A 1,139,697-nucleotide genomic window follows, 5' to 3' on the forward strand; every position below is an offset into this window, starting at 1 on the left:
ATCATTTATAATCCTGTTACTAACTAAAGTTAAAGCACTTTAGGAGGGAATACTAAACATCTCTGCAGAGAATGGTAGAATAGTACAGTCCTTTCTAAAACTGTGCTGATGGGGAGCCTGTTTCCTATTCAGCTCAAATGCCAGGCAGTATGGCTGCTTCCTCTGTTCCCATGGAAACCGCAGCCTTGCTGAAGTTCAAGTTAATTTTTTACTGCCATCTGCCTGTTGAGCTACAGGGCTTTCTCTAGCTAATATCATGCAGAGGCCTGTTAGGAGAATGAAGTTTACTTAGGAACTCCCTGGGCTGTTCCAACAGGAGGTCAAGATTGAAAACAGATCCAGCTGAACCTCCGTGCAGCGTTCGCTAAAGGATGAAAGGAGTTAAAATATACTGTATGAGGTTTTATTTTAAAATTAACCTATGTTTAATACCAATTGACTAGATGGGACATTAAAGAGTTCACTTTACATTGGACCAAGTTTGTGTCATGATTTTTCATCCCTTTAAACTCTAAAATTGCCACATTCCTATGTGTTTCTTAAAAATGTTGATGATATCTCAAATCAAAGGTTACAGACTGGTGACCAGTGATTCAGCTCTGGCCTGCAGACATGGTTTTTTGGCCCACACAGTGTTTTAAAACAATGCTTGAATTAGTTGCCAAATTCTAGAAATTAGGGAGACCCATGAGAGGGAAAAAAAAAAGTGCTCTGGATTTCCAACTTCTCTTTTAAAAACTTATAAGATGTGGCTGACTCTGCATTCCTGCATGGTCAAAGCCAAAGCGCAGTAATGGCTGCCCCTGGGAGGGGCGTGGCTCTCCCACTTGCCACAGTCCCTGTCACTCCTCCCCTTTCACACTTGCCTGCTTCATTCATTGGTAGTAGCTGTGTGGCCTCTACGACATTTGCATTCACAAGTCCTGCCTTAAATTCATGTAGTGCTCACTTCCTAACCCATCATGTACTGGTTCACAGAATACAGTATTTTTATCAGCCTAACACATAGCATGGGCTTCCCTGGAGGGTCAGTGATAAAAAATCTGCCTGTCAATGCAGGATACCCAGGTTCGATCCCTGGATCCAGAAGGTCCCTGTATTGGGAAGATCCCCTGAAGAAGGAAATGGCAACCATTCCAGCATTCTTGCCTGGGAAATTCCGTGGACAGAGGAACCTGGCAGGCTACAGTCCATGGGTCAGAAAGAGTCAGACATGACTCAGTGACTAAACAAGAACACGCAGGGTATCGAATAATCAATCCTTTTCACTCATCAATGATATCAGTCCCTTTTGTTTGCTTCTCTAGCTTAATTCTCTAGCAGAAATTACTTGATTTAAATAGTTTGCAATGCTGCCCATCAAGTATCAAGCAGAAGACTGTTCTCTACCAAAGAATGGTTATTAGTAAAAATCAGCTGTATTTGTTGTTTGCTTACTAAGTGGCATCACTGTACTTTATAGCAACTCCATACAGAGTCATCATAATGTTGTGTTTTACAGATGAGAGAACTGAGGTTTAGAAGGATCAATAATTTGCCAAAGTCATAACAGCTAATAGATAATAAATTCCAGCTTCACTCAGTTCTTTCTGATTCTAGAGTCTGCACATTAAACCACTATGGTTTATTTATCCTCATTTTAGGTAAGTGTATTCACCAAGAGTTTCAATTATTCCTGTATTTCTAAATCTGTTTTTAGAATATGTTCAGAATGGAAAAAAAAATTCTGTGACACAATCCTTTTCTTTTAGGAATATAGAATTTCAAAGAGAAGCATCATTGTTTTAGCAGGTTTCATTGCCTACACTCCTGGAGAAGGGCATGGCAGCCCACTCCAGTGTTCCTGTCTGGAGAATCCCCATGGACAGAAGAGCCTGGCAGGCCACAGTCCATGGGTCACAAAGAGTCAGACATGACTGAGCGACTAAGCACATTGCCTACACTGCCCACAAACAAATAAATATGCAATAATAAATGTTATTTATTATTATATGTTAAACATACAGCATATAAGTTTAACAGTGTATGTTAAACATACAGCATATAAGTTTAACAGTGTATGTTAAACATATAGCATATGTACAGTGTACATACATGTTAAACATGTGTACATGTATGTTAAACATATAGCATAATATATGTTTCTTAGAGGGAAATAGAAAGACCTATGATAATGCATATCACTGAAACAAGGAATAGCCAGAAGAAAAAGTATGCATGAAGAGACTTGGAAGTACATGAGAGTATGGTGCTTTGGGAAAGTTGAAAGGAATTGGCCTGAGCAAAGAATAAGAAGAGGCATTTCACAAAAGGATGAGTACAAATGGCCAATAACGTAAATGGATAACACTCTGAAATATTACCAGGTGTTTTTTAAATGTTTTTTATTTTATATTGGAGTATAGGCAATTAATAATGTTGTGAGAGTTTCCGATGGACAATAAAGGGACTCAGCCGTACTTAGTCATGTACCTATTCTCCCTCAAACTCCCCTCCCATCCAGGTTGCCACACAGCATTAAGCAGAGTTCCCTGAGCTGTACATTAGGTTCTTATTGATTATCCATTTTAAATATAGCAGTGCATACATGTCCATCTCAAACTCCCTAACTATCCCTTCCCTCATCTTTCTCCCCCTGGTAACCAAAAGTTCTTTCTCTAAGTCTGTGAGTCTGTTTCTGTTTTATAAATAAGTTAATTTGTTTCATTTCTTTTTAGATTCCCCATATAAGGGATAGCATATGATGTCTCGCTCTGTCTAGCAGGTGTTTTTAAATGGGCATTTTACTTCCTCCCTTTCCCCTTCCTTCCCAGCATCTCAACAGCTCAGAGTTCCATACTGACAGCTTCAAGGAAGTGGTGGTGTGACTAGGCAGGCAGGTGGAGCCTCCAACAGCCTCATGATCCCTCTCACATGCCAGTTTGTCACAGGGCAGCACAATGCCTGTGTCCCAAAGGGGGCCTCAGAAATGGCAGAGTGGGGTGTCAGAACTGAAATCTCCTCCTGCATGGGAGTAAGGGACACCTTGACATCTTTTTGTCTGATCCATAGGGACTGATGACCAAAGACTAAGTAAAAATATAGCAATCTCATCCCAACAGATACTAGAGAGAAGTGGCATCCCCAGTCAGCTGCTGCTGCTGCTGCTAAGTCGCTTCAGTCGTGTCCGACTCTGTGCGACCCCATAGATGGCAGCCCACCAGGCTCCCCAGTCCCTGGGATTCTCCAGGCAAGAACACTGGAGTGGGTTGCCATTTCCTTCTCCAATGCATGAAAGTGAAAAGTGAAAGCGAAGTTGCTCAGTTGTGTCCGACTCCTAGCGACCCCATGGACTGCAGCCTACCAGGCTCCTCCATCCATGGGATTTTCCAGGCAAGAGTACTGGAGTGGGGTGCCATCGCCTTCTCCATCCGTCAGCTAGATACCCCCAAAACTCACGCCAGTACTCATACCTAACATCTTCACAGTTAGTCTCCTGGAGTTCAACTGTGATCCCAAGGAAAAGTGTGTGGATTAAGTTTCCATCTGCCCGGTGGAATGAGGCCCCAGAGACTGAGAAAATAGGCTGAGCACAGAGAAATAAAGAAGCAGTGCCTTCTGCACACCTGAACTGAGAAACGAGGGTCATAACATTTTTTAGAAATCAGTAATAATCACAGAAATACATATTATAATAAAATTCCACTTGCTTTGCCTATCAGATTGACAAATGCTAAATAGATTGATAGTTACTTTTGTCAGATTGTAGGGGACAGACATTCTCCCTGGTGAGAGAGTAAAACCAATATAAACACTGTTGACATACCCATTTTAGCACCACGGAACCATTGTAAGGAAATCACTGGACAGGCACTCAGTGCATAAAGAAGACTCATTTCAGTGTTGCATGGGATAGTGAATAATTGTGACATATCCAATAAAAGTAGAGTTATTAAGTAAATTATAATAAATTATTAAAGTGGGACAACACATAGCCATTAACATAATTGAGATAGTTCTCTACTTACTGACATATCCGATGCTTATAATATATAGTTAGAGAGAAAAGCAAATTTTCAAATAATATGTATATTATGATCAAATTCTTGAAACTATAGACTTTTGCTTGCATAGAAAAAAATCTGTGAGGATATGCACCAATGTGTTAACAATGACAATCTTTGACTGATGTGATTGTGAGTCATTTACATTTTGTTTCCATTTGACTTCTCTGTGTCTTCTAATTGTTTTGAAATGGATGTGAATTACTCATATTACTATTTTCTTAATGCTATTTTAAAAAAGAAAGTAGCTGAGGATGATGATCACGGATTAAAGATAAGGGTGAGAAGTGGAAAAGCACCCAGGGATCAGATCAAGAGATCAAAAACTGGCATTTGTTCTGTGTTATACATCACATAGATATTTTTTTTTTCAACATCTCAGTAAACAACATAACTATAAAAATGGCTGAGCCATTTCTCTCAACAGGCACTGAGAAACCTTGATAATTAATACTAGAGCCAATATCTTAACATTTTTATTATGGAAATGGTTGAATATAGATAATTTATTTTCCCTTGCCTACGTTGCCTAGGCAACAAAATATAGAGTGGCATGTCTTTAAGGTGATAATTATCTGCTCTCCATCCAGTACACCACAATTATTATTTGTACTTCTGATTCTCCTACTTTTATTCGGAGCCAGCCCAGTAGGGCCCTGTGGACTCCCAACGAAAAGGCAGTGATTTTTGAAGCAGCACCTGCTCCCCTGCTGGTCCTCTCCTCCCTGGAAAGAAGGTGCGTTACGCCTCCTCCAGGTGATTCAAATATGTCTCCTCCAGCTGCTGCGTCCAATCTGTACCCTTCTGTTGTAACTTGTCACATCCTTTTTCTTGGTTTAACATTTGCACTGGTTTCCTAGGGCTGCTGTAGCAAATTACCACAAATGTGGGGCCTTACAACAACGAGAATTTATTCTTTCACAATTCTGGAGGCCAGAAGCCCAAAATCAAGGTATCAGGAAGGCACTCTCCCTCTGAGGGCCTAGGCAAGACTCTGTTCTTGTCTCTACCTTCTTAGGGGTTCTTATTGTTCCTTGGTTGGTGACAGCACAACTGCAGCCTCTGCTTCATCTTCACTTGCCTTTCTCTCTCTCTCTCTCTCATTTATCTTAAATGAACATCTGTCAATGGATTTAAGACCCACCCTGAATCCAGCATGCTCTCACCAACACTTCACTGCCTCTGTGAATAACCTTTTTCCTAATAAGGCCATATTCACAGGTACTAAAGGGTAGGATTTGGACATACTTGGCAGGGGGGAGGGGGGCGCACAATGCAACATAGTGGGCTTCCAGATGGTGCTAGTGGTAAAAAAAAAAAACGTGCCAGCCAATGCAGAAGACGGAAGAGATGTGGGTTCGATTCCTGGGCCAGGAAGGTGCCCTGGAAGAGGGCATGGCAACCCACTCCAGTATTCTTGCCTGGAGAATCCCATTGTCAGAGGAGCCTGGTGGGCTACAGTCCATGGGGTCACAAACAGCTGGACATGGCTGTAGTGACTTAGCACACACATAGGCAATGCAATCCAGTACGATGTCACACCTATATATGCTCTTCTTTTTAGGTAAGGAGCTAACTATCATTACAGCTAACATTTATTGAGAACTTATTCAAGCATTATGCTTATCATTTTACCAGCATTATCTCAATTAAGTTACAAAAAAATTTTTCCCCCATCCCAATCCTCCAATCCCCATATACAACACAAACTCCAGTTTCCATTACTTTGCCTTCTGGTAAGGAGAGTTGCATTTCAAAATTCCTGCCAAGGAATAAAGCAACAGCTTTCACAGGTGAAAAAGAACGGCTGCTCCTGGACAATCGCCAGTGTGACCCGTTTGGCCACTTTCTGAAGCTGCGCAGCTAGACTTACACGTGATTCTAGTCCCAATGTGATCTGCAAAACTTAATACCTGATACTAGGCCGAAGAATTGGTGCTTTTGAACTGTGGTGTTGGAGAAGACTCTTGAGAGTCCCTTGGACTGCAAGGAGATCCAACCAGTCCATCCTAAAGAAATCAGTCCTGAATATTCTTTGGAAGGACTGATGCTGAACCTGAAACTCCAACACTTTGGTCACCTGATGCGAAGAGCTGACTGATTTCAAAAGACCCTGATGCTGGGAAAGATTTAGGGCAGGAGGAGAAGGGGACGACAGAGGATGAGGTGGCTGGATGGCATCACCAACTCAATGGACATGAATTTGAGTAAACTCCAGGAGTTGGTGATGGACAGGGAAGCCTGGTATGCTGCAGTCCATAGGGTCACAAAGAGAGGAACACGACTGAGTGATTGAACTGATTTGTTCACTTCTCTTGCAGGCAGTTCACTTCTCTTGTTCAACTGCAGGCAGTTCCGTCAAAAACAGTCAAAGGTAAGAGGTTAGCTGAGCATACCCAGTTTCTTCTTCCAGTGAACCAGTGAAGTTGCTCAGTTGAGTCCTACTCTTTGCGACCCATGGACTATAGCCTATCAGGCTTCTCCATCCACAGAATTTTTCAAGCAAGAATACTGGAATGGGTTGCCATTTGCTTCTCCAGGGGATCTTCCTGACCCAGGGATTGAACTCAGGTCTCCCGCATTACAGGCAGTCGCTTTACAGTCTGAGCCACCAGGGAAGCCCCAGTTTCTTCTTCCACACTGCCAATTAAACCAAGTCCTTCTTTTGCTGTGGGCAACAGTAAGAAGTGGCAAGAGAGGCCAAGGCTGTGATAGTAGGAATTTCTCTCCACAAGGAAACAGAAGGAATGGAAAATAAATTCCCTTACAAAGAGTGTGCTGAGTGATTTAGTGGATGGACATCTTCAGTAGCATCCAAATAATAAACACATCAGTCTTCCTCTTTTTTTACCTTCTTATTTTCCACAATGGCTCAGAGGTAAAGAATCTGCCTGCAATGCAGGAGATGCAGGTTTGATTCCTGTAGGGAAGATTCCCCTGGAGAAGGAAATGGCAACCCACTCCAGTATTCTTGCCTGTAGAATCCCATAGACAGAGGAGCCTGGAGGGCTCCATAATGTCCGTAAGGTTGCAAGAGTCGGACATGATTGAGTGACTAAGGACACACGCACCCAATAGCTGATTAACAATGTTGTGATAGTTTCTAGTGAACAGTGAAGGAATTCAGCTGTACATATACATGTATTCATTCTCCCCCAAACTCCCCTCCCATCCAGGCTGCCACATAACATTGAGTAGAGTTTCCTGTGCTATACAGTAGGTCCTTGTTGGTTATCCACTTTAAATATAACAGTGTGTACATTCCAAACTCCCTAACTATCCCTTCCTCCAACCCTGCCCTCCACAACCATAAGCTCTTTCTCTGTCTGTGAGCCTATTTCTGTTTTGTAAATAAGTTCATTGGTATCATTTCTTTTTAGGTTCCGAATATAAAGGATATATGATGTTTCTCTTTCTCAATACAACAGTCTTCTGGTGTTCCTAACCCTCATACCTTGCAGCAATTTGGACGTCAGTAACTCTAGTGTCTTCCATTTTTCCCAGTTCTCCTGTGACTACATCCATTTCTGTTTTTCTCCATTTTTATTTGCCTGTCACTCTCATTCCCTCACACTCCAAGAGCTCTCCAGACAAAGAGGTTTATGGCAGCCCATGGTGATGGACTTTACATCCCAAAAGAATCATTTATTTTTAGCTCCAAGCTAAAAAATTTCAGGAAAGGGCTGAAATTGGTCCAGATTGGATCACATGTCTATTTTGGACCAGACACTGGGGCCAAGAGGTTGTGTGTCAACCCCTGTGTTCAAAGGGATAAAGTCTACTACAGAACGAAGTTAAGGATGCTGGGCCTCACTAGAAACACAGAGGAATTCCAACATCCTAACTCTAATTTAACTCTTTTACCCCAGTGGCCACTCTGTCCATAAACTTTATTAAAAGCTGAAACTCCTGTGATGTTATAGTGAGAAAATCTCTTTAGCATTTTTCACATTGTGACTTTGGTAGGGGGGCAGTGATTGTTTTTAAGGATTTGTTTCAATTGAGTGATTAGTGAAAAATTAATATGCTTTCATATCAAAGAATATTAATCATTTTTATTCAGATCAATCTTGAAATTTTTTATTCTTAAAATTTTCATTGAGTAAAATTAAAAACTTTAGGGAAGAATTCAAATGTCTAAAGAACTTGGTATGAAGGGGAGAATAAACTGTTTAACCTCTGTTTAACCTTCTCTAGAATGTTTATTTAAACATTCTGCCAATGTTGATATGATTCACCCAAGAATGTAACTCAGGTTATGTACGGTTAGATATAATTTATTTACAGATCTGCAGAATTTTGGTTATATCTATAACAAACTTTCAGAAAATAAACTGAATGTGCAACTGCTTTAATCATATAGGGTCAACATGTAAAAGTAAGAACAAAACTGATACAATTCCAAACTCTTAACTTTATTTTTCAAGCTCAGAGATTTGACCAGTAGCCAAACAAAGAGATATCAGAACAAATAACACAAGCCTAGTGTCTCATATCAAAATCTCACCCATTTCTCTAACTTTAATATCAATAATCTATTCTATCAAAATCAAACCAACCAAAAAAAAATTTTGGGGGGTGGGGGGAGGGAGGCTCAAGAAAAAGAGGATATATACATACTTATGGCTTATTCATGTTGTTGTAGAGCAGAAACCAACACAACATTGTCAAGCAATTATCCTCCAATTTAAAAAAATTAATAAGTAATAAAATAAAACTTTCTCTTTCCCGAGGGGGAGATAAAACATTTTCTTTTGCAAAATCTACAATCTTCTTTTATGAAGTGTTAACAGAACTAAAATTTTAGGACTCCTTATCTTTCCCAGCATATGGGTTTTAAAACCTCAAATACTTTTTTGTACTTTTTTTTCCCAAAGTACAAGGACTCAGTCCCACAAGGAATTAGAACAGGTAAAAATGTACTCTAAAATTCAGTCAAAGAAAGAAATGAACTATCAAATGGCTCCCCTGTAAGATAGCTTCAGATGTTCAGTTTAGAGTTATTTCAGAGATGCTGAGTAAATGCTGATTTGATTCTAAACCAAACGCTGGGAGTTCCCTGGTAGTCAGTGGTTAAGAATTCATACTCCCACTGCAGTGAGCACGGGTTTGACCCCTGGTTGTCCCAGGGAACTAAGATCCCACGTGCCCCGCAGCACTTCCAATAAATAAATAAGTAAAAAAACAAAGTAAAATAATAGAAAATCCTTCTTTCTTTTTTTCAAAAAATGTGCTGGGGGCTCCCCAGTTGATCTCCAGAGTCCTCCATAGCACTCTAACTAGACCCTTTCTTGAACTCTTCCCATGCATGCTCTGCTCTCGCTTTGCAGGCCGCCTATCTGCCAGGGGAAACTCTGCCTATCAGTCTAAAAGGCCTGGGTGGGGTTTCACCACAACTGAGCTAGACTGCTTCTATGGGTCCTTCAGAAGAGAAGATAGATGAATCGAACAGTTGAAACATAACAGGAAAGCAGTTTCTCCAGGTTCCTGTACCAGGAAATAGCTTCTAGTGCCAGGACTCTAACTCCAATGCCAAGACCACAATCATATGGAGGTTGACATTCTGTATTTAATTCCACTGCTACTAAAGAAATAATGCTTTGCAAAAAGCCATGATGTCTACAGGGCATCCTGTTCGGCATAGAGCCTTGAGCAAACACAGAAGCCTTTGTCCCTGCTTCTATCAAATGGTGGACAAAGACTACCAGTCTTAATTCTCTTCCCCTTCTCATCTTCTCAATAAATCCTTTTTTAAAAAATGGGAAATTAAAAGTAATACTTTAGAACATTGGAACCACTGCACCAGACTAGAGGGCAAGCCATTCAGGCCAATATTTTGGTTTTTTAAGAGTGAAGATTGACTATTTTAAGGAATAGTGTTGTTGCCTTTCACGATCTAAGCCCAAAAAGTGTTGCTAGGTCTCAAATATCTCTAATTGCCCTTAATTATAGCCTACAAATTTTCGTAGACCTAATTCAGGCATATAACACTTACACGTTTGACCCAGACAGATTATCATGGATCACACATAGTCATCAGGCAGCATTCAAAGAGCTAACTCCTGAAGTTTCTGCTTCTTTTACTTCCTCCTCTTCAATTCTCCTTGAACATCCTTCAACTTTTTTTTTTTTTTTTGGCTTAACCTTTTCTTGGACTGATGATGGCCTCTTCTGGTTTCTAATCCAAAGTTCTATTTCTTGCTTCGGAAACACTTATGTCCCTCAGACAGTTCTTTATCACAAACTTGATGTTGGGAGCCATGTTATATATTTACATCACCACTTCACCCAGGCAAGTCACACAGAGTATGACTGCCTACCTTCAACACATACTCTTTGGTGGGTAAGGCATTCCCCATGGTAGGTGCCCCTCCCCTTTATACTGTAGCGCTTTTCCTTATTCACAGCAAACCAAGCATCTAAGCCTATAGTTTCCAATGTGCATATTAGAATCAAGGGAGACATTTTAAAGACCTACTTATACCTGTGTCTTACCCCCAGAGTCTAGCTTAATGAATGGAGGTTGCAACAGGGATTCTTCAAAGGTTCCAAAGTTGAGAATTCTTAGATTTGGAGCATACATATCAGTTCAAGGTAACTTAACCTTCTCCACATTTGTCTTTACTGACTGAAAAATTTAAATCTTTTTAGTATGACTTCTTACAGAATTCTTCTATCATCTGGATTATTTTAACTGCTGCTCTCAAGTCACTAAAGTTTGTGATGTTAATTTGGACAGGTGAAAAGAATAATTGATACCACCTGCAAGTCACAGCAGCTAGAAGCCAAGCGGATGGAAGCAATCATATTGTAAGCTTCTCAAAGAAAGGGACATGCCTTATCCATCTTTGTATTTCCACAGCATCCACCATGGTACTTTGATCAAAGTACAAGCCTAATACACATTTAGGAGGGAAAGCAGGATTACCTGTATGTAGGATCTGCTTCCAATTTTTGAAATATCTGTAATGTATATGATGTGCATGTAGTTGGAAAACACATCATTTGGTGGGGAGCAACCAGAATTTTTTCAACTGGCTCACTTTTTTAGCAGATATATTGGGGTATAAATCACATACCATACAACTGACCCTTTTAAAGTGTACAATTCAATGATTTCTTGTATATTCAGAAGGTTATGTAACTAACACCGCAATCAATTTTAAAACATTCATCACCTTCAAAACAAACCCCAGCCCTATTAGCAGCCATTCCCCTTTCCTCTCCAATCCCTTCCCCTCAGACCTAGGCAACCACTAATACACTTTATGTCTCTATAGATTTTCCTATTCTGGACATGCATATAAATGGAATCAGACAATACTTGGTTTTACATGTCAAGCTTTTTTCACTTCATATAATGCTTCCAAGTTTCATTCATGTTGCAGCATGTACCAGCACACCATTTATTTTTATTGCTACATAATATTCTGTTGTATGAATATGAAGTATTTTATTTATCCATTCATCAGCTGATGGCATTTTTATTTTCACTATTGGCTATTACGAATAATGCTGGTATGAACATTTATTTTTGTATGGACCTACATTTTTACTTCTCTTGGGTGCACACACAGGAGAATTGCTGGGTCACATGGTAACTCTACATTTAACCTTTTGAGAAACTGCAAAATTGTTTTTCAAATTGGCTGCACCATTTCACATGGCCACAGTCTATGTGTCCCTCCTCCTCCCCTCCATTCAAGCAGTTAGACCTTTCTTCTCCCATTGCTTCAGGGGAAGGATGTGACCAGCAGAAAGAAAAACCAAAGGAGTGTTCCTGACTTTCATTTGCAAAAGCATACACGCTTAGGGACCAGTAAAGACCAGCAGGGCAGAAAAAAGGATGAGACAGAGGACTTCCGTCACTCCACTCCACCCCATCCTCAACACGAAGAAGTTTCCTCCAGGATGACACCACCCTTATGGCAGAAAGAGGAACTAAAGAGCCTCTTGATGAAGGTGAGAGAGGAGAGTGAAAACGCTGGCTTAAAACTCAACTCAAAAAAATGAAGATCATGGCATCCGGTCCCATCACTTCATGGCTAATAGATGAGGAAACAATGGAAACAGTGACAAACTTTATTTTCTTGGGCTCCAGAATCACTGCAGATGGTGACTGCAGCCATGAAATTAAAAGACATTTGCTCCTTGGAAGAAAAGTTATGGCAAACCTAGACAGCATATTAAAAAGAAGAGACATTACTTTACCAACAAAGGTCCGTATAGTCAAAGCTGTGGTTTTTCCAGTAGTCATGTATGGATGTGAGAGTTAGACCATAAAGAAAACTGCTGCTGCTGCTGCTGCTAAGTCGCTTCAGTCGTGTCCGACTCTGTGCGACCCCATAGACGGCAGCCCACCAGGCTCCCCCGTCCCTGGGATTCTCCAGGCAAGAACCCTGGAGTGGGTTGCCATTTCCTTCTCCAATGCATGAAAGTGAAAAGTGAAAGTGAAGTTGCTCAGTCGTGTCCAACTCTTAGTGACCCCATGGACTGCAGCCCACCAGGCTCCTCCATCCATGGGATTTTCCAGGCAAGAAAGAAAACTGAGCACTTAAGAATTGATGCTTTTGAACTGTGGTATTGGAGAAGACTCTTGAGAGTCCCTTGGACAGCAAGGAGATCAAACCAGTAAATCCTGAAGGAAATCAGTCCTGAATATTCATTGGAAGGACTGATGCTGAAGCTGAAGCTCCAATACTTTGGCCACCTAATGAGAAGAGGTAACTCACTGGAAAAGACCCTGATGCTGGGAAAGATTGAGGGCAGGAGGAAAAGGGGACGACAGAGGATGAGATGGTTGGATGGCATGACCGACTCAATGAACATGAGTTTGAGCAAGCTCCAGGAGTTGGTGATGGACAGGGAAAATACCAGAGTCAGTTGCCGTTTCCTTCTCCAGGAGATCTTCCTGACCCAGGGATCAAACTCAGGTCTCCTGCATTGCAGGCAGATTCTTTACCATCTGATGAGAGAACCCCAAACTGAGCAAGACTCAGTTTCCAACAGTGTTGCAAAATACAAGTTCAAAGTTAAAATTCAGTTGAGTTTGGATAAAGTGAAGAAAATTGTGTTTTTTAGTTAAACACTGAGATGAGTGGGCTTCCCAGGTGGCACTAGTGGTAAAGAATCTGCCTGACAATGCAGGACATATAATAGATGTGGGTTTGACCCCTGGGTCAGGAAGATCCCCTGGACAGGGAATGGCAACCTATTCTAGTATTCTTGCCTGGAGAATCCCATGGACAAAAGAACCTGGCGGGCTATAGTCTATAAGGTCGCAGAGTCGGACACAACTGAAGTGACTTAGCACACACACACACTGAGATGAGTACCCACCACATAAGATTGAAAGAAAGATTGAAAAGTCAATGTCCAATAAATATATGAAACAACTCACTGCTGACAACAGCCTGTGCAGCCAGGGTGTGGAACAGAAGGAATTCCTCTGTTCTGCTGGTAATGATCAATGGGAACTACCACTCTGGAGAGCAGCTCAGCAGGAGTTAGTCAAATTGCACCCTGTAACCCAGCAATTGCTTTCCTCTGTTTGTAACCAAGAAATCTCTTGCAAAGGTGTGCCAAAAGAGATGAAAAAAAAAAAAAACGCTCACCATAACATTGTAATGGCTAAAACAAAAATTTACAGACAGGCTAAAAGTCCATCAACAGGAGACTAGATGAATGAATCATGCCATGTGGACTCAAAGGAATACTATACAGTCCTTTTCCCCCAAATGTGATTCCTCACCAGTCTCACTGGCTCCACCTGAGAATTCCAGACCAACCCAACCAGTATCTGTATTTTAACAAGATCCCCTGGTGACTATTGTGCTTATTAAAGTGTGAGAAGTGCTGTTCTAGGCAGCTAAATGAATGAACTAGGGCTGTTTGTGCCAGCCTGGATAACTCTTCAAAACATAATATTCAGAGAAAAATATATGCAAGTTGCCAACATGTAGCATAGTATGATGCCATTTAAATGAACTATGAAAACATAAGTGGTAATGCTATATATTCATATATACTAGACATTAGGGCATGCAGAAAATTTTATAAACACCAAATCCTGGATGCTGGTTACCTCTGGAGGGAAAAGGAGAGGATCAGGAAGCTACAGAGGAGATGGCTTCAACTGCAATTATAATGATGACTTGTTCTTAAGCTCCTTGGCAAGTACCCTTGAGTTTCTTTCATCTATTTTTACAGGTCCCAAATTTTCATTTGAATAAGAAGCTTTATAAAGATAGTATTTATATCTGAGTGGGTCATCTTTATTTTTTTCCAAATATTTACAATGATTATGCATTGCTTATATGGTCTAAAAGTCTATATTGAAAGTAATGTTGAATTCTTTATTTTTTATGAACTAAGCATCTTTTTACTTCAAACATCAAGCGAATTGTCAGTCTTATTGCTTTCTAGCCACTTCCTCCAATCTCCTACATCACACCTTACTTTAAGACACAGATTGAGGTTCAGGAGTCCCTGATACCCAAAGATCTACCCATAGTGGTGGCTGACACATTGGGAGGGAAGGGGATTCTGAATTGGAACTCTGGTGGTGGTTCTGCCTTTGTCACCGAAGCAGTATGGAATCTGGAAAAACATTTCATTTCTCGGGGCCTTTCTTTTCTTTAAAGTGGAGAGAATAATCATGCCTGGTTTATCATACAGAAGAAAAAAGGAGCAGGAAAATAGTTTGGAGCTTTACAATGCTTTGGGAAAGTCAAGTTCTTCCTCAGCTCCTCAACTCCATGTATTAGTCACCAGTCTGGGACTGCCTGGAGATCACCATAGCAATTCCTTCCAAGAGGGCTTCTAGCCTTCATTCCATGCCTGGTTGGTGGGGTAGTCTATGGGCTTGCTCCCCAAATTTTCCTGGTTTCCCTCCTTTCTGGGCACGTGGTAGGACTGCACTTTCCTGCCTTCTTGGAATTGGATATGGTCACATGGCTTGGTGTCTCCAGTAAACTTGGAGCACAAGTGATATGTGTCCCTTCCAAGAAAAAAAACTTCAGAGTGGTTTGGAGGCTCACCATCTCACTTTCCAACTACAGGGTGATGTGGAAGCACCTCATGGTGTGGCCTCAGAGCTCCTGCACCTCTGACTGACTAAGATGAGCAGATATACACATACCTAGAGTAGATTTGTAGCATGGGTGAAAAATAAACTTGTAACGGTAGGGACCTGAGATTTGGAGACTAAGTTTAGCCTGACAGATGTGATAGCTAAGGGGAAGTGCTGAATAACACAGGGAACTCAACGCAGTACTCTGTGACAACCTGGAGGGCTGGGATGGGGTGGGAGAGTGGAAGGGGGTTCAAGAAGAAAGGGTCATATGCATTCTTGTAGCTGATTCATGTTGCTGTATGGCCAAAGTCAATAATATTGTAGAGCAATTATCCTCCAATCAAAAATAAATTTTTAAAAAAGAACCTAATAAATGGGAGAAAAAAAAAAAAAGAATGGATGACCATGATACAAGTCTTCATCAGAAATAGAAGTAACAGGGGTGTAACAGGATGTGGATTCATGATTCCCCTTCAGTTACTCCTTCTATGACTCAATAGAGCCTTTCTTTTGCATTTAAGACCAGGACAACAATTTTCAGGCTCTTTTCGACCCTTGCAAAGAAGTGCTCCCATCTCTTTCAGAGAGGGTTTTACACCCAGTAATAAATGGCCAGGTCAAGGATTGGTATGACAGCTATTAAAGCTGTTTGCCAAATATTTCTTGTTTTCTTTCCTTTCCAGGAATATGGTAAGATTGTACCTCTTATTCCTCTTGGCATTGGGTGGGGTCATGTAACTAATGTGGGGCAATGAGTTGTGACCAATTAGTTACCAGTGTAAAACCCTCCAGTTTTTCCCTCTGGTCTGGTGACCCACAGTGTTAGAGATGGCAGCTGCTCCATCAACAGGAGATTCTAGGTATGATGAGTCAAGCCCTCTTGCCCAGCCCAAATTGGACATTTAATATTACGTGAAAAGTTGTTTTAAGCCACTGAGATTGTGGACTTGTTTGTTCAAAAAGCGTAACCTAGCCTTTTCTGCTTGATACAGAGAGAAATCCTAAGATAAAGTTACTGCTTCCTTTGAAATGATCACAACCATCATGACTCGCAAATGAAGTTATGCATTCCTCTCCATAAACCAGTCAACTGAGCAAAAGACGAAACAGAAATGGAGCAAGTCCTCCGAAGCTTTATTAACGGAACTGTAGTCCTCTGAGGGTGGAACCCACCTCCCCACCCATGTTCCTTCTGCAAGCTTTAGGTCTCTTCCTCAGGTACCATCTCACCTGTGGCTTGATCACAGGGGCATCTCTGAAGCTGGGAAAACAGAGATCTAGAAAGGATGTTCCGCTTCCTCCAGCTTCCAGTTCCAAGGTTGAGTTCCCAGACGTGAGTTAGCAAGTGAATTTTTCTTATTATTTTATTATTATTATTGAGATAGAGTTGACATTTAGCATATTAGTTCCGGGTATATACAACATCATGATTTGATATGTGTGTTAATCTCTCAGTTGTTTCTGACTCTTTGTGACCCCATGGACTATAGCCCACCAGGCTCTTTGGTCCATAGAATTCTCCAGGCAAGAACATTGGAGTGGGTTGCCATTTCCTTCTGCAATGATTTGATATATGTATATACTATGAAGTGGTCACCATAATAAGTTCAATTAACATCTATTCCCAAGCATAGTTACAATTCTATGTGTGTGATAAAAACTTTTAAGACTTACTCTCTTAGCAACATGCAGTGTAATATAGTCAACTGTAGCCATCATGCTGTATATTACATCCCCATGACTTACTTATTTTAACTTACTTATTTTATAACTGGCAGTTTTTACCTTTTGATGCCCTTCACCCATTTTGCTCACCCTTTATCCCTGACTGGCAACCACCTATCTGTTCTCTGTATCTATCAGGTGGGTTTTTTTTATATTTGTTATGTTTTTTTAGATTCTACATGTAAGACTATTCAGTATTTGTCTTTATCTGACTATTTAACTTAGCATATTGCCTTCAAGGTCCTTCCCTGTTGGATTCCCCTTTTTATGGCTGAATAAATATCCCTTGTCTATATCTACCACACCTTCTTTATTCATTCATCCTTTAATGGCCACTCGGGGTGTGTCCACGTCTTGGCTATTATAAACAATGCTTCAGTGAACACAGAGGTGGATATATCTTTTCGAGTTGGGTTTTTGTTTTCTTTGGATAAATACCTAGAAGTGGAATCGTTGGATCATACAGTTGTTCTATATTTAATTTTTTGAGGAATCACCGTACCGTTTTCCCTGGTGGCTATACCAATTTACATTCCCACAACAGTGCATAAGGGTTCCTCTTTCTCCACAGCAAATGAATATTTAAGGTCTGTTAGTGCTCATGAGCGGAGAAGGCAATGACAACCCACTCCAGTACTCTTGCCTGGAAAATCCCATGGATGGAGGAGCCTGGTAGGCTGCAGTCCCTGGGGTCACTAGGAGTCAGACACGACTGAGCGATTTCACTTTCACTTTTCACTTTCATGCATTGGAGAAGGAAATGGCAACCCACTCCAGTGTTCTTGCCTGGAGAATCCCAGCGATGGGGGAGTCTGTTGGGCTTCCATCTATGGGGTCGCACAGAGTCGGACACGACTGAAGCGACTTAGCAGCAGCAGCAGCAGTGCTCATGAGCTTTTCTGATCTTTTTCAGAGTATTTACGACTTACTCATTATTCCATACTTACGTGTTTTCTTATAAAGGTGTTTGTTCTTCTGATAAAAAGGGAAAAAAAACGCCTAATGGAGTCAGGTGATCTGCTGCAGGTGAATAACTATTATAACTTTCACCTTGGAATCCCCTTAACAGACCTTTTTTTAGTTGCCTTGTGCAAAGTACTTTATTTCAAGTGCTTGGAAGAATACCTGAAGGATTACTCATCCCATCAACTAAGGCTTTCAACTCAACCTGAAACGCTTTTACCTCAGCCTTTATTTGGTTTTGTTTCTGAGACAACATCTCTGGAACTGTTGATTCATTGCCAAGCACATTCAAACTTTACTGATCCATGAATTTTTAAAAAATTTATTTATAAATGTTTTCATCTGATTAAGGAGATAAAGAATGTTAATCACCAAAGAATATCCATCTGTAGCAAGAGAAATATTCTGAAGTTGATGTTCAGATGTTGACACAAGAAGTAAAGGAAATGCTTTACAGATTTTTAGAAACATAACTGAATAGCTACATTGAGAGAAAAGAGGGGCCCCTCCAGATGAGGCTGTGGTGGGTACACTCAGTTGTCAGAAGAAGCTAGGCTACTGTAAAGTACTTGAGATCTGGAATTCAAGTAGATTCATGGTTCTTTCTTCTGCCTTCCCTCCCTCCTTCAGCAAGGTTACTCCACTCAACCTCCTAGTCCCCTGCTAAATGTTGTTCCCTCAGCAAACCAGCCCTGAATCCTAATAGGCAGGCCCTTCATACAGTCTCTTATAGAGCTCTGTATACATCCATCCTAACCACATAATGACCACTAAACAAGCATTCTATAACTGTTCATTAAGTCTCCTCCATTTCATTATAAGCTCTGTGACAGCAGTGATCACCTATGTATTGTTTGAAACTATTCCAGTACCAACTTAACAACTCAACAAATATTCATCAAGTGTCTTTCATGTGCCAGGTACTGTACTAGTTGCTTGAGATGCTTGGTGAACAAAACAAAGATTCCTGACCTGATGAAACTTACATTCAAGAGCAAGAAATCAAACAAAAGATGATTAACATAATAAAGTATATGATATATTAAAAGATGAAAAGCACCATAGAAAAAAGAGCAAGGTCAGGAAGGGAAGCTGCTTGCAGTGTTAAATAGGGTGGTCAGTCTATTGAGAAGGTGGGATTTGAGCAGGACTTGGAGGAGGGAAGGAAGTTGGCCAAGTGGATACCTGGTTAAGAGTGTTCCTGGCCCATTGTTGAGTAGAGTACATTCTTTAAGCAGGGTGGTGCCTGCTTTGTTCTAAGAACACCAAAAGGCCAGTGGGACTGGAATGGAGAAAGCAAAAGGGACTTTTGCTTGGTGGTCCAGTGGCTAAGACCCCAAGCTCCCCATGCAGGAGGCCCAGGTTTGATCCCTGGTCAGGGAACCAGATCCCACATGCCACAACTAAGATTTTGCATGCTGCATCTACAGATCTCTTGTGCCGCAAAAAGACCCAGCCAACCAAGACCCGATGCAGACAAATAAATAAAAGTAAACATTTATTTCTTTAAAAAAGAGAGAAAGCAAGAGAGCCAAAGGTAAGGCCAGAGATGCTCAGTAAATGTTTGTCAAGAAAATGAATGAAAAAGCAAACACTTGTTTTTAAAACGTGCTTCACAAGGTTTTCACGTGCTTTACAGGATTTTTACATGCTTTGCATATTTTCCTATAGGTGAGAAAAGTCTCTAGACTCATCGAGTCCACAAAATGTAATCTCACGTCTATGCAGACTCAAGAAGGCACCGTGTCCTTCTATTGCCAAAGAGGAAACATCTGGCTGTGTCAAGAGACGGCCCTGCATCCTCTCAACCTTAAGTCCCTGAGGCTGGATTCACACAGCAGAGTCTGAAGTTGAGCAGATAAAGTTGATTCTGTGGCTCCACTCAGAAGGATGTGGTGCTGACAGGCCACTCCACCTTCAAGGCTGACGTGATGGGAACCAAAGTGAGACAGAGAAACCACAAAGCATTCAAAGAGGCCGAGAAGTTTATCTCACTCAGCACGTTGAATAGATGGAGGTAGAAAGGAAAATGGGCTCTTTGTGAACAAATGGCTTCTCCTCACTGAATATCCCTCTCTGAAAAGGTTCTGAAATCCACATACATTAATGGGATATATCAGTGGTTTCCAAGCACTTCTGCAGGAACTGTTGTGGAGGAGCCTGACTCGCTCTCTCAGAATCTCCTGGGAAGTTTCATCACAGTATGGATCCTGGGAGACTATCTTTGGAAGATCTGAATCAGTGGGTCCAGGTGGAGTCAGGAATTACTACATTTAAGAGCTTCGTAAGATATTATCATGGGCTTCCCAGGTTGCACTGGTGGTAAAGAATCCTCCTGCCAAGCAAGAGATGCAGGTTCGATCCCTGGGTCAGGAAGATTCCCTGAAGACGGAAATGGCAACCCACTCCAGTGTTCTTGCCTGGAGAATCCCAGGGATGGGGGAGCCTGGTGGGCTGCCATCTCTGGGGTTGCAGAGTCGGACATGACTGAAGCGACTTAGCAGCAGCAGCAGTAAGATATTATCGTGGGCTTCCCAGGTGGCACTGGTGGTAAAGAATCCTCCTGCCAAGCAGGAGATGCAGGTTCGATCCCTGGGTCAGGAAGATTCCCTGGAGAAGGAAATGGCAACCCACTCCAGTATTTTTGACTGGGAAATTCCATGGACAGAGAAGTCTGGTGGGTTACAGTTCATGGGGTCACAAAGAATTGGACACAACTGAGCACTTAGCAGCAAGAAATTATCATGAATAGCCATGATTGAGCAACACTGCTGTAGTGTTCTGATCATGGATCTTCATTTGGCCAGAAAACAACTCTTGCTAATGGTATAGGCATCTAGTGGTGGAATTGCAGGCATCTGTGATCAAAAGAAGTCATTATGTTGAGGTAATAGGCATGAGAAGGCTGCTAGAATTTCTGTAATCACAGGCCTGAAAGTCCATCTTCACTAAGCAAATGTCTCAAGGGACAGCAATGGCAGAATCCGTCCTCTTCCCACGTGACTCCTCACCCCTGCCAACAAGTTTTCCAGTGAGGTTATGGGTTTAAAAGCAGTTGAAGATTTTTGTGCTTATTGATAAAATTTTAACAGGAGAAATGGGAAGTTTGGGAATCTTAGAATTTCTACAAATATTCTAGTAAGAGGTGGTGAGGAAGATGGGCCAGGGCACCAGTCACCAAGATGGCCCTCAAGGATTTGTAGCTGCTTGGGTAGTCTCATTTCCCTGTGCTAGGGTTAATCCATGGAGAAGGCAATGGCACCCCACTCCAGTACTCTTGCCTGGAGAATCCCATGGACGGAGGAGCCTGGTGGGCTGCTGTCTTATGGGATTGCACAGAGTCGGACACGACTGAGTGACTTCACTTTCACTTTTCACTTTCATGCGTTGGAGAAGGAAATGGCAACCCACTCCAGTGTTCTTGTCTGGAGAATCCCAGGGACGGGGGAGCCTGGTGGTCTGCCGTCTATGGGGTTGCACAGAGTCGGACACGACTGAATCGACTTAGCAGCAGCAGGGTTAATCCATGTGGACAATAACATACAGCAGCAGTGATGGTATATTACTTCTACACTTAGGTTATTTAAAAAAACAACCCTGTGGCTTTCATCTTGGACTCTCTTTCTCCCCAGCTCTCTCACTCTGGGGGAAGCCAGCTGCCATATTGTCAGGATACTCAGGCATCCTATGGAAAGGGCCATGTTATGAGGAACTGAGAGTCCAGCCAATAGCTGATGAGGAAGTGGGGCCTGCCGATGAGGTGAATGAAGGGAGAAGTGGATCCTCCAGCCCCTGTCAAGCTTTCGGGTGACTAAAGCCCCGGTCAACAGTTTGAGTGCAACCTCATGAATCACTCAGAGCCAGAACTACCCAGCTAACTCACCTCTGGCTTCTTGACCCTCAGAAACCATGTGAAATAATGTTTGTTGTTTTAAGCTACAAAGTTTTGGAATAATTGTTATATAGCAGTAGATAATATTATACAACAATGATTTTACAGCTCATCAGAAAATTATTCATGTAATCCCAACTTAGACTTTTTTCTAATTAAATCAATCATATAGCATTTCAATAAACTTTTATTGGAAGTATAATATATATATATGTAAAAAAAAGTATACAAATCCTAAAAGAATGCATTCCTTTATGGAGATGCAGTTTTGATCCCTGGGTCAGGAAGATCCCCTGGAGGAGGGCATGGCAACCCACTCCAGTATTCTTGCCTGGAGAATCCCACAGACAGAGGAGCCTGGTGGACTATAATCCAGGAGGTCACAAAGAGTCAGACACGACTGAAGCGATTTAGCACAATGCATGCATATCAGAAAATAAAATATTACCAGACCCCAGAAGCCTCTTCAGACCCTCTTCCAGTTACATAGTCACCTTAAAGGTAACAGCATAGCACACGGAATAGTTTTGCCTGTTTTTGAACTTTATATGAATGAATTCATACAATATATACATTTTTGTCTGTCTTCTTGAGCTTACCATGTTAATGAGATTCATCCACGTTGTTTTGTGTATTGAAAGTATTTGTTGAATTGGCGTATTGATTCACAAGAGTTAGTTATATATTCTGGATACTAATCCTCTGTCAGATATATAAAATACAGGATGTCTTCTCTCATGTTATGGTTCTTACATTCTCTTAATGGGATCCTCTAATGAAAGAAGTTCTTAGATTGAAGTAGTCCAATTATCACACAATTTGTGGTTTGTGCTTTTTGTGCCTTGTCTGAGAAATACTTGCCTACACAAATACTTGCCTACATAATTTTCTTCTCTGTGAATATCCAGTTGATTCAGCACTCTTTATTAAAGACAATTCTTCCCTGGTGGCCCAGTTAGTAAAGAATCTGCCTGCAATCCAGGAGACCCAGGTTTGACCCCTGGGACAGGAAGATCCTCCAGTATTCTTGCCTGGGAAATCCTGTGGGCAGAAAAGCCTGATGGGCTACAGTCCATGGAATCGAAAAAGGGTTGGACACGACTTAGCAACTAAACCTCCATAGGGCATTGGAAGAACAACAAAAAAGAAAACTTGTATTTTATTGTCCCTTTGGCATAAATCTAGTGACTTTATAAGGTCTGTTTCTAAACTGTCTATTCTGTTCCAGTCTCTGTCTACTCATATCATCACTGTCTTAGTGATGGTAAGTCTTGATACCTGGTACAATCTCCTTCAGGATTGCCTTGACCACCTTAGTTTTTTGTACTTCCATATAAATTAGAATCATCAATTTCCTAGACACAAAATCTGCAAAAATTTTGGGGGGATTACATCTAATCTATAGATCATTTTAGGGAAAATGGATGTTTGTCAAATACAAAGCCCATCAATTCACAAATATGGTGTGTTTCTCCATTTGTGTCAGTCTTATTTATTTTAGCAATAGTACTAGTTTCCAGTCACTAGCACTTTGTTAATTTTTTTCTTTTTATTTTGAAATAATTTTAGACTTATAAAAGTTACAAAGATAGCACAGAGCTCCCACACACCCATCACTCAGCTTTGTCTAATGTTAACATCATAGTATATTAATCAAAACTAAGAAAATTAACATTGCTAAATATTATTAACTTAAACTTCAGGCTTTACTTAGAGTCCCACCAGTTATCCCACTATCCTTTCTCTACTCCAAGATCCAATTCAAGTTACCACATAGCATTTCAGTGACCAGCATGTTTAGAGAGCAGATTCCTATCTATGGTCAGCATTGCTTATCTCCCTTCATTCCCAGGCACTCCCATCACCTTCACCTCTGGAGCTTCGACTCTTCTACAGGGCTTCCCCACATTCCCAGAGGCTATCTAGCAGAAGGATGGTGGGTCAGATAAAAGTTACAGCTGATGATACCCCATGGTGGTGAGAAAGTTTCTGCACAGAATTCTTCCAGAAAACTGCATACCTCACTCTGTCCCTCCATTTGGGTCTCTGTTCAAATATCCTTCCTCAAGGACATCTTCCTTTAGATATCTTCCTTGACCATTCCATCTAAAGCAGCACCCATCACTCTCTAACATCTGACATTGTTGTTTAGTCACTAAGCCATGTTAGACTCTTTGTGACTCCATGGACTGTAGCTCCTCTGTTCATGGGAATTCCCAGGCAATAATACTGGAGTAGGTTGCCATTTCCTTTTCCAGGGGATCTTCCCAACCCAGAGATGGAACTTGTGTCTCTTGCACTGCAGGACTCTACTGCTGAACCTCCAGGGAAGCCCTTTAATACCCTTGTGTGTGTTAGTCGCTCAGTCGTGTCCAACTCTTTGCAACCCCATAGACTGTAGCCTGCCAGGCTCCTCTGTCCATGGAATTCTCCAGGCAAGAATACTGGAATGGGTTACCATTCTCTTCTCCAGGAGATCTTCCCGATCCAGGGATTGAACCCTGGTCTCCTGTATTGCAGGCAGATTCTTTACTCTCTGAGCTACCAGGGAAGCCCTGTAATGCCCTTACCTGGCTGCATTTTTAGTTCATAGGGCTTATTACCTCCTGACATGACATATACATGTTTTCATGTTTATTGTCTGTCCTTCCCAGTCTCTGAGTGTAAGCTCTCTGAGGACTAGGAAAGCTATCTCTCTTGTTCTCTTTTGTATTCTCAGCATTTAAAACTAATCTCGGCATCTGGTAGGCACTCAATAATTTTTTCTTAAGTCACAGGATGAATGAATAAATGTGCAGCTTTATTTCCATGGAGAACCTTCAAAGAGGCTTCAGGGTTGGAAAAAGTGTTTGCAAAAGTACCTGTTGTAGATAGCCTTGTATTCTCCTGCAGAGGAAAGAACAAAGTATATGGAGTCCAAACTCACTTTATATCCTCTCACCAGCTTTTAGCTTTTTTTCTGGGTAAATTACTCTGAACTCAAATATTCTCACCTAGAAGATGGATCCAGGAATACCTACCCTGCAAGGTCGCTCTGAGAATTGAAGGCATTAATATACATGAACTGATGGTCACTTCTGCAAGCCTTAAAAAATTACTGGTGAAGCAGTCTGTGTGCATGGCTGTATCATGGTAAGGTTTGGGGACCACTTTGAGGTTAAATAACTGAAACAAGGCCAGTAACATGAAAACCAGGGGGTTCACATTTGCAAAGGGCTTTAATTGTTTGCATGAATGTCTCAAATGTGTAGCTCCATCCTCTGAATAGAGATTAAAAAAAAAAAAGAAGGGGGAAAATCATCAAAAACTCAATAGAAACAAGGGAGCAAGTAGAACAGAAGTGCTTGAGAATTGAGTGGCTGCGTGACAAGCTGGACACTGTACCAGCTGTCTCAAGGTGATTCTGTGGCAAGATCAGGGTAAGAATCCACGTGTTCTTCTCCCCTACCAGCCACTCTTTCTTCATTTCAGCGGACACCATCTTCTCTTCATTCATAGTGTGGTTAAGAAGCTGCAACCCTGCTGAAACGTCCATATAAACTCCTCAGATCCACTGCACATTTGACAAACAGAAAGTAGATGTCTGAGAATGATAAACCAAGTGGCTCATTGAGAAAAAAAATTCCATGTGTTTTACTTGGAGCTTTAACCTCTTCTGGTCAAAAATGGCAGGATTCAAACCAGCTTTAAAAAAAAAAGTACTAGTTCCTGTAGCTAAAGAGTCCAGGCACAGTTAGGAGCTCCTGCGATGAAGTCAGGACAAGTTTGTCTGTTTCTTAGCTTTGTTTCCTCTGTGTTGATCCCCTTTGATTTTGAGTTCACACCCCACCCCACCCCACACCCCCACCATCAAACAATGGCTTCCAGTAGCTCCTGGAGTTGCATACTTCCGATTCACAACCACAGGAAAAAAGCAGGAAACTCCTTCTCTGAGAACTCAAGGAAAAGCCATGAACTGAGTCTGATTGTCTCTGATTGGCCTGACTTGAGCTGTTTATCTGTGAGCCAATCTCTGACGCCAGGTTCTGATTAGTTCATATCCAGGCTGCATGCCCTCCACCGAATCAGAAATGCAGCCCCACCTGAAGACCAGGGCCTAAAGGTGGGAGGAGAGGGCTGGCCCCTTGGGAGGAATCAGGCTATTTGCCAGATGGTGATCAGATGCTGAAAAACGACAGAATAAAAAATTCCCTTGGGGCTCAGCTGGTAAAGAATCTGCCTGCCACTCGGGAGACCTGGGTTCAATCCCTAGGTTTGGAGGATCTCCTGGAGAAGGGAAAGACTACCCACTCCAGTATTCTGGCCTGGAGAATTCCATGGACTGTAAACACCACAGGGTCGCAGAGAGTCTGACAGGACTGAGAGACTTTAAGAAGACTGTGCCATGTCTTCAGACCCACAGTCTTTGTCCTTTTTCCACAGGACAGGCATTACTTTATAAGACTGAAGCCATTTTTTTTTTAATGTTAAGCCTACCTTGTTGGCTTTACTTCTGTAAAGCTCAAGTCTTTTGCAGGTAGATCTATTCAGTTTCACAGAATCATATAAGCATTCTTAAATAAATCTGTCCAGTTGTGCAAAAAAAAAAAATCTCTGAGAAGAAGGGAAACTATACAGGAGAAGACAGAAAGCAGAAAGAGAAACATAAATTGAAAATAGATGGAGAAAATGGCACAGGGAACAAAGCCCATCAGAAACTCCAAAGTCCATTTGAATATTTTCTCCCTGCTGCTTCTGTTGGGTTTCCTAGTAACCAACCCAGGAAATGCTCTCAAGAGAAGAGGAGCAAGGGAAACAGCAGGGCAGGGGGGACAGCTAAGCAAAGATGCATCTTTCTTGAGACTAGCCTGAGTCTGATCCCACAGGCAAACTCTAGAGCACGAACTGTACCATTTTACACCTGGAGGTCAGGAGCAGCCTCTCGCACGTGTGCCATTCAATCGTGTGGTGGGATAGAAGACAGCTCCTATTCAGCCAAGAGCAAGTTTCCAGAGAAAGCCAGCTGTGAGTTGTTATCAGTTGGCACTCACAGCAGCTAGGGGGATGGAGGATTGGCAGATCCTCCATCTGCCAATGGCAGAAAGAATTGGCAGAAAAGAATGGGGGAGGAAGTACCAACAGCATCCACTACACCTACAATCTGATTTTTACTACACTTTGCCTGCAACTCTCATCTGAGCTTTAATACAACATCCCATCATATGACTAATTCTTATGTTGGCTAAATATCTGCTTCTCTTCACTCACACAACTGCTAACTGAATTCGGCTTCTCATTGTCTCTTCCCTAATCTCTAAAAATAAGCTCCTGGTTTTGTGGCCCCCCCAAGAAACCATGCTCCCCCATAGTCACATCTTTGTGTTGTCTCCTCCTGCATGGCTTCGACCAGTCAACTGCGGTAGAAATGACATTATGCGACCTCCAAGGAAGGCCTTGAGAAGACTTGAAGCTTCAGGTTTGCCTTTTTGGAATGTTCGTACTTCTGTGTAAGAAAACATGGCCTAGACATTAAATGATAACCAATCACTCATGATTCAGGACAACAGCATTGAGACCACGTGGATAAAGAGGTCTGTCCAGACCTCTGCTGACCTACCAGCTGATGCTGCCACGTGAGTGAGCCCAGGTGAGACTAGCGGAAAAGCTACCCAACTGATTCATGAAATTATGAGAAATAGATCATCACTGTTCTATTTACCAAGTTTGGGGCCATTCATGATAAAGTGATTGATAGCTGGAACACTCACTTCTTGCTTTCATCCCCTCAAATCTGTCTTCCACAGAGATGAATCCCATGGTTATAGAGCCTATAACCATGTATCTTCCCTATTTGAGAAAACCCTGATGAACTTCATAGAATCAGGTCTCAACTCCTTAGCCTGCTGTGTGGCCTAGGCAGCCCTTCACAGTTCAGCCTCGCTTCCTGTTCCAGCCTAGTCTTCAAACACAGAACCTGCCCTCTGGCCACCATGGGCTTCTCCCCTTACTCTGGTCACATCATGCTGTCACATGCCATCCTTTCCACCCTCCTTCACCCCTCAACCCAGTTCCAAGGGTAAATTCTCCTTCAGCCCCCCTTAGCTCCTTCAGATAGAGTCCAGCACTCTGGTCTCTTTGTGCCTTCTTATTTCCTTTACGGTTCTTATCACATTTGGCTTGAGCCCACCTCCTGCTACTGACAAACCGCTTCGTTGTAGGAGCCATGTTGTATTAATTTGCAAATCCCCAAAACCTAATTCAATGCCTGCCATGTAGTTCAGCCATCAGTGGCGGCTGACTGGCTGTGGAGCATTGCCAACTACATGCTTCTTGAGAGCAGGTGTTACTGAAATAGGTTCGTTTTGCCCACTGCCCAACAAGCCAAAATGCTGAAAGGAAAGGTTTGCAGCAAAGAAAGGGTTTGCTTACAAGGCAACCAAGTAAGGAGCAGGGAGAACAAGTCTTAGATCTGCCTCCCCAGGCGAGGGGCTTGGGGTATTTATGGCATAAAGAACCAAGAAGCAGGGTGGTCTGGAGGTGTGGGGAGCATGGGGGAAAGTGATTGGAAAAGGTGTAGTAACTGCCTTTCTGCACAGGTGTAACTAGGCTACAAGCCACTGCATGTGAAAAAATGAAGGCACTTAGCATGATCTGAGGGTGGATTTTTCTGTCCTCTGGCACCAAAAGGTCATTGAGCAGACACTTACACATGCCTGGTTGGAGGGCCACTGGTCCTAGCCAGTCTTAACCAGGTCAGCTTGAACTAGACTCAGCTGACTCCAAGTTCCCGGAATACAAGTTGGGCAGACTTACTGTTTAGGTTATATGCTGCTTGGAGGACATGCCAGTTGGTTATAGCAACAATTAAAATGACCCTAATTAGTGAAGGTAAGTGAAATGAACTTGACTAATGATTACCCACGATTTCACAGGCACTAAGTCTTATTCATTTTATTGTGCTTGGTTCAGAGCCAGGAACATGATAGGTATTCACTGAGGATTTAATTGAATTGACTAATGGGAAATAGAAAAGTGAAGAACTGAGAAGACCAATGGATAGAAAACAACAAATTAGAAGGCAGCCAGGAGACAGTCTTCAGAAAGACAAAGTCAACAGAAGCTCTTAGGCGGGGAAGAGCTCTTACATTCGCTAAGCACTTTGATTCTTGTTGGTTCTCAGTTTATACCTCTATTTCTTTTTGAACCAAGTAGTAAGTTTTAATAGAGGGTGAAGAGCCCTGTGATGTAGTCTGAGGGCCGGTATCACTGACTTTTCTCAGACACTTCCCCACAGAGGCTCTGGCACAGACCCTGCTCAGAGATTGGTTTGAGTGAGGCGGTGCCAAGATAGAGTCCAGGACGGCAGGAACCCACCATTCACACTTATTTCCATATGTTGTCTAATCTGCCACTATAAACTGGAGCCACTTCAGACAGGTCTAGAGCACGCACCTTCCTTTCCTGTTGGCCCAGGGACAAGGAGATGAGAGATTTTCCCAGGAGTTTTGCACTGGGCTTTATTGTTCAGAAAGCTCCATTTTCTATCATTTAAATCAGGGGTGAGGCATGGGTCTGCACTAATTATAGATCAGAAGAGTCCAAAATTGTGTCATTAGTGAGGAGGAAAATTGAACACTTGGATATATATAAATAAGTCCCTGGACCAGTTGTTCTCAAACGTTAGAATCACCTGGAAGGCTTGTTAAAACAGATCACTGGGCTCGCCCCCAGAGTGTGATCATTTACCTTTCTAACAGGTTCCCAAGTGATGCTGAGCCCGCCAGCTCAAACACCACGCTTTGAGCGCTATTGCCCTGGACCATAAACTTCTTGTACAGAAGGAACTGACCTTTTATTTCTGGATGTGCAATTCCTAGCACGTAGGAGGTGCTCATGTATGCTTTTTTATTGGAATTACATAAAAGTTCATTACAATTGTTAGAAAAGTTATTCAAAAAGTCATTCTATCATGTGGGTGTAATGGCATTTTTTGTATCTCTGGATTAAGTAAAACAAATCTTCATAGAGCTTAGTTCTCCCATTTTATCTTCACCAGCAATTTCTAATGAGAAGAGTAACTCAGATAATAGTTTCTAGCAACCACAGTCTAGAGATACAGATCATTCAAGTAAGTGCAGGAAAAAGAACTTTGCCTGGTGGTGACCATAAGCTGCTCTTGATGTTGTATTTGCTTGGTTCCAAGTGATAGAAACACTTCTCTAAGCAACAGAGAGAGAAAGAAGAACTTACTGGTTTGCAGAACTCAAGAAGAGTTAAAACAACCAAACCCAGCAGGCATGTGGCTGAGCTCAAGACTGGAACCAGGGCCCTAAAACCAGCCAGTGGTCCTTTCTCTCTCTTGATCGCTCTTCTTAGTCTCCCCATTTTGGCTCTGTAGACTGGTTTTCTTCATATGACAATAACTTCCAGGAAGACACCCAGCTCAGCTTAGATTGGGGTGTGGGTTCACAGAAGAAAATGATGCCTCCCACAGGGGCTACGTGGGTGAGGAAGGGCACTGGTTCTCATAGGAGTGGGTACTGGAGCTGTCAGTCACTGACGTTTTGGCCAGTAAAAACCTATGTAAGTGTTGAGAGGTCTTTTAGTAAATAGTCTTCTAAACCTTTAGTACCAACCAGATGTAATAACAGTCAAACACAAATACTAACAGATCACTGGAGAGCAGCTGAAGCCTGCAGCCAAGAGAGAAGACCACCCTGGAATTGAGATGTACTTGAGACATACTCCAAACTACCAATGGGATATTGCATCTTGGTGCTTCTTTAAATCATACTCTCAAATGAGGGGATTATGAAATGCAAGGCAGAAGTTCTCTAATATATACCAGATCCTACTCACTAGCAAACCATGTTTTAAAGGATGTCAGCACAGCTTTCCTAGCTCTTTGCAAGAGAAGGTTCTTCTCTTCCATCTCCACATAGACCTGAAGACAAGACAAAATATTTCCTCTATCTTTGGCTAACCTGAACCTGCCTGAATTTTCCATATTGAAAAATCCTAGCACGTGAGGCAGATTCCCAAATAAAATGGCAGTCAATACGACCCATTGTCTTTTAGACATACATGAAAATCAGGTCATTCTTTCTACTCTGTTAGTTGTGAATGCTTCCTATTTTAAGTACAGTAATGTCAGTTTTAGTTTAGATGAAGGCCCAGGGACAGAGATTCTTTAGGAAAAAAACCTGAACGGTAGCAAACACTAGGATGCCGCTATTAAGCACATAAAACACAAGTTCAAGCTTACTTTGAAAATGAGTAAGTTTTTTTTTCCCCAAAGCGCTGACTCAGGTGCTAGATTGGAAGGATGCAACAGCGCAACGGCTATCTCTGCCAAAATAGGTCACCAGTGCTGAGTCCAGGGGACACCAACATTTTCAGCTGGGGACTGCTGTGGTAGCTTCCCATTGCACGTGGCAATCAGTCAGTCAAAAACCTCGGAGGTTTCCTATTGTGTTTTTAGGCTGAAATTTAATGTTTACTTTTCTCTGTGCTCCACCTTCATACTCTATTATTGTTGAAGACGGAAATCTCGCAGGTAGATCAAAATGAGTTGATCTGAAGAGAAATCAGACTATGAATAAATAAAATTCAACAAAAGAAAAATACGGGGGAAAACTTGACAATCACCAAAATAAAGTACATTATGAAACCATGAATTTTTTTCTAATAGCAAAATGGAGAGTAGAACCAAAAATAACAAAAGATTAATTAAGTCATGTGAAGCAGATCTTAATAATTAACAACAGGCGTAGAAGTAGAAAGTGTTTATTTGATGATGGCAAGACCACTGGAACATAATTTGCAGGATGCAGATATATACACATCAAAATGCCTTGATTATTATCTGTACAGCTGTTTATATTCCTCTTATAAATTTAGACTTACCATCATTTTGGTATTTCCAAAGAGACATGGTCTATTCCAATCATTAATTATATCAACAATTATAAATCTCCATTCTATGCCAAGCCCTTGAGGTAACTGCTGGAGATAAAATAATAAATAAAGCTCCTGTCTCCAGAAGTTCTCCATCTAGCCAGGAGACAGACACATAAATAAGGAATTTGAAGGGAGATTACTAATCCTTACAATATAATTGTCTCCTTCACAGCTAAGCACATTCACTAACCACTGAACTGTTGAACCCTACCTGACCACGGCACCAAGATTCTAGGGACCAGAACAGGTAAGCCATTAATACGTAGGTGGCACTGATGTGGGTTACTGCTTTGGCCGGACTTCTCTTTGTCTGGATCTGGAATGTATTTGATCTGAGGACTGCTCAAGGCACTGTGGGACAACAGGCCATGCCTGTGTCTCTTCCCTTCTACACATCCAACATTAGAGTATCCGGGGAATTCCCCGGCTGTCGGGTGGGTGGGATTTGGCACTTTCACTGCCATGGCCTGGGTTCAATCACTGGTCAGGACAACAGAATATTATTCAGCCTTAAAAAATAAGGAAATCCTCTCATTTGTGACAACATGACACAATCTGGAAGACATATGCCATGTGAAGTAAGCCAAACAAAGACAAATATAGCATGATATCACTTACATGAGGGGGAAAATGTCAAACTCCTAGAAACAGAGAGTAGAAAAGTGGTTGTCAGAGGCTCTGAGGTGGGGAAAACAGAGGGAGACTGGTTAAAAAAAAAATACAAATTTTTAGTTATGAGAAAAATAAGGTCTGAGGATCTAATGTATAACACAGTAATTATGTTTTTAACACTGTATGTGTAATTGAAATTTACTAAAAGAGTAAAACTTAAATGTTCTCTCCAAAAAAAAGGTAAATAGGTGAGATAATGGAGAAAATATGCTAATTAACTAGAGGGCAGGGGTCCTTTTACAATGCATACATATACCAAATCACCACATTGTACACTCTGAACACCTTGTAATTTTGTCAGTTATACCTCAATAAACTGGGAGAAGGGAGAAAATAGGGAAGTAGAAAGATGAAACAATGTCCGCAATAATAATTCATCCTGGTTATTCCTCATACACAGAGGTAGTACCTTAAAGGACAAAAAGCTGTCGATGTTTAGACCCTACCCCAGAATCGGCATCTTTGGGAATAGGGAATTTGATTCTTTTTTAAGCCTTCAGAGGTTTTGTAGAAGAGCCAACCAATATCAAGGACTGAACTAGAGAGTGCTTCTTAAATTTGCCTGCTTCAAAGAATCAGCTGAGTAGCTTAAACCTGATGAGTCCCATCTTTATTCTGGAGACTCTGGAGACTCTCTGGTGTTGGTTCCAGAATCGAGCTTAAGAGAGCCCCAAGAGTTTTTTTTGGATTGAGCAACTCTGGGAAGCACTAAACTAGACTGGATTTCCCAAACTTCTCTTGCAATAAGAATCACCTGGGGCTCTAGTTGGAAAGAAAATTTCTTTGCTCCCAATAAGATCAACAGAATGGAAATTTCTGGCTTAGCATTCTGGCAGGCTAATTATTTAATAAAGACCTCCACTGGACTCTTATTATCTCAGAAATTGTAATAAAGGCTCACTGATTCCCAACTTTGACTTGTCATTAAAATCACCTGGGAAGTGTTTGGGGGGGTGTGTGTGTGTGTGTGTGTGTGTCTGCACACGTCCAGACACAAGCATGTGGGTGATTGCACGTGTCTGTATTAAAATACACAAACATGAAATTTACACATAAGTGTCACATTTGTGACACTTAATACATTCACAATGTCATGCTATCATCACACTTAGCTCCAGAACATTTTCATCACTCATCTAGGGATTTAAAAAAAAAAACAGATGCCTAGTCTGTACCCCAATCAAATGAATCAGACTCCCCAGGGTGGGATTCAGGCTTCAGTGCTCTTTAAAGCATTCCAGCTGATTACAATGCGCAGTCAAGTCTGGCACCACTTGGGATTCCTACACTCCAAAAGCTTGTGTTAATTAGTCCCTCCAGGGTCTCTCATCCTGGTCCTCTGCTCTCTAAGTACATCCTCGCTTTGCTCTACGACATTCTCTTTTTAATACATTTGATTCTTGTGCCTCATCCAGACCCTTGAATTCTTACGTCCTTCTCAGAAATGATGACCAGGTTTCCTATTGCTCTTGTACCCCTCCTGGGGGCCTAGTCATGGGCATGATTTCAAAGATTCACATTCAGTCGAATGAGTTTATTTAGAATAACCTTATAATGATATTTATAGGAAGGAATTGTTTTGAACTAATTTGGTTAACATAGATGGAGAACCAATTATGTGCCAGGCATTGTGCTAGCCCAGGCCCCACTCTCACGGTGGGAACTGAGAAAAAAGGCAGATATAGGACAAGGTGGCCTAAACTGTGACATTCCATCACAGCAAGATGAAAATGGGAATACATCAACAGAGGTATCTACACCAGGATCCAGAGGCTTTTTCTGTCAAGGGCCAAGGATAGGTTTCTTTGCTTTTGGGGTCATATATAATAGTCACATCTATTCAGTCCTGCCATCACCACTTTGTACAAAAGCAGCCACAGACGATACATATGTGACTGGACGTGGCAATGCTACTAATCAAGTGGTGGGCTGGATCTGTCCTCAGGGCTGATATTTGCCATCTCCTGATCTTATGCATACTGGAAAGGGGGGAAGGTGTTTCAGGAAAACAGAACTGTTAAATGATAAATTGAGACATGTTAAATTTTTAAATTATTTACCTGAGTTAAAATCTATTTGAATTGGGCAGCATCAAACCTGATGTGGTTAGGAGTGCTCTGCAGACAGGAGATGGGGTTAGACTTTACAGAGAAGATGCAGAAGAAAAGCAAGGAGATGATTTGATTGGCTATAGCTTACCCAGTTGCCTTTTTTAAGGGACAGCCAAGTTTGCTGTTTGTGATTGGGTGCCCTTAGATGTTGGTTTGCCCTTGTGGTCTGCTAAGGCATAAGAACACTTAGTCTAATGACCTCCTTATTTAACTAACTTAACAATATCAGAAAAGTTGAAGTACTATTTGAAGTTTACTAGCAGAGATGGGGGAGAAAGATTCCAGGCAGAGAGAGACTGTCCTGCCAAATTTTCAGTTCACTGTAGCCAAGTCTGGGAATCTTGTGAAGAAGTGGGGGCGGATGAGGCTGGAGAAGACAGGGGCCAGATTATTAGGGCTATGTGTAGATTGCATGTGGAAGCACTAAAGAGAGTTTTGAGTACTTGTGAATGGCACCCTGACCAGTGGAAGAGGATGGATTAGGTGGATCAAGGCAAAGCAAGTCTATCATTTAAGAGGTTGTAGTGTTGCTGGGAAAACTGGATATCCACACAGAAAAGGATAACACTGGACCCTTACCTAAACCATATATAAAACTGAATTAAAAATCGATCAAAAACTCAAAAGTCAGAGGTAAAGCCACACTCTTAGAAGAAAATATAGGGGGAAAGCCTCATGATACTTGAATTTGGTAATGATTTCTTGTATGTGACAGCTAAAGCACAGATGGCAAAACAAAAAGCAGATAATTGGGTAACATCAACAATTTTAAATTCTGGGACTTCCCTGAAAGTCCAATGGTTAGGACTCCACGCTTTCATTGCAGGGAGCGTGGGTTCGATCCCTGGTTAAGGAACTAAGATCTGCATGCTCATGCTGCAGCCAAAAAAAATTTAATTCTGCTCATAAAGGACACAATAGACAGAGTAAAAAGGCAAATCTCCACAACCCTCAGGGAGATTTTGATTGGGGAGAATAGGTAATTTTCAAGATGAAAGTAGAGAGTGAGAGTGATATGGGAGAAATGAAAGAGGACAATGTGGTGATGATGGTGATACCGGTCATCAAAGTGATAGCTGAGTTGTGTCTTAAATGATGAGGAAAAGTCTGTTTTTCAAAGATATGGAGGAAGAGTATATCAGATGGAGGCAACTTTATGCACAAGAACTGGAGGCATGGATGAGCTCAGTTGGTTTCAAGAATAGGAAAAACATAAACAAAAAAAAGCCAAAGGAGTTGCAGTCTTTGGACTTGTTATGTTTGAAGATTTTGATTAGCCATCTCTATTCGAATTTATCCTCAGAATGTCAGGGAGGCAGCTGGAGACATTAAAAAATGCATCATGGGGACAGAGGGAGGACTGGTGGATCACAGAGAATTTTTACAGCAATGAAACTACTCTGTGTGATACTATGATGGTAGATACACGTCATTATATGTTTGTGCGAACTCTTAGAATGTATGATATTGACTGAACTCTAATGTAAACTATGGATTTGAGGTGATTATGAATGTGTCAGTGTAGATCTCTCAATTATAACAAAGGTACCACTCTGGTGGCGGGGGTGTTGATAATGGAGGAGGCTGTGCATAGGGGCTGTGCATAGGGGGATATGAGAATCTGTATTTCCTTACAATTTTGCTGTGAACCTAAAACTGTTCTTTTTAAAATATAGTCCTTTTTAAAGTAGGTTGGTAAAAAGGGATTTAAGAGACATAATTTTTTAAGACAAAATGATAGCATCTAGAGACGCACACTTTGGTGACAAGAGGCAAGAATGTGATTATCTTCAAAGTTAGGATAACGGTTACTTTTTGGGGAAGGCAGAAAGCTGCGACTGAGATGGGGCACACAGCGGACTTTTGGGTGACTAGCAAAGTTCTATTTCTTCACCTGGCTGGTGATTTCAAATGTGCTTGCTTTATAATAATGCATCAATAATCACCCAAGGACCAATTCTACCTTCAGGGGCTTAGGACTTTTGGGACAATAAAAGATCCTGCTTTTTGATGGAGAGCTGAAAGCTGTGCAAGACATGGGTATCATCTGGCATTGCATTTAACAGAAAATCAAGGACTCTGATACTTGGTATCCCAAAATATCCATTTCAATGCAAACAAGAAGACGTTAAAAAATATTTGATCTGGTCAAGAGAGAAGAAGCAACCCCAGGTTCAGCAGCTACACAGCTGCCCTTTAGGAAGAAGCGTGGAAACAATCACATGTATGATGTTCTAAGGATGCCTGAACTTACTGTCCACCCCTGATGCCTAGAGAGTTATGGAACTTGATCACAGACCATCTCACTCACAGGTAACAATAAGGGAAGGACCGTGGGAAAGAAAAGAAAAGCCATCCAAAATACTTGGTACGTCTCAATTTTACCTTGAACCAGTGGTGAGCCAGGTAAATAACACGTTAGAAGGGCAGATTTGCTATTAGAAATAAAAGATTAGGAAACCACTCATTATTTACAAATATTTGTCATCAAGTTGGACCATTAGGTTATAGGTCTTTCTGTGTTATATACTATAATTTAAAAGGTTTAAACAATAAAATATATTTATTCTAATTTTTTAAGTGTATTACCAGCACTCTCTCCTTTAATCTTCATAACAACCCACTAGTTAAGTATTCTCCCATTTAGATAAAGATCCTGAGGCATTAAGTTGCTTGACCAAGGAAATGTATATACTTAATGTCAGAAACAAAATTCAAGTTCAAGTCTTCTGAATGCAAAGTTCTTACTGACCTACACTGTCTTTCACTGTAAATTCCAAATAAAAATAGAGAGCATTCTAAAATAGGGTCTTCTAGATTCCATATATATGTGTTAATATATGATATTTGTTTTTTCTCTTTCTGACATTCTCTGTATGATAATCTATAGGTCCACTTCAGTTCAGTCGCTCAGTTGTGTCCGACTCTTTGCGACCCCATGAATCACAGCACGCCAGGCCTCGTGTCCATCACCAACTCCCGAGTTCACTCAAACTCACATCCATTGAGTCAGTGATGCCATCCAGCCATCTCATCCTCTGTTACCCCCTTCTCCTCCTGCCCCCAATCCCTCCCAGCATCAGAGTCTTTTCCAATGAGTCAACTCTTCGCATGTGGTGGCCAAAGTACTGGAGTTTCAGCTTCAGCATCAGTCCTTCCAATGAACACCCAGGACTGGTCTCCTTTAGGATGGACTGGTTGGATCTCCTTGCAGTCCAAGGGACTCTCAAGAGTCTTCGCCAACACCACAGTTCAAAGGCATCAATTCTTCAGCCCTCAGCTTTCTTCACAGTCCAACTCTCACATCCATACATGACTACTGGAAAAACCATAGCCTTGACTAGACGGACCTTTGTTGGCAAAGTAATGTCTCTGCTTTTCAATATACTATCTAGGTTGGTCATAACCCTCCTTCCAAGGAGTAAGTGTCTTTCAATTTCATGGCTGTGATCACCATCTGCAGTGATTTTGGAGCCCAAAAAAATAAAGTCTGACACTGTTTCCACTGTTTCCCCATCTATTTCCCATGAAGTGATGGGACCAGATGCCATGATCGTTTTCTGAATGGTGAGCTTTAAGCCAACTTTTTCACTCTCCACTTTCACTTTCATCAAGAGGCTTTTTAGTCCCTCTTTACTTTCTGCCATAAGGGTGGTGTCATCTGCATATCTGAGGTTATTGATATTTCTCCCAGCAATCTTGATTCCAGTTGTGCTTCTTCCAGTCCAGCGTTTCTCATGATGTACTCTGCATATAAGTTAAATAAGCAGGGTGACAATATACAGCCTTGATGTACTCCTTTTCCTATTTGGAACCATCTGTTGTTCCATGTCCAGTTCTAACTGTTGCTTCCTGATCTGCATACAGGTTTCTCAAGAGGCAGGTCAGGTGGTCTGGTATTCCCATCTCTTTCAGAATTTTCCACAGTTTATTGTGATCCACACAGTCAAAGGCCTTGGCATAGTCAATAAAGCAGAAATAGGTCCACTTACATGTCTACAAATGATCCAATTTTGTTCCTTTTTATGGCTGAGTGATATTCTATCGTATGTATGTACCACATCCATTCTTCTACTGATGGATATTTAGGCTGCTTCCATGTCCTGGCTATTGTGAATAGCGCTGCAATGAACATTAGGGTGCATGTGTCTTTTGGCATTATGGTTTTCTCCGGGTATAGGTAACTAATGAGAGCCTACTGTATAGCTCAGGGGGCTCTATTCAATGCTGTCTGGTGACCTAAATGGGAAGGAAATCCAAAAAAGAGAGGATATATGTATACATAAGATCCCCTGGAGGAGGAAATGGCAACCCACTCCAGTATTCTTGCCTGGTAAATCCTATGGACAGAGGAGCCTGGAGGGCTACAGTCCTTGGGTTCACAAAGAGTCGGACACGAGTTGACTTGCAACTAAGCTCACATGCACTGCAGACTCAAGGCTGAGAATGCGGAGACTCTTACGCTCAGTGTCAGCCCTGGGGTGAGATTAGACCTGGGGTGGGGATGGGGTCTCAGGGCCGTGAACGAGCGCAGCTGTAAATACTGTATTGTCTGCCCACCAGAGAGAGATATGGATGATCCTCAGGCACCTAAGGCAGTAAGTACACCTCCCCACGACGCAGTCAACACAACATCCATGCCTTGTGCAGAGGCAAGGATGACTCTTCTATTAACATGGCTTTGGCCTTTCTACCCCTTTAAAAGATTTCTTACGTCTTGTTGTCTGTTTACTGAGCTTCAGGCATAATCCTTGGTGTTGGGAACACAGTATCAATACAGGGCTCTACTTGCTGCTCTGTCACAGACAGTCTAGCAAACAGAAGGCAAGAAATGTTGGCCTTGCCCTTTTGCAGCAATACAGAGTCTGCCGTTACTGCATGAAGGAGATTTACCTCTCTCTTGCCCTGCCGAGCCTGGCTTGCATTACTGGAGAAACCACCCAGCTGTAAACGCTCGCAGTAAAGGGCAGTGGCGCCAGTGCCCATTAAATGAATTTGATTCCAAGTCGCCCCTGATGGGAAAGGGGAGGGGCTGCCACCTCTGTGAGGATCACAGGTTCCATGGAAAACCATCTGGGCTCATTCCTCTGCTTAAAGCGCACAGCTCCCTTCTGCCTAGAGACAGAAGCAAAAGTCTTAAGCATGGCCTCCCAAACCCTGGTGTTCCCACTGCAGTGCCCTCCCCTGGGCCAGACCCCTGCGCAAGTGCCTGCAGTTTCTGAATCACAAGAGCACGACTTCCCTCTCCCCTGTGCCTGGGACTCCGCTCTGCCTGGCCCATCACCACTTTCTCCACTACCAGGTTTTACTGATATTCTTCTTCTCCTCAAGGCTTACCTCAGCCCCCAGGCACTTGTGAGGACCACTGCTCCCTTGGTCCCCACCCCCTCCCTTAACTCTCTCGTTACAAAGCACCCATTCCTGCCAGAGACCTGTGAGCCGTCGGGTCAAGTCACCACTGAGCTCTTACTTGCCTCTCTTTCCCTCCGTCTGTCTGTCTCTGTCTCTCTGTCTTTCTCTCTTTCAGGGACTGTGAGCTGCTATTTCTGTGTCTCCAGAATGAGCGTCATGTCCGTGCATGAAGATAAGAAAGTCAGAAAAAGGAGGGTGGGCTCCTGATCACAATCCCAACCACGCTACCACCCCTATCTACTGGGGTGTGTGTCTACTGGAATGTGTGCGTGTTGGGGTGCATCTGTGTGTTGGCAGAAGGTCAAAGAAAAGAAACAGATGTGAGAGGGAAGCTAGGCAATGCCAGTACTGTAACTTACCCACTCTCACATCATTCAAACCTGGATAGTATTCACTTTGTAACTCTATTCTATTTCTCTCTCATTTCTCTCTGGAGAAGGAAATGACAACCTGCTCCAGTATTCTTGGAGAATTCCATGGATAGAGGAATTCTTGGAGAATTCCATGGATAGAGGAGCCTGGTGGGCTACATACAGTCCATGGGGTCACAAAGAGTCGGACACGACTGAGTTGGACATTTCTCTGTAGTTCATTTTCCGCTGGGCAACCAGGGGGGTTGTTTCACAACAAGAGCGTACCATGTCACCTCTTAGCTTGAAATCCTGAAATGGCTTCCCAAGAATCACACAGAATAAAACCAAAGTCCTTACAGCGGCCCTCGAGGTCTCCTGTGACCTGCCCCTGCCCGTGACCTCTCTGCTCTGGCTCTCACATCTCTCCCCTCACTCACTAGTACCCTCTGGCCTCTCAGCACCAGCTCTTCCCTCAGTGCAGAATCTTCTTTCCCAGATGCTTTGGTTTTGCTCAGTCATTTTGTCAATGAGATTGACCTTGACTGCGTCAACTCAACACATTCAAAACTGACCTTGACCTTTCTATTCAACCACGTGCCTCTCCCCCACCTCCTTACCAAGCTCTGCTGTGTAATTTTCTCTTTTTTCCATACCTTTCATCACCTTCTGGGCTTCCCAGGTGGCGTTAGTGATAAAGAGTCCGCCTGCCAATGCAAGAGATGTAAGAGACTGAGGTTGGATCCCAGGATTGGGAAGATCCCCTGGAGGAGAGCATGGCAACCCACTCCAATATTCTTGCCTGGAGAATCCCATGGACACAGGAGCCTGGTGAGCTATAGTCCATGGAGTCGCAAAGAGTCGGACATGACTGAAGTGACTTAGCATGCTCACATTCAGCTTCTATCATACCAGATACTTTGCTGACTTGTTCATTGTTTACTGTCTCCTGCCTGCACCAACCGCCCCCCTCCAGATACTTTTGTCTATTTTGTGGTTATGTAGCTATTTGTTAAGTCTTTCCCCTAGTCAGTTACAGTGCTTCCTTTTTCACTATAATATTGTTAAGAATAATATTTTACTATATAAATCTTCACATAGACCTTTGATTATTTCTAAGAATTTGAGTCACTTGATCAGATGTTACATACTTATAAGACTTTTGATGCCTATTACAAACTTGATTTCCTGTCACGCTTTTTGTATAATATATGTTTGTTGAGAAGCAATGTTTTCCTGTTGCGGGCAGCCTATAAACTTAATTATGTGTCCCAGCAATTCCACTCTAGGAGTCTACCCACAAGACATGAAAACATATCCACACAAACACATGTATATGATTGTTCAGAGCAGCGTTCTTCATCATAGTCCCCAAATGGAAGTAACTGAGCTGCCTATGCAATGGTGAATGGATAAACGAGAGGAGGCATCTTCATACCATGAAATACTATTCAGCAGTAAAAAGGGCAGAACAATTGGTTCATGCTACCACAAGAATGTGCTTGTGCTAAGAGAAAGAAGCCAGATGCAAGCAACTACATTTGCATGCTTCCGTTTACAGAAAAAGCACATCTGAGGAGACAAAAAGCAGATAAGTCATTACCTTGGGCTGGGGTAGGAGCAGAGATTCATTGTAAACAGACACAAGAAACATTTGGGGATGGTGGAAATGCTCTAAAACTGGATTTGTGGGGATGGTTTTACAACTCTATACAAAAATAATAGAATTGCATACTTACAATGGGTTAATTTTATGGTACGTAAAACTACACCTTAATAAAGTCATTAAGGGAATTGGGAATAGATGTAATCAGAGGGAAAGATTAGGGAGAAAGTTCATATAAAATGCATGCTGTGATTTTAACAGTTTGAGAAAAAAAAAGTATAGCATAAGAGAAAGAAAGGAAGAAGGGGTGATGGGAGGAGAGAAAGAGAAGGAAAGGAAGAAGCGAGGAAAAGGGAGGGAGAGAAATATCGTGCATATACTACAGGTCCCCTTTTGTGGTGGCTCAAGACTATTAGAAGAGACCCCACAGAAAATCCATGAAGTGAGTCGACTTTGCACAAATAATAACGAACTTACAGCCTTTATACTGTCAGCAAGTGTCTTTAAAGAAGAGGTACATGGGCCCACAGTGTCCCACAGAAGCAAATAAAGTCACAGAAGTAAAAAAAAAAACAAACTAGGCCTGGTTTCCTAGCCACTAACTATTATTCTTTATTTCAAAGAATTTATGGGCCTTAAATGTTAAAATAATTATTATAAAGCTCTCAAAGGTAGCTTCCATGTTTTCAAAAGGAATTTTAAAAAGGGAGCCTTCTAGACCGATGTGGCTCTGTTGGTGGCATTTCTGAGCAGTATTGTGGGGGGCAAGAGTGGGAGGTGGGTGCAGAGAATTCCAGGAGGAGCTACAGACAAAATAGTCCCAGAGAGAAGCAAACAGCAGATCATACTGGAAGGCCTGGAATTCTTCATTACACACAAAATGAGAATTTTCAGGACCATGTTTTATTTCTGTGTTTTTTGGCTACAAGACACATGTTGCAGGATCTCAGTTCCCCAACCAGGGATTAAACCCATGGCACTGCAGTGAAAAAACTGAATTCTAACCACTAGACCACCCTGGAACTCCCAAGTACTATGCATTTTAAGGACATCATTTTTTAAAAATCATACTCATACAGTTTGGATTTTTGTGACCTTCTGTAGTGATGAGTAAGATGTGCAGGTCAGATTTCAGTAAGCGATTAAGGTTACACATCACCTTACCTGTTTGCATGAGTGCTCAATCATGTCTGACTCTTCGAGACCCCATCGACTGTAGCCCGGAAGGCTCTTCTGTCCACGGGGATCTTCAGGCAGGAATACTGGAGCAGGTTGTCAGTTCCTTCAGGGGATCTTCCCTTACCTCTTTATGTTTCACCAAACTGGTGCCTCCTGATGACAAGTACAGACAGAGCTAGCCGTGTGTTCCTGGGGCAAACTTGGGCTGCAGGCTGAGTCGGGGAACTGACTGACCATACACCCCCGGGGAGGATGCAGAATATAAGGGAGGGCTGTCAGTTCCTGGAACATCAGCAGATTCTTCACACCCTCGTGCTCAGAGATGTGAGGAGGGCAAGGAAATGAGAAGAACCAATGTGATTTCTTCCTGGGGGTGGGGCAGGCACAGGGGTCAGTGGTGGGGACCACAAAGGGGTGGTTTAGAGAGGACAATCAGGGCAGGCCAGAGGCTCGCAAATGTGTTGCATCGCTTTATTAAGTTATACCTAGGTTTCCTTCTGTTGGTCAGTCACTAAGTTGTGTCCGACCCTGCAACCCTATGAACTGCAGCACACCGGGCTTCCCTGTCCTTCACTATGTTCCAGAGTCTGCTCAAACTCATATCCTTTGAGTCGATTATGACAACCAACCATCTCATCCTTTGTCGCCCCCTTCTCCTTCTGCCCTCAATCTTTCCCAACATCAGGGTCTTCTCCAATGAGTCAGCTCCTCAAATCAGGTGGCCAAGGAGTTTCAGCATCAGTCCTTCCAATGAATTGGGTTGATTTCCTTTAGGATTGACAGCTTTGATCTCCTTGCTGTCCAAGGGACTTTCAAGAGTCTTCTCCAGCACCACAATTCAAAAGTATCCATTCTTCAGCACTCAACCTTCTTTATGGTCCAGCTCTCACACCCATACATGACTACTAGGAAAACCAGAATTTTGAGTATATGGACCTTTGTCAGCAAAGTGATGTCTCTGCTTTTTAATACACTGCCTAGGTTTGTCATAGCATTTCTTCCAAGGAGCAAGCATTTCCTTCTGCTGCATAACAAATTATACAAACTTAGATGCTTGAATCAACACCCATTTCTTATCTCAGAGTTCTATAAACCAGAAGTCCAGCGTGGCCTGGCTGGGTTGTCGTACAAGAGATCTTATAAGGCTGAAGTGAAGGTAAGGTCTTACAAGGTCGGCTGTGTTTCTTTCTGGAAACTCTGGGAAAAAATCTGTATCCAGGCTCCTTCAGGCTGTAGAACTTAGACCCTCACTACCCTACTGCCAGCCTAGGGGCACTCCCACCTCCCAGAGACTGCCCACATTCCTTTGCCGGGAAAAGCCTAGTCCTTTTTAAGGACTAGGTCAGGCCAACTGAGGATAATCTATCTTAATGCCAATTAATTTGGGACCTTAATTACATCTGCAACTCCCCTCAAACAGCACCTAGATTAGTGTTTGATTGAATGCCCGGGAGAAGGTGTTTACACACCAGGGCCTGGGAGGCTTGGGGGCCACTCTAGGATTCTGCTTGCAGCAAGTTACTTAGGGAAGCTGGTCTGTGTAGTTAAGTGATCCTCAGAGCAGGTGGTACCAAGCCCTAATGAATCTTTTGGAAATTCCCATGCAAATATTTTGTTGCGGTAACAGGGGATAGGTTCCACCAGCATTTAGTGCTCGGGGCCAGGTGGTGAGAAGACAGCCTCACACAATGAGGAATTAGGCTGCATGTTACTCAGCTTTCAAATGTCCCCCTAGGCCTTCGTGCCAATGGAAAATCAGTACTATTGTCTGAACTTCAATTTTTTTTACACAGTGTGCTGAATTTTACATAAATACAGTAGTGGATGAGCCAGGGGAAGAATGTAAGTATTTTGTTTGGGGCTTTAACAAGATTTTCACCACTGGGGGAAAACTGCATGACCAATGACAAGGCTACTCAGGGAGCCTGAATTATCAACGTGCCACCCCTGCTCCATCTGCAGCTGTCACTGGCCCTGTCTTCAGGATTCTAAGTACCAGCCTTGTCTCACTTCACGTCTTCTCATGTGGCAATACCTGAGCACTCACGTGTTGAAGCATTTTCCTGAAATTGATTTCTTAAGATTGTGTGTGTTGGTAGGTTATATTAGTATGAACCCTTTCAGGACTGTAAAGGGGATATTTCAACCTAGTGGTTATGATAAGGGGCCATGAGTGTGAAGAGCTGAGAACTAAAGCTCTACTGCATGCACCTCCTGAAGCTGGGAATGGCCAACAGAGTGAATGGTGGGGCACGTGGGATGTAAGCTCTTAGAGGTGGAAGGGACTTCTGTGAACTCTGAGTCAATTTAATTACTTTATTTAAAAAAAGAGGAAACTAAGGTCGGAAAAGGGAATTAGTTAATGTCACCCAACTACTTAATGTTAATGCTGGCCCAGACCCAGCGAAGAGTTGACTCATTGGAAAAGACTCTGATGTTGGGAGGGATTGGGGGCAGGAGGAGAAGGGGACGACAGAGGATGAGATGGCTGGATGGCATCACTGACTTGATGGACGTGAGTCTGAGTGAACTCCGGGAGTTGGTGATGGACAGGGAGGCCTGGCGTGCTGTGACTCATGGGGTCGCAAAGAGTCGGACACGACTGAGAGACTGAACTGAACTGAACTGAGACCCAGTTCTCTTAATGAAAAAGTCAAATCATCTACATGCCACTACTTGAAAGGGAATTCCCTGGTGGTCCAGTGGTTAGGACTTGGAGCTTTCACATCCAGGTTCAGTTCCTGGTTAGGGAACTAAGATTCCACAAGCTGTCCCACGTGGTTCCAAAAAAAAAAAGAGAGAGAGAAGCTACTTGAAAATAAAATTAACATTCCATAACTAAAGTATTGAGGAAAATATTTTCTTAAAGATCTGTTATAACAACTTAATATTATACAATTAAATCCACTATTTTCAGTTAAAATGTTGAAAGCCAGATTCTACTAGATGTAGAGTTGATTATAGAACTGATTATATCAAATCAATTGTATTTGGGATACTATCTAACTCAATATCAGCAAAGGAAGCATTTATTTATTTAATGAACTTGTGACTTGAAATTATTCCTGCTAATTTCTATTTACTTTCTGATACAGGTTGATTTTGGCCAATCTATACCAAGACTGGTTAGATGAGTTCAAAACACTGGGAAAAAATGAGGCCAAATCACTATCATACTTCATCTTTTCCAGAGGGCCAGTCACCAAAAGCAACTGGTTTTTCTTTCCCCAGTGGACAGCGCTGGACATTATACAAACCTACATAACTCAGTTGGTAAAGAATCTGCCTGCAATGCAGGAGACCTGGGTTCAATTCCTGGGTCAGGAAGATCCCCCTGGAAAAGGAAATGGCAACCCACTCCAGTGTTCTTGCCTGGAGAATCCCATGAACAGAGGAGCCTGGTGGAGTACAGTCCATGGGGTCACAAGGAGTCCGAGAGGACTGAGCAACTAGACCACCACCACCGCCACCACTTAGCTTTGAAGTTGCCATAAGCTTTCCTTTGCTGCCACCTACTGGATAAAATGAGCATAGTTTTAAATAAAGCTTTTCAGTTGAGTTCAGTTCACTCGTTCAGTCTTGTCTGACTCTTTGCGACCCCATGAATCGTAGCACGCCAGGCCTCCCTGTCCATCACCAACCCCCAGAGTTCACTCAGACTCACGTCCATCGAGTCAGTGATGCCATCCAGCCACCTCCTCCTCTGTCATCCCCTTCTCCTCCTGCCCCCAATCCCTCCCAACATCAGAGTCTTTTCCAATGAGTCAACTCTTTGCATGAGGTGGCCAAAGTACTGGAGTTTCAGCTTTAGCATCATCCTTCCAAAGAATACACAGTACTGGTCTCCTTTAGAATGGACTGATTGGATCTCCTTGCAGTCCAAGGGACTCTCAAGAGTCTTCTCCAACACCACACACAGTTCAAAAGCATCAATTCTTCAGCACTCAGCTTTCTTCACAGTCCAACTCTGGCATCCATACATGACCACTGGGAAAACCATAGCCTTGACTAGACGGACCTTTGTTGGCAAAGTAACGTCTCTGCTTTTCAATATGCTATCTAGGTTGGTCATAACTTTTCTTCCAAATAAAGCTTTTATCTTCCTTCTATTGTTTTAAGGGACTTTCCCAGTGGCTCAGAGGTAAAGAATCCATCTCCCAGAGCAGGAGACACAGAAGATATGGATTCAGTCTCTGGGTTGGGAAGATCCCCTGGAGGAGGGAACAACAACTCACTCCAGTATTCTTGCCAGGACAATCCCATGGCGGGTTACAGTCTGTGGGGTCACAAAGAGTCAGACATCACTGAAAACTATAAGGAATTCACGTATTGGCCACTCAATTTGAACTTAAATACTGAAACACTGGACATTTAAATGTTGTTTCTTGTAATGCCCAGAGATACTTAAATGCAACCATAGTAAATAAACCTATGAATCTTCATTTTCAAAACCCCTCTTCTGCCCTTAGAAAGTTATAGTTTAAATTTCAAATCATGCTTCCCTTCTTAAAAAGTCAGTGGCCTACAAAAGGGTACACTTGTATTACTCATGTCTTGATGTGAAATAGAATGTACCCCGCTCACTGCAAAGAATGAGGCAATAATGGATGGACATGTAGTTGTCCTGTCTCTCTAGGCAACTTGTGGCTGTGACTTATTCAACTAAAACCAATTACATTGATCCAGGTGCTACTAATTTAGCTCTGGCTCTTGACAATTCCCCTTGTCCATGGTCTCCTGGAGCTACTCCTGGCAGCACAGCTTGCGGTTGAGAGCTGAGGATTGTGCCATCAACTCCTAGCACATGACAATACTTGTGAAGTGCTGGAATACAGCAAGTGCTATGGTTTTAATTTGCATCACCACTTATCTTTGATCCATCTCTCCTTTTCCTCCAAGCTACCAAGTGTCCTTCATTTCCTGGGATAAGGCCCTACTTTCAAAGCATAAAATCTTCTTTGAAGTAAATAAAGACTCCTCGCTTCCACTGAAGAAGGGGTGTGTGGGTTTGATCCCTGGTAGGGGAAATAAAATCCTGCATGCCACATGGTGTGGCCAAAAATAACTTTTTTAAGTGGGGGGTGGGGATACTTAGCATCAGGTGGCTTTGCCTGTTGCCTGTTGAAAACACTACAAAGTCACTTTCATTACATTCTTGAACACCATATAAAAAAATAAACTCAAAATGGATTAAGGACTTAAATGCAAAACTGGATACTATAAATTCCAGAGGAAAACATAGGCAGAACATTCTTTGACATAAATCACAGAATTTTTTTTTTGGATCTGTCTCCTAAAGCAAAGGAAATAAAACCAAAATAAACAAATACGACCCAATTAAACTTTAGCACAGCAAAACAAAAAGACAACCTACTGAATGGGAGAAAAATATTTGCAGATGATATAGCTGTTAAGGGAGTAATATCCAACATATGTAGATAGCTCATACAACTCAACATAAAAACAATTCCAATTAAGAATTGAACAAAAGAACTAAAGACATTTTTCCTAAGGAAATGCACATGAAAAGATGCTTAACATCGCTTATCATCAGGGAAATCAAAACCACAATGAGATATCACTTCAAACCTGTCAGAATGACTGTCATCAAAAAGAACACAAATAGTAAGTGTTGGCAAGGATGCAGAGAAAGGCGAACCTTCATACTCGGCTGAGGGAAATGTAAATTGGTGCAGCCACTATGGAAAACAGTATGGAGGCTTCTCAAAAAATTAAGAATTCCACTCCCAGAGACACATACAGAAAAAAAAAAAAAACACTAATCCTAAAAGCTCAGAGCAGTATTATTGACAATTGCCAAGATGTGGAAGCAAGCTAAGTGTCCACGAACCAGATGAATGGATAAAGAAGATGTGGTGTGTGTGCATAAATATATGTGTGTGTGCTTGTGTATACACACACACATATATATATACACACACACTAAAATAGCCAATAAAAAAGTGAAATTTTGCCATTTGCGGCAACATGGAAGGACTTGGAAGGCATCATGCTGAGTGAAATAAGTCAGACAAAGAAAGTCAAGTATTTGTAACATCACTTATATGTGGAATCTAAAAAATACAGCAAACTAGTGACTAGAACAAAAAAGAATCAGACTCACAGAAAGAGGGGAGAGAGTGTAGAGGCAGGGGATTAAGAGGTGCAAACTATTCGGTATAAAATAAGCTACAAGGATACATTTACAACAAGAGGAATATAGTCAGTATTTTATAATAACTATAAATGGAGTATAACCTTTGAAAGCCATTCCCTTGTCCAGCATATTATACACCCTTAACTTATATAATATTATACAGCAACTATATACTTCAATTTAAAAAAAGACCAAAGTCACCTTCATTGCCAAAGATTAGTAACATTTTAAGGAATAAGCCAACTGGGCATAATCTCACTGAAGAAACAGAAGCTCTGAGTTGTACAACTCCAGGAGGTATTGCCCTTACAATAAGCTGATTGTACCTCCTGGGGTTACACATGGCTGAGGTCTCAGGGAGCACACTGGGGAAGATGCTGGTACTAGAGGAAAACTTCCAGAAGCCAGGCCCTTCCCAGACATTTTCACTCTGTGTTGTCCATTTTAACACGAAACAATTGAAAACATGGAGGACGGTAATTCCTTTGTCCAAAGTTACCAAAAGGCAGAGTGGCTGACTCCGAAATGAGGACAACTTCCTCTGGGGGTCATTCCACAGCCTAAGTCCTGATTTCCCCAGTAATTAGCAGTAAGAACTTGGGCACATAAACTAATCTCTGTGTTTCCTCAGTAAAAGTGAAATTTCTCTGCACCTTCAGGGTTGGAATCACCCACATATATCAGCTATTATATGACCCTCCATGGTGTGACTTGCTAAAAAGTGTGTTAGAGTTTGAGAGCATTTTAATAAATATGCTTCTCATGCATAAAGTCTTATAGCTACATTTAGTGGTATAATTTGTATTTCTAAGACCAAAAGCAGTATCTTCACCAGCTTCTGCTAGCGGAAAGGAGCCTTGTTCTGTTTCCTTTCTCCTAAGTCAATCTAAACAGTGACCATGAAATTCACACACCTTCTAAGACCAAAAACAGTATCTTCACCAGCTTCTGTTAGCAGAAAGGAGCCTTATTCTGTTTCCTTTCTCCTAAGTCAATCTAAACAGTGACCATGAAATTCATACACCAAGTCAGAACTGAAAATGCATCTCCCTGGTTTCAGCTCCAAGCACTTAAAATCACGTCAATGTGTATTTAGTTGTCTACATTAGAAGATTGTTAACAGTAGTGATCACTTTGCTCCTAGGAACCAAAATATCCTTTACTTAGAAGTTGGAATCAGAAGTATTATCACCATAGAATAGTTAGAGCTGAAAATTTTAAGGTAGCTGAGACCCAAGCCTCCTGGGCTTCTGAAACAGACAAGATAAAGTGCTTCTGTGAAGATCAGACTAAGGGGTGGTGGTCTGGGGTTTCTTCCCTGAGGTCCTGAATTCCTACAACTAGAGAGGAAGTGCTATATTCAAGTATCAATCATTGAAAACAAATGTCATTTATCATTAATCCAAGCTTATCTTACGTTAGTATGCCTTATCTACAAATTAGTTAAGGTTTAATAAATGGCAAATACATTAGTTTTTTAAAAAACTTCTGAAAAGAAATCATTAAAAAAAAAAAAAAAAGCAAAAGCCTCATTGATTGAGGTATGTCAAAGGGACACAGGAGCCAACTGAAATAGCTCTCAATGCCCAAAGCTAAAAGTTACAACATGAGGTTACTAGATGATAACCCAGAGTATAAAATATCCAGGAGTTCATACTGATTACATAAATAGGTGAGGAGACAAAGCTCCCTTACAAAAGAATTCTGAATAATTTATATAGATACTCCACCTTCAAGGAGAAACAGAGCTTAATTCAACTCCCTGCTCCTATAGGGGGCGCTGTGCAGACCTCCTTCTACTATACAGTGGAGTGGGGGCAGGAGTAGCTTTACTATGCAGAAATGCAACCACTATCTAGCCAGGTGATCAAGGTGGTTATGTACTCTTGATACGACGTGACGAGACCAGCACTTTACCTGTGGTCTTCCGCCCCCAAAACTCATAACCTTAACTATGAGAACATTGGGCAAATCCCGAGTGGGGCATCCTACCAAATACTTGACCAGTACTCCTCAAAACTGTTACAAGTCTGAGAAACCGTCATAGCCAAGAGGAACCTAAAGAGTATTTTGGATGGGATCCTCAAAAGAAAAAAGACATTAGGTAAAAACAAAAGCAATTTGAATAAGGTGTGGACTTCAGTCAATAGTATTTTCAATGTGAAGTGAAAATCGCCAACTCTTTGGGACCCCACGGACAGTGCAGCCCATCAGGCTCCTCTGTCCATGGAATTCTGCAGGTAAGAATACTGGAGTGGGTAGCTGTTCCGTTCTCCAGGGGAATCTTCCCAAACCAAAGTCTCCCGTATCACAGGCAGATTCTTTACCAGCCGAGCTACCAGGGAAGCCCATATTATCAATCAGTTCATTAACTGTGACAAACGTATCATATTAATGTTAAGATGAAATGGGGGAAATGGATGAGGGGTGTTAGTTGCTCAGCTGTGTCCAACTCTTTGTGACCCCATGGACTGTAGCCCACCAGGCTCCTCTGTCCATGGAATTCTCCTTGCAAGAATACTGGAGCGAGTTGCCATTCCTTTCTCAAGGGGATCTTCTCCACCCAGGGAATGACCCAGGTCTTCTACATCACAGGCAGATGTTTTCGTGTTTGAGCCACCAATGGATGAGGGGTATATGAGAACTGTAACATCTTGTTTTTCTATAAAATTACTCTTACGGCATAAGAAACATGATCACTAACACTGCATTAACCTTGTAAGAGGACAGGTAGTTACTAGGCTTATCATGGTAATCATTTCATGATGTATTTAAACGTTGAATCACTATGTCGTAATCTGAAACTAACAATGTATTATCAACTTATTTAAATAACTGCTCCAAAAAAGTCTAATTTAAAAAAAAGCCTATAGGAACACACAGTAACGTATACATTTGGGAAACTCCAGGAGTTGGTGATGGACAGGGAGGCCTGGAGTGCTGCAGTTCATGGGGACACAGTCGGAGACGACTGAGCAACTGAACTGATAGGAAAAAATCTAGAAACACACTGAACTGATAATTTCATGATAATTTTCTTCCCAGTACTGTAAAAGTTCTTATATGGAAGGTATTTATGTAAATTGCTATGAAACTTTGGGATATATTGGAGGGAAGAAAAAACGAAAACCAGTTTAGGCTTATCTCTTATCAGCAGAAAACTTTTATTCAAGGACAAACCACATCCAAGGCCTTAACTTACAGACACAAACCAAAGAAGCCATTAAAGCATCAGATATTGAGGTACAAGACACAACGCGGGGAATGCTTCGCCATCACAGGCTGATGTCAAACTTGCTCCATCGACAGCTGAGCTCTGCCAGTGTGGGGGCGTGGTTGAGGGTAAGTGCTTATCTGCAGAACCGAAGGAGAACAGCTGTGCTCTACAAGTACTGAAGCATTTTATACCAGCATTGGGGGGGATATACTTTCACAATGAAGGGAAGAGGGGGAGAAGCAAAGTGCCCCCAACGGGACATTAGGCCGCCTTGCAGAGGGCCACAGCGGAGAAGCGCACCTCCCCCTGCTCACGCTCAGTGAATTCTCTGCAGACCTTGGCAGCGTCCTGAGGAAGAGGAAAGTTGTGAATTAAGTTCTAAACACCAAACAGCTCAAAATGAACACTTCAAGGGAAAATTATCATTGAGACCCGCAAAGTGCACCCTGACCAACTTTAAACTTCCCAACAAACTTGAAAACCAGGGCTTAAGACAAGAGGGAAAAAAAAAAAAAATCAGGTGATGGGAAAGACAAGGACCCACATCACAGACAGGGCTTCAGAAGCCCTGATGGCCACTCGCAAATGCTCTGTGCTCCTGCCACCTTGTGCTGGCTTTGACAAGTACACCCTCTTCCCCTCAAATCCAGACAGAAAATTCACTTCTCTTCATTAGGGAAAAGTAAACATTCTGGTGGTGGTATCATGTCCCACTCTTGCGACACTATGGACTATAGCCTGCCAGGTTCCTCTGTCCATGAGATTCTCCAGGCAAAAATACTGACTGGAGTGGGTTGCCATTTCCTTCTCCAGGGGAAAGTAAACCTTCTACAAAATTTAAATATCTGGCATTCCAGGTACAGGTAAATAATTGCCTAGATATTTAGGGAATGCCATGAATTACTAATTCTAAAACCCAGATTACAAAGAATAAGGACAGAAAATTGATCCCAATGTTAGCTGCTGAATGCTAGGGTTTAAATGTATTGGGATCAGAATATTGATCATTGTTCAATTTGTAAAAAGTCCAGTAGAAAGAGTCCAACCAAAATATTAAACGTAAGACCTTTAAGAGGCTATTGAATGCTCTGACAGAAAACAATCACGGAACACTAGTTCCCAAGGTCTAAAATATCACCAACCTGATCAGTTTTGGCCCTTAGAAAGCATCAACCATACCCTGGTTTTCTTCGTACTTTGGAACCACTCAGAAAAACTGTAGGGGATCTAAAGTAACATTCTATCGGAATTTTTAATACATTGGTATTACAGACTGCCTTCCCCAAATCTACTTTCCTTTAGGACCCATGGTGTTCATTAACATTAAGGGTGTGCCTCTAAAGACAACAACCATCTGCTACACACACTAAGCAGTGACCTAATTCACTCAAATTTAAGATGCCTGGGTTAAGTCTATGTATTTTCTCACCAGTTTAGCAAGTTTATTTGGAGTATAACCTAGGGCCTCCCTGATAGCTCAGTTGGTAAAGAATCTGCCTGCAATGCAGGAGACCCCGGTTCGATTCCTGGGTCAGAAGATCTGCTGTAAAAGGGAGAGGCTACCCACTCCAGTGTTCTTGGGCTTCCCTGGGGGCTCAAACAGTAAAGAATCTGCTTTCAATGTGGGAGACCCTGGGTTGGGAAGATCCCCTGGAGAAGGGAAAAGCTACCCACCACTCCAGTATTCTGGCCTAGAGAATTCCCTGGACTGTGTATAGTCCACGGGGTTGCAAAGAGTTGGACACGACTGAGTGACTTTCACTTTCACTTAGATAACCTAAAACATCTCTAACCATATAGGACCAGTCTTAGGAAAAGAATTCGCACTAAGATGCTGGCTGATTGTAATATAGTTTTGTGTCTTTTAACAAAAAGGTTTTTACCTTCCCCACACCTCATAAATTCTACTCACAGAAGTTTTAGGTACTCTATGAAGAGTACATTTTATGGTACAGGCATACCGCGTTTTATTGCACTTCACTTTACTGGGCTTTGAAGATACTGCATTTTTTTCTTTTTTACACAAATTGAAGCTTTGTAACAACCCTACACGGAGTAAGTCTACTGGCAGCACTTTCCCAGTGCATGTGCTCACTTTGTACGTGTGTCCCATTTTGGTAACTCTCATAGTATTTCAAACTTTCCATTAATATTAAATTTGTTATGGTTATCAGTGATCTTTGATGTTCCTATTGCAAAAATACTGACTCAATGAAGGCTCAGGGATAGTCAGCCAATTCTTAGCAATATTTTAAATTAAGCTATGTATATTTTTTTTTAGACATAATGCTATTGCACACTTAAACATGGTTTTTATATACACTGGGAAGCCAAAAAATTCAACTCTTATGATACCCAATTTATTGTGATGGTCTGGAACTGAACCCACAATGTGAGGCGTGCCTGTGTTAGCATAACCTTAGATAGGAGTTAAGTATGCACCTGAGAAACTTTATTAGAAGGACCAGAGCCTTCAATCCAAGTAGGATGCAACGAGAATTACTGCCCCTATTCTTTTTCTCCCCCATAAGTGAATCCTGACTCTCATGCAAACCCTCATCCTGTTTCTCTAGGTCTAGTTCTCATTCCGTATCACCATTCTCAGGTACCCCTGGTATATCCAAGAATTAGCTCTGACTGATCTCAGGTGTATATGAAAGCTGGCCAGAGAAAGGGACCCTCCCTCCAAGAATGGCATCACTTGGTCCACTAACACCTTGAGGTCACCAGGCCTATGGTGTTCCAAAGACAGGTCTATTATAAAGGCAGTATTGTAGAGTGGCTAAGAGCACAGACAGCCCAACTATCTGAAGCTTGATTCTACAGTTTGTCATTGACCGTGGGCATCACTCACCTCTCCACTTCAGCTTCCTCACCTGTAAAATGAGAGTGACTACCTCACAGCATCATTGAAAGGACTGTGAAACAGGTAATTAACGTAGTACAGCATCTAGCCTGGAGTCGGCAAACTGCAATGTGTGGACCAAATCCAGCCTGCTGCCTATTTTTGTGAATAAAGTTTAAGTGGAACACAGCCATACACATTCATTTAGACACTGCCTATGGGCTTGCCTTGGAGCTGTCACAGAAGAACTGAATACATGCAACAGAGCCCATATGCCACAGGAAGCCTAAAATATTTCCTGGCTCGTCACAGAAAAAGTTTTTGCCAACTCCCTGTCTGCACATAAGCACACCAAAGAGTTTAGCTTTTATTACGACAAATGAAGAAGTTGTATCTTAACATCATGTTCAATTTTATTACAATTAAGTAATTTTCCTTTATAAAAGCAAACTGATTCAACTCTAGATTCATTTTTAGGGTGAAGCGGACTAGTCTGCCAGCTCTATTTTAGAATTAAGAGCTATCTGCAGTCACTTGTACCAGGATGGTTACATAGTGACCCTGAATCTTAAAGTTCTTTTCAGGCATGTTGTGAATTTGCTTCTTTTGACCTGTTAACAGTGGAGTGGCCATGTGGGAAGAAAAAACTCAAAAGAGTTAACCACATAACCAGAATTCACAGGTCAAGACTGACCCACACTCAACTGTCAGAGATGGATTAGGCAAGGCTTGGGTTGCTGTTCCTTGAGTCTGAGTCAGTGGCTATCATGTAATCTGACAAAGGGACAATGGTCACCTTAATCCCACAGGGAGTAAGCAATAACTTTCAGGCTAATTCTAACTGTGGGCTAAAGACAGAACACAAGACAGATTAATCAGGGCTGCTCTAAAGCACCTTGTTTAAAACCCTTTGCATAAAATGAGGTAGATAGAATTACTAAGATGATCTTTAAGCCCTAAAGACTGCTCTTATCCCAAATGATCGATGCTGGCTGTACTGAAAAAAGTTTGCATTTCAGAACAGACAAACTGGCTAACACAATGTGGGCCCCAGTGGAAATGGATGCCACAGATTACCTGCAGCAGTGAGTCCTCTGAGCTGGTGCCATGGTTCACCGGAAAAGGCATCCGTCCATCTGAAACAGAAAAGCCAGGCATGTCGGTTCTCTCTCCATCTATGTTTTCTGGCCACTGTGCTTGTACCACTTAAAGGCAAGCTTTAGATTCTTCCAAATACAACTACCACTCCCACTGAGGGAAGGCTGCCTATAAACAGGCTGGAAATGAGGGTCAAGTTTTCCTAGTATCCATCCCAGGCATTCTAATCTACAAGCGCCAAGACCACACAAGCCCAATCCAGTGACCTAACAGCAGGGCTTGTGCCCATCTCTCGAGAAGGACCACAGCACAGAAGTTAGATGCAGTCTGTAGGTACACGAAGGTGGAGGCAAGACAAAGGGATCTTTGAGATTTCATGTGTCCCTCAACAACTGCTGACTGGCCCCAAGTTTTCCTTGCCCTTGCTTGCCCATAGGTAGTATCTTGGCTTGAGATAACACAGCTGCAAGTCTTTCCCCATTAATACAAAGGGGATGACTCCTAAAACAGAGATGGATGATCTTCCTCATTGCCTGTAAAACCAGCTAACAGGAATTACCCCCAACATATCTAAATTCTTTTTACACAGATAGGTCATGTTTAAGTATTTATTTCCTTCTAAAAGTATTCCTTGTCTGAAAAGGATGATGGTGGAGACTATACTGGTGATGCTACAGTAGAAGGTAGAAGACAGAATCTGAATGCGTATCTTGAACTGGCTGACCCATTCTCTTTACTGGTTTGTGACTAAATCCATTCATTCCACTGGTCAGCTGTCCGAGGGAGGTACTCTGGGCACGACAAGGGTTAAATGCCCCCGTAAGAGCTTAAAGATATACTAAGTGCAGCCATAAAGCCCCACACCAGTACTCTAAGAGGAACTGTGTGTGAGAGAATGCAGGCAGTTACATTAGACTCCAACAGTGAAACATACCAAGCTCATAGAGGTGGCCATCCACGTTGTTAAACAGAATAAAATGGAAGTTCACTTTGTCATCTACCTGAAGAGAATCAAGACATTTTTTTCGAAAATGAGAATTTTTACTGTATGATATACTGCATTTAAAAATAAAGCTGAAAGAAAAAACTAAGATATAAATGACATAACATTGAATAAGTTTAAGGTGTACAATCTGTTGATTTGATATCTGTATTTTGCAATATACAATAAGCAGGACCTAATTTGTTAAACTCCCTAAGTGGAATATGCTTGAACCAACTTGCCTATGTATTATTTTAAATGATTAGAGCTAATATCTATTTCCCATATATTAGGTTTTATTCTAAGACTATTAAAGTAGATATAAGTAACTATCAGAACTCTTAAGACTTGCTTTTTACTGAGGAAGAAACTAAGACTTCAGGAGGATAAGCATCTCACCCAAGGTCAAGACTAGATAGTGGCAGAGCCAACTAGGGTTGTATAAACTTAAATCTAACAGTTGACTCGAAGGCTCTGTTATTACTGGTATACCTAAGTCATCTAGAAACTGTTAGTCCTTGCTGGTCTAGCTTGCTCTCCAAGTGACTAAGAGTATCTAAAATGTTTATTACTAAGAAGGGTGTTACTTACTCTACTAGACCCATTTGAGTCTACATAAAACATTATCAGCCTGAATTTACTCAAGACTGTGTCAACTGCCAATTAGCTATTTTGAGGAGCCATTTTTATGAACAGGTCTGGTCAAGGCATTATTTTGGTAGAACTTTCTGGATTCCTCGGCCTTGAGTAGACACATGTGCTGGATCCTGCTGAGAGGTTTTTGCACAGGTTTCTGGGGAAACAGAGGACGCCTGGACCACCTGGCTTTAACTTGTATTTACCCGACATTGGCCTTCCTGGGCCACGGCATCGTGGGCTGCCTGAATGGCCTGTGGAAAACACAGGAGAGTTAGCACAGAAACCTCCAGAGTACTAAAAATCAATGTTCTAGCAGTTCTCTTCCTACCTCATTCTTTTCAAAGCACTTTGCTCTGTCTTCAGGGGACAACTTCTCTGTTTCAGAAAGAAACTGTTTCAGAACAGACCCATCCTCTGGGGGGAAAAAAACAAAAGCATCATTAGTACAGGTATAATGTGAATGGGTGCACATTTATTGGAGACAGCGCATCCTTGGTCATGTTTGGCAACCTGAAATTTTACCATGGCCTCAAAGGATGGGAATGAGCTGTCCCCTCCCCAGCCCCTTTCTCCAACCCCTCCCTTCTCACTGCATTCAAACCAGAGCTCTCTCCCTTCTTCTAGGGGGTTCAGGCTCCTCCTTACATCTCCCTGGCTCCCCAACCCCTTCATCTTCCACTTCACCCTTATCTCTTTGATCACATCTGTTACAGCACTGATCCAACTGCAGCACCAATCTGTGAGATTTTTGATGCCATAAAGGCAGAACTGTCTTGTCTAGTCCTGTCATCTACAGCAGCTACCCATGCATAATGAATGTTTACTGCATACGTGATGCAGCATTCAAATCTAGTAATGGTTCTCAAACCAAGACTTATTTCAGGGCAAAGAAAAGCAATCTTAGTAATACGGTTATCCAGACAGACATCAACCTAAAGACCTGAAATGCAAAGCACCTAACAGCTGGCCTAGAACAGCTGACTAGCCGACGGTTGGTGTCAACACTGTGTCATTGCTCAGTGAGTATGAAGCCAACAGCACCTCGAGTTTCTAAAGACCTCGATTTGAATTTTCAGCTCTAAACGTTTCAGATTTGCTAAATACACACCATTCAAAATTCGGAAGTTACAGGAAACGTTTCATAACTTTATGAGGAGAACTATGACTCAGATTAGGCCTGTGGCACCATCAGGACCATGTCTACAGAATTACAGTATCTGCAGTTGCAGGAATACAACATTCTAAAGAAAATGATACTTACTGCAGAAGAAATAAAAAGGACCAAGCTACAACTTTTTAATATGACTATGCTGCGTCAATTATTTGAAAAAGCAGCTTCTAGAAGATCTGGTCCCTTTATGGCTGGATAACCCCCTGCTTTTTAATTTCAAAATTATACAAAGAGTAGAGTCTGAACCACAATTCCTTTGTTAAAAAAGTTATCTGACCTGCTACAAGCGACAGCATGGACTCTTAGATGAAGTTATTCAGTTCTCAGCCACCCCCATCCACTGTCTAAATCAGGAGTTGGCAAACTACTGCTGCCTATCTTTGTAAATAAAGTTTTACTGGAACACAGCCACATCCACTGCTTTACATCTTGTCTAAGGCTGCTCTTACTTATAGCACTACAAGGGCAAAGAACATATGGCCCTCAAAGCCTAAAAGACTTACTCTTTGGCTTTTAAATGTGTTGACCCTTGGCCTAAATCATATATAATGCCATGTATTTTAGCATTGTTAGCACTGTTAATTGAGCTTCTGACAACTTCAGGGCTAAGACTCATCTCTTCTATGTCCTCCACAGCACCCGGTGGAGGCAGGCTAAAACCCCTGACCCAGCTTTGTTCAGAGATGGATCATTCAAAGTGCTGGGCTGTGGCTATGCCCCTGCAGGATCTCCTGCTGCTTTAGGCCATGTTAGTTCTCCTGTTGCTTATGAGACACTGCACCATTAAACAAAGGTCCTAAAGGCTGGTATGTTATGGCTTAACATCAACTCTAGCTCTTTAGAATTGTTGAGACTAGACCAGGAACACATGACAATCATGACAATTCTCTGTCTGCTCATGGGAGAGCCCAAGAGTCTGACTCTCCAGGTGGAGGAAGCCATACCACGCTTCTTGGAAAATGAGCTTCCCTTCCTCAAAAGAGAAAGAACAATGAGAATTCAGCTGCTGATCCTATATGCATGAGTAGGTTTTCAAAAAGATTTTAAGGCAATGGCTTTGCTGAACAGACCCTTGGGAATGTTGGAAGGAAGCACTGCAGTTAACTGAAGATCAACTAGAGGGTGACTGGCCTCAAAACCCACTCACCGAACTCCAGTTTGTCCTGATTATTGGCCACTGCATGAATGAGTCCGATGGTTCCACAGGAGTTGCCAATGGTCTGCTTCATGAAGTACACCTTGGGACTGACTTCTTGTCCCTTCAGCTCTTCAATTTGTTTTTTCCTGAAGTTCTCATGCTGTGAGTTCAAGAAGACATTTTTACATCTCAAAATGCAAATGCAAAGAACAGATGGCAGCACAGTGAGTTCTAGTGCCTAAACGGAGACACAAGTGGGATGTGTGACCAGGAGTCTTGGTCCTAGGTGCTGGCTGGCACCCAGAGAATGGCCCGTCTGCCTCCCATACCAAGTCAGCCAGTGGGGTTCTGAGAGGTGCAGACACTCCACCCTGCAGCTGCAGTGCAGTAGCAGTCTTGGATTGTAGCCCAAGTTTGTCTAGACACCACCGCCACCTTTTAGCTTGAGATGGATGGTGTGCTGAAGTCAGAAAAACAGACAAGTTCGTTCTTTCCTTCCTTTTAACACCAACAACTGTATCTTACACACGCACTCCAATCAAGCGATGGTCAACTGAATGCCCAAGAACACCAGCTAGTTTATACTTCTTTATTCTTTGAAGTTATTCTAGTCCAAGTACATGTCAGTTCAAAAACAAAACTACAGAAAGGAACGATTTAAAGAAATTAACTACTCCCTCATGTTTTTAATAAAAAACTGCCTGCAATGCAAAGACACGGGTCTGATCCCTGGGTCAGGGAGATCCCCTGGAGAAGGAAATGGCAACCCATTCCAGTTATTCTTGCCTGAGAAATCCCATGGACAGAGGAGCCTGGTGGGTTACAGTCCATGGGGTTGCAAACAGTCAGACATGACTGAGCAACTGAACAACAACTTTTAGGGAGGAAAGACAACTGGTCTAGCGTGCTGGATTGTGAGTTCACAAAAATTTCTCCTGAAAGAAATAGGAGACACTTGTTTCTTTGCCAATTATACACTACAGAAATACTAATTTTTACAACCAGTATAAATCGTACAGAACCCCAGAAGTATGTATATTTCTAATTCTAGTAGCCTTGCATTATTTTACATGGAATTGAAGTTTCAGCTTTGTCTGCGGTACTATCAAAGGTATAAGCTCTCTTGTCACATAAGATCAACTCCAAGTAGTAGGACGTTCTAGCATCATCTACTGTACTTGAATTGAGCTTCCATCGACAGTTAAGGATTTTCACTTTTCTAAAAAAAGATTTAATTTTTCAAAACGGGGTAGCATCATCCTTTATGGCTGTCTGAACTCCTGCATGGCGACACTTCCGTAAGTATTTCATGATCACTTAAAATGTTTTAGAAGTAGTCCATTTAGGATTTCATAATATTCTTTGACAAAATTAGATGCTTTCTAAATTAACATTAGCTTTTTGGAAGTCCACCTATAAACCTCAACTTGCTTTGAATCTGCTTCAGTATTTAGCCCAGAAGGTGTTTTGTGTCGCAAAATAGGCATTCACTGAATCTGATAGACTTAACTAGAGCTAAAGGAAAAAGTATCGCGCTCTCTCAAGCACAAAATATTCAATCCAGAATGTTCTCTAACCAAGAGCTGCTTGATCCAGCAAAATGAGACCAGTGGGCTCTTGTAAGACAAATACGCTTCTCCACTGCCTCCCAGAGGCCTTGCATTTTGAGTGCTGTAGCTCAAAAATGCCCGAGTCATCATGGTTCCTCTATTAAGAAACCTCTGTGAGAGGCTCAAATGAGAGAAAACTGCATTTGACTTGATCTACAGGGAACATACTCTGACTTGCAATTATTTGGGAACTCCATTTTCACCTAAGTGAAAATTCAGTAACAAACATGTCGGTGGGATTATCCTAATAGCTTTTAATAACTGTTTTTAACCCCCAATACTTGGCCCATTGGAGGAACACCTGAACTTTCCAAAGGCTTAATTTATACTGAGATGTTTCTAGAATTGTCGCCTTAGGATGCTGCGAGTTAAACTCACTGTTTGGAATGATGCCCCATAGGCTAATGCCCCTGGAGTTTCACTTAAGCAAAATTCAACCACTCCTAAATCAGGGATCGAGTGGCAGCACTTTAAGACAGACAAACCCATGCTCACAAGTGGGATTCCGTACAGCCAAGACAATCACCCTAGCCACGTTTTTATATCTGATACTCAGTCTTTGAGGTACATCCATGCATACTTGCAGGAGGAAGACCATCTAAAGAGAAATGAAAAAGCATTTCCAAGACAGGTCTAATGTCCACCTGTTCAATAAGCTACAAGGTCAGAGAGCTAGAAGGTGATTTCCACACCGGAACCAGGCACAGTGATTAAGCTTTAGAAAAACAAGTAAGAGAGACTAAAAAAAAAAACAAGTAAGTTGTAGGGCGTGGAGGTTTGGGAAGAAACCCCTGTATCCACTGAAGGCCCAGGCAGTAGAGGCGTAAAATTAAAGAACCTATTGTTTACTTCGGGTTTAGGCCCACGAGATCCCTCCATTTTACATCAAGGTGGGAGTCTGAGAGAGAACCAGGCAATAAAACGACAGATCACAGCCCTTAAAGGCAAACAATCGACCAGCCACTCCTTGGCGTGAAAAGCTCGGAAAAGCCTAGGGTCAACCTGACTCAAGAGTAGGATGAACAATCTTCCTGGATAATCAGGATGATGGAACCGAGATGCTGCTTCTCTTCCAAGTTTAAAGCAATGCTGATGGACGCGAGACAAAACAATAAACTCAATAAACAGGACCCCCAGGGAGTAAGGAACCACTAAAGTGTGAATACTCCCTCCATCCCCAACAAGGAAGAGGCAGTGTGCCAGGACTGGGCGGCCAGAACGGGAGGAGACCCTACACCGTCTTCAACGCCTCACTCGGGTTTGGGGGCAGCGCGCACAGCGCGGAGCCTGCGCACCCCGGGCCCCACGCCCTACCTGCGCCGTGAGCGGAAAGAGCAGCAGCAGCGCGCAGGCCGGCGCTGGCACCGAGCCCAGAGACTCCTCCTCCAGTCCCAGAACATCCTCGAAGCGCCACTGGCCGGCGACCCCCAGCCGGGTCAGCACCTGCGGAGAGGAAATAGAGCGGCCCGGTGCGGAGACCCAGAAGTGCGAACCCCCGCCGGGAGGCGGGCGGAGGCGGCAAGCTCGGGTTCCGCATCCTCGCGCCCCTACACGGGTCTGGGAGGAGCCTGGCCCAGCCCCGCCCCGCCCCCCACCCCAGCCGGGCGCAATGACACAGCACAAAGCGCGGCCCACACGTGGCTCCCGCGACGCCCGGGCATCTTAGCCCGCGCGCCCCGCGCCACGCCCTCGGGAGCTCGGCCTCGCGCTCGCATCTGGGCGCAGCCTCCTCCATCCCACCCACGACCGGTTTCGCAGAGTCACCGCTGCCCCCCATGCAGCAGCAGGGAGAGGGCGCCCGGGCCGCGCCCCAGCCCCCCCGCCTCTAGAGTGCGCAGGGGGCCGCTGGGTCTCCGCAAAACAGGCGAAGGCGCCTCGGTGCTCCCGGGGGGAGGAGGACAGAGGCAGCGCGAGACGTCACTCACTTTGTTCAGCATCTGAAAAGCAAATGCAAAAAAAAAAAAAAGCAAAGATAAAAGCAGTCAGTGATACGCTACCTAGCGAGGGCTGACCCTAGGCCCTGCGCTCCCCGCCACCCCCGGGCAACCATGCACCTGACGCTCACCTCGGGGTTAATCTCCATTGGTTTGAGCTGCATCTTCGCGGACGTCGAAACGAACACAACCCAGAGAAGCGAAAAAACAGCGAGCGGAGCCGCCCAGGCTGCAGCTATAAGGCGCCGGCCTGACGCATTGTGGGTGCCTGCGCAGGGGGAGCAAAGGCAAAACCAAGCGAGGGGAAACGGTCAGTCGCCGCCAAATAGGCACGAATCCCCCCATGCGCAGCGCGGAGTGGTACGGCCTAGCCCCCAAACCTTGCAGTCTCACTTGCTGGTGAGATAATCTGGTGGTTGTGAAGATGGGTTTTGTTGGTAGGTGTTTCTTGCATGTGTGGAGCAGTCCTTTTGATGCAGTCTAATTTTTTGCGAAGTTTCTGGAAAACCACGCTTTCGACCATCCCAATTACCTGAAAGCTTAGAGTCTCTGAAGCATTGAGAAAAAACCCAAATTCAACAGGTATATATTTAATATGAATATAAATGTCTTCCAAATCTAGCAGCAGTTTGCATTTGATCTTAAATAATTCATCCTCCATGTTAAATCAAACAAGCACCGAGATTCGTTTTTAATTGACCGCCTAGAATAAAACATAGTCTGTAACATAGCATTTATTGCATTAGTAATGCTGATGTAATGTGATTCCCAGGGAGGAATTGGTTGATCTTGGGGAAGCGGTAGAGACAGGGGGGATGTGACTGTAATACAGGACACAGAGAAGGCAGGCTGTCGGAGACTTTAGAAAACAGATCCAGTGGATAGACAGGTATGATTTGAAGACAAGAGGCTGTAAAAGGAAAAGCTTTTTTTTTTTTTTCTTTCAAGGAATGTGAGACTTGAAAAATAAAATGTTAAGTTCATGATAGAATAGAAGAAGAAAGGTAACCGCAGCTAAAGAAACCACTGTTCTTTAATGATCTCAAGTGGGGTTTGGGTTTTTCTACCAGCATATTCAAAAGATGGAGACAACATATGCCTAAGGATGAATAAAAAGTGGAACAAAATTTGTAAGAATAGTGCAGGAAAGCTTAACCTCAGAATGAAGTAGGGCTTGCTGAATAGTAAGGAAACAAGAAGATTGGGTATTTTTTCATTTATGCTCAGAACAAAACAATGATAATGGTGAAAGAATAGACTTAACATTTAGGGGATTCAAGGTTAAAAGATGACAGAGAGAAGGGAGGGGATCTGCCTTTTTTTTTTTTTTTTTTTTTTACAGTTTTTTTAACCTTTACAGATCAGATTTTTTGCATGTCATCTCACTTAACCCTTAGAGGAGACAGTGAAGAAACTCTTCTTAGTGCAGTTTTGCAGCTCAGAATCCATGGCTCAGGGAGGTTAATTTCCTTTAAGATAACAATTGAAAGGGCAGACTGAGAAGTAAACCCTGGTAAATTGGACTCAACGAGTCCATTCTCTATCCAAAACTCTACTACATCCCACTTCTATTTTCTTCCCATTTTTGCTATCAGAAAAAATTACCTTCACATGGAAAATAAGAGAGGAAATGATATTTGTAAGAAGAATTTAATGGATGAATGTTATAGTATGTAAATTATGCCTCAGTAAAGTTGCTTCTTAAAAAAAAAGAAAGTCAAGACAGATGAATAGTAGTACAAAAATAGTTGGCTACATTAAATTCATTCTTGCCTTTAAGACAGGACAAATTACATCCCAATTTACATCATTTTTTTCAGCAAGCACTGATTAAGCACCTAACCTACTGTGTGATGGGGATACATAGGTGACAGAGTAGCTTCTGACATGGAGTTCTTATCAGTTAATAAGAATGGTGTGGGAGGAAGTTGAGCTCGGGGCACTTAGCCTAGGGAATCAGGAGGGCTTCCCAAAGGAAGCGACATTTAACATAAGGCTGATAGACCCATAGAAGTTAGCAGATGACAGTTATTACCAAAGTAAATAGTAAAAGAAGTAATGATAACATTTTGAGGGATCGTTATTAAACGTAGTCATTCATTCATTAATTCATTCATTCAACAAATATATATATATATATATATATATATATATACATATGTATCAGGGCCCTATTATGTGTCAGGAAGCATCAGAGCAATGAATAAAATAGCTCCCTGCCTACAAGAAGATGCCATAGACTGGACATGAACAAACTGTATTCTGATCTTTAAAAAACAAAAAGAGATGGTAAAGGGAGAATATATTTAGCTCTGGAGATTTAATATCAGTGGTTAGCCAAATTCTCAGACTCATAATTAATAAACTCTTAGGAAAAATAGAATGGTTGCATCTAGAACAAGTGATGTCTACCAGCACTTATCTCCTTTTCTTTTGGACTTGCTAGCCAGATGGACTGGTAGAACACTTCTCAGTGTGTTCTTTCTTCATACTGCCTGAGTTGCCATCCCTTGATATTGTAGTTGAAGTGGTTGTAGAGCTTATTTAAGTTATTTTCCCTTTAAAAAAGGAAGTACTGCTGAATGGAGTAATCTCAGCCTGCAGCCACCTGGCAGTAGTTCTGACCCCATCTTGTGCAGTTTTACTGGCGCTGAGAGTGCACGCATGCAAGCAAGAATAAGCAATCTAAATAGCAGAATTGTGCGGCTCAGAGAAATAAGTTAAAAGAAGATGGCGAAATTTGATAGAGAGATTTTTGGTTGTACAAAATGGTTGTACACCCCTATGAATATACCAAAAAACTTTCAATGGGTGAATATATCTTAGCAAAGCTGTTAAAATTGTAATAGGGATATGTATGAAGCTCTGTGCATTGGTCATCATTGTACAGTTCGCCTTTATAGTCACTTGGTTTTGATTCTGTGGTTTTGAAAGTATGTAATTGGAAAATATCAAGTGAAAAATAAGTCCACAACATTTTGTTTATAATCATGAAAAATTAATAGACAAAGATCAGAAGGAAAAATATGTTAAAAAATCAATTAAACGTGCAGCATAAACATGGAATAGACCTGTTATACGTGGAAAAATAAAATCAGTGAGTGGATAAGCTGTCCTTCATAACTAAAGAGGACATTTCTGATTCACCAGAAGTAGGATTTTTATCATAAGTGGTTTTTGTTTTTAGCAACAATAAAGATTTGGGACGGACCCTTTAAAAAATAACCTTGTTTTGATTCCAATCACTAATAAGACAGATATTCAAATGACCTTGGTAGAACAGTTCTAGAGTGTATGGAAGCAATCCTGAAGCCTCATCCCTAAGGCTAGTCCTTCAGCACTCCCAGTGGTTTTGTAAATAGGTATTTCCCTGTATTAAATCCCATTCTGTCTAAAATATCTAGAGGAGTTTTGGATTCCTGCATTGGTATAGTGCAGTCATGTTAATAGCGGTACATGACATGATTTTAGGTGAATCACAAACCTGGAACAGTTATTTGTTTTAATGCACATCATAAAAGCTGTATGTTCTTGTGAAAGTGAAATGGTTAGTCGAAAATGAAAGTCGTTAGTCTGACTCTTTGCACCCCTATGAACTGTGTAGCCCACCAGGTTCCTCTGTCCATGGGATTCTACAGGCAAGAATACTGGAGGGGGTTGCTGTTTTCCTCCTCCTGGGAATCTTCCCAACCCAGGGGTTGAACCTGTGTCTATTATATCTAACCTGCATTGGCAGGCAGGCTACCACTAGCACCACCTGGGAAGTTGAAGGGGTAGAGTACACATTGTCTTTATGAAGGCAAGTGACTTGAGCCCTGGAGCTGCTGCTGCTGCTAAGTCGCTTCAGTCGTGTCTGACTCTGTGCGACCCCATAGACGGCAGCCCACCAGGCTCCCCTGTCCCTGGGATTCTCCAGGCAAGAACACTGGAGTGGGTTGCCATTTCCTTCTCCAATGCCCTGGAGCAGTACTCCCCAAATATTTTGAGAAGTGGGTATTTCTGACTGAAGTCAGAAGTTACCCAAGAAGGGAGATGAAGATAGAAAGTGTACTAGCTTTATTTTTATTATACAAAGGACATTGTATTTGTCATCCCCATTGAATCCTCAGACCAACCCTCTGATGTTCATATTTCTACCTAGATTTTGCAGGTAAATAAACTGAGGGCTTGGAGAGGCTGTTTAAATTGCTAGAAGTCACACAACTACTAACTGTCTGACTCTGGGTTGCAACCCAATTTTATTTGGCTTAAAAACCTGTGCATGTTCAACTGTCCTGGCTACTTCCTTCTAAGGGCTAGCCTTACAGCCTTAGTCATAGTAAGCATGAAGATCAGCCTCTGAGAAGGAACTTAACTAATTTCCACGATGTCCAGGGCCAGAGCAAGTCACCCAACTCTTTGAAAAGCATGGCTCACTTTGAGGTCTAAGAGTTTAGTTTGAATTTATAATCAGCACATAAATTATTGACAGAGTACTGCCTCAACATTTTTTTTTAACTTTCTTGGCAATTCCTCTGTCAATAATGTTTCCCCTGAAGCAAGGTTCTGACATCCAGATATGTTAAAGTTAAAAATAACACAATAGAATTATATATAATGCAAAGAAGTTACTGCAGTTAGTTCCTATGATAAAGTCAAGTTTCCTCCTGTTTCCTAAAGAGCAGGTCCTTAACTCTGTAATTACCGGTGTGTCCGAAGGGAAAGAAACATGAGGGAGGAGAATGCATGTCCTCACCAAATTATACCTTACTTCATAGAATCATATTCATTCAACACAGGGTTTTCTTGAGCACCTACTATGTGTCAGACACTATACTAGCCTTACCTGGGTTGGGGAGGAGGTTAGCAGATAACAGCCATAAGGCATAGACCATGTGTTCTGGGCTTTGAAACATCATCAATTTTAAGATAGATGATCAATTTAAGAGCTTCTTTGGAGAGGGAGGGGGGATCCGGTGCATCAAATGTATTGGTCAGTTGTCAGGCACCTCTCTTTTCAAAAATGTTTAAATATGAAAAACAAGTGTATCTTAGACACAAGGAAACACTAGTGTCTTTCCTTTCTTCTTTTTTTTATCAAGCTCTTCATGATCAGCTTGTGTTCAGGAGAGCTCGCAGCATGCACTGTCCACAGTGAAAAATAAATGCGTATGTTCTTAAGGTATAGAGGAAGGGCTTTAGTACATAGGAGTAATAAGACACAGCTAGCAACTGGTAGCAGAGAAGGCAATGGCAACCCACTCCAGTGTTCTTGCCTGGAGAATCCCAGGGACGGGGAGCCTGGTGGGCTGCCGTCTATGGGGTTGCACAGAGTCGGACACGACTGAAGCGACTTAGCAGCAGCAGCAGCAACTGGTAGCAGAGAACAAGAGGCACTCTCAGGACCAGTGAAATAGAGACCTTGCCCTGCTGTCCCTCAGTTACTGCTTCTTGTGGAGCTGTGAAATTGGAATCCGGTGACTTTGGTGGGCTTAGATCAGCCATCAAACATGTAAATAGTTTAATTACCTGTTTAACTTTTTTGCATCCCAGTTTCCTCAACAGTAAAATGAGCAAAAAAAAAAAAAATCAGTAAAATTGCATGAACACTACGATTTCTCCCAATTCTAGCATTCCAAGGAACTCGAACAGCAGAAAATGAAAGATGTATAGTCCAGATTATATAAAGGTCTGGGTTAACTATAGTTTCATCTCTAATTCCTTAATTTTATTATTATTATATTATATTTATTTTAGGCTGTACTGTGCCCTACTTGCTGCGCTGGCTTTTCTCTAGTTGTGGCGGCTGGGGCCACTCTAGTGGTGGTGCGCAGGCTTCCCGTTGCGTGGCTTCTCTTGTGGAGCATGGGCTCTAGGGTGCCGGCTTCAGCAGTTGCAGCTCCTGGGCTCTAGAGTGCAGGCTCAATAGTTACGGATCAGGGGCTTAGTTGCTCTGCAGCATGTGGGCTGTTCTCAGATCAGGGATCGAACCTGTGTCTCCTGCATTGACAGGCAGATTCTTTACCACTAGGCTCCAGGGAAGCCCCTAATTCCTTAACTTTGGCCATTAGGCCTGTGTTATGTGGTTGCTGCTGCTGCTGCTGCTAAGTCACTTCAGTCGTGTCTGACTCTGTGCAACCCCACAGATGGCAGCCCACCAGGCTCCCCCGTCCCTGGGATTCTCCAGGCAAGAACACTGGAGTAGGTTGCCATTTCCTTCTCCAGTGCATGAAAGTGAAAAGTGAAAGTGAAGTCGCTCAGTTGTGTCCGACTCTTATCGACCCCACAGACTGCAGCCTACCAGGCTCCTCCGTCCATAGGATTTTCCAGGCAAGCGTACTGGAGTAGGGTGCCATTGCCTTCTCCAGGATATAATAGATAAGATTTATCTGTTAAAATTGGTTTATGAAGGGTGCTTCAGAGCTGTTTGTTACATATACCCTTTTACATATATATGGATATATATATAAAGGATATATGTTACATATATCCTTTTACATATATCCTTGTTACATATATATGTTACATATGCTAATCCATGAGATTAGCATATGAGGGATATGCTAAGCAGAAAAAATTTATATCTATAAATATACCAGGAAGAAATACCTTCTCAAGAGTACTGCTGAGTTTTAAGACCTAACCAGGCATTTTTTTCAGAACCTTTTGAGTGAATAAATCAATATATAGATGTCTAGTGTCTTGGTTTCAGTGGCCTAAGAATATGAAGGAATTAAAACAAAAACCCTCAATTTGTACATAAATTCACTACTCTAAGAAATTTACGGTTTCATTTCTCCGTATATTCCTTCTGACACTCGGCCGTTTGTGTAGCAAACCCTGTTCCTACTGAAATTTATTCTCCTCTTCTTTCTAACCTGGATGCCCACTGTTTTGGCCCCAACTCCATACGGCTTTCTTAGACTCCAGCTCAAATCTATACTCTTCTGGGGAATGTTGAGGGCAAAGAGGAGGAAGGGAAGTTGTTCTTGGAGAACTGCTTTGCCTCTTATGAGATCAGCAGTATTTTGTATAGTGTTTCCTACGTAGAGTATCAGTAGACCTTCATTGGAAGGGCTTAGGTCAGCCATGATGCCAGAAGCATGTACTCTCTTTATTTCTTTTTATCAGCTGCCAAACTTTCATCAAGAGCCCCTACCTCTTGAAAATGGCCCTTGTGAAAACTGACCAAAACTGAACCTCACACCTATCAGTAAAAGCACCCCAATCACTTAAGGAGAGTGGGAAGCACACTATATCTCAAGAAGGAAAAGTAAAAAGAAATCCACATTGTATCTCAAGAAGGAACAAAGAGAAATTTTTAAATCACCCACAAAGAAAGCATAAATGAAAATGACATTAGTCTCTTCAACCAAGAAAACCAGGAAACAGTGAAATAATACATAACTCCAAAGTGTTGAGAGAGAATGACTGTCATCCTTGAACTTACTCAGCAAAACTGTTTTTCAAAAACAAAGGTGAAAAGTGAAAGTCACTCAGTCATGTCCAACTCTTTGCAACCCCGTGGACTATGCAGTTCATGGAATTCTCCAGGCCAGAATACTGGAGTGGATAGCCTTTTCCTTTTCCAGGGGATATTCCCAACCCTGGGATCGAACCCAGGTCTCCCATATTGCAGGCGGATTCTTTACTAGCTGAGCCACAAGGGAAGCCAAGGTGAAAAAAATGTATGTATTAACAGAAGCTGAGTTTACTACTTTGAGACTCGTACAAAATAAACTTCTAAAGGATGTAATAAAAGAAGAAAGAAAATGATCCAGTGGATGGCCTGAGATCATCAGTGGGGGACTTTCCTGATGGTTCAATGGTTGAGACTCTGAACTTTCAATTCAGGGGGTACAGGTTTGATCCCTGGTCTGGGAACTAAGATCCCACATGCCACACTATGTGACCAAAAATAAATAAAATCAGTCTTTCAAAAAAAGTATTAAAAAATAATAGCATACATGTAAATCTAAATATCAATAGATAGAATAGTGCTAACATTCTATTTTGCATAATTGTATGATGTGACAAATGCAGGGAGAATGAAAGTATTCAAAGCTTCTTTATTGTTCTGGCAGAGGTTAAGAAATTACTTGTTAGGCTTTGGTAAGTTATTTAGTCATGGTAAGTAACATCTCAAAGGAAATTAATAAAGAAAATTTTAAAAAGCACATAAATCCAAATAACTAGAGATAAATGAAAGAAAATGATCCAGTAGATGGTCTGAGAAAAGGGATTAAAATAATATGTTGCCCCCAACAAGCAACATATGAGGGACAAAAACGTGGAAAATCCAAGGCAAATAGGAATAAGAAGGTAAGATATAAAAATAGAAGAAAGCCCCAATTTAAAAATCGTATTAAATATAAATGGACAAAACTTAGATGTTTGATCAAATTAGGTTTTTAAAATCTAGATATGTGTCATTTTTAAGAGACATATCTAAAGCATAAGGATATGGCAAGATCAAAAGTAAAAGGAAGGGAAAGCTTTCCAGCAAAATTATTAACCAAAGAAACCTAGTGTAACTATATTAATAGCATAATGTATTGCTAAGTAGTAGCGTGATTAGAGATAAAGGGTATCATATATGATTATTTAATTCAGCAGGAAGATACAACAATTCTAAAGATGCACGCTCCTAATAAAGTGGCCTCAGATGTGTAAAACAAAAACTGATAAAACTGCAGGGGAAAGTAGATAAATCCATGATTACCATGTACTCCCCTTTCTCAGTTATTTATGTCCAGCTGACAATATGGTGAGGAGTGTGTGTGTGTGCTCCAGTGTGTCCAACCTTTGTAACCCCATGGGCTGTAGCCTGCCAGGTCCCTGTGTCAGTGGTATTTTCTAGGCAAGGATACTGAAGGGGGTTGCCATCTCCTACCCCAAGGGATCTTCCTACCCAGGGATCGCACCTGTGTGCCCTGTGTCTCCTGCCTTGTGGGTGGATTCTTTACCACTGAGCCACCTGGGAAGCTAGCGAAGAGTGAGGAGTATAGTATCTGGTTTGATTTTGCAGGTCTGACCACAGGCAGTTACCAAGGCTTCACCTGGCAGCTCTTGGGGAAGCATGCCATCCTACATCAGACTTGGGGCAAAGCCAATGTATTTATTGCAGCCTCTGAGAGGAGTCACAGTCAAGGACTTGGGCCCCTCTGGCCAATCACGTTCTTTCGCATATTTGCATTCCTACTCCTGAGCCTTTATTTCTAAGCCTTTATCTAAGCCTTGGGCAGAGATCTTTGGGTGCTGGGTTGAGGCCTCCTTATGGGGAGCAGAGGGCAACCCTCAAAGGCACTCTTGCTCAGGCTTACTCGGTAGTTTTCCATGTCACACCCTCCCCTCCTCCCTCAGCCCTGACTCCAGGGGCCATAAACCTATTGGAGGCTTCTGTTCCAGGACTCGATCAGCAGTGGGATGATCCCCACATCAGCACTGACCCAGCTGCCCTGGAGCAGAACCAGAGGAGACTGCACTTGGTCTCATTTAATCACTTGCTTGTACCAAAGCCTGAAGTGGTTAAAGGCTTACCTCTTGCATTTTTGGCTTGTTTTCACCAGTTATTCTGATGCCTAGCAGCTCTCTTCTCTCCCTTTCCCTCTCTCCCTGTCTCTCTCTGTCTGTGTCTCCCCCAGCTCACCGAACTGAGTTTGTGACATATAGAAGATTAAAAAGCAAAATTAAATGCTGCAATAAATAATCTTAATCTAATGGATGTATGTAAAACTCTACCCAACAATTTAAAAATGTGCATTCTTCTCAAGCATTTGTGGAACATTTACAAACATTGATTAAGTGCCAAGTCATAAAGCATGACTCAACAGATTTTCTAGAATCAGTATCATGCAGACCACGTTTTATAATTGCAATGCAATGAATTCAAATACAAATAATAAAATGACAAGTGAGAGTTTTAAAATTAACTTTGGAAATTAAATGCACACTCTAGTAAATCATGGGTCAAAGTCATCCTTGAAATTTGAAAATATTTAGAACTAAGCAATCATAAAAGTTTAATGTCAAAATTTAGGAGATACAGTGAAAGTAATGTTTGAGGGAAATTCATCACATTAAATGCTTATATTAGAAAAGAAGAAATGTGGAAAAGTAGTGAGCTAGGCATCCAACTGAAAAGTTAGAAAAAGAACAACAAAATAGCTTCAAGGCAAGTAGAAGAAAATAGGTAATAAGGAGCAGAAATAGATGATATAGGAAAATACAAGTACAAGTCATCAAAAACAAGTTTTTTTAAAAGAGTAATAAAATCATCTGGATTATGGAGGTCAAGAGATAAGGCAGAAAGAGACAATATTAAGGGTGTAGAGTGGGAATCACATATACATTATAAATTTAAAAGACAGGGTATAGTACTATGAACAATTTTATGCCAATAAATTTCAAAACAGAGAAAATTTTCAAATACCTAGGAAAATATAGAAAACTGTATTGTAAACCCAAATAAAACTGTCATTTTACATCTTTCCAAGAAGAAATACCCAGACTCCCAGGCTTAAATGCTTTTATGGTGAGTCTTACCAAATATTTGGGGAAAAGATCATTCTATTCTTACATTAATCATTCTTGAGAAAATAAAAGAGGGAATGCTAGCTGATATATCAGGGAAAATGACAGTGTAAGAATGTCTGAAATGTACCCGTTTATAAAAGTGATTCTCCACATCTTCACCAACACTTATTTCCATGTTGATTGCAGCCATCCTCAGATGTAAGGTGGTATATTTCATTGTCATTTTGATGTGTCTCCCTGAGACCAACTAGTGTTGAGCATCTTTTCATGTGCTTATTCTTCTTTGGAGAAACTTCTATTTACCATAACCTTTTGAATCCATTCCAATAGTAGTTTGGCTCACAACACTCCACCAAAATTGCCCTTGATACAGCCACTCCTTACTTCAAGAATGACTTTTTTTTCTCCTCTCCTCTTACTTGAATGACTAGCAGCATTCTCTCTTAAAAACATTGTGGACAACCAGCTCTCTGGGATTTCCTCTCTCCTCATTGCCACTCCTTTTCTGTCTCCTTTGCTGATTCCTCTTCAGCTCCATGATCTCTGACTCTAGATGGCTCCCATGACTCAGCGGTTGAACCTCTTCAGTTTATTTATACTCATGCCCTTGAAGAACTCATTCAGCCCTGTAACCTTAAACCCCATTAGGAAAATTTTTATCTCCAACCAGACCTCCCCTCTGATCTTAAGTCCAACTATCATTCCACATCTCCATGTTGATATTTAATACCTAAATTGTCCAAAACTGAATTCCTCATCCTCTCCTCAAATCTGCCCTTTTCACACTCTTCCACATCCCAGAAACTTCACAGAACTTCTGGCTCATGCCAGAAACCTTGGTGTCATCTCTGAGTTCTCTTTCTCTCATGCCCCAACTCAATCTGTCAGCAAATCCTAGCCACTCTGTCTTCAAAATATATCCAGAATTCATACCACTGAAAAAAATTACAAGGCAGTCATTAAAAACAACATACAAGACATTTTACTATAAAACAGGGTGTGCAAAGTAGCATGCAAGTCTTATATCCAATGTGATTCCAACTATGAAAATATGCTTCTAATAAACGTTTGAAAGAAAGCCACAGAAATAATGTCCTTAAAAAATCACAGAGTTATTTTCATGTTGTCCCCTATTTTTCTTTGAAAATATTTATCTGACTACAAAACTTCTGGGAAGATTTCAGTGTTGATAGAACTGGTGGATGTTTATGGGGTACAGTACCATTTTAAATGGCCCTTTGACATCAGTGGGGAAGGGAACTCCTATTTCTGGAGACTTTTTCTTGTACCACATGCTGCGCTAATTGTTTTGTACATACTATCTCATTTAACCCTCTCACCCTTTTAAAAAACAGCTTTATTGAGGTATAATTGACAAACAGTAAATGTTCACAATGTTTAATGTATAACTCGATGTTCTGGCAGACATATCACTGGTGAAACCATCACCAAATCAAGATCACGGACAGGTCTGCCAGCTCAGAGTTTTCTCTGTTCCCCATCTTTCCCTGCTTCCCAGCTCCTCAAACAACCATTGATCTGCTTTCTGTCTCTGTAGATCAGTTGGCATTTTCTACAGCTTTATATAAATAGAATCATACATTATGTACTTTTTTTTTTGGTCAGGCTACTTCTGAACGATTTCTTTATGTCTTATTCACATCTTATGGCTGAAGAAATCAATTCATTGAAGTTATGTAACTTTCCTAAAACCACAGAGTAATGAGAGATGGACCTGGAATTTCACTCCATGTCTGCTTGTCACCTCAACATGTAAAAAGTGAAGCTCCAAATGGTTATATGAATTGCCAAGAGTTATAATACCAATGAGTGGTCAAAGTAGGACGGAAACCCACTATGCCACATGCCTCTTGATTTATGTGGCTATTGGAAAGAGCATTAAGTCTCCTTTTAGATTTCACTAAGACCGCATTTTTCAGAAGTCCTGGCCATTAACTTGACCTTGATGATGGCCTTGGACAGAAGATCCAATGTGGTATGTCTTGGCAAAAGCTTCCTTCAACACAGCATATTTCAACTTGTCAGAACAAAGAAATCTATTTCTCTAGAAACTGCCTTTGATTTCCCTTGAATTGCTGTCCTCTTTAGAAGATGCCTGAACTGAGATTAAAGGGAACCGCTTGTAGCTTGGGTCCTTCCCCTTTCATCCCTGCCTCCCTTCTCTGCTCCTTTTTCCTCCTTCCTTCCTTTTTTTTCCCCCCTCCAGTTTTATTCTTCAAAGTATTCATTTGCGGTGAATCTTCATCATCACTTTTGTTACCACTACTTTCTATTCTAAGAGGCCTAGATTGCCAGAGTAATGCGTGGAACTCCAGCCAAGATGCTTGATTGGTGATTATCTAAAACTGCCACATTGTTATAGCCTGGTTTCCAATTAATATATTTATATTTATTATTTATTTATATCTATTAGGCTTATGTGATGTCTTTGTATCTAAAAGATCACATAAGTGTTAGTATCTGCAAAGTTTAGTTAGTAGTTTAGGAGTTGTCTACATATCAAAAACAAGCTTAAAAACATGGAGAAGGATTTATATAATAAGCAATAAGATAATACCCTGAAAAATGTATTGAATTATTGAACGCTTGTCAGAAAGACCTTCATAGTGATGTTTTAAATTTTTGTTGCAGTATAATTGATTTATAATATCATGTAAGTTTCAGGTGTATATACGTGCTCAGTTGTGTCCGACTCTTTGCGACCCCATGGATTGTAGCCCACTGTGCTCCTGTGTTCATGGGATTTTCCAGGTGAAAACACTGGAATGGGTTGTCATTTTTTCCTCCAGGGACTCTTCCTAGAGATCAACCCTATGTCTCCTGCATCTCCTGCATTGTAGGCAGATTCTTTACTGCTGAGCCACTGAGGAAACCCAAGCTTCAAGTATACAGCGCAGCAATTCATATAAAGATATATTCTTTTCCATATTCTTTTCCTTTATAGATTATTACATAATACTGAGTATAGTTCCCTGAGCTAGGTCCTTGATGGTTATCTATTTTATACATAGTAGTGTATATATGTTAATCCTAGCCTCCTAATGTATCCCTTTCTTCACCCCCTTTTCCTTTTGGTAACTGTAAATTTGTATTCTGTGTTTGTGAGTCTCTTTCTGTTTTGGAAATAAGTTCATTTGTATCTTGTTTTCTTTTAGATTCTACATGTGAGCAATATCATACGATTTCTGTCCTTCTCTGTCTGACCTATTTCACTTGTATGATGGTTTCTAGGTTCATGCATGTTGCTGCAAATGACATTTTTCATTCTTTTTTTAACTTTTTATTTTGTCTTGGGGTGTACCCGATTAACAATTGTTGTGATAGTTTCAGGTGAACAGGAAAGGGACTCAGCCATACCATTCCATTGTGTATGTATACATATACAGATACACTTACATACTGTTCTTCATAGTGGCTATACCAGTTTACATTCCTACCAACAGTGTAAGAGCGTTCCCTTTTCTCCGCACACCCTCCAGCATTATCGTTTGTAGACTTTTTGACGATGGCTATTCTGACCCGTGTGAGGTGATACCTCATTATAGTTCTGATTTGCATTTCTCTAATAATTAGTAATGCTAAGCATCTTTTCATGTGCCTCCTGGCCATCTGTACTTCATAGTGTTTTAAATCATCTGTTTAAAATTGATTTTAAGTGTGTATAACTATTGTACTGTATGCATGTAAACTTAAATGTTAGAAACCATATGCTTTGAGAAAATTTCTGAGGATCTTGGCTAACTTACCTATGAAAAAATAATGTTCTGTATCCACCAGGGCAAATTATTTAAGGAGATACAAGAAACTGTGACAGCAGCTCCCATATCACAAAGGCAAGCTAGAATACTCTGGGGAAATATATCAATATGAACATTAATTGATACATGAGACTGACTTATAAAACTTCAAGCCGGAAAGGAATAGTAGTCATCTTCGGAGTCTGGCTAGATATGCCTCATATTCCTGGATTTATGCCCAGCAACTCAGCAGAGTAGGAAGAAAGTACTGAACCATTTTTTTAAAATGATATTGATGAGAGAGGAATAAGTCAACCCTCCATCATTTCTCCTGTAAGATTTGAGGTTATAGATTTGAGATTGTATTTATGAGATCTGAAATAGCATTTAAATCTTTTTTTCACAGACAGATGAAAAGTATACACTGAACCTGGCAAATTTTTAAGAAAGAAATAAACAAAATATTACCTTTACGCAGAGATTCTTTATGACCTCTAGACTTGTGAAACCTGCGCATTCTTATCTCTAATATTTTCAAACTTATCTTTATTTTTACATAATATACCAGGCCTAAGAGGTTATATACAGGGCAAAATTGATGCAGATGATAAGAGAGAACTAAATACAGCATGGCAAGAGAAAGAAGTCAAAGTTTTTCATTTAAAATACCCAACTGAAAAATATAAAATTGAGAGAACAGAAATATCAAATGATCATTAGGGTAAAAGAGAGGAAATGAAATGTTCTAATTCAGGCAGGATTTCAGCCCTTTTTGAGTTCAGTGAGTGACATTTTATCCTGGAGATATCAAGTTCCTGGCTCTCTCTATTTTTATATGTCCCACATTTTCAGTACAAAGAGTGGAGAAGACACAGCATGTGGAGGTGGATGCCAAAACCCACATATTTTCCAATTCCCTTGGTGGTTATTTCACCTGACTGAATTTCCCTTTTCCCACATGTAAATTGAGGCTGCTCACAGTACCCACCTCACAGAGTGTTGCTGGGATTAAATGAGCTTATGCTTATAAAGTGCTGAGCAAATAAGTCCTCAAACCTGTTAGTCATTATAAAGGGAAGGAATAGAAACATTAAATTGGTTTGGTGGAACTCCAGCTTCTTTCCTTTTCTTGCCTTGGTCTGAGGATTGAAAGCTGTTTCCTTCTCTTGTGGAAAGTGAAAGTTGCTCAGTCATGTCCGACTCTTTGTGACCCCATGGACTATACAGTCCATGGAATTCAGGCCAGAATACTGGAGTGGGTAGCCTTTTCCTTCTCCAGGGGATCTTCCCAACCCAGGGATCGAACCCAGGTCTTCCACATTGCAGGCGGATTCTTTACCAGCTGAGCGGTAAGCGAAGCCCCTTGTTGAAAGTAACCATCACCAACTCTGTCTGCTCATCAAACTCTCCAACCTGGATCAAACTTTCCCACCTCAGCAGCCTCCATAGAGAAGGAACTTGAACATGGAGTTGGGGGGGCCTCATTGCCTGCTTCAGGAGTGACATGCCTATTAAGGTCATATATTACATCTAAAATTTTTGCCCATCTTGTACTCTACTTTATAATACACATGAAAGTGGAAATGTTAGTTGCTCATTCATGTCCGACTCTATGTGACCCACGGACCATAGCCTGCCAGGCTCCCCTGTCCATGGAATTCTCCAGGCAAGAATACTGGAGTGGGTTGCCATTCCTTTCTCCAGGGGATCTTCCTGACCCAGGGATCAAACCCAGGTCTCTTGTATTGCAGACAGATTCTTTACCATCTGAGCCACCAGGAAAGCCCTCATAATACATGTGCATAATGTAAAATATTTACCCCAAATTTTCTAGTGATATTTGTCACTCCAGGAGGATGGGGGTTTATCTATGATTATCAATAGCTCCTAGAATGTGGTTCTTTGTTCCCAGAGTATAAAAACCCAAGTAGAGAAACAGAGACTGACTCCCAGCCCTCAGGATTTGTTTAGTTAGAAAGAACTAATGAAAGCAGATCCTTTGTCAAGAGCAGGAATTCGGCCTCTTTAGTGGCCCGAGCAGGCATGGTTTCATTTCCTGAAGCTGCCTCTCTCAGGAGCATATTTTGATGGGGGTGGGGAGGTTGTCTTTTGTTGGGTTCTCAAAGAGCAGAGCCAGAAAAAAGAATTCAGTGCACCATGATTTGTTGATGGAAAAGCATTTCTCCAGGAAAAGCTTTTAAAGGAGGGAAGGAAGCAAGATAAAGGGGAAGAGGGACTTCCCTGGCAGTCCAGTGGTTAAGACTCCACGCTTCCGCTGCAGGGAGCATGGGTTCAATCCCTGGTTGGAGAACTAAGATCTCTCATGTCTCAAGAAAAAGAAAAAAGAAGGGGAAAGAGCCAGGCAGGAATGTGGTCTCAGGTAAAGTCTGATTTGGCCTGCTCCACAGAGGAAAAGCTGGGGAGCATGAACCACCCTGCAAAACTGTTCTTCCTCTGGGACAAGAGTGGTCTTTGCACCTCTCAGCTGTTGGCTGTGCTGTCTTGCTGGGCCCTGTGAATGCTCCACCAGGCCGTCAGCTTCAGGTCAGCTTCTGGGAGTGTGGCTGGAGCACAATCAGTGGGTCCCGCAGTTTTGACCTCACTCCCACATTTCCTGGGTCTCCGGGCCTGCTCTCCCCACGCCAGGAGAAATCAAACCACCCCTAAGTCCTCAGGTAGTGATGTTCAGTGGAGACTTGCCGGCATAAAATACCAAGCCATTCCAGTAATACATGTTTGTTCCTAATAACATGAACTCCTGGCACTCTCAGGATGGAAGGGGTTCAGTGTAGTCCATATTCTGCCACCATGTGACTGGTTGGTCTCCATTGGTAAAGGCACCATGTCACATGCTTATCAAGCTTGAAGCATGCCAACATCTTGTGGTCATCTGGCCTTGTCAACATAATATTGTCACCGTAATGGGTCAGTGTGATGTCCTCTGGGATGTGTACAAAGTCTTCCTAGATCTCTTCACTCTGTATTATGATGGAAGATGAGGAAGCATAGCCCTGGAGCTAAACCATAAGTATGTATGGTTGCTAGTTCTATGTGAGTGCAAGCTGTTTCTGCCCTTCTTTTTTGGACTAGAATAGAAAAATACATGTTTGTCAAATTAGTGACTGAGCACCATGTTCAGTTCAGTTCAGTTCAGTCGCTCAGTCGTGTCTGACTCCTTGCAACCCCATGAATCGCAGCACGCCAGGCCTCCCTGTCCATCACCAACTCCCGGAGTTTACCCAGACCCATGTCCATCGAGTCAGTGATGCCATCCAGTCATCTCATCCTCTGTCATCCCCTTCTCCTCCTGCCCCCAATCCCTCCCAGAATCAGAGTCTTTTCCAATGAGTCAACTCTTCACATGAGGTGGCCAAAGTACTGGAGTTTCAGCTTCAGCATCATTCCTTCCAAAGAAATCCCAGGGCTGATCTCCTTCAGAATGGAGTGGTTGGATCTCCCTGCAGTCCAAGGGACTCTCAAGAGTCTTCTCCAACACCACAGTTCAAAAGCATCAATTCTTCAGCACTCAGCCTTCTTCACAGTCCAACTCTCACATCCATACATGACCACAGGAAAAACCATAGCCTTGACTAGATGAACCTTTGTTGGCAAAGTAATGTCTCTGCTTTTGAATATGCTATCTAGGTTGGTCATAACTTTCCTTCCAAGGAGTAAACGTCTTTTAATTTCATGTACCTGAGGCCATGTTAATTTGTTCTAGCCAAGATACCATACCTGACAGGCAGCTACATATACTTGTGGTCTTCCAGGATCCATCTGGTTTTAGCATGGGCCAGACCAGTGAACTGGAGATAGGATAGGGACTTCCACTTCTGCATTCTTTGAATCCTGAAAGTGTTAGTTGCTCAGTTGTGTCCAACTCTTTGTGACCTCATGAACTGTTGCCTGCCAGGCTCCTCTATCCATGAGATTTCCCAGACAAGAATACTGGAGTGGGTAGCCATTCCCTTCTCCAGGATATCTTCCCTACCTAAGGATCGAACCAGTGTCTTTTGCATTGCAGGCAGATTCTTTACCATCTGAGCCACCAGGGAAGCCCTTGAATCCCAAAGCATGGTGCTAGCCTCTACCATCCCCCTCTCCCAGGCTATGCTACTGTTTTTTATTTTTTATCTTAGCCAAAGATTATGGTTTCAGAACTCTTAGCCCACAGACCAAGGATTCAATGAGGGGATTGCATGAGCAGCCACATATATAAATTCCTATTTTGCATTTCAGAATCAGAAAACTGACCACTGGGGTAGGTTTGCAGACCTAGTAGACCCACTGTACACCAGGCCTTGGCCCAAACTCCTTTTATTACTTTAGCGGGGGCTGTGATAAGGTAGCAATTCAATTCAGACCCTGTGTCCAGTAGTCCTTGAAATGTCTGGATGTTACCTTTTCCCTAGTGTACATTTATGTATGTAAATATCCACAGGTCCCTTCTGTGAGGGACTTGGCTTATAATTCCCATGCATACTCACTATGGTGCTACAGGAGCCTCATTCCTGAGGCTGAGTCTAGGTCTGAAGACACTCTGACCATGGAAGCAGACAAGGAATTGTAATGTCTTATTGTACCCTCTCTTAGGCTCATGCTCTCCTATCCTTGATTGCTTTTACTAGTAAGCAGTGTCCTTGTCAATCATCCATCTATTTTGCTCCTAGGGACACTGTGTCCTATTGTCTCCATAAATCCCTGTGAGTCAGACTGTTTCTTTACTGCCAACCTGAACTTACTAGTGGGATTTTCCAGGCAAAAGTACTGGAGTGGGGTGCCATTGCCTTCTCTGATTATAATTGCAACCCCTGGCTATATACCTAAGAGTAGAATTGCTTAGTTAAATGGTAATTTTCTGTTTAACTTTTTGATCAACTGTCAGACTGTTTTCCAAAGTGGCTGCACTATTTTACTTTCCTACCAGCAGTGTTGGAGGATCTTAGTTTCTCCACATCCTCCACCAATACTTACCATTTTCTTTCTGGTTTTAACTATCCTAGTGGGTGTGAAGTGACGTCGCCTTGTGGTTTTGATTTGTATTTCCCTAATGGCTAATGATGTTAGTCACCTTTTCCTGTGTGTTTTGGCCATTTGTAAATCTATGAAAAAATGTCTGTTTGGATCCTTTGCCGATTTCAAAAATTGGGTTGTCTGTTTATGATTGAGTTGTAAGAGTTCTTTTTATATTTTAGATACAAGTCATGTATCAGATATTATTAACACATATATTCTCCCAACTTTGGGGTTATCTTTCTGCTCGGTCAACTAGCAGAGCCCTCACTTTAAAATCTGTTTGTAGAGCATCTGGTAAATGACTGAAACTATGCTAGATGTCAGGAATATGCAGGTCAAGAAGACATATTCCCTGCTCACAAGAAAAGTGGAATAACACAAAATCAGGAACCTGAGGTCAGTTTCCTGACTGTCCTTAGTCTTCTGGCCACTGTTCATCTTTTTAGCCCTTCCAACTGCCTCAGAGCTCAGTTCTGAACATTTTCATTTCCAACTACTCTCATTCCCTTAATGATCCTGTTTTTGGTGTGTAAGCTTAGTCACGTCTGACTCCATGGGCTGTAGTCTCCTCTGCCCATGGGATTTCCCAGGCAAGAATACTGGAGTGGGTTGCCATTTCCTACTCCAGGGGATCTTCCCAATCCAGGGATTAAACCTGTGTCTCCTGTGTCTCCTGCATTGGCAGGCGGATTCTTTACTACTTGGGAAGCTTAATGATCTTACCTACCTGTAAATGATCCCAAAATGTGTAACTCCACCTGAGTCTCTCCCCAAAATGCCTACTTGACATATTGCCCTACAGATCTAATAGAAATGGCAAAGTTAAATGACTAAATCTGAACTACTGATGTTACTCTCAAAATATATCTTACCTTTTGCTTTCTCTGTTTCATTAAATAGAGACCCCATTCTTTGTTGCCCAAGCCAAAAACCTTGGAGTTGTTTTTGACTCCTCTTTTTCCCTCACACCCAATATTCCATCTGATGGCAAATCTTAATATCTCTATATTCAAAATATATCTTGATTCTAACAACGTATCACCTCACTCCATGCCCACAGCTGGATTTGAGTCAGTAACATCTCTCATCTGGATTATCACATCAGCCATTTAATTCATCTTCCTGCCTCTGCCCTTATCTGCCTCCTACAGTCCGTTCTCAACATAGCAGCAAGAGTGAGCTCATTAAAAATAAGTCAGATCGTGTCGCTCTGCTTATAACCATGGCTCCCAATCTCAAGCAGAGAAAAAGCCAAATCGCCTCCAGTTATCTACAAGGCCCTACATGACCTTGCTGCTGTGGACAAAAAAATCTTGCCTGCCCTTTCAGTAAACTAAGTATGTTGCCTGCCATTCTGGTACACAATAAGTTATGCCTGCTGTCAAGCTGTTAGGCGCTGCAGCCACCCCAACATTGTGCCCAGTGGGAACTGACGATGGAGAAAAACAGGGTCCTGGCCTTAGATAGTTAAGATGCATATCAAAGGAGTAATTTCAATGAGCCTGCATCTTCCCATACATACAAATGCATTCAAATTGTTACTAGAGATGTGTATGTTTTTTGTGATTAACAGTATTCTTTTGATGTTTGATTTTTGTTTTCAGCAAAAATTGCTGGAAAACAAAAACAAAAACAAAAGCTGCTGTATATCCTGGCTTCTCCCTGGGTTCTTTGGAACAGTTCCTCAGATCTATCTAAGAGGATATATTCCAGGTGATACAGTCCTCAGTAATGCCCCCAAATAAAACATAATTCTTAACTTTTAAGTCGTATATATTTTTTTCAGTAGACACTCTCTTCCCCTGACCTTTCTGATCTTATTTCCTCCTATTGTCATCCATGTACATGCTAGTTGCTCAGTTGTCCATGAACTGTAGTCCACCAGGCTTCTCTGTCCATGGGATTTCCCAGGCAAGAATACTACAGTGGGTTGCCATTCCCTTCTCCAGGAGATCTTCTAGACCCAGGGATCAAACCTGGGTCTCCTGCATTACAGGCAGATTCTTTACCATCTGAGCCACCAGGGGAGCCCCTCTCACTAATTCCACTAAGCCACACTACTTCTTCAGTCATGTTCATGCCTCAGGACCTTTGCACTTGCTGTTCCTTTTACCTGGAATGCTCTTTTCAAGGTAGCCTCATTACCACTCCCTTGCCTTCTTCAGGCCTTGGCTCAAGTATCTTGGAACTGTCAGGGTTTAGTCATGGGAGAAGAAACACTGTTAGTGTTGTGGGACAAAAGATTTGTTTTAGAAATTGGATCTTACACAGCTGTGGGATCAGCTCGGGAAGTGAAAGTCTGGAAGGGTGGATTCGGAGGATCAGGCAGTCACTAACCGGTTTCCTGAAGCCCTGGTGCAAGACAGAGCCTGAGGGGAATCTGAGAAGCCAGGAACATTCAGCCACTAAAGTGGACCACAGAGGGCGAGTTTGTGAGGAGATGGATGGGAATCTGTTTTTTTCTGTGTAGTTTACAGCCTCTGTGATTTTCCAGCCAAGGGTCTGGTGGTGGGCCTGGGGCCATTCCTGGCTGTTCTTCTAAGCACATTTAATTTTCACATAATGACAGCAGCAAGAACATGCATCTGTTTAACATAATGCAACTATTTCTCAAACAACTGAAAACAAAATTATACTTTATCCATATCATATCATTCTTCTTTCAACTGAGTCAAGCCCCTCTTTTATATTCTGTAACATAAATCCTGAGATTTACAGTTGACCATGATTAACAAGTTATATTTAACAATAGGAAAATGGGACAGAAAAAAAAAATACACACAAATATATTCTTACCAAGGTAAGGAAGAAATATTCATAACTACTACAGTCCTTGTGTCTGCAACTGATCATGTGATCAGTATTTGTATTTATGACTTCCTTCTTCTATTCTTACAGTCCATAAGGACAGATTGAGAGACAGGAAGCATTAATGGCAAGAGTAGAAGCCATGGGATCTGGGTCACTTGCTCAGAGAACTTACTCATGCCTACAGGACCCACTAGAGGCCAGTCTTGACATAGCACTTAGACCTGATGATGGGGTGCTGCTGTGCGCATTGGTCTCTATGGCTTGATGGCACAGCAAATACCCAGAGCATGAAGGACAGCTCAGGTTGAGTAGTCCAGTCTTTTCTATGGTCCAATAGGAAGCCAGAAGCTGTTTCTCAAAGAATAGTTAGCTACAGAGGATGACATAGCTTTCCTCAAAGTCCTAAAGGTCTGAGTTGAGGAGCCAGCCAAAGACTTCATGGTGGTAGGGGTGGTGGAGGTTTAGTCGCTCAGTCATGTCTGACTCTTGCAACCCCGTGGTCTGTAGTGCACCAGGCTCCTCTGTCCATGGAATTTCCCAGGCAAGAATACTTCATACCTCATCCCTATCTGTCACAGACCCTTTGATCACCTTGCGATCTACTGGAGCATACAGCCCAAGTGGCCATTCAGCTTTCACAGCAGCCTGAGCCTGTTGGAAAGCCATGTCTTTGTCTGTACTCCACTCAAAAATGGGAAAGACCTTTTGGTTGTTGGAAACATGGGTCAGGTAGCAATCCTAAGTAAGTATATTGTGTCTAAAATACTCTAGGAGGCATTCTGTTTTTTCTCATTGATAAGGGGGCCATACCCAGCAACTTGTCCTTATCCTTGGATATCTTGATGTGGCCCACACCTCTGGACTCCTAGAAATTTCACTGAGATGATTGACTCCTGAATTTTTGTATTTTCTATCCACCATCTGGCCCCATGTGCCTTTCCAAGGTGTCTAGGATGGTTGATACTTTCCTACTTACCCAGAAGTCCAATCCATGTGAAATCACAATCATATTCCCACTGCAGATTCAGACAATATGAACTTCCTTCTCTTCCTGCACCACCCTCACAAACCCTAAGTTCTAAAAACACTGTACTTTTACCATTATCTAAAGATGCAATGCCCTTACAGGTTTCCAGATGCCAATAATACTCAAAATATTGGATGTATCCTCCTAGTAAATTTCTGCTCTTCGTCCAAGAAACAAAGGTAATATGTCTCCTCTGTGAAGCCCGTCTCTCACCCTCTTCCTCTGTGCTCCTATAATCCTCTTTTATTCCTTGATGGTGCATTTATCACACTGTAGGAGAATGACCTGCTTCCACGTGAGGGCTTAGTGGCAGAGTCTGCCTTACTGCTCTTCCTATTGTAACCAAGCAGGACCCTGTGGGGCCTTCCCTGGGACAGACCCCTCCCCTCTACATCCTCCACTTTAGCTCCTCTCTGAAGTACCTAGATAATAATTTCTGATGCATATTTCCTGAGCTTTTATGTGCTTTCAAATGGGAGAAATTAACTACTTGATGACGATGAGCACAAAGCCCTGGACCTTCTGGCACCTAAGAACTGATTGCCATCAACCAATCAGAGAACTGTGCATCACATACCCTGGGATGCCTCTCTGTCACCTTGGTTTTAAGAACGCTTTGCTGTAACCCTTCGGTGTGTTGGGGCTGGAGGGTTGAGCATGAGTCACCTGTTCTCTCTTCTCAGCCCTGTGATAATCCTTCTCTGCTCCAAACTCTGACGTTTCAGTGTGCTTGGCCTCACCGTGCGTCTTGTGTTTGGTAACACTATCTCCTCATCTTAGCATGCTTCAGTGCCCCAGTCGGAGCTCAATCAATGTGTGCTGAATTAATTAAGCTTCCTTCTTAGCCAGCTGTCTTCAAAGTGACTGTGATTAGTACAGAGCAGTGCGAGGGATCTTAATTAACCCTTATCTTGCATAATTAATATGCTCAATTTTCTTCTTCTCATACATTAATTGATAATTGCACTTATTACACATTTTACAGACAATTCCTGGGAATGAGATCCCCCTCATCTCTATTCCCACAAAGATTTCAAAATAAAATCTTGCCTTATATTTAAACAAGAAAAAAAGCCACACATAATGGATGTAATTCATCTTATGTTGGAAGAAGGCCAGATATTGTCCATAAACGTGAGAATGAGGAAGGAGTTTGCCTAAAACTTCAGTTTAGGTGACCAGCAGGTCAAAGGAAGGAGACAGGATTAGAATTTGATTGTGATTAATATGAGCCTGGTATTCTGATAAATTCAATCTGAGAAGCATGGCCTCGCATAGATCGTGAAACCCCCAAAGGCAGAAGCTGGCAGGACCTCTCTTAGCCCTGCCCGTGCTGACAGCCTGACCCCGAAACTGGAGTCCTCCAGGGCCTGCGGCAGGGGGCCCTTGCTGCCATCGCATACACACAGAGGCTGCTGGAACCTTAGGTCCTTCAGTTCTCATATCACACCACTCTAAACCTGTCTTCTGCTTCCACTAGAACTAACCAATGACCTTCTGGTTGTAATTTGGTTTCTAACGCTATGTCCTGGATGTGATAGTTGCAATTCTTACTATAGATTAAGTTATCTCCCAGTGTGGTAAATGTTGTTGTTTAGTTGTTAAGTCATGTCCGACTCTTTGCGACTGCAGCTCGCCAGGCCTCCCTGTCCCTCACTATCTCCTGGAGTTTGCCAAAGTTCATGTCCATTGAGTCAGTGATGCTATCCAGCCATCTTATCCTCTGCCACTCTCTTCTCCTTTTGCTTTCCATGTGTGGCAAATATGAAGTATTAATTATAAGTATATAATTAGTATATATTCTACTAAGACTCTGAGACTAACAGCTAAAACTCTGATCCAGGTTTGGCAGCCAGCCTGCTGCTACCCCTGGGAACATCACCTTCCCCTGAACCATCTCTCAAACCACTGCATGTTGGATGGTTTCCTAAGCCTTTGTTCTGTGCAGGCTCCCTTAAGACTCACATATTACATTGTTGTATTACTTTCTTTTTGAATGTCCATCTTGTCTCCTCCTTTAGATCAGTGTGCTTTAAGTATTTTTGACTAGCATGGACTATAAACAATGTACCCACCCTCACACATTTTAAAATTGACATCCAAAATTTTTTTCTCAAGTTTAAATCGATATAAAGAATATAATTTCTGGTGCATTAAATTTATTTACAAAGTATTATTCTTTTAAATATATCCAACAGAATTACATACCACAGTGATCTGATACTCACTATCATGTATTTTTAAAATATGTAAGCTGGCTGTCCATTAGTAGTTGGAAATTTTACATTGTTCCTTTTTGCTCTTTATCTCATATTTCCATTCTGTTTCTCCCAGAAAATTTTATCCAAATATAATGTATTTTTGTGCCTAACAGTATTTCATTTATCATTCTAGCATAATTCTCTACAATATAGAAATTAAATTTTATTTTTATTTCCTATGACCTAAGTCTGTAAGTGTTTTAGAATATCTCCTAGTTTAAGTTACTATTACTACCAGCAGATGGTTAAAGTACTGTACACATGTTATAGATCTCATGGATAATTATTAAACATAAAAAATAAAAGGTTTTTAGAAGTATATCTCAATGAGATGAATGAAGCTCCATTTTTCAAAATTAGCTTTTGTATTTGGGGATGAATAAAGGTACTATAATTGTTAGAAGATTTAATAGTAATTATAATAAATCTTTTGCTTCTGCTATTGAGACAGGGCTTAACATCAATTCCATTCCTGTTTGTCAATGTTACAGATAAAGCTAGGAGAAATCTTGTTCACATGAAAAGAATACATGAAAATTGAAGGAATTTTGTTGTACCAATGCCACGACATTTTTTTGCATTTCATCTAAGTTGCATGCCAAAATCATATACAAATTACGTTCGGTCATCTGTTAGCTGATGTCTTCATTCCTTCTACCTTCAGTGTTGTTCATTGCAAAGAGTCAGAATCACCAGGCTTGTGCACCAATACGACCCTCATAGTCGTAGCTACCTCGGCACAGTTGGCAGCATGTTGAACTGTGCCTTTGCTTAGTTTTACAGCTGAGGCAAAGCATCAGAGGCAGAACCAGGCTGGGACAGAGATGTGCCTTCCAGAGATGTAAAAGGGAAAGTGGGAAGGAGGACCAGCCTGACACAGATGCTCTCCCAGGCCCATATAGGAAAGATCTTACTCTCACTGAAGTGGTTGTAAGGATGAGGAATGGAAGCACATCACAGAATTGCTAAGCTACTTTATGTGTTGATCCTGATTAAAAGAAGTAACCCACTTCAATTCTTTTCTTCTTTTTTTAACCTTTTGTTAATCTCTCCTAATTACTATTTGTGTTTTCTCTAGTCTAAGAGAATTGGACATATCTGTACCTTAATATAACCAGCTAGGGAGACACTTAGTAGCTTGAGAATATAGAGGCTGTTTCTTCATGTTTAACAAATGTAATTAGCTGACATTACTTTTAGAGGATGTTCAATTGTTTCATGTTGTGGACAGCTGTTGTTTTAGCCTGCTGAGCATTCATTCCCATTTTATTAACAACACATCCTTTTTAGGGAGAGGGGAAAGACCCTCACTAGTTCCCAGGCTTTTGCTTTAGTGGGGCTGGACTCCCTCATTCCCCTGATGTTTCTGGCTTCGAGATGGGCAGGAGCCTTAAGCCAGGCTCTCAATTCTAGGACTTTGGCCAAAGCTGGTGGGGAGAGTGGCCAGTGGAGTGGCTGGTGGCTGTGATGGGAAGAGGCCCCATGATGAATTAGAGGCTGATTCATCCAGACATAAGCAAGGAGGCAGGACATGGAGTTGGAGAAAGCCCCAGGTCTGATGATATCCTCAGAATCCACTGGTTCCAGTCATCACCAAGCTGGTCCCACTTGTCCACTGGTCCCACTGGTCCCAGTCGTCACCAATCTACACCAATCAGACTCTCTAGTTATATGTGCCGGGGCATTCTCTCTTTCCCTCAGTCTGCACTGGCCCTCTAACTTGAAGCACCCTGACTAACAGGCTTCCCAGGTGGCACAGTGGTAAAGAATCCACCTGTCAATGCAGGAGATGCAAGAGATGCAGGTTCGATCTCTGGGCTGGGAAGATCCCTTGGAGTAGGAAGTGGCAACCCACTCCAGTATTCTTGCCTGGAAAATTCAGTGGACAGAGGAGCCTGGCAGGCTACAGTCCATGAGGTTGCATAGAGTTGGGCATGACTGAGGGACTGAGCACACACACACACATGTGCACACACACACACACACACAGCCTGACTAATGCAGTAGGCTGTCATCTTTAATGTCTTTCTACTTCCCAACACCAATGAAAAAGTGAGAGTTATTTTGTTAAGTATAGATTACTGTATTTATAGTATATATATACATTCCCAGATGCAGTGAAATAACATTATTTCTTATTTGTTTTCAGTGTACTTCCTTAAAAATTTTTTTTTAAACTGTAGTATAATACACATGACATGAACTTTTCCTTCTGAACTGTTTTAAGTGTACAGTTCAGTTGCATTAAATACGCTCACATTGTTGTACACTCATCACCACTGCCATCTCTAGAACTCTTTTCTTCTGGCAAAAATGAAACTCTGAAAACATAACTCCTTATTTCTCCCTCCTTCAAGCCCCTGGCTGCAGCTTTCATTATATTGTAGGTATCAAAGGCTGTGTGAGGCTAATACCGGAGGGCAATTGTAGTCTAAATATGAGACATTTATTGTGCCTCTCTTGTTACTGCAGATGACACTGGGGGATCCATTTATCAGATTTGCTGTTCATCCTACATATTGTTACAAAATCAATACCAAAATAAAATGGAGGTAAAATAACTCTGAGCACCTCTGGACCTAGAGAGGTGGCTTTTTTTTTGGTGTGTCATCAATGTGTCACCACATAAAATGACAATTGCAAACCCTTTTTAGGCTTTATTTTGTCTTTGATACCTTTGACAATCTCTAAAGTTTCAAGATATTATTTTATGTTCATAAGAATGTTTCTATATGATGTTTATCTGTCTTGAAAGGTCTTTATTTGGAGTGGAAGGTGTTTTTTAGGGCCACTATAATAAAACACTACAAACTGAATGGATCAAATCAATGAAAATTCATTCCGTAACATCTGGAGGGTAGATGTCAGCACGGCTGGTTCATGCTCAGCGGGGGTGGGGGCATGTGGAATCTGTTATGTGCTTTTCTCCTAGCTCCTGGTGTCCGTGGCTTGTAGATGAGCCCCTCCAATCTTTGTCCTGTGTTGTTGTTGTTCAGTCGCTCAGTCGTGTCAGACTCTTTGTGACCCCATGGACTGCAGCATGCCAGGCTTCCCTGTCCTTCACCATCTCCTGGAGCTTGCTCAAACTCATGTGCATTGAGTTGGTGATGCCATCCAACCATCTCATCCTCTGTCGTTCCCTCCTCCTGCCTTCTGTCTTTCCCAGCATCAGGGTCTTTTCCAATGAGTCGGCCCTTTGCATCAGGTGGCCAAAGTATAGCTTCAGCTTCAGTATCAGTCCTTCCAATGAATATTCAGGACTGATTTCCTTTAGGATTGACTAGTTTGATCTCCTTGTTGTCCAAGGGACTCTCAAGAGTCTTCTCCAACACAACAGTTCAAAAGCATCAATTCTTTGGCCCTCAGCCTTCTTTATAGTCCAGCTTTCACATGCATACGTGAGTACTGGAAAAACCATAGCTTTGACTAGATGGACCTTTGTCAGCATTGTCTCTGCTTTTTAATACACTGTCTAGGTTGGTCATAAGTTTTCTTCCAAAGAGCAAGCATCTTTTAATTTCATTGCTGCAGTCACCATCTGCAGTGATTTTGGAGCCCAAGAAAAAGTCTTTCACTGTTTGCATTGTTTCCCCATCTATATGCCATGAAGTGATGGGAACAGATGCCATCCATAATCTTAGTTTTTGAATGTTGAGTTTTAAGCCAGCTTTTTCACTCTCCTCTTTCACTTTCATCAAGAGGCTCTTTAGTTCCTATTCACTTTCTGCCATAAGGTGGTTAGGACTCAGTGTTTCCACTGCCATGGGCCTGGGTTCTATCAAAGCTAGTGCAGGTGATGGAATTCCAGCTGAGCTATTTCAAATCCTAAAAGATGGTGCTGTTAAAGTGCTGCTGTTGTTATGTGTAGTTGTTTTAAAAACAGTTAAAACAGGAGCCAATGTGTTTGTTTTTTGATGACTATACTCCAACAGGAGCTTTACCGCTCTAACATGCTGCTGCTGCTGCTGCTGCTAAGTCGCTTCAGTTGTGTCCGACTCTGTGTGACCCCATAGACGGCAGCCCACCAGGCTCCCCTGTCCCTGGGATTCTCCAGGCAAGAATACTGGAGTGGGTTGCCATTTCCTTCTCCGATGCATGAAAGTGAAAAGTGAAAGTGAAGTCACTCAGTCGTGTCCGACTCCTAGCGACCCGACCCCATGGACTGCAGCCCACCAGGCCCCTCTGTCCATGGGATTTTCCAGGCAAGAGTACTGGAGTGGGTTGCCATTGCCTTCTCTGCCGCTCTAACATAGGTCATGTTTAATGTTGGTTTTCTTTGCCGTAAGCTCTGCTGACCTTTGGTAGTTTATGTTTCAGGTTAACTGACACAGTGAAGAAGAGTCTTCTTTTATTATTACTATTCATTTGTTTTCGGTTGCATCGGGTCTTTGTTGTTTTGTGGGATTTTTCTCTAGTTGTGGCGAGCAGGGGCTGCTCTCTAGCTGCAGTGTTCAGGCTTCTCATTGCAGTGGCTTCTCTTGTTGTGGAGCGTGGGCTCTAGGGCATGTGGGATTCGATAGTTGGCAGCACATGGGCTCGGTTATTGCGACCTTCGGGCTCTAGTTGACCAACAGGCTCAACTGTTGTGGCTCACGGGCTTAGTTGCTCCACGGCATGTGGGATCTTCCCGGATCAGGGATTGAACCCTTGTCTCCTGAATTGGCAGGCAGATTTTTTTACCACTGAGCCATCAGATCAGATCAGATCAGTCGCTCAGTCGTGTCTGACTGTTTGCGACCCCATGAATCGCAGCACGCCAGGCCTCCCTGTCCATCACCAACTCCCGGAGTTCACTCAAACTCACGTCCATCGAGTTGGTGATGCCATCCAGCCATCTCATCCTCTGTCGTCCCCTTCTCCTCCTGCCCCCAATCCCTCCCAGCATCAGAGTCTTTTCCAATGAGTCAACTCTTCACATGAGGTGGCCAAAGTACTGGAGTTTCAGCTTTTGCATCATTCCCTCCAAAGAAATCCCAGGGCTGATCTCCTTCACAATGGACTGGTTGGATCTCCTTGCAGTCCAAGGGACTCTCAAGAGTCTTCTCCAACACCACAGTTCAGAAGTATCAATTCTTCGGTGCTCAGCCTTCTTCACAGTCCAACTCTCACATCCATACGTGACCACAGGAAAAACCACAGCCTTGACTAGACGAACCTTTGTTGGCAAAGTAATGTCTCTGCTTTTGAACATGCTATCTAGGTTGGTCATAACCTTCCTTCCAAGGAGTAAGCGTCTTTTAATTTCATGGCTGTAGTCACCATCTGTAGTGATTTTGGAGCCCCCAAAAATAAAGTCTGACACTGTTTCTACTGTTCCCCATCTATTTCCCATGAAGTGGTGGGACCGGATGCCATGATCTTCATTTTCTGAATGTTGAGCTTTAAGCCAACTTTTTCACTCTCCACTTTCATTTTCATCAAGAGGCTTTTGAGTTCCTTTTCACTTTCTGCCATAAGGGTGGTGTCATCTGCATATCTGAGGTTATTGGTATTTCTCCTGGCAATCTTGATTCCAGTTTGTGTTTCTTCCAGTCCAGCGTTTCTCATGATGTACTCTGCATATAAGTTAAATAAACAGGGTGACAATATACAGCCTTGATGAACTCCTTTTCCTATTTGGAACCAGTCTGTTGTTCCATGTCCAGTTCTAACTGTTGCTTCCTGACCTGCATACAAATTTCTCAAGAGGCAGATCAGGTGGTCTGGTATTCCCATCTCCTTCAGAATTTTCCACAGTTTATTGTGATCCACACAGTCAAAGGCTTTGGCATAGTCAATAAAGCAAAAATAGATGTCTTTCTGGAACTCTCTTGCTTTTTCCATGATCCAGCGGATGTTGTGAATTTGATCTCTGGTTCCTCTGCCTTTTCGAAAACCAGCTTGAACATCAGGAAGTTCACGGTTCACATATTGCTGAAGCCTGGCTTGGAGAATTTTGAGCATTACTTTACTAGGGAAACCCAAAAAGAGTCTTAAAAGCTAACAAATCTCTTCAGTTCCAGGGATGCCAGTTTATAAGCTAAGTGCTAGCTGTAGGTACCTTTGGAAAACATAAACTAGTAATAGAGTTCAACAAAATGTTTACACCACCCGCCTAAGGTTTGTTTGTTTGTTTGTTTTTTTTGGCTGTTCCTTGGCAGGATCCTAGTTCCCTGACCAGGGATCAAACCCGGGCCCACAGCAGTGAAAGCACTGAGTCCTAACCATCGGACCACCAGGGAATTCCCAATAAAATGTTTTCTGCACTAATGTTTCATAGGTATCATAATTTTTAAATAAGGTTTTGAAACTGTGCATAATCATCCCAGAGAAAATGGATTATTTTGGGGTAATACCCCCAAAATCCCAGTGGCTTAAAACAGCAGCGGTTTACTAGCTGCTCACACCATATGTCCATAGAAGGTCAGGGAGAGGCCCTGCCCATAATAGTCCCTCAAGGATCTAGGCTGAGGTGGATATCACTTGGACATGAGCAAAAGGCATGTTGGTTCTTAAAGTTTCCACCTGGCATGGACACATCATTTCCACTCATATTTCATCAGACGAAGCAAGCCATACAGCCATACCTGATTTAAAGGGGCATGGGAAGTGCAGTTCCACCATACTTCTAGGAAAACAGCTGGAATATTTGTGGATGGGCCTAATGTCTACCACACCCTGAGTGGCAGATGGGTGTCTAAAAGCCAAAGCAATTCTGATTATTGGAAACATTCCAATTTAGTACTCTAGAAAAGGGACTTCAATGTCAGTTGGTCAGACTTTGGAGATGGGTAGTAGGTTCTCTCGGAGAAGGCAATGGCACCACACTCCAGTACTCTTTCCTGGAAAATCCCATGGATGGAGGAGCCTGGAAGGCTGAAGTCCATGGGGTCACTGAGGGTCGGACACAACTGAGCGACTTCACTTTCAGTTTTCAGTTTCATGCATTGGAGAAGGAAATGGCAACCCACTTCAGTATTCTTTTTTTTTTTTCTTCTTCTGTTAAAAAAAAAAAATCTTTTTTTTTAAAATTTTATTTTATTTTTAAACTTTACATAATTGTATTAGTTTTGCCAAATATCAAAATGAATCCGCCACAGGTATACATGTGTTCCCCATCCTGAACCCTCTTTCCTCCTCCCTCCCCATACCATCCCTCTGGGTCGTCCCAGTGCACCAGCCTCAAGCATCCAGTATCGTGCATCGAACCTGGACTGGCGACTCGTTTCATACATGATATTATACATGTTTCAATGCCATTCTCCCAAATCTCCCCACCCTCTCCCTCTCCCACAGAGTCCATAAGACTGATCAGTGTCTCTTTTGCTGTCTCGTACACAGGGTTATTGTTACCATCTTTCTAAATTCCATATATATGCATTAGTATACTATATTGGTGTTTTTCTTTCTGGCTTACTTATACACAATGGAGTATTACTCAGCCATTAAAAAGAATACATTTGAATCAGTTCTAATGAGATGGATGAAAGTGGAACCCACTCCAGTATTCTTGCCTGGAGAATCCCAGGGACGGGGGAGCCTGGTGGGCTGCCGTCTACGGGGTTGCACAGAGTCGGACACGACTGAAGCGACGCAGCAGCAGCAGCAGAAGTTCTTTAATCTAGATTCTACCTTCACTTTTCATCTCTCTCCCCACATCTGAGACTTTTTATTTTTTTAAGGAACCCCCAGCTAGAGAATTGCATAGAGCTCATTTCTGCCACTCATTTGTGTGCATTTAGGTAAATTACTTAACCAACATTATCAAAGCTCAACTGCCTTACCCATAAAGTCAAATAATAATTGTTCTTACCTTCCAGTGTTTTGAGTATTAAATGATGTGACATTTATAAATTCTGCCTAATATCGATATTAGCTAAATCTTACAAAATGCTTATTAGATGCCAGCCCCTTAGTGATCCCTATATTATGACCCACTTAATTTTCATAACTGTAGGAGGTAAACATTACTTTTACCTCCATTTTATGGATGAGGAAACGGAGGCATAGAGAGTTTAGTAACTTGCCCAGTGGCACACAATCAGCAAGTGGTGAATTAGAAAGGCAACACCTGGCAGTCTGTGCCAGAGACCATTCTCTTGATCTCTGTGCTCAGTGGACTGCCTAGGACATGGTGAATGCTCAAAACATTTTGCTTATTTTTATTTTATGAATATTATTATCATTTATCTAAAATGAAGGCCTATAGTTTTCTCATGGAAAAAGGTTAAAGCCTCTTCTTTCTTGAAAAATGTGATATTTGATAAAAATGCATGACTTCTGCTAATATTATTTACAAAGAGATTAAAAATAAACCCCAGGAGACACCAGGGCATCTTGGTCTCTCTTACTCTCCCTCCCCACTTTCTCTTGGATCACTTGCTCTAGGAGAATCCATCAGCCATGTTGTGAAGATCCATCAGGCTACTCATGTGGGAGAGGAACAGAGGTCTCTGGTCAACAGCCAATAAGAAACTGAGGACTGCCAAAAATCATGTGAGCAAGTGTGGAAGCAGATTTCCCCCCAGCCCAGCCTTTAGATGACTGCAGTCTCAGCTAACAGCTTGACTGAGAACTCATGAGAGACCCGGGCTTCCAGACGCTTGCCCTGCAGAAATGGTGAGACAATACATGTTTGTGATTTTCAGCTGCAAGGGGTCATTTATTACAGAGCAATTCATAGCTAAAATAGATATTGGTACCTGGAAATGGGGTGATGCTATAATAAAAATAAACTTAAAATATTGGAGTGGCTTTTTAAAGAAATTAAGTCCTTTACCTTCCTATATAAATTTTAAAATTAGCTTGTCAATTACTTTATATAAGTATGCTAGGATTTTGGCTGAGATTTCACTGAATCTATAGAACAGCATAGGAGCCATTGCCACCATACCAATACTGATTCCTCCAATCCACAAACTTGGTAATATATCTCTTCATTTAACTAGGTTTTCTGTAACTTTTCTTACTAATATTTTGTAGTTTTAGGTATAAAGCTTTAACACATCTCTCATCATTTTTATTCCTGATATTTTTATGGTATTATATACATTTCTAAAAACCTATCATTATTGGTAAATGTAAGTAATTATTTTTTTGATACTACTGTAATTTAAAATTTTTTTCAATTGCTCATTGCTTGTAAATAGAGATGAAGAAGTTTTAGTGTGTGTGTTAGCCTTGATTCCTATGACCTTTTTACATATCCTTTTTAGTTCTAGTGGCTTTATCTATAATAAATTCAATTAGATTGGCTATATAAATTAGGTCATTTACAAATAAATACAAGTGTTATTTCTTTCTAATCTGAATTTTTTAGTATGTTTAACACACATGCATACAAGCAGGTACAACAACATGTGTATGTGTAATTATAGTTGTATTCAATTTGCTAAAATTCTATTAAGAGATTTTATACCTATATTCTCTATTTGATATCAGAGTGATTCTGGCTTCATAAAATTAGTTAGAAAGTTTTTCTTCCTTTTCTATTTTATGAAAAATTTTGTTTAGAAGTTTTACTATTTCTTTTAAAGTTTTAAAAGCTTCACTAGTGGCTTGAAGTTTTCAATTTCTTTAACGTAGATAGGGCTTTTCAAGTTTTCCTTTTCCTTTTGGGTTGGTTTTGGCAATTTTTATCTTTTAAGGAATTCATCCATTTCACCCAGGACATCAAATTTAGTAGCATAAAGTTGTTAATATTCTTTTAATTAACTTGATATTGGTAATTTGTAAATTTTATTTTTCTTTGATCAGTCTAACTAGATGCTTAGAACCCTGGTCTCCTGCATTGTAGGCAGATTCTTTACCATCTGTTCAGTTCAGTTCAGTCACTCAGTCGTGTCTATTTGTGACCCCATGGCCTGCAGCACACCAGGATTCTCTGCCCATCACCAACTCCCTGAGTTCTCAAACTCATGTCCATTGAGTCGGTGATGCCATCCAACCACCTCATCCTGTCATTCCCTTCTCCTCCCGGGTTCAATCTTTCCCAGCATCAGGGTCTTTTCAAATGAGTCAGCTCTTCACATCAGGTGGCCAAAGTATTGGAGTTTCAGCTACATCATCAGCCCTTCCAATGAACATTCAGGACTGATTTCCTTTAGGATGGACTGGTTGGATCTCTTTGCAGTCCAAGGGACTCTCAAGAGTCTCTTCCAACACTACAGTTTAAAGCATCAATTCTTTGGCGCTCAGCTTTCTTTATAGTCCAACTCTTGTATCCATTAATGACGAAAAAACTATAGCTTTGACTAGACGGACCTCTGTTGGCAAAGTAATGTCTCTGCTGTTTAATATCCTGTCCGGGTTGGTCGTAACTTTTCTTCGAAGGAGTAAGTGTCTTTTAATTTCATGGCTGCAGTCACCATCTGCAGTGATTTTGGAGCCCCCCACAATAAAGTCAGCCACTGTTTCCACAGTTTCCCCATCTATTTGCCACAAAGTGATGGGACCAGATGCCATGATCTTAGTTTTCTGAATGTTGAGTTTTAAGTCATCTTTTTCACTCTCCTCTTACACTTTTATGAAGAGGCTCTTTAGTTCTTCTTCGCTTTCTGCCATAAGGGTGGTATCATCTGCATATCTGAGGTTATTGATATTTCTCCCAGCAATCTTGATTCCAGCTTGTGCTTCATCCAGCCCAGCATTTCTCATGATGTACTCTGCATATAAGTTAAATAAGAGGGTGACAATATACAACCTTGACGTACTCCTTTCCCAATTTGGAACCAGTCTGTTGTTCCATGTCCAGTTCTAACTGTTGCTTCCTGACCTGCATATAGGTTTCTCAAGAGGCAGGTCAGGTGGTCTGGTATTCCCATCTCTTTCAGAATTTTCCACAGTTTTTGTGATTCACACAGTCAAAGGCTTTGGCATAGTCAATAAAGCAGAAGTAGATGTTTTTCTGGAGCTCTCTTTTTTGATGATCCAATGGATGTTAGCAATTTGATCTCTGGTTCCTCTGCCTTTTCTAAATCCAACTTGAACATCTGGAAGTTCACAGTTCAAGTACTGTTGAAGCCTGGCTTGGAGAATTTTGAGCATTACTTTGCTAGCATGTGAGATGACTGCAATTGTGCGGTAGTTTGAGCATTCTTTGGCATTGCCTTTCTTTGGGATTGGAATGAAAACTGACCTTTTCCAGTCCTGTGGCCACTGCTGAGTTTTCCAAATTTGCTGGCATATTGAGTGCAGCACTTTCACAGCATCATCTTTTAGGATTTGAAATAGCTCAACTGGAATTCTATCACCTCCACTAGCTTTGTTTGTACTGATGCTTCCTAAGGCCCACTTGACTTTGCATTCCAGGATGTCTGGCTCTAGGTGAGTGATCACACCATCTGAGCCAGCCCTTATTTCAAGGAACCAAGAGTTGTTTCCATTGATTTTTTTCTATTATTTTTTCACTTTCTATTTTATTAATTCTCTTATTTCCTTTCTTCTACTTACCTTGGGCTTAATTTGTTTTTGTTTTTTGTTGTTTTATGTTCTGTTTTGTTTTAGCATAAAAGTTTAGATTATTGATGTGAGTCTGTTCCTTTAAAAAAAGTATTTAATGCTGTAAATATTCCTTTAAACACTTAACTGCATCCCATGAATTTTGATATTTTGTATTTGCATTCAAACTATTTTCTAATTTCTCCTAGAAATCACAGAGTATTCAGATCTTTTCTCTTCCTGCTGCTCCCCTAATCAGAAATGGCCAAGTCTTCACCTGTTCAAATCGTGCATTTTTTTCAGAACCGTGCTTCTCCTAGGAAGTCAGCCACTCATAGCCTGAACCCTTTATTTCATTCCCTGTGAGTTTCAGCATGTTCCCAACTCCATCATCCCTAGAGTGGCAGACTTTCCTCTGGGCTTCTGGTCATGTCTGTAATGATATTCTTCTGATCTCCTATAAGTAAGTCATTATTGTTTGCCCAGCTCCATTTAAGTTCTCATGCATAAGGACCATGTTTGAGTACCCTCTTCTATCCCCTGGTAGGGCTTCCCCGGTGGCTCAGATGGTAAAGAATCTGCCTGAATGCAGGAGACTAGAGTCTGATCTCTGGGTTGGGAAAATCCCCTGGAACAGGGAATGGCAATTCATTCCAGTATCCTTGACTGGAGAATTCCATAGACAGAGGAGCCTGGTGGGCTACAGTCCGTGGGGTCACAAACAGTCAGACACGGGTAAGCAACTAACACTTTTCATAGTAGATTTACAATGTTCTGTTAATTTCCAGATCTTTTATATCCTTGCTGATCTTTTGTCTGTTTGTTTTACCCCCAATGGAGAAAGGAGTGTTGAAGACTCCATGTATAATTGTGTATTTGTCTCTTTATCTTTTCACCTCTATCAACTTGTGCTTTGCATATTTTTGATCTTGGATTTTTAGGTAAACACACATCAAGGTTGTTCTATTACTGACAAATCCATCCATTTTTCATTATATAATGTCTTTGTTTAACCTTGGTGATTTTCCTTATTCTGAAGTCTGTGTGTGTGCCAAGTTGCTTCAGTCATGTCCGACTCTTTGTGCCCCTATTGACTATAGCCCACCAGGGGAGTTGGTTGCCACGCCTTCCTCCAGGGGTTTTCCTGACCCAGGGATTGAACCTGTGTCTCTTATGTCTCCCAAACTGGCAGGCAGGTTCTTTACCGCTAGTGCCACCTGGGAAGCCCATTCTGAAGTCTGCTTTATCTTACATAAAAAGTGACAAGTCTAGCTTCTTTTGATGTCATAGAGTAAACTGTGCCCCAAATCCCCCAAATTACATGCTGAAGCACTAACCCCAGTACCTCACAATGTGACTGTATTTTGGAGATAGTGTCTGTAAAGAGGCAATTAAATTTAAATGGAGTCATGTGGGTAGGCATCAATCTGATATGACTAGTGTCCTTATAAGAAGAGGAAGAGACACTGGGCAGGTAGTTACACAGAAGAAAGGTCAAGTGAGGACAGAGAGAGAAGGATGTGATCTATAAGCCAAGAATAAAGGCCTCATGAAGCCTGCTGATACCCTGATCCTGAACTTCCAGTCTCCACAGCTGTAAGGGAAATACATTTCTGTTGTTCAAGCCACCTAATCTTTGATATTTTGTTATGGCAGTGTTAGATAATGTAATAATAAAATAATGTTTGATTAGTGTTTTCATCGTATGTTTTTCCCATTCATTTATTTATATAGTTATCTTTAAATTGGCTTTCTTATATTTAAATAAGCTTCCCAGGTGGCTTAATTGATAAGGAATCTGCCTGCCAATGCAGAAGCCACAGGCTTGATCCCTGGGTTGGGAAGATCTTCTAGAGGAGGAAATGGCAATCCACTCCAGTATTCTTGCCAGGATTGGAGGCCCATGGACAGAGGAGCCTGGTGGGCTACATTCCATGGGATCGCAAAGAGTCAAACACAACAGAAGTGACTGAGCATTCATTCATTCTTGTAGATAACATATAACATATAACTATTTCTATAGCTAATCTGAGAGTAATTGTCTTTTAATTCGAGTCTTTAGAGAACTTATATTTAATATAATTATTCGCATGACTGGACAGGTCCACAATTTTATTATTTTTCCATTTTGGTTCCTTCACCATATTCTTTTGGATTATTTAAATACTTTAAGTATTCTATTTTACTGTATGTATTGTATTTTTAGCAATGTCTCCCTTTCTCTTTTAGTGGTTATTCTGGGAACTGTTAAATGTAAGCAGTGTAAACACACTGGTTAAAAGAAAGAAATTTGTTTATTTTTTCTTTGAGTCTCCCTTTGCAAATTTTAGGAGATTAATATAAATGAGGGACTGTCATCTTAAATGTTATTGGAATTGAGAGCAATAATCCTAACCACACTGGATTTATATAAAGACCAGTCACTTGACAAAGGCAATGTGCTTGACTGGCTTCCTTCATCTCACTGACTTTTTTCAAGATCAAATCCAGGAAAAATAAAGTGGGAACAATGAACTTCTGTACAGGAGTTTTGTCTCAGCTGAACTAGCATCAGGTTTAGGACACTGTAGACTGGGAGTTTGGGATTAGCAGATAGAAACTATTATATGTAAGATGGATAAACAACAGGGTCCTACTGTATAGCTTAGGGAACTATATGCAGTATCCTGTGATAAACCATAATGGAAAAGAATATATAGAAAAGAATGTCTATAGGTGTATAATAGAGTCACTTTGATGTACAGCAGAGGTTGACACAACATTGTAAATCAGCTATATTTCAAAAGCAAAAGTAAAATTAAAAATAGACAATATAAAAATCAAGTCCTCTTTCTAATGTCATTCTCAAATTTGAAAAGATGCATGGGTTTCATGGGCTTACAGTTTAGTAGCTTAGAGAGTAATTTGCTAAAATAAGGAAGTCTTAGAAGGAAATATAATGCATTTATGTATGGGATTATTCAATAAAGCAAAAATTTCAGTTCTCTTCAAATTAATCTATATGAAATATAATATTAATCAAAATTCTAAATGTACTTCATCAAAATGACTTATTTATTATAAATTTTATAAGGAAGGGATATTGTGAGTGAAGGGCTAAGGCAGATTTAATAAAGCAGAAGGAAGAAGAGAAGCCCATCTTGCCAAGTATCGAGATATATTACAATGGTAATAATGCTAAAATTGTGTAATATTAAGCATGGTAATAGAAATATTAACCACTAGGAGGAAATAGAGAGCCTAGGAACAGATCAATGAGATCTTGGTATGATAGAAGTGGCATAATAGACAAGGATTTTTCAAAATATTGCATTAGAACAGTTGGCTCTCTTCTTGTAAAATTATGTTTGTATCTTATACCACATTAGAAAAGAAATTGAAGATTTAAATATAAAAACACAAAACTTGAAATCTTCAGAATATAATAGGGAAAAATATATTTCTTGCCCAGGGATTAAAAAAAATTCTTAAGACTATTTTTGGCCAATCATGTTTTTATTCACAGAAAAAAAAAATAACATTTGAGGAGGCTGGTGGGCCGCAGTCCATGGGGTCGCTAAGAGGTGGACTCGACTGAGCGACTTCACTTTTACTTTTCACTTTCATGCATTGGAGAAGGAAATGGCAACTCACTCCAGTGTTCTTGCCTGGAGAATCCCAGGGATGGGGCAGCCTCATGGGCTGCCGTCTGTGGGGTCGCACAGAGTCGGACACGACTGAAGCGACTTAGCAGCAGCATCCAAGTATATAGGTAGAAATACTTTGAAAACCATAATGTATGTAAGGAGAAACAGGTATATCCCCTGTTTCACTTATTTCCCTTTTTTTCCCCAAGCAAAATGTTCTCTAAGAAAATTCAAAGAATTTAGGCAAAGTTTTCTCTAGTACTTTACTAATTTAGCTCTTTTCTTACAATAAGTTACATGTACATGATGATATAGTCCCCGTATCCTCAAAAGTGTTATCTGATTCAATAATTCAAAATTTGATATAACTTCAATGAAACTAAATGTTTTCCTCTCAGTGATAACTTTCTAGATAGGATATGAACTAAAAAAAACAGGTGAAAACTAATAGAATATTAGCTTGCTCCACCTTTCCTGTTTTTGGACTCTATCCTATTCCTCTACTTCTTGAGAACTTTTTTTTTTTAATTGAACTCCAGTTGATTTACAGTATTTCAAGTATGCAGCCAAGTGAGTCATATATATACATAATGGAAAGGAATCTGGAAAATAATACACACGTGTGTGTGTGTGCAGTTTGTCCCAGGTGTGTCTTTGCACTGCTTGGAAACTGCAGGGAAAGTTGCTTTTGTGAGCCTGGATATTGGGGCCTGATGGAAAAGTGTAATATACACGTATATATTCTTTTCCAGATTCTTTTTCATTATAGGTTATTGCAAGATATTGAATAAAGGTTCCTGTGCTATACAGCTATACCATGCGTCTTTGTTGTTTATTTTATATATAATAGTATATATCTGTTAATCCCAAATTCCTAATTTATTCTTTCCCCACTTGGGTATTTTATTCCAAGACTATTGCTAGTACACAGGAAGGAAATATATTGTATTTTATCATGTTTACTAGTGTTGTGACTGTGACTTTTTTCCTTTTAATTAAAATATAGCTGATATAAATATTATGTTAGTTTCAGGTGCCTGCAAATTTGATTTTTAACTTTTATAACAAAATAACAACTATTACTTGCAAAACCATTGTCTTAGAAACTATTTTCATGAGAAATCATAACTCATTTCCTTAAAACAAAGACAGAAAGTTCATCCTCAAAGAAAACTCATTTGTCTTCTAAGAATAGCATTTCAGAGGTTCAAAGAAATTAGAGGTGGAAAAATCAATTAGAGCTAATCTACCAGCTTGTCAGAAAGGATTGGTTTCTACAAAATATATTCTAGTTCTTTGTCCAGGTTAATTTTTAAGTGTCTCAAGGGATGGAGCACTTGTTATAGGCCTTTGAAGTCTTTCCTTTTATATAATTGACCTTCCCAAGAACTTTGTTTTTTTCTAATATCTAACCGCCACGTTAGTTATTATTTCTGTGCTATTGCTTTTAACTACCCTTCTTTTTTCTTATAGTAATTCCTCTTCTCCCAAATTGCTTTTATACTCTCAGACATCAGTAAGAAGCTAGACTCCATTTAACTTAATGACATAAGTTTACTTATAATAAAAATCTCAAGTCAAACAGATCATTAGGTCTTTTTCTCCATTTTCCCTTATTGTCTGTCTGTCTCTGATACTCTACCCTCCCTGCCTCTTTCCTTCCCTCTCTCCTTTCCTTCCTTTCTTCATTTACTTTCTTTTTGTAGACTGGGCAATGGGGTGCTTAAAAGTGGAAAGTACTTGGCAGGAACAAGTAGAAAACAGAGGAAACAAATTTTTGATCCAGGAGACTATCAATTCCTTTGCAAATTAGCAATATAGTTCTTGTCTATCTCTGGTATGAGCGAAGCATTTTTTCTCTTGTGGTTCTTTTTAGTCTTTCAGCTATCTTTATTTCAGATTTCTTTCTTTCTATTTAATTATGTTTTTATAAATTTAAAATTGAGTATTTTTCCAGACTTGGATGGTATTATATATGTTGTTTCCTTTGAACATGAAGGTGATGGTTTTCCTCCATTTATAAGATTTAAATTCTTGCCTTTATCTGTGTAGACAGTTAGTGTTGAGACATCAGATACTTTGGTACTCTGGACTCAAATTTCTACTGTCTGAAGATAAGCAAAACAAGGATTTTAGAAGGGGTGAGAGGATATCATACAGCCAGTGAAGGAGATTGGCCTAAGAACATAAATTTTTTGTAGACAGAGCCAGTTTAACAAATGCCGGTGTCTGCAGGAACAACTCATGGTAATCTGGAAGAAAGGCAGAGATTAAAAAATGTGATGAATTTTATTGTGTGCTTATGTGCTCATAAATTGAGTTTCTAAGTAAATGAAGAAAGGAAGGAAGGAAGAGAGGGAGGGAAGGAAGGAGGGTGGAGTATCAGAGAGAGACAGACAGACAAAAAGGGAAAATGGAGAGAAAGACCTAATGATCTGTTTGACTTGAGATTTTTATTATAAGTAAACTTATGTCATTAATGTAAAGCCCATCCATTATCATTGTTCAAGAATCATAGAATAAGTGTTTATAAGATTTACTAAATAGTGAAAATTTACAAAGAAATTTAATCAGCTTTATCCTCTTACCAGGAAGCTGTCAGCACTTTAAAAACAAAAACAAAACTTGTAGTGGAATTCCCTAGAAAAAGGACCATGTACTACATTTCACAGAGTGATAACATTTCATTAGATAAGAGCCTAAGATCTGGAACAAGACTTGCAGTCTGGAACAAATTCTGCCTCTGTCTTTTAATAGCTGTGTGACCTTGGAAAAGTGACTTAACTCCCCTGTGTCTGTTTCCTTTGTCATAAAATAGTGATTCAGCCTGAGGGAAAACTGAGTTATAACTTGAGAATAAATGAGTTAAGATTGTAAGGTGCTTAGTTCAGCACCTTAATAAAAGCTAATTTTCCTTCATTCATTAAACAGATATTTATTGTCTTCTATGTGATAAGGCCAGAAATATAAGTTCACAGTATAACAACAAAGAATGATACAACATCTAATTCTATGTATGCATGGGTGTGTGATAAATCACTTCAGTCGTATCCGACTCTTTGTGACCCCATGGACTGTAGCTGGCCAGCCTCCTCTGTCCATGGGATTTTCCAGGCAAGAATACTGGAGTAGGTTGCCATTTCCTTCTCCAAACTGTATGTATGGGGTGCTACAAAAATATATGTCATGCTCTGCAGTCAAGAAGTGAGCAATTAACTATTACTGAAAGAAACTTGGGTCCACTCACCAGCTGCACAGCAAAGCCAATTTAGTGACATCTGGGCTATGGTAAAGGAAAGGATAGCATTTATTTGCAGGGAGCCAAGCAAGGAGTATGGGGGTGGCTCTTGCTCAAAGGATCCGAACTTCCTAGTAGCTTTCAGTGAGGGATTCTGAAAGGCAACATTTGGGGTGAGGGCTGCAGTGTGTGTGTGACTCTTTTCTAATTGGTTGGTGAGATAACAGGGTGATGTTTCCAGAATTGTAATCATCCACCTTCTGGTTCCACCCACCTGAGGGCCACATGCTTATAGTCACCATCCTCCACCTAGGATTTGGGGGAGTGGTCGTCGTTCCTGCAGAACAACTTCAAGATTGTCAGATTGTTATGTATATCCATATTCTTGGAGGAGGAATAGGACTGTTTTATTGCTGAATTATTGTCATTATATTTCTTGCTTAACTGCTTTTCTTTTGTTTCTTCATTCTCTCACTTATGTAATTAGTAACTGCTTGTACCTTTTCTTTGGAACTCATGGAAGGCCTAGGAGTCTGATGCATTTTTGTATAAACAAGAAACAAGGGACTTGGAGGAGCTTTTGTACTTGGGAGGGTCCTGTAGGGTCTTTCTCAGTTTCATAACTTACTGTGCAGTAGACTAAAAAAGAAATCTTGGCCTTTAAGGAAAGAGTATGATTTTGAAAAGTGGACAAGGTGGATGTGTAAAGCAGGGAGTGTAAAGTAATCAACATAAGGAAAGTCACAAAAACATGGAAGTACTGATGTTTGCCAATGAGTGATGAAGCATGAAGAAAGGGGATTCACCATTTTTGATGAATCCTCTATTGCATGAATTTGGTTGTGAGAGGGCCCCACCTCCAATAGGGAGTCTGGAGGGAGGCAAACATTCCCTCTCCCTGCCTTTTGGCTGCTGAGGCATAGGCATGTGACCTTGGATAGTTTCACCTATGAACGTGAATAGGGAGATGGTGATGCTAAGTTGCTGAGACCCTGGAATAGTGGCCACAGCAAGTGGCCAGTGCAGTGGGGCTGTTGGTGACAGAGTGTGCCATAGTCTGGTCTCTGTTACATGCTGCCAGCCTTACATAGATCCTGACCCTTTTCTGAACCAATTCTCCATCTATATGTTGATACAGTGGGCTGCTTGACAACCCTCCTATACTTTTTTTCTGGATAAATTAACTAGATAGAGTTCCTTTTGTTTGCAACCAAGAAGTGTCTTAAACAGTAGAGAATGTCTTTTTTTTTTTTTTATTTGTCATCAGTGTTACCTAAATTTTGTTCAATGAATATCAATTACTTTTGTAATAAAACATTTTTATTTAATGTAAAATCAAATATAAATGTGAAATATAAAAAATCTTGAAAGTAAAAAATTTAATTAGAATGTAAAAAGAGCCACATAATGATAACAGGATAAAATGGATAGATATTAATCATAATAGTAATAATTTTAAGGTAATAATATTGAATGCTTACCTCTGAGCCAGGTGCAACATTATGAGCTTTATCTGCATTATCTGAGTATAATGATAACATTAAGTTGTACATACTATGATTATCAACCTTTTCAGTTAAGAAACTGAGGTTGGGAGAGTGTAAGTCACTGTCCTCAAACCACCTGTGGCATTGTAGTGTAGCCAGGATGTAAACCTGGGTAGCCTGAACACAGCATCTATTCTTCTTAACCTATGGCATCATGGATAAGCTAGTCACCAATTTTTCCTAGGAGAGTTGACTAAGCTTTTGTACTGGAGGTAATAAGAAAGATTTTGCCAGGTAAGGAATACATAATAGGGTCAGTTTAGCCTGAGAAGGGAGTGTGCAAGGGCAAAGACAAGAAAGGCCATTACCTGTCCCAGGAATGCCTCAAGGAGCATTGATTGTCAGTGTAGGGGCTGTAGTGGAGGGTGGGGTTTGGAGGTGGGGAAGGGGTGGCTGAAAGGGAGGTTGGTAAGAGGAGTCCAAATAAAGGTTTGAAATGGAATGGAGAGTGATCATGTGAGTCCTTAGGTTTAGTAGTTTTGATCCTGAAGCAACTGAAAGTCATTAGTAGTCTTTAAGAAAGGGAGTGACGTCATCAGCATCTTTTTTTAAGAAGGATCTCTCTGACAGCAGCACAGAGGAAGTACTTGGGATGGGAGTGATGAGTGTCACCAAGGTCAGTTGCAGGATACTGAAACAGTGCATGACAAGTCAATGAGAACAGTGGGAGTGAGACAGAGAGGAGAACCCAGATTTGAGAAAAGTCCCTAAGATGGAAGCAACAGGGTTTGATGACTAATTTGTTGCGGGTGGTTGAGGAGGAAGAATTAAAGATGACTGAGATCTAGTTTGGAAACCTGAGTAATTGGTGATGTTATTAACTGAAATAGGAATGGAAGGAAGGAAGTCTCTGTGAGGCCTACGAGTAGATTTACATGTGTTATTTCATTTAACCCTAAACAAACTGATGATGAAAAGATCAGGATGCTCATTTGCTAGATAGGAAAATAAAGATTCAATGAGGTTGAATAACTTGCCAAGGTCACACAGATGGCAAATAAAAAAGCTGGGATGTGAAATAGAATTTTACTTCAAAGTCATGTCTTTCCGTGTATTCCACACTCTGATAATAATTTTTAGTTTGGAAAAATAGGACTAAAGCTCAGGGGAAGGCTAGATAGAGCTAGAAACATGGTTTGTCTTAGAGTCGGAATGGTGAAGAATGAGGAGAGAGTAAACTCTCACACGATTGGGATAAAGGACTAGAGCAGTACTGTCCAATAACATTTTCTGCAGCGATGGAAATATTTCATGCACTGTCCAATACTGTAGCCATTAGCCCACACTGCTATCGAGCATTGGAAATGGGGCTAATATGACTAAGGAACTGAAATTTTAATTCTAATTTTAATTACTATAAATTAAAAAAGCATATGTGGTTAGTAATGACCATATTGTATAATTTAGGACTAGAGGAACCAGCTACACATGAAGGTAGTTCGTCAGAGGAGAGGCCGTGTTGGTAACACCCCCAAATCATTAGGTATTAGATTATCTGCTTTCTGTCTGTGAGGAAGATTGGTCCTGGGCTTCCCAGGTGGCACCAGTGGTAGAGAACCCACCTGCCAATGAAGGAGAGAAAAAGAGATTGGAGTTTGATCCCTGGGTTGGAAAGATCCCCTGGAGGGCAGGCATGGCAACCCACTCCAGTATTCTTGCCTGGGGAATCCCATGGACAGAGAAACCCGGTCAGCTACAGTCCATGGGGTTGCAGAGCCAGACACGACTGAGCGGCCAAGCACAGCACAGCACACAGCACGCAAGCACACAGGCTGGTCCTAAGACGGGGGACTATAACTCATTAATTAAGAAAGGGCTCCATCCTAACGCAGACCGGTTAATTTTACCAACTCATCTTTGAAAAGAGAGTAAGTGTAATAGTCCACCTCTTCTTTTGTTTCCCTTTTTTTGCTGTACCTCACAGCCTGTGGCTGTCTTAATACCCCTACCAGGGACTGAACCCCCCTTGGCAGTGAAAGTGCAGAGTCCTAACCAACGACTGAACTGGACTGCCAAGGAATTTCTCTTCTCCTGTATGAGACAAAAATCACAATCATTTTCTCTGTATTTACATTTTTCTGTATAGAGTGTTATTTAAGCTCAAGCTCTAGGCAAACACCTGGGTTCAAACTGAAATTCTGCCATTGAATTGATTTGTTGTGTCTTGTGTTAGTTACTTCACATTCTCAGACTTCATTTTTACTACCTGTAACACAAGGATAATAAGTACCTAACTCAGGGGGTAATTGTGAATTAAGTTATATAACCTATGTAAAACCCTTAGCTGTATCGGGCCCTGGTTTAGCACCCAGTTAAGGCTGGCTCTTCTGTAACTAGTACCTTATTGTGATGAGTTTGTACTTTGCACCTCTGTGTTTTGACATTTACTTGACTCTATTTTTGCATAAGTGAAGGTGTTTTCCCAGATCTCTAAATGTCAGAACATTCCAAAAAAGAAATACACATTCATCAAGATAAAAAGGTAGATATGGTTCTGAAAAATTCTTATTGTAGTGTATGAATTTTGCAACTATTTTTGTATTTCACTTTGATTTGTTTTGATAAAATATTTTAAATCAGTACAGTGGAAAATCTTAACTCTGATATTTTGTTGTGATCATTAAAATTCCCTTTGCTTAACCTCAATTTTTCATAAACCACATGATCAAGTGAAGCTACTAGAAGCTGTAAATGTTGACTCAAAAGATTTCTTGATGTTTGGAAGTTCTGAAGAATTTCATACCACTGTAATTGAAGTATTTAATGCCTAGTTATTTAACTTCTATGCAGAGTATATCATGAGAAACGCTGGGCTGGAAGAAGCACAAGCTGGAATCAAGATTGCCAGGAGAAATATCAATAACCTCAGATATGCAGATGACACCACCCTTATGGCAGAAAGGGAAGAGGAACTAAAAAGCCTCTTGATGAAAGTGAAAGAGGAGAGTGAAAAGGTTGGCTTAAAGCTCAACATTCAGAAATCGAAGATCATGGCATCTGGTCCCATCACTTCATGAAAAATAGATGGGGAAACAATGGAAAGAGTGTCAGACTTTATTTTTTGGGGCTCCAAAATCACTACAGATGGTGACTGCAGCCATGAAATTAAGTAAGACGCTTACTCCTTGGAAGGAAAGTTGTGACCAACCTAGATAGCATATTGAAAAGCAGATATATTACTTTGCCAACAAAGGTCCGTCTAGTCAAGGCTATGGTTTTTCCTGTGGTCATGTATGGATGTGAGAGTTGGACTGTGAAGAAAGCTAAGTGCCGAAGAATTGATGCTTTTGAACTGTGGTGTTGGAGAAGACTCTTGAGAGTCCCTTGGACTGCAAGGAGATCCAACCAGTCCATTCTAAAGGAGATCAGCCCTGGGTGTTCTTTGGAAGGATGATGCTGAAGCCGAAACTCCAGTACTTTGGCCACCTCATGCGAAGACTTGACTCATTGGAAAAGACCCTGATGCTGGGAGGGATTGGGGGCAGGAGGAGAAGGGGATGACAGAGGATGAGATGGCTGGATGGCATCACCGACTCGATGGACATGAGTTTGAGTGAACTCTGGGAGTTGGTGATGGACAGGGAGGCCTGGCCTGCTGCAATTCATGGGGTCACCAAGAGTCAGATACTACTGAGCGACTGAACTGAACTGAACTGAATGCCTAGTTTCTGGTTATCTTAAAAGTAGTTGGATAGATTGTACAGTGGTTGGATACATCAAGGACTATTTAAAGACCAATGACTTCAGAAGCAGGAATAAGTAATAGGATGTCTTTTGTTGCCACTGATTTTGTACTTTGTAACCTTAGTTCTGCTGAGTAGTTTGTTAAGTAAGGAAAAATCATTTACCTCTTTGGACCACAGAGAGGTCCTCTGTAACATCTAAAAATTGATCCTGACTTGATTCTAGAATGATCTAAGTATCCTTCCAACTAAAATTCCTTGTATCTGCCTTTTCTTCCCCCTTAAAGTCTTAAATGACTTACAGAGGTAATTTTTACTTCCATGCTTTTATAAACATGCTTTTGGAATACTTCATTTCCTTGAAAAACAATTCACTGGCGAGTCAGCATGAAGAAAAAAAAAAAAAAAGTCCGCTCACAATAGATACCAAAATTGCACGAGGTGGTGAAACAAAAAATGATTTTCTTAGTAAACTGAAATGATGATACATAGAGAAACCAATTATTTACAAAATGCATGGTGGAAGGCTTTATGTAGCAGAGCTAACGTGCTGTTACACACCAAGTAAGATGGGGGTGGCAGGGCTGGCGGTCAGGGACTTCTCTCCTTATTGCCTGAAAACGGCTATTACTATAAACGTTCCTTTCCATGAGGGAGAAAGAAAATGTGTTGAGAGGCGGACGAAAGAAGCAACCAAGCAAGGTTAAAAGCTCCCCTCCACTTTTCCACCCCGCCTATCCTCTCTGGATATACACAATTAAGGGAATTTCCTCCTGCAGCTACGGAGCGAGCGTTCGGTGGCCGTTTCCACGTCACTATTAGGGCAGCCAGAGATTTTGCTTTTTCTGGCGGTGATTTCCCAACTTCTGCAGGTCCCCTGCGGGTCGCCGAATGTCGCCCTCTACCCGGGGCGAAGCCAAATGGCCAGGAGGCTCGGAAGCCGGGCCCGGGACACAGCGGCCGGGTGAGGGCGCAGGAGCGTTTCCTGCGCGAGCGTGGCCACTGGGCCCGTTTCCGGAAGGCTGATTGCATCAGGTGTGGAGCAGGGCGCCTCCTTGGCCCAACCTGGCGGCCACTGCGCCTGCGTGCGTCGCCCCGCCCCGCCCCGCCGCCGAGGGCTCCACCGCGGGTTTTCCTCTCGTTCTGGAGGAGATCGATCCCGGAGGGGTGGACGGAGATTACCGCTCTGGGATCCCCGAAAGAGGGGATGGCAGGGATGGGTATCCGGGGAGCCGCGGGGAGCTGAGTCCGAGGGAATAGAGTACCTGCGGAAAGAGGATCTGCCTGGAAGGCTGATGGTGGTCCCCTGTTGATGGGCGGAGTGGTCTTGGGCTGATTTCCTCTCTTCCTTAGACCAGAAGGACGTAGACTCGAACTAGAGAGCTTTCCGCATTTTCCCAAAGTGGGTTACACCGCGACCGTCGACTACCTGTGTGGTGCACGAACTCCATAGGCAGAACGTGGGGGTTTCAGAGACAGCCCCGAGGATGAGCACGTCCATGGATTTATAGGGAATTCTTGGCGGCAATATTGTTTTTCTTTTGCGGAAGGAGTGACATTAATTGTTGGCCTCCAGATTGGTCTGAGGGAAAGTGTTTATGGGAGAGGTTTGGGGGCGCAAATGCCAGAAACTCCTATTCCGCAAGGCAGCTTTCCTCCACTACTCATTTCTCCCAACCCCATTCTAGACTGCATCAGGGTCCCATTATATACCCTTTACTACACACCTAGTAGATTTCCCTCCTAGCACTCTTCGGGTTTGAAATGACATTTTTGAGTAATTGTTTAATGGATTTCTGTCCACCTCGCTGGTCTAAGCTCTATGAAAGCAGGGGTCTGGGCTTTTTTATTCACGGCTATCCCTAAGCTAACTGTAAGATTTTGTGGGTCCTCAGTAAATTCATGATGTTGAAGGAAAAAAGTAATGCGGGCCCCAACCACATAGAGTCCTCTCATGAAGAATAGGGACCAGTGAGTTTGCTGTTTGAAGGACTGCATTGTGGAGGTTTAGGGAAGAGGATGACAGGAGCAGCCATTACCTTGTAGTTATTAGTCAATTACTTTTAGCATAGTCCTCCTGAGGGAGATAAGAAAGGAGGTAAGAAAGACTTTTGTGTATGTGTGGAGCAGTAGTTCCCAAAGCGTGGTCTTCAGACCAGCATCACCTCGGAAGCCGTTAAAGGTACAGAGGCTTGGGCGCACCACAGACCTACCCATTCCGAGATTCTGTTAAGTAATCTGAGTTTCCATAAACACTCAGGATATTCTGATGGAGGCTCAAGTCTGACAATCACTGCACTGTTGAAGAGCAATCCTAAAGATGCTTTGGGGATGTTATTCAGTGTCTGGGGGCAAAAAACTGATTGCTACTTGGTATTCTTTCTTATCAGGATCTTGCTCGTCTGAGTTTTAGTTAATATTCCTGGAGGGGAAAGGGAGATTATGCTTTCCCTCTCTTGCAGGTGTGTTCCTCCCTTGAGGTGCTCTTGCTGTGATTTTCACATGGAGAAATGGTGTGTGTGTGTTCACGCGCCATATGCCTGGGTTTCTAGATAAGGAGGCAGAAGGAAGGAGAAGGTCTCGCCCACAAAGTTGCAGCTGGATGGGCGTGGGCAGCTCTCATCTGAGGACATTTTCCCGTTATAAGGGGATGCAGACGTGTGGGAGAAAAGACTAGCCAGGGATAAGGTTACCCAACTGCCTTTTGGTGCAGACAGACACCGAGCCACAAGGAGGGGATGCCGGGCTACCTCGCGTTGGGTCTCGACGTTCTGGCCCGCCTTGTCTCCTTGCCATCTTCTCGGATGATTAGGGGACTGTGAGTTCGAAAGGCCCCGAAGGCTCTGCCTGCAGGGGTCGCACTAGGAGCGCGGCCCGCCCCCTCCTCCTCGGCCCCCGCCCCCGGCCCCGCCTTTCTCGGGATCGGCCCCCGCCCGGTCAGGCCCCTCCAGCCTCTCCGCGCAGCCGCCGCCAAAGCCTGGAGAAGTGGAATCTCGCCGGCGCCGCTCCCTGCGCGGGACTGGCGGAGCGGCACTGGGCATGCTCAGTCGCCGGAGCCCGTCCTGGTCTCAAGTAGGAAGCTCGTGCGCTGCTCCCGCAGCTGATCCTGACGCTCCCGGCAGGGCGAGACTGGAGCAGAGCTGCCGGGCGCCGGAGCCGAGGCGAGCGCCGCGTACTGCCGGTGAGCACAGCTTTCTTCCTTGCTTTTACTCTGGATCCCGGGGCGGCCCGGGAGTGCTGGGGAGAGACTCGATCAGCCGCAGCGGCGTGGGGCTAGTGGCGGCGCGTAGCCCGGGCGGCTGCTCCTCTCCTCGCGGCCCCGAGGGCAGCGCGGCCACTGCCACTCGCCCAGCCGCAGCCACAGCTGCAGCAGCTGCCACAGCATCTGCAGCAGGCGTTCGCTGCGGAGTCTCGTGTGTCCCGCTCCCGTGCCGCAGGGCCGGGTGGCACGGCGATTGCGGGCTCACTCCTTGACTCCATCCCTTTGGCTTCTCGGCGCCCTCTTTCCCTCGGCAGCCGGGGCTTGGCAGGGCCTGAGGCTGGGGAGACAGGGTGGGAGGGGGTGCGCCGGGGGGGCTGCGGAGGGGAAAAAGCGAGGGTGGGAGCCGGCGGGGAAGAGCGCACACCCCCTTGCCTTGGCACCGGCCTCCGCTGTGCGGCTGGGCTCTCCCTCCACCAGCGGCAGCGCACTCCTGCCGGGAGTTGAAGACCGGGATGGATTCTAGGGGGTTCAGAGCCTAGCCGCTGGGAGATCAAAGGGGGAAAAGTTCATTTCCCTCTCGGAGGCAGGGAGCATTTTAACTAGAAAATGGCTGTGCGAAGGGGACCGAATCAGGGAAGCTGATCCTGAAATCCACTTTGCTGCCCGCCGGACAGAATGGAGGGTTGAACCCTAGAAATGACATTTGTGTGTTGAACACATTGCTGGACGGAGGAGGGATGCGGAGTGCCATAGAAACAATCAAAGGTGATCTTGACATCGGCGAAGAGATCTAGAACTGAGGGGTCAGGGGCTAAGGGTCGAAGGACCGCAGGGCCTGAATTAAAAAAAAGCAAAAACCATTGAAGAAATCAGACAGAGTTGTGGCCGTTTTGTGGTCAAGTTCAGGGCAGTTTAGAGCCATGACTGTCCCAGACTGTTTTGGATGGATTGAGTGGTTGGGGAGGGCCAAACACTGAGAGGAGAATAAGGTCAGTGTCAGAAGCTCAGACAAGACTCGGCTCCGTTTTGATTAGAAGTCCCTCAGTCACTGGCTTTACATTGTGCCTGATGACTTAGGTAAAATACTCAAAGGATTCTCTTAAAATGATGCCAGCAATCATATCTGAATTCCAAGAAATGGGGAAACTTTGTGAGGTTGGCATTGGTTTGTTCTTTGTTTTAATATTTCACTGATTTAAAAAGCAAACAGTGGCATCCTGATCTGTTGTTCTGGATTGGGGGCTCTTAAGTCTTTGGTTTATTTTTCTTGTCATGAATTTATTTTTCACATCTTGTCCTCAAATGGCCATGATAATTAAGAGTGCATTCGGGTAGCTGGGCGTTCAGGAAGGGGGGTTTCTTTATGAAGCCACATTGTGGTGTTTTCAGTTTGTAGCTTGGAAGCAATATTTGTTGAGCAGTTGTTTATGGTAACTTGCAGAGTCCTAGAAATGGCAGTTTTGAAAGGGTGACATTTGTTAAGAGGATGAGGAGCCTCAGGGTTGGGGTGGGGGGCGTCTGGAATGCTGAGAGAACACAGGTGGCGGTAGAGTGCAGTGGGCTGGCAGGCAGAGCACCTGGGGATAACAGATGCAGATCTCAGTAGCTGTCCTTTGGTCATTGGCTAATTATATGACCTCAAAAAATCACTCAGGGACTCCATTGGCTGGGGTCGGTCTAGATATTTGCTCAGAGCGTTTGAGAAGAAATTCTAAAGTTAAGATCCTTTTCCAGGGAACTGGAAAGGGAAGAAATGTTTCTTTCATTCTCTCTTCAAAAGGATGTTAATACAGTTAACTAAGTAATTCACCTGCATGGAGCCAGCACAGTCCCATTTTCTGAAACTTTTGTAAAGTGCTAGTGGAAAAACGCAGGAGCTGAAGTTGAAAAGACTGACTTCTTACAGTTAACTGGAGTAATAAAAATCCTGACTACAAAATCATTTAAGAAAAATCGGCTAAATAGTGGAAGAATCCGCATGTACAAAGATAAAATATTTTAAAACTGTTACTCTTTTTATGTCATGTTTCAAAGTTTGATGACTTTTTTTTTCCCTGCCACCAGAGAAACAACAAAAATCAATTTTTTTTTCTTTTTTTGTTACAGCAGGAATACTGGGAGGCTTGCCATTGTATTGGAACAGTATTATGTTGATTATCCTGATTTTAGGATATCTAAATTTGTCTCTTAAAAGAAATGGGATGTTGTCTGAATACCTTCTTCAGTTTTAAAATATTCAGCACCCTGATTTAGTATAGCCCCTTACACTTTTCATGGGCACAGGACAGACTTTTAGAAAAGTATTGTAAGAAGATATTACTGCTTATGAGGGCGATGCTTATTTTCCTCTCCCAAGTTAAGGAAAGTAGCATTTGTTCATTACTATGTGTCAAGTCTGATATTCAGACTCTTACACATCTTATACGTTGTTATCTCTGACATAAATGTCAGCTTCCCAAGAAAATCCCTCTGAGGAGGTGGACAGTTCATTGCTTGTAAAGCAGTAGAACTTCCGAGTTTTATTTTATATAAGACTGTGTTTAACTGCTTTTATTATTCAATAAGCATTCTCTTGTAAGACATATTTGATTTGTTATTTGGAATTAGATTTGATTGGAACAGCATGTCTTCAGAATGATTTGAATGTTTTTAAGAAGCTTCTATTCAGATTTAAAAACTTTTTTTATGTTCATTTATTTTCAAAAGAGTTGTACTACTAACAAATGAATGTAAGGAAGATATGCCCAGATTACCCATTTTAATTTTACATGTTATTAGCGCATATTCTGGGGCTTCCTGGGTAGCTTAGCTAGTAAAGAATCCTCCTGCAATGCAGGAGACCCTGGTTCGATTCCTGGGTGGGGAAGTTCCCCTGGAGAAGGAATAGGCTACCCACTCCATTATTCTTGGTCTTCCCTGGTAGCTCAGGTGGTAAAGAATCTGCCCACAATGCAAGAGACCTGGGTTTGATCCCTGGGTTAGGAAGATCCCCTGGAGGAGGGCATGGTAACCCACTCCAGTATTCTTGCCTGGAGAATCCCATGGACAGAGGAATCTGGAGGCCTACAGTCCATGGAGTCACAAAGAGTCAGACACAACTGAGTGACTAAGCACAATGCATACTCTGCATGTTGTTACGTGTTGATGGTGTGAAGTAGTTTGTCAGAGTGACAGATGCTCCATAGTAAATGTCTAGTGGCATTTCACAAAAAGACCACCAGCCAGGGAATCCCAAGACTTGCCTTCTGGGCCAGGGTTGTCTGCTACTTAAATTTACTGTGTGACCTTGGGAAACTCAGTTTTCCCATCTGTAAAATGATGGTGTTGCAGTAGAAGGCACCCTCATGGTGTCTTTTGAGCCTTCAGGTCCCAGTCCAGGGGCCTGTGATGCAACCATTTGAAAAGGAGGACTACAGGTGAAGCCTTAGATGAAGCTGATTTTGTTTCACTAAGTCTGGGCTGTCCTGCTTTATGGAATTGTTGTTCAGTTGCTAAGTTGTGTCCAACTTTTTGGGACCCCATGGACGGTAGCCTGTCGGGCTCCTCTGTCCATGAAATTCTCCAGGTAACTGTGGTGGGTAGCCATTCCCTTCTCCAGGGTATATTCCAAACCCAGGGATTGAACCCAGGTCCCCTGCATTGGCAGGAGGATTCTTTATCACTGAGCCACCAGGGAAGCCTACTGTGTGGAATGCCCTTCATTTTGTTGCCCATTTCTTACATCCCTTCTAGTTTTTGTTTGTCAAAGAATGATTGTCATAAAATTAACTCTGTTGGGCTGCAGTTGAGGTAGGAGAAAAGGTAATAATTAGATTTGGGTAGAGCACTTTAGGTATTTGAAATTGTTTTACAGCATCTTCTGAAGAGATTCTGCTCCAGGGCGTGCAGGTGGTCTAAGGAATAAGCCTCTTCAGGGGCTTTAGAGGAGACTATCCTGTGCCTTGGTTGCCAGGGCACCTATATGAACTTTGGGCAAACTTTTCCCATGTCCCTGCCTTGTCTCTTTAGCCTTTGATCAGAGTTGCAGCCCTCGGTCTCTGGAATAAACTGATCATTATCATTTCATGTTAGCACCATCACTGTACTGAGCAGATGCCCATGCTGTAGTACCAGGAATGATGGCTGTCCAAATGTACCTACATCAACTTTTTTTTTTTTATAATCTGTGATGGGTCGAAGGAAACCTATCTAATTTGATGTTTGTAATGTACTTCGCTTTTAATATGCTCTCAAAACTCAGCCTCATTAACCTTTAAGTGAGGCAGGTGAAGGGAAGCCAGAGTTGTTGCTGCTGCTGTTGCTAAGTCACTTCAGTCGTGTCAGACTCTGTGTAACCCCATAGACGGCAGCCCACCAGGCTCCCCCGTCCCTGGATTCTCCAGGCAAGAACACTGGAGTGGGTTGTCATTGCCTTCTCCAATGCATGAAAGTGAAAAGTGAAAGTGAAGTCGCTCAGTCGTGTCCAACTCTTAGCAACCCCATGGACTGCAGCCTACCAGGCTCCTCCATCCATGGGATTTTCCAGGCAAGAGTACTGGAATGGGGTGCCATTGCCTTCTCCAGATTTAAATAAGTGATAATAAGTAGATGGTAGATCTAGTGCTTCTGATCATAACTAGGCTCCAGGGCTGCTGGGCCTGTGGTAGGAGTAGGGCAGGAACTGCAAACACCAGATGAGAGCTGGAAGAGAGGCAGTACGGGGGGGGGCGGGGGGTAGAAAGTCAAGTCATCACAACTTGGCAAGAAGTAAGAAGCCTTGGTCTGTTTCAAGGTATGAGGGGGCATAGGGTGTAGAGTTACAGGAGACATTCCCTCTCAACATAATCTCTTTTTCATAATATTTTACCTGGTCCTCTAAATATTGAACAAATGCTAGGACAGGCATTATTTTTGTAATCAGGAAAAAGTCACAGCATATTATTTATTGGTATGTAAAATGTGTAGATTCATATGGACAGCCCTGGAAAGATAACATGGAAAAAATGAATGGTATGGAATATGAATTAAGGTTTTCCTTTATTGTTTGTTAATTATTTGGTAGTTGTTATAAATAAAGTGAACCATTCTGTCCTTTGCCGCTTGTGGAAGTCTTACAAAATTTTATCTGCTAGGTTATAACTAAAGTTTTTGAAGTGTAACTCTCTCGGAAAGTATGCTTCAGGAATGCTTGAAGTAGGAGGCAGAGCGGTTTTGTTTTGATTTTTCCTTTTCAAGTTGAGTAAAAAGAATGCACTTTTGGAACCGGGCTGGGAGAAGTATGCACTTAGGAGGATGAGGTTGGGGAGAACTTACAGAGCTCCATAGAGCGAAGGCAACGCTGTTGTTGAAGAAGGAAGCCTTGGCATGACTGGTGGTATGGAGTGTAGCGTTTCCCAAACTGCTGCCCTGTGAGTAAGAGTTTAGTTAGTGGAGTGTCTACCGTATGCACGTCACAGCGCTAGGGCTGTTGTCTGTTGGTGAGGTTTCCACTCTCCTTATCCGAGTGATAATGATGACCATATAGTGAGTATTTTCCAAGTGTGTTCAACTGAGAAGATCTGTCCTTTTCTCTGAGATTATGCCATTCTGAACTGATGGGAATATTTTTATTTGGCAGCTTAATCATCCATGAAATTGATAAGTCTGGGAATCTGGGCCTGAGATGTAGGGAGCTCTGCCCTCAGGATCAAGTTGACTAGTGGAGGCCAAGACACACTGGAGCTTGTGGGTGAGCTGATGGGGCCTTCCAGGAATGTGGAATCATTGGTACAGACTCAAGGTCCTAGGAGCTGAGAAGAAGTTAATTTCGAAAGTGCTCTGGGAATCAGCAAGTATTTTTGAATTATAGCCCAAGAATGACAAGGAAAGTGCCAAGATGAAAGATGAGGTTCTGAGAGAGCAGAAAGGACAAGTGACTGAAATGTGAATTTTAGCAGGCAGGGCCTCAGAATGACAGATTGTGGTGTTTGTTTTTTTGCATGCAGACTTCTTTCTGCCCAAATGGCATGCTCTAACAATTCAGGATTGGTGATTCTAGGAAATGCTGTTGGAGTTACAGCCGTAGAACTGGAAGTGGTGTTATAGCCGGCTTGGTTTGCACCTCTTCAGTATCATGCCCTCCACGTGAGCCTCGATGAATCGCTGGAGAAGGTTTATGGATAATTTGCTCATGGAATTGGGATTGTTCACCTTTAGTGTGAGTAGCTGACAGGAGGGTGGGAGGTGAGGAAAAAAACACATATTACTTCTGAGTTTTAAATAGTGGCTTAAGAAAATAATTACTTTTCAGATAATACTTTAAAATCTGTACTTAGTAATATTTGGATCTCACTGGTCTTAATAATATATTATTGTGGAACTCTGTGCAAAGAGCTTGTTTTAGCTGTTACCCTATTTAATTCTTACAGAATACTGTAGTGCTGTTCCCATTTTAGAGATTAGGAAACTGAGGGCCTTTTCACTAAAGGCTGCATGTGTATACATGCATGTGTTTAGTTGTGTCTGACTCTTTTGAAACCCAATGGACTGTAGTCTACCAGCCTCTTCTGTCCATGGGATTCTGTAGACAGGAATACTGGAGTGGGTTGCCATGTCCTTCTCCAGGGGAAATTCCCGATACAGGAATTGAACCTGTGTCTCTTGTGTCTCCTGCATTGGCAGGTGGATTCTTTACCACTAGCACCAGCTGGGAAGCCCAAAGGCAACATAGTGAGCAGTAATGCTTGCCTTGCAACTGCTGTCACCCCAGAGGAGTGTGTGGGCTGCTGAGGAATGAGGAGGTGAAGAAGTAACATTCATCAAGGGTGAATTCTGCCTGGTGCTATATAGGAAACACTTCACTTCGTTTTTTGGGGTATCTTCTTTTTTCCCTTTTTATAGGTGAGTAAACCGGGTTCAGAAACTTTAAAGGACTTGCCCAGGCCCTAAACAAAGCCTGCATTATTTTTTCCACCACAACATGAAACTTTCCTAGATTCAGCCTTTGGGAAGAAGATGAAAATTTCACCTTTCATCCATTTATAGAATCCCGCTAACCTGAATCTGCATACTTAGTGATGGAGCCATTGCCTCCAGATGGTGGCCTCATGTGCGTTTCTTTCATCTGAACACACATTGAATAGTAGAAAAATCCAAATCTAATTTCTAAATATGTCTGAATCTAAGGGTTGCTGTGTTGAATCTCTCTGGGAAAACTCTGGTCAAGGATATTTCTGTTGTAAATAAAATGCCCCCGAATCTGATCAGTTGTCACATGTCAATCAGGGGCAGTGTTGGGGTGACAAGGCCTTTGATGACTGGAGGAACCTGAGGATTTCAGGGCCTTTCCAAGCAGCCCCAGGGCTGACTTGAGACTTCTGGCTGCTGGAGAGAGGGTGGTGGGTGTGCCTTCCTTCTTGGGAGCATCCTGCTTGCTGCTGGCTGATAGCTCTGTTCTTACCTTCTGATCTGCATCTGGTTTCCCAAGTAGACCTTTGTTTTGGGCAATAGAGTCAGTCAGTGGCCCTGCAGTAATGAGTATCTCTGTTTGCTTGGCAGACTGTGTATCAGCACAAGTTATAATATGAATAAGTAGAATTTCCTTAGTATGAGTTAGATTTCTTGAGTTCGTTCCCCAGTGAACAAATACAGCTGAAGTTCTGAACAGAACTGACGCATAGCCTGGACTTAAAGTGAACTGAGAGGGGTGTAGATACTTTGAAAAGCACTGATTCAACCTCAGATTTTGACCAGAACCTCTCATCCTCTCCGCTAACCAAACTTTATTTGTTTATACCTTTTCGAGATCCCTAGTGAAGACAGACATGCAATCATTTAGGGACACCCAGAAACCTTGGCTTCGTTTGTCCATGCCTTTGTTCAGCAAATGTTTATTGAATACAGACTTGGCGCCAGGTACAGTGCAAAGTGTTCAGGAAGACAGGAATGTCCTGGAGTGTCATTATAAGGTGCTTCAGTAGAGGCATTTGTGAGGCTCTGAGTGAGGGGAGAAGGGAGAACAGGAAGACCTTACAGGCTTTCTAGGAGCCATGGCAAAGGACTATAGTAAAACTCACTGCTATAGAAAGTCCTTCAGCTGTCTCCTTTTCCATTTTACGTTGGTTTAGTGGAAGTGTGGTAGCCTGCTTCTTCTATCCAACAGCTGGTGTTTGCTATTGCTTCTATAAAGGACCTAGAGATTTGGCCTTTCAAATCTCTATAGCTGTGGTTCTCGGTGGGGGCCGGGGCCGGGGGGGGGGACGTTGGCAATACTCCTGGAGACATTTTTGATTGTCATGATTGTCAAAGCTGTATGACTGGCATCAAGTGGGTGGAGGCCAAGGATGCTGGTAAGTATCCTGCAGTGCGTGCTCAGGAGAGCCCTGTGGGGAGGCAGTTGAGGTTTGGTGGTTTGACTCTCAGCATCCCAGTACTGCTCTACGGTTCCATAACCGTATAATCTTGGACAGCACAGTTGGACCACAGACTTACACAGTGCCTCAGCTTCCCCAGAACATGGTTGTTATGAGGGTTTCATGAATATAATAAGGGCTTACAACAATACTTGGGGGAGTTCCCTCGTGGTCTAAGAGTTAGGATTCGGCGCTTTCACTGCCATGCCTGGGTTCAGTCCTTGGTTGGGAAACTGAGATCCTGCAAGATGCATGCTGAGGTCAAAACAAAACAACCCCCCCAAAACCCAAACCAACCAAACAAGAAAACAGCACTCAGTCTCTAGTAAGACCTTATAGCTGAGCTTGTGTGCCACCTGTCAGTATGCATGGAGTAAGAACTGGCCATTGTTGTTGTTTCTCTGCTTCCTTTTTGTCTGTGAGTTTTATTTTCCACTGTTTCCACTTCTTGATGCTAGGACTTTGCCTTTCATCCATTTTTTTCCCCCAGGGACTTGAATTTCTGCCCTTCATGAACCTTCCCCCTAGAGGGCTGAGAAATATACTTACGACTTTCCTTAGCTCTGTCTATTCTGGGAATGGTGAGAAAACGGGAAGCAGGTCAAGGGAGAAGTTGCATTGCTTCTGATTGTCACAGCTCCCTTCTCTATAAAATTCTGTGCAGGATTCAGAGGCAGGCGGTACTGCCTGCTCAGTAACTCTTCCCGCTACGCCCACCAGCTCCACCCCCAAGTTAGGTGCCTGCTGTTTCCAAAATACCCTGTAATTGGGTCACAACATTATCTGCCTGCTGGAAATCATTTCTAAAAATCAAAGCAAACATTCAGTCTGTCTCAGCGGGCTTTGAAATGTCTCTGTCCTATACTTTGGGGCTTTGCAGAGTTATTCTGAAAACAAAGCAGACTTGTTGTCTCAATTAGGTGGCAGTCTGTCTGTGACCTGGAGCTTTGTCATATCAATATTTTCACTTGCAAGTGTGCTTCTGACTTCATGGTCGTTTCTGACTTTCGACAGGTAGGTGAGCTTGTGAACTCTGTGTGTGTGTGTTAGTTGCTCAGTCTTGTCTGACTCTTTGTGACCCCATGGACTGTAAGCCTACCAGGCTCCTCTGTCCATGGAATTCTCCAGGCAAGAATACTGGAGTGGGTAGCCTTCTCCAGGGGATCTTCCTAACCCAGGGATCTTCCTAACCCAGGTCTCCTGCATTGCAGGCAGATTCTTTATCATCTGAGCCACCAGGGAAGCCCTGTGGACTATGCAACAGATCAAAAACTGTTGAATTTTTATAAGGTGATTGACTTGTAAAGGTTTTCATTTAGTGTTTTGAATGGTATCAACAGACTAGAGAAAAATTAAGTTCAATTGATACAGCTTTCTAATTCCTTCCCCACGACACAGTCCTCTTTCCGCTGAGTAAGAGCAGTGGCCTCTCAGTGGCCTCCTGGCTTGTCCATTCATTCAGTTTGGCTTCTCAAGCACTGGGCGCTGTTCCAAATGATGCATGTGGAAACTGACCACGATGGCCACTGACTCTGACAGCTAAAGAATAGGTACATAAAATGTGATGTGTGCTCCTGGGAGAAGTGCTCAGTGCTTCCCTGACAAGCACCTGCTCTGCTGGGGTGTGGGGTGTGTGTCAGGCACCACCTCCCAGGAGAAGGGGTGCTCCATCTGTCCCACTGCACACCCGGTCCCTCCATCTGTGCAGCAGAGTAAGGCGTTCCTGATCCCCGGCTCCCACACAGAGCCTGCTGTTTCTGAGAGTGTGTGTTACCATTGCTAGTCACCTCTCACCTAGGAATCTGCAACTCCTCCTCTGGCACTCCTCCTTGTTCTCAACACTGCCTCCAAGGTGATCTTTTGAAGTCTGCAGGTCTGGGCATGTTCATTCTATTCCGCAGGGGCTCCTCGTGGCCCTCAGGGTGAAGCCCTGGCCCCTTGGTGCCACACCTGCTCCACTTCATGGTCTCCTGTGCTCTCCATCTCATGCTCTGAGCTCAAGCCTCATGGTTTTTTATAGATGCCAGGTTTTCTCTGGCCCTTTATCCTGTTCCCATCGCCTGCAACCATCCTTACCGTCTGTCTGTTCTTTACCTGCTTGACTTTTGTAACCCTTTCAGGAAGTAGTTTAATCATCGTGCACCTCAGTGCGAGTCAGTAGCCTGCGGGCATGTTACAGCGCACAGGGCCGGCCCCACGGCAGGGCTTCTGATCCCGCAGGCCTGTGGTGTAGCCTGATGAAAGTCTGTACTTCTAACAGCTTCCCAGGAGATGCTGATTCTGCTGGTCTGGGGCCCACACTTGGAAGACCACTGGTGTACCCAGGACAGGGCAACTGGCTTTTCTGGCTCCCACAGTGAGCTCCTCACCCCCACTTACAGCCCACCATTGTTACCACACAGAATTGTATCCATTTACTTCCCTGGATCCTCTTCTGGTCTTCAAGTCCTTGAGGGACAGCACTGTGACTTCTCCATTTTCGTGTTCCCGGTGTTTCAGAAGTCCTGGGTACTCAAGTAACATTTGTCAAAGAATGAGGATGTGAGTGAATAAGAGTGTTGTCATTGGTAAATATGCCCCAGGACATTTTCAGCAGCTAGTTGAGAGTTTATCCCCAGATATGATGGTATAGACTTACAGCATGATGTTAATGGGGTTGGTATGTGTTAATGTAAAAGCTGATTAACTTTTGTGATTTTTGTGTTTAAATTCTAGAGAGGTCTTGGGAAGGGGCTCAGTTTAAACTCATTGTTGTTTCTAGAATGACTCAAAAGTACATTGTTTTCTTATCGTGGCTCAGAATGAAAACATGTGTCCACAGGAAATGGAGATATATTTAATTTTGCAACCACAGCATAAGCGTGGCCTCTCTATTTGAACTAATAAATCATATTGAACTGAAATTAAATATAACCAGATGTTTCATCATTTCTCCAAGCCAGAGGGAGGGATAGCCAGAATACTTCACTTCCTCATTCATTCTGCAAATGTTTATTAAGCACTTACTGTGTGCCGGTGGGGCCTAAGGGTATGGCAATGATTAAAACATTCTCTGCTGCCTTTGCGGGGGGCTCTGTGAAATAATAGAGATGGGTAATGTGATGTAGAATCCTAGTGGGCTCCTTTTGATCAAGTGGCCCTAATGGGTGACTACTAAGTCATGGTCATGGCAGGATCATGAGTGAAAATCGCTCAGTCATGTCCGACTCTTTGCGACCCCATGGATTATACAGTCCATGGAATTCTCCAGGCCAGAATACTGGAGTGGGTAGCCTATCCCTTCTCCAGGGGATCTTCCCGACCCAGGAATTGAACCCAGGTCTCCCACATTGCAGGTGGATTCTGTACCAGCTGTGCCACCAGGGAAGCCCTCGAATACTGGAGTGAGTAATCTATCCCTTCTCCAGGGGATCTTCCCAACCCAGGAATTGAACCTGGGTCTCCTGCATGGCAGGCAGATTCTTCACCAACTGAGCTATCAGGGTCAGAATCATGGAGATGAGCAATTTCAGGCCAGGAGAATGGTGCAGAGAGCCTCACTTTAAAACATCTCTTTGGTGATGGAGGGTGGGGTGGGGAGGAGGAGAAGTAAGGAGTTCTGGATTAACAGAAAATAGATAAACAAAAACAATTTAGGAAACTATATTCAGTATCTTGTGATAACCTGCAGTGGAAAAGAATCTGAAAAAGAATACATATCTATGTAAACACTTTGCCATACACTTGAAACTAAATAAACCAATTAAAAAAAATAATCAAGGAATATATCCCCCCAACAATAAAAAGCTCTTCAAGGAGCCCTAATGCTCCTAACATCCAAAAACTATATTGATGTTGCCTTATTATTTTTTCTGCTCATTCAGGCCTCAGCTCTAGCTTGCCTTGGTTCCACAGCCTCTAAAGCAGTGTTTCTCAAAGTGATTGGAAACCTGAATCATTGGAATAAACCATAAATCATTGTGAATAAAGGCTTCTGTGTTAAATTCAGAAACTTGTATGTACCTACTCATCAGCATACTCGAGAATTCCTGCTGAAAAGAAATTTGTTAGCTTTCTTTAACCCAGCACTTGCCTGTGGGTACATTTGCACAGCCTCTTCTGAACAGGTGTTTCTTGGTGTGCACCTTAAACAGCCTGCTGTAAGGTTCTGCTTTGCATGCACCTGAAGGAATGTTTCATGTGAGGCAGATTTCTCTCTGCTTCCTTTCTACTCCCTGTTTCTCATCGCTCATCAACACTTTCTCATCCTTGTAGAGGACTACAGGATGGCTTAGTGGTAACAAATCCGCCTGCCAATGCACAAGTCATATGTGCATGGGGAAGATCCCCTGGAGAAGGGAAAGGCTACCCACGCCAGTATTCTGGCCTGGAGAATTTCATGGACTGTATAGTCCATGGGGTCACAAAGAGTTGGACAGGACTGAGCAACTTTCACGTTCATGCCAGTGCAGGAGACGCAGGAGACACGGGTTTGATCCCTGGGTCAGGAAGATCCCCTGAAGGAAGGGAAGTTAACCCACGCCAATGTTCTTACCTGGGAAATCTCATGAACAGAGAAGCATGGCTGGCTACAATTCATGAGGTCGCAGAGTTGGACATGATTGAGCACTCACATATGCAGGATCTTCAGTTGGGACAGGATTTCTTTTATTGATTTTCCTCATGCCTGATCAGTAGATCAGTCCCCCTGTCTTGGGTCCAGAGATAAATGGCATTTTGAGCCTGAGAGATTGTTGCTCGTTTGGTGCATTTAGGGGAGGAACTGGCTAATGGAGAGTGGTTTTTTACCTTCGTTGTTCAAATTACGACTTCATTCTGTTTTCTTTTGGGTATCGAGACGTTGTCCTAGAGGTCAGCTGACCTCAGGTGGAAGGAGAGAGAGGAGTGACCAGTTGGAGTTGCTAAGGCTGAGCATTTGGTATGAGAAAAAGAAATTTGGGGTCACGACTTGGTTAACCTTGACCTGGGTTTTTACTGACATGTTGGAATCTTAATTCCAACTTAAAAAAATACTGGCTTTTGGATTATTTTTCTGTTGAGGTATGTTTAGTTTTGGTCCTCCCTGAAGTCAGGGAAGATGGACTAGGTCCATCTTTTTGGAGAGTTTTATTCTCCAATCATGTTTATGGTTCTAGTTTGGCACAGAGGCCAGGAAAAGAACTAGGTGGGGCGAGCTCACTGAAAATTTTCATTAGAGGGAGAGCCCAGAGTGAGTCTTTTGAAAGGATATTAGTGTAGATAGCATAATTCAGAGTAAAAGAGCATTTGGTTCTGTTGCCAGGGGTGGGGAAAGGCCCCTGTCCCATGTTGCTGACTTTTCTATATTTGGGGAGACTCCCAGAGAGATGCAGTAATACTTCACTGAGAAGAGGGTTAAAAGAAGCTGCAGATGTAGATGAAAGAGCCCTTCCTCCCTCCAAGGAAAGGAGAAAGTTCCTTCCTCCCTCCAAGGAAGGAACCTCCTGGAACGTGAGGAGAATTAGGGCTGGGAGTCCCTGGGGATTCCTTTTAGTTCTGGGAATTGGTGCTTTTGGGTCCCCCGGGTCAGGGTGCTCTTTTCTTGGCACTGGTGCTTTCCCTAAACGGGATGGGAAATTGAGTGTGACCGGTCTCGTTGGATACCATTACTATGGTCAGGCTTCCCAGGTGGCGCTGGGAAGTGGTCAAGAATCCACCTGCCAATGTGGGAAAAGCAGGAGACGTAGGTTCGATCCTTGGGTCTGGAAGATCCCCTGGAGAAGGAAATGGCAATGTGCTCCAGTATTCTTGCCTGGAGAATCCCATGGACAGAGGAGCCTGGCAGGCTACAGTCCATGGAGTGGCAAAGAGCCAGACACCACTGAGCATCTGAGCACAATTTCTGTGGTCAGGATCTCCATGTCTTCAACCACCCATTATCCTAAAATTCAGGGAGAAGAAACTCCCACATTTGAATTAAATGGATTCCAATGCTTTGAGCAGAAAATGTATGAGCAGCGCTGCAACAGAAGTAAGGCTCACCACTCTTATTCATGAGACTCAGCAACTGGGTCAGTGTCATTTTCTAAAAATGTCTTTTTTTCCAGGACTTGAGGTTATTTGTACTAAAATAAATAAAGGAAGTCTTGCATTCCATCAACTTACGTATAATGGTCCCCCGATCAAAGCCATCTCCTGCTGACTTGAGTTTTATTTTAGCTTAAATCATTTTCCGTTACTGGTACTAGATCCTGCTGTTATGTATATATTTTACAAGCTGCAAGCAGAAATAAGCAAAAATAAGATGTGGCATTTTATTGAATTTTGTCTTTTTTTCCTCTTTTGTTCTAAGAACATGTGGCTTGCAAGAAAAACCAATAAAAATAGACAATAGGGGAAAGTGTTGATTTGTAGCATTATTATCTTTATTTCTTGTAAAGGAAACAAGATTTTCATTAGATGCTGTTGTGCTGTTTTCCATTGAGAGAGAGAACAGTGGGATGGATGGCTCATTCAGAGTTTATATATCTTTTTGCTTAACATTTAAATGATTTTTTTATGAACATTTATAAAGGTGTTGCTTTCTTTTTGCAGCACCAACTATTAAGCAGTGTGGTATTAGCATGCCCCAAACAGTTTCTTTCCATTGGAGAGCTTGGTGGATACATATTTTCATGAAATCACATTTGCTTTACCTTCAGTGTTGACCTTGAAAACTAGCTTTTGAAATGCTTAGAGATATATCTTTTTGATAGATGGTTAAATTAAAGATGGAGTATACCTAGTGTGATGCAGTTTTAAACATTTTATTTGCATAGAGTGAAAAATTTTGAGAGAATGAATAGAAACAAGTAGAGATTTCATAAAGTTGGGGGTGGCTTTGCTGGCTTACTCTTAATTCTTCCCTAGCCATTCTTAGTGTTTTTATATCCTTTTGTTGTTGTTCAGTCACTAAGTAATCTCTGACCCTGGAACCCCATGGACTACAGCAAACAGGCTTTCCTGTCCTTCACCATCTCTTGGAGTTTGCTCAAACTCATGTGCATGGAGTTGGTGATGCCATCCAACCATCTCATCCTCTGTTGCTGCCTTCTCCTCCTGCCCTCAATGTTTTCCAGCATCAGGGTCTTTTCCAATGAGTTGGCTCTTTGAATATATCCTTTTAACAATGAGTTAAAAGGGAAACGTAGTTCTTGTGTTCAGTTCAGTTCAGTTCAGTCGCTCAGTCATGTTCGATTCTTTGCGACCCCATGAATCGCAGCACACCAGGCCTCCCTGTCCATCACCAACTCCCGGAGTTCACTCAAACTCACGTCCATTGAGTCGGTGATGCCATCCAGCCATCTCATCCTCTGTCGTCCCCTTTTCCTCCTGCCCCCAATCCCTCCCAGCATCAGAGTCTTTTCCAATGAGTCAACTCTTTGCATGAGGTGGCCAAAGTACTGGAGTTTCAGCTTTAGCATCATCCTTCCAAAGAATACACAGCACTGGTCTCCTTTAGAATGGACTGATTGGATCTCTTTGCAGTCCAAGGGACTCTCAAGAGTCTTCTCCAACACCACAGTTGAAAAGCAGCAATTCTTCAGTGTTCAGCTTTCTTCACAGTCCAACTCTCACATCCATACATGACCACTGGAAAAACCATAGCCTTGACTAGACAGACCTTTGTTGGCAAAGTAATGTCTCTGCTTTTCAATATGCTATCTAGGTTGGTCATAACTTTCCTTCCAAGGAGTAAGCGTCTTACTTAATTTCATGGCTGCAGTCACCATCTGCAGTGATTTTGGAGCCCAAAAAACTAAAGTCTGACACTGTTTCTACTGTTTCCACATCTATTTGCCATGAAGTGATGGGACCAGATGCCATGATCTTCGTTTTCTGAATGTTGAGCTTTAAGCCAACTTTTTCACTCTCTTCTTTCACTTTCATCAAGAGGCTTTTTAGTTCCTCTTCCCTTTCTGCCATAAGGGTGGTGTCATCTGCATATCTGAGGTTATTGATATTTCTCCTGGCAATCTTGATTCTAGCTTGTGCTTCTTCCAACCCAATGTTTCTCATGATGTATTCTGCATATACGTTAAATAAGTAGGGTGACAATATACAGCCTTGATGTACTCCTTTTCCTATTTGGAACCAGTCTGTTGTTCCATGTCCAGTTCTAACTGTTGCTTCCTGACCTGCATACAGGTTTCTCAAGAGGCAGGTCAGGTGGTCTGGTATTCCCATCTCTTATTGTGTATTCACTTTTAATTCATCTAAAGAGTGTGAATTTCAAGGATGTTTCTTCAAGGAGACCAAATGGGAACAAAGAGAGAACTGGCATCATGCTTAGTGAAATAAACTAGTCCAAAAGGACAGGTATTGTATGAATGTCCTTATATGTGGTACCTAGAGAAGTCAGATTCATAGAGACAAAGTGGAAGGTGGTTGCCAGGGCGTGGAGGGAAGGGGTAATGGGGAGTTATTGTTGAACGGGTTCAGAGTATCAGGTGGGGAAGATGAAAAAGTTATGCAGATGCATGGTGGTGATGGTCACACAACAGTGTGAACATGCTTAGTTCCACAGAACTGTACCCTTAAAAATGGCTAAAATGATAAATCTTGTTATGTACATTTTACCAGAGTTAAAAAGTGTAACAAAAAAGCAAGAGAACTGGCCCCATACACTCACCAGCCCAGGATACTGTGACCTAAGGAATTTTGGCTTATTACCAGTTTGGAACCCGGGGGCCTGTTCTAGCGTCTGTGTATTATGCCACTGGGGCCGAGGCTTTGAGGGTTGGGAGGCAGTCAAGGACCCTGGCAGCTTGAGAGGGAATAGGTACCACTCACCTGAACCTCATCCCTAACTCCTGTGTTTTCAAAAGCTTTCTTCACTGTGAAACTAACGCTAACACAGACAGATTTGAAATAATCAGTTGGGTGTGCCTTACATGGATCAGGGCTTCCCAGGTGGCGCTAGGGGTAAAGAACCCACCTACCAATGCAGGAGACTAAGAGACACAGGTTCAGTCTCTGGGTCAGAAAGATCCCCTGGAGGAGGGCACGGCAACACATTCCAGTATTCTTACCTGGAGGCTTCCATGAACAGAGGAGCCTGGAGGACTATAGTCCATAGTGTCGCAAAGAGTTGGACACGACTGAAGCGACTTAGCATGCACACACGTTATTTGGGTCATGTTTTTGGCCATGTATATTACTGACTTCTACTTTGGAGATGAAATGATTTGATAAAAATTAATCTTCATTGGGGTGTCCTCAAAAACTGTGGTACCTTTCCCATTTATTTAATTGATTATGCCCTCATAGCCAAGTGACCAGCTGACCTAGCCCTTCTTTTGTCTTGACCATTTTGTTCTAAAGAGAGTGTGGAGTTTAGAGCTAGACAGAGCCAAGTTTCGATTTGGGCCCTGCCCTGGGGTTGCTGGATATAGGAGGTGCCCTGCCTGAGCCACAGTTTCTCTATCTATGAAATATCCAGAATGATAACTGCCTGGATGGGAGGGTTTACTGTGATCATGTGAAAATGTGTGCTATAAACTGATCAAGTTATTTACTTTCTTGATTTCCTCATGTTGAAATGGTTGGTAGGTGGACCAGGCATTTTAGATGAACTCCACATTTGTTACTATGCTATGGAAGATGGTCCTTAACCAAAAACTTACATACTGTTTAGGATTAAAATGTTTAAAAAATAATTCTTTAAAAAAAAGGCTGGTGGGGAGACATTCATAATTGGTAGTAGTAGGTTTTTAAAAATTTTAAGATTGTATTTAACTTCTTGGCTGCACTGGGTTTGACTGTGCTAGGTCCTCACTGCTTTGCATGGGCTACTCTTGCTTGTGGTGCTCAGGCTTCTCATTGGGTGGCTTCTCTGTTGCAGAGCATGGGCTCTAGGCACTCGGGCTCAGTAGTTGTGGCTCTTGGACTCTAGCGCACAGGCTTGATTGTTGTGGCTCATGGGCTTAATTGCTATGAGGCATGGGGAATCTTCCAGAATCAGGAATTGAACCCGTGTCTACTGCACTGGCAGGCCAGTTCTTATCCACTGCACCCCCAGGGAAGTCCTGTATTAATGCTTTGTGTTCAACTCCATGGTCTTGGTGTTGACTGTTATCTTCCCTGTCCCCTTTTAGTGTTTAAAGAGAATGTGGATGACAGTTCCCTAGTATGTTTGATGCCTTGTGTTATAGTTTGATAGATTTGGGAGACCTACAGATTGGCATTTGACCCTGGGTCAGTCTCTATCAGAAAAGTTTACATCCTTTTTCTTACAGAAAGAATCCTATAGAATTATAAGTGAAAGTGAGAGGGTTAGTTGCTCAGGTATGTCCAACTCTTTGCGACCCATGGACTGTAGCCTGCCAGGCTTCTCTGTACATGGAATTCTTCAGGCAAGATTACTAGAGTGGCTTGCCATTCCTTTCTCTCGGGGATCTTCCCAACCCTGGATTGAACCCAGACCTCCTGCACTGAAGGGTCATTCTATACCATCTGAACCACCAGGGAAGCCCAGAGATTAATTAGGGTTAATGTTTATTGAGCATTTCCTGTGAGACAGCTCATTTCCTGTGAGTCACTGTGATGTATGCCTTACGTGGAGATCACTTGGCCCTGCTTCTCTATGAGGCAGCTACTGTTGTCATCTGCAAATACAGGTGGGGAAGCTGAGGCTCACCCAGGTTGTTCCAGGGCACACAGCTGGAGCAGGTGCTGGGACTGGGCTGAATGTAGATTATGAGGACGGAATGTGGCATGGGGAAGGCACTCAGTAAATGTGAATGCAAATGCTTGCATACACACACACACACACATACACACACAGAACTTGGCATGGGGAAGGCCCTCAGTAAATGTGAATGCAGATGCAAATGCACACACACACACACACCCCCTTAAATGAATATTTCCCTGAGACACAAGAGCTACTAGATTGCAAAAATTAGGAAATTTCCCAGGAGAATGGAGAGAGTCTAAGGACCAACCAGTGTGAGAAAGCTTGTGTCAGAAACACAAACTGTTGTAATTGTAGCTGTTTTGCATTTTTTTTCTAATTGCTGTTTTAAACAAAGAAAAATGTCTATCCTCTCTGTAGGGTGATATATGCTTTTAAAGGATGTAACTGGGGTTGAGATGTTTTTCTTTAGGAAAAAAGTCAGTTATTTCTCTAATCACTGAGCATTCTGTCCTGAGAATGCACTCAGTATAATTAGAGAGGATAAGCTCCAGCCTCCAGGGGTGAGCAACTGGCCGTCTTGAAATGTTCTGTAAATATATTAGTCTGAAAATTGCATTTTAATGTGGTGTACTAGCAAAATTGAATTTTATTTGCCAAATTATTCCATGTTAATAGTGGTCTTTTTCTACAGGAAGTCTGTTACTTTGTTTTTAAAAAAATATAGGTCATTTGTTTCTTCCAAAATAATTGAACCATCCTCTGGAATAATCTATTACTACTTCCACTTCTGATTTGAGTTAGGATACTGATGGAATACAAAAAAGCAGATAGAATTTCACGTCAAGAATGTGACTTGAGAGAATATCATTTTGCCTGTGGTGTTTGCTTTGACTAACTTTGGCATCCTGTGCATGTGCATCCTGTTTTAAATGCTGTATTACTTTGCTAACAAAGGTTCGTCTAGTCAAGGCTATGGTTTTTCCTGTGGTCATGTATGGATGTGAGAGATGGACTGTGAAGAAGGCTGAGCGCCGAAGAATTGATGCTTTTGAACTGTGGTGTTAGAGAAGACTCTTGAGAGTCCCTTGGACTGCAAGGAGATCCAACCAGTCCATTCTGAAGATCAGCCCTGGGATTTCTTTGGAAGGAATGATGCTCAAGCTGAAACTCCAGTACTTTGGCCACCTCATGCAAAGAGTTGTCTCATTGGAAAAGACCCTGATGCTGGGAGGGATTGGGGGCAGGAGGAGAAGGGGACGACAGAGGATGAGATGGCTGGATGGCATCACTGACTCGATGGACGTGAGTCTGAGTGAACTCCGGGAGTTGGTGATGGACAGGGAGGCCTGGTGTGCTGCGATTCATGGGGTCACAAAGAGTCGGACACGACTGAGCGACTGATCTGATTGATATTTAAAATGAGTTAAGGCAGCTTTGTGGTCTTTTTGTCATCCAGGTGATGCTAGTAAAAATGTATTCATTTAATTAGTTATCAATGATGTCATCTAAGGAAACCATCTTGAAGAATAATTCTTGAGTGCTGAGCTGGTTAACAATTATTCTTGCCAGAGAATCTGTTTAAAGGACCAAAAAATTGTGAATTAGCCTGTTTTGGAAATTTCTAGTTGTTTCCTCAGCATACAGAGAAAATCAGGTTTCCACTGTGTGGTGATTAACAGATGAAGAAATCACAGTTGATGTAGGGTGAATGCTCAAGTTTGACACTAGACCTCGGAAGGATATAGGGAAATTGTCAAGGGGTTAAATTTGAAATACATCCATTTACTTGCAAAAATTTTGTACTTCATTTACATGTTTCCTTGACCACTAATTTTTGTTGATGAAAATTTGAAGGCTGCATGTAATCTTAAACTGTTAGCTGTGGACCCCAAAGAATCAAAAGAAATGGACACTTAGGGGTTTTAAAAGAAAGTATAAATGATTATAAGTCACTATTATAGTATATTGTTTGGTGATTATCCATTGTAAAAATTCGGAAGTATTGCTTTGAAGGAAGAAAGGGTGGTGTATAGTAAACTGAGAATGTGAAAGTAAGCAGACTATAAGTATTTTGCTTTGAATTTTTCTAGTATATTAACCGACTTCCATTCTAGGGAAATACTCTTGTATGATAAACAAAGTTTCTAATTTACTCAAAATATGTTTACATTTTGATTGTGTTCTGTTTATCTTGTATGTAAAGAAATCCTTGAATCTCAAACATTTAACCACTTCCTTCTGTATTCAGGGCTTCCCTGATAGCTCAGTTGGTAAAGAATCCACCTGCAATGCAGGAGACCCTGGGTTTGATTCCTGGGTCGGGAAGATCTGCTGGAGAAGGGAAAGGCTACCCACTCCAGTATTCTTGGGCTTCCCTTGTGGCTCAGGTGGTAAAGAATCTGCCTGCAATGTGGGAGACCTGGGTTCTATCCCTGGGTTAGGAAGATTCCCTGGAGAAGGGAAAGGCTACCCATTCCAGTATTCTGGCCTGGAGAGTTCCACGGACTGTATAGTCCATGGGGTCATGAAGAGTCGGATACTACTGAGTAACTTTCACTTTCATTTACTGTTATTCAGGGGTTTGCTGGTGGTAAAGAATCCACCTGCAATGCAGGATACCTGGGTTTGATCCCTGGGCATCTTCCTCTGGAGGAGGGCATGGCAACCCACTGCAGTATTCTTGGAGAATCCCAAGGACAGAGGAGCCTGGTGGGCTATAGTCCATAGGATCACAAAGACTCAGACACGACTGAAGTGACTCAGCATGCTCGCACTCTGTATTCATAAGTGATTTGAGAACTAATAAATCTTGTTCCAATCAAGAGAATTAACTGGCTGTAAAAACGGAGTCATTTCCTTGCATCTCTGGAGTCAGTTCCGTATAGTCTCTTTGCCTCCCACCTCCCAGCCAATAAGTCTTAAGCTCCGGTAGTTGTGAATGTGACCTTATTTGAAAAGTGGTCTTTGAAGGTGTCATTAAGATGAGGTCAGATTGGAGCAAGGTGGGCCCTTAATCCACTGTAACTGATGTTCTTATCAGAAGAGAAATTTGGACACAGAGAGGGAGACTATCACGTGAAGACAGAGATACACAGACACAGAAAAAAGAAGACTACGTGAAGATGAAGGCAGAGATTAGAGTTTCACTGGGACTACTGGAAGCTGGGGGGGCTTCCCCGGTGGCTCAATAGTAAAGAATCCACCTGTAATGCAGGAGACCTGGGTTTGATCCCTAGGTTGGGAAGATCCCCTGGAGAAGGGCATGGCAACCCACTCAAGTAGTCTTGCCTGGAGAATCCCATGGACAGAGCCTGATGGGTTACAGTCCATAGGGTCACAAAGAGTCAAACACAACTGAAGCAACTGAGTACTGGACGCTGGAGGAGGCTAGGAAGGATCCTTTCCTAGATGCTTAGGAGGGAGCACGGTCCTGCCAATATCTTGATAACAGAATTCAAGCCTCTGGAACTGTGAGAGAATATGTTTCTGTTAAGTCAAATAATTTGTGTTTGTTCCAGTATCCATAGGAAATGACAGGTCTTTAGAGTCAGACTGCTTGAGTTTGAATCCTGGTTTCACAGTCTAATGTGATCCTGAACCTCAAGTTATTGAAACTTGTCGTGCCTCAGTTTCCTCATCTGTAAAGTAGGGCTAAAAAGGATACCTTCCTCTTATAGTCATTAAAAAATATATATATTTGTCTTCTTTTTGGTTGCGTTGAGTCTTCGTTGCTACCTGGGCTTCCTCTAGCTGTGGCGAGTGGGGGCGCTCTCCAGTTGTGGTGCTTGGTGCTTCTCCTTGTGGCGGCTTCTCTTGTCGTGGAGCTCAGGCTCTAGGGCGCGTGGGCTCAGTAGGTGTGGTGCATGGGCTTAGCTGATCTGAGGCATGTGGAATCTTCCTGGATCAGGGCTTGGCTTCGTGTTTCCTACATTGCGTGGATTCTTATCAATACAGGTGGATTCTTATCCACTGTACTACCAGGGAAGTCCTCACATAGCCATTTTGAAGATAAAATATGTGTTTAGTACTTTGACCAGTTCCTGGTGCTATTACATGTAAAAAATTCAGTCATTCTAAGGCGCTCAAACCAGTCAACTCTAAAGGAAATCAACCCTGAATATTCACTGGAAGGACTGATGCTGAAGCTGAAGTTCCAGTACACTGGCGACCTGATGCGAAGAGCTGACTCATTGCTAAAGACCCTGATGCTGGGAAAGATTGAGGGCAGGAGGAGAAGAGGGTGACAGAGAAAGAGATGGTTGGATAGCATCACCAACTCAATGGACATGAGTCTGAGCAAACCTCAGCAGATGGTGAAGGACAGGGAAGCCTGGCGTGCTGCCGTCCATGAGGTTGCAAAGAGTTGGACACGAGTAAATGACTGAACAACAACAGTATTCATATATATATAGCAACTAAACAACAACAACAAAACTATATGGAAATGATTTTTTGACCATTCAACTAATATATACTGAGCTTTTTTAATAGCAAACTTCATTCGAGATAGTGTTCAGCCTGAACATAAATCCTTCAGGCGATCATTAATATGAAGAAGAGAAGTAGATTCTGTGTGGCATCTTTTTGGGCAAGAACTATCTCTGACCTTTCCTCTGGACCTTGGGGAGTCCAATACAGGACCTGTGTCCTGGGGAGGCAGTGAGCATGAAGCCACACTGCCTCGGGTCAAGTTCTGATTCTTACTAGCTTTGACCTTGGGCAGTAATAGAATCTTTAACATTGTTTCCAAAATGTTGACAGTAATTGTACGTTTGTCACTCGGGTTATGGTCAGAATTAAGTGGCTTCCCAGGTAGCGCGAGTGATAAAGAACCCACCTGCCCGTTCAGGAGATCTAAGAGATGCAGGTTCTATCCCTGGGTTGGGAAGATTCCCCGGAGGAGGGCATGGCAACCCACTCCCATTCCTGGAGAATCCCATGGACAGAGGAGCCTGGAGGGCTACAGTCTATACATAGGGTTGTAAAAGAGTCAAACATGACTGAAGCAACTTAGCATGCAAGGTTTAAGTGAATTAAAATACTCGAAGTGCCTGGAATAGTAAGCATGTAATAAATGTTGTTATGTTATTAAATAAACCTCGAAAGTTTTCAAATTTGTAAATTAATTCATTCTTTTGATATTAAGTGTGGAGAATTTAGATATGAATCAGATGCAACCCCTTTCCACTTAAGTGAATAGTTAAGTCAGGAAAGATTAATTCATTTACATTTTAATAAAATAGTATATAAATAAGGCAAAGGGTGATAGAAAGAGCACGATTAATTCTCAGGGTTTCAGGTTTTAGAGGTTGAATTGGAGTTTTCTAGGCAACAAACGGAGAAGGCAATGGCACCCCACTCCAGTACTCTTGCCTGGAAAATCCCATGGATGGAGGAGCCTGGTAGGCTGCAGTCCATGGGGTTGCTGAGGGTCGGACATGACTGAGCGACTTCACTTTCACGCATTGAAGAAGGAAATGGCAACCCACTCCAGCTGCTACTGCTAAGTCACTTTAGTCGTGTCTGACTCTGTGCGACCCCCATAGACGGCAGCCCACCAGGCTCCACCGTCCCTGGGATTCTCCAGGCAAGAACACTGGAGTGGGTTGCCAGCAGGCAACAAAGGAAAGAAATAACATTAGGGGAAATGGGAGTAGTATATCCAGAGGCATGGCATACAAGGAGATATCCCCAGGGATTACTCACAGAGGTACAAGAGTTCCTGTAGTACCTGACTTTGGTCCTAGAGCCAGGGTTTGAATTCTGCCACTTAACTGCTGTGTCTCCTTAAGGTAATTTCTTGACCTCTCTGTGCCTCTGTATTTTCATCTTTTAAATAGGGATGAAAGACTTTGGGAGGATTAAATAAGCATATTAACTTGAAGTGCTTAGACTGGTGCTTGTGTAAAGTAAGTACTGAACATAAAGCATTGGCTCTTGTTAATGTTGTTATTCTTCAATTTGCTAAAAGACTACAAGGGCTAAGAAGGTTCACTTAATATTAAGTTCAATGATTCCTGTGGGCTTGGATCAATGCTGTACCGTTGGGTCCATACAGTCTCTTGAAAATAGCGTTCACCATTTGAACATTTGGATTAGGAGGTGAAAAAAAAATTACATTGTTTAAATAGAGGAAAAAGTGATTAAAATAGGCTAGACATTGGCACAAAGCTTTGTGCAGATTGCTGATTAGGCAAAATAAAAAAAAAATAAACCCGCATGTTGAGCCAACATGGTTTTGTTTTTAAATCTGGTGAACCACCTGTATCTTTAAGTAATCAATTTAAAGATGGGTTTGTTAATTGTTTCCAAATTACCCAGTGACGTTGGTCTATGTTCTGAACCTGCGTAAGTTTAGAAAAACCACCACTGGAACGCAGCCCGTTGGTGCCCCTCTGTTGGCAGATGTTCAGAGGTGAAAGGAGGCGTGTGGCCTCAGGATTTCTTTGGCTACACTTCTCAGAGCTGTGATGGCAAGTGCATGAATTATTTCAGCTGTGGTCCAGTCTACTCTTATTTTTAGTTTTAAAGGGGGGAGTCATTTCCAATTGTGGTTTTCTTTCATCATGAGAATCATTCATTATGTATTCATTATGCAATGTATTCATTATGACAAGGCTTAGGCAGAAGGAAAATAAAAAATAAACATCATCAGATATGTCAGCATTTGGAGATAATAATTGTTAACACTTGGGATGGAGCCTTTTAAGTCTCCTCCCACTTGCAAAAAAATTAGGCCGCTCTCCACTGCAAGGGCAAGCTAGCATCAGACACAGGGCAGCCTGGTGAGGGAGACCCTTTGGGGAGATGTTTAATTAGAAAATTCAGGACAGGAACAACATAATGGTGAGCATGGAATTGTTTTACACTAAACTAGTTGAAAATGCTGGTGAGAATAAGTGGCTGAACAAAGGTTCTATTTACTCATTCACCATATTTATTGAGGGCCTGTGAGATGCTGGAGACAAAGCAGGGAACAAAGCAGATAGAAATCTGAGTCTTTGTGGAGCTTGCTTCCATTGTCAGGATTATAGACAGTAACTAAAGGAAATAAATAATCGACATTATAAGGTATAAGTACTGTGGAGCACTGAAGAATTGATGATTTTGAACTGTGGTGCTGGAGAAGACTTTTGAAAAGGAAGGGGATCAAACTAGTCAATCCTAAAGGAAATCAACCCTGAATACTCTTTGGAAGGACTGATGCTGAAGCTGAAGCTCCAATACTTAGGCCACCTGAATGTGAACGTCTGACTCTTTAGAAAAGACCCTGATGTTGAAAAAGATTGAGGGCAGAAGGTGAAGAGGGCGACAGGGGATGAGATGGTTGGGTGGCATCACTGAGTCAATGGACATGAGTGTGAGCAAACTCCGGGAGATTGTGAAGGACAGGGAAGCCTGGTGTGCTGCAGTCCATGGGGTCACGAAGAGTCAGACTCGACTTGGCAACTGAAAAACAACAACTGGGAGAAAAATAAGTCAGGCTAGAGGGATGGTGGCGGGGATTAGGGGAGGGTAAGAGGAGGGGGATGTGATTTTAGTTTTTATCTTTTTAGTTGAAGTGTAGTTCATTTACAGTGTTGTGCCAGTCTCTGCTGTGCAGCAACAGTGACTCGGCTATATACATTCTTCGTTTATATTCTGAGTGGTTTCAACGGGGGTCAGTCAGGGGCGACATTAGAGAAGGTGTTTTGAGTCAGCACTTGAATGAGGTGAGGAAGGATGTGCTGTGCGTCCTCGGGGAAAGAGTGCTTCAGGCCGTGGTGTTGGTGGAGCAGGAGGACGACAGCGTGGCTGGAGTGAGGTGAGAGGAGTGGACGGGGGCAGACAGATAAAACGGTGGGGTGAAGGTGGTGAAGCATCCTGTAGGGCTGGTTGGGCCATTAAAACAGCCTTGACTTTAGAGCCAATTAAGACGCGAAGCCGCTGCGGGTTCCCAGCCAAGGGTCACTGTCTGACTTAGGTTTTACATAGGTCACCTGGTGGCTGTGTGAGAACAGACTTTAGGAGTGTTGGGTCGGACTCAGAGAAATGAGTCCAAAGGTGACTGTGGTAATCTGGTTTGAGAGATGATGGAGAGTTGGAAAAGGCCAGTAGCAGTGGAGGTGACTGGATTCTTAATATATTTTCAAAGTGGACCCAGAGGATTTATTGATGGGTTGAATGTGGGGTGTGATAGAAAGGGAGGAGTCAAGGATGATTCCAAAGATTTTAGTCTGAGCGGTTGGAAGTATGAGGCAGCTCTAATGGAGAAGACTGTGATTCGTGAAACAGGTTTGGGTGGGGGAGTGTCACGGACTGAATGTGCCCCGCCCCCCCAAATTCGTGTTACTCCCTGATGTGATGGCATTAGTATATGGGGGTCTTTGAGAGGTAATTAGGTTTAGATAAAGTCATGAGAGTGTACCCATCATGAATGGGATTAGTGCCCTTGTAAGTCATGAGAGAGCTGGCTAACCCTCTGCTCTCTGCCACGTGAAGATAGGAGAAGTTGGCAGTCCGCATCCTGGCAGAGTGTTCTCACTAGACACTGAATCTGCTGGTGCCTTGATGTTGGACTTCCAGCCTTCAGACCTTGAGAAATAAATTTCTGTTGTTTTTAAGCCATCAGTCTATGGTATTTTGTTATAGCAGTCTAAACGGGCAAAGACAGGGTGGATCCGGAGTTCAGCTTTGAATATGACAGTTTGAGGTGTTTAACAGACATTGATTGGAGATATGAACCCAGCAATTGGAACTTAGGGGAAAGACGTCTTTAGAGATTTGGAAGTACAGTAAGTCCCCTACATAAGAACCTTTAAGTTGCAAACTTTCAAAGATGTCAACATGCATTCCATCAACATCAGGCGTTAGTGAAATTACAGCTTGCCCTCTGTTTTAGTAGGCTAATTTTGTTGGACTTATGAACATGCTCTTACAACGGGACTCATTTGTATATAGACTTACTGTATAAAGATCATCCAGGAAGGGGGTGAAGTTAGAGAAGACTTGCACTGACATGTTAGGGTTGGAGACGTAAGAAGCAGCATAGGAGACTTAGAAGGACTGGACACTGATGGCAGGGTGTGCTGTGTTAGAAGCCAAATGAGGATATCTTTCAAGGGAGAGGTGTGATCTGCTGGGTCAAATGTAAAATTACATCTCCATGTAAAACTGTAGTAATTATTGAAAACTTATGTTTGTTCTTTAGGTTTTGTCTTACTACCTCTCTAGGTATACAGAATTAAGTATAAGTGCCCCATTCTTCCTGCTCCTTGTGTGGTAACATTGTTAACAGTCTGGGTAACCTTCCAGGTGTGTATAATTATATACGTCATATTGATATCTATGTTTCTATATCTATCTTTGGAGAAGGCAACAGCGACCCACTCCAGTACTCTTGCCTGGAAAATCCCATGGATGGAGGAGCCTGGTGGGCTGCAGTCGATGGGGTAGCTAAAAGTCGGGCACAACTGAGCGATTTCACTTTCACTTTTCACTTTCATGCATTGGAGAAGGAAATGGCAACCCACTCCAGTATTCTTGTCTGGAGAATCCCAGGGACAGAGGAGCCTAGTGGGCTGCTGTCTATGGGGTCGCACAGAGTCGGGCATGACTGAAGTGACTTAGCAGCAGCAGCGTATCTATCTTTAAAGTTTTGTTGTAACAAAATGTTTCAGATATTCAAATATCCCACCAAGTATTAGATCCTGATATACCGTATTAAGGAAATATGACCGCTTTTCTGTATGAATTAAAATTTATCTTTACTTCCGTTTTTTTTTTTTTTTTTTACAGTTCCACCATTCTTATTTTTCTGTGCACACATCCACCTTCTCGCTTGCGTGCATGCATGTGTGTGTTTTCTCTCTCTCTGTCCTCTCAGGCTCTTCTACCCTGCTCAAGGCTGTGCTGTATTTTTCAGACTGTTGCGGTAACAGCAGCAGTGGTGGGCCTGTTCCCAGCTGGGTTCTGGGGGAGCTGCAGAAGTACTGATGCAGAAAACGGCAGCCTCCGCAAGGAGCACGGGAAGCTTGCTGGTGGAAGTAGCCTTGGGGAGGCCCAGGATTCCATTTGGCGTGCTCAGGAATGCCAGTGGGAGGATCGTGGTCTAGGAAAGGTCTGAGGTGTCCTTCGTCTTTGCCTCAAACCCTAGCTCTGCTGCTAACTGGTCTTGGACACGTCACACCTCAGTTTTCTTCTACGGGCTGGAGAGATCAGTTTCTGCCTTAAAAGGCTGTGAGGTTTGTAGGCTGTGCCTAAGAGGGCCTATCAATCACATAGTATTAATGAGTACCAGTTACATTCATTCTTTCCCCCAGATGAGAATTCTTTCTCATCTTTTTCTTGTTTTACTGTTAAGGTAATTGGTGGATGAAAAAGGCTTGCTGGTTTATCATCTAAGTAAATATATTCTGGTTATCTAGAAAGGAATACAGAATTTAAAGAATTTTAATACATGAAGTAGTTGAACCAAGACTAGAATTCTACTAGTTTTTTGTTTTTATTTTTGTTTTTGTAAACCCAGGTTTCTTAACCAGTAAGCTTTTAAGTTTCACTGTGAACAGTTCACTGTCAAGCTCACTTTCAGAGGTTTGGAGGTCTCGAAAAAACTACCTCATAATCTGGTCTGTCTTACTACTACTGTGCCCTGCCTATGCTATTCTCCTGCCTCAGGGAAGAATAACACTTCAGAAGGCCCATCTCAGCATCGGATAGTGTGGTCTCCATTGTTAAAAACATCATTTGACTAATGCCACCAGCTATGCTTTGTGAAAACAGGTCCCTAATTTTGGTGGTGAAATGAAGGAGTTGAAAATGAAGAAGTGAGAAAAATAGTTTCATTTGTTTTGTCATTGAAGACAAGTAATCAGTCCTGCAGCGGCTTCCCAGGTGGCGCTAGCGATAAAGAACCCGCCTGCCAATGCAGGAGACTTAAGAGATGCGGGTTTGATCCCTGGGTGGGAAGATCCCCTGAGGAGGAAATGGAAAGCCACTCAAGTATTCTTGCCTGGATAATTCCATGGACAGAGAAGCCTGGTGGGCTACAGTCCATGGGGTCGAAAAGAGTCAGACATGACTAAAGTGACTTAGCATGCACAATGAGTCCTGCGAAGCCAAATATTCACTGTGATGCCTTGGCCACTGCAGTGGAGGGTGGCTGAGTCAGGGCTGCCCCGCACCCCAGAGGCATGGTCAGTGGTTGCCCACTTGTACTTCTCAGACTGGTCACCCCGCTTGGTGACGGGTAAGAAACATTGGTTCTTGTATTCGTAAGAACCATCTTTTTTGACACTTGGGTATTCTAGGGAGGGTTGGGGGAAGAATAAAATGAATGCTTGGTAATAAACTTTGAAAAGAATTGAATAGCTATTGACATTTTCAGTGGACCCTGAGTTAAGCCGATGAATAGTCTGTTGCTGATGGTTTATAACCATGGTTTGATCATGGGAATCACACAGGCATTAGTAAGGCAGAGAGGAGGTTGCTCATTGGCCAAAGTGGGCTAAGTGTTTTCCATCTCCTGGTCCTTGGTCCCCCAACCTCTTGCTGCTTCTGTCCATCAGAAAGAGACCACCGGCTCCTTCCCCATTTCTCCAAAGCTCCTTAATCAGGAGTGGGAGATTAGTGTTCACTGGCTTCCTTTCAGTTCCTCTTAGAGAAAATTCTTACTTTTTATTGGTTCAACTGCTTTATGTTTCTTAGGAGGTGAATTTTTGTCACCTCCAGGAATGAAGCCATATGTTAATGGCCAACTGTATAAGACTAATATGAAATTGTCTCTGATGCGTAACCTGCACAACGAAACATTGCAAAACATAACACATCCAGTAGCCAAACCTGATTATATAAAGGAGGACTTGTATCCTTCTTTTCATGACTGGCATTTGCTTTTTTCTCACTTCTTCTGATGAGATGATCACAGACAGAACTTTAAGAAATAGCCTGTGTAGCAAAACATTTTTTGACATAAGTAGTAACAATATTTTTGTTTAGTACAGTCTCCCAAGGCAAAAAGAAATAAAAGCAAAAGTAAACAAATGGGACTTATTCAAACTTACAAGCTTTTGCACCACAAAGGAAATCATAAAAGGAAAAGGCAGCTTATGGAATAGGGGGAAATATTTGCAAATGATGTGACCAGCAAGAGCTTAATTTCCAAAATATACAAATAGCTTATGCAACTCAGCATCAAAAAAACCAAACAGCCACAAATCAAAAAATCGGCAGAAGACCTAAATAGACATTTCTCCAAAGAAGACGTACAGGTGGCCAACAGACACATGAAAAGGTGCTCAGCATAGCTAATTATTAGAGAAATGCAGATGAAAAACAAAATGAAATATCACCTCACACAGATCAGAATGGCCATCGTCAAAAAGTCGATAATAATAATAAATGCTAGAGAGGGTGTGTAGAGAAAGGAACTCTCCTACATTGCACCAATTTACATTGACCAGTCATTATGGAAAACAGTATGGAGGTTCCTTAAAAAACTAAAAATAGAATTACTGTATGATCTAGCAATCTCACGCCTGGGCATATATCCAGAAAAAACAAAACCTCTAATTTGAAAAGATACGTGCACTCCAATGTTCTCAGCAACACTATTTATAGTAGTCAAGATGTGGAAGCAACCTAATTGTCCACTGACAGATGAATGAATAAAGACGCGGGGTGTGTGTGTGTGTGTGTGTGTGTGTGTGTGTGTGTGTATGAATATTGTTGTTCAGTTGCTCAGTCGTGTCTGACTCTTTGCGACTCCATGGATTGCAGCATGCCAGGCTTCCCTGTCCTTCACCATCTCCCGGAGCTTGCTCAAACTTTGTCCATCGAGTTGGTGATGGCCTCCAACCATCTCGTTCTCTGTTGCCTCCTTCTTCTTCTGCTTCAGTTGTTCCCAGTATCAGGGTCTTTTCTAATGAGTCAGCTCTTTGCATCAGGTGGCCAAAGTATTGGAGATTTAGCTTCAGCATTAGTCCTTCTAATTAATATTAAGGATTGATTTCCTTTAGGATCATCTGGTTTGATTTCCTTGTAGTCCAAGGGACTCTCAAGAGTCTTCTCCACCACCATATGAATATTACTCAGCCATAAAAAAGAATGAAATAATTCTATCTGTAGCAACATGGATGGACCTGGACATTATCATATTAAGTGAAGTAAGTCAGACAAACATATCACCTATATATGGAATCTAAAAGATAGTACAAATGAACCTATTTACAAAACAAATAGACTCACAACATAGAAAACAAACTTATGATTATCAAAGGGGAAGGTGGGGGAGGGATAAACTAGGAATATGGGATTAGCAGATACTTGCTACAATATATAACGTAGATAAACAAGGGCCTACTGTATAGCTGCTGCTGCTAAGTCTCTTCAGTCGTCTCCGACTGTGCGACCCCACAGACGGCAGCCCACCAGGCTCCCCCGTCCCTGGGATTCTCCAGGCAAGAACACTGGAGTGGGTTGCCATTTCCTCCTCCAATGCATGAAAGTGAAAAGTCAAAGTGAAGTCGCTCAGTCGTGTCCGACTCTTAGTGACCCCATGGACTGCAGCCTACCAGGCTCCTCCATCCATGGGATTTTCCAGGCAAGAGTACTGGAGTGGGGTGCCATTGCCTTCTCTGTACTGTATAGCACAAGAAACTATATTCAATGTTTTGTAATAGCCTATGGTGGAAAAGGGTAAAAAAGAAAGAATATATCTCTGAATCACTTTGCTATACACCTGAAACGAACAATATTATAAACCAGTTACACTTCAATAAAAATAGAAATAGCTTATGTAGGAAATTCTTTTGTTATGGTCTCCTTTAGAAAACAAAAATACTGCATGAAGTCAGGCTAAGCAATATGTGCCACTGTGGAGCATTTTTATTTCTTCAAGGATGATAATATTAGAGGATTAAATCAACTTTTTTATGGAAAAAAACGGTAGCAGGTGTAGGATTGCATCTACTTGGATAATTATAAGGGAAGATGTGACACTTGATCTTTAGTTGTGAACTTTTAAGGGAATTTTACTGAAGGTTTGTTGAATTATTCAAACAAAATCCAGTACCTGTTGCTCTGTGCTTAGGAGACAAGAGTGAGTGAGCCCCAGCTTGTCTCCCTGGGGCTCACAGATCATCAGTGCTGGCATAGAGATCCCTGTTCCTTCAACACAGAAAAGGGATCAATAAATTATGTCTGGGGAGGTTTTAGAAAAAGTAGGAGAGAGGGATGACATACTCTGTCAAGGCCATACAGTTCTACATCTGAAGAATCTGAGCCACATCCAGAACATTTCATTCATGACTTCCTCGGGAAAGCTCAATGATGGGGATTTGTTGTCTCTGTAAAGCTGCAGGGCTAGGAGAATTTAATTTACTCATGAAATGTAAAAATTAAGGTATTGGACTTCCCTTGTGGCTCAAACAGTAAAGAATCTGCCTGCCGATGTAGGAGATCTGAGTTCGATCCCTGGGTCAGGAAGATCCCCTGGAGGAGGGCGTGGCAACCCAACCAGAGTTCTTGCCTGGAGAATCCCATGGACAGAGGAGCCTGGCAGCTATAGTCTGTAAGGTCGCAAAGAGTCGGACGTGACCGAGCGACTGACACTTTCTTTGTAGGGCAGTGCACAAACCTTCAGTGAACTGCTGGGTGAGCTTTTCCATTTGTGTGCACCTGTGTAGCCATTAGTCAGATTAAGATGGGAAATCTTCCATCCTTTCTGCCACTTCCCTCTTGTCCTCTTTCAGAGAAGACCCCTCCCATTGTACCTCTGTCACTGTGGCTGCGTTTTCTCTGTTTTGAACCTCACAAACATGGAGTCACACAGTATGTCCTCTTTCATATGGGTGGTCTAGTGCTCAGCCTCCCGTGTTGTTGTGAGTCGCAGTAGTTCATTCTTCTCCTCTGTGCGTGGTCTTCCATTGTGTGAATATACTTCTGCTTACTGACGTGACTGTTGACAGGCATTCGGTTTCCCAGTTGTTGGCTGTCGAGAATAATGGTGCCGTGAGCATTCTTGTATACGGTTTTGACACGTACCGTGCATTTCTGCCACGTGTGTTCTTAGGCGTAGGATTGCTGGGTTGTCCAGCCTTCATGGAGTCTGTTAAAGTGGTTGTTCAGGTTTACATCCCTGCCAGCCGTGTGTGATGCCAGCACTTTTTAACCTTGTTAGGACTTGCTGTGTTCCCTGCCATGGTGAGCAGCACGACTGTCCCCACAGACACCAGAGCTGGAAACCTTCCTGCCTCTTTAAGATTCTTTTCTTTTGCGTTATCTAGGTAGATCATCAACAGGAATGGCCAGTCTTCTGAAATGTCCTAGGAATTTGTTTTCTTTTTTCAGTCCCCAGATGTCATGAAGTGGAGAGCTGAACTTCAGCAGCAGTAGTTACGAGGGTCTCATTAGGATTGCAAAGAATCTCCATTTTTTGTGTGTGCTTTGAATGTTGGCATAGTGATTGGGGATGGCACGTTGTATTTTGGAACTTCGCAGATTCTGCTTAATGGCCAGTAGGTAGCAGAGAACTGAAGCTTGTGGTTGCAAAATGAGTGTGCACATGTACACTGCCAAGTTAGGTGCATACCAGACGGATGAATAACATGCTAATTATTATTATTATTCTACCTTGGAGAAAGTCTGGTAGAGTTGTAGCTTCAGGCACTATGTAAGACTTAGCTTTTTAAGCTGGCAAAACATTGATTACTATTTTTGGTTCAACTTCTACCCTTAAAAAATTGGATAGTATATTCCTTGCTACTCCTGGATGGTTTTATGTATTTTAATTAATGTTATCTTATTGCATTTGTGCCCTGGGGCTGCTTCAGTGAAAGATGTAATTTCAGAAGGTTGATGAAATTAGATAGGTTTGACTGGGAGGACCCTGTTATTCATATTTATGGTTATAAAATATTTCTATGTATGGAATATTTATGTTTATCTATGTGTACATACAACTGTGTATGACGTTTCTGTGCTCTAAGCACAGTATTCTGAATCCATTTGTAATTCAGACCAGTAGAGTGATAGTAGCTCTAGTTTAGAGGTGATTTTGTTGTTAAACATGTCTTTTCATTTTCCCCTTAGAATCCCATTATGCAATGATATGTAAAGAAATGGAAGTGACTCTATAAATCAAGCACACACAACCCTCTCAGCTTTGTTACTTTGTAGTCAAACCTCACATATTCCTGATTGAATTGGCATGAGGTACATGACCAGGTGGAAATCAGCCTTATTTGGGTCCAAACAAGTAGCCAATTATGGAGCATGGAAAATATATTTTATGTCATTTGTCAGAGCTGAATGCAATTAGTTTTGCAATAACGTGAAAGGCAGTTCTCTGAGGGGAAAAAAAGTGTGTGTATATATATATATATGTAGAGAGAGAGAGAGAGAGAGAGTGAGGCCTGAAATAAGACACAGTCAATAAAGAGAAAGGCTATAATACACTGTTTATATCCATCAAATGCCAAGCAGAGTTTCTTGTTAGTGGGAGTTAAGAATTAACATATAAGATATCACAAAGCTATTGAACAGTAGTTACACAGTATTTTTCCTACCTGAAAGGTTTGGGTCCTGAAATCCTCTTGATGGTAGACCTTGAGGTTGCAAAATTTAAAATCCTAGGAGGAAGGGAGGAGTCAGGAGTATAAAGATACTAAGTGAATCTCAGAGACTTTGTACACAAAATTTTTTAAGTTTCTCTGAAATAAAACAGCCACGTGCACTTTGGAAACCTCATGCACAGTTTCATTGTAATTGTATGTATTCCTTTTGCTTTGTGACAGATAATGACCATCTTAAGATTTTATCCAGGGGCTAGTCTCCTATCCATGGAGAAGGCAATGGCAACCCACTCCAGTACTCTTGCCTGGAAAATCCCGTGGACGGAGGAGCCTGGTAGGCTGCAGTCCATGACTACTGAGCGACTTCACTTTCACTTTTCACTTTCATGCATTGGAGAAGGCAATGGCAACCCACTCCAGTGTTCTTGCCTGGAGAATCCCAGGGACGGGGGACCCTGGTGGGCTGCCGTCTATGGGGTCGCACAGAGTCTGACATGACTGAAGCGACTTAGCAGCAGCAGCAGCAGTCTCCTATCCGCAGAGTCAGTGCTCTCCCTCCTTCCCTCTCTCCCTCCTTTTCTTTTTTCCTCTCCTTTTCTTCCTTCCACCATCCCCATTCAGTTATTTCCTGTTCCTACTAGGTAGTGTTTTAGGCTTTGGGAACACATTGATACAAACTCTCTGCCCTCAATAAGATAATACTCAAGTGGCGGGAGGCAGGTAAGTGCTTCAGGGTTGGGTTTTCTTGAAGTAGGCGCTGATTTGGAGGTTGGGGAACAAGGTGTTGACTTGGGATCCACACAGTGAACAGAAGGGGGTGGAAACAGGATTGGACAGAGGATGAGGTTGAGCTGCGGTGCAGGTTTGACAGAGCCTCCACCAGCCTGCCTGAGAACCCTGGAGTGAGCATGGATTGCCTGACAAGCTGAGGCATCAGCGATGAGCTCGCTACCTTCAGGTGTGTTACCTGGTGTGGCTGCCCGGAAGGGGTGTGGCCTCCGGCAGGACGTTCTCTGGTCACCGAGGAGCTGGGCCCTGGAGTGCTTCTGCCTGCAGCTGCTCTGCAGCTCTTAGCAGTGGCTCTCCCAGTCTGTCACAGTAAGTAAGTTTCCGGAGGTGACACAATGGTGGAGAAAGACAAGACTTGGTGAGGGGAGTGAGAGTGTTGGAGGGAGGAGAAGGCCTTATGGAGGCATTGAGACAGACATCTAAAAGAATTGCTGGTACCGGAGCAGAGCAGAGAGGCTGCAGGAAGAGCCATCGCAGGGGCCCTGAGACATGCGCCTGGCCTATTGGGGGAACATCAAGGGGGCCAGGGTGTGAGTTGGGTACAGTCATGTGGGACCTTTGTGCCATCGCACGGAGTTCACCTTTTATGCTGCGTGAAATAGTGTATTAGTTTGCTCAGGCTGCTCTAATAGAGTTCCGCAAACTGGGTGGAAGAACAACAGAAATGTATTGGTTCACGGTTCTGGATGTCATGAGTCCATCAGGGTCCTGCAGGGTTGGTTCCTTCTGATGGTGGTGTGAGAGTCTGTGCTCCATCTCTCCCTCCTAGCTTTTGGTTGTTTGCTGGCAATATTTGGTGTTCCTTGGCTTGCAGGTCTCAACCCACACCTTCCTGTGGGGTTCTCCCTGTGTGTGTGTCTTTGTGTCCAAATTTCCCCTTCTTATGTGGACACCAGTCATATTGATTTAGGGTCCACCCTAATGACCTCATCTTAACTGATAAATCTGCAATGACCATCTTTCCAAATAAGGTATTGGGCGGTTAGGACGTCAACATGTGAATTCGTGAGGTAGGGTGGGGGAACACTTCAACCCATAGCAGGTGGGAAGCCCTTAGAGGGTTTTGAACAGGTTAATAATATAATAATCAAATTTATCTTTTACAAATGATCACTCTTTTGTGGAGATGAGAATGAAGAGAGGAAGCAGAAGCATTACTGTAATCAAGGCAGGAGATGCTGTTCACTGTGCCAGATGCTAGAGAGGGTGGTAGTGATTTGTGAGGTTTAAGATATACTAAGGTAGAGCTGTTACCGCAGTAGATTAGATGTGGTGAGGAGGAAGGAGAGAGAGAGAGAGGAAACAAATGAAGAGGCAAGGATGGCTCCTGAGCACCTGGAAGAAAGGAGTTGCCATTTGCTGAGATGGGCAGGGTTTTGCAAGGAGCCAGTGAGGTGGTAACAGTAGGAGTCTGATTTAGGACTTAAGTTTGTGATGCCTGTTAGACACTCATGTAGAGAGGTTGAGGAGGCAATTGGATGTATGAGAGATTCTGGAATCCAGAGTTCAAAGGTGAAAGGGACCAGCAGAGAGAGCCCTGAAAAGAGGAGTCAGTGAGGTGGGAAGTGAACCCAAAGAAAGAGGGCAGAGGGGTTTCAGAAGGCATGTAATGAATGTGTTTCAAAAGTAATCATCCAATAGAGTAAGAAACGGGTTGACCTCTGGCTTTGGCAACATGGAGGCCATTGGTGACTTTGACAAGAGCAGTTCTGAGAATGACAGTGATGAAAGCCTGGTTAGAGTGAACTCGGAAGAGACAAAGTAGAGGCTAAACACAGGCAGCGTTTAATTTTATGAGTAGCTTGCTGGGAGGGCCCGTGTTGACAGCAGAGATGAAGAGTAACTAGGATGCTAGAAATGGAAAACCTTTGTGTGATCATCTTAGGATGGAGGTCAGGTATCGATACTTCTTAGGCTCCCTCCTCTTTTCTTTTACAGGGTTGTTTAGTCTTAGCTCTTCTCAGAAATAGCAACTTCATGGCAAAGTATGTAATGTTACCGCCTTTCAGACAAGTTTTAGCTCCTTTCCTCCTAACAGGATATGTAGTAATACTCAGTTCTTGAGGGTTGAGTAAGGCAGTGTTAGGGTTATATAGGCTTAGTCATGAATTTTTTCAAGAGAAGAAAAATTTGACCTAAAAGGAAATTTATCTGGAATTCATTTGCTTGAATAAAGAAAATGAAGAAATTATACATAATTAGTCTGCAGGATAATTTACCTCCAAAAACAATTTTAGTAGCATCGCAATTTTCTCCTTTGCATATCTTAAAATCAAGAATTAGGAGCAAAGTATAATTAACATACTTGAATTTTATCTCATCTTCCCAGTCTGCCAAGGTAAGGGAGCAGAAGACCTAAAAGGGCAACTCAGAGTGGAGTTAAACAGAAGGACCTTGGGTTTTACTCCAATTCCCTCAATGACTCAGTGAAACTATTAGGAAAAGCTCTATACACTTGCTGGGAATTGAATGTAGGTGAAGTGTGAACTTAAACTTTCAGGGAGTCTGGTACAATTTCAGAACCAAAGGAGACATTAAACGCTTTGTTTCTATAAGGCCAAATTAGGTCTGACTCTTTTAAACACAGATGAGAGAATTAAATTTGATCATTGATGTCTTCCCTCCTTTGAGGGGCACACCTATTAGCTATTAACTTATAGAATTTGCACATGTGATTATTTTGTGAGATAAAAGGGATTTTATTTCTTTCAAGGATTTATTCCCTTCTACTGAGTTCACAGAGGGAAAAAAAAAAGAGGGAAGTGGAATTAAACTGAGCTTCAGATATAATAAAAGGGAAGTTTTTCCTCATGAGGCTCCTCTCTAGAGGTTGGTCATGGCTTCTCTGCGGGATTTACTTATAAATCAACCGCATTGTAGATGGTCAAGGTGTGGGAAAGGCAGAGTGATCAAGAAACTTATGGGGGGAGGGGCGGTGTGCGGAGGCCACTTGATCTGTTGGAAGATAAAAGAAAACACCTGGGCAAGTTTCAGTCTACTTTTAAAGACCCTCAAACAAGAAAACCAGCACAACCCCACCGTTCTGCAGGCTTGCTTAGGCTTGTTCAAAACCTGTGGTACCATGGTGTTCGAAAGCAGTTGTGTCCTTAGGAGACAGTGAGGTGGAGACAGGCATGCAGCTTTATACAGATTCACGGACCCACACCTTTATCTTGAGACAAACAATATCTCAGGTTTTTGTCCTTTCCTCTTGTTACAGTGTTCTTGCAACTTTCTTTCTTATGTGAGATTGGACTCTTAAATTCAGCAATGAAATTTAGATGGGAAGGAAGGATTAGTTGGGTGGTGTTTCTATTAAATCCTGTAATGAGTTAACGCTATGGAATACTGTTTTGTCTTCTTTCCCTTGAGGCTGTAAAATATTGTCATTTCCAAGATAAGAAAAATTCACAGGCTGCTGTCTTTCCTTTTTCTGAATTCATATATAATTTCTCACTTTTAACCCTTTGGAGCTCTTTTGGATGCCAGTATATGTCTGCCATGGGAAATTTTAAATACAGCCAGCTGTGTTAAATATTCATAGAATCGATTTGCACTTGTTTAAAGTCTTTGGTGATTTATCTTCAGAGAGTGTTAATACGGCAGTAATTCTGCGTTACATTTCTTGCACCAACATTTAATTGATACTATATTTCACGAGGATTATTGTAGGTTTATTGCTGTAGTATTTAGAGTTGTGGTTCTGTGCTGTTAATTCAGAGGAATAGGATTCCTGCATCTCTTGTTTCCATTTTAATTGTGTGTGCTTTTGAGCTGATGAGTTTGAGAAGGACCGTTAACTGTGTAACAGACCTTATGGACAAAAACCATTTTGGTGGAGTAGACCTGGGGGTACTTGGCTTGTGGATGTCGTTGTATGAGTATTTTTCTTTAAAATGATGGTAAGTTAATTTAATCTGTATTCTTTTTCAAAATGGTATAGAAATTGATAAAATCTATTTAGTGGGAATTAGCAGTTACTTTCCTTATTAACTAAGGTACCTGGGATATCTCAGGTTGGGTGGCAGCTATTGTATGCTTTTTAAAGCATGTTGATTTACATTGTTATTCTCTTCTAGAAACTTCAGTGGTTTTTCTAACCACTAGGATAGGAGTGTCCTAACTGTGCAGTTCTCATTGGAATTTCACACAAACACTTAGTAGGTGCTCAGTATTATATTGAAATGTCCATACAATTGAAAAACATTTTGGTGAGTAAATACACGGGTGTCCATGCACTAGCAATGAAACATGTATGATACCTGAGGGAAGGTGGAGCATTTGCCCATCAATCACTGTTATTAATAAAGAATGAAAATCAGGAAAGGAGGCAGGAGACGTTTTAGATGGGTAGAAGGGAAGAGTAAAAACCATAGACGCTGAAAAGTACAAGGAGAGGTCAAAGCCTTAGTATGATTTATTGGATTTAACTCAGGAGAATGTTCTGGAAGGAACGTCAGACTAGGAGTTAGCACACTGAAAGTGACCTTCGGTGACTCTGAATTCTGGGGCCTCTGCCTTCCCTAAAGGCTTACTGTGAGACTCAGGTGAGAAAATTTATGTGAGGGTGTTTTGCAAACCGTGAAAGGTCGTACCAATGGGGTGTTTTGTGAGCCTGGATGGATGCTGAGGGTCATCCATCACGTACATAATGGCACTTACAGCGGGTCATGCCTGTGATGGACAGTGGTGGGTAAAATGCAGGCCTATGTCCTGGGCTGTCAGTCATTCTAGTGATAAGAAAGGCATTAACCAAACACTCAAGTATATAATTATAACCCATTACAAACTGGTGGATATTGTGAAGTACACGGTGCTAACGGCTCATTTAGTCTGGCTCTGGGGTTTACCCTGTACTGTGTGGAGTCATCGAGGTTCTTGGAGGGACTGACCTAAGCCCATTGCTTTCGGAAGTTTCATCTAGTGTAGGATGAATTGATGAAGGATTGGAGCCTGGGAAAATACTTAAGTGAAGGTACTGTCATATATAGCATACACCCATCATAGGACATGATATATGTCATTATATTCTTGGAGTTATTTTAATGTTTTAAGTGTTTAATGTTGATATTTTTATGTGAGGTTTTCTAGGGTCTTGATGTTTGTTTGGTTTTCATTTGGTGTGTTAGTGAGCATCTATTTTTGGTTAACCATGAAAAAGTCACCATAAAGTATTAGTGAACGCTTGTGTAGGTTCTTGTGTGAGCAGAAAAGCTGTGCTTAGCGCTGTATGTGTATTAACTCCTGTTCATGCCCAGCAACCGTGTGAGATGATGAGACCATGTTTTCCTCATTTTGCAGATGAGGAAACTGAAACTTACTCAAGGATGTACAGCTGGTAAGTGGGACTTGGATCCAGGCCACCTAGCTCTGAGTGTATGTTCCTAATTACTTCATTATCACCTTTTCGCTAAAAAAGAAAAAATTAATTTAATGTTCTGTATGAGCAGATAAAGATGCCAGTAAAGCAGTCTTTAAATAACCACTGTGAATCCCTAGTCTCAATATACTTCCTTCTTGTTATTTTAAAAATAAATTTTTGCTAATTACAAAATAGGGAAGAAAACCTATTTGAACGCGAACAAAAAAAATTTTTTTAGAAGTTATATTGTGGTTTTATTCATTTTCCCAGAAGGGATTATAAAAGTTTGGTTGTCCGGGAGACTGCTATCTGGGCTACATGTCTCCCCATGTTTTCCTTTTTTTCATAACCAAGGCGGCGAGTGTCCAGATCTGTCACTCTAGTGGATTTTATGTTTGCCTCTTGCCTTTCATTGCCCATAAGAGCGTCATTGCATTTCACTGGTGTGTTTAGTTCCACAGTAATAGAAGCTTAGCATGGGTAGCACCTGTGGTGCTGACTCCCTGAGATCGCAAATGGGGACCCCAAAATTAAGAGTCATGGTGCTAATTATTGGCAGAGCCACAGTTGGAGGGCAGGGCCTGGAACATGCACCTGGTGTCCACCCCCCATAGCCTGTGCTTTGTGTGTGGAGGGTAGTAGCATATGCAGCCCCGAATTTGACTGGAGGAGTTTAGGACGTGCCGCCTCTGAAGATGCCACTTTGATATATTGATTATTTTGAACTGTAGGCCCTTGAAAAGTGAAAGTCACTCAGTCATGTCTGACTCTGTGACCCCTGAACTGTACAGTCCATGGAATTCTCCAGGCCAGAATACTGGGGTTGGTAGCCTTTCTCTTCTCCAGGGCATCTTCACAACCCAGGGATTGAAGCCAGGTCTCCCGCAATACAGGCAGATTCTTTGCCAGCTGGGCCACAAGGGAAGCTCTGAGCCACATAAATGCAGGGGAAGGCTTTGTCTGCCTCATGTCCCAGTTGTCTTCTTATCTGCCTGAAAACAGATCCTCCAAAAGGAACTCAGTTGTCATAGAGCCCCACCCCAGGAGTTTCATCACCCAGAAGGGATTGACCCTTATCATGGGAAAGGAGACTAGGAGTCAACACCAGGCCCAGACAGACTTTGTCACAAACTATCATTCGTCCCTCCTCTTCTAAAGACCCATTCATTCTTCCGCTAAGATGCTAACTTCCCCCTCACCTTTCCCTATTATGATGGTATTTAAGTCTGAATTCTAAGCCACCTCTTCAAGTTATTCATTTTCCTCTGGATATCTCCCATGTATACAAAGTATATATGTTAATGAGTTTTTATTTGTTTTTTCTTTCTTGTTAATCTGTCTTTTATTACAAGAGTTTCAGCTAAGAATTCAGAAATGTGGAGGGAAAATTATTTTTTCCTCCCCTGCATTTATTCCATGGATAAGCTCCAAAAAGTTTGATTCAGAATTAAGCTAAACCTGTGGCCATGGATTAGTTTGGTGTATGTTTCAAAACAATTTTCTGTATTGATAGTGTCACGTGAGTGTACGTTCCTCGGTTCTTTGTCTCGTCACAATAAAGATTTGGAGCGACGGACATTAGCTCTTGGGTCTTGGACAAACCGTGTTATAGCTCTTAGGCAAATCAGTGTTACAGCTCTATTTTATTTAGAAGATAGCAGGAGAGTGAGAGAGAGAGAGAGAGCGAGCGTTTGGCTCCTCCTTTTATATGTGTTTTCCTCCACCTGGGCCTGCCCTATGCAAATTGGGCTTAGCCAGGAGTGCTGTTTGTTCTGCCTGAAGTCTTCACTCTGGTCCTCCGACCTTCCTTTGACCTTCCTTGTCTTAGCCACCGCCATTTTGGACTCCTTTTCCCTATTCTACCTACCTAACAATAGTAAGAGGAAAATGTTTTGCAGTATCTCATAAAGGAATTTTATATATTACTTTTTGATTCTGCATTTGTTTCTTGACCTTTCGAAAAAAGTCCCCCTAGGGCTCTGCTTTTATTTGGTTAATGCTGCTGCTGCTGCTAAGTCGCGTCAGTCGCGTCCAACTCTGTGCGACCCAATAGACGGCAGCCCACCAGGCTCCCCCGTCCCTGGGATTCTCCAGGCAAGAACACTGGAGTGGGTTGCCATTTCCTTCTCCAATGCATGAAAGTGAAAAGTGAAAGGGAAGTCGCTCACTCGTGTCCGACTCTTAGCGACCTCATGGACTGCAGCCTTCCAGGCTCCTCCATCCATGGGATTTTCCAGGCAAGGGTACTGGAGTGGGGTGCCATTGCCTTCTCCTGGTTAATGCTGTTAACTGCTAAAAAGCACATTCTCTGCAGGAATGCAGTATGGATAAGAGTGTTACTAAAAAAGAGACATATGCTTTGCAATTTCACAAGTTGTTTCATTTTCTTTATGTGGTTAGAATCTCTCTTTGGACTCCTTATGCTTTTTGTGACTGGTGTGTCTTTCTATACATTGTATTTTGTCCCTGTTTTGTCATCTACCGGTCATGTCTCAGTAATAGAGCCAGGAGGTCAGAATCTCTTGAATATTCAGTGCAGAATTTTGTGTTTATAGGATAAGCTGTTTTATCTGGGGCTCTTATGACCAGCAGCTGCTCAGTCGAAGTGGAGAAGTGTAAAAAACATTACATTTATTTATATCTTATATTTTAAATTTAGACATATAAATGTACATCCATGTTGCTAATTTCTGAAGTAGGGCCTGATAAGTGGTTTCCATGTGTTTTTTGGCACATGGACCATAACCTGCAATGCCTAGTCTACCTGGTTTTCAGTTTGGCTTGCTTTAGAGTGTTAGGATGCTTGTGAGCTATGAGTTTAGAATTCTTCCAGGTTCTTCTGATTTGCCTCCGCATCCTTTGCCACTTTTTCATGCCTAATTTGACAGCAGTTATTTTAGTGTTACTCTTTCATTGAATTACTCCACAGTATTCAGATATGCAACTTCATTTTCATAGAAACATTTTTCTGAGCTCATATTTTATGTGTTTTTATACAGTTTATTATGTGTTTACATACAGTTGAACAACTAGCATAGACAGACGTGAACACATCTGACCCTAGAGAAAGGTACAGCTTTACTGGGGGGCTGACCTCTGCTTCTCAACCTATATGTGGTGAAGGTCTAGTCTTTTTATTTTCAATCTGTCATGGATTTGTTCTTTTATTAACAAAAAAAGGAGGAAAGAAATAAAAAAGTTATGCAAGCCTTAGGTTTTTTTTAAAATATTTTAGAAACAACATAAATAAAATTACATTTTGTTAAATATAAACACAGCAAATATAGGAAAGAAAATTACAAAATCTGTGCATCTCCTTCAAAAAAAAAGCATGAATATAGGTAATTCACATAACAACTCACTATAGCTTGTTAATTTGTTAATCCAGTTATAGCTGAACAGAAAATTATGACTAAAGTGGTGATTCTCCTTATTAAATAACCCTGTAGCTCAGACGGTAAAGAGACCTGGGTTCAATCCCTGGGTTGGGAAGATCCCCTGGAGAAGGAAATGGCAACCCACTCCAGTACTCTTGCCTGGAAAATTCCATGGATGGAGGAGCCTGGTAGGCTACAGTCCATGGGATCGCAAAGAGTTGGACACGACTGAGCAACTTCACTGGTTCACTGGATGTAATCAGTGTTTTAAGATTTTTGATGTCATAGATGAACTTACTCTTGCTTGTTAACCTATTTGCTCTAGGCTGGGTTAGTGCTAGCTTGTCTCAGAGTTAATGAATAATGTATATATCAATTGATTATGATTTTGTTTTAGTAACACCCATGGTAGAGGAACTGGCCTTGTAGAGGGATGTTGATGAGGATGAAGAAAGACAAAGCAATTTCAGCAAGCTCAGGATCTTTATTTTTCACTTTTCTCCAAAATGAAGCAAGTGATGCTTGTGTCAAAATTCAACTTCAGTTTTTCCTCAGTAGCCAAATCCAACTTGTTCTTTAAATTTATGGTCAAATGTAAATGATCTTTCAATGAAAGAAGTGGGTTTCGATTTTAATATACTTACATTACCGTTGAGAAGGTAAACTTAAACTATCACTTGTGATCCCATGGTGCTACAGCACTTGACAACTTGCCTCACAAGGTCGTCATCACCAAAACTGGTCACTGAGATGAGTCTGCTATTCATGCACTTGGGTGTGGCAACTGTGTCTGAAGACTACCCACATTTCTATTGTAAATGCTCACTTTCCATTTCCTGGGCAGCTGATAACAGTTTGCAGACTGGTGTCTATCTCTGGACCATCCTTGGAGAAGCCCTGGGCTCTAGTAGCGCCTCCTACTAGCTGTGAGCTGCTGGTGTGCTGAAACATTAGTCATTGTGCTGTGGAGAGGGAGTGGGGTGTGCTGGTTAGTCTGGCAAGGGGATTAAATTAAGAGAGCTTTTTTTGCTTAAATATCACCACCACCACCACCCCCCCCCCCCGCAACCCCCGCTAGCTTTCGTGAGATTCAAAGTATCAGATGCATGAGCAGTTTTGTATGTATTGTGTATGTATTATGTATCTGTTTATCCCATGACTGAGGATACCGATCATCTGAAGGAGTTCACCTACATGCCCCCCAAAATGTGCTACTTTGATATATTGATTGTTTTAACTAAAGGCACTTGAAAAACAGCAAATACAGAGAGAGGCTTTCTCTGAACTCCCCTTATCTACCTGAAGACAGATCCTCCAGAAGGAACTCGGTTGTCACAGATCCCCTCCCCACGACTTTCATCAACCAGGGAAGGATTGCCTCTTCACATACACCACACCCAGACAGACTTCATAACAAACTATGATGTCTCCCATCTATTCTTCTAAGGGCTTATTCATCTTCTGAAAAATCGTTTGCTCTCTGCAGAGAGGCTGATATCCTTCCCTTTCCTTAAGATGGTGTATAAGCTGTCAAATCTCACTGCTTTTTGGGGGTACTCATTTTATTTTTCCTGTGATGTCTCCAATGTGTGTTATGTTAAAAATTAATACATTCGTGGACCTTTTCTCCTGTTAATCTGCCTGTTCTCAGTTTATTTCCTAGACCTAGCTATCAAACCTAGGAGGGTAGAAGGAAAGTCTCCCCCGACTCCCATCTTTGTCCATCTTTGAATTACCCACTGGACCTTGCATGCAGCTGCTAGGTGATCGCTGCATAGAATATATAAATCTGGAATTTCAGTGGAGACATTTTCTTTAAAGTGTCGTTTACTTCTAAGGAAGTAACACAGTCTTGAATTCTCATTTTTCTTCTGGTCAATAGGAATTTGTCTAGTTATCTCCTAAGAAATCTCAGTATTTGGACCCTGTTTCCTTTGCCTGAGCATACTGTCTGGGCCCAGGAGAATTTCTCTGCTCTTACAATGAAACATATCTTGAAAAAAATGATCAGTTTGGGTGTTTCAGTCCCCTATTTTTATCTTTTCACTGACTTACCACTGTACATGATTCTAAATCCTATGAACAAGGACTGCTCAGGGTAACTGATTTATCCTACTTTCACGAGTTCATAGTTGAGGTAAGCACGCTTTTCATGTTTTTAAAGCAGGTGAAATTTTGGCCATAGTTTTAACTCCTTTTCATGAAAATTATTAGTAGAGTCTTTGAAAACGGAGTCAATGTCCTTGTAGTAATAACCAGAAGTTTGAAAGAGATGATGACGTTGAAGACTATAGAGGGAAGTAAAAATGAACTGATGATGAGTATAGATTTATCTCAGGGTAACAAAAATGTAGTGTGTTAATTTTAGAAGTGTTTCCTTTCTTGATGATACCTTGCAATTTGAAGTTTTTCAGTAATCCTAAAATGAGCTGACTTGGCAGTCAAGAAATATCGAAAAAGTGACAACTTGGCATCTTTTGCTAGGCTGTTTTCCCCTCCATCAGGTGAAAGAAAAAGCAGTGGTAAATTTCAAGCATATTTGGAGCAAAGACCGTTTGGCGTAATTCTTATAGCTCTCATTGATGAGTGCTTACCATATCCATATGCTTGACATACAGTGCTTCATTTAATCCCTGAAAAAAGTTAAGGACTTGGGCAGGATCATCCACCTCTCTGTCCAAAGTGCAGAATGCTGTGCTGGACTTTAGGATGTGGTGGTCTGCAAACCAGACTTAATCCCTGCCCTCTAGGTGCTCCTAATCTAATAGGAGACCAAGAGCCTTTAAATATATAGTTAGAAATGGTGGTAGGTTCTATGAAGAGAAATCATAGGACCCCTGTTAATTCTCAAGATTGGTCAGTAAAAGCCACCCTGATTAAGTGATATTTCAACTGAAACCCGAATGATGTTGATGAGTGGATCGAAGTTAGCTAGGCTGGGTGTGTGTGAGTGTGTGGGTATGTCAGGGTGATGGGAGTGGGAAGACATTCTAGACAAAGAGCACAGTTTGCACTGAGTCTTTGGAATGAAGATCAAGACTGACTCAGGGCCTGGAGCATGCAAAGCAGAGGGACCTTGATGAAGAGCTGGAGTAGTGGGCAGGGCCCAGGACACTAGGCTACTACCAGGATTTTGTTTTTGTTTTAAATGCAATGGAAAACTATGTACGAGCTTTAGGTTGGGGAAAGACATGGGTAGGATTACCTTTTATAAGGATCATTCTGGGCCACTGTGGATATAGGTTCTAGGGGAGTCTTATAAAAGTGTTATTCAAACCAACGGTCTGCTAAACCTTAGCTGAGTTGTGTATGAGTTTGGCTCTTGATCTTTGACTATTTTGTCCTCCATAATCCTTTATTCAACAAGATTCAGAGTTGGCTTCTGACATCTTCTCTTGCTTTACAAGGTAACTGTACCTTGAGTACACATTCTTTTGTTGGGAGCTGCCTATTTTCTTTGCAGCAAAGTGTGGAACAGTAAGGAGCTTTTGGTGTAACGGTCTTGCAGAATGGTCATTGGGCAGCACACAGGGCAAGTAGCTGTTTATCACCAAAGTCTGGGGTCTGGCTTTTACCTTTAATAACCTGGAAAATCAGTTTTTTCTCAGTACACCTATAAAAGAATTGGACTCTGGGGAATGGGTTCTTGTTAGTTCAGATCACAAGAGCTTCATATGAAATAAAAATCAGTTGGTTAATGTTAAAGACTAGAACTAGAAAGGAGTCTGGACATGTGTTCTGGAGGGAAACCTACCTGAGAAGCCAAATAAGAGTCTGACATCTTGTGTCTGTTAGATCTCCATTAAGGCCATCTCTGTACAGGAGACGGGCCCCTTAGTCCATTGTATGTTAATAGACATTGCACAGGTTTCTGCTGTTTGGGATTTCTTTTTTGTTGTTTCATACCCTTCTTTGTCTCTTGAAAATTTTTTAGTGTTTTGAACTTTTTATTCTGAAATAATTTTAGGCTTTCAAAAAGCCTAAATTTTAAGTGTTAAAAATATAGTGAAAAATACAAAAAATTCCTTTACATTCTTCATCTAGATTTTCTAAATGTAACTATCTTACATAATCACTGTATAGTAATCAAAAATCAGGGACTAAACATTGGTCTAATATTACTGTCCAGGAACCTTATTTAAATATTGCCAGTTAATGCCTCATTAACGTTTCTTTTTCTGGTCTAGGATCCAATCCAGGATTACAAGTTATATTCGGTTGTCATAGTGCCTCAGTCATCTTAATATGGAACAAAGCCTCACCTTTTCTTTGTCTTTCATAACTTTGACACTCTGAAGGGTATTGACCAGTTATTTTGTAGAATGCCCCTCGTTTTGGGTTTGCTGGTTGATTCTTCATGTGTTACGCATTTTTGTTAAGAATATTATGGAAGTGGTATGAGTGCTTCTCAGGACCTCATATCATTCCTCTGTTTTAACTATAAAGTAATTTATTTGTTCTTTCTTCTAAAGGGATATGGTAGAATTAACTAGGCTCAAGTTCTTCAAACTTGAGAAAATGTGGACTTCTGAGACTATGTCTGGGAGCATGCATTGCAGCTTGAGAAATACTAACTGGAATTATATGCTAGCATTTTGAATGATCCTGGTATAGTGTGCTTATAAATACTATTGTAGGAATTGAGATTACTTGACTGTAAGAAGGTTGGGATGTGAATGGTTTAAAATATGCTTATATTATTATATATCTTAAAAACATCAAAAAAAGGGAAAAAAAAATCCCAGAATGTTTCTAAATCTCAGACTCCTGGGGAAAAATGTCCCCCAAATAATAATAATCTGAAACCCTTTTTCTAACTTTTCTACAAAGATACATACCTCCTTGTAGATTAAAAATTTTTTTCATTATTCCTTTATAGGGCTTTCCTGGTGGCTCAGATGGTGAAGAATCTGCCTGAAATACAGGAGATGTGGGTTCAGTCCCTGGGTTGGGAAGATCCCCTGGAGAGGGGAATGGCAACCCACTCCAGTATTCTTGCCTGGAGAATTCCATGGACAGAGGAGCCTGGCAGGCTATAGTCCATGGGTTCACAAAGAGTCAGACACGACTGAGTAGCTAACACTTAAACTTTCACTTTCATTCCTTTATAGATAAGGAAAAAAAAAATTGAAAGAAATTTCATTACTCTGCCATCATGGAATGTGTGTCAAATGATATGCTAAGTGGATAAGGTAGCAGTTTTGAGTAAAATACACCCAGTTCAACTCTAGCTCTGACACTAATGGAGGACTCTTGGGTTAAGTGCTTAAGCTAACTCTCCAGTTATTTACTTCTAAAATGTAGACGACAAGATCTACTTTTAAGTTTGCCACCAAATAAAACAAGATCTAGGTAAAAATCTGCACATGTCATGGGACCTCAGGAAATGTCATTTGTTTTTCTCCTCTCTTTCATACCCTGTGCTTTCAGGATGAAAGAAAATGAAAATGTTGCTAAGTTATGTTCGATTCTGTAACCCCACAGACTGCAGCCGGCCAGGCTCCTCTGTCCATGGAATTCTCCAGGCAAGAATACTAGAGTGGGTTGCCATTCCCTTCTCCAGGGGATCTTCCTGGCCCAGGGATCAAACCTGGGTCTCCTTTATTGCAGGCAGATTCTTTACTGTCTGAGCCACCAGGGAAGACCATGTAAGCACAATATTTTATAATATTACCTTGTGAAAAATAAATGATGATTTTCATTCAGACAAGAAAGATGTATTTTCAAAATAGATAAGTTTTTCTATGTAAGTGCAAATGGTCTATACTCATTGTCTGTGCAGTTTTGGCAAAAAGTGCCCATCCATTCACAATAAATATGTTGTGAAGATATATAGCTAAATAAATGGACCCCACAGTGAGGGAGGTTTTGGAGGAGGCTGTGACTCTCCCTTTCCTAACTGCCTTACTCATCAGAGACTGTACTATCCCATTAAGGGCATTAGGAGTTTCCTGGCCTTGAACTGATTATTTAGGGTGGGTACTAACTTGCCTCAATGGATGGGTAACCCCCACCCCATAACCTACTCACCTTACCTGTTATACATGGACTTTCTAACTTAGAATAACCTTGGGTTGTTTTAGATTAACAGAAGAAATAAAACTAGTCTAACATTTTCTTAACAAAGTTCTTTCTTTCCTAATTCCTTACATTTCTAGTATTATCTTTACTTTAGGTGGCTCAGATGTAAAGCATCTGCCAGCAATGCAGGAGACTTGGGTTTGATCCCTGGGTCCCAAAGATCCCATGGAGAAGGAAATGGCAACCCACTCCAGTACTCTTGCCTGGAAAATTCCATGGACAGAGGAGCCTAGTAGGCTACAGTTCATGGGAGCCAAAGAGTAAGACACGACTGAGCAACTTCACTTAAAACCAACAGTAGTATTTTCTTCCCCCCCCCCCCCCCCAATTCATTTTTGGCTTTTCACCCTGGTAAAATACTACTAAAATAAATCAGCTAAATTTTAGCATAAATACAGTGAAAACTAGCAGTTGAAATGATTGCAACTTGGAAAATGTTAGATGGAGGCACTTCAAAAGAAAGATTTCTCCATATCACAGGCTGCTGCTTTGAAATAACTCATGTTTCTTTCCCACCTCTAAATTGTCATTTTTCCAGTTCTCCTTTTTTGGAAGCTTCAGTATGCAAAGCTTTGACAACAGTTTAGGAAAATGAACTCACTCCCTACTGTGTGTGACATTTGCTTGAGGATAATTTGTTTGGCTCAAAATTGGCAGTTGCTGAAATGAGTGAAACAGTGAGATGTTTTCATGGGTTCGTTGTTGAAAGAAAGGAAATCCTCCAAGGTGGCCATTTAATTTCACAGCTCTGAACCCTTTATCTGATTATACATCTTTGGGTATTTTCTTCTTCAGTTCAGTTCAGTTCAGTTCAGTCGCTCAGTCATGTCCGACTCTTTGCGACCTCATGAATCGCAGCATGCCAGGCCTCCCTGTCCATCACCAACTCCCGGAGTTCACTCAAACTCACATCCATCAAGTCAGTGATGCCATCCAGCCATCTCATTCTCTGTCGTCCCCTTCTCCTCCTGCCCCCAATCCCTCCCAGTATCAGAGTCTTTTCCAATGAGTCAACTCTTCCCATGAGGTGGCCAAAGTACTGGAGTTTCAGCTTCAACATCAGTCCTTCCAAAGAACACCCAGGGATGATCTCCTTTAGAATGGACTGGTTGGATCTCCTTGCAGTCCAAGGGACTCTCAAGAGTCTTCTCCAACACCACAGTTCAAAAGCATCAATTCTTTGGCGCTCAGCTTTCATCACAGTCCAACTCTCACATCCATACATGACCACTGCAAAAACCATAGCCTTGCCTAGATGGACCTTTGCTGGCAAAGTAATGTCTCTGCTTTTGAATATGCTATCTAAGTTGGTCAAAACTTTCCTTCCAAGGAGTAAGCGTCTTTTAATTTCATGGCTGCAGTCACCATCTGCAGTGATTTTGGAGTCCACAAAAATAAAGTCTGACACTGTTTTCCACTGTTTGCCCATCTATTTGCCATGAAGTGATGGGACCAGATGCCATGATCTTCGTTTTCTGAACGTTGAGCTTTAAGCCAACTTTTTCACTCTCCACTTTCACTTTCATCAAGAGGCTTTTGAGTTCCTCTTCACTTTCTGCCATAAGGGTGGTGTCATCTGCATATCTGAGGTTATTGATATTTCTCCCGGCAATCTTGATTCCAGCTTGTGTTTCTTCCAGCCCAGCGTTTCTCATGATGTACTCTGCATAGAAGTTAAATAAGCAGGGTGACAATATACAGCCTTGACGAACTCCTTTTCCTATTTGGAACCAGTCTGTTGTTCCATGTCCAGTTCTAACTGTTGCTTCCTGACCTGCATACAGATTTCTCAAGAGGCAGGTCAGGTGGTCTGGTATTCCCATCTCTTTCAGAATTTTCCACATTTTATTGTGATCCACACAGTCAAAGGCTTTGGCATAGTCAATAAAGCAGAAATAGATGTTTTTCTGGAACTCTCTTGCTTTTTCCATGATCCAGCGGATGTTGGCAATTTGATCTCCAGTTCCTCTGCCTTTTCTAAAACCAGCTTGAACATCTGGAAGTTCACGGTTCACGTATTGCTGAAGCCTGGCTTGGAGAATTTTGAGCATTACTTTACTAGCGTGTGAGATGAGTGCAATTGTGCGGTAGTTTGAACATTCTTTGGTGTTGCCTTTCTTTGGGATTGGAATGAAAACTGACCTTTTCCAGTCTTGTGGCCACTGCTGAGTTTTCCAAATTTGCTGGCATATTGAATGCAGCACTTTCACAGCATCATCTTTCAGGATTTGAAATAGCTCAACTGGAATTCCATCACCTCCACTAGCTTTGTTCGTAGTGATGCTTTCTAAGGCCCACTTGACTTCACATTCCAGGATGTCTGGCTCTAGATGAGTGATCACACCATTGTGATTATCTTGCTCATAAAGATCTTTTTTGTACAGTTCTTCTGTGTATTCTTGCCACCTCTTCTTAATATCTTCTGGTTCTGTTAGGTCCATACCATTTCTGTCCTTTATCGAGCCCATCTTTGCATGAAATGTTCCCTTGGTATCTCTCATTTTCTTGAAGAGATCTCTAGTCTTTCCCATTCTGTTGTTTTCCTCTATTTCTTTGCAAAACGTTAGAGAATGTTTATATTGATGTGACTGTTAATACAAAGCTATGTGTGTGTGCTTAGTGTGTGTCTGACTCTTTACAATCCCATGGACTGAAGCCACCAGGCTCCTCTGTCTGTGGGGATTCTCCAGGCAAGAATACTGGAGTGGGTTGCCATTTCCTTCTCCAGGGGATCTTCCCAACCCAGGCATGAACCAGGTCTCCCACTTTCAGGCAGATTCTTGACCATCTGAATCACCAGGGAAGCCCTACAGAGCTATGAAAGCGTGTTACTTAAAGTGTTATGGAGATACTCGAGAACAATGTTTCTGTTTTCTCAAATCAGCGTTTCATATCTTCCACTTTTCCTGCCTTATGGTTCTGGGTATTCAAGTGACAAATCATGTCACTTCCTTTTCTTTTTGATTGGCTAGTTTGGGCTTCCCTGGTGGCTCAGACAGTAAAGAGTCTGCCCAGGGTTTGATACCTGAGTCAGAAAGACTCCTGAAGAAGGGAGAGGGAACCCACTCCAGTATTCTTGCCTGGAGAATTCCATGGACAAAGGAGCCTGGTGGGCTACAGTCCACTGGGTCGCAAAGAGTCAGACACAACAGAGGGACTAATACACAAACACTAATTGGCCTAGTTCAGGGCCCTGTTAACTGGATTATTGGAACCCACCCTGCATTCTGGCCTCTCATGCATTCTCAGTGCTGATGCTAATCCTGTCTAATAGGGATCTAGAGCTACTCCCCTCATTTGATGATTCTCAGATCCCCAGCAGATATTCAGAAACTTTTCTTACCAAACTCTTTTTCTGTAAAATATTTTCTCCACCAGCACTGCTGTCTGTTTAAAACTTGGCCAGAAACATTCCCACCTTACTAACATCACTCAGGTTATCCTCTGCATCATATTTTCCTTTGTTCTAAATGGACCCAAACCGTCTTTTGCAGTCTAACTTAGATCCCACCACATCTTTGAATTTCTTCTAGGGCCTTCTCTGATAGTTCTCATCTGTACCCCTTGAATTAACAAGATGGCCTTTATGCCCCTCATTGAACTGTGTCTTCTCAGAGATAAGGATCTTGTCTTATTCACCTTGGTCTTCCATCAGCCTTGCCTTACTGGCACTCAGTAGATAGTTATTGAGCTGAATCAACAATTAAATGGAATTTGCTGTTGTAAAACAGGGAGGAGGAGGGAGGAAGCGAATGACAATATAAAAATAAATTCAAATGCCTGTGGGTAAGCCCAGGCATACCCCTTTGTACAAGGTATAGTGCGGAGCATTGTGGGGAGATAAAAAGAAAGCTCAGCAAAATCCAGGCTATGGGAAACCCTACAGGACAATTGACCTGGTTTCTTCAATAAATAGATTGTTAAAAAAGAGAGAGAGATTAATAGAACTTACAAAATATATCAACCAGTTGCAATGTGTACACTTTATTTGCATTCTGATTCAAACAAACAGTAAAAAACATAATACAATTAGGGAAATTTGAGCAATGATCAGATAACTGGTGTTAAGAAATTATGGTTAATTTTCATAGACATGATATTAGTGTGTTTATGCTTTAGAGTAGCCTTATTTGTTAGAGATACATGTTGAAATATTTGTGGATGAAAGGATGTGGTGCCTGGGATTTACCTTCAGACAGCCTGGAATTGGCGAGCGTGGTGGAGGGGAAGGGAGAGTGTGGGTATGAAGAGCAAACTAGATTGGGCATGAGTTGATAATTGTTGAAGCTGGATCGTGGGTACAGAGGTTTTTCATTATTTCTGCTTTTTATGTGTTTGAAAGTTTCCATAATAAAAGGTATGAGATAAGGGACAAGACATGAAGCTTGTTTTTAAAGAATTAAAAGGGCATGAAATTGGCATCTGGGAGGCTCAGGTTCTAGCCCTGGCTTGCTCTGAGAGAAGCCATATGATCTGGAGTCACCCATTCAACACTTCTGGGCTTTACAGACTTTCCTGAGTTAGTGAGTTCACTGGATGGGTCCTCATGGCCACTGGTCACTTGGAATGCTGCTCTTCTGATAGAGACTTGGAGCCTGTGTTCAGGAGTCTGGCATCAAGGAGCTGTGTTTATGAGGGGCATGGTTGGTTTCACTCGAGCTGTGTATTTACCAGATTCTAGTTCTAGACTTGTCATCTCCTTTTCCCCAGGGAAGCTGGCAGCATTCTGTAGTATGTATTGTCAGTTTGAGTTGATAGAACTTCAGGCAAAGAACAAAGTAACATCCTGTCATTAGCTGAGAAGTCTTATTCATGAAGTTGATGCTGCCTGTATAGGGATTAAGATGAGCTCAGGCTCTGTGTTCCTTGGACAAGTGGCTTAACCTCCCTTCTTCAGAGGGTTGTTAGAATTAAATGAATCAGTACCTACTGTGTGTTTTGAGCGGTGCCTAGCCCATAATAATGGCTCAATAAATGGTGGATACTTCTATTGGCTCCAGGGTTAAGTGTTAGTCACTCAGTCGTGTTCGACTTTTTGTGACCCAATGGACTGTAGCCTGCCAAGCTCCTTTGTCCATGGAATTCTCCAGGCTAGAATACTGGAGTGGGTTGCCATTCCCTTTTCCAGGGGATTCCAGGGGATCTTCTCAAACCGGGGTTCAAGTCCACCTCTCCTGAATTGCAGTTAGATTCTTTACTGACTGTTATATTTTGTATTTCTAGTTCTCATAGGTTCATTGAGGCTTAAGTACATTCGTTATACTCAGATTCTTCCTTTTCTCCCTCTCTCCAGTGGTAGAAGCACATTGGAGAACTCATGGCAGCCTATGGGACATAAGAGGGTAGTCTGGGAAGGGAGCTAGTGAGCACAACCGGCCTCTTAGAGGTTATCCTATCTGCCCTGCCCATCACTCGCCTGCTCATGGGCTGAGTTGCTGAGGAATTCGGCTGAGAGGGCAGAGATGGAATGTTCGTGGAATCCACTCTCTTGGCTGCTGGTTATTTCAGTGGCTGTGTTCAGCTTCCTCAGGTCTCTTTTGGTTCCTCATTGATGACTGGGTGGTGGTAGGGAGAGAGAAATTCTCCCTGTCTTTCTGATCTGTCTAGTGTTTTTTTAAAATCTCCTGTGTTGAGAAGGAAGTCTGGTAATGCCCTAGCATTCACAGGGCAGGGAGATCAGAGGAAGTGTGGTGTTCTCAGGCATGCTGACTAATTGCTTAAGCAGCAGGGATTCCGTCACTTCCTTTCTAAGGCCTGTTGATCTCAGACCCTTGTCCTCCCAGTCAAGGCCGGCAGCATCTGGGAGGCCCCTGCCGGTTCCTTACAGCCAGCTTGCCTGGGCCCTGGGTCACTGCCTCGCAGCTGTCGAAATCACATCCCCATCTTTGTTTTTTGTCCTTGATGTTTCCCAATAAATAACATTGTTTTCCAGCACCCACAAAGCAGCATCCTGTCTTTTTTTTTTTTTTTTTTGCCCTTAAGCCTATTGCTTTCCTCCTTAATGTTATTTCTTGATTGCCTTCATTTTCTTTGGATGCTTCTATTTATTTTGTGTTCATTAAGCTGAAAATAGGTTTACAAGCTTCCCTTGTTTATTCCTTGGATGAGATTCCAGTTTATAGATTATTCATATCCCTTTGCTTTTTCTGCAGTGTTGAGGCACTTAACAGCTCATGGAAATTTCCTAATGACAAGGGAAGTAATGTCTCTATAAAACCTGACAGATGTCAAAGCGAGTCCATAGAGAAAATAACATACTAGACTTAAGAGTTGAGAAGGCTAGATTTTATCCTGGTTTGAATTTCCATTCACAAATGTTGGGTCTTTGGACAAGTTATTTTTACCTTCCCCTACTTCAGTTTTCTCATTCCAAAAGTGGAAATTTCTAGAGGTTGTTGGGAGATGATGTATTCTTGGTACTGATTAGATTTAATAAATACTAGCTAATATTACTGTGGATATTGTGATCTTATTGAGCTTCACAGTATAGTAAATTTTTTGAGGTAGATCAGGTCATTTTCTTTATTTTCATTAATGCATCTATTCCTTTCCCTTTGCTTAGAAAAAAGAGGGAGATAGAGAGGTAGAGAGTTCAGGCTCATACATTTCTTTCATATAGACGTAGCATGAAGGCTTGATGAGTTTGAGATCTGTCTAAAATCCTTTCCTCGAGGAAGAGTTGAGGTCTAAGTGGAGGACTCCTTTCTGCATCCTTGTACTCCAGCTTAGTCTGGGTTCAGTACCACCTGGGAAGACCTGGGGGTGGGGTGGGCTGTGTGTCTGGAGCTCCTCCTTCAGTCCACTTTCATTGTCCTTGATTTAGAACCATGTCCAGGCCTCCTGAGAGCAGGCAGTGGGCCAGGCGGCAGTGTGGTGCCATGGGCAGACCTGCCCGCTTTACTGCAGAACCTTCTTGGCTCTGCTACGAAAGCTCTCTGCCCCATAGTTCCCTCCTCCTCTACAGGAGCTGTGCCATGAGATGGTCTCAAGGAGCAGGACTCAGAAAGGGCCTGACCCACTGTAGGTGCCTACTCAAGGTTGGTTCCTTTCCCGATTTAGAATGTGTCTCTGAGTTGTGCAGGGGAAAGCTCCTGCTAAAGGAATTTCAGGCAGCAGCACTCAGGTTGTAGAGGCATTTTTGTGGGCAGTGGTAGCCTTGAAGCACCCTGAACCAATGCTGCCCTGCCAAGAAAGGCTGGTCTGATAGAGCTGGGACTTGATCTCAGCCAGTGTATCTCACCTCCGGGTGGGCCTGAGAGGGACATGGTTTTGTCACAATACACATTCTGGGCTCTAAACCAGACCTACTGTCCAGACACGTACCTTTTGGAAAAGCTTCCTAGGTGCTCCTGATGTCGACCTGGCTTTGAGCCATGGCTTGAGACAAACCAGAGTGACTGTTTATCCTCCCAGTTCTCACAGCAGCCCTCCGAGTTCTGTGCTGTTATTATGTCCTTCCGGCATGACATGTCCATGGTCACACGGCAAGGGTGGGACGGAGCCAGGTTTTGAGCCCCGGCCACCTGGCCTTGGAGTCAGTGCCTTTGCCCCTTCTCCTCCAGATAGAATTGCCTTGGGAATGGGCTTTGGAGTGTATAGCTCTTATCGAAGGGCTGGGGAAATTGGTCAGAACCAGCAGTTTCCTTCTTACTGACACTTTTATTTCTTGGTATGTCCTGGCTGGCTTCAGGTTTCAAGAGGACTCATACACTGGAGCCCTTGTGTGTCCTGTTAGGTAGGGATGAGGGCAGCAGAACACGTCTACAAGCCCTCCTCGCGTATTTGTTCCTTCCACTCTCCCACTTACTATTCAATAAGGGTTAGCTTGCTCCAGGGGTGAAAATTTTGGGGGTCATTTCTTTGGCTTCTTTCACTATAGCTAAAATGCTCTCCTGAGCGCCCTTTGAGGGTGCCAGGTCGTTTGAGAAAGCCTGAGGAGAGTGGCTTTCATTTCGTCTGTACTTGGGGAAAGCAGAACAGAGTTCCAAGGATCTGCAGTCTCTCGGCTTTAACAAGCCTGGCGTAGGATGGTTGTTTGAGAAGGGCTTTCGTGTGGGAGCTTTTTCAGCTTGGAACTGAGTGCTTGATAGTTTCGAGAATACTCACTTCAGACTGACCTGCCCAGACAGAAAATTGTGGAGCCTTCAGGCAAATGCAGCAGGAGTGAAAGAACAATAGAAACAGGCACTTGCTGTGTACCAGGAATGGTCCTTTAGGACACTGGCCCTCATCCCGTGCTATCCAGGAGGTACATGTGATGTGTATGCTCAGTTGTGTCCAACGCTTTGCAACCCCTGTGGACTATAGGCTGCTAGGCTCCTCTGCGCATGGCATTCTCCAGGCAATAATACTGGAGTGAGTTGTCATTTCCTTCTCGAGGGGATCTTCCTAAGCCAGGGATCAAACCTGCGTCTCCTGTGTCAGCAGGCAGATTCTTTAACACTGTACCACCCAGGAAGCCCAGATGTTATGGCCCCCATTTTATATAGGAGTGATCAGACTCAGGAAGTTAAATGATGAACCGGTCTCCAGGTCACACAGATAAATGAGCAATGCAGTTGGGACTGGAACCCATTTCTCTCAAGACTCGAAAGGCTATGAACTTTCCTAAAATTGTGTACTTGGCTTCACAGTGGAGATTAACTTGCAGATGAAAGTTTTCTTTCCTAATATAACATCAGGATTTACTTTTCGATAAAGTGAATAAAATTAACACTGCTAAATGTTTCGTGAAATGAAAAGAGGAAAAAGGAATGAATGAATGGGTGGATGGATTGGTGAAGCTGGACTGATGATGGATTTAGACAGCACAGGGATATTCAGTGTCCTCAGGAGCTCTGGTAATTTCCTTCAGAACAGTGTCTTTTGTGGATTTCTTCCCCACCATTTGTTAAAGTAACATAGAATCTGGGTGAGGAAGCATTTGTATTCTTCAGTTCAGTTGAGTTCAGACACTCAGTCGTGTCCGACTCTTGGTGACCCCGTGAATCACAGCACGCCAGGCCTCCCTGTCCATCACCAACTCCCGGAGTCATGTCCATCGAGTTGGTGATGCCATCCAGCCATCTTATCCTCTGCCGTCCCCCTCTCCTTCTGTCTCCAATCCCTCCTAGCATCAGGGTCCTTTCCAATGAGTCAACTCTTTGCATGAGGTGGCCAGAGTATTAGAGTTTCAGCTTCAACATCAGTCCTTCCAATGAACACCCAGGACTGATGTCCTTTAGGATGGACTGGTTGGATCTCCTTGCAGTCCAAGGGACTCTCAAGAGTCTCCTCCAACACCACAGTTCAAAAGCATCAATTCTTTGGCACTCAGCCTTCTTCACAGTCCAACTCTCACATCCATACATGACCACTGGAAAAACCATAGCCTTGACCAGACGGACCTTTGTTGGCAAAGTAATATCTCTGCTTTTGAATATGCTATCTAGGTTGGTCATAACTTTCCTTCCAAGGAGTAAGAGTCTTTTAATTTGTATTCTTAGCTCTGTTTAATTCCCGACTTACTCTTGAATTTTCCTCCTCAATTAATTGTATTCCTATTCCTCCCTTTTTGTCTTCTTCCACTTGCCTTTCGGAGAAGGCGATGGCACCCCACTCCAGTACTCTTGCCTGGAAAATCCCATGGGTGGAGGAGCCTGGTGGGCTGTAGTCCATGGGGTCGCTAGGAGTCGGACACAACTGAGTGACTTCACTTTCACTTTTCCCTTTCATGCATTGGAGAAGGAAATGGCAACCCACTCCAGTGTTCTTACCTGGAGAATCCCAGGGACGAGTGGGCTGCCGTCTATGCGGTCGCACAGAGTCAGACATGACTGAAGTGACTTAGCAGCAGCAGCAGCAACTTGTCCTTTCTAATAGATTTTACTTGCCAGTATTACTTGGTTTAAAGTGGATAATGTATGTAGGTTTTTTTTTTTGGCTGTACCACACAACATGCAGGATCTTGTTCCCCAACCAGGAATCAAACCTGCGCCCCTGCATTGGAAGCATGGAGTCTTAAACCACTGGACTACCAGGGAATTCTCATAATGTGTGTAATTTTAATAATTCAGATTTCTCTGAAAAAGCCTGAGAAAAATTAATAGAGCCATACTGTAGTGTATGAGCTGTGAAATATAAGATAAGCTTTCCAACAAATGTTACTTTTATAACAATACTTATGATTCCATTTCCATGTCAGCCATTACAGATGCCCCAAGGAAACAAACACAGGGGAAAAATTAGATATGATCATATTAATTATGATTTCACTTCTGTGGTTAAATAGATTTCCAGTTAGAGCTGGAGTTGCTCCTTAATTAAACAAATATTTCTTCAATTCAGTTCAGTCGCTCAGTTGTGTCTGACTCTTTGTGACCCCATGAATTGCAGCATGCCAGGCCTCCCTGTCCATCACCAACTCCCGGAGTTCACTCAAATTCACGTCCATCGAGTCGGTGATGCCATCCTGCCATCTCATCCTCTGTCGTCCCCTTATCCTCCTGCCCCCAATCCCTCCCAGCATCAGCATCATTGTTTTCCAATGAGTCAACACTTCGCATGAGGTGGCCAAAGTACTGGAGTTTCAGCTTTAGCATCAGTCCTTCCAAAGAACACCCAGGACTGATCTCCTTTAGAATGGACAGATTGGATCTCCTTGCAGTCCAAGGGACTCTCAAGAGTCTTTTCCAACATCACAGTTCAAAAGCATCAATTCTTCGGCGCTCAGCTTTCATCACAGTCCAACTGTCACATCCATACATGACCACAGGAAAAACCATAGCCTTGACTAGATGGACCTTTGTTGGCAAAGTAATGTCTCTGCTTTTCAATATGCTATCTAGGTTGGTCATAACTTTCCTTCCAAGGAGTAAGTGTCTTTTAATTTCATGGCTGCAATCATCATCTGCAGTGGTTTTGGAGCCCAAAAAAATAAAGTCTGACACTGTTTCCACTGTTTGCCCATCTATTTTGCATGAAGTGATGGGACCGGATGCCATGATCTTCGTTTTCTGAATGTTGAGCTTTAAGCCAACTTTTTCACTCTCCTCTTTCACTTTCATCAAGAGGCTTTTTAGTTCCTCTTCACTTTCTGCCATAAGGGTGGTGTCATCTGCATATCTGAGGTTATTGATATTTCTCCCGGCAATCTTGATTCCAGCTTGTGTTTCTTCCAGCCCAGCATTTCTCATGATGTACTCTGCATAGAAGTTAAATAAGCAGGGTGACAATATACAACCTTGACGTACTCCTTTTCCTATTTGGAACCAGTCTGTTGTTCCATGTCCAGTTCTAACTGTTGCTTCCTGACCTGCATACAGGTTTCTCAAGAGGCAGGTCAGGTGGTCTGGTATTCCCATCTCTTGAAGAATTTTCCACAGTTTATTGTGATCCACACAGTCAAAGGCTTTGGCGTAGTCAATAAAGCAGAAAGAGATGTTTTTTCTGGAACTCTCTTGCTTTTTCCATGATCCAGCAGATGTTGGCAATTTGATCTCTGGTTCCTCTGCCTTTTCTAAAACCAGCTTGAACATCAGGAAGTTCACGGTTCACATATTGCTGAAGCCTGGCGTGGAGAATTTTGAGCATTACTTTACTAGTGTGTGAGATGAAGGCAATTGTGCGGTAGTTTGAACATTCTTTGGTGTTGCCTTGCTTTGGGATTGAAATGAAAACAGACCTTTTCCAGTCCTGTGAGCACTGCTGAGTTTTCCAAATGTGCTGGCATATTGAGTGCAGCACTTTCACAGCATCATCTTTCAGGATTTGAAATAGCTCAACTGGAATTCCATCACCTCCACTAGCTTTGTTTGTAGTGATGCTTTCTAAGGCCCACTTGACTTCACATTCCAGGATGTCTGGCTCTAGGTGAGTCATCACACCATCATGATTATCTGGGTCATGAAGATCTTTTTTGTACAGTTCTTCTGTGTATTCTTGTCACGTCTTCTTAATATCTTCTGGTTCTGTTAGGTCCATACCATTTCTGTCTTTTATCGAGCCCATCTTTGCATGAAATGTTCCCTTGGTATCTCTAATTTTCTTGAAGAGATCTCTAGTCTTTCCCATTCTGTTGTTTTCCTCTATTTCTTTGCATTGATCGCTGAGGAAGGCTTTCTTATCTCTTCTTGCTATTCTTTGGAACTCTGCATTCAGATGCTTATATCTTTCCTTTTCTCCTTTGCTTTTCGCTTCTCTTCTTTTCACAGCTATTTGTAAGGCCTCCCCAGACAGCCAGTTTGCTTTTTTCCAAACCCTATACTGGTCTGTGATTTCACCTATTCTTTGGGTAATAGCACCATTTATGCTTTGAGTTGGTTTTTTAAGTTCTTAGCAGCCACTCTCAACATAATTTATTAGGTCAGAGTTTAAGAATGTTATTCCATGAAAGCCCATTTCCCACATGCTTGAAGGGTAACACCATGTCTGTGTGTATGTCTGGCTGTATAGTATGTTTTTGCATTCTCTCTCGCTCTTCTTCCTTTCTCCTCCTCCTCCTCTTTGTCTTACTGTCTTGACTAAGTATAAGTAGTACCGACATTAGTTTTAATTAAAAAAAAAATTGAATAGATCAGTGTTTCCCTTTCAGACCATCAGCAATATAATACTTCTTGTTTAGAATGCATGTTCTTGTGCCCCACCCCAGATCTGAACTTGAGAACTGCTGAATTAGAGTTTCATGTGATCACTGATATTTTTAAACTATTAGTATAATGTTGTATTTCTCTCTTCAAATAAAGAGGTAATCTCATCCCCTCTGCTTCCCCCACCACCAAGTTAATATACTCTGATTAAAAATAAAAAACGAAAGCAGCCACTTTCAAATAAGAATCTTAGAATTCAGAATTTGAGAAACTTTCATTAGAACTTTATTGAAATATGAGCTGTTTCATACACTGTGAATATCCTTGAATTATTGCTAGTAAAATATCAAATTACTTGACTTAAAAAAAAGTTTAATGTTGACCAGAGGCATCAATGTGAAGTTCTAGTTCAAACTACTTACAATTTAAAATGAAGCAGATGACAGATGCACAGACATGGATCTTGGTGGCAAGACTGGGTAAAACCAGGTTCTGATCGCTGCATATCAGCCGTGTGTCCCTGGCTAAGCCTTTCGCCATTCTGGACTCCAGTGTGCTCCTCTGTCCAGTAACGCACTGCTATGACCTTGTTCTAACTGAGTCAAGCTCTGTGAGAAGAGAAATACGATGTTGACACATGCGCCAGTATGTTGGGGAGAGGGAGTTTTTTTCTCAGTAGGGGGACTTTTAAAATGAAATATTTAGAGATCAAAGGAACTACAGTCCATCAATCCATAAAGAATACAGAAGTTAAAAAGAAGTGATCAGGAGTTTCTTGTACTCATTCAGAACAACAGTGCTGTACTCAGCCCAATTCCTGGTTATTGAAACCCAACCAGGAAAGGGACTTCCTTAGGGCAAGGACTAGCCTTTGTTTGACACATTGCAGTTGGTACATTTATTATACTGCTGCCAGGTATGTTTGTGCCATTTTATACAGTCCGGTATAAAATGAGTGGAGGTAGGAAGTGGACTGAGCAGTGTGTTTGCATGTTAGAAGCGTATTTCTTACCTGTTAGAAACCACTACTGTTGGAGGAAAGAAACAAAGCGTGCTGCCTTAAAAGATTCATCAGTATTGAGCCATTTCAAACAGCTTGGAGACTTAGGGGAAGAAACTGTAGTTTAGTAAATGGTCTCTTGCTCATGCTGTTGTATTCCACTTCTCTATTTATTAATGCAGAGAATGATGAATATATCAAAAGTGGCAAAGTATATAAAGACCAGTGTTCCTTAAATCTCGTAATTTATGGACCTCTTCATTTAAAAGAAAAAAAATTACTCACAAACTCCCAGTACTGACATAAATATTTTTATTATGAAGTAGCTTAAATATGCCTGAACATAAAACTAGGTATAAACTCCTTATGCTTCCAGCTCTTATGTAACTGTAAAACAATGACAGATTTATTAATTTAAGCAAAATCAATAACACTCAAATTAACATTAATTTATCATGACAGATAATTTTTTGGACTAACATTAAACCTTTCGTTGGTAATGTGATCATGGTGCTGTCAGCCAAAGTCCCAGTTCATTTCTCCTTCCACTTCCCTGAATTCAGACCTTCCCTCATAATAAAGCACCTTTATTTGGATGGAATATATGGTTTTGGTTTTAATTTAGCTTCATTTAATTTGCTTCCTTGTCCTTCATGATTAAATTTATACTACTAGGTGCTGTGATGATTAGAAACATAAAGGCAGACAGACCCACTTTTGATCAAGCCAGAAGTTGGGACTTGGTGCCTCGTTTTATTGGGCTGGTGAAGGAAAGACTGGGGTCACTGGTCCCTGCTATACTGACTTTCAGATCTGCGTGAGAGTGAATGATGTCATTCAGCAAAATGTGGAAACGAAGGCAAAGTAGGCTTTGAGAGAAGATGATCAGTTTGAGGCTTAGGTTTCTAGCAGTGTAGCTAGAAATCAATCACGTTTCCCGACTAAAGCCTTGTAATCTTGATAAAACATTTTTTATGTACTTTTGGGATCATGGGAACTAAGACAACTCCAGAGTCTCAGCCAACCACCAGTTAGTAAGGTAAAACCCAAGCTGGGAGCTTTCTGTGTAGGCAAACACAAAAGGCGGTTGCCTTCGCCATCGGGGTTGAAGACTAAGCCTTGGGTGAGTGGCAGTGTTAGAAGAGCCTGTATCCCACTAGGACCTGTAAAAGAATCTAAAGTGGCCCAGGTAGATAGTGCCTTTGGGCTTTGGCAGAACCAAACAAAAATCTTTCTGGAGGAAGACATCCCTACTTTAGACCTTAGGATTGTCCTGACCAGTATCAACCAAATAAGAGTTCAGGATCAAAGACAGCTAACTCTTCTAGAAAACAAACCACCGGGGCCAGAGTCATCAGAAACAAATAAAGAATAGACTTTTCCCTGAAGACTTGAGATATTAAAATTATCTGATACAGAATATAAAATAACGATTTTGAAATACTTTAAGGAATAAAATACAATTACAAATAAATGAAAAGAGCGTGAGATAAAAATTGACTAGGTGGGGAGGAGTGAGGAGTTGGGAGCAGGATAAATTGGGAGAATGAAGTGCACACTGCTATATGTAAAATAAACAACAAGGGTTTACCATATAACACAGCTGACTATATTCAGCATCATGTATAAACAATCATGGAAAAGAACTGAAAAACAAAATATATGTATATCAGTTCAGTTCAGTCGCTCAGTTGTGTCTGACTCTTTGTGACCCCATGAATCGCAGCACACCAGGCCTCCCTGTCCATCACCAACTCCCGGAGTTCACTCAGACTCACGTCCATCAAATCAGTGATGCCATCCAGCCATCTCATCCTCTGTCATTCCCTTTTCCTCCTGCCCCCAATCCCTCCCAGCATCAGAGTCTTTGCACGAGGTGGCCAAAGTACTGGAGTTTCAGCTTTAGCATCATTCCTTCCAAAGAAAGGAATTCTTTGGGATTTCCAAAGAAATCCCAGGGCTGATCTCCCTCAGAATGGACTGGTTGGATCTCCTTGCAGTCCAAGGGACTCTCAAGAGTCTTCTCCAACACCACAGTTCAAAAGCATCAATTCTTCGGCGCTCAGCTTTCTTCACAGTCCAACTCTCACATCCATACATGACCACTGGAAAAGCCATAGCCTTGACTAGACGGACCTTTGTTGGCAAAGTAACGTCTCTGCTTTTCAATATGCTATCTAGGTTGGTCATAAGTTTTCTTCCAAGGAGTAAGCATCTTTTAATTTCATGGCTGCAGTCACCATCTGCAGTGATTTTGGAGCCCCCAAAAATAAAGTCTGACACGGTTTCCACTGTTTCCCCATCTATTTGCCATGAAGTGATGGGACCAGATGCTATGATTTTCGTCTTCTGAATGTTGAGCTTTAAGCCAACTTTTTCACTCTCCACTTGCACTTTCATCAACAGGCTTTTTAAGTTCCTCTTCACTTTCTGCCATAAGGGTGGTGTCATCTGCATATCTGAGGTTATTGATATTTCTCCCTGCAATCTTGATTCCAGCTTGTGCTTCTTCCAGCCCAGCATTTCTCATGATGCATAGAAGTTAAATAAGCAGGGTGACAATATACAGCCTTGACGTACTCCTTTTCCTATTTGGAACCAGTCTGTTGTTCCATGTCCAGTTCTAACTGTTGCTTCCTGACTTGCATATAGGTTTCTCAAGAGGCAGGTCAGGTGGTCTGTATTCCCATTTCTTTCAGAATTTTCCACAGTTTATTGTGATCTACACAGGCAAAGGCTTTGGCATAGTCAATAATTATAACTAAATCACTTTGCTGTATATCAGAAACTAGCACAATATTGTAAATTAATGATACTTCAATTAAAAAAAAATGATCAGGCATATTATTCAGCCATAAAAATGAAGGAAATTCTTCCATTTACAACAACATGAAGACATTATGCCAAGGGAATAAGTCAGAGAAAGAGCTCACTTATATGTGGAATCTAAAAAAAGAAACAAAACAAACGCCAAACTCTTAGAAACAAATTAGTTGCCAGAGGTCAGGGATGCAGGAAGTCGGTGAAGATGGTTAAGATACAAATTTCCAATTACAAAAAAAATAAGTTCTAGGTAGATAATGTACAGCATGGTGAGTATAATTAACCAAAATGTATCGTATATTTGAAAGTTGCTATGAAAGTACATCTTCAAAGTTCTCATCGTGAGAAAAAAATCTGTGACAATGTGAGGTAATTGATGTTAATGAAACTGATTATGGTGGTCATTTTGCAATATATACATGTATCAAATATTGTTGTATACCTTAAATTAATACAATGTTTGTCAATTATATCTCAATGTGGTTGTGGAGAGGAGTGTGCAGGAAGAGCAATATAAATGTAGGTGTTCTGTTTTTGTTGAAAAAATTTTGACCAGGCAGATTTGAGAAAAAAGAAATAAGAACAAAATGTGAGGGAAAAAATTACAACTGTTAAAAACTCAATAAACTAGACTATGAACAACTAGAGAAGCAATTAATGAACTAGAAAAAAAGATGTGAAGATATTAACCAGAATGTAACTTAGAAATAAGAAGAAAAACATTAAGGTGTAGTTGAAGGATATAAAAGCCATGATGAGATAGATCTGTTCAGAATTGCAGAGAGATAATGGACAAAATGGAAGGAAGTAATATTTGAAAATCTAGGGTACAAATAATTTCCAGAGAGAGTTCATGAAGTACATAAATGACCAGTGTTCCTTAAATCCAAGTAATTTCTGGACCAATAAAGGGAAACACAGCATAGGCCAATAAGGATAAATAAGTAGAAATTCATATCTAGACCTAAGGAACTTAAATATACCAAAATAAGGAAGGTGATCTTAAGAATACCCAGATAGGAAAAATAGATTGTTTATCAAGGGAATAATATACTGACAACTGACTTCTCAACAGCAGTATGGATGCTCGAAAAATATTTTCAGAATGCTGAAAGAAAATACTATTGATTGTATATCAGCAAAACTGTCATTCAAGAAAAAGGCAAAATATACTTTGCAAAAAAATTAAAACTTACTGTGGCAGATTTTACTAAGAAACTTAAAGGATGTACTTCATGAAGAAGAAAGTGATTCTAGAAGGAAAGTCTGAGATGCAAAAAGGAATGATAAGGAAATTGGTAAACATATAAAAATAAAAATTCAATGCCTTGGTCATACTAGTCACATTTCAACGCACATGTGGATAATGACTACTATATTGGACAACACAAATATGGCACATTTCCATCATCAAAGTTCTCTTGGACAGCACTGTTGTAGAATAATGGGAGGGAAATATACTAAGATAGTCTCTGGGGTTCATAGACTTTAAGATGCCACTGTTTATAAGAGCCACTGTTTTGGTATGTGTATAAGATGTAAGAAAATACTGCCAAAGGTGTTTAAGATGCCATTTTTGGTAAGATACATATCACTATTACCTGTGTGAAATTGGAAGAAATGTGCCTGTTCTGTAAGACACGTATCACTGTTACCTCCGTGAAACCGGAAGAAATGTGACTTCTTGGATGCAATAGGGAGCAAGAACATAAATGAATCAGGAGTTGTGATCCTAGTGGGTTGGACAGAGTCAAGTGAGAGGTCTGACCTGGAAAGAACCCCTGGTGCATACTTGGCATAGAGTATGTCTCAATAAATGTTTGACGAATGAATGGATGATTTTATTGAATGGGTGAATGAGAGTCATCAGACTATCCAGGTAGCTGGACTTGGCAACATGGTTGAAGTCACCCAGAAAGTTTGTGTGAAGTTGTGAGGAGAGTCAGGATGAAGCCTTTGTGAACACCATTTAAAATATTCTAGTGGTCATATACAAAGGAGCCCAAGAAAGAACATTAGGAAAGATGGAGAAGAACCAGAAAGAGCTCAGGCCACCTGAGAACAAAGGGTGAAGGGGTGAGATGCTGCGAGGACTATGTTAAGATAAGGCATCAGTTCAGTTCAGTCGCTCAGTCGTGTCTGACTCTTTGTGACCCCACGAATCACAGCATGCCAGGCCTCCCTGTCCATCACCAACTCCCGGAGTTTACTCAAACTCATGTCCATTGAGTCGGTGATGCCATCCAGCCATCTCATCCTCTGTCGTCCCCTTCTCCTCCTGCCCCCAATCCCTCCCAGCATCAGGGTCTTTTCCAATAAGTCAACTCTTTGCATGAGGTGGCCAAAGTACTGGAGTTTCAGCTTCAGCATCAGTCCTTCCAATGAACACCCAGGACTAATCTCCTTTAGGATGGACTGGTTGGATCTCCTTGCAGTCCAAGGGACTCTCAAGAGTCTTCTCCAACACCACAGTTGAAAAGCATCAATTCTTCGGTGCTCAGCTTTCTTCACAGTCCAACTCTCACATCCATACATGACCACAGGAAAAACCATAGCCTTGACTATACAGACCTTTGTTGGCAAAGTAATATCTCTGCTTTTTAATATGCTGTCTAAGTTGGTCAAAACTTTCCTTCCAAGGAGTAAGCATCTTTTAATTTCATGGCTGCAGTCACCATCTGCAGTGATTTTGGAGCCCACAAAAATAAAATCTGACACTGTTTCCACTGTTTCCCCATCTATTTGCCATGAGGTGATGGGACCGGATGCCATAATCTTCATTTTCTGAATGTTGAGCTTTAAGCCAACTTTTTCACTCTCCTCTTTCATTTTCATCAAGAGGCTTTTGAGTTCCTCTTCACTTTCTGCCATAAGGGTGGTGTCATCTGCATATCTGAGGTTATTGATATTTCTCCCGGCCATCTTGATTCCAGCTTGTGCTTATTCCAGCCCAGCATTTCTCATGATGTACTCTGTATAGAAGTTAAACAAGCAGGGTGACAATTTACAACCTTGACGTACTCCTTTTCCTATTTGGAACCAGTCTGTTGTTCCATGTCCAGTTCTAACTGTTGCTTCCTGACCTGCATATATGTTTCTCAAGAGGCAGGTCAGGTGGTCTGGTATTCCCATTTCTTCCAGAATTTTCCACAGTTTATTGTGATCTACACAGTCAAAGGCTTTGGCATAGTCAGTAAAGCAGAAATATGTTTTTTTGGAACTCTTGCTTTTTGATGATCCAGCGGATGTTGGCAATTTGATCTCTGGTTCCTCTGCCTTTTCTAAAACCAGCTTGAACATCTGGAAATTTATGGTTCACGTATTGCTGAAGCCTGGCTTGGAGAATTTTGAGCATTACTTTACTAGCATGTGAGATGAGTGCAATTGTGTGGTAGTTTGAACATTCTTTGGCGTTGCATTTCTTTGGTATTGGAATGAAAACTGACCTTTTCCAGTCCTGTGAGCACTGCTGAGTTTTCCAAATGTGCTGGCATATTGAGTGCAGCACTTTCACAGCATCATCTTTCAGAATTTGAAATAGCTTAACTGTAATTCCATCACCTCCACTAGCTTTGTTCGTAGTGATGCTTTCTAAGGCCCACTTGACTTCACATTCCAGGATGTCTAGCTCTAGGTGAGATAAGGCATATGTATTCCTTGATAAACATCAGCCTGTCCTATGCGATAGGAGAAGCATTGAAGAGTGCAAATTTTCTTTTTCTTTTTTTTTAAATTTTATTTTATTTTTAGACTTTACAATATTGTATTGGTTTTGCCAAATATCGAAGTGAATCTGCCACAAGTATACATGTGTTCCCCATCCTGAACCCTCCTCCCTCCCCATTGCAAATTTTCAATGTTGTTATTTCTACCAGAGCATCTGAGAAGGCTTTATGAAGGAGGTAATATTTGGGCTGGGCCTCAAAGGACAAATAGCTGGCACATCACCAAAAAAAGCATGAAACTGTTGAGAAGGTGTGAAACTCTTGGCAGTAATTCCTAATGAGCCCGACTTTGCTGTGTCCAGCTTTTTTCTAGGAAAAAGTCTAATGTTGGTGAAGGAGCATATTTTCCCTAAGATCATAAGCATTCTTTTACTGATTTTAAGATGGGATGGAAGGTAATTAAAGTAACTACAGACCTGGCCAGGTACCTCCCTACTGCCCTGAATAGACCATGCTTTATGTATGATTTTCCTAGCACTCTCTAAGATTACACAGTTTATTACTGAATTTGGGGATTTAAGTTCTGTATTAATGCCTATGCTGCTGCTGCTAAGTCGTTTCAGTCGTGTCCGACTCTGGGCGACCCCATAGATGGCAGTCAACCAGGCTCCTCCATCCCTGGGATTCTCCAGGCAAGAACACTGGAGTGTGTTGCCATTTCCTTCTCCAATGCATGAAAGTGAAAAGTGAAAGTGAAGTTGCTCAGTCGTATCCGACTCTTAGCGACCCCATGGACTGCAGCCTACCAGGCTCCTCCATCCATGGGATTTTCCAGGCAAGAGTACTGGAGTGGGATGCCATTGCTTTCTCCGAATGCCTATAGTATATTATTAAGATGATTAGTTATATGACAACCTTAGACTAGAGAGTGGCAAGCAGATTTAGCTTGCTAAAGTTCACCAGATCAGAGTGCTAAGAAAATACAGGGCAGATAGGACTTGGCCAAAAATCCCAGGTTCTTGATTTAAAAGCTGTGTAACATTAGTTAAGTCATTTGACCTCTTCATGCCTCAAATTTCCCCATTTAAAAAGATAGGCATAGTAATAGTTCCTACTTCAGGATGAAAGAATAGTGGAAAGCACTTAGCAAAAGAATTATCTGTTATTATAATAAAAACGTTCCAGAACTTTTTTCAGTACAGAAATACAGTAAGTCAGTGGTTCCCAGCCATGGGACCGTTGTGAATCAGTATCGTTTGGGTCCAGTTAGAAAAGTGAAAATCCGTGGACACGTCCACAGACCTAGTACATCATCTGCACACCTGGGCTTTGGACTTTGTGTTTTTTGGTAGGAACCCCCAAATTTAGGAACCCTTGCTCTTGGGCTGAGTAGCATTTTGGTCTTTTTTTTTTTTTTTTTTTTTAACCTCTTCTTTGCTATACAGTATTTTGAACACTGGCCGTTGGTATTTGTTGAGCCTGTGAACTCTTCAGGTTTTAATCCTAGAGATCATTGTGTAACTTTTCACTCCTGTGCCTTCCTTTCCTTTCTCTTTTTCCTCCTTTCCTCATCCCCCACACCTCCACCCTGTATTGAATTTTTAGACTTTTGGGTTAACTACCTTCTGGACAGCCTAGTTCTCATGCCCTCCCCTCCCCTTAAATAGATTTTTAAAGGAAACTTTGTGAAGGCAGACGTTTGGCATGTTCAGTTTAGTTTCTAAAAAAAAATAGAATTCAATTTTTTTTATCCTTTACAGAAATGACTACAGGAAATGATTCTAAAATAACTGATATTCCCCTTGTTAAAACTGAGGTTGTGTTTGGATGGATTCCAGCATATGTTCATTTTCCTTGGGTGAGGGTGGGGGGAGATATGGAGAGTGTTCTCCATGCCAAAAGACACAAATTGTAAACCCTCAGACCCAAGAGTGCCTTTCATATGGTGGCAGTTATTTGGCATATTGTAAAATGTAGCCTGGAGATTTAATATATAAAATGTTTACTGTATTTAGATCAATTAGAATATTCCTTTTAACTTTCGTGTGTCCTTATTTTGGTGGAGAAAGAAACCATTATATTGCAGCAGAAGCATCCTTGCTGCTGAACTATGTTTAGTTCCTGTTTATTACATTTCATGTGGATGAGGAATATCAGCTAAATTAGGGCAGAAGTTTTGTTCAGTGCTAGATCTCCAGTATCTAGAATAGTGCCTGGCATGCTGTGAGTGTTCAGTAAAAATGTACTAAGAATGAGCTAACAATTAACCCGAACCAAAAACTGCATCTGCTGCTACCTTTACAAGCTCTTGCGAAACTTCCTCAAGAGCTTGTGAAGGTAAAAATATGTCATGTTTTTCTGATATTCAGATTGGAAGCTGCCTGCAGGTCCCATAACTCCCTGTGCTTCTTACAGATTTTACTGCATCCCATCACCAAGTCTTTGCAGGAATGGGCTGCGTCTCTTGTTTGTGGTTGAATCCACAGTGCTGTATCTGGCAGCTTTGTAGTTTCTTAGTAAATATTTGTTGAATGAATACACAGTGCTTTAAAAACTTATGTAATGCCTTCGTATTGGGTTTCATTGTTTGAGAGTCCCATGAAACTGGCCAGTAGTCTCATCCCAGTATTACAGATGATAAAACAAAAGGTAAAGAGTGTATGTTAGTTATCCCAGAAAGCCTCAGGTCATAAGTAGCAGAGCTGGGACCACAACCTCTACATCTGTTGATTTTTTCATCCCTTATTTTTCCCAGAACAGCTTTTGTTGTTGTTCAGTCACCAAGTCGTGTCCAGTTCTGTGTGACCCCATGGACTGCAGCACAGCAGGCTCTCTATCCTTCAGTATCTCCCAGAGTTTCCTCAAACTCATGTCCATTAATTGATGATGCCATACAACCATCTCATCCTCTGTCATCCCCTTCTCCTCCTGCCCTCAGTCTTTCACAGCATCAGAATCTTTTCCAGTGAGTCAGCTCTTTGCATCAGGTGGCCAGAGTATTGGAGCTTCAGCATCAGTCCTTCCAATGAATATTCAGGACTGATTTCCTTTAGGATGGACTGGTTGGATCTCCTTGCAGTCCAGGAGGCTCTCAAGAGTCTTCTCCAACACCACAGTTCAAAAGCATCAATTCTTCAGTGCTCAGCTTTCTTTATAGTCCAACTGTCACATCCATAGATGACCACTGGAAACATCAAAGCTTTCACTAGACGGACCTTTGTCATTAAAGCGATGTTCCTGCCTTTTAATACATTGTCTAGGTTGGTCATAGCTTTTCTTCCAAGGAGCAGGCGTCTTTTAATTTCACGGCTGCAGTCATTGTCCTCAGTGACTTTGGAACCCAAGAAAATAAAATCTGCCATTGCTTCCATTTTTTCCCCATCTATTTGCCATCTGGTGATGGGACTGGATGCTGTGATCTTAGTTTTTTGAATACTGAGTTTCAAGCCGTCTCCTTCACTCTTCTCTTTCACCCTCATCAACAGGCTCTTTAGTTCCTCTTCACTTTCTGCCATTAGAGTCGTTTCATTTGCATATTTGATGCTGTTGATATTTCTCCTGGCAGTCTTGATTCCAACTTGTGATTCATCCAGCCCGGCATTTTGCATGATGTACTCTTCATATAAGTTAAATAAGTAGGGTGATGATATACAGCCTTATCGTTTGTACTTTTTTTCCAATTTTGAACCAAGTTTACTTCCGAAGAACAGTTTTTAGAACATTAGAAAGCGTCAATTCCTCCCCTTCCAAAATGTTGCAACCCTCTTTACTTGAGAGCATGACAGGGGACATTACTGTATGAAACCTTTTTAAAATTGTCATGTCTCCACAGACTTCATTGGGTGCCAGTTTCGCTTATAGATTTCAGTTGCTGGTGATGTGTAACTTAAAACACAGCCCTCATTATTTCAAATGACTTATACTCTCCTCTCCCAAATATTTTAAGATGTGAAGTTATCAATACTCTCAATCTAAGTTTTTAAAATAAAATTTCCCACACCACGAAAGTAATGTTCTCTGACATATTCTTGCCTGGTACTCCTGATCATTTTGAGAGAGAAATTTCAGAAGTATTGAATTGGCTTGGCTAATACTTCTGGAATCAGGCTCAGGAAGGACAAACTTTCCCTGTGATATTAAAACGGGGGAAAAGTGCTGACCATACATTTAAGATTCTCAGATAGTGGCAGTATCTAGGGGCACATTTTGCCAAAGACACTGGGTGAAGATAAAGAACCAGGTAGCACACAGTCAGGGTTCCCAGTAAGAAAGGATTTCAAAATCAATGAATCTGATCTAATTTATGTTTAGTCTGTCATTGAGAAAGATAATTTTGTGATTTAAGCAAGACTGTGCCAAATTTGATTAGCAGGCCAGAGTTCATTCTACCAGACTGCTAAATTTAAACTTACTGTCATTACCTTACAAATGACTTTCCAAGAGTTCCTAGAACAACACTCACTACCAAGCTTTGATTTCATTGTGAAATAGCAACAAGAATCTGATTCCTTTTGCCCTCTGTGGACATTAACCTTTAGCATCAGAGCAGAGGCACGGAAGGGGATGAATAAACTGTCAATATTGTCTTTCCTCCAGGGTCCAGCCATGGAAATAGATAGTGGGGAAGGAGCAGTTTGGGGTGGAAAAAATATGCGTTTTTTCGGGCGCCTGACTCCTGAGATGAGGCGGGACGGGGCCATTGTGTTGGCCCCGGCGGCTTACAAAGCAGGCTCACATCGTCCTTGGATGCAGCGCTTTTTTAGCGGCTTCACAGTTCCTGCCTTTGTGGTCCGGCTGCAGAGTAGGCACGGGGTGACGGGAGGGAGCTCAGTGAAGGCTGTTCAGGGAGCGATTCTGAGTTCATCACTGCCATTGTCTTCTCCTCTTCCTTACTCATTGGGCTTTCACATCTGTGGGACTCCTAGGTTTCTGACTGGCGTGGTGTGGACGCTATAGGTGAATGCTGAGAAAGAAGTGAAGAGGAGCATTGTTCGTATACTTCACTTAGAGGAAGTGAGGAAAAGTCCTGCTTACCCCCACGCTTGTATCTGGCATAAGAGATGAAGCGTTAGGATTATTTTATTTTAGTTATCGGTGACTCTCTTCTTTCCTTTCCTTCCTTCCTTTCTTTTCAAGCAATGTTTTATTAAAGCATAATGGACCTACAACACTGTTAGTTCCAGGTACACAACATAAAGATTTGCTGTTTCTGTACTTCACAAAATGATCCCACTCTGTTTCTTAATTTTTGAAATCAATCATATCTCTTCCCTGAAACTTTTGGAAGGAGGAGGCTCAGACTTGATGTCTGATCATTTAGTAGATTATTTACCGCCAACAGTGGGGTGAGCACATGTCCCTCGTCTCACCCACAGGTGGCTCACAGGTGCCAGTGTTGTTTTCTCTTGTTGAAAACCTCTTGTCCTGCTTCGAGCACTGGAGCCGTGCTGTCATCAGCAGGACAAGTACTAGGACCAGAAAGCTTTTGGCATGACAGGCGGTTTCTGTTCAAGGCACCTGCTGCCTGCTCACACTGCAGCCATTGTTTCTCCGGCAGAGCGGGTTATGGGCAGAGCCTCATCTAGTTTAGCCCAGCTTTGAGTCTCTGCTTTTCTTTCCCTGCATGCATTTCATTTTTGACAGAATACATTTCTTGTCTTGTTCTACTCGTTTTGCTAATATGAATTTAACCTGTGGTGGAGTACGTGCTGAGATGTAGTGGTGGATAGAGCAGGTGGTCACAGTGGAGCTGGTGATCTGGACTTATCCCTGCCCCACCAGCTGTGTGGCCTTGGAAGAGACATTTGATCTCTCTGGGCCGCAGTGTCCTCATTTGTAAACTGAGGACGTTGTCTTCTTAGAGTGGTGGACCGCCAGGTACCCCAGTGTTAGTGAAAGTGCTAGTTGCTCAGTTGTGTCCGACTCTTCGTGACCCTACGGACTATAGCCCACCGGGCTCCTTTGACCGTGGAATTCCCCAGGCAAGAATACTGGAGTGGGTTGCCATTCCCTTGAGATTCCACCATTGTGTTTTGTGTTTTCTGAGATGCTGGAAATATCAGAAATGGCGTGTGGCAGTGTTTACCAAGGGCTCTGCTCCTGTGAAATCTTAAGTGACATCAGGACATTTGTAATAAGTGACAGTTGTATAGCGTGGCTAGTGATAGAGAAATTTAGATGCATTAGTTAAGGGAGAGGAATAACTATGTTCTTGTTTCTTTGTGACAGGTTTGCAAAATCAGTAAAAATTTCTTGTTCCTAGAAAAGTAGTTGTTCAACCCTGGGGGTGTTATTGGACACTTGGGTTTTGAACTTCTAAATGAAGAATTACAGAGTTCAGATAAATGAAGTCTTTTTAATTTTAGCTCTTATTCTTCAGATAAAAGGAAGCCCACAAATGAGGCTAATATATTGGTATTCCATTTCTGATTTGTGTTCCTATACTGTTTAGTAAGAAAAACCTTATTTAAAAATATTCTGATTCTAAAAATGATACATATTAATTGTATAAAACTTGGAAAAACACTAAGATGTAAACACAAATATGTCTAATTCCATGATCCAGAAATAGCCATTATTGTTCATGCTTTGAAATCTTTAGATTATATACACTCAATTTGTAGAACAAAACTGGGATTACACCACAGATAGATACCTTGATATCTTGCTTTTTTCCTGCTGTGTTCCTTTTGAAATTATTTTTGCCACAGAGGTTTCAAATGAAGATGGAGATTAATGTAATATTATGCTTGGCACACTTGTGTCAGGGTCTGTGACTTACAGAAATAGAATTGTGGACCTAGTATCTGAAAATAACATGTGTTTCGTTCTCTCTTGAATCAATATTTGATGTGTATTGATGCTGTCATAACTAGTACTATCACTAAGAAAGACTTTTTAATCTGTTCTTAATTGTTCACTAATTGCTTTTATAAGATTCCCTCATTTTTCTGTTTCTGAATTCAGTGAGCCTAAGTTATTTTAGCAGTTTTTCTGGATGCCTTGATTCTTCAAGCTGGAGCATAGTAGGTAGTGTGGGCCAGGGTGCAGGTTTGGCCTGAAGCAGGATAGTTAAGTGATTCCTTTTGCCTGAACATATTATACATTTGATAATATTTATGATTCACTTGAATATTGGTTTTCATACATCATTTTCCTCTATTAGGAAATGAAAGATGATTAGTTTCTCCTTTGGGTTATTTAGCCTGTGAACTTTTCTGCTACACTATTCACTTTGCATTGAAAATACATTCTAAATCCTATACCACACTGGAATTTTTTGTGACCTTTCCCTTGTGTGTCTTTCGGTGGTGCCCTTTGAAGTCCTGAAATGCTTTTGTATTTGACTGAGATTAAATCTGGGTTTCATTTTTCTTTTTTAAAACATATTGAGCAAGTTAATTTTCTGTTTGGGTTCCTAAGGGGAATGATCCCAGCCCTCTGTGTCCCAAGAATTCAGTCCGAGCCTTGCCAGAACATTCCTGTGGTTTTCCACAGGGCAGATCAGTGTGTTCATGAAATTTTAGTTGTAGCTTGTGTTTTCTGTGGTTAATTAAAACATCTGGCTTTTAAATTTTCCACAAACAGAGCATAAGCATTTGGCCAAACCTTTTTAGTAATAATTAAACACTTCAATCCTCCCCCTCAGAATAGCCCAAACTTGTAAGGTATCTTTAGGAGACCTTATAAACTGTTGTCTCTGTTCATTAATGATTTTAAACGTTTGGACGATGCTGGGAGTTCTCCTGCCAGACATACAGTTCTGAGAGAGAGCGTGTTTGTGACTGTGAATTCCTCTAATGGATTCCGGCCTTCGCCCCCTCCAGGTTGGAGCTGCTGTGGGTGAGCTGCTGCCGTCTGTAGCCAAGCATGCTGTGGTTGGATCTGCCCAGCCGGGGAACAGAAACGTTTGCTGGATGGAAAATCCATAAAAGAAAGCTCCTGTGAAAGCCTGAGACAGACGATAACTTAAGCAAGATCAGGTTGGTATAAGATCAGAGAGGCTGGGTAAAGTGGATTGGATCACATGGGGAAGGTGGTTTTGTTATTTCATGCAGTGTTTTTGAGACAACCCTAAATAATCATTCCCAGTTATTTGAGGGATTCCTGGCCGTTGTACAAATGGCAGATAGCCTGGTAAACTTCTGTATATGGTGTATAGTTATCCTCCTTTCTTTCTTTTCCTTTCCCCTCTCCTCTGTCCCATCCTCTCTCTCTCAGAGAAGAGAGGAAGGTCTTAAGGTTAGCAAATGTACAACAAACCATGACCAGAGGTCACCTGTAATCACTCCTTGATCTTGGCTTTATTTTGGGGAGAAAGCCTGGACTTGTCCTGAGACTCTCAGAGACTTTCCCTCATGTGTGTTTCCACACTAGGAAGGGTGGATTGTGGAGACCTGCCCCATTTTGAGGGAGGCGGGGTACTTCTGTGTGTGTTCCTTTGGTTTGCTTGGCAAATTTTTACCTACTCTTAAATCTCTCTCCAAACAAAAGCTAGCAACACACTTGTTTTCAACAGTGTGTGCACTTGGTGTTGAGATACCCAGGACAAAGGAGAAGAAATGTCCTGAAAACAATAGGAATGTAACTAAATGCAAGATAGCCTCACTGAGAAGCAGGGGAAGGAAACTGCATAGCCCGCCTCACAGGTGGCAGTAAGGTGGGAAAGAATTCATTCTGAGAAAGAATGTCATACAGGGACAGACACTGAAAACACTTTGTATTCAGTGTTCAGTGGTTACACCTAATAAGTAGAAGGGAATTACAAGTAATAAGCAGAAGGGTCTGAGTCAGCGGTCTTCAGAGCCTGTGAAGCAGGGAGTGTCTGTTGGCTTTGCCCACCCAGCATCTCTTTCCTCCTTTCAATAAATCATCCGGATTTCCCCTGAGCCATCAGTCACCCTTGCTTTGTTCTCAGCCCATGTAGTCAGAGGAGGCGATGACTCCATTGCCTCTGTCTTGGGCATGTGACATCAGCTTGGCTAGTCAGGGTCACAAGGATCCGTTGTGGAGGTATGGAATTATGGAACTGTTGCAGAGAGTTTTTTCCTGTCTGTGGGTTTGTTAAGCTGGAGCTGCTAGTGACCCTCTTTGATACCATGTAGGAAGACGCTTTCTGAGGATGAAGTCAACATACAGGAGATCCGAGTAGGCTGATGGCAGAAGGGGAATGGTGCTAGGGAGACACACGCACACAGATACCCACCTTACACCCACCATGGGTGGCCCCAGACCCAGCAGGCCCCAAAGCCAGCAACTCCAGTTTCCCTCTGCCAGAAGGTTAGCTAGGTAGTTTGAATTAGGGGTTGATCACTTATATCCCAAAACATCCTGATTGGCCATACCTTTCAGTGTGAAGTCTTCGCATGAAGTGACCGTGGCTCAGCCCCTGTCCTCAGGGGCTTGCAGTGATAGGCCAGATCAGATCAGCGTTAGGCTAGCTGACCCACAGAGTGAAAGTGTGTCACCAGAGGCAGCAAAATTCTGTGGGAGTCAAAGAGATGCGGAATTATTATTCTGCTGGCTTGGGAAGAGACTAGCAGAGAGAGCTGTTATTTCACAGAGGAGGAACAGGCACATATTTAGAACTATATTTAATTCAATTACTTGCTTTTTTGAGTCTGAAAGAAAGGGAGGCTTTCCAGAGCCTATAGTTAATTGCCGATAAGGAAGATAATTTCAGAGTTTCACCAGTAGTAGAATCTTGGTATTTACTGTAAACACAATTGTTTCGGGAGCAGCCAAATGAGAGGTTTTCAAGAAGTTGTCCAGAGTTGAACACCAGAGGGGAACAGCTGCTTTTCTCACCAAAAACATGAGTTGACTTTCTGGTGTAAGCAGAATTCCAAATGCATCATGAACTTTACTGATTTGTTTCCTCTTCTCAAGGTTGGGCTTTATGATTATTACTTTGTGTTTTTTATAATTGACCTTATTTGACTTTAAAAAAATTAATAGTCTTTGTTTGGAGGAAGCCGTTATAGGTTTCAGAAAAGCTGAGCAGAAAGTGGAGTTTCCCTACTCTTTGCCCTGTTGTTATTCAGTCTCTAGGTCACGTCCAGCTCTTTAGGACCCCATGGGCTGCAGCACGCCAGGCTTCCTTGTCCTTCACTATCTCCCAGAGTTTGCTCAAACTCATGTTGGTTGAGTCAGTGATGCCATCCAGGCATCTCATCTTCTGCCACTTCTTTCTCCTCTTGCCCTCAATCTTTCCCAGCATCAGGGTCTTTTCCAATGAGTCAGCTCTTCACATCAGGTAGCCAGAGTATTGAAGCTTCTGCATCAGTCCTTCTAATGAATATTCAGGGTTGCTTTCTTTTAGGACTGACTGTTTTGATCTCCTTGCTGTCCAGGGGACTCTGAAGAGTCTTCTCCAACACCACAATTCAAAAGCGTCAATTCTTTGGCACTCAGCCTTCTTTTTTGGTCCGACTCTCACATCCGTGCATGACTACTGGAAAAATCATAGCTTTGACTCTACGAACCTCTGTCGGCAAAGTAATGTCTCTGCTTTTAAATACGCTGTTTAGGTCTGTCATAGCTTTTAAGCAAGTGTCTTTTAACTTAGTGGCTGCAGTCAACACCATCCACAATGATTTTGGAACTGAAGAATATAAAACCGGCCACTATTTCCATTGTTTCCCCATCTATTTACCATGAAGTGATGGGACCAGATGCCATGATCTTAGTTTTTTGAATGCTGAGTTTTTACTCAGCTTTTTCACTCTCTTCTTTCACCTTCAAGAGGCTCTTTAGTTCCTCTTCATTTTCTGCCTTTAGAGTGGTATCATCTGTATATCCAAGGTTGTTGATATTTCTCCTGGCATTCTTGATTTCAGCTTATGAATCATCCAGCCGGGCATTTGGCAACATGTACCCTGCATATAAGTTAAATAAGCAGGGTGACAATATACAGCCTTGATGTACTCCTTTCCCAATTTTGAACCAGTCCATTGTTCTATGTCTGGTTCTAACTGTTGCTTAATGGCCTGCATACAGGTTTCTCAGGAACCAGGTAAGATTACATCTGTCTTAATCATTACCAATGATTACTGATTGAAGGATTTATATTTTTGGTATATTATTTCAAGAATTTAAAGTGTTTTCATTAATGATTATACGAATTGAGTCTTTACACAAAGAAAGATAAATTTTATAAAACGAGTATTTTACTAAATGAAAACTGTCAATTAAAATGTCTTGGGTTTGGGGATTATAGTATGGTTTTACGTTTTATGCAAATTGGACCTTTTTTGTAATATAAAGTGCTAGGTACACTTTTGTCCTTAAGTGTGCTGTTTTTGCCTTTTGTTGGTATGGTTCTCAATGAACTGCTTGCTGTGAAGACATTAATTATATTAGAAACATAAGGGCTGCAAATTTTTATCTCTTCTTTAGTTATGACTTTGTAAAAATTGTGAATGCATAAAGATCAGAAAAGGAAAAAAGTGCTTTATTGTGATGTTTGGATTCTAGTTGGCCATTTTATTTTGTTTTCTATTAAAGTTACAATTTTGACTTTTATTTTTAATGTGAAAAAATATTAATTGTGTGTTGGTGAGATTCAGAGACATTTCTCCTCCCTGTCATATAGCTAAAAGCAGACATCTGTTATTGGACTTTATCAGATTTTAAAATCACGATTAGATTTAGAACATGTTTTCTGCAATTCCATTAGTAGGTCAAGCCCTGCCTCCCGTTTTCCAGAGGGCTCAGTTCTCCAGGATGGCTTATCTGCTTCCTGCTCTTTCTTTGTAATCTTCTCATTTCCACCTGTGTGGAGCTGACGTGTTTGTTACCTGGCTCCTTTGCTTTCCTTGCAGTCCTTTGGTAGATAAGCTCACTTCATAAGAGGACATCCACGGAGCAACATGGAATTACTCTTTTTATTTTCATTTAAGAGAAAAAACAATAGGTAAGCTTTTGTTTATTTCTCTAGGACCTGGAAATGGGTATCACGAATTTTTTAACCGAGTCACTCCTTTCAGTGTTTTCTCTTTGGTGTCCTTTTAAAAAATCCTTGTGACCTATGCACAGAATGATGAATGACCCTCTGAGGAGTGTAGTATAATATTCTAAGAGGCTGTGGCCTTGTTGGTCTTGCTTTTCTTGGGGAACTGAAACACAGTAGGGCTGAGTGAGGGTAACTTCTGAACTGCGCTTTAGTTTGAATGGAGCCTTCTGCAGTCTGAAGTTAGAGGGTTGAAGTGACTGAGCTGCTGCAGTTGGAGTTGTGGTGCAATTACATCTGTGAAGGTTCCTGCTTATTTATTATAATATGGTTGCAGATAAAGCCAAAATCAGGTCAGTGTGGTTACATTTGGTGAGGCTGGTGCAAGAATGAAGAGCATGTCTGGAACTGGCTTTCATTAGGAGAAACCACGTTCCTGTGAAACCTTTAATGAGGATGTTTATGGTAAATGTACATGTTAATAGAGTTTGGAATGTTGCATTTTTTTATTTTTTGCATGTCTTTATAATAAGGTACTAGGTTTCCTTTAAAGGTACCATACTCCGGTGACATGTAGTCAGTGGTCGTTTATTTTCGTATAATTACTGATATAAGAACAAGCAGTGGTTTCTCAGTCCCGTAATGATCTATAATGAAGGAAACATTTAATCTGATGACACTGTCCGAATATGACCTATATACATGATATGGTAACTGCTTAGAAATTCTCAAGTTTCTGAATTGATTATTACTGTTCAAAAAGAATTGATCTTCACTTATAAGCAAAAATAAGTCTGTTGGATGTTTTTGCATAGACAGTGTCCAAGCCAGTAATTTATTTTGAAAACGAATATCAACATCAGTCTAGCTTTCATTAGGAAATGCTCTATATAGTTTGCTAGTGTGTTCTTTTTAAGAATTAAAGGCAACAGTTTTTCTTACATTCTTCATGCTGCTGAGGCCTTTTGAGGACAGAATCCAGAGTCTTTGTAACTAGTCCATGCTTGGTTTCTTAAGGGTGGTTCTCTTGATGACTTTAGGTTGTAAATAGTTTGTGAGTGCTGTGACTCTTTTCTGGTGTCCGGTTCAAGTACAGTGGCAGTGCCTGGGCAGGTAAGAGACAATTAGTGGCTTTACCAGAGACTAATCTCAGAAATAGAAAGTCTGGAGTGCCAACCGTGCCTTTAGGCCCTCGATGATTCTAAAGTTGGATGAAAAATGACCACTGATCTTGAGGGAGGCATTCATTTTTGAGTGCGAAGAGATGCTGAATTAATTTTACTTGGTTCAGTGCAGTTCAGTTAAATTCCAAATGAACTTGTTAACAGTATTAACAAAGTCAACTTTGATAGTTGCTGGAGGGAACAAAATGAAGTATCCTAGGGGAGAGATAGCCAGAATAGAAGCCCTTGTGGGCGAGCTAACATTTTATTGAGCTTGTCTAGTGTGCTGAGAACTTAAGCACTTTCTCGGCTCTTGGTGGGACTGGATGGAGTGGGGAGAATCCTCACAAGCATCCTACGAGAGAGACAGTATTACCTGTTTTACAGATGAAGATGCTCTGGAGCTGAGAGATCGAATGGTTTTATCCAAGTCTCCCAGCTACTGATTTAAATTTGAATCTAAACTTGTTTCTCAAATTTCATGATATACCTGTATAAATAAAAAGCTTTGCACAGCTTACAAAGTGGTTGGTCTGTACAAAACTCTGTGTCTCTCTTTGTATATCTTCCATCGTTATTATAACTAATGAGGTAATAAAGGCCCAAAGTACTATATGAGTAGGATGCTTTGGAATTTCCAAGTAGAGAGTGGTTAACATGGATGTAGATTAATCTGGAGAAGTGGCATTTTGTTATTTTTGATAAATAAATAGGTAGGAGGTTGTCAGTGGATGGGGGTTTTTCAAGGCTTTTTTCCTGAGGAAAACACCTAATCAGACCCTCAGAGGCAGAAATAAAAATGTACAACTGTTTGGAGGTCTGTCCATGATTTTACAGCCAAGATATGTGGCCTAGCCACATGCTCAGTCAACCTGCTGTCAGCTACCTGGAGGTATCTGGTTGCTGAGGGAATCAGACACTCCCAAGCAGCTTACTTAGAAGGAAGGAAGAATGTCATCCTGGACCCCTTGACTATCCCCAACTATCCCTGACCCTGACTCTGCACTTCTTGTCTGGGGAGCTTCGAGCTTCTTGGCACTGTCTTATGGAGGCCCTGTATCAAGGTGTTCAACTTTATGATGGTTTCAGACTTCTAGTGTTTCCATCTGCTAGTATGGATAGTTGAGTACCGCTCCTGTCTCCATGGACTTTAGCCTGCAAGGCGCCTCTGTCCGTGGAATTACCCTGGCAAGAATACTGGCGTGGGTTGCCATATCCTACTCCAGGGGATCTTTCAGACCCAGCACTTGAACCTGAGTCTCTAGCATTGCAGACGGATTCTTTTACTACTGAGTCACCGGGGAAGTCCAGATAAATGTGTCCCCTCCCCAAATTCACATGGTAAAATCCTAACCTCCAAAGATGATGGTATGAGGAGGTGGTGGCTTTGGGAGGTGCTTAAGTCATGAGGCTGGAGCCCTGATTACTGCCATATAAAAGAGGCTCCAGAGACGTCCTGGCTCCTTCTACCATTTGAGAATACCGTGGGAACTCCAGCAGTGAATCAGGAAGAGGGCCCTCACCAGACGGTGGCTGTGCTGGCACCTCGAGCTGGACATCCAGCCTCCAGAACTGTGAGAAAGAATACGTTCCTGTTGTCTGTAAGCCACCCGGTCTGTGGTGTTTCACCATAGCATCCCGTGTACACTAAGGTAAACCCCCAGGAGATGGTAATCTCTCTGCCCCTACCCAGCCGTTCCTGCGGTTGTGTCTTAGACAAAGAATAGAGAAAAAAATAAAAGGTCAGCTGCATTGCACTCTTCGCGAAGCTGTGATTGCCAGCCTCCAGCTTTGATCCATGATGCTGCTGGTTTCGTTTGTAGAATCTGTGTTGTCTGGAAGAGCGTGACTTGTTCTGTGATGGGTTGATTGTCTGGCAGTTCCGTGATGTGGTTTGAGGCAAAGCAGGTCAGTTGTAATACTTACATTATATGCAGAAAAGGGACTGCTGTTTGGATTATCTTATAAAGTAGATGCCACTGGAGGGCAATTTGGTAACATATTTCAAAATTTAAAATCACCAGCAATTTCATAAATAGGTTTTGTTAACTCTGTGCCAAGATATTTGTACAGGTTTTACTCTCATAGCTTATTTGTAAAGAATGAAGGAGCTCTATTGTGTGCCAATTTGGAATTATATCATTTATATATATACACACACATACACTTGTATATATACATATGTGCATTTATCTATATAAAATGAAAAAAATCTTTTCCAAATCATGTGAATACCATTTCCTTTTGTATAAATGTTTTAATGGTACTTATATCTTGTTCTCCGTGGAAAAATATGTACTGTTATTATACCGAAAAACTTTTCTTTCTTTTCTGTATTATTTGAGTTTTCTAGCCATTTTCACTTATTCATTTTCTTTCCTTTTAAACAAGAATAAAGAGCTAGCTGGGCAGTGTATGATCATGACCATAACCATTCATTATATTTTTTAATACAGTTTATAAAACCTTACTGAATGTTTTTAAAACACTGTAAATTTCCCCCTTTTTCTTGCCTCTTTACATGTAGAGGAGATAGGTAACTTTTATGGGCAGAGTGGTAAAGTACATGCTAAGCCAGCAAATGTTCCCTTGAAAGCTTTTTAGTTAAAACATTGAGCTGAGAATGAAAAAAGAGAAAGATATTTACCAAATGTGATTTGAAGGACAAAGAATCCCATCGAGCTGAAGTGTGTCTGAAAGTGTACTCTTATGCTCAGTTTGTTTGCTTTAAATATGAGCTTTGGACTGAATTGTATTTGCTTTTCAGACCACAAGGCTGGAGGTGGCCGTGGAAGTCTCCAAAATCTGATTGCTAAATCAGGAGAGCTGTTTGCTAAGAAAGGCCTGCCTGTTTGGACTAGAAGTAATGACTGATGCACAGATAAAGCCAGGGTGCCTTTTAAGTAACTTCTGACTTCTGTGTCTAGATCTTGCTTTCCTCTTAATTAAAATCCCCCAGACAGGAGTCATAGGTCAAAGGAGGTGACTCCCCTAAACTCTTCCAGTAACAGTAACTGCTGACTCTTCTGCTGTCGGTAAGGTGCTCTGGAAACCTTTGTATCCATTTCTTTATGGTGTGACTTACCCCGGAGAAGGGATAGGCTACCCATTCCAGTATTCTTAGGCTTCCCTTGTGGCTCAGCTGGTAAAGAATCCTCCTGCAATGCGGGAGAGCTGGCTTCGATCCCTGGGTTCAGAAGATCCCCTGGAGAAGGGAAAGGTTACCCATTCTAGTATTCTGGCCTGGAGAATCCCATGACTGTGTATTGCATGGGGTCACAAAGAGTTGGACATGACTAAGTGACTTTCACTTTACCTCCTGTGGTCTTAGTTTAGATGCTGAAATTTAATAATAGAAAGATAACAATTTTTCTTTAGCATGTAGGCAGTTGTGGTGTGGAGAACAAATCCATTGTAACATCCCTTAACTGTACATATTTCAGTCTCTTATCCTTGACGTTTTTATTTTTAAAAATCTATAAAACCATGGAAATTTTTCTAGTTTCCACAATAATTTTAGTAGCTTTTTTCCCCTAAAATGATTTGATAAATAGCTCATCAGTATTACTTATTTTTGCCTTGTCTTCCTTTCTTTATATATAGCTTCTGTATTGACATCTGACCCTCTTACACTTAGTTACCACAAGAATTACACCCTCCCCCCCATAGTGGAAGGTATTTGAACCAGAGTGTAGAAATTGTAATCTGTTGGAAGGTTAATACAAAGTACATGTGTGTATGTATTGGTGTATGTATAGAATTAATGTAATTTTTTTTAAATATAGAAAAGTCTAAACAAGTTTGTCACTGTATGAGTGAGAAAAACCGATACTACCTTCAGTTAATATTCAGTTCCCAAAAGAACTTGATATTTTAAAAATTCAGGGTAACCAGTGCCTGGTATGGGGATTGGAAACTCACCTGCCTACCAGGACCTGGCAGAAAAGTAAGCAAGTGAACTGGAGCATAAGCGGGGAAAAAGGGGGCACAGTTACCACTCAGCTATTCAGGAACAAGGGCCAATGTTGCCTGGTCTTCCAGTGATCTTCTCATATTTTGAGAGAAGACGTACATTTGGATTTTTATGTGACTCCTTGCACTTTTCAGATGTTAACAGTACACTTAAAATAATTCAAACATTGTCCTCTTGGATTTTCCCCTGTGATGATCTTTGTCAGCAAGTGTTAGGATTGCTTCCTGGAGGGTAGGTGATGGGGGGAGGAGGGGCGGGCCTGAGAAGCTTGTGGCGTGGCTCTTGCCTTCTCAGAGCACACAGTGTAGATGGGCCAGAGTGATGTGGATGGTTGGTACAAGTGCTGAAGACCGCAGGAACCCTGAGGAGGTAGAAACCAACGTGAGCCATAGCATCCTGGGGAGAAGTCCTAGAGGAGCTGGGACCTGCAGTGAACCTGAGGGGGCAGCAAGGGCCTGAGGCCCAGGGCACTGCAGGGGGCCAGCGAGGGCGATGGAGGGCAGAGGCAGGTTGACAGAGAGGTTTGAGGCCTTGAGACGGGGCTGAGCATGGGAGGAGGCGGTGGAGGGCCTTGGAGCAGGTCTGTGCCCCAAAGGGGATGCACTGAGAGCAGGTGACGCTGTGATGGGGCAGCATCCTGAGCTCCGGTCCCCCCTGCCACTTGAAGGATGACGGGAGAGGCGGGACCTGAGCATGGGAGAACGAATCCTGACTTTCACAGCCGCCAAGGGGTAAGGAGCAGGGTCTCGCGTGGGGCTTTGTTCCTCTCAGTGAAGTTGACTGTTATTCTCAGGAAGAAATGGAGACACTTTTCCAAGGTCCATCCAGTCCGTCAGAAACCTTATTGACTCAGCGATCAGAACATAGCCGCATTGCTACCTTGACCCGAGCCGCCGTTCTGTTTTGCCTGAGTTCTTCCAGGGGCCTCCTCACTTCTTCCCTTGATTCTGTCCTCACTTCTGTCTCTCTCCATTCTCGGTAGAGTGATTCTGTTCAGACTCACGTCACTCTAGGACACCCTTCTGCTCAAAACTTGCAATGATTTCTTTGTCCTCACAGTAAAAGATACAAGTCCTTCCAGTTACCTGACCGACTCCGTAACAAGCCCCCTCCTTCCCTCTTGAACCTCATCACCTCCTGTTCTCCCCTGGGCTAAGTGCACTCCAGCCACACTGGCCTTTCAACACACTGAGCACATGTCTGCCTCAGGGCTTTCACGTTTGCTGTTTCTTCTTCCTGTATCCTTTCCCCCAGGCACCCACATGGTGAACTTTCTCTCTTATGTAAACCTTTGCTCAGATGTTACCGTCCAGTGAAACCTACCTGCCTACCCTGATGGTATTGAATATTGCAAACTTTCCTGCCCCTCCTCCCCAAATCCCTCTTATCCTTCTTAATTTTTTTGCTATAGAGCTTATTCTTTTATAACACATTGGCTACTTACATTTTAAATGATTATCTTCCTATCTCACTCTAACAAAAATTTGTACGGTAGGAATTTGTTTAAATATAAATTGCAGAAGGCAGGGATTTGAGGGTTTGTATTCACTTATATATCCCCATCATCTAGAATAGTTGCTTGGAGGGGAGTGGGTGCTTGATAATCACTTGTTGCACGGATGAATAAGCGGCTTTCAAGAGGCACACAACGTCTACTGGCCTCTCACGTTTGTCACTGAGAATTAAAAAAAATAAGAAGCCCTGCCCTCAGAGCACGTGGTCTAGTGGGGAGACGGCCAGGAATACAAAATATTGAGTTAATACAGTGTATCCAAAGTTCTGTGCAAACACAAGTAACAGTGCAGATAAAAGGGGAGCAGATCACTTGTCCTGCTTTACAGGTTTCATCTTCTAGAGAGGATGTGATGTACATTGAGAAGAAGAATGACCAGGATTGTGGTGATGGAGTGGAGAGGTTAGAAGTGACTGGGGAGGGATCCCAGCGGTGGGAATAACAGGATTTGGTGAATGACGAGGAGCACAGGGCTGATGGCCAGGGCTTGTAGGTGGTAATATTGTCTGTATTAAGAAAGGCTGGAAGTGGCCCCTGGAGACCCCAGGAGGGATGTGATGGAGAATGAGAAATGTGAGATAGCTCCAAGGTTTTGTATTTGGGGAGTTAGGAGGCTGCAGATACCCATGTCCTAATCAGGGAAGTTGGGAAGGAAAATGTGTTTGCAGAACAGTAGGGCAAGTGATGTGTGTATCTTATCAGACTCAGTTCCACGAGGGCGGGGATCTGGTTTAGTGACCTATCTCTAGCACCTCGAATGGTGCCTGCTAAATAGTACAGTCTCAGTAAATGTTTATGGAATTGATAAATAACATAGTTAAATATGGAGGAGGTAAACAGTTATAAGGTCAGAAATTGTTGAGGCTTAAATTGATATTAAACACCTTTAAATGATACTGGTTTTGGTATTTCTTTTAAAAAGAGCTTTGGTAATCATTTTATGGCTTACCAAATTTGGTGGACAGGCTCTTCTGTCCATGGGATTTTCCAGGCAAGAAGACTGGAGTGGGTTTCCATTCATTTCCTTCTCCAGGGGATCTTTCCCACCCAGGGATCAAACCTGGGTCTCCTGCATTGCAGGTGGATTCTTTACCAAGTAGCTCAGTTGGTAATCAGTTAGATACAGGATTTTTAAATGTTACATTTCACTGATGATATTCCTGGCCACACACCTCATTTGAATAGAAGTCTTGATTTCAGTATGTGTCTGTGCGTGTGTGTTTTATTGAAGTCTAAGTTGTCTTACAATATTAAATTAGCTTTAGGTATACAACACTTAGTGTTATTTTTTTAAACCCATTTGATATCCAGAGTTGGCAGCACAGATGAACACAGCAGTAAGTAATCCTTCATGCAAAGATATGAATGTCTGCATGAAAAGGTATACATGAAATAAGTGAGAATGTATTTTTTCACACTTGCCTTCCACTATGATAAATGTCAACTGAGTGTCCTCATGTTTTCTTGTGGTGATCTTTGTTGCAGTGCAAATTGCTTTAAAGAAAAAATAAAAATAAAAAAAAGCAGCTGAGGCTTAGTGTGCCCCATTGCCAATGACTTTTTTTGTGATTGTATTTGGTATGTGACAAAGTATTTAATAAAGGCAGTGAAAATTATATACTATAAAGAAAGTTAGTTAATTTTCAGAATAGCGAGAATTGAGTTATCAGTTTATTGTCAAGCCTCTGGCACTGGTCAGAATGAATGGAAGCAGAGCCCTGCCATAGCAGTGGTTCCAGCAGGGCAAGGGCTGACTTGTGTCCCCCCCAGGATTCCTATGTTGAAGGCCTAATCCTCAGTACTTTGGAATGTGATTGTATGTTTGGAGATAGGGTCTTTGGAGAAGCAGTTAAGTTAAAATGAGGTCATGGAGGTAGACTTTAATTTGTTATGACTGGTGTTCTTACAAGACAAGGAAATCTGGACACAGACACGTGTAGTGAGAAGCCCAGGGCAGAAAACAGCAGGAAGGCAGCGTCTAAGCTGAGGAGAGCGGCCTTAGAACAGAGCAGCTTTGTCAACACCTGGATAGTGACACCTTGATCTTGGACTTGGAGATCTCAGTCGTGTAAGCTGTGGTGGCTAGTTAGGGCAGCCCTAGCCTGGAGAATCCCAGGGACAGAGGAGCCTAGCGGGCTGCCGTCTATGGGATCGCAGAGTCGGACACGACTGAAGCAACTTAGCAGCAGCAGCAGACTAATACAGGCAGCAGCCAGGCTTGTTTAGGGAAGTGTCCTCACCATCACTTCATCCATCACCTGGTTTCAGCATCACAGTCTGGGTGTCTGGAAGAGGGTGATTCCCCGGGGCCCTGGTTATTCCCCAACAGAATGTGTCGATCTAAATGCCCATGGGATTTGCCAGGCAGCTACAGTGGTGATTCCTTGGTGTATTTATTCACTTCTGATTATTTTTGCTGGAAGCTGCCTGCCTCATCTGCGTTGCCATTTCCCTCAGAAACTCAATGAAGAGTGTGAGATGAGGCCGAGGCGCTTATCTTACAACTTTCCGTGATTTGATGTCTCATCTTCATTGATGTGTGTATTCCAAGCTTTGCAGAATGGAGGAGAGGTCTGGGAAGACGGGGAGGCTTTGTGGACGGCCGTCTTTGCTGTGAATTGGACCCTGTGTGTGAGACACCGGGGTTTCAAGCCAAGTCCGCTTTCTCAGGAGATCGTCTCTGGCATCTTGAAATTCAAGCGAAGCTTAATTTAATCTGTGGTTTTCACAGTCAGTATGTAGGCTGCGTTGCTTACAGTAGGAGTTGGAAAACCATTGGCTTCCTTTGGCCTGATTATTTGAATTTGATTTACTGGGAAATTTGAGAAGCAGAGCACCAGAGGCATTGCAGAAAACTGAAAAAAATTTCACTTCACATTCCAGTAGATCTGCTTGCACAATGAGTAGGGCAAGTGGAGTATGTGATCAATTAGGTTAAAATAAATTTGAGTTTTGTTCCATGTCTCCTGTGCTCAGAGAACACAGGGGGTGGGGACTTTCCTCTTGAATTCTTTCTTGATTGGGTTGAGAGCATCCGAAGGGCTACTGTGAAGCGTTCCCATCCTCTATAGGGTGTCCATGGTCCAGTAGGCATGTCCGATGTTAATCCACCTCTTCCCTGTGTTGGCCGGCATTTCTGAAAGATACCATAAAGAGTGCTTCTTCAAATTCCTCATTTTCATATATTTCTATTATGTAAGAGAGATGAGGCTATCATTATAAATGAGAGGAATTGAAAATCTTCTGCTTTAAGTTATGAAATAACATGTTTTGGCTATGTTAGTGCCAGCCTGGCATTTTCAGTAAATTTTTATGGCTCATGGGGACAGGTGACCCTGAGTGCTAGTAGCACCTGCAGTCTAAATAGTTCTCATTCCAGGGCCCACACAACAGAGGGTGTTTGAGAGTACTTGGAAGCAAAGTTTGAGCAACACATTGTACACTTAATCAGGAAACATTGTACTGGAATCCACCTTGCCTCAAATCCTTGGGAAGCCACTCTCCCCTCTGTCCTAAGATTTTGTTACAGTTCCCCTCTCTGTAAAGGAAGAAAGAGCAGATTGAAATTTCTTAAACAGGCTGAAAAATGAAAATACTTAGATAAGGGAAAAGATGGTGACAGAGCTAGCATTTGAAGATGACCAAAATCTGTGTAGAAAGACAGCCACGAAAGGGTGCATTAGTAATGTTTATTCACCTAAATAAACTGCTTCTCCAGCTTATTACTCTTTAACAAAAGCAGTTATTCCATGCTTAATTAATTGTAGACTATATATCCAAGAGATTCATGGGGCAGAATGTATTTCGTTTGTAGAAAAAAACAAAACAAAAACCACCCTTAGAAAGGATGTAAATTGGGAAACTTATAGCACAGAGGTCAAATCTTGGTCCACAGCCTGTTTTTATATGGTTTACAACTCTAGAATGGTTTTCACATTTTTAAGTGTTTGAAAAAAATTAAAAGAATAATAATATCTTGTGACATGTGAAAGTTATACATAGTTCAGTGTTTATCAATAAAGTTTTATTGGCACATAACTGTGCTTATTCACTGATGTATTGTTTCTGGCTCTTAACATCCTGCGGCAGCAGAGTTGAGTAATTGTGACTGGGGTTCTGTAGCTTGCAGAGTGAAACTTGCTTATTCTGGTGCTTTACATAAAACCTTTGCCACTCAGGTTTAAACAGTTAGGTTTATTCATTTTTAAAAAATTATTATTATTTACTGTGTACTCTGCTGGCTTGATGTGCAGTGTAGAAAATCCTCATGTAGACTCATCTTTTAATTTACAGAATTCCTTCTATAGCATCTCTAAAGATGGCCATTGAAGATCTTGGTCACTGGAAATTTAGTTGCAGTCATTAGGAAAGCAGACCAGCAGTTCTTTTTATTTTTCCCTAACCAAATATTTATTCAACAAAAATTTAGTGAGTGCAGACTGTGCACTACCCATTTTTCAAACAGTAGGCATAAAGTGAAGTTGCTCATTTGTGTCTGACTCTTTGCAACCCCATGGACTGTAGCTCACCAGGCTCCTCCATCCATGAGAATCTCCAGGCAAGAATACTGGAGTAGGTTGCCATTTCCTTCTCCAGGGGATCTTCCTGACGCAGGGATTGAATGCTCATGGGACCATGCATTCTCACGGGAGGAGATGGCCATAAATAGATAAATATATAGTATATCAGGATAATAAGCACGGTGTAGGAAACTTAAGGGAAAGGAGAGAGCTAGAGGCAAGAGAAGGCTGCATAAGAGGTATTATTTTTGTTTTTGTTCAGTTGCTCAGTCATGCTCTTTGTGACCCCATGGACTGCAACACAACAGACTTACCTGTCCTTCACCATCTCCTAGAGCTTGCTCAAACTCATGTCCATTGATGCTATCAACTATCTCATCCTCTGTCGTCCCCTTTTCTTCCTGCTTGCAATCTTGCCCAGCATCAGGGTCTTTTCCAATGAGTCAGTTCTTTGCATCAGATGGCCAAAATATTGGAGTTTCAGCCTCAGCATCAGTCCTTCTAATGAATATTCAGGACTGATGTCCTTTAGGATAGACTGGTTGGATCTCCTTGCTGTCCAAGGGACTCTGAAGAGTCTTCTCCAACACCACAGTTCAGAAGTATCAATTTTTCAGCGCTCAGCTTTCTTTATGGTCCAACTCTCATATCCATACATGCCTATTGGGAAAATCCATCGTTGTGACCATATGCACCTTAGTTGGCAAAGTAATGTCTCTGCTTTTTAATACATTGTCTAGGTTTGTCGTAGCTTTTCTTTCAAGGAGCAAGCATCTTTTAATTTCATGGCTGCAGTCACCATCCACAATGATTTTAGAGCCCCCAAAATAAAGTCTCTCACTGTTTCCATTGTTTCCCCGTCTATTTGCCATGAAGTGATGGGACTGGATGCTATGATCTTCATTTTTTGAATGTTGAGTTTTAAGCCATCTTTTTCACGCTCCTCTTTCACCTTCATCAAGAGGCTCTTTAGTTCTTCACTTTCTGCCATAAGGGTGGTGTCATCTGCATATCTGAGGTTATTGATATTTCTCCCAGCAATCTTGATTCCAGCATGTGCTTCATCCAGCCTGGCATTTCACATGATGTACTCTGCATATAAGTTAAATAAGCAGAGTGACAACATACAGGCTTGAAATTCTCCTTTCCCAATTTTGAACTAGAGGTGGTGAAGGTCTAAGGCCAACTGATACATGAAAATGTGATCACCATCACTAATGACCAGGGGGATACAAACCAAAATCACAGTGAGATACTCACCTCACATCTGTAAGAACGGCTGTTATCAAAAAGACAGGCACCAGCAGGTGCTGGTGAGGATGTGGAACAAAGGAAACCCCGAGCACTGTTGGTTGGCATGTAAATTGGTACAGCCACTGTACAAAACGGTATGACATTTCCTCAAAAAATTAGAACTACCATATGATCCAGCAATCCCACTTCTAGGTATATATCCCAAGGAAATTGAAACAGGGCCTTGAAGAGATTTCTACATTCCCATGTTCATTGCAGTATTATTCACAGTAGCCAAGATATGGAATAACCTAAATGTACATCAACAGATGAATAGCTAAAGATGAGAAGATATTTTACATGGACTACACATATATACACATATACACGTATACATGCGTATACACGTACACACATATACATACACACTGTGGAGGAGTATTCAGCCTCGAGTAAGACGGAAATCCTACCATTTGTGACAATCTGGATGGACCTTGAGGGTATTATGCTAAGTAAAATAAGTCAGACAAAGAAAGACAAATACTCTATGGTATCACATAAATGTGGAATCAAAAATAGAAAATTAGACTCAGAGAGTAGAACAGGGGCTGCAGGGGTGAGGTTTATTTCTGGGCTCACTATTCTGTTTCATTTATCCTGGTGTCTGTTTTTATGCCAGTACTCTGCTGTTCTGATTACTGTAGCTTTGTAATATAGTCTAAAGTCTGGGAGGATTATGCTTTCAGCTTTGTTCTTTTTCATCAGTATTGCTTTGAGGAAGCATGTTGTCAGCTTCCTGGAGCAAAGAACAGAGTGGAAAAGTGGAGGGGCAAGTCGAATTTTAGATCTTAGGAGACACCTATGACACTTTTTAAGAGTGCCAGCTTTGTTGCTTGCCTTCCTCTACTCTAACTCCACCCACAGATATGTTGTGGCTCAGTGCTTGGCATGCACACACACACACACACCTCCCTTAGTTCCCTCTGGTATTCCCTGGTCACTTTTCTCATGAATGCAGAAGAGCAAGCCTATAATATATGCCATTGGACACACAAGAAAGGGTTTGGAGAGACCCACAATCCTATCTTTCATTTCTGAACAATTCAAAGCATATTATTATTGATGGTAAGATTGAACATTTTATTAGTTTTTTTAAAAGTCTCTTGTATAGTTGGACACAGAAGGCAAATTACAGTGAGACAGAAATTTAATACTTTGGTGAACTATATTCAGTTTTGGTTATTCTGGTTAAAAACAAACAAAGGAAGCATTGAATTTTTTTTTTTTTTAGCCTCTTTGATCCAAATGGTTTTAGTTTTCCACTGTTAGATATTAAAACTTTGAAGACACAGAAGTACTATTCAGTAAACTGCTTCTTTCAGCAACTTCTGTGATATCCTGGGGCACTGGAAGCCTTTGGTTTCCTTTCAAGGCAGGAACAGTTAACTCTGAATCAGTCCCTTTCTGTGCAAAGTCAGAACCTTTATATTATGTACCAGGGGAGCAAAGAAGAGTCTTTTTTTAATGATATAATATTTTAAAAATATTTGACTTTTCATTCAACTTAGAGGATCCAAGGTTCTAATAACAGAATGGTCAATTTGGCCAACAAAGCTATAGAAAGAAGAATGCACACAAGCCCGTTTTAGGTGTTATTTTGTAGAGGGTGGTTCCTGGAGGAGGAACTCAAACTATATTGCTGGTAAAACTCATTTTCTTCTGCTCTTTTTCTGGAATCTGGATGGAAACCAAGACCTGTGGCACATTCCCTGAATGTTCATAGCCCCCAGTTGGAGGCCTAGCTGAGGACTCATGGGGAAAACAACACCCTCTCTTTTCTATTTATGGTTATCAGCCATGTTGTAAAACTTAATTTATTTAAGGTCAATGAAAAATAGTTGTCTTGAACTTTTAGTTTTCAAGCACCAGAACAGGGTATGTTTTTGTTCCATGGCTTTTGCTCATGGATAAGCTTTGCAACTCAGGATCATTTATGTGGTCACGGGCCACTGGGCCTAGGGAGCACCCAGAGTGGGAGGCATTGTGTCAACACAGGGCAGGTGATGGGTGAGTGAGGCAGGGCCCTAGTCCTGAGTCAGTTTATGTAATTCTCCTCAGGAGATTGGATGCATGAACAGACGTGGCCTGCACAGAAAGAGGGCCTCCAGAGATGAGGCCAGCACTGTGGACAAGTTCAGCGAGGGGCCCTGGCTTTCTGACTGAAGAGAGCAGTAGTACAGTTGGCTTTGAGCCAGGCCATGGAGAATCCCAGTGGAACAAAGTCACGCAGTGGTGTCTTTGAATAAATTCTCACTTCAACTGTAAGCGTCAATTTTCCTCATTTATAAAATGGTGCCACTTTTTTTGACTGCACCATATGGTGTATCGGATCTTAGTTCCTTGACCAGGGATGGAACCTGCGCCCCCTGCAGTGGAAGGCGGAGTCTTAACCAGCCAGGGAAGTCCCTGGTGATGGTATCTTTACCACCCATATTGAGTGTAGCACTTTCATAACATCATCTTTTAGGATTTGAAATAGTTCAACAGGAATTCCATCACCTCCACTGGCTTTGTTCATAGTGATGCTTCCTAAGGCCCACTTGACTTCACATTCCAGGATGTCTGGCTCTAGGTCAGTGATCACACCATCGTGATTATCTGGGTTGTGAAGATCTTTTTTGTACAGTTCTTCTGTGTATTCTTGCCACCTCTTCGTAATATCTTCTGGTTCTGTTAGGTCCATACCATTTCTGTCCTTTTTTGTGCCCATCTTTGCATGGAATATTCCCTTGGTATCTCTAATTTTCTTGAAGAGATCTCTAGTCTTTCCCATTCTATTGTTTTCCTCTATTTGCATTGATCGCTGAGGAAGGCTTTCTTATCTCTCCTCGCTATTCCTTGGGACTCTGCATTCAAATGGATATATCTTTCCTTTTCTCCTTTGCCTTTCCCTTCTCTCCTTTTCACAGCTATCTGTAAGGCCTCCTCAGACAACCATTTTGCCTTTTTGCATTTGTTTTTCTTGGGGATGGTCTTGATCACTTCCTCCTGTACAGTGTCACGAACCTCCATCCATAGTTCTCAGGCACTCTGTCTATCAGATCTAACCCCTTGAATCTGTTTGTCACTTCCACTGTATTATCATAAGAGATTTGATTTAGGTCATATCTGAATGGTCTAGTGGTTTTCCCTACTGTCTTCAATTGAAATCTACATTTGGCAATAAGGAGTTCGTGATGTGAGCCACAGTCAGCTCCCAGTCTTGTTTTTGCTGACTGAATAGAGCTTCTCATCTTTTGCTGCAAAGAATATAATCAATCTGATTTTGGTATTGACCATCTGGTGATGTCCATGTGTAGAGTCTTCTCTTGTATTGTTGGAAGAGGGTGTTTGCTATGACCAGTCTGTTCTCTTGGCAAAACTCTATTAGCCTTTGTCCTGCTTCATTCTGTACTCCAAAGCCAAGTTTGCCTGTTTCTCCAGGTGTTTCTTGACTTCCTGCTTTTGCATTGCAGTCCCCTAAAAAGGACATCTTTTTTGGGTGTGTGTTCTAGAAGGTCTTGTACGTCTTCATAGAACCATTCAATTTCAGCTTCTTAAGCATTACTGGTCAGGGCATAGACTTGGATTACTGTGATATTGAATGGTTTGCCCTGGAAATGAACAGAGATCATTCTGTCGTTTTTGAGATTGCATCCAAGTACTGCATTTTGGACTCTTTTGTTGACTATGATGGCTACTCCATTTCTTCTAAGGGATTCTTGCCCACAGTAGTAGATATAATGGTCATCTGAGTTAAATTCACCCATTCCAGTCTATTTTAGTTTGCTTATTGCTAAAAGGTTGATGTTCACAACTTTACCCCATCGCATAGGCCAGATGTCTCTGAATAATAGTGGCTTTTCAATGATTATTGGTTGAGTGAATAAATAAATAATATAATCTACCTGCCCTTAAATTGTTATTAGGGAAGGATCAGGCCACGTTGCTGATGACATGCACACGAATGCTTAAGAGTTTGAATGCAAATGGGCTGTGTTTGAATGAAGCCTGGCACTGCTGCTTACTAACCCTGTGAATAAGTCACCCAGCCTCTCATATCTCTTTTCTCACCTGTGGAAAGAGAATAATGACAATTCCTACCTCAGTGGGGTAGGAAAGAAACGAAGAGAGGAAAGAATGCACGTGAGGTCATGTGACCACAGCCTCACGTGTGGGAAGCACTCAGTAAAGGTCAGAGTCAGTGTTTATCTTGCAGGATGGAATGTGATAAGTGTGATGAGAGGTACAAAGTGTCATAGGCAGTCAGAAAAGGGGAGATGCATCAAGTTGGGCAGAGGTTAGGAAAGAGGAGGTAGCATTTGAGATTGACCTGAAAGAATAAATTAGCCTTCCCCAGAGGCAAAGTGACTAGAGGGAGAAAATTGAGAGCATGTAATACGCAAAGTTACAGAGGTGGAAGATGTGAGAGAGGTCTTCTGGAGAAAAGACTGTGGTCTAATATGGCAAGACAGGGTAGATAAAACTATTAGGGCCATATGTGTTTTTGATATAAATTTAAACTTCTAAAAATTTTCAAATAGAAAAACAGTGTAAAAAATACTGCAATGAACACCCATTGAACCCCTATCTAATTTCAGTGATTATTAACATTTTTCCTATTTACTTCATGTGTCTAAATTTACATATATTATTTTTTGCTGAACCACTTAAAAATAAATTTTAGAATTCATGGCATTTTACCCCTAAATACTTTAGCATGCATTTCCAAAAAATACAGACGCTACCTTACATAAAGGCAGTACTATTATGATGACCAGCAAAATAAATAATAATACCCAAATATCATTTATTATCAATCCATAGTCAAACTTCCCAAAGACTTAGTCTTCTAAGTCTTTAGCATTAAAAACATTTTTAAAAACCAGAATAGAAGCTAAAGACCACATATTGCATTTTATTTGTCATGCTTCCTAAGTCTCTTTAAATCTAAAATTCCAACTAAGATATTAGGACTTGTAGGCTTTGGATCACTAAGAAGATTATGGTGCTTTCTCCCTTGCCATCTACAATTCCTGTAATTCAAAATAAAAACAATTTGAATTTCAATAAAAGAAGTGTAAGGAAGTCCAAGTAGATTTCAGATTTTTTTTCCTCCCATCAAGACGATGACTTTGACATTACTTTTGAAATCTCACATGATCACATTTTTAGAAACCTCAGCATATGTTTATTTGCCTTGAGTGGTCCAGCTCTAGACTCACAGGATTCAGCAAAGAAACAGTGACTCACTGTTTTCAGTTGAGCTGAATGTCTAGCATGTCTAAACTTTACAGATATGAAACCACATTCTTAATAGACAAACAGAAGTGGTTCAGTCCTAGTGTATATATAAGCCTTCCAGGCACTAAGTTCCCGTCCTTTCAGGTAATTTCACAGTGAATTTCACAATATTTCTTTACAGAAAAAGGTCTTTTAGAACTGTGGGTTGAAAAACAGAGAATGCAGAACCTTGTCCATCCTGCTTTAACCAGGAACACTGGTTCCAGAGGAGCGGTACTTGGACGCCTCCTTTGTTTCTGTCACTTCACAGACACCTAGGGCCTGGGCAAGTGTCTGGAATAGCTGCAGGTACGGAGTGGTTATGAGGGGCCTGCCTGCCAGGGCTGCGACTTCTACAGCTGATAGACTAAACCTGGCATCCTTTGGAACTCCATGGAAGAGAAGGAGTCAGGTATTTGGGGAGTGCTTTCCTGCAAAGATGCAGCCTCTAATTGCCTTTTCCTAATGATCTCCCCTTGTTACACTTTGGAAGGGAGCTCCTCTGAGGACCATTTCTTTCCACCTCACTTGCAGGTGCCTGGATAGTGCCGCTCTAATTTATTCCACTTAGCCTTGTCGGGGAACCCAGCCCACCCTGCTTCTGCTGGGAGAATGCGTTTCCGCCTTCGTTTCAACTTCATGAGGCTCTGTTGACCCACTTGGACGAGGTTCAGTGTAGCGCCTGCTTGGTTTTTCTCCTGTCCTTAATTTGGTGTGCCTTTTATTGTCTTCTACCTGAATGAATTCTTTCTCTTTCTTGTAAGGGAAAGGAACCTGAGAAAAACAATGCTTGTGGTGGTGACTGCTTGTTAAGGGTAATTACTATTTTATGCTAATCTACATGTTAAAATGAGCAGACAGAGAATTGCTAAATTCACCATCTTGTTATTTCCCAAGTCTGGTCCTTTTAAGTATATTTGTTGCTTAAACAAAGATGTAGTCGAGCAGAGTAGAAGTGTCCAAATGGAGAGTTTTTTATGTGTGTGTATATATAGAATTTAAAATTTTTATTTCCATCAGCAAGAGTCATTATAGAATACTTGGAAATTATAGAAAAGTGGAAAGAAGAAACCCAGAGATAACTAGCATTAACACTGTGAATTCATGTCTGGTCATTTAGCCTACATGCTATTTCTCTTTTAAGAGAAATGGGAACAGCTTCACTATTACAGTCTAGGACTTTTGCTCCTCAAAAGTGTGGTCCATAGATCAGCAGCACAGACATCTCTTGGGAGCTTGTTAGAAATACAGAATCTTGGTTAGCCTCTTGTTTGCATCCTTTATCCTCCCCCCCACCCCCAAAAAAGAAATACAGAATTTCAGACTGTACTACAACATGCTGTGTGCATGCTAAGTCGCTTCAGATCAGATCAGATCAAATCAGTCGCTCAGTCGTGTCCAACTCTTTGTGACCCCATGAATCGCAGCACGCCAGGCCTCCCTGTCCATCACCAACTCCCAGAGTTCACTCAGACTCACGTCCATCAAGTCAGTGATGCCATCCAGCCATCTCATCCTCTGTCGTCCCCTTCTCCTCTTGTCCCCAATCCCTCCCAGCATCAGAGTCTTTTTCAATGAGTCAACTCTTCGCATGAGGTGGCCAAAGTAGTCGTGCCCAACTCTGTGTTGGTCTACACGGACTGAAGCCCACCAGGCTCCTCTGTCCGTGGGATTCCTCAGGCAATAATACAGGAGTGGGCTGCTGTGCCCTCCTCCTGGGGATCTTCCCAACCTAGGGATCAAACCTCCATCTCTTACGTCTCCTGCAGTGGCAGGCGGGTTCTTTACCACTAGTGCCACCTGGGAAGCCCTATGATATACTGAGTTGTAATTTGTATTGAGTGATATTTTATATATGTTAAAATTCAGAAGCACTTCTCCAGAACACAGTGTACCCGGGACAGCAGATGAAGTGAGTAGGACCCGAAGACCAAGACTGTTTATCTCCATTTTCCCACTGTCACTCTCTCTTAAAATAATTTCCTCAGTATGTGATAATGATAAAAGTGGAGATCAATTTTCTAGCGAGACATAGCAGCCTTGATAAGGAACCCAGCTGTCTCATGCATAAACATTTCATTTGGTGAACATTCATTAAGTGCCTACTGTGTTTCGGGGCACAAACGCCGCAGTTAGGGCGTGCCTATACTGCAGTAGAAGCGTTCGGAGGGCAAGGAGGAGGGGCACAAGAGGAGGCTGGAAGTCAGAAAGAAAAATGGTTTCTGAGCTGAGTCTTGAAATATAATTCCGTGAACATGAGTTATGAGTGTTGCTAGACTCTGGAGAGAACGCAGAGCCAGATAAAATGATCCCTTTCTTGAAGGAGTCTGTGCTTGATTTAAGGACAGGGGACAGGGTTTAAAATTATAAATAAAACCTGAAGCACCTTGGTATTAGGGTAGATCAACTTTGTGACCTCATACAAGTTACTTCACCTGACTATCCATGCTGTAAATAGCAAAATAATAAAGTACTTCACAGAATTGCAGTGGTTTTTTTTTTTTTTTTTTTAATGAGGTGACATAATAAAGCTCTTACCTACAGTGAGTGCAGAATCGGTTCTGTGTGGCAAAAATATTGTAAAAGTGCCAAGTAAGTGCCATAGATAAAAATACTGAGGAGAAACAGAGAAAAGAGAAGCTGTTTCTGCCTGGACCGCGAGAGGCCTCGTGGCTAATATGGCCCTGAGTATGTGAACGAGGAAGACAGGGCAGGTGGGAACTGAAGTAAGAGATGAAACTGCGCTTTTGAGACTGGATGGACCAAAAAGTGGAGAAGGAAACGGCAGCCCACTCCAGTATTCTGGCCTGGAAAATCCCATGGGCAGAGGAGCCTAGCAGGCTACAGCCCTTGGGGTCGCAAAGAGTGGGACACGACTTAGTGACTGAACAACAACAGACTAAGAAGAAAGGTGATGAAAACACAGGGTCGGGTTTGGTGGCGGAGAACACTGTTTCCAACACATTCGGTTTGAGGAGGTGCTATAAGTGGCAAGCTGGGATGCTAGTGTGCTCAGACGGATGGTTATTCAGATGCATGGCCCTCTGTTCTAGGCTTGGCCAGGGCTGAGCGTGACATGAAATGCTCAGCTTCCGTGGTTCTGGTGTTTAGTTAGTTTCCATCTTGCAGTGGGACTCTTTCTCACTCATTGGAAAGGTTTACATCTACCCAGGGTCATCAGGATGGAAAACAGGGCATAATTTTTTAAACCTTGGAACTTAACCTCTTCTTCAAAAGAAGAGGTATGGAAAAGAACTGAACTGTGCCTAATTTTTATCCGTTGTCATCCTCTTCCTTAGGTTTCTTCTCTTTCTAAATCTTCCTTCCACCTAATGACTATTAACTGCTACAGAAGAAAACTGAATTGGAGAAAGTTTGTGTTTTTTTGGTATAGACTAAATGCTGTAGTTTTTGTGTTAGGAAAATTAATCTTTTTGTGTCAGTTTCAACCATAAGCTCCTGTATTATTTCTTTTTATATGGAGTAGACCTAACCTATAAGTAACCATCAGATCAGATCAGATCAGTCGCTCAGTCGTGTCTAACTCTTTGCGACCCCGTGAATTGCAGCACGCCAGGCCTCCCTGTCCATCACCAACTCCTGGAGTTCACTCAGACTCATGTCCTTCGAGTCAGTGATGCCATCCAGCCATCTCATCCTCTGTTGTCCCCTTCTCCTCCTGCCCCCAATCCCTCCCAGCATCAGAGTCTTTTCCACTGAGTCAGCTCGTCGCATGAGATGGCCAAAGTACTGGAGTTTCAGCTTTAGCATCATTCCTTCCAAAGAAATCCCAGGGCTGATCTCCTTCAGAATGGACTGGTTGGATCTCCTTGCAGTCCAAGGGACTCTCAAGAGTCTTCTCCAACACCACAGTTCAAAAGCATCAATTCTTCGGCTCTTACTGGCTTTTATAGGTTATAGCCTGCCATATAAATGCTTACATTTTGCCAAATTTGTTTTCTGTCTTATTTCTTTCTGTCTCTGAATACATATACTTTAAAAATACTTTTGCTGAACTATTTAATTAATTATAGAGGTCATGCTTGACCCTGTACCCCAATTACTTCACATGTTATTTCACAAGCACAAGAGTGTTTTCCCACACAGCCCATAATACCGATTCAGATTTCCCCAGTTATTCCAGTAATGTCTTTTATAACCCTTCTCCTCATCCAAAGTTTACCAACAATCATTCATTGCATTTTGTTTCTTTTCCTTTCATCCAGAACAGTCACCCTGTTTTCATTTGTTTTTGTCATTCGTGGCACTGATATCTTGGAAAATTCCAAGATAATTTTCTTATAGAAAGTACTGCAATCTGGACTTGATTGTTAATTTATGGTAAGATACAGATTAAGCATTTTGACAGACACGTCACATAGTGGAGACATGTGGCGTCCAGTTACCCTCTGATTGATTATACCAGCCATCGCTTGGGTAAGGTGGTCTGCCAGAGCTCTCCATTATAAGGATACCTTTTCCCCTAGGTAAGTGATAAGTAATCCGAAGGGTGATGCTCTGAGACTGTGTGAGTATCCTGTTCCACAGCAACCCTTCCTCTAATGGTCTTCGTTGTCTATTAATGAGCCTCGACTGAATCAATCATTGCGTCAGTGGTTGCAGAGTGGGATTTTCTGTTTCTGCTGTTCCTTTGGTGTTTGTTAGCTGGCTGTCTTTGTAAAGAGCATTCCAGTATCCTCCTTTGCATGAAGATCTGTGGATTTATGGTTCCTTTTTTTAAGTTGAACGTGTTACAGTTTATTCATATCATTCTTTTCCTTGTTCAGACTGTACCACATGGGCCTAGTGGGAGCCCCTTTCAGGCAGCTCCTTTGTCCTGTGTCATGTCTGCATTAATATTTGAGCACTTCTTGCTTTCTGGCATAGTGAGAGGTTCTAGGTTTATATTGTACTTTCCTTACCCTCCAGGCCTGGATTCAACTATTTCTCCAATGAGTTACAGTGTTGAGAAAGGCAGGATCTGGGTATTCAAGCTTTTCTCTAAAAATGCATATAATCCAGAGAAAGTTAAAATTCATGAATCATTTGTTTAAACTTCCTCAATGCCCAGCTTTGCTGAAATATTCACATGGAGTCATCAGGAGTCTAGAAGTTGGAAGGGAAGAACCAGTGAAAGGAAGAGGCCATGGATATTGAAGGTCACTGGGCTTTGGACCAGAGGTGGCTCAGTGATGCAAAAGGGGGAGTGAGATGGTGCCAAGACCAATTTAGATTATGTTGGAATTCTGCCCAGGGAGTGACTAGAGAGCCTGAGAAAATAATTTCTGCTTATTTTCCAGGTAGACTCTGAAAATTGGTTGCCCTTTTTTATATCCAGTTATGCTGAGAGAGTGTATGCCCCTGAGATACACGTATGCTAATTCTTAGAGCAGTTTAAGAAATATGGTTTCCATACTGAGAATCCCTTAGTGTGAGGTGTGTATAGGTAAATGCATATTTCAGCATGTTTTCTTGTAAAAATTAAAACTCATAGTTTTTATTTTCAACACTCCTAATTGAAAACAATATTTGAATTTACTTGTTGATTATAATATTTGGTTGCAAATTATTAAAGGCACATATGTGCAGCATTTTAGGCTGCAACTTATAAAACATAGAAGCCAAGAATTTCTAAGTTATTTTCTAAAGTAATCAACATGCATTTAATAAAATGAAGCCTTTGCTCTTGAATTTGAACCGACTGATTTTTCTGGAACTCAGTATCACCTCTGTGATCTCTCTTTGTAGATAGCGTAATTAAAATGTTCAATTTGCCTTTTCTATGAAACAAAACAAAACATGAAGCCAGGAGTTAATTGTTTCCATATGATGGAGAACTTTCGAAAATGCTTAAAAATACAAAAGCAAATTTGAAACAGAAGGGTTTTGTTTTTGTTTGTTTGTCATTGAAGTCAACATTTTTGGAAGTTAAAAAAAAGAACAGACTAGTACATCTATGTACAATAGGACAATGGTTATTATTCAGATGTATACATTACATGTTACAGATGCTTTGTAATTTTGTGAAACAGCACCCCTCCCGCCCCTGATTTTTAACCCTCAGTGCATTCTTGAGAATGGAGAGTGGTACTAAAGCAATTACTCTACACCAAATGGTTACTTGGTATTTGATAAGCTAGCAAGGTTACACTGAAAATGAAAAGGGGCACATCGTTTAAATGTGCTGCTGGCCAGCATAAGTAAGTGAACTCAAGTGTGTGGTGGCCAAATTGCCCCACATTAGCCCTTGACTCCTGAGTACTTTCTCCATTCAGGTCTTATGGGATTTCAGTGCACGGGATTAAACTAAGCAGACTGATGACTAAGGAATCACCATTTTTGGCAAATGAGTCATTTTCAAAGCCCAGTTTTATGGTTATCGGGAAAATTGTAATATAGCTGACTTCTTTCGGAGGTCATAAAGATCCAGCTCTCTTTTCTTACTTTCTGTTGAAAACTCCCCTTAGTGAGGCATTCATCCCCATAACCAAAGCCATTGCTTCTTGTATTTCTTTAATCTTGATCTTGTTTGAAAGGAGTTATATCCAGGGCACAGTTTCTTCATCCATAACTAAATTTCTTTCGGACATTAAGACAGCTTGTATGTAATTATGTAATTAAAAATCTTCCTTAATCTGGATTTTACTAAATCTATAACTGTTTTAGCCAGTAAAAGCAAATTATATTTTGGCTTTTATAACTGATCTATATACTTTGAACATCTCTTTTGGGACTGTATTTGCCTTTGAATTATGAGATAGAAATTACTTTCTGTGACTGTTAATGCTTGTGGAAGTAGCATCTGGTGTCCTTGTTCTTGGGCTGGTGTTCATTTTACTGGCTGGATTCACATTTGAAATTAAAGTGGGATAAAAAGAGTTATTTCCCACCAGATGCCTTCGTCCTATTTTTATATAGCATATTGTTATTTCTAACTGTAAAAGTAGACATGATTATTGTGGAAAATTTGGATACCACAGAAAAATGCAAAGAAAGTAAAAATTATTCTACTCTCTTTTTGTTATCTTTAATTAGCAACTTTTCAAATATTGACTTGTTTTCAGTCTTTTTTTCTAGATAGAGATACTTTTAAAAAATTGGGATCACATTGAACGTATCATCCATCCTATAGCCAGCACTCCCCAGTGAACACTGCTTAGAAACATTTTCTCATTTTGTTAAGTATCTTACATATTTAAAAAAACTGTTTATCCGTTGCCAAACATTTGTTTTAAAATTGCTTAATATGTTATTGTAATGGAAAACTTTTTGTACATATCTTTATGTACATCTTGGACTTTTTTAAAGGATAAATTCAATCTTTTAAAGATGTATTCGTTTCAAGGAATGACAAGTAATTCAGTTTGTCCTCTCTCACAATTCCAGATAAGTCCTCCTCTGCAAGAATCTGTCTTTATAACACCATCATGTTGGTCTCTCCAGAATGGTACAGTAACACGTTATTTATTAACAAGACCATCAGGGAACTTCTAATTAATAAATTTTTCACGTAACTGAAACACCCTTAAAAGTGTTCATACTAGGTTACTGTAAAACCTAAAATGTGAGTGAGAGTCTTTCTAAAATTGTATGACATATATTTGGAGAAGGAAATGGCAACCCACTCCAGTAGTCTTGCCTGGAGAATCCCACAGACAAAGGAGCCTGGTGGGCTACAGTCCATGGGGTTGCAAAGAGTCAGACATGACTGAGCGACTAACACACACACGTGACATATATTGCTATTGTCTTAAACATAATGAAAATATATGAAAATCATAATTTAACTCCTCTGATTTAAATCACAAGCAGCCTTATAAACAGTGGTTATTATACAGTCGGTTCTGCTAAAGTGCAATACATGTGTTTCTAAAAACTGCCACGCTATGCAGAATCATGACACACTGCCTCGCTGCCCTGCCCCCGCCGCCCAACCAGTGCTTAAGGGATAGTGGAATTAGGGACATACACTCAAAAACCTTTCTCAGTGACATGTTAAAAAAAAAATAGAATGGAAACTGGATAAAAATCGGAGCACAATTTTACACATATGTGTTGGGTTAAGAAATAAATAGATAAAAGAATAATAAAGCACTTTACCTTGAGAAAACCCTGACGCTTCCTGTGGACTGAGGCCCTGGAAGGGTTACAGCTTGTGAGCCATTGTGAGGTGATGGCAGTGGGGGTAACCTGAAATCAGAAGCAAAGTTGGGACACCCGGTGTGGAGGACCGTGGCTTGGCACCCTTGTGGGGAGCTGAGATCGCTGGCAGGTATTCGAGGTGTGGCTCTGTGCATTCTGTGTAACCTTAGGCAGCGGGGTTCCTCCCCATGCAGTCTTCTGCTGTTACCCTGTGTTTCTTGCAGTGTGAAATCGTGCCTAAACAAATGTGAAATCCGAGTTATGCTCAGGTTGTTCCCTGTGATATCAGACACGAGAGTTAGAGGAGAACAGAGTGTACCATGTGGTACTGCACTGATGTCTCAGGGATATTCGTGTAAAAACAGAAAAACTTGGCTTAAGAGTCCAACTATTAGCAAGGTGAAAAGACAGCCTTCAGAATGGGAGAAAATAATAGCAAATGAAGCAACCGACAAACAACTAATCTCAAAAATATACAAGCAACTCCTACAGCTCAACTCCAGAAAAATAAACAACCCAATCAAAAAATGGGCCAAAGAACTAAATAGACATTTCTCCAAAGAAGACATACAGATGGCTAACAAACACATGAAAAGATGCTCAACATCACTCATTATCAGAGAAATGCAAATCAAAACCACTATGAGGTACCATTTCACACCAGTCAGAATGGCTGCGATCCAAAAGTCTACAAATAATAAATGCTGGAGAGGGTGTGGAGAAAAGGGAACCCTCTTACACTGTTGGTGGGAATGCAAACTAGTACAGCCACTCTGGAGAACAGTGTGGAGATTCCTTAAAAAACTGGAAATAGAACTGCCTTATGATCCAGCAACCCCACTGCTGGGCATACACACTGAGGAAACCAGAAGGGAAAGAGACACGTGTACCCCAATGTTCATCGCAGCACTGTTTATAATAGCCAAGACATGGAAGCAACCTAGACGTCCATCAGCAGATGAATGGATAAGACAGCTGTGGTACATATACACAATGGAGTATTACTCAGCCATTAAAAAGAATACATTTGAATCAGTTCTAATGAGGTGGATGAAACTGGAGCCTATTATACAGAGTGAAGTAAGCCAGAAGGAAAAACATAAATACAGTATACTAATGCATATATATGGAATTTAGAAAGAGGGTAACAATAACCCTGTGTACGAGACAGCAAAAGAGACACTGATGTATAGAACAGTCTTATGGACTCTGTGGGAGAGGGAGAGGGTGGGAAGATTTGGGAGAATGGCATTGAAACATGTAAAATATCATGTAGAAAACGAGTTGCCAGTCCAGGTTTGATGCACGATGCTGGATGCTTGGGGCTGGTGCACTAGAACGGCCCAGAGGGATGGTATGGGGAGGGAGGAGGGAGGAGGGTTCGGGATGGGGAACACATGTATACCTGTGGCGGATTCATTTTGATATTTGGCAAAACTAATACAATTATGTAAAGTTTAAAAAAAAAAAAAAAAAGAACCCCCCCCCAAAAAAAAGAGTCCACACTGTGTAATGTAACAATAACAGCAGAACAGTGACAGTACTCTAAAGCGTAACAGTGACAGTAATAATAATGGTGCCCATTGATGTTTGTGGGTTTCTGACTGCCTGTGGTGACAGTACTTTCTGCCTCCTCCTAATGGACCTATTTCTCAATCTCTCATGGCTTTTAAACAAGTTTATCACACTTAGAATAACATCTTGTGTGCAGCCCTGGCACTGCAGGAGAGCCTGACAGGTTTAGACTTCAAATTATGATTTACCTGTGGCGTCTGTTACACCTAGTGAAACTCGTTTATCTTATGAATGAGTTACTACCTATGTATTCATTTGCAAGATTGTGAGAGGAAGTAACTGATGTTTTAAGTGAGAGCATCATCACACAGAATTTTCAGATTTTCTGTTTCATTAGAAAAAAGTTAACAAGACTCTTCTCATTCCCACATGCAAAAGTGAAGTGCGCTTAAGTGGGTACACCTGACGGGCATTTATAAGTTGCTGCTGAATTTCTTAAGTTGTTATTGTTCACGTCTATTTACAACCCGCTTCTGTGTTTGTGAGATGAGCTCATCTTTGGAAGGTGGGGCAGGCAAGTGTGATTTCAGAAGACCTTCCCTCCCAAGTTGCAGTATAATTAGAAGTCCAGATCCTCCCTCAGTTGCTTTTTATGACTCCCTGAGAAGGACATTTTTACCGTGAATGGTTGCCAAGATGCCTTGCTGGCTCCTGCTTCAGTAACTTTAATAAGGTGACAAGTCAAAACACCATCTAGATTTAGCAAGTCTCGTTAGTGTTGTTCTGAAAGAAAAGTAGATGTCACAGTTCATCATTTAGATATTCCAGTGAAATCTGTATTTTAATTATGCATAGAGACTCTGAATAGCAATGTGGTATTTTGATTTTTAATTTCTAATCTGACTTTGTTAACTTTTTGTCTCTACACAATTTCTAGATATATTTGGGCTGCCTGACCTCACTGAGTCATTGCTAGTAATTAACAGGACTTTGTGGGAAAAGGGAACTTGCCTTCTGAGCTTTGTACCAAAGACCTGGGAAAAGTAAGTGTTTTTCTAACTTGCTTTAAAAAAAAATTCTGTTTAATTTGTCTCAGAAAGTTAATAATGTGTCTGTCACTTTTCTACTTCCTTTCTTTCCTGGCTTTATAAGTTTTATATGCGCTTATGGGCTTGAAACGTGGAAAGGGACTCAGGAACCTTAAAAAAAAAAGAAAACCTTCCAAGATATTAGGATGACTTTCTGCATTGTGCCATTTCTTTGGGATTTCATAAGCTGAGTCCTCAAGGTTGTGATAAAATCTTTTACCAGGTGCTCAGAAGATAAATTCTAAAGGTAAGAGTGTAATATGGTGTGATAGAAACCTGAGTTCAGTTTTCTGAGCTTCAGGCATTTTAGACTTTTAAATAAGCTCTTTGGTTCTGAATTCTTTAGGATAAGAATGAAATCCATTTGGTTCTTTTCTTGTCTGGAAAGGAAAATAAAATTGAAAATCATGTGTTCAATAAGTCCCTCATGTAGCTTGGCCTTAGAAGAATTGATGCACCTATCAGTTCTATTATTTTACAACTTAGAGAAACTTGAAGATAGTTTGAGACACCTGTAGGAAGGCCTTGACAGAAAAACTTATTTGGTGCCATAAAGTTCAGTCTTATTCCCTGATCTTTTTGAAAAGAAAGGTAAAACGGGCCCTAAAAATAATAAAATCAGTCTGCTTTCTTGTCGATATTACTTGGAAATATGAGTGGCCCCTAAGAATGTAAACAAAATAGCACACACACACTCATGCACACTCACACGTGCTCACCCACACCTCCTTTCTGGTGTGTTCCAAAAGCAATATCATTGGCAATAGGAGCTGTTTGCTCATTAAATCACTACATAGTTTCCTAAACTTTGTATTTCTTGTGTATTCTAACTCCTCTACATTTCTGACAGTACAAATGAGATAGTTGAAACATTCCTAAAACAAAACAAGATAAAAGAACCTTACTCTAGAAGGTTCACAGAAGCATTAAACAGTAAGATCAGATTTTATCATTATGTTGTTTGTCATGTAAATTTATTTATAACAAAATTGTTTGTTATATGGAAATAATTATAGTAAGGTAAGTTATGACTCTTTTGAAGTTAAGTAAGATAGTCATACTGAAAAAATATTATACACACCACAGAATATACACACACACTGCGAAAACACTTTCTGAGAGCTATGAAGTCTCTGCTAAAATATAAATCCACTGAAAGCAAGGACTTTGAAAATTTTCTCCAAAAACACTTTTCTGTTTATAGTGAAATATGGGCAGTAGTGATATACTGTGGTATTAAAAAAAAAAGTCAGTGGAATTTTTAAAAAATAATAGCAATATGTTTATTAATAGCTGAGTTTTTTAGTTTGTATTCACATATTGACCTTAAAATAATGGAAATCCTATGTGGTCTAATTGTTATTCCATCCTGGAAGGATATTTGAAAGAGGATTATGTTGAAAGTCACCAATCTGTTCACAGAAGTGGAACGAAAAGAGCAAAAGATTAATTCTCTGGGCTTTAGGATCTCAATATTTGCAGTGGTGTTTGGGTTGGAAATATAACAGTCCCAGAAAGTGAGCTACTTGGACTGCCTTTCAAATGATTTAGCATTTCTTTAAAATTTTATATAGTCCCTGGTGAAATATTTGCCTTCTGTTACACCAAAATATTCCCTTTGTGACATTGCTGTAAAAGTTACTTTTCCATTTTGTAGAAGCGAGGCCTTGGTAAGACCTTTGATCACCATAATAAACTAAAAACAGTCCCTGTGGTACCAGAGGGACCACGGCAGAAGAAGCGTACTAAAACTGAGGTCATAGGTGAAAATTTGTATGCACGAAGGATGTTCACAGGTGACTCTAAAGTTTAAAAAGGTGATTATAATGTGGATGCTACGCATAAATCTAGTCATGAAGAACTAGTTGTATGGAAGTAAACAAGGGAGAGGGCAGGGCAGGGGGAGATAGAGGCAAGTCCCTTCTGAAATTTACAGAAGTCACGGGTGAATGTTTCTAATAGCACTTGGAGAGCTGTACGTGCGTGCTGAGTTGCTTCAGTTGTGTCCGACTCTGTGCGACTCTATGAACTGTAGCCGGCCAGGCCTCTGTCCATGGGATTCTTCAGGCAAGCATACTGTTGTGGGTTGCCAAGCCCTCCTCCAGGGGATCTTCCCAACCCTGGGGTCAAACCCACGTCTCTTCAGTCTCCTGCATTGGTAGGCAGGTTCTTTACCACTAGTACCACCTGAGAAGCCCTTATAAGAGGTACTTAAATGAATTAGTGACTTATTTTGGGGGAGGTAAATGCACAGTTTTACGGGAAATTCAGAACCCTAAACAACCACCATACTTCCTTTGAACTCCCACTTGTCCTGTGCTTTTATTTTTTTCCTAATCACAAACATGTTTTCAAAGTCTTCCTTGTTTCAAGTATGAAATTATTTGAAGTAGGTTTCTGAAAACTTGAGTCTATGACAAGATTAGATGCACTTTTGAAAAATTAGGCATGGATTATTTAAAAAAAGTAGAAAGTAGCTTCTATTTTATTATTGTCTTTAATGCATATGTGTTTCTTTTTATGTTAATACTGCCAGTGTAGAATATGCTATGAATTATTTGGTACCTTGCCTTTTCCACTTAATAAGTCATGAATTCCCATGCTAATAAATGTTTGTTCACAATATCATTTTTAGTGGAAGAGAAACAAGTGGATCTTAGCCTTTTGTTTAATTTGAGGTGATCCTGGCTTTCAGTTAGAAGGGAGTAAAAATATGTGAAGCATATGGTGAGAGTTTTTCATCTGCAAACAGATAATAGACTAGAATTCACCTTCTACAATCTCTATAGAGCGTTTACTGTAAAAAGACATGTTCTGAATAGGAGGCTTATGGGACTAGATATGTGTTCACAATGGTGAATGTCACCGTTTGACAGGCACTGTGTGTAAAACTTTGCGCCTTCTTTGGTCCCTTTGTTATATTACGGGAGCGCGGGTGACATGTTCCTCCTGCTTAGCTGTCTTCATCAATATTTCTGTGCCTAAGAAAGGATTCTATCTATGTTATTTCTCCCTCCCAAGAAGTTCTAAATATCTCAGATAAGGTGATGGGTACAGAAGGAACATTTCATAGGCTTTGGGATATAATTTCTTGGAACAGATTGAAATCCACATCAGTTGGAGATGCGAAATGTATTACAGATCTTTTATGCCTTCTCAGTTTTAGGTTCATTTATTAAACCAATATTTTTTGCACAACTACTGTGTGCTGGGCACCGTGTTCAGAGCTCAGTGTTCAAAGATGAATGAGATATGCTCTTGCTTTCAAAGAACTTAATTTGAGTTTCAAATTCAGATTCAAATTACATTTATTCAGTGTGTACTATGTGACGAACAGTCAGCTGGATATTCTTAAATGAGGTGTTTGACCACTAACATTCACTAACGATATTCATTGATCTATCTCTTCCAAAATAAATCATGAGTAGAATTTTCTCATCTTTAAGTTTTTTTATTATTTTTTCCTAAACTTTTGGTATCTGCTACTACTTGTTAAGTTAAATTAGCAAATGGAAACAAAGTTAGTAAACAACAAGCATTTAATTGATCAATTTAGAACAGTGATTTAAAAAACGTGTATATATATCTATAGACATATGAGCATGCACGCACACACACAAACACGTAATAGTTGGGAACCAGTATGCATATATATGGGGCTTCCTTCATGGCTCAGTGGTAAAGAGTCTGCCTCCCAATTCCGGAGACATGAGTTCAATCCCTGGGTTGGGAAGATGCTCTGGAGAAGGACATGGCAACCTACTCCAGTGTTCTTGCCAGAAGAACCCCATGGACAGAGGAGTCTAGTGGGCTATATAGTCCATGGGGTTGCAAAGAGTTGTCAACTAAACATCACCAATAAAACAACAATGCATATAAGGTAGTTGTAATTTCTCCTAGTAGGATAGTTCATAGTTCACATGGTACAATTAAATATACTAATTCTGATATTCTGCCCTTAGACTGGTTCCACTGTCTGAATGAATGTGGAAATCAAAGTATTGAGTCACTGGATTGTCACAGTAATTCTTAGGGTAGAGATTATTGAAACTTAGGGGAAAGGAACTTGCCAACATTCACACAGCTAAAAAATGTTTGACTTAGGATTCTAACTGTAATGCATCTAACTTCAAAGCCCATGCAGGACCCATCCAACTCTGGAGAGCTGGTAGAGAAGACAGACTCACAAATGTTACGAGCCCGTGGAGGAAGGGCAGTCATTTCCCAAGGAATCAGGGATCTAATGTCACATTAGACAAGTTAGCTTCCCTTGTGGCTCAGCTGGTAAAGAATCTGCCTGCAATGTGGGAGACCTGGGTTTGATCCCTGGGTTGAGAAGATCCCCTGGAGAAGGGAAAGGCTACCCACTCCAGTATTCTGGCCTGGAGAATTCCATGGACTGTATAGTCTGTGCGATTGCAAAGAGTCGGACATGACTGAGCAACTTTCAGTTCACTCACAATGTCACATAGCTGGGAAGTGGAGTGGTCAAGACTAAAGCCCAGTTCTCCTTGACTCTCATGTTTATGCTCTTAATCACCATGCTATGCTTAGAAGTAATCTTTTCTATGTTTCAAAACTCCCTTAATACCCTACTCAAATCTCTCTGATAATATGTTCTGATTTTATCTTTTATAGTTTTTAACTTGGGTATAGTTAATTACATAATGTTTAATAAACTGTAGTCTTGAGGGGGACTTCCCAGGTGGCACAGGGGTAAACAGTCTGCCTACCAGGCGGGAGATGTAAGTTTGATCCCTGGGTCGGGAAGATCCCCTGGAGGAGGAAATGGCAACCCACTCTATTATTCTTGCCTGGAAAATTCCATGGTCAGAAGAGCCTGGCGGGCTACAGTCCGTGGGGTTGCAAAGAGTCAGACACCACTGAGCACTGAGAGTGTGTGTATGCACACACACACACACACACACACACACACACACACACAAGGTCTTGAGCACTGGGATCCAGTCTCATTCACGTTTTTTGTATGTTTTTCATAACTCTTTGCTCAGTAAATTTTGCATTGGTAAAGTGAATAATTTCTAAGATATTTTGTCTCCTAAAATTCAGTATTTTAAAATTATATATGTAAAGCTTCTGTTGCACTTATATCAAGTGTAACTTAAAAGGGGGGGGGTCATTGGATTTAGTGTGATATTTATTTATTTACCTACTTATTTAATAGTTTGATATCTAGATTGATCTCGAAAGTTTCAGGAAATTCCTGATGCCATTTTATCTAAAAATTTATGACTTGCTGTCCAAAACTAGACTAAGTTTGGAAGCTGAGACTAAAACACACTTCTAGTACCTTTTGGAAACTGTAAAGCTGTCTTGATGCTCCTTTGCCATGGTAGGTATGAAACTGTCTTAAATAATATTTTTGAGTCCATAAAAATATACTACCCTATCATTCATGTAGGTGAGGACCTCAGTTTCTAAAAATATGTGGAGCCCTTGTGTTGATGGTCACTACCGTTGAGTGACTTGTCTAATGTCACATAGCTGGGGAGTGGCTGGACTCAGATTAGACAACAAACGGAAGTACTTTTCTGGTTCAGGGTAGATTATGGGAGATCCCTGGAGTCAGGCACCCTAGTTTCTTGGCTTATGAACTCTGTGACTTATGGCAAGAAAACATCTGTAACACGAGAGTGGATAAGAAAACAGGTTATGAAAGTAGGTTCGTGTACCTGGTTCATTGGGAATTTGGGGAAAAAATGCCTGTATTCAGATGGGAACCACTTTTGCTCAGATATTCTTTAAAGGCTAGAATTGTGAACTTGTAAGACAGAATGTGATGGTTCAGTATTATAGCACATATTTATCCCACGATGACCCTTGGGTGTCTTTAAGCCAGAGTTCACCTTCTCTTGTAACTATTGTGTTTACTTCTATGTGCTCCAAGGAGGTAGTTTAGACTGTGCTTCATGTTCCCTATGCTGGAGGAGAGTAGGAAAGAAAATGGAAAATGTTACTTGAGATCAACATTGCCACTGGGCTTTGAAAAACTCTGGGGTTTCTTTCATCTTCCAGGCGAGTAGCACAAGTGAGCAGTGAGGGAGGAAGGCAAGCCCTGGGGAAGGTTCATAGCTTCTCTGCCTCTGTTAGTGGAAAAGAGGAAGGTGAGGGCCCGTAAATAGCTCTCATGGCAGGTCCAGGTATGTGAGAGCACAGGGAGCCGCTTATTCCCCTGGCTGCTGCTCAGCCTGACGGGAAGGAGACCACAGGAGAATGGATCTCAGAGCCTGGCTCTACAGCAGAAACAAATGCGTCCTGGCCATCACAGGCATGCATTTCATAGATTTCAAAGATTTGTGATGTTACTCTCTCTTGAGGTTTAATATCTTAGATTGCTAGAAGAGTGAACAAATTGGATAAAAATATTCTTTGGTCTCAGTCTGATTCTTGCACTTTTTGACTGCTTAGTTTTGCCCTTCGAAGGAAGGGCAGACTTGGCCTGTACATTCTTGATCATGAAAGCAGGAGCTGTCAGTAAATACTGAATTTAAAAACCACTGCCAGGGTTACGTCCCCCAACTATGTGACCTTGCAAAAAAGCTTTAGTCTGCTGTAACCCTTAATACATGGATACCCTGGCAGGGAAAATAAAATCCCGTCCTATCCCTTTCCCTTTTACTTGTGAACTAATTGTTGTTTTCCTGCATTTAAAAGCAGATGTTAAACTCTCCCTTTGATGTTCCACAGCGGACAGACTCCAGTTGTGTGTTACAACTCCAAATGCTTATCTGTGGTTAAATGAAGACCAGCTTTGGCAAATTACATTTTGATGGTTATGTTTTGATCTGGAGCCAGAGAACAGAATGGCAATTTATTCTTTCATCTGACACACATTTATTGGGTTCTTGCCTGGCCCTTTACATAAAGTGTTTTCAGATCTCACAAATACAACAGAAAGCTTGCAAACGTGATAGTGCTATCTCTATTTTATAGATAAGGAAAATAAGGTGTAGAAAATGATGAGAAAACTTGCTCACGGTTGCATTGCTATTAAGTGAATGGGATTTGATCTTGGGTTTTTGTCTGACTCCTTAGAAAAGACCCTGATGCTGGGAAATATTGAGGGTAGGGGGAGGAGGGGACGACAGAGAATGAGATGGTTGGAGGGCATCACCGACTTGATGGACATGAGTTTGAGCAAGCTCCGGGAGTTGGTGATGGACAGGGAAGCCTCGCGTGCTGCAGTCCATGGGGTCGCAAAGAGTTAGACACGACTGAGCGACTGAACTGAAAGCTGTTACTATGGTGGGGAGAGGGAGTTGTTGGGATAGGGAGATGGGACTGACTTTTCAGTGGAAATGATCGATGGAGCAAAGATCTTGATGATTGGAATATAAAACAGTTGATAAATCATGAGCCCCTGACTCATTCATTTATTCAGCAGATATTTATTGAGTATCTGTTTTGTGCTGGACACGCTCTGCGAGGTGCTGGAAATTCAGTGGTGGGCAGGTCATAATCCTTCACCAGCTTCAAGGAGGAACTAGAAATTCAAGAAAGAGTGTTTGTTGCCCCCCAAAACTTCAGTGTCTTGGGTGGGAGAGTAGAATAGGTTTTATAAAGTTTTTTAAGATGTGGAAATTTTGATGCCTTAACCAAAGTTGTAGAGTTTATTCTTCTTTTCATCAGTATGAAAAGAAAATTATCCACAAATAAACAGAGGGGTGGCTTCACTAGGAAGCTTGTGTAGGAAGCATCTGTACACCTTGGTTGGGCTGCTTAGGACATGCAGAAATGGAGGCTGGAGTGAAACTATATTGAGTTTTAAACAGTGTGGTGAACAAAAATTTGAGCAATTAGCTTTCAAGGACTGAATCTAATTCACCTTTGGAATCCCTTTTTTATGTAGGAGGACTGTGCTAAGTCCCCAGTAACTCTGGTTTATTGGTTCAGTGATGGGACATAAAATAAGGAAGAGAGGGGAAAGAAACTCATATGCTTGGTGGGTAGGAGGGTTAAGATAAGGTGATATCAAGGAGGAGTGGGACGGTAGCAGTGAAATAAACCGATAAATAAAGAGAGCACATGCCATAAGACAGACTTGATTCATATGTACAAACTATATTAATACCTGAGGAGGGGAGGAGTTGTGTTTAGGGAACCTGGAAATGCCGTTGGGTGTGAATACTTGAGAGAGACTTCAGCTTTCTTTTCACCTTCTAACTGGACTCTTCTGACTTTCTGTTCACATGTGAACCCACTGTTGTCCCCTTTCCCATCATGAACTTTATTCTACCTTTTTGAGACTTTGAGCCTCTAAGTGTGGTGAAAAGTGAAAGTAAAGTCGCTCAGTCGTGTCTGGCTCTGCGACCCCATGGACTGGAGCCCACCAAGCTCCTCCATCTGTGGGATTCTCCAGGCAAGAATACTGGAGTGGGTTGCCATTTCCTTCTCTAGGGGATCTTCCCGACCCAGGGATCGAACCCAGGTCTCCTGCATTGCAGGCAGACGCTTTAACCTCTGAGCCACCAGGGAAGCCAAGTGTGGAGGTGGCTCTTGAATAAGTAGGGTGGCCCATAGGTGTCAGTTTGCTGGGGCAGTCCTGACTGTGCCTGCTGCCTGGTATTGTTTTTGATGATGCCCCCTTTCAATATCAAATGTTCTGGTTTGGATGATAAATGGCCACCCTACTGATAAGGGAATTTGGTGGCATTCTGTATCTTTAAAAAAAAAAAATCTTTATAGTGTTCAGACTACTTTGATGAATTAATGTGGATGTAGTACTCATAAAATTATGTATTAGATTACTGTCTGATCTCTCATAAATAGAAAGAAGAGAAAATTAGCCGTACCTGAAAAGATTCAGATGTAGAGAAGTATAAGCCAATTTCAACAAAAAGAACTTTAATTACAACTAATGTTTGGCATATGCTTAGTCAGTCAGTCAAGTTGTGTCTAACTGTTTACGACCCCATGAACTGCAGCTCGCTAGGCTCCTCTGTTCATGGGGATTCTCCAAGCCAAAATACTGGAGTGGGTAGGCATTCCCTCATCCAGGGGATCTTCCCAACTGAGGGATCAAGCCCAGGTCTCCCACATTGCAGATGGATTCTTTACTGACTGAGTCACCAGGGAAGCCCAAGAATACTGGAGTGTGTAGCCTATCCCTTCTCCAGGGGATCTTCCCAACCCAGGAGTCAAACAGTGGTCTCCTGCATTGCAGGTGGATTCTTTACCAGCTGAGCTACCCAGGAAGCACCAGTGGCTGGCATAGCCATATGAAAAAGGACATTTAAAGGTTGTCCTGAAGATGAATGGTGTTGAGGTAGTCTAGCATCCTTTGAGAAAATTTTGTCATGTTTATTTAGAGTTTCAGTGTTTCCACAACAGTGGTAATTTAATTTAGATGCATTTTCATTTGTTTTCCAAGTAGATAGTAGAAATAATTTCTTAGAGGTTTTGTCAGAGATTTAAATAAATGAGTAGAGGGGAAATTGTTGAATTCAAGTTTGTTTCTTAAGTCTGTTGAGTTGCGTCTTTTGTAGAAAATCAAATGAGGCATTCACACAGGGACTCAGAGCATACTAATAGAATATATGTTGGGATTTTTCTCCTAATAAATAGGATTAAATTGGTTTTATAGTTCATATACATAGATTTGCAGACACGAACTAGTATTTTGTCACACAGATATACGTAAAAGTTTTTTAAGTGTTCAGGAAATGCTTGACAATAGTTGCAGTATGGTTGGATAGGATTAAAATCATGCTTATTAGGATCAGTCTCTTCCATATTTTATGAGATAGTGATGGATTTACCTTCAAGTCCCATAGTTTCTTTTTCCCTCCAGGGTTATCTTTCATGCTAGTCAAGCTCATTTATGGCCTACTCTTTGCAGCCCCATGGACTCCTTTCCATGGGGTCGCAAATGGGGGACTCTGCTTTCCCATTTTACACTGCATCTCTAGCTTGGAAACATGTCCTTAATTCCCTGTGGTAGATAGAAGTTGAGTTTATGATTTTTAACAAAACCCTGAGAGTCCCATAAAATTGGCTACTAGATGTGGCAGAATGAGACCAACCCTCACGAGGCTGCCTCTCTGGCTTAGACATCGCCCCCTCCAAAAGTGATTGTCAGCATATTTGGTTGCAGAGACCAGGCATCCAATAGATTAAGGCTCTGGAAGAGTGAGGGTTTCCCTCTTCCTTCTGCCAGCTCTTTCCTTTCTCATATTAATTTCTTAGTGCTGCCTCTTCCCAGGATAATTGACAATGGCAAGTCCACCTCTCACAGGGCTGATCCTAACTACTTTTGCCAGGAATGGGATGACAGTGTTGGAGAAGGAAATGGCAGCCCACTCCAGTATTCTTGCCTAGAAAATCCCATGGATAGAGGTGTCTGGTGGGCTGCAGTCCATTGGGTTACCAAGAGTCAGACGTGACTGAGTGACTGAGCACACACAGGATGACAGCCACCACAGCTACCAGAAAGTCCAGAGTCAATACAAAGTCTTCCATAGAATCCTAGGAGGTTCCTTTCCTAAGGCAGGGCTGAGTTGGTTTAATCATATTGGGCATATACTGATGTGGTCAAGAATCTTAAAGAAAATGTTTTGTGATCACTTCATACCTGTTAGAATGACTGTCATTAAAAATACAAGAGATATTGACTTCCCTGGTGGTACAGTAGATAAGAATCCACCTGCCAATGTAGAGGACATGGGTTTGATCCCTGGTGGGGGAAGATCACACATGCCTCAGAGCAACTAAACCTGTGCGTCACAACTATGGAGCCGTGCTCTAGAGCCTGTGAGCTGCAACTGCAGAGCCTGTGTGCCACCACTGCTGAACCCTGCATGCTCTGGGGCCCGTGAGCAACAACTGTTGAGCCTGCCTCCCACATCTACTGAAGCCTGCACACCCTCGAGCCCTATGCTGCAACTTCTGAAGCCCAGGCGCCTTAGAATCTGTGCTTCATAAAAAGAGAAGCCACCACAATGAGAAGCCCGTGTACCACGATGAAAAGTAGTCCCCCCACTCAGTGTAGTACAGAAAGCCTGCATGCAGAATGAAAACCCAGCACAACCAAAAATAAACAGATTGTTAAGAAAAATGCAAGAGATAAAAGTGTTGGTGAGGATGTGGAGAAAAGGGGCTTTTGTGCACTGCTGATGGGATTGTAAAATCATGTAGCCACTATGGAAAACAGTATGGAGGTCTTCAAAAAATTGAAAATGGAACCACCATAAGATGCAGCAATTCCATTTGCTGAGTATATGTCCAGAAGAAATGAAATCACTATGTGGGAGAGATATTTGCACCCACATGTTCATTGCAGCATTGTTTACAATAGTTAAGACATGCAAGTGTCCATCAACAGCTGAATGGATGGGTAAAGAAGCTGTGATATATATATCCAGTCGACTGTTTTTTCAGACATCAAGAAAAAAGAAAATCTTTCTACTTATAACAGAATGGATGGACCTTGACAGCATTATGCTAAGTGAAATAAGTCATACAGGGAAAGACACATTCTGTATGATCTCACTTATATGTAGAATCTAAAAAAAATCCTGAACTTAGAGAAGCAGAGAATAGATTGGTGATTGTCTGAGGTGAGGGGTTTAGGGGTAGGGAGAAGTAATTAAAAGGTACAAACTTCAGTTATAAGATAAATAAGTCATGGGAATGTAATCTGCAGCATGTGACTGTAGTTAACAATACTGTATTATGTATTTGAAAGCTGCTAAGAGATACTAAAGTTCTCATCCCAAGAGAAAAAAATTTTAACCTTTTTATTTTGTACTGGGGAATAGCCAATTAACTAACTTACTGTGGTGATCATTTTGAAAACTGATCAAGTAAATCATTTTGTGTGGAGACTTTTTCTGCCAGCAAACTAAAGTGGTACTCCCAACCTTAAAGAGTTTTATTAGGAAAGATGGAGGAATACAGGAAACAAAAGTTCTAGTCCTGGTTTTGCTAACTGCTAGTTGTGTGACTTTGTATTATATAAGCATTCCTTCCAGGGGTCATCATTTGCTTCTCCTTAAAATGATTTTCACATGTAATATGATTGTAAAGGTCCCTGTCAATCAGGAATTCTGTGCATCTATAATACCTCCTAAAAATATACAGTACAATTTTTGAACAAATTGAGCGTCTCTGTATCTGATGATGGTGATTACCTTTCTAGACACCACCCTGGTTTGTGACTCTAGCTGTTCTGTGGAGACCCAGGCATTGATCTTGCTGGAAAAAACCATTCCACCCATTATCTGATACTATACTATTCTATTGGTATGCTTTTCACATGCAATGGCAAATAGGCTTTCCAAGTATCCCCAGTGATCGTCTCATGCAAAAAGTTGTGAATTTGGTCCATTATCAGCCTGAATGTTCAGAGAAGGCAATGGCACCCCACTCCAGTACTCTTGCCTGGAAAATCCCATGGACAGAGGAGCCTGGTTCTGCAGTCCCTGGGGTCGCTGCGAGTGGGACACGGCTGAGCAGCTTCGCTTTCACTTTTCACTTTCATCGTTGGGGAAGGAAATGGCAACCCACTCCAATGTTCTTGTCTGAGAATCCCAGGGATGGGGAGCCTGGTGGACTGCTGTCTATGGGGTCGCACAGAGTTGGACACGACTGAAGTGCCTTAGCAGCAGCAGAGGCAGCCTGAATGTTAGTGATGATGCCATTGTATTTTAAATGTTGGATCTTCTATGTAGCTGAATGGTGGCTTTGAATTTGCAGTGCTCAATATGTTACTTTATAGGTTTATTATTTTATTATTATTGTTTGTTGGTAATTTGGAGCAGTTCACTGCTGAAATGTATTAAAAAAGAGAATAGGTACAAATTTCACGATTTCTGGAAAGAAATATCTTTGAAGCTTTGATAAAGATTCCATTGAATCTGTATATCACTTTGGGTAGTATTGACATTAAATATTAAGTTTTCTGATCTAGGAATATGGGATATCTTTTCATTTATTTGACTTGAATTTCTTTCAGACATTTTTTTGTAGTTTTAAGAATATAAGCCTTTTGCCTCTTCAAGATTATTCCTAAATATTTTGTTCTTTTTTGATTCTGTTATAAATAAAATTGTCTTTAATGTTCATTTTGGATTGTTTATCATTAGTGTATAGAAATGTAACTGATTTTGGTGTGTTGGTTTATATTCTATAACTTTGTTGAATTTGTTTATTTTACCATTTTTTTCCCTGAAATTGTTAGTGTTTTTTACATCTGTGATGGGTTTTAATGTTGTCTGTGAACAGAGATAATTTTACTTCTTCCTTTCCAATTTAGATGCTCTCACCCCGCCTCCTGCCCTGACTTTTTTCTCAATTGCTCTGGCTAGGACTTCCAGTATCATATTGAACAGAAGTGACAAGAAAAAAAAGTGCTAAGAGTGGGCATTCTTGCCTTATTCTTGATCTTAACAGAAAAGCCTTCAGCTTTTCACCACTGGGTATATTGTTAGTTGTGATCTTTTCATATAAAGCTTTTATTTTGTTGAAGTAGTTTTCTTCTGTTCTTAATTTGTTGAGTGTTTTTATCATGAAATAGTGTTGAATTTTCTCAGATTTATTTTCTGCTTCAATTGAGATGATCATGTGATTTTTTTTTTTCCCCGTTCAGTGTGGTGTATTACACTGATTGATTTTCATATGTTGAACCATCTTTGCATTCCACCAATAAATCCCACTTCTAATATTCTGTTGAGTTGTTTACCAGTATTTTGTTGATGCTTTTTCCATCAATATTCATAAAGAGTAATGGTCTGTAGGATTTTTTTTCTTTTAAAAAACACTGTCTTTGGTGTCAGTATAATACTGGTTTCATAGAATGAGTTTGGAAGCGTCTTTATTTTTTTTTTAGGAGGACTTGGGAAGGATTGATGTTAATTCTTCTTTAAATGTTTGATAGAATTTGCCAGTGAAGCCATTGGTCCTAGGCTTTTCTTTCTGAGATTACTGACCAATCTTGTTATAGGTCTGATTTTCTTTCTTCATAATTCCATCTTGGTAGGTGTAATTAGAAAGATACCTATTTTGTGATATCTAGGTTATCAAATTTGTTACTATACAATTGTTCATAGTACTCTTTTATAATTGTCTTTAAATTCTCTTTTATAATTTCTTTAAAATTGGTAGTAATTTCTTTTTCATTTCTGATTTTATTTGAATCTTCTGTATTTGTTTTTTAATCTAAAGTTTTGTCAGTTCTGTTGGACTGTTAAAGAGCCAACTTTTGGCTTTGTTGATTTTTCTGAGGTTGGCTTTTATGACTTTTATTCATTCTTACACTACTAACCAAATGGATATTTATATTAGTTCAATATTAGACTTCTGTATTTTGTTTTTGTCATTTTGGCAGTGAATAAGACCCCTTTACCTTATACATGTACGTGTATGAAGGGTTTAAATAATTATTGCTTTTGAAATAATGAACTTGACTCTCTTTTTCTTCTTGGGTGATATTTTTCTTTCACAGCTTGTTGTACGTTTGTTCTTAAAATTTGTTGCATTGCTGTGGTTACTGTCTCAGGGACAGTTTAAGTACTGTCCCATGATTTGGTTTCCAACTGTGAAGTTCCTTATATTTTCTTCATGCCAAACTGATAGAAGTTCAGATGAGATTAGTTTTCATTATTTTAAATAAAAAAGCCAATTATTTATGAAATGGATGAACCTAGGGAGGAAAACTTAGAGGGCTAGTAGGTGAAAAGCTAAAAATTTTAATTCTGCTTTTGTGAACCTTGACATTTCATTCACTGATGTCAACTTACTGCCTTTTCCCATCTTACTCCCTCATGCATAAATTTGAGATTACCAAAATTCAATCAGTTGCCCTCTCTGTGATTATAAACCAATGGAAAGTTTCAGCATTACTTTCAAGGGAATGCCACTCAAAGCCAATCATTTCATAGCCCCCATTCCAAGCTAGAAAATCTTGTCTAGGCCTGTTGGTTTCTTAATTACTTCTTGATAATCCATTTACTCAAGTCAAGGCTATGGTCTTTCCAGTGATCATGTACAGTTTTGAGAAATGGACTGTAAAGAAGGCGAAGTGCCAAAGGATTAATACCTTTGAACTGTGGTGCTGGAGAAGACTCCTGAAAGTCCCTTAGATAGCAAGAAGATCAAACCAGCCAATCTCAAGGGAAGTCAACCCTGAATGCTCATTGGAAGGATTGATGCTGAAGCTGAAACTCCAGTATTTTGATCATCTGATGTGAACAGCCGACTCATTGGAAAAGTCCCTGATGCTGGGAAAGATTGAGGGCAGAAGAAGCAGAGGGTGTCAGAGGATGAGATGGCTGGATGGCATCACCGATGCAATGGACATGAACTTGGGCAAACTTTGGGAGATGGTGAGGGACAGGGAACCTGGCGTGCTGCAGTCCATGTGGTCGCAAAGAGTTGGACACAACTGGGTGACTGAGCAACAATAATCCATTTCCATTTGGACCACAGATATTTGATCTCAGAGGTACAATGAAGACTTGACTCCTGTTGTATGATGTCCTTGTTCCTTTTATTATCCTAGTCTCTATATAGACTTATTTGTGACTCAAATAATTTACTTTGTTAAGAGATTTCTATCAATTTCCTCATAGATTTGTTAGTTTCTTGCCTAATTTTGATTTTACAGTCGCTTTATTCTGTTTATTCTGTATTTTTTCATTGATTCTAAGACATAGATCTTTCACATCTTAACATTCTTGATATTTGATGTATCTTGCAGTTGCTGACCATCTACAACTATTATTGGCAGCACTTTTGTTTTATTCTTAGTACATAAAATAGTAGTATATCTTCCAGTAGCAGTTAGATTGATTAACTAAGTCGCTATTAATAATCATTATAACAATTACCATTGGACACAATGTTAAAATGCTACAAGAATTTGTAAATGGCAGGATAGTTTTACAATAGGATTATAAATGATGATATAAATATTAAGTATTACAAAATGTTTAGAGTGGAAAAATCACCTATAAACTCCAAGTCTAAGTACTTAAGTGTTTTTATGTGCATTTCTGTCCACTTTTCTTTTACATATATATACATTTTTATTTGTTCATAGTTGTAGTATACATCTTATTTTGACCTTTTATATTTTATTATTGTTATGTCTTAGTTTTCCTCTGATACAGGCCTTCATATTTGTCACTTTTAGTAGTTCCATAATCTATCCCATGTTTGACCATAATAAAACAGCACATTGCCCAATTGATGAAGACTTAGAATATTGCCATTTTTCCTATGATAAACAATGCTTCAGTGAATGCCTCTTTTGTGTATTTTTTGATTCTTAATTTTGACCATTTTCTTAATGAAATATAGCTTTGTAGAAACCTCCTGAACTTTTGTTTTATTGTCAAGAATCAATCTTTGTATTCAGGAAAATCACCAAATAAATATCTACTATTGTAGTACTTACCATTCATTCATCCATTCATCGTTAATATATTGGTTGTTTTGTGTTCAGTTGTGTAGAGCTAAGTATTAAAAAAGTTCTGTAGGGTGTACCTCTGACCTGTATTGTCTCATACTCCAGTGGGAGACTCAGACTGGTCAAAAGTAAATACAGCAATTTAATGAGTGAGGTCAGAAAGATATGGTACGGAAGATGTGGTAAAGTTGCTTAGTTGCATGAAGTTACTTTGACAGTATTGTTGACTCCTATCCTTTCATATAAGAAGAGTGGATATAGTCATGTCACGTAAGATCTTTTAAAGTGTGTATACTAGGCTTAATAATATGGCAGAGATGGGTCCCCTTTGACCCGTCCAACCTCTTGTCCTTCATGTGAAGTCTCTCTGGGGGCCTGTGGCCCAGTGTTCATCAGTGCTCCACGGGTCGTGTGTCTGCAGTCTGTTGAGTCCCTGCTGGTAGCAGGCGTGTCACATGCCTCATTCCTCGTCCATGTCTACTACAGACTGCTGTGTTTGTAGTAAATGTTGGAGGATTGGTTTTCATTTGACTTGCTTTCAGTTACAGTTTTTCCAAATGAGCAACAGTGTTTCACCATTTTATACTTTCTTTAGAATGTCACTGGTTTAGTTTACACTGTGTGATATTGATTTATTCAATGCCATTTTAATTATATCTTGCCATATTTGTTGTTGGGACTTCCCTGTAGCTCAGATGGTAAAGAATTTGCCTGCAGTGCAGGAGATCTGGGTTCGATCCCTGGATCGGGAAGATCCTGTGGAGGAGGGCATGGCAACTCATTACAATATTCTTGCCTGAAGAATCCCATGGACCAGAGGAGCCTGGCAGACTACATACAGTCTGTGGGGTCGCAAAGAGTTGGACATGACTGAGCGACTAACACGACCACATTTGTTAAAAAATTTAGATTAAGAAGGTATTTGAGAGATTATATAATCATAGAGAGATCTTTTTTAAAAAAAGTATATTTATTTTCAGCTCTGCTGGGCCTTTGTTGCTGCATGGGCTTTCCTCTAGTTGCAGTGAGCAGGGGCTACTTTCTAATTGCGGTGCACGGGCTTCTCACTGCGGTGGCTTCTCTTATTGCAAATCATGGGTTCCAGGTGAAGAGCTTCAGTAATTGAGGTACCTGGGTTCCTCACTTGCAGTCTCCAGGCTCTAGAGCAAAGGCTCGGTAGTAGTGGCACAAGGGCCTAATTGCTGCACAGCATGTCGGGGTCTTCCCAGGCCAGGAATTGAACCATGTCTGCTGCCTTGGCAGGCGAATTCCTATCCACTGTACCACCAGGGAAGCTCTATATAGAGATTCTTACAGTAAAAGTTAAAAAAAAAAAAAATGTGCTACTTAATGATGGTTGAAAGCATAACCTACACAGGATGAAATAGAACCCCTCATTTCTGGATGGTCTCTTAAGCCATTGGAGAAGGGGAAGAACAAAGAAACACTTCTGTATACCTAAATATTAATTCAGGGTTTGGACACGGTGGGTTTTGGAAATAGCAGAGTTTCACCGTTTTGAAATTCATTAGCTAGCTATTAATTTGCCTCCTTTATATTATGCATCAGAAGCTGACCCTTATTTCAAATTTTCTCAAAAAAGTAGTCGTGGAAAAAGCTTTTGAGACTGGTTTCTTGGAATCCCGCTGCCTTTCTCTTTTGATTTCTGAAACTGAAGGAGCAGGATTGTGCTTTGTTCTGTACAGAGCTGTGGTGATTAGATTGCATATTTACTCTGATACATACACATGTTGCCGTGTGGCATCACTGTCCATTGTAATCCCAAAGAAAAACAGGGAGTGGGGGGACAGCGAGGCGGTTGATCTGGGATTGACTAAAATAAATTTATCTCAGCTTTTCAAAACACTGCATGAGCACAATATAATTCACTTGGACAACTGTGGAATGAAACTCTTGTTTTAGCAGCCATTAGATATTTCATGGGAACTGACGGCACAGGAGAAGAATTTATGGTAAAGATGCTTTGGCAGTTGAGAGAATTTGAGGTAGCATTTACATCACCAACTGAAATACAGTTAATTTTTTTCCAAGGTGACCTTATATCCTAACTTCTGTGACTGAGGAATTGATCTCTTGGCAAGTCTTTGTGAAATAACACCACAGAAAGGAGTTATGTGCGTACATCAGGCTTTGCATTTATTTTGTAAGCTTTCTTTACAGGGTGGGTATAATCTTGTTCTGTACAATTAACAAAAACTGTAGCTATACTTTGTCTTGAAGCACTTCCTCATCTTCCAAAAACAATGCCCACCACACAAAGAGGCTTTCTTTCTTTGCATCCACATTTCTGTTAATGTCATCAATGCATTTGACTCTCTTATGAGGCCCTTTTGGTCAGATCAACAGTTCGTTCCAATCTATCTATCTTAACTTCTAGCTTCATCTGCAAAATTTGTGTGGTTAGCCCGACACACATGCAGATAAATTGCCTAGGGTTCAGCCTTCTCAGTCTTGGGACTAAATATGCTGCAGCAGGCTGAGCTGATGGATGTAGCTTTTCAGCAATATTGATGTTTCTACCGTTGAGTATAAATCTTTGCATGCCTTGGTTTGCATTTTCATATTCATGTGCAGTTCTTGACCACTGGTTTTCAAACGGCTTCATCTCTCAGAAAGCTCTGTGTTGAGTAGAAAGACAAAGAAAATTGTTCTACCTCACCCACTGCTCTTCTGCCCACTCACAACAACAAAAATCATGAGCACAAGTCTTTTGCCAAATGTGAGTAGTGACAATTCACAAACTGATTACATTCTCATGGCTTAATGTAAAGTCAGCTTGTGATTTTGTACTTGGAGTGTGTTTTCTAGTGGGAGAAAACAAAGAATAGATGAGCCCATTGAAACTTTTAACCCATAACATTCCAGCAGTACAGTTTTATTTGTAACTTAAAGCTTAACCTTCCCCCATGTTTCCCCGTGGAAAAATGTCCCTAATTCTGCTTTAGTATCATAAGGAACATAAATGTTTCATTCTTAACTTCAGTAGATGGTTACCTATCTCCACCTGTGTATTCTGGGGCAGTGTATCAGGCAGGGTTCTTAGATAGATGCAGTAGAGACTGGCTGAAGGGTTTACACAGGCAAGTAATTTGTTGAGAAGATAGTGGGCAGTTTCTCGAACTGCTGGAAGTTGGGAACAGGATGGAGAAATTAGACACTACACAGCCAGATTCATACCCAAGGTCATATGCTATGATTAGTTCAATGCAGGGTGGACTCTATCACAGATCCTGAACACAGGCTCATGCTAGTTTACACTGACCACACCACTGGGGCCAGACTTTTGCTACCGGATCTGTCGCCTTACCTGCCTCTGGGCACTAGATGTTGTTGCTGTTGCCCTCACCCGTGATAATTTACTCCTGCCTCTGGGTCCAGCTCTCAATGCAGAGCTGGCCAAAACTAGGTCCCATGCCTTAGCTGCAAGGGAGTCCAGGAAGGTCTAGCCATTTTTGTCTCTATGTTGAAAGGTGTGTCTCTTCAATACTCATATGATGAGAAATTTCTCAAATATAGGAAGAGAGTTCTGATGTTGAACATTCTCCATCCTTCTTCCCTCTGTAAGGACAAATCTTCACTATAAGAAAGCACAGTCTCTGGTAGATAAGGAGTGGACAACCTGTTTATCCACTTGCAATTGTGGTTAATGACTCTATGATCACAAAGATGGAGGAGCCCCCCTTGTGCCCTGGTATCCAGGGAGCTTTCACCACGTGTTGACAATCTATGTGTAATTGATCTTTCATGCAGTGCTCCTTACTAGTTCAAGGTGAAATGCACTCAATTGAATTTTTTAACAATTTGATTAACTAGGAGGAGACTAAGATTATCTGTTTTTTTTAAAATTTATAGTATAAAGTGAAACTTCACATCATCAATTTGTCTTTGATTAGGTGGTTTATATATTTTATTCATAACTTTATACCCTTTTAAAAATGTATTTTTTGTGTGAAGTAATATTGGGTTGGCCAAAAAGTTCATTTGGGTTTTCTGTTAGATCATATAGGAAAACCTGAACTAACTTTTTGATAATCCTGGTGCATGTATATAGGTTACAAGTTCCTGCTTGTGTATTTGCTCTATCATTTCCTGTTTCTCAGAAGCAACTGCTTTCAATTCAGTTAGCATTTCTTCTGATATTTACTTCCATGTAGCTAATATCTTTATATTGATATTTCTTGATTTTTTTTCATTTTTAGACATTAAATATTGAGTTTCTATTAAGGAAGAGAAGGAGTTAGCTTTCTTTTATACTCCTTCCCTTAAATACCTGCTTCTCACTCTCTGAGATAGTTGTATCTCCATCAATATTTTCCATAGCTGAGTTATGCAGTAGCTTTGTTTTCTTTTTTGTACAGTATGTTTAAAAAAATCTTTGGTTTTGGTTTTTTTTTTGGCTTTCCATTCTATTTATGTGCTACTTATTCATCCCCAAATTCTCAAATAAGGTCAAACGCAACGGCTTGGCTCTCACTTCTTGTGTGTGTGTGTGACGTTTTTCCGGGAGCCTTCTGTTTGCCTGCTCCCTTCTGGACTGTTTGCTCTTGAGGCCTTATGCACAGCTGTTGACCTGGAATTTTCCTTTACTACCATGTTGGGAATTCTTGATTGACCTGTTTACTGAATAGCATCTCTCCTGGTTTCCTTTTTCTTTGGGGGGAGGCACATTGCCCACTTGCTTCTTGAGAGAGAAGAGTGTATATGATGTAATTTTTTTGCGATCTGGCATGTGTGAAGATATCACTTAGTCTCTCCTCACATATGATTGATACAGAATTTAAAGTTGGAAATTATTTTCCCCGAGACTTTTGGAGTCCTTGCTTCATTTTCTTCTACTTCCAAATTTGCTCTTGAATTGTTGGATGCTTTTCTGAGTCTGGTTATTTTATATGTGACTTTTTTTTTGATGTAGGGGGTAGCTTGTAGAGTCTTTTACGTTTAGTCTCCTAATGTTTCATATAACATGCCTTGGTGTGTAACTTTTTTCATCCATGGTGATCATTTTTGCGGGAGGTAGTGGATGGTAATTTTCTTACCACTGTTTTCTGTATTCTCTTTTCTGAAACTTACTTGTCAGACACACTGGAACTTTTGTATTTTCCCTCCAACTTCCTTATTGTTTTAAAAAAAAATTCCTGACCTCTATCCTTCTCTGATTTTTTTTGTTGTTGTTGTTCTACTCTTGGGGCACACTTATCTCTATTATCTTCTATCCCCTATAATTTTTAATTTCTGTGATCATAATATTAATTTCCAGTAACTCTTTCTTGTTCTCACAATATTTCTGTTTTATAGCATCTTATTTTTTTTATTTATGGGTGCAAATATCTTTTTAATAATGGATATGAAGTGTTTTCCTGCTCCCAGAATTGACCCTCTTTCCTCCTGAAGCTCCTGTCTGTCATGTTAGACTCTTCATCACATGTCCAGTGATCATTTGCTGTCATTTTTATTTATGTGAAGGCTCTGTATGCATGAAGAAGTGGGCAGGCTTCCTCTCACGTCACCTTGGAACCTTACTTACCATAGGATGATTTTCTGTTTTCAGAAGCCCCCTTTCTCTCTGATTTTGGTAACTGTAGATCTCTTCTTGGGCTGGTTAGAAATCCAGCAAAGAAAGTTATTTCCATTTGGAGTGTATGCTTTTGCTCAGTCCTGTATTTCAGAATGGTACCTCCACTCAGTCACTCTTCCTTGTGGTCCTGAGTCCCGACCTTCTCAGGTAGAAGGAGAGAGAGCTGGCAAGTTTCATGGCTCAGGATGGATCTGGAGGTTTGCTCCTTAAGATGTCCTACAAGCGGTTCTCCAGTTGTCACTGCTACCTCCACGCTGCCTTCTCCATTCATGCCCCCACTTTATTATTATTTTTTTTTTTGATTTTTGGATCTTTTGTTATTTCAACTTTATTGAGGTATATTTCATATACAGTTATAAGATTTTAAAAGTGTACATCTTGGTATTTTGATACACATTTACATTTTGAAAGGATTTCCCTGACGTAGTTAATTAACACATCCATTACTTCACATATTTTTCTTTTTTCTTTTTTTTTCGGTGAGAACATTTAAGTTTTGTTCTCTTAGCAAATTTCAGTTATACAATACAGTGTTTTCAACTCTAGTCACCATGTAATTCATTTTATAACTGAAAATTTGCACTCTTTTACCAACTTCTCCCCATTTCTCCTATCTCCAGCTTTTGACAACCTGATTTCTAATCTATGAGTTTGACTTCTTTTTTTTAGATTTTACATATAATGATACCTGTAGTATTTGTCTTTTGCTTGTTTTTTTTTTTCTTTTTAAAAAAAAATTTTTTTTAAATTTTATTTTATTTTTAAACTTTACAATATTGTATTAGTTTTGCCAAACATTGAAATGAATCCACCACAGGTATACCCGTGCTCCCCATCCTGAACCCTCCTCCCTCCTCCCTCCCCTACCCTCCCTCCGGGTCGTCCCAGTGCACCAGCCCCAAGCATCCAGTATTGTGCATCGAACCTGGACTGGCGACTCGTTTCATACATGATATTATACATGTTTCAATGCCATTCTCCCAAATCTTCCTACCCTCTCCCTCTCCCACAGAGTCCATAAGACTGATCTATACATCAGTGTCTCTTTTGCTGTCTCGTACACAGGGTTATTGTTACCATCTTTCTAAATTCCATATATATGCGTTAGTATACTGTATTGGTATTTTTCTTTCTGGCTTACTTCACTCTGTATAATAGGTTCCAGTTTCATCCACCTCATTAGAACTGATTCAAATGTATTCTTTTTAACGGCTGAGTAATACTCCATTGTGTATATGTACCACAGCTTTCTTATCCATTCATCTGCTGATGGGCATCTAGGTTGCTTCCATGTCTTGGCTATTATAAACAGTGCTGCGATGAACATTGGGGTACACGTGTCTCTTTCCCTTCTGGTTTCCTCAGTGTGTATGCCCAGCAGTGGGATTGCTGGATCATAAGGCAGTTCTATTTCCAGTTTTTTAAGGAATCTCCACACTGTTCTCCATAGTGACTGTACTAGTTTGCATTCCCACCAACAGTGTAAGAGGGTTCCCTTTTCTCCACACCCTCTCCAGCATTTATTGCTTGTAGACTTTTGGATTGCACCCATTCTGCCTGGCGTGAAATGGTACCTCATAGTGGTTTTGATTTGCATTTCTCTGATAATGAGTGATGTTGAGCATCTTTTCATGTGTTTGTTAGCCATCTGTATGTCTTCTTTGGAGAAATGCCTGTTTAGTTCTTTGGCCCATTTTTTGATTGGGTCATTTATTTTTCTGGAGTTGAGCTGTAGGAGTTGCTTGTATATTTTTGAGATTAGTTGTTTGTCCGTTGCTTCATTTGCTATTATTTTCTCCCATTCTGAAGGCTGCCTTTTCACCTTGCTAATGGTTTCCTTTGTTGTGCAGAAGCTTTTAAGTTTAATTAGGTCCCATTTGTTTGTTTTTGCTTTTATTTCCAATATTCTGGGAGGTGGGTCATAGAGGATCCTGCTGTGATGTATGTCGGAGAGTGTTTTGCCTATGTTCTCCTCTAGGAGTTTTATAGTTTCTGGTCTTATGTTTAGATCTTTAATCCATTTTGAGTTTATTTTTGTGTATGGTGTTAGAAAGTGTTCTAGTTTCATTCTTTTACAAGTGGTTGACCAGTTTTCCCAGCACCACTTGTTAAAGAGATTGTCTTTTCTCCATTGTGTATTCTTGCCTCCTTTGTCAAAGATAAGGTGTCCATATGTGCGTGGATTTATCTCTGGGCTTTCTATTTTGTTCCATTGATGAATATTTCTGTCTTTGTGCCAGTACCATACTGTCTTGATAACTGTGCATGCCCCCACTTTAGATATAACTGTGCCTGGACTAGTACTTTTCTGGGGGTCTGTGCCCCACATTGGCTGGCTTCTTCCTGTCAGTTCTACCAGTACACATTTAGTTTTGTCTGTCCCTCTTTGAAAATTCACTCATCATTAGCTCGTCTGCTTTCCATTTTCCAAAAAATTTTTCCATCAATTTTCCCCTCTTCCATTCTCCTGTGAGTCTATCCCTGACTCTTATTTAGTGGAATCTGGAGGGAAGGTAGTTAAGAACATAATTGTAATCCACCACTCAATCCTGAAAATCCCTAATCATTAACTTCTCAAGTTTGGTTTTTCTACCTGGATACATGGTTGTCCAGTCCATTAAAGAAGAGTTAATTTGGTTATTCTAGGATGGATTCCATTTACTATATGTTTGTTTCATTCAAGGATTGTTACACTGTCAAAATTGAAATAAGTGTCATCCTTTCTTGATTTGAGTACATACTAGGAGAAAGGGTCAGCTATTTCTTAGGTATAATTCCAAGTCAGACCTCAAACCTGTTCATAAGAATAGCATACAATTTACAGTATTTCAAAGAAATGACTTTCATCCCCTTGGGCTTTCCACGGCCATAATCCCAGTTGGGTCACACTTTCTTAAATCCCCTACTAGTTTGACTTGAGTCATGTCCAAGCTGGCAAAAAACTCTTTTCTCAGGAGCATTTTATGCAGCGGTCCCAGGTATATTTTATGGGCTTCCAGATGGCTCAAGTGGTAAAGAATCCACCTGCTGCTGCTAGAGACACAGGTTCTATCCCTGTGTTGTGGAGATGCCCTGGAGGAGGAAATGGCAACTCACTCCAGTATTCTTGCCTGGGGAATCCCAAGGACAAAGGAGCCTGGTGGGCTACAGTCCATGGGGTCGCAAAGAGTTGGACATGCACTCATGTGTGCATGGGTATGCACGCACACACAAACACACACATACACACAGAGAGACAGGTATATTCTGTAGGATACTGAGTTTTCATGAAACGTATCTATAGATTTTATAGATGATTGTCAGACCATGATATCCTTCTTTATTCTTAGGATAAAATCTCAGAATATCCCTTGCAAAATGTAGAAGATTTCATAATGTGCAAAGGCTTATGTTATTGACCTTGTAAACACCACAGCAGAATCAGGGCCAAATGTGACCTCTCTTTCAACTTTTTCCTCATATTTTATTAGTTCCCCAGTTTTAAAACATTAAACATTTTTTTTAAAGTTGTTAATATATTAATGTATGTCAAGAATTATTGTAAGATTACTATGGACCTTATTGAACCATTGTTAAGCCAAGAGGAAGCCAATTCAAACTTTAAAGGTTTTTGTATCCTGTAGGGTTTGAATGAAGATAGGGGAATCTGATCTGATTCCCAACCTAGAGTTTGCCAAATCCTTTTTTTTTTTTTTTTTAAGAAAAATGTTGTTTACCTTCACTTGGTAGAATTAATGCTTTTCTGTTTCAGACACCTCATGTTCTTTGTTGACAAATCAAGATTGAGAGTATGCAGAGCTTCTGAGAGGAAACATTCCTAGTTGAAGGTTCCTGTTTTCATCATGATCAGTAAAGAGTGCCAGGCATCTGCTTTGTGCTAAAGCTTACTAGAAGTGTTGCTGCCTCCGGAGCAACAGGCAGGAAGTACTTCTGCCCTTAAAACCAAAAATAGATGCTCTTTCTCATTATCATAGCTTAAAAGATCATCTTTTTTAATGAGATGGGTGCATCCCTTGTGGTTTTCACAGATTTAATGATCAGATTATTTAATGCAGAGCTTGGAGAAAAATAGGTCTGGTGAGACAGACAATGGAAATTTTCCTGAAAGTTAAAGCAACATCAACTTTGTTCTTTTTCTTTCCATAAATCTTTTTACTATTTCTTTTCTCTTTTATTTTTTATTTACTATTTTTCATGGTACTTAAAGAAATTTTCCTGTCTTATGTTAACATGTTAGTACATTTACATAATTTTCACTCTACGTTAACTTCAAAAGATCATCACTAAGGAAAAAAATTTATTTGCAAGAAGATTTAGATGTGTCACTATTTAAGTATACTGTATATAGTCTAAGTTGCTGTAGACAACTCTATTGTATGTTAATGTGTTGGCAGTCAGAAGGAGAGAAATGGCTTCTTTACTGATTTTATGAAGTTCTGTTTGTGTTTTGAAAAGTGGAGCAAGGGGAAATAAAGAGAAGAAAGAATAAGGGAAACAAAGATAATGTATATGAAAGTGCCTTGTAAATTGCTAAATAACATAAAGATGGTAGTTACTATTATTGCAGTGACATAACTTCCAGTGAGAAAGCAAAGATTTAATAAAGAAAAATGGGAAAGGGGGAAAAGAAATCATTTGAATTAAGAAAAAGTTAAGAAAAAAAGTGGGAATATCATAATGCTGGGGGGGCAGAGTTTTATAATCTGTTTTTTTTAACCTGAAAATTCAATAATACTTGTACTTCCTGTTTAAACAATAATGTTGAAAACATTTTATTAACAGGGGCTTCCCTATAGCTCAGAGGGTAAAGAATCTGACTGCAACGCAGGAGACGCAAGTTAGATCCCTGGGTCAGGAAGATCCCCTGGAGAAGGAAATGGCAACCCACTCCAGTATTCTTGCCTGGAGAATTCCATGGACAGAGGAGCCTGGCCGGCTACAGTCTATGGGATTGCAAAGAGTCAGACATGACTAAGCGACTAACACATACAAAGAAAGGTTGTTGAAAATAATTTGAGAAGAAGATCTTATCATATGAGGTGGTGAGAGCTGGATAGAAACCACCAGGCAGATGACTTTCTCAGCTCTAAATAAGGATCTATGTGTCATAGGGCATTAGGTACTGTGTTTCCATTTAATTAAGGTTTAATTTACATTTGCTTATACTGTCTAAGCCTTTCATTTGTTGTTCCTCATACCTTTGCAAGATAGGTATCATTAACCCATTTTACAAATGGGTGTAGAAGGCTAATTGACTTGCCTGCAGCTACTTATCTAGTGGCAAAGCCCTCTCTTCTCCAGGTTTTGAGTTTATTTACACATTTCCACAGATACTTCACATCAGAGCAGTTGATTTAGTTGTGTTCCTGGATATTCAGCTTACTAAATGTCTCTAAAGGAAGTCCTTGTTAAATAACCGTGTGTGGGTGTGTGTGTGTGTGTGTGTGTTACTTAGTCGCTAAGTCGTGTCCGACTCTTTGCGACCTTATGGACTGTAGCCCACCAGGCTCCTCTGTCCACGGAATTCTCCAGGCAAGAATACTGGAGTAGGTTGCCATTCCCTTCTCCAAGGGATCTACCCAACTCAGGGATTGAACCCAGGTGTTCTGCATTGCAGGCAGATTCTTTATTACCGAGCCACCTGAGAAGCGTCATAGCAACTATAGGAGGTAAATATTACTATTATTTCCATCTTATAATATCCATCTTATGGATGAGCAAACTGAGGCATGGTCACTTACTAATAACACCCCAGGGCACATTTTGGGTTTGGCTATGTTTGTACTAAATGACTTCCTGCGAGTCTTAAGGAATAGGAGTTGAATTCTATAAGAACCAAGGAATAAACAAAAAAGACATCTTGGCTGCCCAAGTATGGGTTCAGAATGTGAACTGTGTCCTTCAGAGTTTATGTGAAACTTGGTATTTTAAGTTTTAGTTCTCTGAGGCTTTTAAATTTTATTTGGTTTCCAAACTCAGCCGACTTGAGGAAGGGAAAGATTGATACTTGAACAGTAATGAAACTCACCTCCTGATAGCAGGGGAGAGGAGATAACCAAACTTGGCAGGCAAAACATCTCCCAGAATGTTGCATTTGTGACCTTTGAGGGGAGGAGCAGACATCCCTCTGTGCCTGGAAAGGCGGTTTTGCCACTGGCCAGACCCCTGACCACTGGCACTGGTCAGTGGGTTACCAGCAGCACCCACATAGAGCCAGCCTTTCATCCTGTCCCTTTGTCCCATCCATTCATCTTCCACTCAGCCTGACTCCACTTAGCCCTAGACCTGGATCTGTGACTCAGATTTCACCTTTGGGTCTCCTTTTCCTTGGTGTTTGAATTTCAGCAGCCTCTTCCTTTTGGTTCCCAGAACGTCCTGTTGCTTTGGTAGGAACTCCCCATCCAGTTCATGCTGGTAGAAATTGAACATCTGCTTAGTATCCACAGGGCTCCTGTCTTTTCCTCAGTCAATATTTCTCATGTTCTAATAGAGCAAGATAATTGATAGTCATATTGATGATTCTGTGCCACCAGAGACTAATCATTTTCTGGACTCTCTGAGAAGGCATTATCTTTTAGGGAAAAAAAAAAAATCCAATATGATTGAAATGAAACCCGTTTTATTACTTAGATGGGTCGCCCTTTAGCTATTATGAAAATCTTCATCATAATCATGTCTTACTCCTTGAGGTTTCTAAAAAGCAGAAATTATACAGTATTATAATGCAGGGTGATACCAGAGAATTATGAGTTACAGAATTTAGCATAAGCAACTTTCTAGTAGCTTGAACCCGCTTTCATAGCAAAAAAGATGTTACATTGAACAAAGCCCTTTAGGAAAATATTTCGCTTACAAATTTGTCTTTTAGGGCAATAGCAGCAAGTACTTAAGTAGAGTGATTATGTTATCATAAAATAGTTAGAAAGGGAGATAGCAGAACAAGTGCTTGTTGACATAGAATGTTTATTTTGGAGAGAATTCTTGGCATTTTTGCCCCATGTCAGCATAATAAGAATTTGGGGGAGAGAAGGGAAGCGTTAATGTATTTGTTGAGGATTAATGTCCCTGTAGAGAGCATTTGTGTTAGTGAATATATTATGGATAGTATCATAAATATAGTAATTAAAAAGTTGCACACTAAACACTTTGTGTACTGGCATAAATATTCCTTTCCTCTCCTTGGTGGCTTGCATTCAAGTGAATAGTGTATTGTTCATCTTGGTCTCCTGGATTCTTTTTTCTCTTTTTGAATAATTAATGTATTTTGGGCTGTGCATGCTTTTCTCTAGTTGCTGTGAGCAGGGGCGACTCTCTAGTTGCGGTGCTCTGGTTTCTCATTGCGGTGGCTTCTTGTTGCAGGCTCTAGGGTACTCAGACTTCAGTAGTTGCAGCGCAAGGGCTCAGTAATTGTGGCTTGTGGGCTCCAGAGCACAGGCTCTTTCGTTGTGGTCATGGGTTTAGTTGCTCCACAGCATGTGGGGTCTTCCTGGAACAGGGATCGAACCCATGTCTCCTGCATTGCCAGGTGGATTCTTCACCACTGACCCACCAGGGAAGCCCTGGTCTCCTAGATCCTTAATCAAGAATAGAAAAAAGATGGTAATGTTCTAGATCTGTTTCCTTCTCTATATATTGCTATTCAGATGGGCAGAAACAGTCAGTGTTCCAGGACCGAGTTACTGAGTGATTTTTTAACAGTTCAGAAGCACAGAGTGCGTACTAACAGACAAAACAACCACCTACAATTCCTTCCTTTGGGGAACTTTGTCCTTAAAGTTGTCTCCAGACAATACTACAGTGTGCTTCTTGTCATGTGTGAAATGTGTTCACTGTGATCAGTGATACCTCAGAGCTTATGTGCCGTAAAAGAAGTGAGATGATGAATAATACAAATCCATGTCAGGATCAGAATTTTTAAGGAAGCGAGACTTGATTATCTCATTAGGATCTGTTGCCCCAGTGGGTTGAAGCTGAGCGGGTGGCTTGTGTGAGTGAGCAGTAGGAGGAGAGGCACCCTGCTGTTAAGAGTAATGATGTTCTGTCTTTCTCACTGAAGGATAACAAAGAAGGCAGATGTAAAGTGGGCAATTTCTATTTCTTTGTGTGCACAAAATGTTTGCACCTACTTATTTTCCCTTTTAAGAGGCATATTGTTTTTCATGATTTCTGATCTCTCTTACTTACACAATATTTATTTATGAGTTCATAAAGAGTTTCTTCTATGGAAAGGAAAGTGAGTGCGATTGAAAGCGATTTGCAGCTTGGCTCTGACATCAGGGTGGGAAAAGAAGGAATAGAAAGAGTAATTCTGTCCTCACCATTTAATTGGCCTCTTTATCTCCTGGTTGTGAGAACTCTTCACTTATATATTGGTTTATCGATTGATTCCATATTTATGGACTGCTTGCTATATCCCCTGTGCCCCAGGGATGCAGAGATGAATGACACAGTCCATAGGCATCTCATGGCTCTGTAACCTTCTCTGTTCTGGCTGACTTTAAGGATAATCATGTGTTTATCTACAATTCTGATATTCTGTCATCCTCCAACGATGGCCGGTAGATATGGTCACGTAACCAAAACGGACTAGTTCCCGAGCAGCCTTGGGGTTTGTGAGATCACAAAGGTTGCTTGGAGAACAGAAAAGCTACTTTATAAGGTGTTTTCCATCGCATTAGACTTTCTAATGAACCTTGCTACACTTGGCATTGTTGGAGCTCTTTTCAAGAGCCAAGCTACTCCACCCACTTCCAGACTTGCCAGAAGCTGAGGTGGGAGCGTGGGCAAGAGACTGGAGCAGGGTGACATCTTAAGGGACATTTCACTAGGAAATCACGGGCAGGTGCCACTGCCAGCGCCAGCCTCCTCCTCTTGCCTTTTCTTTCAGATGCCATGACTTCATTCTCATTAGATTAGTCTGAATGGGAGCATCTTAAGAAGCCTGTAAGATCGTGGGTCGTGGTTTCACTTAATGAAACTATGTGTAAATCTTTGGAAAGCTTGGCGCTGAGATCAAAAATCATTTTAAGAGGTGAATTCATCTGAATCTTTTGCTCGTGTGCTGTTTCTTTTAGTACTAATAGGTTCTGCTGTGGGTGTGCTGATCTTGCAAATGCCCCTTCCTGTCTTGATTCGTACTGGCTATGTTTATTTACCTTAAAACAGGGTTAGGCTACTTTAATTTTAGAGGATAGCCCAATATCAAGATTTTCAGGATCTGTGGCATCAAACCATTTGTGTCAACTTATTCTTCGCAAAGAGACATGGCAACTATTTTGTCTACAATGTTGATGTCATTTGGTCCATTGCCTCTAATATCCCACCAATGCTGTTACCTTCAAACTTACCATAACCAGATTTGTTTTATTCTTTTAGTTCTACTATTCTTCTAATGTCAGAGAGTTGTAGATTCCGCTTCCTCTTAAGGTCAGCTCTTTCATTTGTCATCCTAACCCTTTTACCCGCCTTCTTTGGGTCATTATCCTGTTCTTATCTCTCCCTCTTGAACGCTCACCCTTTCTCTCTCTACTGATTCCTTCAGCTAATCAGTCGACTTCCATTAGCACCAGTCTCTTCCAACAACTGCTCATTCTCCTTTCTCTTCTCTTACTTGCTCTGTTATCTCTGCCTCCACCACCTCAATGAAACCACCTTCAATCAAGGTGGCCCATGGCTGCTGAAGTGTCAAATCCAAAGCTGTATTTTTCATTTCTTGTCTTTAATCATCTCATTGTCTTCCGTGGTACCTCTCTGACTGTCTTCTTTGGTCTTTTTCACAAGGTCTTTTTCCTCTCCCTATCATTGTGTTCTCTAGGCTTCTGCTTTTAGCACTAAGCCTCCAGTTGTCTCCCTCTACCCATATTCCCTCAGTGATCTCACCTGCTAATCTAATTTCTGCTGCTTTCTATGTAATAACCACTTTTATGTTCTGCTCAGGTTTCTTTGCCAACCTTCACACTCAAGAATATCTGGAAGTCCTCACCCAAATCTTCTACATCTCAGTTTCTAACGCACCAAACTAAACCCACTGTCTTCCTTATTAAACTCGTTCATTCACTAGTATTCTTTACCTCTATTGTCGCTGTCATCCACCCACATGGAGTCAAGTACCATGTTGTTCTGCTTTTAGTATCTGGATGTTTCAAGTACTAACTCTTCTCCCCTTTTTCCTTCACCACCTACCTCCATGCCCTAATCTTACCCGTTCCTCTCCTACCTGACAACCAAACTGTCCCTACTGGTCTCCTTGCCTCTGCTCTGCCCTCGGTGAATCCATCCAGAAAGTAATGGATCTGAAACTCAGATCTGATCCCTCAGTGGCTCTCTGCAGCCAGTTCAAAGGTTTTGAATTTGTATACAAGGGTGCGGTCTGGCTCCAGCTTCTTTCCTGGCTTCACCCTGGAGAGTCTAGCAACACTGAGTTATGCTATGCAGTTTCTTACTTCTGCCTTTTCCGTTGTCCGGTCTCCCACTCCCAGCTTGGCTGAGTCCTACTCAGCCTGAGGACATGCTAGGCTCCCTTGTATTTGAAAGTCTTCCCTGCTTCTCTATTTCTGGGCTGCTTGCCATGAATCTGAGTCACTGTGTGCATCCCACTGCCCTTTGGGGATCATTTGTGTGTGTTTCTCGGTCCCAATAGACTTTGCTTTCCTTAAAGACAGAGACAGTGTCTTATCTCTGTAGCTCTCGAGCCTGGCACAGTGCTTCACATATAGGAGGTGTCCAGTGAATGATTTTTAAGTGAAAAATTGATAAGGACATTGAATCAATTTGTCTACAAAACTGGGCAAAAGTAATCCATGCAGAGTAGTACCTTTACAAGGGGGCACGAAGTGGGGCTTCTGGGGTGCTGCTAATGTTTTGGGTTTTGATCTGGTGTTCAGTTTAAGAAAATTCATTGAGCTGTCCGTGTGTGGTATGTGTCATTTTCTATATGTTTTACTTCAATGAAAAGTTTTTAAAAATTGGATTTTTTTTTTTTTGCTCAATACAGAAAATCTCATGTCTCCTTTCAAGCTTTTCAAGTTTTTATAGGGTATGAGTTTAGATGTCACAACAAAGAGCCAGGCTAGTGCTATTCCTTGATGTGAAGGAAGAGTGAGATGAGAAAGCGTCAGTGTGGGTGGGGTCATCTCGTTTTCTCAAGAGGGCCAGTGAGGGCCAGCACTGATGGACAGACTTGTGGTCACCTGTACTTCTGTCACACTCAGTAGAGGGCCCACATGCTAATTATCAGCATGCTCTGGGCCTTCCGGCAGTGGCAGGGAGACTTCATCTTGGATGTGACCATGAATAATTCATCAACCTGGTTATCTGGAAATTTGTGGTCATCATTAGCATTTTAATGAAAAAAAAAATGCAATCATTATCCTAAATCTTTTTTTTTTTTTCTCTTTTTTTTTTTTTTCTTTTTGTCTCCCTCCTATAACAGCTTAACCATCTCAGTCTTTCCTGAGTACTTGGAAACTGCCGGGGTCCCTGACAATGTGCTGACTGGTCGTCGCTATGGGCAGACGGTACCCAGAGGCTCACTGTCATCCAGGCAGCTCATGTACGTATGGGATTTGTCTCTCTCTTTTTTTAACCCCCTTTAATTTTCCGTGTAGAATATAGCAGGGTACTGAACTGGTGAAGGTTTATAAGATATACATGAGAGTATTCAGAAATGCAGGAGAATGGATTGCTCTAGGGTAAGTTTTTAATATTGAATGATGGAAAATGTTACCTAAATTAGGATTTTTATGAATCAGTGGCCCTATAAGACAGACCAGAAGTGTGTATCAGCAGTTTCTCTTTTCTGTTTCAGTATATCCACTTACACATAGGTTTTGTTTTTTTTCCTGCTTGTTTGTTGAAGCTTTCCTTTTTCATTGCAATATATAACATTTGAAACAATAGCAATGCCGTAAATTAGAAATACTTCCCAGTGACTTAAAAAATACCTTTGAAATAAAAAAATTCATGGACCTGGAAGAGGTCCTCAGGGTATGTCACTGTTGAATACATGTTGGCGAGAGAGTTCCCAACTTTAATATCTTACCGTTCTCCACAGGAGGAAAGTGTTGATTCCCCCAGTGATGACTTACTGTGTCTCACAACAGTTCCCTTTTTCCAGTATTAGTCTTTTGGGAATGTCCACAAATGCAGCCTTTTCCTGTTTGATCCCACTCTGATTAACTTAGTAGAAACATGGTCGTTGCGCATTTAATGATCTCTTATTTCTATAAAGTATAGTCTGTCTCAGACTTATTTTTTGCCCCCTTTAGTCTCTAAACCTTAGGCCAGCTCTTTAGGTATTTACTTTTTTTTTTTTTTTTGCATCCTTTGGACCTCTGGAGTTTTGGCTTCAAATCAGGGATGTGTTTTGGGCAATTCCTTGGAGTGCTTGTGCTCCCCATCCTGTAGTTATGTTTATTCATAGTCACCCTTAAGCCCCATTTCCTTGTACATTTCCTTTTTTTTGCCTTCATAGAAAAGTTAGAACCACCCTCAACCCTTCCCCCAGACAATTGCTTCTAAAATAAGCCAGGTCATTAGAAGAAGTAGCGGAAGGGAGAGCTGACAGCAGAGTTGGGGCTCAGACCAAGCACACCAGCGTTAAAGCCACTGGTGGGAGCAATGGCCTTTACACATCCACTTCCGTATCCTTCAAGGGCATCACTCTATTACCCTAAAATTAGCGATTTTCATAGTGAACATAATCAGAAAAAGTTCACCCTTGTGATACTGTAAAACGGAGATTGGCAAAGGGTGGCCCTTGAGTCAAATCCAGCCCATTCCTGTTTTTGTAGGGACTAACAAGGGTTTTTATATCTTTGAATGGCTACCTGCCTAATCTCTGTTTTTGCTTCTTGGCCCTCAGAGCCTAAAATATCTACAATTTGACCTGTTAAGAAAAAATGTTGCCTATGTCTGCCATAGAAATATTTTGAAGGCGTGTACTACTGTTGAACCATATGAAATTGTTAATATTCAGCTGTTTTTGACCTACAAAAATGCTGATTGCTTATGTGATGGTTTAGTCGCCACATCATATCTGACTCTGTGACCCCACGGATTATAGCCCACCAGGCTCCTCTGGCCATGGAATTCTCCAGGCAAGAATACTGAAGTAGGTAACCATCCCGTTTTCCAGAGGATCTTCCCCACCCAGGGACTGAACCTGGGTCTCCTGCACTGCAGGCAGATTCTTTACCAACTGAGCCACGAGGGAAGCCTATGATTGCTTATGGTTCAGTCTGATATATTTCGAGGAAATTCTTCCTTTAAAATGGTTAAAATTTTAAAATGTGGGTTCTTGGGGCAGAAGAAGTGAATTACCTTAGGAAATTCACAAGTGTTGACCTGCTCATTTGGGCCAAGCCCAAGAGGGTGTGAGCAAGGCCTCGAGGGCCATCAGTGTGCTGGGCCCCGGACTGCTTGCCTGCCCTGGCTCTCTTGCCCTCCCTTCTCTCCCACTCACAGTTGTGGACACTTCCTCCCTTTCTTAAGGAATTGCCATTTAAAAAGTTTCAACAGTATGAGGCACATACGATTATTTCTTTTGACCTTCTCTCCTTGACTTCCTCTGTTCTCAGCAATGAAAGACGTGGATTTTGTTTGTTCTTCTACTCTGTGCCACTCTCTGCGTCGTGAAATTGCTAGAAATTCTTTGCTTCAAGGGGGATATGCTTTGGAAAGTTCATATTATCATCCTCACTTCACAGATGAGAAAACTGAGGCTTGAAGCAACAGAGTAACTCGACAGGGCATAGTTGCAGTTTGAGCCCAGATTTACTGCCTTCTGCTTGTGTTCTTTCCTCCCGCCAGACTTTCTAGTGACCTGGTCATCACTTGGGTGATCACTTATTTAGATATTGTCCACTTATCTGTTCTCCACGCCATATCTTTCAATAATATGGTCTTAGAAGCCTAAAAGATTCAGCATCAAATGATGCTGATATCTGTCTCAAATCTCCTTTTTTTATCCATTATTTGAACCCAGTAACTACAGGTAATCTGAAGGCCCTAAGAGAGAACTTCAGATAGAAAGAGTATAATAATATAGAAACAGCGCTTTAAAAATCATGCAAGTAATATATGTTTAATATAGAAATTTTTAATTTAATTTTTATTTTATATTGGAAGATAGTTGTTCTACAGTGTTGTGTTAGATTCTGGTATACAGCAAAGTGAATCAGTTATACATATACATAAATCCATTCTTTTTCAGATTCTTTTCCCATGTAGGTAATTATAGAACATTGCATAGAGTTCCCTGTGCTCTACAGTATTATCTATTTTATATATAGCAGCATGTTCGACTGAAGCAATTTAGCAGCAGCAGCAGCAGCATGTTTGTATTGATTATTTTATATATAGTAGTGTGTATGTGTTCCAGTACTCTTGCCTGGAAAATCCCATGGATGGAGGAGCCTGGTGGGCTGCAGTCCATGGGGTCACTAAGAGTCGGACATGACTGAGTGACTTCACTTTCACTTTTCACTTTCATGCGTCGGAGAAGGAAATGGCAACCCACTCCAGTGTTCTTGCCTGGAGAATCCCAGGGACGGGGGAGCCTGGTGGGCTGCCGTCTATGGGGTCGCACAGAGTCGGACACGACTGAAGCGACTTAGCAGCAGCAGCAGTATGTATGTGTTAATCCCAAATTCCTAATTTATCCCTCCCCTGCATCTTTCCCCTTTGGTAACTATAAGTTTGTTTTCTAAGTCTGTGAGTCTGTTCAGTTCAGTCACTCAGTCGTGTCTGACTCTTTGCGACCCCATGAATTGCAGCACTGTTTTGTAAATAAGTCATTTGTACCAAATTTTTAGGTTCCACATATAAGTGATATATGATGTTTGTCTTTGTCTGACTAACTTCACTTAGCATGATAGGTTCATCCATGTTGTTGCAAATGGCATTATTTCATTCTTTTTTTTTATAGCTGAGTAATGCATGGGTGCTTAGTTGTGTCCAAATCTTTGTGACCCTGTGAATTGCAGTCCACCAGACTCCTCTGTCCATGGAAGTTTCCAGACAAGAATACTGGAGTAGGTTGCCATTTCCTTCTCCAGGGGATCCTCTCAACCCAGGGATCGAACCCCTACCTCTTGCAACTCCTGCATTGGTAGGCAGATTCTTTGCCATTTCGCCAGCTCATGGCTGAGTAATATTCCATTGTATATACGCATCATGTCTTCTTTAGCCATTCCTGTGCTGATGGACATTTTTGTTTCCATGTCTTGGCTATTGTAAATAGTTCTGCAGTGAACTTTGGGGTGCATGTATCTTTTAGAATTAGGGTTTTCTCTAGATACATGCCCTGAAGTGGGATTGCTGGATCATATAGTAACTCTGCTGCTGCTGCTACTGCTGCTAAGTCGCTTCGGTCGTGTCCGACTCTGTGCAACCCCATAGACGGCAGCCCACCAGGCTCCCCCGTCCCTGGGATTCTCCAGGCAAGAACACTGGAGTGGGTTGCCATTGCCTTCTCCGATAGTGACTCTAGTAGCCTTTAAGTCTTCAAAGCTTCAGCTTTCTCCACTGACTCTGATTTCCATTTTCAGTTCTGGCCCAGGGATTTATTTCTCATGATTTTGACTTGTTTTCTTTGTACTTAAAAAGTTGTTAGATCTTATTCAGTTTTTTCATGTATTTGAAATAGGCAGTCTTTTTTTTTTTGTCATCTTTGCTTACCATATTGACTATAAACTTTACCGCTGCAGTCTGATTAAAGGATTTTTAAGCCTTTTGAATCATCTGATTATAATCCCTATTTCCTTAGAACTTTAAATAGAAGTAGGAGTTAAATAAATATTACTTCGGCGGATGGGTGTTCTGCAGATCCTTTTACTGAGTTGCCTTGTACCTGAGTAACCACACTTGTGTAGTTTAGTGAGCTGCAGTCTCAATGATGGACACCTCATTCTTCGTGGAATACCACTTTCCGTGCACAGCTCGAAATCAGTAGGTCAGGCTGTAGATTGTCAGATGTTATGTGAACCGAAGCTGTGAAGTTGTTTTATGAGGCCTGTATCCTAGCAGTATTTTTAGGTTATTTATAAATATGGAAACATATTTCATGTCCTAGTAAGTAAGGGTCTATCTTGACTTTACGAGTAATAAAGAAAGGTTACTTCTATATATTTATCTTACTCTGAAGAAGAATTGTCCAAAGTTCAGTCGTCCAAGTTAAAAATCCCTTCTTTGTAGGTATTTTTCTTTTTTAAAAATCCTTCTCTAATCTGTTTCTTCCAAGCTAGAGATTTGAGGTCTTATTTTGTTGTCATAAAAAAAAAGTTCTCCTTTCACAAGGATGCTGTGGATCTAGTGCTTTCCTCTGCAGGAACAGGGAGAAGGGAATGAAGTAGCCTCATGTCAGGTCTTCAGTGGTAGGAGTCAACATCCTGGAAGGAAGCCCGCTTGGCGTCTGTGTTGGTTGCAGAAGGAGACTCTGAAAAACATGGCAGAATAGTTCTTGGAGAGCTGAGTGTGCGTCCCATTTCTCTTTCCAAACACTAGCTTTCTTGCAGCAAGGGGAACCTGTTGGTAGAGTGTAGTGAGTACCTGCATGTCTAGGATAACTGTAGGGGTTCTGAGCAGCCTTTTCCTCACACCCCATGTGAAGAGGATTGGGTTGGTGGGGATGGATAGCCTTCTGGCTACGTGGGCAGGCTTTGACTCAGGGAGAGATAAGAAGGGTGTGTTATCCTTGGGGAGGTGGCCACAGCACTCTGCTAGGGGAGTAACTGGGTGAAAATGTCCCAGCCAGACTGGGGCATTAAGACCCATCTTATGGGAGCTTTTGGAAAGGAAAGAAGAGAAATAAGCAACTTTATGGGGCAATTTTGAAGCCAAAGAAAATAGAATTGTTTTTCCAGGTTTCTTGGACATTTGCTCATTTGTGCAAATTTGACATTGTTCTTTGGGGAAGTGAACTTGGGTGAACTGAATGACGGTCATGAAAACCAGTGCATAATGAAACCCATAGAATTCTGAAAGGAATGACTTGGTATATATCAGACTCACAAGATAGGTCAGACTCACAAGTGTGTTGTTAGCATCTGTACCTTCTAGACCTTCCTTGTATGAGAATGTGGGTGGATGGATGGATAGATAATAGAGTATATAGAAATAGAAACTAGCAAGCTATTTGAATAGTCTGTTAAGAATGTTTTGTTAAAGCTATGTTTAGACTTTTTAGTCATTTTCTCTCTCTCAGTTTTATGGAAAATACTTCAATCCATGGGCTTACTCTTGATTTCTCCTTTGAGTTCTTTCTTGGGACTGTCCAATTATGAGAAGAAAAACAGTTGATCCCCGTCTCTTAGAGTACAAGAACATTCCTCAAAAAGCTTAAGTTACATATTGCTCATTTGGAGTTTGATACCAATAAATCCACCATGACTTGGCTAAATCATGCATATCTGCTACCATCTTATCCTTGTGACTGGGGCTTGGTTAGGGGTAAAGAGGGTTTCCTGAACATCAGCAGATAGAAGAGTTTTTTGTTTTTTAAGTCACTGTTTTTCACACTGAAGGGTCCAATTTAAGCAAAACTTTAGTCACTCAGTTGTGTCCAACTCTTTGCAGCCCCATGGACTGCAGCCCCCTAGGTTCCTTTGGCCATGGGATTCATTATCCAGGTATACTGGAGTGGGTAGCCATTTACTTCTCCAGGGACTCTTCCAGACCCAAGGATGGAACCTGGGTCTCCCGTGTTATAGGCAGATTCTTTAGCATCTGAGTCACCAAAGTAGACTTCTCTTTTTTTTTTCCTGGTTGAGTGACAGAGTGGAGTTAAGACTGGACAGGTGATCAGAGCCAGTCAACAGATGCACTGATGCTACACCTGCTGTACTCATAAATGCTGTGCTGGCTTTTCTGGAGGGTTGAGAAGAGTTACATATGGTCCTTAAAGAGTTGATGTTTTCATAGGTAGACATGACTAAAGGTAGTAACTGCATCAGGTAGACTCAAATTGTGTGATGTAGCAATTTAGAGGAGAGGAAGGCTAGTAAAGATATGTGTAATCAGTGAAGTTCAAGATCTAAAAATCAAATGTAGAGAACATCTTTCTCCGATCAGACACAAAGGTTTGGGAATAGGTCTGATTCTGATCATGTAGATGGCAGAGCAGCTATGGGATTGCAGGTGCCATGGGTGGCATTTGAAGGGCATGTGAAATGGGATATCGTCACACAGTACAGGTCCATTGGAGTGCATAGCCTGGTGAGAACAAAGCACGTTCATAATAATGCCTATTTTTGTTACTATTGATGACTGACACTTAAATAGCCAGACACTATTCTGAGCACTTCAGGTGTGTTCTTGTAATCCTCCAACAAGTCTCTGTGACATAGATGCTACTGTTATCACTCAGTTACAGACAAGGACACTGAGGCACAGATGAGATAAGTAACTTATTTAAGGTTACATAGTAAGTGGTATAGTTGGGATTTGAACCCCAGAGTCAGGCTCCTGGGTGTGTGCTCTTAACCACTGTGCTGCCTGCTCCGGTCAATGTGAGAGTAGGAAAGGGTTACAAGCAAGAGATGTTATTGGTGAGAGAGAGAATTCCAGAGTCCAGATTGCAGAGGAGCAGGTTCTGAGGATGCCATGTCTGTTTGGTGGCCACATGGAGGTGTTGGGCTTCCCTGGTGGCTCAGTGGTAAAGAATCCACCTGCTAAAGCAGGAGATGCGTTTGATCCCTGGGTCAGGAAGATCCCCTGGAGAAGGGAATGGCAACCCACTCCAGTACTGGAAAATCCCATGAACAGAGGAGCTTGTGAGGCTACAGTCCATGGGGTTGCAAAGGGTCAGACATGACTGAGTGATTAAACCACCAGCTGGAGTGTTAGCGATGCAGACGGGAGTTAGAGGTCAGCCGCATCAGCCCGTCCTGGAAGCAGGGGCAGAGGAAGCGGTCTGGAGCACTTGCTGGATGCTGGGCTCTGAGGCTACAGCCCTGAATAAGGTGGATAAGGTCACCGTTCCCTGGGAACTTCCATTCATCCTGGTGATGGAGACAGAGAGTGGAGAAGCTACCTGACAGGGAACATAATTATGGACTGTGGGACATACTGTGGAGGAGTCAGTAGCATGATGGAGAGTTAGTGAGCAGGGCCCACGTGACATGGAGTGACATAGGGAAAGATGTTCCTGAAGAAGTGGCATTTGATCTGTGATCTGAAGGAGGGGACGAGCCTAGCCACGTGGATAATGAGAAAAGCCCAGTGCAGGCTGTGGGAGTACAGACAGTTCAAGGGGTGGAAAGGGAGTCTGCGTGGGCCCGGCATAGGGTCGTGGTGGGCTTGGTGGGGTATGAGGATGGGGAAGGAGGCGGGGCTAAAGCAGACTCTAGGGCCTTGGTGAGGGGTTTAGATCATTTCCTCAGAGCATTGGGAACCCACTGAACATTAAATTGATGGGTGGCCTGGTCCCATGGGAGATCCAGGGGGGTAAACAGATGCACCTGTTTGAGCAGGCAGGGGAAGGGGGGAGGCTGAGAGCAGAGGAGAAGTAAGGTGGGGAAAGAACATTTAGAATGCTTTTCCCTCATCTGGTACCTTGAACATTTGAGCTGCAGCTAATATGGCTTTTCTGGCTAGGGGAAGATGAACCCCACCTGAGATAAAGCTTTTTAGTGTTTGGGTTGTGATCAGGCTTCACAACAGCAAGACTTGATGGCTACATTTTAGCCTTTTCACTGCCAATTTATACCTGGCTTACATATAGGGAGAAATTCCAAAGCATACAAACCTAAAGATGAGACAGTTTTTGTTTGTTTGCTTTTATATAGGCCTTGAATTTATAAAATTCAAATTTACTTTATATGTAGTAGACGGTTTTGGTGTGGGGAGCAGAAGACACTTTGGAAATATTGTAATTAATTACCTTCTCTAGTCCATGAATGACTTTCTTGTTTCTGGGATGGAGACTCAAAATGGAGATGCAATTAATTGCTCACTCACTCAGTACCTGTATCCTGCTCCATTTTCACTGTTAGAATCTGGATTTAATTCAGGGTGGTGTGGTGATCAGCCTCAGACACATGCCAGTTCTGACTCCTGACTTCTAAGCATTCCTTGTAGCCAATGTGGCCGTGTGACCTAGTCCTGGTCAATGGGACCTGAGAATTATTCCACAGGGATGGGGATGAGATTTTTGAGAAAGACTTACTGTTCTGCTGAAACCTGACAAATGAGCCTGTCCGTACCATCCCTTGCTTTCCTCTGCTTTCTGCCTCAAGTGCTGATAAGACGTGTGAGTGCACAGCAACCCTTATGTCGCCACAAGGTAACAAGCAGAAAGGAAAAGCCAAGAGCTTCACAAAGATACCTGCTCTGACATTGTTCTTGTCGAACCAACACTAGCAGCCCTGAGCCTTCCCACCACTTCCAGTGTGTTGAATCCAATGTTTGTTAGGTTTCTGATACTTGAAGGTGAACTCAGTGCTAACTGAAGCAAATATGAAGATGTGGTGTTATCAGCTTTGTCCAGTGCACTGTGACAGCTGTATAACTCCCCTTGATATTCAGTATGACCTTTAGCCTATGGGAAAACAGTTTCTGAAAAGGAAATTTTAACTTCTATTAAAAGTTTGAAAGTGATGAGTTGTGGCCTTAGAAATATAATTTTCAAAATAAATGAACTTGTCTGTGTGAGCCTGCTGCAGCAGGTATCACGGAGCCATACTTCATGGCCAGTATCTTCCTTATGGTCTTTTTTATGATGCTCTTAGTCAGTGTTCTGGTGAACTACATTGTGTGTATTTATGGCTTTGTAGGAAACTATAATAGTACTAGAGGTAATAGCATAAATAGTCTGATTTCTTAAAAATGTGAAGCTCCAACAGGCTTTATTGGATTTCAGGGTAATGGTCTTATTAAATTCTCTGCTGCTTTTCAAACTTTTTTATGGCTAAGTTCCACCCTGGTGGTTTCAAGAAATTTGGGGGCTGTTCTGTATTTATATGGGGAAAAAAAAAAAAAAACACTTCCTCTGGAATTTTTGATTGCTGAATTGAAGGATAGGGGAAATAATTTGGATTTTATTTTTAACTGTCTTGGCCTTTGGGTGTAGCACATTGTTTTCCATGGGGAAAATAGAAATGGCTCTCTGGTATGCATCATGGAGAATAATATAAAGTATAAAATGAAATTGTATTCTAAGCAGTTAGGAAAAAAAGGGACTGTAAGTCATAGGGTCGTCAAATTATAACCAGAAAGGAATTTTAGACATCATCTAATAAAATCCCACTCTTTTCATAACCTTAGAACTTGACCTATAACAATTAGTCATTCATTTAAAAAATAATAATACATGTGGTTACCCTGTGCACCCTCTTCTTTAATGAAAGATTTCCCCAAAGAAACAAGGAAACAGTGTTTGTGTAATCCAAGGGCCTTCAGAAGAAGGGTTTTTAAGCCATCTGTTCTGACTTCTTCATTTTACAGATAGGAAACTGAAGCCCAGAGAGGACGAAGGTTGTTTCTTTCAGGTGGACTAGAAAGGATTAATAACTCTTGGGCAGGTAGGATCAGGACCATGAAACTTTCTAGACTCTAACATCTTCAGTGCTGTATGTTGGAATCCAGATGGCAGATAGATGACCTTGGGTGAGTTTGCTTTTGGGCTCATCCTTAAGGGCTGGTGAGGGCTTGACAGGCACTGGTGGGAGGCAGGGAGTCCCAGGCAGAGCACTGGTAGGAGCCTGGGGGTGGATGATTTCAGGCAGTTTAGGAAAGAGTGCAGAGCCCAGTCTGGCAGCCCTTTGGGGCCAGGCAGTAGAGGAGATCAGGGACAAGTTCAGGCCAGTTTGGGCCAGTGCATGGAGTACCTCGAGAGCCCATCAGTGGAGTGGGGATTGTATTTGGGAGCCAGTGGGGTGCTCTTAAAATAATACTGATGATGATAATAGCTAACACTGACATAGCCCTGACTCTACCACCAGCATTCTGAGTACTTCACCTGCCCTCGCCTGTTTAATTCCCACTAGAAGCCTTTGATATAGGCACTCTCATCTCCATTTTACACTTGAGGAAACTGAGGCACTGGGAGGTTAGATGACTTAACCCAAAGAGACACTGATGGGAGGACGTGATGGAGACAGGATTCAAACCCATGTCTGGCCCTAGAGTCCTACTTTTAATCGCTGGGAATGTGGTCTGGTGGTGATAAAGGGGATGAATTTTCTTCAGAAGATGGATCGGTAGCAGGGGGCAGGAGGACTGGAATGAGGGCAGAAGGGCGATCAGGGGATGATTGAAGGCTTCCAGGAGAGTAATAAAAGCTTGGTGTGGAAATGAAAGGAGGAGAATTCCAGGAGCTTCTGAGATGGATCAGTGGTGCCAGGTCCCCAATTGCATACGGGGGCTGGGGAGGGACAGAGTCACAGATGACTGAGATATTGCTTGGCTGTCTGCCTAACTGGATCAGGGAGATTGAGAAGGAGATTTGATGGGAAGGTGATGATTTATTTGTGCAGAGCCCTCTTTTCTCACTGGTAAAACTGTCTGGGGAAAAAGATCCCTAAAATGTTAGTGTGTCCAAACAAATGTCAGAGTTTATGTACCCTCCCGAGCTCATCGGTATTAGCCTGGTTTTGGGTTCACAGTAGGTCTAAGCGGTTATTTTTAATTCACTTTGTGACCTTCACAGTTCTGAGGCTGCTTGTCCTCTTCCCAGTGTAATAATATTGGGTGGGAGAACAGGAGAGATGATGGGTGGGGGTCACCTTTGTTTCAGCTTCTCTGGAAGTGATCTTTGCCTTCCGCTTTCCTGTCTGCCCTTAGGTTTTGATGGGAGGGTGGGTCACGGCTGGAGATGGAGGAGGCGGTGGTGTTCCTTTGTGAATGGGCATCCGGAGTTGGGAGGAACGCCCTGTTCTGGTCTCCGTCCACGGGTCAGGGCTGAGAGCAGTGTTCTTTCCTCCTCCTTTCTGAGAAAGGCCATCGTGGCCAGGCAGGTCTTCTCTGAGACCTCTAACTGCAGGTCCCAGCTGAAGGCCCCAGTGCCCCCTTCTGGGGACAGCAGCTGTTGAAAGATCGGTTGCTGATACCCTTGTAGGAAAAAAAAAAAAATCCTAAAGTGGATGAAAGAACATGGCAGTTGCCATTTGGCTTTCTGTTTCATCACCGTTTCTGCAGTTTGGGGCGTTTTCTTCTCCTTTTCTTCATCTCCTCCCTCCCTCTCTTCCTCCTCCTTTCCTTCCCTCTATCATTCCTTCATCCTTCTTTCCCCTTCTAATCAGAGGAGTTGCTAATTGTGCTGGGTCAGTAAGTGTGATTGGCATCTATTGTATTTGATTTTGGTTTTCCATCTTGATTTCCCAGGGAAAGGTAACCCTGGCAAGTCAGATAAGCATTGGGTGTTTGTGGAATTTATACAGTGTGCACTGTTCAGGGTCTGGCTGTAAGGGGAAGATGAAGGGACCAGAAGACTGGGCTGTCCCTGTCCTCAAGCCCCTTAAAAACCTTACAAAGGCAGGATGCATATGTGAGTTCCAAGTCCAGTCTAGTCATTCATGAAAAGTCCATGCACAGGTTCTCTTGTCTCTCATCTGTAAAATGGGTGTATCAAAAGGGTGTTGTATCAAAAGGGTGTTGTGATGCACAAATGGAACAGCATTTCTGAATACTGAGCTCTTCTCTTATCTCTCTGTTCTCATCCAATTAAAGTTTTCTGGATTGTACCTTAGAATGATCCCAAAAATGCTGGAGGGAGACGAGGGAATCTAAGTATTATGTTAAACTGCTTCGTGCATGTTTATTTCACTTCTGTCTGGTAACCACGTTTTTACTGTTCATATTTTCAAGATGAGCGAGCTGAAGGTCAGAGAGGTTATAAACAAAGCAGCATCACTGCTGGCTTCAGATGTGACCTGGAGCACTTACTCAGTACTTTGCTGCCTGTTACCTCATCTATGGGCTTCCCAGGTGGCACTAGTGGTAAAGAACCCACCTGCCAGTTCAGGAAACACAAGAGACATAGGTTCAGTCCCTCAGTGGGGAGGATCCCCTCGAGGAGGGCCCGGCAACCCACTCCAGTATTTCTGCCTGGAGAACCCCATGGACAGAGGAGCCTGGTGGGCTACAGTCCATAGCGTCGCAAAGAATTGGACACGATTGAAGCAGCTTAGCACACACGCATGCTCCTCATCTGTAAAACGGGGGTGATAACAATTTCCTCCTCACTGTGTGGTTTTAAGGATTTAAGTGGTTAATATATTTGTCTTAAAACAATGCCTGGTAAATAGTCAGTGTGATAAAAGTACTAGAAATTACTCAGTTTCCAAATCTCTTCTAAGCCACTCAATGGTGAAATCAAGATTGACTCATATGCATTATGTGTTGAAATGGGATTAAATTACAGTTTTTGAAATGTAGAGCAGATTTGGTTTTCATGGGGAGAGATTGGGGAAGTGATGCTAGAACCATCAGGAAAAGTCCAAAGGAGAGACGGGGAAGGATTTCAAGAATTTAGGGAGAAAGAGAGCTCCAGAGATTATGAGGAGACAGGTCAGGAGGAAAGCTCTATGTTGCTTTTGTTTGGCGGGGGGAAAGGAGCCATTTCTTAATGGTTTGGTTAAGACATTCACCTTATCCTGGAACCAGCAGGTGAGCAATCAATAAACTCTGTAAATGGGACCTTTGGAGTCGCTGCTTCACCAGCTTCTTCTTTTCACTTTCTGGAAGAGGCAGTAAGTAGACTATTAAGCTAAGGATTCTACAATCAGTAGATCAGGCTTGGAGCCTGAGCTCTGTAGCTTATTAGCTACATGGTGTTTTGCAAGTTTTCTAACCTTGATGTAGCTCCATGTCCTTTCAAAAAGAGAATACTGGTATTTCTACCTCCTAGGGCTTGTGAGTCTGAGAACAGTAGGGCATGGTATGTATGTGTAGCTCAGAGGAGACCTTCAACAATTGCTGGTTACTTAATGTTACCCAGTGCTTAATATTATTCTTGGAGCTTTGGTTAGAAATTCAGGCTCATTAGGCAAACCATACATGGTGACATTTAGGGGCACAGCCTGTTCTGGATGAACCCCAGCCAAAACCATAAAAGACCTTGGCTCTTATCACTCTCAGTCAAGAATATGACATGGAATCTTGAGTTGCCTTTGGGGTATACTTTTATCTGCCTCTCCTTCCCCTCAAAAAAGTGTGTTAGAGCTTAGAAGAGAACAGAAATGGACATAGTCTCTTCTTCTACTGAGTTCAAAATACCTGAACCCTCATTTCCCTTCTGCTGATTTTGGTGTGTGTGTTGTTGTTGCGTGGGGTCTTTGCTACTGCAAAAGCTGCGGCAGGTGGGGGCTGCGCTGGTCGCAGCGCGTGGGCCCCTCCCTGTGGGGGCTTCTCTCCTTCTGGATCACGGGCTCTAGGGCTCAGGGGCTCAGTAGTTGCAGCTCTCAGGCTTTAGCGCACACGCTCAGTAGTTGTGGCGTATGGGCTTAGTTGCTCCACAGCCTGTCAAATCTTCCCAGACCAGGGATCAAACCCATGTCCCCTGCATTGCCAGGTGGATTCCCATCCTCTGTACCATCAGGGAAGCCCCTTTCCTCTGATTTTTAATTCGCAACAATACCCTACAGTGGGACTTTGATGTTTAGCAGTTGAGACAAAATCTCATTATAAACTGATAATTTTGCGCTATAGTCTTTGTTAAACAGATTTTCCTCGTTACTTCCTTTGTTCTCACTACTATGAATAATGGGCTTCTCTAAAAAATAAAATAACAGGTGACAAAGTGAACTAGATTCCTCAGAATCACAAGTCAAGATGTCAAATCCCATGTGTCCTGACTCCCTATTCCAGGGTTCTTTCAACAAGGTCACAGTCCCCCTCCAGCCTCGCTCTTGCCTCTGTTAATAGGGCTGCCAGGGTGTTCCACACTGTCTAGAAGGCAGTTAGCCTTGGAATGGCTTCCCTTTCTGATGTAGGCATTACCAAATGACCTGAGTCAGCTCTGTCAGGAAACTTGAAATCCTTTCTTCCAAAACTCACTCATTCTGTTTCAGATGAAATCATTTTCCTTGGCCAATTTAACAAGATCCTTGCTCTTTCGTTTCCTTTAATTATCTTGTTTAAAAAAAAAAAAGAAAAAGAACTGGAGAAGACCATCTGCTTTATGAGGCAGTTCATCTCTTATGTTTTCTCTAATAGATATATGAAGGCCCAGTTAAGCAAATTACGTCTCCATCTCATTCTTGTTTGGGATTGTCCCGTTTGGTGCTTTGCTGTCTCTGCCATCGGCATTTCTCGGGTGCATATTTGGCATGGCTTGGAGTGTGGATTTATGAAAAGATGTTATCTTTGTTCCGTGAACTGCAGGCGCTGTGAGCCATTTCTGTATAGTGCCAAACTATCACAACAGGGTTCTTTGCTTTTTTAATCCCTTCCTCTCACCACGAGAAGTTCTATTAACATGTTTTCTGAGATGCAGAGTAAAATCTGTCAAATATAGCATGGAAAGCAGATGGGTGGTGGCTGTCTTCCTTTTCACAAACTCTAAACTTGTCTTCCTTAGTAAAACTTAGCCTTATCACCGTTTACCCCAGAGCCTTCGTTTATGAATAGGAGACATAGGTAGTGCAGGTAGGGGGCTGGGCTGGGCTGCTGCTGCTTTACATATTTATTTTTAAATGTATATGATATGTGAGTGGTCAGTGGTAAAGAGTCTGCCCACCAAGCAAGAGACACAAGAGGCGTGAGTTCAATCCCTGGATTAGGAAGATCCCCTGGAGTAGGAACTCACTCCAGTATTCTTGCCTGGAAAATTCAGTGGACAGAGGAGCCTGGAGGGTTATAGTCCAGTCCATAGGGTCAACAAAGAGTTGGACACAACTGAGCGACTGAGCACACTCATATATCTTCGTGTACACACTTTATTTCTTTCAAATTGAAGATAACTCTTTTGCTCTGAATATGAAAATGCTTCATACTCATCATAAAAAAATTTACACAAATCAGCAACATATGAAACAGGAGAAGACACTTTCCTAAATCCTGCCACCCAGAGATTACTGCTGTTAACATTTTGATGAACTTGTCTAATCATTCCTTGATGAACTACTTATTAACTTTGCCAGTCTTCTGTACTTACATGAAATTTTATAAAACATTAAGAAGATTAAGTCCTATACAGACTTAACATTAAAAAAAAGGAACACAGTGAACACAGTAATATCTTATAGATTATGAGAAGGTGCCAAAATGGTATGCTTAAAAAAATAAAACTAATACATTATTTCAGAGTAAAAGAGATTATTAAAAAATGATATAAAACATGACAGAACAGCAATTGAATTAGAAAAATCCCAGACAAAATGACAGAGCTCAAAGAATTTGAAATTTTAAAAAATCACTTTAGGAATAAATTCTAAGTTAGGACACAAAATCAAGTAAATACCACAAGTACTGACCTAAGAGAAATCAAAGGTGAGAATTCTAGGGTGAAAAGGAGAAAGAAGTTAAAAATTGAAAGGAAATGAACAAAGAAATAAAATTTGGAAAAAGGTGACAAATATTAAAAATAGGAAAAGAAGATTGACTATACCATAATAGGAAAAGAAAACTGAAGTGAGGGAAAAAATACTGAGTTTCAAGAAAATTTTCCCGAAAAAAGATTTTAAACCACATTTTTAAAAAAGCAAATCATGTATTTTAGGATATCAACCTAGAACAACCAATGCCAAGATATTTTAGTAAAATTACTGGATTAAAATGAAGAGCAAGAAAAGTCCTTTTGACATCTAGAAAAAAAGAGGAAAACAGCAACAGAAAACTAGCTTGTTCTCAGACTTTTTGACCGAAACTCTTCATGTTGGAAGAAAATGGCATAACATTTTAAGGTCTTCTAAGAAAAGACGAAAGCCTGTACTTTAAAAAAAAACACACAAACATTTATCTATTTATTTATTTATTTGGCAGCACCAGGGCTTAGTTGCAGCCTGTGAACTCTGTAACTGTGGCATGTGAGATCTAGTTCCCTGACCAGGAATGAAAACCGGGCCCCCTGTGTCAGCAATGAGGAGTCTTAGTCACTGGACCACCAGGAAGTCCTGTGAGCCTATACTTTTTAAGTTTATCAAAATTGACTTGCACATGTAAAGAACACTGACATTACTTTCAGGCGCAACAAGTGAGAAGAGGAAATAATTGTTCCTATGAACTCTTCCTAAGGAATCTCCTGAAGAGTTAATCTCCTGAATAACTGGTGAGATATAACATGAGCCTGAACATCTCAAGATAATAGCTATCAAGGACATTATCAAAGATTATTAGGACCATGTCAAAAGGTCTCAGAAGCCAACTTGAAGAGGCTTCTACTGGCATGGGGCAATTAGAGCTTCAGGAATAAGAATTGCAAATATATTTAAATCTGTGAGGGTCGGTGATAAGAAAAAAAAATTACTGGTTACCTGAGGTTAATGGGACACCTATTCATTGTCTGAAAAGTAGTCAAGAACCAAATGTGTACTCTGCCTTTCTTATATGAACAGATCACTGGATAACCACAGAATAGGTGAGGGGAAAGTGAAAGTGAAGTTGCTTAGTCGTATCTTTGTGACTCCATGGACAGTAGCCTACCGGGCTCCGTGGTCCATGGGACTTTCCAGGCAAGAATACTGGAGTGGGCTGCCATTTCTTTCTCCAGGGGATCTCCCCAACCCAGGGATCAAACCTGGGTCTCCTGCATTGCAGACAGACACTTTACCATCTGAGCCACTAGGGAAACCCAGGTGAGGGGAGGCATTTCCTAAATTTTTGTCCACCAGCAAATGCCCCGTCAGTTTAACAGATTTGGGCACTGAGCGACAATGGCTTCTAACGTTAGAAAATCAGATATCGTGTGTTTCCTAATGAAAGATCATACAACCAAATGGATTGAATCTCAGTTTTTTTCAAGCCTTTGAATCCAGCTGCCAATTTGCAGGAAATTCAGAGGGTTAAGGACATGTTCACCTGCACCATAGATATGCAGCCATCAGAATTCATACTGTGGAAACGCCATAGCTCAAATGCCCAGATTCTCTAAGGATAAATTATAAGATAAAGATGATGGGGGACATAGACTATAACCCACCAGGTTCCTCTGTCCATGGAATTCTCCAGGTGAGAATACTGAAGTAGGTTGCCATTCTCTTCTCCCGGGGATCTTCCCAACACAGGGATTAAATCTAGGTCTCCTACATCGCAAGAGAATTCTTTAAAATCTGAGTCACCAGAAAAGCCCTGATGGGGGATATAGAATCACTTAAAATTACTTAAAATACATGTCACATTTTTTTTAAAAATGGATAAGAATTAACTGTATTGACCAGGGTTGTAACCTTGGGTAATGACATCATTAAAAAAAACACAAGAAAGTGGATATAATAAATTCAAGATAGTTTATTTAGTTTTAGAGGAAAGGAAGAAATTCATGGAATACATTTTGAGTTAGCTAGAAAAGTCTTATTTCTTGATCTGGGTGATAATTATGAGCTTTTTTATTTATCATACACTATTTGTTTTCTGTGATTTTCTAAATCTGTTTTTTTTTTTTTACCATAGAAGTATTTTTAAAAATTTATGAGTGAATGGCACTGTACATCATGCCTTTTTGCAACTTTTTGTTATAATTTCAAACATACAGAAAAGTTGAAAGCACGGTGTGTGAAATGCCAATATACTCATCATATGTTTTATTGTTAGTTTTTCATTCAGTGTTTAGTAGAGATCTTTCTATAAAACTAAATCTAGAAATATCCTCACTTTTAAATAACTGATGCGTAGTATTCCATTGTATTAATTAAATCAGTCTCCTATTGATGGACCTTTAACTTGTTCCTAGTAGAAATCTTGATGCTTATACATCCTTATGACAAATTCCTAGAATTTGCTGTCACAGAATATTCTGATGTGCAGTGTGTAAATGGTTTTGTGATGTGACCAGACAGCTGTGGAAACCAAAGATACAGCCTATATTGATCAAGACAGCCCTGTGTAACTGACAGAGGGCATAAATCTCCACGAAAGAACTTGATTCCCTGAAGCAGGATCCTCAGATAACATCATGCCTCCCCTGGATCAATTCAGGTTTAATCCCAGTGGCTTTTCTGTTATCTCACTTTGGTTGTTGTTGGTATAGTTAGTGTTATCTCTTGTCTGTGAACCACCCCAAAATTCAGTAGTTTAAACAATAGCCATTAGTTTGTACAGAATGGATGAGTCATTCTTACAGCCTCTACTGGGTTCACTCAGGGGCTCACAGTCAGCTGAAGGTATAATTGCAGAGCTCTGCTGGGCTCTCCCACCAGTCTCATGGGTCAGTGGGCTCAGACTGATCTCAGTGGCCTGGCCTAGAGGACTCAGCTATTCTACCCAAGTCTCCAACATCCTTCCGTCCGGCCAGCCTGGGTGCAGTCTCATGGCAGTGGTTCAGCTCATATCTTTCTCAGAGGGCTGGAAATGGGCCGTGCCTTGTGAATTTCTGTGCCACCCCACTTGCTAACCTGCCATTGACCAAAGCAAGGGACAGAGCCAGGCCAGAGTCAGTGAGGAGGGACTGCACAGCGATAGAACAGAGGGTGAGCATGCAGAGAAGTTGTTGACTGAGGCCATTAATGCCGTCATCAGCATATTTTAGGTTGGCACTTCTTAGAAGCCTTCAACATCGCTCTTATTTCTAAACTGCAAATGTTATGCCTTTGAAATATGAAAAATGGGGATCAAGTGTGTCTGTGGAAGAAGCATAAAAATTTTCTTGTTTAGAGTAGTCAAGGTAACATGTAAATGGAAAAACCTACATTTATTGTTTTGTCTTGAAAATATTTCTCTTCTAGTTGTTGATGTTTTCCCCTGGGATATAGTTCAGGAAACAGGGTTTTCCCTGTTTGTGTTTATTTTTCTTTATTCTTGGAGTTGGGTTTGAAATCTGGCTTTGAGAACATTTATTGACTCAAGTAAGATTGAAAAGCTAAAATCACAAATCAGCCTCTTTGTTTTTGCTTAAGATATAGACATGAGAGATATAATTAGTCCTTACACCTTTATTGCTGCATTTCCCCCCTTGTTTTAAGTTGCAGAAGTGATAAATTTAGGCTCTTCCATAACAGTGATTTTTAGCAGTAGATATCCTGCACCCAGGTGTGCAGATGGCAAGAAATTATTACCAGTAATTATATCTCAGATTTAAAAGAAAAATCAAATTAAGTTTATTTCCATAGTTTGCAGTATTATATGTCACACCTCTCTTCTCTGTGGAAAAACAAAATGCTGCAATAAAATTTACATATACATATTATATTAATATATTAGTAGTATTAGAGTTTTATTAAATATTCTTTATTGTGTATGCATCATAAAATTGCACACACTAGTTGTTCAAACTAGAGGGAGCGGCTGGGGTCTTTTTTTGAGAGGCCTTTTGTTTTCTGTTTACCTGTATATCAGAAAGCTGGACATAAACTTCAAAAGAATAATAATGCGGCATGAATTATCTTGCAGAATTAACTAATTCAGACAATTCGAATCAACTTCAAGAGAGAGAGTCCTGAGAAACGTGGCTTAGTGGTCATGAGCCTGGTCTTTGGATGCAAACAGATGTGGGTCCTGATAACAGCTCTGTCACTTGCCTCCCGTGTGACCTTGGGTGGGTTACCTAACCCTCCTTGCCTGTTTCCTCATCAGAAAATTGATGTAATAATAGTTCCTTTCTCATATGATTGTTGGAAGTGCTAAATGAGAGAATCTTTAAAAGTACCCCCTTAGCACAATGCTCGGAGAAGGCAGTGGCACCCCACTCCAGTACTCTTGCCTGGCAAATCCCATGGACAGAGGAGCCTGGTAGGCTGTAGTCCATGGGGTCGCTAGGAGTCGGACTCGACTGAGCAACTTCACTTTCACCTTTCACTTTCATGCATTGGAGAAGGAAATGGCAACCCACTCCAGTGTTCTTGCCTGGGAATCCCAGGGACGGGGGAGCCTGGTGGGCTGCCGTCTGTGGGGTCACAGAGTCAGACACAACTGAAGCGACTTAGCAGCAGCAGCAGCACAATGCTGGGCACATAGTAAGTGATGGGTGGATGTGTACTTAGTGTTGGAACTGGAAGGAGCCCTGGGTATCTGGTGCAGCTCCTCCACTGTATAGACTGGGAAATAGAGATTACATTCTTTAGGGGGAAATATTTAAAACCTTTAAGACTGAATCCGTGTGAATTTGGAGACTAATCCTCAAATGCAGTACCTATTTCATGTAAGTATTTATCAATGAGGGACTTCCCTGGGGGTCCAATGGCTCAAACTCCACACTCCCAGGCAGGGGGCCCGGATTTGATCCCTGATCAGGGGATTAGATTCCACATGCCACAACTGAAGATCCTGCATGCCACAGCTAAGACCCAGCACAGCCAAAATAAATAAATAAATACTAAAAATAAAAAGTATCTATCAACAAATATAAGCCTGTAGATTTTCAACAGCAAGGCTGAGATGACAGTTTTTTGACAGCCCTTCCTGTGCTCAGCAGGTTACAGAAAAGATTTCAGTAATGGCAGAAAAAAGTTTCCATTGTAACTACAGGGCTTTGCTTCATTCTTGGACTCAGTTTATTCATTATTTGTGGACATCTTCACAACAAGGCAAGATGGGGCAGGAAGAGAAGGCAGAGGCTGTGGACCACTAAGGTTTATTGAGTATTTATGGTGAATGTGCAAAGATCTCCAAGACACTTTGCTTTTCTTCAGAAAGCTTACAACCTCGTTGAGAAAAATAGGTCCTATGTGTCCTAAAGTAATAGATCAGTTAGCATTTACTGAATGTTTCGCATCTGCCAGGCACTAAGCAAAGCAAGCAGGCAACCTATCATATGTCATTTGATCCTCATAGCAACTTTCAGATAGATGTTAACTGCAATTTGCAGTTGAATAAGACACAGTTCAGGTATTAAGTATGGCTCAGAATCATATAGGACCGAGGTATTGAGTGAGTTAAGAAGAGAGAACTCTGTGCTGAGCTTATAATTTTCAAAGTTGGAGGTTGGCCAGTATCTAGAGCACCCCTTAGGAAAAGGGCCCCCTACTTGTACTTTTGGAGTGGAGACCAGGGATGAAAAATGTCTTGCAGTACCCAGCAACCCTGTACATTAAACAGTGTCTTAACTCTGCAAAGCTTACAAGTACCCTTACCAGATTTTAATGTAGGTGAACAGCTTGCTTGTAGTGATCTGAGCCAGAAATTCTAGGTATAAAGTATTCTTTATGGCTTTAATGTATACTGTATACTCTAGAAGTGTAAACTCCTAATTGAAAGATAATTGTATTAATATTTGTTTGAATTTTCTTAGAATTGTTCAACCTTTTGAAATTGGCATCAGTAACAGAAGTACATGGGGAAGGCAATGGCAGCCCACTCCAGTACTCTTGCCTGGAAAGTCCCATGGAGGGAGGAGGAGCCTGGTGGGCTACAGTCCAAGGGGTCACGAAGAGTCGGCCACAACTGAGCGACTTCCCTTTCACTTTTCACTTTCATGCATTGGAGAAGGAAATGGCAACCCACTCCAGTGTTCTTGCCTGGAGAATCCCAGGGACGGGGGAGCCTGATGGGCTGCCATCTATGGGGTCGCACAGAGTCGGACACGACTGAAGTGACTTAGCAGCAGCAGCAGCAACAGAAGTACATACAGGTTGTATCCAGGATGTCAGCACAAAATCACACTTCTGTCTCAGTTTGCATGTGGTGCTGTTGTGCTCACAGTGATTCTTCCCGTAGATTTGAGCATTCCATGACTGGTATTTTTTTTTTTTTTTTTGACCTCCTGTGTTGTCAGGCCTGAGATTTTGCTTACTGGCACGTGTCTCTCTCCCTTTATTTCTCCTTTTCTGGAATTTATCTGTGTAAATAGGTTATATTATATATGAATTGCACTTTAAGATAGCAAAGGGGACTTCATAGAATACTTGTTATAGCAAGAGAATGTTAGAGCAAGGATTGCGTTGGGCCAGAGTTTCAGGCGGAGAAGGCAGTGGCACCCCACTCCAGTATTCTTGCCTGGAAAATCCCAGGGACGGGGGAGCCTGGTGGGCTGCAGTCCATGGGGTCTCGAAGAGTCAGACACGACTAAGTGGCTTCACTTTCACTTTTCACTTTCATGCATTGGAGAAGGAAATGGCAACCCACTCCAGTCTTCTTGCCTGGAGAATCCCAGGGACGGGGGAGCATGATGGGCTGCCATCTATGGGGTGGTACAGAGTTGGACACAACTGAAGCGACTTAGCAGCGGCAGCAGCAGCAGCAGCAGAGTTTCAGGAACGTAGCTGTTTGAAGTTACTGAAGAATTTGAGTAAGTGAGAGGTTCTAGAATCAACTGTGTATGAATGTCAGTGGCTGAAAGAACTTGTTTCTGGAGGCCTTTGAATCAGGAGTGATTGTGAACAGAGCAGTGTTTATCTGGCTCTGTGCAGCAGGGGTGGATTTGGGCGGCGGGGGGTTGGGGTGGTATTAGGAGGGATTAGACTGAGGCCAGGACAGGATTCATGAAACCAGGTGAAGTACTAGGGGTCTAAAGAGTGAGTGGACAGGACAAGAGAGCAAAGTATGTTGAAAGGAATTTGTCAGATTTTTTTTTTTAATTCTGTTTGGGGACAACAGAGTGAAATTCTTTGTCTTTATTTTTTCTTTTTCTTTGGCATCCTTTAAAGTGCACAGAAAGTTCTCATCACAAGATAAAAATAAGTTTTGTAACTGTGATGGTGATTGTTGTTAACTGTACTTTGTGGTGATCATTTTACAATATATAAAAACATGAAATCATTGTTATGTACCTATAAACATATAGTTTTATAAACTATATAAAACTATAAAAATATAGTTTTATATCAACTATCAGATCAGATCAGTCGCTCAGTCATGTCCGACTCTTCGAGACCCCATGAATTGCAGCATGCCAGGCCTCCCTGTCCATCACCAACTCCCAGAGTTCACTCAGACTCACGTCCATCAAGTCAGTGATCCCATCAGCCATTTCATCCTCTGTCGTCTCCTTCTCCTCTTGCCCCCAATCCCTCCCAGCATCAGAGTCTTTTCCAATGAGTCAACTCTTCACATCAGGTGGCCAAAGTACTGGAGTTTCAGCTTTAGCATCATTCCTTCCAAAGAAATCCCAGGGCTGATCTTCAGAATGGACTGGTTGGACTCTTTGCAGTCCAAGGGACTCTCAAGAGTCTTCTCCAACACCACAGTTCGAAAGCATCAATTCTTTGGCGCTCAGCCTTCTTCACAGTCCAACTCTCATATTCATACATGACGACAGGGAAAACCATAGCCTTGACTAGACGAACCTTTGTTGGCAAAGTAATGTCTCTGCTTTTGAATATGCTATCTAGGTTGGTCATAACTTTCCTTCCAAGGAGTAAGCGTTTTTTAATTTCATGGCTGCAGTCACCATCTGTAGTGATTTTGGAGCCCAGAAAAATAAAGTCTGACACTGTTTCCACTGTTTCCCCATCTATTGCCCATGAAGTGATGGGACCAGATGCCATGATCTTCGTTTTCTGAATGTTGAGCTTTAAGCCAACTTTTTCACTCTCCACTTTCACTCTCATCAAGAGGCTTTTTAGTTCCTCTTCACTTTCTGCCATAAGGGTGGTGTCATCTGCATATCTGAGGTTATTGATATTTCTCCCGGCAATCTTGATTCCAGCTTGTGTTTCTTCCAGTCCAGTGTTTCTCATGATGTACTCTGCATAGAAGTTAAATAAGCAGGGTGACAATATACAGCCTTGACGAACTCCTTTTCCTATTTGGAACCAGTCTGTTGTTCCATGTCCAGTTCTAACTGTTGCTTCCTGACCTGCATACACATTTCTCAAGAGGCAGATCAGGTGGTCTGGTATTCCCATCTCTTTCAGAATTTTCCACATTTATTGAGATCCACACAGTCAAAGGCTTTGGCATAGTCAACAAAGCAGAAATAGATGTTTTTCTGGAACTCTCTTGCTTTTTCCATGATCCAGCAGATGTTGGCAATTTGATCTCTGGTTCCTCTGCCTTTCCTAAAACCAGCTTGAATATCTGGAAGTTCACGGTTCACATATTGCTGAAGCCTGTCTTGGAGAATTTTGAGCATTACTTTACTAGCGTGTGAGATGAGTGCAATTGTGTGGTAGTTTGAGCATTCTTTGGCATTGCCTTTCTTTGGGATTGGAATGAAAACGGACCTTTTCCAGTCCTGTGGCCACTGCTGAGCTTTCCAAATTTGCTGGCATATTGAGTGCAGCACTTTCACAGCATCATCTTTCAGGATTTGGAATAGCTCAACTGGAATTCCATCACCTCCACTAGCTTTGTTTGTAGTGATGCTTTCTAAGGCCCACTTGACTTCACATTCCAGGATGTCTGGCTCTAGGTGAGTGATCACACCATCGTGATTATCTGGGTCATGAAGATCTTTTTTGTACAGTTCTTCTATGTATTCTTGCCATCTCTTCTTAATATCTTCTGCTTCTGTTAGGTCCATACCATTTCTGTCCTTTATTGAGCCCATCTTTGCATGAAATGTTCCTTTGGTATCTCTGATTTTCTTGAAGAGATCCCTAGTCTTTCCCATTCTGTTGTTTTCCTCTATTTCTTTGCATTGATTGCTGAGGAAGGCTTTCTTATCTCTTCTTGCTATTCTTTGGAACTCTGCATTCAGATGTTTATATCTTTCCTTTTCTCCTTTGCTTTTTGCTTCTCTTCTTTTCACAGCTATTTGTAAGGCCTCCCCAGCCATTTTGCTTTTTGCATTTCTTTTCCATGGGGATGGTCTTGATCCCTGTCTCCTGTACAATGTCACGAACCTCATTCCATAGTTCATCAGGCACTCTGTCTATCAGGTCTAGGCCCTTAAATCTATTTCTCACTTCCACTGTGTAATCACAAGGAATTTGATTTAGGTCATACCTGAATGGTCTAGTGGTTTTCCCTACTTTCTTCAACTTCAGTCTGAATTTGGCAATAAGGAGTTCATGGTCTGAGCCACAGTCAGCTCCTGGTCTTGTTTTTGCTGACTGTATAGAGCTTCTTCATCTTTGGCTGCAAAGAATATAATCAATCTGATTTCGGTGTTGGCCATATGGTGATGTCCATGTTAGAGTCTTCTCTTGTGTTGTTGGAAAAGGGTGTTTGTTATGACCAGTGAATTTTCTTGGCAAAACTCTATTAGTCTTTGCCCTGCTTCATTCCATATTCCAAGGCCAAATTTGCCTGTTACTTCAGGTGTTTCTCGACTTCCTACCTTTGCACTCCAGTCGCCTGTAATGAATAGGACATCTTTTTTGGGTGTTCTAAAAGGTCTTGCAGGTCTTCATAGAACCATTTGAGTTCAGCTTCTTCAGCGTTACTGGTTGGGGCATAGACTTGGATTACTGTGATATTGAATGATTTGCCTTGGAAACGAACAGAGATCATTCTGTCGTTTTTGAGATTGCATCCAAGTACTGCATTTCGGACTCTTGTGTTGACCATGATGGCTACTCCATTTCTTCTGAGGGATTCCTGCCCGCAGTAGTAGATATAATGGTCATCTGAGTTAAATTCACCCATTCCAGTCCATTTCAGTTCGCTGATTCCTAGAATGTCGACATTCACTCTTGCCATCTCTTGTTTGACCACTTCCAATTTGCCTTGATTCATGGACCTGACATTCCAGGTTCCTATGCAATATTGCTCTTTACAGCATCGGACCTTGCTTCTATCACCAGTCACATCCACAGCTAGGTATTGTTTTTGCTTTGGCTCCATCCCTTCATTCTTTCTGGAGTTATTTCTCCACTGATCTCCAGTAGCATATTGGGCCCCTACTGACTGGGGAGTTTCTCTTTCAGTATCCTATCATTTTGCCTTTTCATACTGTTCATGGGGTTCTCAAGACAAGAATACTAAAGTGGTTTGCCATTCCCTTCTCCAGTGGACCACATTCTGTCAGATCTCTCCACCATGACCCGCCCATCTTGGGTTGCCCCACGGGCATGGCTTAGTTTCATTGAGTTAGACAAGGCTGTTGTCCTAGTGTGATTAGATTGACTAGTTTTCTGTGAGTATGGTTTCAGTGTGTTTGCCCTCTGATGCCCTCTTGCAACACTTACCGTCTTACTTGGGTTTCTCTTACCTTGGGCGTGAGGTATCTCTTCACGGCTGCTTCAGCAAAGCGCAGCCATTGCTCCTTACCTTGGACGAGGGGTATCTCCTCACCGCTGCCCTTCCTGACCTTCAACGTGGGATAGCTCCTCTTGGCCCTCCTGCGCCCCAGGCAGCCATAGCTCCTTGGACGTGGGGTTGGTCCTCCCGGCCACCACCCCTGACCTGGGGCGTGGAGTTGCTCCTCCTGGCCGCCGCCCTTAGCCTCGGGCCTGGGGCGTGAGATAACTTTTCTCGTTGCCGCCCCTGACCTCGGACGCGGGGTAGCTCCTCTTGGCCGCGCTTAGCGCGCCCGTCGCAGCCGCCTCCGTGTTCCTCACCATCTCCCGGAGTTTGCCCAAGTTCATGTCCATTGCATCAGTGATGCCATCCAACCATCTCATCCTCTGTCGCCCTCTCTTCCTTCTGTCTTCAATCTTGCCCAGCATCAGGGTCTTTTCCAATGAGCTGGCTCTTCACATCAGGTGGCCAAAGTAGTAGAGCTTCAGCTTCAGTATCAGACCTTCCAATGAGTATTCAGGGTTGATTTCCTTTACGATTCACTGGTTTGATCTCCTTGCTGTCTAAGGGACTCTCAAGAGTCTTCTCCAGCACTCTTCAAATTATTTACCCTCTTTAGGGGAAAAAGATAAAAATAAAAATTAAATGTCATGTGTTAAATGTAATAATAGAAGTTTGTAGAAAGTTTAGTGGTGGGGTAATAGTAATGAAACAAGTAGATAATTCAAAAGACATATTATTAAGGATGTAATACTTGAGCTGGATCTAAGTGGATAAGCACTTGTGAGTTTTCTTTTCAGTTCAGTCACTCAGTCATGTCCGACTCTTTGTGACCCCATGGACTACAGCACTCCAGGCCTCCCTGTCCATCACCAACTCCCGGAGTTTACTCAAAACTCATGTCCATTGAGTTGGTGATGCCATCCAACCATCTCATCCTGTGTCGTCCCCTTCTCCTCCTGCCTTCAATCTTTCCCAGCATCAGGGTCTTTTCAAATGAGTTAGTTCTTCAAATCAGTTTTCATTTATTCCTTGGTAAAAGAGGAGTTAACATACAACTTTAGCTTACTAAAGAATAATTTCTCATTCTTGTAGTCAGAGGATTAGGCTGTGAGGCAGCGGTTTTGTACCAGACTGCTGAATGCTGGTGTGGACCTCAAAGAAGGTGGTGGTGGTAGGCAGTATCCACCCTACACACAGCTCTCTCTTCCTTCAGACTAGGGGTGGCAACTTGCTCTTATAAGCCCTGGCGTCTGTATTATCCCTTATGGTTTTCCTACCCTGTCAACTTTTTTTTTTTTAATAGTCCCTTAATTAAATCCTCAAAATACTCGATTTGAATGTTCTCTGTTTCCAATTTGAAACCTGTTGGGGACAATGTGAAATTACATATTGAAAAAAGATAAAACACACAATAAAAATAAGGAGAAAAGTCTTTTTATTCTAAATTGCAAACACAATATTACAAATAAAATAGTAAGGCAAATGGAACACATAAGGACCTGATTATAGTGAGGTAATTTACTGTAGCATTCTTGGTCAGGGGTATCATACTGGCAAAAATAAAGGCCTTGAGGATTGAATTGTTATCATATAAAACCTTGAATTAACATATGTGTATAATTCTGAATTCTTACACTTACGTCCAGTGGATAGGGGAAGTACTTAGCATCTTATACTGAACCACAGTTCCAGGGGACATTTAATTTACTAGTTCACTTCTTTGTTTACTAGTGCTTTCATGATTTCCACTTTGGCTGCTTCTCTGTGGTCCTCTTGGAGATTTATTGAGCTCCAATGGCATTGTCACAGGCACGTGAGCATTATTATTGGTGGGGTAATAGTGATGAATTAATGGTACACATTAAATGCTGCTGGAAAGAAAACTTGTTGCTAGATTGATTCTAGTTGCTAGTTTTAGTTATGTATTATCCTTAAAATATTCCTTTTGCCCCAACACAGGGGAATATTTTAAGGAAAATACACAGTAAAATATGCAAATTTTCAGTTTCTGTTCAAGTCTTTTCAGGATACTTCTGTAAATAAGCCTTTTCTTAGCTTCCTTTTTACTTTATGGACGTTCATTATCTTGATGGTTATCACCTCACATCTGCTCTGCTTATATCTGAAGGTATATTGAAGACAAAAACTAAAAAAAGGAAAAGTGAATTGTGAAATACTTTTAAAAGAGAAAGATATAGGGCAGAAGCAAAGGTGCGTGGAGGAAACATCTCTTGCTGTTTCAGGACAGTTTAAATTAAGCCCACCCTTTTAATTATACCAGAGTAATGAGCCTTACCCGTGATATGTGAAAATATAATTTAAAAATGTATGGTGGGCTGGTAAACCAGGTTGTCAGGTCATTATCTGAATCATAAAGTTGGAAGGTAGTGCCTATTAGAGGTTACTAGTTTGGAAAGGTTAGATTAGAATTTAGTCTTTGCAAATATAGTTTTTCAACTTGAATAATGCTATAGAAAACCACTAACATTTGACTCATTTTTTTTTAACATTTTATGGAAGAGTGGTAAGCATACAGAAATGTGCACATAAGGGTACATCTTGATAAATTTTCACATCCCTATCAAGAAAGTATATCACCATTGCAGCGTCCTAGGGCTACTTTTTTGCTTCTTCCCCTTTCCTGCCCTCCAGGGCAAACTACTATCTTGACATAGAAACGCTTTTCCTGTTTTTGTACTTTATATAAATGAAATCATGCAGTATCCATATTTGAATATCCACATCCACTAATATAATGGATTATTATTCTAATTGACATTCCTGATACCAACTCACTGAAAACAAGGTCTGTTTTCAGTTTTCCTTATTGTGTATCTAATTTGGTAAACTGGCAGTTTACCAGTGTGTCTAGTTCTTCATTATTCCTTTAAGACATTTTCTATGTAAATACAAGTATGTATGTGTGTGTGTGTGCATGTATCTATGTAAACGCAAGTATGTACATGTGTGTATACACACATGTATGTATATATATGTTTTTAAAATTTTTATTCAAATTCAATCATGCATATTATTTACTTCTTTGTGATACGTCTTAAGGCCCTTTTTGTATCATCTGACGTAGATTCAATTCATTCTATTTAGAGGGGGTAGGAACGGCAGCACAGTATTCCACTGAATGGCTGTATCATAATTTAATGAGGAAGTTATCCACTGATGAACAGCTAGGTTGTTACTGATCCTTTCCATTTAGAATAATAACGTCTATGTAAGTTTATTTGTAAAATAAATTCTTAGGAAAAGAATTGCTGGGCAAGAAGGCCCATGCATTTTAAATTTGCTCACGTATTTCTAAAAGGCCCTCCATAGAGTTTTGCCAGTTTTTACTCCCACCAGCAGGAACTGAAAATTCCCATTTTCAATGTCCTTGCCTTAGATTATTTGTTATCGAGCCTGTTAATTTTTGCAGTCTGCTATAGGAAAAGTAGTAACTCATTTACATTTGCATTTTCTTCAGTTTTAATTGATGTTAGTTATTTATATTTACTGGACATTTGGTTTCTCTTAAGATTTGTTTCTGTCCTTTTCCCATTTTCCTTCAGATCTGTTTATATTTTTCTTAATAATTTCAAAGAATTCTTTCTATATAAAGAAAATTTACCTTTTTATGTCATCTATAGTGTGAGCTCTTTTTTAAATTGAGGTATAGTTGATTTACAATGTTGAGTTTCAGGTATACAGCAAAGTAAAGTGATTCAGATATATATATATATTCTTCAGATTCTTTTCCATTATAATTTCAAGATATTGAGTATAGTTCTCTGTGTTACATAGTAGGTGTTGTTGGTTATCTTTTATACATAGTACTGTGTATCTGTTAATCCCAAACTCCTAATTTATATAGTACTGTGTGTCTTTTAATCCCAAACTCCTAATTTATATAGTACTATGTGTCTTTTAATCCCACACTTGCTGACCTTCCCACTTTGGTAACCATAAGTTTGTTTTCCTTGTCAGAGAATCTGATTCTGTTTTGTAAATAAATTCATTTGTAATGTTTTTTTTCAGGTTTTTTTTTTTCTTTGTTGTGTTTATAGCCATTTTTACCCCTTTAACAGAAGGTTTAAATTTTTATGTGGTGAAATTTGCCAGTTTTTCTTTATTGGCTTCTGAATTGTGTGTTCTTAATGAGAAAAATCATTGGAAACTTGAGAAAGATAACTTAAACCTGGCATGGAAAAACAAATCTCAAGAAATGTTTGTGGTTTCTCAAGAAATAAATGTGGTTAAGCAGGAATTCAAATTTTAGTCAAAAGTGGTTTAGCCAACTATAAGTAAACCAAATCTGGACGTTGTCTGTTAAGATTTGTTTAACATTTTTAACAGCTTTTAGAAGAATTTTCAATGCTACGTTTTTTTCCTTTAATTCTTTGTTATTTGGGGTTTTAATTTCTCAAATGATCCTTCTTTTCAGATTTCAAATTATAACCTATTTCCTGCACCATTGCTGACGTCCAGAGACCCATGTCAGAAGTACTTCCAGGTCAGATACTTTCACATGTTTCAATGCATTGTACTAGTTGAATATTAAAACTTTAGCATATATATATACTAGATAATTGTTCTGACGTTAAACTTATGATTTGCTACAATACATGTTTTCTGCTTTTTATTGTTTTTCACTAATGTACTAGAAAAGTGGATCTTTACAATAAGATAGAAGAATTAATTGCACTTAACTGCATTCATCTATTATTTGCATGATCCTACTAATACTGTACTGTGAAAGATTTTAATCGACTATAACAGAAAATTAAAACTGTCACATTTTGCCATCTACTGTTGCACATTATAGCCTGTTAAGTGTTAAATATGAACAAAGGAGATATTGATGGTGAGTCTCCATAAATAGCCTCTTAGGCATTGTGGGATTTGCCTATAATAGGCTCCCAATTCAGTATTCTAATGCTGATTAATTTCAGGCCTTAAGAATACCAACCTAATTTTATTGTATGCTCCTTTCTTTGTGTCATAATGGATGCTAGTCTACATACAATGTGATATGAATTTACTTCTTAGCTTCACAGTAATATAATAAAAATAGCAATTGCAGTGACATTTTGAATTAAATGTAATATAGAATTGCAAGTGGCAGATCTGGGTAGATTCTTTGTTAGGACACCTACCACTCAGCAGGTTGCTTTTAAGTAAGTGTCCCTGAATTCAAAAGTTAAACTCAGCAAGTATGTCCAAGTCCTTTTCTCCTTTACATAACAGTGCATGTTACATCTTCACAGAGAGATAAAATAAAACACAATAAAATAAACACTAAGCTCAGCAGAGGTAGATGAGGGACAGGAAATATCCTTTTATTAAAAACACCTAAAAACAAGATGACTAACCTAAATTCATACAAGAAAATCAGGAACTTAGAGGCAATTTTCAGAGGCCAATTTAGGGACAGAGTGTAGATTTTCTTTGTAAATGCATATTTGAATAAGTATGTTAATTTTGCAGAATCAAAACAAATACATATGTCCTTTAGAAAAATGCATGTTAAGTATTGAGATGAATTCCTTCTAGGAATTCTTTAGTATTTAAAATCTTTTATTACACTGTAAGATACACTCAATATGGAAATGTAAGAATAAAGCTGGCAAATAATATATAAATGATGTGTTTTCTGATTTCCTCTGAGTAGAGGTAAGCTAATCAAATAACTTATAGAAATTTCTTATGTCACTATATTTTGTTATACCAATTATGTACATTTCCTGTTGTTAGATTGCTTTATTCGTTGGTAGTTACATAAGAGATAATGAAACCATTATCCAGCATGGATTTTAATAACAGCTACTGCTGTCATGCATTTGGTGTAGGACATAACACATTTTATAAGGAGAACAGTATTTTTGTTTCAGTGGAGTATCATTCCAGCCATTTTTTACCTGAAAATACAATAGCAGCTAGTGGAGAGCATGGGATAAGGCTTGATTTCAGTCTTGTTTTCCAACTCTGAGGAGCTGTGACTACAGAGAGCCTTAAAAACAAAACATACCAGAATATATACCTTATATGCCTAGAAAATTCCTGCTGAACCTTCAACATTCGGCACAGAAGTCCCTTGTGAGGAGTTCTCAGCCTGTGGCATAGTCGAGTCATTACCCTATTCCAAGGATTCTGCCATTATTTAATGTTTTTTTCTCTCTTGGGATTGACTTGTCAGTTGCTCAAGAAAACCTGTGTCCTTATTTTAGCTTACCTTGTTTTCTTCCATCTACACCAGCTTGACCACTGATTATATTCATCAAACTCCACCGTATAACTCTAAGCTATATTTTTAAAAATACAGTCATCTTCAGAAAAAAACATTATTTAAAGAAGATGAAATGATGAGAAGAGGTTAGAAATTGAGCAATGAAAATGTGCTTGGTACAAGCATATCATTTCCCAAGGTGACAACATCTGCCAGGCTTGATGCTGGAATGCCTGGGTTTCCCCTGCTTGGAGTGCCTTTCTTTTCCTTGTCACTGGGGGACTCCTACTTACGTATCCTTCAAGACCCAACTCAGCTGTTACTTTTATGAAAGTCTTCCCTGCACCTCTCTCCGCATCCCTAATACCTTTTGCTTGTAAGCCCCTCTGCCTGCTCTAACCACTGGGAGGTGGGTTAATAACTTCTCCTTCCTACTGCCCTGTCTGACCAAGTTTCTTAAGGGAAAGCTTTTGGTACATCTCTCTTGGCTTTTCTCAGGTTCACTTGGGCTGTTGAACAGAGTGAGCCCTCAGGCAGTTTAGTTGAATAGGGCGGGTCAGAGCTGCAGGTTGAAATCACCCCTTTATCTCAGTGCCTGGGGAAGGTGCCCCGTGAACCAACTGTGTGAGGTTGTCCTCCCAGTTTAAAAATGTCCAGGGTTCTAATCCTGTGACCTCTCTGACCAAGGAACCCTAGCTGCTTCCCAATAACCTTTGCCTTCTTTGTTCATAGAGAACTTCTTATCATTTTTGCCACATTGAGAGTTTACTTTCATGAGTAATTTCAGGAACCAGCTTTATTTTGCCTCTCCTTCCTAAAAGGAAAAAAAAAAATCTGAGTTTACTTCATTTCCTTAATACTTTGAGGTCTAGTTCAAAAGGCAACATTCCTCAGCATAGAAGTTTTGCTGTTAACCCCTCAGTGGAAATAAAATTGTATAGCAGAAAACAAAAATGAAGAAGATGTGAAGTCTCATTTAGAAATTGGGCAGACATTGGGCTTCCCCGGGCCCATTTGTCAATTTCCAATTTTGTAAGCATGTGACAGGAGCAGGGGAAGAGCAGTAGGTTATTGAAGAGATGCATTTCCTGCCATTACTGACAAGTTTTCTTCGACAGGAGGCTAGAGGTCTCAGCAAAGAGAAGCGGGAAGGGTGAGTATAACTATGGGCTCCAGCACAGGTTTATATTAGGATGTCATCTGAGTTACAGGGGTTGCATCTCAATGCTGAGATCTTTGTGACTCAGGGTTTGAGGAAAGCTTTGTTAGCCATGAAATTAAAGTGACCCTGGCTTACCTAGTTTTGGTTAGGCTTCATAAAAAATACTTTGTGCATTACATTAACTTAAGCTGAAAATCTTTTACTCTAAAAGAGAAAAGAGCATGCTTCTCTTCTGATTATTCCAGAAAAAGTCTTAGGATTCTTGTTCAGTTGCTCAGTCGTGTCCAACTCTTTGTAACTCCGTGGACTGCAGCACGCCAGGCTTCCCTGTCCTTCACTACCTTCCGGAGTTTGCTCAGATTTATGTCCATTGAGCCGATGATGCCATCCAACCATCTCATCCTCTGTCGCCCCCTTCTCCTCTTGCCTTCAGTCTTTCCAAGCATCCAGGTCTTTTCCAGTGAGTTGGCTCTTCGCATCCTGTGGCCAAAGTATTGGAGTTTCAGCTACAGCATCAGTTCTTAATAAATATTCAGGGTTGATTTCCTTTAGGATTGACTGGTTTGACCTCCTTGCTGTCCAAGGGACTCTCAAGAGTCTTCTCCAGCATTCCAGTTCAAAGGCATGCTTTTCCTTGAATCAGTCACCATAGCCATGGGGATTTGCTACTCTGATTGGCTGGGCTTGGGCCAGGGACCTCATGAATCAAGGGTAGGGTCATCTCTGCCTGAACATGGGGGCTGGATCTCTAGAATGTAAGCTCCATGAGACCAGATATTTTTGTCAGTTTTGTTTACTTCTGTCTCCTCAACAGTTAGAATGGTGTCTGTGACTAGTGCATGAAAAAATACCTGTCAAATGAATGAATGAGCATGGAGGACGGCTGATTCTTAAGAAAAAATGTGAAACTTTTATTAGAAAAGGAGGAAGTATTTGCCAGGCCGTAGTAGTTTGTCCATCATGCATGCAGGAGGGTGACAGCAGTGGTGATATGAGCGCTTTTCACACTCTTAGTTCTGAACATATACCTGGCTCTGCTATAGGAATCCATCCTCTTGAATTGATGTTGAATCTTTGTGAGTTACGCTCAAAACAGCATGATGAATAGATGTGGAAGTGATGGCAGTATCATGGGTCCCATTCACCTTCCCCCGGGTTCGATCCCTGGATCGGGAAGATCCCTGGAGAAGGAAATGGCAACCCACTCCAATATTCTTGCCTGGAAAACCTCATGGACAGAGGAGTCTGGCAGGTTCCAGGCCATAGGGTCACGAAGAGTCGGACACGACTGAGCAACTAACACTAACACACACATTCACCTTCCAGACTAATTGAATCAGATATCTGGAGTGTCTTTAGGGGTGGGCCTAGGCTTCTGTACTTTTTAAAAGCTCCCCAGAGTGTGCGTGCAGCTAGGATTGGAGCGGCTCCTTGTTCCTGTCACGCCTATTGCCTTATCTGTCAGGGACCTCTGACCCCTTAGCCTTTTCCCCCCAGCTCTTCACCCTCCTCCTGGCTCCATCTCCTGCCCCCACCCCAGACCAGATCCTGGAGTGCATTCCTCACTGTTCACATGTGACACCTTAATCATGTCCCTCTCTGCGCCTATTTCTTTCCTATTTAAAAATCCCATTCCATAGGTTGCCTTTTCATTTGCTTGATTAATTTTTTTTTTTTTCTGAGCAAAACCTTTTCTGATGTAGTCCCACTTGTTCATTTTTGCTTTTGGTGTCAAACGCAAAATACCGTTGTCAAGATCTGTGTCAAGGGGCTCACCCCGCTATAGTTTCTTTGATGACTTTTATGACTCCAGGCCTCAATTTCACGTCTGTAGTCCATTTTGAGTTAATTTTTGTGTATCATATAAGATAGTATTCTAGTTTCATTCTTTCACATGTAGCTGTCCAGTTTTCCCCAGCTCCTTTATTGAAGAGACTGTCCTTCCCCACTGTATATTATTGGTTTCTTTGTCATAGGTTAGTTGACTGTATATGTGTGGACTTGTTTCTAGGCTCTCTATTCTGTTCCACTGAGCTATGTGTCTGTTTTTATGCTGCCAGCCTTCTTTTATTTGTGTATTTATTTTGAAATTGCTTATTCTGTTTTTCTCTGTTGTGACTATTTCGAAACTTTGTCCCTCTCCTCATGTTCCCCCTAGACTGCTTCCCCCAGGGAAAGACTTCATCTTTATGGAGAAACTGAGGTTCTCAGTTTTGCTTTTGTGTCACCACAGTGACGTATGTGCCTGACCCAGTCCTGGCTCCCGCTCCCCCCTCCTCACGTCTTGGACGAGGCTGACATTTCCACATCCGTTCTGCGGGTCCCCCCAGCGTGGTCTGTCCTTCTGTTGTGTTTCTTCTTTTCCCCTCTGTGCCAGCTTCAGCTTTCCCGGCCTATAAAAAAAAGGAAACGTGGCTTGGACTCTCAGTTTAAAGAACAAAAGTTCCTTGCCATATCCCCAGATCACCCTCCAGCCGTTCTTCTTTCTCCTTCTGCTTGTTTTCTGGTGAAGTTCCTTAAAGGTCACTCCCTGCCCAACTCTGCCATCCTCCTGAAGCTGATATAACAGGAGACGCCACTGTCCTTATGATCACTCAGTGCACCTGGCTCTTTTCAGTCCCTATCTCTAAATCCGGGTGGCTCATGGAGACCTCACTGTACACCCTGGTCAAGAGATGAGTGACCAGAGCTGGCCCTATAGCTGTGTGAGTACCTCCCTATACCCACTTTGTCCTCTCCCTACTGTCTCTTTTTTTCATATTGGAATATAGTTGTTTTTAATGTTGTGTTACTTTCTGCTGTACAGCAAAGTGACTCAGTTATACATACATCCACTCTTTTTTAGATTTCCTCCCCATGTAAGTCACCACAAATCACTGAGAAGCGTCCCCTGTGCCGTACAGATTGACCCGTGTACTCTCCCTGCTGTCTTGACTGGACTGTTCCAGTAGCCTTCCAGCGAGTCTCCTTGCTGAGGCTTTGTTCTCCTCAGGTAAATAGTAGAGTCAGTATCTAACACCAGATAGAACATGAAGATGGAGCCAGCCTCCCTCTCTAGTTAGAGAGACACCCTCTGTCTACCTTATTATGCTCTTTCCCTGACAATCATTGATGTTTTAATGCCAAATTTTCATTGCTTCTCTATTGCCTTTTATCAGAGTCATCTCCATCTTGGAGAATATGTTTGAGGAAAGAAAAGAACACAACCTTTGCACACACACATTTGAGCCTCATTCATTTTTCTTGCAGCTGTTGAAGTGCTTGATATTCTTCTCTGCCTCAGGGTCAAGTCCATCTCTTGGAGCAGGTCTTCCAGGACTCTCTGCCCAATCCCTCCTCCTCTCTCTCTACCACCTCTCCTCTCACGTCTTGATTTGCTCAGATTCCCCAGATGGTAATCCACACTCTCTTGTCTGCAGCTCCTCTCCAGTGTGAAGTGGGAAGATCACTTACCCCTTTGTACCCTGATTGCTGTCACTTTGTGTGTGTCTGAGGCTGAGAGCGCTTCGCAGGCGGGACCTTATTTGTCTTGGTTTCCGCATTCCCAGCCACAGCACCAGGCAAGAGCGTGCTCAGTACATGATGGCCGGAGGTGTGGTGGCCAGAGACAGAAGAGTGCAGCACGGGAGGGAGCTGTGAGATGATAGTCATCCCTGGTGTGTGTTGAGCTCTTACAGTACGTCAGGCCTTAGGTTCAGTGCTTGACAGCTGTCTCTCTCAGTCCTCAGCAAAGCTCAGTGATGTATAGATACTATTAAGCATTATCCTGGTAAAGAAATGAAGAGTTTAAGCAACTTTTCTGTTATGTCAAGGAGATTGGACTTAATTCATAGGCTTTTTTGACCGTAAAGAAAATAACTAAATTTTAGAAGATTTAAAAAGATATTATAAAATTTTCTTTCTTTTAAAAAAAAGAATCACATACCTCTTTTCTCTTAAATCTGAGGATTTTCTTCTGTAATTAAACTCCTGTAGACTCGGCTTCTTTACCTCTTCTTGTTAGTCTGTTTGCTCCCTGTGTCTCTGCAGCAAGACCATTTTTGTACAACTCAGATCAAATGCCTGATTAATCTAGGGGCCTGACAGCAGGCAGCTTTGTGCTCTGTCACTTGGATTAAAAGGCTGAAGATCACTTGTATTTATTGTTTATGCACTGTGCTAACCTCCTAGTGCCATTTCGCATTTTAATCCTTACAGCAGCCAAGTACTATTATCGTCCCCATTTTTCAGACAAGGAGACTGAGAGCCTGATGTCCTGGATCACTTAACCAGGAATTAGCATGGAGCAGGCTTGTGCCTCGTGTCTTTGACCTGAGTTCTGTGCAGTCATCCTCATGGGCACTGCCTCCTCACTTTTGGGAGCCTCCCTTCTGCTGCCTTGGCCTTTCTAGGAAGTTGCTCATCTCTACCTGCTTCAGGACCCTGTGAGCCCAAAACACTTGCTGGCTGATGTATTAACATCTAGGGACAACTGTGTACTTCATAGGATTAACTGACTGTCTTCGTTCTAGATCTGAACCTTTTATTTTGCTTCCAGATGATACTATCATTTACTATTTAAAACACACACCTGAATTGTGTTCAGGCTTTGATCTATAAAAACAGCGTCTGCAGAGCTATTTTTGGTCCTGTTGTTCTAACTTAACCCTCCCAAATTTTGCGTTTGTGATTTCTAGCAAGCAGAAGAGTTGCAGTGGACTAGAAGGGGTGGTAGGATCCAAAGGCTGGTGAAAACACGGCTCAAAGGTTTTACCTGTCAAGTAAAACCAAGATATAAAAGCTACTTCAGTATTAAATCACCTAAAATTTTTGATGGTATTCTTTGTGAAAGTGTTTATGGCTATAAACAAAGTAAATAAAAATTTCTCCCTAATAACATTGCTAGAATATAGTATCTAATGTCATAAAACAGCCTCATAAAAAAATTTTTTTGTCACACCTTCTTAAAAGCCAGCAGATTGCCAGCTTTCTCATAATAATGTCACTCCAAATACCCGAGTCTAAATATAATTTTCTCTCCTGTCCTATGTTACGGGTATTATGTCTCAGGGAAAACTTCATGTGGGTTCACAGTGGACCCTTTTCATACCAAATGCTGCTCTGAAGTGAGGTTGAATTATATATTAAAACATGTTTCCTGTAAAACGGTAGTACTAGCCAAAGCAGTATAAAGAATTTTTTAAAAATTCGGTTGTCAGTATTGTTTAAAAGATCCTAGACCCTAGATCCTCAGTGAAGCCCAAGTGCTGAGACAGGTGTGGGTAAGCAGGAATCCTTTGGGCTCCAGCCCTCGCTATCTCTGTGGGCCACATGGTCATTCTGCTGTAAATATGGACAAGGCTTGGAGGGTACAGATGTTGCGTAGCTTCAGAGAAGCACACAAGGCTCTAGTGGTGACTCTTTTAAAATATCCCATCCTGAGTGTTGGACGATGGACAGAGATGTTGCTAAGCTCCCAAACTGGAGAACATTCTTACCTTCCTCCCCTGCAGAGGCCTCTGTTTTGCTCTATGGAGAAGGAGGGGGTTGTCACAGTACAATTTCAGGAATGTTAGGAGCTGTGCTTTGGTTCATCTACTCCTGATATAGAGGAGGAGCCCTTGGAAGTCTCTGGAGGGCAAGGGATCAGATAAGAAAGAAGTCATTCGTCATAGGCTGAGAAATCTGAAACTTTAGGAATTCCCCCTAATGAAGTTTGTTCCTTTCTAGTTTGAGGAATCTTTCTCTCTTCCTAGCAAGAGACACATGGAACAAATCACTGATGGTGTGAACAATATTTGAGATAAATGCAACTGCCAGACAGTTTTCCAGGAGTTCTGCAAGGGCACGTGGTGCCTGCAAACTGCTGAGTGTGTGTTTTAATTCAGTGGAATATATTCAGACTCCTTTGGGGGCTCTAACATGTCTGTAGCCTCGGGCTCAATGCTGCATTATTATAAATTGTTTTATGTGTATGTTCTTGAGTAATTAAGCCATTTCTCCAAAATTTATGGTTAGTGCACACAGTAAGCCCAGGTCAGAAATGTTCACAAGACAGTATCAAACTGTAATGGAGGTTTGGTTTTTCCTGGCATTCAGAACACGATTTCTAAATATGGTGAAGAAGAATTACCTTGGATACGTGGTACCTTACTGAACAGTGACCTTTCAGGTTAATTAAGAATACTGGAGCCCCAGAGGCTTTCTGAGCAACCTTTTTTGTTGCCTGAGGTAACGACAAAATAGAAATGTAGTGTAAATGTTTAGAAAGCAGATGATTTTCGAGGTTGTGAAAAAATGAAGACCCGCTGTGGGAAGAAAGTGCTTTTATATGAATTCAAAAGAGAGATACATTTTTATTCTAAGTAAAATTTGAAACCTCAGACCACCACGCTTTTCTATAAACTGGCTTTTGTGTATCCACATTAAGCCTTTTATTTGCTCCTGGTTAATGTATGAGCACACGGTGAAAAGAGAGAGGAAGATGGGTCAGTTCTACAAAACTGCAATGGAAGCATTGATTCTTTCAATTTTCCGTATGGAAATATTTGCTCACTCTGTGCGCTAAGTCATTTGATCATGCCGGGCATCCAATGACCGGTTTTATTCTTCTTTTTTTCCAGCTGACTCAGGTGTAGACACTTTGGCAGTGTTTATGGCCAGCAGCGGAACCACGGACGTCACGAATCGGAACAGCCCAGTCACACCACCAAACACCCTCAATCTCCGGTCCTCCCACAATGAACTATTGAACGCCGAAATAAAACACACAGAAACCAAGAATAGCACACCCCCTAAATGCAGGAAAAAATATGCACTAACTAATATCCAGGCGGCCATGGGCCTCTCGGATCCAGCCGCACAGCCCCTGCTGGGAAATGGCTCTGCCAACATCAAGCTGGTGAAAAACGGGGAGAATCAGCTCCGGAAGGCCGCAGAACAAGGGCAGCAGGACCCCAACAGGAACGTCAGCCCCACCGCGGTCATCAACATCACTTCTGAGAAGTTAGAGGGTAAAGAGCCCCACCCTCGGGACTCCCCGGACTGTGAGATTTTACCCTCCCAGCCCCGGAGAACCAAGAGCTTCCTGAACTACTATGCAGACCTGGAGACCTCCACCAGGGATCTCGAGCAGAACGTGGGCCACCAGCTTGGGGCTGTGGGAGAGAAGGCCCAGCCAGGCCAGGCCTCCCCCACTGTCGGGAACGGTGATGTGCTGCTGCAGAAACCAAACAAGCCCCAATCTAGCCCCGAGGAGGGCCACATAGCCACCGTATCATCCAGCCCAGAGACCAAGAAGGATCATCCTAAAACAGGGGCCAAAACCGATTGTGCACTCCACCGGATCCAGAACCTGGCACCAAGCGATGAGGAGTCCAGCTGGACCACTCTGTCCCAAGACAGCGCCTCCCCCAGCTCCCCGGACGAGACAGGTACCCGAGAGAAGTGTAGCCTGCGGTGGCACTTTCCCTTCTTGATGGAATTAATCTCTGCAATGACCCCCCTCCCCCAAAATTTTCATTTGCAGGTGGAGAAGAACTTGAGCCTCTTAGGGAAAAATTGGGCAATTTATGTGAAAAGTACTCAGCATTTTCATTTTGATTCAAACAAGTTGTTTGTCCTGGGAAGCATTTTTGTAAAAGAAATAAGTCCCTGGTGTTAAATACAGTAAAACATCACTTATTTGGAAATTATACTGCCACTGGTTAGGTGAACCGTTTCTACTATCTCGAAACACTGGGTTTTGTAAGGAAAATAATAAGGCAGTTGCCAGGGGTGGATGCAACCTGAGAAAGAGAACAACTATTTTTAAAGTTCTCAGAAAAACGTGTTTATGCTCAAGCTAATGAAAAGTTTAAAGTTTAAGAAGTTGAAAGTCTATTCATTAAAGACATGTCCTTTTTGACCTTTACTGGGAAATATGTTGTTAGCCTTGTGCAAGTGATATTTGAAAGTGAGAAAGTGGTGTTTCTTTTAATATATTTTCAGAAGTTTTGGATTTTAACTAGTCTAGTTGAGACCAGTCTTTCTTGACTTTTGTCTATATTTGTAACATCTTTGGATTTTTCACAGAACTGAAAATTGTCACAGAAATGAGCAGGGTCCTAAAACTGAGCTACTTTTTATCTCATCTTCTCATAGTCCCCTTTTTACTGATCATAAGGTTAAAAGATTGGAGAACTGAATTGTATCTGAATTCACTGTAAACAAGCACTCACAAAGGCTTCTTTCTTTACCCTAACCCTGCATCTAGTGGTTCCCAAGGCTGTGTTAATGTGATACAGATGTTACAGATAGAACCACCAGGGAAGGAAATGACATTTTCCCAACCTATAAGGCAGAGAAGTTATAAGGACTACAGATAGGAAAAGAGAAGGAGAAAATAAGACATTACCTTGTTGAAAAAAAGAAAAAAAGGCTTTTTGAAGTGCCCTTTAAAATCAGAGTGCTTTACATGATTTCATCAGCTTCCTGTTGCTGGATATGTGGCAGTAGGGAGGCTGAGATGAGCCCATTTCATCTCATAAACGTCTGGGCCTGCACATTATTGGAATTATAATTATGTTTAGTAATGTCACTGAGTTCACAGCTCTCTATTACTTTTTACATTTAGAGAATTCATATCCTGTAGCCGATGGAAACTGTCACCTGCCAGTGTCTGAATCTATATAAACGACTCCTTGAGTATCTCACGTTCAAACTTGCTCTCGTGTGTTCAGCGCCCTCCGCTGAGGCCGCGCTGCCTTCCTCAGGTCATGGCAGCCTTTCTGCTGCTCTTCTGAGCACAGCGCTCCTGTTGTAGTGACACTTTAAATCTTACTGAAATGTATTAGGTAAAGTCTCCCCTGTTCCTCACTCTCTTTGCCTTTTTTCCAATGAAAACCACTACTTTTTTTTTTTTTTAAGCATTTTTTTTTTCAGGAGCCATTTTAGGCATATACCCACATTTATAATAAACTTTAAAATTTCCCCCTATTTCATAATATTTTTAAAGAGTCTTTACCTTTTCGAGATACATACTAGAATATGGTAGAATAATATATAGTGTAATATATTCTTATTGAAATAATACGTGTATGCCTTTTGTCCATAAGCTAATCTTTGTTAAAGGTAGGTACATAAAGCTTTATTACTATGTTCTCTCTACTTTTGTGTGCTTAAATTTTTCCATGGTAAAAAAATTTTTTAAATGAGTGACATTATTTTATGAATGCTTCACTTTTTCCACTGAAGTATGTATTTTGCAGATCAGTTCATAACAGGACATAGCGGTGTTCTACCTCAGGCTAAGTTTAAATGTTAAGCATGCTGTTCCACCCTCTTAAAGCTCCGTGGTTTAACAATTCCCCTGATGCTGAGTGTTTAGGGTAGTTCTATCCGCAACCCCTTGCTTATTGAATGCTGGTATCAGTAAGGGCTGGCAGAGAGTACAGAGCTTAAACTGACCCCATGCACGGGCTCGGTTCATCTCTCCAGGGTCTCCTCAGCTCACTACTCATTTGCTCAGTGTCCCGGGGTAACTTGCTGCTGAGTTTCTCTACAGAACCCATTAGAGTGCTTGGCATGTGATATGTATTGGATTAGAGTTTTCTGACTTGTTGAGGGGTTAGGTTCATTTTTCATTCTTCAAGTCACTTTTGAAGACCTTGAGGTTTAGAGTAAGGATGACAGTATGGTGATGGTCCATAATAGGTCGCTAAGGATAGACATTTTGATTTAGATGTGCTTGGAAAAATGTGTTAGCTGTGACTCAACTCCAAAGCTGTGAGATTGAGGGGTTTTTTAAACAAATTTAGAAGCCATCCCTTCAAAATGAATGTTTGGGAATTCTTTTGGAATTTCTTCAGAGCCCCTTGTGAACTCCCATTGAAAAAACACCTCTTGGGACTTCCCAGGTGGTCCAGTGATTAGGACTGCACTCTCACTGCTGTGGGCCTGGGTTCAATCCCTGGTCAGGGAACTAAGATCCCACAGACCACGCAGTGTGGCCATGAAAAAAAAGAAAGAAACTTGATGATTTTTCATAGGGGCTTAATAAAATGGAAGATATAGAGTATGAAACTGACGGTATCCTATAGAATGGCCGTTTTCAAAATTTGGTTCATTACTAATGTGTACAAAGGCAGGCTATACACAGAGAAAACCAAATCAGATGGTGTGATAGTGGGCCTAATGCTTCATTAACTTAGCATTGAGAGGACAGGCTCTTGGGTCAACTGCTTGAGTTTAGGTCTCCGCTGGGTTCTGCGTAGGCAGTTCGCATAGCCTCTCAACTGTAAAGTGGGGGTGCTAGTAATGTTTTAGCATAGATCTGGTGTGAAGATTAAGTGAAGACATCTTTGAAGAGCCCTTAGAACAGTGTCTGGCATATAGCAAGAACTTAATAAATGAGTGCTTATTTTTATTAGTGATAATCATTATCAGTATAGCAGTGGGATATATAAGTTTACTTCTCTCTTAATTATGAGTTACTTATATTTTGGTCTCTGATTTTAGTTAGGACTTTCTGTACCCTAAGAGAAAGGATTGGTGATTTGTCTTCATCTTTGTGCTGTCATGACATGCCTGAAATATAGCAGGTGAACTTGTAAGTAAATAATGATTAATTGAATAAAAATGGAGGTCATCTACATATCCCCAAATGGCCCTGATGTAGTGAGTAAATCATTTGATGTTATATTTTAATCAATGTCTGATTTTTATATCAGGTACTTATTTTATTTGATATTGGGGTACTTACTGAACATGGCCTCGCCCATCAGAACAAGACCCAGTTTCCCCCTCAGTCAGTCTTTCCCATCAGGAAGCTTACATAAGCCTCTTATCCTTCTCCATCAGAGGGAAGACAGACTGAAAACCACAATCACAGAAAACTAACCAATCTAATCACATGGACCACAGCCTTGTCTAACTCAGTGAAACGATGAGCCATGTTGTGTAGGGCCACCCAAGACGGACAGGTCGTGGTGGAGAGATCTGACAAAACATGGTCTACTGGAGAAGGGAATGGCAAACCACTTCAGTATTCTTGCCTTGAGAACCCCATGAACAGTATGAAAAGGAGAAAAGATAGGACACTGAAAGATGAACTCCCCAGGTCAGTAGGTACCCTATATGCTACTGGAGATCAGTGGAGAAATAATTCCAGAAAGAATGAAGAGACAGAGCCAAAACAAAACCAACACCCAGTTGTGGATGTGACTGGTGATAGAAGTAAAGTCCAATGCTGTAAAGAGCAATATTGCATAGGAACCTGGAATGTTAGGTCCATGAATCAAGGAAAATTAAAAGTGGTCAAACAGGAGATGGCAAGAGTAAACATCAACATTTTAGGAATTGGTGAACTAAAATGGACTGAAATGGGTGAATTTAATTCAGATGACCATTACATCTACTACTGTGGGCAAGAATCCCTTAGAAGAAATGGAGTAGCCCTCATAGTTAACAAGAGAGTCTGAAATGCAGTACTTGGATGCAATCTCAAAAACAACAGAATGGTCTATCTCTGTTCGTTTCCAACGCAAACCATTCAGTATCACAGTAATCCAAGTCTCTGTCCTGATCAATAATGCTGAAGAAGCTGAACAGTTCTATGAAGACCTATAGAAAAAAAAAAAAAGCAAGAGAGTTCCAGAAAAACATCTACTTCTGCTTTACTGACTATGCCAAAGCCTTTGACTATGTGGATCACAACAAATAGTGGAAAATTCTTTAAGAGGTGGGAATACCAGACCACCTTACCTTCCTCCTCAGAAATCTCTATGCAGGTCAAGAAGCAACAGTTAGAACCAGACATGGAACAACAGACTGGTTCCAAATCGGGAAACGAGTACGTCAAGGCTGTATAGTGTCACCTTGCTTATTTAACTTACATGCAGAGAACAGCATGAGAAATGCTGGGCTGGAAGAAGCACAGGCTGGAATCAAGATTGCCGGGAGAAATATCAGTAACCTCAGATATGCAGATTGACACCACCCTTATGGCAGAAAGTGAAGAAGAACTAAAGAGCCTCTTGATGAAAGTGAAAGAGGAGAGTGAAGAGTTGGCTTAAAGCTCAACATTCAGAAAACTAAGGTCATGGCATCTGGTTCCATCAGATCAGATCAGTCGCTCAGTCATGTCCGACTCTTCGCGACCCCATGAATTGCAGCACGCCAGGCCTCCCTGTCCATCACCAACTCCCGGAGTTCACTCAGACTCAAGTCCATCGAGTCAGTGATGCCATCCAGCCATCATCCTCTGTCGTCCCCTTCTCCTCTTGCCCCCAATCCCTCCCAGCATCAGAATCTTTTCCAACGAGTCAACTCTTCACATGAGGTTCATGGCAAATCGATGGGGAAACAGTGGAAACAGTGGCAGACTATTTTTTTGGGCTCCAGAATCACTGCAGATGGTGGCTGCAGCCATGAAATTAACACGCTTGCTCCTTGGAAGAAAAGTTATGACCAACCTAGATAGCATATTAAAAAACAGAGACATTACTTTGCCAACCAAGGTCCATCTAGTCAAGGCTATGGTTTTTCCAGTAGTCATGTATGGATGTGAGAGTTGAACTACAAAGAAAGCTGAGCGCCAAAGAATTGATGCTTTTGAACTGTGGTGTTGGAGAAGACTCGAGAGTCCCTTGGACAGCAAGGAGATCCAACTAGTCCATCCTAAAGGAAATCAGTCCTGAATATTCATTGGAAGGACTGATGCTAAAGCTGAAACTCCAATATTTTGGCCATCTGATGCAAAGAACTGACTCATTGGAAAAGACCCTGATGCTGGGAAAAATTGAAGGCAGGAGGAGAAGGGGATGACAGAGCATGAGGTGATTGGATGGCATCACCGATGCAATGGACATGGGTTTGAGTAAACTCCGGGAGTTGGTGATGAACAGGGAGGCCTGACATGCTGCAGTCTATGGGGTCACAAAGAGTCGGACACGACTGAGCAACTGAACTGAACTGAACTTATTTTATAACTTAGCTGAAAATGTTGCTTCATAATGGGGGGATACTGATTAATCAGTTATTGTGGAAGGCACAGTGAAATTCTGGGTTCCAGATCTTTTGGGGGGACTTTATCACACTCAGGCGACCATGCTGGGATGTGAACCAAGGTCTCTAGACACAGCATCCAACATTTTCCCACTGTATCATAGTTTAGAGACCTTGCCTTGTGGCACCAGTGGCTGAATAATCAGACTTTATACACTTCAACCAGCGTATCTTTATAATCTAAAAGATGGAAAATTATATTTTAGAGAATCTTTTCATTCTTATAAGCAGTTGAGTTTCAGCTCAACTCTTAGCTCCTCTGTGAAATCTTTCCAGGCCCTCTGAGCTGTTGAAAGTCCTTTTTCTGTACCTCAAGGCAATATTTCCAAGTCTCGGGTTATCACATTCCTCTCAGAAGTTTGTAACCTTACTGAAAGGTTTTTGTTTGGACTTGGAGCTCTATGAAAGCAGGGGCGAAGTCTTTATCATGTGTGGATATGAACCTTTTCTCACAGTAGGTAACACATAATCACAAGCTCCATAAACCTTATCTGTTTGCTGGTTGGGTAGATGGAGCTGGACCACAAATATGCATACTGTCTGCTATTTGCTACGTAAGTCTAGCTATAAAAACAGAAAAAGTAAGGGATTTTCCTGGTGGTCCAGCAGTTAAGACCCTATACTTCCACTGGAGTAGGAAGTGGAAACCCATTCCAGTATTCTTGCCTGGGAAATCCCATGGATAGATGAGCCTGGCAGGCTATGTATAATCCATGGGGTTGCAAAGTCAGACATGACTGAGTATGCGTGCACTTGAGCGCCATAGACACACACGTGCTTCCACTCCAGAAGTCATGGGTTTAATCTCTGCTTATGAAGGCAGTGGCACCCCACTCCAGTACTCTTGCCTGGAAAATCCCATGGATGGAGGAGCTTGGTGGGCTGCAGTCCATGGGGTCACTAAGAGTCGGACATGACTGAACGACTTCACTTTCACTTTTCACTTTCATGCATTGAAGAAGGAAATGGCAACCCACTCCAGTGTTCTTGCCTGGAGAATCCCAGGGACAGGGAGCCTGGTGGGCTGCGGTCTCTGGGGTCGCACAGAGTCGGACACGACTGAAGCGACTTAGCAGCAGCAGCATGCTGCTTGGTGCAGCCAAAAAAAGAAAAAGTAAGCACAACTTATATAAAATAGCTGTTCAGAACACTTGGATAGGGTGATTATTATTTTATTCTAGTCTCCAGGGAAAGACGAAGAGTTGGGGTCAGCATTTCAATCCATCACAAACATTCTTTGTATTAGATGTCTCCATGCTGCATTCAGTCAGTCGTGTCCAACTCTTTGCGACGCCATGAACTGTAGCTCATCAGGCTCCCAATTTTCCAGGCAAGAAGACTGGAGTGGGTTGCTGTGGCCTCCTCCGGGAATCTTCCCAATCCAGGGATCCAACCCAGGTCTCCCGCATTGTGGGCGGATTTTTTACTGTCTGAGCCACCAGGGAAGCCCATGAATACTGGAGTGGGTAGCCTATCCCATCTCCAGAGGATCCTCCCCACCCAGGAATTAAACAGGGATCTCCTGCATTGTAGGCAAATTCTTTACACAGCTGAGCTACCATAAGTCTACAATTCAGAGCAGCCAGAGAAAAGAACCATTTCGTTTTCACTTACCTGCATACTTTGTGAGTTGATTTCATTGCTAATTGATCTGTACTGCTTAAGAGTTTAAATCCTTTGATGTCTTAAATTGATTGGTTTCCAGTCTTAAGGCAAGCAAAGTAGAACTCTTGCAAGTTGGATAAGCTGCTGAGGGCAAAAGCCAAGGCACGAACCTAATTATGTCAACACAGTTGGCTGCACTAATTACTTCTGGCCTTTGCTAGCTTAAGAGTGTTAGAGGTTTGGACAAGTTGATATTATTAACACTTTCTAGAAATTTTTAAATTTTATGTCAATAGATTTTGGCAATTTCAAACATAAAGTATTTTTTAATTGCTTTTTGAAAGCTCCCATCCCTTAAAGGAAAAAAGAAAAAAATCCAGAATATAGAAAGGGCCCAGTGTTCAGTTGGTTTGTCCTGCTGCATTCATTTTAATCTTTTAAACACTCAGTAGTGATTCACTCGCCTTTCTGTCTTATCGTCTCAATTGAGAGTTCCCTGATGTGACAGGAGGAATTGAAGAAGACACATGTGAAATGTTTCCAAAATAGCTCGGACGGATTGTGTTCCGGGTGGATGGTGTGATTTCCAAATTAGATTTTAGTACCTCGGGGCTCAGATGGATAAAAAGACTTTTTTATCTCATTCCATGAACTTAAGGAAGAAAATTATTTTGCTCAATTAATTATTTTTGGAAAGTTCCAGAAAATATATATATATTCAGTTGAATGATAAGATAGATTTTGGTTGCTTTCCATTATGAAGTATTAGAGGAGGTACTTCAGGGCACATGCTAAAAATAGATGCAATAAAATGAGTGGCCACAAAAGTCCTAACAGTCTAGTCATGAACACAAGACTGTTGGTATATTCAAGACGGAACCAGGAAGGAGCTATGAAATGCTGGCGTGCTGTGGGATAGAGGGAGCTTAGAGGAGAAAGAAACTTTAATTGTTTGGGATATGGAAGTTCAGGCATTAAGTTGTCTGTGCTGAAGACTGAATAGGTTCTTGACAGATGAAGACCAGCAGGAGACCATTGCTCTTCAGAGCTGATAGAAAGTAAGGAATCCTTTTCTCTCTTTAAATTAATCACTGTGTGTGTGTGCTTAGTCGATCAGTCATGTCCAGCTGTTTGTGACTCCCATGGACTATATAGGCCACCAGATTCCTCTGTCCTGGGTTTCTCACCCAGGCAAAAATACTAGGGTGAGTTGCTCTTCCTCCTCCAGGGGATCTTCCTGACCCAGGGATCAAATCTGCATCTCCTGCATTGGCAAGCAGAGTCTTAACCTCTGAGCCACCTGGGAAGCCCATTGAAGAAGTGTAATTCATGATTTCCCCCCCTTCTCATGTCTGCTTTAATGGCATGTTGAAAATCAAAATTTTAGAACCCAGCTTCACAAGTTGCTTAGCATCTGGGGAGAGGATGTGGGCAGAGACAGAGAGTGGCTGCTTAGGAAATGACTGGATGGAGTCCTCTAGTAGTCCTGTGTGATGGGCTCCCAGAAATGCCAGGTGATGCTACTGGCCACTTTCAGAAGCTTTCTGGTCAAATTTCATCATGAACATTCTCTCCTAACCTATTGTTCTCACAAAGAACCTAAAGTTAATAAACACAGAGAGACTTATGGTGAGTATGTTCACCATTGCTTTGTTTTAATTAATTTTTTCATTAATTCATATATACAAACACAGAGAAGTTATTTTTTAAAAGTCTACTCTGTGGACTGTGCTAGGTACCTGAGACATAGAATTAAATTAGAACCAGCCTGTAACCTCAGATAGCCCACACACAGTTTCTTGTCTCCCTGGAGGAAGCACCCCCCCTCACACACGCACGCGCGCACACACACACACACACACACATGAAGTTACCTTCTGAGATGTGCCCCTGGGTTCTTTGTCACATTTCACATGTCTGAAATGTGAAAGTATGAAAAGATAAAGCCCATCCTCAGATCCCAGGCACTGTAAGTTTTCACGCGAAGAAGGGGAGATGTTTACGTGTTTTATCAGTTTCTCAGGGCTGCTGCAACAAATTGCCTTACACTTGATTGCTTAAACAAAGATATTTATTCTCTCACAGTTCTGGATGCTAGAAGTTTGAAATCAAAGTATCAGTCGAGTCATGCTCCTCTGAAGGCTTTTTGCTTGCCTCTTCCAGGCTTCTGGTGGGTCCTGGCAGTGCTCGGTATGTCTTGTAGTTGCATCACTGCAGTGTCTGCCTGTGTCTTCCCACAGCAGTCATTGGTTTTAGGGCCCACCCTAGTCCAATATGGACTCACTTTTAACTGATTATATCTGTAAAGACCGTATTTCCAAATAAGATCACATCCTGAGATTCTGAGTGGATATGAATTTTAGGGGAATTCTGTCCAACCCAGTATGGATATCTTTGTAGGTAATTTCTTAATCTATGCAACACAGAGGAGCTGTGAAAGGATGTTTCCAGGAATTATTGTATTCAAGTTTTTCAGGAAGGAAAATTAATACTTGCAGATCTTGTCAGAATGGATAAGTGAGTAGAGTATGCTACAAAGGACCTCAAGATCATTTGGGATAGCTTTCGTCCAAATTCTTCAATGAAGGAACTTAAGTGTGGAACTGATACTGGTGAATCTGAAACCACAAACCCAACCAAGATGGGTGGGTGGGTATGGAAAGGGCAGGGGAGACAAAACGATAAAGACATAGTATAGCTTCACATTCAGCAGTTTTGCTTGGTTATGAACAGGATAGTTCAGGGAATGTGGCTATATGGAGATGGTGTTATTCCTTCGGGTCCAAACTTAAAATCAGAGACACAGGGATGTCAGTAGCAACCATGCTTCTCTTCCTTTTTTTAAATTGGGGTATCGTTGTAGCCATGCGTTCTTACCTCCGTTTAAGAGACACTGCTTACCAAACATACAGTGTGTTCTTAGGAGCTGTGCAGAGTATAAAAGGAAAACTGTGACCCTAACTTTGAGACCACGCAAAGACAATATGATGCCATGAAAGTTTCAGAGATGACAAATGGGTAGTGCTGGGGAGTGCACAGGAAACCCACAGACAGGTTTTGTCTACCAGATGATGTTTTGAATTAGATGCCAATGCTTAGAAATTAGTAGCTTTTACATAAAAATAGGAGTTTCCCATTCCTTAGTCCAGATATCTCTCAATGCTGGACTCAAATGCCATGGAGTCCCCAGTCAGCGGCAGCCTTTAGATGGGTCCTGTCTTCTGGGGCTTAAGGCATTAGGCCTGTGGACCCCTGCTCTAAGTGTTGGTGGACTCAGCCATAAACACTCAAATGAAACTGTTATAGTAGAAAGAACTTGGCTGCCGTTGGTCTTGCCTGTTAGCTGCATGCATGTAGTGCTGTAGTAGTGGCGGCCTGCACCTACAGACTTCTTTTAATCATAGTCATCCTAGTCACAGTCCCATGCCTTCTGGTGGAATTATAAAGTGTGACATGAACTGTTAAGCAAAACATGCTTAAAATTTCCAAAGACATCTTTAGATGACTTCTCAGAGTTCTCCATCTGTTAATCTGGTGAGCGGAGGGAAAACATTAGCTTTTCAAAAGCTAGGATGTGGGTGGTTCATAAATTTTTTGTGCTTCAAGTCTGGCTCAGTTAAACACCCAGTTTGCTTTCATAAATGTGAGTGTAGTTACCAACTACTCTTTTAATTTTTATATTGTGTTTCCCTCTGAGATCCCTTGGGTTCAAAGCAGTTAAGTAAAAGCTTCCTATTCAAACAGATTTGACTGGAAGATTGAATCATTTAACTATTAGAAAATCATATGTAGTCAACATTCCATGTGTAAGGGTCAGAAAGTGAGAGAATGGGACTCTAAAACATTATTGTCAGTATCTACGAAGGGAGGTGATATTTATTAGTACATTCTGCTGCTGCTGCTAAGTTGCTTCAGTCGTTAGGACATGAGTTTTGCCTTTTTTTTTTTTCATTTTGTTTTGCCATCTGTAGATTTACTCTTGAATATGATTGAGTTTAATCTTTGCAAAGACTCTTCTTTAATATCGTTAAGGACATTGTTAAGCAATTGTTTCTCTTCATCAGCATAATTTGAAGAATTCTTCATATAACACTGTACTCAATTGGTACATCTAGGATATTCTAAAGCTGGATCTCTATCTTGTAAATGGCTTGCTTAGGAAGCTGATGTTGGTCTGTTATTTGTTTGTTACCAGAATACTTTTTTCTTACACAGGCTAGTGTGTGTGATGGCTGGGTATACAAGATGACTGGCTCATGAGAGCCTTCTTAATCCCTAACTGATGTGTGGAATGGTGTTAATAGAACGACAGAACCTTTCCTCAGGGTATTCCAGAAGAAAAGATGGTTGCAGTTCCATGTAACATTCTCAGAAAGTAAGAGAATAGAGATGACCTCAACTCCAAACCACTGGGAAAGGGCTTTTGGGAAGTGCAGCAAAGGAAGTTCAAGGGCTGAGAGGAGTGAGATAACCGGATATCAGAAGCCTGCAGGGACACTTCTCTGTAATGGGCTAACTCCTTTAGTTTCTGCTCCAGGGATGTGTTTTTGGGGGGACCTTTGACCGACATTTTCTTTCATCCTTTGCTCACTATGGACAAGAAAGACATTCTGTGACCTCCTGCTCTTCTTTCTTGCCCCAGAATAAGCATCAGCTTCTTCCAGGATTCCTGAGTGGCTTTTAGTTGTTGCCTTGTCCTTCTGTCTCCTGTTTATTTTTCCTCTACATGCTGTAATTGAGAATGGACTCTTTGTATCAAGTATCAGAGAGAAGCATTTTCAACCTCAGGTCCACTGTATCTTCAGTGTACTTAAGGATTATTGGATTGGTAAAATCTAGACTGTTTATTTTTAGGATAGTGTTTAGTAAGGGTGATAGGTTAACCTTAATGTACCTTTAGTAAGGATGGTAGGTTAACCTTAATACTTCCAGTTGATGAATGTCTGCTGAGTTCCTAACATGTACAGGAACCGAGCTAGTTCTCTAGGTGGTTCCAAGATTGAGGCATAATCTTGCCTTCAAGGAACGCACAGGCTCCTTCCTCAAGATTCTTTTAAATCTTTAAGTACCTTACAGCATTCACCTTTTTCTTGGTTTGACAGTCAAACATCCTGTTTCATCCCAGTTCCATCACTTTGTTAACCTCTGGGTGCCAAGTTTCTTTTCTCTAAAGTAGGAATAGTAATAGAATTGACCTTATAAAATTGTTACTTAAAACCCTTGGCACAATACCTGGCTCACAGAACATTTTTTTGAAATGTTAGTTATCATTGTAATTATTGTCTTATCTTTACTTTGAAATTGAAACCTTCCTCTCATAGCAAAGATAAGACAATAATTGTAATGATAGCTAACTTTTCCAAAAATGCTTGCTATGAGATGGAGGGCTTCCTTGGGCTTCCCAGGTGGCACAATGGTAAAGAATCTGCCTGCCAATGCAGGAGATGCAGGTTTGATCCCTGAGTCAGGAAGATCCGCTGGAGGAGGAAATAGCAACCTACTCCAGTATTCTTGCTTGGAAAATCCCATGGATGGAGGAGCCTGGTGGTCTACAGTCCATGGGGTTGCAGAGAGTCAGACACAACTTAGCTACTGAGCACGGGCACATCTGAAACTTTTCTTGGTGATAAAAGCTGTTTTGCCTTTGTTGTTGTCTTTAATCCCCAGAAATACAATGGGTACTCATGTTTGAATGAATGATTAGTGTAATTGGTAAACTGTATTATTTCTCTTTGCAATTACGTAGACTGTAGCCTGTCAGGATCCTCTGTCCATGGAATTCTCCAGGCAAGAGTACTGGTGGGTTGCTGTTTCCTTCTCCAGGGGGTCTTCCTGACCCAGGGACTGAACCTGGGTCTCCTGCATTGCAGGCAAATTCTTTTCCACTTGAGCCACCAGGGAAGCCCCTTCATACTAGCAGTGCAACAAATTAAAGATGTAATAGTTTACATCTAAGAAGTTCACAGTAATTAGGAGGATGAGTAAATCTTCTGCTTCTCAAAGTTAATGTACAGGAAAATCTCCTAGGGATTGTATTGAAATGCAGATTGTGATTCAGTAGGTTTGGGCTAAGGCCTGAGATTCTGCATTAAAAATTTAAAAACAATTTTTTTTTCAATGTTGGAAATTCTGCCCTTTTAGTAAGCTTTCTCCTAACTCTGGTTGACCACACAGAGTGGTAACATCACTGGACTGTAAGCTGCAGGAGGAAGGGATCCAGTCTGTTTTATTCACTGCTATATCCTGAGCATACAGGATAAACAATCCCTGGGATATGCTTGTGTTAAAAAAAAAATGACGTGGAACAAATACACTGACCTCAAAACGTATGTTGTTGATACCAGGTAGATTTTTGCCAAGCATGTAGAACAGATCAGGGTCATGAAGTTCCAGATGAGGTATTTCTTGACCTGAAGGGCTCTTGTGACACAAGAAGAGGACAAAATTGAAAGGTAGGAGCTTAGAGAAGTAAAGAAGTAGTGGACACACAGAAAAACTTGAAAGAAATCAAAAGAAATGTTGGTTCTAAGGTGCTGTTCTCCCAGTTTTGGTCTTGAGGACCTCATTACACTTTGAAAAATTGTAAGAACCCCAAAGGTCTTTTGTTTATGTGGATTATATCTATCAATATTTCTTATATTAGAAACTAAAGCTGAGCTATTTTGAAAAGTTACTCATTTTAAAAAAGAATTAAGAAACCCTTTAATGTTAACAAAATAGGATGTTTTATGAAGCACAAGCATTTTCCCCAAAAAACCAATAAGAATTTATGAGAGTGGTGATATTGTTTTATTTATTTGAAAATCTCTTTAATGTGTGGCTTAACTAAAGGCATTTGGGTTCTCTTATCTGCTTCTACTTTTTAGCATTATCTTAGTAAATTGTTTTGGTTGAAGGGGATAAATAAAATCCTGCTGGCCTATTACAGATATATAGGTAGAAATAACCTTTTCGGGCAATTACGGATTTTTTTTGGGGGGGGGTACTACATCAAAGCTTGATAATTGGTAATTTCAATGTAGAATCTGAAACCATAATAAACTTTTTGTACTCTGTTTTATTAAAATGCATTGGTCTGTCACACATAATTTTTGTAACCATGTGTTGGTGGCTTAGAAACTGTTGATTCAAGTTATGAAGATCTTCCAAATGTTGACACATTTCTTTATACAATGTAAACCCTTATATTTGTTCATCTCACCACCTATCTCATCAGAAAAGTCCTTAATTATTGAGAAGCTGTCAAGCTCTCAGTGGTGCTTATGAGTTTTTCCAAAATTCTGACTTTTGCTTGAAAGCTCATATGTTATCATTGGCAACAAATACTGTCAGTTGTTTTCCTTGAAGTTACAGGCTCACCTCATTTGTTTTGAGAACATGTCTGCCGGTACTCAAGTTCGAATAACCATAGTTTGTCTGTCAGTGGTTCTGTTAATTTAAAGTGTGTTCTGTGTGCTTTTTCTTGAAATAACAATCATACTTCTTTGTGCAGCAGGAGTGCCTTATGAATAATTACATTAAAGAAATGTATAGAGGGGTTGAGATTTAATAAAATTCATTACCTTTACTCCTTCAAGGACATTCTTAGGTGAAGCTGGCATTGTTTTCAGTAGGAATATGTATACTATTATTGGAAATATGGTAATTTCTAGTACAGTCTGTGCCATTTTCTTGCTTCATGCTGAGATGCCACCAATTTCATCCATATTTTTTGCATGCTCTCAGTTACATGTCAACATAGTGAAAAAGACTATAAATAGCATCTTAATATTATGAAAATAATTCTGACCTCAGAAGTCCCCTGGAATCCCTTTTGGGAACTTTTGCACTCCATGTGAGGGTTAGTGCTTGCAGCAAATTTGATGGAGAGGAGAGTCTCTGAAGGGTTAATTGTGAGAGACGTCAGGTGGGTAGGTGGTGGCCATATTGGAGGATGCTAAAACATATGCAGAGTACATCATGAGAAACGCTGGGCTGGAAGAAGCACAAGCTGGAACCAAGATTGCCGGGAGAAATATCAATAACCTCAGATATGCAGATGACACCACCCTTATGGCAGAAAGTGAAGAGGAACTAAAAAGCCTCTTGATGAAAGTGAAAGAGGAGAGTGAAAAAGTTGGCTTGAAGCTCAACATTCAGAAAACTAAGATCATAGCATCTGGTCCCATCAGTTCATGGGAAATAGATGGGGAAACAGTGGAAACAGTGGCTGACTTTATTTTGGGGGGCTCCAAAATCACTGCAGACGGTGATTTGAAATTAAAAGATGCTTACTCCTTGGAAGGAAAGTTATGACCAACCTAGATAGCATATTCAAAAGCAGAGACATTACTTTGCCAACAAAGGTCCATCTAGTCAAGGCTATGGTTTTTCCAGTAGTCATGTATGGATATGAGAGTTGGACTGTGAAGAAAGCTGAGCGCTGAAGAATTGATGCTTTTGAACTGTGGTGTTGCAGAAGACTCTTGAGAGTCCCTTAGACTGCAAGGAGATCCAACTGGTCCATCCTAAAGGAGATCAGTCCTGAGTGTTCATTGGAAGGACTGATGCTGAAGCTGAAACTCCAATACTTTGGCCACCTCATGCGAAGAGTTGACTCATTGGAAAAGACCCTGATGCTGGGAGGGATTGGGGGCAGGAGGAGAAGGGGATGACAGAGGATGAGATGGCTGGATGGCATCACCGACTCGATGGACATGAGTTTGAGTGAACTCTGGGAGTCGGTGATGGACGGGGAGGCCTGGCATGCTGCGATTCGTGGGGTTGCAAAGAGTTGGACACGACTGAGCGACTGAACTGAACTGAACTGAATGCTTAATTCTGAACTTGCTTTTTGTTAGTGAAAAAAATTGATAGTTATTTGAAAGGAGTGTGATTTGCAAGGTGGAGTTTAAAGAAGGTACATCAGACATTGGTGCTTAGAATATGTCAGAGGGCAAAGGAGGTGGGCAGTTATGAGAGTTTCACAGTCATAAATTAGAGACCATAAGGAATGGACACTAGTAGCTTTAAAATAGAACAGAGGTAGAAGAAAGGAATCTCTAGGGTTTAGTGATTTTGTGGATATGGGTGATGAAGGAGAGAGTAGCATCACAGTCAGATTTTCAGTTTGAAGACTAAGAAGATACTGGTTTTCAGAAATAGTGAGGCTGGGTGGAGGAAATTGGTTTTTGGAGAAAGATGCTGTTTTTTATTTTATGTGTGTGAGTTTGTGACATTGTAGCAATAGTCAGAGGGTAATGTTCTGAAGTTAGAGTTCTGACACTACTTGGACACAATTCTTCTACTAGGTCTGGGACTTTTCTTTTGCTGTGTTGTTTTACCCATACTTAGATTTAGATGGAGGAGTGGAAACATGGTGTCTTAACCAGATTGGATGGTGTTAGAGGACTGCCCTCCCAAACACAACAGTGAAATATTTATGATGCTTTGAACCAGTCTGCTCTTTTTCCCATTTTAAATATTAAACCTGATTTTGCCACACTTCTGGAATAGTGGCTAGATATCACATTTGCCAACGATTGAGCTGTTAAACACAGGGATGATCCATTCCATTTCTTATTTTACAGTAAAGTGAAGGGGCCACATGTACAAAGACAAGCATTCTTTTCTACTGACAAGTTAACATTGAGAGTCTATGCCAGCAGTCCTTAGTTCAGTTCAGTCGCTCAGTCGTGTCTGACTCTTTGTGACCCCATGGACTGCAGCACGACAGGCCTCCCTGTCCCTGTCTCCCAGAGTTTATTCAAACTCATGTCCATTTGTCGGTGATGCCATCCAGCCATCTCATCCTCTGTCGTCCCCTTCTCTCGCCTTCAATCTTTCCCAGCATCAGGGTCTTCTCAAATGAGTCAGTTCTTCGTGTCAGGTGGCCAAGGTATTGGAGCTTCAGCTTCAGCATCAGTCCTTCCAATGAATCTTCAGGACTGATTTCCTTTAGGATGGATTGGTTGGATCTCCTTGCAGTCCAAGGGACTCTCAAGAGTCTTCTCCAACACCACAGTTCAAAAGATCAATTCTTCACTGTTCATCAAACAGTCCTTAACCAAGTGGCATTTTTGACCCATCTAGCTGACAGGCTCTAAAAGCAGATCTGTCTCTTAGGGATGGCATTCATGAAACTACTCCAGCAAAAATATCAATTTACTAATTTCTAATAAGAATGGTTATTTTTCCATTAACTGAATTTCTTGACATTATACAGTCAGTGCACACTCTTAGTGCCAGTGTTTTATTTCCTAATTAGAAATAATAAGATGATCTGATTTGCCCTAAATAACACAACTAGGCACCACCGTCTCAGTAGACATGAATATGAGCAAACTCCAGGAGATAGTGAAGGACGGACGCCTGGTGTGCTGTAGTCCATGGGGTCGAAAAGGGTCGGACATGACTTAGCAAATGAACAACAGGACTAGGCATTCTTTCCCTCCTGGCAACCTTTCAGGAAACCCAGACCGAAGTAGAAAGTTGCTTGGGGAACGTGTCTTAGGTGAAGCAGAATCAGATAAATGTTATGTTTAAATGGTATCAAACCAGAATAGTCTGCCATATCCTGCTTTTCCCCTTGGGTTGATGCTTCAAGGTACCTAAAATCCTTGAAATGCCTAAGATTCTCCTTTGAAATTTGAGTCCATGCTTTTTCGAAGCTACGTAAGTTTCTGACACAGAATCTGCTTTAGTCTGGGTTTGCACTTGTGTTTAAAATGCCATGTACCTCTTAGAGTTAGTACTGATCTGCCAGAATTTAACAAGAATTATAATTCTAGTGAAAAGCGTGTGTAAAAATACATTTCCTTTTAAAAACAGTGCTTTGTTTTTGGTAGACGCAAGAGGTGTTCTTAATTACTGTAGGCTCCAGAAATTAAGCCACTGGAAGTCTTTTCTCTGGTTCTTGACCCTGAAATGGGTCTGTGACACAAACTTTGATGCTGCATACAGGTTGAATATTTAAAATCCCAACTGTGTCCTTATTTAATGGATGATTGTTGCTGAAGCACTTAGCATTATGTATTTCTCCTTCCGTGAAATGGGGTTAATAGCGGTGCCTGCCTCCTTGGTGGCTGGAAGGATTAAATGGAGTCAGGCATGTGGAGCACGCAGCACAGCACTGGATGTGCCGTAAGAGGGACTAGGATTGTATACACAAACACAAACTAAATGCGTAGACAAGATACAGTTTAATAAAGTCCTGGCAAATTGAAGGCTGGCCTGCTTTCCTTCAAGGCCCTGTAGAGTTTGGCTTGTCAGTCTTTGCCTGTGAGAACCAGCCTTAATTGGAAAGATGGGACAGAGGAGTGCATCCTGGGGGTGGTGAAGTCACCTGGCTCTGGGCATCAGGAATCTGGGTTCTGCCCTTGACTCCCCCAGCCACACACCAGGGTCACTTGCCTAGAGTCCCGGTGTTTTTACCCAGCCATCATCCTATGCTCCTAATTGAAACAACTTTCCAAGTGTCAGTCTGCTCTTACTCTCACTGCATTGTGTGCTTAGTCGCTCAGTCATGTCTGACTCTTTACGACCCCATGGACTGTAGCCCGCCAGGCTCCTCTGTCCATGGGGATTCTCCAGGCAAGAATACTGGAGTGGGTTGCCATGCCCTCCTCCAGGGGATCTTCCCAACCCAGGGATTGAACCTGGATCTCCGCATTGCAGGCAGATTGTTTACCATCTGAGCCACCAGGGAAGCCCAAGAGTACTGGAGTGGGTAGCCTTTCCCTTCTCCAGGGGATCTTCCCAACCTAAAAATCGAACTGGGATCTCTTGCATTGCAGGTGGATTCTTTACCAGCTGAGCTACTAGGGAAGCCCCTTATTATTCTCATTATGTATTGATATTTACGAGTCATCCAAGAGTACTACACAGGAGATATTGAAGATGTTGTTGAATTGTATCAGGAGTCTGTAGTTGCTAAAATGAACTAAAATCTGTGTTGATAACCAGTCAGATGAAGTCTCATGCTTTTCATTTGCAAAAAGGTGTTCTGAATATTAGCTAGGTTAGCAAAGGTGCTTTATTTTTGATATTTTTTTTTTACCTTAATTGACAGTTCTCACACCATTACTTTCAGTATGAATTTATGGTATGTGCTGTGTCAGAGAGGGACAGAAGTAGAGAGAGTCGGGATTAAAACAAATGTTCTCCTGGTTGTAGAGTTCTATCACCTGCTAGGGTTTATAACTTTCGGATTCAGACTATCCTAAACATTCTCAAAGAAGATTCTTAAGAGAAGCCTCAGTCCACCTTATGAAAGACTGAAATGAGTAGAATCCTCAGCTGAAAAATACTTTCTGTTGTTCTGAAGATTCTAAAAGAAACCTGGAAAACCAAGGGATAAGCTATAATTCAGGAAAGAGAATTTTCAAAGCTGTAGATTAAAAAGTGCGTCTATCTTGGAAAGAGAAGTTAAAAAGTCTAGAGCTTTTCTGTGCGTTTTGCTTTTTTTCTCCCCTCATTTACCAAAACTGAACAAACAAAATCATATCACTTCAGACTCAATACCAAGAAGCAGGAGAAAATTACTATAGTTAGAACTCCATGTACATTTTTTTCCTGTGTTCTTGGCATATGTTTTTAAAAAAATAATCAGGATCATTCATTGTAAGTTACTCTGGCCTACTATAATTTCATTTAAAGTGTTTTGTAGGTTGTATTCTTACACTTAAGAAAGAACTGGTTAATGTTAATAGGGGTATGAACATTTCAGAGTGCAAGACATTCTCCAGAGGACTCTATCAATACAAGGAAGCCAAATAAATCTAAAAATCAGAACCTGATTTAAAATTACCGGAAATCTGTTTATAGTCAGCCAACTAAACCCTCCACCCTCCCCTCACTATTCAGAATTTCTTCTTGCTTATCTTTTCCTCCACTTGTCTTCATAGAGCATATAAACCCTACTTGAAGCTTTATGAGCTGAATCTCAGAGTCTTTGCTTTCCTTGGCAGAAGTGGCAGAGAAGATGCCATATACAGTTTGGAATAACATGGTGAAACATAGTTTTGAAATGATGGATGTAGTTTGGGCTAGAATAAATCACTGTTTAACCGGCCTTACTTTGCCCACATGGATGCCTTTGGACCCACCACGCATTTCCTGCGTGATGGCATGTTTGGTCTGGATTCTGTCTAGCCAAAGCATTTCTCCCAAGAGCTTGCGTAGTTCTGTCAAGAGCCTTTTGGGAGTCTGGAAGGTTTGAAATGGTAAGCAAATGAAATGCTGAGCTGTTTGCTAAGTTCTTTTTCCTTTTCTTTTTGGTATAAAATGGTATGGCACAAGCTTTCATGAGTAATTACCAACTTTGGGTGAATTTCACTACTCATCCTTGGCACTTTTGTAAAATGAACTCTTGTCTCAGGTTAGACACCTAATACAGCTAGAATGTTTCTGTGATGCTGAGTAACAATCTAGTCAAAGTCTGTCATTTTAGGTTAAGTATTATTTTGTGAGACAATTTTTACAGTTGGATAAATGCATGTATAGCCACTGGATTATGATGAGAAAATGCATTTCTTACTCTCACCACATTCTGATCATGTAGCGGGAAAAAAAGTGGTATTTAGAGTCAAACATGGGCTTCCCAGGTGGCGCCCATAAAGAACCCCACCTTCCAATGCAGGAGACATAAGAGAAGTGGGTTTGATCCCTGGCTCAGTAAGATCCCCTGAGGAGGGCATGACAACCCACTCCAGTATTCTTGCCTGGAGAATCCCATGGACAGAGGAGCCTGGTGGCTACAGTCTATGGGGTCACAAAGAGTTGGACACAATTGAAGCAACTTAGCGTGGCCACACACAAGACTTTCGTTTCTTCATTTATAAAGTGAGTTCATGTCACCTTCCTTGTGAAATTCCTGTGATGATTGATTGAGCTAATAATATGTGGAACATGTATGTGCTAAAATCCATGCAAATTGTGTATATATGTAAAGTATATTCCTGGCACATGGTAGGAATCAATAAGTACCTAGTTTCCTAAAAAATTTAGTAATGCTTATTGGTGGTGCCTTTGACTTGGTATTAACATTGGTCTAAGTTATTATTTTATAACCAGCAGAGTGGAACTTACACTAAAATAGATTTTATGGACCGGAAATCCAGTGTTTGCCCTGTCCCACGCGTGTCTTAGGTTGCTCAGGTAGCTTGTGTGCTGTAAGGCCGTCTTCCTTCCACACCTGCCCTCCTCTAGCCTGTAAACTTCACTGTTTCAGGCCAGCCTTCTAAGGTGCCACTGGGATTCACATTTCTTCCTAGGGAATCAAGTATTTTCCAAACTTTTTTCATTGTCCTCTCTGATATTTGAATACACACTGTGATCATATGTGTGTGTTTTTATAAACCCCACAGATTCTCAACATACTAATATGCTCTATGCATAGATTCAGCATGACCCTGAGGGATGGGATGGGGAGGGAGGTGGGAGGGAGGGTCAGGGTGGGGAACACATGTACCCCCATGGCTGATTCATGTGAATGTATGGCAAAAACCACCGCAATATTGTAAAGTAATTAGCCTCCAATTAAAATTTTAAAAACTATACAGTGCAGTTAAGTATAAATAGAAGATATATTTTCTTTATAATCCCAGTAGAGTATCTTGCACAACTCCCACTTTAAAAAAAAAATTGTGATAAAATACATATAACACAAAGTATGCCATCTTAATCATTTTTAAATTTATAGGTCAGTTATATTAAGTACACTCTTATTTTTGTGACTGTCACTGCCACCCATCCCTGGAACTCTTGTAAAACTGAAACTCTGTATTCATTAAATAGTAACCCCCTTAACTTCTTCCCCCAGCCCCTGACGACTGCCATTCTACTTGCTGTCTCTATGATTTTGACTCCCCTGGTTGCCCCATGTAACTGGAAACACAGTGTTGGTCTTTTGTGACTAGTTTATTTCCCTTGGCATAGTGTCCTCAGGGTTGAATCATGTCTAGCAAGTGTCAGAATGTCCTTACTTTGTAAGGCTGAGTCACATTCCATCTCGTGTGTGTCCCCCATCTTTTTTATCCGGTCATCTGTTGGTGGATACTTGGGTTGCTTCCATATTGTACCACTCCCACTCTTGAGACTATTGGTGTAGCAGGTGTAGCAAAGACGTATGATAGATAAGCACAGGATGACTAGAAGAAAAGATGTGGAGCTGTGCTTGCTAAGGATTCAACTCTGTGATTCTCACTCTGGCCTACAATATAATCTCTTATCTTTAAGAATTATTTATGCTGGGGCATTCCCACCATGGACTCTGATTTCATTGGTCTGTGAACAGTACTTATTTAAAGCTCTGGTATCAATACTTTTTAAAGCTCTCCAGATAATTCCATCATGCAGACAAGGTTGAGAGTCATTGATTACCTTTTAGGAATTTACTCTGTTCGTTTATGAAACACCATTGACAATCCTCACTTTATGGAACTGGTCAGTTCAGTAGCTCAGTCGTGTCTGACTCTTTGCGACCCCATGAATCGCAGCATGCGAGGCCTCCCTATTCATCACCAACTCCCAGAGTTTACCCAAACTCATGTCCATTGAGTTGGTGATGCCATCCAACCATCTCATCCTCTGTCGTCCCCCTCTCCTCCTGCCCTCAATCTTTCCCAGCATCAGGGTCTTCTCAGATGAGTCAGCTCTTCACATCAGGTAGCCAAACTATTGGAGTTTCAGCTTCAACATCAGTCCTTCCAATAAACACCCAGGACTGATCTCCTTTAGGATGGACTGGTTGGATCTCCTTGCAGTCCAAGGGACTCTCAAGAGTCTTCTCCAACACCACAGTTTAAAAGCATGAATTCTTCAGTGCTGAGCTTTCTTTATAGTCCAACTCTCACATCCATACATGACCACTGAAAAAACCATAGCCTTGACCAGACGGACCTTTGTTGACAAAATAACGTCTCTGCTTTTTAATATGCTGTCTAGGTTGGTCATAACTTTCCTTCCAAGGAGTAAGCGTCTTTTAATTTCATGGCTGCAGTCACCGTCTGCAGTGATATTGGAGCCCAGAAAAATAAAGTTTCTCACTGTTTCCATTGTTTCCCCATCTATTTGCCATGAAGTGATGGGACCGGATGCCATTGATCTGTTTTCTGAGTGTTGAGCTTAAAGCCAACTTTTTCACTCTCCTCTTTCACTTTCATCAAGAGGCTCTTTAATTCTTCTTCATTTTCTGCCATAAGGGTGGTGGTATCTGCATATCTGAGGTTATTGATATTTCTCCTGGCAATCTTGATTCCAGCTTGTGCCTCTCCCAGACCAGCGTTTCTCATGATGTACTCTGCATATAAGTTAAATAAGCAGGGTGACAATATACAGCCTTGACATATTCCTTTTCCTATTTGGAACCAGTCTGTTGTTCCATGTCCAGTTCTAACTATAACCTGCATTCCTGACCTGCATACAGATTTCTGAGGAGACAGGTCATGTGGTCTGGTATTCCCATCTCTTAAAGAATTTTCCACAGTTTATTGTGATCCACACAGTCAAAGGCTTTGGCATAGTCGAAATCGATGTTTTTCTGGAGTGTCAATTGCCACCATTTCTTGAATACCTACTGTGTGTTAGTCTCTATCCCTCAAGCTTGAGGGAATTTAATTTTTACCATAATACTACAGGGAAGACCTCCCTCCCTTCTTCCTTCCTTCCAATGAAGCTCAGAAAGCTGTATGAAATATGACTAAAATTACATAGTTGGGCAGCTGGAACAATGAGGATTCACACCAGATCTGTCTTTTCGAAGTACATGTTCCTTTTTTTATTTTTCATTTTTCCTGAAAATGTGGTTGAAAGTCAGATATTTGAGCAGGGAACACTAAGGGGGATGGGGTCTGTTTCTGGAGCACTAATTTCTCAGGTCCATCTTTTGGACCTCTTCTTTTATAATTGACATCATTTTAGCATGTTGTATGTATAAACTACCGCACAATTGCACTCACCTCACATGCTAGCAAAGTAATGCTCAAAATTTTCCAAGTCAGACTTAAACAGTATGTGAACCATGAACTTCCAGGTGTTCAAGTTGGATTTAGAAAACGCAGAGGAACCAGAGATCAAATTGCCAACATCTGCTGGATCATCGAAAAAGCGAGAGAGTTCCGGAAAAACATCTGCTTTATTGACTATGCCAAAGCCTTTGACTGTAGATCACAGCAAACTGTGGAAAATTCTTCAAGAGATGGAAATACCAGACCACCTGACCTGCCTCTTCAGAAATCTGTATGCAGGTCAAGAAGCAACAGTTAGAACTGGACATGGAACAACAGACTGGTTCCAAACTGGGAAAGGAGTACATCAAGGCTGTGTGTTGTCACCCTGCTTATTTAGCTTATATGCAGAGTACCTCATGAGAAATGCTGGTCTGGAAGAGGCACAAGCTGGAATCAAGATTGCCAGGAGAAATATCAATAACCTCAGATATGCGGATGATATCACCCTGATGGCAGAAGGCAAAGAACTAAAGAGCCTCTTGATGAAAGTGAAAGAGGAGAGTGAAGAGTTGGCTTAAAATTTGGCATTCAGAAAACTAAGATCATGGAATCTGGTCCCATTACCCCATGGCAAATAGATGGGGAAACAATGGAAACAGTGAGAAACTTTATTTTCTTGGGCTCCAAAATCACTGCAGATGGTGATTGCAGCCATGGAATTAAAAGACGCTTGTTCCTTGGAAGAAAATCTATTACCAACCTAGCCAGCATATTAAAAAGCAAAGACTTTACCAACAAAGGTCTCTCTAGTCAAAGCTATGGTTTTTCCAGTAGTCATGTATGGATGTGAGAGTTGGACTATAAAGAAAGCTGAGCGTTGAAGAATTGATGCTTTTGAACTGTGGTGTTGAGAGTCCCTTGGACTGCAAGGAGATCCATCCAGTTCATCCTGAAGGAAATCAGTCCTGAATATTCATTGGAAGGACTGATGCTGAAGCTCTAATACTCTGGCCACCTGATGCAAAGAACTGACCCTTTGGAAAAGACCCTGATACTGGGAAAGATTGAAAGTACAAGGAGGATGGAACGACAGGGGATGAGATGGTCGGATGACATCACCGACTGGATGGACATGACTTTGAGTAAGCTCTGGGAGTTGGTGATGGACAGGGAAGCCTGGTGTGCTGCAGTCCACGGGGTCGCAAAGAGTCAGACATGGCTGAGTGACTGAACTGAACTGAATGTGTCCTTTCATTTTCTTCTTTTCTTTTCTACTTGAGCGGACAATGCACTGAAGATCTCTTTGAGGCCAGGATTTGCTCTTCCTGAATACCCAGTGATTGTTACCTTTGTTGCCGTTGGATTAGAAAGTGCGATGGCATGCTATTTCTTCTGTGAATGTGGCGTCTGTGACAGCACCCCCAGACCCCCCGAGAGCAGATGCATCCCCCTTCAGATGAAGCCCTTGTGACACAGTGATCACTACAGCTCAGCATAGCAGAGACCAGGATTCAGTGGGAGGTTTCATAATGTCTGTGTGATGCAGGCACTTCTGTGAGTTACTCTAAATCATTTACTAGAGTAATGAGAGGATAAATAAACAAACAGGCATATTAGCAAACAAAGTAAATATGTAGCTAGTTTGAAAATCCAACACACTTGGGATGGCTTAGGGAAAAATTGTACTTTATAGTCGACTCAAGGGAAATTAAAAACTCTTTCATTTTATTGATTTCCATTAAGCTCATCTGCACATTGTTTTTTTTTTTTTATAAAAGCTAAATAATAAAAGGAAAGCCATAATTTTTAGAAGCATAGATTTTAGATTGCAGAGATTTTGGTTTTGCTTTCTGGAAATGAACCCTTTCTGCAGAGAAAAATACACCTCTGGAAGGTATCTTTCATATCCATTCTGGCGTGCTTCTGTGAAGAGGTGAGGAGAGGAAGCATCTTGTCTGAGCTGAGTGTAACTTTCCTTCTGCCCCAGAGCCCTGGAAAATACAGGGAAAGGCAAGGCATCATGGGATAGCTACCTCCTTTGAAAATCCAAGTGGGTAATAATGATCACATGACTGTTAACCCTGTGCAGCGGTAAATGAGGTAGAAAAGGTGGCTTCATTATCAACCTGCTCTCTCTTTTCTGTATTACTGAAAAATCCACTTGTTTCTCATCTGCTATATAAACATTGACAAACCTAGGAAAAGATTTTGGACAGGAGAAGAAAACTTCATTTATTTAGCATTCTTTACAGTAATGTTAATTGTATCGTACCATGTCTGACATTTACAAACCAAAAAAATGTATTGTTGGGAGGAATTAAGCTTTAATCATTTGCATTTGAATATAGTGGGTATTGAAATATAAGGGCTTTCAGGCTTCCCTGGTAGTCCATTCGCTACGACTCTGCTTCTGCTGCTGCAGAGGGCACAGGTTCAGTCACTGGTTGGGGAACTGAATTCCCAAGGGGAAAGGAAAAGAAATAAGGGTTTTCAGCACAAATGCAATAGGAATATCACCCTTGGGTCAGGTCTGGTTCTACAACTGTTGGATTGTGTGTGTAGCTATGACACTGCTTTGAAATTCTTGTCAGAATTGGCTTTGAATCATCCTGGGGCGCAGTCACTTAGTCATGGTGACCATTTGTTTCTCGCCCACTATATGAACAGTGTGTTCACATCCAGTATCTCATTCAGCTTACAAAATATTCCTGGGTATAATAGTTTCCATTTTTTTCAGACATGGAAATTGAAGTTTGGAGAGAGTCACTTTGTCTGCTGAATGCTAATGTCTGAATGTAAAGTCTCATTTTACTGTAGTGAAAGACCGTAGAACTTGGAATTTGAAGGGACTTTAGATTTTATCCACTCTAATTCCATTCTGTTCCATCCATTCATCTCCATCCAGAGAGATAGTCATTAAGCACATGCTTAGGATGAATCCACTAGGTTCTTGCAGAAATGCTGTATGGCTCACAGAATCACTCTTTTTTCTTCTGTTTTTTCTTAAATTGAAGTATGGTTGATTTACCATGTTATGTTAGTTTCTGGTGTACAGCAAAGTGGATCTGTTTTGTATTTGTGTGTGTGTGTGTGTATCTTTTTTCAGATTCTTTTTTGGTTATACATTATTACAAGATATGGAATATAGTTCCCCCATACTATACAATAGATCCTTGTTTATCTATTTTTAATAAACTAAAGTGTTACACATTAATCCCAAATTGCTAATTTGTCTGCTTCCCCTTTGATAACTATCAGTTTGTTTTCTATGTCTGTTGGTTTTGTAAATATATTTGTGCTGAAATCATTTTTTTAGATTCCACATGGAGGTGATGTCATATGATACTTGACTTTCTCTGATTTACTTGTAATCTCTAGGTCCATCCGTGTTGCTGCAGTCAGCATTGTTTCCTTCTTTCTAATGGCTGAGTGATATTCCATTATATATGTTGATATAGATAGGTAGATACACACACACACACAGCTTCTTTATCCATTCCTCTGTTGATGAACATATGGTTGTTTCCTTGGCTTGGCTTTTGTAAATAATGCTGCTGTGAACATTGGGGCACGTGTGTCTTTTTGAAATAGAGTTTTCATCTTTTCCAGATATATGCCCAAGAGTAGGATTACTGTATCATAGGGTAACTGTATTTTTAGTTTTTTAAAGAACCTCCATATTCTTTTTCATTGTGGCCGCACCAATTTACATTCCCACCAACAGTGTAAGAAGGTTCCTTTTTCTCCACACCCTCTCCAACCTTTATTATTTGTAGGCTTTTGAATTGATGGTCATTCTAACTGGTGTGAGATGATGTCTCATTGTAAGTTTCGATTTGTGTATCTCTAATAATTAGGTTATCTTTTAATTTTGTTTATGGTTTCCTTTGCTGTGCAAAAGCTTATAAGTTTAATTGGGTCCCATTTGTTTGTTTTTGCTTTTACTTCATCTTGGGAGGCTCACAGAATCATTCTTAATAAAGAGTTCTAGAACCAGGGGCAGTCACAAACGTGGTGGTACATATCTACTTGCCAAAGTTCAACTTCTTCCATTTTGTGATCACCAGCCAGAAACACCATGAGAATTCTCATGCCCTAGTTACAAATTGTACGCAGTATGTTCAATCCTTCATTTTGAGAAGTGATGACTATCCTAATTTTAAATATGTTTCAAAGAATTAGTCATTAGAATGGAATGTCAGATCTAAAAAAAAAAAAGGCCTGTGAAATATTAAATAGACCTTCTTATCCCTTAGGGTACAAATCATTACCTAAAGAAAACAAGGAACAGTAAAATAAAGAACTGATTCAAGGTAATTTGTAATCAAACCATCAGAGCTTCCTGCTGATTATTTTATAACTTTAAGAAATTTGCTGAACTGAGGAAGGAAACAGCTTTTTATAATTACATGGCCAAGTTCTGAAGTATGTTTTGTCCCTATCAAATTCCAAATCAACCGTTTAAACTTTGACAGTAAATCAAATGTCCAAGTAATAAAAAAGATAAATTGATTATTCTTTTGATCCATATACTTGGTATCTTATTATTTAGCACCTGATACATATACTTGATATCTTATTATTACTAAACTTTTCAAGTTAGTATATTGGCACACTGAAAAAGAGTTAATATTTTTACCTAATAATTCTCTGAAGAGTAGTAATTTCTTAACAGATACTAATTTAATTTTATTCCTACATTGTGCACAAAAAAGTTTTCTTGGTCATTTTGGCTGACGTGATTCTTGGCTTTGCTTTAAATTATTGATTATGGTTAAAAAGGGGAGGGACTTTCTGATGAGAACAGCACTCTCTTTAATAGCATTTCACAAAAATCAATTTCTACCATTCCTGTTTTGCTCCTGTGAAGTACTGAAGTTTAAGAACCCTGGAAAGAATTGTGTCTCCTAAATTTGTCTTTATTATTTTTCATTTTTTCTTCCCTTTCTCTCCTCCATGTTTAGCCAGACGATTTGCAGTGAAGATCTTCTTTTTGAATGGCTTCTTTTGCTCCAAGAGGAATGTGTATGTGAGGAGTTTTTGCTGTTTGGGTGGCTACTTAGTATCAATCATGGGTGATGGATTAATATAATAGATTCATAATCCAAATGCCCTGGTTCTTGATTTCTTCTCTTAAAGGAATAAGTGAGATCATTCATCAGTGTCTTTCAAGCTGGAAGCAGCTCAGTGGTGAATGCACTTTTCCTAGCTGCTGTGTTCCCAGCCCATACAGACAGGGAGGCATTGATGCCATTTCATGTGGGGCTTCAGCAGTGTGATGTCCAGGCCAGGTGCATGGGAGAGGTGATGTCATTCTTCCCTACAAAATGGATTCTGCTTGAGCTAATTAACTAAATCCTTATTTATACACAAAACTGTTTGCCTTACTTGAAATGAGCTGATTTGGAGGCATGAGAAGGGTAGGAAGCTGCTGAGAAATGTAGCTCAAAAACCTAAAGGATGCTGGTTACAGATCAGCTGAGAGTGGATTGCATTGTCCCAGCAAGAGGTTGTAAGTAATCTCTTATTACCTACGGTATGTTTTTGGTTAAAGCTTGCTTCTGGATTGTTTTGAAACTCTATTTTTTACCTTATTATTTTGTTGGGCTGGCAGTGAGGGAATCATAAAAAAAGGAAATGAGCGATTTTGAATTGATGGAGTAGCTTTAAGAGTGGTCTCAAAATAAAGTTCTTAGCTTTCCTATGGTCTGAGTGGTGAGGCTTGGAAATTGTGATCCATGGAGCCTGAAGTCTTTCAAACAGAACTAGAGTCTTTTAGAAAACTTCTTTTTTCTCCTTCATGTGTCACTAATTTCTTCTCTGGAACAGCCTATTAAATTATCCAAGTAGAAAAAGTCTGTACTAAAGATAATATGAATCAGCAAGTTCATTCCAGCCAGACCCACTAGTGTAGGGCCAAGTAACTTTTTGCCATAATGAAATATCAAATGGATCTGAGATCATCATTACCCATGATCCATCTCTCAGTTTGACATGTATCTATAAATGCTACTTTGCTCAACTTGCCAGAAATTATTAATGTTCATCATTTTACCCAGCTTCACTCTATCTCAAATTAATTAATCGTATCTTTTTATTGTTTTAATACTTAGAGATATAATGGGGTTAAATTGTAGCAGGATGAAAAAAAATATTACTGTAATTTCAGTATATCTGGTAAGAAATCTGCCTTTCATAGTAACAGAAATTGCCATGATTTTTATCTTTTTTTTTATTGTGGTTTGTAGAGTAGTAAATATGTTGAATATGAAATTAACTAAAGTGGATTTTACAAGGTAATGAAATCAATACTAACCTGAAAAGACCTGTCCTGATATTAGTTATCTTACCATGGACACTGTGCTGACTGTCAGGTGTATATTTAGATTCTATAGTCCTTTATGTACCCTCTTGAAAAGTTTTGCTTATCTCCTAAGATAAATCTTGCTGATATGGATCCTAGTTAATTAAACATAGCTTACTACCTGTGGGTTGTTTAATTATTTTAAAAAAATAATTAAGCAGATAGTTTGAAATTTTAAAAATTTATTAGCTGCATAAGTGTTCATTGAAGACAAGGCTAGATAGGGAGACACAAAGTAGACATAAATGTACAATTTAAAATCTTTTCCAACTCTGCTACCCAGACGTAAGGACTATTATGTATTTTATGACTGTCCTTTCAGACTTTGTCCTGTGGCACTATCTTTTCATATGTTTATGTATCTGTTTTATCCCTTCTTAATAAAGATGAAATTGCTGAGCAATTGCTTGGTAGCTTGCCCCTTACAATTATTATTACCTTAAATATTAGATATATTGATAAATTTTCATGTCAGCAAATATACTTCTACTACATTATTTTTAAAGGCTGCCTACTAACTTGGGTTGTGTAATGCCATCACCTATTTAAATACTTTCATCATTGTTTATTTAGGTTGTTTTTTTTCTGCCACTCATTCATTTGATGAATATTAATTGATTTTCTAGCAATGATCTTCAGTAAAATAGAGCCAAAGCACTCATGGTTCCTGTCTTGTGAAACTGATCTCTTCACAGAGAAGAGTAGATTATACTAACTGTGAAAAGTGCCATGGGGAGAAACTTCTGGTAGCCCTGAATGCAGAGCCAAGGGAAAGGGTGGCCTTGGGGTCCTGGACGGCCTTACTGAGGAGACGTTTAAGGAAGGTCTGAAGATTGGAAAGGGTTAGCTGTGTCAACAGGTGGAGGCAGTAGATAGGGATGAGTGGGCAGAGAAGCAAAGTCCCTGGGGCGGGTGCTGCTGCTACTGCTGCTAAGTCGCTTCAGTCGTGTCCAACTCTGTGCGACCCCAAAGACGGTAGCCCACCAGGCTCCGCCGTCCCTGGGATTCTTCAGGCAAGAACACCGGAGTGGGTTGCCATTTCCTTCTCCAGTGCATGAAAGTGAAAACTGAAAGGGAAGTCGCTCAGTCGTGTCCAACTCTAGCGACCCCATGGACTGCAGCCTACCAGGCTCCTCCATCCATGGGATTTTCCAGGCAAGAGTACTGGAGTGGGGTGCCATTGCCTTCTCCGCCTGGGGCGGGTGGAGGATGGCAAACCTGAATTGCCTGACGGCTTCCATAACGGGAGGGATGAGATAGGAAAGGATGGAAGCTGGAGGATTAGGCCTCAACACGGTAACTCGTTCAAAATATCCAAACGGCGATGCCCAGTGGGCAGCTCAGGAAGGATCTGGAGTGGGGGCGTAAGTGTGAGAGAAATGTCCCTAGATATCATAACAGGAGCCCTGGGTACTGAGGAGGCTGCCTGCAAGTTGACTCAAGAGTACAGAGAAAGGGCCCATGCATCAGCCTTCAAGGCCCAAGGCCACTGTGGAGGGCAGGAGAAAGTCGAGAAGACTGGGGATATGGGAGCAGAGCAGGACAGAAAGCTGTGGTTTCCTGGAAGCCACTCTTTTAAAAGAGTGTTGAAAGACATAAAGAAGTGGAATAAAATGAGAATTGAAAAATGCATTTTCCTTTTACCAGTAAGAGGTTATTAATGACTAGAGGAGAGTAATTTTGGAGATGTGATATGAGCAGAATGCAGTTTGATGTAGCATTAGGAGTGAGTAGGAGGTAAGAACTTGGAGAAAGCCAATGTAGATGATTCAGGTTCCAAAAGATTCAGACAGTTCTGAAGGCTAGACTTGTAAGTCAGAATTTCCTCACACCCATTCCTATTCCCCCATCTCTCTTCCCTGGAGGGGAGCTGTGTGTGTGTGTGTGTGTGTGTGTGTGTGTGTGTGTGTGTTGGGGTGGAAGGAGAGCAGGGGGACAGAGGAGAGCTGTGTTGTGGCTTATTGGTTTTATTTTGTATAAATGAGACAATCTGTAAGTGTTTTTCTCCCCTGCATTCCCCTTCAACACACAACATGTATTGGGGAATAGTGCAACTAAAAACTAACACTGAGTGGCCCTTACTCTATGTCAGCCAGTGTTCTAAGCACTTTACTTATAAACCTCCCATGAGCCCTATAAGAAGACCACTATTATTATTTGCATTTTACAGTATGAGGAGATTGAGTCTTAGAGAGGTTACAGAATTTTCCTAAGGTCATGTAGCCGGTCTCTTAAACAGGGAAACAGCGATCCATGGACCACTGCTTGTTACGGCCTTGTTCATGGCTGTAAACCTTGTAAGAGGCATCTGTGGAGCTGGGATTAGAATACAGGAAGTCTAGTTCAAGACTCCACGTTCAGTACAAAGACCTCCTCATTCTGCTGCATAATAGTCTCAAATTTAGGTGCATTGCATTTATTTTATTGTTCCTTATTGCCAGGCCTTAGGTTTGTTCTTGTTTTCCTCATAACAAACTAGTCTTCTATGAATACTCTTACGCATCTCATGAATATGTGCAAGTATTTTCCTAGAGGAGTTATTCAGATAAAGAATTTTTGACAGATACTGCTGCCAAGAAAGTTTGCTGTTGTAAACAAAGCTGTGACAAACAGTGGGTTCCCGAGTCTGTTTCCTTGTGTGTGAGTCTCAGCAAGAATATTAAATATGGTATTCATCACGATGGTAGTGTCTGTTAAAAAAATCTATTAAAATGCATTTTATTATTAATTTCTTATATTCCCCATAATGTGAATGCTGCAGTATGTTAACATGTCTACTAGAAACTATTCCTTCTACCAAAAAAAAAGGATGAAGGAGCAGCAACACTCAATTCCCAGCTTCCTCTGGGCAGATTTTCTCTGCCTCTTTGCTACTTGTTAGCTGTCATTTCCTAGAGAATGCCAGGGATGGGGGAGCGTGGTGAGCTGCCGTCTATGGGGTCACACAGAGTCAGACACGACTGAAGCGACTTAGCAGCAGCAGTAGCAGCAGCAGCTGTCATTTCATCTCTTCAGGCTCCAGGAGACTGGACAGTATAGAACCCATCACTCACTCTGCAGTGACCCACATGGACATATATCCTGCAGTGTTAGAACAGAACGAGATGCCCTTGAGTAGGGATGTCAGGAAACACTACCTCCTTGACCCCTACCTGTTGCTCAGTCCTCGACTTCCTTGGTGGAACAGTTCATTTGACCAGTGACCATATACCCTCTTCCAAAACCCTTAATTCCATGCTTAATTCTACCTAGTCTATTTTGCCCTCCATTCTGTCATCTTAAAGTAGGCCTTTAAGATCCCTGAAAAGAAAAGACAGCTCTGAACTCACCCAAAGATACCTGATTCTAGGCTCAGTGACGTGAAGTTTTACTTTTTTTACTTTTTGGCCTCACCACACAGCATATGGGATCTTAGGTCCCCAACCAGGGATCGAACCTAGGCCCTTGGCAGTGAAAGCACCAAGTCCTAACCTCTGTACCACCAGGGAATTCCCTGAACTTTTATTTTTGTTGTTGTTTGTTGCTCAGTCATGTCTTACTCTTTGCGACCCCACGGACTGCAGCGTGCCAGGCATCCCTGTCCTTCACTATCTCCTGGAGCTTGCTCAAACTCATGTCCATTGAGTCAGTGATGCCATCCAACCATCTCATCCTCTGTGGTCCCTTTCTCTTCCTGCTTTAGTCTTTCCCAGCATCAGGGTCTTTTCTAAAGAGTCGGCTCTACTCATCTGGTGGCCAGAGTATTGGAGCTTCAGCATCAGTCCTTCCAATGAATATTCAGGATTGATTTCCTTTAGGATTGACTGATTTGATCTCCTTGCCATCCAAGGGACTCTCAAGAGTCTTCTCCAACACCACAGTTCAAAAGCATCAATTCTTGGGCACTCAGTCTTCTTGATGGTCCAACTCTGACCATCTTGAGATGGGCAGGCTTCCCAGGTGGTCGGCCCCGCTGTGGGTTTCCTGCTTGATCACTGTCCTAGCACGGCTGGGAAAGCCCTCCTGTATGTGTGATTTATGGAGACTGACAAGCCATCAGTTTTCCAGCCTCACCCAGTGATCCCTTACACTGGTCGTTCTGCATTGTTGCCTTCTTTTGCCTCTAAGGATCAAGAGCAAGTTATGAATCTGTGGACTAGTCCACCCCCAGCATATTAACCAGATACTTGTCGAGCCAGGGTTTTCTTTGGATCATTTCATTAACCGGTGAATTCACCAGCGGTGTTGCAAAATAAGAATGCCTTTTTCCCCCTTTTCTTACAAGAGACCTCATGATTCAGGGATCACAACATCAACGGTATACAGGATTCTGGATTTGGACTCTGACTTAGTGACATTGTACTAAGTCAGCTGTAGCTGCTCTGTTTATTACTGAGACAAATAACATTTACCTACCTCCTAGAATAGGAAGAGAGTATTTGCAAAATGTTTATTAGTTCCTGAAGATTTACAGAAGTGTGAGTTTCAGTCTCTTTTTGGCTTAAACAACAGAAATGAATTTTCTCACAGTTCTGCGGGCTGAGAGTCCCAGGTCAAGATGGCGGGAGAGTTGGTCTCCTCTGAGGTCTGTCTCCTTCGCTGTAAATAGCCACCCTCTTGCTTCCTTCTCATACAGTCTTTCCGCTGTCCATGCACCCCTGGTATCCTCCTTCTCATAAGGACACCAGTCCTATTGGGTTAGGGCTCACCCTGACACCCTCATATAACCTTAATTACTTCTTTGAAGGCTCCATCTCTATATCCAGTCACATTCTAAGGAACTGGGGGTTAGGATTTTAAGGTAATATTGAAGTGCTATCCTAATGAAGGAATACATACAAATCCACAACAATAGCTTGTGGTTAGTTGGTGATTGAGTGAGCTTGGGGGTTATCTTAAGGCTCTACTTTTCTGCATGCTGTGCACCTAAGGAAGGGCAGTCCCAAGCCCGAACATGACTGCTGCAGTGGAAGCACCACAGGGACCACACCTGGAGAGAGCAGGGACAGCTTGCGCACATCATCATGGTAGACTCGTTGTCTGCAGGGAGCAGACGCCACGCCTAAAACCAGAATGGACACTCATTGTTTGGAGCTAATGGGTGGTTGGAAGGTAAGGTTCAATGAAGAACCTTCCTCCCAAACCATTCCAATGATAACTCACTCAATGTACTGTCAAATTTTGCACCAGCCATACCATGCTAACTAATCACAGATCTTGGTGAAATGAAATTTTTCCCCTAATGTGTTTACATATTTCTGTCACTACAGAGTCATTTTATCTTCAATGCTTAATTATCTCTACTAATTGGGGAGAATATTAATGTGGAAAACACAGGGACATTGATTCATTTCCAGCTTCCTGGTCTGTGTTAGTAGATTTTACATTCTCGATTTTAATTTTAGCTCGCCTCCTTGCTAACCACGTCTCTGTAAACAAGTTGCTTGCGCTTGTGTTCGTCATCTATAAATGGATGGAATTAACCATCCATTAGATCCAAGTTAGATTGCTGGCTTGCAGAATGACTGTGCAAGACTCAGCATGTTGAAATACATGTTCCCGGGGTCCTTCCCCATAGAGATTCCAGTTCTTGGCTCTTTGGGGCCCAGGAGTCTCCATGTTGGCAGGTATCCTGAAATGAGTCTGACACAGGTGGTTCTCCCATCCCACTTCAGGAAGCTGAGATTTCTCCTAGTCGAGAAAAAAGACTGGGAGCTGGAATAGACTTGAGAAAAAGTCTGAGTTTAAGAAATAGTAAATTTTGGATACTTCTTGCTGCCTTTTTGGTCCTTATCCCAAAGCGGCACAATTTAAAGTTTTATTCTGTGCCCATATGCAGCTATCAAGCTATGAGACTGTAAATACTGTCTACTAGATTGCACAAAGTGGAGAAGGGATCTAACTTTAGGACTATAATTTCTACAGATTTTGAAACTATACCAAACCTTCCCCTCTGCAGTGTCACGTGTCTTTGAACTGAATGGTCATACTTGATTGGACACTCACTGGCTCTGCTGTATCCCTTTGTGGGCCACATGCGGACCTTCTTCCTTTTATCTCATGTCCACAGTGGAGTGGCCACTGCTCTTTCAGGCCAAGGTTATACAAGACTCAATGAATCCAAAATGGATTCAGAAGAAAAAAGTCGTGAGGAAGCAGACAGTGCTTTCCAGGCAAATGTGAACTGGAAAACCCTGGAAAAGGTCCACTTGGTGGTAACATGGAGAAACAGCCCCTGGTTTTGTTCCCAAAGTCTAGTGAAAGTTGGTCATTTGTGTCTGACTCTTTGCAACCCCACGGACAGTAATCCATGGAATTCTCCAGGCCAGAATACTGGAGTGGGTAGCCTTTCCCTTCTCCAGGGGATCCTCCCAACCCAGGGATCAAACCCAGGTTTCCCGCATTGCAGGTGGATTCTTTATCAGCTGAGCCACAAGGGAAGCCCAAGAATACTGGAGTGGATAGCCTATCCCTTCTCCAGCAGATCTTCCAGACCCAGGAATTGCACCAGGATCTCCTGCATTGCAGGCAGATTCTTTACCAACTGAGCTAACAGGGAAGCCCTCCTCAAAGTCTAAGTGTCCTATGTTAGTTTTCTGTTGCTGACTAACAGATGCTCACAAGCATCTGTAGGTCCTGTGGGTCTGGATTATGAGTGTGGGTTAGCTGGGTCTTCTGCTAAGAGCCTCACAGGCTGAAGCCAAGGTGTCAACCAGGGGTGCAGTCTTGTCTGAGGCTCAGGGTCCTTTTCTAAGCTCACTGATTGCTGACAGAGTTCATTCCCTTGTAGCTGTATGACCAACATCTTTGTTTTCTTGCCAGCTCTTGGCCAGGACCGCTCTCAGCTCTGGAGACTGTACTTAGGTCCTTGCCATGTGGTCCCCTCCTTTTATACATGGCAGCTTGCTTTTTCAAGGCTGGTCTGCTGCTGCTTGTCTCCTTTAAGGGCTCACCTGGTTAGGTAAGACCCATCCCGGATAATCTCCCTTTCAAAGAGTGAAAAAGCTGTCTTGAAACTCAACATGAAAAAAACTAAGATCATGTCATCTAGTCCCATCACTTCATGGCAAATAGAAGGGGGGAAAATGGAAGCAGTGATAGATTTTATTTTCTTGGGCTCCAAAATCATTGTGGATAGTGACTGTAGCCACGAAATTAAAAGACTCTTTCTCCTTAGAAGGAAAGCTATGACAAACCTAGAACAGCATAATAGAAAGCAAAGACGTCACTTTGCCGACAAAGGTCCATATTGTCAGAGCCATGGCTTTTCCATTAGTCATATACAAATATGAGAGTTGGACCAAAAAGAAGGCTGAGCACTGAAGAATTGATGCTTTCAAATAGGGGTGCTGGAGAGGGCTCTTGAGAGTCCCTTGGACAGCAAGGAGATCAAACCAGTGAGTCCTAAAGGAAATCAACCCTGAATATTCATTGGAAGGACTGATGCTAAAGCTCCAATACTTTGGCCACTTGATACGGAGAAGAGCCGACTCATTGGAAAAAAACCCTGATGCAGGGAAAGATTGAAGGCAAAAAGAGAAGGGGGCAGCAGAGGATGAGATGGTTAGATAGCATCACTGACACCATGGTCATGAATTTGAGCAAACTACAGGAGATGGTGGAGGACAGAGGAGCCTGACCTGCTGCAGTTCATGGAGTTGCAAAGTGTCAGACATGACTGAGCAACAAAGTTGACTGATGAAGGATCTTAATTAAATCTGCAGAATCCTTCACCTTACAATGTATCCTAATCACAGAAGTGATAACCTGTCGTATTTCTCAGTCTTGCCCATTCTCAGGGGAGGGATCTGTCCAAAGCATGTATTTCAGGAGGCAGGAATCTTGGAACCATCCTAGAAATCTGCCTACCGCATGTCCAAAGATTGTTTATTGTATGTTGGGCACCAAATCTTGACTATTAATTGGCTAGAAACTCTGTAACAGTATTAATTTCTAGAAATCTCTAGGCATATAGATTCTGATGTGCAACTTTTGGGGAAATGTTAAGCAGAATAAAATATCTAGCCTTTCCTTTCCAAATTTAAAATCAGAGAGTGTTAGAAAACCTTGGAGCTCACTCATCTAGTTATCTGAACTCCTTGTTCAGATGAGAAAACAGTCTCCGTGGAAACAGCTTGCCAAGGTCATAGAGTAGAGGAAAGAGGGGCGTCTGCTGGCTCTTTTTGTCTTTTCTTTTCAGGTGTGTCTCTGAATTTTTCTAAAGGATAAGCTTCAAGTACTCTTTTAGTCAGGAATGCATTGACTTTAATAAACAGTTTTCCTTGTCCCCCATTATTATCTTGAATTAGAACGTTTTTCTTCTAATGTGTTTATGAATTAGTTACTAAATGAAAGAGAATCTTGGATAAAATGAGCTTTTGGTTGGTTGTTTGTATTTGTGTCATCTTCATAATTTTCATGATGACTCATACAGTCAAGGAATTATAGAGCTGAGGCTGGGGAGAGGAACCAGAGAAAGCTTTTATGAGTCAACTGCCTCACCAAAAAACCCTTCAACTGTGATGGACAGTTGGATTGATACGCATTAAGTCATTTTCCATGCTTTTTCCCCATATTTAGTGGTACTAGTTTTAAAAAAATCTATTTAAATATAAAGATGTTTGAATGTTTTCTCCATTTCTTCTTCTGTAGTAGACTCTTACCACTGACAAGGCAGTGTTTCTGTGTAGTGGTTTGTATTCAAGCTTCCTTTCCAGACTGTCCACTGCTAAGTAACCTCACAGGTGGATAGACTCACAATTAGCTTGAAAAGTAACTGTTACCAAATCAGCTGGGTTTTGTCCCAGCACCGAGATGGTGGATGTGCTGACAAGAAGCAGAATGTCCTTCCCTAGCGGGTAAGGCTTAGCCCAGCCTCAGAGCTGCCTGATTTGGGATGAAGCATTGGACTAATTGCCACTTTGGGTCGAAGCATACACTGTTGGCTGTTGTCACGGAATATTGGTGGGCAAAATCTCCCAAACAGAGAAAACAGGGCAACCACAGGCTATTTCTGAGTCCCGTCTCTTGCGTCTTCACATGTATCAGCACTTGGTTATGAGCACGCACAAGGACATCTGTAACCTTCACATGAGAACTGTTGAATCGTTTTATCAAAGCTTCTCCTGTGAAGCCTCGTATCCTTGGCCACACCCTGCTGGGCCTGGGTTTGTTTCACTCTCCACCTTATGTGAAACCTTAGCCTTGAGATTTGTTAAATCTCCACTTGCAAGAAGGTTCCTTGAGGTCAGGGACAGTGTCTCCAGTGTCTTCCTGGCAGTCATCTTTCTGTCTGTCACAGACTGTAGTAATTCCTAGTCTGTGGGCCTCAGACCTCTGAGAACAAGAAGATATTTCAGAGGCTCCGTTTCCATGTGTACCGAGTATATATTTATATATGTGGGACTCGTTTTCAAGTGTATTTAGATGCTCTTGAGACAAATAAAGCACAAATTTCATTAAAGGTGCACTGACTTCATTATAATTTGGGTCTTTTCCCAATGAGTACTTAGTAAGAATACAAGACACCCTCCTGCTGGCATGTGAAGAGCCACTGCCTTTCAGCATCTAGCACGGTGCTTTGCGTTTTGAGATACTTGGGATATTTTTCTGTTGTAAGTCTTCTGGCATGTTTCATCTGTGAGGTGTGTAAAGAAAACTTACAGAGGTTCTCCTTTGTAGCACAAATAAAATGTGCAGTTCTTTAATTCTTTGATGAATATCTGATTAATATTAATCCCCACACTTAGACTTGAAAGCATGTGATGCCCTGCCTGTGTCTCTCTATGACCCACTGCCTAGCAGAATGACCCTCACATGGTAGGATCAATACATATGTTAGTGGCCAAAGGCTTTGTGACCACAACTGGTAAGTGGTTTTAGGACCACTCTTTAATATGGGAATGCTTTGGGAATTCCTGTAGTAAGTAAAGTGGTCCTCAAAGATATGCAGTCTCTGAATCAAAGGATTTAGAGAAATACCTATTGAAATAGCTAATTTTAATGTTAAAATGTCTGCCACCTGGTGTCAGATGAAGAATTAGCATCTTGGTTAATTCTCATACCTAGTGAGTCCCATCGGAGAAGGCAATGGCACCCCACTCCAGTACTGTTGCCTGGAAAATCCCATGGACTGAGGGGCCTGGTAGGTTGCAGTCCGTGGGGTCGCTAGGAGTCGGACACGACTGAGCGACTTCACTTTCACTTTTCACTTTCATGCATTGGAAAAGGAAATGGCGACCCACTCCAGTGTTCTTGCCTGGAGAATCCCAGGGATGGAGAGCCTGGTGGGCTGCCGTGTATGGGGTCGCACAGAGTCGGACACGACGGAAGCGACTTAGCAGCAGCAGCAGCAGTGAGTCCCATTAATGTTATCATTTCATTATTACAGTAAATTATACATTTCACATAAAATAAGCACCATTCTGAAGTTCTGTCTAATTTGCTACTGTGAAGCTGGAATTTTTGAATTTGTGTTCAACATTGTTGACTTTCAGATGTAAAAAATAATTTGGAATTAAAGTCTAAATGTAGTAAATTTTCTGTATACTGTTAACTCTGTAGCACTGAATTTTATAGAAGAGAGAAAACAACAACATCTATGTGAAGCAAAATTAGCCTAAACATTGTTAATATTTCATGACTTTGCATAGACCTTATTACTACTGATAATTTTCCTAATTTGTCCAGAAGAAGGTATAAAAATTCATAAAAAATAAAGACCCCAAAATTAAAATCTTGGAGTAACTTAAATTTACTGTGTGTGCTTAGTCAGTCAGTTATGTCTGACTCTTTGCGACCCCATGGACTGTAGCCCATCAGGCACCTCTGTCCATGGGGATTCTCTAGGCAAGAATACTGGACTGGGTTGCCATACCCTCCTCCAGGGGATCTTTGCAACCCAGGGGTCGAACCCAGGTCTCCTCCTTTGCAGGCGGATTTGTTACTGTCTGAGCCACCAGGGAAGCCCAGACAGAAGAGAATCCACCTGTGACTTAAATTTACTTATTTGGATTAAACAGGAAAGCAGATATTTATCAGATTCCCTTGAATAAGTAAAGAATGTCTCTGTTTGGTAAAGAATGAGGTTTATATAGGGGAAAGTAGGGGTTCTTTATTTTCTTACTGCATTCAAACCTCTTGTTGACCTGAAAGTTGTTTCTGTGCACTACACAAGACACCTTACGGCATAGTGCCCTTCCTTAGAGGCCAGCCATAAGATCATATGAGATAAAGTGAGTGGTGCCTGGGGTAGTAGTAGTTGTTGTTTAGTCACTAAATTCTGACTCTTTTGAGACCCCATGGACCAAAGTCTGCCAGGCTTCTCTGTCCGTGGGGTTTCCCCAGCAAGAATACTAGAGTGGGTTGCCAGTTCCTTCTCCAGGGGATCTTCCTGTCCTAGAGATCTAACCCGTGTCTCCTGCTTGGCTGATAGATTCTTTACCACTGAGCCACCAGGGAAGCCTGAAGTAGCAAGAAGTCATAAATGTTAGAATATGAATATACTTATTAACAGCGTGTAGTGTATACCAAATACTGTACAAGATGCCAAAGATACGCCATTAGATCTATCTACTCCATTTATAGCCTCAAGGAGCTGAAATTCCATTGCACGAATCAGACAATAATAAAACCATGTAATTAGATAGAATTAGTTGTGATTACTGCTCCTTGTAGAAAACCACCCTAGTGGAGGGGTATAGGGGGCTGGACTACATCAATGATGAGAAGCTGAAACAAGGGCAGAGCCTGTTGAGAAGTCACAAATAGAGGCTCCATCGTCTCTATACTGAACCACTTTCATTTCACTTATTAAGAATATCCAGGTGCTTTCTCCAAGCCTATTTACTCTAATTTAGACACATTTCTCACGTGGCTTTGTAGTAGACAAGGGGTTAGATTTAATGGGTTAGAAGGGAGCTGGGAGGTGGAAAGAAGGATCAAGGAGAAAAAGAAGCTGATAGAGCCACACCTTCCAGTATTAGCAAGGTGATAGCTCAGCACTGGGGCTGGTTGGGGAAGTGGGAACCCAGAACAGATCTTAAGTGCTCACAGAGCATGTTGAATAGCAGGGATGCAGGTAAAATGTTTAGTGCCTCTAATTGTAGTAGGTGACATTTGGAGTAATGGCCTTGAGTCACCAAAAAACAGGTATAAGTATGCTTGGGTACAAGAAGGAAGCAGAGAAGTGTGCAGTGAGCACGACAGCCTCGGCACTGCTGTATGAGGTTGTTTTGGCTTCACTGAGCTCCTAGAAGGCAGTGGCCATGGCTCATTCATATCTGTTTTGTTAGAATTTATCTTAGGGTCCAGCCCAATGGCATGAGTTGTTCAATAGATGTTCCCTGATTGTATTAAAGAGGGTTACTTCTCTAGACAGATCTTCGTGGAGATGTTAGAATTAAGTATGTCTAAAACTAGATGTTGTAATCCATATAAAAGCTTTAGCGTAGTCAAGAAGCAGAATTAATTCTCTTGCTTTTTCTATCATCCAGTGGATGTTGGCAATTTGATCTCTGATTCCTCTGCCTTTTCTAAATCTAGCTTGAACATCTGGGAGTTCTTGGTTCACATACTGTTGAAGCCTGGCTTGGGGAATTTTGAGCATTACTTTGCTAGCCTATGAAATGAATGTAATTGTGTGGTAGTTTAAGCATTCTTTGGCACTGCCCTTCTTTGGGATTGGAATGAAAACTGACCTTTCAGACCACCTTACCTGCCTCCTGCGAAACCTGTATGCAGGTCAAGAAGCAACAGTTAGAACCGGACATGGAATGGAACAGTTAGAACGGACTGGTTCAAAATTGGGAAAGGAGTACATCAAAGCTGTATATTGTCATCCTGCTTATTTAACTTATATGCAGAGTACATCATGAGAAATGCCAGGCTGGATGAAGCACAGCTGGAGTCAAGATTGCCAGAAGAAGTATCAGTAACCTCAGATATGCAGATGACACCACCCTTATGGCAGAAAGTGAAGCAGAACTAAAGAGCCTCTTGTTGAAGGTGAAAGAGGAGAGTGAAAAAGATGGCTTAAAACTCAACATTCAGAAAATTAAGATCATGGCATCCGGTCCCATCACTTCATGGCAAATAGATGGGGAAACAGTGACAGACTTTATTTTGGGGGGCTCCAAAATCACTGCAGATGGTAACTGCAGCCATGAAATTAAAAGATGTATGCTTCTTGGAAGAAAAACTATGACCAACCTGGACAGCATATTAAAAAGCAGAGACATCACTTTGCCAACAAATATCCGTCTAGTCAAGGCTGTGGTTTTTTCAGTGGTCATGTTTGGATGTGAGAATTGGACTATAAAGAAGGCTGAATGCCAAAGAATTGATACTTTTGAACTGTGGTGTTGGAGAAGAGTCTTGCAAGTCCCTTGAACTGCAAGGAGATCAAATTAGTCAATCCTAAAGGAAATCAGTCCTGAATCTTCATTGGAAGGGCTGATGTTGAAGCTCCAATACTTTGACCACCTGATGCGAAGAGCCGACTCATTGGAAAAGACACTGTTGCTGGGAAAGATTGAAGGCAGGAGAAGGGAATGACAGGGGATGAGATAGTTGGATGGCATCACTGACTCAATGTACATGAGTTTGAGCAAGCTCCAGCAGATGGTAAAGGACAGGGAAGCCTGGCATGCTGCAGTCCATGGGTCTCAAAGAGTCAGACATCACTGAGCGACTGAACAACAACAGCAAAACTAGGTGTACAGGCAAACTGTAAGCTCAGCATCCCTCCCTAGAATGCTCTAATGGAGAGGAAGTAGTTATGCAACTCTTAGGCTCTGTTAACATGATGTTTTTAGCTATAATAAAACCACAGTTCTGTTTTTAAATAGCTCTTACATGCCGTTCATTTACCAGTTTACTGTTTTGCCGGGTCTGTGAAAGCACACAGTGCTTGCACCTTCTGTGGGCACAGCCCTGGGCTAGGTCCTGGGGAGCAGACGGATGAAGATTTCTTCCTGCCCTCCAACAATTCTGGGTATGGAAGATACTGCTAATACATTATATATTGTTGAGGGTTGAATTGTGTCCTCCAAAGAGATATGTTGAAATCCTAACACTTTGTACATTTGAGTATGATTCTGTTTGGGAATAGGGTCCTTGCAGAGGTCATCAAATCTGCCCTTCTAGGAAGAGGGGAATTTGGACAGAGACACCCAAGGAGAAGACCACGTGGAGACCCATACACATAGACACAGAAAGAAGATGGCCTTATGAGGATGGAGGCAGAGATTGGAGTGATGCTGCTGCGAACCAAGGAACATCTGCGGCTGGTAGAAGCTGGATGAAGTTGGTCAAGATTCTCCCCTAGAGGCTTGGGAGCATGGCTCCCTCAATACCTTGATTTTTGAATTTCGAGACTCCAGGACTGTAAAACAAATTTCTGTTGTCATAAGTCATTCACCTTATGGTACTTTGTTATAGCACCCCTAGGAAAAGAGTACAATTATAATCATTTCTCTGTGAATCAGGGTTCTAGATGGAAACAGGTGATCTCTTCAGTGGAGTAACTGAGGAAAGTTTAAAAGGAGGCACTGTTTACAGAAGTTTGGGCAAGATTAAGAAGAATTTCTAAGGGTTGGGGAAGCCTTCTGAAGTCGGCAGCCAGGTTCTCATCAGCATATCCAGGTTGAAAAGGCCAAGTGGAAGGAAGGTCCTTGAAATCCAGGCAGAGCTACATTTGCAGCTCTGAGCATAGGAGAGTGGTGGCGTTAAAACTGCACAACTCAGGTGGACTTGAAGCCACAGGCCAGGACTCAGATCTGGCCAAAACCCAGATTGGGGACTTGAACCCACTGTCTTTTAATTGAGATGATACACCTGGTCTCAGGACTTAATGAAGCTCAGCTTCTTTATGTTTTGTCACAGAAAGAATTTAATGAGAGACAAAATGATGGGTGAGAAGTGGATTTATTTAGAGAGGTATGCAGTCTCAGAAGGCGAGAGTGGCCCCAGGGTATGGGGTCCTCCCAGAAAGTGAGAATGGCTGTGGAAGGAACGCACTTCATAGAGTGTGGGCTGTCTCAGAAGGTGAAAAGCCCTAAAATATGGAATGGTTAGTTTTTATGGGCTGGGTAATTCCACGTACCAACGAGTGGGAGGATTTGGGGGAAGGGGTAGTGATTTCTAGGAATTGGGCCACTACCCGCTTTTTGACCTTTCATAGTTGGCTTTGGAGCTGTCGTGGCCCCTGTGGGGGTGTGTGTGCTGATGTGTTACAGTGAGCATATGATGAGGCTTGACATCTACTGAGAGTCAAATCTTCCACCATCTTAAGACAGAGTTGGTGTCCAAGATGTCTTTGTCACAAAAAGAATTTAATGAGAGACAAAATGATAGGTAAGAAGTGGATTTATTTCGAGAGGTACTCATTCCATAGACAGAATGCAGTCTCAGGAGGCGAGAGTGGCCCCAGGGTATGGGATCCTCTCAGAAAGTGAGAATGGCTATGGGAGGAATTTTTTTTTTTTAAATCATACCCTTAATGGCTGTGTCATCGTTTTAAAGGTTGTGCCCTGCCCTCCTTCCTCCTGTTTCAGCCTGACTGCTCTTGCAGAGACGGAGCTGGGGAACTCATACTCAGACCTCTTTGGCCTCCCACACTCCTATCAGCTGCTAGGCCTTTCATTGCCAAATCTACAAAGGGTCTATCTAGCTCTTAGTGCCCAGGGCAGGGTAGAAAGAGTGGCTAGTAGATCTAGCAGGGGAACTAGAGACTATCTCACACATTTGGGATAAGGGGTATGTGTCATTCAAAGGTATCTGTTCTCTGTGAGAAAGAAGAATTTAATGTCTAAGACAGTAGGTGCATATCACTGGTTCTCAACAAACATGGCTATTTCCAGTATAGACTACCCAGAATTGTTTATTTTGGAGTATAATGTTTAAGGTGGTGGAATTCATTCAACAAAGTCTTATCAAGCACCTAAGATAGTGTGGGATACTAGATAGCTCTGGGGATAAGCATTGAGCAAATTAGACTCTGTCCTTACCCTTAAAGAACTTAATCTTACTAGTAGGCCAACTATATTAATAAGGGTTAAAACTCCCATACACCTCTACTTTTCTTATAATACTCAGTGTAATTTGAAAATGCAAACTAGATGCCACTCTTTCCCTGTGGACTGCAAGCTTTGTGAGGCCAGTCATGAATGTTTACTGCTAGGTCCCAACACCCAGCCCACAGCCTGGCTCCTGGCAAGTGTTCACTGAATGAACTAGTGAGTGAATGGCACAGTGCCTTGTATTTGCCACCATGGGAAACCTTTTCCTCTGCCCTCTTAGAGTCAGTGACTGCAGCCTGCAAATTAAACTGACCTCAGACAGATTAGCCAGAGAAAAAAGATATAATTACACACTTACTTAGGAGAGTTCACAAAGAAATGTGACTTAAAGAAGCTGTTAGAATTTGGGGCTTATATACAGTCTTAGTAGAGGATGGGGAGGAGCAGAGGGTACTTCTGGGGGAAAAAATGACTTTAGAAGAGGGGAGAAAGGGAACTCTGGAAAAACAAATAATCTTTGAAAAATACGTTGGTTCTTAGACTGGACAGGAGATACAATAGTCTGATGACAGTTTGGGTGGGGATTTCTCATCTCCCAGAAGAGATTAAAATTGCTCCCAGGGAAGGGATTTATGTCTACTGAGTTCTTTTGGGAGGCTCTGCTTTTAGGCAGATAAAGGATTTCAAAAACTAAAATGCCTTCAGCTCAAAATTATTTCTATGCCACTTCAGCTTATGCTAGACCCTTTCATTTCACTATTTAGGAGTTTTTGAAAATTAGTGGGTGGCTTAAAATATACAAAATTAAGCAAGATAATTGCATTAGGAGATATTTGAAAGGATTATTTGAATAGATCATTTACAAAGCAAATGTGCTGAAAGAAAGCAGTCTACAATTTAATAGCTCTGGTTTTTGAAAGTTTTATTTTTTGTTGAGAGTGCTTTTGTTCATTTTTAGAGATTGAAATCAAGTGTTTTCTTTTTATTTTCTTTGGTCACTGTTCTCATAAACTGATTGGTCCATAAGAATATAGTTGTTGTTTAATCATGTTGCTAAATTGTGTCTGACTCTATTGTGACTTCAGGGACTGTAGCCCACCAGGCTCCTCTGTCCATGGGATTTCCCTGGCAGGAATACTGAAATGGGCTGCCGTTTCCTTCTCCAGGGGATCTTCCTGAACCTGGAGATCAAACCTGTGTCTCCTGCATTGCAGCTGGATTCTTTACCACTGAACCACCAGGGAAGCCCAATAAGAATATTAACTGAAATTAAAGGAGATCTTCAGGACTTCCCTCGTGGCGCAGTGGATAGGAATCCACCTGCCAACACAGGGGACACGGGTTTGATCATCAGCCTAGGAAGCCTGCGCATGCTGTGGAGCAACTAAGCCCATGCACTACTACTGAGCCTGTGCTCCCCAAGACGAGAAAGCAACGTGAGAAGCCCCGCTCGCTGCAACTAGGGAAAGCTCGGGTGCAGCAATGAAGAGCCAGTGCAACCAAAAATAAATAAATAAAAAGCTGGAATGTGAATATGAAAGACTACGTCGAGGGCATGGCAACCCACTCCAGTATTCTTGTCTGGAGAATCCCCATGGACAAAACCTGGCAGCTATAGTCCACGGGGTCACAGAGTCAGACACCACTGAGTGACTAAACATAGCAAAGCATACCGATGGTTTAAATCTAGACCAAGAATTTGGAGGAATGTTACCAAAAAAAAATGGGTTTGCCTATTGATTGGTATCAAGCCAAAAGACACACAGCCAAGCCACAGATGAAGAGAAGGAAGGATTTATTACTTGCAGCAAGTAAGAAGAACACTGGGGATCTTTCCCAAAGCCATATCTCCCCAACAGCAAAACTGGGGAAGTTTTAAGCTAAGGGTACATGCATATTCCTGAAGGGGCTTGAGCAGAGGAGAATTCAGCATAGTCTTGGAACAAAGGTTAACAGAGTCCAGGCTTTACTTGATTGAAGTCATGAGGGTCAGAAAAAGCACCCCTAAATGGGAAGGAAATCTAAAAAAAGAGTAGATGGATGCATACGCACAACTGATTAATTCACTTTGTTGTTTAGCAGAAACTAATACAAGATTGTAAAGCAACTATACTCTAGTAAATTTTTTTTTTTTTTAAAAGAAAGCATACACAAACATCATTCCATCCTCCACCTGAATAGGGCTGATATTTCCTGCAGAACTCAAAGATAGGTATCAGATTGTTTTGTATTTTCCCTTGAGGAGGAACTAGGACTCTGGTTTATGCTGAATTGTTGTGTCTTGCTTGGTTTTCCTTTGTTCCTGTGTTCCCTCATTTTGCTCAAGATCACTAATTTCTGAGACCTGTTCAAGGGCAAGTGTTGTGGCCAGGCTTAGAGCACAAGATGGCTTAGGCCAATAATGGCTTCTCTTGTGTCAAGAGAGCCATGCCTGGTTCTGTTTCTTTGGGGACCCCCTACCCTATCTGCTTACACAAATACCTTTACTAATTTTAATGCAAAATATCTGCCACCTGGTATCAGATTAGAGCACCAAAAGATGTCAAGGGGAGCAGTTATGTGATAAACTTTCTTTCCCTGCTACTGAAACATTTTTGGTATTAAATTAGGGGTATTAACTCCTTTGGGCCTCCAGAGGAGCATTACTAAACAGAAAGCAGCACTCCTCTGATTACCATATAAGGAAAACATTTCTAGGAAAAATATCGTAGAATCCTTGAGCAGCTATGCTATCTAATAGCCTCAGGATGAGGAAATTTAAAGAGAATGAAAAGTGGCTGACTTAACCATTTTCCCACAGCGAGTGTCTGCTATTTCTGCATAAAGATGTATAATGTTATCCCTAGAGATTCTCACTCCATTATTGAGTCCTTTATTCGAATGAGTAAGTACAGAGTCTAGTTCTTATAGTTGTCAGTAGTATAAAAGGTTCTCGATTTAAAAGTAATTGAGGAAATTACTTGTAAAAAAAATTAATGAAGGAAACCAAAGATAAGAAGCAGGTTCAAAAACCCACTGGTCTGTTTCTCAATATGTTGTTTGAGTTTTAGGTTTAAAATGTTACCTTCCTCCTGAGTTTGAGTCTCCTAAGGAAGAATTGTGCTCCCCTTTGTTAGGTTTCGCTGGAGTTTCTCAGTCAATAGAAACATGCCAAACAATAAAAAGACATTTCATAGCCTTGACATAGGAATTATTCTCAGAAATGCTGGCTTGAAGGTTCACCCTTGTGAGGAACTAGTGAGTTGTAGAACCACAGAGAATTCCTGGAGGACAGAGAGGTCAGTGTATACTTACTGTCCTTGAGAGAGGAAGCTCTCCATTGTTCAGCAAGGACAGTCCTTTATTTGTGCTGGATTTAAGGTGATGGTTTGCCTGGGACTGGGCAGATTCCCAGGCTTCAGGACTTCTGGTACTAAAGTGAGGAGAGTTCCAGGAAAGCCAGGGCAGTTGGTTACCCTTGCTAGACTGACCTACCTCCTCTTTGCAGAACATTCAGCATCTCTGACTCCCCCCACCCGCTGTGAGAACCCCAGACGCTCCCATGTATTTCCAAGTGTCCCTTAGAGATTAGAGACCACTCTGAGTCTAACCCATGGTGCTGACAGACTCTGGTGCTCTTGGTAAGATCATTGCTGAAGTGAGGTGGATGCCAGAGACCACGTTCAAACTTCAAACCAGCAAGGATCCAAATGCCTTTGGCTCAAGACAAGATTGTGGGAGGTGGGAGGTGGCAATGTTCTGTTTTGTTTTTAATTTCAAGATTAAGATTTATTGACCTCAACAGATTTTCTAATAGACAATGTGAAGCCAAAATCCAGTGCGTGTTAAAAATCAAGAAAATCGATTCTGTTTATAAACTTTTAGTCAAGGTTTTGTCATTTGTGGTTCTTACTCACAAATACTGGTTCACACAGAATTTTCAAATTAATGTATGTAGTTGTGCAAGGTGGTCCAACATTTAGATAGTTTGGAAGCATAGAAGAGATAATGGACCGCCACCATCACCCCTATCCTGTCTCCTTGGAATCAGAGAGTCAGCGTCTAAGGAGAGTACATCCTTCAAAAGGGATGAGACAGAAGAAAGGTGACATCTGACTTGGAACGATGTAGGATAACATCAGTAAATGTAAGGACAGAATATGTTTTGAAAAATTCCTAATTACAGGGCTAGTGTGTGGAATTTCAGTGCATGTTATTATTATATGTAAAGAATGTAGGTGCTAAAGCATGGTTTTATTGATTGAAAACTCACGGCCTGGTTCCATTATTAATGGGATTTAAAGAGATAATATTGTATTGGGTAACCTTGGTTGAAACATTTCAAAATTGGTCAGTTTATTCTTTATGTAACCTGATTGATCCTCATCCTCTCCCTTTAAACATAAGCTTGTTCACAGAGATACAGCAAGCAGGCATGTTGTCATGACAACACTTACACGCTGGGAAGAAAGACTCTTTCAGATGGCCAATGGCTGCTTTTTTAATCACTGATTTATACTGATAGCAGAATTAAATAGGGATGGAGAACTGGTAATTATATGTTCTTTTGGCTCAATATTTTCACCTCTGTTACTGACATGTAATTTTTGAACATGTGTTATAATACATAAATTTTATACCAATACATATAATGATATATCTCATCTATTTTCTGCCTTGTCAATAATAATATTCTTGAAATATATGGAGTCTCCTGCTCAAAATTTGTGATAGCATTTTGTTGCCTATATAATGAATTCTGAACTTAAGAATGCGGTTGTGTAGGGGGTTCTGTGAAAAGTAGCTTCCACCTCACATTCAATGCTCTCTCTCAACTGCAGCCATTGTAGATCCCACACATGTGTGATCCTTGACTCCAGTCTTCAGGAGCTAGGGGAGAAGACCGGGGTGTCACACTGGAAGCTATAATATTAACATCGAATGAAAGAAAACCCACAGTGTCAAGAGCTGTGAGTTGAATTCTATTCAGGGTCTTACTGAAGAATAGCCCATGAGACAGCCTCTCAGATAGCTCTGAGCAGAGGGGGGCAGAGGGCGGCCAGCGTGGATACAGTTTGGGCCGGGGAATACGTGCAGTCAGGTATACGTCTCAGTGGGAGCTATGGGGATCCGAGAGCTCAGTTCATGCTTTTAGTGCTCTTCTGTGTATGGGAAGATGCAAGAATCTGGGTTCATTAGAAGAATTATTTGGGGCCAACTTGCTTGGTGGTCCAGTGGTTAGGACTCAGGCCTTTCGCTGCCTTTGCCCCAGTTTCAATCCCTGTTGGGGAACTAAGATCTTGCAAGTCTCACGATGTGGCTATGTTTTTTGTTTTTTTCCCCTGAGATATCTCCAACCATCTTAGGGGCCTGTTTTTCCAAAGTACAAAGTGCCTTATCCTGTTTTTTCTGTCTTGAATTCCTTACAGGGTATACTGTTTCTGGCAGCAGCTGTAGTGCTTAATGACTTGATCCTTGGAAAACTGGATGGTGGGCAATGTTCTTTGTTTTACACTAAGTAGAAAATTGCCCTAAATAATTTTGTCACTAAAGGGAGGTAGTAGTACAGGGAGGAACTGGTTAATTAAAAAAAAAAAAATGGATGATTAGGAAGAATTCCATGGAGAAGGATGACCAGGTTCTAGTTCTGAGGCTGTAGAAAAGGAGGAGATTCCAGTCCAGGAGACCAACACACACAAAGGCACAGGGGTGCAGAAATGCACGGGATGTTGAGAGACCACTGAGTATGCAACTGGCTGGACTGGAAGAGGCAGAAGGGAACGAGAGGACAAAGAGGGCATTGCAGAGGGATGCAGTGGTGTGCTCAGAGAGGTCACTTTCTTTTGTGCAGGAAAAGGGACAGAGAGTGGTTGAAGTGAGTGTTCTCTGGGAAATTGCCAGCTGGGGTATGATCAGCAGCAGTGTAATCAACAGAAACGGATCATGAACCGTTTTCAAATCCCGGTGAGACTCTTGAGAGCTTGGACTGATGCAGTGCTGTGGGGTTGGAATGCAAGCCATGAGAATAAGAGCACTGTATTCCTCCCAACACATTTCCTGAAATACATAATTTTGTGTATTGGCCAACAGGTGCTTGGGAGCATGGGTTCAGATGTGGGACTGCCTGCCTTGAATCCCAGCTCTGCCATTACTAGTTCTGGGACCAAGGGTCAGTCAGTTACGGGGTGTGTGTGTGTGTGTGTGTGTGTGTGTGTACTCGGTTGCTCATTTGTGTCCGGCCCCATGGACTGTAGCCTGCCAGGCTCTTCTGTCCATGAGATATTGGGGATCTGTCTAACCCAGGGATTGAACCCATGTCTCTTGCATCTCCTGCATTGGCAGGTGGATTCTTTATCACTAGCACCACCCAGTAAGCCCAATTACCCTCTCTAAGCATCCCCTATAAAATGGGGATAACACCAACCTTAAAAGTTTCTTATAAGGAGTAAATGAACAGGTAATTGTAGAGTGCTTCGAGCAGTGCTTGACACATGGTAAGCACTTCAGTAAACATTAATGTGAATGCTGGTGTTAATGAGGAAACATTGCTGAGTGTTTCTTACTTTTTTATAATTTTATTAAGCAAAATAAGTTATCTGACTATTTCTCTCTCAGCATCTCAGTCTTCCCCTCTCGAAACATTCCAGGTGGTTTGATGGGTAGTTATTGACCATCCATTATGTGCTGAGCATTGTGCTCAGTGCCAGGGATACAAAGGTAAAAATGCAAGGGTCTTGTGAAGGAGCCTGGAGGCCTTTAATAGGTGGCCAATGACCCATACAGAAGAGTGCAGGGGAAATATTAATAGTCCATGTGCAACAAAGGACCATGTCAGAGAGAGAGCATGGGAGAGAGGGGGATTACTGAATGTGTTATCTCTAAATTGTTACCAGGTCATTTTCATTTTATTTGTAAGTAATGTGTGTGTGTGGGGGGCTGCACCTCGAGGCTTGCAGCTTTAGTTCTCTGATGAGGGATCAAACCCCAGCCCCCTGAAGTGGACATCCAGAGTCCTAACCATTGGACTGCCAGGGAAGTCACTCATTTTGATTTTTGAAAAGCACCTCAGGGCTTCCCTGGTGGTTAAGAATCTACCTGCCAATGGAGGAGACACGAGTTTGATCCCTGGTCTGGGAGGATCCCGTATGCCACAGAACAACCAAGCCCATTCTCCACAACAAGAGAAGCCTGTGCTCACTGCAACTAGAGAGAAGTATGTGCAGCAACAAAGACCCAGCACAGCCCAAACTAAGATGAATAAAAATAAAATTATTATTTTTAAAAAAGCACCTCCCAGGAGTGGATGGTTAAATCTTATATTTGTGCAACTGTATTGATAAATTATACCATGCTTTTACAACTGTATTTTAGTATTCTAAATCACAGCTTTGGGATAAGTTGTAGTAGAATTTTTTCTATAGTCTAGTTTCAAGGACTGGGTTTGAAATTCTGAAGAGCTGCATTAATCCTAGAAAAGTTTTAAAACGAGAGCAATGGAAGGTTGTGAGTGGTTCAAAAATGTTGGCAGTTTCTGATTTATAATTTTAATATTTAATCTTGAACTGGTTTTATATCCTTCTAGTTTCGTAGACAGAATGCCTGAAGAACTATGGTCAGAGATTTGTAGCATTGTACAGTAAACAGTGATCAAAACCATCTCAAAGAGGAAAAAAAAAATGCAAGAAGTAAAGTGTGTGTCTGAGGAGACTTTACAAATAGCTGAGAAAGAAAGAGAAGTGAAAGGCAAGGGAGAAAGGGCAGTATATACCCAGCTGAAAGCAGAGTTCCAGAGAATAGCAAGGAGAGATAAGAAAGCCTTCTTTAGTGAACAATGCAAAGAAAAAAACAATAGAATGGGAAAGACTAGAGATCTATTCTAGAAAATTGGAGATATCAAGGGAACATTTCTTGGGCATGGATAGCACGATAAGGACAGAAACAGTAAGGACCTAACAGAAGCAGAAGGGATTAAGAAGAGGTGGCAAGAATATACAGAACAACTGTACAAAAATGGTCTTAATGACCCAGATAACCACGATAACTCACCTAGAACCAGACATCCTAGAGTGTGAAGTCAAGTGGGCCTTAGGAACCATTACTATGAACAAAACCAGTAGAGGTGATGGAATTCCAGGTGAGCTATTTCAAATCTTTAAAGATGGTGCTGTTAAAGTGCTGCACTCAGTATGTCAGGAAATTTGGAACACTCAACAGTGGCCATAAGACTGGAAGAGGTCAGTTTTCATTCCATTCCCAAAGAAGGGCAATAATAAAGAATGTTCAAACTACCATACAATTTTGCTCATTTCACATACTAGCAAGGTTGGAGAAGGCAATGGCAACCCACTCCAGTACTCTTGCCTGGAAAATCCATGGATGAAGGAGCCTGGTAGGCTGCGGTCCATAGGGTTGTGAAGAGTCAGACACGACTGAGTGACTTCACTTTCACTTTTCACTTTCATGCATTGGAGAAGGAAATGGCAACCCACTCCAGTGTTCTTGCCTGGAGAATCCCAGGGACGGGGGAGCCTGGTGGGCTGCCATCTATGTGGTCACACAGAGTCAGACACGACTGAAGCGACTTAGCAGCAGCAGCAGCAGCAGCAAGGTAATGCTCAAAATCCTTCAAGCTAGGCTTCAGCAATATCTGAACCAAGAACTTCCAGATTTATAAGCTGGATTAGAAAAGGTAGAGGAACCAGAGATCAAGTTACCAACACTTGTTGGATTATAGAGAAAACAAGGGAATTCCTAAAAAACATTTACTTCTGCTTAATTGACTACACTAAAGCCTTTGACTGTGTGGATCACAACAAACTGTGGGAAATTCTTAAAGAGACAGAAATATCAGATCACCTTACCTGTTCTCCTGAGAAAGCTGTATGTAGGTCAAGAAGCAATAGTTAGAACTGGACATGGAACAATGGACTGGTTCAAAATTGAGAAAGGAGTATATCAAGGCTATATATTGTCACCCTGCTTAGTTAACTTATTTCAGAGTATGTCATGTGCAATGCCAGCTGGATAAATCACAGGCTGAAATCAAGAGTGCCAGGAGAAATATCAATAACCTCAGATATGCAGATGACACCACTCAAATGGCAGAAAGCAAAGAGGAACTAAAGAACCTGTTGATGAAAGTCAAAGAGGAGAGGGACAAAGTTGGCTTAAAGCCCAACATTCAAAAAACTAAGATCATGGCATTTGGTCCCATCACTTCATGGCAAATAGATGAGGAAAAAGTGGAAGCAGTGATAGATTTATTTTCTTGGGCTCCAGAATCACTGTGGATGTTGACTGCAGCCATAAAATTAAAAGACACTTGTTCCTGGAAAGGAAAACTATGACCGACCTAAACAGCATATTAAAAAGCAGAGACATCACTTTGCCAACAAAGGTCTGTACAGTCAAAGCTATGGTTTTTCCAGTAGTCATGTAAGGATGTGAGAGTTAAACTATAAAGCTGAGCCCCCCAAAATTGATGCTTTCTAATTATGGTGCTGGAGAAGACTCTTGAGAGTCCCTTGGACTGTAAGGAGATCAAACCAGTCAATCCTAAAGGAGATCAATCCTGAATAATCCTTGGAGGGACTGATGCTGAAGCTCCAATACTTTGACCACCTGATGCTGAGAGCCGACTCATTGAAAAAGACCCTGATGCAGGGAAAGATTGAGGGCAGGAGAAGGGGATGACAGAGGATGAGATGTTTGGATGGCATCATTGACTCAATGGACATGAGTTTGAGCAAGCTCCAGAAGATGGTGAAGGCCAGGGAATCCTAGCATGCTGCAGTCCATGGGGTTTCAAAGAGTTGGACACAACTTAACAACTCAACAACAACAAGTCATTTCATCAGTACCTTCTAATTTGAGGCTCCAGAGAATTTTTATGGATAGAAGCCCTCTTGTACCCCTGGCTTATTGGAAGCCTCTGACCAGTGCCATCCACTAGAAATACAATGTGAGCCACATATGTAATAAACAATATTTTGAATAGCCACATTACAAGAAGTTCTTTAAAAGGTAAAATGCATTGCTGTTTTTAGTATGTGTGTGTGTGTTCTTAATTTATTTAGAGTAATTTTCCCCCATGTCCTGTGTTTTAAAGCTCTGTCTGTGAGGCTGGGCGACATTTAATGCATTGTTTCTAAATGCTGACTGCATGGCACTCTGGGGTTCCCCTTTCTCCTTGTAGAACAATGGACTCCCAGGGCGCCCCTGTTCCCAGCCCTGCACGTAATCTCACAGGGAGCGCCTCCTCCAGGGTGACAATGTGAGGAGGTGTATGAGCTCTATACTTAGTATTGCTGGCTCTAAAATACATATTATTTACTTGTTTTGAAAAAAAAAAGATATCTTTATCTTATTGATAGATATACTTTAATTGTGTTCAGTGAAAATAGAGCATTGCAATTGTTTGTTGAGTCAGATCCTTTTGACGGTGTGTGTGTTAGTCACTCAGTCGTGTCCCACTCTCTGCGACCCCGTGGACTATAGCCCAGTAGGCTCCTCTGTCCACAGAATTCTCCAGGCAAGCATACTGGAATGGGTTGCTGTTTTCTACTCCAAATTATGGCTTTTTTTTTTTTTTTCAAGTCGTCGCTAACCAATTCAGTTCTTGTAAATGTGTTTCTCAGACAGACCCAATGGCCATGAAAAGAGGTCAGCTTTCCCAGGGTGACCAGTTAGAATTTAGGCCAAGTGCAAGTAACCTTGATTTGCAATAAGAAAATTTAACAATTCTTGCTTTATCAGAGTAGAATATATTTTTTGAAAATGAGTCAGTCATCAAAGCAACGAGTGGAAGAAAAATATTATTACCCTTATGGAAGAAAACCCATGGAAAATTTACACTGAAAACATACTCTTGCTTTCAAAAGTAATTAATACTCTTTGTTTCTCCAAAGAGAACTAAACAGAACCAAACAAAAATACAGTGTGTTCTTTTACTCAGCTCCTTTCCGCTCGTGGCTCAAGGTTTGGTACCTCCACTATAATATTTTCTTAAGGGAGGAGTATATGCTCTTAGTTCATTCATCAAAGCGCATCTGTGACCTGCAAAGACACACACAGTTTGTTTCTACAAGGAAGGAAGCACAGCAACTGTTTAGGGTGACATTCTCCACATAGTCATACACTTGTCCCTGCTGATCTGTGCCTATTTGCCTCCAACAAGGAAGACGTTGACACAGCATCCAATTCATTTGCTTCCAAAGAATGTTCTTCTGTACCCACTTCTGATATCTAAGGATTACTTGTGTGTGACGAGCAGAGTCTTCTCTCAAAAGGCCCGAAGGTTATAGCAATTTCTTTCAGAGAGGAAGTAGTGGGACAGAGTTGAGGAGGAAGATACTTATTAGAGCATACCAGAAATCAAGAACAGATAGACTCTCATTTACAAGTGGACACTTAACTACCAGTAGATCTAGAAAGAAGGAAACGGAGCTAACCCAGAACAAAAACTGTTTGAACCAGAGTTTTCACAAGTGAGCGGCTTAGATTTTGAGACTAGGAAAAAGAAACCTATTTCTGTAGCATAATAATCTGGACTCCTTCCCAGACACCCTGCAAGCAAGAAACCTCTAATGCTTTGGGAGCATTTTTCTAGTAAGAAGATAATTTTAGCATATTGCCTGGGATTTGAGACCTTGTGGGTTAACCAGTACATTTGTGGGTGAATAAAAACTAGCAAACTGTAATTCTACTTTGTTTTTGGATGTCAGTGTAGAGCAGGACTCAACTCAGGAGGCTGGCGGCTTAGTGGTACAGGCTACACCTTCATATTCCCTCCCTCCCTTTCTTTCTCCCCCCTTTCCCTCTTTGTCTTCTCCTTTCCTATAGATCTCATTCATATAGTTGTTATTTCAGCAGCCTCTGGGGTGTCAGAAGATAAATTCCTGTTGCTATGTTGTGTCCGACTTTTTTCCGACCCTGTGGGCTGTAGCCTGCCAGGCTCCTCTGTCTATGGGACTTCCCAGGTAAGAATACTGGAGTGGGTTGCCGTTTCTTTCTCCAAGGGATCTTTCCAACCCAGGGATCAACCCTGTGTCTCCTGCTGCAGGTAGATTCTTTACCTACTGAGTCATCAGGGAAGTCCTTCAGAGGATAAGATACGGAAAAGGGGAGCCACTCCTAGCTACATCCACTTACCTTCAGAAAACTAACACTGCATACCTACTGTGTGTATGACATGTTTGTGGTACACTGGTTGATTAAAAAAAAGAGGCGCAAGCTCGATCTTGACTTTAAGGAACTTTGATCTATTGTGATAAACAGCATCTCTAGACACTTTTTCTAAACTTTTTACTACTGAGGACCCACAACTTAACACCAAACAGTTCCACATCCTATTCTCTAAAGAAGTCCTTCTAAACTGTGGGCAATAATTTATTGTTTGAAGTTTCTGAGAATAATTTTTATGTTTGCTTGTCCTTTCCTGGAATTTTGGCCCAAATATCTAATATTGTCTTATGCTACATTCTATTTTGAGAAGAGTAAAAAAAATGACACTCTCTACACGTGCATCTCTGGCAGATGGGATCCACAAATACCCCTGCCTGTTTTCTGCCAGTAGCCTCAGCATCTCTGAGAAACTCGGAGCTCTGTGTACCATTCTTTCATTTGTTGGAAAAGAAAAACCAAGCTGTTGCACAGGTGTGCATCAGCTAATTGGTTTTGTCATTTTGTTTTTCCCTGGAGAATCTTTGCTTTTCTCTCCTGACCTAGAATTCGAAAAAGTAGGGGAGGAGGATGGTACAAATCAAAGCATCAAAAGCCTTGGATCAAATGGATGGCTGAATGTTGCTTGTGGTTGGTTGAATCCTGATAGACACTTGTTTTGAGGTTTGTGATAAATTAGACCCAATATAGAGTCTGCCTTTGGTATTTTTACAAGAGTTGGAAATGCGGTTAAGATGCTTACTTGTACTGGTGGTGGTGAAGATGAATGAATGATGACCAACGAAGTTATATTCCAACAGTAGACGGTTTGGGAAATGTTGAAGAAGTTGGGAGTCAGGATCCTAGGTTTCTAAACTCAACTTTATAATTTATATGCCTGTAAATTTGGTATTGAATATGGGGTTGCAAAGCTAATCCTTGGTACTAGTTTCTTTCCTAGGTACTAGGTCTGGAATCCACTCTCCTGCCATTAAATGGATAAGTTAGGATCAACTTCAGCTGTTAGTAATGTAAAACTCTAAAATAACAGTGGCTTATTTACAATAGAAATGTACTTCCCTTTCACATAGAAGCCTGGTAGTAGCAGTCCACTGATGTGGTGGCTCTGTTCCACACAAAGACCGCAGGAACCCAGGTTCCTTGGCCTTACCATCCCTAGGGGGTAGCCAGTGTACTGATGGTCTCAGAAGGCTTGTCTGTTCCAGACAGCAAGAAGAAATGTGCCTGCAAACTATTTTATGAAGAAGGTTCTTAAAAGCTGCTATACAGTCTTTGAACTTACATCCCAATATTAGAATGTAACCTGCATAGCCATAGCTAGCTACATGGGAGGCTGGGAAATGTATTCTGGATGGCCAAGTGTCCAATAAGAAGGAAAACACTCAGAACTGATTTAACAGTTTGCAGTGTCTGCTACCTTATTTGGGAGACCCAGACACCAGGCTTTCATGGACTAAAGGAAGATACAGAATAGTTTGCCCACTTTACTATTTTAAAAAATTTACACGTAATTACCTATTATATACTGTGATTATAATTTATAACAAGATGAGAAAATAAAACCACCTGGATGCAATGTGAAGCCAAATCATTTACTGCTTTTCTACTTCCAGTGCTGTTTACCACATGCTAAGTTCCTTTTAGATTTGATGCTTGGGGGAAAGTTTCCTTTTCGGTAAACTTCTTTTATTAGATAACTAAAACTTTGTAAATTTTAGGGGCAAGAAATTAAATTTCCTCTCAACTCCATGGCTCTTATTTTCTCATATTATTTTACTGTTTCAAATATATTTCTATCTTTTCTATAAGCTGCCTCAAATTCTCTTTTAACTTAGATGGAGAACAAATATCTCAGAGGAGTCATAAAAGAACAGCTTTTACCCTGATCCTTTACGATGTGTATTTTAAAAGTTAAGCTCCAAAAAACATTTCTCTCTTAACTCCCCCACCCAATCCATAGCCTAAAAATCCTGTTTTACATTTTACATCAAATATGAAAGCTTGTCCACTAACCACTCAGGCATACTGAACAGATTATTTCAGTTATGCTGATTTTTTTAAAGGACACAACCTTTAAAAATACTTGTGTAAAAATACACAACCTTTAAATTCTAACAAATAGAATGGTTCGCAAACCAAAAAAATGCACTGAGATTTCTCCACTGTCGATGACAACCAGATTCTCTGCCTTTGCTAAAATCTGTTTTTTCACCTGTAAAATGGGAATAGTGTGTCTCCTGTACCTGTCTTCTCAGATTGTGTGGGATCAAATGAGGTTAAGTTAGTTACAGGACTTTGAAAATTCTGGAGTGTTCTAGAAGTGCTTGCTTTTGTTTTTATATCAGAAACAAAATATACACATTTTAATCTATGGGAGCATAGTTCTGTGTGCTCCCACACATAGATTTTGATTTTAGAAAAGATGGCAGCCACTTCAGCATGCTTTACAAAATATATATATATATATATATATATTAATTTAGGCTGTGCTGGGTCACTTCATGGCTGCATGCAGGCTTTGTCTAGTGGTGGTGGGCAGGGACTGCTCTCAATTTGCAGAGTGACGACTCCTCATCGCAGTGGCCTCTCTTGTTGCAGAGCACAGGCTCTAGGGTGCACAGGCTTCAATAGTTGTGGAACAAGGGCTCAGTTGCTCCATGGCATGTGGGATCTTCCCAGACCAGAGATCAAACCCATGGACCCTGTATTGGCAGGGAGATTTTTTTTTAATTAATTAATTAATTTTAATTGGAAGCTAATTACGTTATACTATGGTGGTGGTTTTTGCCATACATTGACATGAATCAGCCACGGATGTACACGCGTCTCCCATCCTGAACCCATCCCATCGCTCTGGGTTGTCCCAGTGCACCAGTTTTGAGTGCCCTGTTTCATGCCTCGAACTTGGACTGGTCATCTGCTTCACATATGGTAATATACATGTTTCAATGCTATTCTCTCAAATCATCCCACCCTCACCTTCTCCCACAGAGTCCAAAAGCCTGTTCTTTATATCTGTGTCTCTTTTGCTGGCATGGACCACCAGATTCTTAACCATGGGCCACTAGGGAAGTCCTCAGTTTGCCTTTTTAATCTGCGGGCAAAAGACCAGATTATAGTTTGTTGTCAAATACTCTGTCAATTTCGTAGCTTCTCCCTAATCATTTTTTGTCCTAGTACTTAATGTAGAAAGTCAAGTCCTTGCATGCCACCATTTAGAGTAACAGTGACCTTGAAGTTGGTCTAGGCAGCCTCTGGAATAGCTTCCACCTTGTCATCAGTGCTCTTGTCATCAGCCTAAAGAGGACCACAGCTCTAAGGGAAAAGTGTATTGAAGACCCTGCCAGAATAGTGGAGGGCTGGAAAATGGGCTTTATTTAATGCACTTTCAGACCTGTCTACCTTGAAAGAGTATGGTGCTGGTCGTCATTGCGTCTGTCTCATTGAATGGAAGCCAAAGAAAGATTGCCACCAGAGGTGGATGTTTGTCTTCTCCTCTGCAGCTGCTCACTGTGAAATAATAATCAAATAAGGAAGGTGTGTGGTTGGATCGACTGCTGGCATGGCAGCTGGACACGTTCTCTGAACGTTGTTGCACCGTTGCTTAATCATTTGACCATAGATATCCCTATTACACTGTATTTAGGCACTAAATGCCCAAACTTGAAAGCAAAGAATGTTAGGGCTGACTTGTTGATCGTCCTGCCAAACCTGAATAATCCCACCTGCTGTTGAACCGGAGGCACTGCTGCCATTCAGTGCACAAGTGGTCAGACAGCGGGAGGAGAAAGCGATAAACCTGCCTGGCAATTTTATGTATGCTGTAACCTTTACTTTTAAAATCACCCAACAAGTTGCTGATTCAAGAGCATGCCCACCCACATACATTCTCCATTTTGTATTGTCATTAAACTTTTAAATTTTGAAGATTGCATTGGTTTCTTCACCGGTGTTTCCCAGTGCTTCTTAGAAAAACAAAATTGAGGTTATCACAATGGCCTGTAGCTTTCTTAAAATATAAACCAATAAGTAAAGTTATAAATACATTTATATAAATATAAATTAAAATTCAAGTTTTAATGTTTTATTTTTACTTTTTTGGAGAGGGCTGGGGACTTTAAGGCTGGGGCTTCTCAGTAGTGATTATAAATTATGCTACTTTGTACTTTGTGCACACTGTAAAAGGAAGTATAGTGTTCTTAGATTATATTTCATTTCTTAAAATTTTAATACCCCTTTTTATAATTTGTAAGAAATGCACATTTTATTGTGTAAGTGTGTCGAATGAGACCTTCTTATGATATTTTAAGTATTCTGTAGCCAGGTCATATGATTAACTTCAATCATATGTATTGTATAGGTGTGAATGGATGAATTCGTGTTTACAAATACCAGTTTTCCCTCTGGATAATTTTTAGTGACTTACATCTCATGCCCTTTCATCTTTAAATTTGTCTTTGCAGAGTCCCCTTGACTGTTTTGATTTTGGTTAACAGTCTGTGAACAGGGCGGCATAATTTCCCTTTTATTTTCCACCATCATGAGATCAGTTCCTTTTGCATACCTTCTTGAGGACCTGAGGCAGAGCAGTCTCTAAAGAAGGGTGCCTGAAATAATACTTAGACTTGATAAGCTATTTTGTTCTCATTTCATTTCACTTCTTTAATGGCCTAGCTGCATGGCATAAAGCAGCCACACGCTGTTTAAAGAGATGCCACAAACTCAATCCAGTGTGTCCTTATGTGATGCTCTGCTTCTGAATGGACATGTGAGTGGCCAACGCTCTCATCTACTTTTCTTGATCTAAATAAAAACTACCTTTTTAGTAAAAAAAAAACAAAAACAAAAACACACATTTGGTAGATGCAGATTCTTGGGAATCTTAGTTTTTCAGTGAAGTACACTGTGGTTGATGCCACTTCAAAATGTGTTTTTTCCAGAGTCTTTTCCCCCAAAGCCACATTTGAATGAAGTAATTAATAGCGACTAGTAACCGAGACTTACTGAGTGGTTATTACGTGCCTGGTTTTGTGCTGAGCACCGTGTCCCACATCAACTGTATGGGGTAGAAGCTGTCATCAGTTCTGTTGTAGTAAGCAGACAGGCCATTAGAATTAAGCCATTTATTTGTCTGAGATGACACGGCTAGCCAGCGTTGGAGCTGACATTCAAGGCTATTGACTGACTCCAGAGCTCTTGTCTGTAATAGTAATACAGCCTTGAAACAAATGTAGTCGAGTAAGCCTAGCAAAGACTTATGTCCCTAGTGAGTTTAAATTAAGAAATATTGTGTTGAGCTTATGCCAAAATACTTGTTAAAAATACACAAAGTATGTAGTATTACAAGGCCCAAATTTAAGAACTGTTTAAACTGTGAGTTCTTGGAACATTTACTCAAGAATCTTTAACAGGAAAATCCTCAGTTACAAAGAACTCCCTATTTCAAAAACATTAAAAAATCTTAACTTTTTTAAAGGAAAATATAGGAGAAAGAGTTAGAAAATCAACACTCTCAAAACTGTCAGCGTTTTATTAGAGCTGTCAGAAGACTGCAACCATGGGAAAGCTCAATGGAATAAAATGTGTAATTTTTGTGAGGCTGTGATAGACGCTTCAGAGTCCTAGATAGGCCCTGCAAATAAATATAAGAAAGAACAGAAGCACTGAGACTGTTTGGAGCAAGCTTTCCTCCCTTCTGTCCAGCAGGCCAGCAGGTCAGAATTCTGAGAATTCGCAGATTTGGGGCATTTGGGGCTCATCCCCTTGTCTCCATAGTCATCATTTTTGCCAGTTCCTTTGACTTAGGACAGTTTCATACCGTCTTCTAAGCAGCCTCCGTGTGCTGCCTGGAACCCTCAGCAAACCTATAATAAATGATCCTGACCTGGAGTCCTGGCTCTGTGCTCTTGTCGCCAGAAGTCAATGATGAAGCTGGAGGGGATGAAGAGCCTTCTTGCTCTTTCCCGACAACAAAGTTTTAGGTCCAGAAAAAATAAAGGGGCTAAGTAGTGAGTTAGAGAAGAAGAGAGCGAGAGAGGGGCAGTGGAAGCAGACCACTGGTGAGCAGAGGAACGGTTTTAACGCTAAATTCATATACAGCAGTTTGGACCTAGGAGCCTGGCTCCTTTGGGAATAACATTGCTCAGAAAGAGTAGCCAGCAGCAGCTGCAGCTGAGACTTCAGAAGAGAGAGGTTTTTCTTCTCCAAGAATGGGAGCATTGTGCAGATTGGTCTTCTGATTTTGAAAACACAGACCGCACGAGAACTTCACGAGTTTTCCTTCGCATAGAGGGTGAATTCTTAGCTCTTATGGAGTTAAGTCTTATTCTGGACCACTCATCTCTCATTCACGTGACCTTCTGTTGTCATGACATGACAGCCTCTTTCCTGCCACTGGGACTTTGCACTTGAGGTTCCCTCTTCCAGGAATGCTGTTCCCAAGGCCAGTCCCTTCTGTTTGGGGGTGACATTGTTCTTTCTTTAGACTATCCTACCAAATAGCCCATCACCAGACAACTGATCCCATTATCCCTAAATTGCCTCTTTTATTCATTGCTGTATTCTCAGCTTCTAGAATAGTGCTTGGTATGTAGTAGAGTCCCTCTGTACAAGAGAATGCATGAATAGTGGGTGAATGAAAGAATGATGAAGTATAATTCACATTTTCTGTTTTCTGAGGCCAGCAGTCAGATGGGATTTGGTAGATAAAAATGATTACCTTTTGTTTTCCCAGACCAGTCATTCTTAAAAAGTCTGGTTCCCAAAGCCAACAGCGTGAAATCAGTAGCACCTAGGAACTGTTAGAGATGCAGATTCTCAGGCCCCACCTCAGAGAGACCGAGTCAGAAGCTTGGGGTGGGGGTGGAGGGTGGGAGGCTGGCACCCCACGATCTGTGTTCTAGCAGGTTCTCCAGGTGACTGATGCTTGAGAACCCAGGTCTCGGATGCAGGGTCTGGCTAGGTCTATCCGATGACCTCTGTGCCCCCAGCCCTGGAGCAATGCCTGTACAGAGTAAGCAGGAAATGTTTGTGGAAGGAGTTCATCTGTCTCCTCTGTTCGCAAGGCCCTCACCCCCTGCCTTGCACACTGAGGCACTGGGCACACAGCAGCTGTCGAGGAAGGGAGTGAGGGCCATTCAGAGGACCAGAGGGAGACTTCTGTGCTCTGTGCTGTAGACGTTACCAAATTTAGAATCCCGACTCACCCATCCCTCCTTCCTGTGGCCTCCCGAGCAGAAAGGGAAATTTCCAGCTGCTGCTAGATGCTCATTTGTTTCCATTTGACCCTTCGGTTCCTCTAGTGAGCCCAAGGGAGAGGGTGAGGAGAGGCTGGCTTGCCTCATTCACAGACCCAACTGCGGAGGAGAGCCCAGTCGCAGGGGTGGAGCCAGGCCAGCGCACTGGCGCCCCAAGGCGGCTCGAGGGGCGGGTCCTTGCTGCTCACAGACAGGCCCCTTGTTCCTATGCCAAGTATCGCTCTTGGCCCAAGAGATTACCAGCACAAGAGGGCCTTTCTTGGGGCTCTCAGCCGTGCTATTTTTACACTCGGACTTGCAGGCCCTGCTTCTGGGACAGAACTGCACACAGTGAAGTGGGCCACTTGGAAAGGACACCTGCACCTTTCCACACCTACCACTGAACCTCGTCTCCTTGAAGCACCTTCAGTAAGAGGCAGGGATGCAGTGATGACAGGACAGAAGACCATAGAGCTTCTTAGGTGTGAGATCCTGTAGGGAAGGGCGGAGGGCGAAACAGGTGGGATCTCAGCCTCCGCCGTGTGTCTGGGAGTGGAATTTGAAGCTCAGGCTTCTAACTGGAGAGGCTGCAGATGCACAGACCAGCTGAGGTGGCCTGAGTTTACTGGTTGCAGATTTAATGAGGGAGTAAAGGAGGGAGACTCCTATGCAAAGTCTGCAATGGCAGTGTCCTGGCATTGATGTACCCAGGCTCCAGGGTGGGTCTTGGGGGGCTCAGTTACCAGCTCTGTAACCCTGGTCAGGTCTGCAGGCCTCAGACTCGAAGCCATTGTGTTCTTTCTTTTGTCCCATCCCTATTTACTCACGTTCTGAATTCCCCCAAGCTGACTATAACTGATCTTACTCAGGTCTCTGAAAAAATAGCAGCCATTTCTACATTGGGACCTAGTTTACCCCTTGGCCTTAAACCAAACTGCTGTCCTCGCTGGCCTTAGATCCGGGGTAACAATAGTGTATCCTTCATAAGGCCACAGGGGACACTCCATGAACTCCTGCAGTAAAGGAGCTGGGTAAGTCAGCCCACAGACTATGTCAGCGTGCCTGTTACTTTTTACTCTTATTAACAGTGCTGTCATTACCAGCCCCTGAGAACCTCATGGCAGCATTAAGAGAACTTGGGTTTAAGCCTTAAAGCCTGGCTTCCTATCTTGGCTGCATCGTCCTTGCCTTCTGGTGGGATTGATGTGAGCTTTAACTGATCCCTGTTTTTTCAAGGAAAATCATACAAACAAGACCAATATTTAAAAGAGATAAAAATGGTGCTGCTATGGTCAAAAGGGGCTTCCCGGGTGGCGCTAGTGGTAAAGAACCTGCCTGCCAATGCAGGAGACATAAGAGATGTAGGTTCAGTCCTTGGGTCGGGAAGATCCCCTGGAGAAGGAGATGGCAACCCACTGCAGTATTCTTGCCTGGAGAATCCCATGGACAGAGGAGCCTGGTGGGCTACAGTCCGTGGGGTCACAAAGAGTCGGACACGACTAAAATGACTTCGTGTGCACGGTCAAAAGACTCTGGACAGGCCTGGAGTTCCACCTGCCAGCAACACTGTCCCTCCTCCTAATTTAATAACATTTGGAAACCACTGACCTATTGAATAAGGTCCAGGGTACTTACTTAAATGTGCACATAGTTTTATATAGGAGAACTAAGCAAATTGGAGCTTTGAAGATTAAACAAAATAAAGTGTAATAGCACTGAGGCGCCTCAGAAGGCGCATTTCTTACTATTCCTTTGGAACCTATCAATGAAAAAAGAAACAAAATCTCAACTCCAGCCCAGAACTCTTCCCAGTTTATCATATCTTATTTCTTTTTGTCCACAAGAACATTCATATACACCATCAAAGGAAGTAGACCTTGCCCTTAACTAGAAGCTAGTTTTCCGGAGTACTCTGTGAAGTTGCTCAGTGTTATGAAATTGCACAGAAATGATTTCTTCAGAATTCCTCTTTTGCCAAGTGCCAAGTTCAATTCCCATCATTCGGGACTTTATTCACTTATTTCTCCCTCCTTCTCTCTTCGTTCTTCTTTCCTATCTTCCTTTCTTCTGTCTACCCCATCTGTCTATCCATCCATCTGCCATCTCTCCACCATTCATCCGGCTCATTGTTATTGAACACCTGCCATGCTAGGTGTTCGGAATAGGATGGTGAACATGACAGGGATGATGTCTGCCTGCCCTCACGGGACTTACATTCCATACAACCAGTATAGGGTGATGTGGAGCGGATTCTATAAATGGTTCTGAGCTGCTAACTGCTAATTGTATTGTAAATGTTCCCACCTCACTTCCTCCATCATCATCTCATCATCAATTTTTAGCAATGAAATAACCCTCTTTTAGTTTTTATTCACCTGATGCGAAGACCTGACTCATTTGAAAAGACTCTGATGCTGGGAAAGATTGGGGGCAGGAGGAGAAGGGGACGACAGAGGATGAGATGGCTGGATGGCATCACCGACTCAATGGACATGGGTTTGGGTGGACTCTGGGAATTGGTGATAGACAGGGAGGCCTGGCGTGCTGCGGTTCATGAGGTTGCAAAGAGTCGGACACGACTGAGTGACTGAACCGAACTGAATTTTTATTCCAACAAAATGTCAGCAGAAACTCAGCATTTAACCAAATATAAGTGACTAGGTCTGATTGAAGACAGAACAGCCCAATTCCTGCCCTGTAGCCCCAGGCCCCTCTCCATCACCCCAGACAGCCAAACTCAAAGGCTGCTGACCGTGGTCTCTCTCCCTGGTCTGACATGATATCGCGTTCTTGTTGTTCATCGTGGTATGCAGCTATTCTACAAGCATGCTAGTGTCCCAGCTGCAGAGACAGCTAGGACATGTGTAAATTCAGGCCCTTGGACCTTAAAAACCACAGAAATGCTTACGAACACCCTCCTTTTGTTCTTTTATTAGTTTCCATCTTGAGCCTGTTGTCTGTGAGCTGCTAGAATTTGACAAGGGGACACCCTTGGTAGGGTTTTCTCCAACTGAATCCCAAGACCTGTGTATTTTTTCCCATCCTCGTTGAAATACTGACAATAAAACAACAGCAGAAACAACCCTCCCACCCAGCCCCTAACAAGGAGACAAGACAGAGGAGTGTATGCACATATTTGTTTCGAATGGTTTGTGAAAGATTTGGGTAACTTGAAATTATTTAATCATGCTTAATTTCCTGTAGGGGGAGGGGAAGTTTCCATCATAATTTGAGACAAGCGGCAGTTTTGCCTCTGACAGATTTAAATGAGAAAAGCAAATGCTGGGATGCCAAACACCCTCATGAATGCACATCTGTGCCGTCGTCTTAATCAGCTTCTTTGTTTGGCTTCTTTTTTTCATCTTGCGACGGTAGCAGTCTCAGTGACATGATGTGGTGACATTTGCACAGGGCAAGGCCAGCCTACTTTCTTTGAATTGCTGTTCTGGCTCCAGCCTCTTATGAATGACCACGTAGGAAAGGGCCTTTCCTTAGAATAAAGTGATCCCCAAACATAGAGTGCAAACTGATTATGTTTTCCTACCTATGTATGTTCATCCAGCTGCTTGCAATTTCTCCATCATGCCTCTCACTCTATGGATTTCTTACTCTGCTTCCTCTTCTCTCCTCTCTTCTCTAGTACTTTAGCCCATTTTATAAGAAAGCCCAAAATGAGATATTTAAAAGCAAATAATTATGCAGTAAACTAATAAAATATTGATATGGTCCAGAGATGGCAGAAATTGCCCAGTAGATGTATTTTTTTGTCCCACCCCACCCCCCCACACACACATACATATACACAGTGCCTAAAGAATTATTTTTTGAATTTAAAGGCCTTTGGACTTTGTACATGCTTACTGGTTTGCCTCATAGCTCAGTTGGTAAAGAATCCACCTGCAATGCAGGAGACCCCGGTTCGATTCCTGGGTTGGGAAGATCCACTGGAGAAGGAATAGGCTACCCCCTCTAGTATTCTTGGGCTTCTCTTGTGGCTCAACTGGTAAAGAATCTGCCTGCAATGTGGGAGACCTGGGTTCTATCCCTGAGTTGGGCAGATCACCTGGAGAAGGGAAAGGCTATCCATTCCAATATTCTGGCCTGGAGAATTCCATGGACTGTGTAGTCCATGGGGTTGCAAGGAGTTGGACATGACTGAGCAGCTTTCACTTTCACCCGTTTGCCGCAGTCCCTGCCATTCTCTGTTGTGTTCCACACTACGCTCATTCCTGTATTTACATTACTGGTCTGTTTTTAGAGTTCCTTTTTGAATTCCGAGGCCTTATCAGTCTGTCTTCTTTGGGAAGCTTCTGTGTGCAGTTTGGAATTCCAGAGTGTTACAAAAGACATGCTGCTTTAGATGTTTACCATCAAGTGGCAGGAGTTATTAAAGCAAAGTGCAGTACTCATAAATCCAGCAACTCATCCAGAAAGCAAAGAAAATAAGAATTGTATTCATTGCTGGATGTGTAATCCCAAACAGTAAATCTTACTAATTTACAAAGGGTTTCAGTAGATTTTGTGTGTAATCTTGCAAATTTTGTTTGAGTAGTTGATTCTGACTAATGGAGCGTTAGCCTGTTCATAGGGTCCTTGGAACTATAAAATGATGATAATGGGTCCTTTTACATCCATGTTATCAAGCGTCAACCTTCCAGTTCTTTCTTCCTTTCTGTATTACCCCTCTTAGCATACTTGGTGTTTGTAGGATGGCTTTAGTTCTCATTTGGGCTATGGACACATCTGCCCATGGAATTCTGCTGACTATTGGAACTAAAACCAGAAGACGGTAGTTGTTTCTTCTTTTAATAAAACCCCTCTCTCTCTCTTTTTTTTTCTTCCATTTTCCAGCAGATATATGGAGTGACCACTCCTTTCAGACTGATCCAGATTTGCCACCTGGCTGGAAGAGAATCAGCGACATCGCTGGGACCTATTACTGGCACATACCAACAGGGACGACTCAGTGGGAACGCCCTGTCTCCATCCCAGCAGATCTTCAGGGTTCTAGGAAAGGGTCCCTTAGTTCTGTAACGTCATCTCCCACCCCAGAGAATGAGGTAAAATGGAGTATCTTTTTAATGGCTTAGTAGAGTGGATGTAACTTGTGATTTCTCTTTAGACTCATTGTTTCTGCCCCAACAGGTCATCAAGGTAAGCTTTCCAATTTTTACGCATGTTGCATTTGAAACCTCTGAAATGCTTCCTTTTCGTGAATAGTGTTAATATCATCTTTCAGGGATCTTTTTATTTTTTAATGGCTTTTGGTCTCTTTAAATACCATTTCAGGTACAGAAAGTAAGAGAGGCTGATTAATGAGAAGTGGTTAAGATTCCCTGGGGCTCATTGAGGCAGTACTTCACTCTGTAGGTGCCGCTTCACAGTGCTGGTTCCATAAAATATTTACACACGGAAGAACGTCTCTTGGCCTGACGTGTTATAATTACCGCACATCTTATTAATATCCTTGGGCTCATTTGATTGCAAGGAGAGAATGTCTGCAGGAATAACCCTTGAGAACCCTTAAATGCTTAATTTCTAATAAGAAATAAAAAAAGAGAATCTGTTTATTTAGCAGAAGTGACATTATTTTAGAAATAATTAGCAGCATAAATTTGTTCTATCCCTGAGGAAGAAATCTGATGTTTAAACAAAGAATTGAGGCATTAAAAAAATTCCATCATGATAGTTGTTAATACAGAAACTCCTGCAGTGAACCTTTGTGAATCCTGATAACAAAATATTCAAGAGAATTACAGTGGGAAAAGGTCACAGTTAAGTAATGGCTTTTTTTTTTTTTTTTTTTTTTTGAGAAAAGAGGTTTGATTCCTGACACACAGGCATTTCTGCCTTTTCTCTGACCACAATCTTTTGTTCTTTAAACAACATATTTTCTTTTACTTTGAGGACATGGAAGGAATTTGAGCTGCATCTCTTACCCAAAAGCCTCTCTACATATTTGCTGCTATTATTGCCCTTCCTATCATTGCCCTATTATTGTCTTTAAAAGTAAACAACATCTTCCATTATTTACTTACTTTTCTCTAAGAGGCAGGAAGACCTACATTCCAACCACATTCTTGCTGTTACTGGGCTTCAGCATCTTACTCACTCCACCTGGGCCTTAAACTCTCCATCTTTCAAGTAACGGTTAGGGCGAGCTATAACCCTCTGTTAATAGACTGGGGCTTCAGTTTGTTGGTGCGGGGCCCTGATGATCAGACACCCGCTTCAGTTCCACTGAGCTACTTAGGATTTCATTGCTTATCACTGGGCAATTTGGGTAATTTTTTTATTAGCATAATATTCCTACTCCCAGAGCAAATTCCATTCAGTCTTTTATTCACCTTGTGTGAAGTGTGCTGGGAGGTGGAGAGGAACCAACTCAGCCTACCAGGAAGTGGAGTCCTCCTCCATGCCAGCCCAGGTGTCTCTTGGCATTTCTCCCTGGACCTCAGCGCGGCTCCCAGGAACTGAGTGGGCCAGGACACCCTTGGGCCCTCAGTGAGACGCAGAGGTCCTCTTTCATCTTCACCTGGCCTGCTTGGCATCTCTGTTAGAGTCTCTCCAGCCCAGGACTTCACTCTCCTACTGCATCCCTTTGCCATCCTCACCTCCAGAGAGAGCCCTGCAAGCTGAGAATGCCAGGGTGGGAAGGGGGCATCTGGCACCAGTGTCCAGCCATCACAGACAGGGAAGCCGAGGCACAGAGAGGCCAGTGACCAGAAGCCACACTGGGTCTAGAACTCAGGGTTCCCAAATCCTCCTCAATTCCAGGCCAGAGTTCTCCTCACTTGGCTTCCCTGGCTCTGAGATTTCAGCCCACCTGCTTTCTCTTTGTCCAGAGGTGGGATGATCAGACTGACTTTGAGATACTGCTTTCTGTTCAGTGAGCCTCTCGTCTTCCGTATATGGAAGAAATGAAGTTTGTCTTGAAGCCCGCATCCTGAGGCTGAGGCATTGGTGGGGTGAGGCCCAAGGTGGGCATCTCGGGGTTTAAGTGCCTCAGATTTTTTACCTCTTTGATGAACATGGAAGACTTTTGTTTTCATACTTTCTGCATAGAAGAACGCAGCACAGGTGGGCTGCTGACCCTGGGGAAGATGATCAGGAGGCAGAGTCCACATTCGCATCCCTGAGCCTCCTTCTGACATCCACTGTCACCTGCTCTGGCCCCGTCCTTGCCTGCTTCCCTCCCTTCCCCCTCACTGCCCAACCCCCTTTCCAGCTCAAACTGTGTCCCCCCACCCAGTTCCTCTCCTGGAATTCAGTATTTCCTTCACATCTCCACTGCTCAGCCTCCCAGCGGCTGTTCATGACTTATTGTAGCTTTCAGGATATTTTCATAAATGTCACTTCATTTGTTCCCTTCAAGACTCTTCATGTGGCAGAGAAGACGGCTATTCTGTTTCCCACTTAAGAGGTAACTGGGGCTCAGTGAACTGAGTAACTGGGTCAGGCTGGGCAGATGCCCAGTTCTCAATTCCAGATCCTGTGATCTGCCCCAGCACTGGGTGAATTTCCACCTTGAAGTTGGTTCTGTTCTACTCTTCTGTTGCCATCATGTTGGATAAAGTCTTATCCCTCCAAGACACATGTTAACAGATGTGTAGCTTTTTGACATTTCAGAGACAGGCTCATACCCAGCACTTTAATAGACCAGTGGGATGGATGTTCTTCAGATCAACCTTTTGGTTGTTAGCTCCATACACATTTTTCCCTGTGCATAAGGCTATCCACAGAGTCAAAGAACCAAGCAGATATAAAAGGCAGTACATTGAAATCCTAGGGGCAGAGGGATAAGCAGGTAGCAGAGAGGAGAGGTTGGGGAAGACCCAGCCTTCCACGTTCCAAGGTCCTGCAGGTGCTGACAAGGATATTAAAGCAGAGGCGCTAAGGGAGGTCGAGTATATACAGCACCAGCTTCACGGCTTATCTCCTAAAACCCTATGCATCTGTACGGTAGTTGTCGTTCCTTTTTTATATTTGACAACCCACATGGAGAGACGAGGGAGCTTACCCAGAATCACACACCTACTCCCTGGTGGAGTCAAGCCTGAGTGGAGGTGTGCTGGCCCCTGCCCTCACCCCAGGCTTCACTCTGTGTTTATCAGGGGCTTTGGAGAGCCTTGGATGTCTTCATCTCCCTCCAGGGGAGGGTGGTGACATATGCAGAGCCTTCTAGAAAATGACTGCTTTTCATAACAGTCATAACAACAACAGTGTTGTTGTTCAGTTGCTCAGTCGTGTCTGACTCTTTGCGACCCCATGAACTGCAGCATGCTAGGCTTCCTCGTCCTTCACTATCTCCTGGAGTCGGCTCAAATTCACGTCCATTGAGTCGGTGATGCCACCCAACCATCTCATCCTCTGTCATCCGCTTCTGCTCCTGCCTTATGTCTTTCCCAACCTCAGGGTCTTTTCCAGTGAGTCGGCTCTTCGAATCAGGTGGCCAAAGTATTAGAGCTTCAGTTTCAGCGTCAGTCCTTCCAGTGAATATTCAGGGTTGATTTCCTTTAGGATTGACTGGTGTGATTGCCCTGCTGTGTGAGGGACTCTCAAGAGCCTTCTCCAACACCACAGTTCAAAGGCATCAATTCTTTGGTACTCAGCTGCAGGTGTTAATAACAGTTGAGAAAAAAGTGATTATTTCTCTAATGCCATTTCTTTGATCCCTAAATAGAATCTATTTTGACTAATTTGGAAACATGAGAGAAAGCAAAACGTTAAGGGCGAGAAGAAACTTGTAATACGTCGTGTTAGAAACGCATATTTTTATACAGCTTTTTCCTGAGCTGGCTTTAAAAAAAAAGTAAGTGCCAAATCTGTTGACTAAGCTTCACAAAAGTCTAGGACTGAAGGCTTCCTTGCAGTTTGAAAATTGTACATTTCACATTCCAAAGTTCACCAGGGAAGTGTTGAGCGCAACGCATAGTGTTTCCTCTGCAGACGCCAGCAGTATTTTTGCAAGTTTATAAACTGGACGGGAAGCACTTGCCGCTGAAATTTGGCCCAGAGACAGTCTCCCCCTAATCCATCAGTTTGTTCCAAATTACTTAGATGTTGCGTCTTAGAGAGAAGAGGGAGCTCCACAAAATATTTTAACGAGTAACTGTTGGCCCGTGAGCAAGTCTTGCTTAGAATCTTCCCAGATGAAGGAGTTTCCCAGTTCCTTAAGAATAAGGGCAAGGAGGGAAAAAGTGGCTCCAAAGCAAGGGGAGGTCTAGTTGTTTCTCAGGACTGTGATCTCTTTGTGATCATAGTTTACTCTGTTCTTGCTGCATCGCTCCTGGAGTCTGGGAGGGGCCTGTGCAGCTAAGTCCCTAGGAGAACACTTTCCGAGCATTGCATTAGAACCTGAGGATTTTCATGTACATTGAGAAATAAGACAGCAACATTAAGGGGCCGGTCTGTCATCATTTTCCTGAACCAAGTTCTTGACCTGCTCACGGAGTCTTAATATTTCAGAACTGGCAGGAACCTCCAAAAAGGGACTAGTGAATGCTACAGCAGTATTTCTCAGCCCACTGAACCAAGGATTGTGGCCAGGGTAACCTCTGGGCTTGCAGAACATGCTGATTCCTTGTTCTTACCCTAGGCTACTGAGCTAGACTCTGTAAGGGTGAGGCCTGAGAGTCTGCCTTTATCATATGCTTTTGCCCCACCCCCAAAACGAGGGGTGCTTCCCTGGTGGCTCAGATGGTAAAGAATCTGCCTGTAATGCAGGAGACCCAGGTTCGATCCCTGGGTTGGGAAGATCCCCCGGAGAAGGGAATGGTTCCATTATTCTTGTCTGGAGAATTCCATGGACAGAGGAACCTGGCAAGCTATAGTCCGTGGGGTTTCAAAGAGTTAAACACAACTGAACAACTTGCACTTTTCCAAAAAAGGAAAAAAAAAAAAATCATATGCTTTCCAGGAAATTATATGCCGAGGGATTACAAAAGCCAGTCTTCTAGCGAATCTAGTCTGTTTTTATTTATGTGTCACTTCTGCTTAAATACTTTGGCCTTGTCTTAGCATCTCCTGGGAATCATTGCTCTCATTTGCCTGCTTTCTGAGCCCTTTGATCTTCATTGCATTGTGTCTCTTTGTAGTATTCTTACTTGAGGCACGTCAGCCTCCCTTTTTGGGGGATTGGGACCTGCCCCCCTTGTCATGCATCCTCAGCACTTGGCACAGTGCCTGGTATGTGGCAACGTTCATTAAATATTTGCTGAATGAAGGAATAAACTGGCTTCATACCGGGAGGGAGCTCTTCGCTGACTTACTGTAGCCACAGAGCCGGCACTAGAGCCTCAGCTCTCCTGGTTTTTCCCTAGTTTATAGTTTCTAAATTGTGCTGCTGCTCACACAGACTAATTTAATTCCACAAGCATTTGTCAATCTGTTTTCTAGTTAGATTTTTTTAAAAACTGCTTTGTATTATGTTTGCATGACAAACCATAACTGTTCTTTTGATAGTGTTGCATCCAACAAAACATAGAAAGCAGTTTTAAAAGAAGGAAAAAATAAACCCATGTACATGGACTCAGTGCTCATTAACGCTGTCTGGCCTATTCAGAATTCCAGAAGTCCAGGTGCTCTGCCATTTATGGTCAAGGCCATGGCTCAAATCTTGACAGAAGAGGATTATAAAGCATAATTGATAAAGCTCTGTAGTCCCTGGGCTCTCAAACATTTTATTCTTACAAATGCCTTTATTTATTTTCTCCGTGGCAAGAGTAGAGGACAGTGCTGTTTCCTGGGCAGCTTCGGGCAGCCAGCCCCTGAGCCAAGGGCTCACATTCTTGACCTCATGGCATCCACACGCCGGTGGGAAGTGTCTCTAGCCCTGTCTGATATGCAGGGCACTGAGTTCACAGAGCAGTGAGGGCAGAGGCAGGGTTTGAACTCGAGCTTCCCAGACGGCTGTGTTGACTTCATAGCTTCCGAAGAGCATGCAGCAGCGATGTGATCGTGGCTTCGTCAAGACCACTGTGGGATGTTCATGTGCTTCCCTGTCTGTCCAGCTGTCAGCGGGCTCAGCCCTTCACTCTTGCTCTCCAGTTTGCGCGTTGATACCACTTCATAGAGACATTCATAGCACCTCCAGGGACTTTCTCATCCCCTTGGACCCCATCCTCAGGAGAACTCTGTTGACGTTGTCAAAGGACCAACTCTTAGTTTTCTTCCAGCAGAAGGACAGTGCATCATCTTTGTTTGATTTGAGGAACTGTTTTCTAAGATCCCAGAAGAGAAATCTAGAAGAAGAAAACTCTCAGTAGTCGAAGTTATACAGTCAGATTCCCTTAAGAGGTCATGAAGGGCACCATGCTGAAAGGTCTTGAAGGGTCACAGCAGGTGCCATGCCCCAGGTGCTGGGTGAGTCCCCCAGAGCTAGGATTTTGGGGCTCTCTCAGACCTGAGCATGATCACCATAATCAGGATAAGGGCTGCTGCAGCCTGGCCAGGGTCACGGCAAGCACCAGGAGAGTATGTGCCCACTGTAATACTGACACCAGCATCTCTCAGCTGTGCAAGGCTTTTTAGCTGCATTTCCTGAGAGATGATCCATTAGAGGCTGTTGCTCACCGACGATGGTCTCTGTTCTCCCTTTATCTCTATCCTGTGTCTGTCTTCCTAGGTTACTCCACCTGCCTTTTCCTCTTCTTTGTCTTTCTCTTTTCTTTCATCCCTCACTCCTATCACCCAAACTACAGATTTTCTGTAGAACCCAAGCATCTCTGTTGGTTTCTTTTTTCTTTACACTACTAGCTAAAATGTTGTATTCTCTCTTAATTAAAAAAATAGATGAATAGACGATATCATTCTTAAAATTTAAGACAAGTTGTTTTTGTCCTTCATTGCCCTTGATTTTAAAAAAGAAAAATTACAATCACTTATGTGAAGGAGAACATTTCTCATCTTCATTGTCAGTGAAAATTTTAAATTTAGGAGGGAAAAAAAGACTCTGTCTTGTTCGTGGTAAATAACACTAGTTTCCATTTTTCTTTGCTTGAGTTCTGTGCTAAAGGGTTTATTTAGGAATACTTATATGTTATTTTAAGATTTTGCAAAATCACTGTATATCACCTTTGTTTATTTAAATCTATGAAATGTGATTGTTGGAAGTTTGCCCACTGACTCATGTCTCCGTAGCATGAGAGCTGAATTCATACAGTCTTAGAAGCATAAACAACTTTTACTTTATAGGGACTCCTGCATCCAAAGAGTAAATATATATATATATAAATTTAAACACACACGTACTGAGAAATGTTTGATTAAATGCCAGAGCCTTTTCTGAATACTTGTTTTTAAAAATGCTCTTCTTTCACTCTCTATAATCCCAACACAGTGTTTTTTGAATATGATTTCTGATTTCAGATTACTTTTGTCAGACACACGCCTTTTTAAAAAATTTCTTCACAAGCATGCAGTTATGGAGGACACAAAACCCCACATCCATTTTAGGGGGTTCACAGTACTCTTGCCTGGAAAATCCCATGGACGGAGGAGCATGGTGGGCTGCAGTCCATGAAGTCGCTAAGAGTCTGACACGACTGAGCGACTTCACTTTCACTTTTCACTTTCATGCATTGGAGAAGGAAATGGCAACCCACTCCAGTGTTCTTGCCTGGAGAATCCCAGGGACGGAGGACTGCCATCCCTGGTGGGCTGCCATCTGTGGGGTCGCACAGAGTCGGACACGACTGAAGTGACTTAGCAGCAGCAGCAGGTCCCCCCAGCTGACAGGTTGAAGATTTTCCTGTAATATTTTCTCCTTAGTGAAAACCAAATACTTTTTGGAGGATGGAGGGAGGAAAGAGGTGAGGGGCTGGACAACTTTCCTGTTCTGTGCTCGGTAAAAGAGATCATTTTAAAAAATAAATAGACCCAGTGGTCTAAGTTTGAAAAACTGCAGGTCAGCTGCCTAATCCAGAAAGGAAAGCAGCAGTGACGCCAGCTGTGCAGTGATGATAGATCCAAATTTGCAATGATTTTGCCCTCAGAGAGGCCTTCAGAGCCAGATAAATGCATTTGTCAACACCTGGGACGTTTGAACTCAGCCACTTCTGTTCTGAGTGGCTTTGAAACTTGTATTCATTGTGTGCCGAAGCTATGGGTCAATATTACCATCTCACTTTCAAAGAACTTTAGTTGAAAAGTAACTTAGTGGAAGAGTTCCTCCTGTTGACTTTCAAGAAAAGAGATCTGCCTGACAAATCAATGGAACAAGTTCGTGAGAGTGTACCTGGGTGTCTTATTAGTATCATTTAATTCCCCAAACGTCACATAAAAAATATTTGAATATTCAGTTAATGGAGTAGAAAGAAAAAAGATGGTCCCATGTTATCCGAGGTGAATAAAAGAAGGAGTTGTTTAGATTCTAGGTCTATTACAAGAGGTTTGCCAGCAAGGAAAGGCTTCACACTTTGTCCTGTAACTATGCTTGCTGCTGCTGCTGCTAAGTCGTTTCAGTTGTGTACGACTCTGTGCAACCCCATAGACGGCAGCCTACCAGGCTCCCCTGTCCCTGGGATTCTCCAGGCAAGAACACTGGAGTGGGTTGCCATTACCTTCTCGAATGCATTAAAGTGCAAAGTGAAAGGGAAGTCGCTCAGTCATGTCAGACTCTTTGCGACCCCATGGACTGCAGCCCACCAGCCTCCTCCGTCCATGGTATTTTCCAGGCAAGAGTACTGGAGTGGGGTGCCATTGCCTTCTCCAATAACTATGCTTCAGAAAGCATTTTGTGACTGAATATTAATTTGCGAAGAGACTTGGGTGCCAAGGAAGTAGACCTTTGTATGAGTGAGGGGAATTTACATTAGATTGTCTAGACTCTTTTTTATTAGATTAAATCTCAGCGAGATGAGGTCAGGCAGGGTGCCTTACCCTCCTTTATTATTGTTTTTTTCTGAAGTGGAGATAATTTGGCCCCTAGTTTTGTTATGCCCCTAGCGATGGACACTCCCCAGTTTTCAACCAGCTCATTGACCAGCATACCTCAAGAAAACAGTTCTTTTGGTTAATAGGAGAGAAAAACTTCTTATGGAATTAGGTGTGCTAGGCCTTTAATACTTGGATGCATATTGTGTGCTTTTAAGACCACATGTAGATAGTAACTTCCCTGTCTGGTAATAACGTTCAGCCATTTGTCTTGGTAAGTAATTAAAGCACCCTCCTGCCCTCCTACCCTGGGCCTCTAGTGACGATGTGGATCTAGGGAGAGCAAGCTACATGTTGCTGTTAGAGTGAATTTGTTCCCTAACCCATCCCCGTGAATATCAATGCTAACAACAGTGTCTTGTGTGTGTGTGTTCTTTTCTTTCCTTTTCTTCCCTTTTATTATTTTCTTTTCTTTTTTTTTTTTAAATCAATGTGCTTTTTCCTATGTGAATAATTGTATGTCTAGAAACAGCCATGGAGTGATTTTGCTGTTCTGAATGGGGGAAAGATTAATAGTGACATTTGGAAGGCAAGTATATTGTCAGATTTTAGCTCATTCAATATTTTGTCCTTTTTGCATGGCTGTGGCTGCATCTTCTTTGTGAACATCATGCATTCTGCAGGGACGGACTGAGGGGCTTCTGGCTCAGGCGGTGGGGCTCACACATGTCGCTTTTTTTGATGTCTCCCATTGTGAATGACTTCAGGCTGGTCGCCCCAGGCTCCTGTTGTCTCGTAAGAACCGGCATTTGCACCGAGCCAGCATCAGCAGCCCACGCATGCCTTTTTTTCTGCCTGAGCTCACGTACACTCTCTGCCTCGCGCTGGGAGGATTTCTCTCCCCTCTAATATCTGAGGCCGTGTCCTAGGTCTCTGCCTTTGTGCATTAACAGGGATCTCATTTCCTCTAGGATTTGCACGCGGCCACAGTCAACCCGGACCCCAGTTTAAAAGAGTTTGAAGGAGCCACCCTGCGCTATGCATCCTTGAAACTCAGGTAGGGCATTGGATGTACCTGCCAGAAGGTGTAGCTTTGTGCAGCTGAAGATTGCAATAGAATCCTAAGTCCCATTTTCTGTTTTTCTTTCTAGAAATGCTCCACATGCCGATGATGATGATTCTTGTAGTATCAACAGTGACCCAGAAGCTAAGGTTTGTAAGAAATGTGCTTTTAGTGACCAGGTTATAGTCTTGCATCAGAATAATGACTTTGGATAATGGCCCAGTTTTTACAAACTATCAACCCAGACCCACTTAATAAGCAATTATCCCTGAGTCCTCTCTCATTGCTAATCTCCCTAACACTTAAAGTAAATCCTTTCAGCCAAGTTGGGTTTGGGAGGGTTTCTGTAATCATCACAACTCTGCTTGTATCTCACTCCATCAGTTCTTTGTGCAACACGATAAAATTATTGTTTGAACAGGTGGGCTTCAGAAGCCTTTGAAGAAAAGCCAGGCTCTACCCTGTAATGCAGTGGAAGGGGAATTGAACAGGTGCTGTGGACCCCTCACACCCATCTCCTCCAGGGCAGCTCATACGTGTGCACAGTGAAAGCTCCTTGCCATCCCTGTCGTAAAAACTGGACTGTTTTATGGTGGAAAGTGAGAGTGAACTTTTGCTCTGGACTTCTGGTGCTGGGTATGAGCTGTTACAGTTGTACATTGATCCCTGAGAATCAGGGCCCTGTATTTCTCTGTGCAGTTGCTCACTTGATGTTCTTAAAGCTTTTATCTTTGCCTTTGTGTTCTCTAAGCAAAGTCCAGTGAGGCGGTGGAGAGTGCACTGGGGGGCTTGGAGCCTTGGCTTATGCACAGTCCTGCCACCTCCCTACCTCTGCTTCTCGGTTCCCTGTTCCCCTTTTCTTGGTACCTCAGGCTCTGCCAACCTCCCTATCCCTGCCCCTACCCACTGCTTGCTGTTGCCTTCAAGCCCGGTATGGGGCTGGGTGTGAGCCTGGGGAGGGTTGTGTTAGGCACACAGTCTCCATGGTGTCTTAGGAAGGAGCAAAGTAGTGACCTGCCCAACCCGGGAAGACAGCATAGCGGTGTGTTCAGTGGGTGACACAGTGGGGGCCCGCCCACTCCCAGTCCAGGTACCTCGCATCCCCTGACACAGGTGCTGTAATAGACTGGAGGGTCGTCTGTTTACTCTGAGCTAGGGTGGTGGGTCCATGGGAAGGGGGATTCCTGGCTCAGTTTCCCCACTCTTGGCCAGGGCGTGGTACATCATCCCAGCAGCTGATGGTCTGTGGGGTGAGCAGCACCCCACAAAGGTGAGCAGCAGCATCATTTAGCTTTACCCGGAAGGGCTGGGCCAGCGATGTCTGTAAAGCTGAGTGTGAAACTGACGAGAGTAGACCGGGAGGGTGATGCACAGAAAGCAGATCCAATTAGTAACAGGAATGGGTGGCCTGGTTGAGCTGTTACCTAAGATGACACTTTCTCTTTTCCCTCCCAGTTTATTGCTCACTGAATTCTCGATCTTCCCCCGTTCTGTGGCCAGCATGTCTATTCTAGCACCTATTAGAAATCTGTGTGAATAAGGAGGCTCGGCTTTCTCATAAGTAACTAAAGTTGTACTTAGTTCAAAACAAAAAGTTTATGTATTGTATTATTTATTTTATACCCTTCTTTGTTCCATAGAAGATCTGAGGAGACTTATAAGAACACTTAGAAGCCACAGAAAACATAATGGAATAATCAGTGCATCTGTCTGTACTGGGACAGTAGATGGCGTTAGGACAGATCAGACTGGGGAGAAGGAAAAAGCGTGGTTTTCAGCATATAGGACTTGGCACAGTTATGAACATTGACCTTTGGGTTCATCTTTGTGCTTCCTGGTGTTTATTTACATTGAGGATTCTTACAGTAAATGGTATGAATTCCTGTAGGGGCATCTCAGAATCTTGTAAGAACTTCTGCAAACAATGCATGCTTCTAACTCCCCCACCCCTCCCCTAGGTCTAGGGGACCTAGATTCTGAAGGTCCCCCTGCTATAGAAAGTCCCTGGCACTCTTGGGGACCCCAAGCCTGTTGGGAGGAGAGAAGGGTTTCAGACCCCTGCCCTCCATGCCTGCACTGTGCATGAGGTAGAAGCATCTCAGGTCTTGATGGAATAGAATGGTTTTTCCAGGGCTCTATTATAAAATAATTGCAATAATGAATATTTATTGAGTACTAACTTTTTGCCAGACATAATCCTAAAGACTTCATTGCTGTTAACTCTCATCCTCACAAAAATTCAAGGGATTCAGTATCATTATTGCAGATAAGAAAACTGAAGCATAGGAAGTTAAGCAGCTAGTTAAATAGCAGAGTCAGGATTTGGCTCCAGAGCCCATGCTCACTAGATTGTCCCCCAAAAAGTCTCAATTGGAGCTTCTCTTAGGGGCCACCATCAATTAATGTAATATACTCCAAATATATATATGTATATTTGGAGTATGTATATAGATATACACACACACACACATCTACGTACACAGAGAGAGGGAGAGAGAAATTTGAATTTTGCTCATTGGAAGCAAAGGGCAAACCCATTTCAAGTAAACTGGTGGAGAATTATGACAGTGTGGACCAGCTTTCTGGTCTGACTTGAGTCAGAGATGAAGCCTAGAAGTGAAATGGATGGGCCACAGGTTTTTTCAGACCATCCCTCAGTGGTGTCATTTCAACCAGGCTTTTGATAAAAGTTGGGCCAAAACAGGAGGAAGGACGGGGTCGGGCGGTGGGCAGCGGTGGCTGGAGTGGGGCTCATCGAGTGGCTGGCAGTTGGCAGAGCCACACACTTTGGATGCCCCACGCACCTGGAGCCCCTTTGGGGAAATTGAGGAGTCTCGCTGTGCTTCTCTGGATGCAGGGTCTCGCCACCCTGCGATGGAAGTGGGCCGGGGGAGACCCTGCACGGAAGGCTCAGATAATCCTTCAGTGCTGTTTCCAGCAACACTAAATGAAATTATTTTTTACAAATTGGGAATAAGTCCGTTGGTTTAGAACTGACATTGATGAGGCCACTTTGGAGGGGTTCCCCATCGCCACCACCCCCTGGCCTGTCCTATCTGCCTCTTGGTTTCTCCTCGCCTGTTTATGCTGCTGGGGCACCTAAGGAGGCGAAGTGGCAAGATTTAGGTTCCCAGATGTTCAAGCTTTCCATAGATCTAAAGATATCTAAAGGGTATCTTTAGTTAACGCTTTCCATTCTTTTTCATTTGCCAGCAACCCAGGAACTGAGTGCCCCATAAACAAGCAGAAGGTGTCCTTTCTTTAGGGGAAAAAAAAATTAATTTCATGTATGATGGAATTCTAAATACAGTCTCTGGAGAATAAATAGATTGTTAGAGAAAGTGTCTTCCTTACTCCCTCAGTGAAACCTAGTTGCTGGAAAAACAAAAGTTGTTTTAGGCCATCAGGATGTAAATACTTCAAAATTCCCTCCAGCCACTCTGAGTCTAAACATCCTAATAATCAGTTGTTCAGTGAAAATCTAAGTACCAGTGTAAATGATCTCTTTTCCCTATATCACCTCCCTCTTCCCGCAAGAGCAAAGTATTTTTATAACTCTGACAGTGTTTTATGAGCTGACCTACTTTTTTATGCAGTGAATGTGTTTTTTAGTTGATTGCCGTGTATGCATAAGTTTGTATATAATTCTGAGCTCTTTAACTTTTTCTTTTAAGATAATTATATATTTATACAAAAGTCACCAAGACTGAGTTCCCATATTACCTTCCACCTATCTTCCCATAATAACATCTTCATAATCATGGACAATTATCCAAAGTAAGAAAATAATATTGAGACCATATACTAACTAAAATAGGCTTTGTTCATTCCCATTTTCCAGTGTTTCCCACCGAGACCCTTTTTTTGTTCTAGGACCTAATCCAGGATACTAAATTGCATGTACTGAGCTCTTAAAAAATTATTTTAGCTGTTCCTTTCCACAGTTCTCAGATTTATTATTCTTAATTCTATTAATAATATTCCATTTAATTAATTGCACCATAATCTGTCTAGACACCCAGTAGTCATACAATTTCCAGTACTACAGAGCAGAGCTACAACTTCATAAAAATAGGTGGCTTTTTTTCCCTGTAAATCATTGCTTTGGTACGGATTGCTGAAACCAGTATTACCAGGTCAAAGGCTATCGGCTTATGGCTTCTGTCACTTATTGCAAAATTGTTTTTCAGAGAGGCTGCAGCAGCACGTAATTCCATCTGTAATACCCCAGAAGACACTTTTGTCCACTGCCCACTGTTCTCTAGGCTTTGTCATTTTTATTTATTCACATTATTAGTTGTATCACATGTGAGCTACTACTCCTTCTTTAAATTTCCCCCTCTTAAGTTATCAACTAGGACATTTGTTTTGACATTTACAAAACCCTGCGTTTATTGTGGAACTCCATGTTGCTGTCCTTTCTTGGGAGTTTTTTCCTCTTGCTTTTCTATCCATTTTTAAAATGAAAACTTTAGTTTGGGATAACTTGAGATATACAGAAAAGTGGCAAAGATAGTGCAGAGAGTTCCTATATTCCCATCACCCAGCTTCCCTTTCTTTTACTTAACCGTAGTGCCCTTGTCAAAACGGAATAACAAAACTATTAACTAAAATCTATTCTGATTTTACCAGTCATTCTTCTAGGTCTTTCTTTGGTTTCAGGACAGCACAGCGTGTTTAATCTCTCTGCATTTTTAAATTCAAAACTTGGTTTGTAATCTCATTATTTTTTCTTTGTCTATTTTGTGTCACTTTTCCATGTGAAAATGCTTTTCTTAAACTTTTCATTTTATATTGGAGTATCATTGATTAACAGTGCTGTGTGAGTTTCAGGTATACAGCGAAGTGACTCAATAGTTATACATGTATCTATTCTTTTTCAGATTCTTTATGTGAAAATGTTTTTTAAATGTTTGTATATCCAAACATTTTGTAGATAACTGCCTTTTGTGCTTCATTTGTCAAGAAGGCAGTTTCTTGTCATATTTGGGTGGCCAGCTCGCTTGCACTTATAAATTTCCATAATTCCGCAGTCTACCCCTGTGCTCATCCTCCTTTCATACCTTAAAATCCTAATTTAGCCCTTTGAAACTTTCCTTTTCTCATGGCATATGGCTTATTGCTGGCCAAATGCTTGACTAGAATGAGTAACACTAAGATAAATCCAGTTATAATTAAACTGTTGAAAACTGAATGCTTTGAAAAATACGTACTAATTCCTTAGAATTTCTTCCCTTTGTGTCCCTATGCTGGACTTCTGTAAAGGAAGTGTTCTGCCATCTTGTGGACAGTATTAAAAATTACATCTGTAGAGAAACTGGCATTTCATTTGGACTGAATTGCTTGTAGCTTGTTGTCGGGTCGCTCAGTCGTGTCCGACTCTTTGCGACCCCATGGACTGCAGCATGCCAAGCTTCCCTGTCCTTCACCATCTCCTGGAGCTTGCTCGAATTCATGTCCATTGAGTCAGTGATGCTTGTAGCTAGAAATGACATTAAAGATGATCTGATGGGCCTCCTTTACAGGTGAAAAGGTAAGCTCCAGAAATTTTTAGTACATAACTTTACTAGGGTCACACAATCAGTGGTGGAGATGGTATTCGAAGGCGGTCTCCTGGGCCTCTGATCACCCCATCCTGCTGTCTTCTCTGAGTGTATAACAGATCATTTTCAGGATATTTGTGAGGAGAAGTAATTAGATCTGCATTTAAAACACTGCTCTTTGGCATCCACGACAAAGGAACTGGGTAAGGAAGATGGTATTGTCCCAAGCATTAAATTATCTGGGTTTCAGCTTCCTTGGCTGTAAAATGAATGTGTTATTAAGTCACTTCTGGTTCTGAGGAATGAAGTCTGGTTCTGAGATCTGAGCAGTCCTGATCTCTGGCATCTGGAGATGAAATAGTTCCGTCTGTTCTGTCTCCAGGTCCAGAGAGAGGGCTGGGTTGGAGGGTTGGAGGCAGGGCTGGCTCCCTTTTCTGACCTCACTCTCCTCCTGCGCCCTGCACTAACATGCAATGTTCCTGCAAATGCAAGGCACCATGGTTATTTCCTGTGTATTACAGGTGAGAAATTCATGCTTCAAACAGGTTAAATAATTCTTTTATCACAGCCAGTAACCTGTGGAACTGGGACTCAAGGTTTGTTGCATTTGACTCCACAAAGTCTGAGTTGGTGTCTGCCCACTCCCAGTGACCATTTCTGTCAGCTTTACGGTCACTGGCTCTGTGACATTTGGAACGGAGGTAGCAGGAATATTGGAGGTGAGGCAGGGTAGAGGGACTGGAGGGTCACTGCTTCAGGACAGACCCCCTCCCTTCCTTTCCACCGTCCCCCACACTCACGTGGTCCAGTCCTTTTCAGCGCTTTCAAATTTTTCTGCCCACGTTGGCAAATTCGAATTCAGTTGTCCTGTGGCCAGACTGCAAGGTACTGCAATTCTGCTAAGCTCTAGTGTGCTGCTGATGCTGCTGGTCTGTACACAACATGCTGTCAAGTAGCAACAGTAAAAAGTTTGAAATCTGATCAACAAGGCTTTATGTTCATGCATCCTCTGCAGTCTTTGTATCCAGGACCTCCCAGTTCAGTCATGGCCACTTGCAGCCAGTTCTCAGTGTATCAGGGGTGTTTTTCCCAGGCATTGCTTTTTGTGAAAGCTTTGCTTGTCTCCTTCCTCTTTTGTTATACCCTGGCCCAGATGGAGACAAAGAGGGAAGAGATGATAACAGATCAGTAGGTCTGGTAGAGATACTTTCAGAAATGAACGGTGAATGAACTTGAGATGCCAGTATTTGTATGTGAGCTTTATTTATCTGTGTCCTCCCTTGGTTCCTATTAGAATAGATTTTCCCGAAGTAATTATATTAGTGGCTACTGACTAGATTAGCACTAATAGATAAACAGGAAGGGTAGGGAGTATCTTTCCTCATTCAGGTTTATTTTTGGTCTTTGTAGCAAATTCGTTATCATTACTTAGCATTTATATGGGATTTTTTATGTCTGCGTATAGTTCTTAGAATTGATTTTTGTTCACATGGCACTGGTTTTTTTCTTTCAGAAATCCTCATCTGTGTGAGAAGCTTGGGTTTGATTTCTGTTGTTGACTCATTAATTGAGTCAAAAACATTTATTGAATCCTGAATATTAAAGGAGAAGTAGTGTGTTATAATGGCCAAGAGCATGGACTTGGGACCCCAGCTATTTGGGTTCAAAGCCAAACTCTGCTGCTTACTTAGCTGGGTAACGTTGGGCAAGGTACTTAGCCTCTCTGTGCCTCAGTTTCCTTATCTGGAGGGTGGGAGTGATAATAGTGCCTACCCCACAAAGCTATGGCAAACATTAAGTGAACTGATACCAACATAAGATAATATGTCAAGTGGTTAGAACTATCTCAGTCATACTTTCTGCATTAGCCATTGTGACTGAGCTCTTACAAGGAGGAGTGGCTATGACCCCTGCCTTCAAGGGGCAGACAGCAAACAGGCAAAGTCAGTGCTGAGCTCTAGTGCCATGGATGGATGCTCTGCCAGGGACATCTACCCTGGCTGGTAGTAAGAATGGCTTATGTGGCTTTCCAGAAGGAAATGAGGCCTAAACCAATGAGTGTACTTGGATTGCAATGGGATTTGCTGATTCTCTCCCCAGATTTATTGATTTATTTATGGCCACACTGGGTCTTTGTTGCTGCATGAGGGCTCTCTTTAGTTGCAGCAAGCAGGGGCTACTCTAGTTGTCCATGGGCTTCTCCTTGCAATGGCTTTTCCTTCTGTTGACGTGGAGCGTGGGCCTCAGCAGTTGCAGCATGCGAGCTCAGTAGACCAGGGATCGAACCCATGACCCCTGCATTGGCAGGTGGATTTTCTTAACCACTGGACCACTAGGAAAATCCTCCAAAATTTAAATGTAAATGCAGAAGATTAAAAAATAATTTCAGGTGTAATTTTGTGTTGATTTTCAGCAAATGCTTCTAGGAACAGGTCTTAAAATGAGACCATCTATATTTGTCCAGTACTGCAGATAACAATTGTTTCTGCTATATTTTCCTATGTACATGTGTAATCAGATCAGATCCGTCGCTCAGTCGTGTCTGACTCTTTGCGACCCCATGCAGCACGCCATGCCTCCCTGTCCATCACCAACTCCCAGAGTTCACTCAGACTCACGTCCATCGAGTCAGTGATGCCATCCAGCCATCTCATCCTCTGTCGTTCCCTTCTCTTGCCCCCAATCCCTCCCAACATCATCAGAGTCTTTTCCAATGAGTCAACTCTTCCCATGAGGTGGCCAAAGTACTGGAGTTTCAGCTTTAGCATCATTCCTTCCAAAGAAATCCCAGGGCTGATCTCCTTCAGAATGGACTGGTTTGATCTCCTTGCAGTCCAAGGGACTCTCAAGAGTCTTCTCCAACACCACAGTTCAAAAGCATCAATTCTTCGGTGCTCAGCTTTCTTCACAGTCGAACTCTCACATCCATACATGACCACAGGAAAAACCGTAGCCTTGACTAGATGAACCTTTGTTGGCAAAGTAATGTCTCTGTTTTTTGAATATGCTATCTAGGTTGGTCATAACTTTCCTTCCAAGGAGTAAGCGTCTTTTAATTTCATGGCTGCAGTCACCATCTGCAGTGATTTTGAAGCCCAGAAAAATAAAGTCTGACACTGTTTCCATTGTTTCCCCATCTATTTCCCATGAAGTGATGGGACCAGATGCCATGATCTTCGTTCTCTGAATGTTGAGCTTTAAGCCAACTTTTTCACTCTCCACTTTCACTCTCATCAACAGGCTTTTTAGTTCCTCTTCACTTTCTGCCATAAGGGTGGTGTCATCTGCATATCTGAGGTTATTGATATTTCTCCCAGCAATCTTGATTCCAGCTTGTGTTTCCTCCAGTCCAGCGTTTCTCATGATGTACTCTGCATAGAAGTTAAAAAAACAGGGTGACAATATATAGCCTTGACGTACTCCTTTTCCTATTTGGAACCAGTCTGTTGTTCCATGTCCAGTTTTAACTGTTGCTTCCTGACCTGCATACAGATTTCTCAAGAGGCAGATCAGGTGGTCTGGTATTCCCATCTCTTTCAGAATTTTCCACAGTTTATTGTGATCCACACAGTCAAAGGCTTTGGCATAGTCAATAAAGCAGAAATAGATGTTTTTCTGGAACTCTCTTGCTTTTTCCATGATCCAGCGCATGTTGGCAATTTGATCTCTGGTTCCTCTGCCTTTTCTAAAACCAGCTTGAACATCAGGAAGCTCAAGGTTCACATATTGCTGAAACCTGGCTTGGAGAATTTTGAGCATGACTTTACTAGCGTGTGAGATGAGTGCAATTGTGCAGTAGTTTGAGCATTCTTTGGCATTGCCTTTCTTTGGGATTGGAATGAAAACGGACCTTTTCCAGTCCTGTGGCCACTGCTGAGTTTTCCAAATTTGCTGGCATATTGAATGCAGCACTTTCACAGCATCATCTTTCAGGATTTGGAATAGCTCAACTGGAATTCCATCACCTCCACTAGCTTTGTTCGTAGTGATGCTTTCTAAGGCCCATTTGACTTCACATTCCAGGATGTCTGGCTCTAGGTGAGTGATCACACCATCGTGATTATCTGGGTCATGAAGATCTTTTTTGTACAGTTCTTCTGTGTATTCTTGCCATCTCTTCTTAATGCTTCTGTTATGTCCATACCATTTCTGTCCTTTATCGAGCCCATCTTTGCATGAAATATTCCTTTGTTATCTCTGATTTTCTTGAAGAGATCTCTAGTCTTTCCCATTCTGTTGTTTTCCTCTATTTCTTTGCATTGATCTCTGAATAAGGCTTTCTTATCTCTTCTTGCTATTCTTTGGAACTCTGCATTCAGATGTTTATATCTTTTCTTTTCTCCTTTGCTTTTCGCTTCTCTTCTTTTCACAGCTATTTGTAAGGCCTCCTCAGACAGCCATTTTGCTTTTTTGCATTTCTTTTCCATGGGGATGGTCTTGATCCCTGTCTCCTGTACAATGTCACGAACCTCAGTCCATAGTTCATCAGGCACTCTATCTATCAGATCTAGGCCCTTAAATCTATTTCTCACTTCCACTGTATAATCATAAGGGATTTGATTTAGGTCATACCTGAATGGTCTAGTGGTTTTCCCTACTTTCTTCAATTTAAATCTGAATTTGGCAATAAGGAGTTCATGGTCTGAGCCACAGTCAGCTCCTGGTCTTGTTTTTGCTGACTGTATAGAGCTTCTCCATCTTTGGCTGCAAAGAATATAATCAGTCTGATTTCGGTGTTGACCACCTGGTGATGTCCATGTATAGAGTCTTCTCTTATGTTGTTGGAAGAGGGTGTTTGTTATGACCAGTGCATTTTCTTGGCAAAACTCTATTATGTGTAATAAACTATACCAAAACATGGTAGCTTAAGACAACTACTTCGCTCATGAAACAAATTTGGTGGATTCAGGAATTTGGGAAGGGCTCAGTGGTGCAGTTCCTTTTTAACCCACATGGAGGCATCTGGGAGCAGGTGAGACTGGAGAATCCACTTCCAAGATGGCTTCTTCACTCACGTGCCTGGTAGCTCAGTGTTTCTAGGCTGCTGTCTTTCTTCATGTGGCATCTCATCCTCCAGAGCCTCTCCATGGGGCTTGGAGTTCTCACAAAGTGGTGGTCTTTGGGTAGGCAGGTATACTTCTCATGTGGTGTCTGGCTTCCAAGGAGTAGGAAGCTGAAGCCAGCAGGTGAGATGAGGCTGTTTCAGGAAACAGCCCCATATCACTTCCACCGTACTCTGTGGATCAGAGCAGTCACAGCCCAGACCCAGTGGTGGAAACACGGACTCCACCTCTTCAGGGAGAATGTCATGGTCACACTGCTAAGAGCATGTGGGACGGGGGAGCTTTATCATTGACATCTTTGGGAAATACAGTCTATGACAGATGTCATTCTCATGTTTTAGTCATTCGGTGAAAATGCCCTGAGTGAAGGGTATGGCTGTCAACACAGTTGAATCAAGAAACCAAGGCACAGAGCCAATGATGAACATACCAAGTCCTGGCCAAATGAAATGGCTTTCAAGTTGACATTCACAAAGAGAAAACAAGGACCATCTCATTAAGCCTTAGGAGAGGTGGACGGAGCACAGAGAGGCCATGTCATCTGCCCAGGAGTGTGTAGCTGGCCTGGGGAGAGCAGGACTCAAGCCAGGCTCCTGACTGTGGACCAGCATGATTTTCTGCTGAGCAGAGCGACACTTGCTGCCTCTTGGACACTGAGCCAGTGGCCTTCAGTACTCATTTTGTCTCCCAGCCCAGAGGACAGCTTTTGTGTTTCTACAACTGTTTTCCTCCCTTTATTTGCCAACATGACCACGCATAATGCTGTGTTTCCAGCAGAACCACGGCTCCTTTTCCCTTATTAACTTCTGGTCACTTCACTTGCCTGAATGAGCAGTCGAGGAATTGGCAGCCATGTGAACCCTGGGTTTTGAAAGGCGCTGTTGAAACGAACTGCATTGTTATCCCACTGCTGGCAGCTGCGCCCTGCAGTGGGCAGGTGCCTGGAAGGCTAATTAAGGAGAGGCAGACTTCCTCTTCCTGAAGGAAGGAGGCAAGTGAGCTGATGGGTGGCCCCCAGCAGCAGTGGCAGAGGTGGGCGTCCTGGCCCCGTGAGATCCTGGTCAAGAATTCTGGGTTGCGGGTGGTCACAGAGCTGAACAGCCTCCAGCAGAAAGAGCAGCAGCAGCAGCACTGCCTTCGTCCAGCAGGGCCTTCCAGGGAGAGCCAGCTGCTCAGGACCTAGGGGTCCTGAAGCTAGCATTCCAAGCAACAGGTACTGGGCATTATCTTCCCAGGACTTAATGCTGGTGCCAGTATTGATGGAGTACTGCGGCCATTTCTTATTTATTTTCAGTTAATGAAATTGACAAAGAAACAGTGGTTCCTCCTAGAGCACTGTTAGAATGATTCAGACACTGAGGCGTTTTAACTAAGCCACACTGTTCTCTCAGTCTCTTTCCTCCTATTTAAAATCTCATCAGAGTATGAAGCCACAAGAATCAAAGACTGAGATCTTTCTCTGCTCCAGGTTCTGGTGCTTTTAAGGAAATGGTTTTAATAGTCAGGCTCGGTATTTTCGGTCTCTTAAATTGACACCAACGGTGACAACCCTCAAATTGTCTGCAACCAAGTCATCCATCCAGTCGTTCTGTATACGCTATACTTAGTCAACAACTGTGCTGTGCAAGATGATATAGTCAATCAGATCGAGGAGGGGAGCAAAAGAAGATAATAGCAGAGACAGTGGTAGTCTCATTTAAGAATGACAGTTGCGATGTTACTGAACTTAAAGAAGGGAGAGATAATTTGCAGCTATAAGTGGAATTTCAGTTGCTTTGTGTTGAAGGAGACATTTGAGATCAGTTCGCTAAGCATAATCCGTAAATAGTTTAACAGCGTTATGTGTCCATCAGCAGATGGATGAAGAAGATGTAGTATATCTATGCAACGGAATAGTATTCAGCTTGTCACTTGTGACAATGTGAGTGGGCCTTAAGGGTGTTACACTAAGAGAAAGACAAATACTGTATGACGTCTCTTCTATGTGGAATCTAAAAAAGCTGAGCTCATAGAAACCGAGTAGCCCCTGGTGGTTGCCAGGGGCTGGAGAAGAGGGAAATGGGAGATGTTTACCTGCAGCTGGGAGGTAAATAAATCCTGGAGCTCCAATACAGTGTCGCGATTATAGTCAACAATACTGTATGGAAAATGTCAAAGTTGCTAAGAGACTAGGTCTTGGTTGTTCCACCAGAAAAGAGAAATGATAAAAATGGGATGTGATAGAGGGGTTAGTGAACACTACGGTGGTGATCTTACTCAAGTATACTAATGTATCAGCATGCTGTTCCTTAAGCTTACATAAGGTTATATATCAATTATAGCTCAATTTTTGACTATTTAAAAATAATTCGATTTGACCTTAAGAAATCCTCAGACTGAGAATCACTTCAGTAAAACTGAACCAGCACGTTCTTAACCCAGATCTCTAGCCAGACAATGCTACAGCCCACCTCCTGTGGGCACAGAGCAGAAAGGTGTCCCTTCGGGTTCCTTCAGAGTCGCTCATTCTCTCAGCAGACCTGCTGCTCAAGAAGGGGACACAGGGCCCCACCTGAGGCCCACTTTTCTGCTCCAGCCACATTCCCAGTGGTCGGTTTCACCAGCATACTACCCCTGTCTCTAACAAAGCTGAAATGTTGGCCTATTGTAAATGACACACAGCCCCTAGAAGCCAGAATATATGATTTCTCAAAAAGCCTTTCTGAGAGCTGTGATTTTGTCAGAGCTGTGAGTTCAAATGAGAGCGATAGCAACCTAGAGCTTGTTTTATAGAAAATGTCAGTTTTTCCTCTTCACCTAATGCTATGAGGCAATGCCACTTAGTAAATAAAATACCCTATAAAGAAGACCTCTCTCCTGCTGCAGGTATTCTAGTCCATGTCTGGCACGTTTTGGTTGAGCTGTGGAAACAATGAAACGAATGGATACCCAAGGTAGACTTTGATCTTTTGGCAACGGTAGAGGGTGGGAGGAGAAGGTAGCTGACAGCTCTGGCTCCAGCCCTGTGCTGGGCACACTGCTGGGCACTTTACTTGCGGCAGGCCATCTGATTCTCGGAGCAGCCCTGCAAAGGAGGGTGACATTGTTCCTCCCATCTTATGGATGAGCAAATTGAGATTCAGAGACCCCAGGTCACTTTCCTAAAATGACGAATCTATTCTGTGGATGAATTTGAACCTGATTGAAGCTGACTCTAAAGTCTGTGTTCTGATAATACCAGTGATGGTTGCTGATGTTCATTGATCATTTAGTGTGTATCAGTTCAGTTCAGTCGCTCAGTCCTGTCCTTCTCTTTGCAACCCCATGGACTGCAGCACACCAGGCTTCTCTGTCGATCACCAACTCCCAGAGCTTGCTCAAATTCATGCTTAGTGTCTATGGGGTACACATATACCAAGGTGGTTTGGGGCTAAAGTCAGAAAAAGCTCGTTTCCTGTCTTTCAGGCTCATCTAGCTCCTCTGTGAAAGGCAGTTGCGACACCCACATCCTGCTTCCAGAGCCTGCTTCCCGCAAGCCCTATGAGCTGTGTTCCATTTCTCCTATATTTAGTTGAAACTGAGGCACAGAATCCTGCCCACAGTTCCACAGCTGATAAATGGCAGAGCTGAGATGTGAACCTGGGCAGCCTGGCTTCAGAGACCAAGCTTTTCACTTCTGGGCTGTGCTTCCTCTCATGCAGGTGGGCCTTCCCGTGGCCTTGCAAGCATGCCATTGGAAGATTGAGAGGAAAAAAATTATTGTGTGTGTGTGTGTGTGTGCGTTTTAGTGGATTGTCGAAGCACCTGACTCCCAGTGAATGACCGAAGAGGAAAGAACAGCCATAGCCTTTGTCCCTAATGTAGGGCCATGTGCCAAGGGGAAAGGGTATGAAATGGGAGCGAGAATACCCGGGTTCTGGCCCCAATACTATTGTGTGACTTTGTTAACCTCTCTGGACATCACTTATCTCATATGTAAAATGGGATGGCGCTAATGCCTAGTCTGGGAAACTCATAGTGTTACTATGAAGACCAAGTAAGATGTTATAGAAATGCTTTGATGTATATGACATGTGATTTTGGTCTTCCAAGAGTTTCTTTAGAAAATTCTGGTGTAATGGTTCCCACAGACCCATCAGTCATGGTGAATTACTCGTTTTTGCTGCTGGGTAGGTCCCGTCAGCTAGAGGCAGTGAGGGGCTGAGCCCAGTCCCAAGCATGCCATCTTTAGGCCACCCCCCCTCCCTCTCTAATCCGACTGGTTTGGGAATCATTTTAGCAAATGGCATATTATAGCGTGTCGTAGCTTAAGTGAAGCAGGATTACTTTCGTTTTTTCAGACTTTAGAAAATAAAACAAATAATGTCTGGTAACACACTGGTTATTAATGAAAATGCAGACAGTACCAGCTTATACAAGTTATATGAGGGATTTTTTAATCTAATTTTCAGAAAGGAGACAGTGACAATAGGAATAAAGAATTTCCTCTGTGTCAAGGTTGAGTGTGTGGTGCCTCATTTAATAGACAAATCCTGAAACAGTTTTTTAACTGGTTATAGTTGTGTGTGTATGTGTGTGATTTCTCACTTTACACACAGCATATTACTCTCCCCTTCTTCTGTATGTTAAGGCACATTTATGTAAATTCTGCATCAATTCAGAATCCCTCAGCGGTTCAGCCCAGATGGCAGTGACTTGAGTTCAGTGATGAGAGTCTTCTCTTGGCAATGCCCAGGGAGAAGCCAAGCCTGAGGTTGGTCTCAGACCTCTGAGTTCTGGTTGAAAAGCTCTGGGCTTCAGCCACCAGGAGCTTTAGATTAGCTTTAAAACAAAGCAGAAACAAAAATTCCAAGGTTCTCTGTATTATTGACATCAGAGTTGCCCTCCTTTTACAGGAAACTCTAGATTGTTCCTTCCGTGGTTGCTACTTCTCCCCAGTGTTGGCAGTGATTTCAGAATTTACAAAGACTGCCAAAAAGTGGGGGATTGCAGCAGAGTCTGGCCTGGAGTCTGGCCTGCTGCCGTTAACAGCATTAAAGCACTTATATTGTCCACAAGATAAGTGTAGATAAATAATGTAGCACCTATAAAACATTTTCCCCAAAATCTTTTTTTAAACTTATTAAACACATGGGGGGCAGGGGTGGGGGTGGGAATTGACACAGGAAGCTCAGAAATTCACCATTGGCCCATAGTTTTTTTTTTTTTTGCATCACATTTATGCAGAATCTCCGTGTTCCTCTGGAGTTCTTTGCAGACCTCTCTCTGTGGAAGGTTCACGTCTGCCGAGATGAGCGCGTACCAGCGCTCACTTCGTACTGGCGGGGTGGGGGTGTGCTAGGTGAAGCTGGTCCCCGTTTTCCCCAGAGGAAGCTGTGTAGAGTTAAAGTAATGTGATTTTGCCAGCACTGGGGCCCTCCACATTGTTAATAAGTGAAGAGATTCTCAAGAGAGAAATAAACATTTTATTTTGTGTCCTCTTTTATGTGCTTAAGTGGAACTACCTTCTTCTCCTTCAAGATGTAAAGACTCTTCCCAAAGCAATTTGAGAAGTGGGACAGTTGAGGTTCTCATGTATTGTTGGGAATAAGTTTCAAAGAGGTTGCATTTTGCATGCAGAATCATAACTTAGATAGCACCTCTAAGGTGGTCATCTCTGTTGAAACAGGAACATCACTCGGGACAGTTAATCCAACATCCTGCTTTTAAAACTTTGCCCCGGGGGTGAAGAGCCCACAACCTCCTTGGTAGAGTTTCCTTGTTTTATCCCTTTATGTTGAGAAGTTCATCTACCTCGTTACAACTCACTCAAATGTGTTCCTTTTTATGGCTGAGTAATATTCCACTGTGTATATATATACGTACCACGACTTCTGTATCCATTTATCTGTCGATAGGCATCTAGGTTGCTTCCATATCCTAGCTATTATAAATAGTGCTGCAGTGAACATTGGGGTACATGTATCTTTTTCAGTTATGGTTTCCTCAGGGTATGTGCCCAGTAGTGGGATTGTTGGTTCATACAGTAATGTGTTTTCTTTCCTTCTTTTTGGCTGCACTGGGTCTTTGCTGCTGCCCGTGGGCCTCCTCTAGTTGTGGTGAACAGGGGCTACCCTCTAATTGCAGCAGGCAGACTTCTTGGTGTGGTGGCTTCTCTCGTTGCAGAGCAGGCTCTAGGGCGTGTGGGCTCAGTAGCTGTGATGCACAGGCTTATTTGCTCCATGGCATATGAGATCTTCTGGGATCAGGGATCAAACCCATGTCCTCTGTGTTGGAAGGTGGATTCTTAACCGCTTGACCACCCGGGAAGCTCCATATGGTAGTTTCATTCCTACTTTTTCTAAGAAATCTCCATACTGTTCTCCATAGTGGCTGTATCAATTTATATTCCCACCAGAAATGCAAGAGGGTTTCCTTTTCTCCACGCCCTATTATACAGAGTGAAATAAGTCAGAAAGAGAAAAACAAATATCATGTATTAACACTTATATATGGAATCTAGAAAGATGGTACTGATAAACTGTTTGTACAGCAGCAGTGGAGATGCAGAAATAAAGAACAGACTGTGGACACAGTGGGGAAAGGAGAAAAAAGCGAAAGTGAAAGTTGCTCAGTCACATCTGACTCTTTGTGACCCCATGGATTCTCCAGGTCAGAATACCGGAGTGGGTAGCCATCCCCTTCTCCAGGAGATCTTCCCAACCCAGGGATCAAACCCAGGTCTCCCACACTGCAGGAGATTCTTTACCAGCTGAGCCACAAGCAAAGCCTGGGGGAAGGAGAGGGTGGGATGAATTGAGAGAGTAGCATCAAACATATATGTTACCATATGTAAAATAGATAGCCAGTGGGAATTTGCTATATGATGCAGGGAGCTCAAATCAGGTGCTCTGTGACCTAGAGGGGTGGGAGGGAGGTGCAAGAGGGAGGGGACGTATGTATACCTATGGCTGATTCATGTTGATGTATGGCAGAAACCAACACAGTATTGTAAAGCAATTATCCTCCAATTAAAAATAAATTTATTTTTTTAAAAAGCACAATCACAAACTATAGAATTTAAAAAAAAAAAGTTCATCATTCCCTCTCTCCAAATTCTTGTCATTCCAGAGCACCTGCTCATTACTTGATGCCCTATGTAGAAGGAGGACTTTGGGTTGCATCTTCCCCAACACTTTTCCAGCTACTTCTCCATAGCTTTTCTCATTCTTCTCTTAAAAAATTAATGCAGACTTCCTTCGCCTTTCTTTATAATTTATATTGCTTTAGTTAGTTTTAGTGACTTTTTTTAGGAGACCCTGCATCTTCTCATTAGAAGAAAAAAATGAATCAACAGATATTAAGTGCTGCTGATGTGTGTGGCACTTACCTAGGCATTGTGGGAGACGAGAAAAAGCACACACAGGGGTCTCATCTCAGGTGGCTCCTGGGGGAGGTGGCAAGGGGGAGAATCAGAAGACCCCATTGCCTACCCATACCTGCCACTCATGGGCTGGGAGACCCTGGGTGAGTCACTACCCCTTGATGGGCCTCATCCATCAAGCAAAAGGGACAAGCAGAGTTTTCAGTTTGGCTCTGAAAACAAGGCTCAGAGGCTACTGGGGCATTAAATCAAAGAACAGCAGAGCATTAAGAGATGAGCTACTGTTTCTACAGTGGAAACCCGGAAACCCAGGAAAGAGGGAGCTGAGTTTGTTGATGAGTCTTCTCCTTGAACTTGGACCAGCAGTCTCTGGCCCAAATCACTGGACCTCCACCCCAGGTCCATTCAGGGGGCACAGCTGCGCTGTCACACAGATGGCATAATAAGCTTTGGGCAACATCAGGAGCTGTGGAGACCTGGGGTCCCCAGACCCCGAGGCTGGGTCCCTGAATAATGCGAAGTTCTCTCTCCCTCCTCCTGTCCTTTCCTACCAGGAACTCCTCTCTGCTCCTATCTGTGAGTCTCTGTCATCTTTCTTACTACCATCTCAAAGCTTTGTGACAGCATCCAGTCTGCAGAGTCACGTCTCCTCTTAGAATTTTGGGGATCCATTGCCTCGCAGCATTCTCTGGGCCCCTCCATGGTTATTTTGTGTGATCACCAGGGTGAATCCTAGAGTGGTTTCCAGTTTCTGAAGTTACAGGGCTCCTTAAGGCCCCCTCTTCCCTTGTTTCCCCACACTCACAGGACACAGTCTGAGTTACTTGAGACACTGGAGTGTTACCCGCTTGTGAGGAGGGGCCACAAGAAGTCCTTTTGGTCTGTCCATCTTGGCTGTAGTCCTAGATACATCTGTTCCTCAGATATGTTGTCATCTCTGGGAGTAGGTTTTCAGCCTTTAAAAGCCTACTTTGGTTTTTGCTGGTCTTTGCTGGAAATTTGCTCCATTTTAATTTTTCAGCTCTGTGTACATACATTCCTACCCTATGAATTCAATAGAGCTAATTTTAAGCAAAGCCTTTAAAACAACTACTTAGAACTCTTTTTTCTTCTTGAATTGCTGTAAATGACTTGGAAGAGCATCTGCTCACACTCCTTTCATCTTTGCATCGCACTCTGGTGCCAGTTGGTCAGGGACCATCTCAGCAAATGGTTGTGACTAAGGGAAACTTTGACGAACGACCTTCCATGCCCACTACTCCCCCCACAAGGCAGAAGCTTATTCTTGTCAGCAGCAGCTCTGCAGCACTCTCGGACTCGAGTTTACTTGTTTGTAAAATGAGGTGGCTGGGTTCCAGGTCCCCAGGGCCCTTATGCGCTAGGCTCTATGCTGTGGGTAAAGGCTCTTCCCGTGTGCATGCTGTGTAGACTTCTAGGAGTCAGCTTTGTGAGCGAGGATCTGCTAAATCTCCCGTTAGGGTTGATCAAACCAACAGCTTTGCTTCTAACTGCGGTCTTTGTAGGTCTTCACACTCTATGAGTTCACTGTGTTCATCTCAGACCCTTTGTAAAAAGTTGCAGATATTTTGTTTCTTGGTGAGCAGTGCAGTTTAAAAAAAATCTTTCTTATAAGCCAACAATAAAAACTACAATCAGTCCCAATAATGATGATGAGTATAGCTTTTGTGTGCATGCTAAGTTGCTTCAGTCGTGTCTGACTCTTTGCATCCCCATGGACTGCAGCCCGCCAGGCTCCTCTATCCATGGGATTCTCCAGGCAGGTATACTGGAGTGGGTTGCCATGCCCTCCAGAGGATCTTCCTAACCCAAGGATCAAACCTGCCTCTCTTGTGTCTCCTGCATTGCAGACAGATTCTCTACCACTGAGCCACCAGGGAAGCTGGAGTATAGCTTTTACCAAACACCAAATACCGTGCAAAGCCTATATGACACGTATGGACTCATTTAACCCTCATAGTAATCATATTCTGTGCTTGGGGCAGAGAAGACTGCAGAGCAAGCCTCTGCCTTCTTGTAATTTGTGTTACAGTGTGGAGAGAGAGAGAAATAGCAAAAGACAGCAGTGTCCCAGCCCTGCCAACCCCAGGTCTCCAACTCTCAGCCTGGAGGGTGCAGCCTGTCTCCTGACCTCAGGTTCTCTGAACTTTCTGTTGGATCAGCAACCCCTCTAGAGTTCACATAGTCATCTTGCTTTCCCTGCAAGATAAAATAGCCAACTTTACATGTAGAACTTGGGTATTCCTTATGGTTTTACTCTATGCTTACTCTGCAAATAAGGCTTCTCAACTCTGCAGCAGCAGAAATGAAATCAATAGTGTAAATCAACCATGTGGACCATACAACTCGCCTCTCGATCTTTTCCAAGACTCCCATAGGGGAAAACTAAAATATCATTCACGCTTCTGGGGAAGAAGAATAGTTTCCCAGGAGTGAGGACATCTGCCACTTCCCTGCAGAAATAGGAACGGCTCCTGCCAGCCTCGCTGCTGGGCCTGGCTGGGCGTGGGCTCTGACTCAGGCTCTAAGAGTGTGGGCCGTGAGCCGATGTTTACTGCTGCAGACTCAGCTTCTGTTGGCATTCGAATGTCTCCAGCCGCAGAAGTTCCCTTTTGTCCCACTCTCCCACGAGGAGAAGTTTCTGTGGTTACTGTCAAATCAAGGTTCTTGGAGATGTTTCATGGTGACTCTGAGGTCTCCCAGGCCTTGGGCTGCAGCAGGCTGGGCCATCTGCGGGAGGCTGTTACTGAGTGTTTGGCTGGTGAGATTTGAAGGTGCTCCAGCTGGAAGGGTCAGGCATCAGGTTTAAGAAGTGCCCCCTTCTGCCCATATCCCACCTCCCTTTGTAAGAAATCCACCATTTCATAGCATATTAGAAATCATCTTCTGTGGAAGCTTTTGAATTTTTGAGTGATTGAAGTATTGAATTTTTGTCCAGTGTTGCTTGGATGAGTGTAGGAATGGTCCAAGTCTTACTCTCCAAAGACTCAGCAGGCCTGCTCCATGTCCAGAGGGACCCATCTAATGAGCCCATCCTTGTAGGATCTCAGTGGTCTTCAGCTCAGAGTCAGGATTGGGACAGAGGGCCCGCATGACAAGGAGGTGTCCAGATCCCACTGACGCCTAGAGGGGACATGAGCACCACATGCTGCTCTGGGACAGGACTCCCAGACCTGCTGGGAGCCCGTGTGTCAATCAGGAAGCAACTGGAAGCCCGGAGAGAAGGGCTGCAAACACAGCCAGGACTCGGGTTTTTCCTCGGTCATGTGTCCCAGAACCCTTGAATATGGGCTGCTGTCTGCAGGGCTGTGTGAAGGCCCCGCCAGGTAGTGAAGATGGGACTCCTATTAGACCAATAAGGATGGATTGGACACTGGGCATGGATTAGCCTATGGAAGGATTGGCCCTCTGGTCTCAGAATGGAAGCACTTGGAGGCAAGTGATATCTGACCCTAGCTCACCTTACTGGCTAAATGGATATTTTTATATGACTTTTATGTCGGTGTTGGTGGCTTAGTTGCTAAGTCATGTCCAACTCTTGTGACCCTATGGACTGTGGCCTGCCAGACTCCTCTGGGAATTCCCAGGCAAGAATACTGGAGTGGGTCACCCTTTCCTTCTCCAGGGGATCTTCCCGACCCAGGGAACAAACCTGGGTCTCCTGCATTGCGGGTGGATTCTTTACTGACTGCGCCACCAAGGAAGCCCTTATGTCACCAGGCATGGCCCAGATCAGATTGGCTGAAAATTCAGAGATAATCATAATAATAATAATAATAGCCAACACATCGAAGACTTACCAAGTGCCATTCTAAGCACGTTAGAGGTATCGCACCATTTATTGCTCCCGACATTCCTTAGGTCATAAGACTGTCCTTGTCTCCATTTTGCAGGTGAGAAAGCTGCCTCACTCAAGACTTAAGTGGGGAGCTAGAATTCAGACATAGGTGCTCAGGCTTCAGAGTCCAGGCTCCGTGCACTTGCCATAGTCCAGGCTCCACTTGCTCTGTGCTAGGCTCTCTGCCTATTAAGGCGGAATTCTCACCAGCGCCTGTGGAGTTAGCCCTCCACAGAGGCAGACACTTAGATCAATTAGCTAGCCAAGGGAGCAGCCAGAGAATAGCGGTCCAGGCAGTTCCATTGCTCTCTGGCCACCGTACTCCAGTCTGTCTCCAGCTCCAGTGTCTTCATTTGACAAATGTTTATTGAGTGTGTAGCACATGTCAGGCCCTCTTTGGGGTGGTGGGCGTTCAGAGGTCCACAGAAGAGGCTTGTTCTTGGAGACCCTCCTATGGATGGAGTGCTCTGTTTCCAGAACAGGTAATGCTGACAGCGGGGAGGTCCAGCCGGTCCCCAGATGTGTCCCTTTGCTGAACTTCACTGAGCTGGTTTCCTCTTCTCTAAAGTCAAGACAACACAGCAGTCTGCCTTGAGAACTACGCCTCAGATCACGTTGTGGCTGCCGCTTATTTACCGTGTGGCCCGGGGTGATTCTGCTTGGTTCTCCAGACTCGATTTCTCACGTGTAAAATAAAGAACTGCTGCTCTGTAGGATTGTGAACTCGTGTTGTGCTACCTGTCGTATGCTGTGAAGCATTGCGAAAGTGATCTGTAAATGTCAGGGCTGCCTTGCTTTCCCTGACAAGCCCAGGCTCTTAATTTTATATATGAATACAAAATACTCAGCCCAGAGAAAGCACTGGCTAAATGGTGACTGCTAGAGAGACGATGACGACTGCGTATAAATTTGTTGGATGCACTGTACTTGCAGGTATGTTTAAACATGCATGTACATCTAATTTGTTCTGTGACGTTGTGGAAACACTGGGCCAAATCTTCTGGTTGAACCCACCTCCACTCAACTTTTCCATTGATAAAAATAGGCCTCCAAATGCCAGGCTGGCTCCTGTGCAGGAAATGACTAATACAATCCACTGTTTACGTATTTTATCGCATCCCGGAGGCCTGTGTCTCGCACTCGCTATCAGTCTCCAAGTATCCTAGCCCCTAAGATGTTGAGGCAGGCTCCTCTGCTTGCCTCTCTACTCAGCCTGCGGTCAATGGGTGGTCAGAACTGAGTGGATTTCCTCCAGAGGATGAATCTTCTTGTGAGCCAGGCTGAGCAACCAGTGAGATAGATGTACACTTTTCTCTGTAAATGAGTAAATTGGCATTATGGTGTTTGTTTTTAAACGTATTTAAATGCCTCATAATGTCGTAAGTCACCCTGTTCAGTAATAGATGAGCGACCGTCACTGTGGACATCACCAGGAGATGCTGGCCTGTCTTCAACGGAAGGAACCTTTCATGTGAGAGAAAGAGCAGGACCCTGGCTGAGGGGCCCAGAGGCCTCAGCCCCACACTGGCTGCCCCTTGGTCCCTCCCACAGGTTGTTGCTGAGTCTGACCACCCTAGCACTTCCTAGAACACAGTGTGAGCGGTCGGAGAAGGCAATGGCACCCAACTCCAGTACTCTTGCCTGGAAAATCCCTTGGACGGAGGGGTCTGGTGGGCTGCAGTCCATGGGGTCGCTAGAGTCGGACATGACTGAGCGACTTCACTTTCACGCATTGGAGAAGGAAATGGCAACCCACTCCAGTGTTCTTGCCTGGAGAATCCCAGGGACGGGGGAGCCTGGTGGGCTGCCGTCTATGGGGTCGTACGGAGTCGGACACAACTGAAGCGACTTAGCAGCAGCGTGAGCAGCAGTACAATGGCCTAGAGGGATGAGAGCGCAGTCATCAGGCAGTTGATTAATTTTTTTTTTTTTTTTTTTTGCTTTACCTTGGTGGAGACTTCTTACCCCCAGGGATCGGAGTTGGGGGTTGGGAGGGAGAAGTGTGACTGCGCCCCCTGGTGGACAATGTGAGCAAAAGCTCCTGGACCACCTCTGGACTTGTGGTGGGGTCTCCCCTAGACCTCTGACCATCAGAAGCAAAGCCAGCTGGAAGCCATAAATAGAGGCCTAAGGGGGCTTGAAACCCTCATTCCCTGTTCAAGCAGATTTTCCTTCTTCTCCACATGTTCCCACCCTTGAATTATCTTGGGCCTGTCAGAGTAGGACCAGGCCTCCTGACCTCTGGTATCAGCCTCCTCTGGCTGACCTAAGAAGGAGGGGGAGGGGCTGTGCACAGGCACACGCCTGTTGGGTTGAGGGAGGGGTTGGTTGTAGGCCCTCTCTGAGGTCTCTGGGTGTAGAGTGAGGTTTGCCTGCCCCCCTCCCTGTCCCCACTTTAGGAAAACCAACGTTGTTGCCGCTCCTAGGAGACAGCCTGGTGTGGTGATAGGAATTTGTAGGTACATAAACTGATGCTGAAGCTAAGACTCTAATACTTTGGTCACCTGTTACAAAGAACTGACTTATTTGAAAAGACCCTGATTCTGGGAAAGACTGAAGGTGGGAGAAGAAGGGGACAACAGAGGATGAGATGGTTGGATGGCATCACCGACTCAATGGACATGAGTTTGAGTAAAGTCTGGGAGTTGGTGATGGACAGGGAGGCCTGGCTGCAGTCCATGGGGTTGCAAAGAGTCGGACACGACTGAGTGACTGATCGGAAACAGGTTTGAATACCAGCTTCATTATATGCTAGCTGGTCGCCTGAACTTTATATACCACTGTATGAATCTACTCCCATAATGAAATACCACACAGATCGAGTGGCTTAAACAACAGAAACTAATTTTCTCACACTCTGCAGGCTGGAAGTCCAGCGTCGAGGTGCTGGCAGATTTCACTTCTCCCAGAGCCTCCTCTTGGTTTGCAGACGTCGGCCTTCTCTCTGTGTCCCCACTTGGCCTTCTCTGTGTGCCCACTTTCCTGGCATCTCTTTCCTTTTATAAGGACACTAGTCCTGCTGCATTAAGCCTACTTTATGACCTCATTTAATCTTACTTCGGAGAAGGCAATGGCACCCCACTCCAGTACTCTTGCCTGGAAAATCCCATGGATGGAGGAGCCTGGTAGGCTGCAGTCCATGGGGTCGCTAAGAGTTGGACACGACTCAGCGACTTCACTTTCACTTTTCACTTTCATGCATTGGAGAAGGAAATGGCAACCCACTCCAGTGTTCTTGCCTGGAGAATCCCAGGGACGGGGGAGCCTGATGGGCTGTCATCTGTGGGGCCTCACAGAGTCGGACACGACTGAAGTGACTTAGCAACAGCAGCAGCAGCAATCTTACTTACCTCTTTAACTGTCCTGTGTCCATATACAACCACATTGGGCCTGAGAGCTTCAATATATGAATTCTCAGTTCAGTTCAGTTGCTCATATCAGGTATGACACTCAGTTCAGTTCAGTTCAGATGCTCAATCATATCCGACTCTCTGAGACCCCATGGACTGTAGCACGCTGGGCATCCCTGCCCATCACCAACTCCCGGAGCTTACTGAAACCCATGTCCATTGTGTCGGTGATGCCATCCAACCATCTCATCCTCTGTCGTCCCCTTCTCCTCCTGCCTTCAATCTTTTCCAGCATCAGGGTCTTTTCTAAGGAATCAGTTCTTCGCATCAGGAGGCCAAAGTATTGGAGCTTCAGCATCAGTCCTTGTAATGAATATTCAGGACTGATTTCCCTTTAGGATTGACTGGTTTCATCTCCTTGCAGTCCAAGGGACTCTCAAGAGTCTGCTCCAACACTACAGTTCAAAAGTATCAATTCTTCAGCGTTCATTTTTCTTTATGGTCCAGCTCTCACATCCATACATGACCACTGGAAAAACCATAGCTTTGGAAAATTCAGTCCATAACAGCCACTCTGTGCCTTAGTTTCCCCATCTGTAAAATAGGAAAAGTAATAACATCTGTCTCATATGTGGCCATGAGTTGATTAAATATTGTAAAAGAAAGTGCCCCCCACCCCCTGTCCCCACCCCACACACACATCTAACCCTGGTTCCTGACACAGAGTTCCTAAATCCTTTTCAGTTTCCTAGATGATAGTAATGTCTTTTGTTCTAATGATGTGACTCTAGGTAGGCTCCAGAAAGACCAAGCCATGATTAGAAGCTTAGAAGATGAGATAGAAAGGAAGTTAATGAACAGTCATGCCTATTGGATGACATGGCTATAAAAACCCCTAAAGTGCAAGGCTTAGAGAGGTTCTGAGCTAGTCAACATGTGGAGGCGCTGGCACAGTGGCCTGATCCAGAGAGAGCCTGGGAACTCCACGCCCTCTCACATACCTTGTCTTCGTCTCTCTGCATGCTCCTGAGTTATAGTCTTTAATAATAAACAGGTAATCTAGTAAGTAAACTTCCCCCAAGTTCTGTGAACCTCTCCAGCAAGTTAAACCTGATGAGGGGTCGGGGGTCTCCAGTTAATAACTGCTTGGTCAGAAGCACAGTTGACAACCTGGACTTGGTGATTTGGTGTCTGAGGGGTAGGGGTTGGGGCAAGCAGCCTTGTGGGTCTGAGACCTTAACCTGTGGGATCTGACTGTCTCTCTAAGTAGAGAGTGTCAGGCTTGAGTTAAATCATAGCACACCCCTCTGGTGTTGCAGAGACTTGCTTGGGTGCAGAAGAGCTCCTGCACATTTGATGACTAGATAGGTCAGAAGTGATGTGTTCTGTGTGAGGAGTAAAAGAGAAGTGGAATTTTCCGACCCAATATGTACACACAGGCACTCATAATAAATGTTGCGTGTGACACTCCTGTCCTCCACCTCAGTCCCCCGCATCGCAATCCCCTCCTCACCACCACTTCACAAGTGTTAGCATTATGTGTGATGACCAGAGTAAGACTTTGCAAAACGTTTTATGTAACCTTAGACTTGCCAGGGTTCCTTTGGGAATTTCAGTCAGTTCAGTCGCTCAGTTGTGTCCAACTCTTTGCGACCCCATGAATTGCAGCACGCCAGGCCTCCCTGTCCATCACCAACTCCCGCAGTTCACTCAAACTCATGTCCATCGAGTCGGTGATGCTATCCAGCCATCTCATCCTCTGTTGTCCCCTTTTCCTCCTGCCCCCAATCCCTCCCAGCATCAGAGTCTTTTCCAATGAGTCAACTCTTTGCATGAGGTGGCCAAAGCATTGAAGTTTCAGCTTTAGCATCAGTCCTTCCAATGAATACCTGGGACTGATCTCCTTTAGAATGGACTGGTTAGATCTCCTTGCAGTCCAAGGGACTCTCAAGAGTCTTCTCCAACACCACAGTTCAAAAGCATCAATTCTTCGGCGCTCAGCCTTCTTCACAGTCCAACTCTCACACCCATACATGACTACTGGAAAAACCATAGCCTTGACTAGACAGACCTTTGCTGGCAAAGTAGTATCTCTGCTTTTGAATATGCTATCTAGGTTGGTCATAACTTTCCTTCCAAGGAGTAAGTGTCTTTTAATTTCATGGCTGCAGTCACCATCTGCAGTGATTTTGGACCCCAAAAAATAAAGTCTGACCCTGTTTCCACTGTTTCCCCATCTATTTCCCATGAAGTGATGGGACCAGATGCCATAATCTTCGTTTTCTGAATGTTGAGCTTTAAGCCAACCTTTTCACTCTCCTCTTTCACTTTCATCAAGAGGCTTTTGAGTTCCTCTTCACTTTCTGCCATAAGGATGGTGTCATCTGCATATCTGAGGTTATTGATATTTCTCCCGGCAATCTCGATTCCAGCTTGTGCTTCTTCCAGCCCAGCGTTTCTCATGATGTACTCCGAATAGAAGTTAAATAAGCAGGGTGACAATATACAGCCTTGACGTACTCCTTTTCCTATTTGGAACCAGTCTGTTGTTCCATGTCCAGTTCTAACTGTTGCTTCCTGACCTGCATATAGGTTTCTCAAGAGGCAGGTCAGGTGGTCTGGTATTCCCATCTCTTTCAGAATTGTCCACAGTTTATTGTGATCCACACAGTCAAAGCCTTTGGCATAGTCAATAAAGCAGAAATAGATGCTTTTCTGGAACTCTCTTGCTTTTTCCATGATCCAGAGGATGTTGGCAATTTGATCTCTGGTTCCTCTGCCTTTTCTAAAACCAGCTTGAACATCTGGAAGTTCACGGTTCACATATTGCTAAAGCCTGGCCTGGAGAATTTTGAGCATTACTTTACTAGCGTGTGAGATGAGTGCAATTGTGCAGTAGTTTGAGCATTCTCTGGCATTGCCTTTCTTTGGGATTGGAATGAAAACGGACCTTTTCCAGTCCTGTGGCCACTGCTGAGTTTTCCAAATTTGCTGACATATTGAATGCAGCACTTTCACAGCATCATCTTTCAGGATTTGGAATAGCTCAACTGGAATTCCATCACCTCCACTTGCTTTGTTCATAGTGATGCTTCCTAAGGCCCACTTGACTTCACATTCCAGGATGTCTGGCTCTAGGTGAGTGACTACACCATCGTGATTATCTGGGTCGTGAAGATCTTTTTTGTACAGTTCTTCTGTGTATTCTTGCTACCTGTTCTTAATATCTTCTGCTTCTGTTAGGTCCATACCATTTCTGGAGTTTATTTCTTCTCAAAAACGGGTGGAATAACTCATTTACTTGGTTGTGAGAATTAAACCAAATTGAATTAGATAACTAATAAAAAGTCTCTAATATAGGAGTGCAATAAATGGGAATTCCCTCCCTCGCTCTGAAATCCCATTTAAGCACTAGTGAGAATATTGCTCTTCAACATAATCATGCTTAGAAATATGTTAAAAGCATATGGATGTCATGATTTCACTGCTGTGTAAAAGTGCATATCTTATGTGTTAAATTAAAAGCAAGATACGTTGGTTTCACGATTTCAGTGCTGCTCACACGTGTTTTAAGTTAAAAGTCGGAATCCAGCACAATAGCACTGTCCCATTCTCCAGCATGAATCCTCCCCCACCCCCACTTTAGGGGACAGGAGGAGGCCAGGCTACAGCTCTGCCCATCTGAACTGGCTCATCTCTAGAGACCACTTGGTAAGGAAGAATGGGGAGATTTTGCTTCCCCTGAGTAAAAGTGAGGAAGCAAAGACACCTCAGCAATGATTGAATATTCAAAGTATTATGTGCAGAGTCAGATCTCAGCCCTACCCCCCCACCCCAAGTGTGACCTCCCCTTGAGCCTGCTGTTCAGCACGTCAGTGGTTCAGATCTGCTGCTGCTGCTGCTAAGTCGCTTCAGTCGTGTCCAACTCTGTGTGACCCCATAGACGGCAGCCCACCAGGCTACCCCGTCCCTGGGATTCTCCAGGCAAGAACACTGGAATGGGTTGCCATTTCCTTCTCCAATGCATGAAAGTGAAAAGTGAAAGTGAAGTCGCTGAGTCGTGTCCAACTCTTAGCGACCCCATGGACTGCACCCTACCAGGCTCCTCCATCCATGGGATTTTCCAGACAAGAGTACTGGAGTGGGGTGCCATTGCCTTCTCCGGTTCAAACCTGGGTTCCCTTAAATCTCAGAACAATTGCTTTCTCCATGTGGTAGAGCGGTGCCAGTCAGCAAGCACTTTTTATAAAGCCGAGGGAGCAGTTGCAGAAGAGTCATCGCCTGCTGCAATGGCACAGAGAGAGGGTGAAATCAAGGCGCAGGGCTTTGAAAGAACCCTTACATTTTCATTTAAGGATTTAAAGTTACCGAAGCCTTAAATCTCAGAAACCTGCATGACCCCACGCTGTACATGAGAGATGACTTAAAGGCACCACCTCTAAACTGTGACACATCTTTCCCCACTTCCATTAGATAACTTAGCTCTGACTCCATCACTGTGCATGCGCTGAGCATTTCCCAACTATAGGGAATGTGGTTGGTATTTCTGACCCTGACCTTGGAGGTCTGTAGAGTGTTTACTAGGGACGGAGCCTGTTATTTACTAGAGACAGAGATGACCTGGGCTGGGAACCCCACTCCATGAACTGACCACCAGTAAGGGGTGGTGAGCAGGCAGGCAGGCAGGCAGGCAGAGAGGTGGGCATTGTAGACGAGATTTCAATTACAGGTCAGTTGTTGGTGCCTGGCACGCTGTCGGCACCAGATGCGTGTTAGTCATTATGATGAGTGTCCACGTTGACAGCATAAGCTGTCAGCATAGGATATTAGCAGAGGACGAATTTTTCCAGTAGAGTGATCTTGCCCTGAAAAGTAGGAAAGAGGGAGCGTTAAGTAAGCGGGACTAGCGGCCCGCGGCCCCAGAGGGCGGGTATCTTGTTTTCTGCTTGGTTGCTCACCACGTTGCAGACAGTCTGGGGAGAAACAGCAGGAACAGCTGACGTGCTCATTGGGGTCAGTGTAGAAATGCTCTTTGGGTCCTCCTGGCTGGCCAGGTTGTTGCCAGGCTGAATAATTAATCAGGCTGATTCCTTGCTTCAGCCGGATGGAGAACTAGGTCAGGCTCCACTCCAGAGTCCCCAGGCACCTCTCTGGTGGAGCCCACCAAGATACTGAATTTAGAAAGCATTTCAGTGTTTCCAGGAAAACCAGTGGCAGGTGAAGCCTAATTTTGTTTCAAACTGTGTCCATAATGACAGTGATCTACATTCCTATATATCATGACCACAAGCTCTGATTTGCTGAAGACTTCCCTGTGTGTTCTGGAAACCACAATCTAAGGAAGATATTTGGAACCCTGAAAAGCCTGTGCATTTTTAGACAACGCTGTGAAAGTCATTTGAGGTCACAGCCCTGTGTTTATTACTGGCTGCCTTATTTCTCAGCAAAATCTGGACAGTCCTGTAGGCAAAAATCAGGTCCGTGCTGTCTCTGATGCAGTAACTGGGGAGGGGACAGGCAGAGGACAGTTCCAGATTCTTAGAGAGACATCCCAGGATATAGGCTCTCAAACGTGATGACTATATCCTAGATGGTTACCTTACGGCAGCCATCAGTATGAAGTAAAAACAGATTCTCTCTCAGTTTCTCTGCAGGCTGTATGATTGTTCAAAAGGTCCTTCCTCATAGTCACATACAACAAGAATACATATATTTTTTCCCACCTGACCCCAAGAACACAGATATAAACAGCCTCTGTAGAGCAGCTCTGTGTAGCTCAGGCAGCAGCGGGATCTCTATGTTCTTAGGATGCAGGAGAGACAGGCTTGAGTCCCTGTCTCACATCCTGCAGAGTTCATGGGTCCACCCTCACCCCGGCACCCCCGCCAGTTCTGCCAGTTACCGGGCTTATATTTCTCTTGTGTTGACTCCCAGTGCTCCACTCTGAGGCTTTTGCCACTACTCTCCTCTGCCAAGCATTTACCCAGGGCAGGAGTCCACCCTTCTCTTCATTCCTGATGATGTCAGCCATCTCTCTATCAGGCTTTTGCTGGAGCATCAGGGGTAATATAGAGGGGGTTTATGTTGCATCGGAAGTTAGTCACTGGTTTTCAAAACCGGATGTTGGACTTCCTTCACCTTTATAAGTCATTCAGGCCCTACCTGCCATTTCAAAACTTCCTCAGAGGCTCTGCAGCCCTTTCTCACTGCTCCTCTCATTTCCCTTTCTTCCTTATGTAGAGCCAGCTAACCATTTTCCTCATCCACTTCTCAAAAAAGAACTCAAATGCCTGCTACTCAGCTTTTCCTACCTTGAACGCATGTTACCTTAATTGATGTTTTGATGAGTTGAGTACTCTGATTTCCAAACTCCTTGGGATTCTTTTAAAGTGTTTTATATTCCCAGAACCTTTGGACAGCTTTGGATCCTCTTTCCATTACATGTAAACACACATAATTTTGGATATATTTGTAAGAGATTTAGAACTTCCTGAAGCCCATCAGTGGATCTCCAGGGTCCTTGGACTCCTAGGTGGGCTCATGAGATGATGGAGCCTGGGGGCTTTCTTCCCCCCTTCTCCCCAGGCCTCAGGCCTCTCCCCATCCCCAGCCACCCAAGGTATAGCCGTAGTAATGTTTGATCATAAGTTGGAAAAATGAAACAGAATTGACTGACTGACTCTTGGTGGAATTCCCTAGTCCTGAAGCTTTTGACTGGGCTTCCCAGGTGGATCACTGGTCAAGAATCCACTTGCCATTGCAGAAGCTGAAGGAGACACGGGTTCGATCTCTGGGTCAGGAAGATCCCCGGGAGGAAGAAATGGCAACCCACTGCAGTCTTCTTACCTGAAAAATCCTATGGGCAGAGGAGTCTGGAGGGCTACAGTCCATGCAGGGCTACCATCCATGGGGTCTCAAAGAGTCAGACACAACTGAGTGACTCTGCACGCGTGCATGACACTTTTGAAAGGGATCAGTGTGCCTTTCTGTTCAGTGGCTCTGTCTTGTCCGACTCTGCGACCCTTTGGACTATAGCCCACCAGGATCTTCCCAACCCAGGGATTGAATCTGCATCTTCTGTGTCTCCGGCGTTGCAAGTGGATTCTTTACCCCATGAGCCAGAGACCTTGTGAAAATACCAGCCACCTTTTCTTGAGCATCCTCTTTGGGCCAGGTCCTGTTCTTACCATCAGGCTTCCCATTAATCATGCCAGTACCCCCAGGTGGTCCATACCACCAACCTCACTGCAACAGGTGAAGAGACTGACGAGTACCAAGATTTAGTAACTTGGCCCCAATCACACCGCTTATAGTAGCCAACGCGGGATTTGCTCCCATGTCAGTGACTTGAAAACCTAGGCCCTAAACCACTGTCTTACGTCCCCTCCCCCACGTACCACTGTACCTTACTCGTGGTTTGTGTCAACAGAGCTGTGCGACCTCTGGTGTCACAGCCAAATGAATACGCCCTTCCAGTTTTTTGAAATACTACTCAGAGCAGAGCGTTTGGCTTCTCAGGTTCACTGATGTGCCTCCAGTACTTGGCATATCACAGTTGTCAGTAAATCTTTGTTAACTGAATAAACCCATCCATCCTACAAGGCTCAGCTCAATACCATATCCTTCAGTGAGCTGTCCATGATTCCCTCTCTCTGAGTTTAAAGACTCCCAACACACACGTGTGCCTCTCTGTCCCCGAATTTCTCATCGCCTCTACATCCTGCTCATTTCCCTAAGTCTACAGGAACCAACAGGCACTCAGTAAATGTTTACTGACTTCTATACACAGTTGTTATTGTGCTGCAGAGTAATCTAGCTTAGTGGTAAGCAATTCCAATAAATGAGTTTGGATCAGGATTACACTTGCAGTGTAAACTAAATTGTAGCTTTTCTCTTGGATGTTCTTAGTTTTTTTAACATCTATAATTTAGTGTTGCTATCAATTCTGGTATCATTTGCTTTTTTGTCACCATCCTTCAGTACTTATGTAGAGCGTTAACTGTGTTCTGGGCATCGAAGGTGCTGCTTCGTGGATTGCGCTGGTCTGAGCAGCAGCATCTCTGATGCCATGCACAGAGCTGGCTCACCTGGCTGGAGGCAAGGCTTGTGTCTGATTGTAACTCCATCAGCTCCAATTCCCCTTGTCTCTCCCCTCCCCCAGTTTTCAGCCAGAAGGCGCTCTCATCTTGCTTGTCCTTGTTAAAACTCAGGAGAAGGAGGAGAAGAAAGCCTGTGGGAGAATGAAGAAAGGACATGAGAGGGTCTCCTGGAGCCAGAGAGAAGAGAGTGAGCATTTGCTGAGGGCCTGCAGCGCCCCTTCCCTGAGCTTTCTGGTTCACTTTGGCTCTCCTGGTGCTCTGAGCCTAGTGTTACTGTCATCTTGCAACTGAGCAAGCTTAGGTTCCTGGAGGCTGAGCCACAATGATGGGACTAGAGGAATGCGGACACAGGACTGACAGGCCCCAGAAACCAAGGCTTGGCACTGTGTTCTACCCCTCAACATGTGTCTCAGAAAAAGGTTCTCCGCAGGCATCCGTCTCTATTAATAGAGGACTCAAACGGAAGTTGAAACGGGATGTGTGTTTCCAACCAAGATACGACCATTGGTTCCAGTGCAGGGGAGAGAGAACAGGTGGGAGAGAAAGAAGCCCCAACCAAGAGCCCATCCCTCCTGATTCAGCCGTGACCTTGGTTCCCTAAATGCCCATAATAACTGATGGCAGCAACAGGCACAGCAGCAAACTCTGCCCAGTTCATCCTCACAATATGCACAGGTTATTGTGAGACAGGGACTTCAGTGTCCTTGTTTTACAGGTGAGGAAACTGAGGCACAGAATGGTTAATGAACATGCCCAATATCACACATAGCAAGTGGCAGTCCTGAGATTTGAACCTAGATCTGCCTTTTAGGATCAGTGGTCCCCAGACCTGCAACTTCAGCATCACCTGGGAGACTATTACAAATCCAGGTTTGAGGGCCCTACCCCGGCCCACGGAATCAGAAACTGTGGGGATGGTGTCCGGTTTTCTGTGTTTTAATAGAGCCTTCTGAGTGTTTTAGTTGTGGCTGGTATCAGTTAAACTAGAGAAATCTTTAAAATCCACACATAAAAGTTAAAATTTATCAAGAACATGATAAATGTTTATTGGGTTCTTATTATATGCCAGATATGCTATCTCAATCTAACAACAGTACTAGAAGGTATAAGTGAATGAAGTCACTCAGTCGTGTCCGACTCTTTGTGACCCCATGGACTGTAGCCTATCAGGCTCCTCCATCCATGGTATTTTCCAGGCAAGAGTGCTGGAGTGGATTGCCATTTCCTTCCCCAGGGGATTTTCCCTACCCAGGAATCAAACCCAGGTCCCCCACATTGCAGGCAGACGCTTTACCATCTGAGCCACAAGGTACTATTATTATCCCCATGTTACAGATAAAAAAACTAAGTCTTAGAGACCAGTGATTTCCCCAAAGTCACTAGCTGGTAGGTACAAAGTCGTGACTTGAATCTAGATCCGCCTGATGACACAGACCCCTGAACAATTCATTACTCATTTTTACCCTTTTGGTAAAGAGCTATTGAAGAATGAGCATCAGAGTACAAATGTTGATTTTTTTTTTTATTCAAAGTTTTAAAAAAGTGTTTAAACAGTCATATTGATTAGATATTTGATTACATATTTGGATTGAATATTTTGAGTTCCTTCTATTCTATGAGTGTTTATTCGGAAAGCTGATTGTATATTAGTAATTTCCTGACTTTAAGGAAAAGTGGTGGCTATAAACCTTCCTGGCCACACGGGGGCAGCACCAAGTAGCACAGGTTGCTCTTTGCTGCTTGGTTCTTTGGGAGCAAATAGAGCTGGCTTCTTAGTGGGGCTTCTCCCACACACATCCATTTCCTCTTACTGTGGCCGTAGGGACCAGTGGTGAAGTTTTTCAGATCAGAAACTAAATTACAGCAGTATTGAATACATACAGAAAATTAATTGTATTGTGAGGACTATTGTTTTTTGAAATCCATGCACTCAAAGACAAAAACCAGCCAGTATTCTTTTTCACCTGCCTTAATGTTAGTAAATTCTTTGAGTATTCACAGACTATAGAATTCTGTAATAGGCTGTATAAAAAGTGGAGAAATGTGTTCCTGGCTTCTAGTTTTAGAGCATAGCACCATCCCACAGTAATGCTGGTGTCTTAGGGTATTCCCTGTTCACCGCCCCCCGCCACACACACACACACACACACACACACACACACACACACACACTCATACTCATACACACACACACCCTGCCATGCTGAACCCATTTCCACCTGGGCATATCTCATGCATATGATACATTCAAACCTCAGTCTCTGTGCCAGAGGGTGAATTCACTGGAATTTTGACTACAGTGACTATAATTTATTGTGCAAACTAGGACACTTTTGAGAATAAAAGGAGCTGCTCTTAATGATTTTGCCAGAAAACAAACATAAACCAAAACCATCCTGGGGATAGTTGGAACATGGGGATCACGCTAACTACAAATCTCCTAATCTCCTCTCATTTTCCCCCTTGGCTGACTCCCTCTAAGGTGTGTGTGGCTCTGTAAGCATTTACACTCTCACTCAGCAGTGCTCATGGTGTGTTTGCTACCTGTATTATGTTGTTTTCTCCTTGTGAGAACCCTCTGAGGTAAGTATTACTGTTATTCCCATTTTTGCAAATAAATGAGATTTTGTAAGTTACACAGCCAAGATCACATACCTATAAGTTAGAGCTAAAATGGTGATTTAGGCTGTCCCTGCTCTTGCTGGGCTTCCTTGGTGACTCAGATGGTAAAAGAATCTGCCAATGCAGGAGATGCGGTTCCATCCCTGGGTCAGGAAGATCCCCTGGAGGAGGAAATCACTACCCACTCCAGTATGCTTGCCTGGAGAAGTCCATGGATAGAGGAGCCTGGCAGGCTGTGGGCCATAGGGTTGCAAAGAGTCGGACACGGCGGGAGGACACATGCTCTTGGGCCAGACACGCTCGACTGTACTGACCTTGCTGACTGTGTTCCTGCGCCTCTTGTGGGCCCAGCCCAGACGGACTCTGCCCCTCCAGCAACATCTCAGGCATAGGGCAGAGCAGTAAGAGGCCCAGAGGTCAGACTGCCTGGGCTGGAAACCCGGGTCCACCGTTTATCAGCCTCTGCTTCCCTCTTCTTCCTCTTCCGTAAAATGGACACAGTAACTTAGTATCAACCTGGTAGGGTTGAGGTGAGGAATAAATGAGTAAATACCTATCAGATGACTTCTAGAACTCACCTAAGGATGGGACCTGGTTGCCAGTAGAACCCACTGGGTTCTAGGGGCTGGAAACTTTCAGTCCCATGCCCATCCCCAAGGAAGGGAGAGGAGCTGGAGATTGAGTTCAGTCACCAGTGGCCTGTGATTTAACCAATCATGCCTCCGTAAAACCCAGAGGACAGGATTCAGAGAGTTTCCAGGCTGATGCACAAGTGGAGGCTGGGGAGAGTGGTCCCTGGGAAGCGCATGAGAGCTCTGCACACTTCCTCTGCACCTTATCCTGTGCATCTCTTCCTTCTGGCTGTTCTTGAGTTGTATCCTTTTATCATCAACCTCCGGGAGATAGTGGAGGACAGAGGAGCCTGGCGTGCTACCGTCCATGGCGTCGCAAAGACACAACTTAGTGACCAAACAACTGCATCAGCGATCTAGTACATAAAATGTTTCTCTGCGTTCTGCTGGCCACTCTAGCGAATAAAGCGAACCCAGTGAGGAAGGTCCATTAGAACATTTAAGCTGTAGCTGGTTGGCTAGAAGCTCAGGTGATAACAGGTTTGCAGTTGGCAACTGAAGTTGGCAGGGGTGTGAGGGAGAGGGGGTCTTGTACGGCTGAGCCCTAAACCTGTGGGATCTGATGCTTTCTCCAGGTAGCTAGTGTCAGAATTGAGCTGAACTTTCAGACACCCTGCTGGTGACTGAGAACTGCTCTTTGGCATATTGGAAAACCTCCACACATTTGGTGAAGGTGGAAGAGATGAGATTTTCCATTATAAGCTGGTGCATAGCAAGATCAAAATGGCAGATGGAAGCAGGGAGATTGTGGCGTTGTGATTTTACTCACCAGGGACTACGTTCGGAACCAACAAAGAAAAGTTACTGAGCTGCACAGCGCCCCCTGCAGGAAGCAGAAAATGAGTACTTGAAGGCATGGCCCTTGAAGTTGTGGGTCTTAATGAAATGTGGGGAGACGCGCTATGGTGTCCTCCTGCGGCATTTCTGACACGCCCACTTGCGGGAGTAGTTTGGTCTCAGGATAAAGGGAGCAGAGCCTCAGAGGGAGCAGCCCTGGCTCCTGTGGCATCTTCCTCCTGGGCAGTGTCTCTCCAACAGATGCACGCTCGCACATGAACTGTGAGGACCTCTCCCAGAACCTTTCCCCAGGACCTAGGGTCCTGAGTAGCTTTTGCGGTTTTTGTAGCGATGACCTTCTCTTTTTGGTATTTCTGTAAGAGGCCTCATGGGCACCATCAGTGTGTGGGAGCTGTCCCATTCCACATGGGGTCTGCACCGGGTCCTAGGTACCTCGGTCCTTCCCCTCTAGGACCTGGGGATCCACATTCTGTTACCGTTTTCAGTATTTTGGTGGGATATTTTTTTGAGAAAGTGACTAACAATTCAGGAAGGACGCACCCCGTCTGGGTATAGGGGCTGAGACACAAGGAAGGTAAAACTAGACTGAATGTGGTCCCTCTGGGAAACTTTGCTGCATTTCTTCATTTTGTTATGAAGTGCAGTTATGGGAACTTTAGAAGATGCTGAGAGTCAGCCTGTTGGCTCCACAGGAGTGTGGTGCCTTGTTTGCCCCTCCTGTCCTGGGAACCTGGTCCCTTCAATTGATGTGCAGCTCAGGAGGAGACCTGCATCATAGGTTGCCATGGGAGACTGCAGTTCCAGCCACCTGGTAACCCTGGCAGTTAACCGCTAGGTAGATGCTGTATCCAAATTGCCCTCATATGTCCCATGAACTTCTTTATAAATTTTTGGATTTTTTATTTGTTGCAACATGCATATGATACTTTCCACATTAAAAAAAAATTGAATACCTGAACTTTTAAAAAGAAGATGAGTATAATCTCAAATTGAATATCTCTAAATGATAAAAGAATAAATTAAATTTGTGCTCTAAGTTTTCTTACAGGTTCATTATTCTGTAGACTTTTCAGGATTTGGTGCTAATAACAAACACTGAGATTTGTTATGATGAATGCACACCCCCACCCTCTGTTTTCCTTCATTTCTAGATATTAGAGAAAACATTTTGCCCCATTGCTATTAGAAACAAGTGCCAAACATGTATTTAATTCCTTCTCCCTTCTATTTTCTTTTCCTAGGTGCTTAACAAGTAACAAATCTCAGAGAGGTTACTCTTTGTGAGAACCCTCTGAGGTTCTTAATATTGAAAAATCCTGCCTGATACTAGATAAAAGATACTGATACTGCCAGATTCTAGAAAAAAGAGCTTGCAAATGTTTAAACCCATTAGCCCTATCATTCTACTTCTAATAATTGGTTCTAAGAAAAAAACTGAACACACACACACACACAGAAAAGTAGGCAAGAATATAGTTATTACTACATTTTTTAGTGGTGAAATATAGCCACAATTAAATTTTTCAACAATCGAGAATTAGTTATTAAATTAGATGCTTGAACACTTTATAGTCATTGAAGACACATTATGCACATTTTGTAGAGGATCTTAGGCTACCTGGGGCCAGTAGGTAATCTCCGGTTCTCTGATTTTCTCCTAGTGTTTCGCTGTGCGCTCTCTGGGGTGGGTGGAAATGGCAGAGGAGGACCTCGCTCCTGGCAAGAGTAGTGTTGCCGTCAACAACTGCATCAGGCAGCTTTCCTACTGCAAAAACGACATCCGAGATACAGTTGGCATTTGGGGAGAGGTAAGTTACAGGTGAAAATAATTAATGTCAGACTTGCTTGCAGTCCCGCTGTGCCTCATGAAACCCCAGAGCCCCCAGAGCCGAGAGACACAGTGCTGAGGAGTGCTGAAGGTTTTTATTGGGTACCAGGGGTGTTCCACAGTCGGCAGTGGTCCCTGGTTGAGTCCTGTGATACGGAGATTGTTGGTAGGATTGACTGATGAAGATGGCTTTGTTGCCTTTGTGAGGACCTGAATCTATCCCAAGGAAATGCTGTGTGTGTGTGTGTGTGTGTGTGTGTGTGTGTGTACCTGAATCTATCCCAAGGAAATGCTGTGTGTGTGTGTGTGTGTGTGTGTGTGTGTGAGGACCTGAATCTATCCCAAGGAAATGCTGTGTGTGTGTGTGTGTGTGTGTGTGTGGACCTGAATCTATCCCAAGGAAATGCTGTGTGTGTGTGTGTGTGTGTGTGTGTGTGTGTGTGTGGCGGGGAGGGGCGGGGTGGATTTGATCTCCCAGTGGGTGGAAATTACGCTGGGGGCCACTCCCCACTGGGTCTGGCTGCAGATTTCTTTGAGGTTACGGCTAATGACCCAGTTCCTGGTGGGAAAGAACAGAGAGAGGGAAAAGGCACCAAAAATTCCCAGTCAGCTCTCAGTTATCCCAAAGCAGGTCACCTGGTTGGCCCCCGGGGGCCGTAGGACCTGCCCTGCTCACGGGGCCCCAGCTCCTCAGGACTCTCTGATCACGCAGCTCCTGAGCACGTGGCAGCCCTCAGCTGAAAGCGGGAAGAAGGGAGCCTGGCCTTCACTGGGGGGACAGGCTGGGGAACTGCAACCCTCCCCCATAGCTTGGCTCATTCTCCTGGCTCTGCCAACCATTGCTTAGCTGCTCACCAGCTACCCAGCCTCCATGAGGTGCTGGGAGACAGAATCTCTCCAGGACCTGCACCTCAATCATGATTAATCTACAGATTTGTTAATTAGCAGCTAGCTCTTTACTCAGGGTCTGGACACGACTGTGACTTGACGTGTCCATAGAAAAAACCCTGCCCACAGCAAGCCTTGTGAGCTGCAGTTCCCAACAGAGACACTGGGAGGCGCTTCAGGTCTGAGGCGGCCTGCTGTCTGTTGCTCCAGGCTGTGTAGGGTCTCTACAACAGCCTGCACAAGTTTTGTTTTCTGCCAGTGCTCTTGCCTGGAAGTGGCTCTCTTCCCGTTTCGGGAGATTTCAAATCATCCTGGATCTCAGTTGTAGATGCTTGACGAGCAGAGGCATTGCAACACCCATGTCTGCCACCTCAGCAGCAGAGCTTATGTTCACTCTGAGAACTTGTGATGGGGTATCATTCTTAAAACCCAGACCGAGGAGCAGTTTATCTGTCCCGCTTTGGAATTTGAAGATCGGCCAAGAAGCCTCACCATTCTGCCCTGCTAGACCATCCTGGTGGAGAAGAAAATGGTAACCCACTCCAGGATTCTTGCCTGGAGAATCCCCATGGACAGAGGAGCCTGGCAGGCTACAGTCCAGGGGGTCACAAAGAGTTGGACACGACTGAAACGACTTAGCATCGCATAGCGAAGCATAGACCTCCCTGGCATCCACACCACAGCATCTGGGCTGACTGTGACCTTCAGTGGACACAGCCTTTCCATCAGACAGCAAACATTTAATAATTTCTTGAAATGCCTGAGGGTTTGCGAGGAGAATGAAGTTGGATAGGCTAGCGTTCCTGCCCTCAAAGAGCCGTTAATATGTGGGGAGACAGGAGACCAGAGCCTGAACAGTGATGCTGGAAACCTCTTCCTCCCCAGTATTGGTCTTATTGCAGCACCCCCCCGCCCCGTGGCTAAAGGCATCTCGGCCTCTGTGTCAGATCATGAGCAAGTCACTTAACCCGTAGGCCTCAGTTTCCCCATCTGCTAATTGGAGATAATAACAAACCAAGCTCTGAGGCAAGTGAGCCCATTCACAAGCCAAGGAGCCTGAAGAGTGTGCTGTAATATCTGAGATGTCATAAAGGCACATCAGCATTAGCTACTGAAGCACCGAGAAGTGGCACACAGCTGTGCCTGCTATTTACCGGGAAAATCACACAGATCAGAGGTGGTGTACAAACCGAGAAGAGACAGCCCTTGTTGTGCGTCCAGGAAGGCCATCACAGGGATGGCTGGTAGGGTCTGGGCAGAAGGCAAGGAATGGGGACAGAGGGGTTACGAGAGGCTGGCCAACCTGGAGTTAGTAAGAGACCAAATTCTCCAGGGAACCTGCCATTAGCCTTTTTTCTTAGAGTAAAGATTCAAAGTGTAAATAGTTAAAAATAAGAGCCAGCTCGAAAGCAGGCTAGGGACACATTTCAGAGGATTTGGAGAAGGAGAGAGAATTTGGGCATGTGAGGGGAAGATGAAGGATTTATAAATATTTTAATCAGGAGAGGATGTTTCTCCCTTAAAAAACAAAGTTCAGACCCAGGGGGCGATATTTTGATCATTGAAGCGACATCCCTGGGTAGCCACAAATGTCCTGAGGATGCATAGTTTTGTGCAGAAGGTAAGCGGTCTTCTCATTGAATCCCAGGGGAAGGACATGTACCTGGTCCTGGAGAACGACACGCTGAGCCTGGTGGACCCCATGGACCGCAGCGTGCTCCACGCTCAGCCCATCGTCAGCATCCGCGTGTGGGGCGTGGGCCGCGACAACGGCCGGTGAGTGCCCCACGTGTCCTCTGTCACCGCGCCAGGTGGCCCAGTTTTAGCTTAGTGCCAAGGTGGAGCCTTGCTGTTACTGCATGTCACTGACTATGAAACTGGACAGTGAACTCTCTGCAGAAATGTAAAAAATGAAAGCACATCTCTATCCCAGCCTCATAAACCAAGCTACTTCCGTTTCCGGTTTCTGTCCCTCAGACCTTTTTCAGCCCTGGACCCTGCCTCTGGTTCTGCATGTTTCTCCACCCACCCATCCCATATAAGTTCCTAGCTCATCCAGACTCTCGGAACTCTCACCTTTTTTTTTGCCTCTTCTCTGCAGTCTGTTTTAGAGTAGAGTCTCAGCTATTTCAGATGCTCTGCTATTGGTATTTTCTTTGTAGAGGGCTTGTTGGAAGGGAGGGGTTGAACAGCCTCTAATCACAAGCTTTATTTTTTTTAATTATTTTATTGAAGTATGGTTGATTTATAATGATGTGTTAATTTCTGCTATACAGCAGAGTGATTCAGTTACACGTGTGTGTGTATATATATATATTCTTTTTCATATTCGTTTCCACTATGATTTATCACAGGATATCAAATATAGCTATACAGTAGAACCTTGTTGATCACGAGCTTTAGGTCATTAACCCATGCTCATCAGGAACTTCTGGAGTTTGAAGTTGGCTGAACATTTTTAACATTTGAAATGTCAGGTCCTACCAACATTCCATTCAGTGTGTATTTTTCGAAATTCTACTGAATGTCATTTCCAGCAAGTACTTCTTACTTAGATGTGTTGTGAATCTTTTTGGTCTCCAGAGTGACTGGAAACAGGGAAGTTCTGGTTTTCAAGTACATGTTCTAAGTAATAAAGTGGCAGGTATCACAGACATCAGAATTTGATACTTTTTTAAGTAATCGGGCTGCATGAAATGCATCTAACTCTTGAATTATAATTAATCTTTGGCAACTCTCAAGGTGCCCAAAGATCTCCTAGCATTTAGGGACGAGCTGTAGTATGATTTATTACTTTGTTGAAAATGGACAAGAGCATTGCGGAAGCTGGTGAAATCCCAGATGACAGAGATGGCTCTCTCGAGCCTGTGACTCCATTCCTGGGTTTTCTGGTTTATTGGGTTGTGTGGTCCTCTAGGGGGTTCAGCCTTGGCTTCACCCAGCCTCGGGCAGTAGCAAATTCAATAGTGTTTTGATTCAGTTCCAAATGCTAAGCCTGAAAGGAAAATGGATAAGCATTCATCAAAGAACAAGCATTTTTGCTGGAACCAGACGTAGAAATGGTTGCAAAAGAGAGAGGTGGAGTGTCCTTTGATGGCTGATTGGATAAACCTCCCTGGGAGCACAGCTGTATCTCTGAGCTTTTGTAACAGTGATGAACAGTGACAGCTGTACCAGGTGCTTTGAAGGGAGTAAGTAGCTAGCTTATGCATCTGCACCTGTCATTCACTTGCGTGGGAGAGCTGGAGCGCTGAAATTAAAGGAAAAGACATGATGATGTCTGTACATATTTTAAAACATTTAGCCTTGATGGAAGAGTGTAAGATGCTTGATCCTTCCCTCCTTCCTATCCTCCATGTTTGTTTTTAAGACGGGAGCCGAGGTGAAGATCAGTATATGCATGTCCAACTGGATGGGGTTGTGTTTTCTTAAGGTTAGCTTGTGAGTGGATTTCATCAATGAGGTTTTCAGGTCACCCCAGTTCTTTAAAGTAAGGCCAAATGCTCTCCATTCAGGGTGAAAAATATGATTCAAATTCCAGTGGACAAAATTATTCAAGCCCTGAGCTCAGTTTCCCTTATGTGTGAAATGGGGATGATAACAAGGACCACGAAGCATGTGTATGTTTATGCCTGTGTGTATGTATAGTAATTGGCAGGGTGATGGGGATATAGAAAATGCTTAATGCATGTTAGCTTTGATTTGTTAAAGCAACATCCACTTGGAGAGACAGCTAATTACATGGTTTCCTTTCAAACAGAGGATGAGGGAGGGATCAGACCTCAGGGAGGTTTTGAGTACAGTTTATCATTTGGTAACAGAGGACCAGAGGCCGTTCTAGAGGCTGTGTTCAGTTGTCCTACAGAGTGGAAAGAACTACCCACCCCTCCACTGCACCCCACTTAGCAGCCACTGCACCCAATGATATCAGTATAAGTCAGGTTACCTTGCCTTGGTTATGTTTCTGAAATGTGCACTGGGTTACTTGTGTTTTTTAAACCCCTTCTTGTTCTTACTCAATGTTAGCAGGTAAGTGTAATTTAGAAATACACGGAGGGTTCCACATTAGCTTTCAGGACCTCAGGAAGCTCCTGCATTGGCTGGGGGCCCTTGAGCTGGGCTGCTTCTGGAAGCAGTAAATTAAAAATGTCTGTCAGTGAAAGTTTCAGTTTCTCCCCAGTGCAGTTTTCATTCTCTGAAAGAAGGGACCTTTGTATTCCTGATTTTTTTTTTTTTAAAGATACTTGGTTTTGCTTTTGATTCCTTTTTTCTTTTTTTCCTTTACAGCAATTTACAAGAGCAAATTCAATTTGTAATGCTGCGAAGGGACTTACACTTTGCATGAATAAAACATAAAAGTGTTTGATTTTGCTTGCAAAAACAAGTCCATTTCGAATTCTCTTTTGTAACTTCCCTTGCTGAGAAAATGGAATCTCTTAGGGGATTTCTTGATGTGGTTAAAATGAATATGAAAAGTATGTATACCAGAGGCATGAAGGGCAGATTCTCGTGAAATTCTGAGTGCTTCACTGAGCCATGTAATTTCAGAATTTATAAAGTTATTTGGGGTTTAGCATTTTCTTAAGGTTTTCAAGTGGGTTTGGTTTGTTCTGCAGAAATTCCTTATGGAGGAAGTTTACTTTGGATAGGGAGGTGATCCAGCTGTGACACCCCCTACTAATCCCCCAGGTTGATTCAGAGAAGCCTCTTATTATGATTAGCTAAGAAGTCTCCTTGGCGCCAGAGGCTGATTCCCTGTGGGGTGTCAGTGGTTGCTGGACAGAACTGAAGTTTTTGTCTTGTTCTTGAGACTCAACGCCAGCCTTAATTATGGTGCTTCTTAGAGTCCATTTGCATTATGCTGCCGTATGCTCACTCAGTCATGTCCAATTCTTTGCTACCCCATGGACTATAGCCCACCAGACTCCTTTGTCCATGGTATTTCCCAGGCAAGAATACTGGAGTGGGTTGCCATTTCCTTCTCCAGGGGATCTTCCTGACCCAGGGATTGAACCCATACCTCTTTATATCTCCTGTATTGGCAGGCAGATTCTTTGCCACTGGTATCACCCGGGAAGCATGATTACTAGGCAAAGGGAGGCCACCCTCCTCTTTCTTGACTGTTCTGTACTTTTCGTTCTTTTTGATCACAGTGAAGTAAATGTTAAGGCTCCCAGAGGCGCAGAGTGGGGAAAGGGGTTTCGTAAAGAGCCCTGCATTTCCAATCAGAATTGGAACTGCAGCCCCAGGGAGCACTCAGATTGACCCACTCCTGTGGGAGGCTATCGTGTGTGCCGGTGGCACTGAGTTGTAGAGCTGGCATTTTGCCTCCAGGGACTGGAGCAGGCGACCACAGTGGCACCTCGCATCTTGTTTCTGTGGACCTACAGGCTTCTCTTCCAAGGATGGGTTGGGAGGGACTTTACAACAATTTCAGGGGCTCTGCCAATCCTGGCCACAGCTCTCTTGTTTACTCACTGGGCCCTGGGAGAAAGCACGCTCCTCATTCTTGTAAAGAGGTATCAGCAGCAAGGAGACACGACTTCTGAACACAGGAGACTTGAGAGAGGGACTCTCTCTGCCTCTTGTGGCAGGTCTAGGAAGGGGCGCACAGATCCTCTGGGTGTTGCCAATAGTCTGCTATTCCGGTTTGTTTCCCATGAGAAAGGAAAGTGGTATAGTTGCAGGGTTTCAGACCCCATAAGTGGGATTTTCCAGGTCAGTGTAGCATGGAGCACTAATCAGGTCAGATGCTCATAGACTTCCCTTAAAATGAGGGGGGAAAAGAAGCTCTAGGGTCAGTTGGAAGAGTGTGTTAAACCAAGTGTAACAAGCCCCTTTGCTCCGGACCCTCTCACAGGTTCTCCTGTGCTGATGTGGACTAGAACTCTTTTCTTCATGTAAATGTGATCACATGGAACACACTTTAGGAAATACTGCTCTGGTCAATAAACTTGTTAATTTAAATTAGTGGCAATACTAGGTTGCTATTTTGTCTTTAGAAAGAATTGGAATTCCTTGTAATAAATAACCATTATAAGTGGAGACCCCCACTGGGCCTGCTCTAAGGAAATAAAATTCCTTCCTAATTAACAGCAACCCTCACAGCCATTGTGCACAAGTACTTTTTAAAAGCGCTTTCTTCTGCAGGTTGAATCTTGGCCCTGAGATACTGTTTGTGCTTATAGTTTGTATAGCAGAGCGTCTCTTCTGAGAACGTGTTTTATGCATCTCTTTTTCTCTTTTTGATGAACAATTTTTACCTTGTGATAGATTATTCATAAGTTTTCAAATGTTTATCTTGGGCTTAACTGATTTAGTTAAGATCTCGGGGAACTTTTATCTAAATAACATAGTAAGTCTCAAGTGCACTGAGTAATTTTTTTTTTTCTCATTTTCTCTTCTCTTGGGATATTCCCAACTGGTTTTATCCACCAAGCTCCTGGTTTACGTTGCTTTAGAAGTCTCACCACACAGAGTTCATGCTTTTGTTTTCCTGCCAGTGTTGTTTTGTGTTGATTCTTGTGAAAAATGCTACTTAATTTCGGGACTTGGGATGGGGGCTGATGCATAGGGCATCCTGACTGTAAACTAGTTAAAATATGTCAAACTGTAACTTACAGGCTTTTAAATGTAAAAGATGGCTGAGTAGCCAATGTCTCTAAACCCTTTTATTTCAGGGATTAGCTGAGGTCAGAGAGTGTGATTTGCCTTAAGTGACCCAGCTAACTAGGCAAAGACAGGCTCCTGGGAACTGTCCTCTGTCCAAGGAGAGCTCCTCCCTTAATCCTGACAAGACATATGGACGGGCCAAAGTAACCTGGGGTCAGCAGGGAGACCAAGAACTCCACAATCTAGGCCTGGTCCCTTTCCTTAATGAGATAAAACCAGGGGTGTGAATTAACAGTAGAGGCCCCCGAGCTAAAAGTGTCTTTCCATCTTTAACGGATTATTTTAAAAAGGAAAGGTTAAAAAACAATATGAGACGCAAATGCGGTGGCCCAATATGGCCTGGTTCTTTACAGAAAGAGTGTTGAAGGTAATAATGCATTCATCATTATTGAATCAGGCAGTCATTGTGACTTCTGAAGGAAGTCTGTGGAAACAGGAAGTCCTGTTCTGCTGTCCGGTGTCTTCCTAGTCTGACTGGCCAAGGGACTTGTCTCTTAAGTTGACGGCGACCTGGAACCCTCGCACATCGTGTTACGCCCACATTCTCGTCACATCCCTTTGGCCCCATGCCACTACAAAGGATTCTGGGAAATGGAGTCCCTAGCTGGGCCAACAGTTGCCAAGTCAATACCACTATCACCAAAGAAGAGGTGAAACAAGCGGGCTTCTGACAGTCTGGAAACGAATCACCTCCGTGTTCCCAGCCTGTGACCTATTGCTTCCTATGCCAGTTATTGGGCCGCTGTCCCTGAGCTCCAAACCCACTGTTCTCTGCTTGCTTTGTGAGGCTGGAGCCAGGACTCTGCAGACCACACTTCTGCTTCTCTGGTTTGCTGCTGTTACGTTAGGTTCAGACTTGACGGGACTGTGTGGCTGGAGGGAGGGAGGGACTTACTTCCTGCGGTGAGCTTCATCCTGGAACAGGATTTTTATCTCTGTGCATCAGTTATGACACAGTTTTCCCAATACAGAAATGCAGAACCACCAGCACAACTGGCTTAGGCACCCCCTTTAAAGGTCCAGGTCCCTGGTCCTGCTTCAAGTCTAGAGACACCAGCCCAGCATACCACCTCCTCCGTGTCAGAGGTTTTGCTCCATGGGGCTTCTCCAAACTTGTGGGTTTTACTAGTTCCAACCTCTGCCCTCTGCTCTCTCCACCCTCCAGGTCACAGCCCCCTCTTGCAGTGGCTGCCTTCATGATAGCTTCTTCCTATTCCCCTTTCATTTTGTAGTTACCATTCTTTATATGATCTTCTCTCTCTGTTCCAATAACTGACATGGTTCCGGTCTCCTGCCTCTACTCTCTGTTGTTGACCCTTAAATTGAATTAGCCCTGACTGCAGGAGGCGGTGTGGAAGGCGTGTCTGCCAAGAAGAGGGCTTTCAGGCGACCAAGTTGAGTGCAGCTATTCTTTCTGTCCAGCCTTGCACACTGTGGGTGCCAAGGAAACATCCTTTCTAAATTGGTAGAAGTTGTCAGTGATAAAGGGCAGTTCTGTTTTAGGATTTTAGAAATAATGGGCCTCTTGGTTTCTGAGCTAATCAGAAAGTTACCTCTATTTTCACTTTGCCATTGTTTCTTTTCCTAGGGGTGATGGAGGGAGGCGGGTCCTCACGGGGAGGATGGAAAGCCTCCTAATGACAAGTAGTCAGAGGGTTCTCTGAGCCAGCCCGTAATGAAAGATTGATGGAATTGCAAGATCTGCTGATAAAAGTTTAATCTAAGGTATATGCTGTCTTGCCTCAGGGAGAAAAGTCTTCAGGGAGACAGCAGTAATTCTCTCCCTTTGCTCCAGTATTATCTTGACCTCTAGAGTTAATTTCTTTTTAATGCAGACACAGAGTAAGCAGAGGCATCGGGATTTACTTGACCATTCTGCCGACTTACACCTTGGTTGTATTTTATCTCTATGAAAGTGGCCTCCTTGCCTTCTATTAATCATGCCAGGATGCTAGCTAATACTTTCAGTCTAGAATAACCTTTACGGAAAGACACAGTAAGTGATTGTCTAAGAGGTCCCTCAGAGGAGTATGTGGAGGGTGTTTGCAAGCCGATCCATCTTGGTGTTGCTGTCCCTGTTGGTGGATGTATGAAAGACAACAATTTCTTCTGAGAAATGCATCTTCTGTTTTGATAACTGGTCCACTGTTTCTCATAAGCATGTTTCAGCACCAGGCAGTGAAATGTAGGGGCTTGAGGCTGTCATGTCAAAAGGAAGCAAAAAATTGTGATGATGATCCCTGAGCAACTTCCATCTCTCACACTTCCCCTGACTCCCAAGTCAGATGAGGGATGGCCGTTTCTGGATGCAGCAGAGGGGTGATCCGTTATGCTAGGCTCCAGTGATTCACTGTCAGTCTGCAAAGTGCCACAATCTTCTTGGAACACTGGAGCCTTCCAAAACCAGAAGGCAGTATAGTATCAGTGATGACGTAGCCTAACGACCCACACCAACCTGGATTCACGTCTTAGCAGGAAACGTAACTGTTGTAACCCAGAGTGTCACTCAGTTATTGGACTGTTGTATGTACTTAAAAAATGATTGTTTGATAAGCCGCTAAAAGCCTTATGTTACCACAGATGAATAAGCAGTCACTGCTTTCATACACAAATCATCACCTCAAACTCTTACACTTAAATGTAATCATCTCAGATTTTGGGCTTCACGGTGGATACAATGATTGAGGGTATAATGCAACTCCTTTATTTTCTTGGGCTCCAAAATCACTGCAGCCATAAAATTAAGACACTTGCTCCTTGGAAGAAAAGCTATGACAAACCTAGACAGAATATTACAAAAGCAGAGACATTACTTCACCAATGACGGTCTGTATAGTCAAAGCTATCGTTTTTCCAGTAGTCATGTATGGATATGAGAGTTGGACCATAAAGAAGGCTGAACACCAAAGAATTGATGCTTATGAACTGTTGTGTTGGAGAAGAGTCTTGAGAGTCCCTTGGACTATAAGGAAATCCAACCAGTCAATCCTGAATTCATCAATCAATCAAGGAAATCACTCCTGCATATTCATTAGAAGGACTTGATGCTGAAACAGAAGCTCCAATACTTTGGCTGCCTGATGCAAAGAGCTGACTCATTAGAAAAGACCTTGAAACTGGGAAAGACTGAAGGCAGGAGGAGAAGGGGACGACAGAGGACGAGATGGTTGGATGACATCGCTGACTCAATGGACATGAGTTTAAGTAAGCACCAGGAGATGGTGAAGGACAGGGAAGCCTGGTGTGCTCAGTCCATGGGGTTGCAAAGTCAGATACGACTGGGCAACTGAACAACAACAAATGATTCATTTCTACTCACAGAATCACTTCTGACAGCAAACGTGTCCGTGTTCCACACCAAACAACTCTCCAGGTCTCTGCCAACAGTAACTAAGTGTCCTGCAATGTAACTCAATTCCAACACTATCAGGAGTTAGCCCAGACCCCCAGGCTGAAGGCTCAGTCCCCACAAGACTGCCCCCACTTCAGTCACAAGTCCAGGCCACCCCCACATCTGCCAGAGCAGCTGTAAATCAGAGGCTCCCAGGGAGGTTTCTCCATTGGTTCAGTGATTTGTTAGAATAGTTTACAGAACTCAGGAAAACATTTTACTTACTGTTACCATTTTCCTATAATGGATACAAATAAACAGCCAGAAGAAGTATATAGGGTGAGATTCAAAAGGGTTATGGGCTTCTGTCCCCATGGAGTTTGTGGGTATATCACTGTCCTGGCACCTGGATGTGTTCACCCCCAACCCCCAAAATTATCCCGACCCGATTGTTCAGGAGTTTTATGGAGGTTGCCTTACTCAGGCTGATTGATGAAATCATGGGCTTTTGGTGATTAGCTCGATCTCCAGGCCCTCTCACCTCCCTGGAAGTTGGGGTAAAACTGTAAATCTCTACCCTTTAATCACAGTGTGGTTTTTCTGGGACCAGCCTCCATCCTGAAGCTATGTAGGGGACCTCCAGACATCTCATTCGTGTACAGAAAGATCTGCTTGTCACTCTGCATGTTTCAAGGGTTTTACAAGCTCTTGTGTCAGAAACCAGGGACTAAGACCAACTATTATTACAAAAGGCACTCCTACCACTCAGGAAATTACAAGGGTTTTAGGAGTTTTGTGGCAGGACAAAAACTAATATATATTTCTTATTATATTATAATATCACAGTGTATAGTTGGTCACTGGAGAAGACAAATTTGAGGACATTAGGTGGAATTCAAAAGTGTCTCACTGTATATAATTATGTCAAGATTTTGAGAGCTAAGGTGATCAAGAGAAGGAATACTGGAGTAGGAATCCCACTGTTTGCAATTTCATAATAATCATGTTCTTCCCTCGCACTGGTACTGGGGGCACTTAGCATCCTAGCCTGTCCATCTGCAGTGGGGATCATTGCTGGAATGGCAGAGATGTGGAGGTGCCTTCATAGGACTGCCAGGCATTGTCCCCAGGGGCAGTACTTTTACTGAGGATGTAATATTTTCCAGTAGTCATGTACAGATGTGAGAGTTGGACCATAAAGAAGATTGAGTGCCAAAGAATTGATGCTTTGGAATTGTAGTGCAGGAGAAGACTCTTGAGAGTCCCTTGAACAGCAAGGAGATCAAACCAATGAATCCTAAAGGAAATCAACTCTGAATACTCATTGGAAGGACCGATGCTGAAGCTGAAGCTCCAATATTTTGGCCACTTGATGCAAAGAACCAACTCACTGGAAAATACCCTGATGCTGGGAAAGATTGAGGACAGAAGGAAAAGGGGGTGACAGAGAATGAGATGGTTGGATGGCATCACCAACTCAATGGACATGAGTTTGAGCAAGCTCTGGGAGATGCTAAAGGACAGGGAGACCTGGCCTGCAACAGTCCATTGGGTCATAAAGAGTCAGACATGACTTAGCAACTGAATAACAATATTTCCTTAAAGTATTACCCTGGGTCAATCATAACAGATTATAAAAATCAGTAGAAACTTTAAAACATAGGATGTTGGCATGATTTTGTCTTTGACTTTAAATATCTAAAACTCTTCTGTTATTGGTTCCTTGTGAGTCTTGACTTGATGAGATGATGACTCTTCAAGGGCTAATACTAATGTTTAGAATCTCCTGGCCCTCTGCCACAACCAAGTGGCTTAGTGTGTCCCTAACCCTCTTATTAAACTAGACTTGATGCTTACATATCACAGCTGTGAATTAAAGCCTGGCAATGAATTGCATATGTGAGAGTTATTTTTTTAATAGAGAAAGGTGAGAATTTGTAAAAATTATCTTGTAATGAAAGTTCAGTCCAGTCACTTGGTCTCCATGACTTCCACCCTTCCTTCTGGCATGAAGGCATGTTCATGCCTGGGTTGGCATGAGTCATACCAGCTGCCACTGGGGTCCATGCTTCTCTTCTCCAGTTTGCTTGCCTCTCTCCTTCGGCAAGAGGACAACCGAGTTATGCTCCCTTCTTTATTAATATGTTTGCTGCTTTTCCTCTTAGCAGCACCTGTGGGCTCCAGCACTGCGTCTCCTGTTGCTTTATTATACCTTCAACTGGGAGTCTTCTTTTCCAGGCAGTTCCCAAAGAGTGCTCTTGGAACTACTCTTTAGAAAAAGGAAGAGAAGGAAGGAAATAAAAAATAAGAATTAAGAAATTGAAGTCAGGGTCCTCAAACAAGGACTCGTTTCTGAAGATAAAGTCCTGGGAGCAGAGTCAGGCAGGCATGGTTTCAGTGGTCAGAGATTAGAAGTACCAGATTAGAAAGTGAAAGTGAAGTCGCTCAGTTGTGTCCGACTCTTTGCAACCCCATGGACTGTAGCCTACCAGGCTCCTCCGTCCATGGGATTTTCCAGGCAAGAGTACTGGAGTGGGGTGCCATTGCCTTCTCCAGATTAGACTTGGGCCAAATAAAAATACATGAGCCAAAGAGTTCATTTTTAGTGGAAAGGGTAAATCTTGAGAAACCCAGGAAGAATCATTTGGATTATAAATAAAGGAACACAGAGGCAGTGACAGGTTCATCTGGCACCATTCACATATCCAGCAAAGTTGAGTGGAATGGGGAGGGAGTGGGGAGTAAGAAAAAGAAAACCTAGGAAAGTCTGTTATTTTGCCTGGTATTTCACACCAGAAACATGCCAAAGGGGAAGAAGGGTCTGAAAATACTGGGGTGGAATAGGTGGGGTAGGGGTGCAAAATTACAGCCTCTGCAGGAGCCCAGGGTTGCAGGAGGCTGAGTTCAGGGCTTGCTGGCAAACAGAGCAGTCAGGTACTGGGGCAGGGGACTGGCCATGCACAGAAGGCCACCATTCTCTGAAGGCAGTGCCTTGCGCTTATAGTTGCTTCTCTAGGCCCTGTCTTGCCAAGTCTGCCTCTTTGGATGAGTGGCTCCAGCTGCATTTTCAAGGGCTCCTCTTTTCATGCACAGAGCACCCTGGCCCATTAGAGATCCACATTCGGGCAGGACTCAGGCACCCAGGCCCCGGATCCTGGACCACCCAGCTAAGAGCAGGGCAGGTCATGGTAGAGTGGAGGGTCCCTTTGTGGCTGGAAAATTGTGGCCCCTGCCTCTTTATCCCTAAATCTTTTCTTGGCACCCCCCTAAGGGAGTACTCCTATGTATAAATTTATTGGAAACAAAGCCAGAAAAATCTAAGTCTCAGTTATTAGCCCAGTAGAACCAAATGTTTCTACAAAGGCACTGAAAGCAGGTGAGTCCCAGGAGACAGACTGCATAGGGAATGACAGCCTGTGGGGCGGGGTCAGCTGTGCAGGAATTTTACAGACGGCACCAGTTGTTTGATTACCAAAGCTGTGCAATAGGTATTTGGCTCAGACTGAAAGTATCTGATTCTCCCTGGCCCTGATCCGTCAGCAGCCCTCCCACCCTTCAGTGTTTGAACACAACTGGAATGGGGATTGGGATAATGATGAGAGAGCACCAGTCATTCCTAAATCTGTAAGCATCTGTCTGAGTTCTAGTGAATTCATCCACCTTATGAAAGAAGCTTCTCTCCTTCCTGCAAACCATGAGGCTGTAGATAGCGGTGTGTGCATAGCGCCTCCTTGGCCAACCTATAGCCAGGTCACGTTTGCCCTCAGTCCACTGTGGTTCATGGCTCTGCTGTCTAATCAGCTGCACAGCCAACAACTTACTGCCCCCACCAACATGTAGGGAGTGGTCAGGCGCTAAGGATTCTGTCCCTCCCCCCGGCATGGTGGCCAAGTGCACAGGTCCAGCTACGCTGAATTGTGCCCTCGCCCTGCACTTCCCTTCCCTTATCTGCTGTCCTTTCCCGCTTGCCCACTTTCTCCTCATGTAGCCTTTATGTTTCCTTGGATTGAACCGGCCATTCCCTCCTCCAGGGCATAACCCAACCCAATGGGAACTTAAATCCCAGCATCTCTGAAGGGAGCCTTATTTAACTTGATGATTATGTCTGTGTGTGTTCACTCACATGAAAATAAATTTTGCAAGGAGAATTAGATTTTTTTTTATTTGCTGTGTGAGCCCCCACATTCTTTGTAGCCATCTGTTTTTTGTGTCATTGGCTTTCAAGCTATTTTGTCCTAACCCGTAAGAAACATAGTTTATGACACGATCTAGTTTTTCCCCTCCCTGCCTTCCCTTTATTCACACAAAAATTGCACACAACAATACTTATCTTTGCAGTGTGTTCTGTTCCTTGATTTTTTTTTTTCTTTGCTACACTCTATTTAACTTTTTGAATGCTGCTTTTACCCTAATTGATTATGGTCTGAATTACACTGATCTTTGGTTACCTTTTCCAAAAAGTCCTTGAACTGACCACTCTACCAGCCTAATACCTGGTGTTTAAATTTAAAAAGATTGCATAAACAAATAATTTGGGGAAACATCTTATTCTCAGAGAGCCCAGAATACACAGCTTACCTGTTTAAGGCTCTAAGCTCTCCTCTGTGCATGCTCAGTTATGTCTGACTCTTTATGACCCCATGAGCTGTAGCCCACCAGGCTCCTCTGTCCATGGGATTCTCTAGGCAAGAATACTGGAGTAGGTTGCCATTTCCTTCTCCAGATCTTCCCCATGTCTCCTGCATGTCCTGCATTGGTAGACAGATTCTTTACCATTGAACCATTGGGCTTCCCAAGCTGTCCTGAGCTTAACACTCTGTGAGCGTAAAACACATTATTTGCTTCCTACCAACGAACTTCAGGGAATCAGTGGCATTTCTGGGGCCCACCAGATTAGAAAACACTGCAGTGCACTGATTGAGAGACTCTGAATGATGACTCTCTATCACAGTCTGTCATCACAGATCTCTGTTTTAGATTTTCATTTGCCTAGCACTCTACTCCCCATGCCTGCACTGAGAAGTGTGGTATTGTCAGAAGCACAGCTTTTGGTGCAGTCAGTGGATTCTCCTTAAAGAATTTAGTTAACCAGGGCACTCAAAGCCGGTGCACTGGGACAACCCAGAGGGATGGGATGGGGAGGGAGGTGGGAGGGGGGTTCGGGATGGGGGACACATGTACACCTGTGGCTGATTCATGTCAGTGTATGGCAAAAACCACCACAATATTGTAACGTAATTAGCCTCCAATTAAATAAATTTTAAAAGAATTTGGTTTATGGTGCAAATTGCATAATTTGTCATGTTTCTCTCTTTGCCAGGAAGTTTCAAGTTAAAGCAAACTCTCAGTTGCAGTAATATTACACTGAACCATATGACTGCCTTTTTCGAGGATCTGAGATGGTTGGATGTAGTTCAAATTAATATTTAGCCTAACCGATTTATAGAATCACTTCCTTCTTCCATTTGGTTTTAAATCTTATTCTAATTTAAGAGCCTGCTAGAATATGTGTCTTCTGTTGTAAACCACTTTATTCTTTTGGAAAGCAAATGGATATAAATTTTAATAAGTAAATAGAGTCCAGCTGTAATGTCCCATTAACCAATAGAGTGTTTAAAATACAGATTTTTTCCTGATTTCCCTATTATTCAGTAGTTGGTAAATGCTGTGGATTCTGCAATGAGGAGTATTTTGAGGGAAATTTTTTTCCCCCTGTACAATCCCTGGGTGGCTATGAGAACAACAAATTAAAAAATATATCTTTGTAGACAATGAATATTTATTGACCAGTCCAAATGATACTTGCTTTCTGCATGAATTAGAGAATAATAGTGTCACAGAAGCCACCTCAGCCCTCAAGGTACTTGCTCACAAGGCTAGTTTTCTCCACCAGGGATCTCATTACAAAGATAAGCAGCAGTTACTAAAAACATTACATCTAATGGATGGTGTGGAATTTCTTAATATATTTCCTCCATAGAGTCGGTGGCCTAGAGTAATGGGTGAGCCCCTTTATTGTCTAGAGGAAATATTTTGATTTATCTCTGTATAGCTTCCAGCTTAAGAGTTGCTTTGGGTTTGTTTTTTTTTTTTTTTAACTTAGAAGAAACTGTAGAAGATATTTATTAAAAAAGATAAAACCTAATCCTATTCATTAAATTCGTTAAGTCAAAGGTTGAAATAAAAGGGAGGGAAATTTTTTTAAATAAAAGATAAGGTTTTAATATGTCTATACTGAACAAATTAGAGTGCCTCTCTTTTAAAAAAAGAGGTGTATATCTTAAGTCTTTGAATCTTGAGTCACTTTTAATCATCATGTTGTTAATCATTGCCATAGGCCTTGGACTCATACTATTAGAATAGATTATAGCAAAGAAGTATGTTAACCAGGGCAGGAGGAGAGTTTGTCATCATCCAGAAGGGGCACCGAGTTTTGTTTTTTTAACTTTGTAATTTAACCATAATTGTACCTGTGCATCTTTAAATGATCTGTCAGGGTGGCTTGCTTTATGCCCAAGGCCACATCGTCCTTGTGCCCGCCTTGAAGTTGCAGACTGTGGGATATCTTTTCTCCCTCCTTCTTCCTCTCCTGTGTGGTCCCATCTACCTCTCTGGGAACTTATTAGACACCCATATATTAAGTCCCCAATATGTGTCAGCCACTGTGCTTGGCACCAACGATATAACTATGAACAAGCGCTTCATGGTTCCTGCTTTCATGCGTGATACTAAATGGAATAGTAATAGCAAGTAATTAGATGAGTTCTTCAGTCCCATGAAGCACTTTGTAGTAGAGCTATCAAGATAGCAAACTATCATATACTAAGTATATGGCACGTCCAGGTCCCACCTCTTCTGTTAGTCTTTTTGTCACCATTTGTATCAGTCAGCACTGTCTAGGTTATACTTCAGTAACAATCAAGACCAGTGGCTTAGGACAGTCCTCATTCTACTAAATGTCCGTGCCATGTTGGCTGGAGGTACTGCTCCTTGTAGTACCTCCTTATTCTGTGTCCAAGGCAGAAGGGAGTGCCACGGTTTAGAGTTTTGCCAGCCATAGTGTTAGGAGGAAAAAATGCACTGACTCTTAAAACTTCTGCCTAGGAACAACACTTAACACTTTTTCTCACACTTCTCTGGCCAAAGCAAGTTACATGTCCAAGTGTGACTTCAGGAGATGGGGAGATTTACTTCCCTAGGAAAGGGACTGGATATATTCATATCACTGCAGTGCCCTATGATCTCTTTGATCTCTCTAGTCATGTAGATCTTAAATGACACTTCATCTTTCAACCCTGTGTAGTTACTTAATGTAAATGTGTGCCCCTCCCCAGTTAGATTATAAATTCCCAGATAACTAGCACATGTTTTAGTCTTCCTTATGTGTAACTCAGCATGATGCTGGCCTTATGTTAGGTTCTTAAAAATGATCATAAATTGTATGAAGGCGAGAAGAGAGAATAATCAGAACTCTCTCCATGTTTTAATATAATGCTTGATAGTCTACTGAGGATCTGTGTACACTATCTCCTTTAATCTTTTCAAGGACCAAAGGACATAATATTATGCCTTTAACAGATGAGAAAAGTGAGACCCAGACCTTGTACATGACTTGCTTACTATTGCACCAAAAAAAAAAAAAGTGATTGAGCTATATCTGAAACCATGAATTCTAAATCCTGGGCCAGTGGTTTTTCCTACTCCTGTAGTTGTTAATGTGAACACTCCGATTTTTAACTTCTGCTGAGAATCACACAGGGGAAGGGAGAAGGAAACTTCAGAAAGAATTGAAAGCCCAAGATGTAGCTCCTGGCATTTGGGTGATAGCAGAGCTGAGGGGGACACACAGCAGAACTCTCGGCTTGAATTCAGCAGGCCAGTGTATTAGTTTATCTGTAGCTCCTGTAACAAATTATCATGAACTTGCTGGTTGAAAACAATATAAATTTGTTCTCTCAGAGTCTGAAAACCAGAAGTTCAACATCAGTTTCATGAAGCCCAAATCAAGATGTTTGTAGGTTCACTGTCTCCAGAGCTCCTGGGGAAGAATCCATTCCTTGCCTCCTCTTCCAGCTGCTGGTGGCTGCTGGTGGTGTTTGGCTGTGCCATCACTCCTGTCTCCACATCCTCTTTCTGTAGGCTTCTCTTCTAAGTTTGTGATCTCCCTCTGACTCTCCCTGGTAGGGATGTGTGTGATTAGATTTAGAACCCACCCAGATAATCCAGGAAAATATCCCCATGTCAAGATCATCAGCTCTGCTCTATGTCACATGGCAGCCTGGACGGGAGGGGAGTGTGGGGGAAAATGGATACATGCGTATGTATAGTTGAGTCCCTTTGGTCTCCACCTGAAACCATCACAACATTGTTAATTGACTATACTCCAAAATAAAATCAGTTTTTAAAAAGAGATCATCAATTTAATCATTTCTGCAAAGATCCCTTTTCCATATTAGGTAACAACAGGTTCCAGAGATGAGGGTCTGATATTGATATCTTTGGGACCATTAGGGTGGTGGGAACCTCTTCTGCTACTCCACTTTTCTCCCCTGCTCTGCCCCTCTTTTATCCTCGCCCATTTCTGTCTCCCCTCTGAGTGGTACAGAATGGTATATTGAAAGGATATACCATATATTATATGGTATATTGAAAGGATCTCTGGAGTCTGATACACATCCAGTTAATTCCTGGATCTGCCTCTTCTTGGCTGTGTGACTTTGGCGAGTGAATTACTTACCCTGAGCCTCAGTGTCCTCCTGTGTAGAGACAGAGGCCTTGGAACCTGTTTGCAGCTTGGTGTGGGATGATAAATGAGAGAGGGCCTGGCAGGGCCTGCCCCAGTGGGCACCTGCCCGAGTGCCCCGCCCCCGCTCTGCGCTGTCCCTCATTTAGGCTCCCCATCCTCTGCACCCACAGGGCTGGGCCTGGTGGGCTGCAGGTAGAGATGCTGCCCACGGACATTCCTGGAGCACCTCCTCCCGTTTATTTTTCTTAGTGACTCTAAAAATACACAATGTTTATTAAATAATTAATCATCCTTTCCTAGAAGAGTTATTTCATTTCACGGGTGAACAGTTTATTGCCAGAGAAACTATGTCTTCCTCCAAAATGATGTATAACATGATTTGGTATCTGCATTTTTAGACACTTGAATGTTTTCTTTCTCTCTGCCAGTTAAACTTGAAGGTAATGTAGTATGCATTCATTTGCACTTTTTTTATTTTCTAGAGATATAGATGTGCATAGTAGAGCAACCTCATATTTTTCCATTTCTAAAATAGTATGTAAAACCTGATATGTTAGTGTGTACAAATGCAATAAGTTTTAGTATTTAGTAAATATTGAGTAGTAATAAATACCATAGGTAGCAAGCCTTTATAATATTAAGCCTATGAAGAAAATTAAACAGTTATGTAATTGGCAAGGAAATGAATGCCAACGTAAAAAGAAAAATATATGAAAGCCATTTTTTCTCAAACCCATTTTTGCGGTTTTACATACTTGTCTGCCTTTAGAATCTAAAATGCTAGGCTAGTTCATAAAGCAGTCCCTTTAGACATTTGCCTTATTTTTAGGAAATGTTGATCCTAATGCTAGGTTAGTAAATAGGGATTATTTGCCCTCTTGTCTCTGATGACATAAGGGGTCTGAAATGCTGTGTGGAGAAGAACCAGGAAACCAAAACCAGCTGAGGGGTTCCACCAGCTGAGGGGTTCCTTGACCTGTTAGTCATGTCTGCGGTGGAGCAAAACATGGGCGCGGCACAGCGTGACTAAAGCACAGGTAATTATTGGAACGTACTCCATCTAGGCCGTCACACAGTTAGCTTGACCCAGGGTCATTGGTTAGCATTAACTTTTACACAGGAAAGGCAAAAAATGGCGGGGGGAAGAGAGTGGTCAAATATTGAATACTCTCAATACGTATCCATTATATCTGAAACTTGATGATTTCTTGATAAATATCGAGGGAAGAAAGGAGGCAGAGACTTGCTCTAGAGTACTGTGACCGTGTGTGCCGTGGGAAAACTTGGTTTCAGAATTTAGGGCTGAGTTTGTAGTGGCTCCCAGCACAGAGAGGTCCACAGTGTTCAGAACGACCAAGAACATCCTGTAACTTCATTTGTGGATAAACAGCATACATGCAGTGTTCGAATATTAAATCCTTAAAGCATTTGCATTGCCTCTCAACAGATGCGCAGTGCTGGCAACAATGTGGTCTTTTGTTTTTGGTTGCCACACCCCTGGAAGGGGGAAGATGGACTTTAAGATGTGAATCCCCTCTGTGGGAGAGGGAGAGGGTGGGAAGATTTGGGAGAATGGCATTGAAACATGTAAAATATCATGTAAGAAATGAGATGCCAGTCCAGGTTCGATGCACGATACTGGATGCTTGGGGCTAGTGCACTGGGACGACCCAGAGGGATGGTATGGGGAGGGAGGAGGGAGGAGGGTTCAGGACGGGGAACACATGTATACCTGTGATGGATTCATTTTGATATTTGGCAAAACTAATACACTTATGTAAAGTTTAAAAATTAAAAAAATTTTTAAAAAAAGATGTGAATCCCAGCCCTGCCACCAACTGTTAAGGTCTTCTTGTGCAAGTTATATAACCTCTTCACTGACATCCATTTCCTCATCAGAGAATAACATTGTGTCCCACCTAGGAGGAACACTTTTTTTTTAATCTGTTGTTTTAAAATTATTTTTTAATTGAAGATAATTGAATTACAATGCTTTGTTAATTACTGCTGTACAGCAAAGTGACTCAGTTATACATATATACGCATTCTTTTCATATTCTTAGATTCACTTTTTTTTTTATTGGAATATAATTGCTGAGCTTTTGGTAAGAGTTGAGAACAGTGTCTGGCACATCCATAGTAAGAACCCCAGTCCTTTGGCTCTCAGTTCCATTCCTCGCCTCCCCTGCTGACCTCTGACCCTGCAGGCGGTTTCTAGCCTTCACCTGGGTTTGGCCACTGGAAGCAGTGAAGGCTGGGGGAAGGGAGACCATGGTTCTTTTCCCGGCTGTTTGCCTCCAGGCTGTGCCTCCTCATGGCTCCAGCCACCCCTGCCCGGGCTGGCAAGGCTGTGGTTCTGCTGGGAGCCTCTACCACCTCCTGCGTGGGCCCTTCAGCCTGGAGGTGGTAGGTCGCTTCGTGCTATTGCTAATTCCGAGTGCTGCTCTGTCTCCTGTCTGCTTTTCAGCTCTTCCACCACCCGTCTGTTTCAAATACTAAGAGCAGTTTTTGTTTTCCTTGCTGTGCCCTTAATAATAGACTGTAAACATTTACTGTCGCTGTTGTTGTTCCTGTTGTCATCATTGTCTCATGCTTCAGAGGAAACTCTGGAGTAACCCTGAGGCTCAGGAAGTGAAATGAGTTAACCGGGATCCCATAGCTGGTGGGTGACAGACGCCAGCATAAAACCCTTTCACTCCATCTCTCCTACCAGCCTTTGGATGGGCTAGTATCCTTGACTCTTAATTAGTCTGAACATACAATGTATGTCTTGCCTAGGGGCCCACTTCCTTTTTGACTCCCACATACTGGAGTGACATATGCGGACGAACAGCCATCCTCACCACCAGCGATTGCTTTTGGGATCACACATCACCAAGTCACAACTGACCTCAGTCTTCATGGGAGGGTGCGGGTTCCATCACTGTAGAGAATGGGGGGTTACTAAAGATCGTTGATTACAAGCAACAGAAAACAAATCGCGTGATCTTAAGCAAAAGACACAGCTTCCCAGGTGGTGCAGTGGTAAAGAATCCACCTGCCGATGCAGGAGACACAGGTTCAATCCCTGGGTCGGGAAGATCCCCTGGAGGAGGAAATGGCTACCCACTCCCATCTTCTTGCCTGGGAAATCCCACGGACAGGGGAGCCTGAAGAGCTGCAGACCATGGGTCGCAAAGAGTCAGAAGTGACTTTGTGATGAGTGCACACACACGCAAGCAAAAGACAGTTTGGTTGTCTTCTGAAACTCTGAGGCAGGGAGATGACCAAGATGAGAGAGAAGGGTCTGAAGAAGTGTCAGGATCATATCTATCTTTCATCTCGATTCTTGGCTTCGTCCTCTCTTCTTAATTCTTATGGTAGAAATGACCCTGCTCTCTACGCCAGCCCTTCAAGATGCCGAAGGGAAAGAAGGCCAAGGGGAAGAAGGTGGCCCCAGCCCCGGCCATGGTGAAGAAGCAGGAGACCAAGAAGGTGGTCAACCCCCTGTTCGAGAAGTGGCCCAAGAATTTTGGCTTCAGACAGGACATCCAACCCAAGAGGGACCTCACCCGCTTTGTCAAATGGCCCCGCTACATCCAGCTGCAGCAGCAAAGGGCTATTCTATATAAGCGGCTGAAAGTGCCTCCTGCAATTAACCAGTTCACCCAGGCCTTAGACCCACAAATAGCTACTCAACTGCTTAAGCTGGCCCACAAGTACAGACCGGAGACAAAGCAAGAGAAGAAGCAGAGGCTGCTGGCCCGAGCTGAGAAGAAAGCCGCCGGCAAAGGCGATGTCCCCACCAAGAGGCCACCTGTCCTTCGAGCAGGGGTCGACACTGTCTCCACCCTGGTGGAGAGCAAGAAGGCTCAGCTGGTGGTGATCACTCATGATGTGGATCCCATCGAGCTCGTGGTCTTCCTGCCTGCCCTGTGCCGCAAGATGGGGGTTCCCTACTGCATCATCAAGGGCAAGGCCCGGCTGGGGCGCCTGGTCTACAGGAAGACGTGCACCACTGTAGCCTTCACACAAGTCAACTCGGAGGACAAGAGTGCCCTGGCTAAGCTGGTGGAAGCCATCAGGACCAATTACAACGACAGATACGATGAGATCCGTCGTCACTGGGGAGGCAGCGTCCTGGGGCTGAAGTCAGTGGCTTGCATCACCAAGCTGGAAAAGGCGAAGGCCGAAGAGCTGGCCACCAAGCTGGGCTGAGTGTGCACTATGGAGTTTTCTGTGCATAAAAGTAATAAAAAAGATTCTCCTTCAAAAAAAAAAAAATGACCCTGCACAATACTTTTCCAGCCAGTGTGAGTGCAGTGTCTCAGTTACAAATTCCTAAGGGAAGAGACTCATACTCAGCATAGACCAGGCATAGACCATCCTGGTCAGACTGGCCAGGTCACTTCATACAAGATGTCAGCCAGGGGCCTGCTGCTGCCACATAGGTTGGGGCGGTGTGGTGTTTCCCAGAAAAGGGGATCACAAGTGTGCACTAGAGAGCTCACTTCAAGATTCTAACAGTCTACTTCACAATCACAGGAAGCCACATTTGGGTGCCCACCATCTGCCAGAAACAGTGGTAATCACATTATATCTTGTTTTGTGGGTTTTTTAATTTTAATTCTCAATAACAGCATTAGGAGGCAGATTTTATTCTTTGCATTTTGTGGCTGGGGAGAGGACAAAGGGAAAATTATGCATTTGTGCAGTATAAGCTGCACAGGGCAACTGAAATGGTAAGGGACTTTGCTTCTAGAAGGAATTAAAATACATTAATTCAGAGTGGCAACACTGGTTTGCTCATGCTGATCAGAAGTTATGATTAGTGGCTAAGTATAACTTTGATTAACAGAGAAAAGTGGCGTGGGGACAAATCAAAGTAGCTCGTATTTGTGTGAGAAATGTGTGTTAAAAGATCTTAGGTGGTTAAAATTATAAAACAGTATGTTGGACCAATTTGGTCCAACTCCCACTCTTTGAAAATAAGAAATTTTGCTTGAGGTAAGTAATTTAGCTGTTTTGTGGGAAGTTTCTTCAGCTTCTAAGATGATTCAGAGCTTGGAATTACTGACTTAGCCTTCTGACTATATCAGGAGTGTTTAAATATATTTTCCACTCAGTTAATAACTCATGAATTCGTTTAAATTTATCATCAGTGCACTCAGAAGTCATCAAAGTAGACTCTGAGCTGTGAACATTTGGCTGTCTCCTTCTGGTTAATCCTGACACATCTCACATGTCATAGTTTTCCAAAACTCTAAAAATGAGATTACTCCCTATTAAAATTGATCATTAGATTATTGTGTTCTTGAAGGTAAAATTTTAACTTGCTTAAATGATATAGTCTCCCCTCTTTTCCTCAAAAAATGTTTTATATGAGTGGAGAAGGTGGAATCTGTAGCCTCATAGACTAGTGATGCTCAAACCTGAACACATATCAGAATCAGCTGTAGATCTTTATGAATACAAAGAAAGTTGAATCCCTAGACTTCTCTGATGGTCCAGTGGTTAAGAATTCACCTGCCAGAGCAAGGGACATGTGTTTGATCCGTGGTCCAGGAAGATTCCACGTGCTGCAGAGCGACTTAGCCCACGTGGCACAACAGCTGAAACCTGCGTGCCTAGAGCCCACGCTCAGCAACAAAAGAAGCCACCACAGTGAGAGGGCTGCACGCCACTACTGCAGAGTAGCCTCCACTCACCACAACTAGAGAAAGCCCATGCAGCAACAAAGACCCAACACAACCAAAAAAAAAAGAAAGCTGAGTCCATCCTCAAAAGTCTCTGATACAGTAGGTCTGGGGTGGGACCTGAGATCTTACATTTCTAAAGAGTTCCCAAGTGAGGCTAACTTTAGCTACAGACCGCTCTTGGAAAACAGTGCTCTAGGCTGGAGAAAGAATTTGCTGAGAATAACGCTTGCAGTTTTGTAGCTTTAAGAGAAAGTGTTGGGGGTGGCAGGTTTAAATAATTAGTCTCTATAGTCACTGCTACTGCTGCTGCTAAGTCCCTTCAGTCGTGGCCGATTCTGTGCGACCCCATAGACGGCAGCCCACCAGGCTCCCCCGCCCCTGGGATTCTCCAGGCAAGAACACTGCAGTGGGTTGCCATTTCCTTCTCCAATGCATGAAAGTGAAAAGTGAAAGTGAAGTCACTCAGTTGTGTCCAACTCTTAGCGACCCCATGGACTGCGGCCCACCAGGCTCCTCCATCCATGGGATTTTCCAGGCAAGAGTTCTGGAGTTGGGTACCATTGCCTTCTCCTCCAGCTTTTTGTAAGGAACTCAATTTGGAATCTATGATTTTCCTTTCTTTAGGGGGAAAGATAAAAAGTAGAGGAGGATTTACTATTATGATAGTGAACCTTAAAATTTAGGGCCCCTTTCAAGGCTCTGGGGAGGGGGCTTAGGGATGAGTTCACATGGTGTTTATAAAACTTGCAAAAGGAAGATATTTTTGTATTCATTTTCTTAAAGATGTCCCCAGAAATTGTCTCAGCTTTAGGTCCCATAAAACCTGAATCAACTCTGATAATTAATTAATATAATTAACTAACAATGTATAAAAGGAACATAGTTTGTAACAAAGAGCAGGTTTTGAACCCGGGTCTCCCGCATTGCAGGCAGACGCTTTACCGTCTGAGCCACCAGGGAAGCCCTTTAAATAGGTTGCTGCTGCTGCTGCTAAGTCGCTTCAGTCGTGTCCGACTCTGTGCGACCCTATAGACGGCAGCCCACCAGGTTAGGCAATTTCTAAATGTGTCAGAAATAATGGTAAGTGGATAATCATCTCAGAGGACATGTGAACTTTGTGTGGAACTTACTTTAATTGAAGGAGTTAGATGGAACATTAAGTAGATGAAAATCCAGTTGGCCTTAGCTTGTGGACTGTCTAATCAGCTTGTATGTGCTATATTTTATTTATTGCATGTGTGCATGTTAGTCATATCCAACTCTTTGTGACCCCATGGACTGTAGCTTACCAGGCTTCTCGTCCATGGGATTTTTCAGGCAAGAATACTGGAATGGGTTGCCATTTCCTACTCCAGGGTATCTTCCCAACCCAGGGATGAACCCGCGTCTCCTGCATTGGGAGGCGGATTCTTTACCACTTACATGGGAAGTCCATATTTTATTACATTTTATTTATTTGTGATGAGAGCAGAAATTTTGGAGAAATCAGTTAGGTCCCAGTCTGGCTTCACCTCTTGTAAATAAATTCATCCATTCTTTTTGAGCCTGTTTTATCTGTAATGGAAGATGTTAATAATAATAGTTGTCTTAATAGGGATAATTGGATTCTGTAATGAAATGATAGATATGAACAGACATTTGTTTAGATCTGAAGATGTAAAATGCTGCACAAATGTTAGTGACCAGTAGCTGTACAGTGCATCAAACCCAGGCCTCCCGCGTTGCAGGCAGATGCTTTATGTCAGCTTTACCGTCTGAGCCATCAGGGAAGCCCGATGCTACACCAGCAGTACACTAATGAGTGAAGTCGCTTAGTCGTGTCCGACTCTTTGCAAGCCCATGGGCTGTAGCCTAACTAGGTTCCTCCGTCCATGGGGTTTTCCAGGCAAGAATACTGGAGTGGGGTGCCATTTCCTTCTCCAGGAGATCTTCCTGACCCAGGGATTGAACCCAGGTCTCCCGCATTGTAGGCAGACGCTTTACCGTCTGAGCCACCAGGACTAAACGGCCATTCTGCTGGATCAAGATTCGGCAAACTTTTTCTATAAAAGGCCGGACTATAAATACGTTAGGTTGTATGGATCATTCTGTCTCTGTCTCAACTACTTAACTCTGCCCCTGTTAGGCAGAAATAACTATAGAGAAGATATAAATGAATGGGTGTGGCTATGTTCCAATAAAGCTTTATTTTTTATTTGTAAAAACAAGGGCAGCTATGCTAGATGATGTACCAAAATTGACCCAAAATGCCACAGTTCTTCCCAATTAGGAACTTCCAGTTGAGCAGAAGGTAAAACAAATAAGAGCGATTATAAGTGATGTTTTTATTTGAACTCAATTTTGGAAGATCGAAATGCTGGCACATTTTATCTGCTTTACTTTCCATAGTTCCCTGATGTAGCTGATATCTCTTTGAGGGGTGAGCAAAGTGGGGTGAAGGAAGGAGTCAAGGTTAAGAAGTTAGGGGTCAGAATGCCACCTTCTTCCTCATTCTGCTTCCTGGCTCTGGAAGTGGTAATAATAGGGTGAGCTCCTGTTTGATCCCTTCTCTGGGATTCAGACTCAACAGCAAGTGCCTAAGCATAGAGGTTTTTAACCACCAAGAAATTAGATTGTTCTGTTTTTTAATCTCTTAATTATTTTTAAAGATCATTGAGATGCACAGATCTGTGAACTTTGGAAAACCGAAATAAAGGAATTTTCAGTTCAGTTCAGTCGCTCCTTCTCTAAAGAAAACATATAAATGCCCAGCAAGTGCATGAAAAGATGTTCAACATTACTAATCATCAGGGAAATACAAATCAAAACCACAATGAGATATCACTTCATACCTGTCAGAGTGGCTGTTATCAAAAAGACAACAAATAACAAGTGTTGGCGACAATGTGGAGAAAAGGGAACCATTGTGCACTGTTGCTGAGGATGTAAGCTGATGTGGCAGCTATGGAAAACAGTATGGAGATTGCTAAAGAAATTAAAAATAGGACTAACCTATGATTTAGCAGTTCCATTCCTGGGTATTTATCTGAAGAAAACAAAAACACTAGTCAGAAGAGATACAGGCCCTCCTGTGTTTATTGCAGCATTGTTTACAATAGTCAAGATATGAAAGCAACATAAGTATCCGTAGATGCATGGATTAATAAGATGTGTGCATATATGTGCATACAATGGAATATTAGTCATGAAAAAGAAATGAAATCTTGCCATTATATGACAACATGGATGTATGTAGAAGGTTTATGCTAAGTGAAATAAGTCAAAGACAAATACTGTATGATTTCACTTAAATGTGGAATCTAAAAAAATGAAACAAACATAACAAAACAGAAAGAGTTATAGATCAGATCAGATCAGTCGCTCAGTCGTGTCCGACTCTTTGCGACCCCATGAATCGCAGCACGCCAGGCCTCCCTGTCCATCACCAACTCCCGGAGTTCACTGAGACTCACGTCCATCCAGTCAGTGATGCCATCCAGCCATCTCATCCTCTGTCGTCCCCTTCTCCTCCTGCGCCCAATCCCTCCCAGCATCAGAGTCTTTTGAGTTATAGATACAGAGAGCAAACAAGTGGTTGCCAGAGGTAAGAGTTGGGTGGGAAAGAAGTAGGTGCAGGAGATTAAGAGGTACAAATTTCCAGTTGCAAAATAAATGAATCAGGGGTATGAAATGTACTGTGTGGGGATAATTGGTCAATAACTATGTAATATCTTTGTATGGTGACATAGTATAACTAGACTTATCCTGGTGATCATTTTGAAATACATGGAAATATCCAATCGCCTATGTTGTGTAACAGGTACTAATGTAGTTTGAAGGGGCAATTATATTAATACTTCAGAAATAAACAGACTCAAAGAGATCAGAGGTGGGGGAGTGCGGAGAGGGGAATTAGATGAAGGCAGTCAAAAGGTACAAGCTCCCAGTTATAAGAATAATATGTCCTAGGAATGTGATGTATGGCATGATAACTATAATTAACATTGCTGTATGTTATGTATGACAGTTGTTAAGGGAGTAAATCCTAAGAATCATTAGCACAGGAAAAAAATTTTCTGTCTTTAATTTTGTATCTATATGAAATGATGGATATTCAGTAAACTTGTGGTGATCATTTCATGATGCATGTAAGTCAAATCACTATACTCTACACTTTAAACTTATATAGTGATATATGTCAATTATACCTCAATAAAACTGGAAGTAAAAATTTTTTAGAGAAAAGAGGTTGGGTCTTATAATAAAATTTATCCTCCTCCCCCAAAATTATGCTAAGTGAGAAAAGCAAGATTCACAGACTATATATGATATGATTCCATCTATACAATATTTTAAAAGACAAAACTGTAGAGATGTAAACCAGACCAGTGGTGGGCTCAAGGAGAAGGAAAATGTCATTTCTTTCAAGAACTTCTTTTGGCTTCCCTCCACCAGCCCCTAACCTCTTACCCCTGCCCCCATCTTCCCTGTCAAGGATTTAATATCAATTTAAGGTAGAGTTTATATTGCAAAACACAAACGTGATTTTTCTCTAGTTTTAATCATGGAAATTGCCAGAGAGCAGGCGTTCCCCTTGGCCCCTCCAGGGTCCCTGCTGAGTGAGCCTGAGGGCAGCCTGGCTGTGTCTTCACCCCGCTGTCAGCATCCCTGCATCGCCTTGCAGTTCTGTGTCCCAGAGGGCAAGCCAGAGCGGGGTTCAGAAGGGAGATAGTGAGCAGATGCCTTTGAAGAATTGAGTGTTGTGCTGGTTCTATTAGGATCCTGAATCATCAAGGTAACAATTTATGCGTAGCTCCCACCCCTAGCTGGGAACATGAGGACTGTTGGGTAAGGTCGGGGGAAGAGGGATAAGTCAAGTCTCTTTATAATCCACTGAGTGCCAGGAAGTTGCCCACTGTCTTCAATCTAGAGGGAGATTCTGTCTGCTGAATATTGCATGAAGAAAATGGGCTATGCTCCCTACCTAGGGCTTGGGAATGTCTTCCTCTTACAAAGATTTTTATTGTACACATTTATTATAAATAGCCTTTGCATTTTATAGAGCAGGACAAGAAGGTTCCAGGCCATTGAACATGATTTTTTTCCCCCAATATTTTCTTTCTGTGTATCTGATGTTTCATACAGCAGTGGAGGTTTTCTTTTACAAATGCACATTATAGTTTCTTCCAAGAGCAGCCATCAAGTACCCTGTCCTTTAAAATAAGTTGGGAAATATTACTCTTGGTTCGCCACTCTCTGGTTTTCATTGCCTGGGTTCATTGTAGATCTGAAGTTGCATTCTTTTTTGCTGTTTCTTTGTCATTGTGGCCTTGTTTGGCTCATTTATCTCTGGGTTCTTGCCACTCAAAGTGGAGTCTTTGGACTAGAGCATTAGAATCACCTGGGAGGGTTTTTTTTAGACATGCAGGCTCCACCCCAAACCTACTGAATCAGAATTGGCATTTTAACAGATCCTCAGAGATGCATTTGCACATTGAAGTTTGAAAGGCCTCAATCCTGCCCAAATCTCCCACCTGCTCTGTTGATAACCTTGTTAGGACCACGTGTGACCCTCAGATGTGCACCCCTGGTTCATTATCTTGATATCCGTACAGGTGTGAGTGTGGGTGCATGCACTTTGCTATGAACTTAATTTAGTCAGTGCTCAAAGACACAAAACCACACAGGCACAGTTGAGCTCCCAGGAGCTTGGAGTCTAGTGGGGGACAGAGTCTAGTGCTCTAGCACCGCGTTGCGGTGTCATCTGACTCCCTTCACCCACAGAGTTCCTGCCCGCTTCTCTGAAAACAGTTTCTCAGTGTATAGTCCACAGGCCACCCGCCTCCCAGTCCTTGGGGTTCTGTGAAAAGAGCACGGGGTCACTCCAGACCTTCCAGATCATGCCCTTGGAGTGAGCCCAGGTATCTTCATTTTAAAAATTATTATGCACATTATAATTTGAGGGCCACTGACACAGGTACAGCTTTGATATCCTCGATGATTACACATTTTGATAGGAAGGGATATTTATATATAATCTCAAATGTTCAAGGACTCATTCAGAGCTTTCCTCTCCTAAGTTCAGGGGGAGTTTCACATGGCCTCCAAACTCAAAGCTGCTTTTATCTTTGGGTGAGGCAACGTCAGGATCTTGTGGATAGTATTTAAAGATTGTTCAGATCATATGTTTATATTTTCTAGCAGCGTGTTTTCCAGGAGCAAATTAAAATCCTTTGCTCTATAATGAGTTAACAGTGTGAACATTGTTATGACAATCCCGTGACTTTCTTGTTTAATGTTTATACTCATCTAATCAAACAAATTGAAATTGGATTATGGCTGTTGCACATTATAGCAGTTATTATCCAGTTTAAATGCAGGTCTGAAGGAAATAAAGTTGATTTTTCTATGGTACTTGAAGACACTGTAGGTTATTGGTGTGCTGTTTGAATTTCCAATTAGGTTTGTACAGAGGAGAATAAGATTAGTGCTTGGACTTTTTTAAAACTTTCTTAATGTATTATGTAAATAAAGTGATATTTCATTCTAATTATGGAGGTAGATGACTTTAAAAAGTTTGGTGATCTGCTTTCATATTTTTATTTAAAGCATGTCAGATTTTAACATGGATAATAATTTTGAGGAACATTTTTATTTTTAGAAAGAAAAGAAAATAATAGAGTAGAACACCATAATAATACTCAGTTACTACAGTAACAGCTACCCTATTTTTCAGGGAATGAGCTGTAACATGTACCAGAATTTCACAGATAACTGAACCTATCTTTCAATAAACCAAACCCTTGTTTTTGAAAAGCTGCCTTTATTTTGCAAACACCTTTTGTATATCTGTTCAGTGTAAGCACCATGCCCAATGCTAGGGGCTCAGAGTCATCCAACACAGGTCCTTCACAACAAAGATGTGCCCGACCACTGACTGCTCTGAAAGCGGAGCTGTGGGCCAGAAAACACAGAAGCAAAAACGGCAAGCCCTGGAGAGTGGCGAAAGGCTTCAGGGAAGAGGTGACTTTGGGTCTGGACCTCAATTCAGAAGTAGGAGTTACATGGATATTTAAGTAGTAATACAATTTATTCCTTAAATCATAAAGGCATCACATGCTGATTATGTGCTTGTTTTAAAAGTACCCATAAAAAGATTAAGTTCTATCATTATTAAATGTATTATTAAGCACTTTGTGTCAGGAAATGTGCTTGCTTCTGAAAATACAATGGAGAACAGTCCACAAATCCGCTCTTAGGTTTGGTAGTCTGCTATAGTGAGTCACAGAACTCACTCACAGCTAAAAGCTACAGTTAAACTCAGCCAGGGAGAGAGGCGCACAGGACGAGTCCCGAAGAGGCCCACACGTGGAGCTTCCATGGCCTTCTCCCTGCAGAGTCATGGACAGCATAGCTTTCCCAGCGTTGATGTGTGACATTGTCCATGGAGCATTGCCAACTGGGGAAGTTCATCCAAGCCTTGGTGTCCTCAGTTTTTATGGGGGGGTGCCATCATGTGGGTGTGGTTGACCATACACGTGACTAAGCCAGAGGTGGAACCAATGCTCAGTGACCCAAAGCCCTGACCCTAAACCACATTGTTAGACTATCTAGTGTGACCCAAGACCCCTGGGAAAACAAAAACACTCATATCAGCTATGACATTCAGTTCAGTCGCTCAGTCACATCTGACTCTTTGAAACCCCATGGACTGCAGCACGCTAGGCTTCCCTGTCTATCACCAACTCCCAGAGCCTATTCAAACCCATGTCCATCGAGTTGGTGATGCCATCCAACCATCTCATCCTCTGTCATCCCCTTCTCCTCCCACTTTCAATCCTTTCCAGCATCAGGGTCTTTTCCAGTGGGTTGGTTCTTCACATCAGGTGGCCAAAGTATTGGAATTTCAGCTTCAGCATCAGTCCTCCCAATGAATATTCAGGACTGATTTCCCTTAGGATTGACTGGTTGGATCTCCTTGCAGTCCAAGGGACTCTCAAGCATCTTCTCCAACACCACAGTTCAAAAGTATCAGTTCTTCAGCGCTCAGCTTTCTTTGTAGTCCAACACTCATATCCATACATGACTACCGGCAAAACCATAGCTTTGACTAGATGGACCTTTGTCAGCAAAGTAATGTCTCTGCTTTTTAATATACTGTCCCGTGCTCTTAAAAATTACCTCCCAGAAGCCGAGGGCAAAGTCCAGACCTCTCTTTGGCCAAGGCTGAATTCTTTACTGTAGAGGAACAAAACCAGACGCTACTATAAGTTTACAGAACTCACAATAAAGTGAAGATCATAAAGTGAAGAAGGTGAAGACTGTGCAGGAAGAGTCTGGATGCTTAGAGTTGTGCGGTGGATGGTACTGTCAGTTAAGAGTTCACAAGGAAGTAGACAGAGGTCTGAAGGGTGAGAGGGATTTCAGTTTCAGTTCAGTCACTAAGTCGTGTCCAACTCTTTGTGACCCCATGGACTGCAGCACACCAGGCTTCCCTGTCCATCACCAACTCCCAGAGTTTACTCAAACTCATGTCCATTGAGTTGGTGATGCCATCCAACCATCTCATCCTCTGTCGTCCCCTTCTCCTCCCGCCTTCAATCTTTCCTAGCACCAGGATCTTTTCCAATGAGTCAGTTCTTTGCATCAGGTGGCCAAAGTATTGGAGATTCAGCTAAGCATCAGTCCTTCCAATGAATATTCAGAACTAATTTCCTTTAGGATGGACTGGTTGGATCTCCTTGCTGTCCAAGGGACTCTCAAGAGTCTTCTCCAACACCACAGTTCAAAAGCATCAATTCTTTGGTGCTTAGCTTTCTTATAGTCTAACTCTCATATAGCCAGGTGAGTAGTGCAGCAAAGAGCATTTCAAGAGGAAGGGGTGGTTGGTGCAAAAACCCTGAAGTGGGAAGTAGCTGAGCATGTTCCGGAAACTGGAAGAAGAGGAGACCAGAGCAGACAGGAGGAGGAAAGAATGTGGTTGCAGCACTGACTAGAGAGGAAGTAGGGACCAGATTCCAAGTAGCCTCAGAGACCCTGAAAATGATTATGGACCTTATTTCCAATCACTGGAAAGCCACTGTAAAGTTTAAAAGCAGGAGCATGGATGCTCAGATGTGTGACTTGTCTATTTAAAGGCTCAGGTGTGTGGCTGCCGTGAGAATGGCCAATTTGGTACAGAGTGAAAACAGGGGGACTCAAGACTATTGTGACCATCCCAACAGGAGGAATCAGCGGCTGGCACCAAGGGGTGGCCGTAAAGTAGGAGAGAGGAGGAGAGGTTGAGGCAGTAGTAGGAGGTAGAGATGGCAGGTCTTGGTAAGCAAGCAGACCCTTGGCTGTGACCCTGTGCTGTCACCGTTGGCACCTGGCAGTCCTGTCTGATTTGTGGCTTCCGTTTGGCAGTGAGCAGAGAAGCAGATAACCAGACTGACCAGCATTATGTGTACGGCAGGAAGGGCACCCTCTGACAGAGTAACAGGTGCAGTCCTGTGCAGTCGGTTCATGTTTCTAGACTTGGTGGTACCTGTTCTGACTGCTGAACCCCAAGACTCAAACCCACCCCCTCAACTTCTAAAATGGGCCATGTTCCAAACCGTTGTGTTTGCCAGAAGTTCATTGTAAACAGTTCTTTATAACTGAGGTATTACTGGTCATAGATTGAATACACCATGAATTAAATCATGTCCCCCTTGGGAGACAACTGCTAACCAGAAAAGCCTAGTATATGGTTGTCAGCGCAAAGCATGACACTTTTTAGGAAGAGCTTAATAAATGCTGAATGAGTGAGATGTTTACTCCTCTTTTAAAACAGGAACATTAAAGAGTTTCTAGTATATCTGTCGTGTGTTTTACTAAACCCAGACAAGCCCTTTCAGTTACGTACTCCCTTGATTTTCCATGTTTATTTTGTATTTTCTGTTCCCTATAAAAGGAGTGTATTGAACTTTGAATTTGGCAGAAACCATGGCTGATGTTCCCTGCCTGTTTCATTTTGTAATCGCTCAATCAGATAACTTATTCTTGCCCAGAAATAGAGAGAGGAAATACTTTAGGCACATATAGAACACACTCAGTAAAAGACCTTGGATTTTCCTTTCAAAACTAGGATTTTGGCCAGCAGCTGGCAAGCACTCTTATTTAAAATACTGTTATCTAGCCAAGGGGACACTTTTCTGCTTCCATATGTGTAGGGGGAGGGGAGCTCTCAGTTAAAGATGACAGTACTCGGGTACCTTGGAGAAGGAAATGGCAACCCACTCCAGTACTCTTGCCTGGAGAATTCCATGGACAGAGGAGCCTGGTGGGCTGCCGTCTATGGGGTCGCACAGAGTCGGACACAACTGAAGCAACCTTGCATGCATGCATGCATTGGAGAAGGCAATGGCAACCCACTCCAGTATTCTTGCCTGGAGAATCCCAGGGATAGACGAGCCTGGTGGGCTGCCGTCTATGGGGTCACACAGAGTCGGACATGACTGAAGCGACTTAGCAGCAGCAGCAGCATTGGGGTACCAGTGTCATCTTGGCTCTTAATCAGCAGTGAACAAACGGCATCTTAAGAGAGGCAGGAACAAAAGGTGCCTTAAGAGAGGCACCACGGGATGAGGACGATGTGGGAGGGTGAACCACTGTTAGTGCTTCGTGTAAATTGGCAGGGAATCTGTTTTTAAAAACAAACCAACCTACCTTTTCAGCTCAGTTCAAAACTTGCTGCCTGATGGATCGGTTGTTTCTGCTTAGTTGTGCTATTGCAGAGGCTTTCTGACTGTGGGTTCATTATGGCCCCTCTCCCTGGCATCTATCAGGCAGATCTATGAAAAAATCGGAAACCCAGGCCCGGGATGTCAACTCTCCAAAGAGGTGGGATTAGGAGGAATTTTCCGAGTCCTGGAAGTCCCAAAAGAGAAACATCCAGCATAGAATGGGGCTATGTTGGCTGGGGGACTCCGCCTCTCTCTGGGGACTGACGCCGGAGGCTGAGAGCACCTGGCTGGAGGCACCTGCCAGCGGGGTGCGGGGTGGGCGGGGGCGACGGCCCACGTGCCTGCCGAGGAGCCAATGGGTGGCGGCGGCGGGCGGGCCGGGCTCTGGGAGGCGCGGACCGCTCTCGCTTCAACTTGAGACAGAAGGAATCGCGCCGCTGCAGGTTTCAGTGACCGCCCCAGGGTGGCTGGTGCCCGCAGCCTGGTCTTGTCCCCTGCATTGGGGGCAGCATCCTCGCCCAGTCCCAGGGCCGCCCCGGAGGCCAAGGTGAGGGATGTGAGCACGGGGCGGCGTGCCTTTGTCTGCAGGTAACCGGCGGGGTGGGCGCCGAGCTTGCGGAGACCCGACCCGCGGGACAAAGGCTGCATGCTCCCATCCCTAGAGTCAGTGCTTAGCGAGGTCGAGGGCGGCCGGGAGGGGTGAGGAGGTGTCTCTCTGTCTTGCTGGAGGGAAGGATGAGAATTGTATGAAATGAGGGGAAGGTGGAGGAGTCTTTTGATGCAGTTTACGAGCGTGGCAGGAAGCTGTTCAGGGGCGGGCTGTTGAGATGATCTGCTTTGGGGCTTTCTGTTGTGCCCAGTGTTATGACTGAATAAATGAGTGCATTCATCTCGCATGACCTCTGAATCCACGTTTATGTACTCTTGTTTGTATTAGGAGTGAAAAATACTCAGGATCTTGGTGGTCCGATTTTTGAATTGAAAGCAGTATCTTTGGGTGTAGAAAGACTATGCAGTTTCAAATAATTTTAGTTGTGTGACTTACAATATTGTTGGACTTCCGTGTGGGAAAATGTCTCAAATTCCCAAAATGTGGAAAGACAGCCAGCTTATCACGTGCTTGTTTTGGCACTGAAAAGAAGTAGATTTTTGTTTGTTTAAGAAAAATGTGATTTAAATGTTGCACACAACACTTAATTGGATTCTCAGGGAATCTGTGTCTTTTCTATCTGTTATCTATTTCCCTGTACCAATATTGGATCCAGGCACGCCTATTGATTCCCCAATTAATGTGTTAGCTGTGAATCTTCATTACTACTTTGGATGGGAGATGGCCGGGGAGAAGGCAATCCCATTAGTCTTTTTCTTTCTATAACTGCAGCTGCAGCCTAGCTTTGACTAGCGTCAAGAATGGTGGGTTCCGCCTGCCTTCCTCATGTTATTCTCTTTCTGGTTTTCTCAGGTCATGGAGCAGTCAGCTCCTCCTTCAGCCTTACCCTGACACAAAAGCAGTTTGTAAGTTTTCACCCTAAAGTTCCCAATCTTTGTTACTGCCTTTGAGTTGTTATTTGCTTTATGAAGCCTTTCAGGACAAAAGTGTCCTGAGGCCTTTCACAAGAAGTTAGACACACAGTGCACTATGAGGGGAACAGCCCTAAATCTCTATTTGTAAATTTCGTCTGTAATTTTTCTAAGTTATCAGTGGCTGTGTTGTCCAAAGTGAGATGTGTGTAACAAGCTTAATAGGGGAAAGACTTTCTACAAGGGATCAGCCATTATCGTTGTAGAAGATGCTATTGGACTTGGCTCAGAGTGACGGCATGGGCTTTGGGCTGGTTTGGTCAGGAACCCCATCTTTCTGACAGCTGCTGTTTCATTTATGAGTTTTTCTGTCATTCTAGCAAGCCCTGGCTTTTGAACAACGGGGACAGTTATTTAACAAGTATTTATCAAACACTTGCTGTGTGCTTCGCTTTGGCACTAATGGTGAAATGGTAAATGCATCAAGCACCTTCTTGCTTTTTTGGAGCTCGTACTGTGCCAGCATAGGGCCCATTTCGGGCTTCTGAATTGGAGCATCCCTGGGAGGCATTGTGGACGGATTGACCCTGATGTGAACCAAGAAGATGTTGCTGCTGGCTGCTGCCCTGGAGGTTAGCTGAGCCCAGGATGTAGATATGCACAGGTGGGACCAAAGTCACCTCTGCTCCAAGGGTGAAGGTATTAATCATACAGTGGGTCGTAGGCTCTGGAATCTGTCTTCTTGAACCTGTTTGCCATGATCCTGGATATCTTTCAGAGGAGCCTGGGACTGCAAGGTGGGCCAGAGCTGAGTTCTCAAAGAGTTTAAACAGTGGCATTGTTTAAGATGTGGTAATTCCAGTCTGTTTCAAAAACTACTGTTCGTGCAGTCTCCTAGTCTCACCTCAACAGCTTTCATCTTGAACAGCTCCTTGGGGAAATGAATTTCCTTCTGTACCACTGACTGAGCAAAGCTTTCTATCTGTCCCCAGCCTCCCAGGTGTTGAGGTGACTCCTAAGCTTAGAGACCTAGAGCGTGGTTGGAAAACACCTGTCAAGCTCACTCTACTTTTTGTAGATTTGCCATAGTGTTTCCTGATAATATGTACTTTCTTACTTGTCTGTCTTTTCACCTTTTCCACAAATCCCTAGGATCATGTGAAAACATACTAAATAGTTGTATAACTTGTTCTTTTCAAGTGCCTGTTTTAAACACAAATATTTTTTAGAAAGTCTTAGCCCTTTGGATTTCTCTGCCCTTAACATAGTGCCTAGGATAGGATGCGCTCCATAAATAATTGAATTGTTTTTTAAGATTTAACTATGATCATCACATGTACTTGATAGATATAAATAAGATCTATAGATTAATTTGCCCTTCAACAGATGTGGAACGTCTGTATGCCAGGTGTCTTGAGAGGTACATGAAGGGATGAGACAGACATGCTTCAAACAGGCAGGACATAAGCTGGAAGAACAATTCAGGAAGCAAGATGACACGGATCATGATAAGTGCAGTGAAATCAGCAGCACAGTGGGACAGAGAGAGTATCTCGATGGGGGAAGGGGGCCCAGTGGGCAGCCCATCCTAGCAGGCGACCTTTGAGCTCAGCCAAAAGCTGGGAAGAAGCCAGGCACGTGGGGGGCGCTGGAGGAAGAACAAGCGGTGCTCAACATGTTCATGGATACAAGAGAGTCCAGTGTGGCTGGAGTGGGAAGGCCAGCGATACATGCTGGATGAAAGAGATGGTTGGGAGCAGGGGACAAGATCACACAGGGCTTTTGGGTTATAGTTGAAGGTTTCAATTTTCTTTTCTTTTTTAAAAAGTATTTTTAAAATGTATTTTGGCTGTGCCAGGTCTTGGTTGTGATATGCGAGATCTTTTCGTTGTGGCACACAGACTCTTAGTTGTGGCATGTGGGATCTAGTTTCCGGACCAGGAATTGAACCTGGGCCCCTACATTGGGAGTGCAGCGTTTTAGTCACTGGGCCACCAGGGAAGTCCCTGAATTTTCTTTCTGATTCCGTGAGAAACCTCTGAAAGGTGGTAACTGGGAGAGTGCCATTATCTATTTTGTTTCATAAAGAAAGATACCAGTGAATGCTGTTAAGGGGTATGGATGTTGGTAGCGGAGGTGGAAGTTGAAGGTTCAGGCAGCAAGTCCTGGTCCAGGAAACATCAACGTGGTGGCGAGGGGATGAAGAGAAGCAGGCTGTGGAGATTGAGCTGGCACGGTTGACAGAGGAAGACGCAGGAAGAGGGGTCATCTAGGACCGAGCTGGATTTTTAGATTCATTGTTTTTTGTGTTTGTTTTTTTCCTGTTGGAAAATAATGACTGTATAAAGACAATTAAGCAATAAGCAACTCACTTTCAGTTTCTATTATTCCAAGACCTTGACTTATTTTGTCTTTTTCTCCAGTATGGATGAGCAGCCCTGCCTATTGGTGTACTGTGCATTTGGCCATTTTTGTCCAGGACATTTTACCCTTCAGTGGCCTATCAGACCTTGGAGCATTTTCTTTGCTGTGTCATAAAAATAAAGGATCCAAGTAAGAAAGAAGGCAGGTTTCAGCTTTAATCCATATGGAATTACTCTGCCTGGGCTTCCAGATTTATAAGATACCGTTGATAATTACATTTGAAGTTGTTAATTTCATATCCAATATCCTCTGACTTTCCAACAACAGATACTCAGTTGTAAATAAGCCTAGTTCTGTATCTATTTACAGTCAGCAGGAGTAAAATTCTTTAATAACACAGGAAATTCACTGTTCATTTCAAGAGCTAGAAAGCCATTTCCTTGTATCTGAAAAGTAGAGAAATGCAATATTTGGTCTCTGATGGGATTTTTTTTTTTTTGGCCCCTCTTTCTAGCTACAGATTTGTGAACATGAAATCTTACAATGTCTTTGTCAGTTAACTTTGGTTTTGAAGCCAGCTTTGGTTTGGGTTTGCAAAATTTTGATGCAGAAAATACTCCTTCTGCAGTCAGAATTTTAGGCAGATGAAAAGGAGCAGAAGTGATGGAGACCACCACCCCTTCTGCTCTAGAAGCCTGGACTGGTTACCCTAGAACATGTAAGCATGTCTGGGGATGAATAAATTATGACAGTTGAAATAATTATGATAGAGGGAAAGCCGCTGCGGAGAACACAGTTGACAATTGGGACTGATTTGACCTGATTCTGTCATATGAAAGCATGCATCTGTTTGCCAGGTTACATGAAAATGCTGTTTCCAAAGAGTCTAGTGTGTTTTGTTTATCTACCCCACCCCAACCCCCCCAAAAATGGAAAAACATTCTAAGCAGAGTCATAGCCTGCTAGTGATTCTTTCAAAATAAAGTGGCTGGAGCAGAGACCCATGTTGATTCTGATTCTCATTCTGAGCATCCATGTAAGATTTTAGTTGAGCAAAAGGCATTCTGGCTCTCAAGCTACAAATTGAAAGAGTTCTTAGTCCTGCTTCAGAGTGGAATAGTTTCCAGCTGGCCCTGGAGTTTATCACCTGTAACAAGGATTATTCCAGCGTCTCAGCCATCTTAGTCCTGCTTCAGAGTGGAATAGTTTCCAGCTGGCCCTGGAGTTTATCACCTGTAACAAGGATTATTCCAGCGTCTCAGCCAGTTGCACAGGTTTAACACACACTTCGTGTACTGCTCTGCTGTTAGAATCTTGAGATTCATAATATTTCTCATGCAGGCAGAGCTTTGCGTTTTCGTTTTGCACTGGGCTCTGCAAGCTATTGAACTGGTCCTAATCTCACTGTTTGTCCATGTTGTACGCTGCACCCCTGAATCAGGCTGACATCTAAAGTGGGGTCCCTGACTTGTTCTGTGAAAGATATTAAATATGGGGGGTCTGTGGTTTCTGTTGCAGCCCCTCAGCTCTGTCATGGTGGCTCTGAAGCAGCCACTGACAACTGAAGTGAAGGAGTGCAGTTGTGTTCAGTGACACTCTGTTCGTAAGAGCAGGCAGGGAACGATGGACTGTGATCCTCAAGCCATCATTTGCCACCCCTGACTGAAATAGGGACCTTGTCCTTTGGAAACAAGAAGGCTTGGTCACCTTTGGACAGCTTTATGGTATTCTGAAAACCAGTCTCCAGAGCATTCCTGAACAGGTCTGGCTGGTAGGAGTACCTCTGTGACAGACCATCATTCAAACATCCCCCAGCCCGCACTCGAGCTTCTTCTCCATGAAGGCATGTTAATTCTATTTGTCAAGTATAAAGACATATGGATAATAAAAGGAAGGTAAACTCACAGTAAAAATAGGATGCCACCGTGATGGGATTGTGGTTTTGTTTTTGTAAAGACTTACCATATTTGAGGGAAAAGAAAAAAGATGCTAGCTGTAAGGAGGCTAGCTGTGTATAAAAAGTAACCTTACCAAATAGGAAAGGTGTGTCTTCTTTGAAAGTGTATCAAGAAGTTAACTCCTGCTCTGTGTGTGTGTGTGTGTGTGTGTGTGTGTGTGTGTGTAGCCCAGCTCTACATACTTCTTCTGCCTCAGCATGCATGGAAATACCTTGTCCTGGGGTCTTTTCTGTAAATGATAAACAAAAGTTTATTTCTCAAAGAATACAAATATGAAGACAATTATCTGGGGAGTCAGTAAATCTTGATAGAAATCAACGTACAAGGGAAATTTATATATTGATTTCCTTAGGAGCAGAGGAGCCGTGGTTCATTTAGACAAATGTTCCGAAGAAAGAATCTAGTTAGGGGCTCTGGAAACACTTTGTGTGGAGATGATCAGGGTATAGATTTGCTTTGCTTTCATATTCAGTCACAAGAGATTATAATCTTCTCAGAACTCGCCTTCTGCCCATTCAGATAAAATATATGTTTTATTAACGTTTCAGATGACATGAGAACTGAATGTGAACTAAAGTCATTTTTAAAGTGCTGACTGTAATAATAGCAGGAGAAAAATCCAGCCAAGTCCCCATTATTCACAGCATTATTCCCGTAGCAACGTGATCAGGAATAAGGGGTAAAGACCTTTGTTTACACTACTTATTTATTCAGAAATATTTGACTACTTGTTATGTGCCAGGCAGTGGTGAGTGAACACTTACCCAGGTGGTGAGTGAACAAGGCAGGTTCCACGTTAACACAGAGTTTCCTTTTTTTGTGGGGGAGAAGGAAGGACAGACAGTAAACAAATAAGCAGGGTAGTTTTAGATGCTTTGAGAGTTGGCGGTGACTGGGTGGTCTGGAGGGGTCTTCTACGGGTGATGACGATAAGAGGAAGTCCTTGGTGGGAGATTTAGGGGACTGAATATCCAGGCAGCACCAACAGTGAGCACAGAGGCTCCAAAGTCCGGTGTGTTTGTGAACAGGGTGAAGCCAGAGCCCAGCAGGTATGGAAGAGGCAGGAAGTGAGGTCAGAGAGAGAGATGGGGTGGGGTGGGGGGTGGGGAAGAGCAGGGAAGCAACAGGACAAGTGTCTGGTGTGTAAAGAAGGAAACTCTCAGCCTTTGCCCTGGAAAGTTATTTAGACCAAGCACAGCACTTAATTTTTGTTACCAGGTCCAGTTGAAAGCGGAACCAAAGCTCCAACAGGGTTGGAGCCAGGATCGGAGAACTGAGGCCGTCTTTGTTCATCAAGGGGTGGGTCCTGGGGAGAGCCCATTCATTGGGAGGGAGGCAGGCTCAGGTGCCAGGCGCCTCACCCCCACCCCCGCCAAAACACAGAGCAAAGATGAGGCTGGCCAGGCCAACCTGTCCTCCAATCCGCCACTTTTTTTAGCTGTGTGGGTTTTGAACCTTAGAGTCTCTTATAAAGTGAGAGACGTGAGGCTCCCCTGAAGGGTTATTGTGTGGCCTGGTGATAATGTGCACCGAAAACAGAGCCTGGCTGGGTGGCAGGTTGAATAAGGTGGGAACCACTCGTGTTATTTGCTTTTAGCAATCAGTCACCCTAGTGTTGATATCTATTTTTATGTAGGTATTATTGAGTTTACAGTGTATCAGGGATATTTGTATCTACAGTAAGTTTCCAAAATTCAAATGACGGCAGAACGTCTTGGCTTTTTGTGTGATCTATAGTAGTGTTCCAACAGAGGAGCCCGCCTGGTTACAGTCCATGGGGTCTCAAAGAGTCGGACATAACTGAGCAGACAGACACACTCGTATTCCTTGTCTCTGCACAAAGGAATTGGGATTGTCTATGTAAGTATAGATGGTAAAGAATCCGCCTGCAATGCAGGAGACCCAGGTTTGGTCCCTGAGTTGGGAAGATTCCCTTGGAGAATGAAATAGCAACCCACTCCAGTATTCTTGCCTGAGAAGTCCCATGGACAGAGGAGCCTGGCAGGCTACAGTCTACGGGGTTGCAAAGAGTTGAACATGACTGAGCAACTAACACTTTCACTAAAACCTCTTGAAAGTTTAGAAACAGGTTTAAGAATGTACCTTCCTCACAAGAGGCTTTCGATGAGGCTGGGTGCGTGGAATTGAAAGGAATTCACCCACAGGCTCACTGTGGTTCATTTTTGGGCTTGTGTGTGTGTGTGTGTGTGTTGGCCACGCCTTGCGGCTGTGTGGTATCCTAATTACCGGACAAGTGATGGAACCCCAAAGTGAAAGTGTGGAGTCCTCACCACTGGGCTGCCAGGGAAGTCCCTCGTCGTGGTTTTAACTCAGAGCCTGATCTGTACCAGCCAGTGATAGGTCCCCTCATGGCACTTTTTGCATGAAAACCTCTTGCCTGGTATAGGGAGCTGTCATCTTCCCCAGAGGTTCCCTTGTTCTTGAACCTTGTCAGATAGGGTCTTTCTGGGTTTTGTTTTGTTTCAAAAAACAAAAGCAACCATTTTCTTTTTGTTTACCATCTCTCCTTTCAGGAAGGAAGACACCTCATGGTTTTACAATTCATGTATATTTTACATTAGTTTTATCCTTTGATTGTGCCCTAAACTTTATATCTTGAACATGGCATGAATTATCTCTTACTTGAGAACTAAACATAAATTATGTGTATTCTCTATTTGCTCAGATATTCAGAGAAGCAAGGTGGTTGTGTTTTTTATTTTTTAATTGTAATACAGCACAGATGCAAGCAGATGCTCATTAATTCTTGCTCTCTTCAAAGATGGACTTTAAAAAATTTCTCATTTCCTGGTTGCTCTCAAATATCCTTTTTTGCCTCATTAGTAAGCTGACTGGTAACTATTGTGTCTTCTCTCTAGTGGCATGAGAAAGTCCTTTGTTTAGAAAAATGTGCCTTGAATTTCAATACTCTTAAACCACTTTAGATCCTCAGCTTCACACTTCCAGTTGGAGCGTTAGCTCCTGTGTGTGCCAGTCAACAGTTAACAGGCTGCGTGGTGCTGGGAAGGGGGCGCAGGAGCAGGGAGGTGGGAAGGCAGCTCATTTTGCAAAGGAAGGTACGCTTGTCGGAGGTGTTCCTGTTGTCGTTTGGTCTTGGGAAGGAGAGAACCTTTCCTTAAGCTGAATTGTCTGAAACTTAGTAGACACCAGATAGTGAATTTGCATAAATTCAGAATTCAGTTCAGGGATCTTTCACCTGCAGCATGTGGATTCTAAAGGGGTCTATGCATGAGTTTCTGGGGTTATTGAACTTTCTCCCCCACCCCCCTGCAATGGTGTGTCAAAGTGTGGGTCTGTAGACATTTCTTTCTGGGATGTTTTCATCAGAGTTCAAAGATTTCATGATCCAACACAGGTTTAGAAACCTTCCTCTTCGCAGACCTTCCTCCCCTACTCCCCCTCAACTGGTAACCACACCGTGCAGTGTATACGTCAGGTCTACACTGCAGGCCTTCCCACCGTCGAGTCTGACACTGATTAACAAGTGCCATCCCTCCAGCACTAATGTCTTAGGAGGTGAGTTACCAGTATTTCTCCCATTTCACAGATGAGAAAACTGAAGAACAAAGAAGCTAAGGGCCTTGGCTGAGGGCAAGTAGTGAATAAATATCAGGAACAAGAAATCTGAAGCTGGAGGAAAAGAGAAACTGTCAGGTTCAGGCGTTGGTACTAGAGTTCTCATGATATGAAGTTTTATGTCTTTACTTCATTGCCATGTGGATAATGCTGGTCTGTGCTGGCGCTCAGATGGCTCAAAAGACTCTCAGTGATGAAAGACAAGCATCAAAAACTAGCGCGAAGCAGCGAGTTCTGCAAACATGGAGCGAGAAGTACCCTGGCAAGTCTTTGCTGTACGTACTCAGTTTGTGAAGCATGGGCAGTGTGCACTGCATAAGAAGTAGGTGGCTGTGCTGGGGAGATATGTCTTCTTCCAAGAGCTAGAATCGACATGTGATTCTGGTATGCTTTTTTTTTTTTTTTTTTTTAGGAATTTTCTATTCATTTGGATGCCCAGTTAAACCCCATGCCAAGTAGTTCTGCTATTTCCGGCTTTTTTTTTTTTTTTTAATGAAAACCTTGCCAATTACTTACTCCATTCATTTTCCCAAGAAATAGTCGCCAAGAGCATGCTGATCAGGCAGCATTCGCCTGTGTGACTGGTGTGGATTTCATCCTGGGGTTGAATTCTTCCCACTGGCATATTGTACTGTGAGAAGGGGGAGTGAGCTTACGCCTGACTCTAAATTTAGCCTTCCCCGCTTTCAGAATGGCACGTCTCACACAGAAGCCCAACTTTGGGCTGATGTTTCTTCCCCAGCACATTACAAGGTGTGGAGTTGGTGAAGCAGCTGCCACCAGGACTCTTCTGCATTTTTTGCATGACATTTCAAAGATCGCTCTGAAGTGTCCCCAGTTATGGCTGGTTTTCTCTTCAACACTTAAATCAAGCAGTGTCTATTAACCTCAAATAAACAGACCTTGTTAAAAGTTCACAGTGTCATTTTTCTGAGTCCTGCCTTCAGGGAAAAACGTAGTAGCTACATATAGATGTTATTTCATTAAATGAACCACTAATAATAATTCTAATTTCAAATAGCCAAGGCACTAATAATATACACAAAAGAAACAGCTTACATCCTCAGGTGTCTTGACTTAAGGTTATTTAAGCATAATCCATATACTTAGGTATAAACTTTTTATCAAGAACCAAAAGCACCTGGCGTAAATAAAAAGTTAGTCAAGGAAATGCTGCCCATGCATCTTTGTAGTAAGAATCAAAGCATTTGAATCCTAAAAATCTGAATATTAGGAAATTTCAAATTTTCTTGTCCCTGGTATTTGTTCACTGTTTGCCCTTGGGTCAAGGCCCTTAGCCTCTTTGCTCTTCAGTGTCCTTGTCTGTCTTAGATGAAAAACCCAGGATTCAGATTAAGTGACTTGCAGAGTGTTTACTCAAACCGGGACTGGAAACTAGACCTTTGGATCCTTTGCTGATGAGCTAAGTTGCCTCCAAACATTGGCGTTGATGGGGGCAGTGCAGAGGAGCACGGGAGGTAACCTCATGCTACGGTAAGTGGTGCCCAGCAGATCCGAGGAGAGACCACAAATTACCCCCAGGCAACCTCCCTGCCATGGAAGATGTTTTGTCTCAGTCGCTGCCCAGCCCCACCCAGCTGGGACATGACACCATCTGATAACCGTAGCGATGCAGTCTGTTCCACTTGCGACATAGCAGACATTCTTTGCACACGCCATCCCATTTAACTGGGTTCTCGTGATTACCCTGAGCGAGGGGGCCTTGTCCCTTTTTCACTGACTAGAAAGCAGGTTCTGAGGGTCACAGAGAGGGAGCCCAGGAAAAAGAGAAGGTAAGTAACCAGCAGGATTTGAACACAGCTCTGACCACTTACTTAGCTAAAGGGCTTCTCTTGGGAATTTTCAATGCCTTCTCTCCCTGCAAAAGTTCACAGGCCACAAGGTGGCGGGGGAGGGTGGGCGGGGGCGTGCTCCTCTGTTTACCTAAAAGCCCAGTTGCAAACCATTTGCCCCATTTTGAACACCTGTGCATAGTAACCTGCTGGTTCATTCGGGAGACAGACCGTGAGATGGTTCTGCAGGACTGTGAAGAAGCGTGGGGTCCATGTCTTAGGTGCATTCCCAGGAGACCAGAATTAGAGTCCTACAGGCCCACAATCAAATGCTGACTTCAGGCACTGCTGTGTGACCTTGGTCAAGCCCCTCCACTCTCTCTCAACTTGTTTCCCTTTCTATCGCTGAGAACATAGTATTTACCTTGTCAGGTTGCTGCTAGGGTGGCACAGAGCCAGCACTCAGTAAAAGGTAGTCTGGTAGTTGCTATTGACTGGGAGTGTGACTGATCACACACACTGCAGCATGGTTACTTGAGCCTTAGAGTATGCATATCACAATGCTTTTCTCAAGTGTTGAGGCAGATACTTACATATTTGTATTACAAAAGTTATGTGTTCTTATTGCATAATATTCAAATGACTATATTAAATACATTCCTCTGTTATTCCATCGCCAGATAAGAGGTTTGGATGTTAAGCTGTTCCAGATATTTTGCCATGCATATATTGAAATTCACACTCAAACTTTTTTGGTGGTTTTTCCTGTAAGACCGTATATCTGTGACTTGGATTGTTTGCTTTTCCCCCATTGAATAAGATGTCACAGTCACTGTTCAGTAGCAAGTGGACAGCCCTGCGTTTCTGCCCAGTGATTGTACTCCGCTGTCTCTCACATTCTGATTGCAGCTCTCATCCCCTCAGGGTCCCGCTGGCCGCTCCATGACCCTGGCCACAGGGCCCCTGCGGAGACAGGTTTCTGGCTTTCCTCCTCTTTATCTGTTATCCAGCCTCTTCAGTTTGGTCAAGTGTGAACCTGCCTGTGACTGACTTGGGGCTCTGCCCTCAGGCCCCTTCAAATTGGCTGTGCCCAAACCAGACAGGTGGTGAGCACTCTGGGTCGGGAGGTTAAGTGGCTTCACTAGGGTCCCCCTGGAAGCTCAGAGCAGCTCCAGGGGTGGAACTCAAAGCATTCAGCCCCAAACCCCAAACTGCTGCCGGCCTCTCTCCACATGCCGTTCCTCTCTTCCCTGGTACAAATCTGTTTTCTCACCCTTGAGCTCATTTCCTGGCCAGGCCTCAGCCCACCTCTGCCCTTGGCCTGCTGCTCGGCCTTCACCTCTCCTGCTTCGTCCCCCTCTCCGGGTGCAGTCCTGGGAGAATCCCTGGATTGTAACACTGTAGCTCTATTAATAAAATGTTGGAAGTGCTAGTAAAGCAGGTAAGGCTGTTGCCATGTCTTTGTTTCCATATGTTTTTTATTGGGAGCAGGTGGAGCTGGAAAACGAAGATAAGTACTCTGCTGCTGTTCTCTGCAAACCGTTTCCCGTATTTCACTGTGATATTTTAGGCTTGATTACCTCCCACGGTTGATACGATCCTCTGTAAACTCAGCTGGCATCTTTTGGCTCCATCGTAAAGTGGCTCAAAATACACGCTTCTGTGTGAGGGAGTTCAGCTAAAATAAGCACCGAAAGGCTATTAATTACAGCCAAGTTGGGAAATAAGATGGGATGTCAGCGCTTAGAGTCGATGTTAATGGGACTGCGGTAAATAGCAGGTACCGTGTGAATGCTAACGTGTTGTTTCTGCTCTGTTCCCTCATGCCTTCCCGGATTCAGAGAGAGGTAACCGGCCGATTTTCTCTTCTCCCCATCTTTGTGCTGTCTTCAGTGTCTAGCAAAGTTCATTTGCTTTCTTCATGCCCCTGTCACCTTCATCACAGCCATCGCTGTCTTTACAAGGCGGAACTTTGTTTTAACTTTTTCTCATCATCATTGTTACATGTCCTGCGTTCAAAACACTGTGGCCGTGCCTCTGGGGCCGTGGTCCTCTGCTGCTTGACCCTGTCTGGGGAAGGTGATGGGCAGAGCCATGACTTGGTCCTTCTCACTGCTGGCTGAGCACAATCTAGTCAGCGTGCTGGGGAGAAGACATGATAGAAATATCAGGTTAGGTACCAGGTTGTGTAAGGAGGCTTTCCGTGCTTTGTGAAGAACTAATTTGGCCACCTCATGCGAAGAGTTGACTCATCGAAAAGACTCTGATGCTGGGAGGGATTGGGGGCAGGAGGAGAAGGGGACGACAGAGGATGAGATGACTGGATGGCATCACCGAGTCGATGGACGTGAGTCTGAGTGAACTCCGGGAGTTGGTGATGGACAGGGAGGCCTGGCGTGCTGCGATTCATGGGGTCGCAAAGAGTCCGACATGACTGAGCGACTGATCTGATCTGATCTGATCTGAATACTAGGACTGGCTTGTTAGGACTTCTCCAAAGAGCTTTGTTGGTAAGGTTTGACTCTAGGATGACAGCCAGAGGGACTGACTCAATTTCAGTCTGGATTATTAGCTAAAATATATGGAATTCTTCTCCTCTCCTCACATCTAGAAGAACATACCGATAGAAAGGCTGCACCTCCAAAATGAAAGGTATTTGTACCTCAGATGCGTGTATTTTCGGTACTCTGAATGTCAGCCTGACCGTAGGCTGATTGGGGGCTTTTAAGCTCCACGATTCCTCAGCTCTGTCACTTCATAAAAGCTCCATTTTTGATGGAAGGAGAACCTTTGGGAATTTTTCCTGTTGAAAGAACGATTGTCAGTACTGCTTGGCAAAGTGAAGAGACACCAAGGACGGCACCTTTGCTCTTTGTGCTGGAGTCTGACCCAGGAGCTCCCTCAGGGGAAGAGGGGAGGAGGGGAGGAGGGGCTGAGCTCCAACAAGGGCCACTTCCTCCTTTAGGATGAGCTGCAGTCATCGCTCAGTGGCCCGAGGGAAGGGAGACTGCACAGGCTGTGTGGTGACACTTCCACGGTCAGTCTCCCAGAGGGCATGCTTAGGAGATTTGGGGAGCCTGATTGATTCTCTCACTCCTTCTGAGGAGGCCCTGGCCCCTGGAGGTGGTGGAAGTTTCTGGAGGATGAGGGCAGTGGGTTTGGACACCAGCTCCCTGGTCTGAAGTCCCCACTAAGTCTTGTGGGAGCCAATGGTGAGAATGTGTTCACATGTTTGGTAGGTCCTGCTGCTGCTAAGTCGCTTCAGTCGTGTGCGACTCTGTGCGACCCCATAGACGGCAGCCCACCAGGCTCCCCCGTCCCTGGGATTCTCAGGCAAGAACACTGGAGTGGGTTGCCATTTCCTTCTCTAATGCATGAAAGTGAAAACTGAAAGTGAACTCACTCAGTCGTGTCTGACTCTTAGCGACCCCGTGGACTGCAGCCTACCAGGCTCCTCCGTCCATGGGATTTTCCAGGCAAGAGTACTGGAGTGGGGTGCCATTGCCTTGGTAGGTCCTACCATCCGAGTTCATTCAGGGCTCCTCTCTGGGACCCGTTGCTCTGAATATTAGCAGCAAAGGCCATTCTAGAGAGGCTACAAACGCTGATTTGCCCACTGCACCTGTAGTGTTTATTTGCAGGTAGTCGCTTTTCAGATTTGCTGTGTACGCAGTCTGTCTCGTGAAAGCACCTGGTAAACAAAGGATTCCCTGTGGAAAAGGTGTGTTTACGCAGGTGATGAGTTGCTAGAATGCCCCTTTCAGAGTTTACAAACTGAGCATCTTCTTAAGTTTGCAAAGAAAGTTGAGTTTACCAAATCGGAGCCTGAGCTTTGTGAAATTAGTAATGCCTGCATATGGTGTGTGTGCCGCTGGGTGAAATAAGAAAAATCAAAATGGCTCGTACGTGTATGTAGCCAGTATGTATGTGTAACCTTCTGGATTAATTAGCCATTTAGGAGGAAGGCATTTCTCATCCCCTTTCCCTCTCTTCCTTTCCCCAAGCCCCCAAAACAATAGTTTCAAAGTGTAATAAGAAAATAAGAGCCGTTAGGCAAAGAAGAGCAGGCAGCCTTGAAAACAGGACTCCTCCTTTTAGGCCCTTTGCAGGTGAGATGAAAAGAGAAAGCCCCTTATCATAAAGGGCTGGATTTGGAATGTTTGGACCAAATCTCCTTGCTGCTCTTTTCTCCTTGTCTGCAGGTGGGACCTGTCCTCTGCAGTGGTAACAACTCTGTTCGCTTATCACCTCCACAGAAAGATAACCTGGGAGGAAAGGGTCTTGGGAACATTTCATTAAGTGTTATTATATTCGTACCTCTGCAAAGATTTATTAAAATGTCCTTTGTGGATAAGGAGACAGTAGGAGACAGTATTTCAAAGTGGACCTTTTTTTTTCTTTTTACTTCTTTTTCCTCATGTATAATAACAACAAATGTTAATCAGTTTCCTCCATGTGCCAGCGTGTGTCAGACATAACGTGTATTTGACCTGAGCAAACATAAAAGACTTTACTAAAAAGACTTTACATAAAAGACTTTACTAAATTGTGGAGACTTCGTCAGGAGCGCTAACAGAAAAGATTTAGCGAGAGACTGAATGGCAGGGAATCTAACAGAAAAGAAAGTATGAGCTACTGCCACACACATCTGGGCTGTCGTGTGTGGGACTAGGGCAGTTCCAGAAAGCAGAGCCCAGTCCCATAGGCACACGTTGTGGGGAGGCAAGTTTTCATTCATCATTAAGAGAAAATGTGTTGGTTTGTGGGAGTGTCCCAGTAGTGGAGCTCCTCCTGATCTGTTAACTAAGGTTTTATACCACTGATACCTTCTAAGTACCACCCGTCTGGCTTGCTATAGAAGGAGGGAAGAAACGTTAGCCTGGGTAACCACTACGAGGTCTGTCAGTTCAGTCGCTCAGTCGTGTCCAACTCTTTGCCACCCCATGAATCGCAGCACGCCAGGCCTCCCTGTCCATCACCAACTCCCGGAGTTCACCCAGACTCACGTCCATCGAGTCGGTGATGCCATCCAGCCATCTCATCCTCCGTCGTCCCCTTCTCCTCCTGCCCCCAATCCCTCCCAGCATCAGAGTCTTTTCCAATGAGTCAACTCTTCGCATGAGGTGGCCAAAGTACTGGAGTTTCAGCTTTAGCATCATTCCTTCCAAAGAACACCCAGGACTGATCTCCTTTAGAATGGACTGGTTGGATCTCCTTGCAGTCCAAAATCAGATTGATTATATTCTTTGCAGCCAAAGATGGAGAAGCTCTATACAGTCAGCAAAAACAAGACCGGGAGCTGACTGTGGCTCAGATCATGACTTAAATTCAGACTTAAATTGAAGAAAGTAGGGAAAACCACTAGACCATTCAGGTATGACCTAAATCACATCTCTTATACAATATCCAATTATACAGTGGAAGTGAGAAATAGATTTAAGGGGCTAGATCTGATAGATAGAGTGCCTGATGAACTATGGACGGAGGTTTGTGACATTGTACAGGAGACAGATCAAGACCATCCCCATGGAAAAGAAATGCAAAAAAAGCAAAATGGCTGTCTGGGGAGACCTTACAAATAGCTGTGAAATGAAGAGAAGCGAAAAGCAAAGGAGAAAAGGAAAGATATAAGCATCTGAATGCAGCGTTCCAAAGAATAGCAAGAAAAGATAAGAAAGCCTTCCTCAGCGATCAGTGCAAAGAAATAAAGGAAAACAACAGAATGGGAAAGACTAGAGATCTCTTCAAGAAAATTAGAGATACCAAGGGAACATTTCATGCAAAGATGGGCTCAATAAAGGACAGAAATGGTATGGACCTAACAGAAGCAGAAGATAGTAAGAAGAGGTGGCAAGAATACACAGAAGAGGTCTGTAGATGCCTCTTAAATTCCTTTTGAAGAGGGATAAGATCACAAGCAAGTTTTCATTTATGGAAGAGTTGCAAGGGGAGGGATTTAGGGAAAGAGTGAGCAGTTCTGTCTTGGCAGCTTTTTAATGGAACCCATTTGAATAAAGAATCATTGATTCATTCATTCTATACAGATGGATTAAGCCCCTGCAGGGCGATTAAAATGCTGTCAGCTGAGAACAATAAAAGCACTCTTTTGTCTTTTCCCTTTGCCATTAAGAAATTTGAGGCTGTTGTATAAGATGTCTTAGCACTGACATTTTTCCCTGACAGAACTTACCGCTGGTCCGCTGGGGGAGTAATTACTGGGGAGAAGAGCAAAAGAATAGGAACAAAAAGAGCTGGAATCACAAGGGTTTCCAACTAACGGTGAAAGTAGCTGATTCCTGGTACGCCCTTCTGCTACAGTTTAAGGGGGAGACACAGCTGTGAACCTTCCACTTCCTGGTTGATGGAGGAAATGCAGTGATCCCCTGACTGCAGGAAATGGGTGAGGTGAAACTCCAGAGGGGACTAGCTCCTCTCTAGCAGACATTTCCTCGCTCCAGGAGAAAGCTGCAGCAAAGAACAGAAGTGGTGCTGGCTGCTCAGTGTCACACACAGTGTCTCGGATAGACGGGCATCTTGGAGAATGTGTCAGAAAAGACAGGAGCCTGTTCTGACTGGACCTCGGGGGTCATCTGAGACAGATTTGTGGCTTTATTGGTGACCATGCCAAGGCCCTGGAGGAGGCATGACCCAGGGGTGGGGCAGGGAGCAGAGGGACATAGAAGTCCATCCGAGCCTGTCTCAGCTCTGAGATGCAACACTCTCGGGGCTGTGAACACCAGTGCTGCTGGTGGCTCTGAGACGCAAAGTCGGGGACAGGAGAGACAGTGAAGGCCCGCAGGGGAAGAAGCAGCTCCTGCAGGGTGCTACAGCAGGCTGACCGCACCCTCACAGTGTCACAGCCCCTGCGGGCCCTGTTCAGCTGGGTGACAGCCACCAGCTCCGGGTGCTCTTCCCTCCCCATCCCCATCCGTGGTGCTGGGCTGATTGATAGAAATACTGTAGCCATGGAGGCTGGTAATTAAAGCAATTTCTTGTCCCCTCAGGATATAGGCGGAGAAAGCAATGGCACCCACTCCAGTACTCTTGCCTGGAAAATCCCATGGATGGAGGAGCCTGGTAGGCTGCAGTCCATGGGGTCACTGAGGGTCAGACACGACTGAGTGACTTCACTTTGACTTTTCACTTTCATGCATTGGAGAAGGAAATGGCAACCCACTCTAGTATTCTTGCCTGGAGAATCCCAGAGACGGGGAGCCTGGTGGGCTGCCGTCTCTGGGGTCGCACAGTCAGACACGACTGAAGCGACTTAGCAGCAGCAGCAGGATACAGGAGAAGCTCTAGAAAATGTTAAGGTGCTGTTACATATGGGCATAAGGACTTTTAGGATCATAGCACTGATCAGAAAAAAAGTCTGAAAGGCTGAGTTAGGCCATGTCTTAGTCAGCGTGAAACTGGGTGTACGTCATTGACTGTCCTCTCTGCTTTAATGTATATTTGAGGAGCCCCAGAGTGAGAAGTTTAAGAAGGGAGAAGGAAAGGCAATGCACTGTGGTCTCTCAACTGCTTCACTCTGAAGCTGGGACCCAGACACCGTTCTCCAGGGGATGGCCCGAGAGGCCGAGGTCACCCCAGACCTCCGTGGCACTGAGACTGAGTGGCCTGTCTCCTGCTGTTCAGCCTCTGTGGTCCTGGGTTCTTCAGAAGCCCCTTCCTTTGTGTCTTTGGAGCCAGCCTGTCCTGGGCTTTCCTCCTTCCCAGAAGTCTTTCTTCATCCTTTCATTGGGCCCTTGGCCTCAGATAGGCCTTCAAATGCCTTTCCTCCTGAGATCCAGGCCTTGTTTTGTGTTTTCTCGCTCCCTACCCTTTCATCTGCTTCTCTGTCTTCAGCTGCCCGCACCCCCCACTCCACCCGCCCAGCTCCAGACCTGGCCTCAGCTCAGGGACTGAGTGTCCACCTGATCAGTGGGCCCGCAAACACCTCACACATCTTGTCCAACCTGGAGCTCACCAGCCTCCTTCACCAGATCCTTCCCTCTCCCATCCCCAGTGTGAGGGCGCTTAGTTTTCCCAGCAGGGACTCCAGAGCTATTCCGGATTCTGCCTCTCATCTCCCACACCCATGAGTCCTGCAGACATCCGTCTGATACCTCTTACCCATCTGTCTCCTCCACCTTCCCTTGACCCACTTTGTTCTACCAGAAGCAACTTTTTAAAACACATGTCAGAGGGGGTCATGTGTCATATGACAGACTTGATGGCTCAGAGTAAGAGCCAGATTCCTGCCAGGACATGGTGCAACCTCCCTGCAGCCATGGACCCTCACCACAGTGCCAGGGCTCATGCCTAGGACTAGGAGTTCTTCCAAACCCTCTGTGGGCTTGCTTACCTCTGTGCCTTTGCTCAAGCTCCTCTGAGTGTTCCTTGAACCATCGCTGCCCTCTCACCCTGGGGAGTTCCTGGTACTTAGAGAAGCAGCTTAGATCTCACTGAGCATCTCTGTCATTGAACAGCTGGCTGCCTAGGCTGGCGCCTTGTCTGTTTGTGTTGGCATCTCTGGTGTGTCGTAGTGGCTCAGAAGGTGTTTGTGGAAGTGAATTGAATATTACTTTTAAATGTAAGTTCTTATACCATATCGTAATTTGGTTAGAATGTGAAGCCTACTGGCAAGTGTATTAGTTTTATATTGCTGCTATAATAAATTACCACAAACTTAGTGGCTTAAAGTCACACAGATTTATTCTCTTATAGTTCTGGAGATCAGAAATCTGGTCTTAGAGGCGAAAAATCATGGTGTCAGCAGGGCAGTGTTCCCACTAGAGAAGCCTTCCCACTTTTCCAGTCTTTAGAGGCTGCCTGCCTGCCTGCCTTGGCTTGTAGCCCTTGCGCCTGTTCTTTTATTGATAAGTCCCTTTGTAAGGCGAGTGCTTCCTCTTTCCCCTGTAAGATAATCCAGGGTCACAGCCTCAACTCAGAATCCTTCACTCAGTCCCACCTGCAGAGTCCTCTTTGTAAGGTCACCTATTCACAGACTCTGGGAGTTAGGACAGGAATGTCTTGGGAGGGTCGTTATTTTGTCTATAGCTGCAGCCATTTTCAGAAATCAGGTGCTGAAAAGGCAGGATTTTACAACCACCAGTTAATAGGTATTTGGATTTCATTCTGAATATTGATGAGATTAGCTCAGCCATATATTTCTCTCACAAGAAGGAAGTTGTTCGACTTGTCTGTGCTCCAGGCCTGAAAGTGAATTCTTACAAATCCTCATTCTTGGGACTTTTTGCTCCTTTAGAGTGATTTGGGATATGTTTCATGGCAATTAAATAGAGACATGCAAATCTCCTGACCCCCCTCCACAGGGAAGAGACGAGGGAACTTGTTTTCTCTTGGGAGGTTAAATTACCAACAGATTTCTGCCCCCCTGATCTATTAGCCTGGTACCTAGGAGGGAACAGGAAAAAACAAAGCTGTTTAAAAAAAAAAAAAAAAAAGTATCAGAATGCCCCAAACAGAGCCTGCGCTGCTAAGCTGCCTGTTTGGGAAAATGTGGATCAGATGGTCGCCTTAGGCCTTAATCGCTTTCTCCTGAGCCAGAAGAAGATGAAGATTAATAATAATAATTTAAAAAAATTACCCCTATGGGGTTGCATCTGAAGCGTGATGGGAGTGATCCATTGCTTATCGATCAGGGCCTGCTTGGCCCTCCCTGATGGTGGCCTTATTACACTTGTAGGCCAGCCAGCAGTCACAGAGAGCAGGATGGATCTTGGATGCTTACATCATAGATTATCAGAGCCGGAAAGGAGCCCTGGAGAATTCTATCTTTTTTTGACTTCATGTCCAAGACTGTATAGCTCAGTGGAATCAGGAATGGGATTAGAAGTTGGGGTGCCTGGGTTCTGACCCGTTGCCCTCTGGCTGTCCCTTCCTCTCTCAGAGAGGACAGATGCTGGTGAGGTCTCTACTAAAGGTGGGGTACAACGAGCTATAATCCTTTGTGGTCCAGAACGCAGATCCTTTCAGCATTGAGACACAAGCAAGGTGCTGGGGCCCAGAGGGCCAGAGGGCTTTCGAACTGGGCCACGCGGAGTAGACGGTGTAGTGAGCTGCAGAGTGTGCCGGATGGTCAGCGCACACCTGGCCGGGCAGGGGGAGGTGCTGTGAGTGGACACGGAGACCCAGCTTTCGGGGGCAGAGGGGAGAGCTGCTTAGCTGGACTAAGGATGCTGGAAGAGTTGGTGGGACAAACTTTGGAACTCCAGAAATCCAGACAAAATTTTTTGGACTTTCCATGGGTGACCACAAGAACTTCAAAGACTTAGCATCAGAAAAATGCTGACTGAAAGTGGAATTTTGAAGAAGAAGAGCAGTGTGTGGCGAGACTCTGCGTGTTATCACTTTAGGAACTGTCCAGAAAAGAGAAGTCGCCAGGAGGAGGCAGGCCTGAAATGACTTCCCTCGAGCATGGTCTCCAACACAAGTGATGCCTTCTCACCGTTTCTCAAGTCCTGTGCTGTCCGATGGGGGCTGGGGCTCGGGAAGGCCTCGGGAGCACAGTGTGGAGCAAGGCGTGCTGTCCGATGGGGGCTGGGGCTCGGGAAGGCCTCGGGAGCACAGTGTGGAGCAAGGCGTGCTGTCCGATGGGGGCTGGGGCTCGGGAAGGCCTCGGGAGCACAGTGTGGAGCAAGGCGTGCTGTCCGATGGGGGCTGGGGCTCGGGAAGGCCTCGGGAGCACAGTGTGGAGCAAGGCGTGCTGTCCGATGGGGGCTGGGGCTCGGGAAGGCCTCGGGAGCACAGTGTGGAGCAAGGCGTGCTGTCCGATGGGGGCTGGGGCTCGGGAAGGCCTCGGGAGCACAGTGTGGAGCAAGGCGTGCTGTCCGATGGGGGCTGGGGCTCGGGAAGGCCTCGGGAGCACAGTGTGGAGCAAGGCGTGCTGTCCGATGGGGGCTGGGGCTCGGGAAGGCCTCGGGAGCACAGTGTGGAGCAAGGCGTGCTGTCCGATGGGGGCTGGGGCTCGGGAAGGCCTCGGGAGCACAGTGTGGAGCAAGGCGTGCTGTCCGATGGGGGCTGGGGCTCGGGAAGGCCTCGGGAGCACAGTGTGGAGCAAGGCGTGCTGTCTCGATGGGGGCTGGGGCTCGGGAAGGCCTCGGGAGCACAGTGTGGAGCAAGGCTGGCGGTTCAGTCGCTCAGTCGTGTGCGGCCCCATGGACTGCAGCACGCCAGGCTTCCCTGTCCATCACCAACTCCTGGAGCCTACTCAGACTCGTGTCCATCAGGGTGGTGATGCCATCCAGCCATCTCATCCCTTGTCATCCCCTTCTCCTCCTGCCTTCAGTCTTTCCCAGCATCAGGATCTTTTCCAGTGAGTCAATGCTTTGCATCAGGAGGCCAAAGTATTGGAGTTTCAGCAAGGCTGTGCTTACCCCCAAAGTCTGGGCCCAGCTTCTCACCCAGACCCACCCTCAGCCCACTATCAGAGCAGCCATTCATACCTCTGACCACAGGCCAACTTTCTCAGTGGATAATAGGGTGCATGCTGCTTGCCCTGTGCTTGAGGGGGGGGGCACTCAGTACCAATTAAAGCCAGGCCCAGAGACTGGGTATTGAGGGTGAATAAGGCACAAAAGGAGAAGGCAATGGCACCCCACTCCAGTACTCTTGCCTGGAAAATCCCATGGACGGAGGAGCCTGGTGGGCTGCAGTCCATGGGGTCACTAAGAGTCGGACACGACTGAGCGACTTCATTTTCACTTCACTTTCATGCATTGGAAAAGGAAATGGCAACCCACTCCAGTGTTCCTGCCTGGAGAATCCCAGGGATGGGGGAGCCTGGTGGGCTGCCGTCTATGGGCTCACACAGAGTCGGACACGACTGAAGTGACTTAGCAGCAGCAGCAGCAAGGCACAAAATCATCTTCACAGAGCTTCAAAGGAGGTGTGGGGAAGACAGAACTCACAAGCAGACACTCGTGGTACTCAGTGGTGGGTGTTGTGTATGCAAGGAGCACGCCAGCACTGGACAGGGTGCTTACCCAGCTTCAACTGGGTCTTCAGCTGTGGCCAGAGCCTGGAGACAGTGTGAGCAAAGGCAGGGAGGCGAGACCTGCCTAGAAATCCTGAGCGCTGGCAGGGCTGGCAATGAAGGGGTGGATTCAAGACTCTGTCAGGAGGAAAATAGGCTGAATGCAGGGGTTGGGTACGGAGTGCGGGGCTAGGAATGGCGGGGCGGGAGTCAGGACGGGCCCTGGTTGTAGTATGGAGGGTACCAACTGCGATGGAAGGTGAGAACATGGGAAGGTGGAGCAGAGCAGGTCCGTGGGCAGGTGTGCACAGGTGGAGATTCAAGTGCCTGTGGGTGGCCAGGAGCCGCTGCAAGGTGGCCTGGGGCACAGCAAGGTGATGAGACAGGCTTTTCTGGCCAGGCCTTCACAGTGGCCAGTTACCTTCAGCAGATAGATTCCTGTTCCTTCCCAAAGAAGCCAAATCGTTGTTGGGGAAAATCTGTCCTAGACTACAAGAACATCACCAGCTCTTACACTGAGAAGTGATTAATAAATTCATCTGTGGTTATGCCTACAAACAGGGATCCAAGCTTGGCAGCACCTGCCAGGAAATCATTGTGATCCATTGCCAGATGGGGAAGTATGAGCGTTTATTTTTCATAAACCTCTGATCTTTTTAACTGCTGTCCTCAGTAATAGTGAGAAATGTAGTTGTGTGGCGTGGTTCTTTGAAGCCAGGTCAGGTCACAGGCACTGTCCTTTCCATCAGTAAAGGAGATGCTGAAATCCAGGGCCAGCTGCAGGCTCACCGCAGAGTCTGAGCTGACAGTTTTGGGGTGATGCTGCCGTGGCCGCCCCAAGCCCTGGAGTGAGAGGCGTGATTAGCAGAATCGAGTGCCTCTGACGGGACTTCGGTCTGTGGCGTCCTTCCGTGTCCCCGTGACTGCCTCTCAGCCTACTCTGCAGCTGTGGGTCGGATCCAGTCTCTGGGCACGTGTTTACACGTCAGAGCCTGTTTTGCTTCTGCTACATCATGGTGTGTGTCGCAGTATCGCGCGTACAGATTCATGCTCCTCTCAAGCCTGTGTTCTGTTTTGTGATCATAATATTTATAACCCTGACATTTGTTGTTACTAGATAGAAGGTTCCCATAAAGTTCAATTTTCATTATGTGCTGTTCATTAAGATTCCAGAAGCTCAACAGACAGAGTCTGGGGAACATTGTAGTTATTTTAGTCAGAAATGAATTCCTCACATCCACGCAACTGTTCCTCTATTTGAGGTGGCTGTTGACATTTATTTATGTTTTTTAACCACTGCATACTCTGTTTACCTCTGACACGCTGGCTCCTAGCTCAGTTAACATAACTAGAATGTGTGTTGTAAAGGTTCCTCATTCTAATGGACTGATAAACTTTGTTTGCACAGAGATTTTGCTTATGTAGCAAGAGACAAAGATACAAGAATTTTGAAATGTCATGTATTTCGATGTGACACACCAGCAAAAGCCATTGCCACAAGTCTCCACGAAATCTGTTCCAAGGTAAGGTGGGTCAGGGCAGAGGAGTTCAACCCTCTTTTTTTCCCTCACTGCTGAGCAAGGAAAGGGGTGTGGAAGGACAGGAGCTGACACGTTCAGGTCAAGCTCTGGGCGAAGCACGCCGACCGCCAGTCCTACCAGCGTAGTTCATACCCTTTCTGATGTCGGCTGTTGCTCTAAGTGGTGCTTCACCTACAAAGGGAACATGGCCGTGGTCCCTCCCACAGTCCAGTTGGTCTAATAAGTCCAGAAGTGGCCACGTGCCAGCAGCAGGGGGTTACCACTTGCTCTGTGTTCCACTGACAGCTGTGGGCCCGGAGGTCTACAAAAGGCCAGGGTTATTGTGGGTGTTGTTACGTTAGAAATGGAAGAGGCATACATTCTGAACAATCAGGAGAATGTCATTTCCTCTGAGGTACCGTCACTCACTTTTCCCCCCAGAGAAAAGGGCACAGTTCTCAAAGTGTGCAGCTCGGAGATGGGGTTGGGGGTCCGGCAGTAGACTAAAGCCGGTTTAACTTGAAAATGAAGCAGACACTCCACTGCCTGGAACAGCTGAGGACACGGGGTCCCTAACCACGAGCCAAAGCTACGTTTTCTCTTCATCAGATTATGGCCGAACGGAAGAATGCCAAGGCCCTGGCCTGCAGCTCCTTACAGGAAAGGACCCACGGGAACCTCGACGTCCCCCTGCAAGGTACGTCCGCGCCCCACCGCCTTGGTGCTGGCACTCCACGTCTGAGTCACCAAACACAGGGTCTTAGACATGTCGAGTGTCCCTCAGAACCACGCTGGACCCGCCAGACCCAGGCCGAGCCTGCACTCGGGGCCTTGAGTGTGGCTTAGAGCTGACTTTGTGTCAACAGGGTTAGGTACTAAGAACCAGGATGAGTTTTGTTGTTGGAAAAAATTAAAGACAATTACTTTTAGTGGCTTTGTAACTCATGTACAGCCTGGGGTAAGGACCAGCTAGTTTAAAAGTGTGTGGGTTGATATTTTGGGGAGCTCTGTTTAGTCATTTTTCCTGTCTCTGATTGCACCCCTTTGTAATTAAATTTCCTCCGGCATCAACCTCCCCTAATAAACCAAACACCTGAAGCTGCTACTTAGCACACTTCCAAGAGACCGTCACAGCGTAACACATAGATTCCAGCTCCTTCTTTCAAATGCTTGCCTACCTAGAAATGAAAGGTGACTGGGGTTCTTTCAAGCTCTTTACTTTCTATTGTATTTAGCCGATTTTTCTATTGTATTTAGCCAATTGACAGTGTTGTGAACGTTTCCGGTGCACAGCAAAGCGACCCAGCCACACACACACGTGTATCCATGAAAGGTGGAGGGGATTTTGATTGATGGCCCCAGTGTCTGGCAGAAGAAGCGGCTGTTCTTACAGAATGATTGTCACAGTCACCTCTAGAAACGCAGGATGTTATGTGTATGTGGGAACCTTTGAGAAAGATGTGTTGTTTTCTTCCCTGTAGTAGATTTTCCAACACCAAAGACTGAGCTGGTCCAGAAGTTCCACGTGCAGTATTTGGGCATGCTACCAGTGGACAGACCGGTCGGTATGTGAAACCTTCACTGTCTTTCCACCTGGCAAGTGTTTGGTGTTCAGCCTCCCATGAGGGTGGCGTCTGCTGTTTCACTCCTTTGCCTTGTCTTGAACCACACTCTCACACCGTCCCCAGCTAGAGCACACAACAGTCCTGGTCAAAAGAGCAGCACAGGGCTTTCCTGGTGGCTCAGTGGTAAAGAATTCACCTGCCAGTGCTGGAGACACAGGTTTGATCCCTGGTCCAGGAAGATCCCACATGCTGCAGAGCAAAATAAAATTATAACAAAAGAACAGGACAGACTAAACTCCTTCGACTCATGGTCCCAGAATATAGGGACTTGAATGAAGAGGACCTGATTTCTCATTCACCCAGCAGTTCAGAGATGCATAAGCCAGGGCTGTGGAAGGGCCCCGTGCTTCTGAATCAGAGCATCTGTCTCAGGCTGGGGCATCTGCTTCAGTCCTTGTCAAGTGCTGGGCAGGGACGGGGGCTGAGGGAGCCCTCATGCTTTCCCATCAAGGTGTGTCCCAGAAGTACACCCAGCATCAGCAGTCAGCTGCATTTCATAGGTGGGATTTAGTTGCTTAGCCATACCAAGCTGGAAGGAATCTGGGAGATGTCACCTTTTTCTGGATAACAAAGGCTATGGAGAAATCAGGACCCTCACGTACTGCTGGGGTGAATGTAGAATGGCGTGGCTGCCCTAGAAATCAGTCTGGCAACTCCTCAGAAGTTAAATGTAGTAGTATCATTTGACCCAGCAGTTTTTACTCCTGGACATATAACCAAGTGAAATGAAAACATCTGTCCACATGAAATGCCTCGTACAGGAGTGTTCACAGCAGCATCATTCATAATAGTCAAAAAGTAGAAACAGCCCAGATGTCCATCAGCTGAAGAATGAATAAAAACCACTTTTATACAGTGGTGATTATTTGGCAATAAAAGGAATGAAGTATTAGACTTGTTGCAGCATGGCTGAACCTTGAAGACATCATGCTAAATGAAAGAAGCCAATTATAAAAGACTGTACCCTTTATAATTCCATTTATATGAAATGTGTCCAGAGCAGGCAGATCTCTAAAGATAGGACTGAAAGGCTGGAGGCAATGAAGGGTGACTCCTGAAAGGTGTGGGGTTTCTTTTAGGGAATGATAAAAATGTTCTAAAACTATGGTGATGGTTGCACAATTCTGAATATATTAGACACCACTGAAGTTTGTACTTTACATGAGTAAATTGTATGGTATGTGAATTAGATCGCAATGAAGTTGTTATACCACCCACCAAAAATAGCTGTGGGAACACTCAGCCAGAGGGCCCCATTGAGCAACACATACTCTTCATATCCAGGGGCCATCTGAACTTGGCCTTACTTAAGTAACAAGGCACAATAAAAGATGATCAGGGTAATCTGGCAGAGGCTGGCTTCTGTTGGACCCCCCCACCCCCTCCCGCCTTTTCAAGGTTCCTTACTTAGAAAAAAGGTAGCAGCATTTGAGTAATGTTTCTACACTTGGAGCTGGGAATCTTGGGAGAGACAGTCTGGTTAGACAGGACATCACACACTACATCTCTGGAAGTTCTCATGACCCTTTTTTCTATTGAAAACACTTGCATTTCTTTTCTTTTGAGCCGTGAAATGCTCAAATGAAACGTCTGGGGCTACAAAAAAAATGTCTGGGCATAGCTGCTACTGGGTGATTTGGATCCATATTTGAGAGTCAGGAATAGCTTTAGGGCCTTTTTCAATTATCCCTTCCATCCACAGGAATGGACACCCTGAACAATGCCATAGAAAGTCTTATGACCTCCTCTAGCAAGGAGGAGTGGCCGTCAGTGAACATGAACGTGGCCGATGCTACTGTGACTGTCATCAGTGAGAAGGTGAGAAGGGTGGCAGATACAGTTGGCCTGTCTGGGATACAGTGCAGTTTCGCATACGATAAGCTTCTGTGAAACTCAGGCACATGCCAAGGCTTGGCCTCTCGGGAGCTGTGCTTGCTTGTGATTAAAATAACTTACATGAAAAAAAAAGAAAACTGCCCTTTGTGTCTGTATCTATGCACACACCTCAGAGGATTCTGTTCTGGTGCTCCTCATTCTTCCTTTGCCCAGGAGATTGGAATCATTTGCTAGAGGTGACTGTATGATGTTAGCAGTAACTCGCTAATGGGGCTTGGTTTTCTGACCACTCTCCAGGCTCCAGTATTGACTGGGCTCTGTTACCTGGGGCTGGGGTGCAGTAGGTGCGTCTGCTGTAGAAAGGTCCTGTGGTAGCAGGGGTCACTGGTCATCTGGAGAGAGGCCAGCATTAACCTCAGACACAAATTATCTCAACTTTGTGGTTGAGAAAACTGAGGCACAGAGAGGTTAAGCAACTGCCACCAGGCACACAGCTATGTTGGGGTCCTTTAATGGACCGGGACCTGGTGCTCCGGAGGTGACGATAAGAAAGTGAGAGAGAGAAAGAGGCGGATATTCCCTGGTTTACGCAGAGAACCAATAAAGTCCTTGACACAGGACTTGCGTCTCTCACGGAGGCACAGGGCACCTTCTCGAGAGAGTCTTAGAAGCCCAGGCAGGAGAGTGAGCAAGATGGGTCTCTGCGCTCCAGAGAATCAGCTGAGGATGGAGAGAAAGAAAGAAAGACACGGGCACCCAAGCTCTGATGGAGCAAAGGTGCTTTAATGATTTCTCTGTGAGTATATAAAGGCTGTGGTACAAGAAGTTTCTTTCGCCAATGATAAAGATCAGAAAACCAAATGTACAGCAGCTGTTACCAAGGGAACAAGGGATTAATGGTCACAAGGTCAGGAGACAATCCATATCTCAAGAAAGGGGATCAAGACTAAGCAGTTTTGTCGTAAAGAGAATGTTTACTAAAGGAGACTCAAGCCTGTCTCACACAACGACCTCAGTTCCTGGGAGCAGCGTGCTGTTCTGCTTAAAAAGAAACAAAGGACTTGTGAGAAACAGCACGTAGGAGTCCTCCTGTTAAACATTCCCTGACACAGCTAGAAGCAGCAGGGTCAGTTTTCCATTCTGCCTCTGTGAGGCACCTGTCATGGAAAGACAGCTCGCCTTCACACCCAGTTCAGTTTCTGAAGATGCTCACTGAGCCTGCAGGCCTGCCCCGCTGGGTATTCTTCAAGTCTGCAACACGGGGTGCCTTTTCCTACCCCAGCACCTTACAGGCGCCGCTCCCTTTGGCCTACCCAGATCTCAACATAAATGTCTTTCTTCCAAGAAAGCTTCCCACCTCTCAGACCAGCTTAGTTTGCCTGTTAAGCAGTCCCACAGCACCTGAGTGAATATTTCATAAGTCCAGATGTTCATGAGCCAAAAGTCAACATTCTGGATGTATTTACTAATTTTCACAAATTACAAATGGCTGTTGCAGAGGATATAGTGTTCATTAGAATGAGTTCCGAACATTTCTTAACTCAGCATCATATGGATATCAGTTTGTGAAAAAGAAAAAAAAGGCATTTGGTAACTTTTTGTTTTACATAGTTTTAGACAGAAATACGATTCAGTGGTTCCCTGGTGGCTCAGATGGTAAAGAATCTACCTTCGATGCAGGAGACCAGGGTTCAGTCCCTAGATCAGGAAGATCACTTGGAGAAAGGAAAGGCCACCCACTCCAGTATTCCTGCCTGGAGAATTCTGTGGACAGAGGAGCCTGGCGGGCTACAGTCAGTGGGGTTGCAAAGAGTCAGACACGACTGAGCAGCTAACACTTATGATTCAATGTGCTGTTGAGTTGGGGAAGACCTGGGTGGAAAGAGATCCCGTGAATCCTTTCCTCTTGGTGCTCTGGGGTTTCTAGTGGGTTTGCCAGGGCAAGTGGATTCTGAGCCACTGTATGGGCAGTACATAAAAAGTGTACATGGCATTGTTCCTACCCATAGTGAAGTCACAGGCTTGGAGTGGACTGGACAGAGACCAAAACACTCATACCTGGTTGCCGCGTGGTTCAGAGTAGACTCAATGTCAGAATGAGGCACCCACAGCAGTGAGGCCTCTCCAGACACATTTAGAAACTTCCCTTGCTAGAAAAATACAAGTCCTTTCTAAATTCAGGCTGGCTGTATATTTTTAAAGACCATTTCCTCTGTGCAGCCACTGTAAGCCAATTCTATGACTTATGGTCCAAATGTGTCTGTGACTGTGGCTGGGCTACTGAACAGGGTCTCTTGCAGAATGAAGAGGAGATCCTGGTGGAGTGTCGGGTGCGATTCCTGTCCTTCATGGGCGTCGGGAAGGACGTGCACACGTTTGCCTTCATCATGGATACTGGGAACCAGCACTTCGAGTGCCACGTTTTCTGGTGTGAGCCTAATGCCGGTAACGTGTCGGAGGCGGTGCAGGCTGCCTGCATGGTGAGTAAGCCCACTGTGGGGGTTCCACCCTCAGGCCCTTGCTTTTGTCTGATATGCCATAAATTAGAGTAGAATTTCTGACTTAAAAGAAGCTGAGTCTAAGCTCTCAAGTAAGGCCTTGCTGTGTGACACCCTCATTCCTGTAGACGGAATCAATCGTGATAAGCAGTTTGCTGTCTTAAGAGGGCAGGACACCCGGAAGCAGCAGGAGTGGCTGGAGCCAAGTTCTTCTTAGAGACTCCAGGAACACTGAAAACGATGACCTTCAAAGCCATAAATCTGAGGATTCTCAGTTCTTGATCCCTAATTTCAGTGTGTGATCAGGAGATGCTGGTCATGTGTGAATTGGTGCCATTTTTGGAACCAAATGCACCAGGGAATTCCTTCGTGGCTCAGACAGTAAAAGCATCTGCCTGCAGTGCGGGAGACCTGGGTTCGATCCCTGGGTCAGGAAGATCCCCTGGAGAAGGAAATGGCAACCCACTCCAGTACTCTTGCCTTGAAAATTCCATGAATGGAGCAGCCTGGTGGGCTACAGTTCATGGAGTCTCAAAGAATCAGACACGACTGAGCTCCTTCACTTTCTTTCTTTCTTTTCTTGGAACCAAATCTAATTTTTTTTAATTCAGTGTATCAAATGGTCTTTATTTTAGGTAGTTGGTCTAAGTGCATTGTTCTTGTTTATATCTGTGAACTCTATTCTCACCACAGCCCTGTTAGGTAGTTCTTTTATTTATAACAAAATTGAGGCTCAGAGGACAGCACGCTACTGGGGTGCTTGCTTATTTGTTTGGGATGGGGGCAGGCCCCAGGACAGACTTGTTAAGTGACAGAGCCTGTGTTTGCCCCCAAGTCTGGATGGAGGAGTGACCCAGAGGAAGAAGAGGGCCCTGAAAATAGCTCGCTCCTAAAGTTTAAAGTGAAGGAGTAGCTGGAAGCATGCCGTTGGGGCACTTGGTCATTTGGAAAAGGGCCAGCCCCAGGGCAGCATTGGTAAGTGACAAAGCCTGTGTTCACCCCCAGGTCTCCAGGCAATAAAGCCAGTGCTTCTTTACCACATATATGATTTCAAATGATCCAATCCACAAATATCGTTTGAGCTCCTGTTACTCCAGCCACTGGAAAAGTTCTAGTAAGGAGGAGGGAACTGTTTGAAGGAGGCATCCAAACCTAGGCTGCATGGTGTATTCTGCAGCAGCAGGTGGGGTAGGTGGAAGGAGGTGTGGTCCATGTCACGAAGGGCCTGGGATCTCATGCCAGGGTGTTACTTTCAGCAGAGTTTGTTAAGCAGGAGAGTGAATAGACCATCCTCCAAAAGAGAGAAGAAAACAAAGTGGAGGAGGGTTAAAAGGATGCGGCTGAGGTGGGGAGATCACCAGGGGGCCAGGGGAGAGTTGCATCTAAACCAGGAGTGGCAGTGGGACAAGACAGAAGCAGGTGACGGAGAATCACCTGGCTGGCAACAAGGAATGCGGAATCTGAAGCACCTGCCCAGAGTCAGTGGTGCCCCACTCCAGCACTCTTGCCTGGAAAATCCCACGGACGGAGGAGCCTGGTGGGCTGCAGTCCATGGGGTTGCACAGAGTCGGACACGACTGATCAACTTCCCTTTCACTTTTCACTTTCCTGCATTGGAGAAGGAAATGGCAACCCACTCCAGTGTTCTTGCCTGGAGAATCCCAGGGACGGGGGAGCCTGGTGGGCTGCCATCTATGGGGTCGCACAGAGTCAGACACGACTGAAGCGACTTAGCAGCAGCAGCAGCACTTCCCTTAACTCAGTCCACCGTTTGTGGGCTGCACTCTGGGAAGTTCAAGTAGGACTAAGATGTGATCCTTGTACTGTGGAGTTTGGGACTGTGGGGAGATGCAAAAACCGACTTTCTGTTATGGTGTAGAAAGTGCTCTAAGGGTAAGACTGCACTGGATGGAGGAGTGACCTGGAGGAGGAAAGGGGCCCTGAAGAAAGGTTGCTCGTCAAGTCTGAGGTGAAGGAGTAGCTGGAAGTACGCCGTCGGGGCTCTTACTCATTTGTTTGGGATGGGGGAGAGCCACACGGTTTTGAGGCTGAGGGAAATGAGCCAGCAAAGAGCCAGCAAAGCCGGATTGAAACGGGTGTCATATTTGTTGTTGGGCCAAGGTCTTGGTGGAAGTTGAAGATCCTGGAGCTGGGCTTAGCCTGCCGATTGGGTTAAAGTGACTTTGAGACCTGCCGGAAGATGCCAGGAGTCCAGGAACAGGTGGAGCTGGCTGGGGGCAGTGGAGGGCGTTCTCTGTTTCTTTACAGACAAGCACGTTGCTAGGTTAAGAAGGGGAAAGGAAGGGGTGGCTGGACAGAGAGGCAGAGGTGGACGCCTCTGAAAACAGAGGGCAGGAGGGGAAGGCGCTCTGCGCTGTGCACTTGTTATGTGGCTTCATCCCCACCATGGTCCTTTGTCAGAGAACAGTTTCCCCTCGTGTTCTGTGGGGCCAGGATTCTACCTCAAATCCACCTGCATATAAAGAACCAGGGCCCAGTGGAGGGGGCCGGGGCAGTAGAGGAGTTGAGATGAACCTCCTGACTGGACATAGGGAGCTGAGATGGGATGAAGGGACTGTGTGGAGAAAACAGAAAATGGGAGAATCCAGCTAAGCAAAAATGGATGGTAACTCTTGTGTGTGTGTGTGAAATTATAAACAAATCGTAACAGATGATTTTAGTCATAAAATGAATGGCTTTTAGCCTTAATTATACATTTTCAATGCTGATGACAATTAAATAATTAGCTTTATCACTGGTTATAGTTTGTTCTGATTCCAAGACTCATTGTCTCTTCTCTAGAAATAATTTCTACTCATTTACTATTTTAATTGTATGAGGGCCACCAGCTAAAGTGACTCAGCCAATCTAGTGTAAGACATTAGGGATAAACCTTTCTTTATACTCTGTATCCAGCATTTCTAACTTGGTCTCTTTCCTCTTGATTCAAATCTTCATGGTTCCCCATCTGAAATATCTATGTGTGAATGCATGCAATCTGAAATGTCTCTGGCATTAACACATTCTGAATTTACTTTTTTGCAGCTGAGTGGTAGATGGAGGCCCAGTTGAAAATACTTTGATGAGAGGGAGAGGGGTCCTCTTAATGAAATGCATCAGGCATAACTTTGACTCTTCACTGGATATAACATAACACTAGAAACTCCCCATCCAGTGTCCCATGTTGCCATACCTGCCGTTTATAAAACTGTGCTTTGAAGTGTGTACTTCTGATTGTGATGCAAACCTAGAAACTTACTTTACACACAGGAGACGTGATAAATTGTTTTTCATATGACTGGGTTGAAAGGGGCTAATTTTGTAGCCTGCGGGCTATGACAGAGCATTGTGACAAGAGTCTCGCTGTAGGAAAGTTCATGCTCCTCAGAAACATCAACCTGTTGCACAGTTGTTCTGAGGAGCCTATTAATATTTAAGTAGATTTTTAAGAATCACCTTAAAGTGCTTGGATTTTAAAGTGCTGGGATTAGAGGGGGAAAATTGATACATTTTAACCTTCTAATCTAATTTTGAAGAACTAGTTATCTTTTCATTGATTCAAAAACAGGTCGATTGTGTTTTTATATTTCTGAAGGATAGACCCTGTCCTTGGTACCAGTGCTAAGGTATTTTTAAAAATTAATCTATTAAGGTTAATGTATCCTGAAATCTTAATACATAATTTTTTTAAGTTAAAGCAGGAAACAGGAATGGGAACAAACATTTATGAATGCCTTCTGTTTTGCTAGGCCTCTTTTAAAAGGCATTCTGCAAGTATGTCTTAATTGTAATACTGTCTTTTAAGGTCCCCATTCTTCGCCCATTTAACAAATGAAGAAAAGGAGGCTCAGCGAGATTTAATAACTTGCCCGGGGCCATACAGTTCACGCATGGTAGCACCAGATTCGAACCCTGCCCTTTCTACTACTCTGCTTCTCAATTAGCATGAGCACCCCTTCATTACCTGCCTGAGGAAACCGTTCATACTCTCCCAATCCTTCTTCTTTTTCATCAACTCATTCTTTGACTAGGAGGTGTATTAATCACAGCCTATCAATACAGAGAACTTAAAGAATTTAAAACACTCTACATTAAGGAAAAAACTAATAAACTTTTGGATTCATGTTTAGGAGCTAGGTTGTGAACCTTTGGGAGTAAATATATTGACGAATTAAAATCACATTAAACAAGAAGGAATGATACATTATTAACCACCATAAAACTTTTTTTGTTTTCAGTTACGATACCAGAAGTGCTTGGTAGCCAGGCCACCTTCACAGAAAGTTCGACCGCCTCCCCCGCCAGCAGACTCTGTGACCAGAAGAGTCACAACCAATGTAAAACGAGGGGTCTTATCCCTCATTGACACTTTGAAACAGAAACGCCCTGTCACAGAAACGCCATAGCTGCATATGCGAAAGGACTCTGTACCATTTACTGAAGGTTGAATAGCTACACTAAAGAAGAGGAGCTGATCTCTGGCCTTCCATTCAGTTGCTGATGCTTTGTCTTCAGAGAATTTATCCTTAACCAAACAGTGTTAGACAAGCATGTTCTCTCGTCTTGCCACCATCGTGTGATATGAAAAGAAGCATGACTAATTTTTTTTGCTGTTGGTAAGTTACATCATGAGCAGTGGAAGGTCCCTTTCTTATTGTAAATATCGTAAACATTACGTAATTTCACACACACACACACACACACACACACACACACACACGGGGAAGAACGTGGCCACATCCCTCCCAGTGAAGATGCTGAATCCTTGGAGTGAATGACACCTGAGTTAGTTTCACTGTCTTCTTGACTGGATCTGTCACAAGCAACTTTTAAGTCCTACAGCACTTTGCTCTGTTTTCAGCATTGGATTAGACACTGCATACTGGATACCATTGAATTGCTATAAAAATTGGATGACGAATTTTTGTTTTAGTTTTTCATAAAATCGAACCTTTGGTTGACAAAACTGGCTGTTGGCATCAGAATAGAAACCAACTGGCAGCTTTCCTTGACGAGCTTCTTGACACATGGACACCATTTCATGTCTACAGCTGTTTGTGGGATATTGGGGGGAAAAAGTGAAGCTTCACAATTGAAAAGCTAAATTTCAGAAATTAAAATCGAACAAAAATAGCCTTTCTGTTTAGGTGGTTTTCAAACTGATTAAGAAAAAGAAAGAGATTTGCAAAATCAGGATGCATTTTGGGTGGGACATTATTTCAAACTTCTGCCTTATATTGTACAATGCAGCTATAGAATTACAGTTCACTATGGCCATTCTCTACATAAACAACATTAAAACGAAATAGTCCTCGTAAGCCTTTCATCCTTAATTTGATAATTAGCCAATATGCAATTTGGAGTTGAGGAAATACCATTTTCTATTTTAGATCTCCACCACCATGTCATGTTGTAGTCCCCATTCTAGGTAAACGTTCTGCTAGGATTCTACATCTAGCTCAGTCTTACCCTAATGCTTTTTGCCCAGAAAGCTGTCTGTCCATCATGTATTGTCCATGGCAACAAACTGCATTAAATTGAACCTTTCTGCATTTATGTGTTTAATATTAAAATTTGTTGAACTTTAGATATATTTTCACATTTATATTTTTTCCATTTATCTTCAAGATTTAAGAATTTCTTATCAGAGCAAAATATACATAGGAACAATGTACTATTTAACAGGTTTCCCAAAAATAGCACTTTCCTCTTTCTTTATCAATAGACAAGAGACTTAGATGTAAAGATACACAGATTTAGACTCTTGTTGATACTGTTTAAAAGAAGTCACTAAGAAGCTAAATCTAAACATGTTTTGTTTACTCTTCAGTGATAAAAATGATCATTTTATAGCATCATCCAGTTATAAAAGCAATGCTTTATGTTTATCTACTGCTATGTACTTGTCAGAATGGTTTCCACATTTTTATCATCACATTTGAGCCTTATGAGGTAGAGAAGGTAATAAACACATTTGAGAAATAAAAAAATATGAATTACAGGGGCTCAACCACCTAGCCTAAGACCTCAGGAAAGTGAGTGAGAAAGCCAGGACTAAAACTCATCACGCATCTCAACTCCCAGTTATTAAAGTTACGCTGCTTCCACGCAAGTCAGGAGGAGTCTTTTCAAACTTACTCTGAGCATATCCAGTTATTGTTGAGCAATCTTAAGATTCCCTGTATAAGCAGGGAAGTATGGCCAAATTACTTGTGCAGTAGAATTAAGTATAAAGCCAATGCCCTCTCTCAGTCCAGGACTGTTTTCCTGCATTGTGCCTCAGATGTGTTGTAAAGACAGGATTCTATGTGCAGCACAACCTGTTCAACCCACAGACTATCCAGAGATGATGTTACGTGTGGTACAAATATTCCTAATTCATGATACTTAGCCACCAGAGAACATGATGGAATGAGTAGGTGGCCTCCTGCCTCTGTTCTGTCTCAGAACTCTGGAGTCGTTTGCTAGCACCCTAGAGTTATGGCAAAAAAGATGCCACTCTAGAAATGAATTATACTTCTCACCAGCCTATATACTATTCTATGGAAGTTATCAATAACATCCTAAGAAATTACTTCATTAAAGAAATCCTTACTGTGCCCTTCAGAATTCAATCATGATGATTTTTCATCTTGACCTCCACAGTGAAACATTTTAGTGTGATAAACTTCAAAATTCTTAACTAGTGAGCCACTTTTATATTGGAAATCTCTACCAGAACCGCATTCATTTTTAAGGCATACGTTTGTTTTCAGGATCAAGAATACTGAGCTAGCTTTAAATAGCAAACTGATTTATATATGCAATTATAGGATGCATTAAGATGAATGATAGCCTTTACATACTGAAAACTTTACTGCAGATATTTTGTTTTAAAAATAGCTTTGCATAGTAAATGCAATTACTTTTGTAAAACTAATTATGTTAAGCCGTATGTTCAGACACTTTCTGCCATGGCCAAAAAGTATGTATGAGAGTGTGTGTGTATTTTCTGTGAAAGGATGCCAGTGTTTTACCTGATATTGTAGTGACACTTCAGTTATCTATGCATTCTTTGTATCTGTGATTCGGTAAACAGGCAGCCATGTTCACTATGCCTTGTATGTCTTATCATTTTTTTAATTAACCTGTTAAATACAGCTTAAAATATTTTTATTTTATTTATTCTATTTTTACTGAAATATACTGCATTATTGTGTTTAATGTATTATTATCTTTACTGGATATTATCTCTCAGTGTATCCAGGTCTAAGTAATCTCAGTGAACTATACATTGCCTCAAAGGTGGTTTTGTAATGATTTGTAGTCACATTTTTATTGGAATATGTAGAAGAAACGGCAAAATACTTACAAGTTTCTTTTTATTTTTTAAAAGCAGCTAGATAGACGCATACTTGCCACCTCATACGTGTGCTCCTTGGCCACATCAAGGGCAATAGCCAACATGCCTATGGCTAAAAACTTTACTTTGCAAACTTAAAGCACTGCTCGGTGCTTCATTTTTATATCCTTCACAACACGTGTGAACTCATCCAGAGACACACACATGTCCTCATGCCCTTTGTTTCCACCTGAATATATGATCAGCCATAGCTAATTGGGACCATTGTCTTTTGTTTATGTCTGTCTTACTGCATGAAGCAACACTAGACCCATTCTCATTAAAATAAGTTCTTGGTGATAAACTGTTGGCACTGCTACTTTTTAAAAAATGCCGCTTTTATGATTTTATGATGAACATTTGTACAAGTCGACACAAGGTCATTTACTAGAAGCCCTAAGTCTTTCCTCCTCTTCTTAGATGACACGCTCACTTCATAAGCATTGCAACACAAATTAAAGATTTCATTAACAATGTGAAAAACATTTCCCTAACTGATATTAGCACCACTTAACTAGTAAAAGCATTAGCTCTCTAGTTTGCCAGACTTCCTCTACCCAATACACAGCTAACATGTGTTACACAGCCTGTAAAATGAAGTTTAATTTATTTTAGCTTCAGAGAAAAGATACTGCACACATTTATCAATAAGAGCACTCCCTGCCATCCAGAGCAGCTTGTTTATCCCAAAAGAACATTTGGTTTTGCTTTTGGCCCCTTCTGCTGTTGACCACTTTTACACATTTTAAATGTAATATGTTGTGAGAATAAACTTAGCTGCGTAAAATGTTTGGCTCATTTATCTGACATCAGTTATACATATCCAGGCATAGCGATAAAAATCTCACGCCAGTCATTTTATTTTCAAATTATTCTTAAATTTAAAACCATTTTAGTAATGTAAGATTTTGCTTTGATTAGCTGTTGTATATTTCTACCTGGTAAGAACTAGAAAGTAACTTTAAATTTTGAATAACTCATCACACTGTCCTTATTTGTTACTCAGGAAGGACATCTGGCATTTTGGACTTGGAGGCCTAGTCACCAACTTGATGCTCGTGTATGCACTCTTTCTAGTATTAAGAGAGTCCATTTTTATTTTAAGACCCTGATGTCAAAGAATGAAAGAGTTGTACAGGCACTAAATCCAAAATGAAAAGTAACTGGAAAAACAGTATTTGAATCTGGTTTAACTGTTAGGCATATAGAAGAAGATAAATGGAATATAAAGTGTATAGCCATTTTTTTTGTTCATCTTGCATTTCCTTATCTTTTTATCTCAAAGGTAGTTATTCTTCAAAGAGCAAAATTTCAATTGGTTTCAGCTATTATACAGAGGTAAATAATTACAGGTTAAAAATCAATTTGCTATTGGGATATCTAAATACCAGTAATTTCATTATTTTAGTTTTTGCAGCATTTTTCTCTTAAGCTGAAGAAAGAAAAATGTCAGTGTAATCAGTGTTTTTCACTAGAATTCTAGCATATTGTTTTTATCCTAAGTATTTTTCCTTTTTTACTCTACCAAAATATTTAAACAATTGATCACGTCCTTCTAAGAAGATTCTAAAAGAAGAAAACCACAGGCTTAATGAAAGAATGGTTTAATACAGAATCTCCATATACTTATAAAGAGAAAAATAATTTATAACAAGATTCATGTTATGGGATACTGAAGTGAAGTGGCTGAAGTTATGACATGAATTATACACTGCTATAAAGATCAGAAAAATATCCTGACCTACTCCATAATAGGGTGAGTTCTCTTCTTATAACTTATCACAGAAAGTAAAAATCTTGGACCTGCTACTTCTGGACAGTGGAGTGCTCTTCAGCCTGGGGCAGAGGGGTGAGGGCAGGAAAGAGAAGATTCCCGGGATAAAATATCAGGTCTTTACTGAACAAAGTTCAGTTCAGCTGCACTTGCCTCCTGGAGGCATGGAAGGCTCTGAGTCAGTGGTAGTAAGAGGAAACCATACTCTGATACCAAGCAAAGATTATATAGTTTTTGATTTTTGAAATTAGTAAAATAAGCTGAGCATTTAAAACATTTCCATAGTTTTTAAGTCATAGTTAACATGAAAATTCTTTGGGGATTTAAAAATAATATGTCTGGTTCAAGTATAAAAAGTCATGTTTCATTGACATGCATTACTGATAATGCTTCAGCTAAAAAAATTTATTACTACTAAATGAAATCTACCATTTTTATCCTCACTTCAAGTGAGGAAATTAGAGCTGAAATGAATACTAGAGCTGAAACAGACCTAAATATTCATCTTGAAGAAGATAATATTCTCCTAAAATCATGACATCTGAATTGAAATTTAGGAATTTATGTAACACTATTCAACACAACTGGATTCTGAAAATAGAACGTTAAATTCAAACGTTATAAATGTGTCTGTGAACATGTTCTTAAACAGCAGGATTTATAGTTGTAACTTACTTGATTTAATATCAATTTCTGTTGCCATGATGAAAAAAAGTCAATAGACCCAGAAATAATAACCATAACCAATTCTTGGAAGGCAATTGATAATACAGTCAAGATGAACTGACTTTTAATATAATTAAAATAGTGCTACAATATATTTTAATTGAGCATCAGAAATGATTTACCAGGGCTTCACTGCTATGTGCCATTTGAAAGAACCGTTTTCACCTGATCTTTGAATAGACCCAGAAATTTGTATACATTTCTTGAACAACAGGTGTGTCACTTACATTCAACAGTTTGACCTTGTCCACAGAATTACTACTTAGATGGAAATTTGCTTATAGTCATTTTGTTGTTGTTTTTTTAACAACAGTATTTGGCCTAAATAGCCAGAAGGGAGAGCTTATGTTCACTGTGCTTAGGATCCTGGAAGCTCTTCCAGTGAGAACGTTTTCACTCTGAATGGACATATGAACTAGAACATTGGACCTTTCTGGTTTTCCTATTTCTACTCAACCTCAATCACATTACAGAAGATCAACCTCGATAGTGATTGAAATGTTTAAACTACAGCTGACTTGGTACTGAAGAGTGATCTTCAGTGCAAGATCATCTTTTCCATACTTATGCTTGCTAATAAATGCCTCACAAATTAACTTGGAAAACAAGTCTGTTACAAGGCACACAGTTTCCCTTGTGGAAAAATTGTTGAAGCTTTAAAACCAGTGTCCTAAGTCCAGACTGAAAGTTACCAAGAGTGAAACCAGTTCTAACAGCTGTCTAACCTGCAGACTCTGGGGAAAAAAAAAAAATCTACTCCTGACCCTGTAGAAAAAATTGCAAGACACTCACATCTATGGTCGAGGATGCCTGGGTAGAGAGGAAGGTAAGTTTTCTTTAGGTTTTTCCCCTCTTCTGAGTATTGATGGTGTGGAAAGATAGCCAGGCAAGACAGTCTTGGGCCCAACCCAACGATAGTAAAAATGTGGAGTTGGTAAGTGAGATCTGATCCCTTGCGGACTGGGAAACGGCAATATGACTGGAGGCAAGGCAATCTCTATGGGTTTCAGTGGAATCATTCTGTCTTCTGGCCGAGATCTCACAAAGTTTGTTGGCCGTTCATGTGGTCTGGCAGATGTATTCTTCATAATTGTAGGCACTAAAGGATTGGTGGTGGGCTTGCTGGGTTTTCTGACCTGTGAGGAAGAACTCACTTGATTTGTATTTTTCTGTGGAAGAGATGTTTTTGTTGTTAATGTCTCCGGCTGATTAGCACTCACATTAGTTTCTCGACTCAGGAACTCAGCAATTTTCATTTGGATGCCGCTGTTATCAGCAATGGAAGATTTTGGCAATGACATTTTCTGTTTCTTCTTCTTCTTCTCCCGTTTTGAAGATTTACCCAACTCAATCCCCTCCAGTAGACCCTTTGCTGCTGCACGGGCCAAAACATCTTTCACAGACACTGTCTCAGATGGGTCCCGCTATAATTAAAGAAGCAGTTAGTAAATGTGGGAGTTAACTGTTACCATGTATATCACAAATAGTTACCAGTGTTTCAGTAAAGATAAAAGAGTATCATTATTATACTAAAAGAAATAGTTTTTAGGCTTCAGTCCCTACTATATCCCATAAGCTTCAGGAAATTACTTTCATTGTACTCAAACCTCCCCATCTGTGAACCTGATAGAAAAAAAAAAACAAACAGAATTACAGAGCTTATTTCTTGTCTGTGAGCTAAAATGAACTAGATGTTGACAAGTGCTTAGAGAGGTGGGGGTAGAGAGGAAGCAAGGGAAGAACACTCAGGAGAAGCATAAAGATAAAAATAGGGATTTTGGCCAGACAGTAATAATTCTTTTTCATGCCCTTTAGGTATTTATGAAATAAGCATACCATTATGAAATGTTCACAAAGTTCCTAGGTTCTTTGTATGAGGCTTTGTTGTTTCTTAATCCCTAAGTATGAAATAGATTGGGATTTTATCCTTACCTCCCTTGTTAGAACAGAAATAAAACAACCATTGGTAATTTCAGATGGTTCCATTCTAAAAAATTTGTCAGTAGACAAATGTATTTCCTTTAAGGAGCACAGTGGAAGGACAGGGGGACTAAGCCTGCAATAGATAACAGCAAATAATTAATAGTTAGAATGTTTTATTTGCCAATCAAGGGAGACAGTAAATTGCAACAAAGCACACACGCATCCACCAATTGTTAAACAAAAATTCCAAATAAGAATAAAATGTCAAGGCGAGCAATCAGAATGGCAGAGTACAGCATGACGTGAGCCAACCTCCTCTCACAACTATGCAAAAAAAAAATCTACATATGGAACGATTCTCACAGAATATCTATTGAACACTGGCAGAAGACCTCAGACATCTGAAAGGGCAATAAAATCTCCACATAACCAGGGAGGACAGAGGAAAAATGAGGGAGAAAAGGATCAAAATGGAAGCTGTGCCCCTGGGAGGGAACTATGTAAGAGGAAAGGTTCCAGCACCCTGTGAAGTCCCTTCACCAGTAAGGAGAGGCGCTTCCTCAGAGGAGAGCGCAGAACCTGTCTGCAGCAGGCAGAATAGAGAGACCTGTACAGACAGTCAGTGCCTCAGCTGTGCACTCCCCAGCCTGAGACACGCATCCACTGGTGCAAGTAGGGGCTGGGCGCTGAAGCTCGGGCTTCAGAGGGCCAATCTGGGGAGAGGACCAGGGTTGGCTGTGCAGAAACAGCCTGAAGGGGCTGGATTCTGGTGCGACTGCAGCCAACAGTGTATGCAGAGAAAGCCTGAACCCACCATAGTGGTGATGTACCATTGTTGAGGGCATGTGAAGGGAGGGGCGGAACCTGCCATAGCAGCCTCTTTCCCTGCACACACACTCCAAGACAATAGGACACAGGCTACATGAGTTCCAGGAGCAAGCACCAATCACTGCGTGTGAGCTCCAGGAACTGTCATGAGCCACTGACAGTATCACAAGTTCCAGGGGCATGAGCAAGCTGCCTCTGAGAGCTCTGGGAGTGGGCACTAGGTGTTACTCTGAGAGAGAATGCCAGCAACTGCATCTGCACACACTCTGTCAATGGGATAATGGATAGCACACAATGAGGAAAGAGGCAGCAGGCACTCATACTGAAAACAACCCTCACACAAAAAATAACCCACACAAGCTACACAGGGCTGGTCCCACATATAAACAGCCCTCTAAGGCCACAGAAGATAATTCCTAAAAGGGAAAAATATGCAACCTAGAATACTATACCCAGCAAGATTATCCTTTAGAACAGAAGAAGAGAGAAAGAATTTCTCAGACAAGCAAAAACTAAAAGAATACAGTAATACTAAGCCTATCCTAAAAGTAATATTGAAAGGTCTTCTCTAAATAGGATAGGAGCAAGAATTTATAAAAAAGAGAAAATCATAACTGGAAAGTAAGTAATGTAAGCCAGCAAAAGGATTAACATGAAGATGTAAAAGAGACATCAAAATCATAAAATGTTGGGGAGGCGAGTAAGAAAATGTAGATTTTTTTGAGAATGTGTTTGAGCCTGTATTACTATCACTCTAAAGCAAGTTGACACAGAAAGGGGTAAACACACTTGAAAAACAGAATAACAAGTCAAAAACATACAACAGATTTACAAAAGCCAAAAGAAGAGAACACAAACATAAAAGGAAATCATCAAATCACACACACAAAAAAAGGAAAAAGTAACAAGAAATACAGAATCAACTGGAAAACAAGGTTTAAAATGGTAATAAATATATATCAATAATTACCTCTCAATGGCCTAATTGCTCCAAACGAAAGACAGAGTGGCAGACTGGATTTTTTTTAAAAAAGAGCCTACAATATGCTTCCTTCAAGAGCCCCACTTTAAGACAGACAACACACAGGTTCAAAATGAGAGGATGGAAAAAGATTTAATGCAAACAGAAATGACAAGTGGGGGTTGCAATAACCAAATAAGACAAAATAAACTTGAAAAAAAAAAAGGCCAAAAAGAGATATATAATAATAAAAGAATCAATATAAGAAGAGGTTTTTACATTCATCAACATACATGTACCTAATATTATAATTATTGTTCAGTTGCTAAGTTGCATCCAACTCTTTTGTGACCCCCATGGACTGTAGCCCGTCATGCTCCTCTGTCCATGAGGTTTCCAAGGCAAGAATACTGGAGTGGGTTGCCATTTCCTTCTCCAAGGGATCTTCCTGACCCAAGGATTAAACCCACATCTCCTGCATTGGCAGGCAGATTGTTCACCACTGAGCCACTAGGGAAGCCCTGCACATAATATAGGAGCACCCAAATATATAAAACAAATACTAACAGATATAAAAGGAGAAATTGATGAGAATACAATAATAGTAGGAGACTTAACATCCCACTCACATCAGTGGACATATCTTCTGGACAGAAAATCAATAAAGTAACAGATCCTAAATGATAAAAGCACAAAATGCACAGCCAACATTCTCTAGGGATGATCACATACTGGGGCACAAAACAAGTCTCAATGAATTTAAGAGTATAGAAATTATCTCAAGCATCTTTTCTGACCATAATGGCATGAAGCTAGAAATCAACCACAGAAAAAGAAATGAGGAAAAAAATGACCACATGGAGACAAAATATGTTATCTTAAAAATCAGTGGGTGAATGATGAAATTAAGGAGGAAATTTTAAAATACCTTGAGACAAATGACAATGAAATCACAACAAAATTTATGGGATGCAGCAAAAGCAGTTCTTAGAGGGAAGTTCATAGTGATAAAAGTCTTCCTCAAGAAACATCTAAAACAACTTAACCTACTACCTAAAAGAATTAGAAAAAGAAGAACAAATAAAACCTAACATCAGCAGAAGGAAGGAAATAATAATCACAGTGGAAGTAAATAGAGATGGCAGTTCCTTAAAAAACTAAAAATAGAGCTACCATATAATCCAGCAATTCCACTCCTGGGTATATATCTTGAAAAAGATGAAAACTCTAATTCAAAAAGATACATGTACCCCAATGTCCATAACATCACTATTTACAATAGACAAGACATGGATACAACCCAAGTGCACATCAACAGATAATTGGCTTAAGAAGATGTGATGCTATATACATATATATTGGAATATTAGCCATAAAAAGAATGAAATATTGCCATTGCAGCAACATGGGTAGACCTACTAAAGAATATTATACTTGGTGAAGTCAGAGAAAGGCAAATACTATATGATATAACTTAAATGTAGAACCTAAAAATAATACAAATGAATCTATATACCAAATAGAAAGACTCACAGACATAGAAAACAAACTTATGGTTACCAATGGGAAAAGGGAGAGGAGGAAGGGATAAATCAGGAATATGAGATTAACAGATCTAAACTATAATACATAAAAATAGATAAGCAACAGGATTTACTGTATAGTAAGTACAGGGAGCTGTATTCAATATCTTGTAACAATAGAAATGTGTATATATATATATATAAATAAATATAATGGAAAATAATCTGAAAATATATATATTCACTTATATATACACCTGTGAGCTTCCCAGGTGATCACATGGTAAAGAATCCACCTGCAATGCAGGAGACCCAGAGTCAATCCCTGGGTCTAGAAGACTCCCTTGGAGAAGAAAATGGCAACCCACTCCAGTATTTTTGCCTGGAGAATTCCATGGACAGAGGAGCCTGGCGGGCTACAGTCCATGGTGTCACAAAGAGTCAGACAGGACTGAGTGACTAAGCATGCATATATATACATAAATATATTTCAGTTATATATAACTGAATGATGTTATGATATACCTGAAATTAATATAATATTGTAAACCAACTATACTTCAACTTAAAAATGAAAAAATCTAATGAAATACAATACATACAGATTTTCCTCTATTTTTGCCATATTACATTCTTAGAAACATCATTCCTGACAGACAAATCAAATCACTCACACTGGTGAATTTGGTTATATTGTGCAATAATTCTGTTTGCTACTAGATGGTGATTTAGTTTGTGCTGTGTTAAGAAGCTGGCAGAAATAAGGTTGGCTGTTAACTACCAACAAGAATTATTAAGGAAGTAAAGAAAGAAGGGAAATATAGATGTGGTTAACATGTCCATCTGTGAACTGGCAAAGGAAAAACATCAAATTAAAAGGAGGGAACAAACCATATGCCTATTAAGATCCTACTATAAGAATTACAGGGACATCCCTGGTAGTCCAGTGGTTAAGAATCTGTCTTGGAGTGCAGGGGATGCAGGTTCAATCCCTGGTTGGGGAAGTAAGATCCCACATGCCTTGGAGCAACTAAGCCCACACCACAACTACTGAGTCCAACACAGCCAAAGAAATAAATAATTTAAAAAAAAAGAATTACAGGAAAAGTTCAGAACAAGGGAAATAAGTTAAAAATTGGAGACATTTTAAAATACCTTATTAATTGTCACAGTCTTGAAGAACTAACTGGTGTCATATATCATTAATAGACATACTCCTTATCTTGATGTCCAGAGTTTGGATGGAGTATTACAGTTCTTCTTCTCTGCTGCTGTTGCTGCTAAGTCACTTCAGTCGTGTCCGACTCTGTGCGACCCCATAGACGGCAGCCCACCAGGCTCCCCCATCCCTGGGATTCTCCAGGCAAGAACACTGGAGTGGGTTGCCATTTCCTTCTCCAATGAATGAAAGGGAAAAGTGAAAGTGAAGTCGCTCAGTCGTGTCCGACTCTTAGCGACCCCATGGTCTGCAGCCTACCAGGCTCCTCCGTCCGTGGGATTTTCCAGGCAAGAGTACTGGAGTGGGGTGCCATTGCCTTCTACCCCTAGTTTAATATATCATTTTACCCAAAAGCTATTATGGTTATTCAGGCTATTTTTATTTCAATCCTTGTGGGTGCCAAAGGCTAAACAGGTCTAAGAAACATATATTTTCAGATAATAAATATCCAATTTTCTTGCTACTTTCTAAGGTTATTTTATACTTTCCTTTTATTGAAGCATGTATCTAAGACTCAGGATACAAAGTTTATATTCAATTTACCCAGAAATCAATCAAGTCGAAGCCCAAATGCCTTTAACCTTATTTAGCAATAATAATAACAACAACAAAACAAATCTTTTAGTGTACAATACAATTCACATACCAAGCCATTGCAAAGCTTTTACAGAATCTACTTTAAAGTTGTAAGAAGTTAGGGTATTTGGTCATATTAAAGTCCAATAAAAAAGAAATGAAATGCCTTCTAACTTAGAAAATTGTAATTTTTCACTTTCAAAGATATTTAGTTGAGTTGTTTAGAATTCTTTCTTTCTTTCTTACCTATAAGGTTGTACTTTAATCTCGTGGTCTTGAAATTCCAGTGCTTTCTTAACAATAGCTTCATTTTCCTCTGGATAAACTGAACATGTGCAGTAAACAATAGCTTGAGCTCTGGTAACTATATTTAAAGAAGACGGAATATAATGACTCCATTAACAATTGTGAACAAATCTCTTGTGTTTTCAGTGGTGGTGTGGTTCAGTCACTAAACTGTGTCCAACTTTTGCGACCTCATTGCAACCTGCCAGGCTCCTCTGTCCATAGAACTCTCTCTGGGCAAGAATACTGGAGTGGGTTGCCATTTCCTCTCCAGGGGATTTTCCTGACCCAGGGATCGAACCTGGGTCTCCTGCATTGCAGGCAGATTCTTTACCAACTGAGGTACAAGGGAAGCCCAGATATCTGTACTAATACCACACAGTTTTGATGGGAATGATGTCTACAGATGCTTGCATGGCTCCCCTTTAAAGCATGTATTAGTAATATAGTCTGGCCAATAAATGAAGTAAATATAACTGAATCATATAGAAATTGAAAATCCAATCCATGTGACCAACCTTATTACAAACACAAGCAAATAAATACTGCAGATTACCACAGCTTGACACTTCCAGCCATTCTTCCAAAAGCCATATCGCATAACTAGTTAAAAGGACTCTAGAGACAGACTTAAGTGTGAATCCCAATTCTGTTATTTACTGATTTATGAACCTGAGAAAGTTACTTACCTCTCCAATTCCTCAACTCTAAAGTGAGGTAATATTACTACCAGCAACTCACTCATGTTCACATTTACCAAGCACGTACTACATGCTAAGCACTGTTCTTACTATTCAATACATACACACAAAAACCCTTGCCCCAGGGAGCTTATTTTCTATGTTTCATTGACATAAGACATAAACAGGGCTTCCCTGGTGACTCAGTGGTGAAGAATCCACCTGCCAATGCAGGAGACATGGGTTCCATCCCTGGTCCAGGAAGATCTCACATGCCGTGGGGCAACTAAGCCCATGAGTCTAACCTGAGCTCTAAAGCCCATGGGTTACAGCTACTGAACCCACAAGCTGCAACTGCTGAAGCCCACGTGCCTAGGCCCCTACTTCACAACAAGAGAATCCACTGCAATGAGAAGTCTGTGCACCACAATTAGAGAGTAGCTCCTGCTCTCTGCAACTAGAGAAAAGCCTGCACAGCAATGGAGACCCAGCCCAGTCAAAAATAATAAATAATTTTGAAAAAACATAAATAAATAGATTTTGGAATTCCCGGCTGGTCCAGTGGTTAGGACATAGCAGTCTCGCTGCCAGGGGCCCAGGTTCTTAGTTCCCATTAGGGAACTAAGATCCTGCAAGCTGCGCAGTGAGACCCCACCTAAAACTAAAGCATTGGGCGGTGACAAATGCTATAGAGAAAATCAAAGCAGATATGGAGGATGGTTAGTTTCAAGAGATTATCTTGCAATTTCAAATAGAGCAATCATAGAAAGAATTTTTAAAATGTATTATTTATCAGCTCCCTAATCTTCCAACCAACTCATTTCATTGATCATATACATACTATCATATTCAAAATAGTGTTCATTAATAGCATCAGTTAAAAGGACAGAACCCCTCCATGTTTTTCTATTTTGCCTAATTTCTACTTCATATATGCTATATCTTTATATATTAAATCATCTATACCCTATACTAACCTTTGAGCCTTTGGAGGTCAGGATTTATCCAAACTCATATTCTTAACAACTGGCTTAATACCTGACCCAGAATAGACATCTGATAAACATGCACTAAGTTAATAAAAGTTAATGTAATTTCACAGAGTCTTCTAGATTTCCATATCTAAGTGTGAAAGGGCATTGGTACTCAAAATCTAAATGTAGGGATTGAAGCAATAATATAAATACTTAAATGGCCTTGTTACTCAGACTTTAAGAGATCTAGGCTTTATCCTTAATTCATCTATTTTCTTTTTAGTATTAAACAAATTAAGAGTTTAACTAAAGTTGGAATTATAGAAGAGTTGTTAGGGCGATACAAAACAGAAAAATTACATTGAAAAGCCAAAGAAGAGAAACAGAGAAGATGAAATTATACAACAACTGATGTACATAATTATTTCATTTCACCATTAAGAAGCTGATAATTCTTCTTGCTAACCTATATTTAAAATGATAGTAAAGCATATATTTTAGAGACTTAGATTGGTAAAAATAAATATTTTGTTATTTTAAGGAACTATGACTAAGGGTTCTGGGAAATCCACTTATGGTTCACACATCATTGCCTGAATATGATAAATGAAGTATTAGTGTTTCTAAGATTTACAACATATTTTCAGTTTGTGCTGATAACAAACTTACATTTCATGGCATGTGCTAGCTGTTCATATTGCTGTTGAGCAAGAACATGAAGTTTATCTTCTGATGGGCCTCCTTGAGAGAAATCCTTAAGTAAATCTGTATCTAAAAACAAATATATGCTTTAAAATATATCACTATTAGATTTTTCATATATTGCTGTGATCACATTATTTAATATTTTAATCATTTTCCCTATTAATGAGTTTTCATAGAAAATATTTTTTAAAAATACAGTACTATAAAAATGCTGACTTAAAATTTTAAAATCTGAATTGATAATTTTGCTTAGTTTTAATATTACTTTTCCTTTATTCTCCAAATTCTTATCATAGAGTTATCTAACCAGCCAAAAAATAAGTCATTCAAGCACAACAGATAGGATGCAGTCAGCCTGAGTATGAATAAAGAGAAAAAAGATCTATTTTCCAGGGCAGAAACTGATGGGCTACAGTCAGATATGAGAAAGAAAGAATACAGTTAAAAACATTAGCTTACTAAAAGAAATCTTGGAAGAAAAAACTCCAGGGAAGCAACTGTATGTCTTCATAATAGATAAAAAAACAACAGATCAAGAAATTCTTACAGTAATTTTTTAAATTTCTAAAACTATTTTTAACATATTTCTTGATAATATTAACTAAGATATATTGACTACTACTCTATATAGATTATTTTATTCAACAACCCCTTGAAGCATTATTATCCCTCTTAACACTGAGAAAATTGTTCAAGCATACATTAAATAACTTGTCTAAGGTCATACAGCTACTAGATCAAAACCAGGTTCTAGCCTGGCAATCAGACCAAACTTCTAAGCCCTGTTTTATTCTGCCTCTCAGTAACTCCCTGGAATATGTGCTAAGTCACTTCAGTCATGCCCGACTCTCTGCTACCGCCAGGCTCCTCTGTCCATGGGATTCTCCAGGCAAGAAAACTGGAGTGGGTTGCCATGCCCTCCTCCAGGGGATCATCCTGACCCAGGGATCGAACCTATGTCTCTTATGTCTCCTGCATTGGCAGGTGAGTTCTTTACCACTGAGCCACCAGGGAAGCCCCCTGGGAATATAAGAGGCAATTATTTATACCATATATTGGGCTGGTCCCCATTCCAGTAATATTACTAAAGGTTAATTAAACTTCATTTCTTTCCAATTTAGTTTTACACTTCACATTTTTCTAAGTCTTTAATCACTTTTTAAAGGACTATTTATACATTATTATACTCTAAAACCATATCAACTTACCTTTTTCACCCCATTTTAAAATAATTTCAAGTGGTTAACAAAGATCAATTTTATATATTCCTCAAATAAAGGAATTTTTTTAACCATTCTAAAAATGGTTGTAATGTTTTTCAATATTAAAGTGTTTTTCAAACTAATTCATGATTTCTCATGAATCTAAGTTTATGATCACTAAATTTATGACTAATATTTTTACCATAATCACTAGGTCAGCAGCTCCTTATCTGCTCTGGCTATTACCTCCTCAAAGTAGTTTCCTTCAATACCTTCCTTTTTTCCAAGCTTGCCAAAGACCACTTCTTGGCTTAGCTGGTCACCTTGTCAAGGATTTCAAAATATTACCAATATCTAGGAAACTTTATTTTCCCTTTTTGTCATTTGTGGTTCCCTTTGGTCTTTTCTCCCCTAGACTCTAGATTATTTTTACCAATGGTTTATTTTGTTCTGCGTTCCCACTTCAAGATGGCTCAGGCTAAGGCCAGTCTCACAGGAGTTCTAAGCTTGAGTTCTTTTGACTGCAGTGCTTATTGCAGCTGCTGCTATTACTTCCTCTCTTCTTTCAAAATTTAATTATTCTCTGATCATTTTCCAAAGTGAGTGTAGGAATTTTCTCAGTCTACCACACTCCCCTCTGAGCTGGTTATTCTTCTGTTTAACTCTCATGGAAAGAAATTTTCTATAGCAAGACAGAATTCCATATGGTTCAGTATAAGCAAGACAGAATTCCATATGGTTCAGTATAAAAATTGTGTGGTATAGTGGAATTGTTTCTATAGTGGAGTATAGTGGAATATGCTAACTAAGCTGAATTTGAATTCCAGCTTTGAATCTAGCTACATGACCTCAAGCAACTTGCTAAATTTGTCTGAATCTTTGTTTTTTTGTCCCCTTTTATAAAACAGAGATAATTACATAACACTATCCTCACAAAGTTATTGTGAATATTAAGTTATAATGCATGAACACTTCCTGGAATATCGATTGGGGCATAGCTGTACTCCATAAATACTACTTTCCCTCAATTTCTTTTCCTTCATTTTAAATTCTTTCCTTGCTAGAAATAGCAAATAGTTACTCAACATATTCTGAATGTTAGTGGAATGTCTTCTCTGTTTAATATCCAGTTAACCTTATCTATGCCTTTCACTATAAACAAGGGATTAAAGTGAGAATCAATTTCAGTTAACATACTGTGATTAACAGCATGATTCAAAGGGCTGGAGTCAGAGCAGTAGTGTTTGAATCCAGGCTCTGACACTTACTAGTCAAAACACCAAAAGGCTTCAACCTCTCTGAGGCTTGTATTCCATATTTGTAAAAGAGAAATAATAAGAGTTAACCACTTCACAGTGTTCTTGTAAGGACTCGATGAAATAATCCAAGCAAAGTGTTCAGTTCAGTGCCTTATATGTAACTGCTCAATAAACGTTAGTGTTAAAAATATTTCTTAGTTTATTAAAGAAGCAAATAAAATATTCTCAGAATTAACATTTGAGAAAAATCATAAAACATACATGCTGCAGGTTAAAGAAGTCTTGACTTTGAAAGTTTGTTTACAATTTGATTAGAATCATCTTAGGGCACAGCCTCTAGAGTTCAATTCAGTTCAGTTCAGTCGCTCAGTCGTGTCCGACTCTTTGCGACCCCATGAATCGCAGCACGCCACGCCTCCCTGTCCATCACCAATTCCCGGAGTTCACTGAGACTCACGTCCATCGAGTCAGTGATGCCATCCATCCATCTCATCCTCTGTCATCCCCTTCTCCTCCTGCCCCCAATCCCTACCAGCATCAGAGTCTTTTCCAATGAGTCAACTCTTTGCATGAGGTGGCCAAAGTACTGGAGTTTCAGCTTCAGCATCATTCCCTCCAAAGAAATCCCAGGGCTGATCTCCTTCAGAATGGACTGGCTGGATCTCCTTGCAGTCCAAGGGACTCTTAAGAGTCTTCTTGAACACCACAGTTCAAAAGCATCAATTCTTTGGTGCTCAGCTTTCTTTACAGTCCAACTCTCACATCCATACATGACCACAGGAAAAACCATAGCCTTGACTAGACGGACCTTTGTTGGCAAAGTAATGTCTCTGCTTTTGAATATGCTATCTAGGTTGGTCATAACTTTCCTTCCAAGAAGTAAGCGTCTTTTAATTTCATGGCTGCAGTCACCATCTGCAGTGATTTTGGAGCCCCCCAAAAATAAAGTCTGACACTGCCTCTAGAGTTAGGCAGATCTAAATCTTAATCCTGACTCTGTCACCAACTAGTTATATAACCTTATAAAAATGAATCAATCTCTCTCAGTCTCAGTTTTATTTATAAAATTCTCATAAATTTTAATGCCAATATCTTGAGCTCTGGTATATACCAAAATAGTATACTGGCCAGCATCTGTTCTGATTGCCTACATCGCTCTAATTACTAAATATTTTGAATATCCCCCTTGTCCATATTTCACAGAACTGGTGTAAAAATTAAATGGTATAATGGTTGTAAAATACTTTCTATATAAGTGCCTTATATATGGTAACTATTCACTGATCAGATGTATCTATCATTTTAATGATTTTAAAAATAATGATTTTAAGTAACTTAATTTAAAAAATATTAACAAATTTAAATAATTTAGAAATTAAAAGTTAAAGCAAGTACCTTCATGCTCATTTAAAATAAATTCTACTGGATTACTAACACCAAGTCCTGAACAACGAGGAAGCAGCAGAATCACTTTAACTTTCTGTAATCGATGATCCTTTAATTCGAGTTTCATAAATGTCTCATGAAGTATCTCAATATCTGGGAGAAAAAACACAGAAAATGTATGCAAAATATTAATTAAAAAATCTTATGCAGTATGTAGTTATATCTATTTATCACTATTCATTTTTAAATCCTCAACCACACAAAATGTCATTTTAATGCAACCAGAAAAGAGGATTATTTTCTGATAACATCCTTAAGTTAACACATGAATTCTCTTAATAGAGTCCTTCCTCCTTCACTTGAATGATTTTGAAGGTTAAATATCTTCTACATAAAATGTAATTTAAATTTTTCCATCCTGAACTTCAGATTCCATGTAAAGCAGTATGGTGTAGTGAACTTCCCTGGTGGCTCAGTGGTAAAGAATCCACCTGCATTGCAGGAGTCACAGAAGACGCAGGTTCCATCCCTAGGTCAGGGAGATCCCCTGGAGGAGAGCCTGACAACCCATTCCAATATTCTTGCCTGGAGAATTCCATGGACAGAGGAGGCTGGTGGGCTAGAGTCCATAGAGTCGCACAGTCAGACACAGGTGAAGCGACTTAGCATGCACGCCCAGTGTAGTGGAGGGAACAGGGTTTTAGAGGCAGAAATACCCAAGTTTGAGTCCCAAATTCACTATTTACCTGTGTGACAAGCCTCTATTTCCTTATTTGTAAAATGGGATATTATTGTCCACACCTCATTTAATTGTAGTGAGGATTGAGATAAAGTAGTTAGGCTTAGCATTGTGCCTAGTATACAATAAATGCTCAGTACTGGTTACTTCCCTTTCCCATTTTTTTAATCCCCTTTTATATTCTATTTTCCCTGGAAAAAATTTTATTAGCATTTATATTTTTTTTTAGCATTTTATAATTTTTACTTAAGCACAGTCTAAAGGCCCTTAGGGACCCTATAATTTAGGACAGTCTGCCTTCCCTCAGGTTGTAATTGTCTGTGACCCTAATATTAGGGCAACTCCTCCAGTCCTACGATGGCTCTCATTCTCCTCATCTGCCGAGGAGTCACTCTTGAAATTGCGATACCCTACCCCTTTCTTTTGTCTGATCAATCTTCTATTATGTCTCTTTTGAAAAAAAATTTTTTAAATCAAGTGCACCTTTCTCTTTTTTCCCCCTATTTTTAACTCTTCATTGCAAAAGTTCAAACATTATGTCAAAAACCCCATAATATATAGTGATTTTTCAAATGTTCATGATATTGCTTCAACAGTGAAACATTCATGCCCAATCATGTTTCATCTATATCTGCACACACTTCCACCCCCCATATTATTTTGAAACTATGAAATATTTCACCATTTATCTAAAAGATAAGAACTTCTTTAAAAATAACCCCATACATTTTAAAAAGTAATTCCTTATTGTCATCAAATTATAATAGCATCCAATCATGGCTCAAATTTTCCAAGTCTCACACATCAAAATTTTTTTTAGTTTGTTTAAATCAGGAGTTACATAGTACACACATTGCAATGAGTCAATGTCTTACTTTAAATTTTTTTTGTTGACAGGTACCCTTTCCATTTTTTCTTAGCATTTATTTCTTAATATAACATGGTTACTTGTACTACTAGTTTCCCAGAGCCTGGATTTTGTTCTTTGCTTTCCTAGAGAGTAATTTAACATGTTCTTGTCTTCTGTATTTCCTGTAAATTAGTAGTTGGATCTTTAGAGCTTAATTTAGTTTCGAGTTCTTTTTTTTTTTTCCTTGGGAGGTAGAGGGCACAAAACTAATTCACAAGTGATGTCATATTCATTCATTAAATTGCCTTTATGGTATGAGCAAAGGTGCTGCAAAATAGTCATATTCTAATTCCGTCTTCTTTTTTTCATTTATCAGTTGGAATGCTTCTAAAATGAGACACTTTCGTTCTTCTACTACTTGGTTACCCAGTGGTTCCCATTCTCTCTACTTAAATAGGTAAAAATTCATAAGGGTAATAAAACCAGAAGTAGGAAAATCCCATGGACAGAAGAGCCTGTTAGGCTGCAGTCCATGGGGTCGCACAGAGTCGGACACGACTGAGCGACTTCACTTTCACTTTTTCACTTTCATGCATTGGAGAAGGAAATGGCAACCCACTCCAGTGTTCTTGCCTGGAGAATCCCAGGGACGGAGGAGCCTGTTGGGCTGCCGTCTATGGGGTCGCACAGAGTCGGACACAACTGAAGTGACTTAGCAGCAGCAGCAGCAGGCATGTATATTTTCAATTTTAGTGATCAATGCTAGTTTTCCAAAGTCACTGTACAAATTTATAATCCAACTAGCAGTGCTTGAGCATTCCTAATGTTCCATACCTTGCCAGCACATGGTATGACCATCTTTGAAAAATGAAAGTTTTCATTTAGATGAAGTTCAATTTATCTTTTCCTTTGTTGTGCTTTTGGTGTTTAAACAACCACTGCCAAATTCAAGGTCTGAAAGTTTTACCCTTGTGTTTTCTTCTAAAAGTTTGATAGTTTTACCTCTTATAAATAGGTTTTTTACCCAGTTTATGTGTATGATATGAAGTAGGGGGTCCCAACTTTATTCTTTCACATGTGGATATCCAGTTATCCCAGCACCATTTGTTGAAAAGACTATTCTTTCTTTGTTGAATGGTTTTGGTACACTTGTTGAAAATCAGTTGACCATAAATGTAATTAGGGCTTTACATTTGGATTCTCAATTCTATTCCATTGATCAATGTTTATCTTTGCATGAAATATTCCCTTGGTTTCTCTAATTTTCTTGAAGAGATCTCTAGTCTTTCCCATTCTGTTGTTTTCCTCTATTTCTTTGCATTGATAAAGGACAGAAACGGTATGGACCTAACAGAAGCAGAAGATATTAAGAACAGGTGGCAAGAATACACAGAAGAACTATACAAAAAAGATCTTCACAACCCAGATAATCACGATGGTGTGATCACTCACCTAGAGCCAGACATCCTGGAATGTGAATTCAAGTGGGCCTTAGAAAGCATCACTATGAACAAAGCTAGTGGAGGTGATGGAATTCCAGTTGAGCTATCCCAAATCCTGAAAGATGCTGCTGTGCAAGTGCTGCACTCAATATGCCAGCAAATTTGGAAAACTCAGCAGTGGCCACAGGACTGGAAAAGGTCAGTTTTCATTCCAATCCCAAGGAAAGGCAATGCCAAAGAATGCTCAAAGTACCACACAATTGCACTCATCTCACACGCTAGTAAAGTAATGCTCAAAATTCTCCAAGCCATACTTCAGCAATAAGTGAACCGTGAACTTCCTGATGTTCAAGCTGGTTTTAGAAAAGGCAGAGGAACTAGAGACCAAATTGCCAACATCCGCTGGATCATGGAAAAAGCAAGAAAGTTCCAGAAAAACATCTATTTCTGCTTTATTGACTATGCCAAAGCCTTTGACTGTGTGGATCACAATAAACTGTGGAAAATTCTTCAATAGATGGGAATAACAGACCACCTGACCTGCCTCTTGAGAAACCTATATGCAAGTCAGGAAGCAACAGTCAGACCTGGACATGGAACAACAGACTGGTTCCAAATAGGAAAAGGAGTACGTCGAGGCTGTATATTGTCACCCTGCTTATTTAACTTCTATGCAGAGTACATCATGAGAAACGCTGGGCTGGAAGAAGCACAAGCTGGAATCAAGATTGCTGGGAGGAATATCAGTAACCTCAGATATGCAGATGACACCACCCTTATAGCAGAAAGTGAAGAGGAACTATAAAGCCTCTTGATGAAAGTGAAAGAAGACAGTGAAAAAGTTGGCTAAAGCTCAACATTCAGAAAACGAAGATCATGGCATCTGGTCCCATCACTTCATGGCAAATAGATGGGGAAACAGTGAAAACAGTGTTAGACTTTATTTTGGGGGGCTCCAAAATCACTGCAGATGATGATTTCAGCCATGAAATTAAAAGATGCTTACTCTTTGAAAGGAAAGTTATGTCCAACCTAGATAGCATATTCAAAAGCAGAGACATTACTTTGCCAATAAAGGTCCGTCTAGTCAAGGCTATGGTTTTTCCAGTGGTCATGTATGGATGTGAGAGTTGCACTGTGAAGAAGGCTGAGTGCCAAAGAATTGATGCTTTTGAACTGTGGTATTGGAGAAGACTCTTGAGAGTCCCTTGGACTGCAAGGAGATCCAACCAGTCCATTCTAAAGGAGATCAGTCCTGGGTGTTCTTTGGAAGGACTGATGCTAAAGCTGAAACTCCAGTACTTTGGCCACCTCATGCAAAGAGCTGACTCACTGGAAAAGACTCTGATGTTGGGAGGAATTGGGGGCAGGAGAAGAAGGGGACCACAGAGGATGAGATGGCTGGATGGCATCACCAACTCGATGGACATGAGTTTGAGTGAACTCCGGGAGTTGGTAATGGACAGGGAGGCCTGGCGTGCTGCAATTCATGAGGTTGCAGAGAGTCAGACACGACTGAGCAACTGAACTGAACTAAACTGATGTTTATCTTTATGCCAGTACCACATTGCCTTGATTACTAAAGCTGGGTAGTGAGTTTTAATATCAAGGAGTATGAGTCCTACAACTTTGTTCTTTTTCAAAGCTATTCCATGTCCCTTTGATTTCCATGTGAATTTTAAGACAATTCGATTGTCAATTTCTGAAAAACACCACCTAGGTTTTTTTTAATAGGGATTACATTAACTTTGCATTTTTTTCATAGATTCCTTAGAATTTTCTATATACAGAGCATTTTATCTGCTGATTCTAGATAACATGGCTTTATATATTTTGAGACTGTATTAGTCTTCTTTAGTACTGTATATTTACCTGATGAATTAAACATGTTCTAACTGTATTTCTAGTAATTTTTCTTGACTTAGCACTGCTTTCCTGTATCTCTTTTTGTTAGTATGTTTACTGGATATCTTTTTCTGTCCAATTTTTAATACGCTTTTATGTTAGGGGTATCTCTTACAAACAGCATTTTACAGTTGATCTTTAAAACCATATGATTATCTCAATAGATGCTAAGAAAGCCTTTGACAAAATTCAACATCTATTTATGATAAAAACCCTCCAGAAAGCAGGAATAGACGGAACATACCTCAACATAATGAAACCCACAAACCCATAGCAAATATTATCCTCAATGGTGAAAAATTGAAAGCATTTCCCCTAAAGTCAGGAACAAGACAAGGGTGCCCACTCTCACCACTACTATTCAACATAGTTTTGGAAGTTTTGGCCACAGCAATCAGAGCAGAAAAAGAAATAAAAGGAATCCAAATTGGAAAAGAAGAAGTAAAACTCTCACTGTTTGCAGATGACATGATCCTCTACATAGAAAACCCTAAGGACACCACCAGAAAATTACTAGAACTAATCAATGAATATAGTAAAGTTGCAGGATATAAAATCAACACACAGAAATCCCTTGCATTCCTATACACTAACAATGAGAAAATAGAGAAATTAAGGAAACAATTCCGTTCACTATTGCAACGAAAAGAATAAAATACTTAGGAATATATCTACCTAAAGAAACAAAAGACCTATATATAGAAAACTATAAAACACTGGTAAAAGAAATCAAAGAGGACACAAATAGATGGAGAAATATACCGTGTTCATGGATCGGAAGAATCAATATAGTGAAAATGAGTATACTACCCAAAGCAATCTATAGATTCAATACAATCACTATCAAGCTACCAACAGCATTTTTAACAGAACTAGAACAAACAATTTCACAATTTGTATGGAAATACAAAAAACCTTGAATAGCCAAAGCAATCTTGAGAAAGTAGAATGGAACTGGAGGAATCAACCTGCCTGACTTCAGGCTCTACTACAAAGCCACAGTCATCAAGACGGTATGGTACTGGCACAAAGACAGAAATATAGATCAATGGAACAAAATAGAAAGCCCAGAGATAAATCCACACACCTATGGACACCTTAACTTTGACAAAGGAGGCAAGAATACACAATGGAGAAAAGACAATCTCTTTAACAAGTGGTGCTGGGAAAACTGGTCAACCACTTGTAAAAGAATGAAACTAGAACACTTTCTAACACCATACACAAAAATAAACTCAAAATGGATTAAAGATCTAAATGTAAGACCAGAAAATATAAAACTCCTAGAGGAGAACATAAGCAAAACACTCTCTGACATACATCACAGCAGGATCCTCTATGACCCACCTCCCAGAATATTGGAAATAAAAGCAAAAATAAACAAATGGGACCTAATTAAACTTAAAGCTTCTGCACAACAAAGGACACTATAAGCAAGGTGAAAAGACAGCCTTCAGAATGGGAGAAAATAATAGCAAATGAAGCAACTGACAAAGAATCTCAAAAATATACAAGCAACTCCTGCAGCTCAATTCCAGAAAAATAAACAACCCAATCAAAAAATGGGCCAAAGAATTAAACAGACATTCTCCAAAGAAGACATACAGATGGCTAACAAACACATGAAAAGATGTTCAACATCACTCATTATCAGAGAAATGCAAATCAAAACCACAATGAGGTACCATTTCACACCAGTCAGAATGGCTGCTATCCAAAAGTCTACAAGCAATAAATGCTGGAGAGGGTGTGGAGAAAAGGGAACCCTCTTACACTGTTGGTGGGAATGCAAACTAGTACAGCCACTATGGAGAACAGTGTGGAGATTCTTTAAAAAACTGGAAATAGAACTGCCATATGACCCAGCAATCCCACTGCTGGGCATACACACTGAGGAAACCAGAATTGAAAGGAACATGTGTACTCCAATGTTCATCACAGCACTGTTTATAATAGCCAGGACATGGAAGCAACCTAGATGTCCATCAGCAGATGAATAGGTAAGAAAGCTGTAGTACATATACACAATGGAGTATTACTCAGCCATTAAAAAGAATGCATTTGAATCAGTTCTAATGAGGTAGATGAAACTGGAGCCTATTATACAGAGTGAAGTAAGCCAGAAAGAAAAACACCAATACAATATAATAACACATATATATGGAATTTAGAAAGATGGTAACGATAATCCTGTATGTGAGACAGCAAAAGAGACACAGATGTATAGAACAGTCTTTTGGACTCTGTGGGAGAGGGCAAGGGTGGGATGATTTGGGAGAAAGGCATTGAAGCATGTATATTATCATATGTGAAACGAATCGCCAGTCCAGGTTCGATGCATGATACAGGATGCTTGGGGCTGGTGCACTGGGATGACCCAGAGGGATGGGATGGGGAGGAAGGTGGGAGGGGATTTCAGGATGGGGAACACATGTACACCCATGGCAGATTCATGTCAATGTATGGCAAAACCAAAACAATGTTGTAAAGTAATTAGCTTCCAATTAAAATAAATAAATGTATATTTAAATACATAAATAAATAAATAAAAATCCAGTATTGATGCTGTCTTGTAATTTAAGTATTAGTCATGCATATTTAATGTTTAATTGATTTATATATTCATATTTTAAGTTTAATTTACATACTTATTTTCTATTTATTTTGCCTTGTATATGTTAGTATGGTGTTTCCAATTCCATATTCCACATCTCCCCCTTAGCTATTAGTTTTACATTCTTTATTTATTGATTGCCTCCAATATTATAACACATTCATTGTTTTAGTCACTAAGTTGTGTCTGAATCTTTTGCAACCCAATGATATAATACCTTTATCATAGGATGAGAGAACACATTAATTCTTTTCCTTCTCTAAATTATATACCATTATTTTAATTACATATGACACATGTTTTTAGCTCCACAAGACATTAGTTTACAATCCCGCAAGATATTAGACTACAACTATTTAGATTTACCTATGTACTAACCTTTTCCATTGCTCCTTTCTTCTAGCACCTATAACTTTCTGTATGAGATAATATTCCTTCTACTCAAAAAATAATCTGTAGTATTTCATTTATTGTATCCGCTGGTGACAAACTCAGGTTTTCTTTTCTGAGAATATATTTCACGTCAAAGGAAATTTCTGCTAAGTAAATAAACCTAACCTGGCAGTTTCTTTCTGCACTGAAGATACTATCTCTGGCCTCAGCTGTCTTTGTTGAAGTAGCTAATTTTTATTTTTATTCCTATTTCATTAAAGGTAATATGTATTCTCTCTCTCATTGCTTTGAACATGGTTCTCTATCTTTGGTTTTCAGCAGTTATGCTATGATGTGCCTAGCATGTTTTTTTACACATTTATTTTTGCTGGAGTTCATAGGGCTTCTTGAACCTGTGACTTTCATCAAGTTTTAAAACCCCTCCACCTGAATTTCACATATTGATTCTTCTCAACTCCTTTTCTCCTCTTTTTCTGGGTTCCTAATCACAACATACATGAGATCACTGGATCACTGAGTGTCATGTGTATTTTATGATCTCTTCCATATTATTCATCCTTTTCTCTCTCCAGATGTTTCAGTCTAGATAGTTTCTTCTGACTCATCAGTTCACTGATTCCTTCTTTTAGTTCTAATTTACTGTTAAAATCTATTTCTTAATTTCACATATTGTATTTTCAGTTCTAGATTTTTCTTCTGGCTTTTTAAAAATTCTAAAAGTTTTTAAAAGTTCTAAAAGTTTTTTAAAGTTCTGGCTTTTTAAAAGTTTCTAGTTCTTTGCTGAAATTCTACAACTTGTCATTTAGTCTTTTAAGAATATTAATCATAAAGTTCACATCTGGTATCTCCACTGGACCTTCTGTGGGTTTTCTTCTATTGCAGTATTTTTCTTTTTATTTCACCCACATCTTTCTTCTTCTTTTTTTTTTTTTTTTTTTTTTTGAGTGCCAGACACTGTATTTGAAAAAATTTAGGAGATAATATGAGATTCAGGATATTGTTTCTTTCTTCCAAAGAGAATTTACTTTTACCTCTGGTACACAGTGAAGCCTGGGCACTAGCAATGTTACATCACCGTAATTCAATTGGGAACTGAGATGACTGGAATTTGGGCTTTAGTTCATCAAAGGACTGATCACTACCCAGAGTGTACTTCTGTGCTCCAATGAAATCCTGGGAATTTACAGTCTACCTCTCCATGTTAAGCCCTGAATTCTACTTATTGTCTCTCTGACCCTGTGAATCTGTCAAAAGATTAGTTTTCCAGCTCCACTGAACCTATAATAAAATGTTATCTTTTGTCACAGCTTGATCCAGTGGAAACATTTTTTAAAAATAAGAAGCCTAAGGACTTAGAATCTGGTCCTAGATATTAGCTTTGTCCCTTAAGTGCTCCTGTGATTGTGTTCTTATTTATTAAGAGATGACAATTTCTACCACTTACTTTAATTATTGTTTGAACCTCAAATTATGTAGTAGCTGAACGTTAAGCAATATACCAAAATGCTAATATATTCATTAATTTAAACTGCAGTTGTTTAACCAATATTAAGCAACAGTAGTCTGATATAATATAGTGGGGATTTTAGGAGTATATTTCATATACAGAGTTTTGCATTACAAAAAAAAAAAACAAATTCAAATATTTTTAACATTTCTAAGTCTTACAGAACATAACACAAAGCAAATAAATATATGTACATACTTTTACATCCCATTTTTGTGAAAAGGTTCTTCAGGTCAGGATCCTTAGCTTGTGACTGCACTCCACACACAAATATTTTTGAGGTATTATTATTTGTTAAGACTGACATATGGGCAACTGTGTACCAGGAACCTGTATTGACCATTAAGATATCATCATCCATATTTAATAAAGCCTTTACGGAATGGACAGCGAGACTTCGAGATTTGTCCTACAAAATAAGAGTATGATTAGAATTTCAAAGGGTTTAGGTAAAACAAGGTATTGGCAGAAATCTTGAGGTTACCTAGCCCATTTTGAGTTTAAAACACCTTAAATATATGTCACAATATAAAGTTAGCAGTTCATATTTATAAACTTTATAAATTTATATGTATATATGTTTATGTTTATAAAGTTAACAAACAAAATTGGTTTAGCTTAAATTATGACTGTTATCATTTAACTGTTACATAGTGATAGAACAACAGACTGGTTCCAAATCGGAAAAAGAGTACGTCAAGGCTGTATATTGTCACCCTGCTGATTTAACTTATATGCAGAGTACACCATGCAAAATGCCAGGCTGGATGAAGCACAAGCTGGAATGAAGATTGCTGGGAGAAATATCAGTAACCTCAGATATGCAGATGACACTACCCTTATGGCAGAAAGTGAAGAACTAAAGAGCCTCTTGATGAAAGTGAAAGAGAATGAAAAAGTTGGCTTAAAACTCAACATTTGGAAAACTAAGATCATGGCATCTGGCCCCATCACTTCAAGGCAAATAGATGGGAAAACAATGGAAACTGACAGGCTTTATTTCTGGGGGCTCCAAAATCACTGTAGATGGTGACTGCAGCCATGAAATTGAAAGACACTTGCTCCTTGCAAGATAAGCTATGACCAACCTAGACAGCATATTAAGAAGCAGAGATATTACTTTACCAATAAAGGTCCGTCTAGTCAAAGCTATGGTTTTTCCAGTCACGTATGGATGTGAGAGTTGGACTACAAGGAAAGCTGAGCACTGAAGAATTGATGCTTTTGAACTGTGGTGTTGGAGAAGACTCTTGAGAGTCCCTTGGACTGCAAGGAGATCCAACCAGTCCATCCTAAAGGAAATCAGTCCTGAATAGTCACTGGAAGGACTGATGGTGAAACTCCAATACTTTGGCCTCCTAATGTGAAGAACTGACTCACTGGAAAAAACTCTGATGCTGGGAAAGATTGAAGGCAGGAGGAGAAGGGGATGACAGAGGATGAAATGGTTGGATGGCATCACCGATGCGATGGACACGAGTTTGAGTAGGCTCCGGGAGCTACTGATGGACAGAGAACCCTGGTGTGCTGCAGTCCATGAGGTCTCAAAGAGTCAGACACAACTGAGCAACTGAACTGAACTGAACTGATAGTAATAAGGCAATGCCAAACCCCCCAAATGTGATTAATAGATTACTGGTGTCCTGCCTTAGCTCCCATTCTTAAACTTTCATGAAAATGTACTCATCTGCCACTGCCATTCTTTCTTCCCCATCACACTGTCATCTAACTGGCTGCTAGCTCACAGAGATTAAAAGTAAGATGGTTGACAAGTTTAAAAAGGGCGCTAAGCAGATGAGTTTATACAACTGGTCTCAGTGCTCAATAGGATGTCACCACAAGATAAGGCCAAGAGACACTACCCAAGAATGCAGGTACTGTGAAGGGATAAACCTTACAAGATCAAAGTGATTCTGAGGCAAGAATTGGAATCTAAGGACATAAAAATTAATTTAACTCAATTTCTTGAACCTTTTATTTTTCATTCTATTGAAATACCATTATAACTCACGTTCTCTTCCTGTATTGATAGCCATTATACATATCTTACAAATCAAAGCTGTAAGACTATAGTAAAGAGATAATGGGAACATATTACACATTGCATTTTCAAATGCAGGATGGCACTAGCATCTTCCTCAGAAACAAAAAAAGAAAAAGGAATCACCATGCCTTCTCTTGAATCCTCCCTTGGGACAGAAAAATACAGCTTTTCAGCTATAAGCAATACAAGTTCCCCCATCTATGGTGTCTTGGAAGGAGAATATGTTCCTTACAATATGCCCACTTCACATGGGGCAAAGATGCCAAAGTACAACAGGAAAACTGATGTAGCAGTGTTAATTTTATACTTCTATGTGGAAATTAGGCCTTATAAACCTCCTTGATAACCTATACAAAATATAATCAATTTCTTAGGTTTTAAGTAGAGAAATTCTTTGGGTAAGCAGGATTATTGAGAGAATCACAATATTGAGAACCACAGTGAAAGTAAAAATTTGTTTACCTGAAATATAAGTTTATAATCTTTAAAAAGATCTATATTTAGAAGATCACTTTTAAGATGAGATGGAAAAATTAAGACATCATAGCAATGTTGATCCACAGCAAAGACTTTATTATCAATATGCAATACAGATTTGACTTTATTATAACCATTTTTCTTCAAAGTATAATAAACTTCTTCAGGGCTGTAAATACATAATATTAGGTTATAATTACAAATATAATACATAAAAATGTATTTAATATCAGCATCTTTTTCCTACAATAAATAAAAGTATCATTGCATATACTGCATTAATGGAACTTATAATTTAAGCCATCAGTAAGTAAAAAAAAATTTAGGGATAAAAAAGTTAACATATTTATTAAATTACTTTTGGTAATCTGGTGATAAAATCCTGAACGAAACTATAATTCCCACTCACTCCCTCAGATGAGCCCCTCATCCATTAAAAAGGTAATACTTTTATCACATTATTTTGAAAGGCAAGTGACTTGAGTAAAGAATTTGATTAGAACTCTTACCTGATTTTACAAGTATTTATCCAAGCATAAAGCGGCAAAGTGGAGGCCCTTAATTCTTGGTTCCTAACTGTTTCTGGAAGAATGTGGTAAATTGAAAGGGCATCATGTTTGATTCGACATCTTGCCAATGCTGCAGCCAATTTTGTCTTAAAACTAGAGACAGAAAATCCATTCTTGGTAACTACTGCATTGAAGACAAGACTATCAATTTTCCACTTGAAAAATTAACAATTAGATTTAGAATTATAATACTCTATAATTCTATTTCAAATTTTTGAAGTCTAAAGTTAAAATTTGCCATATTTAAAAATGGGAATCCCCCCAAATTTTTAAAAATGGAAACCCAATAATTCTGCTTCTTGTTTTTCAGGTTTTGCTATCTCCATATAGTTGTATATCTTAATCGTTTATAACAACAGCTGGTTGAAAGACAAATTTTATGTAGTAAAGGTGAAGGGCTTAGAGTCAGACAAATTTGAAGTTAAATTAAGGCTCTGTCACTTACTAGCTGTGTGACCTCAGGTATGATGCTGACTCTCACCAGCCTCAGTTTTCTCATCTGTAGAACGTGATCAGCTTACCTTGCTATTACTGTGGGGATTAGTATCATGGGGCTTCCCTGGTGGCTTAGCTGGTGAAGAATCCGTTGCAATGTGGGAGATCTGGGTTCAAACCCTGGATTGGGACAATCCCCTGGAGAAGGGAAAGGCTACCCACTCCAGTATTCTGGACTGGAAAATTCCAGGGACTGTATAGTCCACAGGGTCGCAAAGAGTTGGACACAACTGAGTGAATTTCACTTAGTACCATGGGTGTCACCAAGCACCGTGCCTGGCAGGCACTCACTATTAGGTCAGTCTGTGTTATCAGAGATGGCAAGAGTGTAATCTTGACAAGATTAAGGAGCTTTCATGAATTGGTATCAAGTCCTTCCCAGTTCTGATTATCTCATATCTCATAGTTACAAATAACAGGAAAGAAAAACAAGAACTTGTTAGCATAAAATGAAAACCCAATGATTCTTTTTTAATCTTATGGCCTAAATCACTGGGAGGTATTGCGTACTGACTCTGTCTCCTTGACCACAGGTAATCAGCAGAAGGTGGGCACTTGACCCAAACCAGTCAAGTGAATTTTTTTGTGTAGTAACAGAGAGCCAAGTCAGTCTTTCTGGGTTTTGGTGCTGTACAATATAAAGCTCCTGAGTTGACAGCAGCCAAGTTTCCCATTCTACAAACAGAAAAAGAAGATGTAACAATGAAGCTAAAGCACACAAAGAGGCAGAGACCAGTGTGGAAGAGAGTCCTGAGCATACCTGAGTCACAGGATTGTCAGGAAGCATTTAATAGGAGGCTTCCTGTGTGCTATTTTGGATCTGTCATGAATCCTCTGTCCCTTATTAATTCCTGAGTATTCAGGAATTAAGTGGAGTAGCACACTGCTCCCGGGGGCTTAGGAATGCATGCATTTCCTTCGTTAGTTTTTCCATACAGTGATAAGTAACTATTTATGACCCTCTTCCTTTTTATGAACCATATGGTAAAAGTGATTATTTACAACCCTCCCTCTTTCATATGGATGACCTCATGTTTCCTTGATAACTTGTAAGTTTTGATTTTATCTCTGCTGAAAATAGCTACCTTGTAAGACAGTATAAATACTCACACAATGTTGAATAAAACACCTTTGCTCCATCAGAGCTTTGGTCCCCGTGTCTTTCTTTTCTTTCTCTCTCTCTCTCTCAGGCTACTTCTCTGGAGCACAGAGACCCGTCATGCTCATTCTCCTGACCAGGTTTCTAAGACCCTCTCAACAAGGCGCACTGTGCCTTCGCCCCCCTCGAGAGGGCGCCAGGTGGCTTCGTGAGCGATGCAAGCCCTGTGTCTAAGGATTTTATCGGTTTTCTGCGTTAACCAAGGAATATCATCCTCTTTCTCTCTCCCTTTTACTTTCTTATCATCAACTCCGGACCACCAGGTTCCAGTCCATTAAAGGACCTCAACACAGGATGTAGTTAGCAGAAGCAGAAGCACATCAACATCCTTCCTGCAAGTCTCACTGTGCAATTCTTTGATGAGATACTTTATAATAAAATTTTTCTTTTGCCTAATCTAGTTTGAGTTGGACTCCTGTCTGGTTGTCAAAAAGGAATCCTACCTAGTACACCATTTTCTCTAAGTTTATTTTTTAAAAGAAATGGGTTTTATTCCTTTTTAGCTTAAAATTGTCAGAAATTTTATATACAAAGAACAAATGATCTCAAGGGGATTTTTGTTTTGTTTTTTGTTGGTGGTGGTGGTGGGTTTTGTCTTTGTTTTTTTGCTGTGCCACATGGCTTGTGGGATTTTAGTTCCCCAACCAGGAACTGAACTCAGGCCTTCCACAGTAAAAGCACTGAGTCCTAACCACTAGACCACCAGGGAATTCTCAAAATATCTCAAGTTTTGAAGTGCCATTAGTAATGCCTAACACAAAAGAAATGTGGCTCTCTTTAAATACAAATTATATTCTTAATGCCAAAAGATAATCTTCAGTGAACTGCTTGAATTTCCTATAGAAATAAAAAAAAATCAGACATTATACTGAGCACTGTTTCACAATATTCACTAAGTAAGTCAAATGGGCTAAGAGTTTCTAAAGAAGGGGTGGAAAGAATATAAGAGATAGAACCGCATGAACAAGTGTTCAGAAGCATTTTGGCAAATGAAAAACTCTAAAGCATTATGTGAATGAGAAAATTGGGAATAGAAGAAAAGGAGTATCTAAGCAAATGTGATTTATCCCCCAAATCCATGAATGTTAAAAATGGTTTTAAAATTCATGAATCATTCCAGGTAAATAACCTTACCACATTAATAAAATCAAGAAGAAAAATGATCATATCCAAACCCTGGTCTCTGTTTTCTTAATTTTAGTAAGACTACAGTTTTCTCTACAGATCATCCTTCCTGCACTGCAGTTGGAAGGTACCTGTAAGCATAAAGCCAGGGACTATTCTAGGGCTCACCTCATTTGTTTTCATTTTCTCAAGGATTAAATTTCTGTGCTGCTTTTTGTCTAATGTCCAAAATCTTTGTCTCATATATTTTGTCCATCTAGTTATTTATAGGGGCTTCCCAGGTGGCCGCTAGTGGTAAAGAACATGCCTGCCAATGCAGGAGATGTCAGAGATGTGGGTTCAACCCCTGGGTCTGGAAGATCCTCTGGAGAAGGAAATGGCAACCCGCTCCAGTATTCTTGCCTGGAGAATGCCATGGACAGAGGAGCCTGACAGGCTACAGTCCATAGGGTTGCAAAGAGTTGGATACAACTGAAGCAACTTAGCATGCACAGTTAGTTATTTATAGGAGGAATGAATAAGTTTGATCCAAGACACTCTGTGATTAAAGTGATTTTTAAAAGATCACTTTATTTATGGAAGAGATTGTGAAAAAGGAAGAGTTACAGGCAGGGAATGAAGAAGCTATTGCAGTAGTCCAAGTGACAGATTATAAATGGCTTGGGTTTGGATAGTAGGAGTGGAAATGGAAACAAGTAGACACATTCAGCATATGGCTTCCAACTGGAGTTACAGAACTTAATGTAATAGGTATGGCAGAGGCACTGGGGAGGGCAGGAAAGAAGAATCAAGGATAATATCTAAGAAGCTAGTGGTGCCTTGACTGTAACAGGATAGTTTTGGGTGATTTGGGAGGAAGGGCTACTCAGTTTTTCCTCTCCTGTTGCTTCTCCAGTCTATCACTGCCCATTTTCTAATTTCACTGTGCCTTTTCTAGTTTTGCCTCACCAAAGTCCAACAAATTATTTGGCAGAATCAGATTCTTGGGCTAGTATGAGGCATGCAGAGAAAGAAAGGAAGAAGCTATGGTCTCTTTTATTTAATCCGGTCTCACTGTTTCAAAGATAGTTGCATTTGTACAAGAAATGAGTTCTTAAAGCCCTTGCATATATCAAAAAGATAGGGCTTCCTTGGTAGCTCAGCAGTAAAGAACCTGCCTGCCAATGCAGGAGACACAGGTTCATCCCTGAACTGGGAAGATCCCACATGCCACAGGACAACTAAACCCACATACCACAACTGTTGAGCCTGTGCTCTAGAGCTCAAGAACTGCAATTACTGAGCCCATGAGCCACAACTACTGAAGCCTGAGCACCCTAGAGCCTGTGCTCCACAACAAGAGAAGCCACCACGATAAGCCATCAACATGAGAAGCCCACGAACGGCAACTGAAGAGTAGCCCACACAGCAACAAAGACCCAGTGCAGCCAAAAATAATAAACAAATGAATGATAATAGGTTCACCTTGGATTCTATCCCTAGAGCCACGAACAAATGAAGAAAAAGATACCAGTTGGTATACAGAGTGATAAAACACAAGGATCTCTGGTAGAGACAACAACAAAGATCAAACACAATTTTTATAAGGAGAAAATGATTCTCATTCAGTTTCTTGTTAAATAACTGCTTCTTTTTCTATCACCTCTTAAAATTAGTCTTCATCGTCTTGGTAGAAACATACTAAGGTATACTTTAAGCTTAACATGATTCTACTGCCCTGGGGACAATACTGCCCAGCCCCAAGGCCCAGATGATCTATAGAGGTTGGCCTCCAACATTCTGAGTTCAGAATTCTACTCCATTAGCTATGGAGGACTGGCCCAAGGGAATGCACTTGACCCACGAGGAGCCAATCAAATTCCCTGGAAGGGGGTAGAATTTAGAACTGGGTGTAGAGATAATAAATTAATCTAAGTGAAGAAACTAACATACAAGTGTAACAAGTAAGCTTAAGACCTGGGGTGCAGCAGTAAGGCTTTTTCCTTGTAGGCTAGAAACAGAGAAGGCAGATCAGGAGAGAAAAGGAGAATGAAGCAGATATTAAGAGAGAAGCAGAAATAAAAAGGTAAAGAGACAAAGAAAATCCTGACATCTTTCCAGTTCCTGATTTCATCCTCTTCCTGAGTCTTTGAATTGCATGAGATATTCCAGGATCTATTTAAGAACATTTTCCATTTTTGCTCACGCTAACTGAAAATAGCTTCTATTACTTGAAAGCTGCGATTATTGATTAGAACCTTCTAGGTTATCTTTATACATGTATTTTCTTAGCATTATCTTTCTCATTGTACATGGATTTTCTCAATGTTATCCTTATACCAGTATATTACACTACTATTCTCTTCAATTTAACCACTAAATACACTCACTTATCCTATAACATATTATGAACTGAGCATAGCATGAATTGGATATAAAATAACTTATTAATGTGGGAGTAAGATCTGTATTATATGAAGCCCGATTGGTTCGGGTAGTTTCTGTTGCACTGACAGGAATGTAACCAGATAACCTCCTCCAGGCAAGAGGCAGCACAGTATATATTACAGGGAAAAGTAAAAATCTGAGGAATCAGGAACCTTAGACAATAATATCTTCTGGCTCTTCTGGCCTCGTGAGCCATGGTCTTTGCTTGTCCTATTTCCTACCTGCCTCGCTAGCATTCTCAGCTAAGAATCTGCTGCTGCTGAAACAGCAGTCTGGTCTTTCTTACTTGGTTAGAGCTCTGTGGCTTTCCTGGCTGCTTTAGCCTAACCTCAGCTCTCATTACGCACACTAAGTTGAGATTTCCATGAAAATCTCCTTAGTCCTAAGTCAAATGGAAACTGAAAGCAGTTCAGGAAAGCTGAAACTCAGAGCTTGTCCCAAAGCACATTGCCCCACCACTTTTTCTCCAATGTATCTGCACCCATCCTGGGTACCCATCCTCAGAGGCAGGTTGCCTAGTAGTGGTATGGGGAGGTGAAGTGGTTGCCCAGGAACCTATGTAGTAAACAGGAGCAAGATCCTTGCTTATCTAAGGTACATACATTCAATTGCTTTTGCTTTTCTGCATCCCCAAATTTCTCATGGCTACAACTGACATAGTACTATGTCATATCTGTCATCGTCTAGCATATTTTACCCAAGATTCACTATCTTAAGTAGAAGGAAAAGTAGCATATAAATGGTTAAATCTTGAGCCCTGAAGTGAAAGTGAAAGAGTTAGTCACTCAGTCATGCCTGACTCTTTGGGACCCTGTGGACTGTAGCCCACCAGGCTCCTCTGTCCTTGGGATTCTCCAGACAAGAATACTGGAGTGGACTGCCATTCCCTTCTCCAGAGGATCTTCCTGACCCATGGATTGAACCTGGGTCTCCTGCACTGCAGGCAGATTCTTTACTGTTTGAGCTATAGGGAAGTTCTCTAGAGTTAGCCTTCCTGAATTTGAATTCTGGCACTTCTCTTTCTAGCTCTATGACATTAGACAGGTTACTTTAACATGTCTGTGCTTCAGTTTTCCTTTGTGTAAAAATACAGGTTGATAACAATATTCACTTCGAAGAATTGTTATGTAAAGAGCTTCTTGTAATAGTGATTGATACATATTAAGTGCTCCTCAATAAAGGTAAGTTATTACTATAACTCCATTCAGTGACTCTTTTGGTCTCAACCTTCAAAATGAAACTGAGTTTTCCATAACAATATAAAATGAGATATGACAACTGTTTCAGATTATTCACCAGGGAAACGTGTTCCTACAGGATTGCTGTTGTTTGCTATGTTGTGCTTTCTATTAAGGCTTAAGAGTATAGGGGCTTCCCTGCTGGTCCAGTGAAGACACTGCGTTTCCACAGTAGGGGGCATGGGTTCCATCCCTGGTTGGGGAACTAGGATCCTGCAGCCCTAACAATGGTAGCATTTAATGAATGACCATCTACTATCATCTACTATGCGCCTGGCTCCTAGCTCAGCATTTTACACACATTACTCTAGTTCTCCCAACCACCTTTTTAGGTAGGTGCTATTACTGTTCTCATGCTAGGCTTCTGCTGATACTTAGGGTAAAAGGAAAACAAATTTTAAATATGTTAGTTTTCCTCTTAACTACTGACATTAAGTTGTAAAAGCTGTAGATTCTTTTTTCAATTTGGCCAAGTGGTGGGTTCTTATCTAATTGGAATTTTCTTGTTTGATACATGTTAGTTTAAGAGCTGTAAACAAAGCCAAGTAAATAAATAATAGCTGTTTCAAATGAAGTGTAAGTTATGTATGTGCTAAAAATTGTCAGGAATTTTTCATGATTTTCCAAATACTTACAAATTGGATCTTACAATTCAAGCTTTCAAAACAACTTGAATTTAAGTAATATATTTACTTTGTTCAAGATCTTTTTTTAAAGGAACTCAAGAAACTTATGAACTTTTATATTTTTTCTCTATAAAATTTTAACACTTATCCACACATTATATTGTATACTATTTCACCAGTGAAACACTAATAATGAATTCATATAAAACATCCTTTTAACCTTTATAGTTACCTGTTAAGAAGGTTCTCCACTTCTAGAACTTCTGCTATAGACTCTTCATTACCAGAAAGAAGACGAGCTTGAAATTTTCTGTCTTGGAAATCATATAGCATCACAATGATAAGACTGTTCAAATGATCTGGCTACCAAGGGGAAACACAGAGAAGGAATAGCATACAAATAACATCTAACAGCAATATTTCCCATTCCATTATTTTTCAAGCGAGCAGGAGTATGACTATTTTCACATCATCTGATTAAACTGGGAGATAGAAAAGGACTGCAAACTAGAAAAAAAATTCAGTAAAAAATAAAACTTTCAAAAAGGACAATTTCTGGCATGTTCATCAAAATGAAAGGAGTACAATCTATATTAGAAACTTGGAAGTAGGAAAGAGTTAAGGCTGTGTTTTGAAGAGGTCTTAGCATTAAACAAACTAGGTATTTAAATCCCAAGGCTTATTTTTAGTGCTTTCTAAATAACACTCACGTGACAGCTAATTATATAAAAGTTATACACTTACTATTGTGGTACTTGGGAAGATATAGCTGTCTATTAATATAGTTTCCAAAATATCTTGATCTGTAAAACAAAGAAAATGTCTGTTATGAAAACACCAAAGCTGAAAATGAAAACTTTGGAATCAAAATACACTTTAGCCAATACTGCAAAATACTTTTACTTTCAAAATATACCTTAATTCTTGATAAAGACCCAAATTACAATGGCATAATGAAATATTTGTAATCTTTATGAATCCCAGACCCCTGTGACCCAGGCTCCACATGGTGGTGGTGTTGTTTATTGTCTACTTGCTAAGTTGTGTCCTACTCTTTGCAACCCCATAGACTGTAGCCCACCAGGCTCCTCGGTCCATGGGATTTCCCTGGGCAAGAATACTGGAGTGGGTTGGCATGCCCTCCTCCAGAGGATCTCCCAGATGAGGGATCGAACTCACATCTCCTGCATTGGTTAGTAGATTCTTTACCACTGAGCCACCAGGAAAGCCCAGGCTCCACATGGAATCATCATGGAAGTCAAAGGAGCATTATCTGAATAGCTGAGGTAGTAATAAAGGAATCTCAATCTTTAATTTATATCCTTGAAAAACATTAAAGAAGATCTAATTAATAATGTCTTATCCTTTTACATACTGTTGAATTCAATTTGCTAACATTTTATTTAGGATTTTTGTTCTATGTTTATGTTCATGAAGGATATTGGTCTATAATTTTCTCTTCATAATATCTTTGTCAATGTTGGTATCCAGGTTATGTTGGCCTTATAAAATTTGTGGGATATATCCCCTCTTCTTCTAGTCTCTGGAATAATTTGCACTAAACTGGTGTTATTTCTTATTTAAATATTTGATAAAACTCACTAGTGAAGACACTGATAACATTTAATCTAAGACCCAAATGACAAGGAGTTACCCATGTAAAGATCCAGGATGAGACAGCAACCTGGTCACAGGGATAATTACAAAGGTAATAAGTAAAAACATATGGACATATTTTGAAACCTCCACAGGGCAAATGAGTGCTCCATTTGTTATAATGACTTAACTATATATACACATCATATAACAAATGCTTTAATCAGTTAACAGAAAGCTAGGATAGCTTCAATTCATCAACATTTGTGGAACACCTCCTACATACACAGTACACACTGAATTTCAGTTTTTATCTAGGGGATGGGAAAACTAATAAGAAGCGACAAACTTGGGAGAACAGACTCCAATTTTCACAGGAAATCTTTCAGGTATCATATCCATGTTTTAGTCACCAATTATGGCTGTATTGTACAAGGCAATATCCCCATTTCACTTATAAGGAAAATGAAGTTTATAGTTTCACACTCTTAGTACTTGCAAACCGAATCCTATCTAATTCATAGTTTCTCAGCATGAGTCCCAATTTTTGTCATAGAAAATACAGTCATCATAAGAATGAAGGCCTGCTAGGACAGGAGACCTGCATAGGCTTTAGAACTTTGAGCAGTGGAGTTACTGGACTCCTAAAAAATATGAGAGGCAGAATGAAGGAAAAGAAGACAGAACATTTGTTTTGCCAACACTGCATTTTTTCCTTAGAGCTCTTGTCAATTGCGCAGAATGCACTGCCTTTATGTATCTCCAGTTTAAAGAATTTTCTCACACAGCAATATGAACATTAATTATGTATACTCTTTGTGTGGGCCGTGCATGTGGCATCTTAGTTCCCTGACCAGGGATCAAACAGATGCCCCCTGTATTGGAAGCATAGAATCTTAAACACTGGATCACCAGGTAAGTCCCTAATAATGTGTATTTTAGATAGTGCTTTCTATGTGATACACATTGTTCTAAAATGCTTTCTATATATTAATTCATTTAACCCTCTCAAACAATCCTATGAATTAGGTACCATCATTATCCCCGTTTTATAGATTAGGAAATGAGGCACAGGATGGTCAAGTAATATGTTCAGGGTCACACAGCAAGTGCCAGATCACAGAGTCAAACCCAGGCAGTCTGATACCCAAATGCATTCTCTTCACATTATGCTGCCTTTCCTGTACTTACTCTTACAACACACCACACTGGCTAAATAAAACACACTGCTAACAACTGAGTTATCAGGACTTTTTGAAGATTGCAAAATTTACCTATCCTAGTTCAGCACAATAGCTCCAATTATCCCTCATCTCCCACTAATTTGAAACTCTTCTCTTTAGTCTCTTGAAGGGAACTCAATCCTCATTCCTCATGTTTCCAATGTAGAAGGCCTTCCCTAGAGAAACACTCCTAGATTCTCTCCCTACCTACTCATCACTCTACATGAAACGAAAATTGAGTTTATTTAGTGAGTGAAATTGGAAGAAAGAATGGGGCATATCTTACTCCCTACCCCTTCCACTCTTTGTCTGCCAGTGTTTCTGCAGAACGTGGGCATGCATTCCAGACTGCTCTCTGCCATGTGCCTTGTGAGTTGGGTGGAGGGACTTGCATTTCTTCAGCTGTGTCTGGATTAGATGGAAAGTTCTAGTTCTACTTCTGAAGTATTTCACAAGCCTGCCTTGACTGACGATCTAAAGCCATGTCCCTGAACATTTTTTTTCTCTCTACTGGTTACAAACTCAGGTGTAAGAAAGTACAAGCTAGTTGCTCAATCATGTCCAACTCTTTGCAATCCTATAGACTGTAGCCCACCAGGCTCCTCTGTCCATGGAATTCTCCAGGCAAGAGTCCTGGAGTGGGTTGCCATTTCCTTCTGCAGGGAATCTTCCCGACCCAGGGACTGAACCCAGGTCTCTTGAATTGCAGGCAGGTTCTTTACCATTTGAGCCACCAGGGAAGCCCCCGGTGTAAGAGGGGTGCTATTTATAGGACCCCTAAAACTCACACAGTCTGTCTGATCATCCCTCCCATCCTGGAAGAAAGATGGAAGATGTTTCTTCTTTTGACTTTCCCCTAGGTTCTCCTTCTCTATTTTTATTATGTGTTCATAGTGTTTCCTTCAGTGATCCACTTTATATAATTCACTTCTAAAACTTACATTTCAAGAATGCCAAGGCTGAAAGGGAATAAGATGGTAGAGTAGAAAGATGTGGATCTCACCTCTCCCCATAAACACACTGAAATAACTTCTATATGTGGAACAATTCTCACAGAAAACTAACTGGAAACTGGCAGAAGAACTGCTATACAACCAAGTTAGCAAGAAAGAGCTCTACGTAAGTGACTTGGAAGACAGAATAATGGAAATCACTAAATGAGAAGAGCAGACAGAAAAACAATGAAAGAACAAATGCAACATATGAGATCTATGAGACGATTTCAGACATGACAACTGACACATAATAGGTGTTACAGAAAGAAAAGAGAACAAGAATTGAAAGTGTATTTGAAGAAGCTATGGATGAAAACTTCCAAAACCTAAAGAAGAAAACAGATACCAAGTACAAGAAGGACAGAAGGTCCCAAACAAGATGAACCCAAAGATACCCATACCAAGACATACCATAATTAAAATGATGAATTTATTTTATCTTATTTGGCCATGCCACACAGCTTGCATGATCTCAGTTCCCCAACCAGAGATCAAACCCAGGCCACAGCAGTAAAAGTGCCAAGTCCTAAAAACTCAACTGCCAGGGAATTCCCTAAAACGACAAATTTAAAGATAAAGAAAGGATTCTAAAGGTGACAAGAGGAAAACAAAGAGTAAGTTATAAGGGAACCCCATTATCACTATCAGTAGATTTCTCTGCAGAAAACTCTGAAGGTCAGAAATGAGTGGCATGATACATTCAAATTGCTGAAAGGGAAAAACCTGCAAGCTAGGATACTCTACCCAGCAAGATTATAATTTAAAATAAAAGAGAAAAAGTTTCTCACAAGCAAAAACTAAAAGAATTCAGCAATATTAAACCTACCCACATTTAGAAAACTTAGATCATGGCATCTGGTCCCATTACTTCATGGGAAATAGATGAGGAAACAGTGTAAACAGTGTCAGACTTTATTTTTGGGGGCTCCAAAATCACTGCAGATGGTGATTGCAGCCATGAAGTTAAAAGACGCTTACTCCTTGGAAGGAAAGTTATGATGAACCTAGATAGCATATTCAAAAACAGAGACATTACTTTGCCAACAAAGGTCCATCTAGTCAAGGCTATGGTTTTTCCAGTAGTCATGTATGGATGTGAGGGTTGGACTGTGAAGAAAGCTGAGCACCAAAGAATTGATGCTTTTGAACTGTGGTGTTGGAGAAGACTCTTGAGAGTCCCTTGGACTGCAAGGAGATCCAACCAGTCCATTCTGAAGGAGATCAGCCCTGGGATTTCTTTGGAAGGAATGATGCTAAAGCTGAAACTTTAGTACTTTGGCCACCTCATGCGAAGAGTTGACTTATTGGAAAAGACTCTGATGCTGGTAGGGATTGGGGGCAGGAGGAGAAGGGGACGACAGAGGATGAGATGGCTGGATGGCATCATGAGTTTGAGTGAACTCTGGGAGTTGGTAATGGACAGGGAGGCCTGGCGTGCTTCAATTCATGGGGTTGCAAAGAGTCGGACACAACTGAGCGACTGAACTGAACTGAACTGAAAAGAAATACTGAAGGATATTCTCTAAGAAAAGAAACAAAGTATTTATAGGACAAGGAAAATCACAATAGGAAAGGCAAATACATAAAAGGATTGACGATCACTTCAGTTCAGTTGCTTTGTCATGTCCAACTCTTTGCGACCTCATGGATTGCAGCACACCAGGCTTCCCTGTCCATCACCAACTCCCAAAGCCTACTCAAACTCGTGCCCTCATGTTGGTGATGCCATCCAACCATCTCACCCTCTGTTGTCCCCTTCCCCTCCCGCCTTCAATCTTTCCCAGTATCAGGGTCTTTTCCAATGAGTCAGTTCTTCACATGAGGTGGCCAAAGTATTGGAGTTTCAGCTTCAGCATCAGTCCTTCCAATGAACACCCAGGACTGATCTCCTTTAAGATGGACTGGTTGGATCTCCTTGCAGTCCAAGGGACTCTCAAGAATCTTCTCCAACACCACAGTTCAAAAGCATCAACTCTTCAGTGCTCAGCTTTCTTTGTAGTCCAACTCTCACATCCATACATGACTACTGGAAAAACCATAGCTTTGACTAGACCTTTGTTGGTAAAGTAATGTCTCTGCTTTTTAATATGCTGTCTAGGTTGGTCAAAGCTTTTCTCCCAAGGAGCAAGCATCTTTTAATTTCATGGCTGCAGTCACCATCTGCAGTGATTTTGGAGAATACATAGATTAAAACAGAATCAAAAAATTGTAAAAAAAAAAAAAAAGGTATAACTACAATTAACAGTAAAAGGATATGCATAACGATGTAAAATAGGACATCAAAATCACAAAATGTGGGTAATGGCAGTATATAGATCTTTTATAGTGTGTTTGAAATTGGATGACTATCATCTTAAAGCCAGGAGATATAGTTTTGAGTTAACATACTTGAGCTCCATGATAACCACAAATCAGAAATATACAACAGTTTATTTTGAAAAGAATATAAAGGAAATCAAGCATACCACAAAAGAAAATTATCAAACCACAAAAGGAAAAAGAAACAAACAAACAAAAGAAACAGAACTATAAGAACTGAAAAGCAAGGATTATATGGCAATTAGTACATACCTATCCATAATTACCTCAAATGTCAATGGACTAATGCTCCAATCAAAAGACACACAGTGGCAGATTGAATGGAAAAACAAAACAAAACCAAGAACCTGCAATATGCTGCCTATATGAGACTCACTTCAGGGTGAAAGACATACACAGACCAAAAGGGAAAAGATAAAAAATAGACAGCTCAAGAAAATGCAAACAATAAGAAAGCAGGGGTAGCCATATTCACATCAGACAAAATAGATTTTAAAACAAAGCCCATAAAGAAAAGCAAAGAAGGGCATTATATAATGATAAAGGGATCAATGCAAGAAGATAACATGCTTGTTAACATAAATGCCTCCAATAGAGAAGCACCTAAATATACATTAAAAAGAAATACTAACAGACATAAAGGGAGAAACTAACAATAATACAATAATAATAGGCCTTAACACTCCATGATGATAATACAATAATAAAGGACCTTAACACCCCACTGACATCAATAGACAGATTATTCAGAGAAAAAACTCAGTAAGGCAACAGAGGTTCTAAATGACACAATCATTTGAACTTAACTGATATCTACAAAACACTACATCAAAAAAATCCAGAAGACAGATTCTTTTCAAGGGCACATGGAACATTATCTAGAATAGATCACATACTAAGTCATAAAACAAGACTCAACTAATTTAAAAGGGTAGAAACTATTTCAAGCAGCTTTTCTGACCAAAATTCTATGAAACCAGAAATCAATCACAGGAATAAAAATTGGAAAAAAATGAACATATGGAAACTAAACAACATGCTACTAAAAACCCAATGAGTTCAACAATGAAATCAAGACTTCCCTGATGGTCCAGTTGTTGAGAATCTGCTTCTAGTGCAGGGGGCGTGGGTTCAACCCTTGGTCAGGGAACTAAGATCCCACATGCCATGGAGCAACTAAGGTTTTGAGCCACAACTAGAGAGTCTGTGTGCCACACAAAAGTCCCCCATGATGCAATGAAGATCCCACATGCTGCAACAAAGACCCAACACAGCCAAATAAACAAATCAAAATGTATTCAAATTGGAAGGGAAGCAGTAAAACTGTCACTATTTAGATATACTATGATACTCTACATGGAGAACCCTAAAGTCTTCACACAAAAACTATTACAATTAATCAATGAATTCAGCAAGATAGCCAAATACATAAATCTATTGTAGTTCTTCAGAGAAGGCAATGGCACCCCACTCCAGTACTTTTGCCTGGAAAATCCCATGGACGGAGGAGCCTGGTGGGCTGCAGTCCATGGAGTCGATAGAGTCAGACACGACTGAGCGACTTCACTTTCACTTTTCACTTATATATACACACACACACACACACACAACAGAATATTACTGTCATAAAAAAGAATGAATGTTACTGCCATTTGCACCAACATGGATGGAACTATAGAACACTACACTTAGTGAAGTCAGATAAAGAAATGCAAATAAGCTATCACTTATATGTAGAATTTAAAAATAATGCAAATGAATCTATATACAAAACTGAAACAGAATCACAGACATAGAAAACAAACTTATGGTTACTAAAGGGCAAAGAAAGGAAAGGAGGGGCAAGTTAGGAATATGGGAGTAACAGGGATTACTACTATAAATAAAATAGATAAGTTACAAAATTCATTGTATAGCATAGGAAACTATATTCAATATCTTGTAATAACCTCTAATTGAATATAATCTGAAAAAATAAGTAACTGAGTAATTTAGCTGTAACCTGAAACTAACAGGATATTGTAAACCAACTATACTTCAATTTTAAAAAGAATAATTATAAATATAGGCACATGGGGTTTTTGTATCTGTGGAAGCAGGGAAATTTGACAACCTTCATTCATGTTGTCAAACATTGTTGCTAGGAGAATTAAGTACTGTCCCTAAGACTTCTTTGAGAAAGGACAATAGAAAGCTTGTACCTGGTCTCTTCTGAACTTTGTCCTGTGTACATTTTTCCAGTGCTGACCTTAATCTTAATCCTTTCACTGTAATAAACTGTAACTATGAATATAACAGCTTTGCTGGGTTCTGTGAGTACTTCTAGTGAATCATTGAACCTGAGGGTGGTCTTAGGGATCCGTGACTACAGTTAGTGATTCCCAAAGCCATAACTCAACCATACATTAAATGTTTGCCAGGTTTTTCACTGACAGGTTACATATTCTGAAATGACCAGATTACTGACATAACCAGTTCCTTGGACTGAGAGGTCACCAATTAGTATATACACCTGAGGAAGCTGGAGAAAGAATTAAGCCAGAAACAAGATCAGCAACATTCGGAAAACTAAGATCATGGCAAATAGATGTGAAACAGTGGAAACAGTGGCTGACTTTATTTTGGGGGGCTCCAAAATCACTGCAGATGGTGACTTCAGCCATGAAATTAAGACACTTACTCCTTAGAAGGAATGTTATGACCAACCTAGACAGCATATTAAAAAGCAGAGACATTACTTTGTCAACAAAGGTCCATCTAATCAAGGCTATGGTTTTTCCAGTAATCATGTATGGATGTAAGAGTTGGACTATAAAGAAAGCTGAGGGCAGAATTGATGCTTTTGAACTGTGGTGTTGGAGAAGACTCTTGAGAGTCCCTTGGACTGCAAGGAGATCCAACCAGTCCATCCTAAAGGATGGAAAAGTCCTGGGTGTTCATTGGAAGGACTGATATTGAAGCTGAAACTCCAATACTTTAGCCACCTGATGTGAAGAGCTGACTCATTTGATAAGACCCTGATGCTGGGAAAAACTGAGGGCAAGAGGAGAAGGGGACGACAGAGGATGAGATGGTTGGATGACATCACGGACTCAATGGACATGAGTTTGGGTAAACTCCGGGAGTTGGTGATGGACAGAGAGGCCTGGAGTGCTGTGGTTCATTGGGTCACAAAGAGTCAGACACAACTGAGCAACTGAACTGAACTTATGATCAATAATTTCAGGAATACCTTCTTCCTCAATTTTTTTTCTTAATGGGTTGTTCATTAATTTATTTTTTAAGAAATCATTTTGCCAGTTTTTCTTCTGTTTTAATATTTGGTAGTTCTTGAAACATCCAGAGATTCTTTGAAAAATAAATTAGCTGCTAATACTCTACTTCTCTGACATAAGTCAAACTTAATAGGAATAAGTTACTCTTCATTACCTTCTTTAGTAGAAAACTGACCTTGCATCTTATTTAGCGGAGTAAGAATAGGGGTTATCATTTCAAAAATCATTATTCTGAACCCTTTAAACAATTAATCAGAAAAACACACTCTCTGCTTTGAAAGAGCTTATACACAAAGGACATCAACAAAAGGGCAAATAATAAAACTGGAAATCATAAAAAGTAAAAAAGATGATCATTACCCAAGCTCTCTTTAGTTTGTGCATTAACCTTTTCAGCTTTACTGCTCCTATAAAACCTTAGGGAAGAAATCCTGAGTTTTCTTTTCTGAACCATGATTCTCTGAACTGTGATTCCTTGAACCTATGCTATATAAGCCAGATGTTGAGTTTATAAAATATTACATGTGAAAATATTGAAAGAACACTGATAATACATAAGACAAAAGTGAAATATATAAAAACCTCCAATATTTTAAAGCAAAATATCAGGCTCTTAATTACCTTGGAAATCCACTACATTTAGGAATTCTAGCTTTATTCCATATGAACATTTGGAAATTATTCAGATGATAATTTAAAGCAAGGTATTATTATCATTAAAAAGAAAATAACAGCTGTACCAAGTAAACAACCAAAACCATCCCATCTTAGAATTTGAACTTATAAAAATGAACATTTCAAGAAAAGTAGGTTTATAAAGGCCTGTGATGACAATGAAAGAGAGTGAAAAAGCTGGCTTAAAATTCAACATTCAAAAAACCAAAATCATGGCATCCGGTCCCATCACTTCATGGCAAACAGATGGGGAAACAATGGAAACAGTGACAGGCTTTTTCTTGCGCTCAAAAATCACTGCAGATGGTGACTGCAGTCATGAAATTAAAAGATGCTTGCTCCTTGGAAGAAAAGCTATGACCAACCTAGACAGCATATTAAAAAGCAGAGACATTACTTTGCCAACAAAGGTCCGTCTAGTCAAAACTATGGTTTTTCCAGTAGTCATGTAGGGATGTGAGAGTTGGACCATAAAGAAGGACGAGTGCCGAAGAATTGATGCTTTTGAAGTGTGGTGTTGGAGAAGACTCTTGAGAGCTCCTTGGACTGCAAGGAGATCAAACCAGTCAATCGTAAAAGAAATCAGTCCTGAATACTCACTAGAAGCATTCATGCTAAAGCTAAAGCTCCAATATTTTGGCCACCTGATGTGAAGAACTGACTCACTGGAAAAGACCCTGATGCTGGGAAAGACTGAAGCCAGGAGGAGAAGGGGACAACAGAAGTCAAGATGGTTGGATGGCATCACCGACTCAATGGACATGAGTTTGAGCAGACTCCGGGAGATAGTGAAGGACAGGGAAGCCTGGCATACTGAAGTCCAAGGGGCCGCAAAGAGTCAGACACAACTGAGCGATTGAACAACAACAAATGACAGTAATTTATCTAAATGGGATCTGGGTTATTAAAAAATGCCAGTCACAAGACACTTTCATAAAAAGAAATAAAGATTGAGAGAAAAAAAATGATAATCTACCATACACATTACTACAACATGACCATCTAATCAATGGATTAATTTTACAAAGAATAATCTCAGGCTTTTATTATTGATTTCTAAAGGCAATCCACTCCAGTATTCTCGCCTGAAAAATCCCTTGGACAGAGGAGCCTGGCGGGCTATAGACCACAGGGTTACAAAGAGTTGGACACGACTGAACAATTAAGCACACACAGCACACACAAAGGTAAGATTCAATACTCTATCAGGAAAAAATTGTCTATAATAGAGTTTGGGCATTAATATTAAATATCAATTAATTGACACAGATGCCTAATGTGCATCTCACTGTTGCAAGGAGAAAATCTTCAAATGTTAATTTGACTCGTGATTTAAAGTACCAACACTCTGGTTGGTCTTTAAATCTAAGTTTTAAAAAAGAAGAGGAGGGAAGGGATGAAATAGAATCTGAAAGTTTAAACTGGAGGAGGGAAAAATGGCTAAGACAGATTTAAAAAAAAAAAAGATCACAAGCAGAAAGTAAAGAAATGAAACAGGGAGAAGCTGCTTCTGAACATCACACAAATTTTTCTCTGTGATGACAAATTCCTGGCTTCAGAACTGAGCTACATCATGTCTGTAGACAACCAAAAACACACATTTATAGCTGAGTAATTAATGGGACCTTTTAATTCAGCTGAACAATTGTTAACCAACTCTCAACAAGGATGTGCAAGGCCCAATAAGTATTAACAGTAAGTAAATGATACATGTAGTGCCCTTTCTAGGTGTCTCTTTAGGAAGTTTTATCATTTTAGCCATGCTGGTAATACTCCAAACATTTCTGGAACTTCTTTGGAACTTCTTTTCAGTCAGTATACCAATCAGTACAAACTTTACAGTTTATATTGTATTATAGTTGATGGTTAGTACTAAAACCTGTCTCCAGGCCCTTTGACTGCTCTTATAGTAAAAATATTTGGTTTTGTCCTGGAATCAACTCCATACTCGGAAGTTGATAATTACCCACCATCGAGGAAATCTGAAATATTAACACCTCAAATCCTGGAGGCAGATTAAAAGGGATTTCTACAAAAATTTGGAAGAATAAATTTACAAGCTTCCAAAAGTAAACAAAGAAAATGGCAGTGAATAGGATCATCTTAATTTTGACCCACCTAAGCACAGGGAAATCTACAGTGGAAAACATATCTGACTGAAAGAGATTGTTTTCCTGGAAACTCTCCTTAAAGCCTTGACATCCGCAACTGACCAAAGATATTCAGAAGCCTAAAAACAAAACCTGGGGTATGTGTGTGAGGGTGCGAGGAGGAGGTTCGATGCACCTCAGAAATTCTCTCATTATTCTCTTTTAGTGCTGACTGTCAGAACTGGTACTACTCACACTTAAGTGCACTGAAAGCCAACTCATAGGACAAACGCTGAAAGGATTCATCCTCGGATTCGGTTGAGGACGGCAAGGGCTCATTCCCATACTTTATTAAGGCTTTCTCTGGTGACTTTTCGAGTCTAGTGCCCTGAAAAATGTTCGCTGCCAGAATGTAAACGGAGTCCGGATAGCCAGTTTTTTCGGGTGAACCAGCTGAGCTGTTTTCGCTGCATGCTGGGTCACCTGACAGCGCCAGCGAAGAGAGTTGGGAGATTTCCGCGGTTGTTTCTTCCAAAAACTCCAGTTCATTTGCGGAGTTAAACATGTTTGCCCCCGTGACTGTCCTAGGTAACTCAAGCTTGAATTACAATTCAGATGTTCCGGGAAATGGTTTTCCTTGTTCAAGCATCGTCTCTGTGAAAATAAAAGATTATCCCGGTTAAACCACTATTTCCGCAGGACTACACTTGGTGACCCACCTCGTGTGGCCCTAGAGACCCAGCGGTGGCATTCCCTGGCCGCCCCGAGCATCCCTTACTTGGAGCCGGGAAACCTCCACACACAAAGGGAGAGGGGTGGAGACGGCTCCGAATGGCCTCCGAATTACGAGACCTTAACCGAGGCCCGTTTGGGTGCAGAGCTCCCCCAAGAGCCGCACCTGCGGCCCCTCGGGCGCTCCTTTCACTGGCTCCCGTGAGTCCTCCCTTACCCCAGAGGGCGGATGTTCCCCGGGGCTTTGGGAACAGAGACGCGGCCGCAGCACTTCGGGCACCGGTGCCTGGTATCTTACACAGCGCCCTCGGGGGCCCCGGGACTGCTGGGCTGCCGCGGTGGTCCGCGCAGGCAGTTTGGTTCAAATGAGCTTCTCCCACCCGCCGGGGTCGGGGCAGGGGGGTCGCGACCCCCGGCTCTCGCTTCGCTCGGGTTCCTGAGGGAGGATGCTCCTCAGGGCTTCGCCCGCCCGCACGGTTGTCTTCACGAACGCGGCAGCTGAGCGGGGTAGAGCACGAGGCTGGTGGGCCCGCCGGCTCCGGCCGCGAAAAGGTAGGCCTCCCCTGTCTGCGGCAGTCAGCCTGCCCAGGACCCGGGTCTCCGTGGCAACCAAGGGTGCGACGAGGGGGGAGGGAACGCTGTCAGAGGGCAGTTCCCGCGGGATTTGGCCAGTGCTTCCTTTCTTGAGTTGCTCCTCCTCTCACCCCGGACACCTGTGCCAGCCCCTCCTCAGGTTGAAGGCCCCTCCATAATTGGACTGCGCAGCCCTGAAGATCCTCGACTTCCCCAGAGTCACAAGTGACCCTTCTTCTCCAACTTGTCCCCTGTGATCTCCTTGAAAGCAAGAATTTTGTATTGCTGACAACACCCAGTTTAGAGGATTAGCGGGCACGCAGGAAATGTTAAAACAACTCAGTGTAGAACTATTGAAGAAGAAAAAAAACAAGGTAAAAAAAAGACGAATCGACTATTTCCACGCTTTTTGGAACAATAGGTACCACAGATATCACATTAGATAGACCCTTCCAGGACTGACTGTGCTGCGCTTAGTCGTGGTGGACTCTGTGACCCCATGGACTGTAGCCTCCCAGGCTCCTCTGTCCATGGAATTTTCCAGGCTAGAATACTGTACCAGAGTGAGTTGCCATTTCCTTCTCCAGGAGATCTTCCCAATCCAGGGATGGAACCCCTGCCCCGTCTTCCGTTTTCCTAAATTAATTGCAAGCAGATTCTTTACCCTCTGAGCCACGGGTGAAGCCTTCCAGGGCAAGTTGTGTAAAGATCTTTGCCAGCCTCCTTCCCAGGAGCTGCCTGCAAAGAAAGATGTTGCTGAAATGGGCCTACAAACAAGCAAATTCACACCCTTCAAAGTATAGAATGGAACTGGGGATATATATAAACTTCCCCCAAAGGGTTTTAATATGGCTACTTTAATTTTTGAGTGTCCTGGAGAGAAGTCTGCATCCTAACTCATCAAAGAAAAACAAACTGTGCTCAAGTATTACAGGTAGTGGGAAAATACTTTAATTTCTAGAATAAAAACCAGATGACTGAGATTTAAGTTTATGTGCATCTTAAGCTTTTTATTGATTGCCTGTTAACCTATCTCCAAAGTGCATGTTCTAAAACTGGAGAAAAAGAAAAGGTTGCTTTTTTCTCTACTGTATACCATTTGTGTTGCTGCTTTGAAACTTCCCCAACAGACTTCAATAGGTCTAATTTTTGAGAGCTTCAATAGCTCTCAAATTTTTCTTACAGTACGATTCAATGAACAAATGCCAATATGAATATATAAAGATCATGTGAAGAATAACATGTATGTACTTCACATTTCTTGCCTGGTTGAAAAAAATCCTAGGTTTTAAAACAAATGGGCATTGGATTGCGCAACTTGACAAATTACGTTTCAAGTTTTAAGTGAAAAAAAATCATGAAATCATTTTAAATATAAGATTTTATTTTATTGAAAATAAAATAGATGCTAATATCTACTTAAAAGAAAGAAAAATCTGCTAGATACTTGGTCTCCATTTTCTGTATGAAGCAAAAACCAAAGCCTACAAGTTGAATGAAGTTCTTCATTTTGGACTGAGATCAAAGTCATAGGAAAATCTTGCAAGTGCAAGCCCCAAATTCTGCAAGATGTATGGTAAATATACTTGAGTAAATACCTTATTTGCTGCTGGTTGGGAATCTCAAATTTTGTTCATCTTCTTTGTAGAAGTGGTTCAATCTGGAAAAGAAACGTAATTTATGTAACTAAGATCAGTATGGGAGAAGGCAATGGCACCCCTCTCCAGCACTCTTGCCTGAAAAATCCCATGGATGGAGGAGCCTGGTAGGCTACAGTCCATGGGGTCACTAAGAGTCGGACACGACTGAGCGACTTCCGTTTCACTTTTCACTTTCCTGCATTGGAGAAGGCAATGGCAACCCACTCCAGTGTTCTTGCCTGGAGAATCCCAGGGACAGGGGAGCCTGGTGGGCTGCCATCTATGGGGTCCCACAGAGTCGGACACGACTGAAGCGACTTAGCAGCAGCAGCAGCAGCAAGATCAATATGGTCACTCAAGAGATTCTAAATTGTGTTCGCTGGTTCTTTCTCCGTGTGTTAAACAGGAAGGGCTAGACTTTGGCATTTGGTTTATTATCTGTGTAACCTTAGGCAAGTCCTTACATCTCTCAGCTTCAGTTTCTAGACCTATAAGGCAGACTGAATAATAATGCTGCCTTTGAGGAGGTTTGTGAGTATTTAGTGGAATGATGTATGTCAAGATTGTCTGGAAAGTAGTAGCTCAATAGTTAGTTCCTCCTTTCCCCCTCTATTGTTAAGAAGGGGAGAATGGATATTGGGGAACTATTAGTAGCAATTTGCTACAAATTGGTTTGCCCTGACCCCATCACCCACCAGTTATTCTCAATGCACCACTCCCATTATTCTCAATGTGGAGTCTCCCCTACTTAATGTTCCCATAATATTTTGTGCATGCATGTATGTGTTCATTCATTCATTTATCAGATATATATTAAATTCTTACCGTGTGCCTCACACTTTCCTCAGTCCTAAAGGTTAAAAAAAAATGTATAGAATGATCAGGGACCTTATTCTCAGGAAATTAATGGATATGTATACTTGTATTTTGAGACACTTTATTTTTTATTGTATATATTTATGTATATCTCTGTATTCCCCACTTCTGCCATCCTTACTTGCATAACCCGGACAATACACACACTCTATAAAATAGTTTTATTGTGTCTTTTAAGTTTTGTTATATCTTTTTATTCCCAGAAAGAGCAAAATATCAGTCTTTCACATGCACAGATTATAAATATGAAGGTGTCTTTAGGGGTCATGGTATATTTTATTATGCATCACACAGTACACAGTATGATCTGTGGAAAATGTGAGATAAAAAGCTAGCTATAAACTTTAAAATACTATTGTCTTTCAAAATATAGTTTGAGTAGCTCTTGTTTGTTTGTTTGTTTTTAAATGATATATCAATATGACAACTCACTGTATTGAAAACAAGATTTAATGAGAGTCTTTATCCCCAAAGTAAAGCTTAGGCCAACAGTTGTGGGTTAGTGAATTCGTGGTTACTATTTACTCTAATCCTCCCTCCTTACCTTTCCTGGTTTATGGGCTCATTGTGGACTTAAAGTATTGGAGGGGAGGACTAGAGGGAAGCATATCAAATCTCAGTGAGCACTACAAAAGTTACCGGAGAGATAGGTATGTGGATTCAGCTGTTGTGAAAGCACGTATGAAAAAATATAGTCCTTGTTTAAATTGCACTCTGTAATATGATCAGAACATTAAGTCAGAGATGATGTAGGAAATTAAGGGTTAGTTACCTGGAGCTTTCTGCAGAAGGAACTTAAAGGAGTGATTTTCTTTCCCCAGAGGGTAGAGTATTTTAAATATTTGTAAATTAACATTCCTTGTATTTGAATCAGAGTAGCTCCTGTATGTTAGTCAAGTCGGTATTCAAAAAACATTTGTTCTATGTCTGCATCTCCTTTGCTGCCCTGCAAATAAATAGGTTCGTCAGTACCATCTTTCTAGATTCCATATATATGCGTTAATATACGATAATTACCCATGGTTGATTCATGTTGATGTATGGCAGAAATCAACACAATATTGTAAAGCAATTATCCTTCAGTTAAAATAAGTAAACTAAAAAACAAAACAAAAACACATTTGCTCATTTGCTTCAGTTTGATCTGGGCATAAAAAGTTGTGCTTAGTTCCAGTGCAACTTGTTATAGAAATGTAAAAAGTGTATGAAACAAAGAATTTTAACTTATGTTCTTAAACATCACAGCACAATTTATCATTATGGCTACTGAGAAATAGTACTACTGATTTTTGTGTGTGTGTGTACAATAATTCTTTCCCTTACTCTTTTTTATTTGACATAGCTATCTAGTGTTCCAGCCTGGACCTAAGCTTTTCCCAACTCTGAACTTTAGAGCTGATAGATATTGAAATAACCCATTCCGGAGGAGGGAGGAGGGATTGATAACCCAAGAAGGCAGGAAACTCACTCTGAGGTAAAGAGCATCAGTCCTCTGATGCTGTGTGAGTGTTGATGTGAAGGAATACTTTGCATTATTCAAGTGTTTCCTATCCTAGTCCTTACGGAAACTTATTTCAAGCAACTTGAAAAGGAAATGCAAAGATTCCTTTGGGCAAATCAAAATATGATTGTGGGTTCTTTACTACAAGACAGTCAAAGATTAACCAGAAGAGCCATAACCGTTTGCAGAGCAGGGGTAGAAATCTTCCTTAATTTGGAAACAGCAGGAGACTGAGATGGAGCAGAGTATTTTGAAGGGTAGCCAAGTGAAAAAGAACAGAAGTCCAATTGAGCAAAAGTGCCATTAGGAATAACTTTGAGATTTAGAATCCAAAAATGACAACAGCAACTAAGGAGGAGTTTGTTACCTAAGACGCAAGAGGAAAAGAAGATTCGGGAGACTTGTAACCCTAGCCCTTGATTGTTCTTGTGGCCCAAGAGAATCAAGGGTTACAACAGACAGCCATTGTAATAAATTTCCGCCATACAGTAGTTTCCCAGAGTTAGTCATTCAAACACCACATTCATGAATTATTTTTACATATTCATATACTACCAATTATATTACTCAGTGTTTTATTTTAACTCAGAATCATGGCTTTTCTTAAATAGAAAACTTGTACATGGAAAATCATAATCATTTGCCATAAATGAAAATAACCACAACAAAAGCAAAATAACACTATTAAATTCTAGTTAGAAATGGTTGTACCAAAGCTCCAGGCTTGAGGTTGACTGTTCTTGATTAAAAAGGAAAACTGGCTGGGCTTCTTGATGGCTCAGTGGTAAAGAATTTTTCTGCCAATGCAGGAGACAGGGGTTCAATCTCTGATCCAGAAGGATCCCACATGCCACAGAGCAACTAAGCCTATGTGCCTTAATAGAAAGAAAGAGGAGAAAAAGGAAGATGGGCAATGTTAGCAAGGTGTTAAACACCAGTATAAATGACACTTTTCTCCTTGACAGAGGGAATAGAAGAGAATTGGATAAAGCAACTTTCTCATTGTATGTTTGTTTTTCAACACTAGGTTGGCATACCACTTCAAATCATTTCCCATACTTGGGGAAATACCATATGAAGAGATTTGAGTTCAAGAATTAGAGAAACAATGCTGTCTGAAATAAGAGGAAGAAAATGCAAGTAATTTGAAATTGATCAAAAAAGAATTAGAAGGATCTAATGGCACAGTGGAAGGTTAAAGCGTCTGCGTGCAATGCAGGAGACCTGGGTTCGATCCCTGGGTCGGGAAGATCCCCTGGAGAAGGAAATGGCAACCCACTCCAGTATTCTTGCCTGGAGAATCCCATGGACGGAGGAGCCTCGTGGGCTACAGTCCACGGGGTCGCAAAGAGTCAGACACGACTGAGCAACTTCACTCACTCACTCACAATGGCACAGTGGAAATAGTGTCAGATTTTATTTTTGGGGGCTCCAAAATCACTGCAGATGGTGATTGCAGCCATGAAATTAAAAGACGCTTACTCCTTGGAAGGAAAGTTATGACCAACCTAGATGGCATATTGAAAAGCAGAGACATTACTTTGCCAACAAAGGTCCATCTAGTCAAGGCTATGGTTTTTCCAGTGGTCATGTATGGATGTGAGAGTTGGACTGTGAAGAAAGCTGAGCGCTGAAGAATTGATGCTTTTGAACTGTGGTGTTGGAGAAGACTCTTGAGAGTCCCTTGGACTGCAAGGAGATCCAACCAGTCCATCCTAAAGGAGATCAATCCTGGGTGTTCACTGGAAGGACTGATGTTGAAGCTGAAACTCCAACACTTTGGCCACCTCATTGGAAAAGACTCTGATGCTAGGAGGGATTGGGGGAAGGAGGAGAAGGGGATAACAGGGGATGAGATGGCTGGATGGCATCACCGACTCGATGGACGTGAGTTTGAGTGAACTCCGGGAGTTGGTGATGGACAGAGAGGCCTGGCATGCTGTGATTCATGGGGTCACAAAGAGTCGGACACGACTGAGCGACTGAACTGAACTGAATGGCACAGTTGTAGTGGGACTTTGAAACCAGAGTCAGAAGACCTGATTTTTAGTCTTAATGTGTGTGTGTGTTCAGTCACTCAGTCGTGTCCAACTCCTTGCAACCCTATGGACTGTAGCCCTCCAGACTCCTCTGTCCATGGGATTTTCCAGGCCAAAAATTCTGGAGTGAGTTGCCATTTAGTTGTATGCTGCTACTGCTAAGTCGCTTCAGCTGTGTCCAACTCTGTGCGACCCCATAGATGGCAGCCCACCAGGCTCCCCCGTCCCTGGGATTCTCAGGCAAGAACACTGGAGTGGGTTGCCATTTCCTTCTCCAGTGCATGAAAGTGAAAAGTGAAAGGGAGGTCGCTCAGTCGTGTCTGACTCTTAGCGACCCCATGGACTGCTGCCTACCAGGCTCATCCATCCGTGGGATTTTCCAAGCAAGATTACTGGAGTGGGTTGCCATTGCCTGGGCAAATCTCTTCTTTCTGTATGTTCTTTGACATATTCAAATCAAGCTTCCCTGGTGGCTAAGCGGTAAAGAATCTGCCTGCAGGAGCCACAGGAGACACAGGTTCAATCCCTGGGTTGGGAAGATCCCCTGGAGAAGGGCATGGAACCCACTCCAGTATTCTTGCCAGGAGAATCCCATGGCCAGAGGGGCCTGGTGGGCTGCAGTCCATGGGGCCACAAAGAGTTGGACATGACTGAAGCAACTTGGAATGCTTGTATGCTCAAGTCTGTGATTTATTTACTAAGAAAAAAGTGAGTGGGAAAGGATTTAATGAGCCTGAAAAGATTGGCAGTTTATAGGGGAAAAATATTAAATATCTATTTTAATATTTACCTAATATCTATTAAAATATCCATTTAAAAGTTTATTTTGACAAAAAATGCAGAAATGGAAGGATAAAAAAACAAAGATATACAACATATAGAAAACAAATAGAAAAATGGTTGATACAAATTCTACCTAATCTGTATTTACATTAAATATAAAGGGGTTAGTAAGATGGATTTAAAAGTCCCAAATAATGGATTGAAAGTGAAAGGATGGGAAACTATAGCCTTGCACAATAGAACCAAGAGAGTCTTCAGAGACTGGCTATACTGTTATCAAACAAAATAGACTTTAAAATAACAGTTGTTTCTATAATATGTTTTTCTTAGAAAACATACCTGAATATATCAGTACACTCTGGCATTTGCAAAATGTTAGTAAATTTGTGGCATGTCAAAAAATTCCATTGAATCAGTGATTTCATTGGGAGCATTGGATATGTATTTTGGGTCACAGTACAGCATGTATGAAGTGGTATCAACTAATACATATAAACTACAAGGATATATTATACAACATGGAAAATATAATTAACATTTTATGATAATTATAAATGGAATATTCTTCCCTGATAGCTCAGTTGGTAAAGAATCCACCTGGAATGCAGGAGACCCTGGTTTGATTCCTGGGTCGGGAAGATCCATTGGAGAAGGGATATGCTACCCACTCCAGTATTCCTGAGCTTTCCTTGTGGCTCAGCTGGTAAAGAATCTGTCTGCAATGAGGGAGACCTGGGTTCAATCCCTGGGTTGGGAAGATCCCCTGGAGAAGGGAAAGGCTATCCACTCCAATATTCTGACCTGAAGAATTCCATTAATTGTATAGTCCATGGGGTTGCAAGTTGAACCCGGCTGAGCAATTTTCATTAAGTGGAATACAACCTTTTAAAATTGTGAATCACTACATTGTACGCATGTAACTTATATATCAACTGTACTTTAATATTTTTTTTTAAGTATAAATAAATTTAAAAAACAGAGCTCTTGCCTCAGTGCTAATCCATGGACTGTGGCCCACCAGGCTCCTCTCAGTTCAGTTCAGTTGTTCAGTCGTGTCTGACTCTTTGTAACTCCGTGGACTGCAGCACGCCAGGCTTCCCTGTCCATCACCAACTCCCAGAGCCTACTCAAACTCATGTCCATTGCGTCGGTGATGCCATCTAACCATCTCATCCTCTGTCACCCTCTTCTCCTCCTGCCTTCAGTCTTTCCCAGCATCAGGGTCTTTACCAATGAGTTTGTTCTTCATATCAGGTGGCCAAAGTATTGGAGTTTCAGCTTCAACATCAGTCCTTCCAATGAATATTCAGGACTGATTTCCATTAGGATGGACTGGTTGGATCTTCCTTGCAGTCCAAGGAACTCTCAAGAGTCTTCTTCAACACCACAGTTCAAAAGCATCAATTCTTTGGCTCTCAGCTTTCTTTATCCATGGGTTCCTCTATCCATGGGATTTTCCAGGCAAGAATACTGGAGTGTGTTGCCATTTTCTTCACCAGGGCATCTTCCTGATGCAGAGATTGAATCCACGGTTCCTCTATCCATGGGATTTTCCGGGCAAGAATACTGGAGTGTGTTGCCATTTTCTTCTCCAGGGGATCTTCCTGATGCTCTGCATCAGGATGGAATCCACATCTCCTACACTGCAGGTGGATTCTTTACCGCTGAACCATGGAGGAATCCAGAGAGACTCAATGCTAGAATATTCTAGCAAATCAGACTGCATGAAAGAGGTAAAAGTTTAGTTTTCATAGAGATCTTTGCCCTAAAGTTCAGGATACATAATTTAATTGGTATGAAATTCTTTTGTGAAATGTCAGAGTCACTTTACACTGAAATTGTATATGTCGCCTTAGCGTTTAAATGCTTGAGCAAATATAAAAAAAGATATTAAAAATGATTTTTTTTCATTTTAATTCTAAAGTTAAGGATTACAAAGAATCATATCAAATGGCTGGAAGGGATATTTTATGTTTTCATATAACTAAGTAAAAATTCCCATCTCCCCACCCCTCAACAAATTAACCCACCCACAACAGACCAATCAAATGAGTAAATACTCATAACAACAAAAACCCTGAAACAATGACTCCTCACTAGGTTTGAGTGTACTATTTTAAACTAGATTTAGGGAGCCATCTGCTGGTAAATTGATGAGCTGTCTGACTTTTTTTAAAGAATAGAGTTGCCAGATAATTTACAAAATGTTCAGTTCAATTTGAGAATTCCATGGACTATATAGTCCATGGGGTCGCAAGGAGTCGGACTTCTACTTTCTTTTACTGAGTGACTTTTACTTTCTTTCACTTCAGTTAAATTTGAATTTCAGATAAACTACAAATAATTATTTTAGCATAAATATATCAGGGCAGTACTTGCTTCATATTCCAACACTACTTTAAGTTTATAATTATACTCTTTTAAGTGATTCAGAAAAGTTTGTCTTGAAATCCAGATAGTATGATTATTGAGGAATGTGTGTGTGTGTGTGTGTGTTAGTTGCTCAGTCGTGTCTGACTGTTTGCAACGCCACAGACTATAGCCAGACAAGCTCCTCTGTCCATGGAATTCTCCAGTCAAGAATACTGGAGTGGGTTGCCGTTCCCTTCTCCAGGGGATCTTCCCGACCCAGGGATCAAACCTGAATATGGCAGATAGATTCTTTACTGTCTGAGCCAATGTATTCATTGCTATATTCACATGCTCCAGCATGATGTGTTTGTCTTCCTCTGTTGTATTTTTATCTGTCTCTGTTATTTTTCACTTGAGTTTTCCTAGTCTGTGTATTTCTTTCCTGCTGCTACAGTCTCATATTAAAGAATCTAGAGGACTTCCCTGGTGGTCTAATGGTTAAGACTCCACACTCCCAATGCAGGGACATGGGTTCAATCCCTGGTTGGGGAACTAAAATGTGGCATAGTGTGGCTTAAAATTTTTTTAATTTCTCAGAAAAGGAATCTGGGTCAATTACAGCTTAAAAATGGAAAACCAAAAGAGAATTCCTCTTATTTTCTATAGTACCTCAGTTTCAGATTCCACTTATCTTTTAAAAAGTAAAAGGGTATACATGTATATTTTATTTTTGACCTTTAACATTTTAATTTGTGTTTAATTGGTAATTTATTCACATGGTTTTAATTTAAAAAAAAATACAAGAGAATATTCAGTGAAGAATCTCTCTCACTCCTGTCTTTGACATAGAGATAACCAATGTATCTTACGTGATCCTTAGTCATCTTAACAAAGGTCATTTATTTTAAAGTAAAAGAAGGCAATAGGGTTGTCTCTCAAGGGGAAAAAAAGTATTGTAGGTGACAATAAAAGACATTTCTTTCTTCATAAACTATAGTTTTTAATTGAATTGCTCAATTTTACTTTGCCTATGGGGCAAATATCCAGAAAATGTATTCTCTTAAATCTTGGTAGCATACGAATAATTGCCTATAGCTGCAAAATTCAAATTACTAAAAACCCATGTTATAAAATATCACAAGAGGGAGATATCGCTTCATAAAAATAGTTAAAGAGGGGGAAAAGTCTTTTGTCTGTTTTGGACACATTTTTCCCTCACTATCTTGTCTTCAGTCATTTGAGATAGTGACAAGCATTCAAACGGCCTATATTCAAATCCCTGTTTTGTCTCATTCTGTTTGTAGTTCTGAATTAAATTGACCTTTAGGAGTCTTAAGATCATCTGTAAATTCAGGCTTATGCTCTTGTTTTGAACATTACATTAAATAATATATTTGAAATGGTGATGCCCTCCAGCCAAAGCTAGGAACACACCTGCAGTTGGACAAGTTGGGTTTATCACTCATTGCAGTAAGGCAGAATGCACGCCATGGGTGGAGGGAGGCCTCTCAGTAGGAGGAAAGGACCTATTATAGGAGTTGGGCTGTGGTTGGACGATTTGTGGGAGGATCTGACGAAACAGGGTTTCCTCTAGATTGAGTGCTGTTAGAATGCAGGGACAATTAATGACTGGATAACTTGAAATTTATTTATAAGGGAGGGTGTGTGCTGTGTGCTTAGTCACTCAGTCATGTCCAGCTCTTGCCAACCCATGGACTGTGGCCTGCCCACCAGGCTCCTTTGTCCATGAGGATTCTCCAGGCATAATACTAAAGTGGGTTGCCACACCCTCCTCCAGGGGATCTTCCCAACCCAGGGATCAAATCCAGGTCTCCCACATTGCTGGTGGGTTCTTTACCATCTGAGCCACCAGGGAAGCCCCATAAGGGAGGGTAGAGTGAGGCTAAATTCTTATGGTAAAGAAGCAGTACTGAGTCCTGTGAGTGGGAAAACAGCTAATTGGTATTTTGTGTGTTGTAGAGTGACTTTGTGTTTGTCCATGCTTAGACAAAATTATGGAGAAGGCAATGGCACCCCACTCCAGTACTCTTGCCTGGAAAATACCATGGACGGAGGAGCCTGGTAGGCTGCAGTCAGTGGGGTTGCTAAGAGTCAGACATGACTGAGCGACTTCACTTTCACTTTTCACTTTCATGCGTTGGAGAAGGAAATGGCAACCCACTCCAGTATTCTTGCCTGGAGAATCCCAGGGACGGGGGAGCCTGGTGGGCTGCCGTCTATGGGGTCCCAAAGGGTCAGACCTGACTGAAGCGACTTAGCAGCAGCAGTAGCAGCAGACAAAATTAAGAAGTTGTCTTGTTTTGTCTCACTTGCTCATGGTCCCAGAGAGACCTTGACTGATGTGGGTGTTTTGTGAAGTGGTATATGTCCAAAGGAGAATAACTTGACCTAGCAATGAACTCCAGGCCAGCTTCTGAGCACATGCAAGTCTAGCTATAAGTTAAAGATCAATTGTTGGGTGTCAGGGGTTGCTTTTTTTCGTTCTTAGAAATCATCTGGCACTTAGCTGATGCTCAGTAAAACTTGATTAGACCTAGATTGTATTCAAATTATTTGATGATATATTCTTCTCACCTGTCACTGGACAATGAGCTTCAACAGGACAGAGGTAATGCTTCGTTCAACCTCTCTCTTTCACATGAAACAGGTACTAATTCTACTGATACAATAAGTGTCTTCACAGCTTTGCTCTTGGTATCACTACTCCTCTCTCCCTCCCTTCTGTGTTCTCCCTTCCCTTTTACTCTCTTAATCAGCTGCAGTAAACAAGTATATGTAAGGTTGATAAAGCAGTGATTTCTGTAGCACAATCATAGAATGATATTGTTTTAAAGAAGTCAGCCAAAATAGAAATTGTCTCTGTTCTCCCAACCATTTAAGGGGGTCTATAGTAGCTCATTTAAATTTGTCACTATTTTTTAAAAGTATAGATAAATCAATAATCCTCATTAGTTAGAATTCTCTTGCATCCAGAGGCTTCTAGGAGCCTCTCATCTTCCCTCACCACAATTCCATACACTCGCTTTGTGGTCTGTGGTCCCCTCACTTCTCACCTTTCTGCTCTTCACAGTACCACACAACACACTTGGAAGGACCTGCTGCTTTTCACAGACTCTGTTTGGTTTCCTCTGGTTCTGTTTCCTTCTTAAAGAGTTTGGGTGGGTGTGGGTGAATTTTCATTTCCTGTAATGGTGGGCAAGGTTTTTCAGATCTGTGTTCTCATAGGAAAAACAAAATTTCTGGAAAAATATGAAAACAGTAACTGGATGCTTCAAATTAGTCAAGAATCCAAAGACTAAAGCTAAAGCTAACACAAGAACCAATAAAAGTGATCAGAATACAGAATCTGCTTTTACTCTGAGAGCATTTGTTGATCCCAGCAAATCTGAAACTTCATTGAGATGGCTTTGACTGGTGAGGAGGTCAGAAATGAAAGCACTGGGTCTACAGAAGACGCAAAGTCTAGCAAGAGACTGTTCCCACAGTAGGCTGAGAGGGTTACAAAGGGTTACACCCTTAGAGTCAGGCTGAACCAGAAGTAAATGAGACTTCAAGCAGACTTCCTGTGTGAGTTGGGCAAGTCTTGGACCCACAGGTCTCATGTTGGCTGTGCCCCCAGGGACCTGTAAAAAATAAATGCCCTAGAAGATTCCTCAAAATCTTCTTTTGAGGAAGGGACCTTTCATCTAGGCCTCAAATCATTCCTACAAATAATATAAGATGCATGTTTCCTTTACATTAATGTTTATTATATTTTCACTATTATTTTTCATTACATATTTCTGAAAATAAAACCTCTAAAACAGTTCTTAAAAGACAGGCTTTAAGTGTGAACAGTAAAGCATTGTATGTACAACAAGTTTTAAAATAGTTAACTCATAGGGATCCAAGTTTCATGAGATCAGAGTGGAAGAAACTCATGTTTATAGAACAGAGAGGACTCTAGGCAGAAGGCAGGGACCTAAGGAGCAGCCATGGCAGAAGAAGGGGTTTTTGAAACAATGAGAGGTTTCACTTCTGGGAGCAGAAACCAACATTGTGAAAATTCTATAAATTGATCGAAGAAGTAGATGAGAAACTGAACAATGCATACTTCATTAAAAACTGTTGGTCATTTTATGACCTGCCTTCTTACATAAGTAGGCATCCTTTCCAAGTTAAGGAAAATAAAACACAAGAATGTTTAATAATTTGCCATTAATCACTATCTTAATATTCTTACTTTAAAAGTTAGTAGCTAGGGACCTTCCCTGGTGGTCCAGAGGTTAAGAATCTGCCTTGCAATGCAGGGGTTGGGGGGTTGATCCCTGGTCGGGTGACTCAGATTCCACATGCGTTGGGCCAACTAAGCTCAGGCACCTCTGCTCCTAGAGAGGCCCTCAGACTATGACTAAGACTTGCCGGAGCCTAATTAATTGATTAATCTTTTTAAAAAGTCTCCCTAAACATCTACCTTTTTTAAAAGTTAGGTCCAGGTTCAATATTTGTCACTGTGAACTTGCTGAGAGAGATGAATCTCATAGAGAAAGAAAGCAGGTCACTGTTTGCCAGGTGCTGGGGTGGGGAGTGGATAAGGAGTGACTGTTAATGAATATGAGGTTTTATGATTAAAATCAATGGGATGGTAATGGGAATAGACACAGTTCTTGCCCTCATGGAGATTTATTTATGAAGGAGATAGACAAGTAAAACAATCATTGCAGTACAGTGTGTTAAATGAAATAGTGGGAGTAGTGGAGGAAGCAGAGTCAGTAGCATTTATTCAGGAAATAACTTCTAATAATGAGTAAGAGTTAGTCAGAGGCAGAAGGATGGGAGGCAGCAGGAAGTAAGTTATGGTGTTCCGAGCAAAATAAGTATTCAAAGGCTCAGAGATGAAACACCTCATGGCATGTAAGGAATCTGAAAAAATTATATCAATGGGAATAGGGGAAGCAGAGAGAGACCTTGGATGGGATTCAGAACAACTACACAGGGACTCATAGGTCATATCAGGGAGTGTCAACTCTATCCCCTTGGAGAACCATCACAAGTTTTAAAGGAGGCAACTGACATGATCTGATTTGAGTTTTTGAGAGATGGAAAAAGGTATTACAGAAGGCAGAAGACATTCACTTCAGATAGGAGCAAAGGACAGACAGCTCTTTCATTGTAACTGAGAGGGAAGGAGAGGGTATTTTGGATGCATTTAAGTTTCTGAGCTTCAAGCAGTGTGTGCTGAAGCCAGCTTCTACTAGCTATCAGGAGCCAGTTGTTAAATTTTCAGGAATTTTGAGATCTGGTTAACTTATGCTAATAGCTTTGATTCAGCCATAATGGGAATATTTATCCCATGGAAGTTGGCAACATTACAAATCAGAACTCCTCCACATCGCACCCTGCAGACGATCAGTTATTAGGCATCTACCATCACATCCCTGGAGGGCAGGAAAGACAAAGAACTCCCATCTAAACACCGTCTTCTCTGTTGGAAAAGAAGACAGATTTCATGCTAATATCAGAGCTTTGAGGAAAGTGAATAGAAGTTGAATCCTATGAAGCATGGCAGACAGACAGAGCCACCTAGGAAATATGAAATGACTACCAGGCTGTATTGAGGGACCAACTCAGGTTGGAGACCGTTAGTCTTCAGTGGAATCAATCCATGTAGTTGTATGATTTCTCCTGCAAGCTAAGCCACCTGGGGAGCTCAGCAGAGATGGGGATGAGTGGTTTGATCCAGAGCCAGTCTTTTGCCTGGCAGTTATGATGGAAGAACTAATGCAGAAAGGATGACAAAGCTGTTTACAAGAAAGTAGCTGCAGAAATGGGCCATGGAGCCTAAATGGTGAAGGGAAAGGGAAAGTGTAAAGTCGCTTAGTCATGTCCGACTCTGCGACCCCGTGCATTATAGCCCACCAGGCTCCTCTGTCGATGGGATTCTCCAGGCAAGAATATTGGAGTGGGTAGCCATACCCTTCTCCAGGGGATCTTCCCAACCGAGAAATTAAACCCTGCATCTCCTGCATTGCAGGCAGATTCTTTACCATTTGAGCCACCAGGGAGAGAGGTGGAAATAGAAGGTGATAGGTAAGAAGAAGGTGGAGGAGTTGTATTTTCCTGGTATTACATGCTTTGAGACCTCTTCCTGTAGCCTGGTCTCACCTTTGTAACTTGGTCCTCCCATTTGACAATGCCACTTTTAGAATGTGAATCCAGATCCAGGTCCCTCAACCTTATATGAAACTCTAGCTTCATCTAACCACCAAATGTTGTATTTGTGTCCTTATTTTGGGCTTCACTTGTGGCACTAGTGGTAAAGAACTTGCTTGCCAATGCAGGAGACACCAGAGACACCAGTTCGATCCCTGGGTCAGAAAGATCCCCTGGAGGAGGGCATGGCAACCCACTCCAGTATTCTTGCCTGGAAAGTCCCATGGACAGAGGAGCCTGGTTGGCTATGATCCATAGGGGTGCAAAGAGCTGAACTTGACTGAAGCAACTTAGCTCACACACACACACACACACACACACACACACACACACATCCCTATTTTAGACATCATATTTTAAAGATTGCAGTGCCCAGTGTCACTGGAACAGCCTAACAGCATTATTAACCACACAGGATAAATAAACTGAAGCAGGGATAGGCAGATTTTTACCATTTTAGGGGTGATGATCAGATATTTGGGAATCTTTGCTCATCATGTTGATGCACATCACCAGTGAACAATGACTGATATCCTGTCCTATATACAATCACTCTAGATGAGCAATAATCATGAGGACATCATTTTGCAGGTTATTAGAACATAAAAGTATTAAGTAACATGGGAGAAGTTCAGAGAGTTAATGTGAAATTTCTAAATAACCTTCAAATAAGCTTATTTTCTTACAATAATTTAACCACAAGCAGGAAAATCCTTTCCAGATTATTGTTTATGGGATATGACCAGAAGCTGACTTAGTGATGGGACTGTTAACTGGCAGAACCTCAAAAAAGAACAATCCGGCTGTCATAAGACAAGACTCAGGGCATATGAAATATAAATTTAATATCAAATGACAATGGGTTTTCCTAGCTGACACCTGTTTATATCTTCCAAACATGCTAAAGAGTATAACTGTCTAGATTCAAACCAAGTGACCTTGACTGAGTGGTGAGAATTTCCTGTATTTGTATGTTTTGTCACTTAGATGTCACCAGGACTCAGGCAGATGCAGGGCAGCCCACTCTGTATTGGGGAGAAGGGGTTGCGGGGAGCAGGCCCTTCCTGGGATGTCCCTCACTCTGGAAGACTGTTGGGCTCTGGGTCACGTTCGTACGTGTGACAGACAGGAGGGCCCTATGGGTCAGGCACCTGCTCACCTCTGACCTCAGAAAAATAAATTTTAAAGAAAAAAATAAAAAGAGTATAACTATCAAAAATCTATGTACTTGGTGACTACATTTGCCATGCCACCTTTCCTTAAGATTGAATACATTGAGTGTAGTGCAATGTTATTTCTCAATACGTATATGTTACAGGAATTTTCTGTCTGAATTAAAAATGTGTTTTCAATGAGATAACTGAATTCATGGTACTCTTGTGTTTGTGATTCATCATGATTAGTGCCAGATTCAATAAATATAATTCATTTTCACCCACTACCTTGAGATTAGCTGGATGTTATGGCTTTGAAAAAGCTAGACTCCCTGGTGCTATAGATATAAATCCTGTCCAACGTAACTTATGTTCTTTTTTATGAGATAAATGAGGGTGAGTGGCATGCAGTTTTCATACCGAGGGAGGCACTTCCTTCTCCTTCAAAGTGATTACGTCACTGCATTTCCCACTGGGATAGCTGACCCCTCAAAAACATAGCAAACAGAACTATTGATTTTAATCCCCTCATACTAGATTTTTTTTCTTACCTTTTTTTCCCCACCTGACCTTTTTATCTTTTCTAACCTTGAGGTATTTGGATACACAATAAGAGGAAGAAATATCTGGGAGAGCAGGAAGTATATGACGATTTTCTTTCTCTTGTCACTCTCCACATTGGCCAGCAAGGGGAGTTATAGGAACAATTTCAGGGATTTGAGCTGAGACGCTTGCTTCCCACAGTTGATTACTAGTCACCATGTCTCTTGCACTGGACTTTCTTGTGTAACTCAGCAAGAATTGTTTTCTACTTCTGTGTACCTGTATAGTTTTTCTTTCATCTAATAGGTTGCTGATGAAAAATTGTGAACTTCAAAGTAAAAAAATCTAACAGAATGGTGGGACACTGGAAATGAAGTGAGTTTCTATGCCCAGGTGGCATAAAAATCTAATTGTAGCCGGGAGCAGCCCAAGCCCCCTTAATGCGGATAAGGCAGCATTCAACTGGCTTCAATAAAAAGGGACTTAAATGGAAGGGAGGTGGCCTTGAGGAGAGCCGCCCCGGCTGCCAGGACTGAGAAGGTCATTGTTCTGAGTTCTCCTGGGGCTTATGGAGATTGAAGAAGCACCTGCTGCCTTCCAGAGCTGAATGTTTCAGGCCAGTCCTGAAACCACCCAGGGCTGGAACACTCCCCCGGTCTCTGGCCCCCAGCCAGTCAGGCGATAGAGATTCAAAGACATGGGGAGAAGGTGTGGGAAGAGCCCTCAGGAGGGATCTAGAGAGACAGTTGCCACTCTCTGAGCAACCCAGGAGAGCTCTCTCCCCTTTAAATCACATTTCATGCTTCTTGAATGACAGTATGAATCTGTGCTCAGTTGTGTCCAATTCTTTGTGACCCCATGGACTGTAGTCCACCAGGCTTCTCTGTCGATGAAATTTTCCAAGCCAGAATACTGGAGTGGGTTGCCATTTCTTCCTCCAAGGAATCTTCCCAACCCAGGGACTGAACCTGCATCACTTGCATCTCCTACATTAGCAGGCAGATTCTTTACCAACTGCACCATTAGCTCCAACCAAGCCTTTCTGTGGTCTTCAGTGGAATCCCTCTACTAATAACATTTTAATATCTGACCACTCTCACAGATAATGGTTCACTTCATTTGCTTATTTTGGGACCAGAATCAATGATCATGTACCCTCCTTAATGTCTTGATTCTGCTTCCCCAAGTCCCATCGTGACTACAGAAAACACTTTGCTGTTAGTGGCAAAATACACTAAAACTCATAATCACTAGTTTTCTCTATGTGAAGGTCAAATTCTAATTTAAATTATTTTAGGTATATATCTTGAATAAATTATGATCCCATACTTTGTTAATGAACAAACATTGCATAGTATGGAGAAAAGAATCTGGTCCTGAGAGGAGGAGATGTAGATTTTAGTTTTGACTCTGCCATTTAATAGCTCTACAGTCTTAGACAAATCACATGATTTGAGGGAATTTAAGTATTCTCACTACAAAAATAAGGAGGGTGGGCAAACTCAGTGGACAAGATTCCAGACTTGAGAGTCAGGCTGAGCAGGATTTTAATCCTGGTTATTTCATGTATTAGCTAGATGTCTTTAAGCAAGTGACTATTAGCATTGTTTTAAGGCTTTAATGAGATAATGTACATGAAATCCTTAGCCTCCTTCTTAGAATGTAATAAGCACTCAACAAAGAATAGTTATGATAATAACCATGATAATGATCTTAAGTATTAAGGTTTTATTAGGGCATTTTTAAAACACTCTGAAAGGCAATGACTTGACCCAAATGGTATGAGCAATTGCTCTGAATGCACCTGTTTATGTGATTCTGTGCTTCTTCAGAGAATTTGTTAAGAAATAGACTGAAAGTATAGAGAACTTTGTAAAGGGTTAGATTTTGTTATGTAGTATTGCAGTCACATATTCTGCAAATAGCAAACAATGAGATTATAGGCATTGTGATAAATACAGTCTTGGGCTGATTTCCTTTTTTTATGTCATAGTGTAACACCTACTAGAAAATCTGAAAAGGTTAAACTCTATTTTTAATAGTAGTGCAGTGAGTGAAATAAGAAAGGAATTGGTTCTTTTTAATTTTAAAACTGACAGTTTTCTTTCAGTCTACAAATTTTGAAAATGTTCTGTCTGTAATGTTCAGGTTTAATTTAAAATTATTCTCAGATAATAATAATTACTGGAAATGAGCTGTATTTACCAGCTCCATAATGAGAATGGCAAATAGATAGAACTTAATGAATTGGTATCTACTGAATGTCCATTATGTTTCAGGCACTGCTCTAGGTGTTAGGATATAGTAGTGAATAAAACAGACCAAAGTCCCACCCTTGTGAAACTGACCTTCACAGTTGAGGTTTGCCCTTTGTCCGGATGCCAAATCTAATGGAGGGCCTGACTGTCAGGCTCTGGTGACAAGAATCAGGAGACCAGACCAGGGCTCACTGAAAAAGGACGCTGTGGCTGTCAGGTGACTTCCATCGGGGGTGAGTGTGGCAGCGTCCTGGACTGTGCTGTGCTTACCATCCTCACTGGAGAGCAGCACTGTCCAGTCAGGTAGCCACTTGCCACATGTGATTATTGAGCTGTTGAACTGTGGCTAGTCTAAATTGAGGTATACTATGAGTATAAAATACACAGTAGATTTCAAAGACCTAGTAAGAAAACAAGAATAATAATTTCAAAATAATCATTTCATATTGATGACATTAAAATAATATTGTAGATATATCAGGTTAAATGAAATATGTTATTAATTTTGTATTTTACTTTTTTAAAATGCGGCTACTAGAACATTTTAATATTATACATGTGTGAAAATCTCTCAGTCATGTCCAACTCTTTGCCACCCCACGGACTACACAGTCCATGGAATTCTCCAGTCCAGAATACTGAAGTGGGTAGCCATTCCCTTCTCCAGGGGATCTTCCTAACCCAGGGATCAAACCCAGGTCTCCCACATTGCAGGCGGATTCTTTACCAGCTGAGCCACCAGGGAAGCCCTTATTATTATGCATGTGGCTCTCATTGTATTTTTGCATAGCAGCGCTTGTGCAGTGTTACGTCCTGATTCGAGTGCATGTTACACCACAAACTTCTTAACCAGCACAGGCAGGAGGCAACACTATGAAAAAGCAAAAATGTGCTGGCTTCTTCTTTTACTGTTTCTTCTTTTAAGTACTGTCTTATCCCTTAGTATTTGGCCTATAACTCCTCCTCTCAGATACTTTTCATGGAGCTATTTCCAGGCAGTTTTCCATACTTCAAAGCTGTCCTATCCTATAAGAACTTTACTGCTCAGAGTCCCTTTTCTGTGAGATATTTAGCTTTCTAAGACGTTAATAGATTCTGATAGTTTAGGATATCATCTTTTAAAATGTGTCCATTAAACACATATACTCTGTAATTTAAAAAAATGGGCTACCCTGGTGGCTCAGTGGTAAAGAATCTGCCTGCCACTGTAGGAGATGTGGGTTTGATCCCTGGGTTGGGAAGATCCCCTCGAAAAGGAAACAACAACCCACTCCAGTATTCTTGCCTGAGAAATTCCATGAACAGAGGAGCTTGGCGGGCTATAGTCCATGAGGTCGCACAAGAGTTCGGCATGACTTAGCGACTAAACAACAACAATCCTTTAATAAAATACCTCAGCTGAGAAAAATCAATTTCAAGTAGTGGTGACTTTGTGCTAAGTAATAAAGCTGGAGCACTTTTTCTTGCTGGCACAGAAACATAGAGACTATAACCACACCTTGTCCACAACTGTCCATTGTGATCAAGACCAGCCAGGTCTCCCCTACACATCCTGCCTCCCTAGTATTTGGGCATCATTTCACAGTTCACTAAGTGTCTGCACAGGTTTCTTATTTTCACCTCCAACTAGTCCATGAAATAAATAAGGATGGACCTATCAGCTGATTTAAATGGGAGATTTTTAAACATGAGGCCGGGTGCAATAGGTCTTCTGGTTATTGGGGCCTGTGGAGAAAGGGTGGAGGAGGAGTCCCAGCTGATCCAGGGGGATGTGGGGAATATTAGAAAAGGAAAGTGAGTAGAACTATCCTAAAGGTCTTAGCTATGGGTTGGAGAGGGCTTCATGTTGGCATAATGGGGCACTAGGGCTGGATTAGAACACTGTAGTGAGAGTTATACTGTATCTCAGAAGGCAACTTATTTTTCAAGTAATATTAAAAACATATGTTCAGATATAGAGGAAAGGGAAAAGGATGGAATGAGAGAAAATATAGAAGATATGCGAAATTAATGAAGGGGATGATGGAAAGCATATTAACTTGTTGAAATGAGCAAATATAGAGGATAAAGAGAGAGAACCAAAATCTAAACCAAATCAATCAGTATTGTGTAAGATGAGAACATTAGATGTGATAAGCTAAACATAACCTTTAAAAAACAGAAACTGTCAGTTGTGGCAGAAAAGCAAAGTTCAGTCATGTAGTAGCTACAAGGAACATGCTTAACAAAGTATCAAAAAAAGCATATGCATCCAGACAAGATGATAATTCAAAAATATACATGCGCCCCATGTTCATAGCAGCACTATTCACAATAACAAGATACAGAAACAACCTAAATGAATGGATAAAGAAGATGTGTTATGTATATATACAATGGAATACTACTCGGCCATAAGAAGGACAACATAGTGCCATTTGCAGCAACACGGTTGCAAATAGAGATTATCATATTAAGTGATGTAAATCAGAAAGAGAGAGACTAATGCCATATGATATCACTTATATGTGGAATCTAAAATATGACACAAATGAATCTATGAAACAGAAACACAATCACAAACTGAGAGAACAGACTGGGGTTGCCAAGGAGGAAGGGGCTGGGGGAGGGATGGAGTGGGAAGTTGGGGTTAGCAGATGTAAGCTTTTATATACAGAATGGATAAAAAATAAGATCTTACTATATAGCACAGAGAACTGCATTCAACATCCAATGATAAATCATAGTGTGAGAATATTTTTTTAAATGTATTTATATGTATAACAGAATCACTTTGCTGTACAGGAGTAATCAACACAGCATTGAAAATCAACTATGTTTCAATTATAAAAAAGAAATAATATTCAAAGAAAAAGGCTGATAACGTTTATATCAAACTGATAAAATTAAGATTGACAGCACCAAACAAGATGAAGAACACTGTGTAAGCACATAGAACAAGGTAAATAAATTTATAAGTTTTAAAATCTGTGATGACCCAGAGGGGTAGGATAGAGGGAAGGGAGGGAGGTCAAGAGGGAGGTGATATATGTCTAATTATGGCTGATTTGCATTGTTGTATGGCAGAAACCAACACAACATTATAAAGCAATTTTACTCCAATTAATAAATAAAATGAAAAACAAAAAAGTTATTTATACAATGAAAGATAACAAAAGTTTATTATGGACATAATCATTATTAGAAAATGAATATTAAAGGAACTGCTGCTGCTACTGCTAAGTCACTTCAGTCGTGTCCAACTCTGTGCGACCTCGTAGACGGCAGCCCACCAGGCTCCCCCGTCCCTGGGATTCTCCAGGCAAGAACACTGGAGTGGGTTGCCATTTCCTTCTCCAATGCAGGAAAGTGAAAAGTGAAAGTGAAGTCGCTCAGTCATGTCCGATTCTTCGTGACCCCATGGACTGCAGCCTACCAGGCTCCTCCATCCGAGGGATTTTCCAGGCAAGAGTACTGGAGTGGGGTGCTATTGCCTTCTCCGTTAAAGGAACTAGGAGTCTATTTTAAGAAATTAGCAATGAGAAAAAGGAAAACAAAATAACCAGAGAAATAAGGAAGAGTTATTAAGGCTAACAGCCAAAACCGATTAAACAAAAGACAAAAATGATAGAGAAGACAAATAAATCTGGCAATCTGGTGCTTTGAAGGACTTCTCTGGTGGTCCAGTGGTTATGACTCCACACTTTCACAGCAGGGGGCATTGGTTTGATCCCTGGTTCGGGAATAAGATCCTACATGCCGTGCGGCATGGCCAAAAAAATAAATAAATAGAATTTTTTTTTTTTTTAATATGGTGCTTTGAAAAGATTAGTGAAATAGATGTTTTCTCTTTTCCCTTTTCCCTCCTCCTACGTTGCAAGGAGCAGAAATTCACAAAACAAAAAATGAGAAAGAAATCCTAATTCCCAGATATAGGAGAGGTTAGAGGACTATTTACAGAGATTACTTCATGCAATTTTATGGCAGCAGTCTGAAATTTTAGACAAAATTAATGATCTCCTGGTAAAAACCAATACAGTAAAATTAGCCACTAGGGAAGTAGAAAATGTGAATAGACCAATTACTATAGAGGAGATTGAAATGATGATTCAAAGTCTTCTATCCAAAAAGGCCACTGAAATCATATGGCTTCCCTGCTCAGTTTATCTAACTTTAAAAGAGGAGGTAATTACCAAGTTGTTTATCATTCCAGATGAAAGTCTTTTCAATCATAGTATAAAACAGCAAACTTTAATATTAAAACCTGAAAAATACATTCAATAGTATAGTCAAGTACAGACCAATCTCATTTATGAATGTAGATGCAAAAATTCAAAATGAAATATTAGCAAACAAATCTAATCATGTAGCAAAACAATAATATACTTTGGCCAAACAGGATTTATTCAAGAATATGAAAATGCAAATTAGCAAATAATCTACTAGCAAATTAGCAAATAATCTACTATATAATCTATTACATCAATAAAGGAGAAAAAATAAGCATATCAATAAGTACTAAAAACATATTCAATAGCATTCAGCAACCATTCCTGAAAAAAATTTTAGAAATATAAATAGAAAGAAACTATTTACATATATTTAAGATTAACAAAACTCAGCAAGCAAATATGCAGTGGCAATTCACAAAAATCACTTCTATCAAAAATAGGATAGCTATGATCCCCAATATTATTTACATTGCCTTATAGATTTTGACAAGCAAAGAAGTAAAATAACTGCCATCTATCTCAGAAAAAATGAAAAAGGAACTCCACTATACACTAATATTAAATATATCCTTGGAAGATTAAAAGCTTAAAATTAAGATTAAAGATTAAAAAAGTAAAAATATAACTCAGTGAAGATTTCACACAAAGAAATCTAGGTTATTACTTATGTTCAACCTAAAAGGTGAAGGAATATCTCTTTCTAACCATGGCTGAAAAGTTCTGAAGCTCTAAAAGAGAAGATAGATATACTTGACTATCTGTGACAGAAGACAAACAAAGCAATAAACAAGCAGTGGAGCTGGTAACATAGTTTGATCCTTTGTTTTGTCCTAGATACATTATTTACACATTCAGAAAAAAAATAGAAAAAGACCATTTTCTCTGTGGAAAACAAATCTGATAAGAACTAGAGAATCTCTGAGGAAACAGCACGAACACATACAGTACCAGGGTCTGCTTACACCGCACTCACTCACACTATTCCATGTGTCCTAAATTAAAAATAGGCCCAAACCTTGAATTGATATTCCTCCAAAGAAGATATGAAAATGGCCAACAGAATGGACTTCCCTGGCGGTCCAGTGGTTAAGACTCCGTGCTTCCAATGCAGGGGCGAAGGTTCGATCTCTGGCTAGGGATCTAAGATCCCACATGCCATGCAGTGTGGCAAAAAAGAAAGAAGATGGCCAACAGCATATGAAAAAAATATTCAGCATCATTAATTATCAGGAAAATGAAAATTAAAACCACATGAAATATCACCTCACACCCATGACGGTGGTTATATAGAAGTTAAAACAGAATATAACATGTTTTGGTAAGGATTTGGAGAATCTGGAATGCTTGTGAACTATTGGTAAAAATTTGGTATAGGGGCTGTGGAAAACAGGTTTCTCAAAAATTTTTAAATAGCATTATCATATGATCCAGCAATTCCATTTCTAAATATATACCAAAAGAATGGGTTTCCCTTGGGGCTCAGCTGGTAAAGAATCCACCTGCAATGTGGGAGACCTGGGTTCAATCTCTGGGTTGGGAAGATCCCCTGGAGAAAGGAAAGACTACCCACTCCAGTATTATGGCCTAGAGAATTCCATGCACTGTATAGTCCATGGGGTTGCAAACAGTCAGACATGACTGAGCAACTTTCACTTCACTTCACTTCAGTTCACCAAGAGAATTGAAAGTAGGATCTCAAAGAGATCTTAGTACATCCATGTTTGTAGCAGGATCATTCACAACAACCAGGAGGTGGAAGCAACCCAAGAATCCTGCACAAATGAATGGATAAACAAAATGTGGTACATGCATAAGATAGAATATTATTCAGCCTTAAAAAGGAAGGAAATTCTGGCACATGCTGCACCATGGATGAGCCTTGAAGACATTATGCTCAGTTAAATATGTGTGTGTGAGCTCAGTCGCTCAGTCATTTCTGACTCTTCATGACCCAGCGGACTGTAGCGTGCCAAGCTCCTCTGTTGATGGGATCTTTCAGGCAAGAATACTGGAGTGGGTTGCCATTTCCTCCTCCACAGGAATCTTTCTGACCCAAGGATCGAACCACGTCTCCTGCATTTTTGGAATTGGCAGGTGGATTCTTTACCACTGAGACACCTGGGAATCCTTTTATGTTAAATAAACAATCACAAAAAGACAAATATTTATATAAGGTATCTACTGTAGTTAAAATTCATAGAAACAGAAAGTAGAATTGGTGGTTTCCAGGAACTGGGAAAAAGGGGAAATGAGGAGTGTTTGTCTAATGGTAATGAAGATGCAATGTTGCAAGATGAAAAAATTTTTGAAACTGGTCACACAATAATGTGAATATACTGAGCATTACTGACCAATATCCTGTATTTTTTAATGGTTAAGATGGTAAATTTTATGTTATGTGTATTTTGCCACAATTATAAAAAAAATCCCTGCCTTACATATTTTCTACACATAGTTTTACTTAATAGGCAAATACAAATGACCTCCAGATTTGTAACTTCTGGTACAGAATTTTCCCCTGAAGTGATGGTTTGGACTTCTCTTACTGGATTATATTTCACTGGCTTTTTAAACTCAGCATGTCTGAAACTATTTTACCCACAAACCTGGTTCTCCTATTTTGGATTCTATGCCTGTGAATGGATGAATAAGTGAATAAATAAATTAATGAATGAACTTGGATTTTTTTTCATCAGAACCTAATACTTTGTCTGATAGCAAGATCATTTGAGTCATTTGAGTCCTGTTATATTCTTTGTAAAAATTTATTAACATATAATTCACCTACCAAACAATTCACCCATTTAAAGTATACAATTCATGACTTTCAGTATATTCACACAGTTATGCAATGTTAACCATAATCAATTTTAGAATACTTTCATCACGTCCTTCCAAAAAACCCTTCACTTTTTAGCTATCACACCACAATCTTCCCAGCTTCTCCAGTTCTAAGCAACCACTAATCTACTTTCTATCTTTGTAGATTTACCTATTTTGGATATTTTAAGTAAATGGAATCACATGATATGTGCTCTTTTGTAACTGTCTTCTTTCACTGAGCATAATGTTTTCAAGATTTACCCATGCTGTAGCATGTGTCAGTACTCTGGCCTGGAAAATCCCATGGACAGAGGAGCCTGGTGGGCTTCAGTCCATGGGGTCGCTAAGAGTTGGACACGACTGAAGTGACTTAGCAGCAGCAGCAGCATGTGTCAGTAGTTTGTTACTTTTTTTCTGAACAAATAATTTTGCATTCTATGGATAAATTAAATTTTATTTATCCCTTCATTAGTCAATGGACACTTGGGTTGTTTCTACTTTTAGGCTATTATGTACGCATAATGCTTCTATAAATATTCATCTCTAAGTTTTTGTGTGGACATATGTTTTCATTTCTCTGATGCGTATTTCTAAAAGTAAGTGAATTAATAGGTCAAATGGCAACTATGTATTTAACTTTTTTAGGAACTGCCTAACTAGTTTTCATAGTGGCTGCACAATCTTGTATTCCCACCAGCAACTGATATGGGTTCTGATTTTTTTACATCCTCATCAACACTGGCTATTTTCCATTTTTCAGGGTTTTTTTTTTTTTGGCCACACCACACGGCATGTGGGATCTTAGTTCTTCAACCAGGGATCTAACCCAGGCCCCTTGCAATGGAAGTGCAGAGTCTGAACCACTGGACCACCAATGAAGTCTCTGGTTTTATTTTGCTTTATTATTCTAGACCATCCTAGTAGGTATAAGGTGGTATCTTATTGTGGTTTTGATTTGCATTTCATTGGTGACCAATGGTGTTAAGCATATTTTCATGTGCTTATTGGCCATTTGTATATTCTTTTCTAAGAAATGTCCATTTGGAGATCCTTTGCCCATTTTTTAAAAAAGTATTTATTTACTTATTTGGCTGCACTAGGTTTCAGTTGCAGCATATGGGGTCTAGTTCCCTGACTAGGGGTTGAACCCAGGCGCTCTACACTGGGAACAGAGTCTTAGCCACTGGACCACCAGGGAAGTCCTTGCTGTGTGCATTTTTAAGTTGGGGTTTTTTTGTTGTTGTTGTTACAGAGTTCTTTATGAACTCTAGACACAAGTCCTTTATCAGTTATAAGATTTGAAAATATTTTCTTCTATCCTGTGGGTTATCTTTTCACTGTCTTGATAGTATCCTTTGTATTATTAGTGTTCATTTTTGATGATGTATATTTAAACTTTCAATGAAGTCCAATTTATCTATTTTTGTCTTTTGTTGCTTGTGCTTTTGGTGTCATATTTAAGAAATTTACCTAATCTAATGTCACAGGTTTACTCCTGTATTTTCTTCTAAGAGTATTATGGTTCTGGCTCTTACATTTAGGTCTTTGATCCATTTTGCATTTTTACATATGGTTTGATATAAGATTTGATTCTTTTTTTGTTTTTTGCATTGGTTACCTAATTGTCCCAGAGTTATTTGTTAAAAAACAAGACCATCCTTTCCTGTTGAATGGTCTTGATACCTTTGTCAAAAACCAATTGACCATAAATCATACGAGTTTACTTCTGGACTCTCAATTCTATTTCATTGATCGACATATTTACCTTATGCCAGTACCACACTATCTTAAATACTGTTACTTTGTAGTAAGTTTTGAAATCGAGAAAGGTGAGTCCTCCAATTATGTTCATTTCTTTTCAGGATTATTTTAGCTATCCTCTGTCCCCTGAGTTTACATGTGACTTTTTAGGATAATCTTATCAATATCCACAAATAAACAACATAGGATTTTTATAAGGACTGTTGAATCTGTAAATCAATTTGGAGAGCATTACCATTTAAGAATAGTACTCTTGCCTGGAAAATCCCATGAACGCAGGAGCCTGGTAGGCTGTAGTTCATGGGGTCGCTAAGAGTCGGACATGACTGAGCGACTTCCCTTTCAATTTTCACTTTCATGCATTGGAGAAGGAAATGGCAACCCACTCCAGTGTTCTTGCCTGGAGAATCCCAGGGACGGGGGAGCCTGGTGGGCTGCCGTCTATGGGGTCGCACAGAGTCGGACACAACTGAAGTGACTTAGCAGCAGCAGCAGCAATTATGAATGTGGGATTTCTTTCCTTCTTAATCTTCTTTAATTTTTTCTTTCAACACTGTTTTATAATTTTCACACTGTACATTTTTGCTTCTTTTATGTAAATATTCCTAGGTGTCTTATTCTTTTTGATGCTGTTATAAGTGGAATAATTTCTCTATTTCATTGTAGTTTGTGTATTGCCAAGTATATAAAAATAACTGATTTTTTATATTGATCTTGTACTCTGCAACCTTGCTGTACTTATTCATCACATTATGTTTTGCTTCCTTATATTTGAACCAGGAAATTACAAACCAAAAGGGTTTATAATTGTTGCCAATGTTACCATCTGAAGCAGAGGGCATAGAGGAATCAATTTCCAATTAATACAACGTTTTATTAACGAACGTGGCTTTCACACCAAGTTTTTTGTTCTGCCACAGTTTTCAGGGAAATTTATTGTTTTTTCAATAAATTAATTGAAAGCAAGAGAATATAAAAACAGTGCTAGAAAGCAAACTGTAATTTGTAAAATTTATTTTGCCATAATTTCAAATTAAATTAACAGTTTTGCACTTAACTAACAAGTTTACTTATCTAACAAACAGTTTTTTAATGGTTTGGTTTGTCAGGAACCTTGTAAATATTTGGTAACTCATTTGCTTATGATTCTGGATGGCTATAGATAGAATTCAGATTGTCCCAGTCTAAATGTCAAGGTTTATATCAAGCACAGCGTTTTATAGTTTCTTTAACTCTTTAAATTAATCAAGATATTAGTTTCAAAGAACAAGGCCCCAGTTTACATCAGTACATTAAAAATAAATGAAGATTTATTTCAATGGAGGATAATTATTGTGAAAGTTTTTTTGATATGTGCACACTTTATATTTATACTTTGCTTCAGAATAAAGCAGTTTTTGTCTCCCTAAGCTATTGGGTTCTTGAAAGCTTTTAAAATCATTTACACATTTTTTTGTGGCATTATAACACTCATATATAAATGTCACTTTGCTAGTAGTACTAACTAGACTGATCATTTATTAAAGTTGTTATACATTATAGTTTCAAATTACTATTTCTTTTGACCAGCATATTGTAGCACCTCTTTTAAAATCAGGAATATGAATGAAATCATGTTTCTTCACTTATTAAAGGATAGTTTTAAACTTATTTTGACAAAAGAATCACTGTCTACGTTTAGGACTTAAAAGCTCTTCTTGCTAATATTTTCACCGTTTGACGATAGTGGCTCAACTGATGTTTTTAATACTGCTATTACATCTGGAGTTAAAAACAGTTGTCTTTACCTGTTCCCTGTTATCAATAATAACTGTCTTTAATAATGGTTGTCACTTTGTTTCATTTCTGCTAATAAAATATATTAAAAATTAATATTAAAGATGATTCCAAAATTGTAATCCTCAGGACTTTTACCTTGGCCCAATCTTAATCCCCCAAAGTTAGGCTTTTCTAGAATACTGTCTATTGACCTTTAATTGTAGGTTCATCAAAAAAGTATTTGGCTGGGGTACAAATGGCTCTTTTCCACAACTAAAGAGCTGAAAGCAAAATATTGGTGGTGTCAGATCAGTAAGGTAAGTGTCCAGCATTTCCTAAGTTTTCAAGGACATTTTGTAGTAAATTACCTGAATCATCGTCTTTGTGTGGCGTGTCTCCTAGAGATGTATTCTGAGGGTGCTTTCTAATGCTTAGAAACACCAGTGCATACTTGAAACCCACAGCAGCGGATAATTGGGAGACAGAGTAGGTAGGAATAATTTTTCACTGGGTAACTAGGACTGAGATTTGCAAGTAAAATGGTTGGAAAAGAAAGACTATCCCCAAGTGTCCACCACTGGCTGAATGAATAATGAAGATGAAATATATAAATGTGTGTAAAGGAATATCATTCAACCTTAAAAAAAAGAATGAAATCTTGCCATTTGCAACAAGTCAGAGGAAAACAAATACTGCATGGTATGACTTACATGTGGAATGTGGAAAACAGGAAAAGCAAACACAGCAAAACAGAAACAGACTCGTCAATACAGAAAACAAACTGGTGATTGTCAGAGGGGAGGAGGGTCGGGGGATGAGTGACATAGGGGAAGGGGACTCAGATGTACAAGCTTCCAGTTACGAAATAAGTCCTGGGGATGTGATGAACAGCATTGGAAATAGAGTCAATAATATTGTAATAACTTTATATGATGACAGATGGTAACTAGGCTTGTGGTGGTGATCATTTTATAGTGCAAAAGTGTCAAATCAATATGTTGTGCACCTGAAACATATAATACCATAGGTCAATTATAGTTCAGTAAAAATGAAAGTAAAGAGAAGGAGCATCTCCAGCCTGAAAATTTTTTCATCAGAGTGACTGGGCCTGTAACTCACTTAGTTGGGTTTTTATTTGCTTTCAAACAATTGAGGACTGTTAGCTAACAATCCATTGATACGATTCAAGGTGATCTTAGATGAAAAAATTGAATTTTGTTTTCACTAACCCCTAAATAAAAGTTGGCATTTCCTTCAATAATGAATGTAGGTAACATATGACATTAGTATTAGCAGTAGCTGTGACTTTTCATTAAAAGAAACCACAGATACTTTCATATCATATTCAGTTATTACAGATATCATGGAAATATTGTGTAAGCTACTTCAAATTTATGGTAGTTATGAGAACCCAGATTTTTTTCTTTTCCAGTATGGTTTATTACAGTATATTGAATATAGTTCCTTCTGCTGTAGAGTAAGACATTGTTGTTTATCTACTTTATATATAATACTTTGCTAATCCCACACTCCTAATTTATCTCTCCTCCCCTCTACCCCACTATCCCTTTTGCTAACCATAAGTTTGTTTTCTGTGTCTGTGAATCTGTATCTGTTTTGTAAATACATTCATTTGTATATTTTAGATTATAAGTGATATCATATGATATTTGTTTTTTTCTTTCTAACTTATTTCACTTAGTATGATAATCTCTAGGGTCATCCATGTTGCTGCAAGTGGCATTATTTCATTCTTTTTTTGGCTCTATAATATTACATTGTTTTTATATACTACATCTTTATCCATTCATCTATTGAAGGAAATTTAAGTTGCTTCCATATCTTGGCTATTGTAAATAGTGCAAATTAGAATTTTCTCTGGATATATATCCAGGAATGGGATTGCTGGATCATATTGGAGAAGGAAATGGCAACCCACTCCAGTATTCTTGCCTGAAAAATCCCATAGACAGAGGAGCCTGGTGAGCTATAGTCCATAAGATTGCAAAGAGTCGAACATGACTCAGTGGCTAAACCACTACCACCATGGCAATTCTATTTTTAGTTTTTTGATTGCACTGGGTCTTTGTTGCTGCAAGCAGGCTTTCTCTAGTTGTGATGAGCAGGGTCTACTGTTCATTGCAGTGGGCAGGCTTGTCATTGCAGTGGCTGCTCTTGTTACGGAGCATGGTCTCTAGGCTCAAGGGCTTTAGTAGTTGCAGCACACATGCTCAGTAGTTGTGGTGTGTGTTGTGTGGCTCTAGCACACACGGGCTTCAGAAGTTATGGCACACGGGCTCAGTAGTTGTGGCACATGAACTTAGTTCCTCCTCGCTATGTGAAATCTTCCTGGACTAGGGGTCAAATCTGTGTCCACTGCATTGGCAGGCAGATTCTTATGCACTGAGCCACCAGGGAAGTCCTATTTTTAGTTTTTTAAGGACACTCCATGTTGTTTGAGTAGTGGCTGCACGGCACTAATTTATATTCCCACCAACAATGTAAGAAGGTTCCCTTTTCTCCATACCTTCTCCAGCACTTACTATTTGTAGACTTTTTAATTGTGGCCATTTGACTGAAGTGAGGTAATACTCTTTGTAGTTTTGATTTGCATTAGAACCCAAATCTTATCTAATGTGTTAATAAGGAAGCACATACATTATTATATAAAAAATCATAACAGTATTTCAATATATTTTAATCATATATATTTTATTCATTTAAAAACATTTCTCTTAGAACAAGTAAAGAAATCTACAGTGCAAAAAAAGATTAAGAACTCAGCAAATACAGGTTTAGGTACAGTGGGACTTGCAGCATGTGCTGGGAGAGAGGGCTACTTATGTGTGGTCACTGAACATGCCCCATCCATTCACTCCCTGTTTTTGAATGGGACTATGCCAATTTCCATATCCAGCAGAACACCAGGTCCTGGATAGCCCCAGTCCAGAAGCTGAGATGACAGGAGAATTCCTTGTGCTGACCTGTGACCAACTTGAAAATTTACTTGAAGCTCTTCTCTGGATCTGCCAAAACTAGATTCAAACTGAGAGTGACCTTTAGCCAGCCCTACATGGAACAACAGACTGGTTCCAAATAGGAAAAGGAGTACGTCAAGGCTGTATATTGTCACCCTGCTTATTTAACTTCTATGCAGAGTACATCATGAGAAACACTGGACTGGAAGAAGCACAAGCTGGAATCAAGATTGCCGGGAGAAATATCAATAACCTCAGATATGCAGATGACACCACCCTTATGGCAGAAAATGAAGAGGAACTAAAAAGCCTCTTGATGAAAGTGAAAGAAGAGAGTGAAAAAGTTGGCTTAAAGCTCAACATTCAGAAAACGAAGATCATGGCATCTGGTCCCATCACTTCATGGGAAATAGATGGGGAAACAGTGGAAACAGTGTCAGACTTTATTTTTCTGGGCTCCAAAAGCACTGCAGATGGTGACTGCAGCCATGAAATTAAAAGACGCTTACTCCTTGGAAGGCAAGTTATGACCGACCTAGACAGCTTATTAAAAAGCAGAGACATTACTTTGCCAACAAAGGTCTGTCTAGTCAAGGCTATGGTTTTTCCTTTGGTCATGTATGGATGTGAGAGTTGGACTGCGAAGAAGGCTGAGCACTGAAGAATTGATGCTTTTGAACTGTGGTGTTGGAGAAGACTCTTGAGAGTCCCTTGGACTGCAAGGAGATCCAAGAAGGAGATCAGCCCTGGGATTTCTTTGGAAGGAATGATGCTAAAGCTGAAACTCCAGTACTTCGGCCACCTCATGCGAAGAGTTGACTCATTGGAAAAGACTCTGATGCTGGGAGGGATTGGGGGCAGTAGGAGAAGGGGAGAACAGAGGATGAGATGGCTGGATGGCATCACTGACTCGATGGACGTGAGTCTGGGTGAACTGCAGGAGTTGGTGATGGACAGGGAGGCCTGGCGTGCTGCGATTCATGGGGTCGCAAAGAGTCAGACACGACTGAGCAACTGAACTGAACTGAACTGGATTGTCTTCTTTTTTTTTTTAAATTATTTGTTTATTTTTGGCTGCACTAGGTCTTCTTTGCTGCATGCAGGATTTCTCTAGTTGCAGTGAGTGGGGATTACTCCTCTTCGGCACACAGACTTCTCATTGCAGTGGCTTCTCCTTTTGCAGAGCACAGGCTCTAGGAGCACAAGCTTCATAGTTGCAGAATACAGGCTCAATAGTTGGGGCATGTGGACTCTAGTTGGTCTGTGGCAAGTGGGATCACCTGGACAAGGGGTCAAAACCGTGTCACCTGCTTTGGAGACAGACTCTTATCAATTGTACCACCAGGGAAGTCCAGCTTTGGATCATCTTGATTTCAGATTTTCATCCTTGAACCAAGCTCTGGTATTGTGAGATGGGTTAGCACATACTGAACGGAGTTCGCCCATCACCAGTGCCATCACTGCATTTATGCCTTAATTTTCCATTAAATACCTTGGAAAGTATCAGATAATAGCCGTCCCAAACCCTAAGCAGAAGTAGAACAATACTGATGAAGCCATGAGTTTTACAAGCCATGTCATTTCAGTGGTTGGACCAGGAGTACTGGCAAGACAAAAAGATAATTTGCTCAAGGAAAAGTCAGCCATCTAATACAGTGGTTTAGTCAAACCATCACATTTCAGTTATAGCTGTTTGTTGCACATTGAAAGTGATCTTGCAGGCAAAAGGTTAACTTACTATGTGTTAATTACCTCCAGGTCCATCTGGTATTTCTAGTTTTTTATGTTCATGGAATGAGAGTGAAAAGGAAAAAAGATTCCTTGTTTTCACTCAGCTTAAACTGTGTGTGACAAACAGAATTTGCTATACAGCTGGAGCTGCCTTTCTGATTAATATTTTACTTATATTTTTAGTATAGTGTATAATGGGTAAAGGAAGAGTCTTAAAAACAGAAACTCAAGGTTCTAACCCTGATACTTCCGCCACTTATGTTGCGACTTATGTTGTTATATGAGTCCTTGTATTTTGCTATGCTTGAATTTCCTCGAACTATTGACATTGAGATTGTGAGAGGAATGAAGGAAGTGGGAGAGAGAGAAAATTGGTATGAAGTTCTTTTGCATTTACTGAAAAGTTGAGCAGACATATAATTTCTACTAGTTATAGTTTGCCTTGCAAATAGCAAGTGAACGTTTATTGATTTGAATTCATCTGGAGTTGGTATCGTTCCTCATGCTTCAAAGTACCTTGTAATAAATAATGAACTAATCAAATAACTGTTATTGGTGGGTCTTATTTTTTTTTGTTGATTGCCATATAAAAAGCAAAGTGGTAGCTCACGTTTGTCAATGTGAAGAACTTTATATTGTACATTCCGCTGAAAGAGGTGTAAGAGGATTTGTTCACTGCAGTTGGGCTTCCCAGGTGGCACTAGTGGTAAAAAACCTGCCTGCCAGTGCAGGAAACATGAGAGACACAGGTTCAGTCCCTGGGTTAGGAAGATCCCCTGCAGGAGGGCATGACAATCCACTCCAGTATTCTTGCCTGAAGAATCCCATGCACAGAGGAGCCTGGCAGGCTATGGTCCATAGAATAGCAAAGAGTCAGACACGACTGAAGTGACTTAGCATGCACGCACAGACATGCACTCAGAGCCTAGAATATTTTCTGGAACATGGGCTACCTTCAATAAATGTTAAATGATATAAAAGCCCAATCATCACCTCTTCAAAGTAATGCTATATTAATTAGATATAAATTATACATAAATTTTCATTAATGGAGAAGATTAGAGCAAATCTTTCTTTTAAATCCACTAATTCCAAGATGGGACAACAAGTATTATAATGTAAAAATTTAACCTGGTGCTTTCCTCTCCCAATGGACATGAATTGGGCAAACTCCGGGAGATAGGGAAAGGGAGGCCTGGCATGCTGCCGTCCATGGGGTTGCAAAGGGTCGGGCATGACTTAGCGACTGAACAACAACAATTCCTCCCCTATGACTCTTTAGCTTAATATTTGCAGAGTTTGCGGTTAGTAATGGTATACAATTTTGTGGCAGAGGGAAGAGAACATTACTAATAGAAAGAGTGTATTGTATTATAGATAAGGCATGTGGAGTAATAATGCCAGGCATTCTGACTTGGCTTTAATTAAGAATGTTTCATAGCAGCCATGGCTCTTGGCTTTAAAATGCCCCTTTCCCACATATAATTAAATTACCTCCTTGTAGCTTTCATTATTTTCATTTCTTTACGTTAGGGTACAACCCATGAAGTTGAGTAAGCAGGAAAAAGTAGAGCACAGTCCTGGTTCTTCCATATTCTTTTTTTTTTTTTTTTTTGGTCTTCCTTTTTTTTCTTCCATATCCTTAAACTTAAGTTTCTTCATTTCTGCAGGTTTTGATTTTAGGCTCTAGAGTAGGGGTTGGCAAACTATGGATCACAAGCCAAACTGAACCTATCACCTTATTTTTTTTTTAAGGCTTACCTAGCACTATTTTTTTTTTCCTTTTGAACTTTTATTTTGCACTGGGGTATGGCCGATTAACAATGCGGTGAGAGGTTCAGGTGATCAGCCAAGGGACTCAGTCGTACATATACACATATCCATTCTCCGTCAAACCCCCCTCCCACCCAGGCTGCCACATAACACTGAGCAGAGGTCCATGTGCTATACAGTAGGTCCTGTTGGTTATCCATTTTAAATTATCACCTTATTTTTATGCAACCCGTGAGCTAAGAGTAGTTTCTTTCTGTTCTTTTTTAAAATTAATTAATTTTCATTGGAGGCTAATTACTTTACAATATTGTGGTGGGTTTTGCCATACATCGACATGAATCAGCCACAGATGTACATGTGTCCCCCCTGTCCTGAACCCCCCTACCAGCTCCCTCCCCATCCCATCCCTCTGGATTGATCCAGTGCACTGGCTTTGAGTGCCCTGTTCCATGCGTTGAACTTAGACTGATCATCTGTTTCACATATGGTAATATACATGTTTCAATGCTACTCTCTCAAATCATCCCACCCTCGCCTTCTCCCACAGAGTCCAAAAGTCTGTTCTTTACATCTGTGTCTCTTTTGCTGACTTACATATAGGGTCATCATTACCATCTTTCTAAATTCCATACATATGTGTTCATATACTGTATTGGTGTTTTTCTTTCTGACTTATTTCCCTCTGCATAATAGGCTCCAGTTTCATCCACCTCTTTAGAACTGACTCAAATGTGTTCTTTTTAATAGCCGAGTAATATTCCATTGTGTATATGTACCACATCTTTCTTATCCATTTGTCTGCCGATGGACATCTAAATTGCTTCCATGTCCTAGCTATTGTAAACAGAGATGCAATGAACATTGGGGTACACATGTCTCTTTCAATTCTGATTTCCTTGTTGTGTATGCCCAGCAGTGGGATTACTGGGTCGTATGGCAGTTCTATTTCCAGTTTTTTAAGGAATCTCCACACTGTTCTCCATAGTGGCTGTACTAGTTTGCATTCCCACCAATAGTGTAAGAGAGTTCCCTTTTCTCCACACCCTCTCCAGCATTTATTGTTTGTAAACTTTTTGATGGCAGCCATTCTGACCTGCATGAGATGGTACCTCATTGTGATTTTGATTTGTATTTCTCTGATAATGAGTGGTATTGAGTAGTTTTTATATTTACAAATGGTTAGAAAAAAATCAAAAGAATATTTCATGGTGTACAAAATTTTAAAATTCACATTTCAGAGTCCATAAATGCAGTGTTACTGGCACATAGCCAAGCTAATTTGTTTATGTATTTTCTCTAGCTGTTTTAACACCAACAATGGCAGAATTGAGTAGCTGTGACAGAGCTCTCAAAATCTACAGCATGTAGTAACTGGCCCTTTACAGAAGAGGTTTGCTAACCTCTCTTTAGGCTGTTTAATGGATAAAAGAACTTGATTAAACTATATGAAATTAAAATATATGCAGGCTTTTAAGTAAATTAAAAACAGTTTTAGATGTTTCCCACGGATTGAGGGATAATCTTTAAAATGAATTTGGTTAAGATAAAAGAATATTCTGAATGAAAAGCTAAGCCTGATTTTGCATCAAAAATGTCCTGGCTGCTTCCTTCAAGTACTTTCAGTTCATTTATGTGTGTGTGTATGTATATATGTATGCATTTTTCTTTCTTTCAGTTTAAACTGATGCTCTGATATGTTCTAATATTCTAGTTTTCTTAGAGCTTTAACCCCAAAATCAAGGAAAGTTGAGTCAGAGTCAGTTCCGCCTGATGGAATTCTTAAGTTGATAAGATCAGGTTTCAGTTTTGGTTCCACCTCTTGTTACCCAGGAAATACTGTATTTAACATCTTGCCATCTCAGTTTTCCCATCTGTTTAAGTGACAGTAACCACATTTACCTCTAAGGCCAGACCAGGCATGAGGGCACCACAGATATTAATTTAGTGCAGTGCCTTTCCTTCAAACCTTATTCTTTACTTATTTACTAGTCGTTAGTGGGAGTAAAGAGAAATTGATTTTCTATTGACAATAATAAGTTGCCCTATTTTTTTATGTTCAAAATAAGGAATTTCATACACTAACCTATTTGCAATCACATTTCGCTTTGCAGCTGTTTTGTCACTGACAACTGTGTCTATTACTCTCAGCCACCAGGTATTAAGCTAATTTATATGGATATATTTATTAAGTATCATCCAAAATACATTTTAAAAGTCTCTTTTTTTTCTGTCTTGCAAAATATCTCCCAGCTTTTCTCCATTTGTGTATCTGTGTAGTCACACGTGTGAATTGTGTATATAATTTTTTAAAGCAGGCCATTTCTTGAGGAACATATTAAAAGTTTTATAACTTAGATGATAAAGGACCAATTGATCTTTCTCAGTAAGGAACCAATTTACATTTACTTATGATTAAGGATTTGAAGCTATGGGATGGAGGTTCATGACATTGTACAGGTGGTGGTGACAGAACCATCCCAAAGAAAAATAAATGCAAGAAGTCAAAGTGGTTGTCTGAGAAGGCCTTACCAATAGTGAGAAAAGAAGAGAAGTGAAAGGCAAAAGATAAAAGGAAAGACACACACAACTGAATGCAGAGTTTCAGAGAATAGCCAACATCCACTGGATCAGAGAAAAAGCAAGGGAATTCCCAAAAAACATCTGCTTAATTGACGATGCTAAGACTTTGACTGTGAAAATCACAACAAACTGGAAAATTCTTACAGAGATGGGAATACCAGACCACCTTACTTGCCTCCTGAGAAACCTGTATGCAGGTCAAGAAACAACAGTTAGAACCAGATATGGAACAATGGACTGGTTCAAAATTGGGAAAGGAGTACATCAAGGCAGTATATTGTCATCTTGCTTACTTAACTTATATGCAGCATACATCATGTGAAATGCTGGACTGGATGAGTCACAAACTGGAATCAAGATTGCCAGGAGAAATATTACTGACCTCAGATATGCAGATGATACAACCCTGATGGCAGAAAGCAAAGAGGAACTAAAGAGTCTCTTGATGAGGGTGAAAGAGGAGAGTGAAAAACTGGCTTAAAACCAAGATCATGGCATTTGGTCCCATATATCTTCATGGCAAATAGATGGGGGAAAAGTGGAAACAGAGACAGATTTTATTTTCTTGGGCTCCAGAATCACTGTGGACAGTGACTGCAGCCATGAAATTAAAAGATTCTCACTCTTGGAAAGAAAGCTATGACAAACCTAGACTAGGTATTAAAAAGTAGAGACCTCACTTTGCCAACAAAGGTTCATATAGTCAAAGCTGAAATTTTTCCAGTAGTCATGTATGGCTATGAGAATTGGACCATAAAGAAGGCTGAGCACCAAAGAATAGGTGCTTTTGAATTGTGGTGCTGGAGAAAACTCTTGAAAGTCCCTTGGACAGCAAGAAGATCAAAGCAATCAATCCTAAAGGAAATAAACCCTGAATATTCATTGGAAGGACTGTGGCTGAAGCTGAAGCTCCAATACTTTGGCCACATGGTGCGAAGAGCCAATTCATTGGAAAAGATCCTAATTGAGGGCAGGAGGAGAAGAGAGTAATAGAGGATGAGATAATTGGATGGCTTTAATGACTCAATGGATGTGAGTCTGAGCAACCTCTGAGAGGTAGTGAAGGACAAGGAAGCCCAACATGCTGCAATACGTGGGGTCACAAAGAGTCAGACACAACTTAGCGACTGAACAACAGCAACAACAACAAGGATTTAAATATGGAAACCTGGGTTAATGGGCATCGACTTTCCAATGTATTACAGTGATATTATAAAATAGCCTCCTCGAGCTGGCTCATGGTTTTATCCTAATTAGGAATAAATAAGATTATATATCAGTTCAGTTCAGTGGCTCAGTCGTGTCCGACTCTTTGCGACCCCATGAATTGCAGCATGCCAGGCCTCCCTGTCCATCACCAACTCCCGGAGTTCATACATATATAATAAACACACACATACATACATATATGTATGTATAGACACATACACACACATATATATATACACCACTCTACTACCACACTGCTTGGGAAAAAGTAGGCACTGAAAGTAAAGCAATAGATATATTAATAATATATATATTATATATATATTATAATATATATATAATATATATATATATAATAATCAAAACACTATGGAGCAAATTCCCTGGCCATCCAGTGGTTAGGATTCTGTCTTTCACTGCTTTGAGCTTAAATTCAATCCCTGGTCAGGGAACTAAGACCCCACAAGACCCACAGTGCAACAACAACAACAAAAAAATGGAGATGGGAAAGGTAGGCTCTAGAACAATGTTGTCCAGTAGAACTTTCTGTAATGATAAAAAATGTCCATTATAGTATCTGGGCTATCCAATATCATAGCCACTAACCACATGTGAACCTGGGAATGGATTTTTTTTTAATTTTAAATAACTTAAAATTTAAAGTCAAATTAAACATCATGACTCCAGAATTTTTAAATGTATCAACAACAGCTCAGACAAAATAATATAGCATTGGTAACAAAGAAGATTGAATTCCTATTAAGATACAAAAATGGGATGATCCATAATAGATAAAGAGCTACATCATATTTGTGATAAACAACCTTTATTTGACAAGATTGTAATTGATCATGCTGCAATGATGAGGGAAGGTGAATTTGAATTATAACATCTAAGAAAGGCATTCCAAAGGGTAATCATATAATTTATTAATATCACATATATTTATTCCAAAATATATTCTGTGCTGTGCTCAGTCATGTCTGACTCTTTGTAACTCTAAGGACTGTAGCCCTTCAGGCTCCTCTGTCCATGGGATTTTTTTTTTTTTTTCATACAAGAATACTGGAGCAGTTTGTATTTCCTACTCCAGGGGATCTTCCTGACCCAGGGATTGAACTCACGTCTCTTGTGTCTTCTGCTTGGCAGGCGGATTCCCTACCACTGCACCACCTGGGAAGTCCCAAAATATTCACAGAATTTTAAACAATACTGAATGGAATTTCAGGTTGGTGAAATCTGAGCGTTCTTCCAAAATAGAAATAACTCCAAATAGTCAATTCACTGATGACTTCATTTTATGTACCACATTCAACTGATAAATTATCTAATTCAACAAATCCCTGGAGCCTTTGGACTTAAGGTATGCAAGGAAGAACCAAACAGACATTTCAGGAAGTAGAAATGACCTGGGAGAAGGCCTTGTACTACAACGAACTGAAATAAAAGCAATGTGGCTGGAGGAAAGATACAGATGGAGGGGAGTAGTAAGAGCAAGGTGGACAAGGGCTAAATCTTACAGAACCTTTTTGGCCAGAGAATGGAATTTGAACTTTCACCTAAGAGCAAGTGGAAATCATTTGAAAAATTTTAAGTTGGGGAATGAAAGGGGTTGATGACAAGATCAGACTATTTCTAAAAATCTGGTGATTGGAAATAAAACAAATGGATGGAAACCTGTCTAGGAAGAAGCGTAGGAACCAGTCTGGGAAATATGAGGGCACATACACAAAATCTTTCAAGAATAAAGTAGATTTTTATTGCATTTCATGACACAACCCCAAAATGTTTTCTAACACCGGAGCCAGACAGATACTTTAAAAAGTCAGATCCTGTCACTTCCCTGCTCAAAACCCTCCAATGGGCCCCCATCTCACTCAAGCCTAACACTGGCCTATAGGGCCCTGTGTGATCTGTGCCCCACAATCTCTTCAACCTCATGCCACACCAACACCACTGTTGGCATCCCCTAGCTGTTCCTTAACTATGCCAAGCTCTCTCCATAGCACAGTCTTTGTACTTGCTGTCCCTTCTGCCTGGAATTGTCTTCCCCAGATATCCCCATGGCTTCTCGTTTTCTTGAGTCTCTGTTTAATTGTCATTATCAGTGGGCAATACCTTATTAGCCCTAAACAACATACATAAGATAGTACCTCGCACCTCCCAAGAATCCTTTTTCCTCTTATCCTGTTCTCCACAGCACTTACTGGGGCTTCCCAGGGGGCACAGTGGTAATGAATCTGCCTTCTAAGCAGAATCTTACAAGAGAAGTGTAGGGAAGAAATGGCAACCCCCTCCAGTATTTCTTGCCTGGAAAATTCAATGGACAGAAGAGCCTGGTGGGCTACAGGCCATGGGGTCGCAAAGAGTTAGACACAACTGAATGACTGAGCACACATGCACAGCACTTATAACGAGCAGATATGCTATTTATTTATTTGCTTGCTGTTTCTCCCCAGCTAAAATGTAAGCTCCGTGAGGGCAGGGACTTTGTTTCCTTCTGTATCCTCGGCATTGTGCATACACGGGTGCTCAGTTTTGTCTGACTCTTTGCCACCGCATGGACTGTAGCCCGCCAGGCTTCTCTGTCCCTGGGATTCTCCAAGCAAGAATACTAGAGTGGGTTGCCATTTCCTCCTCCAAGGGATCTCTTCCTGACCCAGGTTTGAACTCACGTTTCCTGTGACTTCTGCATTGCAGGCAGATTCTTTACCACTTGAGCTATTGGGAAAGCCCCAGCACTGTAGGTGTTCAATAATTATTTGTTGAATGAATGAGGGATGGACTTGATGAACTCTCCAATTCTTCCCCAGCTCACTGACCATAGCTTAGAGAGCCATGACCAACACGTCACATTCTGCTCCTTTGTGGGGAAGCTTCCTGCCACCACCCCCTACCCTTTGGGGGAAGGTCTAAAAATTGTGGCCAATCTCTCCCATCTTCTCTTCTTTCCCCAGCTCAGTTATCTACGAGGAACTGTGCCAACCCTTCACCCAGTACCAACTCTTGCCAGTGCCAACTACCATCTCCCTGACTCCTGCACTTTACCAGAGGATGAGGGAGCAGTTCAGAATGGCTGAACTGGGGGGGACATTTGATGTCGTGGCCCAATTGCAGAGCTTTGGATCCCTCCAAGGACACACACAGGGCAGCTGCTGCTAGACTATAAACTTGTTTCCCATACACCACATAGAACCCTTCCTGGCGGTACAATACCTAGACACCAGTCCATGGAGGAGAGACTCCACGTTGGTTGTGGCACAGACGTTCCACGTGTGTTGAACTTACCTGGTGAGCTCTTTATTGTCTTTAGATTTTACAGGAGGAACCAAACAAATGGGATTTTTGGTCTGTCTCAAAAGCACCAGTAATTTTTATTTTATAGAAGCATAAAGTAGAGAAAACAAGGTGGATGAAGCTTCAGAAGATCTGGGTTTGAATCCCAACTTGTGTCTTGGTTTGTGCTGTAGCCTTGGGTGATATGATATGATAGTTGCTTAGTTGTGTCCGACTGTTTGTGACCCCACAAACTGTAGCCCTCCAGGCTCCTCTATCCATGGAATTCTCCAGGCGAGAATAGTGGAGTGGGTTGCCATTCCCTTTTCCAGGGGAATCTTCTTAACCCGAGGATCGAACTAGGGTCTCCTGCCTTGAAGACAGATTCTTTACCATCTGAGCTATAATACTTGTCTATGATCCTGTAACTAAACCTCTCCTGGCTACAGTTCCCATCTGTCAATAGGAATAACTATACCTACTCTACCCAACCTCTCAGGGATGTTGTGGGGATCGTGAGATTATAGTTGGGTGTATATTAGGTGAACTGTACAATATTCTTCATACACAGAGATTCTCATGAACAGAAATATAATGGTAGCCTCGCTCAATTGCCCAGTAAAGAGAATGATCATTCTTCATCCAGTAATGAGCAGAAAGATTCCCCAGAAAGAGTCTTGATGCATTTTGGGCTTTGCATTTCCATGGAACCATCAGCACACTACCTATTGTCTGTAGGAAGATAATAAATTGTACATGTGTCTTTATGGCATAGACAAATGGACTACCTTTAGTTATTTAAGTTCCCTTAACCAAAAAAATATGGTTTCGCAGAGTCATGATGACTAGTTGAAATTATGGCTCTCAGAAAGAATTTACTTCTTTAAAAATAGTTGCTTTGACTGTACGTGTGTGTGTGTGTGTGTGTGTGTGTGTGTATGCTTAGTTTAAATAAGTCTGCATGCAGAAGTGCTTTTAAAATATACTCCACATAATTTTAACCTAAGCACAATAGATTAATTAAGATTGACAGGCAAAGTACAATGTTATGAAAGAAAATGTCATCATCTTTGTTAAGAGCATGAAAGCGGCTTTAACATAGTATTTACCTGTCATTTGCCAGTGTGAGGTTACTGTGTTAATCTAGAGAAGTGGTCAGACTGGTCTACTGTTTCTGGGAAAAAAGAGTAGGTGGGCACAGGTGGAATCACAAATGAAAACTCTATAGCAAGTAGAACTAAGTGATCTATATGTCTCTTACCACACACCAGAGAAGACTTGAGACATATCAAAGAGAAAAATCTAAAATTGCCTTGGGTGGTTGATTCTGAGAATGAGGCAAGCCTCCTGTTCTGTGTAAACCTAACATGAGGTCCCAATGTTCAGTTTCCTGAGGGTCATCACCCCATAAGGGACCGAGTCATGGCCCCAGCATCTATCCACAGGCATTTCCTGACTCAGTAATTTCTCTGCAGGATGGGGAACAGGGCAGACTCCTGCCTGCAGTGTAGACCTTGGTCACAGCTGTGCCGTGGTGACAAGAAGAGTAAAACTAAACTGCCGAGAGAAGGGCTTGAGTTTATCTGTGAGTTTCAAGCGTCTGTGGAACTTGAACGTGTCTCTCATCTCCTGAAGCTGGCACATTTGCAAGGCTTCTGAGCAATGAGATGCACTATAGGTTTCCCATTTTGCTGGGTAATGTTTGCTCTGGTTGGGAGGGGATTGGTGTGTATCTGGTGGTTCAGCCTGTGTTACTTGAGGTCATTCTGTCCCCTGTTGAGCTGAAAACCCCACTCTTCAAACCTTCCCCTTGATTCCAGGTTTTTCATATGTTTACAAGCCTACTGATCCCTTTGTCTTCCATGCATGTCTTAATCATGCAATACATGAAGCTTGTGAAATGATATATCCATATTATATAAATTGCAATAATCAGCTCTTGACAGATTTCTACAAAAATCTATGTCGGTAACTTCCTTCATGTCCTGAGACATTTTACAAAGAATCACTGTCAGTGTTTCAGAGAGAAAGAAAAAATGAGATACTTATCTATACTATTTCTTCATTCTAGTATTGCATGTGCCTGGAAGCCAACCAGATTTCTAACAGGGTTTAAAATATCAGCCAGAATGTACTAAATATATAGTAAAGGCTATGATTAAATTTCCTTTGGTTTACTTAGATAAACTGGGCTTGGGGTTAGTTTAGGGGGAGGGAAGGGATCACTGGTCTAATAATACTAATATAATTTATTGCCCTTTAATAAATCTTCTCTTGCTTTCCCCTTCAATTAGTGCCTTTCAGTGATTTTTATCATATCCAGAGAGTTAGGCAGTATTCAAGTCAATTAAAAGTCATCTTGTTTGAAAATGTCTAAAAAAATTATCATGATAAAAAATTAGTCATCAAATCACACACATTTCTCTATACCATGAGAAAATATAAATGAAGCAGTTCAAACCATTCCCCTACATTCTCCCTAAATTGAATAAATATATGGGGTTTCCCAATGAAAATGAATTTACTTTTATCAGTCCCAAACAGCATTACTTTGTCTGAAAATCAAGTAGATGAGGATGTTTTCTGTTTGATGAAAACCAATTTCTGCTCTTAAGTTTCAAACAAATCTGCCAAGTTCCCATGTCACTCCTGGACCCATTTGAGTATTCCGGGAAGTGCTCCAGATTCAGCCCAGCGTAGCAAGAAGCACAGGCTTCTGGGACATTTCTTGGGCCTCATCTATGGCTGAAAGAGCTCTTTAGAGTGCTCTGCACCTGTCTCCCTGCTGACATTGTCAGAAGCAGAGCCATTATTGCTGAGGTGCTACAACTCTTTTTAAAAAAATTATTTATTTTTAAATGAAACAAAGATGAATATTTTTTAATAATAAAAGGTACAATTCACCAAAAAGACACCTAACAACAAAGAAACAAAGATACATAAAGCAAAAATCAAAAGAAATATAAAGGAAAGGAAAAAAATATATAACCATAGTGAGACAGATTAACATATTTCTGAGAACATTTTATCAAGTGCAGAAAAAATAAGAATAGGAGCATCTTAAATGAGTTCATTAATAATTTAAACATAATAGATTTACACATATTAATCTTATATCCTATACATGCTCAGTCATGTCCAACTCTTTGCAACCCAGTGGACCATATCCCTCCAATCTCCTCTGTCCGTGGGATTCTCCAGGCAAGAATACTGGAGTGGGTTGCCATGCCCTTCTCATATCCTACACAAATATATTTAAAATTTTGTATCTCATAATGTTGTTATTAGATTTCCATAGGATATTTTTAAAAACTAGCAAAAAGGTAAACATTACTAAATTTCAAAAAGTAGAATTCTTTTCTTTTTGTGATTCAGTTATACATATACATATTATTTTTGAAATTATTTTCCATTATAAGTTATTACAAAATATTGACTTCAGTTCCCTATACTATACAGTAAACCTTTGTTGCTTGTTGCATACCTATTTTTTTAAAATTAGAAATCTAGCATTCTATTCATACTAAGTCAAATAAGTGGAATCAAAATGTCACAAAATTTTTAGTAGGGCAAAAATTCATAAGTTTTCTAAAATATATATTATATTCTACAACTCTTAAAAAAAAAATAAGGCTGCTGGCAATATCCAAGCTCCTTCTCTTCTGCCACATTCCTTCTCTTTCTTTCCTAGCCTCTGCCTAGACTCCAGGATTGAAGTCCTGCCATCAAGGAGTTCATGTTTCCTTGGCTCAGGGTAGAGAATCACCATGATGCCATGCTTTAACTCCATGAATTCCAACTACCTTCTTATATACATGGCTTAATTATAGGGACGAATTTTATATGTGACTGAGGTGCCATGACTTCACCATCATACTTTGAACCTAGACGATTATAGTTTACTATTTAATTCATGAGAATAAAACTATCTAAGTTTTCCTGATTATAGACATATGGACCTGGGTGGGGTACTCAGAGTAAGTCCCCTTGCCTCAAACCAGAAATGGACATTAGCTGTCTTTCAAAGATGATGTTTGTTTGTCTTGACCTCAAAAATATAAAATATAAACAAACAAAAAGCTGGACACATTTCTAAAGAAGAGAGACTGTCTTATCCTTATCCTATTACTTCTCCTTGGGGAAAAGAGGAGGCCGTGACATAAATCTTATCAGCATTCCTTCTCTTGGTGAGAGACTTCCCTTAAAGATAATTTAGTCTGATTCCTCTATCCAACAGATGAAGAAGGAAAGCCCAGAAAGTTTCAAGGAATTCTAGGTGTCTGATAAGGAACTGTGCTGGCACCTCAGACTCCCGATGTCTAATAGCACTTTCAGCATTGTGTCGCCGTGTCTCTGGGTCATTAAACCACCTTGGGAACATGGGCAACATTTTAGATGCCACGTTTTCAGCTACTCCATACAGGCCTCTGGAGTGCTGTCCTTGTGCTAAAATAACATCTGTGTTTTCTACTCTTTGCACAAGGCCAGTATGTGTAGATAGGCCACACTCCCCTAAGGCTGCAGAATATCTCTGTACTTTGAGGAAGGCTGTGGCCAGGAGAGAGGTGGCGTAGCACAATGGTTTTCAAGTCGTTTAGCCATACTAAGAAATACATTTTATATTGTGATCCAAATCCCAGGTAACTTGACTATGAAGATGCAAGTATATGTATACAATGTAACTGAAATAAATCCCATAGAAAAACACTCACCTTTATTATTTCAATGAATTTAGCTCTATTTTATACACATATAAACACACACACACGCACACGTAGTTTGTGACCTACTGAATTGATTATATGTCCCTTTAATGAAAGGAATATCAGCCTGAGGCTTTACTCAGTGGGAATGTGTCTGGCTTTCCTCATCATGCTATTCCTGTCCCAAATACAACCAAGCATATTTATTTCTTAATGTGGATCCAGCCATACCCTATAAAACATTTCACTGGGAGCCATTTTGGTTGGTACTCAGCATGATCAAAGGGCTTTCCTGTGGGCATGGGTGTGTCCTAGGAGAGCAGATGCTCTTTGAGGACTGGGCTTGTAGCTCCTCTTTCAAGCTGCTGAACTGTCTTTTGGGTCTCCTCTCCATCTCCCTTACCAAATAGGAGTAAATCAATAAATGGTTGCAGACCAACCTATTCTACTCTATGCTGTGACCTTGAGCAAGTCATTTAAACTCTTTGATCGTCAGTCCCCTGATCTATAAAATGAAAACTCTCATTCCACCTCACAAAGCTGTTATGAGAGGCAAAAAAAAAAAAAAAAGTTAAATGAAAAACTGCCTTCTCAACTTTAAAGTAAATGTTACATATAATTATAATTTTACCTATAACACTGTAGGGCATGACACATTAAATGCACAATGACAAAGAGAACTGAAGCTCTGAGAGGGTTCCTAATGCTTCTGCAGTTCTCTGGCATTTAATAAACTCTCAATACATTAATATATTCTAAAAGCAGATTACTAAATCTATCAGTGTCTATATAAAGTTATAAGTTGCTGCCTAACAAACTGCCTTAAAGCATAATGATTTAAATTCATAGAGAAAGAAAGTAAAACAGTGGTTACCAGGGGCTGGAAAGAAGGAAGAGTGAGCAGTTAGTGTTTAACGGGAATAGAGTTTCAGTTTGAGATGATAAAAAAAGTTCTGGAGAGGTACCATGGTGATGGATGCACAGTGTGAATGCCACAGAGCTCTATACACTTAGAAAATGGTTAAAATGGTGAATTTTGTTATGCATGTTTCATAATAGAAAAGAAACACTTAATGACTTAAAACCACCACCCTTTTAGAGTCAGGATTAGGGGCAATGCTCAGCAGGTGTGGGTCACCTTTGCCCTTTGTGATGTCTCAGTGGACAGTTCAGATAGCTGCACTGACCACTATGAGGCTGGCCCTTAGATGAGGTGCCTCTGTTTTCCATGTGGCTCTCAACCTCCAAAGCTTCTCATTACCTGCGGCCTCTCTCTACAGCTGGATAGCCTGGACTTCTTTACAAGGCTTTACAAGGATTCTGAGAGAAAAAGCAGAAGCTCCGGATCTCTCAGGGCTTCCCAGGTGGCACTCGTGGTAAAGAACCTACCTACCAAGGCAGGAAACCTAAGAGATGCAGGTTTGATCCTTGTCAGAAAGGTCCCCCTGAAGGAGGGCATGGCAACCCACTCCAGTACTCTTGCCTGGAGAATCCCATGGACAGAGGAGCCTGCCAGGCTACAGTCCATGGGGTGGCAAAGAGTCGGACACAATTGAAGTGACTTAGTGTGCACATGTCAGATCTCTCATGGGCTTGAAGTCCCAGAAAGTTACTTCCATCCTATGCTGTTGGCCAAGCAAGCCATTATGCTGGCACAGATTCAGTGTGGAAGGGGACTGCACAGGGCATGAATTTGGGGAGGCATGGTTCACGGAGGGCATTTTCTAACAATGTACCACAACCTCCACGCCACTTTGGTAGCATCTCTTCCCTGCTCTGCTTATCTTGAATTCTGTTCTAGTGCAGGTTCTACAGATGAGCAGGGTAGGGTGGTAGGTAAGAGGGCAGGCTTTTGCAGGAGGCTTCAAATGTTGGCTCTGCCATTTGTTGGTTGTGTGACCTTTGGCAAGTTACTCACCATCTCTGGGTCTCAGGGTTTTTTGTTTGTTTTTTATCTGTAAACTGGAGATGGCAATAGTATTTATCGCATTGTGCTGTTCTGAGTACTAAAGGAATGAATCTGAGTAGAAAACAATAACAGTGCCTGGTACAAAGGAAGAACTATATGAGCATTTGCTATTGTTATTGTTGTCCTTTTTGTTATGAAACAAATAAGGGTGATATGGTGGGAAAGGGAATATTTAGGGCGTACTAAGGCAGAAGTCTAGAAACTTACTTACACAGGACCTCCCTGCCTCAGAGTTCTCACTTACATCTAAATCCCCTGCTGACATTTAAGCCTCTTCCCTTTTGTTCTGCCCACAGGAGACATGGAGAACAACTGATCAACATCTCATAATAATCCCCTGAACACCTGAAGACAGCTGTGAGCGCTTAAAGATTTGCTGAGGCTAATCTGAACACAGGTAATTGATGATATGTTCAAAGGTGCATAAACCTGTATTCGGCACATGTGTTGTGTATTAATGGGCACTTCACAACTTCTCTTCACCCCTTAGAAACTGGAGCGCTGGGTCTTGTCTGCACACAGGGAGTGAGTCTCTTTTTTCTGAGCAGAAAGCTGAGGAGGAGGACAATACAGGCAGGGCCTGAGAGACATGTGCATGGCAGCCTGCTGGTTCACACAAAGAGCTAAACTCAGGAAGTGATAATGTGAGCAGTTAATTAGCACCTACTGTCAAGCTCAACAGTGGCCCTCACTCCTAATCCAATTGACACTTTTCAATCCTCAGCTTCCTAGAGGGCCTTGTCACATTTGTAACCCTCTCCTGTTTTGGAGTGAGGCAGGACATTGTGGTTTTTTGCAAGTATTGGAGCCAGAATGCCTGGATTAGAATCCTGGCTCTGCCACTTACCAACTGCATGACCTGCTGCAAGTTACCTGGCTGGTGAGTTTCATCTTCATCTATAAAACGGATTTGATAATAGTGCTAAATTATTGGGTTGCTTGAAATATTAAAAAAAAATTTTTTTTTTCTTAGCACAATGGGGAGACATAGTAAGAATTCAAAATATTTTTAAACTCTTTTCCACTGACTTTCGGGACAGTGGCTCTTCTTCTGCCTGTTAGACTACGCCTTCTGTACCTCTTTTGTCAACCCTTTCCTTTCACCCATCCATGAAAAATCAGCAGTTTCCCCAAGGTTCTACCTCAGATCCTCTACTCTTCTCATTTTGTGTTACCTCCTATATGATTTATGTTCGCAGTCTCAATTACTATCTATACACTGATGTTTTGTAAACCTGTCTCTAGGCTATCTTTACATTGTAGAATATCTCTATCTGGATAGTCCAAAGTTCCTTAAATTCAAAAGGTCTAAAATTAGGATATCTACCCTTGACTATGATGAAGTAGAAACTAGTACCAGATGAGCCATCCCACCACTTAAAAAAAAAAATCACTAAACTGAGCAAAATATTTGAGTCAACTGTTTCAGACAGTACAAGTCTGTGGTCCCTAAGAGAAACTAAAGAGGTGAGGCCCAGAATCACTCTGGCTTTTTATATGGGGAATATATCCCAACTAAGAAACAGTGAACTGAGGAACTGGCTGAGCTGAGCAGGCAGAGATTGGAGTTTGGGGCAACTGAGCAGTTAAAATTTGCGAGGTGGGGCATTGAGAGAAGGGAGCTTTGCAGAGGGAAGTCTCTAAAAATCCCATGTGAATCCCCTGTTGGTGCCTAACTAAAAGCTGGTTTGACATGTGTAAGGTGAGACTATCCTAGGATTACCAAATACCAGCTTCTGTGGGGTTGAAAGCCGAGCAGGGTTATTAGAATTCAAGCAGTGATAAGGTCATAGAAGTTTGGGTGCAGCCTAAGTGGAGAGCCCCATTAACACTATATTAATAACACCTCAGGCATCCAGCTGCGACGCCAGATGGAACACATTTTAAAAGTAAGGATCATGGGAGCTCCCCTTGTGGTTCAGTGGTAAAGAATATGCTTGCAGTGCAGGAGACATAGGTTCAATCCCTGATCTCGGAAGATCCCACATGCCATGGAGCATCTAAGCCCATGCTCCACAACTGTTGAACCTGTGCTCTAGAGCCTGAAAACCACAACTACTGAAGCCCACAAGGCCTAGAGCCTGTTCTCTGAGAAAAAAAAAAGAAAATGAGGATCATGTTCTAAAGCGGTATTTCTCAGTTGGTCATTCCCAACTTGAAGCATTAGCATCAAGTTCATAGGCTTGAAGCATTAGCATCACCTGGAAATTTGTTATAGACATACAGTTGGAAATACTAATTCTAGAGTCCCACCTCAGATCTACTCAATCAGACTCAAGGGGAAAAGCCTAGAAATCTGTTTTTAACAAACACTTCAGATGATTCTGATACATGCTAAAGTTCGAGAACAACTGCCCTAAAGGAAGGCCTATGACTAGAACTGCCCTAACAACAAGCTTGGAGAAGGCAATGGCACCCCACTCCAGAACTCTCGCCTGGAAAATCCCATGGATGGAGGAGCCTGGTGGGCTGCAGTCCATGGGGTCGCTAAGAGTCTGACACGACTGAGCGACTTCACTTTCACTTTTCACTTTCATGCATTGGAGAAGGAAATGGCAACCGACTCCAGTGTTCTTGCCTGGAGAGTCCCAGGGACGGGGGAGCCTGGTGGGCTGCCGTCTATGGGGTCGCACACTGCTGAAGTGACTTAGCAGCAGCCGCAACAAGCTTGGTGAGATCACAGGGGAAACGGCCAAGGCTGAGCACACTGTCAGAGGGCTTGGGAAGACAGATTGGACTTCCCAAAGATCTACCCTAAAAAACAAAAGAAAAAAAAACTCCCAAATCAAAAACTAAACAAATGCCTACACAAATTCAAAGTGGTCAAACAATAATTGAACTACCTACTAGAACAAAAATCAAAACTTTTCAGAGAAAAATAAGACTACAGAATCCACAATTTCTACAGTGCATCATCTGTAGCCTTGAGTATGACAATAAAAAATTACTGCACAGACACAGGAAAACATAGAAAATAGAAATTGACCTTAAGATTACTCAGATATTTTACTTAGTAGACAGACATTAAGATAGCTATTATAAAAATATTCAAAGAATTAAAGGCAAAAATGTTCAAAATAAAGAAAAAAAAGATCTGGATGAGTAAATAAGTAGGAAATAGGGAATCTTGATGATGAAAACTATGAAAAAGAAGCAGTGTAAGCTCTAGAACTTTTTTAAAGTGAAATAAGTACACAGTTCAGTTCAGTCGCTCAGTCATGTCTGACTCTGTGACCCCATGGACTGTGGCACACCAGGCCTCCCTGTCCATCACCAACTCCCAGAGTCCATTCAAACCCACGTCCATCGAGTCAGTGATGTTCATTAGCGGCTTAACAGCAGGTGGAAGATGAGTCAGTAAACCTCAAGATTAACCAATAGAAATTATCTGATTTGAAGAACAGAAAAAAATTTGGAGAAAAATGAGTAGCTCCTCTGAGACCTTTGGGACAATATCAGACATATGTATAATTGGTGTCTCAAAAAGAGACAGTGAAATTGGGACAGAAATATAATCGAAAGAAAAATTTTCCCAAAGTTGTTGAAACAGTCAACTTAAACCCCCATAGCTCAGCAAACTCCAGGCAATATAATTAGAAAGAAAAACTATACCTAGATACATCATTGTCAGATTGCCAAAAAACACAAAAATAAAAATTTGAAAGCTGCCAGAGAAGAATAATGCGTTATATATAGAACAACAAGCACATGGAGAGGGCCAGCTTCTTGTCAGAAACTGAGAAAACAGAAGACAATGAATGACAGTTTCAAAGTGCTGAAAGAGTCCTTCACCAAGTTCATTACCTTCCCCACCCTTCGATTTGCTCATCATTCTCAAATCTCTATTTGAATTCCTGGTCACTGTTTATTTGACTTTCCAAGTCAGAAAACTGGGAATCATTCTAGATACCTGTTTGTCCTCTATCCTTACATAATTGCCCAGCAGATCTTTTGATCCTGCTTTTAAAATGTCACTAAACTAGTCCCACCTGTTCATCCCAATTTCCATTGCTTTAGGTCAGGCTCTTCCTACCTAATCTTCAGAAGTCAGATTGCCTGAGTTTGAATTTTGCCTTATTAGGTGTAACTTTGGGAATATTCTTAGACTTTTCTGAGTCTCAGTTTTCAGATCTATAAAATGGGAATTCATTATCATCATCATCACTATCATCATAAACCTATCTGTGATTTTAAGATCACACAAAAATTTTCTGTCTCCTCCATAACAATCCAGGTGAACTGGGTTATGCTCCAACTACAAATATTCTTCAAATCTCAATGACTTACAACTGTGACTAACTCCACATGCCTGCTGGAAGTCAATGGGAGCTCTGCTGTCAGTTCTCACTCTGGAACCGGGGCTGAAGGAGAAGCCACTATGTGGAATATTGCCAGGCCATGGCAGAGAGAAAGCAAGAGCCAAACAAATTTTGTTCTAGTTCTTAGTTCTTAAAGGCTCCTAGTTCTCAAAGTTTCCTCTATTTCTTTGACTGAACTGGGTCACACAGCCAGCCACATCCAACTTCAGAAGCAGGTCAGAAAGTAGTTTTATTCTATGCTCTGAACAGGATGTGGTAGTAATTAGTGCTGGTGTCTAAGTATTTCTGGTTCTCCTTTTGGGCTCATGGTAGGGTTGTACTTCCCTGCCTTCCTGGAGTTGGTTGTGGCCATGTGAAACTGGGGCAGAAGCTTTGAGAGTCTATAGGCAATGAACCACACTCCTAGCCTACTATTGGGATGGTGACACCCACCCCCCGCCTCCCTCCTGTGAGGTATATATTGAGATGAAGTCTCCATTATTCCAGGATTCTGTGTGACTATGAGAAGAATTGCTCCCTGGCCAACCTGCACGTGACATATGGTAGGAGCAAAGAATTATTTTGGTTGTTTTATGCCAATGAGATTTTGAGGTTATTTCTTGTCACAGCATAACCTAACCTGTCCTGACTAGTATAGTAGCTTAAAGAATAATTGTGAGGATTAAATGAGATAATTTTTGTCAAAGCCTTGGCACATGATTAGCACTCAGTGTATGTTCGTAATTACCATTCTTGCTTAAACTCTTGTACTAACCTCCTAACCACTGATGTCTGACCCTGTCCAATTTTCTCCATCCACTCCATTGTCTCCAGAGACATCTTCCTAAAACACTAAACTAATCGTTTACTTCCTTCAGATGAAATTGAAATCTTCAGTTTTCTCCTGACTTCGATAAACCTTAAATTCCCTTGTAGGGATCAAGACCTTCCATGGCCTGCACTCTGCCTGCCTCTCCAGTCTCATTTCGCACGCGCCCCTCAATTCTCCTGGGATCAGCCATATGGGGCAGCCAGTTCTTGTTACGCTCTTCATATATTCATATCATTGCAAATGCTGTTCCTTCTGCCTGGAATGCTCTTCCTTCATTCCAAGGGAACTTGCCCTCAAGGCAAACCGCTTATCATTCTTCAAGACAGCTCAAGGATCACCTCCTCTATGTATTTACTCTGATACACTTGGTAGGAGTTAGCTATAGTCCTCTATTATGCCCTAATTGTTTGTTTGCTTGTCTATTTTCATTATACTGTGGCCCTCAATGGCAAAGATCCTGCCCACTTCATTTCTGTACCCCCAGTGCCTAGTACTATGCCTTCCATGAGCCAAATATGTGCTTGTGTGTTAGTCGCTCAGCTGTGTCTGACTCTGACTCCAGGGACTGTAGCCCGCCAGGCTTCTTCTCTGTCCATGAGATTTCCCAGGCAAGACTGGATGGGGTAGCCATTTCCTTCTCCAGGGGATCTCCTGACCCAGGGATTGAACCCACATCTCCCACATTGGCAGGCGAGTTCTTTACCACTGACCCACAAGGGAAGCCCTAAATTGAAAGAGTGAATAAATGAATATTTATTGAAATACTGTTTCTAATACAAGTCATTAATTAGGGCACACCACTGTGGGCAAAATTTCCAACTTTTCTTCTTAGACATGACAAAACCTAAAAATAGAAAATATTTTCAAAATAAGAGCAAAGCAAACTAAGGTAATTTGTAATTACATATTTTTTTATTCTGAAGAGTCCAGTACTCATCTCCAAATTCAATACCATGCTGGTCACATAAGTGGCAGGGTAATGTAATAGGTAGAGGTGGTAACTGTTACATATAATGCTTATTTTTTGACATTTTTGGCTACCTGAGATACTTTATATGATAATATTTTTGACATAGTGAAAAAACAAACCATCAATAGATAAAGCATGTCAGGAATATGTGTCTAATTAGTATTCTATGGGTGCATTTTCTTTTCAAATTGTGGTTTTAATAGCCTTGAACATCTGCAGTCACTTTTCTGGTAGGATTGCTACGCTTTCAATAGCAGATATTTACTTTGCTTTAATCTGCAACTTCCTTGAGAGTTCTTTCTTGTCTCTCTTGTTAAGAATGGTAGCCTTTTTCTGTCAAGGTTTCAGAACTTTTAAAAAATAATTTATTAACTTATGGCTGTGCTGAGTCTTCACTGCTGCTCAGGTTTTTTTCTCTAGTTGAATCTAGTGGAGTCTACTCTCAAATTGCAGTGCTCAGGTGTCTCACTATGGTGGCTTCTCTTGTGGAACACAGGCTCTAGGAGCTCCAGCTTCAGTCGCTGCAGCATGTGGGCTCAGGAGTTGTGGCTCCTGAGCCCTAGAGCCCAGGCTCAGGAGTTGTGGCGCACGGGCTTAGTTGCTCTGAGGCATATGAGATCTTCTCGGCCTAGGAATTGAACCCATGTGACCTGCATTGGCAGGCAACTACTTTACCACTGAGCCACCAGGGAAACCCTGAGTTTCCAGAACTTTTAACCTCCACTTTCACCATAAAATTCATAACCATTATAAAGGGAATTATTTGAGATTTTTCCAACAAAACTTTATGTTCATTGAGTCCATGATTTGATTTCTATGGACCATAATAAGCTCCAGAATGCTTATATTGCTTCCCTGGCAGCTCAGTCGGTAAAGAATCTGCCAGCAGTGCAGGAGACCCGGATTCGATCCCTGGGTTGGGAAGATGCCCTGGAGAAGGAAATGGCAAATCACTCCAGTATCCTTGTCTGGAAAATCCCATGGACAGGAGAGCCTGGTGAGCTGCAGTCCATGGGGTCACAAAGAGCTGGGCACAATGAGTGACTAACAGTTTCACTTTCCATATTGCCCATTACTATCAAACTATCTTGGTTTTGCAAGACTGAGGGAGACCAATAGCAAAATTCTTAAATAAGAGAACTCTAAAAAACCTAAGAAATATATCTCAAAGATTTATGAAGATCAGATGGAGCAGAAGTTGAGGTGAGGACGGCATGCGATAATCAGTAAGAAAAGGAATCTTGAAACCTGAGTATAAATCAACCTATGTGTGGGACTTCCCTGGTGACTCAGTGGTTAAGATTTCGAGCTTCTAATGCACGGGACACAGGTTTAATACCTGGTCGGGAAACTAAGATCCCACATACTGCATGGTACAGCCAAAAAATAAAATCATTAAAAAAAAAAAGAAATTATGATAGGTAACACAGAGTCGGACACAACTGAAGTGACTTAGCATAGCACAGCAAACTCTGCAGAGGAACAAGGATGCCCAGGAGAAGGGGAGGAGCAAGGATGGCCAGGAGAGGGGGCTGGGTGAGCACTGAGAGGGTGGGGACTCCTGGACAAGGAGCAATCTCAACAAATTAAGCAGCGGACTTAAATGGCAACAGACCCTGATGCTGGGAAAGATTGAAGGCAGGAGGAGAAGGGGGCAACAGAGGATGCGATGGTTGGTTGGCATCACTGACTCAATTGACATGAGTTTGAGCAAAGTCTGGGAGCTAGTGAAGGACAGGAAAGCCTGGTGTGCTGTAGTCTATGGGGTTGAAAAGAGTCAGACACGACTGAGCAACTGAACAACAGCAACAAAATCAGCCAGCATGTGGTGTACAGTACAGGGACCCAGGGTGACTTGGAGAAGGTATTCATGTAGGAAATTGCCTCTGCAGGTTAGATCTTCAGAGAAAAGAAAACATGGTTAATGATGAGATAAGTATAGCTCCCAGTTAAGAAAAGGCATGTTAAAAGAACTTTAACACTTCTGAGAAAAAATCGTGGTGCCACCCACATGGGCTTGTCTTTAGATTTGGAAGCTGGGGTAACTGCGCTTAGGAGAGAGGAGGAAAGAGAAGAGCAGAAACACAGTTCTGGGGCGAGAAAAGGACACCTCCAAAAATACTCATCTCTTCTCATACACCAAGGACAGAGGTGTTTTGACCTGCCAAAGACAAAAATTACTTCAGCCGTAGTCAGTGATTTCAAAAGTAAGTTCCATGAAAAGAAAGAGGTGGAGCAATGGCACAGCCATGTCAGCATTGGTGGAGAAACGTGTTGTGTCATGTGACTGCACTGACATTTTAGGTTCCGATAATCTGTGGAATTATCAAGGGGACCCATCCAGCATTTAGCATATTGTGTCTGCAAGAAAACATGTTCTTGATTGAAAACAAGACTGGAGTATAGGCTATTTTTCATGTGTGGCACCTTGTATCCAAGTAGCCACTTCTTTCAAGTGTATAACATCTTTAACAGAATATGACCAGTCACACAGTACAGAGGAACTGGCAAATTAAACATTTAATGGTCACTGAATGGAAATATCTATTTTTATTTGTATAAAGAAACTAACTGCCTAGATACAAGGAACAATGAAAGGAACATAGTTATGAAATCAGTTCTTTCTTGGATTGGCTCTGAAACACTTTGAACATATGAATTGTTTATTGTTACTAATGAAATGTGTTTAGAGAGAGGTCACGTCAGATCACAAAGCAAAATTAAATCTAAGTAGCCAGGAGTTCCCAACATTGATCAATCCAGATTGTGATACTGTAGGTTTTGGACTTCCATTTCCTAAACTTGCTTCAGGTATAGTTCAGTAGGGAATCTGATCGTTTTTGTTATTTCAGTTAGAATCAATAAATAAAAGTAGAAGTGATGGGTTCTGTGAAATTATTTGCTGGTATTAAATCAGAGTTCCAAGGATAGGAACATGTCTACTCCCTGTGTGGGGCATCTGTTGGCTCTGTGGTAGCTTGGAAGGCAACTCAAATATTACTCTGATCAAGACATATATTTCTCCAAGTGAAAAGAATGTCTGAAACACCAAAGCTGGAGCCACTGGATTAGCTTGGGATTCAGGAATTTACTGTGACAGAAAATTAGGCCAAGTTGAAAATTTTTTTGCAAGAAGACCAGAGATTAAGGAAGTCTATTTTCAAAATACACTTGAGAAGCCTTAAGAGCATGCCATTGTAAGAAGTCAGCAAATTGGTGAGATTGAGGATTAACAGCTATGCATGATGATTGTTTGTAATGCCCCTAAATTCAGAGGGTGTTTACTTCTCTGACTTATGTGGGTCAACAAGAGTGCAGTGTAGGAGTAAGGTGGGGGAAGGGGTGATGGCATGTAGTTGATACTACCATACTCCAAAATTATTATTGATTTTATATAATTTTAATGACTGTGCATAATTTATCTTAAAATTTCAAGTAATCTTAAAGCAGGAGATGTAATCTTTATATTGATTAAATAAATATGTTGGTTAGATGCACCACATGTTGCATGAGGACCACTGAGGGCCCCCTCATTAGACTCCTTTTTGCAAAGAGTTTATGGTAGATCTTTCAAATAGATCGGCCATGATTCACAATACTTATAATCATTTAAACTATAGTCTCCAGAGCAACAATAAAGTCAATATCTTTCTATCTAACTAGTGTCTCAAGTTTTACTCTGCAAGGATTTCTGCCCTTTCTTCAACGTATCTATCTTTATTAAGGGTGAAAGGGACATAGCCAATGTCCCAGTGGTCCTTTTCCACAGGAAGGTGAAGTCTATCTGCTTTCAAAGTACCAGCTGCCTCTACCCACCACACACAGTATCTATGTTCAAAAGGAAGAGTATACTAGGAGCAAGCTTCCAGAATACACAGTGCCTCATAAAACATGTTCAGCTGGAGCACAGACCCTTTCAAGTACATTGCCTAACCCCACAATGACTTACCTGAATGCTTCCTCAGAGCTCTTTCTGAAGGACAGGGTCAGATTGAGGCTGTGAAGTGGTACACGTGTGCTTCTAGGCGTCTTCATCCAGAACTTCCACTGAGCCAGGCAGTTGGTCTGGTTAGATCACTAGTCTTTGGGTGGGTATCATGACTTCCTGCCCTAAATGCAAGCCCATCAACCTTTTAGGTTTCATTGCCATTACCTCACAAAAGAAGCCAGAAAACTCTAGATCAGTGGTTTCCAACCTGCTTCTTTATCAGAATTTCCTTATTAGCATCACCACATTGCTATTTATTTGGACTTTTTTATTGAGTGAGAAAACTCCATAACTGCAAAAAAAAAAAAAAAAAACCAGTTACTATCAACCTGAGATTGAGATTAGCTTGTTAATCAACTTCCATAGGTATTTTTAAAAATAATGGTTATATATGAAACATAGTCAATCTCCAGACGTGACTTGAAGACCCATTTTACTTAAGGCTCTTTTGGTTGCAAATAACAGAAACAAACTCTGGCCAGAATAGATTAAAAGGCTCCAAGGAAGAGATGCACACCAAGCCTTGGGAAGGCAGTTCATGGCTTTATTCTATTTGTCTAGTTGACAGCAAGAGTCAGCTCATTCCAAAGAGTTACATCCTTCTACATGGGAAAGATCTTCAAAAACTCACTCAAATTCTATAGTTTTTTTTTTTTTTCCCCTGAAAATCACACAGAATTAGTTGGCTAGGGATGCCATAACAAAATCACACAATCTGGGTTGCTTAATGGAATTCTGGAAGATGGAAATCCAGGGTCAAGGTGCCAGCAGGATTGGTTGCCCTGGCTGGCAGATCATCACCTTCTCACTGTGTCTCCACATGGCATTCTCTCTGTGTGCATAGCCCTGGTGTCTCTTCCCCTTTTCATAAGAACAGTAGCCATATTAGATTGGGGTCACCCTTATAATCTCATTTAACCTTAATTAATTCTTTAAAGGTCCAATCTCCAAATACTGTCACACTAGGGAGTAAGGCTCCAACATATGAACCTTGAAGGGACACAAGTTAGTCTGTAATAGATATTGTATCTGTCTTTTTCTCTGTAGACTCTATAAATTGCTATTGGCTGAAAGCACAAGAATCCCACCAAGCTGAGCACCTTCTAAAGTAGGTACGATTATATAATTTAGATAACTCAGAATTGAAAGCCAAGTAAGCATTGACCCCAGGATATCACACTTTACAGGAACATCTCCTGGCAAATTTAAGTATTACTACTTCACTAGCTGCTCATTTTGAAGTCCCAGTCAGCAAGGAATTCCATGAGTTTCAAGACGTCTGTATGGAAATTTTTTTTTTAATATCTGTGAATTCTTATAAAATGTGTTGTTGTCCAGTTGTTAAGTCATGGCCTACTCTTTGCAACCCTGTAAATTGCAGTACACTAGGCGTCCCTGTCCTACATTATTTCCCAGAATTTGCTCAAACTCATGTCCATTGAGTCAGTGATGTCATCCAACCATCTTATTCTCTGTCGCCCCCTTCTCCCTTGCCCTCAACCTTTCCCAATATCAGGGTCTTTTCCAATGAGTCAGCTCTTCCCATCAGGTGGCCAAAGTATTGAAGCTTCAGCTTCAGCATTAGTACTTACCAATTAATATTCAGGACTGAATCCCTTTAGGGTTGAGAAGTTTGATCTCCATGCTGTCCAAGGGACTCTCAAGTCTTCTCCAGAACCACAATTTAAAAGCATCAATTGGCATCAATAGCATATAAAATATATTAAAGACCAAGTTGAGATAGTTCATTCATCTGTTTTTTGACTTACAAATTAGGGAAAAGCAAGGGAACACTACATGCATGGCTGGTTTCAACTAAATTCTTTCTTTAAATGACATAATATCAGTCCTTATAGGTTTGGATGCCACTGTCATGGGGAAAAGATGAGGGAGGTAGGGAAAAGCTATATGTTATTTAGTGAAAACTGAACAAAATCTTATCTAGGAAAGAAAGAAAAAACATTGAGACTTAGAATTTTACCAAACTTCTAACCAACTTGGACTAAGATTTTAAAAAAATACAGTTTACCTATAAATAACTCATGGATTAGGAGTGTCAAACTTCCATTCAGGTGAAAAATCTGTGTGTAATTGACCCTCCAGATCCCTGGTTCCTGGTTTCTCCCTATATGTCGTTCCTCCACATGTGCAATCTGGTATCTGTGGATTCAGCCAACCTCATAGTTGTGTGTGAGTGTATTACCATCATATTTACTATTGAAGAAAATCTGCTGTAAGTGGACTGCACAGTTCACAACTGTGTTGTTCAAGGGTCTGCTGTATATGAACTCCCAAGTCAAAGACAAATATTCAAAAACTGAAAAGGCTTTACCAAACGAGGCTAAGGTATAAGAGAATCTAAACTACAGCTATATGTAATTCCAATATATAGTACCTATAATTCAAACCTTACTACTTTAGAAAGGTATAGATTTTTATCTGGTCTTACAGCTTCTGTCCACACTAGGTGCGAAAATAAAGTTTTTCACATTTTGGTACATAAAATCATTTTTAGGGTATTGCCTGCTGTTAATTACCACATGAATAATATCATAAAGTATAATATTACCAGAAATGAGTAGTTTTAAGTATTAGCTCAAAGAAGGAAACTTCTTTCACTCGCTAAATACCTTGGCACGCACTGGCTCCTCCCAGGCACAGGGACTGCTGCTTCTCAGCAAGAAATAGTCCCAGATACACCATATTGATGAATGCAAATAATCATCGACTCCAGCATTTTCCTGATTGACTCTTCCTTGTTAATTGGCTTGAAGTTTAATGTTTTTGCTGCACTGGTTTCTGAATTCAAAGAGCTCTATTGTACCTATTGAAAGCCCATTTTCAGAATAAAACAGCCCAAAGTCCATGTTCCAGATTAGCAAGTGCGGTGCCATTTATATGTCCCCATGGTATATAAACCTTAGGGGATCTACATTAAACAAAGTAGAATATATCTTATTTGCTTATGGAAGATTGTTTTGGTTTTAGAGGAATCTCTGTCCTCATCAAGTCTTTGCAGTATTTTTTTTTTTTAATTTTAAAAAATTTTATTGAGATATAGTCGATTTACAATGTTGTATGCCAAAGTGATTCAGATATATTATATATATGAATATATAATATATCTGAAGATATATTTATCTTCTCTTTAAAAAATATTTATTTGGCTGCACTGAATCTTAGTTGCAGCACAGGGAATCTTCAATCTTTGTTGTGGCATGCGGGATGCAGGATCTTTAGTGGCAGCATGCAGACTGTTAGCTGCAGCATTTGGTTCACTGAAAGGAGTTCCCTGACCAGGGATCAAACTTGGGCCCCCAGCATTAAGAGCACAGTGTCTTAGACACTGGACCACCAGGGAAGTCCCTATTTATCTTCTCTTTTAGATTCTTTTTCCATTATAGGTTATTGTAGGTCCTTCTTGTTTATATGTGAGTCTTCACACTCTTGCATTGACAGTTTTCCTACATAGAATGAGATAGAAGCCACATTTAGCTAACCATGCCTTAAAGGATCCTGATTTCCAGAGGTCAATTTGTCTGCACAATCATGACTAAGAGCATTCCTATTTATTTCCACTGTCACTCTTGCTAGTATGAATGACCATATTGATATCAGAAGGTCGAAGTCAGACTTACAGCAAAGATAAAAACTTTGAAATAATCAACAATTTTGGTGAAGGGGTGGGAAAATAGGCACTATTACTTTGCCAACAAAGGTCCGTCTGGTCAAGGCTATGGTTTTCCCTGTGGTCATGTATGGATGTGAGAGTTGGACTGTGAAGAAAGCTGAGCGCTGAAGAATTGATGCTTTTGAACTGTGGTGTTGGAGAAGACTCTTGAGAGTCCCTTGGACTGCAAGGAGATCCAACCAGTCCATTCTGAAGGAGATCAGCCCTGGGATTTCTTTGGAAGGAATGATGCTAAAGCTGAAACTCCAGTACTTTGGCCACCTCATGCAAAGAGTTGACTCATTGGAAAAGACTCTGATGCTGGGAGGGATTGGGGGCAGGAGGAAAAGAGGACGACAGAGGATGAGATGGCTGGATGGCATCACTGACTCGATGGACATTAGTTTGAGTGAACTCCAGGAGTTGGTGATGGACAGGGAGGCCTGGCGTGCTGCAATTCATGGGGTCGCAAAGAGTTGGACATGACTGAGCGACTGAACTGACTGAACTGATATGGTAGAGAGAGTGTAAATTGATACAACCTCCTTGTAAGACAATTTAGTAATAGGTGTCAATACTATACATATTTTTTGGCTGAGCAATTCCACTTCTAGAAATTTATCCTGCAGATATACTCACAGACATGGAAAAGAATACATGTTCAAGGGTAATCATATTATTGATTGTAATAGAAAAACTTGAAAACTAAATATGTATCAGTAATAAATATGATAGACACATTCAGTAAAATACTCCATCAACATCAAAAAGAATGAGGCAGTTCTCAATGTGCTAATGCAAAAGGATCTCCAATAAACAGCAAGGTAGAGAACAGAATACCATGGCCTCATCTGTGTTAAAAACATATCTGTGAAAATGGTTTACATGATATATTATCACAGCAAAATCCATACTATTGTCTATGTACAGTCGGTCTTAGGGAGATGTACAAGAGTAATCAGTGATTACTTCTGGGAGACCAGTGTGTGGATGCCTTGGGTGGAAGAAAAGCTTAGTTTTTATTGGTCATCTTTTTGTTCCCTTTTAAATGTTGTAGGATGTTAAGTTTTGGAAAAATCCATGCCACTGTCTAATAAGAGGGTAGACTGGGCTGGGGAAGGAGAGAAGCCTTAAGCGACTCACTTTTGCTACTTCTAGTTGACTCATTGGAAAAGACTATGATGCTAGGAGGGATTGGGGGCAGGAGGAAAAGGGGACGACAGAGGATGAGATGGCTGGATGGCATCACTGACTCGATGGACGTGATTCTGAGTGAACTCTGGGAGTTGGTGATGGACAGGGAGGTCTGGCGTGCTGTGGTTCATGGGGTCGCAAAGAGTCAGACACGACTCAGCGACTGAACTGAACTGAACTAAACTGAGCAGCTCTGCTGATAGTTGATGAAGGAAATATATTTAACAAGCACTTATATAGTACTTCTCAATGCCAGGCCCTATTATAAACATTTTATAAATATTTGATTCAATCCTCACAGCAATCCTATGAAAAAGATGCTCTACAAATGAGAAAACTAAGGACAGAGGTTAAATAACTACTTGCCCAAGACCACATTGAAAGAAAGTGGCAGGAGCAAGACTTGAACCCTAGCAGCGAGTCTAGAGTTTATGTTCTTATGGATGCTATGTTGTGTATCATGATGTCATGACATGAAAACTGCATGATCTCATGAATGTGGAAACTATGGCCTTGATCATGTTTAACACAGTCAATCCCAGTATCCTGAAATTAACTCAGAACCCTGGTTGGGGAACTAAGATCCTACAAGCTGTGCAACCAAAAAATAAAAACATCTAGTGACTGTGGTAAGAACAGGATTTGGCTTAGGCCTGACTTCCCAGTCAGCTCACCTTTCTCCCTCACTGCCACACCGCCCACAGTGAGGAAGCAGACAGACCTGTCCACCCACTGCTGAGTAACCTTAACCAAGCCGGAGCCAAAGGGGTAAAAGGAATAAAGTTCTCTCTCTGACTGAAAGGATGACTCAGGTTCTTATTTTTAGAAACCAACATGAAACTATCGGCTGAACAATAGCTAGGTTTTCTACTGAGACCTTGGGCTGTAAGGGTGGCCCTATCTGCTCTGTGGAAATGTATTGGTCTCCTTTTTTAGCTCCAAGCACTAGATGACTGATTTCCAAACAAGTGGAGCTGAAAGGATTTAAACAGATTAACATTCTAACAACAAGAAATGGAAGAAAAGCGAATCCTGTGGCGTTTGTTAACATATTGAAACACATTCAATAAAACCCCCCTCCCCAAGGCCTAGCTTTGCAAATATTTGCTTGATAAAGATGTGTCAGTTTAAAAGGAAAGAGCAGTTGCCACTAGGATCTGGTCCCATGTCCCTGTGTGACCTTTCTTCCTCCTTCCGGCTTCCTCCTCTCCAACTACAGGGCCCCTGGGCATTCCCCAGAACACGCCAAGCCCTATGCTGCCTCAGGGCCCTTGCGCTTCTGTTTCCCTTGGCCTGGGACATTTTTCCTCTAGTGTCTGCCCTGAATTCACTCAGATCACTACTCAAGTGGCATCTTGCTGAAGTGTCTTGCCCCAACCATCTTATTTAAAGCAGCTGTGCTCCTTGTCTGTCACTCTCTCCTTATTCTGCTTTATTTTTCTTGATAGCACTTTGATCACCTTGTTATCTTCTGTCGCCCACAAAAAAATGTAAGCTCTAGGAGGGCAGAGGATTTCTTTGTTTTATTCTTTACTATCTATCCAGTATGCAGAACAATTCATGGTAAATAGCAGAGACTCAGATAATTGTTGAATGAATTAATAAATCAGGAACAAAAGCATTGCATCTGTGTAAAGGCTTCCCTGGTGGCTCAGTAGTAAAGAATCTGCCTGCCAATGCAGGAGATGCAGGTTTGATCCCTGGCCTGGGAAGATCCCCTGGAGAAGGAAATGGCAACCCACTCCAGTATTCTTGCCTGGGAAGTCCCACAGACAAAGAAGCCTGGAGGGCTACAGTCCATAGGGTCTCAAAAGACTCGGACATGACTTAGCAACTAAAAACACACACAAAAAACCAACTTGTCACTCCTGAGGTATCTTTGCATCCACTTTGTTTTCTCTTTTTTAAATCATTTGTTAACCTACTCAATGCGGAAAAGATACTTGATCATGTGATTGTACAAAGTCCAGAATTAAAAAAGATAATAAAACCAGAAACCAGCTAAGAATGAAGTTTTTCCTTGCCTTTCAATAGCTGTGTGACCTTAGAAAAGTCATTCATTTTTCTTGGCTCCAGATGTCTTATCTTTTAAATAGAGATTAGAGTCTTTTTTCATTTTTTTAAATTGAAATATAGTTGATTACAGTTATTACTTAAGTTACAAGGTACAGCATAGTGATTCACAACTTTTAAAGGTTATATTCCAAACTAACACAACACTATAAAGCAACTATACACCAATAAAAATTAATTAAATAAAGGTTATATTCCATTTATTGTTACTACAGAATACTGGCTATATTCCTTGTGTTATAGCTTGCAAACTATAGAGTCTTCTTTGAAAAATCAAAGCAAATGGGATCTAGAGGTTTCTTCCTACACTAAGATCCTTTGAAATTTAAATTCATGCAGGAAATATCGGTTTTACCTTTCCCAATGTTAAATGCAAACTGAGTATGTAACCCCGGGCAAGTCCTTTAACCTCTCTAGGCCTTCAGAGAAACCAACATTTGTTTTTGAGGTTCTTATGAGGTCAGGTCATTGTCACCAGTAGGGGTGGGAATGCTGAGGAGCTAGGTCAACCAGATCTTCTGCTGTTTGTAAGACCTTGATCTCTGTCTCTACAGGGCACGGGTCCAGTTGTTGGGTTGGGGTGAGGCTCAAGACTAAAATGCTGGTTCAATAAATATTTTCTGAGCACTTGCCATATGCTGTGTGCTGGAGGATACCACAGGGAACACTGCCAACAAGGTTCTTGCCCTCTTACATTCTAATGGTAGGAAATGGATGATAAATAGGTAAAATGATAAATGAATCAAGACAAATAAGTTCTAGGATGGAAGCAAAAGAATGCTATAATAGACTATAGCAGATTGGACCTGTTGAGGTAACCTGAATCAGGGAAGGCCTTTCTGGAGCTTTCAAGGATGAGAAAAATCCAGCTACAGGAAGAGCATTCCAGATCAAGGGGAAGGAGGGCCTAATTATCTAGGCCTTGAGAATGAAAAGTGACATTCTAGGACCTGACAAAGGCCAGTGTGCAAAGGGTATAGTGACTGAGGGGACAGCGCATGAGATGAGGCCCTGAGGCAGGGAGGAGCCACTCCACGTGCTTAATGTGATCAGTCACCCCTATTGTCCAGAACTGGGAAGTTTTTGAGAATGTGAGACTTTCAGTACTTAGACCAGGAAAGTCCTGGGTAAGACGAGGGACGAGTTGGTAGAGGGTTGTACTTTATCCTGTCTGCAATAGGCGGTCACTGAACGGTTTTAAGTAGGGAAACGATATGTTTTGATCTCTCTTTTTCAAAGGTCACTCTTGGGTTTTGTGTGGCAAATGCATTGGAAAGGAGAAAAAGATGGAAAAAGAGAAGGCCAACTAGCCAATTGTTGCAATGTTCCATGCAAGAGAGGATAGTGGGTTGAAGTAGATTGGTGGCATTGAAGATGGAGAGATGGGGATGGATATAAGATACATTTTGGAGGTAGAATGAATAGGACTCAGTAATGTATGTTAGTGAAGGGAAAGGAGTTAAAAATGACTTTAACTCTTGAACTTCTGATTTTAATAGCTAGGTAATTTTCTTTTTCAACAGAGGGAAGTCTGAGAAGGACTAGGGGTAGAATTTGGGATAGGAGGGGAATGGAGGTATCTAGAGTTCCATTGGGAGGAAATGTGATACTTGGAATGAAGACACTCTTATTGTTAATGTTCAAAGTATTTTGTAAGCAGAAACTAATTAGTTCTCATAACAGTTGTTCTGGGTTGTTAATTACCCGAACCCCATTTTACAGGCTCTGGAGAAGAGCAAGTCAGTAACTTGCCTAAGGCTAGAGTAAATTAAAGAAATAACAGCAGCATCAATTAATTCCTGGTAGTCTTATGCTCTGCCAGTCTTTTAAAAGAGCAAGTCTTTGGGGTAGGATGAGTAAATCAAATGGTATTTTGGAAGAATAGGGCATGGATTTTGAGGTTTATAGACCTGGAGTCATCTTTTGGCTTTGCCCTTTGTTACTGATGTGATATGGATGCATATGTAATAATAATATACTGGAGCCTTCAGGTTCCTATGAAATAATACTTATAGAGTCAAATACTAGACATGTCCTTATTTCTGCTGTATCCCCTGCCTAGAAACATATTTTTCCCCAGAAAACCAACTGTCACCCTATTACAGAGAGCTTCTCTGATCACCCTATAATAAATTAACAGCCCCTCACCCCCATTCAACAGCATTCTCTACCCACTTTAGCCTGGTTTGATTTTGCTATAGCATTTATTACCACATGGTCTGTTATATATCCACTTCCATAAGAGCAGGGATTTTTCTCTGTTTTGTTCCCTGTTATGTCTAGAATGATGCCTGGCACAAGAGAGGGCTCAATCGTTGTTGAAGTGAGTGCATAAACTAAATAAAACTTTACATATAGTAAAACTCTTTGCTTGATATCTGCCATGGTAGGAACTCAATAATAGTTATCAGAATAAAAATTGAGAAACACACTCAAGTTTATATATTCCTTGTCTAAGAAACTGTTTTAGCACTATTTTTTGTATATTATAAAAAAGATAAATATTTAGATTATACTTGAAAACGTACCTACCAATTTTGTGCTTCATTTGATTAATGTACAGAAAGACAGTCTTTGCTGTTCTGTGGTCATTCTCATTGTCATTTGGTGGTTTGCAGTTACGTGGTCATAAGAACAACCCACTTCATGCACTGACTCACAAACAGTATACGCATGAACAAACAAAGCTGAAGGTTCAAAAGTATGCTACCACCACCACTTTGGGGTGGAAATGGTATTTTTAAGCAATTGAAAGGAAAATTAAGTTATAGATGCTTTGTCATCTCCCAGACCTCCCAGGGAAGAACGGGAAAGCTACAAGTTACTTTTCCTCTGTAAAAGTACTCAACTACTCAGTAGTCATTTTCTTGTATAACATTCACTCTTAACTTCTCTATTCTGGTAATATAGGTCTTTCTATTCTTATTATTTTCTTTCTTTTAACCTCATCTCCTTTAAATAATTGCTCAAATGCCACACTATAGGTAAAATCTATTCTGACCACACCCCTTCCAGCCCTGACCCCTCCTAGTCTCCCTTACACTGCTCTACAACTTTTGCCACCTTAATGCTATTATATAATTATTTATTGTGTTTATTGTCTGTATCCCTCCAATTAAAACATAAGCTTCATGAGGATAGAAATTTTTATCTATTTTGTTCACTTCTATCTTCCTAAGGCCCAGAGAATAGTTTATCCCATCACAGTGAATGAAACTGAAACTCCAAGATTAGACAAAATCTAAGTTTGTTGGAGTTTAGGGAGACAGGATGGAAACTGCAATCTCTGGTCTCCAGTCACACCAGATGGATGTAGTAGCATAATCTCTGCATGAGCCCAGTGTGACTTCCAACCAAGACATCAGCCAAGGCAGTCACTGTCTTTTCTGCCTCTCCCCTGCACTCCCAGCATTCATCTCTATTTGGTCACTAACTCTCAGCTCAGTTATTTTTCTGGCCACTTCCATGTTATTTACTGTCTCTTTCTGCATCTTTCTGGTTTTTTTTTAATCTTCACTCCTTCATCAAAAAGCCACCAGGGCTTCCCTGGTGGCTCAGTGGTAAACAGTCCACCTGCCAAAGCAGGAGACACAGGTTTGATCCCTGGTCTGAGAAGATCCCACATGCTGCGGAGCAAATAAGCCCAGGCACCACAACTATTGAGCCTGTGCTCTGGAGCCGAAGACCCACAGTGCTGCAACTGAGCCCATGTGCTGCAACTACTGAAGCTCGCACACCCTAGGGCCTGTGCTCTGCAACAAGTGAAGCCATCACAATGAGAAGCCTGAGCACTGCAACTAGAGAGAAGCCTCTACTCTCCACAAGTAGAGAAAAGCCAGAGCAGCAACCAAGACCCAGCACAGCCAAAAAAAAAACAAAACTAAACAAATGAAGCATCAATCAATGAAGCAGTCAACAAGCATTTATTGAGTATCTGCCATGTATTTAGCACCAGCCAGCATGTAGCATATCCTAATGGTCAAGTCAGCAATTTAGGGGTTGGACATGCTTTGGTTGAAATCTTGGATTTGCCCTTCACTAGCTGGCTGACTCGGAGAAGGCAATGGCAACCCACTCCAGTACTCTTGCCTGGAAAATCCCATGGACGGAGGAGCCTGGTAGGCTGCAGTCCATGGGGTCGTGAAGAGTCAGACACGACTGAGTGACTTCCTTTCACTTTTCACTTTCCTGCATTGGATAAGGAAATGGCAACCCACTCCAGTGTTCTTGCCTGGAGAATCCCAGGGATGGAGGCGCCTGGTGGGCTGCCGTCTGTGGGGTCACACAGAGTCGGACGTGACTGAAGTGACTTAGCAGCAGCAGCAGCAGCAGCTGGCTGACTAGGGATAGTCCCTTAACTTTAGTTTCCCCACATGTGAAATGAGGGTAATAATGACGTGTGCCTCAGAGGCAGTTCTGAGGAATGAGAGTATGACTATGACAAACTTAGACTATTGCCAGACAAATGAGGTGATCCATAAACATTAGCTCTTATGATCACCTCTGTCCTAGTGTCCAGTGAGGAATGGGCTGTACATCCAGGACTTAATCCTTGTCTCCATAGAACTTCCCAACTCATAAGCCAGTTAGAAAACAATCCAGGCCTGGATATATGGTGGAGTACTCATTTCTGTGGTTTAGAGTGTATAGAGATGCAGCGGTGTTGAAAGGAGTAAAAAGGGAAAAAATGCAAATGCCAGAAATACTGATTTGTCACATATTGAAGAGGCAGAATATATATGTATTATTCAATTTGTGGTATATTAAAAATTTTATATACAGTATATTTAAAATATATAACTAGCTATGACCAACCTAGACAGCATATTAAAAAGCAGAGACATTAGTTTACCAACAAAAGTCCATCTAGTCAAAAGCTATGGTTTTTCCAGTAGTCATGTATGGATGTGAGAGTTGGACCATAAAGAAGCTGAACACTGAAGAACTGATGCTTTTGAACTGTGGTGTTGGAGAAGACTCTTGAGAGTCCCTTGGACTGCAAGGAGATCAAACCAGCCAATCCTATAGGAAATCAGTCCTGAATATTCATTGGAAGGACTGATGCTGAAGCTGAAGCTCCAATACTTTGGCTACCTGATGTGAAGACCTGACTCATTTGAAAAGACCCTGATGCTGGGAAAGACTGAAGGCAATAGAAGGGGTTGACAGAAGAAGAGATGGTTGGATGGCATCACTGACTTGATGGACATGAGTTTGAGCAAGCTCCAGGAATTGGCGATGGACAGGGAAGCCTGGTGTGCTACAGTCCATTGCAAAGAGTTGGACATAACTGAGTGACTGAACTGAACTGATAACTTAAACACATATACTGGATACATAGTATTAGAAGAAGAAAATTGTATGAATCTCAAAGGTTATTAGCCTTTTGAGGTACCATGCTTTGTGGCAGACAAGAACTTTAGTATCCTAGAGCAACCTTGAATGTTCAAATTCCAATTTGTCACTTAACTAGCTGTGTGATGTTGTTCAAGGTATCTAGGTTCTCTGTCAGAGAAGGCAATGGCACCCCACTCCAGTACTCTTGCCTGGAAAATCCCATGGACAGTGGAGCCTGGTGGGCTGCAGTCCATGGGGTCACTAAGAGTCGGACACGACTGAGCGACTTCACTTTCACTTTTCACTTTCATGCACTAGAGAAGGAAATGGCAACCCATTCCAGTGTTCTTGCCTGGAGAATCCCAGGGACGGGGGAGCCTGGTGGGCTGCCGTCTATGGGGTCGCACAGAGTCCCCCTCCTCCTTCTTCTTCTTTCTCCTCTCTCCCTCCCCTTCTCCTTCTCCTCTTTCGACTTAGCAGCAGCAGCAGCAGGTTCTCTGTACTTGTTTCTTCATGTGTAAAGTGGAGGTGATGAAAAGGTAAACATACTATAGAATTGTTATGAAAATTAGATTAATTAACACTTGCAGTTAGTGAATGTGCCTAGCATATGGCAAGCACCCAAGTGTTAGCTAGTATCACCCCACATTTATTCTTTCTTTCTCTCCTAAGTCTTCACTAGAGAACAATAGCTTAAAATACCATAATTTGATTTTTTTCATTATTTACTCCTAATATAAAGTATGTGCTTACCTGAAGCTACATATAATCTATTGGTAGAAAACAAGCAAAGGTAATACAGTTCTCCTTAAGAGTAACCTCCTGGTGGCTCAGATGGTAAAGAGTTTGTCTGCAATTCAGGAGACCCGGGTTCCATCCCTACATTGGGAAGATCTCCTGGAGAAGAGAATGGCAACCTACTCCAGTATTATTGCCTGGGAAATCTCATGGATAGAGGAGCCTGGCAGGCTACAGTTCATGGGGTCTCATAGAGTTGGACACAACCGAGTGACTAACATTTTCACTTTCTAATGCAATGATGTCAGGTTAGCCTCCTGCTGTCTTCTGAGAGGACTAGCTCTTGAAGTCTGAAAATGAACTATACTGTGTGTGAAGATGATATGGGCTTGATTATGTATATTATGTTATATATTGCCACATATGCCCAGAATATCAAGCTCTGATATTTTGCATTTACAGTATTACCCTTCCTCCATATGGATTTCCAGCCTCTTTCACTGGCTTAATTTTTTTCCACCCAAAGACTTACTTACATTTAATGACTATACATGGCACATACCTAATACATAGGCCTCACTGTTTGTTTTTTTCCCTTTGTCTCACGTGTTCATTACAGTGCAAATTTTCCTTTATACATGTTAAGTTTACAATATTGTTCCATTGGTCTGTTATTCCATGATAAAGCTTTTAGACCCAGTTCCAATGAGCATTGCATAGAAGTAACCAAAATTATTTTTCATTTGAGCTGTTACTCAGATTATAAGGTAGTTCTGTCTATTTTACTTTCAAATAATAAAGCACATTGAAATATTGGGTAATATGTATAAAATCTTTCATAGAGCAGGATGCAAATGTAAAGTTTGTTACAGAAGCTCTGGCATGCCAAAAAAATTTTTTTTTCCTTTATTCTAAGGTTGCTAACAATATCTTCTATTCTAGAAAACAGTGTATAACTTTGCAGTGACGAAACCTTAACCAAGTAATCAGAATTAATATCACCATTAATAAAGACATATTAACCTCCACTTCCCCCTAGATGATACGGCAGTGAAAGTGAAAGTCGCTCAGTCGTGTCTGACTTTTTGCGACCCCATGAATTATATATACACTCCATGGAATTCTCCAGGCCAGAATACTGGAGTGGGTAACCATTCCCTCCTCCAGGGGATCTTCCCAACCCAGGGATCAAACCCAGGTCTCCCACATTATAGGCGGCTTCTTTACCAGCTGAGCCACAAGGGAAGCCCAAGAATACTGGAGTGGGCAGCCTATCCTTTCTCCAGTGGATCTTCCTGACCCAGGAATCAAACCGGGGTTTCCTGCATTGCGGGCGGATTCTTTACCAACTGAGCTATCTGGGAAAGCCTGATACAACAAGGACACATCATTTCTGTGGGCTTCCCACCAGAAGGTCAAGCTTTAATCTAATTGCGAGTAAATATCCAATGAACCCAAACTCTGAGACATTATATAAAATACTTTTTAGCCGATCAGGATAGAAATGCAAAGTCTGAGCAACTGCTATGGACTGGAGAATACTAAGAAGACACAACAATTAAATGCAATGTAAAATCTTGTGTTGGATTCTGGGCTTTGATGGAAAACTGCTGAAATTTGAATAAGATTTATAGTTTAGAGACTTCCCTGGCAGTTCAGTGGTTAAGACTCCACACTTCCACTGCAGGGGGCATGGGTTCAATCCTTGACTGTGAAACTAGGTTTTCTCTGTGCCCCCCCAAAAAGATTTACTTAATTATGTTCAGTTGGTTCACAGTGCTTTTCAGATATACTATCCTTCAATTTTCTGTCCATTCTATTAATATTTGAGAGCTTGATATTCAAACTCCAACTAAAAAATCTTAATTCATCTACTTATAAAAGTAACTATGATATATAGTGGAACTATATGTAACTATGTTCTGTATTTTCCAAGTCTCCTGTAAATGTGTTATCATACTTTCATCATTTAAAAAATAAAAAAACAAAAGAAGAAAAAAAGATTTATAATTTAGTTAACAGACTTGTTTCTACATTTGTTAACTGGCTTTAATAATTGTACTATAGTTATGAAAGATGTTAACACCAGGGTAAGCTGGATAAAGGGTAGTTGTGAATCCTATATATTTGCAACTTTTCTGTAAGTCCACAATTATTTAAAAATAAAAAGTAAACAAAAAGCCAAAAGAATTCTCTGTGTCTGACTTTAAAGCCCTGACTCCTAACCACCAGAATGTACTTTGAATTCCAGGCCCAGGCTACATAAGGACTGGTTGATGATTTGCTTCTGGAACTGCACTGCAAGGCACCTGCCTAGTGTCTCAGAGTGAAATCATATGTTTAAGGTATTTGGAAGTAAATAAGAAAAATAATAAGGAAAAATTTGCCTTCAATTAACCTATTAACAAATTTTCAATCCAAAAACAATTAGAAAGCATGTCAGTGTTCTAGTTATAACTAGCATTTATATGGCACTTACTATGTACGAAGCCCCTCTCTAAGCATGTTACAAATTTTAAGGTATTTAATCTTCACACCAACCCTATGAGGGTAGTTTATTCCTTTTTTACAGATGATGAAACCGAGACACAGATTTTAATTGACTGGCCCCAGGTCACAAAACTGATAAATGGGAAAGCTGTAACTCAGACCCAAGCAGTCTGGCTCTAGTCATGGATATGTGCTTATCCAAAATTCTACATTGCCTTCCACTGTTATCGGAACACTTATTTTGAATCAGCTGTAGCTGATACAGTTTAGGGAGCACCAGTGTTGGTCAACATTTCGGGTCTTGACGCCTGTACATTTTAGGCCCTAACATATGTCCAGGCATGGCCTGGTAAGCAGCTCAAACCCACCCTGCAATGTCCTGGGTCCACAGAAAAGGAAGCACTGAAACCTCCAACAGGTTGGCTCACTGATCGAATTTTGCCCCAGAAACCTGGAGAGAAAAGATTCCCTTTCTGAGCCCAGGTCTCAGTTCTCTATCTTGGGAGTGGGTTTTCTCTACACAAAAACAAAATCAAATTTATGCTATGTAATCAGTGAGTTTGCAAAGTAAGGATTTCATTTCTCAGTGATAGTATCAAAACTGAACATGTGAACCAACAGGCTCCTACAACTATCGGTGAGTCAATTCAACTAGAAAAACAGAAAATATGCTAACTGGCTTGGCTGTGCCAGAGTGGGCGGAGGAAGGCTACATTTCTATTCACAAAGTCTGATTCATTTAGGAAAAGAAAAAGTCACATGCCATCAGATTGGGATTTGTGTTCACTGCACTGAGGAGAAGTACAGGGCCTTCATACTCTCAGGGGTGACTAAGCCATTATTTCACTTGGAACACAAAGCACTGTTGCTTTGCACACCCCTCACTGTAATTAGCTCTTGTAAGCAAGGGATGAAGAATCGAACACGAGAGCTCCTTGGCTGTGGGCCAGACACTCAGAATTATTTATTTTATTTTGCTTAAGGAGACAGGAGAAGAGGGCCACGTCTAATAGTCTGTTTCTTCATGTGTCCCTGAGTTACATGCAGTCAGATGATAACTATGCTCTTCTGTCTGAGAGCAATAGTTGGTCCTTTCAAGAGAGTCCAAATGCATATGTTGGTTCAAGCCAGGGGTGCACTGGTAAATGTTTAACAACCAGCCTTGGGAGAGGTTGAAGACTGATTTGTTGTGTTTGCGGATATCTACAGTGTTAAATACTCCTACCTTGACAGATGTCAGGCTACTCAGCTGACATCACTGAACGAGGACTTGGGAAAAGATGAATGCACAGTAGCACAGCTGTTCTTTACCCTTCCCACCATTCAGATGCAGTTGATGTAAATAACTTAAAAAACAGAGATAATGGCCAAAGTAAAGAAATCATTAGGAAATGATGTGTTGAGTATTTGTCACTTCATTTTAAATGGAATTTATTGAATTGTAAGTTCACGTCATGCAATTTCCCTGGTGGCTTCCCTGTTGGCTCAGATGGGAAAGAATCCGCCTGCAGTGCAGGAGACCCAGGTTCAATCCCTGGGTCAGAAAGGTCTCTTGGAGGGGGAGATGGCCACCCACGCCAGTCTTCTTGCCTGGAGAATTCCATGGACAGAGGAGCTTGGCAGGCCACAGTCCATGGGGTCACAAAGAGTCAGACATGGCTGAGAACTGTCATAGCATACATAGCTGCCATGGAATTTTAATAGTGGCTGTTAAACAACTTGTTGTTGTTGTCTAGTCACTAAGTCGTGTCCAACTCTTTGCAACCTCATGGACAGTAGCCCACCAGGCTCCTCTGTTCATGGAATTTCCCAGGCAAGAATACTGGACTGGGTTCCCATTTCCTTCTCCAGGGGTTCTTCCTGACCCAGGGATCGAACTCATGGCTCCTACCACATATCCTGCATTGCAGGCAGATTCTTTACCACTGAGCCACCAGGGAGGCCCTTGAAAGTTTAACAACTGGCTCAGCAGTTATGAGAGCCAGGACAAGGCAACTCCAGCACCACTGATCATGTGGCCCCAGGCACAGAAGAACTCATAAGCCTGTTACTTCAAAACGAAGCCCACACATCGTCGCCCAGGCTTCTACTTTCTCATTCTGTGAGAACAGTCATTCTAGAATGTCCTGCCTTGCTTTACTCACCTACAGAACAGAGAGAAGACCATCCCTATTCCTGTTATAGTCTGCGGATTATCTAATTCAAGCCTCTGGTTTACCTGGCTTCCCAGGTGGCTCAGTGGTAGAGAATCTGCCTGCAATGTAAGACATGAAGGTTCAGTCCCTGGGCTGGGAAGATCCCCTGGAAAAGGAAATGGTGACCCACTCTGGTATTCTTGCCTGGGAAATCCCATGGACAGAGGAGCCTGGTGGGCTACAGTCCGTGGGGTCGCAGAAGAATCAGAAAAAACTTAGCAACTAAACAACAGTTTTACCGAAGAGGAAAATAAGTCTCAGAAGAGTCAAATAATAGTTAAAATAATAGCTGACATTGATTAAACTCCTACTATAGGCCAGCTGCCCCAGCATGTCATAAGAATGTCATGGTTCAACAAAAAGCAGCTCCTTTTTTTTTTTTTTTTGTCCTTGCTATGCGGTTTGTGGATCTTAGTTCCCCAACCAGGGATTGAACCTGGGCCCTTGGCGTGAGAACACAGAGTCTTAACCCCACTGGATCTCTAAGGAATTACCAGCTCCTTCTCTTGACTTTGTGTTTTCATTAACCAAGCTGCCTCCCAGTTATTCTTTGAGAATGAAAACTATGGCTTTATTATTTTTATATACCCTGATATAACTTGCATAGAACCTTAGATATAACAGGTGACAATAAATGTTTACTGAGTTATAATAAGATGCTTAGGTTCCAGACCTAAATATGCTTCTTGTAGTCTTGGAAAACACTGCCCCAGTATTCTCTGTCACTCTGCCAAAAGGCCTTTAGAACCTTTTTTGGGGGTAAAATATATATATTATAAAATGTACCGTTTTAACCATTTTAAAATGTACAATTGAGTGGCATCAGGTTGGGTTTTGGTTTAGTCACTCAGTCGTATTCGACTCTTATGACTCCATGGACTGTAGCCTGCCAAGTTCCTTTGTTCATGGAATTTTCTAGGCAAGAATACTAGACTGGGTTGCCATTTCCTTCTGCAGGGGATCTTCCCAGCCCAGGGACCGAACCCTGGTCTCCTGCATTGCGGGCGGATTCTTTATCAACTGACCTACAAGGGAAGCCCATTTACAATACTGTGCAACCGTTCAGTTCAGTTCAGTAGCTCAGTCGTATAAGACTTTTTGCATGGACTGCAGCACGCCAGGCCTCCCTGTCCATCACCAACTTCCGGAGCTTGCTCAAATTCATGTCTGTGTAGGGATAATAGTAGTAGCTACCTCCAGGGTTATTGTAAGGATTAATGCATTCATATGTATAAAGTGCATAAAGGAAGTGCTGTCCACTTCCTGTGAATAACACTCTGGGATTATTATCTTCCTGGAGACCTTAGTGCATACGTGAGTGATATTTGAGTGTGTACGTGTCACAGGCAGTGTGGGAGCACTGAAGGATGAGGGATGGCTGAGGCAGCAGCAGATACTGGGAAAACACCGTCTGGAAAGCTGAAGATCGGTGATCTTCTGGTGTTGCTGACATGCTTTGGGGCCTTCAGGTGTTACCTCTCTGAGCCTTTGTTTTCTCACCTGTGAAATGAGAATATTTGACCAGATGAAATCTAAGGTCTGCTTCACATTTAACATTCTATATCTGTCTCTAACAGGTTTGAAAGGTGCCAGGATTTTTAAAGGGAACTGAAGAAATCAAATTAGCAGGTAGGGAGGAGGGTTCCTCAGACAGACATTGACACTTGAGTGGAAACGAGACTCTTAGGTCAACCGTGCCACCTGCTTGAGTCATCTGGTTTCCCACATCCTCTTTTAAAGGAGCTATGCACCATTCCTCTGCACTAAGGTTCAATTTCAAGCTCACACGGTCCAGTTCTAAAAGGCCAGAGAGAGTCTTTGTTGGCCTTGATGACTCATAGGGACAGTTTGCCACCTATTTTATTGATGACAGTCCGGGATTACAGCACTGATAGATAGTACTGAGTCTTTTGCTTGTTTTTTTTTAAAGGTAAAATTTACCAGCTGGTGATCTCTGGTTATTTTCTGATCTGCTTGGCCAGATGGCACTTTCAGTGATAAAACTGCACAACACAAAGAGGTTTCACTTTGCTCTGTATCTTCTCTGCTCCATTTCTCAAATAACATGTCTACTCTGCAGATTTTTTTCTGAACCCAGAAGCTTAGGCATTCAGTGATGAAACCTGATGAGGGAAGCTCTTAGAGTCTGATTAACTTGGAGACATCATCTAGTTGCTGTTTAATTACATTCAAATAAAATCATACGCATTCCTATTGGATACTCACTTTGATTACGAACATTTAAAAATTCACTGATATTATTGTTCTTACTATTGCATTATCATTGTTGTATTGATAATGACTATTGTGTAGAATACTTCTACACGACTGACTCATTGGAAAAGATACTGATGCTGGGAAAGATTGAGGGCCAGAGGAAAAGAGGGTGACAGAGGATGAGATGGTTGGATGGCATCATTGACTCACTGGACATAAGTTTGAGCAAACTCTGAGAGAGAGTGAAGGACAGGGAAGCCTGGCATGCTGCAGTCCATTGGGGTCACAAAGAGTTGGACAGGACTGAGTGACTGACAACAACAAGAATACTTCCACATTTCCATTCACAAAGTATCTTTTAAAATAGTAATTTATTTGATATATGTTATTGTCCTTCGGGGAAGTGTAGGACTGTAGATAAGAGAATAAGCTTCAGAGTTTTACTAAATTGGGTCAGAATCCCAGCTTTGCCCTTAGATTCGGTTAGTCCCGATGTCCTTACCTATAAAATGGTGATAATAATACCCAATTTATACAGTTGTGGGTGGATTTGGAGATATAATACAAAGAGCCTAGTTCAGTACTTGATACATAAAATATCCAATAAATAGTGGCTATTACTACTATTGTTATCATTATTCTCCTTTTCTACATGAGGAAATTGAGGCTCAAAGAAATAAGAGATTTACTCAGGGTTGTTTAAGCCATAAGTGATAAAGCTATGACTCAAATGTAGGGCTTTGGATTCAGAACTTGTCTGTGTTCTTTCCACAGACTGACATTGCCAGTCAAAAAACAGCTTTAGTCTAGTAAAAGTGCCTAGCTTCGTCATTCAACTCGTTAAAAATGTACTTGTTGTTTTTTATTTGTTATTTTACTTTTTTCCTCTTTACCTCTTTTTTTTTCCCCCCTTGTTTTTGGCCATGGGGCTTCTGGGATCTTAGTTCCCCAACCAGGGATTGAACCCTGGCCCTCAGCAGTTAAAACACAAAGTCCTAAACACTGAGTTGCTAGGAACTCCTCCCTTTACCTCTTCATAGTTCTCCTCCCTTTCTCTCTCCCCTCTATTTCTCTGTCTCTCCCTCCCTCCTTTTCTGTCTGTCTTATTTAGTAGAACCCAAATTAGGGAATCTGAAGTAAAGAGCAATAAAAATAGTCCCTGGATTTGTTTCTGACTCATAGCCAAATAGCTCCAAATTACACTCAGATGCCTACCATCTTTCAACATCTCCAAATGTTCCCTTAGATCTTTGGAGCTAGAAGCTGTCTTCCACGTCATCTAGCACAGCTCCTTGATGAAAGCAGAGAAAAGTCAGTTAGCACAGGAAGTTCAAACCAGCGAAGGAGCGAGAGCTAGAAGCCACAGGTCAGGATCCCAGTCCTGGTTTCTTTCTTCTTCTCTTTGCTCTTCAATGAGTATTATCTCTCCTCTACTCTTTTACTAAAACTAATGTACATTATCTTCATAATCCTATGTACTTGGTTTGATGATCATTTAAAATATCAGCTAGTTACACAATTGTGACACTCGAGACATCACAGTCATAAAATCAGCACAGCTTCTTTGGAAATCATGCTGTCAGGACTGGAGTCTCCTCCCAGCGCTTTTGTTCTGGTCTTAGGGTGGTAACAAGAGGCTTTCTCGTGACTTACCTAAGCCTTCCTGCTTTGGGCAGAATTGAAAGTAGGGCAGTACTTGCCAATCCCGTGGTATTTCAGTGTGTCCCTATGGTCATAACCAACATTAGGAAGTATGAAAATTTAAATTCTATGCTTGCAGCCTCTCTCCCTCTTTCTCCCTCCCTCCCTCCCTCCCCTCCTTTCTCCCTTCCTTCCTATCCAAGCCAAATATATTGCTAAACCCAAATTTGGAGATGTTCCAGGAGTGAGGCCTCTTTAAACTTGATCCTCTAAAGATCCTTTCCTCCTCCTTTCTCCCACAGTCACAGTGCCTACCTCACAGGGCACCCAAAGGCAGTGAATGAATAAATGCACAGAGGAGAAAAAAACATACGCCCAGTTTTGAATTTTGAGTCCTGAGCATATCACCTAAAGAGTGATGGTCATCTTGTGTTTTGAACTTGGTTTGAATTCTTTTCAAACTCGTCACTTGAACCTAAATTTCATCCCTTACCCCTTGGGTGAATCATTTGACCTCTCTGGGATTCTATGTTTTCCATTTGTTCATGGCTGTTCATGGCTCTAAGGGCCAGGAGAAGAAATAAATAAGTGCTACTTGTCTGGCTTCCCTGGTTGCTCAGCAGTAAGGAATCCACCTGCAATGTGGGAGACTCGAGTTTGATCCCCGGGTTGGAAAGATCCCCTGGAGCAGGAAATGGCAACTCACTCCAGTATTCTTGCCTAGGAAATCCCGTAGACAGAGTAGCCTGGCAGGCTATAGTCGATGGGGCCACAAAGAGTCGGACATGACTGAGCTATTGAAAAGCAAACAAAACTTGCCTGGCACATAACAGCCCTTAAATAATGCTCATATTCTTTCTTCCCTTGCCTCCTCAGGGCCTTACTGCCCCTCTTCAAATCCTCCTTGGTTCGCTCCTGAGTTCCACTAGCAACATGGTAGAACTTGGGGTCATTTTCCTGTGCCAACTCCCATTTCTTACACTGCAAGCGGCTTAGTTCATTTCCATTTCTACTCAGCAGGGAAGACCAACTTTCCTTCTCATGGATCTGGAATTTGTGTTCCTCTTTGTTTGTTTGAAGTTGAACACTGTGGGGTATCAGCCCGCACCTTCGATCTAATCCCTGCTAGTCCAGAGGGACAGGTCTTCCTTGGCAGTGAGATTTTAAAATAACACTGCAGGCCAAGGATTGCTGAAATTCAGCTGAAACCAGCCTTCCCTAAAGACCAGCTGCCTGCTCAATCAAAAGTCTTGGATTCCTCTGCAAGATTACATCTTCTTCTGGGCTATTTACTCAGCCCACAGCTTACTACAAAGCTGGTTTTCACCCCGTGGTAAAAACTACAAAGATAGCCCGCTTGCTTAAAGATGGATGGCATCTTTGAGTTGCCTCAGGCTTATCTGCAGCCATTTTCCTATGGCCATTCCACCAGCCCTCAGGTCTCTGCTCACTGGTTTTTCACACTTTTGGAATTTATTCCTTGGATTCCTAATGACTGGGTAAGTCTGCTTGGTGACTTGCCCTGAAGTGGAAGACTCTATTATTATTATTACTATTATTTTTGCAATAAGATCACAATCAGAGTCAGTCCCACAAGAAGGGCAAGGAAAGGTTTCCTAACCACCTCTCGAGATGTGGAAGAGTTCCTCTTGGTCCAGAAGTGCAGGTCAGGAACATGGCTTCCAGCTTCTTCCTGTGTACCCGGGAATTATAACCAGGAAGCCACAGCAGAAGGTTCACGTATTCTTCCATCAAATATGTATTGGGCATCTACTCCATACCAGGCACTCTGCTAGGGCCTGAGTTGACAAGATGAGTAAGTTATAGTCCCTAGTGGGCAAAGGCAGATACACCTAAACGTAGTTACCGCCATGTTGCTGCACATTGTAAGAGAAGTCTGTATAAAGGGCCAAGGACCTCAGGGGAAAGAGGCCCTCACGCTGGATGGTGGAGTGTGGTAGATGAAAGGGCATCACAGAGTTGACTGTCTGACAGAACTTCAAGAAAGAGGAGCTCAACCAACTGGAGACATGTGGCATAAGGGCCAAAGTGGAGAAGAAAGGAGAGATTGTGTGGTTTGGATCCCTGCAGAAGTAGGTTCCGAGACAGTGACTTGAATGCAATAGTTAGTTTGGGAGATGACCCCAGAAAACAGCTGTAGAAGAATGGGGGATGCAGCCGGAATGGAAGGAGGGTGTGTTATCGAGACAGTTACCATTGTGGGTAATTGGAGTTCAACTCCTTTGGACAGCCCTGGGAGTCAGTGTAACACAATGTGTGGCTCAGAATTATCTCAACTAAAGAGCAAAGAAGCTGGAGTAGGAGGAGCTGTTTCCAGGAACACTTCTACTTCTGGCTTGCCCTGCCTAGGGTGCTCCCACAGCCAAAGAAGAGCCACAGAACTAGAGGTACAGGTGTTTGCAGCAATTTTCAGTGTGGACAGGTACATGTCCCCTGAGACATGAAAGGCATTGAGACATGAAAATCTCAGTGGTCCATGAATTATGGACCATTAGTGAAGGGGCAAGAGGTAGAGTTGAAAAAGAAAGTGGGAGTCAGGACTTGTGTGCGCCCTAGGGCCCACGCTCCACAAGAGCAGCCACCGCAATGGGAAGCCCTGCACTACAGCGAGAGTGTAGCCCCCGGTCACTGTAACTGGAGAAAAGCCCATGCAGTGTCGAAGAGCCTATGCACCACGGTGGAGACCAAGAGCAAACAGAAAGAAAGATAGAAGAAAAGAAAGAGAATGCCTTGCTAAGGGGTTGGATCTTTACTCAACAGGGGATGGGAGTCACTGAGGGAGGTGGGGAGCCGAGTGCTATGGTCAGATGAGCCAAGTGCCACAGAAGCAGGAGAGGTTGTGAGATGGGAAGGCAAAGCAGCACCCAGATCCTGGACCTGCCATCAGACCGGATGGACAAGTCGGCAGCACTCACAGGGTCGAATTCATTGCTCTTGAAGGCAATGAAGGGCAGGGCCTAAGGCAAGGCAGGGCCCTTGTGCTATTATAATTGTGCATGCTTACTTAACCAGACCATCTGTCTGTGGTCTCTGATTTCACGCACCATGCTGAGGCCAATGCCTAGTGCAGGGTCCGGCACATAGCAGGTACTCAGGAAGTGTTTGATGGATGGAGCGTAGGTTGGTTTATACTCATAGCTCTACCCAGAGCTATTAACTGCACTTACAGCCGGATTATCCTTGTTTCCAAAGGGCACTAGATTATTTTGTGTATGCATGTTGAAACTGGACTGCAAAGGTGGTACTGGCAGGACACTGAAGTATTTGGGGTCTCCTCTAAAAGCCCAGAGAAGGTCCCAGAAGATGCCCCCTCCCCCTGGGCTGCTCTAGCAAGGCCTTGGTGGAACTTTGCTTAATCGTCACTTGCATGGAGACATTTGCCACAGTCTCTATGTCATCACCAGAGGCTGGACTTTCCCTCTGGCCTTGGCCAAGTAACTGTCCTAACCCTTTCTTTCTGCCTAAATCAGACAGCGGTCGCTTCTGGTTGCCAACCAGAGAAAGAGGCTATCATTGTCATTCAACAAGAGGATGGTTTTCTGAGGTGGCTGTGTGACCTTTTTAGAAAATCCCCATGGAAAGGGGAAATATTCTGATGGTAAACAAGAGGAAAATAGAAACAATTCAGTAGCTAAATTGTTTCTGGAAGGGGCTCCATGCCCAGTAATTCTGACCCAGATCTCAAAGGAGAGGAGAGTTAATAGGATCCCACCACCCAGAATCCAAAGAGAACTCTAGAGGTTATGCAATCCATGGCTCTGCCGAGGGCGCAACCAAACTGAACCCATTAGTCAGTGATACTTCAAACATTTTAGGAAGGAGATTCTTTATCCTTTTCCATTAGAGATCAAGAAATTTTATGGTTAAGAAGTCCTTCAAGGAAATAACAGAACTTACGACCTGGAAACTCATTTCATAGCTGAGGAAACTGAAGCCAAGCTTCAGTTCAAGCCAGTATTAAAACAGTGTCCCTTGACCTCCTGTTTAGAAACTTCCTTCCATCACTCATCAAGCATTCCTTGAGTGCCCACCATGTGGACCTCTAGTTGGAATAGGGGAAAAACATAGCTCAACAAGATAGTTTCTGCACTCGCAGGACGGGCTCATAAGCCAGTTGAACAGAGATATTTGCATTTAATTAACTATAACCAAATGTCACCAATGCTACAATAAAAGCATATTCAAATGTGTCTTGAAATCTTAACGAGAGTCTTTTTTGTTTTTAAAAAAATAGGTGCTAATCTTTACAACAGATTGCAAACGTTTCTACTTCTACCTCCTCCAATCCTCATGTCCAATTTCATTAGGTACACACTTAATGACAATTTTGTAAATACCAGAATTTTATTATAAAATCAGAAAGCACATGCTCCCATCTCAAGTTGCAGTGTCAGGTTATTATTTGTCCAAAGAGTTAAGGAAGCTGAACTGAGGTTTGTTTACCTTCCTACTGCCCACAACCTTAGGAACATGGTCACTGTACTGATAATAAATGGAATTAGATGCTAAAAAAAAAAAAAAAGTAAATAAGAATAAAGAAAAAGGAACACTTACTACTTGTCCATGTTTACTATAACCTCCACAGTGAAACAATATCTTTTTTTAAATATTTTTTCACACTTAAAACTTTTTATTTTGTGTTGGGATATAGCCAATTAACAATGTTGTGATGGTTTCAGGTGAACAGCAAAGGGACTCAGCCATACATATATATGTATCCATTCTCTTCCTAAACCCCTATCTCACCCAGGCTGACATATAACATTGAGTAGAGTTCCATGTGCTATACAGTAAGTCCTTGTTGGTCATCCGTTTTGTGAAACACTATTTTTGAGAGGAGGAGTCATATGACGAGTCACTAGCCCACAGACAGGTTGTCATCACGAAAGCAATAGGCTGAAATTAAAATGTCATTTTATTTGAGCACCACTGTGTCACTTAGGGCCTGAAAGAAACATGCTGCTAGACTAGCATCTTATTCTAAAAAGAAAAAAAAAACGCACTATTGTAACCAAAGTTAAAAAAAGGAGATACTATCAGAATGATAGCTTTCTGAATAGTAAGATATGAGGGGGGAAATGTCCCTGGGAACAGACAGGTAAGTGTGTATAAATTTCACTAACTCTGCCATTGTTCGGAGAAGGCAATGGCACCCCACTCCAGTACTCTTGCCTGGAAAGCCCCATGGACTGAGGAGACTGGTGGGCTGCAGTCCATGGGGTCACTAAGAGTCGGACACGACTGAGCGACTTCACTTTCACTTTTCACTGTCATGCATTGGAGAAGGAAATGGCAACCCACTCCAGTGTTCTTGCCTGGAGAATCCCAGGGATGGGGGAGCTTGGTGGGCTTCCGTCTATGGGGTCGCACAGAGTCGGACACGACTGAAGTGACTTAGCAGCAGCAGCAGCTGCCATTGTTATTTCATTTGACTCTTCCATTCAATAATTGAACTGGAAAGTGTAAGTCAATGATGCATCACAATAAAAACTTACTTTCTGGAACCAAGTCTCCTTCTGCTCCCCTATTAGTCAGTAATGACCTAGCTTCAACTGCCTGCCCCACAGCTAGATGCTGCAGAGAACTGGTTCCTGACAACTCATGAGATGCCCCACTCTCCTATCCACAAGTCTCCAGTTCTCTCTGTGAATCCCTATTTTGATGGATGGCCACAAGAAGCTAGAAACCTTGGAAGCAGTTGCCTCCTCTCTTTTTCTCACTACCACCCCCATCCTTCTTCCTTTCTGCATTCAGTTGACATCAAATTCTCTCGGTTCTATTTACTCAACAAATCAGGGAGTGTTCAACTGCAGTAAATAGAAATCATTCTCGCTGGTAGCCATTCCCTTCTCCAGGGTATCTTCCTGACCCAGGGATGGAACCTGGATCTCCTGCGTTGCAGGCAGATTTTTACTGTCTAAGCCACCAGGGAAGCCCTTTAATATATGCAATCAAGTCCTTATACGGTGATTGGAAGAGCAGGCATCCCACTGGACCTGGAGGTCAGCCTTCCACAGTAACACTGCCAGAACCAGCCTGTCAGGGGAGCTGCTGCATTGCCACAATCAGGAAGGTGAGGAGTCAGAAAACTACCACTAGAACTACTGAGTTCTGGGACACACCACTTTCTGGGATCAGAAAGCTGTTCCGCCATGTTCGCAACAAAGGCATGTTTTGTCTGCTAGATCCACACCAGCAAAAATAGTGCCTGTGCCTGTGCCCTGTGCTCTACCCACAAGGCTAGCAGCCCATGGGGTGATGCCACAGGAACATGTGTTTATGACTGTGCTGGCTGGAAGAAACAGCAGAAGCAGCCAGAAACCTGCCCCTTGCTCAGTTTTAACAAATCTTCCACAAAATGGATGTTTGTCAGAACTCACATTGCATTTGGAACTTTAACTGCAAGGGGTCTGGGAAATGAGGGTTTTAGCTTTTCAGCCTTTCAAGAAGGTACACTGGAAGGAGAGTGGAATGAGATAATTCACAGTATTTACTGCATGCATCATCTCTTAAACTGCCACTGCCCTATGGACCTTGTTGTCTCTTACCTGAACCATTGCAATATCTTCACACCCAGTTTCTCTGATCCCAAATTCTTCCCTCTTCAATCCATCCTCTGTGTTGTGCTTAAAACACACCTGTAATCATGTCATTTTCCTGCTCAATATCTTGTCACCCATAAGCATAAGGACCATTTTTCCATTTAAGTCTCTGAACCATCTGGCCCCAACTCACCTCACCATCTGCAGATTTTGCTACTTCACCACCCCCTAGGCTTTGGTCACACGGGGGGTTAAATGCTTTCACCACCTCTTCCCATCTTGCTGTTGTTTGTGACCTTCTCCTGACTAGAATGCCTACTACCCTTCATTTTTTAATTTTTAATTCCACCTCTGAGAAGTTTCCTTCACTTTCCCCCTCTTTCCACACAGGCAGAATTAATGGGTTTCTCCTGGCGTTTTACATCTCTCTCTATTGCCTTCCTCACTTTGTACTGTATATAGTTATATATGTATCTGTCTTGCCAGTGAGGAAATGGACTGTGTGTTCTATTCATCTGTGTATATCCCGTGCTTAACTCCTGGCGTGCTGCAGTCCATGGGGTCGCAAAGAGTCGGACACAACTGAGAAACTGAACAACAACAAGTCCTCAATAAATATTTGTTGAGCAAATGAATGAATGAATGACTTGTCCTGTGTGTCTAGGATACCCAGTCCCATCTGACTAGTTTTTGTCTTCAGCTTATAGATATTCTGAGACCTTTCTCCTCTCAAAAAGCAAGTTTTCCTTTGATCCTCTGGCTATTATCCTATCCCTGTTCTTCATTTCAAGACCAGTTATCTGAGAGGGTTATCCACACCTGCTATCTACACTCCTTTACCACCCAGCTTTACCACTCCACTGAAAGCACCCTTGTCAAGGTCACCAGTTATCTCCTGGTTGCCAAACAAAATGATAGTTTTCCATCATTATTTCATTTAACCCTTGCCTCACTTGACTTCATGAACATGCCTTCTTTCTTGAATCTCATTTTTTCCTGGGCAGACACTTTCTCCTTGGCCTTCTCCATGGACTCTTCTCCCTCGGTTGGGATAGAGATCCTGTCTCTTGTCCTCCTCTTGTCCTCTCAACACTCTGGGAGGTCTCGTGGCCCCATTATATTCCTAACTCATTTCCTATCATTTCCTCCTTCCATCTCTCCATTCCAGCTGTACCAGCCCTCCAGATGTTCTCAAATTGATCCACATTCTGGCTCAATTGGTAAAGAATCCGTCTGCAATGCAGGAGACCCAGGTTTGATCCTCGGGTAGGAAGATCCCCCGGAGAAGGAAACAACCACCCACTCAGTATTCTTGCCTGGAAAATCCCATGGTCAGAGGAGCCTGGAAGGCTACAGTCCATGGGGTCACAAAGAGTCGGAGGTGTCTGAGTGACTAAACCACCACTGGCTCTTGCTCTGCCTGGAGTACACTGCCTCTGGGCATTTCAGTTGCTCTGTCCCTCACCATCTTCATCCCTCTCAATGTCACCGTTTCAGAGAGGCCTTCTCTGACCACCTTTGAAATATTGCAACCTACCTCAGCTTTATATTCCTTTCTTGCTTTACTCTTCTATTCCTTTCCCTGCTTTCCTGCTTTATTTTTCCTCATAGTACTTACCATCATTAAACCTGCTGTATATTTTTATTTATTTTCATATTTATTTTTGTCTGTCTCTCCCGGTGAGAATGTAAACTCCATGAGGACAATATTTGGTTGTGCCTGTTTGGTTCACTGCTGCTTTCCCAAGTTCTAGAACAGTGTTTGGCACATGGTAGATGTTCAACAAATGTTTCTGGAATGAGTGAGTGTCTCTACTCCAAACCTTTTTGTGTCTCCTATTTCATCCTCAATATCTGATCAGTCACTAAGCCCCATGACTCTTACCTTCTAAATATATCCTTAATCCCCTCTTCTCCATCTACTTTGCCTCTACTATGGCCTCTCACAGGTTTGCCAATCTGATCTCTGCACCCCCTATTCAAAGCCCTTCTGAAACTCCTTAGCATATCAGATGATTCTCAGGAACTGCTCTGTCTCTCAATTTCATCTTACACTACTGCCATCTAACCCTCTAGCTATAGAGAGCTCCTTGTCTCACATCCCTGAATCCACCATCTCTCTTGTTCTGGGGAAACAGAAATATACCTCTCCGCCTTCTTTACCTGGCCAGCTCCTAAGCAAACTTCAGACTTCTCAGTTCTGACATCATCTCTCCTAGGTGGACTCTTTAAGGTAAAGTTAAACTGCCATGAACTTCTTGGGCTCATATACTGTAAGGCCATTGGATGTCTCTTACCTGTTGCCATAGAACCCAAATTCCTTGAAAATAGGGACTGTATCTCATTTATTTTTCTATATTTAGCATGATGTACAGAACCTGACACATGGTAGATGTTCGATAAATATTGGTTCAGTTTAGTTGCTCAGTCGTGTCCAACTCTGCAACCCCATGGATTGCAGCACGCCAGGCCTCCCTGTCCATCAGCAACTCCCAGAGATAATGCAAACTCATGTCCACTGAGACTGTGATGCCATCCAACCATCTCATCCTCTGTCGACACCTCGTCCCACCTTCAGTCTTTCCCAGTATCAGGGTCTTTTCAAATGAGTCAATTCTTCGCATCAGGTGGCCAAAGTATTGGAGCTTCAGCTTCAGCGTCAGTCCTTCCAATGAATATTCAGGACTGATTTCTTTAGGATAGACTGGCTGGATCTCCTTGCAGTCCAAGAGACTCTCAAGAGTCTTCTCCAACACCACAGTTCAAAAGCATCAATTCTTTGGCGCTCAGCTTTCTTTATAGTCCAACTCTCACATCCATACATGACTACTGGAAAAACCAGAGCTTTGACTAGATGGAGCTTTGTTGGTAAACTAGTCTCTGCTTTTAAATATGCTGTCTAGGTTGGTCATTGCAACCTAATCACTGGTCTGCAGTGATTTTGGAGCCCCCCAAAATAAAGTCAGCCACTGTTTCCACTGTTTCCCCATCTATTTGCCATACAGTGATGGGACAGGATGTCATGATCTTAGTTTTCTGAATGTTGAGTGTTAAGCCAACTTTTTCACTCCTCTTTCACTTTCATCAAGAGGCTCTTTGGTTCTTCTTTGCTTTCTGCCATAAGGGTGGTGTCGTCTGCATATCTGAGGTTATTGATATTTCTCCCAGCAATCTTAATTGCAGCTTGTGCTTCATCCAGCCCGGCATTTTACATGATGTACTCATGATAAGTTAAATAGCAGGGTGACAATATACAGCCTTGACGTACTCCTTTCCTGTTGAACCAGTCTGTTGTTCCATGTCCAGTTCTAAGTGTTGCTTCCTGACCTGCATACAGATTTCTCAAGAGGCAGGTCAGGTGGTCTGGTATTCACATCTCTTTCAAAATTTTCCAGTTGTTGTGATCTACACAGTCAAAGGCTTTGGCATAGTCAATAAAGTAAAAATAGATGTTTTTCTGGAACTCTCTTGCTTTTTCAATGATCCAGCAGATGTTGGCAATTTGATCTCTGGTTCCTCATTGCCTTTCTTTGGGCTTAGAATGAAAACTGACCTTTTCCAGTCCTGTGGCCACTGCTGCGTTTTCCAGATTTGCTGTCATATTGACTGCAGCACTTTCACAGAATCATCTTTTAGGATTTGAAATAGCTCAACTGGAATTCCATCACCTCCACTAGCTTTATTTGTAATGATGCTTCCTAAGGCCCACTTGACTTAGCATTCCAGAATGTCTGACTCTAGGTGAGTGATCACACCATTGTGGTTATCTGGATCATGAAGATCTTTTTTATATAGTTCTTCTGTATATTCTTGCCACCTCTTCTTAATATCTTCTGCTTCTGTTAGGTCCATACCATTTCTGTCGTTTATTGTGCTCATCTTTGTATAAAATGTTCCCTTGATATCTCTAATTTTCTTGAAGAGATCTCTAGTCTTTCTCATTCTATTGTTTTCCTCTATTTCTCTGCATTGATCACTGAGGAAGGCTCTCTTATCTGTCCTTGCTATTCTTTGGAACTCTGCATTCAAATGGGTATATCTATCTTTTCTTTTCTTTTTTGCCTTTAGCTTCTCTTTTCTCAGCTGTTTGTGAGGCCTCCTCAGACAACCATTTTGTCTTTTTGCATTTCTTTTTATTAAGGATGGTCTTGATCACTGCCTCCTGTACAATGTCATGAACCTCTGTCCATAGTTCTTCAGGCACTTTATCAGATCTAATCCCTTGAATCTATTTTTCTCTTCTACTGTATAATCGTAAGGGATTTGATTTAGGTCATACCTGAATGGTCTAGTGGTTTTCTCTACTTTCTTCAATTTAAGTCTGAATTTGGCATAAGGAGTTCATGATCTGAGCCACAGTCAACTCCCTGTCTTGTTTTTGCTGACTGTATAGAGCTTCTCCATCTTTGGCTGCAAAGAATATAATCAATCTGATTTTGGTGTTGGCCATCTGGTGACATCCATGTACACAGAGTACAAGAGACATCCATCTACAGAGTTGTCTCTTGTGTTGTCAGAAGAGGGTGTTTGCTATGACCAGTGTGGTCTCTTGGCAAAACTCTGTTAGCCTTTGACTTACTTCATTTTGTACTCCAAGGCCAAATTTGCCTGTTACTCCAGTTATCTCTTGACTTTCTACTTTTGCATTGCAGTCCCCTATAATGAAGAGGACATCTTTTTTGGGTGTTAGTTCTAGAAGGTCTTATAGGTCTTCATAGAACCATTCAACTTCAGCTTCTTCAGCATTACTGGTCAGGGCATAGACTTGGATTACTGTGATATTGAATGATTTGCCTTGGAAACAAACAGAGATCATTCTGTCATTTTTGAGACTGCATCCAAGCACTGCATTTTTAAAACAAAAAGTAGACAGTTGGATGATGAATCCTAACAGGAAATACCTACATTGGGCTTATAATGTTCTAGTGGTCTTCCCAGGACCCTATTTGTAGTAGCACATGGAAAATTCCCAATACTCCTAATGCTGAGGGTACTGGTAAGATGCCTAAAGGCCCTAGATGGTTATTTGACCACAGTTACACAGTTGGTAAGCAGGAGAGACAAGATTCAGACTTAGGTATCTGGCTCCACATATTTGTAACTACTATGCTTAAACCAGTGTTGGATGGATAGAAGGTGTATACAAGGATCTTCTAAGTAGAGAAACAATAGAAGCAAAGCACATATTATTTTATGTGCTTTTTATGATCAGTAAATTTGACTAAACCTGAAATGAATTCTGTCCTGTAAAATACTCATCTTGTACAATGTGTCAAATTAAAACCTTATTTTGTGTTCAATCTCCAGTGTGACTCTAAGCTCAGATCCTCGCTGAGCTAAACCCTATCTTCCTTGACACCCACTTCTACAAACTGATATCACAATATTCAAATGTATATCCACATTCACTTATTCATTTAACAAACATTTTCTGAGTGCCTACTGTGTGCCGGGCCCTGTCTTTACACTGGTACTACTGCTAATAGATATATACACTTATATATAATGTAATTGTAGACAATACAGAATCTTTTTTGAGACCGTAGAGTATAGTGGTTAGGATCACAGGCTCAGGAGCCAGACTGCCTGGGTTAAAACTCAGTTCTGATGCTTTCTATTTGTGGGACCTCAGCATTGTCACCTGTCCAGTGCATTGGTCTCTTCAGCTATAAAATGGGTATAAAAACATTCTATCCTATCTCCTGGGGTTGTTGTGAGGATTAAATAGTTAATATGTGTGACGTGCTTAACACAGCTTCTAGCAAAAACTCTGGGAAGCACTTAATAAATGTTAGTAATTTTATGTTGACAATCATTTTTAATTAGTTATTGCTAAACAATTGAGCTTCTTATGTGAGGCTGTTTTCCACTATAAAATAAAAATAAATCTGGAGACCTTCTCTGGTGGGGCATAAGCCTTAAAGGGATATAAAGGAATTAACAGCATTTGTTGCTCTAACAAAACCATGTTTTGGTCTCTAGTGGGCCTTTAAGGGCCTGTAATTTCCATCAGGGTTCCTTCCATCCCAGCAGGCGGGTGAGTCGGGGAAAGCCTGCAGTCTAAGCAGACGGGCTTTGGCAGAGCTATTTGTGCAGGAAGTACGGAGGTCAAGGGACTCCTTGTATTGAAGGCCTTTCTCAAAATGAAGGATTTGGCTTCTGAGATTAATGTTCGAAGTGAACCCCTGCTATACTTAATTCCCTTTTCTGTGAACTCAGTGCATTTTTAAAATTCAGTTAGGGGCCCTCCTATGGTGTGGCATGGAAACCACAAACCCAGACGCCCTTTTGACGGAGTTCGCACTGCCCTCCCTCATCCCTTGACCCAATGGACTGCTGACTGCATTCTAGGATTAATCACTGCGCTGAATTCTTTGGGTTAAAGTGTGCCCAGAAATAACATGTCTTAAATTTGCACATATTAGGTCCAGTGGGGATTTAATATAAACATTTAAAAATAAAAGATTCATTAAAAAAGGCTTCTATGAGTAGCTAGGGCTTCCCTGGTGGCTCAGACGGTAAAGAATCCGCCTGGAATGCAAAAGACCTGGGTTTGATCCCTGGGTTGGAAAGATCCCCTGGAGAAGGGCATGGCAACCCACTCCAGTATTCTTGCCTGGAGAATCCCCATGGACAGAGGAGCCTGGCAGGCTGCAGTCCCAGGGGTCGCATAGAGTTGGACACAACTGAGTAGCTAGTGGCCACCATATGAGGAAATGAGAAACTGGAAATGGGGGGTGAGAGGTCTCTCTGGGTTGAGTTGCATGTTCTAAGTTACCAGAGGGTTGATAATTTAGAACCCTCCTGTGTTGCAGGCGGATTCTTTACCAACTGATCTATGAGGGAAGCCACATCAGAGGGTTACTTTTTAAAATAATTTCTGTTGGGCAAAATATCCAATCAAGCTCAACAGTAAGTTTGATTGGTGATTTTATCCCATCTACTAATACATTTTCTATTTCAGGTAAAATTAAGTGGAACAAGGGAAACTGGTAGAAAGTAAGTCCATTGAGAAGATATTTGCCTTTTTCACTTTATGATCTCAGCTCCCATAAGAAATAAACATTAGAGGCTCCCTCCCCATAAAAGTCAACTGCTTGAGGACTTCTCTGGTGGTCCAGTGACTAAGACTCCAGTCTCTGTTTGGGGAACTAGATTCCACATGCCTCAGCTAAGACCTGGTGCAACAGAAAAAAAAAAAAAAATATATATATATATAGAGAGAGAGAGAGAGAGACAGAGAGACAGAGAGACAGACAGAGAGAGTCAACTGCTTATCATATAACCACTGTTACAAAGAGTTGTTATATAGGGAAATAATTATAACAGTAATAACAGCAAACAGTTATATAGCAATTACTGGGCTATAATCTTCTGGGCATCATTCTAAGCTCTTTGCATTTATTACATGCCTGATTTAGGCCTAACATGTACCATTTTAGTGCATGGTCTTTGGTCTTTAAAAAAAACAACTAATGTGTTGAAAACTTTGACTGTGTCCAGCACTATGCTTTTTTTTTTTTTTTTAATTTTTGGACACACTTCATGGCATGTGGGATCTTAGTTCCCTGACCAGGAATTGAGCCTGCACCCTCTTCAGTGGAATTTAGGAGTTATAACCCTGGACTGCTAGGGAAGTCCCGAGCACTGTGTTTTTATGTGTATTGCCTCTTTTAATCCTCATGATGACTCCACAGTTAGGTGTTGCCATCAACCATAAACTGAGGCTCAGAGAGTTAGGTAACTTGTTCCCCACAATTGCCAAGATGCAAAGTTTGGTCTTATTGACATCAAGCCCGAGCTCTTTATCTTGCTGCTCTTCTATCTCTCATAGAATTGGAAGCTATTGCATAGACTCAGCATGCCTCACTCTCATAGGGGTCTTTGATGGGGTTCTTTGTGGGTTTCCATGCCTCCAAGGTGAGAAGTGTCCTGAAACTCTGGCTAGAATTTCCTAGATTTCTCCCCACAAGTGGGAGATAAAATAATTGTTTGGAACTCCTTGATCTTGTTCCTTAACTGGATACAGAAATAGAGTAATCATAGTTCTAGCTATAGGAAATAGTGAAAAGAAGTTTTAAAAAGAAACCCAAAGCAAAAAACCTTGACTCTGCTACTTACTAGCACCTGGAACAACTCTTGATAACCTCAGTTTCCTAATCTGAGCAATGGAGTGATGCAAATTATTTGTGCTTTACTCGGCACCCCACTCCAGTACTCTTGCCTGGAAAATCCCATGGATGGAGGAGCCTGGTCGGCTGCAGTCCATGGGGTCGCTAAGAGTCAGATACGACTGAGCGACTTCACTTTCACTTTCCACTTTCACGCATTGGAGAAGGAAATGGCAACCCACTCGCCTGGAGAATCCCAGGGACGGGGGAGCCTGGTGGGCTGCTGTCTACGCGGTCGCACAGAGTAGGACACGACTGAAGCCACTTAGCAGCAGCAGCAGCAGCATACATACCTTATACAGTTTTCACGACCAAAGATGACATCACTGTTGGAAAGTGTATGTTAGATTCGTTGTTACTATTATACTGTGATTTTAAAAAAAATTTTTTTATTTATTTATTTTTGGTTGTGCTGGGTCTTCCTTGATGTTTGGGCTTTCTCTAATTGCAGCTAGCAGAGGCTACTCTTTGTTGTGAGAAGGTGAGGCTACTCAGGCTTCTCATGGCAGTGGCCCTTGTTGCAGAGCAAAAGCTCTAGGCATATGGGCTTCAGTAGTTGCAGCTCGCAGGTTTAGTTGCTCCAAGGCAAATGGAATCTTCCTGGACCACGGATGGAACCTGTGTCCACTACATTAGCAGGTGGATTCCTATCCACTGTACCACCAGGGAAGTCCTATACTGTGGTTCTTTACAAATGTAGGAGGATTGCTCCTATTAATGAGGGTGTCTTGGGAATAGTGTTATTTTATCTTAAACATATGAAAGACAATTCTTTGTGAGCCATGGAGTAGGTTTTTTCCAGGTACCAAAGGCAATACCACTTCTGGGAGTATCTACTATGTGCCAGTAATCATAATGAGACTTCACCTTTCATTTAACTCTTATACAAATCCAGAGAGGGAGGGGTTATTATTTTATAAATGAAGTAACTGAAGCTCTCCATGGAGTTGCAGAGTCAGACATGACTTAGTGACTAAACAACCACCACAAACTGAAGCTCAAGAGCAGCTAAGCATTTTACCCAGCAGCACATAACTAAGAGGTAAAATTGAGATTCAAACTTAGAACTATGGGGAAACAATTTCCATGCTATTGGCATTCATTCTAGCCCTCTGCCTTTTAGGCAGAAGGAAAAGGAGAAAACAGAAAGCAAAAGGCAAGGGTCTACAGAATTCAAATGCCCCAAGATCATGGGATTTGCCTGAGAATTAAAATAATGATGATGATAATGATAATAATAGTAAAGATGAGGAACAGACATCAAGGTCAGCCACAAAGAAGTAGTAACAAACATTCATATTTCTTTTGCCATAGACTGTCACTTAAAATGTTTTATTTTCTCTATGTTCCTAGGGACAGCACTGGGAAGTAGTTAGGAATAGGAATAATATCCACTTAATAGGTGGCAATGTACAAAAGTGAGAAAGAAGGAGCAGTGCCAGGCTTCGTTTGAGAGAAAGTGAACCACTGAGGGCTGTCATAAGGACTTGCTTCCGGGGAGCTGGGCTTCCTCAAGGGCCATCTTCCCTAATTCCAGCTCCAGTTCACCTGCAGTCACTGACCTCCACACTTTCAAACTTACTTGATTATTCCTAGCCATTATTCCCCTGGTTTGGCCCATTGCTTCCTATGGAAAAGCCTGGAAAAAGAGGTGGGAAAATCTGTGAGCCTGAGAATGTCCCCTCTTGAATTCTTTAACTCAGAAGGTCCCTGACACTGTGAGGCTCTCAAGGTAACAATTCTCATACTTACGGAAAAGAAAAATCTGAGCTATGTGGAGTCAGAGTTTTTAAGTTGTCTTGAGGCTGTGGAACGCTTGTCTGTATCCGGCATCTTAGATATGGTGAGGGAACCCTGAAGGGGTCACAGTGCTGGATCTTCATATAGTAACAAGGAATGAATCTAAAACTCAGAAAACATTTAGTTGATCTGTTAAGTCTTGCACCACAGGGAAGATAAAAAATCAAAGAGATTTAAAATGTTTCAGAATTCTTGGCTGGTTTGAAGGAATCATTTTTCCAAAAGGTGGCAAACTATGCTTTTAGATTTAACTGGAGCTGAGAACTATCTCGGCCTCATCACTCAGGGAAAACGTGCTCTAGCTGACCTCAGTGCCTTCAATCTGCAAAACAGGAATGAAGTGCTGCATAGGATGGTGCTGTAGGGCAAAACGAGGTGGGTTAAGGTGCACCGCAAAGTACTAAAGGCCTCATTTGGGTAAACGGGCTATGATTTCCTTAAGAGTGAAGTTAAGTGGAGAAAAAAGGGCATCAGCACTGCACATGCTTACTGTCAATAATTACTTTCAAATATTTATGAAGAGCTTAAAAATTATTTCCCCCAGTTTCACACTGATATTCAAATGGTAATAACCATTATTTGTCCAGCATTGGATAGGATAAGTAACTCTCCCGGTGTCAGACAGCAAATTAGGTGCCTAAATCCGAATTCGAATGAAGCACACATCTGTGGTAGATGGCTAGATCCTGAGTTTCCTCGCTGTCAGAGAACTTCATGGAGTGTACAGGTCAACTTATTTTCATGTATCTTGTCCATCTGGCAACTTTTAAGTGAGATGGAGATCACTTAAACACTATTTTTACAGGACCTTTATTTTCATTATATTCAATGAATGTAAACTGCAGAAATTTCACTGTTTGAATTTTCCGGATAGGGACCCTGGGAGAGGTTTAAAAAAAAAAGGAAAAAAGAAAGAAACTGGCTCATGGCTTTACAACTAGAGAGTGGCAGTGTTGGCTCAAGAGCCCACTTCTCTGATCACGACCCCACCTCTTCAGGAAAAAAGCTATAGTACAAATAATAATAATTTTAAAAAACAGTGGCATTAGTGGCAACTAACACAGTGTACCAAGCACTGTTGTAACCTTTTTGTATGTATTAACTCATTTAACCCGCAAATAAAAAAAAAAGATTTTAACTATCTCTTCACTAAAGCAGCCCAATGAGAAGTAGCACTTTTTTTTCCTCCCCTCAGTTGAATGACACTGCAACCCGAAATCACAACTCCGTTTTAGGTTCCTGGTGGTGCCTGCTTCCTCTTCTAGTTTGTTTAGTCACAGAATTCGATTCCTGTTGGCCGATTACGCGCCTACAAACAGGCTTAGCGCTCTATTGAAATGCGTGAGGCTCCTTAACTCTTGTATAAACAGGTAATGCGAAGGGGTGGGGCACAGATTGCGGATTTCTTGGGGATGGGGCTGGGATGGGGGTTAGAACCGGCTCCCCAGAGGATCGGGCCGAGGTTAAGGGAGGGCTTGGCTGCTGTTTTAAAATGCAGTGTTTTTTTTTTGTACCCTTTCTAGAAACCAGCTGTAACTTTAGGTCACAGCGTATTAAAATGAGCCACTTCTGAACCAGCAGCGCCCAGGCCCCAGGCCCCAGGCCCTGCTGTGAAGGCCCCGGCAAAGGTCAGGGCTTGGTCCGCGTGACGCTCCTTCCCGTGCCCGTCCGAGCTGTTCTGCCTCAGGTAAGGACACTCTCGGGAGGTCCCCCCCTTCCTCCAGGCCCGCCGCCGAGCTCGCTGTGATCCTACCTGGTTACACGACTTCTTTACTGGGCGGGGGGTGGGGTGGGGGGAGGACGGGGGTGGGGTGTACCGACCGGCTCGTGATTCAACAGCTGGTTCCTTATTCCTCAAACGTGGTTCTGCTTGGTTTCCCTCAACCGCCCAAAGCGGGGGGCCAGACGTCTGATTTCGGGCAGATGTCCTCAGGTGGAGCAGGTGCCACTGCTGGGGCTATTTCTTGGCTGTCTAAAATGGATGTGACTTTTTGAGCGGGGAGCGACAAGTCTGTGTGGTGAAGTCCCCACGTCTCTTCCCCATCAAGGCAGATTTGTTTTGTTTTGTTTTTATCCCCAACCTTCAGCAAAGGTATCTGCGCTCCTAAAACAACAGGAATGTTGCACTGGCCTTCAGCCAGCGGAGGCTCAGCGAGCAGGATAAAATTTCAGAGCAGATTTACGGGAAGTTGCCGGTGTTGGGAGTAAAAATCTGGTTTGGTGAGTTTAAGGGAAGGGAGTAGACGAGAGACAACCTTGCTACTGTGAGGCGAACGGCCTCGGATGGGGGAGGGCAGAAGCGGGAGGAGGGAACAGGGAAGAGCCGGAGCCGAGGCTCGAGCGCTCCCCGCGCGCAGCGCCGGACGCACGCAGGGCTCCCGGGGCCGCCGGTCTCCCCCGGGTGCGGGTCCGGCGCCGCTCTGCCAGGGGAACTCGCCGCGCTTTCGAATTCTCGCTCCCGCCAGGAATTTAGCCCCGAGAGAACTGCCTTCTGGTTATCGCGCCGGCTTCTCACTTTGGAATGTGCAGTTTGGGACAGTGAGAAGTTGGGGCTCGGGGAGTTGTCCTCGGAGAGAGTTTCTCTCCTGCGGGTTTCCAAGGTTAAGAGATTCTGATAAACTGGAATTCCCAGAGCCTGGGAGTGAAGCCTGAAACGATCTGTGGCTTTAAGCGGCGCGGTAGGGAGTCGCTGGACACTCCTTATTTTGGTTTTACATTAAAAAGAGGGAGGCCGAGAAGATGTTGTAGGTTACTTCCTAGCTGTGTCAGTCGCTACCGCGCTCTGAATGGTGTTAATTTCAGAAGTGGGCGACTGCAAATACATCACAAAGGTAAGGTCGTTTTTGGCAATCTTTCTAACTACTGTCCCTTAATCTTACCTGTGGGTCCAGATTTTGAAATTTTGTTTTGCTCTCTTTCGACCTTATCTCCCCTTATTCTACCGTCCGCCTTCGGACTCTGGGATATTTAATGGGAAAGAAATAGTTTATAATAAGATTTTTAAAAGCATCAGCTTCTGGAAAAGCAGAAAATTATATACAGTCAGCCCCATCGTTTCCTCTGGTGATGAAACCTCTTCCATACAAAAAGCAATTTTCTCCCCCGCTCTTGAAAGCATATGATTGGGCTGTCCAGAGGCACAGGTGACTTTTTAGACTCAGATTATTAAAGTGTGATTGAGAAAACTTTTATGACAGGCATCTCACAGTGAGTGGTAAGGAGGGGAGGGTTACTGGGGGATGTGTGTTGGGGGAGGATATGAGGGGAATATCTTCTTGGAGTCATTTACCTCCCAAGGTAACACTGAGCACAGGCTTAGATGTTTAAAGTTAAAAATTCAATCTGTATAAAAGTCTAGGGCTGATGAACTATGACAGCTGACAAATCCGCCACTGGATATTTAAGAAATCAGATAAAATAAATGAAGTGGAATTTTTCAAATAGTGATTCATTTTTTATTAAGGTAAAAGTTCATCTACTCTTGGGTACTGTCCCAAAGCATTTGGGGATGTGTCTTCTTTCTTGCGGCTTATCTGAGATTGTGTCCTCGAGGTACTTTACTCATAGGCCATGCTAATTTTTGCCATGCTGATTTGTACTGTTACTGATGTAGCACATTCTAATGGCTCACCCAGTGTTCTTTAGTATGAATATAGATTAGAAATCTTGTTCTTTAGAACTTGTTATGGTAGAGTCACAAGAATTTTTTAGGGCAGAGAAAAGCATAAATGTGAAGAGGTTGCCACAGATTTAAGCACAGTTGCAATTTAGATCAAGTGCATTTGAGAGTTGTAGGTGCCTATTCTAAAAGTAAAAGGTTTTCAACAGCATAAAACACAATCTCTAGACAAAGCCAAGTACCCAATCAAGGCGATGAGATAGCGTTTTGCAGGATTTTGTATTGCTGTTCAGCATGGCTCAGCATGGTAGAGTCTGTCTGCAGTGCAGGAGACCCAGGTTCAATTACTGGGTCAGAAAGATCCCCTAGAGAAGAGAATGGCTACCCACTCCAGTACTCTTGCCTGGAGAATTCAGTGGTCAGAGGAGCCTGGATTATTAAACAATATTATTATTGTTTTTATAATAATTAAACAATAATTATTATTACAATAATATTATTATTAAACAATAATCCTTGTCAGATTGATGATCTGAAATCTTGGAGGGAAACAGAACTAACCCAGTCCAAAATGGAAACAGGAGGAAGGAAAGAAAGGAATTTGGGTTTTCATATCCTTTCTTGTCTACCTTACCCTTCACCTTGTTCTGATAAACCATTTTGGCCTCTTTGACTTAATTACTGCACAGAGGGAGAATGAGAAATCTGCCCAGTGTTATTATTTCAATATTTGTTAAAGGAAGAAATAAACTGACAAAAACCAAGCTCCTAAGTCTGACTCTGTCACGCTTCTTTACCTGACAAGGCTACACTTAAATTCATCTGCTCAAGAGTGTTTTGTGAACAGATGCCAAAAATGAATCAAGTTTTGAAGATTCTTCATCTTTTTCTTGGTTTTTGAGTTTTCAGAAGCTTGTAAGATTGAAAATTTGGCATCATCACTTTACTCCAATCTCTGTAGTTTTAATTGTCAGCGTATTTTTGATTCCCACCTGTGCTGCTGTACACTAAATTTTGCCCAAAACAGCTGGTGACACTGAGGATGAAATCAAGATAGAAAGCAAGGAAACTATGTGCTTCAGGACATGTGTCCTCATACTTGCTCTGACTGGTGTTTAGTATGACTCTCATTTTTTTTTTCCCCCTCACATGATAAGAGCATTCAGATTAGACTATTCTCTGATTTACTAGTAACAGAACCTGTTCTCAGTAATTTAAACAAAGATTAGAAGATTGAAGCCGATAAAATAATTTTCTTACAAAATGAACTTGCTTTCCAAATTCTACTCTTGATCTGACGATTAAAAAATCTATCACGTCCCAATTGATTGAGCTTTGACTGCTAGAGGGAAGTATTTGCCTATTTCAGACAGGTTTCCACCTCTACATTTCAAGTCCCTTCTGATTTTTCAGCACTGGATACAGGAGTGCAAGTGGGGGGAGGGAGATCTCCTCAAAGTTGGCCTGAGGTTCAAGTGAAACTCTGATTTGGTTTTCCCAGAGGATGCATAATCCTAGAAAAAAACTTGCTCTGAAGAGGGCTTAAGTGTGGGATTCATACGACTTAGCTAAAGGATAGATTTTGTAAGAACCTAGGGTTTGTGTGCCAAACGTTTGTGAAGTTACATTGAATACATAAATACAGTTTAAAAAAATGTTTGTCAGCATGATTCCAAGTTAAAGATTATATTGGAACGCTTCAGCTATTGGCCCGATTAAAAGATGTATTTTTCCTCTTGGGAGCAGTCTCTGTGTCTTATGATGATGTTGATTTTCTGATTTAATATTGTGAGACGTGTGTGTTAGTCCAGACAGCCACTTGCCAGGGTCATTGCCTCAAAGAACAACTAGAAAAGGATTGTCAATAATGGCAATGCAGGGATGACTTGGGTTATGAGATAGAAGGCTTTTAGAAACTCCCGAGAAGAATAGCATAGCAATGATAATATGCGATTGTTCAACTGCCACCTCAAGCTGTTAGAAACCTCTCATACTGGGATTTAGGGGGAAATGGCACCCTGCCACTTGTGTGTGGTCCTGAATCATCTTGTCAGTAAAAGACTCCTGGAATGGTCTGAGCTTGCGTTCTGATGGTTTCTGCCTCTTTATAGTTGCTTCTCCTTTTGCTCTGCCAGCATCTGTATGGGGAGAGGACTCAGAGGGAAAGGGTGTCTTTCCCTTCAAGTCAGTGTACCCCCTCTTTCCAGAACCTCTCTTTTTGCCCTGAGAAGTGGGCGAGGAAGGAATTTTCCAGCGGAAGTAGAAGGGTACAGAGTGTCTGGAGGAATAAATGGCCAGACACAAGTGAGCTCCAAACCCCTAAAATAATGTGGGATTTAATGCCCTCCAACTATTGCAGGTGAACTGGCAACTGGAGGAATCTGAGGCTCACCCCCCACCCCACTTTTGTAATTCAAATGCCCTAGTGCACTGCACTAGATGGCTCATTTGAATGAGTTCAAGATGTTGTCTCTAGGTACAGCCCAAAGTAAACTGATTACAAAAGACACAGGCCCTTCAACCACACTCCATTCTGGCTTTCATCTACTTTCTGCAGTGGTTTAAAGGACACCTGAAAAGAAAAAACAAAAACCCACAGCTTAGTTTATGTAACTTAGGTGTATAATATGAGCATTCTTTTTCACTGTGAATGTGGAGATTTTGTCATCTTAGGCAGTTAGTTTATGCCGAAGTGATTTGTGGGAGTGTTTAGATATAAACAGTTTATACATCTGTAAAATACAAAACAACAAAACTGAGACTATAGTAGAAATGCTTGACTGTAGTTTATAGTTTCTCTTTTCGGTAAACCCTACCAGGTTTTAAAGAGTGGGATCGTTTTAGAAATCAAAAGAACAATCTCTACCTTTCTGAAGGCCGCTTAAGAGAGATGACACCGGAAGACAAAGCGCTGGCATAGGCCTGAAAACGCTTTGTGATTTTGAGGAGATATCAGTCCTTTGGTCTCAGCAGATTCCCGGCAGTGCAAAAATGTATGCTTATATATTACAGCCATTTACATTAGTCAAGAAAACAATCGCTGGCCTCAAATCATGATATTTGTCTCTGGGAATATTATATGTTTGTAGCTCTTGAGAACATAACGTCCCAGTGCCAAGACCATAGTTGGTGGGTGTATGTTGATGAAAGGGGATTTGCTGACAGTGTTTGCTTCCTGATTGTGCTTTGCTTTGGCTAATAGTCAATTTTGGTCATATTCCTTGAGTTTCCGGGGGAAAAAAACCAACCGGATTGTAGAAGCAATGGATAATCCACATGTGGACAAGCAAGGGTTAATTATACATACCAATGGGCAATGGGTGGATGTACAATGAATGTGGGGCATTGTGTAGCTGAAACAGAAACAAGACACCTCTACCTGACCAAGGAAATGCCAACCTATACAAATTATAATAAAAAGTATTCACCTTTCAGAGCACTGAGTCTTCACTCAATCATTTTTGTAAAGCATTACATATCATGCCAAAAGAAAACAAAAGAAGTACTTAGGAAAGTGAGGAAGATTTTTTTTCAGGTGTTAATTTCTTAGATCAGTTTGATTGCCATTCTGAAAATGTGTATTTGGGCCTTTTGAGGTCAGGTAAAATATTCATGTGTCCGAAAGTGGGGTTCCATGTCCATGATGATGATAGCACTGTGCCTTTTGAAAAGACGGCGTAAATAATATTTCTCTTTGTTTGCTGTCATTTATTTTCAAAAATAATAACATGGTTCTCGGTACACCAAGCCCTTGCCAAGATTAGGCCCATCTTCTTAGTAGCTATCTCAAGACAAAGTTGCCTTTGTGTAACTACAACTGGGAGAATTTGGTGACACGGGAAACTCAGTAGGGCACTGCAGCTTATTATTAACAGAAAATTCAATGGCCTGATGGGTTTTTTGTTGTTATTGTGGTTGTTTTTATTCTTCCAGCTAATAATCATGATATATTTCTATGTGCAGATGATTTTACCATTTTCCCAGGGAAGAATGCAGCGGTTGAGAATTTACCTTGGAATTTAGTTAGATTATAAAAGGCAAAAGCTGCAGCATGATGATGCAGAGAAGATCTCAGCTCCGTGGGCTAGTTTGTTCTCAGGGTGTGTGCTCAGTTGCTCAGTCGTGTCTGACTCTTTGTGACCCTATGGACCGTAGCCCACCAGGATCCTTTGTCCATGGGATTCTCCAGGCAAGAATACTATAGTGAGTTGCCATGCCCTCCTCCAGGGGATATTCCTGACCCAGGGATCCAACTCAGATCTCCCTCATTGCAGGCAGATTCTTTACCATCTGAACCAAATTTGGTCATGTGTGGAGAAAAAGAAGGAGTGGTTAGCCCACATGAAAATGACAATCTGTGGGGAAAGGATGACCATTCACATTAAATTCAAACTCCATGGAGAAGTAGCTAAGAATACAGTCTACCTTGGTTCAAATCCTAGCTTGGCCACTTACAGACTACCTGATCTCTCCATGACTCAGTTTCCTCAGCTGTAAAATGCCTATCTCACAGAGTTGTTACAAGGATTAAATAAATCAATCTGTTTTATAAAGAGGGCTCAGAACAGTACCTGGCATGCAGTCAGTCTGATATGGTACATTGTTCACTTGTTATATATCATTTTAGGATTTCTTTCTGTGTTTGAATTCTTCTCATCTCACTACTCACTCCTTTTGTGACTTATTCTGGTGATGGTAATCTAGGATTCTCTTCTTAAGATCACTCCTTTTGACCAAATGCCATTGCCATTATAGGCAGGCACTATTTTTTGCAAGTTTCTTTTGATCTTTGTAACTTAGTTGTAGAAAGAAGCTAACTTAGAATCATTAACATGCCTTTTTCTTTCCTCTCTGTATATGATCATCAACTGTATGATGTTTTATCAGAAGCAAAAAGAATGATGCTATCATATCCATTAAGTGAGAGACTGCCAAATGTTCTGCTGAAAACAGTATAGATCTGGAAATGGCTAATGCAAAGTAGAAATACTCTATGTGGAAAACCTTAATACAGCAAACTTAAGTAGTTCCTATTATGACTTCTGCTGGTTAGTGTTCACGGGTCATATTCATAATCAGAGTATGAGACTTTCTCAGAACTGCCAGTGTCTTATCTGTGCACTTCTCATGGCATTTTATATCATTTGATACTTTTTGTACATATACTGTTTTCCCCTGCCAAACAGACATTAAGTTCTTTGGAGGCAGGATTTGTGTCTAAATAATATTTGCATCCCTCAATGTCCCTAGTTATAGTTAAGTGCTCAATGAATAAGAATTTCTTTGCCCAAATTCATTACCATCTAAAATGACAGCTTTTTTTTTTTTCATTTCATGGGCATGTATTATGAGTCATATTTATTTGGATGACCTCTATTTTTCCATAAGCGTTTTAGCAAAAATTGTTGGATAGAGAAAATATGATGGAGAAGTAGTGAACTCAGAAAGCAACCAGGATGGAAGCTATATCCACAGCCAAGCTTCTGAAAGCAGTCTGGATGGGGAAGGGAGGGGCTGAATTGTTGCACAGCTTAGGTGCCCATCACACTGGCAAACACTTAAATGTTTGTACCTCTTTTTTTTTCTGCTCTTTAACAGACTTTAGAAGGCCCAGACTTGTTACTAGGTAACAATGAGAAGGGGAAAATGTATTTTCTCAAATTACAAGGAATTTATTAGATAATTATCAGGGAAAAGTGCATTTTCTCAAAATTAGGGAGAGTGAACAGAGATCCACCGAGGAAGAACAATATCGAGGGAGTGCACAGCTCTGTGAGCCCCGGTGGTTGGTGTTTCTGGTATGGCTGTTGGTGTACTCTCAGCTAAGCGGAAGGAGGGCAAGTGGTGAAGACTTGTGTTCAGAGAATTGCCTCCAGTGGAATCCTATTTGTAGGGCAAAGGGAATCCAATAACAAGCTAGCTGGTGCAAACAATAGTTTGTCCCAGGTACCTCCTTTGCTCTTTGCCCTATATTGTGGGTTGCAGGATCCACCTCAAGTTATTTGTAGATTCGCTAGTGTAAGCAGAAACTGCTTACTACTATGGAGCCCTGGAATTTGTGCCTTGTTTCTGCGTGGCTCCATATTCACAGTCACTCCCAGTGGCTGAGACCAACCCTGGGAAGGCAGGAATCTTCCCAGAGTGGGACCTAGGAGTCACTCCCCCAGTGGGAAGTGTATGAGCCACACAGACCCTGAACCAAATGGTGACACCTGTGTTCTCACACATCCTACTACGGTGTGAAGGGTCTTGTCCTTTCCCCATCGGCTAAAGTTAATCAATGAAATTGTCAGTGGAATGGCAGAATCTGCTTTTCTCTTCTCCTTGCTTCCACCTTTGCCCTGATCCCATATGCTTCGTATTTGACACAGTATCCAGAGTGACTCATAAAACAGTCAGATCATGTTATTTCCCTACTGAAAACTTTCCAGAGCTTCTCCATCTCCCTCAAAAGCCAACGAGGCACTGTATTTCTAGTCCCATTACCTTTTTTTCTTTTGGCCACACTGCAGAGCATGTGGGATCTTCTTTCCCTGACCAGGGACTGAACCCGTGCCTCTTGCATTGGAAGCATGGAGTCTTAACCACTGGAATGTCAGGAAAGTCTGCATTACCTCTTAAATCTCATCTCCTATCAGTCACCCCATTATCGCTTTGCTTTAGCCATAGTTTCATGCTTCCATGGCCTTTGCACTCACTACTCTCTCTCTCTGAACTGTCTTCCCCAAATACATCCAAGCTCTACTTTTCCACCTCTTCCACGTCTTTACTCTTCCTCCCTTTGTGGAAGGGCAGCAATTCCTCCTTCCTGTTGGCACTCTCTCTCCCTACCCTGCTCTATTTTTAATACTGTACTTTTTAGCATATTTTATGATTGTGTGGCTTACTGTTTGTCTGTTCTCTAGTAGAACATCTGTATCATTTATTGATGTTTGTCAAGCATCTTAGAACAGAATCTGCCACAGACTGTGTGCGTGCTCAGTTGTACCCGACTCTTTGCAACCGCATGGACTGTAGCCCATCAAGTTCCTCTGGCCATGGGAGTATCCAGGCAAGAATACTAGAGTGGGTTGCCATTTCCTCCTCCAGGAGATCTTCCTGATCCAGGGATTGAACCCTTGTCTCCTGCATCTCCTGCATTGGCAGGTGGATTCTTTGCCACTGAGTCACCTGGGAAGCCCCTGCCACAGAGTAGGTAATCCATAAATATTTGTCAAATAAGTGAATAAAGCACAGACTCTTACACAGCACAAGTACAATGGAAAGTGTAGTACTTACTCGTGTGTTCTACTCAAAATATAACTACAAGCACGTCTTTCTACATAAGCATGATTTTTTTTCCCCAGACCTCTCCTATTAAGCTACCATATCTTCTCTGGTTTCTCTGGTTTCATTATTTTCTGTGCCACCATGAGTCCTTGATGGAGGCAGTGACTAAGTAACAAGCAAGGCAGAGCTAAGTGTGGGAATGGCGCAATCATTTCAGCACTTCTGTTTCCAAATCATAGCCTAGTCTTTGGCAATCTTTTTTGATTTCCATCTAAATCATACAGCTCTGTTTTGAACCAGTCTTGTGAATTGCTTGCCCTACAGATAATTACACTTAACTAACTCATGTTACTATTTTGGTTATCACTTTTTCTATTGTCATTTAATTATAATTAATGATTGCTCTGAAAGTAACTGTCAAGACAACTTGCACTTTTTTTTTTTTAGCTGTCTCTTCAGACCTTTGAGATTTTGCCAAATGTCAACTGTGGCTACAGGATTCCATCTCCATTCTTTTCTCAATTTCAGGGCTCAGTTAAGTATTTCCCCTTGACCTGGCATGAAATGAGTGCTAGTGTCGTTGTCTGAGTTGTTAATATCTCTGCAGAACCTTTTACAAAATTCTGGTCTTGCGTTTACTGAGTGGCACAACACTCTCCGATCTGTCATACTGGTTTGCTAGTCCCTGCCTTATTCCCTCCCTCTGCACGATTTTCCTTGGTTAAATAAAACTGCATTTCTTGGTGCTTGCAGGTGCGGCTTCCTCTGTGTGTCCTCCTGTTAGTTTTAGATCTATAACTCTGTAAAGAACTTCCCCGATGGCTGGTGGGATCCTGTGGCTACTGGGCTTGGGGACCCTAGAAGGGTTTTTGTTGTTGTTGTTGTTGTGCCAGGTGGCATGTGGGAGCTTAGTTTCTTGATCAGGGATTGAACCCATGTCCCCTGAATTGGAAGCACAGTCTTATCTGCTGGATCACCAGGTTAGGTGCCTAGAAGTGGTCTTGAAGGTGAGTGTATACTCCTGGAAGGTTCTTTGCAGTTAAAAAACAGAAATTCCTTGGCGGTTTAGTGGTTAGGGTCCCAGTGCTTCCACTGCAGGGGGCCTGGATTCCATCCCTAATCAGGGAACTAAGATCCCACAAGCGGCATGGCACAACCAAAAACAAACAAACAAAGAAACAGTATGTAAATTCTGCTGAAGGTGCGTGAAGATCGTGGATGTAGTTATTTTTGACTGTTGTTGATCATGGCTTGTGGCTGATTTACAATTATCCGGATATTTTTCATTTCTAAGTTGATTTGGAAACTGTCATCATAATTGATAGTAAAATGGACAATGCAAGAAATTTTTAAAAACCCTGAATATACCTAATAATCAGCTAATATTTGTAGTACTTTCTGCAAATCATTGTATTACTTATCATATGTACTGAATGGGACATTAAGAATGAGTAGCATGTAAATGTTCAGTTAGATCTGTGTTTAAGAATATACTGGGCCTCTCTGGTGGCTCACATGGTAAAGAATCTGCCTGCAATGCAGGAGGCCTGGGTTTGATCCCTGAATTGGGAAGATCCCCTGGAGAAGGGAATGGCTACTCTCTCCAGTATTCTTGCCTGGAGAAATCCATGGACAGAGGAGGCTAGTGGGTTACAGTCCATGGGGTCACAAAGAGTTGGACACGACTGAGCAACTTTTTTTTTTTTAAACAATATACTATGTAGGTGGAAGTGAAGTGAAGTCGCTCAGTCATGCCCAACTCTTTGCAACCCCATGGACAGTAGCCTGCACCAAACTCCTCCATCCATGGGATTTTGTAGGTGGAGCTAGTGGTAATTCTTTATGAATTAGAAAAATTTATCAAAATATAGACCTAGTTAATAGGTATACTTGAAAAAAAAAAAAGATGAATATGGAATACTTGGCAGGCAGATTCTTTACCACTGAGCCATCAGGGAAGCTGAATGTGGATTAAACGGGTTTAAAGCAGACTTTGAAAAAACCTATTTTCCTTATGTAGACACAGACTCAGCTGTTATTTATTGAGTAGCTGCTATGTGCCAGATGCCGGGTACTAGGTGTGCAGCGGAGAGCAAAAGTTCTCTGTCCTCTTGGGGCTTTCTTTAGGGGTGGAGATGGGGTTCAGTGCTCTGAAGGAACTGAGGGGTACTGGACAACAGAAGATGGGACTCTTAGCCGGAGTGGCCTGGGATGTGATGCCCCTGGGATGTGATGTGGTGCTGAAGGTATAGCATTTATGCAGTTCCTAAGACTGGAGGAAGCTGGGCATGCTGAAGGACTTAAAAGGGGCCAGTGTTGCCCCTGTGCTGGGGGCAAGGAGCAGGGAGGCACAAGTAAGGTTGTGGGACTAACTGAGTCCTAGAGCATGTGGCCCTTCAACCTCAGAAGAGTTTGTCACCCCCATTTCAATGGAAAGCCATGAAAAAAGGACTTACTTGTTAAATAATAACTCTTAGGTAAAGACTGAATTGGAGGGAGGCTGTCATGGCAGACAGATATGATTCCTTTTTGGAAGGGGGCAGTGGAAGTGGAGTCATGATGGTCAGCTGGGCGCCATTTCTTCTGTGCGCTCTCCTACCTGTTTTTACAGCCTCAGTTCAGCTGCGGTAGGGGTTTCGCCAGTGACTTGAAGAAATAGCAAGACTTACTGATGGCCTGGATGTAGGGGTGAGGGAAAGAATGAGGATTCTAGCTAAAGTTACTGGGTTCGATGTAAGGGACTGAAGGAGAACAGGTTCAAGGGGAGCTGGGGAAACCAGAAGCTCAGTTTGGGGAATGTTTACTGAGATGTCCGTTAAACACCCCAAGGAGATGTTTCCCTTTTGTATCCAGCACTTGTAGCAAGAGTGAGAGGCATTTATTTTAGACAACTATTTTGGATTTCATTATTTCTTTTTATCACTGTGTCCAAATTAGCAAATATAGATAAAGTGTGTAACCTTTATATCACACATGACTAAACAGTATTCTAACAATAAATGAGCCTTCCACAGTGTATAAGACACTGTAATGTGGGCATGGGTTAGGGTGTGTTAATGTTGAAAAATTTTAAGTATAGTTTCAGCCATTAAGAATTATCTAATTCAAATTAATCCTATATATATTTAATATTTCAGTATTATATGTTTAATATTTGCATTATATAAACATATTGATATGCTGCTGCTGCTGCTACTGCTAAGTCACTTCAGTCATGTCCAACTCTGTGCGACCCTATGGACAGCAGCCCACCAGGCTCCTCTGTCCACGGGACAAGAATTCTCTAGGCAAGAATACTGGAGTGGGTTGCCATTTCCTCCTCCAATTGATATGCTGCTCCTGCTGCTGCTAAGTTGCTTCAGTCGTGTCTGACTCTTAGCGACCCCATGGACTGCAGCCTACCAGGCTCCTCTGTCCATGGGATTTTCCAGGCAAGAGTACTGGAGTGGGTTGCCATTGCTGATATGTTACTATATGTTACTATAAATATGAATATGCTAAGAATTAAATTAATATATTTAGTGTAGAAGATATATTTGCTATATATTGAATTTATATTAAATAGCATATTTAATCAGAGAAGGCAATGGCACCCCACTCCAGTACTATTGCCTGGAAAATGCCATGGACGGAGGACCCTGGTAGGCTGCAGTCCATGAGGTCGCTAAGAGTCGGACACGACTGAGCGACTTCACTTTCACTTTTCACTTTCATGCATTGGAGAAGGAAATGGCAACCCACTCCAGTGTTCTTGCCTGGAGAATCCCAGAGACGGGGGAGCCTGGTGGGCTGCCGTCTATGGGGTCACACAGAGTCGGACGCGACTGAAGTGACTTAGCAGCAGCAGCAGCAGCAGCAGCAGCAGCAACAGCATATTTAATATTGAAAAGTAAGTGTATATCATGCATGAACAAAGACTCATTCCATAGTATAAAAGATGAAAATATTACAACATGAAGTACAGTGGATTTCCTTGTGAGGTACAACCTCTTTTAGAGGCATGCAAATTCGTGCTGTAAATATTGGCACATACAAATGGATCCATTTAGGACATGCAAATGTATTTCTTGTCTCTTCCTTACCTAACCTGATGAGGGGTCTGTAGCACTTCTGCCTAGTAAGTGAGTGAAAACTGGAAGCCAACATGGACACACTTTAAACTACATTGTGAAAGGCTGATTTGCATCTCTAGCAAATCCATATTTTAAGCTTCTCGAGCAAGCGCTTGGGAATCCGATGACAAATAAGACATGAGGCTTTGGAGCTCGGAGGGCTGGAAGCTTTATCTGTACCACCACTGTAAGCCCTCCTCCCCTACCAGTGGTTCTTCTAAAAATAAGAAGATTGAGCTTATATTTCCAAATTTGTAGAAATAAAACTCTATTGTCTGAAGCAATAGAAAACTCTAGTCCAAAAAGTAATGTTTTAGAAAGTCATAAACCATTACATTTGGGTGGAGGTAGGAGAGGAGGTTACAATGGATAATGTTTTGCAATCACGGCTATAGAAACTGTCAACGGCTGCAGCTTTTCATTCTGGTTTGTCAACACCAGTGGTGCCCATGAGGTGTAATAAAATTTATTGTTGCTTAATTGGGACAAATGGTGTGGTTTTTGGTTTTGCATAAGATGGGTCACTGCTCAAAAGGATATGTAGTATCTGAAGATTTCACATTTATTTCAGTTTTGTTTTTAATAAGGAAAATACTTCGATGACAAATTATATATGTGTGTACCTACAGTAATCAATGATAGAAAAGGAGAGTCTTGTACTTGAGTAGTTGCTTAACAGCTATCTGTAACTAAATATTTGAAGTTGAAAGTTAAAAACAGAAAATAATAATGGCTAACAATAATAGCTGACATTAAGGAGTGCCTACTGTAATGCCAGGCTTGACTTTATGTAATCAACAGAATCAACTGTAAGAAGTAGGTCCTACTATTATCCTCATCTGGGCTTCCCTGGTGGCTCAGATGGTAAAGAATCTACCTGCAGTGTGAGAGATCTGGGTTCAATGCCTGGGTTGGGAAGATTCCCTGGAGGAGGGCATGGCAACCCACTCCAATATTCTTGCCTGGAGACTCCCCTGGACAGAGGAGCCTGGTAAGCTACAGTCCACGGGGTCACAAAGAGTTGGATATGACTGCATGACTAAGCACACATACATTATCCTCATCCAGCAGATATGGAAATGAAGGACTAACAGATCAAGCAGTGTGCCCAAGGTAAATAGTGGTCAGGATGTAGATTCTCATAAGGCTTCCTGAAGGAGGTTGGGTTTGGGAAAAATCCCTAGACCAGGTCCAGTCTTCTTACCAAGATCAGCCCTTGGTTAACAGACTAGGGACTTTGGACATGGCATTTTATTTTATTGGCTTTCAACTTCTTTGCCTTTAAAATTGGCTAGAAGGCAGGGGGGATTTGAGACATGTTTTGCACAGCCCCAAATTTCTCTTAAGTTTTTTTACTTTTATGGTTCAAATCTATAAAAGATCGCTATTCATAGGATTTCTAAAGAGAAGATCAAGATGGTGGGAGTAAATGAGGATGAGGGGTAGGGATGGTTTAGAAGGGCAGTCACCCTGACATTAAGTCACAGAAAGAAAACAGCTAGGTTATATGGCCTGTACAACAAATCTTACAAAGTTCTTAGAGGCTTGATTCTTCATTTCTGAATCCCATTTGAGGAATTGAATATTACTGATATATATTCCCTGGTAGCTCAGCTGGTAAAGAATCCATCTGCAATGCAGGAGATTCCAGTTTGATTCCTGGGTCAGGAAGATCCTCTGGAGAAGGGATAGGCTACCTACTCCAGTATTCTTGGGCTCCTGGTGGTTCAGATGGTAAAGAATCCGCTTGTAATGCGGGAGACCTGGGTCCAATCCCTGGTTTGGGAAGATCCTCTGGAGGAGGGCATGGCAACCCACTCCAGCATTCTTGCCTGGAGAATCTCCATGGACAGAGGAGCCTGGCGGTCTACAGTTCATAGGGTCACAAAGAGTCAGACACAAGTGAGCAACTAAGTGGGCAAGGTGGTTCTAGACCAGTGGTTCTCCACTGCAGGAGACTGTTGTCCAGAGGACACTTGGCAAATGTCTGGAGACATTATTGGTTGCCACAGTCTGGGAGGGGCGGAACACTACTGGCATCTCTGGAAGAGGCCAAAGATGCGTCTAAACGTCCTGAAGCGCACCGGAGAGCCCCTTACAATAAAGAATTATCTGACCCAAAAGTCAGTAGTGCCAAGATTAGGAAACCCTGTTCTAGGTGAGTCTTTACAACCATTACAGTCTGTACAACAAATAGTGTTCTTGCCTTTATTATTATTTTTTTAATTTTTATTTATTTATATTTATGGCTATGCTGGGTCTATGTTGCTGTGCAAGGGCTTTCTCGAGTTATGGCTTTCTCTAGTTACTCTAGTTGCAGCGTGCTGGGTTCTCCATGCAGTGGCTTCTCTTGTTGCAGAGCACGGGCTCTAGGCTCCCACGCTTCAGTAGCTGTGGCTCTCAGGCTCTAGAGCTTGGTGCCAGTAGTTGCGGTGCGTGAGTCGCCCCGAGGCACGTGGGATTCTCTCAGACCAGGGATCGAACCCGTGTCCCCTGTATTGGCAGGTGGATTCTCTACCATTGGACCACCAGGGAAGTTCCTCATGTATTTTGCTGACATTTTCCTCTGAAGAAACTTTTTGGTTAGTATGTGATGTCCTATAGATTTCGGGGAAAAGGATAAATGCATTTAGGTTTACAGTTGTTCCTGGCCGAAGGAAGCTTAGTTTTTAACTAGTTTCCATAAGAAATTAATTACAATCAAAGAACACCTTTTTGTGTTATGCTAAGTCAGGTCATTTAAGGTCCCAAAAGCTCTACAAATACCCTGTTAGATCAGAGCCTTTGTTCCTGCCTCTAGCAGACTTCGTAGGATATATTTTGTATAGTGTAATTCATGAATTTCTAATTACACTCTTTGAATGTCAGATTCAAACCCTAGATACCATTATCCAACACTCCACATATTATGGATTCATCATCAATGAATTCTCTCAAATTCCAGGGACTTTATCTCCATTTCCCTCCTTTTACCCTTAAGATCAACTGGCTCAACCATTCCCTTCTCCAAGGGATCTTCCTGACCCAGGGATCAAACCTAGGTCTCCTGTATTGCAGGCAGATTCTTTACCATCTGAGCCACCAGGGAAGCCCCTACAATTTACTATGTCTTGTTAAAGAAGTACTTACTTTTCTTCCCTCTAAAGCTAACTTTCAGGCTTCTCAAGGTAGCGGATTTACCTGCACGTGGCTCTCTTGACCCTTCATGCTTTTGACATGAGTCCTTTTCTTTCTCGGTCTTAATCTTTCTGTTCTGAAGAGGCTTGTGCCCTATCAGTTCAGTTCAGTTCAGTCTCTCAGTCGTATCCGACTCTTTGCGACCCCATGGACTGCAGCACGCCAGGCCTCCCTGTCCATCACCAACTCCCGGAGTTTACTCAAACTCATTCCATTGAGTCGGTGATGCCATCCAGCCATCTCATCCTCTGTCTTCCCCTTCTCCTCCCACCTTCAGTCTTTCCCAGCATCAGGGTCCTTTCAAATGAGTCAGTTCTTCACATCAGGTGGCCAGAGTATTGGAGTTTCAGCTTCAGCATCAATCCTTCCAATGAATATTCAGGACTGATTTCCTTTAGGATAGACTTGGTTGGATCTCCTTGCAGTCCAAGGGACTCTCAAGAGTCTTTTCCAACACCACAGTTCAAAAGCATCAATTCTTCCGCGCTTAGCTTTCTTTGTAGTCCGACTCTCACATCCATACATGACTACTGGGAAAATCATAGCTTTGACTAGACAGACCTTTGTTGGTACAGTAATGCTTCTTAATATGCTGTCTAGGTTGGTCATAACTTTTCTTCCAAGGAACAAGCATCTTTTAATTTCATGGCTGTAGTCATAATCTGCAGCGATTTTGGAGCCCCCCAAAATAAAGTATCTCACTGTTTCCATTGTTTTGCCATCTATTTGCCATGAAGTGATGTGACTGGATGCCGCGATCTTAGTTTTCTGAATGCTTGATTATTTTCATTGTTCCTCTCGTGGCACTGGAAATGTAGATATATACATCTATGATATTTTTGTTATGATGGAAAGTTGTCCCGATTAACCTAAGATGATCTGTGGTTTTGCCCAAGAATCAACACTTTCAAGTTTGCTTCCAAAACTCTTCTTCAAAATTCTATGTGATTTGCTGGCCTTTCTAGTAGTAATAACTTCAGCCATTTATTCATGGAGTAAAAGGTTCTATGTCAGACATTGGAGATACAAAATGGATAAGAAAAACTCTCAGTCCTCTCAGTCCTTTTATTGTTACTCATTTGGTTGTGCCGGATCTTAGTTGTTGCATTTGGGATCTTTCAGTCTTCACTGCGGTGTGCAGGATCTTTCAGCTGCAGCATGTGGGATCTAGTTCCCTGACCAGGGATCAAATCTGGTTCCCCCACTTTTGTGATAGACGTATTTATTTATTCGTCCAGTAATTCACTGAAAACCATTTGTTTTGTGTACATTTATTGTGTCTATTATATTTGTGTCAAATACATTTATCTTCTAGAAATAAAAACAGATATGATTTAAAGGAGCTTATAGGCTAGTACAGACAGACTGACAACATTAAAAATGAGTGCCGTGAAATCTTCTAGATGCTGTTAGGGATCAGTAGCATCTGTTTAACCTGAGGAGGCGTATGCAGGGAAGAGGGAACCTTAGGAAACTCCTCTCCTCATAAACGTGAGACCTTTAATACACCTAACATTTACATAGCGTGTGTTAAGTGCCTGCTCCTATCTTAAGCACTTTACAAAGATGAACTCATTTAATTCACATAAAAACACTATGAGGTACATACAAGTATTATCTGCGTTTTACACACTGGAAGACTGAGCTTCAGAGAGATCCAGTAACGTGGCTAGGGTTACATTGCTTGGTAAGGGCAGAACCAGATTTCAAAGCCTAGCAGTTTGGCTCTGAAGTTAGCTGTGATTCCTTTGTTTTGTTTTGTTTTCGTTTATTTATTTTTAATCGAAGAATAATTGCTTTACAATTTTGTGTTGGTATATGCCATACTTCAACATGAATCAGCCACAGGTATACATATGTCCCCTCCCTCTTAAACCTTCCTCCCACTTCCCACCTCATTCCACCCCTCTAGGTAGATATGATTCTTGAGTCTTGAAAGAGACTTAGAGATATGAAAAACAGGTAGTTGCCAGTTGGAGGGAGAATCCCTAACCCCAGAAAGAGATGAAGTGGGGAGAAACTTTAGAAATAGAACTACATCTCATAGGCAAAACATGTAATTTATAGAAAATAAATAAAAGTGGAAACTGAAAAAGAAGGAAAAATCACCTGGGTTCCTACTTGTTAAACTTTTTGTACCTTTGAATAATGTGCTTGTGCTTTTTCACTAGTTGTCCTTGAACCGTAAAAGAAAGTCTGTATTACTTTCCTTCATATTAGCTCACTTAATCCTTGCACTGTCCCTGTAATTTCGGGGTCTCCATTTTACAGAGGTGGACATTGAGGCTCACATGGAACAGTTCACATGGAACCCACAGTCTAACTCAGGCCTTCTAAATTGATCTTCTGATTTTTTTTTTTTTTTTCTATTTCACACCTACCTTCTGAAACAAAGGTGGGTATAAGAAGAGGTGTGGAAATGTATCCATACACTGCAGATAATTCACATGTTTCATGTCATCTTGTTTTTTCAACTCAGCGATGACAGCGGGATTAGCAGACTAACTCTAAGGAATGTTCATGTAAGACACTCGACTTCATCACCGCTGTCCTGCTTGCAGGGTTTCTGCTACTTGTGTTTACTTCATAACATGGATTCACCCAGAGTGTGGCTTCCTTGCCAGGATCTTAGAATTGTACCTGCCTTTACTAACAGCGGCTTTGGCAGGTCAATGGTTATCAGAGCAGAGATTGTCATTGCTCCAACAATCTCTAAGTTCAGGATTTGCATGTTTGCTGGGCACAAACAAGCCTAGTTGACAGGAGAGAAAAAGAAATCCAAGTCTAAGCTTGTTTCAATCTCGATGGCAAAAGAAAGGGCTTTTTATGCTGTTTTGTACACAGTCTTAATACTCAACAGGGGTTGGGCCCCCGCGTTGGGGCATAAGATCTTCGGTCACTAGGTTGGTACTTTAGAGCCTGGACACTTGGGGACATTAAGTATTCTCCGAGTCTGCTCTTCCCGCAAATGGTAAGGTTCTACTTACTGTATCAGCAGGCATGGACTGGAGCAACTAGTGGGTACTGGCATTCTGATAAATTCTGAGGAGTTGTAGGTGAATCACCTACCCTCCCTGCCTTTCAGGCTGCTTACACTCCAGTGGGGACAGCTGATGTCTTCCAGTTCAGTTCAGTCGCTCAGTTGTGTCCGACTCTTTGCAACCCCATGGACTGCAGCACACTAGGCCTCCCTGTCCGTCACCAGCTCCCACAGCTTGCTCAAACTCATGTCCATTGAGTCGGTGATGCCATCCAATCATCTCATCCTCTGTGGTCCCCTCTTCCTCCTGCCTTCAGTCTTTCCCAGCATCAGGGTCTTTTCCACAACCTCTCCCAACTTACTATAATATAACAGGGCACACGGTCTGGACAAGAGCTCCAGAGGAGGGGGTGCTCAGGAAGGAACAGGGTCTTTTACCTGAATTTTTTAAAAAATATTTTCTTTTTATTTATTTATTTTGCTGTACCGGGCCTTAGCTGCAGCAGGCGGGATCTTTAGTTGTGGCATGCAAACTCCCAGTTGTGGCATATGGGATCTAGTTCCCCAATCATGGATGGAACCCAGGCCCCATTGGGAATCTTAGTCTGTGGACTACCAGGCAGATACCTTAGCTGAATTTTGTAGTTGTTTTTGGAGATGTGATTCACATACCATAAATGTCACCATTTTTTTAAAAGATATTTTTAACACAGACCATTTTAAAAGTCTATTGAATTTGTCACAACATTGCTTTTTTTTTATATATTGGTTTTTGGCCATGAAGCATGTAAAATCTTAGCTCCCCGCCCAGGATCAAACCTATACCCACTGTACTGGAACGCAAAGTCTCTACCACTGGACCGCCAGGGAAGTCCCTAAATGTCACCATTTTTAGATTCAGTGGTTTTTAGTGTATTTCACAAAGTTGTGCAATCTAATCCCACCATCTAATTCCAGAACATTCTCATTATCCAAAAAAGAAATCCTGTGCCTCTCAAGTAGTCATTCCTTGTTTCCCTTTCCCCCACACACTGTCAACCACTAATCTACCTTCTGTCTTCCACATATTTACCTGTTCTGGACATTTCATATAAACAGAATTATATAATATGTGACCTTTGTGTCTGGCTTGTTTCACTTAGCCTGTATGTTTTCAAGGTTCATCTATGTTGTAGCATATATCAATGTTTCATTCCTTTTTATAACTGAAAATATTCCATTGTATTAACATATTTTGTTTATCCATTCATCAGTTGATGGACATTTGGTTTCAGCTGAAGTTTGAATAAATGGACAAGGGTTTGCAAGGCATAGAAAGGAGGGTGTATTTTATGGCAGATAAAACCCATCATATAAATTAACACATATGTATGTGCTGTAGTACCCGTTGAATGCCAGGCACATTTCACATCCTCATTACAACCCAGTGAGGTGGCAAATAAAGCAGAAATACAATTTGCCCAGGTTACCAGCCTGCTGTCAGCCAGGTTACCAGGTAGAGAGCTGGGGACCAAATCCAGGCAGCCAGGCTTTGGAGTTCACTGTTCAACCACCTAGATTTGCTGTGAAGCTAGGGTCGTGGGACAAGACAAGCCTGTTCTGAAGAACTGTCTATGGCAAGAGGGATGCAGGAGAGTGAGATAAATGAGGCCAGAGACTGAGTATCCTGTACTCAACAATTGTCTTTGTGAAAGACACATCTGACTGCATCATTCCCCTATTTTAAAACTGCCTCTAGTTCTATGTTAGTTTCCCAATGCCAGTCATTGCTTACTGCCTTTATAATTTTCCCCCTATGTTTTACCCGTATAAGTGTTTAATTTTTTCTTTAAATCAGCTCACTTTTGTTTTTGCTTAGGCACATTTATTTAAAGTGGAACTTTATCTCCCTACATTAACCGGAAAACTAGTATTTTTCTAATGCATGTTTAAATTCGCCAAACCATTAGAGATTGAAGTGCCTCCACTTATTACCACCTAAAAGCAGCTTGCACACCAGTATGATGTGTCATATTTATTGAGAAATTGACGCTTGCAGGGTAAGGTTTGGACACTGTATAGGCCCTTCAGAACCCTGCTCCAGTCCATGCTCCAGCCGCATGTGTGCCTTGTTACCACAGTACCCCGTGGAGTTGTCACATCAAACATGCTTCCCTTCTCCTTGAACTCATGCTTTTTCATTACAATTTGTTGTTCTTTTGACTGTCTTTCCTCTTCTCTCTCCATTCTTTCTTATCACCAGCTCATAAAATTCCTCCCTTCTTAAGTCTTCCCATATCCTCTGGGTTCTCCAGAACTTGGCTCTAATATGTCTTACTTTGCTGTTACTTTTTTAGTGTGTCCCTGTCAGATTTGAGGTGCTTCAAGGCTGGGAACTTTACTTGTTAAATGAGTAAATGATTGATGAAGGCCAAAGAGGAAAGACCTTGATTGTGACAGTGTTATGAATGACATTTCCAAATCACAGAATGTTTTGAAACAAACATGATCGATTCTGTTTTTAACAAAACTAAGTGGGGTTTGTTGTATGAGATCAAATGAAAGAGTAAGATCCTGGAAGCGGGGAGAGGAGATATAAAATAAGCACTGATTAAAATGCCAGGTGTCTAAAAGAGGACCCACTAAACCTGAAAGTATCTATGCTTTATGAGCCAGCAGTTTCACTCCCAGGTATGTTCCCAGCAGAAATCTGTTACATATGTTCATCAAAAGGTAAGTTTCACAATGCCCTTAGAAGCATCATTAAAAATATCCCCAAACTGGAAGCAACCAAGATATCCATCAATAGTGGAATGAATTTAAAAAAAATAGAATACTATATACAGTGAGAATGAGCAGCTATTACTGCATGTAGAAATGTGTTCACAGTTCACAAACCTGATTTTTAGTGAAAGAACCCTGGCTTAATAAAATATATGAGTCCCTTTTACCTAAAGTTCAAAAAGAGACATGTCTATGGAATTAGAAGTCAGAATAGCTGTCAGCCTTGGCTGAATGATGACTAGAAGGGGACGTAAGAGGGACCGCTAGGGTTCTGGTGACACGTGTTCGGTTTGTGAAATTCATTGAGAAATACTCTTTTAATCTGTGCATTTTCTGTACATATGAAATGCTTCAATAAAGTTTATATTTTAAAACATACGAAGAAAATAAAAGCAATTAACAAAAAGGATTTTTAATTTTTTAAATTATTTTTGGCTGTGCTGGGTTTTCGTTGATGCATGGGCTTTTCTCTAGAGGCGAAGAGTGGGGACGACTCTTCATTGCAGTGTGCGGGCTTATTGCAGTAGCTTCTCTTGTTGCAGAGCACAAGCTCTACCACGCGGGTTTCGGGAGCTGTGGCTTGTGGGCTCAGTGGTTGTGGTTCCTGGGCGCTAGAACACAGGCTCAGTAGTTGTGCTGCACAGGCTTAGTTGCTCTGAGGCGTGTGGGATCTTCCCAGACCAGGGATCGAACTCATGTCTCCTGCATTGGCAGGCTGATTCTTCATCACTGAGCCACCAAGGAAGCCCCCAAAGAGAATTTTTTAAATTAAAACGTCTTGTTCCAGAAAGAAATAAACAGCAAACTATGAAAACTAAGAAGAGAAACTAATGGTGAATCTAAGACCCTGAGCTGCTTCTCTCCGTTTTCATTTGGCTTCATTGTCTTGGAATTTATTACCTGCCATGATTTTTCTGTAAAAGTAATAACTACTAAGAAAAAGGCATTTTGTTTTACAACATATGAACCATATGGAGTCATTATTCTCTTTCATCTTTAGAACATCTCTATGAGGGTTCATTATTATCCCTATTCTCCAGATGAGGAAGCTGAGGCCCAGAGAGATTTCTTAATGTGCCCCAAGTCACAGGACTAGTAAGTGCCTGAACTGAAACTATTCCTCTAAGTCCTGTCTATGACTCAGGGCCATCTGGGAATGGCACTTGTACTTGAACTTTGGGTCTCCAGGAAGAGAGAGGAACAGAGGAAGCTGGCACTAAGGGAGAGAGAATGGTGCGCCATCTACATGATAAATCCACCATGGAGCTTTGTAACTCGTTGTGTCAAGTCAACCAACAAGTAAAGCAGAACTTTTTTGACACGCGAGCTAAATTAATTGTTCTTTTCTGTCTAAATAATTAAGGGCTTATGTACAAATTAAATGACCTCAAGTTAATAGAGAATGCCATTGACTTGATTGAGTTGTAATTGAAAATGTTTTTGGCTGCTTCCAGTTAGCTTTCAGTAAGCAAAATTGTCCATGGGTGGACATCTAGCATTTTTCAGCTGGACAGGACCACAGGGGCTTTCTGGTTTGACATTCCATCCAATGTAGGAATGCTTTTGCAGCATTAGTGATAATCATGCTCTGATAACATGTGCACTGAGAGCACGCAAGGGACCAGGTGCTCATTACAGCTGCCAGAGTTGCTATTGTTAATATTCCTATTTTACCGATGAGCAAGTAGACATCGAGAGGTTAAGCAGCTTTCTCTAGAACACAGAGGTAATTATAGCCAAACAGATCTAGACACAGGTCTTTCTGACTCCAAACTTGCAGGGTTTTGTTGCTGTGCTTCCTGTTTCCATCTTGGCCTTGAATTCTTACAGTGGTGGGTGCATCATCATGATACCTCATCCATGAGACACTTCAGGCTAAGAATGGAGAGCCCTACTAGGAAGCCCTTATATCTAGCTAGAATCTTTCTTCTCTATGCAGGAATGGAAAACTGAAAATGATATAATAGGATAAGAGAATAAATTAGCCTATTCATAAAAACTTTCATCTATATAGGGCCTAGTTTTGCTCTCAAGAGTAATACTGCTTAAGATTCCTTGTTTTGGGTGAAAGTCACCTCTCCAGAATTTTTTTTTTAAGTTAATCAATTAAGTAATTTTTACCACACTGTGCAGCTTGTGGAATCTTAGTTCCCTGACCAGTGATCAAACCTGAGCCCTAGGCAGTGAAAGTGCAGAGTCCTAACCACTGGACCACCAGAGAATTTGGTCTCCAGAAATTTTAAGTGAGGGGTTACATTAGTCTGTAATTTTCAGAATGATGCAAGGGCTTCAATTATCTCTTTTTTTTAATAAAAAAAAATTTATTGAAGGATAATTATAATATCGTGTTGATTTCTGCCATACATCAACATGGATCAGCCGTAGGTTCAATTGTCTCTTGGTGTACATTAAACTATTCTGATTTCCTAGTAGATCAAGCAACCACCAATGAATACCTGTCATCTCTCGTGATTCGGGCATTGCTCAGCAGGGACATTCTTCATGTGGATATATACATCAAAAGGAACTTGTTGGTGTTGATCAATTTGTGGCTTGTCTGGTCCAAGAATCCAAGACGGCTTCTCTCACATGTCTGGCACCTTGGCAGGAATAATCTCAAACCTCTTCATAAGGTCTCTCCTACAGGGTAGTTGAAGTTCTTCATGTCAGCCAGGCACTCCAAGGGTGAGTGTGCCCAGAGAGGACATTAGAGCTGCCAGTCTCTGCAGACCTGGGCCTGGAACCTCGCATAGGGTCACTTTCAGGTCAAAGCAGGCACAGAGCCTACCCAAATTCAAATGGAGGAAAACACACTCCACCATTCAGTGGGAGGAGTGTAACAAAGGCTCTGTGGTAATTTTTAATCTTCTGTACTAAGGATCAGCCTAACTTAATCCCCATTTTCCTGGGTTGGAGGTGGTACTTCCTGTTTGGGTTCTGAAGTTCTCCTGCTGAATTTATTGCTTTCTCTTTTGGGGGGTATCAGAACTTTAGGAATATCTTTTTCTAATAATTATTTTAGTTATAGAGCACAATCTTTGCCAGTTCTAATTATTTGCTGAAGTTAAAGATGATGAACTTATTGGTATCAGAGCCCTATAAGGATAGATTCTCCTTCTGACTGACAGACAGAAGACATGCTGATATAATACATTGGCAGGTAAAGCACAGAACAGAAGTATGCTGGAGAGTGGGTAGAAAAAGAATATAGAAACCCTAAGTCAAAAGGTTTTTAGAAATAGTTTAATTTATTGCCTTATCCTATTACATCATTTTCAGCTTTTCATTCCTGCAGAGCATTTGTGATGTTTTGATTCTTTAAAACAGCATTTTAAAAGTTCTGTAATTTTGGTCAATGATGCTTGTTTTCCAGTATAAATGGAGGCAAAATTCAATGGTTATTCTGCTACTTATATTAGTAGAAGGAGTTAATTGAAATTATTTCTAATCTTTTGATCCCTGTCACACTACTCTGCTATGCAATAATACACAAAAGAATTTTCAGAAAGCAACTGTTGGGGACCTAGCATAGCTCTCTGCCTTAAAAATGTGCCATTTTGTGAAGTTGTATTAGCAATTTGTATACTAAATTGACCACAAGGTGCTGTTTTAGAAAACAGAAAGTGCTTTAGGCAGAAATAAAATCAAGATGTTTTGGATAAGAGATGTGAATACATTGTTGCCAGGTACCTAGTTCTTTGTGCTTGAGATCCTGAGGGAAACTCATGTAGCAGTTCAAAAATTGAGAAAAGCTTTTCATGGGTAAATGTTGTTTGTTTATTTGTTACTGATATAGTCATTAGTGCAAACAGAAATGAACTGGAGCACACTCATTTTATGTGCCTTCTCTTTTACTTCTATTGAAATATTTCAGACCTACTGAAAAGTACAAGAAACGGTACTTTTCCAAATACCCCTGTGTACATGGGCCAACATAAGGAATAAAACATGAGAGAACTGAAGCCCCTTGCAAACTGCACCCAATCCCAATCCCCTTCCTCCCTTCACAGGAGGGGTCTCACCCAAAATGTAGGGATTATCACTCCCTGGCATGGCTTCTTGCCTTTACTATAGTACATATGGTATAAACCCATATATAACCTGTTGGCTTACTTAACGGTTAGGGAAAAAAATCAAAAGAATAATCTTTTGTGACACCTGAAAATCATATGAAGTTCAAATTTCGGTTCCATAAATAAAGTTTTATTGGCATACAGTGTAAAAACATACTGTCCCTGGTTGCTTTTATGTGGCTTGGCAGCTCTGAGTGGCTGGAATGGAAACTGTATGGCCCACAATGCCTAAAATATTTACTATTTGATCCTTGCAAAAAAATATTTGCCGACCCCTTGTCCAGCACACACACACACACACATAAACACAGAGTACCTAATTTGGCTAGAGAAAGATTGATGTGGAGGTCTGTGTGCCTTGGCTGGGAGCAGGCTGAAGTGGACAAAAAGCTTTTTTTAAAAAAAAAAAAATTTATTTGACTGCACCGGGCTTTAGTTGCAGCTTGTGGAATCCAGGTCCCTGACTAGGGCACCCTCTTAGCCCCTGGATCACCAGGGAATTCCCTCTCTGGTTTCTTGACAACGGCAGTGATTGACCATTCCCCTCCCATCCCCCCTCCCCTGGATGATTACATTTTGTTCCTCTGCTCTAAGCTTCTTTTCCTCTTACTCTTGCTTTCCCCACCCCCATGCCTACAAAACCAACAAATTCTGTTTGTCCTGTGACAGAAAGAACAGCTCCAAGGATCACCTCCTCCCTCCAGAAAGTTCTCGGCTTAGCAGTGTGCTGTCTCTTCATTTGGCACATTGAGTTCCCTTGGACTTGCCTTGTCTTCTTTCTCCTAGAGTTTATGTCCTAAGAGATTATGTCCACACCAGCTGCAGACATAGGTGGAGGTCAGCAAAGAGTAATTGAACAAATGCCCTTTTAAACATAAATTTATAAAAAGTTGATGAGGAATTTCAGCCTTTTGCAAAAATAATGATACCTCTTCCTTGTTTTTTAACAATGGATCTTTTCCTTTCCTAAGCCAGAATTAAACAGATATTTGTTCCAACTTGATGATTTCCTCTTCTAATAATAGATGAATAATGGATGGTGCTGTGCACTTCAGGGGTGTCCCATGGCAAGCTTCATGGACTTTGAAGCCAGGTAGCCTGTCTGTTATTGGGGAGACTCTGGAGATCCCTTAGGATAGAAGAGGGGAATAGCAATCTGGGGTGTCTGCCACAAAAGTTAGAATACAGAGAGCAATGATACAGTCTTCAGTCTGAAGGAGCTTTTAAGTAAGTGAAATAAAAACTAAACAATAGAAAATGATAAATACTGCAAGGTAAATACAAAGTAAAATGTGATAAAGACTGTAAGAGAGGTACAGAAAAGTTACTGGATTGGAAGGGATGGAGAGATGATTTCCTTCTGGGGACAATTGGAAGGACTTCCTGAAGGAGGTGGCAGGGGAAAACAACAAGGGTTTGGATCAATGGAATCTAGAGCAAGAATTTTCTCGGCCATGGGGACAGCATGAAGAAAGGCACTGAGGCAGAGTTATTCAGATCAGATCAGTCGCTCAGTCGTGTCCGACTCTTTGCGACCCCATGAATCGCAGCATGGGGTCGCAAAGATATTAGGTGGCAAATAGATAACAGATCAGTCTGACCTTCTGTGAAGGGAAATAGAGAGATGAGCACGGGAATGAAGGAGACTATCTGGTGAGGCAAGGCCTTGAATGCCCGGCAGAGGAGTTTGGTAGCCATGACCGTGTATCTACTCCTGCTTGAAATAGGAGTGCCTGCAGAATGATTAGAGTCTGAGCTCTGGCTTCTGTTCTAGAAGACTGCTGTACCACAAGACCTTGACTTTTCCTGTCTGGGTCCATTGTCACTCCAGGCAGATTTGCTGTCTCAGTACAGAAGATGTTAAAGACACTGGAATGCGCTGTTTCACAGAATGCCTCCAAAAGAGCCAATCTGAGCAGATTGCGTAAGGGCCCCCATCTCTCCATTATCATTTCAAATCAGGAGAAATATCCCTGACTATAGCGGAATTTGCTGTCCTTTGTGTTCCTCACTTTTCCACAGTTCTGGTCAGAAAAGAGGCCAGAGTGGAAATTTTCATGTTTAAAGTGGGTGGAAGAGGGGAGGAGAGAAAAATAAGAGATTTTTCTAAACTATTTCCTTGGATTGTTAGGGACATACATTTATGAGGGTTTCAGAACCTCAGAAGTGGTCTTCCAGGGGTTTCTTTTAGTATAGTAGTCAGGTATAAGTCAAGGTTTCCATCTATGAAGGTGATTTATTGAATACAAAAATTAAATAGTGTTTTTATAATAATGTGTATCCTAAATAGTTTCCATTGATACTAAATGGGATGGGGAGGTTAGTAAAACTGAATTAAGGTTCAAAATGTCATTTCAGTGAGGAGAGGAAGGGGCAACGATTCTCAGGTGTGTACAGCTTGAGTCCTGGGTCAGACTCACTCTGGGTCCAAAGCCTGGGAATCTGCATTTTGATATCTACCTGAAATGAAAGAGTTTTTAAAATGTTTTTATTATGATAAAATATAATAATATAAAATTTATTATTTTATCCATCTACTCTGGAAATTTTTCATCTCCCCAAACTGAAACTTATTAAACAATAATTTCCCATTTTTCCCTTCCCCAACCCCTAGCAACCACAGTTTCACTTTACTATGAATTTGACTAGTCAGATAACTCAAAAGTAGAATCACATGGTATTTGTCTTTTTGTGAGTGGTATATTTCACCTAGCATAGTGTCCTCAAGGTTCATTTGTAACGTGTCAGAATTTCATTCCTTTTTAAGACTGAATAATATTTAATCTATGTGTAGTCCCACATTTTGTTTATCCACTCATCTTGATGAATCTTTTTATCATTCTTTTGGCTGTTGTGAATAATGCTGCTATGAATACTGATGTGCAAGTACCTCTCTGAGTCCCTGCTTTTAATTCCTTTGAGACTATACCTAGGAGTAGAATTGCTGGCTCATGTAATAATTCTGTTTGATTTTCTGAGGAATCACCATGCTGTTTTTAACAGTGACAGTGTAATGTAACCATCATTTCTATCTACTTCCAAAACACATTTTCATCACCTCCAAAGGAGACACTATAACCATTTAAGAAATCACTGTTCACCTCACTTTCCCCTACCCACTGTGTGTGTGTTGGTCGCTCAGTCAGGGGGTCTTCCCTAACAAGGGACTGAACCTGGGCCTCGTGCACTGCAGGCAGATGCTTTACCATCTGAGCTACTAGGGAAGTCCCTACTCCTTCAGTTCAGTTCAGTTCAGTTGCACAGTCGTGTCCAACTCTTTGCGACCCCATGAATCACAGCATACCAGCCCTCCCTATCCATCACCAACTCCCGGAGTTCACTCAAACTCATGTGCATTGAGTCAGTGATGCCATCCAGCCATCTCATCCTCTGTCGTCTCTTTCTCCTCCTGTCCCCAATCCCTCCCAGCATCAGTCTTTTCCAATGAGTCAACTCTTCGCATGAGGTGGCCCAAGTACTGGAGTTTCAGCTTCAGCATCAGTCCTTCCAGTGAACACCGAGGACTGATCTCCTACCCCTTAGTGACCACTTATCTGCTTTCTGTCTCTATGGATTTATTTATTCTAGATATTTCATATTAATGGAATCATACAATATGTGGCCTTTTGTGTCTGGCTTTTTTCACTTAACATCATGTATTTGAGGTCCATCTATGTTCTAACACATTAAGACTTCCTTCCTTTTCAGGTTTGGATAGTATTTTATTGCATGGCTAGACCACAGTTTGTTTGCTCATCTGTCGATGGCCATCTGAGTCTTCTCCACCCTTGGGTGTTGCTTTTTAAGATATCGCAGCCAGGTGGTATGCATCGAGTGAGAGGCAGTGTGTCCTCAGCTTGGACACAGGGGCCCTTGCTCCAGGAGGAGGGACCTCTACCAGGACAAAACAGTCACCCTACATAAGAGGTGGCAGATGGGCGCTTCACAGGAAAATGAAGCTCCCACGGTGTGTTGTTTGTGTTTGTTCTTCCATGCACTGTTGTCCTGCCCAATCTTTAAACGTTGGATCAGTTGCACACATTTAAACTTGGAGAGAATTTTTTCTCTGTCCCTTCCTCCCCACTCAGTGCACCTGGGTTTCTGTCTTGTTACAAAAATGATACAAAACAAAGCTTCATCAGTACCTGGCCTAGCAACTACCGCCTAGTACCACCTAGCAACTACCAGCTGGAGTTGGGCGTGGGCTTCCACCTTCTGCCCACTACCCTCTCCAGGTAGTCACAGCCCTCACCCCTCCTTAGTAAGGCCAAAGATTAGACCATTTGAGTTGCTGTGTTTTCTAATTAATGGAATTAGAGGAAAGTGAAAGATGGGCTCATGTCTCTATCAAAAGTAGAAAAAAGAAATGAAACTAGCTGCTTCCTTCGAGGCCTTGCATGCCCCCACAGGCACTGAGGATTCTGTCCTCTGTTTCAGTGTTCATCGCTTTCCTAAATACTAGAAATAAGGGGAAAAAAAAGTTTTATTGAGATATGATTCATACTTTGTACAGTTCAGCCATTTAGTGTACAATTCAGTGGATATTAATATACTCACTGATTGTAGCCATCACCACAGTCAGTTTAGAACATTTACATCACCTTGAAGAGAAACCTTTACTTATCACCTCTATCCCCCTTACTCTCTCTCAGACCTAAGCAATCTCCCATCAAATATCAGAATTTTTTTTTTTGGTGTGAGGTGGGGGCGGGGCTGCACCTCGAGGCTTATGGGATCACAAACCCATGCCCTCAACAATGACAGTGTGGAGTCCTAACTACTGGACTGCTAGGGAATTCCTCGGAGAAGGCAATGGCACCCCACTCCAGTACTCTTGCCTGGAAAATCCCATGGACGGAGGAGCCTGGTAGGCTGAAGTCCATGGGGTCGCTAAGAGTCGGACACGACTGAGCGACTTCACTTTCACTTTTCACTTTCATGCATTGGAGAAGGAAATGGCAACCCACTCCAGTGTTCTTGCCTGGAGAATCCCAGGGACGGGGGAGCCTGGTGGGCTGCCGTCTATGGGGTCACACAGAGTCGGACACGACTGAAGCGACTTAGCAGCAGCAGCAGCAGGGAATTCGTAAATATCAGAATTTTTAATGGCACTGCAGAAGGGGTTGAAAGGGAAGCAACGCTAGGGACTTTTCCTATGGTCCATGGGTTTGCAAAGAGTCGGTCACTGCTGAGCGACTAACACTTTCACTTTCAAGAGTCCATCACTATAGTACTCTGGCCTCACTCAGAAGGAGTGAGGAAGGAGATGATGGAAGCTAAAATAAATCTCCTTGATCAAAGTGTAGCTACTACCACACCTGGGAAGCTTGTAGGTTCTCATCCCAGCCAGTGGATTTCTATGTGAATTTCAGAAACAAAACCATTTGTTTCAGGAAGAGTTATAGATTTGTTCCTTCCTTTGTGCGCTGTGGGGTGCTTTCTTTGTATGCTTTGTCCTGTCCAACTTCTGTGACCCCACAGATGGTAACCCCTTAGGCTCCTCTGTCCATGGAATTCTCCAGGCAAGACTCCTGGAGTGGGTTGTCATTCTCTTCTCCAGTGGATCTTCTTGACCCAGGGATTGAACCCAGATCTCCCCTATTGCAGGCAGATTCTTTACCATCTGAGCCACCAGGGAAGCCCCAGTGTAACACTACTTAGCCATAAAAAAGAATGAAATTTTGCCATTTACAGTAGCAGGGATGGACGTGAATGGTCTTATGATAAATGACATAAGTCAGACAGAGAAAGACAAATACTTATAACGTTATTACTTATATGTGGAATCTAAAAAATACAACAGCTAATGAATATAACAAAAAAAGACTTATTGATGTAGAGAACAAACTAAAGGTTATCAGAGGGGAGAGAGAAAAGGGTAGGGGAAATACAGGGATAGGGATTAAGAGGTACAAACTGAGGTATAAAATAAGCTACCAGGATATATTGGAATATTGTACAATATGGGGAATATAGCCAATTGTTTTATAATAACTATGAGTGGAGTATAACCTTTCAAAATTGTGAATCACTATATTGAACACCCGTAACTGATAATATTGTACATTAACTATACTTCAATTTAGAAAACAAAAAGACATGGTTGGTCGTCTGGGGAGGGAAAGTTCAGTTGAAAGTAGACATATGTAAAGACCTTCCATGTGTTGTCATTACTCTCGCTCAGGGTTCAGTTGTGACATTTTGAATCCCGAAAGAGAAACCACCCCGGAAATAATTACCTTATGGGAGAACCATTGAATTTTAAATGAGGAAGCCTCAGGGATCCTGAAATGTTCCCCCTCAAAACCTGCCAGACTCACCTTGCAGGCTGTCTTATGTTCCTGTTGGCTTCAGGTTGCCTTGTTTAGCAAGTAAAGATTATTGATTGTTTATCTGAAATTCAAATGTCACTGAATGTTCCGTTTTATCTGGCAGCCTTCTTTGTCCACAGCCCGATATATCTCATGGCTCCACGTCTGCTCTGTATCACTGGTCCTTTGAGTTGCAGGGTCTGGGAGGTCTCTGCATACTTCTCAAAGAAGTGCAAATTTAGTGGGGCAGGCACTAGGCTGGGTTCCCCTTATGCAGTTGACATGGCCAGACCTCTTGAACTGGCCAGGCAAAAGAGTGATTTAAAAAAAATAAATGCCAGTCAAGGTGCTGTCTGGCAGCAGCCCAAATTTTGGGCCTGGCTTCATCACTTTGACCAGAGGCAAGTCACTATAATTCCTTGGAACAGGATTTTCATCTTTTTACTTCCTTGAAATGAAAACAGTAGAAATGCCAGTAACCAGCATTTGTTTAGGGCACTACCATTTACTTGTCTAGTGTAATTAGCAACCCTAATTAGTGTGGCACTCATTCCCCTCCCCGCCCTGGGCAGCTCATTTAATTCTTACAATTAATTATCTTTGAAGAGTGTCATTATACCCCTTACGTAGACAAACCTCTGAAGGGTTAAGGAAAGAAAGCCGCTCAACTCTCTCCAAGATTTTATTTAGTGAAATCAAATGAAATTAAACCCCAAAACATGCCCGAAAGGGGAAAGAATTCATAAAAGTGGAAGGAAAAAGCAGCCCACTTATTGTTTTCATTCTTAGTGTCCGTGTTCTCCCTGCCCCCAGCATCTGGTGCCTGGCACACAGTTTTAATATAAGTTTACTGAATGGGTAAATGTTTGGAGGGCTCTCAGGTAGCTCAGTGGTAAAGAATCCTTATGTGATGCAGGAGGCACAGGTTGGATCCCTGGGTCAGGAAGATTCTCTGCAGAAGGAAATGGCAACCCACACCAATATTCTTGCCTGGGAAATCCCATGGACAGAGGAGCCTGGCGGGCTACAGTCGATGGGGTTCCAAAAGAGTCAGACACGATTTAGTGACTAAACTCACTCAAATGTTTGGAACCACAGGGAAGTTTGAGCAGTCGGGGCCTCTGGTCTCTTCCTTAGCGTGACTCCCTACTTCGCCCGCCAGCTCCTCATTCAGCCCTGCTTAAGGTCCCTGCATCTGGTCCCAACCCATTAGTACTTCCAATCCTCAAGGATTCCCCAGTCTAAGGCTCTGAGTCTGTTGGAACTGTTCTTCCATTTGTCCCTTTCCCTCTGCTTGTCTCCCTAGGTAGCTAAATCCTCTTTATCCTCCGTCCCATTGCAAGTCCTGGCTCCTCCACCAGGACCCTTCCAACTATCCCAGCACACTAGAATTCTCCATTCTTGACTCATCGAGCAGTTAGTGTGTATCACGCATTTTAGCTCACAGCAGAGCAGGAAGTTCCCTTTGGTAATATTTGGTCCAAACCCCTCATTTTATGGATGAGGACACCGAAGACCTAGGAAGTCATGTGATATGCCCAAGGCCACACTGGGTATCTAGAATTTGTTTCATTGCTTGTGCACAGCTGTTCTGAATTTCTCCCCAACCCCCATTCACCCCATCGTGGTACCATCTTGCATTTACCTGCTGTGTGTATATATGCACTGTCTACGACAAGGAAAGCCCAGAAAACACCCTTAAAAAGGAACCCACCACTGCTCAACGAGAGTTTTTTTTTTTTTTTAACTGCAAACTTCAACAGGGTGAACCAATCAGATCACAACACAGTTATCTTCACATTCAGCATATTCTTCAGAGAAGTGGGAGGCAGGGAGCTGGCCTTTATGGCATCTCCCTAACACGTTAATTCTCTGATGAGTACCCTCTGTTCTCTTATGGATTCCTGTCCTATGTCTTTTAGCTGTGGGTGCTGAGCATTTAGTGAATCTTGGTTGAACTGAGTGGATCTGACCCATCGAGTGTACTTTAGGGAGGAAGCTTAGGGTAGGGGAAAGAGGGAGGGTGGTGTGGGAAGAGAAGAATACCACTCTGCTCACTACCTTCCAGACTGCCAAAGAATGCCCACTCCACTTTTGTTCCTGAATATATTCATTCATTCATTCAACAAATGTTTCTAGAGTGCCTGCCACCTGCCAAGAATTATATGTGGTGCTGGGCATCAAAATGAATAAGAAATAGCCTCTGTGCCTGCCCTAAAGAGCTATGTTCTCTGTATGGCGCTTGATGGATGACCCGTTGTGACCTCATTAGTAGCCGAAGGAGCCTGGTTAATAAACCATGCTCCATCATGTGCTGAGACACCTTCATCTTCTGGAGATGCCTGGGTTTACTTTGATTTGTTGTGAAGCGTGAATGCTAAGATGAGTTTTGCCCTGAGAAGCCCCAGCAATGTGGTTACTCCGGTTAACCAGCACGGCCAGCGTGAGGCAAGAAAATAATAGGTGGTTATGTAATGGATGTGCTTTTCTTTACACGAGACCTTTAAAGGTCAGTTTATTAGAGCCTAATGAAACAGGGATATATATGGGGTGATTTAGTTGCTTCCTTACTTCTACAATAAATGTCATAGTTTTGGATGACTATAAACTAGTTCTGGTGCTCTGAAATGAAAAAGATACTAAGAACGAGGCTCAAAGGAGCTTGATTTATTTTCCCCTTTTCATTTTTTATTTGGCACATGAGTACCATTTCATACCAATTTTTTCCCCTGTGCATAGTAAAGTTTTAAAATAAACAGCAGCAACTCTGTTTTCCTAGTTTAACTAACATGGAAACATCTAATCCTCTTAGTTTTTTTGATTTTGCAAACAAGGATTTGTTGGGATAAAATCTTTAAGCAGTCCAGTCACATGAACTAGGTATTCATTTAATGGCCGCAAGTACAACCTGTTGGAAAAGCAAAGTAATGAATTAATAATATTTCTCACAGTCATTTTCTCTGCCTTATTTTTCAATCACAGGATGTGCAACGTTAATGGAAGTAGTGAACGCAAAGTTAATTCACCCTGTAAATTGAGAATAGCTGCTTCACATTATTAGCCAGCATTACTTTCAGCTTTTTGACCTTTCCATTCTGAGCATGTGGGGAAAAAAGCCATAATCTACAGCCGTGCTTTCCAATAGAATGGCCACCAGCTACTTGTGGCCACTGAAATGTGTGTGGCTAGTGTGACTGAGCTGAATTTAAAAATTTTAATTAAATGTAAAAATGGAAGCAGTGTATTTTGTTTGTTAAACACAACTTTATTGGGAAGCTTATGTTTGGAGCAACCCGGATGTGTGAGTCTACTTTTTCAACTGTAAATTTTATGCAATACTGATTATTTCCAGTGAGAATGTAGCATCCAAATTGCAATGTGCTATCAGTGTAAAATGCACACTAGATTTTGAAGATTTCATTTAAAAAAATGTAAAATATTTCATTTAGTAGTTATTAATTTTTATATTGATTACATGTTGAAATTATGTTTTGGATATATTGGGTTAAAGAAAATATATTAAAATGAACATCACCTGGTTTTGTACTTTTAAAAAAGTGACCACCATAAAACTTAAAATCACATAAATGTCTCGCATGAATTAATATAGAACAGCACTCCTCTGTTGGATTGGAACGAAAGGTTCCATGTCATGGTCCACAGGATTCTCACTAGTTTACTTTGTGAGACTATCACAATGAGCTCAGTTAAACACGAACACGGAATTCTGTGTCATAGCAAATCATAACATATATTTAATCATTCTGTTTTTTTATTTTTTAAGCTTGTCAAACCCAGGTGATCTTGGGATATTTTTGATTCCAAAACTGCATCACATATTTAATCCCATTTATTTTAGGAGAATCTCAATCTAAACTTGGGAACTTTAAATAACTTTTAATTGATTAAAAGAGCCAATCAACAGTATGGCTTAATGAATCTAATTATAGATAACTTTATAAAGCACTTAAATAGTATTTTATCCTGTAATCACCATAGAAATTGTGATTAGGACTTCATGGTGGTCCAGTGGTTAGGACTCTGCATTTCCACTGCAGGGCGCACAGGTGTCATCCCTGGTCGGGAAAGTTTCACAGGCCTTGCAGTGTGGCCAGAAAGAAAAGAAAAAAATACCACACACACAAAAAATGAAATTGTGGTTAAAAACTCAAATTTTGGAGTCAGGCAGACCTGGGCTTGAATTACTGATCTGCCATTTTATAGTTGTGTGACCTCAGACTAGTATTTTAAACTTGTTAAGCCTTGATTTCCTCATCCATAAAATGGGACAATGATAGACCCTATCTGATGGCATTCTTATAAAGATTAAAACATGTAACCCATATAAAGTGTTATATGGGTTACATATAACACTTTATATGTATGTTTATAAAACATATAAACCCATATGTAACCCATATAAAGTGTTATATGGGTTACATATAATACTTTATATGTATGTTTATAAAACATATAAACCCATATGAGAAGCACTCAGTTTGTTCATAATTATTGATTATGGGGTTATTATTGTTGTTATTATTAAGGGCTTTATAAAGTATCCAACATTGTCTTTGGGGACCCAGTCTGCCACGTTGCTGTAGTTATCTGCAAGGCTTGGTCAGAGCTTCATTCATTTGCAAGTTGTGTTTAATGTTAAAATTACTTGTTCTCTTTGTGTCTTATTCTTGACTTTTCTTTCTTCTCCTTTTCTCCCTCCTTGTTCTTTGCCCCAGTCTGCAATTAGCCTTTGATCCTGAAGTTTCTCTTCTCTTACTCTGTACTTGGCATACTCCATAACTCTCCTAATGTTTCATTTAGGAGTGTGTATTGAGCACTTCCTATGTGCCAGGCTCTTGGATAGGTGCTCGGAATACAAAGGTGAATATTATAACAAGGCTCCTGCCTTCGAGGTGCTCACTAACCAGTTAGTCCAGGGGGAGAGTTATGTCTGATTACGTCCCTCAATACCAATTAGTTAGCAAAGCATACCAAGTCCTCTGGGATGGGTTCCCGGTCCCCTCTCTGTCTGATGTCTCCTCCCAACGCCACCTTGCTGAACTATGACCCAATTATTCCTTACAAACTATTGACATTTCCTGAACACATTGTTCTGGCTCCAGGCTGTGTCATGTGTATACACCAGACCCCCTAAGTGTTTCTTCTCCAATTTTAAGTCCTACTCTCAATACCTATTCGTTTATCAAAACAATTCAACTGTCACTTCCTCTGAGAAGTTGGTCTAATCACCACCCTAGTAGAACCCATTTTCTCATTACTGCCCCTGCCCACACTGAACTCTCCTCCAGCTTAAGGACATTTAATTGTCTTTTTTAAGCTCTCCCACCATCACCATCACCACCACCACCACCTCCATCCACGTCCACCACCATCACCATCACCATCACCATCACCACGACCTCCACCATCACAACCATCACCACAACCACCAACCCTCTTCAACCAATCACATACGTTGAATGCTCTCTAGGTTATCTTTCAAAGCGTTTTCGGTTAGTGGGTTATGTGCTTTCTTCTTCTGAAGTGCTAATTCAACCCCACTCCCCACCCCACCCCTTCGCATCCTTTCAGAAACAGATTGTACCAGGAAGAAGTCTTTCCGATAGGAAAGCAAACAAACCATCTCTGTGGGATGCTTTCCAGTTCTCTGTCTTCCCAAATGGTGCCCTGCAAAGCTCAGCATTCTTCAGTGACATCTCCTTGTATTTAGAATAAAACTCAAACTCTTCACCGGGGCTTCTTCATCACAGGACCTCTGGCCACTTCCCCAACCTCGGCTCTTTCACCTCTGCCTCCATCACCAGATTTCTGTTCCTGAATTAAAAGCAACACGAGCAAACAAATACACTTCCTGGCAGATATTTGCACAGGACATTTGTACTTGTCCGTGCCTAGATTGTCCTTTCCTCAGATCTCCACTCGTGGCCCTCCGCTTCTTCCAGTTCTCAGCATGAGTGTCTCAGAGTCTTCTCCGATCGCCATGAGTCTCCATCCTATTTCCCAGTTTTTACTGCTAGGCAGAGCTTACTGTTGCCTGAATTTTTTCAATTTGTGTACCTGGTCCTCCCTGCTAGTGGGTAAGCTCAAAGTTCCCCCCGTTTCTGGCACCTAGCACAGTGCTGACATCATAGCAAGCAGTCATTAGACTTTGGTTCTAGGAGCTTGAAATCTTGGTGAAACATCCTCAAATTAAGGTGTTTCCCCGCCCTCCCCCAGCCGCTTCTGCTAAGTTGTTTTGAAACAAACTAGCTCCTTTGACTCTACCTTTTGGAGGGAGTTGGGAGCAGCTACATCAGTCATATTCGCCCCCATAGGAGACAGATATACACTCACCAGGGTAATTGAAGAGAGATTCATAAAGGGATTATCAGGGTTTAGGGAAGCCAGCAAGGATTGTGAAGTACTGCCAAGAAAACAGAGACCCTGCCAGGAGCCTTTGGTAAAGGGCCGCAGCCACCCTTCTGTCACCCAGAAGGGAGGTAACCTCGAGAATACATGCCCTGACCTTTCTCTACTGCCAGCCTCTCAGTGTAACCCTCCATAACAGCATTTCAGCAGTACCCCAGTGCTTGACACACAAGGATGATACATGGTTATTTTTGTGTTGTCAGGTTGCTTGTTTTAGTGTATCACTTATAGCCACAGTCAGAAAACTCCCATTTGCTTCCTAAATTAGAAAATATTCTCTGTAGGGAAGTGAACCCTTAATGAGTCTTCCAGGGCACTTTCTGTACCTGGGCTGACTCCAGTCTGAGGTTGATAATATTATTAGAGGGTTAGTGATGCAGCATTGTCCTGTCAAGTAATATATTTTAGGAGAAGGAAAAAGTGATTAAATTTGATGGTAAAATAAAAGTTGTTCTAACATAATCTATTTTTTTTTTACTGTTTGTTGAAAGCTCTTGAGGTAGACCATGAGTCCCAGTGTAACAAAAATAATAGCTGACTCTTTTGTGCCTCTACTGTATACTAGCCCCTGGAGTCCTTGCCATGACATCTAACAAGCTCATGGAGTTGTTATTATTGTCACAGTTTTATATATGAGATGGCCTTAAAGTTATCAGCAAGAAAGGGTGATTCAGGATTCAGAATCACATCTGTCTGAAAGTGAGGGCCAGGTTCTTGCCACATGCATAGACGCCCTTAAACAGGACTACTGGAGTCCGTGTTGGAAACCTGCGGTGGGGTAAGGGTGGGACTGTGAGCTGGTCAACTAGGAGGACGGGACCCGGGACATGTGTGACTCACTCTGGCTCTGCCACGCCACGGGAGGTCAGCACTGCAGAGAAGAATGAGGTGAGGCCAGGACCAGGGGACAGGCGACTGACGCCATTGGTGAATGCCTGTGAACCAGCCCCCAGCTGCTTGACTCACTGGCAGGTGCTGTCAACCATAATCTCAAGCCTGTTCTCCCTTCAACATGTAGATCAACTGTGCTCTGGTCACAGAGCCTCTGCCACACGTGGGAGGTTCCTCATCGCTTGTCCACAAGGCCCTCCTGTAATGTTCTGAGGAATTCCTGGAGCCCTGAAACCAGGAAGAGGATCTAGAGTTTTAGGTTTCAAATGAGGAACCCAAACTCATTTGTTGTGCAGTTTGATTATCTTTCACAACTGAGAGAAGGCACTATAAAGTTGGAGGAGGAGAATGAGGAAGAGGAAAGGAATTAAGCAGACAGGTAAGTCACTTGGATTCTAGTTGTGGTTTTGTTTTTTTTTTAAGTAGAAGTAAACAAATTTAGAAAATGTCCATGAGGTGGAATTATTTGACTTTGCTAACTAAGCAAAGTTTAGTTAGAAAAAGATTTCCTAGTGGAGAGAAGCCCATGGTATTTGGCACGCTCGAGTTTAGACAGAACTAGAATTTAGGAACACTCTAAAAATTTAGGAGCCCATTTTTGGGCTCAAAAAATTATTAGATATTGCTTAAAATTTTCTCTATCATAATGATCAGTTTGGGAGAAAATGCTTTTTATTTCTGCTGATCAGTAACTACCCTAACATCCATTTTCTCAACATAGTAACTCCAAAATCTTTGGAGAGAAAGATCCACAGAGGAAAATGCTTCAGAAAATTTCCCCAGAGCTTCTTGTTCATGTGGATTTACCCATGTATGTGGCAGAGTTGATCTGATTTGAACGACCTCCATAAAGTGGGTCCAGTGAATTATCTAATTCTTCCTGAAGTCAGATCTTATTTTTTGTAATTACTCTAAAATGTTATCAATGCCATTTTACCTACATAGACAGTCAGAACTAGTAGATTCTGTTTAATTGAGGGCTTTTGTTCACTGACTGTAGCTATTATGTTTTGAGCACCTACTATGCACCAGGCATTATGCCAGGCATTTTATGAGCATTGTCTTCGTCAGTCCTAAGGCATTTGAGACATTGTCCTCTCCATATCCTAAGTAATATAGTCACTCGAGAGTTTAAGGTGAAAGAAAAAAAAAATATATATATATATATTTATATGTATGTATATATAAAGTTAGGAAAACTAAAAATGAATGAAAGTAGAAAATGAAGTCCGAGGGAGACCATTTAATCAACAAGTAAGTGCTAGGGAGGAAAAAAGATGATACTTGTGTATTTGTTGGTTTCTTGACCAAGGAATAACACAATGGTACTATATCTATCTAATCTCAAGATTTGTGCTGAAGTAGGAGAAAACCCGAGAGTTTGAAAATGCTTGTTGATAAGGCAGAGATCTGGGGCTTTTGGTTTCTGATTTGGCTGCGTTCCTGTCTCTCTGTAACTATAAAGTTATTCCGGACGTTTTTTTTTAAAGCATGAAACACCCAAAGAGAGGATCAGGGAAGGGAACACAGGATTTTTTAAACACTGGGACAGAGGAGGTGAGAATAAATGGCAAAGAGGAACATCTTTCTTTTTTCATAAAATCTGACAGGTACCTATTATACTATCTCCACTTGTCTGGATTGTCAGACATGTGAGCTGTTTCCAGAACTGTCTTCATGTAACTGTTAACTCCCTGGTCTTTCTGAGGTTGCCTGTAAGGTGTCTAGTCTGCTGATAGGGTGTTTGTCAAGGACCCTCATGAGCAGGCATTTCCATGTTTGAAGAAGTTCCCGTGCCCTGTGTTGGACTGGGGTCACCAGCTCAGAGAGTGGGAGTGTGGAGGCAGTTATTGGCTAGATGGGGTTTAGCCTCTTCCCAGAACTGAAACTGGTCTCCATCTGTTTGTCGGCTCAGCACTCGAAAAGGGCTGTTTCAGGAAGCAAACCCACACGGAACTAAGAGCACAGTCATGTGTTTATGAGTGACGCACTCAGGGTGTCTGCTTCAGCACGTGGCCCTCAAGCAACCAACTGCATGGTGTGGGCTCAAAGTTCATGATGCATTAGGGTGGGAGGGCATTTTCGCTAAGCCACTTTTCTTTCTCCTGAAATGGCTTGAGTGATAGGTAGTAGCATCCAGCATGAACTTCAGAGCCAGCCTGCCTGAATCTAATCTCCCATTACCACCAGCTCTGCGACCCTGGCAAAGTTATTTAATATTATTCTACCTCAGTGTTTTCATCTGTAAAATGGGCATCATCATAGTAATACTTGATAGGATTTTTGTTAATATTATATGAGATAACACACACACAGTGCTTATAACAGTGCTTCTGTGTATGTGTGTTAGTTGCTCAGTCGTGTCTGACTCTGCGACCCCATGGACTGTAACTTACCAGGTTCCTCTGTCCTTGGAATTCTCGAGGCAAGAATACTGGAGTGGGTTGCCACTCCCTTTTCCAGGGGATCTTCCCAACCGAGGGATCAAACCCAGGTTTTCCACGTTGCAGGCAGATTCTTTATCATCTGAGCCACCAGGGAAGCCCCATAACAGTGCCTACCATATGCTAATTGTAAGTGTTTAGCAAGAAAGAGAAATAACTGTCCATTGCTAACCTCAGACAAATGATTTCTCATTGAGAGATTAGTATGCTACATTTATTTTCTATTTTCCGATTTGTGAATTGCTTTCTTATGACATTTCATGATGTCCTTTGATCAGAGGACAGACAGTAGTTAGAATGTTTCACATTTATAAGAAATAAGAGAGAGTATAATGTAGGACTTCCCTGGTGGCTTAGAGGGTAAAGCATCTGCCTGCAATGCAAGAGACCTGGGTTCGATCCCTGGGTTGGGAAGATCCCCTGGAGAAGGAAATGGCAACCCACTCCAGTACTCTTGCCTGGAAAATCCCATGGATTGAGGAGCCTGCATCCTCCTGTAGGCTACAGTCCACGGGGCCGCAGAAAGTCGGACATGACTGAGCGACTTATCTTTTACTATAAGGTAGGAAAGATAAGGGGAAAGGTTTCTACTCTCAAAAAATGCATTCCATTGCCTGGAGTTCTTCCCCAGGGGGAGTTTAAGAAAGGTAAACCAGGAGGGTATGCTGATTACATACCCTCCCTCTTAGCAAGGTATGTGGTCCTCCAGGGCAGCAGTGTTTCCCAGGCGCCTATCCAAAGAAGATTCTGGACCCTGGGCCTGGGTGGGGGTAGAACAATGAACTTTAGACAAGCCAGAGACCCAGGAGGCTCCATCCTTCCCACTAAGACTGATGCCAAGATAGTCTTCAGATACAGAGAGCATCTGAAGGATCAAACCCTGTCTTTCCCTCCTGGAGCCAGATCTTTAGGAGCTTGTTACGTATAAGAAAAGGATCAGAGAAATCCATGAAGGAACCAGCTTTTTTCTCTTGTGACCAAACGACACTGTGCTCTGGGTCAACAGAGTGGTTTTACTTCTCTCAGTACTAAAACCAGGACTGCTGCTGCTGTGCTGGGCTCAGTTGTGTCTGACTCTTTGTCACCCTATGGACTGTAGCCTGCCAGTCTCCTGTCCATGGGGCTGTAGCCAGCCAGGTCCTCTGTCCATGGGATTTTCCTGGCAAGAATACTGTAGTAGGTTGCCATTTCCTACTCCAGGAGATCTTCCTGACCCTTGTCTCCTGCGTCTCCTGCATTGCAGGCGAATTCTTAATGGCTGAGCCATTGGGGAAGTACTGGGCAAATCCACGGGAGTTGGTTACCCTGGCACACAGCAGGCCCTGATCAAAGTGGCCTAAAGGGAGGCTGAAGACAAAGCTGTAACTCAAATTTCAGGGCCAGACACCTTGACGATGTTTTTTTTAGATAGCTACTTCCTTATAGGTAGCTTTGGTAATAATACTTCATTTGTGAATTGTAATATTGGTTGAGTATTTCTGTGTGGTCAATTCACACCCCGCCCCCCACTCGCTCACCCCCTCCACCGAGGCCGGGATGTCTTAACCTTGCCTGGCAAAATTGATGTTTTGGATTGTTGTGGGATGTTGTCCGGTGCATTGTAGAATGCTTAACGGTATCAGTAGCCCCACTCACTAGATGCTGCTTGCACCCACCACCAAAAACGTCTTATGTGCTGTGCTATGCTGTGCTTAGTCGCTCAGTCATGTCTGACTCTTTGCAACCCTACGGGCTGTAGCCCGCCAGGCTCTTCTGTCCATGTGGATTCTCCAGGCAAGAATACTGGAGTGGGTTGTCATGCCTCCTCCAGAGGACCTTCGCAACGCAGGGATCAAACCAGGTCTCCTGCATTGCAGGCGGATTCTTTACTGTCTGAGCTACCAGGTCTTTGGCCATTGCCTAGTAACTTCTGGGTTGGGGGGCGAAAGGGCCACAGTTGAGGACCATTGCTCTGAGGTTGATAACAGTGCCTACATTTTAGAAAACTGACCTCCTGATCATCTTTGTAATCTGTATGAGTTTCTCTTAATTTTTTTGTTCATTCTGTACAATTTTGCTCCTCTTCTTCGCTCCTCCTCCTATCATCTATGATCACATGGTTACTTACAAAATTCTAAAACATACCTACAGAACACAAGTTTGCCTAACAGACAGAAAGGGTCATTGAGTTTTCTCAAATCTGTGGAAATTCTTTCTGGTCTAACTTCTTTTGTTTCAGTAGCGTGTCCTCTGAGGTTTACTGGAATTGAGTATATAAAAGTCTTTTAAGTTTTTTTAGAAAAACCATAATTAATTTTGATCTTACTAGGAAGCTTGTTTCTTCTCATGGTGCTATTTTTGTCTGGGCCACTTCTGAAACAATAAAACTGTATTCTCTGTAAAAACTTTTGGAGGAACTTAGATTCTTGGAGAAGATTTGAAATAATCTATAACGCCTACAGAGAGGCTTCAGAACTGAAAACTATTTGTGCAACCTAGATTTTTCTACCTATTCAGTCAGCCTCATTCTTTGTAATTATTTAACTGAAAAAGTATCCTAAACACCACTGTCCAGTTACTGTGACAGCGTTGTGACAAAAGACCATCTGATCCACCTTTGAGCATTTAACAAACGAATATTTAAATCCAAGATGTCTCATACTATTTTTATAAAGTTTTGCAGACATAGAAATTCCAATTATCTTTATTAAACTGTTTCAGTTTTTAATTACCCTCTAAATCAACATTTCTTCCTTTTCTTAAATGCTGAAGACAGTGTTTATAATATTTACTTTATTAGAATAAATTTTAATCCAGTTATAAAAATAATGCAGGCCAATAAAGAAGCTGAGAACACAGAGGAGAAAATAAAAATCATCTTAAGCCCACACCCAGAGATAATGCAGATAATGGTTTTGAAGTTATATATCTTTTAAAGATGGATATGATATATGCTTATCAGATTAAGTCTTCTTTTCCATTCTCACTTTCACAGTTTTGTGGCTAATTTTAATCTATTGTACCTTTTGTTGTTCAGTGACTAAGTCATGTCTGATTCTTTTCGACCCCAGGGATAGCCGTAAGCCTGGCTACCCTGTCCTCTGCTTTTAAATGAATAAATAAAGTGTTTCACGGAAAATTAAGTTGACAGAATGCATAATGATGAAGACACAGTACTTTTTTCATTATTAAGTTGATTGTTTTATTCAAATAAACTAGATGTGGATATCAGTTGTCTTAATTTCTTATCTATCCTTTGGAAATTTCTTTATGCTATACATGTACATATAACATCTACTCCCCTCTCCCCTTTTCCTCAAAAGGCAGACTATTAGGTGAATTGTTTTGTAACTTGTTTTTCTTCATTTAGCAATACATTTTGGAGTTCTCAATTTCAGTACATTGAGATTTTCCACATTGATTATTATACTTATTTTTATTATTTTGGTTTCACCAGCTCTTAGTTGCAGCATCTTTCATCTTCATTGCTGCATGTGGGATCTAGTTCCCTGACCAGGGATCAAACCCAGGCCCCCTGCATTGAGAGCCCAAGTCTTAGCCACTGGACCACCAGAGAAGTCCCTCATATTGACTTAAAAAAAAAAAAAAAAAACAGAGATATAGTATTTCATTGTATGGATATACCGTGATATTTAACTAGAATCCTATTTGATTGGTTTCTAGTCTTTTGCTGTTAAGAACAGTGCTGAAAGAAATTGTCTGTACACGCCATTTTGCAAGTGTAAAATATATCTTTTGTAGGATAAATTCTCCAAAGTGCAATTGCTAGGTTAAAAAGTGTATGCAATAATAATTATAATAGAGATATAATATGATAGATAAATGTCTTTCCCAGGGGTAACAGTATATACTCCCATGAGAAATGTATGAGACATCCAGTTTCCTCATAGCCTTGGCAACATAACGTGTTAATATGTTACAGTAATATATGGAATTTAGAAAGATGGTAATGATAACCCTGTATGTGAGACAGCTAAAGAGACACAGATGTATAGAACAGTCTTTTGGACTCTGTGGGAGAGGGAGAGGGTGGGATGATTTGGGAGAATGGCACTGAAACATGTATAATACCATATATGAAACAAATCGCCAGTCCAGGTTCGATGCAGGATACAGGATGCTTGGGGCTAGTGCACTGGGATGACCTAGAGGGATGGTACGGGGAGGGAGGTGGGAGGAGGGGTTCAGGTTGGGGAACACGTGTACACCCGTGGCAGATTCATGTTGATGTATGGCAAAACCAATACGATATTGTAAAGTAATTAGCTTCCAATTAAAATAAATAAGTTTATATTTAAAAACATGTTACAGTAAATTTGTAACTTATTTTTGGGGTTTTGCCAATCTGATACATGAGCAATGATATCTCAGTGTATTTTCAATTTGCATATTTTTATAAAGGTTAAAGTCATCTGTACTTGGTCAGCGCTGTCTGTCTCCCATTTTTTAATTGGTTTATTGATCATTTTCTCATTGCTTTGTATAAGCATTTTAGGTATTACAGAAATGAGCTCTTGGTGATACGAACTGTGAATATTTTTCCATTGATTATTCATCTTTTGTTTTTGTTTTGTGGTTTAAATAAATTTTGTATCTAGTTGAATTTATCAGTCTTTTATTATGGCTTTTGGCTTATGAGTCACAATAGAAAGGTCTTTCTCATTTCAAGGTTTTAAAAGAATTCTCCCATGTTTTCTTGCAGAACTTATAGTTGATCCATTTGGAATTTATCCTGATATGAGATATAAATCCAGCTTTTCTAGATGAAATTCCAGATGTCCCAACACCTAGACTATTTGTTGAATAGTCCCTCTCTTCATTGGTGTGAGATGCGCCTTTCGTTGTCTAATAAATTTTCATATAGACTTGGATATATTTCTGGATTTTCTATTCTGTTTCAGTCATTGCTGTGACTGCTTATGTGCCAGAACTTGATTTTTGTGTATAGGTGTGTATATTTTATCATTCCATTTTCCCCTCTATTAGTTTGGAATTCTGTTTTTAGTGTTCACTTTGTATGTTACGAGACAGTTTTTATTTACTTTTTTATGGCTGTGCAGGGTCTTGGTGGCTTCCCGGGCTTTTTCCTAGTTGTGCCGAGCTGGAACAACTCTGTGGCGTGTGCTTTCTGGGGCACGTGGGCTCAGTAGTTGCGAGCACAGGCTCAGTAGTTGTGGCGCAGGCGCTTAGTTGCTCTGTGGCATTGTGGGATCTTCCCTGCTGAGGGATTGAACCCATGCCTCCTACATTGGCAGGTAAATTCCTTACCCCTGAGACACCAAGGAAACCACTGGACAGCTTTTAAATTCATTTCCCCACCTACTGACTTAGGTGCCTCTCTTGTCATGTGTTTTAATTCTCTTTATAGTATTTTTAATTTATGAAATATTTGTTTATTTGTAAAACTTAGTAAGAAATGATCATGATTGTTTTATGATGTAGTCAGTGTTTATTTAAATTTAACATTTTTATTGTTCCTCATTATATCCTGTATTCTCTGACTTTCCATCTTGGACCATTTTCCTGCTGCTTCTAGAGCCTCCTTTAGTGGCAGTCTACTTGTGACAAACTCACTATTCATTTTACAGAATATGCCATTATTTTGAGCTTCATTTTTGACAGGTATTTTCGATAAGAATAGCATCATAAGGTTGATTCGCAGCACACTGACGATATCCTCCTACCGTTTTCTGGCTTCCATTGTTGGTGCTGAGAAGGCCGTTGTCTAACTATTAAGCTTTTTGATGATAATACTGCATTTTGCATGATAATCATAATTGTTTATAGTCTGTCTAATAATTTCAAAATTATGAATTCTAGAGTCAAATTTCAAAATAATTATTTCTAGAGTTGCGTGGGTTTCGTTTTATTTCCTGTATTTCTGCTGATTCTCACACATGTTGTGTTGCATCACTTTGACTGGATGCTGGATCCTGTATTTGAAAAAGTTTTTGTAGAAGTTACTTGAGGTTTAGCATTACCTTATGTTCTTCCTGGGTCAAACTATTTCTTTATTAAAACTTTCTACTATGTTTCAGTGTTTGATAGTGCTAGTGGCCCTTCTATCAGGATTCTCCTGGTTATGAATTTTAGGATTCACTTAACTAGTTCAAAACCGCCCCTCCCTTAAAAAAATTCCATTGTTACCTCTTTGGAGGTGGACATGTTAAATTTATGCATTAATGCAAAATAACATCTGATGTTGAGTTTTTCCATTCAAAAATATGGTAGAGACAACATTTTTAAAAAAGGAATGTTGGGATTCTCAGGTGTTTTATTCATTTTATTCATTTTGGGACTTTAGAAACATTCAACTGAGGTCATAATAGATGTCAGGGTATGGTTTAATATATACATAGTCATTTTAGATTGTCTTATTTATAAAGCATGATGACTTTATCAAGGCTATTATGATATTAGACTCATGGCCTCTTGATTCTCCAGCATTAGCTTTTATTTGTATACCTCTCTCTCTCCTGAGTCCTGCCCCACCCTGAGTCATGTCAGACAACTGAAAGCTCTTTTATCTTGATTGTATTAGGCTAGCCCTAGTAGAATTTGAGGGACACTGGGTTGCAGTCCTTTCTTGAGACGCATTTGCTGTGCTACGGCATTGTTCACGACTCGCCGCGAGCATGCTTGCGCTGCTTTCACAGAATCTCAGGTCAGAGACAGCAGAGCACAGTGCTTCAGAGGGCAGGATCTGGTGTCTCACCAGACTGGCTTTGAAGCGGTGGCTGGACTTCTTCCAGCTTTGTGACTTTGGTTAGATAGTTCACCTTTTGAAGATCAAGTTTCCTCCCCTGGAAAATGGACGTAATAAGGGAATCTTCATTAAAGTATTGCGTACATTAAATGAGAGAACCACATATTAAGTGGTCAATAAATGTTAGCTATAAAGTGCTTCCCTCATTTTATAGATACTTGTGCTCAGGTTCTGTCATTTACATAACTTTCCTAAAATCCGTGGGATTTGAGGAAGTGGCAGAGCTTTTTGTATCTGAGTCCAGTGCTCTTTTTTTTCACAGTGCCACCAATGAATAGTATAAATAAAGAATAGCTATCAGCTAGGCTATCAAAATAGCTATCAGGTAGGGCTTCCCTGCTGGCTCAAACGGTAAAGAATCTGTGTGCAATGCAGGAGACCTGGGTTCAATCCCTCTGTCGGGAAGATCCCCTGGAGAAGGAATTGGCAACCTACTCCAGTATTCTTGCCTGGAGAATTCCATGGACAAGAGGAGCCTGGCGGCCTACGGTACATGGGATCACAGACTCAGACACAACTGAGCAACTAACTTTTTCTTTCAGGCTATCTGGTCGGCACCGTTCTTAGCACTTTACCTGTAGCTCAGTTTATGCTTATTAACCAGAAGGTAGATGCTAAAATTATCTCCGTTGTACAAATGGAGAAACTGAGATATGGAGACATTAAATCAGGTACACACAGTCAATAATGACAGAGCAGGATTTGAATCAAGACAGTCCAAGTCTAACACAAAGGTCTAATTGGTCTGGGAGTCCCTACCACTGGCAGCAGTTCTTCTCAACAACGGGTACCAACCCCTCCAGGTTCCTCTTTGCCGCCTTTTTTTCACACCTCCCATCTCTCCCTCCATCCTCTTATCCTTTTCATTCTGTACCCTTATCATTTATCCTCTATCATTTATCCTTGTGCCTTGAGCTTGCTCTGAAGATGGTATAACTTAAGGAGGAGGTTTTAAGGAAACTAGCTTTTACTAAGCACCTACTAAAATCACACACTATATTAGTTGCTTTCGTATCTATGTTTTCATCTTCATTTTGCAGTTGAGCAAACTAAGGCTCAGAGAATATAAGTAATAAGTTACCCACATTCACTCAGTTGTATGGTAACAAAACTGAGACTGGAGCTTAGGTATATTTCCAAAGCTTGAACTTTTCGCCAGGTATGGTAAACAGCTGTATGCACTTGATTCGGCCATGCTGGTTGTTAAAATAGTGCACTCTCTCTGAACCTCTTGATGGAAAGCTGCTGTTCCAAGTCTCCCTTGTGTCTCTACCACCACCGCCTGGCCTGCCCAGCCCCCTCCCCAGGACGTCTAGACCTTCCCATAAGCCAACAAGTAAAAGTTGACATCCAGTCCAGCAGGGGCATCAAAGACCTTGCTCCAGCACTGAGGCTGGCTGGCAGATGTGTGTCAGTGTCTTTGCAGTCCTCTTTATCACAAGGCTATGTAGTGTCAAGTATCATGCTGAGTACTGCTTAACATCACTAGGGTAGCTCAGGATGAGTGAGAAAATAACTTCACAGCTCATTAATGAAACTGCCATTTGGGATCAAATCAGAAACACTGTGGAAACTTAGTTGAATTCATTGCTTCCCTTGATGAAGTACAAGATGAGGAAGGTTGCATCTGAACAAATGAATTTTGTATTCTCACCAAGACTAAGGTTGCTAAAGAGCAAGTGTGTCTCAGCCCCTACCCAGTCTTCACTCCCACTATCCAGCCTGGCCAAGCCACCTATGCCAGAGCCCTCCTTCTATACCTCAGCCTTTGGTTAGAAGCTCTTCTGCCCCTATCCACACCCCTTTCACCCACTGAGGATTTTCAGGCCTCCGAGGCCCACAAGACGGGTATTACCTTTAGAATCATTTCTATTGCACTTGGGTGAAAAAAGCTTTTTGTAGGGCCTGGGGCTCTGAACATCATTTCTAACATTCTTTCTTTGAAAAAGGCATTTTGTGTTTTAAAAAGCTACTTACAAAGGAACGTTTCTAAAATCGAGATAGGGTTTTTTCAAGACTTCCCTGGTGGTCCAGTGGCTGAGACTTTATGCTCCCAATGCAGGGTGCCCAAGTTTGATCCCTGAGCTGGGAACTAGATCCCATATCCGCAACTAAAGATCCCACATGCTGCAATGAAGATCAGAGATCCCATGTGTGCAACTAACACCCAGTGCAGCCAAATAGATAAATAAAATATTTTTGAAAGAAGATAGGGATTTTTCTTGTGTTGTGGAAAGAAATTAAGTTAGTCTGGTATGTTTTACTCTTCCTCAAGTCCCATTGATTCCTTCCTGTTGTTTTGTGGTTGATAATAAACTGACAGATCTGTTACCTGGGCTGTTTATTTTTCCTACTTTAAAGCTGTGGTTTTCCCAGTCTAGAGATTCCTTGTGTTTTTGTCAGGATAAGCTAAGTAGCAGTGACGTAGAGACCCCAAGATGTCAGCGGGTTGCCTGATAGAAATATAGTTCCTGAAGTCCTGGTGTGTGTGCAGGCTTGCAGAGTATCACCTCCATGAACAATTAGGAGATTTGGACTGAAAATGTGCTGTGCTTAGTTGCTCAGTTGTGTCTGACTTTTTGCCACCCTATGGACTGTCGCCCACCAGGCTCCTCTGGCCATGGGGATTCTCCAGGCAAGAATACAGGTTGCCATGGCTTTCTCCAGGGGAATCTTCCCAACCCAGGGATTGAACCCAGGTTTCCTGCGTTGCAGGTGGATTCTTTGCCATCTGAGCCACCAGGGAAGCTTAAGAATACTGGAGTGGGTAGCCTGTCCGTTCTCCAGCGGATCTTCCCAACTCAGGAACTGAACCAGGGTCTCCTGCATTGCAGGCAGATTCTTTAGCCACTGAGCTATCAAAGAAGTCCTTGATAGCTATTCCTTGAATAGCTTTGCCTTTTCCAGCATGTGATGTCCAGAGTTGCTTAGGCATTGCTATCCCAGTCATCCAGACAAGGAAAAAACCCAAGGGAATAGATTTTTAGGGCCAGGTCCACATCACGTCATCATGGCACATATCATTTTCTTTCTGTCCATTGGCCAGAGCTAAGTCAAATAGTCACGCACCACAGCAATGTGGGAACTGTGTTCTTACTCTGGTCTATAGAAAGGAATGACCTCTATACCTTGTATGTTTTGAAACTTTTAAATATACCAGGAAGAGTCCACCCAGGTCCTGCCTACTGGACATTACCATCTCTGAGGACCATCCCATCCCGCATGCCCTGGGAGAGTCCCCAGTTCTGGGTGGCCATGTAACCTCGGGCAAGTTACCTGTCTGAATCTCAGTTTTCTTATCTAAATCAACCAGTAAATATCTATGGTATTTAAATGTTTTAAGATGGCATGGTTCAGAAGAATTTGACTTCTGGGGATCCCGTAGGGTAATCACAACACAGCTACAAAGTTCAGAGAATATTTTACAGCTTTTAAAGCCATTTAATCATGAGAGAGAGAAAAACAAAAATTAAAGAACCACAGATCATCAAAGTGTTCATTGTTTAAATGCTGTTCATGAAGCAAAAAGGATTTATTTGGAGCCAGTCTTAGGTGAGTGGTGAAAAGTTTAGAGGTCCGAGATCATACTAAAATGTACTTTAGAATGCCAATATAATGTAGCACATGGATTCATTCACTTTGGTTTTAAACTGCCAGTTTATCACTGGATTTGACCCTCTTTGAGATATTTCATTTGGAACTTCACACCCACCAACATGACTCTATCCTTGGAGTGAATTCCTCAGTGATGTCTCTTCTAAGAATAATATTACTTCTGAGCATCCTTGTGTATTGAACCAACACTACTTAGTATGGGAAAAATATATTATCAGTGAAACAAGTTTTTCTTCCTAGGGAGTATCATAGAAAGGAAGCATCATGTGGACAAATTATGTTGCCTATTGCAAGGAGCAGTGCACTGTGCACATAAATTCTTCCATAGGCTTTGGCAGGCTGTTGACAAAGTACTGAGTGCTCACGTGCTCAAAGCATTGGGTAAGGGCTGTGTTAATTCACAATATCACCATCAGTGTGGGCTACCTAACATTTGCTGGTCTTCTGAATATTACGTCATCTGAGATCTCAATGAGATAGGATCCACGTTTCTGAGACTTCGTTTGGTAGAATTTGGGCAAAGGAATGAGGAGAAAAGAGCCTTGGTTTGATCATAGAAGCTGTTATACTATTATTTCTCAAAGAAGTGAAAGTTGCTCAGTCATGTCTGACTATTTGCGACCCCATGTACTATACACTCCATGGAATTCTCCAGACCAGAATACTGGAGTCGGTAGCCTTTCCCTTCTCCAGGGGATCTTCCCAACCCAGGGATCAAACCCAGGTCTCCCACATTACAGGTGGATTCTTTACCAGCTGAGCCACAAGGGAAGCCCAAGAATACTGGAGTGGGTAGCCTATGCCTTCTGCAGCAGATCTTCCCAACCCAGGAATCGAACCTGGATCTCCTGAATTGTAGGCGGATTCCTTAACAACTGAGCTATCAGGAAAGCTCATATTTCTCAAGGCAGTTTTTAAATACTCTGACTCCTCAGTCTTTTTTTTTTTTAATGTGAACTATTTTTAAAAGTCTTTATTGAATATTGCTTCTGTCTTTTGTTTTGTTTTTTTTGCCGAGAGTCATGTGGGATCTTAGCTCTCCAACCAGGAATGGAGCCTGAACCCCCAGGATTGGAAGGCGAAGCCTTAACCATTGGACTACAGGGAAGTCCATCCCCAGTGTATCACATTGCATTAAATATACTGCCTCTGAGCCCACACCCACAATAGGTTAAATGAATCACCAAAGGACTGAAGTCGAAAAAGTTCCTTAATGAATAGAATTACTGGGACAGTAATTCTGGGACTGTTTAAGATGAGAGATTTCCAGACCTTTGCTTTGGTGTTGCTGATGCAGAAAGTCCAAGGCAAAATCAGGAGTCTGATTTTTAACAAGCTCTCCAGGTAATTAGATCAGCTTGAGAAACTGCTCCAGGGCAGTGGTACTCCACCTTTCAGAAGACGGTTGCTCGGAGGGGCGCCATGGGATGAGAATGCTCCTGCTCCAAGGCAGGGCAGGTCTAGAGGGACACCCAGCATGGTGATGGCTTGCAGCGTGCCCCCGATAAATATTTGTTGACTATTGGAAATAAGGTTACTTTGAGGAAATGAGCACATTCTGTCTCAACCTTGAGTGGATAGGGAGAAGCAAATTATTTTGGAAGACTACTGGATGAGCATGCAACTAGAGCTGAGGAGAAGAGGGACCTAAAATCTCACTGCACCCTCTTCCTTGGCCCAGTGCAACCCCAGCCTGTTTCACCGTAGGGTGAGCTTGTTGTCTTGGCAGCTGAAAACCTTCTGAAGTCCAGTGAATTCGGAAGTTCCAGTGGGCACCGTCGATTTTTTTCTGTCCAGCTTTTCCTGGGCTTCCCAGTGGGACCCACCTCTTCTTTTGATAGTCATTAATACCTTTTTTTTCTTTATTCATTTTTATCTTATAGTCTTGGAGCCCAGTAGACCAATAGTCTATTTCTGTTGTTTTTGCATATCTTTAACTCTAGTAGATCTGGAAGATTTTCTCTTAAGGAGCTTGTTCCCTGATTTGTAATCTGACTGTACAGATTGTAAAACATGTAATTGACTTAAGTGATAGCTTAAAGATACAGATTGGTTATTTGGGAGATGTTAAAATGTAAAACATGGTGTATTGTTTCTAGTTACTGAGCATACCGTGCGCTGTGGACCTCTGATGACTGTTACTGACAGAGATTTCTGATCTCCTAGCGGAAGAATCTATTATTTTAAGATAAGGAATAATATTAATACCAGAAAGACCAAAGTTTAAGCATCAGCCTACTTCTTTTTTTTCCCCCCTAGTCTACTTCATAGAAGCCTTTTCTTTTTTTTAAATGAGACACTCTCCAAGCCTCAGTTTCCTTCACTGAAAGTAGGCTTACCAGTTCCCACCTGGCTTGGTTGTTGGAGAATTAAAACCAGACACATGGTCTGTTTTAATGCAGTTTCTGGCACTCAGCCAGTGTTAAAAACATGCCGCCCCCCGCCCGGCCAAAAAAAAAAAGAATGAAAGAAAAGAGAACAACATCAACTTTAAAAAATCAGTAATTAATTTGGCTGCGCTGGGACTTAGTTGTGGCACTCAGGTCTTAGATCTTTGTTTGCAGCACGAGGGATCTTTAGCTGTGGTGTGTGAACCCTTAGATGTGGTGTGTGGGATCTAGTTCCCTGACCAGGGATCAAACCCAGGCGCGCTGCACTGGGAGCTCGGAGTCTCAGCCACAGGATTACCAGGGAAGTCCCAACAGCATCAACTTTGGACTTGTTATGGTGGTCAGCCGTCAAAAAGGACATAGATCAACACAATGTAGAGAATATGTTGAAAATTGAAATGCAGGAGGATGCAGGGAAGGGGCAGGCAGAGCCACCTTCTGGCTGCTCGGCCTTTAAGTGACACATGGGCCGCACCGGGAGGAACAGCCAGGTCATCTGTCATCCCCCCCAGGGAACTGGTTATATTGTGAGCTCTGATTAGATTTTTTAAAATGGAACCTGGCAAAAATGCTTTGAGTTCTGTGGGTCACCTGAAGGTGGGAAGGAAATGCCGGGCCCTGCAGAATCTCAGTTCTAAAGTACCTGCGCCTCGGGAAAGTAAAGATAAGCATAACTCAGAAATGTATGCCCTTATATTTTAAAGGCTGACCTTAGTGAGTACTTAAAGCATTTGGGGGATTTTCTGCAATTTTCACGAAGTGGATTCAGATTCTGCAGGTGATGTTGGTGAAACCATTAACTGTCAGTGACCCTAGCCATGTTAGGAAACACCCCCAAATTGTGAACATTCTGAGTGGTTTGGCTGTGTTTTGACAACCGCATTTTAGCTGATGAGTTTGTTTTTTCACTGTTTTGCTTCTGTGAGGGTCGGAGCAGAAAATGAGAACAGGGTAATGCTTGAAATTGAGTGCTTGGCTAGAGATGAGTGATTCACGGGCCTGTTTGTTAATCCAGCTAACATCTATCATAAGTAATTAGACTAAAAAAAATAACCATTTAAAACTGCTTGAAATATAGATTTGAAGGCACACGGAGTTATCTATTTCATTTGTGGTTTGTTGTGCTTGAGAGTCAGGGCTAGGACATATTTTGTGCTGCCAGCAGAAATGAGGAATTGAGAAATAGGGAACAAGTGTTCTTTCTACCCTATAAAAAAGGGCCTGACTTAGCAAAATAACAAAAAAATCCTGCTTTTGCACGACTGAGAGTTTTCCTGAGCTGGGTGGGACCTGAAGGATGGTGGAAGGGATATTTCATGAAACTAAAAAGAATTCTGCTGAATTAAGATGTTCTCTGCCCTTGTGCGAGTCTCTCACATAAGCAAAGTTAGAACCATGTTTTGTATTTAAACAACACTCAAGTCTTCCTGGGCTCTCCTGATTTATTTAAAAACATTTTTTAGGACACTCTTCTGACCTTGGGGGCTTCAATATTCAGTAGTATTAGCTGCAAAAATACCTGTTTTGAGCACCAAATAAAGCAACCATTTACAAAGAGCACCAGTGAGGGAGCTTTGAGGACTTCAAGGCAGTACAGCTTACACTTGATGTGCTTCTAAATCTAGTTGTGAAGATAAGATCTAAACAGGCTAAAAGTTAAATAAGAGTAATAACCTAAAACTGTAGTGATAACACGTCACTGGGCGATGAATTGCCAAATAGAATTGCACAGGCAATAAGGCTTTCACAATTCAGAGGTGGGAGCAGACTGTGTGTCTGCTGGTGAAGTGCTGGCCACCTCCTGTGTGTCTGTCGTGACATTCAGGACTCCTTCATTCCTTCAGCAAATATGTATTGGTGTCAGGTGCTGGACTGCGCACGGGGCATACAGTAAGCCGAGTAAGGGTCCTGCCCTCATGGAGATTACAGTTTGGGGTGGACAACCAGGCAGTGAGCAAATAGTAGTTCATTACACATCATGATGAGTGCTACAAGGGAAAGCTCACACCAAGATGCGAAACAATCTGGGCTGCTGAAGGGGAGAGCTACCCCGAAGAAGTAACATTTGAACTGAGAGCTAAAGAGTTTACCTCAAGTACTTCGTGAAGTAAGAACACTGCTGGACCCAATTAAGTAGCTTAGAGTTTCCACAAAGAATTCGTTTGGAGGATAGTGCTTTCCTTAGTTGCTCAGTCGTGTCTGACTCTTTGCGACCCCATGGACAGTAACCCACCAGGCTCCTCTGCCCATGGAATTTCCCAGGCAAGAATACTGGAGTGGGGTGCCATTTCCTACTCCAGGGGCCAAACCCACATCTCTTGTGTCTCCTGCATTGGTGGGCAGATCTGTACCATGAGCGAAAAGGCGAAACAATTTATAATTGTTGAAGTTTTTGCAATGAGCATATGCTTCCATGCATGTACACACACACTCACACCCTTTCTTCTTACACATTGTCTTGCTCACACCCCACTGACACTATCCAGCTCGGTAGAGTAATTTTGCAAACAAATGTGGAAAAGATCATTCCAGATTCCTAGCAGATCTGTCTCAATGTTTCCCAAAAGCTCTTGTGGATGCCTTCAGGGAGGTGAAATTTTGATTGCCAAAAGCTTTGTGTACCGTCTTCCCAGATGGCGCTAGTGGTAAAGAATCCTCCTGCCAGTGCAGGAGATGTAAGAGACAACGGGTTCAGTCTCTGGATTGGGAAGATCCCCTGGAGGAGGACATAACAATCCACTCCAGTGTTCTTGCCTGGAGAATCCCCATGGACAGAAGAGCCTGGTGGGCTGGAGTCTAGGGGGTCGCAAAGAGTCAGACATGACCGAGCACCCACATACACGGACTGAGAGTAAGCTGAATCTGCAGTGTTATTTCCGTGTCTTCTTCCTCGCAACAAATAGGTTTTGATTATGTGCCAGGCGCACTGCTAGGAGCTAAAGAAAACAAATATGGACCATACAGGGCTCCTGCCTTGCATTACTGCCACAGTACCCATGGTCGGAGACACCGCTAGCTTTTTGATCCCCCTCCTCTGCCCACCCACCTCCTTTTTTTTTTTTTCCTTGCCTATTCCACTTTTCCTAGGTATTTTCCATGCTAGACAATGTTAATTCCGTTAGAATCAGATCAGCCCCCAGATAGACAATTGTGGTGTCTGGTATGTTGTCATACATATGTACAGAGGACAGGAAATGATGACACATGACACAAGTGACTGGAAACGGTTCTCAGATGGGAAGTTATAGGTGGGACAGTGATGAGAGGAAGGAAGTCAGTTCAGTTGAATGAGCACTTAAGAGTAGAAGTGGGGACGCTTGTTCCTTGGGCACACTTCTTGGTGGCAGGCGGCGTGTTGGCTTTTGGGACTATAGGAATGAATAAGGTGAGCACTCTGTGCCCTTAATGTGATGTGGTGTTTGCTGATAGTCACTGTTTCTGGGTGAGCCTAGAGAAACCAGTCAACCTCTCTGAGCCTGTGTCCTTATCATCAAAACTGGAGTCAGTTGTAACTAAAGGCTCCATTTCACCTTCAAAAGTCTGTGGTCCTGAAGAATTATTTAACAGCTTGCTGGTCAACCCCTGTCCATCACTCTAGGATTCAAATAAAGGATAGTGGGGGCTTTTAAATACACATATATATGTGTAGTGTATTTATTTATTTGACTTTCTTAGTTGCAGCGCTCGGGGTCTTCGATCTTTGTTGTGTGGCATGTGGGATATTTTGCTTGTAGCAAGTGGGATCTAGTTCCCTGACCAGGGATCCAACCCTGGGTCCCTGCATTGGGAGTGTAGAGTCTTAACCACTGGACCACCAGGGAAGTCCAGAATATTTGCTTTTGTTGCAGTAAGAGAGACTTGAGATAGGTCTGAGGAAGAACTTGTTGGTGATAGAGTGTTGAAACAGCGCATTAGGGTTTATTATCTTGGACTGACAAGTGTCAGGCTCTGTTTCAGGAGAGAAAGGCCCTTCTCTCAGGGAGCTCACATTTCGTTGGGGTAGAGAGATAACAAAAAGTGATAAAAATGAATACACAATGTAATTCCAGATAATAAAAAGTGCATCAAAGAAAAATAAAGAACTTCCTAGAGAGATGGAAATTCCTGTATCTTGGGAAGAAGAGAGAGAGTACAGGGCTGGTGATTGGAGGGCTGTCTTCACAGAGTGATCTGGGAAGACTGCTTGGGGGTGAGTCCAGCTGCGGGGAGAGCCAGACAAGGAAGGCTGGGAAAGGAAATTCCAGGTGGGGTCTGAGGCAGGGAACTGAGAAAGCTAGCACATTGGAGTGAGGAAGTGGTAGAGAGGCTGGGAAGGAAGTACAGAGTAAAGAAGGCTCGAGAAAGCTTGCTGTACTAGAATATGGATTTAGCAGTCACTCTTCAGGAGTGACTGTAACCCTGGTGTAGGTTAACTTAGTCCAGCCTGATATTGCTGGATCTGGACTAGGTGCATCTTGAACATCTCAACAGTTGAAATACAGCATCTATTTCCATCTGTATCTTTGTCTTTTCTTTATGTATTTCTTTGACAAAAGGTTTTGTATTAAGATGTGTTGCTTTCTAAAGAGAAAATATCTTTTGAGTTAATGCTTATGCCGTCTTTTCTTTTCTTAGTGTAACTTTTGAAAAACGATGCTACTTGTTCCTCCCTCTCTTCCTTATTTTTTTAAACAAACATTTAATATTTCATAAGACACTTAGATTCCCTGCCTGCCTGCTAAGTTGCTTCAGTCTCATCCAACTCTTTGTGACCCTATCGACTAACCCGCCAGGCTCCTCTGTCCTGGGATTCTCCAGGCAAGAATATTGGAATGGGTTGCCATGCCCTGCCCGAGGGGAGTCTTCCTGACCCAGGGATCCTACCAGCATCTCTTATGTCTGTTGGATTGGCGGGCAGGTTCTTTACCGCTAGCGCCAGCTGGGATGCACACCAGTGTTAATAAAGACCAACCAGTGTTTGGGTGGTATTTATTTTCTTTCTTCGTGCAAACTTGATCTTGGGAATACTGAAAAGTATTCACAGATGGTGGGAATGAAACTTTCAGTTCTGTTTTCTTTGCACTCACCTTGAGACAGATGTTTGCTTCTGATATGCTGATAACCGTATTACGAAAATGAAATTTAAATTCAGTTAAAATGTCTCTTGAATTTATTAGCCTCAAAAATATGTATTTTGTGGCAACCCTATTTTCTTAGTTATTTAAAAGTCAGCTGTGACACAAGCCCAGGATGGCCCGTGCACCTCGTGTATGCAAGCAGCCAGCATACCTACTCCCAGTCATTGAAGAATATTTATTTACAGCCAGGCTGGGCTTGCTACCCGAATAACTTAGTAACTGCCTACTTTTGTGCTTGGTAAATATTTATCAGAGCCACAAGAGGGCAGCTTGTCCAGTGAATCCAGGGGTAAAAAGTTCTGTTCTTTAGACAGAGGATAAAGTGCTGAATTTCTCAAAATGTTTCTTGAATAAGGAAGAGTTTTTACATTCTTAGCCAGCTTCATCCATTCTAAGAGACAGTGTTTTTGGAAATTAAATGTTTTAAGGCAAGTTCTTTCACTCATATCTATTTTCCCTTTTCTTTGAAATATGAGTATCCATTTCCCCTTGAGTCCCCAGTTCCCCCATCTTCCAGCCCTTTTGTCCTTATGCAGTTTTTATTGAACTATAATTTGCATATAATAACATTCACACAGGCTTTAGTGACATGTGGGATGCATGCAGGTGTGGAGCCACTGCCCGTCAAGATATAGGAACTTCCATCTCTCTAGAAAGCTCTCTAGTGCCTCTTTCAGTGGGTTTCCCTTTGCAGGTCCCACATCCCCTTGGATCATTAATCTTATGTATAATATATATATATACCTGAGACAAAGCATTTTATAAATTGAAGTTAATGATCATGCACTTTAGGGTCCTTTCTGAAAGGCTATGTGAGAGCTCTGGAGAGATTAAGGAAATCGGAGGCAGCTCCTTTTCAAGGCAATTATATAAGTTTTTACTCTTTGTGGTTGTAGGGGTGGTTTTAATCTGCCTCGTATTCACTGAGTGGGAGGATTATCCTTAACTGCACAGTCAATAATTATCCATTTGTCCTTTAAAGTTTATTTCTGCTCTCATTATAGTTGATTTAATAATAATGCGTTTCTGGCACTTTACTTACTTGTATTAATGAGCTCAAGGAATCTGAAGGAGGTACCATTATTATCCATATTTAGATGAGAACACTGAGGTACAGTCACATGTAACCTTGACGGATAAAAAGGAGTAGAGTTAGTTTCTTGGTGTGAAATGTAAGATAAACGAAAATAAAAGCTTCCTAGGAAATGTATGTTCTCATCAGTCAAAGTAGTACCCTTAAAAAATTAGTGCTTCTCTTGATGCACTTAATGTTCTTGGACAGTGTCACCTGTGGCCACGGTTGAACGCCATGACAGTTTCAGTTCCGCATCCGTGACCTTGACCACCCAGATTCCCTATGTCTGTTTCCCTGGTTCCTGCCTTCATCTTCTCCTTTTGGGTCACCCTGCCTTTAGTTCCCTGCATTGTGGTCAGGGTGATCTTTCCAACAAGCAGTCCTGGTCATGCCACCTTCCTGATTAAAATTCTCCAGTGGTTCACCATGCAGTAAAATGTCAGCTCCTCGCCTTGTTCAGCCGTGAATCCTGCTGCTCCCTCCACTGCCTACCCTCAGTCCAGCTAGTCTTCATTCTCCAAAAAGCCTGTGCTTTCTCTTGTCCCACACACAGGAGCTGACTATTCCTTCTGTCTGGAAAATGTGCTCTTTTCATCTGTCATCCTGTCTGACAGTTCAGTTCAGTTCATTTCAGTCGCTCAGTCGTGTCCGACTATTTGCGACCCCATGAAATGCAGCATGCCAGGCCTCCCTGTCTATCACCAACTCCCAGAGTTTACTCAGACTCATGTCCATTGAGTCGGTGATGCCATCCAACCATCTCATCCTCTGTCGTCGCCTTCTCCTCCCACCTTGAATCTTTCCCAGCATCAGGATCTTTTCCAATGAGTCAGTTCTTTGCATCAGGTGGCCAAAGTATTGGAGTTTCAGCTTCAACATCAGTCCTTCCAGTGAATATTCAGGACTGATTTCCTTTAGGATGGACTGGTTGGATCTCTTTGCAGTCCAAGGGACTCTCAAGAGTCTTCCCCAGCACCACAGTTCAAAAGCATCAATTCTTTGGTGCTCAGCTTTCTATATAATCCAACTCTCACATCCATCCATGACTACTGGAAAAACCATAGCCTGTGAAAAATTCTAAACGACACGGGAATACCAGACCACCTGACCTGCCTCTTGAGAAATCTGTATGCAGGTCAGGAAGCAACAGTTAGAACTGGACATGGGACAACAGATTGGTTCCAAATAGGAAAAGGAGTACGTCAAGGTTGTATAGTGTCACTCTGCTTATTTAACTTATATGCAGAGTACATCATGAGAAATGCTGGGCTGGAGGAAGCACAAGCTGGAATCAAGACTGCTGGGAGAAATATTAATAACCTCAGATATGCAGATGACACCACCCTTATGGCAAAAAGTGAAGAAGAACAAAAAGCCTCTTGATGAAAGTGAAAGTGGACAGTGAAAAAGTTGGCTTAAAGCTCAACATTCAGAAAACTAAGATCATGGAATCTGGTCCCATCACTTCATGGGAAATAGATGGGGAAACAGTGGAAACAGTGGCTGACTTTATTTTTCTGGACTCCAAAATCACTGCAGATGGTGACTGCAGCCATAAAATTAAAAGACGCTTATTCCTTGGAAGGAAAGTCATGACCAACCTAGACAGCATATTAAAAAGCAGAGACATTATTTTGCCAACAAAGGTCCGTCTCGTCAAGGCTATGGTTTTTCCAGAAGTCATGGATGGATGTGAGAGTTGGACTATAAAGAAAGGTGAGTGCCAAAGAATTGATGCTTTTGAACTGTGGTGCTGGAGAAGACTCTTGAGAGTCCCTTGCAAAGAGATCCAACCAATCCATCCTAAAGGAGATCAGTCCTGAGTGTTCATTGGAAGGACTGTTGTTGAAGCTGAAACTCCAATACCTTGGCAACCTGATACAAAGAGCTGACTCATTTGAAAAGACTCTGATGCTGGGAAACATTGAAAGCAGGAGGAGAAGGGGATGACAGAGGATGAGATGGTCGGATGGCATCACCGACTCAATGGACATGAGTTTGAGTAGACTCTGGGAGTTGGTGATGAACAGGGAGGACTAGCGTGCTGTGGTCCATGGGGTCGCAAAGAGTCGGACACAACTGAGTGATTGAACTGAACTGACTAGATGGACCTTTGTTGGCAAAATAATGTCTCTGCTTTTTAATATGCTGTCTAGGTTGGTCAAGTGTCTTTTAATTTCATGGCTGCAGTCACCATCTGCAGTGATTTTGGAGCCCAAGAAAATAAAGTCATCCACTGTTTTCACTGTTTCTCCATCTATTTTCCATGAAGTGATGGGACCAGATGCCATGATCTTAGTTTTCTGAATGTTGAGCTTTAAGCCAACTTTTTCACTGTCCACTTTCACTTTCATCAAGAGGCTTTTTGTTCTTCTTCACTTTTTGCCATAAGGGTGGTGTCATCTGCATATCTGAGGTTATTGATATTTCTCCCGGCAATCTTGATTCCAGCTTGTGCTTCCTCCAGCCCAGCGTTTCTCATGATGTACTCTGCATATAAGTTAAATAAGCAGGGTGACAATATACAGCCTTGACGTACTCCTTTTCCTATTTGGAACCAGTCTGTTGTCCCATGTCCAGTTCTAACTGTTGCTTCCTGACCTGCATACAGATTTCTCAAGAGGCAGGTCAGGTGGTCTGGTATACCCATCTCTTTCAGAATTTTCCACAGTTTATTGTGATCCACACAGTCAAAGGCTTTGGCATAGTTGATAAAGCAGAAATAGATGTTTTTCTGGAACTCTTTTGCTTCTTCAATGATCCAACACATGTTGGCAATTTGATCTCTGGTTCCTCTGCCTTTTCTAAATCCAGCTTGAACATCTGGAAATTCATGGTTCACAAACTATTGAAGCCTGGCTTGGAGAATTTTGAGCATTATTTTACTAGCATGTGAGATGAGTGCAATTGTGCGGTTGTTTGAGCATTCTTTGGCATTGCCTTTCTTTGGGATTGGAATGAAGACTTACCTCTTCCAGTCCTGTGGCCACTGATGAGTTTTCCAAATTTGCTGGCATATTGAGTGCCTCACTTTCATAGCATCATCTTTTAGGGTTTGAGATAACTCAACTGGAATTCCATCAGCTCCACTAACTTTGTTCATAGTGATGCTTCCTAAGGCCCGCTTGACTTCACATTCCAGGATGTCTGGCTCTAGGTGCATGATCACACCATCGTGATTATCTGGGTCATGAAGATCTTTTTTGTGTAGTTCTTCTGTGTATTCTTGCCACCTCTTCTTAATATCTTCTGCTTCTGTTAGGTCCATACCATTTCTGTCCTTTATTGAGTCCATCTTTGCATAAAATGTTCCCTTGGTATCTCTCATTTTCTTGAAGAGATCTCTAGTCTTTTTCATTCTATGGCTTTCCTCTATGTCTTTGCACTGATCACTGAGGTAGGTTTTCTTATTTCTCCTTGCTGTTCTTTGGAACTCTGCATTCAGATGGGTATATCTTTCCTTTTCTCCTTTGCCTTTAGCTTCTCTTCTTTTCACAGCTATTTGTAAGGCCTCCTCAGACAGCCATTTTGCTTTGTCAGACAGCCTGTCTGACAAGCAGACTGTTATTCATCCTCCAGAACTTGGCTCATGTCTTCCTGGGTCAACTCTGACGACGTTGGCAGTCATCTTTTCACTTTCCATTGCCCCTTGTGTTGTGTAGCCGGTGTCCCATTATTTCATGACTGTCTTGTTCCATGTCTGTGGTTTGTTAGTCTGCAGCGCCCTGGAAGGCAGCAACTTTGTCTTTTCAACTTGGCATTTCTTGCCTAGCTCAGTACCTGGGCTCCCTATCCCAGACCACCGCATACCATGCAGACAAAGAAGACACCTTATATTAGTCACCACTGATATGCCTAGTGTCTGGTATAAGATCTATCCTGTAGTAGGTGTTCAGTTAATATTTGTTGCAGGATGAATAGTGGGCGCTTTTAAGTATCTGATTGCATGATGTAACTAACCCAGGGGTTGCCACTGAAAGGCCTGTGACATAATCAATCCGTGGACATATTTTGTGTGGCCACCCAGTATTTTTTAAAGTTTTAAAATTTGACACCTCTCCTGTTATTTTGCTCTTGGTCAACTTCCTCATTTGTTATCTGCCTGGTCCTGGGACATATAGTTGTGGGTACAGAGAGGTGGGTAGTGGTTTAGATCACTAGGGCTACAATAAAAAAATACCATAGACTGGGCTTAAACAAGAGAAATTTATTTTCTCCCAGTTCTGGAAGCTGGAAGTCCAGGATCAAGTTGGCAGGTTTGGTTTCTGTTGAGGCTTATGTCCTCGGCTTGCAGATGACCAGCTTCTTGTTGTGTGCTCACAGGGTCTTCCCTTGTTCTGAATGTGAATGTGTCCTAATCTCTTGTAAGGACACCAGTCATACTGGGTTGTGTGTGTGTTAGTGGCTCAGTCGTGTCTGACTCTGTGTGACCCCATGGACTGTAGCCCACCAGGCTCCTCTGTCCATGGGATTCTCCAGGCAAAAATACTGGAGTGGGTTGCCATGCCCTCCTCTAGGGGATCTTTCCAACCCAGGGATCAAACCCTATGTCTCTTGTGTCTCCTGCATTAGCATGCAGGTTCTTTACCACTAGCACCACCTCAGAAGCCCTAAATAGCAGCTAAGCATGATTCTAGGTACTGTACTATAACTATAATACTATAGCAGGGCTCAGTCTGCTCTTTGCGACAGCATAAACTATAGCCTGCTGGGCTCCTCTGTCCCTGGGATTTTTCAGGCAAGAATACTGGAGTGGGTTGCCACTTCCTACTCCAGGGTATCTTCCTGACTCAGGGATCAAATCCACATCTCCTTTGTCTCTTGCACTGTTGGCAGATTCTTTAGCCGCTGAGCCATTGGGCAACTTTAGGGCCCACCCATATGACCTCTTTTAACCTTAATTACCTTTTCAAAAGGCATCTCCAAATGCTGTCACATTCTGAGGTGCTGAGGCAGGGATGATGTCAACACGTCAACATATGAATTTGGGAAGGACACTATTCATCTTAAAATAGGCAAGAGCGTGAACATTCAGGTGCTGTGGTCTCTGCCTTGTGGCTGATGAGTGTTGTAGAACTCTGGAGCCTTCAGAGAGAGAGCAGTTTGCTCACTGAAGCAGAATCTGTAGACAGCATGCACCTGCCCTAACACCTAATCTCTGCTCTGATCACTGTCATCTGGGGATCATATTCATGTTTCTTAAACAACTGACATTTAGGTAACGTGCCAGGTAGAACTTAGGTGCTTTTCAGTTTGGTAATACACACCTTTTCATTCTGTTCACTCCAAAAGCTGACATGCAGGCTGCAAACTGTCTTTGCCAAGGGTTGGGTGGACAGTTGGGAAAAGCTCTGTAATGACATGGCACCACCTCCGTTTGCTGTAAGCAAACAGCCAGGTCCTTTTATTACCCTTGAAACCTGCACTCGTGACACAAGTTGGGCTCAGAAGCGAGTCAGATGCCAGCTTTCTGGGTCAAAGTTCCTTTAAGCACTGTATGTTAATCAAAAGCTCAACCTTGGTTAATGAGGCCATTGAGTTGGGAAGAACTTTGGAACAAATGATTACCTATTTCAACTAGAGGAGTTAGCAGAACTCAGTATTTTGTTTCCCATAGGTAGGTTGCAGACTTACGGTCTTTCTTGGAAAGGGAGGGAGGGAGAGTCTTGTGCGGTTTTATTAATTCTTGGTGGACTAGTAGCATGATGAAGTCTGCTGTACAGAGCCTAGTTAATCAGTTGTGTTTACATAAAGATGAAGCTGAATACTTAAGGAATATTGTTCATATATGGGCAGAAAAACCAGCTGCAAAGGGCTTCCAAAGGTAAAGAAATATTTTAAAATGCTAACAGCTCACAGACTTCAAACCATTTTGAGTGTTTGGTGATTTACCCTAAAAGACCACAACTTAATGTGCCCCTGCAGAAAGAAACTTAAAGGAGTGTAATAATCATAGCTGCCCTCCATCGAGTGGTTTCTCTCACGGGGCCCTAAGGGCTTTGTAGCCCTTCATAGCCCTGTTGTCTTGTTTGTTGTCACAGTGTCCCTAACAGGTGGATATCAGGCTCATATTGGATGAGAAAAAAAAGGATCAGAGAGGTTGAGTAAAATGTCCAAAGTCACTGAGCTAGCAAGCAGTAGAGCAGAGTTTGAACACCTAGGGAAATCCATGAGCTCCCCCTCCCAGTTACACCACCTCTTTATATGTTTTCCTCTTCTCTCCTTGCCAGAGTTGATATTTTTTTCACTTGAATATCCTTTGTGCAGGCATGTGTGTCCCTTCAGTCATGCCCGCCTCTTTGCAACCCCGTGGAGAGTAACCTGCCAGGCTCCTCTGTCCATGGGATTCTCCAGGCAAGAATACTGGAGTGGTTTGCCCTGCCCTCCTCCAGGGGATCTTCCCAACCCAGGGATCGAACCTACATCTCTTGTGTATCCTGTATTAGCAGGCAGGTTCCTTACCACTGGGCCACCTGGGAAGCCCTGAATATGCTTTAGGTAATATCAACCCGAATAGCCTTGTGGAATTGGCAAAAGGACATGACCTATTTTCTCCATGTATCTGAGCCAGTGCAGATCTCTTGTACTAACTGGTTATGTAGCTTTCCCTGTAATCAATGCACAGACAAAGGTGTGCGTAATCAGAGCACCGTATTTCTTCTTTTTCCCACCTCCCCTCCGTCCACTTAGCCGTCATTAACTGCACGCTCCTCGTCAGCCATCTCTGGGTTAATAGTGTTATCTTTTCCATTTCAGAGTTCGGGTAACAGAGGCATCAGGACACCTTGTGTCAGGCACCCTAGCAGTAAGCAGCCACTCCTGGGCTCACTGACGAGGTTTGGTAAGTCATCTGACTCTGTCTTCCCTTCAAACAAACATCATCGAGGGTTGGAGAAAAGTAGGTGAATATTACGTAGTGACACCAAATGTTAATCCTCTCTATCATTATTTATTTATTTTAAAAGTTATTTAATTCATTTTTGGCTGCACTGGGTCTTCATTGCTGTGTGGGCTTTCTCTAGCTGTCGTGAGCCAGGGCTGCTCTCTAGTTGGGGTGTGTGAGTTTCTCATTGCAGTCGCTTCTTTTGTTGCGGATCATGAGCTCTAGGGCGAGTGGGCTCAGTAGTTGCGGCACCTGGGCTCTAGAGCACAGGCTTGGTAGTTGTGGTGCACGGGCTTAGTTGCCCTGTGCATGTGGGATCTTCCTGGATCAGGGATTGAACCCACATCTCACGCATTGACAGGCGGATTCTTTACCACTGAGCCACCAGGGAAGCCCTTCTCTCTCATTTTTTAACCAACACATACTGTTTTTGCTTCTGGACATTTGCTTAATTTACTAAGCCAGAGTGTCCTATATGTTTATAAGTACTGTTGGCCCCAGAGGACTCCCATAGTTAAAAAATGACTGAGGCTATATGTGAATGACTTTGCTTGAAGTCTTTTAATACTGAGTTTTTCCTGTAGTTCACTGCATTTTATAACTCTAAAAATACATTTCCCCTCATAATTTAACGTGTCTAAAGTGGGGATGCATGTTATGGAGATTCTGATTTGGTGAAATACAGCATTCTTCTAATAACCCCCAAATGACTAGAATTATGTGTTCTCTGTGTCCTATTTTTCACAAAGCGCAAATGCCTTTAGAAACTAGTATCTTTGTTACTCCATATGATGAGAAAGTAGCCCATGGACCTCCTTAGCAGTGGTGCTGGCATTCAGAACAGCCCATATGACCTCATGGAGCAGTCAATTAGATAGCAGATCCTAAAACCAGACACTGTCTTATCCAACACCTGCTTCCTCTCCAGTGCTTGGCATCGTGGCATTTACAAGTAAGATGCTCTATTTTAGGATATTTCACCCCAAAATGATTTGTCAGGATGATTTATGTATGCATGAGTACTTGTGCTAAGTCTCTTCAGTTGTGTCCGACTCTTTGCAATTGTATGGACTGTAGCCCGCCAAGCTTCTGTGTCCATAGGGATTCTCCAGGCAAGGATACTGGAGTGGGTTGCCATTTCCTTCTCCAGATTTATGTGTGAATGAGTCCAAATTCACATTCATGTTAAATGCATGGGTAAATAGTATCTTTGTAGAGTATAATGCCACAGTATGGATGAGAATCCATATTACATGGATCTGATTTATATAGGCTTTAATATTTTCAGAACCTCTATATTATAGGGAACCACATGTGATAGTACATTAACCCTAAAGTCAGCAGGTGAATCAGTTAACCAAGGCTTTCCCTAGCACAGTACCAGGCTCTGTGCTAGATGCTGGGTAATTAAGACAGAAAAGATTGGTTTTCTGCCCTCAGGAACCTGGTCTAGTAGTGAAAAAGAAAGTGAAAGTGAAATTCACGTCTGATTCTCCAGGCCAGAATACTGGAGTGGGTAGCCATTCCCTTCTCCAGGGGATCTTTCCAACCTAGGGATCGAACCCAGGTCTCCCACATTGCAAGCAGATTCTTTACTGTCTGAGCCACCAGGGGTAGTCAAAGCAAACATTAAATGATGAAAGAGTTGTGAGTGGGCTGAAGAAGAATTATGAGGAATTAAGAAAGGACCTACTTTGAACGTTAGTGAAAGGAGTGACCATCATGGAAGGTTTCTTGGAATTTCAGTGCTGTTTTAACTGAGACCCAAAGAAGAAGGAATGGTTTACTAGGCATGGGAGACTGGGGGCAGGCAGTAGTGGCTTGTCAAATGAGGATATCTGGAGGGTTTCAAAATGGGCCAGTGAGCATCAGGTTCAAGGAATAAGCATGAACCTAATGGGGAAAGAGGTAAAGGAAAGTGGCTTCAGATGAACAGATGTCAAATTCTGGAAGAATCTTTTGACTTAGTCAAATGTCTGTAAGAATGTCTTTAAAAGACGTTTAAGAGAATTTTTGGTTTTGTAGTTCAACATATATTCTTCCTTTCCTATTAGCATCATTTCCTAGAGCTGGATTCCAGGTTCTATTTTCCTACCAGTCTTTTGAATTCTCAAATCTGTGTTCTTAATTTCCTTCATCTACCCCTCACAGAGGGTGATCAGCTTCTAGTGAGGGATTGTTTTCATGAACAAATGTGTCCACTTTTCTTTTTCTCTGTTTATTTAATGGCATCAGGGAGGGGTGATTACTGGTAATGGACTATATAATTCCTCCATCCAAAAGCCAGATTTAAGAAAAAAAAAAAGATGGAGGACTTCCCTGGTGGTCCAGTGGTTAAGACTCTATGCTCCCACTGCAGCAGGGGCAGGTTTGATCCTGGGTTGGGATCCCACATGTCATGTGACATGGCCTCTCTCTCTTTCTCTCTCTATATATATGGTTTAACTAGAATGAACAGAGGTCAGCTACTGACCCTACTTCCATTTTGGACCATTATGAGATTCTCAGATATCAAATCTTCATGCTCTGTGTTGACATTTTCTATCCAGAGTACTGTTGAGCAACTGAGTAATTTAATTGACAGATTCAGAAATTCACACCTGTACATTTAGACATGTGCACATACCACACACTGCATGGAACCCCAGTTCCATTGAATTGACCAAACTTGCTGGTTTCTTAGTCATGAATGAATTTGATGTCATTTTTGAGAAATCTATTGAGTGTAGGGGCCGACCAGGGTTAGATATATCTTTTTAACAGAACTTCTAATTTTATTTTTCAAGATTTTTCTACCTCAGTTTGAGATAACATTGATCTGTTTTCCCCATTCAGAAGGAAAGGGAATCACTGGCCGTGATTGATCTATAGAAATTTGAACTTTTAGTATGAACTTTTGGTGACCTCTTTGGCCAGTCCTCTTAAAAAGTTAACATCTAGGTCATTATCTGATTTTTCGCAAGTCACAGGAAGTCTGTGCACCTCCATCAAGATAAGACATCAGGTGGTGGACATTCGTAGGAAGGGCAAAGAGGGAAAATCACAGAATTTCTGGTGGCCTCTAAGTAAAATGGTGAAACATTTTGAGTGCTGACCTTTCCTAGTCATCATAGCCTAGATTTCCATTCCAAGTAAGTTAATATATTCTGGAGTGGATATTGTTTAACCTGTAAGCTGAAGATGCAAGTTACTTTTGAAAAGGAGGAAAAGGTGAACAGCTTAATATACTGTTTTCTTTGCTAAAATGACTCTTTGTGTTCCTTTACTGTAGATTTCATTTGATGAGATCACAAATTTCTTAGAAGCAATTTTCTTCAAATTCCTAAAAATTCCCAGAAGGGCTACCTTCTGGAAAATGATCTTGACTTCCTTTTGTTTTAAGAAAGCATGCTATAACTCAAGTAGGACTTAGGCTCCTTACAGTCACCTAACTCATGTGGTCCATATGAAGGAAACTTGCTAAAGAACAGGTACACAAAAGATCAGGCAAGTGAGTTGAAACAAATTCTCTTTCATTTGCTCAACTACAAATGGGAACCTTCACAGAATGACCCCAGGCTGCTGAAGTCACTCTCCAAAGGCAGGTTCTAATTGTGACTTTTGTGCTTCTTCTGAAAATAGATGTTTTTTTCCATCACACGTTACTACTTAGTATTTACTTTGTACCATATAACTTATTACTGCAGAGAGGGGGAAAAGGGCCCATAATTTAATTTGATTCAGGTTAATAAACTTAAAAGTACTCCATAATGAAAGATGTTGGGGCAGGAGTGTGAGGAATACAAAGATGGGTCAGACATGATCCTTGCCCCAGAAGAGTTTCAGGATGAAAGCAAAGCCATTTAGTTACGCTGTGCTGTGCTTAGTTGCAGGCAGATTCTTTATCATCTGAGCCACCAGGGAAGCCCAAGAATATTGGAGTGGGTAGCCTATCCCTTCTTCAAGAGATCTTCCCAACCAAGGAATCAAACCGGGGTCTCCTGCATTGCAGGCAGATTCTTTACCAGCTGAGCTACCAGGGAAAACCATTTAGTTATGAGAAAATGTTAATAAAGCAGGAATGAATCAAGTAACAATCAATGTCGTAATTCATATATTTAATGTATTTTTGAAAATGCAGTAGAAGTTAATGAGTCTCTTTTCTCATCTATATCCAGATTTACCAGAGAACAAATTTACCACTTTCTTGTCTAGACCTCTTGTCTCCTTTTGTTTTGTCTGATATTTGATCCAGTTTAATAAAAGTGCTAATTCAGGTATGGAGCTGGTTGGTGTTGAGAACTTATGCAAAAGTAACTTATTGTGTAGCCAAAGTCCTTTGTTATTTATAAAGACCAATGGTGATATAAGCCAAAGAAATTTCCAAGACTTGGTATTGAAGTAGTTACGCCCAACTCACATTTAGCTTGTTGTGGGTATAATCAACCAGTGACTTCATGACATGTCATTCCTGTAACTGAGATGATCCTGAAGTGTGTTTTCTGGACCCAAATCAACATACGTTAGGAAAAACTGGTTTTCTTAAGGAAAAACTGGGTTTCATGGGGAGTTTGTGGCTAATCCCAAACTGATAATTTCTCTTATTAAAATTATTTCATCACCTGGACAAAAGTTTCACAGAGCCAGTAATTCCTTTGGCAACCTGCTTGATGACTTGCTATTTGCAAAACAAGGTAACCCATTTTCAAAAATGAAAAGGTGGCGAGGTGGATGTAAGCCATGCCTCAATCAGTAACATCATGGCGGATGTTTGCCTACAAAAGGAGGACTGTCTTCCTAAAAGGAAGAGGTTTATTCCCATCATGGACAAAGAAAAGGAAAGCTATGGGCATCAACAGGATGTGTGTCTTTTGGCAGAATGACGATCGATGATGGCATTATTCTCTGTAGGAGGGTATTGGTATGGTGGAAAGCAAAGAGAACACTTCACAGTTGAGGCTGACATCTGTGGCTAACGTCAGCATTGGGCCTTTAGGCAAATTTCATGGGCAACACTCAAATGTCAACCCCGAAGTTTCCAAGAACAGCGTCTTCATCCCAGTCATTAGACAAGCATCAGAATTATGCTGAGTGGGGGGCCGGCGTTCAGGCAGTTTGCCCCCAGGTGTTAGCAGTTGGTGCAGCAGGGACACACGGAGGCAGAAGATCTCACATTCACTCCAGCCAGGTTCACAGGTGTCTGTGCTGCCCAGAAATATCAGGAACAGAAGAACGACTTTGCTTTCATCAAGAATGACCCACGTTCTGTGCCTGCAAAGTAAGTAACATCATTTTGAAACTAAAACCAGCATCTGCAACATATAAGGGACAGCTTAGGCAAAGAATGAAGTAGTTATTGAAGAATCAGGCTGAGATGAAGGGAGCTGAATCCAGTCTGGGCATTTATTTAAATCTTAACTTGTTAGTACCGGCTAATTTTTGGCAATCTCCTTCTGTACAGTCAGTCACCAGTGATTCTTAGAACCATAAAATATTGGCGTCAGAAGGAACCCAGAAGTGGTGATGAAAATAAATGATAAATAATGGCAATAATGATAATATTTATTGAGTGCTTACTCTGTGCCAGGCACCAAAGAAGTCTTTTAATGGTATTATCTCTTTTACCTGTATGAAAATGTTAGTCACTCAGTTGTGTCTGACTCTTTGTGACCCCATGGACTATATCCTGCTAGGCTCCTCTGTCCTTGGAATTTTCCAGGCAAGAATACTGGGGTGGGCTGCCATTCCCTTCTTCAGGGGATCTTCCTGACCCAGGGATTGAACCCAGGTCCCCTGCATTGCAGGCAGATTCTTTACCATCTGAGCTACCAGGGAAGCCTTTTACCTGTATGGCCTCATTTAATTTCTACAATAATCCCATAAAGACATTAAGATTCCTATTTGGCAGCTCAGGAAACTGAGATATGAAACAGAATGTGTAACTTTCACACAGTCACAGAGTTTTCGTGAGTGCACAGCAAAGCTGGCATGCTCACTGAGGTCCATCTGAAGCCAGCGTCTACACTGTTTAACTAGTAGCCCCTCAGAAGGCAAGGGATCCTCAGAGAAAGGCATGTTTCTTTGGTGAGAGTTCATTGAGTAGCCACAGTCCCCAGGAGTTCAATCATACTTGGTTCAGTGAAAATGATGAAAGGGTGTATTGAAAATGACAGATCGTATACTCTGAAAATAGAAGCTATGTATAGTTTAATATGCAAATTAAAAAGTTTCGTGGTGGGTTCTCTTTTGGCCTCTAGTTCCCCTTCACTAAGGAACTGGCTGCAGCTTTTCACCAGCGTGGCTAAGAACACAGTCATTCAGGTCTGGATCACTCGCTGCCCCTAGACCCTTTGAACTGTTCTAGCCCTGGGATATCTGCCAATGCTTCGGGCATCAGTCATCTTGAGAACTTAAAAAATAAACAAACAAAAAAAAACCACCAATGCATAGGCCCTGCTTACTGAGACAATGATATCATTGGTCTGAGAAGGAACCCAACCATCAATATTTTTTGAAAACTCCAAGATTGAGTCTGTGTAGGTCCCATGTGGAGAACCACTGGTTTACACTTGTGCTTATTAACCTGGCGAAGGACTTTTTCTGGAAAGCATAATTTGTGTTCTCTAGCAGCTGTTTTTGTTTTTTTGGTTTTTTTCTCTGTGGTCTGTGAAGACGCTGTCACTGCTTGGTGGCGTGTTGTCTGAGACTGGATCCCCTGTTTATACCGCCCCATGACATGTCCTGGGAACCACATCTACACATCCTCCCTGCAACACTGCTGAGAATATATACTTTAATTACTTTACACCTAAAATCTTACAGATTACAACGGACTCTGTGTTATTGACAGAGTAATGATCAAGGAAACTTTATTGTCTTGACAACTCCCGCTATCTATATGTGTGTTCACTAAAATCCACAGAGCTGCTGCTGCTGCTGCTGCTGCTGCTGCTGCTAAGTCGCTTCAGTCGTTTCCAACTCTGTGTGACCCCATAGACTGCAGGCCACCAGACTCCCCCATCCCTGGGATTCTCCAGGCAAGAACACTGGAGTGGGTTGCCATTTCCTTCTCCAATGCATGAAAGTGAAAAGTGAAAGTGAAGTTGCTCAGTCATGTCTGACTCTTAGCAACCCCATTGACTGCAGCCTACCAGGCTCCTCTGTCCATGGGATTTTCCAGGCAAGAGTACTGGAGTGGGTTGCCATTGCCTTCTCCGAAATGCACAGAGACATGCATATAAACTGTTTAGTTCCATTTTAGGTCTAGAGAAGGTCTCAAAGGCAATGGCACACTCCAGTACTCTTGCCTGGAGAATCCCATAGACGGAGGAGCCTGGTAGGCTGTAGTCCATGGGGTTGCAAAGAGTCGGACACGACTGAGCGACTTCACTTTCACTTCACTTTCAAGGTCTCGAAAATGTCATCTGTCCTTTAATTAGACACCAATAAGAAGAGATTATCTTTACTCATCACTCTGCTGTCTCACTTAAAAATTCCTTTTGTAGCTTTCCCTCTTTATTCACACTACCACCTTCCTAGTTTTAGTCCTATCTTTATTCCTGATTTATTCCAATAGCCATGGAAGGGGAAGAAAAAAAAAGCCTAGAAGAAGCTACATCAAAATGCCAACTATGGTTGAGTGTGAAAGGTAGCGGTCTAGTTTTAATTTTTATATATGCTTTTCAGTGGTTTTCTGACTTTCCTTAATAAGCAAGTGTTACTTTCCTAAAGGAAAACCAAGAACCTTCAGCAGAATAGCCTTCTTTGTTGTTTTTCAGTTGCTAATTCGTGTCGGACTTTTTGCAACCCCATGGACTGCAACACACCACGTTTCCCTGCCCTTCACTGTCTCTCGGACAATGGCACCCCACTCCAGTACTCTTGCCTGGAAAATCCCATGGACGGAGGAGCCTGGTAGGCTGCAGTCCATGGGGTCGCTAAGAGTCCCACATGACTGAGCGACTTCACTTTCACTTTTCACTTTCATGCATTGGAGAAGGAAATGGCAACCCACTCCAGTGTTCTTGCCTGGAGAATCCCAGGGACGGGGGAGCCTGGTGGGCTGCCGTCTATGGGGTCACACAGAGTCAGACACAACTAAAGTGACTTAGCAGCATGTACATTGATTTGGCAATGCCATCCAACGATCTCATTCTCTGTCACCCCCTTCTTCTCCTGCACTCAATCTTTCCCAGTATCTTTCCCAGTCTTTTCCAGTGAGTCGGCTCTCTGCATCTGGTGGCCAAAGTATTGGAGCTTCAGCTTCAGCATGAGTCCTTCCAATGAATATTCAGGGTTGATCTCCTTGCTGTCCAAGGGACTCTCAAGAGTCTTCTCTAGCACCATATCAATTGTTATCTTACTAGTCTCTGAATGTATGTGTCCATTATACAATCCTGTCTGTGGTTCACTATCAGATCAAATTCTCAAAACAGGTTTTTCTTCTGTCATTATCCTGCTTAAACCTTCAGAGGCGCCCATTGCTCTTGAGAAAAAGTCTCATCTTCTGGAATCCAAAGGTCTCCTTCATCTAGTCCCACCCTCTGTGTGACCCCTTATGTCCACCATACCCCCCCCCTTTCTGGCCAGCCCAGCATCCCCCTTGTCCTGGAACCAGGAGAATTCTATCAGTTGCTTTGCTTATACTCTTCTGCCCATGGAGAGCTGCACACAATCTGCCCCTTTCTCTGTATCTGTCAAAACGCTGCCTTGCTAAGCTTGGCCCGAGTACTTCCTTCTTCTGCTACATTTGTCACCTTCTATTTGTCTCAAGGATGGCAAATAGATTTCATTATATGCCAGATCCTAGCAATTGAAAATACGGAGAATCCTGAGAGCTCATCCCTGCTCAGAGGGAACAGGTTCTGTGAGCCACAGTGGTTTCTGCCAAAGGAGCAAGGGGGAGAAGTGACAGGATATCTGTTACATATCTTCCATCCATATCTTTAACTGCTTTTTTAGACCTGTGATGCCACTAGCCACATGTGGTTATTTAAACTAAAATTCTGGTGGTGGGTTAGTCGCTAAGTCCTGTCTGACTCTTGGGATTCCATGGACTGTGTAGCCCACCAGGCTCCTCTGTCCATGGGGATTTTCCAGGCAAGAATACTGGAGTGGTTTCCTTCTCCAGGGGATCATCCCGACCCAGGGATCGAATTCCAGTCTCCTGCACTGTAGGCAGACTTTACCCATTGAGCTACCAGGGAATTAAAAATAAATACCATTAAAAGTTCACTTCCTTAGTCATGAGGCAGTCTGGGTCTTGGGTCCTGGGACCTTTTACTGCAGTGCTTGCTCCTGGACAAATGTGTCCTCGAGCAACAAAACACAAAAACTATGAGGAACTAAAAATAACTGTGCACATCCTCAGTTGAGGCAAATAATGAACAAAACACTAAAAGGCCAAAACCAAAAAGGCCAACTGCTGCTTCTGAGGTGCTGGGAGCCAGAGCAGGGTATTGCACATGATCCCTGCATGCAGCACCACCACGAGGGCCCGTCCTAATGCTCCGTGCCTGCCCTCACCCCATTTAAGGGACCAGCTCACCCCACCTCACTCTCTTGTGCTACAGCAGGAGTCTTAATAAAACCTTGCCTGAATTCCTCTTCTCGCCTCTTATAGTCCAAGAACTACCCACATTTTTAAAAAAAATTAATTTTCTTTTTGGCTGTGCTGGGTCTTCGTTGCTGCGTGGGCTTTTCCCTAGCTTTGGTGAGCAGGGGCTAGTCTGCAGTTTTGGTGTGCCGGCTTCTCACTGCGGTGGCTTCTCTTGTGGAGCACAGGCACCCCAGAGCAAGGGCTTCAGTTGTTGGGGCACATGGACTCAATGGTTGTGGCGCACGGGCTTAGTTGCTCTGCAGCATGTGGGATCTTCCCAGATCAGGGATTGAACCCGTGTCTTCCTGCATCGACCAGCGGAGCCACCAGGGAAGCCCCACTACCCACATTTTAAGTATTCCGCAGCCACACATGGCTATTGGCCCCTGTGTTGAACATCAAAAACAGAGAAATGTTCCATCTTAGGAAGCTTTATCAGTTCTGCTTTAGCCCTGCAATTACATAGTAATGTAAGACAGTATATTTGGTGTGTGTGTGTGCCCTGTTTTCTCAGTGAGCTCAAAAGTTTTTCTTGGGCAGGACTCTTCTCTTACACTTCTTTTGTATCCCAGAGCACAAGCCAGTGCTGGGCATATATGGAAATACTGTAAGTATTTGTTGAATAGAATTTTTAGTACCAACTTGGCAATGTGCAATGAAGTAGAGTAGTAGAAAGAGAACTAATTTGGAAATTAGGAAACCAAGTTTCTGGCCCCAGCTCTTCTGCCGGTCATTGTGTCACTGGACTATCTCGTTTAACTGCAGCAGGTTATAGTTTCCCCAAATGTAAACAGTTAGAGGCCAGGCTCTGTCGGAGGACTTTTCCCCGTTTGGAATTCTGTGATACATATGCATGCTTCCCAGGTGGTGTAACTGGTAAAAAACCAGCCTGCCAGTGTAAGAAATGCAAGTGATGCAGGTTCGATCCCCTGGGTTGGGAAGATCCCCCGCAGTAGGAAATGGCAACCCAGTAAGAGTATTCCAGTATTCTTGCCTGGAAAATCCCATGGACAGAGGAACCCCATGGGCTAAAGTCCATGGGGTCACAATAAGTCAGACACAACGGAGCACACACACAAGTGTGAGGACTACCACAGTGTGGAGTGTTCACTTTTCAGCAGAAATGCAGTCATGTACACACACACACACAGATACACATGAAAAAAAAAAAAAAGAAAACTAGCCTGTTAAAAATATTCTAACTTATTTAAAATTCCATCCCATTTATCTAATTTCCTGACTAAATAAGACTATCATTTTAAGGTTTGATTTCACCAGATCTATAGCTAAATTCTTCTTTTAAGAGGATCATACCAAAGGGAAGATGACTCCACAAGCAGAGAATGTTAGACCAGGCAAGTGCGACGGAGAATTAGTGGTCTTTGTCAGCAACAAGGCAATGTAACCGCTGCCTCATGGTTTGTTTTGTTTTAATTAGTTAATTTATTTATTTTGGCTATGCTGGGTCTTCCTTGCTGTGCGGGCTTTTCTCTAATTGCCTCGGGCGAGAGCTACTCTCTATATACCCGGGCTTCTCGTTGCAGTAACTTCTCACAGGCTCTAGGGGCCCTGGCTTCAGTAGCTGCAACTCCCTGCCTCATGGTTTTAACAACCAAACTGAAAACCCCTAGTTTATGCTGCCCACCCTTCGCTGTTGCTCTAAGTAAGGGACCAGCAAACTAAGGCCCACTCTGCTGCCAGTTTTTGTATGTAGCTCAGAATGGTTTTTACATTTTTAAGGCTTTCTCAAAAAAAGAAAAAGAAACATATAACCATTTGGCCGGCAGAGCTGAAAATATTTACTATGTGGCTCTACACAAACAGCCAGTGAGTGACCTTCATATACAGATCCAACCACTTTCCAAGGCAGATCACTTTCTGAAGTGTCGTGATGGCCTGTGGCTCAAGCACGGTGGATGAAACTCCCTGTTCTCCATGTGTCAAGTCAGGGAAAGGCCGCTGCTGGGGGCGAGGCTGGGCCATGGCTCCACCCCCTTTCCATTGGAAGCAGGCAGGGGCCTTGACTCTGAGTGCAAACCCAGTCCTTGGATCCAGTCTGTGCTCTCTGGTCTTGACGTTGGAAATTTGATGAGTCACAGTTTCTGGCTGTGTCTTCCTTGACATTCAGCATTCAGGAGAATAAATTCTGAAGGTCCCTTGAAGGGAAAAGCTGCACACTCCATGGTCATCCAAGCTTATCTGAGGCAGGAGCCGGGCTTGCATCTCAGTTTCTTTTTCTTTTTCTTTTCCCCTCTCCTCCAGACACTCCTTTCAGTGCTTGAGGGATCTAGATTGCATATGCAGATAGAAAGACTGCCAGGGAGACACAGGGCCCACCAGGTAGGGCTGGGCCTGCATCTGAGCTCAGACAGCAGCCCTGCCGTGTAGGCCTGAGACACACTGTGAAGTTGACTGTTTTAAAAAATTTTTGTAATTACTCTTTTTCGTTCCCATCAGACACCCCGTGGAAAAGGCCCTTGGATTTCTCCAAACCCTCTCTCTACCTAGACCTGCTCTCTAGGTTCTCACCAAGATTTGGTTCCTAAAATGTACTTCTTAATTATCTAACTTCCCTGGTCAGTTCAGTTCAGTCACTCAGTTCTGTCTGACTCTTTGTGACCCTATGGACTGCAGCACGCCAGGCCTCCCTGTCCATCACCAACTCCTGGACTTCACTCAAACTCATGTCTATTGAGTCGGTGATGCCATCATCCAACCATCTCATCCTCTGTTGTCCCCTTCTCCTCCCACCTTGAATCTTTCCCAGCATCAGGGTCTTTTCAAATAAGTCAGCTCTTCTCATCAGGTGCCCAAAATATTGGAGTTTCAGCTTCAGCATCAGTCCTTCCATTGAATATTCAGGACTGATTTCCTTTAGGATGGACTGGTTGGATCTCCTTGCAGTCCAAGGGACTTTCAGGAGTCTTCTCCAACACCACAGTTCAAAAGCATCAATTCTTTGGCACTCAGCTTTCTTTATAATCCAACTCTCACATCAATACATGACTACTGGAAAAAACATAGCCTTGACTAGATGGACCTTTGTTGGCAAAGTAATGTCTCTGCTTTTTAATATGCTGTTTAAGTTGGTCATAACTTTCCTTCCAAGAAGTAAGCATCTTTTAATTTCATGGCTGCAATCACTATCTACAGTGATTTTGGAGTCCCCCCAAATAAAGTCTGTCACTATTTCCACTGTTTCCGCATCTATTTGCCACGAAATGATGGGACCAGATGCCATGATCTTCGTTTTCTGAATGTTGAGCTTTAAGCCAACTTTTTCACTCTCTTCTTTCACTTTTATCAAGAGGCTCTTTAGTTCTTCACTTCCTGCTATAGGGTGCTGTCATCTGCATATCTGAGGTTATTGATACTTCCCCTGACAATCTTGATTCCAGCTTATGCTTCTTCCAGCCCAACGTTTCTCATGATATACTCTGCATATAAGTTAAATAAGCAGGGTGACAATATACAGCCTTGACATACTCCTTTTCCTATTTGGAACCAGTCTGTTGTCCCATGTTCAGTTCTAACTGTTGCTTCCTGACCTGCATACAGATTTCTCAAGAGGCAGGTCAGGTGGTCTGGTGTTCTCATCTCTTTCAGAATTTTCCACAGTTTAGTGTGATCTACACAGGCAAAGGCTTTGGCATAGTCAATAAAGCAGAAATAGATGTTTTTCTGGAACTCTCTTGCTTTTTCAATGATCCAGCAGATGTTGGCAATTTGATCTCTGGTTCCTCTGCCTTTTCTAAAACCAGCTTGAACATCTGGAAGTTCATGGTTCACATATTGCTGAAGCCTGGCTTGGAGAATTTTGAGCATTACTTTACTAGCGTGTGAGATGAGTCCAACTGTGCGGTAGTTTGAGCATTCTTTGGCATTGCCTTTCTTTGGGATTGGAATGAAAACTGACCTTTTCCAGTCCTGTGGCCAACTTCCCTGGTTGCCCAGTCAGTAAAGAGTTTGCCTACAGTGTGAGAGACCCTAGGAGGGGAAGATCCCCTGGAGAAGGAAATGGCAACCCACTCCAGTACTTTTGCCTGGAGAATCCCATGGAGGGAGGAGCCTCGTGGGCTACAGTCCATGGGGTCCCAAAGAGTTGGACACAAATGAGCAACTTCACTTTATGCCTATTGTTTGAAAAATGGGTAGTGCACAGTCTGAGCGACTTCACTTTCACTTTCCAGTATTCTTGCCTGGAAAATCTTTCACATCTACACTTTTTTTTTTTTCTTCTCCTTTTGTCCCATTCTCTGCTCCAGGCTAATTTTTAAAGTTCTATCACCCTTCTGTATACACAACCGCCTTTAATATAATTTGGTGTGCCTCACGTCTAATAAAAATCCAAATTTACAAAACAAAAGGTCTGAAAGGTAAATCTTCCCTTTGTTAAAGAAGTTTTCCTGTCTGAAAAACTAGTATCCCTCTCTGTCTCTCTCTACCTCCCTTACATGTTTCTCGCTTTCTACACTTCATTATGCACAGTAGTAGTAGTAGTTACTCACTCAGTGGTGTCCGACTCTTTGCGACCCTATGGACTGTGGTTTGCCAGGTGAATATTGCTGTCCTCATCATACAGGCAGCCCGGATAAAGTAAATACAAACACAAGGATCAAACCTGGTTCTTTTCGGTGCCTTGGGGGCCTTCCCCTTTCTGTGCAGTCTAGACTTGTGTAGCGCCGCCTCCGTGTCTAGCTGACGGGAGACATACTCTTGAAACTGGAGAAGAAAGGTGACTAGGGCACGTGTGCTAAGTCACTACGTAGTGTCCGACTCTTTTTCGACCCCATGGACGGCAGCCTTCCAGGCTCCTCTGTCCATGGGGATTCTCCAAGCAAGAATACTAGAGTGCGTTGCCATGCCCTACTCCAGGAGTTCTTCCCGACTCAGGGATTGAACCCACATCTCTTACATAGGCAGGCGGTTCTTTACCATGGCGCCACTTGGGGGATTGGGGGCGGGGGAGGAGGTCTGAGTTGCCTGCAAGCAAATTCATTTTTGTATTTGCAGATCTTGAGATGCAGTGAGTATATAGCCGTGCTGTCATGCTGTATCATACAAAAAAGTTCACTTTCCCTAGTTTGTTTACTGTCAAACCTTGGCTCATTAAATATATCCAGTAGCCTGGGTCATGATCATACGAAAAATAGGACCTTGGCTCACTTAAAACAGTAGTTGCTTTTGCTTCAGAGAAGGCAATGGCACCCCACTCCGGTACTCTTGCCTGGAAAATCCCATGGATGGAGGAGCCTGGAACGCTGCAGTCCATGGGATCACTGAGGGTTGGACACGACTGAGTGACTTCACTTTCACTTTTCACTTTCATGCATTGGAGAAGGAAATGGCAACCCACTCCAGTGTCCTTGCCTGGAGAATCCCAGGGACAGGGGAGCCTGGTGGGCTGCTGTCTATGGGGTTGCACAGAGTTGGACACTACTGAAGTGACTTAGCAGCAGCAGCAGCAGCATTTGCTTCAGTTGGTACAGATTCATTTGGAGAAATTACCAATTCTCAAGGATGATTCAAGTCCAGCACCAAGCTCCCAGCAGCTTCCAATGAATAGTAACGAGCAGTGCCCGTGTACCACTGCTCCATTCTAGAATTCCCAGCCTGGAAAAAGGCAGTTGTCACGCCCAGGGAAGCATCCATTAGGAAAGTTTGCTCTCAGTCAAATACTCACAGCCAGTTCTGGATAGAATTTCCTGACACACAGCCTTGGCTTCCATCATTACTGACTGAAGAACATATACACAGCTGTGAGACAGAGAAAAAAAGAAATCAATTTGCTAAAATTTGGAGATGTAAATACGTAAAAAAACCCATCATCTTTGGGATTCTCCATTAGATTTCAGTGTAACCCTAATGGTTACAAGTTGAGATTTTGGTGTCTGAGTGAGTGGGTTCCAGTCTTGCCTTCCACCAATAACTAGTTTTACTTAACTAGGGATCTCAATAATACTTGCCGCATAGGGTTTTGGAGATGAGTGAAGAGGTAGTATTTGTCAAGAATTTAGTGCTGGGTATGATACACAGTGGGTGTTAAATACATGTTAGTGTGTTAGCACATGTGTGCGGGACATGGTCTACTGCAGCTTGTCTCAAACTTTTTGGGCTCAGAACATCTTTAACAGGCAAATAAAATAAAGGACACTCAGATATAAACTTCAGATAAATAATAAAGTAATTTTTTTTAGTATAAATATGTCTCAAAAGTTGCATGGATACTTAAATATTATTTGTTGTTTATCTGAAATTCAAATTTAACTAACACAACAGTGTTAATCAACTATTCTTCAATATAAAATAAAAATTAACAGAAATTAACTCTGATCTGCATTTTTATTTGCTGAATCTGGCAACCCTGTCTTCACATTCTTAAGAATTATTAAGGAACCCAGAGTGCTCTTATTTATGTGGGTTGTATCTGTAACTATTTACCACATTAGAAATTCAAACTAAGAAATTAAAAATATTTATTAAATACTTCAAAAGTGGCTCAGAGGTTAAAGCATCTGCCTGGAATTCAGGAGACTCAGGTTCAATCCCCGGGTCGGGAAGATCCCCTGGAGAAGGAAATGGCAACCCACTCCCGTACTCTTGCCTGGAGAATCCCATGGAGGGAGGAGCCTGGTAGGCTACAGTCCATGGAGTCGCAAAGAGTCAGACACGACTGAGTGACTTCACTTTCACTTTTCTTTCACTTTCATGTTAACATAAATAACATTTTATGAAAAACTATATTTCCAAAAAAATAGATGATAGAAAGCACATTATATTTTTTGCAAATAATTACTGGCTTGATAGAAGTCAACTTTATTCTTATGTCTGCTTATGCCTTCCATCTGGCGAAATACATTATTTTTATTGAAGTAATTAAAGAATGCTCGGCTTCACAAAGATATGTAGTTGGAAAAGAGAGGGGTATTTTGATATACTTTTCAGATAGTTGAGAACATTCTTCTTTACTATTAAAGCCAAACTCTATAAGAGATAGTTTCTTAATGATTAGTTGTAGTATGGAATCTGAAACCATATCAGTGAAGTTTTTATCAGATCAGATCAGTCGTTCAGTCGTGTCTGATTCTTTGTGACCTCGTGAATCGCAGCACGCCAGGCCTCCCTGTCCATCACCAACTCCCAGAGTTCACTGAGACTCACATCCATCGAGTCAGTGATGCCATCCAGCCATCTCATCCTCTGTCATCCCCTTCTCCTCTTGCCCCCAATCCCTCCCAGCATCAGAGTTTTTTCCAGTGAGTCAACTCTTCGCATGAGGTGGCCAAAGTACTGGAGTTTCAGCTTCAGCATCATTCCTTCCAAAGAAATCCCAGGGCTGATCTCCTCTAGGATGGACTGGTTGGACCTCCTTGCAGTCCAAGGGACTCTCCAGAGTCTCCTCCAGCACCACAGTTCAGAAGCATCAGTTCTTCGGGCTCAGCCTTCTTCCACTGGTTTACTTGTATGAATGGGCCTTTTACTATGTGTGATTCTGTAACACTGTGAATTGGTCATTTGGAAAATACTGGCTTACTGAGTTGTGAAGATCATTGAAATATTGACACATTTCATTGTATAATATTTTTAAAAATCACATTTACTAATATCACAACTAATTTCATCAGAAAAGCATTTAATTATGACAAACTATTAAGCTCATGGTGGTGAATAGAAGTTCTTCAAAAATTTAACTTTTGCTTGAAAGCTCCGATTTTATCATTGGAGACAAATACCATTAGTTGTGTTCTTTGAAGAGACAGGCACATTTCGTTTGTTTCTCCAGAAAGTATCTACCAAATACCCAGTATCTGGATAACCATAGTTTAGCTGCAGTTATTCTTTCAAGTAAAAATAGTGTTCTGTGACAGAAGCAGCTGTAGTTCACCCTGTACCTGTCACACATGTGACTTTTCTTGAGTCTATGGTCATGATTAAGTATGCAGCAAGAGTGTTTTGTGCATGCTTCCCATTTCATCACACAGAATATTTAAAAAGATATATGCTCGAGTCAAGATGTGTTAAAATGATGGAATTCATGTTTTCCTGTTTCAAGTACATTCAAAAAAATAATAAAGACAACTTCTAGTGCCTGCTAATAGAAAAATGCTGTGATTCCTAGTGCAAATTGGTGCCACTGTCTTCTTTTGTGCTGAGGTACCAGCAGTGTAACTCTCTGCTGCCTTTTCACCATTGGTGCAAAAGTCAACACAGTGGAAAAATACAGAAATGTTATTTAGTATTATTATGAAAATTGTTTTGACTTTGCAGACCTCTGAAACGGTCTCCCAGGGGATCCAGGGACCTCACTTTGAGAACCTTCTGGTCCCAGTGAAACTGTTACTGTCCCAGTGAAAGACAGTGATGGGCTGTATGTTGATTCATCGTGTGTTCCCCTCATCTGTTCCAACATCTCCTTCCTTAAGCAGTTTGGAAAAACACTAGAGACTGTGGGGACCTTTCTTAGGGTTTGATTTAGGCTGGGCTGGGTGACCAGAAGTTTCTGACGCTGCCTTCAGGATGCTCTCAGATGCCCTCCCAGAAAACTGAAGGGGCTTGAATGAGTCAGGGGAGTAAAGACTTCTCAAGGATTCTGTGAGACTTACTCGCCTCTCTCCAAAGAAAACATTCTCCTCTTGCTCTTCCTCCTTCTTATCACTGGTGTCTAAGAGAACTCAAAACCCCTTTCAGAATCTGGAACCATCTTGCAGACCAAATACATGCTAGATTCAGATATATCTAAGCTAGAGATGGGCCTCTGGAATCACAGACACTCTGGTGAAAGAGCAGAGAGAGGTTGATTTTCTGCCCTAATATAACTCAGCAGTTAGAAGTACCCAGGGGACATCTGCATGCTGGCATACCCAAAACAATAGCACAAAACCCAACTTAGAATTGCATGGCTGGAAGGGAGAAAATGCTACTATCAAACATTTATATTGCCTGGAAGGCACAGTTCTTTCTCAGGGACAAAGAATTTATCTTCTGAGTAGCATGAGATGAAATATTTGAATATACAATAGAACACCAAGGACTATATTTGACACAGGGAATTTTAACACAGCCCACAGTGTTTAAAGTCAAATATCAAATTTGTGGCCATAGGAAAAAAATGAAGATAAAGGCTTACTTGAAGTGGGGAAATCCATACTATCCATATCTCAGTTTTTGTGGTTAACTGAGATCCTCGATAGTAGAATCTGTCAATAGATTTCAAAGTGAGCAGGACAGATTGTCTTGGGGTGAAAAGGTGAAAAGAAGGATTGGGGAACCCAAGGAAAAGGAGTAGAAGAACAGGGCCAAATGTGTTCTTGTGGAGCCTAGAAAGCATACACAGGTGACTCTGGATTTGACCAACAGATCCTCCCTGGAGCCAGGGTCCTTGTGGCAGGAGAGAGTGGCTTAGATGAAGAGCAATGACTGGATTGGATCTGCTCTGATTCTCAGCTCTGCCCTTATCAGAGCATGCCCTGGGGCAGGTTCTCTGAACCTGTCTCCTCCTCCTCTGTTAGATTAAATTAAATGAGATTATAGATCAGTTCAGTTCAGTCACTCAGTCTGTCCAACCCTTGGCGACCCCTTGGAATGCAGCACACCAGGCTTCCCTGTCCATCACCAGGATTGTTTATCAGGTAACCGGTAATTGTGGTTCAGTTGCAAATTCGTGTCCAATTCTTTGAGACCCCGTGGACTGCAGCATGCCAGGCTTCCCTGTCTGGCATTTAATCCTTGGTTCTTATTTCATGGCATGATTTGATGGTTAATTTATTTGCCACCTTGTCTTTATAATCCACTTTTCTCATCCTCTTTGAATATAGAACAAAACACAGCTACTACATCAAAACCCTAAACTCTCAAGTCCTACCTGGAGTCATACCTGGAGTTTACTCCATTAGGCACACTTTGGATTCTGATATTGTCTTCACACTTTTTTTTTCTTCAGAATTCAAATATGTTCCTTAACCATAAGCACTGGACAGCGTGCTAAGGATGCAGAGGCTACTCTTACGGTCTAGAAAGTGGTTGACTTGTATGTGGATATGTGGTACAACGTGGCTTGTACCCAAGAGTACCCAAGAGAGGTACTAATGAAGGGAAAGACTCCTATGAAGTGAATAATTACTCCCCAGTTGTGTGGGTTTGTCGCTTTGCAGATTTGTTCCTCTTTGGTTTGCTTAAAGAAGGGGAGGTGGGCTGTGGGGGTCAAGTGAGATAGACTCCCCTGCCCTCCAAATAGGATAAGAATTTGATGAGCCCAGAGGGAGGAAGGTGAGAATATGCCAGAATTAGCAGGGAGACTCAGTCATACCATGTGGCGAATTTGAGGCTCTGGGAAGAGGCATATCTGAGGGTGGGGAATTGGGTGGTCCTGGCCATGAAGGAGGGAAACCCTGGCCTGTCAGGAAAGTCCAGCTTCAGCCTCATGACCTAGAGCCAGCTGTTGAATCTTTCTGGATCTCTCTTCAGTAGAATCTGGATGATAACAAATCTATTTCACTCCCTCACCAGCTTGTTTATTACCTAAAATAAAAGAAGAAAGAGGGTGATAGGAGTAATTGATATACACATCATCTCTTTGTCAAGGAGTTGGGCAAAAAAGCAAGGATAGAAAGGAGGATAGGAAAGAGAAAATGAGAAAAAAAAATAAGAGAGAAGGAAAGGGGAAGGGAGGCAGGCATGCAGGTATCTGTGTTAGAGGGCAAGATGAATTCAAGAGGAGAAGTGTTGTGAAAGCACAGGCACTGCAGCCTGGGCCGGAGGCCCGGGAGGTCGGCTCACCACGCCTCTGGGAGGCAGATAACCGGCCTTGAGGATATCCACCCAAGGTGGATTAGTCACAGCACTAACCTGAGGCATCTGTAATACTGAGGAAACTGAAAACAAGATAGGACCTATAGAGGTAAGGGGTCGGGGAGGAAAAATGGACAACTACCTTGCAAATGCTTTGGAAATGTGTATATGCCATTTTCTACGCTCTCAGATTAAGAGGGCTGGCAATTCTTTGGGTAAATCTTTCCTGGTTTTAGAGATTTTTATTTTATAGGTGAGGAAAACAGGCTCAGAGAGGTTAAGTGATTTGCTCAAGGTCACACAGCTGGTGTGCCCAAAAGCCTTGATCGCAGTTCCCTGTTGAGTCTTCTTTCTACCCCACTGGATATCCTAAAGGTATGAAATGAAGAATTCTAGGTGTTCCTGGGGACTCTGGTGGGAGTGGGGACTAGAGAATGGGTTTTCTTATTTGCCTAACCTGGCTGTGTGTGATTCCAAAGCCAAAGTCAATTCCTTCTCTCTACGGCCTTGGTCTCTTTTTATGGAGTTGGCTCGACGGTCACGGAATAATTCTGTTTTCTCATTTCTCAGCTCCAAGAGCATGTAGGTAGGTGCGAGCTGCCCACAGGAGCTCCGGACTTCATCGACATTCATGTGTGCTGTAGATGATCCCTGGGTGCTCTCTCTTTATCTTGTTAACCCTGGTGGTACCAAGAGGCACCTGACTTTTGGGTATGCTAATAATTCAGTGCCAGCCAGTTTCTGTTATCCTCCAGTTGTAATTGTTAACTTGAATGGAATGCAAAACTTCTGGTTTGGAGCAGAGTTGGTTTTTAACTGTGAATTACTTGAAGGGTATGGAAAATGGGAAGTACGTTTTATTTTTTGTGGAAGTTGGTTTCTGTAAAGCTTTTTTGGCGTCCGCTTTGCTCTGAAAACTAGAAATACATGGTACATGTTTAGATGTGGCAGTCTCTACAGATTCACTTGTGACCTCTACCCTTTATTAACTCTTGCCTTTGACACTTTTTCATTTTAACAAGCCAAAACTTGCTTGGGGATTAGAACAATGAGCTTATCATAATGAGGCTTAAAAAAAAAAAAAAACCCACACAAAACTCCGAGTTTGTATCTGCTAGCCCACCCCCACCCCTTGGAGGTTTGGGATTTTCTTCTCCCCCTTAAGGGGAAGTGTGGAAATAGAGCCCGCCTGTTCATTTGCATTACTGCACATCACATCACACGATATCTTTTCGACCATTATATTGTGTTCTCTCAATGGTGTTTGCTCTGAGGGTGGGACACAAGGCTGTTTAGTGTCTCGTAAAACATTTACCAAAAGCACTGAGCCAGGGTTTTGAAGGGCATTCCGTTGCCAGAGTGTAGGAGGAGAGAGCCAGCAGGGGAAAGGGAGCTCCAGGTGTGTGGCAGGTACTCGTTTCATACTTTAGTTTTTATACATGTTTAAAATGTTAGATTACATACGCGTTCCTTCTGCTGAAGGGGCAGGAATGGTGAGGAAGGGGGCCAAAGGATTGCTTTGCAAACTGTATTTTTCTGTGGATCAGCGTCCCTGGATACTTGTAATCTTCAGTTTCGGTTGAGTGTTGTTTTCGGTTTTAGTCCAGGGACGTGTATGTCACAGAGAAGGAGGTAAAATGTACCTGCGCAGGAGGTTTCCCCATGGCCTGGATCAGAACTTAGCGTTTGCTTTAGCAAAGAATTCGGAACCAGCTGCAGTGTTCCTAGGAGGCAACGTGTAGCCTTGTGATTTGCGTTTCATTATACCCCGTGACTCACTCCCTGAAAAGCTTTTGCTAAATGGTGGCTTGGGTTTTGTGAAAATACTCTTAAACTTTCTCTCTTACCCACTCCTTGCCCCGATGAAAGGTCAGCTTGAAAGCCTCTTCCTATCCTCAAATTTTTGTTTTTAGAACACAGTTGCTAGGAATAACTTTATATCCTGGTCATACATAGTTTTGGAGAAACGAATGACTCAGTGCTTCTTGGGAATGCTAAGTATTCTACCTTTTTTTTTTTTTTCCTTTTGTAGAAAACATGAGTGTCTATGATAAAACTAGAGCCATAATCAAATGTTTACATTTGATCAAATGTAATAATGATATCCTGGACACAGATACTTGGAACTGTGTTGTTAGTGGTTAAAACTCAAACAGTAGGTAGGAAAACCTAGAAAAAGGGTAACTCCAGAAGGTGACTGTAATGGCCAGTTCCTGGGAAAAGAAGTTGCTGGATGGTATTTGCAATGTAACAAGCATGTGGAATCTTTAGTCTGTTTTTACTTTATGGCAGGAAACCTCATCATAAAGACGGTGCTGAAGTTCAGATTAAACGGCAAGCATGTTGTTGTTCCGTTGGTCAGTCGTGTCCAGCTCTTTGTGACCCCATGGACTGTAGCACTGATTATGAAGGAACATTGTTAGCGTACTCTTTTCACCGGTGACGCTAGCAGTCAGGAGCTGAGAGTCTTTCTTCTGACAAGTTCCCAGTCATTGCAAAATGGTTGAAATAAATGATGGTTTCAAAATGAGAGGAAACTTCCTTCATGAGAAAAGTTCACTGTGGCTTTGTGTATTTAGGCAAATAGGACTAAATCTACAATTTTGAAGGGCCGAAGACATCAGTTCACCCGAGGGATAGCAGATTTGATTGTTTTTATATGTGTATCAGAAAACTGAATTTTACCTTGAGTCATTTCACTACCCCGACCACTGTAAGTTTATGTAACTTGCCACAAGTGTATTACCTTTTTCTTATCTCTCTTTTAAAATTTTGAAACAGAGGTAGGAATACTTGCTGCTTACTTCTCTGTCCCATAGACGCACCTTGATTGCTTAAGGGTCTGTCAAACTTTTGACCTTCAATGTTATTAATACTGCAGAAATCCAAAATAGATCCTGACCAGTGAAGAAACTCATGCATTAATTCCACTGTCTCTCAGGTAGATGGATAGAGTTTTATGTGTGAAATTTCATCAGAGGAACAGGAAGACTGGAAAGAAGTCTAAAAATAAATCATTTCCAGATATTTGCCATTCCCTGTTTCCCATTATTTCACTGGGAAAATCCTACCCAGTGCAGTTCCTTTGTTTGCTTATTTAAAATCAGAAGGTCTGTATGGAATTGTAAGAAACTAAGATCAACAAAGTCTACATTTCCATCTCTCTTTAGGAGTTCTTGCAGTTATTGGGCAGTTTGTAAATGGATCCACTCAGATGTCAAATTAAACTCTGGATACATTGGCCCCTATCTCTGGCATTTAAAACTCTGTTGCTATTCCATGTGATATGTTAATAGTACCAGGCTGGCTTTATCAGGCATGTGTGTGTTAGTCGCTCAGTTGTGTCTGACTCTTTGCAAACCCACAGAATGTGGCCTGCCAGGTTCCTCTGTCCGTGGGATTCTCCAAGCAAGAATACTGGAGTGGATTGCCAATCCCTTCACCAGAGGATCTTCCTAACCCAGGGATCGAACCCTGGTCTGCTGCATTGCAGGCGGATTCTTTACCATGTGAGCTACAGGGAAATCCTTATCAGGCATATATTTGGGTAAAGTCTCTCCACAAAGATTTTGTCATCTGCTCTTTCTCCGCTTTAGACAGCAAGCTCTCGGTTTGTAATATATCATGAAGGTGAAATCTCTAGGGACAGTAATTGGCCCCCAAATTAGGTGGCAGTTTGCAACATGCAGGAATGCCTAAGGAGTCAGGGTTGTTTTGGCTTGCTTGGACAGAGCTGTCACAAAAAGGTGTGGATGAGTAACGCCCACCTTTCAAGATTTTTGGGTGACTGTGCCAGGAAAGTCACAGTCACGGGAACTTGGGATCAGAACTATGAGGCAGACTAGGGGAATCATCATAAAGACATGGGCTTTTGGGGCTGGTTTTGTTTTGGTAAAAACTGAATTTGTATAGGTTAGTCGAGCAATGATTAAAAATCCTTCACTTGGGACTTCCTTGGCAGTTCAGTGGTTAAGACTTCTGCTGAATGGGACACAGGTTCGATCCCTGATCGCAGAACTAAGATCCCATGTGCCCACAGTGGGGCCAAAAAAAAAAAAAAAAATCCTTGTCTAGTAACACAAGGTCTTAAGTAAGGCAAAAAACAGTCCTCACAGCATTCAAAAAATTCAAGCCATTAAGTCCATCAGGGCCTCACTCTGCCTACTCGCTTTTGGTTTAGAATTCCTGTTTTCTTAATGCACAATGAATCAAAACTCTTTTTTGTTGGCTAATGATCAATCATCCATTCATTCAACAAATGCTTACTAAGATCTCATTCTAGGCTAGGTTCTTACGTCTCAGTTCTTAAATGTCACTTCTTCAAGGTGACCTTCCCAAACCCCCTAAATTAGGTCCTATCCTCCTATCCCTTTAAGATAGTCATCACACTGGTTTTATACTTGCCTCCTGTGCCAAAGAATAAGTCCCCCTTACGTCATGAATTGTAACTGTCTTATTCACCACTCTATGTTCAGTGCTTAGCACATATTAGGCATTCTAAAAACAGGTACCAAATGAATGAATGAATGAAAGCAGAGGATAAGGACCAGGATGGTTAGAGGCAGGCACAGAACAATGAAAAATTGCCCCTGATAACAGGGAAAGGGCAAAAATTACTGTTACCCAGTTTGGAAGCAATGGCCCCTGAAGCCATCCTTTCATTTCAGCCCAGCTCAACCATGTAAACTTCTAAGGGTAGCCTTGGTTCACCAAGAAAAATGTGCTCAGTAACATTTGTTTAAGATGACACTGAGGGCCACAAATCATTTTATAAAGCTTTTCTTCCAAGAAAGTAATAGTTTTCTAACTTACGTGGATGTATTCATTATTTGGAAATTTTAATATATGAATAATTCTTTATTCCTACAATTATTTCCTACCAATGAAAAAATTGAGCACTTACACAAAATGCAAAAAGAGCCTGGAACAATGCAATAAGGGAGAAACTTCAGTGTGATGAGGCTAAGTCAAATAAGTGCTTTGAGAAATATTATTTTAAATATTATTATGGAAGTATAACATAAAGGCAGTCAAATGAACAACCCTTAAGTATACAGCTTGAGTTTTTACGTGTACCTGTGTAACCACCAATCTTAGTTCAAAGTATGGGACATTTTCAGTGTCTCAGAAAGCTCCCTGTGCTTCTCCTCCCTGTCAGCCACCCACCTTGCTCCAGGTAACCATTATTCTGACTTCCATCACCACACATTATCTGTTTTTTTAAATAATTTTTATTTATCTGTTTACGGCTGTGCTGGGTCTTTGTTGCTGCGAGAGCTTTTTTCTGGTCACGGCGAGTGCGGAGCTACTCTCTAGCTGTGGTGCACAGGTTTCTCATTGCTGTGGCTTCTTGTTGCGGAGCACCGCCTCAATAGTTGTGGCGTGTGGGCTTAGTTGCTCCATGACCTGTGGGATCCTCTTGGATGAGGGATCAAACCCGTGTCTCCTTCATTGGCAGGCAGATTCTTTACCACTGAGCCACCAGGGAAGCCCCTACATTAGCTATTCTTGAACTTCATAAAAATGGAATCATATATCTGTGCTCTTCTGTGTCTGGCTTCTTTCATTCAACATTGATTTGTGTAGCTGTAATGTATTCCTTCACTGATGCATAGTATTTCTTTGTAAGAATACACCACAGTTTAATAAATTGGGCATGGGGAGATTAAAAACATGACTGTATGAGCTGAAAATTATTCCATGTGTGCCAGCCCTTTAAAGTTGCATGATCTCATAAAAGGTGGGTTGGAAATGTTATCACTAGAAAAGGCAGAAAAAGAGAAGAAGTCCTTCTGGGAGTGGATTTATTAAGTACTCTGCATGGGCTGTTCATTTAACTGAAATCATTACCCTAGGAGGTGACAGCCATCGTTTGCAGAAGAGGAAACTGAGCCTGAGAAAAGTTTTCTAATTGCACAATCAATCTTAACACCCAAGATGTTGGTTACAGCAACGAGCAGTGCTGCCCTGGCTATGAGAATGCCAGGCGGCTTTTGAGGCTGTGCTACCTCGTTAACGAAGACTCAGCATTTACACAGTAGCACAGACCTATTTCTGGTCAGAAAGCTGGCAATTGACCTGACTTTTCTTAATTCAATTTCTCTATCTTTCCCTTCACTGTTTTTCTTGTTTTGAAAAGAAGTCTCCCTTGTATATTTTTCATTCTGACTTTTGTTTATGAATAAATTTTTGTGGCTTATGATGTTTTTCAGATGCATATCTGAATCTAAATCTATTCAGCAAACTATTGAGGGTTTTTTTTTCTTTTTCTCTTTTTTTAAATAAAAATCTGTTATTTTCTTTCTTTTTTTCTAAATTTTGGCCATGCCACACCCAAGCCACAGTAGTGAAAGCACTGAATGCTAACCACTAGTTCAGTTCAGTCGCTCAGTCATGTCCAACTCTTTGCTACCCCGTGGATTGCAGCATGCCAGGCTTCCCTGTCCGTCACCAACGTCCGGAGCTTACTCAAACTCATGTCCATTGACCACTAGACCGCCAGGGAATTCCATAAGATCAGGTTTCAGTATCTGTGCATAAAGAAATGTTCAATCACTGTAAGAAAGGGAGATGAATTTCAAGTCAGAATTGCCAAGAAATTTCCTGGGAGGCAAAAGTCACATCTTTCATTGTGAGATTTGAAGTGCTTTAAATTCGAACTCCCAGAGGGTCTATATGTCAAAGTCTCTGACTCAATTGATCATGTTGGAAATGAACAAAATTTCTAAATTTCCTCTTCCTAGTACCTTTCTTGATTTTCACCCTACAAGTATAAGCATTCACAATCCCATTCTTCAAAAGTTACCAGAAACTTGCTCAGAATGCCCTTTGGTCAGAATAACAAAAGGGAGAATATACCTTTTAGGTTTTTTTTGAGTTGGGAATGAAAGAGGTTATGTTTTAAATTTTGCATTAATATTAATTTTGCATTTAATATTGCATCAGGTCACCATTTCAGTGAGGCTACAGGTAAGCAGTCCTGTATGCCTAGTGACAGATAGGAGAATACCCTGAGTGTCACAGTCAAACGTTTTGAGTCACTTCTAGAAAAAGCAAGAGATGCCCGGATTCTTTGCTTCAAAGGCATCATTATTTTCACAGTAGAAAGCCCCTTCCATATGGGATGCTTGAACATCAAAGATTTGATTTGATTCTTTTTAATTTTATGAACAATCACAGGACCAATATCTTGTGTTTTACACTTAAGAAAATACTTTCCCAAATAATTTTATACTTACCTTTAAAAAAACTTTTCTGAGATGTAACATCTACACGTTTTGTATATGAGGAAGCTGAAATAGAGAATCTGTCACACACCTAGTTAGTGAAAGAGGAGACATTCAGATTTTCTGCTTCCATGGTGCCAGCCCTTCCCACTGCCCAGGTGCTACCCAGGCAGTGTTTGGTGAACTGCATAAGCCATTAAAATCTGCTCTCTTTCAAGACATTGTTTGGTCTGTGATGACTGCTCAAGTCATACCATTTGATCATATACGTACTATATGTGCCAGGCATTGCTCTGGCTGCCATATGTATATTACCCCCAATTCTTGAAATTACAAGCTAGGAATCATTAACCCCTTTTGCAAATGGGGAAACCGAGTCACTGAGCTCAAGAACCTTGAATAAAGCCACATTTTTAGTAAATGCTGAAATCTGCCTTCACACTCAGATTAGTTTGATCCCAAAGTCCATTCAGTTTCCTCGTGCTATCCTGACTCTCATCAGAAAAAAAATGTCTTTCATCTTCTCAATTACAAGTGAGGCAAGTGCAGGAGCCCTAAAATTATTGACAAGTCTTAGCTCATTTCAATATACCTTTCTGACAAGCGGGCATTTTCTTTAGAACTAAACAAAGACAGGTACTGGGTGGGATTCAATTTTTAAAAAGGTTGTTTTGTTTTTGTTTTTGTTTTTGTTTTAACTCTTGGAGCTGTAAGAAAACTAGATTAGTTTGCCATGCAATCAAGTTTTGTGTGCAAAGTATCCTCGCTTCATCAGTGAGATTGGGAGACCCCTGATGGGGAAGCTGGAAGAAACGTTAGTTCTTGGGAATGGAGATTGGGCCACGTGATTCTCAAGATCTCGCTAATTCTCAAGATCATTGTGTTCTAAACAACAATTCCATGACGGAAAATTGGAAAGAAGTGTTCAAAGCCACAGCTTATTTCTCTCCATCAAAGTTATTGTTTATCTTCACTAAAGAACCTAGTCTTGCAATAGAAGCATGTGGTTTCTAGCACCTAAGACAACTATAGTGTGGCTGCAGGTAGAATGGTCTCAAAGACAATGAGTCAGCCAGGAAGATACCTCAGATGCCAGTTGGGTACCAAAAAACACCGATCTGAGGTTAACCTCCTGCTGATGTTATCCTTCGTGATAAAATAAGAGCCAGCCAGATTCCCTAATGGCTCAGATGGTAAAGAATCCACCTGCAGTGCAGGAGTCTTGGGTTTGATCCCTGAGTTGGGAAGAGCCCCTGGAGGAGATCATCGCAACCCACTCCAGTATTCTTGCCTGGAGAATCCCCATGGACAGAGGGCTAACAGGCTACAGTCTGTGGGGTCTCAAAGAGTCGGACACAACTGAGGGACTAAGCACAGCCAGTAGCCTAGTGCTCTGCTTTTCCCAATGCACTGGCTTTCTCTGTGCGGCATTTTTACTTTTTCAGCAAATTTACTAACCTTTAGCAATTACTGTCGGAGAAGGCAATGGCACCCCACTCCAGTACTCTTGCCTGGAAAATCCCATGGATGGAGGAGCCTGGTGGGCTGCGGTCCACGGGGTCGCAAAGAGTCAGACACGACTGAGCACCTTCACTTTCACTTTTTACTTTCATGCATTGGAGAAGGAAATGGCAACCCACTCCAGTGTTCTTGCCTGGAGAATCCCAGGGACAGGGGAGCCTGGTGGGCTGCCGTCTATGGGGTCGCACAGGGTCGGACACAACTGAAGTGACACAGCAGCAGCAACAGCAGTAGCAGCAGCAGTTACTGTTAGGATTAATTGAGATAACATGAAGTCTATAAAAGTATCTGGCACATCACGGAGGATCTTCGTTTGCCTTCCTCTCAAACAGGATTCCCTGGAAGGAAGTTGGCACACATGAATGGAACTGGACTCTTACTTAATAGTGAACTCAATGGATTGAACGTTGTCACATGTGACATTTTTTCCCCCTTAAGAATTGTGAAACCTCCCCATTTAAATTTGCCATTGTTGAAGTAAGCTTGATCTCTGTGTCAATCACAAGTGCAAACTTTGAGTAGAAACGAAACAAAGGCTTTTTATTCTAATTAAATGGCTTCTTATAAGAAAGCTGTAAGATATGCCCACTCTTTCATTTTTTAATAAAGAATATTAGAGTAGTTCATAGGCACAGAGCCTGCTGTTGTTTGAATAGATATGTCAGGGAAAGTAAGATCATATAATGAAGGTGTTAATAAACACATGGGCATATGCACACATTGAAAATGATTGAATATAATCCCATTCATAATATGATCCCTGGGTGGGCAAAATCTCCTGGAGAAGGAAATGGAAACCGTATTCTTGTATTACGGTATTCTTGCCTGGAAAATCCCATGGACAGAGGAGCCTGGTGGGCTACAGTCCATGGAGTCACAAAGAATTGGACACGACTGAACATCTGAGCACGGACAGCATAATATGATAAGGGCTTTATTTGCTACACAGAAGAATAGATGTTTTCATTGGAATTTTAAAATGATATATTTTGTAGAAAATGTCAGGTTCTGCGGGAGTGAGGTGGTATGGAAAGAACACTGACCCAGAATCATGGAATTGATTTATTCCCGGGCCTTCTTCCATTTAGTCTGTGACTTTGAGAAACTTCTCCATGCTCCTGCTGTCTCACCTGTGATGCTGTCACACACTATGCTTCCCAGGAGCATTCTGCTGTTTGTGTGCAGTGAAAAGCCTTGTTTTGCTTTTAATTCTAGGAAATAGCACTGATGTGGATATATTATACTGTTATTCTGTAGAAAAATATCAGAGGATCCTGATTTATGACGTTGAGTCCAACTCTTCTTCATCTTTGTCATAATAAAAATTAAGGACTCTTCTTATTTTGAAAAATAAAAAGACGACAATGACCTTTTTCATTTTTGTAATTTGCCTTCAGAAGTTAACAGTCCTTTGCCTTTCCTAAGCTCTTCTTTGGTAAAGAACCTGCCATTTACAGATATTTCACAAGTGGACTGTTTCTGGGTCACATAAAAGTGGTGACCAAAATAAGAAATGTGAGTGAAATGTGAACAAATTAAGTTAATGATGATAATTTTGGGTGGGCAAGGATTTTCAATACAGAGAAGTAATTCAGTATCATTTTATTTATTTTATTTTTTTTTTACTTTACAATATTGTATTGGTTTTGCCATACATCAACATGCATCTGCCACGGGTGTACATGTGTTCCCCATCCTGAACCCCCCCTTCCACCTCCCTCCCCATACCATCCCTCTGGGTCATCCCAGTGCACCAGCCCCAAGCTTCCTGTATCCTACATCAAACCTGGACTGGTGATTTGTTTCTTATATGATATTACACATGTTTATTAATTCATTATTCTATACACAAGCCCTTATCATGGAATCTGAGAAGTCAAACAACAGAAAAAAGGAACAATACTGGTATATACTATAAGGAAGAAAGTCAGTATCACAAATAACCTGCAAATTAAAACAGTGATGTACCTTTTTCCTTCCATGAAAGAATCCAGCTTACTTAGGCATGTCTGGTGGCCACACAAAGACACATATTTGGTATGACCTCATAGGAAAACAGTTTGGCAGTATGTATCAGGAACCTTAGAAATGCTTAATCTAGTTATGCTTAATCTTAATCTAATTCCATAGATGGAAAAATAATGTAGAGGAATAGAGAAGAATAACACTGAAGAATCCAAATTCCCACCCAAATTCCCACTCATGATGGATTTACAATTTTCCATTTAATTATCCATATTTCCAACTCATATCCTCTTTCTTCCCTATGGCTTTTAATAAGAAATCATCCATCCCAGATTGTGAGTAAGTGTGTGGGGCAGGGGTGGGATAGCAGGGGGTTTCTGTGTTTTCCATGGTGAACACTGATTTTTTTGTGTAATCAGAAACAGCATTTGAAAACATTGTTTCTAAAAGTCACTAAAATTCAAAGTCTCCTGCTATCAGAGACTCAAGTCAAAGATAGGAAACAGGGTCCAAGGTGAAGGGAGCAGAAAGCAGTGACCATGGGAACAAGGTTTTTGACCTTCCAGTTATACACTGCTGGTAAGACTTTGAAACTCTTGAACCCTCTGAGTCTTTTCGGAATGTTCGGGACTGGTGTTACCTATGCCCACAGCTCTCCTGCACTACTTCCTCCCCTAAAGTCCAGCCTGCAACTCACTTTTCATGAACGATCTGCCTCCGTGATCTGGGGAAGCCTTCTCCTTCCAATTTCTGTCACCCACTGCTGGCTACCAGCAGCCACCAAACACCTCTGCAGATCTCACCTCTCTGTAGCCTCCTCCCTCCCTGCCCAGTGCAGACTCGTCATACTTCCATTACATTTGTTCTTCCCTCTGAGATTTAGGCTCTGATTTCAAGGCTTTGTAGTTCTTATTTCAAAGACAAGGAGTGAAAAAAACCAGGGAAGATATGAAGCATGGACTTCAGTCACCAGTTCTGTGATGCAACACTGCCCTAGGTCTGTTCAGGCTTACCAAATTCAACTGTTTTCAAGTTCTATATCATTGAACAGTGACTGGTTCACACACAGTCATTAACCTTGCTCCCCGCCTTTTCTTCCCTGCCTTCCCATCAGAGAGATGGGAAAAACATGGGCTTAGCCAGGTCATTCATTTCATTTCTCAACAACACTTGGAACATCCAAATCCACTTCCTCATTCATACTTGCTAGGCTAAGCTAAGTCACTTTAGTCGTGTCCGACTCTGTGCGACCCCATAGACGGCAGCCCACCAGGCTTCACCGTCCCTGGGATTCTCCAGGCAAGAACACTGGAGTGGGTTGCCATTTCCTTCTCCAATGCATGAAAGTGAAAAGTGAAAGTGAAGTCGCTCAGTTGTGTCCGGCTCAGCGACCCCATGGACTGCAGCCTACCAGGCTCCTCCATCCATGGGATTTTCTAAGCAAAAGTACTGGAGTGGGATGCCATTGCCTTCTCCGCATTCATACTTGACTTCTCCTCAATTCAGACCAGTTTTATTCATCGAATGAAGTGCTGTACTCTTTTCTGAACAAAATAACAAGGACCAATCTAAAAAATATCCTGTGGAAAATAACATCAACATGATTACAATACACCAGGCAATTTGTCCAACTCGATAGACCCACCCAGATGATCAACTTCAAGTTTAGATGCTCAAATTAAGACTAGGAGTGTTTCCCTGTTTTTATTTTACTCGTCGTCATAAATGAAACCATCGTCTGATCTCCTATGCATATTTGGACTCCAAATTAAACCTTCAGTCACCTAGACGTCTTGTTTTATATGGCTGCTATTTTAAAAATTTATTTCTATTGTTTTTGACTGTGCTGGATCTTCGTTGCTGTGAGGGCTTTTCTCTAGTTGCGGCGAGTGTGGTCTGCTCTCTAGTTGCGATTTGCGGGCTTCTCATTGCCGTGGCTTCTTTTGTTTGAGAGAACGGGCTCTAGGGCACTGGGGCTTCAGCAGTTGCGGCTTGTGGGCTCTAGAGCCCGGGCTTAGTTGCTCCACAGTATGTGAGATTTTCCCAGATCAGGGATCGAACCTGTGTTTTCTGTTTGTGAGTCTTTATGTTTTGTAAATAAGTTCATTCGTATCATTTTTGTAGATTCTGTACATAAGTGATATCACTGGGGCAGATGTGTAACCCCATCAACAGTGGATGGTGTGTACTGTACCCCTGAACCAGGGAGTGCATGGCCGCAGGGATGGTGGCTTTGGCCCCCAGGCCCCAGGGAGGGCGCTGGGCCTGGTCTTACCATTGAAGAGGTGAATTAGAAGTCCTTCCCCAAGAGTGCTCATGCTTTTCTTTTTTAAGTCTAAAAGTTTTGTTTAGAGATAAACGAATACTGCCATCTTTTGTCAATTTCCCTTTTTTGTAATACTCAAAGTACAGTTCAGTTCAGTTGCTCAGTCATGTCCAATGAACCGCAGCACGCCAGGCCTCCCTGTCCGTCACCAACTCCCCGAGTCTACCCAAACCCATATCCTTTGAGTCGGTGATGCCATCCAACCATCTCATCTTCTGTCATGCCCTTCTCCTCCTGCCCTCAATCTTTCCCAGCATCAGGGTCTTTTCTAATGAGTCAGCTCTTCGCATCACGTGGCCAAAGTACTGGAGTTTCAGCTTCAACATCAGTCCTTCCAATGAACACCCAGGGCTGATGTCCTTTAGAATGGACTGGTTGGATCTCCTTGCAGTCCAAGGGACTCTCAAGAGTCTTCTCCAACACCACAGTTCAAAAGCATGAATTCTTCAGCGCTCAGCTTTCTTTATAGCCCAACTCTCACATCCATCCATGACTACTGGAAAAAACATAGCCTTGACTAAACAGACCTTTGTTGACAAAGTTATGTCTCTGCTTTTTAATATGCTGTCTAGGTTGGTCATAACTTTCCTTCCAAGGAGTAAGTGTCTTTTAATTTCATGGCTGCAATCACCATCTGCAGTGATTTTGGAGCCCCCCAAAATAAAGTCAGCCTCTTTTCCCACTGTTTCCCCATCTATTTGCCATGAAGTGATGGGACCAGATGCCATGATTTCAGTTTTCTGAATGTTGAGCTTTAAGCCAACTTTTTCACTCTCCCCTTTCACTTTCATCAAGAGGTTCTTTAGTTCCTCTTCACTTTCTGCCATAAGGGTGGTGTCATCTGCATTATCTGAGGTTATTGATATTTCTCCCAGCAATCTTGATTCTAGCTTGTGCTTCCTCCAGCCCAGCGTTTCTCATGATATACTCTGCATACAAGTTAAATAAGCAGGGTGACAATATACAGCCTTGATGTACTCCTTTCCTGATTGGAACCATTCTGTTGTTCCATGTCCAGTTCTAACTGTTGCTTCCTGACCTGCATACAGGTTTCTCAAGGGGCAGGTCAGGTGGTCTGGTATTCCCATCTCTTTCAGAATTATCCACAGTTTATTGTGATCCACACAGTCAAAGGCTTTGGCATAGTCAATAAAGCAGAAATAGATGTTTTTCTGGAACTCTCTTGCTAATACTCAAAAGTAAATAAACTCAATTCAAAAAACTATGTGTACTAGTTGTCTTGATAATTTCTTTTTACAGTTGATTTCTTCATTAAGGCTTTGAACAGGGCCTTCAGAGAATGCTTGTTTTAAGTCTCTTTTTTAAAGCCAACATTTTATTATTCTATTTTTATAATTTCAAACATATGGCACATTTGGATCTTACAGTGAACACCCGCATACCCAAAACTTAAATTCTGCCATTAGCGTTTACTGTACTTGTTTGTCATTATCTACCCCTCAATCCATTCCTCCATCCATATATACTTTGTAGTTTTTGATGATCTTCAAAACTAAAGTGCTAAACATCAGAATACTTAACCTGAGTCACTTCGTTAACTAAAATTCAATACTTGTTTTCAGTTTTTAAGATAAAACTTGGATATAATGAAATATAACAATCTTAGGTGTATATTTACTGAGCTTTAACAAAAGCATACCCTGGTATAACCCAAACCCCTATCATGATAAAGACATACCATCACCCCAGAAAGTTCTCCTCATGACCCCTCCAAGTTGCTGGCCCTACCCCTACCACCCAGAATCAACCACTGATGTGATATTTTTCTTACCATATATTAGTTTTGCCTATTTTAGAGTTTCATATAAATAGAATTTACTTGGCATGTATTCTTCTGTGTAAGACTCTTTTTAAACAGCATGTTTTGTGCTAATGATCTATGCTTATGAGCTAGTGAGCCATGTTGTTGCATGTATCTGATGTAACTGAGCAGTATTCCATTGTATGACTGTATCAGTTTATCTATTCTCTTATTGATAAATAACAGATGTTTTAGGCTATTTTAAATGACACTGCTATAAGCATTCTTGTACAAGACTTTGTAGACATACATTGTTATTTCTCTTGGATAAATACCTCGGAGTACCAAATAATACTAAATAGTAGTAATAATAAAATTTGTAACAGGATACTAACATATAGCACAATTTATTATTAATCTTATTATTATGCTGTTAAGGACTTCACCTAAGTAGAAGAACTCACAGTGTTCAATTGTGAAGAGCATTCCCATGAAAACAGTGTTTTGCCAGTAAATTGGAGCTTTGAAGGACTGTGGTTGTAAGGACACTAGCGAGTTTTGAGCTAAAGGGAAATAAGTATCACAGTGCCACTTGAGTTGTGAGTTAATTTTACATGAACTTTGGGTTAGGAGAAAGGAAATCTGACCTTTGGTCCTAGCCTTACCACTAACTAGTAGTCACTTTGTCACTTTGAGAAATAATCCAAGAGGAAATGAAGGGTTGAGCTAGATGTTCTGTAAGGTATGGTTCAAGTCATTCAGCATTTCTCAAATATGTGCTAAGCTGTGAGGGCACTGTTAGGAATAAGACATATCTTTTGGACTTCAAGCTGTTCACAGTGTAGGAGCACTAGATGGTGTTTTCTAGGTGGAAAGTATCTGTGGTATCACTGATTAATTGTGTACCTCCTCTTAGGCAAAGCACAATATAGTCAATGGATGAATGAATGAATGAATGAATAGAAGCAAAACCCCAACCTTAAGAACATTGTAATGTTGCTAAAATTGCTATGGTTATCTCTGTGTCTACAACCAGCTATAATGTAAAGCAGAATATGCTGTCTGCTGTAATAAAGACTCTGTTCTTGGGAAACAGTGGAGGAATGACTAATAGATGTGATTCTGAAGTAGTAACTGCTTCCTCATAGTCTTTTTTTTTTTTTTAATATTTATTTATTCATTTGGTTACGTTGGGCCTGCAGGCTCCAAAGTGCTTGAGCTCAGTAGTTGTGGCACACAGGCTTAGTTGTCCCTTGACACATGGGATCTTAGTTCCCCAACCAGGGATGGAACCTGCATCCCCTGAATTGCAAGGTGAATTCTTAGCCAAGGTGAATTCTTAACCAGGGAAGTCCCCCTCATAGAGTCTTTAGGAAGAAGAGAGTCTAAACAGCAGAGTCACATTTCTGATTTAGGAAAACTTCTCCATCTATTTCCATGTACCTGAAGATGTAAATAAATGATACGTTTTGGAATCTAAAAGCCCTCTTGGTAGTGTATAAGATCCATAAGCTGTGGATCTTGGCCTTCCCTGGTGGCTCAGATGGTAAAGAATCTGCCTGCAATGCGGGCAACCTGGGTTTGATCCCTGGATTGGGAAGATCCCCTGGAGGAGGGTATGGCAACCTACTCCAGTATTCTTGCCTGGAGAATCCCCATGGAAAGAGGAGCCTGGCGGGCTACAGTCCATGGGGTTGCAAAGAGTCAGACACGACTGAGCAACTAAGCATGGCACAGCACAGCTATGGATCTTCAATTTCACCCTTTTTGATTTATTTTTGAATGAGTGTGTGGGGTTTTGTTTTCTGTTTGAGGTAACCTTTCTCCCTGAATTTTGCATTTCAGTCCTCCCCTCCCCATTTATGTATTCATTCAAAATAAGTATTTATTGAGTACCAATTATTAACATGAGATATGAGGTAGTCATGCCATAGAGAGGTAACTGAACAGCACTTATCTGAAACTGACTGTTAAGACCTGCTCCAGTTTGTAAAGGTACCAAATTGCAGTCACATTTAGTGTGTTAGAAATAAAAACCCCTGTGTGTGTGTGCCTTATGTTTCCTAGCAATTAGGAGCTATTATGTCAATACTTTTAATAGAGTACTATGCTATAGTTTGCTTTCCAAGGATCCATAAGGGGAATTTCCAGATTTACCAGTAATTTAAGCATTTTTCAGGAAAAGGAATTTAAAGAAGCATCAATTTTAGGGATATGTATTGCTAGAAGGTTTGCTACTTGTATATGGCCCAAATCAATTGTGCATTCACCAAACTAAGCAAAACCAGCTTGCTCAACAAAGTTAGTTCACATTGCAAATGGACATTAGAGTTTAGAAGGTAGGCTGGTAACAGATCTTGACATTTGTCTCTTTCTAGAATTAGAGAATTTTTTTCTTTTTAAATATTTTTTTTTATGGCTGCACTGGGTCTTCACTGCAGTGCTGCTCTTTGTTGCAGCACGTGGGGCTTTCTCTAGTTGTGGCAAAAAGGAGCTACGCTCTAGTTTCGGTGAGCTGGCTTCTCATTGCGGTGGCCTTTCTTACTGCTGAGCATGGGCTCTGGAGCATATGGGCTTCAGTAGCAGCTGCACAAGGACTTAGTTGCCCTCGGCATGTGCGATCTGATTTCCCAGACCAGGGATCAAATCCGTGTGCCCTGCATTGGCATGTGGATTATGTCCCTATCTATCTATCATCTATCTATTTATTTGGATGTGCCAGGTCTTAGTTGTGGCACTCAAGATCTATAGTTAAGGCATGTGGGATCTTAGTTCCCTGATCAGGGATTCAACCTGGACTCCATGCATTGGCAGGTGTATTCTTAACCACTGGATCACCAGGGAAGTCCCAAGAATTATAGAAATTTTTTAAAAAATAATAAGCATTAACAATTTATAAAATGAAGAAAACTTTTGTGTATATATATATATTTCAAATATTTATTTCTCTGAGTTTTCACCAGTTTTTAAACAGTCATATTTGCACATGTGGTAGAATATTAGAAGAATACCAATTTTGGATTAAAGGCACGAAGACAAGGGGCTATCCTTATAGTGGAGAGAGGGCAAGCTTGGATTGGGGTCTCTGTGCTACTTATTTGCTGTGTAGTAAATTCCTTTACCACTATATTTCTCCATTTCTTGTGCTGAAGTTGGGAATGTACTGTGTACTTTCCAAGGTGGTTGCACATATTAGAGATGACGTCGTAATGTGCTGGGTACAAACTGATATGCAGTAAAGACGCTAGAACTAATAGCTTTAATTATCTGCTTGTGCAGAAGCATTGTTACTGGTCATTTTGGTTATAGCCCAAGCTGCCCAGCATAATCGCAACTGTTGGATAAAGAGTTTGTTTGGATGTCTGTAGAGATGATTGGTTTTGACTTTGGCTACATATTAAAATCACCAAGAAGAGGTTTTAAAAATGACCAAGGGCTAGGACCCTCCACAAATTCTAGTTTTGTTTTGTTTTGTTTTTTAAAGATCTCCAGCCAAGGGTGTTCATCCAAGGTTGATGTGTAATAGTTTAGACTGAATGATAGTTTAGAAGCCATAGTTTCTGCTGATAGCCCTACTTTGCACTATAAATAAACAGATATATTGATTGAGCCACTGTTTAGTCCATGCAAATGCTGATCTGGTTCAACCCTTGTTGAAAATTCTCTTACGGATTCTCTATAGTTTGCTGTAAAAGTTACTTCCCACTAGGTTTTGTTCTTTATTCTTATCTTTCCTCTCTGACTTTATTTCTAAGAGGGAAGCAGGAGAAGGAAGATAAAATAAAAGGAAATAGAAAATGAGGATGATTGTTTCTGTTCTTTTTTTTTTTTTTTTTTGATAGATAAAAAGTAGATTTGTTGAGAGAGATACACACTCCACAATGTGGGCCATCTTGGAAGGGGAGAGGCCCTTTTCTGTTCATTTGAGCAATTCCAGTTAACACTGCTCAGGACAGCAGCCACAGAACTGGAGCCGACAGGCAACAGAGCCTTTAAGGGACTACACATCAGTAGCATTTGAGTGTAATAACTGGAAAAGAATCCTCTCCAGGAATATGAGAATTTTCTATTAGGAGAGAGAGAGAAGCCCCGAGACCTGACCACTTTTCACAAAGGAAATTGCAGAAGGCACCTTCTTTATTGGAATTCAGTTCAGTTCGGTTCAGTCGCTCAGTCGTGTCTGACTCTTTGCGACCCCATTAACCACAGCATGCCAGGCCTCCCTGTCTATCACCAACTCTCAGAGTTTACCCAAACTCATGCCCATTGAGTCGGTGATGCCATCCAACCATCTCATCTTCTGTCATCCCCTTCTCCTCCTGCCCTCAATCTTTCCCAGCATCAGGGTCTTTTCAAATGAGTCAGCTCTTCGCATCAGGTGGCCAAAGTATTGGCATTTCAGCTTCAACATCAGTCCTTCCAATGAACACCCAGGACTGATCTCCTTTAGGGATAGACTGGTTGGATCTCCTTGCAGTCCAAGGGACTCTCAAGAGTTTTCTCCAACACTATAGTTCAAAAGCATCAATTCCTTGGCATTCAGCTTTCTTTATAGTCCAACTTTCACATCCATACGTGACTACTGGAAAAACAGCCTTGACTAGATGGACCTTTATTGACAAAGTTATGTCTCTGCTTTTTAATATGCTGTCTAGGTTGGTCATAACTTTCCTTCTAAGGAGTAAGTGTCTTTTAATTTCATGGCCTCAATCACCATCTGCAGTGATTTTGGAGCCCCCCAAAATAAAGTCAGCCTCTTTTCCCACTGTTTCCCCATCTATTTGCCATGAAGTGATGGGACCAGATGCCATGATTTTAGTTTTCTGAATGTTGAGCTTTAAGCCAACTTTTTCACTCTCCTCTTTCACTTTCATCAAGAGGCTCTTTAGTTCTTCACTTTCTGCCATAAGGGTGGTGTCATCTGCATATCTGAGGTTATTGATATTTCTCCCAGCAATCTTGATTCCAGCTTATGCTTCCTCTAGCCCAGTGTTTCTATGATATACTCTGCATACAAGTTAAATAAGCAGGGTGACACTATACAGCCTTGACATACTGCTTTTCCTATTTGGAACCAGTCTGTTGTTCCATGTCCAGTTCTAACTGTTGCTTCCTGACCTGCATACAGGTTTCTCAAGGGGCAGGTCAGGTGGTCTGGCATTCCCATCTCTTTCAGAATTTTCCACAGCTTATTGTGATCCACACAATCAAAGGCTTTGGCATAGTCAATAAAGCAAAAATAGATGTTTTTCTGGAAGTCTCTTGCTTTTTCGATGATCCAGCTAATGTTGGCAATTTGATCTGTGGTTCCTCTGCCTTTTCTAAATCCAGCTTGAACATCTGGAAGTTCACAGTTCACATATTGCTGAAGCCTGGCCTGGAGAATTTTGAGCATTACTTTACTAGCGTGTGAGATGAGTGCAATTGTGCAGTAGTTTGAGCATTCTTTGGCATTGCCTTTCTTTGGGATTGGAATGAAATCCTATCCTTGGTTAATTTTCTGTTTGAATGTCAGCATTTCTTTTCAAAGATGCATTAGCACCACTCTTCTGTTATACAAAACAATGAAATGCCCTTTTCAATAAGGGCAAAAAGGCATAGAGTAAAATTTTACTAAAGGAATTGAGAAAGGAAAAATGAAAGCTTTTTACAGCACCTGGAGAGTACATTTGTTGAACTGTAAGAATGAGTGAGAAGAGTGAATTGGGGTTAGGTGAGATTACTATGTGACCTTGGTTACCCCATCCCATAATAAAACATACTAAGGAGGAGAGCTGCAGTGACACCCATTGCCACTTAAGGATTCATTTGGTTGCAAGTGACAGAAATCCAATCCCAAATAGTTTAAGGAATCAACCAAGGAATATACCAAATTAAAATCACGTAAAATTACATATATCCATATATATTTACTTAGCTGGAAATTCTAAGGAGGTAGAACATGACTGGATCAAAGGAATCAAAAGAGGTCATCAGGATTGATTTTCTCCCTCACTCTCTCAGTCTGTGGTCCTGTGTGTTGGTTTTTTAGTTTCAGCTTCCTCATATCCAAAAGGACTCCAGTTCACCACACAGTGACACACCTGGATCTGTCCCTGAGCTGTGGGACACAGAGGGGTCCGTTGCCAGGAGGCGTGGGAGGGTGGATGGGCCGGAGAAAGTAGGTGTCTGTTGCACCTGTGGGCTCCCTTCCTCTGTACTGGTGCTTCACTGATTCCCACATCTTATGCCTCAGACTCCAGAGTTGGATTACACCACCTTCCTTGTGCTAGCATGGATTTACTGATTATTAGGGTTGTTTATCTATATAGCTGAGACTCTTGATAACTGCTGGAGGTTTTATCATTTCCACAAGATTTACTCTGAGAACATTGAGTACTTGACTTGTCCATATTGAGAAATTTTTATCATTTCTTTTCTTTTTTTTTCCCACCAAGTGAAAGCCCATTTGCAAATGTCTAGTTCTAGAAGTTGGTATAAGAGTACAGATCTGATTGGGAAGGAACCAGTATTATAAGCATTATCTCTCTGCTTTGTTTCAAGAACAAGAAACCCTCCTGAATAAGCCTTGTCAGGGAATAGATACAACATGCTATTCTGCCAACATTGCCATTATTAAGGATTTGTTTTCTCTTTCTTAGTCATTTGTAAGCTTGTGGTAGTTTTAATTTTATATCTCTCTTTCCTGGTACCACATAGTAGGGAATCAAAAAATATGTATTGAATGATTGAAGAGTCTGGAATTTTTGAATGATTTTCCTGAATTTGGCCAAATTAGAATTAGGTTAAAATTCATAATATTACCCCAAAACACCCACATTTATTTGTTATAACTTTGATTTATTATAATAATATCTTTCTAGTTATATTTATAAGCAAGAAGAAATAAAACATTGATGCCCACCTTTTTCAGTTAAATTAAGCCCCTGGAAAAGGAAACAGCAACCCACTCCAGTACTCTTGCCTGGGAAGTCTCATGGACAGAGGAGCCTGGTCACAAAAGAGTCAGACATGACTTAGTGACTAAAACAAGAACAATAACAAGCTGGAACAGTGACCAGCCCTTTCCAGTTTCTTATCTCTTTTAACAAAACTTAAAATTTTTTTCTTGTACGTTCCTAGCGCCCTTTGTGGAGAAAAAACTTCACACATTTTGAGCACTTGCTATGTACCAAGTGTTCTGTGGACACATTGTCTAATTGAAATCCCACAGCCATACCATAAAGCCTTCCTCTTTATCAACTCCCTCCTTTGTGATGTCATCTCTCATGGCGTTTATCACACTCTGTTGCAATATTTGCTTCTTTTCTTTGTCTCCTACTAACCTGTGAGTTTTTCAGCTGCAGAGTCTGTCTTATTCAGGTATGTATTCTCAGTACCCAGCTCACAGTGGGAACTCTGGAAATATTTTTTAACAATTTGGGTATTGTGTAATCTTTATTTTACAAATTAACATTCAACGTTACTAAGTAGAAAGTGATTAAGGTTAGTTTTTGAGAAAGAATCTGCCTGCCTGCCAGTGCAGGAGATGCAGAGATATGGGTTTGATCCCTGGGTCAGGAAGATTCCCTGGAGGAGGATATGGCCACCCACTCCAGTATTCTTGCCTGGGAAATCCCATGGACAGAGGAGTTTGACAGGCCACAGTTCATGGGGTCATAAACAGTCAGACATGACTGAGCATGCACACACATACCAGACTTGAAGGCTTGTTTTCTTTCTGCTAAACCACTCTGGGTTGTTAGGAAGGTTGGCTGGAGTGATGAAGCTGATTGAGGAGGGGAAGTATAAGGGGATGATGAAGAGAGTATTCATTTCTCTTGGGTATGTACTATGGAGTGGAATTGCTGGGTTATGCTATCACTGTACTCCACCTTTTAAGGACCTGCCAGACAGCTTTCCATCCAAAGTGACTGCACCATTTTACATTCCCATTAGCAGTATGAGGGTTGCAATGTCTACACATCCTTCCAACACTTGTTTTGATCAGCTTTTTTGGTTACAGTCATCCTGGTGGTTGTGTAAAACTGATATTTCGTTGCAGTTTTAATTTATATTTTGCTGGTGGCTAATTATGTTGAGCATTTTCCGTGTGCTTTTTGGCCATTTGTATATCTTCTTTGAAGTAAGTCCATTCAGATCATTTGCCTGCTTTTCAATTGGGTTGTCTTTTTAAGTTGTAAGAGTTCTTTATATACTTTAGATACGAATCTCTTATTAGACATATAATTTGCAAATATTTTCTCCCATTTTGTGGGTTATCTTTTTACTTCAGCAATGATGAGCTGTGAGGCACAAAAATGTTTCATTTGGCCAAGTCCAATTTAATGATTTTTTTTCTTGTTGTTTATACTTTTGATATTATATCTAAAATGCCATTGCCTGATCTAAGGTCATGAAGATTTACATCTATCTTTTCTTCTAAGAGTTTTATAGTTTTAGCTCTTATAGTTGGGTGACTCATATTATTCAGTTTTTATATATGGTATGAGTTACAGGTCCAACTTCATTCCTTTGCATTTGGATAGTTGTTCTAGCATCATTTCTTAAAAAGACTATTCTTTTCCCATTGAGTGAACTTCATACCCTTGTCAAAAGTCAGTTGACTGTAGATGTGTGATTTCATGTTTTGGTCTGTTTTCTTGTCTCTCAGTTCTATTCCACTGATCAGCATGTCTATCCTTAACGCTAGTACTATACTGTCTTAATTACCATCGAGTGCTTGGTTGCTCAGTCGTGTCTGACTCTCTGCAACCCCACAGACTGTAGGCCTCCAGGCTCCTCTGTCCTTCAGATTTCCCAGACCAAGAATACTGGAGCAGGTTGCCATTTCCTTCTCCAGGGGATCTTCCCAACCCAGGGATCAAACCAGCATCTCCTGTGGCTCCTACATTGGCAGGCAGAGTCTTTACCACTAGTCTAGTGCCACTTGGGAAGCCCATATAGCTTTATACTAAGTTTTGCTGTTCTTTTTCTTTTTTTTTTTTGCTGTTCTTTTCCAAGATCATTTTGCCTTCTGGGTCCCTTTAATTCTCATACAAATTTTAAGACCAGCTTATCAATTTCTTCAAAGAAGTTAGCTGAAATATTGATAAAGATTGTGTTGACTACATAGATCAGTTTGAGGAGGACTGCCATCTTAACAACATTACACGTTTGATCCATGAACATGGATGTTTTTCTATTTATGTCGATCTTCTCATTTCTTTCAACAGTGTTTTGAAGTCTTCATGTTACTATGATATTTTTGAAGCTATTTTAAATGAAATTTTTTTATTAATTTCATTTTTTTGGACCATTCATTGATAGTTTATAGAAATACAATTGTATTTTAACTTAAATTGTAATTTAATTTAAACACAGTTGTATTACTTTTGTATAAGGGTTTTGTATCCTGCAACCTTGTTAAACTTATTGAATATTTAGTAGTTCTACTAGTATTTTAGTGGATTCTTTAGGATAATCTACATGTAAGATCATGTCAGCTGTGAGTATATGTAGTTTGTTGTTGTTGTTGTTTTTGGCAGAGTTGTGTAGCTTGTGGGAGCTTTGTTCTCCAACCAGGGATTGAACCCAGGCCACAGCAGTCAAAGTGCCAATTCTTAACCACTGGACTGCCAGGGAATTCCTGAATATGCTCAGTTGCTCAGTTGTGTCAGACTCTGCAACTCCATGAACTGTAGCCCCCCAGGCTTCTCTGTCCATAGAATTTTCCAGGCAAGAATGCTGGAGTGGAGTGCCATTTACTTCTCTAATTCCTGAATATATGTAGTTTTATTTCTTTTTTTACAATAGGATTGCCCTTTATTTCTTTCTCTTACCTAATTGCCCTGGCTAAAATCTCCAACACAATTTTTAGTAAATGTGACAAAGAATGGGCATATTCATCTTGTCACAGATTTTAGGGAGAAAGCATTCACTCTTTTACCAAGATGTATGATGTTAGTTGTAGGCTTTTGTAGATTTTTTTTTTTTTTAAACCAGATTGAAGAAATTCCCTTGGTTCCTAGTATGTTGAGAGTTTTAATCATTAAAGGTTGTTGTATAATGTCAGATTTTTTTATGTGTGTCTGTTAAAATGATTGTATGGTTTTTGTGCTTTATTGGTAAGGTATAATGTATTGCATTAGGGCTTCCCTGGTTGCTCAGTGGTAAAGAGTTCACCTGCCAACGCAGGAGACAAGGGTTCAATCTCTGTGTTGGGAAAACAAAAGAGCAACCCACTCCAGTATTCTTGCCTGGGAAATTCCATGGACAGAGGAGCCTGGCAGGCCATAGTCCACAGGGTCACAGAAGAGTCAGATACAACTTAGTGACTAAACAACAGTGTATTTCATTGATTGATTTTCTTATGTTAAAATCTTGCATTCCTGGGATATATCATATTTGGTCATGGTATATAATCTTTTATATGTTGTTGTGTTCAATCTGGGTTTTGTTGAGGATTTTTGCATCTATATTCATAAGAGATGTTGATTTGCAGTTTTCTTGTGATATCTTTGTCAGGATTCTGTAGTAGGGTAACACTGGCCACATTGAATTGAGAAGTGTTCTGTCCTTTTCTAATTTTTAAGAAGAGTTTGTGGAGGATTAGTGATTATCATACTTTAAACAAATGGCAGAATTCACGAGCAAAGTTCCTGGGCTCTTCATGAAAAAAAAATCATAACTAATTCAAATTTTTTACTTTGTTGTTGTTGTACTTATAATAGATTTATTATAAGTCTCTTCAGATTTTCTATTTCTTCTTGAATCTTTTTTGATAGAAATATCTTTCTAGGAATTTGTCCATTACATCTAGGTCGTAGATTTGCTGCCATGCAGTTGTTCATAGTATTCCTTTATAATTTTTATTTCTGAGAGGTCAGTAGTGACATCCCTCTTTTATTCCTGAGTTTAGTAAGTTGAGTCATCTCTCTTATTTCTTGGTCATTCTAACTAAAGGTTTGTCTATTTTTTTCTATTAAAGAACCAACTTTCAGTTTCATTGATTGTCTTTATTGTTTTTCTAGTCTCCGTTTCCTTTATTTCCATTTGAATCTTTATTCTTTGTTATTTCTATTCCTTCTTTGTGTTGTTTCAGGTTTAGTTTGCTCTTCTTTTTCTAGTTTTTTAAAGTGGAAGGATAGATTGCTTACTGCATTTTAATTGGTGTCTTCATTTTCTATCTCACAAGACTGTTTGCGAGTGTGGGTGAGCAATGCCAAATCTGAGCCAGTGCATTCAGACCCTCCTCTGGGGACAGAATCACAAGGCAGCTGGATTCATGAGGCAGGTACACAGAGACTAATTGATGAAATACTGACTCCTCACTATCATGGAGTCTATGTGGCATTGTGGTTCTGGGGCTGAAACATGGACTCTGGAGTCTGGCTGCCTCAGCGTGAGTTCTTTCTCTCACTTAGTAGCTGTGAGACTTTGGGCAACTTAAGTTCTCTAAGCCTCAGTTTCCACATTTGTAAAATATGCATAAAGATAGTTACTTCCTCATAGTGTTGTTGTAAGGATTAAATGAGCTAACATGTGAAGTCTTGGCCAGAGTTGCTGTGCTTAGTTGCTCAGTCATGCCTGACTCTTTGTGACCCATAGACTATAACCTGCCAGGCTCCTCTGTCCATGGGGATTCTCCATGCAAGAATACTGGAGTGGGTTTCCATGTCCTCCTCCAGGAGATCTTCCCAACCCAGGGATCAAACCCAGGTCTCCCGCGTCACAGGCAGATTGTTTACCGTCTGAGCTACCAAGGAAGCCCAGAGTCGGCACATAGCAAGTGCTCAATCAGGGTTAGCTATTCTGTTGCTGCTGTTGTTGTCAGGTCAGATGGGTCTATGTTGAGCTACTTCCATGTAAAGTAACTACAGAACTTGGAGTTCTGTTACCATTAGTTTGTGCTTCTTTGCCAACCGTCCATGACCTCACCCGAATGTGCTACCAGAATGAACCTCACCTGCGTTTACTACCAAGACACATTTTCCTACTGAAGTGTGACCACCTTGTCTGTTACTTCCAAACAGGAGATCTTCTTTTCTCCAAAAGATTGCAGATTTAACTTATTTGATCATCCGTCTATCTATATTGTAATGATACTATGAGAACAATTGCAAGAAATTTCATTTCTCTTTAAAATGTATTTATTTCTGGCCATGTTGGGTCTTTGTTGCTGCACTCAGGCTTTCTCCAGTTGTGGTGTGGGGGTTTCTCATTGAGGCGGCTTCTCTTGTTGCAGAGCGCAGGCTCTAGGCACACGGGTTTCAGTAGTTGCAGCATTGAGGCTCAGTACTTGTGACTTGCTGGGTCTGGGTGCACAGGCTTCAGGAGTTGCAGTTCAGGGGCTCAGCAGTTGCAGCTCCAGGCTCTCAGGCATGGGCTCAGTAGTTGTGGCGCAGGGGTTTAGTTGCTCGGAGGCATGTGGAAACTTACCAGACCAGAGATCAAAGATGTGTCCCCTGCATTGACAGGCGGACTCCTATCCACTGCACCACCAGGAAAGTCCCAAGAAATGTATTTTCCTAAACAAATTTGAGACAAGGTCAGGATGGGAGTACCATAAATTATGAAAATCGTGTCACTAAAAAATTCTAATTTAAGTTTTATAGTACGTCAAGTTCTCCTCTTGAAGTGGGAATAGAAATGCCCTCTCTGAACTCGACAGAGGAGCTAACATTAAGATTCTGGTGCCTCAGGCTCCATGAGAGTAGCACATTCTCCCATTGCAGCTTCAAGACATGGGCTGCTATTTATGTGCCTAAATGGAATTTTTAAAAAACACATACAGGTTATTCCCATCCTTCAGCCAAAGGATGGCTATTACTTTCAGAGAAAGAAAAAAAGATATGGATCAATCCTCATCAAGAAACCATCAGTTAGCTTCCTTTAAAATGAAAATATAGCCAATCTCTAGTTATTTATGAACGATAATAGTTAAGATAATCCTAAAACCTTCAAGCAAAGTAATATTTTAATAAAAATATTTTATTGACTATAACTAGATACCAAGTTTTATGTTTTTACCATTTGAATATAAGTATTTACTATTAAAACAATAGGTGAGCATTATTTTAATAATAATACATTACTTCTCTTCCTGAACACTCAGAACATTTTCATGCATATCATATATTTTTCTCCCTCACATCTCTTGGGTTGTTATAGGGAAATAATTATTACCGTTTTACCTGTGAGAAGAATAAAGTATTTTTAAAACATTTTCCCCCAATATTTTCTAGTTAGAAGGCAATGGCACCCCACTCCAGTACTCTTGCCTGGAAAATCCCATGGATGGAGGAGCCTGGTGGGCTGCAGTCGATGGGGTCGCTAAAAGTCGGGCACGACTGAGCGATTTCACTTTCACTTTTCACTTTCATGCATTGGAGAAGGAAATGGCAACCCACTCCAGTATTCTTGTCTGGAGAATCCCAGGGATGGGGGAGCCTAGTGGGCTGCTGTCTATGGGGTCGCACAGAGTCGGACACAACTGAAGCGACTTGGCAGCAGCAGCAAAGTAAGTACAACCAGTATTCAATTACTCAATTAGTCTTTCTCCCTCCCCTTTCTTTTTTTTTTTCTCATTAAAATTTTTTATTAGAAGCATCACTAAGTATTAGAAAGGATGTGGATATCCCCCTATTTTCCTTTGGCCTTGTAGATACAGAGAAATTCGAGAATACTAGATTATACATAGGGAAAAAGTGAAGAAAAGAACTCATTAGTCTATAAATTGACAATCAACTTTCTTTGTGATATATAAAATTAAATGAATTTTATCCAAGGACAGGTAAAAAGTAGATTTATTTTTTGGAAGACTGAATTTAGTGTGAATTAGTCAAAGATGCAGTTATATTAATAACAATTAAATTTTGTTTGTCTCTTTATACGTGGGGTCAAGCCACTCTTGTTCTTTGTGTAGCATGATTACAAATAGAAGGGTGTGAAAGATGGGGCAGAAGATGTGCTGAGGGTCATGAGTAATGGGCTATGAGTTCTAAATTAGGCAGTCAGAGTGGCCTGGGATCAGCACCACAGATACCTACCTCTCCGGGCCTGAGCTCCTTAAACACTTAAATAGCCAATAGAATTTTCTATGATATGCTGAGAATATATTATTAAAAGCTTTAGGTTCAATGTATTTTGTAGCTCTGTATTACCAACCTGTAAGTGTTATTGGCTGTCTACTATTTTCCAAAATCTTTAGGCCAGCCAGAATAAGAGACCACTAACCCTCGAGATGATCATTTCAAAGAGTGCCAAGACATCAAGTTAAACCACACACCCTTAAGCAGCTGTTAAGGTGTGTGTGTGTATATATTATACGTTATATCTAGATACTAATTTTTAACAGGAAAGAAATGCATGATGTACAGGTATCCGATAATAGGGACCACAAGGACCATGTCAGTTCCTGAGACTCTGACCCATTCTGTTTTTTTTCTTTGCCACATTGAATTCTATCTGCCAATCCTCAATAAAGGTTTCTAAAAGAAATTTCTGGTGTAAAAGAGCTAATAAACTTTGGCTATCCTATGGTTGCTCCCTCCTGGGGGAGTGCAAGGAGTAATTTTTGGTGACTACTGAAATCTTAAGACACGTCCACTCCAGTATGAGTAAATAAGTACTGGCGTTTAAAAAAAAAAAAAAATATATATATATATATATATATACACGTTTTAATTTTATTACTTATTTTTATGTTTGGCTTAGCTGGGTCTTTGTTGCTGAACCCATGATTTCTTGAGCTGCAGCTAGCAAGCTCAGTCGTCGTGGCACACAAGCTTAGTTGTCCGGCGGCGTACGGGATCTTTCCGGACCAGGGCTCGAACCCATGTCCCTGCAATGACAGGCAGATCCCCAACCACTGGACTACCAGGGACCACCCTAAGTACCGGCATTGACTTTGGGATCCAAAGTAAATGTGAATCCTTGTGAGTAGACTAGGGGTGACTTACAGAAAACAGTAACAATCAGGGATCACCCAACAGTTAACAGTTGATTAAACTTTATGTTTAATTATCTAAATTACCCAGAGACTAGCCACATAAATGCTAGGTGAGTGCCTTTACAGTTAAACAGGGCACACGTGTGCTCTGTTGAATCATAGTCATATGGGGAGTTGGACCTACCAGAACTTCTAAATTCACAAGCCAGTGTTTCTCAACCCATTTCTCTTCTACTCAGCACTCATTTCACCACCCTCCGACACCTTTCCTCTGAGGATTTTACAGCTTCCGTTTAAGTCTGTTGCCCATCCCAGGGTATGACATTATCATAAATATTCCTTATATGTAGTCCATTTCTAAAAGTTAATGAGAACTTTAATTACTCCACCACAATCTGAGATTAAGTATGGACAAGAACGAATTCTATAAGTTATACAACACTATACAGATTAGTAATTATCCTTACTACTGAATATATAAACATTTCTTCATTTTGATAGGACGGGAGCTAGATTGTTTTCTTATGCAAGTGAAAAAATTAATGTATTTTTGTTATTTAACAGGTTTTGAATTGAGGGTCTATAGTGTATGAGTAAGCCAGTAGTAGGTCAGGCAGTACAGAGAATATGCACATGAAAGAATTTACTCTGGGGACTTCCCTGGTCAGGGAGCTGAGATCCCCCATACCTCAGACCAACAAAAGAAAAAAACCAAAAACATAAAACAGAAGCCGTATTGTAACAAATTCAATAAAGATTTAAAAGAAAAAAAAATGGTCCACACCAAAAAAAATCCAAAAAAAAATCTTTAAAAAGAAAAAAAGAATTTACTCTGTATCCTTAGGCATCATAGAATGCTTGATCACATCCTTATACCCGTTTATATTCCCACTAGAGTATATGTGAATCCCTGTTTTTCCCACCTTTCACCACCAGTGGGTGTTATAAATTTCCAAATTTTTGCTGATTTGATAGGACTTTTAAAATTTATATTTACATTTATTTAATGGAACAGAATTCAGTGTGAATAAAGTGGAACATATTTTTATGTGTTTTTGCCACTGAATTTTTCTGCACATTGCCTATTCATATTTTTGCTCAAATTTATTGAGTTACATTTGCTTTATTGGTTTGTAAGAGCTCTTGCACAGTAAGGAAACTGACTTTTCATTATATGTCTTGTAGCCCATCCCATGTGTAGTTTGACTTTGTTTTAATGCTATGAAAGTGAAAGTCGCTTGGTCATGTCCGACTCTTTGTGACCCCATGGACTATATACAATTCATGGAATTCTCCAGGCCAGAATACTGGAGGGGGTTGCCTTTTCCTTAATAAATATTTCTAAATTCCACTTAATTCTTGGTTGAAAGAAAAACTAGTGATTGGGACCAGTTTTTAGTTTGATTTGAAAATTAGTTTCAATCTTAACTACTGCATTTAGTTATTTAATTCTCCAACCTAAGTTCAGTTATTAACTGATATGTCTGTGTCCTAAGTTTAATTATTAACTGAATCTAAAATGGAGATTTCTTATTATAATTTTCCTTTCATTTTTGAAAGAGAACTAAGTACTATAAATGGTATTCTGTTGCTTCAATTAATTATTCTCATTATTATTTTGTAGTTTTACTTCCAATAAATGCATTAGAGACAGCCACTCAAAAGAAATCTAATAAGCAGTTTTTGTTAATCACATGCTTGTAAGTTTGAGGGCTGTGTCTACTTCCTCTTTATAAAAGTACGTTTTCACAGTAATGTGTTTTTCCAATTAAAAAAAATGTCCATTTGAGTAATTATAAGGAGTCATGACTGACACTATTATTTTCATTAACATCAGATCAAAGTGATTTTCATACATATGTCTATATATATCCTTTCATAGTTTCACTTGGAACTGACTCTGGGGCTGATAATTTCAGCGTTGGTGTTTCTAAAAACACATTGTGTTAATAAGTTGCTCCATTGCCATTTTGTTTTGTTTCCTTTTCTATAAAACAATGCCAGAGAAGTGAGGTGCTTCTCAATGCACTGCGGTGTCAGGGACACATGGATTTCCGATTGGAAGCCTGAAACAAACATGGTAGGAGAACAGAAGAGGCACACACATGCAGGCTCTTACTACACAGAGGTGGCATCTGTTACTGTGACTTTCCTTCTTCCTAATTGTTTTCATAGTTGTTCACCAGAGTGCTAAAGATTTAGCTTTGAGGTCTTTGTTTCACAAGGATTCTTCCTAAGCTGAAATTTCTAACTATGATTTATGGCTCCATATGGTAAGTCAAAATATTTTACCAGTAGTTTGGAATTTTATCAAGAGCATTGAGCACCCAGGTTGGTGAATTTCTGTGTGTTTGCCCTTGGCAGGGAGACACGTTGAAAGCAGATGGCTTGTATATGATGTATTTTGTAAGGTATTAATACTATCAGCTTGTCATGCAAATGAGTGGCAACCATGAAAATCAACAACAACCAAAAAAAAAAAAAAAGAGAGAGAAAGTCTTAAACTTTGTGTATAAGTTTTAATTTTCAAATGTGGAATTATAGTTTATGCAATGCTGGGATAACAGAAATTCCAAACCATCTTGCAAATGACACACAGTTATCAAATAGTCACACACACACACACACATATATATATATGTATGTCTATATATGTGTGTATACATATATAAGCAGAAATGCTGAAGCAGTATGGCAAGAAAGCCATGTAGAGAAAGGCAGATACCTGCATAAGAAGCCTGAGCAGATGACTCCAGAGAGGAGTTGTGAAAGAAAACACAGATCTGTTCAGACATAGAAAGTAGAAAGAGAGTCGGGGATTTTGTATGTGGGTGTGTGTCTGTCGAGGCTGAGAGGAACAAAGGGAAATTATGCAGTAGATTGTAGTCAGAAGTTAAGATTTGCAGTTCATGATCAAAAACCTCGTAATGTTATGTGCCGGGGTCCAGCCCCGGCTGATCCAGGGTATTCGAAGGAGAGACGGCATCGGCAACCTATTTATTTAAATACTCATCAAAGATACAAAGAGTAATAGAATGAGGATAGCTCAGTGAAGAAATTCAGTGGAGAAAAGCGGCTGAAATAAGGATAGCTCAGTGAGGAAATTCAGTGGAGAAAAGAGGCTGAAATAAGGATAGCTCAGTAGGAAAATTCAGTGGAGAAAAGAGGCTGAATAATTCAGCCAGAAGGTAAGAGAAAGAACGACATGGGGAGACCAAGTTTCGGTGAACAGGGCCCGCACTTTATTTTCCAAAGTAGTTTTTATACCTTAAGTTATGCATAGAGGATAATGGGGGAAGGGGTAGAGTCATGCAGTAAGCCAGGCTTTCTTCCTGCAAATTTATCATATGCCAAAGTTTAGGTGATTTACATCATCTTCTGGCCCGGAGGCCTGTTAACATTTTAAGAAACTTATTTTTCTCTAAAGGTGATTATTCTAAAGTCAGCTAGCCTCCAAAAAGCATTGGATAGAGTTGCATTCCTATAGGGCAAAGGTGAGGTGGGCTCAGTCAAGAAAAGAATTAACTCAAGGGTCCAAGGTTACAAACATTGAGGCTACTACTTATATTTCTATAAACCCATTATATCCATCAATACACTGCCAAGGACACAGTAGGTAAGGGCTATGGAGACTTAGCAGCAAACATTGGCCCAATAAGTGAAAAACCCTTCACCAATACAATTTCTAATCAATCTTTTAACTACTCAAAGGACTCTGTGTTTAGACAGTTTAGAACATCTCCCGCCTCTCACAGTTGGGAGGCTCTGAACAATCACATGTGGCCGGAAAAACCTATTCAGGCAGGCTAGAGGATTTCCAAATGAGTTTGTAGGTTGAAACACTGTCACACCCAGGAATCATTAACTGGAGCTGTAAGCTAACTCTTTTTTCAGAGAGAGGTAGTGGGGGACAGCCCCCCGTAAAGTCAGAGGTATAGGTGAGAGCACAAAGCAGAAAGTAGGCAGACTCTGGTTTGGGGGGGTAGATGCTCAAGAATTTCCAGGGGGACTCCTGAGGCTCAGTCCCGCCTTTGCGTATGCTGAGCCTCCTTCCTCATGACTTTTGCCACAGGCGGAGTTCCTCACGCTGGCTCCCGGCAGTGATAGAATTCCAGTTGAGCTATTCCAGATCCTGAAAGATGATGCTGTGGAAAGTGCTGCACTCAATATGCAATATGCACTCCTTATGCAATATGCTGGCTCCCGGCAGTTATGCATGATCAGGATCACATCAAATTCCTCTCATTGGAGTAATATGATCCCAGCCACACTTAAGGTAGATAGTTCTTACTGCTTTCTGGATGGTGAGCAGGAAAAGTGGCTATCAAATGGGAAGGAAAGAGGTTATATGTGGTTGCTGCTAAGTCGCTTCAGTCATGTCCGACTCTGTGCAACCCCAGAGATGACAGCCCACCAGGCTCCCCTGTCCCTGGGATTCTCCAGGCAAGAACATTGGAGTGGGTTGCCATTTCCTTCTCCAGTGTGTGAAAGTAAAAAGTGAAAGTGAAGTTGCTCAGTCGTGTCCGACTCTTAGCGACCCCATGGACTGCAGCCTAGCAGGCTCCTCCGTCCATGGGATTTTCCAGGCGAGAGTACTGGAGTGGGGTGCCATTGCCTTCTCCATATATGTGGTTGGTGTTAGCTAAATTGATAAGAGAAAGGGAAATAATTGGCATTAAGAACTTAAAATGATGGGTTGAAAAGGAGAGAAAGGGGCTAAAACAAGAAATTATTTTATCAAATCATTTAAATATTTCTGATAACCAAATGTAATGTTAAAATATAGACTACAAAGAGGAAAAACTTAAATCACCATATTTAATATTCTTACTATCCAAAGACAACCACTATCAATATTTTATTATATTTTTCTAGTTTTTACATCTATAGTATCAGTTGAGATCATGCTATACATACAGTTTTCTGTACTATTTTCTTAATCTCACATATCATAAACTTTTATTCATAACATTAAAATTCTATGTAAATGTAATTTTTAGTGGCTGAAGAACTAATACAATTTTTAGTAGCTTCTGTACCATCATTTATTCAACCATTCCCTCAAGGTGAAGTGTTTGGATAGTTTCTAAATGTATTATAAGTATCGCTGAGATAAGCATCTTTGTATATAAACTTCATTTTAATTATTTCTTTAGATAGATCTTAATGATTTAATTGCCAAGAGAATAAATATTTTCAATGCTTTTCATATATATTACAATTTTTTTAAGGAATGGTTTTGATCAATTTATATTTGTCTTACTAAAGAGTGACATTTTAGCACTATTCATTAAAAATATTTGCTAATTTTATTGGTTAAAAGTGATATTCTAAACATGTTCTTGTCTGAATTTACATTTATTTGCTTACGAATGAGGCTGAACAGTTTCAGTCATTTGTAATTCTTGAAGTGAGAGATTAAAATACATATACCATGCATATATGATAAGTATATTAGCTGGTATATTTCATATTATTAGCTAACAGGACATCTAAAGAGACTGTAGACTGTTGTTTCAAGTGGAGGAATAGAAAGTAAAGGCCAAGTGGTGTAACCGAAGAGTGGACATAGAGGATGAGGGAGGAAGATCCTAGACTATAGTCAGTGTTGCGGGGCAGAAGGGGAGTCAATAATAAAGGTCTTCCAAATCGGATCGTAGTCATGAAGGGAATTAAGTAGGATGGGTCATGAAGTCCAAGATGGAAAGAATATGGAATAGGCAAAGAGCAGCAAACTCAAAGGGCCCAGTGGAGATGAAGGCCAGACAGTGAATGAGGGAGGCACCCACTTACTACAGTCCTCCACCTTGACCTCCAGGAGGCCTTGGGAGCTTCCCAGGTTTTCCAGGGAGGCTCTTGTTTATACAAGTCTGTGTTTCCCTCAAATCTGGAAGTTTTCAATAATATGGATCTTTTGTATATCCCCTCTCCCACTCACCCAGCATGTCTCTTTTAATAACGAAGGTCGATGAGACTGTATTTTGTGTATTTATTGTTTCTTGGCCCTGAAGTCAGTTTTCCATAGCATGCACATTTTTTTTGAATTAAAGAACCATAAACGTACCAAAGAAAACTAAAAATGGAGAGGACTGCAGAGTTTATGCACAATACATTTAGCAGTGAAGTTAAGGACTGAGTTGATTGGCTTAAACCTAGATTTTAAAAATAATATTCCGAGATGCTGCCTGATGGTTAACATCACTGATACTATACATTTGCACTTTTACTGCTTATGAATGAATGCCATGCCATGCAAAATGTTTTACTCCATATTACTGACATGTTATGGAACCACCCTGACCCCAGCTGCTCAGGCTGCAGTGTGAGGATCCTGGACACTGCCATCCTCAGGTCATCCATTAGTCAGCTCTGCCCATTCTGCCTTTATGATGTAATTCAAAGTCAACTTCTCTTCTCGTGACCCCAGGGTTACCAGGCCTGAACAGCCTGCAGTCCACATCTGCGTCCTCATCTGCATGCCTGGGATCTCGTTTTCAGCCCAGAGTTATCTTAAGAAAAAGAAAATCAGATCTCATCACTTCTCTACTAAAAATCCTCCAGTAAGCCCAGTAGAACCAAAATCCTTGCCTGTCAGCCCCACATTTGACCCCTGCCTCCTCTGCTCACTCTACTTCAGCTTCACCATCTTTGTCTTCAGATACCCCACTGCAGTCTTTTCTTGAGAGAAAAAGGACTTCCCTGACCACCCTACTCAAAATAGCTCCTCCTTTTCCCTCCTAACTCTGCTTTATTCTTCCTCATAGTATTTGTCACTATGCTGTCTCTCCAAAACGTATATATTTTCTTTTTGATTATGTTTCTCTAGCATAACGGGAAGGACCATGTCTGTCTTCAGTTCAGTTCAGTCACTCAGTCGTGTTTGACTCTTTGCGACCCCATGAGTTGCAGCACGCCAGGCCTCCCTGTCCATCACAAACTCCCGGAGTTCACTCAGACTCAAGTCCATCGAGTCAGTGATGCCATCCAGCCATCTCATCCTCTGTCGTCCCCTTCTCCTCCTGCCCCCAATCCCTCCCAGCATCAGAGTCTTTTCCAATGAGTCAGCTCTTCGCATGAGGTGGCCAAAGTATTGGAGTTTCAGCTTTAGCATCAGTCCTTCCAATGAACACTCAGGACTGATCTCCTTTAGAATGGACTGGTTGGATCTCCTTGCAGTCCAAGGGACTCTCAAGAGTCTTCTCCAACACCACAGTTCAAAAGCATCAGTTCTTCGGTGCTCAGCCTTCTTCACAGTCCAACTCTCACATCCATACATGACCACTGGAAAAACCATAGCCTTGACTAGATGGACCTTTGTTGGCAAAGTAATGTCTCTGCTTTTGAATATGCTATCTAGGTTGTTCATAACTTTCCTTCCAAGGAATAAGCGTCTTTTAATTTCATGGCTGCAGTCACCATCTGCAGTGATTTTGGAGCCCAGAAAAATAAAGTCTGACACTGTTTCCACTGTTTCCCCATCTATTTCCCATGAAGTGATGGGACTGGATGCCATGATCTTAGTTTTCTGAATGTTGAGCTTTAAGCCAACATTTTCACTCTCCACTTTCACTTTCATCAAGAGGCTTTTGAGTTCCTCTTCACTTTCTGCCATAAGGGTGGTGTCATCTGCATATCTGAGGTTATTGATATTTCTCCCAGCAATCTTGATTCCAGCTTGTGTTTCTTCCAGTCCAGCGTTTCTCATGATGTACTCTTAGTCACCACTTTATCTTCAAGGTCTAGAACAAAGACAGTCAATGGCAGTAATCATTTGTTGAATGATTGAATGACTCATCTAACCAATTTAAATTGAGTATCTTGAGAAGTTACTGTGCGCTCATAGAAATTTAGGTTCATTATGTCTAAACTATTTGCTTCAGTACTATTTTATGTTGTTCTTTTTCTTGAACATAACACTGCTTGCTAATTTTAGCATTATCTAAACTGACCAGCCTTGCGATTGATTTATTAAAGGTGTCCTCATGTTTCTAATTAGTGACTTAACTGATGTTTATAGATGCACAGCAGTTAAAGTTTTAATCTGCTAGATTCTTTACATGATTTCTATTGTTTCCATTTTAAATTTTTTCTTTAGAATATCTGCTTCTATGTTGTCAAAAAGTAAGAGCTTCTTTTAGAAAATGGCAAAAGTATATTGATCAGATAATTAAGCTTAAACAAGAACTGAACCCAAGAGTTTTAAAGAAAAAAAAATGTTCACAGTCTTTTAAAGACAACATGACTTATTTAGGACCTTGCCAGCCATCCAAGCCCCAGATAAAATTAAATTTCTAGGTTGATTAAAGTATTATGAAATACATTATGTTTAAAATTAACGCCAATATTATTTATTCCTAATTCTTGGAATAAATTAGGTATAATACAAAAAAAAATTCTTCAGCAAAAAGGTTTTGGTTTTTTTAAATCACAAAGTAAACAGAGAAGTGTATTTTTCTTTTTAAAATTTTATTTTTAGCTGTCCTGGGTCTTTGTTGCTGTGCGGGCTTTTCTCTAGTTGCAGTGAGCAGGGGTTAGGCTCCAGCTGCTGTGCACAGGCTTCTCATCGCGGTGGCTTCTCTTGTTGCAGAGTACGGGCTCCAGGGTACTCAGGCTTTAGTAGTTCCGGCTCATGGGCTCAGTAGTTTCGGCTCTCCAGCTGCAGAACACAGGGTCAGTTGTTGTATTGCATGGGTTTAGTCACTCTGAGGTATGTGGGATCCTTCCAGATCAGGTATCAAACCTGTGTCTCCTGTTTTGGCAAGTGGATTCTTTACCACTGAGCCACCAGGGAAGCCCCAAGAAGTGCATGTTTTCAAGTTGTGAGGTGTGTGATTGCCAGAAGGCAGCCTGCAGGCACCCCCGATGGCAGCTTTCCCCATGGACTCTGGTCAACTTGATAAGGCTCCTACCTGACTCTGCAGTGCTTGGTGTCTGCACAGCACATGGTGCTGCGGTTCGCCCTGTATGTGTTTTAGTTGTTTGATATTTAATTGTCTCCAAAAAGATGATTAGTTATTAGCTCCCAGTTCATAGAGCCCACATCAGGGTCCAGGTCTTTGACTGCTTTTTCCCTCTGTGCTTGAATATATCCCAGAGCATTATTGAAAATAAACACATCTGGACAGAAGAGCACAGTGCTTGGTAAATCCAGGATGATAGGGGATTTCTGTGGTAATTTAGAGGAAATTAAAATACCATTTAACTATTAAAGAGTAAAACCTACATATTACTTTGCAAAATCACACACTTCCTGAGCTCTTGTTATCCAGATTGCTCATTGTGGGGAGGGGGTTCTCCTTTTTATATGGCTTTTGTGTTAAAAGTGGAACACAGGGCTTGGATTTTTACACATTATTTATGAGTTTGTAATAGATTCTCCTCTCCACCTGCATTCAGTATTTCTTCTCAACTTCTTCTTTTAAAAAATAAAAAGTGTGTTAAAACTACCACAGGATATGTAAGGTAAAGACTGGTAATTAGGTAATTATGAGGTACTACAGTTTGCTGTAGTTCCTGGAATGTGAAGTCAAGTGGGCCTTAGAAAGCGTCGCTACGAACAAAGCTAGTGGAGGTGATGGAATTCCAGTTGAGCTATTTCAAATCCTGAAAGATGATGCTGTGAAAGTGCTGCACTCAATATGCCAGCAAATTTGGAAAACTCAGCAGTGGCCACAGGACTGGAAAAGGTCAGTTTTCATTCCAATCCCAAAGAAAGGCAATGCCAAAGAATGCTCAAACTACCACACAATTGCACTCATCTCACACGCTAGTAAAGTCATGCTCAAAATTCTCAAAGCCAGGCTTCAGCAATACATGAACTGTGAATTTCCAGATGTTCAAGCTGGTTTTAGAAAAGGCAGAGGAACCAGAGATCAAATTGCCAATATCCACTGGATCATGGAAAAAGCAAGAGAGTTCCAGATAAACATCTATTTCTGCTTTATTGACTATGCCAAAGCCTTTGCCTGTGTGAATCACAATAAACTGTGGAAAATTCTGAAAGAGATGGGAATACCAGACCACCTGACCTGCCTCTTGAGAAACCTGTATGCAGGTCAGGAAGCAACAGTTAGAACTGGACTTGGAACAACAGACTGGTTCCAAATAGGAAAAGGAGTCCGTCAAGGCTGTATATTGTCACCCTGCTTATTTAACTTATATGCAGAGTACATCATGAGAAGCACTGGGCTGGAGGAAGCACAAGCTGGAATCAAGATTGCCGGGAGAAATATCAATAACCTCAGATATGCAGATGACACCACCCTTATGGCAGAAAGTGAAGAGGAACTCAAAAGCCTCTTGATGAAAGTGAAAGAGGAGAGTATAAAAGTTAGCTTAAAGCTCAACATTCAGAAAACTAAGATCATGGCATCTGGTCCCATCACTTCATGGGAAATAGATGGGGAAACAGTAGAAACAGTGTCAGACTTTATTTTTGGGGGCTCCAAAATCAATGCAGGTGGTGATTGCAGCCATTAAATTAAAAGACGCTTATTCCTTGGAAGGAAAGTTATGAACAACCTAGATAGCATATTCAAAAGCAGAGACATTACTTTGCCAACAAAGGTCCGTCTAGTCAAGGCTATGGTTTTTCCAGTGGTCATGTATGGATGTGAGAGTTGGATTGTGAAGAAAGCCGAGCACCGAAGAACTGATGCTTTTGAACTGTGGTATTGGAGAAGACTCTTGAGAGTCCTTTGGACTGCAAGGAGATCCAACCAGTCCATTCTAAAGGAGATCAGTCCTGGGTGTTCTTTGGAAGGACTGATGCTAAAGCTGAAACTCCAGTACTTTGGCCACCTCATGCGAAGAGCTGACTCATTGGAAAAGACTCTGATGCTGGAAGGGATTGGGGACAGGAGGAGAAGGGGACGACAGAGGATGAGATGGCTGGATGGCATCACTGACTCGATGGACATGAGTTTGAGTAAACTCCGGGAGTTTGTGATGGACAGGGAGGCCTGGCGTGCTGCGATTCATGGGGTTGCAAAGAGTCAGACAAGACTGAGCGACTGAATTGAACTGACTGACAGTTTGCTGTGGTAGAGGAGCAGAAAGTGATCACTGTCAAACCTAGCAGGTTTGTAAGAGTTAGTGAAGATTACTATAGGTAAAGGGATGTTAACAGTGCATGCAGCTGAGGCCAAGGTGTGTGTATGTTGGGTGTATGTGGAAACCAAAAGATGTTTGGAGGTGTTAATCCTTTTATAATGTTTCTATTGTTTTGGTGGGTTCCGTGTTTATCCTTCTTTAGGAGGACTCTCATACCTGCATGCCTTCGACTCTTTGAACTCACCTTCCCAATGTTGATTAGTTACTGGTCATGACCAACTATTGTTGCTGACACCACCCATACAGGTAATATGGCTTCAGTGCGATAACTGACACTTTTTCATATGAACGCTAGTACCTTGGTGTGTGTGTGTGTGTGTGTGTGTGTGTGTGTACCATTTCTTCCTCTTCTGCTTTAGTCATGCATTAATACAGTAACCACTTTCAGCAAAAGTTTTGAAATTCTAAATACTTAGTGTAAAGTGGGCTGCCATCTGTGGGGTCACACAGAGTTGGACACGACTGAAGTGACTTAGCAGCAGCAGTGTAAAGTTTACTTCTTGAAAACTATATACTACTATTAAATATAGAGCAACACACATTCACTTGATCTTCACACTGGCTAGATCTTTAAATCTTTAGGTAAGATAAAATGAAAAATAATGTTCTCCTAATAGGATGTAAAAGGGACTTTAATAAATGTTGTTGGTCAGTCACAAAATCATGTCCAACTCTTTGTGACCCCATGGACTACAGCCCGCCAGGCTCCTCTGTCCATGGGGATCTTCAAGCAAGAATACTGAAGTGGGTTGCCATGTCATTCTCCAGGGGATCTTTCCAACCCAGAGATCAAACCCTGAGTCTCCTGTACTTACAGGCAGATCCTTTACTGCTGAGCCACCATGGAAGCTCTGGTAAATATTACCTATATTTAAAATAACCCACATGACAATTTCCTGGCTTATTACCAGGTCCCCATCCATGTTATAACATCTCTTTTCCATGACCTGTCTGAATCTTATTTCTTATTCCTTTTTCCAGATCTACCTTAGTCTCATCTGGTCTCAAGCTTCTGTTTTGCACCAGTAGGTTTTTTTTTTTTTTTTTTTTTGCCACAGTCTCAGATCTCATATTTGCCTGCTGTCAGTCCACTCTAAAAACAAAGTGGCCTTGTTAAGACAAAGGATGCTCCTCCAGGGATGACGTATGCACGCCAGAGCTGTCAGAAGTTAGGCAGCAAGTGTAGCATGTGTCTGCCTTCACCAAGGCTTATGTAATAGCAATCGGTGTCCCTACCAGTAGAACGGCTGACTTTTACTTTTCTTGTGTACTTGTCTATTGTGTGCATTTATGATAACTTGTGTGCCTTGTTTTTTGCCAAGACCATAGATAGTGGTAGGCCATGTGTGTTTTTAAAATTAACTCTGTTCAAAGCAAAAGCAGGCAGAAGTTGCTCATTTTTGTTTAGAGTAGGCTGTAATTGTAATTATGCCTTTAGATATTCAGTGAAAAGCTGCCCTGCCCTTACTCTAGAAATTTATCATCTTGAGATGGTTTGTTTCCTATGTTTTTGTATTCTTGGTAATGTTTAAGAATTCACACACACACATTTTCTCTTTTTCTCTTATGTATATTCACACACTTGACCAACAGGCATTCATAAACCAAACCTTTAAGCCAAAAATATTCTTCCTAATGCTTAAAGCATGTCACACATCCAGAATTTATTAAATATTATATAATATAAAATTCTTACATAATATACTCAATTACACTTATATAAAAAGGCAGATTTTCTGGGTTCCTTTTGTAGTCAAAAGGAATTCAGTGTAAATTTAGTAGTTTTTTGGAAACACTGCCTTAGTATCATTGCAAGATTGCTTCCATTTTCCTTTAATCAGAACTTGGCAATTTAGTTTTATATAATATTTAATGTGATTATAATCTTAGACTTGTTCTGGATTTTGACCCTTTACTAAGTAACCTGTTGATAATTTTCTTGTCACTATTGATAGCTTTAGATTATTTCATTTGGGAGTAATAAAACTGTCTCTCTTAAAAAATATAAGTAGATAAGTAGATTTAAAACTTGTCACTCTGGCCTTTTTACTTCCCATCCTGGCTACTTCAAATTGTTAAAGTTATGGAATTTACAAAATAACAACTAAGGGAAAATTCAAGACCACAAGTTTGAAATGTTTGTTTCAGGAAGAGTTATAGATTTGTTCCTTTCTTTGTACTCTGTGGGGTGCTTTCTTTGTATGCTAAGTCCTGTCCAACTTTTGTGATCCCCGCCAGGCTCCTCTGTCCATGGGATTCCCCAGGCAAGAAGTGGGTCTCCATTTCCTTCTCCAGGGGATCTTCCCAACCCAGGAATCAAACCCTCGTCTCCTGCATTGGCAGGTGGATTCCTCACCCCTGAGCTGTAGAGCTCATGTTAATTCTGGCCCAGGTGGTCCCAGATGTCACTGGTTGGCTTTCAGGAAGCCTCCTGTAGTCCATCTTCTGGTCCATTCTCCCCTGATCTGCCGGCTGCCTGAAGTGACAGTCTTATCCCCCAGAAAGGTTCCATCTCTTCACTGCTTAAAGAGGAATATATTTACTCTGCTTAAGTGCTTCTGGTCCTCCGAACCCGTTGTTATGTACGGACTGTTTTTATTATCCATGAATCATGTTTTACTGCTCCTTTTTCCTTATACCCCTTCTATTTGCCCCTGCCTCTTACCAATAAATCCATTGCCAGCTCCAAATGGATAAAGTAAAATAAATGAGGGTTTAGTTCTTGTGTAATTTTTGCCTCTCTCTTTTTTCTACCAGGCTTATCTAAACCCTATTACTGGTAGTGATTAGGAGAAAAGGGTACTCACTCCCAGTTACCTACCCCAGATACAATGAGAAGAAAAAAAAATATATATATATATAATACTAAAAAATAGAACATTTCTAGGAAATCACGGTAACATTTTTTGAGTACTTTCTATTTTGGAAATTTTCTAAGTACTTCCTGAAATGCTTAAAACTCAACAACTCAGGTGAAGTAAGAATTGTTTTTATTTTGTAGCAAGCAGAACAATGTAATCGGCACCCACCTTATTTCTAGGAAGGTGAATTTAAAAAAAAATTTGTTTCCTTTTAGTTAGTTTTGGTGTTAGAATAAAATACTTCAGGTACATTTCCTTCTCTATGAAATGTCAGAACTTTTGTCTTCTTGGGTCTTCCCCAGATCCATTTGCTACCGTAAGTTTGCTATTAAATTGTCAGGCTGCTGTGGAGCTTTTTGTATCTGGTGATTTAAACACCTCCCTTCTTTCTGTACCACCCACTCAAGTTCATTCCAGGTGCCCTTAGCAAATGACTCCCAAGGCATTTAAGTGGCCAAAGCTCATTGACCAATGAGGAGAAGAGTGTCATGTATAATAGAGTTACGCAGTTCCTGGATCAGGAGCAAAGTTTGCTTAAGCAAAGCTTTTGTTACCATTAGCCTGTCGCATCCAGATTTCAAGACTGGAAAGGTAGGGGACACCTTATTTGTTGTAATTGGAAGAGAGGAGGAGATGGTTTTGTTTAGTTAAAGTAATTTAGATCAAGTTGAATAAACAAGTGATCCATTTCGTTTTTAACTGAGGGCAAAAAAAAATTTAGAAGTTTGTGAGAATTTCAAATGCTGCACAGTTTGCCTTACCAGCAGCAAAGCCAAACTTCTTCAGAACATTTAAAAAACAAAAAACAAAACAGTTCGTCTAGCATCTCTTCTCTTTATCACACTTGAAAAAACTAGGTGGAAAAAAAGTCATGTTTTCATAGATTGCAGCTATTTTCATTCTGGGAGTAAAAGCAGGAATTTATCAGTAATATCCACATTTGTTTTCCAAAGTCATTTCAGACTCAGTCGTTATAGAAGAATTTTGTGTAATTATTTAAATGAGATAAGGAAAAATGTGAAATTAATAGAATTAGCTCTTAAGAGCTACTACTTAAAGGTTACTGACAATGACTGAGAAAAGTTCAGGTGTAAAAAGACTCTCATATCAATCATACTGCTTTTTTCAAGCCAACAGTAAAGTTTATGAAATGGAATTAGTTAAGTGTAGGTTTATGTACTTTAAGCACTATATAAATTAGTTTCATTTTTATTAGAAGGAATAATTTAGTTATATTTTATGTGCTGTTTAGATGTTCTAATATTAAAGAAGCCAGAGATAAAGAATCTTTATTTGCTTTTTTCTACCTGGAAATGGAGTGATCTGGATAGCATTTGAAGCTAATCCTAAAAAGAAAAACCCTGGTCATTATGAATAAAATATGATGGATCAATGTTATAACAAAATGTATACATAAAAACATTTATTCCTGATATTATACTTCTCCCCTAGCCTACATCTAATATTTAGTATCAGAAGGTAAGCTCAGGTTCAAAGAAAAGTAAAACTGGTTTCCCAAGATGGCTTTTTCATAGAGCTGACTTAATATGAGTTTGTATTTTATACAGAAATTAGATAATTGTTTAAAAATACAACATATGAGAGATTATATCATTTGATTAAAATTTTTTAAAGTTTTAATGTATAGTCAAAACTCTATTTTTGCCTAATTTATAAAGAAAATTGTTTAGCACACATTCTCACTGGGTCTAAATGTCTAATCATTTCAGTTATCTCAGATTCTCTCCTTTTTAAAAATTATTTTTATATGCTCCTTTAAAAAAGTTACACCCTGAAACTTTCTACTTTTATTAGATTTTTTTCATAATGCCACTTTATGAGAAGTTTACCCTCCAGATCTCCCTCTTGACTCTTCAGGGCAGGTGGAGATAGATGGAGCACCAGGCACACAGGGTTAACTATTCACAGCAGCCATCTTCTTGGGTACAAGTAAATACTATTTCTCAACTCCAAGCTGAGGTTCAAAGGTTTAGACTTAACTTCACAGATCAGAGGTCAGGCACGAATTGCTGCAATTTGTAGTTCAATTCTGCCGATATGACAGAATTTCACAGCTATGATGATTGCTTTTTCCACTTCTGCACACAGGCCAGGCCGGGCAGTTAACAGCATAATTTGTACAAGTCAGCCCTTGGCACCCAGGTTTAATGAGTAACTAGCTGGTGCCTTAGGTTTCACTGGTACAAGGTGCACATTATAAAAAGGGTCAAATGTCACACACAAGAAATGGAGGGAGTGGGTAGTGAGATTGCAGTAACCACCATTTATGAATCATACATAAAGAGTTGGTAATTTGCGTTCATTTTAAAAGTAATTTCTGTGATGTTAGTGTTACTGTGTTCATTTTCTTTGCTATGAAAAGACAAAAAGACATAGATAATTTTGTTAAATGTTAGCAAGAAAGAATGATCTGATTAGAGATTATTGACACCCATAGACAGTGAAATTGCAGGCTCTGATTATGCCTTTCATAGGGTTTCTCGAAAACTTCCCCAAGCATGCCAGTTTTTCAAGAATCTAGGGAACAAGTTGGGTAACCAGGTATTTCTGAGCCCATAATATTTATGAGTATCTCACATTTTCTGCTCTTCATCTAAAAAGTTACACTCCTGGCTTTATTTCTAACCCAAGCCAAGAATATCTTTTACTGTTTGAAGGTGGATATTGAGATTCTTCAGGAAACCCTTAGATGGTGGGCCTTGACAATCCATGGGTTTGATGTTCACAGTTTTGACTTCTCATAAATGACTCTGAAACTGCCATATAAATACATACAGAGTGATTTGTCATTTCTGTTGTAACACAAATTTTCATTTTCTACTCCCAAACTGGGGTATAGAAGCAATTGGATTCTTCCATAGAGCACAATAATTAAGAGCACAGACTCTGGTCTCAGACCTCTTGGGTTTCAATCCCAGCTTCATCACTTACAATTAAGGAACTTGAACAAATGAGCAGTCTTCCTCTGTTTAATTCCCTCATGTTCAGGATGAGTATAAACAGAATTTGCTTCGTGGAGTTGTAATAACAGTTAAATAAGTGTACATGAAATGCTCAGCACAATGCCTGGCACCTATTAAGCACTCCGTGAATATTTGTTGTAATTAGTACTATTGGGACTAGCCTCCTCTACCCTGTAAATCATCCCAATTTGTTTATTATTTTTTCAATATTTATTGATTTGGCTGTGCCAGGTCTTAGTTGGGGCATGTGATACATAGTTCCCGGACCAGGGATTGAACCCAGGCCCCCTACATTGGGAGCTCCGAGTCTTAACCACTGGACCACCAGGGAAGTCCATCCCAGCTTGTTTGGATGTGGTCTTTGCTCTGTTCATTTCAGGAGAGACATAAGATAAGGTATACTTGGCAAGGTGATCTGAGGATGTTTTAGGTGTATTTTTTTAATATCATGAGGAAGTGTGTTTTTAAATTCCTCAGTTTCAAGTCCAGCATTCTTTTGTATGCTAGTTTTCCCCCAACTGCTTTGCTGTCATATGGCAAAAGCTGTTAAAAATAAATAAATAAATAAATAAATCCAAATCATCTGGTTTCCTTTGAGAGTTGTTTTCATTCTGCCCTTTGGTAAGAAACATTTGAATTGAAAAAGAAAAAAATCCACCTTATCAGTGGGCTAAATTCTATTCCTGATGATATGTGTTATACTTACTAAAAGTCATGGTTTCCAGAAATGTCAGGAAAGTCTTAAAAGGTGATTTTTTTTGCGGGGGGGGGGGTGCTATATTTTATTTCTATGGAACAGTAGCATTTGAACAAAAACATGATACTACCAATGACAATATATCAATTATGTGCTTAGTATTGAAAAGGTAGTAACAATCCCTCTCCCTAATTAAACAGTGAAGCACCTACTGTGTGCTAGGATTGTGTGTGGGACACTGGGACTATAGCTGTGATCAGATCTGGATCCTGCCCTGGTCAAGTCTATAACTGATTGGAGAAGACTGCCATTATACCAACTACTGTAAGATTAAACCAAGTAAAATTGCCAGTATTCTACTGTTTTTGTCCCCTCAGGGGGCAATTTCATTGGATTCAAGCCAGTGTTATGAAAGGGTCTCCAGAGATGACCTCTGAGGAGTGAAGTGTAAGGATGAGAACAAGCTAGCTAGGCAGGGCATTGGTGAAGATTTGAAGCTCTAGGAGTAGCAAGTGTTGGGGAAAAGTGACACAACATGAGACTGGGGAAGGAGCCAAAGTCTTCCTTACGTCCCTTACTAAGGACATTGACTTTCTTCTAAGGGCAGTGGAAGAGAGGGTAGAGATTTAAGCAGGAGGGTGACATGATCAAATTGTGTGGGTTTTAGTTAATTAATTTTTTGCTGTTCTGGATCTTCGTTGCTGCGCATAGGCATTTTTTCTAGTTGTGGAGAGCAGGGGCTATTCTCCAGTTGCGGTGCGCGGACTTCTCATTGCAGTGGCTTCTCTTGTAGAGCACGGTCTCTAGGTGCAAGGGCTTCAGTTGCGGTGCTTGGGCTCAGTTGCCCCAAGCCGTGTGGGGTCTTCCCAGACCAGGGATTGAACCCATGTCTCCGTCATTGGCAGTTGGATTCTTAACCACTGGACCACCAGGGAAGTCCAAATTGTGTGTTTTTAAAAGGTCACTTTGTCTGTCTTGAGAGCCAGATTGATTGCAGCAGGCAAGAGTGGATGGGATGAAGTCAGCTGGGAGGCTGTGCAGCTGTCCAGGCAGGAGCCGATGACTGGCAAGATGCTTTCAAAATGTAGTGTCTCGTGTTATCCTTGTAACGACTCTCACCTGTGGCGTTAATATCAGCTTCAGTATGCTGGTGAGGATGCTAAGGCCAGAAAGCTAAGTGGCATGCCTGTACAGGGTCTCAGGCCGCTGGCAGAGCTCGAACCAGCACTCTGTTACCAGACTCTTGCTCCAGTAGACTCCTGGTAGCTTTAGTGAAAACTGAAAGTGAAAGTCACTCAGTCATGTCTGACTCTTCACGACCCCATGGACTATACAATCCATGGAATTCTCTAGGCCAGAATACTGGAGTGGGTAGCTGTTCCCTTCAGACTTGTATACTATTGTCCTGGGGTGTGGACAGTTCGTTTATGTTTAGAACCAGTTTGTTTTTAAGAAACAGAATTCTCATTCCTTGGTGGAGGACTGGGGTTGAAAAAGTTATTTTTAGCCTCACTTTATGCTTGAGAGTTGAAAGAAGCAGAATGTGACATGGAACTTGATATTAGACTGGAGCCTCCTTTTGGAAAAAAGACAGTTATTAATTTCACATATTTATTTATACCTTGCCTCATTCCAAAAATAGACTTGAACAGCTTTCAAAAATACATATGGTAGACAAAATAGAGAGGGAGGAAATCAGGGCAGGCAAATGAAGATGATGCCATAGGTGTTGTAAGCCCAACAGAAGATTGCCCTCGGATCCTACCAACTCTCTGTAACTGTATGGACCACAGCCCGCCAGACTCCTCTGTCCATGGGATTTTCCAGGCAAGAACACTGGAGTGGGTTGCCATGCCCTCCCCCAGGGGGTCTTCCCGAACCAGGGAATGAACCCACGTCTCTTAGTCTCCTGCATTGGCAGGTGGGTTATTTACCACCAGTGCCACCCAGGAAGCCTATAATGGACACTTACCTGTAGCTTTTTCACAGAACAAGGAGTGAAGGTTGGAGTGAATGAATTAACCCAGTTTCTGTCTGGAAACTATTTTGTTTCTCTATGAACTTCCCCACAAATCTTATGTGACCTTCAGTAAGACAGTTTACTCCATAGTAAAATGGAGGATTTATACTAGAGATGGACTTCTTAAATGGGGTGCCTCAGGACACCCAATATTGCGTCAGGATGAGTGTGGAGTGACAGGAAAAAAAGTGGCATCTTGAAGATTTTCATGATAAAATAGTATTAAAATATTTATGAAATGACTTGTGTTTAGAGTCATTCTGGAAAATCAGATTTTTTGGTAAATAAATAGTCCTAAGTATTTTTCCCCCCCGGGAAATTTTCTGTTACTTAAATTGCCATGAGAGGCACTTCAGTAATCCTTTCCATCATTAAGATTCAGCACAAAACTATGTAAAATCTATAATTTCATTTATATATTAATAATTTGCTTCTACTTCATAGAGTTTACATCTCCATTACCATGATATTATTTTTCAAAGGGAAACATTTGCCATTATAGAGAGAAAGCTTACAATTTTGCACCAATATTATGTGCCAGGAATAGTGTTTTATAAGTATTTTCTCTATTCTCCATACAGTCCCACAAGAAATTAGCTCCACTTATGGATATGGAGACTGAGGCCCAGAAAAGTTTAGTTAAGTTTGTCAGGATTCACTTAAATAGTAAATGAATAGTGCAGGAGTTTACATTTTATTCTGTTGTCTTGACTGGGCAGAATTAATTTCAGGACACACCTTGTAATTTCCACATTTATTGTTCTTTATCAAACATGTGATGGTGATCATTAGGAATTATCTAGAATGCAGCATTTAAGAAAGGTGAGGGTTATATGCTTTGAGATGTACAGAGTTTAACAACAATTATTCTATGATTTATTTGAGGGTGTAGCTTTATTTTTAGTAGATCATTAATAATTAGGATTAAACCCAGTTCATGGCTTAGTTTTATTGCTTGTGTTGCTATAATGTTATGGATCCCATTGAATGCCTTGCCAGTCACTGCAATATATAGTTATGGTGGAATAATTTTGGAGCTGTAACTGACTATGTACGTACATGTTAAGTCACTTCAGTCGTGTCCAACTCTTTGTGACCCCATGGACTGCAGCACACCAGGCTCCTCTATCCATAGAGTCTCCAGGGAAGAATACTGGAGTGGGTTGCCATGCCCTCCTCCAGGGGATCTTCCCAACCTAGGGATTGAACCCATGTCTCTTATGTCTCCTGCATTGGCAGGCGGGTTCTTTGCCACCTGGAAAGCCTGTAACTAACTGACTTAAAAGGCTGTTTCATTGGCAGGTTCTAAATTGTGCTCTGTGGTTCTAAAGAACCTATGTGTTCCCACACAGCCTGGATGGACGATGGAGCAGAATGGGTGGAGATGTTTCCCCATATCATCCCCTACTTCAGCTTAGCCAGCTCCTGTTTTATCAGTTTGTTTCTGTATCTAGGTAAATTTTTGGTGGAAGAAAGGATGCTACACCTTTAAAAAAAAAAAAAAAAGAAGCAAAACAAATATTAAAAAACCAGTTTGAAAACTACTGGTAATCCAACTTTTTTATTTTTCTACAGGAGAGCAAACTTTAGCTCAGCCAGGTAAAACAATTTGCCTAAGAACATAGAACAAAGCATGGCAGAGCTAGAATTAAAATCCCAGCCTTCTAGGTGCTCCAAGTCTGGCGTTGCAGCCACTGTACCATATTGGATTGTGGCAGTCATCCTGGTCTTCTGATGGCTTCATGAGGGCCCTCTGTATTTAGGTGAGAATATTCCTGAAGTTTGGCAGATTATATTAGTATTTCCAGGTGTGAAATAAAGGTAAAAGTTTTGTGCTCAGGATATATATTTTTCACATACCCTTTTAAAATAACCTTTCTCTTGAACTTAAGTTTCTTTTGAATGCTTTCTATATTATGACTTTCAAGATTATCCTAGGACTCTAAATCCTATTTTTTATAGTACTCCATGCAAACAACATCCTCCAAAGTGTCTTACACATTTTAGGGCAGAATAACAAGTTTATTTTATACCAGCTCTGATCGGTTGGTGGTGGTTGGCCGAAGTGCTTGTTTCACTGGTTTTTGAGACCCTCTGGATCTAGCAGGAAAGAATGTGATGATCCATAGTGATGTGTGACATAAGCCCCCAAATGGGGATGGGGGGAGTCCATGAGCTAGATAGTATCATCTCTTTAAAGGGGTACCGCCGCTTCTTCTTGTGGATTTATAAGCATAAAATATAAGCTACATCTGTATTCATTCCTAAACGCTGTGTTGTTCATCTTGGAGTCAGGGGTGGGGAGGCAGGGTTCTAAATAAGACAGAGGGGAAAATACAACAAATGGAAGAAATTGGTCATTTTCTTATGGCCATTCCCTGTTTCTTCAAGGATAGGAGGAGGAACAAAAGGTTGCGTTTCTTGATCTGAAGAGAATATGATAATTAGAGTAACAGTAGTTTAGTTTTTTGAAGAAAATGGCCCCAAATTCATATTGCATGTATGAAAATTTTATTGAAATAGAAAACATTCCTAGCAGGTTTTTTTTTAACTCCTTAGGATTTGTCTCACGGGGCACTCCAAAAACTGAACTGAGAAATCCCAAGAAAGCTACCTGAATCTTCCTGTGTATTCTTATTCTACATCCTGTAGAGGATCAGACAAATCAAATTGGTGGTTTTTGGTAAGTACACCTTGCCCAAGTTTGATAAGCTTTCATTCTTATCAACCAGTACATCTGCTGTATAGAGAGTGTGTACCAGATGTATGTTTATTGACATTAGTACATATGACATGATAAGTCATTTGGTAAGTCATTTTGAACCAACAATATAAATCCTCATTTCTTTGCTCAGTTTACATCGTTGAGGCCCAAGACGAGACGCTACTGCTGCTGCTATGTGAGCTTCTTAGGAATTACTGCTTCTATAACTGTCTCCCTCACCTCCCCCAAATGAGTTCAAGCGATTTCACTCAGAGATGTCTTTTGAAATTTTTTTTGCAAGGAAGGTCCTTTGTAAATGTCAGAGAGCTACTGGTATGTCCTTGAACAATCTGTATGCCTCCTCTAATTTCTGTTTCCTCACCTGTCATATAAGGTAAAAATAACTATGTTAGACTCTCCAAATCATGGTAATCCTATGAACTACAATATATATAAATGCACTTTGACAACTATATAATTCTCCACAGATAGATGGTATTATTCTGTGGGTGATAATCCTAGGTATGCTATGGCAGGGATAGGGGGCATAGAAGAAAGAGGTTACTTGCATCAGCTTCACCCCGAATCTTGAACGGCCAGCCCTCACTTAGCTCTGAGGGGTAGAGACAGCAGATCCCTGTATGTGAGGGAAGAACTCCTGGTGACACTGGTTGCTTGGCTACCGCCCTCCCGCTTCCTACCCCAGCCCGCCTGCCTCACCACGCCCGTTTTCATATCCTCTCGGCTGGGTTCTGAACATGCCCACTAATTTCAGGGACACAGAGAGCTAAAATTGTTTTTAATTAAATATTTTTTCTTTTTATCAGAGCATATTCATGAAAGGAAACTTGGAAATTAAAGAATAGTATCAAATTACTTCCAAAAATCCAAAGATAACCACAATTAACACTGTAGTATATTCCTTTTTAGTTTTTAAAAATTGTTGTTGTTGCTTAGTCACTAAGTCATGTCTGAGTCTTTTGAGATCCCGTGGACTGTAGTCTGCTGGGCTCCTCTGTCCATGGGATTTACCAGGTAAGAATACTGGAATGAGTTGCCATTTCCTTCTCCAGGGGATCTTCCTGACTCAGGGATGGAACCTGCATCTCCTATATTGGCAGGCAGATTCTTTACCACCTAGCCACTTGGGAAGCCCTTTTAAAATTTTTCATATATATTCTAAAATATAATTTAACAAAATTAACATAGTTGAGAACATGAAATAAATATTCTAGCCTACAACTATGCTGTAATTGTTATAGCCATTTTCATATTTTTGAAGGTTTGTTACATCACATATATATACATACTATTATGTTCATTACATTGTGCTATGAATACCACAGTAGTGAACATACCTGACTATAAATTTTACCCATGTCTCTGATTATTTTCTTGGGTTAAATTTCTTTAAATGGAATTAATGAGAATGAACTTTTTTTTGGAGAATGAACTGTTAATTTAATGACTACTGTAATCGAGGTTGTCAAACTATCCTCCAGAAATGTACTAAAGTATACTTGCCATCCCCATCCCCAAACATGACATATGACAATGTTCATATGTACATGTACATATGACCACTGTACACGTGTACAGACTGCATTCTTTCACATTAAGATTTAAAATCATAAATGAATCTAAGAAGGTCAGGAAATATGAGCCTGTTCCCTCCCCTGGCCCAGCCCAGCCCTAACACACACCAGGCCTCTGAAGTAGACAGTATCATCCAACTGATGCTGTGTCCACCTCAGTGCCTGTGACCTGTTCGTGGGGGAATGCTCCCGTGAGGCTTGCAGTCACTCACTCGGCATTTATGCCACCACTTGTGTTCATAGTGAAAACAACAATAAAGATACCTAAACTTAACTGTGAACAACATGATGTGTTGTTTAACTTCCATTTTCTGACAATGCAGCAGTTCTGTAGGAGAAAAAAAGTTTCCCTGCATCAAGTATTAGGAAAAAATTTCAAGTTAATTATATTTTTATTTACTTAGTTTTATTATTGTTACTTTTTTAGCCATATCACGTGGCATGTGGGATCTTAGTTTCCCCACCAGAAATCAAATCTTCACCCCTTGCAGTGGAAGTGTGGAGTCTTAACCACTGAACTGCCAGGGGAGTCGCAAGTTAATCTTATTTTTAAATGTAAAAGTAAAGTAATAGGAAAATCCTTCAAGATAGCCTCTAAGGTTTCTTTTAACTCTAACATCTTTAATTCATAAGTAATAGATAATATAGCAAAGGCCAAGGACCTTCACCTTCCCCATCCCCAAACATCACATATGACAATGTTCATACCACCGCACACATGGACAGATTGCATTCTTTCACATTAAGATTTAAAATCATAAATATATCTCAAAAGAATGGTCAGTGGGCTTCACAGAGATTTGTAAAGGTGGTACTAGTGGTGAAAAACCCACCTGCCAATACAGAAAACATAAGAGACCCAGGTTCAGTTCCTGGGTTGGGAAGATCCCCTGGAGGAGGGCATGGCAACCCACTCCAGTATTCTTACCTGGAGAATCCCATGGACAGAGGAACCTGGCGGGCTTCTCAGAAAGAGTTGGGCATGACTGAAGCAACTTAGCATACATTCACACAACTAGAATTTTAAAGTGATAGTTTCTACAGACTAGTTCTATCTAATCAGCATCCTCACCAATTGCCACCCACCTCAACAAAGACACACTGAAAGTCTATACTAATCCTATTCATAAATTTAATCAGATTCTCAGACATTGGAAGACATCCAACAGGTTTAAGGAGTAAATAAGCTCATGAATATTTAGTTATGCTTCACCATTACCACTTACATCTACCAAAAATGTTAAAATGGTTTGACTCAACTACTGAGCAATGTCAGGAAGACTGGACCAATCTTTGGAAGAAAGTATGCCACTGGCCATTGAGCCCTCTCTTTGGAGTAGACTGTCCCTTCCATTTTAACACACAGTAGATAGAAATATTTGCGGGCTTCCTTTCTACTAGGATTTTGTGTCACCTTGTAGTATTGGTTTGTCCTGTACTTAGAAAAAAAAATTACATGTACATTGGAACAGCTCCCAATATCTAAAAGCATGAAGGAATTGTAGTAGTACCTCAGACTAACTCTAATCTTAATCTTAGAACAAGGACACTTTTAGACTAGATTTCACACGCAAGTCTCAGTTGATAAGCCAATACATTGATCAGTTTTCTCTTTGCCATTTGAATCATAAACATGAACAAAAAGCTGCATAATCTAGACATCATTTTTTCTAATAATTTTCCCATCTTCTCTTAAAGACCTGCATCCCTTCCTCCTTTTTATTCCACGTACTAACTCTGCTGGTTTTCCATGACTCTTTTTTTTTTTTCTTTTTACTGTGGCCAAATATCCATGGCATAAAATTTACCACTGTAATCATTCTTAGCTGTACAGTTCAGGGACATTAAATGCATTTCCGTTGTTGTGCAAATATCACATCATCTATCTATCTCCAGAGCTATCTCATTTTCCTGTCCTAAAACTTTGTACCTATTGAACAATAACACTCCATTACTCCCTCTCCCCAGCTCCTGGCAACCATTCTATTTTCTGTCTCCATAAATTTGACTACTCCAGGTAGTCTCATATAAGAGGAATTATACAACATTTATCCTTTGGGTCTAGTATGTTTCACTTAGTGTTAAGTTTTTATGGTTCATCCACATTGTAGTATGTTTCAGAATTTCCTTCCCTTTTAAGGCTGAATTAATACTCTATTTTGTGTATGTGCCACATTTTGTTTATCCATTCATGCACTGATGAACATATGAGATAATTCCACCTTTGGGCTATGTGAATAAAACTGCTATGATCATGGGTGTGCTAATATCTGTTTGAATCCCTATTTTCAATTCTTTTGGAACTAGTTCCACCAGCTCAGTGGTAGAACTAGTAGATCATGTGATAAAGTTTTTGAGGAACTTTTCCATAGCAGCTGCACCATTTTGTATTCTTACCAGCAATGCATGAGAGTTCTAATTTCCTCACATTCCTGTCAACTCTCATTTCTGTTTTGTTTTGTCTTAAATAATAGACATCTTTATAAGTATGAAGTGGTATGTTATTGTGGCTATATGTTACTGTGGGTTTGAATTGCATGCTCCTAATGGTTAGTGATGTTGAGCATCTTATGCTTGCTAGCTATTTGTGTATCATCTTTGGTGAATCGCCTGTTTATTCTTTTGCCCATTTTTAAGTTGGTTGCTTTGCTTTGTTATTGTTGCATTTTAGGAGTTCTTTATATACACTGGCTATTAATTCCTTCATATTTTCAGAAATTATTTTCTCCTGTTCCGTGGGTTGCCTTTTCACTCTGCGGATGGTATCCTTTGGTTCACAAAAGTTTTCATTTTGCGAGAGCCCAGTCTACCCATTTTTTCCTTGTTTTGCCTGTGCTTTTAGTGTCATGTCTGAGAAATCAGTGCCAAATCCAGTGTGATAAAGCTTTTCCTCCATATTTTCTTCTAAGAGTTTTATCATTTTAGCTTTTTACATTTAGATCTTTGATCCATTGTGAGTCAGTTTTTGTATATGGTGTATGGTAAGAGTCAAGGTTCATCAGAGTTCTTCCTGTAAACAGGTACTTTTCAATCCCACCATGTCTCACTGATGACATGTGTCATTTAAGCTACTGACACACATATTCCCGCATATGCTCATCCTCACTCACTTTGCCTTCCAGTCTAGGCTTCGGTGGTTTCCCAGTAGACAAGTGAGAGAAAGCTGAAGTGGTTGGAAAACTAACAGCTCAGCTGGCTTACCTCCCGTAACTAGGATACAGTGGTGAGAGCACTGAGGCAGTGGCCAGGATCAGCAAGCATTTTGATGTAAACATGCTTGATGAAATCCCCAACAAAAGAACAGCAGAAGTAGGTAAAGTTTCAGGAGAAGGAGGAAAAAGGGAGTGTGTGTTATGTGTGTGCGTGTGTGTGTTATATATGCACACATATATGGCAGCAGAGGGCAAGAGTGAGGTGACTCCACACTGGATACTGGATGTGGCTGTGAACTGTAGGTTACAGCAAATTTTTATTTATGTTCATACAAAAATAAATTTCTCTCTGTGCTGCTTTAGAAAAATCAAACTAGATTAACCACGGTTGTGTGGGCAAACTGTGTTTTCCAAACAATCCTCCTAGTTCTGTTTTACAGTGGAAAGAACCTAAAAGGGCTTACAGTGTAAAATGTGAAGGTCTGCTTAGCCTTCACTTGCAGCATCTTGAGAAGTAAGAAGAAACTACCAGGCCATGTAAGCTGCCTCACCCAGTATCACCAGGACCAAAGGTCTTCACTGGGCGGGCTGCTCTGATGGGCTTGGAGATAACAGCACCCCACTCACATAACTCATAGTTGCAGGAATCTACAGATGAATTGGGCTTCCCAGGCGGCTCAGTGGGTAAAGAATCTGCCTGCAATGCAGGAGATGAGGGTTCAGTTCCCGGGTCAGGAAGAGTCCCTGGAGAAGAGCATGGAAACCCATTCCTGTATTCTTGCTGGAGAATCCCATGGACAGGGGAACCTGGTGGACTACAGTCCGTAGGGTTGCAAAGAGTCAGACATGACTGAAGCGACTGAGCACACACGCGCACACACACATTAATTGGAAACTCTACATCAGAACCCAGGACTGGCAATAGGGCATCCAAATCTCAAATAAATTAGTGTTAAGTCTACTAAGGCTGGCTTCAGGACCTATGAGAAACACTGACCCAGTCTGTCCCCTCTTGTTCTTCATGGCGACTGGTTTACAGAGATAAACTGTTTGCTGTAGGTCCTCACCTTCTCTATGCCATAAAAGGCTATTTGGAGAAAAAAGAAATAACTAAGCCTATTAAATTTTCGGGTTTGACTAAGCCGTGCTTTCTAAAAACAGTTTGCAAGACTGATATAGTATATTTCCCCTGAAGCATTAAAGTCGTTTCACACTTTATTAACTCAGAGAATATCCAGTCTTTTCCTCTGAGACTGGGAATAAATGACTAGCTTAAATCAGAGACGTTTTTCCTGGTATTCTAGTTTTTCAATTGAAATATTAACTCCAAGTACACACAAGGAAAGTACAGACTGTGAGGCGTGAATAGCAATTATGTCTCAAACAACAGTCCCAGAAGTTTATTATACCTGAAAAATCATAAACTTCCTGACACTTGACCATTTCATTCTAAACACCCTAAGTTCAGGAAAACTCTGGATATAAGTTTCTGCACATTTCCTTTCTTAAATTTCAGTCTGTATTTCAGACTGAAATACAGTATATTCGTTTAACTAATATAGTTTTGATTTCTGTGCAGCATTTGTAGTCTTTGTAACTTTTATGTAAATTTCCAACTAACTTTAACTGCCTAGTTAAATTATAGACACTGGGAAAACTGGTTCTCCTCCATCCGCCCCCAACTTTTCCTTCTTCTAAAATATATCTTTCCTCAGAATAGAACAACTTCCCTCTCCTCCCCCAAACCTGCAGATTCTACCTTGGAAAAAAAATTAGACATTTAGTATTTAAATAATTCATAAATGACAAACTCTTCTCCTTTCCCTAGTTTAAAACCATATGTTACCGCATTTTGTTCAAATGGTGAATTCTTGGTAAAAAGGTGTGTGTGTGTGTGTGTTATTTAAACAAGGATTAAAGCAAACAGCTACTAATCAGACAGTAGCATCAGTCTAGTCCTATACGATCATCTGGAGTACTTATTAACCATGTATTTACATTTGAAAACCAGGAATATAAAGTGACAATTTAAGATGAGAAAGAGAAAAAAATAAGAAAAAGAAAAGATGAAAGAAGTATGAATAAACAGGAAAAATGGCAGCAGTGCTTTTTTTTTTCCCCTCCCCAAAGACCAGAGATCCAGTGCTGCTTCCCCATTTCTTACCCCCTGAACAAGAGGCTGTGCCTGCCTGTGTGGCAAGATAAGTGACACTACTGGGTCGTGGAGGTTTCCTGTGTGGACATTTATGAACTTCTGTATTATATCCAGCATCAGATTAGTTTGTGATTTCTCTTCCAAGTCATCAGGACTCACTACTGCATTGGAGAACTGCCCAGGAGCAGAGAAATGCCAGGGGGGAAAGGACCCTACAGCAGTGTGTGAGCTCAAGCGCTGTAACACCCAACCTTTCAGGATACCCGCACATAAAAGAGCGTTTGGAAACTGCCCTCGTGGTCAGGCCCTGGCTTTGTGTCTACTTCCTTGTGGCACCATAAAGTCTCTACCAAAGCTCTGAGACAATATAGTAGAAGCTAAGCATATCAGCTCAGGCAAAAAAAAAAAAGTCTTGGAAGTTCTCCAGCTGCCTGACTGACCAGTGCCTGCTTTCCAAGAAGACTCTTGGGAGCCTTGGCTATCGTCCATCAATCAGTGATTGGTGGGGCTTTTCCCCTTGACCTTGCTGATGCCTGAGCTGTGTATTAGAAATGCCAACTCCTGTGCCAAAGCTGGGGCTTCCCTAGTGGCTCAGTGTTAGAGAATCCACCTGCCAACGCAGGAGATGTTGATTCAATCCCTGGGTTGGAAAGATCCCTTGGAGAAGGAAATGGCAACCCAATCTAATATTCTTGCCTAGGAAATCCCATGGACAGAGGAGCCTGGCAGGCTACAGTCCACGCGGGTCTCAAAAGAGTCAGACACGACTTAGCAACTAAATAACAGAAACAACAATGCCAAAACGGACCTATCCATTCTTTTTGTGTGTGTATGTTGCTCATGGGATGTGGGATCTTAATTCTTCAACCAGAGATTGATCCCAGACCCTCAACAGTGAGAGTGTGGAGTCCTAGCCATTGGACTGCCAGGGAATTTCCCCTTTCTATTCCCTGGACAATACTCTGTATGGCTATTTGTGCTTAGTTCTAAATGCAGGTAAAACACAAAAGTTAAATATAAATAGGATCTCCAAAGCAATTTATTGGCAGTTATATATAATATTACAATTCTTTTTCGAGCTTTATCTTACTACATTTCTTATAAAAGACAGTGCTCATTCATTGGTTCTTTCATTAATTTTTTTCCTTTACTGAAACATTTCTTCATTTTGTGCTAGGCACTGGGGATACCAATTAAGGTCTCTGCCTTTTAAAAGCTTCAGTTATAGATAATGAAATAAACTATGTTTCTTTACTTTTTCTAATACATTTCAGACAGTGTAGAATAAAATGGAAATAGGCTAAACTGTCTACAATCACTTCACAATAGGAAGTAAATTTTACTTTTTCTGTTACAAAGGGCCCTTTCTCAAATGGCCCCATTTCTAATAGAGTCCAAGTTTTTATAACAAGAATTAAGCTACTGAGTAGTAGGGTTTAACTTTAAGCATACTTTTGCTAGAAGCACATGTTCTTTAAACTTATCATTTTCATTTTTCACTATATGAAAAAATAATAATAATAGCAATAATAATAAACCAAGTATCACCAGAGGAAGAACAAAGCTAGAAAGTTAGTTAAGGGAGAATAACATTTAAATGTTCAGTGGATAAAAAGAAAATGTAATTTGGGGGTTAGTTTAAAGTTGCATTTTAATGCATATTGTCTCTGCCTCCCACTAGAAAGTTTACTTCCTTTTATATGTTTTCTCACAAAGAGCCTATTATAGTCATATTGCTGTGGTATTTGAAAATATTTTTAACTTCAAAAATACCCCACATTCAACTTAAATATTTGTAGAAGAAAGTAACCCATGGCTTAATCAATATTGAGAGTACTTCTGGCCAACTTCTATTTCACTGTAACTAGTGCCTTGGGATACTCGTCTAGGAAATACAAGAACATCAACATTAAACAGGATCTGATTTTTTTCTGTGCTGGCAGATACTGTTCCCTTGTCAGAACTGAGATGACTAATGTTAACCAAACAAAATCAGAAGGTCACACCTAAAACTGAAACTAATGTTTGTCTATGTCACTCCATCGTAGAGTCTTTGTTTCAGAACAGGCAATTTGTCATTTTTCTTATAAGGAGACCTATGATATTCTTGTATACTATGATTTGACATACCACCAGAAGGTAATAAAAGAACATAATCCATAGAGCATGTACTCATGTATAATATGGCACAATAATAATAGCCATATTATTACCATATAACTACCACTTGCTAATATACTTTGAAACTCGGGGAAAGGAAAAGCATTTACATACCATCATAAAGCTACATATGCTTATGTTTGGGAAAGTTCACCTTCTAAATCTATTTTGGTATAAATTCAAGAAACTAAATGAATGAAAAATACTCTTTATACACAAGTTTTAGAATATATATGTAACATATATATTCTAAAATATATATATAGTCTAAAATATGTGTATGTGTATATACTCTAAAATATGTGTGTGTGTGTGTATATATATCTCCTATATTTGGACTTTCCAGATTTGTCTTGAAGATAAATGGACCATTTATCAAACAATTTAAACTAAACACTGTACTCCCAAAGATGAAGCCCCTTTATTAAATTCTGATTCCCATTTTATCACTGTGTAATTGGGATTTTGAGCTTAAGTGCATGATTATCCAGCTTCTCCATCAAGAAAATGGGACCAATACTTTGGCATAGTGTTTTAGGTCTATATCGATATAGGGAAGGTATATTCAGAAAAGATATAGAGAGAGAGATCAATTTTTCAATAACTTGAATCATATTCTAGATGACACAGAGGATTTCCTAGCTAAAGGAACTCTATGATAAATCCCTTTCCAAATTAAAGAATATTTTTGTGATAAAAATTACCATCCATCAAACCACCAGTTCATATATTCCAATGCTGGCACATGAAACTTTTCTGTGAATATTACTCCCAGGTAACTTTCTTAAACTTGTAGTGGTAATTTGAATATATCATAGTTAATAAACAGTATTTACAACTACATTCAATGGGAAGACATAAAGCATTAGTGTAGGTATACTAAGTAATAAAAAGGTAATACACAATTGAACAAATATCAGAAAGAACATAGTATTTGCTCTTTTGCATAATCATTAGCTTTGAAAAAGGCATCATTATAACCACATGTGAAATATGTGGTTATAATGATGCATTTCCTATAGCAATATATAATAGCTATAGAAGTTCCCTTTCAGTTTGTCCACAAAAATCTGGGAGTAAATTCCTTCAGATTCTTTAGCTTTTAAAATTATACTGTCAAGCAGAAAATTTGTGATTCTTAGGTGTGACTTACACACGGGGCTGTACTCCCAAGAGTACATCCTTGAAAAACATCTATTTTGCTCAACTGAAATAATAATTATTTAAAAATCATATAGTATATAAAATACAAAATAATAAATTTGAGCACTTAACATAGCCAAGTACTTTTCTAAGTATTTTCTATGCATTGTCTCACTTAGCCTTCACAACATCGTGGGGTGTATTATCACCATCTTATAGATGGTGAAACTGAGGCTTAGGGAGATTAATGGCTGGTGTGACGACACTTGCTTCTCAAGTGGTGGAGCCAGGGTATGAAGCTAGGTCTGATTCCAGAGCCTGGGTGAGTAGCCCCCATTCCCACTGCTATATCATAGTCCCCATATTCTCACTTGAACATTTGGATTATGTGAATTCTAGTCCTTAAACATTTCCATTTAAGAAGTTAATAGTGCTTTTTTAAGTCTAAAAAGTCGAATTTGAACCTATTTAGGCTATGGAACAGTTTGCAGCACTCTCTGAAGGGTGGGGGAAGTGGGGCGGTGTAATGAGGCATTTGGTATTATAGAAAGGTATGGTTTTCCAACAATTTTACTGTGGATCTGTGCTTGAGTTTCCTTCAACTCTGTCAACCAAGGTCCATCTCTCACTGATAGTAGTTTTACCCTGTGAACACTGGCTGCGGTTAACTCTGCTATTACTAAGAACATAGCAAAGAGAGTTACCACAGCAGAAAGGACCCTGGGCTTTGTCATCAGCTAAATTTCAATTCTGAGCAGTCTTGGGTAAGTCATTTGATCACTCTGAGCCTGAAGTTCCCTGATCTTGAAAAAGGAGGCAACAGTAGCTAACATTTATCAAATTCTTACTGTATACTTGGTTCTCTTCTAAGGACTTGGTATTATTATCTAATTTATTCCTCACAGTGACGCCTTGAGATAGTGATTGTTGTTACCACCAGTCCAGTCTCATTCTGCAGATGAGGGTGGTAAGGAACAAAGACTTTAAATAAATAAGTACATCACTGTCACACGGCTTCACAGTTAAAGAGCTGGGGCTCAAACCCAGGAAATCTAACCCAAGAGAGCAGGCCTTTTGCTAGAAAGGGCCAGACAGTCAATATTTCAGGTTTTGTGGGCCACACTGTCTCTGCTGCAGCAGAGGTGTCTTTTGCACACTAAGTGCTCAACACGAGAGTTTTTAAACCATACATTACAGAAATTTCATAAGAGATTATTTCTAGTCCATCTCCTTCCCTCCAGGGAATTTATGTCATCTATTGCATTTAAGTTGCATTTGAGTCATCTATTCTCTTTTATGCCACTCTCTTCTTAGCATATGAAGGAAATAACACTCTCCAACCATTTTCCCAGGAATGCTGGAGATGCTGTGGAATACAGTCCTCCTCTGAAATTATCCCACTGCCGTAAATTGATAATAATATGATAGCAGTGAGCAAAGCGTCTGGCTTATAAAGATGCTCGATAAAATTGATTTTGATCTTAATGATTTTAATTACTTCATTCTATTACAACATCATTGGGTATTATATTTGTAGTTATGCAATCAATATATGATAATGTAGTTTTAGGTGTAGATGGAAAAGGTGGATTACCCTTGCAGAATTTCCATCTGTCTCTAAATATAATTAGCCAGATGTGCAGATTTTCAGTCCTCACCCACCTGTTAAAGCTGGATCACTCTTTGGGTTCTGTTTTGACCCACAATCCATTGTTGCTTGTAAACTTTACAAAGCTATGATCATGCCTTTGGCACTCAATGTTTGTTGAAAGACCATATGTGATCTCCTGTGTGTGTGTGCATGCACTCAGTCATGTCCAATTTTGCAACCCCATGGACTGTAACCCGCCAGGCTCCTCTGCCCATGGAATCTTCCAGGCAAGACTACTGGAGTGGGTTGCCATTTCCTCTTCCAGGGGATCTTCCCAAGCCAGAGGTCAAGCCGGCATCTCTTGCATCTCCTGCATCGGCAGGCAAATTCTTTATCAACTGCGCCACCTGGGAAGTCCCAGGGCTAAGTAACCTGATGTGGCTGCCTGTCTTTGCTCGTGGTCTTTGCTCTGCCCTCTCTTTTCTCCCTCCTTCTTCATCTACCCTTGCTTGGCTGGGAACCCCAAGGACTATGCTGCATTCATGACTGCATTACCAAGCACCCAGCACGGCCTGGCAATCAGCAAGTGTTCGAATGAATGAATAAATGAGTGACTGAATGAATGCATGCACAAACATCGAGCATCTATTTTATCACGTCATTGCCTTCTGCCTAAGGGGTACAGAGGTTGGTTCTAATATCAGTGAATTGACTTGTGTTCCAGGGGCAATAGTTGTTCATAGCGTGTCAAAAAACAAAATTCTGAATCCTAAGTGAAGCTTTTGACATAATTAGAAACCAGCAGTGACACCAGAAAAAGGTCTAAGTCTTAAAAACCAGATGGTCAGCAGTTTTCACATGTCCGTGAAGCCAAGGGGTCTGAATTGAATAAGGCATTTCTATAGCTCGGCAGATCCTTAGCCTGATCGCAAAAGTGCTATTTGGGTGACGTAGGCCTGTCAGTTTGCCGGATGGCAAGTCAGTCTAACGACAGAATCAGTGTGTAGGGCTTTATGGTGGTAGTTCTTTGCTTTGAAAAATTAATAGATTTCCAACCAAATTAATTTGAGTAGTTTTGTATCAAAGAGACATTGCTTTGGATCTTTGAAGTCTCTTGCACATGTCTCAGTTTTGATAGCCTTGACAGGAAGAGCCAGGTCAAGACACCAAGCCCATGCTGAGTGTGGAGATACTACTATTTCATTAGTACCTCTCATGTGTAAGTGTATAGACTTCCCTGGTGGCTCAGCGGTAAAGAATCCACCTACAATGCAGGAGCCTTGGGTTCGATCCCTGGGTTCGAAGACCCCCCCGGAGGAGGGCATGGCAACCCAGTCCAGTATTCTTGCCTGGAGAATCCATGGACAGAGGAGCCTGGTGGGTTACAGTCCTTAGGGTCACAAAGAGTCGGACACAACGAAAGCAACTTAGCACACACACATGTGTAAGTGTATAATCTGTTTATAACTCCAAGGTAGACTCGATCAGTAATTCTCAACAGGGAGCAGTTTTGGCTCTCTGGAGATGTTTTTGGTTGTTACATGTAGAGGGGATTGGGAATGTAGAGGGCAGAGATCCTATGAGACATGCTACAGTCTACAGGAGACCCCCTCCACCCAAACCCAGAATTATCACACCCACAATGGCAGTAGCCAATTCAGAAACTTTGGGTTAAATGACACTCAAGGTTCCTTTGCAGCTCAAATTCTGGATTTTAGGAAATTAACTTACATACATCAAAGAATTTTCTAAATTGCCAAACACTATATACATTCAAGCTACTATTATGATACAAGCCATCACTGCTTTTCCTTCTCCTCTCTGGTATTTGTGGGCCTGTCAACCTTTCGGTTCTGAGCCAGATCCCTCAAATATTTAGGTCAGAAGAGCCAAGATAGGGGTGAGACTAGAAGTCCCTTCTACTGCTTGTTCACAGCTTGGGAGAACATTAATTCAGGAAGTAGATGTGTCCGAATTTGCCAGTTTCATTTTTTTTTTCAGCATTACCCATCAACCTGTTGAGAAAGAAGTGTATGTGTGTAATGCTTATTTAACCAGATAGCATATTCTTTTTAACTTTTTATTTTGTATTGGGGTATAGCCAATTAACAATGTGACAGTTTCAAGTGAACAGCAGGGCATGAAGGGACTCAGCCATACATATACATGTGTCCATTCTCCCCAAACTCCCCTCCCATCCAGGCTGCCACATAACATCAAGCACAGACAGTTCCATGTGCTATACAGTAGGTCCTTGTTGGTTATCCATTTAAAATATAGCAGTATATACATGTCTGTCCCAAACTCCTTAACTATCCCTTCCCCTGCCCCCAGGCAGCCATAAGTTAGTTCTCTACCTCTGAGTCTCTTTCTGTTTTGTTAAGTTTATTTGTATCAATTTTTTTTTTTTTTTAGCTTCCACGTATAAGGGATGTCAAATGATGTTTCTCCTTCTCTGTCTGACTTGCTTTACTCAGTAAGACAATTTCCAGGCCCATCCATGTTGCTGCAAATGGCATTATTTCATTCTTTTTAATGGCTGAGTACAGATAGCAGATTCTTAACTGGTATTTATGTGCTGCCAAAACCCCACAGAAAGTTCCCCCACGCCACCCCTCTGGGGCAGGTGGTTCTACCCCTCCCCTGGTACACAGCCAATGTCCCTGGGAACCCACAGCCAAGTGCCTCATTTCAGGGATATGTTGATAGAAATGCCTGGGAAAAATGAACCTCTCGGCTTTCACCTGTTTATCAGTCATTCACCGAATGATGTGCTTTACCGTAACAAACTCTGTACCAGCATCAGTGCAGTTGAAGACCCATTATGAATTAACTCTTCTCAGAATTAGCCAAGAGCTGACAGAAGGTATGGCCCAGAGTACCTCTATTCTAGGGCCCCTTTATCCTTCCAGGATTTTCCCTAAATAAAAGAGAATCATGGGAGGATTTTTGTGTGTCCCACGGGCCATGCCTTCAAATAGCACAAGGTTACTGGCCGAAGTAGAAAAGGTTGCTGTGCTTCAGCTTTCTGTTTGGGCCCCCAGGTAATTTCCAAGTATCCTGCCTCCATTTTGAGCAGAACTGCTGTAAACGTTCAAGCTCTGGGGTAACAGAAATGTCCCTATCCCCAGAGGCCTGCCCACCTGTCCTCAAGCCCAGAGGCCTGCCCGGTGGTGGGAGTGTCTGCCCTGCTGTTGACTCTAATGGGTGGTGGTAACTTGGCACAGAGCAGTAAGATAACCGCTCAGCGTGAGGCCAAATCTTCGAAACTTTTTGTAGAAGTTGGTCTTCAATTCTTTTCCCCCTCATGTGTGATATTAAGTATCATTTAATCTTGGAACCAATCCTCTTGAGATGGGTGCTATTACTAGAACCATCTCAGAGATGTAGACAGGGAACCTCATATGACATGGCAGGTAAGTGGCACAGACATGACCTGAACTCATGTTTCTTCAGCTCCAAAGTCCTTGCTGTCACCAGTACGGTATGTATTTTATTATATCTATACATTGTGTATACTGAGTCATGCCTAAGAAGTGACTATCAGTAAAGACACATTTTATGTTATAAATAAGGGGACATAAAAATAGAACTCTAACTGCAAACAGAGCCAGAATTACCTCTTGAATAAATTCTAAAACCTTCTACTGGATTAAATTCCAGTTAGTGCTGGAAGATTCACCACTGAATATTACGTTCAAGGTACAGTGTGTCTATTAGTGAGCAAATAAAGCTCCCCCAAGAATTCCAATTCCAAATTGCATAGTAATCACACACACACATAGACACACACATGGCTGTGAATCAAAGTTAACTGGTGGTTTGTGCTACCATGAGTGTAAACTCATGCCTGCTTTTGATCCCAGGTAAAGACTGGTTGGTAAACATTGGGAATATTTCCCAGTACAGTGTTATCCCTTGCCCTCTAAAATGTCCCACTTCAGAGAATTCCCTAGTAGTCCAGTGGTTAGGATTCCATGCTTCCACTGCTGCGGGACCTAGATTCGATACCCAACCAGGGAACTAAGATCCCACAAGCCATGCATCAGGGCCAAAAGAAAAATGTCCCACTTCAAACTTAAAATCCTACTGAAAGGTACTCTAAACCAGTATTAAGGGAATTCAAATCCTTGATGATTTCTGCTTTAAGCCTGAGTTAACCCCAAGATGTTATTTTACACTAACAAGCCCAAACTCAACCTAAAACAAAAACAACAAAAATTCTAGCTAATAGTTCAAAATAATAATAGCTTGATTTTGATAGTATATTCTCCTGTTTTACATGCCAAACTGTGAATAAATGAGTAGTTTTGAATATAATGCCATGTTTGTTTAATGAGAGCAGCCTTCAATGAAGACTAACGTGTTTTCAGTGTGTGAGAGCATGGCTCTGTGTGGGGAAGGTCCTGCTGCCAGGGACCTGGCATCCATGTGGGCTGCGGGACCGTCTGAGCCCAGTGCAGCAAGTCTCTGCAGGTTCTTTCTGGAAGAGCCTCTTGCAAAGTGCTATAGCCAAAGGTTAGGTGAGAAACAGGCTTACACTCGGATGGCTGAGCGACGTCACCAGTAGAAAATCACACTGCCAGACAACTTACCTGCTATGAATGGAATCTGGGAGGTTCTGATATGCCAGTCTACACCAGAATTCACAGGCTAGGCTTCTCATTCTGACTAGTGTAGGGTTGGCTGGGGTAGCCTCTTGTTTCTCTGTAAACACAAGGAAGATTCTTAACTCAGTCTTAAGACTGGGTAAGATTTTTAAGTTCAAATTTCTTACGCTAACATTTCTTGAGCACTTGGCCCGAGGTTCTGCACTGGGAGCTTTGCATGGATCATTTCAGTTCAATGGTAGGAGTCACTCAGGGCAGCTGTGGTACAGACTCTTAAGACACACTGTCAGGGTTCAAGGTAAGCTCCAGGAGGACGAGGTCCACTGGTATTTGGCACATAGTAGGTGCTCAATTTGAAGAAGGCAATGGCAACCCTCTCCAGTACTCTTGCCTGGAGAATCCCATGGACGGAGGAGCCTGCGTAGGCTGCGGTCCTTGGGGTCGCTAAGAGTCGGACATGACTGAGCGACTTCACTTTCACTTTTCACTTTCATGCATTGGAGAAGGAAATGGCAACCCACTCCAGTGTTCTTGCCTGGAGAATCCCAGGGACGGGGGAGCCCAGTGGACTGCCATCTATGGGGTTGCACAGAGTCGGACACGACTGAAAGCGACTTAGCAGCAGCAGCAGCAGGTGCTCAATTAATATGTACAGAATGAATGAATTTAAAATCTTAAGAAATTTTGTTTACATATAAGTGTTAGGAGCTGAGCCAGCATTCTTCAGCAGATGTCTCTTCTTCTGGTCTCATAAATTTGACTGTGTAGTTAAATGGAAGACAGCTTAGAATTGCAGGGGGTGGGGAGGCAAGCAGTTTGAGAAGACTCTTTAAAACTGGTCCTGAAATTAAGTAATTGCTCAGCATAGGAAACAGGGAAAAGTGACTGTAATACCTTAGCAAGAAGAATCTTTGTTATTTAGTCTCATTGATGTTCTCCATGAACGAAGGTTGGCAAACTTCTTCTATACCTGGCCAGAGAGTAAATATTTCAGCCTTTATGACCCATGCAATCTCTGAACTAGTCAAGTCTGCCACTGAAATGGAAAAAGAGCCATCTTTCTTTCTTTTTTTTTTTTAAAAGAGGATGACTGTTCCAATAAAACTTTATTTAAAAAAACAAATGGCAGGCTATATTTGGACCATGGTGTAATTTGCCAAGCCCTGGTCTAAAGCATGTCTAGTTGTAATAAAGTTTCTGTTTCATCTCTGAAAGAAGGGTCATATAGCTAAATGTTATATAGCTCCCCTGCTTTCAAGACATTAAATAAGCCATATATCTTTTACATATCTAAGCCTTTGGCCTTGAAAACTCATTAAACAGCATGGTAATTTATTTAACTATGGCATCTTAGACATAAAGATAAGAAGAATGGAGTTTGCAGACCATAAGACTTTCTTGAATGTGTTAAACTAATGCAATATACCATTTGTAATGGCCTCTAATGAAATCCTAACTTTACAGAATCTTATTTTTATCCTTCTCACTGTGTGTTAACCTTTACATAATAAAGAACCATTTTAACTGTTTTTACACGTACAGTTCCGTGGCATTAAGTACATTACACTGATGTGCAACCATCACCACCACCCCTCTCCAGAACTTTCTTATCATCTCTCACTGGAACGCCATAAACCATAGTTCCCCATTCTCCCTCCTCACAGTTCTTGGCCACCACTATTCTGCTTTCTATGAATTTGACTCTTTAGGTACTTCATGAAAGTGGAAACATACAATATTTGTCCTTTTGTACCTGGCGTATTTCACTTAGGGTATCTTCATGGTTCATCCATGCTGCAGCATGTGTGAGAATTTCCTCTTCTTTAAGGCTGAATAATACTCCATTGAGTACACATGCCACATTGTGTTTGCCCATTCATGTGTAGTGGACTTTGGGGTTGTTTCTACCTTTTGGCTACTGTGAATAATACTGTTATGACCAATGGTGTGCAAATATCTGTGTTGAGTCCCAATTTTCAGTTCTTTTGAGTATATACCCAGTAGTGGAATTGGTGGATCATATGATAACTGTTATGTTCTTGAGGAACCACTATACAGTTCTCCACAGTAGCTGCACCATTTTACATTCCCACCAGCAATGAGCAAAGATTGCAGTTTTTCTACATTCTTGTCAACACTTATTTTACTTCATTAGTTTGTATGTTTGGTTGGTTATAATAGCATGCTAGGACTTCCCAAGTGGCTCAGTGGTGAAGAATCTGCAGTGCAGGAGACCCAGGTTCAATACCTGGGCCAGGAACGTACCTTGGAGGAAGAAATGGAAACCCACTCCAGTATTCTTGCCTGGAGTATCCCATGGACAGAGGAGCCTGGCAGGCTACAGTCAGTGGGGTCACAAAGAGTCAGATATGACTGAGCACTCACAGGTGCGTGCACACACACACACCCACACACACAATAGCATGCTAATGGGTGCAGAGTGGTATCTTATTGTGGTTCTCAGTTGCTTTTATGTATCTGTAGTATAAAAATAGTTCATTTAAATACTACACTAATTTATATTTCATGCAAATTATATATATTTTTTTCATGGGTATATGCATTTATTCCTCTCCTAACTCCAGAATTATATGAGATGGCTTCCAAGGACATGAAAACAGTAAGATGAATAATATACATAGCTAAATTCATGGCATTGGGAATATAGGAGACTAAAAAAATGAAACTATAGCCAAGATCAGATGAACCTGAGAGTGTACTGTAATGTCTTACACAATTAAAAACTAAAGTGACAAATTCAGTTCCAAACCTCCTAGGGGTCAAAGTAAAAAGGGAAGGGGGACCAGTAACATGATTCATTTATCCCAGATGATGAAAGGGCACGAAAAAAGGCTCTTCTTGGCTTGCAGGTGCAAGAGAATAAGCTATAACTACTTACTGAAAGCAACAGATTTTCTGGTGAAATTAATAGGGCTGGAATTGAAAATGACTCCCTTAGCCTGGCATTATACAGCTTTTTGTGAGAGTTAAAGAGTAGTTTCAAAGTACAATTATCAAAGTATTAAGAAAAAGTCAATTCTACATCTCTCAGAAGAGATAGAAGGACTATTCCTTTGGACTTTAGTCACTGTTTTATGTAGTTAAACCATGTTAAGATCTTGAATTCCCTCATACATGTTTATATATATATGTATACACCTGGCATTTCCTTCCCAGGTCACAGATTATAAATGCATATGTGTTTGTACAAAGAATCTTCTTATCTTCTTATGAATATATCCTTATCTTCCTTTTGGAAGGAGGGAAAGATCTTCATGTTCAAATCTGATACTGAAATTTCTGCTTCAACACAAAACTCCAGGAACTATATTATTTTCAAATTTAAACCAGAAAAAAAGTCTTCATAATAATTGGATATGTTGCCAAAACAGCTTTCAAGCAACTGAAGAGCAAAGAAAATTAAAAATAAGAATAGCAGCCATATCAAACAGATGTTTTTAAAGAACTGAGAAAGTGTCAAAATTACTCTAAAACTAAATTGGTCTGAAGTTTTACCCAGAAGTTTGGATGAACTGTAATAACTGACATTTCTTGAGCATTTACAACTTCCCAAGCACAGTTCAAAATGCTTGTATGTATTAACTCACTTTTGTAAACTTAACAAAGTTAATACTGTTATCATCGTTCCCATTTTATAGACAGGGAAACTGAGGCATGAAGGAGCTGGATATCCTTGCTTCAGGTCATACAACTAGGAAGTGTTCAAGCTAGGGTTCACACATAGTCATGCACTCTGGTTCCAGTTCAGTTCAGTTCAGTTCAGTCTCTCAGTCGTGTCCAACTCTTTGCGACCCCATGAACCACAGCACGCCAGGCCTCCCTGTCCATCACCAACTCCCGGAGTTCACTCAAACTCATCTCCAGTGAGTCAGTGATGCCATCCAACCATCTCATCCTCTGTCGTCCCCTTCTCCTCCTGCCCTCAATCTTTCCCAGCATCAGGGTCTTTTCAAATGAGTCAGCTCTTTGCATCAGGTGGCCAAAGCATTGGAGTTTCAGCTTCAACATCAGTCCAGTGGCCACTCACTAACCCATGAACCTGTACTGCTGCTTGATGTTTCAGCAGATGAACCAAAGTAGTACTGGTTGGCCAACAGGCAAAAACATACATTCTGTTGTGTCCCTATCATTCCTTTTTTTTTTCTTTAGATGAGCAAATGTACCTTAATTAACCTTGAAATTTCCCTTAATATCCTTGTGTAGAATTCCCAGTAGTAAATTTTAAACAATGAAAAAAAAATTTAGTTGAATGATGAAACCATATTCCAATTATAAATCATATTTTTACAGTTTTAAGAATGTGGAAGAATGCTTATAAAATGAAGTAAAGCAGCAGATGTAAATTTGTTGGAAGCCTAGCTCCACCTCTCCCATTCCCCCCAAAGAAACTATCAAAAGAAAGATGGAAAAGTTTATGTGGCTATCACTGGGTAGGAGAATTAGGAATAACTTCTTTTCCTACTTTTTCTTAATTTCCATAAAATTTACTTGAATACTTTCATAGTCCAAAAAAATGAAATAAACTTCATTTTTTAAAAAAAGCTAAGCAGAGCTATTCTTCACAAAGGCACAATAAGAAGCGCCTAGTGATAGTCTCACTGTCTAATTTTAAATCATTTCTAAGGGCCTTGCTCTGAAGGAGTGAAGGTGGCATGGTTTGGACTTGCACTTATGTGGGTATTTACTTTTAGAAAAAAAATGAAAAACTCTGCAATTGTCCCATTGCAAGTATTCAGTAGCCACTTGTGGCTACTGACGGCTTTTTCATCATCACAGAGAGTTCTTATTGCCCAGCACTGGTTTAGAAAAAAGAACACAAGATGGCTTGAAATCAAGTCCCGATAGGAGTGGATACCTACTGTGTGAAATGAGTAATTTATTCAACCTATTTCCCCACAGACAAATTGGGACTAATGATACTGTCACTTACCATGAAAGGAGATTAAGATCAAATAAGATAATGGATGTGACAGTTCTCTGAAAACTATCCTGCAGTTTACCAGATAGTTGTTTTCAAAAATCCCCAGCCTGAACCTAATCTAGCTCTTTGTGCACTGATTCCAAATCCATGAATGGTTCATAATTGCTGACAAGGAGTGACAGTGTAAAAGTCAGACTTACCAGCTCTTCACACAGTTCTTCGAGCAAGTCCTTCGTTATTGTGGATATTCCATTTCTTCCCTGTAAAAAGCTTCAGCACACAGTTCTGTATCTTCTACAACACCTCCTCAGTTTTTTCCTTAACAATATAAATACACTGCCCTCTTTCCATTCCTAAATGAAAAAGCCTCTTTAAAAAGAAAGCAAAGAAAGCAGACTTTGTCTGCCAAAGAAATAAAGGGGGTAAAATACTATAACTAAAAGGAAATCAATCTGAGTTGACAGTGCAGGAATTAAGCAAAAGATGTTGCCAACTGCCTCAGGAACATGAGATTTGCACCCACAGTGACAGCAGGTTCTCTATGCTTCAAAGCTGTTGGGGGTACTGATTAGGCGGAAGTACCTGCTCCTTCTGATTTTTTTTTTCCTGAGTCACTTCTGGTTTTTCCTGCAAAACAACTTGCCTAATTTAGACTATTTTAGAGCTGCCGCTCATCCAGAGAAGTCCCCATCTTATTTCTCATTTAACCACCCGATAGTTAAGCGTGAGTCTTGGATGGCTTTAAGAAAAAAAAAGAGGAGAAAAAGAAGGAAAAAAATTGTAGTTAAGTTGTGGCTCAACTTGGTGTAGATTGTAGGCTCATCCTCTCTCTCCTGCCTTCCCCAGGTCTCCACCGGCCGTGGATGCCTTTGACATTATGACCGCAGAGGATTCCACCGCAGCCATGAGCAGCGACTCCGCCACCGGGTCCTCTGCCAAGGTGCCCGAGGGCGTGGCGGGCGCGCCCAATGAGGCGGCGCTGCTGGCGCTGATGGAGCGCACGGGCTACAGCATGGTGCAGGAGAATGGGCAGCGCAAGTACGGTGGCCCGCCGCCCGGCTGGGAGGGCCCACACCCGCAGCGCGGCTGCGAGGTCTTCGTGGGCAAGATCCCCCGCGATGTGTACGAGGACGAGCTGGTGCCAGTGTTCGAGACTGTGGGCCGCATCTACGAGCTGCGCCTCATGATGGACTTCGACGGCAAGAACCGCGGCTACGCCTTCGTCATGTACTGCCACAAGAACGAGGCCAAGCGCGCCGTGCGCGAGCTCAACAACTATGAGATCCGCCCCGGACGCCTGCTGGGCGTGTGCTGCAGCGTCGACAACTGCCGCCTCTTCATCGGGGGCATCCCCAAGATGAAGAAGCGCGAGGAGATCCTGGAGGAGATCGCCAAGGTCACAGAGGGCGTGCTCGACGTGATCGTCTACGCCAGCGCGGCCGACAAGATGAAGAATCGCGGCTTCGCCTTCGTGGAGTACGAGAGCCACCGCGCCGCCGCCATGGCGCGCCGCAAGCTCATGCCCGGCCGCATCCAGCTGTGGGGCCACCAGATCGCTGTGGACTGGGCCGAGCCCGAGATCGACGTGGACGAGGATGTGATGGAGACCGTGAAGATCCTCTACGTGCGGAACCTCATGATCGAGACCACCGAGGACACCATCAAGAAGAGCTTCGGCCAGTTCAACCCGGGCTGCGTGGAGCGCGTCAAGAAGATCCGCGACTATGCCTTCGTGCACTTCGCCAGCCGCGAGGACGCCGTGCACGCCATGAACAACCTCAACGGCACCGAGCTGGAGGGCTCGTGCCTCGAGGTGACGCTGGCCAAGCCCGTGGACAAGGAGCAGTACTCCCGCTACCAGAAGGCAGCCAAGGGTGGCGGCGCAGCCGAGGCAGCAGTGGTGCAGCAGCCCAGCTACGTGTATTCCTGTGACCCCTACACGCTAGCCTACTATGGCTACCCCTACAATGCGCTCATCGGGCCCAACAGGGACTACTTCGTGAAAGGTTAGTGGGGGTTCCTCGCCTGCGTGGGTGGGAGTCGGGGAGACGCATCTGCCAGATGGATGCCATTTGGGAGGTGGTGGCTGTCATTTACTGAGCTGGTGGACGGCGACCCTTCCTACTCACCCTCGTTGGGGCAGTCAGTCACTTCTACAGCATCAAGAAAATGTAGATGGTTCATATATACAGCGTGAGGTAACATTACCCATCATGTGAAGCATGCAAGCTCTTCTTGCGTTTTCTTGCGTTTTCCCAGGGCCTTTATCCAATGTGGGGCTAGACGGCAAGGTTCTTAGGTTAAAGCCTGCTTGTGAAATTAAACCTTTAGAATGTTGGGGAGTAGGGGGCACAGTATTGTTGGGTTTGTTTGTGTTGTTTTGTTGTTCTTAGTCACTGACTAGCCTGTACTGAAAGCAGGCATTACACTGGAAAGCAAAATACTTGGGTTCTGGGTCCTGCCATCTGATTAACTGGCTCTGTGACTTTAGTCAGCCCCTTTAAGCTCCCGAAGCCTGTTTTCTCACGCCTAAAATGAGGAAGATGAACTAGCAGTTCCCCTTCTACATCTAGTTTTGTGACCGTCTTAGAAAATTTTTATTTATTGGAGTGGCAGTTACAATCCTAGGAACTCACCCTTCAAGTTCATCTTGTGTACTAAGCAGACATCTTAGGATGCATCTAGGCTGGAGCCAGAAAGTCTGAAGCATCTTCCGAGCTCACTAAAGAGCAGAGGTGTAGCCACCTGCAGCTTAGAGCCAGGACAGATACCGAAGTGCCAAGAACCTTGGGTTAAGATCCACCTCCTGTACTGTTGCTGTTGGTAGCTCATCATTTTTTGTGTTGTTATTATAAGCAGGCAGCATAAGAGGCCGGGGTCGAGGTGCAGCTGGCAACAGAGCCCCGGGCCCCAGGGGTTCCTACCTTGGGGGATATTCTGCTGGCCGTGGTATATATAGCCGATATCATGAAGGAAAAGGAAAACAGCAAGAAAAAGGATATGAACTTGTACCGAATTTGGAAATCTCTGCCGTCAATCCAGTTGCCATTAAGCCTGGTACAGGTCAGTATAAACCAGAGTGAGAATGCATGTATTCAGCCTGAACCCCAACTCTCTCTCTTTGAAGTGACTTCCTCGGCACTTTCATCTGTACATGGGTTCCTCTTCTCAAAGGCAGGCGGAGATTAGGCAAGGATTGTGGCCTCCTGGGCCTTCTTATCTAGAACTTGGGGGATGGTCTAATTTTGACCATGTTCAAGTCAAACTTTCTTATAGTGGGTTTCCCAAATGGCTGTCACCAGTTGTTAGACTTTTTCTCAATTAGGTAGGTTCTCAATTAGGGAGGTTGGGGCGAGGGGTGCGGAGGTAGAAAAATGTGAGGCTCTTCTATATCTTCTACCAGCTAACAGCTTTCTGTTCCTTACTCAAGCCTATTTTGACCCCAGTCATCAGAAGCCAGAAGGTGCAACTCTTTGCCAGTTGTGAGAGTTGTTGGGAAATTCCCCTTCAGGAGCAAATAATGCTGCTGTGCCTTGTCGTGGTCTTAACCAACCAGAACACCTGGGAGTAAGGCAGCAGAGAAACTTTCTGCAGCTAATTCCCAGCTCTCATTTCCGCCTCTTGCTGGATCAGTAGATTGAGGGTAGGGGCACTCACGTAGTTGAAGCCAAGGACCTTGAACTTTGCTTCCACCCTCCAGGCCCCACAAACCAGTTTTCCAACGTTGTTAATGCTCGTCAGTCATCTGAGACAGGTCTTCTTTCTAATCCTAAGCTGCAGGGAGCTTTATTGAACTGCACAGTGTGAGCACGGCACAAACTCCCTATGTGCGCACACCACACAAGCACCCAAACACATGGGAAATTCCATCATGATAGTCCTCCAGACCTTCTCCCAGTCTCATGGAGGGTAGGTTGAAGAGCTCTTTGAGAGCATCCGCACTTCGAAGCTCAGCTCCTCTGACTTCGTGTTGGCTGAGGACTGTACTCCTTCCCCTGGCTAAAACGGTTTCAAGGGAGCTGTGTATAGGGGGTGTAGGTTGGCATTGGCCACATAGGGGCTTACAAGGCCTTTTCTCAGTAGAGCTTCCTTTTGAAGTAATCCAGTGATTTTTTTTTTTTTTTTAATGCCTGTGAAAAAAATTCTGCCACTTCTGCAGTTAAGTGACTCCTTAGACTGGATTTCCTTGGAAATGTCATTGATGCATCAAGCAATATAAAACTGATCCTGTTTCTCTCTAATTCCATAAAGCAGAGCCTGGATACAGGAGTTGTCACTTCTACTTGTTGGGAAAGGTATTCCCATTGGCAGTAGTTTAAGATTTAACTAGAGAAAAGAAAAGTCGCTCAGTCATGTCCAACTCTTTGAAAACCCATGGACTGTCCATGGAATTCTCCAGGCCAGAATACTGAAGTGAGTAACCTTTCCCTTCTCCAGGGACTCTTCCCAACCCAGGTTTCCTGCATTGCAGGCAAATTCTTTACCAGCTGAGCCACCAGGGAAGCCCAGAGAAAAGAACTCAAAGATCTTTAAGCATGTAATTGTGTTCTGAGGCGTAGGGTAGAAATTCCTGTGGCTGGTAGCCAGAACAATCCAGAGTTGCTTAGTACAACTCAGATGTAGCTCAAACTTATAGCCCTTTCTAGACCCTGTCCCCTTGACCTCTATTTCTGATTCACTCAGAAAATTAGAATTCTGTATTTTAGGAGGAACACCAGGCAATAGTGAAGTATCTAGGCACAAGATCATATAGATAGAAAGGCAGGTAAAAGATCTGGTTTAGATTTTAGATATATTTTATTGAATGACTGTATCATTGTTTAGCCTACAGTCATTTCTCTTTGGGCTTCCCCAGTGGTTCATTGGTAAAGGATCTACCTGCAAAGCAGGAGACGTGGATTTGACCCCTGAGTCGGGAAGATTCCCTGAAGGAGGGCAACCCACTCCAGTATTCTTGCCCGGAGAATCTCATGGACAGAGAAGCTGGGTGGGTTACAGTCCATAGAGTCACAAAAAGTTAGACACAAATGAAGCGACTGAGCACACAGCATGCAAGCATTTCTCTTTAACTTATATCAAATCAGCTTTTATTCGAAGAAATTACCTACAGTTGGAAAATAAAAATAAGTGAAAGTATACTTTGTTGTATGCATTTCAATATTCTTACCATCCTCAAAACATGCAGCACACACACAAACTCCCCCAAATCAGGGCTATTTTTTTTTTTTTGGTCTTTTTACCTCTCCTTATCATACATTGGAGAAGGGCATGGCAACCCACTCCAGTATTCTTGCCTGGAGAATCCCATGGACAGAGGAGCCTGGCGGGCTGTACAGTCCATAGGGTCGCAAAGAGCCAGACATGACTGAAGCAACTTAGCAGCAGCATACATTGACATTCGAAAACTGTGATCTGTCTGATCCTCTGGTTGAAATGAGTCCTTTGAACTTTATTCACAGAAACATGTCTTTGCATTGGCAGGTCGGGGAGGATATACACTGACCTCTGAGTTCTCAGAATGAAACTCTCAATAGCACCTGCTCTTTAAAACGTGGTGAAAGTGAAAAAGGGCAGTGGGGCAGGTACTGAGTAAGATAGGTAATAAGGAACTGGCAGGCTCTTCTCACACTCTTGGGCCTCAACCCTCTGCTCTCACTTGTTATTCTGATCCTGTTTTCTCAAAATTGCAAGGCCCTTTCTTGCTTTGTAGGACCTCAAAAATACGAGTCTAAACGCTATTCTGTTCTAAATTCTGTTAGCAGCAGTAGAAAATGTGGGCAAAACTTAACTGTAGGCTTGCGTATCCTGAGGATCCGTGGGGAGATCCCACCCATTGCCCACATGGTTCCTTTTGAAAGTCCAGCGGGATATAGGGTACCTCCACCTCCCCTCTCTTCCTCTTGGGTAGCACCTGTAGTGAGAGAGCATTCGTTTGCAGGCAGAGCCCCTGGCTGCTAAACTTGTTTTTAAAAGTATTGAGGAAGTGATGGCGCTTCCCTCAGTGCCTGGAAGTGACTGACCTGTGTTTCCCTTTTCCTTCTTTTGCAGTGGCCATCCCTGCCATCGGCGCCCAATATTCCATGTTTCAGGCAGCTCCGGCCCCTAAAATGATTGAAGATGGTAAAATCCACACAATGGAGCACATGATCAGCCCCATCGCTGTGCAGCCCGACCCAGCCAGTGCTGCTGCGGCCGCCGCAGCCGCCGCTGCCGTCATCCCTGCCGTGTCCACGCCACCGCCTTTCCAGGTAGGCTTCTTGCTGCGGTGTTTGTGTGAGGTCTCATGTATCACAGATTCACTTAATACTCTGCAGGAGCACTGACACTGTGCCTGGCTTTCTGCTAGAACTATGGGTCTGAGTGACAGAAATATTTTTGTAAGATAAATCATGACAGGACAGGAAAATGTTAGATAAGAATTGTACTATCCTAAAGTTGCCAGTGTATTAAAGATAGGAAGCAATATGCAAAAATGACATATGGAATTTCTCACAGTGTCGTTATACATCCTATTTTTTTTTAATGACATAGGATAATTTTTAACTCATGTACTTATTGTTACAGAGGTGACACACGGAGTCCCAGGGTTCATGCCAGATTGTAGTTTTGCATTCCAGATTATAGTTCAGTAAAGGTTTTTTAAAGTTCTGCCCCTCTTCTTCCCCTCCATCCCTCTCTATGAGTATATCCATAGGTATATACGTATGCATATATATATGTGAGTGCCTGTAGAGAGACAGAAATGTCTGTAAAGATTTATGAAACTTTACAAAACTCTCCCAACCATATCCAGCTATTCCCATTTCTCCTCCCAATCCAGTTTTACCATTCCATCCTCCTTCCCCACCTTTACTCATAGTGTTCTCATCTATCTGGTTTTTTTCTCTAGAACCTTTTCCATCTACCTCACCTTGGAAACCATCTGTCCTATATATCTCCATATTGGCTGCTTGACTACCAGTCAAGTTCTATGTTCTGTCTCCCCAATTAAAGTATTTCCAGACCAAGAGCCACATCTTATATATATTTCTTTGTTTCTGCAATATGTAGCACACAGGGAATATCTATACCATATATCATTTTCCTAGACAGAAAAATAATCTTGAAGCTATCCTTTGTGAAGCAGTGAATATCAAACACCTCATCAATCCATAAGCATAAAAACTCAGGCCAGGGATGTCTTGTATCTAACTGGATGAGAATTATCGAGGAGACATGTTTATAAAACAGAGATTCTTAGATTTAAACCCCAGAAGACTCCAGTTCAGCAGAACTGGGCTGGGGTTCTAGAATCCATATTTTGTCCCACCTCCTCAGTAATGCTGAAACAGCTAGGCCTGTGAACCCCAGCAGTAGTCTTGGGTTGGAAATGACTCACAAGGTAGTTATTACTGTGTCCTGACTATAAATACATACAGTAACCTACAAGCATTACCTAGTGGAATTCTGCTAGTTCTAATTCCTCTTTACTAGGAAACTTGTGAACTTTGGTCTTTGCTGAGTGGTCACAGCTGTGGCTGGGCCCAAATTGCAGGCTTCATGATTACATTCTGGATTGCAGGCTGTCTCTGTCTTATATCAGTCTGTACGGATGCTGGCGTCGGGGTCTTGTGGCTTGGGATTTGTTCAGTGTGCTGTCATCATCAGTAGAGTCCTATGGCAGTTGTTCCCTCCTCCAGTATATTCTGCAGAATGCCTGGAGCCACTTCCTCTGTAATGTGGGAATGGCTTCTTTGAGTGTGTGGCCCCGCTGCTGTCCCTCAAAGCTGAGTACTGTCTGTCCTGCCTTGAGTTCTTTGACCTGGGTTCTGTGGTACGTTCCGTCCTCCACCTCCTCTGTGTTCTCTGCCAAACTGCAGCAGAGGAAGGAGCATTTTAAGCTCCACGGATTGGTAAAAAGAACACTGTTCAGAGTGAAACCACACATCAGTTCCCAGTGACCTTCCTGGGGAACACCTTCGATCTTCCTCCTCTGTTTTGCAGGAGCTCAGAGATGTTCCTTTGTAGCCATTTAAATCCAAAATTTCATATAGCCTTTGCAGGCAATTAGAAAAAGAAGCTTGCATGTGTAGACAGTCCTTTTTTCACGTTTATTTCTCAAAATGTCTCAATCTTCACAGCAAGTCAGTGGTATAGGTAGAGCAAGAACCATCCCTTTTTTGAGAGGAGGGGAAATTGAGGCCTTTTTCTCTCCTCCTCCCCAGCTCCCCACACTCAACTCAACCTCATCACACTGCCCTGAGCTCAGGTGTTGGGCTGCACTGTTGTACATGGAGTGGTTTCTCTCTGATGTCACCTTCCTGGTGATCCTTTCCTTTGTGCATTTGTCACTAAAGAGATGTCCACAGATTTGGAGAAGATAGCTTGTGTCCTGCTATGAACCACAGTCTTCCCAGTTCCAAAGTTTCTCTCCTTGGTTGTAAAGTGTTACTAACGTTCATTGTGGCTGCATTGTAGCAGGCAGGATAATGCAAGGCTAAATGTACAGGTGCCAGACTCACACATCCCATTGTTTAAAAGCTGTGTCACCTTGTGCAAGTCATTTAAAACATCTAAGCTTCTCCGTATAATCAATCCACCAGCTTCATTGGTGGTTGTGATGATGTTTCAATAGTGTCACTTAATAAGGCACTTAGAATAGTGCCTGCTGCTGCTGCTGCTAAGTCGCTTCCGTCATGTCCAACTCTGTGCGACCCCAGAGACGGCAGCCCACCAGGCTCCCCTGTCCCTGGGATTCTCCAGGCAAGAACACTGGAGTGGGTTGCCATTTCCTTCTCAAATGCGTGAAAGTGAAAAGTGAAAGTGAAGTTGCTCAGTCGTGTCCGACTCCTAGCGACCCCATGGACTGCAGCCTACCAGGCCCCTCCGTCCATGGGATTTCCCAGGCAAGAGTACTGGAGTGGGGTGCCATTGCCTTCTCCATAATAGTGCCTAGCAGACTGTAATCTCTGTTATTGTTATCATTTGGATATTATTTGGATTACAGTTGAAAAAAATGACTCTTCAATTCTGAAGTTCTTTGAACATAATTTTGTGACTCTAATTTGGAGATTTTTGTAAAGGAATGATAAGTAATTCCTTTATAAAACCCAGGAAGAAATAATTTCTTTAAATCTACTTCTCCCTTTTGCATATCCTGAACTATTTGTACCACAGGGCATTCTATGAAACATAAGGTACACAAGATGTTTTGTTAAATAAATGTATGTTTTGTTTTACCAAAAATCTCCTTTTCCCTTAAGCAGTCCACAGAATGAACTCCGTAGCAAACATTTTGGAAAATACTGAACCACAGTCTTCCTTGTCTACTTGTTCTGAAAATGTAGTATATTTCACTCTCAAGTGGAGGGAAGGAACCATCTGGACTTTCAGAGCCAGCGTGGCATCTACAGTAAGGCAGCTTCAGATAGCTCCTCTTTCCCCACTTCCTCCTCATGTGGAAATCCCACCTTATCCAAGTGAAAGTGAAAGTGTTAGCTGCTCAGTCCTGTCCAACTCTTTGTGACCCCACAGACTATAGCCCACAAGGCTCCTCTATCCACAGAATTCTCCAGGCAAGAACACTGGGTTGGGTAGCCATTCTGTTCTCCAAGGGATCTGACTGACCCAGGGATTGAACCCAGGTCTCTGGCATTGCAGGCAGATTCTTTACCATCTGAGCCACCAGGGAAGCCCCACTTATCCTTCAAAACCCAGCTCAGAATTTTCCACTTCAGAGACACTTCCTCTTGCTCCTCAAGTTTGTTGGCTTCTTCTCTAAGCTTCCACAGCAACTGTATATTTAGTGGTATCATATCTTAGGTTGGCGATGGCTGAAGCAAATGCATTTGTTGAAGATCCTGTATGATCACAGTCTTTTTAGGTCACAGCTTAAGATGCTGGCCCTTGGGAGAGCTGTGTACTTTGTTCCATAAAGTCATATACTGTGCTTCTCTCCATTCTTGATACACCATGTTCCTTCAGTTAGGTATGAGTTGAGGGAGCTGGCATGTATTTTAGGGAAAATACTTATTCATAATTACAGTGAAATCAACTGAGTAAAGGGTAGACCTCAACTCCCATCTCTAGCTCGCTCTGGTACATAGGCTGATTGAGTAGAATGCTGGGCAGAAGATTCCAGAGAATTTGAACTTTCCCTAAACACTCCAGTTCTGTCATGGTCACCAGTTGAATTTGAATGTACCTTGAGGATGCAACTCCACTTCAATGGCTCCTATCTCAGTCCCTTACGATTATTGCTTGTCTGTCCATCTGCCCTGAGAATGGAAACTTTTGTTTCTCTGTCATTCCCTCACCCCTGGGAGTTGAATGATTGAATGGGGTTGTTGAATGAATGGATAGGTTGTTGTTGTTCTGTCGCTCAATAATGTCCAACTCAATAATGTCCAAGCACACCAGGCTTCCCTATCCTTTACCATCTCCCTGAATTTGCTAAAACTCATATCCATTGAGTCAATGATGCCATCCAACTATCTCATCCTCTGTTGCCCCGTCTCCTCCTGCCCTCAATCTTTCCCAGCATCAGGGTCTTTTCCAGTGAGTTGGCTCTTCACATCAGGGAGGCCATAAGTGTTGGAGCTTCCACTTCAGCATCAGTCCTTCCAGTGACTATTCAAGGCTGATTTCCTTTAGGATTGGCTGGTTTGATCTTGTTATCCAAGGAACTCTAAAGAGTTTTCTCCAGCACCACAGTTTGAAAGCATCAATTCTTCGATGCTCAGCCTTCTTTATAGTCCAGCACTCACATCCATACATGACTACTGGAAAAACCAAAGCTGTGACTATACAGACCTTTGTTGGCCAAGTGATGTCTCTACTTTTTAATATGCTGTCTAGGTTTGCCATAGCTTTTCTTCCAAGGAACAAGCATCTTTTAACTTCTTGGCTGCAGTCACCATCTGCAGTGATTTTGGAGCCCAAGAAAATAAAGTCTCTCACTGTTTGCATTGTTTCTCCATCTATTTGCCATGAAGTGATAGGACCAGATGCCATGATCTTAGTTTTCTGAATGTTGAGTTTTAAGCCAGTTTTTTCACTCCTGTTTCACCTTCATCAAGAGGCTCTTCAGTTCCTCTTTGCTTTCTGCCATTAGGGTGGTGTCTCCGCCTATCTGGTTAGATACCTACAGGTGATCAATAAGGATGCTCTCTCTCCCCTCAGGGTCGCCCAATAACTCCAGTGTACACGGTGGCTCCAAATGTTCAGAGAATTCCCACTGCCGGGATCTACGGAGCCAGTTATGTGCCATTTGCTGCTCCAGCCACAGCCACGATCGCCACACTACAGAAGAATGCAGCGGCCGCCGCTGCCATGTACGGCGGATACGCAGGCTACATACCTCAGGCCTTCCCCGCCGCTGCTATCCAGGTGCCCATCCACGACGTGTACCAGACCTACTGAGACCCGCCGCCGCCACTGAAGGAACACTTTACTATTTATGAAGAAAGACCGTGTTCGGTTAGCACACACGAAACCTGAACACGAAGAATGTTATCAAATACCATACTGGAATATTTTATATTACATGAAGTTTTCACTAGTTTTTTAAGACTGTTTTCAATTTAGCAGACCTGTGTTCATACATTTCTAAGAGACTTGCAATGGTTTGTGCCTTAAACACCATCTCTTAAAAATTTGTATGTGGTAGTACATTTGTATAGAGGTTTTTGTTTTTGTATTTTTAAGGATATATTTTCAGTTATGAAGGTTATTTTCTTAACTTCTGCACTCCAGAGATTTCTATTTTGTAGTACCTTCAATAATATATCAAGTATATATTAAAAAAGCACACTTGAGCAGCTAGGGAACTATTTTGAAAAATATATTCAATATTTAAAGATACAAACAATAGTGCTTTAAAAATACTACAGAAAACATTATTTTAAAAGTTATACTGGAAAGTGCAATTATAAAATGAGTGAAACCTCTATTCTGCTGGAATTAAGGGTTGACGGGTGTTAACCACGTGTTATTCATGATGGTTCTGTTCTTTAAACGCTCGACCTCTCCTTAAGGCCAATGTTGAAAAGACTTGTCACACTTCTGAGTCCAAACACTGGAAGGCGCTGTCACCTGCTGCCCTCGTCCTGGGCCCCTACTCATTGTCCACGTGCCTTTGCTCTTAGATGTGTCCCCTCCGCCGCCCACCACTACCCTCCACTCACCCTCCCCCGCCCCCAACCTTCCCCAGACCCACCTTCATATTTGGCAAGTCAAGGACAAATTAATTACTCTGACAGAGAACATTAATGGCTTTTATACTTCTTTTTGTTAGGGTTTTTTGTTTTGTATGGGTTTTTGTTTAGGGAGGGTTGTGGTTTGGTTGGGGAGCTATTTTCAATAGCAGAGTATGTGTAAGCACAAGATTTTAATAGTTTGCATAAGGCATCTTTGCATAGCTATTTAATTGTCCAATATGAAACCTTCACTCCTTTCTTAATGCTTTTATTATATTTGTTTTGAAGTCTAAGTTTGTAGAGACAGAGAATGTTATTATAGACAAGACCCCAAAGGCTCTTGTTAGCAGACGGTTATGCTTCTAGTTGCCTTATCATGTTTCATGCACAACGTCTGTGGTTGTCAGGGGTGTTGGAAATATGTTTATTGAACAGGGCCTCCCTCCGTTGTTGCTGTGCATGTGGCAAGTGAACTGAATTGGGGCGTGCACAGCCAGGAGGAGGAGGAGAGACCTGTAGGAGTAAAAGATAGTTTGTAAATATCTCCTAATGCTCATTTTTAGTTGTTTTATGTTGCAGAAATTCATGGTATATAGTTGAATGCAAAACAAAACCATTTTATTTCAATGTTATTAAACAGTTTTGTTTTATTAGGAAGTAAATGTATTGTTGCAGTGTTTTGTGCCTGTTTAAAGGCTTTTGTTTAGCAGAGTGAATGTAAAATACAGTAAAATGTTAAAGATTGTCATCTACGTTATGAAATACATCAACTTGGAATTTTTTTTTTAAGGTTCTAACAAGGAAGTGAGGTGTGCAATAGATGGCAAGGACATAGTTGTGTTTTTATGTCATATTAGAGATTCCATCAAATGTTTCCACTCACTGAATTTTGCTGATGGCTGAATTCTTATTGTGGATTGATAATAGGATCATGCCCTTAGCAGATGTTTTAGTTCTGTTTTACATTTTAAATTAAGAGATTCCCAGATGCTCTCTTTTCCCTCATCTTAGGGTGGGATGAATTTTTTATATATAAGCAATATTTATTTAACTATTCTATAAGATTATTGAGTGCCTGCAAAGGCCTTTAAACATTCCTAGCCTTCCTTTCCATCATTGTTAAATGACAGAAAGTAATTGTGCAATGTTTTCTGATGATGCACCCAGCGAGCTGCATCCAAACTCAAATCCGTCGTAATGAGTAATCCAACCAAATGCAGTTCGCGTTCAGCCCCCATCCCTTGACTTTGTATGAAAGAAGTGCTCTCTTACTCTCCTTCCAGTGAAGGGTTAATTAGCACAGAGGTTCACTGGATGAGACTGACCCAGGGATCTTACTGTATTTTACATGTGCCTGTAAGTTATTTGCAAAAATGGAAAAAAAAAAAAAAAAAAAAGGAAAAAAATGGTGTCTTAACATGGCAACTACCAAACTACCTTAAAAATAAATGTTGGTGACATAGCCAGTTAAGTATCAGTGAGCCTCCCACCTACCTATGGTCTGCCTGTTCCTGTTGTTTCAAAACCATTTCACATATATACACTACTGAGGTAAGTTTGTAACTTGAAATGTGAACTTTTTTTTAGGGTTAAGAACAAAGTATAAAAATGTTTAAAAAAAAAAAGCTTTCGAGTTCTCTGTTTTCAAACATGCTGGCAGTTTAGTTGTTATCTTTAGTGCTTTGTATTTGAAAAGCTTTTAAGTTTATTTAGATCTTGCTTCATTTACAATACATTCTTAGGATGTATGCAGTAAATAAAACTTTCTTAAAGCAATTTCAGTACCTTATTTTAAATTGTGTTTTCTTTATACACTTTTTTTTTTCCCCTAACAAAATTAGAAAAAAACCCTATAGCATAGAAGGAATTGACTGTTTCTGGCTGGAGAAAATCATATCTTTGATTTGGAATTATTAATGAAGTTGAGGTACATAGTAAAAATTGTGAATTATCAGTGTTTTCAGCCTTGGGTTCAGGTGGTAGAAAGTTGAGCATTCAACTACTACTTAGCATCTGGATCAGAGTAGGATGTGGCAAAGCCTGTCACTGTTCTCAGTGCTGAAGTTTGTTTATGATCCCAAGGGTTTTACACTTAGATATATACATGGACTCAGTTGATGTGACATTGAGTTGTTCGATGGTCTCATGAAAGTACTGGTGTGACCTGTATGTTGGTCACCGCACTGGAAACCACAGTCTTCCGTTTCACCTTTTTTGACAGCGTGCAGCAAGATTAGAAAGACACTGCCTTTTTCTCTATACATCATCACTAACTTCAGGTGGGATCCATCAGCAAAGCCAATTAACAATTCAAGGGAAAGTGGTAGCTTGTCAGTGGAATTACCTCTAAAAACTGCCCCACGCAGCTTTGCCATTGATTAAGAATTTTACCTAGTTAGTCTTGAGTAGCCTGGGTTATGGGCCTTCCCAACCCACAGTTCTTGGAATTCTAACTTCCTGCTTCCTCTTAAAAGGATAAAGTCTTTCTTACAGACAGTAAAGGCCAGAGAACTTCCCAAAATGAGAGATCAACGAGATTTGCTGATACCATCTAGTTCTAGGAGATGAGCACAGATGCCCTTTAAGTTGCAGAATCAGAGTTTGATTGCTCTTGTCAGAAAATGAATTAAAAGAATTAATCTTACGGAATATTTCTTCCACCTCTACTAAATGCCCTGCTTTGTTCTAGGTGCTGTGGTGAGTACAGCATGAACAAAACCAACAAAACTTTGTACACATAGAGCTTACCTTAAAGTGGGAGAACACAGACCCAATAAGCTCGTAAACAGTGTGTTGGGTGGGGATAAATGCTGTGATTGTGTGATTCATTAGGCTCTAAGGCTGTTTGGTTTCCATCACCTCGGGACCTCACAAGCACTTAGTGAAGTAGGCAGAACAGATATGTGACTGGCCAGGGTCCCACAGCTCGTAGGAACCAGGGCAGAAATTCAGACTCCAAGTCTCAGCACACTGACCCTGAAAATAGATTTAGTAGTACCAACAGCCTGCTTCACAGCCTACAAAAAGAAAAGCTTTTCTCCAAAAGTAGTTTCTTTTCTGTTGACTTTTAATGTGTTTTCACATGCAGCCTCTTTCCTCAGGATAGGAACTGAAGGTAGAATGGCTGAAATGCCTACGTTCAGCTTGGAAGACATAGCACTAGGTGAGCTGCTAAAATTCTCTGGTAGATGGAAGGAATTCGACTTACGATGCTGTGTCAAGGATTATGGATGGGACTAAAAAACTACTGTAAAGTCAACTATACCCTTCTGATTCTAAACTAGACTAGATCCCCAATTTTTAAATTCCAAAAATATCTGTCAAGACAACATGCATAAGCACTTATTTAGGTGGAAGTAAAAACAACTAGAGCACAAAAGTTCTAATTTTTCTTTCCTAATGAAGGATAACCTATGAACAGTCCCAACGTTGTACTGGGTGCTGTGACATGGCATGCCCCATGCTGAGTGGATTTTGTCAACTATAATTGACCTTACTGGCTTACCAGACCCTGTTTTAAGGGCATTAGGGTACTTGACTATTTTAAAGAGATGTATATAGTATATTACATGTTATCTTTATTATAAAGTGTTCTGGGAAGAGTTGAATTAAAAAAAAATAATAAAACATGAAATGTGACATTTCGGCATGGCTGTTTTGAAAAAAATCACATTTGACACAACGACCCTAAAGAAAAAAAAAAAGCATCTTCAACTTTAAAAAATAAATTAGTGGTAGGATAACACAGATGTACTCGTTTTATCCTTGTCCTGCCACTTCCTTGACACACTCCTCCTCTCTGACCATTCAAGGGCAAGGGCATGATTAGGCTTAAACACAGAATGAGACTCAGGAGACATGTTTTGCTTCAGTTCCAAGTTCTAGGCTATCAGATTAGACATGGCCTTCCTTCTCCTTCCCCTCATTAGTCTTCCCTGTCTAGGTGCCTGGTGTCCCTCAGTGATCGCCCAAACCCTTGGCAAGCGCTGTGGCCTGGTGAAACAGGCTGGGCTTGCAGTCTGGATGCCTAGGGTGTGAACCCCCAGCTTTGCTATTTACCAGCCGTGTGACCTTGGAAAAGACACCTTGCCTCTCTGAGCACCAGTTTCTTAATTGGTAAAAGAGATGATACCCTCATAAGGTTACTGTGAAAATCAGATAGGTTAATGAATCTTTAAAAAGCCTGGATAAATAAATTTTTAAATAAGCTGGGTACATCATAGACAAGAAAGTTATTTCCTTTCTCTTCCTCTTTATAAACTGTAGTGTGAATGCATTCCACTGTCTTAACTGCATTAAGCCTTTCCATTTTACACCTTCCTATGCTTTTGTTCACTTATTTATTCAGTAAACGCTTGTCGAGTGCCAGCTCTCTACCAGAACTGGAAGATGCACTGGAGAGGCGGTTATCAACAAAACCAACCCCCCTCTGCCCTCCAGAAGCTCCCAGGCATGATAAGACAGTGATGAAAAGGCTATGAAATGGGAGGGGGCACCCACCCTGGCCTGGGCAAGGGGTTAAGAAGACTTTGGAGAGGAAGTGGCATCTAAGCAAAGAACAACAGGATGAGTTGAGGGGGAGGAGGGAGGGCAGATGAGCAGGAAGAAGAGGAAACAGGAAATGCCCAGGCCCAGAAGAAAAAGCGAGTACCTGAACAACGTTAGTGTGGCAGCCTCAAAAGAGAGGAGAAAGGGTGTGGGGACAACCTTTGTCCCCACCAACGCTAAACGTGGTTGATAGGCCCGTGTTAATTCTGGAAGGAAGAGATTTGGCCCGGATAACAAGGAAGTAGGAAGAACCCTAAATCATTCCAATTTAGGACTTTGAGTTTCTTTTAGAAAATAGTGGCACTGCCTTATCTAAACTGAAGGGCTGAAGGATTGTCTAGCGATCAATAGCATGATGCATCTGAGCGCTCCCCCTAGTGGCTAACTGCCTCTCTTCGGCCTTCCTAGCACCAGGTGATGCCCACCAACACTGATTTTTTCCATGAGATTTTGTAGGGCTAGCCGAGGCTCTCAGAGTTCTCACCCCTTCTTTCTTTAGAGGCAGGTTCCACCCTCTGGGACCTTCCATCCTTCCTGTCTGGAGTCACATGCAGCTGCAAGGATTGGCCAAACTCCCCACTCTCTTGGGAAGCCCTACAGGAATGCAGCCTTCTTGGGAAAGGTGATGGAGGCCCATTGTCCTGCAGATCAATGTGAGGATGGAGAAAAGTCCTAAGTAAAATCTCCTAAAGACACACTGGCTTCCTCAGCAGGGTTATATATCCTTGTGACTCCATTCCACACAATTATACTCACAATCAAAAACACCACCAAACCTTTCATTTGCAAGAAATATGACCTTTTCTAAGCTAATTTTTAGCCACCCTTCTTTCTTGGCTTGTTCTACTTTGTTTGTCAAAAATCTTCATTAATGATTAACCAACCATGAGGCTTAAATAGGCCTTAGTCATTCTGAGGCAGCTGAGACAAGTTGCTGAAGCCCAGTAGTTTCTGAGATGACCTTGCTGGGGGCGCTGGGTCAAGACATTTTGAGCTCATGGTGTCATGATAGCATTGGGCCTTGCCAGTTCCCTCTGCTGGGACTCTTCCTCTCCTTTTTCAGAATTTGTATTCTAAGAAGTGGTGGCACCAGAGAACGGTATTTCTATCAGCTTCACCGGCTTCACACCCACCCCAATTCAAATATGTCCATTTGACATTTTCTCAATCACACAAAATGATATGCAAACTCAGCTTCCCAAAAGGCACCTTCTCTCCTCTTTCCAAATAAGATGCTCTCATAAGAGGAGAAATTCTGGAAGTGTAACTATTTCTAAATGTGCTCTAACATCTATAGAAGGAAGCATTCTGAGCATGAGGTAATAGCAAAAATAACCTATTTTGCATAATTTCCCAACTCCTAAGTACAAATATCTAATTAAACCATTGAGTGCCCAGTCAAGGCCTGCCCTCTGTACTTCTTTTTCTTATTTGTCAATTTCCTTGTGTTTGTGTGCATGCCTGTTCAGTCACTTCAGTTGAGTCCAACTCTTTGTGACCATGTGGAGTAGCCTTCCAGGCTCCGATGTCCATGGAATTCTCCAGGCAAGAATACTGGAGTGGGTTTCCATTTCCTATTCCAGGGGATCTTCCAGACCCAGGGATTGGACCCCCGTTACCTGTGTCCCCTGCATTGCGGGCAGATTCTTTACCCGTGGGGACTTCCCTAGTCGCTCAGATGGTAAAGAAACTGCCTGCAATGCAGGAGACCCAGGTTCAATCCCAGGGTCTGGAAGATCCCCTGGAGAAGGAAATGGCAACCCACTCCAGTATTCTTGCCTGGAGAATCTGATGGACCGAAGAGCTGGCGACTACAGTCCATGAGGTCACAAAGAGTTGGACACAACTGAGTGACTAACACTTTCACCGCTGAGCCACTGGGGAAGCCCTTCCTTGTGTTTGGGAATCATGTTAAAGCTTAGACAGTGATCACTGAGCAGGAGATCAAGTAATGGCTGATAGTAACTTATGATATGTCAAGTAGTTTACATGGATTTTAAAAAACTTTATTAAAAAATAATACAGATGCAGAATTATGCAAATATCATATACAGCATGATGAGTTCTCACAAATTGAGCACATCCATGTAACTAGCATCCAGATGAAAAATATGACCAGCATGCCAGAAGCTTCCCTATGGCCCTTTCCAGTCACACTCCCTCCTCATAGAGAAGTCACCACTTTGACTTCTCACAGTATAGATTAGTTTTGCATGGGTTACTTTTCCATACTTGAGATAGCTACTAGTATTACCCCATTTTCCAGATAAATACCAAGGATGCAAAGAGAGGTTCGATAACTTCACCAAGATTGCATGCGTGAGTGCTCAGTTGTTCAGTTGTGTCCAACTCTTTATGATCCCATGGACTGTAGCGCACCAGGCTCCTCTGTCCATGAGTTAATCCTGGCAATAAAACTGGTTACTCCAGTGGGTTGCCATTTCCTACTCCAGGGCATCTTCCCAACCCAGGGACTGAACCCACATCTCCAGCAGCTCCTGCATTGGCAGGCAAGTTCTTTACCACTAAGCAACCTTGAAAGCCCAACCCCACAAGACCTCATAGCTGGTAACTAAAAGAGTTGGAATTTGAACATGGATTGTCTAACTCTGACCTGGGGATGGGGTGGGGAAGTATAATTTACTCATTTTGTGAGGACCTAAAGTCATTGGTTTCTTCTAGAAGTTATACTGGTCTCCTCACAGTCACTTGACCATGAAGGTCATTGGAAAAAAGAGATGAAAAATCAGCCCATATGGCAGAACATGGAGTACAAAACCTGGAGTTTCCAGGCCCTGAAGGATTACCTTCCCAAGTCCATTTTCCCCTGGGGGCTTCCAAATCTCTTGCCCATGGACATTCCCATTATCAAACTTCCTTCTCAGTAAGGGAAGTAATGAACTAATTCACACTGAGGTGAATAATGCATTTTCACCACGGACAGATCCCTTGTTCAATAAACTGAAGAACAAAGTTCTAATTTTGGAATGTAAGTAAGGCCTTACCCAGTTAAATAAAGATATTAACTTCAAGGGTTAAGAGGTTCTCCGCCCTCTCATGACATGGTGGCAGGCATGTCACCACGAAAGCAGCCCAATCTAGGGAGCTTGGGCTACGAATTCTGAGTTGCTAGGGGTCAAAGGTGCCAAAGAACGTTCAACTACTGGACGATTGCACACATTTCACACACTAGTAAGATAATGCTCAAAATCCTTCAAGCTAGACTTCAGCAGTATGCGACCTGAAAACTTCCAGGTATACAAGCTGGGTTTAGAAAAGGCAGAGGAACCAGAGGTCAAACTGTCAACATTTGTTGGATTATAGAGAAATCAAGGGAATTCCAGAAAATGTCTACTTCTTCTTCACTGACTACTCAAAAGACTTTGACTATGTTGCTGCTGCTAAGTCGATTCAGTCGTGTCCGACTCTGTGCGACCCCAGAGACGGCAGCCCACCAGGCTCCATTGTCCCTGGGATTCTCCAGGCAAGAACACCGGAGTGGGTTGCCATTTCCTTCTCCAATGCATGAGAGTGGAGAGTGAAAAGTGAAAGTGAAGTCGCTCAGTCGTGTCCGACTCTTAGCAACCCCATGGACTGCAGCCTCCCAGGCTCCTCCATCCATGGGATTTTCCAGGCAAGAGTACTGGAGTAGGGTGCCATTGCCTTCTCCATTTGACTGTGTGGGTCACAACAAATATGGAAAATTCTTAAAAGGATGGAAATACCAAACCATCTTACCTGTCTCCTGAGAAACCTACATGTGGTTTAAGAAGGAATACTTAGAACCTTACATGGAAGAATGGACTGATTCAAAATTGGGAAATGAGTAAGACAAGGCTATATATTGTCACCCTGTTTATTTAACTTATATGCAGAGTACATATAAGTACTGATACCACTCTAATGGCAGAAAATGAAGAGGAACTAAAGAGCCTCTTGAGGGTAAAAGAGGAGATTGAAAAAACTGGCTTAAAACTCAACATTCAAAAAAACTAAGATGATGGCATTCAGTCCCATCACTTCATGGCAAGCAGATGGGGAAAAAGTAGAAGTGGCAGATTTTATATTCTTAGGCTCCAATCACTCTAGACAGTGACTGCAGCCACAAAATTAAAAGACACTTGCTCCTTGGAAGAAAATCTATGACAAACCTAGACAGCATATTAAAAAGCAAAGACATCACTTTGCCAACAAAGATCTGAATAGTCAACGCTATGATTTTTGCAGTAATGATGTATGGATATGAGAGTTGAATCATAAAGAAGGCAGAGCACCACAGAACTGGGGTGTTGAAGAAGACTCCTGAGAGTCCCTTGGTAAGCAAGGAGATCAAAGCAGTTAATCCAAAAGGAAATCAACCCTGAATATTCATTGAAAGGACTGATACTGAAGCTGAAGCTCCAATACTTTGGTCACCTGATGCAAAGAGCTGACTCATTGGAAAAGATCCTGATTCTGGGAAAGATTGAGGGCAGGAGGAAAAGAGGGTGACAAAGGATGAGATGGTTGGATGGCATCACTGACTCAATGGACGTGAGTTTGAGCAAACTCTAGAAGATTGAAGGACAGGGAAGCCTGGCGTGCTACAGTTCACGGGATCGCAAAGAGTGGGACATGACTTAGTGACTGAACAACAACAGGGACCAAATAATTAGACTCCTGGAGAATTCACTGAACAAGGCTAAGAGCAGTGTCCTAGGTATGAGAGGAACTGAATAAAATTCTAGAAAGTCACTCTAGTTAAGGAACTTCCTTTACCCTAAAACACTCCTCGTAATTGTAGCTTATTTTTGAATAGCATTCACTGTCGACAGAAGACTTTCTTCAGCCACATGTCACCTAAACCTCATGAGAATCTGTAAGATAGTTACAGATGACATTCTTCTTTCTCTCCTCCCCCTCATTCAACCATTTGTTTATTAAGAAATGTTTTTGAGCATCTACTGTGCCAGACTTTGTGGTGGAACCTAAAAGCACAATGGTGAGCATTATCTCCATTTTATCAAGGAAGAAATTGAGGCTTAAAGAGGATAAATGACTTGCCCAAGATCATATCAATACTCTAAATTAAATAACGTGGTGCAAGTGTTTACCCTGCACCAAAGACTTTAAATGCAGTGTCTCATTAAATCCTTACAACAACTTTATGAGGCAGTTATTTTACCTCCCATTTTACAAATGAAGTAACTAAAGGTCAGAAAGTTTACATGACTGCCTGAGGTCTCACGGCTGGTGTGGGTAGAAGAGCCAGCATTTGGATCCTTGTTGGTCTGACTCCAGAAATGAGAGCTTAAGTATTACCTTGTAGACTCAACTGCTGATGATGTCACTGGCCCATCTGGGCCCTAAATAGAACTCATGAGAGTTTGGACTCCGTTGTGAACAATAGGATAAGAGCTCTTTGGTTCTGTGGGAGGCCGTACAATGACTTAGTTGGCTCGATGTAAGTCCTGCCTCTTAGGTTAAACAGACATTTCTGTGCATCTCTTACAGAACAGCCTTTTCACTCATATGTTATAAATATCCATTCAAACAGAACTAGAAATAAAGTCCTTGAAATCCAAAGTTTTAAAAAAACACGCCACAAATTAATAAGAACATACTGTATAGCACAGGGGAACACTTTACTCCATACTCTATAATGGCTTATATAAGAAAAGAATGGGATATAGCCCCTCTAAAAAAGAGGGGATGTATATGTATACATGTATATATGTATATATATAACTGATTCACTCTGCTATATACATCAAACTAACACAATATTGTAAATCAACTATACTCCAATAAAATTTTTTAAAAAAAGAATAGAAAACATGCCACAATAGCTTAATGCCCTAATTTAAACACTATCCTGAATAGAGCTGGATAAGCCAAATGAAGTCACTCAGTCGTGTCCAACTCTTTACAACCCCATGGACTATAGCCTACCAGGCTCCTCCCTCCATGGGATTCTCCAGGCAAGAGTACTGGAGTGGGTTGCCATTTCCTTCTCCAGGGGATCTTCCCAACCCAGGGATCAAACCCCAGTCTCCCACATTCCAGGCAGACGCTTTAACCTCTGAGCCACGAGGGAAGCCTGGATAAGCCAAGGAGGGGAGAAAGATTAACCACTGAAGGCTTTGCTTCCACTTTCAGAATGCTCCCCCTAGTAACCTGGGACATACCAAGCTTGAGATGCCTGTAGAGAACTCAGACAAAGTTCAGAAGGTATCTGGATATATGAAAATGGGATAAAACTATGAGTTTATAAAGCGTGATACTTTATAACAATACTACATTCAGAAATCTTGAATGGATGTCTTTTTCATTTACCTTTAATCGGGTGTTTGGGGACTCTTGATGGGATCAGTGTGATTCAGTGGTTCAGGGAGGGGAGAGGAGGATGCCAGGCAGGTGTCCAAGTCATCGCTCAGCTTTGACTCTCAGTTTCTTTTCTGTCCATAGTGAGACAATCGCTTTGAAAGGCCGTATCAAAATATGAGCAAAATTTCTGAACTGTGGCACTCCCTTTTCAAAGATCCAATCCCATCAAGTCAAACCATTGAGCATTGTCAAGATTGCTCAGCTGACAGCACCTGAGTAACAGCCAGTGTTCACTCTGATCAGCATCCATTCTGTTTGGTGGATTCTGTGTCATATCAACTGGAAAGGAGAAAAAGGGAAGCTAAGTTTAGGAGAAAGGACAGGAGGTTAGTGGCAAAAGTCCCACATCAGAGTAAAAAACAAACCAGGCAATTATTTTAAAAATATTTTTGTACAGAGGAGCAAGAAGAGATACTGCAAGATCAAGTGGGACCCCAGACTTGTTCAAAGAGTCATAGAACACTGCAGCCAGTGCTGTTTCCCTATCACACCCCACATGGCAGGGAGAGGCAGAACGATGTGAGAGGCAGGGACATACGTGCATTAGTGCTACTAGTTCTGGGTTCTCCACTGTCTTACTGTGATGTGTTCCCACATCTTCCCACCGCCCCACTGCTGCCATGTTCCACTTGCCCAGCAGAGAAGGAAATGAAACCAGGGTTACCCACAGAAAACATTGCTGAGGCAGGGCTTTGGCAGAGGATGTGACTGCAACTCCAAGGGTCTGCAGGTACAGCACCATCAAATGCTCTCATGAGCTAGATAGAGCTCAACTCCCGGTGCATGGCCAAGAAAACCAGGCCCTTCATTGACTGGCACCAGGACCAAACACTCAGAGATCAGATTAAACCACCTCACTGCATCAGAAACCACACCTTGGCCAGCATGAAGATCCAGAACTTCCTACCTCTTGCTGTGACATTGTCTGAGCTTCTTTAAACATAGAGTCATTTTGAAGGAAAAAGAGCAAGAGGGGGAAAAGAGTTCAGGCACGGAGATGAACTTTAAATTAACTGAATATTTACTTAAAAGAGACTTTTAATCGCAAAGAGATTATTGTAAACCAAAAGAGCCCAAGATGCCTATAATCACTCAGATCAGATCAGATCAGTTGCTCAGTCATGTCTGACTCTTTGCGACCCCATGAATCGCAGCACACGAGGCTTCCCTGTCCATCACCAACTCCCAGAGTTCACTGAGACTCACGTCCATCGAGTCAGTGATGCCATCCAGCCATCTCATCCTCTGTCGTCCCCTTCTCCTCCTGCCCCCAATCCCTCCCAGCACCAGAGTCTTTAATCGCTAGACCAAGTTTTTTTTTTTTTTTTTTTTTTTTAAATTTAAGCGTGTCTCCAAGAGTAAGGAGTTGCTGGGAGTCAGTTTTGTCTAGAGCCCCTCCCCCACCAATAGGCATGGACCACCATCTCTGCACCATTCACGCTGCCCGGGAGATGAGCCGAAGGCATACCACCTTCATCTCTCCAAGTATTTTTTAAAAGTTGATTTCACTGTACTTGATTTACAGTGTTGTGTTTAATTTCTGCTGTTCAGCAAAGGGATGCAGTTTTATATATATGTGTATATATATATATATATGTTATTTTTCATATTCTTTTCCATTATGGTTTATCACAGGATATTGAGTATAGTTCCTTGTGTTATATATAATAGTTTGCATTTGCTAATCCCAAATTCCCAATCCAGCCTTTCCCCACCCCCTTCCCCTTGGCAACCGCAAGTCTGTTCTCTCTGTGAGTCTGTTTGCTTCATGGGTAAGTTCATTTGTAAGGCTAAGTATCAGTTATTCTGGCTCCCCAAGAAAACAAACCACAAACTATTATGTAAAACAAAGAAACCCTATTTCTTTTCTACATCTGAATGTGTATTACTAACGAGGAAGTTATCACCATCACTTCTCCTGATGCTTCCCTTAATGGATAGTGAGTTCAGTGAATATGGCCTCTCTCTGCCTCTGTTTTCTTTGCGCTTCTGGAGCGGTAGTTCCACCTCTGATAACTTTGGGAATGATTGGGCTTTAGTAGCTATGCAATTTCCTCTTCCTCTTGAAAGGGAGCCTAACAGTAGACAAGCTTCCCTCTGTTCTTTCCTCTCTGAAATCCTCCCAGATCCATTGTCGCCTGGGAGGATTGCTTACCAGATTGGGTAAACCTACTGAATTTGGGGGCTCAGTTAGCAGGCCCATTTGGCTTTTATGCTAAGCTAAGATCCCCAATGTCCTCCAGTCTCCACCAGTAATAAACGTGACATTTTCATCTCATTTTAAGAACAGATGGTAAAAGTAACATAATATAATATTCACCAATACTTTTAAAGTGGACAATTCAGTGACTTTTATTACCTTCACAATGTTGGATAACTGTGATCACTATATAATTCCAGAGCATTTTCATCACTGCCCCCACCCCCTGCAAAAGAAACCCTTACCCAGTAAGAAGTCACTCTCCATACCCTCTCACTCCAGTCCCTGGCAATCACTGATCTGCCTTCGGTCTCTACAGAATTGCCTATTCTGTTCATTTCCTATAAATAGAATCAAATAATATGTGGCTGTTTATGACTGGCATTTTTTCTCTTTAGCTTATTTCCAAAATTCACCCATGCTATCACATATATCAGTACTTCATTTCTTTTTTATGCCAGTGTTTGGACATATCACATTTATTTATCCATTCAGCATCTGATGAACACTGGTGTTGTTTCTAGTGTTTTGGGTATTATGAATAATTCTTCCAGGAATATCCATGTACAAGTTTTTGTTTGAACACTTGTTTTTATTTCTTTGGGGTATGCACCTACCTAGGAGTGGAATTGCTAGGTTGTATTATAATTCCATTATTCTATGTTTAACTTTTAAGGAACTGCCTAACTGTTTTGCATAGCAGTGACACATTTTACATTCCCACCAGCACTGTATGTGGGTTCTAATTTCTCCATATTATTGCCAACACAGGGCTTTTTTTTCCTTTTTTTCCCTGTTTTCTCTCTCTTTTTTTAAAAAAATTATAGCCATCCTAGTGGGTGTGAAAGGGTGTCTGCTGTGGTTTTGATTTGCATTTTCCTAGTGACTGCTGTGTGCTTGCTAAGTAGCTTCAGTTGTGTCTGACTCTGCGAACCTATAGACTGTAGCCCACCAGATCTCTCTGTCCATGGGATTGATTCTCCAGGGAAGAATACTGGAGTGGGTCGCCATGCCCTCCTCCAGGGAAATTCCTGACCCAGGAATCAAACCTGCGTCTCATATCTCCTGCATTGGCAGGTGAGTTCTTTACCACTAGCCACCACCTGGGAAGCCCCTCCCTAATGACTAACGATGTTAATAATGTTTTTGCGTGCTTATTGGCCACTCATATGTATATATTCTTTGGAGAAACATCTGTTCAAGTCTTTTACCCATTTTTAATTGGGTTGCTTTTTTGGTTTTGAGTTATAAAAGTTCTTTATATATTCTGGATACCAGACCCATATCAGATATATGATTTGAAAAGAGTTACTCCCATTATATGGGTTACCTTTTCATATTCTTTTTTATATAATCCAAAAAAATTGGGGGCCACACCACGTGGCTTGCAGGATCTCAGTTTCCTGACCTGAGGGTGAACCCAGGCCTTGGCAGTGAAAGCACCAAATCCTAACCACCAGATCACCAGGGCACTCCCATCCTTTTCATATTCTTGATAATGTCCTTTGGTGACAAAAGGTTTTCACTTTGATGAAGCCAAATTTATGTTTTTTTCTTTTGTGCTTGTGCTTTTTGTGTCATATCTAAGAATTCATTGCCAATCTAAAGTCATGCAGATTTTACCCTATTTTTTTCCCCTATGTTTTCTAGTTTGGCTGTTACATCTTTGATCCATGTTGAGTTAATTTATGCCTGTGGTGTGAGGTAGGGGTCCAACTTCATTCTTTGGGTATTTTGTTGTCCCACTACAATTTATTGGAAAAACTATTATATCCCTTTTTAATTGTCTTGGCACCCTTGTCAAAAATCGATGTCAAAAAATTCACTGCTGAGTTATGGGTTTGTTTCTAAACTCTCAGTTCTATTTCATTGATCCATGTCTACCCTTATGTCAGCATCAGTCTTAATTACCTTAGTCTTGTAGTAAGTTTTGAAATTGGAAAGAGTGAATCCTCCAGCTTTGCACTACTTTTTCAAGAATGTTTTGACTATTTTGGATCCCTTGAATTCCATATGGATATTCAGGTCAGCTTCTTCACTTTTGCCCTCCCCCCACAAAAAAAAAAGTTGATACTTTTTTTTTGCAAGGACAATTCCATTGGATAGATCGCTTTGCAGAGTATTGCCAAATTGGCAAAATTAAGGCTCCCAGTTCATGAACACAGAGTGTGCTTCCATTTACTTAAGTCTTCTTTAATATATTTCAGCAATATTTCATTGTTTTCAGTATACAAATCTTGGTTAAATTTATTCATAAGTAGTTCATTCTTTTTGATGCTATTGTAAATGGAATTATTTCCTTTTTTATTGTTAATGTGTTGAAATATAATTGATTTTCTGTATGTTTTCAGTATCTTTTTTATTGAAGTATAGTTGATTTACAATATTATATTAGCTTCAAGTGTGCATCATAATGATTTGGTATTTTTACAGTTTATACTCCATTAAAAGTTACTACAAGATAATGGCTATAATTTCCTGTGCAATACAACATATCCTTGTTCCTTATTTTTAGCATCTGTTTTAACTCCATGTTCATTTAGAACATGGAAGAGGAAAAGTTCTATTTATTGGGATCTTTCAGAAACCAACACTTGATACATATGAATTTGGTAGCCGAGGACACAGAATGAAGATCAGATAGAGTATACACATTGACAAGGGAGGGATCAAGAACAGGACTTCAGTGAATATCAATGATTAGGGGGCAGATAGGAGAACAGTCATTCATGTAGGGGTGTGGCTTCATAGAAATGACTTCTTAGACCAAAAAAGCTTCTTTCTCAAGCCGGAGAAAAGGCTTGACAAACACCTTTCATCATTTATTGCTATGTTATATGTAGAAGTCCACCACAAAGCTTAAAGCCTTAAAATGACAACTAGATGAGCTTTGCTTTTCTTTATTTCAGTTCCTGGGTTTCTGCATGATATTTGACAAAATAGTTTTGCCCAATATAAAATAAGTCTGGAGAATACTAAATTAGATTTATGTGTTCTTTTAGCCCCAGGATATAAAGGTTTGTTGTCTGTGATGAGGAGGTAATTAGCTAGAGCATTGGCTTGCTAGTAAATGTTTAAAAACTGGCTCTTTAGAAAGAAAAAGCCCTGAGCCTTTGCCAATTTCCATGGTATGAGTAATCCCACCATGGTTGATTTCAAGATACCAAGGTGCTATCACCAAACACCTGCTTAGGAAGAGAGTGCAATAGTTCAGCATTATTTAGCATTTCCACTGTACAGATAAAACAGGCTTGAATAACAGCATTGTTAATAGTGGTCAGTTTTTATTATTTATTACCTTTGTTTTTGCTATAATTTATTTTCTTATAAGTTATAGCATTTCTTATTTTAATAATGGCTGTGTTTAACAGTTGGCTCACAAAAATTTCTGAAAGTCAAATGATCAGCTCTCACGGGCTAGTACAAGTCTCTTCAACCTGAGCTACAGCTGCACTTTGAGCTGACAGACCTGTGCCCTTGCACAGACGTAAGAGCATGCTATGAGGTCACGTGGACCTCTCGCACACTTCCTCCTTATAAGAATTTGGTAAGTCACTGAATCTCAGTTTCTTCACCAGTAAAATGGGATGATGGTGAGGGACAGGGAGGCCTGGAATGCTGCAGTCCATATGGTCACAAAGAGTTAGACACGACTGAGAGACTAAGCATACACACACACACACACACACACACACTAGGTATAGCATTTGTCTGAGGACACAAATACAAATAAGTGTCACTTACTGTGTACTTGGCATCTGCAGAGCCTTGGAAATCTTGCCCCCCAGAGTTTGGGAGGAAGGAACCAGAGTATCAGGCTCATGGCAACCCTAGAAATTGGGAAATCAGATTGTGATCATATGTCCCCCCTACAAAGCCTTCCTGGCTCCCCAAATATATTCCTGACAGACTGCTCAGAAACTTGATTGTTCTACCCTTTAAATTCCAGATGTGTTGCCTAAAAGGAAGGAAGTTTTGCCCTGAGCACAGGGATCAGGGATCAGCCAGCTTAGGGCAGGCAGAGCGTAGGATCCCAGAGAGATGTCACCTGAGGCAGGTATGTTGTTGTGGGGCAAAGCTCCTGGCCTGGAGGAAGGCTTTGCAGGGGGCTGTTGGAACATAAAGGAAGGAAAGACACCTCTCAGTGCTGAGAGGGAAGGGTCAAGAAGAGGCAAAAACCAGTTCTGCCCCACCTCCCAGACCTGCACAGAGAGTCTGATTTCACACCACCTCATGAGAAAGCTAACATCCTCTTTGCTTTTCTGTGTCTTCAGCAGCAAATGCCAGGGCTACACGTCATCAGGAAGTAAATGCACAGTGGCTGGCACTTGATCTCGTTTGTCAACATTTCGCAGCCTCTTTGGAGAGGCCTGAGGAAAGATGAACAGAGAGGTAGAATCCTTTCACCCTGGGAAGGCCAGTTTTTTGTTTTTTGTTTTTTTGCACCCTGGTATATAGTGGTCACTTATGAAACCACAATAGCAACCTGTCCATCATATATTAGGTATGGAAAATCCAGCATTCTGACAATTCCACCAAAACAGGGTATTACTTCAGAGAGCAGTAGCCAAGTATGTGCTGGGAATCTGGCTTTGTGCTCAACTGGGAGTCCCTGGGCAAGGCACTTGGCTGCTCTTGGCTTCCATATCCTTTCTGTAAACCAGAGATAATAGTACCTACCTTGGAAAGTTGTTTTAGGGAGACCTCATATGAGTAAAATGCTAATGTAGTAGGTGCTCAGTAAATGGGACCAGCTGGTGTTGTTACTACTGCCCATGTGACCTTGGCAAGGTTATTTCTTCTTTCTGGGTCTTAGTTTTCTTATTTGTGTCTTGTGGCCCAGATGACCTGGGAGGCATCTCTGGTTCTAGCATTTTGTTATTCCATGACGAACAAGATTCTTTGTCTTAACTCTGGCCCTGCTTATCTAAAGGAAGAGATCAGATGATTTGCTGTTGCGATACTCAGATAGCAAAGACCTCCAACAGCCCAGAAGTCTTGTTCGTCCATCCCCTTAAAAGGAGTTCCAAGGCTCTGGGGCACGGAGAGAACTGGGGTGTTTCTCTAACCACAGGATTAGAAGAGAGTGCAAGGTGCCAGGCAGGAGGACCTGGATGTATTGAAAACTGTTGTCCTTGAAATGCTGCCTGGTTGCTGCTATTCAGTCGCTGTCGTGTCTGACTCTTTGTGACCCCATGGCTTACAGCACACCAGGCTTCCCTGTCCTTCACCATCTCCTGGAGTTTGCTCAAACTCAAGTCCACTGAGTCAGTGATGCCATCCAACCATCTCGTCCTCTATTGTTCCCTTCTCCTGCCTTCAGTCTTTCCCAGCTTAGAGAAGTAAGTAAACATGCTCTTGGGCCAAAGTCAAAACAGATGTGTCAGCATTTTCTCAGGACATCTCCTCGTATTCTACCCCCAAAATAAGTGGTGGCTGAGTGGGAAAGACAGTTCTCCACTTTCAGAAAAAAATTCCCCTCTGGACTCCAGCTGAAAGGGAGAAAGTCTTTTCATTTTGAATAAGACCCTGTGAATGATTATCAGAGAGAGTTGGGTAGATGAAGTCAAAGTTTATACTCTGGGCTGGAGGGAACAGAAAGATAGATTCAAGGCAGGTGGCACCCTATTGATGCTCTTAGTCCTGCCTGGTGTTTCAAGTGATCCTAATGTCCTTAGCTCAGACACAGAATGTGACAAGAATTGAGTACCTTGGACACAGTAGAGGGCAAGACTTCTTTCCCTCAACCCCAGATCCCTAGGGCAGGATGCTGAGGGCTTCAGGCTGACTTATTCCCAGAATATCTTGGGTCAACCCTATTTCCATAACAAAAAACAGAAAAGGGAAAAAAAAAAAAAAGCCTATGACTATGTACAGGGTGCATTTTCTACAAATGGCTTTCTCAGAGCCTCATTTGTAGTCTCTTAATCAGAGCTGTGTTTTCTCAGAGCCTCATTTCTAGGAGGGGCCCCCTGACTTCCATGAGTGATTTCCAGATGTCGGTTAAGGAGCTGGTTTCCAGCTGGTTGAAAGCATTGCTCATTAAGAATACTCACAAGACCCCAGGCCTTCGGATGACAAGTCAACGGGTTTCTGTCACCCTCCCAGCTGGAAGGTTTCTGCTAAATGACAAACTTCCTGAAGTTTTTCCCTACACATCTTGTACTGTGATCAACGCTCAAGATTACATTTCAGTTTTTTATGCTGTCTCTCATTGTGTGCTACTAATTCCATGCCTCCCCGTCAGTATAAAAGAAGCATCTGTCACAGAAAAATGGCTCAGATGGGTAAGAAGAGCACCCAGCTGCCGTCCTCGTGTGCCTCTGTCACTCCGTCTCCTGCCTGCACACAGAAGGGTGAGAGCTGCAAGGACCCCCAGATCGTATGTGCTCAGTTAATACCATCACTGATCCATCATGCCCTGGCTGCACTTTTATGCTAAATAATGGGAATATACTTAGCAATATCCTCAGAACTCTGCAACTGTAAAAAATGTGCCAGTAATGGACTCCAGGTGGGGCTCTCTTAAACCATGGGACACTCACTTGCACAATTCTGTTATCCAGGCAAAAACAAAAAAAGGTACGTATATGCATTTGCTAGGGCTGCCATAACAAAAGACGACTGACTGAGTGGCTAAACCAACAGAATTTATTTCTCACAGTTCTGGAGGCTGGAAGCTGATGATCACTGTGTTGGCAGGATTCTGCTGAGGGCTCTCTCCTTGGCTTGCAGACGGCTGCCTTCTCACTGTGTCCTCACATGGTCTTTCTGCTCTATGTGGACATCCCTGGTGTTTCTTAGTGTGTTGTAATTTTGCCTTCTTATAAGGACACCAGTCAGATAAGCTTAGAGTCCTCTCTCAGTTCAGTTCAGTTCAGTCACTCAGTCATGTCCGACTCTTTGCGACCCCATGAATTGCAGCACGCCAGGCCTCCCTGTCTATCACCAACTCTCAGAGTTCACTCAAACTCCATCGAGTCAGTGATGCCATCCAACCATTTCATGCTCTGTCATCCCCTTTTCCTCCTGCCCCCAATTCCTCCCAGCATCAGAGTCTTTTCCAATGAGTCAACTCTTCGCATGAGGTGGTCAAAGTACTGGAGTTTCAGCCTTAGCATCATTCCTTCCAAAGAACACCCAGGGCTGATCTCCTTTAGAATGGACTGGTTGGATCTCCTGGCAGTCCAAGGGACTCTCAAGCGTCTTCTCCAACACCACAGTTCAAAAGCATCAATTCTTCGGCACTCAGCTTTCTTTATAGTCCAACTCTCATATCCATACATGACTACTGGAAAAACCATAGCCTTGACTAGACGGACTTTGTTGGCAAAGTAATGTCTCTGCTTTTCAATATGCCTCCCATTAACTTAATTACCTCTTTAGGGCCCTCTCTCCAAATGCAGTCACAGGCTAATGAACTAGGGGCTAGAACTTCGACATATGTATTTGTGGGGACACATTTCAGCTCATAACAGTAAACTTTCCTACTTTTTGTTGTCACTGATGTTGATGAGGAGGAAAAGAAGAACATACTCTCAATTTCAGAGGATATAAACACTCAGGAACTTTCCAGAGGTTAGCCATCAGGACCAAGAAAGTATTAAAAAATGAAATCATTGGCATGAAATAGAAAAAGCTGATTTTCTTCCACTGAAATATTGGATAATAGACTTAAATAAAATCACTGCAAATGGTGACTGTAGCCATGAAATTAAAAGACGCTTGCTCCTTGGAAGAAAAGCTCTGACCAACCTAGACAGCATATTAAAAAAGCAGAGACATTATTTTACCAACAAAGGTGTGTCTAGTCAAAGTTATGGTTTTTCCAGTAGTCATGTATGGATATGAGAGTTGGACTATAAAGAAAGCTGAGTGCCGAAGAATTGATGCTTTTGAACTGGGGTGTTGGAGAAGACTCTTGAGAGTCCCTTGGACTGCAAGGAGATCCAACCAGTCCATTCTAAAGGAAATCAGTTCTGAATATTCATTGGAAGGACTGATGCTGAAGCTGAAACTCCAATACTTTGGGCACCTGATGCAAAGAACCGACTCATTGGAAGAGACCCTGATGCTGGGAAAGCTTGAAGGCAGGAGAAGGAGATGACAGAGGATGAGATGGTTGGATGGCATCACCAATGCAATGGACATGAGTTTGGGTAGGCTCCGGGAGTTGGTGATGGACAGGGAAGCCTGGTGTGCTGCAGTTCATGGGGTCAGAAAGAGTCAGAAATGACTGAGTGACTGAACTGAACTGAGACTTAAATATCTTCACCATACAACTTGGATGTGCAAAGAAAGTGTTTTCTTTGTATTCTCATCTTATTTGTTGCTACTTGCTAGGTAAAGAGGAGAAAGACAACTGAATGCCCAAACCAACTTAGACCTTAGTCAATTGAATGTTTATTCAATTGGTCCCTTTTGGGTTTTGGCAATGATGCTGGGAAGAAGGCACCATGAATTTACGCAGGTCCTTAGTGGGTGTTTGGCCCCATTACTGATGTCTGTAACTGGCATAGCTCTTGGTCTACCCCTCCATCCTCACCCTGCCACCCACATGTCCCCTGGTACCTTGCCTCATCTAAGCTCCTTCTTAAGCTGTGGGCCCTTCAGAGCTCTGCCCTAGGCTCCCTCTGCCATGTGGGTGCAGTGAGCATCAGGGCTGGCGCGCTAGCTCTCCAGTGGGAATGGAGGGAGACTTGGGACTGTGGAGCTCCTCCTCTCTCTCTTCCTGACACACAGCCTGCTTTTCATACCACAAAGGACTGCCCACCCTGCCACTGGCCCAGAGCAGTGTCTGCTACCAGAGGTCTCTTTTCAGCTTATCCAATATGCCTTTCATCAGAACATGGATCTTACCACTTTTCCTCCTAACTTAGCTTCTCTTCATGGCCTCTTCTTCCCACAATGCCCCAGATGAGAAGAGACAACTCATTTATTTCCTCTGCTTTATAGTTTCCTGGCTCTAACCCAGATACAACCTACAGACTCCTGGCTAAACCTAAATCAAAACCACAGTTATCTTCTCTGCTCTATGGGAGAAACTCTATGCTCTAGACCACATGGGAGTTTAAATTATTTAGAAATATCCTTTCCCTCATCCCAGACCCAGCATTCAAGTTATTGTCTTGTTGTGAAATCCCATTTTTGATGTCAGAAACTGAGTATTAACTTTCTTTCTCTTTGAATTTCTTCAGGAACCATTTTAATCACTTCTCTGGATAAAATGATTCTTCCAACAAGTAGGGAGAAAGCAAAAGAAAAGCACATTAATCCCCCCAATTATAACTCCCATAACAATAGTTTATGTATTTCTTAACAGGCAAAGGCAACTCCCCAAAGCACTTGCTTAATATTTTTTAAGGAAAGGAAGGAAAAAGAGGGAAAGAAATTAATATTTTAAAGGTCATAACTAATTATTGCTGGTCTATGATAGGGTAGAACAAGGCAATTTGGTTTCAATCAAAATGGAAACTATTTTGAACAGTTTGAGAGAAGCTGAGCCTATCACCAAACTTGAGAAGTGGACTGAAAAAGGGTCAGAGTGGTAAACATGAAGAGATGAACTAAATGACCTCTTCAAAAAAAATTTCTAGATCCCACTCCTGTTCTAACCCCAAAAAGGCCCAGAGATGATGCTGAAGCCATGATTCCTGGAGCCCAGTGTATACTTGCGGCCAGGGCCCACCCCCAGCATGGCAGCCTCTGTGAGAACAGGGACGTGGTAGGACTGAGGAGTCTTTGGCCTCACAGAGTCTGTGGCACCCTTCCCAGCAAGGCAGCTGAAGCTGGGCACACTTCAGGAGACATGGAGTCTTCTGGGAAGAAGAGAGTCAGAAAGGCAGCAGACATTCCTCCACCCCTGGAGGTGGGGAAGCTGAGAGGACCTTGGGGAGAGCAAACCAAGCCCACTCCAGGGGCTGACTGGTGACTGTCTGGTAGAGAGGGTCCCGAGAATAAGGTCATATGGCTTCTCAAAGCCTCAGTTTCCTCAAGTGTAGATGGAGGGTATCAGTGCCAAACAGTTGCATTCACTGAGAGGGTTACGTGGGGTAACGTAGATCCAGCGTCTAGAACTAGGCTTGTTGCCAAGCAAGTTGTCGGCACATGGTGGCTGTTTTATGACAGCCATTATTTTTTTATGAAACCTGGAAAGAAATAATACAGGGACAGCAGAGTGGAAAAACCTGCAAGACAATCCTCTGGTACATAAAATAAACAAAAGATCTCTTTGTATGGCCCTTTTTCCTCCTTCTGGGTAAAACCAAGGAGCAGAGATCTGATTCTAAAGTTGCAGTCCATACTGTCTAAAAGGAACATACTGTAACCAAGATCCTCTGCGTGTTTACTGAGAAAATGAGGATATTTAACCCCATGCTGCAGGGTGAGGGTCACGTGCTGAGAGCCCCACCCCTCTACTGTTCTCTTGTGATCCCGGAAGTCAGAGTCCTCAGGCTGAGTGATTTGGGGCAATGTATACACGATACTGAGTGGGAGGACTCTGGCTTGAGTGAAGAATGGAAAATTCCCCTTTTTACTGTGACTCCATAACTGGTGTGTTAAAAAGGAACAAAAGGGATAGAAATAATGCAGACCAGAATTAAGAGTAGGAGAACCAGGAAACGCAGACACCCAGGAAGTGGAGTTGAGAAAAATCAGACACTGAAGTTAGAACCACTATCACTGTGATTCAGCTGCTTGAGTAATCTTTACAGTCACCACTCCCTGGGTTTTCCAGAAAAGGAAACTGAGGCTCATAGAGTCAGATTACTTGTCCAAGTCCATGGTTAGCCAATTTGAGTCTCTCTTCAATCTAGCACTCTTGCCTCATCCAGGGATTAGAGAGAAGACCCTCAGAGGGAAGAGTCAAGAAGGAAGGGAAAGGTCATTCAATCCAAGTCCCCAGATCTATGATTAGCTGGCGATGTGCAGCCTCATGAAAGGTAACTTGACCCCAAGACTTCAGCCAGAAGAAGGCGCTGGGGATGGAGGGCCAATGTTAAAACAACAAGCAGTTGGAGTTGAGCAATGGATGGCAGGAATCCAGGCGCCGAAAGGGAGCAAATCCACCTGCTCAGGTACTGAAGCATAACAGGACTTGGCCAGGCTCAAGCTCAACAGGAGAGAATGTGGAGGAGGGCAGAGCAAAGGGCTTGGTTGAAAAACAAAAAACCCTCACTTTACAACATTAAGATTCTGGCACATCAGTGGACATTCTTTTTTTCCCCCTTGCTCTTCAGCATCTAAATCCTCCTTCCAAATTTTGAGGAATTCCCTCCCCTATTATACACCAGAGCCTTCTTCTGGCACTAGCATCTCAAGAGTTAACCAGAGGACATGAACCCAGTGTAGCTGCACTGTATCTTCTGAGGATTAGCCAACATATACCTATTGTAGACGTGAAAAGATGGAAAATCTTGCACTTCTCGTCTAGGATACCACCACCTAGGACTCTGAATTGTGCAAAGTCATAGGAGCAATGGTGTTGGATCCATGGTGGTGGTGGAGGCAGGCTTGTGTTACGATTGATGTCCAAGGATGGTGGCCACGGTTGGTAAGGGTGGTGGCATCCTGGCCGCACTGTGTCTGCTGCCTAGCCTCCTTGATTTCCAAGCCTGTTTCTCCTACCTTCTTACAAATTCTGTGAGCAACTTTTCATTAACTCATTTTCCATCATTGTCAGCAAGCCTACAACCACAGATACCTGGCTGTTATAGGCCCATGCCTCACCTGCAGCAGGAGGAGCCATGGAGTTTTAAAAGGCTTTGACTCAGATCAGTTGTGAATCTTACAAAGGGAAAGGATGTGAGAATAGGATGGAAGACTGAAAAGTTCACGGGGGAACACACACAGTGGAAACACATTCACAAAATCATCTGTTACACTTGCTAAAACCACTAATCTGGTGCTGGGAGAGAGATCTGGCTTAATGGTCCTCCCACAGCTGGTCTCCACTGGGGACAGACCAGTGTTCAGGCTGGAGGTTTAAAAACTTGCCCAGTATCACACAGGTAGCCAAGGGGCAGAATTCTTGGAAGCTGTTGGGTTCAGCTGGACCTTGAAATGTCAGGAGGAAAAGAGGCTTTGGTTTCTTTTTAAAAGAGGCATTAGATGCTAAAGGTCTGGACTGGATTATACAATCTGCACCAAGGACTTCCTCAGCTTCATAAACAATGAAGCATTGATTGCTGGACAGGGGGAGTCAAGAGCTATTTCCTGATGGGAACAAAGAAGACAACCCCAAGGATTCTTAAGTCACGCTGAGAAAAACCCATAGCCGTGCTCTCTCCTAGCTTTCCATGCTAAAACAGGAAGAAGGGAGAAAATTTTCAAATAAAATAAAAGAGGAAGAAGGGGGAAATCCATAATGGATATAGAAATAACCTCCTATCTTCTACCAGGCTACTATCCTCTAGTCCAGACTCTGGACTCTCTTCTTTCTTTGCAATAAACCCCGAAATCTTAACCTGTTTCTATTTCCTCTCTAAAGCTCCTTTCACTCTCTCTATCCCTTAGAGTTCTTATCACTCTTTCATCCTACACCAAAATGGCTACAGAGTAAGAACATCTCATTCCTGCTGTCCTCAAAGACAAGTATAAACCTATTCTCTTAAGGATTTTCCTCCTAAGAATGTAGGACAAACAAACAGGGGAACAAAAACAAACAAACAAAGGGGTAGTTACAAAGCTTAAGAATCTTATAGGATTCACATAATCCTGGATCTTTCATGCTGAGCCAAGACGTTATTAATTATAACTAACATTTATCAATCATTTATTATTTACAAACACTGGACTAAGTATTCCATTGCTGTTATCTTACTTTATATTCCCAGCTACCCCTTGCATTTTATCAATGGGACTGAAGCCAAGAGAGATTAAATAGTTTTCGAAGGTCAATCAGTAGTTAGTTCAGTTCAGTTCAGTTCAGCCACTCATTCATGTCTGACTCTTTGCAACCCCATGAACCGCAGCACACCAGGCCTCCCTGTCCATCACCAACTCCCGGAACCCACCCAAACCCATGTCCATTGAATCGGTGATGCCATCCAACCATCTCATTCTCTGTCGTCCCCTTCTCCTCCTGCCCTCAGTCTTTCCCAGCATCAGGGTCTTTTCCAATGAGTCAGCCCTTCACATCAGGTGGCCAAAGTATTGGAGTTTCAGCCTCAACATGAGTCCTTCCAATGAACACCCAGGACTGATCTCCTTTAGGATGGACTGGTTGGATCTCCTGGCAGTCCAAGGGACTCTCAAGGTAGTTAGTTTCAGGATTGGAATTTGAACTCAAGTCTCTCTGACTTTAGATCTAGTGCTCTTCTTTTAAATTTTATTTTTATAATACTCACTTCCATCCTTGTCTCTTATCCCCATCCCTTCTTTGCCTTACAGATAATTTTCCCCTTATAGATAATTTCTATTAATTTCTGATGCACCTTGCTAGTGGTTTTTTTTTTTTTTTTTGAGAATATACATAGACACATACATACACGGGGTTTCCCAGGTAGCTCAGTGGTAAAGAATGCACCTGCCAAGCAGGAAACTCAGGTTCAATCCCTGGGTCAGGAAGATCCCCTGGAGGAGGAGATGGCCACCCACTCCAGTCTTCTTGCCTGGGAAATCTCATGGACAGAGGAGCCTGGCAGACTAGTCCGTGGGCTCACAAAGAGTCAGACACTATTTGAGGCCTAAACAACAGCATGCATACACAACAAGAGATTAAAGCTGGTGTTGTTTATACTTGAACAGTAAGTTCTTGAACAATAAGTTGAATCCTTAGTCTATCTTTTTAAAAATGAAACAAATAATCAATTTAGTCAGAAGGAAGGACTTTTCCAGAGCCAAATAAGAGGGGATTTGTAGGAAATGAATTCTTCTTTAGATGGATGAAAACAAATATGTTAGAATTCTCCAACACTGCCTAAAACTTCCTAGATAGCTTTTTAAAGTGTCTACAGTACTAACACTAGTGTTTGGATACCAGAAACAGAAGTGTGAAAGAAATCGTCAAGTTTCCCTAACATAAAAAGCAATCAAGTATAAACCTAATTTGGTGGGGTGGGCAGGTAGCATGCTAAGCATTTTATTTTACTTAAATACAACAGTGATGCTATGGGATGGTTAGATAGCATCCCTGACTCAATGGGCATGAATTTGAGCAAGCTCTGGGAGACAGTGAAGGACAGGGGAGCCTGGCCTGCTGCAGTCCATGGGGTTGCAAAGAGTCGAACATGACTTTGCGAATGAACGAAAACAACAACATAACCCTAAGAAAAGCCATGTGACCAAGTCTCTGCATAGAGTCACAGATAAGGAAGCATATTACTGTACTCAAAATTAATAAAAACTAAATTTCAATCTTTATTCATATCTCTCAAAGAATATCAACAGAAATCCAATTCATAAGCCTTAGCAAATTTCCCAAATCCAAATTCTCCCCAATACTCAGCCTATATTTTTTCTTCTCCCTTCCACCTTTCCTCTCTCCGCTAGCTCTTCAGTATGTAAATTAGCTTAGCTTCTCCTGCTAAGTCTTCTGTGATTTCTTCCCACTTCTCAGATCCTATTTCTTCTTATCTTCCTTTGCTGTTGTTATTTAGTTGCTAAGTCATGCCTGACTCTTTTGTAACTCCATGGACTGTAGCCCACCAGGCTCCTCTGTCCATGGGATTTTCCAGGCAAGAATACTGGAGTGGGTTGCCATTTACTTCTCCAGGGGATCTTCCCAAACCCAGGATCTAACCCACATCTCTTGCATCTCCTGCTTGGCAGGCAGATTCTTTACCACTAGTGCCCCCTGGGAAGGCCTTCATATTCTCCTAGGATCTGGGAAACTGAATCGGCAATGATTCTTTAGAGGAGGGCTACTTTAAGGAATTGGCTCAGATGGTTCTTAGGTTCCTCTGGAACTGAGCCCACTGCAAGGCAGACTCTTAACCACCAGGCCACTAGGGAAGTCCCAGGCACCTATTCTTCAAATGGGCAGTAGAAGTTTAGAGTCTGGTCATGAGGGCACAAGCAAGGTTTGCATTATTAGAGCTGGGGTTAAGTCAAAGTCCTTGGACAGCAAGGAAATCAAACCAGTCAATCCCAAAGGAAATCAACCCTGATTACTCATTGGAAGGACTAACGCTGAAGCTGAAGCTCCAATACTTTGGCCACCTGATGTGAAGAGCCAACTAACTGGAAAAGACTTAGACACTGGGAAAGATTGAGGGCAAGAGGAGAAGGGGGCAATAGAGGATGAGACAATTGGATGGCATTACAGAATCAATGAACTTGAGTTTGAGCAGATTCTGGGAGATAGTGAAGGACAGGGAAGCCTTGCCGTGCTGCGGTTCATGGGATCACAAAGAGTCGGACACAACTTGGTGACTGAACAACAACAACAACAAGTCAAAGGAAGTAAAGAAAATGAAAGAACATGGTGCTTACAAATATTAAAATACTTATGATTCTGCATCCCTCTATCACAGGGCCTTCTTTAGCAGGTGTGCTAAATGGCTTTCCTTAGCAATGCCTTCCAAAACAAGCACTTCCTTCTTCCAGCGTTTGTGTCTTTTCCATCTTTGTTGTCCTAATGTTTGTGTGTGCATGCTAAATCACTTCAGTTGTGTCTGACTCTTTGTGACCCTATGAACCATAGCCTGCCAGGCTCTTCTGTCCATGGGATTCTGAGGCAAGAATACTGGAGTGGGTTAGCTATGCTCTCCTTCAGGGGATCTTCCCGGCCCAGGGATCGAACCTTGTCTCCTGTAGCTCCTACATTACAGGCAGATTCTTTACCACTGAGCCAGCAGGGAAGTTCATCCTAATGAGCTTCCCTGGTTTCATTTGAGGGTAAATCAAATTCCTTTAAAACAACTGAACAAAGCAGCTTATTGCAATTATTCTTTGACTGGAAGGTTGAATTACTTAACCACCTTTCTCCTCCTAGTTCTTGTGCCTACTCCCTGCCCTCAAAGCCATGCCTCTCACCTGCAAAAAGATTTTAAGTCATTAGACACCATACATCTAGAACTATTCATCACAGAAAAAGAACTGGAAAGACTTGTCAACAGGACAGTCCCAAAGAGTCATCCATTTGACTGATTTATTATTTTCCTTTGGTAGTCATTCAGATGATTCAGTGTCCCAGAAACGGAAAGTCTGGAGTTCTATTGATTCTTGTTTTGGTTCACTAACTATGGAAAAGTTATCTTGCATCATTCGGCAAGTGGATACAATCCCTAACATACAGAGAGCATTTTCCTGGTTTTGAAATACTGTCACATATATTAATACCATTTGAAACTTCCCACTGCTCACTGAAGTGGAATTTTACAGTCAGGGAAATGAAGGCTGAGAATGGTAGAATAACTTTTTCAAGATTACAGCTAGTCAGTAACTAAGCTGTGACTCAGACTCAGGATTCCTGACCCAAGTTCAGCCCTCTATTCATTTTCATTGTTTCCTCCTCTCCTTCAATAATTTTGTCCTCCATCCTACCTCAACCATGGCCATGCTCCAACCTTAGACTCTGTCAAACAATCTACTTACAGTGTTAATATTAAGCATCTCAACTACTGCCCACTTTTATTTTTTCCAGTTTACTCTCTCTTGACTCTCACTCCATTTCTTTGATCCCACCAGGACCTACAGTAGTCCTATCTCTTGACCTCCTGTTCTGACCTTCTGACTTTCCCAGATCATATTCTACAGGAGGAAACTGTCATCGTTCCCATACATACATCTTCAGCTCCCTTTGCCCCGCCCCCCATCTCTTTCCTCATAAAGTTCCAACCCTGAAGAAATCTAATTTGACACCAGTTTTGCTATTCAGCAGCTGGCCACTGAACATAGGTGAGAAACACACACCCATAAACACACATACTCCATCCTGCTCTACCTCTGTTACTCTGCTGAATTTTTCTTCATTGCACTGTTGACGGTCATTGACTCTCACCCCCACTAGAACAGAAGCTCCATCAAGGCAGAGATTTTTTTCCTGATTTGTTCACAGCTATATTCTTAGAACCTAGAACAATGATTGACCCAGATGAGGAATTTAACAAATATTTGCAAATGGATGAATGAATTCGTGAAAGAGCCTCTCCTCTGCTAATTGTCAGCTCAACCATGCTGTCTTCTTGTTGATCTAGGAAACTCAAAAAGCAGGTTATCAACAGCCAAGATATACCCAGCTGAGGATATCAGGTATGACTTTTAATTTCCTAAAGAGAAATATTAGTGAACAGGAAAATGATTCTCTCTCCTTCCTTCTTCCCTAGCCCTTCCCAGTTTTCTGAAACAAGATGAACTCTAAGCAGCATATGCTGAGTGAAACCTGAGCATGCCACTGGCAAGTTGCCCTGCCCAGTTTGGCTTTGATGAGAAGCAATGTGGCAGAGTTCTTGTGGATCAGTGACAATGAGAATATATTGAGCAGGGGTCCATCCACATTGGAGAAAGGCCATACAATCCCAGTCCACAGCAAAATCAACAAAAGAAGAGAGGATCAAGGACAGAATCCACAATGTATCATTCTGTGCCTGATATTACCAGAATAACTAGGTCCTGAGTTTGCAGAGGGAGGGAGGCAGAGGAGGAACTGAAAGGAGGAAGTGGATTTTTGTTTAATGACTTTATTTTTCTTATAAGCAATATATTGGAAAAATTTAGGACAATCTTAAAAGTAAACTGAAACAACAATTTTTCATAATGAAAATACCCAGATATAACCACTGCGGAGATTTTTATGTTTCTTTATAGTTTTTGTCGTATTAGCTTTTTGCTAGTCATAGAAACAACACAATGGCCTTCCTTGGCAAAATTTCTGATCATTTCTGTAGAATACTACTCCAAAGTTTTCGCTCAAATGAACGACCATTTTAAGGCATTTTGAGATACACTGCCTCATTGCTTTACAGAGAGGTCATACTAATTTCCACTCTCTCCTATACGGTAGGAGAATACATACCTCACTTCGTTTCACCTGGCCTCACTTTCCTCAACTCACTTCACCTTACTTGACCTGCCCTCACCTCATCAGTGCCAACCAAAATCACCTTGAAAGTATTTGAATCAAAACATTGTGTAAAAATATGGAATTAACTAGCATTACTTCCTGACCACCTTAATATTCCCAGAGGGGCAATGAAAAGGCAAGGGATAAAGTCTGACAGATTGAGATGCCCTCGTAAATCTAAAAAAAAAAAAAAAAAAAAAAGTGCTTCTCATTACCTGCCTTGTCTTCTATAACCACCATTAACCACTTCCTCTCTTGTCGGATTGTGGCCAAACCCTTGTACCAAAGGCTTCTTGCCTAAAGCCAAATTAAGCTGTCTCTCTCTCTCTCTTTTTTTTTTTTTTTGGTAATTTCCTTGCATGAACTCCTTAGGAATCTCCTGAGCTCGGAGCTCACTACCCTGCCCACGGCAACTTTCTCAACAGCTCTCAAATTTGGCCTCTCGCATTCCTGATTTGCCACATTGCTTTCTCTTCCTCGGCCATTTGGAGATTAGGTGGAAATATGCACACATTCCTACCTTGGGTTTTTCTTCTGTGCATGTGTGTGTGTGTTTAAGGACTCAAAATACTTCAGAGTGTGGTAATGACGAAGGTGATGATATCACTGCTCTCTGCAGTGATGCCTGGCATTGCCTGAACATTCCAGTCACTGTACTCAACAACTGGAAACACATATCCTTTTAACCCTCACAGCTGCCCTGGGAGTTAGGCACTGTTATTACATCTATTTTATAGACTAAGGAGTGGCCTCCCAGGTGGGTTAGATCCCTGGGTGGGAAGATTCCCTTGGCAACCCACTCCAGGATTCTTGCCTGGGACATCCCACAGACAGAGGAGCCTGGAGGGCTACAGTTCTGCTGCAGAGTAAGACAGGACTGAGCAACTAACACACACACACACACGATTCAGGAGCTTTAGGGAGGGAGGTTTGATTTAGGTCACTTGACCTGTAAATGTCAGTGCCATGCCTAGAGTTCTATCCGACTCCAAAGATGATGTTCTTAAACCTCGCCCTGGGTTCTCCTCATGTCCATGCCAAGCATTCCCGATGTTTCCACCCACCAGTTCCTTTAATAACAGTCAGCATCATCGTATTTTGAAATCACATCTTCTATATTTGCAGGAAATGTATTTTCCTTCCAAAAATTTCTCAAGATCCTGGGGAAGGGAGAATGCTGTTACTCGTCACTGTGGACAGCTGCTCCAGGCTATTTCATGGATTGTCCCCCTGCTTCACGTAACTTTTCTTCAGGCGGCGGTTCACCCCAAACACCCCAAAACTAGTGTACACATATCTGTTCTAGTGTACACATAGCTTCACTCTGTCCTCTCCCTTCATGACATTTCTATATCCAGACTTGGATACAGATTGCTGCTGAAGGCTTAGGAGGAACAGAAGGAGGGCTTGAAACCGGCAATCAGATTTCACTGCTGGAAAGTCTGGTGCTGAGCCAGTATAGTGGCGTATATTCAAGAGCAGAGACTCGAGCCCAAGTCCTGGCCCTACTGAAAAAGAGCCTTTTCCTGGTGGTGAGGGCGGGGCATCCTGGTTGTTTACAGTGGCCTCTGTTCTGATTGGTTAGAAGTCAAGCCCTATCTATTCTGATTGGTCAGCTTTTGCTAGTGTCTATTTTATGCTTGCTAACAGCACCATAGGGCTTCCTTCATAGCTCAGTCGGTAAAGAATCTGCCTGCAATGCAGGAGACGCCGGTTCGATTCCTGGGTCGGGAAGATCCCCTGGTGAAGGAAATGGCAATCTATTCCAGTATTCTTGCCTGGAAAATCCCATGGACAGAGGAGCCTGGCGGGCTACACTCCATGGAGAAGCAAGAGTCGGACACAACTTAGTGACTAAATCACCACCATCATCAGCACCAAGGGGCTTCCCCAGTGGTTCAGCAGTAAAGAATCTGCCTCTAACGCAGGAGAGGCGGGTTCGATTCCTGGGCCAGGAAGATCCCCTGGAGGAAGTCTTGGCAACCCACTCCAGTATTCTTGCCTGGGAAATCCCACAGAGGAGTCTGGTGGGCTATAGTCAATGGGGTTACAAAGAGTCCAACATGACTTAGCAACTAAACAACAACAATCAGCACCATGCTGATTATTAAACCTTTTGACTATCACCTTCTTAGAAAGTATTTAAATTGTAGCATGTTACTTAAGCATTTTTGTACCTCCATTTCCTCATCTTTTTGCCAAAGGCCACAAAGCCCTTTGGGATCAGAGTAGGGGAGGCTACTTATTGCAGCGACTGGCATTTGAAGATGGGTAAGAGGAAGCTAAAAAAATGAAATTACCTTGCACGTAGGTGCTCAAAGAGACCACCAGCCATATACCCAAGGCCTGTCTGGTGAGACTGGGCCCTGAATACACCTTTAAAAAATGCTAAAATCGAATGACCGTTGGCTGACAATTACACTGTCGTGAGGGCAAAACCATTTGCAGTCAATACTATAAAACCTCTTTACAGTCACTCCTTGAAGGAAACCAGCTTAATGTCACCTGCCCAAGGTGAGTGAATTTCAGATGAATGAGTCTCTGGAAATAAAGAGAGATTTTCTGAGAAACTGACAGAATTATAAAAAGCTGCCACTTTAAACTTGCCTCAGAGGAAGAACTCACAATAGATTTAACTATAAATTATTTTGTTTAAAAAAATTATAAAAATGCTAGCTACAAACCAAAGTATATATGTTATAAAATATGGCAGACAAAAAACTTGGTCTCTTTAATGTATAACTTATACCAGTTAGCAATGTTTTGGGGAGAAAACACAATATTATATGCCAGCTTAGATGGGAGGAGGGTTTGTGGGAGAATGGATATATGTATATGTATGCCTGAGCCCCTTGGGCTGTTCCAAATTTGTTAATCAGCTATACTCCAATACAAAGTAAAAAATTTAGATTGAAAAAAAATCAATATAGAGAAAAAATTCTTTGGATCATAATTTTTTAAATGGCCAGAGAACACAAGTAGACAAAACAGACAGAGTAAATGTAAATAACTTAAAAAACTTTTGAAAGAAATATTCTGCCTCACTGATAACTAAATAAATTTATATTTTAAAAAAAGGTTCTTTGGCTGTCAAATCCTTTATTCATATTTATTGTATATTTAAAAGTTGCTAAGAAAGTAGATCTTAAATGTTCTCATCACATAAAAAAATTGTAGCACGTGAGATGATAGATGTTAATTAGACTTATTGTGATGATCATTTTGCAATACATATAAATATCAAATCATTATGCTGCATGCCTGAAACTAATATCATGTTATATGTCAATTATATCACACTAATAAATAATTTATTCATTCAAAAAATAAGTATTGACCGTACTACATACAAGACACTGTTCAGGCCGTGGAGCTTCAGCAGTGAACAAGGTAAACACAAAACCCACCCTCTAGGAGATTTCATGCTAGTGTGGGAGGTGAAAAATTTAAAAATCACATAAAATGTATGTTAGATAGTGATAAGTACTAAAAAGAAAAGGAAATCCAGAGAGGGGAGGGCCTTAAAGATGGGGAAGAACAACTGCTCCTTTTGACAGGGTGGCCAGGGATGAGTAAGAACCTGAATGAGATGAAGGAGTGAGTCATGCAGGTATCTGGGGCATGGGTTTCTCAGTAGAGATGCCAGAAAGTAAAAAGGCCCTGAGGCCAAAATGTGACTGCTGTTTTGAAGGATCAGTGGAAAGGCTGAGTGGCTAGAACAGAATGAACAAGGGAGAGAGGAAGAGGAGTAAAATAAGAGAAAGGACGTGAAGGCTGGATGATAAAGGCCCTGTAGATCTTTGTAAGGACTTCAGCTTTAACTTGTAATGCAGTGGGAAGCCATGGGAGGATCTGAGGAGAGGAGAGCATAAACTGATGTATCAGTTTGCTGCAGCTGCCGTAACAAAACACCAGAGACAGAGTGGCTTACACGACAGAAATTTATTTTCTCACATTATTTTCTGGAGGCTGGTAGTCCAAGATCAAGGTGTGGGAAGGCAGGTTTCTTCTGAAGCCCTTTCCTTAGGCTTGCTGTGTCCTCACCTGGCCTTTCCTGTGTGCATGTCCATAGCAGGGGTGTCTCTCTCTGTGCCCAAGTTCCTTCTTCTCATAAGGACATCAGTCAAATTGGATGAGGGACCACCTGGATGCATTGTTTTCACTGAAGTCATTTCTTTTAAGACTCTATCTCCAAGTATAGTTATATTCTAAGGTACTAGGAGTTAGATCTTCAACATATAAATTTGGGGAGGCACAATTCAGCCCCCAGCAACTGATTTACATTTCAACAGCATTGTTCTCATTGTTGGGCTGAGAAAAGATTCAAGCACAGAAACCAGACCAGTTAAAGGTTATCACAACAATCCAGACAAGAGATAATAGTGGCTGGGGCCAGGTAATAGTAGGACATGCATACATCGCTCAGTCATGTCTGACTCTTGGCAACCCCATGGACTGTAAGCCCGGCAGGCTCCTCTCTGTCCATGGAATTTTCCAGGCAAGAATACTGGAGTTGATTGCCATTTCTTACTCCAGGGGATCCTCCTGACCCAGGGATCTAACCCACATCTCCTGCATCAGCAAGCAAATTCTTTACTACTGAGCCACCTGGAAAGTCCCCAGGTAATAGTAGAGGTAGTTAAAAGGGATTGCATTCTGATCATTTTGAGGATAGCTAGAGCTAACTGCGGAGAAGGCGATGGCACCCCACTCCAGTACTCTTGCCTGGAAAATCCCATGGACGGAGGAGCCTGGTGGGCTGCAGTCCATGGGGTTGCTAAGAGTCGGACACGACTAAGCGACTTCACTTTCACTTTTCACTTTCATGCATTGGAGAAGGCAGTGGCAACCCATTCCAGTGTTCTTGCCTGGAGAATCCCAAGGACAGGGGAGCCTGGTGGGCTGCCGTCTATGGGGTCGCACAGAGTCAGACACCACTGAAGCGACTTAGCAGCAGCAGCAGCAGAGCTGACTGGATGGGATGAATCTTGAGTAGGAGAAAAAAGACAGGAGTCAGGATGACTTCAAGGATTTTAACTTGAACAACCAGGGAAACAGTTCCTGGTGACTGATGGGGAAAAAAGACTAGTTTGTAGTGAGGGGTGGGGGGTGGGGGGTGATATCAGAATCTCTGTTTGGTATTTGAACATGTTAAATGTGAAATCCCTATTAGACATCCAAAAGGTAGCTGTATCTATGGGTGTGAAGTTCAGGGGAGAGATCACGATGGACATAAAAAATGTTTGGCCTGGAAATCATTTCAACCCAGCCCAGTTCTCAGGGGTGGGGAAGAGCCTTGTTTCAAATCTTCTAAATCTTGAAACGAGGCAGTTCACTTGCTTTGGGTTTATAAATCAACCTTCTAAACTTGAGACCTGAAAGTGGAGTTATAAGCCTGTAAATGTCTAAAGTAATTAGGCTCCAATGACAGTCTTCAAACCAAACAAGGCAAAGAAAATTTTTCTTTGGTTTATAACCAGAAAGGAGACTTTATAGCCAGTGTTTGGCAAAATGCTGTTCTCCCCAAAACACCTAGAGGTATTCAAGTGGAGTCATGCCAGTGTTTGGCAAAATGCTGTTCTCCCCAAAACACCTAGAGGTATTCAAGTGGAGTCATACAGTATTCGTTCTTCAATGAACTACTTCTTTCTTTTCTCAGAATATTTTAATAACTTTATTGAGGTGTAATTAATTGATGTACAGTAATGAATTGCTTCTTAAATTTAAAAAGACCAGGGGCCTCCCTGGTGGCTTAGTGGTAAAGAATCTGCCTGCCAGTGCAGGAGACACGTGTTCCATCCCTGGTCTGGGAAGATCCCGCATGCCACAGAGCAACTAAAAGCCATGTGCCGCAACTATTGAGCCTGTGCTGCAGAGCCTGGGAGCAGCAACTACTGAAGCCCGAATGCCCTAGAACCCATGCTCCAAAACAAGAGAAGCCACTGAAAGGAGAAGCCCATGCACTGCAACTAGAGAATAGCCCCCACTCACCACAGCTAGAGAAAATCTCACACAGCAACAAAGACCCAGCACAGTGAAAAATAAAATAAATAAAATTATTAAAAAATAAAATGACTGAACTCAGAAGAACCAGTTCAACCTGATTGAACCTACATGTTCACAGCAATTAACAGTTCAGACATGATTCAATCTGTTCTCTCAATGTCTAAATAGGGTAAGACTTACTGATTTCTTGGAAAAGACACATTTTTTGTATACTCCTATCATTTCCAAGTTCCCTCCCAGGGTTGGCCAACCAGGTATCAGTCTGTGGCTTATTAGGAACCGGGCTGCCCAGCAGGAGGTAAGCAGCCAGTGAGCAAGTGAAGCTTCATCTGCTGTTCCCCATTGTTCCCCATTGCTCACCTCCACCCCAACCCCGCCCGTGGAATAATCATTGTCCCTGAAACTGGTCCTTGCTGCCAAAAAGATTGGGGACCGCTGCCTCAAACCACTGTGGATGGGAGTAGAGCAGAAGTTCCACAACAGGGTGAAGGTTTAGAGATACTAAAACTCTATCACAGTGGGCCTATCACCTCATCTCAAATGACCTTTGGCCTGAGAATATTCATAACAGAACAAGAACTATAATAGGACTATTAGGAATTAATTTTACCAGCTGTCACCTGTTTAACCCTGTGGGCTAATCAAGCACTTCATATGTATTAACTCATTCAATCTTCACAGCAGCATTATGTGACAGATATAACCATTGTCCTCATTTTGCAGATGAGGAAATTGAGGTGGAGGGAAACTGGGTAACTTGCTCAAGATCACACAGTAAGAAATCAAACAAGCAGTGTGACTCGTTGCCCTTCCTTCACTAGTGCTTCTCAAACATGAGTGCATTCCAGGAGAGCCTGTTTAAACAGATTGCTGGGCCCACTTCAGAATTTCTGATTCAGTAGCTCTTAGACAGAACCTCAGAATTTACATTTCTAGCACGTTCCTAAATATGCTACGCTGCTGGTCTGGGGACCCCATACTGAAAACCCTGTCTCTAATAAGTTAAAAGTGACTATATCTGCTAGACTTTATCAGGCACTTGACAAGAACAGCAGCACTGAGAGCAGTTGTTCCCATTTTACAACTCAGGATTTGAGAATCAAGAATTAAGGCTTCCCAGATGGCGCTAGTGGTAAAGAACCTGCCTGCCAATGCAGGAGACATAAGAGACATACGAGATCTGTGGTTCTGGAAAATTCCCTGAAGAAGGAAATGGCAACCCACTCCAGTATTCTTGCCTGGAGAATCCCAGGGACAGAGGAGCCTGGTGGGCTGCCGTCTATGGGGTCGCACAGAGTCCGACACGACTGAAGCGACTTAGCAGCAGCAGCAGCAGCAGTAAGTTCACGGAAGCGGAAGTAAGCAACCTGAGTTCAAGACCAGCTTGCTGAATGCCAAAGCCCTTTTATACCCACTGCCTCACTGGGTGCGCTAGACAGGGTAAAAATTGAGCACCTCTTCAAAGCAATGTTTAGTAAATATTTGTCTTTCATTTTAGTAGAGACAGGTGAAACAGATTTTCTGTTAATAGAATTATACATATCTGGCACATGTATCTTTATGTTAAAGAAGGGAATGAATCCCCTGCATTGAATAGCACCTAGCATTTTAACCTCTGTGGCAGTGTCTTTCATTTTATATTATTTCTGTCACTCACGCTGCTCAGTCCTTTAGTCATATACAACTCTGTGACCCCATGGACTGTAGCCTGCCAGGTTCTCCTGTCCATGGAATTCTCCAGGAAGAATACTGGAGTGGGTTGCCCATGCCCTTCTCCAGGGAATCTTCCCAATCCAGAGATTGAACCCGCATCTCCTGTGTCTCCCGCATTGCGGGCGGATTCTTTACCACTTAGCCACCAGGAAGCTCTCTGTCACTGATAACTTGACAGTATTTGGCCATTCACAGTCACTAAGGATGACTTAATGAATGTAGTTTTGAAGTCTTATTCAATGTTTATGTTCAGTTCTTTTTTCTTTTCTGATTTTCATGTTGGTATAATATTTCCTTCATTTTTAAAGTGTTTTTTTTTTAATTTATCAAGCCAGGTAAATTTTGAGAAAAATTAGTAAAGGGTTAAAGTTTCAGAATTTTAACTGGCTCTAGGAGCCAACTTTGTATTTCTATCAGCTGGTCTCAGAATTGGTAGGGTGTTTAGTTGGGCCACTTGCAACATGCAAGGACCCACATAAAAGTTTGTTTCCCATTCAAGACTGATGTCTACGTTGACAAGATAGGGACAAATTTTAATTTGTCCTTCTTACATAAAGAATGGTAGGCAGGTACCTGGATTAACTGGTGCCCTATTTTCTATTTTTTCCCCAGGGTTGTTATGGTCCACACTGTTGAGTACCAACCAAAATCTTCCTTGGCAACAGAACCCTGCCATTGTTCAGTATTGGGAGTGCAACAATGTGGTGAAGGAAAGTGGACCAACACCCCCCACCACCTCTGCCCAGCCCAGGGAAAAAAAATCTGATTGTTTTAAAACCAGTTATGCAAAGGTGTGGTCTAAGCTCTCCCAGTGATTGGCCTCGGGGTGTGCATGTAACCAAGTTCTGGCCAATGAGATGTAATACAAAGAACACTGCCTGGGCTTCTGGGAAAGATTTTGCTCCCTGATACAAGTAAGGAAAGCTATTATTCTTTTTGTTTCTCATTGCAAAAAATTTTATAATACTTGTTCCATTTGCAGAGCATTTTTAAGAACAGTGTAAGGTACTGCCTAATTCTCTAGTAAGCACTGAATCAGTGGTAAGACTGGTCTCCCTGAAGAAACAGAGAATCTTGAGTTCTGTAGCTTTGACCCTACAAGTGGGAGCAGGGACTGGAATGCCTGGAGTCCACTCCTAGGGACAAAGAACACCTGGATGGCGGTCAGCTCTCTGCCTAGCAGCTAGTCTCTGAACATTGGTCCAGTTATCTGATGTGAGAATCTCAATTGCTACACGTAATTCTACAGCTAAATTACATATGAAGGCTCAGGTAGGCTTAAATAACTTTTCCCAGTATCAACCATTAAGAATTCAACGTGACTGGTGCAGAACAAGACAAATCTCTATCTATAGGTAGGTTTTCTGGATTACAGGGACTCCTCTGGGCTACATTTAGGCCCTTGCAACTAAATTTAATTGCCACTACAGTTATTATTGAATTATCAAGAAAGTAAGTACCATAGCATCAACTTTGGCCTGGAATTTAATTTATCTCAGCCCAAGACTCTCAAGGGTGGGGGAGGAGGCCTGATTCAAATCTCCAAGATCTGGAAAGTTCACTGGCTTTGGGTTTATATGTCAACGTTCTAAACCTGGTACCTGCAACTGGAGTTACCAGTTGATAAATGACTAAAGTAATCAGGGTGCAATGACAGTCTGCAGGCCAGACACAGGGCAAAGAAGACTTTTCTTTGGTTTATAGCCAGAAAGGAGACCTCACAGCCAGAGTTTGTCAAAATGCTGTTGCCCTCAGACTCAAAGAAGAACCAGACTTTCATTGTCTCTATGAAGATGCTGAACTCTTTTGTAGTTTATGATTTTCTGAATTATTCTTGCCTGATGTTTCTCAACTTTTTACAAAGTTAACTCAGACCCCCTTCAGAATCTTTCTAAATTCCTTATATCCCTACCAGCCAAGACTTAGTTAGTTTTGTTTCCTATGGTTTGATGAATGAAAACAGTAACTGTGTGGAATTATCTTTTTTGAATCAAAGGCACGTCTCCATTCTGCAGTGTCCCCTGGAGACAGTGCGCCATCCCTGATTTGAGAATGTGTGTTCTAGTTTTAATCCTTGTACTTTCAATCTGTGGTGAGTCATTTACTTCTAAATATGAATAAGGTACACTCTGTGTAAAGAGAAATTTTATTATATTTGGATTTCTGTGACCTGGAAAGAAAACCTGTACAAAAGAAAAAGATCTTTAATAATCCCCATCCTTACTTTTCTCATATCTACTTATTTTAATTACTTCACCCTCTCTATTGGCATGAATTACTGGCTACAAATCAGCACACGTTTTGCTTTTACTACACTTTCCCTTAGATCACTAGAACTTTATTGCTTGTTCTATGACTATTTCTTTTAATATTAAGAACCCGTGACTTCAATTAAATTAAAACATTATTCTATCAAGTATTGACTACATGACTATTATAGGTTGAATTGTGTCCTCAAAAAAAGTGTTGAAGTCATAATCCCCATACCCATGAGTGTGACTTGACTTGGATGTAGGGTCTTTGCAGATGTCATTAAGTTAAGGTGGCTTTACCACTGAGCCACCTGGGAAACCCATATCAATTGTACCTCCAATTAAGAGAAAACCTGTGCCATTTACATGTAGCCCCCTAAATTTTCTTTTTTTCCCAGTTTTATTAGAGTATAGTTTAAAAATGAAAATTATATGTATTTAGGTAGTACAATGTGATTTTTTAAAAGTGTACCGGGTGATAATTTAATATACGCACACATTGTGAAATGATCACCACCTTCAAGTTAATTTACAAGTGTTACATAGTTACTGTTTTCCTCACATGTGTGACTAGAAGCTTAAGAGGAAGATTTTAATCCTTCATTCTGTTAAGGTGGTGTGTCATGTTTATTGATTTGTATCCCGGGAATAAATCCCACCTGATCATAGTGCATGATCCTTTTAACACATGGCTGACTGGAGTTTGCCAGTATTTTGTTGAGGATTTTTGCATTCATGTTCATCAGGGATATTGGCCTATAACTTTATTGTCTTGTAGGGTCCTTACCTGGCTTTGGTTTGAAAGTAATGCTGGTCTCATAAAACGAGTTTGGAAGTGTTCCTTCCTCTTCAATTTTTGGGAAGAATTTGAAAAGAATTGGTATTAATTCTTCTTTAAATGTTAGGTAAAATTCAGCAGTGAGGTCATTTGTTCCCATGGGCTTTCTTAGTTGGAAGTATTTTGAATACCTGAAAATCAAATCCCCTTTACTTGTTATTGGTCATTTCAGATTATTTTTTCAGGATTCAGACTTGGTAGGTCGTATGTTTCTGGGATATTTTTCTATTTCTTCTGGACTATCTAATTTGTTGGGATATAATTGTTCATAGTGGGCTCATGATTCTTTGTATTTCTGTGGTATCAGTTGTAATGTCTTTTCCTTCATCTATCATTTTATTTATTTGAGTCCTTTGCCCTTTTTTCTTGATTAATGTAAAAATTAAAAGTCTGTCAATTTTGTTGATCTTTTCAAAAAGCCAATCCTGAGTTTTATTGAGTTTTATCAATAAAAACTATAGAGACAAGCTTTTCTTGTCTCTATTTCACTTATTTCTGCTCTAATCTTTGTTACTGCCTTCCTCCTGCTAACTTTGGGCTTAGTTTCTTCTTCTTTTTCTAGTTCCTTGAGGTATAAAGTCCCTGGCAGGATAGGGTCAGTCCCAGACCACAGCTGAGAGGAGCTGAATCAAGTCATAGGGCTGCTTTAGAATCGCAGTTGGATCAAGTGGTGGGCTTGCCTTTGGGGATGTGGAGAAGCGTGTCTCCCACTGGGTCCCTGGGTGGATAGGACTGCTCCTGACTGATGGCAGCTGAAAGGGGCTAGAACCAAGTCATAGGGCTGCTTCAGGATCATGGTGGGACTGAGGTCATCAGGCCTCAGGAGACACAGACAGGTGTGTCTCCTTGCAGGCCCCTGAGCAAACAGGAGTATTCCTGCCCATGGCTGAGAGGAGCTGCCACCCAGACACAGGCTGTTTCAGCATCTGTAGTCCAACTCAGGTAGGCAAGCCTACCTACAGGGACACAGATGGCCATATCTCTGGCCAAGGCCCTTGTCAGATGGTGCTGGTGTCAGGGCCAAGGCCACGTGGGGCTGTGGCTGAGGCCACAGGTTGTTTCCACATCTATAACGAGGACCACAGTTGGCGGATCTGCCACCTGGATACATGCCTGCCTTCTCAAATGCCTCTTCTCAGCCTCGGGCTCCACCAGGGTCTCACAGTCTCCTGTCTGTGTCCCACAGTGCTCCCACAAAGGCAATTTCGTCTGTGAAAAGCTGTCAAATTATTGTTGAGTGGGGATATGGGTGGGCGACATCCTATTTCACCATTTTCTTACAGAATTTATATGTTCTTCCAGATTTTCTTACAGAAGTTGTATGTTTTGATTTTGTTTTTACACTTAAGTCTTTAATCCATTTTGAGCTAATATTAAGATAAAGCCCAAATTTTTTTTTAATGGATAGCCTTTCCCCACTGATTTGAACTACCCTCATTATCATATATTATAGTCACACACATGGATACATTTCTGGATTCTCAGCTCATTTCTATTGATTTTGTTTGTTTGTTTTTTGTTTTTGTCTGTTCCTAGCTAAGAGTCTGACACGACTGAGCGACTTCACTTTCACTTTTCACTTTCATGCATTGGAGAAGGAAATGGCAACCCACTCCAGTGTTCTTGCCTGGAGAATCCCAGGGACGGGGGAGCCTGGTGGGCTGCCATCTATGGGGTTGCACAGAGTCAGACACAACTTAGCAGCAGCAGCAGCAGCCTAATCCCAATTTTATTTGCCTTCAATATCTTCTCAGGTCAGCATTCTCCAGTCTCCTTTTGCATATTTTTCTTGGCTATTGGTATTTAGTATTCATTCTTCCAGATAAACTTTAAGAATCAAGGTCTCAGGTAGGAGTACATGTCTAACTCACTCTAAATCACATGCCCAGGATAGGAAGTCAGTCTGCTTGTTTCTTTTCTAACCATCAAACACTAAAGGTCTTATTTTGATTGCTCCCAGAAGGTCTCAGACTCTCACAACTCTCTTGTAAGAGATAGTAAGGTGGTTACTTTCCAGGCCAAGAAGATAATTTATACTCCTGAGGTGAACAAAAGAACATCTATTACTAGAGCAGTGGAAAAGAAAAAACACACATTTTTAATCTCTGCTGTATCACATTAAGGAAGTTGGACTTTATTCAACTTGTAGGTGTTTAGTTAGCCATTTGAAAGTTTTAGGTGCAAGAGTCACAAGATTAGTTTGGCAGCAGTGAAAAAGAGTGAATAGAAGGAAAATAAACAGGAGGCCCAATTAAAGTACTACTGCAACAGGCCAGGCAAAGATAACAAAGACCCAAAATAGGCAATTGCCAGGGGCATAGAGAGAGGAGGACAGATCTGAAGGCCATTTAGCAGGTAGAATCAGCAGGATGAGTGATTGGTTGGATGTTATCCAGAATGACTGCCTGATTTCTAGCCTAGATGGTAGAGTTAATGACGGTACAGATAAATGCCATAGAACAGAGGAGGAGGAGTAGACTTCGATGATAGTGTAGATAATGAGCTTATTTGGGGGCACATTGAGTTTGAAAGTCTGTGAGACATTCAAGTTGCAATACTTGGTTGACATGAAGAGTATATTGAATTTAGAGCTAAAGGGAGAGCAAGATGGACAAGCGATCTTGAGAATAATCAGCATATATGTGGTAGTAATAAACCATGAGGAGGAAAGCTGAGGATGGAACAGTGAAGGGCACCAACATTTACCAGAAGAGAGGGGATTGGAGCCAGCAAAGGTTTTTGAGAACAATCCACTTAAGAAGCAGAAAGTGGTAGCCCAGAAGACCAGAGAGAAGAGCTTCAAGAAGGAGGAAGTGGTCAGTTGTGCTGACAGCAGCATAGAGGTCTCAGAAGCATCCAGCAGATTTGATAATTCCCAAACGATGAACTTGGCCAAAGTAGTTTCAGTTGAGTGCAGTGAAAGAAAGTCAGTTTGTAATTGTAGAGTGAAGTCAAAGAGTGGGAGAATGCCCCAGATGTCTTCCCTTTGTTCAGGTCCATGCTCTACCCTTCACCACTCTGCCGTCTGTCCCAGATATATGCTAACATCAATAAGTTTCCATGACTGTGTTGAGTTTGGCCAATGGTGAGCCTTGGGAGGAGATTGAAGGGAAAGAGAGTGAGGAGGAGATAAGTCCACCTCTCTGGACTCCCTGCTGCTGCTGCTGCTGCTAAGTTGCTTCAGTCGTGTCCAACTCTGTGCGACCCCATAGACGGCAGCCCACCAGGCTCCCCTGTCCCTGGGATTCTCCAGGCAAGAACATTGGAGTGGGTTGCCCATGGGGTCTGCTGCATTCACTCAACCAAAGTTCACAATGTTCTCCAGCTGGGTTCAGGTAACCACTTCTCCCGCCTCCTCTCGGGCCCCAGAGTGGAAATAGCTCTGCTTTGCTAGTCTTAGTGTTTCCTACCACCCTTTGTGTTTCTTTACATCCTGCCCACACCTTTGTAAATAGTCCTTTATTAAACCTTCCTTGAATTATCCAAATTTGAGAACGTCATTTGTGTCCTGGTGGAACCTTGAAAGATGCAAGAGGGCGGGGGACCTTGGCTGGGAAGAGTAGAGAGATAGATATACACAAAGACAAGTGAGGTTTTGTTGCAGAGTTTATTTTTTTAGGTTAGAGAACCTTGGGTATACTGACAAGCTCATGGAGTTTTAACAGCCAGGTCCAATTTCAAAGGTGTAATCTGATAGGAAGGAAGAAGTAGGCAGAGAGCTCTTTGCTTGCCTCTGGAGTTGACGACAAGTGGCCCCACCAGTGTTGCTCAAAATATTCTGGAACCTGTGCTTCCAGTTTGACCAAGACAGTCCATTTGCCAGGTTTGCTCATGGTTGTGTTGGCAAGTATTGGTCAGAGCAATGAACTGATGGGAAAGTAGACACAAACGCTGAAAAAGGAGAAAGAACAAAGGTTGGGACCTCAACAAACCCAGGCACCCCTCACTGCACCGAGTGTCAGACAGTAGAGCCGTTGGTGTTTCTGAACTTTGCCAGGCCCTGTGTGACCCAGCCTCGCTCACTTTGCTCACCTTGCAGTCTCCTCTTTTGCAGGTCGCTGATTCCATCTCTGCCCCAAGGGCTCCTTTCTCTTTCTCAGATAATAATAAGCTCTGTTCTGCCCTTGAGCTTGAATTCTGACCTTTCCACTGCCTGCAACCTGGCACTCTCCCCAAGTCTTATCCTGGTTAACTCCCTCTTAGGATCAGAGCTCATCTTCAAAGTCACTTCCTCAGCAGGATGACCACCCCAGTCCCTTTGGTCCCCACCCCTCACCCATTTCAGGGAATCCTCTAGACTCCTCTTTCAAAGCAGTAACCATGTCTTAAATTTTATGGAGGTGGAGAATTGTATTCAAAAAGTCAAGTAGGTTTTCTTACATGCCTTTTGCTTTTGTTTATTTTTACATCTATGTCTTGAATCATCTGGAATTTATTTTTGTTCATTGCATAGGATGGGGGCTCGTTAACAGTCTAAACATTTTGGCACTTTGGGGAACCTTTTAAGTCTTCCTTTTACTCTCTCATTCTTTCAATAAGCGTTTAATGGCTAGTGACCTCATACTACACCCTTTATTGCCACAAAAAATAAAAAGAGAATATCCTTATCACAAAGGATACAAAGAGAATAATGACAGAGTTTCTGGGCCCTAGACCTGGAGAGGACCTCAGTGTGCTTGGAGAAGTAGATTTGTGAATGGAGCAATGACAGCACCGCAGGGAATTGCTTTAGTGACGCAGGGCAGTTATAAGCTTCTGGAACCCTGGTGAATAATGCATTTCTGTTCTTTTGAGTCTCTTACTGTTTGTAACATGTGTCTTACCCACTGAAATCATTTAATGAATACTTCAACAACTAACCTGAGTGAAGTTTTCACTTTTCTCCGAAGTTCTAAATGCATCTTCAGTTACTTCCTGAATTTCTCCACCAGGATGCCCCACAAGCATTTCCAACTCAAGACATCCTAAATAGAATTCTTTCCTCCAAAGCGTGGTCCTTCTTCACTCTTCACCTCAGTTGTTTGAGATGGAAAGCTCGGATCATTCTCAATGTCACCCTCTCCCCAAACCCACATCCAACAGGTCACCAAGTCCTGTCCAGTCTAGGTCATAAATACTTCATGATTCATTCTCTTATTCCCACCGTCTAGGGTTAAGCCTTCACTATCAATTCCCTGAACTGGTTTTTAAAAAATTTCAGTAGATCTCTCTTTTCTCTACAATCTTCTGACTTCCACCCCAATCTCATTTCTGAAACACAAGTCTGACTCGATCACTCCGTGATTGCAATTCTTGCATGTTCTCAGATGTTTTTAGGATAAATGCTACATTTTTGGACACATGGTTCAATAGGGCTGCTTCAATCTGGCTATAGACATATCTATCTAAGACAAATGATATAAAATACAGAAAAAGTTATACACATAAAATTGCTCATTGGGTACTGTACTAGTCTTCTATTGCTGTTATAATAAATTACTGCAAACTTAGAATTTTGTGCCTTAAAACAACACAAAGGGAAGATGGTTAGATCCCTGGACTTTGTAACTTTGGATTTATTTTTGTGTAGATAAATAACCTCTATCTGCTTAAGTCACGGTCCATTGGGTTTTCTATTATTTATTGCCAAATGCAGTTGTAACTTATAAAAGTACTTTTATAGTTAAATTAAAAAAAAATCTGATTCTAAACTATATTTCCCCAAATCTTCCTAACCCCAACTCACTCCTTTCTCTGTTTAGCAAATGCCTATGCAATCTTCAAAACCCAGCTCAAATGGTACACCCCTACAAAGTCTTTCCCAAGTTTTCCCTCAAACAGATTAATCTTCGTTGTTCCATGGCATATTGTCCACGCTGCTATGACAGTACTTTTACACTACGTTGTATTTGTCTGCCTTCTTAACTATCCCCTCTACTGAACTATAAGCACCGTATGAGAAACCAAAGGGTTGAAATCACATTTTGTATTTGTTCCCTTCAAAGCTGACATAGCACTCAGTATACAGTAGGTACACAACAAATATTTTACAAATAAGTAAACACAAGATTAAGAAACAATGTATATGTTTACAATGGATTAAAGACAATCTCTTTAACAAGTGGTGCTGGGAAAACTGGTCAACCACTTGTAAAAGAATGAAACTAGAACACTTTCTAACACCATACACAAAAATAAACTCAAAATGGATTAAAGATCTCAACGTAAGACCAGAAACTATAAAACTCCTAGAGGAGAACATAGGCAAAACACTCTCCGACATACATCACAGCAGGATCCTCTATGACCCACCTCCCAGAATATTGGAAATAAAAACAAAAATAAACAAATGGGACCTAATTAAACTTAAAAGCTTCTGCACAACAAAGGAAATTATAAGCAAGGTGAAAAGATAGCCTTCAGAATGGGAGAAAATAATAGCAAATGAAGCAACTGACAAACAACTAATCTCAAAAATATACAAGCAACTCCTACAGCTCAATTCCAGAAAAATAAATGACCCAATCAAAAAATGGGCCAAAGAACTAAATAGACATTTCTCCAAAGAAGACATACAGATGGCTAACAAACACATGAAAAGATGCTCAACATCACTCATTATCAGAGAAATGCAAATCAAAACCACTATGAGGTACCATTTCACGCCAGTCAGAATGGCTGCGATCCAAAAATCTACAAGCAATAAATGCTGGAGAGGGTGTGGAGAAAAGGGAACCCTCTTACACTGTTGGTAGGAATGCAAACTAGTACAGCCACTCTGGAGAACAGTGTGGAGATTTCTTAAAAACCTGGAAATAGAACTGCCTTATGATCCAGCAATCCCACTGCTGGGCACACACACTGAGGAAACTAGAAGGGAAAGAGACACGTGTACCCCAATGTTCATCGCAGCACTGTTTATAATAGCCAGGACATGGAAGCAACCTAGATGTCCATCAGCAGATGAATGGATAAGAAAGCTATGGTACTTATACACAATGGAGTATTACTCAGCCATTAAAAAAGAATACATTTGAATCAGTTCTAATGAGGTGAATGAAACTGGAGCCTATTATACAGAGTGAAGTAAGCCAGAAAGAAAAACACCAATACAGTATACTAACGCATATATATGGAATTTAGAAAGATGGTAACAATAACCCTGTATACAAGACAGCAAAAGAGATCCTGATGTATAGAACAGTCTTTTGGACTCTGCGGGAGAGGGAGAGGGTGGGATGATTTGGGAGAATGGCATTGAAACATGTATAATATCATGTATGAAACGAGTCACCAGTCCAGGTTCGATGCATGATACTGGATGCTTGGGGCTGGTGCACTGGGACGACCCAGAAGGATGGTATGGGGAGGGAGGAGGGTTCAGGATGGGGAACACATGTATACCTGTGGCGGATTCATTTTGATATATGGCAAAACCAATACAATATTGTAAAGTTAAAAAATAAAATTAAAAAAATAAATATTGAAAATTAAAAAAAAAAAAAACAGTATATGTTTAAACCAAACACCATCCTTCTTTTCTAGCTTAACCCTTGTCTTCTCTCCATGTTGACTCATTTGTCTTTTATTGGTAAAAGAATAATTGAGGGGTTGGAAGTTAGGTCATGTGTATTAGCACTTGGATCATTTTAATCGAGATGCAAGCGAGGAAATTTGAAGACATATTTGACTCAAAGTAGGAAAAAACTGGAGAAGCACAGACAGTAATTTAGAGCAGAAATTCAGAATTAAGAACGAGAATCCCTCAAGGACTTCTCTGGTGCTCAGTGATTAAGACTTCGCCTTTTAATCCTGGGGATGCAGCTTTGATCCCTGGTGAGGGAGTTAAGATCCCACGTGCCTCACGGCCAGAAAATCAAATCATAAAACAGAAACAGTATTCTAACAAATTCAATAAAGACTTTAGAAATGATCCACATCAAAAAAATCTTAAAAAAAAAAATCTCTCAATCACTACCATCCTAAATCATGATCTGTCTCAGCCAAAAAGCAGTGTGGCTTTAGCAGACCTGGCCTAGACTCGCAGGGCCAAGGGTTTATCTCCCAGCTCTACTTACCACCTAGGTGGATGTGGAAGCAGGTCACTTACACCCACCTTCCTCAGAGACAGCTTCTTACTCTGAGAAAGGTGATTAGAAACACCTGTCCACCTAGCTCACAGAATTGTGGCAAAGATTAGCAAGGATCAGACCTGTGCATGAGATTTGGTACAACATCCACTTCAAATGTGAATCATTTAGCTTTATTAGAGGTAGGAGAAAATAAATGTTTGGTGAATAGCTGAATGAATGACAAAATCAGCCCAGTTTGCAGGTGATCTTACTTAAACCCAAGGCTAAATGTAGGAATGACTTCATCTTTAAGGTTCGTATAAAACATAACCAACATATATGACATCATCAATACAAAGAAAGCTCTTTTCCCCCACTGAGTTGCCAATCCTTAGACTTTCTTTATGTGGTGCAAAATGTTTTTATTCCATCATTTGAAATACAGCTTGAAATGCACCAGAGAAATAAGAAAGGTAACATGGAGACTTAAATTAACACTAAGGAATATATGACGATTTTCCTTTTTTTAAAAGCATGTTCTAGTAGGGGCTAGGAGAAGGCAATGGCATCCCACTCCAGTACTCTTGCCTGGAAAATCCCATGGACGGAGGAGCCTGGTAGGCTGCAGTCCATGGGGTCGCTAGAGTCAGACCCGACTGAGTGACTTTACTTTCACTTTTCACTTTCATGCATTGGAGAAGGAAATGGCAACCCACTCCAGTGTTCTTGCCTGGAGAATCCCAGGGACGGCGGAGCCTGGTGGGCTGCTGTCTATGGGGTCACACAGAGTCGGACACGACTGAAGTGACTTAGCAGCAGCAGCAGTAGGGGGTAAGGGGAAACTCAATTTCTTTGGCTTTGCTTTAAATTTTAAACAGAATGCAGTATGCTTTGTTAACTGCACTGCTGAAGGAGAGAATAATTGTGTGATCTAGAAGCCACCTACCACTCTGGTAGGATATAGCAGTGTCCCTTCTCTATTTCCTCCATTGTCTTGCCCTTGAAATTTTGAACCTCCTGCTTAATTTAAACTGACTGCTATAATACTGATCTGAAGTTAAAAATAAAAAGTAAAGACAGCATAACCCCTAATTTATATATATTTGTGCATCTGTGTGTAAATATGGATATAGATATTTCTGATTTGGAAGAGCATTAGAGTAGATCACAGGGACTTATATTGATTTATTCCCACATATCAAATGCTCACTAATCTGCTCTTGCTATGATCAAAATAGTCATCACAAAGACCATAATGAAAAAAATCCACATGAAAAATCGGTCTATGACTTTTGCAACCTTTTTCCATTCACTCCCCTTGGAATTGGTGGCCTTGTGGTCTTTGAGGCACTTGGCGATGTATTCAATATTTCTCGTCAACACTCTGTACCGTGCACAGTAGCTGTCACCATCCTCCAGGTTCTCACCCGGGTACCTCAAGTCATTCTTTAAGAGTTTGTTCACTTCCTTCTTTCTGGAAGGGTCTTTATTTCTGGATGTTTTCAGATTGGGCTCTGGAAGTTTGTCATAAACCTTCGTAAGACGGTCTCGCTCCCTGTCTTGGTGGGGGCTCAGGCAGCTCTCACCCACGTCGTAGACAAACAAGATCCTGGACATGTATTTCAGGATGACCACCCGGGCCCAGGGTGGCACTGGCCGGGCCTCAGCCCCGCAGAAGTGGATATTCATCACCATAATGGTCAAGGCAGTGGAGGCTGTGATCAAGGCCATCGTGGCTATGTAGTATTTGCCTGGGAAAATAACAGCAACCAAGTTAGCTTAAAACTGTCTTCAAGGGACTTCGCTGGTGGTTCAGCAGTTAAGAATCCATCTAGCAATGCACAGGACGTGGTTTTTATCCCCGGTTGGGGAACTAAGATCCCACATTTAGCGAAGAAGCTAAGCTCATGAACTTCAATTAGAAAATCCATGTGCTGCAATGAAATATCCCACGTGCCACAGCTAAGACTCGAAGCAGCCAAATAAATAAATATATATTTAGGGGGGAAAACTGTCCTCATATTTGACTCATGAAGAAACAACTGGAAGTTGTACACATTAATAGTGGCTAATGTAGACTTTTGAATAAAACTGAGTTCAAATCTCAGCTCTGTCATTCAGTAGACTTGTGACCTACAGGGAGTTATATAATTCTGGTAAGCCTCAGCTTTCTTCTCTATAGAATGACTATAATATTCATATCTAACTCACAAGACTAAGGTGAAGCTTAATTGAAAAAAGACAGGAAAAGTTTTCAGCACTGTCCTCTTCCTTGAGTTAAAAGATTTGTAAGTTTTTGCTATCACTATGTGAAAAACTTCAACATTCAGCAAAACAAATAAACAATGAATGATCTTGGTCAGTTCCCAGAATTGTCATTAAACCGTGTTAATATGGAATCTCACTCTTACTGGCGAAGAAAGGGGATATTGTGTCTTTATTAGTCTTTAATATGTGATTGCAAAAAGCAAATAGTCATGAAAAAGGAAAATTAAGGAAGGAAACAATAAAGATAAGTTAACAAATTTTCGAAATACAGAACAAAGAACCTAGAAAATAAACAAAAACAAGTTATTTGAAAAGAGCTATACAACTGATAAACATTTGATAAGGCCATTCATGGAATAGTGGTAGGAGAGAGAAAAAGGATGCAATAGAAAAAATAAGAGGATAGAAATTTAGAAAACAATAAAATAACATTACAAGTAGCTATATGATAATACATTCAAAAACCTAGATGAAATTTCTATAAATATATGTGTTAGTTGCTCAGTCGTGACTGACTCTTCGTGACCCCAGGGACTGTAGCCCTCCAGGCTCTTTCGTTCATGGGATTTTCCAGGCAAGAATACTAGAGTGGGTTGCCATTTCCTTCTCTAGGAGATCTTCCCAAACCAGGGATCAAACCTGGGTCTCCCACATTGCAGGCAGACTCTTTATCATCTAGAAGATGTCAAATTTAGTCTAAGAAGAAAGAATGCTTGAATAGAAATAGGAATTAAATACCTCTACCCACCCATCTTCCAAAAAGCTCTAGAACCAAAAGGTTTTACAGGTGAGTTTCACTGAATTTTTAAGGAACAGATAACTCATATCTTAATGCAAGTTGTTTCGAAAATAGAAAAGAGGGAATACTGCCTAACTGGTTCATTTCATGAAATAAATTTAGCCTTGACTCTAAAAGAAACAAGAAAGGAAATTTTAAGGCCATTTCATTTATAGATACATTTGAGAAACTCCTATAAAAATTACTGGCTAACTAAATCTATGGTGTCTTTAATTGATAACTCATCATGATAAAGAAGGATTTAGTTCAACAACAGAAAACTGTAATTTACAACACTAATACAGGAAAAGAAAAAACACACATGATTGTCTTTACAGATGAAAACAATACATTTGATAATATTCATCATCTGTTTATTATTTGTTAAAAGCTCTGAGTAAACTAAAAATAAAATATTTCTTAACATTGCAAAGGCTATGGGTCAAAAGCCTGGATCAAATGCTATACTTAATGCAGGAAATGTAAATACATTTCTTAAAACTGGAACTCTATTTCATAGGTGCTACAAATAACAAGTTGTGACTATTAAATACTCTCAAGAAAGATCTATGTGTACCCTTCCTAAAAAGATACATTTCATATTATCACAGGAAAAGTAATGCTTATAAAATTTATGAGTCATGTTCTGAGACACCTTGCTTCAGAAACTGAGCCAGCTTGCTGTTGACTTTAGCTGGTAAAGCAGAGAGCAGGATCTGCCTACTGATCCTGCCTCAAACAGGGTTATGATTGGATGTCATCACTGTCAATCATTTCTGCCTTAGGAGAAGTAATGAAAGAACCAACACACCGTTTCCTCTTTATTAGTGGTGATGAGAAAGGAGAGAACTTTCTGTGACTATTTCTCAAAAAGATGTACATGAGTGCAAGTGCAAGTGCAAGTCTGTGTGTGTGTGTGTGTGTGTGTGTGGCTTGTGTGTGTGTGTGTGTGTGTGTGTGACTTGCCTGGAGAAACATGACAAGGAAGAAATCTCCAAACAGAGAAACCAACGTAATAACATCTGAATGTTATTCAGATGGCTAATACTACATTCAGGAGAGAAAAGGCAGTATAATATCTCTTTTATATTGGTCACTAAGTCTCTTGGTGTTCTGAAATTTCCCCCTACTGATTGCTTTACAGAACTAAAAACGAGATCTAGCTTCTGATTCTTGAAAGCATCTATTACAACATGAGTCACTGAGGCAGAGGTGGTGGATCTGGGTGTTATCCTTGGTGGCAGGAAGTAGGTATTAAAGGTATTAGGAGGGATCTCACAACAAGAGAGGGAAGGAAAAGAAAGGCAGTGATGGCAGCCACAGTACCCTTGGAGGAACATTTCATTATTGCAGATGTTTGAGAATGTGATCTACTTTAGAATCACCTCAGATTCCCAAATCTTGTCCAAGACTGTTTTTTAAAAACCTCTTTTGCTGTGAGAACCTGTATTTTTTTCTTTTTCTTTCCTTTGGCTGAGCCTCATGGCAGGTGGAACTTTCCTGCCCTGGGATCAAACCCGCACCCCTGCAGTAGAAGCACAGAGTCTTAACTACTGGACCACCAGTTACCTGCATTTTTAACAGTCTCTCACACCTATTATACCTAATAAAGGTTGAGAATTATTCTATCAAGGGTAGATGGCAGGCTTAAAAATCTAGCTCATCATTTCCATCGTGTTTACCATTTTTCCCAAGAAGAAACCCCTTGTGATGTGATAAGATACTAACAGTCACTGTTGGTTCAGTCCTCACCATATGCCAGGCTCTGTGCTAATCAATGCACAGTGAGGTAGCAATTACACAAATTCTGAAGATGATGAAGTAGAGACTCAAAGAGCAAGTAAATTGCTTAAGGTTGATCAAGGAAGGAATGGTGAAGTCAGAGTTCAAATGCAGATTTCTTTAACTTCAAAATCAAGGCCTTAGCCTAAAAGCCAGTGGTTTTTTGACTTTAACAAAAAGCTCATCAGAATCACCCAGAAAGCTTGTGAAAACAGTTTGCAGGCTTTACCCCCACCCTAGTCAGCAGGTCTAGGGTGGGCCCTGACAATCTGTATATCCAAATTGAGGCTGATGCTGTGGGTCCAGGGACCATACTTCAAGGACCACTGCTCTAAACCACACAGCTCTCATTCCTCTTTTGGGTAAACCTGGAGACCTCGAGCCCAGCTTTGTCTTGAACAGCCACATTCAGAGATGCCAACTGAAGACACTAAATGAGCCTGTGTTGAGTTTGTAGTTGACTTAATTGCTATGAGTTTAAAGGCACAGATACAGCCTCAGTCACCAGAAAGCTGACTCAAAAGTGTAAGAGACTTGAACTCACCGATCAGAGGGACATTTTCTGAGGCTGGCATGATCTCTGCCACCATGAGCTGAAATACAGTCATGGCCAACAGTATGGTCACTCCCAGGGAGACCTTTTCCCCAGAGGCTGCTGGGAGATAGAAACTCAAGGGAGCCAGGAAAGATATGAGGACGCATGGGATGAGGAGGTTGACGATGTAGAAGGAGGATCTCCTCTTCAGAAGGAGAGTGAACGTCACATCCGGGTAAGGCTCAGAGCAGCAGCCGTAGGAGATGACGTTCTTCACAGCAGGCATGCCGTGCACCTCCCACTCCACGTCTTCAATGAAGTCGGAGAGGTCTCCACTGTCCAGGGCATTGAAGATATCCACCTGATTGCCATTGTAGGTCCAGGAGCCAAAGGTCAGGTTGCACTGCTGATTATCAAAGGGGAAGTAGGTGACGTCCACCACACAGGAGCTTTTGGTGATGGCTGGTGCATCCCAAGTGATCAGGCCGTCATACCGCAGGACCACATTGGTGTTCATGGGCTCAGAAGACTCATCGTCAGCCCTGGAGGTCAGAGGAGGAAAATGAGAGCTGCTTACCAGGACAACTCACCAAGTTCTTTAACCCAGACAGCTCACTGCCCTTTTCCCATCACTTCAGTGTCTTTGGCAATGGACCACCATTCTCGGTACACTGGCTTGCAAGTCCAAAATCAACTCTAATTTGCCCTTCTTCTCCACCTCCTGTAACTAGTCAGGGCCAAGTTCTCTTGGATTTTTCCTTTAAAGCACCTCTGCCAGACTTTCTTAGTGGTCCAGTGGTTAAGAATCCACCTGCCAATGCAGGGGACACGGGTTCAATCCCTGGACTGGGAAGATCCCACATGCTGCGAGGCAACTAAGCCCATGCCCCACAACTACTGGGCCTGTGCACACAGAACTCGTGATCCACAGCAGAAGAAGCCACCGCAGTGAGAAGCCAGTGCACCCCAACGAAGAGTAGACCCCGCTCACCGCAAGAAGAGAGCCCACGTGCAGCCCAGGGCAACCAAAATTAAACAAATAAGCATCTCTGCCTATTATCCTTTCCTCTCCATTCCCAATGCCATTCTCTTGGTCCAGGTATAATGATTCAAATACCCAGACAAAAAGTAAACGAGGCTAAAATCTGACAGAGAGGCTCTGCTTAAATGGTTTTGTTAACTTTGGGCACAAGAATATTAAAGTAGCTCTTTGTTGCTGTTGGAAGAATTTTACATGTTTATTGTAGAACATCTGAAAAACACAGAGGAAAAAATTATTCATCTATAATCTAAAAGATAATTTATTCTAGATATATCTTGTTTTTGCTTTATCAACATTTATGGCTGGCATTTTGGGGGTACAAAATTTCTATTTCGCTTTGGGGAATGACTTTCTCCACCACCATTGTAAGGCAGATGAAATGATCAAGGTACCCTAGGCTCCCCTGGCCAGGGGCTTGCTTGTGACCTGAGCTAGGTCCAACTGATTCACACTTCCTGGAGTTTAAATATTAAGCAGAGTGACCCAAAGGCCAAAAAGAGTCAATCTGATGATGGATTCCTAGAAATTACTTAAAATTTTTTAAAAAATTCAATAGCCCCTTGTCTTGAACTATGGAGTAGTCCTAGTCTGTTCTTTCCAAGGCCCTATCAATGATTTTTCTCCTTTAATTCAGTGAGCTGAGCATATCCTTCCTACAAATTCCTTTTTTGACAAAGTCAGTTTTCAATGCTTTCAGCCTTAACTGATACGTTTCTGTTAATATTTAATGCATATTTTTCTGATTGTTCCTTACAATTTTTTTCCCTATAAACTATATTATGGATAAATGTAATGTGATATGCTGGATTAGATCCTGAAACAGAAAATAGGACATTAGTGGAAAAGCTGGTGAAGTCCAAATAAAACCTGTAGTTTAATTGTGTGCTCAGTCGTTCTGACCTGCCCAACTCTTTGTGGCCTCATGGATTGTAATCCACCAGGCTCCTCTGCCCATGGAATTCTCCAGTCAAGAATACTGGAGTGGGTTGCCATTTCTTACAACAGGGGATCTTCCTGACCCAGAGATCAAACCTGCATCTCTTGTGTCTCCTGCATCAACAGGCAGATTCTTTACCAATAGCACCACTAATAGTATTATATCAGTTTTGGCATATGTATTATGGTTATGTAAGACATGACGTTAAGGAAAACTGTGTGAAAAGTATACAGGAACTCTGTACCATCTTTCCAACTTTTCTGTAAAATTATCTTGAAATAAAAAAGTTAGTTTACCAAAAACAAGACTGAGACAATTTTAAAATGTAGGTGGTCATCTGTCCATAATCTTCTGCAACATTATTTTCATGGTTAAATGATATTCAATTATACTCCTTTTTAGAGATGTGCCATAGTAATTTAACCAGCTCACTGATGTTCCGCATTATGGTTGTTTCTATTTTTCACATTTACAAACAATGCAACAGTGAACATCCCCGTGGTCAAACTGTTGCATTTATCCACTGACTCTTTCCTTAGGTTAAATTGCTAGAAGATGATGTATTAGATCTAAGAACTGACATGTTTTACAAGTTTTTTCCTACTTATTAACCTTTAGGTACCACAATGCAATGGTCTGATTGTGTCCACTCTAATCAAAGCACTGCAGCTGAATTGTGGTGCTCAATTTTTAATGCAGGTCTAAAGAGGGGATCTTTAATGTGGGTCTTGTGAAGACAACAAAATGGCATTTTTGAAAATGCCAGAACCTACCCTTTGTAAAAATAAAAAGTATATATAATTAGCTATCCAAGAATTGAGAACTGGAGCATCACTCACCTATCCTACGTTGGTACAAGAGATCTGGGAGTCAGAGAGAATATATTTGGAGCTAGAACGATTCTATTAGTCATGGTCCTTGCAGGAAATGGATGGCACATTCAAATTAGATAGCTTGAGGAGGATTTAATAAAAGGACTCTACTAAGATAAGTATAGGGCAACCACTTTAGGACTAGTAACAGCAGAGTTATTACCATTCCTGGGCCTGAAGAAATGAAGGGAAGGTGCAATTACCAATACCTGGAGGGAAGAGTGGCAGAAGAGGGTCACCACGATAGGAGACATGCTGCTGCTGCTGCTGCTGCTGCTGCTAAATCACGTCAGTCGTGTCCGACTCTGTGCGACCCCATAGACAGCAGCCCACCAGGCTCCTCTGTCCCTGGGATTCTCCAGGCAAGAACACTGGAGTGGGATGCCATCTCCTTCTCCCATAGAAGACATGCCTTCTGTCAAAGGATACAGCCAGCCAAAGATAATAACTCTAAGAAGGGAGCAAGGGAATACATGCCCCAACCTTACTCTCTTTTCTTCCTCCAACTGCTCACAATGTTTCTCATTGGGCCAACCCAACCAAAAGCCAGAGGGTAAAGGAGCCCACTGTCTGAAAACATCACCCCAGCTACTCAGGAGGAGTTTGAAGACATTACTATTAATTGCTTCATGACCAGTACTTTGTTTTATTTCCCTGGTTTCTCTGATCACATCATTTTACAGCTCAGCACGTGCAACGGTTTCCTATGGCCCACCAGTGCTTCCAGATCTCCTTGAGCAGTTCTATAAGGGCTTAAAGGGGTTTTGATAGCTCTATCCCTGACCTTCTTTCCAGGCTTTAAACTGGCCTTTGCAATCTCTTTGTTGACCATCTCCGTGCGAATGTTCCTTTGGTCTTCCAAACTGAACAGGTCTCACAATAAATCCATACATTTTTCTCCAAAACTTTTCCTCTTCTCCCTCCTTTACTACTAATCTCATCTTTTTTTTTTCTTTTTAAAGAGTTTTATTGATTGGCATACAATAAACTGCATACATTTAAAGTGTAAAATTTGAACAAATTTGACATATGTATATCCAACCTCATCTGAAAGTTTTCCTACACTTTCTTTCATCTAAGCTACGTAAGCAGAACTTAAAGCTAAATTATAGACAAATCTTCTGATTTCAGCAGGGTACCTAATTTCTCATTAGGTCTAAAATCCAAGTGTTAAACCTGTTCGTTAAAATCCAACCATTAAAACTGTCTCATAATAAACACACATCTGAAATTTCTGCAATCCACTCTTTACCTAGTTTAAAAATGTCAGGAATCCTTGCAGTCTCTTACACCAACCATTATATTGGCCACAGACCTATACTAAACAACCCCACCAGAACTTCGAGCTTCAATTTATTTATTCCTTTACTGAACTGCTAATAGCCAATATCTGCTTGAATCATTATATTGTTATAGAGCTCACTACCTCTTAGGAAAACTCATTATTCAAATTATTAGTTTTTCTTTTAATTGAATTAAAATGCAATTTTTAAAACCCTTTAACTTCTACTCGTTGTTTTGGGTTTTGTCCTCTGGAGGAATTTCCTCTTTTCCCTCCACCTTATTTTCTCTCTGATTGCCTATGATAGCCATCAAGTCTTCCTAAGGACCTCTCTCTTTCTAACTAAGCATCAATCAATTCGACTGCTCCTCACACGAAATAGCTTCCAGGCACACCACCATCCTGCTCACTCACTCCCCAGATAATCTACCCCATGGACTCAGGCACCAATGGTGAATCTAGATGTTCAGCATCTTCCTGCCCAAACTATGTTTATCACACACGACTGCATCACCTGTCCTACACCCCTCTTTATTCTCCCTACCACCACTCAGGAAGCCCATTCCGGGGTCTACAAGGTTTGGTACTGGTTTCTGAGAAGTACTGATATTATATCTGAGATCAGAAGATTCTACAGGTCCAGGGATTCAGCTAGAAGGACCAGGGTCAGGGCAACAGCTATCACTGGAGATCCTCCTTTGCCTGATACTCTAACTCTCTTCCATTCTCATTTCAGCTGCTCAAAGGGATGCAAATGACATCCAATCACAGCTACATTTAGGGTTTCCTCTAAATATTGATAGTAAAACTCTGATGTTACTGAGAAGGAGAATACACAGGAGAAAAGAGGATTCAAAACAGAACTGTCTATAAGAGCAGAGCAAAGAAGACTAAAGAGTTAACCCAGACGAACAGAAAAGAATTGATGAACCAGTATAGTGGGAAAGGTCTGTGTGGGGACCAGAACTCACACATCTCAAGGAGGCCAGTGATCTGGGCAGGGAGGGGAAGGATGGAGAATGGGGACAAAATTTACCAAAGCCACCACAGGTTTGTGTGAGCTCATTAGTGATTAACTGGCTTCTCTGATAAAGGAGGTCTGGGGCAGGCTTAACTTAGGTCACCATGCCAGCTCACAAAGAAGACTTTCAATAAGAGCTGGTCACTGCTTCAGTCAATCAAAGCAAGAGGAAAAGGAGAACCAGCATTCTGTTTTTTTCAGGGAGAATTCTGAACTTACAGAATGCTTTAAGTGTTCTATGTAAAGTATATCCTCTGATTCTTCTCCAGGAGGAGGTGATGGACATCCTGGCCCATTCTCTTGCCTTCTACATGTGTGTATTTGTGTGTGTGCTGGGGAGGAGAGGTGGGGGCAGGGTGTGAACCATGGTAATAAAGCACCAGTACTTGGAGAAGGAAATGGCAACCCACTCCCATATTCTTGCCTGGAGAATCCCATGGACAGAGGAACCTGGTGGGCTACAGCCCATGGGGTCGCAAAGAGTCAGGCATGACTGAAAGAGACTTAGCACTTGGATGTTACCTTGCTTAGGAAGGCATACAGAAGATACCTCTGGCCACTCAGAGTGGGGAATAGTCAGCAGGATCAGAGGTATGATTCACAAGGTTGTGACCCTTGGACAAGCTGAGTAGGGACTAAAACTAAAATCCAGGCTGCAACCAAGCAGTGTGGCATCCTGAAGGGAAACTCACGCCCAACAGATGGCTGAGTCCCCAGGAGAGTCCCCCTGTCCAAGTTGCTCCTCATTCATCTCTCTCTGCTCAAAGAGGAATTTTCCTAACTCTGAGAGACTTGAGTTCCAGAATAAAAAGAGAGAGAGCCCCTTTGACAACAGGTGGAGCAGCTGAGCCTGAGTTGTGACAGAGTGATCTGGTTCATTCTCAAAGTGTGGTCCATGGGCCAGCAGCACTACCGTCTGGAGCTCAGAGAAATGCAGAACGACCAACTCTACCCCAGACCTACTGAATGAGAATCTGTATTTTAGCAGGCTCCTCAGGTGATTCATGCCCACTTTACAATTTTAGAAACTGAAGCCTTACCTGCCCACTCACTAAGACCCCTTGCTCTCAGACCAGGAAAAGGCCAACTGGTGATCTTATGGTCCAGTTCATCTTTCACTCTATACAAAGTCCAAAATCCATAGGCCAGCTTTTAGCTGGTCCATTCTGATTAAATCTTAATGTACTCAGTAGCTCAGTTGTGCCTAACAGTTTGTGACCCCATGGACTGTAGCCCGCCAGGCTCTTCTGTCCGTGGAATTTTCCAGGCAAGAATACTGGAGGGGGTTGCCATTTTCTACTCTAGCGGAACTTCCTAAGCCAGGAATTGAACCCCTGTCTCTTGCATCTCCCGCATTGGCAGGCAGATTTACCACTGCACCACCTGGAAAGCCCCTTAATCTTAACAGTAACATGTATTTTCCATACATGATCATTGACAAGGAAGCACCACTGTCATGGGCTGAATTGCATCTGCAAAAATTTCATGTGTTGAATCCTACCCCGGCACTTCAGAATGTGACCTTATTTGGAACAGTCATTGCAGCTGTAATTAGTAGTTAAATGTATTTAAAAGAAGAGGTCATATTCTGTGGGATTATGAGTAATTTTTACTTCTGTCTTAGTGCCTTAATTTAGACAACTTTATCTTTTTTAAACAGTAAGTCTGTAATTTTTGTGTGTTAAGAAAAGCACAATAAAATTATCTTTAATTTTTTAAAAAAGATGAGGTCATATTGGTGTAGGGTGAGCATCTAATTCAACATGACTGGTGTCTTCAATGCAAGGGGAAATATGGACACAGGGAACAGGATGCCATGTGAAGAAGAAGGCAGAGATTGGGGTGATGCTTGTACAAGTCAAGAGACCAAAGATTGCCAGCAACCACCCAAGAATCTAGGGCAGAGACAGGGAACAGATTTTCCTCATCGCCTCAGAAGGAACTAACTTTGCCAATACCTTTATCTTATACTTCTAGCCTCCAGAACTGTGAGACAACAGTTCCTGTGGTTTAAGCCACCCAGCTTGTAGTACTTTGCTACAGTAGCCCTAGAAAACTAACAGGACTTCCAATACAGTTTCTCACCTGAAAGGGAGAATGTAGCTCTAAGATTTTTATGACCATTATTATTTTATTATCTGAGGTTTTCTAACTATCAGTTCAGGATCTAGGAACATGAATTGACTTAACTTCATGCATGTTTCAAACTTCCCTCTTCCATTATGTTTGGTGGTTGGTGGTGGTTTACTTGCTAAAATCATGTCGGACTCTTTGTGACCCCAGGGACTGCAGCCTGCCAGGCTCCTCGGTCCATGGGATCTTCCAGGCAAGAATACTGGAGTGGATTGCCATTTCCTTCTCCAGGGGATTTTCCCTACCCAGGGATTAAACCTGGGTCTCCTGCATTACAGATGGATTCTTTACCAACTGAGCCAGCAGGGAGGCCACATTATGTTTACGTTCTGCCTAATCAAGTTCATTCCTGAGAAGCTACTGACTTGCACTTACTTGTTATATAGGACAATATCCGGTCTCCACACCAGGTCGCTGGGGATCCTGATGGAGTCCAGTCCATCATATTGGTCTCGATCCCATGTGAGATACGCATCATGCCAGATTTGGCGGATCCACAAATAGGCAGTCAGAATTTGGTTTCTCTCATCCTGCACAATTAACCCAGATATAACTGTCCAGTAGACACCTCAACCAAACACATTTTGTCTGTAAAACAGCTGTCTTCAAAACAGGAATTCCAAGAGCGCTAATCTATTTCCAATAAGTAAGCGAGAGTTTTTTCAAATCAATCCCCTTGATTGTCTGCCAAGGTTATATTTTTCCTGCTTGATTAGTGTTTGGAACATCAAGTGGACAAATATTTAAATCATCATGCATGGGTCAACTGCTCAAATTTCTCTGAAAATTGATCAACTGATGAATTATTTTTTTTATGAAAAAGTCAGCAAACATCAACAATGTACAGAAGAAAAGATTTTGAAGTTTCATAACTTTGTGTAACTAAACACATATGAGCATCAATGTATGTCATCTTAAAACATCTTTTAAAAATTAGGATAAAATTCATATTGCATGAAACTCACCACTTTAACTATTTAAAGTGTGCAATTCAGCGGTTTCCAGTTTATTCACAATGTCATGCAACCATCCCCATTCTCTGCTTCCAGAACATTTTGTCATTCCCAAAGAGAAATCATATGACAATCAAGCAGTAAATCACTATTTCCTCATCATTCTCACAGCTCCTGGCAACCTAACTCCTCTTTCTGTCTTTATGGTCTTGCTGACTTTACACATTTCATAGAAATGGAACATGTAATGCGTAACCAACTTTCTTGAGATGTTCTAAGACTGTTAATGTTCATGGAAAGACTCAGGTAATTTAGTGCAATTAATTTTGTAGAAAGTGTTCCTCCTCTGGAATTCCCTTCTCCCTCCAGCTTGCACACAGAGCTGTCTGTTCTCATTTTCGGTCAAATTCAGGTAAGACATTCCCTTTAGAAAGCACTGTTAGTTTCATTCGAACCATTCAGAAGAGTCAACACTATGTTACTCACCATATCCTTAATCTGAGAAAGTGTAATCTGGAGTGTGACGTTCAAGACTTTATCTGTATCCTCTACTGGACGAAGAGCATTAGAGTAGTCTTCAAAAAGGTCATTGAACAACTTCTGAGCATATTTTCCATCTGCTGGTTCTACAGCTGCTCAAAAAGCGGGATCCGGATCAAGCTTCAGTGTTATGAGTGTTTCAAGGCAAAGAGCAACAGACCAAGGACTAGCATTGGTTCTATCATCCCTGCCTACCATCCTAGCTATCTACCTACCTACCATCAGCTGGGGACAAGCTCTGGGTCAAGTGGAGTTATTTCTCTGGCAGGCCCTACAGGATCAGCATGAGACTGTAAGAAGCTGAAATACTTCCTCACAGTTAGAGCGTCTGTTCTTTTCCTGGCCCACCCAACATTCCACCAAAGAAGTGATCCCTGGGCTAAGAGAGTTGCACACCCACCAGCCTCTTACCTCTCAGTCTGGAGGCAGCAAAGTAAATCCAGCAAAAGGAGATGCAGGAATGGGGCCAGTTCATCTTTTTCCCTAAGTGTCTATAAGTCCCCGGCTAGGCACTGCAGTCTTCCACTTCTCCAGCAGTGGGAAGGGTCTGGGCACACAGCTGCCGCTCTGTTTCTGTCTCTGCACAGCAGATGGGGAGCTCAGGCTTGCCAGACACAAAGCAAGCTTGCCAGGTCCCCTCCCCATCAGTAATCTGAGACTAGCAGCTCCAGCAGGTAAGATGCCAGGAGCCCCAGGTGGGTTAGGTCAGGCAGTGCTGCCCTGGGGGAGCTGCCCCAGTTGAGAATCCCCAGCTACCTTCACTAGGAATATCCAGACCAATCTTTCAAAGGAAGAGAGGTGGGAGCCCAACACACCTGAGATTCCACCTATCCAGACCAGGCATTTTCTACACCTGCAGTGAGTAGATTCAGTCTGAGTTCCGGGTCTAAGAAAAGCTGAACTGACCCATCCATGGGGTAGCCCATCCAGAAAGGCCCTATGCTCTTTGAGTGCCTTTTGAAGAGGGAAAGAGAAGCAGTTTCATGATCTTTGGGTTTCTTCTCTGCCTCTGCTTATCATTCCTTCAGTTGTCCCACTGACCATGGACCTTGTACACTGTTGCGTGAGTCTGCATGTGCGCATGCGTGCGCGTAGGTGGGTGGGGGCACCAGTGGATGGGAACAGAGCATTAGCTTCCTTCGGAAGCTGCAGCAGCCCTGTGATTTGGACTAACAGTAGACGACCTAGGTTTGACTGCTAGTCCAAACCCTCCCTCATTATACACAGCTTTCCTGAACTAGAGACAGGGAGAATAATCCCTCTCTCCCAGAGTTACTGGGGTATTGTATGTAGAAACCGTTTGTAAATTGTAAAGCGCTAAGAGTTGGACACATCTGAGCGACTTTCGGAGAAGGCAATGGCACCCCACTCCAGTACTTTTGCCTAGAAAATCCCATGGACGGAAGAGCCTGGTAGGCTGCAGTCCATGGGGTCGCTAGAGTCGGACACGACTGAGCGACTTCACTTTCACTTTTCACTTTCATGCATTGGAGAAGGAAATGGCAACCCACTCCAGTGTTCTTGCCTGGAGAATCCCAGGGACGGGGAAGCCTGGTGGGCTGCCGTCTATGGGGTCGCACAGAGTCCGACACGACTGAAGCGACTTAGCAGCAGCAGCAGAGCGACTTTCACTTTCATGTAAATATTAGTAATTTTCCCCTCTGATCAGCTTTGCAGATACAGAATTTCTGCATTTACCAAGTCATCCACGGTTTACTAGCACTTAAAAAAAAAGTTCAAATGCTAAGAATGTATAAGAATGATTCATAACTAATGGTGCTTTGCATTTGAATGCTACTTTATATACTTTATGCTACTATATATACTTTATATACTTTATAATTTTGTGTGATCTAATTCTGCTCACACAAAAGAATGTCAGTTTCCAATTGTCATAGTCTGTCCCTTCTCTTGCCTGGGGAAACTGCCTTGGAAAACTAAATTAAGATCATTCGGTTGCCTGGAATCAGAGCAAGGAAATTGGATAGCTCTACTTCATCAGGTTACAGCCATCTGATGAGTCAGCCTGTCCCTCTTCAGGAATATAACCTCCAAATGGAACAGACACTCAAACCATCAGCTAAGTGTGTTTCTTAATTGCCTGTGCCCTTGTGTTGATCGTGAAGATGTAACTTTTCTGACGCCCTTAGTCTGACTCATTCATCAGATGACACAGTTCCTGGTGCCCACGCACAGCCCTCCCTCCTAGAAAAAACCATCCACTCTGGAATCTTAGAGGCTGAAGGTCCTTTTGAAATGGAGTCAAGTGCCTCATTTTCACAGGAGGAAGCTGATGTCTAGAGATTCGAGTGGCTTGCCTCTAGCAGCACTTGGCCAGACACAGAATCCAGGCCACCCACCCTGGCTCAATGTGCTCCCCATGCTAACGTGGCCTCTTCTTCTCATGGGGAGAGATGCTCTATCTTCTGTCTTTGATGCCCCATCACTGGGAACAGCCCCTGGGAATAAGTGATCAGTGAACACACACATGGCGTTAGCTACTGCTCCAGCTGCTTGAAAGCCGCCTCAAAAGCAATCATCTTTGGTAGTCTGATTGCTTTCCGTTAACTCAGTTCATTCAGTTGGTCACTTGGAATTCGTTTAAAAAATGGTAAGAGCCCTGAAATCAGTCCTGAATATTCATTGGAAGGACTATTGTTGAAGCTGAAACTCCAATACTTTGGGCACCTGATTCAAAGAGCTGACTCATTTGAAAAGACCCTGATGCTGGGAATGATTGAAGGTGGGAGAAGGGGACGACAAAAGATGAGATGGTTGGATGGCATCACCAACTCGATGGATATGAGTTTGAGTAAACTCCGGGAGTTGGTGATGGACAGGGAGGCCTGGAATGCTGCAGTCCATGGGGTTGCAAAGAGTTGGACACGACTGAGCTACTGAACTGACTGAGGCTCATCTGTCAGTGTTAACACAAACCAAATTAACCCAATACTTTTGAGGGGGCAATTCTGCCTTTTAGGGCAAAGATGTTAATAACATTAAGAGCAAACTCCTCTTCAGTTCAGTTGCTCAGTCGTGTCCGATTCTTTGCGACCCCATGAATTGCAGCACACCAGGCCTCCCTGTCCATCATCATCTACTGGAGTTCACTCAAATTCATGTCCATTGAGTCGGTGATGCCATCCAGCTATCTCATCCTCTGGCATCCCCTTTTCCTCCTGCCCTCAATCCCTCCCAGCATCAGAGTCTTTTCCAATGAGTCAACTCTTCGCATGAGGTGGCCAAAGTACTGGAGTTTCAGCTTTAGCATCATTCCTCCCAAAGAACACCCAGGGCTGATCTCCTTCAGAATGGACTGGTTGGATCTCCTTGCAGTCCAAGGGACTCTCCAGAGTCTTCTCCAACACCACAGTTCAAAAGCATCAATTCTTCGGTGCTCAGCTTTCTTCACAGTCCAACTCTCACATCCATACATGACCACAGGAAAAACCATAGCCTTGACTAGACGAAACTTTGTTGCCAGAGTAACGTCTCTAATTTTGAATATGCTATCTAGGTTGGTCATAACTTTTCTTCCAAGGAGTAAGCATCTTTTAATTTCATGGCTGCAGTCACCATCTGCAGTGATTTTGGAGCCCAGAAAAATAAAGTCTGACATTGTTTCCACTGTTTTCCCATCTATTTGCCATGAAGTGATGGGACCAGATGCCATGATCTTCGTTTTCTGAATGTTGAGCTTTAAGCCCACTTTTTCACTCTCCTCTTTCACTCTCATCAAGAGGCTTTTGAGTTCCTCTTCACTTTCTGCCATAAGGGTGGTGTCATCTGCATATCTGAGGTTATTGCTATTTCTCCCGGCAATCTTGATTCCAGCTTGTGCTTCTTCCAGCCCAGCGTTTCTCGTGATGTACTCTTAAATTCATTCTAAAAACAACCACTACAACGAGAAGCCCGTGTACTACAAGGAAGAGTCGTCCTGCTCACCACAAGTACAAAAAGCCCACGCAAAGTAAAGAAGACCCAGTTCAGTCAAAAATAAAGAAAGAAAGAAAATTTTAAATGAAAGAAAACAACCACTAGGTGTTCTCCTGGGGACCCACACGCGTTTACCCAATCACTGAGCTCCCATTAGTTCCAAATTACAGAGAGAGACGAGACGTCTTTAACATAGTGGTCCTAGAACTTGTAAGAAACTAGTGGAAGAAGTAATCCATTAAGCTCACCATTTAGAGTTCAATAAGGCTAAAAAGCAAGCAGACATAATTTAGACTGACTTTCTAAATCATACTCAGGCAATGAAGATTATCTAAATAAACCACAGCCATCCAGAAATCTGGAACCTCCACGGTACATCCCATTTCCTCAGAGTCCATTAACTTTGGAATGGTCACATCTGTTAGCATATTAACTCAGGTTCACAGAGCACAAAACTATTTAAGTTGGGAAGTTCATGATACTCAGGCCAGCAGTTACCTTTCCTGGATCATGGGTAGAAATTCCAAACAGCATTTCACCATAGTTTGTGTGATATCACCATCTGAGGGAGTATATTCTGGCCCTGCCCAGGGACCTACAATTCAGAAAATTTCTACAGAGCACAAATCCTTTCAATATCTGTATCTTTTGAGAAGCAGCTTGTTGTTATTCATTAGTAAAGTCACGTCTGACTCTTTGTGATCCCATGAACTGCAGCACACCAGGCTTCCCTATCCTTCACTATCTCCCTGAGTTTGCTTAAACTCATGTCCATTGAGTTAGTGATGCCATCCAACCATCTCATCCTCTGCTGCCCTCTTCTCTTACCCTCAGTCTTTCTCAGCATCAGGGTCTTTTCCAATGAGTTGGCTCTTTGCATCAGGTGGCCAAGGTATTGAGAAGCAGCATTCCTTGCCAAAATAAAGTATTTCAGCCATTTCAGAGTTTAGATCAGATCAGATCAGATCAGTCGCTCAGTCGTGTCCGACTCTTTGAGACCCCATGAATCGCAGCACGCCAGGCCTCCCTGTCCATCATCAACTCCCAGACTTCACCCAGCCCCACATCCATCGAGTCAGTGATGCCATCCAGCCATCTCATCCTCTGTCGTTCCCTTCTCTTGCCCCCAATCCCTCCCAGCATCAGAGTCTTTTCCAATGAGTCAACTCTTCACATGAGGTGGCCAAAGTACTGGAGTTTCAGCTTTAGCATCATTCCTTCCAAAGAAATCCCAGGGCTGATCTCCTTCAGAATAGACTGGTTGGATCTCCTTGCAGTTCAAGGGACTCTCCAGAGTCTTCTCCAACACCACAGTTCAAAAGCATCAATTCTTCGGTGCTCAGCTTTCTTCACAGTCCAACTCTCACATCCATACATGACCACAGGAAAAACCATAGCCTTGACTAGACGAAACTTTGTTGGCAAAGTAATGTCTCTGCTTTTGAATATGCTATCTAGGTTGGTCATAACTTTCCTTCCAAGGAGTAAGCGTCTTTTAATTTCATGGCTGCAATCACCATCTGTGGTGATTTTGGAGCCCAGAAAAATAAAGTCTGATACTGTTTCCACTGTTTCCCCATCTATTTGCCATGAAGTGATGGGACCAGATGCCATGATCTTCGTTTTCTGAATGTTGAGCTTTAAGCCCACTTTTTCACTCTCCTCTTTCACTCTCATCAAGAGGCTTTTGAGTTCCTCTTCACTTTCTGCCATAAGGGTGGTGTCATCTGCATGTCTGAAGTTATTGATATTTCTCCCGGCAATCTTGATTCCAGCTTGTGTTTCTTCCAGTCCAGCGTTTCTCATGATGTACTCTGCATGTAAGTTAAATAAACAGGGTGACAATATACAGCCTTGACGTACTCCTTTTCCTATTTGGAACCAGTCTGTTGTTCCATGTCCAGTTCTAACTGTTGCTTCCTGACCTGCATACAAATTTCTCAAGAGGCAGATCAGGTGGTCTGGTATTCCCATCTCTTTCAGAATTGTCCACAGTTTATTGTGATCCACACAGTCAAAGGCTTTGGCATAGTCAATAAAGCAGAAATAGATGCTTTTCTGGAACTCTCTTGCTTTTTCCATGATCCAGCGGATGTTGGCAATTTGATCTCTGGTTCCTCTGCCTTTTCTAAAACCAGCTTGAACATCAGGAAGTTCACGGTTCACATATTGCTGAAGTCTGGTTTGGAGAATTTTGAGCATGACTTTACTAGCGTGTGAGATGAGTGCAATTGTGCGGTAGTTTGAGCATTCTTTGGCATTGCCTTTCTTTGGGATTGGAATGAAAACTGACCTTTTCCAGTCCTGTGGCCACTGCTGAGTTTTCCAAATTTGCTGGCATATTGAGTGCAGCACTTTCACAGCATCATCTTTCAGGATTTGGAATAGCTCAACTGGAATTCCATCACCTCCACTAGCTTTGTTCGTAGTGATGCTTTCCAAGGCCCACTTGACTTCACGTTCCAGGATGTCTAGCTCTGGGTCAGTGATCACACCATCCTGATTATCTGGGTCATGAAGATCTTTTTTGTACAGTTCTTCTGTGTATTCTTGCCATCTCTTCTTAATATCTTCTGCTTCTGTTAGGTCCATACCATTTCTGTCCTTTATCGAGCCCATCTTTGCATGAAATGTTCCTTTGGTATCTCTCATTTTCTTGAAGAGATCTCTAGTCTTTCCCATTCTGTTGTTTTCCTCTATTTCTTTGCATTGATCGGTGAAGAAGGCTTTCTTATCTCTTCTTGCTATTCTTTGGAACTCTGCATTCAGATGTTTATATCTTTCCTTTTTCTCCTTTGCTTTTCGCTTCTCTTGTTTTCACAGCTATTTGTAAGGCCTCCCCAGACAGCCATTTTGCTTTTTTGCATTTCTTTTCCATGGGGATGGTCTTGATTCCTGTCTCCTGTACAATGTCACGAACCTCATTCCATAGTTCATCAGGCACTCTATCTATCAGATCTAGGCCCTTAAATCTATTTCTCACTTCCACTGTATAATCATAAGGGATTTGATTTAGGTCATACCTGAATGGTCTGGTGGTTTTCCCTACTTTCTTCAATTTAAGTCTGAATTTGGCAATAAGGAGTTCATGGTCTGAGCCACAGTCAGCTCCTGGTCTTGTTTTTGCTGACTGCATAGAGCTTCTCCATCTTTGGCTGCAAAGAATATAATCAATCTGATTTCGGTGTTTACCATCTGGTGATGTCCATGTATAGAGTCTTCTCTTGTGTTGTTGGAAGAGGGTGTTTGTTATGACCAGTGCATTTTCTTGGCAAAACTCTATTAGTCTTTGCCCTGCTTCGTTCCATATTCCAAGGCCAAATTTGCCTGTTACTCCAGGTGTTTCTTGACTTCCTACTTACTGGAGAAGGGAATGGCAAACCACTTCAGTATTCTTACCTTGAGAACCCCATGAACAGTATGAAAAGGCAAAATGATAGGATACTGAAAGAGAAACTCCCCAGGTCAGTAGGTGCCCAATATGCTACTGGAGATCAGTGGAGAAATAACTCCATAAAGAATGAAGGGATGGAGCCAAAGCAAAAAGAATACCCAGCTGTGGATGTGACTGGTGATAGAAGTAGGGTCCAATGCTATAAAGAGCAATATTGCATAGGAACCTGGAATGTCAGGTCCATGAATCAAGGGAAATTGGAAGTGGTCAAACAAGAGATGGCAAGAATGAATGTCGACATTCTAGGAATCAGCAAACTGAAATGGACTGGAATGGGTGAATTTAACTCAGATGACCATTACATCTACTACTGCGGGCAGGAATCCCTCAGAAGAAATGGAGTAACCATCATGGTCAACAAAAGAGTCTGAAATGCAGTACTTGGATGCAATCTCAAAAACGACAGAATGATCTCTGTTCGTTTCCAAGGCAAACCATTCAGCATCACAGTAATCCAAGTCTATGCCCCAACCAGTAACGCTGAAGAAGCTGAAGTTGAACGGTTCTATGAAGACCTACAAGACCTTTTAGAGCTAACACCCAAAAAAGATGTCCTTTTCATTTCAGAGTTACTATGAGCCAAATCCTCTTCTATGGACAAATTTCAGGGGACTTGTCTGTTCCCAAAATATAATGTTAGGATATTAGCCCTAAATAAAAATCAAGGGTCTCCAGTTCTTCCTCAAGGGCCAAAGATAATATCCTGAGCCGTATCCTTGAGTTGTTTTGTAGGTACTAAGACCACCACCAGGTAGAAGACATTAACTGCATGCTGACCACCATCACAGAGATCCCAGATGTGAGACAGAGGCTGATATTGTTGACTTCTGAACTACTGTTCTATTAGCTCACCATCAGCCAATCAGAAGAATGTGCATGAGCTGCTGAAGCACCCCAGAACTCTCACCTCTAATGATGTTTTTAAAAGTCCTTCCCTGAAAGCCACTGGGGAATTTAGGTCTTTGTGCATTATCCACCCATTCTCCTTGTTTGACACTTTGAAATGAATGCTGCCCTTTTCTTCAGCACAACTTGGTGTCAGAAGATTGGCTCTGCTTTGAGTTGGGTGAGAGGACCCAAATTTGACTTGGTAACACCCTGATAACAGTGCTTAACTATAAAAAGTACTAAACAAGTGACGATGAAAGGGGAAAAATGCAACCCCAGCATTTTTTAAAAACTGAACATATAAACTATAGCCACAATTTACCTATCATCTACTCATTTCTCTCCTCTCTCCCTGCCCCCTGCCCTTCTTCCTCTTTCTCTCTCTTCCAGGTTCTTGACAGCCCTGATTAGAGAATTATTATTTTATCTGACAAGCAATCTGCACTATGAGTGGGAGAATGTGAGTGCTCCCATTGTCTTCTTTCCTCCTTTTTCATTGCAGTATTAGTACTATTGTCAATCCACTGTGGATTTCATTATTTACATATTTTTGTAACAGTCTTTTTAACTCTTTTTAAGGATTTATTTATTCATTCATTGTTATTTATTTTATTTTTGGTTGCACGGGGTCTTTGCTGCTGTGCACGAGCTCTCTCTAGTCTCAGTAAGCAGGGGCTGCTCTTCATTGAGGTTCTTGGGCTTCTCCTTGCAGGGGTTTCCTCTTGTTGTCGCTCCCAGGCTCTAGAGCGCTGGCTCAGTAGTTGTGGCACATCGGGTTCGTTGTCCCAAGGCGTGCAGTATCTTCCTGGACCAGGAATAGAATCTATGTCCCCTGCATTAGCAGGCAGATTCTTTACCACTGAGCCACCAGGGAAGCCCTTACTCTTCTTTTCTGCTCTGTGAGAGTTAGCAGATCTAAATCTATCACTGAGGTTGGCAGTCTCTTTAGATAAAGGGCCAGATAGTAAATATTTTCAGCTTTGCAGGCCATATGGTCTCTCTAGCAACCACTCCTCTCTGCTATTATGTTGTAAAAGCAGCCAAAGGCAATATGTGAATGAATGGGCATGGCTTTGTTCCAATAAAACTTTATTTACAAAAATAGGTGGCTGGTCAGAGTTTGCTGGCTCTTAATATATCTCATCAAACCCTTAAATCCACTTAACCAGGCTCAAACAAACTGCAGTAGGGATCAGCATTCCAGATGAAGATGGATCATAGCCTGAAGGGAAAAGAGAGTCACAAGGCACAAGCATGATTGTAGGCCGATGCCTGGTGAGTCTGGAGCTGACACTGAGTTCAGCTCAGCCAGTTCCATTAGATCCCACCTGTCTTCCAGTGCAGGCTCCCAGGGGTCCTGTACCAGATTCCGAGAGAGAGGGAGCTCTCCACGTAAAAGGAGACTTTCCACTGAACAGAAACACATGGAAACTGGAGAGCCCACATCGGTCCTGTTTGATGTCTGGAGGCTTGACAGTTGTCCTCACTCCCACATAGTGACCACAGAAGTACTCTGGCAGGGAATCAGAGTCCCCAGATATGGGTGACATACGCAGTGGTGATAGAACCTGTGGCAACAGCCAGGCTAGGAGCTGAGAGCAGTGAGCAGCAGAGGAATGTTTCAGAAGTACACGTGAGACCCTCTCGGGTCCCCAGGAAGGAGACAGAGAGACCCTGGAGGCAGGACTCCAGCAGCATCACTGAGTAGCAACCCAGATCCCTACTCTATTTCTAGGATGGTGACCCCACTGCCCCTCAATTGTGCCCACATCCATTTGGCTTGGGGAAATGCAGGTGAAATCAGAACAAAAGGGATTCCAGAGGGAAGAAAAGAGGACCTCCAAGAACACAGGCAGAGGGGGCTGCTTACGTCCACATGGTGCTGACACCCCACGCCAGTGAGCATTGTAAAGTGTCCATCTGACCATGCCACCCCTCCACTCAGCTCTCCCCAGTAGATTCTCGTTTTGCTCAGAGTAAAAGCCCAAATCCTTACTAGCAACTACAAGGCCCTGACTTTCTACTTCTAACACTCTCCCTTCACTGACTGCACTCCAGCCAGGCTGGTCTCGGCCGTCCCACAAACAGGCTTTTTCCTCCTGTTCCTTCTGCCTGCAAGACCCTTGGTGATATCTTCTTGGTTCCCTCTCTCTCTTCCCTCTTGGTTCAGTTAGAATGCCACCTTATTAGAAGGCCCTTCCCAGATGACCTTACCTAAAGCGACACTCCACTCACGTCTGCCCATCTTCCCTGCTTCAGTTTCATCCCGCTTATGCCTAGCTGAAGTATATGCCTGTCTCTGTGTGCTTGCTTGCTTATTGTCTGTCTTCCTACAGGAAATTAAGTTCCCTGAGAGTAGGGACTTGGCCTTGTTCTGTGCTGTACTCTTAGACCCAGAGAAGATATCTATTGATTGAATAAATGAGTAATATCTAGGCTGAGAAAAGAAATCCAAGGAATTAGAAAGCAGGGAAAAGGCCAGCTTTCAGACAAAGGACACTGGATATATTTCCTATGATTCATAAGCTTGCCAGAATCTCGTTAGCACTCAAGGTTGGAGTGTTATTTATGGCCTTATATTGCTAGTCTACAGCTGCATTATATTTTAACCTGTGTCAAAGCAAACTCCTTGATAACATGGATCATAATTTCCACTTCTTTATATGTAGACTGTGCCTTGTATACAGTCCTAGATCGAAGGGAACAACCACAAACATCATTAGCAGTGTCTGCCATGGATGCAGGAGGAGGGTGGGGAGCCGTCTCCCCATGTTTCTGCTGACCTAATGCAACAGAAAGAACATAAAGACAGAGTAGGAGTCCTGTGGGCCAGGTTCAAATCCTGGAACCATCATTTACTACTTACGTGAGCATGAGCATGTCATATAATTTCTTTGTGTCTCAGAGATCTGAGTTCGATCCCTGGGTTGGGAAGATCCCCTGGAGAAGGGAAAGGCTACCCACTCCAGTATTCTGGCCTAGAGAATTCCATGGATTGTATAGTCCATGGGGTCGCAAAGAGTCAGACACGACTGAGCGACTTTCACTTCACTCACTCTGTCATTTTGTAAAAATGATAATTATAAGATTTACTTAAAAGGCTTATTGTGATGATTAAAGAGAAAACAGATGAAGCGCCAAACATAGACTTGTGTATAGCAGGCTGTGGATAAATGTCAGTATGTTCCCTGCTGACCACATGGGCTCCAGCAGTCAGCAAAACCTCTACTGGTAAAAAGAGACCCATTATATTGCCGAGAGAGGAGCCAGGTTCATGAAGAGCCACAAGCAGGTGATAAGGGATGTGCAGTTTTCTGGGTCAGGAGAACAGCTGATACGTGATCTAGGGTATCCGATGTGTCCCGGTGAGTGATCTGGGGACTGGGGCCGGCTCTGATGTCTGTGCTTTGTCAGAGGGCTCATGAGCTTCTTCCTGAAATCCCCAGGGGTATTATACTGGAAAGCCATAACGCCTTACACAGTTGTATAGCGTGAGTACCTCTTGGCTTCCTCTTATTTGTGGCGTTTGTCTTTACTATGTGTTGAGCAGCCCCATCCATGAGACTCTTTGGGCCTCCTTGTCAAGGTCACTTGCTTCTCAGGGCTTTTTTGAAATTCTTCTTTGTTCTTGAGTTTCTGATCCTTTTTCACCCCAGTAAGTTCTCAACCCACCGGCTTTACTTCCTCTTTTCACAGCGGCTTCTGTGGTTCCAATTGCACAATCTTTTCCTGCTATTTGCAGTCACTATCAGTCTGATTACCAGGCAGAGTTAGGTGAAAGGCAGATGAGGAGAATGCAGGAGGGGAACCCTCTCCTCTTGTGAACCCAGCAGGCTACTTCCGTATTGCCAGTTCTCGCGAAGAGGAATGAGGAAACGTGGGAACTGAACTCCCACCCTTCCAGGCCACTTGAGATAGACTAGCTTCCAACGTCTCCCACAGACACGCACCCCAGAGAACCAGCACTTCCTGAGGTCCCAGACTCTCACCTCTCCCTCCCCCACGCCCTGCCCTGGTCCTGGCCACAGGAGAACAAAGCGAGCGTGTTAAAGCAGAAAAGAAGCAAGAAGGGACTTTCTCACTGGAACAATGCCCTCCTCTACCTCAGGCCCACTCAGCAGACAGCAGCTAGGTGTGAATGAGTGACTCAGGCCCTGTTCCTGAGAAGCAGGCTTGGGAAGAACACGGAGGAAGGAGGGTGCTGTAAAGGAAAACAGGAGAAATGGAAGATTCCATTCCCTACTTTTCCCCCAGGGCCACCTTTAAGTTTTCTGTTCTCTATTTTTTCTTCTTCTCGATCACTGCCCTTGACCTAGGCTCCTTACCCTTGACCAGAATGAGAGGACATGGGAAGAGACACAGGAGGGACAAGGAGACCATGGGTGGAGGTGGGGTGGTTGCCATGCATTCACTGAACATGCGAGGACCCGGTGAGGGGCTAGGCCATCGAGTTTGTTGGGTCTTTTCAGTGCCTTTGGAGCCATATTGGAACCTGAGATAAAAAAGGGAAAATCAGTAATAATGATTCCTGTATTTAAAATTGTACTATTTTTATTTATAATGAATTTTTTGCATTAATTTTGACTTTTTAAATTAATTGCATTAGAATGTGATCTATATTCATTACTGATGTTTTTTGCACCTCCTTAAATTTGCATTTGCCTCGGCCTAGTCTTGGTTTTCCTAGCCTAGCTATGGTGCTAGCCAATCCACCTGATTGATGGTTTCTTTAGGAAAGAAAGGCTGAAGGATATAAAAATAATCTAAAAGAATAAAAGCCTATTTTTTAAACATGTAACTGCAATTCTTCAAAAAAGAACTGGAATGAAGAATTCTCTATCAAAAACCAAATTTTAGACACAATTCAAATCCTTTCTTTTCTAACAAAGCCGGGGTACTTTACCTTATCAGCCACCAGGTGTCGCTGTCAACTCCCTGCACGTCCCCACACAGAGTATTAAAGATAACGTCACAAGTGAAATCTGGTTTTCAGCCAACTTTAAAGAGATGGAGGGCGCGCGCGCGCGCGCACACACACACACACACACACACACACACACACACACACACACACACACACACACACACACACACACACACACACAGCTTGAAATGCAACAGCATCAGATACAAAAGCTACAGAGATCCATCGGTTTATCTAGGATTTCTGGCTAATAGCTAAATGCTTTGATAATACAATCTACCAACAGATTTAAGCTATGAAATAGATTATTACTAGAGTTAGTGTGTCCTAATCAACATACTTTCTAGAATGTTCCTGGGTTATTCTGTCCTCATTCCTTACCCAGATTAATTTCTAACAGAGCACTCTCAGGTCTCAGGGAAACTGACTCTTCATTGGATTTGTAGGACTAGATCTCTCATTTCTTTGGGGCAGGAAATTTTGAAAACAGTATTCAAGGTCAGGGTCCAGATTACAAAGTGGTGGGAAAGTTGTGCCATTCTGCACAAGTCAGTGTACTTAGATGTGTTATCATCTTCTTCCTTTACACCACTTATCCTGCCCTCAAAAAGAAATGTAAACACACCAGTGAACAGACTATTTCCTCTGACCTTAAATTTTTTCCTGAGTTTATTCTACAAATCAGCTCTTCTTCACTCAATACCCTGGAGGGATCATAAATCCTTTCTCAAAGGATCCAGGAATATTACTCTTATGAGAAATCTCTGTACTGATGCTTCTTGGGTTTCCCTAGCTTGTTCAACACAGCATCTGTTCTTCATTTTTTAATTACTACTAATAATAATTACAGGAACAATGGCTGATGTTTATGGAGGACTTACTATGTGCTCATCAGTGTGATAGGAGAACCTGACTAGAGAACCTTGAAAGGTCTCTGCTTTGGGTTTCCATGACTGTCACACTCTCTTGTTTTTTTCCTAGATTTCTGGACAACTCGACCTCATCTACTCCTTCCAGTACTGAATTCCTCGGATTCAGTCCCAGGCCTGCTTCTCTTGGCCAATGTAGCAGAAAATCTTAGCAGTTAAAATGAAAGCTCAAACTAAGAAAAGAGGGGGAGCGATAGTGGCTGCCAAGAGGATAAATGAATTGCATGACCAGAAGAGGAGTACCAACTGCAGATGACCCGTCATCTCCAAGCAGATGAGTTCTTTATATTAGTGCGTCTCAGTGTTAAAGTGCAATCAAATTATAGGGTAGATTGGTATCTTATTATAATGCAGGTTGTGAGTCTGCTGGTCTGAAGTGAGATTCTTTGTCCACATGATGCTGATGCTGCTGGTCCGTGGACCACACTTTGAGTAGTGAGGTTCTAGATGACACTACCATTATAATGAGGTATTAATAAAGCACATGCAAGTTGCCAATTAGTAACAGATCAGATCAATATATTATGATGGTTGAATTGTGGGACATTTTTTTTAATTTATTTTTAATTGGCGGATAATTGCTTTATGTTGGCTTCTGCCTTACAGGAATGTGAGTCAGCCATAAGTATACATATGCCCATCCCATCACCCACCCCATCCCGCCCCTCTGAGTTGTCATAGCACACCAGGTTGCACTCCCTGTTATACAGGAACTTCCCATTAGCTGTTTTACATATGGCAACATATATGTTTCAACGCTACTCTTTCAGTTCATCCCATCCTCTCCTTCCCCCACTGTGTACCAGACTGTGAACATTTTAAAGAACCCATGCTTCTTTTGGTTTTCAAAACTCAAAATCTATTAGAACTTAAAAGGGACGTTAAAGTTCTGTGGCATCAAAAATGAGACTTGATTGTTTTTAAACGTTTCAACCTAAAGACTAATTGTGCAGGTTTGAATTGCTAGGTATGGTTTCCTCACTAAAGAACCAACTATTTGATAATTCAAAATCTGCAACTTTGGCTGGACTTTAATTTTTTGGCATGGTGGGGGTGATGTGTATGATTATTGTTGCTATAAACTAATAAAGAAATAGAAATTCCAGGAAGGTATAAAATTAAAATTAAAATATGGCTAAGAAGGGATAGGATGAACAACCAACTTAAATCCATGAGAGTAGCAATTTAAAAATACATTTTGCATGATAATTTCTGTAACCACTACAATTTTAGTGTGCATCTTGTCAGTTTTTTAAGATTTCTGATGCATTTATGAAAATCCAGTGTGCTCACATTGTGGTTTTAATTAAATGGATGAAAGAATTTATTAATTTAGGCTCACAATCAGCATTCAAATGTTTGAGGGAAATTATTTTCTTAAAATCATGAGTTTCGCTTTATTAGTCATATACATCCTATAGAGAGAGAAATGCTGACTGTTGAAGACTTAATAGAATGCTAATTGCTAAATAAATTTACAAGACAGTCTCCTGTTGATTCTTTTAGTGTTTCAGCCACTCTGAGTTCCCTCCCAAAGCAAGACTTCTGCAGTTCCTCTTTCCTAGAATGCGTTTTCCCCGTTTCACACATCTGTTTGTGTCTTAGTGCCCTTAATGACTCTTACCCTGGATCATGAAGTCTGTACCACTTTCTGTAACCCTCATGACTCTATGCAGTTAATTAATACCATCCCATGAACACATGAGGAAGCAGGCTTAAAGAGTTTTAAGTAATACCGCCAGGCAGAGTCAGGATGGAACCAAAGTCTCCCTGACTCAGGAGCCCATGATCATTATAATTGTTGTTGTTATTTAGTCATTCAGTCATGCTGGACTCTTTGCAACCCCAGGGACTATAGCCTGCCAGGCTCCTCTGTCCATGGGGTTTCCCAGGCAAAGAATACTGGAGTGGGTTGGCATTCCCTTCTCTAGGGGATCTTCCCGACCCAGGGATCGAACTCAGGTCTCCTGTATCTCCTGCATCACCAGGCAGATTCTTTACCACGGAGTCATCTGGAAAGCCCTCAGTAAGATTACACTGAATTTAACAGATCTCTTACTGAATGGTAATGCTGCTCAGGGAGCCTGCTATGGTCTGCAAATACAAAGTCACACAATTATAGGAACTCCCATAGCTTTTCGTGGAAAGAAGATCTGGAACAAATTGTTGAACACTGCTTCCTTGAAGGATCAATTATGGGAGAACACAGTGAAAATGTCCACCTGTGATTTAGGCCTTAATGTAAATTAGGTGATTTTCCCTTTACCAAATCCATGCAGTGATAAACTGAAAGCTCAAAGTGATGTTTCCTTTATTTTTACTTTTTTACATAGAAAGGCAGCATAACACAGTAGTTAAGCGCCTCTTTTTAAAAGGATTCTGGGGCTTCCCAGGTGGCACTACTTGGGCCAGACTGTCTGGATTCAAATATTGGAAATGCCACTTTTTAGCTGAGTGGCCTTGGATAAATCACTTAAACTCTCTGTGTTCAGTTTACTAGTTTCCAAAGGAAGCTTAATAAAGGACATACTGTGAGGTTTTTCTGAAGTTTGAAGGAGCTTAAAACTGTGACTGTATCTCTACAAGTAGTTATCAAACATCTATTACACATCTGATAATCTATTACAGACACCTAACCAATTAGTTGAGGAATCAATATTTGAACCCAGAATATTAGACTCTAAACTCTGGCACCAAGTCAGACCCCTACCTTTCCACTGTGGCTGGACTTTGCTACCATTTGTACCCTGTAAACAAGATGTCTCTGCCCCGCTTCCTCGCTTCCACTGCTGCATTTCTTTTCACTGTGCAATTGAAAACCCCAACTGCAGAAGAAGGTCTATTTATAGCTGGAAAAAATTAGTGTTATTTAGCCTGAGCGTTTCTGCAACCATCAGTCCATTACTGTAAGAGCATCCACATTTACATTGCAACATCATTCTATTTTCCCAGTGCCCTGTAATCATTAATTAGCTTCTCAAAACAATGTTTATTGAATGTCTGCAGAAACAGAAGTCCAATCCAGCCTCTACCATCAGAAACCAGCCTCTTCCAGGAGCTTGGATTCCCAAACACCAACCACTTACTAGGCAGCTCTGCTTGGAGGTCCCACATGCAATTTAGATGTGGTCAAAATGTAACTCACCCACTGCCCTGACCTTCTTCCCTGACCTCCACCATGTGTTCCTGATTTTGGTGAAAGGGGCCACCATTCCCATCTCCCCATGCCAAGACTGGGCATGTCCTAGACTCCCCCCACAAACCACCACAGCCCATCTGTCACTAGCCAGGCTTCCTCAGTCCCATCAGCTAAGGCCACAGCGCCCCTCTTATCTCTCCTGACACAGACAGGGTGGTGTGGCCTGGCCGCCTGTGATCACTGGTCCCTCTACTTCAGGCTCTGCCTCCTCTAGCCCCACCCTCACGTGGCCATTGAAAGTGAACGTGTTAGAGGCCAAGTCCTGTCCCACTCTTCACAACCCTGAGGACCGTAGCCCACCTTGCTCCTCTGTCCATGGAATTCTCCAGGCAAGAATACTGGAGTGGGTTGCCGTTCCCTTCTCCAGAGGGGTCTTCCCAACCCAGGGGTTGAACCCAGGTCTTCCGCATGGCAGGCAGATTCCTTACTGTCTGAGCCACCAGGGAAACCCTCATTGTCATTACATAGATATTTTGAAATCTGTGTTACAGCTCCTCCCCATTTGAAATCCTTCCACATTCTCCCATCATCCAGAGCATGGAGACCCAACTTAAGTCGAAGAGGACCTTCATATTCGCATCTTGGGTCATCCCACCCAGTGTTAGTAACGAGGTGCCTTCCCTACATCCCTTCTCGCTTCTATGCTACTGTGCGTGCTGTTCCTCAGCCTGGAGCCCTCAGCCTGCCTCACCCAACCAGAACAACTTCTCCTTCAAGATATTTTGAGAATCACCTAATCAGTGAAGGTTTTCCCAGCCTCCTGGGGCAGAATTCTGTACTATTCCCTCTGTGTTCTTGAGGTTTCTCACACTTCTTTCTCTCTCTTTTTTTCTTTTCTTTTTTTTTACAGTTCCAGTATATATTACAATCATTTTTTAAGTAGATAAATTAAGATTCTTAGTTGGAGTTTCAAAATCAAACTCTCAAAAAGTAATGAATATACAGAAAAGTAGAAGGATATGATAGACCTGAAGAGCATCATGAACCAATTCAACATAACTAAGATTTATACAACTTTCACACAACAGTAGGATACAAATTCTAATCAAGTTTCCATAGACTATAAGCTAGGAGACACCAGAACATATCCAGGGACATAAAACAGGGTGCAAAAATTATGATCTAAAGGTTATGATCTAAAGGTATTGAAATTTCCCAGAGTCTGCTCTCTTATCACTGTCTCACACACACTTCTAACGTGTATCCAATTGTATGTTTACAATGGATACGTGTTAGACTAGCACCTCTCAAATGCCCTTTTGTCACTGTATCCCCACTGTCTGGCAAACAAGAAGTGTCCAATAAATGTTCATGAAATATATGATTGGAGAGGCCAGAGCCTGTCAGGATGCCAGCTGACACCCTCCCACACCACACTTGCCCCTGGTGGTCTTGGCCTGCTTCCCCTGAGGACTGGTGCTGTCTGATGTCCACTGTGGGAGGATGTTGGGGGCTGAGCGCTTTGGATCTTAACCTGACTATGTGTGTACCTGTGCCAGGCTTGGATCCCTGGAGGGCAGCCGTAAGAAGAAGGCAAAACAAATCTGGATATAAATGCATCTAGCTGGGAAGCCAGCGACTTGTTCCCAGGTCCACCCGCGTCGCAGCTTGTTGGAGCAGAATCCTATATCTGGCCTGGGAACCAACAGATTCCAGTTAGAATGGAAGAGGTGAATTTGAATTTAGATTTCACCTTTGACCCAAATCCAGTGTTGAAACAGCCCAGCTACACGTGTGCTCAAGATGCTAAGTTCCTAGAAAAAGAGATCTGGATTTCACTTATCTTAAGTAGTTAACCCCTCAGTGTGTGTGTGGGGGGGCGCAGTAAAAAAGTCATTTAATTAGATGTTTTTGATGAGAATGTTTTCAGATAAAAATTAAAATCGTTTGCTGGTTTCCTAGTACCAATGAGCCCTGGGAAGTTATGTTTTGACCAGAATTCTGCTGCTAAAATCATTCTTCCTGCAGATATTTACTGAATGCTGGGCACAGTTTAGTGAAAAATGAATAAATTACTCTTTCCTTCAAGATGCTTATGGATTTCTTGGAGAAAAAGACAAACCTCTAGGGAAAGCTGAATAATAGTAACAGAGTTGAACAAGTGCTATAAGAAGAATATGCCTTGAAGGGGTGACTCGCTGTTAGATGAGAAGTTCAGACAAGGAGGAAGATGTGGGCCTCCAGGCTGGACTGACTCAGAGGACAGAGACAGTGGGGTTTCCACCTGACAGCTTGGGCCAGCCGGAGGGCATGAGGTGGCAGGAGGGGGCATCATGGTAGAAAGGAAAGAACAGATCCTTTGGAACCTGTAGTTTGAGTTCCTATTCTGCCATTTATTAGCTACATAGCTTGGGCATTTTTGAACTTCTCTGCACTTGGAGAAGGCAATGGCACCCCACTCCAGTACTCTTGCCTGGAGAATCCCATGGATGGAGGAGCCTGGTAGGCTGCAGTCCATGGGGTCACTAAGAGTCGGACACGACTGAGCAACTTCACTTTCATTTTCACTTTCATGCATTGGAGAAGGAAATGACAACCCACTCCAGTGTTCTTGCCTGGAGAATCCCAGGGACGGGGGAGCCTGGTGGGCTGCCGTCTATGGGGTCGCACAGAGTCGGACACGACTGATGCAACTTAGCAGCAGCAGCAGCAGCAGCCCTTCAGTTTCTGGAAAAACAGGGGTAATGTTATCTACCTCATGGGTTCCATACATCATTCAAGACTACAGACATTTTGCACAAACACAGGTGCTAAGTCCTGGAGTACAAAGATGGAAAGAGAAGGGTCTTGCCCTTAAAGCCTATCACACGAGGTGTGTGGTCATATGCTCAGCCGTGTCCGATTCTTTGCGACTCCATGGACAGAAGTCTGTCAGACTCCTCTGTCCATGGGACTCTCCTGGCAAGAGCTGCAGCAGGTTGCCATGCCCTCCTCCAGCAGGTCTTCCAGACCCAGGGATGGAACCCACATCTCTAGCGGCTCCTGCATTGGCAGGCAGATTCTCTATCACTGAGCATCTCTTGTGTCTCCTGCACTGCAGGTGGATTCTTTACCACTAGCACCACCTGGGAAGCCCACGTGAGGAGGGGTAGAAAAATATTAGTCCCCCTTTTCCTTTACCCTCTAGGCATCTGCCACTTTAAAGGACAGGTGGCCAGATCCAGTGGCCCATGACTAGGGGGAATTCAGGACGCGAGTTCTCAAGTTTGGAGGCAGAATAGGCTCTTTACTTCACATTCCTGTGAAGGAATTCCTGTGGAGGATTCCTGCCCTCCGGTTCCACCTTCTATTAGGTGTATTATTATTACTTCTATTCTGTAGCTCCTGAGGCCAGATCTCCTGATCTGAAGCTTCCCTCTTGAGCTCTGATGAGGTCTAGAGGGAGCCAAGGTCAGAGGCAGTAACCCTTAGTCAACTGCTATCATTGCTCCAAATGCTTTTTGTGCTGTGTGCTCAGTCGTGTCTGATTCCTTGAGACCCCATGGACTGTAGCCCTCCAGGCTCCTCTAGGGAAATCCTAGGATTTCCCAGAAAAGAATACTAGAGTGGGTTGCCATTTCCTTTTCCAAGGGATCTTTCCCACCCAGGGATGGAACCTGTGTCTCCTGTGTATCCTGCATGGTCAGGGAGATTCTGTATCATTGAGCCACCTGGGAAGCCCTGCCTGCTGTTTACTTCCTTACTTAATTTTTGTAATTACAAAAGACTACCACCAGGGGGTGTAGGAGCAAGTAGCTGAGGTCTGACCCCATTTACCAAGCAGAATGCTTTTTGTTTTCTTGCTGAAAAAATGTAGTTGAGATCCACAAGCATACCTTGTGGGTTGAGAACACCACCTTCTGCACCTTGTACAAACCCTTTGTAAAGAACACGGCTCCCCTGAGGCTCAAAATCATTTTTGACTCAGCCCATCCTCCACAGCCCATCAGGCTGGGCCAAGGGTTTCTAGGCTCCGATTCCAGTTTTCAGTGTTTCTTCCTGATTAAAAGCCCTTTGGCTCAGCAGGATTGTCTATAATGATAGTAAATGGCTCACATGATGATGAGGCAGGCTTGTCACATCTTGAGCTGCAATCTGTCTTGTAAAGACTCACCACTATCTGAATCCACAGCCCTGGATTCTCAGGAAAGCCATCTACCTGGGTTATTGGTTTTGGCCCCTGTTCCCTTCCCCCACCCCAATTTCCCACCACTTGCAGAGACTCGAATAGCTGTCCTACTCTACCTCCCTATGGCGATCCTCATTAAAATCAAGCACTCATCGGCCAGGAAAAAAAAAAAAAATACCACAGGGTCCCTGTGTGTCTCTGGGGTCACAGAAACTCAAGCCTCCGTGACAAAGCTTGTTTTTTCCTCACAGGAGTCTGCTTTCGCAAGGGTTCATCTTTGAGGTCCATTTTCTTAGAGACACTCACGCACACTCCAGCAACAATGGAAAGGAACATGATTTCCCAAACAGGTTGCCTAGAAACCACTCCTGTTTTTCTGAAACTAATTTAAACATAAAAATTCAGCTCCTGACTCATGCCAAGAATACATGTAATGGTTTTCTCAGTATTTTACTTTCCTTTTCTCTCACATTACAAAATAATGCCTACTCATTGCACAAAAAATTGAAAAGAATGTGCAAATACAAAGGTCCAGAAAGAAAAAAATCCCCCATAATCTTACTATCAGAGGCAACCACTACTGTCATTTGGGAATGTTTTCTTCTAGGCTATTTTTCTCCCGATGCATTTTTTACCTCGTTGATATTAATATTGATTTCACATGGAGCTTGCTTTTTCCATTGGTAGAGTGTCAGCATTTCCCCATCTGGCTAAAATTTTCAGAAAATTGATTTTGTAGATGACTGCATTATCAGTTGAGTTCAGTCACTTAGTCGTGTCCGACTCTTTGCGACCCCATGAACTGCAGCATTCCAGGCCTCCCTGTCCATCACTAACTCCCAGAGTTTACTCAAACTCATATCCATTAAGTCGGTGATGCCATCCAACCATCTCATCTTCTATCATCCCCTTCTCCTCCTGCCTTCAATCTTTCCCAGCATCAGGGTCTTTACCAATGAGTCAGTTCTTCGCATCAGGTGGCCAAAGTATTGGAGTTTCAGCTTCAGCATCAGTCCTTTCAATGAATATTCAGGACTGATTTCCTTTAGGATGGACTGGTTGGATCTCCTTGCAGTCCAAGGGACTCTCAAGAGTCTTAGTCCTTTTTCCATTACTTACTTAACCATTGTCTTCATGCTAGACATTTAGGTTATTTCCAGTTTTATAGCATAATAATAAATGCTGTCATGATCATGTTGGTACAAACATTTACTATATATTTTCTCAGGATAAAAATTCATAAAAAGGATTTCAAAGTCCTGATCATTTAAAAATCTTTTTTTTTTTAATATTGAACTATTCATGATTTGGGGGAGGCGGGGTGTGTTGTACGGCTTGTGGGGCCTCAGCCCCCTGGACCAGAGATTGAACCCAGGCCCTCAGCCATGAAAGCACCAAGTCCCAGCCACTTGACTGCCAGGCAATTCCCTGTTCATGTAATATTTAAACGGGACATTAAAAAGTAAATTTCCCTCTCTTGTCTATCTAGTACCACTTCCTAGAGTAACCACTGCTATCAGAAATTTTCTATGAATATAGAAGTATATGTATATATTAGTTTATTTGACATTATACATTGTTCTATGACTTGTTTTACTTACTGTATCTTAGACATCTTTCTACATCAACCTAAATTGATCTATTCTTTGTAGAAGTTGCATAATATTCCATTTGGTGACATACCATCACTTATTTGCATGGACAGAACTTCTTAGTGCACTCGCAGCATATTGAGTGAGCTGGGCTCCCAGCAGTGGGTCTGAATCTACACTGCTCCACTCATACCGCACTTTCACTGGGAGAGGGGACAGTTGGTGACAGAAAGCACCAGCTTTACCCCTGGAATTAGTATTATGGTCTATGGAAGTCTCCGGGCTTTTCCTCTTCTGTTTTCTTTTTGTTTTAAACCTAAGGTTGATACTTCTACTAGTCCCTCCCCTATTTCCCCTACTCCACAGCGCCTGGCCACCGCAATTCTAGCCTCTGTTTCTGAACTCAACTTTATTTATTTGATTCCATATATAAATGATACCACGTGGTATGTGTCTTTGTCTGGCTTATTTCACTTAGCATAATACCTTCCAGATTCATCCACATGAATCTGAAATAGCAAGATTTTCTTCTTTTCAAAGGTTGAATAATATAATAATCCATACATACACACGCATACATACATACACACAGGACTTCCTAGGTTGTTCAGTGGTAAAGAATCCACCTGCCTGCCAATGCAGGAGACACAGGAGATGCAGGTTCAATCCCTGGGTCAGGAAGATGCCCTGGAGGAGGAAATGGCGATCCACTCCAGTATTCTTGCCTGGAAAATTCCATAGACAGAAGAGCCTGGGGGCTGCAGTCCATGGGGTTGCAAAGGGTCAGATATGACTGTGCACACACCTGATATATATACATATATATCACATTTTCTTTATCCACTCATCCATCAGTGGACACTTGGTTGTCTCCATAATTTGGCTATTGCTAATTAAAAGACAGTTACTTCTTGGTAGGAAAGTTATGACCAACCTAGATAGCATATTCAAAAGCAGAGACATTATTTTGCCAACAAAGGTCCATCTAGTCAAGGCTATGGTTTTTCCGATGGTCAGGTATAGATGTGAAAGTTGGACTGTGAAGAAAGCTGAACGCCGAAGAATTGATTCTTTTGAACTGTGGTGTTGGAGAAGACTCTGGAGAGTTCCTTGGACTGCAAGGAGATCCAACCAGTCCATTCTGAAGGAGATCAGCCCTGGGATTTCTTTGGAAGGAATGATGCTAAAGCTGAAACTCCAATAATTTGGCCACCTCATGTGAAGAGTTGACTCATTGGAAAAGACTCTGATGCTGGGAGGGATTGGGGGCACGAGGAGAAGGGGACGACAGAGGATGAGATGGCTGGATGGCATCACTGACTTGATGGACATGAGTTTGGGTGAACTCTGGGAGTTGGTGATGGACAGGGAGGCCTGGCGTGCTGCGATTCATGGGGTCGCAAAGAGTCAGACACGACTGAGCTACTGAACTGAACTGAACTGAATAATACTGCAATGAACATGGGAGTTCAGCTATCTCTTTGGGGTTATGATGTCATTTCCTTTGGATATATACCCAGAAGTAGGATTGCTAAATCATACATAGTTGTATTTTGAATTTTTTGAGGAACCTCCATGCTGTTTTCCATAGTGACTGCACCAGTTTATATTCCCACCAACAGCGCAAAAGGGTTCCCTTTTCTCCATATCCACTCCAGTATTTATCTACTGTGTTTTTGAAATAACATTCTGACAGGTGTGTAATGATATCGCGCTGTGGGCTTTGGTTTGCATTTCCCTGATGATAAGTGATGCTGAGCACATTTTCATGTAGCTGCTGTCCATTTGTAAGTCTTCTTTAGAAAAATATCTATTCAGGTCTTTTGTCCATTTTTAAATTGGATTGTTTGTTTCTTTGCTGTTGAGTTGTATGAGTTTTGGGTATATTTTGTATGTTAACCCATTATCAGATACGTGGTTCCTATTCTATAATTTTAATTTTGTTAATGATTTCCTTCACTGTACAGAAGTTTCTAAGTTTTATGCAGCCTCATCTCCAAACTTTTCTGATTTATACTCCTGTTGATTAAAATTTTGAACATATACCCCTGTCATTTATGAATTTTTATTTATTTATAGCTTTTGAATTGTGGTGTTGGAGAAGATTCTTGAGAGTCTCTTGGACTGCAAGGAGATCCAACCAGTCCATTCTGAAGGAGATCAGCCCTGGGATTTCTTTGGAAGAAATGATGCTAAAGCTGAAACTCCAGTACTTTGGCCACCTCATGCAAAGAGCTGACTCATTGGAAAAGACTCTGATGCTGGGAGGGATTGGGGGCAGGAGGAGAAGGGGACGACAGAGGGTGAGATGGCTGGATGGCATCACCGTCTCGATGGACGTGAGTCTGAGTGAACTCCTGGAGTTGGTGATGGACAGGGAGGCCTGGCGTGCTGCGATTCATGGGGTCGCAGAGTCGGACACGACTGAACAACTGAACTGAACTGATATACATACATACTTTATTAATACATTATTATTTACATGATAGAACATACAGTAACATGGACTTCTAATGGGGGTAAGTTAAACTTATTTATTTCTATAATGTTAAAATTATATATTGTTTTTCAGTTATTAAGTCATGTCCAACTCTTTGCAACCACAGGCTCCTCTGGACTATAGCACCCAAGGCTCCTCTGTCCTCCACTATCTCCCAGAGTTTGCTCAAATTCATGCCCATTGAATTGGTGATGCTATCTAATCATTTCATCCTCTGCCATGCCCTTCTCCTTTTGCCTTCAATCCTTCCCAGCATTAGAGTCTTTTTCCAATGAGTCAGCTCTTCGAATCAGGTGGCCAAAGTATCGGAGCTTCAGCTTCAGCAACAGTCCTTCCAATGAATATTCAGGGTTGATTTCCTTTAGGATGGACTGATTGGATTTCCTTGCAGTCCAAGGGACTCTCAAGAGTCTTCTCCAGCACCACAGTTCAAAAGCATCAATTCTTTGGTGCTCAGCTTTCTTTATGGTCCAACTCTCACATCTGTACCAGACTACTGGAAAAACCATAGCTTTGACTGGGCAGACCTTTGTTGGCAAAGTGATCCTTTTCAGTCTTCCGATAAGAGCAGTCTGATTGACTATGCTTCATTATATTTAAAAAATATTAGTCTAACATCTTCTATTACAATTTTTCTGGGGTTCAGCTTATTTCAGTGGTTGCTTTAAAGGGCTGTCATTGCAAGAAGAGACCCCCCCCACCACCACCACCACCAAGCTATGTAGATCCAAATGGAAGAAGCGTGTTTCCGGCCCCACTTAGAGTCCTTCCAACCCAAAATGCAAGGTTGCCTCCCTGACTCTGAGAAGTTATTGTAGTCAAAAGGAAAATACTATTCCAGATGCCACACATGGGAGTTCCCATCCTCCTCGTGAGGCCTGCCAGTCTCTGGGGAGTGTCTCTCCAGTCAGGAGCAAGACTTGCTGCGACTGAGAGCCTGACAGGCCTGTGGACCGGAGACTCATTTTCTGGTTGGATGTCCAGTTTTGTTCTCTTTCTGTTACCATCCTTGGCTCATCCGCTATGTCACCCAGAGCTAGAAAAGTAGTTATCTCATAGCCCTGATGACTAACGAATGAACAGGTCCACTCTCTGTCCCCAAGAAGCAGACAAGGTGGTGTTTTTGTTTGCAGATTAGCCACGTATTAAGGCACAGATGCTGGTGTTGGTTGATTATTTGTAAGGGAGTTAAGCAATGACAGCTTTCGTTTTTCTCCCTCTAGGTGGGGGAGGAGGTGTTTTTTCAAACATAGTGTGTCTTAGCAACTGAAAGGAACCCTAAAAGGGCCCCTTTCTGGTCTGTGGCTAATCCAGGTGCCTTGGGATCCCCATTTCCTCGAGATTAGCATGCTCACAGCACAGCACTGTACCCTCTTTATCAATTGGTTGCAAATACTTCCTGTCCCAGCGGTTTGAGATGGGCGATTGTAGCCGATACTACCGGATATAAACAGAAACTTTACAACCGTGAGGTTCCTTCTTGGTCACTTTAGCCCTCTTGCTTCCAAATCTCAATGGGAAAATAAAGTGGGCCTCCTGGCCACCAACCCCATTTCTAGCCAGTTCCAGCAGGAAGGAGTCCTGTGGTAGGCTGGCAAGGTTAAAAGGATACCTGGGGGCCAGGGACTGGTAATCTATGCTTAATTACCCGTGGCATTTAATGGCCACAGAGAGAAGGAAAAAGCATATTTATTTTCTGTTTAACTGCTTGATCTTACAGACGCCAAGACAGTTACATAAAGTCATAATGTTAGAGCAGGAAGGGACCCTGGAGATCAAATTATGTAACCTTATTTTAGAAACACTGAGGTCCTGGAATGTTACACTTCTCTCTCAAGGCAGTGACACTGGCTAGCGGCAAAGCTGGAACTAGACCCTGAGCATTCTGGCTGTGATCTAAAGCCTTATCCCAGCACAAGCAGCATTTTCACAATGGCAGAAAAAAGTATGAGAGCCTGATTTTAGTCCTGGATTCCTACTTGAATCTGAAGATTTCTCACAATCCCAGGAATAGGCTTGTGGAAGAGAAGTAATTGCCTCCAAAACCCATTCTCCCATTCTTCAGTAATAAAATATCAAATGTTAGCAGGGCACAGGCTACTCAGGGGGGAAAAATGTCACATTTCCTAGTATGCTTTACAATGAATTCACTTCCAAGTCCTGGCCAGAAGATTTAAAGGAAGGTGGTGAGTGCTTTAAAGGACTAGAGGGTACCCTTCTTAGGACCTGACTTCCTGACCAGTAACTGGAATGCTGACCCAAGGTCTGGAGCTGGAGCAGCCGTCTTGAGCCACAAGGTGGAAGCCAAACATTGAAGAAAGTGAAAAAACAAGATAGAAGGAAACTATACCAGTCCTGTCATGAGAGAGAAATATTTTTAAATCTTTTGTTGTTGTTGTTGTTGTTCAATTGCTCAGTCAAGTCCAACTCTTTGTGACCCCATGGACTGCAGCACGCTAGGCTTCCCTGTCTCCTTCACTGTCTCCCAGACCTTGCCTAAACTCATGTCCATTGAGTCAGTGATGCCATCAAAAATCTTTTTTAAGCCATTGCTATTTTGGGTTTTTAATCTCAAGCAAAATATTGTAATTCTAACACCAGCAGTAAAACTATTTTGAAAGTTTGTGGCAGAATTTCCTGGAAAGAAATAAAAAGATTTTGCTTCTTGGATCTAGATGCCTACTTAAAGAGAAGGTATGTTTCATAAAGAAAGGTGAGAGCCAAAGAAAGATCCCCATCATGGTGATACAGCCACTGTACTTCCTGCCAATTTGACTTTATTTGGGAAGGCAATGGCACCCCACTCCAGTACTCTTGCTGTGAAAATCCCATGGACGGAGGAGCCTGGAAGGCTGCAGTCCATGGGGTCGCTGAGGGTCGGACACGACTGAGCGACTTCACTTTCACTTTTCACTTTCCTGCACTGGAGAAGGAAATGGCAACCCACTCCAGTGTTCTTGCCTGGAGAATCCCGGGGACTGGAGAGCCTGGTGGGCTGCCGTCTATGGAGTCACACAGAGTGGGACACGACTAAAGTGACTTAGCAGCAGCAGTTCCTCTTTTAAAACGAATGTCCCCTAGGAAAGGTAAGCCACCCTTGGTGGTGCACCCCTGAGAATCAGATGTCCTCCGATGATTTATAAGGAATCTTGGGAAGGGCAGTTGTTGTGAGTAGGTTGGAGGAGTAAGTGACGCCTCGGGAAGGGTGGGCCTGGGCCGGGTGGGACTGATGGGGGTTGGGGAGTTCCAGAGGCAGGGTGAGGAGAGGTGAGAAATGGGGCAGAAAGGGAGGTGTGGGGTGCTGGGTGTCTACTTTGACTTGTATCCAGGACTCTGGGGCCAGCCCTTACCATGGGAGGGCAGCAGCAGGAGGTGACATTCCAGGGACTCCACAGCTCAGGTCCTCCACAACTCCAGGACCCCAGTGTAACTCAGCTTTCCTGTCCAGCCTGAGTCTTCCAGCTTTTCTTTGTCCAAAGATGCCTTCCTTAACCAAGACTAGTGGGAGAGGAGTCGCTTCCTGAAGGGAGGAGGCTGGACCAGCAGCTTGCATACTGGCTCAGAGTTCCCTCCCTACATACTTTTTGCGATGTCTATATCACACATTCAACCTTGTATCAAAAGAGATTTTAAATTGGATTGTTAAAACAAAAAAATAAAAATAAAAAAAATTAATTGGATTGTTTTATTTTTAATAGAAATAGACTTTAAATTGGATTTTTTTTTTTTAGCCTTGCCCTGAGTAATATAACCTATGAAATGACAGGTTAGCATGCTAGTTATCTACATGTGGCTTAATTATTACATTAAAAAAATGTATCATCAGAAAACCATATAAATATTTTCCTTGGAGAAACATTGCATTATTTCATTCAGTTCCCCCAATGATCCAACAAAAAAGATACTAATATTAGTCCATTTTATAGACGAGAAAACTGAGGTTAAATAGCTTTCACACGAGTTTTCACCAGAGGTGAGATTTGATCTGTTAAGAAACAAAATTCAACTGAGTAAATTTGAATTTCAAAATGTCTTTACCCAGCCACTCCAGTACTCTTGCCTGGAAAATCCCATGGACGGAGGAGCCTGGTAGGCTGCAATCCACGGGGTCGCTAAGAGCCGGACACGACTGAGTGACTTTACTTTCACTTTTCACTTTCATGCATTGGAGGAGGAAATGGCAACCCACTCCAGTGTTCTTGCCTGGAGAATCCCAGGGACCGCAGGGGTCGCACAGAGTCGGACACGACTGAAGTGACTTAGCAGCAGCAGCAGCAGCAATTCATGAATCAGACAGCACCACATCTAGCATATAAAAGGACCTCCAAGGAGCTGTACAGAATGGAAGACTTTTGCAGGCAAGATGGGGAAGGGATAAGAGAAGAGCAATTGCCTTATCTTCCTCTGGGGGATGAAAAAGGATCTACGTGGTAGATTCCTTCATTGGTGCTCACCAGAAATTTTCAAACAGGAATTAAGATGACATTCCTGGTGGATATAAAAACTACAATTAGGTTAGTTTTAAGTTTTGATTTGGTGACATGGGCTTGGCACAAGTGACTTCATTTGAGGCCCATTGTCTCTTTTTTCACAGAACGATCTATTTGACTTAAAAGTTGGTGGTGCTTCCTCTCTCCCAGGTGAAGGAAGGCAGAGAACCCTAAAGTTAAAGAGGAGGAGCAAGAAGAAGAGCCAATACTCCTGATCCTACATGAACATTCTCCCTTTGACTCTCCCCCACTTCCTCCCTTTTCTTCGTCTTCCATTTCTAAGAATGTCTCCTCCTCACCAAACCAGAACATTCCACAATGCATTCCTTATGAAAAAAGGCTACCAACTCCATGTCAGTAATAAAATTCTCTTTGGGAATTTTTATCACTTCTAAAGTTATCATTATGGAATTCACTTGCCCTTTGTTCTGGATGCATGGGGAGAGGAAGAACTGAATTTCTGGGGAGCCTCACAACACACCCGTGGGAAGCAGAGTAACAGCTGCTTATCACATGGAGCCCAGAGGGCTGCTGGGAATAGAAACCTTCACGTGTACCTGAAGCGACTGTTACTACGTGAGAGTCACGGTGATCAGTGTGGTAGAAAGAGAAAACCCCAGACTCCGCCGCTTACCGGCTGAGTGACTGAGGGCAAGCCACATAACCCTCTCTAAGCTGCAATTTCCCCATCCACGGGAGAGGAGAACAATCCCTGTCTCAGAGGGTTATCATAGCATTAAACAAGGCACCTATAACTCAGGGCTCTTTCATTATTATTGTTTTAAATTACTGCCAGAGTAAAGAGGGCCTTAATGTTCAGAACCCAATCGGTGTAAATTGTAGCACTTGGCAAAAATTGCCTTTTCTACTTGAAACTTCACTTTAAAAATAAAAGAAAGAAAAGGTAAGGTGAAAAAGCAAAAGGAAATGGTTATATTTTGAATGATCCCTGACCCCAAAGTCCTGCTTTAGACACTGTTTCCTCTTTCCTAATATTCTAGCTCAACATGCAAAACCCTTTGCTTTTACGCCAGGGCCCCCACAGGAAGAATAGACAGGACAGACAGGACATGTCTTTGCCCAAATTAATTTCATTTCCTCCCCACTAGGCCAGGGTCACAGCGATGGAGAACTATTGTCCATGGCGCTGAAAGCTGCATTTCCGTTTTTATCAGTTCGAGGCCGGCAAGAGAATTAAGTCAAAGAGCTTGGTGAGTCAACGTACTTTCCAGTTCCTAACTACAGACAGTCCTGGACTCACAATGGTTCAGGTTATGATTTTTCAACTTAATAATGTTGCAAAGTGATATACATCCAGCAGAAACTGTAATTTTTGATATTTTCCAGGCTAGCAATATGCAGCATCACCGACACGATGGTCATGAGTTTGAGTAGGCTCCAGGAGTTGGTGATGGATAGGGAAGCCTGGCGTGCTGCAATCCATGGGGTCACAAGGAATCGGACCGGACTGAGCGACTGAACTGAACTGATCATGCGATTCAACCCTCCCTCAGGATGCTGGGCTTGGGCAGTGAGCCTCAGCTCCCATCAGCCCCTCAATTTCTAGGATAAACAACTGACGCACTTACAACCATTCTGTAACCAGGCAACCATCCCATTTTTCACCTTCAGTACAGTATTCAGTCAATTACATGAGATATTCAATACTTTATTATAAAATAGGCTTTGTGTTACACGAGTTTTCCCCAACTGCAGGCTTATCTAAGTGTTCTGAACACGTTTAGGGCAGGCTAGGCTAAGATAAGATGTTTGGTAGTTTTGTGTGTGCACGTGTGTGCTCAGTCACGTCCAGCTCTTTTTCAACCCTTTGGACGGTAGCTTGCCAGACTCCTCTGTCACGAGATTTTTCAGGCAAGAATACTGGATCGGGTTGTCAAATTTCATCCTCCAGGGATCCAGGGATCCAGGGATCGAACCTGTGTCTCCCGAGTCTCCCTGCATTGCAGGCGGATTCTTTCCCTGCTGAGCCATGGGGGAAGCTGGTTTGTTAGGTTAGGAGTATTAAATGCATTTTTCATCTTAATGTTTCAATTTTATATCCTTCCCTGCTCCTGTCTGGAGAATGGTATTCAGTCACCTGAGACTCATTCTGTAAAAAGAGCTTGATTGACCCAGGTTAGAGGACATCATCAGAGAAGGCAATGGCATCCCACTCCAGTACTCTTGCCTGGAAAATCCCATGGACAGAGGAGCCTGGTAGGCTGCAGTTCATGGGGTCATGAAGAGTTGGACATGACTGAGCGACTTCACTTTTACTTTCCACTTTCATGCATTGGAGAAGGAAATGGCAACCCACTCCAGTGTTCTTGCCTGGAGAATCCCAGGAACAGGGGAGCCTGTTGGGCTTCCGTCTGTGGGGTCGCACAGAGTCGGACACGACTGACGAGACTTAGCAGCAGCAGCAGCAGAGGACATCATTCTCCTTATAGCCTGAATGTAGACATCGGTGACCCCAGCTTGTCTCCCCACCATCCCTGAAATGTAAATAGCTACATCTTAAAGGCAGTGTCTCCACTTCTGAGAATTTTATCCATCTAACTAATTGACTTAATGTTTAGGGAGCTTGGAACCATCAGATACCCATCAGTGGCTGAGAGATAAAGAAATATATTAGATCTGTTAGAGTTACTTTGTGCCAGACAGAACTGGCATGTGTTTTATGTCTAAAAAACTGGTTGTTGACTTTGAATGGAGTTTTGCTGATGTGGTTAGAAAATACTTTATCACGAAGTGAAAATAAAGATGAACTGTTTCTCTGAAGAGGCAGAAGGTAAGAGATGATTAAAGAAGGAAAAAAATGATGCAATTTTGTTTGATGTTTGATAGCTTTACTTGTCCCAGAATATTGCTTTGGGAATTATTTTCCCTTTTGGTCTTGAGGAAGAGTGTGAATGGACATAGAAGCATCTGTATAAAAGAAGAAGGGGGATACATATGTCAATCAAAAGAATTTGCCAGGAATGGGAAAAGCACATAATTAAATAAGCAGAAACTGACTGGCTAACTATTACGTTGTAATTCCTTCTCTACATACCAACCAATTATTCAGCAAGATCCTTCAATATAAGGAGCATAGAAAATGTTCTTTTTCAGGTTTTTCTCCTCTTGCTTCCAGGTAATCCATCACCACATGTTTCTTCCCGCTTCCTCTTCAGAACCCCTTCTCCTTTGGGGAGCAGACAGTTGCACTCATCTTGGTCTTGTGTACTGTGGGGACCTTAGGATGGTCTGATGCAGGTATACAGACTCTCCAACTTGTCTCTCTCTTGCTTTCTTTTCTTGTTTGCATGCCTCCATTACAGGCTACACTCCTCACCCAGATACTTCCATCCCCATCAGTTTTGTCTGTGATCACGCTTGACTCTTCCTCCTGATCAGGCCAGCCTCAGAGCATCCATGAGGCTACATGATATGGAATGAACATAGGTCAAAAAATGTCAAAATTCTGATTGTTTTATGTCCTGACTATATGATCTTTGACAAGTTACCTTTTCTTAGCATTTCTGCTTTGAAGAAACAAAATAGTTATACTACCCCATAGGATTTATGAGAATTAAATGAGAAAATGTATGTAATATTCATGGCACATTAAGTTTTTTCTTCCCGTCTTTGTTGCCCAAAATAATCCCAGTCTGGACACTTATGGGCAATCTAAGTAGCTCAGACAGTAAATAATCTGCTTGCAATGCAGGACACCCAGGTTCAATCCCTGGGTCATGAAGATCCCCAGGAGAAGGGAATGACTAACCACTCCAGTATTCTTGCTTGGAGAATTCCATGGATAGAGGAGCCTGGTGGGCTACAGTCCTTGGAGGTCACAAAGAGTCAGACACAACTGATTGATTAACAACAAACTAAGTTGTTCAGCATTATTATTATCCAAAGTTCACTCAATACTTTCATTCATTATTCGAAAGAACACATGTCATTTTTGGCTCCTGCCTCTGGGGAGGCAGTAAGTTCTTTTTTTTTTTGGTCATAGATCATTTTTATAACTAGTCCTTTACCCTCACATAATACAGCAGGGTCTGCTCAAATCGAAACTGTGAGAATCCTCAATGGTTTTCTGTTTAGCACTAGGAAGCCTCTCTTGGACCCCTGAGAGCCAGAATAGTACCAACCAAGAAATTTCTACTCTCTTCCACTCAAGAGCTGTGCTGAGAAAAGGTGGGAGGGCTGCTTGCTCAAGTGTGGCCTTCAAAGACAAGGTAGAGATGAAGAAGAGATGAGAATGTAGCCTGTGGACCTGAGATGTGTAGCTGTGGATATAAAAGCCCCTGAGGAGCCATGTGGACAAATCATTTACAGCCAGAAAGTGGCACCACCTGCAAACAGAGCCTGTGAGACGTGGCCAGGGTTTTCCAATATTGATTTAACCATAAAGCAATGTTATGCCTCATCTCAGCCTTCAGTGCAACCTGATGCTGGCCACATAGGTCCCATTTATAAGGAAAAACAATCTGCCAACTCATACATTTTCTTTTCTTTTAGACCTCAATTCCAATTATGCCACAGACTCAATTGCAAACACAGTTGTGTTAATTAAGATACAGATGATGCTGCTGTGAAAAAGGGGATACAAAACAGAAGTTAATTTTTCTGATATAACAGTCTGAGCATAAGTTTTCCAGAGCAGATATGTAACTCCTTGATGTTGGAGACCCAGTTTCTTCCTATTTCCTGTTAATCCTCAATACACGTAGCTTCCATCTTGTGATATGAGATGGTTGCTCCAGCTCCCACCATCACATTCACTTTGCAGCTTGTAAGAAAAAGAAGAGACTTTTCTGTAAAAAGCAGTCTGGAAGTTTCAAATGTCAATTCCATTTTCATACTACTGGCCAGAACTTAGTCACATGACCACACCTAGCTGCAAGGGATACTGGGAAGTGTAGTCCTAGATGGGCAGTCATGCCTGCAGCTATAACTTCACTATAGAAGAAGGGGAGACTGTAATTTTGAGGCAAAGTTAGCACTCTCTGCACAAAAGGATCGGATATGACTATAAATCAGTGAAGCCTGCTGGGTATAAGGGCATATGCATATTTTATGTGAGTAGTAGGTCTTGAAGCAAACAAGTTCAGTTCAGTTACTCAGTTGTGTCCAACTCTTTGTGACCCCATGGACTGCACCATTCCAGGCTTCCCTGTCCATCACCAACTTCCAGAGTTTACTCAAACTCATGTCCATTGAGTTGGTGATGCCATCCAACCATCTCATCCTCTGTCATCCCCTTCTCCTCCCCGCTTCAATCTTTCCCAGCATCAGGGTCTTTTCCAATGAGTCAGTTCTTCACATCAGGTGGCCAAAATATTGGAGCTTCAGCTTCAGCATCAGTCCTTCCAATGAATATTCAGGACTAATTTCCGTTAGGATTGACTGGTTGGATCTCCTTGCAGTCCAAGGGGCTCTCAAGAGTCTTTTCCAACACCAAACTTCAAAAGCATCTATTCTTTGGCGCTCAGCTCTCTTTATAGTCCAACTCTCACATCCATACATGACTACTGGGAAAACCGTAGCCTTGACTAGACAGACCTTTGTTGGCAAAGTAACATCTCTGCTTTTTAATAGCAAACAAGAGAGCCCCACTTTAGCAGCAGCTACTTTCATCCTAGATACTACTGTCATGCACAAATGTAGGCTCAGTGTTCCAGATCTGTGGTTTTCAAGAGAAGCCTGCTAACAACATTAAAAAAAAATGTTATCTCCCGCTTTTAAAATGTTGACCCAAAAAATTTTTTTAAACACTGTATGAGCCAAATACAGTGTTTAAATACTGACATTTGAGACCCTTTATTAGATGCAATTTGCGTGAAGGTGTCAACTGTGTTTCACTCTCTGCCTGAAATGCAAAACTTTTGAAATCCAAAATTAGAGCTATAAGACAAAAGGTTAATAAAGAGCTGTGATCATGATAAATGCTTTAAAGTAAATAATGTGTTTGGTTTGTTAGCTGAGCGCTGAGACAAGAAAATCATTAGTCGAATATTATATTTCAATTTTTGGACTTCCCTTGTGGCTCAGAGGGTAAAGTGTCTGCCTACAATGCAGGATTGACCTGGGTTCAATCCCTGGGTTGGGAAGATTCCCTGGAGAAGGAAATGGCAACTCACTCCAGTACTCTTGCCTGGAAAATCCCATGGATGGAGGAGCCTGGTAGGCTACAGTCCATGGGGTGGTAAAGAGACATGAATGAGTGACTTCACTTCACTTCATATTTTAATTTTAGGTGTAAAATAATCTTAATCTCTCTGTTGGTTGCAATGACCTGGTGTTAGTTAACCAGATATATGAATTAGAGAAAATGCTCAGGCCCCCTTTTTATGAGTAAGATGAAGATGATCTGCATGACAGTCACAAAAAGTGCTGCTCAGGTCTCCTGCTGGGGTCGGGGGAGGGAGCAGCAGGGAACATAACTGACCCAGATGCTGCTATGGTCACATGAAGACCATACTTCCATGAGTTGTTGTTACTGTTGTTCAGTCACTAAATCATGTCTGACTCTTTGTGGCCCCATGGACTGTAGCACACCAAGTTCTATCTTCCACTAATCTCCCAGAGTTTGCTCAAATTCATGTCTATTGAGTTGGTAGTGTTATCTAACCATCTCATCCTCTGCCACCCCCTTCTCCTTTTACCTTCAATCCTTCCCAGCATCAGAGTCTTTTCCAATGAGTCAGCTCTTTGCATCAGGTGGCCAAAATATCAGAGTTTCAGCTTGAGCAGCAGTCCTTCCAATGAATATTCAGGGTTGATTTCGTTTAGGGTTGACTGGTTTGATCTCCTTGCTGTCCAAGGGAGTCTCCAGCACCACAATTTGAAACCATTAATTCTTCGGTGCTCAGCCTTCTTTATGGTCCAACTCTCACATCTGTACTCAATTACTGGAAAAGCCCATAGCTTTGACTATATGGCCCTTTGTTGGCAAAATGATATCTCTACTTTTTAATATGCTGTCTAAGTTTGTCATAGTTTTCCCTCCAAGGCACAAGCATCTTTTAACTTCATGGCTGCAGTCACTGACCGTAGTGATTTTTGCAGCCCAAAAGAATAATATCTGTCACTGCTTCCACCTTTCCCCCTTGTATTTGCCATGAAGTCATGGGACTAGATGCCATGATCTTAGTATTTTTAATATTGTGTTTCAAGCTTTTTAACTCTCCTCTTTCACCCTCTTCAAGAGGCTCTTTAGTTCCTCTTCACTTCTTGCCATTACAATGATATTATCTGCATATCTGAGGTTGTTGATAGTTCTCCCGGCAATCTTGATTCCAGCTTATAATTAATCCAGCCTGGCATTTCACATGATGTACTCTGGATATAAGTCCTGTGAGATGCTCCCAACCAATGACTGAGCACAGAAGGGAGACTTCTCCAGGAGTCAACTTTGACTCCAGAACTCATCATCCACCTGGCCAAACCTTTCTCGTAACTGCGCTGAAGTCTGAGACTCCTTCAGCCCATGCCACGTACTTTTCACAAAACTTCTGTCTTCACTTCCTCCTGCTCCTTTCTCCCTCATCCTGCACAGGCCTTCCCCCCTATAAATCCCTTACACACCTAATCCCATATGGACCCCTGCTTCGAAGCAGACACAAACTAACACATGATGCTAATGATAAAAACAGCAATGATGGGAACAGTTACACTTTTCTGTGTGCTATGTGCCAGGCACTGCTTACACAAGCATAGTTTCCTGGCAATAATAATAATAATGGCTGACTTTCTTGAGTATGTTCCAGGACCATGCATTTCATACACTGTCTTCACAAAACCTAAAGTGAGTAATAAACTGCCATTCTCATGATTTTGCAAATTAATTGGTCATACGTCAGATACTTGTGTACTCCCCAATTTCTAGCACATCCAAACACCACCACAAACTATCCTCATGACTTACACTATTTATGAATAGCACCTGTACAATTATTTACTTATCATTTTTCTTTAACTGATTTTTAAAACTTGAATATACTTATTTTTAAAAGAAACATAATATCCCTAAAATAAATGGTAAATTGCTATCCATTGCCATAAATTAAAGACAACCTTAAAAAATTAAAAATATAATACTAGAAATAATCACAGCAAAATTATTATCAAATTTTATCTAGACAATATTATAGTAGATATTATAATACATCTAATTAAAGACTCTAAATCTGAGGTCTGTACTCATTTTGTGTATATGTGTTTTTAAAGGGAGATGAACAAGTGTTAGATGTTAAAGAAATTCAAGCTTCAAGTGAAAAATTTTTTCCTGACAAAATCAGGAAGATTGAAAAAAAATAAATAGAAAGGGACTAAGTTTCTCAGTCTGTGACTCAATGCTCTTTTATGCTGCATCCATGTATCCCAAATCCCTAAATTCCTCTTGGTGTGCCTTGGGAAATACCAACCAACAGGAAAGTGGAGAATGTTCATTTAGATGGAAAAACAGTTTTGTACAATTGTCCCTTGGCCCCCGAAGAAAAGAAAAGCAATTTCATAGCTTTTCAGCCTCCAAAGGTTCTCAGTGCACACAATGGTTTATCTGGAGGGTGCAATCTTTCAAAAGTAAAACAAACCAGAGCCTGAAGCATGAGGGAACGCTGCTTTTGGGGCAGGTGTATCCGGTAGAGAAACAAAACACCTCTCTCTGTGGTTAGGCCGCCTAGTGTTCTAGAGTTCAGCACATTCACAAATCAGCCTGCCAAGGAGGGGGCTGTGCCACACTCATCGACAGCCTGGGGCCGGTGTAAGAACCTCCTAGCCTCTCTGGGTTGGGTAGGCCACAATAATAGGGAGCTGAGCAACACTGATGGGAGAGGGAGGCCCACACCACCCTCCAGGCTCTGCATTGGGCCCTTTCCAGCCAGAGCCTCCAAGTTACTCATATAGACAGCAGAAGAAATCCTACTGCAACAGATTACAGCTTTCCTGCAGTTTAAACACATTTTAGAAAATCATACCCCTACTCTTCAGACTTTAACCCAAAGAGAAGAGACCAGAATCTGACCACTTGGGAATGGAAAGTGCTTGAAACCCAGAAAGGAGGTGGAGAGGGTTTGTCCCCAGCCCTCCTTTCTGATCCTGAGCTCCTGAATCAATTTCCATTATGCATAATTTGCATTTGGTTTAGTACCTGGTTTGCAAACTTAATTCGATCTGGAAATAGAGATGGCTTGGAATGCCATAGTGGAGAAACCTGGGAGGCCTCCATTTATCATCACAAAGTCTCAGTATTCTGCACACTTTGCAGATGGAACATAGAGTCACAACTGAAATTTCAGAACTGAAATGAGGTCTGATAGTGGGTCAGAGGCTGATTCCTTATTCTGTACTTCCGGAGACCTCTGGATCTTTAGCATACTATGCTTTTGAATAAGTTACCATCCAAGTAGAGGTAAATAATAGAGGAGGAGGAGGAATAATTAACATTTTTGAGTGCTAAACACCTTATATACCTCATCCCATTTAATGCTAAAACCTCTGTGAGATGAATACATATATATATTTATATTTTTTATATATATTTATATTTTTCATCCCCTATCTGCCAACAAGAAAATTGAAACACAAAGAGATTAATGGTCAAGATCACCCAAAATGAGGTTTCAAGCCCAAGCATTAGGGCTCTGAGCCCGGTGGTCACACTCACAACCACTATACTGCCTTTTGAGTCAGACATAACTGAGTTCAAATTCAGGCTCTATCTGATAGTAGCTGTGCAGATTTGGGGAAGTCACTCAACCGTTCTGACCAATGTTTTCTTTTCTGTAAAGTGAGGATTAAAATAGTGCCTATCACTTAAAGCTGATGAGAAGAGTAATTAAATGAGGTAATGCAGGCACCATGCATGGTGCCCAGAACACAGGAAGAGCTCAATAAATGCTCAGTATTATTAGCAACGAAATCGTGGTCCAAAAAAGGGTTGATCCACTTCCTATTTACTTCTCTGATGGCTGCCCTCCTTACAGTTGCTACCTGCTGCTGACTTAAGCATAGCCTTCCATTTTACCTCAGTCACCCCATGCAGCTTTCTGGGGAGGGAAAGTCCACCAGAGAGAGGAACACTCGTCCAGCCTCCGCAGACAGCCTTTCCCCTTTGACGCCGTGTGCAGAGAATCATGGTGGACCCCAGAACGCACTTTCAGAACCATCAAGGGTTTTTAAAGGCAGTGACGAAAACCAGGAGATAGATGGCATCATAGAGCTGTTTGTCCTAAAAGGTAATACACTTAGTATGGGGGCCTCTGAGAATAGGTGGATGTGTGCTAAAGCTCTGTGTGTGCCCCAGGATGTTCAGAGAATGAGCCCACTGTAAGAGTCAACAGAGGAATGATCGTTCTCTGATGAAAACCATAAAGTTTGCAGAGTTACTACATATGATGGTTTTAGAAGATACAGATGTAGAGAATGGACTTGTGAACACAGTCGGGGAAGGAGAGGACAAGAGAATGAAGAAAGTAGCATCAACATATATACATCATGAGGTGTAAGGTGGATGGCCGGTGAGAAGTTCCTGTATAGCACAGGGAGCCCAGTCTGGTGCTCTGTGATGACCTGGAGGGATGGGATGGGGGAGAGGAGGGAGGCAAGGGAGGGAGGGAGGGAATGTGTGTATAATTATGGCTGATTCGCATTGTTGTATGGCAGAAACCAACGCAACATTGTGAAAGTTAAAAAAAAATTCTTTAAAATGAAAAAAAAAAAATGTTTGTGTATTCTTTGGCACTCCTCACATAAAGAGTTAGAATCTAATTACCGTACCCTCGAATATGGGCTGTACTTAAGGACACTGTGTGATTTCTGAGGCTAGTTTATAAGAGGTGTTTTAGCTTGGTTCTCTCTCTTGAGGTGCTTCCTCTTCAAGCTCAGTGCCATGTTTTGAGGCAGCCCAGGTGGCAATGGAGAGGCCAAGAATAGACCTTCCCTTCCTCAGCTTCAGTTGAAGCCCTAGACAACAGACAGCCTTTGAGATGCCTCCAACCCCAGTCACCATCCAACTTCAAGTTCACGAGAGGCCTCAGGTGAAAACCAGCTCCTAAGCCCAGTATACTGAATTAAATAATGGAAACGCTACAGTATAGTTCAGAAAACTTTAACTGAGGGTCATGGTTAGCTACCACGAGCTTTACTTCTTCTTTCTTAGAAACTATTAGTTTAACACTTACTCTCATAACGCATAATAATTAATTTTTGTTGGATATTTATCGAGTATTTTTATGACCCACAGTAATTATTTTTATCAATTTTTTAAAATCTAATAAGAACTGGATACATTAGTCACATCATGTAAGTTCTCCTGAGAGAAGTGCAGCTAGGTAGGCATTCCTCAGAATAAACCTGAGGACTATTCTTTAGCTCCCTATGCCATCAAAAATGGGGAAGCTTTAGGGTTAACTGACCCTTGAAGTCCTCTTTGAAGCAGAACTGAAGCCAGCTGATGAGCAGAAACTTGATCCTTTGACAGCCCCAGCATGTCAGGGTGTGAAATAACGATGCAGAAGCTGTCTGCAAACCATCAGCCAACTGTCAAGTGTTTTCTAGGAGCTAACTTGGTCTTAACTCTTGTGCATGTAAAACTTCCAGCTCTCAGAATCTACCAAAAAAAAAAAAAAAGATATCTCTATAAATGTTAATACACACAATGCTTTTTTTTTTTACACACAGTGTTTTAAACCCCACCTACACAAGGTACTGAGGGAATAAGAAACAATACCTGTTTTCAAGAATATATTGCCTAATAGGGAAAGTATTAGCTGTTCTAATACTAGAATAGATACTCATGCAGGCTTCAGTGGGAACACAGGCAAAGCACATTAGCCCACCCTGCGATTTAGATCAGCTTCTTGGAAGTGGAGTTTCTTGAGCTAAAGCTTGAGGAAAGTCTTAGTTAACTCAGGATACTATAACAAAATACCAGATTGGGGTGACTTCAACAGCAGACTTGTATGTCTTATAGTTCTGTAAACTGCAAAGTCCGAGATGAAGGTGCCTGCAGATTCAACGTCTGGTGAAAGCCCCACTTCCTGGCTCGCACAAGGCTGCCTTCTCAGGGTGTCTTCACACGGTGCAGGGTGGGGGGCGCTCTCCTCTGTCCCTTCTTATAAGAGCGCTATTCCCAGCACAGGGCTCCATCTTCTGGAGTTCCTAAAGCCTAATTGCTTCCCAAAGGCCCCACTTCACTGAATACCATCACACTGGAGAGTATGGCTTCAACGTATGATTTTAGGGGGAACACAAACATTCTGTCCATAGCACGGGAAGTGTGCGTCCAGGCAGAGCAAGATGGGCATTCCGAGGGGCAGGAGCAGCATAAGCAAAGAAGCAGAAGTGTGAAATGACATGCAGGATGCAGTCAACTCTGAGCAGTTTGGTGTTATCAAACGCGCCAAACCCTCCCTCCCCCACCACACACAGAATCCTTTCTTCAAACAAAAAAATTGCATGTGGGAACCCAGCAGATAAAACAGATACAATCAGGGGCTGTAGGGGATACCTCCCCAGAGGGGGCTGATAGGGCACGTCTCACAGGGCCTAAGACTCCACAGGCAGGCGAAGGGGGGTGGGCGGTGGTGGTGGAGGCAGGCGCTGGAATAGATCTAGAGATCTGTAGCACAGCGGCCAGGGCTTGGATGGCCTAACATACTCAGCCTTGTGGGAATGCGGTGGGGCACCACTGAGGAGGTTTTTCTAAGGAGTGTATGCTCAGATTTGTGCTTGGGAAAAGGGAGTGGCAGCATAAGGAAGAAGTGCCTTAATCTAGAGAAAACGTCATAAAGGCTTGAACTAGGGCAGAGGCCATGCCAAGAGGGTAGGTCACTGGAGTACTTCACTGATCCTACTTCTCAGAAGACAATTATCCACTAGTAGGATTTTTTTTTTTAATATTCATTTATTTGGCTGTGTTGGTCATAGTTGTGGCATGCGGGATCTTCGTTGCACATGCAGGGTCTTTCACTGTGGTGTACGGACTCTCTAGTTGTGGCACACAGACTCCAGAGTGTGTGGGCTCAGTAGTTGTAGTATGCGGGCTTAGCTGCTCCCCAGCATGTGGGATCTTAGTTTTCTGACTAGGGATCAAACCTTTGTCCCCAGTATTGTGAGGCAGATTCTCAATCACTGGACTACTGGAAGGGAAGTCCCTCCAGTAGTAGGTTTTATAGAGGGAGGCCTGGCTGCCTAAGGAGGATGTCAGCCTCTAGAGCCATGCCATAGCCCTTCATTCCTACCAACTTCTCTCCAGCTGCCACTTACCCATGCAATCCCCATAGTCCAACTGAATTGATGCCTATTTTACAGGTAAAGGTTGTGGCTGGTGTGGTGAATTTTATGTGTCAAGGTGGCCAGGCTATCTAGTGGTACCTAGAAATTTGGTCAAGCACTAGTTTGGATGTTGCTATGAAGATATTTTTAGGGTAGATTAACATTTAAATCAGTCTTGGTAGGAGTTCCCTGGTGGCTCAGACAGTAAAGCATCTGTCTACAATGCAGGAGACCTGGGTTCAATCCTTGGGTTGGGAAGATCCCCTGGAGAAGGAAATGGCAATCCACTCCAGGACTATTGCCTGGAAAATCCCATGAACAGAGGAGCATTTACATCAATGCACTTGAGTAAAGCAGATTGCTCTTCATAAGGTGATGGGCCTCATGCAATCAGTTGAAGACCTTAGCAAAAAAGAAAAAGAATCAATCCCCAGACGAAGCAGGAATCCTCCTTGCAGTCTGCCCCTCTTCCTTTGGTCTCCAGCCTGCCAACCTGTGCTCCATTTCCATTTTCCATTATATGTATACTGCTGCTGTGTCTGACTCTGTGCGACCCCATAGACGGCAGCCCATCAGGCTCCCCCATCCCTGGGATTCTCCAGGCAAGAACACTGGAGTGGGTTGCCATTTCCTTCTCCAATGCATGAAAGTGAAAAGTGAAAGTGAAGTCACTCAGTCGTATCTGACTCTTAGCGACTCCATGGACTGCAGGCTACCAGGCTCTTCCGTCCATGGGATTTTCCAGGCAAGAGTACTGGAGTGGGGTGCCATTGCCTTCTCCGTATGTATACTACTATTACTATTATTGGTATATATACTATTGGTTTCTCAGAAGAACCCTGACAATTACAATGGCTTATCCCATCGTCCAATTATCCCATTGTCCAGATAGAGGCTGGAATAAAATGCTGATTTGTAACAACTCATTAATTCAAGGTCATCACAGTTTCTCCCATGAAAGTAAGTTCAAAAGGTGGAGAGGTCCTGCCCTTAACTGGCATTCCTGATAACATCAGCAACCTGCTCAAAATCTTCAGCTATTCTCTGTAGTCTTCCAATAAAGCCCCAATTACATGGTCTAACGTTAGGAGTCTCCATGTCCAGAATTCAGTCTCCATTCCCAATCCTACCTCTCATGACCTGATAAATTGATTATTATGCATTATATCCACCCCCACAAAAATAACACTGTCCATCCACACCCTTTGCCTTATAATTTGTAGTCCCCCCTGTGGGGAGAGTGAGAGATTTCTGATCCACTGATCTGGCGCTTGTCCACATGACTTGCTTTGCCCAGTGAAATGTAATCAGACATGACATACCCATCCTAGCAAAAACTTGAAATGCTTGTGTGGTTTGGCAGAATGGAGGGCAGATGGTCTCTAGGAAGGTGGGGATGGAGAGTATAAAATTCTCTCACAAAGATCATTTTACTTTTCAAGTAACAAAAGTAACAGCTGCCTTTCATGCAACTTTTTCTTGGAAGTCCAGATTTTCTGCTCTGTTGCAGTGTGAAATTGTATCATTTTAAGCAGTAAGCAGCCTCTTTTTCCTGAGGGTTTATTCAGCCACTTAGTATTTGGGATGTTTACCAAACAGGCGAATGGATTTTTTTGGATCTTAACTCAGTTTTTTGGGGAGGATGGGGGAGGGGGATGTCTTTAAATGATGCCTTGTTTTATTTTTACCATGTACCAGGGTAGGAAAAAAATATCTTAACAGCTGGCACCAACTCCCAATTTGCTTTGCATATAAAATACCTTTGCTTAGGACAATAGCTTTATAGGTCCTTTGGGATGGAAAATGAATCTCCCTCAGTCGTGGGAGAACAGGTGAGTGGAAATAAGAGATGGCTAAAATATTCTGCTTTAAAAACAAATAAGAATGAGGGCAGAGCAGGGAGGCAGAGGCAGACAGCTGAAATTAAAGGAAAATGGAAAGAAAGAAAGAAGGGAAAGTTTAAGCAAAGGGCAAGAGGCTTGGTCGAAGCAGAGACCTCCAGTTATCTTCAAAACCCAGTTCCTCCTTTCTGGCATAGTAACAGAATCCCAGCTGGGCTCATGACCACCCTGAGACTACATCTCCCAGGTTCCATTGCAGCCAGTGTGATCATGTGACTACATTCTAACCAATGAAATGAGAATGGAAGTGATGTGAGCATCTACTTGCTCTGGAGGAAATCCTTGGCCTCCGTTCCCTCCTCTTCTGTCTCCCATGGGCTGTTTGTAGCTGTGGTCTGACCTGGCTTTGTCTATACAGAAGAGGATAGAGTCACTCCCAGGGGATGCCAAAGCAACAAGACAGAAGGGACTGTGGTTAGAAGTTCCTTCTTCCAACCACAGTGGGAAGCAAAGCAGACACAGCCTAGACTTGGAGGGAGAGAGAAAGCGGAGTGTTTTTTAGCGGGAGAGTCAGCAGGGCTTGTGGGGGAAGGATCTCGTTTCAGCAGCTTAGCCTAAGTCTTAACTAATACGATGGCAAAATCACTAGGGGACTTTCGAAAAATGGAGCTAGCTATTATTCAGTTTCTTTAAATCTGCATTTTTATGTGCTACAAAACCTCCATGTTTTGACCTTTGGCAAAATATGTTACAATGTGTAAGAGGCTTGGAAGAAATTAGGGAAAGTATCTGGGTCCGTAGTTGGGCTGACAGAATGCGGACAAGGAAGAGAACACATGCACGATGGCCCAGGGACCAGAAGAATTCCACAGAAGCAGGAGCTCCAAGCCAGATTGCCATGACAGTGCAAGCCCACCTGAATTCCCAGCATCTCGGGGAGGGCCTGGACATCACACAGGGTATGGAATGGAGAGATGATTCAATTCAATCTGGGACCTAGGGGTCAGGATAACTCCTACAAACACCTGGACTGAAACAATAATTAATCCCTAAAGCAGGAATGTGTAGTGATTAACAGTATAGATTCTAGAATCAGACTGAATGAGCTTCAATTTCTCTTCTACCAACTACAACTATGTGACTTTGGGGAAGTAACTTAAAATACGAGCCTCAGTTTCCTTATCTGTAATTTGAGTATAATAAAAACAATCTTTTCATAGGGTTATTATAGAGAATTAAAAGGAATAATGTACATAAAACACTCAACAGAGTGTGCAAGATATGATGAAGGAAATATTGACTGGCCTTTATTAATGTTAATTTCATCACGATATTCATATAAGATCCTAGCTATTAATCAAGGCTTAGAGAACAATCGCTAACTTTGAGACTTCTCTGGCAAAGTCATAAGCTCAAATGTTTCTGACATAACCCAAGGACAGTGGGTGGAGCAGGGCATCACTCTAGCCTGTAAGGTGTCTCAGGACCAAGTGTTTCCCATTGTTCCGCTGAGAAAACAAACAAGTTGAGGAGTGCCTGAGGTAGCAAGTCACTGGCAGAACTAAGACTGAAACTGGGGTCTCACACTATCATTTGCGGTCTAAGGCATTTCAGCAAAGCCAGGCTGAACAAAGTAAGAACACTGTTACCTGCAGCGCTCTGGGACCTGTCCCCACACCTTGCTCCTCCTTACCACGGTGTCCCCACCTCAGTGAGCCACCACCAGCACTCAGGAACTCAGGCAGGAAAGCCACAGTGGTTCTATACTTCCTGTTTTCCCTCACCCCCTACTTCTAATCAGCCCTCGGGTGGTGTCTACTTCTGCTCTGAAGTCACTCTCAAATCCATTCACTTTCTCTACCTTCACTTCCAGTGTACCTCAAACCACCTACAGTAGCCTCTTAATTGGCATCTGCCCTTGCTTTCTTCATTTTCCTCTCCTCTTGGAAGTCATAGGGATTTTTTTTTTAACCCAAATATCATTATTCTTGTCCTGCCTAATTCCTTCTGTCAGCCTCCCATTGCCCCGGGGTGAGGTTCAGCCAGCCTACCTTGTTAGTGTCAGTTTAAAACACCCCACCCCCCGCCCTGCTCTCAAAGCCCAAACCACACCAGACAGTTTTTCTGTTTCTAGAACAGAGTACAGAGCCCCCAGCCCTTGAATGCTATTTCCTCTGCTTAGGACACCGTTTCCTTCTCTACTTCCTTTCATCTACTAACTCATTCACTCAAAAACATTTTTTATCACGCTCCTACTATAGGTCAAAGCACTGTTCTCGGCCACAGAGATAAATATTTTTGTGTGTGCCGTGATCTCTATTAGAACTCTGATGACACCTATGGACCATTTTCTCAGGCTAATGCTTTTTTCTTTTTTTAGGATGATGAATTCTGTGTAAATATCACTTTATATCACTGTTTACTTAGTTCACTTGAACCTCACCACTTTGATTAGATAAGGTAGATATTATTGTACTTCCTCTTTTTCCCAACATATTACAAACAGTTGAAAAGATTACAATGAAGGTTGATAGGGGAGGCAGGATAATAACTCCCCTAAAATGTCCATGGAATCTGTGTATATGCTATGTTATATAACAACTAACAACAAAAAACCTTCCAAATGAAATTAAGGACTTTAGGGAGATTATCCCTATAGGGAGGTTATCCCTATAGGGAGAGTGCGTTAGATTATCCAGGTAAGTCCAGTGTAATCAAATGTGCCCTTAAAAGTGGAAAAGGAAGGAAAGTGGAAGAGTTAGAGAAGATGGAAGGAGAAGTAGGAGAGATTTGAGACTTGAGAGGGACTTGACCTGCCATTGAGGGTTTTAAAGATGGAAGAAGAAAGCTGTTATGTACGTTGAATTATGTCCCAGGCTGTGCTGTGCTTAGTGGCTCAGTCGTGTCCAATTCTTTGTGACCCCATGGACTGTAGCCCACCAGGTTCCTCTGTCCATGGGGATTTTCCAAGCAAGAATACTGGATTAGGTTGCCATGCCCTCTTCCAGGGGATCTTCCCAACCTAGGGATCAAACCCAGATCACTCGCATTGCAGGCAGATTGTTTGGCATACGAGCCACCAGGAAGGACCAGGCTAATGCTTTTTAAATTCATAGAACAAACAGAAGGGATTATAAAAGAAGCCAAATGTATTAAAATGGTGATTAAACGTTTGAAAATTTTGATACAGTAACGTATAGGTTTCTTTACTATTGCGTTAAATAATAAGATCCAGCAGTGGGTCTAGAAAATGCTTTAACTTGTTAGTGGTCAGCGTAAGTGACATTTCAAGATATCTGTAAAAGGGCAGTGGTTGACAAAGTCTCAAGCACAGTTCAAGGACTGTGGTTTGTTGCGTACATTCACAACGAAAGGAAATGCTACATTTCAGTTAGGGGTTAGTGAAAATAAAGGTATAATTTTTGTTTTATTTAAATTCATAGCCTCCAAATGCTAGGCACAGCTTCCAGAGGGTCTCCAAGTTTAGGTTCAACCCAAGGAATATAGTAAGAAAAATAGGAGCTTGCATTCTAATCAGGGGAAATTGATAATAAACACAAAAGTTCAGTTGATGATGAGCTATTTAAAGATGATAAAACCATTCAGACTATAATTAATTTAAAGAAAATAAACAAAGTGACAGAGATTGAGTAAGTAGGGTAGCTGGTGTGTGTGTGTGTATGTGTGTGTGCTCAGTCTTGTCTGACTCTCTGCGACTCCCATTAAGGTGATTGGGAAAGGCCTCCCTTGGGCTTCCCTGGTGGCTCAGTGGTAAAGATTCCACCTATCAATGCAGGAGACAAGAGTTCAATCCCTGATCTGGGAAGACCCCACATGCTATTGAGCCTGTGCTCTAGAGCCGGGGAACTACAGCTACTGAGCCCACATGCTGCAACTCCTGAAGTCCATGCACCCTAGAGCTGGTGCTCCTCCGCAAGAGAAGCCACCACAGTAAGAAGCCCCACGCACTCCAGCTAGACAGTAGCCCCTTTACTCCACCGCTAGAGAAAAGTCCATGCAGGAACAAAGACCCAGCACAGCCAAAAATAAATAAATAAATTATATTTTTAAAAAAGAGGAAAGTCCTCTTGAGGAAGTCCTCATGAAAAGCCAGGGTTGAGGATCAAAAAGAGGGGGACAGTAAGAGGCAGGCCAGGCGTGGCAGTGGAGGGAGATGATGTCAAAACAGGCACACATAAGTCTCAAAGGCCAGAGAGGGAGGTCCTTGAGCACCTGCTTCAGTCCTCCTGAAAATTGGGAAGCCATTGACACAGCATCTGGGGTTATTTTAGGAGCTCTTGCGATAACAGGAGTGAAAGACCCTAATGAACAACACTCACTGGAATCTTCTCATGACTCATATATCATTTCGTTTAACTCTTCAAGTGCACACTGTTCAGATGCTTAAAGTCATCAGCTTAAGGTCTCATCGACGGTATACGACAAAGCTGGGATTCTGACAAAGCCCTTTCCCTTGATCACCACCTTTTTCTATCTCTTTTCTACGGAGAAAGCATAAATTCTTTCCAATCAAAGTCACCTCCTTCCCCCATGGCTCCCAGGACATGCCTGTCTGCAATCTTTTCCCGTTTGCAGAACAGTGTCTCCCAGGAGAAGAAGTTAAAAATCTAAATGCAGCAGCTAAAAGCTGCAGGGCCTGGGGGAAGCCACTTAGCCCTAAATTCCTAGATGTTAAAACCAGCATAACCATGGCAACGCACTCCCAGGGCCTTCATTAAAGAATCTGACAGTGAAAATCAGACTAAATCAATGTAAGGAGGAGAATATTCCGTTCTCTCTAAGTGCAGCTGGTTCACACCCTGAGGAACTAAAAGCATTCTCCCCCACCCCCTGCAGCAGGGCAGCCCACCACCCACTAGGGACTCCCCATCTGTAAGACAGAAATTTCAGTGAACAGTCCTGTGCACTCCTGGGCCTGTCCCTTTCCCCAGAGAAGGTTCTCTTGCAGAAGACATGTCCACCTTTCTAAAGAAGCCCCAGTGCAGCCAGGTAGCATCTCCTGCACATTTTCAAGGAAGAGAGAAAAAGAGAGAGAATTGGGCAGAGAGTGAGAGTTCAGTCAAACCTTCTCTATTTTCACTCTCACTCCTGTTTTTCTCAACATTTTTCCACTTCTCCAACTTGACCTCAGAGCCTTCCCTTGATGCCTCTCAGAATCACACTCTGGTTGGTGCTTTGGCCTAAAGTATTTGTAATACAGGTTCTCCCTGCTCCATCCAGTTGTGTTGGGGCAACTGGAGCCCTGCCTCCTCCACCTGTTGTCTCCAGGATGAGAAAAGACATCGGCAGCTCTGTGCCTGGTCAACTCACTAAGACCTGACTGGATTGGGAAATATTCCAACTTCAAGTGGTACTGAAGCATTGGAAGTACATTCTGTGCACTGTGGACAACCTTTGTCAGACCAAGTAGTACATTTTATTACCTCTTTAATTTCTCTGTCACCAGCAAGACTGGGGATACCCCAGGAATGACAGAGGTGAACTTTTTACTGAGTCTCCATATGCCCCACTCACACGCTGAGTACATTACCTCATTTCAATTTAATTACATTATGAGATGGGTATTATCATTATCTTATTCAATAAAAAATTATTATTTTATAGAACCACAATCTGAAATTTTAAAAGTTTGATAACGTCTTTAAAGTCATTTAGGGAGACTTCCCTGGGGGTCCAGAGGTTAAGACTTTGCCCTCTAATGTAGGAGGTGTGGGTTCGATCCCTGGTCAGGGAACTAAGATCCCACATATCTCATGGCCAAAAAACTAAAAGCATGAAACAGGAGCAATACTGTAACAAATTCAATACAGGCTTTGAAAATGGTTCACATACAATAAGTCTAAAAAAAAAAGGTTTAAAAATAAAGTCGTTTAGGGTTTTAATTAACTCAGGTTGTCTGACTCCATGGTTTTTTTACTTCCCCAGATATTGTCTCCTGGTCAGAGAATGGATCTAGAACATTACAGTACTGATTAAACCAAGTCTACTCTGGGCCCAGAATTGACTTGTCAACATGAGGTGACATGGGAGGTGTTGTGTCATGGGGAGTCTTACGCATATACTGTAAATGGTCACAGATACCTCTGTGAATGGAAAGTATTAACTGCCCCTAAGGTAGCTGCAGGCACCTCATGGAAATGAGGGCTCTGACTGACTCATTCGCACTGCAGATACCTAATGGTGGCAGCAGCCTCCTTTTTTGATGTGGCTTCCTTCTCATGCTTATCTTGCCAAACTGCTAGAGAGACATGAAATTCCTTCCATGGGACTGAGTCCTTCTCATCTTGGCTACAGCACGCTGGGAAGAGGAAGAACAGAGAATGAAGGAGAGTGAGCGGGTGAGCTTCTGGCTGCAGCTGGTAAGGAAGACGGGCTTCCCCAGCCGGCACAACCTGACAGTCTGCAGTCTCTTTTGATAGATGGAAAATATGCAAAGGGTTGGATCAGTTCAGTTCAGTCACTCAGTCGTGTCCGACTCTTTGCAAGCCTATGAACCGCAGCACCCCAGGCCTCCCTGTCCATCACCAACTCCCGGAGTTCACTCAAACTCAAGTCCATCGAGACAGTGATGCCATCCAGCCATCTCATCCTCTGTCGTCCCCTTCTCCTCCTGCCCCCAATCCCTCCCAGCATCAGAGTCTTTTCCAAAGAGTCAACTCTTCGCATGAGGTGGCCAAACTACTGGAGTTTCAGCTTTAGCATCAGTCCTCAGGGTGTGGCATATATGAAAAGGCAGAGAGAGAGCCAGTTATATTAATCAATCTGTAGCATTTAATCTGTCAGTAAAGAATCTGCCTGCAATGTGGGAGACCTGGGTTCGATACCTGGGTTGGGAAGGTTCCCTGGAGGAGGGCAAGGCAACCCACTCCAGTACTCTTGCCTGGAAATCCCCATGGACAGAGAAGCCTGATGGGCTACAGTCCATGGGCACAAACATTTGAACACGACTGAGTGATAAAGCACAGCCCAGCACAGCATTTAATCACACGAATTAAATGTTTGTTTACATATTGTCTCCCACTTTTGACTGGAAGACCCTTTAGGGAAGGGACTGTGTTTTCTTTATCTTTGTTTTTCAAAGCCTTTACTTGGAAGACATGAAAATTTTGCTGAATGAATATGGGCCTGGAGTCCAGACAGCCCTCGTTCAAATCTCCTTCTCAGCCAAGTACTGTGGAAACAGCAAATTATTTACCTAGAGGTTGCAAACGGCCAACAAACCACATCCAACTCAGACATGATGTGTTTGGCCCACAGAGTGTTGACCCACCACTGTCTTGAAAGTTGTAAATTAGTTGGTAGTACGTAAAACTCAGGAGATTTCATGTATAAAGATGTGGATTTCTAACTTCTGCTGAAAACTTGGAAGACAGCACGTGGTCGATTGGTTGCAAAGCTGGCCCCAATTCCTCACCCCTCCCTTTGATCACACAGTTTGCAGTGTCACTTTACAGCACTTCCCATAAACAGTTGACACCTATGTCCCCACATTTTGCCTCTGGATCAAGCCTTGTGACTTGCCTTGGCCAACAGAATATGACAGAAATGAGTTATGGAGACATCTAATCCAAACACTCTGATCTCATGTGGACCCCTGAAATGCAAGATCCTCCCAGTTATTTAATTGAAATATGCCAGTAAGAATTTTGAGGCTTGCATTGGTGGTTCAGTGGTAGAATTCTTGCCTGCCACGAGGGAGGCCTGGGTTCGATTCCCAGCTGATGCATTGCACTGTGTTTTGGGGCTTCTCTGGTGGCTCAGTTGGTAAAGAAACTGCCTGCAGTGCAAGAGACCTCAGTTCAATCCCTGGGTTGGGAAGATCCCCTGGAGAAGGAAATAGCTGCCTACTCCAGTATTCTTGCCTGGAGAATCCCATGGACAGAGGGGCCTGGTGGGCTACAGTCCATGGGGGTGCAAAGAGTCAGACACCACTGAGTAACTACACACACACGAATTTTGAAACAAATATGACCATTTTGCTGGAAATTTGCAGGCATCATTCTCCATAGCTGTGAATGCACATCCTATTTTTAGTAAGGGAAAATGGATCTAAGTATGCCATACCTGAGAATAACAGTCATCACTTATTAATCTTCTCTAGTCCCATGAGAAGGAAACTTCCACTGCAGTGCCAGAGGTCTTGGGCAGTCTAAAGTGTTATTTCCCAGGAATCTCCTGAGGTTCTTTGGCAACAGCTATCTTAAGCTAGCTATGCTTATTCCTTTTTGTAAATCCTAATGGCTCTTGGTTAATAATAAACTATCTTAAAATTGTCTAAAATAATAATATGACAGAAATGAGCATGCCAGTCCTAAGCCTGGACCTAAGAGGCCTTGGACATAGCACTCCCTTTCTTGGAAACATGCCAAGCCCCCTGTGAACAAGCTTAGGCTCACCCACAGGAAAGTAAGAGATCATATCAAACAGACACAAATTATCTCAGTTGTCCCAGCCAAGGCCCAAGACACACAAGAGACCCTATTCAAGATCAGCAAACTGCTCACAGCTGACCCAAAAGATGACCTCACACGCATGAGTGAATCCAGCCAAGACTGAAGAACTACCTACCTGATCCATAGGTTATAGGTAAATAATAAATACTTATTGTTTAAGTCACTGAGTCTGGAGGTAGTTTGTCAGGTAGCAATAGCTAACTGCCATACCTGGCCATGCTGGGCCTGCTGTCCCCCGTGACCATACTTAACTGGGGGGAGCAGAGCCCCCTTGAGAGGAGGCTGGAATGCTGCGACTCCTCACTGCTCCTGCCACTGTACCCTCTTGTCTTTCTGACATAGAAGCTGAGTGAAAGTTGACACTAATTGTCATTCTTTTTTTTGGTTTTTAATGAGTCATATGCTCTTTTATAGATCTATTTTCTCAAAGTACAGAACAACAATGAGAGTCATGGCATAATAACGGTAGGATTACTAAGTTTTATTGTTGGTAACTGTATATTGTCACCCTGTTTATTTAATTTATATGCAGAGTACTTCATGCGAAATGCTGGGCCGGATGAAGCACAAACTGGAATCAAGATTGCCGGGAGAAACATCAATAACTTCAGTTATGCAGATGATACCATGCTTATGGCAGAAAGTAAAGAGGAACTAAAGAACCTCTTGATGAAGACGAAAGAGGAGAGTGAAAAAGCTTAAAACTCAACATTCAAAAACTAAGATCATGGCATCTTTTCCCACCACTTCATGGGATATAGATGGGGAAACAATGGGAACAGTGAAAAACTATTTTCTTGGGTTCCAAAATCACTGCAGATGGTGACTGCAGCCATGAAATTAAAAGATGTTTGCTCCTTGGAAGAAAAGCTATGACAAACCCAGACAGTGTGTCAAAAAGCAGAGACAACTTTGCTGACAAAGGTCCATATAGTCAAAGCTTTGGTTTTTCCAGTAATCATGTATGGATGTGAGAGTTGGACCATAAAGAAGGCTGAGAATGAAAGAACTGATGCTTTGGAATTGTGGTGTTGGAGAAGGCTCTTGAAAGCCCCGTGGACAGCAAGGAGTTCAAACCAGTCCATCCTAAAGGCAATCAGTCCTGAATGTTCATTGGATGGACTGATGCTGACGCTGAAGCTCCAGTACTTTGGCCACCTGATTTGAAGAGCCAACTCACTGAAAAAGACCCTGATGCTGGGAAAGATAAAAGGCAGAAGGAGAAGGGGATGACAGAGGATGAGATGGTTGGATGGCATTACCGACTCAATGGACATGAGTTTGAGCAAGCTCCAGGAGATGGTGGAAGACAGGGAAGCATGGCATGCTGCAGTCCATAGGTCACAAAGAGTTGGACACAACCGAGTGACTGAACAACAACAGCATTGTTGGTAACACTGATTGAACAGTTACATGTGCTGTAGTGCATGATATCATTTAATTTCTATACCACACTATGAAGTAGATGTTCTGCTAAGTCGCTTCAGTCGTGTCCGACTCTGTGCAATCCCATAGACGGCAACCCACCAGGTTCCGCCGTCCCTGGGATTCTCCAGGCAAGAACACTGGAGTGGGTTGCCATTTCCTTCTCCAATGCATGAAAGTGAAAAGTGAAAGTGAAGTCGCTCAGTCGTGTCCGACTCTTAGCGACCCCATGGACTTCAGCCTACCAGGCTCCTCCGTCCATGGGATTTTCCAGGCAAGAGTACTGGAGTGGGGTGCCATTGCCTTCTCTGGAAGTAGATGTTACTGTTCACATTTTAAAGATGAAGAAACAGAGGTTGAGAGCTTAAGTGACTTAACTATTTGAGTCACAAGCAGGCTTGACAAAGTCATGTCTTAAACATTCCCCTGGCCACATTGTCTTTACCTATGATCTTTAACAAGGATGGTCATCTTAAACTTTAAGTTGTTTGTGTTGACTAATTGAGAGGTCTTAACTCTCACTAGTAACATCTCATTATCATTCTTAAGTGGTTGTTTTCCTCATCATTTGGTTAACAGCAAACCAAGAGTTCTTATAATCTTGACTATCAATACAGATTGAGAGAGCTTTATATTCTAAGCAAAACTAGTGGAGGGAAAAGCATCATCTTACACCCACTCCCTACGAGCACCTTAGTTTGAGCTCTTGATTGAAACCCTGTAGGCTTCAGTTTTCTCTGTAAAATGAGATTAAAAACACAGGCTTTGGGCTTCCCAGGTGACACTAGTGATAAAGAACCCACTCACCAAAGCAAGAGACGTGAGAGAGATGGGTTCGGTTGGATCCCTGGGTCAGGAAGCCCTCCTGTAGAAGGGCATGGCAACCCACTCCAGCGTTCTTGCCTGGAGAATCCCATGGATGGCGGAGCCTGGTAGGTTACAGTCCACGAGGTCGCAAAGGGTCAGACATGACTGAAGTGACTTAGCACGCACACATGCCTTGGTGGATTCTTTAAGAATTAAGTTTAGCAGAACAGACAATGATTTGGTGCATAAATTCTGGAGCTAGGTTGACAAAGTTTAAATCCCAGATTTCCCACTTATTAACTAAATCCATGAATAGTGCCTAGACAGATGCAAACTATCTCTAATAGATATTCAGTGAAATTACTTTAGTCCCTTTCCTCTGAAAGAATTATTTCTAAACTTTACTTGGTTCTGGTAAATTATTATCAATTAAAGCTAATTTTAAAGCAGATTATTTATTTTGAAATATCCTAAGAACTGATAGGGACCAAAATAATGTGAATTTGTTGAGTACTAAATAACTTTGATAAGAATTATAAAATATTTATACCTTCTGATCAAGGTAAAAACACCTTCTGAAGATACTTCAGAAAAATAGCATAGGCGAAAACACTTTAGATATTACAGCATCTACTCATGCAATGGAATATTTAACCTTAAATATCACTGTGGGAAAACATGAAAATGTGTTCAGAAAATAGTGTTAAATGAAAAATATGCATGCACAAAATAATAAATACACATTAATTGCAATTCTACAAAAATACAGTACACATTGAAAACACTTGGAAGAGGATATTGAATAATATAAATAGTCCTTTCAGTTAAAATTTTAAGAAAATTATCAAGTATACTCTAACTCTAAAGTATGGAAAATACAGATCATTATGCTCCCCCATCATAAAAAGTGTAAGTATTTTAGACTATTACTCAAAGTGAATAATCACAATATGTTATTTTATTGGTATTTATCATAAATGTAATTGAATATTGATATGTTTCATTGGGAGACATAAGAAAAAGCTATTATATAAGCAAAATTTTTATTCTCTTAAAACCAGCAATCTGAATGTTTACACTAGGACTCATTCTTTCATTCCTACTCCCAAACCACATTCGTTCCTTCTTGTTGTTAAAAACCAAACAGAACAAAGCAAAATTTCAACACTTCTAGCTCTCGATCAGACTGTAACAGGGAAATAAAAGGTTCATCCTCACCAGTGACAATATGCTATGTTCAGCCCACCAGGCGTGTTGCCCGGTGGACTGAACACAGCATAATCCTTGTTCTCTGGGTTCCAAGTTGTCTGATGAAACATTCACACCCAGGGTGTCACAGTCACAGTCAGCTTTCAGCAGGTCCTCCTCTGGTTGCACGTGGAAAGGAAGATCTCCCTCCCCCTGGATGCCACTGAGGAGTAGAAGCCACTCCATCCATCAGACATTCCTCTAAAGGAGGGTTTGGGTGCATGTGCAATGCGGGAGACCTGGATTCGATCCCTGGGTTGGGAAGATCCCCTGGAGAAGGGAAAGGCTCTCCACTCCAGTATTCTGGCCTGGAGAATTTCATGGACTGCATAGTCCATGGGGTCGCAAAGAGTCGGACACTACTGAGCGACCTTCACTTTCACTTTCACAATGGAGGAAGGGAGCTACTGACTAAAGACAGCTTAATTGATGAGCTGGTGGAACTCAGTTTTCTTCCTGAATCTTGTAGTTTGAGTATGGACTCTGGTTTTCCATGGTGTAAAATGGATGATTCTTTCTGCCCTTTCTTATTTCATAGGTGATAATGATGGTGATGATGCTGGTAAGAGCGGCCAATGAGAGCCTGCTATGTGCCAGACCCTATGCTAAGCTTTTAATCTTCATTTATCTCACTTCATCCCTGCAAAAACCCATGAGAATGGTATTGGTATTATCCCCAATTTTATATTTGAGAAAACAGGAATTTGGAGAAGCTACATAATTTGCCTTTGTTCACACAGCTAACAAATGGCCATGAAAGAACTTAAACTCAGATCCATCTGATAATGCTAAAACCTGGCCTTTGACCTTCCTACCATACGCTCTTGATGTAAATTTATGAAGCATCCTAGGGAAGCATGTTAAATATCCAAAAAGGCTAGAAGAGACATATTAGAAGACTAGTGAAAGGACATTTTATGTTATTATTTTGGGGAGGTAGTATAGGTTCCAAAACAAACTTCATTTCTGAAACACTCTTTCCTACTTGTTGGGAAGAAAAACCAAAAAAAGTTTTGCTTTTTTAAAACATTACTCTTAACTCATAAAACTTACAGTCATGCTATATCAGCTCAGAGCACCAGAAGGGACTTTCAAGGTTACAGGAACCAGTCACCTCCTTTCATGATAGAAGACACTGCAGCTGGCACAACAGACGGTCATGACCACACAACGCTTTAGTCCAAGCTTAATTTTTCGAAGCCTTGATTAATTCTCTCCTGGCCCCTTCCACAGAGCTTTAGTCTCTGTTCAGATGATTCTTGGAAGCACTGAAAAAGTCACCTGCCCTATCCCCGTCTCTGTCTCCCTCCCTCCCTCCCCGCTCCATCCCCCCTCCATCCCCCACCAACCACATCCTCAGTCCCTCGGTCAGGTCATCTGCCAAGCTGTTTGTACTTGCTGGGCGGCCTGCTTTTAGTGCTCCACACACAGGTGCAGGAAGGGCTGCAGGTGAGAGCTTTGATTCGGTGGCGAGAGGCTCCCCCAGACCTCAGCTATTCTCAGCTCACCACATTCCAGGTAGTCTCATCACTCTGCCGCAGACAGCGGGTCTCCGCCACCCTCTGGCCACCAACAATTACAGCTGAGATGTCTGCAGACCTGCATCTCCAAACTTTGCAAGGATTCATGCAGCAGCAAAGGAATGAAATATAACCATACAAAATACAGAGATCTGTAGAAATACAGCTGATGAAGGCCCATTCTTTGACATTTCAGTGAGATCCAATCAAAAAATTCAGTTTGACCCAATTGAACACATTCTAATCAAGCTTTTGCCAATGCTTTTCAGATGAAAGGGCTGTTGATAAGGTTACTATTATGTTAATAAATCCAACAGCCAGTTCTCAGTTCTCTTCCAGTTGAAACCCAGTAGCATCTGACACAGTTGAAGAATGGGTAAGTGACCAGGTAATATTGTCACTTGGCTGAGAGGTTATCAATGCCCCAGTGACAAAGTTTTAGTTAACATCAAAATGGGCCAGTATTCTTTGTAGTTGTTGAACATTTGTTTGTGCTGAAGTGGTGTGGACATGCCCCTCTGTGAAATAAGTTCAATTCTTTTTATTAGTCTTTAGGAAGTACCACATCTTTCAAGTCACATAAATCTCTCAACAGAAATCTGTTAAAGTCTAAGAGGAGGTAATATTAAAACTACCACTCTCACACCTGCCATTTGGTGAGAGTCCGCTATGCATCAGGGATTACGTAGTCCAGTAGTTAAGATCACAGACTTCCTGGAACCTTCTGAACCCTCACCACCTAGGTTCAAATTCTGGCTCTGAGGCTAACCGGCTTAGGCAACAAGAGAAATATACAACATGTAAGACTACCTCGAGCAGTTGCCTAAGTTGTTCACTGCACAAAAGTACTCAGCCAACAAGTGAGTGGTAGCTACAGTTATACCCACAGTCCTTTCGCCAAGCCCTGTGTCCAGTGTGAGGTTATGTCCACCTGAAGGAGGGGGCTCTGCTTGCAGAAGTGCGGGCCTTTGTATACACAAAGGTGTCAGATGGCCCAGCAGTTTGCAGCAACCCTGAAATTGGGTTCTCAAGGCGGCAATTCTGAAACTGGGGCCTCTGTGGTCAATTAATTTCACCGTGGGATAGGTTACATTTAGAGCCTCAGTGCTGAGAATACCACCTGCCGCACAGCACTCAACAACGTTTGCTGAGTGAATTAAACAATTCAGTTAAACAATGAGAATCATCTTCATGAAAAAGCTGGAAAAGTAATGAACAATAATTACTGTAGAAACCTCAAAAAAAAGTCAAAATTATTTTATAATAATACTAAGGACTGACAGACCTATTTCTCTCATTCTCTGCAAGTGTTCAGAGTTCATCCATGTGGTTCAGATTTTACCTTGCAACTCACCTTTAAGAAATCATAACATCAATTTTTGGAGCACTTTCAAAGAAGAAACATCCACAATGATCTAAAAAGCCTATTAAAGTGCATCTCTTTGTTCATGTGAAGCTGAAGCTCTGAAGTTTCTTCATATATCGAATCCAAAACGACACATTGCAAATTGTGCCAGACTGAATGCAGAAGCAGACTGAGACCCAGTGTCATTTATGAAGCTAGACATTAAAGCAAACTGCAAAAATGCAAAACAATGGTACGCTTCTCATTAAAATTGGTGTTTAGGAAAATATTTTTGAATCAAGAATATGTCATTTATGTTAATGGTGAATGGATTTATCATTACTTTCAGTTCAGTTCAGTCGCTCAGTCGTGTCCGGCTCTTTTCGACCCCATGAATCGCAGCACGCCAGGCCTCCCTGTCCATCACCAACACCCAGAGTTCATTCAGACTCACGTCCATCAAGTCAGTGATGCCATCCAGCCATCTCATCCTCTGTCGTCCCCTTCTCCTTCTGCCCCCAATCCCTCCCAGCATCAGAGTCTTTTCCAATGAGTCAACTCTTCGTATGAGGTGGCCAAAGTACTGGAGTTTCAGCTTTAGCATCATTCCTTCCAAAGAAATCCCAAAGAAATTTGAAGAAATTTCCAGAGAAATCTGAAGAAATTTCCAAAGAAATCTGAAGGGCTGATCTCCTTCAGAATGGACTGGTTGGATCTCCTTGCAGTCCAAGGGACTCTCAAGAGTCTTCTCCAACACCGCAGTTCAAAAGCATCAATTCTTCGGCACTCAGCTTTCTTCACAGTCCAACTCTCACATCCATACATGATTACTTTAAGTGAATATATAAATATTTTGTCATTTATCCATTGTAATTTTAGTTTGGTTAACAGTAATAACTACAATTTACATCAACAAAAACTCTTTAGATTTTTCAGTGATTTTTAAGAGTGTAAAGTGGTCCCAAGACAAAAAAAGAAAGTTTGAGAATTGCAGATTTAAAACAAACTAGGTTATCAGAATCATCTAGGGAACTTGGTAAAAATATAGAATCTGGGCCCCACCCATCTAGATTCTAATTCAGTAGGGCTAGAACAGAGCTCTGAGAATTTGTATTTTATAAGAACTCTCCTAGTAATTCTGATTATCAGTCACTGGTAAAAACAACAAACATATTGAAGGTTTGAGAAAATACAGCCCCAGTGGAGGCGTGCACTACAATTGTCAGAGAAGGCTTCAGTTATCCAACAAACGTTTACCAAGCACATCCTAACTTCCAGGCAATATTGAGATCGCTGGCCAGACACAAACCACGTCCTGAAGAAACTCACTGACCAATGGGAGAGGTGAAGAGGGAAGGCAAGAGTTCCTGTACACAGTCATGGGGTCTGTGATGGAGGAAATGGGGTGCTGTGGGAACGCAGAAGCAGGGCACGCCACATCAGAGGGCTGGCCTTAAATGATGGGAAGGTTCTGACAAGCTGAGGGGAAAGTGGTAACAAGGACTTAAGTTAAGATAAAAACCCAGAGGCTGATGGTCATGATATTCATGCGGCAGGCAGTACATTGGCCAATCCAGCTGAATTGGAGGACTAGTTAGAGAACAGAGCAAGATAAGGTCAGGGAGGTTGGGTGGGCCAGACAACGGAGGAGTTTGACACCAATGAGCTGCTTGGAGTTATAATGAAATATATAGAGATATAATGAAAGATACAGTTTAGGATTGTAACTCTGGTGACACATGGAGGATGAGGGGATGAAGAACGGGATTGCCTACTAGTTGGCAATTAGAATAATGTGGTTCTGGGGGCCATCCAAGCCTGGTAAGACATTCAGCAGCAGTGTTCATGCTCAAGGTCTAAAAGAAATTAAATAATCTCCTGAAAATCAGACAGTGTGATAAAATAAATTTAATAAACCCTCCCTGAACTTTCTACATCCTTTTCATTTGGATTCTGTGAATCATTTGATAGCAGCAGCTCTTGAAATTTTAGGATCATAGACTCCTTTGAGAATCTGATGAAAGCTTTAGACACTCTCTCCACGGTGGGGGAGGTGGGGAATGAATTTAAGCAAAAAGTTATGTGTGACTAGACAGGATTTTCTCCAATCTCATGTTCCTTTACCCTCTTATCTTTTTCTTCTTCTCCTTTCTGAAAGAGGTGCTGTTTGGTAAGAAGGGAAAAAAAGATTCTTTCAGCAGAATAAGGCACCAGAGTTTTCCTGTAAGAGGTAGTATTAGTAGCAGAAATGTTGGGGGTAGAAAGTTCACTTTGAAGTCCAGGAAGCCTCTTCCTGGGGAGCCAAAAGAAGCAATATAAAGGGAAAACAGAGACGGAGCCCAGGTTTGGTGAAAGAGGAAGGGGAGAACTCAATTATACAGGGTTTGACTGATGCCTCATGGAGGAAGTAAAGACTGCACAGGATGAGTAGAGGGACTGCCTAGAAGTAAGGCTTTCTTTCGGGAAATGCGCTGTATCTTTACACCCAGCAAACATGGTAGCCGTAACCCAGGGCAGGTTTTACACCTTAAGTCAGTTTCTTGTAAGCCTCATCTTTCACAGCATTTGGGAACCGTTGTCCCCCAGTCAGAGCTGCTGGTCACAGTCGAGTAGGCTGTTCACCAAACAAAACTCTAGGCAGAGGGGACAATGGAGACTGAAGACCCACACGTGCTGAGTTTGCCAAGCTCGGTGGGGCCGTGAGCACCCAGAGCAGGCGCCATTTTCTAATTCTCACACAGGTGCTCTGCAGGCTGGTTTCGCTGTACCGCCTGCATAACATTCTTTCTCTTCTGCTGCTTCCTCCTCTTCTATGGGGAGAGCGGACTATGGCAGAGAACGGTCTGGGAACACTGGCCAGACTCCTATCTCCCCTCCTCCCATTCCCTGACTCCACCCTTCCATCTCACCCTCATGCCTTTTCCAGAGCCTCTTACACACAGACTCTACTCTCTCAGAAAAAAAATAAATGAGGTTGAAGGAGAAAAATTATTCACTACATGACAAGTGTGCTTCTTCTACCAAGAGCACGAAGAACAAAACAGACCTCCCTCCTCCCCTCAACCCAAACCTCGAGGAGCGAAGAGAAAAGCTGTGAAAAAGGACAGCCCATAAACGGTGCCTGAGTAACAGCCACAGAATTGAAACCACAGGAGACCGCTGCCTTCTCCCACAGCTGTGGGGTGAGTCGGCTTGGCTGGCTTCCAGCTCACACACCTGCTGTAAGTCTTTCAGCCAGAATTGGCCCCAAGCGGATTCGAGCTTAATGCCCTCCCCTTGACATTAGGGGGAGATTTCAAGGTGTGGGAAATAGAGTGTTACCCCGTCAGTCAGCAAGCCTGGCTGACTTTCCCCACTTCGGGCTGTCCCCTCCTTCCCTGAGGGACTGGGCTTTTGCTGCCCTGGGTAGTTCCTTTGCTGAGGCCCCTGGTGGAGTTTGTGCCTCCAGTCTCGTTCCCACCAGAGCAAGCTAAAACCCAGAGCTTGACTTGGAGCAGAGGAGCAACTTGGCAGCCCAGGCCTTTTGACTTCAAGGAGACCCGGAGTCCACAGTCATCACCTTAACTCATCACTGACCAGGGGGATTTTTGCAGAAACTTATGCCTGTGGCCAGCAATTTGTTATGTAAGTGAATATTGAAACGTCTCCAGTTATCCAGTTAATAATGTTTGGGTAACAAAAGACATATCGATACATATTAATACGTCTCTGGTCAATAATGTGATAACAATGGTGAACACTTATGGTGTACATGTTACTTACCAAACACTTTCCATCCAATGCCTCACCTAATTCCCACAACCTGAGGTATTATGCTCTCCATTTCATAGATGAAATGAAACTCAGAAATATTACAAAGCTTGCTCAAGGTCACAGGTTCTGGCCAACTCCACCAACCCATCAAAACTGTCTCCTCCTTCTTTAGATACGATCATGTGGCAGACTGCTGTGGGCTTTCTTCAAGGGAAGAAGTCTCTAGGAGTCCGTTTGGAAGATTCACGCTTGATAGGAATGGCCAGATAATCAGACTAGAAAAGGGAAGAAAAGAATGTATGGCTAAATGTCAACTACACAGTTGTCTAACGGTCAACAGGGGATGGGGGAAGGAAGTGAGAGGGTGACTGGTTTCCCAGAACAAGTCTCAATCCCATTACAGTCTATCAGAAAGTTGTGCAGGTGTTTTATCAGGGGCATTGATTTTCTCCCCAGTAAGAGGTTTTGAATGACATCACACACAGAAAGAATCTGTCCCAGACCAGGTCTAAGACAACTTTTATTTCCAATGATATTATGATGAACATCACGTTATCTTTATGTATTCCAGGACTATCGAAATTTAATTATGTAAAAATAACATATAATCATGGTGTTACAGTAAACCTGAGAAAGTCAGGATCAACCTGTATGCCCGGCCTGTAACAGGTGCTTAGTAAATGTTTATTGAGAGAATGAATGGGCAAATGAATGAACTTTTCCAAACAGAGAAGGGACAAGTGAACTAGATCAAAGTTACTCAAACTGTGATCCAAAGACCAAGCAGGGCAGGTCTGCAAACTGTTACTGGACCACAGCAAGATGAGCAGAGAAATCAAGAGTATGTATTTAGAAAGTTTTTTAGCAATTCGATAATGTCTATTGAATCTACAAATAAAAACAGGACTTGCATTTTGTCTTTTTTTACTTCATTTTTTCCTATTAAATCTTTGTCTTTTCTTCTTATTCCACAAATTCATTGCACTTTTAAGCAGTATTGGTCTGCAACAACGGGAAATAAAGAAAAAGAAAAGGCCTTTTACCATCGTGATTTAATCAGATCACAGACCCACTGGAAAGGCCAGATGATTTTCTTACATGACAAGTTCCATTCTGAAAACCTGAAAGAGATGAGACTCTGAGTCTGTCCTACACAAACCTCCAGCCAGTCAGCTCTAACAGCAGACTTACCAAAGACTGTCATTCTTTGGAGGGGAGGGAAATAGAGGTGTCCACTCAAGGGTCCTCATCAAACAGCTTCTCAAAGCTCAGAGGTTCAGCGGCTCTCGTGCTCTCCTCCCTACCTCACCCCCAAGCTTCAGAATGAACCAGGGAGAATCAGAGACGTTAGCATCAAAGCGGAGCAAAATCCGAAGCTCTGTGTTGTGGCAGGATGGGGGTTTTCTTCCCCCCTCACTCTCTTTCCTTCCTCCTCAAGATCCCCTCCCAGCCCTTCCTGGGAGGAAGTCTGGTAAAATGGAAGAAAGTGACTGTGAGAGGCTAACATCAAATACTTCTGACAGGTGTCAATAGTAACCAAGGAAAGTTGTGTTTGTTTCATAACTGTTTCACTCGGAAGGGCTTAAGCCTCCCCTGGAGACCTTCTACATGGAGCCCAAGCCTGCAGGAAGGGCAGAGAAAGTAGAAAAAGATGGGATGACAGGGAAGGGAAAGATGGTCGAGAAGACCAGAGAAAAAAGAGCTGGATGGATGGTCGTTAAACTCTGTGATGAACTTACAGGTAGCTTGATAGGAAAGCAAGAACTCTCTGGACTTCATATCTGTCATACTAAGACTTTTCTTTCTAGGATTGGAGTTCCTACAGCACCCCCTCCCCAGTTATGTAACAGGAGCTAGAGTGTGAAACCGAACATGTGGAACCATTCTTGGAAGTGTAGTGTCAGGAGCATAAGCTTGCCCCACATAGCCTGGACTGAATCTTGACTCTTATGCAGGCTAGGTGTCTGACCTTGGGTAAGTTTCCTCATTTGTAAAATGGGGATAATAATATTAACTTCATCTTGGGTGCTTACAAGAAAATTAATTAACATACATAAAGCACATAGTGCCAGATAAATCTGTGGTTTTTACTACAGCTTTAAGCAAGGCCACACACACACACACACACACACACACACACACACGCTTCCCAAAGTTCAATAGATGCCCAGAGATGCAATTAACAAATATGTGGTTTCAGGTTCCTGGGAAAAATCTGAAGTAGTTACCATGCTGCTTTACATACAACAGCATAGGAGTATGTATATTCATTAATATGCTGGCATTGAAAGCTGTTCCCAATATAGAAATATTTAAAAGGTAGATTGGAAATCAGATTGTACCTTATGATCCCATTTTTGCAAAGATACACACATATATAAGAAAAATTCTGGAGGGGTAAATACAAAAAAAATCGTTTAACAGTGATTATCAGTGTTATCAATAATAATTAAAACAGTAATTTTAATTATTGTCTTTTGTTTTGCTTTTTTCTAATTTTTTTAAATAACAGGCATGCAATACTTGTATAATCTGGGAAGATAGGCATAGAAATACATATCTTGGCTTCCCTGGTGGCTCAGTGGTAAAGAATCTGCCTGCCAATACAGGAGACACGGATTACATCCCCAATCCAGGAAGATGCCACATGCCGAGGAAGAGCAAAGTCCATGTGCCACAACTATTGAGCCTGTGCTCTAGAATCCAGGAGCTGAAACTACTGAGCCCACGTGCCACAAATACTGAAGCCCACTCGCCCGAGAGTCCGTGCTCCACAACGAGAGAAGCCACCGCAGTGAGAAGTTGGTGCACCACACTAGAGAGGAACCCCCACTCGCCACAGCTAGAGAAAAGCCCGCGCAGCAACGAAGACCCAGTGCAGTCAAAAATAAATAAAACTTGTATTAAAAAAAAAAAGAAATACATATCTATGTCAAGAATCTCTTTCCTTTATGACTCTTTTAACCTGTCCTGACCAGGCTGGTTTGCTGATTTCCCTTCTGAGCATTTGGGTGGAGGAAGGGAGAGTGTGTCTCTGGTTTCCCCTGAACCCATGAAAGCCCAGCTCTGAGTTGTTCAGGGCTCATAGTTCTGGTTGTTGAGCTTGTTAGTAGCATGCAAGGCAGCGCTGCTGACTGGCTGCTGTGTCTTACACCTTCCTGCTCCTCTACTGTTTCTGGTTTCACGTGTTGGCCTTTCCCTCTGACATTTTCTTTTTTTTTTTTAATCACCTGCCAATGTCCCTGACATTTTAAGCAGAGAGTAAACCTTTAAAATTCCATCATTGAAACCTGAAACAAATAGACACAGAGCCCAAATCTCAAAGGCAGAGCTTGGGAGGTCTGAGGCCTGAGGGAAGATGGAAGAGCTCCTCAGGGCCAAGACCTGGCCTCTAAGTCTCAGCTTTGCCTGCAGCTCTGTGTCTTGGGCAACTACGAGAGTCAGTTTCTTCATCTGCAAAGTGATAAGCTTGGGCCAAATCCTCCCTGAGATTTCTTCCAACTCCAAAAATGTGAGTCTAGTAATAGCACATTAATAATAATATAATAATTATAATATAATATATAAACAGTGATACTATACAGTAAAATAATTAAAATAGTAAGACAAAAATAATAGAGAACACAAGAAAATGTTCCAACCATGTTGCTTTAGATATTAGACCCTCAACAGAAGCATATACACTAACAGAAGGAGAGAATAAAAAAAGTTAGTGTGAGTTTGCATGCAGTGTACAGAGAATTAGTGCAAATATGGTGTGGACCTGGACAGATAATTTCCTTCTTTCAGACTTTTCAATTTGTTGCTCAGAGGCAAACACATAGAAGTGGGTTCAATTTTTTTAATGTGTTCTAATAATAAAGATGATACTATTAGCGAGCTGGGCTTAGAAGGGACCTCACTTCTGGACAGTAACTGTGCACAGCCTAGACACATCACATCACCTTCCTGGCTCTCATTTCTCTCTCACTTCTTCACAGGGTCATCTTGAGCCTCAGATGAAATCCTGATAGAGTGGAAAAAACAGGAGTTCAGAACCAAGAGATCTAAGCACAATCCTGATTTTGCCAAACATTAGCTAGATGTACATAGATGGGGTCATTTAACCTTCCCCTATAGTCAAAAACCACCACCACCACCATAGTCAAAGCTATGGTTTTTCTAGTATCATGTATGGATGACCGAGTTGGACCATAAAGACAGCTGAGTCCTGAAGAACTGATGCTTTTGAACTGTGATGCTGGAGAAGACTCCTGAAAGTCCCTTGGATTGCGAGGAGATCAAATCAGTCAGTCCTAAAGAAAATCAATCCTGAATATTTACTGGAAGGACTGACACTGAAGCTGAAGTTCCAATACTTTGGCCACCTGATGCGAAGAGTTGACTCATTGGAAAAGACTCTGATGCTGGGAAAGATTGAGGGCAAGAGAAGGGGGCAGCAGAGGATGAGATGGTTAGCTGGCATTACCGACTCAATGGGCATGAATTTGAGCAAACTCCAGGAGATAGTGGATGACAGAGGAGCCTGGTGTGCTGCAATCCATGAGGTTGCAGAGTCAGACACGACTTAGCAACTGAACAACAGCAGCAACCTTCCTGAGTCTTAGCTTCCTGGCCTGTAAAATGGGCCAAATAATAACACACAGCATTATTGTGAGGTCCTGGGAGAAAATGTACACAAAGTTAGAGATTGCTAAGCAAACACTGGCGATTAGTACCATAAGACATGGAAAGGCACTTTGGACACATTTAAAGTGCTCCATGAATGAATGTGTGGGATGGTGATCATGGAGACTGATTCACTCAGGAAATAGAGGTCAGGGTCTACTATTAGCATGGCCCCATTTCAGATGCTGGAGCAACCAGAGATGGGTGACAGGGGTACCTGGCTGCAGAGAGAAATGATGACGAGGAAGAGAAAATGGGGAGGGAGAGATATATTTGAGAAGTACATACGTGCAGTGATTTATTGAAGACTTTCTGAAACCTTAAAAAAAAATAGCTTCAATCAAAATCCTCAGTAAGTCTTTAGTTCCCTGAAATGACGGCTTTACCATCCAACAACTGCCCTTCGGTTAATTCCAGTGACTCACTCGTAAATTACACCCCTGCCTGTTTCCCTCTGCATGAAAGTTCCACAGACAGAAGACAGATTGGGCATCTTGCTATGCTTTATTTAAACAACACGGCCATAAAGGGCAAAGTACTTCAACTGGATCAGTAGATGGGCTCTAGTGTGCTATAACCTTGCTCTTTCTCAAGCCTGTGCCACCATACATGCACCAACTCTTGAAATAGGTCCACAGAGTACAGCAGGCAAGCTCTTGGCACTCCTTTGTGGCCTATCTCTTCTATGAGTTCTAAGTCATTTCCTTCCTTGTTTTCAGAATCCGTTGGAAACCACTTGCCTGTGTAAGCTCCCAGCATCAACCTGCTTCTGTAAACCATGTCACTTTTCTGAGCCAGTCTGCTAATTCATTTTTTGGAACTGATTCCAACGGGGTTGGAACTGCCAGATGGGCTGGAATCCCCAGTTAAGTCTCACTTCTGGAGGGAACGGTGTTGAACACTGATTACTGTGAAAAGCATGAGTGTCCCTTTTTTGAGGCCAGCAAAGTTAAGTTTGCTCTCTTTTTCAGAGGGGTGGTTCATTTTTAAACAATGCAGTCTGTCTACGTCAGCCAGACTTCTCCTCACTTCAGAGAATAAACTACCAAATGTCCTCTCTCTGTCTTCCTAATTTGTTTCTTTATAGCATTGGTCATACATCCACATTTATCAGATTTGTTTACGTAGTTATTATCTGCACATACGTAGCTATCCCTACCTAACTAGATCCTAAACTCCACAGAAGCAGTAGCTTTGGCTATTTTCAGTCTTGGTGCTAAGAAGGTCATGGTCCAATGGGGCATGGAAACATAAACACATAATTATGAAATAACATTATAAATCCAGTGATGGAGAAATGCTCAGATCTATATCTCTTTTAGTGATGGAGTTCTCTACTTTCTTTGACTCACCCCTTTTAAAGAACATCAAGGTTTAGTTGCTCGGTCATGTCCAATTATTTGTGACCCCACGGACTGTAGCCTGCCAGGCTCTTCTATCCATGGACTTCTCCAAGCAAGAATACTGGAGTGGGTAGCCATTCTCTTCTCCAGGGGATCTTCCCGACCCAGGAATCAAACTCAGGTCTCCTGCATTGCAGGCAGATTCTTAACTGTCTGAGCCATCAGGGAAGCATAAGGAGCCTAGTAAATGATGAATAAATGAATAAGGGATTGAAGGCTCTGTTGATACCTTCAGTAAGGCACTGAAAGTCATCTGTTTTGTGCTAAGAAAGAGTACTATAAATTACAAAGTACAGGAAACCTGGATTGAAAAGTGAGCTTATGAAAAGTGAACAAGTGAAACAAAACCCCTGTACTCATGAAGCTGAGAGGAAGAGAATCCAAAGGGTGGTAGCGAGAATGAGGTGGACCTTGTCTGCCACAAGCTCATAGAGCTTTGGTAAGGTCATTTAACAGTCCAGGATTATAATGTCTTTGTCCACTGAAGAGCAGATCCAGCTCTGAGATACACAATACGCCAACTGAATGATACAGCTGCCATTTGTTGGAAACTTACTATGTGCCAGTCATACTGCAGCCTTTACCTGTATTCATTCTTTTCTTTAATCCTTGCCACCTTCTGATACTCTTTTTTCCATTTTACAGATGAGGAAATTGATGCACAGAGAGGGGAGTTAACTTGCACAAGGCTGCAAGGCTAGTGAGTGGCAGAGCTGGAACTCAAATTCTGGTAATTTGACTGTACAACCTGAACTTTAAAAAAAAAAAAAATAATAATCTGTTTAAATTACGAAATACATCAGGCACACAAGAGTGCATAAAACACATAAGAAGAGTTTTGAGTGCTCACTGACTGCCAGCACATACAGATGACCTTGAATATTTGGTGAGTATACCAGCCAAAATCCCATAGGAAACCAAATTTATTCCAGATGGTTCAGATGAAGAGATGTGAATGAAAGCACTACTGGGAGAGGTCTGGATTAAGGCAACATCCCAAGACTAGCACCAGCAGGACCTCCTATACGACTGAGACAGAGAGAGGAAATACAGTCCAGAGGCCCTGTGGAGACATGGCGAAGCTGCTCAGCAGCGGGGAGGGACTCTATGGACAAGCATCACCCAGGCAGGAAAAAAAAGGAAAAAACACCCAACTATTCTCTTATTCTACCCTCTGACTTCCAGACAGAGTCTCCCAGCAGCTGCATCCAAACGAAAGCCAGCCAGGAAGAGACCCTGGGTGATGCAGTCCAAGGGTTAGCCTCTCAGCCACAGGGGAGGGCAGTCAAGGGTGAAAAATGGAGACGGGGGAGTAGGGACAACCAGCAGAGACCACCACGAGCATGTGATAGGAACAATCTGAGACTTTCTCATAGGAAAAGTGACAAAAGGAAGCTCACGAAGGAAGACTGCCAAGCCCTAACCATCCGCATGTAACAAGAGTCATTTTCACCATCTTAGCTAAGGTAGCAAGTGTAATGAGCATTAAATATAATTCACTGTATAATTTTTAACTGGTGGAGTTTAATTACACCAAAATTACACTTTGAAAAGTAAAGATGCAAGGAAAATATCTCTATGTATTAGTCTGAGCCTCGGTTTCTCATCAAAAGAAAGAGAATAATATCTACCTTATGAGTAGTTCTGAGGATTTAATTAGATGGTGTATGTAAAGTTTGGCCTAGCACAAACTTGGAACCAGTAGGAATCAAATATAGTTTGTTGCTATTATCATTATGTGCCATTTTACTCATCTTATTCTATTTAGCCCTGCTACAAACAGCACCTGCTTCTGTGTAATTTCCCATTATGTGGCCCAGTATCAACAAGTCCTAGAATATTCTGATCAGACCTAGATTCTTCAGCCCATGTATCTGCACAGAGATCCACCCAAACCATGAAAACAGCCATGAACCATAGTTCACAGACAGAAAACATTTCCACAGTCACTACTGTATGAATTCTTAGAGAAATCCAGGAATTAGTATCTGTTTTAATTTAGAGAAACTGAGGCTGAAAGACACATGACCCAGACTTTGTGACTCCAAAATCTGTCACAACCATCTGCCTCTTAACTTCCATGTTATGGTGGTCTATCTACCACTAAGGATTAAGTTCTATGTCAGGACATGGACACCTTTGTAAATGATGGTGCTCCATGCCTTAGATGGGTCCCTTTCTCATTGCCAGGAAGAAAAATAAAAAGGCAAGACAAAGATCAGACTTGGAATATTTTATTAAAAGTCAGCTTTAAAATACAGGCCACTTGACTGGTAGAGCTGGGGCCTACAAGGTTATATGAGATCACATGTGGCAAAGACATTCAGTCAGGCTGCTCTCGACACGGCGGTTTTGAGCACAGCTTTGAAGTTCAGCAAACACACTTGAGACTCCTGGTGCTGCTACTCACCTGCTGTGGGGCCTTGGACTCATCAGTCAGTGTGCTGGGCCTCGGTTTCCCCACATAAGATGGTACTCACACCACGTGGTGAGACAACACTTGAGTGTTTAGCACAGGACCTAGCATTTCCAAAGCCCTCAACAAATTATAACTGTTGGAATGCTTTCTACTCTCTTGTCACTCAGCCTAATTTCATTGCACTAGCTTCTACCAGCCCATTTTGTCAGTATAAAGGAAGAGAAAATAGGATGAGTTATTCAACCACTCAAACCAACTCTTTTCAATGTAAACAAGAACATATTTAATGTTGCTACGTGGGATGGTTAAGAATCAACAATTTTAAGAATTAATTTAAGAAAAAAATAAAAGTCCTGCAAGTTTTGAAGTGTAAGAAACACATACTGGAGTCCAGGCAGGAGAAACAGATATACAGTCACACAGAACATTCACGCAGAATACACTGCATGAATTCTAACAAAATGACCTATTTCCACTCCTTTCCCTCCCCAACCTTCACCCCCACAGGGTGGGGTTCCTTCCCATAACCACTTTCAACACAAGAGCCCAATTCTTGTCCTTCTCTCCAGTTCAACACGACTGTGTTCAGCTGCAATTCTTTCCCTGAGCTGGGCGCTGGGAACCCTAAGGAGGTGGCTCTGACTTCAAGCACTATCATCTAGCAGGGGAGACAGACACCAGTTGGCCTCAGTTTCTGCCAGGTCCCATCACTGGCGAGGGTTTCCACATAGATTCCTATTCTCAGATAAGAGGGTTCCCAGAGGAAGTCCTTGAGTTTGGCCCCAGCCAACAGGCAGGGGACTCATCCATGTGCCCAGGCGAAGGCAAAGTCATTGGACTGTGTCTTTCTGGACTTCCCTTCCTCCACTGCTTCCACTGTGGAATCATTTCCTCTTCCCTCACTTAGAGTCAGTTGCCCTTCCTGTTTTCAGATCCCTACCTCCACCACCCGTCATCCCACAAATCTCCCTTCCATAAGAAAGAAAGAAAAGCTTGAAAACAGCCAATTTTGTCATTAGAAATTTATTCCTGCTATCACAGTAAATGGGGCTTCCCTGGTGGCTCAGAAGACAAAGAATCTGCTTGCAGTGTGGGAAACACAGCTTGGATCCCTGGGTTGGAAGATCCATGGAGAAGGGAACGGTACCCCACTCTAGTATTCTTGCTTGGAGAATTCCATGGACAGAGGAGCCTGGCAGACTACAGTCCATGGGGTTGGAGAGAGTCGGACATGACTGAGCAATACCTCCCACCCTAAAGACTGGCCCTGAAGGAAAACCTGCATGAGTTAAGACCATTTGCGATTGTTGGAGAAGAGGAGGGATGTCAACAAGCATATCAGGAGGAGATGTGCTCCCATCACTGCCCCTGCCTGGCCAGCTTTGAAGGCCTCCACTCCCTGGATGCCCAACATAGAAAGTTGGATAGAGTAGCTCTCATGTCACGGGAAACAGGTAACACAGAGGCGACGACAAGCCATGGGACTGGAGAGCGAGAGCTGGCGCTGCCGGGTACAGGCAGATGTGTCTGCCCCAGGGAACTGAGGGAATCTCGGACTCAAAGACTCAGACCCCGGGTCTGAGTCTCCTTACTGGAGGTGGATGAGAGAAGAGGAACAAGAGAGAAGGCAGTGTAAAGATGAGCACACTTTTGATTTTGACACTGACTAGTGCCATAAAGAATTGACCACATAAGGAAACTAGAAAATTGGTTTGGTCAGGTCAGTGTAAGTCTAATCACAGCCATTTATGCCAGCTGCCTTACCACTGGTGTGTGCTGCACCATAACAATGATGGACTTTAATAAACATGGTTCAGAGGAGTTCTAGGTTTTATTTGAATAAGTAAGTAAATGCAATATGAGGGTTCCAGGCTTTACAATTTCTTAAGTTACATAGTGCTCTGTTTTCAGCTTAATAGATGGTTAATACTGTTGCTTTTAAGCTATGAGATAGAATGGTGGGGGGATGTTCCTATTGATTCAGTATTTCCCCTGATAACTTTGTATTACAATTGCTATACAGTTTTCCTGTTACCTGTCCTTGGAATTTGTGCTTTTTTTTTTCCACTCAGATGTTTCATACTCAAGAAATAGTAAAAGCTATAAACTCCCTTTTTCCCTTTAAACACATATCATTCATGTAGACACTGCCCCAATTATTCTGATTAGACCCTAAAATTAATGAATTATGTTGCCATGCTAGCTCAGTTTAGAGCTCAAACAACAAATTTATTATGGATAACTTTGAGCCTGCTCTTTCATAAGACCTACAATAAGTTAGGAAGCAGGCAAAGTGCAGCAGATTCTGAAATGAAAGTAAGACTTCCTCACATCTGTTCCAAGTTCTGCTGCTATCACTTACGGCAGTCTGATTCTCTACCTGATAAGTTTTCCTTCAATCTGTTTCAGTGAATGACAGAATACTTAGTGCATAATTGAAATTCTTTGGGTGAAAGGCAATACCATAAGAAATAGTTTTTTTCAATAATTACAGACATAAAATGATAGTCATTTAAAAATCATTAGGCAGTATTATAGTAACCTTATGTCATTTAACTTTATTTTATATATATAACCTTGAATAACAAATGAGTGGAAAATTAATTGCAAGGATCAGTTTACAGTGATTTTAAAATTGGTTACCTAATAAAATCTAACAGGCAAGTGTGATTTCAACAAAATTAGTACTTCAGGTGAAAATGCTAACATTATGAACATATGTCAGAGCCCTGTAAGGTCATTTCACTCACACATCAGTTTGTGAGTACGGAGGAAAAGACTTTCCAAGTGTAAAAACTAATTATATACAAATGCTGTTCATTTGTTATTATTTAAATAAACTGTGTCTTTAAATATGGTATTCTTTGGAAAACTCACTTCATTGTCCAAAATTGTGGAGACCACTTTGGTTTTTGAATCAAAGATGAAATAGTCATTACAGTGTCCCAAATAATCTTCTAATTGTACTGGACAAAGAGTTCATTCGTAGAGTACATATTATAAAAAATATCCAGTGGCCAAGTCCCATCAACAACTGTATCCTATCGTAAAAGCCAGTCAGGCCATGCCCAGAAAGAGCAACAGTCCTTTGCTGGCTTGCCTGCTCTCTCTGTCCCAGCTGGTCTTTGTGGTGAGTAAGTCAATGTGGGATGAAGTCTCTGGAGTTTAGAGGATCTTGCACTCGTTGATAGAGAAGAACCTCCTTCTGTTTCGTCTCCTGGCTTGGTTGACAGCAGTTCGGACGGCACATTCAAATACCTGCTGGACGCCCCGGTTGCTGAGGGCCGAGCACTCCAGGTAGCCTTTGGCTCTCACATCCTGGGCCAGTCTCTTTCCTTCGATGGCATTGACGCAGGAGGCCCGATGGGGCCCCACCTCCCGCTGGTCCGTCTGGGTGGCCACCACCAGCACCGGGGTGCAGGGCAGGTTGCTCCTGACTTCACCGATCCACTTGTTCTTCAGGTTCAGGAAGGAGTTGTGGTTGGCCACGGAGTAGCACATCAGCACCACGTCTGCCTGCTGGTAGGACAGAGGGCGGATGCTCCTGAAGGCATCGTTGCCGGCCGTGTCCCAGAGGCCCAGGCTGATTTGGATCCCGTCCATGAAGACGTCTACACCTGTATTTTCATATACTGTAGGCTTATAAGCCTCAGGGAAGGTTTCCGAGGTGAAACGTACCAGCAGAGACGTTTTCCCCACAGCAGAGTCTCCCACCAACACACACTTGATGGAACTCAGCATCTTCGCGGCCCAGACTCCTAGTTACAAGTTCAGAATCCTGAGGAAGACAGCCCTCAGTGGGCTACTGAGACAGACGCCATTCGACACGAGGGGGAAGGACAACCAGACAGCTTTGTGTTCTCAGGACCTCTGACAGCCGCTTGCAGGATGTTACTTTTTCTGGGCCATCCAAGGGAGACACACAGTCTACTTTGAAAGTATCCAAAGGCTGGTGTTCAACTGGAACAAGGAAGAGAAGTGGAGAAATTGAGTCTTTTCCCCCTTTTTTGATGACAGGGATCTTCCTCATTGGCAAACAGATTAATGAGGGGTCCCATCTCTGTGGAGCCGCCCGACCCCGCTTGTCTAAGCCACTCTTACCCCAGCAGCGAAAGCTTGAATCTGTTATACCCCAGCATTGGAACCCACAACTCCACCCAGTCAAAAAGCAGAAGCTGATTTGATCTCTAAAATCAGCCCAGCGATAAAAATACAAGCAGCCGCTCTGGCAGCAACATGAAAAAGACCTCAGTAGCAACCTGGTGTGAATGAGACGTGTTCAAACAGCTCTCTCTCTCTCTGGCCTTCTGCTCCAAGAAGTGGGGACCACAGCTGACAGAGGTCTCCGCCGCTTCAGTTTCTAATGGATCCCAGCCACTCTGGAAACTGCAAAAGAGAGCAATGTGATGAGCCTCAGATACCATGAGCACTTCCTTTCATTTATTGATTTATCAGCCAGTGTTTGATTTATGAGGGAATTTGTACCAAGGTCAGAGGGAAGAAATCACCAAAACTTTTAAAATTTGCTGTGGTTTTTCCCTTGAGGTGTTTCCAAAAACTGGCTACAAATGTAATGGAAAGGGCACAGTCCTTGGCATTTTCTGCATCTCAAGTCAGACTCCATTACCTGTGCAACGATACGGCTTTGCTTAATCGGTAGACCCAGTTTAGTCATCTGCAAGATTGTGATAAATTTAGGAACAACTTCTCAGAGATCTTGTGGGGATAAAATTGTTTCTCTCTTTTCTGGACAGCTACTTATATATCAGGAACTCTGCTAGGCTTCTGGTTAAACAAAATAACTTGCTTAAAAGCAGCTGTATTCAGTGCCTGTCACTTAAACAAGGCCGCATAAATATGGCGGCATCTAAATTTCATGAAAGGGTCAAATAAATTCTCATTCACTGCAGGTGAAAGGGCTCCAGACGATGAGATCAGCCTGGAGACGGTATCCTGTCTGCTGAAGGACATCATCACAAGGCAGCCCGGCTTCAGATGAGGGAAAGGTCTTTTGGGCCAAACTTCAAAGTAAAGGTTATTAATACAATCTGGGCTTATAACCTCCTCCACTGGCAATCTTCCTGACAGGTCACATGTAAAGTAATGTAAAACAGATCTATAGGATATGTCCGCTTCAAAACATAATTTTTAAAAATCACTCATCTAAATTCAGACATTCCCCTCCAAGACATTTTTATCCTTGTCCACCTACAGTCTCTGTTTAATAAGACATAATAACCTTTACAGTTTTCCCTGGTAGCTTAACTGGTAAAGAATCTGCCAACAATGAAGGAGACCCCGGTTTGATTCCTGGGTTGGGAAGATCCCCTGAAGAAGGTATAGCTACCCACTCCAGTATTCTTGGGCTTCCCTGGTGGCTCAGACGGTAAAGAATCCACCTGCAGTGTGAGAGATCTGGGTTCAATCCCTGAGTTAGGAAGATGCCCTGGAGGAGGGCATGGCAACCCACTCCAGTATTCTTGCCTGGAGAATCCCCATAGACAGAGGAGCCGGGCGGGCTGCAGTCCATGGGGTTGCAAAGACTCAGACATGACTGAGTGACTAAGCACAGCACAGCAGCCTTTACAAACGAGTTGATCACATAAATAATTCACATGATTTTCACATATTCACTTTTACCACACATAAGCTGGGTAACCTTGGGCAAGTTACTTAACCTCTCTGAGCCTTGCTTTCTTCATTAAGATGAAAATAATAAAGGCAATTTCTTGATGGAATTATTGTAACAATTCAGTATATGGAGAGTCTGGCTTAGCACAGAACATGGCACATGGAATCTATGGGCAGGCACCATATTTTTCAACTTCTACTACTGTTTATTTAAAATGCCAAATATTGACTGTCCAAGTGTAGGGGATGGGATGTCAGATATTCAGCCAGACTTTAAAGACTCCACATCGAATCATTCTCATACACCATGGTCCTGGACACCTCTTTGTCACCAGACCTTTGAGTAAGGTCCCCTTAGGAGCTCCCTGGGTCTCAGACTTTAGCTCCTTAAACCTATGGATGATTTAAATGAAGCAATTGTGACCTCCTCATTACTGAGTCCATTATCAAGACTTAAGACATGTTTCAAGTTTGATGTCGACCCCAATGTAGTAGGACCAGGACCAAGAAAAATATGCATGTGTCAGGTATTTTGGTTATTAAATAATTTCTAAGAGATTGAATAAAGTCAAATTTCCTGAGTATATATCTACAAAAGGAAGTTGCTGAGGCAAAACTGTTAAGAATGCAGGCTCTAAAATCAGGTACATATGGAATTGAATCTGAACTGACCAACTGATTACCTGTGCTGTGAACTTAGAAGAGTTTTTTAACCTCCCTAAGCCTCAATTTCCCTCTTTGTAAAATGTGATGTGATAATACCTATTAACACTGAGCTGTTGAGAGTATTAAATGTGATTAAATATATAAAATCCTTAGCATAGTACATCACGTAGTACATCAATATGTACATAGTACATACTGCAAGTACATAGTCACCACATAGAAAACACAATAAACAGTCCTTATTACTAAAATTATTGTTGAACAGGAATTACTAAATATAATAATCAGTTCAGTTCAGCCGCTCAGTCATGTCCAATTCTGCGACCCCATGGACTGCAGCACGTCAGGCTTCCCTGTTCATCGCCAGCTCCTGGAGCTTGCTCAAACTCATATCTATCGAGTCAGTGATGCCATCCAATCATCTCATCAAATATAATAATAAGCAATTTTATATCGTCAGTGGGGAATTCAAAGTAGCACTAAAAAGGTTTCTGTGGCAAAGGGTGCTCTAAGAGTCTTATACACAGCTGTGACTACAATACATATATATTCTACAAAATATATATTCTTCTTGTAGCGTATTGGAAAAGACCCTGATGCTGGGAAAGATTGAAGGCAGGAGGAGAAGGGGACAACAGAGGATTAAATGGTTGGATGGCATCACTGCCTCAATGGACATGAGTTTGAACAAGGTCCAGGAGTTGCTGATGAACAGGGAAGCCTCGCACGCTGCGGTACACGGAATTGCAAAGAGTCGCACAGAGTCGGACACGACTGAAGCGACTTAGCAGCAGCAGCAGCAGCAGCAGCAAACATGACTGACTGAACTGAACTGAGCATAAAAATAAAATATGATATGAACAAAGAAATTTGTGCCTCAGCTTTGCCACTCAGAGTCCGAAGACTCAGACTGGAGAAAAAAGCTCTGTTCAGTCAAGTGACCTTTATTCCCAGGCAGTTCTGGCACTAAGAGGCACATCAAACCAGCTCTCAGGGCCTCAGTTTCCCAAATCATAAAGTGATTGGACAAGATTAGCTCTCTGCAGGTCTATGGAAACTGAGGTCAAAGGAGAAAGCTTTATAGCCTGCAGCACATATACAATTGCATAACTCCATATTATTCCAGAGCACCAGTGTAGCAGCAAAGACAGATGACAAAACTTGATGACATGTGTAGCCTTTGGCAGATGGCTAAATATGGATCTAGGAGAGGAGTAGTGGGAGGAGTTATGGTCTAAACTAGAGCAACATCCTATACAGATATGATAGATCACCTTCAGGTGATGCCCACAACAGGGCCACTACAGGTCACTACATAATGTGTGGAAGTTTGACTGGCTTTATTTCAGTGGAAAATTTCACCTGAAGAGAAAGATTCTCCTCAAAGGAGCTCTGGGTGAAAAATAGAAGCAGGTTTTCAACAATATTTCGCTAGTGGCTAATTGGCAGGGGTGCTCCAATTTTATGTCAGTCAGTACGGAGGATTTACCAAAAGTGACTTCAGATAGCATCGTGAGTGACCCTTCTAGGACTTAAGTCAGATTGGAATTAATGAACCTTCAAGTCCAGAGCCTCTCAGGTCTCAGTAACCTCCCTCTCTCCTCTTTCCAAAGTTTCACAGAAAAGATGCTCTCCCCAGAGCCCCATGGTTCACACACAGAGATAGGAAAAAGGCAGGGAGGCTTCATCTTGCAAAGTCAATAGCATCTATCATAGCAAAGGCACAGAGACAGAAAAAACGGAGGGCTTAGAGATGACGAATCCTGGTCCATTCTATCTTCTGGAGGGCTTTCTAGTAGGAAAGCCTCATTTCACTTTAGCCTCAGTTCTCATCCCAACTACCGTACACTTTCCACTATCATTCTTTCTTCAGACACATTCTCCGGTACTCTGTTTTCCAAGGAAGACTCACTCCTCCAACTGCTACCTCTTCTTGAAAAATCTTTGATCACCTGACCAGCTGCTAGATCAGATATCCCCTCTGTGTTGCCATAATACCCCCCTGTGCCTCCATCATCACACTGCTCACATGTTTGGTCCTCCTGCACGTCTCCCTCACCTGAAAAACTGGAATGAGAGCTTTCTCACAGGGAGTTCATAAGGACCAGATGGAAATGATAACAACACAGCAATAATCGATGCTTGTACTTTTATAAGACTTTGTACATCCAAGAATACCTCTTGATTGTCTTATGAGAAAGTTCCTTCATAATGATAGAGCATAAAAAATAATAATCTAAAAAAGAAAAACAATAATAGACAATATAAACTATTGCTTAGAAAAACAAAATAAAACTAAGATGAAATCATGACTCATTGGCTAATAATTGTTACTGCACATTTTAGGTTATCTGGGCTTTGATTGAGGTGGCTTACTTCAAAATGCTGATGTACTCAGTCGCTCTGCTGCTGCTAAGTCACTTCAGTCGTGTCCAACTCTGTGCGACCCCATAGACGGAAGCCGACCAGGCTCCCCTGTCCCTGGGATTCTCCAGGCAAGAGCACTGGAGTGGGTTGCCATTTCCTTCTCCAATGCATGAAAGGGAAAAGTGTAAGTGAAGTCGCTCAGTCGTGTCCGACTCTTCTCGACCCCATGGACTGCAGCCTACCAGGCTCCTCCATCCACAGGACTTTCCAGGCAAGAGTACTGGCTGGAGTAGGGTGCCATTGCCTTCTCCCTCAGTCGCTCAGTCATGTCCAAATCTTTGCGACCTAGTAGCCTGCCAGGCTCCTCTATCCATGGGAATTCTCCAGGCAGAAATACTGGAGTGGGTTGCCATGCCCTCCTCCAGGGGATCTTCCCAACCCAGGGATCAAACCCAGATCTCCCACACTGCAGATGGATTCTTTACCATCTGAGCCACCAGGGAAGCCAAAATACTGATAAAAACTCTTTTATTTTTTTTTTTTTAAAGATGAATCCATGGCAGCCATCAGCTGAGGATGGCCTGTCAATTACAGAGAATACATCTGAATGTCATCCTTCTTAAAAGAGTTTTGGGCAAAGGACCTGCTCCGGCAGCAGCCAATTCATTCATTAAGGCAATTGCTTCTGCCGTGTATCTAGCACGTAGATGATTAGGAAATCATCATGCTTCTCAGTAACTCATCTCCTGCCAGTGCCTTTGCTCCATGTCCCCCCAGCAGCCTGGCAGGGACAACACAGCAAGAGCAGGCCCTGCTGGGGATGGATGAACGAATCCAAGTATGGGGAGTTGGGCGTGGGGGCTGGTGCTTCATTTCATTTTGTTTTCTTCTGGGAAAAGAGAAGGCATTCAAAAATTTAAAGTAACTTCATAGAGGAAAAGTAGAGTCACTTCTAAACTTTCTCAATCCAAATTCTCACTCAGTTTCATTCACTAGTAAATATACACTTTATATATCTTCTAAACATTGTTTTCAACATAAAATTTTTTCTATGTTCAACAGTCTACATACTTGCCAGGTTTTAACGAAATAGTTTTCCATTGTTTCAACAATTCATAAGTGCATAGCCATTTCCCACTATTAGCAGTCTTTGAATTAGTTTCAGTATTTCACAGTCATTAACAAGTGTTATTTTATATATTAAATATATATGCATTTATGGAAGTAATTATTATGTGGAACAATTTTCTTAGAGAATATATTTATAAATGTGGCATTAATGATCAATGAGTTCATTTTGTGACTTTTATTTACATCATTAAACATCTTCTAGGGGCTGTATAGAAGAAGACAGTGGCAACCCACTCCAGTACTCTTGCCTGGAAAATCCCATGGACGGAGGAGCCTAGTAGCCTGCAGTCCATGGGGTCACTAGGAGTCAGACACGACTGAGCGACTTCACTTTCACTTTTCACTTTCATGCATTGGAGAAGGAAATGGCAACCCACTCCAGTGTTCTTGCCTGAAGAATCCCAGGGATCAGGGAGCCTGGTGGGCTGCTATCTATGGGGTCGCACAGAGTCCGACACGACTGAAGCGACTTAGCAGCAGCAGCAGCAGCAGGGGCTGTATATAGTATTCATCAGCTGTTTTATTCTTTTTTTTTTTTAAGGCAGTTTTCTGGGGCTTCTTGTGGCAGGCACTGTATCGATCCTAATAGCATGGTAGTGAGCAGGCTGGCTGCTGTCTTCGTGGAGATCTACATTTCAGAACTGCAGAGACTTCAGGGGGTTGAGAATCCTGCCTACAGTCACTCTTCAAAACAATGGCAGAGACAAAGTTAGACCTAAATAGAGGATGACCCCAAAGCTGCAGCAGCTCCATGTGTCACATACACCCCACAATTCCCATTGCCCAATCCATGGCATCTCAAGTAAAACCAAGGTTCCTGAGCAATCCCAGTTTCGAGACAGTTTTTCTGGCCATCCTTCAGTCAGGTCCCTACTCCAGTTCTACTCCTACAGATGAGTAGCTCTTGATATTTACAAAAAGTGTGTTGTGTCTTGATCTGGAAGCTAGTTCCACAAGTGTGTTCAGCTTGTGAAAATTTCTCAAGCTGCAGACCTACGATATGTTTACTTTTCCATACAAAGATTAAACTTCAGTAAAAAAGTATTTAAAAAAAAATAAGGTTACTGCTGAATTCTCTGGTGGTCCAGTGGTTAAGAATCCGCCTTGCCTTGATAGGTTCAATCCCTGACCCGGAAGGATCCTACATGCCTCGAGACAACTAAGCCAGTGTGCCACGATTACTGAGACTGTATGCTGTAACTACTGAAGCCTGGGCACTTAGAGCCTGTGCTCTGCAACCAGAGAAGCCTCCACAATGAGAAGGCCAGGCACCGCCACTGGAGAGGAGCCCCTGCTCACCACAACTCAAGAAAGCCCACACACAGCAACAAAAACCCAGCACAGCCAAAAATAAATAAATAAATATTTTACAAAATAAATAAATAAAAATAAGGTTATGCCTTTACATGAGATTATCTTCTGAAGGAGTATTTTATCATAAATTTTTCGTCTTGCAAGATGTTCATTTCACTAAATCTCAACTGTCTTAGTAGTAGTAGTAGTTAGCTGCTCAGTTGTGTCCATGGGATTCTCCAGGCAAGAATACTGGAGTGGGCTGCCATTCCCTTCTCCAGAGGATCTTCCCAACCCAGAGATCCAACCCAGGTCTCCAGCATTGCAGGTAGATTCTTTACCATTTGAGCCACAGGGAAGTCGTAATTCTCAACTGTACTTCAGTAATTGCCCTTAGTGCATTTCTAATTGCCACAAATAATGATTAAATTCCTCCTCCAAATCACGAAAGGAAATCACTTTCAAATCAGTTTGTTTTTAATCTGTATTCCAAATGGATTTTGTTCTGAAACTTTGCTTGCAAGATGGTTTGTGGCTTTTATTATGTGTTCTCCAGAATGTATTTAAGCAATATTTACATTCGCAAACTTAAAGCCTATGTAATCCCATTACAGTTTAATTAAAATGGATTGTCACCAATCCCTGAGTCCTCTTCAAACCCAGAGCCCTGTCCCTCTGACCCCATACCAAGCAGGGACCATGGCACCCTTCCCCTCTTCTGTCCCAACCACCCTGCCCTGATTGGTCCATGCCACTCATAGGAACACAATAATTGGATTCTCACCACAGGTCTAGAGTTTTCAATTTGGTCCAAGTTTAGAGTCAAAAACAAGTCAAGCCAGCCAGGCAACTGTCCAGAGCACCCTTAAAAACACTAGAATCTCATCTCAAAATTTACATGATGGGAAAGTGTAGTTACTGCAACCTCTCTTAAAGCAGTTGGAAGGAATTTTCTGAAAAACTGCTTGGAGTTGAGGGTGGAACCCCTACAAGACATGCTCAAGGAAAGGTCACCTGGTCTCTGACTTGCTTTCTACTTGCTTTCCCATGGACAGAGGAGCCTGGTGAGCTACAGTCCATGGGGTCACAAAGAATCAGACACAACTGAGCAGCTGCTGCTAAGTCACTTCAGTCGTGTCCAACTCTGTGCGACCCCATAGACGGCAGCCCACCAGGCTCCCCCATCCCTGGGATTCTCCAGGCAAGAATACTGGAGTGGGTTGCCATTTCCTTCTCCAATGCATGAAAGTGAAAAGTGAAAGTGAAGTCACTCAGTCGTGTCCGACTCTTAGCAACCTCATGGACTGCAGCCTACCAGGCTCCTCCGTCCATGGGGTTTTCCAGGCAAGAGTACTGGAGTGGGGTGCCATTGCCTTCTCCGAACTGAGCAGCTAACTACTACTATTACTAAGACAGTTGAGATTTAGTGAAATCAACATCTTGCAAGATGAAAAATTCATGATAAAATACTCCTTCAGAAGATAATCTCTTGTAAAGGCGTAACCTTATTTTTATTTATTTATTTTTTAAAATATTTATTTATTTATTTTTGGCTGTGCCGGGTTTTTGTTGCTGTGTGTGGGCTTTCTTGAGTTGTGGTGAGCAGGGGCTCCTCTCCAGTGGCGGTGCCTGGCCTTCTCATTGTGGTGGCTTCTCTGGTTGCAGAGCACAGGCTCTAAGTGCCCAGGCTTCAGTAGTTAAAATAGCAGAGTATAAGCGCATTAACTGACACAGGAAAAGGGTCCCTAAGCTGAATGACATAAAGTTAGTGTTAGTCACTCAGTCTGACTCTATGTGACCCCATAGACTGTAGCCCACCAGGCTGCTCTGTCCATGGAATTCTCTAGGCAAGAATACTGGAGTGGGTAGCCATTCCTTTCTCCAGGGGATCTTCCTGATTCAGAGATCGAAACTTTGTCTCCTGTGTCTCCTGTATTGACAGGTGGGTTCTTTACCACTAGCACCACCTGGGAAGCCCCCACCCCCATAGAAGCAGCTTTCAAAATATGAACAGTATGATTCCAGAATATGCACAGTTACGAAAAACTGTATGAAAAGCAGTATATACCAACATGTTAAGATGAAATGTCTATATTCCTGGAATTATAGCTGATTCTCATTTTATTCTCCTTGCTTCTGTGCATTTTAAAATAAAATTAAAATTAAACATGAGTTATGTGTACAGTTTTGAAGTGCTTTGTATGTGTTCCTTTGTTTTTTAGGTTTTAGGCTTGAAAGGGCAGAAAAGAGTGATCTGAGGTCCCTTGAGGCAAGAGAATGTTTATGACTCCCATTAGTGTCTGAAGACAAAAATTCTCAATATCTGAACAGCCGAATTTGTTTAAAATTCTGAGAAGCAGTATCTCTGGCTTCTGGTTCTTTTTTCCAAGGCCTATCCTGGAAAGAAGACAAGCTAAGCTCTGTGTATTATGCCTATTCTCAAAAATGCCCTAAGCCACCCATCTCTCCTTTTTCTCCTTATGAGAGAATTTTTAGAATTATATGTGTGTGTGTGTGCTCAGTCACTCAGTCATGTCTGTCCCTTTGTGACTCCATGGAAGGTAACCCATGGAAGTCCATGGGATTCTCCAGGCAAGAATACTGGAGTGGGTTGCCATGCCCTCCTCCAGGGGATCTTCCTGACCCAAGGATCGAACCCAAGTCTCTTACATCTTTCACTTTGGCAGGCAGCTTCTTTACCACTAAACATGAACTGGGAAGCCCTTATATATGTATAAAATATATGTGTGTTAGTTGCTCAGTCATATTATATGTGTGTGTGTGTGCCTGTGTTAGTTGCTCAGTCGTGTCTGACTCTTTGCGACCCCAGGGACTATAGCCTACCAGGCTACTCTATCCATGGAATTCTCCAGGCAAGAATACTGGAGTAGGGTACCATTCCCTTCTCCAGGGAACTTCTCGATCTAGGGATCAAACTCGGGTCTCCTGCACTGCAGGCAGATTCTTTACTGTCTGAATCACCAGGGAACCCCATGTATGTGTATTTTTGGTAGCACCATGTGGCTTGTGGGATGTTAGGATTTTAGGTCCCCAACCAGGAATTGAACATGGGCCCTCAGCAAGTTCTGAGAGCTCAAAGTCCTAACCACTGGACCACCAGGGAAATTTCATCCTTCCTGTATTTTCTAAATATTTAAAGAAGTTTGAATATGGCCAGGGTGTTTGATGACATTAAGGAACTCTTGCTAATTTTGTTAGGTGATAATCACATTGTGATCGTATACATTTTTAAAGTCCTTATCTCACAGGTGAAATGAATATGATGTCTGGGATTTATTTTAGATTATCCCAGAAAAGGGGGAAAAAGTAAGGATGATGCATGAAATAAGACTGGGACAATATTGAGAACTGTTAAAGTTGAATGATGGTATATGGTTTTAGTCTATCCTCACTATCTTTATATATGTTCAAAATTTTTCATGATAAAAGTTTTAAAGCGTAGGATCTTTTGTTTTCTATAGCATTTTGTCAAAGCTGTGGTTTCATTCTCATATTTAGCTTTAGAGAGAATACAGAAAAGCATCACTAAAAAATAAAAAGTATACTTTGTGCCACAATGACTTATTCAAGTATTTGAAGGAAAATTGATGCATCAAATAACAGACGACATAAACGTAGACAGTGCAGAGGCTTAGAACCTGCCTGCTGGTGGAAGGGAGACAGAGGAGGAAAAGCCATGCCCAGGTGAGGATTCCCAGCCAAGTCATAAAAAGAGAGCCTTCAACTTCAAGTACAAGTCTACCTGCATCTCAGTACGTCATCACCACCTGTCTCTGGGAAGCAAAGGCCACGTCTAGAAAATACTCCAGCCAAAGGATACTCTTGAAGTTCCTTTGAGGTTACCTGAACTTCCTAACTGGTATAACTATGTTCACTAACTTCCCTTGGCCCTCCTTGCTCCAGTTTTGCAGAATTAGCTCTTTGCAAAAGTGCAAACAGTAATAATGAAAATTACTTTTAAAAAGCAAGAAACTCAACAGTGAAAATGGACTACCCACATAAAACCAGATGACAAATCAAAGTAACTCTGAATGTGAGGCAGACCCTCCCCGCTGGGGTCTTTTTTGTCTGAAAAGGTGAAGGGGCAGTGAGGAGTTTCTACTTTTAGATTTTATGTTTCCTCCTTAGACTTAAAGTAGTTCTGATCTTTACTTACTTGGAAAATAGGAAATCTACCTGATATCTAAGTAGACTCCACCAAGCCCAAAATACCTCCCAGCTCTAAAACATCATCTCTAACAAAGAAAACCATCACATCCCTGGGTTCCCCCATCCCCCACACCGGAACTACCACCACCACCACCATCACCACCACCACCATCATTCAACACACATATTCAAACCATTAGTGGTAACAACATTTCCTCCCTTATTTGCTGATTCAATCAGACTGAAGATGTCCTCCTCACTCTGACTTACTTTTCCCCTCATTTTCTCTGGATCATCTCTGCATTCTTTTTTTCCCCTGATTATAAAAGTAGTTCATCCACATTATGGAACATTTGAAAAGTACTAAACCATCTAAATGACCTAAAGGAGAAAAGCAACTACCACCTAAAACCAAAAGCTGCAAGAAATTAGTGTACCTTTTCCTGTTTCGTTTTTTCAGTGTGCCTTTTTTTTTTTTTCAAATCTAATATCATACTTTATATTCAGCTGGGCATTTTGCTTTTTATTTAACATTTACATTGTTAATATTTCTTATGTTATTAAGATTCTTCAAACATAATTTTAATGACTGTCATACTTCATTATACAAATGTAGCATTATTTATTTAAGCAATTGACTATTATTTAAATTGTTTCTAATTTTTACTGTAGTAACAGAGTGAACATTTAAAAAATAAATTTGTACAAATATACAATTATTTCTTTTAGTATAAATAGATATGAGCACAATTACTAGACTAAGAAAGATGAAAAACTTGGATCAATTTGTACCCCATAGCCATATATGAATATATTTATTTCATCACACAACCATCATTGGGGGTAATAGTTGCCAGTTAGATCTGTTTTCATTTGCATTTCATTTATGACTAGTGAAAATTAAAATTCATCTTTTATTGACCACATATTTCTCCTTTCATAAGTCACTTACTTTGCCTACTTTTCTAGTAAGGTGGCCATCATTTCTTAAATGATGATTTTTAAAAATCTTTTTGAGATTAAGGATATTAATCCTTTCTTGTTTAAATACATATGTAGCAATTTTTCCTTATATATTTTTGTGTCCATGAATTCTGAGAACTTCCCAAACTCCTGGTACTCCCCCATCATTGAGCAACCACTAAATAGCATGTGAAATAGTATGTCCCCTGATTGTGGAAAGAAACTTCGCACGATTAAATACCTGAAAGGTCATCTAGTTCAACCCACTCATTTTCCCATGAGGAAACCAAGGCCCTGAGACAAGTGGTTTAGTTTCTGGAGGCTGACTTGAAGCCCAGAAACTGAATCACTGAGTCAGCACTCTTTCCATCTACACTGTATTTTTTCAAATATGTATATCTACATTTTATATCCCATACTTCATTTCCTTAATTTTAAAATGTAAACCCATATAGATAGATCTATAATTCAAATAGGTGGCTTTTTACTCAAAAGATAACTGCCAGTTTTAACATTCAACTTGTTTTCAAACACATGTTCTCTTACTCATTAACTTTCTTTGAGAGACTGATCATCTCTCTTCCGGGGCAATAATTAAGGCTTCCAACACCTTCTAGAATTAGGGTAAACCCTTAATTTACAGATTGTTCAAACTATAAAAGAAGGTATTTTGTCTTGGAAATTTAACCCAGAGCACGGCAGGGAATGAGGTGACTTAGTTTCAGTTTCAAAGTATAAAATGGGTAATGTTACATCATTTGCACAGAGCCTGGGTTGTGGAGTCCAGGCCTCGGTTAGATTCTCATCTTCATTGCCGACTAATAGTATAACCTCCAGCAGGTCACATAACCAGAACTGCAAGATGTGGATAATAGTGCAGAGTTTGAAGGATTTTTTAAGGCAATTAAAAAATTCTATCTCCCATGCCTAGCCGCACACCTATTAGGTAAATAAATGTGAAGTGAAAGTTACTCAGTTGTGTCTGACTCTTTGTGACCCCATGGATTCTACAGTCCATGGAATTCTCCAGGCCAGAAAACTGGAGTGGGTGGCCATTCCCTTCTCCAGGGGATCTTCCCAACCCAGGGATCAAACTCAGGTCTCCCGAATTGCAAGTGGATTCTTTACCAGCTGAGCCACTAAGGAAGCCCAAGAACATTGGAGTGGGTAGCTTATCCCTTCTCCAGCAGACCTGGATCCAGGAATCGAACCAGGGTCTCCTGCATTGCCGGTGGATTCTTTACCAACTGAGCTACCAGGGAAGCCATTAGGTGAATAAGGATAACAAGAATCACATGGTATTTAGCATTGGTCAGATACTGTTTGAAGTACTTTATGAAAATTAACTCTTTCATCATTACAATAACATTATGTGTTCAGTACCACTGTGGTTATTCTACAGCTGGGGAACGCACAGAGAAGTAAGGTAACTTGCCCAAGAGAACAAGCTAGCGAGGAGGCCTTGCCTCCAAGTCCATTCACAGAGCTGTCTCCCCTCCCCTCCTCTCTCTCTCATTTGGGGCAAGTCTGTCTGTCTTTGCCATCTTGATGAAACTAAGCAATCTGCTATGATCTGATGTTGGTGTGCCCCTAAAATTCAGAGTGAATTAAGTTGACACCTAACCCCCATGATGACAGTTATAGGAGGTGGGGACTTTAGGCGGTGACTAGGCCATGAGAGTGGAACCTCATCAATGTAATTACTGTCATTATTAAAGAGCCCCAGAGAGCTCATTTGTCCCTTCCACCATATGAGGACACACTGAGAAGGCACTGTCTAAAAAATCAGGAAGCAAGCCCTCATTAGACATCATATCCACGAGAGACATCATTTTGGACTGTTCAACCTGTGAAAAATAAATTTCTCTTGTTTACAAACCGCATAGTCTGTGGCATTTTGTTATAGCAGTTCAAATAGACTAAGAGACAATCCTAAAATTAAAGCAGGAGGTGAGGTGGTAGACTCAGACATTTTTCAGCTGGTGGGTGATTTCTTTCTTACTACAGGCCTGGTTTCTAAAACATATGAAAGATTTCTCCCTCAAGCAGTCACTCTCACACACCATTGGAAGATGTACAGAAGAACACCATCTTTGTAGAAGGCGATTTGACAGAATCCAGCAGCACACTTATTGTTTTTGACACTTGGAGCTGATCATTTTTTAAACTCTTTCATCTACATGGCAAAATTAGTTTCAAAATAATGTATAAGAGTCAGGAACAATCATTTTTTCCCTGATTCATTCTTTAGCTTTAAAATAAACAAGTAATAGTTATACCAAAGATAAATTTCAATTTTTAAAGTATTATTCAAGTGCAGTAAAATATTTTGTGTATGAACTAAAACTTGTAATTATCAATCAAAAATATTATACTCTGCTATTTGTGTTCTACTCACTGTTTTAAATCTAAACACAAAACTCTAAATAGTCACAGAGAATAGCAGAATTAAAGTTAATCAAGTTCTGTTTCATAGTCTCTATAATCATTGTGTTATCATTCTTTAGTTCTCATCTACTGTTTAGGAGTCAGGAATATGCAATGCTCCAGGCAATCACAATATATCCCTGAAGTCAGCTCTAATGGAATCCACACACTCCCCTAAGCACTAACTCTATCACTGCCAGTGCGTGGTGATAACAAAAAGCAGACCCACATTGATTTTATTATTGTCTTTAAATTCTTGACAGATGATTCACTCCCTTATTGCCTATACCTGGGGTGGACCCCTTCCACCCCTATGTCCTTGGTATGTCCCTGCCAGTAGCTATCAAAATTTTAAATGCATATACCTTTTAACCCAACAATTCCAACTCTTTAAATGCATTGTTTTGTTGTACCTATACAAGTAGTGAAGATATACGTGCAAGAATTTTATTGCAGCGTTATTCACAATAGCAAAAAAAAAAAACCGAGAATAACTAAAAGTTCCATCATAAGTCAGTGGTTGAATTAATCGTGCCATATCCATTTGATGAAATCCAATACAGCATTAAAAAGAATTAGGATAGGAGTGGGGGTGAAACAGGTGAAAGGGATTAAGAGGTGAAAACCTCTAATTATAAAATAAATCACAGGAATGTGATACTAAGTAGAACGATGGTCAACAATATTGTAATAACTTTATATGGGGACAGATGGTTACCAGACTTGACTCATGGTGGGGATCACTTCACAGTGTATGCAAATATCAAATCACTATGTAGTACACTTGAAATTAACATAATATTGTACTTCAACTATATTTTGATTTTAAAAAAGAATTAGGTTTTCCTTGTATGTATTGCACAAGAAGGGTACCCGTGACATATTGGTAACTTTAAAAAAAGCAGTTGAACAATTCATTAAAGAATCTCATTTATATAGAAAGAAAATCTACAAGTCTGGTCTGAAGCCCCTGAGTGCCCAGAATGGCCAGAGTGGCATTAGGATAGGCATAGGGGTGAAACAGGTGAAGGCGGTTAGGAGGTACAACCTCTTACAAGGTACCATGGGTACAGTGGGTCTATGCAGAGTGAAAGTATCTGTGCAGTAGTGGACACAACGAGGCTTATTATGAATTCCAGTCATCCAATACATGTCCCTCTACAGATAAACTGTACTAAGGGCACGGCAGTTACTCTCTGCTGGTACTTTAGTCGCTAAGTCGTGTTCGACTCTTGCGACCCCATGGACAGAGGAGCCTGGCAGGCTACAGTCCTTGGGATTCTCCAGGCAAGAATACTGGAGTGGGTTTCCATTTCCTTCTCCAAGGGACCTTCCCAACCCAGTAATCGAACCTGGGTCTCCTGCATTGTAGGCAGATTCTTTACCAACTGAGCTACAAGGGAAGCCCAGTTACTCCCTAAGTTGTCTAAAGGAGAAGAGGAACAAAGAGGAATAACCTAAGAATACAGGTTTGTACAGCGTGTCTTAGGTTTTTTTAAATCCCCTTTTGGAATATCGATGTTTATACTTCCTATACTGATTATGTTGCAGCTATAATACACAACAGTGGGATTAGCTATCTCCTTGGATGCTCAACTTCTGATGGAGGTCTTACAGAAACTGAGAGAAACAACTTCCTAATGAACCTGAAACTATCAAGATACTCCAGAGCAAAATTATTCTTTTAACTGTTTAATTTATTGCTTATGCATACATAATGTTCTATTAAGTTCCAAATCCATAGAAGTCTGAAAATAGATGACAGGATATCTGACTTTAATTGCCTTTAAATTAGGAATTCTTTTAAAGAGCTTAATGGGGACAGAAGATAATGAAGAAAATGTTAATATAGTTTAGCTTAGGCCTAGAGGTTTTTTGGGAGAAGGCAATGGCACCCCACTCCAGTACTCTTGCCTGGAAAATCCCATGGACGGAGGAAGCTGGTGGGCTGCAGTCCATGGGGTCGCACAGAGTCAGACACGACTGAGGGATTTCACTTTCACTTTTCACTTTCATGCACTGGAGAAGGAAATGGCAACCCACTCCAGTGTTCTTGCCTGGAGAATCCTAGGGACGGGGGAGCCTGGTGAGCTGCCATCTATGGGGTCGCACAGAGTCGGACACGACTAAAACGACTTAGCAGTAGCAGCAGCAGAGGTTTTTTTGTTTTTGAAAAAAGTTTTTTCCTATTTTGTTAATGACTCTGACCCTCACTTCTTTGTTGAGGTTGCTCTCTATAGAAGAAGTGAATTCTTAAGAAGAGGTAATGAGATGGCCATGGAAAGGTAGCTGGTATGGCTGTTCTTCATCATAATAAGGCCCCATATAGCTGAGATCTTAGAGAAAAAAATTCTAAATTAGAGAGAAAAGAAGCAACCTTCTACATACAAATTATCTCATGCACAGCTTCCTCCCAGGAAAAAAAATTAAAATTTAAATGGACAAATGCCATAATAAAGGTAAATGCAAAATGCCAAGAGAATGCTGAGGACAGAGTGCTTAAAACTTCCAGGATGGTGGGGGTGGAAGAAGCAGAAAGGAGTGACATTTGAGATAGGTCTTGCAGAGCGGGGGAGAAAATGGGATTGGTGGACAGCATCCAGAGAGAAGTGGCCAGTGTCCAGATGTGCGTAGGAGAAGGGTTTGTATAACGGGAGGGCAGAAAGTCAGCTTTTGAGACTGAAGCACAGGAGGGAGATCATTTTTAAAGGGACACTGAAGCCAATTTGTAAATGGCTCATTTCTGCATGGCAAGTATAAAATAACCTCCTTCCACCATCTCTCTCATTACCTTTCTCCTCTTCCCCAGCCCCACTTCACCAAGCCATCGCTGCCTCCAGATTGTGTAACATCCCCCAACTCTCCCTGCCTTTCCTGACTCAGTAATCTTAAGTGTAGGCTTCCCTTGTGGCTCAGCTGGCAAAGAATCCACCTGAAATGTGGGAGACCTGGGTTTGAATCCTAGGTTGGGAAGATCCCCTGGCGAAAGGAAAGGCTACCTACTCCAGTATTCTGGCCTAGAAAATTCCATGGACTGTAAAGTCCAAGTCGCAAAGAGTCAGACACAACTGAGCAACTTTTACTTTCACTTTCAATCTTAAGTGTGCTGCTCTCGTCTCCTGAAATACCTTCTTCTCTGCTCTGACTCTTCCTGGTAAAATTTCGCCTGGCCCAGAGCCCAGCTCAGATGCCATCTCCTCCAGGAGGCCTTCCTGAAACTCCTCATAGGCATTATTTTTCTCCCCTTATTTGAGCTCACATGTAATCTTTGAGTGTTTTTATGTTTACCTTTTGAATACTTAATACATGTCTATTGTAAAATTCAAAGAGGACAAAAGTGAAAAATACATCTCTCTCATCTGCCTGCCCTCCAGGGCCTCAGGCCATTTTCCCAGAGATAACTATTATATGAAGTTTTTTATGCATTTTCCCAAAGATATTACATCATGACATGTATTCACAAACATATATGTATGAACAAATATGTGTAATTATGACACACATTTGCTCTTTTTTTTAATATACAAACTATAGCATACTATTCTTTACTCCCTGGTGCTTTTCTCAATTTATTTTTTCTTTATCAGCAGATTTTCAGGCAATATCTCAAAGATATTGTGGATTTGGATTCCAGACCACCACAATAAGCAAATATTGCAATAAAGTGAGTCACATGAATTTTTTGGTTTCCCATTGCATATTAAAGCTACACTTCAGTTCAGTTCAGTTCAGTTCAGTTCAGCCAGTCAGTATGTCCGACTCTTTGCGACCCCATGAATCGCAGCATGCCAGGCCTCCCTGTCTATCACCAACTCCCGGAGTTCACTCAAACTCATACTGTAAGTCTATTAAGTGTGCAATAGCATTATGTCTAAAAGTAATGCACATGTCTTAATCAAAAAGTAATTTGTTGCTAAAAGATGCTAACCATCATCTGAGCCCTCATCAAGTCATAAACTTTCTATTGATGGAGAGTCTTCCCTCAGCATTGATGGCTGCTGAGTGATTGGGGTGGTAGTTGCTGAAGGCCAGGGCAGCTGTGGCAGTTTCTTAAAATAAGACAAAAATGAAGTCTGCCACATGGATGGGCTTCTCCTTTCATGAACAATCTCTTTGTAGCATGCAATGCTGTTTTACCTACAGTAGAACTTCTCTCAAAGTTGGAGTCAATGCTTTTAAACCCTGCTATTGCTTTGAGAGCAAATGTTGGTAGAGAAGAGCATGGAGGGGCAGATGGTTCAGCCTTCCTGCCTCTGATACCCTTTTCCGACTTTCCTTTTCACCTGTCTTTGACTGTCTTTCCTTTTCTACCTCCTACCTTGACACAGAGGCTTGCATGATCAATTATATCCAACTCTTTTGTGACACCATGGACTATACATAGCCCACCAGGTTCCTCTGTCCAAGGAATTTTCCAGGCAAGAATACTGGAGTGGGTTGCTGTTTCCTTCTTCATGGGATCTTCCTGACTCAGTGATCGACCTTGTGTCTCCTGAGTCTCCTGCATTGGCAGGCAGATTCTTTGGGAAACCACCCGTGACGCAGAGGCACGGGCACTAAAAAGCCTTCAGCTCTGGCACATTTGCCAAACAAAGCATGAGGGGCCCTGGCAGGCGTCTGATTTCAAGACAGTGTTCAGTTGCGCCCATCTTAGCAGTACACAAGATAGAAAGAGAATTTGCACCTCTTTTCCTGGGAACATGTACCAGTCCAATTTAGCATCCACTGGCCTAACTTGTGACAGAAAGAACCTGTTAACATTTTGCACTCTAGAGAGTTTTCAGAGACCGGAGAAAATCCCCAGCCCATTTACAGACCACGGCAGCAGAACAACTAGGTAGGCAAGGTGTCAGAAAGGCCCAAAGGGGAATGTCACTTAGACCCCACAAAATCCCTCAGTTCTCTAAGGCATCCTCACGGCTTTTCTTGGCACAAAAAGCAGCCATTGGCCACGTCACTCATTTGCCTCCCAATTCTCCACACAGAAGTTCCCAGGCCTGTAAAAGTGGTCCCCACGACAGTAAAATGACCAGGTCCTAGCAGGGAATGGGACTGGGTAACCATCCTCTCTTGGCGTGGTAACTCGTGGCTCTCTCTAGATTATCCAGAGATCCTACCTGGAGTTTGGTGTTCATCCTTTAGGCCAACTCTCCCACCTCCACACAGGTATTCTCAACATGCATGAGAGGAGGCCTCATCCTAAATCTGTTTCTAATAGCAAGGACTTCCAGAAAACACTCCTTGTAGAATGGACTTGCCATTTCTACTCATTTTCACCCTCATTTGTCTTAACTTCTTAAAGACAAGACAACTTGCCACAAAGGATAACTTTTCAAAGGAATACACACGTTTTTATTATTGAATTCCTTATAATTTTAGAAAAATATTTAATAATATGGAGAAAAGTATATGACAACACTGTTACATGAAAAAAAAAAAAGTGAGTTCAAAACAGTGTATACAACATGATCCTGATTTTTCAGTAAAATTAGAGAAAGGAATAAGAAGCTAAATCCAGATGTTAGTGATGTGCTGATTGGTGCAATCACAGATTTTTGTGTGCTTATCTATGTTTTACAAATTTCCTTTTAAAACATATACTGCTTCCAAGGACTTTCCAGATAGTCTAGTGGTTAAAACTCTGAACTTCCATTGCAGGGGATTCGGGACTGATCCTTGGTCAGGGAACTAAGATCCCACATGCCACACGGCATAGTAAAAAAAAAAAAAAATATATATATATATATATATATATATATATATACACTTCTTCTATAACAAGTGAAAGTGAAAGTGAAGTTGCACAGTCGTGTCTGACTCTTTGCAACCTCATGGACTGTAGCCCCCCAGGCTCCTCCGTCCATGGGATTCTCCAGGCAAGAATACTGGAGTGGGTTGCCATTTCCTTCTCCAGGGGATCTTCCCGACCCAGGGATTGAACCCAGGTCTCGGGAGTTGTAAAAGTAACTCATGACTCTGTAAAAGAAAATATAAATGCATCTTGCAAACATAAACGCATCTTCCTGGATAGAAATAGCATTTGCTAGTATCACCAGATACTGTAGTCACTTTCAAGAAAGTATCACACAGGAGACCCAGATCCTGGGTCAGACTCAGACTAATGAAATGATCCGGGACCAGTCCAGGACCTCCCCTCCCCCACCACAGTCACTTCATCTGTCAGATGAGCAGGTCTCACTGAGTCTGTAAGTTCCTTTCTTACTCAGTCTGGAACTCCTCATTCCTCTTTCAGATACCACTCACGTAAAAACAAAGCAAGCAAACAAACACACACTTTGGAATATTCCAGTGAAGTGTGGATTGTGCAGACTGCCCTGCTCAACATCGAAGAAAAATCTCTCGGGGGGGAACTCAGATTCTAGGGAAAGAGGCTTTTTGTGTAATAGAGATGACTACCACTGTTAGGATTTATGGGAATGTATTTCCTTTTGTTACTGAGTATCAGAAAGGTCAAGGGCATGCTTTAGCCTAAGGCTCACTTCATCTCTATGGTCTTGTGAAAGTGTAAGTGAAGCCTCTCAGTAGTGTCTGACTCTTTGTGACCCTATGGACTGTAGCCTACCAGGCTCTTCCATCCGTGGGATTTTCTAGGCAAGATTACTGGAGTGGGGTGCCATTTCCTTCTCCAGGGTATCTTCCCGATCCAGGGATCAAACCCCGGTCTTCTGGATTGCAGGCAGATGCTTTACTGTCTGAGCCACCAGGGAAGAACATAGTCTTGTGAATAGATCCTAATACAGGAAGTCTGTTAGCTGCGATTCTCTGTTCTTTGGCAATGCATGGAAGGTCACTGCCAGAGTACAATTCTCAGACTTGCTTGTTTTGTACGTTTCCATGGGTCACCACTCTCTTTTTTCTGGTCGATATCTCTTCGTATGAATGCATCTTCTCAGGAGATGACTGTCTAGTCATCTTCTTGTACTGGGCTACCCAAGTCTTGACTTAATGATACAAGCCTACTTGAAATTACTTACAAGAGACAATAGTAATTTCCAAAAGAAACCCCAGGATATCAGCATTAGCCAATGTCTCAAATTCATAATTCCAAAGTGAACTGAAATGCAACAGAAGGTAATCCCCTAAATTCATTCCATCTTCCTCTAACCACCTCTTCACTTGTACATTATGTCTGTATCTTACAACACTCACGTATCTCATGCAGACATCCATCAGAACACTTCTTTGGGGTTTATCATGCCCAAAGTGCTTACCTTGTAAGATTAAATTCACAAACCTCCTCATGAACTCTTCAGTATTCCATTTCCTATGAAGCTGGACTAGCCCAGTGCACATGTGCGTGTATGTGTACAATCAGGAACTAGAAGAGTGAAGTTCATGCTTGCTAATTTTTTTTAACTTTTTGTTGCACCAATCAGCTTGTGGGATTTTAGTTCCCCAACCAGGGACTGAACCCCAGCCCTTGGCAGTGAGAGCACGAGTCCTAATCACTGGTCTGCAAGGGAATTCCCCACACTTGTTATTTTTCTAAAGTCCCAGGAAACTTGACTACCACAGAGTTAACTATCAGTAGGTAATTTCTTTTTTCTTTTTGCATCATGGGGCACAGAAAGAGACAGAGGACTTCCTTTCTGTGCCACATGTAAGATCTGTTATCCCATCTTCTCCTTTTAATGATATTCTCCACGCTGTATTCCAGTGTCTTTTCAACTAGGAGTCATCACTGCTTCTCGTGCGTAGAACTGACAGTTCTGGGCTTCTCCTTTTTAAGGAGGACAGTAATTCAGAAGCATGTTGTAAGATCTCCCCAGCACAATTCTCCATCTGGGATCATCCAGAGGCCCAGCTCAGTGAGCCACAAGGAGATGGCAAAGGAAGCAGCTTCCCAGTCTATCAGTAGTAGCTGCCATCCTGATGATAAGGATCCCCTGAAAGAAAGTCTGACACGTGGGCTTCCCGATCAGCTGGTATAGCAGGCCCAGTCCGTGCCCTTCAGAGGACAGCCTTACCAGAAGGTACCGCCTCCACAGGGGACATCTGGGTGATGGGAATTCCCCTCCCTGCTGCGCATCCTCCCACCATTGAAACAGCCCTTTCTCCAGAGGTTCAGTGCTTTGTTGGAACGCAAATATCCTTAGAAGGTAAAGCCCTTTTTACAGTTTTCATATTTATAAGAATGTGTTCAAGTCTTATTCTATCGTCAAAGCCACTTTTGGTTGGAGGAGGAGAAATTTTCACAAAAAAAGCAAAAACTGTATACAAAGAGAGGTAAGACACTGGACGATATCTTTTATTGGTCATTAATCCCATTCTGTGGGTCATTCCCTTCTATATCCAGGTGCTTCCTAAACTGGAATAGCACTGGTAGCCTACCAGTCTCCTGTACTGTCTGCAGACTGATAATCTGAAGCGTCATTGATCTCAATTCTCAATAACACCATTCATGTGCTCATTCCTCCAATATGTACTGCACTCTAAATATGTGCTGGGCATTGTACTAAATGCTGCAAGTATTTAGTATTATCAGTTCAGTCGCTCAGTCATGCCCGACTCTTTGAGACCCCATGAATCGCAGCACGCCAGGCCTCCCTGTCCTTCACCAACTCACAGAGTTTACTTAAACTCATGTCCATCAAGTCAGTGATGCCATCCAGCCATCTCATCCTCTGTTGTCCCCTTCTCCTCCTGCCCCCAATCCCTCCCAGAATCAGGGTCTTTTCCAATGAGTCAACTCTTCGCATGAGGTGGCCAAAGAATTGGCATCTCAGTATAATATAATACTGACTACAGTATTAAAGAAACACTTGGTATTTATTCACTGCACTTGCCCCACAGTGATGTGATATACCATTAGCCCTGGGAAGTATCATTATTCTCAATTTACAGATTAAAAAAATTTTTTCCTTTGGTCATGCCACGTAGGATCTTAACTCCCCAACCAGGGATTGAACCCAGAGCCATAGCAGTGAAGCACCTAGTCCTAACCACTGTACCACCAGAGAATTCCCTCAGTTTACAGATAAACTGATCAATGTCCAGGAGGTGAAGTCAGAGATCCCCAAATGTGAACATCCTCAAAATTAGAGTTTGTTTAAAATGTTTTCCTGGGCACCTCACGGGGACATTCACATTCAATAGGTCTGGGAAGAACCAGGGAGGCAATTTTCAAAGTACGAGTCATCAGAAGCAGTCAAATTGGAAAAACAGTGTTACACAGCTAAGTACAGCATTCCCATACAGCTTTTCATTTTACCTTCACAATCTGGAAAATATAATTATTATATTAATATCCCCAGTTTACATGTGAAGCAGCTTTGGCTCACACACACACACACACACAAAATTGTCCCCCCAAAACAAAACCCTAGTCTAGAGGCGAAAGCCCTAATCAGGAGTCAGGATATTTGGGTTCAATTTCATCTCTGTCATTGGCCTTGTAACCAGAAGTAACCACTCACCTCTAGGTGCTTCTTTTATTGAGTAAAAGATAGGAGGGTTTCATTCCAGCTTGAAATGTTATGAAATGTAGATACTACTCCTATTCCAACTCCTTAAGTAGAAATACCTTTTAAATAAGTATACCTAAGTGACTATTTCTCTTCAGGGGAATGCTAAGAGGGAAACTCAGTAAAACAAAGATATATTGCCCCTGAAGCATCGGGTGGATAAACTAAGCCATCCACAGCTCCATTTATTGAGTGCCATGGTGCCTGAGGCAAGCACCTTCATATCTGACCTCGTTTTATCCTCACGACAGTCCCACAAGGAAAATAGTACTATCCCCATTTTACAAATGTGATGACTGAGAGCCAGAGAAATTAAATAACTTGACCCTGCTTAACTCCAAAACCCTGAGCTTTACACCCTGCCTCCACACCTCCAATTCTCTCATGCAGAGAAGATCAGGAAATGGAAGGCAGAATCAAGCTAGTGAACCGTTTCCAGCTCCTAAATCTGGCCTTTAGGCTTGTCTCTTATAAGTGAATTCCCACGATGTTGGTTATTTATGTTAAAACACAAATAGTGTACAGTGGGTTTTAGAACTGCAAAGAAAACCACGTCCAGCTACTTACTGGCTCTCATCTATTGATGTTTGTCACTTTTAGCTAGTATAATCAGCTTTTACCAATTGCTTTCTAGAAGCACAGCACTACAGTGGACATTGTGAGAGATTCCCTGCTCTCCTGGAATTTAGCCCATTGTGAAGACAAGATATAGATGCTCGAGTCAGGTAACTAACATTAAAGACATTATGTGCGTGTGTGCTAGGCTACTTCAGTTGTGTCTGACTCTCTGCGACCTCATGGACTGTAGCCCACCAGGCGCCTCTCTCCATGGGATTCTCTAGGAAAATGTTGCCATTTCCTTCTCCAGGGGATCTTCCCGATCCAGGGTCAGAACCTGAGTCTCTTATGTCTCCTGCATTGGCAGGTGAGTTCTTTACCACTACACTTAATTACTTAATTGGGGTTTCCCAAGTGGCACAGTGGTAAAGAATTCTCCTGCCAGTGTAGGAGATGTAAGACACAGTTTCGATCCCTGGATCAGGAAGATCTATTGCATTAGGAAATGGCAACCTGCTTCAGTATTCTTGCCTGGAAAATTCCATGGACAGCGGAACCTAGCAGGCTATAGTCCATGGGGCCGCAAGAGTTGGACAGGACTGAGCATACATGTGCACGCATGCGCGCACGTGTGTGCACACACACACACACACACACACACAATTAATTAAGTACACCAAAGAGTGAAACAGATGATAAACACTATAGGATTTTAAAAGAATTGGAATTACTTTTTAAAAAAGAAAAAGAAGGAAGGAAGGGGGAAAAAAAGAAAAAAGGATGGAAATGTGCCTGGGCTGGGGGCACTGTAAACAACTTGCAAAGGGAAGGGATATATATATATATATATGGTGGTGGTGGTTGGTGGTTTAGTCGCTAAGTCATGTTGGACTCTTGTGATTCCGAGGACTGTAGCCTGCCAGGCTCCCCTGTCCATGGGGTTCTCCAGGCAAGAATACTTGAGTGGGTTGCCATTTCCTTCTCCAGGAGATCTTCTCAACCCAGGAATTGAACCTGGGCCTCCTGCATTGCAGGCAGATGACTTACCAACTGAGCCATGAGGGAAGCCCATATATATATATATGAGGCTTGCGACCTCATGGACTGTAGCCCACCAGGCTCCTCTCTCCATGGGATTCTCTAGGCAAGTGTTGCCATTTCCTTCTCATTATGGCTGATTCACGTTGTTGTATGGCAAAAACCAACACGCCATTGTAAAGCAATTACCCTCCAATTTTTTAATTTTTTTAATTAAAAAAAAAAGAACTTGCAAGAAAGCAGGGCTTAAACTAGGTTTTGAGGAGAAGGATTAAAAAGGTTGGAGATGAAGGAAAAGGTCTTCTAGGCAAGTGGAACTGCCCAAGGATTCCCAGGGGAAGTGACTTAGACTAGAGTCCCAAGGGGAGAGGATTTGGAAGGGTAACAAGAAACGGATTGGCCTGTGCAAAAGCACAGAGGACTGAGAGCAAAGATGTGCTTAAGAACAAAGTGGATCAGCATGCCTGGACCCTAGACCAGAGCTGAGGAAATGATAGGAAAAGAGAATGAGAAGGTAGACCTTGCGCCCGTAAGAAACTGAAAGCTACTGAAGGCTTTTGGGTGGGGAAATAAATTCAAATTACTGCCTAGGGTGATTGTTCCAGCTTTAAAACAAGTAAAATGGTTTTTCCACTCAACATACAAAATATATATATTGGGGGGTCTATATACTAATATACAAAGATGAATAGAACACAGTTCCCATTCTTAGGAAATTGCCAATCCAGTGAGAAAAGATCACCAATTACAAGATAATGTAAGTTGTTCCTTAATTTAATTTATGTCATTATCTGTGGCAGGCATTGTTAGTTTTCTACTTAATATCTGAGCCTCTCTTTGTCATTAATAATAGAATCCAGGGCTTCCCTGGTAGCCCAATGGCTAAGACTCCACACTCCCAATGCAAGGGGCCTGGGTTCAATCTCTAGTTAGGAAATTAAACTCCATATGCTACAACTAAAGACTCCATATGCCGCAAGGAAGATCAAAGAACCTGCATGTCGGAACTAAGACATGGTGTAGCCAAATATATCAATAATATTTTCCGAAAAATAGAATTCAATTTTGTTGCAAGACAATGTGCAAGACCTTAGGCAATGGACCAGGCTTGGCCTAAGCCACCATTTCTCAACCTTTTTTTCATTATCATTTGCCTCAAAGCATTTTTAGACGCTTTTTTCCTAATCATGCCACTCATTAAAATTTAATATCATAAATGTACTCTGTGTATGGCAAGCATACCTGTGCTTTATACATAAAAAGAGTAACATCTTTTTTCTGCCCCTCCTCCTCACCAATAAACAATTCTCCCCCATAGGAGTTATCATCATCATCATCCCATCTACCCTCACCCCACCCCTACCCATACCTCATCCTACTACACTCCCCACTTGCCTCCCTGTTGGGAATGCATAGCCTAAGACAATTATGTAACAATTCTACTTCCTGTTTCCTCACCCTCCTCACAACTGGGCTGGGCATGTAACCCAATCCTAGCAATGACAAGATAGTTGATATCTGTTGAGGAGATCTCTGGGAAAACTATTGTTTTCCTAGAAAATGCAGCAGCCACTGCCAGATCAGCCTCCTTTTTCCCGTCACCCAACTCTACGACTTAATGGAGGCACAAGATCTCTCATCTTGCAGCTATGATGACACACAAGAAAACTGCAGAGGCACTATCATTGAGCCCTGAACCAGGGGCAGGAACATAGACCTCCAGACTTCTGGCTATGAGGGAGAAATGAATCCATTTTTTTTGTAAGCTATTGTTAGGTATCGTGCAACTTGCAGCTGAAAGCTCTGCTAACTGATATGTTGTGTGTCTCATGAACCATAACTTGTCTAACATAACCAGGAATTACTGTTAAACCAAAGCCAGAGAGAAGCACAAACAAAAGCAAACAAAAATGTGATCAGAAATATTATGCAGTCAAACAGGAGATTTTGTTCATGTTTTAAAGGAAAATGCTTTCCTTCACTTATCAACTTTTCAAATAAATGTTAAAGCATTTGAAATAATATTTAGCATTTGAAACTAATAAACTTTAAGATATCTGTTACTGTGCAGAAAAATGGTCATGAAAGGCTACAAGTTAATTTTGCTACTTTATAACTGATTTGCCTAGTAGGTATCTTTCAAAATATTTGAAAAGTCAATTATTTCTAAATTAAATATTTAAGAAACATAAGGAATATGTGCTTCTTAAAGGATCCCTCTGGGAATCTTTTCCCGTGTTAAAAAACTTTTAGATAAACATCTATATTCATCATTTGAATATCATATATTTTACTTAAATTCTGATACTAGTTAAAGCTAATTCTCTTATTTTAAAAACATAAATCAAACCTATTTAATAACTCCAAAATCTCTCATAAAAGTGATTTTCAAGGTTCAAGATAAAAGAAACTTGAAATCCCTTTAAAGCTAAAGATCATTTAAATCTTAAAGGATAAAATTTAATTATAGGCTTAGGACTATCAAGCACTAGGTTTTCTTCAAGATGTCAAAATAATTCTCACATCAAAATCATTTTACTAGTTTCACTATTAACCTCACTCCATAAATTGACTTTCTTTTAAAAAGATTTTTTCCTTTTTATTATAAAAATAATATGTGCAAATCACAGAAAATATAGGAAACATAAAAACCATATATAATTTTATCATACACTAGATGATAACTTTTAACATACTGGTTTATCTACTTCATATTCTGAATTCATGTAAGAATATATAAGCCTTTTTAAATAAAAATATATGATTTTAAACTCTGATTTTTTTCTCACCTATTAAACATTCTTCAAAAAATTACTGTGTTGAAAAGCTTTGCTTTTATAGTAAAACACTTGCTGTTTTCTTAGGATCAATTCTTAGAAGCAGTCACAGGATAGGACATTTTAAGGCTATTCCTTCAGACTGCCCAGTTACTTGCAATTTTTCTTAAAAGAATGGCCTTTCCATAGCCGCCTAAAGTAATTTAAAATAATAATTTAGAACAGAGCATATTACATGGTGAATAGAAGGATTCACCATGTGAATCCTTTTTCCCTGACTGGAGATATTATTTATAAATTGTACTTTGGCCTTTATTTTATAGGAAAAGGAAAAACTTGATAATAATTTAAAAGTTCATCAAACTCTTAAACAAACTCTGATGAACTCAAAGAGTTCATCAAACTCTTTGAAGGCAAGTGAATTTGCTTTGTTATTTACCCTACATTTTTGTAATTACTTTGTTAAAGATCTAGTATATAAGAATCATTAAGCACTTGCAAAATTGGCAAAAGAAACAAGCAATTATAATCGGTAGGTAAAATAATGAAATACATACCTGTTGAGAAATAAAACCAGTCATGACCAAATATATAAAGGAGCACTAATACTGAAAACTCCAAACAGGGTAAATGTAGGAAAAATTTTAAATATGATCACTTCAGCCCTCTAAAGAAAAGAACAATAAATCCGAGGGAGCTTCAAGATAATATAACTTCATAAGATTGACTGGTCACAGGTCGGAAGAAAAAGTTGAACATGAGCTTAAGCTGAAAATGCTGGTGACTTTTCTTCTTGAGTGCAGTTGCACAATTTAGTTTCTAAACTGAAAACCACAAGAGTCTAGCCCCTGTTGGAAGACAAAACTTTTGTTTTTCCTTCCATATTTGTGTGTGTTGGGTCTTTCCTGGATGACATATCAAATGGGTAGCCCTTGGGGAAATCCAAAACTATTGGTTTGGGTTTTCAACGTTTGGTCCAAGTTTTACGTAGAACTTCCCTGTCACGATGCCAAAACTGCCTGTGTGTTTTCATGGCTCTAGAATTTAATAGAAACATTGCCATAATCTACATCTTGAAATCTCTTTTCCTGAGATGTAGAGAACAAAAAGGAAGAAAAGATACCTATGGGAGTCAGCAAAGTTGCTTGCCCATCATTAATTCAAGTGATCCATTTAATCATCAGCTATATTTCTCTTATGTTAAGAAGCAACGTTCAAGCGCCTTTCTATAGTTTCTGCACATTTTGGAGGGAAAGCATGACGGTGTTTTTAATACGTGAAAACCTAAGTACTCATAAATGAAATATATACATGTATATTTAGATTAAAAGCATATGCTACATTTTTTACAAATATGTGTTACTATTTTCCTTCTCCAAGGGACCTTCCCAACCCAGGGATGGAACCCATGTCTCCTGAAATGGCAGGTAGATTCTTTACCTCTGAGCCATCAGGGAAGCCCATTATAAAGTCAACATCATTACAGATATTTCTAATATTACCAGATAGTTTGTGCCTAGGAATAGAGTGACAGTATCATTTGTCATATCAACAAATGTAGGAAATTGTGGTACTGTCAACATGTAAGGTTTTTCTGCCTTTCCCCTCCTATTTCCTGTATATATGTCCAACACCCTCTTCTACTTCCTTATTATAGCCAGAGGAAGAGAGAGAGTGAGTGAATGACTATCGATATAAATTACAGCAATTTATAGTCCAAAGTTATTGGAGCTCAAGGAAAGTCAGGTTTTATCCCCCCATAAAAATATACCAAAGGGATTTCTGAACTCTTTAAGGGTACTTGGAGCAGATGACAATGGTCTTACATTATTTAAATTTGAATCCCAATACATGGCCCTCCTTTGTTAGAAGGATTAATCACAGGCATTCTTATACTTCTTAATCATGGTTGAGATCATTTTCAGCTCAAGATTGGAACAAAGACAGGTAGAATTTTTTGTGGCAACTGAGAAAAAGCTTCATGATAAGATATGTGTATTTATTATTAATTTTTTTTAGTGCTTAAGAAGGAGGCACCTGGAATAGCACTAGGGAAAACAAAGGAAAAGTGGGGATTCTACTTTTCAAAGGAGGCTCTGAAAAGAAAGGAAAAGTATGGAGAAAAAGACAAATGTCAGTCAGTTTCCCACATCAGCAATTAGGTTGCTAGGCAGAATGCTGAAGCAGGGGAAGCAATCTGCAGGAGAAAGGGGGAAGAAGAGTTTGCCAGTGGCCTTTGGAGCACGTGGGATATTTTTGTTTTCTGAGCTGTAACTGAGAACTCTATATGCAATATTATTATTTAAATGCCTTAAATGTATTAGGGCCTTCCCAGGTAGCTCAGTAGGTAAAAAAAAATCCACCTGCAATGCAGAAGATGCAGGGGACTTGGGTTCAATCCCTGGGTGGGGAAGATTCCCTGGAGGAGGGCATGGAAACCCATTCCAGTATTCTTGCCTAGAGAATCCTTTGGACAGGGGAGCCTGGCAGGCTACAGTCCACTGAGTCACAAAGAGTCACACACAACTGAAGCGACTGACCAGGCACACATGCAAAAGTATTAAATTAAAATACATTTAATGAGGACTTCCCTGGCAGTACAGTGGCTAACATTCTATGCTCCCAATGCAGAGGGCACAGTTTCAATCCCTAGTCAGGGAACTTGTATCCTGCACACTGTGGTCATGGCCAAAAATAATAATAATAAAATACACAGAATACATCAAAAAACACATTGAATACACTGAGTTGACATTGGCAGGAGCTGTAGTCATGCGTTTGTAATAATTAAAATGGTTGTAGAAGGTGAAGTACACGACTTACTTAAATATATATTGGTATTTGTTACAGATTTTCCTATTCTACCTCAAAGAAAGACGTATAATCCTTACATTATGCCAAACCAAGAGAAGCCTGATTCAATATCACAATTTCACTAATTTCACAATTTGTTAAGCCAGTTGTATATACTTTATCTCTGGAGGGTTGAAGATGGTGCAATTCCCCTCCCCATACTGTATCTCCCCCACTCTCAAGTCTCCTGCATCTCATTATCACTTTCAACAGAGTTGACCAGTTTAAACAGATGAATTTGGGGTAAATCTCCATACCCTGCCTAAGTCCCTATCACCGTCCAAGTGGACAGTACATTAACAAAGGCATGAACTTTCAACCAAAAACACCTACTTCCCCAAATTGCAAGTCAGATACCCATTAATGGAAGATGGCCAACTGGGCTTCTGTGGTCTAGAGGCTACACAGGAAAAGTACTATCTCCAAAATCAGGGCCCTAACAGATGTTCAGCTTCAGATAGGAAAACCAACATTTCACACTCCGAAGTGATCACATTACACACAAGCTAATAATGCCTTTTGCCTCTAAAAGTAGCCTGGCTGGGTATCCAGTACTCACTGAGCACCACTCGCTACACTCTGGAGTTGGCTAGATCGGTATTCAAAACCTGCCTGCATTTCTTGTGCCAAGTAGGTACCACACGACAGTCAGTAAGACATTAAAGTAGAATCTTAGAGACTATTTTCCAGAATGGCTACTGATCTTGGCCTCACATAAGAGAATTTAGAATTAAGGACTTAGAACATTGGTCATATATACTCTGACAAGAACCAGCTCTAGCCCCACATGTTTACCCAGCTTAAGGATCCAGTGCTATAAAACTACATGTGTACCTGCCCTCTTGTCCTCTTTTTACTATCAATTTTTCTCTCTAGCAGCTAAGTCCAACATCAGCAATGACCAGGATTTTTGCAACTTCTGCAAGGCCTCCTCTGTTGCATTGACAGTCTCTGAGCAGGATTTCTTAATATGAGGCATCTGGACTACTGATCTTCCATGGATGCACTCTGAATGTTAGTTGCTCAGTCATGTCCGACTCTTTGCAACCCCATGGACTGTAGCCCGCCAGGCTCCTCTGTCCAATGGAATTCTCCAGACAAAAATACTAGGGTGGGTTGCCATTCCCTTCTACAGGAGATCTTCCTGACCCAGGGATCAAACCCGGCTCTCCTGCATTGCAGGCAGATTCTTTACCATCTGAGCCACCAGGGATGCACTCTAAAGGATATCCCTAAATCTCCTAAAAGTGTATGACAAATATGCAGTTTCTATACATGGGCTTTTTTCTCAGGGATATGGTCTTTGGTTCTCATCAGATTCTCAGAGGAATTTATGAACATCCTGAGAGACTAGTGCCCCGATGATAGGGAATGTGAAATATTTTTTTTAATTGAAGAATTTTCAGCATAAAGTAGAAAAAACCCAAAATATTAAAGATGATTTGAGAGCTTATTACTGTCACTAAAGTTTTAAAGCCAGGTGAAATCAATAATCTCAGTACCAATGGCTTCTGCTACTGCGATGCATTTACTTCAATATGTTTATTTTGTGATACATACGTTGTTATTATGGCACATGTCTGATGTTATTACTTTGAGGGCTATAGTTCTCTATATAAAATACTACATTTCATCAAACATCAGGCTTTCTTTACCTCTTTAATGTGATATTATTATACACTACAGCTCAAACATTTTCTAAACACGGCAATGTGTATTCTCCTCCAGGTTTATGCTTGATGATCACTTCCCAATGATTTGAAATAGAATATTCATGGGTCTTCAATTCTCCATTTGACCATTTTTCTCTGTGCTTCCTTCTTGTAGATCCCCTGCTCATAGCTGCTTTCAGTTGGTCCAAATGCCTGTAGAAGGGAATTTTACGGCATAATCTACATTCCCCTTTAAGGGGTATCACGAGTGTGGCCTTCTGGTTTTAGTTTGTTTCTATAGATTCAACACAATAGTTTGTCCCTTTGGGGCTTTCTCTGTTGTCATTCCTCTTTTTGATCCTAAGCCTCAAGGTATTAGTAGGCTTGCTCCCACACACACACACACACACACGCACACACACACACACACACACACACGTGTGCGCGCGCGCACATTCTCTAAGCCAACCCAAACTATCACCTTTAATCCATTAGCATTTCTCAAAGTATGATCTGCAGACCATTTGTTTCAGAATCTTTATGAGGCCAGAGGACTAGTTAAAAATATTCCTGCCAACCTCCAGACCAATTGGATCAGAATCCATGGTGGTAAAAACTGCTTTTGTTAATACATCCCCCATCCATCCAGCTGAGATTAGAGAACCCATGATTTACAAGAATCATTTTCTTCCTGATTTGAGCCCTATTGTTTTGAGATCTAAATGGAACTACTTTCATACTCATCTGACTTGCCTCTGAGATTAGCATCTCTTTGTCTTTTCCTAAGAAATCTTCTTCCCTCTCTCTTGCCTTTGACAGTAGCTTTTCTCTGGGCTCTTCCTCAATCTCCATAGGCAGCCAGTGGCTTCTTTCTTCCAGAGCTGCCCTAAGGAAACCTCCTTAGCATCCACCACTTCAGACTGCCTGGATCCTAACACCATTTACTCTACCTGGGGTTCACAGCACATATTTGCATGTCAAAAGCAAGCCCCATCTGGCCCACAAAACTCCTCTTAGCCTTGCCCTTAAATATTAAGACTACTTAAAACCGCTTATTTACAGTCTTTCTCCGCATTTTTAAGGCACACACCACTCCTACAATACATGAACTAAAAACAAAATTCTGGTATCTCACCATTCTAACATAAATGCTTTATTTTTTGGTGTTCACATTTCATCCTTATTCATAACAAAACCAGAATGTGACATGAAAACTGTAATCCTGATTTTCTAATTTAACACCATATCAAATATATTTTCATAGCTACTGTTAATGATGACCTTTAAGACTATAAAATATTGCACAGGTATTAGTGCTGCCAGATCACTTTTGGTTATTATTTAGGCTATTTTTGGATCATTCTGTCCTAATAACAATACAGTTTCATAATAACAATACATAATGAACAATACAGTTCATGCATGTTACTTTTTTCCTTCTTTGAATTATTTATTTAGAATAAATTCCCAGAGGTAGAATTAATGGATCAAAGTGTATGAGCATTTGGATAGCTCTTGACACATATTGCCAAGTTGCCATGGTTGTATTTTATACATTTCCTAAGCAATATGCTGGTAAATGTTTATTTAATAGATTTTTCTCAAAGGAAAAGAAAAAAGGGTGGAGTTTGATTTATAGCATTTGCCAATTTTGTGGTATAAATACCCCTATCGGGTCCAATTTCAAGTGATGAACATGATATCACTGAATACAGATGTTTCATAGCATCATTATATGATATATTGATATAATATATATATCACATCATTATAATATTTCTATCACACAGATAAATTGGAGATGATAACTTCAAAAGCACAGATGACAGAAAAATATTGTAAATAATCAAGAGTAATAAGATTTTTGAATATTACATTTATTTTTAATATAAATTATTGAACTGGGATTTATAGAATTTAATTTTTAATAGTGACTGTTTAACAACTGGTTTGGAAATTTTCTGGAATAACACAATCAGTTCTTGCAAGCAAGTACAGGCTCCCACATATATCTCACTAGATATTGCCTATATCTCACTAGATATTTTGCAAAAGCACACCTTTTTTTTTTCATGGAAGCCATTGAAAATTCACCTGATTCCATCTGTGCCACAAGCAACAGCCATGCTTTTAAGTTAGCAAATTATGATAATGCATAGTGAATAAAACATAATCCAAAAAAAAAAAAGAGAGAGAGAGAAAAGAACAGGAGGTCTATGTGAGTAAATTCATTCTGCCCACTGTCCCCCAATTTGGGTAATACACTCTTCATCCATTCATTTTACTGGTGTTTTTTCCATGGGTCACCTATTAAAAAGCACTCAATCATTTATTTACTTGAACGATGACTGGATAACTATATGTAATTCTCATGGCACATATTATGAGAACCATATTGATGTTACCTAACCACTGTCTTCATTGGTTTTCTTTTCTACGAAATGGGGAAGAGGTCACTGCTGACTTCAGTTTTACAGGAAACTAATGTAGTGATTAGAAGACTTCAATTTATGCTCAAAGAAGCAATCGAGTATTCCGTAATGCTTTGAAATTTTCTTCCAAAAGTAATTCATTAGTATTGTGTTTTACTGGAAGAGAGACGTGGGAGAGTGATTTGGCACTATCTCATGTGAAAGCCGTACTGGAGAAAGAAATGGCAACCCACTCCAGTGTTCTTGCCTGGAGAATCCCAGGGACGGGGGAGCCTGGTGGGCTGCTGTCTATGGGGTCACACAGAGTCGGACATGACTAAAGTAACTTAGCAGCAGCAGCAGCAGCATGTGAAAGCAAATTCCTGTCTTTGCGCTTTCCGTGACACTGAATAGCCTCTACATGTCTATAACACTTCAGGATTTTTCAAGTAGCACCCTACATTTGCAAGTTAACATGTAAATATGGTTAACAAAAACTCTAAACATACATACTTGACCAAATCATCCCACTTACAGAAATTCTCCTAAGAAATAAATTCAAAACAAAGGAAAATGCTTTTGTGTGATATTAACAAGGGCTTCCCTGGTGGCTTGGATGGTAAAGAATCTGCCTGCAATGCAGGAGACCTGGTTTCAATCCCTGGGTCAGGAAGATCCTCTGGAGCAGAGAATGGTTACCCACTCTAGTATTTTCGCCTGGAGAATTCCATGGGCAGAAGAGCATGGCAGGCTATATAGTCCATGGGGTCACAAAGAGTTGGACGTGACTAACCAACTAATACACACGCACGTTAGTAGCCATAGAGGGAAGATGGTTTTACCTCTTTTCAGCACTTACTCAACTTACCATCTTGGTGCTGGGGCCCTGGTAGGAGAGTTTGGATCAATGGCTCCCAAATGCTCACCTACAGAACAATTGTCTCTAAATCACTTGAGTGGGAAAAAATTGTGTATTTTTATCACACAGATTCCTGGACCCCACTCCAGGACTGGGGTGTGAAACAAGAGAATTGCTAATTTTGAAAATCTTCTCAAAGGGTTTTGATGTCCAGCCAACTTGAGGAACTATGATTCCAGGCCAGAACCAGACAAATCAAACCAAATGATCCAAACTGAACAATGATCCAAATCTGGGAACAGTATGATGACTTTCTACATGAGGCATCAAGAAGTTGCTTAGGGCATTCAAGCAGCAGTTGGAGTCAAATGACTGAAAAGCCTCAGAGGAGAAGCCTTAATTCTGGCACCTTCCACGTCCCTCTGTTCATCCTTTCCATCTCTGATCCCCACCCCTCACTGCCCAGCCCAGCATTCGATACTGTGAGGCTGCTTTGTAGCATGTTCCACTTTGGTATCCATCCGAACTTGTGTCCTCCCTTTACATACACAAAGCCCCCAAATTTCCACCCTGAGAATATAGTGGAGCTCTATTAAAAAAAAAATACTATGATAAAACCAAAGTAATCTACATGTGCAGTTGAGAATCTCCGGCATAATGAGTATACTGGCCGTATACCCATTTTTAAAGGGCGTTTTCTAAAGCCAAAAGAATCTCTGATCTGAAGAGCAGAATGGGAAAGCAAGATGCTTTTTAATCTTGGCTTTTGTCCAGATTCAAGCATCCAGAATTTAAATAAGCACTATGGGCATTCATTGTCAAAATGGTCCAGATTTCTAAATAGAAATGGATTTTTAGCAGTGCCTTCTCAGCACTAAAATTAAAATATATCATAAAATACATAATTTCACTTAAACAGCCCAAGCAAGTTACTCATTTATCTCTAATTCCAAGTACTCTATAATTCCACCCAAAGCATTCAGTGAGCATCAACCATAGATGTCCACAAATAGTATAGCAGTCACTCAGAGAGTTGTCTTATAAGTCTGAGAATTTGCTAAGGAAAGGCTTAAAAAATCTATTTCTAATCTTGTTTCCCTTTTCTCATGTACATTACCACTATAATACATCTAACCCTGTGCCTTGTCTATTCTTGGTGCTAAAAAAAAATGTTAAATCTCAGCCTCTACCTATCACTCCCACTTTCCTTTGAAAGGAATACTGGCATTAAAAAAGTAACTTTACAGATATGTTGTTCCTAAGCCAGGGACCATGCCGTCTTCATTCTAGTGTTCCCATTCTTGATAAGAATTGTAATAGCTACACTTACTGAGAGTTTATTTTATCCCAGGCACTAGGCTAAATACTTTACATGTTTTTATCTCTTTTATCCCTACAACCAACCTCTGAAGTAGATATTTTAATTTATTGTTAGAGCTACTTTACATATTTTTTTAAATGAGGATTAAAGAAGTTAAGTAATGAATGAGTCTGAGGTTCTCATAGGTGAGAAGTAACAGCACCAGGATTCGACACAAGGCAATCTAGCTCCAAAGTCTGGGTTTGTATTCTGGGAGGCACTTTTGTTATTATGTGGATGCAGATATTTCATAGTCCAGGGGGAAAAAGTATTCGGAATCATTAGGGAAAGAACAGCAGCATATCCACAACTTATCATTCAGACACACCAAGGAAGTAACAGATGAGATTTGGGGTCTGACTGTTGAAGAATGGAGACTTGCTTATAATTAGTCAATCAGCTTGTCCTCTCAAGAGGAAGTCTACTTCAATTACCAAATGATTGAAGGGCCTCCTTAGCAGGTAGTAACCAAAAATGGAGCTCTTACAGGTACCGTAAGCCACACAAATCTTTCTCTGCATTAACAACGTACAAGGGGAAGACAGTAGAAGGAGGGCAAGTGGAGAATCACAGATGTGGGAGATACATGAGGAAGCCCGGAGCACGAAGAAGCAAGGATCCTGAGGCAACCTCGCACATGGAATTGTTAGAGCTGTAAGTGCTGAGAAAGAAGTGCCCAAAGGCCTAAGAATCCTAGACAGCCACTGAATGGAGTAGACTCTTCTCCTCAGCAGCCTTGCCTTTCTAGGTCTTCCATAACCCATCTACACCTTAATTTTTCAACCTTATTTCCTACCAAAGTGTAAAACAAGCTTTCATCTTTTCTCAGGTCAATTTCCTTAAGTGGGATGGTCATCTTCTAGTCAGTCTCACCTTTGTGCCTTTGCCCACACAATTTTTCCAGTGTGAATTAACCCCCTTTCCATCTACTCAAATCTCTCATCTTTCCAAGTCCTGTGTCTTTCAGACTACTCAAGCTTTCCCTCAAATCTCATTCTCAGAACTCCTATAACTCTTACAGCCTATGGTCATTCCATCTATTCCTTAATTCCCGTCTTGCACTGCTTCCTGGATTTTAGTTCTTATCACATCTACTAGATCCTTCAAAATAGAGAATCTTTACATTTCTCTTACATCCTTCATAACACCAGTTTAGAATCAACAAGTGATAATCAACTACTTGCAGCTTTCTTGAATATTTCAATATTAGCTTTAATTTAGTAAAGAAACCCAAACCAGTGATTTCTCTAACTTTATTTAGTTACAACCCAGGCTACCAAGTGATACCTCACAGCCTATCTCCAAATCAGACCACTTCAAAAAACTAAATTTGATTTCATTTAAAAATATGTACTTATACATCAAATATCACTTTTAGAAAAAGGGACTTTAGCATTGAGAATAGGTGAAACTACAAGCTAGGAATTTCAGATATGAATCTACATCATTTAGATTTTGGTTCTGTTTCTTTTCTGAATTAGAAAATTTTTAAACTCATATTTGCACAGTTTAGAGGATCTTTGGATTTACTTCATCAAACAGGATGATATTTAAACTACCAAAATATTTGAGCTCAATCATAGCCAATTATAAGCATATGAATTCTCTAGGAGACTATCTGGAAAACCAAAAAGCCAACTATATAATGTTTAATGTTTCAGAAACTAAATGCATCCTGTTAGACTTGGGCAGGCATGGGGAGTAGCTGGATATCAAACTAACTCCCTTTGCCTGAGTAACACTGTTCTATACTTCATAACAAGTTGAACAGAGTAATCACTATGTTGAATCTATAGTAAAAGCTAAATAAAATCAGAAAGATTTCTTTTGACAGTGAATAAATATTTTTAAAGAAGTCAAAGTCTTACCTGTTGTAGAATGCTGAAGAAATTTCTTGACACCAAAATGACTGACTCCGGAAGTCAAATTTGTTCAGTGCAGGTAAGTAAAAACAAAAGCAGCCCAAGTCATTTCACTGCTATGATTTCCTTCTAGGATCTATCTTTTCTCGCATTGGAAGACCTAAAATTTTGAGAGCTGGACTGGTAGAGAATCAAACCCAAGATGCTTGGGTTTGGTGTGAGTGGTGACTGAGGCAGCAGGAACAATCCGAATGTGACAAAAGAGATTAGCAAGTTCCTGTGCATAAGTCAATTTCCTGTAGCTGGCTTCTCCGAAGAGAGGGTTTCATTTGTGTGGGTTTAGTGATGTGTGTATGTGTGTGTGCACGTGTGTTTTCCTCCATGACAATATGAAAACTTCCCCAGAATGAGAGACAGAATAAGACCTTTGCTGCATGGCAGATTTGTGTTGAATTTATCACTTCTCAGGGGACCATTTCCCTCTCCCCTTCCCCCAATTTCCCACCAGCAAACCACCTACTTAAAATTGTGGAAAGGAAAAGTAAAAAACCAAGATGATTCCTTAAGGAAGTGAAACAAACCAAGAAAAAAAAAAAAAAAGGCCACAGGGCCACTCCACAGACTGGTCTTGGTTCACTGAAGCTTAGGAAAAAGCACCTTAGATCTTCATGTCAACTTGGTGAACATACTGACTGTGGAGGGAAAGCCGTATGTGGGTGATTCACTTTATTTTATTAATAACTACCAAACAGCAATCTGGAAAGGACAGACTCAGCCTTAGTGAGAGCTCAGACAGCCCCGCCACACATTTACCCTTGGATGGACCCACACCTGTGTTATGAGATACGTGACTAAGAGTTGTTTTCAGACTCCTCGGAGTTTCATTACTTGCCTCCAAACCCAAATTTACACGTCTGTCCTCCAGTGCAATCCAGGTGTAGAGACCATCTGCACACACTTAGATTATGACTGTGTTGCCTGTACCAATACATTTAACTTTTATGATATGGTCACAGTCTCCCCCCTACACCCGCCTCAAATCCCTAACTAATCAACGCTACCTCCCAGGGTGAAGTCTTTGTCAAAATGCCTACACACCAAAAGGATAAAATCAACTCCACTCAAGTTAACAAGCATTTATAGAACCCCTACTGTGTGCAAAGTCCAGTGCTAGGGTAGGGGAGGGTGTTGCTGCTGCTGCTGTGCTGCTAAGTCGCTTCAGTCGTGTCCGACTCTGTGTGACCCCATAGATGGCAGCCCACCAGGCTCCCCCATCCCTGGGATTCTCTAGGCAAGAATACTGGAGTGGGTTGCCATTTCCTTCTCCAATGCATGAAAGTGAAAAGTCAAAGTGAAGTCGCTCAGTTGTGTCCGACTCTTAGCAACCCCATGGACTGCAGCCTACCAGGCTCCTCCGTCCATGGGATTTTCCAAGATGGAATCTCTCACTCATAATGGTCAAAGTCAAGTGAAGGGGAAAGATGGGGACATAAAGGAAATGCTGTGAGTCAGGATCTATTTATAAATCTCACTCCAGGGACTTCCTGGGCAGTCCAGTGGTTAGGACTCTGCATTTCCACTGCAGGGACACAGGTTCAATCACTGGTTAGGGAACTAAGATCCCACATGCCTCAAGGCATAGCCAAAAGAAAAAAAAAAAAATCTCACGCGAAAAATCCTGGGACACCGGAGTCAGTTGAAAGGAAAGTGTGTACAACCTTTTAGCCAGTTAGGATAGCTACTGAATGTTAACATGGATTCTTTTGTAATATCCCAGGGAGACTCGACTGACTTTCAGAGAGCCGCTCAGATGTGTATGCATCATCTGATGGCCACCCTCATGCCCTCAGTGTTGCAGATGCGGAATTCTGTTATGTGCCTGATACCGTGAACTGAAGAGAAACACAAAGGCTGAGACAGACGTATTCCCTGTGCTCTCAGCACCTGCATCCTAGTCAGAGGAGACAGAAACATTCATACAAATGCATCATTACAGATTGTAATAACTATTGCAAAGGAATCAGAAAAGAAGTTGAACTACAGAGCAAGACAAGATGTACATCCCAGGGGTGGTGGTCAAGGAGGGCCTCTTTGTGTATCTGACAATCAAAGTGAGACTTGAAGTTGTGAATCTCAACCCTGACTGAGAAGCTTTTGAAAAATACCAGTACCTAGGGAATTCCCTGGCAGCTCAGTGGTTAGGCCTTGGCACTCCCACTGCAAGGGGGCATGGTTTCAATCCCTGGTCGGGGAACTAAGAACTCTAATGCAATACCAACAGGCAAAAAATTACATAGGTATATCAGTACCTAGGCCCCATCCCCAGAGACTCCAGTTTGATTTGTCTGACTTGGGGCTTGGGCATCAGTATAAATTCCCCCCATTATTATAATGTAAAGTTACCTCTCTATTGCTGAAAAAGAGGAGTAGAAGGAAAGTAGGGAGTAGTACTACTTTCTAGTACTTAGTACTCTACTAAAGGGAGTAGAAGGAAAGACATTTCAATCAGAGGCAATAATAATGTGTAAAGGCCCTGAGGTGGGAAAATGCTTGGCATGTTCAAGGAAGTAAAAGAGGATTGATGTGTCTGGTGTGTAATGATGACAGGCGTAAGTGGTGAAAAATGAGCATTCTCAGAGATGCTCATACAACTACTAAGTCCATAGGAGACTCATTAACCCCTGAACCCAGGCATCAATTTTTAAGGTGCAATAAGAACTCAGTCTGGGAGGTGAGATCTTTGAGCCCTCTGATAAGCACATATTTCCTTTTAGAAAAATTTCCCAGAAAAGTCAGATCACCATCATTATGTCACTAGGTAAGCAGAACATATGGCTGATGGATACTTTATTTACCTCTAGTTGGGTCATCAAAAGATTTAGGGCGGCATATAAAAATACATATACCTTAGCAAAATAAAGCAAATTAAAACAAGAAAGATGAAGCCAAAAGAAATGAAGATGAAAATTAAGCTAAAGCCAGGGGTAAGGTTGAATGAGAAAATGAAAATACCATGTAGTTCTAAGCATTTAAGCAACTGGTGTGAAGCAGTAAACACTACCACGCAGAAAACTGAGCACATTGCTCAGGATAAGGAGGGCTTCCTGGCTCTTTGGTGCTGAGAGGGTGCTAAGAGAAATTTGGCACCTGCATTCTCATAGAAGGACATCACAACCGAAGTGAAACACCACCCTTAGACTAAACCCAGCCCGCCACAAGCTCGAGAGATGGCTCCTCACATTTTTCCTCAGTGTAAAATAGGGTGATTTCATCTCATGAAAAACTTCACTAAAAGCAATCCCAGGGGCACATCAGAGAGGGTCCTGATTCGATATGCCAATTTAATGCAGAGATGAAAATAGATTTCAGAAATGCTTCTGCAAATTCAGGATAAAATTGTTTTCTCATCTGAGCTTCTAAAAAATTGAAGGCAGCAAAGAGCTGAAAATTGGTAGTGCTTCCAGGAAGAGATCCAGTGGTTTTCTCAGTGACCCAGCGCCCCTTGAAAAAGCAGAGGAGTGTCCTTGAGCAAGGACAGCTGCCTCCAGGGGTAGCCCCGCTTCACCTCCATAAGAAGGCAAGACTTTGCCCTTTGGGAAACAGAGCAAAAGGCACCACAGTCTGGTTTGTAATTTCAGGGCGTTGGGCCTTGTGCATTTTCTTCACAGAAGAACATATATACTCCAGGGCAGGGTAATCAGGGTGTGTCTGAAGGCCCAAGAGCTCCCACCCGCTCTGGCTGGTGCTGGGAAGAGTACTGCCAGTTGGCTGTAAGATGTTCCTTTCCTGCTTGGCTCCCCGGCTCCCCACCCCACCACCCCCACCCCCACCGCCTCTTCTGATGGCCTTGCTCTCTCTGTGTAGGTAACTGTAGTTTTAGATGTTCTCATAGAGTCAGGCTTTGTGCAGCCTCTCGCTCCTGACAGCGAGAAACGGTTTTTCCTCTTGCCTCTTATATATCTTTAGTCTTCACTAAACATATTTTTAATATATAAGACTCTTCACATATATTTTAATGTCAGAGGAGGTTTTCTGAAGGGGAGTAGGAGAAGGTTGGGAGACAGCTATCTAACTTTTCCCTTTTCTGGAAATCTTTCTCTCTCTCACTCTAGCTCACTCTCTCTCTCGTTCTTTTAACAGACAGGGGTAGTGGTGAGGGGAGGAAGCAAATAACCTAAAATACATGTACATGCTACATGCTTACACACACACACACCCCTGTGGGTATGTAAGTCCTGAGGCTGTATAGGGCCTCGGAACAGAGATGAGGCCCAGCCTTGGGACTGAGATGAGGGGAAACCCTGGGGAATTCAAAGTGGTGGGAAGGAAGGAAATCCTGGGTGTGGAGTTCCCAGTAGGATGTGGCCTCTCATAAGCCATATTCGGGAAGCTTCCATGACAAGCACTCACCACACTGTGAGTTGGACTAGTGTTCTCCCATAAGCTCCCACAGCACCTTCTGTTAACTGCCAAGCACTCACCAAACAGCCCTGTCTCATCCAGCACAGAGCCCTTGAGGCCCAGGGCCTGGCCTTGCTCATTGGTGCATCTCAGGCACCTCATAGTCAGCCACTGACGAACCATTTGCTGATCCATGGACTGATTGTCTCATCTAATCCTCACCACAGTCTTACATGGTAATCATTTTTTAATATATTTTTACAGCTAAGAAGACCTCAGCGGGCTAAGTAATTTGCATGAAAGTACATGACCACAAAAGCAGAACAAAGACCCCCGCCCAACCCATCCATCCGTTGTGGCTCTTCACCCTGCTGGCTCCCAAGGGGGAGAGTGGGGCTGTGGGGACAGGGAAGCAGCCTAAACCCTAAGCCACAGGTCCATTTTCTGTTTTCTGAGCACCCTTCCTCTGAGATTCTCTGCCAAACACAGTTGGCTAAAGGTCAAGACTTGCTTTCTCAAAAAGATCTTCATTTGAAACGTCCTAGACTTTCTTGGCGGAGAAGGCAATGGCACCCCACTCCAGTACTCTTGCCTGGAAAATCCCATGGATGGAGGGGCCTGGTGGGCCGCAATCCACGGGGTCGCTAGGAGTCGGACACGACTGAGCGGCTTCACTTTATTTTTTCACTTTCATGCATTGGAGAAGGAAATGGCAACCCACTCCAGTGTTCTTGCCTGGAGAATCCCAGGGACGGGGGAGCCTTGTGGACTGCCGTCTATGGGGTCGCACAGAGTCGGACACGACTGAGGTGACTTAGCAGCAGCAGCAGCAGACTTTCTTGGTGGTCCAGTGGTTAAGAGTCCGCCTGCCAATGCAGGGGATATGGGTTCAATTCCTTGTTCAAGAAGACTCCACATGCCGTGAGGCAACAAAGCCACTGAGCCACAACTAATGAGCCTGTGCTCTAGAGCCCGGGAACTGCAAACTACTGAAACCTGAGCACTCTACAGAGCCTGTATTCAGCAACAAAAGAAACCACTGCAATGAGGAGCCCGTGCACCACAACTGGAGAGTAGCCCTACTCTCTGCAACTAGAGAAAGCCCGCACACAGCAATGAAGACCAAGTGCAGCCAAAAATTAATTATTTTAAAAAAGAGATGTCTTCTTATATGGCAGACCAATAGCTTGTTTTCTCTTTAATAGTCTCCTAGAATGAGCACGTCTTTTATTGAGGGTTTTAAAATAATGTAACAACTGAGTACTCTGAACTCACACATAAGTAATATTTTTGTCCATTGCAAAGGTCTCTGCCTTTTATACCAGAGAGAACTCTTAACGACAGTGTTAATTGTAATGAATAGTAAACCTTGGAAACTGTGATATCAATCATTTACCAAATTATTTTTCACCCTGAGTCAGTAAGATGCCTCCCCCTTCTTCTGTTAATGAAATGATTTAGATTTAGTGAGTAGCTTTTAATGTTTACACAGACGTCCATTCACAATACGCCACCCAACAAAATAAAATATTTCAGTGGATTCTGAAGATGTACGAAAACTTTGACTGTTGTGAGTTTCAAACCTAGGGCATTAGACAGACTATTTATTTTTACCCAGTTCCCCACTACGTGATAAGCAACTGTATTAAACCAAAACATGCATTCCTTCTGACTGAGAAATTTTATGATGGGGATTATAAAATGTTAGCTCTATAGAAGAGAAAAAGGTTAACTAGTATGTGTCACTTTCAGTGTAAAGATACATTCATATAAAATACCCATTAAATTCTAAATATTAAAATATGCTAGAAATGCTTCAGGCTAGAAATTACATGAATGATTACCTCCTTATGCACTTTGAATCATTATAAACATCAGCCTTCCTAACCAGATAAGAATATCATTTCAAACATCTTTTAGCTTCCCTCTTTTAGCCATAGCTATAAAAAAACCATTTCCCTTGCTGTGATTCTCATCATCTATTTTCTCTTTAACTGTTTTACTGTAACATAATGTATTGCTTTTTGTTTCAGTGAATGTCAGGTTCTCAGGATCCTCAACTGCCATTTTAATCCTGGTTTGTTTGCTGTGTATAACTGTGTTTATTGAGCAAACATTTACATCCTGGTTCTTTTTATTGCAGAGCCATAATTCATAACAATGCAGGGTATTGTTGCAAAAGATGATAGCATTCAACATAATCATTCGAGCTGTGGTGTAACTTCTTTTTTTAAGTGTCAGAATAGAGTTATTATCGTCTAATGCCCGTTACCCTTCAAAGCCATCCCTGGTTAGTTAATGCACTTTTGCAACCCTGCTGACATCAGGCAAAGCATTTTTAGGACCTTTTTAGAACTTTTAGAGACAGCTTACTAAACTATAAGAGAAAAACCAGTAGTGTTACATTCTATTCACAACTTGCCTTTGACTCAAAGTATAATCTGGTTTGTTCACCTACCTTATTCACTGGATACAGGTCCAAAGCAAAATCAAATCCACCCAAAAAGGACAAAGATGGGCTATCATTGAAGAAATTTGAAAGAATGTGCCTCGGGCTTTGACAGCAAATCCTGGAGAGGAGTTTGCAAAGTAGTATGAGTAAAAGGAGTGTCTTTGGGTCAAGTGCATGATCTCCCAGGGGAGTTCCTCTCTAATGTAGAATATCTGATTCATTTAAGAAAAGAAAAAGGCCATCACTGCTTCTTCTCGCATTCATATTTTACTCGTTGTCTTGATAGGGATCTTCAGTTTGGGCACACACATCACAGGGTAACTGCATCTTCGCACACCTGCTCAGAGTGGGGGTTGCAGACGTTTCAGTTAAAAGGCAGGGCCATGACTACTAACTTGCCATCTTTTCAAAATAACAGATCTCCTGCACAGTTCTAGAGGGATTAGGTTAAAACTTGTACCCAAAACAATCTGAAATTCTGGAGAGCTATAAATTTGGATTCAGATAACGTAAGATTCAAATCTCAGTCCCACTTATGAGCAAGGAGGAGGCCCTGATCTTCCCAGCTGAGAAATAGGTATAATTACACCTCCCTGGGAAAGATTTTGGAAAATGGCTATAGAGTCTTTGGAATGTAGTAGACACTCAGTACATGGTGTCTATTCATAATCTATCCTGTTTTGGACTTTCACCTTCTGAAGTTTTTTCTCTCAATTCCTACTCCCTCTTTAAATGATAACTGTTGACTTTCAGAATTTGAGAAGCTTTGCCAATGCCAGATTCTGGTTGAATACAGTTGTACAAGCTTATACACCATGCACAGGATTCTAAGTCCTATGTTGATTGTCTCAACAGTTTTACATGGTCTAGAAAATTTTTAAACAAATTGTTACTGGTAATTTATTCTTTTTGCACAATTTGAACAATCACGGAATCTCCAGAAACGTCTTCTGAACTCATCTGCTCACCACCCTACAAACATCTTAAGATAAATGAGAATTTATTCTTTCCTTTCTCATTCAACAAATATTTATTGAACCCTTGCTGTAATATTTATTGAGCTCTGTGTTAGGCACCAGGGAGACAGCCGTGAACAATAACAACCACAAAGTAAAACAGCCTGCTCTTGTATATCCACTGGAGAGAAAAGTGATGAGCGAGATAATTCAGTAATATAAAATGTTACAGAGTGCTAATTACTAAAAAGGAAAATAAGGCAGGGAAAGACAGGAAGCTTGGGTGGGATGCATATTTAAACAGGATGGCTCAGGAAAATCCTGGGTGTGAAGATGAGAGAAATAAAGTCTTTCAAGGTCCAATAACCACTTTAATGAGCAGTGGTCCTTAACATCAGCATACATCCCTAGATTTGATGATCAGTTGGCCTTCTCAGTGATGCAAGGTCTGCTTCCTCTTCTACTCAAACTTGGGAGAGAGGAGCCAAGAACCCAGCTCAGTGGGGCAGCTCCCCTTCCTCCCCTGATTGAAAGGGAAACTCGTACATGCTCACCTGTCAGCCCCAGGCCTTCACTTAACTGCTCACTTCTCCTCCTTTCCTGGTCCTTTCTGACTCTCTCTTCTCTGAATCTTTGTAAGTCATTTTCATGAGGGACTGCTGATAACTCCAAAGATACATGACCAAAACTAAGTACCTAGTGGAAGATTCCAGAGTAGTAAGTTTTTTCAGATACAGTGGCTCAATGCTGCCTTGTCCTTCAACTTGCTATTATTCTGTCTTCCCTTGATCTTTTTAACCAAGTCATAACAAGTCACACTGGCTTGCCATTTATTGCACATTTAACATATGCCAATCAAGTACTTTATATGCATTTTCCTAATCATCCCAATAATTATGAGGTAGGTAGCATTATTATCTTCATTTGCAGAGGGGGAAACTGAGGCAGAGAGAGGTCATGAATCTTGTTCAAGATCTCAAAGCAGTAAATAGCACACGTGGATTCCATATTCCATCTGCATTTCTTTATGATGGTTGCCTGTTGAATTTTGCCAATATCTTTGGTAACCTAACTACCGGATACAGTTATATCATTTAAATGTTATTTATTGGGTCTCTCACACCAGATGGGTACATCAACATCCCAAACCTGTTTGCCTGATCCTGAATTACCACATGGCTTGTTAATGAAGATTGATTTTAAATTTCAAAAGCTGTCATTATGCTCATTCAAAAAATATAGTTTTTGTCTACTTTTAAAGAATAGTTCTTTGCCTCTTTTTTGTCTTTGTCTTTTTTTCCTAAGATAACTCAATGTATAGGCGTGAATGTTAGACATTTTTGTTTTTAGGTTCTATTTTTGTTAGTTATTGCACTATACCAATAAGTAAGAGGAATTTCACCCACTACTGAAAGTTGTGCTGACAACATGAAGGACATGTGTAAAAATGGCTCTCACATGACCTCCTGAATAAAGTTCTGGAAGCTGTTACAGATAAATGCTGATTTATAGAAGAGGCAATTCACTAGTCTTAAAAGCACATAAAACTACAGTTTATGTGGATTGTCAGGGTATATTGAGTCAAAAAAAAGATGACCATTGATGCTTTAATTACATATAGCAGTCTAAACTTTTTTTTGCACAAATACCAGGAATGTATGTAGATTTTTGGCCTTGGATGAATGTTGTTTTTTGTTTGTTTTTTAAGATGCTGTTTACAATATCACAAATGGTTAAGAAAACCAGCTCATGATCTCTTTAAGCTCACCAGAAAGTAGCAATACTTCTTAAACCAATGTTTATTTCAACAGAAAATTTATATTTGACTGGTTTGGTAAATCTGGAATAATATGGCCTGAGCTTTGGGAAGCCAGATTCAAATGAGCTTAGCTCTTCTTCCTTAACAGTTAACTTCCTGTGTTGGAAACACCCACTTGCTTAAATGATAAATGTTGACTCAATGAAGTAAAATTAAGAATTCCATTCACTTTATTACTGACACAGCCTTCATGGAGAGAACTAGCTTGAAACATATGTGCAAAAGTTTTTATTTAAAATATTTATCAGGCCGATAAGATCAAACAAAGCATCATGTCATTCAGCTGAGACTTGACAACAGTTGGCATTGCTTATTAGAAACACTGGTTATGGGTGCAATGAAAGAGAGGCTGGTGTAGGCAGTAGAGGCAACTACTTGCTTCTGCAAGACACTGATTTCATCTCTTGACTGATGGTGACTCAGTCCTAAGAAGCAAGCAATTTCAGCTCACTATGAATCAAAAAGTGCTTAATAACATGGAAATGTACATGTAATATATTGTTAATGCAAAGAAAAACTGGACAAAACTTGAATTTGAATTCAATAAGTCACTTCAGTTGTGTCTGACTCTGTGCAACCCCATAGACGGCAGCCTACCAGGCTCCCCCGTCCCTGGGATTCTCCAGGCAATAACACTGGAGTGGGTTGCCATTTCCTTCTCCAATGCATGAAACTGAAAAGTGAAAGTGAAGTAGCTCAGTCATGTCCGACTCTGTGTGATCCCATAGACAGCAGCCCACCAGGCTCCTCCGTCCGTGGGATTTTCCAGGCAAGAGTACTGGAGTGGGGTGCCATTGTCTGCTCCGAACACATATATACACATATGCAAATATTAGTAGAGTAACCCTCTAGGTGACAGGACATTACTAATTTTTATGTTTTCCTTTTCTGTATTTCTCAAATTTTCTATATTATGAAAAACAACTATATGACCCATATAGAAAAGTATTGGTTTTTTTAATTGCATTGAGAAAGTCCACCTAACTTTTCCCCATAAACCCTGTTACTGCTTCCGTCACAGTATGTTTTGCATAATAACCAGTGATTTTATAGCAGTTGATTTTCAGAGGAGAATCACTGAACCAAAGCTGAACCTTGCAAAGTCATCTTCCTCATTGCTCAGCCTATACAGGGTCACATTTAAATGATTCCAACCAAATGCAAATTCTACTTCCACATAGACTCAAAAATAAGGGATTCTAAAGGCTTTCACATTAAACCTCTTAGAAATCCTATCTTAAATTTCCCTTAAAATAGGAATCAAAGCTGGGAAAGAGCCTAGGCTATTTAGTAACTTTATCTTCTGATGGGAAAGATAAAGGAGTACTCAGAAATAAAAGTGAGGTTTCCGGGAAATTTATTCAGTGTCTGAGCTCAAAAAGAAAGAGGTAGTGGGAAATGCTTGGTGCTTATGAAAGGTAAACATGTTTGTGACAAGGGCAGTCAACGATTACAAGATTTGGTTTCAAACTAAACCTGCTGTTTTCTTATGACTATTATTACCTAAATTATTATAGCTGCATTTTTTAACCATTTTGGAGAAAAGAGAGTATTTTTGTAAATTCTCCTTAATGAGTGCTTTCTGTTTAAATGACACCTAAAATTATACACAAAATTTCAAGATTAGTCCTAAACAAATGTCTATTTCCTTTACTTTTTTTTTTTTTTTTACCACATAAACCTTTAAAAAGGCAAAATTTCTATTAAAATATTTTTTCCAAATAAAAATTTTAAGTTCTCAAAGATTTATCGGAAACAGAATGGTTTTTATAATTCCCAACAAAGCTATTTCTAGGGTATGCTTATTGTTCAAAACATAAAATAAGATTGTTTTGCTCTCTATAATTCTTATCCTTTAAAATAATCTTCAAAATGAAAATAATGAGTTTTTTTAATGCTTTGGAAGAAAAATGCTAAGTTTTCTTATAACTTTGAATCTTTGTCTTTCAGATTCAATTTACAAACTATTTTTATGTACATTACTGTATTTGGTCCTCACAGGATCACTGTAAAATAGCAAAACCAGTATTAATATTATTCTCAGGAATCTCATTTTATAAATGAAAAGACTGAAACTTAAAAAAGATTAAACAATTTGTATAAGACCACGCAGCAAGTCAGTAAGAGAACTCTCTAGATCAATTTACTTCTATATTATTTTCCCTGCCAAAAAGCAAATTACTCTTACTGATTTATTAAAATATAATACAAAATAAACACTGAAGTTATTGTTCAGTCATATCTAACTCTTTGCAACCCCATGGGCTGCAGCATGTCAGGCTTCCCTGTCCTTCACATTGAATAGAGACATGTAAAAAAAATCCAGAAAATCTGTTATAGATTTACTAGTATAAAGAAGAAGATACAAAAATAAAGTATCTATGCAATGAAATTCTAATTTTATATGAAAAAATTATTCATGTCTAAAAGACTGAAAATAATTATATCAAAAATTAATAGTGATTATCTCTGGTGAAATTGGAGAGAATTTTTTCACTTATTTTTCTCTAATTTTTTGTATTCTTCAAATTTTTAGCTATAAGTAAGGATTAACTCTATAATCTGTCAAACAAACATTACCAGCTTTCTTTAATAAAGTGATCTAAACATACTGTTTATTCTCGTCAGTGATTCTCTATGTGGTTTCACTTCAGTTTTTTGATTTGCTAGGAATTTTTAATTAAAAAAAAAGGCATATGTGGTTTTTTTTTTTTTTTTAAAGTAATGTGAAATCACAGTGCCATATTCTGAAGAGTTGGTTCTCTCTTCTAGCCCATGTAGCAATATAGGGCAAGTTTTTGAGATCGTAACCTGAAAAAACAATTCTGCAATTTTCTTCATGTCTGCAGTAAGTCCCAAAGTTTACTGTTAACTTGGATGAGTAGCTTCCCAATAGCCATTTCTTCTTCCTTGGTAGAAGAATCTCCATTTGGTGATAGGCAAAGTGTCCCAAATCAGGGGATGAATCATGATGTCCCGTCTAAGGTAGTGTGAGAGATTCCTCTGGTTTCTGGCTTCCCAACCTCCCTTGCAGCTACGGGTAGCCATGTGACCCAGTTCTGCTCAATGAAATACTCAGGAAAGTTTTTTTGGCTGTTCCAGTAAAAAGTATTCTTTACTGGTTAGAACAGTGAGAGACATCCAAAAAATACCTGTGCTCCTTTCATGCTTTGACTGTTGTCGTATGAGAATTCGATGTTCTGAGGGCTACAGCAGTCATCTCAGGACAAGAGGGAAAGCCCAAAACACTGAAGAGACACAGAGCCAGAACATTGTTGACCCACTTGCTACCTTTTAATTTTTATTATGTGAGATAATTAAATGCATGTATTATCTAAGCCACAGTTTGTTATTCTAATACTTGCAACTGAATGGCTTCTAATGATGTAGTAACATACAAAAATTTTCCAACTGAAGCTATCAACATCTTACAAAGTGTAAAAAAATTAGCCAATACCCAAACTAAATGGCCAACAGTGCAGAATGTCATAGAGAAATGGTTATTCATCATATATGTCTCAATAAATCTGGAAAAGAAAAACAGTGGTTAGGTAGATTATTTTACTGGACTATTACAAAGTTAGTTAAAAATAACATGTGGGAAAGTCATGTGGTTACATGATGTAAGATTATGTGGGGGGAAAAAGAAAAACAGGACTTGGAATTGTATATACGCTATGATTACAATAATGTTTTTAAAGATTGTGAAGAAACAACCCCAAATAACTATCAGGAATTGTCTTGGGGGATAAAATTACCAATAGATTATTTTTATCCATTCCTCTATTTTTTAAATACTGGGCCTCACAGGTTACAATCTTTACATTAAAAAATATAAAATAAACTCACATAGACAGGCATACCTTGGAGATATTATGAGTTTGGTTCCAGACCATCACAATAAAGCAAATATCACAATACAGTCACACACTATGGATTTTCCAGTGGTCATGTATAGATGTGAGGGTTGGACTATAAAGAAAGCTGAGCACCAAAGAATTCATGCTTTTGAACTGTGTTGTTGGAGAAGACTCTTGAGAGTCCCTTAGACTGCAAGGAGATCCAACAAGTCCATCCTTAAGAAGATCAGTCCTGGGTGTTCATTGGAAGGACTGATGTTGAAGCTGAAACTCCAATACTTTGGCCACCTGATGTGAAGAGCTGACTCATTTGAAAAGACCCTGATGCTAGGAAAGATTGAGGGCAGGAGAAGAAGGGGACAACAGAGGATGAGATGGTTGGATGGTATCACCGAGTCAATGGACATGAGTTTGGGTAAACTCCGGGAGTTGGTGATGGACAGGGAGGCCTGGCGTGCTGCGGTCCATGGGGTCGCAAAGAGTCAGACACAACTGAGCGATTGAACTGAACGTGCATATAAATGTTATGTTTATACTATAGTCTATTAAGTGTGCAATAACATTGTCTCTAGAAAACAATGAACATAGCTTAATTTAAAAATACTTTCTGGGACTTCCCTGGCGTTTTAGTGGTTGAAACTCCATGCTTCTACTACAAGGGGCATGGGTTCTATCCTTTGTCAGGGGAACTAAGATCCCACATGCCGTGCAGAGCAGCCAAGAAACAAATTAATAAAATAAAATAAAAATACTTTTTTGCTAAAAAATGCTAACCATCATCTAAACCTTCAGCAAGTCATAGTGGTAACATTACAGATCACTATAATGAATATAATAATGAAAAGTTTGAAATATTGTAAGAATTACCAAAATGTGACTTGGACACATGAAGTAAGCAAATGCTGTTGAAAAATGGCACCAACAGACTAGCTTAATGCAGGGTTTTCACAAACCTTCAATTTATTTTTTAAAAAATACAGTATCTTTGAAGCACAGTAAAATGAAGTGTAATAAAATGAGGTATGGCAGTATATACCCCTGGAAAAATTTATATCAATGTAAGAATATGTTTGACTCCCTATTGGCAAACTTGAACTTTGCAGCTTGACTTTCAAAGCCCTTCCAAACATGGCCCCCGCCTATTCCTCTACCCCCATCCCCCACTACACGTCCAGTTCCAGTCACAGTTAACACTAATTCATGGCTGAAAAGTCTTGCCTTTTGTGCAAGGTAAACATTGCCAGATGTGGCAGAGACTGCTAATTATTCCCTCAAATCCTTTTCTTCAACAGAGAATGATTTTCAACTGAGCACACCACAGCCGAAGATAAAGGCAGTATGTCCTAGCCTTCCTTTCAGCTGGTCATAGTTATATGACTTTGTTCTGGCTACTGAGGTGTGGGCAATCTCCAGGAAATGTCCTTAATAGGAAAGGTGCTCTCTCCTTTGTCCTTTCCCTCTTAGATGCTTAAGTTTGGGCCGCCAACTTGGACCATGGAAGGAAAGCCCTGAGCTGAGCTTGTAGGAACCAGAAGGCTAGGTCCCTGATGAGCCTGTTACTGCCACTCCAGCCCTGGAGTGCCTACCTCTCGGTTTCATTTCTACAGGAGAGACAAATAGAGAATTTGCATATTCCACCATTGTTTTTGAGTTTTCTGTCACATACAACCTATCCTAACTGATATATTAATTTATGATATAAGCTCCTGACAAAAATGGTTCTAGAAGAGGAATGACAACAATATCATTGAATTACTATCCAGAAGACATGAACTGAAAGTTGGAGGTTTGGGGCTGGCATGCAAAGGAAAACAAAAGGCTGAAGAAGCGGGTAGCTGGTGGTAGGATTAGAAATATGGTGAAAAGCCAGGGCCACCAATGACTATTTGGGGGAGAAGATAAGGGTAAAGAGTTGACTAAAGTAATTTTAAGAATAAGATGACTAATAGTAAACATTAAGCCACCTAGTGTCCTCTGCTACAATGTAATTCCTTAATGCCATCGCCAAATTCTCAGTAAAAATCTAGTGTACGCAGTAGCCTGGTGTGAGCAGGGTTTTTTGGAAATCAAGGCAAAGGGTTCAAGGCAGAAAAAAACAACAGCAGAAATGAAAAAAACCAAAAGGCTGTTCATTCAGTGGAAGCTGGAAATTAGAGCTTATAATAAAGCATAAGCTTTCCAAATCCCCAGAAAAACAGGTATAAATGCTATATTTCCCATTCAATATGGAATGATTTTTAGGGTCAATATTTTGCATATACTAGCAAATTTTACGGAGAAGGCAATGGCACCCCACTCCAGTACTTTTGCCTGGAAAATCCCATGGACAGAGGAGCCTGGTAGGCTGCAGTCCATGGGGTCGCTAGAGTCGGACACGACTGAGCGACTTCACTTTCACGCATTGGAGAAGGAAATGGCAACCCACTCCAGTGTTCTTGCCTGGAGAATCCCAGGGACGGGGAAGCCGGGTGGTCTGCCGTCTCTGGGGTCACACAGAGTCAGACACGACTGAAGTGATTTAGCAGTAGCAGCAAATTTTAATGGCATGTTTACATATACTTTGCATATCATTTTTCATTGTACCAGAAACAGTTATGCTAGACATATTGTTTTGCAACATATTTTCTTTTGGTTTGGCTGGGTTTTAACCAATCAATATGCCACAGACATCTTTTCAAATAGATTCACCTCATCCTTTAATAAAAGCATAGTATTCCTTCATATGGAAGTACCATAATTAATTTAACTAGTCCGTGATTTTTGTTGTTGTTGCAAACAGTGCTGTATTTGTGCAAAACATGTAACACTTGAATGCAATTGTACATGAGCAATTAAGTATTCCTGTGGAATAAATGACAGGAAGAGACTTTGCAGGGGTGCTGGACAGATATATTTTTATTGTAGCAGATACTATCAAATTACATTCCAGAGAAGCCCACCAATGATGAATGAGAGCACCTATTTCCTTGTACTCTCACCACATTAGGTATTATAAATCTTTTTAGTTTTCATCAGCTGAAAAGTGGTATCATGCTAATTAGTGAGATTCAACATCTTCTCACGTATTTACCGGTCATTTCTATTTCTTCTCTGAAATGCATGTCTATATCCTCTGCTCATTTTTCTAAAGGAATTATTTATTGTTTTCATACTAATTTAGAAAAACTATTTATATGCTAAAAATGTCAATAACTTGTCCCTGTATATTTTACAAAAGTATCCCTTAGGTCTGTTATTCATCTTTTAGTTTTATTTATGGTGACTTTGGCAGGGCCCAAGTTTTTAATTTCCAAGATTGATTAGACTATTTACCACTCCAAAATGTAAACAGTATCTTCCTATAGTTATGATTTATCATTCTTTCAAAATTACATGACAATAATGTAATAGTTAAGAGTACAATCCTTTGTACCAACCTTCCTGAGTTCAAGGCCTGATTATGCTGTGTAAACTCAGGAAAGTTATTTAATTTCTATGTGCCTTGGTTACCTCCACTGTTACATGGAGATAATACTAGTGTCTATGTCACAGGACTTGATGAACAATGATTTAGTACATACCAGATGCTTGGGACATTCCTTGCAACATATAAAGTTTCAATCAACATTAGCTACTATTATTTTGCTGTGTCTTGATAACAAGAGTTTTCCAAAATGTTTTAATATCTGATATGCCCCATAATATAAATGCTCCAGAACGCATCCAATCCTTATAAATGGTCTTAACCTTTCTGCCACCTGCCTAGATCATAAAATGAAACTCTGCAACTGAAGATAGAAAACTGAAGACTGCAAGTGAGAAAATCAGTGTCACACACAAATCAAATAGAAGTAGCAGCTGCAAAAGCTCAACAAGTCAGAAGCAAATAGAAGAGCCTAAGGTAGGAATTATACATTTTAACTATGAGTCTTGCCCTGACAGGCAGGACTCTTAAACAGCAGCTGCACAAACCAGTCTTACCCCATCTGAGACAAATGTGCCCTTAACCTGCAATGGAACCTTATTTCCTATACATTTAGCTAATATACTGAGCAAGTCTCAGGGATGATCCTGTCTGTAAACCTTTCAAAACCTTTCTTTAGCTTGAGCAACTTTATGTTATTTAGCGAGTTTGATCACTGTCCTTGTTACAATTTGTAGCTAAAGATCAAGCTTGTTCCTTGATTTTACAGTGATAAAGGATGCCCATGTTTGTTAATAATCACGAAAATCTACTAAAAAGGCACATGTTCCCAAGTACCAGGTCCCATTAGTTTTTCTTGTAATGCCTTTATCTCTCCCATATCTGTGATTATCTTTTTTATGCCTAAAGTTGAATTATTTTTTCTTTTTCTTGGTGAGTCTTGCCAGAATTTTCTCTATAACATTTATGTATCTTGAGGAACAGCTTTTGGTTTAACTTACCAACTCTGGCTATATTTTTATTTTCTATTTCATTCATTTCTGATTTTATCTATTTCATTTGTATTGACACTAGCAGGCAACAGAAAAATAAGACTGTTTTTCAATTGTACTCATTTCTGAGTAAACAATTCACTCTTCTGTTACTTTGATTTATTTTGTTCTTTGTTTTCTTTTTTTTTTTTTTTCTTCCTGGGCTAAATGTGAATCCATGTACTGTGGTTCTCCTGATCCTACTAGTCCACCTGATAAATATTTTCTGTAAGGAATCTAAAGTTGCTTAAAGTTAAATGTTTAAACTCTTTTTCAGTTACTCTCACTTCACAATAAAAACATTCAGCTGTGGCAATTTTATTTGAATTTCAAAGGACAGGGTGACCCCAACAGACATCTAGGCTACATGTGATTTATAAAAGTAAAACCTGCTCTCACACACACAAAAAAGACCTGTGTGCGGACTGGAAAAAAAGTAACAGAACCATAAGTAGCCTTGAGGCGAGCCAAGATCCTACACAATACAAATGAGGACTCAGATGACAGATAATGAGATAGTATGTCTGACATTAAAAAGTCAGCTATCTTCACACTAAGTCTGTGCTCTAGTTGAGCAAGAAGTCTTAAGAAGCAACGCAAGGAACAACTATGGGCTTCCCCTCCCTTCCTTCTCTCTGCATGATACCACATCACCTAAAAGTCCACAGTGGACCTAGTAAACCATTTCCTTTCATAAACACCCTAAGTCCATACTGTGCAAATTCTGTTTTCAAAGTTGAGCTTCAGTTGGGCACTGCCCCAGGCCTCCTCCTCCCCTCCTGGAGAAAAATCCTGGAAGACAGAACACTGCCCGTTGGTGACATCTACTCTGACTTCAAAGTTTAGATGCAAACACAAGGAGCTTGAATAATTAAATTCGGTGAAAAAAGGCATGTCACAGTTAAGGGGGCCATTATTATAGTGCCTCTTGTCATATTTTCTCTCCAGTCACCACAGAGTGATCTCATTGCCTTAATCCTGAAGTTAAGGAGCCCAGGGAGAGGTAGGCTATGCCTATCAGAACCCTCACCTTGAGAGGGTTTTATTGTTGAAATTATACACTCTCCACTCCTGGGAGGATAAACAAGATCTAATTGTCCAAAAACAGGACAACATATTATGCTAGGTAATCCATATTACAGAATATGTTTATAACCATTATCATGACTTTTAATAACATTAAAAAAAGATGCATGGTTTCTCATTGTAAAATGCAGGATACAAAAATATATGCAAGGTGTGATTTCAACTATTTAAATATTTAATTTATATACACAACAGAAAGTTGGAAGAAAATCACCAAAATGCTAGCAGCTCTTTGTTTTGAATAGGATTAATGGAGAGTTTTTTTTTAATTATAATTTAAAGTGAGAAACTTGATAAGAACTCTACAAACATAAGTTCATTTGTTTTTGGCTGTGCTAGGGCTTTCTCTCGTTGTGGCGATCAGGGGCCGCTCTTCGTTGTGGTGTGAGGGCTGCTCCTGCCGCGGCTTCCCTTCTCGGGGAGCGCAGGCTCTAGGGCACGCAGGCTTTAGTAGCTGTGGTTCCCAGGTTTTGTTGCTCCTCAGCATGTGGAATCTTCTCAGACCAGGAACTGAACTCTTGTCCCCTGCATTGGCAGGTGAATTCTTAACCACTGGACCAAAAGGGAAGTCCTTTTTATTTTTTTAGTTTCTTTCTCACAAGTTTCATTGCTTTTATAATCATAAATAAATCAAGAACAGTTTATGTGTAAAACTTCAAATCTTTACCTTCCATTTCTTGAAATTAGTTTTGGGAAAAAGAAAAGGACGATGAGGTGAAGGGAGGAGAGGAGAAGTTACAACACAGAGAAAAGGAAATAATGTTGGTTTGCTAATAGGAATGATTTTCAAAGTATTTAACTGGAGTCCAGCCCAGGCACCACGCAGTAAGAACCCAATTTGACAGTAATTAACTGATCCATTCATACTGATGTATTCTCACTGAACATCAGCCTGATTTCAGGCTACTTTACAAAGCAAGGTGTTATTGGGAATATTCTGACCATCACGTTGAGTCTTTGTATACATTTTCTCCTTGAACAGAGCACATTTAGCTCCAGCTCCATCTGCAAAACCCCGCTTAGGTGTTCCATCTTCCATGAACCCTTTCCAGGTTGTCCCAAAGTAAATTTATGTTTCTCTATAGCCTTTCCCCATAGTATTTATCATAATAGTGGTGGCCTGTAGTATAGCAATTATGTGTCCTACTCTCTTTTCTCCTATTCCATATCCCCACAGTGCCTAACATGGTAGAGATCATCACACTGAGTCCTCATCCAGCTATTTTCTAAGCAAGGACCCTTTGTTGTCATAGGGTACCTTCCAAAGAGGTCCCAGAGTTACGGCAGCCAACTTCATCTTGCAATTTGGGGTTGTGGAGTTGTTCACATCCAGGATCTGAGCAATCTACTGAGGTGGGATAACAGACAGGTTTGCTAAACTGCCCTCTCCTCTGAAATGAAAGGCTCATGGGAAAGTTGGCCTGATTGCAAGGGATGCCCTCTACTGATGGTGAGAGCAGAATTAGATATATGTAGCAACTGGGGTGGGGAGTGGGGAAGAAAACAGACAACATCAGGGAAGTGTCAACTGTACCTACTCCCAGAGATACGTATAGGGAGAACTTGGTGGTGCTTCTGCAAAAAGACAAAAAAGTTCTTAGCTTTGAAATACCATAGATTCAACATAATCATTTTTCATTTTGTCATCAAACATCAATACACACTATGTGCTGGATGTTGGGAGATTATAATATATATTGTTGAGAAGGTTGTGTTGAAATAGTCACTCTCACAGACTTAAACAAACATAGCTGAACTGAATTGATCTAAACTCAATAGTTTGCTAGGGCTGCCATAACAAAGGACCATAGACTGAGTGACTTAAACAACAGAAGTTTATCCTCTCAAGGTCTAGAGGCCAGAAGTCCAAAATCTAGGTGTCAGCAGCGTTGATTTCTTCTGAGGCTGCAAGGGAAGGGTCTGCTCCAGGCCCCTCTCCTCTTGGTTACAGAGAGCCCTCTCCTCCCTCTGTTTCTTTACCTTATATTCCCTCTCTGCAAATCTCTGTGTCCAACCTCCTCTCCAAAGGATCCCATTTTAACTCAGTTACCTCTGTAAAAACACCACCTCCAAACACAATCACGCTGTGAGATACTGGGGCTTAGAACTTAAACGTATGAATCTTGGGAGAATACTATTCAACCTGTAATACCCAGCCACATCTTAGGCGACAATCCAGAGGTAAACCGAAATGCCATCCGATAGCCTTAAACTGCCTCTCTGGCCGTGTTGCATGGGGACTAGCACCCAGACTAGAGGCAAAGGTGGCAGAGACCCCAATCACAGCAGCAGTAGGTAAAGTACAAGATGCACTCTCATCTTGCCAAAGGGCTAGCAGCCTTCTCATGCAGCTTAAATTCTATTTTCCTGGCTCTTTTCCCTGGCAGCAGGGAAAGGCCCACAGCAATCAAGGACAGTGATAGCATGCTCTGGCACTTCATTTTGGAGGGCTTTGCCAGGGTCAGAAGACAGACTGAGAAAAGTGGAAGCCCTGTCCTTTATGTATGCAACTCAGCAAGACAGGCCAACACATCCAGATGCCTCTGCCAAACCCCAGCGTAAATGAGAAAATCATTAAACTGTACATCACTAAGTAAAATACGCCAATCTGAGTTCACTGAAATAGGAAAGCTGAATTCTCAAACAAGTTCCAAAAAACAATTAAATCTCTCAATTGTCAACATGGAAAATATGTATTTCATATTATTTGTGTGGAGTCCTATCCCAAGGCCACAGGTGCTAGGGCCTCGAACCAAGGCCACAGACCAGAACCAAGGTCACCTCCAAAGCTGACTAAGCCCCGTTTGTAACCTTGCCAAAAGTCCCCTTGATCCTTACCAGCCAGCTTTCTGACCCCATATTAGGCAAAACGCCCACCCCGTACTCACATTACAGTGCCCTAACCAACCTTCCAGGAGGAGTTTTGTCTTGAGGCTATAAAAATTGGCCAGGAAAAGTGTCTGCTCTGCCTGGTCTGTCAGTAGGTCAGACCCCTGCATTTGCAGCGCCTTCATTATCTCTGCTCCTTGCTCTTAATATAAACTTACTCCCTTCTGAAATGCTCTGTGTCTGGAATTCTTTTCCAACCCAGGCCCAGACTGCCATGACAACCTGTTTCTTAGTTTCAATGCCTTTCTAAATACCAAAAAGGAACCAAAGTAGGAAAGACATCATTGAACAAAAGGAGGATATCTGAAATACAGTTGAACTGTGTTAAATGACCCATGACATATTAACTCAATCATTTAAGTTAATGCATAACTCAATATAGCTATTGAACAGGAAATTGGTAGCATCTGGCCAAAAAGATACAGCTGAAAATATATAGGGAGTCAACAATTTCCAATCAGAGCATAAAAAATAAATGAGGTCTGCTAAGCTCCTTATTAGAAGTCTCAGTTCAGTTGCTTAGTAGTGTCCAACTCTGCAACCCCGTGGACTGCAGTACACCAGGCTTCCCTGTCCATCACCAACTCCCGGAGCCGACTCAAACTCATGTCCATTGCATTGGTGATGCCATCCAACCATCTTATCCTCTATCATCCCCTTCTCCTCCTGCCTTCAATCTTTCCCAGCATCAGGGTCTTTTCCAATGAGTCGGTTCTTTGCATCAGGTGGCCAAAGTATTGGAGTTTTAGCTTCAGCATCAGTCCTTCCAATGAATATTCAGGACTACATAGTTTATGTATGTTGGGATGGTATATTTAAGTGTGTTCAATGAGTAAGATTAGAGTGAAGACTCCAAGTAATCTAGTTGCTAAAATGTGGTGTAAAAAAGTTACAGGGGTTCCCTTTAAACCTCAAACCCATCTGATTAGTGTTCTGAACCTCCTCAAAAGTAGGAAACAAAGGAAAAATACATAAAGCATTATTTACCAGCATGCTCTTGATGAAACCAGGTAGGATTCATGGGCTAAATTCTGACCCCTAGTGGTAAAGTTTTAATAAGGTCTTCAAATATATCATACTCGATTCTGAATTACTGCTACCATTGTGGAGAGAAACCATCTTCAAAGGATTAAGAGGAAGATTGTCACCCACCATCTCGGGCACTGGCCTTTTTGACTCTAGGTCGTTCAGTATGTTAGCAAACTCCTTGGCTGACTTATATTTCAACACTGATTTCAGCCTCGTGCAAACAAGCATTACCCAAGAACTCCAGACAAAGCAACAGTCCTTCGGTTTATTTTCAGACTCTTTTCCTCTCCCCAACCACTTCAGAGTACTAGTGATTAGTAGAAAACCCAAAAACAAGCACACAGAGGAAGGAAAGAAAGATGTGGATATTCAATAACCATGTAAGTGCTGATAAGTGCAGACATAACACTAAATGAAGTGTTTCCAAGAATAGAAAGCAATAATGATACTCCAAGGGGATGATAACATTTAGACATCAGAAAGTAATTCTTCCACTATCATTTATAACCAATTAAACCTAAACTTTTTGAAACCATAAAGTGGATGTAACTATTAAAATATTGGCCCCATAGGTCAAAAATTATATTGACACAATAGTCTTAATAATAGAGCAAATATAAAATTTGAAAAGAAACTTCTTTTTCAAGAAAACCCAAACTATATTCCCTTCATAGGCAATAAAATGGCAAATCCCTCCATCTTAATTATGAGTTCCATAGAACCAGTGCTGCTTGAGAAGCTCATGGCATCTTGTCTATATCACAGTTCCTTCCACTGTTCTAAATTTTCTCTTCAGAACCTACATATTCATCCAACATTGCCACATCCACTCTACAAACTTTTACCTCTACTACCTGAACTTTCTTATATTTGTACATATGTAGGTAGATATGAGTATATTTGGCCACATAGCACAGCACGTAGGACCTCAGTTTCCTGACCAGGGATATAACCTTTGCCCCCTTGCATTGGAAGCATGGACCACTGGACAACCAGGGAAACTGCATCAGTGTACTTTTTCTCTTTGTTTACTGCTCCCCTCCACCCCACCCAGCAACCAAAGTTAACTACCTACTGTTTATCTTTACATAGCCTTCTTCCTGTTCATATAATCATAAGTACACACACATATCCAAGTTGCCATTAACTGTTTTACAAAAATAGAATTATATACCCTTTTCTGATTTTACTATTTGTTCGCTTAACAATACATCATGGGATGCCCTAACTGGTAAGGATCTGTGGAATATTTTATTTTCCAAAAATAGTCACAATGGTATGTCCTGTTCCTCATGCTCTTCCATGACCTTACAGCTGTCCCATAAAAATGTGGAGTCTATTTCCCCTTCTCTTGAACCAGCTGTGCCTGTGAGCATCTTGACAAATGTGGCAGAAGTTGATACAGTGTGACTTTTAAGACTAAGTTAGAAAAAATGACACATCTTCCACCTATTTTCTCTCTTCTTTTTCTTCCTTTCCCTGTCTCCCTGTCTCTCTCTCTCAACCAGTACCATTTTGTGAGGGGCCCAGGCTACCCTGGGAGGCCATGTGTAGAAGTTCTCACAGACAGTTCTAGCTGAAGTCTCAGCCAACAGCCAGATATGTGAGTGAATGAGCCTTCAGAAAACTCCAGATCTCTTCCATCAAGTCATCCTTAGCTATCGCATCTTCTGAATGAGACCTCGGACACCACAAAAAACAAACCACCTCCATTGTGTTTATAGGCTCTGCTGTACCTTGTCCGAATTCCACCGAATTCACGAGCATGATAAAATTGTTGTTTTGCATCAGTAAGTTTCAGGGAATCGTGTTACACAGCAGTGGACAACCAGGAAAGGATTCCCTCATCCTTGTATGGCTCTGTAATGTTTCTATAGGGTGGCTGCAACAGTTCCTTGAAGCAGTGCCTTCTCAAGGACACTTTGTTTCCAGTTTTGGTCACTACCTCTGTGTTAGTTGCTCAGTCCTGGCAGACTCTGACCCCATGAATTTCAGCTCACCAGGCTCCTCTGTCCATGGAATTCTCCAGGCAAGAATACTGGAGTGGGTCGTCATTCCCTTCTCCAGGAGATCTTCCCAACCCAGAGATCAAACTCAGGTCTCCTGCATTTCAGGGGGATTCTTTACCATGTGAGCCATCAGGAAGCTAAACTTTGGTCACTATGAACATTACTAAGTAAATATCTTTGAATATATAATATTTCTTGAGATTTAAGTTTTATTCCCGTAAGAATTATAGAGTAGAATTGCTAGGTTAAATGTGTATTTTAGTTTTTACTATTTTTTTTTTTTCTTTTTTACCCTCTGGTTCATTAGGGGTTAATTTTGGGAGGGGTGCTTTTGATTTATCTTTTCTACTATTTTCTACATTTCACGAAATTAAGTCTTTATTTTTATTAATTCCTCTTTTACTGTTTTTAGTTCTAATTTTTAAGGATAAATATTGAGTTCTTATATTTCTAATCTTTGCATACAGATTTCATTGGGTCTTGTCGGTTTGGTTTTGTTGGGGTTTCCTTTCTCACTCTAGAGTTCACAGTTTCAATTTTAGTTTCTAGTTCTATGCAAAGATTATTTAGAAGGGTGGGTGCAAGCATGCTAAATCACTTCAGTATTGTTTGACTCTGTGACCCCAAGGACTGTAGCCTGCCAGGTGCCGGAGTCCAGCTCCAGCAGCCAGGAATTCAACCTGAAGGGATGGGTGGTGTCAGCGAGAAACTGAGGCAGCCTCTCATTTTTCTTGGACTGCCTGTTTATCTCAAGCTTTTGATTCTCTTTTATACTTTTACAAAAGCATTAGGTCAGAGGTTTGATATTTTTAGTTCCCATTGACCCAGATTTATTTTTCTCAAAAAATCATTGTTGCCCCTCAAAAGGAGTTCCTTCCTCAGCGATTCTCTTTATCTACTTTTTCTCATGTGTCCTTATGAATACACTGTAACTCATGCTAATGTCTGGGCTGCATACCACATTCCTCAGTTTATTTCTTATCTTTCTAAGTCCTGTTTGTCCCTAGTATCCTAAGCTCACTATTTCTTAGAAAGGGCTTCTACCTAATATCTCTAAAGTCCCTAATTTCTATAAGCTATAGTAGAATAGACAAAAACAACAGAATGGGAAAGACTAGGGATCTCTTCAAGAAAATCAGAGATACCAAAGGAACATTTCATGCAAAGATGGGCTCGATAAAGGACAGAAATGGTATGGACCTAACAGAAGCAGAAGATATTAAGAAGAGATGGCAAGAATACACAGAAGAACTGTACAAAAAAGATCTTCACGACCCAGATAATCACGATGGTGTGATCACTGACCTAGAGCCAGACATCCTGGAATGTGAAGTCAAGTGGGCCTTAGAAAGCATCACTAACGAACAAAGCTAGTGGAGGTGATGGAATTCCAGTTGAGCTATTCCAAATCCTGAAAGATGATGCTGTGAAAGTGCTGCATTCAATATGCCAGCAAATTTGGAAAACTCAGCAGTGGCCACAGGACTGGAAAAGGTCAGTTTTCATTCCAATCCCCAAAAAAGGCAAGGCCAAAGAATGCTCAAACTACCACACAATTGCACTCATCTCACACGCTAGTAAAGTAATGCTCAAAATTCTCCAAGCCAGGCTTCAGCAATATGTGAACCATGAACTTCCAGGTGTTCAAGTTGGTTTTAGAAAAGGCAGAGGAACCAGAGATCAAATTGCCAACATCCGCTGGATCATGGAAAAAGCAAGAGAGTTCCAGAAAAGCATCTATTTCTGCTTTATTGACTATGCCAAAGCCTTTAACTGTGTGGATCACAATACACAGTGGAAAATTCTTCATGAGATGGGAATACCAGACCACCTGATGTGCCTCTTGAGAAATTTGTATGCAGGTCAGGAAGCAACAGTTAGAACTGGACATGGAACAACAGACTGGTTCCAAATAGGAAAAGGAGTACGTCAAGGCTGTATACTGTCACCCTGTTTATTTAACTTATATGCAGAGTACATCATGAGAGACGCTGGACTGGAAGAAACACAAGCTGGAATCAAGATTGCCGGAAGAAATAGCAATAACTTCAGATATGCAGATGACACCACCCTTATGGCAGAAAGTGAAGAGGAACTCAAAAGCCTCTTGATGAAAGTGAAAGTGAAGAGTGAAAAAGTTGGGTTAAAGCTCAACATTCAGAAAACGAAGATCATGGCATCCGGTCCCACCACTTCATGGGAAATAGATGGGGAAACAGTGGAAACAGTGTCAGACTTTATTTTTCTGGGCTCCAAAATCACTGCAGATGGTGACTGCAGCCATGAAATTAAAAGACGCTTACTCCTTGGAAGGAAAGTTATGACCAACCTAGATAGCATATTCAAAAGCAGAGACATTACTTTGCCAACAAAGGTTCATCTAGTCAAGGCTGTGGTTTTTCCTGTGGTCATGTATGGGTGTGAGAGTTGAACTGTGAAGAAGGCTGAGTGCTGAAGAATTGATGCTTTTGAACTGTGGCGTTGGAGAAGACTCTTGAGAGTCCCTTGGACTGCAAGGAGATCCAACCAGTCCATTCTGAAGGAGATCAGCCCTGGGATTTCTTTGGAAGGACTGATGCTAAAGCTGAAACTCCAGTACTTTGGCCACCTCATGCGAAGAGTTGACTCATTGGAAAAGACTCTGATGCTGGGAGGGATTGGGGGCAAGAGGAGAAGGGGACGACAGAGGATGAGATGGCTGGATGGCATCACTGACTCGATGGACGTGAGTCTCAGTGAACTCCGGGAATTGGTGATGGACAGGGAGGCCTGGCGTGCTGCGATTCATGGGGTCGCAGAGTCGGACACGACTGAGCGACTGATCTGACAGTAGAATATGCTAACATTACAGCAATCCTTAAACCTTTAGCTTCTATTTTAATTATTCCTAAGCCCTAAATTCAGCAAACTCCTTTGCCATAAACTTTTCTCACAAATGGGCTTCAGATAGCAATCCCTCCCATGGCCTCAAGCTGCAGCCTGTGTGCTCACCCTGGAACACTTTTTTGTAAAAGTCCTTGAACTAATGTCAGTGATTAACTTTATGAATTATTCTTTGAGTACAGCTGCAGAAGGCTTTATGCCTTCTCATGCTCCTCTCAAAAACAATAAGCACCTTAATATTCTCTTCAGTCAACTCAGCCGAGGAAAGGGAAAAACAAGTCAGAATCACAAAGCCTAACTCCTTCATTCTGGGTCCATGCCTACGGAACAAAGGGAGGGGATTTACGGCCATGCCTCTATTTTGTCAGTAATGCCTAATGCGGCTCCCGACAGCCAGGTTCCTCTGTCCATGAGATTTTCCAGGCAAGAATACTGGAGTGGGTTGCCATGCCCTCCTCCAGGGGATCTTCCTAAACCAGGGATCAAATCCACATCTCTTATGTCTCCTGTGCTGGCAGGCAGGTTTTTTACCAGTAGCATCACCTGGGAAACCCATTTAGGAGGGTAGTCTTTTTTTGGGTGGACTGTTTTCCATTTTAATATTTTTTATTGAGGTATAGTTGACATTCACTATTACATTAGTTTCAAGGATACATCACAATGATTTGACCTGTATCTTGTGAAATGATTACAGGATGGTAATCTTACCATCCTGTAATGGTAATTTGTAATGTAATTTCAAATAATTACGTTATCTTTTAAATTTTTAATTAATTTACTTCTAGGACTTTCCTGGTGATCCAGTGGTTAAGAATTCACTTGCCAGTGCAGGAGACATGAGTTCAACCCCTGGTCTGGAAAGATTCCACATACCTGGAAGCAGCTAAGCCTGCATGGCACAACTGCTGAGCCTGCTTGTCCTGGTGCTGGTGCACTGCAACAAGAGAAACCACCACAAGAGAAGCCAGGGCAGTGCAACTAGAGAGTAGGCCGGCTTGCTGAAACCAGAGAAAGCCTGCAGGCAGCAACGAAGACCCAGTGCAGCCAAAACTAAATAAACAAATAATTTACTTCTAATTTCATCAGATAATGTGACCTGTAAAAATCTCTACTTTTAAATTTTCTTATTGGTTTTGTGTGTGTGTGTGGCAGTTTATGGTCAGGTTTTGTATATGGTCAATGGCCATTTAGAAATTACATGTGTTCTCTGAAGAATGCAAGATTTATACATATTTAATAATGCACATATGTTGACTATATTAGTTTTTGTATGGTCTTATTTTTTTGTCTACTAGATTTGTCTAGTTCTGAAAAATGTATAATAAAAATCTACCCTAATTTCATTTTTATGAAGTTGTCCTATTCTCTATGTGGAGGGAAAGAAAGGAAAAGCAAAGAAAGAAGGAGGGTAACAGATGAGGCCTAGCACTGGCAAAGATATCAAGGAGAGTTTTGGTGAAAGAGGGAGAATAAGAAATATAGGGCAGAGGCTTTGGGGTATCTATGGGATATGAGAGAAGGGGAGACAGAAAGAAATTCTGTAGTAATGTATAGGGAACAGGTGACCGAAACCGCCCGCCCTGGCCAGACACAATGGTAAGCACTTACATAAGTTATCTTACAACAGGGGGTCCTGGTAAGGAATGCAGAACAAGCTACCACCAACCAAAAGAATTTGGGAAAGGTCAAGAAGAGTGAGGAGATGCCAGTCCATCTATCCTACCAACCTCCCAGAACCCTTCTCGCTGGAATCCATCTTGGCAGAACAATGCATGAGTTACCAGGAAGGACCCTGAGTCAGAAATGATTGGCCAGAGACAACCTGGAAAGTAATCCCATCACCATAAAACCCGAGACCATGAGCCATGTGGCAGAGTAGTTCTCCTGGGTCCCTTTAGCTTCCTATTCTCTGCCCAGGCACCCTTTCCCAATAAAGTCTCTTGCTTTGTCAGCACATGTGTCTCCTTGGACAGTTCATTTCCAAGTGTTAGACAAGAGTCCACTTTTAGGCCCTGGAAGGGATGCCCCTTCTGTAACAGGAATGCAGACTTAAAGAGGTGCTCATACAAGTTACATAACACATTATATAAAATACTAGTGATGCTCTTGTAAGTTCTTTGAATAATACAAATAAAAATTAGAATTACTTTTACTATCTTCTCAACATGATACCCTCTTGAAACGGAGAACCCTATGGTGCTTGCCCCTCCATGTCTTCTGCCTGCCTTTGTCTGTGTTAAACTTTAGTCAAAGAATAAGATCAGAGAAATGAGAAAGGGGAAACAAAAACAGTCCAAGGAGACTAAATAATAATAATGTAGCCATTAAGCACAGTCAAGGACCTTTAGTTCTTTCTCAAGGGCTATAGATAATATTCTGAGCCATATCCTGTGGTCTTGTAGATACTAACACACCAAGTGGAGAACTTAATTAACTACATGAGGATCAGACTATACCCAGGACATGAGCTGCCACAATTCCGAGAAATGGCCACAAGGAAATGGGAACAAATGGACCCTGGAACCGATGATTAACTGTACCTAAAACAACCAAGATGATGCTGGTCAGACCACTGATGACCAATTTGAAAATGACCACTAGAGCTGACTGCTGTTTCTACACATAGCCCCACATGCCACCCCAACTCTGTCAGGGGAGGGGGAGTCGGCCTTTGGACAGATGTCTGCTACCCTCCCCTCTCCAATTGCTAGCATCTGAAACAAAGCAAACTTTCTTTTCCACAAACTTGACCTGTTTATTGGCTTTTGAATGGCAAGTAGCCGGACCCTACATAACACATTCCTTCGGTAACACTCTGAGGCTGAGTCATTAAAGTCCCAGGTTCTATTCTGTTCACTCTATGTGTGAGTTTCCATTTGTGTGTGTGTGTGTGTGTGTGTGTGTGCACGCGCGAGCGCGCATGTTTGTGTGTGTATACAGAAAAAGAGGTATAGTATATAAGTGGATTTATCTTGTTTTTCAGTTGCTAAGTTGTGTTTAACTCTGCGACCCTGTGGACTGCAGCACACAATATAAGTGAATCTATATACATCCTTTTCAAAAAACAAAATTCTGTAAAGCAATTATCTTTCAATTAAAAATTTAAAAATTTTTAAAAAACACAAATGGGATCATACTGTAAATACCCTTTTGCACCCTGCTTCTTTTCCCCTTAAACATACAGATGTATTTATTTATATCCTGCCTGTTTTCTGAAAATATCTGAGTTAGTTCACAGTGAAATCACAGGCACATGACGGAAAACTGTTAACACTACTCCAAGGACGAGAACAAGAAATACAGGGCTAAGGGAGACAGTATATTCAGAAAGTCTAGAATGAACTCATTTCATGAGTGTAATAAAAAATTCAGTTCAGTTCAGTTGTTCAGTCGTGTCCGACTCTGCGACCCCATGAATCGCAGCACGCCAGGCCTCCCTGTCCATCACTAATTCCCAGAGTTCACTCAGACTCACGTCCATCGAGTCAGTGATGCCATCCAGCCATCTCATCCTCTGTCGTCCCCATCTCCTCCTGCCCCCAATCCCTCCCAGCATCAGAGTCTTTTCCAATAGTCAACTCTTCGCATGAGGTGGCCAAAGTACTGGAGTTTCAGCTTTAGCATCATTCCTTCCAAAGAAATCCCAGGGCTGATCTCCTTCAGAATGGACTGGTTGGATCTCCTTGCAGTCCAAGGGATTCTCAAGAGTCTTCTCCAACACCACAGTTCAAAAGCATCAATTCTTCTGTGCTCAGCCTTCTTCACAGTCCAATTCTCACACCCATACATGACCACTGGAAAAACCATAGCCTTGACTAGATGAACCTTTGTTGGCAAAGTAATGTCTCTGCTTTTGAATATGCTATCTAGGTTGGTCATAACTTTTCTTCCAAGGAAATAATGTGCTTTAACAACAGATTCTTAAGTAACCAAATGCCAGACATTATTTTTAAAGGGGAGAAATTAATTTTACTTAAGACAGAACAATGAAAAGAAAAAGTTAGCCCAGACCTTCAAAAGACAGTACTTTTTACCATACATCTCCACCTGCTCCAGAGTCTGAGCAGAGATTCGAGAGACTACTATTAATTCTCAATTGTTTATACAAACAGGGAAGCTGAGAGAATCCAAAATAGCGAGTGATTTTTAAAGTATATTTCATTGGTTTTCATATATTCAGTGGATAAATGACAAGAAAGAGTGGCTTCAAACACAACCATGAAATCCTACTGCAAAGAACTATTTCAGAAAGACCCTCCCCACAAAAAAAAAGAAAGAAAAGAAAGACCCAAGAAACCATCCATTTCCCACAATCCTCTCAGCTCCTCCCAATGACCTCATCCATCTCATCTCTCTACTTGGTATAAAACAGCAGATTATTCAAAGTTGAATAATCCTTACAAATTTTTCTGCAAAGTGTGGCTGTGTTGAGTCAGATCCTATCAGTGTGAAGGATGGGGACCATGCAAATAAAGAAATATTTTCTAATCCATCCATATTTTCAGCAGACTGGCTTTCAATCTTCCTTTACCCTCTGCTGCGTGTCATCTTCCTGGGAAACATGTACATTAAATGGATGATCCAGGAATTTGATATCAGTTCTATGACCTCCTCCATTCTGATAACCATCATCTCCATTCTCAGCCACAAATCAAACTCTGTTGGCAACAAATATTTGCATCCCTCATATCTTGTTCTCTGAAATTTCTCTCCCTACCTGCATGTCCTTCCACTTTCCCTCACATGCTCTGAGTCTGTTCTTTTATCTTCACTACTCACCTCCATTTCCCTAGTCTACCTACCAGTCCCCTCTGGGTGCCACTAGACTCCTCACCCAGTCTGTATCAGTTGGCCATTTCGACTTCACGTATACAGCATCCTAAATTCTTTCTCCTTTCCTTCCCATACTGATCCCCTACCATACCTACTTACCAACCACTGACTCTACTTAACCCAAAGTATGTCTCTGTTTCTCCTCAACTCCTAAGAATTTCTAGGAAAAAATCACTTAATCAGTACAATATACAATACCAGGTTTGGGGGCTATTCAGATCTCAATCTCAAACCTGGTTCTGCTATTTATTACCTGGGAAAGTTTGGGCAAGTGACATAACCTCTCTGAACTTGTTTTCTAATCTGTAAAATGGGGTGCATCCATTACAATGCTTTCAGCTTAAAAGAAAACCAACCAACTTATGTTGCTTCCCATAACAAGGTGGTTAAGATCTGTTCTACTGTAAATCAACTATACTCCAATAAAAATTATTTTTTAAAATTCTACCATTATTTCCTCATCATTTAGATTCCAAAGTGTACAAAAACATATTAAAAGTTTTGTTTTGCTGGAAAAAAATAAACAGACTGGGGACTTCCCTGGCGGTCCAGTGGGTAGGAATCCACCTGCCAATGCCTCTGCCTCAGGGCAACTAAGACGGTGTGCACAACTACTGAAACCCACATACCTAGAGCCTGTGCTCTACAACAAGAGAGGCCTCCAAAATGAGAAGCCTTCACACCACAACTAGAGAGTAACCCCAACTTGCTGCAACTGGAAAAAGCCCACAGGGAGCAACAAAGACCCAGCAATGCCAAAAATTAACTTAAAAAAAAAAGAAGATTTATTCTGGGGTTAATTCAGTGGTTCGGTGATATCATCAAAAACAAAGGTTCTTGTAAATGGCATTTGCAGCAACATGGATGGCCCTAGAAAGTGTCATCCTGAGTGAAGTAAGTCAGAGAAGTATCATATGACATCCCTTATTTGTGGAATCTAAAAGAAAACCAAAAATACATGATACAAATGAACTTACTTACAAAACAGAGACTAACAGGCTTAGAAAACAAACTTATGGTTGCCGGGGGGGAAGGGATAGTTAGGGAGTTTGGGAAGATCATGTATACACTGCTATATTCAAAATGGATAACCAACAAGGACCTATTGTACAGCATATGGAACTCTACTCAATGTTATGCGCCAGTGTGTATGGGAGGGGGTTTAGGGGAGAGTGGATACATGTATATCCCTTTGCTGTTCACCTGAAACTACCACAACATTGTTCATTGGCTATACCCCAATATAAAATAAAAAGTTTAAAGTTTGAAAAAAAAAAAAGAACGACGTCTTTCCTCTTTAAGCTCTACCATGCTTAACTCACGGAGTTTAGCATTGGGTATATCCACCCTCTAACCAGTCACCGACAAAGGGAAATGGGACTGCTGTGATTGCCTTTTCCTCCAATCATGATTCACCCTCTCGGGCTACAGAGGGGTCAGTCTTTCCTGAGCACATTGCCACCAGATACCTGAATAAAGAGTCAGGATAATGAGAACAAAGAATAGCTGTTAGGCTAACAACATCTGCCATGTGGGTAATGATACCTATCTTGAGCATGGTTATAAAGATTATGTTGGCTACATCTGCAAAGTACCTAATGGTGCCTAGCACAAGGTAGACACGATGTTCTTTAAAGAAATCTACCAATTCTTTGGCAAACTTTCCTTCAAAAAGTAGAGCTAATTCCCCTACCTTTGAATGGAGTCTATTTTAATGACTTGCTTCTAACAAATAGAATTTGGCAAAGATAATGGTGTTGAGACTCACAGACACAGAGAACAGACTTGTGTTTGTCAAGGGGCAGGGCTGGGGGAGAGATGGATTGGGGGGTTAGCAGATGCAAACTATTACATGTAGAATGGATAAACAAGGTCCTGCTGTATGGCACAGGGAACTATATTCAATATCCTGTAGTAGACCTAACGGAAAAGAAAAATAGAATGACGCGAGACTTCCAACAGTATAGTTGTATTAGTCACTCAGCCGTGTCCAACTCTTTGTGATCCCATGAATGGTAGACTGCTAGGCTCCTCTGTCCAAGGAATTCTCCAGGCAAGAATATTGGAGTGGGTTGCCATTCCTTCTCCAGGGGATCTTCCCCACCAGGGATTGAACCTCAGTCTCCTGCATTTCCTGCATTGCAGGCAGAGTCTTTACCATCTGAGCCACTAGGGAAGCGCAAGACTTTCAATACCAAGTCATAGAAGTCATTGTAGCTTCTGTTTGTTCACATGGATTGTCCACTCTGGGGACAGCGGCCATGTTATAAGGGCATTTAAGCAGTCAGTGGAGAGGCTTGCATGGAGAGAAATTGAGGATTTTCGCCAAAGAAACCAGCACCAACTCACCATATGAATGAGCCACCACCTTGGAAGTGGATTTGCAAGCCCCAAACAAGCCTTCAAATGATTGATGCCCCAATCAACATGCTGGCTTCAACCTCATGACAGACTCCAACCTAGAATCCCCAAGATAGACCATTCCCATAATCCTAGGAAACTCTAAGGATAATAAGTGTTTTTGCTGTTCTAAGCCACTATGTCTTAGAATAATTTCTTAGGCAGGAATAGACAACAAATACTAATTTTGGTACCAAAAAGGGGGTTCTGCTATAACAAAAATCTAAAATGTAAGAGTAGTTTTGGAACTTAGCATCTGGAAGAAGTTGGAAGAACCTTGAGGAGAAAATTAGTGAAAAGTTAAAAGGTCCTGAAGAGACTGTTAGTGAAGCCTGTTGAGCTCTGAGGAGACTGCCAGAGAGGGCAGGGAGGTTCACAACTTATTATGCCAGTCCAGGTAGCGTGTATCTTGCTGTTCTCCTTGATAAATTTGAAGTCTGAGCTTCTTGGACCATTGCTAGGAGGTAATATGCATCACAGTTAAACACACAGGCCTTGAAACCAGATTGCCTTAGTGTGAATCCCGGGCCAATCACCTCTTGTCTGTGTAATCTTAGGCAAGTCACTTAACCTCTTTGTTCCTCAGTTTCCCTCACTGGATTGTTATAAGTAAGCTACTCTATATAAATTTAAAAGAGTATAGGGGAGAGGAGGAGAAGGAAATGGCAACCCACTCCAGCACTCTTGCCTGGAAAATTCCATGGATGGAGGAGCCTGGTAGGCTACAGTCCATGGGATCGCAAAGAGTCAGACATGACTGAGTGACTTCACTTTCTTTCTTTCTACAGTTCCTTTTGGAGAAGGAAATGGCAACCCACTCCAATGTTCTTGCCTGGAGAATCCCGTGGACAGAGGGGCCTGGTGGGCTACAGTCTATGGGGTTGCAGAGAGTCAGACACGACTAAGCAACTAACATACACACACATAGGGGAGAGAGGAGGAGAGGGTGAGATACATGGAGAGAGTAAAATGAAACTTACATTACCATATGTAAACTAGATAGCCAATGGGAATTTGCTGTATGTCTCAGAAAACTCAAACAGGGACTCTGTGTCAACCTAGAAGGGTGGGATGGGGAGAGAGATGGGAGAGAGGTTCAAGAGGGAGGAGACATATGTATACCTATGGCTGATTCATGTTGAGGTTTGATAGAAAACAACAAAATTCTGTAAAGCAATTATCCTTCAATTAAAAAAATTTTTTTTTAAAAAAAAGAGCGCCTATTTCTTTCTGAGTCCCAAGGCAGGATTAACTATGTTTGAGGACCTGCAAATCAGGATTGTAATAGAAGCCAAGAAACACTACCTTGAGTAACTAAGAAAAGAGTAAAATGTTCATGAAAGGCTATTCAACTAGGGTAGCATTTCTTAAGGTATGGCCTACCTGCATTATAAGCATCTGTGGTATTTAAATTCAGAGCCCAGCTTCCTGATTCAGGAAATCTGAAGGAAGGCAAAACTCTGTATTTTAACTGAGCATTTTGTGGATCATTATTGTGTATCTAAGGGGCTCCCCTAGCGTCTTAGACAGTAAATAATCCACCTGCAATGTGGAAGACCCAGGTTTGATACCTGGGTCAAGATCCCGTGGAGAAGGGTATGGCAACCCACTCCAGTATTCTTGCCTGGGGAATTCCATGGACAGAGGAGCCTGGTGGGATACAGTCCATCAGGTCACAAAGTCTGACATGACTGAAGTGACTTGGCACGCATTGTGTATCTAAAGTTTGAGAAACTACTTTGGGGAAAGGGAGTCCAAGTAAATGGCCTAAAGATTAATCTCATTGAACCCTACTGTTATACTTTTTAAAATTAAGGCAAAGTTTTCCATTCTTCTCCATAATTTATCCATTTTTGTTTTAATATACAAATAAGGTACATTATATAATAATGTGCATTATTTGCCATCGAGTAAAATTAATGCTCCTGAAAGACATGCTAAGTTTACCCTGGATTTGTGGTAACCCCGGACATACCTCTACATACCTTAGTTGACACACAAGGCTTTTGTGATAAACACATCGACCTACTTTATTTCTCGTGCATGATTTGACAAGTACCATCAGTGTTGTAAATATGCACATTTGACCATTCAGCCTCCAGCTCCACTTTGAGACTTTTAGTAGAGGCTGGAAAGTCTAAAACTGCATTTCCTAAACCCCTCTTGCTCATAAAATTCTGAATATAAAAGAGTTTCCACCAATTAGATATACTCTTATGAATCTGGAAGGCAGAAGTAACTTGAAAGCCATCTATTTATTGCTATTACTCATTCTGCTAAAAAATCAAGTTATGGGTAGACAGTGTCAAATTGAGTTGAACTATAGAACGTCTGCTGGTGTCACAGACAGTTGCTTGGTGTGGGGGAAAACACCACACATTTGATGAGCAGAAGTTAAGTGTTCTATGTGAACGGTGAAGGAGACACACAGAAAAGAAACACAGAAAGAAAGACTGGGTTTTCCTAACGCAACCACAGTAACATCATCTCTAAAAATAAGTTCTTTAATAAAATTATCCAATCAATCTTCACATTGACAATTGTCTTGTTATTGTCATAAAAATTTTTATAGGTTTTTTTTCCTGAACCAACACCCAAATAAGGACTACAAATTGTAACTGGCCAATGTGCATCTTAAATCTCAATGTATAGGTTCCCTTTCCATTTGTGGGAAGCTTGTCCCTTCGTAATTTTTGAAGAAACTGTTAGTTTCCCAGTCTGTATTCTGGTGGTTGCATCCACAGTGTTGACACATCTCTCTGTAATTCCTATAAACTGAGTGTTGGATCTACAGGCTTGAACCAGTATCTGGGTTTGTTTTTGGCAATATATGGTAATTTCCACTTATTTTTGAGCACCTGATTCTAAGTATTGGATATCTTTCTGGGATAGTGCTAAGTCACTTCAGTCGTTTCCGACTCTGTGCGACCCCATAGACGGCAGCCTCCCCCGTCCCTGGGATTCTCCAGGCAAGAACACTGGAGTGGGCTGCCATTTCCCTCTTCAATGCATGAAAGTGAAAAGAGAAAGTGAAGTCGCTCAGTCCTGTCCGACTCTTAGCGACCCCATGGTCTGCAGCCTAACAGGCTCCTCCATCCATGGGATTTTCCAAGCAAGAGTACTGGAGTGGGGTGCCATTGCCTTCTCCGTCTCGATAGTAGAAGCCACCAAAACAAAACTAGAACATTCTGCATTCAATCAGATGGGACCACAACTATAGAGTTAATGGGGATAAACAAACTGACCCATCATTTGTATATCAAAGGCAGGAAATCTTTTCTTACAGTATTATCCAATTGATCTTTTAATTTACTATACTCTAAAGAGATAGTATTACCAAGACCCACCTAAAAAGGCGCCAATTCATTAGCTTATTATGATAGTTTCAGGTAAAATGTGTCTGTTTTTCTCTTGATAAACTATAAGTCTGAGCTTCCTAGACTCCCTTGATTGTTGATTTTAGCTTATATAAAGCTGAGAGTAGGAACCTTTCCAAAAGCCATTTGGATAATGGTTTCCATAACTGGTCAAAATTACATGTGTAACTATACCCAAAAGTTTACTTTCATTGCTGACTGCTACGGGCAAGCACAGGTCTAAGAGAAAAACGTTTTACTGTTTCCCTTGTGTCTGGGAAGCATGACATTTCCAATAAAATTTAAATAGCTTAAGATCCTGGATAACTTTTTTTCATTTTACTAACCAGGCTAAGGAATTTGAGCAACCTCACTGTATTATTAGTCAGGGTTCAGGTCACAGAAGAAAAACAATTCCAGGTATTTTTTCAGAAAGAAATCTCAATTACTGTAACCATTGGCGCCACCATGCAATGTTAGCATCAGCAGAAGATGTCTAAGCATGTTTCTAGAAACAAGCAGACTTTGACCTCCTCCCACTCCCAACCCAACAAGTTATGTATTTAGTGGATTTCATGGCAGAGGGTTCAGTTAGTCATTCTCCCTAGTTCATGGCACACTATCATCTTTGATTTGTGTAAGGCCCCTACGTATTGATTTAATTCTTTTCTGCTGCCTTCTTCATTTTCATATCCTTTCCTCACCGCCAGGCAAACTTTGTATTTCCATGTGTATCACTGTTATCTATTGCTGTAAAACATGGATTGTTGCTTATACGTATTTTTAATTTACACAGTATTGTGATGCATAGCTTTTTTTCACACTCCACTGTTCTTACGTCCACATTGCTGTGTGTACATCATGCCCACTGCTTTTAAATCCTTCACAGGACTCAATAGTGTATTATCCATCACTTTCACATTCCCCTGGTGACAAAGACCCAAATTACCTCCAAATTCCAGCATTCTTGTGAACTTGTGGAGAAATCTCTTTGGGATACACCCAGAAGTATGACTGCTGTGCCATGGATACATAAACATTTTAACTCAACCAAGCACTACCAGAATGTTCTTCAGGTCTTTCATCAGTGGCGCATGAGAGTAACATGTAGCATTATCCAGGTTTCCATTTTGCCAAACGAGTAAGTATGAGAGACTATCTCATTTTTAATGTATTAACTGTAGTTCTCTTAGTAGAAATAAATTTGAGCATCTGTTTATTGGCTTTTAGAGTCTTATTGGCTTTTAGAGGCTCATACTTCTGTAAAATGACCTTACCATATTCTTTGACCATTTTCTATTAGATTTATTTTCACCAGAGTTCCTCTTATATTTGGAAACTAGTTCCTTGTCACTCAGACATTGCAAATATTTTCTATTGTCACTCATTATGTTCTTCAGTTCAGTTCAGTCATTTAGTCATGTTCAACTCTTTGTGATTCCAGGCACTGCAGCATGCCAGGCTTCTCTGTCCATCACCAACTCCCAGAGCTTACTCAAACGCATGTCCATTGCATTAGTGATGCCATCCAACCATCTCATCCTCTGTCATCCCCTTCTCCTCCTGCCTTCAATCTTTCCCAGCAGCAGGGTCTTTTCTAATGAGTCAGCTCTTCGCATCAGGTGGCCAAAGTATGGCAGCTTCAGCATCAGTCCTTCCAATGAATATTCAGGACTGATTTCCTTTAGGAGTGACTGGTTTGATCTCCGTGCAGTCCAAGGGACTCTCAAGAGTCTTCTTCAACGCCACAGTTCAAAGCATCAATTCTTAGGCACTCAGCCTTCTTCATGGTCCAACTTTCACATCCATACATGACTACTGGAAAAACAATAGCTTTGACTACATTTTCCTTTGTTGGGAAAGTAATGTCTCTGCTTTTTATGTGCTATCTAGGTTGGTCATAGCTTTCCTTCCAAGGAGCAAGCATCTTTTAATTTCATAGCTGCAGTCACCATCTACCGTGATTTTGGAGTCCAAGAATATAAAGTCTCTCACTGTTTCCATTGTTTCCCCATCTATTTGCCATGAAGTGATGGGACCGGATGCCATCATCTTCATTGTTTGAATGTTGAAATTTTAAGCCAGCTTTTTCACTTTCTTTCACCTTCATCAAGAGGCTCTTTAGTTCCTCTTTGCTTTCTGCCAGCAATCTTGATTCCAGCTTGTGCCCAGCACTTCACATGATATACTCTGCATATAAGTTAAATAATCAGGGTGACAATAGACAGCCTTGACGTACTCCTTTCCAAATTTGGAACCAGTCCGTTGTTCCATATCTGGATCTAACTTTGTTTTTTGACCTGCATACAGATTTCTCAGGAGGCAGGTAAGGTAGTCTGGTATTCCCATCTCTTTAAGAATTTTACAGTTTGTTGTGATCCACACAAAGGCTTTAGCCTAGTCAATGAAGCAGAAGTAGATGTTTTTCTGGAAGTCTCTTGTTTTTCTGTGATCTAATAGATGTTGCCAATTTGATCTCTGGCTCTTCTGCCTTTTCTAACTCCAGCTTGAACATCTGAAGTTCTCGGCTCTCATACTGTTGAAGCCTCACTTGGAGAATGATGTTCTTCATTAGGCAGAAAACTTTAATTTTTTTTATCAAATGCACTATATTTTTCCCTTAAAACTTTTGTTTCTCGGGCTTTGAATTCTTTCCCATCTCTACATCACAAAGATGTTTTCTAAACTATTTATGATATTTAATGAAACCTCATATGCACCATATGAAGATGCATACTGATTTCAGAGATGCTTAACTGTAGAAAACAATGGCCAATGGCAATTATAAAAATTAAGTCTAGGGTAAGGCTCATCCCATTTTCAGAAATAATAAATCAGGATTCTTAAAATTGATATGCACAATTTTATAGCTTCAACTGTCACAACTGTCTTAACCCTTCTAGAGCCCACATATGTATATTGTTAGACAGGAATTCAGTTTGATTTTAATTCATATAAATACAGTTTTCCAATCTCAGAAGGCAAAATTATAGTATTTTACATTTAAGTATATTTGTGCTTTTAACATAATACTCTTTATCAGACTAAAGTAATTCTCTATTCTTAATTATCTGAAATATTTTACCATGATAAGTATTGAATTTTATCACATCTCACTTCTGTATCAAGGAAATTAATCATAAATTTTTTTCCTTTTTTCTCCCCCTTCTGTTAATGTGGTAAATTATATCCTTATATTCCTGAAAAATTCACTTATAGTTGTGATATATTAACCTTTTTATATACCACTGGATTTATTTTTCTAACATTTTGTTAAAATTTCTGCATATATGGTCCTTAAGAACACAGGACCATGTTTTATGGTCTTTTATGATTTTCACAATTATGTTTTAATCAATTTTTTACAACAAAGATAGTTTGCACAGATCTGTTTCTGCTCTCTTGTCTCTACTAGTCATCACTCTTGTCATATATGACAAACCAACAGCTAATGTCATGCTCGATGGTAAAATCTCACACTGCCAAAGGCTGGAGTTCCATCAGCAGTCAGGGACCTAAGATCCTACAAGTGGCAAAAAATAAAAATAAGACAACACTGCCTACTCTCACCACTCCTACTCAACATAGTAACTGAAGTCTTAGCTGGAGCAATTATGCAAGAAAAAGAAATAAAAGGCAACCAAAGCAGAAGGAAGTTAATTTGTCTGTTTGCAGATGATATCATCTTACATACAGAAAATTCTAAAGACTCCAACAAAAACTGTTAGAACTAATAAACAAATTCAGTAAAGTTGTAGGATATAATATCAACATACAAAAAGCAGCTGTGTTTCTCTATACTAACAATGAACTATCTCACCAAAAAATAAAACAACCCCATACGGACCTCTCTGGTGGCACAGTAGACAGGAATCTGCCTGCCAATGCAGGGGACACGGGTTCAATTCCTGGTCTGGGAAGATTCCACATGCTGCAAAGCAACTAAGCTCTGTGCCACACAGCTTCTGAGCCCATGAGCCACAACTACTAAAGCCCACGGGCCTAGAGCCTGTGCTCTGCAAGGAGAGAGGTCACCAAAATGAGAAGACCACACACCACAATGAAGCGTGGCCCCCACTTGTCGCACACAACTAGAGAAAGCCTGTACAGAGCAATGAAGACACAGTGCAACAAAGAGAACACAAAAACAACAACAAAAAAAATCCATTTACAATAGCATCAGAAACAATAAATAGCTAGGAATAAATTTAATCAAGGAAGTGAAAGGTATGTACAATGAAAACTGTATGAGGCTGATGAAAGAAATTGAAGATACAAGTAAGTAGAGAGATTATCTCATGCTCATGGATCAGAAGAGTTAAGTCCATAGTATCCAAAATCATCTATAGATTCAATGTAAGGCAGTAAGTGTCAGTCACTCAATCGTGTCTGACTCTCTTCTATCCCATGGATTGTAGCCCACCAGGCTCCTCTGTCCACGGGATTCTCCAGGCAAGAATATTGGAGTGGGTTGCCATTCCCTTCTCCAGGGGATTTTCCCAACCCTGAGATCGAATCCAGGTCTCGCACATTGCAGGCAGATTCTTTACCGTCTGAGCTACAGAGAGGAACCAATGCAGATTCAATGTAATCCCATTCAAAATTTCAGTGGAATTTTTCATAGAAACAGAACAATCCTAAAATTTGTATGGAACCACAAAAGATCCTGAAGAGCCAAAGTTATCTTAAGAAAGAACAAACCACTAGAAAGATTCATTGTCTAACAGAACCTTGCTTACAATTAGCTGTTTTACCTGTTTCTTCTCTAACATTGGGCTTCCCTTGTGGCTCACTGGTAAAGAATGTTTAAGAAAACACAAATGTCACTATACAAATATATTAACAGTATCACTAGAAATAACTTACATACTTAATCTAGTTGCCACAATTGAGTTATTAGATCAAAAGTGATTGCATTAGCAGTTATCAACTGAAAACCCATTCCATCAGCCATGTTGGTTACTATTTGAATATTTAAGTTAAAATACATACAACTGTGAGTTCCTTTGTTATTCCTAGCACATAGTAATCAACAAAGACTTGTTAAAAAAATTTATAAGAACTAATTTTCACATTATTTGCATTCAATAATCAAAAATGATGTGGCAGAGACTACGCTTCATTCCCTTAATACATTTTTTTTCCTCCAAGAGAATGCCCAAATTTTACCAGAACACATGGTAGTATGAAATAAAGACAACTTCCCAGCCTCTCTTGCACCTAGATGTGACCACGCAACTGAGTTCTGGCCAGTAAGATGTAAGTGGAAGTGTTCTATGGCGGCTTCCACAATTCTTATGCAAAAGACCACTGGCATTTGCCCACTGCTCCCTTCTTGTCTTTCCTCCAAAAGACTATAGATGCGATGATTAGAGCTATAGCCACCCATACTGCTTTAGGAAAATGAGAGCCCTCCTTGGATCGGCTACAGTGATGAGCTAAAAGGATCCTAGATTCTCAAAAACTTCATGGAAAAGAGGATGCCCATCAGTCCTGGACTCTTTATATTTCTGAAATTTTAAATGAAGAGAAAAATCAATTTATCTTTACCATTGGAAAAAACCATAATAGCAGCTTTATCCTCCTAGATAAAGGAGGAAGGCAGATTTAGAAATGACAGACTTTCACAGACATACACTGTGGAGCCACATCTCTCTCAGTTGGGGATAACAGGATATTATCTCTTTTTCAGCAATTATTCTTACTCTTAAGACAGATATAGTTGCTCTATACTAGGAGTCAGAGAATCCAGGTTGAAGTCTTACCTCTGCCACTAACTAGGCAAGTCTATCTAAGCTTTTGTAGGACACCTATGTAATAAATTTCCCTTGAGTCTTAAAATATAATGTATATGAAAAGTGTCCCACCATATAAATTATCACACACAAAATAGTTGATGAAATACCTGTAGAGAGAAGCTCTTTCTGTCTCACTTGGTATTCCTATTAACAAATATCCAATAAATACTTATTGAATAAATATTTTTAAGTCCTTGCTAAATGTATAAATTATTCTATTTTGGAGTTTAATAAAGTTCAAAGGACTTTAATATTAATTAAAGTATTACTTGAGAGACACAGTTCTTTAGAGACACAATTCTTAATTGTGACATCAGTCAAAAGACATAATGGTATGAAAACATAAACCTAGCTAATCCTGGTTCAAAAGCAGACCCCTATTTGCTACAGTAGTAGTAGTTAGTTGCTCAGTTCAGTTCAGTTCAGTTGCTCAGTTGTGTCCGACTCTTTGCGACCCCATGAATCGCAGCACGCCAGGCCTCCCTGTCCATCACCAACTCCCAGAGTTCACTCAGACTCACGTCCATCACCGAAAATAAATATTTTTAAGTCATTTTTTAAGTCTAAGTTCACTCAAACTCATGCCCATCAAGTCAGTGATGCCATCCAGCATCACCAAAAATGCCATCCAGCCATCTCTTCCTCTGTCCTCCCCTTCTCCTCCTGCCCCCAATCCCTCCCAGCATCAGAGTCTTTTCCAATGAGTCAACTCTTCACATCAGGTGGCCAAAGTACTGGAGTTTCAGCTTTAGCATCATTCCTTCCAAAGAAATCCCAGGGCTGATCTCCTTCAGAATGGACTGGTTGGATCTCCTTGCAGTCCAAGGGACTCTCAAGAGTCTCCTCCACCACCACAGTTCAAAAGCATCAATTCTTCGGCCCTCAGCTTTCTTCACAGTCCAACTCTCACATCCATAAATGACTACTGGAAAAACCATACCATTGACTAGATGGACCTTTGTTGGCAATGTCTCTGCTTTTCAATATGCTATCTAGGTTGGTCGTAACTTTTCCTCCTCAGTGGTGTCCAACTCTTTGTGATCCCATGGACTGTAGACCACCAGGCTCCTCTGTCCATGGGATTCTCCAGGCAAGAATACTGGAGTGGACCTCCATTCCCTTCTCCAGAGAATCTTCCCAACCCAGGAATCGAACCCAGGTATCCTGCACTGCAGGCAGATTCTTTACCATTTGAGCTACAGGGAAGTCCTTTTTGGCAACAGCAAAATAGTTTAAATTAGAATAAAAGTTGTGGTATAAAAATAAAAAACTTTTGACACTTTTCCCTTGAAATTACCAGTTCAGTTCAGTCATGTCTAACTCTTCATGACCCCATGGACTGCAGCATGCCAGGATTCCCTGTCCATCACCAACTCCCAGAGCTTGCTCAAACTCATGTCAATCAAGTCAGTGATGCCATCCAACCATCTCATCCTCTGCCGTCCCCTTCTCCTCCTGCCCTCAATCTTTCCCAGCATCAGGGTCTATTCCAATGAGTCAGTTCTTCACATCAGGTGGCCAAAGTACTGGAGTTTCAGCTTCAGCATTAGTCCTTCCAATGAATATTCAGAATTGATTTCCTTTAGGATGGACTGGTTGGATCTCCTTGCAGTCCAAAGGGACTCTCAAGAGACTTCTCCAACAACACAGTTCAAAAGCATCAATTCTTCGGTGCTCAGCTTTCTTTATAGTCCAACTCTCACATCCATACATGACTACTGGAAAAACCATAGCTTTGACTAGATGGACCTTTGTTGGCAAAGTCAAGTCTCTGCTTTTAAATACGCTGTCTAGCTTGGTCATAGCTTTTCTTCTGAGGAGCAAGCACCTCTTAAATTTCATGGCTGCAGTCACCATCTGCAGTGATTTTGGAGCCCCCAAAATAAAGTCTGCCACTGTTTCCCCATCTATTTGCCATGAAGTGATAGGACAGGATGCCGTGATCTTAGTTTTTTGAATGCAGAGTTTTAAGCCAGCTTTTTCACTCTCCTCTTTCACCTTCATCAAGAGGCTCTTTAGTTCCTCTTCGCTTTCTACCATAAGGGTGGTGTGGTGTCATCCTGGAGGAAACTTCTTTGTGTTGAGGATGGGGTGGAGTGGAGTGATGGAAGTCCTCTGTCTCATCCTTTTGTCTGTCCTGCTGGTCTTTACTGGTCCCTAAGCATGTAGGCTTTTGCAAATGAAAGTTAGGAACACTCCTTTGGTTTTCCTTTCTGCTGATCACATCCTTCCCCTAAAGTAATGGAAGAAGAAAGGCCTAACTGCTTGAATGGAGGGAGAAGGAGGGAAGTGGAGATTGTGACCATGTGAAATATTAAATATTAAGTTATGCATAAAAATGTACTTTAATATTTAAACCACTAACCCCACCACACCAAATGAAGGATATCCTCACATTGAGCAGTGGTTAATGTATTTTATTAAATTAAGTATGTAATTTGCAAATGGTTTCATAAGAAATTTTAAAAGCAAAGTTATAAAACAGTTTCAATAAAAAAGTACAGAATTAACAGCAAAATTACATTTTCTTTATAGTACAAATAAAAGGATTTTGTCTCTAATAGACTGTTTGAAAATCTTATAATATATTCTCCAACTGACAGTTGCAATATTATATTTTAATGAGAAGTCTCATGGTTAATTCTCAATCACATGTTAATAAATGGTTTCATCATTTGGACCATAAAAGTCATTTGCTCAACTTTAAGGAAAACAATGTCATCATATAATGTGAAGTTATAAAAAACTCTCCGGGATGTAGATGCATTCTAGCCTTATTTCTCTAATAAATTTTGCAAAGAGACATTAGGTAACACTGTAAACTTGAATTACATTTAAAAATAAGCACCATTTACATAAATTCTACCTAAACTTACTTTACCTTTTAAATGACAAGGTTTTTTGGCCACACAAAACATTTAAATCTGTTTTCTTTACCATGTAAATAAAAATAAGCAATATTTAACCACAACACAGAAAAATTATCAAACTTCACCTCTATTGCACAATGAAAAAGCAATTGGAAAAAACAGCACACATTATTTTTGTGTCTTTTTTATACATTTTGTCATTTTCTTAAATTGAGAGCAGTTAAAACATTGTCAGAGCAATTTCCTGAGTTTCAAAGTTTCCAATTTCCAGCTCAGAAATAAGCAATCTTGCTATTATATATATCTTTTTTCTAAGCATACAAAACACTTGAATTTAAAAAGGACAAAATAAAGGATTGGAAACAATCCAACAGAATTATTTAGCTTTTCTCTCCAAAATGTGTTATAATACACAAGACACTTTAAAGTGTTAAGTCAGGGTTTCTACTATACAATATGTCCCACATTTAAAGGCCTTAGAATTTCAGGCAGTACTGAAACACTAATACATGAAGAAATCTCAACTTGAAATAATATAGAGATACATGAACAGCCAATAAATGTAAGACAAAATACTTCCATTTCTCCTGTTTAAGGAAGGAAATGAACAGACTGAAAATACTGTTAAGAGTCCCTTCTGTTCAACCCCGCTTTCCCTGTGGTTTCCACATTAGTGCTCATCGTCCCCTGGGAGATACTGGTAAGAGACTATCAAAAGAATATAATTGTTATTAAAATCTTCCAAAATTACAGAGCTGTTGTATTTCTTAAATATTAATAACTTTGCAAAGAGCCATTCTAGTAAGTCATATATTAGCACAAATATACCAAAACATACACAAAAACTCTGATAAGCCCCTCATTATCTTTAGTTTTGACACACAGGATTTAGAAATGAGTAAAAGAGAAAAATTTGATAATCCTCAAACTCTGTTTACCTTTGGCATACAGGATTTAGAAACAGGCAAAACAAGAAAAGAGCCATTATAAAATTTTCTTTCATAATTACATGTTGCTTAAACTATGCTAGATAGTGGGATAGAAGCCAATTTGATACTAAACAACTTTACAAAAACATTTATAATGCTCAATATTTCTCCATATATTTACGAATGATGATTAAGAAGAAATGCCCTAGATTTACCAAAATAAAGCATAAAACTAGAGTTGGTACAGTTCAAAACATAAGTTCTTTCATTTGATTTCTGCCCACAAAATACCTCACCTCTTGTTCTTTTTGACTGCTCCCATATTAATCATAATTATAATAACTAATATTGAAGTAAAGTCTAGTTGAAACACTCAAAAGTGATGTCTTTTTTTTAAACTGGGATGAGGAAATATAAAAACACAGAAAATGAGTATGCAGCTGCACACACTTGAATAATTCTAGGTTTTAGTACTGTTATACACATTTCTTAAATCATATCAATTTATACACAGAAAGGTTTTATTTCATTAACTAACAGTTGTAGTTTTATAATTAAAGTTGTTGAAAGGAATTGTTTTATTTTTAAAACAATTTAAACAAGTATACAACTCTTCTAGACCTCACAAAAAACATGCCAAACTGTTGGCATTTTTAACAAATTACCACAAATGTAACAATGTGAATAATACTTCAACATCAGTTACTATTTCTAAGTAACAAACATATATTTTTATGGAAATAAATTCAATGATATGGCTCTTCTTTTACAAGCATGCTTTCATGATATATAAAAACATGTTTCTGAATTTTAATTTCATTAAAATGTCTGTTCTTCTGGAAATTCTTTCAGTAATAGCGCAATCCTAAATCCTATCACCTCTAGTCCAAATAATTTTTAAGCTTATCAAAAATCAATACAGTTGTTCGCTAAAACTACATATGTTGAAAACACCCTTCACATCCAAAGTCAGATTTATTTAAGCCAGCGTCTCATATTGGAAAATTATACTTTATCACACTAAACTTGTGTAAAGGAAGTTATAACTGACAAGTATACTAACAGGGCTTTTTAACCTGACCAAGAAAAAAGATGTCAGTGAGTTTCCTTTCAGAAAGTTGGTTCTTTTTAAAAATAAAGGTAAAAAACTTTTAAATTGTAAGAATTTCTTTTATGATTATATTAAAAATGTTTTCTATATCTGTTTTAAGTTAATAGGATTTTGACCTTCTCTAGTTTAGAAATTACATGCCTCAAATACAAAATATAGCTCTTTAGTACTGTCTTCAATAAATATCATTTACACAGGCAGTGCTATAAGACTAGGAGCAGTTCTAGAAGACAGCAGCACTCCTTCTTTGAAAACTTGTCTGCCTATGGAAGGTATAAAACTGCACCATAATCTCAGACCCCAACTTAACTTCTAGGAAATGTACACACCCAGAAAGAAGGAACAAAAGGTAAGCGATCACAACCATATACAAAGAAGAAGTACAACAGAGTGTCTTCCTTCCTGCAGAATATGGCAAAATGATTTTTTGTATTGTTTTGAAATCAAAAGCACTCAAAGGTTTCTGTTAGATCTCCTTTCTTTCTGTACTACTACAACTAGATCTCAAAGCACTTTAAATACCTCTCGTAGAAGCCTTTAAGACTTTATGAAACATCAAACAACAATTAATATAAAGGTTAACATTTTCTGTCTGAGAAAGTATCAGAGCATTTCAATCTTTAAAACCACAGCTGATAATTTTCTTAGACATCTGGTAATCAATAAAAATTCTCTTTAATATCTTTAATAGATAACATATTTGGCATTTGATTGAGTAAAAATTAAACGTCTCTTGAATTTTGAAAAACATCATGTTTTTCTGTTTATAACTGGACATCACTACTAATAAAACATACATTTACGTAAAATTGACTAAATCACTGCAAATAAAACTAATTTTAAGCTACAAACCTTCACACTTTTTAGTCAAGGATGTTTGTTTTATTTTAGCATGACTTTCAAGCACCCTGGTTTAATTTCAGAGAATCTGCAAAAATGAAAAAAGAGTTAAAGATAAAAATTTCAAATTGATTACAAAATATATCTTGTAACCAATTCTAAGTGCCTATGCTAAACATAATATTCACTATCAAAGCACTCTCCTTTAAGTTAAATCAAGGACTAATATCTATGCTTGTGTTCTTTTTAATCTACTGTCAAAATAAATACATGACTAAGGCTGGGGATTACTCCTAACAGCAATCTTATTACAATTTAAGATTTTTAAAAATTCTCAAGCCTGATTTTGATGTTAATGAATAACAGTAAGCTGTATGAAGGATATGATGATGTCTGAATTACATTCTCTCTCTGCATTATAACAGCACCAAGAAGAAATTTCCATAAGTAAGTCTGATTTATCAGAACATGAAACTCCCTCAGTGTGAAATTTAAAGAAACACCACCAGTCTCTAAAACAGACGATTAATTACAATATGATAATGTTCTAGCCTATTTCTTTTGTAAAAGTAACCCTAAAATGTCATCTGTTTTCATGCTCAGAATTAATGCTATATCTTTCTATAACATAGCAAACATTTTATTACATGACATAAACAAAACAGGCTGTAATAACTGAAACTAGAAGGGAAGGAGGGCACTGGGATTCCTCAGGGAATCTATCCATCAACAAATCTTTCTTCTTGAACTTGTCTTGCCATTGGCTGTTACTGAATAATAATCACTTAATGAAAAAGGACATTTCATATTTGCCAGCTAAGACTAATAGTGGCACTTAATTTATGAAGACGTATAAATTCATAACTGACTAGAGATTTCCACTAAAGTTTAAATACATACAAATTATAACCACATTTTAGCAGGAGCTCCAAATTCTTCCAAAATCCACAAACATGTACTTCTTTTCAAAAGAATTAAACAATAACCTTAGGGTGTGAGGAAAAGGGAATGACAGAGGATGAGATGGTTGGATGGCATCACCGACTCAATGGACATGAGTTTGAGTAAACTCCGGGAGTTGGTGATGGACAGGGAGGCCTGGCGTGCTGCAGTCCATGGGGTTGCAAAGAGTCGGACATGACTAAGTGACTGAACTGAACTAAACTGATGATATGTATAATCTAACTATCTTAAATAACATAAAAAAAAAAGAATATACTTATTTTCTTTTAAATTTTAAATCTATGATAGAAATAGTTTTTTTCAAATGATTACTTCAAGAACAAACCATTTTTCTTTCATTTCTGGTTTACTAGACATCATAAATCCAGAAAGGATGTTACATATCATAATCATGAATTTGTGGCTAAAATCAGATGGTTAAATTTAGTAAACTACCTTAAAAAATTGTTCTGAGCATACTATTAGTGTTTATTATCTGCATATGGGCAACTGCCATTATCGATAACAGAAATCTATACTCACCTAAAGTTATGGCTTGTGAGGTATTTTATGACGGCTGGTTTGATGCGTGCAACTCCTCCCTGGCTGTGGTTTCCTCTCCCCGTTATCACAGAGAGATAGGGCTTACCACCATTCTGCTTAAATTCTGTTACAACAGGAATTGGAACAGTTAAAATTTATTTATCTTACATTCTCAACAGAAAACAAACCTTTACTCAAACACATACGAAATTGTTTTCATGAAGATTTAAAGATTTATTACTTCAAAAAGTCCTACACTGATGTTTTTAAATGTATGTTTTATCTTCTATACTTTTAAGTATAGAAGCTTCATAGCAATTGATCCACCAGAAGATTGAGTGGAACTTCTCCTGTCGGGAGAGAGACATGCATGTGCTACTAGAATTTCTCTCTGAAATAATGATGACAACGATAATATTAACGATACTGAACAATTATTACACACATGGAGTCAGGCATCACTTTAAGTGACTTACATTTATTAACTAAGAATCTTTACAACAACTCTACTAAATACTCCGAAGCCAGACAGCTTTGATCTTTATTATAAGCAGCTCTGTCACTAAATGACTGTGTACTGGGACCATGGACAAGTTTCTTAGCCTATCTGTGCCTATTTTCTTGTCAGTAAAATGGGGTATGAGGCAACTGCTTTATAGGCTATCACTCTCAGGAAGAGCCATTAGCAAACCCACTAATTATAGCATGGACTGCAGTGTTACTGTTAAAGATAATCAATTATTAACTTAAGAAAGTCTTCCAAATAGATGATTTTAAAATATCAAATGAACCTGAGCCTCTTAAAAGACCATAGCTCCTGCTTTGGAAATGAGCCTGTGCAAATAAAATATATAAATCTGGAAGTAACAGCTACAATAAAATAGCAACAACAAAAAACCTGTTTATAATATGAATTGATTTCACAATTCAGTAGATATTTGCTCCTCAGTTTTAAATAGCACAAGTTATGACCTTTAGCATAAAATACATATACCCATAAACATTCCATACTCTGTTCATTAAGTTGCCATAAGACTCTGCTGCTGCTGCTGCTAAGTCGCTTCAGTCGTGTCTGACTCTGTGCGACCCCATAGACGGCAGCCCACCAGGCTCCCGTGTCCCTGGGATTCTCCAGGCAAGAACACTGGAGTGGGTTGCCATTTCCTTCTCCAATGCATGAAAGTGAAAACTGAAAGTGAAGTAGCTCAGTTGTGTCTGACTCTTAGCGACCCCATGGACCACAGGCTACCAGGCTCCTCTGTCCATGGGATTTTCCAGGCAAGAGTACTGGAGTGGGTTGCCATTGCCTTCTCTGGCCCTAAGACTCTAGCAGATCCACAAACATTGTTTTTCAAGTCTCATATCTCCTAAGGCAATATTTAGTCTGGAATTAAAGTGGACATGTTGCTCTTGTATTTATAATTCCTGTGTAAACTCATCTAAAGCATTTCTCAGATTTATCATTTCAACTGTAAATATTTCAGTACGTATTTTAAAAGATAAAGACTCTCTAAAAAAAAACATAACCACAATGTCACAATCATATCTTACAAAGTTAAAAATAGTTCCTTAACGTTTCTAAAAATGGCTAAAAATTTCCCCCAATAGTCTCAAAAACAGTGATTTGTTTGAATCAGGTTTGAAAAGTCCACACATTGTATTTGGTTGATATATTTCATAGGGCATCCCTGGTGGCTCAGACGGTAGAGAATCTGCCTGCAATGCAGGAGACCAGGATTTGATTCCTGGGTATTTGGTTGATATACCTCTTAACTTTTAAAAGGTTCTCCTTCCCGCTGTGTAATGGAGTTTTTCAATTTGTTGGAAAAATGAGATCATTTATCCTAAATATTTACAGTCTGGATTTTGTATCCCCATGGTGTCATCTAACATGTTCCTCTATTCCCTACAAATCTGAACAAAGCAGTAGTCAGATCTAAAGGCTTCATCTGCTTCTGGTTATTTGGGGGCAAAAAGCTTCATGGGTAGTTGTGGTATATATATTTCAATCAGAAGACACAAAAGGGTCAGATTTTTTAAAATAATTCATCCCTAATTTTGACCATCATCTTTTACAACTACAAGCAATGTGGGACAGAGCCACAGATTGTTCCTCTGGACACGTTTCTGTTCAAAAAATACTACCATCTGGTGGTGACCAACCATAATTACAGGTCACCACAGGCAGCGTGCACAGATGGGCTTTGGCTTCCAGATAGAGTTTGTATCTTGGGTCTGGCCAAGTATCACCTTAAGTTATTTAACTCTTTTATTCTCATAATTTTTTCTACTGAAATAAAATTCACGATTTTAAAATGTACAATTCAGTGTGTTTTAATACATTACAATGTTGTGCAACCATCATCATGATCTAATTCCAGAACATTCCATCATCTCAAAAAGAAATTCTGGGCCAGTTAGCAGTCAGTCTCCATCCCTGGCTTTCCAGTCCCAGAAAACAATAATGAACTTTGTTTCTATGGATCCTATTCTAGACAATTTATATAAATGGAAATCATATAATATGTGGCCCATTGTATCTGGCTTCTTTCACACTGCATAATCCTTACAAGGTTCATCTGTGGTGCAGCAGGTGTCAGTATTTCATTCCTTTTTATGGCTTAATTATATTCCACTGTATCAATATACCACATTTTGTCCATTCACCAGTGGATAGACATCTGGGTTGCTTCCACCTTTTGGCTATTATGAATATACATAAGTTTCTGTGTGGATGAACTGTGTTTTCAATTCTCTTGTGTACAAGCCTGGGACCAGAACTGCTGGGTCATATGATAACTCTATGCTTAACCTTTCAAGGAATGTCAACCTTTCCACAGGTTGCACCATTTAACATTCCCACTAGCAATATATGACGGTTCCAATTCTCTGTATCCTTAATAACACTTATTATTTTCCATTTTATTAAACTTACTAAGTCATCAGTTTCCTTATCTATAAAATGAAAGGAATACCTACTCTTTATTCAGTCACTTACTCAAAAGGTTTTTAAAGTGTTGAATGGAAAGCAGAATATACGATAATGATTCAATAATTATCTTTGACTCAATTTTTGGCCAAAAAGATGGACATATAATAATCAATTATAGGGACTTCCCTAGTGGTTCAGTGGTTAGGAATCCACCTGCCAGTGCAGGGGACATGGGTTTGATTCCCAGTCAAGAAAGATCCCACATGCCATGGAGCAACTAAGCCCATGCATCACAACTACTAAAGTCTGCACACCTAGAGCCTGTGCCCCATGAGAAGAGAAGCCACTTCAATAAGAAGACAATGAGAAGCCTGTATACCACAATGAAGAGTAGCCCCTACTCGCGGCAACTAGAGAAAGCTCGCATGCACTATGAAGACTCAGCACAGCCCCCATGCAAAAAGTCACCTATATAAGAAGCTTTTTTTTTTTTTCATTTTATTTATTTATTTTTTTAATTAATTTTATTTTTAAACCTTACATAATTGTATTAGTTTTGCCAAATATCAAAATGAATCCACCACAGGTATACATGTGTTCCCCATCCTGGACCCTCCTCCCTCCTCCCTCCCCATACCATCCCTCTGGGTCGTCCCAGTGCACCAGCCCCAAGCATCCAGCATCGTGCATTGAACCTGGACTGGCATCTCGTTTCATACATGACATTTCACATGTTTCAATGCCATTCTCCCAAATCTTCCCACCCTCTCCCTCTCCCACAGAGTCCATAAGACTGTTCTATACATCAGTGTCTCTTTTGCTGTCTCGTATACAGGGTTATCGTTACCATCTTTCTAAATTCCATATATATGCGTTAGTATACTGTATTGGTGTTTTTCCTTCTGGCTTACTTCACTCTGTATAATAGGCTCCAGTTTCATCCACCTCATTAGAACTGATTCAAATGTATTGTTTTTGATGGCTGAGTAATACTCCATTGTGTATATGTACCACAGCTTTCTTATCCATTCATCTGCTGATGGACATCTAGGTTGCTTCCATGTCCTGGCTATTATAAACAGTGCTGCGATGAACATTGGGGTACACGTGTCTCTTTCCCTTCTGGTTTCCTCAGTGTGTATGCCCAGCAGTGGGATTGCTGGATCATAAGGCAGTTCTATTTCCAGTTTTTTAAGGAATCTCCACACTGTTCTCCATAGTGGCTGTACTAGTTTGCATTCCCACCAACAGTGTAAGAGGGTTCTAAATACTGTGATACACACGAGTACTAGCAGAAGTTTTTAATAGGCAGCCTAATTTAGTCTGAAAGTCAACAAGCGGTAACATAGATAAACATAAAGAAATGGAAGAGAAGCAAAACACAAGACAAGGATGAAGACGCAGAGCAGAAACAACTAAGTAGGGATGTGGGGATTTATGCTAAATGAAACATGGTAACCTTATCACAGTGCTAATTATGTAACTAGTCATTCACTATCATCTATTCTGTTGCTGCTGCTGCTGCCAAGTCACTTCAGTCCTGTCCGACTCTGTGCGACCCGATAGAGGGCAGCCCATCAGGCTCCACCATCCCTGGGATTCTCCTGGAGTGGGTTGCCATTTCCTTCTCCAGTGCATGAAAGTGAAAAGTGAAAGTGAAGTCGCTCAGTCGTGTCCGACTCTTAGCGACCCCATGGACTGCAGCCTACCAGGCTCCTCTGTCCATGGGATTTTCCAGGCTAGATGGCAAACTCCATAAAGATGGGAATTGTATGTCTTTTTCACTGCTTTATGTTTGATGTCAAGAATATAGAAGATCATCAAGTTTTTATTGAGTAAATGATGTATTCATCCTCTATAAACAAAATATTCCCTTTTAATACTTCTATATAGGAATTTTTCTTTTCTCCAGATTAAATAATGTATTTAAGCTGCTCTTAAATTTTCTTTTCTAATCTTTGTTGCTGTTTTCTAGATTTTCTCCAAGATTTTCAAAATTATATTTAAAAAACAAGTGGGGGAGGTAAATCCTCTACTCTATCAAAGAATGTCTGCTAATAAACACAGAAGGAATACAAATTTTAAAACACCATTATGGAACCACCAAGATAACACAGAAGAACTGTACAAAAAGGATTTTCATGACCGAGATAATCACGATGGTGTGATCACTGACCAGACATACTGGAATGTAAAGTCAAGTGGGCCTTAGGAAGCATCACTACGAACAAAGCTAGTGGAGGTGATGGAATTCCAGTTGAGCTATTTCAAATTCTGAAAGATGATGCTGGGAAAGTGCTGCACGCAATATGCCAGCACATTTGGAAAACTCAGCAGTGGCCACAAGACTGGAAAAGGTCAGTTTTCATTTCAATCTCAAAGAAAGGCAATGCCAAAGAATGCTCAAACTACTGCACAATTGCACTCATCTCACACGCTAGTAAAGTAATGCTCAAAATTCTCCAAGCCAGGCTTCAGCAATATATGAACCACAAACTTCCAGGTGTTCAAGTTGGTTTTAGAAGGCAGAGGAACTAGAGATCAAATTGCCAACATCTGCTGGATCATCGAAAAAGCAAGAGAGTTCCAGAAAAACATCTATCTCTGCTTTACTGACTATGCCAAAGCCTTTGACTGTGTGGATCACAATAAACTGTGGAAAATTCTGAAAGAGATGGGAATACCAGACCACCTAACCTGCCTCTTGAGAAACCTGTATGCAGGTCAGGAAGCAACAGTTAGAACTGGACATGGAACAACAGACTGGTTCCAAATAGGAAAAGAAGTACGCCAAGGCTGTATATTGTCACCCTGTTTATTTAACTTATATGCAGAGTACATCATGAGAAACGCTGGGCTGGAAGAAGCATAAGCTGGAATCAAGATTGCTGGGAGAAACAGCAATAACCTCAGATATGCAGATGACACCACCCTTATGGCAGAAAGTGAAGAAGAACTAAAAAGCCTCTTGATGAAAGTGAAAGAGAAGAGTGAAAAAGTTGGCTTAAAGCTCAACATTCAGAAAACTAAGATCATAGCATCTGTTCCCATCACTTCAGGGCAAATCGATGGAAAAACAGTGGACACAGTGGCTGACTTTATTTTTCTGAGCTCTAAAATCACTGCAGATGGTAATTGCAGCCATGAAATTAAAAGACGCTTGCTCCTTAGAAGGAAAGTTATGACCAACCTTGACAGCATATTAAGAAGCAGAGACATTACTTTGCCAACAAAGGTCCGTCTAGTCAAGACTATGGTTTTTCCAGTGGTCATATACGGATGTGAGAGTTGGACTATAAAGAAGGCTGAGCTTCTTTATAAAGAAGAATTGATGCTTTTGAACTGTGGTATTGGAGAAGACTCTTGAGAGTCCCTTGGACTGCAAGGAGATCCAACAAGTCCATCCTAAAGGAGATTAGTCCTAGGTGTTCATTGGAGGGACTGATGTTGAAGCTGAAACTGTAATACTTTGGCCACCTTATGCGAAGAGCTGACTCATTTGAAAAGACCCTGACGCTGGGAAAGATTGAGGGCAGGAGGAGAAGGGGACGACAGAGGATGAGATGGTTGGATGGCATCACCGACTCGATGGACACAGGTCTGGGTGGACTCCGGGAGCTGGTGATGGACAGGGAGGCCTGGCGTGCTGCGGTTCATAGGGTTGCAAAGAGTCAGACACGACTGAGTGACTGAACTGAACTGATGGAACCACCAATAAAATAACTGATTCAGACAAGGATCATAAATGGATGCTAAAATCGTAAGGGAAAATGAGAACAGCTGTATGAAAACAGTTATTCACACAGTCACAAAGAATCAATCACCAAAATTTACTAACTGATTACAAAGGGAGAAAAGGTACATTTACAAAGCAAAATCTGATATGATAGAGTTCCATATCTCAGCTAAGAAATCAAACTTAACACCACCAATAAGGAAAACTGACCATATGTGTCTTATAATGAGTTCACCAAGGATAACCTAACATCACCTATGCAGCATTTTTACCAAGAAAATTTTAAACTGAATCTAGCCGTGAAGAAACAATCAGACAAATTAAAATTGTTCGACAATCTACCAAACGACTGACTTGGAATCTTTAAAAATGTCAATGACATGGAAAACAAAAATTAGACAAAGGAACCACTCTATTATCACAGGAGGCTACTGACTTGGGACCATCAACTGGAACATGTGATGCATGACTGGATCCTGGATTGAGGGTACAGCTCATAAGACCTTTCCAAGACCTTTCCATACAACTAGAAAACACTAAGTATGGCCTGTATATTAGACAACACTTTGTTAACAATGTTAAATGCCTTAAAAGTGATAATGTATTGTGATTATGTAGGAAAATGAATTTGTCCTCAAGTGATAAAACATGCTGAGGTGTTCAAAAACAAAGCACCACAATGTTTAAAACTTATTCTCAAATGGTTCAGCAGAAAGCAATTTGAGAGAGAGAAACAAATGTGGCCAAATGTTGATGACTGGTCAGTCTACAATTCATTCAACTTCTCTGTGAGTTTTAAATTTTTCAATATAAAAAGCTAGGGAAAAAAGATAGTGATAAGAGTAGACATATATGTTGATATGCAAAATAAAAATGCCCATCAATAGACAGATGGGCACATTATGACATGGTCACATAATACTATACAGCAGTTATAATTTAAAAAAAACCAATCCATTAAGATGAGTAGATCCTGAAAACTAGAATGTGTGAAAATAAGGAACTTGGCTGATAATACAGTGTGACACCATGTATGTTCATTTTTTTAAACTCACAAAAGGAATACTACAAATAGACTGATGATGAATGCAAACTGAAGGGTGTTGATTTCCATCAGGAAGGTAAGAGAAAAAAAAAAAAAAGAAGCACATACAGTAAAATGTTACCACTTGTTACTTTATACTCATGGGTACAGAGGTGTTCTTATTTTATTCTGGAACCTTTTGAACATGGTTTGCATGATAAAAAGATGAATTCTCAACCTTTTATATCAATTATATTTAATCAAGTATTTAATAATATAACTGATATGTGTTGAACTGATAAACTTATATAGTATACAACTTTCTAAAATATATACAAAACTAATTAACTGGAATACAGCTATCAATGACAAAGCAGTATGATGGAACCACAAGGAATAACTGAGGCATGGATTTTATGTCTCCACAATAAAATGGAAGATAAAAAGAAAGTCAAGTTGAGAATTCAAAATACCCTAGCAGTGGTAAAAGGAGATGATTCCCTAGTATTAGATGATTCCCTACTATTAGTCTGGGTACTACAAAGATTGAATTCTCCTAAGTGCTACCATCTGGTGATGAAAAGGAAACAAGATGATAAACCAACAAGATACTTTAATGTATATAATATACATAATATGATTTTAAGAGGCAGGCAGTAGCTTTCCTATTGACCTGCAAAGACTAAATACAAGCAGAAAGGGAGAAAGACACACCATTATAATGCAAACACTCAGAAATCCTGAATTTATGATAATTCTATAAAAATCCTATCACCTTATTTACTTCTGTATTTTATTAAATATCTGTTGAGCAACTGACATCTAATAAGTATCTAATAGCTCTAATAAATGTCTACGAACAAAGATGTGTAATATTCCTGAAAGACCGAGAGAATTCTCAGATTATATCATGCCCTGCCTTTGAGGCCCAACAGTTGGTTTGATATATATACATGCCCAGTAAAACAAAGGAATACAAACATGACTGAAGCAGGAAAATAAAAATGTTAATGGCCAAGGCAGTTAGAATTCTTTTCCAAGGTTTTCTTGAAGAATGAGTCTAATACAAACATCTATCAGTGTGACACACATATCCTTAGCCTGCACATTCAGACTCCCTTGAATTTGCAAGTTATATCAATACAAACAAAGACATACTTTCTATTGAAAATGTGTCATGACTACAGTCTTACCTTCAGTTTTCTGCTGTAAAACTGTTGTCAAATGTTCTATAGCCTCATCCACATGCAGCCCATGGAGGTCTAGAACATTCTGCGGCAGTAGGGAGGCATTGACTTTCTCAAATATCTCCACGGCAGCAAGGTGATTAGCTTCTTTCATCTTCTGCTCATGGAGACTACCCTTTAAATATAAACATATCACCAGTGATCACTTTTCATATCTGCTACTTAGTAGGCAATCAGAAAACAAATAGTGCCCCTAGTAAAAAGAAGAACAAAAAAAAATGGAAAAATTAATCTAAAATTTTTTATGCAACGGGGTAATATGCAAAAACACACCAAAAATTTAGGTGGATTTCAGTGAACTAATAACATAGTTCTTAAACTACTGGATCATCATTTCTAACACATCCTCTGATCCAAAAATCATAGAAGAGGGATACAAATAAACAACATCCATCTCAAGAAGGAATCCAGTGGTTTACCTTTTGATAATCCTGAGTCTCAACCCTCTTAACAACTTGGAGTTACCCCTGAAGCCATCCCTTAAGGTCTGCTATTGTTGTTCACTAGATAATACCAGTTTGATACTTTTTCTGCTCAGTCATAAAAAAGTAAGCTACGTGGAACCACAAGAAAACAAAAAGTCAATCAACCAGGTTTCTTTAATAATATGCTGAATGGGGTCACAATGAATTGGACATGACTGAAGTGACAGAGCACATGCATGCCAAATGAGCCTAGGTAGAAATTCTATTTCCCTGAAAGATATTAATGTAAATTTCTTTTTCTGACTATGAAAAGTGATACCTAACTAAAAATTCAAGCATGATAGAAAGCACAAGTCCTCTGTAATCCCACCTGGGAAGGTCAATACTAACATTCTGCTGTGTTTCCTCCATAAAACTTGTAAGTGTTTAGAAGTAGTACTGAATGAGAGAACCCAACCTAAAAGAGATTAGGGACTGTTGGAATTCTCAGACCATACAGTTCTTACAGAACAGGCTACTTTACATCACTTACAGAATATAATCTACATTCCCCAGAATAACTTCATCTAGTCACAGTACGAGTATTATCTCCTTCAAGATTATTCAGACATCATAGATGACAAAGAAAAAAAGAACTGGCTTTCCTCTTTACCTGCTGGGCATAAAATGTGGCAACATTTTTCTTCCCCATCCGATAAGCTTCTTTTGCCTTGCTGTAGCATTCCATCCTCTTCTGCTGGTGCAAGAAAGCCTCTGCCCTGTAGTCATCATACTCTGGGTACTCAAAGTCCTGGAAAGATGGTTCACTTGGTATATCTTCAGTCTCTTTCAATTTCTTTGCCTATAAGGTGTTACACAATAAGAAGAACCCAAAGAAAAGAACACACAATCTTTACCTTCAAAATCTGTACATGAAAACTGGGCTCTACTAATTTTTATCTTTCTTCTTCAAAAAACAGACAATATTTCCCTACTGTCTTCCTAGTAAGTCATGCACTTGTCAACCATCATTAACTTTTTCGTACCATTTTAACCACTCTTATCTAAGGAGATGTTAAAAAGTTCTCTAAAACTATGGAAATAAAAAAATCAAGCCAAAAGAGAGAATTTAAAATATCCAAAGAATAACATTCATTTATCTAATGCAATAGTTTCCAAATTTTAGTTTGCAAACCCATTCATAGGGTCAGTCCAATCACTGAAGGAAGTAATGGCATATTTCAATTTATATTTAAAAAAAAACAGTAGTAAAATAATTGAATAATATTCTTTTGAAAACAGAAGAGCATACGGAGTGACCATGCCTGATAATCGGTAAAAATCGTAAGGAGGTTTATAGGGCAGTTTTCAATCAATTCAACCAACTAGCCACTATGGTAGTGTTGACTTTTTGAGCTTTCTGGAATATGATCAAGTAGCTGTTACCCATATGGAAACTTAAAGAAACTAAACTAAATAACTCTAATTTAAAACATGAGATCATGAAAATAATTATGCAAATTAGCCTCAACACTAAACCAAATAAAAAAGAATAACATAAATGTATCACCATATCACCACATTCCTAACTCATTACTAGAGTCAAAAATCTGTAAATACATTTTTATTTTTGCAACCAATACGCATGACTCTCCTTTACCTAAGAATATTCATAGGCCCTACATCCTTATGTCATGCTCACTAATAATCATACTACTGTTTAACTATTTCATACGAATGTTTAAATAGTCTATGAGTGTATAGCTTGTATCCTGGATAAAACCAAATATTTTGCAGAGAAGGGATTAAAAAAAAGAAAACACTTTTTATGACCTTTGAAAAGCCATAGTGCCTAATACAACAAACATAAATATTTGCCTTAAAAGTCTCTATTGGTATTTATACTAAAAAATGCAAATCACATTTGGTTCTCTGGGAAGAGAACCTTCATTTCTTATTTAAAAAAAAAAAAAAAAGACAGGGAATTCCCAGTCTGTCCAACAGTTAGGATTCTGTGCCTTCACTGCCTAGGCCTGGGTTTGATCCCTGTTCATGGAACTAACATCCCACAAGCCACGTGGCAAGGCCCAAAAAAAGAAAGGAAAAAAGAAGTATATAATGAGAGCTACTCTCATTTTAAAATAAAACCAAAATTTATTTTTATATCCCTTTCATAGTGATATGGTTTACTATAACTTCACTAACTAGGGCCAAGTGAAATACATGCTTCCTAAGAATTCACAAGCCTGGTGGGCTGCAGTCCATGGGGTCTCGAAGAGTCGGGCACGACTGAGCGACTTCACTTTCACTTTTCACTTTCATGCATTGGAGAAGGAAATGGCAACCCACTCCAGTGTTCTTGCCTGGAGAATCCCAGGGATGGGGGAGCCTGGTGGGCTGCCGTCTATGGGGTCGCACAGAGTCGGACACGACTGCAGCGACTTAGCAGCAGCAGCAGCAGCATTCTCTTGAAAGCATGATGTACTGTAATATTAAAACCATTTCCAAAGGTAACAAACTTGCAAATTTCATTAACAACTAAAGGGAAAAGGTACTAGTATTAACAAAACACAGTTTTAAATAAATGTTAGTTTCTTGAACAAAACCAGGAAACCAAAATGTTACTGGTATCATGATACTCTCTTTTAATATCTCTGGTCCTTTAAGGTCCTGGGATATCAAAGACAGACTATTCTGCTCACAAATCTTAACAATATTTTTATCAGTGTTGTGACATCTGCCTACATTTTTTTGAGAAAGACTAAGTATATCTTATCTCCAGTATAACTTATTCAAATTTATGTTTTGGCCAACGTGTACACAATTCACAAACTCTCCTTTCTTGATTCCAACATCTTCTAACCATCTCCCACTTTCAGCAAGCACACTTCCCAATCACTTCCTCTACTGCCGTAATGACCAAGAGTGCCTTGCTCTATTATCAGGAGAAAAAGTAGTCTTTATTCCCAGTCTGGCACTGAAGGTCTCACCATTATCTTGTACTCTTTGAATCTTGTAACATACTACACTTATCCATGATGAACACAGGCGTCAGTGGTACCATATACTTCCTGCTCTGTGTACACACTAATAGATAACATACTACACCTATCCATGACACACACAGCCATCAGTGGTACCACACACTTCCTGCTCCATGTACACACTAACAGATCACATGAACACCAAAATTACCCAAGTCCTATCAGCTAAATTCTGGTGAAATAGTCAAAGAAAAAAAGGAGCACACAAGTTTATCCATAAGTGGTCTTATTAACAAGCAAAGCAGGATGATTGAGCACTGTTAAAAAAAAAAAGTCTAAAACTAATACAAGATTAATATATAAAATCAATTGTATTTCTATTTGCAGAGGACAATCCAAAAATAAAATTAAGAAAACAATTTCATTTACAATGGCATAAAAAAAAACACCTAGAAATAAATTTAACAAAAGTCATGTATAATTTATATTCAAAACTACAACACACTGTTGAATGAACTTAAGAGGAACTAAATAAATTGAAACATACTTCCACGTTCACAAATTGGAAGACAGTATTGTTAAGATGGCAATACACCTCAAATTGACCTGCAGATTCAATACAATCCCCATGAAAAGTCCAACTGGCTTCTTTGCAGAAACTGACAAGCTCATCTTAAAAGTCACACAGAAATGCAAGGGGACCAGAATAGCCAAAATAATCTTGGGGGGAAAAAAAGAACATAGTTGAAAACTCACATTTCTCAATTTCAAAACTTACTACAAAGTTACAGCAGTCAAGACTATGGTACAGGCATAATGACAGACATATAGAACAATGGAATGAAACTGAGAATCTAGTAAAAAATTTACAGTCAATTCATTTCCAACTAGGGTGCTAAGAAAATTCAATGTGGGAAAAATAATCTTTGCAACAAGTGGTACTGTGATAACTGAATATCCATATGCAAAAGAATAAACCTGAACCCCTATCTCACACCATATACAAAGATCTAAATGTAAGCACTAAAACTATAAAAGAATTTAAAACTATAAAACTAAAACTATAAGAAAACTTGGGTGTAAGTTTGGTGACCCTGGATTAGGCAGTAGTTTCTTAGGTATGACACCGAAAGTACATGCAACAAAAGAAGTGAATTGCACGTGATCAATTTTTAAACTTTTGTGCTTCAAAGTACATCAGCTAAAAAGTGAAAAGACAACCCTTGGAATGGGAAAAAGTCTGCAAGTCATACGTCTGAAAAGGGACTTGCATGTAGACTATATAAAAACTCATATGACTAAAGAAATTTTTTTTAATTGTAATGGGCTATGGATATTAATAGACATTTCTTCAAAGAAGATATAATACAAATGGCCAATAAGCACATCAAAAGATGGTCAATATCACCAGCCATCAGGGAAATGCAAATCAAAATCACAATGAGATACCACTTCTGTATTAACTATGTCTTTTATTTCTTATATTCTGATGCTTTGACATGAGGCCTTGCTAATCCCTAGAGACAAAGCCCCCACCTTGGGGCTAGCTAATTCCTAGAGATTGGAAATAATTCACTTGCTGGCACACTTTATACATGCAAACCATCCAATCTAGAACCCATATCCACAACCATTTCCATTATGGGCTCTCACTCTCTGGCCACCATTCACATACCCTAATCACTGAAGCCAGGTACCAAAAAACTAGGAACACCCCAGAGCCTGCTGAAATTATTCAAACTAGCCAATCCTGAACCTACTTATTACCCTGTTTTGCCAAGTCTTTCCCATAGAAACCACAAAAAAAGGCTCTTGCGCACATTTCCCCATCTCTGTCTCCCTGACCCTGGTGCTTCCTCATGGGGCTACAGATGGTAGGCCATACCTCCTGCTTCCGTAACTATAATAAACTTCTTCCTTCATGTCATTTCCATACCTGGTGTCTTACCATACCTGATTAAAATAAATCCCAGGTATCCATCAAACAACTTCACTTCTACTCAGATGGCTTTAATCAAAAAGACAAGATGATAACAAAGTGTCATAGAGGATGCGGAGAAATTCTAACCCTCATACACTGCTGATGGAAACGTACAAGAATGTAACCATTTGGGGAAAATGCTTGGCAGTTCCTCAAATGGCTAAACCTTTCTGGGCTTCCCAAGTGGCTCTGCCTGCAATCAGGGAGACCCAGGTCTGACACAGTTATACTCTAAGACCCATCATACTGCATTCCATAGTTATTCCATTAAACCTCATACGTTTCATGTGTAGTCTACACAAGAAAAGTTACAGAAATTCAAATGTTTGTCATGTACAAAGACACTGAATAAAAAAACATAATCAGCTATAAATTCATTATTTTGAGCAGATATTATTAGCCAAATATGCTATCATTGGTTAAATTTCCAGTCTACAAAAAATGGTGAGAAATAAACATTAATCTAACAAATCAATTATATTTCATACATAACTATTATTTATCATTATTGTAAAAAACTAAGACACTATACCTTTTTCTCCTTAGACTTCTGTGCAGTATGAGAAGTGATATTCTCATTTTGGTGAACAAATTCTTGTGCTACCACTGTTTTTACAGGGTCTCCTTCAAGAACACAATTTAGAAATTGCACTGTGTGTTCTAATGAATAGCTGTAGAGAGTTGAAGTACAAATATGAGGTCAATGAATTAAAATAAAAGTTATGTGGAAACATTAACAAAGGCAACCTTTAACACATCTTAGAATAGGAAAAATTGGCTCACTTATTAGTTTTAAACATCAAAATTAAATGCTCATTGTGCATCTCAAGACTTGAGAATGAACAGAAAGTGTAAAGTTAGAGGCTCTCAAAAATTAATTTTTAAATGAATACCCAAAAGTAACATATTAATAAAATTAATTCATATTCTTATATTTTATTCCAGATAGATTTTCCACAACTCTTTCTTTCATCTTATCACACATACTTAGTCCCCTTTAGAATTCACACATTTCAGTTTCCTTCATACATCAAAAACAGACAATAGATCTTTACGCTAACATTGTATTCTGTCAAATTTCACATTTTACTTAAACCATGGGGTTCCAGTCAGAGAAATTCTAAGCAGAAATATAGAAAGGAAAAAGTAAAAAACTATCCTACCTCCCACCACTACATTATTTAGGCATATTTTCACGGTGATACTATACTATGTGGAATATGAAATTCTACAAAAATTGACAAAAGCCTGAAACACTCATGTTCCCATAACTAAAGAAACTCTTTCCAAAGCAAATTATAAATGATTTTATACTTATTACTTTTTATGACTCTGATCTCTTCCAAAGGCTAGATAATGAAGAGCTGACCACAAAGGACTATTTTTGAAATGCAATACTTATGCAAAATACTGTGATATTTTGCTATTCTTCAATTTATTAAAGCAACCCCTGAAGGGGAATCATTTGGGACTACCAATTCCACTTGAGCACTCCCATCTTACTGCCTAACATATACTCAACAAATAGGAGTTTCTTGGGGGCTAGGAACTACCAGAAATTGTCCACATCCTAACTAGTCCTTAAAATCACCTAGTTTGCCCACTTTTAGGGCTAAAAGCCAGTCTCCAGGTGTTGTTAGGAGTATATGGCTCTGGAAGATTACACTGCAGGCATATAATGCAGTAAGTAATTGAACCTTCTTCAAGCCAGGCTTCAGCGATACATGAACTATAAAATTCCAGATGTTCAAGCTGGTTTTAGAAAAGGCAGAGGAACCAGAGATCAAATTGCCATCATCTGCTGGCTCATCGAAAAAGCAAGAGAGTTCCAGAAAAACATCTATCTCTGCTTTATTGACTATGCCAAAGCCTTTGACTGTGTGGATCACAATAAACTGTGGAAAATTCTGAAAGAGATGGGAATACCAGACCACCTGACCTGTCTCTTGAGAAACCTATATGCAGGTCAGGAAGCAACAGTTAGAACTGGACATGGAACAACAGACTGGTTCCAAATAGGAAAAGGAGTATGTCAAGGCTGTATATTGTCACCCTGCTCATTTAACTTATATGTAGAGTACATCATGAGAAACGCTGGGCTGGAAGAAGCACAAGCTGGAATCAAGATTGCTGGGAGAAATAGCAATAACCTCAGATATGCAGATGACACCACCCTTATGGCAGAAAGTGAAGAGGAACTAAAGAGCCTCTTGATGAAAGTGAAAGAGGAGAGTGAAAAAGTTGGCTTAAAGCTCAACATTCAGAAAACTAAGATCATGGCATCTGGTCCCATCACTTCATGGAAAATAGATGGGGGAACAGTGGAAACAGTGTCAGACTTTTTATTTTTGGGTGCTCCAAAATCACTACAGATGGTGATTGCAGCCATGAAATTAAAAGATGCTTACTCCTTGGAAGGAAAGTTATGACCAACCTAGACAGCATATTAAAAATCAGAGATATCACTTTGCCAACAAAGGTCCATCAGTCAAGGCTATGGTTTTTCCAGTGGTCATGTATGGATGTGAGAGTTGGACTCTGAAAAAAGCTGAGCACCGAAGAATTGATATTTTTGAACTGTGGTGTTGGAGAAGACCAACACCACAGTTGGTGGTGTGGAGTTGAGAGTCCCTTGGACTACAAGGAGATCCAACCAGTCCATTCTGAAGGAGATCAGCCCTGGGATTTCTTTGGAAGGAATGATGCTAAAGCTGAAACTCCCAACACTTTGGTAACCTCATGAAGAGTTGACTCATTGGAAAAGACCCTGATGCTGGGAGGGATTGGGAGCAGGAGGAGAAGGGGACGACAGAGGATGAGATGGCTGGATGGCATCACTGACTCGATGGACATGAGTTTGAGTAAACTCCGGGAGTTGGTTGATGGGCACAGAGGCCTGGCGTGCTGCGATTCATGGGGTCACAAAGAGTCAGACACGACTGAGCAACTGAACTGAACTGAATCCTTCTTATGAGGGTGAAGCTGACACTACTGCTGAGACAAGTATCCAGCTGTTGGCAGACAAATGGAGGATCACTGAATATCATAATACCTACCCTTGGCACCTGACTGATCAATCATTCTGAGCACTGAAAGTAAGTACTCAGTCCTCTAACCTCGCCTGGGACCCGCAACTCTGGGTAGTTTCACATCAGACCTTCTTGCCCTAGGTTCCCATTGAAGAGAGTTGCCATATGTCAGCACCAACCTTCCTAACCCCCAATGCCTGAGGTATTTTAACACATAATTCTAAGAAAACAGCTGCTCAGGTAACAAAAATAAATAGAAAATTTGTGGACTGAAATAATACCATGAAAAACTTGATTCAAGTGACATATTTAGAACTCTGCATACTCAGCAGAGAATATTCTTTTTCAAAAGCATCTTCATGTAATATTTATAATAACTGATCATGTATTAAACCAGAAAGAAAATTTCAAATTCCCAAAATCAGGACTCTTTCAGGCTGCATTCTTATACTCCAACACAACAAAACAAAATAAACAGTAACCATCACCACCACTACCATCACCACCAAACTATCAATCCATTTAGAAAATTTCAAACTCTTGGATGAATGAGAAAATCAAACTGAATTAGATTTTTACAGAAAAAAATGAAATTACTACGTATCAAAATAAAAATATTACACATATATATCAAAAACATAATATAGAGAAAAATTCATACCCTTAAATATATTTGTTATCAAATACTGAAAGGAAACAAACTAATCAAAGAATTGAAAATATGTCAACAAATTTAAAGAGAAAGGAATCAACAAAAATAGAAAGCAATTACCAAAAATAAAAGCAAAAATAAATGATTAGAGAATATAAAACAGACTTTGATCAATAAACCAAGAGCTTGCTCTTTAAAAGGGCCATTCTGACAAACAGCAAAAACAAAACAGAAAAAAAATATATTAGGAAAGGAAAAAAGGATATGATCAAATACAAAACAATAGTTTTAATTATCACAGAATATTATATACAACTTAACAATAATAAACCTGAAAATCAAGGTAAAACTAATGGTTTTCTAGAAGACAAACCACCAGAAAAGACTCATAGAAAAAAAAAAAAAAAAGGCAAATACTTGAATAAAGCAATACCCTTAAAAGATAGTGAAAAGTTCTAAAAGACTTCCCTAAAAAGGTACAACCCCAGAACCTTCAAGGTACTAATTTATTTAAATTTTCCAGAGCAAGTCGCTCAGTCATGTCTGACTCTTTGTGACCCCATGAACTGTATCCCTCTAGATTCCTCTGTCCATGGAATTTTCCAAGAAGGAATACTAAAGTGGGTTGCCATTTCCTTCTCCAGGGGATCCTCTTGACCCATGAACTAAACCTGCGTCTCCTGCATTGCAGGCAGATTCTTTACCACTGAGCCACCAGGAAAGCCCTTTTATTAAGCCAAATACCAAATAAAACCCTAAAACCAAATCTGACAAAGATAACAAAGAAACAGAAAATTACAGACTAATCTCACTTAACAACTGTTGCAAAAAGCCTGAAATCAATTCTGATATTGCATTAAAAGAAATAAAAATATGAGAGAATTTTTATTCTAGAAATTACTGGTGATTGACATGAAATACACTAATAAACTAAAGAAAAAAATCTGTATTAGAGTCTCCAAAGAGTCTAAAAAGGCACCTATTTAAAACAACTCTTGCTAAAATAGAAATTAAAGGAATATATTAAGATCAAAACTATGTATTACTCAAACCAGAAGCATTCCTAACATAGCAAACATCAAAACACACTATTACGCTACAATATTGAAAATAAAATTTAGGACCAAATGGCTCAATGGAATCAAAGAGTCAATAAAAGAAAATGTATATTTGAGAATGTAAGAAATATTAGTGGTTATATTTTATATCAGTGTGTAAAGATGATCTATCTACCCAGTTTATCATTTGGAAAAAAATTAAGTTAAATCTCTACTTCATACTAAACACACAAAAATGTTAGGTAAAGTTTTTAAATTTCACTATTAAAAATACTGAACGATGGTCAAAGATCCTGTGTGCTACAACTAAGACCTGGTGCAGTCAAATATATAAATTAATAAAAATAAATTAAGGGCTTCCCTGGTGGCTCAGTGGTAAAGAGTCTACCTGCCAATGCAGAAGACATGGGTTCGATCCCTGGTCTGGGAGGATCCCACATGCCTCAGAGGAACTAAGCCCATGTGCCACAGCTATTGAGCCTGTGCTCTAGAGCCCAAGAATCACAATTACTGAAGCCCGTGCTCCGCAACAAGAGTAGCCACCGCAATGAGAAGCCTGCATGCCACAAGTAGAGAGCAGCTCCTGTTCGCCACAACTAGAGAAAAGCTTGAGCAGCAACAAAGACACAGGACAGCCAAAAATAAATAAATAAACAAAATTATATAAAAATTTTTTCTTTAAAAAAAAAAAGCAAATTTAAAAATAAATACTGGAATAAATATGGAATAAATAAATTCCATAATGTTGGGGTAGGACAGATTTTCTCAAAAAGAGTTAAAACTCCGAATCAGTAAGGGAAACAATTTTCTGATAAAACATGAATTAAAAAATGTTTATGACCAATGAGATTTTATCAAGAAAATTTATTATAATCTATATTAACAAAGATAACTACACATAATATATAAAGAATTCTCATAAATGTAGAAAGAAATACAAAGAGCCAAAAGAAGACAGGCAAAAAATAACCAATTTAATAGAAAAAGAAATCAATGGGAGAAAAGCTCAACCTCACTAGTAATAAAAATTTAAGCAACAATGAAATATTTTTCCTACCAGACTGGCAAAAAATTAAAGATTCTTAATGTTCAGGGCAAGTTACACAATCAGTACATATAAGTAATATGGAAAGCCGTTATAAAAGGAAATTTGGCATTAGCTACAGACATTTTTAGTGTATCTACTCTGAACCAGCAATTTCACTTTCAGAAACTAGCTTACTATAATATTCACCCATGCACACAAAATGTATGTTCAATGTTGCTCAGTGCAACATGGTTTCCAACTTTTCTTATGGTCAAAAAGCCTGCAAACAGAGCATGTTTAAACAAACTATAGTACTTTAAGAAATCACTTTCAGAGTACTATGGAATACTCTGTAGACATTAAAAAGAAAAGAGTATTTATTCTGTCACAAAGTATGGACAGAAAAAATAACAGCAAAACTACAAAATATTATATAAAACACAATCTATTTTGGTGACTATATATATAGTTACCAAAACAAATAGGTACACATGTGTGCGCATACTTAGTATATGAACATGAGAAAAAATTGGGGAGGAATATGAACCAATTGACAAAAACTCACTTTCTACATTATTGCATTTAAATGGTTTATAATACACTTATATTATTTTTGTTATCAGAAAAATAAAAATAAGAGATTAAAATGTATGACATACACTTTCAATCACATCACAACAAAAACTGCAGACAATTCTTCTGGTACTCACTTGTGGTCCTTGAAAATGTCCACCAGGAAATTTTGGTTAATGGCTGGAAATATCTTAAAGAGTTGCTTCTCCTTTAGCTTAGTGGCACAATCTTTCTCAAACATAAGCGTCTCCCTTTTCTAAAACAAACAAAAAAGACAAAACTCATTCTTATGATGGAATTTACAATACTAGTTATGCTGATCCAAAACCATGGTTATTTCATTGCGAAAACACTAATAATTTAAAAGCAACCACAGACTTTCTTCATTGATTAAAGGCTGAAAATAGTAATGTAAGTATTCTTGCACTGTTTATTTATATCCCATTTTTTACTAAGTATTCGAAGCTGCTTATTAATACACACACAGAATCACATATACATATATGTGTGTGTATGTGTATATATATACTCTCACATATGACACACGTGCTGAGTCGCTCAGTCATATCCAACTCTTTGCGACGCTATGGATTGTAGCCCGAAAGGATCCTCTGTTCATCATGGGATTCTCCAGGAAAGAATACTGGAGTGGGTTGCCATGCCCTCCTCCAGAGGATCGTCCCAACACAGGGATTGAACACAGGTCTCCCTCATTGCAAATGGATTTTTTACCATCTGAGCCACCAGGGAAGCCCACATTCAATCATATATTACACATATAAAAAGAATGAAGTATATACATATAAACAGGATATAAATAAATGAAGAAATCAGACAGTAGAGAAAATAAAGGTAAGAATATAGGATAAAGCTAGCAAGAAAATTAGTATAAATAAATGCATGCTACAAAATCCTGTACCATTGCTAAAGGTGGGTCACAAATTCAGTTCTGAGCTTCTCAATGGCCAAAGCAAAGGAAGAAACAAAGATTCTCAGTGTCCACAAAATAAAAAGAAGCCAGCTGCTCAGAAGAACAGCTTTTTCTGGTACTGAGACCTGAGAGAAATTTCTCACATGGGTCCTCATAAAAGGGACACTGTGTGATGCTGTGAACAACGTCCTTAAAAACATATTCTCCTCAATGGGCAGAACTACAATGTACAAATGAGTTGCAAATTCAGGTTGACAGAAAAATCCACATTAAAAAATTTTTTTCACAAACATATTTATTCCAAAGGAATTGTATGCGAATTGCTAAGTATTATTTTTTCAAAGTTGTATTTGGATTGTTTAAATTGCCAAACCAAACAGGCTTTTCTAATATGTGCTAATTTAATTCTAATTAATGATTATAGTAATCGTTTGTAAAGGGACTTCTAACTCTAAGACAATTTGTTGACATTGTGATTTAACTATGTAATATTTTTGTTTATTCCAAAAGTCCCAGTGTCTAAAAAATAACTTCCTATAAAAGTTCAAAGAGTCTCTGAAAATGTAGAAATTACAATAATTTAGGATAGTCCTAGAATAGCTATTGGTTTTGAAACCTAGCCATATTTAGGCCATTTATAATACCAAACAACAACAGAAAAAGAATCACAATAGGTGACAACCTGACCAGTCAAAAGGACTGGTGAAGCTGAAAATACCACATACCACAAGAGTGAGGAAAACAAGCCACCTCAAGAATTTTAAATATTTCACATCTTATTTTAAGATATACATTATAATCTGATCTTACTAAAAAATTCAGTGATTTTTTTTTAGAAAAACCTCAGTGATCAGATTTACTAGAATCTGCCAGGTCATAGAGTATCTCTAAACTACAAATTAAGGTCTTATCAATTAACTGAAAACAGCAAGGAGATCAAATCAGTCAATTCTAAAGGAAATCAACCCTGAATACTCATTGGAAGGACTGATGCTGAAGCTGAAGCTCCAAGACTTTGGCCACTTGACGCAAAGAGTCAACTCACTGGAAAAGACCCTGATGCTGGGAAAGATGGAGGGCAGAAGGACAAAGGGGAGACAGAGGATGAGATCATTGGATGGCATCAACGACTCAATGGACAAGAGTTTGAGCAAATTCCAAGAGATAGTGAAGGACAGGGAAGCTCGGTGTGCTGCAGTTCACGAAGTCGCAGAGTCAGACATGACTTAGCAACTGAACAACAACATCTTACAATTAATTATCTTCTTCATGCATTATGCCTAATTTTTATTTTATATTCTTTGCTTTAAAAGAATTTAAAGTGTATTTCTCCTTTGGAAAATTCTGAGAAATTACTGAGAAATTTTCCAGAAATTCTCTTACTGAGGCTCTACTTAAGCAGGAATATCTTTAGGATCAAAAGAGTATAGCTTCTATTATCAAATTCACAGAAAGACAAGAAAAATCACTGACAGAAAAAAAAAATTACGTTGAAAAGTCAAAGAAACTTATTTGTTCATCATTATGTGAAGTGAAGTGAAGTGAAAGTTGCTCAGTCGTGTCTGACTCTTTGCGACGCCATGGACTATACAGTCCATGGAATTCTCTAGGCCAGAGTACTGGAGTGGGTAGCCTTTCCCTTCTCCAGGAGAACTTCCCAACCCAGGTATAAGAGATAAAAAGGTAGGTTAGAACCATAAAGAAAAGTTTCAGTAGCAGAAAACAGCATTTCAACAAAAAGTGTCACATCATTTGAGTATAAGTTCTAGGCTTTCCTTATTTTTTATGAAAATCTATTTCTCCAATTAATTACATATGTAAATTGAACAGGATATCTGAAACAACACTAAATTATAAGATCCTACTGAAGAGACTGTTCCTTGGATTATATAAACACGTAAAGTTGGTAACGGTAGCATATTTCCAACTTAATTAACAAGTGGGGAAAATAAATATGAAAGTGGAAGAATTCCATCATTCTTTCTACGCCCCCATTCTATCAATATATATTTCAACCAATACAAAGGTGTTCCTTTGAGCAGTCAAATGAGTAGGAAAAAGAGGGGAAAAGGTTGTAAGATCACCAACTAAGAATTTTTTTTTCCTTGAGAACTAAACTAATAATCTCTAAGGTCTTTTCCCTTTTGATTTTGAAATTCTCTAATACTAATTTTCAGAATTCCAAAAAAAGTTAAGAAAAAGAAATGCAAAAGAAACCAAATTCTCTTACGACTTCATATAGTTAGATAGGTTGAAAAAGAACAAAAATTAAATTCAGAGCAAAGCAAAGTATCTGTTTGAACTTGTCTTACTGAAAAGTTAGATAGAAAAAGAAGAGTACTTAATTTAAGATTTGAAAGTTTCTAAAATTTTTCTCTAAAAAATTTTGCTTCAAATATGAACTCTTCAATAGCAAAACAGTCATTTCTTATTACTAACTTATGAATGAAATTATCTTCAAATGAAATATTTCTTTCATGTTTTTCTAGAATGAAAAAATTTACAGAAATAAAATTATAGACAAGAAATATACATCTGCAAAATTAAATCCAAAACAACAGATTTAACATAACTGGCTTACTGTTATAGAATATCAACTAATTTTCCAGAAGTAAAAACCTCCAACTTCAAACTACATTTAAAAACATTTTTCAATTTTAACACTAACTTCAATCAGGTTAAAATAGATTCTAAGACTACAGAAAGTAGAATCAAATGAAAATCACAAACTAAACATATAATCAAACTAGAGTAAGAAACAAAGGCTTAATATTTATACTAACTCATACCAAATCATGCTTTTCCTGTAAGGCAATTTCTTCTGACATTATTTCTCTGAGTGATACTTTTTTAGTTTGAGTGTTCCAATGATCCAATAAGGGTAGCATTTCAGGAGCTGCTAAAGTCTTCAGTAATTTTTTGCCTGTTCTCTGAGATGATTTTTGTTCTGAATTATCAAGACCAATATGCCCAACCAGGGAAGGATCTACAAAAGCAGTATCAATAGTGTCAGACCGTGAATAACAAATGTACAAACTAACAATTATTCTGATGTAAATATATACCTCAGACAGATCCAGAAAACATGACTTTTAACTCTTTGCTTATAATACAGTTTGCAAATTTCAAAATATATCTTCACATAATAAGTATGAAATATGTATAAATGTAGGAATACTTCAAATGAGCAACAATCTGAGTATCACTATAAATCAACCCAATGCTTCCCACTCTTTTTCATATCCCTTCAACAGAGAAAACAGTAACACACATATACACTGATAAACAGAGGAAGCTGCAGCCAGCCAGGAGTGACCAGCTAGAGCAGCTGGTCATCTCTGCCTGGCCACTCCAAGAACTGAAAGGATAAATATTTTTGCAAATCTGTAACCCACTGGAGGCACACAGTAAATATTGAACATTGATATTCAAGAAAAGAAGGAACTGAACATTCTAAGAAGTTCATAACAGTAAGACAACGTATATTTCAGCTTTTCTAAGAGCAACACATTCTGATATACACTTTTGCTCTCCTGGAAAGTGAAGAAATAGCTAATACTATCATCTGAATAACTGATACTATTTGGGAACCTCCAGCTCTCAAATAACTTTGGTTCTTGAAGCTACAATACAGGTCTGGATTAAAGTTAAGAATCTTCACTCTAATAATCTTCAGTCTGGAGTCCTGGTATGAAGTGGGCAGAAGCATCTAGAGAAACTCAAGCACAAAAGCAGGACCTAGAACAGGTCTGCCACTGTGCACTAACCAATTAAGACACTGCATCTAAGAAATCTTCTGGAATCAAATATTTTCAGTTTGGTAGATATACCCAAAAAGCAGGCTTTTATGCTCTAATCATATTAAAATCAATAAAAATTTAAGAGCCCAAGTAATATTTCAATGATGCTATCAAAGACAGGAATATTTTATGCTCTCAAACCAGAACAGTTTTCTATCATTCAGAACAAAATCATTAACAGGAAACACTCTGAATACATGCATTAGAGCACACCTAGGTGCTTCATAGCCTCGTAGTTGAAAAAAAAAATTTTCAACTCAAGTATAGTTGATCTATAATGTTGTGTTAGTTTTCAGTTATAACCTGAAAATTAAATAATACAAGGACTTTTTTCTTCTTTAAGTTTTATTTTATATCAATATTAAATGTTAAAATTTTTTAAAACTTACCTACAAATCAAAATTCTTTGGTAACATATTTTGTGGAAGTATATTTAAAATGAGTTGAAATTCATACACACACACCAAGTTTCAACATCAAGATAAGAACATCAGAAGTGAAACTATGTGATTTACCTTGCATTAACTTGCCACAAGATACCTCTTCTTGTCTTTGTCGCTCCTAAACACAAAGGCAGAATAGGGGATTGGCAAAGAAGGGTGCATTAGAAAACAAGCTTATGTTATTTTCCTCAGTAATCATTTCTCCTTACAAAACTATCAATCATTCTTGCTAAATCTAATAAATCTAGATAAATATAAATTATGATTACATCTATGTATCTCTTCCACTTATAGAGCTCTTATGCTATAATTTTTAAAAAACTGTTAATGAAACTTATTAGCATTTCAAGTCTTTAAAGAACAAAAAACTATTTATGATTTTTTTCCCTAAAATAAAAAATCAATCATATTGAGCTCCATCATTTATTATATAGTTTGGTCAATCTGGATATAATCTAAAACACTGGAAACAGAAAAAATATCAGTAATCTGTTAACTGCTAAAATTCATTCTCTAACTAAAAATTTAATAGAATCTTTGATATAACACAACAGATTATAATGAAGAGCAAAGGTGACAAAATGGACACAAAAGGAGCTCTTTATAAAAAGAAGCCTACCAACCATTACAGATTCTTTCCATTTCTCATGAATCACTTTAGCCAGATTCAGATCTATATGAACCACACAATCCTCAACTGTTAGGGACCCTTGTGAGGAGAGGAAAAAAAGAAAAGAAAATATGACCATTACTCATTATACATATGCAGAAAACATACTCAACTACCTTACACATCATAAAACTAATCTATATTTTTAATTACTAACCTATGTCTCTAGTTTTAAAACTCTTGGAATATTTTTATGTAGTATGTTATTGTATTCACACTTCTTGGCAGATGCAATTATACAATGTTTCATATACTTAAGTTCTTCATGTCCATTACACTAAATATATTTAGCATGTTCACTTCCATTAAGACTTTCCAATAAGTGTGTCCTAAGGAATTATCTTGCCTTAAGTGTATCTGGAGTAGCATCAAAGGATTAAAAAGATGTATCTGTGCAAACAAGTATGAGGTAAATACCAGAGAAAATTTTCAATATATGCATGGGATGAATACAAACTCTATACTCTCTAGTTTCTTGAAATTATACATTTAAAAATCCTCCACAAACACATGGTGCCAAAAACAATAATGTAGTCAACAGACTTTTACATTTGTTAACATACAAAGTAATTTTAAAATTCAACCTAAACTATCTATATTCTAGTCACAGAAAGATGCACATATAGGTAATAATTTACTTTTTCCTTACCTGAATCAATACCAACAGGGCCAAATAATTCATTGAGCTGAAAAGCCAGTTCAGGGGGCAATGCCAATTCAAGACAGTCTATGGTCAGAGATTTGGTTGTCACTGGAGTGGGATTCAGTGTCTCAGCTTTATCTTCTCCAGTAACTCCAGCTGACAAAGCACTCCCTGCCATTAGAATTGTCTCCATTTCCTGTTCCTCTTCAATCATAAATTCTTCTGTGTTTGGAAATTTCACACAGTCCTTTGGAAGATTTTCATTTTTATTTATTTCAAAAGAGTTAGTAAAATAAGTTTCTTCATGTAACTCAAGATTTGAAGTGCTTGATACAGAGTTCAAAATGTTAGACAAATTCAAAGAAGAAGGTATGTTACCTCCAGTCTCTGCAACTTCTGAATTCTTTTCCATTTCACTCACAGTTTTAGTGGTAGTAGCTTTTAGAGTATCTGGAAAAAACTGCTTCACATTATATAAACCTGAAAGTTCTGTTTGACTATTAGCAAGTACTTCATTACTATTATTTAGCTCTACAGTAGGAAGTATACTTGTTACTAATCCATGTTTTTCAGTAGTTATAGCTCTTATTTCTGCCTGCTCTAAGTTCTCCTTTTTGGAATTACAGGTAGATTGTACATTAGTGTTATTGATATCAATTCCATGGCTAAATTCTGGCACAGAAAAATTAGAATCCTCTAAGCTTCCTCTTTGGCTAATAATTTCCTTCAAATTCAGTCCCAGAGAAAATGGCCCAATTTGTGCTTCATCGTATGATTTTTTTATATTCTCAAATTCAGTATCCTCACATAATTTGGTTTCAGAATCCAATAAAAGGCTTGTGGCCCAAATAATATCTTTGTTACACCTCTCATATAAGTCTTTTAGGGCTTCTAATGAAAAAGATCCAAATAGTTTACAAAGAATGTTAAGATTTTCAGATTCATCAGCATTGGTGAGCTCACTTTCTTCCACATATGTGCTTTTGTCATACATTACCCTATATGGAATTGCTTCTTGAACATCCAATTTTGTGTTAATATTGAAAGTTTTGGGTTTAAATCCATCTAATCTTCCTGTTAATACTCTCAGAGAATCAGAAACACTAATCTTATTTTTTTCTACTTTCCATAAGAGAGCAAAATCCTGTGGTTCAGTCTGGGTACACATGCCTACTCCTATTTCAGGGACTTCTTTAGTCTTTTCTTCTGAAAATTCAGCTAAAGTTTGTGGTCCTATTTTTTCAGGGACAGTTGGCACACTATTGATATAAGGAAGAGACAATGTGTGTTCCCTATGAATCTTTTTACTTGGACAAGTCTTACTCTCATAGGTCATTTCATTGGGCAACATTTCAGAACTTCCTCGAGTACAACCACCCAATGTTTTTAGCTCTTCAGGGCTTGTGCCCCAACAGGCCTCATGTGAAGAGTATAAGGATATTTCATTCATACTGCTGTTGGTTCCAAATTCTAGGCTGGGTTCATTTAAGCCAGCCTTTGGTATTCTTGATCTGTGCTCTCTCTGAGCTAACGAATCGAGGGAAGGCCAGTCACCCACAAGGTTGAATGAATCTCTTTCCGGGTTTTTGTAAGTATCATATTCACAGCTACTGAAAGGTTCCGAGGCATTACCACACTGTGACCTGTCGTCATCCTCTACATTTTCATATGGAGGTCCTTGTGGCTGCATACAATCTACACTCACAGATAAACTATTATCTAATATTTTATGTGACTGAGGGCGATTATACTTTTTGTCATTTTGTACAGATGAGGCTTTTTCCATTTTTCGGTTCCTTTTTGTCCTCTGACCAATAGTCTTATCAACTGGCCAGTCACCAACAAAAGACAGCTCATGTTTTGGAAACTTTTCCAAAGTTGATTTGCTCTTTTGTTTTCCAAAGGCTTTTTTCTTTACTGCCGCTCTTTCTTCCAATATTTCACTAGATAAAGATTTTTCATTTTGATTGGGTACAGGATTTGAAAGACCACAGTCCCCTTGATTATTTTCACCATAACAACTACTTGGTGACATTCTCTCTAACAAACTATCTGCATTGGTTTCACTACACTCTTTTTCAAGAGCCATTTCTACTGGCTCTTCTTTTTCACTTTTGTCTGTAACTTGTACTTCACTTTCAGAATCAGGAAAGTATGTGTTTGGAGCTTCCTGAATGAAAGCATTCTGAATATTGGGATTCATATCACTTATTTCTTTTTTTCCTTTGTTTAAATCTGCGTTAGGGAGATATGCAATATTCTCAGGCAACATATTTTCTTTGGTCACATCAAGTTTCTTCTCTTCAGTTAACTCTAGATGCTTCAAAGACGAGGATAAAACATTTTCTTCTTTTTCAGAAGTAATATCTTCATTGTCTCTTGGGCTGTAAGATTTTTTTTTAAGTATTATAACGAAATCTCTTACTGTTATGATTAGTAATATTAATACTGTTAATATATTTAAACTAAAGAACATTAATATTATGATTTAAACTAAAGAATCTTTCAACTGAAAGACAAGATACCTGATCTTACCCTAATACATGATGAACACACCCCTTTATTGTAATCCCAACACCGAGCACAAGGCCTGGCTTACACGAAGCACTCAAAACTTTTTTTGAATTAAATAATTAACAGGAGATTTTCAGTTAAGGTGTTTATGATGCATTAAATATTAAAGTTAAGGTTCTAAATTTGTTCCCAGAACAGGATACCTCCTGGGCTCCTTTCCAACTTACTAAAGCTTAATACATGTGAAACTAGGTCTGCCTCTGTACCACCTGTCTTTTGCTACCAAGGAAAATGCTTAAGATTGATTTACAAAGTCACAGTCAGTCAACATGATTTGCACAATTAAGTCAAATGAGAGAAAGGGAGGACAGCTCTCAATTTAGATTTCACTTGCTAAAAATTTTTTTTAAACCACCCTCAATGTTATTTTCAGACTCAGAGCACTTTTGCCAAATCGTTATATTAATACTTTCAATTTCAGTGCATTTTCCTTATTTGTCAACTCATCTTCCTTTCTATACTGCAGGAGTTCTCAAAGGCCCACCTCTCCCATGAAGCCTTCCTAAGTGAAATCACACCTAACCAGTTTTCTACATCCAGATGCTATTATAAGTCCTTTACAAGTATTAATTCATAATCCTTATGAGAGCCTTATAAGCAAAGTGTTATTGCCATTTTGCAAATGAGGAGCTGAAATATAGAGAGATCTTATAATCTGTCAAGATTAAGCTTTGGGATATGAAGCCAGGAAATACAGTTAAGGAGCCCATATTCTTATCCATTTTGCAACACTGCAGCATTTATGAATCTTCTTTTCCTAACTCCTTTCCAACAGAGCTTCTCATCCCCTACCATCAAAAAATGTGAGCATTCAGACCTCTCTACATATTTAAGGCTCTTCTTTCCTCACCTACTTATTCAATTGTTTATGTGCCCTAAATATTTTTTAACAGAATCAGTACTATCCTGAACTACAAACTTCCAAAGGCTGTGACTTGTATTATTTAATCATGAGTAATACATTTTTATGATAGTTTGAAAGTATTTTTATTAATATCTAAGAGAATTAAGAAGTAATGTAACTACAAAACAACAACAGGGGGTAGATAAGGTAACATAAATACTGCAATAGCAGCAAGTTAAATAAAGAAGACAGGAATATTCATAGCATAAAGATGGACCTACATAAATCAGAAGACAATGAATCTCCCACATATGTCATCACTCACATAAACTTTTACTTCTCTTGCTAACCATAAGTATCCTGCTCTACGTAAAACTATACCTAAACCTTATAAACAACAAATGCCTAACTTATTTTTACAGTTATTTCGCAGTGATTTTAGAAGTTTCAAAATTATCTTTTTTTTTTTTTATTTTTTCTGGGCTTATGGGATCTAGTTCCCTGACCAGGTATCAAACCTGGGCCCACAGCAGTGAGAGCAGAGTCCTAACCATTGGACCACCAGGGAATTCCTTCGAAATTATCACACTTTTTAAATTAGGTTTTTAAATTAAACTTTGGTACATAGAGACTTTAACCTACCTAGTACTTCTGTCACAAGAATATGCACACAATTCAATGCGTTCGATTTTCTCTGGAACTGAAGAACTCATGATTATTGGCACTGAAACAAAACGTTGATAGTGTTCCAACATTCTTGTTATTTTTTCTTTGCTTATCCCGTGAATATTACGCCTAAAAATTCCAGGGGGAAAAAAGGGAAAGAGGAACATCAGTAATGGTATTTTTAAAAAATCGGCTCATATAATGTCAAAAAAAAAACATTTCTAATATGTAAAAATATCAAAACTGGTTTATTATGACACAATGTAAACTATTTAATTTTCATTTTCATTTTATTCAGGATGTCCTAAATTACTATTTTCTTAATCATGCCACACAATCTTTTCCAAATATCCTTTATCAAGTTGGAAAAAAACCAGCAAATCTTAATAACTTTAAAAGAACTTATTCACAAGTGCTATTAAAAAAAAAACAACTCATAAGAATATGGCCATCATTTTAGTTAATTACTAACTAGTGACTAAAAAATTTCTACTCAGAGGCTCTTACTTACACCAGTACAGCAGACAAAATGTCCCAAAGGACTCTCCTATTACAATAAAATTGGATCCCATATAAATTAAAGTAAACACACACTTTAATACATCTTAAGTTCAAGCGAAGAGAAAAAAAAATTCCTATTTGAAGTTTCTGGATGTCCAAATATGAAATCTGCTATATTTGTGCTTTCACTCATTGTAGTTTATTTCTTTGTTTTTGTTTATAAGCTCGTATACTTAGCTGAATCTAATATATGGGAATCCTTAGGCCTGAAACTGAAAGTGCTTTCATTCATACAGCAACAGGAGTTGCATCTGCCAAGAGGCAAGATGGTATGCTTTAGTTCTTTAAGGGTTTTATCTTAACGAAAACATCTCAATTGCAACTCTCCTGTCTCAGGTTGGATCCAAGTATTTAGTGTCTGGATCCTGGGGCTAGTATCAGCATTTGCCAGCTGGGCAAATCTGGCTTTCATATTTACATACCTCCATCTTGTCTGGTTTCAGATCACAAAGAAGCAAAGAGATAGAAAATATGAAAGAGAGGTTAAGAGACATAGACATAGAGGACAGACCAAAAGGTCTAGTATGTATCTATCCAAGTCCCAGAAAGAGAAGAGAGAGTACGTGGGACAGAAACAATTTAAAGAAAAATGGTTTAAGAATTTTCCAGAACTGATGAAAGACAATCTCCTAATCTCACAAGTTCAACAAATCCCAAGCAAGATAAATAAGAAATCCACAACTAGAAACATAATACTGAAATTGTCATTCACCAAAGATAGAAATCATATTACAAGCAACTAGAAATTTGATAAATGAATTATCTACAAAGAAAACAACCATTAGAATTATACTTGACAATAATAGTAATGGAATCCAGAAGACAGTTAAATGTTATCAATAACAGAAACTGTAAATCTAGAATATATACACTCAGCAAAAGCTTATAAGAATGAGCACAATAAAAGAACTTCCAGATTAAAAAAAAAAAAGTTTGACATAAAGCATGCCTAAATTGTAAAGAAAATTCTAAAAGATGAATGTCAGGCAGAAGAAAATTCTCAGATGAAAGGCCTATGATGAAAGAAAAATTAAGCACAAAGCAATAACTAAATGAGTGAAAACAAATACTACCTGTACATTCTAGACAGTCAGAGCCTGTAAGCTGGAAGGGAGGTTAATTATCAGAGTTAATATGTTTGAAAGTTCTTGTATGTGGGAAGAGGAAGGCTAAGAAAATGGTTTAACTTAAAAGTCTGCATGATAAAACTTTTAATGTAACCACTGAAAGACTTAAAATAGTATATGTAATCTCCAAACTAGTAGAGAAGGAAAAAATGAGCAAGCAAATCTGCATTCAATTTTTAAAAATCCGAAGTAAGGCAAGATAGGAGGAAAAAATCAAATATTTAATTTTCTGTGATAGGAAAAAACAATCACAAAAAATGTGAGATAAATAAAAAGTACACAGAATGAGGCAGTAAGAAATAAGACCAATTATATGAATAACCAAAATAACTGTAAAAAAACTAAAATATCAGTTAAAAGCTAAAGACAGAGTGAATTTTTTAAAACCCAGCCATACTGGTCATAAGAGATACACCTAAACACAAAGATACTGAAAGGTTGAAAGGAAAAGTATAGAAAAATTAATAACACTCAAATACTAACTAAAAAAAGTTGGTATATTTCTATTTATATTAGACAATTAGATTTTATAACAAAAATTAATACTAATAAAAGAAAACCAGTGGACAAAGATAAAAGCTTCCATTAGAGTGATGCAAAGATCTTAAGACTATATGGACTTCAAAAAATATCCTTAGTATATTTAAAACAAAAAATAGAATTATAGGGAAAGACTATTATAATCAACATAATAGTGGTAGAGGAAGATTTCAACACACCTCTCACAGTAGATTTTTCTCATCCCTCTCTTAAAGATTAACTCATTAAGCAAAATTTTCAAAAAAGTTATATATAATGTGAGCAAATGAATAAGCATGATTTAATGATATAGTAATACACTATAACCATCATACATTCTTATCAAGCAAATATGAACATTATAACAAACTGATAATGAACTAGTAAAACACATCTTTAAAAATATCAGAGAATTAGTTTGATACAAACCACATAATCTTATCTACTGAAGTAAAGTTGAAAATCAATTTTTTGAGAAGATAAATTTTATATCCATGTACTCAAAAATTCAAAATATAGTTCTAAATAACCCAAAGGTTAAAGAATAAAAGTAACAGTAATGCAAACTAGAAAATAAATGATTAAAAGAAGATATTACACAGTAAAATTCTAGGAGCAGCTAGCATGGTACGTAAGGAAATTTACAGCATTAAATGCTCATACTAGAAAATAACCTGAACTTTCAGTTCAAGCCTTACAAAAATAACAATAAACAAAGCAAAATAGTTTTTTTTTAAAGCAAAGAAACTAGAATAAAAGAGAAGCAGAAAAGAATTAAACATAAAACAAACGTATAATAGAAAGCTCAACAAAGCAGAGATGTTTATTTGAAAATGCTAATAAAAAATCTGATCTCTAGTGAGAATAAACAAGAAAAAAAGAAAATACATGTAAACATATTAGGATTAAAAAGGGGAACTAAGTATAGATGTAGCAGAGATTTAAACTTGAAGAGAATATCAACCGTCTTAATAAAAAGTCAATAAATTTGAAAACTTTGGTATAATGGACAAATTCCAATTGAAACTTCTTACAAAGAAAACACACAATACAGATAGTTTCGTAAGTAAATCCTATCAAACATTCAAACTTACATAAACTCAGAAAAGAGAAAAAAAGAAAATACTTCCCAACTAACTCTATGAACCTAAAACCATCATACCAAAACCAGGCAAGACAGGGCAAAGAATAAAAACTGTAAGTCAATCTCACTCATTCATGCCGATGCAAAAATCCTAAACAAAATATTAGAAAACCAAATCTAGTAACGTATCAAGAGGATAATAAAAAGGAATAAAATACTGATTCATGCTACAACATGGGTGAACCTTGAAAACATTATGTTAAGTGAAGCTGCCAGACACAAAAGTTCACACATGATTCCACTTACATGAAATGTTCAGAACAGGCAAATTAACAGAGACAGAAAAGCAGATTAGTGATTGCCAAGGGGTAAAGTGGAACTGGGAGTGACTAGCAATAGCAGGTACAGGGTTTCTTTTTGAGGTGATGAAAACATTCATTAATTAGATAGTGGTGATGGTTGCACAATGTTGTAAATATCCTGAAGACAAGCTGTCCTTCAGTTAATACTGAAATCAGTTCAAATTACCAAGAAGAAAATATCCTGACCAAAATTAATTTAGGGCTATCTCTATGGGAATACAAAGCACAAAACAAAATACACTGTCCATGTCCTGAGTAACATTTTCATCCAAATTAAACAATTAAAGAAAAAAGTATAATCTTGTGGGGGAAAGCAGAGTGAGTAGTGAAAAACCCAAACAGCTAACATTTGCTACCTTTTCTGTTTACATGTTCTCCCTTCCCTCCAGCACGGTAAGTCACCAGGCAGCTACCACAATTTGTTCCTTCCAATGGCACATAGTTCAGGTTTGCCAAACCCTAGTCTCTTCTAGTTTCAGATACTGACATTATATTTTTAATAAGTAACAAAGTACTGGCTATATAACACAACTGGAATTTTTCTGTTTAATAACTCAATTTCAGAATAAAAAGATACAAATTCTTCATAAACTGAAAAAGAGAACCTACAGGCAATAAAAATTTTGTCAATTTTTAAGTGGCAAAGCCACAATCTAATCCATTTTGTTTTATTCATTATTTACAAGAGGAAAATAATCTAGATGGACTTTCTCTCACTCTCACAAAACTAAAACATTTTATATAAGCTCCAAGTTTTACCTTGCAAGTTCCTTCGGTTTGAATTTCCACCATGTATCCGGTTCCCGGAAAAGGACTTTATATTTATGTTTTTGAGACTACATACAAAAAAGACAAATGCATTTTTAAATAATTACTTCCATGAAATTAAATTTTCCCCAAATTCACAGCATGTTAAAACTGAAAGAATATAAAAGATTATCTATCTTGATGAGTGTGTTACCAGGCAAGATGAAGTCTCTCTGATCCAACAACAAACTTCTAGAAATTTATGCTACTGATAAAAACTTATGTCAGAGTGCAAAATTATATACACAGCAGAATATCTAGTTCATCATTATTTGTAATAGCAAAAGAATACACACAACACAGTGTCTATTAATATGGAACTGGCTAAATAAAGGAGGATATAATCATACAATGAAAATACATACAATGGCTTTTAAAATCCTCTGTTAATGAGAAAATGTTCTTAATGTAAATTGTTAAGAAAGTAAGATACAGAATTTTCACTAGAATAAAAAAAGATAATCTGCATATGTATAGAAAACTTCTGGAAGGAGTCTCAAAAATACTATGAAAAGTATCTACCTCAAGGGAATAGGACTTTAGGCTTTCTTTTTTATGGCTTGAATACCTATCAGAATACATACATGACTTTTATAATTTTAAAACTATTTTAAATGACAACGCATTCTTTTTTTTTTTTTTGGCCACACTGCACAGCTTGAGGGAATCTTAGTTTCCCAACCAGGGATTAAACAGGCACCCTCGGCAGTGAAAGCATAAAGTCCTAACTACTGGTCTGCCAGGGAATCATGGAATTCCCAATGACAGCTACTGAGAAACTATTTTTCAAAACTCTAGTATTTTGGCACAGCAATGCCAAATAAAAAAAGAGAGAGAAACTATTCTACCTGAACTTTTTCCATCTCAACTGATGTCAATCTTCAGTTACACAGGCCAAAACCCAACTTGATGCCATACTTAATGCCTCTCTTTCACATCCGTATCAATCCAATAAGAAATTCAACTGGCTCTACTTTAAAAATATATCCAGAATTTAATCTCTACTCACTATGACCTTCACTGCTCCCATGTTGGTCTGAACCATGTCATCTCTTTAACTACCACGAAAGCCCTTTAACAAGTCTCCTTCCTGCTTCCATTCTCCCCCACTCCCAAGTCTATTCTCAACACTGCCCTACAGTGATTCTTTTAACAGTCAGATCATGTCACTACTCTGCTCAAAACCCTGTTATGAACTAATGAATTTATTCTCTCAAATCTTTTATGTGGAAACTCCCATTCCACCATGTGACTGCGTTTGGAGACAGGACCTTTATGGAAGTAATTAGGGTTAAATGAAGTCAAAAGTTTAGGGCACTAGTGTCCCTGTAAGAAGAGACACCAGAGAACTTGTTCTCTCTACCATGTGAGAACACAGCAAGAAGAGAACTCTCAACAGAACTTGATCCTCCTGGACCTTGATCTGGGACATCTAGTTTCCAAAATTGTGAGAAAATAAAATTCCTCTTGTTTAAGCTATCTAGTCTATGGTAATCTTTATGGCAACCTGAGCAGACTAATGTATCTTCCATGTTACTCAAGGTAAAATCCTAAGTCCTCACAGAGACCTAGGCATAAGCCCTTACATAAGTCTGCCCTGCCATCTCCCTAACCACCATTACATCTCTGACCTCACCTCCCACTATTGATCCCCTCAGTTTTATGACAAGATGTCAATAGTGGTCATTGCTATTTTCTGTCATTCTGACAGAAAAGTTCAAAGATCAACCCAGACACCAAGGTAGTAGTGACATAATACCCTGTAATGAGCCTGCTCACTTCCATCTCCTCACCTCAGCACCAAATTTCTATAACTTATTCAATGGCTGGCAATAGTCCAGGTCTCTAATTACCTAAAGGGGTATATTTAACTCTTAGAATCAAATTAATTTTAAATGCACACATACACACAGAGAAAAAGAGACTAAGCATTTAAAGACTTTTTCAACTCCCATTATCAATGGACAAATCTTAACAATAAATTATATTACTTAAGAGGATTCTGACTTAGGTCAACCTATATGATAGTCCACAAGGGAAAATACTACTTTGCCATATATTTTATGTGTGTGTGTGCACATACACACACACACATATTTATGTTTAGCCAGTAGAAACTAAGCTACTTGACTGCTCCCTATTTATCCCTAACTTACTATTTTAGCTACTTTTGTGAATGACAGTCAAGACAGTAATAGACTATTATCTCCAATCTATCCCACTCTTCTACACTTTCATTATCTTAATAACAAAAGAAGCAAAAGGTGATCCTCTCCTCTACAGTAATTCCTGCATCTACTTCTTTATGAAGACAAAAGCATTTGGCATCTAAGATAAACAGGAGTCCTTTATATTTCTAAGTAGAGTTGAAAAGAGTCAAGGAATCAGTATTGGAAAAAAGGATTTACATTTTTAATTGTTATATAATAAATAAGGGAAAAGATAACATTATAGAAGGCTGAAGCCTAAATAAAAATCAGAAACATATAATTTGGGGGCTTCTTTATTTACTACATAGGAAAATAAAGTGTTAAAAATTTTCTAAGATGACAGCAGGAAGCTAAGAAAAACCTACAGAGGAGTCAAGTAAAGTTAAGGGGAAAGCACGTCCCTGTGGTAAACATATTAGTCTAGAAATTAGGAACTCCTAAGGCCAGAAAGCAAACTGAATTTCAGCCTCAAAGAAGTCTGTTTCCTCTACCACGCTGCACAGAAGTAAAATCTCACTTGCTTTCAAAGGAAACATAATTTTCTTTAGCAAAGTAAAGAATCACACCTTCAAAACAGTACAAACACACTAGGCACAGTAAAGGGGGTATAAGCTGGATGTGTTAAAAATACAGAATAGCAAGTATAACATTCATTAACTAAAGAAACAAGCTGAGCTTCAATGTGCCAGACATGTGCTAATCTTGGGAGAATAAAACAAATAATACACATACTCACAAAAGCTTCACTCATCAATTTACTCAACAAATATATATTTAGTATATGCCAGTGCTATACTTTGTAGATTCAATGATGAATAAAACAACAGCCCTACCCTCAAGAAAAATAGATGGCTTAAAGCCAAATTCAGCCCATCAGCCAATATTTGAACAGATTAGGAACTAAGGATATATAAATATAAATATATATATATATATTTTTTATGTTTAAAGGATTGTTTAAAAAGAATATGCAACAGACTGCGGCCTGTAAAACCTAAAATATTGACTATCTGGTGTTTTCTAGACAAAAATTTGTCAACTCATGACCTACTGATAAAAACAATGTACTTAGTGCTATAACAGAAATAAGCCAGGGTGCCATGAAAGAAGAGTGCCCAAGTCAGCTTTTTAGTAAATGAATGAATGCTAACTTACTAAAAAGTCAGGACTGTTTGCTTGAATTCACTTAAGTATTAGTATCCCCCCAAAATTCCAAACCCATTATTAAAGACTTATGACAATTTATGGTACAAACCAAAGCAACATATGGTTTCATTTCCCATGCCTGTAGGTTTGTATTATCTATTATTACAGGAGACACCTTCTTCTCAAATGCTTCTTTTGCTGAAAAACAGAAAATGAGAAATCACTTTTAATAACTATGTTTTAAAAAATCTAATCTTATTGATTAGATTTGAAATTTCATAATTTGAAAATCATAGATATGTGCTAATTTTACTCACAATTCTACTTCTAAATACGCTGAAGAAGGAAATGGCAACCCACTCCAGTATTCTTGCCTGGAAAATCCCATGGACAGAGGAGCCTGACGGGCCACAGTCCACAGGGTCACAAGAGTCAGACACGACTTAGCAACTAAACCACCACTACTTCTAAATACTATTTTGAGTATATGAAAAACTAAAGTACAGGAAAATGCTGAATAATAAATCCTAAATACTAAAATTATAATCAGAAATTAAATAAAAACTGGTCTAAATTTGATGTGTATATTAAATGTATAGACAGCATAAATAGGGGGGAAGTTTTCATTAAAACCAATAAAAAGACAATAATCCAATTTAAAAATGGCAAAAGATCTAAATAGAAAGCTCTCCAAAGGAGATAAACAAGTAGCCAATAAACAGACAAAAAGCGATCAGGGAAATGCAAATCAAAACCACAATGAGATACCACTTAACACCCATCATTAGGACAGCCATAGTCCAAAAGATCAGATTAAAAAAAGTTTTTTAATTTAAAAAAAAAAAAAGACAAGTGTTAGTAAAGATGAAGAAAAGTTGGAACTCTCATATACTGCTACTGAGAATGTAAAATGGTGCTCTTGCTTTGGAAAATAGCTTGACAGTTCCTAGAAAGGTAAAACATAGACAGGTATGTTCATAGCAACATTATTCATAATAGCCAAAAAATGAAAACAATACAAATATCCATCAACTAATGAATGGATAAATGAAATGTGGCATATCCACATAATGGAATATTATTCAGCCATAAAAAAGAATAAATTACTGATACTTTCTACAACACAGATGAACCTTGAAAACATTATGCTAAGTGAAAAAAAACCATTCACAAAAGACCACATATTATATGAGTCTACTTGGATAAAATGTCGAGAATAGATAAACCTATAGAAAGTGAAGTAGTGGTTGCCTGGGGTTGGGAGAGAGTTAAGGAGAAATGAGGAGGGACTGCTAATGGGTATGTGGTCTTTCTGAAGTGATAAAAATGTTCTAAATTTGATTGTGGTGATGGTTGTACAACAAGGAATATGTTTAAAACTATCTGACTCTTATCTCACTCAATAAAGCTTTTTTAAAAAGTTCTGCCAATTAATTTCAAATTATTATTGCTGCAGTTGTTGTTACAGAAAGGCAAGTTGAACTACTGATAAGCACTCTTCATTCTCATTTAACCTTTATAAGAAATCTAGGGGATTAGTACTATTAAACTCTTTTACAGATGAGGACACAGGATCCTGGAGACTACAAATAACTTGCTTAAGAGCACACAGCTGGTAACTGGCAAATCCAAGACTGCACTTGATCACATCAGACTGTTTTTTATTTTTGTGTTGGTATTTTCATATTCCTGATTTTTACTTTAATATTTAGTTCAAGAAAGAATATAGAAAAATTTAACCATGTCTAAAGATGACAAACTCAAGAATAGCCTTCAAAGTGCATGTATCACAAAAGAAAGGCTAAGTAAAATACTGTCTATACGTCTTAACAAGAATTTCCCATATAAAATTCAAACTATTCATAACTAAACATTTCATGATAAAATCATCTTCAGTGAATAGTTGCACTAATAAGAAAATTGAGGTTTTACCAATAACCTTCCTGCAGGTTTAGTTTGAGGGAAGTCATTTTCCACTCTCACACAATCCTCTACAAAAATTAGGCCAATCTAGGGAAGACTGGTGGAGAAGGCAATGGCACCCCACTCCAGTACACTTGCCTGGAAAATCCCATGGACGGAGGAGCCTGGAAGGCTGCAGTCCATGGGGTCTATAAGAGTCGGACACGACTGAGTGACTTCACTTTGACTTTTCACTTTCATGCATTGGAGAAGGAAATGGCGACCCACTCCAGTATTCTTGCCTAGAGAATCCCAGGAATGGGGGAGCCTGGTGGGCTGCCGTCTGTGGGCGTCGCACAAAGTCGGACACGACTGAAACGACTTAGCAACAGCAGCAGCAGGGAAGACTAATGGTTAACAATGCAAATTCTATTTTAGGAAACTGGGACCAGAGCATGCCAGACAACTGTAACCATCTTGAGCTATTTCCAGACCAATGTAGAAAATCTGACTTACTTCTGACAAGATCTCCATTGACTAAATAAAACTTAAACATTTCAGGCAATGTTCTAAGCTATTTTACAAAAATTAACTCATTTAATCCTCATCACAGATCTACGAGACTACCTCCTCCACTTATTATGTAATAAGAATTGCTATAGTTATAATTTTATCTATATTATATAGTTATAATTTAGAATGAAAGTTAATTACAACTTAAAAGTTGTATGTCACTCAAAATAAAAACACCTGGTGGATTTTTTCCTTTATATTGCTCTTAATATTACCCATCACTTGACGTCTATCCTTACCACGATTCTGGTTCCATTCATGTGCTTCTCCTAAGTATCTTACATCAAACTGGTATTGTCCATTTATGTAAAAATAATCATCAGTACTAAGAATAACTCCACTTGGATTATCCTCTTGCAAAGTCCTGTGAATGATAAATGTAATTATTTTCATTAATTATTCTTCTAAATTCTCTCTCCTGATTTTTGCAAGGTCATAATCCAAATTAAAAATTCAAGTATCATTATTTAAAAGAATAAAGATACTTTATTTCTCAAACAAATCACATTGAAAATCTCTAAGCAGAAGTCTGACTCCCAAGAAAACCGAGGCAAGTCTACTTTGCTTTACGTAAATTATTATTTCGGAAACTTTTAAAATATATTATGAAGTCCTTTGTCCTTACTATAAAGGTATGAAGGTTAACACAATTTTAAATATCAAGAAAACCAGTAACTAACAATGCTTCAAAATTCTTATCAATCACATGCATCTCCCTCATCTGGCCACTTGATAAACACAGATCTACCTTACCCGCTCTATGCTGAAGGTCACTTCCAGGTAGGCAAGTACCTTGATATTTAATTCTACTTTAAAAGTAGAGGAAACTCTTAGACTATTCATTTAATCAGCTCAATTATACAAAGTTAAGGACTTCTCTGGTGGTCCAGTGGTTAAGAATCCACCTGTCAATGCAGGGGACTTGGGTTCAGTCCTTGGTCTGGTCCAGGAAGATTCCATGTGCTGCAGGGCAACTAAGCCCATGTGCCACAACTACCGAAGTCCCAAGGCCCTAGGGCCCATGCTCTGCAATAAGAAGTCACTGCAATGAGAAGCCCATGCACCACAATTAGAGAGTGGCCCCCGTGCACTGCAGCTAGAGAAAGCCAGCGTACAGCAGTGAAGACCCAATGCAGCCAAAAATACATTTAATTTAAAAAAATTTTAATAAATAATACAAAGATAAGATAGTTTTATAGGGGTTTTCTGACTCCTCTCTTTCTTTTGGCCACATTAGCTTGCAGGATCTTAGCTTACCAACCAGAGACAGAATCCAAAGCGTGAAGTCTTAACTACTGGACCATCAGGAAAGTACCCCATCTCTCTTTCTTGACTCTGGAATTTATCTTCTATATAACTGAGATACATGTAAAAAATAAGCAAAGAGAATCCACAGAGACATAACAGTGCTACCCTCTTGACATATATGTATATGTGCAACTGATGACCACTTTGCTGTACAGAAGAAACTAACACAAAATTGTAAAACAGCTATATGCCAATAAAAACCTATTTTATTTTATTAATTTTATTGTATTGGAGTATAATTTACTTACAATGTTGTATTAGTTTCAGGTGTACAACAAAGTGACTCAGTTATGCATATATATATATATATATCCACTCTTAAAGATTCTTTTCTCATATTGAAATATATCTTTTGAATTTGATTTTTATTAGTATCTATTAAGCAAAAATAGGATTCCCTGATAGCTCAGTTGGTAAAGAAACCGCCTGCAATGCAGGAGACCCCTGTTTGATTCCTGGGTTGGTAAGATCCCCTGGAGAAGGGAAAGGCTACCCACTGCAGTATTCTGGCCTGGAGAATTCCATGGACTCTATAATCTATGGGGTCACAGAGTTGGACATGACTGAGCTACTTTCACTCTCACTTTAAGAGAAAGAGGTGCTGTTTTAATCCCTGAGCATCCATCAGTAAATTGTATTCATGAAGCTTACATTGTAGTGAATGCTCACTTGATCTCACTTTCTGAGACTCCTTCATTTATCTTCTCTTTTACCTCTAAGCTTTCCCCTCTGACACTTCACATCTATCTCAGCTATCTTTTAAATTTTTAACCACACTTTAAAGATCCCTTTTCAACTGTTACCCAACTTCTCTCCTTAACTGCTTTAGTATAAATGCTTTTTTAAGGTCTTAAGGTCTTCCACCTTTCCAGGGCAACAAAAGTATTTTTCAAGATAGCCATTCGTAGCCTTCTTTCCAATAACTCTGAAAGTCTTTTTTCATCTTTAATTTTCCTTGGACACAACAGCTTAACACTGTGGACCACTCTCTCTGAGAAACTTCAGCTACCTATCTCTGCACTTCCCAGTTACTTCTCTCTTTTCATTCAAATTTTAGCAAGCTCCAACTTTGTGACAAGCATTTCTTTCTCTTCCTAATCTCTAACCGTAGCTGCTTCTGGCTCTGAGGACTCTGAAACCTACTTCTTCAAACCTGTGTCACAGCTCTATTACCTTTTAAGGTACCCTCTTTTGTTTCAATCTTTCACAAAATGAAGTATCATAACTGACTGTAGTATCTATAATATTATTTCCTATTCTTGTGGTCATTAAATCAAAGAGAAAGCCTATGTCTATAGAAGAATATATTTATAAATATATGAGTAGAATATGTGGAAATTTATTGGAAGATAAATCCAGACTAAGAAAGGACATTAAAAAAACAACCGAAAATGAGCTTATCAAGGTATACATGAGTGTTCCCAAAGACTAGATACACCTAGGATAAAATAGAAAAGACTCAGCTGAGAACAGCAAACCATGAGAGAAAATAGATAAAACTTAGAAGGAAAAGGGAAAAATTGGCAAAAAAAATAAATTAGATGTAAATATTCTGGAATTTAAAGAAGAGGATTGAAAGAACTTTGAAAACAACACCTTTTAACAAGTATCACTGAAAGTATAACGAAGTTGCCTCTATCCCTGACTCTGGTCTCTGAGACCAAGACATCCACAACGTATCTTAACTACAAAAAGCACACAGATGGGATATATGAGATATATGTGGTACTGAGGGTACCACATTTTGCAAGGAAAAAAAAAAAATCACTGAAAATTTGAAGTTCTCTGATTACCAATGGTTCATCCTATGTTCTCTTCCTTCATATTATACATTTCTAAACCTTATTTAACAACATGCTACAATTCCAAATTTCCAACTACCAGCAGAATTCTTGTCAAGACTTTCTTGAATTCAAAATCAATTATGGCCCTTTATCTATATAATCAAAGCTGAATTTATCTTTCTCCCACTCAAATTAGTTCTCTTCCACACGAACTTATTTCTTTTGATTTTACAAGCTCACAATCTTGAAACCACCTTTAATTTTTTTCTTCTATTCTGTCTCTCAAAATGATATTCTAAGACAAAAAAATTCAATAAAAACTTCTGGAGAAAACAGTGCTATTAGCTACAAAGTTAAAAAAATTAGTAAACATCTCTATGAAGTAAAAACATCTCACATAGTCAAGCTATTATAAATATTCAAGTTCACACATTACACTCATTTTTTAAACTCAATTAAACCTCATACCTTGCCAGAAAAGATTTTCCTGATCCTGGAAGGCCTCTGAGAAGAACGAGAACTAGTCCAACATAAGATGATGTCTTCTTTCTTACAGCCTGAGAAACTGGAGCTTCTTGTACCTGGTAAGCACTCGCTCCCTCTTTGCTTCTCCACACCTTTGTGGGGGAAGCATGAGAAATCACTGGGGGTGGAAACGCATAGTTGACAGGCCTCCAGTGCGCAGCTGTGGTTACAACAGGAGCCACAAAGCCATGGTTGGCTTGAAAGAGGTCAAAAGCAGGAATCATTGGATTCCACATTGGTGGAGGTGGGGGAGGAGGCAGCAGTAGAGGGAGAGGGGTTAGTACTGGGCAGTAATTCACATCCTTCCCCTTTGGTGGCAGTTCAGTATGTTTGTGTGGCTGGAAACTGAATTCTTCAGAAGGTACAAAAACATCAGGGACAGACGTGGACTTCTGATCTCCACCTGTACCTATTAAACCAATCCCTGGATTTTGGACAGCAAGGTTTAGAGGAGCCTGAAGCTCATTAGCATCCAAATCTACAGGGGCTTGAGAGAACTGAGTCTTAACACACTCAGATTCCGAAAGCTCTTTCTGAATTTGGTTGCTGCCATCCATCAAAGTGTCATTATCTGCATTTAAAGAACTACTGAGAAGAGAATCTTCCAATGCCACTGTGTTATCTTTTGTAAAACTTTTGGACCCATTTGAAACTGAATGTGAAGTTAAGGAATTTGAACTTAATGCAGAGACAGAAAGCTCTAAATTTTCATTGTTCAAATCCATATTTTGGGTAGAAAGAATGGGAGTCATATTACTTGAATCTGAACTTACAAATGAACTCGGGTCACTAAAATTATTAACATCTTGCAAAGGCAAAAATGAGTATGCTTGGTTATCAGGAGAAGAGTTCAATTTCTCAAAAGCATTTTGTATTAAAGAATCTAAATCTTCAGTTAGCTGCATGTCCAAAAATGAATCCATTTTTGAATCTTCACTCTCTTCTTTTGGAGGACATTTTTCCATTATTTCACATTTCACTGCATTTACTTGTTTCTCAGAAGCAACGAAGTTTGTTGAAGACGATTCTTCTATCTTAGCATCAGTGGCTGATAATTCTAATAGACAATCCATGGCATTTTCAACTGTACAACAATAAGAACAACAATAACAACAATAAAATATACCTATATGGATTGAAAACAGTAAAACATGATTTAATTAAAATTCACATAAAATTATACTGACTTTACATTGAATGAAATGTCAAGAAATTTATAAATATTCAAGTCATCTTTAACTTAACATTTTACTAATATATAATTCTGTATAGTGAAAGATTTGAATAATGGAGACATGCAATGTTGTTACTTTCAGACAAACAGTAATAAACTAGGCCAATAAACTGCCATCAAGTAGATATTCTCTGATGAATTTATTGAGTAAAAGAAAAATATCTGGAACTGTATACTTTAGGGTTGTTTATAAAGATACTAAAACCAGTTGCTCTAATCAACAAATACTTACCTACTACATGCTGTTTTAAGTATGAAGTATTTTATTTATTAATAAGTATTCTAATAAATCTAATTTGCTTATATGGTCCATACTATGAATTTCACTTAACACAAAAAATGTGCATGAGCATGTACTACATATCAGACATACTTTGTACAAGGATGAACAAGATAATAGTTTTTACTACACTCGAAGGATTTTCGCAGTCTAATGGAAGCAACTGAAGACGTTAGAAGACAATTATAGTATAATATAGATTAAATACTGCACACTCTTAATAATATACAAATGCCTAAGCAGCCTTATAGGAAAGTAAGGAAAGATTTCACATGAGGTGATATGTAAACTGGGAGTTGGAAGATCAAAAAGAAACTTGTCAATACAGAATGGAAAGGCAAACCCAGTCCTAAAAACACACAGCATGTTTAAGCTATTGAGTTTGTTGGAATGCGAGTACACAGTAATATGGCAGATAAGAGAAGGAGATAAAACTGGAAAGGGAAATCAAGTAAAATTGGAAGGGTCCTCTATTTCATGGTAAGAAATACTAATTTTATTTTCCAAGGGAACTTGAAGGGAAACTACCTGTCATAGCATTTGGGCTAGATGTTTTGTTGTCTCAATGAATCTTCAAATTATACTACAAGCTATAGTATTCCCAGCACAGAGATGAAGAAAATGAAGTTTAGAAAGTATATTAACTTAGCCCACGTCACACAGATAATAAGTGACAAAGTCAGGACTGGTGTGTCGACTCCAATGCTGAGCTCCCTCCATTACAACATAAATATAGAGAAATTAGAATTGTTAAGCATCTGAAATCTGAGGCTTTTTCATATTATTTTTGTGTATTAACTTAAGGAAGATAAATGTGGAAACAGCACAGCACAGTAGGTAAAAGCTCTGGTCAGGAATCAGAATGACATTTAAATCCCTACTTGCTGGCATGAACACTTTGAACAAGTTAGTTAACTTTCCTAAGCCTTGATTTTCTCATTTGCAATGTGTGGATAACAAAAGTACCTACCTCATAGGGTTGTTGTGAGGATTAAATGAGATAATCCATGAAAAAGGGCTGTGCACAAGGACTGGCACCTAGTAAGCACCCAATTAGTGTTCCCTTAAGAAGAAAAACAAAGAGGGATTGGAGGGGGCAAGCCTGGCAGAGAGACCGGTTAGAAGACTATAGCAATAAACATGGAAAAAAGGGGGGGAAAAAAAAGGCGGGGCGGGGGGAGCAAATATAAGAAGAATTTCTAAGAAAAAACTACATGATAGAAAAATCACAAAAGATCAACCAAAAAAATTAATGTGTATATAATGAAAAACAGTATATGTAAAAAGAAGTAAAAGATCAAACTATATACATAAAACACAGAAGTTTTTACAGTGTTGAGAAAAATTAAAACAATGGTATAAAACAATGAAAAACACACGAACAATTCACACAATACAAGAACTAATAAACAATCATATATAAAAATGTTAACATTTCTCTTTATCTAAAAAAAAAAAAAAACCATTAAAGAAAAGGTAAAATCTTATTCCTAAAATCTTAAAAGAATACCACTCAATGTTGATAAGGCTGTAATGAAACCCTTATACAGTGCTAGTGTCATTACAATTGGCACATTTATTTTATAAGGTAAATTTATTTTTTAATTAATTTTTATTGGAGTATAGTATAGTTGATTTACAATGTTGGGTTATAGTTTTTGCTGTACAGCAAAGTGCATCAGTTATATATATACATATATCCACTCTGTATTTTAATTCTTTTCCAATACAGGTCATTAGAGTATTGAGAAGAGTTCCCTGTGCTATACAGTAGGTCTTTATTAGTTATCTACTTTGTATGTAGTAGTGTGTATATGTCAATCTCAGTCTCCGAATTTATCCATCCCCCGCTTTCACCCCTGGTAACCATATGCCACACCTCTTTAGTAGGCAATTCAGCAAATGTTTCCAAGAGCCAAAAACTGTCCTTACCCTGTGACAGAAGAAAATAAAACTTCGGAATCGGGAAAAAGCCAAAAGACGGAAAAGGTTATTCATACCAAGATGTTCTTTGCAATATTAATTATTCATGTAAAACATAGCTATAATTAAATAAATTAGAGCATAATAACCCAACAGAATAACCCAACAGAATATTAGAAAGCTATTAAAAAATATAAAGACTGCGGCCAACTGAAAAAAATACTTATATTAGGTTAAGTTTTAAAAGTAGAATATACAATGTCATAAATGTTATTATTCAAACTACTCAAAACATCAGTATTTATGAAGGAGGTATAGAGAAGATCCTGGAAAAGAAAAATGTTTTTTGTTAGGATGTAAGGGTAACATACTGATATTTTCCTTGTACTTCTTCATTGTTACTAGTCTACGTGCAAAAATAAATTTTAAACACACCAAAATTAGGAAATATATGTTGAAGCCACAAATAAAATTGTAAACACTATTATTTCTGAGCATCATGTAGACTGCTGAAAGCTGGTTTTCTGCATACATAAAAGGATAGATAAGATAGGCTCACATCATAGACTGTGGAATGTAAAAAAAAAAAATTTGAAGTTTACCCCATTACCAAAATTCCCCAAACCTAGAATAATTTTACTTATACTAATCATGGCCAATAGCAATATTAAACATCAATATTTAACTTACTCATCCATTTAAATTTGACAGTTTCCCCTGTCTGCAAACATACATCTAAACAATTTATTACAAGTCATTAATAATTTACTGCACTGAAGACTTTATCAGAACAAAACAAAAACTCAATCCTTACTGGGAAAAAAAAGAAAAAGTCCTATGAGGTACATACTATTATTTTTCTCTTTAACAGATAAGAAAACTGAAACCCAGAGAAGTTAAGAGGTAGAGCTGGAAAATCAACCTAAAGCCAATTTTAAATCACACTGGTCTATTAGCCTCAACGCTTAATCAGCTCTCATTTCCATAATTATAATTACCTTTTCACTCAATAAGTATTTACTGAGGTCCGAGCAAGTCATTTGGTATTTAGGGGCTGGAGATACAGCAGTACAACAAAACAGTTTTTTAAATCCCTCTCTTCATAGAGTACTCCAGGTCAACGGCTCTCAACTGGGAATGATTTTGCCCCTCAGGGAACATAAGATGATATACAGAGGTATTTTTAATTGTTACAACTGCAGGGGTGGGGCAGGGGATGTGCCACTGGGATCTAATGGGTACAAGCCAGAGATGTTGCTGAACATCCTATGATGCCCAGGAAAGACACTCACAACAAAGAATTATCTGGTCCAAAATGTCAATAGTGCCAACCTTTTCGAGAGGGAAGATAAAAAGAAATAAAACATAAAAGATGAAATCTACACATACATCTTATACCTAGAACTATACATTTCTTGAAAGAAGAAACGATGTTTTATTCTTTACATGCCTCATAATACTAAACTTAGTACCTTACCCACAGCAGATTTTCAAAAAGTAATGAACAAAATAGAAATAACGTAGTCATTTTCTGTATTACTACTGGTCATGGCATAGTACATAAAACCTTTTTATAAAATGCAAAGGGTTCAAACTAAACTTTTCTCACCTTTGAAATCACATTCAGAAAGCATCAAATACACTACATCAGGATCCAGATCAGAAAACATCTCTGAGACACTGGTGAAGAGTTCTTCCTGATCAACCTTTGTCTCATACACGGAAGGAAGAGTAGTGGTTGGCTCCTCATGACTAGTAACACTGGATACAACTTCCTTAGAGTTTGTGGTCTTCCGAAAAGGATTTCCCCCAAGATTTTTCCTTCTCCTTGGCATTCTGACTTCCAAAACTAAAATGTCTCCCTTTTCTTATTTAAGATGTTTGATATTTAAGTCATACCTCAAAGAAAATAGGGTTAAATATCTTGCACAATCCAGTAGTAAAAGGACCTAAAATAGAAAGCAAGTTGAAACACTCAGACTATAGTTATAGTTCCAGATCTAAAATTGGAATGACATCTTTATTCAACTCTAAGAAAGTACCATCAACTCTGGTGGGCAGCAAAGCCCAAGAGCAGTCACACAATTTCCCTCTCCAAAATATTCAAGTTTTTCAGGATTGAACATGTTAAAAATTAAGATATTAACAAATGTAATATAGTTTCAGAATGGTGAGTACACTACTTCAGCACAATTACTTCATTTAAAAAAACAACAACACAGTATTCATAATGAGGATGCCTAATGAACACTTATTTGGATGTCTAATAGGCATCATAAACTTCACATGTCCAAAACTGAGCTCCTTATCACATACTTCACACTTGTTCTTCCTAGTCTTTCCCATCTCAATTAAGGCAACTCTATCCTTCCAACTGCTCAGGTCAAAAATCTTGGAATAATTCTTGACTCCTCTCATCCCACATCCAATTAGTAAGCCAATTTTGTCAATGCAACCCTCAAAATGTATCCAGAATATGATCATTCCTCACCATTTCCATGGCTACCACAGCCTTGCCTGGATTAGTATAAAAGTCCCTTAACCTCCTTGCTTCCATCCTTGCCCCTTCGATCTACTGAGCACAATAACTAGAGTGACTCAGTTAAACCACAGGTCAGATCACACCTCTCTTCTGCTAAACTATCCACCAGCTTCCCATTACACTCAGGATAAAAATCAGAACCCTTAAAATGGCCTATAGTGAAGTGAAGTCGCTCAGTCGTGTCCAACTCTTTGCGACCCCATAGACTGTAGCCTATCAGGCTCCTTCCTCCATCCATGGGATTTTCCAGGCAAGAGTGCTGGAGTGGATTGCCATTTCCTTCTCCAGGGGATCTTCCCGACCCAGGAATCGAACCCGGGTCTCCCACATTGCAGGCAGATGCTTTACCGTCTGAGCCACAAGGGTACAGTCATCCCTATTCCTCTTTCCCTTGCTCATGTCACTCGAGCCATACTTCATCTCCTTGTCCTTCAAACATCAGTCATGCTCCATCTTAGAACTTTTATATTTGGTCCCTTCTACCTAAACTACTATTATCCCAGGTATCTAAAAGATGTATTTCCTATCATTACTCAATTGTTACCTTCTCAGGAAGTCAGTTGTCCAACACCACTTACCCTTCTTTTCTTACTTGAATTCTCTCCATATAACTTACCTTCTAAAATAGTATATGTGTTTCATCCACTTGTTTTATTTATTACCCATATTCCAGCAAAACGTAAGCTCCACAAGGGCAAGGACTCATAGATCTGGAGAACTCTGACAATCTACTTGCTTTCTCCTCTTGGATCTATCTAATGAACAATTCAAATGTAACATTATCTAAAACCAACTGATATTTTCTCTGAAACCTGCTCTAAACATTTCGCCTGGCTATAGTCATTCTCCATCTGTATTCCTGTCTCCTAAATGGTCTCCCTGTTTCTACACCTCTTGTCCCTTACAGTCTATTTTCAATATACCAGCCAAAACGATTTTCATACAACATAAGTCAGAATGAGTCACAGTATGCTTTAAATTCTCAACTGGCTCTCCATATCACTCAGAGTGAAAGCTAAATTTCTTACTATGGTCCACTTCCACTTTTGGCCTTTAATATACTTTTTCCCAAGATATTTGCATTGCTAACTCTTTCACCCCTTCAAATCTCTGTTCAAGTACCACATTCAATGATTTCTTCCTTGATTATCTAATTTAAAATCATGTTCCCCATTTTTTCTTTCCCAATCTCCCTTTTCTGTTAACCACCCATTGCCCTTAACACCTTCTACATTCCATAAAATTTACCTTTTAATTAAATTTATTGTGTCATAGCTCTCTCCATCTTCCAGGACTGCAATGTCAATATGGCAGCCACCAGCCACATGTGCCTATTTAAATTTAAATTAAGTAAAATTACATTTTATATATAAATATCAGATAAAGTAGATTTTAGAGCAAAAAAAAAAAAAAATCAGCAAAGATAGAGAACACTATATAATTATAAAGGATCAATCTGACAAGAATTCAGAGCAACCCTAAATGTGTAGGCACCAAACAGAGCTACTAAATTAAGTGAAACAAAAACTGACAAAACTGAAAGGAGAAATAGACAAGCTTATAATTATAGTTAGAGACTTCAACACCCCTCTCTCAATAAGAGTAAACAGACATAAGATCAGCAAGGATACAGAAGAACTCAATAACACCATCATTTAAGGATCTAATCAACACTTTTACACTCCATTCAACAACAGCAGAATGCATATCCTTTTCAAGAACCCAAATAACATATACCGAAATAGACCATATCCTAGACTATAAAACAAACCTCAACAAACTTGAAAGAACTGAAATCATATAAAGTATGTTCTCTGACCACAATGAAATCAAACTCAAATCAATAACAAAAAGATAATACAAAAATCTCCAAACACTTGGAACATAAGTAATACACTAAATAATCTATGGGTCAAAGAGGAAGTCTCAAGGAAAATTTTAAAATACACAAAAATGAATGAAAATGAAAATATACCATATCAAAATTTGTAAGACACAGCTAAAGCAGCAATTGCAAAAATTTATAGCAAATTTATAACTATAAATTCATACATTAAAAAAGATGAAAAGTCTCAAATCAATAATTTAACTTTCCACTACAAGAACCTGGAAAAAGAACAGCAAAATAAACCCAGAGCCAGTAGAAGGAAGAGAATAATAAAGAGCAAAGGAGAAATGAATGAAACTGAAAAGAGAAAAACAATCACTCTAGACCCTGCAGACATCAAAAGACTAAGAGAATACTATGAACCAGTGTACATACAGAAGTCTGACATCTTATATGAAATATTTATTTCTCAAAAAACACAAATTATCATAACTCACCCAACAGGAAATAGATAAAAGCCCTATGATTTTTAATGAAATTTAATTCACAATTTACAAATTCCCCAAAAAAGAAATTTCAGGCCTAAATACCTTCAATGGATAAGTCTATCATATATAGTCTCTTTCAAAAATAGAAGGAACACTTCTTAATTCGTTTTATCAACTCAGTACTGTTACCCTGATACCAAAATCAGACAAAGCAGTACCAGAAAAAAAAAAAAAAAAAAAATTACAAACCAATATCCTTCATGAATACAGACATAAAAATCCTTAGAAAATATTACAAACAGAAATCAGCAGTTTATTTTAAAAGAATTATACACCATTATTAAATGAGGTTTATCCTAGAGATACAAGGTTTCAATATTCAAAAATCAGTATAACCCATTATATTAATAGGCTAATGAAGAAAACCTTAGTTGCATGAATAAATTAAGGAAAAAAGTGACAAAATTCAATACCCATTCATGATAAAAACTACCCAAAAAATAGGAATATATGAGAACTTCCTCAAAACCCTACAGATTACATTTCATTTAATAGTAAAATACTATATGTTTTTATCCTAAGATTGAGAACAAAGCAAGGATGTCCACTCTCACCACTCTTATGAAATACAATGCTGGAAGTTCTAGCCTATGAAGTAAAGGAAGGAAAGAAAATAAAAGATATAAAGATTCAAAAGGCAAAAATAAAACTTTTCTATTTGTAGATGACACAGCTATCTATGTGTAAAATCCCAAGGAATCAATAAAATCTCCAACATGAGTTCAGCAAAGGATACAAGATAAATACACAAAAGCAACCGTATTTATATATCCTACCAATAAATACATGAACATTATAATTAAAAATACAATATTATTCACAAATGCTCAAATAATGAAATATTCTGAATAAACCTAACAAAATTTTTGAAAAAGTAGATAAATGGATTTATGAGCTGTTAGACTCAATATAGTAAAGATGTCAATTTTTCTCAAATTGACATATAGGTTTAGCACAATTCCTATCAAAACCCCAGGAAGATTTTTTGTGGATATGGACAAGATTATTCCTAAATTTAAATGGAAAGACAAAGGAACTAGAATAGTTCAAACAATTTTGAAAGAGTAAAAGGATTCTGTTGATTCCATTTTAAGACTTACTATAAAGCTACACTCATCAAAACTGTATGGTATCAGTGGAGGGACAGGCACACAGATCTGACAACAGATTATAGATTAGGAAACAGAAGACACCAACATGAATATGCCCAACTGACATCTGACAAAAATGAAAAAGCAATTCAATGGAGAAAATATAACCTTTCAACAAATGGAACTGGAGCAAATAGACACCCACAGATAGAAAAAGAAAAATCTTGGCCTAAGTCTCACACTTTATTTAAAAAAAAAACTCAAAATGGATCAAGGACTTAAATCCATAGTAATATAAAACTTTTAGGAAAAAAAAGAAAATCTTAAGGATCTAGGGCTAGGCAAAAACACCAAAAGTATGCTCCATAAAAGGAAAAACTGATTAAACTATACATTATCCAAACTTAAAACTTTTACTCTGTGAACAATCTTGTTAAGAGTATAAAAAGAAAAATGACAGGCTGAAAGAAAATATTTGCATACCATGTATCTGACAAAGGACTAGTATCCAAAATATATAAAAAACTTTATCAAAACTCAAAGTAAAAACAAACAAAAACCAAGTAATTCAACTAGAAAGTGAGGGGGGGGGGTGAGGATTTCACCAAAAGGATATACAGATGGCACACAGGTACAAAAAGAATTTCAACATCATTAGCCATTAAGTAAATGCAATTTAAAACTACAATGAGATATTATAATACTTATACATCTGTTAGGTTGGCAAATATAAATAATAATGACAATAGGAAATCCTAGCAAGGATACAGAGAAACAGGATGGCTCATATGCTGCTGATAGGAATGTAAAATAAAAAAAACCACTCTGGACAGCAGTCTGGCAGTTTCTTAAACTAAATCTGGAACTACCACACAATTAAGTAATTGCACTTATGGACATTTCTAAGAGATGGAAAATTAGGTCTACCCAAAAAGCTGTACATAAATATTTGTAGCAGCTTTATTCATTATAATCAGAAACCAGAAAACAATTCAGATGTCCTTCAATGAGTACACAGTTAAACACACTATGTCACTTCCATCCCAAGAAGTTTAGTCAGTAATAAAAAGAAACCTACTATTGGCACACAAGACTTGGATGAAATAGCAGAGAATTAGGCTGAGTAAAAAAAGCCCATCCAAAAAGCCATGTATTGCATGATCCCCATTTGCTTAACATTCTTGAAATGACAGAAATACAGAAATAGAGAAGATTAACAGTTGCCAAAGGTTGAGGAGGAGGAAGGAAGAGGGAGTAGTGGATGTGGCTATGAAAAGGAAATTTGAGGGATTTTTGTGGTGATGGAATTGTCCTATATCTTGACTGTTTTAATATCAATACCCTGGTTGAGATGCCATAAGGCATTTTGCACATGTTTCTTTCATTGGGGGAACTGGATGAAGAGCACAAATTTCTCTGTATTATTTATTACAACTGCATGTGACTCTCAGTTCAGTAGCTCAGTCGTGTCTGACTCTTTGTGATCCCATGAACTGCAGCACAACTGGCTTCCCTGCCCATCACCAATTACCAGAGTTTGCTCAAACTCATGTCCATCATGTCGGTGATGCCATCCAACCATCTCATCTTCTGTCGTCCCCTTCTCCTCCTGCCTTCAATCTTTCCCAGGATCAGGGTCTCTTCAAATGAGTCAGTTCTTCACATTAGGTGGCCAAAGTACTGAAGTTTCAGCTTCAGCATCAGTCCTTACGATGAACGTTCAGGACTGATTTCCTTTAGGACTGTGGTATGATCTCCTTGCAGTTCAAGGGACTCTCAAGAGGCTTCTCCAACACCACAGTTCAAAAGCGTCAATTCTTTGGTGCTCAACTTTTTTTATAGTCCAACTCTCACATCCATACATGACTACTGGAAAAACAATAGCTTTGACTAGGTGGACCTTTATTGGCAAAGTAACGTCTCTGCTTTTTAATATGTTGTCTAGGTTGGTCATAGCTTTTCTTCCAAGGAGTAAGCATCTTTTAATTTCATGGCTGCAGTCACCATCTGCAGTGATTTTGGAGCCCCCAAAAATAAAGTCTCTGTTTCCATTGTTTCCCCATCTACTTGCCATGAAGTGATGGAACCAGATGCCATGATCTTAGTTTTCTGAATATTGAGCTTTAAGCCAACTTTTTCGCTCTCCTCTTTCACTTTCATCAAGAGGCTCTTTAATTCCTCTTCACTTTCTGCCATAAGGGTGGTGTCATCTGCATAGCTGAGGTTATTGATATTTCTCCCAGCAATCTTGATTTCAGCTTGTTTTTCATCCAGCCCCACAATTTTCATGATGTACTCTGCATATAAGTTAAATAAGCAGGGTGACAATATACAGCCTTGATGTATTCCTTTCCTGATTTGGAACCAGTCTGTTGTTCCATGTCCAGTTCTAACTGTTGCTTCCTGACCTACAGATTTCTCAGGAGGCAGGGAAGGTGGTCTGATATTCTCATCTCTTTCAGAATTTTCCACAGTTTATTGTGATCCACACAGTCAAAGGTTTTGGCATAGTCAATAAAGCAGAAGGAGATGTTTTTCTGGAACTCTTGCTTTTTTGATGATCCAGCGGATGTTGCCAATTTGATCTCTGGTTCCTCTGTCTTTTCTAAAACCAGCTTGAACATCTGGAAGTTCATGGTTCCCGTATTGTTGAAGCCTGGCTTAGAGAATTCTGAGCATTACTTTGCTAGCATGTGAGATGAGTGCAATTGTGCAGTAGTTTGAACATTTTTTGGCATTGCCTTTCTTTGGGACTGGAATGAAAACTGATCTTTTCCAGTCCTGTGGCCACTGCTGAGTTTTCCAAATTTGCTGGCATATTGTGTGCAGCACTTTCACAGCATCATCTTCTAGGATTTGAAAGAGCTCAACTGGAATTCGACCACCTCCACTAGCTTCGTTCGTAGTGCTGCTTCCTAAGGCCCACTTGACTTCGCACTCCAGGATGTCTGGCTCTAGGTGAGTGATCATACCATCGTGATTACCTGGGTCACGAAGGTCTTTTTTATATAGTTCTTCTGTGTATTCTTGCCATCTCTTCTTAATATCTTCTGCTTCTGTTAGGTCCATACCATTTCTGTCCTTTACTGTACCCATCTCTGCATGAAATGTTCCCTTGGTATCTCTAATTTTCTTGAAGAGATCTCTAGTCTTTCCCATTCTATTGTCTTCCTCTATTTCTTTGCACTGATCACTGAGGAAGACCTTCTTATCTCTCCTTGCTATTCTTTGGAACTCTGCATTCAAATGGGTATGTCTTTACAATCTCAAAAAGTTGTGTAAATCAACAAAAAGTTATGTGACTCTACAATCTCAAAAAGTTTAATTTTGAAAAAGAGTGTGTAAAACTAAAAATTCAGTTTCTCAGTCATACTTGTTACATTTCAAGTACTCGATAGCTACATGTGGTTAATGACTATCATATCACATGTGAACTTTTCCATAAGCACTGTTCTAAAATATAAGTTCCATGAGGCAAATGAATATCTCATTTTAGAAAGTTAAGAAGTTTCATTTACAGAAAGTACAAACTGAATGCCATAAAGAAAAAGAAGTACTAAACACATCTAGCCACATTTAAATATAAAATACCTGTATATCAAGAAAAAAGTTAAAATATGTATAATATATAGTAACTGTTTTCAATTTCTTCCCCTTCATCCTTTCTTAAACATGATTTTGCCCTACCATTTCTACCACTATACTAAAAACTGCTCATATCTAAATCACCAATAACCAATGTAGATGATCAAAGTCAAAGATAAAAGGTCTAATCCACCAGGAAGATAAAGCAATTCTAAGTTTGTATTCAACTAGTAAAAGCCCTCTCTCTGTAACTATTATAACAAGGAGGTTCCCACCTCAGCCACTACCCTGCTCCTCACACATACATAGAGGAGAGGAAGGAGAAAGAAAAGGGAGAGAAAAAGCAGTAATAACATAAAAGATTTGAGTCATGTAGTATAACTTGACTTAGTATCTAAATAACACCGAATCCAATAACCACAGAATATTATTTTCAAGGTCATAGAGAATTATGCAAGAATCAATAGCGAAAATGTAACTAGAAAACCAAATTATATGAAAATTAAGAAACATACATCAATACAAAGACAAATTCATTATGTAAATTACATATTAATACTGATTTTAAAAGAATTATTAATAACTATAAATTATAAACAAATAAAAACAGTATACATCCATATATGTAAGATACAATTATAGTCATGCATAGAAGAGCATACAAATACATATATTAAAAAAGAAAGGCTAAAAAATCAATGATCTAAAATAGATTTATTGAATTTTTATAGCTCCAGAAACTATACGCAAAATACCCTATGTACTCTGTACACCCCAATATGACTGATTGTACATAAACCGTATCCATGCCCTACTCAATCATTTCTTTCCTACCAACTACCTCCCACCAAAAAGTCTCTATCCTCTCCTACCTTTAAAAATTCTAATTCTAAAAAGTTCACATTCCTGTACTGGAAAAACTGTTTGAAATCTGATTTCTCAATGCACCCTGAATTATTAACTCAGAATTCTTAACTGAGTTAATAGGAGAATTCTTAACTCAGACTGTCCAAACTCCCAGTATTTCCTAAGCAGTTTGTTTCTTAAAAGCAGTTTACATTCACTGTTTCAACTTGCCACTTTCTGTTGACTTCTTGATCCAGTGTAATCTGTCCCCTGCATCTAGTAGTTTTTCTCTGGCTGCCCTTCTCAGTTTCCATCATTGATCTCTTTTCTTCTGTTCGCTCTTTCAAGTATGATTGCTACCCCAGGTTCTATTCCCAACCATCTGCTCCACCACTTTTTTCTAGGTCCATCCAAACCCACTGCTTCCATACCTATGACTCCAGCTAAGAATTCTCTCCCAACTCCAACATAGTTAACTGCTTTGAGGTAGGAGATAAGATAGGCCCTTGGGCTGGACAGTTGGTATTTGTCAAGCAGAGTAAAACTGAAACTCTGTTTCCCTCAGACAGACCAAGGATAAAAGCTACCAGCAAAAGCTGAGCTCTGTTGAAGTGAACAGATAAGATAACCACTCCTGAGTCAAGGAAAACTTCCCTGTCTGCACATGAGTAGGAAGGCTCCTTCGGGGGGTCAAAAAAGGAGAGAGCACCACCCCTCAGTAAGTGTGGACACACCCCCACAGGCCTCTGAGGTAGAATTCAACTTAGCAAAAGTTGCACACACATGTTGGAGAAGGTCCTAGGGCAGGTCAGATGGGAAAAAGGAACAAGATAATTCGCCAAAGGTAAACAAAGACCTTGAAAGACTATCCTATATAAGTGATTTAAATCACCTCTTTATTGTGCTCCTTCTCATACACTTACTCTCCCAATGTGTATTTCTGCCTTGTGTGTGCGCGCGCGCTTGGTCTTACTTCAGTCTTAATATCAACAAGTTTAAAATAAACAAGTGTGCTCTCCCACTTGTGGTGCTGTGTCTCTAATAATAAACTTTTATCTGTTTTTTTACAGTTTTTGCCTCCTTGAAACATTCTTGCTTTCACACAGGAGCAAGAGTCAGGGCCATTTTGCTTCTAGACACCAAGGTCTAGTGATTTTCTAGCCTGGTTTTCATCCAGGCTGCTGCTACTGCTAAGTCACTTCAGTTGTGTCCGACTCTGTGCAACCCCATAGACGGCAGCCATCAGGCTCCGCCGTCCCTGGGATTCTCCAGGCAAGAACACTGCAGTGGGTTGCCATTTCCTTCTCCAATGCATGAAAGGGAAAAGTGAAAGTGAAGTCGGTCAGTCGTCGCGTCTGACTCTTAGCGACCCCATGGACTGCAGCCTACCAGGCTCCTCCGTCCATGGGATTTTCCAGGCAAAAGTACTGGAGTGGCGTGCCGTTGCCTTCTCCGTCATCCAGGCTACCCACATTCAATTCTTAGGCAGGGAACTAAGATCTCTCTTCAGGACTATTCACTGATGTCTCTGTGAGTTCAGCCTCACAGACATATCTACTTGGACACTACTTAGCCAACAAAGGTTCGTCTAGTCAAGGCTATGGTTTTTCCTGTGGTCATGTATGGATGTGACAGTTGGACTGTGAAGAAGGCTGAGCACCGAAGAATTGATGCTTTTGAACTGTGGTGTTGGAGAAGACTCTTGAGAGTCCCTTGGACTGCAAGGAGATCCAACCAGTCCATTCTGAAGGAGATCAGCCCTGGGATTTCTTTGGAAGGAATGATGCTAAAGCTGAAACTCCAGTACTTTGGCCACCTCATGCGAAGAGTTGACTCATTGGTAAAGACTCTGATGCTGGGAGGGATTGGGGGCAAGAGGAGAAGGGGACGACAGAGGATGAGATGGCTGGATGGCATAACTGACTCGATGGATGTGAGTCTCAGTGAACTCCGGGAGTTGGTGATGGACAGGGAGGCCTGGCGTCCTGCGATTCATGGGGTCGCAAAGAGTCAGACACGACTGAGCGACTGATCTGATCTGATCTGATCTGATAGGCACTTCAGTCCTAAGAGTTCCAACTTAAAATGCTTCAGTGACTCTACAGCTCCCTAGACCAAGTTTCAACTTTCCAACTGTAAAGCATTCAAGGACTTTATGATTTGGTATGATTTGGCCTCTTACCTACCCCTACTCATCTCTTCCTCTAGTCTTCCTCAGGTACCCTCTGCTTCTCCTATATCTAATTATTTGTTTCCCAAAGTAGACCACTTCACATCTCTGTGCCTCACACATGTTCCACACAAAAGTTCCTCTACCCCATCCTACCCAATCCTTATTTCTTGGCTCAAGTAACTTTCTTTCACGAAAGTTTTCCACTATCCCGAAGTCTGATCTACACAGAGCTGCTGGTGCTGCTGCTGCTGCTAAGTCGCTGCAGTCGTGTCCGACTCTGTACAACCCCACAGATGGCAGCCCATCAGGCTCCGCCGTCCCTGGGATTCTCCAGGCAAGAACACTGGAGTGGGTTGCCATTTTCTTCTCCAATGCATGAAAGTAAAACATGAAAGCGAAGTCACTCAGTCATGTCCGACTCTTAGCGACCCCATGGACTGCAGCCTACCAGGCTCCTCCATCCATGGATTTTCCAGGCAGGAGTACTGGAGTGGGGTGCCATTGCCTTCTCCGACACAGAGCTGCTACTGCACCTTAAATATACCTCTATCTTAGCATCTGTGTACTTGTTTGTTTAGACTGCTAGTCTATAAGCATCTCACAATATGTTCTTATTTAGCAAACAAGAGCTTAATAAATATTTGTTATATGCCAGCAAAAAACAAAAAGTCAATTTAGTTCTTTAAAATATTGGACTTACCATTTCAGTAGCTTGACTACTCAGGTCCATAATACAGGGCATCTCTTTCCCATGAATAAAATATCTAGGAAAATAAATTTGAAATCAGAAGGGTGGTTAAGATTCAGAATGAATATTCTCTGCCCAGAACTCCTTCCCCCTTACTCCACCAGGGGCCTAATTTCTGCTAACAGACTCCTGGCCAAGTAAGTAAGCACATCACATGACTTAGGCTGAACTAGGCATATACCTCATCCCCTCAGCTGCAGGAATTGGTCAAGGGACAGGCACGTGACCAAATCTATCTAGAGCCTCTGATGGGAGTAGCTAAGTAATAAGTCTGTGCTCAGGAACCAGGTCCCAACATATGGAGAAGCATACCAGAGTAGGAGAGATGGTGCCAGTGTCACAGATGATAAGTACAGGAAGGACTGAGAATTCCCTGAGAGTCCAGTGGTTAGGACTTTGCACTTTCACTGCCAACTCTGACCGTGGTCAGGGAACTAAGATCTGCATCTTTTCTGTAAAAGGACCTACACAGTATGCCTTTCCTACTTAGAAAACTTGCATCTATCAGATAGGTCTTTCTCTTCCCTACTAGGTAAACCCCAATATTACTATTTAATTCCCTTTTAATACAGTCTACGCAAACCACATCTCTTTTCTTTTGTGGCTACAGCATGTGGGATCTTAGTTCAAGGATGTGGGATCAACCCATGCCCCCTGCAGTGGAAGGGAGAAGTCTTAGCCACTGGAAAGCCAGGGAAATTCCTCATGTCATGGTTTAAGGTAGTCAGTTTACTTCTTTCTTTTGTTACACTCTAACCAGGACACGGTGAGATGACAATGAGCAATTACAATGAGAATGTAGAATGCTAGGGAAAGTAGAGGACTGGCTTCCCAGGAGAGGCATCACCTCTATGGAGATCTGAAAAATAAGTATGAGTTAACAAAACCAAAGGGGAGGGAAGCAGGGAGCAAAGGAAGACGTTCTAGACAGAGGAAAGCTTCTGTACTCAAGTAGATTTAACAAATTTGGCATCTTGAGAGAGAGATGAAGTAACTGAATATGACTAGCAAATTGAGGGCAAAAGGAAAAAGTGACAGGATGAAGAAGTCAACAGATGCCAGATCATGATCCTGAAAGCCAAATTAAGAAGTTCAGACTTTAACCTGAAGGCAATGAAAAGCCATACACACAAAAAAGGTTTTGAGCTGAGGAGTTAAGGGTTTAAATGTGTTAGATTACTCCAGCAACAGTGGGATAAAGTAGATGGGAAGGCAAGACTGGAAGCAGGGATAACCACTTAGGAGGCTACTGTGGCAATCCAGGTAAGAGATGATGCTGACCACTAAGTAGGATAGTAGTCTAGGAATGGAAAAAAGATACAGATTCAAGAGAGATTAAGGAGACGGGGCTTCCCTGGCAGTCCAGTAGTTAAGACGCCAAGCCGCCACTGCAGGGAACGTGAAGGTCAGGGAATGAAGATCCTGTAGGCCTCACAATGTGGCCAAAAAAAAGGAGAGATACTAAGGAGCAAGAATCCAACAGGGCTCAGTGATCTATTAGAAAATGAAAAGAAGAAAAGGAACAGCCCAGGTTTCTGCCAAGTTATTATTAGCAGTGCCTACTACTTATCAAATTCTTACCACATATGCATTATCTCTTATAATGTTCCCCTAGGAAGAAGAGGTAGTTTGTTTCATATTTTTGGTTTGAGGCTGGGAAAGGGAAAGTTGATAATCACTATAGTTTGGGATATGCTCAGTCTGGGTCACCTGTGAAATACAAATGAACGTGTTATGAAGGTAGACGATAACCTGAGTCAATTTATCAAGAAACAGCTCTGGGTTGGAGACATAAGAATTATCTACATACAAATAGTAACTGGGAGAAATATTTTTTAAGAGTAAATATCTTCTTTAACTCTGAACTTCTACTGCTGGGGGCTCGGGTTCAAATCCTGATTGGGGAACTAAGATCCCACATGCCATGCAGCAAGGTCAAAAAAAAAAAGAAAAAAAAAATCTCCTTTATTCATGCCAATATTTATTTAATACCTACACAACTATAGCTTTGGAACTAGAATTAAGGGGGAAAAAATGAGTAAAATTCAGTGAAACTCACAGTTACTATTCGGAAGGGGTAGTTCCATATAGCAGTAAGTGGATAGTGGAAATACTACATTCAAGGTTCAGAGGTAAGATGATGAGTATGTGATTACCTCTGCTGGGGGAAGAAAGCAAAGCAAACTTTACAACGTATACCACCTAAATTTTGAAGGTCAGCAGAGAGTTTAAGAGGGGTAAGGCAGGGAGAACAGTGAAGACACTACAGCCAGAAGAAACAAATTCGAAGACAAAAGAAAAAAAATTTTAAAAGATAGCCTGCTTCAGAACAAAAAAAAAATTAAATATTATTCATGTCAGTCTCCCAAGCTAATTCTTAAATTTAATAGAGTGAACATATTTTAAAAAAATTTTAAAGACACATGGGGGAAATTCATTCTAATACTATATCATATTAAAGTAACATTGTGAGATTAAATGATACAGCTACAAAAATCCAATAAAAGATGGAAGGATCATTATTAAAAGTTAAGAGTCCAGATATAATCCTAATGACATTTGGCTTACTCATTGTCTGGCATTGTAAATATATTAAAAATTCAATCTCTTCTTTAATTCCTAATAAAACTACTACCACAGGCATTTAATAATGTGATCTGCTAAGATCCAATGTTTGATCTGATGAACTGAAATTCTTCCCAAGACTTACAATGTGAGTTTGCATATAAAAAGCTGAATAGAAGAAAGGCAAAGATGGTAGCTCTTTTCTAAAATTCACATTGACTTATAAATGGTTACTGCTTTGCATATCAAAAGATGCATAACCATAGATAATCATGAAGAAAAGGGAGATTTTAAGAGAAAATCCTCACACAGTATTAAAAAAAAATGCCCCTTCACTGACACTATTTATTTAGCCTCTATTGTGTACGGATACTATGCCTACTTCAATAAAGAGAAAACATTCCATAACTTAAGCCCCATTTTTCTATGAAGTCCAGTATTTAGTTCTCTTTGCTACCCCCTTCAAAGCAGCTAAAGTCAACAGGTGCACAAACTGACATTCGTTAAGTACTAAATGCTGATTTGTCCCGGGTTTTGTTTTATACGTCTTTTTTCATGAACTAAAGTGTAGTATTCTTATGGAAAAGCAGCCATTTCTTTCCTATTCTTTTCACCATCTCCATCACCGTAGCCCCCACACCCCGCCGTCCTAGCACGGCCACTTGAATAATAAAGCTCTGGCAAAGGAACAAAAAAATGTTTATTTAATTTGACCTTGCAAAACGGGCAAAGAAAATTGAACCACCTTGATTATCAAAACACAAACACATGACGTTTACATTTCTTAACGCTTTTAAGAATTATTTCATTGAAAATTGAAAGATGAGGGTTAAAATGAGTTACAAAAGAGAGCCAGGCGTTTGAGAGAAAAACAATGGAAATAATAAAAACAGAATGAAAAGGCTGCTGTTAAGATGAAAAAAAAAAAACCAAAACATTTTTTTAAGTGGGGGGCGAGAGGCAGCTGCAAATCAGCCACTGTTTTCTGAGAAGCCAGGTTCATCTCCAAGATTTTCTTCTCTAAGCTCAACCAATCCCCACCTTTTCTGAGTTATCCAGTCTCCAGGCAAGCAGCGCTTCTTGATTGGCTTAAAGATGCCGAGTAGAAAAACCAGCCAATCCTGTCTTGAAGTCAGAATTGTGCTATGGAGACATTACAACCACTGCATGGCGAGAATGTGTACAAACCTGTCCGTGCCACAAATATCAGATTCTAGTTCTAAAGACTGTTGCAGAAAAGAAGATTCTTCCAAGCCAACACTGAGCGTGATCTGGCATTTACACTTTTTAAAATTACTCTCTCTTTCTGAGAGAGAGAGAGAAAAAAGAAAAATTAAAAAAAATAAAAATACCACGTTTTAACCAAAAGAGCTTAAGGAATAAACTGCCCCGGGTCGGATGACTTACTCTACCTAAGACGGATTTTCAAAGGGACCTCTCTGGAGAGTCCGGATCACAGTAGGGCTCAAGGAGGGAGTCAGTGAGGATCAAAGTTGCCGTGGGGGAGGGTGGTATGGACGACGATCAAAGAGACACAGATACCAGTAACCGGGAATGCCTCCCCACAGTACCCAAAATCAAAACTTGCAGAGTGAAAGAATGTTTGGATTTGAAGTGAGTAAATAAAACGGCTGTGCTAGGGCTACGTGCTCCGGTGGGTGGCCCCAAGTTCCAAGAAGGTTCCGCCTGGGAAAGCCAAAGGAGCTCGGAGGGCCGCCAGGTCAAGTCCCAACGGGAACTAACAGGGAAGCCCCAGGGGGGCGAGAGGGGTGTGTCAAGGGCCCAGAGGCCCGCTGGGGCCGGGAAGCCAGGAAAGCGGCCACTGCCTCCGCCTTCACCCGACCTCGGGCGGCGAGCCAGGGCCCGCCTCTCACCGACGCCTCACTTCCCTTCCGCCCGGGCGACCGGGCCCGCGGGCCGGACTGGAGACCGCCGCGCCGGACCTCCACGTCCGGAGGTTGGGGTTTCCGTCCCAGCGCCTCCCGCTGCTGCCTCAGGCCCTCCGCTCGGGTTTGGGGACCCCGGGATCCCCTTCTTCCCGACCCTCAGCCCAGCCCCGCCGCTCCGCCTCCCACCCGCCGCCTTTACCTGCTCCAGAAGCAGGCGGAGGGCGTCGAGGCCGGGGCCGCGTCGTCGAGTGTGCGACGCGGCGCCGCGGGTCCGCAGCCCTTTCCCGCCGCCACCACAGCGCTCTCCGGCGCGGCGCAGGGCTGGCGAGCGCGACGGCCGCCGGGGGGAGACGCGCGGCGGGCGCCTGGCGGGGAGACACTGCCGCTCTCCGTCCGGCCGGGGAAGAGCAGCCTCACAGCAGCCAGCCGCGAGAGGGCGGGTGGGCGGCCGAATGGGGAGGGGTCTCGGAGAGCAGGGAAGGGCTGCCACGTCGCCCAGGTGGATCGCTGCTCTCCGCCTCCCCCGCCCCCGCCGGCTTCGGGCCGCGACCTCTGGTTCGTTCTCGGGCTCAGGTGGGGCGCGTCGGCCCGCCCCGCCTTGGTGGCCCCGGTGACCCCGGCCCGCAGGCTCCCGCCTCTCCGTCTCCCCTCAGTGAGCAGGTCCCGGCCTGGCCCATTCTGCCTTATCGGGCCCGCCCTCCCCCGCCTCGAGCGAAAGCCTGACGTGTTTCTCCCTTCCCTTGTCATGGGGTCACACGGAGGAGCAAGCCCTTTCCAATGTGTCGGGGTTTCGAGGAAGGCGGGAGTCGTTGTGAGCTAGGGAACGCAGCAATAGGGGCCTGAAATTTCTGCGGAAATAAACTGCGCGATAACCACAGCCGTGCCTAAAGCCTCTTTCACTCTCTCCCAATCCCCCAAAAGCAAAAACAGAAACACAAGGTCGTACTCGCTGGTCGCGGCGGGCCCGCCAGGTCGCGGGTCCCGGCGGCAAGTTGAGAACGACCGCGAGGCGGACCAGGCGGCCTCGGCGTAGCCTAACTGGGCAGTTGACTCTGGGCGAGCGAGGCCACGGCGGCGGCTGGCGCGCGAACCCCGCCTCCGCGCGCGCCGAGCTGTCCGCGGGAGGTTTCCGGGCGCGCGGCCCGCTGCCCCTCTGCGCGCTCGGGAGTCGGACGCAGCGTGGCCGCTTTGGAGCCGGGAGACAAAGAGGTTGGCCGCGGTCGCGGCAGGGACGGAGGTCTGCCTAGCACCAACCGGCGCGGCCCATGTGCCTTCTGAACAAGCTGATGGAAGCACAAAAAAACAGAGCTTGTTTGCAACGTAGGACCGCAGGCGCTGACCTTTGCCCTGCTTAGAGCTTCAGTTTTCAGGTGCCGAGAAAAAGGAAGGAGGTTTTCTTCGCTTTTGCGATCTCTCTGTTGTTAGACTGTCACCCAAGCCTGCCCCATTTTTTTTTCCTCCTAAATTCTACCTTCCTTGGTTTCCTGCTATGTGTTCTATCGTGAAATGTTCAGTGTTTTCGGGTACACGAATTTTTTCCCCCTTGTTTTCTGATAGTGGTGATTATGGTTAAATTCGTTTTTTGCCCCGCCCTCTGTTCCCTTCTCTTTGCAATTACTTTTTGTTCCGTCGTCAGTGTTTTTCGTAGAGAAACGAAATAGTCCCCGGACAGACATGGAAGAGACAGTCTGTCGATGTTATTATAGTAATTGCTTTAAACTGAATGGAAATTTGGGAGGAAATGTAAGTGAATTTTTATCTTCATTTAGGTCTAATTGGAACACTTAACTAAAGAAAACATTCTAGGGTGTTTTTTTTTTTTAGAATCTCGAAATATTTAAGCAGAGATCTCGGGATGGTCAATTTTCTAATGAAACCAACCACACTGGGAAGGATTTCTACCCCCCCCCCTTTGTGTGATTTTTGTATTTTTGAAAAGTTTCCTTGAGCCCCTGTTTAGAAATTACAATGCAAATACCTCTGTTATTGCTTTTATTAATTTCGAAACACAAAAATGTTAACAAAGTACCCCAAATCGCAATATCTATATAACCTTAACATTATGTTGCCTCCTAACAGCCATTAAAAGAGACTAATAACAGTGTTATATGTCACTTGAGGAATGAAAGAATCCTAGTAATTATAAACTTCAAACAAATCTAGAAAGTTAATTTTGTTCATATGAAATATGTTCAGAACGATACTAAAAACTGGCATTTCTTGTTTTTTCCTTTGATCATTGTTAAGGATTTATCACATTCTTAGGTCTGAACAATAAGAAGTAAAGTATTCTTAACACTGGAAAACATATCACCCAGGAAGAAAGCGGGGGGAAGTGTTTGCTTAGTATATCAATGAAAGAAAAACATAAATAAAAGTTCAGAAAATCAGACTCTAATAAGGAACAAAGCAGTCTTTACTCAACATTCACAATGCTAGCCTTCGTTTGTGAATATTTATAAAGATTCCCTCCTTCCTTATTGGTTTAAATTCTAAGCCAATAGGAAAAGTACAACACATCTTTTAAAGAGTGAGACATAAGCATTAGGTTAAAACATTGGATAAACGGATTGTTTATCATGCTATTCTTATTTCAGATCGTGTATCTTTTAATTCTAAAGAAGAAATTTAAGAATCTTTGAATTATTGAGTATCTTGATGTAACTTAAATAGCAAGGTGCTACTCCTGGTCACATTCTGCTCTCTGTAATCTTCCTGTTGGTTTTGTTACAATATTTAATTCTCTAAAATGCTAGGTGAATATGAAGAATGGTGAAATACTACTGCTTAATCTTTTAGATAAATAAGATGAACCCTGGCATTTCTTTAGATGAAAGACCAGCCTTTAAGTAAATAATAAAATTTACATTTTTTTAAATTTCTCAGATTTTTGTAATAAATTTTGTAATTTATTATAAACAAATATTTTATATTTATCTAAAGCATCTTTGATCTGTTTAATGGCTAAATTCTAAGCATGCTTATGTTTAGAACGTGTGATTTCATCTCAGTCACAAATAATCAATGCCACCTTTGCATTTCTATGCTTTGAATTTGTGAGCTTTCGGCTTAATTATAATTATTTGCATATTTATGGTCTTCCCTGGTGGCTCAGATGGTAAAGAACCTGCCTGCAATGTGAGAGACCTAGATTCGATCCCTGGGTCGGGAAGATCCCCTGGAGGAGGGCATGGCAACCTGCTCCAGTATACTTGCCTGGAGAATCCCCCTGGCAGGCTACAGTCCATGGGGTTGCAAAGAGTCAGATACGACTAAGCACAACACAGCACAGCATATTTATAATCTCCCTTAGTAAGTCATCAATTTCTTGAAGATAGGTTCTGTTTCCCATTCAGCCTTGTATTCCTCATTACCAAACTCAGACCCTTATACAGAGCACCCCGTGGACATTTGATGAGTAAAAGAATGACCATTACTCCATGGCACAGTGTATGGCAAATCAAAAGAAAGTCAGTCTCAGGATTTTTTTTTTTTTTAATGTGATGACTGACAAATACTTGTTTTCATTCCCAACTCAACAGAATAACATTTTGCAAGAATTTTACTAACAAGTAAAAACCAACATATGCTGGAATTCCTGTGTTTTTACATTTTAAATCTGATAGAAACTGGATAGTGAGTTATATTGCCATTATCTAAAGTAAATAATATCAATGGGCTTATCTTTACAAAAAAATTTCTTTACCACACTAAACAGGAGCTACAAGTTCTGTGACCTTGGGAAAATTACTTTAAACCCTCTAAAACTCAGTTTTCGCATCTGTCAAATACATTCATTCATATCTATTTTATGATTAATTAAAATAATGAAAGCATGTAAAAGTAAAAGCTCAATAGATGATAGTTATTACTTGCAGATATTGGTGGATTCAATCATGAAAAGAAGTAATTTTCTTTGTGCAATTATTTATGTATAAAAAGGCAGGCATAAAGTGCTGCTTTAAAAATAGTGAGGAAACATATCTTAAAGGAAGGAATAAAATACTAAGAACTAAGGAGATAACTTTAAGAGTTGAAATTTGCCAAGAGACTAGATCTTAAGTGGTCTCAGCACACACATACAACTATGAGAAGTAAAGGGATGTATTAATTGTGATAACGCATTTCACAATGTACCTATACCTATATCAAATTATGTTGTACACTTTCTGTACAATTTTTTCAGTCATACTATACCTCAAGCTATAGTAAGTGGGGAGGTAAGGAGGGTAGGGGAGAAATCAATCTCTGTTGAAAAAATAACAATAACTGACAAACAAACAGAAAAACCAAATCCCTTAGTGTAGCTTCCAAATCCTGCCCCTTCTACAGAAATGGACTTCAAGACCTCAAGCCTAGATCCACTGAGGGGTGCTCTCAAGAACTGTATCTTTGCTTTACCTAGTTTCTCCATAAGTGGATGACCAGAGTACCAGTCAGGCAGTCTCCAGACTTAACAGGGAAAGGTAGAAAAGGAATTGGCAACAGAGAATATTAAAAAAAATAAAACACCTAAGAGAATAAGAACTACAGAATAGATGGCAAAGACAGCTTCCTTGTGCTTGGGATAATCCTTTTGTAAATGTGATGGTAAGCACAGTACTGTGTCTTTGTGAGTAATTTTCATAGGAATCCACGCTTCAGTCCAGAAGCGTATTGTGGTAGCTCTAGCTTTGTGTAACTGTGAAATTTCATATGATTTACCAGTAAGGAAATGTTACATCCTATAATCATACCTGTTGACATCTTTCTGTCAGTTGCATTACTTTTCCACTTGTGACAGTCAGACACATCCTACTTCCAATGATGTTGAGTCATTGGGTAACTTCATCGTTCATTTTCACTTCTGGGCTTCCCAGGTGGCTCCATGGTAAAGAATTGACCTGCAGTGTTGGCGCAGAAGACATGGGTTTGATCCCTGGGTGAGGAAGATCCCCTGGGGGAGGAAATGGCAACTCGCTCCAGAATTCTTGCCTAGAGAATCCTGTGGACAGAGGAGCCTGATGGGTTATGATCCATGTGGTCACAACGAGTCGGATATGACTGAGGACTGAGCACGTGTGCACATTCTTTACAAATCTAGTTTAAATGTCTTTTCTCCTGTAGTTTTCCAAGGTACCTCAAATATAATGAATTACTACTTCCTCTAAGACCATAGCAATCTGTGTATATCTCTCTTACTCAGTCCCAATGATGACTGTTGGTATATATCTTCATCGAAACTCTTTTCCCCTAGATAAGAAATAACTCCAGTGACTTGAAAATGTCCTCTAAACATTGAAATGTATAGACGCCTTTTAGCGTACCTCCTAGCTCACAATTTCCCCTTTAGCTTTACTTGCCCTCATTCTATAGGGTGGACTTCAGGATATTAAAAAATGACTTCACTTCCCTGGCCATAGTTAATGAACCAGGGGTGGGTGTCTAAATCTAATAGCCCCTTCCTGGAAAATTTTAGGATTGAGACAAAATAAAAAATTAGCATTAGTAAAATCAAAGGAAAAATGATGAATAATAGCACAATTCATATCAGAGACAAAGGACTGTTTCCTCTAATATACAAACACTTGGAAATCAATTTTAAGAAGACCAATAACCCAACAGAAGAAAAACTGGGCAAAGCATAAAGAAGGCTCCCCAAAATGTATATATTATATATACATGTACTATGTACTATGCTGCTGCTGCTGCTACTAAGTCGCTTCAGTCATGTCCAACTCTGTGCGACCCTGTGGAGAGCAGCCCACCAGGATCCTCCGTCCCTGGGATTCTCCAGGCAAGAATACTGGAGATTATGTACTATACACAAATTATAAACATACTTCTGATTTTCTATTGCAGCATTAAATTCCAAATTTTGGAATTCTATAAAAGAATGATGGCATTCTCTGAGTGCTGATTCTGTACAATCTCCAGGATAAATTGCTCAGTGAAAAAAGTTTATGCTATGCTGCCATCATATTAAAAAAAAAAAATGGGAATAGGAGAATAGGTAGACAGATGTTATCACATATACATAAAATTTCTCTGGAAGGAGATGGAGCAAACTTGAGAAAGGGAACTGAGTAGCCAGAGGGAAGAGGCTGGAAAGAGTTTTCACTGTATCTTTTTGGAACCAAAAGAATCTATTTGCTATTCAAGAAAATAAGTAGGAGTAAGATATTTGGGATCCTAGAGAGATGCAGTTTCTTTGTGCAACTAAGCCAGTGTGGGGTTAACTCAGGAGTTGAGGGCAACTATATTCTGCATGAAGCCTGGGGAGCAAAGGAAGCTGACCTAGAAAGAAGACTGAAGCGGATAAGCAGACAAGAGGGATTGGATATGCAGAGAAGAGGGATTGGGGAGAAAATATTGTCTGGGCTCGCAACAGTTTGGTTCTAGTCTTTCCTGGAGCCAGCTGCATCCCTCCACTTGGTTTCTTTTAAAACATTCCTATATTCCTTTTTTTTCTTCCAGTTTTATTGAGATATAATTGTACACGTTTAAAGTGTACAGCATAATGACTTACATCATGAAATGATTACCACAGTAAATATAACAGACATTCATCATCTCCTATAGATAGAAAATAAAAGAAAAAAATATTTTTTCCTTGTGATGAGAATTTAGGATTTACTTTTGTAACAACTATTATATGTAACATACACCAATGTTAATTATATTAATCATGTTGTACATCATACTAGTTGTATTTATCTTACAACTAGAAATTTGTACCTTTTGACCACCTTCATCCAGTTCTTCCTTCCCCCAACCCCTGCCTTTGGTAACCGCAAATTAGATCTTATTTTCCATGAGTTTGTTTGTTTAAGTATAATTGTGTGTGTGTGTGTGTCTGACTCTTGGTGACCCCGTGGACTGTGGCCCGCCAGGCTCCTCTGTCCATGAGATTTTCCAGGCAAGAATACTGGAGTGGGTTGCCATTTCCTACTCCAGGGGATCTTCTGACGCAGAGATAGAACCTGAGTTTCCTGCATTGGCAGGCAGATTCTTTATCACTACTGCCACCTGGGAGGCCCCATAATTGACTTAGTAACACTGTTAGTTCCTGGAGCACGACACAGTGGTATTATATTTCTTTACATTACAAAATGCTCACCACAGTAATTCTAGTTACCATCGATCACCACACAAAGATATTGCAGTATTGAGTGTATTCCCCATACTTAAATTTTATCTCCGTGACTCACTTATTTTGCACCTGGAAGTTTGTATCTCTTAATCTCCCTCACCTATTTCACTTACCCCCTCACCCCCATCCTCAATCCCTCAGACAATCACCTATTGCTCTCTGTATTGATGGGTCTTTCTGTTTTGTTGTATTTGTTAATTTGTTTTGCTTTTTGGATTCCACATATAAGTGAAGTCATATCTAACTTACTGCACTTAGCATAATACACTCAAGGCCCATCCACATTGTAGGAAATAAGATTTCACTTTTCTTTCTGGGTAACAATTCCATTGTATGTATACAGACACATGTAGTATATCCATTCACTTATCCATGAATACTTAGGTTGTTTCCATACTTGGCTTTTGTGAATAATGCTGCAGTTAACATGGGGGTGATGCATTTTCTTGAATTAGGATTTTTGTTTTCTTTGGCAAAATACCCAGAAGTGTGTAATTGCTGGCTCATGTGATAGTTCTATTTTTAATTTTTTGAGGAACCTCCATACTGTGTTCCATAGTGGCTGCACCAATTTACATTCCCAACTACCCTTTTCTTCACATTCTTGCCAATATTTGTTCTTTTTGATAATAGCCATTCTGACAGGTGTGAGGTGATGTCTCACTATGGTTTTGACTTGCATTTCCCTGATGATTAGTGATGTTGAGCATCTTTTCATGTACCTGCCGGTCATCTGTCTTTGGGAAAATGTCTGCTTGGGTCCTCTGCCCATTTTTTAATCAGGTTGTTTGGTTTTTTGATGTTGAGTTTTATGAACTCTTTGAATATTGTGCATATTAACCCCTTATCAGATATATTGTTTACAAATGACTTCTCGCATTCAGTAGCTGACCTTTTCTTCTTATGATAGTTCCCTTCATGTGCAAAAACTTTTTAGTTTGATATAGTCCCATTTGTTTATTTTTGCTTTTGTTTCCCTTGCCTGAGAAGGCAGATACAAAAAAATATTTCTAAGACCATGTCAAAGATCATATTGCATATGTTTTCTTCTGGGAATTTTATGGTTTCAGGTGTTAAGTATTTAATCCATTTTGAGGTGTTTTTTTTTTTAATGTGGTGTGATAAAGCAGATCACTTTTATCATTTTGCAAGTAACTGTCTCATTTTCCCAACACCATTTACTGAAGAAGTTGTCATTTCCCCATTACTTGTCTCCTTTGTCGTAGATGAATTAATCATCTAAGTGTGGGCTCATTTCTGGGCTCTCTGATTCTGTTCCACTGATCTATGCATCTGTTTTTGTGCCAGTATACTGTTGACTATACTGTTTGCTTATAGTATATAAATATACTATATATTTATAGTTTTAAATCAGGGAATGTGATACCTTCAACTTTCCTATGTTCTTATAATAAATCTCCTTTTTTCGTCCTAAGCTAACCTAAATTGTTCTCTGATCCAAAGAGTTTAATTATTATAGTGGCATCAAAAAGAGTTTAACTTTTGTAGTAGGTTTTCTGTAAATTCTTGTTAAAATGAAATGTGAAGTTCTTTATAATGAAATCCATTTGGGCTCTTAAAGTTTATACTGTTTTCTTTAAATCTCTCAAATTGAAGAGGATAAGTGAACAAGTTCAGGGCATTCTGAAAGACCTTCACCCAAAGCTAAGGTGGTGTTTGCTGATGGAAAATATAAACGAGGCCTGAAGCCAAGTAACACATTCCACCTGCTAGACTTTCCTCTCAGTTTCCTGCCTGAGAACTGAGACTTCTCAGTTAGTGTTTCCTGATAGCCTGCCTGAGAGATAAGTTCTTAACTTTTTCTAGTTAGGATGCAGTTTGAAGATTGTGGAACATTTTTAGGCTGATTTATATTTTGATAGAAAAGGCACTGGGGAACAGGGCAAGAGCATCAATCCTATGGTGAAGGGACATGGGTGTCATTAATTGAGCATATTCAAATATGAGTTTCCAAGACTTAGGGCTAGTTAATACATTGACACTTACCCTTTCAGAAAGCAGTGTCCATTTCTTTGTTCACATTTTCAAATCTATAGGTAGAACTATCATTTTACTATTTATATCATTCTTCCTAGTACTGCAAAACTAGGAAATACTTCAGAAAATTCATAGAAGGCCCAGAATGCATTTACAGAGCAACTCTTAGAGTTCAACAGCTTGCAAATGAGGCTAAATATAGTTTATCTGAGCGTGGTGACATAATGCACATTCCAGGGATGGCAGCATAGACGCTTCACAAATGTTTATGTACCATTTATATAGGGTGAATTTAAACAGGATGATGAAATTATCTCTCATGTAAAATGTCAAAATAATTATATGTAAGTACTAAGATGTAGAAGAGCACAGTTTATTTCTGTCATTAAAATCCCATTGAAAAGTTAAATACCATTATTTAACTACCAGGAGCTATTCTTTATTCTTTCTCAATATTTCTTGAGAATTTATTATCAAGGGTATTGTAAAATATAAGACACAGGCCCTGTCCTTAAGGAGTTTTGTAATTTTGCTGAGGTAAGACATACAGGTATAAAGCATCATCATTGTTATTTTCCACTAAGAGGAGTAGGATGATGACATGGAAAATAATATGGGCTTACTTTATTTTTTATTATTAAAGAGCAACTTTGAAAGTCTACAGTTGAAACCACCACAGGAATTGAAGGTTGTGATCCCAAGCATCTTGGTTCCTCACCCCATCCTGTCCCCAGTGTGACTCCCAGAGGGCATCCCCAGACTGACACATGGATGGCCGTCTGTACATGTCTACTGGCAATATGGGCTTTTAAACTTGGTTCCCATTTTCAGTTCTGCCATGTCATTAATATATGAGCTCTACAAAGACATTTAACTCTCCCAACCTCAGTTTCCTCAATTAGTAAAGTGAGGATAAGGATGATAACCTTAGAGGACCATTTTAAGAATTAAATGAGACAATATGAATGAAAATAGCTAAGAAAATGCTTAATATATATCAGGTGCTTGATAAATATTAGTTTATTTTTTAACTGAACTTGAAAGGATTATCTATTTTTCTCATTTTGATCCATTTATAATGAGCTTCAGTTAATTTTAAAATTGAAGTCAGCATACATAAATGAAAATTTAAAAAATTTTTAAACCAAAAAAGGAAGAAAAAATTTTAATATAAATAAATTTTAAAAATAAAATTGTAGTTAGCTAAAAATTTCAACAGCTGGGAGGAGAACCGAAACTCTAATCACTTTAAAACTTAAAGCAATATCTAGAGTTTTAATCAAGTAAACTAGAGAAGGAAAAATAAATATCATTATTTTCCTAGAAAAACCATTTATCATTCCTAGGGAAACGTTGTCATTCCAACTTGCTCTCTGAATGTAATATCACCTAAATGACTTTTCCATGTATAAAATAGTTCCAGAGTTTACTTGGGGTTCCATACCGAATGTATGCGAGCATTTCAAAATATACCCTATATTGGACATTTGTTAATGGAATTTCTCATTATTTGCTTTGATGGATCACTCAAAAAGCCTGTTCCGAATCAGGATAATTTGTAGGATGATGTCAATGAGTTTCTTCATTTTCTTTTGACTGATTCCAAAATATAGAAGAATTTGATTTGCATAGTACATAGAAATGGGAAGTTAAGTAACAGTAATTTCTCAGAAATTGACCAACATTGATCAGAGTAACCCTGCTCAGTACACAAATTCCCCAGTCTGCTTCCATTTAATTCAATAAATATATATTCCTGTGATTGATGTTGGAGTCTTCAGGGAGCTCAGTAAATAGCACTGCTCTCCTCTGTCTAAATTGAGAATAAAGGTCAAGTGTAAGGTAAATGAGGGATCAAATATCTCCTTGAACTGATAAGGACCAACTGCAGGCTGCAGCTCATGAGAACCAAACCGACCTGTCACGCAAATCCCTCAATTAGGTAGAATCCCCTACTCTGTTGCACAGACAGCACAGGTCCACAAAGAGTCTTGCATGGCATTTCTGCCTTTATGGCTACCTACTATCATTTAAAAAAAAAAAAAATTAAAGCCACATTTTATGACTGCACTGATATAGTTCAGTTCAGTTCAGTTCAGTTGATCAGTCGTATTCGACTCTTTGCGACCCCATGAATCGCAGCACGCCAGGCCTCCCTGTCCATCACCAACTCCCGGAGTTCACTCAGACTCACGTCCATCGAGTCAGTGATGCCATCCAGCCATCTCATCCTCTGTCGTCCCCTTCTCCTCCTGCCCCCAATCCCTCCTAGCATCAGAGTCTTTTCCAATGAGTCAACTCTTCGCATGAGGTGGCCAAAGTACTGGAGTTTCAGCTTTAGCATCATTCCTTCCAAAGAAATCCCAGGGCTGATCTTCAGAACGGACTGGTTGGATCTCCTTGCAGACCAAAGGGACTGCACTGATATAGATAAAAATATATTAATACTATGTATTAAAACATTTTCATTGGCTTACAAGTTCATTTTTTTTTTTTCCTTCTCATTTTAAATTGAATCAAAACATTTTCAGGGCCCCTGAAACTATCCTGACTCCTAGACACTGGGCCCACTGTGCCTAATGGAGAAATTAGCCCTGGGCAACACACTGGATGAAGTAAATCTTAAATCCTGGAAGAAGCACGTACTCTCTGAGCAGCCTTACTTTCAGGAGAGAAGACAAGAAATCAGGCAACCATGCTTCAGTCATTCTTCCTGAATTTACCTATCAGATGTTACTTTCTCCACTCCTGGATGGGTAAAGGAATAGGAAGCTAGGAGCTACACCTTTCTCAGTTCAGTTCATATAAAAGAAAATATTGGTAGAGAAAAGCAAACCTCTCTTAGCAAGCATTTTCTTACTACTGAAATGATTGTGTTCACTTACTATAATTTGGTAATCCTGGCCTTTATGATTACCCATCTAGGACTTTCCTAGTGGTCCAGTGGTTAAGAGTTCACCTGCCAGGGTTGGATCCCTGGTCTAGGAAGATTCTACATGCGTCCAGGCAGCTAGTGGTCCACAAGTACTGAGCCCTCCCACCTAGACCCTGTGCTCCACCACACGAGAAGCCACTGCAGTGAGAAGCCTTCACACTGCAATGAAGAGTAGCCTCCACCACCACCAAAACTAGAGAAAGCCCGAGCACAGCAATGAAGACCCAGTGCAGCCAAAAACAAATACATTTTTTAAAATAAAAACTAGAAGTTTACCCATCTAATTCTTTTTGCTCCAGATTTCATTTTACCAGGAAACTTTCTGATTATAACTATGGGTGCATGCATGCTAAGTTGCTTCAGTCATGCCCGACACTTTGCGACCCACTGGACTGCAGCCCACCAGGCTCCTCTTTCCATGAGATTCTCCAGGGAAGAATTCTTCAGTGGATTGCCATGCCCTCCTCCAGGGGATCTTGCCGACGCAAGGATTGAACCTGCATCTCCTGCATTGGCAGAAGGGTTCTTTATGACAGGCGCCACCTGGGAAGACCAATTATAGCTATATGGCCTCCCCTATTTTCCTACCAAGAAAGAGTGTATCAAGCAGCTGATAAGGCATATAACCTGCTCTCTGGTTACAGTTATCATTGTAAATTAAAGCATCCTGGTTTACATATTATTTTCACAAGAAATTTGTTGGCATGAGAATTCATGGATTTAACTCATTCATTTAACTGACTTGACTGTGTTGTTGAACTAGAAAAGTTGAGGTTCAAAATATGAACCATTGGGAATTCCCTGACAGTCCAGTGGTTAGGACTCTGAGCTTCAACTGCAGGGCACACAGTTTCCATCCCTACTCAAGAAACTAAGATCCCTCATGCCTCTCGACATGGCCAAAAAAATCTGTATCATTGATGGTGTAATCTAAGGCAACCCTAGAGGACTCCACCTCAGTCGTCAGCAAGTTTTTGTGAGCTGCAGTTCAATTTCCCCATCCTCTAATCACAGCATCCTTCAAACTACTGATAATAGTGTATTCTTAAATTATAATAAATGGGGGGCGAAGGAAGAAATACTCTGGCAAAATTTTCCACAACTATTGTTTTCCTCCAGTTCTACCCAATGTCATGGGATTAAGAATGCTTGCTTTTCTTCATGGCATATAATTAAGGGGAAATTATTACTAGTTCTGTGTAAAACAAATCATATTCTTTACAACAAATAATCCACAGGAAATTTTCATTTGGTCTTAACTACCTCCATGGCCAGACAAGATGTCAACCTGGATCAAGATAAGGAAGAACTGGTGACACAACAAAAAAAATTTTTTTTTCACAACAAAATTTATAATGGAATACATCAGCAGTTATATATGTCTCATTAAACATATATTGAGAGCCAGTAATGTGCCAGTCAGTATGTGCCTAATATAATTGGAGGCTGCAAAGGATTATCTAGCTGCATGTCCAGGAAGAAAAGAAACAGATTTTTGTGAATACACCGAAATCAGACTGATTATATTCTTTGCAGCCAAAGATGGAGAAGCTCTATACAGTCAGCAAAAACAAGACCAGGAGCTGACTGTGGTTCAGACCATGAACTCCTTATTGCCAAATTCAGACTTAAATTGAAGAAAGTAGGGAAAACCACTAGACCATTCAGGTATGACCTAAATCAAATCCCTTATGATTATACAGTGGAAGTGAGAAATAGATTTAAAGGCCTAGATCTGATAGATAGAGTGCCTGATGAACTATGGAATGAGGTTCGTGACATTGTACAGGAGACAGGGATCAAGATAATTCCCATAGAAAAGAAATGCAAAAAAGCAAAATGGCTGTCTGGGGAGGCCTTACAAATAGCTGTGAAAAGAAGAGAAGCGAAAAGCAAAGGAGAAAAGGAAAGATGTAAGCATCTGAATGCAGAGTTCCAAAGAATAGCAAGAAGAGATAAGAAAGCCTTCTTCAGCGATCAATGCAAAGAAATAGAGGAAAACAACAGAATGGGAAAGACTAGGGATCTCTTCAAGAAAATCAGAGATACCAAAGGAACATTTCATGCAAAGATGAGCTCGATAAAGGACAGAAATGGTATGGACCTAACAGAAGCAGAAGATATTAAGAAGAGATGGCAAGAATACACAGAAGAACTGTACAAAAAAGATCTTCACGACCCAGATAATCATGATGGTGTGATCACTGACCTAGAGCCAGACATCCTGGAATGTGAAGTCAAGTGGGCCTTAGAAAGTATCACTACGAAGAAAGCTAGTGGAGGTGATGGAATTCCAGTTGAACTATTCCAAATCCTGAAAGATGATGCTGTGAAAGTGCTGCATTCAATATGCCAGCAAATTTGGAAAACTCAGCAGTGGCCACAGGACTGGAAAAGGTCAGTTTTCATTCCAATCTCAAAGAAAGGCAATGCCAAAGAATGCTCAAACTACCGCACAATTGCACTCATCTCACACGCTAGTAAAGTAATGCTCAAAATTCTCCAAGCCAGGCTTCAGCAATATGTGAACCGTGAACTTCCTGATGTTCAAGCTGGTTTTAGAAAAGGCAGAGGAACCAGAGATCAAATTGCCAATATCTGCTAGATCATGGAAAAAGCAAGAGAGTTCCAGAAAAACATCTATTTCTGCTTTGTTGACTATGTCAAAGCCTTTGACTGTGTGGATCACCATAAACTGTGGAAAATTCTGAAAGAGATGGGAATACCAGACCACCTGATCTGCCTCTTGAGAAATTTGTATGCAGGTCAGGAAGCAACAGTTAGAACTGGACATGGAACAACAGACTGGTTCCAAATAGGAAAAGGAGTACGTCAAGGCTGTATATTGTCACCCTGTTTATTTAACTTACATGCAGAGTACATCATGAGAAACGCTGGACTGGAAGAAACACAAGCTGGAATCAAGATTGCCGGGACAAATATCAATAACCTCAGATATGCAGATGACACCACCCTTATGGCATAAAGTGAAGAGGAACTCAAAAGCCTCTTGATGAAAGTGAAAGAGGAGAGTGAAAAAGTTGGCTTAAAGCTCACCATTCAGAAAACGAAGATCATGGCATCTGGTCCCACCACTTCATGGGAAATAGATGGGGAAACAGTGGAAACAATGTCAGACTTTATTTTTCTGGGCTCCAAAATCACTGCACATGGTGACTGCAGCCATGAAATTAAAAGACGCTTACTCCTTGGAAGGAAAGTTATGACCAACCTAGATAGCATATTGAAAAGCAGAGACATTACTTTGCCAACAAAGGTCCGTCTAGTCAAGGCTATGGTTTTTCCTGTGGTCATGTATGGATGTGAGAGTTGGACTGTGAAGAAGGCTGAGCGCTGAAGAATTGATGCTTTTGAACTGTGGCGTTGGAGAAGAGTCTTGAGAGTCCCTTGGACTGCAAGGAGATCCAACCATTCCATTCTGAAGATCAGTCCTGGGATTTCTTTGGAAGGAATGATGCTGAAACTCCAGTACTTTGGCCACCTCATGAGAAGGGTTGACTCATTGGAAAAGACTCTGATGCTGGGAGGGATTGGGGACAGGAGGAGAAGGGGACGACAGAGGATGAGGTGGCTGGATGGCATAACTGACTCGATGGACGTGAGTTTGAGTGAACTCCGGGAGTTGGTGATGGACAGGGAGGCCTGGCGTGCTGCGATTCATGGGGTCACAAAGAGTCGGACAGGACTGAGCAACTGATCTGATCTGATTAGTTTCTGCCTCAATGACTGGGATTATTGTCCCCATTTTCACAGGAAATGGAGGCACAGAGAGAAGTAATTTTCCTAAGCTCATATCTAGAAATTGTGATATAATCATGATGCAATCATGACTGAAACCCAAACCTGTTCAGTTCACTAAATATATGAGTCATTACTCTATGGCAGGCCTTCTGGTGGGGATAGGGGCTTCCCTGGTGGCTCAGCAGGTAAAGAATCTGCCTGCAATGCAAGAGACACGGGTTCAATCCCTGGACTGGGAAAATCCCCTGGAGGAGGGCACAGCAATGCACTCCAGTATTCTTGCCTGGAGAATCCCATGGACAGAGGAACCTAGCAGGTTACAGCCCATGGGGTTGCAGAGTCCCACACGAGTGAAGCGACTGAGCTCACATGCACACACGCATGCAGGTGGTGGGTATTGAGGATACAGCGGTGGTCTTCCCTTGAAGAACTCCATCAGCTTCCTGCCAGCAGGCCAGTAAGCCTACCTACATGGCCACTCATGCTTTCTGCTAGCCCTCCTGGTTCCATGGGAGCAGCATAGCTTTACCTCCTAAGGCTACTTTCCCCTTGTTTTCTAGATCCCACCACTCATCTTTATTTATTTTTTAACTTTTTGGTTTGAAATAGTTTCGGACTTACAGAAAATTACAAAAATAGAACAGAGTTCATATGTACCCTTCACCCAAGCTGTTTCCAGTATTAACAATCGAAATAACCATAGTTCAATGAACAAAACTGGACATTAACGCTGCTACAGTACTGTTAACTAAACTGTGTGTATGTGTGCTCAGTCACTCAGTGGTGTCCAGCTCCTTTGCAAGTCCACAGTGTAGCCTGCCAGGCTCCTCTGTTGATGGAATTCTCCAGGCAAGAATACTGGAGTGGGTAGCCATTCCCTCCTCCAGGGAATCTTCCCGACCAGGAATCAAACCTGGGTCTCCTGCATTGTAGGCAGATTCTTTACCCTCTGAGCCAACAGGGAAGGGGTTTCTCTGATATGTTCTAATAATTAGATTAAAGTTGTGCATTTTGGGCAAAAATACCACATAGATGGGATTCCCTTGTGGCTCAGCTATAAAGAATCCACCTGCAATGCAGGAGACCCAGGTTCCATCCCTGGGTTGGAAGATCCCCTAGAGAAGGAAATGGCAACCCACTGCAGTATTCTTGCCTGGGAAATCCCATGGACAGGGGAAGTTTGCGGGCTACAGTCCATGGGGTCACAAAGAATTGTACACAACTTAGTGGCTTAACAACAACCACCAACATATAGGCCATAGTATGTTTTAAACACCTATCAGAAGATGCATGATATCAGTACATCTTATTACTGGTGGTATTAATCTTGATCACTTGGTTAAGTTAATATCTACCAGGTAGTAAAGTTACCATTTTCTTTCCTTTATATTGATAAGTATCTTGAGGAAGTTACTTTGAGACTATGCAAAAATCCCATCTTTCCTCAAACTTTCACCATCTAACTTTACCATCTATCGATGGCTCTTGCCTGCAACAATTATTACTGTTGTATTTGTCTAATATAGATTGGCTATTTCCCTCATTCATTCTACACCTAATAATTGAAAATTTTCTGCAAGGAATAGTTGTTCCTTCTTTCTAATTTATCTAATTATATTTATGTCAATATGAACTCATGGATATTTATTTTACTTTATGGGTTATAATTCAATATTATTATTTATTTTGTTTCTCAAGTTATTCAACTTTTGTCATTGGGCGCTCCTTCAGGCTAGTTTCTGTGTCCTTTCGATGTGTCCACTTCCTTTTGCAAGCACTCCCTTATTTTCTGGTATCACAAGATATCCCAGACTCATCCTGCACCAGCCCTAGAATTAAGCACTTCCCCGAGGAGCCCCAGGTTCCTGTTATTAAAGAATGTTACTTAGGAATTCATCTGGATGCTAGATGTGCTCATTGCTACTGGATATTATTGCTCCTAGGCCCTTCTAGTGAACAGAGCTAAGGGATCCTATGTATGTGTATTAATGCACACACTTTTATATTTCTATCTATGTATGAGTTTATTTGACATGAGTTTACTCTGACATCATCTAGTGTCAGAAAATTCTAGCCTTTCCCTGCTCCTTATTTATAATATTTTTCTCCAACAGAGAGGAAGCCTGGCTCTCATTGTCTACAATAGAGACATTTGTTGAATCCTAGTGTACACATGGAGAAGGCAATGGCACCCCACTCCAGTACTCTTGCCTGGAAAATCCCATGGACAGAGGAGCCTGGTAGGCTGCAGTCCATGGGGTCGCTAAGAGTCGGACACAACTGAGCGACTTCACTTTCACTTTTCATTTTCATGCACTGGAGGAGGAAATGGCAACCCACTCCAGTGTTCTTGCCTGGAGAATCCCAGGGACGGCGGGGCCTGGTGGGCTGCCGTCTATGGAGTCGCCCAGAGTCGGACACGACTGAAGCGACTTAGCAGCAGCAGTGTACACATAGAGTAATTAGAACATGCTAACCCATGAAAAGTATGATAGAGATTTACTAAGTAGAATGCAGTATTTGTGCTTTTTTTTTTTTTGTCTTCAGTCTTGGAGTATCTGTATACTGTTCACTTGTATTTTTAATATCTTTTTATTGCCTTCTTATCAGCCTTTAAACACCTCAACCCTCTCCTGTATGAAAAGGACTATTTCTCATACTTCATTCTCCTTCCACTTAGTCCTTAGTTCTGAAAGCACTTGAATAATTCTATATTCCCTATCATCATTTCCTCTTATCTTCACTCTTGAAGTCACTGCACTCTGACTTCCATCTTCACTACTCCCCAGAATCTCCTCCTACTTCAGTCACTTCTTACCTTTGTGTTCCTATAATCAGAAGTCAGTTTTTTGCTTGACATCTCAAAAAAAAAACACAAAATACAATACGCTGTTGACCTCTTTCTTTGACAACGATGGTAAGGAGTCTTCAGTATTCCTGCTGTTTATCTGGCTGATCCTTGTTGTTCTTTACAAGTTCCTCTTCTTTCTTTTTTCCCTTTCTTATTTATTTACTTATGGCTGCACTGGGTCTTTTTTTTCTTTTTAGGTCTTAAACATTGATGCTTCCCTGATTCTTTTAGCATCCTCTTCCATACTTACCGTCTGGCTCCTGAATAATCTCAATATATCTAATGATTTATAATTACTATCTGTATGAAAATGACTCTAAAATTTGGAACCGCAATTTAGACATTCCCAGGGAGTACCAGAATTATATATCCAAATGCTTATTAGACAGTCTTCATCTGAATATATCATAGGAACTTCAGATTCAACATGTTCAATTATCAACCTGACTTTAGACCTGCTTCTCTTCAATAAGCCTATTTTCAAAATCTTGAAAAGTCTCTTTCCCTTCACATCCAAGTCTTCAGATATAAAGAAATTAATCCTTTTCATGATTTGTTTTAAATATTTTTATTAACCATTTTTTTATTGAAGTGTAATTTACAATGTGTGTTAGTTTCAGGTGTACAGTAAAGTGATTCTCATATATATGTGTATATATATATTTTTTCAGATTATTTTCCACTATAGGCCAAGATATTGAATATGGTTCCCTGTCTACACGACAGGTCTTTGTTTACCTATTATATATCAGATCAGATCAGTTGCTCAGTTATATCCGACTCTTTGCGACCCCATGAATCGCAGCACGCCAGGCCTCCCTGTCCATCACCAACTCCTGGAGTTCAGTGAGACTCACGTCCATCGAGTCAGTGATGCCATCCAGCCATCTCATCCTCTGTCATCCCCTTCTCCTCCTGTCCCCAATCCCTCCCAGCATCAGAGTCTTTTCCAATGAGTTAACTCTTCGCATGAGGTGGCCAAAGTACTGGAGTTTCAGCTTTAACATCATTCCTTCCAAAGAAATCCCAGGGCTGATCTCCTTCAGAATGGACTGGTTGGATCTCCTTGCAGTCCAAGGGACTCTCAAGAGTCTTCTCCAACACCACAGTTCAAAAGCATCAATTCTTCAGCGCTCAGCCTTCTTCACAGTCCAACTCTCACGTCCATACATGACCACAGGAAAAACCATAGCCTTGACTAGACGGACCTTTGTTGGCAAAGTAATGTCTCTGCTTTTCAATATGCTATCTAGGTTGGTCATAGCTTTCCTTCCAAGGAGTAAGCGTCTTTTAATTTCATGGCTGCAGTCACCATGTGCAGTGATTTTGGAGCCCAGAAAAATAAAGTCTGACATTGTTTCCACTGTTTCCCCATCTATTTCCCATGAAGTGATGGGACCCAATGCCATGATCTTCGTTATATGTATGTATATGTTGATCGCAAACTCCTAGTTTATGCCCCCCCGTCCCTTTTGGTAGTAATAAGTTTCTTTTCTTTTTTTTTTCTCGTTCTCTCTCTCTCTCTTTTTTTAATGCACTGCTCAGCTTGCAGGATTTTAGTTCCCCTGTGATGGAACCCATGCTCCCTACAGTGGATTGAAGTCTTAACCACTGGATCACCAGGGAATTCTCATAAGTTTGTTTTCTATGTCTGTGAGTCTACTTCTGCTTTGTAAATTAGTTTATTTGTATAATTTTTTTAGATTCCACATAGGTATAAGTGATTTCATATGATATGTGTCATTATCTGTGTTTCATACTTTGTTCAATGATAATTCTGAAATATGACGCATATTGCTAAAAACAACACAATTTCTAGTATTTAAATCATATTAGTCTAAAATTCAAACAAAAAACTGTTATAGCAATGAACTCCTTGCATCTAAACTTCATCTCCTGGAGAAGGAAATGGCAACCCACCCCAGTATTCTTGCCTGGGAAATCCCATGGACAGAGGAGCCTGGAGGGCTACAGTCCATGGAGTCACAAAAGAGTCAGACACAACTTTATTGTTATTCAGTTGCTAAGTCGTATCTGACTCTTTATGACCCCATGGACTGCAGCATGCCAGGCTTCCCTGTCCATCACCTTCTCCTGGAGTTTGCTAAAACTCACGTCCATTGAGTTGGTGATGCCATCTAACCATCTCATCCTCTGTCACCCCCTTCTCCTCCTGCCTTCAATCTTAGTATCTAAACAACAACCTGTTCCATTTAGATTGTATTCCTTTCAGTTCCAAAAGTTAGACATTTATGTATTTCAATTTTGTTTAAAGTAGCAACTAATGAGGAAAATCCATCTCTAGTATTCGTTTAATTATATGTCCCAAAGTTTACAAAGCCAAAGATATCTGGACTTCATTTGTGATTTTTATCTCTTTATTGCATTCTTTGTACTTCTCATTGATAAAGTTTCAAGTCCCAGACATTCCAGCTCCTATAAGCCCCAGTTCTCTCTGGTCTTGCACTACTGCTCTCTTCCAGGCACCTTCATCTCTTTCTTTGATCACTGCAACTGACTCCTAACTGATTTCACTTCCTCAGTCTTGCTTACCCACATACAACTAGCCATACCACAGAGCACTCTTTCTAAAATGTAAATCTGCTTTGATCACTTTCCAATTAGAACTCTCCCTTTTGTGCTTCATGACATCATGAAAAAAGTGAGGGGGAAAAAAAAACCCACAGGAGACATTTTTTGCAAATCATATATCTGATAAAGGACTTGTAGCTAGAATGTACAAAATACAATTGCAACTCAATAACAAAAAGATAACTCAATTTTAAAATGGGCAAAGGGGACTACACTGCTAGTCCAGTGGTTAAGAAACTGCCTTACAATGCAGGGAACTCAGGTTCAATCCCTGGTTGGGGAACTAAGATCCCACATGCCACAGGGCAACTAAAACTGAGCACCTCAAGGAAAAGCCCTCATGCAGCAATGAAAACCCAGCATATTTAAAATTTTAAAAATAAAATAAATGGTCAAAGAATCTGAGCAGACACTGCTCCCATGATGGCCAATAAACACATGAAAAGGTACTCAACAACATTAACTATCAAGGGAATTGTATTAACCATGTGTTTCTGTTTTTTTGACATTTTGGGGCCTTGCTGATCTTGAAGAACTGCCCCTCCTGCGGTTAGCCAATATTTATAGATAGTAAGGCATGCCTTTCATCTGCAGACTAAATAATCTACAGCCTAAACCCTCAATCATCTCCTTTATCAGGTTCTTATACTCCAGGCTACTATTTCTCTGGAGGTCTCAGTCCAGGAACCAGACAAGCTAGGAGCAGCCCCTTTACCCTGGGGCCTATGGAAATTATCCACCTAGCCAATCTTCAGAGAAAGCAATGGCACCCCACTTCAGTACTTTTGCCTGGAAAATCCCATGGACAGAGGAGCCTGGTAGGCTGCAGTCCATGGGGTCGCTGAGTCAGACACGACTGAGCGACTTCACTTTCACTTTTCACTTTCATGCATTGAAGAAGGAAATGGCAACCCACTTCAGTGTTCTTGCCTGGAGAATCCCAGGGACAGGGA

At 41.3% G+C, this 1,139,697-nt stretch overlaps 8 protein-coding genes, 6 long non-coding RNA genes, 1 other non-coding gene and 2 pseudogenes across 102 annotated transcripts; 8 read left to right on the forward strand and 9 right to left on the reverse strand.

The window, feature by feature from the left end:
• Window positions 1–44,403: 44,403 nt before the first annotated feature.
• LOC147370765 (uncharacterized) lies at window positions 44,404–46,532 on the forward strand. Its single transcript, XR_015165447.1, has 2 exons — window positions 44,404–44,808; window positions 46,062–46,532. It is a non-coding gene; the product is annotated as an uncharacterized LOC147370765 (long non-coding RNA).
• Window positions 46,533–52,268: 5,736 nt separating this feature from the next.
• Window positions 52,269–63,969, reverse strand: UCHL1 (ubiquitin C-terminal hydrolase L1). 2 transcript variants are annotated; one of them, XM_086405975.1, is made up of 9 exons: window positions 63,889–63,969; window positions 63,749–63,760; window positions 63,138–63,266; window positions 60,223–60,373; window positions 58,233–58,318; window positions 58,108–58,155; window positions 57,218–57,284; window positions 56,263–56,321; window positions 52,269–52,688 (listed from the first exon to the last, which is right to left on the reverse strand). In XM_086405975.1, exons 1-9 carry the CDS (start codon window positions 63,919–63,921, stop codon window positions 52,602–52,604), a joined length of 672 nt encoding a protein of 223 aa, XP_086262101.1. In that variant the 5' UTR covers window positions 63,922–63,969; the 3' UTR covers window positions 52,269–52,601. The 2 variants fall into 2 exon arrangements, with proteins under 2 accessions (XP_086262101.1, XP_086262102.1); XM_086405976.1 differs by lacking the exon at window positions 63,749–63,760.
• A 46,738-nt stretch (window positions 63,970–110,707) lies between these two features.
• On the forward strand, window positions 110,708–113,011 carry LOC147370767 (uncharacterized). The gene is made up of 2 exons (XR_015165458.1): window positions 110,708–110,842; window positions 111,765–113,011. It is a non-coding gene; the product is annotated as an uncharacterized LOC147370767 (long non-coding RNA).
• Window positions 113,012–115,700: 2,689 nt separating this feature from the next.
• On the forward strand, window positions 115,701–497,291 carry APBB2 (amyloid beta precursor protein binding family B member 2). Of its 40 annotated transcripts, none has more exons than XM_086405998.1 (19): window positions 115,701–115,838; window positions 194,904–195,059; window positions 227,346–227,451; window positions 260,950–261,069; window positions 292,105–292,173; window positions 297,894–298,040; window positions 301,651–302,460; window positions 373,212–373,420; window positions 382,762–382,824; window positions 383,207–383,292; window positions 383,387–383,447; window positions 422,265–422,411; window positions 424,968–425,095; window positions 483,053–483,167; window positions 483,774–483,861; window positions 484,646–484,729; window positions 486,492–486,607; window positions 488,926–489,105; window positions 493,362–497,291. In XM_086405998.1, the coding sequence occupies exons 7-19, from the start codon at window positions 301,683–301,685 to the stop codon at window positions 493,527–493,529; spliced, it is 2,223 nt and encodes a 740-aa protein (XP_086262124.1). In that variant the 5' UTR covers window positions 115,701–115,838; window positions 194,904–195,059; window positions 227,346–227,451; window positions 260,950–261,069; window positions 292,105–292,173; window positions 297,894–298,040; window positions 301,651–301,682; the 3' UTR covers window positions 493,530–497,291. The 40 variants fall into 40 exon arrangements, with proteins under 40 accessions (XP_086262124.1, XP_086262103.1, XP_086262116.1 ...); XM_086405979.1 differs by lacking the exon at window positions 297,894–298,040 and adding an exon at window positions 157,505–157,541 and having other exon boundaries at window positions 115,703–115,838; XM_086405989.1 differs by lacking the exon at window positions 297,894–298,040 and adding an exon at window positions 157,505–157,541 and having other exon boundaries at window positions 115,703–115,838; window positions 373,215–373,420.
• LOC147370769 (uncharacterized) lies at window positions 115,726–116,781 on the reverse strand (annotated as a pseudogene).
• Window positions 144,978–152,505, reverse strand: LOC147370770 (uncharacterized). The gene is made up of 4 exons (XR_015165457.1): window positions 152,382–152,505; window positions 151,409–151,471; window positions 146,685–146,789; window positions 144,978–145,112 (listed from the first exon to the last, which is right to left on the reverse strand). It is a non-coding gene; the product is annotated as an uncharacterized LOC147370770 (long non-coding RNA).
• LOC147370771 (large ribosomal subunit protein eL8 pseudogene) lies at window positions 440,841–446,331 on the forward strand (annotated as a pseudogene). Its single transcript, XR_015165452.1, has one exon. The product of XR_015165452.1 is annotated as a large ribosomal subunit protein eL8 pseudogene (transcript).
• An 801-nt stretch (window positions 497,292–498,092) lies between the features above and the next one.
• NSUN7 (NOP2/Sun RNA methyltransferase family member 7) lies at window positions 498,093–545,648 on the reverse strand. Of its 8 annotated transcripts, none has more exons than XM_086406021.1 (12): window positions 545,339–545,648; window positions 544,564–544,962; window positions 532,880–532,938; window positions 532,368–532,498; window positions 525,006–525,158; window positions 524,482–524,665; window positions 522,174–522,384; window positions 512,535–512,678; window positions 508,643–508,744; window positions 506,281–506,398; window positions 500,937–501,060; window positions 498,093–500,428 (listed from the first exon to the last, which is right to left on the reverse strand). In XM_086406021.1, the coding sequence occupies exons 2-12, from the start codon at window positions 544,871–544,873 to the stop codon at window positions 499,799–499,801; spliced, it is 2,166 nt and encodes a 721-aa protein (XP_086262147.1). In that variant the 5' UTR covers window positions 544,874–544,962; window positions 545,339–545,648; the 3' UTR covers window positions 498,093–499,798. The 8 variants fall into 8 exon arrangements, 6 of the variants coding, with proteins under 6 accessions (XP_086262147.1, XP_086262148.1, XP_086262150.1 ...); XM_086406022.1 differs by having other exon boundaries at window positions 545,207–545,583; XM_086406024.1 differs by having other exon boundaries at window positions 532,368–532,449; window positions 545,258–545,581.
• Window positions 545,399–821,610, forward strand: RBM47 (RNA binding motif protein 47). Of its 31 annotated transcripts, none has more exons than XM_086406030.1 (9): window positions 545,399–545,592; window positions 596,041–596,141; window positions 645,445–645,608; window positions 713,709–713,793; window positions 786,166–786,289; window positions 808,505–809,664; window positions 810,515–810,721; window positions 813,707–813,906; window positions 818,819–821,610. In XM_086406030.1, exons 6-9 carry the CDS (start codon window positions 808,536–808,538, stop codon window positions 819,056–819,058), a joined length of 1,776 nt encoding a protein of 591 aa, XP_086262156.1. In that variant the 5' UTR covers window positions 545,399–545,592; window positions 596,041–596,141; window positions 645,445–645,608; window positions 713,709–713,793; window positions 786,166–786,289; window positions 808,505–808,535; the 3' UTR covers window positions 819,059–821,610. The 31 variants fall into 31 exon arrangements, with proteins under 31 accessions (XP_086262156.1, XP_086262162.1, XP_086262154.1 ...); XM_086406036.1 differs by lacking the exons at window positions 545,399–545,592; window positions 596,041–596,141 and adding exons at window positions 645,097–645,291; window positions 775,187–775,290; XM_086406028.1 differs by lacking the exons at window positions 545,399–545,592; window positions 596,041–596,141 and adding an exon at window positions 645,097–645,291.
• On the reverse strand, window positions 636,279–645,880 carry LOC147370774 (uncharacterized). 4 transcript variants are annotated; one of them, XR_015165453.1, is made up of 3 exons: window positions 645,743–645,880; window positions 643,874–644,023; window positions 636,279–638,744 (listed from the first exon to the last, which is right to left on the reverse strand). It is a non-coding gene; the product is annotated as an uncharacterized LOC147370774 (long non-coding RNA). The 4 variants fall into 4 exon arrangements; XR_015165455.1 differs by lacking the exon at window positions 636,279–638,744 and adding an exon at window positions 640,970–641,128; XR_015165454.1 differs by lacking the exon at window positions 636,279–638,744 and adding an exon at window positions 642,308–642,447.
• Window positions 821,611–869,988: 48,378 nt separating the features above from the next.
• Window positions 869,989–885,461, reverse strand: CHRNA9 (cholinergic receptor nicotinic alpha 9 subunit). The gene is made up of 5 exons (XM_086406062.1): window positions 884,370–885,461; window positions 883,905–884,050; window positions 882,841–882,995; window positions 875,188–875,720; window positions 869,989–871,566 (listed from the first exon to the last, which is right to left on the reverse strand). Exons 1-5 carry the CDS (start codon window positions 884,431–884,433, stop codon window positions 871,025–871,027), a joined length of 1,440 nt encoding a protein of 479 aa, XP_086262188.1. The 5' UTR covers window positions 884,434–885,461; the 3' UTR covers window positions 869,989–871,024.
• A 51,306-nt stretch (window positions 885,462–936,767) lies between these two features.
• Window positions 936,768–936,838, forward strand: TRNAG-GCC (transfer RNA glycine (anticodon GCC)). The gene has a single exon. It is a non-coding gene; the product is annotated as a tRNA-Gly (tRNA).
• Window positions 936,839–946,757: 9,919 nt separating this feature from the next.
• LOC147370777 (uncharacterized) lies at window positions 946,758–950,237 on the forward strand. Its single transcript, XR_015166029.1, has 2 exons — window positions 946,758–947,534; window positions 950,176–950,237. It is a non-coding gene; the product is annotated as an uncharacterized LOC147370777 (long non-coding RNA).
• Window positions 950,238–955,955: 5,718 nt separating this feature from the next.
• On the reverse strand, window positions 955,956–999,946 carry RHOH (ras homolog family member H). 3 transcript variants are annotated; one of them, XM_086406069.1, is made up of 3 exons: window positions 999,663–999,946; window positions 960,413–960,539; window positions 955,956–960,113 (listed from the first exon to the last, which is right to left on the reverse strand). In XM_086406069.1, the coding sequence occupies exon 3, from the start codon at window positions 959,892–959,894 to the stop codon at window positions 959,319–959,321; it is 576 nt and encodes a 191-aa protein (XP_086262195.1). In that variant the 5' UTR covers window positions 959,895–960,113; window positions 960,413–960,539; window positions 999,663–999,946; the 3' UTR covers window positions 955,956–959,318. The 3 variants fall into 3 exon arrangements, with proteins under 3 accessions (XP_086262195.1, XP_086262197.1, XP_086262196.1); XM_086406071.1 differs by lacking the exon at window positions 999,663–999,946 and adding an exon at window positions 989,217–989,384; XM_086406070.1 differs by lacking the exon at window positions 999,663–999,946 and adding an exon at window positions 982,034–982,130.
• LOC147370779 (uncharacterized) lies at window positions 982,646–996,901 on the forward strand. The gene is made up of 2 exons (XR_015166017.1): window positions 982,646–982,747; window positions 995,570–996,901. It is a non-coding gene; the product is annotated as an uncharacterized LOC147370779 (long non-coding RNA).
• Window positions 999,947–1,044,092: 44,146 nt separating the features above from the next.
• Window positions 1,044,093–1,102,955, reverse strand: N4BP2 (NEDD4 binding protein 2). 5 transcript variants are annotated; one of them, XM_086406066.1, is made up of 18 exons: window positions 1,102,818–1,102,955; window positions 1,101,269–1,101,608; window positions 1,096,166–1,097,306; window positions 1,092,845–1,092,969; window positions 1,090,240–1,090,328; window positions 1,086,727–1,086,803; window positions 1,082,291–1,082,443; window positions 1,078,237–1,080,614; window positions 1,077,541–1,077,626; window positions 1,076,990–1,077,035; window positions 1,075,464–1,075,660; window positions 1,071,881–1,071,999; window positions 1,065,937–1,066,075; window positions 1,061,113–1,061,301; window positions 1,059,982–1,060,150; window positions 1,051,097–1,051,220; window positions 1,049,624–1,049,699; window positions 1,044,093–1,046,094 (listed from the first exon to the last, which is right to left on the reverse strand). In XM_086406066.1, the coding sequence occupies exons 2-17, from the start codon at window positions 1,101,492–1,101,494 to the stop codon at window positions 1,049,654–1,049,656; spliced, it is 5,304 nt and encodes a 1,767-aa protein (XP_086262192.1). In that variant the 5' UTR covers window positions 1,101,495–1,101,608; window positions 1,102,818–1,102,955; the 3' UTR covers window positions 1,044,093–1,046,094; window positions 1,049,624–1,049,653. The 5 variants fall into 5 exon arrangements, 4 of the variants coding, with proteins under 4 accessions (XP_086262192.1, XP_086262190.1, XP_086262189.1 ...); XM_086406064.1 differs by lacking the exon at window positions 1,044,093–1,046,094 and adding an exon at window positions 1,046,263–1,047,439; XR_015165459.1 differs by lacking the exon at window positions 1,044,093–1,046,094 and having other exon boundaries at window positions 1,046,263–1,049,699; window positions 1,061,113–1,062,923.
• Window positions 1,102,956–1,103,389: 434 nt separating this feature from the next.
• On the reverse strand, window positions 1,103,390–1,118,345 carry LOC147370781 (uncharacterized). Its single transcript, XM_086406068.1, has 3 exons — window positions 1,117,674–1,118,345; window positions 1,112,973–1,113,036; window positions 1,103,390–1,103,532 (listed from the first exon to the last, which is right to left on the reverse strand). Exons 1-3 carry the CDS (start codon window positions 1,118,219–1,118,221, stop codon window positions 1,103,446–1,103,448), a joined length of 699 nt encoding a protein of 232 aa, XP_086262194.1. The 5' UTR covers window positions 1,118,222–1,118,345; the 3' UTR covers window positions 1,103,390–1,103,445.
• Between the last annotated feature and the right edge of the window lie 21,352 nt (window positions 1,118,346–1,139,697).

This window comes from Bos grunniens, chromosome 6 (genome assembly GCF_055505025.1).
Source record: "Bos grunniens cultivar Pamir isolate PY7600 chromosome 6, Bosgru_T2T1.0, whole genome shotgun sequence".
Lineage (NCBI taxonomy): Eukaryota > Metazoa > Chordata > Mammalia > Artiodactyla > Bovidae > Bos > Bos grunniens.

Coding starts and splice junctions, on each gene's coding strand:
- UCHL1 (XM_086405975.1), bottom strand. CDS start 63,921: ATGCAGCTCAAACCAATGGAGATTAACCCCGAG. Junction 58,156..58,232: donor AGTGCTTTGAAAAGAATGAG/GTAGGAAGAGAA, acceptor TGTTTTCCACAG/GCCATTCAGGCAGCCCACGA. Junction 52,689..56,262: donor CAGAGGACTCACTGCTGCAG/GTAATCTGTGGC, acceptor CCTCTTCCTCAG/GACGCTGCCAAGGTCTGCAG.
- APBB2 (XM_086405977.1), top strand. Junction 383,293..383,386: donor TATGCATCCTTGAAACTCAG/GTAGGGCATTGG, acceptor TTTTCTTTCTAG/AAATGCTCCACATGCCGATG. Junction 483,862..484,645: donor CCTCGACGTCCCCCTGCAAG/GTACGTCCGCGC, acceptor TCTTCCCTGTAG/TAGATTTTCCAACACCAAAG.
- NSUN7 (XM_086406021.1), bottom strand. CDS start 544,873: ATGTTTAACTCCGCAAATGAACTGGAGTTTTTGGAAGAAACAACCGCG. Junction 532,499..532,879: donor TCTTCCCAAGTACCACAATA/GTAAGTGTATAA, acceptor TCCCCTTGGTAG/CCAGATCATTTGAACAGTCT. Junction 512,679..522,173: donor CACAAAAATGGGATGTAAAA/GTATGTACATAT, acceptor TTTTTCTCCCAG/ATATTGAGATACTTCATGAG.
- RBM47 (XM_086406030.1), top strand. CDS start 808,536: ATGACCGCAGAGGATTCCACCGCAGCCATGAGCAGCGACTCCGCCACC. Junction 810,722..813,706: donor TGCCATTAAGCCTGGTACAG/GTCAGTATAAAC, acceptor CTTCTTTTGCAG/TGGCCATCCCTGCCATCGGC. Junction 813,907..818,818: donor CCACGCCACCGCCTTTCCAG/GTAGGCTTCTTG, acceptor CTCTCCCCTCAG/GGTCGCCCAATAACTCCAGT.
- CHRNA9 (XM_086406062.1), bottom strand. CDS start 884,433: ATGAACTGGCCCCATTCCTGCATCTCCTTTTGCTGGATTTACTTTGCT. Junction 884,051..884,369: donor TGCTGCCTCCAGACTGAGAG/GTAAGAGGCTGG, acceptor CTTTTTGAGCAG/CTGTAGAACCAGCAGATGGA. Junction 882,996..883,904: donor TTTCTCAGATTAAGGATATG/GTGAGTAACATA, acceptor TTAATTGTGCAG/GATGAGAGAAACCAAATTCT.
- RHOH (XM_086406069.1), bottom strand. CDS start 959,894: ATGCTGAGTTCCATCAAGTGTGTGTTGGTGGGAGACTCTGCTGTGGGG.
- N4BP2 (XM_086406066.1), bottom strand. CDS start 1,101,494: ATGCCAAGGAGAAGGAAAAATCTTGGGGGAAATCCTTTTCGGAAGACC. Junction 1,051,221..1,059,981: donor TTTACAGCAGAAAACTGAAG/GTAAGACTGTAG, acceptor CTGTTGTAACAG/AATTTAAGCAGAATGGTGGT. Junction 1,049,700..1,051,096: donor CTCACAAGCCATAACTTTAG/GTGAGTATAGAT, acceptor TCATTTTTGCAG/ATTCTCTGAAATTAAACCAG.
- LOC147370781 (XM_086406068.1), bottom strand. CDS start 1,118,221: ATGACAAGGGAAGGGAGAAACACGTCAGGCTTTCGCTCGAGGCGGGGG. Junction 1,113,037..1,117,673: donor TCCGCCTGCTTCTGGAGCAG/GTAAAGGCGGCG, acceptor TTATTTTCCTAG/ATATTTTATTCATGGGAAAG. Junction 1,103,533..1,112,972: donor GTAGTCAAGCTACTGAAATG/GTAAGTCCAATA, acceptor AAATTTAAATAG/GCACATGTGGCTGGTGGCTG.